The 841,536-nt window shown below is 33.3% G+C and overlaps 4 protein-coding genes across 5 annotated transcripts; 2 read left to right on the top strand and 2 right to left on the bottom strand.

Moving 5' to 3' along the window:
• Nucleotides 1–15,509: 15,509 nt before the first annotated feature.
• Nucleotides 15,510–571,008, bottom strand: LOC147078360 (tyrosine-protein phosphatase non-receptor type 13-like). 2 transcript variants are annotated; one of them, XM_085958875.1, is made up of 14 exons: nt 570,797–571,008; nt 567,265–567,298; nt 39,643–40,216; nt 32,146–32,247; nt 29,783–30,027; nt 28,413–28,551; nt 27,128–27,223; nt 25,206–25,313; nt 23,372–23,646; nt 21,047–21,418; nt 20,212–20,408; nt 18,913–19,140; nt 17,566–17,754; nt 15,510–16,734 (listed from the first exon to the last, which is right to left on the bottom strand). In XM_085958875.1, exons 2-14 carry the CDS (start codon nt 567,273–567,275, stop codon nt 15,620–15,622), a joined length of 3,651 nt encoding a protein of 1,216 aa, XP_085815001.1. In that variant the 5' UTR covers nt 567,276–567,298; nt 570,797–571,008; the 3' UTR covers nt 15,510–15,619. The 2 variants fall into 2 exon arrangements, 1 of the variants encoding a protein (XP_085815001.1); XR_015071993.1 differs by lacking the exons at nt 15,510–16,734; nt 17,566–17,754; nt 18,913–19,140; ... (8 more) ...; nt 39,643–40,216; nt 567,265–567,298 and adding an exon at nt 566,489–567,245.
• Nucleotides 571,009–573,962: 2,954 nt separating this feature from the next.
• On the top strand, nt 573,963–590,295 carry Rassf (Ras association family member). Its single transcript, XM_085958862.1, has 10 exons — nt 573,963–574,152; nt 574,430–574,524; nt 579,241–579,414; nt 579,967–580,197; nt 580,699–581,781; nt 584,287–584,435; nt 586,656–586,870; nt 587,214–587,323; nt 589,422–589,531; nt 589,828–590,295. Exons 1-10 carry the CDS (start codon nt 574,113–574,115, stop codon nt 589,886–589,888), a joined length of 2,268 nt encoding a protein of 755 aa, XP_085814988.1. The 5' UTR covers nt 573,963–574,112; the 3' UTR covers nt 589,889–590,295.
• Nucleotides 590,296–599,200: 8,905 nt separating this feature from the next.
• LOC147078358 (low choriolytic enzyme-like) lies at nt 599,201–657,450 on the bottom strand. The gene is made up of 4 exons (XM_085958830.1): nt 656,957–657,450; nt 650,190–650,410; nt 641,660–641,847; nt 599,201–602,671 (listed from the first exon to the last, which is right to left on the bottom strand). The coding sequence occupies exons 1-4, from the start codon at nt 657,269–657,271 to the stop codon at nt 602,277–602,279; spliced, it is 1,119 nt and encodes a 372-aa protein (XP_085814956.1). The 5' UTR covers nt 657,272–657,450; the 3' UTR covers nt 599,201–602,276.
• Nucleotides 657,451–758,246: 100,796 nt separating this feature from the next.
• LOC147078357 (uncharacterized) lies at nt 758,247–762,532 on the top strand. Its single transcript, XM_085960555.1, has 3 exons — nt 758,247–758,644; nt 760,711–760,856; nt 762,124–762,532. The coding sequence occupies exons 1-3, from the start codon at nt 758,305–758,307 to the stop codon at nt 762,397–762,399; spliced, it is 762 nt and encodes a 253-aa protein (XP_085816681.1). The 5' UTR covers nt 758,247–758,304; the 3' UTR covers nt 762,400–762,532.
• Nucleotides 762,533–841,536: the final 79,004 nt, after the last annotated feature.

Below are 841,536 nucleotides of genomic sequence, written 5' to 3'. Positions count from 1 at the left end.
CACCAAATCTTTGTGAAAAATTGTCATTCAGAGCTTTAATAATTTTACCATATTCTTCAAATTTATTTTCTGATATATTCAGCAACTTCAAATTTGGAAAGTGGTCCACGTTGATATTCGATATTTGTCGAAGGAATAACTTAAACTAAGAAGTTTTAATTGAAATCCATTCAAACTTTTTACCATATCATGGGCATACATGGGCACAAGTATTTAAATGTGTCACGATGTTCAACGTAGAAAATAGTGGTTACATAGTGTGAGACGAGACGCAAGGAAGACGTACTGAGATAATACATTTACGAAACAACAAATTCTTCAAATTTTAATCTATTGTCAATATTTTTTAAAAAATTATAAAAAAGTTATTCGTAATCAGAAGTACAATTAATGATGAAGGGCCGCAAAAAAATACCCGGCGGGCCACAGTTTGCCCCCCCTCCCTGATATAGTGTAACAAATACACCAATTATTACGTTGAATTTCTTTACACTATCATGCTTTCTGACAAAGCGACTGCCTCATCTGCTCCATGATAAACTTTTCATGTTTTCCGGTGCAAGCATGAAACATGTCCTAGTAAAAATATCACGTGCTTTGTGACTCGTGTGGTATAAATTTAGTATGACGTCACGTGAGCACTGACATTTTCGAGTTGTATTTTTTCAGGATTCTACTATGCACATTTGGTCTGCCTGTCTACCCACTCACACATTTTTACCTAGATCTTTACAAAGAATTCTTGTATCTCAATTAGATGTAGGTGGATAGTGGGAAACATAGTTAAAAATAGTGTTTTTACGTATCAACCATCGCGAAAAACTATTATCCATTCTTCTTCTTATTGTGCTATCCCCTAGCGGAGGTCGGCCACCATCAAGGCGATCTTATCTTTGTCATCTTCTACCCGGAACAGTTCGGTGGAGCTGCACTCGTACCAATCACGGAGGTTCTTAAGCCACGAAATGCGGCGCCGTCCTCTGCTACGCTTCCCATTGATCTTTCCTTGAATGACAATTTGGGGAATGCTGTATTTTTGTCCTCTCATAATGTGGCCGAGGTATTGTAGTTTCCTGGTTTTGATACTACGTAAATTGTAGAACTTCTCGGTCCTTCCCCATTCGATTGAGAACTTCAACATTTGTCACCCGGTCAGTCTAAGGAATTTTGAGGATGCGTCTATACAGCCACATCTCGAAAGCTTCAAGTCTCCGTGACATCTCTTGGTTTAGCGTCCATACTTCCATACCATAGAAAAGAATTGAGAGCACATAACATCGTACCATACGCAGTCTCAGACCTAGGTTAAGATCTCGATTGCTAAGGAGGCGTCTCATTTTGAGAAAGGCGCTCCTTGCGATCTCAATTCTAGTTGTCCATAAGTATCAGTAATTTCAAAGCAGTGAAACAGTGACGTTACGTAAGGGTAGGCAGATTGAGCATCGCTTAACGGTGGAAAATCTAGGAGAATTATTTGATCTAGGTAGGTACCTAAACTTAGTATTCACGAAAATATTTTCCATTAAAAAATGCAGCTCACTGGTTGGAAACAAAATGCAATAATTAACATAAAGGGTTTAACAGGACTGTATTTTTTCGTCGGGTTACGCGATGTCTGGTTTACTTCCGTTGCCCTTCGACGTCCTTCGTCACCAGCAACGATACGTGCAGATTTGCGAATTACGTTTGAATTATAGGTAGCTCCATACTTACCAAATTTGAAATTTATCCAAATATTTTCGCAAATCAGAAGTTGTCAGGTGTATTTTTAAATGTAGGTACTGAAATCGTTGTTAAATTTTGATACTGTTCGGTTGTATAATCATTAGCAACATTAGCCCTTGGCAAATATTTCATGATAAAATATTAATTATACAATATTATAATGGATTTGCCTGTGCCTAATTTTTGATGTTTATCTACTAAAAAGTAGCTTCTATTATATATAATAATGGATAAATATATTTTTTTTAACAAAAAGTGAGCAATTATATTGTTTTTGGTTTTACTTCTTACGGGATAAAAAATGCAATAAATAAATAAAGTATTTGGTGGAATTACCAGTGGGGTATATGCACATCTAAAAACACTAAACTTCATAATATTATAAATTTTATTGAAAAAACATTTGATGAAGGAAGTGCCAATAGTTCAATTACTAGGTATTTGTAAACAGCAGCATATATTATTACCTTTACCTATTAAGGATTTACACATTAGATATTTATAGTAAATTGAATTCGGACTTAGCATTGACTCAATTCCTGAAATTAATCATTTTTACAATTATTTGTCAGAATTTTCTATGTAGATACAGAAACATGGAAATATTGTTGAGCGATATATTAAATTTATTCCAATTCCAGCATGGTGTAGGGCTGTAGGCACTAAAAAGTTCGTAGGCCGTAGGCACTCTGCCTATTATACCTTATAGATAAGCAGTGACGTCTGGTGGAAGTAGGCAGGTCGTGCGTTACTTAGGGGCGGCAAATTGTTAAGTGCTGCAGACGAAGGAACGAATACGATCAATACAACTTTTGAAAGTAGTAGCGGTTTTATTAGTTTGAAAAAGTAAGTGGCCCCCAAACTTGCCACCGCCTCAGGCATTCACGTACCTAAAACCATCGCCGTTTGAGCTTAAAGTTCGTACAAATGCTGTAATCTTCGATATACGATATGTATTTTTTTGAAGATTTTTGTTGTATAGTTTACGAAAATACAATGCACAATATTATGCTTCATATTCAAAGAATAAGGTTTTCTCCAACTTTGTTATAATGTCTGACTAATACACTCATAGCAACATGCTAATCCTCAACGCGAAACAAATAAATTGAACACAGAGATATTACGAGATGTTTGTTTACTTCTCCGAGTTAAGATTTCATCAGAGTTCGAGTTGGTGAGTGCGGGTACGAATGGCGCGTGCCAAAATAGCGGCAGTGGGTATTTTTGCGCCACGTCAGATGCCAAAATGGCTGGCCGCAGCGTGGAAAGCCCGCCAAAATTACTGTCATTTATTTTATCGATCAAAAAAAAATATAATATCAACAAGATTTAACTACCTATCTACTAACACAGACAGAGTAATGTGACTTTTTATATTACGACTAGAAAGAATTGTCCGGTGGCAGTGCCACCTGTCAACAATCTTGTCGATGCGATCAATCTGTTTTTAGAGTATAAACCTCGTTTTTACGTGCCCGGAATTCACGTTTTCCCGGCAATTGTATGTAATTTTTTCAGTCCCGATGTATTTCAGTACATTTAATACCCGCATTTACGTTTTTCTTTCCCGCGATTTACGTCGGAAATATTCAAAATATGCGAGTTACGCGCGCTTCTGAAGAACTGTCTGATGAAGAAGAGGTTGATATTCCAACAAAAGAAGAAGCAATGAGGTTCACCGAGGGTTTATAAACCTACTTTGCAAGCTTTGCTGATATTCAAGATGACACTTTTAAATGTTTATATAGTCTTGAAAGAGAATTACATAACAAAAAAACAAAAATGCAACCTAATATACATGATTTTTTCAATAAAAATTTTAATTCAATGTTGTTTTTTAATAAAACGTTATTTTTTTAGAAACATAAAATTTAAATGTTCCTTTTTTCAATACCCCCTTTTGCATTTTCCCTCCAATTAGGTTTTTTTTTCCAGTCCCTTAAAAAACGTAAAATAGGGGTTATCTGTATTATTATGTTCTAATATTTAAGATCTTTACTATCAATAATATAATTCACTTTGTGTTCATTGCGTCCGGTCTTGTAAGTGCTTGTAGTTGGAGACAAAGAAGGTGTGTGTGTGTGTGTGCTATGTTGCGCTGTGTTAGGGCCTCAGAGTAATAATATAAAGAGAGTGTGTATTGTTCAGCCATATGAAGCCGTGTTTCTTGCGTATAACGCACAGTAGAACCTCAATTTTATTATTATTAACTTATAAATATGAAGCGTTATGTTAGTTATATCATCATGTTGCTTCTCAGTACGGCTACCAAATTTAAACATAACATAGTAACCATATTTTCTACTAAATTAACTAAAACTAATTACATACCAATAACTTTATATTTAACACAAAATTTTCAGCAATACGTTCTCGCAGTTTTTGAATGAATGGAGTCATTCAAACCATTATTTACCGGCGATGTGTACAAAAATATTTAATTCAGCCGTAGAAATTCTATCTTACTCTAACGCATATTGCGGAGAATATAAGCGTGCCGAATGTTTTCTCACTCGCACTTATGATTCGTTTTTGTTCAGGCCTTTTTTACAACTGGTGTAATACTAACAATTATTTACTTGGTACTCGCACTAATACCAACACATTGTAACAAACCAGTGACGTCCCGTGTGGGTAAGCAGATTGAGCGTCGCTTGGGGGGTGGCAGTTACTCGAAGGGCGACAAATCGAGGACAACCATTAGGTATATATAGAAATGGCTACCCAAACTTAGCAATGACGGAAATATCTTTCCATTAAAAAAATCAGCTCACTGGTTGGAAACAAAATAAGATACTAATAATTAACATTATTTCCGTTTACCTTGGACGTCACGTCCTTGGTGACCAGAAAATGACACGTGCAGATTTATGAATTATAGGTAGGTACATACTTACCCAATTTAAAATTTATCCAAATATTTTTGCCAGTCACTCGTGAGTTTTGGAGGTTATCAGGTGTATTTTTAAATATATCTGAAACCCTGAACTCGCATTATTGTTTATTGTACCAGAGATGGCATTTAAATTAGACTTGGATCACATAGTTACCGAGTGTGCAACAAAAAGGGCCAGGAGAGTTTTTTTATTTTGGTTGAGTGTTGAGACTATTAAAATAGTGTATTCATGATTAAAAGTAAGATATTGGAGTCATGAAAGGATGATTAAAAAATGGGGCGGCATTTTATCTAGGGACGTCACTGTAACAGACCGACATAATTATTACTAATTCCGTTGTATGGTTAAATTGGTAACACAAAAAAAGCCCTTAGATATCCTACAATGAACAGATTTGAGAAATTTGAGAATGTGGTTTGTTAAGAAAGATAAAGGAAATTTTGGAATATGCTAGAACCACTCATCTTGACGCATGAAAAACCTGCGGCTGATTGACAGTTTTGACAGTTCAGACTTCAGACGGTTAACTTATTGTGACAATTAACCGCCTTCATACATAAATATGATAAACTACCCTCGATAGCCGCCGATAGCAGCCTTGTGTATAGAATAGATGCTCTGGAGCAGCGCTAACCAACTTCTTTTAGGCTGTGGGCCATTTTTTCTTTAGCAAACATTTCGGGGCCAAAGAGGATAGGTAAATGAAAAGTCAGTTAATGTCAATTCAAAAGTAATTTTTTCATACAAAAAAAAATCAAAAATAACACATACCTAACTATAAATAATAAAAACAATATAATTAATAAGTTGTTTAATTTTTTTTTTGTAAAAATTTTTATTCATCATAAATTAATTACGTTTACAAAACAAAGATTATACTTGCAGTGGCCTTAGTTGTTGAGCAACAATTTCTTTTATGTCAATATCAACAATAATAATTGTTGTGGCAAGTCTTATAATAATATTTTCAAGCGTGGAGTCCTTCAAGCTGTTTCCATATTTTGATTTTATGTATTTCATGTGTGAGAAGGTACGCTCACAGATACATTCCGAACATAGAAATGATTTGAAGTCCAAAATCTCTCATTTTTGCAGTATATTTCTTCGTTTTGAAAAAGTATTTTTAATATTTAGAATTATACTTAATGAAATGTTTTCATATTTTAATGATGGGTAATTCTGAGCACAATTTTATATATTCTTTCACCGGACATTTCACGTCAAATATTAATTCTGGCAATGTTTTGTTCTCCAATGTTTGATAAAAAATTTGCTGTACAGCTCGCGGACCGCCAGTTGGACAGCGCTGCTCTGGAGCATTGATTCACTTTGCAAGTGATTTGTAAATATTTGAATTAGGTAAAGAGCATCCCAGGGTTCATCCGATTATAACTTTATATCTGTTTAAATATTGTAATTTTTATGATGTTTTTATGTAGCGTGTATTATTATAGTTAAATAAAAATTGTCTTACAATAGACTTACTAGTTTTATTTCAATGGCACGCTGAGTATCCAGTACTTTGAATTACCTGTTTTGTGGCACGCCAATGCATTTGGGTTGCCGACGCTGCTATATAACACTAAAATTATTACAAGATAATTAATTAATGAAGCCATCAATGTAACATGGCTCATTTTAGATAAGACGGTGCTCCAATGTAGTCATCACATCAGAGGTATTACAAACACTCACTGACGACGAGCCCCCCCCACAATTTGTTATTTAAATTAAATCATGTTATTTAGACTCACAAAAAAGCATATTGAATGCCTATCATCATTGTTGTGCTTATAAAGCAGATTTTTGTCACATCAAAGGTTGTAACAGATAAAAATAATGAATTTAGTGTTCATAATTATATTATGTAAGTTGTAAATTTCTTCCAACCTAAAAATAAACCATCTATAAGATTTATGATAATCCGCAATTGACATCGCATTTAAAATATTTGAAAATATGTCTTGAAAAAAGTCTTCAAGTAGCAGTAACTCTACACCACCGATTATTAGCACCGTCATAATAATTGGCACCTAGTTTCCATCGGTTGTTAGATACAGACCTTCACTCCTGTCTTTTCCTGTGCCGCTGTCTTCAATGTCCAAGGGGCGAACAAGAATAGTTAATTTTCCTGATAAGTCTTTTCTCGTCTTGAGTCTTGACAATTTCGACAAGTTCGTGTAGGCAAATTGGATTATATAAGAAAGGGAAGATAACAGGTTTTTTATCTGTTAATGAATGCAATTTGTTCATTCAACTTAAAATATTCAAATCAATATGCATTTAAGCATTCAAGTAAATGTGAAAATAAATATACACGAATGACTAACATGTAATATTTATTTTAAACCTTTGAATGAAGTCACCAATGACATTGAGAATAAATAGAATATAACATTTTTTAATAATGATTGCTTCTTTATAATATTTATTATCTAAAAAGGTTACTTATGCTTACAACCGAATATTACGAATTTTTCTTTCAGTGCAGTTCTAACTAAATAAATCTCAGAGCATAAAAGTATGAACCTGCTAGAAATGAATCTGCAATGTGAAATATGTTGCAGTAATAAACAAATACTTAATCATTAGCCATTTTTCAATTTCGATTTCATAAATTATTATAATATTTTGGCTCAGTCAACAACCCAACCTACACAAATATTATACATATAGTGACATCTATGAATAAAATACGTAAATAGGAAATGTAGTGCAGGAAACTGCAATGTAATTGCTTATTTATAATAATAACTTGTAAAACCAAACCCTCTGGCGCTATCCAGAAAGCATAAAACTAAACTAATCTTTCTCTTAGAGTTTCTTCTTCATACCATCTGCCACATTACTGAGGATGTGTGGCAATGAAATTACAGACAATACCAACAATCTCCTTCGTGCTCCTTTGGATCAATTCTGCGCTGATCTTATTGTTTTCAATAGCAATTAGTAAAGTTATAGCTGTATACACATGATTTAAGGGTGGGTGGGTTAGAAAAACCTATTTAGAGTACCTATTTCTGGGTGTTTTCAAATTATGTAGTATATTCAACATAAATGATGTTAGATTCTCTTCATCTTCTGAATTATTTATTGAATAAAAGAAATAGTTTATGTATATTTTATAAGATAAATATCTGGGGAGAGAAAAAAACATAACAATGTGTATAAATTAATTAATTTTGGAAATTGACCGTTATTAGAATGCAGTTCATTTTTCCATTGCTTTCTTCTATTTATTATGAAAGAATAAAAAAAAATATGGGATGATTCTGACAGACCAAACTTTTATACTCATTTTATGTTTCACATACTTCTAGGCCGTCAACGGAAATAGGCCAAAATGAACCGTTTATGACGGTCTCATCTTATGCCGGAACCGTTTATTGCCGTAGTAAAACTTGTCGAGTGTTCACCCACCTGCCTGCGAATCTGTATATTCGGGTGCCGCCGTGTTCCATAATGCTCTATTCAAATAACGGTGTTTGTACATGCACGTCTATTTGAAACAAGTATTCCTTATATAAAAACAGAAAAATATTTTTCTCATGGTCACTTTTTGATGTCTATGGTCGCTTAACTGTCAAATAAACGATACATTTTCGCATTTTGCCCTAATAGTCCCTATATGTTGAACTCGCTATTCCATACTTTAATATTATTTCTTTTATTTTTCGATTAATATTACATTATGGCCGGATAATCCGAATGTCGAATAAAGGTTATTGAATAAATATAATCATTACAATATAAACAAATAAAAGTAAATGGTTATCGTGATAGTATACCTACGTACCATATAATTCTTACGCATAAATCGATTCCAGCACAATCATGTGAATTGAGTTGTTAAAAATATAATATTATATTTATCAGATTTTTTAAATTCGAAAGCATCGTCGCTTTTACGAAATTTGCGGCATTGTAGATTAGCTTCATCTACGAAAGCAAAGTTTAGTATAAATAAAGCATGATTGAATAAAATGAAGAACCAATTGTAGGATCAATTGTAAAATAGATAATACCATTAGACAATAATCAAAATAATTCACTGAATAATAATGAAATACGGAAGAAAACAAGTACCTATGACAATTATCAACAAACGTGGGCTGTCAGTTGCAATCTATCAAACATCGACTCTGGCAAATTTTGCAATCGGTTCGCTAAACTTATGGTAGAGGGGCATTCTGTGCTCGGATTCGGCGGGATGCTTATATACAAAATCTCCATGAACGCAATTATACGTTTCGCACGCCATCTGGTGTAAAATCGCATTCGAAAATAATGGGTGGATAGGGTATTCGTCCATGTAATACATTGCTGGTTTAATCCTCATGAACTCAATTGTTTTAGTCTGTAAGTAGATAAGTGGGTAGGTATTAAAAAAAATATTTTGATGAAAACACATTTAATGTTATGGAAAAGATTTATTAATACCACATTGTAGTCACTAGAGTAACAATGTTATTATTTTTATTCTATGCATAAACAAAGTTTTGCAATGGTTAGTTCATTAAAAAGCAAACTTTTCAAGCTACAAAACAAAGCGACTTCTGCTAATTTTGTCAACATACTGATTTACAATGCCATGCTCAGTCTTATGTATTTTTATAGTAATTTTTTTAACTCGCTTTTTATAGCTGTATTTTATTATTGACAATTATTCTGATTAAGCAGTAAATAACATACATATGACAAAAGAAAGAAAAACAATAATTGCTAGCATATTTCACAAAAAGTAAAAACAACTCTATTATGATTATATTTGAAATCACAAAAATATTTGGTTTCAAAAACTTTATTAGCTATGTATACTGTGTGGTCAACCTCAACTGTCATACTTATTACTTATATCACTATGAAGATGGCAATTATACCTACCACAGAACTGATTAAATAAATAGAATTCCGTTAGAATGTACCCCAATACACTACATTTCGACGCAGGGTTTTGAATGTGTGATTGTCATACAAAAATGAACCACACATTATAGATGTGCAATAGTGTGTTGCAACCTTCAAATATACGAATATTGAATGAGCGTCAGTACATAAACCGAGAACAGATGTCAGAATGACGGAAAGCTTAGAATGGGGTATTGTTGATATGTGTTTAAGTATATCCCATATTCTTCCATACTCGAGATCTGTTGCCTGTCCCCAATGACATTAATATGGACGAAGCATCTGGAAAAAAAAATGACACTCACTTTTTTGTCGGGTCTGCCGAATGGCATAATTCATATTTTAATATCAATATCGCTCGCTCAAATGAACATTGACACTAGAAACACTGTTCTAACCCCATTACAATAAAGGTGATATTGCTTTAAATTCCTGATGCGTGATATTGCATAATGGAAATTGCGAAATTTTGTCACGTGACGTCTACCTATACATGTGCGAATGACGCTATGCGCGAATTTATTTGCTAGCTACTGTACTGAGTGCGTTGTCCATTAATAATGTCAATGCCTGTCCCCATTAATTCTGTGATACTATTATAGTAATTTAACCTTAGGATAACTAGGATTGAAATATTTGCTTCCACAAATGCAATTGCAAATTTAGTCAATGCTAGATATGACTCTAAGAATAGTAGATAGCTGGTGGATTATTACACAATAATAATTTGTTTGCAATATCTTTTTCCCCCAATGGACCAATGGTCAAAATTTAAATATTATGCTGATAATACACCATTGGTGAAGGCTAGACGTAGGCTGTTAAAATCTGACATAAATAGGGTACACTAAACTTTGTCAGTCATACGTATTTGTTTTCATTGAACCAAGACTACAAATTCCAGATAGTGTTAGTTAGTTTTTAAAATTTAATTAAATCCTTTATAAACCCATAATAGATAATAGTCAAAAAATATTTGTCTATCTATAAAATATCTATATATACCTATAGAATAATATTTTTAATCTATTATGGTTTGGTTTAGACAGGGCTTAATGAATTTAAAAAAAATAACCAACACCATCTGTAATATGTGTTCGTAATTCAATGAAAACAGATAAGTATGACTGAAAAAGACTAATATGCACTATTTATGTTGGATCTTAACAGCCTACTTCCACCCCTCACCACTGTAATACACAATATAATACTATTTGCATCGGTAGTTATATTCACTTTCTTTTACCATTGTCAATCCTAAGATCATAATGACCCACCAGAATGTGGGTGTTGTATTAACAGATTTTAGTTTTTACAAGAAATAGATGTTAGGCACTTGCTCAACCTATTAGACCCATACTCTTGGACAACATTAAAACACACATTGAAAAAAAACATGTAAATTTTTGCCAGACCCGGGATTCACTACCTACCTTTAGTTAAATAAATATTGAGTGGTTAATCCAAAAGTCCATATGAGTTCTGAAATATACTAATACTCTATTCAAACGCAGTATGATCATGTAAATAAATGTAAGTACATGTTCTAGAATTTACTTAGGTAGAAGTATTCTAAATATTGATGAAAGCTCATTTTATAGGTGGTATAATAACATGTCATGTTTTACAGAATTGCCAACTTTACAGTGTTGTATAAGTATTTGTTGGTAGTTCTCGTAATATGTAGGTACCATCACAGCAATGTTTTAAACGTCTAGGAAATAAACAAAAAAACAATGAATTGGAAATAGTCATAGCAAGTATCTTGTAAATAATGATAATTTTAAATTGACAAAATGTAGGTAATCCTATCAATAGAATTGGATACATAGAGAAATAAAAAATAGCAATTTATTCTTACTAGCAGCTACAAAAGGGGTGGCAAAATAAATTATAATGAAAAATATTCAGTTAAAAAAAAGTATTGAGCCTATAATGCTATATAAATATAATATGACTGGCATAATATCAAAAACGTTTATTGTTCTTGAAGACATTGTATTATGGCTGCTTAAATAATGTATCAAAAGCATTAATCTTTGACTTAACAATACAAACAAGTAATAAAATAATTTCCATTCAACATAACACATTAAATTTCTAAATTATTACATTAGGATTAATAATAATTAGGTATAGCAGAGACAAAAATTAGTACTACTGCATACATATTATGTTGGCATTCTTTTGTGATTGTGTATCTGTATTAGTGTGATTAAGGTAAATTATTGACTTAATTCTCGTATAATATTCGCAAAACAGAAAACTAATATTCAGCTTGATATTTGCAACCATGCTTGATACCTGTACAGTAACAGATTCTATCCTGTATAAACCAAAAATGTTAATAAGAGCAAACATTTTGATTAGGTATTTAATTAATTATGGACTCCATTTATTCAAATAATAATTAGTGCCCAAATTATGGTAGGGATAGAATAAATCTAAATGATAATAAATTTGAGTCATGTAATATATTGTATGCCTTCCCCGGAGAAGTTTCAGCCATACACCAGGTCAAACCGAAAGCTATTGCGTGGATTGATGCCTCGCTGGTTCCAATGTCACCTGTTATATGACTAGGTACTACTTCTGTCTTTTTCTTCATAAACAATTTTTTTTTACTATCGCCGTTTGATTATAATTAAGTATTGTAAATATAATAAATTGTGTTTTTCTGGAATACTTGAACACTATTCTTAATAGATAATGATCACTGGCACTTGCAGAGCTGAGTAATTAGCCATAAAATGACAGATTATTAGCTGTCAAATTATATGGAACATTTTTTGGTTATCTATGTTTCATTTTAGCTCATAATTTTTAATCATTTATTATATTCTATAGCTTATAGAATGCCAATCTAGTAATTATTATATGATTTTAATATTGGTGACTTGTAGATTTCTATTCATTGTAACTGTCAAGCGGGGTACCTATCGAATCAGCAACGACTTTGAAAAATTGACAATTATTATGGAAATATACCTACTGACTATTATTCGAACATTAAATTTTTCAAAGTTAAGATGACCAGAAAAATAAATTATAATTCTCTTAGCACTTTAGCTCAAGACATGTAATTATTTTTTTCATTCCATTATTATAGTCATTGTCAGTTTTTTTGTTAATGATATCCAGTAGGTAAGTAGGTAGGTAGATATATTATTATGTAAGTATTTTTATTTTCATACCTACCAATTGATTTAATTTAGGAAATTTAAAACATATTCACGGGTAGCAACTGTCATTTCAATATATTAATAATTTTTAATATCATACAGGTATCTAACTACGCTTAAAAGGCATTATTTGATCGAACAAAACATAATTATTATATTGACCGTGGAGACAGTGCATAAGAAACTATAGTTTTGTTAAATTAATTAGACAAAAATGAACAATGACCACAAATATCCCTATACCAAATCATTTCAAAATGGTGGGTAATAGTTTGCATGATACACAACTAAAAAGTCAGAGTAGAGCAAATACATACATAATATGAAAGGATTTCTTTGCACTCTTTAGCACTCCACATAGAAAAGGATTACTGCAATTATCTAACAGTGTTTTTAGTCAGGCTACAAAATATAATGTAATTTGAAAATGATCATTTTTTATGAAAAATGTAGGTATAACAAATTATGTACCTACCTAAAAAAAGTGTGCTTGTAAAAAACTCTTGTTTCAATTTGCTTGATTCAAATTACTTGACATCTATGTAAGTTTTATTTTCTTTATGGGTACGCCGCATTAATTAAGCGTCAATAACATTGAGTTTCTTTACGAGCTGTTTGTTGGCGAATTTATAAGCTGCCTGTAAAGTCGCCCAGTGTAATCATCTAAATGTTAGCTTGTTCGATGATTACACTGGGCTACGTTACAGGCAGATTATAAATTCGCCAACAAACAGCTCGTAAAGAAGCTCAATGTAATTGACACATTAGTATAAAGATACCCACAAACTTTCCCATCTTATTCTCCCCTTTACAATGGGTCAAGCGATGCAAACTGTTGGTGTCCTTTAATGCATGTGGAAACACCGAGACGGAGTTGAAGTACGGCCAACATTTGCCGGCCAAGGGCCACACGATACATATGTCGCTCTCTACACAATGATGACACTTCTACATTCATTTGTCTTGATTGGCCCATTGTGAAAGGGAGCATAAAAAGGAAAACCATTGTAGTAAATATGTATTGGTGACATACCTTACACATATTCACCAGAAATAATGAAACAATAGTTTTCATGTGAAGATCTGGTATAGGAATAAAAGTTTGCTGTAATGACAACTTAAAATATTAATGAATCTTCATATTAGATCCAACTCTATATAGCCATAAAAGCAATTATAGACAAGAATCAATATTAGTAAAGCGTCAATTACATTGAGCTTCTTTACGAGCTGTTTATTGGCGAATTTACAATCTGCCTGTAAACTCGCCTAGTGTAATCATCGAATAAGCTAATAAGCAGGTTGTAAACACTCTACCGAGAAAAGTTGAAAGCCGGTCAACTTTATACGCTACACGCCGGCGTGTGGGCCTACTGCGTCTGCGCAGTAGAGCGCAGTACCAACCTCCCGGTAAAAAACGAACTACGTTCCGTCAAAATAGTCCCTGGCTTGTGACTTCTCAGCAAATGGAAAGTTTTGTGTGTAATTATCAAATCGCAGTAGCTGAATCGTCCGCTTTTAAATTCGCCAATAAACAGCTCGTAAAGAAGCTCAATGTAATTGAGGCTTTACACATATTCACCAGAAATAATGAAACAATAGTTTTCATGTGAAGATCTGGTACAGGAATAAAAGTTTGCTGTAATGACAACTTAAAATATTAACGAATCTTCATAGATCCAACTCTATATAGCCATAAAAGCAATCATAATCAATATTAGTAAGGAAGGCAAAAGCAACATGAAATAAATTAAAATAAACCTCTTGTTTAAAATATTCTGATCTTATTAAATATGGATTAATTTTAAAATTAAATTGTTTCATTTCATAAATTTACTTATACAGAAAAAATGCTTTATTTGAATGTTTTAATTTTTTTTATTTTTAAGACAATAATGTTTATTATTATTTCACTGAATAAGTGAGAAATTTAAGTGCTGTGAGCACTGCATTTAAATGTTTATTCTATTAATTCACAGTCAATGGTAAGTTACATCAGTGTATGTATACAGACATTAAGTTTAGTATATTATGTAACATTTATAAGACAACGTATGTATTCGAGAGTTTACAAAATCCGTTATACATTTTACGAAATACAGCGTATTCATCTTCCCAATTATCCGTTACGTCTGGTAACATATTGCATCCATGGCGAAAATGCCATCTTAAAAATATTCTGATAATATAAGATTTGTATAATCAAATCTACTAGGTTTATTATTTTAATGAAAATGGTAATGATTCTGCGGTCACTAGTTACATGTCTACCCATGAGATATCTAGTCAAAACTTAACAATCATCCTAACTATATATGTATTATTATAATCTATGATAAAACATTTTACACCGACAAATAGTTAAGACATTACAAATATTAAACACTCATGTTATTTTGTTATTGGCACTTGAAACATTTAGAGAAATACTAGGAAGCTCTCAGTTATTGTTATATTACTGATCAGAATACCCTCGAATCACTTCAACCGTTCCTTAAAACAATCAAAAGATTAATCAAATCGTGTTCTTAAGTTGGTCCTTGTATTGTCAAACACTTGACAAAAATAGCCCTGTTACAAACTACGCTACATTTTAGAAATATCAGTAATTTTTGTGACAAACTTTCATGTATTTATTATGTATGAAAAAGTATAAAATCATATGGAACACTCGTTTTATCAAAAAACCCATTCCAATCAATTTATTCCTCTGATCTGTTGTCATAAATTTAGGCCAAATTTACACACTAATCTACTTAATTTAATATAATTATCACATTCCAAGCAATTTGATGTACAAAAAGTTATCAAATGTCCAAATATACATCCATAATAATTATAATAATAGAAATACTGCGAGAAACAAGATCCCGAGTAAATTGTATTGTTAAATGTTTAAAAAAATCATATGAAAATTTGTTCATCATCCGAGAGGGTTTTCCCGTACACAAAATGAGGCGGAGTATCCGGAACTTCCTCAGTTCTTTTGGTGGAATTGCCTGAACCGACTTTCGAAGGTGTCACCGGATACTTCAGCCGACCCATCCACTTTCTGCCGAAAACGTAATTCTTCTGAGGCCCGTTCTCTACCCTTTCATTGGAAGCGGTAAGCACACTTTTGATTGGTGTTAATTTAAGCTGACCCGTCGAATTAGCGTTACTAAGACCACTATTATTTGCTTTCAATACTGTAATATTATCACAGGACCTTGTGCGGAAACTAAAACTATTATCCAAGCTGTCGTTGGAGTCCAACGCTTCGAATAAATCTACATCGGATGGAATGTGCACGCTCAAAGGTCTTCGTTTGAGATTCTTGCTTTCTTGACTCATGCTGAACGAGTGATGTTTACTTTTGACATGCCTCTTTGAAGGAGTGCTCTCAGTTGATGAAGAATATTGGTACATATCATTATAATCCATATGTTTATCTATGGTGTTGCTATTCGTAGCTTCCTGATCACCGGTTTCGTGAATATTTTTAAGGCTAGTTTTCCTTTCTATGTTGCGTTTTGTAAGTGCCAGCAAAACATTTATTGTCTTCAAAGCCTCTACATTCAAAAGATCATTATCAAATAACTGACTAGTGGATTTCGCCGACCGGTTATCTGAACGGCTCCTAACATGAGAATTATCGACTTGATCGATTTGTCCTGCATCTTGTGCCGACTTGTTATTACTATTATAAAGAGACAGTTTCGAAAATGTACTACCGTTTAGTAATTTGGCGACTATGTTACTATCATTAATATCTGAAGAAAAGGATTGTTTTTTATAAACATCTCTGTACATGCTGTAAGAAGTGTTGCCCAATCTTCTCATTCCTTCATCCGCAGAAACGGATTGAAGTAAAATGATTTCAACTTGCTTTGGGGCATTTTGAAGCATCGATAATGCAGTGTTATAACTGAGATTCAACAATGTTTGACCGTTTAAAGAAATGATCTGATCTCCGGGAAAAATTTGCTTCAACCGAGATGCGGGACCCCCTGGAGTGATTGACTTCACATAAACGTTTCCTGAAACAGAAATAAAACACTTAATTGTGAAAAATCAAAAATTGGTTACAAGAAATTTAGTCAAAGTATTTGGTCTTTCATAAGAGTTACGAGTATAACTAAAGGTCATAATGAACTAATTATTGGGCCACCCACGGTGGTCGCGCGGCTTGAGCGTTGGACTATCACGCCGTGGGTCTCAGGTTCGAATCCTGGGTCTGGCAAGTACACATATTGTTTTTCAATTTGTGTGTGAGTCAGAGTATGGACCTAATAGGTTGAGCAAGTGGCTGACATCCATTTCTCGTAAAAAACAAAATCTGTTAATACAAACCTCTACTCTGTGGAGGCCCATATGATCCTATTAGGATCGGACATGGTCGGATGTAAATTTCGTCCGAATGCCAGAATACAGTAATAAAATTGGTCACTGAATAGGTAGTAACAAATCACCCTTTGGCTTCAGATGAATATGGGGAGGAATTGCAGGAGAGAAGGGTGATATGATTGTGGCGGGGGAGAGTATATTGAGGCAGAATAGAATTTACAAGAGAAGTATAATTTATATAGGTTTGATTACACAGTGCATGTGCGGAAACACATTTTATTAAGAACGCGTCTTCTTAATTCGACAGGGAGGTTGGAACTGAATTCAGAAACAATTTAAAAATAAAATGAGAGTGAATGAACTTTATAAGTCCGGAGTAAGCGTAAACCGAAATGCGTGGTGAATTGGTTTTTATGCCTAGTAGGTACATTTATCTTACCACACGTTTAAATGAATTGTAAAATGAATATTAATGAATAGGTACAATAAATGTACATACAAAGTTGTTAAATATTCATACTGACCATCAGAACCTTCAGCCACCTGCATTCCTAAAGCTCCGTTTCCATCTCTGACAAGAGTGACAGTTCGAAAGCATCTTTCCGATTGCACACAACCCATTGAGTTCAACCTATCTTGAAGTGAGCAATTGAGCATAGTTTCATCATTATGAGGCTGATAAGCAAATGTGTTATTGTTTGCTTGCGGCGATTCTGTTGGGAATAAAGAAGAACATGTAGGTACCATTATCGTACAGAGACAATACTCATTGGGAAGAAATAGCCCCAAATGACAAAACAATTTATATATGTTACGCCGAATGTGCGAAATTGACTATTACATGAAATGGGCAAAATTTTGCCTAAATCATGAAAAATGCTAGCCTTATTCATGAATTAGACAAAATATCTGGCGACCGCGTGAATTCGGCAGTAATTTTTCTGCCTAGTTCATGCATTGGACAAATTAGATAGTAGCGCTACAGTGGTGTTTTTTGCAACTAAACTAAATGTGTCAAAATATGCTCATGCATTGGTCAATATGTACGTATATTATCTATGGTCAAAATAGATGGTCCGCTCCGGTGTTGTTTTTTGCAACTAATCAAACTAATCAAATGTGTCAAATGTCATTGATTATAATATAAAAATATACCAATCAATAACTACAATGACGTTCATATCCATTTACCTTGCGCAAAAAAAATCTAGAACTATAATATGATAACAGAAGAATTTTATTAAAAGGTATTTTCGCAATTTGATTCGTGCTTGGGTATCAATCGTGCAATGGTCGATTGTATGTTTGTGATATTTGTTGACACTTATTAGCTAACCTCAAAATTGACATTCAGTTGAATAATTCAGAATTACAAAACCTAACCTAACCTAACCTAATAATAATAATATTATATTATGTCCAGTTATAACTAATAAAACTATCTGTATTAAATTTACTTTTTCTACTGTCATGTTGACAGTTTAAGAATTCCATACCCTGGCGAATTCACATACTCGGCAGAAAATTTACCTAATTCATGAATAAGGCAACAGGCTTGACTATTACATGAATTAGCCAAAATTTTGCCCATTTCATGTAATAGTTGATTTCGCACATTCGGCGTAACATATATATAGCTACTCGCATAAAGATCTGTAATCCTATGCCAACACAAATATAAGAAACAAAACATGTAAATGTATTGTGAAGTAACAATTTAATTTATTTTAAGCTTCGTCTGGTAACAATAAGATAATTTATCTATTCAACAACATGTCGTTTAGGATTTTAATTATTGTATTCTGTTAGTTTAAGTTAGATTAACTTAATTTATGACTAAATAGTTATTTTACTTTTAACACCCTCCTTACCTATTACGTACGCGCTGTTAACATTGGCTGAACTTCTGCTCGCTTCTGTATTGTAATTTCTCTGCGGAATAATATTCATCCTGTCAACTTTGCACGTGCGTAACTTTCTACTGGTTGACGGATCATCAGAATCGCTAAGCGTAGATGCCAGCTCTATATCAGACTGAACGAGACGCTCTGGAGAGAAGTTTAGGCGATTCATTTGATCGGAAAATGTTGGTGACAACCCTGAAACATTCAAAATTTGGTTTGGATTATATTATAAACTTGAGAAATACTATGTCAAATATACCTATGATACAGTTAAAAGCATAACCTTTATTAATAATTGAAGACACAAGTGGATGAAGGTGTTATGTTACATTTTATGACAAAGTCTTTTTATTGCGTGGATGAAGGTGTTATGTACCCATCTTTCATATGGATGTATCAGACATCTTAAAATAATCATTGATCTGGCATTACGGCAAGGGATGAAGGGACTATGTTACTTTATTTTTTTTAGTTTTAGTTTTATTTTGTTATTTTCTCTAGTGGATGTAGGTGTCATGTACACGTTTTTATAAATAAATTACACATTTGAAGATTTTAACAAACTATTTCTGACGTTAGTAAAATTGTGTGATCCTTAGTTACCACTTGAATACATCACTAGTTAAATTATCCTCTACTGAAAAAACATATAAAAAAAACTTTGACCTCAATTTACTCAAAACTTTGATTTTGTAACATAACTCCTTAATCCACTTGTGTCTTCAGTTCATTGTAGCGTAGCACAGTATGAATAATTGCGGATTCTCGATCTATTGTTTTTGTAAGGGCCAGATAAATAAATCAAACAAGCAATGCGAGACAGAACGAGGAAAAATCTTTGTTAATCACTGAATCATTTTTTTGGGAGTTAAGTTATCATGCTTCGAATTTATAGTAAGAATTTTTAGAGACAACTGCGGTGATCCGAGGCAAGTGCATGGATAGCAAAAAAACAGGTCTCCTGCCTCCTTCTTTCATCAACGTATCGGGCTTATTGCAGAAGCCATTCTTAAGAGATAATGTATTGAAGTGTCCTGTTATTTGTCGATGAATGCAAACGGCTTCAAAAATGTTAATAAACACAACCATTTTTTTAGCGTCTTATTTCTACGTCCACATGCTTTCAATGTCCTCTCACTGCCCCTGGGGTCAGCAACACACCCCAAGATTCCTTCAGCGCCCACAGGGAGGTGGAACGCCACTCTGAGAAACCGTGATCTGACATATTATGCTTAACAAAATAATTTTTCAAAAAAATAAACAAACCGAGCTGTGTCGCATCTAATGAATGAAATTGCTTGTGATGGAATGATGTAGAAGTGTTGGAACCATGATATGCTCTGGTTCCCATCTTCACTCCAAGTCTTCTGGGTAAGCTGCAACTCTCCGGCGACGACAGCACCTCGGAACTGCTTGCATTTGCGGCATCCATGGGATCGGGACACCAACATGTTTCTTTCTCTCTGCAATAATAAATTAAATGCCATATTAATTCAGTCTATGCATTATTAAGACACTTAGTAAGTTAGCACATTTTTTTTTATATATCTGTATTAAATATTAAATTTTATTAAAGTAAAAAATAAGACAACATTTTACTTTATAGTTAACTAGGATTGCCGCCAGATGGTGGTGTATTGATGAAGCACACAAAAGTTTGTTCATCTTTATTTACTCATGTTCACAAATTATTATGTAGATATTAAAGCATACATATTTTGAGAAACAAGTTAAACGTGCATTCAAATGAAAGATAAGTCCATGTGTTTTTCCATAAAGCCCGTTGTTATTATATGCAATAGAATAACAATGTTGTATTTAGTGTAATACAGTAGAATATAATTTTTTTATTGTGAGTCCGATTTATTTACTCACAAAGTCTAAATCAAAATACCTCATATAGTTAGATTACACAGTGACTTATTCAAAGGTGATTGTTTAATATTACGTATACTTTGTTACAGTACCTAACTATTTTCACTGTAAATTTGATTAGATGATGTTAGATAACTAGGTGACATGACCGGAACGGACGGAATATATTAGCATTGTAAAGGGGAGGTTAATAAGGATTAATTTCTCATTTAATCAATACACATACCCGGATTGGTAACCGTTCTTGTATGGTTTTTCATTTTCTTTATTTTGAAACTCCTCCAGTCTTCCTTCATGCATCACATTGTCCTTAGACTTCCTCCGTGCCACATTGAACTGACCGCGCACAGCCAAGTTATAACTGTCCTGGTAATTACTGCACTCCTCTAACCATGCCTCTGGAGCCTGCAATCCTGACGGATTTGCAACAGCTTCTTTGGAGTGAATTGGTTTTGTGTTTTCGCCCATCTCGTTGTGGTGTGATTTTTGAAGTGGAATACTGAACTCATCCGAGATGTTCAAAAGGGAATTTATATCAGCATGAAGTCGCATGTAGAATCGGTGATGGAGTGATGCCAACCAGAATGTAAAATAGCTCCTGTAATTATAATGAAAGTAAATATGCAGAACGAGACAAATACTTATAGGGATATCAAAAAATACAGAGATAGGTATACAAAGTATACACACTATAGATAGTATTTAGAAGCCTTCCAGGATGCCGGAATCCGGTTGATCTGCAGAACATGCAAGCTAGGTTGAAATTCTCTTCTGGAATCCGCAGCACTTGGCCGAGCCAGGTCTAACGTCATCTCTTCACTCTCAGCATGACGATAGGCTGCTTGGTGAGTTCTCTTATCTCCTCGTTACTCCTAAGGTCATACCACCGCACACCCAGTATCCGTCACGAAAATCTGTTTTCAAAGCTCAGTATACGGTTGTTCGGAGCTTTCGTGAGGTGCCATGATTTGCTACCGCAAAGCAGCACCGTCAGAATGTAAACGTCGACTAAGCGGCATTTGGTTTTGACCGAGTACAATCGTGAGTCCCAGACACCGTCACACAGTCCGCATCGAGTTGAATGGTGCTCCAGCCATTTCCATTCGGATAGCGAGCTTTCTCTGGAAAATGCCATCTCCCGTGATGTGTACCCCCAGGTATTTGAAGCTGTCGACGTTCTCGATGTTTTGTCCGTCGCTAATCACAGAGAAATCTGGATCAGGACAGGTGCTATTGCACAAAACATTGGTTTGAAAATCAATGTGAGACGAGTTGTCATCAGTTTTAGTGGTCAACGGCTGGTCAGCCTCAAGTGGGCACATTGACACCAGAAGATGTGTCCATAGCACATGACCTCCGGTCAATGCAGTGTCGGCTGTAGTTAATAGCAGGGGGCGAAGGGCGAGTGACCGGCGCCATAAAACTGGCATCTTGGCTAAGGGAAGGAAATCCCTGACAGAAAAACCCGGTTGAACCGACCTTCAGGGCCCTCATGGCTCAGGGCTTGGGAGCATTGGGCTAATCACCTAGTCTCCTTAAAAACAACCGATAAATATAACATCATCACGGCAGCCTCGTACGACAACCGGCTCTGTAAGCTCGCATCGACAGTGAATACCATTAAAGTGATTGATAAAACCGTAGCCGGGTAGTGGTACATAATGAGATGTAGAGATAGTTCATTTTATTCATTCACTCATATGATGGCAGGTTATCAATGATAGGAGAAGTGAAAATACTTCGGAAGACACTGTAATTTTTGATTTGCGCTGAACAAGATTTAAAACATTTCACATCTTATTATCCTATATTTGAATGATTAAATCAGAAAAAACTGTCCTATATCTGAGTAGCCACTTCTTTCAGTTACTCAGTGAATGGTTGACTAAAACCCACCCTTAAGTGATACCTCTTCACTATTCTTGTCCACCTACACGGGTAGGTAGGTCCTGTTCGACTGACTCTCTTTCATTTTAAGGTAGTTCGTGATATCACAGAGTGGACGTTTGGATGTTGCTGCTTCATACCCCATTTACACGTGTATGGATTTACTGCTAGTACGTATTATGGTGGCTATAAGAAAATGCACATGTAAACACGTATTATCGTGCAAGTTGCAGGATTGCATGCATGGTTAAAAAAAGTTCAGAAGCTTCTGAATTTTCACGCAATAATTGGTACTTGCATGGTGGGTTCGCATGCGCAGTAGAACGATATTGGCGAACCTATCGGAAGAAATACGGACTACACCGCACAGAATATTTTGACGATTACCGATTATTTATAAACTTGTCCGAACCTGTCTGAATCAATAGCACTATACGAGAACAACATCGCATCTCGCTTACGATTGAAGAATGAAATTAGAGAGACAGTCAGCACTTTTACGTGTAAATGGTCCTTTTGCTATAACCTGTTTTGAAATGGTAACTGACTGCCATTGGGCAGCTGCTCACTCATGACTTTCAAGTCATTTACGAACAACACAATATGTCTATTATCAAGTAATGTTTAACAATGAATGTAATATCATGAAATCAAAAATACTCACTTGTTCGACTCCATTTTAAGCTTCAATTTCAATCCGCCCTTGCTGGTATTTCCGGTTCCAGCTTTGTCGTTCGGGACAACATACAGTGTGCGTTTATTGTAGCAGAGTGTATGAATGTGTTGCCATGCCAAGCTTTGAAGGAGCACCCTGCTGTTGGTGTTGCCAGCATACGTATCTCGAGGTAGGGCGGATATGCAAGTGTTGCGAGAATACAAAATCATCCCACGCGGGGATATTGACAGCCACACGTCTCTGGCGTATCCATCTCGGGTTGCCTGCAAATTTAATATAAAATTATGAATCCATGCCTCTATAATATGTATAGCGCTTTTATTCTATCGACAGTATCGAAGATGTAGATAACAATAACCAAAAATCTTAGAAAAAGGGTGTATTGCTTTCATAAGGCTTGTAAACAGAGATACATAGATCTTCCAGATTAATTTATTGGTTGTATGGAATATCTATAATTAAAATAAAGTGAATTCTTCAGTAAGAATATAATATGAAAGTCAGAATATTGAAAGTAATTTAAAATCATGTATTAAATATCTACTGTTTTTTCTTGTACTGAATTCAAATTAATCATAGTTTTTTAATAGTTGTTATCATACTTTATTTGTGTTACTGTAATTCTACCATTTATCAGCAATCAAACACATGAAAAAATTCCAACATGTAGAGGTAATCCGGGTGTAATTCGACTGAGATATCTGACATAATTTCTATTTAATTAACTATTTTTTTTTTATTCAAACGAATAATTCACAAGATTTAAGAATATATCATTCTGATTATTGAACATTATATAATTTAGAAAAACACTTTCTGAGAGAGTATAGATACTATAACCAATAGAAAAAATCTTTTTTTGAAAAAAGTAAGCCACCCGGCCGGGAATCGAACCCTGCATCTCCACGGGTAAACGCCCCAAATCGGCGCATTTTATCCATTATGCTACGGTATGACATACTAATAGCGACAAATTTACAAACAACAAAGCGACAAATTGACAAAAAAAATTCCACGACGTCGGTTAGTAATCTAAGTAATAGTAAAATTGTTACCTACTTTGATTTAATAAACAAAAACCGATTGCCAAAGTAGCGTGATTTCGAAGAACACTAATGAGTAGGTATTACAGTGACCAATAGTTAGTATGTCATACCGTAGCATAATGGATAAAATGCGCCGATTTGGGGCGTTTACCTGTGGAGATGCAGGGTTCGATTCCCGGCCGGGTGGCTTACTTTTTTCAAAAAAAGATTTTTTCTATTGGTTATAGTATACTCTCTCAGAAAGTGTTTTTCTAAATTATATAATGTTCAATAATTTCTATAATAATAATGAATCAAAAACAATGTAGTTTTATAGATAATTCAATATTACTGCGATATAGTTGGTATAAAACATCATGAAATTCATTTCATGTGACATGGTGAATAAAGAAAATTTTAAATAAACGAAAATTAATAATATTTAGTCACTATTCTTTGCTATAAAACAAAATTCTCTCGGAAAATGCTGGAATATTTTGTATTCCACCAGGCAAGCCTGATAGCCTTTCAACATCTTATTTTATCGATCATTTCACTGAAGACTGTCATATAAACAGAACATTTGATATTTTAAATAATAAACCAGAAGATATAAGCATTAATATTTGGTTCTATATTATCATGCATGCATATTTGTCAAGGCAAAGCTTTTAATTGTTAATAATTAAACTTGTAGAATAGGTTCAGTGAGATACATATGAAAAACAAAGACAGGAAATAGTAAAAACATGACAAACAAAATATAAACCCGTGTTTAAGAACAATAAATTCCTTACCCAAATAGCAGTGTAAAAATGTGATCCATAGTCTTTAAATGTCTGAACTATCGAGATGAACTTTTCCTTTGCCTCTTCAGATGTCATATTCTTGTGAGATTCATGGGCCTGAAAAATTAAGTAAATATAATATTATATAATATATACCTACCCTTGGGTAACATTGATTTTTTATTATTGAAATATACTTGGACAGAGCATAATAGTCACGCATGGATTTACTATTGGCAGTAAAGTATACACTTCACAACCTGTCAAATAGCACCACACAATGACAACGAGTCTCATTTATGCTTGAAGAATGAATTTAAGATTCATTCAGCACTTTGGTGTGTATGCAGTTATTGTCATGATAGTTTTATTTACACACTATTGCTGGCAGTACATCCATAGATGTGTACAGGCGCTATAATAGACTAAATCTCAATATTGCAGTGGATACATTTTGCAGAATTGAAAACACGATTGTGATTTTTCAATAAGTATCGTCATTGGAATCTAGATAGACCACCTACAACATAGTATGTATTACAATGTAACGTAATATATTGTATATGCCAATATTTATGTGGACTTGTGCTTGCAGAATATGCCAACAATAATCCAAAGGTACGAATGTGAATTTGCTATATTGAAAATTTTGCAATGTGTAGGTAGAGATCATTCTTGAACACATTCATTGTACCTTATTGATCAATGTTAACTTAGTAAGATGTCAATGAGAAGCGTCATTTATGAAAGCACTTATATTAATTTTCAATTACATGTAGATTCCTAATAAGTTGATATTTTTAGACATATTGCTATGATTGGTTTTTTGAATAGTTTATGTTATTGAATTTAGTCGGAAGTAATGATTTCCTTGTATTCAACACATTACAACTTTTATATTTTAGTCTATCCGTTATGAGCGATATGTAGTGAAGCAAGAGCCGAAGTATAGAGATATACGTGAAATGGAAGGATAATTTGCAGTAAGCGGAGCAATGAACACGAAACCAGGAAATGTCACGGAGAGTTAAGGCTTTCGACATGAGATGAAAATCAAAATTCCTTGGACTGACCATGTGTCGGGGGCTTTCAAACAAATGGAATGGGACTGAGAAGTTCTGCGTAATATCAAAACTAGAAAACTACAGGACGTTGCTTACATTATCAGAGAACAAAATTACAGTATTTTATAACTTGTTATCCAAAGAGATATTAATGGTAAATGTAGCAGAGGACAACGATTTATTTTGTGGCTAAAGAACTTTTGTGATTGGAATGAGTGCAACACCACCGAACTGTTCCGTGAAGCAGATGATAGAGCAAATAGTGGCCAACCTCCGATAGAGGATAGAACAACAGAAGAAGGAAGCATAAAGATGCCTATACAAGACTAATGCGTCAATTACATTGAGCTACTTTACGAGCTGCTTGTTGGCGAATTTACGATCTGCCTGTAAAGTCGCCCAGTGTCATCATCGAACAAACTAACAAGCAGATTGTAAACAATCTACCGAGAAAAGTTGAAAGCCGGTCAACTTTACACGCTACACGCCGGCGTGTGGGCCTACTGCGTCTGCGCAGTAGAGCGTAGTAGCAACCTCTCGGTAAAAAAACGAACTACGTTCTGTCAAAATAGTCGCTGGCTTGTGGCTTCTCAGCAAATGGAAAGTTTTGTGTGTCATCATCACAATCGCAGTAGCTGAATCGCCCGCTTTTAAATTCGCCAACAAGCAATTCGTAAAGTAGCTCAATGTAATTGACGCTTAAGGAGAGATTTTTAACCCAACCGACCAACACGCTCATAGTGCAAAAAATTCGTATTGTACTGAAATATATTTCAGTTACGACCACTCTTAAAGAGATTGTATAATATTTAAAAAGATACAATGAATTCATACAATTATTAAGGTCATGAGCGTAGTTTGATTTACCTGTTTCACCTGGACACGTACTTCAGCATCATCTTCAGAATACGATCCTTCGGGAAGATAATGCTCCATCAAATAATAATCACCGGAACAGTGTTCCTGTAGGAATAGATAATAATAATAATATGAGATATCAATATGAACACTACATATACCATAGTGTTATAATTAGATCAACATACATATTATTATATTGACAAGCATTTAAAAGTTTTTATATTGAAAAATGTTTCCATAATACAGAACCATTCTATATTATATATGCTACAAAATATTTCCATCTTCTAAGACGCTGTCATTAAAATTCGCGATGATATTTGTCTCTTCTGTAGGGCGCTCCCAACTTAGGGTTTGTCTTGAATTTGTGAATATGCATCTAGCTTGTAAAATTCACATCTGGTGTATAATAGCGATAAATCTGATGTTTTTTGACATTGCAAACACCTTAAAACTTCTCAAAAAAAGGCTAGAATATAACATAATATTAACTAGAAAATCAACACGCTGACGTTTTGTAAGTACCTTATAACTAATACAATAAATATTACATAGAATATTTTTGTTATGACTAAATTTAGTCACTTTATTTAATGTTTAGTCGTGTCATTATTTTAGACTTATTTACTAGATGTGAAACAATATGCTTCTTCAATCTTAGTTGTCATAAAAATAATGACGATAATTTTTCTCATGGAAATGTTCAGAAAGAGAAAATTTGGTATATTTTTCTGTCACCTAGCTTTTTTTTCTTAACCATTCTGGTATATTTTTGTGAATTTTGGCAACACTAGTTTTTCAAAACACATGTAAATGAAATGTAAAATATGTTAAATTGGAGTAACTCTTACACTGTTTGTGTTTCAAGTTAGTAATATCATTACCTTGATATGATTAAAATGAAGGTAGCTATTTCTTCACACAATTTAAAACACCTCAGATAGTGAGGTCATAAAGAATTATCCAGATGAAGGACACAGGATCATCAAACTGTCAGTAGCTTACTAGGTTAACAGCACTTGCCCCATAAACTGTAGCATAAGGAAGATGTCTAATTGAATCCCACTCAGCCAAAGAATTTTCTGTTGTGTATGTTTCTGAAGCCTTTCAAAATTATTTAATAATGTTTGATGCTGGCATATTATGGTAAATTATGGATTCTGTCTTCACCGCTGACGTGACTTGACCTCATCTTACAGTGATGCTAATAAGAGCTACGTGTTGACATGGCATGACCTTATACCTGCTCTATGTTCTATGTGAAGTAGTTGAGAAAGTGATATAAATATACCCTGTGACTGTAGTTTCCGAATTCAGCTTGCAATGCGAATCCGGCAAGTTCTACGAGCTGTGGTAGCTGCAATGTTATCTGCCCCTCTACCACCGAACGCCTCAGCTGCAAGTAAACCCAGCCCCGCCATGCTCCACCCCTGGAAATTCAAATTCAAGTGTTGATATCAAAGAAAAACATAATAATATGGATGTAGATGCCCGTGTAGATTCAAACCTAATTCACTTTTTTGTGTTTCTTCTACTATTTCTGTGTTTCCGGGGCAAAAGGTTTTATGTCACTTTTGACAAAAATTAGATTTTTATCCTACAGAATACTGCTTTTTTTGTATACAATTTTGTCAAGTTAATAAATAAAAATGAAAACATGTCAGGGAAATTTATCCTAAGTCAATTTAAAAGCTTAAAATTCATTTTATTATTTGAAACAATATTAAATACCTACATAATATCAAGGATTTATTAACTTGCATAAAAGAAATGCCAATGAACCACACAAGAGCATTTTGAAAGTTACCTTTTCCCTAACACCACAGATTTTTTCGAGACTTAGAAGATTTTGAAACATAAGATATTTATATCAGATTTATTTACTGATAAATAAAATTTAAAAATAAAGATAAAAAAAAAGATTAAACTAAAGTTCATATCGACTAAGAATTAAATTAAAATGCATATAATATAGGTACAGACTCCTTTGTATGTATGATTCAATCTCTTTTTCATGCGTTTGATGAATGTTTAATAATAGAACTTCATCGCTTTTTGACAATTTGATGTTTGAATAGTATGGTTTATGTGGTTTATGGTAAATTGAGTGATGGTTTTTATGGAGGGAAGTTTGTTTGGCATGATGGTTGGAAAATGTTAATTATGTTAAGTCAATTCTGTATTGTTTTTTCTTATGAATTCTTGGTTTACAATCCAATCATAAATTTCTTCTTCTTTTTTTTTAAGAATTATTAATAACCATGTCCTTGCTCTTTCGTACAAGGTGGTTGTTAGTAATTTTGAACGATCACAAACACCCAGGCTTTAAGAAAAACACATAAATATAGTGTCCTGACCGGGAATCAAACCCAGAACTCTCGGGTGGGAGGCAACGCCTTACGCACTGCACCACGAGAGCCGCCCAATTTCTTCTATTATATTATTGTCAACCCCACACAATTACTTAGGTGCTTATCGACAAATTCCAGGTTCATTAATAGTTTAGATGGGCAGTCTACAATATTGAAAGATAAGCCATTTTCCATGATAAATAAAAAAATTGAAGAACTGTGTCGACAAATGAATATTAAACTGTGATGTTGCACATGGGGCTGAATGGAAAACATTATTTGAGATTCAATTCTGTATTGAAATGTTTACCTTACAGCTTTTGACAAATTCGCCGGCATAAAGAACTTAATCCTCAAAAAGAGCGAAAGATTTGCGTCATCTTCTGTCGGCAATTTCTTGGGATTTTTCTTCTTCACAGAATTGCTTCCCAGCCAATTCTCTGGAGCAACTTTCTTGATCCTATATTCATCAGGCAGGAAAATAAAATCCCCACCAACCAAAGCCGATATTCCCAGCATAAAATTATGCTCGAACCGCTCCGATTGTATAATCGCCTGAAACGTAAACGGTGATATTTTTGAAATAAGTACTAAATTATCATTATCTCTTGTAAATAATTTATGTATAAGAAGTTTCTTTATTTTTGATATTATAGCGCATAATCCTCACAATTTTGGAGATTGACTAAATAGTTTTGAATCACAATAAATTCGGAAATATGTTTTCCCCATTGATTGATGATTTGACATTCATGTGTCCACAATTGGTACGAAAAATCATGATCCCACTCATTGCCGACTCAAGTAGAAAGCCGATACATTCACAACGACTGGTCCTACTTTTCCGCCCCTCCCGCTGTTCTCTATGTATGAACTGTCATTGCCTATCATTTTTCTATAGAGTGCTATACTGACTTGTGCATACTGACGCGCCTGTCGTGTTCACACAGGGAATGGTTTGATTTGAATAGCTAAGTTAGATGATAATTAATAATACACTAGCATTAACACACCTTCTACAAATGTAATGAATAGATCAATGCTACATATTTTCTTTATCAATGCTACATATTAGATTAATCGATATTACCACCGGTTTTTGTGTGAAGGACTAGTCTGACTTTGACAGCTGATGAATAACAGGAATGTATATTATTTATTAATAACACTGATAGTTAATATATTTGATTTGAGAATTTTTTATAATTAAATTTGAAACGAGAAAGGCCGAATCAATATGTCAAGCAATCTGGGATCTGATTTTGACAGCTGAAAAGTGGACCACTCATTACTTGTGCAAAAAGTTATGATCAGGCTTTATTAATCTAAATATGGCGGTGTCCTACCATATTATGTCTAATATGCCCCTTGGAGAATTATTTATTTAAGTTATACATAATTGCATTTTAGGAACCACACAGGTAGACATATCATAGGTACGTAAGTTTTTTTAGCATAACCATGAGTTACCAACTTGCTTGTTTATTTATTATTTTAAATCGTCAATTCATGGGAATGAATGGTTTGTTTGAGCCTCAGTATTGAGACTAGAGACGTCAAATAAATATTAATACTTTGAAGTATCGATACTTTCTTTCAATACAATACTGATACTTTTTCTTTCGATTTGACATCCCTAATTATTGTGACAATGCCGAAATTTGATTTGATATAAAAAGAATTTCAATTTATAGTTAGGTACCTAGGTACCTACACATATTTATTTTTTATAAAAATTACGTTTTTTTAAATAAATAAACATAACTATGAGTTATTATATATATAAAATTATTTTTATTACATTAGAGCTAGCTGTTTAGCATTAAAATAACACGTAAGTGAATTACAATCTTAATAAAGGTATCTTTATCGTAGTAGATTTTTGGGTTTCCACCGTGTGTCCTTCTTTCTTCGGCGTTTCGGGCTCGTTGCAGAGGCCATTATCAAGAGATGAATGAAGGACACACGGTGGAAACCCAAAAATCTACTACGATAAAAAACAACCGCGAAAGCCTCAAACATATAAGGTATCTTTAATCAAATCTTTAAATATAGGTACTATAATATTATTAAAATTCCATGAAACCCCTTATATTTTTTCTGACGAATTAATTGCATCATTTACATCAAAGAAAATCGCTACACAATGTAATGATTCTCCATAACAAATTATTGATTGTTATTTTGATGAATTGTCTTGACCTTGATATGTCAATTAATGAAAGAAACATTCTGTAATGTCATCATAATATTCTTGCTTTAAATTGAACAGGTTTTGGAATAATTTCCAAATTCAAAAACAATATTTCTTGTCCGCATTTTTTTGTAATGTAATGTAATGGCGGATATTAGTTTTAGATTGTGTGCTGTAGACTCGACATTAATTAATAATATAATAATTATGCTAAAAAAGAAAGCGTAGAATATTCTTTCAGCTTAAAATATCGTAGAGAAAACCGACGATAATTTATTTTAAAGCACTAATTACACGAGGTTGCGGCCGTGCATGTAACGAGCGTGCGAGGTCAAAATACGGAGAGCGATTTGCGAGAAAATATCAGGCGCACAGCCCGGCGCGAGAGGTATACAAATCGAGCTCGGCAAAAAAACGAATTAATACTAAGTGGGTGGGTATGTGTGTTTGTCCGTTTTTTAGTATAACAAAACTCTTGCCTGGAATACTTCGCCTGCTGTCGCGGTATTAGGGTCGCATGCCACATCGATTCTCTGACCGTTTAGCAGGATAACGACCACTGTTCTTCTGTCGCCCTGCTGCTGAAAAAATCGAATGACACAATCAATATTGATGATGGACATCAGAGAGGAAGCTGAAAATAAAATTCAACAAAGATAGACTGTCAAATCGTTTCAAATTGAATCAAAGACAGTAATTAAGGGTCTTAAATATTAAATACACTAAAAATCAATGATTTTTACGGTTGTTTTTTTATAGCTGAAAACATTGTCGACAATTAAATTTAATAACCACTTATGAGACCAATATTTTTTTCTCAATAATCACCGAAAACTTACTTAAATCATTATGAAAATTAATATCCCTGTATGATAGTACTTACGTATTATGAAACTCACATGAAAATTAAAAAAAAAACTTGATGCATAATATTTATTTCCGTAGGTACTTTCTTTCCTGCAATCCAATCAGCAGAGCGAGTCGTGCGAATGACATAAACTTAAAAAAAGCGGGAAAAATGCCTCCGTGGCTGACATGGAAATTCATTGCGATAATTTAAATTTGCAGTCCCCCTCGTTGGGTTACTACTGTATGTATGCGTGGTTCTATTTTATAAGCTGAAAAATAGAAACAACAGTACCTCAGCGACAACGGAGTATACCTACACCCATTAAAATTATTTATATTGTCTATTATATATTTGTATTGCATCTTTACATCATGTCCCGTTTTATGATGCCAATCCATCAAAAGAGAGTATCATCAAAATTTGGTATTGTGGTATTGGTAGGTATCACGCGCCATTTAAAGCAAATTAAATATTAACACGCGCTGTTTTACATGCTGTTTCAAAAAGAAAATCGCGAGCTGTCAAACATCTTCGTACTAATCAAATAAAATGGCTCACAGTTGAAATAGTGGACTGAATACTCGTTTCTTAAAATAATTGGTAGGTCAAATCAAGTGGATATATCAAATTTATAAAAGAGAATGATTGGGCATTGAGATGATACCTAGTAATAATAAATTAAACTAATTTATATACCTACATATTATAGTATCGTTGCATATTAGATGTAGATAAAATAATATTAAATATAATAATTATAAAATTACGATGGAAAGTTTTACCAAATTTAAACTAAACTTCTTGTTGACAAAAGAATTATTTAAAAAAACTGCTATAACCACGAATATCGTATGGACCCTAAATATAGCTATATCCTTAATTTTAAAACGATTACGTTTACAATACAATAAGACACGTAACATCACAAACATAGACCCGTCCAAACCAATCCGCCTAACACAACACTCGGTGTTAATCGAGCGTATCACAAAGCCTTAAGTTTGTGTGAAGCATTAGCAGTTTTTTTACGGCCTGGGAATGTCTCAGGACTAGATCTCCAAGAGGTCACCACGCACTCAAGTGTGCTTTGACTAATTTTACTTGAACATAGAGGAATCCTCATTAACGGCGAATAGCACAATATTACAATGTCTCGAAGGCAAAAGTAATGATAAGCTGGTTTACTGAACCACAAGAGGCTTATTAATGACACTTAGATTGAGTGGATCAATAACTACGGATATCTCGGACAACAAATGTCAATGTATGGATGAGATTGCTTGCAGAACGAAACTGACAAGAAGCGAATTTGGGCGCCTGAATAGTATCTTCAAAAGCGACCTCTCATTGTGTCTAAAGCGTAAAGTATTCAACCGATGTGTGTTCCCAGTGCTCACGTATTCATGTGCAACATAGACCCTTGATGTAAGAGAAGTCCAAAAACTTCAAATAGGTACCGCTATGTGACATAGGAATATGTTGGACATAACGCGGAAAGACCACAAGATAAACCAAAGTAGAAAAGAGTACGCGATGTGATAGAGGTCACCTAACTGACGAAATATCAATGGGCTGTCATGTCGCCGACGCCTTTAACCCCAGTGGATCGGCGGCTCTCGTGGTGCAGTGCGTAAGGCGCTTGCCTTCCACCCGAGAGTTCCTGGGTTCGATTCCCGGTCAGGACACACGATATTTATGTGTTTTTCTCAAAGCCTGGGTGTTTGTGATTGTTCAAAATTACTAACAACCACCTTGTACGAAAAAGCAAGGACATGGTTATTTTTTATATAATATATTATAAAAACCCCAGTGGATCGACGTACTCATAAATTCCAGCGGAAGTACTTGTCGGCGTACCTATAACTAGGGACCAAGAATAGTGAAAAGAGTTATGGGAGGTGTTCAACCAGCAGTGGATTGACCTCGGTTAATGACGATGATATTAAAATATTTTATATGTTGATTCCCAGAATGAGAAAAAAACAGGGCATCATAACGACATATTATACAAATTTATTTAGTAGTATAGTCTATTTCTCGTTTGTCCTGGCTTAAATCACAAAATAATATATCTCAAATTATTCATTGTCGAACTTTATACGGCATTCGGGGTCAGTCATTTTAAAAGGACATTATCATGAGTGATATATATATATCAAAAGTGATAATTCCACAAATTTATTAGTTCGGTTGAATTGGTAGTCGGATAAAATATATGGTAAGTATTGCATTGTTAATAAATACACAAGATGTGACGTCTTTCTTTGGCTACTTACGTACGTACTGAAATTTACGTTTTTTTATTTAAATAAATTTTAAATAAGTCACGGAAAAAAGTGCTAATACTAATTTGATCATTAGCCTTCTTCATTTTTATATAATATTTAAGCTTTATTTGATAGAAAAAGGTTTTCTTTAACGCGTTTGGTTGAAGCACAGGTTCAAAAAGTATAGGTAGGTCTCTGCCCTTTTCGTGTCTCTCTTTTGAGAGAGCGAGAGGTCTGTAACGAATAATTAATATAATTAAAAAGTTAAATAGACTAAGGGGGCCATTTTACATGTCAACGTAAAAATTTGCAGCTCTGCTTTATTCGAGAAATTTCGACCGAGGCGAAAAACATCGCAAACAAAACGCGAAGAAAATTCGAGTGGTTATAATTTTTAATTGTGCCTATAAACAAGACGCGAGTGCGTTTAATGATTTCTAGAAGCGATTAATCGTTAAGTGTTGACTTATAATTGTGCGCAATGAACTTTTAAACGCTGCGTTTAAGGGCGGGTTTAAAATTGATTAATGGTTATTACGACAAACGCACATTTATCGTTTGAAAAATGAAATGTTAAAGAAAACCACAAGACGTTATCACTAAATAAATCACCTTTCATTGATTCGTTACATTTTTCATAAATCATTACGTATAAAGGTATAAAGATAATCATACGTACATATTTCTAGAATGTTGGTGTTTCAAACTATATTTTTGTGTGATTAAAATGTTATTTAAAAATCGGCAGTTCTCTGCATTGAACAAAGTGTGCATACAGAATAGTTTTAGATTTTATTCATAGATATCAATGTTTTTAAAACACTACATTTGACAGATTTATATTCTGAAAGTTAATTAAAGACGACTCCTTCACTAGGACTAGGCGATCCACGGAAGCAACAGCCGAAGAAAGTCAAAGGTTTAATTTTGGCAGACAGACGACTGAAGATTTTTCGAAATTGCTATCGCGGCAGGTACCTACGTTTCGGAAAATATTTCACGAAACTTTGAAATATCCAGGAGAGTGTTTGATGTAGTTCTTGTCATACCTATTTAGATTTAATGTTTTAGCAGGTACCTATAGCTTAGGGTGGACGTAAAGCTTTGGAGATTCGACATAAATAGTGCACACTATACTTTGTCAGTCGTAACTTATTTGTTTTCATTAAACTAAAAATGCAAATTGCAGATGGTGATGGTGAGTTTTTTAAATTTAATTAAACTCTGCCCAAGCCAAATCATAATAGTGGAGGTAGGCTGTGGAGATTCGACAAAAATAGTGCACACTTTGTCAGTAACCCTAATTTATTTTCATTGAACTAAGAATAACAATAAAAAAAACCCTGCAATGTTTAGTGTGCACTATTTATTCCGGACCTTAACAGCCTACCTCCACCCTTCGCCACTGATATACCTATATATATATTTACATCAGAAGTGAGGATATTATATTATTTGGAAGCTTCAAAATATATATGAACAATTAAATTAATATACGAATATGTCTATTATTTTTAAGAATTTCAAAAAAATTTGAGCATCATGCATAATTCACAATAGTAAGTATTATAATATTATGTAACTTAGAAGTAATTTAAGACAACTTGGCTATCTATGCACCTAGACTCATTGTATCCTCGGTCTATCAGTTTATCACAGTGGCGAAGACTCCATACTAGGCGATTATTTAAAGCCTACCTTCTTAAGAAAAATAATTTTTATTTTCATGTTGACGTATTTATATAATCACAAATAATAATATATTCAATATGCCCAAAGACATCTATCGTATAATTGTCATAATTTTACGATCTTTTCACATATTTCAATAAGCACCATCTATGGAATCTCTCGAAAGTTTAAAAAAATAGAACACACCACGTTTCGCTTCACATATTGTATAGGATTATTTTCGCGTGAATCGACGGATTTTTCAATATGAAGTTTTTTTGTCATTATTTCAAAATGTCTGGCGTCCCGCATACAAATGTACAAGCTGTTTCGTTAGCGCTTATGTTGCGAGAGCACATTTATTCAAAATAATTAATAAGAAGATAATAAAAAAAATAATTTCTATGGGATTCAATCACGTAAATAAGTACTGATTGTTTATAAAAATATAAAATAATTTATCTCGTGATCTTTATTTATTTATTAGTTCACTCATTAGACAATTTAGATATCTGATATTGTACCTACCCAAGTCTGTGTTTTAAATATAGAAGTATTTTAAAATGTCTAGTTTTACGGGTTAAATTATAAATTGTTATGGAACATAATAATAATATATATACAACGGATATTTTTATAGATGATAGGTAATATATTTTGAGCGTATGTTACGTTTATAAATGTTTAGGAAAATACATAAGTAATTCAAACTAACTGCTTATTTTTATGAACTAATTATAACAAACCAATTAAGCTTTTGAAATTTCTTCGTTTTAGCGTACCTATTCATCAGTAGTAATATTGGGTTATCTTCTTATTTCCCGCAAATATATCTGACAAGCATGGTTACTCCCACAGCCTACCTCTTTCAAAAAGTCACCCTTCGCCACTGGTTTATCAAGTATACTGGGTAAAAGGCATCAAAACCTGTCGCTGGCCATTAATTGAATAACTCTGAAATCTAATACAATCGTCGTTTACCGCTCGCTTAGATTGTAAAGTTAATTTATAAATTTGACAGCGCGCGGAAGCGGTATAATCAGACGCGAGAGGTGATTGATTTCCTTTTGATCTGGTATTTGGGGAACGGCGTACAAGAAATACAAAAACTAAATAAGATGGTATCGGTCCCCCGGCGAAGATTGATGGACCTTTGGGGTATCTTCTTCTTCGGATGGGGGCAATAAAAAGCAGCTTTTTTGACAAATCCACGTCACGCTATTTACGCGTTTAGTAGCGTTCGTTTATGCACAATAATAACAATTTTACATCTTTCGCTTATGTCTGTCGTAGGGATAATTTGGCGTTGTTGTTTTGTCAAATAGATCAGTGATTCTCGAGATTTATTAACGTCCATCCAGAGAACTGCGAAATATTTAGGTATTGCCACAAATAATATTTTATAAATACACACTACTGAACCATATTTAAAATAGATCATTTCGCTTTATTCCCTTTTAGGTAGAAAAAAAACGTTAGTTAATAATCACCGAATGAGATAAATTTAATATAGTTTATATCATGCACCCCACATCTTGAAGAGGTCCCCGAGGCCAAGATCTTTGCCGGCACCCTCTACCCATCGATAGAGTTAAAGGCAGTGGGTCACTTTACGGAATCGTTTTCAAAATGTGATTTCACGTAAAATTAAGGGTATACGGTGTATTTTTAGCGATTTTTTTTGTATGGTTAAATAAATTCACTTGAATTATGGAATATAGTACGTAGTCAAAAATTGCATTACATAACTAGACATTTTAAAATGCTAAGATTTTACAAATAAAATAGCGCCACAGGCGACTTTTTTCACGTTAGGGCAAATTTGTAATGTGTGTTTATCTCACTTATCAGGTCGACCCGTCACGCCGGCCCCCTCAGAGCACGGGTCCTCAGGCAAGAGCCCTGTCAGCTCCCCCCTTGTGGGGGCCATTGTTTATATATATTAATACTATCGACCGAGGGTAACTACTTGATGGAACTTGAATTTAAGTTTTGTACGCCTATACATTGTATTGTGATTAGTTGGTGATTAGTTATCTAATGATCTATTATATAGGGTTTTAGCGATTTATACGCATATTGAATGTTTTATTAATATTCTATACAATAGGATTTTTTAGTAGGATTTTTTACAAACACTTCAACTAGGTTTTCATAAATTCTTTGTCATATTTTTTATTTTGATACTTGATCTAATGGGTGGGTGATAAAGTTTTTACCTACTTTATTGCATTAATTTATTATTTAAGTTAGAATTAACTGTATTCGTTGTCAGTGTGTATTTACCATTGGTGAGTGCGCATCATGGCCCTCACAAGGGAGGGGGGGGGGCTGACAGGGCTCTAGCCTGAGGGCTCGGGCTCAGGAGGGGCCCGGCGTGGCGAGTCGACCAGATAAGTGAGATAAATACACATAACAAATTTCCTCGAATAGTAAAAAAAGTCTAGCTTTTTTTAATTAATTATGTGGGTGTATGATGCATTTTTTAATTGTGTATCGATACTTGATAACTCCATAATTCAAATGGATGTATTAAAATATACAAAAAACACTAAATACCTATACGTACACATAAATTTTACCGCGTACACCATTTGGAAAATGCTACTATAGAGCGTCACACAGCCTTTATCCCTCACGATAGGTAGGGGAAGCTGCCAAAGATCCTAGCCAGGGGGCCCGCTTCAGGATGTGGGGGGCACGGTGCGCATAGTGCCTGAAAATGCCGAAAGGCGGAATCCGGGTCGCAAAAAAACAACTCAAATGGAATAGTACAAAATTTAAATTAATTAATAACTTAGAAATGCGTCATAAAATATTAGAAAAAATCTCGTGCTTGTGTGGTTTTTTGACAATTAAATCGGTAAGTATTATTCTTACAAATATTTTGTAATACCTACGAGAAGTTTACAATTTAGTAAAGATATTATGGCTATAATATTTTAAATTTGAATCAAGGTAGGTACATAATGATTAACACTATTCTTTATTCTATTATAAGTTATGTAAGTTAAATAAACAAGGGTATATTTTTAAATCGTGTGTATATACAGTATTGGATAAAAAATATAAAGTTATTAACAAGTACAGGATGTCACAACTAAAATGTTGTCCAATCCTGATGCTATCAATTATACAGATATGTGATTAAATGATAAAATGTAATAATATATCATTTGAAATCTTACCCCGGAACCCGTGATATCCAAGGTCTTGCTCGGATGTCCAGCGCGAACAATAAACTCAGGACCCACACACACGTCACCTGTCTTCCCTGTCACTCCACCAGACCTGTATAGCCTAGAAGCAGCTCTCTGAACCGGCTGCCTTCGAACCTTTAACCTAGTAGCCATGGGCCTTCTCACATTATAGTATCCCCTCGTCATTGCATTCCCTTGCTCAATCTGCGTACTTGACACGAGATCAATTGAAGAAAACGCATTAGTTAACCCTCCTCTACGAGACACATGGAGTTCTAATGGTTGGGGTCTATGCAAGTCTCCATGGCTGCTGGTGAGGTTAGGCTGGTTTTGTGGGAATATATGTGAGACTTGAGGTGTTGTTTTTAGGTTTGGCGGTGCTATTCTTGGATGCGAGTTGACTTGAAGAATTGGCGTTTGGTTAGCGTCCGTGTTGGTGCTGGCTTCTCTGGTGTGGGGGCGTCTTGGTGGAGGTGCTATCAAGGGGCGAAGCGCCGGATGGCGAGCCCCTTCGCCAGCGCCTGACCCCGCCGAGCAGGAACTGCGACCGGAGTCCGCATCGCTGGAAAAGATAGAAAACAATATTGTCAGTTGATTTCAAAAGCGACGATCATACATAATTAACGGAAAGTTCACCAGAGACATGGCGGCAGGAGAAAGAAAACTTTATCAAAACATGTGCATACTAAAATATATACAAACTTGTAGAAGATAGGAATCTAATTATCAGTATCATTCCAACGTCCAACAAATGGTAATTTTTCACATCGTTGTGAATTTTTAAAATACTTAGGAAAAGCTATTGGCTAAAAACGATCAAGTGAGCTCACTAGATTCTAGATTTAGTGTCTCGATTGTAAAATCTTAAACATAATAGATTTAAGTTTTTTTTAAATTAAATAATAATACGTTTTTAAGAACCCCTTATAAGTACTATCCAAGAGATCTTTCAAGTAAAAATCCGACCCTACATATCCCTGTCTTTTATAAGACATCCATACATTTAAAATAGAAATACGAGTAGGTAGGTGCAACACAAAAACACCTGATTTTTTTCAAATGGCATATACCTAGTAACTCCGACAGACAATAGAGAATAACACTGAACTAGTAAATACCTCCGTAAGCATAATTGTGTTCAATCAGAAGTTTTCTAAGTAACAGCGAGATTTTCACGAAGCGAATCTAAAAATACTTCTCAACCCAAGTATCATTAAGAGACAAACACATTAAGAAGAAAACAAAATAAAAACGGCTACATTTTTATATATTTACGAGTAAGTGGAGTTCGCAGTTACTGGGAAAAGTTTAACGAAGAATTCTCCAGGGGTCCAATCACTGAGAAAATTATTGGACAAGCTATAAGCGTGCAGCGGGAGAAATGAACTGTAAGCATGTCGTAGGTAATAAGCTGTTTTTCAAGTAACTGGACGATTTCATGAACACAGTTTTAAGATGTCTTATTTCAACGATGTTTACAAGGATTGGACCAACGTGTCGTGTATTCAATTAACGAGCAGTTTGTTTGGATGATACCCGTATCAAGGGATTCAGCTGCCCACTTGCGGGATCCTAAAAAGCCGACCCCAACATTAATATATATAATATAAACTTTCAAAAACTAACCACACTGCTTTAGATAAAAATTAACTTAGTAAACGTAACGTTATTTATATTACTAACAATTAAAAAACAAATTCATACAGAACAGACTAATAAATAGAATTCCAATAGGCTATAACATACACTACATTTTGACGAAGGGTTTTGAATGTGTGAGTGTCCTACGAAAATGAGCCACACATTATAGACGTACAATAGTGTGTGTTGCAACCTTAAAATACACAAATATTGAATGAGCGTCAGTGCATAAACCGAGAGCAGTTGTCGGAACAAATGACAAGCATATTTTAATACGTGTTTAAGATTATCCCATAGTCTTCCACACTCGAGATTGGTTGCATGTTACTCCACACCCGTTAGGTATTTCAGTTACCATTAATTATTCTGTCTTCCCTGATTTCGAAGTTTCGGTAACCTACTTATAGATTTTTTTTTACATCATTTTATACTATTATCGGTGTGGAATACTACTTTATGAAGTCTAAAAAAAATCGTGGAAGTTGCTTCGAAATATTTCAGAGAGCCAAAGTTCATTATCTATTATATGTGTTTATATCGGCCACCTTAATTTTAATAATTGTTATTTCTAAGTTCCCTGTAATTTAATGTACTTTGGTACAATATTAAGACGAGGACGTTCCAAATTAAAACAAATATGGTTATACAAAAATATTAACTAAAACAACGTTTAGAATCGTTGCATATTTGGTTTAAACGGAAATGGTTTCGTTGTAACTGTTAATATGAAAAGAGTTAGTTAAAATAAAACATTATAATATGTAGTGGGTACATATTCCACATAATTTAATAATTATCAGGACGATTTCTTCCGTTTCAATGGGACATTGTCAATTGATACAACATATTCAATCGTACATCCACGTATGTTAATATATTTTAAAATATATTTATTGACTACATAATGTTGTGTTTAAATAATATAACACCATTAAAGAAAAAATATATATCCAATACGTTCTTAATTTTCTAGTTTTTTCGTTATATTTATTTTTGTAAATCAAGTAGGTATATAATTATTTTTATTAATTGAACTTTTTTGATGAACATTATTTTACAATATTACTATATTATATTGTAATTTAATAATTGTATAGATATATATATATTATTATTATTAATTATGTCATAGCTTATCTACAGCATGTTGTTTTCTTCACTATTAATAACACAGAACAGATTAATAAACATAATTCAGGTAGGCTATACCCCAATACACTACATTTTGACGAAGGGTTTTGAATGAGTGAATGTTCTACGAAAATTAACCACACATTATAGACGTAGGTACAATAGTGTGTGTTGCAACCTTAAAATACATCGATATTTAATGAGCGCTAGTGCATACACCGAGAGCAGTTGTCACAACGAAGGATAACTTAGAATAACGAATTATTGACACATGTTTAAGTTTATCCCATATTATTCCAAGCTCGAGATCGGTTGCCTGTTACTCCACACCCGTTAGGTATTTCAGTTACCATTCATTCTGTGTTCCCTGATTAATAAGTATTGCACACGCTGTCTTCACGTGTATCAAAGTGCATTAGTCAATCGCTATTATTTTATAATTTTTTGAATAAATAAACAGATACAAATCAAAAAGTTTTACGTCTGTCAGGATCACCACACACTCAATTTATATGATACTTGAAAATGTCCCATAAAAGGTAATGACACCGTTCCTAAGCGATATTAAAATAAATATAATAAGTATGTACATTACGGTTTGTTGTAATAATTAATGATATTAAATGAAGTTTATTCCAATATATGGATGAATGAAAACGTCTTCAGTGTATTGTCACCCAAGTATAAAGAGAGGTAGTTTGAGGAGAAGATCCCGTCGATCAAGCAACTTGGCACAACGTGGAAACACTCTAATGAACGACAATTATTACTGCAGCACAGACGTGAGCGGGTTTACTGTACAGCTTTTAGTGGGAAGGGACGGCAATATCTCCTCTCAATTGACGGACGTTTGCCATATTAAAGTTACAAGTGTCGAGGCGGGCGCGCTGTAAAAAGTGAAAAAAAAGTGTAAGTAATTTCAAGACTGTGGAAAGCGAGCTTTCGTAGAGAGTCTACGCTGGCGTAGGCGGCAAATAACATTTTGTCGCTTTTTATTCTGACATTGACGCGGTATTTTCTCCTAACCATTAGCTGAAAGGGCATAGGCTGACGTATATTTTAAATTTGTACGCATATATTTTGTAGGTATTTATAACATTAATTTTAGTTTCACATGTTCAACACCAAACATAATAGCTGGTATTTTTAAGTAGTAGTAGAAATGTCATTAATTTACTGTACACCAGATAAATTCAACGTGTCGATCGTGGAATAGATTTTCGTCAATTGCACAATAGGCAAACAGAGAAGTAAGTACATATATGACCGAAATTTGTTTTGTTATTCCTAAGCTCGAAAAGTGTTTTGGTGACTTCTAAAAAAATGAATTGATTTTAGAGCAAGTGCCATAACATTTCCATTTCGACATTAAATAAATGACAGTAATTATAAATACAAATTACACATTGAACAATCTATCTCTTACAAATGAGATATTAACTGTCACATATAAACTGTCATTTTTATGGAGAACTGCGCAAAGGATGTAGTGAAATTCTACACTCTTCAGTAAAAGTTATTTATGTGAATATGCAGGTTCGTATCTAAAAATGAGTAAGCAACGTTCCAACACGACAGATGAATATCTTCAGGATTCTATTAAGCAGCCCCTTAACCAGTATTCGCTTAATATCCAAGAGATGTTGAACGAAATGTAGACCCTGATATCACATCATCTACGGATAGTCAGAGAAGCATGTATTTTCAATTGCATATTAATTTGTAGCTGCAGAATAACAGCGATTAGATATCTATTGTTTAATGTATCAAATTACTCTGCAGTAATATATTCCCAGCGAATCAATTTCCAGCAAACAACTCTTAGCTAGATCAGCAAGTTAATTGGCAATATTAAATACGGTATATTATTACATCATATCACAGCACATTATATCATTACGGTGCATTAGCCGAATAATCATTTTTCATGGTATCATATTTTTTACGACTGTAATAATAAATAATATTTCATTTCGCTACTCGATTTAAAACGCTTGACTCTATAATTAGTCCAATATGATTATGTACCTGAATTAAATGTTAATGTATTACTTTTTATTGTATAAATAACGAAGAATAATTTATCTAAATGTCACTCGAATCCAAGTACCTAGCTCGTAACTATCATGTATAATATACTATTGTACCGATACGCTGCTAATAAATCTCACCCTGCTACATCGTAGACTTCATTATCATCATCCTCAATCTACACATCGAACACCACACTAGTGACCCAACAAATTTATAACGAACCTTTTAAGTATGTGAAACCTGATATCATAATAATATTTTTACCATAAAGCCAATAAAAATATAAAACGTTTATTTAAATGTAGTACATCACAGGAAGATTTGATACTGGGTAGGTATATCACAGCCAACTTGAATTTGGACATGTCTGTTGTGTATGATAGGCTTTCAGTTAATTTTGTATTGGTTAAATGAGCGGCCTATTTATATTGGGTAGTATGCATCTATCGAGGTGTATCTAATAGTCGCAACTGGAAAATGACACCTTACGATTTTTAGGTCTATAATACATGTTTTGAAATAATACGTATGCAAAATAATTCTCAATAATAATGTATTCAATTTTACTCTACTTTAATTAATACATATATGGGGATGAGGATAAGGATGAGGGTATGTGAGGTTATAATGATAGGATGAGTTTGGCTATATGAAATTACCCAGTTTATTCTTTCACATAAAAAAATTATAAACATTATAGACAGCGGATCAGAATTCATAGATAAGCAATACTATGAATGAATATAGTAAGAATGAATAACGCTGATATGGATTCTACAAATTTACGTAACGAGTGAAGTCGGTGCGACTCATTTGTAATGCTTGTATGGAGTGAAATGTCAATGTCTATGAGTGCATTATTTATGTACTGAAAATTTGCCGATGTGTTACTATTTTGCAATGACAATGAAAAGCATAGTTGATTTTTTGTTGTTTAGTCAGGTGTATTTTGTTTCATAAATTGTAATATTTTTTGCTAAATCAGCTTCCTTTGAAATTTAATTGGCCTACATAAATGGCTTGTTTCACCATACGCATTGTTTTCACAATTTTGAACAATATGATGTTGCGATATACATTATTGTTATGAAGTAATGATTTCCTGTCAAGTCATGCTGAATGGTAGGATGTCCAATTCCAACACATACTAACAAATGAATTTAATAAACTAGCGCGCTTGGGTAACTACACTATAAAACAGAAGAGAGATCTGTTGCTGTTAGATGACTCGAAAATAGCAACGGATTGTAACATAAACAAATTGCTCATGTTTTGTAGTCGACACTCTTCCAACAAACTTAATGTTTTCAATCTCAATCACTCAGTAAAGGGAATGGGACGACTGGCCTCCGGACAATTGGACGCCGCACTTTCGTAGACACGTATAAAGAACGTAGACGAGCTATTTTAATCAGTTTCTTTCTACTACTTAGTAGTTTGAATTCATTTTACTCTTAACATAATGTATTCTTTATCGCGGATTGAGAATTACCATGCCTAAGGCTTTATATAAAATAAAAAACTCTTTTTTCGCTGGAACGTAAACATATGCACGATTAAATCATTGTTTACGTGTGCATATTTACATTCTCACCAATTATTAAATACATTTTTTTTAAATACCTATAAGTACCTAACGTCTATTTATTTTCGAATTTCATGGCGTCCAGTTGTCCGGTGCTAAATTGTTCTAGACCCCTCAGTAAACGCCATCATTTTTAAATTGCATACCGGGTTTTCATAGAGAAATAAATAAGATTTTTTTTTTAAATATGGGAATAACACTATGTCATATTTCATTTCAACTATTCCCTGTATAAGCACAAGTAGTAGAGGTATCTTTATAAGGCAGCACATTTCACATTAAGACGGTTTCGTCTCCATTGTGATTCCAACCAGGCGTCGCGACGTCAATATTCGACGTCGTCATTTTTTTCAGACGCCGAGAACTTACCGTATCTCACAATGGATGTGCCTACTAAATATCTTGCCACTCTGAGCGCGAGAGGTTGGCGATTTGACAGGCTGACATGTTTATTACAATAAGAGATGTCAGTAAATATAAATAGTATCTCATAATAGTATACTGAAGCTAGGGTTATTATCATTGAGATGTTTTTTAAGTTCAACAAGTCGGGTTTATAAATAATGTGAGACTAAGGAAACAAGTGTTGGACAAATAAGTAATTAAGGTTGTTTTCTAGACTTCATATAGTATAATAAATATGTAAAATAATATATAATATATGCAAAAATTAATAACAAACAATTTGGCAAAACAATGCATTAAAGTAATTAAGTTCTCAGTTTGGTTTCTCTAGGCCACAATGCGTGAAAAAGAATAATTGTCTAGGGTCACAAATAAAATATGGAACGTAGATACTAATACCGGGAAGAATGGAGGGACTCACATGTATGCTGGCAGCATTCTTCAAAGGCATCACTTAATTTGAGGGAGGTGTGACATCACGAGGTTTAATTTATATAAAACACATCTTTGATTCGACGGTTCCACGTGGAACTAAATTTATTTACGCTAGGGCATAGGTAAACATTGATAATATTACATCATTTACATCTAAGGAGGTCTTAAATTAGTCACCGCACTGTCTTTATATTAGGGGTCGGTTTATCATTATTATCCCGCGCACTAAGCACTGATTCACTTCTTCTCTCACTAGAGAATTGATTAACTTTCATTGGATTTTTGCGCGAGTCACCGATTGGTATTACAACGATTCCGGGTTATTAACGATTGATTTAAAAATGTTCCGGGAGCGCCATCGATACACTTTATCGGATACTTGTTATTTACCACAATATTTATTAATAATTAAAAGTTGATTTAGTAATTGGCTAGAAGCGCGGTTGATTTTTGCGATTTACGCGGGCGACGCCACCCGCCGGCGTAACACTTATTTTTGTTATCACTCCATTGTAGGGTAGATCTGGACTGACTTTATTTTTCGAAAGCATCTTTTAATTTTGACGGGTCTATCCTACGGAGGGGAAGAGAAAGGGGAAGGTCACTGACTAACGGGAAAAACATTTCGGGACGGGCCGCTTCTGTCCTTGGGCCAGGTAATCAAATGCATCTTTTCTGAATGACCGTTTACGAAATGTTATTTGTAATATTTTCGTGTAAGTCAGGGGTTCTAAACATTCTACAGGGGAGCTGGATATTTTTGTTGTTAAATTGTTGATCTGGAATTTGAAACTGTCGGGCATCAGGGCCTTTTTTATGTCTGGTGACAATACGTAGTTCATGTATAAAAGTAACATTTGTTTACATTAAAATTAAAAGATAAGAGGGAAATATAAAACTAGAGTATTTTTTTTTTTTTGTAAAACAATGCATCAATGTGTGGTTCGATGGAAATGGTTGATTTCTGTTACTCTTTATGTGCTTCATCCTTGAAAATAGTTATTCACAAACGTACGTGCTGCCATAAAATGATTACATGAATAGGGTGTGATTATAAAAATAGATATATAATATATAAAAGTATTGTTATTTGAGTTGAATCAGATCGCGAATATTTAAAAGCGTTGGTGATATTTCCTGGAAATTTGAAACGATTCTAATTTTTTTAAATATAATATTTTAATATACGTACCTATTTATTTTTTGATTTATATCGTCGTTATTGTGGGTCATATTATTGGATGTCTAAGACTGCATGCGGTTCGCGGGCCGTGGGTTAAACGCACCTGCTCAAAGCTTTACCAATTAATAGTCGAGACACTATCGAATAGTTCTATATATTTATTGACATTACTACTATTATAAAGACAGTACATCGACATTGTTGACAGCTTTAAAAAGTGGGGGTGTAAACAATCACAGGCGAATTAAAATTGCTGCGACAAAAATAACTCATTGTGGAATGTTTATAATTGTATTCAGAAACAAGGGCTGCTTTCTGGTATTGAGTCATAGCATATTATAAATACTCAAATCAACTTTGAGAATTCATACTAGTGGAGCGGTACTAGATGTACATTATCCAGTAACGAGGATATAAAAAAGCGCACTGCGTAGACCCTTGACATAATGCTGACATAGTGTCAACCTAGTTTGTCATTGAATTCTAAAATGTCGTTAAATACCATCCACATGGTGTATACGGTGGAGCAACGGAATACTGGTATATCTTGGAAAACGCATGAAGAGGTGGGGAGCTACAGAGATTCATGAAAGCAACACGTGGTATCCATATGTTACACATAACGAGCGGGGACATGGGGTGGGACGAAAAAAGATCATAAAAATATCCATAGGAATAAGTATATTACCATTTTTGCATCTAAGCGACATAAAAGCTACTACTACGCGAAGGTTATACATATTAACATACTTCTAATGAGTAATGGTTATACAATATACATTATACACCAATATTCAATAAACACATTGAAGTGATTATATTTTAATTCACGGTTTCGGAAATGCGTACTAGAGCACTGATAAATTTTGAGGGTTAATTTAACCGAAATATAACATAAATTATAGTTAACTGTTACCAATATCTATTTCCGCTGTCACATCTTATGATAAAACATCAAGGAATTTTCAATATTTTTTATTAATAAAATATATTCTTATTTTTTTCGACCATGTCCAATCCTAATAGGATCATATGGGCCTCCACAGAGTAGAGGTTTGCATTGACAGATTTTGTTTTTTACGATAAATGGATGTCAGCCACTTGCTCAACATATTAGGTCCATACCCTGACACACACAAATTGAAAAACAATATGTGTACTTGCCAGACCCAGAATTCGAACCTGGGACCCATGGCGTTATAGTCCAACGCTTAAGCCGCGCGGCCACCGTGGGCGTTAAAATATATAACCAATAGAAAAAATCTTCTTTGAAAAAAATACGACACCCAGCAGGAATCGAACCTGCATCTCTCGGGTTTCGCGCCCATGCACATAGACCAATATACTATAGGTATCATACGTAATTACGACAAATTGTAATTAATGGCTTTTAATACTCTCTGAAGCGCTTTCCAAATAGAGTTACTATTGGCGATCAGCTGTTGTATTATTAGGTATTAAGTATGTTATATTATTAAATCTCTTGAATTATTCGTTGAATAAAAAAATATCAATTAACCAAAAAATATATCGAACGTCTGAGACAGATAAATGCCAAATAATAGGAAGGAATTATTTATTATTAGTATAGTAATTAGTAAAATACTTAAGAAATTTTAAGAAGTTAGAAGAAGTCATGATTGACTATTAATTAAGATGAATGAATGTAAATGGAAAAAAAAACTACGTACAATAAGTAATAAGTAAGTGCAGCTTTAGTCAGAAGATTTAGATACCTATATAATATGTATAAGCTTTTAAAAGAATACAAGTTAGTAATAATATTTGAATATAGAATTCAAAAGTCCAACAAGAAAGCTGCATAAACAGAGCCTTCAAGACGAGAGTTATTTTAAAATACCGTCTTAAGAGTGATTTAGAATTTTCCTCGAGCAATCTACTATTCTCGGAAATAATACCCATGGTTTCATTTGATTGCTCTAAAACAATGGCAGTCCGTTCAATTGATTAATTTAAGACAATAAAAGGATAAGTTTTAGGGCGGAATTATAATAATGTGATTATAACGATGATTCGAATCGGTTAATTCGAATAATTTAAAAGCTTTAAGATTTTGTTTTGAGATTGCCTAATAAAGCTCTGGAAATTAAATTTAAGCTTACTCGCCTGGCCTAGAACGTTCGCAGGGGAGTCTTAACGAAATATTAAAAAGATAATATGTTGAAGCTCTTGAGATTTTGTTATTCTTACTGTGACAACTTCTACTGAATTAATGTAATAAAAGATTACGGCGTTAAATTGAGAAATGGAGATGTTTTTATCAAGTTACAGGGTTTTGTAGAATAAATATACCTTATAGTATTATCATTATAATAATTCTAGCGAAACTTATTTAAGGATTCAGTTCAATCATTCCAAAATAATGTCGACAGAGACACAGATGAGAAAATACGATTAAGTAAATCATTTTAATAAACTATTTCTTTTATTCAACGAATAATTCACAAGATATGCGAATGTAACATTATATAATTATGTTGAACATAGCATGTTATATTTTCAAATCTTGTGAAATATTCGTTGAATTAAAGAAATAGTTTATTTAATTAATAGCAAGTGGAAGTACGTTATAAAAAGTAAATATTTAGAGTGATCCATTGAGGTAATTAATTGTGTAACTGGCTTGATTTAATATACAAAAAACCGATGTAAGAACCACTAGTAAATTCCGTCGTAATTACGTGTCATGCCTGTGGCTTAATTGGAAAAGCATACTGGCGCGAAACGGTTACAGATTCAAGTCCTGTTGTATTTTTTCTCTCTAAAAAGATTTTATCGAGTGGGTACCTATATGCATGAGATATGTTCAATAAATCATTTTAATTAACCCATACATTATTAAAAAAAAGAAAATTAACTTCTTCTTTCTTCTTTTGCCATATCCGCCCCTTAACTGGAGCATATGGACACCACGCGGCGCCTCCAAGAATCCCTGTCGCTCGCCAGTCTTCTTGCTTCGTTCCAGGTCAAACCAGCATCCCGTAGCTCCGCCGTATACACTCTGTAGATTGTATTTAGCGGCCTTCCAGGACGCTGGAATCCGGTCGGCTTGCAGAACAGGCAAGCCAGGTTGTCCAAGTTCTCTTATCTCCTCGTTGCTCCTAAAGTCATACCACCGCACACCCAGTATTCGTCGCACACATCTGTTTTCGAAGCTCAGTATACGGTTGCTCTGAGCCTTCGTAAGGTGCCATGATTCGCTACCGTAAAGCGGCACCGTCAGAATGCAAGCGTCGAATAGGCGGCATTTGGTTTTGACCGAGGACAATCGTGAGTCCCATACATTCCGCATCGAGTTGAATGTTGTTCCAGGCATTCCCATTCAGATAGCGAGCTCTTTCTGCAAAATGCCATTTCCCGTGATGTGTACCCCCAGGTACTTGAAGCTGTCGACGCTCTCGATGTTTTGTCCGTCGCTAATCAGAAGGAAATCTGGATCAGGACAGGTGCTATTACACAAGACGTTGGTTTTCTTCGCGTTGATTTTCAAACCAACGCGAGAGGAGTTGTTATGCAAGCTGTCGATTGTCTCTTGAATGCCCTCGATTGAGTTGTTGAATACGACAGCGTCATCGGCGTATTCCAGGTCGCATAGCTTCACCGTGGGGTAACAGGTATGCCTCGGTCGGGTGGTATTGACTTCCGTACTATGAAGTCAAAGAGAATGATGAAGAGAAATGGTGCAAGGACACAACCCTGTCTGACTCCGGTCGTGACCCCGAACCATTCTGTGACAGTGTCTCCAATTCTGACACAGCATTCGCTATTCTCGTGCAGGCTTTTGATTATGGCAATGATCTTGCAATTAACAATTGGTAGTTATTAAAAATAGACCAAACGTTCCCAATCATATCTATACCCCACCCCGCAACACTATCTTGATAAATGTTTGTACACTATATAAAAATAATATTACAATTCAAGTAGAATAGGTAATTTTTATTTATAGAAACACAACAACTACAAAAACGATGAATAAGAATAAGCAGACATAAGTACGTAGAGGTAGTTTAACTGGTGAAATGGCAAATGGCCAGATATGTCGATATACGAGTGAACAACCGTTGGACAGTGCAGATCAGAGCTGGGGAGGCCTTAATTCAACAGTGCATCGATCCTGGCGGTGACGATATCAGTATGCATGTAAACTTTTCCTAACTAGCAAGATTTGAATAGAGACCACAATTTCGCCTTCATCTCAGATAATATATCTCTGCACTGGTAGACATAAAAAAATGATCAGTGTCCATGGCCTCTAAGCTATATATTCCAGATTGATTTTCTAAGCTATCATAAAAATAATAAAAATTCAAATTTAAAAGCATACCAACCGCCTACTGAATATTGAACAACTATCAGACTAAAACAACAAACCTAAATATAATAAGACAGAAAACAGTCAAAAGGTGTTCAGTTGACCTTTATGTAACAAGCCTGACTGTGTTTTCTTATAAATGTCTGATTGGATTTTTTGTCGTAAAGAAAATATATTTTTTTCTCTGTATTACATTTCAGGCGAACATAAAATAATATACTCTAGGGTAGATAGAAAACATGGCGAGAATAAATTCGGTAGAGCAAAAATGTACCTCAATTAAAATGCCGCGAAAATGCTTTGAAATATAATTTAAAATATGATGAAAATTCAGCGAAGCATAAATTTAACCGCAGTAATTAAAATAAGGCAAGTTATGTTTGAGTTTAAGCCCTAATGATAATAGTAAGACTTCATACATAAAAATACACAAAAATGGGAAACATTTGTACTTACTGCATTTATAATTACGGTTCTTATTATTGTGCCATCCCTACAGCCACCATCAGGGGCCAGGGAGATCTCCACTCTATCGTCAGCTATCTGGAATACTCCGGGTGGCTTTACATGAACTGGCAAATGAGGTTTTCACTTCATAAGAAATAGTAAAATCTTCTAAATATGTATATGTTTAGTTTGTAATAATAATAAATCAAAGATTTTCAAAAATTCTGGTGACATTACTCATAGTAATTGTAGTCTAGTCGCAGGAGGAGTTGGGGGACTTGTAATGTCGAGGGACAGAGGTTCATTTACTGATTATGACTTAGTTTTTTCGCTTTATTTTGAATACGAATTTGTTAAAGTTGAAGGATTTGAAAATTTCCCTCTGAGGCGGACGAAACCGGTCCAGATATAATTAATACAAGACGTGGAAAAAATACTATATAAATTTGCGTTTTATTAAATTAAATTGGAAATACAATGCATTTTCACCATGAATTCACGGTTAACACAATAAAAGAAATATTTTATTAATCGTTATCCCTACAGATATTTTATTTTTATACGAAATAAAGATCATTTAATTCTACACAAAAAGGTGTCTTAGTTAAGTTTTACCACACTAATGTTAGAATTTACCTGTAGGTATATACGTTTTTTTTATGAATTGCTTCTAGTATTGCTTTTGTAAATATTAAAATATTATTTTAATTTTCACAGTTGGGTACAGAAAAAAATACATTACGAAGAAAATCCGACATTATTTTTGTATTTTAAAGAATATACATGAGAGTTTTAGAATAAAAAGCAATTTTTACGTAACGTAACATGGAAGATATGAAATAGATGTCTACGTATTAGGAAAATACATATTTTCTAATCCAAATAATAATACTCTGTATTCTTAAATAATTTAAATTTTATGAATAAATATTATAAAATTATTCGAGAGTATAAAAACAGAACGTCAAACGAAAGAATGGAAGATATTTCGTGACCGTCGATAATGTCGAAAAAGTCGGAGGGTCGACGATGCCCCGGTAGACCACAACTCAGGTGGCTGAACGGACTAGAAAATTACCTTCAGACTATCGCCATGTACAACTAGCGATCTAATGTAAAGAAAAAGAGTTGATCGATAACGATATTTGATGCAGGCAGGGATCATTCCAGGTAGCAATACCAATATAAATTAATGGTGAATAGCACGGCCATGACATGACAAACAGCTGGAGTAGGTACCTAATTTATTTGCTTTATGTGAATCACATTTTATCAGTGTTTATTACATCGATTTAAATAAGCCGATAATAATCACCAAGCATCTAAATTACCTACCTGACCAATATTAATTATAGGTATTAGGAAATATCAGCTTAACATATCGAAAAGTACTTGTATTTTTGAGGGTTTTCTAAGTTTTATGTATAATTAAAAAATCAAAATATTAATCATTGTAGGTAATTTCACTTTGCAGATCTCAGAATCACTTGTCTTAATTTTATTCTACTTTTGGTAGCTCAGTACGTAGCCCAGTCGAGATTCAACCGTGATTTGCGATTATTGACCGAGGAAGGGAGTCGAAATTTTCCCCCTCGATCTGATTTGGGACTTCTTGCGGGGCGGTTCAGTTCCATATGTAAATGTTTATAACGTTTCGCACTTATTTCGGCCTGTATTCGTTATATATGATTAACGTGGCCTAAAATTTTACTGATGGCTAGTAATTGATATATCAAACTAACGATGAAGAATCGAGTAGTTTTTCCGTGTATTATGTGGATAAATTAGCCTTATCTAACTTAACCTAACCTCCAGTACTTAATTAATGTAGGCATACTAAACTTGGAAAAATAACTTAAGAAATTGAGAGGCAAACTTTTATATTAAAAATGGTAAGAAGTATAATTACGAGTGAAGCTAAAAATACCTTTTCATAAGACGCAGAGCTGAGTGCATTGACTCTTACAGTAATGTCGACATGAAGGAAAAATGTGCATTACTTAAATAAGTATGAGGGGTGACTGGCACAAGAATGAGAAGCTCGATTTTGAAACACTGCCGAGTGGCGTGTGTGAGAATACTTAGACGCCGTTTTAATAATCGTAAAAGGCGTCGCAGGCGTCCCGACGCTGTACTTTCTTGGCATGATAGTTGAAGTGTACTCAGGTAGTTGTTTAACTACCTACTACAGAATGTTCTGGAATCTAGGCAAAGTTGTTAAATTTGCCAATTAGATTATATAATTACTAGTGAGAGTAACTGTATCCTTGTGCCATGCGTAGGTATACATATGAATATTGTTCAAAAGTTATTTATAAGAAATCTTTATTTACGTATTTTCCCGATAAATTTGGAATATTGAGAATATGTTTATGCGGGGAAAATAAAGAATACAATTCTGTGGGTCTATTCTATACTTATCGAACACTAAAGTGATAAATAGTATCAAACTTGGGGTAGGTTTGTATCAAAATATTAGCACTTATTGTAACAATTACACGAAGTTGGTTTTTATTGTTGCAATAAGTGCGATATTTTCACAGCAGCAAGATAGGTGCTGTTAAAATATAGCACTTATTGCAACAATAAAAACCAACTTCGTGTAATTGTTACAATAAGTGCTAATATTTTGATACAAACCTACCCTAAGTTTGATAATATTTATTATTTTATCATTTTAGCGGTCGATAAGTATAGAATAGACCCACTGGAATGCCTAATACCTAGTATTTACAGTGAAATTGAATTGAAATTTATTTACTTAGAAAAGAGTATTATGGCGTTACAGCGATTGGCCAATGCGCCATAATACATAATAAATACAAATTACAAAAATGACTTAATTACAAATAACAACCAATATAACAAGAAAGTATGTGCTTATGTAGAATATATTAAAGTAAAATGATACATACAATAATTATAAATTTAACCTATTTAACACGTCCACAAACATGATGCAGTTAATAAAAAATTAATCAACCGTTATGGTGCTATCAAATAAGTTAATCACACGATACACAGCATCATGAAACGTCACATCCGTCCTGCGACGGGGTATCATGAAGACGGTAGAGTTAAGAGTGATATTTGGTGGGAACATGAAAATCAATATTAAATTTGCCAGTATATACGGATTGTAAATGAACCCACGAAGAAGTAAAAAGAAATGCTTTAAAAGAGCAATCACTCTTTGAGTGGACAAGGATTCCATTGATAGCATACCCAGAAGAGAACTAGTCGGAAAATTAATTTTATTATGATTATCATCAAGAAAAAATCCGTATATCCTTAAGTAGAGAAATCTAAGAAATCTATTGTGGACTCGAACCAACTTAATTGCGTGGACGGACCTGTTAGGACTTCAAATAATGCTGGCATATTCAAGAATACTCAACACAAATGTTTTGACTTTTTGTTGGTTATTTGATGTTGTCCGTATATTCATATGTATGTACTACCAAATATTAACACGTCCTGTCAACATTCTCATTTACTCATGCTCACTGTCTCCCTCAAGGAACTTAGAAATAATGGGAACTGAAATACCTAACGGGTGTGGAGTAACAGCCAACCGATCTCGAGTATGGAAAAATATGGGATAAACTTAAACACGTATCAAAAATACGCTTGTCCTTCATTCTGTCAACTGCTCTCGGTTTATGCACTGACGCTCATTCAATATTGGTGTATTTGAAGGTTGCAACAAACACTATTGCACGTCTATATTGTGTAGTTCATTTTCATTGGACACTCACACATTCAAAGCCCTGCGTCAAAATGTAGTGTGTTGGGGTGGGGTATATAGTATCGGAATTCTATTTATTAATCTATTCTGTGGTCTCCCTATATCTAACAGGTTTATGTGTACATTCTGTCTTACTACTGTCTTTGATATGGTGTTTCAGACTCAATTAGTTGTCTGTGAGCTGCTACATCAGCCTTGGGGAGTCTTTGTAGTCTCCTGACTTTGTGGAACACGCGATCGCTGAACTCGTTCCTTTGTCAAGCGGCGACGCTTAGCTGATTGATGGTTCTTCCTCATCCATACAATTTCGATGTTTTGACCGATCGTGTATGTTTTTTTGTTATTATTATTTTTATTAACCTATGCCTTTGCTTTTTCGTACAAGGTGGTTGTTAGTAATTTGAATAATCACAAAAACCAAGGCTTTGAGAAAATCACATAATTATATTGTGTCCTCATCGGTAATCGAACCTGGAGCTTCTGAATGGAAGACCAGCGCCTTCCGCACTGCACCACGAGAGCCGCCCGATTGTGTATGTTGCCTAAGGTAACAGTATGTTACTATAAGTACCCTTAAATCTTCGCGGCTGCATATACATGGCGGGTGGAGATGGGGTAACTCAAATCAAATACCCTTAAATCTCTTGGATACACTAATTTCTTATGTAAACGCCACTTTGTTCTTGTTTTTTTTTTTTAATACATTCACTAAATTTATTTAATCTTTTTAATTTGAATCGAGTATATTCTTATAGAAATTGACATTTTCATAGATATATAATTTTCAAAATCATTCATACATTCTATATACTCAATATGCTATTATCACACTGTAAGCGCCTGTCAAACTATTGTGAGAGTATCATTTGAATTTTTTTTCACGACTAAATTAAAATAAACGATTCCAGTCTGATTTATCAAATTTAGAATTTGCGTTTATATACTGTGTATGTTTAATACATCTTCTCCCTTTATCACTCTCTTACACATGTTTATATACTTTGTCTCATGCGTTACAGATAACGCAATACAAATATATTATATTATAAAGTAATATGGGGGAGAAATGAATCGCAATATGTAGCTGATAACCAAACCGCATAAGCGACATATTAACCCATAGCTTACGGGCCGCACAAAATTGTGTTTTTGCTAATTACTTTTCAAATGCAAATTAACACGCTAATTACAAAATTAATTAAAAGGGCCCGTAAGCATTGTGTTAAAAACAATATGCCTTCTAAGGTAATGGATTCGATGTTACAAAATATATGTTTTTAATATGAGATACACATACATAATGTATATACGCATACATAATTTATAATAATATATTTCTGTATGATTTTTAAAGATAATCATATAAAAATAAATATGAAAAATGGGAGCTGCAACAAATATGGGAGGAAGAAAAGATCCCTGAAGCATGGAAAGAATCACTGGTCTGTCCTATCTTCAAGAAAGGGGACAAACTCAACTGTGCAAACTACCGTGGCATCTCTCTTCTTCCTACTGCATACAAAGTTCTGTCGAACATTATTCTCGAAAGAATTCTACCATATGCCGAAAACATTCTTGGTGACTACCAATGCGGCTTTAGACGAAACCGCAGTACTACCGATCAAATTTTTACACTGCGCCAAATCTTTGAAAAGAAATGGGAATACGCCCAAGATGTACACTGTCTCTTTGTAGATTTTAAAACCGCATATGACTCTATTGATAGAGAAGCTCTCTGGAATATATTGAAAGAATTTGAAATACCGCCAAAACTTATAAATATAATAAAAGTATGCATGGACGGATCCAGAAGTAGAATTCATATGCAAGGTAGTATATCAGAATCTTTTAAGGTGACAGCAGGACTAAAACAAGGCGACTCCTTATCACCAATGCTGTTCAACTTAGCTTTAGAGAAAGCCGTTAGAGAAGCTCTGAAAGCAGAAGGTGGAGTTACCCTGAATGGGTCCCATAAAATATTGGGCTACGCAGATGATTTGGTGGTGCTCGGAGAATCTGAAGAAGAAGTCAGAGATATTTTCACTCCTCTGGAGGACACAGCGAAAAGGTTGAATCTACGAGTAAATGTGGGAAAGACCAAGTATTTGAAAATGACAAGAGGCATTGAACCCTCTGGAAACATTGGAATAAGAAACTCCTCGTTCGAGAGAACCTCTCTCTTCAAGTACTTGGGCTCCAACATTACCTCTAAAAATGAAATGTCCCTAGAGCTCTCTGACCGACTGAGAAGTGGAAATGCAGCGTACTTCGCGCTGAGTCGTCTGTTCAGGTCCAAAATGCTGTCCATCAAAACGAAATTCCGGGTGTATAACGTGGTCATCAAGCCAATCGTCATGTATGGATGTGAAACGTGGGGTTTAACAGAAAAACAAGAAAAGGCGCTCCAAGTGTTTGAAAACAGAATCCTCCGGAGAATACTTGGACCCGTCAATGAGAACCACCGGTGGCGCATCCGCACAAACGCTGAGCTCTTCGACCGATACCAACCTAGAATCACTAATATTCTGAGGTCAAGAAGGCTCAGATGGGCGGGCCACGTTGTACGATCTGAACGATCTAGAACTCTCTATAGGATTTACAAAGGCACACCAGCTGGCACTCGACCTCTTGGCCGCCCTCGACGGAGATGGGCGGACAACATTCAAAGGGATGCGGAAAGGCTGTGGATAGTCAACTGGGAAGAGAGAGCGCTGGACAGAGATGCCTGGAAAAACGTTGTGCAGTCGGCCATGGACCTGAACGGCCCCTAGCGCCAGTTTAATAATAAATGAAAAATAAAATGTAAATGTAAATTATATTATAATTAAAACACAAATAAGTTTCGGTTTATATTTTCTATATTTCTGTATATTGTAGTCAGCCGGGGTTGATCAATTATTGTTGGATGCAGGGTTTCCCAAGGTTGCATCCACCCTCTTCGACCTACAATTTGTCCGCTGAACGTAGTCATTCAGTTCTCTAAGAACCTACTATCATACTGTCCACTCTATAGCGTTTTCTTATTTATTTGTTTTTTTATGATCTTATGTAAATAAGTAGACTATGTGCAACGCATAACGAATGGCAGGTGTCAAATAAATATTTATTGTAATCAAAAATCAAGGAAATACAGTATTTAATTTTATTTATTAATTTATTTTATTTATTTATTTATTTGAAAAAGACACGTTGAGTACATAACAAATTATTAATTCAGGACGTTCACAACATGACATTGGTTTCTTGTTTTCAACAATACCTACTAGCAGTGTGTATTAAAAAAAATATTATAATATTAGTAAATATTGTACATATTTGATACGCATGACGTGTCAACTAACGTAGTATGATATCAATATGATAAGGACACATATATTCGCAATACGTGCATTTATTTAAATAAACCAACCATAAAATAATTTTATTTACTATTTATTAATGATTCTTAGATTATTGTATGTTATTATAATATTTGGTACTGTTCGGTTATCAGGAATACAGCTGAAAACACATTTTGAAAATACCCGATATACTGGATTTTTTGTTAGTTTGGGTTAGTTTAGGTTAGTTTAGGTTAGGTTAGGTTAGGTTAGGTTAGGTTAGGTTAGGTTAGGTTAGGTTAACCTAATAAATAATCCAGTTTATCGGCTATTTTCAAAATGTGTTTTTCGCTGTATTCCTGATAACCGAACAGTACCTAAATACAGGAAATAGTAATTTAAAAATGCAGCATTTTTAATCACTGAAAGCAACGTTGCAATGTTATTAATTAATGTTCTTTCTAAACTCTCAACTCCGCATAGGATTCATAGTTGGTTAGTTTTATATAACATCGATAACTTTGCGTTTGGCCCTAAGGGTACATGTTTCACATGCATACGTTAAAGCTATTAGCACTACAATATAAATATTTTTGTTCCTTCTAGTATAGTGGTTCAATATATTTGGTTAGTAGCCATAACAAATCAAATTGTTAGTGAAGTATTTGATACACTTGACTGCAGGACTAATATGCTGAAAATTATGGGTAAAATCTCAACTATGTCTAATTACTCCGTATGGAAGAGCATACTGTATAAAAACCTACGCTTGTCATTTTAGTAGGCAATTTTAATTTAAAATACATGTTCGAAATTTAAAAAAATAAAACAAAACACATTAATTAACTATTGTCTATACAAAAAGACAGCGATTTCTAATATTTAGGAGGTTTGCCACTTTTCCGTTATTTGGACGCCGTGGGTTGCAGATTGGCCAAAAAAATAATGCTGTTTTTTTCAATGTGTATTGTTTCCAGTGTAATGAGTTGGGCGAATGGTTAACAATTATTTCTCGTAAACATCTGTTAATAAAAACACCGCTATGTGGAGACACATGTCCTGCTCTCTGACATTGTAAATTATTTTTGAATTATTATTTCTAAATGTGACAAAATGATTTTGCATACAGTAAGTAAGTAGGGCTCAGTGAAAAAAAACTGACGAATAAAAAAGCAAAGACAGGTTCAGCGGCGGAGTAGGAATTGGCTCGTGTAATAATAATAATGTGGCCACGGAGCTCCACGGGCAAACAATGCCACGCCATGATAGATGGGCCTGCGTACATATCTCGAGAGGCAGGGAGGATTTTTAGAATGAAAGAATAGTATATTAAATTTTTTTACCTCCGCTGCCACTGTCAAGTGATATTAAAGATTACATAACATGTTTGTGCATTTTAAGGTGAATGCAAATTGCATTTAATATTAAAGAATAAAAAATAGAAATTCAGGGGCCTACGTCTGAATAATCTGTAAACTTGTGTCATTATGATGCCACATATTTTTTTGACACATAGTATCACATATGATGATTAATTAAAAAAACTATTATGTCACATCCGTGTAATACATATTTTAAATTTCTTTCTTCAAACTTTTGGTTACTGGCTAATGTAATTTTTCAAATTATTCCTTTGGCATATTGACAATATACACTTAACTAAATTAAATCGATTGGAATTTCGGGATCCTACGATCCTGCACACCAGTAGCGAAGGGTGGATGTGGGCTGTTAAGATCCGACATAAATAGTAGGTACACATTAAACTTTGTTAGTCAACCGTATTTGTTTTTATTGAGCTAAGACTACAATTTATTTATAGATGGTATCGGATAGTTTTTAAAAATCAATTAACGGCCCACATGCCCAGCGTAGGTGAAAATAGAGATTTTATGGTATTTTGAAAGCATTATAGCCTGAACATTCCTTAAACGTTGTAGATAATCTCTTTATATAATTTTGAAGCCTTATTATCCTTTATATTTATTTTAAACATTTGATGACTGCATAAAGTATTTTTATTACATACAATAGTATTCTTTTAAACCTCTCGATCTAATGTTTTTAGAAAATAGTAATATTTCATTACATCCATGTGCAGTGGTGTTAAGATTTTTTAGATTTATTAATTTTTAAACGCATTTAAAAAAACCATTATAAAATTGTTGTTAACATTATATAGTGAAATATTTACCATAAATATATATATATATATATATATATATATATATATATATAATCTCCGTGATCCTAAATTTTTTGACAAGAATTAGGCATTTTATTATTCAAAAAATGGGCATGTCTTTGACCATTCAAATATGATAAAACATCCTACGAATATAATTTTTGAGGTTTTCACGGTTGTTTTTTTATCGTAGTAGATTTTTGGGTCTCCTCCGTGTATCTCTATTTTTCGATTCTATCGATTTTTGGGTTTTCACCAAGTATCTCTGGTCGTAACGATTGACAGATTACTCTGAGCAACGTTTGCTCTTAGCTAATCGGATTCCTTTTGACATTCTTATAGCAACGTTTACATTAATATACCTACACTAAATTTTCATCATAAAACATATCATCTCTCGATAATGGCCTCTGCAACGATCCCGAAACGTCCACACGGTCCCTACGAATAATGATTGTTTTATAATAATTATTGACCTAAGAATAAGGTAGTATTTTTTTGAAATACGCCATTTATATTGGCATTTCATTCCCGCAAAAGAAATTTGAGAAAATAAAATAAGCAGACAACAGTATACAAATACCAAGAACGTAAGAGATTATTTTTTATTTATAAATATTTTCATTCAATTGACATAATGTATTGTTGGTATTTGTTTATTTCATTGTAATATTTTGTTTGGTAATACGCAATAAAAAAATGTAAACATGAATATTTTTTTTTCATATTTATTAAACAAGTGTACTATAAAAATATGTATCTAAAAACCTTGTTTACACAGATAGATAGCAGAAATGTCATGAATAAAATTCCGAAAATAACTGTCTTCACTTTATTGTCGTATTATAAAACGTACAGAAAAAATACAAAATTACTAATACCTTGACTGAAATATTCAAAGCAACTTTGGACAATTTTGTGGCAACGGTTGAATATTTTAATTTTTACTAATTTCTTTATTTCTTTTCTGTTATAGTATTCTATACGAAAACAAAAAAATATACTTATTTCTATGATGGTAGAAATATAATAATATAATAAAAATGTTGAGTTTTTTTTTGAGAGAATCAGCGCTAATAAGATTTCAAGTGGGGGTAAATTTTCATAGAAAGAACTTTCTATAGAAAACTTTGAAGTGGCTGAAAAAAGCATCACACAAACTTTCAAAAGCTTTTTATAGGCTGAAAACGTTCAACGGAAAGTTTCATTCAATTTAAACGGTAACAAAGGAATCACTATCAATTCGCTTCAATACTAAGACAGATTCAATGGATAATTGTTGCTTGAATAATATATAAGTTTAGAAAACATTTTAGTTAAGGATTGTAGCAATTCACTCTGTATGAATAAAGGTTTTTTGGTTTACAGAATTCCGTGTTAAGTACATAATAATATACGGTATTCTAAAGGAACTACTTTTCATAAAATAGAAGAAATAATCCAAAGTAAGCTTCTAAACCGATAATAGTGTAACCGCACGTAAGTATTGTAGTCACTAGACCTAAATATTAATACGCAAATAATTAGGTAAATTTCCGAAAAAGTCAATGATAAAACAATCCTTTCGGATATTATAAGTATGCAGATGGGAATCTAACTTGTATAGCTCATTAATGCTCGAGAAATTATTATTTAAAATCTTATCAAATCGTAATGTGTCGTGTGCAAATATTCACATTGTGGACACATTATAATTTAAATATTTATTTCCTATTTTTATCTACATAATGGTATACCTATGTGTACATTAAAAATGTATTATTTTTCACGTTTTTATTATAATAACTGGTTGGGCCATTTATGTTCCCATTCCACTCCTTATCTCCTCAGCCAGACAATCAATAAGCAATTACGGGTCATGAGAGACGGTGTTATAAATAACATTGAGTTGCATCTCGACAGCGGGCGTGTGCGGGCTTCTAATAGCTTTCCGTCGACTAAGTGATTGACTCAATAGATACAGACTCATTCATAATCTATCGTCATCATTCATACACCCTCACTTATAATTCATTAAATTGTGTCACAAAGTGCGTGAGTCTACGAACCGGGTGACCCAAAACAACAACACCGAGCGAGCGAATCATCACAAAGGTCAGTGTCTGGCATTCTCTTCCATCGCCTCCACCCCTAGATCCGACCTCCTCATCTTCCCACAAAATAATTACAGTCCACTTAGAAAGCTCAACCAATAACTAAACACAAGTAGGTATTAACTGGTTATTAATTCGCAGAATTAAAAATAACCAGGCAGTATTAATTCCTCAGTTAATGAAGCCCTAGTTTGACGTCATATCTTTATAACGACGACATATTATACTATTCATCTGTAATATAGTAAAAATGAATCAACACGGAGCCGTATATTATATTTAACCATAATGTTTCCTGATGTAACATAATATGTGAATATATACTGTTTCTCTTGTTCTGTTTTATTATTTAGATTAATACCATATTTTTTTCACCAAGCATTGAGTTATTAAAGTAGAGGTACATAGATGTGATGAGAGTAAAAATACTTACACGAAAAAGAAAATTATCTTGAGGTATTTCCTAGAAAAAAAAACACCCTTTCACGTTAAGCCAGGAGATTTTTTAATTTAATTTTTACAATTTATAATTTATTTTATTTTGTTAACTGTCAATTCATGGTGGAACTGCATTGTATTGTTGTTTGATTTAATACAACGCAAAACTTTTTTGTAATACTTATTCCACTTTAATAAATAAATTTGGACCGGTTTCGTCCGCCTCTGAGGGACATTTACAACTTAATATTAAAATTATTTATTGAAGTGGAATAAGTACTACAAAAAAAATTGCGTTTTATTAAATCAAACAACAATTTATAATTTATTAATTGATACAATAAATAGGAATTATCTTACATAAACTATCTCCAATTTCATATAAGCTTTACTGACAATTTACTCTATATTATACAATTACTCGTAATAATACCTCAATACATACATATGATAAACTACCCTCGATAGCCGCCGATAGCACCCTTGTGTATAGAATATATGCGGAGATCCTTTACTTATATACTAAGGGTTTTACCTTATTTTATTGTATTAATTTGCAATATAAACAATAATTAACTGTATTCGTTGTCAGTGTGTATTTTACATTGGTGAGTGCTCATGGTGGCCGAAAATGTCGAAAAGTGAAAGACGGGTCGGGTCGCGAAAATTACTCAAATAGGTACAAAACTCAAATAAAATATATTTTTTTTAAACCATGTCATATCTGAATAGGATCATACGGGCCTCCACAGAGTAGAGGTTTTATATTGACAGATTTTGTTTTTTTATACGAGAAATGGATGTCAGCCACTTGCTCAACCTATTACGTCCATACCCTGACTCACACACAAATTGAAAAACAATATGTGTACTTGCGAGACCCAGGATTCAAACCTGGGACCCACGGCGACCGTGGGTGTGACATCATTACATCAATTGGGTATTCATTTTTTAATTACTGTTTCATTTTTAATAATTTACTAATTTTTTTCCACTAATTTAAATAATTATTATGAGAAAATGGTAAAACAAATGAAATTATAAATACATCGTCTGCGGTAAATTTATTGTTGAGAAGGAAAAGTTTTTATGAACCAAGAAGTCGAAATATTCGTATGAAAATTAATACTTGATCGTATTAGTTGCAGTCCGTTGCCTAAATTTAATGTTCTTCGCATCGATAAATTTAACGGTCGATCGTCACATGATTGCAGTGGAACATCACTCAAGAATATAATACGTTCAGTCTGAATTTTAATAAGGTTACAGATTCGGAGGGAAATTTGCGAATCACGGCCGTAATTAATAATGGGAAAGTTTAGTTAAAGCAGAAGGGAAGGCACAAACAAAAATGTATGAGTCCTGCATAACAAAATTTAGCTAAAAATAACATTTTAATGATTAAACTTCGCGCAGTTTACAGAGTCTATATTTATTACCAGGCTTTGAATTTAGGTATAAAATTATACGCTGGATTTTTGTTAATTAAATTTGACTTATGAAATATCATTCCTAAGTTCAGTTCCCATTCGGTTCAAGATTTTATTGTAACAATTTAACGATACTTTTTTGGCAGTGATTGATAGTTATTAGTTTCAAAAGCCCCTAAAAAGGTTTTTGAACATTTTTGAGTTAGATGTGTATTTAGATAGATATTTTTGTTAGCTTGTATGATGGCCAAAAATTGATCTTTAAAAAACGCCAAAACCCATCAATACGTATGATCATAAATAAAGGTAAATTTCAAAACCCGCTAAAAAGGTAGGGTGTGCTTTTCAAATACCTCTAAAATGGAAAGCCAAAATACTCTTTAGAATATAACAAATTAAAAAATAAATACATAAAGTTCACAGATTTAATAGATATGATTTTTTCTCATTTTTTTCAAAACTACCTGAAATCGTTTTTCTCAGTTTTTCTCAGAACTACTTAAAATCGTTTTAGGGGCTTTTGAATCTAGGCGCTTCGTATGTTAAAATATATATATATATATATATAGAAGAAATTGTGTAAATAGCAGATAAAAAATAAATTATTACAATCACCTCCCACATCCTGAAACAAGATGTTTGGGTGGCCAGGATTTTTGGCGGCCCCTCTACCTACCACAAAGGTTAAAAGCAGTATGATGTTTTACATTAGTGTACCTCAAATTCATTGGTATTCCGTGTTTTTAACGATTTTCTAAATTTTTAAATAAATGTCCTTGAATTGAACCACTGGTCGCTGCCTTGTGGTAGCCAATAAACATGCGAGACAACATCGATATTGAATAAATATTAATCTTTATTATCCAGGAAACACTACAAATAATTATAATATAAAATCATTTACGTAAATAAATTATCATTTAGTTATATCAAATTAAAAACTGTGGCGATATGATACTTTAATGAATAAACATATAAACAAACCAAGTAAATACTAATTGAATAAATCGGGGATGACAGTAAACCTCTTTTCAGCATTAAGCTAAGCCTCCGGTGTGCTAATCCAGTTAATCCACTGTTGAAATTTTACCAGCTGTGTAGCTAACTGTACAACTGACAAGCGCGATAGGAATCTATAGACAAGAGAGTAGAAGATAATCTCAACACCGCAAATGAACGGCATTGTTGCAAATATAATGGGAGACACGATAGCTGTGTATTATCAGAACGACACACATAAGAGATTTATTCCCCTTCAATTAATTACCGAACGCTAACGTATCTAGCATTCTATTATGTGGTCCATAATAGAATCTTCGAAATCAAGAAAAGCCTTTTGATAAATCCCTCGGGTCAAATAAAGACTGTGTTTGTATATTTAATGCTCTATAAAGAGATAAATTCTGCTGTCTCACAGGCCATTATTTTATTTATACACCCCTTTTGAAATTTATTTCTTATCCCGATAGTATAATAATAGAAGTTCTATAAAATTTTGCAAAGGAGTCGTCAGCATTATCAACATAACCAGCGGTGATTTTCTATGACGTAGATCAGTATTTCTCAAACTGGGAGGCGCGGCCGCTAGGGGGCCCGGGAACTCCTGCCAGGGAGCCGCGAAATATTTCAGTGTTTGAAAAAAAACATAAAAACGTGATCACTTGACGATACTCGCGGGTCTAATCTATACAAGAGCCTGCTTTCGGTCTGCTACGGCAGCTAAATAGGGTAGGAAAGTATAAAATTATTAACACTTATTGTAATTGTTACAATAAGTGTTAATAATTCTGAAATGTCAAAACTGTCTATCTTGGTCTAATTTTATCACAGAGAAGAGAAGTGCTGTTAAAACATAGCACTTATTGTAACAAGTATAACTAAATTATTGTAATTGTTACAATAAGTGTTAATAATTCGATACTTTCCTACCCTATTTAGCTGCCATAGCGGACCGAAAACAGCCTTGTGTATAGAATAGACCCGCTGATACAAATTAGTCAAAATCTCGAGGTCTGTAATACACTTGAAGTACAATGAAATGTGTTACATATTTTATAATAAAACTGTACCTATAATAATAATTAATGATAAATAAAGTACTGTTGGTCACTAAAGACTACAATTTTAGGGAGCCTTGGATTTTTTTTCTGATTTCGGGGGCCGTGGTATGAAAAAGTTTGAGAATCACTGACGTAGATGACGTAAACGATCTGAGAAAATTTTAAATGAGGCTTTTATGCGACACCATTACATAAATAGTGCACACTGAATTTTGTCATTCATACTTATTTGTTTTCATTGAACTAAGAATACAATTTGCAGTCTCTGCCCAAAAGTTTAGGTATACTGTATGTGTCCGACAAAAAAAGTGCACACTTTTTCAGTCATACCTATTTATTTTCGTTGAATTAAGAATACATAATGCAGACGATGTTCGCCAGTTTTTTAAAATTCAATAAGCCCTGCCTGCCCAAACCATAATGGATAAAAAATATTCTAATATCTATAAAATATTTTTTTAATATGATCTATTATGGCTTGGTTACGCAGGGTTTATTTCACTTTAAAAAGTAACAAACACTACCTATCTTCACAGTGTAATCTAAGTTCTATAAAAACAAATACGTGTGACTGACAATGTTTATTATGCACTTATGAAATTAACAACCTACCTCCACCCTTTGCCACTGAAATAGTTATATTCTAATGGGTATGCTTCGGAGGGTTTTCACTATTATATATGTTTAACTCCTATCTCATTTGGTCGATAAAAAAATCGATCTACATTAATTTATTCTTGGATAAACGTACATAAGCAATGAAAATCAATATGTTTTCCCCGCATACAACATAATAGTGTTATTGCGTAATTAATGAAAATGAATGCCTCCGTAAACATGTATAGTTCCCCTCTAGTGTTAATAATAATAATATGATGATCATATCAAAGCTCAATTTAATTAAACTCATGGGGTAAGCTTTGAAGACCGGAGCTTTGCGGGGTAGCTCAATGTGAATTTTACCTTGCGAAACTATTAAAAAAAAAAATATGAAACATTCTGTGTCGGGAAACTTGTACGTATATAGTTCGCCGTATCACACTTTACAGTGAAATGTTGTATTGGAAATGTATGGCCGTATAATAAAGACCGTCCAACCTCTTTGAGTCGTATTATAGTACTGACATAAAATTCATGACTAAATAAAACACGGTTCTTGTCGGTGATTTACACTTTACAGGAAGCCAGCAGCAAACAAATTTTGAAAATAGCTGATATACTAGTTTATTTGTTAGGTTATGTTAGGTTTTCATTACCGAATTCATGAATTTTGCCAAAATCAGCTATGAAAATTGAATTAATGTTCATATTAAATCTGATAAAAGTGGAGACCGTATAGTATACGATCATCTCTTTCTGATAGAAAGCTCACGGCGAACTGTTTGACGGTGAAATGTTTTACGTACAATTTACATGTAATCGAAATATTCCCTGAACTGCAAAATATTTCATATACATACCTTATTTATGTATATTAAGTAATAATAAACGATAAAATCTAATGGAAAGTAACCATCACTATCAGGTGCTTCTACGGTTTACTATAGTAAAATAAATCAAAACAACTGTCCAGAAACATATGTATTATTTTTATAGAGTGTGATAAGTTATACAGATTAGATTTAGGGTGGCCTTTTATGACTTTACAAAAGGCTACTGATTCCCTTGAGGCGGACATGCTTCTGTATTTTGACTATAATATTCTAGCTTCAATATTTTGCAATCTTTTTGATTCGATTAGATATAAGGGGTTTAGAACGATTCGGCCGGACAACTGGGCTCCACGCAATCAAATGAATTTTGAAAATAAATGTACGTTCTTTTAAAATATATATTTAATATTATTATTTATATTTAAATTATTATATTATTATTCAATACTTGGTGAGAATTTAAATATGCACACGTAAATAATGATTTAATTGTGCATATGCTTAAACTCCAACGAAAAGAAAGTTATTTTATTTTTATATAAAGCCTCAGGCATGATAATTCTCAATCCACATTAAAACATTATGTTTAGAGTATACTGAATTAAAACCACGAAGTAGTAGATAGAAACTGAATAAAATTCCTCGTCTACTTTCTATATAAAATCGTAACGAATGTTTATCTATTTCATTCGACATTGCGGCGCCCAATTGTCCTGGCGCCCAATTGTCCTGGCGCCCAGTTGTCCCATTTCCGATTATAAGTTACCATACACTGAACACATTACCAATGAGGAGGTTTTAATATGAATCAATAAGCTAAGAGAACTTATTGCTACTATCAAAAGCAGCATACTTATATATTTTACCCAATGAGAATTATAATAAAATTGACGCCATTTCATAATGCAGAAGTCGAGGGCTGTATAAGTATAGATATAAAGAGATTTTCTTAGCTACGCAGCCACTGAAAGTGTATTAATGTACAATGCATTGGGATCTGATACGACTGGCCCAGGATAAGGATGTGTATGGCAATTTCGTCGCCAACCTTCGATAGAAAACGGCACCAAAAGAGGGAAAGGATACTCATGTTTAAATATGTTTTTAATACACTGATTGCAAGTGAACAACCCTTTTAATATGGATGTTACATCACAATGGCGATGGAAGCACCCTTAAAACACCGGTCACGTCGATGCAATCTATACAGCCAGCGTTAATTCATCTATTATTGTGTGTGGGCACTCGAAGCCTTAAGCGATTTAGCCACATCATCGATGGGGGCTAATAAAAAGACTGCCATTTTGCAAATTTTAAGAGAGGGGTGTGTATATACCATGGACGTTTATGGGTTGATTATATTTTATTACGTGAGATAAAACTAACAAGTAACTTTTACAGTATTACGGTTTTATAAATTAATCGGGATATTTTTACAAAACATAAAAATAAATACGAAATGGAAGTTAGTAGGTAAATTGAAAATAATAAATAAAGTTGGAAAATTGGTGAGTTATGTTATTCGACGCGATTATTCCGGAAACTACTGGCAACATCAGATCGGCAACTTTTCACACATATCTCTTATTTTTTTGATTTTCCAGACAATTTCCCGCGTTCTTATAATCACGTATTATTGAATCAAAATTATGAATGAATATAGGATAACAGAGATTGTAAAAGTAGAGGTGTGTCTCAACTAAATATCTTATAACCTGATTGAATGACTCTTAAACGTAAATTAAGAGAACATTTTATAGAATACAAAAAAAATGCCGCCAATATTAACGGAATTGAAAATAATCAAATACATAGTAATTGGGAAATAATACTGATAATATGTATTAATATAATATGTAGTTTAACTATAAATGATTGCAATATACATTGCTTTAAGTGACAATATCTTTATCTATATAATATATTTCTAATAAGCATATTTGGTTTGGAGATTGTTCCAAACTATGTACGTTCAATAAAGAATGAATGAGAATTCTTTAGTAATTTAACATTTTTTTCGGTACAGTTCGGTTATGAGGAATACAGCGGCAAACACATTTTGAAAATAGCCGATATACTGGATTATTTGTTAAATTACCCTAACCTAACCTAACCCAACCTAAACTAACCCAAACTAACAAATACTCCAGTATATCGGGTATTTTCAAAATGTGTTTTCCGCTGTATTCCTCATAACCGAATTGTACCAACGGATTCGTAGAAAAAATATTTTGATACAATACCTACTTATAATAAAGGGCACATGAATCTAAGCCAATCTAGGGCATGTAATCGGTTTCTTTTAGCAAGGCATTTTAGATGAAACTTGTTCGTTAGACCACGGTATACGCCCGAAAAAATATGTGGATATGTGTATCGATAATAATATAGGTATTTTAAAATATTCCTACCTCCTAATAAAATTCAAGTGGAGTGATGTTTTTATCTAAATGATTTTTTCTGGTTGCGATCGTTGATTGAAACTAATTATTACAATTAAACAAAGTATAAAAAAATATAAATATACTATTTAGGAAAATTTTAAATCTACCTACTGTTATTTTTTTTACGTAAAGTACGTAATACTTTGAAAGTTCAAACACTTACCGTAGTCTTTACAATAAATTATATTTATTTAAAGAATAATCAAGAAATTTAGAAAAAGCACGATTCCAAATTAGACGTCTTGGTGTAATTAATATCTTTTGTCTGACCTCAACTTTGGATTGAGGCTGATTCAAAGAGGTCTAGACTCCGGGCGGCGTAAAAAGAACTTTTAATTACCACGATCGCGATAATTACAGCGATACACTTCAAAATAAAAATTCGCACTTTCGAAAGAGCTTTTTATTGTTTTAATCCGTAAACACACTAAAAGCCCTTTCATATCAAAATACTTAAATAGTTACTTCTGAAATTAAGGGTTTGCTTTCTTTTGTAACGCCTTTATCAAAAACAGCACTTAATTAATATATTTTACTGATAATTTTAATTATAAATAATCAAGACGTATCTAGAAAGTTTTTTTTTATTAATTTTTTTTTCTGGTTATACCATGATCGATTCTAATAAGATCACATGGACCTCCGTAGAGCTTCACAGATATTTTTACGTAAAATTATTCAAAGAAGAGGGAAGAACATGGATTCGAAGCAAGAAATATGCTGACAAAATAAAATAACCCTTTATAAAACGTGCATTCGTCTTATTACAACGTTTTTCTTAGGTCGTATTTTTATTTGTCCGGTGGTTGTATGTCCGGTACAAATCTTGCAATCGATTTTTAACTAACTTCCCGACTAGCCAGAAAGCTACATTTGAAACTTTTAGAATATATCAGAACACGATGCCGACACACTCTTTTAATACTTTTAGCCATCTTTAAGACGTAGAATTGAATTAATTTTTAGTTAATTCTGTTTTGTATGAAAAGTTCTTTCGATACGATTATTGGTTGCTAGGGGGTCCTAGCAACTAAATTATTAAATAATATATACGTGCGTTACTATGGAAATCAATATGAAATGACATTTCATTATTCAGTATTTCTATCAAGTACAATTTTTTTGATCGTTTAAGCTAGTCAAGTCAAGTTTATATGATTCAACAGAAAATTTAAAAACGTTGTATATAAAAAGTTCTCTTTATTTTGTAATTATTTTTTTATATTATTTTGTGATAAATTTTGTTAAAATAATGTAGTGTAATAAATTCTCACGACTGCTGTAGGTAATTTAAAAAAAAATACGTAGTTTATTTTTTTAATTAAAAAAAAAGCCCACGATGGTGCCATGGGTTTCGGATTGGAATCTCGGGAATCGAACACGGTGATGTAAATTTAAAAAAAAAAACTTTTCAAAACTTTTCTATTTATATTAAACCGAGCTTTGATACAGTCACAATACCAAATACTGTGGGGATCAATGCTGATTTATATATTATTGAAATTAAATATTATTATGTAACTAAAGTATATTTTTTTATGAAAATAGTGAATATTTTGTAGTTGTACAAATGATATAGTTACGCACCTATCGACCTATCTAACTGGTTATAACTTAGAATTTTTAGTAAAAAATTGTAATTTATTTTCTTTTTAAAATTAATTCAGTTATACAATATCAAATATACAATTATGCACAAGTACAATAAAAAAAACATTTTTAACAAATTAAAAACTTTTTGTTTTCAGAACATACAAAGGTTTCGCGTAGGTATATATACAAGAACGAAATATTTCAGACTGGCGGCAATATATCACGGCCACGCGAATAAAATATGCGGCGAAAATTTATTAACCGGCGGTTTTTCCAAGACCAGGAGTCGAAAAACTGCAGCTCGCGAGCCACATGTGGCTCTTTAATACAGCCGCTATTCTAATTTGAAAATACGAAAGAAACTAACATTAATACTAATCAGTTACACTTTCCATTAGAGACGGCTATACCTTAGGGTTGAAGGGGATGATACCCAGTAACAATTAAACAAAAATAACGACAGAAAACAAACATAAGTTTTTATCAAATTAAACAAGAGAGTCAAACGGATTCTATTTGTTATTTTGCATGTGCCTACCTAACATGGGTTAATTGCATTTATAACGGTAATGCCTTAGGCCTTAAGGCATAGAATGACTTAGCTTCGCGGAAAGTAAATGAATTAATACGGTTTCCAAGAAAGTGGGTATTGTTCTTGAATAGTCACAGGGTAAGAGAGAGATTATTTCGTATCATTCTATGAGTATAATACTTAAGCGTGGATAAGCCGTATATTTGTTCAGTCTTGATAATGAACAACCTAAATATCTATCAACATGTAGAAATTTATGTAACCTATAGTTGCAGAGGTTTTACTGAAGGAGCGAGTTTTTATTGCAGCGTAAACAGTCGGCACATGAGTTATGTTACAAGAGATATATTACTGGTCCGAGGTTCGAGGCTCGGTGGATGAGATTCTGTGCGGAGACTGACACGAAGATTACTGATCGGACTGAGATTACGATTGATACTAAGCCTACTGAACTGACTGATATTAAGACTGATACTACGACTGAGACTAACTCATCAACTATGACTCGCTTTTTATATACATGAATATTCGATAAATTGCAAGACTCATTGTTGATATAGTTTACAATTGGGAAATCTGCTGGCCTCTGCATTATTGCATCTTCGAGCGTTCCGATGAACAAGCGTGAGGCAATCGAACCCCATCGAAGAATGGCATGCATGTCGAATATTTTGACTGTAGATGCGACGATTTTGTGATAGAATCGAAATAACTGATGAATTATTACATTGCCGAAATAATGCTGACAAGGCCCGAGGCCATTCATCGCTACATGTTTCTTGATAATTACACATAAAATATTTCCGTATTTTTATTGGATCTTTACCATATTTTAGATTGATTTGAAAATGGACACCTCATATACAATTTTAGATAGTTGTGCTACCTATTCATAATTTATTAGCTTTTTTATGGCAAAAGTTTGCGAACCGCTATTCTAGGGAAGAGTGGCGGAATTACATACAATCTGCTCGGCAATGAAAAACAAATTTAATAAGAAAAATAAACAGTTTGCCACAATATTATTACTCGGGCGCCATAAGCGATTATTGTTTACCATGGAACATTTTTATTAGGAAAATAATATATTAACCCGGGAGTTCATACGTTTGAGGAGGCCATGTCAAACTTTTGAGATTGATGTAGTAAATTGAAAGTTTGTTTGCGAATAAATATCACGGGTGAGAAGTTTCTGGATCGGCGGAACGGCTTGCTTGATTATTATTTTCTTCTATTTTGGGCGCGTACAAAGTATCTGATCGACTTTATTATAATCGACTGCTTCTTTCGAAAAAGTTTCGACTTTTCAACGACTTATTGAACAAATATTTCTCACAAAAATAAACGAATAAAGTAAACGCACAACAAAAGAATAATTAGATGTAGACTTCAAAGAATTTCGTCTCTTTTATATCAAGTTAAATAATACACAATTTATTTTCTCAAAATAGTGGGCTATCGCGTCTAGTAAAATATATATATATATTGCTTATCATCGTACATTATTTTGACACTTCATTCCAGAGCATACCATATTTCCTCGCCTCTCTCGTATAATGAAATAAAAATTATATGATCGAAATTTAATTAAAAAAAAGAAGTATTCAACATAACATGCCATACTGGAAAAATAATTTAAATGAGATGTTGGTACAGTTCGGTTATGAGGAATATAGCGGCAAACACATTTTGAAAATAGCCGATATACTAGATTATTTCGAGGGCTTAGTGTCAAACAACACTTTACAGGAGAGCCAAAAATCGTTATTTTAGATTCTTGTAACTCAACAAGGGAAATGTTTATTTAAAACCTAATGTTAATATTTTATAATTTATTGTGTAATGTACATTTATCTTGCTTATGATGATGTTAAAATTTATAGGGATAGTTTAAAAAAAATATGTAAACAAGGGTAACTTATGTAGTTAGCGTTAAACTTTACTGACGATTTAATAAGAAATTAGAAAAGATTGACATAACGTTGTTTGACTATCATGTAACCATAAATGTAAAATAACGTTATCTCAAAAAAAAACCTTTTTTGTAGATAACGTTGTCTGACTTTAACCTAACCTAACCTAACCCAAACTAACAAATAATCCAATATATCGGGTATTTTCAAAATGTGTTTTCCTTTAGTTGATGGCGAGAGTAAATGTATTATAATCGAACTGCTTAACCAGTAATGCAGATGCGATTTCGTCTCGTACGTAATGTGTTTATTATTTATGGTTGCTATTGCTATGATCACGTCTGTTATATCGCCTTAGTGACCCTCTCAGTCTCTCTTGTTTCCTAACAAATTATCGAACATCACTGGTTATGTATAAAGTTGTGGTAATATTGAGATGCATGTCGCGTACTCTCACGCTGTAACGGCGACAAATTTAGTCTATGGTTTCGTCATTTTGGAAAATATTTTGAACGATCACCATCTCTGTAAATTCAATGTCGGAGGGTGCCAACTCTAATGCATTTTGTAGTATTTTGAATTATTATTCATGATAATTTCAATAAATTTTATCAATTATCCATAGATAATATTTTGAACAGAACCCAACCGGTAGACCATAGATAATAGACAACGTTATTATAGAAAATCCATAGTGCCAACCGCTAAAAACAAAGAAAAACACGCCATTTTGACATGAGTCAAAAATGTATAGGTATGTATAAAATGATAAAAAACGTCAATTGAGTCATACGGGTGTCGATGCAGCGCGGTACGCGCGAGGATACCTTATTATTGGTCTGGTGATTTCGGCAGATTTTTGCTAACTGACAATCTACGTTTAATGGTTCAAAGTGTGCTACGGGATGGGAGCATTAGTCTGATAACATTTTAAACACCAAGAAAAACGACGTTACACACTTTATTTCGTAGCGGCAGCTTACTGTGACGTCACGTGATAGTACGCGACGTGCATCATAATATATTTGGCGCTTTACTTTTATAGTATTCTTTGCCGTTTTATACACATACTACCCGTAACAATTTGATTGAAAATCAATTGTTTTAACCTGACAAAAGATGCCGAAAAGCAAAACCTAAGTAGCTAAAATAGATTTTTATGGAGTAAGTGGTATAAAAATTTTATAAATAGTAATTGAAATTATATTTTATAATGTAACAGAGCCTGGGGAAGCTATCATAATATTATTTAGTGTTTCACTATATTAACAGGAGCACAGACGTATTGAGGAGGTATTTGTTTATTAATTTCATAGATAAATAATTACGGGGTTGTTATTATGCGCTGAAGCAGTAATGAATGGCATCACATTCGTGCACCCTCGCTCTGCAAAGCTGTGAGATACGAGGGTGGGTCAATAATTCCTTAGAAAAAATCATTAAAACAGTTTTTATTTTTGTATTTTTTTTTATTTCTCAACATAATCTCCTTGGAGCTCAATACACTTAGTTAGACGTTTCTCAATATTTTTTAAACCGTCAGAAAAATAAGTTTTCGGAAGGTCGAAGTTTGGGAAAAGGAAAAAGTCACTGGGGGCTAAATCTGGCGAATACGGTGGGTGGTCGACCAATTCGAACTTCAATTCTTCAATTTTAGCCATTGATCGTAAACATGTGTGAACACGGGCATTGTCCTGATGAAAGAAGATTTTTTTCCTGTTCAAATGAGGCCGTTTTTCTTCAATTTTGTTTTTTAGCTGGTCCAATAAAGATGCATAATAATCCCCTGTTATTTTTTTTCCTTTTTCCAAATAGTCAACGAAAATAATTTCACGTGCATCCCAAAATACAGTAGCCATAACCTTACCAGCTGATTTTACGGTTTTCGCCTTCTTTGGACATGGTTTGCCTTCGCAATCCACTGCTTTGACTGTTCTTTCGTCTCGGGAGTATAGTGGTGTATCCATGTTTCATCTACAGTCACAAAGCGACGAAAAAATTCATCCGGATTGCGTTGCATGAGCGACAACAGGGCTTTAGAGGCCACCACCCTATTGCGTTTATTGTCGACTGTGAGCAAACGCGGCACCCATCTTGCAGAAATATTTTTCATGCCCAATTTGTCATGTAAAATAGAAATGACGCTACCTTTTGAGATCCCTGTAACCTCAATTATCTCACTCAACTTTAATCTTCGGTCACTTAACACCATATCGTGGATTTTATTGATCATTTCTGGTGTAGTCACCTCTACAGGACGTCCTGAGCGTGGTTCATCCTTTGTTGATGTACGGCCACGTTTAAATTCATTTAACCAGTTATAAATAGTTGCAAGTGAAGGAGCAGATATGCCGTGAACTAAATCCAACTCATTTTTTATTTCCTTTGCTGTTAACCCTTTTATATTAAAATGTTTAATAACAGCTCTAAACTCAATTTTCTCCATTTTCCATTTTTCCATTTTCCACAAGCAAATTTTTTTTTTAAATGTACGAGAAACACAACAACCCGACCAATCTGATTGAAACTCCGCAGCATATTAAATCGGTAGTGCCGCTGCATGAAAACGAACCGCTTACAGTACTAGTCGCGCCACCTGTCGGCTTTTCTAAGGACTTATTGACCCACCCTCGTACCAGGAACAAAGCCGAGAATGTTAATCTCGATTATCAGGAGCGCATATCTACGAGAGGCTCGTGCTAGTATTTTGATTCCCTTCAATAATGATTTACGTGTTTAGCTTTTGGCATGTTAGCGACGTATGTAGGAGCATGCCGCTGTTGGCGTTATCTCTAGCGAGCAGCTTTTAGAACACGATCGTCGCTAAACATCTTGTACAAATGCTGCTCTCCTATTACATTAAAATTATTATCACCTCGCATGGGTTCATCTCAAACAACGAGAATTGCCAAGGCAAGTAAGTGTTTACCAGTTAGTTTAGTGTTAAGCTAGTTTAAATTTCCTCAAACGATTTGTTTCTATGTTTACACTTTAATGCCATGCATAATTGAATGAAACAATATTATTATTTGGTTCTCATACCTATATTATTTTCTGTCATTAAGTAGGTATATTTTTTCAGAAATCGTAAATATTTTAATATGTATATTTTTTTGTATATTTCGAGTAATATCATCGAATAATTATAATAAAGCGCATAATAAATGCCACGCATACATGATAATTGTATCAGACGTATTATAGGTGCCACAGATCGCAATAACTCCAAGTTGAGAATTTTATAAATAGTATTAACATCTAAAGTAACAGCATCAAAAAGTGAGTTAAAAATAGTTCAAATATCAGTAATTGAAGACATGGAGACACTGTCACGGAATAGTTCGGGGTCACGACCGGTGTCAGATAGGGTTGTGTCCTTGCACCGTTTCTCTTCATCATTTTCTTTGACTCATACTACGGAAGTCAATACCACCCGACCGAGGCATACCTGTTACCCCCCCGGTGAAGCTATGCGACCTGGAATACGCCGATGACGCTGTCTTATTCGACAACTCAATCGAGGGCATTCAAGAGACAATCGACAGGTTGCATAACAACTCCTCTCGCGTTGGTTTGAAAATCAACGCGAAGAAAACCAACGTCTTGTGTAATAGCACCTGTCCTGATCCAGATTTCCCTCTGATTAGCGACGGACAAAACATCGAGAGCGTCGACAGCTTCAAGTCATCACGGGAGATGGCATTTTGCATAAGGAGCTCGCTATCCGAATGGGAATGGCTGGAGCAACATTCAACTCGATGCGGAATGTCTGGGACTCACGATTGTACTCGGTCAAAACCAAATGCCGCCTATTCGACGCTTGCATTCTGACGGTGCTGCTTTACGGTAGCGAATCATGGCACCTTACGAAGGCTCAGAGAAACCGTATACTGAGCTTTGAAAAGCGCCAAGCAGCCTCTCATCACGCTGAAAGTGAAGAGGCGACGTTGGACCTGGCTCGGCCACGTGCTGCGGATGCCAGAAGAGAACTTTAACCTGGCTTGCATGTTCTTCAAGCCAACCGGATTCCCGCGTCCTGTAAGGCCGCTAAATACGATCTAAATTGTGTATACGGCGGAGCTACGGGATGCTGGTTTGACCCGGAACGAAGCAAGAAGACTGGCGAGCGACAGGGATTCTTGGAGGCGCCGCGTGGTGTCCATATGCTCCAGTTAAGGGGCGGATATGGCCAAAGAAGAAGAAGAATTGAAAAGACTTAGATGGGTATAAAGCATTCTTGATAATAAAAATGTTGCAGGATCACTAACTTCAGAAAGTGTTATAACTACAAGCAGTTGAAAAGGAGACAACTAACAAAAATGTATGATACGTATACCGTGCCGAAATGATATTACCAATGAGTTCCCTGGATATTACGGGAATGGGACGACTGGCCTCCGGACAATTGGACGCCGCACTGTCGTAGACACGTATAGACGAGGTATTTTAATCAGTTTCTATATACTACTTAGAAGTTTGTATTCTTTATCGCGGATTGAGAATTACCATGCCTAAGGCTTTATATTAAATAAAAAACTCTTTTTTCGTTGGAACTTAAACATATGCACGATTGAATCATTGTTTACGTCTGCATATTTATATTCTTACCAACTTTTAAATCATAACATAATCATTAAAGTATAAATAATAATATTGAATATTTTTTTAAAGTATCTATAAGTACCTAACGTCTATTTATTTTTGAATTCCGTGGCGTCCAGTTGTCCGGTGCCAAATCGTCCTAGACCCGATATTATCTATACAGTTGTAAATAAATATTGTAAAGTTATTATCAGAGAAATACCGTGACCATAATTTATAATTACTACAATTAGTTTCTGAAAATGTCGAAAGACGAAATCTTGATCACAAAAAAACAATTCAGATGAAAAAGTACAAATTTTAGTAAATAAATTTGTCAATATAAATAAACAATTGTGAACAAGTTTGTAAACATAAACAAACCTTCTGTAAACAAGTTCGTAAACACAAATAAATATTTGTAAACAAGTTGTAAACATAAATAAATTTTGTAAACAAATTTGTAAACAACAATAAAATAAATTCTATTTTTTTTATAAACCCAATACTATGTGACTAAAGAATAAATTATAATTTTTCTTACGAGAAAACATTTATGAAATAAAAATATTCAAAGAACATCTATGTATACATTCCCCGAGTTAGGTGTGACTTTTCGAAACTCGTGAAAGATTTCGCAGAGATTCTATAGCGAACAAATAAATAGTTTACTGACACTTTAATGAGCTTTAATTACGAGAACAATGACAGATAACTTAATTGTGAAACCGTGAACTAGAACCTGAATAAATTCGGTACCACACCAACTGAGAGTTTTATTTGCGGAATCGAAAGTTGTATTACTACAAGGGAGGTCCACACCTCCCCAGTTCATCCTCTGCATCCTTAGTGACAGCCCGGCCACATTTAAGAGCTAGCCGCGAGCCGGGTCATGTCAGTATGTAGGTTTTTGCTGTAATATAATATTTTAAAAAATAGCTATATTTATTGATAAGCACCTACCTACTTCTGTTTTTTTAAATGTTGAAGAAATACCGGTAATAATACCGATATTCAATAAGAAATACCGAAAAACCGGTATTGATATTTTCATTCGGTATTGCAATCCCGAATCGCGCCAAACTTCGTGGATACCGACGTTATCCATGAAAGTCGAAATCCTAATGCCGCGTTCTCGTGTGGCGATTTTGGTCGTTCAACTGTTAGTTGAAAAATAGTTGAAAGCAATTAATAAGTAAGAATTTGAATAAAATAAATCAACTAGTAAGTTGAATTGAACGATGTTGAGGTCCTTCATGTTTTTGTCGATTCAACAATGACTCATCATTAGAGCAAACTGGATTCCTATAGCAGTGGTACACAACCTATTTGAAAAAAGGTTCAATTTATTCATTTTCTAACTTTTCACGGGCCGCAGTGTAAAACTGTTGAAAAATAATGATATAATATAGTAGACGAGACATACATTTTGTTGTTTTAATTTAATATATCGTCACCGTACAGGCAAAAGTCACCAACCCTAAAAACATAGTTTTGAGATATCGCAATTTGAAAGTTTGAAAATGCAGGAAAAATCAGATTTTAATGTTTTTAAGGTTTTATCTACATTAAATTATTTTCTCATGTCTTCTTAATAATTTCGTTAAGGTACTTTTACTTTTTGATGCTAATTAAAACATCTGGAAAGTTTTAAAGGAGGCAAGGTAGCTCAAATTATGGTTTGGTGACTTTGCTTGTTAATAATCTGAACAATGTTAGCCAAAAGAAGCATCAGTAAAACTCACCATCCATAGTATAGTGACTTTTGCTTGTATATTTATAACGAAGGATTTTTTTTTATAGAGTCAATAATGTCTATTCACCTATAATGACTTTTGCTTGTTAAGATTTTATCGAAAGTCATTTAGTGAAAAACAAATAATTCGGATTTAAGCAAAATTTTACTAACTAATGTACCGAGGTGAGTTTTGCATCTTAAAGAACATAATTTTACGCTTCTGGTGACATACTCAACTCAAAACTGCCATTTTCAGGGTTGGTGACTTTTGCCTGAACGGTGACGATATGCATATCAGCTACTCTAATCACTCTCCACTCTGCATTTAGTACAATATAATATATATATTATGTATGTGCACGATAGAACTTCTACCAACCCTCCTAACCTAACCAACCTAACTATCAACCCTAGTAATATTTCTGACACTGCATGCTGTATCCAATAAAAAAAATCGTGATGACGTACTTGTTATTCATAGCCGCGGTTTGTACATGATTGGCCGAAAGTAAACACGCTGATAACAACTCACATCGTCAAACCAAACTCTTAGACCCCGTAGTCTAGTGCATAAGGCTTTGGCTTTTAATTCGTGGCTATAGGTTCGATTCCCGTTGAACTCATAATATGTTTATGTGATTTTCTCAAAGCCAGGGTGCTTGTAACGGTTTTACTTATATTACTAATTATACTACTTTGTTTTGATTCAAATTTATGTCGTATAGCATGTCGGAGTAATAAAAAAGAATATTATAAATAATATGGAATATAAAAACATGTTTGTTATACTTGATGCCACCTTGATTATGACTATCGTTCAACTTAAATAAATACGTGGGAACATTCCTTTGAATTTCTTATTCAACATTCAACATACAGATGAACGACAAAAATCGGCAAGTGAAAGCGCGGCTTAAATCCACCGGTTTGAAGAATGAATTGAGGTCGACAGAAATACGATTAAAAAGCTGAGGAGCGAAGTGAGTATTTTTTATAATAGGTAAGTAGGCGTTTTAAACGAATATTCTCCCTCCTATAAAATATATTATTAAATTATGGATTCCTTCGCAGTGTGACACTTGGTATTAAAGGGACTTCATAAATATAGATTAAGAGTCAGCGACCCCTAACCACATGCCAAAATGCCACGGTATCCTAGAAAGTTCTAGTGTCAATTTATATTTTGAGATTCTGATCCCCGGATAAGGCAGCAATATTAACCGGCCACGGAAAGCCAGGCCATACATCACGCAGTTTTTATTTTGTTATATAACACACGTTGAACGATGTATTTTGTCATTTCGAGTTGAATTTTTCTACTTTTCCCGCCAATTGTGTTGGGCGTAGGCGACCATTGCAAAATTGAATAGATACTAAGTCAATACAGAAAACGACATAGTAGAAAAAAAATGTATGCGAGTGTTGGTTAACATTTATGACTTATTCAAAAAAATATCAACTTTGCAATCAACCCTATATGGTTTTGTTAATACTCTGGTTTTCATAACACTCCTTTAAAGTGTTGAAATCCATAAATAAGATAGCGTTTTCATACGAGATTTTCCCTCTTTAGCTAGGAGATGAAATAAGGAACAGGCAGGGTAGGTTGGTTTGACTCCCTAATGAATAACTCAGAATTTGGTGCTTGCATGAAATGAACCCTGGTTTTATTATCTCCTTCCAAATAAATATTAATTTAATTATTACAGATAAGTTTACAAATTATAATTTAGCTGAGTGAAATCACGATTATCCGTTCTGATGGATTTATGAGATCGACCGGGCGAAGCGAAACGATAACCTTACAGTTCAACCATTGATAACGGAAAGACTATGCTGCTTTCTTATGCTGAAGATTTATACTGATTCGATACAATAGAAAATGCTGCTATCAACTACTAAGTGCATATTTTAGATAATCATGCTTATGAGGTTTATTGTGCAATGCATGATTCGTTTCGTAAATTGTAAACAATTGATTTTAATTTGAACAATTATGCAGTTTTGAATAATTGAGCAAGATTGATTTTCATACAAATAACTTGTGTGCATATCATGGTAAACTTACATAGCATTATTTCTTAATTTGCGATATTATTGATTGATTGAATTATTATATTATTTTGCTAAATTAGCTTTCTGTTGAAATTTGATTGACTCACATTAATCGCTTGTTTTGCAATTTTAACAATATTATGTTGCAAGTTATATTGTAGTTATAAATTAATGGTTTCCTGCCAAGTCATGCTGGATGGTAGGGTATTCACTCTACACCTCTACTATTCGTCACATCTCCACACCCATTATGCAAGCGTAGACAACGGCGTAAATAATGTTAGGCGCCCTTCAAACATTTAAATATTACCCGAGATTCCAAGTGTTTCTACGAATCATTTACAATATTATATATAAGGCGTACCGATAAAAGAAAGACAACTCTAGGGATTCAGTTACAGCATTGAATCACAACTTAATGCAGCTGTATCAAGGAAGAACATGGGGGCGATGATTTATATCCTTCGACAAAAACGGAAACCATGATAAGAAGAAATACATACTTAATTATTACTGACGATGTACAGTAAAGTTCTAATTACCTTGGGCCAATTATGGGGAGTGGGAACGAAGACGGATAATTATTGAAAAACACGAATACTCCGACATACTCGTATTTCTAACGTAGACTTATTAAGTGTTATTTATTAAAAAAATATGTAATTTTCGTTTATTTTTAAAATTTTCTTAAAAACCAGTACGAATTTTAGAGGTAGTATTAATATTCTATAAAATAAAATACTAAAACCTTGTTTATTTCATGGGTTATACGTAAATTGTACATATTATGCAATTCGCCATATCATACTTCACCGTCAGCTGTTGTAACAGAAACAGATGACCATATAGCATTGAGATAAAAAAAATACGTATTGTTCGTCGAGCATCTACCTGTTAACATACTTTATAATCATTTACAATTCTATATAAATATATACATACGATTTGATTATATTTATAATTTACTTATCTATCTATTTTCTTCTGATTTTCCCTTGTATTCCGATGGTTTTGTTACATATTTTTAAAGTGTTTTATTTAGACGTGAATTTGATATCAATGCTATACGGCCATCTGTTTCCGATACGACATTTCACGGTAAACTGTGATACGGTGAACTGTATACATGCAACTTTCCGGATACGCAAACCGGATGGTTGCGCCGATTGTGAGTGATTATCATCCTTATTTCCCACCTACCCTGAATCCAGTATTATTGCCACAAGACCAAGTAACCTGCAGTTACGGGTCACTAATCGATCGTAAGTGCGAAGGATGGGAGTGACTTTAAGACAGCCGTTGCGCATAGTCTGCTCAAGCGAACAAACGAGTGCGTGTTGCCGCATTGCGTTATACAAACTGATTCAGAAGTCATTCGTGGACCCCGGCCGGGTCAGTTTGATATAGTGTGACCGTCGTTCAAGCGATACTTGTGAATAGGTACCTGTCAAGCCGTGATACCGGCTCTGATCATTTATATAACCAATCACCATCATTCATAAACCCCATATTATATCATCCATCAACAGTGTACCGTCAAGTGCCGCCCACCGGGTAACCCGACAAACAATACTGCACGAGTGATAGTGAAACAAAGCACGGAGCCATCATAAAGGTCAGTTTCTGGAATTCTGTTAAATCGCCCCCACCCCTAGATCCGGAATCCACATCATACTTAAAATTACAGTTCACTTGCGAAAAGCGCCACCATCGGATAATCGAAAGTTTAATGTATTAACACGTATACTTTAACACTTACATAAGGAAATTGAATTGAAAGTCAAATAAATTTAGTATTCTGCGAGAAAACGTTTCGGTGTGTGGCGTAATATAAGAATGTACGGATACGCTATAAAGACACAAAGCCCGCAAATCTCCTCGTATGAATGCCCCGGCTTACGGTGAGACGGATAACCTGTCACACCACGGATAAAAGAACATACCGAACCCGGTTATTAGCGACAGACACGAGTGGTAACTAACAGAACGAGAGCAGGTAAAGATGTAATCATATTTAACCGTGCGTCGTCACTCTGAACGTAAAAATTAGTCGCTCTTTTACGATCCATTATGACGTAAAGTAAGCCGTGTAGTGCCGCAGTAGTTAAAACAACTTTAACTACTTTTCAGTTAAACTTAGTTACCTAAAGTTTATAGCCATTTTCATGTATATTTTAATATTTAAATTAAGGTTTACTTAATACACACAGGACACTCGGCTAAATAATAGAACAAAAAATAATTACATTATTCTTATTTGACTATTCTTCAACAATATTAATTTGTAGGTGGTAACTACGAATGAAAATAGCTCAAGGATCAGATGCAAAGTTAAATTAACTTTTTTAAGGGCCTGATGCTTAGTAATACTTTATGCGCGTACCCACGTACATTGAATCTGGAAACACAAGTGACAGATGTCAAAATAACTAAGTGAATCATACCTAGACAGAATTCAAACAAATACTCTGTTAAGTTTAATTTATTTACATGCAAGATTAAATAAACCTGAATTTAGATTGAAATTCAAACGAAATATATTGTAATTGTACCAATCTGCTTATATTTTTGCTTTAATGTATTAGACTATTTTTAGGTCTACAAATTACGTTTTTCAACTCTGCCAAAATTTAGTGGCATCATTAGACAGTAAACGACTGATTTCATTCGACTATGCGTAAAGTAGTAGTTAAGGTCACCGGGCGTAAGTATAACTAATACATTGACTTAGTCTTAAATATTCATTACTGAATGTAATCATAATTCAGAGGAGTATGAAAACTACTAACGCCGCACTACGGCATAATATAAGAACAATTCGACTAATTTGACATTTATCATTGTGTAGCGTATGTGTACTTTGGTATCTCGTCACTGTTCTGGCATAAGACACTAATTCGAAAAAATGATTTATTGAGTTAGTTATACCAAAATGTTCCTTATTTCAAACTTTACCGTCTGGAAACCTTCTTAATAAATAAACAGTCTTTATTTTAAGGTCATCCTTTTTACGATTACTTAATAAACTCACATGGTAGACCATACCAAATATTTTAACAACTTCAAAGTCAAATTACTCAAAACTAGTATTCTCCAGTTAGTGTGTTCTGCCAGAACAGAGACGATCTAGAATTGATGATAATTCTTTTTATTTAACTATTTTTTATTGAACGAATAATTCGCAAGATTTAAGAATGTAACGTTGTTTATTGAACATACATAATTTGGAAAAAAATAAGAATCGACTCAGTTGTATGACTACAAGATAGAATGCAGGTGGCTAAATTTGGTAAAGCACACTGGCCAGAATTTCGAGTCCTGTCCGACACCATATCGTCACCTCAATACTACAACGAGATAACTCTAATTCGGTCGTGGTTGGGAAAATAAAATTTAACCTTTACTTTATTAATGGAAAATTATGCTTGTCTATTTGGGAACAATTAAATAATGTTCAATTGTATGAAAAAATATTGTAGATATTTTATTGTATTTATTTAATGCATTTATGATTTTAAAGTTATGTAATATTTTCAAACACAAAATTAATACAGTTCCCATTAACTTCTAACTTACATAGTTTTATCATTTAGTAGATAAGGAAATGTAGAATCATATTCAATAACTATCTAAAAAACAGTGAAAATCAAGTGAGGTCAAGCTGACGATATTATATTTACATATAATTAAATATTTTTTCAAATCGGCATGTTTCCGAGTTGTATATAATTATTTTTGTTTAATCATCGTTAACTTTTGTCCGATAAAACCGCTAAATCTGTTTGTCCAATAGAGACAGGGAAACATAAGTAATTGGGAGATACAAGAGACGACGACGCAAACATCCCATGACATAGTTAACATTGATGATGAGTGTTTGTCAAGCATAACCGAGCTAAAATGTTTGAATAAGTATCAAATATTGCGAATTTAATGATCCAAAAAATACCCATGTATTAGGGTCGCAGAGCACGCTGTCTTTTATTAAGTACCAACATAAAGATAAATTTATATTGACGTGCGTAAGAAAATGAATGTTGGGGCAATAAAAGAAATTGCCTACTTACGCGAATATGTCTTGCAAAATGACAGCACTCGAACGGGATTATTGGGGTTGCTATAATACGTAGGTTATAAAAAAAAAAAAAAATAATACGTAGGTAGCTATAAAATAAAAGGCACCGCGCTTGTTGCTAAATATACTCAAGTATTTTGATAATAATATCAATATTATTACTTAAATTGAGTAAAGGGTTTAAAATGTATTTGAAATAAGAGTCTCATAGTTTTAACCAGAGCTGGAAATAGAACCGGAACCCAAACTCTCGTACCCCTTTAAAATATAGGAGTTCTATAATTTAAAAATACCCACACAAAAATACGACGCCCAGCGGGACTCGAACACGCATGTACTGGATTTGCTCGAATGTGCTTTCTATCTAATAACGTTATTCAAATATTTTTTCTAGTAGGTATACATATTATATACATCATCATCATCAGCCTGAATCTATCCACTGCTGGATGAAGGCCTCTTCAAGCTGCTTCCACTTCTCTCGGTCCTGTGCACTGTGTTGCCACGTACTTCCGCAGAACTTTATCATTTCATCGATCCAGCGGCCTCTAGGTCTACCTTGCCGACGTTTTGTACTTCTTGGATACCACTGGATGACTAGATTTGTCCAACGATTGTCTCTTCTTCGAGCTATGTGTCCAACCCATCTCCATTTAAGGCTTTTAATAAACTCTATTACACCGCAAACCCTTGTCTGCTTCCTTATTCACTCACTCCTCTTTTTGTCCTTTCGCGTTATGCCCAGCATGCACCTCTCCATACCACGTTGTGCTACTCTAAGTTTCTGGATCTCTCTTTTACTTAGGATCCATGTTTCACACGCATATATGATCACGGGAAGCACACACTGGTTGAACACTTTGCGCTTTAGGCACAGTGGAAGGTCACTTTTGAAGACATTATTCAGGTGGCCAAAAGCACTACAGCCTAGCTTTACTCGGCAAAAAATTTCATCAAATATACATCCATCTATAGACACTTGTTGTCCCAGATAGATGTAGCTTTTCCATTGTGCCATTGATGAGGATCTCTTTTTGGCCCGCAAAGCAGTTTAACATGACTTTCGTCTTTGTTACATGTATTTTCAAACCTACTTTGTTGCTTACTTCAACGAGTTCCTGCATTCTGCTTTGGAAGTCTTCTGAGTCTTGCGAGAAAATTACTATGTCATCGCCAAAGCGCAGATGACTCAGGTATTCTCCATTTATGGGGATCCCTTTGTCATTCCAGTCAAGTTGCCTGAATAAGTCTTCAAGGGTAGCTGTAAATAGTTTAGGTGAGATTGTATCACCTTGTCGGACTCCTTTGCTGATAGAATTATGTATATAGCGAGTCTCTTCTATACACAAGACCGCTAAAGTGATAAAGTGATAGTATTTATTATATACATTATGTATTGAGGTATTATAATTATTGTTACAATAAGTAAGCCGTCTCATCAGTCAAAACTGTCTCTCTCTCGCTCTAAATTTTATCGCAGCCAAGAGATGCACTGTTAAAATATAGCACTTATTGCAACAGTACCAAATAACTTATTATAATTGTTACAATAAATGATAATAACTCCATACAAACCTACCCTAGTCCGCCGTAAATATTATCACTTTATCACTTTAGCGGCCTTGCGTATTGAATAGACCCGCTGAGATGTTTTCAAATTATGTAAGTTCAATAAAAAATGTTACGTTATGTGAATTATTCGTTGAATATAAAAAATATTTTTCATTGATTTTATTTTTTTAAATCTTTTGATTTTTTTTTCTTTTTAAAGATTTGTTAATTACGCCAGTAACGTTATTAATATACGATGGATTAAGAGCTCTCCATGAGGTTTATAAGGGAATCTACGTAAACATTCGTTATCTAGACCGACCCGAAAAAGATGGGCGAACAACATCAAGAAAAATGCAGAAAAAATATTTGTGACTAACTAGAGAGAGAGAGAGTTCTAGATAGAGATACCTGGATGATGGTTGTGCAGTCAACTATGGACTTGATCTGTAGTACTAGCTTGAGTATACATTTAAAAAAATCCTGGAAACATTCGTATTAGAAAAAGGTAAGACCGACTGTGGCTCGAACTCACATCTTTTACTTTCCGGGTGAATGCTATCACCTGTAAGCTATCGATTTTAATGTGAGTTTGAGTCCCATACTGTTCAATGTTTTTCTAATAGGTGTGATTTTAAGGTTTTTATAAATTACGTTTTTTCTCTACTTAATAAATAATTTCTGATTCTTAAACCTGGGGGGAAATATATTTTATTGTGTATGTAACATTTTTATATACTTACACTGCTATATTTTAAATTTGAAATATATATATTATTTATATTATTGATTATTTAATGAAACGCACATTTTTTTAGTAGTTATTTCACTTTTAATAAATAAATTTGGACCAGTTTCATCAGCCTTAGAGGGAAATTTTCTGTTGTGAAAAAAATCGTGGGTTTTATTAAATTAATCAATAATACAATGCAGTTACACCATGAATTGACAGTTAACACAATAATAATTACAACATAACAAAAATAACTTTTTATATACAACGTTTTAAAATTTTCTGCTGAATCATATAAACTTGACTTGACTAGCTTAAACGATCAAAAAAAATTGTACTTGATAGAAATACTGAATAAATATACTGAAATGTCATTTTAACACTTTATATTGGTTTCCATAGTAACGCACGTATATATTAATAATAATAATTTAGTTGCTAGGACCCACTTAGCAACCAATAATAGTTTTACTTTTTACAGATTTCTTCCGAAATAACTTTTCATACAAAACAGAATTTACTGAAAATGAAATCAATTCTACTTAAAAACGGCTAAAAGTATTAAAAAATGCATTGGCATCGTGTCCTGATATATTCTAAAGGTTTAAAATGTCTAGCTAAGCGGGAAGTTAGTTAAAAATCGATTGCAAGATTTGTATCGGACAAACAACCACCGGACAATTAATAAGAATACGAGCTAAGAAAAACGTTGTAAAATACATTATTTCTACTTAAAACTTGATGACAACACATGTCATATTATACATATTATATTATAATAACAATAACATATGGAATGTTTTACGAAAGTTTATTACTAATGTGGTTGAATATAACTTATTGTAACTGTCATAGTATAATCATATATATACTCTTACTTCGTACTTTTTGATCATTGGAATTACAGTTATATGTCTAAAATACTTTTTAGGTTATGTTTTTAATTTTCTATAAAATTTCACTGCTGATTAATGTATTTCACCTTTGCACTGATTTCGTAGGTCTGGTTTTTTTTTTTTTTAGTCCGTCGATCTACGATCAAGTCCGTTAAAACAGTGAATACTGGTGGACACTGGATATATACATTAGATATAGTCAATTCACTGCCATTTACTTTTTTTTGTTTGTAAGAAATAAAAAGGCTTTTTTATTTTATTTTATTTTATCTAAAATACGCTTATAACCTAAATAAATAGGTATGTTAAGTTAGTAAGAATAATGGTTTTTTAGAGAATTGTATTCCATTGTTTGTACTTGAACCAAACCCCGAATCGAACCTTAAAAATATAATGGGTTTTAACAGTTGTGATTTCAATACAACTGATGTAAGAAATAATAACTGTATAACCTTTATAAAAATACGCCAATTTTTTCTTGTCGAGACCACAGGTTTTCCAAGTTATCACCCTTCCCGCGAGTTATATGGTCGCAGAACTAGACAGTCCGGTGTCTGTAAATAGAGTCTATTTTAAATGTCAAAACCATTGATGGTTGAATGGATTGTCCGCTTGGCCATCCAAATTCTATCAATATTCGCTTTCAGCAAGATACTTTAAATGCGTCCAGTGTTACAAAATAGCAATGATCAAAATGCCAACAACATTATTTTAATATTGTATGGTTTAATTAGATCAATAATGGATGTATTAGGTACATGGTAGAATTCAATTTGAATGAAAAATATAGTTTGATTAAAAATTATTAAGTACGACATATACGGGTTCATTTTTTCTCATATGTGTTTCAGAGATGTGCCAAATTATGTAGGTACATAATTTATACTCACTGTAAGTGGCGCGAAAAATTCAAATGTCTTTGGCATAGAAGCCGCAAATTAGAATGGCGCCTTTATCCATACGGAATGCTCACATATTCTTATTACGAAATGTGGTAAAGTTTCATTTCAATGGTTAACTATATTCCAATTCGTCCAGTGATTCCGGTGAAGATTATAAAACTATCAAAAATAAATATGCATACGTGAATATTGTTATTATTTGATTAAAACAAAAAAATCATAAAAATTGCAAATCGCCAGTAATTCAAATTTCTTTATTTATATACAGTGACCTTTACATATTACAAATCCAAGACGTTCACAATATGTCATAAAAAAAATATACAGTATTAGAAAAATACAATAAAAAATAAATACAAAGTATCTGAAATTATTCCGAATGAGCTAAGTAGACAGTTTTTATAGAAAATCATAAAACAACGGCAGTCCAAACTTATTATTATGTAGGTGTAATATATATTAATATGTAACAGACGCGATTTGGTGAACACAGTTATTGCTCGTCCAATTGACATTACCAATGGCAAAATAGTTTTACATCTTGGGAAACAAACAACTGATGTTTATTATCAGGGACAATCATTATCTCAATAATGGTAGAATTTAAATTTACACTGCGTAGGTATAAGTTGGGAACAGTACGTAACTAAATATAGATCTGCTCTGACCTTGAGGCTCGGTTCAATTTCGGCTCAATTTGTACTAGCTTCTATATCCGCTAGTCAACCGCAAAAAAATGGATCCCGCGCGGAATCCGAAAGCTAGTATAAATTGACTCCGCGCGGTTAAAACTGCGCGGTCTCATACGCACGGAATCCGCCGTGTCTGAACCGAGCCTTATTCTACAGTATGTAAGCATACCGAAACCTGGGTAATTAACTATATTCTGTGTCAGGTAAATATGCGTATTGCCAAAAGATGCTAAAAGACGAAACCCGGGTCGTAGAAAACGATTTAAATGGAAAAGTATAAACATTAAATTAAATCAATTCAATTTAAATTATATCAAGCACACTCGGTTGATATTATATATTATATTATAATCAACGAATTCATTTCCGCATAATTACGGATTATTTAGAATACGAGAGAGATACCGGAATCTTTAGTTGAATCAGTCCTGACAATACGGCTGTATGTATTTTAAAAATAGCAAGGCTTCAAAAAGCTTCCTCTGTTCGGTTGTGCACAAAGAATCGTGAGGACGAAACACAAAGGGATGTTCGGTTTGGTTTTACGCGGATGAAATGTATCCGTGTTTGCTAACATGTGATACCTACATAGAGCTTTTAAGTTTGTCAATGAGAAATGAGCTTGTGGGCCGTATTTTTTTCCGGGTGTTTCCCACATCGCTAGCAACTGGAAAACCCGCCACATCTGAGTGATTTTTACACATATTCCAGATTATTACGTATTTGGAAATATTACTTTCACGAATTTAAACATTCTATAGTATATTATTGTTCTAGAATACAAAATAAATATACTGTAGTATATCTATTCCAAATACGTAACGACATAACACCCAATAACACCGTTTAGTTGTTTCCGATATCCGAGTTAACTATGGGCTATGGACGTATTCGGTGTGCAAAACGGTTAACTACAGTTATTTAAAATCAGCTGGCATCCGAGTTTCATTCTTCGTCAAACCAGTGCGTGCTTGATGTCTTCTTCGATTGGGTTCGTGCACGCTAAACACACTATTACGAATGTCAAAACAAATGAAAGCTTGAGAATTTATCTAATTATAGCACCTGGCGGAACCGTTGTTAAAAGTGTTATTTTTGATGTTTCATACTAAGCGCAACCATGCTTGTGGTGATAAACCTTGGGATAAAATAAAATTGCAGGTTAGAGGATATTATGTAAACGCAAAGCATGGAGTATATAAACTGTAAAGCATACTAGATACTACTTTGTCATGAATTTCAACTCCAAAAATGGTATCATTGTTTAATTCTGGTAAAAGCTCAGTATCGCCAATACACAAAATTTACATTTTGTTTTATCTTTAATAATACATTTTAAATAATCTAAAATATTTTTCTATGTGAGCTTTTTCTGTGTGTGCTTTATTCGACGACATAAGGGGTGAAATAATGCTAAACTTTGGTGATAAATTAACGTATTAAAATGATATTTGAATTTATATTTGTTATCTTTTTTAGGCTGAGACCGTATGTATTTCCTTCTCCATTTTCTTTTAAACATTTCAGTCTTATTACAGATGCCATTCTCTAAAAATGAGATCCTATTAATATAAATAATATTTTCAATTAACTTCGATTCATAGGCGTTAAAATTGAAATTAAAATTCTCGGTGTCCTTGTAACACAAATTTTTTAAAACTTATATGTAATTAAAAATAAACTACGATTTTATTAAGAGATATATTGATGAGGCTTTTCCAAGTTCCACATTTATTATGTATATCGAAGCTGCTAAGCCTTAGGGTGAACAGGCAGTTTTCGTGAAAATTAGTTACTATTTATGAGGTGGATAATATAGAATGTTATCTTCATTGTCCCATAAGTGCGTCGGTATGAGTTATTCTGTTGCAAAGTTAGGCCTTCCGCTCACGAGAATATTTAAAAAAGACGAGACTGAAACTAAAATTCCAGCCAGTATCTAGCTAATATATTCCAATAGCGGTTCGCTCACGGCTAGACTGGAATCTCTCAGTTTCAAAACATTCGCAAATTGAAGAGACGCGATATGCTAGTCCCCCAGTCTTTCAGTGTCCAGTATCCCATAAAACAGTAGTACCAATATCAGTAGATTCGATGAAAAATTATAATATCATACCAAAATCGGTACCACTGAACTGAACTAAATAAGCCAAGACGTCAAAGGTTAAAGTTGAGAGAACCGATTTCCAATTTAAAATTTGTGGCAGAAGTTGAGAAATATCCCATATAATTACAGGCTGCCAGAATATTCCGGTAAAGTTGTTACGGAAAAGGCTTGGAATGAAGTAGGAACGACAATGAGTTGGACAGTTTGAGGTTATGAAATTATTATTTCAAGTAGGTTTCCGTAGCGCCATGTGCGAAACATGTCATTGGCCAGTTTATGAGTTCCATCAGCAACCGGTTTATTGGATTTTAGTTTCTCCGCGAGCGAACGGCCTTACAGTAAATAACTATTTTTTGGTAGTGTGGTTAGAGAAAATGTATAAAGAATCCAATATAATTGTTATTATAAATTGCTGTTCTGTGAAGTTGCTTCTTTTTGACTTAACAAACTCGATATTAACCGTTCAAAACCACAAAGTGAGTATTACAACTTACAACGTTTTAATCAAAGCAAGCACAATAAATTAAATAATGCAATCTCTATTTTAAATCACATGATGTGATTGTTGATATAAGCAGTGGAAAAAGCATAAAAGGAAACATTTTTACAATGTGCTGATATGAAATATGTACAAGCAAATAAAATGATGAAATGTGATATAAAAGAACGAAATAATCACTTACCTGGTGTGGCATTTCGATAGTGGATATATTTTTTAGTGATTTTATAGAGACGTCTCGCAATGTGAAGTATAAGTATCAATTACCGACAGAGGAGAAAAAATAAATGCCAGTCTACAATCTATCAAATAAAGAAACTAAACAACAAAGTGTTTAACATAAAAAAGTAACCAATACCTACCCAATGATGAAGACATTCACGAATAGTGACCCCGACGTAATGTATTATTCATCAGTGTACATTAATGAATTAACATGTATTATAGAAATATAAAAACGAATGTAAAAAGAAAAATGCTTGTAGTTTTCCAAATCATATCACAGTCTTCCATCAGGGATTATTAATACAATACCGATCGTGTTAAGGCTATACTTCAGCTGTGGCATGGTTTAAAAAGATCGTAACTACGCGACGCATAGATTATGCAAATGACGCGTGCCGAACGAAATATAATTTGTCATAAAAATTCAACATGCGTCCATTTAATGTTATGTTTATTGTTATATTACTAATAATATGTTGACATGTTTTCTTTTTCAAATACATACGTAAAGTTTTTTAGTCATCTTTACACGATTTAAGAATATATTCATCCGACGCCATGACAAAACAAATCAACGTGCGCTAGTCTCGACTGTCGGTCTCCGATTGGTGACGAATGCGAAATGTCGTCGCACATACTGTTGAAAATTATTTGCCGTTTCACTGAAGTACAGCTCTTAAACACCTAGATATTTTATCAATGAAAATGTAATATACCTACGTACGTGTTTCGAAAACAGTTCACACTGAATAATACAATTAATGGGCGTTCGATAAGAAAACTTTCCCGATACTCAACGATCCTATAAAATAGAAATCGTTGGAAAACTTGTCGAATCTACAACTACCAGATAATTGATCAAGTTGAGAAACAAATCCAGTGGAAACTAGAGAGTGACAAGTTATAAATTATTTCCTAAGTTCTTGACCTTTCCGCATCAGCCATAATTGAAATTTCTAAGTGACAACTCTAATCCCTGCTGACAATCGTTTGGTTACCGAAGTTTAATGTTAGCTGCTAAGTACCTATGTCGTTTATATACATCTTCAAATGACTTTGTAGACACATAAGTGGCGAATGAAGATAATAGCTCTGACTCCGGAATACCACACAAATCAATTCTAGACTGGTCATTGTGGGATCGCCGGCAAAATATTTTAGTATGGTCTTGAGCTATTTAAGTCGATCCAATTAGTTAGATCCAAGCTGTTTATCCGATCGGGCCGTCCGAATTGGTTGTCACAAAGTCGAGTTAAGTGAATAGATAAAGAATGCGTCATACGGCAAGCTAAAGGATCTCATCTTTTAGTTAGCTAAACCAGTGGTCCCCAACCTTTTTATCGCCGCGGACCGGTCAACGTTTGATATTTTTTTTTTAATTAGGACGACGACGTTGATTGTTTTGATTTAGTAAATTTAATTTAATTGTATTTAAACTTGCCTTCAAAATAAAATAGTTACACCAAAAAATAAATATAAAGTGATTTAACATTTTGACTCACTAGAACGCTAAATCATTGAGAGCCCTGAGCTTGTTTCTTTGCAACGAGACGGTTCCATCTGGGGGTAATAGGAGACACTGACACCCGAAGTGTATTGCTTATGTCCAGTTTATTCCGTTGTTTTGTTTTGGTTGTTGTCATTGCAGAAAACCCCGCTTTACATAGATAGGATGTCGGAAATGGCAATAGGGATTTAAGTTTTGTGGTAGCAATCTCAAGGTATTCCGCCATGACTTTAATCCAGAACACCGGCAGAGACGTAGTTTTAAGGCAGCCGACATTTGCAATCTCTCAGCTTTCGGTTAACCTCTCGTCCATGGAAAGTCGCACAAACCCGAGAGAAATACACCACAGTAAATAAAATGGAAATAATTTAATGTTCTTTAGGCGGTCCGGTACGATTTGATCCACGGACCGGGGGTTGGGGACCACTGAGCTAAACGAACGAACAGTTTAGGAATAGATTTACGTATTGCTCAGATTCAATTTATTTACGCTATCATTTATAGCAGACAAGAAAATATTGTGATTATATTTAAATTAATAGTGTCTCAGCGATTTATTTATTTTATTTAAGTAGTAAAAACATATAGCGAGTACTTAAAAAATAATTATTAATCCAACATGACATTTAGAATGAAAAGAACATGTAAATCAAGTTAGTATAAAACAAGCCAAAAAAGAATCTTATAACAAAAAAAATAAAATCAAATCAAATCAAATTTATTTATTTTACATATAATGAACATAACAAATTATAAATTCAAAGCGTTCACGACATGACATAAAATAAGTGTTAATAATTTAAAAAAAAATACCGTGAAGTGTGAGTTAATAATACAATAGGTAATAAAATAAGAAATAAAATAAAATAACAAAAATAAAAAAGTAAAAGTAGATGGAAGCACACAGAGTGAACTTTGATAGACCCTATCTTAAAAACTTATAAAACAACGTCCACCTAAATTCACCCTCACGTAAGTGAAAAAACAACGAAAGACAATTTTCTAAACAAAAATAATTCAAGAAAAAAACAAATTTAACAATAAACTAGAATATAAAAAAACGTTATATCTAGCATATAACAAAAAATGTCTACGACTCTGGAGAGTGCATTGACTAACCGCACAGCCTTCGCTATTGGCGTCTGATAAGCCTGACACGAGGAAACAGTTGTCATCCAAAAATGGTGATAGCTGCGTGACGACGCATGTTGTAATTCAATGGAGCATATAAATTAAAATTTTCCAGAAATAATTCATAAAACTAAATAGCTAGCTACCTATATAAATAGTTACCTACAATGTTATTACGATATAATGAGTGTAAAAAACATACAATTATTACCAATATTTAGACAAAAACTTTAAAAATCCATGTCATATCCTTTTCCGTGTTGCTAAGGATAGTGATTACTGAAATTACAGATATTGTCAACAAACTCCTTCCGATCCTGAGCTGATCGTATTGCTTCGGTCATTGATAATTCAGTCGTTTTCTTGATGTTGTCGTTCTATCTGGAAGGCACTTAGTTTATTCATAAGACATCTATAATACGTGTTTTCGAGCCCTGCGACCTTTATTATTATGCAAATAAGTTAGTTGGCTTGCAATTACGACGGTATGCAAGAAAAAATCGATTACAACAGCAAAGAAGTTGGTCACCCCTGGTCTGAAATATTAATATTATACATAAATATTGAAAATCATGTATTTCCGTGATCAAAAAGGCTAAAGTTCCAAGATAATCACCATTAATTCATCCAATAAACGACCCCACTTGTTAAATAAAATTAATTTAATTTGTCAAATTAATTTTTACTATACCTAAACTTATTCGACGTCGCACAGTCATAATTTTAATAATAATCAAGCGAAACTTCAGTCGGCGAGGCGCTGCTTTGTGAAAATTAAAATCACTCTGCGCCGGAAAATAAAATTTCCCGAGGCTGTGGGGTTCTCTCTATCAAAAATGTGAAATTCAACGGCATCCGAGCAATGAAAAAACTTCGCGGCACGCTGTCAGAACTTATCGATTTTGAATAAACCCAACTTTGCAAACTTATCAGTCATGCGTCTAAGCAGCCTCACACATATATAATATATATATATATATATATATACACGTATACACAAAACCAATGCAATCACGACTCGTCACTCGACAGTTTGACATCTACAATATACAGTTTCTTCATCAAAGAGATCTTCGCGCTATCGTTTTTTTACATTACAGCAGGCTACGAGGCTCAACGATCGAATATTTTGAGAACGTTTTGAAAGCGGACGTCAGACCCCAAAAAGGTAAAGAAGGTGCGGGGTGGACAACAGGATCCAAAAAAGAGGCTCCACAAGTTTGAGCTCCTCAGAGGTGGTAGATAACAGGTTCCCTGGATGTTAAAAACGTCGTGAATGCTGACGTTAGGACCCAAATACTGATAACTTCTGTGGCGCCCAGTTGTCGAGTCAAAAAATTTCATGGAATACAAAAACTAAAGAAATGGGCTACCTTCTGACCGTAACTGGATAACTGGTAACCGTATAGGATAAACTTAGACACGTTAAGACACTTAAAGACAATGTTATTTTTATTAAAGTTTGTCACGCAAACAAAATACACATTCAATATTGGTAGAGTATATGCTTCATAACTTTACACTGCGGCTCTAGGATGAAAATGATGTAATAAAATCTAAAAATATTTTTTTTTACATTTATTATCTATATATTTTCTTATAAAACATATATTAATACAAGTGAATATCATTTGATATAATTTTATGCGAGGTAATCAGGGAATGAGGCGTATCAGTGTAGTAACAGGTGCAAAAAAGTGCAAAGTTATAAAACGTATATGTACATACTTAGTATTCGAGGACTTTCAGTACACTTTGAATTTCTTGTTTATTATGTCCGAACCGTCACTATGTCATAAACAAAATAATTACAAGATAAAAAGAACTTTTTATATACCACGTTTTTAAATTTTCTGTTGAATCATATAAACTTGACAATTCTATGTAATAATAAATATAGAATACTGAAACGTCATTTTGACATTTCATATTGATTTCCACAGTAACGCACGTACATATTAATAATTTAGTTACTAGGACCCACTTAACAACCAATAATAGTGAGTAGTAAATATTACTTTTAACGAACTTTTTCCGAAACATACAAAACAGAATTAACTGAAAATGAATTCAATTCTGCTTAAAGATGGCCAAAAGTATTAAAAAAATGCATTTAGTCGTGTTCTGCTATATTCTAAAAGTTTCAAATGTCTAGCTAGTCGGTAAGTCAGTTAAAAATCTTGGACAAACAAGAAAAAATCTGTACGGGACAAATAATAATACGAGCTAATAAAAACATGGTAATAAAATAGCTCTGTGTATGGCGACTGCCTGTGTCATAGAGCCTAATGGACTCATTGGGTTCATGCATTGGACTGAAAGCATACCTGGGGAAAGCAACACGCGAAATTGATCAGTCCACAGGATTCGAGCCTACAACCAACGATTGCAGAGGCGGTGTCGTATACATTACGAGGGAAATAATTATCAGGGTGAAAGAAAACGTTAAGAGTAATTTTTTCATCGAAAAAGTATTTGAGTTTCCGGAATATAAAGAGGGTATCTTTAATTACTCTCCCCTCATCCAGTTCATGAATGTTAAGTCAATCTGACGTCACTACAGACCCAAAGCCAATAACTCCAATATGACACAATCTAAATTGGCTGGGGAAAATCCCGAATTTAAAAGACATTATAGGCTAACAAAAAGGACTGTCAAATTATCGGGGCAATTAAGAGAGTTAATTGAAAAGTTATCAACAGCGGCGCACAGTGAACAAAACTTTAAGACGACAAGAACAAAATTTAATGATACAACTACCAAATTAGGAATACAATAGGTATTGTAATACTGATTCAACTTTGGTAGACCGATGAAAAGATTGAAAAAAAAAAACAATTTGTAATCAATAAAATCATTTTCAATGTTAAACTTTTTAGGCGTTGTAGGCTGAATACTGTTGATGTGAAACAAAAAAAAGCGTCACGATAAACAAATGACTTTCGAATGTCGACGGAAAGTTCCGACAATCTACGACTCCTAAGTACCTACCTAGTGTGGTAAATTCCCGACGACACACCCATGGGCAATACAATTCACATTACTGCCCCTGTAAGCCGTGCTCATACGCTAGTAAAACTAAATTTCGTTTTGTATTGACTTTGCATGAATTTCAACGACTAAATTATGGCAAAATCAGCCGCACAACGATTAAAAGAGTATCCCAAAAGTAAATATACGACTGCAAATTTTACAATAAGAATACTTTTAAAAGTGGATGACAGCAAAACAATAAGTTTTACTCCTGTCGCGCGAGTTCGCTTCAAACACACACACACTCATTTTTTTATAAGTGACTATTTTATGTCACCCCACAATGGCCGCGCGGTTTAAGCGTCGACCTATAACGTTGTGGGTCTCAGGTTCGAAATCTGCGTCTGGCAAGTACACATATTGTTTTTCAATTTGTGTATGAGTCAGAGTATGGACCTAATAGGTTGAGCAAGTGGTTGATATCCATTTACAATTATTATGAGTAAACTAAAAATATCTATTGGTCAGCTTGTTGGCAACACTTAACAGTCTTCCTTCATATTATGTTGTTACTTTAAATGCCAATGGAAACGATTGGAAGTTACATTTAAACAAGCAACACATTATTGGTTGTATTTACTAATATATTATTATTGTTTTGTATTATGAATAATGGAGTTACAATAATGAATAGAGTTAGGCAACATTCATTATATTGTAAATGTAAAAATTTCGTCATGTCACGCCCCACGTGCGGCCCTATTCGAAAACGTACGGATATTTTCGTACATTTTCGGTAATCTTTGACCTAACTATCACCGATCAGTAAACCAAAAATATAAATTATTCTATTTTGTTCACGAATCCAGGGAACGATTCAAAGTGTCATTTCACGATCGGTGGCGATCGTGGCAGACGATCGGCATGAGATTTCAATGTAATTTGAGCTTTCAGCAGCGCTTGAGTGGAGAGAAAATGAGAATAGTTAATAATTAAAGCAACACACGACAGACGGACTGAAAAAATGCCAAGCAAGAACAGTGGAAAACGATATTGAAAAAATAACTACGATGTATTGTACTACCAATACCCCGATCGTAATTGAGCAATTATAATCCAATCATACTATAAATTGTATACGTTAAATCATCTCTTTGCGTGACCTATATAAACTGTATCAGACTAAATAACATACGTTTATGTTGATTAAATACCTCGCTGTTTACACATTCGGACCTCTGTGCGGGGCCTTTGTCCGTATCTCGACGCGGATCGCAGACCCGTGTTGAAGCACTTCGCCGTTGAACGGTTACCATCAATCAATGTCTGCGGCACCACAACACCCTTCTGCTCGCCTGAGAGCCTGATACCTCGAAGGGGGGAAAAGCGTATGTACAGTGGAATTAAAACTCGCTTGGGGATTACCGAAAAAAATGTTAATTGGTTTAGAGTATTTTTGCCTAATGCGTGTAAAGTTTACGGTACTCCGGCGCTTTCCTGCTTTCCTAATAGGTATTATAAAGTGGAAATAAAAATGGTAGCTTTGACATGATTGGAACAGAATTTTGTGTTTATCTGTAATGCGATAACACCTTTTTGCTTGTCTGAGAGCCTGATAGAATATCTTATAGAAAAGCGTATGCACCTACAGTGGAATTAAACTTTACTTAGGAAGTAAGTACTGAATAATTTTTTTATATTCATTGGTTTAGTAAGTTTAGTTTAATACTTAATATTAGCAGTCCATTAATTTTTTTACTCGCAGAATATTGTAATATACAGAATTAAGAACTGTTGAATTTGGATTCCGAAAACATTTTTTTTCAGGTTGTTTGGTATGTAATTGTTATGACTGCAGTGCACGTCGCGAGAAATGTGGATATGAAAAAAGGCGCGCGTAATCATAATCAAAGATTACATTTAGGTCGTTGAGAATTGAACGAAACGTTGACGTGGATAAAGTCAAGGAATTTGTGACACCCGTTTTAATACCTAACAGCCTGTTACACAGAAACAAACACGTATGCACGGTGGATATAAAGTTAACTTAACTTGAATAATTTCTAAAATAATTCGTAATTTATTAGTTCAACAGGTGTGTATTTGAACTATTAAGATATTATGTAGGATCATAACACCCTTTTGTCTTCTTGAGAGCCTGATACTTTCAAAACTGTCATGTAAGAAAGGTAAGAATACCTGCTTGAGAATGCATGGTGTAGTGGTTGGTATAAATAAACTATAATATGACGAAACACAAATGGTAAAGGAACTGGCCATCGAGAGGCTGGAGACTTTCGAGATGTAGTGTTGGAGTATAATGATGGTTTCTTGGGCTGAGCGCATAACCATTGATGAAATTTTATGATGAGTCAATAGGTCAAGGGAACTCATCGATATCAGTGCAGAAAGGCTGCATACTTTGGTCATACTTTTTGTAATACTGCAAGAAAATGTAGATGATTCTATCAATATCCAAGGCATTGGTAATCAGCAATTTTGCACCAAACTTTAGTTGGAAATCGTTACCAAACAAGATGACAATGTGATAGAATATCGTACAATCTTTTGCAACATGAAAATAGAAAGAGTAAGGTTGGGCATAGGTAGTTTAAATTATATGGAGCCCAAACACTATAATTATTATTCATTCCATACACTAATTAGATATTAGAAAGAAACAGAAAACTAAACCTTCAATAAAAGCTCACTGATGTATAAGTTGAAAGCTTTTGTAGACCTATGTTTGTGTATAAATTACGGTGTAATTAACGCGTAAACCTTAAAATAAATAGACACAATCATTGAGAAGTGTGACTTTGGCTCATAAAATGATGTAAACAAGGCTCTACATATATCAGTTATAATAATAATAACAAACAATAATAATTAAGATTAGAAATTTAATTCGGGTGACGCCACGATGTGTGGAATTGAACGTGACATAACTATTTAATTAGATAGATGAGATAGTTCCATGCGAGAGCAATATATTTCGTTGCCTTTGCTAATATCATTATAATATAACCCTCAATATTAACTCAAGGCAAGATGGAATTACACAATATATTGTTAATTAACGTTGAAAATGATATACTCCGTGAAATGAATATAATATAACTAATTAGAGGGATTATTTTGAGATACGTTGGAATATCTAAATGGAGAAAATTGAATAAAAACATATTTTATGTTACATATTTAGAATAACATTTAATCAATATTGTAGTCTATCTCTGAAATTTGAGTCTAAAACATTATCATAATGACGGGTTGCAACCAGAAATATATTTTGTTGAACATGGCCCCCACAAAGGGGGGGGGGGCTGACAGGGCTCTAGCCTGGGGGCCCGAGCTCAGGAAGGACCCGGCGTGGCGAGTCGACCAGACAAGTGATATAAACACACATCACAAATTCTCTTTAATAGTAAAAAAAAGTCAACTGCGGCGCTATTTTTCTTCAATGATATTATTATTTAAAATTATGTGGTTATACGATACAAATTTTAATTGCGTATTGATACTCAGCAACTCCATAATTGAAATGGATGTATTAAAATGCAAAAAAAAACACTAAATATACCTACACATTAATTTTACCGCGAACACCATTTGGAAAACGCTATTGTGTCACATTGTGTCTTTATATTTAGCGATTGGTAGGGGGGCCCGCCAAATATCCTAGCCTGGGGGCCCACTTCAGGATGTGGGGGCCATGGGTAGGGGGTTCCGGTTCTAAAAATAAATTTACCTAGACTCATTTTTATCAGGGAAGTTCTTAAAATATTGTATTTAATTATTGTCCGTGTTTTCAATAAATCAATTTTGCCTTTACATTTTTTGTAAGTATGCATAGATAGTAAATTTTTATCAGTTCGGAATATCCCATTAAAGTGGACAAAACGCGTAATAAATACTACATATTATTTTTTACATTAATTGAGGAGCAAACATTCAAAAAGTGATTTGTCACACATTTTGAAAAATGCCGTTTATTGTCAATTCTGATAGTACATATTTAAATCTATGAAAGGAAACCAGAATCAGTGTTGAAAGAACCTTTTATCCTATAAAAAATATAATGCCTTGATTTTCATTCAAATAGTGTTTTGCCCACAAGTTTCATGCAAATCGTGTTTTGTCAAAATTTCAAATCAAAAAATGAACCACTTCCGCGAATTTTGGATTATACAAAATACCAGGATTAAAATTATTTCCTTAAACAGTTTTATAATAAAAAAACCATTTTGAGTACAATATGTTTTTCTTGATTATCTCAGCTCAACATCTGTGTGACAAATCACTTTTTGAATGTTTGCTCCTCAATTATTAATACAGTCGGAAGCCAACAGCGGTGGAGTGAGGTTGTACAACTTCGCTTGCGTATCCGGGACGCTATTCGCCTGGTTACTCGCGAACGGTTATAAATACGGGATACAACAAAAATAATATTGTTTGTAAATGAATTTGACAATAAACTCAACATGTGTGGTCCCATGTGATTTTGACAATCAGTGCCAGTGCTTGAGAAAAAGTGAAAAATATTTATTGTTGCACGGATAGTGCACTTTGTGCGGGGAGTGCGTCAAACGCTGTGAAGCGAGGGGTTGTCCACACTGTTTTTTGTTCACACTGTTGCGCGAATTCCAAGACCGCGTGAACGGCAAAAGCAATAAAATGGAAAACACCACGATGGAAGTGAATGAAACCAAAAAAACGAAGAAGAAAAGAAACGATGATGAAGAGGAAGTGGTTGGAGAAAAAGAAGAAGAATGGCAGACGGTAACCTCTGGAAAAAAACCCAGAAGAGACTCTGGGGTCACTCCAAAGGGAAACCAAAACATCGTCATGATAGCGACGGGAAGTAAAATTCCATTAAAATTGAAAATAGCGCAGATGCTGCATAAGGCAGGAGTAAAAGTACAGAAAATTTACAATAAAAATTTAAAGACGTACATCCAAGTAGAAGACGAAAAAGAAGCAGATAAAGTGAAACAAGCTGGAGAACTCAAAGATCTCGGTTTTGTGACCAAAGAGAATGACTCCTGCTCTTATGGAGTAATAAGAAAAGTCGATATTGATATGGACCTCCAAGAACTGCAAATGGAAATCAAAAGTGATGCAAAAGTAATCAACCTTAAGAGGTTGACAAGAAAAGGTGATACAGGAGAGCTGACAAAGACCTCGTCAGTCAGTATTAAATTTGGGGAGAAAATATTGCCGAGAACAATTTACATATATGGAGTCTCTTTTGCTGTAGAACCGTATGTATTCAGGGTTATGCAATGCTACAAATGCTGGCGATATGGGCATATCGCGAACAATTGCGGACGTACAGTAGAAACGTGCCCTAAGTGTGGTGAAAACCACAAAACCTGCGAAAAAAATGAGGAAATTACGTGCATCAATTGCAAAGGTAACCACGCGGCAAACAGCCAAAAATGCCCAAAGTGGCAAGAGGAAAAGAATTGCAAAGAAGCAATGAAAAAAATGAACATACCTTTCAAGGAAGCAAAAAAAAATATGTTAAATAATAGCTATGCTGACATATTAAAACAAAAAAAAATCGTAGGAAGAGATGAAAGCGAAACAATTCAAAAAACTAAGGAAAACAAAAAGAAAGAAGAAGCGGTGGTAGAAGCTTCAGGCTCAACAATAATATCTACAAGTAGTAGCGTAAAGCCTACAAAAAATAAGAAAAATTCAAAGGGGAAGACAGAGGTTAACGCGATGGGAGAAATTATGAAAGTCTTGCTGAAAGGGGGAGACTGGCAGCAGATCATTAAACAACTAATAATTAAAGCAGTGGACTGGGTATGCAAACAATTCAAAGAAGGACACTTAAAGGAAATTCTAGGGGAGGTTCTGGAGCAAAATGGATAATAAAAAACAAATTAAGATTTTACAATGGAATGCCAGAAGTATGAAGCAAAAAAAGGATGATATAGAACTCTACTTAATAAGACAAAAAATTTCAATAGCATTAATCTCAGAGACTTGGCTGAGGTCTGAATTAGACTATCTGAAATTCAATGATTACACGATGTATCGAAAATACAGAAGGGATGGATACGGAGGAGAGCGATTCTGGTGCATAAAACACTGGCGTCTAAAGAAGAAAGAAAGAAAGACGGAAGAGCTAGACAAAATAATTATAAAGCCATTTAACAGAATAGGAGTGAGGACCTGATCGAAGGATCCCCTCCTAGAAGAGAAGAGGCGATATGACAGCGAGTCGCAGTCAAAGCCTCGGTAAAATCACAAAAAAAAAAAAAAAAATTATTAATTTTTTTCTAAGTACAGTTAACATAAATAGAATGAAAATACTTTCAAGAGATCCAGTGTTTACCTACATGGAAAAAAGTATTCTTTGTTTGATGTAAATTACAAAATACAATTGCTCCCCACTCCTCATGACCCTCTCATTAATTCGCACCAATTGTAACGTTGCAAATCATTGAATTTTTTAATAATATTACATAAACACAAACGTTAATTTTAGGTACCTATTTATACTTAATAAAGCTCACCATGTGAGCGAAAAAACAGGTAAAATAAATTATACACAAACGTTGTGAATACCAATTCTAAGAAATCCAGATAAAAATGGTCGTATGCACTAGCATTCGGGTTCAAATCCCAAATCGAATTCGAGCTGATATTATTTCAATAAATATGTATAAATGCAATAGCATTTTTATAATATGTTTTACTATCGATTCTCTGCATACTTGTGGGTGGCAATCAATCAATCCTTGTAAAAAAATTGTCAACGAATGTTTAAAATACTGGTTTTGCATGTGACGTTTTGGCATTAAAACATTTGATGGCAGTTCCATAAGGTTTCTACCATGGTTTAATTGAGAGCCATAATGTCTGATGCCAAGGTACTATTGAAACTGTAGGTATTATATATTATATAGATTAAAATCTCATTAATAAATATCATGCCTTTGGTATTATGCTCGTATGACGATTCGTTCCTTTTGAAAAAAAAAACTGTCAAAATTATGCAACAGAAACGTCACAAATTAATTGTAATACTTTCTATATACCTACTCGATATGCCAGAATTATATCATTTGTTTTCTTTCACGACCCGATTAAAATTTTAAATAAATCCCTGTCTCGCTCTCTCCTACACATTTACACAATATTTTCTCTCGTGCGTTAGAGATACATGGAGACAAATGCATATAAGTTACGGAATGGTTTACATTTTATAGTATCAGTAATTTAGTATAAAAACACTACATACATTTTGTTTATTAAACTTAAAATGATGTTTTCTAAACATAAATAAATTGATTATAAATTATAATATAATAAATGGTGACTGTTAGAAAATCGTATGTTGTTTATTTATGGTTAATAAAGAAATTAACTGAAAAATAGCGTAATGATTCAAACAACTGAGGGTTGATCAGTCCACCCCTATTAAATTGGAGCATCAGAGGCAGTCAGCTACTCGGACATAGCACCCCAAGTGCGCTGGGCGATTTAGACAGTGGAGTGCAGGGAGAAAAGCGGGAGAGCTTAAACTATCAATCAGTTAAAACGAATATACAAAATCGCGCTTTGTTAGTGAGCACTGTGATGGTTACGAATGTAAATTAATTGTTTATCTGTTAACGGCCTACATGCTCAGCGTACGACAAAATGGAGGTTTTTTGCTATTTTGAAAGCATGATCCTGGACATTCCTTAAACGTTGTAGATAATCTATTTACATAATTTTGAAGCCTTATTATCCTTTATATTTATTTTAAACATTTGATGACTGCATAAAGTATTTTTATTACATAAAATAGTATTCTTTTAAACCTCTCGCTCTAATGTTTTAGAATATAGTCATATTTCAGTACATGCATGTGCAGTGGTTTCCTCTGTTGGTAAGTATGACGAGATTGCTCGTAGTATAAAACTAGCGTGCGGCAACTCCCATTGTGTCTTAAGCGTACAGTGTTCAACTAATCTGTGCTACCAGTGCTCACGTATGCATGTGAAACATGCACCCATAATGTAAGACATAATTACAAGATAAAAAGAACTTTTCATATACCATGTTTTTTAATTTTCTGTTGAATCATATAAACTTGACAATTCTATGTATTAATAAAAACTTTTTATTGTACTTGATAGAAATACTGAATAAATATTACAGAATATTGAAATGTCATTTTGACATTTCATATTGATTTCCATAGTAACGCACATATATATTAATAATTTAGTTACTAGGACCCCCTTAGCAATCGATAATAATAACTTTCCATACAAAACAGAATTAACTGAAAATGAATTCAATTCTGCTTAAAAATGGCTAAAAGTATTAAAAGAATGCATTGTCGTCGTGTTCTGATATATTCTAAAAGTTTCAAATGTCTAGCTAGTCAGGAAGTTAGTTAAAAATCTTCAATCGTCCAATACAAATCTTGGACAAAAAGAAAAAAATGTACTGGACACACAAGAAAAAATCTGTACCGGACAAATAAGAATACGAGCTAATAAAAACGTGGTAAAATCTAAAAAATACGAGTAGCGCAACGTGGCATGGTGAGGTTTATTTTGGGTATAACGCAGAAAGACCATATAAAAAACTAAACTGTAAGAAGGTAATGGACTGGATATGTCGCTCGATGAGCGGACAACCTCTGGATAATGCGATTATACTGTGGTCACAACGGGCACTAAACACTCACTAGGGAATCCGCTGGATTGACCGAGTTGTAGGAGTTAGGGGAGGCATTCACTCAGCAGTAGATTGACCCCTGCTGATGATGACATATTGTAGATAAGTATAATTCATGTATTAGATAAAATGATACGAATAAATAATGTTTCATTGTGTCGCTGTTGTATGCGGAAGGTGGGACAAGCCAGTTTCAGAGAAAGAAAATAGAGACAAGGTCTTTCTGAAGTGATATTCAGACAGACTTAACGGTCGCTGTTTATTCTTTAGTTACAGTTACATCGTTATGAGGATGCGTTTATAGCCTAAAACATCTTTCACCATCAATTACTTAAAATAATTACAATATAAAAAGAACTTTTTATATACGTTTTTAAATTTTCTGTTGAATTATTATGCTCAATATGCTCAAACTTGTACTTGATATGAAGTAAATAAAAAACAAACAAACAAACAAGTATAGAATACTGAAACGTCATTTTGACATTTCATTTTGATTTTCATAGTAGCGCACGTATATATTAATAATTTAGTTGCTAGGACCACCCCCTTAGCAACCAATAATAGTCTTTTACTTTTTACGAATTTTTCTGAAATAACTTTCCATACAAAACAGAATAAACTGAAAATGAATTCCATTCTGCTTAAAGATGGCTAAAAGTGTTAAAAGAATGCATTGGCATCGTGTTCTGATATATTCTAAAAGTTTCAAATGTCTAACTAGTCGGGAAGTTAGTTAAAAATCGATTGCAAGATTTGTACTGTACAAACAACCACCGAAGAAACAAGAATACGAGCTGATAAAAACGTTGTAAAATATAGACTTAGTTTCCAAATAATTTTACAAATACACTAAATACCGACAAGTTTTAAAAATATAATTATATCTGCGCCTCAAACTCAGTAGGCATGTTGTCGAAATAAATATATAAGTTCATACTTACTGATTTTTACTGATAAATGAGGAAAATCTACTATTACCTAAATTTAAACTATTATTTTGTAATGTTCGCTTCGTTTTAATTTAATATATTATGGAGTAGTAATAAATGGAACGTAACAACGAGGAAAGTAATGAACATTTGATGGGTATTTTAACTTTCTTTTTTTACGCATTATAGGAATGTTTCAGTAAATTCGTACGAATGCCCTGGGTATTATTATTATCATGCAAACCCCGCTAATATGCAACCCTTCCACGTCACTGGAGTTACGAGCAGGGTATGCAAAATTACCGAGAAATACATTACCGGTAAATCTGCAATTGTACGAAGTATACAGCGGTTTACCGGTAATTATTAAGGCTATACCTCAGTTGAGGCATGGTCTAAAAAGATCGTGGGTAAGATTTAAAAAAACTTTAAACAAAACGATTTCGATGACTCGGAACACAGAACTCTTACACAGAATTCATATTTTTTTTTCTTATTACCGTTGCTAAAGCACGCTTTAAATTATTGCCTTGACTCTTTGTCAATAGTTAATTTTTTATCATTGATAATAGGTAGACATTTACGTAAGTATTTAAAAAAAATCTTTAATCGCGGCTGCAAATACATTGGCGGGTGGAGATAAACTCAAATCATTGTCCAAATAGTAGGCACTACTGTACGACAACATTATTTAGGCGACAACAGGAAGTCGCCCGTGTCACTTATAGAATATTTCTCAATGTTGTCATTTTTGAGAAAACAAATCCCGCGAAATTAAGTTTTTAATTTATAACAATTCTATTCTCAATAAGTAATTAATTTATAAATCTAATTATTGTTTGATAAGTATCAATAGAAAAATAATTTCACCTCATTACTATTATATTAGGTTAATTAATACAGCGTAATTATTGAATTTGGAAGGAAATCTATCATTGTACCCACATTCACTGATAATATTGCTGCAGGTATTTATGAATTAAATAATTAGGAGAACACAAATTATGATTAAATAAGTAGAAGTGAAAGATATAACATATTTAATATTATATTAATGGCCTAATCACATTTTTTTTACAATTTACAAATGACGTCTTTTATATTGTATTTTTAGTAAAATTGTTGCAGAAACACATACTACTGTGAAAATAATTTTCTATAAATTAAATTATATCCACCTAACATTATAAACTTTAAAACAATATGTTCCTACTTATCGGTTTAAAAATACAAGGACAACTAATTAACTAACCGTAAATACAAATAAGATTCAAATAATTTATAACATCATTTATGTAAGGTCATCAACACAACTTTTAAAAGTACATTTCCAAGGACACGACATTAAAAATTGATTAAACCAATCATCATGTGAGGTATTCTACACCAGACATATTGGTTTCATCATCACTCGATACTAATTTATTCACTTTCACTACTGCTATCAAAATTGACACTAAAAACTAAACTTTGGTCACTCATAGTCTCACAACATCTATCTTTTATCATATAATCCTCTTCCAAATGTATTGCGTGTTCACATTGTTTTTTCCAATCGTCCGGTGTTATCGTTCCAAAAGCATCTTCTGTTAGCCTTTGCATGTCAGCTGCTCGGCAATCAACATTATTACTTGCAATTCTTCTTTTCACAAGTGACCACATAAATTCTATTGGGTTAAGATCACAGTGGTATGGTGGTAGACGAACTACTGCTGAGCCTTTTTCTTTGATCAGCTCGTCGAATAAATACTTTGGTGTTGGTTTATTTCTATCAATTATTTCTTTTAATTTAGTTTTAACCATATTTTCTTCGAATATAATATTATTTTCTTTCAGCCATTCTTTCATAACGCTTTTTTTATTGGCCATAGTTGGCGGTTTATTTATTTTAACGCTATGGTAAGGGGCATTATCGATAACTATTATAGAATTTGTGGGAATGTTTGGAACAAGGCGTGTTTCCACCCATTGTTTAAAATTAGTTGTATTCATATCGTCATGGTAGTCTCCAGATTTTGATTTAGATTTAAATATTACCAATCCATTATTAATAAACCCATTTTCACTCCCAGTATGTATTATGCATAATCGAGGACCAGCGGATTCCGGTTTCAAAACTCCTCTAATATCATCACTATGCCAACATTTATTCATAACATAGGATGCGTGCACGTATGTTTCATCTACATAGAACACAGGACGATTTTCACCAAGCCGATTATTTCGCATAGTGTTGAGATATCTACCTCTCCACGCAACTATGTCGTGTCTCTCTATGATAACATTTCTTTTAGAAAGGCTTTTTTTTAATTTAAACCCTAGCTTATGTAACCATCGCCGTAAAAATTCTTTGCTTCCTTGAAAGTCCATGCACTCTCTTAAAGAAACTAGTAAGGTTCGCAGCGTCGGAACTTGTTTGCGGACAGTATAAAACTCCTGCACTTTTTGACGTATGGTACATAAGTCCATACTGTCCATACAATCTTATTTTTTCCACGGCGTTTTTTTCCAGGCGTTACGATTTTTGAAGAGGAGGCACTCGCTGTAGTCATTTCTTTCTTAATTCTCGAAACTGTCCTTGGGGATATTCCTGTAAATTAATGATACACTTCCTGTAAGTATCTATATAATTTTAAGCATTTTTGTAAATTTTACATCTCTGTAATAATTGATTGAATTACAATAATGTTTATTCTTGAAAATATTCTTCTTGCCAATTTATTATTACACTGCCAGTGTACTTAAATGATCATTTATACTTAATTATTATACGTCTAAAAATATGAATAAAACATATTACGATACACACAACTATATAATAAACAAACATAATTTCCAGTAATTGGGGAAATATTTCTAGTATTACAACACTGAATTTTGACATACCAGACATGGCCGCCACCCGTGATATGGGCTTGTTTAAGTATTGTATAGGCTCGCCTTTTAAATGCGACTCTTTTTCTTCTTCACAATACATCAAAAGTTTACTAATAATATTTCGAACATCACTTCGTATAGTTTTGGACATCTTTTGAATATAATAAGCTTCAAATTACGTAAAAGATAGATGCGTCAAATACAAATGTCAAAAATGTAATGAATAATTTAGGGGCGTTCCTAATTTGAAACCGGAAGTTCGATTGTAGTTCACAGTTTTGCCACGTAGCCAAGATCAATTTGCCGGACAATAGAGGTGAGTTGGAAATGCTGTAACAAGTTTGTGTAATCAAGTATCGGATGAAACTACTGACATGACCCGGCTCACGGCTAGCTCAATAATGCTACCGGGCCGTCACTGAGGAGACTAGTGATGAACTAGGAGAGGTGGATCTCCTTTGTAGTATCACAACTTTTGAATTCCCGAATAAAACTCTCAGCTGGTGTGGCGCCGAATTTATTCAGGTACTAGAGTTCACGGTCACACAATAAGGTTAACTGTCATTGTTCCCGTAATTAAATCTCATTAAAGTATCAGCAAACTATTTATTTGTTCACTATAGGATCTCTGTGAAATCTTTCACGAGTTCCCAAAAAGTCACACCTAATTCAGAGAATGTATACGCAGATATTCTTTGGATATTTTTAATTCATGAAATATTTTCCCATAAGAAAGAAAATATAAATTATTCTTTGGTCACACAGTATTAGGTTTATAAAAGAATAGAATTATTTTATTGTTGTTTATAAAGTTTATTTATGTTCACAGTGTATTTACAAATATTTATTTGTGTTTACAGACTTGTTTACAAAAGGTTTGCTTAATGTTTACAAATTTATTTACTAAAATTTGTTTTTATGTTTATGAATTTGTTTACTAAAATTTATTTTATGATTATGTTTACTTAATAAAGTTTCAAAAATTTATTTTATAATCCCGAAAAGATTTGTAAAATTTATTATTACAGACTGAGTTTATTAATTTGTTTTTATAAAACAAATCCGATCGCGTAATTTATCCCGATTACGTCACCTCGTAGGATGAGTAATGAAAAATAAAATTACTCCGCGTGTACGTCACTACCGGCAGATACGTGCTATTCGCGCTGCGTTTTAGCGGCCGACGTCACTACCGACAGATACGTGTTATTCGCGTTACGTTTTGCCCACCGAAGGGGGACTTACTGGTACGTAGGAATCGCGAATGTACTGAGAACCATGTCTCACAAGCTTGCAGTGAGGACTGCTGCTTGCTGAAGATCGCTGGTGAAGAGTGTAGAAACTAATGATTTTACGGGAAAAAGTGGTCGCCTTTTATACCCTTCGGATAGAGGTTTAACAGGAAACAGTCCGTAAGGGATAGCAGATGTATATCTTTCTCTCACGGGATAAATTTACGTATATCTCCCGTTCCTGACAATTTTCTAATAGAGATATCTTCTACTTTAGTCGGGTTAAATTTACTCTACTTTATTTCCGCAAAATTAAGACTCAATAGGGGTGTTTTAAGCACCCTCTAGAACATGTCCCTTAAATACGCAGTTACGATGACGTAAGCAAAATAGTTGATTTTATATGATTTTTCATGTTCAAACGAAGGGGAAAGTTTCTAGCTTTCCAATGAGGTATCGGAATAGGTATTCGGGTACTAAATAAGGGAATGGCAGTCTTTAAATTTAAAATGTCAAAACGAAAGGTTGACACCCATGTACTAGTCCTTTACACCACTCTCGGCCTTTTTAGGCCAATAGAATTTTACTAAGTTTTAATAAAACTGTTTGGAGCCGCAGAAACTTTCTCATTCGATATTTACTTTTCGGACGAATATTATTACGAGAAAATACTATAATATTATACTTAACATTTCAACTTAAATATATAAATGCTTAATCCTAACAAGATGTTATACACGAGTAGTTACTAACTTATTTAATCTTGCATAGTGACTTTTATATAGTAATATGGATGTAACCTTGAATCTATTTTTACCTCGCGAGCCAGCACAGCTGGGCCGTAAATTCTAGTCGGACAGAATTCAGTTAAAGTTCAAGGTCACACGCCAATTTGTATTTTTAGTTGCAGTATTTAATTCTTTTATTTACCCAAGATGCGATTAAGATTTATTATTATTTATGGGTAGAAACCCATCTATGCCAGAATCTTAAGTTTTTCCAATTGTTACTTTTACAATATTCGTTATAGTCAGTAAGTTATAGCATTAACAAAATCTATAGTTATAATTACGCGTCTATAAATATAGGTACGCGTTTACAGTATTTTTATAACGGTAGTTAGCTTTTATCTTGTATTGATAAAATTAGTATTAAAATTCTTTATTCACAATTATACAGTATATAAATTTATAAATATTCAATTTTCTTTTCCAATTTTCATACACTTCCATTATTGCTATAAAAGTTATTGAAGCATGTACTTGCTAAATTATACGTAAACAATCTCTTCCATAACTTATTTCCTAAGTTTAATGGAGATTTCCCGGAAATTTATATTAAAAAATACATCGCGCTGATATTTCACGACGTGACATTTCGAGGTCTGTGGTCACAGCGTTCCAATTACACTGGAGCACTCTTGATTTTCGGAGGCGAAAAATTTTTTACGTAAAATTTTATTACATTTACAAAGAAAAGGTTAACAACATACATTTTACTTCCTAATACTAAACGATTACGCTAGTGGTTACCTGTTCATGGTCTTTTTGACCATTTCATTCTTGATTCTTCCATAGTTTAGAACCATGGGACTTATATATCCTGTCTGAACCGTGTCGTGAGGTTGTCGCAAGGCTATTGAGAAGTAGAATTGACTACAAGGCTAGATTTGTATAGTTATGTCGTTAAACCATACTCTGCCACAAACACTAACTGAAGGTCGGCGTTTTTGTTCGTGTCAAATGCCCACCCTTAATAAAGACATAACTGTATATGTCTAGTCTCAATTCACCATTGCAACACCTCAGGACACCGTAAAAATGCAAAGCGATAAAGCAACAGTAAAGCATATTCAAAATAAAATACACAAAATCTGCGCATGCACACAAAGTTTTTCTTTTACCTTTTTAATTAATATTCGCCCAGATTCAGGTCTTAAAATTCTAATTAATAAAAGAAAATTATACATTGTAATAATTCTGAAGTTAAAAATTTTATTTTGAGGACGGTGAGTGCTGTATGGGACGGCTACTGCTTTTCCTGCCGAGGGACAACCGCAAGGAAGAGGGCTCACGGAGACGCTCCCTTTACGACCCATGGACAGAAGTAGAGTTCGACTTCCCGTCGCGAATCACGTTCCCGCTTACTAGAAAATACGGCATAGTACCATGATATGCCAGGGAGACTCCCCTGACAATACCTTTAATATTAAATTACATAGGGTCATTTAAACCTTATTTAATCTAACGCTCAATACTCCTAGCTATATATTACATTCTACAAGAATTTGAAATCAATCCAAATCAAGAGACTTATTTCTCGCAGCTCCGAATACCAATAAGGACTTAGCGTGAAAGTTACGAACTTCCCCACGCCTAAATTAGCAACGCTCTCTTCATTTCGCAGCTCCGAATACTAATAAGGACTTCGCGTGAAAGTTACGAACTTCCCCACGCCTAGATTAGCAACACGTTTTTCGTCTTGCCCTTCTCGAAGACTTATCGCTCGCTCCGATAAAAGACTTATTTCTTTATCGCTCCTCTCGAAGTCTTATTGCTTGCTCCGATAAAGGCTCATTTCTCGCTTCGATCAGAGACTTATTTCTTTATCGCTCCTCACGACGTCTTGTTGTTTGCTTCGATAATAGACTTATTTCTTTATCGCTCCTCTCGAAGACTTGTTGTTTGCTTCGATAATAGACTTATTTCTTTATCGCTCCTCTCGAAGACTTGTTGTTTGCTTCGATAATAGACTTATTTCTTTATCGCTCCTCTCGAAGACTTATTGTTTGCTTCGATAATAGACTTATTTCTTTATCGCTCCTCTCGAAGACTTGTTGTTTGCTTCGATAATAGACTTATTTCTTTATCGCTCCTCTCGAAGACTTGTTGTTTGCTTCGATAATAGACTTATTTCTTTATCGCTCCTCTCGAAGACTTATTGTTTGCTTCGATAATAGACTTATTTCTTTATCGCTCCTCTCGAAGACTTGTTGTTTGCTTCGATAATAGACTTATTTCTTTATCGCTCCTCTCGAAGACTTGTTGTTTGCTTCGATAATAGACTTATTTCTTTATCGCTCCTCTCGAAGACTTGTCGCCCGCTTCGATAATAGACTTATTTCTTTATCGCTCCTCTCGAAGACTTATAGCTCGCTTTAGTTAGAGACTTATTGGTCGCTCTAACTAGAGACTTGTTTGTTTCGCAGCTCCGAATACTAATAAGGACTTAGCGTGAAAGTCACGGACTTCCCCACGCCTTAATTAGCAACACTTTCTTCGTTTCGCTCTCCCCGAAGACTTATTTCTTTTTCGCTTCGAGAAAAGACTTGGCATACAGGCGAAGGCGGTAGCGATCGCTTTGAGCGACGCTTACCTGATCGGCCTATACGCTGATACTGACGTTTGGGGGGCGCATTCCGGATGGGGGCGTCTCGTAAGACTGCGTCCAACGCATCCCGCCACTCGCCAAAGGTAGTACCTTGATCTTCGCTCCCGGGCGTCGGGAGGTCGGTCCGCCCTCCCAATCGTCCCATCCTCCTAAATTCTCTCTTGGGGGGCGCTATCTTGATGGGGGCGTCCCGTAGGACTGCGTCCAACGCATCCAGCCTCTCGCCAAGGGTCCTCTCTTCATTAGATATTGTCGAGTCAACAATTCTTTCCACTTCAGCTCCTCCACCGCTAAGTTCGGAATCTGTTCCTGAACTCGCCAGTAGTTCTTCCCGCGCACATTCCTGCGCATCCATACGACGTTCTGACAGGGCGTGCACTCCCTCGTCTCTGTCGTTGGTAGCTGTGGAAAGCGGCGTAAGTGATACCACCGGGTCGTCTGCTCTTTCATTAGCCAGATTCTTTTCAAACTATTTCGCACCGCAGCTCCGAATACTAGTAAAGGATTTAGCGTGGAAGCCATGCGCTTCCCCATGCCTTAACTAGCAACACTCTCTTCGCTATTAATTTAAAATATATCACACTTATCACTGATATGTATATCACGCTTATCATAATCATGTATACCAATTTAACACTAGTATTCAAAGCACTCTTATTACTAACATTTTTATCAAGTTTAATATTTAAATCTTTATGAGGTAAACTATTTTTATTACGTGCAATTGCAGTAGTTGGCAATTTCTCTTCACCCGGCGCATCCAACGTACTACCTACAATTGTCCACGTACTTCTGACTACGCTATTTGGACGGTCTGCAGTCGTTACCGATGGTAGTGTCTTTTGACACGCCGCAAAATTCTGTCCCCGACTACACCTGTCCCTAGGATCTAAAATATTTACAGAACCGAGAAAATCCGTAGAAATTTTGCTTTGTTGGTTATGGGCAGCCGTAGCTGAGTCCCATAACTCTTGTTCTCCGTTATTGAGTATATCACCGCCTTTGAGACGATGATCATACACAACAACTCTTTCGTCACTATATCTAGCTTTATCTATGTACATTAAGTTCATATTTCTTAATTCGAACTTAACACTATCAAAATTAATTTTATTAAGCTTACATAACTTATTTTTAACATTCTTAATACTAAAGGACTTACATTTACTTGATTTTTGTTTAAGATAACGATTATAGTCATCTAATGCTATGAGCTCTTCTTCATTAAGTTTATTTCGCCTTAATTTACCGAAGGTATTAATGTTTTGTAGTCGACGATTAGTTCGACTTTTCCTAATAATATTCTTAACGTCAGCCTCGTGGGGTCTGTTCGCTAATTTAAAAGGTAAGTCCCTTCCTAAAGCTTCGTTGCTCGATTGCAACGACGATCGACTATCTAAACTACATACATCGCTATTAATATCAAGTAAACTGCCAGCTTCGGCTTTAGTATAGTTAGTACTATTAATATTTTTACACAAATGGTTAGCGGAAGCACAATAATTCGTTAAATTATTTGTTACAAGAGATCTGTCGTCAGTATCGACGAAGCTACAGTTACTTACGTTTGCCGATGTTCTCAGCACACCAAGAGCGCCACTGCTTACGCCTTCGCCGCATCCACTGCTAGCTGTCTTTAACTGTATATCTTGATAACCTTCTTCCTTGCCGCCAACATTTATTTCATAACTTCCTAATTCTAATTTATCTAAAAACTTTTTATATTCTATTTCGCCGCCGGTAAAAGGATTAAAATTTTCTACTATTTTACTAGCAGAATTCTTAATATCACGTTTGCGATGTTTCTCCGGTCTTACGCTATTATCCTTTACAAGGGGACCTGTACAAAGATTAACTTGGTTACTGGGGCCAGCTTCGACCTCACAGTGAACCTTAGGGTTAAATGATTTCACCGGAAGGGTGTCCTTCAGTTCACTTTCACAGTTAACCCTATTCGCCAGAAGAGCGTCTATGTCACTAGCTAGAACTCGGCTGAACGGCGTTCGAGGAACGTTCGTGTCACCTTCTTGAGTCTTCTCTTCGGCGGTCCGCCAGCGTTCGTCGTCTTGGAGCCATCGACGATCAACCCGGTCCGCGAGCCGTCTTCATGGCTCCTTTCTGGTCTGCTGAGCTGCTTGCCTGTCTGGGCAATCCTTATTTTCATGGAAGCCAGGACAATGTTGACAACGCCTTTGTCTGGCACCGCCTCGCTCTTCAATGCGAGGACGTGGGCGGTACGCAGGTCTTTCCGAATCGTTTTGCTGGTCTGATTGCCGTGGTGGCCTTTTATCAACAGCCTCCGTGGTCTTATCAGATTTCATGTTAGTCTCTTGTACCGAACGCGGCTTCTCGCGCCAAGTATTTTGCTGAGCGGGCCTCTTTTCGTTGTTCACCTTGACGGCATTTGCTGGAGATGGCACGGATGCCAGGGCTGACTTTAATGGACGAAGTGTATGAGCTACTTCAAGCAGCTCGTCCATCGTCTTCCATTTCTCTTGATTAACCCTTATTTGATCGCTCACGGTGAGTAGGTCATAAAAGGTTGAAGCCAGGGTTTCCGACTTCATTTCCGGAAGGAGTACCTCGGCTAATTCCATCTTCTTCAGGAGGAAACCATAAGCTCCCTCTTGAGGTCCTTGCTCTTTATGTTCGAGCTCCGTTCGTTGAGCACGACGTCTTGAAGGCGATTCGAAGTGCTCTTTCAGGTCGTTACTAAACGACCGCCAACTGTCCGATGTGTCAATATTTTTGGCCCAAGTCTTGGCCTCTCCTCTGAGCTGACGTATAGCCAACTCTGTCCAATTCTCAGCTGGGTACTTCACAGCTTCGCAATATTCTTTGCAGCGTCGGAGAAAAAGCTCAACGCTCTGCTTTGGGCTACCCTCATAGGTGGAATGGAGTTCCGGCTTAACATGGCACGGGGTACATACGGCTGGTTCTGGTGGTGCCATTTTTTGTTTGGGAGCCGACGTGCTTACTTGCAAAAATGAATCCTCTTCGGGGAATACTTGCGCGTTTTGCAAGCCTTCTTCCAATATAAAGTCTTCGTCTACACTCGGGCCCGGAACAGGGTTCGGCATAATTTCTTCGAATTCCTCCGTCCCCTGGAGTTGGAAGAAGCGGACCTTCGACCGTAAATTCATATAAAAATTCAGCTATCGATTGCGCCAATTTTCAGCTTCCTACGACCACCCGTTCGTCCGCAATCGACGTTTAAAGTTTTTGGAGGGCATGCGCTGCTTGTCGCTGATAGCCCTGAAGGCTTGCAACTCCCGTTACAAGCGTCCAATCTTCTCCGTTTAAAATCTTATATTGTAATAGGTACAGGCCTTCATGTACCTATACCCATGACGTCACGGTAATTATGATAATTATCGAGATTTTAATGTACAAAGTAGTATAAATTTATTTTTTTCAAAATTTTTTTTCTTTGTCTGGGTTCTTGTACCTATACTTGTATGGTACTCAACTTTAATTTAGAAAAAAGCTTAAAAATTCACACGAAATTTTTATTGTGCATTTTATTCTTAATTCTATTATTTCTGTTACGGTGAGTAACACAATTTATTTTTATACTTTCTTTATGGTTTAAAAGGGTCAGAGAGATCCTTTGGATAGTCTCATCGACATACTTTTGCTTAATGTCGGTATCTGGCTCTAATAAATTACCAAAAGTATTTATTTTATTTATTCTTTCCTTTTCCAAGTATATCAAGAAAAGTATTCTATTTACGTATATATTCTTCTCCAAATTATATTTTTCAAAAGTATTCATCACTGGTTCCTCGTTAATGCGAGTTACACTTTATTTCATTGTACTCACATTTATAAAGTTGAGGTAGATCGCTCTTGTAGCTCCGGTATAAGGTTCTTAAAACCTCTCAGGTAACCACAATTGATTGATACACTTCACAATATATTGTTTTTAAAATCTTTTAGTAGATCTTAGTTGTAGGATCGTTCAGGTTTTCGCAACCTGAAGATGCCGCACGCATTTGGGCGCCATAATGACATGACCCGGCTCACGGCTAGCTCAATAATGCTACCGGGCCGTCACTGAGGAGACTAGTGATGAACTAGGAGAGGTGGATCTCCTTTGTAGTATCACAACTTTTGAATTCCCGAATAAAACTCTCAGCTGGTGTGGTGCCGAATTTATTCAGGTACTAGAGTTCACGGTCACACAATAAGGTTAACTGTCATTGTTCCCGTAATTAAATCTCATTAAAGTATCAGCAAACTATTTATTTGTTCACTATAGGATCTCTGTGAAATCTTTCACGAGTTCCCAAAAAGTCACACCTAATTCAGAGAATGTATACGCAGATATTCTTTGGATATTTTTAATTCATGAAATATTTTCCCATAAGAAAGAAAATATAAATTATTCTTTGGTCACACAGTATTAGGTTTATAAAAGAATAGAATTATTTTATTGTTGTTTATAAAGTTTATTTATGTTCACAGTGTATTTACAAATATTTATTTGTGTTTACAGACTTGTTTACAAAAGGTTTGCTTAATGTTTACAAATTTATTTACTAAAATTTGTTTTTATGTTTATGAATTTGTTTACTAAAATTTATTTTATGATTATGTTTACTTAATAAAGTTTCAAAAATTTATTTTATAATCCCGAAAAGATTTGTAAAATTTATTATTACAGACTGAGTTTATTAATTTGTTTTTATAAAACAAATCCGATCGCGTAATTTATCCCGATTACGTCACCTCGTAGGATGAGTAATGAAAAATAAAATTACTCCGCGTGTACGTCACTACCGGCAGATACGTGCTATTCGCGCTGCGTTTTAGCGGCCGACGTCACTACCGACAGATACGTGTTATTCGCGTTACGTTTTGCCCACCGAAGGGGGACTTACTGGTACGTAGGAATCGCGAATGTACTGAGAACCATGTCTCACAAGCTTGCAGTGAGGACTGCTGCTTGCTGAAGATCGCTGGTGAAGAGTGTAGAAACTAATGATTTTACGGGAAAAAGTGGTCGCCTTTTATACCCTTCGGATAGAGGTTTAACAGGAAACAGTCCGTAAGGGATAGCAGATGTACATCTTTCTCTCACGGGATAAATTTACGTATATCTCCCGTTCCTGACAATTTTCTAATAGAGATATCTTCTACTTTAGTCGGGTTAAATTTACTCTACTTTATTTCCGCAAAATTAAGACTCAATAGGGGTGTTTTAAGCACCCTCTAGAACATGTCCCTTAAATACGCAGTTACGATGACGTAAGCAAAATAGTTGATTTTATATGATTTTTCGTGTTCAAACGAAGGGGAAAGTTTCTAGCTTTCCAATGAGGTATCGGAATAGGTATTCGGGTACTAAATAAGGGAATGGCAGTCTTTAAATTTAAAATGTCAAAACGAAAGGTTGACACCCATGTACTAGTCCTTTCCACCACTCTCGGCCTTTTTAGGCCAATAGAATTTTACTAAGTTTTAATAAAACTGTTTGGAGCCGCAGAAACTTTCTCATTCGATATTTACTTTTCGGACGAATATTATTACGAGAAAATACTATAATATTATACTTAACATTTCAACTTAAATATATAAATGCTTAATCCTAACAAGATGTTATACACGAGTAGTTACTAACTTATTTAATCTTGCATAGTGACTTTTATATAGTAATATGGATGTAACCTTGAATCTATTTTTACCTCGCGAGCCAGCACAGCTGGGCCGTAAATTCTAGTCGGACAGAATTCAGTTAAAGTTCAAGGTCACACGCCAATTTGTATTTTTAGTTGCAGTATTTAATTCTTTTATTTACCCAAGATGCGATTAAGATTTATTATTATTTATGGGTAGAAACCCATCTATGCCAGAATCTTAAGTTTTTCCAATTGTTACTTTTACAATATTTGTTATAGTCAGTAAGTTATAGCATTAACAAAATCTATAATTATAATTACGCGTCTATAAATATAGGTACGCGTTTACAGTATTTTTATAACGGTAGTTAGCTTCTATCTTGTATTGATAAAATTAGTATTAAAATTCTTTATTCACAATTATACAGTATATAAATTTATAAATATTCAATTTTCTTTTCCAATTTTCATACACTTCCATTATTGCTATAAAAGTTATTGAAGCATGTACTTGCTAAATTATACGTAAACAATCTCTTCCATAACTTATTTCCTAAGTTTAATGGAGATTTCCCGGAAATTTATATTAAAAAATACATCACGCTGATATTTCACGACGTGACATTTCGAGGTCTGTGGTCACAGCGTTCCAATTACACTGGAGCACTCTTGATTTTCGGAGGCGAAAAATTTTTTACGTAAAATTTTATTACATTTACAAAGAAAAGGTTAACAACATACATTTTACTTCCTAATACTAAACGATTACGCTAGTGGTTACCTGTTCATGGTCTTTTTGACCATTTCATTCTTGATTCTTCCATAGTTTAGAACCATGGGACTTATATATCCTGTCTGAACCGTGTCGTGAGGTTGTCGCAAGGCTATTGAGAAGTAGAATTGACTACAAGGCTAGATTTGTATAGTTATGTCGTTAAACCATACTCTGCCACAAACACTAACTGAAGGTCGGCGTTTTTGTTCGTGTCACTACCCATACTCAGTACGTGTGGCCCAATAAACTTGCTCCCAAAAACTTGTGATGATTTCATCGCGAGGCTAGTTGGTAGACTTTCAATACTATTGACATTAAATGCGCGTGAGCGAGGTAGCAGTTAAATACAATAAGTATTATATTTTAATTTATTAGTCTATGCATGCGAATGACGTCATATTATGTATGAATAATAGGTCATAAATTTTCTGTAGCAGCATATTATTCCCTCGGAAATGTGGTGAGGTGACTGAGGTGACGCAGTTTACAATAAAAAAATCATTGTTATTCATTTTGAATATTATAAATTATAACATAACAGAAAAATAATTCGTAAATTTAAAATGTGTTTAAAATTTTATAATAAATGAGACATATCGAAAAGCCCAGCTCAATGTATTTTTAGCGATTCCATTGAAGCCGGTATTTCAAAATACCAATATGGAGTTAAGTTTTAGTTTCAGTTTAGAATGAGGTGTCGCATCCGCACGCCAAACGCTCTATATAGTATTCCAAATACTAGTAAGTATTTTGGAACAAGTTTTGATACTAAGTATTTTTTATACTGGTAGTAAGTATACTTAGTCTTCACAATCGACTAGTTTTCCCACCTCTAGTAGGCACACGGTAGCATCTTTATAATTATATTTATTAAAAAAAAAACATATTGATTGTATAACAAATTACTGATTCAAGACCTTCACACTAGGACATTTAGAAAGTAAGGAATAAGTAAATTAAAATAAATATACAAAGCAAATAAAACTATTTTTTTCAAAGATAGATAAGTACATAGCAGTAGAATAACTTAAACGACAAAATAGAATTATCTTATTCCTTGAGAATATATTAATTAAAAGCTAATATTGACCATTAAATTTTGGTTGCGGGAGTGAATTAGCTCCTAGCTTACGTAATTTATTAGACGTAGATCGGAGAATTCTTTTTTTTATTTCTAGGTAAACAAACACTCTCCGATCATATAGCTTGAATTAATCTATCAAAATACCAGTAATTACAAATAAATTTACCGGCAATTCGGTAATGGTATTTATATTTGCCGGTAAACCGGTTTACCGAAAACCGGTAATGCATGCTATACTTCCAAGTGTCCTTACTGCAGAGTAAGCACTTGGAACTCAAACATATACAGAGCAAAGTAGGCGCTAACAACGGCTGAAACAAACATCATCATTCAAATGCAAAGAGTGAATGGAGCCACCTGCCCTGTTAACAATTAATTGTTATGAAATTATTAATCGTTTTGAACCTGTTCGCCTGAAAATGAACGCTCAAGTCAGTGAAATGAACTCAATCACACCAGTGATATAAATAGATGCAAAGACAGTTTATATATAATCAGATATTGGACAATAGCTATTCAGAATAATTCATTCATTAAACAAATACTATAGATTGTGTGATCAATAGTAGAGTATTTTAATTTGATATCTGTACTTTACAATAATCTTACATGAACATGGATTATTTATTAAATATTAATTAAAACAATATAATGTGAGATGATGACCAGTGTAGCCAACTGTCGTTGACATAAACATGCTAGACGAGATACGGAAACAAGCTATTTGGCACGAAAATTGCAAGTAAATTTACTTATTCTACCAAGAACGAAGTCAATACATTCCCTTTCGTCTTTCGAAAAAAGAGATCAGCAATCGGAAAATATATTGTCAGACTAATGTCACAATATGCCTATGCATAAATAAATAAATTATATGATACCATTTCACTATAAGACCATGAATACACCTATTGTTTCAAGTGTAAAGGCTCTTCAGCTGAGGCATGGTCTAAAAAGATCGTGACTAGGCGATGCGCGGATTGTGCAAATGACGCGAGCCGAACGAAATATCATTTTTCATAAAAATTCAACATGCGTCTTTTTAATGTAAAGTTTATTATTATATTCGTAATAATAAAAGTATATTCATTGACATGTTTTCTTTTTCAAGTACATGAAAAATGCGGAACGTTTTTTAGTCATCTTTACACGATTTAAGAATATATTCCTTCGACGCCATCACAAAACAAATTGACGTGCTCACACCTCGACTGTCAGTCTCCGATTGGCGACGACTGCGAAATTTCGTTCCACATACTGTTGAAAATTATTTGCCGTTTCACTTATGTGCGCTCTTAAATTATGTTGATTTATTTCTCAAACTACTAAAAGAGGTTACGACCTACCTGCACAATCACTGCTAACCTTTTAATTACCACATTTAAATAACGCGTTAATTATATCTAATGGCCAACGACTCCAAACGCGCCGGTCGCGGTGTTAGCAATAAACGAGTTTAATAGGTATCTAATAGTCAGAAATTTGATGCGCATGAAAATAAATAAACTGAATATCTACCGTATTTTCAGCACATTTAAAGCTGTTGGAGGCATCAAAAAATGCTAGTAAAAACGCCATAAGCCAGATGCATTTTTTGCAAGCCAGATATATGCCTATTGAAAAATGAATTAAAATTAGAATGAAATAAAAAGGATTTCAAGTTATACATATTTATATTTTCAATGTAATAATAACGTAACTGTGCACATGAATATGTAACAAATCATGTTTTTTTTTACAATTGTTAGTTTATCTTTGACTTGAAATAAAAAATATTTTTCTTTGTAATGTTTTCAGATACCTACATATTCACTGCGCCCAACGCAACTGGTGCGTTGCCCATCAGGTGGCCATTATATATCATCATCATCATCATCAGCCGGGGTCAATCCACTGCTGGATGAAGACCTCCCCAAGCTTTCTCCAACTCTCTCGGTCCTGTGTCGTTCGCTGCCACGTATGTCCGCCGAACTTTACCAGTTCGTCAATCCAGCGGCTTTTAGGGCGACCCTGTGGCCGTTTCGTACCCCTTGGGTACCACTGGATGACGGCATTTGACCAGCGGCCGTCCTTTCGGCGAGCAATGTGCCCCGCCCATCTCCATTTCAGCTGTTTGGCAACGTCTATTACATCGCGTACTCTTGTCTGCTTCCTGCTTATATATATATATATATATATATATATATATATATATAATTATCATGTTATTTAAATGTGGTAATTAAATATTTTTTAGAAGGTCCGAATGGGTTTAATACAGTTGAAATTGTAAATTATCAAAAAAATGTTTTGCAAATTGCAAGATTCGTATTTTTCCGCTAGGCACCTCTGTGGGTCTATTCTATACTTATCGAACACTAAATTGATAAATAGTATCAAACTTAGGGTAGGTCTGTATCAAAATATTAGCACTTATTGTAACAATTACACGAAGCCGGTTTTTATTGTTGCAATAAGTGCGATATTTTAACAGCAGCAAGATAGGTGCTGTTAAAATATAGCACTTATTGCAACAATAAAAACCGGCTACGTGTAATTGTTACAATAAGTGCTAATATTTTGATACAAACCTACCCTAAGTTTGATAATATTTTTCACTGTATCACTTTAGCGGTCGATAAGCATAGAATAGACCCACTGGTAGGTATAAGCATCCTCCTTAAATTGATATTATGTGATAGATATTCATTATTATTGGAATGTTAAATTCAGGTTGGTTATTACAAACAGTTCATTCTCACGGAACAATACTCGCAAATAAAACGATTACTCCGAACACTCATATCAGTAAGATATAATAATTCGGTAGACTATTATTTATTCAGTCGAAGATCTGACAAGGACAAGGGGGAAAATCAATCAATCAATCATTATTATCTTGGGTAAACAAATCCATAGAATTCGACTCGAGAAAAGCGCATCGTTCTCGAGAAACTCGGTTTGCGTTATCAAAACATACATTTGTGGATATTTAATGCGCCGTCGGCATGTTGATTACTACATGTTTATTAATTGAGTATAAAACCATGAATTTAGATATTATAAGCATGGAGATATAAAGTCTGTAAATTGGTAATTAAATCATTCAGTCTCTTTAGGAAAACACATCTTATAATAAGATATAAAGGGTAGGCGGCAAGAAAGATCATTGTCAGCAAAGATTTAAAAATGATTAACTATTTCTTTGTATAATGTGTGAGGCTTTCGCGGTTATTTTTTACCGCAGTAAATTTTTGGGTTTTTACCGTGTGTCCTTCTTCTTTCTTTACTCGACGTTTCAGGCTCGTTGCAGAGGCTATTATCAAGAGATGATATGTTTTATGATGAAAATGTAGTGTAGGTATGTGAATGTAAACGTTGCTCTAAGAATGTCAAAAGGAATCAGCTAAGAGCAAACGTTGCTCAGAGTAATCTGTCAATCGTTACGACCAGGGATACCGGCTCGAATATTGGATTTTGCTGATAGTGCCGGAAGCCATGACGTTATTAACCGTAATCCATCATCCCTATTAATATTTTCAGGGTTTCTATGGATTTCAATGGCTTCCATTACCAATCATGCAAAATATCCTTTATTCCGACCCAATATCTTGGTTTAAAAGTCAAATTTGTGTCATGTATCCATCGAGTGCTCGGCAATTGCCGACATCGTGTAATATATAAGTCGGTATGTCCTCTCGTGTTCACTAAAGTAGCGTGTGAGTGAACACGAGAGGGCATATGCAACGAATAATTCACAATATTTAAGAATGTACCATTCTAATTATTGAACATACATTTATAAAAATATTGGAGAAATCCACGATGTCGGTTAGTGATTGAAGTAATAGGTATCTACTTTGATTTAATAAACAAAAACCGATTGCCAAAGTAGCTTGATTTAGAAGAGCGCTAATGAGTAGGTTTTAAAAAGGACAATAGTAAAAATTCGTCGCAAGTAGTATGCCACCTTGTAGCATAGAGGTAATAAACAGACAGGGCGTAAACCCAGGAGATTCAGGGTTCGATTCCTTGCCGGGGTGTCTTACTATTTTCAAAAAGATTTTTTCTATTGGTTATAATATATTTTCTCAGAAGTGTTTTTCAAAATTATGTTTGTTCAACGATTTAAAAATGAGTTTTGCCATCTTATGGAGAATTTCCTAAGCTATTAGATGGAATACTTAGAAAAAAATAAAAACACTCATTGTCCAAACACTGACCTCAGAAAGAAAACATCACACACATTTGACAAAGAATATTAATATATTTTTTTGCTTTCCAAAACTATATATTTAACAAGAATAAATTGTGATTGTAATTAACATTAAATTTCCATGTAAGATAACTTTTAATTTAAGTTTTATAAATAATATAACAAGAAGGTACTAAATTAAGTTTTTTTCACTGTATCTCAAAATAGAACGTGACAATGATCTTTCTTTTCACCTACCCTTAAAAGTCATTTAATGCTAACACAGAGACTGGCGCGTTTGGAGTACTTGGCCATTAGATATAATTAACGTGTTATTTAAATGTGGTAATTAAAATGTCAGCAGTGATTGTGTTGATTTGTCACACCTATGTACTTACAGCTTTATTGGTTTAAGAACTTCAGGTTTCTGCAATAAATATACTCAATGTGTGAATTTGAACTAACAGATATCATAATTTAGATACAAAATCTTGCCACTTAATAGTGGAGCTCTGAGGGCCTATCGATATTATTTTACTAGTATTACAATTTACAATTATTATAAGTATGAAGTATATTGTAATTTTAATATTTTTACATGTGGGTCTGTGACGTGTTTGTTTATATAGTTGGCAATCTAATCATTTGGAAACAAAGTTTTTTAAATCCACAATTTTTGAGTTACTGATCTTGACAGTTGTATCAAGTTATAAACCAAACCTAAGAACGACCCAACTGTATCTAAAGCTTAATATTCCAACATCGAACTTCTGTTTCAGCCTGAATAAAAGAGACCGTGTTTTTAAAATCTAACTGACTCATGTACACGATTTAACTGGGGAATGAAAGAATTAGGATGTAAGTAATTATTAATACCTTGATTTAATACACAAAAACCGATAACCAAAAATTAATGTTTTTTGGTAAGTAAGTAGGTACCTACTTCAAGATGTAAAAACTACTAGTCAATTATGTCGCAGATTTTTAGGTTACATGTAAATTGTACGTGAAACATTTCACCGTGGCACAATTGGCCGTGAGCTTTCTATCGGAAAGAGATGACCGTATAAGGTCTCCAATTTAATTAGATTCAATATGAACATTAATTTAATTTTCATAGCCGATTTTGGCAAAAATTCATGAATTCAAGAACGAAAACCTAACCTAATCTAACCTAACAAATAATCCAGTATATCGGCTATTTTCAAAATTTGTATGCTTCTGGCTTCCTGTAAAGTGTAAACCGACAAGAACCGTGTTTTATTTAGTTAGACATTAATTTTATGTCAGTACTATACGACCCAAAGAGGTTGGACGGTCTTTAATATGCGGCGATATATTTCCGATACAAAATTTCACGATGAAGTGTGATACGGCGAACTGCATACGTACACGTTTCCGGACACGAGATTTTTAGTGGTAGGTATATAATATTATCCTGGATGTTTTTGGATCAATTTTATAAAGAATGTTACAATTTCAAATCTTGTGAATTATTCGTTGAATAAAAAAAATAGATTTTGAATATTTTTTATTATTTGGGAATGTGGTACATTCCCAGTAATTAAATAATGATATATTTTATTAGATAGAAAATATTGTGAATATCGTATTAATATGGCAAGACCAATAATATAAGAATAATGCATAATGAATGACCATATTAGCGTATTAAATATCCAACTGATTTCATATTAAATTTAGAGTAATGGATACGTATAAAATTTGAGGAATTATTGTTGAAAGGGCAATTTGCAAATTAATGTTGCCTATTTTATGAGAGCCATATTTTGGGAAAAGAAAAAATTAATTCGTGGAAACATCGGGCTATGCCCCTAAATGATAAGAGGTTCGTTAAACACAATTTGATGGAATGCCTCGGTATATTTTATTACCAAAAAGGTAATCAAATATGTCGGAGATGTCTGCGTGCAGCTTCTCAACTTGTCGTTGGGTTTGCACCTCTTGTGTATCAAGTTGTGTCTCAACAACATCATAAATAAACATCCAGCTACCATAATATCGCGAAATATCACGCTATTGTTATTACGTAGTGTCTCACGATAAGTATTAAGCTCACAGTGTGAGTTTTATCAACGAAAATTACATTATTGAATTTATGTATAATTATAATATTATTGTCAATATTATATGAAGGGATAGAAAAGAAGGATAGTGTGGGAAAAAGATAGTAAGTAAATTCTAATTTATACTCAAGATTTTTTTCCTTACGATTTTATGTACGTTTTGTATGATATAACACACATAATACCGTGAAAACGAGTCACTTAAACTTGAATATAAGTCTTTGCGTCAATTACATGTCAACACACAATAACAAAAAATAGTATAGGAATAACTCATTTCTGTGTTATCGTACACATTTGAACGCTTTGATAGAAGTAAAATGAACAGTGCATAGTAGGTGACAAACTTTAGTACTTATTAACCGGATGTCTCAATTTTGACATTGAACTATTTGCTACTATCTACAAATTCGTTTCAAGTTGTAGCGTTTTTTGCTAAGATAACCAAATTGACTTCTGACTACTTTTGCCATGGAGAATTCGCTGCTACGCTAAGATCTCTTCATAATATTGTTTAGCTTTGTTTTTTTGTATTACAAATATTTTTTTTTAGTTATCCGTGCCTTTCTCTCCCATGGCACTGTTTATTAACATAAGTCAACTCAGTAAACTCAGTCAAAGCTCACTCGAGAGCGTGGGCACCTCAGTCTTGGGACATTATCAGGCGTAAAAAACTGCTGATGCTTCACATCAAACGTAGGACCTCGTGGTATGCTCGATTAAGACGAAATATGGTGCGGGGCTGGTTGGTTTGGAGGAGTCATTGTTTGTGTAATATAAGCTATTGCGAATCACTGATCCAGTATGAGTGACTCAATTTAATTTTAACGTTTGTGTCTAAATTATAGGATTAAAATGATTGGAAATAGTAATGAGAGAAAGATAGATAATTTTCTATGTTACACTTAGTAATTTTTATAGTAGTATTACAGTAGAGAGGTGGTGCAAAATTCAAATGAGGAAAAAGTGTCGATCGAGTTAAGTGCAATTATAATTAATTGCTGTGAATTTATTTCATGTTTATTTATATGAATTCGAAATTATTAATGTGGAGTCAAAATCTTTACTACTGACAGTCAAATTTAATATTACATTTATTTTTCTAATATAACTGTACCTACCTACATTATTAATTAATTTAGTATGGTATTTTTCAATATTCTACAAATAACTAATTTCGGCTAATTACATACAGTTTTACACTGAGTGGTAGACTGACAACATAGCCTCATTTGGGTCGAACGAACGGCAGAACGACTTCACAAAGCGACCAAAATCTACACAGGACTGCGCTATAGTCAATGAAGAGATCAGTGGTGTCATGATGGATGATTTGTAATCTTTTAAAAATAGTTAAACTCTCAAATAAAATCGGACTCATACAAATGAATAATTAACAATTTGATGGTGGATATTTAATAATTATTACAGTGGTATTTGACTGGCAGAAAAAAAATAAAAAAATGTTCTTAAAATATTGAGAATCATTACTGCAGGGCACTAATTCAATACAACTGCTACGAAGAAAATATACTTACTTAACGAGATGTCGTTTTTAACCAAATAAGCATACAGAATAGCCCCAGGAAATCATTTCGTTTCATATTCCAACCGCTTGCGCGGCTCTATACTGGCAGTTGTTATTGTTTTTTTTGGCGAAATTAATGCTTAAACTGGCATTTGACGAGTTTTGCATTATTCAACGACATTCACAACTCATTACGATTAATAATATATTTTTGAATTTTAGCGGTACCTACCGGCTAGCAATTCGTGCTACCCTAGTACTCGTATATGTATGTACCTAGTACTAAATCGATATTCTCTGTGACATTAATGTCATGCTACCCTGATACAATATATTCCGTTATAATATGAAGACTAACTATAGCACACTTTGACCATATTACGCGGTATCTCATGAGTAGAACTTGTGATTTCTCGACTTCTTCTGTTTGTAGAGAATTCTCAAAATATAGAATAGATTTTTTTTTTAAAGAATCCAAGAATGCTTTTTAATTTCTCTAGTATTCTAGATAAATTTAACAAAATTAATTATTTAAAATAATTAACATATTAAAAATAATCTGAAATATTTCACAAATTATTCTCGAAATCTGAAAAAGGCTTTAATTACCAATACATCAATTCACTTAGGTAACTTAATCATGTCTCTATTTCGCGAGAAATGAGAATTCTCGAAATTTCGGAAAATTCATTTCTCGTGATTTGCATTTTTTGATTATTTCTCAAGAATTCTCGAGACGAGATTTCTTAATTACAAGAGGTATTAAATTCTGCTTATTATCATTCATGTGAGGATTTCCGTTAAGCAAGAACGTAGCAGAACTAAAATGTTCTCGCACAATAATCTCAGATAACGGTTTAAGCTTAAAGCTTTAAGGGGGGACATGCTCGTCGAAGGTCAAAATTGAGTTTTTATTGTATTTTCAAACCATGATCCTGGACACTCCTTAAACGTTGTAGATAATCTATTTATATAATTTTGAAGCCTTATTATCCTTTATAGTTATTTTAAACATTTGATGACTGCATAAAGTATTTTTGTTACATAAAATAGTATTCTTTTAAACCTCTCGCTCTAATGTTTTAGAATATAGTCATATTTCGGTACATAACTGTGCAGTGGTGTTAAGATTTTTTACATTTATTAATTTTTAAACGCATTTATAAAACCATTAGTATAATTTATTACGAGATAATTTTTGTAAAATATTCACGATAAAAAATTATATTGATAATCTCTGTGATCCCAAATTTGACAAGAATTAGGCATTTTACTATTCAAAAAATCGGCAAGATAAACACATTTGAAGATGATTCTAAAGATACTTATTATAAGCTATGTCTTTGACCATTTAAGTATGATAAACATCTTATGAATATTGATTGCTTTATAATAATTACTGACCTAAGAATAAGGTAGTGTTTTTTTGAAATACGCCATTTCTTTTGTCGTTCCCCAGTGGTTAAGCTACAACATACGGCCGTAGCCATAAATTGACAAACTATAATTAAAATAGGGAGTAAAATGATATTGACGCGCGTGTTTGAACATGTACCGTTTGAAAAAAAATAAAAAAAAAATTCGGTTAGGTACATGTTCAAACACGCGCGTTAACATAATTTTACTCCCTACTTTAATTATAGTTTGTCAATTTATGGCTACAGCCGTATGTTGTAGCTTAACCACTGGGGAATGACAAAAGAAATGGCGTATTTCAAAAAAACACTACCTTATTCTTAGGTCAGTAATTATTATAAAGCAATCAATATTCATAAGATGTTTATCACACTTGAATAGTCAAAGACATAGCTTATAATAAGTATCTTTAGAATCATCTTCAAATGTGTTAATCTTGCCGATTTTTTGAATAATAAAATGCCTAATTCTTGTCAAATTTGGGATCACAGAGATTATCAATATAATTTTTTATCGTGAATATTTTACAAAAATTATCTCGTAATAAATTATACTAATGGTTTTATAAATGCGTTTAAAAATTAATAAATGTAAAAAATCTTAACACCACGGCACAGTTATGTACCGAAATATGACTATATTCTGAAACATTAGAGCGAGAGGTTTAAAAGAATACTATTTTATGTAACAAAAATACTTTATGCAGTCATCAAATGTTTAAAATAACTATAAAGGATAATAAGGCTTCAAAATTATATAAATAGATTATCTACAACGTTTAAGGAGTGTACAGGATCATGGTTTGAAAATACAATAAAAACTCAATTTCGACCTACGACGAGCACGTGGGCCGTTAAGCTCACCACTCCATTCCTGTGCAACGCAACATCATACAGGAGAAAGATTACGAAAACCATTGCCGACGTCCAATAAAGAATATGACTCAGAAAGAAGAATATATTAAATCTAATACAAGTGTTTTAATTAATTTAGCTTTGCCCATAACTTCATACGTTTTATTTTCTTATATGGCATTTAATAAATTCTTCCGACATTTGACAGAAATAAATAATTATTTCATGTCACCCTAATACTTTTATGGTGGATACTTGAAATGATCATATGGATTTACAAGGCTGCTTTTACATTTATACCTTGGTAATAATAGGAAATTTTTATTTCGATAAGAGTGAGTGTGACTTTCTTTTAAATATATTACAGCAACATTAGATATGTACCTAAATTTCAGTGTACAGTTTCAATGGTTGTGGGTATATTATGTTGTACAAGTGTAATTTGTAGAATTATGTATTGCTATTGAAAACATGGGAAAGCGTGGAAACTGTAAGGTTTCAATTATATATCATGCTTGAATACAAAGGAATACAAAATGATTATCTATGATAATTACGTTGGTGAATAAATTTGATCCTTTTAAGACTTTACTGACTTGTACAGAAACTATAATTTAACGTTATCGTGAAATAACGACTCGTATATTTGTATAATTTTTCAAATCGAGTTAAAGAAATTATATAATTATTTTGTACACTATTTTATAATAGGCAATAAATCAAAGAAATCTTTTAATGATCTGAATACAGAAGCCATAAACACAATTACAATTTAAAGTTTGGCCGTTATTTACAAAGATATTGTCATTTAAATAAGAAAATTAAACGATTGTTCAATGAAAGCCCGAAAATTCTTTTAAGCTTTTTTAGTTTTAAATAACAAAACAATATTTTTTATTGCGATTTAAAGGTTTTCGTAAAAATGTTTACACCAGTTTTAATTGGAATTTCAAAGCGTAATTAATAAGCCCACTTTCAGCTAATCCAACTTTTTCTTCATTACTCGATATTGAATTAACTATTTTGCCGAAATATGACAAAAATCGCTCGAAAATAAAGATGGGGTATTTTTGTCAAAGCAAAATAATTGAGCGACTTTTTGCGGTATAAAATAAAATATAACGCGATTAATTATTTTCAGACGAGGCTTGTTGATCAGACTTTATGAAAAGAAAACTTTGCCCTTGCTTTTCTCAGTTTTTCCCGCCACTCTTTCATTAAACATCTGTTTATGAAAAATAGAGTTGTTTTGACGTTACGTAGATTATTACGTTTGTATCGAATTGGTTATACGGTATACATTGACAATTTTATAAAAATATATATGTATTTTATCACATTACTAGAATAACAAGTAGGCAAATGATTTTTTTCAATGAAACAAAAACTAACTATACGACGAAATCAGCCGCATCGCGAAAAAAACATGCGATTGCACCACCCAAGTACGGGTCTAGGACGAATTGGCGCCGGGACAACTGGACGCCACATCATCATCATCATCAAGGTCGCGACAACCCGGTGTGGGTATTGGCCTCCTCCAACAGCTCCCTCCACCTGGCCCTATCCAGTGTGGCCGCTTTCCAATTCGGTACCCCCAGAATACGGCAGTCACTGGCAGCTCCATCCAACCAGCGAATCTTTGGCCTGCCTCTTCTTCTATGCCCTATTGCATTGCTGGATATCACTCTCTTTGCCGGTTCATTGCCATTCATACGGTGCACATGACCTACCCATCGCAGTCTCCCAATCTTAATTTATTGAACTGCGCTGCAATCTTCGTACAGCCCGTAGAGCTCAGCATTATATCTTCTCCCCCAATTGGTGCCGTCCCTGATCGGTCCATATATACGGCGGTTAAAATGTTCAGGGCTCGTTCATTTCGCAGAGTTAATGTCCAGGTTTCCGATGCGTAGGTGAGAACTGGCTTTACAAGTGTCTTGTAAAGAGTGCTTTTAGTTTGGCGAGATAGTATGCGGGACTTAAAATGTCTTAATAGGCCAAAGTAGCATTTATTCGCAGACATGATTCTATTGTTGATTTCTTCTGTAATATCATTATGTCGAGTTACAAGAGAACCGAGGTATATGAAACTGTCGACCGTATCAAACTTGTATGCACTAATATCTAACTTTGGTGCGCCTGTATTTAGTTTTTGCCTCGTTTATTTGTAAGCCCATTCTTTTAGCAGAGGCTTCTAGTGCTGTGAATGCCTTTTTCAGCGCCAATTCTGATATGGCAATGATGTCGATATCATCGGCATACGCCAGCAGCTGCACAGGCTTAGTAAATATAGTGCCGCTGCCACGGGCATCAATCTTTGTATCGTATGTATGTATGTATATGTATGTAAATAATGATTTAATCGTGCATATGTTTAAGTTCCAACGAAAAAACAGTTTTTTTATTTTTATATAAAGCCTTAGGCATGGTAATTTTCAATCCGCAATGAGAAACCATTATGTTAAGAGTAAAATTAATTTAAACTACTAAGTAGTAGATATAAACTGATTAAAATTCATCATCTATATTCTGTTTACGTGTCTACGACAGTGCGGCGTCCAATTAATTGTCCTGGCGTCCAGTTGTCCCATTACGTAGTGCGGATCAGACAAAAACAACTAAGTGTATGGACTCAGTGGCAGAGTTTTGCGGAGCGGGACGTGCGGCATGCATGGTTAACAACTGTACACATTATGCACGCCCCGCTCTGCAAAAAGTTGCCACTCAGTCCTTACGCTTACGTTTACACTACACATACTATGTAATTAAATATATAAATAAATTAGGGTTCGTACACTGCCTTTTAAAATCACAGTTTGAGAAACTTTTCGCCAATATAGCAATAGCATCATGCGATTAAGTCAGTTCACGAATAATTAGATAATCAGGGCTGTATAATATGACTATATATAGTATAACATTACAATATTGCAAACATCTCGCTCAGTAACAAAAACGACTACCCCCGATGTCTAAATAAAAGGTATTAATTAATTGTCAAACATTTCATTTCCATCATCATTCACTACGGATCGTATAACTACCAAGCTTAGAAAATATTCCAACTATTAGATATCTGTTTTACCTATAACGCATTTACTGAAAACATGTTTCGTAGAATACCATAATAGTAATGACGTCCATTCGGCTTAATTGTGATGCAAGTATAACTTTCATGTAAATACGTTGTATGCAAAGTATGTTTGGTGATGTACAATACTCAAAACGAAATAACTAGCCAAGCTACAAACAAATCATAACAGCTGTTACGTGTACGTATGTCATAGTTGTCGTAGAAAGGGTTGCAGAAAAGTGTAGGAGGTATATGCAATTTCAGAAATGAAAATATTTTTTTACATTACTTATTCGTTTTACGGGATTTTCAGTAATAATTAATTTATGATAGCTCCTTTTAATCTACACCAATGATTCGCAATGACCGGTATAGTAAGTTCTATACCTGTATATAATAATTTAGATACTAATTTTATTTTCTTTTTTATTAAAAGTGTGTCTATAAGAGACTCCTCATAACCGTTGTTAATAGCAATTTGTTTAATCGTTAAAAAATCGTTTTTAAAATTTGTTTCACTTAATGGCACAGTTACATGTGTACTATGTATATTTGAATAGTGTATATATGTATGTGTGTGTAATGTATGGTGAGTTAACATGACGCCTGAAGATGCCGAAAGGCGAAATCCGTGTCGCAAAAAACGAGTTAAATGGAATAGTACAGAACTTGAATCCATTAGAACATTATTTTTGTTCACCAACAGGCGATAATCTCCGCTCTGTGGGTCTATTCTATGCTTATCGACCGCTAAAGTGATAAAGTGAAAAATATTATCAAACTTAGGGTAGGTTTGTATCAAAATATTAGCACTTATTGTAACAATTACACGAAGCCGGTTTTTATTGTTGCAATAAGTGCTATATTTTAACAGCACCTATCTTGCTGCTGTTAAAATATCGCACTTATTGCAACAATAAAAACCGGTTTCGTGTAATTGTTACAATAAGTGCTAATATTTTGATACAAACCTACCCTAAGTTTGATACTATTTATCAATTTAGTGTTCGATAAGTATAGAATAGACCCACTGGTATAGTTAACTTACCAGGGTCGCAGAAAAATGTAGGAGGTATATACAATTTCAGAAATGACAACATTTTTTTTTATATTACTCATTCATTTTACGGGATTTTCAGTAATAATTTATGATAGTTCCTAGATGGAGCCTATGGTTGCCATGCTGAGTAGTTACTTCAACATTATTTTTGTACACCAACAGGCGATAATCTCCGCTCTGGCATAGTTAACTTACCAGGGTCACAGAAAAGTATAGGGGGTAGTAGGAAACTTTAGAAACGCAAACATCTCAACGGTCAAAAACAAACTGTCCAACTCGGAGAGAGACAAAACTTTTGGGGAGCTCTTAATCCCTTGTTTGTCATGCAAATAGCCATCTTTGGTGAAAATGAGAAGTGGGACGAGAATGGCGAAATCTCTTTGGAGAAATATTTGGGGCCATGTATTTCGAAACCACGACAATGTCCGAGATAAATGGACAAAGGACACCGGTCAGTGCTTTGGATATTTATAAAATTATATAGTACAGTACATAATATTAAATAGTTACAGAAATTCGGTACATTCATTCCTTCTAAGTATCTATCGATTTCAAAAATACCACAATGTCATCTAAATTCAGAAAAAAATATACAAAGATGCATTTATTAAAAATAAATATTTAAAAAAATCTAAACGAATTCACAGAAACACTTTATTTAATACTATTAAACATTTTCAAATTTCAAAACACGTCTGAGAAAATATGTTATAACCAATAGAAAACATCTTGAAAAAAGTAAGACACCTCACAGGAATCGAACCTGCATCTCTCGGGTATCGCGCCCACGCACATAGACAATTATGTTATAGGCGCCATACTTAATTGCGACAAATTTTAACTAATGGCTCCCAAATTCAGCTACTATTGGCGATCAGCTTTATAGGATGTTTTCAAAATTATGTATGTTCAATAATTAGAATGTTACATTCTTAAATCTTGTGAATTATTCGTTGAATAAAAAAATACTTAATTAAAAATATATTAAGTAGTAGGTATTGTGTATCTAATAACGAGAATACGATAATTTCTGCAATCTTCTCAAAGACGTAATAATTTTAGATTAAAAAAAAATATTTCATACTATGTAAAACGTCTGATTATCTATATAATCAAACATCGGTTTACGTATTGAATTTTAATTTTGAATGGCCTCTGTGTGCCAAATATAGTAAAAGATCTTTTAGAGGAAAATATGAATAAATTACTCGCTCATAATTGATTTTCTCATTCCTCAACGCTGTAAGTGAAAAAATGATATTAGTTTTCGCATGAAAAAATTCTAATGCTTATTTGCATAAGGACCATAATGCGAGTAAATCGCAAAATCTTCAAGAACTCCATTCATAGCGTTTAAGAGGAAAAGTACCTTTTTACAGCAAACAACGTTAATAAAATTATTATCGCTTGAAAAATATCGCGGAATAATAATTCATTGCCTTCTAAAATTGAATTTCGTAATACTTGATCAAATGTTTGTCCCAGTCTTTCTCTAGTAAACTAAGTATTAAAATTATATAAAATCGAATTACAAAGATTCGAATCGATTAAAAATAGAATGCGAAATGGAGATATTGATATAATGTATTTGAATGAAACAATATTTCCTCAAATATTCTCTTTAAATATACAATTATTTTTGACATTTTGAAATTTGAAAAAGCCTTCTTCTATAAGAATGAAGCCTACATATAAAAAAATTGAAGCAGAAAAAGGACTTCTGCGCATCTATTCTATACACAAGACTGCTTTCGGCCGCTATGGCAGCTATCTAGGTATGACTGAAAAAGTATGCATTATTTTTGTCGGATCGCCCATAGCATACCTAAACTATAATGGTTTGGTTTAGGCATAGTTTAAGAGCGTAATTCAGTGAAACGGCAAATAATTTTTAACAGTCTCACTAGTCGCCAATCGGAGCCCGACCGTCGAGGTGTCCGCACGTCGATTTGTTTTGTCATGGCGTCGGATGAAAATATTCTTAAATCGTGTAAAGATGACTAAAAAACTTTACGTATGTACTTAAAAAAGAGAACATGTCAATGAATAAACTATTATTATTAGTAATATAACAATAAACATAAAATTAAATGGACGCATGTTGGATTTTTATGACAAATTATATTTCGTTCGGCACGCGTCATTTGCACAATCCGCGCATCGCCTAGCCACGATTTTTTTGGACCATGCCTCAACTGAAGAATAGCCTTAAGAGAATTTAAAAAACTAACCAGCTCCGTCGGAAAATTGTATTCTTAGTTCAATGAAAATAAATAAATATGACTGACAAAGTTTAGTGTGTCTATGTATACTATTTATGTCGAATCTTAATAGCCTACCTCCACCCCTCGCCACTGATATAATATATGTATGAGTGAAAATACCGACAATATACGAATATTCTATGGTATAATATAGATAGAATTAGCTTTATCGATTACGAAACGTAACATCGCAGAAGGTAAGAAGCTATACGGTAGTGATGCCACCAGATTTATTGTGACTCCAGTAAATTCCACCTGTCGATTTGACAATATTCAATCAGGTTCTGTAACTTGCCTTGTTGCGGGGATTTGTTTAGGCCTCGGGTACACGTGTACGCCATGAAGTAAGTGTGTACAAACCTTTTGGAAAATACATTGTACTATTGGTAGGCCTGTACATAATTGATTTTACCCTTTTCGTTGTTGGGTCTCTTCTAAAAAAAAATCTTTCAAATAAACATAATTGTAACATCTTTTTTTCTTCCGATTCCTACAATGGATGTCCTGCGGAGGTTCAATAACATCAAGGTTGTCTAGGATGGATATTCAGAATCATTTAACTTATTACAACGTTTTTAATAGTATTTTTAAATGTATTCTTATTTGTTCGGTGGTTGTTTGTCCAGTACAGATCTTGCAATCAATTTTTAACTAACTTCCCGACTAGCTAGACATTTGAAACTTTTAGAATATATAAGAACACGATGCCAATGCATTCTTTTAATACTTTTAGCCATATATAAGCAGAATTGAATTCATTTTCAGTTAATTCTGTTTTGTATGGAAAGTTATTTCAGAAAAATCCGTAAAAAGTAAAAGACTATTATTGGTTGCTAAGGGGGTGGTCCTAGCAACTAAATTATTAATATATAGGTGTGTTACCATGGAAATCAAAATTAAATGTCAAAATGACATTTCAGTATTCTATATTATGTTTGTTTTTTATTTACTTCTATCAAGTACAAGTTTGAGCATATTGAGCATAATAATTCAACAGAAAATTTAAAAACGTTGTAAGTATATCAAAAGTTATTTTTATATTATAATATAAGTTTAATTAAAACTGTTTTTTTAATATGAATATTATTATTTTTAAAAATAAGAGTGGTAGACGTTGAAAGACAATTAATAATAACTCTATTTTCGTGTAGGGACATTTCCGCTGAGGATCATATTTCCTAGTTATGGATCTTCAGTGATCCCTGTATTCTGCCACCCCTTCAGCTGTGTAAGTATCAGTGGCTAAGAATGACTTTTGGAAATAGGTAGGCTACGTGGGTCATAGTGAATACTTACATCATGCATCTAAATGGACACCATTCAATGTTTCAACCTGATAAATAACTGGGTGAATTTGAATTTTTTGAATAGGTAGACTTCAAAATTCTTGTTCTTTTTCCTTCTGGCTATATGGCCAAATAACCGTAGAAATTTAAAGATTGATTAGAGGCCCGATCTTTCATGTTTATTTCTTTCGATATGGATAATTATATTAGACGGCTCACACATCAAAACTCATCCATCTGCAACGTGCCGAATACGTCGATGCGACGTCATCGTTGTTCACAAAACACACGTTGCCAAATGGAGGTCCGCACATTAATGGAATAAGACTTTTTTAGTTTGAAAAAAACATCTAGTGCTGCTAGCAACAAATCGTATGCGTCTTGGGCTGCGAGTTGAAGCCGCCAGAACTCATACGCACACCTACGAATTGGTTATTCCTATACGGGCTCGCCAGTCGCTGTAACCCAACATACCCACGTTTCGAGAGCTGACGCGCGACTGTCGCTAGGTGTCTATGTGCCCGGTCTTCATATGCAACAGAGATATGCGGCAGACGAGGCGAGTTTAGATGTGAGAGCCGGCTTAGTCTACTTTACCGTTCATATAATTATTAGCATGCGCATTCATCACCATATCTCGTTGTCATCAATTTGACGTCTTTTGTATTACTTTATTGTCAGTCCAGTAGAATTGCACTAGAAGAAAATATGTTATTTAATTTCACATACTATATTATTACTCATAGCTATACTACAGCTGACAAATTGAAGTGTTTGATATTTCAGAGATTGGCAAATATGTGTCGTCAACCATTGGTTCAGACACCCTTGTGTATAAAAGTCTGGTAGGGATACGTACTTTATGGCCGTGACAGGTGTGCGACGTTGAAATATTTCGAAAAAAAAATATTAAACACATTTTCTTCTTCTGACACGTTCAACTTTTTCGTTTACGAATAAAAAAGTAACAACAGGTAAACTTTCAATGTTGTTTTTTTCTATTCAAATAAACAAAAGAAGGCGTTTGAGAAATGACAACGAGTTAAGAAGAAACTGAAGAACACAAAGGTGGAATTTTTCCTTTTGAAAATTATACAATTTAACGCGAAATAGCGAAACGATGTTTATAATAAAACAAACGCGACTGGCCGAATTTTTGTAGGACTCAAATTTAACTGACATTTAAAAAAATACTATTTTATAATGAATTGGGTCTTAATTGGAGTACTGAGGATTGAACAGATACACGGCCACCGGTGACCAAGTCGAGTAATAATTGTTTTCAACATTCCGTAAATAATGCAGTATTATTCTAAAATAGAGAGTTGGAGCGAACCCTTTTTTGAGTTGCACCGCTCCGGGACCCAATACTTGCTCCGGCTCCGCTCCAGGGTTTGCTCCGCTCCGGGTAAATTTTTTAAATATGTATTATATTAAGTAGGTATACAAATATTAAAAATTTAAAAAAATAGTAGTTTTTAAATAAGGTTAATTATTCATCATTTTCATTAACAAAATTACGACAGCAAATCGTCTTTATTATATGTCTCTTCTAACAAAAAAAGAGGTTGTTGCTGTGTTTCAAATAATTTGAGTGCTGCAATGTGTCAAATATAATATTTTCATTAGATTGTAAGACGAAAATTTAATAATAAAAAGGAGCCGTGGAGCACAACAAATTTTCGGTGCTCCGGCTCCGGGTCAAACCCCATTGCTCTACTGCTCCGTGCTCCTGCTCCGAGCTCCGCTCTAATGCTCTGTTCGAAAATTATCCATAATTACAAATACAATTTTTTTTTTAACGTTTATCAACGTTTTTAGTTTTCGAATGATAACAAGTAAGGCCAAGACATTCAAATGAAATACGTTGCTATAAAAATAACAACCGAAATTTATACACTGGCTCCATGTAGAGTTTAAGGATTGGAGCTCCGGGTCAAACCCCATTGCTCCACTGCTCTGTGCTCCTGCACCGAGCTCCGCTCTAACGCTCTAACGCTCTATTCGAAAATTATCCATAATTACAATTACAAAAAAAACATATTTTTAATGTTTATCAACGTTTTCAGTTTTCGAATGATAACAAGTAAGGCCAAGACATTCAAATGAAATACGTTGCTATAAAAATAACAACCGAAATTTATACACTGTCTCCATGGGGAGTTTAAGGATTCTTAAAAACTAAATTCCAACTACCAATGTACCTAGTAATAATAACAATTTATCTCGTCCCTATCTAATTATTATTGAAGATGATATTAATTATTACTGATGACACATAATAGCATTAGTGTTTTTTGTTATACGCCCCTTTGTCATTAGTTGAGGGGATTTTTTTATGCATTGGATAATATTAAATCTTCTGACGTCAAAGAAAATCGCCACTGTCCGTGGGATATAATCCGGTTGAGAATATATTTTTTTAACTATTAATGCAGAGCATGTTGGAACTCTCTTTACGTTATGTGGCCATTGGGGGAGGGGGAGGTAAGTGATTATAATACAAAAAAAGAAACAATACACACTGATACATTGATTAATGAGTTATAAGGGCGCGTACATAATATATACCTGAGAATTAAAATTACATTGTTAAGTGGTAATATATTTATTAATTTGATCGAAATATTCAATCCAAAACCTTTATTTATTTAAGGTTTCCGCATTGCATTCGAAGATAATCGATAACTAGCAATACCATAGTAATTCACAATTCAGTGCCACGACATGAATAATATAGTCAGCGTTGAAGAGGGTCGTATCAAGTTGCCGGTTTTATGATGATGTCAACTTATGTAAGTACTGTCTTTAATTATGAAGTGACCACAATTTATTAAATAATTTTTGGCTAATAGTTCCGAATTTTTACTGAAGCTAAAATATGTTTTTTGGCATTGTCATTCCTTCAAAATGTTGAGCTAATCATCTATGATGTTAATATAAATATTAGTTACGATTATAGACATAATAATTTCACAGTAAGTATTTAAAAGTGACGTTATTTTTTTTCTAAATATAATATATAGTTCAGTTGTAATTTCATTACTTCGCTTCAAGTGGCTGGGACTTGTTTTCCGGATGCCTTTCGAACAACCGACAGCTTTGTAGTATAGCACTACGAATTCTATCGCCGTGGACCGTGGTGACCCTCCGTCACCTTTGAAGTGGTTTGTTTATTAAGGGGTTACTATTTGTAATGTCCAACTACAAAGTTTAATATTTGATATGTGGATAGGTACATAATTGATTGATAGACAGAACTATTTATAATGATTATTTATTGTATGCACCTGTGCATTGTATTACATTTTGAAGATGTATGTATATATATATAGATATTATTAATTTAGTTATATATGTTAATTTAGTATTTAATAGTAGTTGTTTGTCATATTAGAAGAAGCACAATATGCGTGGAACGACTATTTAATTGAGAGGTTAATTTTGAAGTACTTGATTAGAAGGTTTGATATCGACTAAATATTATGATCTAATAATATAATATTATAAATTCGAGTGATGAGTACTTAATTATTGTCTGAGATGCTACTATACCTTACAGCAATGCTACAACATAGATTTACATGCTGCCTCACATAAAAAAATGCGTGAGACCTGGCGATGGGCGAAAGCAAATAAAATAATATTCAATTCGTGTTATTTGTGGAAATTGTATTATGGGTATTATGAAGTACGTGAAAAAATTCGGTTAATAGATATCAAGTGTTATCGTGTGAGTTGGGTAGAGGTAGGTAGTGCATACAGGTTGGAAAACACTGCTAGATAATCGAAACTGGTAGTCAATGACATTTAATATGTCATTGCTGGTAGTAATCAAATCACACTCACTTATATAGTAAGTTGTAATATTTCGTATATTTTGATCGTTACAATTCTAATTAATATAATATTATTTCAATGTACTGTGAATCACAAATTGAGCCAAATATTTTCTCATAAAATAGTGATTGCACAAAACTGGATGTAGTAATTGGATGTCTGAGAAAAGGTCTAGAGAATAAATCTCATTTATATAAATGAATATTGAAATGTTGAAAGGTTTACACTGTAACAGAATCGAAATAGAAGACAGGGCGGAGCGAAACACAGTAAAACATTTAGGTTAAGTTTAAAAATTAAGTTCAATTTTACACATTAACCATTAATAATGTACAGTAGTATGATTACCAACCAATTAAAGTTAGTTTAGTGTAGTCAAAAATGTTGACGGAAAAGGATTTTTTGACTGATTCTGACGCAGTTTTTGTTGTTTACAAATCTACCGGTACTTTGTCATTCCTGGGAAAACTCCGCCATCTTGGAAAATGGCGACTGAAAATAATTTTTAAATATTTTTTTATTACGCTAACCTCACAGATTTTTTTCTTAGATTGATATAAAGATCCTACAAATCCATATAAAATGCATCTTTCATATTTGCGGAAGGAGTTACAAAATAGTATGTGAACAAGAAGCTGAAAAAAGGTGACTAAAGCTGATAATGAAATTAAATGCAAGTCATTTCATATTGTATAATTATTTATAGTAAGCTTCACTGTAGTGCTCGTAAATTTGAAAAAGACTAAACTTCATTGGTGATGCGAGACTCAAAGTAGTTATTTATATACCAGCAGTATTTAAATAGACATCACAAATAATAATGTGTACGTAATTTAATCTAATTGATTTAAGTACAAAACTTAAATAAAAATTTCATCAGGTACCCTCAGTCGATAGTATTAATTTTCTAATACGTAAGTAATATTTAATGTAAAATGGATACAATTAATAGGCAGCAATTTAATTTTTAATTTACTAAGAATGCTGCCAGTGTACATAATATTCATGTATCTACAATCAAATCAAATGTTTTAATACAAATGTTTGTATTATGTACTGTAGTAAAATCTTGTTAACAATGTTAGGTAGGTACTAATTTCTTTTGTTTTATATGTCATGCTGCGAACGTCTTGAGTGTAAAATTTGTAATATTTCTTTCTTTTTTTCTTTCGACCGTGTCCGATTCTAATAGGATCATATGGGCCTCCACAGAGTAGAGGTTTGTATTAACAGATTTTGTTTTTTACGAGAAATGGATGTCAGCCACTTGCTCAACCTATTAGGTCCATACTCTGATAGACACAAATTGAAAAACAATATGTGTACTTGCCAGATCCAGGATTCAAACCTGGGACCCACGGCGTGATAGCCCAACTCTTAAGCCGCAAGGCCACCATAACCCACCACCACCATGTAAATAGATTAATTTGAAATTTAAAGGAAAATGCATATATTTACAGATGAATTAAAATGTAAAGAACATTTAAGTTTTCGACTCCACCCGGAGGAAAATTCTTGACGTAGAGGTCGGTCAACGAGAGGAAATGGGCGAAAGTTTAGCCATTACTACTCAGTTGGCGAGTCAAGAATTAGGATCGTTTTCATGCTTAGCAACGTCCTACCCCCTTCTACCCACTAAAATGGTATACAGCAATTTGATCTATAAAAAAAGTGATAATAATCTAATGTTCCGAGCTTTGTATTTGTGTAAGAAAAAGCTTTTCACGATTTTTCATTAACACAAAAAGATACTTATTTTCAACTACGATCAATCAACCATTAATGATAACATGTATTATAATGCGCGACCTAGCTAAAAGATTCATATTGTAACGAGTTTGAATGAACATGTTGTATTTACTATATCAGATAGTCGCAATTCGTCAAAGTTTTTGTTGTAAGTGAATTAGAAATTAATATTTCTTATGTTGGAAATAATGAAACATGGTGGATACAATTTAATATTAATGTACCACAATCTTTCACAGGTATTTCGAAGTTTCAGTAGATATTATAAACTGATAAAATATGCGATAATTCGTTTGTTTATTTATATATTCTAAATAATGAGTAATATTTCAGTATTTATGGATATGTACATTAATTCTCACGATTATATTGTTATTCTAACAAGTAGTTGTACCTATAACTATATAATATGCATTGTAATGTAAATGTTATGTGATGATATGAAAAAGGCTCCTAACATTTTTAAAAAAAATAAATGTCACAATAAAATAAATATACATAAAACCAATCACTCACACTTGAAACACAAAAACATCGTTTACATCAATTAAATGGCGGACTGCTCGGTTTTTGAATAAAAATGCCTTAAATATAATTAGGGTAACAAAATAACACGTTATAAGCAATATTTTTATGTAATTACGGTAAAAATCTTTGGTACGATACTCGGGTGAAATTACATTTGGTTATTTTCGCTCAAAATTTAAAAAAAATATATCTGCGAACGCTTTGACGAAATTCGTACATTTTTTACGACGTTATGTCATAGGAATCTACGCTTTGAGGACGTTTCGCAACAAAACGAAGTATCAGGCGACGAGGAGATTTGAAATATGAAACCTGGACTTCCTTTGAATTGGTTCTACAGAGTTCATGTAGCGTATTATCCCAACAAAGGCGTTGACGAGAAGAAGACCTCTCTTGCGAATTACGTAAACACACTTCAAATATTTTAATTTTATTAAATTAAAAAAAACACTCGACGTTGAGATTACGTATGTTTTTCACAAAACTTTCTTTAGATATCAAATTTCAAAATATTCTAAAAAAAATATGGTACTTATTATGTTTTTTTAATTAAAATTTTATTTCACTAAAATGTATTAGGTGATTTACTCGTACTATATTATAGTATAGGGCATACGCCTTTGGCTAAATACACATAGCTTTGATGCCTACTAGAGGTGAGTTGGAAATACTGTCATCAGTTTGTGTACTCAAGTTTCGGATGAAACTACCCATACTCAGTATGTGTGGCCCAATAAACTTATTCCAAATGATATCATCGCGAGTAGCTGTTCTGTGTACTCGCCAGTTGGTAGACTTTCAACACTATTGATATTAAATGCGCGCGAACGAGATAGCACTTGAATATAGGTATATTTTAATTTATTAGTCTATTGCGTTCGAATGTATGAATAATAGGTCATAACTTTTATGTCGCAGTACAGTGGTGAGATGATGCACAGGCTTAGGCTTGTTATATCGCCGCTCAAAACATGTTACATAACAAGAATATTGTAACCTAACTGAAAAATAGCTCATAAATTTAAAATATGTTAAAAATTTTATAATAAATGGAACTTTTCAACAAGCGGAGCTCAGCGTATTTTTAGCGATTCTATTGAAGCCGATACACAGTCTGAGTTCCCTGAGTCGATACGTTTTTCAAATACTAATATGTATGGGGTTGGTTTTAGTTTCAGTTGAGTATGAAACTTTTGTCGCATACGCACGCCAAACGCTCTATATAGTATTCCAAATACTAGTAAGTATTTTGGAACAAGTTTCGATACTAAGTATTTTTTTATACTGGTAGTTAAGTATATTTAGTCTTCAAAATTTCAGTTTTCCCATCTCTAATGCCTACCATGCCCACTGAAGAATGAAGCCAGTACATTACACGACTGGTCTTACTTTTTGCCCCTCCCGTTGTATATGGATGACTTATCATTGCCTGTAATTGTCTATAGAGTGCTCATACTGACGCGTCTGTTGTGTTCACTTGTTGGAGTATTCTTTCAGATTGTTTTAACGTATCTTGGAGACCTTGGAGTTCATTGGATTTAGTGGTAGGGAATGGTTTGATTTAGATAGATGAGATAAATGATAAATAATACACAAGCATTAATAAACTTTCTACAAATGTAATGCATAGATCGATGCTACAATTTTTTTGGAAATCGATATTATCACCGGTTTTTGTGTGAAGGACTTGTCTGACTTTGACAGCTGATGAATAACAGGAATGTATAATATATTATCTATAAATAACACTGATAGTTAATATATTTGATTTGAGAATTTTTCATAATTCAATTTGAAACGAGAAAGGGCGAATCAATATGTCAAGCAATCTGAGATCTGATTTTGACATCTGAAAAGTGGACTACTCGTTGCTCGTGCAAAAAGTTATGCGCAGGCTTTATTAATCTAAAGATGGCGGTGTGCCTACACATTTTCTGATAGTTCGTAAAGCATTCGGAGTTCGGACCCCTTCATTGGTCGGCGTATGGGTATTAAACAGTATGCAGCCAATGAGATATCGCCTGATTAGTATGGAGTGGTTTTCAGCCCATGAGATTTTATATCGGGTTTTCCCAAACTGAATGTCGGCAAAGTACGATTTTCGTTTGTAAGAACGTCTCCATGAGCGCAGCGAAAAAATCAAACCTCATTGGTATTTAGTAATATTGGGCTTTTTTGGTTTCGAATGGCACATATTAAGTAATGCAATTTTCTTATTTTCTGACATATAGAAAATGTATATATTTCATCTTCCATGAAAAAAGAATTGATAGTATTAGTCAATTTATTATATCTTAAACAAATATTATTTGAGAACAATAAATATATAAAACCCAGCAAGTAAATATGTAATAAATATTCTGTGTCATAAATAATACAACTGTATTCCACCCTAAAAATACAGATAACAATTTGTGAATTCGAATTTAAAATCTAAAATTAGAATTTAATGAAATTATTTTAATTAAACCTCGCTAACCTGCACAAAGCTTTGAGCGAGTGCGTGAACTTTTTTCGTATTTTTTTTAATAACGCCAAATATACAACATGGGTTAAATGGAATTGAGAGTGCTAAGCCAAAAGGTCGTAAGTCACAATTTGTAGTTATATGAGATAAATTTGAAGGAAGATTGTTGTTGATAGAAATTTGACAGTTTTAAGCCGAAAGGTCGTAAGTTCAAATAGGAGTACTTTTAACTTCTGTGATACTGCAGATGACATTCTAAACAATCCATAACCTAACCCTGTAAATAATCAATTTTCGCTAAGCTTCGCCAAACGACCTTGTCAACATGGTACCTGATACGGAACGCAAGAAAAATGTAATTAATTACAACTAGTATCACTTTTAAAACATCAAAATAAAAAAAGGAATTTTCAAAGTTTCAATTAATTCAGAAAGAAGCACAATACATATTATACCGTTTGAAAACGAAAAAGTTTTATTTGAAACGCGAAAGAATAATTGTTGATTATAATTTGCTTACTTGATTAGGTAATTATTGATGTAAATATAATGGGTTGGCAAGTAAAAGTAAATGTTTAATATATCTACGATAATTGAGTTATTTATGTTGACAGCCTTATCGAGCTTTAAAGCCTTTTTCAGACCAATATAAATATAACGAAAGTTAAAATTCAAATATCGAATGCAAGAAAATTATATCAGGAATGCGCCAACTGAAATAAAGTACCTATAATGGTTACATTTAAAGTTAGTTTATATTTTGATATTCCCAATCGTAATTGAGGGTTGCCTGTTATAAAGTTTAATTTGCAAAGTACGCATAGAATTTATAGCGCGCTCTTGAAGACAGACGGGTGATACTATGTCCAGTATAGCATTGGGCGAACTGAGCAAGAAACCCGGCATAATTCGCAGACAAAGATTGTGCCTTGAACACGCATGCGACGACCATAAACAGGTTCATGGCGATCGACTCGTTTGTTGGTGTTTGGATGAACACAAAATGATTCGAAGCGGCGTAGGAAATCTGTTCATGCGCGCCGTGCCCGTGTACGTGGCATTTGAGGTTGCCGATGTTAAATACGCTGTCCATACAATATACATATACTCGTACCTACTGTTTTTTTCTTGTTGACATTTTTATAGCTACCTCAGCTGGGGTACGGTCTAAAACGATCGTGACTACGCGACGCGAAGATTGTGCAAACGACGCCTGCAGAACAAAACATAATTTGTCATAAAAATTCAACATGCGTCCATTTAATATTCTGTTTATTGTTCTATTAGTAATAATAATAATAATATATTCATTCACATGTTTTATTTTTCAAGTAAATGGGTAACGTTTTTTAGTCATCTTTACACGATTTAAGAATTAATTCCCCCGTCGCCATCACGAAACAAATTGACGTGTTCACAGCTCGTCTTTCACTCTCCGATTGCCAGCGAGTCCAAAATTTCGTCGCACCTATAGTTGAAAATTATTTGCCGTTTCACTGAAGTATGCACTGAAGGCAATCGTCAAGATAGTTAGTTGTTTGACAGTATTCTCTAAAATTTTCACGTTTGCCACCGGCCTTATTGGTGCGATTGATTGCGCTATAGGGTGTTAGAGGTTTTCGAATTGTGACAGTTTTTCGCTACACGTCAGATGGATTCACTCACCGTAAAAAAGTTTCAACTTAATAATGTATATGGCTTCCAGCCGCGGCAGAATGAAAACTTAATAGCAACCAATAAATTAGCGATTTAAAAATATAAAAAAAGTTAAGGGGGGACATGCTCGTCGAAGGTCAAAATTGAGTTTTTATTGTATTTTCAAACCATGATCCTGGACACTCCTTAAACGTTGTAGATAATCTATTTATATAATTTTGAAGCCTTATTATCCTTTATAGTTATTTTAAACATTTGATGACTGCATAAAGTATTTTTGTTACATAAAATAGTATTCTTTTAAACCTCTCGCTCTAATGTTTTAGAATATAGTCATATTTCGGTACATAACTGTGCAGTGGTGTTAAGATTTTTTACATTTATTAATTTTTAAACGCATTTATAAAACCATTAGCATAATTTATTACGAGATAATTTTTGTAAAATATTCACGATAAAAAATTATATTGATAATCTCTGTGATCCCAAATTTGACAAGAATTAGGCATTTTATTATTCAAAAAATCGGCAAGATTAACACATTTCAAGATGATTCTAAAGATATTTATTATAAGCTATGTCTTTGACCATTCAAGTGTGATAAACATCTTATGAATAATGATTGCTTTATAATAATTATTGACCTAAGAATAAGGTAGTGTTTTTTTGAAATACGCCATTTCTGTTGTCATTCCCCAGTGGTTAAGCTACAACATACGGCCGTAGCCATAAATTGACAAACTATAATTGAAGTAGGGAGTAAAATGATATTGACGCGCGTGTTTATATAAGTTTAAAGTAAATACACAGTACATCATTTAATAGTATATTTCATGACTAATTCGTTAAGTGTAGATTATCTATGAAAGCCCGTGATATGTATCAGTGGTACATATCATAATCTCGTATGTATTTCGAGAGGGGATGAATGAAAGGGGATGAATTGCTTAACTAACAGTAAATTTGAAGCAGAGTTGCAAGCACTTATGGAACTTATCAACTTATGACTCCCTAGGCATCGTATTATTATGTACCTACTTAACAACAGCTAACTAGTACTTAAATACGTAAAGGGTATGCACTGTATATTTGCTTTCAAGTGAAGAGAACTGCTACTCGAATCACTTTTGAATTTGATCTAAGTAAATTATATCTTATTACAGTATTACCAATAACTCGTATGGTAACAATGTTGAAATAGTAGCTTAACTAAATATATTGAAGAAAACCTTCTTATATAGAGATAAATTCTTTTAAAAATTCGGCATAAAGCATCTATAGGGAGACTAATTTCTGTACAAACTCTTATAAGGGGAAGTACAACATTATTTTTTTTAATATAAAAATTGTACCTAAGTCAAAACTGGTACATGTTTTTAGTGATTTTTATAGAGACCTGGCTCAGTGTAGAAGAAGGTTTAATAAACTTTACTTTGTTTTAAATAACCTTGATAAACAAGCTTCACTTTAAATCTAACCGAGTGATGATAATGTGTCATCACAAATATTTAGAGAATCATTTAAAATATATGTAAGTATAGCCACGGTTATATAGTACATATTATTATATAATTATTTATTTAGATAAATGAGTCATTAGTGTGTGAGTAAACTGTTAGGTATGTATTTCTACATACCATTAATATTTTGCACGTTTCCATTAGAATCATGTTTGCGACTATGGTTTCACCTTTCGGCATCTCCAAGCGCTATTCACACTCACTAGAATGGAAAACGTACAACTGCCCATGTCGGATTCTAATAGGATCATATGGGCCTCCACGAAATGGATGTTAGCCACTTGCTCATCCTATTATGTTCATACTCTGGTGCCTTATGTTATAACTTGTGAGATGAAGTCACCCGACGACATGACGTAATTGTGACGTAAGCTCAATACAAGCTCGAGGCGAGCCGCCCAACGCACACGGCTCACCATAGATATTATTATGCTGAAACACCTATTTGTGTATGGGGACAATGGATAAAGCCAGTATTAGAGTGGCGTTAATTTCTCGAATGCTATTGACTCACTCCGGTAGTACGAGGGTGGGTCAATAATTCCTTAGAAAAAAGCATTAAAACAGTTTTTATTTTTGTATTTTTTTTTTATTTCTCAACATAATCTCCTTGGAGCTCAATACACTTGGTTAGACGTTTCTCAATTTTTTTTAAACCGTCAGAAAAATAAGTTTTCGGAAGGTCCTCAAAATAAGCATTTGTCCGATCGATGACTTCTTCATTTGAAAAAAAACGTTGTCCACTTAGCCATTTTTTTAAGTTTGGGAAAAGGAAAAAGTCACTGGGGGCTAAATCTGGCGAATACGGTGGGTGGTCGACCAATTCGTACTTCAATTCTTCAATTTTAGCCATTGATCGTAAACATGTGTGAACACGGGCATTGTCCTGATGAAAGAGGATTTTTTTTCTGTTTAAATGAGGCCGTTTTTCTTCAATTTTGTTTTTTAGCTGGTCCAATAAAGATGCATAATAATCCCCTGTTATTGTTTTTCCTTTTTCCAAATAGTCAACGAAAATAATTTCACGTGCATCCCAAAATACAGTAGCCATAACCTTACCAGCTGATTTTACGGTATTCGCCTTCTTTGGACATGGTTTGCCTTCGCAATCCACTGCTTTGACTGTTCTTTCGTCTCGGGAGTATAGTGGTGTATCCATGTTTCATCTACAGTCAGAAAGCGACGAAAAAATTCATCCGGATTGCGTTGCATGAGCGACAACAGGGCTTTAGAGGCCACCACCCTATTGCGTTTATTGTCGACTGTGAGCAAACGCGGCACCCATCTTGAAGAAATATTTTTCATGCCCAATTTGTCATGTAAAATAGAAATGACGCTACCTTTTGAGATCCCTGTAACCTCAATTATCTCACTCAACTTTAATCTTCGGTCACTTAACACCATATCGTGGATTTTATTGATCATTTCTGGTGTAGTCACCTCTACAGGACGTCCTGAGCGTGGTTCATCCTTTGTTGATGTACGACCACGTTTAAATTCATTTAACCAGTTATAAATAGTTGCAAGTGAAGGAGCAGATATGCCGTGAACTAAATCCAACTCATTTTTTATTTCCTTTGCTGTTAACCCTTTTATATTAAAATGTTTAATAACAGCTCTAAACTCAATTTTCTCCATTTTCCATTTTCCACAAGCAAATTTTTTTTTTAAGTGTACGAGAAACACACAACAACCCGACCAATCTGATTGAAACTTCGCAGCATACTGAATCGGTAGTGCCGCTGCATGAAAACAAACCGCTTACAGTACTAGTCGCGCCACCTGTCGGCTTTTCTAAGGACTTATTGACCCACCCTCGTACGTCACAATGATGTCATATGACGTCATGTCGACCGGGCGACTTCAACTCGCAAGTTACAACATGAGGCCCCTGACCCCAAACAGACCCAGGATTCTAACCTGGGATCCACAATATTATGCGCCGACGCTTAAGCCGCTCGGCCACCGTAGGCATTTATACGTAAATTAGCATATTATAAGATCACGAAAATAGATTATTTCAAACAGTTTGCACAGGGATTTGGAAATGTTTGGAATAATTTATACTGTGTTGAAGTATTTTTATACATTAAAATGGTTACTATTTACAAAAATGACCTGAAATAACATTAACGTAAGTTCTAATGGATTCAAGCTCTGTACTATTCCATTTCAGTCGTTTTTTGCGACCCGGGTTTCGCCTTTCGGCATCTTCAGGCGTCGTGTATACTCACCAAAGGCAAACACACACTGACAACGAACACTCTTAACTCTACCTTATATAGTAAATCAATACAATAAAGTAGGTAAAAACTCCATTACCTACCTGTCAGAGATCACAAAAAATAGGTAGGATATGTAATGTAATGTAATAATAGGTAATGGAGTTTTTATCTACTTTATTGTATTGATTTACTATATAAGGTAGAGTTAAGAGTATTCGATGTCAGTGTGTGTTTGCCTTTGGTGAGTGTACACGACGCCTGAAGATGCCGAAAGGCGAAACCCGGGTCGCAAAAACGATTAAATGGAATAGTACAGACCTTGAATCCATTAGAATTTCAATTCAAATTCCATCAAGTACCTTCGGTCGATAGTATTAATATTAACGTAAGTATTGAAATCGCTCGGTACCTATTGAGACATATTTATTATTAATACCTATGCATAATTTTGTATTGATTCTTTTTAACCTGTCTATTAACTAACTAAGTTTAATATTTTAAACTGTCTATACAGCGATACACCTAATAAGCAACGTTACAGTATTAATATATATATCACCAAAAATATTTGAAATATTTATAAATGATGATACCCAACTCATTTTTAGTATACCTATATATTAAGATTACTTGCAAAAATATTCCAAATCTAGCTATCTATACAGATAGTTTCGAAAATAGATATAAAGGCATGTCAGCGAGCTTTTAAGTTTGCCATCCCCGGACGGTAGCTTTTATAAAACATATTTTTCACATATGTGTAATAAACTTTTTTAGAATACTTAGACTAAGTTGTCGTATTCTCGTATGTAAAAAAGTACCAACTGGATTTTCTCTACTAACATTTTATTTACCACTTTAATATTCTTACTGTAAAAAGTTTAAAATGGTTACACAGATTAACACTTAATAAAACTCATAAATTTGTTGAGTTTTATTTGCGAATATATTTTTCTTTTCTTTTTTAGAAAGACCTCACGAATTGCCTCGGGAAAGAAATGGTGAGATATAATATATAAACAGCATGGAGATTAAAAGAAAAACACAGCTGTAAATTAAGAGTACATTAAAGTGACGTGGAAAGGAGCTTTGATGGGCATAGCATGAAATACCACATACGAAACCAATAGATAAAAGGGCAGGTAAGAGTATGCGATGTGATTATTTTGGAATTGGATGTAATAATAAGTGAACTTTTTTCCCACAACCGTTATAGCTATCTATCTATATGAATCGTAATATATTTTTCGGAGGATTGAGTGGTTTATATTACAGGGGCCCTATGTTAGAACTTGCGAGTGCAAGCCGCCCGGTCGACATGACGTCATATGACATCATTGTGACGTACTACCGGAGTGATAATAGCATTCGAGAAAATAACGCTGGTCAGACAGTGGCGTTATTCATTGTCACCATACACATATAGGTGTTTCATCATAATAATATCTATGGTGAGCACTGTGTGCTGGGCGGCATGCCTCAAGCGTGTATTGGCTGACGTCACAATTACGTCATGTCGTCGGCTGACACAGGAGTCGATAGTTAGGAAATCGCGGTGCAGGGGCGAGAATAAAACAAGAGTATGTAGTAAAATACCGAGGAAGCATATTTTAACGTTTATTGTGACCGCAAACATGAACCACCGAACACAGCGTTCGACCTCTTCGCCGTGAAAAATGTGAAATCCAATCGGTGAGGAATGTCTGCGAGGTATACGTACGTAAAAACATAATGGCCCGTCATTTTTGTGGACACGCGCTATTTAAAAAAAACCTACCTGTAGTCCTTTAAATGAAAGATATTCCACATTCACTTAGTAGTCACTTACCTGTAATTAAAAGAAAAAAAATGATTAGGATTATGTACTCACATACATGCATTAGTGAAAAATAATTGAGAACATTTTATAATATAAACATTAGTAGGTAATTAACAAAGGATTCCCTCATAGATAAGGTAATAAGTCCTGTGATATGATAATAAACTCTAGGTACTGTAAAATTACCATTAAAGCCATTAAAAACGTCAATGCTAAGTACGAGTGGTTCGTACCGTCTACGTTAGACATTTTGGATTTTAAGAAGATATGTGAAGATGAAAGAGAAACAAAACTAAATGTAAATACCACTGTAGTAAAAATTTACCATCATATATCGTACACTTTGACAACCTATTAATAAATTAGTCATGCACCATCTTCAATGCGAACGAGTTATGACTGACTTCGTTGCTAAAAAGCTACGCTTCCATAGTCAGAGTCTGTCTGCGAAACAATCACCACTTTTCATGCGAATGCAACATACAGTTTCATGACATCATAAGCAAGTTTTGATGATTCGTGACTTGGCAATATGATTGTTAATAATCAATCATCGATAATCTTATGATAAATCTTGGAATGAGGCCATAAAGAAAATGTGCCAAAGCATGTGGGTAGATTTTCACCACAGGGCATCCCTAGAAAAGGGGTAATGAAGTAATTCCATTCTACCATCTCCACGTTCGGTGGCCTGGTTTGTAGTCTCCTTTGAAGAAAAATGAGCTTAAGCTGATACTGAGGCTAAGAAGAGGACACACAATGGGTAAAAGATTTAATATCCTCATGGGAAGAAGCGATTCGCTGCTCTGCGACGATTGTACATATAGCAGTACAGTGCACTAAATATGAACGAGACAGAGTATAGCTGCTAATGGCGGATATTTTTGAGAATGTCGACGAATTGAAAGGTGCCCTAGCAGTGGGTAGGACGGAAGAGCTTGGCAAAATTGTAAAGTTCTTTAAAACGCAATCACTGATAACCTTTTAATTACCACATTTATATAACACGTTAATTGTATCTAATAGCCAACGACTCCAAACGCACCAGTCGCGGTGTTAGCACTAAACGAATTAATACGTCCAGTGCTCAAAACACGCCTGGCGTGTGGCCATTAGATACATATACATTCACTGCTGACTAGTTAATTACCACATTTAATTATCATGATAATTGCTACACGCTAGGCGTGTCTTGAGCAATGACCGAGTTGTGGTAATTAACTGGTCAGCAGTGAATGGGTTCAGAATTTGAGTGAGGGCCGGATCGACGGATCCTCTTCTAGATGAGAAGAGGCGATATGACAGCGAGTCACAGTCAAAGCCTCGGTAAAATCATAAAAAAATGATAAATTTACGCGTCTGATATCTATCTACGCCTACAATATGCATCATAGTCCAGGCTCCCATAGACTTTTTGTATCCATAATATGCGGAACGCATTCTGACAATTTGAATAGGTTCTAGGGGTCGCAAAGATATTATATAATGTCGATGTTGCCAGGCGATATTAGTGGTCAATTTTCTTTTCTTATAACCCACCAAAAATTGTTCCGAGTTCTTCAATAAAACCAAGACCGAATCACGGATCGATTGAAAATACAATAATTATTGTACCATGCCATCAGCATGGTCGTAGAACGGTTCGTCCCATTTGAAAAAATAAAAATAGCGGGTAGTGCAATGTGTTTAAAATTATCGATTCTGAGGATCCTCCTTGGCTTAAATTATTTTATTTAATACATTTTTGTATAGAATCACCCAGATTGGTTTCTTTACTATATCTATGCATATGACATTAGTTTTAGTATTATGGTTAATCCAGAAACAGTGTAGGTTGCATATATAGGTTATTTCATTCATTCACCTACCAATATTATAATATTATGTATACGAAAAGTCTATGGGAGCCTGGTCTATCACTGGGTGTATAAAGCATTCATAATAATTATAACTAGCAGGTATATCAATGGATTTTCAAGTTTATGAATCAAACCGAATACAAATTTAAGCGGTGTTATTATTCATGAACCGACCCCACAACCTTTAATTAAACTAATCAATCTAATTGGAGTGACGTCACAAATTGTCACGTGGCATTTAACGTATTCAGTATCTGGTTAATCGCATAATCCTAAGCCGGCAAAGGGTGTGAGTTTATTGATGGAACAGGATAGAATATCAATCAGCCTTTAATTTTATGACAGAATTACAATATTCGCGATCGTGGCATAGCTACGAAATTATGCGGTGAGAGGGCGGGACTTAATATAAGACAACATATGATGGCAAGGGCTTTATGCCCTGCAAAAACAACTGTAGGTTAAATGATGTTTAATATTATACAGGTAGGTTCACTGCCAGGAGAAGGCATTAATATAAAATTATACGGTAAGGTTAAATACCTTATAAATAGTGGGCGCGTATGGGAAAATTTACTCCGAATAACAGAGAAAGCGCGACGGAACATCGGTTAAATAATATAAGATTTGAACATTGATAATTTTGAAAACACTTCTGAGAAAATATATCAAAACCAATAGAAAAAATCTTTTTGAAAAAAGCCCGCAGAAATAGAAGATGCCAGGTGATAGAATGACACTTGACGCTAGTGTTACCATGTTAAAAAAATATCTTGCGGTGCCTGTGGAATCACGTATAATGTCTTATAACGGAAACATAAAAGTATGATAATCAAAAATTAATATGTATTTATAAAATGCAGTTGTCATATTGTTGTCATCGTTTAACAATTATAAAATAATTTAACTAAACTATAGGAAAGAGAATTTTTAAATATGGTATTATTTTCAATAGAAATGATCTTAACTAAGGACAATGTTTCTGCATAGTGTTTTCTGCTAAGGAAATTTTAGTTATGACAAATGTTTCTGCATTCCGCTCTAGATTGTCAGACCAACTTCCCGCTTTTCGACGTGACTTCATATATTATATGGACGACCCCTAATCTTATAATAAAATCTCATAGGAATACAGTTTGAACTTTTGATTTGCTTAGAGACCTCAGAAATAACACGAGCAAAACGAAGACTGCAATTTTATCAAAATGGAACATCACTGTCTTGTGACGCACATTTTAAAATTTCATACAAATTCGATTTGGTTTGATTTTCCTTATGCCTTTTGTGAATCGGCCTGATGGTATCGGCCCATTTTCCTGCGTACAAGTTACAGTAAACATTTTTATGTTAAATACAAGTGAAATACTGTAAAATGCAATAAAACCAAAATGCATTAACGTAATTACATAGGTATTATATCAATATAACAGTTAGTGGTTGGTTACTGTTTATTAATGCCAGATCGTTAAACTTATGACGTTATTAAATCAAGCGTAACAATCGTTATTGGTATAGCAAAGTCTTAATGTCAAAGTGTAGCCTAACCTCTTAAGGAGGGTAGCAGTACTAAAAAAATATTGCCTATCAAAAGTGGAGATAAAAATAATAAAACACCCAAGTCACGATATAATAAACTCGAGTATGGGAGGGTGCTTTTGGGTAAACACTTAATTTTTCTTTAAGGGTCGGTTTGAAAGGCCATAAAATCAATACCGTGTATCGGACGATTAATACAAACGATGCGGCATACCTGTGGTGGCCATATTTCTTTGGAATCTGAGCCAAGACTCTTAGCTTCGTGAAGATATCATTGTGGTGAACACTGAATGTGCGGTGCGGTATGACTGTAAAGCGTCAATGACATTGAGCTATTTACGAGCTGTTTGTTGGCGAATTTAAAAGCAGGCGATTCAGCTACTGCGATTGGGATGATGACACACAAAACTTTCCATTCGCTGAGAAGCCAAAAGCCAGCGACTATTTTGACAGAACGTAGTTGCAGATCATACACAATAGATAATAAACGTAAAAAAGCATAGATAATATACACAAGCTAACGAGTTGAAATCATAATATTGTGTTGTTGTTTACTTTTATCGGGCTCTAGCGCTATGAAGTGGAACGTAAAATGCTTGCCGAATAATGTTTCCATTTTAAAACGTCAAAGCGGTAAATATCAAAATGAGTAGTTCGTTTTTTTTACCGGGGGGTGGCTACCATCTCTCTACTGCGCAGACGCAGTAGGCCCACACGCCGGCGAGTAGCGTGTAAAATTGACCGGCTTTCAATTTTTCTCGGTATATTGTTTATAATCTGCTTGTTAGCTTGTTCGATGATGACACTGGGCGACTTTACAGGCAGATTGTAAATTCGTCAATAAGCAGCTCGTAAAGTAGCTCAATGTCATTGAAGTTTTAGTAACGAGGAGATACGCTAGATAATGTTGAATGTGGCTGTACTATAGTGACGCCAGAAAATTAAAGTGTTTCTCATTTTTATCAGCATTTATTACAATAATTATTAAACAGTAAAGACCGGATAGATTTACTTAAGAAAGGTGGTATTTTTTGGCTGCAGTGTGGAACTTGTCCGGTAGATTTATCTGGCTTGAACAGGCAGAATGTTTATTACTAGATATAAGGAGCACATTGTGTAGTAATGGAGAACGTGTAAAACAGATGCATAATTTACAAAATAACCTTATATACAGCCGCTCCATAGTAGATTCAACTAACGGTCTTATACATAAATGCATCTATGTGACAATGGTCATCGATAGTGTTGTCTAACGAATTGAAATAAATACATATATTTAGAAAAAGTCCAAAGATGGCTAAATTAACGTAGTTGTGAACATACTTATTTGAAAACACCTATCTGTTTAGTATAATAAATTATAGTAACAATAAATGAAGTAAATGCAACTACGCCACTTTTGGAAAGAACATAGATCACAAAGCGCTATCTCTTTCTGTTATGACATGAATTATAAGCTTTCAGTTTTTAAATTTGAACAATATTTAAGTAGGTATGTAATATTATTGTCATTCTGAAGATGAGTTCATACCAAAATGAACGAACAAATGAACGCAACTCAAATATAGTAGAATTAACAAATCAATAACCAATATAATGGATTTTTTTTTATTATTCAATATTAAATATAAGTACACAAGGTTTAAAGAATGTGTAATTCTTTATTATATAATAAAAAAAAAATAATAATTTCATTATTCATAAGTACAAGAACGTCAATAATAAATAGTGACTAGGGCCCTGACATATGTTACAATTAAGTAAGTAATGTCAATTAGCTTAACTGATCACAAAGAGATTGCCTCCTGCTTGGCAGTAAATCAGTTTAAACGTAAATATAAGAAATAATTCGAATGAATCATAGACGGATCGATAGCTTAGAGGTCAAAGCACTCACGTGGAAAGTGAAAGACGTGAGTTTAAGCCTTACTCGGTTCAATTTTTATTCTAGATATTTTTCTAATATGTATGTTTCTGAGGTTTTTCAAAATTATGTTACTCCGTAATATAAGGGAGTTCTACCACTCCATTTAAAAATAATAGAATTAGATATACTTGAGGCTAATAGTCTAAAAGTCGGTAACATCCATTTTTGTTTGTTTTATATTTTATTTTGATTCTGTAAGTACTTTCACATTGTATACATATTAATAAAATATTTAATCTAACACATTTTGTTAGGTGAATAGAATTAAACAGGAGGTTGATTGCAGTCATTTATATTCATCAGTCGCCATTATGCGGGCTGATTTCAAACATATTTTTTTAAATTAATTTTATTGCCATTAAGGGGATTTTATTTCCAAGTTTAGCATTTTTTAATCTTTTACCAATTAATATGTTTGTAAAAATATTTGCAGTCATAAATGTGCATGACGTGTTTTCGTAATTAACCGAAAATTGGATATTATTGACTTTGAAACTAACAGTATCATTATTATTTACATATTTAAATTGTTACGTGATATTTTTGGAATGTTTAATTGTGTTGGAAAGTATGAATTACATGCTTTGAGACCATTTTTTTTATTATTTTCTAAAAAAACAGCAAAATTGTAAAACGTCTAGCAGTAATACGATTAGCCCACGTCTAAATTAGTTAAAATCGTATTTACCAATTTAAATTTAACCATACAAGTCGTGAAAATTCAAAAAAAGAGTGCGACGAGAGATACGGCACAACAATATTAGCCTGAAAAATAAAGAGTGTATGGTCACCGTAAATGTATGGCGTTTCGGCCAATCAAGCGTCCCGTTTCCCATGCCGATCCCGAAATTACAATAATTTCTCCATTTACATGAGACCCTTGCAGCGAGGAAGTAAGCCTGAAGCAAGGTACCGACTCAGCATATCAATTGGCCGGGTTTGCATGTCTGGCGACGGGAACCAAGTGCGGAAAGGATAATTGGGCGCATCCGGATTTGTATATACATACATGACATCGTTCGATGTTGTATAAAAATAAATGTTAAGATATTTTAAATCCGCTGAAAAATTGGATGGCTGGTAATAATTAGGGGAAATAATGGAATTTGGCTATACTTTTAATGAATGTGAACAAGCCCCATGCATAAATAGAGCAGAAATAATAAACGCAATACGAAATTCTAAAAATGGTAAAGCTGTCGGCACTGATAATATTTACAACGAAATGATAAAATTATTAGAAGAATATCAATTAGAAATTCTTGTTGATTTGTTTAATAAAATTTACGAAACGGGCATAATTCCCGATGATTGGTTGAAATCGACATTCATCACTCTACCAAAAAAGGCGAATGCAAAGGAGTGCAGCGAGTTTAGAACAATGAGTTTTATGAGCCACATGTTAAAAGTTTTATTAAAAATCATCCATAATAAGATTTTTCGAAAATGCTAAGAAGACATGGATGACACACAATTTGGCTTCAGAAGTGGTTTGAGCACTCGCGAAGCACTTTTCAGCTTGAATGTTCTAGTGCAAAGATGCCTAGATGTTAATGTTGATGTTTATATGTGTTTCATCGATTACGAGAAAGCATTCGATACTGTTAGGCATTCTCGAACTCTTACAGGAGAAAGGCATCGATGCAAGAGACATTCAACTGATAGCTAACTTATATTGGAATCAAACAGCGAATATTAAAATAGAAAACGAAATCAGTGGAGAGGTAAAAATTCGTCGCGGTGTAAGACAGGGGTGTATATTGTCACCTTTGCTATTTAACATGTACTCGGAAGCTATTTTCAAGGAAGCCTTACAAGATGAATCGGTGGGTATTATGGTTAATGGCAAACATATTAACAATATACGATATGCCGATGATACTGTGTTGATTGCTGATAGTTTAAAGAGTTTACATCAACTGGTAGAAAAGGTTAATGAGGTCAGTAATTCTTATGGTTTAAAAATGAACCTCAAGAAAACAAAACTATTACTAGTATCAAAAACAGCGGAACCAGACACCAACACAAATTTTGCCATTAACAGCGAACAAATCGAACGTGTGACCCATTATAAATATTTAGGTACATGGATGAGAAATGGGACCAGTCTCAGGAAATGAAAACTAGAATTGAGATCGCAAGGAGCGCCTTTCTCAAAATGAGACGCCTCCTTAGCAATCGAGATCTTAACCTAGGTCTGATACTGCGTATGGTACGTTGTTATGTGCTTTCAATTCTTTTCTGTGGTATGGAAGTATGGACGCTAAACCAAGAGATGTCACGGAGACTTGAAGCCTTCGAGATGTGGCTGTATAGACGCATCCTCAAAATTCCTTGGACTGACCGGGTGACAAATGTTGAAGTTCTCAATCGAATGGGGAAGGACCGAGAAGTTCTACGTAGTATCAAAACCAGGAAACTACAATACCTCGGTCATATTATGAGAGGACAAAAATACAGCATTCCCCAACTTGTCATTCAAGGAAAGATCAATGGGAAACGTAGCAGAGGACGGCGCCGCATTTCGTGGCTTAAGAACCTCCGTGATTGGTACGAGTGCAGCTCCACCGAACTGTTCCGGGTAGCAGACGACAAAGATAAGATCGCCTTGATGGTGGCCGACCTCCGCTAGGGGATGGCACAATAAAAAGAAGAAATGGAAGATTCGCATGCCAGTAATTTCATCGATATATGATATACGTATCTTGAACAATATATTCTAAATTCAATCAACCAATCAAACCTTAAAAGTGAGTCAAATCTTTTCCAACCAAATTTTGTTAGTATATAGATCCAGTGATAAAGCTATACTTGAGTAATGCAACGATTCGTAATCCCTGGTAACCTAAATATACCGCTGTCAAAATGCACGATACTAAAGATCTACCATCGTAAGTTGGCAGCCGGTCGAATTTGAAACTAAAATTATCTATCGAGGATAAATTTGTTACAAATGCCATTTAATTTTACAACATGTTTCTCGAATTATGGATTGCATAATATTTGTACAGAAATCTACTACCAATAAAAAATTATAAATTACCATTTTTTTGTTAGTTATGGTAATATTCTCAATGTCATACTAGCGCCCTCGCTGAAATGCCAATTTATGATGGTAGATCTATACATAATTTCTTAAGTGTTCCTTTCCGTCCACTAAATTGAAACATTTTGTAGTTTCCCAGAATTATTTTCGTGTTTGGAATATTTTCTTTTTCACTGAGTTTTTAAGTCATATTTTAGTAATTCTAATATACAGCGGAAAGGTTTGTACACTTAAGCATCATTGTGATTGAGATTTAATTTGCCCAAAACACTCCATATTGATTTTATTCAAACGGGTTACCATCGATTAAAAAAATTTCGCTTGAATTCGCACAGGCGTCGATTAAAAAACGAAGATGGCAGCGATCCAAAATACCATTACCTGCCCCTTCTATATCTTCCGTTGGACCAAATAAGTGCTATTCTAAGATCGTATACATATGTCAGGTTTGTCTATATCGGTAAACATTCTACCAGTATTTTTTTTCAGTTCACTCAGTTAAAACTCACTTGAGAGCGTGGTGACCTCAGTCTTGTATATCTGCTCCTGAGACAGACGTAAAAAACCGCAGATGCTTCACATCAAACATAAGTGCTTGTGATTGTTCGATTAATATCGAGTGTGGTGCAGGGCGGTCAGTTTAGACGTATTATTGTTTGTGTTATCTAGATAGGAATGTAAATAATCCTTGTATAACACTTAATATCGTAACTGGGGTAGAAAGAACGAACCTTGGTCTCCTGTTATCTAGTCATATTAAGTACTGTAACCATATGTGTTAAGTCAGTATAAAAATTTGATTTTTTTATTCAAAATGTATTTTTCACCATAAATGAAATTAGTCATGTGGTAACATTTTAAATTCACCCAACCCCAAATTAATATCTCTCATCGTGACCATATGCCTATTAAGTAAGTGGATGGTAACCCGAAGACTTAGGGTTACAATAGGCACCCAAAATTCCCTTTGAGATAGGTACGCAATATGTTGAGATATATCGCTAGTAAATAATATAATTTATCCTAAACATAGGTACCAAATAAAATACGATTCCAGGTAAATGTATATCTTCTTACATTTATTACTTCGTGGATAAAATCAGTAGAGCCTTTTACGAACAGGTATATCTCATCGCATATAAAAAAGTGCCTCTCTGTGAGAACTAATTTAATAACGGAAATACGAATTTCAGAATATCCAAAAACGTACGTTTGAGTATGTTTACCATTTAAAATAATATTAGATGGGTACTTGTATTCGTGTATTGAGTAGTAAGAAAGTATTTTTTTTTCTAATGTCCATTACAAATATTTCTTCTAGAAAAATGTTTCATGATTGATATATTTTTCCACCCGTGTTTTCGCTCACAATTTTTGTCCTTATACAAAAGACATTCGATTTATTTGATACAGATATAATAAAGAAATATTACAATACATAATATACATGTATATTCTTTAATAAATAAACATAATATGAATATATTTAATAGAAAAAATAAATGAATAACTGTAAAGTAGCTAACGCAAAGAAGTATGTCGATAAGATATAATTCAACAGAAAAAAATCTTTTTGAAAAAAAGCCCAACGGGACTCGAACTCACATCCGCTGGGTTCACACCAATATGATTTAACAATTAAGCTATGTTTACCCTATCTAATTACGATGAAATTAACGAAAAGTTATTTAAAATTTGTACCTATGTTTAATAAATAATGTTATATTCTTATTTTTTTTTTCAAATTGTTCGTTTAATGAAAAAAAAATAATATGCTAGTTAACAGAAAATAGTTTCTTGGCTAATTAGGAAAATATTAGAAAGACTTTCAAAATCATTAAATAATCTTTCTCGCGCCATCTAATATTATATTAACTTGATTTTGGTAGGTACATGAAAAAACGATCAGTCACGGTAGCCATTTGTCGGCGGAATTCAAAAATACCTCACATAGCATAGTTATTTATAATTAATCGGAAGAACGGTACTTGGGTTGGTAGCATAATTAGTAAGAAGTAATTTGTAAAAAAAAAAAAAATCAACATTAATGATACCATAAAATAAATAAACCACACGAAATACTCATGGAGCATGTTGCATGCTAGTATTGGGACTAAACTTTCGCGATATTGCAATTTTATTATTTTAATTCTTCAGTTCAAATCGACGAGCAATGGAATGGTGAAAAATTAAGGACTAAGAACTGAATCAAAATCTAAACCACTATCACTAATCAAATATGAACGCTGAGTTTATAAAAGATAATTTATAGTTTTACGTTTGCTATTTATAAAAGTACCTACTTATGAAACTCTGGATTGATTCAAGAAGTTGGTTCAAACGATTCTAATTTTTAATCAAGAATTTCACTGAAAAATATAATAGAGAGATGTTATTTTATCATTTAATAGCTCCATTACACTTCTCAATTAAGACATAATAATGATAAATATACCTGCAATTTGAGTATCAAAATCTTTCCCTTAATCTAGGCTACATCTCAGATTCATTACATAATATTTGCATGAATATAATCCGCGTGCTTGAATAAATATGAAGACATAATCACATTATAATAATTATTCCGAACGAAGGCGGGCTTAACAAGGGATAGTCACATTTGGGGCACGTACCGACGGACGTCTGATAAGCTTTCCCAGCGGGAGACTTGCGGCCGCACAGTTGACGATCGCTCACCGGAAACTTTCGAAATGAAATATCAGAAGGACCTGTTTCAAACTGGCCCGAAATTTTGACTGTTCTGTAAGGCTTTTGACTATTATTTATAGTTTTGGTTACAGAGCAGACAGTCGTTTGGGAAAATTTAATTCATTCCACAGTACTTAACGACCAAAGTAATGTCTGCAAACCCGATGGTTCTACGGATGGGGTAAAAGTCAGTACCCAATTTAAACTGCCTATTATTACATATGTAAACGAAAAATAACCCGTTTTTTTAATCAAACTTTTAACTTGTGTTACAAAATATATCTAAAAACGATAATAGATAAATTACGCTCTTCAAACTTCACAAGTTGTTCTAATGTTATATCATTTTGGAAGGGGGGACATGCTCAGTGTAGGTCAAAATGGAGCTTTTATTCTATTTTCAAAGCATGATTCTGGACATTCCTTAAACGTTGTAGATAATCTATTTATATAATTTTGAAGCCTTATTATCCTTTATATTTATTTTAAACATTTGATGACTGCATAAAGAAATTTTATTACATAAAATAGTATTCTTTTAAGCCTCTCGCTCTAATGTTTTAGAATATAGTCATATTTTAGTACATAAATGTGCAGTGGTGTTAAGATTTTTTACATTTATTAATTTTAAACGCATTTATAAAACCATCAGTATAATTTATGTCGACATTATTATAATGAAATATTTACGATAAAAAATTATATTGATAATTTCTGTGATCCCAAATTTGACAAGAATTAGGCATTTTGTTATTCAAAAAATGGGCAAGATTAACACATTTCAAGATAATTCTAAAGATACTGATTATAAGCTATATCTTTGACCATTCAAATGTGATAAACATCCTACGAATAATGATTGCTTTATAATAATTATTGACCTAAGAATAAGGTAGTGTTTTTTTGAAATACGCCATTTCTTTTGGCCGTAGTCATTAATTGACAAACTAAAACTGAAGTAGGGAGTAAGAACATGTTAACGCGCGTGCTTGAACATGGACCTAACCGAAAAAAAATTCTGTTTTTTTAAACGGTTTAATCATGTAATTTTTACGACTGTGCCAAATTACCAAAACTAGAAATTAAAGCTCACAGAAGAAAGTTGTACAATATCTTCACTGTCTTACTTGCGATGTGATTGAGATAATTGATGAACGTAGCCACACAGTACGATATTATATTAAGAAAACTTAATGTAGTAAACGAAATACAATCCAATCACAATTAATATTACATAATTATAATGGATTTAAGTTTTGTACTATTCCATTTGAGTCGCTTTTTGCGAACTGGGTTTCGCCTTTCGGCATCTTCAGGCAGTATGTGCACTCACCAAAATGTGACAACGAATACACTTAATTCTCATTTATAAATACAATAAAGTATGTAAAAACTTTATCACCTACCTACATATTAAGTCAAGGGTCACAATAAAAAAATATAACAATCAAATTATGAATAGTTAAAGTGTATGTAAAAAACCCATCTCACTAGTAATATAATCAATAACCGTATACATCGTAAAAACCCTAATAATATGTCATTAGATAATAATTAATTATAAGATAAGAAAAGAGGTGTAAAATCGTCAATACTGGGAAAAACAATGGCAATAGTTGTAATCGCGCTAGTTTAAAATACACACTATTGGTGCAAGTAAATCCATGCAAGTATACAGGGGGTATAATTGACATGTGTTGTATAAGTAGTATTACGGTTTATTGACATAAGGGCATGGAAACTAAACTTATTTTTTCAAAAATCGACGTAAACTAAATGCAGTATCTATCGGATATTTTTATCTGAAGAAACAATATCTTTATGGCCAAACTGAGCATAACAGGATGCATACATCGAGTAGGCGGCATTCAGTTTGAAACAACTATAGTTAGTAGTGAGCCTCAGATATTCCATATCTAGTTGAATATTGCTCTAGCCATTCATATTCGGATAGTAAGCTACCTTTCCAAAGTGCTATGTCCTGTCATCCTGCATGTATTTAAAGCTATCGAAACTCTCGATGTTTTGCTCTTCACTAATCAGGAGAAAAATTAGATCACAATGCATGTGAGGCGAAAAATATTGCGAACCTATATTTATAGAACTTGAAATATATTTTTTAAAACTATTTCACAATACATTCTGAAAGTATTATAAAAATGTGTCCTTATTCTAAACCGCAGTTATTAAAATTAAACCCACCTGTGTGTTATTTTTCACGCAATAATCTTGTGACATGTTTGACTTATCGCAAAAACGAGAAAAATGTAAAACCATTCTCTAGCCCTGTGAACACTTTAGAAATTCAGTCTATTTTTACCAATGTTAAAAATGCAACATTTGGATCATATTTCAGCCTGGTCAAATTTAGTACAACCTCTTTAGAGTTACTATCTATAGTATATGAAATGCGCATTATCATGTAATCATAATTTTTTAATGGACACTATATTCATGAAAAATGCTTTGAAAATTTGTAGCGTAAAAAAAATGCTTGCATCGTATGAACTAAAGCAAACCAATTCCTTTGAACAATATCAAAAAATTGCTTTCATATTTTTAATTAAATTTCAAAAAGAAAGCGCTAATTACGGAAAACGTTAATCTATGAACTTTATAAGAAAGGCAGTGAAATTTCTTTTGCCAGCTGCACTGCAAAATAAAGAAAACCCATAAACGATTAAAAACCACAATCTAAAGGCTAACAGGTATTTTGTATTATGAAAAAGATTACATATTTACGTAAGTAGAAACTTAATAAGAAACAGAAAAAAACCGATATGATCTACAACTTTATGCATGCATCGTAGTCTTTGCCAGATAATTCAAATTAGAATAAAAATATTACAATAATTAGGAATTATGATTTTAGAAACACTAATACTTACTTAATTTGGAAAACCATTGTTTTCAGGTAAATCCTGTTCATTCGTTTAAAACAATATTTTGAGTACATAACAAATTATTAATTCAAGATGTCCACAACATGACATTTATAATGAAAAGAATAGGTAAATCAATAATTCAAGAAAAACAAATTAAACAATAAAGTAGAATTTTAAAAAGAAAATAAACAGTGCAATCACTAAAATGTCTACGTATCTAGGGAGTGCAATGACCAGCCGCACATCCCTCGCTATTAGTGGCTGAGAAGCCTGACACGAGGAAACAGTTTTCATCAAAAATAGGTTACGGCTGTGATTAAGCATGTTCTTGATGGGTGCATAATATTATGTATTCAAATTTTCCAGAATATCAGGATTGGTAACTATATCATGTGAGACCAGGAAAAAAACTTTAAGAGCAGAAGTGACCTACGAGCTTTCCAGCGGTCTGAATTGATAAAGCTTGAAACGGAACTCTATTCCGCCGCGTGCCTTGGTCAGAAGACTAGTGTAGGACGGGTTGCAACGGTCCATAAAGTAGCGGGGAACGTTGTTTATTGATGATATATTATAGAGTAATTATAGTCAAACGATTATTATAGAACAGTCCAACCTGCAAGCATAGACCGGACGAGGGAAGAAGTCTGAATGACATTGAGAAATAATAATATATCGGCGGAACTATTCTTTTAATAGTAAATTAAACATAGGTGAGTAATTTTTTACATATGAAGTAGCTACTTATATATTATAAACTCCGTTTATTCGGCCGTCACACACCGGTTCCTACTTGTTTTCGGAGGTAGCCAAAAATATTAAATCATGTTTTTAAAATAATTACTTAATAAATATTTATTGTTTTTCTCATTTTTATTGATTTAATAACCTTATAAAATAAACAAGGTGTTCTGTTAAATTTTCGGGGTTTGCGAAGTGTTCCATCCCAGAAAAAAGTTCGGGAAACCCTGCCGGACTAGACTACGAAGGAGGCCAATAAAAATGCGATAAAAAATAGATAGAATTAAAATTATCTAGCCGTACCGGTTGACATTATAAGAGTAAAATAAAAAGTGTCATTAATTAGATTAATTATGTTAATGAAATCTCGGTTATAAAAAAATATGCTGACAATAATTAGTAAATGTATTGTGTATGTTGGTCAACATTTCGATTCGCAAAAAAATTACTACTTAAAATATATTGGGAAAATTTTGGAAAGCGGTGGTATTACATCATTAAATTAACTAATTATTTTCCAATAAATAACATCTGTTATAGCTGAATATAAATCAATACAAATTTATTTATATAATAGAAGAAGTTTGTTAGAAACACAAGGGTAAAATAATAATTACAATATATCATATTACATTGGAGCATATTTCTCGAATAGGTGTAATATAATTAATTGGCAACATCGAGAAGAAACAATTATTAGTAATGTCAGTTTTGCCGTGCGTTGGTACAATTAAAATATCTGTTACATGAAATGAACAACCTCTTACGAATAAATTCAAAGCTATGAGAAGAACTTCAACAAACTTACCGAATTTAATTTGCAATTTATAGCTTCGAACAAAATTCAGGATTATTGTTACTGAAGAAAGAGAACGTTTCATAGAAAAAAAGTGTATTAAGTATCTATGTTGTATTAACAGATTTTTGTTTGAGAAATGGATGTTAGTCACTTGCTCAACCTATTAGGTCCATACTCTGACTCCAAACACCCAGGATTCGAACCTGGGACCAACGACAATATAAACCGACGCTATGACGAAACAAAAATCTTTTAAGAGCGTACTTCAGTGAAACGGCAGATAATTTCAACAGTAGGTGCGACGAAATTTCTCACTATTCGCCAATTGGAGACTGAAAGTCGAGGTGTCCGCACGTCGATTTGTTTTGTCATGGCGTTGGATGAAAATATTCTTAAATCGTGTAAAGATTACTAAAAAACTTTACGTATGTACTTAAAAAAGAAAACATGTCAATGAATATACTATTATTATTAGTAATATAACAATAAACATAACATTAAACGGACGCATGTTGGGCACGCGTCATTTGCACAATCCGCGCATCGCCTAGCCACGATCTTTTTAGACCATGCTTCAACTGAAGTATAGCCTTAATTTGACAAACCTACACTCTGTGGAAGCCCATATTATGATCCTATTAGGATCGGAGATGGTCAAAAGAAAGAAAAAAATCTATGTAATTGTACATTTATTTTTCATAACGTTTCATTAAAAAAATTACAACATAGGTGAGAGCGGAAGGCAATTGATGCCTTTGAGATACGGTGTTGGCGCCGAATGCTTCGTATTTCTTGGACGGAGCACAGGACGATCCAGTAAGGCCCTCCTCCCACGGCGCAACTGAAATCTGGTGGAACTGGTTGGTGATGGTACTCATAAACTGACCAATGTGATGATTCGCACACGGCACTACTGAAACCACTTGAAATAATAATCACATAACCTCAAACTGTCAAACTGGACCATCAGCTGTTTTGTACAAAAACCAACAACACGCACGCTGCCGCGTTTATTTCAAATTTGCTTGTCTTGTACTTTTGACGTCTTGGGTTGTAAATGGTTTTTATAGCATGACACTTGTTCGCAGTGCTACCAATTTTGGTAAGAAAATATGATTTTTCACCGAATCTAATGATGTTGGTACCACTGTTTTACGGTGACTGGAAACTTGAGAGACCGCGCGACTAGCATGTCGCATCTCTTCGCAACCGTTTTGACGCCTAGAGATTCCAGTCTCGCCGTCAGCGAACCGCCATTGAAATACATTAGCTAGATACTGGCTGGAATTTTAGTTTCAGTTCCGACGGACATAAGTTGCGTCGTGGGAGGATGGCCTAAATCATCCAGAGACTGCAGATAAAGGAACGGCTCTCGACAATACGTCTGTGATGAATTCTGCAGTTTTTTACATATCCCGGCGCGGACCGGACAACCTGGAGAGACTGATGGTTTTGGGTGTCCTCCAGGTAAGGCGAAGCAGAGAGAGAGCGTCTGTGCGCTGACGCGACCAAGCGAAAGAGCTGACTGGGGGCACCATTCATTCTGCCCTGAGAGAAGTGGAAGATCGAGAAGGATGGAAAGTCTTGGTCGCTCAAAGGATGGCAAAATTAAAAAGTGTTCACGATCCTCAGCCATGAGTGTACAATCAAGAAGAAGGTAAATACTTAATTTGTCACATACCAGAGCTCTGTAACCTTCCTTTTCTTTCTCTGTCTAAAATTCTCAGCAATAGTGAGTGGCACCTTTTTACATTCCTTAGACTCTTAGAGTATAATATTTTCATTCCTCTTGGTCAGGTTGTTTTTATTGTAATTGTATTTTGGTCTCATACCTATATTATTTTTCTGTGACACAATACGGGTGCTACACGTGATGATTGCTGGACGGTTGACGATATTCGTGCTCTTTTCCGCACTGTTACTGGCGACGTGTGCATAATCACATTAAGGCTATACCTCAGCTGAGGCATGGTCTAAAAAGATCGTGACTAGGCGATCCGCGGATTGTGCAAATCGAGCCGAACAAAATATAATTTGTCATAAAAATCCAACATGTGTCCATTTAATGTTATGTTTATTGTTATATTACTAATAATAATAGTATATTAATTGACATGTTTTCTTTTTCAAGTACATGCGGAACGTTTTTTAGTCATCTTTACACGATTTAAGAACATATTCTTCCGACGCCATCACAAAACAAATTGACGTGCTCACAAGTCGACTATCGCTCTCCGAATGGCAACGCGGCCGAAATTACGTCCCACATAGTGTTGAAAATTATTTGCCGTTTCACTTATGTACGCTCTTAAACTTTTATCTATTTTCGATACATTGAAGTTAATGGGACATGGGTTTTTAATATAAAGTATAATCCGAAAAATGTGCAGGAAAAACTTCATATAATTTAACCAAGTTAAATGAAATAACATAATGTTCCATAGAAAATTTTATTTTCATATACTATTCTAGCGGGTCTGTTGTAAGCTAAAAATAAGCCAGACAAACATTTATAATTAATATAGTAGGATTTTTCGGTTGTAAAAAATATCTATGTAACCGGCTTGAAAAAATGTAGTTTGGGTTAAAACCCATGCAACACAACTAAATTATTTATTTTACAACGTTTTTATTAGGTCGTATTCTTATTTGTCCGATGGTTGTTTATCTAGTACAACTCTTTCAATCGATTTTTAACTAATTTCCCGACTAGCTAGACATTTGAAACATTTAGAATATATCAGAACACGATGCCAATGCATTTTTTTAATCCTTTTAGCCATCTTTACGTAGAATTGAATGCATTTTCAGTTAATTCTTTTTTGTATGAAAAGTTATTTCGGAAGTAATCCGTAATCCAATCCACTATTATTGGTTGCTAGTCTGGGGTCCTAGCAACTAAATTATTAATATATACGTGCGTTACTATGAAAATCAATATGAAATGTCAAAATGACATTTCAGTATTCCAATATTTATTCAGTATTTCTATAAAGTACACATTTTTTTGATAGTTTAAGCTAGTCAAGTCAAGTGTATATGATTCAACAGAAAATTTTAAAACGTTCTATATAAAAAGTTCTTTTTATCTTGTAATTATTTTTACTCAATACGAATACACATAGTTTTAATAATGTTGATTCTTTATTATAGAAATAACATAATTTTGAAAAACCTCAGAAACCCGTGTATATTCAATATTGCATATTTATAAAAAAAAATCTTTATTCATTCACAAGAACGTTAATAAGAAATACGTGGTGAATCCCAGTCGGTCCAACTTTTTTATCTAGATTTTTTTTCTAATGTGTATGTTTCTGAGGTTTATCAAATGATGTTATTTCTATAACTAAATAAATACTATACACAAATCGTATTCAGCGAGCCCACGGTATTCTAGCATTATATGTGAAGACACGAGACAGTCAAGCTACATGGATTCTTGGGACCGAACCTGGACAAAGAAATAGTATGTAGGTAGTCATATATTGTTAAAAATGATTTGTGGTAGTCTATTTTAACCTTTAATATAAGCTAACTACTTATTTCTGAATTACTAACTGAATAGCAAACATCGCAGATTATTCCACATCTCACTGCTATACTTCGTATTCCTCATTTATTTGAAGAGATGTTGGGAGACAGGCGTCAGAACAATGGTCGACAGGATTGCTTGTCTTTCCAGAGTTCGCCGCAAGTCGGCGCGCCGCTCGGAAGCTGGGGGCGTTTTTGATTTAAGCGTGAGTGAGAACAGGGAAAATCATGAATGTCAGAAGATATATAAAAATAAAATCTTCCGAATTAACACTTAACAATATTACATCACTCAAGCTGTATTTTTATTATATACTTTACAGTTTACACTGCCTAACCGCGATGTTTAATAGTTTTCGGTCCTATCATTTCACATATTTTTTAGTTTTATATATGACCAATTAGCAGTGGCGAAGGGTGACTTTTGGAAAGAGGTAAGCTATGGAGGTCACAGAAAAAGAGCACACTTGTCAGGTATACTCACGGGAAATAAGACGATATTACTACTGATGAGTAGGTACACACTAATGCCAACGTCACACTAAATCGATGAAATTTCAAAAGCTCACTGACGATATAGAATTGAGCAATGAATATAAAGTATGTATTTTCCTATACCCACACGTATCATACCTACGCCTAAAAATATATCATCGGTAAATATAGCGGTATCAACAGCTCAAAATGACAAACAACTAAACAAAAAAAATAATATCTATGTTAGTCTATGACTGAATTAACTGATAGATAATAATCACGAGATAAAATTATTAATATTTTTTAAAAATATATATTATACATATTTTTTTGTAATTATTGCATTTTTAATTATTATTTGAATAAAGCGGCCGTCCTCGATACTAAATATATCCCGAGATAGGCTTTGCCTCATAAGCGTGTAGATTCGTATGAACAAAACCAGACTACCCCGATGCCACGCAGTTCATACAATAAGCTCGCCAAAATCATCTTGAGTGAATCGATATTTCAATACTCGCTAGAGGCGTTGCTTTGCCATTTATTTTTTATTTATTCTAAATTATTCTGACGATAGATATTTATATTTTTTAAATATTAATTAATTATTCTGACGATATATTCAATTGGTTCCCGCACATTTTTTATTTATTTAAATTTAAATACATTATATCTATTTTTCTTATAAGGTAGGCTTCAAATAATCGCCTACTATGGAGCCTTCACTGCCAATTAGGTAGCCGCTGTCATTCCAGCGAATCTGTAACAATACTCATGCAACGTAGTTAATCGTTCAGTATGGAGCATATTGTAACGCTTGACCATCTTCTACTGTGATGAGTTGAGAATATATTTGGATGAGCTCACTATTCGAATGGGAATGGTTGAAGTAACATTCAATTCAATGCGGAATTTATGAAACCCATGGATGTATTCGATTAAAGCCAACCGATCTATATTCAACGGTTGCATTCTGACAGTGCTAATTTAAAGTAGCGCGTCATGGTACATTACGAAAGCTCAGACTGTCGACAACAGATTTTTGAAACGGGTAGGTGGGATATGCGTGTGCTTCAAAATTAACAAGAAGATACATACAGCCTCTTGTCAATTAAGATAGATATGAAACCATTTACATGCTTGCTTATGGATGCTTCAATAGTTTCAACCAAGTCAGATTCATAAAGCGGATTCAGGTATCCTGGAAAATGTTAAATATCGTTCACAAGTTGTACCTCTACGGCGGGGCTACAAGTTTATGGCATGACTTGGGAAAACGCAAGAAACTGATAAGCGACAAGGATTCTTGGACACGCCGGTTGGTAGGCATATGCTCCACCTTGGGAAAATGAGTATGACATAAATACGCATACAATTGTAAATACATCTTTAGTGAAAATGCAAACTAGTTTAACCAAGTAGTTTATGAAGGTGTCTGCTGTATATAATAAACATCTCGCTGCCGTTCGAGTGAATTCATTAATAATACTACAAATATAGTTTTGCGTTACCCTCATTAAAGATTCAACTATGTTTCTTATAGTATCGCACGCAAAACATGTATCTTTATGGTCTTTCCCTTGTTCTCAGACAAGTCGCTATGGGAATTGGAATCTTCGGTAGAAAGGATGTAGTACTACCCTTAGTTGAGTTAATCAACTGAGCTTTAATCGGAAGAGCTGTCCAGAGTAAACTTATTAAGTAATGTAATATAGTAAGAGAGCTTTTGATACATTGAATTACGATTATTTGTAAAATGATCTTATTGTATTCTTCATATTTTATATACTGTAAACTCAATATTATTATTGCTTCAGCTTTATTCCTGGTACACATTAAAATGGTATTTAATTCCACAGTTTCAAGTTTGTTATTCCAACAGCTGTTTCAGACTAAAACCACATTATTTTCAAATCCAAATTCAGTGTTATATTAAACTACGGGTTAATATATTATTTGGTTTTCACACAATTATCACAGCTATAGAGATAAACGTTTTATATGCTTAAGGAATTAATTTACAGAAAGAGACTCAACACCATTCACTCAGTTTTTTTGCGTTTTTTAAGATATATAATTGGTTATTTTTTCAACCACTCAGTAAGAATCCTGCATAATAAATTTCACATAATACTGATTTTCAATGTGTGTTTGATTAAAATTAAAATAATGAATGACCCAATGAAAAGGACACATGTTTACGAATTATTTTTCGTAAACATAAGTCAGTTAAAATTCTAATGGATTTAAATTCAAAGTACCTTCGGTCGATAGTATTAATATTATAAGTCAGTTAATATAACTTTTATGTTATGGAAGTCTTCAGATCCACACCGAAAATGTGATTTAACTTTTAATATGCTCAATCTATGTTCAAAAGAGATAGATGGAGATACATGTAATATTATAACTCAACTACACCCATCGGCTAGATATGTTTATTACTTTATAAAAATAAAACAGAGGTATAGCTTTAAGCTTCAAAATTAAACTGTGAAAACGCAAATAATATTAACATGTCGTTTTGTTAATACTGTTGACACATTGCGAAAAAAAAACTTAAAATCAACGTCGTGATGATACAAAGCAATCTCTGAAAATAATAATATGCTAAAATACCTTGAAATGTCTAATGTTCGCAATAATCCGTGTAAAATTTTGTTTTGTATATTTATTTCAATCTCGTTTTTAATGCTCAAATAAAAGCTTTACAAAGCTCAACAACTTTGACGAAAATACGTAAAACTTCTGAAACGAAAGCAATGAAAATTCAAATTAGTAATTATTAATTTGGCAACATTTACATTGCAAGTAAAAATATTACGATACATTGTGATTTTAATAAATATGTTGTAATCAATCATTTATTTTAGCCGATAAACCTTATCGAGTATGCGTATCATGTGGGTCTTCGACGGGATGCGGCGAAGACCAAATCCACGTGCCGTGCTGCATGATTTGACGCCGAAACTTCTCTGCAGATGGTGACCAGGTTCAAATAAGGTGCCACAGTTGCCGACGATGGTAGCATTTACAGTAAAATTATAATATGCATGGATGTAGCTGGGCCTGTATTCAGCCAACTTGGAGTCATATGGAGGTCAAGGCTATATTCTGTGAGGACCAAATGGCGTTTGTTCAATGCGTGCGTACTACCTGTGCTTTTGCATGGCTGTGAGACATGGAGACTTACCAAGCTTCACAGGTCTCTAATTTTGAAGCTTGCTGAAGAGACACTTCGCGTTGTTGGCACATGTGGATGCTTGTGGCACAACCACAAGGTTTCCGTTGGCATATAGCCGATCCTGCCTCACATTGAAGCGGTGCTACAAAACCTATCTACGCGCCTGTAGCATGAGACAAAATTTTCAATCCCGGGATCTTAGGGTTGATTTCATTACAATACCGGGAAGAATTAACATAAATAGAACCATTTACAAGTAATCTTAAAATATGACAGCCAACCATTTTCCCATATTATTATTGCATGATATGATCAATACTATGGAAAAAAAATATATTTACCACATAATGCACATTTGTTTGAATTGCAATTGTTTTGTTCTCTTTCAGTAGGTACCCAGGGTAACCTTCCTTTCTTTAGTTACATTTAAAACGACGAGAGATCCACCAAAAGCGATTTCGATAATATGGACGATTGACTAATTGATCCACGTGAAATTCATAATTAATACATATACGAGCACATACAATTGTATAATAAAAATTAGGTATCTACTAGAGAATATAATATATAACACAATTATGTAAAACAATTATTTACTTACTTAAGGATCATACCATAACATTAATTATTTGTTTTGTAATTAATATATTATTTTAATTTATTATAAACATGTCTCATTGCTTAGTTCTACTGCTTACGAGGAAGACATTTTAATATTTTAGTAGATTTGTTAAATGTTAACAATTGATATCTTTCCAACCACCTCAAAATTTGCAACAGTTCAGATTTACTTCTTTGAATGCATAAATTTGATATGCCTATATATTATATTTTGTGTCGATACATATTTGCCTCAGTGAGTATGCACATAATGATGATGCTGAAAGATGTAATCTGGGTCGCAAAAATGACTCAAGTGAAATAGTACAAAACCTAAATCAATTAGAATTTAAATTCAAATTCTATCAAATTGATAGTATCTTGTTTTACGTATATCAGTTGGAAATAAACTTTACAAAAGAAAGGTGTAAAGATAATGCACCTGAATATGTTATATGTATCGGTGCGTAGTATTCTTTGGCTCGGCGGAGGATAGGTATTGGAGATGAGATACGATAGTAGTAGTTCGTCATGATGGAGGAGGCGAGATTTTATTTAATGTTTCAAATAACTACAATGGTACCTACATACAATCGATGCAATATAATAAATATAACGGTATTTCGGTGCGATGTGTCTTTGACGGAAACTTGTAATTGAGTGAGATGTCCAATCGATTCTGACCCGATATTTATTGAAAGGCCGCATTATGAAATTATTATGAAATAATATTAATTCGCAATGTTATGAAATTTCACATCCGCTATCTCATAACATTACGAAATCATATATATAGGTACTGACTTACACTCAGTGAAAAATGAATATTTAATAAATAATATTATAATTGAGATCAGGAATACAGGAATCGAATGACAGCAACATGTGTTTGCAGAGCTATATGTATAAACATTAAACAAAATGTTTTGTAAAAAGGCTTAATTCTTCAACAAATACTGTATTAATTTGCATACATGTTTGCCACTAGCTCAATCTATTAGGTCCACTCTCTTTGGCAAACACCGGACCCGGAATTCGAAACCATGACCATTGACTTACCAAACAGATACGTTAGCACTCGGCCATCGAGGGGGCGGTAAAATAAATGCACGAAATAGCTACTATATTAACATGACTGCCGTTTGAATTCGACTTAGCTAGACTCAGTTAACTGTATACACACAACAATTTTAAATGAATTAAAAAAAAAAAGAAACATTAAAACGAAAATCTGCCAAATACCAGGCCACCATAAGTGAAAAAGGCAAACCGTCCCTGCCCGCTGAGGTATTAAATTATATCCACGCAATCATAAAAACACACTTAACTTGAATTAAGGATAACTCCGACAAATGTGTCAGTTGTTTTCGGCAAAAGCTTTCATACCTTCGGGAAAACGCGGTGGAAATAACATATTTTTCGCAAAAAAAAAAACACGATATACACGTGTCCGGAAAATGTATTTATGACATGTGTCAACATCAAACCTGTACAATATATTGTGTACCCTAATACTTGTCAAAGCTGGACAAAGAGCGAGGAAATGGAACGCGTTCAATAATTCAGAGTTTTTTTTTTAAATATTAGGTTGCTATAATATAGATGGGTAGGTATCTCAAAAGTTATTTGTTACTTTAACCCTACCAAATATCATTAATTTATTATGTTTCGACGTCCAGACACTACCTACCGATAATTTTCGTTAAACCATTGTTTATTCGGGGTTTATTCTTATGGGGGGGGGTCTGCATTCAACCAACTTGGAATCCCATGGAGGTCAAGGCTGTATTCTGTGAGGACCAAATAATGACGTTTGTTCAACGCGTACGTGCTACATGTGCTCCTGTATGGCTGTGAGATATGGCATCTTACTAAGCTTCAAATGTCTCGGCTGTTGAGCTTTGAGAATCGATGGCTTGCCGAATCTTAGGGGTACATTGGTACGACCGCCTTACAAACACCCGAGTTCGTGAGCGGACACAGCAGCCTTCGGTGATTCAGGTAATCACGAAGAGACGCTTTAGATGGCTACGACATGTGTTCCGGGTGCCGCCAAAGAATGCGACACTTTGCACCCTTACGGCATAGACTCAATGATTCCGTCATCGTGGCCGGCCCTCCCTCACCCTGCAGCGATACTATAAATACGATCTACGCGCTGCAGGTCTGGCATGGCGCAAAGCGCAAGAGTTGGCGATGGATCGATAGAAGTGGCGCGAACTTGTGCTTGCCCTATGCCCCAATGCTGGGTCGTGACAAGGTGAAAGAAGAAGAAGATTGTTCATTCAATACCATATATAAGAATGTTACATTCTTCGTGTAAGATACGTAACTTGGAAAAACCTCAGAAACATCCCACAAAAACCTGCCGGGCGGGTACTAATCTTTTAGTTTCCCACTCATTTACGTACACAGTGACTGAAAATTCCGTAAAAAATTGTATTGAGGTAATAGAAGTTATACACAAAAGATGGAATTCATTTATATAGATTATAGATATATATATATTGAATTTTATAAAGAAAAATGCATCGTAATTAATAAACTGCAGTGGTATAAAAGCCGAATAATAATAATTAGGTATAAACTAAATAAGTTTATAAAGTAAACATCATATTATAATGATTTTGTATATAACTTTAAAAAACGTAGAAATACGGAATACAGACTTAATTAATTATTAATTAATGAAATGTTCCATGTTATCAAATTAAACTTTGATAATGTATGATGTAAAGGGAAAGTTATATCACATAATATATTCAATTCCACATATGACACTTTATACATTACACAGTTTACAGGAGTCGAATTAACCGGACGGCGGATATAACTTGTGACGAAAAATAAACTTCTATCATTTTCATAATTTTTGCACTTTGGACTTATATATATTCGCGTTAGGAAAAATACTATAATAATGTATTTGAGACATTAAAACAACGAGTCATATGCCTAAATTAGCAATTACATGGCCTGGAGACAACAGATCATCGAGCCACATGGTTGCAGCTAGAGTTGGGTATTTCCCGAAATTATGATATTTTGAATTCTCGAGATTCGGGGTTTCCATAGAAGAATTCTCAAGAATTCTCGAGATATCGGGAAATTTAAAAAAAAACCTGTAAAAATCTTAAAATCAGTGTTAAAGACAAATTCCAAAAAAATATGATTTGTTTTATTTATGTAAAAAGACAAACAAAATAGAAGTAGGAAAACTAAAATAATTAAAAACATTACTTAATAAAATAGAATTTCAAAAAACACAGACTGTCAATCGCGTACGCTTTGGAGACACAAAATTCTCTGATGTTGCAAAAATTGCGCTCATTTAGAGTCGATGTTTGCAATTGTATTAAATGCCCCGATCAGTCTTTGAACGTTTTGTGTTTTCTGTCCACTTTTTCATATAGAAAATCGTTTTTTCAATTAATATTTGATAACAAAGAAATCCCGAATCCCGAGAAAAGATTCTCGAGATCCGGGATTTCCGGGATTGAATATCTCGAAAATTTCTTGAGTATTCCCGTCGGGAAATTCCCGAAACCCAACTCTAGTTGCAGCTACTACCAACATATCGAGAACAGCTATTTGAAAGATATTCAACTGCACGACAACATCGTATGCGACTACATCGAATTGCTTGGACCTACTTGAAGGCATGTGATGGGGCAGGTAGTATTAACGTCCAGCAGAACAACTCAAAACCCTCAGAATTTAAAAAATGTAATTTCTCTGTCAGACTTATAATACATTTTAATTCAGTTTTTTGCCGAGCATAGATTTAAGAATTTCTTTATGTAACAAAATTGCATGTGGAGTAGGCAAGGTAAACGTAAAAATATTTACAAATTGATTTTTGCTATAGGTACCTTTACATACATTTCCACTGTCATGTAATATTAAAAATACAAACATAAACATACAAAAAGCAAAATTCACACCTCACCAGCTCAGGGAAATTAAAATCATACTGGATATTTTGATTTATTTTGTCACACACCGGTTATTGTAATTTTGATATAAATTATTTCTATTGACGAATTTTCAAAACAAATGAATGCAGAGTTGCTGTCAGAAATCGACATCTTGAGTACATATTAATTTTCATCCGATATTTTCATTCAACCACACTGACTAAAAAAAGCAAGTCCCACACCACACCATATGTGCTCCCATAGAGAAAAGTACCAGGGAGTTAATATTAAGACAATTTCCATTGATGTTTTACATTAACAAGAAAAAAGAATTTGCTCAACTGTAGCATTTGCTAAACACATTGTAATCCGACATAACAGGTATAAAAAACCTATGTATATAATATATTATATATGTGTATGTATATATATATTATATATAAACAGTTTTGTAAAAAATAAAAACGATTTATTTCGTGACACAATTTAAGTGACTTTATACCCAGAGCATGTAGCTGCCATAAAAACAAAAATAGCCCATTGCAAGACTATTGTTAGAAGTGAAAATTATGGATAAAACGGTTTAACTTCAGCTTTCGTGGAAATGAATGGATCCTGCCGCAGACCGCACATACGCGAGCGGTCCTGAATGGGTTCGCGCACATTGAAATGTGTGAATATTATTATTATTATTATTATGCAATGTGCCATGGAAAATTTTGACCCCATTTGGATTATGCGAGATTACGGATTTATCATTCAGAGACGTTTTGTTTATTTTGCGCGTTTGCAGAAATAAAAAAAAAACAATCCTTTTGTTTGGAAAAATGTTCCGTTTTGAGAAATAGGAGATAATCTTATGATTGAGTATAATAATTATAGTATTTGGCACTCACTTGGAAGAACTGTCTTTACTAGTATCTGAAAAAGGATGGTATTGAAAAAGCGAATAATTGAGGCATCTAATTACAAAAAGCGACAAGTCCACAATTCAATATTTTCGGGAAACAACGTTTTTATGTTTCAAGTTTCAATTATTTGTTTTAACGTGAGATTAGTTTTTCCGTTGTATTCTATGTCGAAATTAGAACCAAATGGCAATTTGTTTCAGCCGATAAACTCTTAAATGTAATAAATATAGGCAAAATAAAATTGGACGTAGCGCTATTTGTAGCTTACTTTTTAATTTACTCCGCATAAGGCACATATTTCCATTGCACTGTCATGAGTTTACAGGATGCTACAGCGTGGGAGAGGCCCTTTTCAATATTGAACGTTTCCTTATTGGTTGACTTAAACACGCGCGAAATCAACGAAGCTTTAAATAATATGAAACACGGATTTGGCGCTTTTTGTAATAAATCTAGTTTTATACAAAGAATACGTGTGTATTTTTTCTCGATTTTGACCAAATGTGGACTAATCGCTTTTTGGGATTAGACCCCTCAATTAACAATCAGTTCTCTTAAATACCAATTAGTTTTGAATAAAAAACATATTTTTCAGGGGGCGTCAGATGTTAATCAAATAATGTAAATGTGCATAAACAGAACATGAACAAACAGGGCATGAAGAAACAGAACGGGGACAAGTCAGAACACCGATAAACAGAACTATGGCATTTCAGGAAAAATATAACATAATATTGAAATAGTCGTATCTCTATATTATGTTGTACAGATTTCTAATAACACAGGTTTAGGAGCAACGAGGAGATAAGGGAACGCACCAAGCAGCCTCTCATTACGCTGACAGTGAAGAGGCGACGTTGGACCTGGCTCGGCCACGTACTGCGGATGCCAGAAGAGAACCTTACCATCACACCTACCATCCCTTACCACCAAAAAATATCAATAAAAAAATATATCTGAAATGCAGATATGTAGATAAAAATATATCGTAGTGATATATTATATATATATACTTACAGCTTTTTTTTTTGCTGATATTTAAAAAAAAGTAAATTACCATGTTCAGTCCTAAGTGGAGCATCCTCTTAACAGATTTTTGTTTTTACGGTAAATTAATGTGACCCAGTTAATCAATCTATTGGGTATATAATCCGGGTCCAAACACATATTGTAAAAACAGCATAATATGAGTCTGCCATACTTGGGATTCGATCCCGGGATTCATGACTTAATAAGTCGACACGTTACCGTTCGGCAACCACGGGTAAGATGAATATACTTTCAATCCTCATAAGTTTCTCTTACCTCGTTTATTAGCAAAAACGCAAAACATAAATAAAACTATTACCTACTTAAAGTTGGGAAAATAGTAAAAAATGATTCTTTTAACCTTAGCGATTGACTAATTCTGTATTCTTTTCAAATGTCTCAATACTGCAGCAATATCCATTAGGAATAGTTTTAATTAACACTATTTTTTTATTCTGCAAAGCTTAAGTTTGACTCAATAAATATTAATATATTTCAACAAATAACTATTAAAACACCACTCCGAACTTTTCACTTCGAAACTGTGTAAAATTTTAAAATCGTTCGGTCAAACAAAACCATTTTTAAATACATGTGAAAGTAGGCCAGTCAACCACCAAGGAGATTAATGATTAAACATTTTTTTATTCACTAAATTTGTATTTTACGGAACATGTGCTGCTTATTTTTGCTGATGTTTAGCGATTCACGCGACGACAGCTTTGCGTGATATCTTCCAGATTAATTAGTAACAATTGTCCAGCCCGCTGTTCTTCGGTGTGTGTGTCCGAATTTAGCATATTTTCCGAATTTCCGCAGATTTAGGGTTAAAGGATTAGGGTCGCCGACCTCAAAAGATTTTCTATAAATTATCATGTGACAGGGGTAGCTGGAACAGCGTCCGGTGGATAATTTACGTTCACTCACTATTGAAATTTGAACAAATTACATTGAGGAGAATTTAAGGCGGACAGGATGTTTTTTGTTGAACCCTACCATCGGACGCTTCAATGCCAGGGTACCTATCTATAATACGTCATAATATGTTACCGATTAATTTACTTTCCAGATAATTTAATAAATTACTGGTTTTATTATGTAACATAGAACCACCTACAAATGCAATAACGTACTAGTTCAAAATGGTGGCAAAAATTTCCAGAATTCAGGTTATAAAAAAGACACGATGGACGTGTCCGGAAACTTGTACATATGCAGTTCGCCGTAACACACTTCACCGTGAAATGTTGTATCGGAAATATATGACTGTATATTAACTCATACAGCGCTGACGATACGGCTGCCGTGTCGGCATTAGATGACCATTATATAATAAGACAAAAGTGAACTGTTTTTCGGACCCTGCGATTGTCTGTATTTCTGGCACCCAACTCGAGCAAGTCCGCAGCTACGTCTATCTCGGACAGCAGGTGTCCATAGACGGAAGCATGCACGATGAAATTGCTTGAAGAACAAAGCTGGGATGGAGTGCTTTCGGACGTCTGAATATTATCTTCAAGAGTGACCTACCATTATGTCTTAAGCGTAGGGTGTTCAACCAATGTGTGCTACCCATGCTCACGTATGGCTGCGAGACGTGTACCCTCAACACGAGAGATGTTCAAAGGCTAAGAGTCACACAGCAAGGCATGGAGAGGTGCATGTTGGGCATCACGCGAAAGGACCGTAAGAGGAACGAATGGGTTAGGAAGCAGACAAGAGTACGCGATGTAATAGACGTTGCCAAACAGCTGAAATGGAGATGGGCGGGGCACATTGCTCGCCGAAAGGACGGCCGCTGGACAAATGCCGTCATCCAGTGGTACCCAAGGGGTACGAAACGGCCACAGGGTCGCCCTAAAAGCCGCTGGATTGACGAACTGGTAAAGTTCGGCGGAAATACGTGGCAGCGAACGACACAGGACCGAGAGAGTTGGAAAAAGCTTGGGGAGGCCTTCATCCAGCAGTGGTTAGTGGCAGATGTTATTTAAATGTGGTAATTAAATATTAATTAACTGGTCCGCAGTGAATGAGTACATCATACTCATACTCATATACACATAGACTCATACTCAGACCGTCCAACCTTTTTGGGTCGTATTACAGAAGACATAAAATTCATGTCTAAATAAAGCACGGTTCTTGTCGGTTTACAATTTACAGGAAGCCAGCAGCAAACAAATTTTGAAAATAGCTGATATACTGGATTATTTGTTAGGTTATGTTAGGTTTTCATTATTGAATTCATGAATTTTTCCAAAATCAGCTATGAAAATTGAATTAATGTTCATATTGAATCTAATAAAATTGGAGATAAAAAAACTCACGGTGAACTGTGCCACAGTGAAATGTTTTACGTACAATTTACATGTATCTACGATGAAGACTATTAGAAACTTTACTACATAATCTAAAAATTTATGAAGTACAGTTTATTTTGAATAATAATATTTTCCGGTTAGTAATCTTCATTTGTGATAAACATTTATAGACGATTTTTGAAGTTTTGTGAGTCGGCGGGTAATTTACTGCATTATCCAACGAAAATAATCACAAAAGAGGCTTCGTCAATTATGAGGAGAAAAGCATTAGCAAGAACATTTTTTAGGGCTAGTCGCATTGATGAAGTTTCTATGATTGGACATATTAAAAAAAAATGGTGTATAAAATTCTCTTGGCAGTTCGATAAGACAACCTCAAAGCAGACGCATATTTACGCGTGTCCGGAAATTTATACGTATGCAGTTGGCCGTAACAGAGTTCATCGTAAGATGCTGTATCAGAAATACATGGCTGTATAATATTGAAATCAATTACTTGCCTCAATAAACCACTTAAAAATACGTAATAAAAACCACCAGAATGAAAGGGAAAAACAGAAGAAATAAATTAGAAAATACAATCATACATTATAGTTTATATAAAATTCTGATAAGGTTCTCGAATCAAGTCGTACATATCAAACGTTTGATTATAATTACGGCGTTATTATCAAACATTTGATATCAATAAAAATCAAATTATTGTTCTTTAATTATTGAATCTAATAAAATTGCAACAGTACCGTCTGTTGCTCCACGAAAAACGCGTATTTTTTTTTTATCTCGACGCTATACGGGTATCTCTTTCCGGTAAGACAGCTAACGGTTAAACTGTACTACGGCAAAATGTAATACGTACAATTTATATGTAACCATGTTTACGAACTAAACATGTAGGAAATTTCACACTTTCTGGCGTCTAAAAGCTCCGTGGTCTTCGTTATATCGCTGAATGTATCGTACTACTATAATGGCGTTCTACCACGTGATGAATTGATGACATTATTAGATATTAGAATCAAAGGTGGACCGATAGCTCAAAAGTTAAGAATACTAAGAGAGTGAAAGAAATGAGGTTTGAGAAATACTTGGTCTACATTATTTCAAGATTTTTTTTATAAAATGAGGTTTTTTAAAGACGACAATATATGTTCAATAATAAAATCTAATATTCCTAAATAAATCTGTATATACAGATATTTCACAAAATTACGCATTAAAATTATGTCGCTGGTATATAAATAATTTAGCATATACCTACCTACTAATATATTATCTACACCTTTTCAATCGATTTTTCAGTGTAGAAGCACGCCTGATAGACTTTAAATAATTTAAACTTCGATACATATTCGTACAAAAAGCAGAACATCTTTTCGCTTTCACCTTTTTAAATTCACGTAAGAAAAGGTTTAAATTCAATCGAGAAGTTTACGGCGTATTTTGTTTAGGTCACTTTTCGTCGAAGGTAAGTAAGTAAAGTAAATCAGAGGAATACCGAAGCTAGTGAAAAAAGGTTTATCTGTTTATTACGAATCGCTCAGGAGGGACGACGCCGGAGTTATTTTAAGACGTTTAAACAATAAATTAATTGAGTTATTCCGCCAACTTTTTAGCCGAAGTTCATTGGAGCCAGGACAAACTTTCAAAGTTATGCAGAAAACTTGTATAGCATATAAATATTCCAGGGAGTTCACTTTGAAAAGTTTTCAAGTAAGTAATAATGAAATCAAGCATACTGTACAGAGATTTTCATAAATATAGTTTTAACTCAGTTGAAGATTCCCTCAATTAATATATACGTATGCATGAGCAGTGAAAGAGCTTGAAAAACTTGTGAAAAACTATGATAAGAAATAATTTAAAAAGTAATACTATATTATAATATGGAATTTATATTCCTACTAGCAGTATCACTCGGCGCTGCCCAGGAGTGGAATGGTTTAATATTTGAAAATAAAAATTCTAAATTTAATACGTAGAGTGCAAAGGAGTGCATTTAAAAAAGTAAAAAAGTATAATATTAGAGATTTTTATTTTTAACATAATATAGTATATTTTTGTACATATACCTATTGCACTTAAATATCTTAAAAAGTAGTACATATTCAATTTATTATTTTAAGGCTTTTCTATATAATATAAATATCCATCCATAATATAAATATCCAATCCATCATTCCAGGGCTTTTCGATATAATTATAATATTTGTGGCTTTTCCATTTGGTGCCAAAATATATAGATTTATAATACTCTCCACTCTTGATGCCGCTACATACAATTGTCCGTGAGTGAAGCATTCCAGTCTAATGTGGCAGCATTGCCTCGCCCACGCCGCGCCGGCTCGGTACCTGCCGGTTAGAGATTCTAATGACACAATTATTTGCATCTAACTTTGCCATTTGATTTCCGATCGAGCTGAAATAAACGCGAATAGTTTTTAAATATACACATTCTAGCGACATTTTCAATAAAAATGGGGGTTGCAGCATTAAATTCCGCTCCTGTACGCGGTGGCATTTTCCTCAAAACCCGTAAAACTGTCCCCGGGGTGCAACGGGTTAAATCGACCACGCACTCCGACTCGTCGGCCTCCGTCTACTGTCCAAATGATGTCGAAATCCGACTGCGCGTGTGGATTTGTATAAAGAAAAACCGACGCGACGGTACATAGCTAAATCCAAATATATATTCTTCAAATTATTTATATTCCTATGTTATATCTACTTTTTATTCGTCCCTTGTGGCTGGGGATCATGACCACCTTGCAATATAATCATCTTCTGAGTGCCCGAGACTCTCCAACCTTCTCGATCCTCTGCTCCAAGACAGGCTAAAGGGTGCCCCAAGAAAACTCATTTACATGGTCGCTCGTTTGTCTGTTTTGCCTTCATTGAAAGCTACTTAAAGCACCAGTTTCCCAGGATATCCGGTCTGAGCTTAGTACTATGTCCAGAAAACTGCAGCAGGTGTCTTAGACATATTGTTGATAGCCGTTTCTATATCTGGAGTGTCTAGATGATTGATTGGTTCGTTCTATGCTCTGTCCAAAAAAATATGAATTGTGTTTCGAGGTAAATTAAATCAGTTCAGTTTTTTCACCGTATTCTATTTTCAAATTATAACCAAATGACAATTTTATTAAGGGAAGACATGCTCAGCGTAGGTCAAAATGGAGCTTTAATTCTATTTTTAAAGCATGATCCTGGACATTCCTTAAACGTTGTAGATAATCTATTTATATAATTTTGAAGCCTTATTATCCTTTATATTTATTTTAAACATTTGATGACTGCATAAAGTATTTTTATTACATAAAATAGTATTCTTTTAAACCTCTCGCTCTAATGTTTTAGAATATAGTCATATTTCAGTACATAAATGTGCAGTGGTGTTAAGATTTTTTACATTTATTAATTTTAAACGCATTTATAAAACCATCAGTATAATTTATGTCGACATTATTATAGTGAAATATTTACGATAAAAAAATATATTGATAATCTCTGTGATCCCAAATTTGACAAGAATTAGGCATTTTATTATTCAAAAAATGGGCAAGATTAACATATTTGAAGATCATTCTAAAGATACTAATTATAAGCTATGTTTTTGACCATTCAAGTGTGATAAACATCCTACGAATAATGATTGCTTTATAATAGTTATTGACATAAGAATAAGGTAGTGTTTTTTTTTGAAATACGCCATTTCTTTTGGCATTCCCCAGTAGTTAAGCTACAACATACGGCAGTAGCCATAAATTGACAAACTTAAACTCAAGTAGGGAGTAAGAACATGTTAACGCGCGTGTTTGAACATGTACCTAACCGAAAAAAAATCTTTTTTTTTTTAAAACGGTACATGTTCAAACATGCGCGTTATCTACATTGTAAATATAATAGTGTGGTATGAAAAATAGTTTATGCTAGTCTTAACACAAAGGTCAAAAAAATATTACTATATCATTGAACTTGGATATTTTATTATTCAAACGATCGCTGGAAGTTTTCAACCAATATGTACCTATCGTAATCATATACGCATAATAGTCGCACACAGTAAAAAAGTGAACTTTCAATAAAAGATAGGTCTAGAATTATATAGTGGTATGGAAATGTGCTGACTAGGCATAACTTGTAATAATAATAAACATAAGGACATAAACTCGAGTGTGCGATGTAATGGAATTTTCTAAATACTTAAAATATAAATGGGAAGGGCACATAGCTTGACAATCACTGAATAAATCTAATTATCTCGCGGTATCTCAAACTGCACAATATACATAAATACAAACTGATAACTCGGCTGGACTCAATCATTAAATCCTGGAGACACTAATTAAAATAAAGCTGCTGTTAGCACAATAACACGTATATATTAAAAAACAAATCAATCATCTAAAATCAATTATTATAATAAATTATACTAAATATTTTATGAGGTAATCAACTTTTTCTATGTGCACACTGCTTAAGAGGTAGAGTACGCCCGCAAGACAGACCTAGCAGATGCCTGACCAACGAGTTAGGACCAAGACATACAGGACTGCAGTTCGAGTGCATCGACGCAGGTCTTACTTGATTCCAAAAGCATCCGATTAAATAAGTGCAGTGCCTGTCTTAATCCCTTACTTAAGTTCTGCGTAAATATGTGGAAACCGAACCAAGGGGCTTTATCCAGCAGTAGATTCACCCAAACTGAAGCTAGCATATTTTAAATGTTATTCAATTATATTTATACTGTAGATAGGTAGACTTTGTATACTTGTATATAAAGCCCGAAGATTTCAAAAGGAGATTCCCGTATCACAGAAAATCTGTATATATGACGAGTGCATGAAATTTTATTCATCGGAGCATAGATATTTCATTGTTATTATTATTTATATACTTATTCTCTACTATAAACATTATGACGCTCACGATGGACGTACCCGAGTATGAATTATGCATGGGTCTCAAATTTACATGAGTATTTGGCAAAACCATCTAAGGCCGTGGCACTAAATGGCGAGTTCCAATGATAGTGTCAGTTGTTGCTTAATTTATAACTATAACTAATGCGATGCGGTAACCTGTTCAGTTACTGAATATTTTAGATTGCGTATTTCGGTCATATTAATTAACGAACACCATTTTTTCATAATGAAACAATCATCATTTTCTACAAACTATTTACCATTTGTGTTTGAAATGTAAGCAATAGCTAAGGCAAACAAACGCATTTTTTTTTTCAAATATTAAGTGGCGCATGGAGATAACCAAACTGATTCCAGACCATCGAACTCCTCAGTTCTCTCTTCTTGTCAGCTTGGTTTAATCCAACCCTTATGTGATGAATTGCAGGAATCCGATCACATCCTCTGGGAGTGTCCCTATATTTCGGTTGAAAGGTATCTTGATATCTACACGGGAAAATATATCAGCTTTCAAAAAAGTTTTTTCAGCGGCATTTTACGGCGAGCAAGAAGGTTTTTTCTCATCGAGAATTGACCGTTATACCATAGCAGGAATCACACACACACTAGTCAGGGAATGGGACAATTGGACGCCGTACTATCGTAGACACGTATACAGAACGTAGACGAGGAATTTTAATCAGTTTCTTCAATTCATTTTACTCTTAACATAATGTTTTTTTTTTATTGCAGATTGGGAATTACCATGCCTAAGGCTTTATATAAAATAAAAAAGTCTTTTTTCGTTGGAACTTAAACATGTGCACAATGAAATCATTATTTACATGTGTACATTTAAATTCTAATATTGTAAATTATAATAATTTAAATATAAATAATAATATTAAATATATTTTTTAAAAGTACCTATAAGTACCTAACGTCTATTTAATTTCGAAATGCGTAGCGTAGTAGTATCGGCGCCAAATCGTCCTAGACCCCTATAGTCACTAGAGTTTTTTTTGTTTTTTTTTACTTTAATCTGTAAAATTCAATAAAAATTGAAGATATGTTGAAAAAACAAAAAATTGAAAAACCGCTATAAACACGGACGTCTCTGGGGGTATATTCCATAGACAAGGCGGCTATCGACGGTAGTTTATCATATTTATGTATTGAGGCCTTATAATTTTATTGTTACTATAATTTAGCCGCCTAAACTGTCAATACTATCTATCTCGCTTTAAAAGTTAACACAACCAAGAGTATAGAGTTTCTTGTTTCTGTTTCTCAACCTTTTTACACCTGCGGACCACTGAAAATAGGAGAAACATTTTGCGGACCGCTAACGTAAAACTGAAAAATATTATTTAAATAATACCGTGTGATAGCCGTTGATTTCGTCACGTAAAACCATTAACTTATTTTAAGAACAAAAACACAATGCACAAACACTTGTAGGTACACGGGTTTTGAAGATTTTATTGAAGTTTTTAGCATAGTCATTTGTACGTCAAAAATTAAGAATCATTGCTCTAGAACACGCCAACCAAGGTTTTGGGAAGTTGCTCCTGGTACACTTTGAATGCCGTCTAACTTCATTATGCCACGGTATATGCGTGCATAACGGATGTTGAGACGTGGCGGGTGATTAATGGAAAAGAAAGTAAACAATAACTAGCACAATGATAGAAATTCATAATTTCGTGCCACGGCCTGAATATAGTCAGCCTTGGTGTTTGGACCCTAAGCATGTACCTATTGGGTTCAGCATATTAGGATAAAATCCACCTCTCGTTAACGGCCCACGTGCTCGTCGTAGGTCAAAATTGAGTTATTATTGTATTTTCAAACCATGATCCTGGACACTCCCTAAACGTTATAGATAATCTATTTATATAATTTTAAAGCCTTATTATCCTTTATAGTTATTTTAAACATTTGATGACTGCATAAAGTATTTTTGTTACATAAAATAGTATTCTTTTAAACCTCTCGCTCTAATGTTTTAGAATATAGTCGGTACTTCCTACTTTAATTATAGTTTGTCAATTTATGGCTACGGCCGTATGTTGTAGCTTAACGACTAGGGAATGACAAAAGAAATGTCGTATTTCAAAAAAACACTACCTCATTCTTAGGTCAATATTTATTATAAAGCAATCATTATTCATAAGATGTTTATCACACTTGAATGGTCAAAAACATAGCTTATAATAAGTATCTTTAGAATAATCTTCAAATGTGTTAATTTTGCCGGTTTTTTGAATAATAAAATGCCTAATTTTTGTCAAATTTGCGATCACAGAGATTATCAATATAATTTTTTTATCGTGAATATTTTACAAAAATTATCTCGTAATAAATTATACTAATGGTTTCATAAATGCGTTTAAAAATTAATAAACGTAAAAAATCTTAACACCACTGCACAGTTATGTACCGAAATACGACTATATTCTAAAACATTAGAGCGAGAGGTTTAAAAGAATACTATTTTATGTAACAAAAATACTTTATGCAGTCATCAAATGTTTAAAATAACTATAAAGGATAATAAGGCTTCAAAATTATATAAATAGATTATCTACAACGTTTAAGGAGTGTCCAGGATCATGGTTTGAAAATACAATAAAAACTCAATTTTGACCTTCGACGAGCATGTCCCCCCTTAAAGAAAAAAATGCTGCACATCGGATAATAAAACAAATTAAAGAAAGAAGAATTCTCCCACGGATACTACATTATTCAAGTGAAATTAATACTTTTAGTGGTAAGCACATATGAGTGAAGAAAAAATACTGAACAAAATCGAAATACAGTTAGAAACAAAACAAAACAAAAACAATAATAATTAAGTACTTACTCTTACTAAGTGAGAATAACTTGATATCTATTATCAGTATCCCTTAGTTCGCAGTTAGAAAAGAAAAGCTCTCCAATGATGAGAAAAGAAACAAAAACGCTAGGGGATGGGGGTGGAAATTATAAATCAAAAAACACCACGGAAATTCTTTGGCAGCGCGAAAGGAATTTTCCGTACGAGGAATATCCAGTTACCTGACGCATGGCAACTCAATATAGCACCGAGTGCTTCTGTGTTGAAACGTGGGGCGAATTATAACATAACCAAAGAATACAGTATAAAAATAATTATTTTTAAGTAACATATAAAACAAGGTTTATGTTATAATCAGATGGGTCTTTTTTAATGCATTCAATCAATTAATATTATATCCATAGTAATTTACATTTACTTTACCTTAGATTATATTCAATTTGCTTGTCTACTTGTTGATTCAAAGTGCAATCTAAATAACCACCCGCTCTTCGTATTCCAGTACGTAACACGCTGGCCTTTTACTAGCCTGGATATTTGTGCTTGTTGCACTTCTATTACTACACTACGGTTTCACCATACTACTGTCATTGAACCCCACAGCATGTTGTAGTGCTAAAAAGAATAACCACGTCGCGGTGTAGACGGTTCGGTCTAATTTATGTATAACTTTCAAATTTTATTTTGGCTATTACATAACATACTGGTCTTGATTTGTCTGTCTGTAACGTATATGGAGTCTCTCTCTGACGCACGTAAATTTTTATGCGAAAAAGTTCCCGGCTTTATAACGCGAACTCATAGCATAAATAGAACACTCACGTTACGTCCCTATCATCATTTTGTCACGTATATACATGCATTTCGATCATACGCTCACTCACGCATCATAAACTGGCTTTATGGAAATAGATACCTACCAAACTATATTGGACACTTTCTTTAGCTATGAATATTGTTACCATAATTGCTTTGACGCCTACGATGGCCAAGCGGCTTACGCGTCGGCATATAACTTCGTGGGTCCCAGGTTTGAATCCTGGGTCTGGCAAATACACATATTATTTTTCATATTGTGTAAGAGCCAGAGTATAGAGCTTATAGGTTGAGCAAGTGGCTAACATCCATTTCTCGTAAAAACAAAAATCTGTTAACATAAACTTTTACTCTATGGAGGTCGGGAATGGGACGACTGGCCTCCGGACAATTGGACGCCGCACTGTCGTAGACACATATACAGAACGTAGACGAGGTATTTTAATCAGTTTCTATCTACTACTTAGTAGTTTTAATTCATTTTACTCTTAACATAATGTATTCTTTATTGCGGATTGAGAATTACCATGCCTAAGGCTTTATATAAAATAAAAAACTCTTTTTTCGTTGGAACTTAAACATATGCACGATTAAATCATTTTTTACGTCTGCATATTTACATTCTCACCAACTATTAAATCATAATATAATCATTCAAATATAAATAATAATATTAAATATTTTTTAAAGTACCTAACGTCTATTTATTTTCGAATTCCGTGGCGTCCAGTTGTCCCGGTGCCAAATCGTCCTAGGCCCGTGGAGGCCCATATGATTTTATTAGGATCGGAAATGGTGACACTGCCACCTGGTATTTTTTAAATAACTAAATACTAAACAATTAACTATTCAAGGAATTGCGGTAAATTGACAACCACATTTACAGTGATGTGCCGTGCATTTTGTTCTAGAAACTTCCTTTCTCTTGTGACAGTTATGAGGGTAATATTTGTTATAATATTAATCTCATGTTATATACGTCCTGAATTTTGATTTGTTATATTCACAATGTTTTCTTTTGTTAATACATAATGTAAAGAAATGAGGACGAGTAACTTTTTAATGCAATGGTGCTTTTTACTAATCTGAAAAAAAACAGTAAGAATAATTAATTATCTGCAAAAAATATATTGATCCATGCCTGCTATCGATTTAAAAGTATTAAGCTTTTTATCAAATTAAATCCGGCTTCGCTTAACATTGTTGCCGTAGAGCATTTATATATGGAGATATCGTTAGACCTTTCATTCAGGGAATTCGCAGATAATTTTTTGGTTCATTTTGCACTGTCGCGTTCAGCCGGATATCCGCTGACACCAGCGAATAAAAATGCCCACTGCTGATTGAATGAGGGTCTAGGGAAAACTCAACAGCAATATTTGATTATGTTAATTTCTTATTTTTAGTAACGATTTATATCTTCATTTGGAAAATAACTAGTAAATATTGTATAATTTATTAATGAACTGATTTTTTTTATTCATGGAATAATTACAATTAGTAATAAAGTTACTTATAGATTAATTTAAAACAGAAAAGCCGATTGCCATAAATTAACGTAATTTGTTAAGCGCTTAAAGATATAAAAACTACTACTAGATTTCGTCGTAATTAGATATGGTACACGTGTATCAACGTGTGAACACTGGTTCGAGTACCGTCGGAATTATTAATTTATTATAAAAATACGTATAGAAGCTTTTTTAACGTATAAAATCCAACACTTATATTATTTAGTAACACGACATTTAGCTGAAATAAACATACTGTCTCGCTTTAAGATTTCTTTCGCGCAAATGCCAATAACAATTTAGTACAATAAGATGTGGTATCTAATATCAACATTGGTCAGGATGACGTAACACTTTACAAGCATGTGATGGTATTTTAATTTAACATACTATTGTCCTGTTTTCTAATAATGTTATCAATTAAGTACAGTAGTTATCGTAAATTTATAGTGAAACCAAACCATGCATGATTGGCTGATTTATGGATGTAACAAATTATGTCAAAAGACAGTGACAGCATGTCAGATTTTGATAACTGACTTCTTATAACGGATAGACTAAAATAATTGATATTTTCCAATACCTGAGCAACTCTTTACCTACGAAGAATGTAATTTACTTTAATATACATAGTAAGCTTAATACATATTTCCGATATCCGATCCTAATAGGATCATATAGGCCTCCACAGAGTAGAGGTTAGTATTAACAGATTTTGTTTTTTACGAGAAATGGATGTCAGCCGCTTGCTCAACCTATTAGGTCCATAACCTGACTCACACACAAATTGAAAAACAATTTGTGTACTTGCCAGACCTAGTATGCGAACCTGGGACCCACGGCGTGATAGTCCAACGCTTAAGCCGCGCGGCCACTGTAGGCGTAAAGCTTAATATATAAACCTGTCGAATATATGAATGTGGATAGTACGTACCTGAAGATGCTTAATTGCGAAACGCGGATCTCTCAAAATAATTGAAATTAAATAATAAAAAAATATAAATCAATTGCTCTTTGCCGATAGTATTAAATTAAAAATAGATAAATTTCATAAAAATAACCACGTCACCATATTCCCAAGCATTATCAAGATATTAAATATTAACCCCTCCCATTTCAGCCATTCCTCTGGGTCATAAACATATTGACAGTATACCATATTATGAATTTGATAGACGTTAATATATATTATCAAGTAAGCCAAATATGTATACTTATTATCATTAATAGCTTCGCTGCCTTATGGAAAACACTGATCTAAATCAATCGTTTTGTGGGTGTTTTGAGCAAAACAAAGTTAATATTTACGAACGTAATACTCTTAATACGCATACAATATCATGATAAATTTATATTTCATAATTAATAAAGACAAGTTAAATCGTTTATTTTGAACCAAATTAAACTGGAAAACTTTTAAATGTAATAAATAAACCAAGTTTTGTAATAACCGAAAAACAAGCACTGGATAATTTCTGTATTATTTGTTAGCGATTCTCAAAATGTGACCCACGATCATGGTTTTATTAAATATGTTTATTTATCATACAAATATACTATTATTATTATTATTATCATGCCATCCCCATAAAAGATGTCAGCCACCATCAGCAAGATCTTTGCTCTACCATCTGCTACCCGTTAGGTGAAACTGTTTTCGTACCAATCACGAAAGTTCTTGCAGCGTTGCCCTATGCTAAATGTACCATTGATCTTTCCTTGTAGTCTGGTCACCACCTCATACAAACCGCATGATCTGGTATTGTCGGGGGACAAAAGTTATTTGACTGATTCTGAGTGAGTATTTTTTTTGCTGATTACGAATCTGCCGGGTGCTACCCCGGCACCCTTGGGCAAACGACGCCATTTTGGCAAAATGGCAACTTAAAACGATTTTTAGGTAATAAATACTTCATTAACCGTTATTCTTACAAAAAAAATATTCTAAGATATATGAAATAAAGATCCTTAAATTCTACACAAAAATATAATATATTGTACATGTTTATGATAAATTAATGTTAGCATTTAGCTATGTTCTCATTTTTTCGACTTGTATTGCTAAAATAAAGCAAACAGTCTGTAAATCAATTTGTTTCAATATACTGTTAGATGAAGTTCTCCTTACCCTTAATCTACTCTTTTAGGTTCCTTGTTCTTCAATATCACGTATTTTTCCAGCGAACTTTAATATTTAGGTAGTGAATCCAGCATACCTTTGGGTGCCCTTTCTGTTATTTTATTAAAGTAACACTGAATCATCGCATTCATCCATCCATCTCGCTGTGGCAAATTTTTTAAACTTTTAACAGATGGTACCGTAATCTTTATCTATTTACAATACATTCCCACATAATATACGATAGATGTCGTTGGAAAATTAAATTACTTTTATAGAATATAAGTGAATATTTAAATACGTCAATATTCAATTTAAAATATTTTTCTTATGAAGGTAAATATGGAGTCTTCGCCACTGCTATCAACGGGTAAAATATGATATTATAATAGTCATAAAAATAACTCCTAATTAAAATAATATTGAGAAGTATTTATTAGCAATGGCGTAAACTTTAAGGACCGAAATGAAATGCGTGTCGGCCTCAGCTGGTTTCAAACGTAGCCGGCTTCTATATTATAAAATAAAATCTACACAAGTATCAAAAGAAAATTGAAAAACGTCTGAAAATATGAAAAAATAAACTTTTAAACCCGTTTTGCGTCTTTTTTAACATGCATTCTAAGCGTTTATACAAAATTATTTGGATATCCTTTATAAATTATGGCTGTTCGTTATTAATCATTATAAAAACAATACGATAAAATAATAGAGGTTTAACCACGAACAAATTTACTAATAGGTAGCTTAACTCATTTTGTGCTGACAACGCGACTGGCGCGTTTGCATTAGTTGGCTATTAAATATAAATAACATGATATTTAAAAGTGGTAATTAAATATTAATTAACAGGTCAGCAGTGATTGTGTTAGACCTCTCCAAGTTGTGTCCATTTTTCTTGGACATAAATATACTAGTTATGTCATGGCCAGCTACCGGTCTACTTTTCAGACTGTATGTTACCATGGTACATTTTCGAGAATATATGCCATATATGTTACAAATGCAATAAAATGTAAAGTTTTCGCTACTTCTTGCATGCAAAATGATTGATTTTGATCTATTTACTCATTCAGTGCTGACTAGATAATGACTTTTTAATTACCACCTTTAAAATGCACGTTACTTACATCGATCGGCCGCCTGGTCATTACGCGCCAGGTGCGCCTTCAGCGTCCAAAGTATTAACTGATTTTTAAATCATTTCTCCCATCTCCCATCTCCCATCTCCCATCATCATTCTTCAACTTAAACAAATGTAGTACTTACCTATGTTTAGCTGAGGGCACTTGTCTGTCACCATTATAACAACGAAACAATTTCCAATTCATCGTAAAATTTATAAGTTTTGGTATTATTTTGAATACCTACTCGTTGTCAAACTATTACCGTACTGTGCAAAGAGCCTACTGTACGATGATAAAGGGAAACTGCGCCTAGGGTTTCCCATATTCTCTTTCTCTCACTTCTGCGACAGGCCGTGAGAAATATATAATAAAAATAAAAATGGCTAATGCTTCCTACTGCATCTTACAACTGAATTACAACTATGTACACTTTTTTTTACAATTTCACAACTAGATTCCTACGGAGCGTACGGTGCGATTAACTAAAATACATTCCCCGATCGAAGAATTGGACACGTCTGGTATACAGTAATACCAGTGGCAAAGGGTGGTGTTTTGAAAGAGGTAGGCTGTAGAGATTAGAAAAAGGCCACACCTGTCAGGTATACTTACGGGAAATAAGAACATAATACGATATTACTACTGATGAATAGATACACGCTAATGACAACGACACACTAAATCGATGAAATTTCAATACTTTAATGAAAAAACTCAACAGGACGATGAGTTTAAATTATGTGTTTCCCTAAACATTTATACACATCAAAAATCATTATATAAAATTGATTTTTATTTTTAAAAACAATATTTATATTTATATGTGATTGAATGCCAAAGAAATTATTTAATTATTAAGTATTTTGGAAAACACTGCAGTCATAGAGAATAATATTAAGCGCAAAGGTTTTAGGCTTCGCCTTTTGAGCCTACTGTATTGCATAAATTACGGTAGACGAAGCTGAGGTCCGTGAGGTAAAGTCCATACAAAAATTCATCGCACAATAATCCGATACATGCAATAGTGAATAGTTGAAGATAGATGGCTCCGAGTCATATTTTTTAACCTTTGACAGATGGTTCTGTATATTATATTTATAATAAATTTCTACATCGTTTTACGAAAACATTTCGTTGGCAAATAAAATTATTATTGTAAAATATAAAATAATTAAGTTATTATTTAAATACGTTTATTTGCAATTAAAATCTATTTTTATTAAGAAGGCAGGCTTTACATAATCACCTAGTATGGAGTTTTCGCCACTGAGTAATACATATATGAAAAAACTAATCAATATGTACTAATATGGTGCTTGTAAATTATGTTAAATATTCGTAATCAAAAAATACTTTTGAAAGTAAAGGTTAAATCACAATAAGTAAGACGTCTTTGCCGCTACTGTGTTTGCTATATTCTTCCCATTTTCTTGATGTCGATAAAAATTCCTTTGAAATGAATGCTTGTCAGGTTTTTGTGAGTCAGGCATGACGGTTTTTGTTCATTGTACATAGTTTATAACGGATGTTGAGCTCGATAATAATCGACTCGGTCCTTCTCATGGCTGTAAATAAGGCTTTTAACATTCGCCTACAGCACCACAAATACAACAACAATTACAAAACGATGTCATAATTGAATCGTACAATTTATTTGAATATATTGTTCTAGTGAAACAGTTTCATATTAAACTCCAGAACCTTTTATGACAGGGATGCTGATAGTAATATGGTTTCATGAACTAGAAAGCTATGTACATTAAAATGACAAAAAGGATATAAGAAGAATGTTAAAAGGTATGAAATAAATATTTCGTAACCTTTCCTGGCTTTAACTTTAAGGTACTCACGCGTGTAAGAGAGTCAAGGTTCAAAAAAGGCCCTCTGGGAACTATTATACCAATAATAGAAAAAATCATAGGGGGTGTTTTCTGTCGCTTGGGATGGGGCGAAGCAGTTAAAACCTAAAAGGGAAATGTATTCAATTGACAAAATCTTTTTTAAAAAAGCATTCGCTTCAGACTTGGCACGGGAAAAGTATTTCGTCAAAGAAAAGCTTAAAATTGAATATTCTCAAAAAACATGGTTTATAGTTTTTTTTATTCGTAGTTACAATATAATAATAATATACAGCTCACGTCGAAGTCACATTAAAATAAGTTTTTGTACTCTTCTATTACGACGGAATCATATGTAGTAAGGTAAGTACATTCTACTTCACGCCCACGCTATGACGTATATTTAGTCCAACATTTTATACTCACAAATAATATATAATATAATATATTAATGTATAATTGGGTACTGTTCGGTTAAAGCGGATACAGCGGAAAACGCATTTTGAAAATAGCCGATAAACTGGATTATTTGTTAGTTTGGGTTAGTTTGGGTTAGTTTAGGTTGGGTTAGGTTAGGTTAGGTTAGGTTAGGCTAGGTTTGGTTAGGTTAACCTAACAAATAATACAGTTTATTGGCTATTTTCAAAATGCGTTTTCCGCTTTAACCGAACAGTACCTATAATTGTTATCATATTTTAAATCGACTAAAAAAAATAATTGCAATTGAATCTGTATGTTGGTTGATTGGATATATTAAATATATCGTCTGTAAATGGTTGCATAAGCAACCTGGATATATAAAATAAAATCATGCTTTGGTTCAACTTATTTATTCGAATCATTATTTTCAACATAATAAAATGACTGTTTAAAAGAATAAGAATGTCCATATACATTCCTAACTATGAAACAATGGTCGAAGAAATACGATTCCAAAGATCCTATAAAGTAAATGGTCATTTTTTTGTTATAGGTATATTTTAGCCAAACGATATTCATAGATATTTGTAGTAATTAAAAACATAATTACATATTTATAATTATCTGCTTTATTATATTTACCTAATAATGTTTTACATAATATTCAAAACTTCATCAATACAAGGTTATAATGTCAAATATGTGTAATTACCTACTCTCTGACTAAGTTATATGGAAAATGTGTCCACCGTTCCATTTTTGATTGTCAATTTTCTCCTGAATAAAATAAGGTTGATAACTTCAGGTATAGACTCTAGGGGCAGGACATATGATTTCGGTGCGTATCAATGTGTATTTGAAGTCAGATTATGGACTTAATAGGTTGAGCAAGAGGCTAATATCTTTTTTTCGTAAAAACAATAATCTGATAATACAACCTCCACTCTATTTAGGCAAATTATATGATATTGGGATCAAACATGGTTAAAAAAAAAGTAAATATTTTCAATAGCGATTCGGGTATCGCATACACATAATACATAATTATAGACCATAGAGAGCTTCATGCTGGTGATAGTTGAATCCCGGATTGCTATAATCGATTCATATGGACAAGTACAAAACTCTATCAATCAAAATTTAGTTAGAATCTTTTCAACGCCGATACCTGTAGTCTATACAATATTTAATGAAATCTCTAAAAACTGTTTTGATTAGTGGTCAAATTGTTTTAGATTCGAATATCCATTAAGCAAAAAAAAAGCTTAAAAGAGTTGAGATAAAATAATCTCTTGAAAATAGAAATAAATTCGAGGCGAGCGGCTTTATTCTGTGTTAATTGATGGCGGGTGTAAATAATACGATAAAAGTGAATAATTCAATCGGGGAGGCTTTCATTATGTTTTTTTTTTCAAAAGAAAAGCGCTAGCTGAACGGTGGCGCGTGAAAATTAAGGCAATATGCTGTAATCCATATCTACAAAAGACATACCTACTTGAAAACCTGTCAAAATCCATGTACATATAAATCAAAATGAACGTATTTCACACAACCGTATAATATTATGTAACATAGCGATGGGCCGATGGTCTAACATTGACAGCTCGTAATAGACATTCAGACATTTGACAGAGGGATTTAAATCCTTATAAAAACAAAAATATATTTTACTTCACAAAATAATCAATTATTATCGCACTAAGTGTATTTTACAACGTTTTTCTTAGGTCGTATTCTTATTTGTCCGGTGGTTGTTTGTCCGGTACAAATCTTGCAATCGATTTTTAACTAACTTCCCGACTAGCTAGGCATTTGAAACTTTTAGGAAATATCAGAACACGATGCCAATGCATTTTTTTAATACTTTTAGCTATCTTTAAGTAGAATTGAATTATTTTTTAGTTACTTCTGTTTTGTATGAAACGTTATTTCGATACCATTATTGGCTGCTAGAGGGTCCTAGCAACTAAATTATTAAAATAATATATATGTACGTTACAATGGAAATCAATATGAAATGACATTTCATTATTCAGTATTTCTATCAAGTATAAATTTTTTTGATCGTAAGCTAGTCAAGTCAAGTTTATATGATTCAACAGAAAATTTTAAAACGTTATATATAAAAAGTTCTTTTTATCTTGTAATTATTTTTATTTAATTTAATTTTCTAGTAAAGCTTATAGGCTATTAAAAATAGCATGACAACTCTCGTAATTTATTGGGTGAGGCACAGGCTACTCACACTAGAAGTTCTGGGTTAAATTCCTAGTGAGATCACAATACAATAGCAATATGTGCAAGCTTGAATGTTTTTGTGATTGTTTCAGAAGTGTAATGGTTACACTCTTGGCTTGTTTTAGTGTTAATTAAAAATAAATAAATAAAAAAAACACCAATGTTCACTCAGCAGATGCTAATTCTTATTTCAAATGTATGATTTGCGCGCTTCCTTTTACCGGTTAATTGAATAGTTTTAATTCTTTTCAAGTTAAATATACTTGACGATGATATTGGGTTGAATATCGAAATAAAACTAAAACCACAATTGTTTTGTCTTGTGCTAGTTAAATTGTATTTATTATTTTAGACAATTCCAATACAAACTAAATAATCGATTTGATTGTGTAAATTTATATTAACAATACGTAAAGGTTTACATTGGTAAAGATGTGTAATTTATTTAATAATAACAGTTATAGTATTTAGAGTCGGATTTTCCACAAAAGAAGCACTAGCCCAGGTCTCCCAAATTGGTAGTCCGGAAGTCCGTAAAAGAAAACTTGAAAACATTTATGAAAACCCCTTCAGGCAGACAAAGCGACTGAAGAATTTCAAAAATATATGCTACCGGAAAAAATGTTTATTAGTCTACTATACACAGATTTGTATATTAGAAACTTCCAGAATGTTCCGCATTACGGCATGCAAAAATTTGCAAAATTGCACGTATCACCAAAACATTCTTAGTTAAAGGGTAATATTATAAAATGTAGAAAGAAAATATAATTCAGCAAAAATGCAAGAATATAAGAAAATATTTAACATTGTATACAATTTAATGAGTTGACTTTTTTGGGACTCTGATATTTATTATCCAGAGAGACTATTCTAGCAAACAGAAAAGATCTACATGTGATAAATATATCACATTCATCACTTCATGTATTTAGGCAGATAATTATTGCAATAAGTTAACAGTCTGAAGTGCGCTTTTAACAGCTCCTCTCTTGGATGTGTTAACTTTTAGAGCGAGATAGAAGTACGTCAATTTTATATATTAAGAATAGAGATGAAGATTCCGACTGTTTTGAAAAATAATTACGTCATGGTCGCTTTCCCCGTGAGCATTGCAATGACATGACTAATAAAATTGTAGGATATGTTGATATGTTGGACGTTTCAATTAAATTTTTTTGGGTACGGGCTTATCCGCCAGTACGAACATACCCGAATTCGACCGACATGTCTACCAACTAAAATTTTCCCCGTATTATGAATTTAGCAATTATTGAAGATAGCCGGCGTGTGTGTGTAATGCATTCCATGTTAATTTGGACCATTGAAAATAAGCTCAGGGGCTCTTCAAGCGTAAATCCGGCCCCGATACTATTAATCCTTAGTGAAATAATAGTTTTATAGTTATTGTGTTAAACCACCGCCATCTTTAGCCTGAGCCTAACTTTTTGCACAAGCAACGAGTGGTCCACTTTTCAGCCGTCAAAATCAGACCCCAGATTGCTTGACATATTGATTCGCCATTTCTCGTTTCAAATTGAATTAAGTATAAAAAAATCTCAAATCAAATATATTAACTAACAGTGTTATTAATAAATAATATACATTCCTGTTATTCATCAGCTGTCAAAGTCAGAATAGTCCTGCACACAAAAACCGGTGGTAATATCGATCTATGCATTACATTTGTAGAAGGTGTGTTAATGCTAGTGTATTATTTATCATGTAACTTATTCATTCAAATCAAACCATTCTCTGTGTGAACACGACAGACGCTTCACTATGAGCACTCATTAGAACAATGACAGGCAATGATTCATACATAGACAACAACGGGAGGGGCGGAAAAAGTAGGACCAGTCGTTGTGAATGTATCGGCTTTCTACTTGAGTCGGCAATGGTTAAACCCAAACTAAACAATAATCATTTTTTTTAATATTATCAATAATAACTATGTAGTGTAAAATAATCTTTGTTCTTCGAAGAGTTCGTGCCTACAGTAATAAGCAAAGTGAATACACTTATCTTGGTCAACCTTTCGACGAACACGCAAAAAAGAAGTCGTATGCCAAAGATTGTTAATGTTCAGGGTCGTATTTATTTATCGCCTTTGGGGTAAGGGACCGAAAAAAATGTTTGAAAACCCTCCATTAAGCGGAAACAGAATAATAAGGAAGAGAAGGAAGTGTATGCCAGTCTATTTTTAAAGCGGGTCTTCTCGGCTAAGCAAACGATGTTAATTCGTTTCTTGTCATCTATACTTATGTAAGGTGTAAGGATAACATAAGGCATTACAACATCCTACATAAAACATATATAAGTACAATTGCAATTTATAAATAGAGTTTATCATTTTGTTCTCAGCTTATGTATTGGTTGGAACTAGAAATACAATATAAAAATGCCAAACAACAAGTATTCTTGGAAATGTAATGTTCATTAACTCTGCCTAAAGAGAATAGAGGAAATAAATAACTGTAGATAACCCACATTTAGGTTATCTCGAATATATAACGAAATAGTGTTATTGGGTGTTATGGAGTTATGTAGTTGGAATAGATCTGCAGGAAAGTGTATTTTTTATCTGTTTCAGTATCACGTTCCAAAACTTTCAAAATCTATAGTGTCATAAGTTATAAAACAAAAACAGCGTTTATATGAGGTTATTATTACTAACTCAATACTATACACATTTTCAATCGTACATTCATCGTTGTCGTATAAGAGTACTTACCAAATTCATCAACGAATGTCACGCTGTTGCACAGGAGTGGAATCAATGACGTGGAATCCACTCGAAGAGGCAGCTTTCATCAAACAGTCGAAAGATTCAAGCTGGTAACGATGATAATAATAAATGTTAACTGTAACCGGCTTCTGACAGTCTCATAACCGGGAGTTAGCTTAAATTTAGTTAAGAATAATATTATGGAGTATTTAATCAGCTGTAATCGTCGGCTAGACGGCAGTGCCTTGCCTGCGCGGTATAATTTGTGCAAAAAATATGGAACACTTTTCAGTTTGCGATACAAACCGGTTTGCGCAAGTAAGCTTGTGATAAAGCATGAGCGTCCAGCCGGCGCTTAAGATTGTAACAAATGTTTTAATTGCCGAGAGTGATCTGACAAAATTACAAGAAAGCAGATCAAATCGTCGGTGTTTTGTAAAAAGAGCGAATTAACCTAAATGCTATTTTACAGGAGGAGGATTTTTAACTTTTGACATTTATTTGTTACTTACCTGTGGATGATTATAAATATCTAACAAGTTTATAATAAAGCTTAGAAAGAATACTGTCATTATAATAGGCATTATTATATAATATTTTAAGAGGCCTAATATATCACATTCGCTTTTTATTCGTAATAATAAATGGATATTCGCCCTTACTTTTATCGTTTTTAAATACTTTCCTGTGGAGATACAAATTCGCCGTTTTTACACGACAAAGCTAGTGGGGTACATATTGTAATTTCATTAAAATCTCGATTTCGCTAAAATGGTTGATTCGCCCTTTTTACAAAACACCGACGAAATATACTAATATGTAGGTATTACAAAACGGTGGGTTATTAGGGCTAATACTTGTTCTTTAGACATTCGGAATCGACCGGTTGCCGTGTCTCTGTTTAAATATTGTAAACTCATTAAGCTGTACTTAACTAATAAAAAAAAAAAACCGTTCTCCGATATAACTTAAAATTTTGGACGCGCTCTACCTGATAAGACGCTAGCTCGAGTGAAGATAATATTTATTTTATAATTATAAATAAATATAGCCAAGAGCTGATGATGATGTTTATCAATTCGATTGGACGATGTTTCATTCTCATGTAGTCGGTTAAATCTTTTTGAATTGATATCATTGGAAAACACTATTGTGGAATTGAAACTTCTGATATCGGCCACTCTATACAATCACCAAGTGCGCACGTTGAAAAAGCACTTTTAATAAAATGCTCGGCATTTGTTTCTGCCCAGTAAAAGAGGAAGGGCAGCTGGAAGAAGAATGGAGAAGAATCAGTGGCGTGACTTATCGATCCAAGCCCTAAGGTATATAAAAACTGCTAAAGCATATAAATTTCAGTAGATAAATGATAAGCTATAATAAGTGATTTTTTACTAACCAAATACTACGTTCACTGTATTATATAATATATTGATACCGTCGTAATAGTACATCAGTAAGACTCTTGAACCTATGCATTATTGTAATGATGCTTGGCTGACCATAGTAGAGCCCAGTTTTGTTTGAAATTCGCGCAAGGGGTGCTACGGTGCTACGCTCCAGCAAAATCGGATAACATAAACGCAATTGAATTCTTATTCCTGATACGGTATCAGTCATTTTCCAATCGAGCTAGCAAACAAACGATTGAAAATATAACTTACCAGGGCTTCTTTTATTTTAGGGTAAGGGAGCGTATTGTAATCTCGAGCACCTTATATAATTTTATTATCATATAAAATGCTTTGTTGAATGTGTAAATTAGTATCGAAATAACTTTGTCTGGTCGGATCCAATTTTAATCGAAATACCTATTATCAAACAGTTGAGCAAGTGACTAATATCCATTTCTCGTTAAAAAAATGTCAAGATCCAAAACGGATTATAGAGAAAATGAAAAAAAAAATGACTGTGTCCGATTCTAATAACATCATTTGAGGCCCATATGAGGCTATACCTATTAGGCACATACTCGTACTCTGACTCCAACCACAAATTGAAAACCAATATGAGTATTTTCCAGACCCAGGATTCGAGCCTGGGACCCACGACATTATAAGAAGCCACGTAAGCCGCTCGTCCAACATGGACGTATGAAAAATAAAAATATAACCAAATTTAAATTCCAATCTATTTAGGTTTTGTACTTATTCTATTTGAGTCGTTTTTTGCAACCCGAGTTTTGTCTTTCGGCATCTTCAGGCACTATGTGCACTCACCACAAGGTAAATACACACTGATTACGAATACAATTAATTCTAACTTATATAATAAATTAATACAATAAAATAGATAAAAACCTATATTATCACCCATCTATTAAGTCAACAAATTATGAATAGTTGAAGTGTTTGTAAAAACCCAAATAATACAATCAATAGGAGGCGTATGCATCGTAAAACCCTAATAAAGGATCATTAAAAATAATAATCAATAAACACTACATTCAAGGGCTCCAAAATCGTCAATACTAGGAATTTAATGAAGATAACTAATGAGATATATCAATAATACCTATCAGTCTTTAAAAAGTTGTATTAGACAAATATTTATAAGTGCATGCTACTATTTTTTTCACACCAGTAAATTCTAATTATTGGTGTACATTAAGTTATATAGGCAAAACGAGTGAAAAAATTAAAAAACATCTTTTCAAAAATAATGTCAAATTGGCATTTTATTGTAACAACACAGTTGGTAGATTTATTGATAAACAATAAAGACCCCCATAGAATTTAAAAATGAATTCGGTATTTACAGATTACATGCAGCAATTGCCCAAAATTTTACGTGGGGAAAACTACGAGGAAATTAAATATTAGAATGTACTCGAGTACATTCTTAAATTATGTTAAATCTTGAAAAAATATTTATTAACAATGAGAAATTAATCACTCCTATACGCTATTGTACATTCGCACAACACTGAACTATATTATCTTTCACATTCATCAATTTTTTTTTGTGACGAATCCCGTTTGAATGGGGATTTTTTTTCCGAAATCGCGGGATTTTCCGGCGGGCCGTACGTAGAGGCGGCGATGGCACGTTTTTACTTATAAACACGTACGCACAGTAATGGGGGCAAATGAAGTGAAATCGTTGGAATGGGGATTAATTTAATATGTCAGTAATCGGGGGAATCTTTTTTCGTCGACTCTCTTATTTTATTATACCCCATCTGTCTTTTCGCCAAATTTAGATCAAATACTCCATCAGGACCAGCTGTTGAAAATCGATTCGAATGTTGTTTTTATTTACACAGAAATATTCGAGTATATAACTTCGTAAATCCTCATAAAAATACATTATATATTTTAATGGGATTCAAATAAATGTCTTTTGGTTGCTAGGCGACACCGCTTATCACTTTTATTTTAATTTTTGTTTATATAATTTGCACGAAAACTCATGCTACGTAAGTTCGGTCAAACATAGAAAATCGTCTCGACAAGGACATAGCCATTAAAAAAATATCTGCCAATATTGCAACTCTATTCCGCGCACACAGGCGGGACCATGCCATGAAAGACAACATCTGCACGTGCGCCGATGCAACATTTTACCATTCTACTTGCAGCTATGTTGAGTGAAATTTGTTACTTACGAGTACAGGCAGATTTTTTCTACCAAAAATGTCATTAAGATATTTTCGACGTGTTAAAACTGTAAACTAACAATCCCCTCCAATGCAGCCAATCGCACTTCCGTTTTCAAATGAGAACGCCCTCAAATTTATCATTTAATTTTATGCTCTCGTGGTCTACGGATCTACCAATTTATGTAATTTGAAGCTTTTTTATAATAACAATGTCTAAAACGATCAGGAATGATGTTAGAATTGTTATTAGTAAACTTGCAAAGAAGAAAAAGAGCCGCATCTAAAGAAAAATCAATACATCATTTAAACATGGCTCTAGCACGCGTTGCCGCCATGACAGGTACGTCACTGAAAAGTCTTTTATATGAGACTACAGCGATTTCTTCTTTTCGGACAGTACATGACGTGTTTTGTGTATGACCACAAAATCAGTTAATCTTTTCAACGCGCGTTAATTAATTTATTACTTATTAATTAACTACGGCAAAATTAGATTTTAATTAATTTCTGGCATGTTTATTTATGCATTATCATGCCAAACGCAGTTTACGGGTAAGATAAATAAAATGAGCATACATACAGTAGTTAATTATTGTTTTTCTCTAGCAGATTTCCAGATGTGGTTCTTACCTGAAAAAAGAAAAGTAATTTATTAGAAATATTATGGTTAAACGATAAATATGCGAAATGAAAGTCAGGAAAAATAATATTTTCCACGTGTTTTCATAAATAAATTTAACGAAGTGGTATGCGGTTTACATGATTCTGATTTTTGTTTTTCGTAAAATTTTATATTGAGTATCAGCTACACGTCTGAAATTTCATCGGAAATCAACCATTTCTTATTTGATTACGAGAAAATGAAAGCAAAAAGGTTACGGAATTGAATTTTTCATTTCAGTGATTTACAAGGAAGAGGAGCGAACTATCGAAGTATATTTTACATTGTTGTGATTTATTTATAGCTACGTCTGGATTACTTATATATTTTAAAATATATTTTAGCCCAATAGCGAGGAAGGAAATTTTTGACAAGTGTCAATTAATTTACTGGATATTTCATCCGCAAGTAATAAAATTACAACATACAGAGCTGGCGACACATGGGTTTGTAAAATATTGATATTTATCATACGTAGCTTAAGTAGAGGTTGTGATTGAAAAATAATCAGAAAGAGCAAATCTCAAATCTCGAGAAATTAATTTTCCGACATTTTGAGAATTTTCATTTCTTGAGAAATCATTAATGACATATCTAGGAATTGTTAACAGGCTAAATGGGCCTATAAAAGCGTGATTACTTGGTAAAAAAAGACTCGCAAAAAAAAATTGGCCGGAAAAGCTAAAGAATGATATTGTTCGGAGGTCAACTTTCATTGAGAACGAAATCTTGTTAAATTTGACAGTAAAAAAAAGTTTGGCCGTTTTAAAAACAAAGGTGGACAAAAGGCGGTAATTTCATAATAATGATGATTTCTCGAGAAATCTCGAGAAATCGAACAACTAAACTCGAATTCTCGAAAAAGGAAATATGCTCGATTTCAAGAAATCACATGCTCTAAGCTTAAGTACCTACATACCTAAATACGATAACAATAATGTTTTCTGGATTTAATTAATATATGTTTGAACAGAGAATTTCTTGTAATTTTATTTAATTATTGTACATACATATATCTTCAATAAACCATTATTATGCCTTTAAAATTATATTTCTATAAACAGCTGTAATATTGTAGGTATAGTATGTTGACAATTGACAATGCCCCATTGGAGTAGACGGAAACGGTCTGGATTATTATTAAACTATATGGAATATGGTACTACATATAGTGTTTTATTTTAATAATTATCTAACTAGTATTTAGTTTTGACTTTTTATTAAAATCATATATTACACAATGAATGGGGGACATGGGGACTTAATAAATAGGTAAACAATGATAATGAGTAAAACAAAATAAGAATGAGTAAGGTGTACAATTTAATAGTAAACAAATATATATAATATAGATGAACTAGTAAACTAATATTTATAAAACTAATGATAACAAAGGTTTCTCCTCGTTTCAACGAAAACAAGTACGAATAAAAAGTGTGCACAATTTTGTCGGATCGCCCAAAGCATACCAAAACTATTATGATTTGGCTTAGGAAGGGCTTAATTATTATGTTTTAAATTAACCAACGCCATCTGTAAATTGTGATCTTAGTTGAATAAAAACAAATAAGTCCGACTGACAAAATTTATTGTCCACTATTTATGTCGAATCTTAACAGCCTATCTCCACCCCTCGTCACTGGGATATATTGTTTAGTATTGACTACTAACTTGATAAAGTTGATAATATCGAATTAGATACTACAATGTTCAACTAACCAGTGCACGACTCTTTGACCCTTACATAGTGGATTACACCTCATCGGCGATGACTCCGATCGCGAGAGTTATTGATAGGGGTTTCTTTCATGTTCGGCATTAACATAATAATGGTATCAGAACAACATAATTCAGCCAGTGTGTGTATATGTTACAACGAATGTGCGAAATTGACTATTACATGAAATGGGCAATATTTTGCATAAATCCTGAAAAGTGCAAGCCCGTTGCCTTACTCATGAATTAGGCAAAATATCTGTCAAGTGCGTGAATTCGGCAGTAGTTTTTCTGCCTCGTTCATGCATTAGGCAAATTAGATAGTAGCGCTACGGTGGTGTTATTTGCAACTAAACCAAATGTGTCAAATGCTCATGCATTGGTCAAAATAGATGGTCGCGCTCCGGTGGTGTTTTTTGCAACTAATCAAACTAACCAAATGTGTCAAATGTCATTGATTATATAAAAATATATCAATCAATAACTACAATGCCGTTCATATCCATTTACTATGCCCAAAAAAAATCTAGAACTATAATATGATAACGGAAGAATTTTATTAAAATGTATTGTCGCGATTTGATTCGTGCTTGGGTACCAATCGTGCAATGGTCGATTGTTTGTTTGTATAATATGATTTGATAGTTTGTTAACACTTGTTAGCTAACCTCAAAATGGAAATTCAGTTGAATTCAGAATTACAAAACCTAACCTAACCTAACCTAATAATAATACTATTATATTATGTCCAATTATAACAAATAAAACCACCCGTATTAAATTTACTTTTTCTACTGTCATGTTGACAGTTTAAGAATTCCATACCCTGGCGAATTCACGCACTCGGCAAATAATTTACCTAATTCATGAATAAGGCAACGGGCTTGACTATTACATGAATTAGGCAAAATTTTACCCATTTCATGTAATAGTCAATTTCGCACATTCGGCGTAACATATATACATTTCGTTAAAACTATCTATCAATAATACATTGATTGAGATATTATCTAATATATAAAAAATAATATTTGTTTGTGTGTTTGTTTGTTTGTTTGTTTGTTCGTATTGAATGCACCGCCATACCGTTCATCCGATTGCGATAAAACTTTGTTAACTTATTGCTTGCACTTTCGCGAAGAGTATAGGCTATATCTTATATATAAAAATGAATGTCTGTCTGTCTGTATGCCTGTTTGTCTGTCTGTCTTTCTGTCTGTCCCGTATGCGTTCCTATACCATTCATCGGATTACGATGAAATTTTGGTAAGTGGTTGTATGTACACCCGCAAAGGTTTCTGAATTAGAAAAATCATCATTTTCTTCTTCTTCATCATTCTATTTTCTTTTATTCGTATGGTTCCTGTACCATTCATCCGATTGCGATGAAACCTTCGTCAGTTGTTGTGGTAACGCCCGCAAAGGTTTCTCAATAAGTACAACTATCTTCTTCTTCTTCATCATTCTATCTTCTTTTATTTGTATGGTCCCTATACCATTCCTCCGATTGCGATGAAACTTTCGTTAGTGGTTGTGCCAACACCTGCAAAGGTTTCTGAATTAGTACAACCATCTTCTTCTTCTTCTTCATTATATCTTATGGTTCCTATACCATTCATCCGATTGCGATGAAACCTTCGTCAGTTGTTGTGGTAACATCCGCAAAGGTTTCTGAATAAATACAACCATCTTCTTCTTCTTCTTCATTATATCTTATGGTTCCTATACTTTATACATTATTCTTTATGCTTTATACATTATTCGTATGGTTCCTATACCATTCATCCGATTGCGGTGAAACCTTCGTCAGTTGTTGTGGTAACACCCGCAAAGGTTTCTGAATAAGTACAACCATCTCCTTCTTCTTCTTCTTCTTCATCATTCTATCTTCTTTTATTTGTATGTTCACTATACCATTCTTTCGATTGCGATGAAACTTTCGTTAGTGGTTGTGCCAACACCTGCAAAGGTTTCTGAATTAGTACAACCATCTTCTTCTTCTTCTTCATTATATCTTCTTTTATTCGTATGGTTCCTACACTAATCATCCGATTGCGATGAAACCTTCGTCAGTTGTTGTGGTAACACCCGCAAAGGTTTCTGAATTAATACAACCATCTTCTTCTTTTATTTTATATTCTTCCATTCATCCGATTGCAATAAAACTTTCGTCAATAATTGTGCCAAAACCTGCAAAGGTTTCTGAATTAGAATAACCATATTCTTCTTCTTCTATTCGCGATGAAACTTTGGTGAGTTGTCGTGCGCATGCCCACAAAGATTTCTGAATTAGAAAATCATCTACTTCTTCTATTCGTATGCGTTCCTATAACATTCAACCGATTGCGATGAAACTTTTGTGAGTTGTTGTGCGTACACCTGCGAAGGTTTCTAAATTAGTATTATATAAAATACAACGTTTATTGTTTGTTTGTTCCATGCAATTTTGATTTTTTTTACTACATATTAATAACGTTTGCATCATAGACTATAGATACATCTAGACACCACCCGTTGCATTGCTAAATAAAGCTGCGTGCCATGCGTTTGGTTTGTGAGCGAGCGAACGCATTCGTCTACAAATGTTCGAGACCATAGACCATTTCGGTAGTGCTCGCCCAAAGTGCTCGCACTAGACGCTCAGAATTAAAATATAATTTTCTATTTTTTTACGTTATATAGTATTTTTAAGCGGTCAAAATGCAACCATTAGGTAAAGATATCCATAATTTAAGTTATTTTAAAGAAACACTAGGTCACTGATAATATATATAATAATATACAAATAAATTATCATGAACATGTATCAACTTACCTATGAAACGTAATACCATATTCTTGCTTATCAGTATGGCTACCATATTTTAATACAACACACAGAACCATCTTTCCTACTTAATTAACAAAAAATATTTACCATTGACTTTATGTCTAACACAAAAAATAGCAATTTAGCAACACAAGCTACGATGCTACGGGAAGCGATTCTCCACGATTTGTTGGCGATACTTTTGGAAACTAACGAAAACATATGTAGACCTTTTATCTTACTCTAGCGCGTGTCGCAGAGATTATAAGGGTGCCGAATACTTTCTCACTCGCACTCATGCATCGTTTTTGTTCAGGCCATGGTTTGCATACTTTGGATTCGATTTTAATTTAGTGGTCTTTTGTTTTACCTATACTCCTATTAGAGTTATTTTCATATTGCCATATTGTATAAAACAGATATTTTAATATTAAAAAAAAAATTACCTCTTATTATTTTTTAAATATCTAAGATAAATATAACCACGAAGCGACCCTGTGCGAAGTCGGGTACTTCAACTAGTTATTTATACAATAGAATTTTATTGTAAACAGATTATTACACCTGCCGTATAACGATTGAAATGAGTTTGGACTATCTTTGGGAACTATGTTTGAAAAATATGTAGACTTTGTATGTTGTTTTATTGTATGGTGTTAACTGTTAACTCTTATTTGTATTAATTAATATAAAACACCACGTAGTTTAATATGTATTAGTCAGGATCGGATTCGTCGGTTTCAAAGAGACATTGTCAACTGGTAAATAATATATATTATATTTATATAGAAAATTTTAAAAAGCGCAGGATTTCAGAATGTCTTATTCATTGAATTAAAAAAATAGTTTATTAAATTATTAGCAAGTCTAAGTACGTAACAAAACCTAAATAATGGAGTCGGTTGGTAATTAAGGAGTTGATACCTACCTTAACACAATGCTTACGGGCCCTTTTAATTAATTTTGTAATTAACGTGTTAATTAGCATTTGAAAAGTAATTGGCAAAAACACAATTTTGTGCGGCCCGTAAGCTATGGGTTAATATGCAAAAACCGACAGTCAATAATATCATAACACAATTGATAAGCATTTCATGTAACAACTTATAGTTAAAATCGTCGAAATTAAGTAGGATGCCCGTAGTTTAATCGGAAAAGTACACTTGCGCAAATCCAGCGGTTACAGGTTAAAGTCCCGCCTGGTGATATAGTTTTTCTAAAAAATATTTGTTCTAGTGGGTATATATGCATGAGAATCATGATATGTTTTCAAATTATGTATGTTCAATATATAGAATGTTATATTCTCAAATGTCTTATTCGTTGAATAAAAAAAAGTAAATCTTATTAAAATTGCAGATGGACTAATGAAAAAAACAGCACATATTTTGTAAATTATTTATCTAAAATTCAATTTATGTATGTACACCATTAGGTTACCCGCACACTTATAGTATATTCGTAAATATAGTGTATTCGTAAACACACTATAATATATTATCGTACACATTCCTCACTGTAAAGTTTAATAATCTATACCAGGGTACCAGGACACGTGAAAGATATTTTATTAAAATAGGTTCATAATAATCGCGAGCCCATTATCATTATTACAACAAAATATTCGTATATGTTAACCGTATGAGGTATTAGTTTAAGGCTGCGATTCCCAAATGGGGTTGCCCAAATAATAAAGACACGATAAAAGTTGTCGGTTTGGTTATATTTCGTGGATAAGACAATATTTGGGTCAGGTCGTTACTGTAAAAGTTGGATGGCCCCAACATGGGGTAGCTAACAGGGCTCTTGTCTGGGGGCCCGGGCTTAGAAGAGGCCCGGCGTGGCAGGTCGACCAGTTAAGTGACATAAACACACATCCCAAATTATCTCTTATAGTAAAAAAAGTAGCCTGCGGTGCTATTTGACGAGTATAATTTTATTTTATAATTACTTTTAGTGTGTTTCCTAACTAATAAAAATGTCAATTTATCCAACATGGCGAAGGGTCGCATGTTACTTGGTTATCACAAAAGGCGGTCTCGATTAGTATTTCATAATATGAGTGCCGGATTCATTTGAAAATACAAAAAATCGCTAAAAATTCACCGAATGCCAGGGGCCCGCTTCAGGATGTGGGGGCCATGTCAAGTTGTGTACAAAACTGCATTGTAATACAAAGCCTAGACATGATATCCATTGTATATGACCACAATCACCTGACTAAATATTAAGAAACGGCGAGCAAACACTCTGTGTTAAACGCTGTATTTGGATCCGTCTTTTGCATGGTGGGAAACCCCATCCAGTTGTCAGTATTAGTAAAATATCCAACGTGGTTACACGTGCTGTACACATACTTGTATTCATATTATGGGCGATATTTTAATGATCCGATTTGTAAATTAATGACATTTTAATTTATCATGAATTGGGACAGTCGTGGGATTTACAGTGAAGCCAACGGAAGATCCAGTATTAACTAATTAAGACAGAAAGTCCTAAGTAGTTCAATTGTATGTCCTCGAATTTGTCCCAAACAAGTCGAACAAAAATCGAGAACCAGTGAATTCAACCCAATCTTATTCCAAGCTAAGAAATAAAAATATTTTGACAGTTATAAAATGCTAATATAATACTATTTCCAAGAAAACCGTTATTATTCTTGAATAGTCCGAAGGCGAGAGATAGATCATCCGTCTTATTGTATGAGTTTTATACATGAGCGCAAACAAGTCGTTTATTAATACTAATAATATTTTAATTGATCAATAATGTCAATAAATAACCATCGAATACTGTAATTTTGATAAATTTTGAAAATTTCGATATCCATTTTTTTTTAAAAAACCCACTTAGGGTTTTCAAAGTATTAATAATATTACAATTAATAATAATGTAAAAAATTCATAATATTGCTGGAACGAATAAGAAAATGTATTCTGTCTCTATCTATACACGTATACTATTTAAGCAAAGGCAAACGGCCTATCTGAATAGTCTTGATAATGGTGTTACAACCGAAATAGCTATCGACAAACCTTTATAAAAAAAACCTGTAGAATTTAATATTAATTATATTTTCATTTCTTGCAAGTCGTTTATCTTTGAAGTCTTTACAATAGTATTACAACCGAAATAGCTACCTTAAAATAACTTGTAAAATTTAATAAATTTATATTATCATCTTGTAAAATGGAATTCTATCGAGTAAATGCTGACTTAATTAACACACAGTTATTAATCATTTGGATTACTATGCTTGAGAAATGAATATTGAATGAATATAGAAGGAAACAGACAAGGGTTTGCGATGTAATAGAGTTTATTAAAAATGGAGATGGGCTGGACACATAGCTCGAAGAAGAGACAATCGTTGGACAAATCTAGTCATCCAGTGGTATCCATGAAGTACAAAACGTCCGCAAAATATCCAGTAGACCTGGATCGATTAAATGATAAAGTTCTGCGGAAGTACATGGCAGCGCAATGCACAGGACCGAGAGAAGTGGAAGCAGGTTGAAGAGGCCTTCATCCAGCAGTGGATAGATTCAGGCTGATGATGATGATAAAAGGGTTCCGCGTCTAAATTGAATTGAGGAACGCTGGTTCAATGTGTAAATTTTTGCGAAATACTGCTACGACAAATTCCACATCGGTATGTTTAATAAGCGCTACGGGAACGAGCGGTGTAGACATGTCCTAGTGTGTGCGATCAAAGACCACGATTTTAAGCGGCTACTGATAATAATTCTCAGGTAGCTGTGCAGGTATTTATTAATTAATAAGCACACGTGTGATGTTCCAGCTTTTAACAAGGCGGATATAAAGTGTTGGCGTATTTAATAGACAATATACATTTTTATCAATGAACGGGGTTGAGCTGTTTTTATATTTTCCGATACGTACAAATAACCTAGCCTAATCTAACGTACGAAATTACGTACGTTTCAATACGTCTGCATAATTTAAATGGTTACATGTAAATTGTGCATAAAACATTTCACCGTGGCATAGTTCGCCGTGAGCTTTTTTCGGAAAGAGATGATCGTATACTATACGGTCTCCAATTTTATTAGACTCAATATGAACATTAATTCAATTTTCATAGGTGATTTTGGCAAAATTCAAGAATGAAAACCTAACCTAATCTAACCTAACAAATAATCCAGTATATCGACTAGTTTCAAAATTTGTTTGCTGCTGGCTTCCTGTAAAGTATAAACCTACAAGAACCGTGTTTTATTTAGACATGAATTTTATGTCAGTACTATACGTCCCAAAGAGGTTGGACGGTCTTTCATATACGGCCATATATTTGGGGTACAACATTTCACTGTGAAGTGTTATGCTGTTATACGACGAACTGCACGCGTACAAGTTTCCGGACACGAATTTAAATATCTTATATAGAGTTATCCAAGTTCTGGTACAAAATTGTTTTTTACACGCGATAAAGCCATTTTTCGCGAGCAGTATGTTATATGGCCCAATCCTGTTTACAAATGGTTAGCAGATGTTTTCCAAATATAAATCTTCCAATTCCGGCCACAAAAAGTCAGTTATAATTTGCCTATAGCGGACGCCGTTGGCTGTAAAGAAGTGCGGCATGATGATGAAATGATTCTCTTGAATCATTTATGAGTTTTCCTTACCCCAAATATGGCAGTTTTGCTTAAGAACGTATCCATTGAGGTGAAAATGTGCCTTGTCCCTGAAGATGATTTTCCTTATGACTGAGGAACGTGATCGGGATGATTTAGCTGTCAAACAGCCATCTCAACGGGTTGGGCCCACTCATTCCTACATTCTACGACAAACAAAGGCCGTGCCCACTGGACGACCCGAGGCATTCATAAATTGCAACAACTATCTGGAGCATCCAATGTGTGCTTTAAGATTTTAATGCGGCATTTATTAAGTAGAGCAGATGACACAAACGGACATTAACAATCCTAATAATTATGAGGGTAAAGCTATGCGAATTCGATAACCACTTGTGGGTGCGACAGCTGATGATAACTCGTAAGTGAACTTGCAGGTCAGGTGTTTATCGCTAGACTCAAATTGTGGAGTGTATGGGTATAGGGAATGTACCTGTAAAACTGTGAGTAAAGCGGTGAGAAGCTGTAAGTAGTAAACGGGGTAAATATGAAAGTCACTAGTACTTGCCAGATTTTTTTTACCACGCCTTCTCCCGCCATTTAAACATCAATAAAAAAATAATGGTAATAAAATGGACATTTTTGAAAATGGACCCCCACAAACCATTTATCTGTGCGCGCACCTAACCACGTCCGATTCCAATGAAATAGTTAAATAAAAAAAATCTTTTAATTTTAATTAAGATTTTACTCTTAAATGATTGTATTGGTTTTATAAATACAAGATAATGTTGAAAAAAATTAAAATATTTAAAAAATCTATAGTTTAAAAGTTTACAGACGCCAATCATTAGCATTTTTATTGACTCAATTGAAACTATATAACGATTTTATATTAAATAAAATAATTATTTCAACATCCATACAGCTTAAATATTAGTGATCAGTTAAAGCAGAGGGGGGTAAACTGCGGCCCGCCGAGTATTTTTTGCGGCCCGCCATCATTAATTGTACTTCTGATTACGAATAACTTTTTTATAATTTTTAAAATAAATAGTGTCAATAGATTAAAATTTGAAGAATTTGTTGTTTCGTAAATATCTTATCTCAGTTCGTCTTCCTTTCGTCTCGTCTCACACTACATAACCACTATTTTCTACGTTGGACATCGTGATACTTACGTTTAAATACTTTTAACTCCGCGTTGCAAGGAAAAAAAATATATGCCCATGATATGGTAAAAAGTTTGAATGGATTTCAATTAAAACTCAAGTTATTCCTTCGACAAATACCGAATAACAACGTGGACCACTTTCCAACTTTGAAGTTTCTGAATATACCAGAATATAAATTTGAAGAATATGGTAAAATTATTAAAGCTCTGAATGACGATTTTTCACAAAGATTTGGTGACTTCCGAAAAATTGAGACAAGTTTAGCAATAGTACGCAATTCATTTTCAATAGATATTGATACCGACAGAGCTAAAACTTGAGATTATCTGCAGTGTGACACTGATTTAAGAGCATTGCATCGTCGTGAAGAAATCTCCAAATTTTACAATGCCCTTAATTCAGACAAATTCGACCAACTTAAAGATTATGCAAGCAAAATGTTCGTTATTTTTGGATAAACCTATATATGTGAACAAACATTTTCGATCATGAACCTCAATAAAAAATCTTTACGATCAAATATCTCCGATGCCCATAAGCAGTTTTAAGAATATCAACTACAAAATTAACACCTGAATTTAAAAAAAATGTACAACAGTTTCATTCTTCTCATAAAATTTTTTGTAATGTTTATTTGTTTATTTTTCGTGATAATAAATAGTGTATACCTAAAAATTGTATTTTACTTGCGGCCCGCCGTTCATTTTGAATTCTTGAATTTGGCCATCCATCCAAAAAGTTTGCCCCCCCCCCCCCAACCTTGGGTTAAAGTGAACGAACAACAAAATGTGTTCTGGTTGAATAATATTTATTTTGTAAATATCTTCTTTCATTTCGACATACTTAATCCGACAAATAATCCAATAATCGATGGCTATTATACAATGTTTAACAATCTTCCCAAACGTATATTTTTTTTTCTTCCAATTTACAGCTACGATTGCGTAAATATTACTAAGAAATTTCTTTTTTCCGAGCAATTTCTTTAGGTTTGAAAATAGAATAAAGTAGCTATACAACAAACGTGATAAACATGATTCTGTAGCAATTCTTAAATAATATTAGGAATTAAACATATCTCCAGTGTACATTAGTAAGTTGACAGGATAGTACTTTTTGATATATGTGAACGTTTTATCTTAATTTCATCACCCAGTCATTAAAATAAATTGACTTAATACTCGCAGTCCCATTTGCAAGATAATTCAAGAACACCATTGACTACGTATATAGTTTCTAGCTGACATGACATTGCCTCTATATACACTATACATTATGAACAGCTATTCCTCACATTATATACAGTCCCACAAACTTATTTACAGAACGGAGAAAAATTAAATTAAGCTATGAATATTGAATACGTCATTCCACTGTCAGATTCTGCCCAGTTACGAGTCTTGATTGGGTAGTTTTAGACTGTGGATCCCCCATCAATGCCATAAATAAATTTGTGGCACTGTACGCGGTCGTGATACACGAGAAAAGCTTTTTTCTTCATAGCGAAAGTTTTGTGTACTTTAACGTTAGCTTTTGACGAGTTTATGATTTTTTTGAAATTCTCCGAAACATTCATTTAAACAAGTAATAAATATTATCATAAATAAGTCATAGTCGTAGACGAGGGAAATGTTTTGCGCATTGCATCGATTTATATCATTATATCATTTTTATAATATTTTTGTTAAATATTTCATTATAAAATATAAGGTACGCCCACGATAGCGACGCGGCTTAAGCATCGGGCTAGAAAGTCGTGGGTCCCTGGTTCGAATCCTAAGTCTGGCAAGTACAGATGTTGTTTTTCAATTTGTGTATGAGGTTGAACAAGTGGCCAACGTCGATTTATCGTAAAAACAAAATTTGTTGATACAAAACCTCCACTCTGTGGAGAACCATTTGATCGTATTAGGATCGGACATGGTAAAAAATTTAAGGTTATGATTTCCTCGATAAAGTCTACGTATTTAAAAACGTTCAGTTGGAAAACTGTGACACTATAAAATTTCCAATTGCATTTCCCGTAATATTTCAAGCCCAATTAAATATTTGATTAATGGATAAGGGGATTTTTATTTTTTTTATTTCAGTCAATACGGTTGTCAATATTCGGCGCGTCAATATTAAATCAAACCTAAGGAAGTGGCACGAAAAATAATGGTTTGAATATGGCACATAAAAAAATTATGGCAAATTTCCCCGCCATTTATTCTCACGCGCAATAGATTCCCATAAACTTCCAAAATAGCAGACAAAACATCGTATCGTCCGGCGATAGTCAACTAACGGCACATGCAACACTAATAAATTGAGAAGTACAAATAGGTAAATGTTTACTGAAAAATGCAATTAAAATAAAGTAAATAAGGCCCTTATTAACTTAAGATTCGGAATGCTGGACTTTATCAAAAAAATATGAGAGGATAATAAATATCTTTGAAAGGAAGATACTGAGAAGGATCTTCGGAGCTGTACCTACTATACGCGTCAAAGGATTATCGTCTTATCGTCTCATAAGCGAAATTAGAGCCAGAATGGAATACAATGAACGGCTAAATAATCTCTTCTTCAAAAAACCAGAATAGAAAAGATGAGTTGGAAGATCTTTACCGTGATGGTTTGACTTTGTAAAAAGGCTTTCTGAGGCTAAGGCGGTAAAATGAGCTTACGGCAGACAGAGGTGAGTCGAGACATTTCCTGAAGGCGGCTAAGACCGATATTGTATTGTAGTGCCGATTGATGTAAATTTATGTAATAAAAATATGTAGTATACTATAGTTTGTATTCTTAGTTGAACCATTATGGACATCACGTAGCACCTACAATAATCCCAGTCGCTCGCCTGTCATTTTACGTCATTAAGCATCTCTTACATAGCACAGCTGTATACACCCAGTGGATAATATTTAGTGACTTACTTTTCAGGACACTGGAATCTGATTGTCTTGATAAAAAGGTAACGCACGTGGGCGAGCCAGGTTCACTATCCTTGTGATGAGAGACTTGGATACATGGCCTATATTCTTATCGTCATCGTTACACAGTTTTAATGTCACACAATCGAAAGAATATCAGTATACAGTAGATCAGTTCTCGTTACGTGTCATGACTCACTACTGTATGGCACCACTATCTGAATTCAAGCATATAACTGGATTTATAAAGTCAGTTTTCTTGAAGAAGAAAAAATGATAGCTGTGCTCGAAGTAACCGTTGTAAAGGTTTTTCATATAGTTACGTCTGTTGGGAGTTGAATTGTGTAATCGGAGTAGTGAATAAGAATATTTACATACAATTACACATTATGATGGTTTAATTCATATTGATTCGTTTTGAACAGGGAACACAAAATTAATGGGAATTGGCTTACCCAACTAAGTGTGGTATAACAAGCAACGGATCTCGAGTGTGAAAAAATATTGGATAAACTTAAACGCGTGTTAGAATATATTATTTTCAATATCTACGGCTGTATGATAATAGTTTGCATTAAAGTTTGTTACGTTAATTAAACGCGCATCCAATATTGAGTGCCGACGGCAGGCTTTGTTATATTTGGGTTTTACGGCCTGACCGCCATAAAATACCCTGCTTCAAAATATTGGTCCACGGCGATGGCTTTTACATTTCTATTTATTAATCTGTTCTGTGGTTTTGAAGCTAAAACAGCCGATTTAGTGGCCTAAGACCTAAGTTATATGATGTCGCTGTTAGCGTGAGTGACCTCCTTTTTTATGGAGTCGAAAAAGATTTGCAGCAGAACCTACTCTTTCCTGTAGAATACGTTTTGTTTACGTATGAATATATTTTCTTATTGTACCCGTCATATATATGCCGAAACTGTTAGAAAATTCACAATTCGGCACCGTATTTTCTGTATAACGTCCATTATATATATATATATATATATATATATATATATATATCAATCAAAACCAATCGTTTGATACCTCAAGCGTTTTTCATAATAAGGTAATTATTAGGCGACTGACGATATTCGTACATTCAATTACATAACACATCCCTATTCTACTCCACACCATTTCCACTGATACTTTCAAATTCAACGAATATCTGCTATTTATACAATCTCATTTCACTTATATGAATACATTGAATAGTATTCTTTTCATAAACAGTATGCAATAGTTTGCCTTCACACTATCATCTAGTCCGGGCAAAGGATCACTCTGATTCACTTACACAAGCGTCGGCCATTATGCATGATCTACTACAGCACATAGCTTATATTGCAGCCATAACTCGTCCTAGTCATATACACAACTATCGATTATGACGAGAGTTTATCGAGCAAATCCGCGGGAAGTATCACTTAAGTCCGTTATGCACAGAATGCGTAAAGAATTTTTAGTGTGGCGCCGCCCGGATAAGGGTTGACTTACGACATTTTTACAAGGCACCAAACGTCTGCCGTGGATCGGAAAGTGATTTTAAAGAAGGTAAAAAAAATATACGCCGTAACGCTACTATGCAAACGCTTCAGAATTCCAAGAGAATCTTTTTAAATAACACTTACATAACACCTGGAATGAAATGTGAATAAATCTACTATATGGGACAGGCGTATATTTAATATATTATAATTTATTGTATGGAAGTAGGTACTTAATGTCATTGAATATAGATTTTGTCAAAAATGAGTTAATTTAAATGTGAATCCAATAAAATTTTATTTCTTTTTGCTCTCGTATAACGTTACAAACTATCAGATATTATACATCTTTGGCATTCAAATATTCTAATTGAATATACATAATTTAACACCTTAGAGAAATATAGACTTACCACTAGAAATAATTCAATTTACTCTACCAACTAAGCTACGTGCGTCTCATTTAATTAGAACGAAATTAATTAGTAATTTTTAACACCTTTTTGATGCGCTTTACAAATAGAATTGCGTTAATTTTGGCAAAAATCAAAATATGTATTAACTTAATTACTAACGGAGTCAGGATCACTCCAAATTGTAGTTATAGCGTACTTGCACTTGCTAATAATTTAGTATATAGTTTATATAGTAATATTTTCTTAAATTTAATTAAAAACCCACAAGATTTCAGAATGTAGCATACATACATAATTTGAAAATACTCAGAGAAATATATACACTAAAAAAATAGTTATTTAAAATTATAATTATAATAATCTCCAAGCTTCATTGATTATGAATACTAATAGGTATTACATTCATCACATTTCTTATTATAACGTAAAGTTCTATTATTACATACATTGTCAAGTGAGTATAGTTTGATAATTTTCAATCTAATTATTAATGTTTTAAAGAGTTAAAAAAAACTAACTAAACTATGCCATGCCGATCCTATGGTGTGGAAAGAATACTACATATTATTTTGTTTAATTTTATTAGCCGGGATCAATCTACTGCTGGATGAAGACCTCCTCTAGCTCCCTCTGTTCTCGGGTCCTTAGTTTTTCTATGCCACGTACATCCACCGAACCTTATAAGTTCATCTCACAAGGTTTTAAGGGCGTCCCTTTGGCCGTTTAGTGCCCCTTGGGTACCACTGTATGACAGACTTTATGCAGCGGTTGTCCACTTATCGAGCAACATATCCAGCCCATTGTATCTGTTTAGTAACCTCTAGCACAGGGGTCGGCAAACTTTTGGACCAATGGAGCCAAATATGAGTGGCACAACGGTTAAAAAAAATTCGAGAGCCATCCATACCTACATATATTTTTACAAATATGATTTATTTAAATGAATTTATTAAATTTTATAATTGTTTTTATTAAGCGAAAAGGATTTCCCGAATAAAACTAACGTAAATATAATATGTTTTTATTCATGAAATATCAAATGGAGAAAAATTTTATTTGTCGACTTTTCCAATGGGCGGATTTAAAACAACAATCATACCTTTTTGGATAAACCATCACGGAGGAAAAATTATTTTCGCGATAATGTCATATATATAATAAGTGTACAAATCAATGATAAAAAATAAAAATTGTGAATTGGGAATTTGGCAAAGAGCCGCACGCCAATACCCAAAGAGCCGCATGTGGCTCGCGAGCCGCGGTTTCCGACCCCTGCTCTAGCACATCGCGTATTCTTTTTGTCTTTTTCCTTATGCACATTTCTATGCCACGTTGCTCTAGTCTTCATTTTTGGATTTTTCTTACAGTAAGAGTTTATGTTTCACATGCATACATGGGAGCGTTACTGGCACACATTGTTTCAATACTTTAAGCTTAATACACAATGGGAGGTCACCTTTGAAGATACTATTCAGGTGCCCAAGCGCACTCAATGCCAGCCAATTTTACTTGTATAAAAAATGTTTAGGGTTAATGGCATACGTACAATTCACTTCACGATGAAATGCTCTACGTACATTGCGATTTCAATGCTATAAGGGAATGTTTCCGGGACAACAGCTACATGGCCCCCACAAGGAGCGGGTGGGGCTGACGGGACTATAGCATGTGGACCCGACGTGACGAGTCGACCAAATAAGTGAGATAAACACACATCACAAATTTTCTCTAATAGTAAAAAAGGTGACCTGCGGCGCTATTTTCCATTAATAATGGTTGTATTTTAAAATATGTGGCTGTGCAATATTTTTAATCGTGTGCCATTACTTGATATCTCCATAATTCAAGTGGTTAAAATACACCAAATACCCTGAATTTTACCATTTGGAAAACGCTACTGTAAGGCATCACACTGTTTTTAATCTTGACAACAGATAGGGGGGGGCGACAAAGATCCTAGCCTTATGGCCAGCTCCAGAATGTGGGGGCCATGAGCAGCTGTATACGTATAATTTTCCGAACACGTCTCGGCGGACGATGATGATGACGACACAGCTGTGTTACAGACTTTTCGCCGTGTATGAGATTCCTATAGAAATGCGTAATCACGATCGACAAATTGTACGTGGAGCGGCTGTGCCAATATGCGAGAGCCTTCGCTGTTTTCTTTCAAGGAAACGATTAAATGATACGAGGCAAATATTTGCCGAGCGGAAAAGAAGATCACAGGTAATAAAGTAACAAAAATAGCTGTGGAAAAATCGAAGGAAAAACACAAGAGATAATATTATTTTGCGCGAGGTGTACACACACCGTTATACGTGACATCAATATGGACAGAATTTTCAATGAGAAAAGTGATACATGTTTTACGAATTTTAATCAAAAAAATGTGTAAGTATTACGTTAAAGAAAGGCTGTGCCTCAAAGAGATTATTTCAACGCACTGTCTTCATTATAAATATTTTTAGTAGCTCTATACTTAGGGGTATGGCTGGAGTAACATTCAACTCGATACAGAGTGTCTGCGATTTACGGCTGTACTCTGTTAAAACCAAAATTATTCGACGCTAGCATTCTGACAGTGTTGCGAATCATGGCACCTTACGAAGGCTCTGAGCATTCATGTACTGAGCTTCGATAATAGATGTTTGCGACGGATACTGGGTATAGGATGGGGTATGACTTTAGGGGTAACAACGAGATTAGAGAGTGAACCAAGCAACCACGCTAAGGCAATGTTGGACCAGGCTCGACCACATACTGCGGATGCCAGAAAAGAGACTAACTTGCCTATTCTTTAAGTCAATCGGATTCGGTGTTATGAAAGGCCACTAAATACTATATATTGAATGTATACGGCCAAGCTACGGGATGCTGGCGTGACACGGATTCTTGGACGGAATAATTCTGATCCCTGTTTAGCTTCATCACGTTCAAATGCTGACTCTTCAGTACACGGGTACAGAGGACACTTCGTGTCATTAAAGATAAATGACGGCAGAGCGAGTCAAGATTCTTCTTTTATTTTCTAAACTCCTTTTTTAAGCACCAATGTGCATAGTTGCTACATCAGTCCCATGCAGCTTTGTTTCGGGACAAAAGAGGGTAGCTAAAATATTTTTATTCCAACACGTTTATAGCATCATGGAAGATAGCCGTGTAGAAATCGCGGTTGAATATATATGACGGGAGAGATGTGGTAAGTAATCTAATTATTGGTCTTAAAGAGGTCAGCATTCACACAGATACGCCATTTTTGGTTTTCTTTAACCGGTCAAAGTATTCATCGAAGATTTTCGTTTTCGAATACTTGGATAGCCTTGTCTTGGTTCTCCGTTTTATGGTCACATTGTACACTCAGAATTTTGTCTTTTTTGATAATGGCTTGGACCTGAATATACTTTTCAGTGCAAACAACGCTGCATTTACCGCAAGTAATTTATATGCAAAGGAATAAAAATATATAATTAACAAATGCATTTGAATGCGCAAGAATAATTTAAAATTTAAAATTAGCTTGATAGAATCGTCACATAATATTGCCTAAGTAACTATGGCAAACAAAATACCGTATTATTTCAATAGCATGCCTACAGAAATGCTAAGTAACCACGACCGGACGCCCGCAGCAGTCGATTGTTTTCAAAATCTTTCTTCGTCGGTCGATTGTTTGCGAAAGCCTACTCATTTCTCTCAGTGTATACCTACTGTGGGATCACTTTGTCCTGGGAATGTTGCCCCGGGCGATTCCTGATATGAAAAACCATTGCACGTTGGAATGAAATAAAAAAAGGTTTATTTCAATGCAGCTGGTAATATGATTTAATCAACCACAGTAATAATTTGTTTCGGTATATTTGATTTTAAAAAAAATACAACTAATAATATTACTAAATTTTCAATTTTAATTTCAATTTTAATTTTAATTTATTTTAGATATTGTGGACATTACAAATTATAAGTTTAAGACGTTCACAACATGACATTTAGAAACAAAGACATATTATTAAAACAGTATTATGTATTACTGTAATTATGCAATAATAAGTTATTCTACAGTATAAATGTGTAAATACAAAAAATATGAAGTATATAGGTACAAGGAAGTACACCGGATGAGTTAAGCAGACCCTATTTTAAGAATTTATAAAATAACACCCACCTTTACTCATTCTCACGTAGATGGAATATATCAACATCCGAAGCAATTTGAAAAATGTCTGATATCAACGTACTCTGATATTTAAACAAATTGTTTGTTGGATATTAGAAAAAATATCTTAAGAAAACACGTAACTGGACACGGTACATATTCACTAGACAAAATAAATTTAAATACAGCTATACAACAAAATATATACAATTGTCATAAACAGTTAAAATGATATATTATTTTGGGGATGAGGATAAGGATGACCAGGAGGTGTAGATGGAGAGTCGTCAGGAGGAGAGATGAGAAGTCGAGATTTGTTGGTTGCTCCGATGGATGGAGGAGCGAGTTTTATTTTCAGCGTAAATAGTCTGTACAATAGTATGTTACAAGAGCGTTATGTTACAATACTTATGATACTGTTCCGAGGTCCGAACTCGGTGGAACAGAATTCTGTGCGGAGCAACTGACACGAAGCTTACTGATCGGACTGAGATTAAGATTGATACTAATAGGTATTTAGACTGACTAACTCATCAACTATGACCTGATAATTATATGAATGAATATTCGGTAAATTGCGAGCCATTTTTGATGAAGTTTGCAATTGAGAAATTTACCGGCCTCTGCATTATTGCACTTGAAACGTTTCGATCCCATCGAATAATATTACGAGTATGCTGACTGTAGATGCGACGATTGTGCGATAGTTTAAATGACTTGCTAATTCTTACACTGTCGAAATAATATGCTGACAAGGCCGAAAGTCTTCGACCGCTACATTATAATAGATGAATATAACAGATAAAATATTCCCTATGTACGAGTATATCGTGTTGTTAAAAGTTTTCCCATAAAATAATTACTAACTTTAAAATTTTCTTCAGTTTATAGTAGTATATCTACACACTACTATAGAAGAAGTCATGAGTTTTCCTAATATCCTGGACTCTTTATTGTTAATCAGGCCGTCGTATTAACTGGTCGTACTTGCAATGCCACCAACGATAAATATAAAATTAAATATTTCAATCAGAAAACTATTAATTTTTCAATGATCCTAAAAGTATTAAATAATTTAACTGCCGAAAACAAACTGAAATCTTTTATACTTATATAATAAACTATGTCTTATATTCAATGTATAATTCTCAAGATTTGAGAATTTAACAATATTTATATTGAATATATGTAGATAATTTGAAAACACCTACAAAACGCGACGGGACTTAAGCCTGTAACCACTGAATTTGCGGCAATGTGCTTTAACAATTAACCTAGATGCGTCCTTTTTAACATGGAATGCTTATAACATTGCATCAATGTCAAAGGACACCCGTAGCTTAATTAGCATAGCACATTTGCTCGCATCCAGTGGATACAGGGTCAAGTCCGGTCAGGCGTCATATCTTTACTAAAAATACTTTTTCTAGTAGGTATTATAGCGTCGGCCTATAACGTCGTGGGTCCCAGGTTTGAATCCTGGGACTGGCACATACTGTTATTCAAATTGTGTTTGAGTCAGAGTATGGACCTTATAGGTTGAGCATGTGGCTAACATTAATTTCTCGTAAAAACAAAAATCTGTCAATAGAAACCTCCCCACTCCTCTGTGGAGGCCCATATTATGATATTTTTAGGATCGAACATGGTAACAAAAATATATATAATAGATCTTAGGTGGTTTCAAATTATGTATATTTTCTTTATTATTTATAACCTATTCATATCAGATGTATACGAACGTAACCGTTTTGATAGTATAATTATGTAGATATATATACGCTGTTTTTATAGTCGAGGCTGAAATGACAATCATAATAAAAATAAATCTTAAAAATTGGCTAAAAAGTAATGTTTTGTGCAGTATGAAATCTCGCGCAAATAAAAAGGTATTACCGTCCTAAGTCGTAATATTCTTGTTTACAGTGGCTTGAAAAACATGATAAGACGAGATAAAACTTAATTAAAGCTCTTCAAATTTTACTAATTCCTTGTTTACAAACCTGTTCGTTTTAAGAAAATATTACCTTAGATAAGTCCTCTCTTAGAAATGCTCACATTTTAGTCGACGGATTACTTAGCTTCACGAAATGATTCCAAATTAACATAGACATTTTCATCTATAATAATATAGTATAATAAAATGTAGGTAATAATTATCATCATCAGCCGGGGTCAATCCACTGCTGGATGAAGGCCTCCCCAAGCTTTCTCCAACTCTCTCGGTCCTGTGTCGTTCGCTGCCACGTATTTCCGCCGAACTTTACCAGTTCGTCAATCCAGCGGCTTTTAGGGCGACGCTGTGGCCGTTTCGTACCCCTTGGGTACCATTGGATGACGGCATTTGTCCAGCGGCCGTCCTTTCGGCGAGCAATGTGCCCCGCCCATCTCCATTTCAGCTGTTTGGCAACGTCTATTATATCGCGTACTCTTGTCTGCTTCATAACCCAGGTAATAATAAAGGTAATGAAATTATTTTATCAAAAACAAACATAATATATTCGAAGTTTTTTTTATGATTGAAATCATTTTACTACACGGTGTACTTAGCTTAATTAAACTTATAATTATAAAAGCACACTGGCACGAATCCAGCGGTTAACGCCGGTTCGGATTAGTCGAGTGGCGAATGATTTAATTACCACTATTACTGAATGATTTAGTAACTGAAAAGTGTCCGGACGCAGTACATTAGTGAATGATGTGTAAACATGAACAGAGCAAAACATAACAAAGTAAAAATAAATAAATTAATAACTTCATTTGTAATGGCTATATTAAAGAATTGGAGGAAGACATTCTACGACAACAAATGAACTTGACTAAAGATAACGTGTTCAGACTTATCTCGTGGCTTGTCTGGTATTTAGTGAGAGGTGGTGGGGGTGCTACTCGGCCAAAAAAATAGAACACAATGAATTGATTCGTCTAAATAATTTTATTAAATTACTCGACTAAATTTGTCTATTCATACACGTTTAGTTACAAAATTACTCTTCACTCGACCAATCCGAACCGGCCTTTACAGGTTCAAGTCAGGTCGGGTGTAGTATTTTTTTCTAAAAAGATTTTTTCTAGTGAATGCATGATTTTCAAATTGTGTTCAATAAATAGAATGTTACATTCTCAAATCTGGTGTCTTATTCGTTGAATATAAGAAATAGTTGATTAAATTATACGCTAACTTAACTTAAAGAAATTAGGCGATTTTTTGTATATTGTGTTATGTTAAAAATATTTAAATACTCGTTACTAGTTGGTTGTAAAAATTATAACTGTGTAATTAAAACGTTTCTGTGTCTAAATTTATTTAAAAAACGCCGGTCTAAACTGAATATCCCGATGGAGTGAATGAGGGGAATCCTTAGTTGAAACAGATTCTTCTTCGTAAAGAAAATGGTGCACTAAGCAGGCAGGAATGCGCGGCATGACACCTAGATATGCTAGGGTGGAGAATTAAGTAAATTAGAAAAATATTTGAACAGGTCTACAAGAAGAGAAATTTAATATTACCTTGGAATAATTTGTTTTAAACGCCTTTGCAAGTGATTACATAAGTAAATATTAGGATAAGTTAAAAATATCCACTTTTTTCTTTTTGTTTTCGTTTACATTATAAGTTAAAACCAGTTAAAACAAAAAAATATAGGCAGGCGAAGCGCTAATACAGAGCGCCAAGTCTTTGAATGCATTGTGGATATGATGGATAAGGGTTGTATTAGTTGTTATCTATCAACATATTTGTTTTTGAATTGCACCTATCGAATTGACGTCTTAAATTAAGAATGTTTAAATTCTAATCGTTTATAATTACTAATGATATATTATTAGATTTTGACGATTTATATATGCTTATCGAGTGTATTATTATTGATAATGTAGAGGGTTTTTTACAAACACATCAACTATTCATAATTTTGTTTGTTATATATTTTTTTATTGTGATCGTTGACGTCTTAATAGGTAGGTGACCAAGTTTTTACCTACTTTATTTATTGATTTGTTATATAAGTTAGAATTAATTGTATTCGTTGTCAGTGTGTATTTGCCTTTTGATGAGTGTACACAGTGCCTGAAGATGCCGAAAGGCGAAACCCATATCGCAAAATAAAACGATTCAAATGGATTAGTACAAAACTTAAATCAATAGAATTAAATCAAAATTCCATCAAGTACCTTCGGTCGATAGTATTGATATTATCAAGACTGTTTAATTCATAAAACTAGTGAATAATTTGCTGAATAAAAAATACAGTTTAATTAATAATTAGCAAGTGCAAGTACGTTATCACTAAAATTTAGAGTGCCTAATCCTGATGTCGGTTACTGGTACAGGTCGTAAGAATATTATATACCTACATTGTTTTTACGACAATAGCATTTGTTATTGTAATGAGCTTATTTTTACGTCATGTGAATCTTTACTACAAAAGGATAACGCAGAGAATAGACACGTACACACATCCCTTAATATATGCTGATGGAAATAAAATACAAGCTCAATTTGTCAATGTATACTAAAACGTATGGAATACGTGTGATACGGCTACGCTATTACAGTATATTCCCGTGTAATATCTCGTTACTACGAAAAGCGCATTATCACGTATCTAAAAATAAAGATGTTAATAAAATACTACATTATATGAGTATTTTGTTCATTTTCATATATATACATTTCGCTTATCGTTATCTTAAGGGTTTGTGTACTTATGTTGTTTCAAGAGCAGTTCATTATTTTTTTTATAATTTTCAACTTGTAAGTGGAAACTAACTAATAATTTGTGTTTATCTGTAGTTTATAATATTATAATATATTCTAGTCTTTTAATTTGTCTCATATAATGAAAACTTACACCTGCAACTGCATATTTCGCAAATTAAGCTAACGCTTGGCTTTTCATTATAAAATATGTATGAAAATACTTGGAGGCTTTCTTTTCCTGTGGCGGGACATTTTTGTATATAATAATTTTAACTAAATTACACGATGTAATATAAAACGTAATTATGTTGAGTTTGAGTTATACTGCTGTGTAAAGGCATTCCCTATCTCATTCTTTTCGTTATTCACTACCAGGTGCTTCCACTAAACTTGAGATTTCATCGATATAGCGGATCTAGGTGACCTTGTGATTGTGATTACTTATTGCCCCTTGGATACAACCGTACAGTACGACTACACTACACCGCATAAGTTGTCTACATCAATATTCTTTTTTTGTTCATGGTTTTATTTACTTATTTATTTATTTAAAAAAAAAAACGTTGAGCACATAACAAATTATTAATTCAAAACGTTCACAACATGACATTTTGAATAAAAATTACAAGTAAATAAACTAGAAAAAAACAAAGCAAAAAAATAATTTTGTAGAAAAGAAATAAAAAAATAACAATAAAAAACAACAATAATTCAAAAAATAAAATACAAACAATAAAATAAAATTTTAAAAACAGAATACATGCATGCAAAAATATCGACATCTCTAGGGAGTGCATTGACCAGCCGCACAGCCCTCGCTATTGGTGACTGGTGGGCCTGACATGAGGAAACAGATTGATGGATGAAAAATTGCCCATTCCACGTGTTTTGTGTATAATCGTATGTGTTTATGTCTATTCTCTCAAATAATATTACCGACTTATTCCTGAAGAAGTACCCGTAAGGAATATGACAGTACATACATAATACCAAAAAACTCTAGTCGAATATATTATATGTAAAATAACAAAACTAAATTTAAATGTATACCGGCCAAAGTGAGATAGGGGGTTTTACATGTGAGTCCTCCCGCTAACCATACCGACGGATCGGCTTGAAATCACGTAAAAGTCACGTGCGCTCTGACTTCCTACCTTTTCAGAGATTGTTATTCATGGTACATTTCTCCATAATAAATGACATTTATTGAATATTATATGCCGTCTTGCTGACATTGGATTTTTATACGGTTTGAATAAATTGTCCCAATGTCCGATCGGCGGGATTTCTGATGACCGGCAATAAATTTACGTAAAAAATGCAAAAAAATACACAACCCTTTGGGCAATGAAATTCCTCGTCATTATAGTTGAATTTTATGAATTATTGACTGATTATTAACGATATATAACTGAACAAAATAGGGCATACTTATAGGACTTTTAATAACAATACCGGAGCAATTCAATATAATAAATACATGTTCGAATAATATATATTCTGACGCCGAAAGATCGGCAATGTTATCAAGCTGACTCATATAGATATGAGCAGGGTTGACTACAAGGCATAGCATATATAATTACAAGATAAAAAGACCTTTTAATATAGAACGTTTATAATTTTTTGTTGAATTGATATGAAGTAAATAAAAAACAAACAAATATAGAATACTAAATTGTCATTTTGATTTCCATTGTAACGCACGTATATATTAATATTAATAATTTAGTTGCTAGGACCCACTTAGCAACCAATAATAGTTTTATTTTTTACGGATTTCTTACGAAATAACTTTTCAAACAAAACAGAATTAACTGAAAATGAAATCAATTCTACGAGTATTTAAAGATGGCTAAAAGTTTTAAAAAAAATGCATTGGCATCGTGTTCTGATATATTCTAAAAGTTTCAAATGTTTAGCTAGTCGGGAAGTTAGTTAAAAATCGATTGCAAGATTTGTACCGGATAAACAACCACCGGACAAATAAGAATACGACCTAATAAAAACGTTGTAATAAAATAGTGTATACTTACAGGACTTTTAAAAACGATACCGGAGCAATTCAATATAATACATGTTCGGATAATAGATATACTGCCAATAAAAGTCTCATCCCTTAGAGAGATCTCCTTCAGAACTCTATAAAGACCGGAAACGTTATCAAGCTGGCTCATAGAGATATGAATAGGGTTAACGACGAGGCATAGCATATAAAAGTGTGTTTAGTTTGGTTATAAATTTGAGATAATATTAAGTAAGAATAACAATCTTGTCTGGAAAATAATTTTTCTGGGTCAGACAGAGTTCTGAGAAATTTCGTAAAGCAAACATGCGGGTTACAGATCTGTCGTACTACGGAGTACTACTCTTACGGAGTCCTATACTTATTATTGAATACAGTGCACTGTAGACTGTCCTCAAGTATTCTGGAAAATAAATTAAGCCACTTCTGTCTGCAAACATTCATTACTGTCAATATGTCACCGAAGGAGAACCCAGTAGTACGATATTTGCCTATACTCATAATCAAGAGGGACTAACTAAAGCTCCCTTTTACTCTTCAGATTGACAGTATGTTATATCGAAGAACTATAAACCAAGAAAATGGAAGGACGTAGGTGAGGTGCGAGAATGGGGAAAAGAATTCGACAAAGATTTTTTTTGAAGAAAACCTAAGAAGAAACTTTCCTACTATCACGAAAGTTTTTTTTTTTTGCAGAAACTCTGATAGTAGAGAAAATTTAAATTATGTAGAGAATGTGAGCATTGATTACAATAATACTTCATAGAAATTTGAGGCATGGAAAAGATTGGAAACTTCTGAATTGTAGAGGAAGCCTTCATAATACAGCGGACTATGACTGGTAAAGCATTTTTTGAAGTTACCGAGCAATTAAGCTAAATATTTTACTTTAAGGTGAAATGGCAGACTATTTCTATACCCTACTACTTTTAACAAGATGTTATATTATTATTTATTTAGACTTGAGACATGCTGATTTATACAAGCGCGAGTATGTGTATACTAAAATGTGGAGAGATCCTGATGTCCTGATCCTGATGCTAACAATTAAGGTAAATACTTATATTATTAATACTATCGACCGAGGATACCTGATGGAATTTGAATTAAAATTCTAATAGATGTAAGTTTTAGACTATTCCATTCGAATGTAAATACATATTATCGGTAACTTGATCTAAACCACAAAATCCAATTGAAAAATAAACGCAATTTGTTAACCGCATCAGATGTATACTGTAACATTACTAATTAATTAACAGTTTTAATTTAATAAAACGCAATTTTTTTTAGTACTTATTCCACTTTTAATCAATAGATTAGGACCGGTTTCGTCCGCCTCAGAGGGACATTTTCAACTCCTCTTCTCCATTCCTCCTTTCTCCTACAGTTGAAAATGTCCCTCTGAGGCGGACGAAACCGGTCTTAATCTATTGATTAAAAGTGGAATAAGTGCTACAAAAAATTAAATTAAAACTGTTAATACAATGCAGTTCCACCATGAATTGACAGTTAACAAAATAAAAGAAATTACTAATTAATTTCGTCTAATTTCGATTAATTGGGTAGGCTCAATTCCGTAGCGTAGATAGCTTTTAAATTAAGCAGATTTATATAGTATCAGGATAATTAATGCAGTAGATTTAGATATGGGAGCCAATCCTTCAGCGTCCCCCTACTTATTGCCAAGGTTAATGGTAATTTGGTGTTCTACAGTAGAGTTTCCAAAATGGTATTCCGCAAAACCCAACGGTTCTGTGAGGTATAATTAAGGGTGTTTTAGCGACTTTTTCTATTTTTTAATAAATACACTAGAATTATTGACTTGTCGTCAACACTCAACATCATATTATAAAGCACTGATCGCAACCCCCTTTTATTGTTGTCAAGTAACATGCGACCATTCGCTATATTGGATAAATAGCCATTTTACACATCGCTGTAAATATTTTTTTACACTTAAACGATCATTTAATTATATCAATCATATATCATCAAATTGCATCGCAAAGTCACATATATTTAAGTAAAATAGCGCCGCAGGTGACTTTTTTATATTAAAGCAAATTTGTAATGTCTTTTTATTTCACTTAACCGGTTGACCTCCCACGCCGAACCCCCAGGTTAGAGCCCTGTCAGCCCCATCCTTGTAGGGGTCATAGATTTACCCATAAAAATAGATAGACTCTCTTGCTAGCGAATTTATAATTACCTACGTTTTAACTTTGACGTCAATATTGCGATACAACTGTTTTTAAACGAAGTTATTCATGTAATGTTCTGAATGCAAATCGTTTAATATTCCAAGAATACGAAGGAAGCATTTAAAGTTTCGCGTACTTATATTACTCTTATTTGTTTTGGGAGGGAAAATTAAACTCCAGGCCACAAGTTAAGCGGTACATTTCAGCTATGAATATTCATTATGGCGTATTGCTTAGCCGAGAAATCTTACTTAATTAGTTCCCTGCGAGATTGAAATTAACTGCGATGAAAAAACCAAGTAGGCGCTCACTTAGTGTTAAGACTAACTTCTGAAAAATGTAATAATAACCTAAGCATAACTCAAGTTAACCCAAGAGTGAAAACCTCACAGTACCTGTGACCTAAAATTGAATACACATTTTAAAAGTAAACAATATTTAATATCGTACCTATGCCCGAATCAAATACCAATTTAAATTTATTAAAAACAAATATTTTGATAGTAGGTACGTTTAAAAGGCTCTATTTCGAAAAACTAATAAAACCTCATATGGTCAAAATCTAACAAAAAATACATACGTATTTTATGTACAATATCACACAATAATATATACGATTAAGTAGTCTAGAATGAAAATAAGTACTATTTTTCGTATATGAATTCAATGAATATTTATTTTATGAGTGAAATTGTCGATTTACGTTATTTTTTTTTAAATATAAATCGCATAAAGTTTACTATTTACTTCAGATACAAAATCCACAATGACAGTATGAGAAATATGGATAATTGATTGTACAAAATAGAATTTACCCAATACTGATCTATGTAAATGATTTTTACGTGTATCGTAGTAGATTTTTGGGTTTCCACCGTGTCTCGTTTTTCCTTCTTTTCACGACGTTTCGGGCTCGTTGCAGAGGCCATTATAAAGAGATGATATAATTTATGATAAAATGTAGTGTAGGTATACGAATGTAAACGTTGTTCTGAGAATGTCAAAAGGAATCCGATTAGCTAAGAGCAAATGTTGCTGTATATGCGAGTATGTGTCAATCTTTATAACCAGAGATACTGGCTAAGGAAGAAGGACACACGGTGGAAACCCAAAAATCTACTACGATAAAAAACAACCGTGAAAGCCTCAAACACGATTTTTACGTGGTTAATATTATAAGTATTTTTTATACCTAATTAATTTTCTTAATTTATTATATAGATCGATGAATTTAGAATCACTTGACATGATTTACTATGCTGGGTGTCGTATTTTTTTTTCAAAAAAGATTTTTTCTATTGGTTATATATTTTTTCAGAAGTGTTTTCAAATTTTGTATATTAATGATCTATTATTACTCTGGATTGAGTATTGATACGTCATTTAATTTTCTTCCATCACTGTTAAATCATTTCCACAGTAATGTGGGAATGAAATTTTCATGAATGATTTTGATGTATCGCCTGAACATTTATTTCGTTTGACGTATCACCGACTAATTTGGGAACATCATTTTCCATATCCCCAGCCAATACGCGATATTTTGTCAATAATAAATACTCCTGGCCATGTTGACGACAGTGGTTTTATCGCATTTATTGATGAGTGCTAGGTATTACGATTACGGTTAACGGATTACCGAAACACGGGTGATATTTTTTTGAACGAATAAAATATTTAACTACATTAGATATTAATTAAAATAAAACAATATATAATCGGCATTACGCTTTAAAATCGGTTATGTACTGACATTTACTATGTAGATTCCCATTTACGGATTAAGCTGAAACCTTCTTCGGATGATCTTATTTATTTATTAATTTATTTAAATAAAAAAACAAAACATTGTTAATACTTATAAAAAGAACTGGTTCTAAGCAAACGTGTAAAATAATATATATGAGAGTAAGCTTAGGGTAATATAAAGATATAGTTGTAAGTGTTTATATACCTCTATCAAAATGTCTGCCAGTGTCTCTCAGCATTGTTTTCAACATACATTTTCAAATAAGTACTTACATATACTTGTATTATTCTCATTTCCTTGAATTGAAGTGTTTTCGTATAATGATGTATACATCATTCAATTACATAAATACTTGTACCTATTTTATATAATACGAATCCAATATAATTTCATTTAGTGCGAGCTGATAAGTACCTAAATTGAATTCTTTTTTAAACATTCTGGTTAAACCAATAATGGTCGCCCTCATCCTAATATTTCCCTTCTATCTAAAATCCATATTATTGTCGCAAGTCCAGGCGCTCAACGTAATTACGGGTTATCAGACGACTGTGATTGATAAAGCTTGTTACAACAACACCACGATCGCGTTAAGGGGGATGCTTATACTATCAGAGGCGAAAAGAGGCACCTAACGGAAAAATACGAAGCTTGCAATTTGAGATTTTTTTTTGATAATTTACAATTTCAACTGTAGTAATTAATAAACATGTATCTGAAAACACTAAAAAGATTTTTTATTTTTTTTTAAATTTAAAGATAAACTGGAAATTGTAAAAAAATGTAATAAAATGTGAATTCGTTGCAGGGTCAAATCTTATTATTACATTATATTTTATGGCCATATTTATCATTAAAATTTAGTTTATTAAGTTTTAGATTTTTTGTCGTTTAGATTTTTGACTAATTCATCGTTTTAATATTTTTTATATATATTTTAAAAAACATTGATTTTTATAAAAATATAAATGTGTATAACTTGAAGTCCTTTTTATTGGGGTGGGTATAAATACGTAATTTAAACACATCGCTCATTTTTATGTCATCAGTGAGTTTTTGAAGTTTCGTTGAATTAGTGTGTCGTTGTCATTTATTAGTGTATTCATTAGTAGTAAATATCGTATTATCTTCTTATTTCTCTATAGTCTTATTATAGTATACCTGACAAGTGTGCTCTTTTTATCAGATATCCACAGCCTACCTCTTTCCAAAAGTCACCCTTCGCCACTGATTCATAGATAGGCGTAATTGTATTATACGGTATGGAGCCGATGACGCGTCGACTGATTTGCATAGAGTGGTTTTCAGCCAATAAGATTGTATATTGTTATGATGCAGGTTTGCCCAAACTGAAGGTGGGCAAAGTGCGGTTTTCGTTTGTAAGAACGTCTCCATGAGCGCGGGGAAAATATCAAACATCGTTAGTATTTTCAATAATAAGGATCAAGCATTCTGAAATCTTATAATTTGACTGAGGTTTTGATTGCGTCCTACTGTTATATAGCATATTCTTAAATCTATTGTATTGTATAAAAGTATTAGAAAAGAACATTATAACATTTTACTGCAATTAATAGTATCAATTTAAATGAACCCAATCGGCCGTGATTTGTATTGGCTTGTACGGATTAAGCAGTACATATTATTTGTTTACTTTACAGATATAAATTAATAGCCAAACGTATTTTTACAAACTTTTTGTATTATTTAAAACACAAATAATGAATATAATACAACAGTTCTTTTCGTTTGGTAAAAAATTACTAATAATATAACAGAATATAACTGTTCTAATTTTATCCGATATTTCAATTCCCGGTTGGCAATGGTGCCAATTTGTATATTAATTTATGCAGATCGAATTACCGGGAGATAATAGGTGTCCTTTGACAAATGAGGCTGTCTACTGTTCGCGCTAATTTTGTTAAACATAGCGGAGGGCCGATAATGACGAACATCGAATCTGACAAAGGGTTCTGGATAAATTTTACTAAATAGATACCTACACACCTATTCAACTTGAGCTTTATTTGGATCTTTTGAAACTATAGTATTGGTACTTGATATTTCATGGATACAATATTCTTTTCGTTGATAATTGTGAGATTTATTAGTTTAAGTAGTTTAGTTACCATCATCGTGACCCTTTTGAATGAATATAGTGATCACTTCAAACTTGATACTGTGATATTCAAAATTAGTTTTCTCTGACCTCTACAAGGTATTCAATTCCTTCACTTGCTCAGGCCACCTCATCGGTATTTGTTTACCCTCCGCCTCTTTTTTAAAGTACATTGCTCAGAACAATAAGAGTATGATCAAAAAAACGCAAAACAACGCAGGCACGTATAAGAAAGCATCTTACTGATGCAAAACCTTGCAAACCCTTTTATGAAACTGACTCTAGTATTTTTTCAACCACACCCTCGGAAGTGTTGTCGCCAGGACGTCTCAAAAATGTCGAAGATTCTTGACTGGTAATATCCAGATGTAATGATTGGATAATGATCAGCAAATCTCAACATATTAAAACTCTAATAATTACCAACTGAAACACAGAAGATTAATAAATGAAGAGTGGTCGTAAAAGTACACGTTAGTATTGTAAATAAACCATTGTGTAAGGAAAGAACTATTAGCACATGTGAATTATGATAATACATAGTTTCTAGTAGCTTAAGGACGTTTTCTCTGACCAAAGAACCAACCCGCAGAATAAATCGATAAATCATAATATGGTTTGTATGTAAGCATTTATTTATAACAAAGTTTCGGTTTTTTAAACATTCTATACTTTATCGTGGTAAAAGCATGATCAATCACTGTCGTGACAATGAGAATTTGACGTCATTTTCTGCTTGAATAATATACCTGTCTAAATTGAGACTATTAACATGTATCGAATGAACGATGAATCGTCCCCAAACCATCTAACTTTGATGCTGAAGGGACGATAACTTCAGTGACTAAACGGAGTAGAAAACGACCTCCAGTCTCGCAAGAAGAAGATTGAAGAATGATTTTGGAGGCGACCAGAACCAATCTGGACTACACGGCTAATGTTTACATTAACAATATAATTAAAGTGTATGCCTGTGCTTGCGATTTTGTGGACTGTATGCAGGTGCGTTGAGAATTTGGATGTTGTGGGGGAGGCGGTTACGCGGGAGTTAGTCCAGGCGCTAACATTATTGATGGGCATGTCCTCGTGTCCTAGTAGGCACTCGCACGGTATACTTGGGTTTATATGTTAAATGAGTAGAAACCCTGAGCCAGTAACATGGCTTGACAGGTGGTTTGATTTACTGAGTTTTCACAGAAACTCGAATAAAATGATTGTTTCCATGATGATTACACTGTACGCGTTCGTGGTCTACACTTAACTTGATCACTCTGTATGCGCTTTGAATTACTCGTTAACGACGGTTAAAACTGTAACAAGCCTAGACGCGCTCGTTGTTTTGAAGTAACTGAAATTTTTTTTTTAATTTTAATTTTTTTTGTGAACACATTGACTGCAGACTAGATAATTACATTTTTAATTACCATATTTAAATAGCATGTTAATTATATCGAATGGCTATCTAATTATTACGCGGGTTGTGCCTGGACTTGCGACAATAATTTGGATTATAAGTAGGAGAGAAATTTTGCAATGGGGGCGACCATAATTGGCCCAACCAGTCTGTGATATAGAAATATTTACATTTTGATTATTTACTAACATGATACCAACGGGAAAAGGTGGAGCTTTGTTTGTATATATATTTTTTTAATTACTGCACCGATATTAACAAAACTTTAATAGACTATATTGTTAGTACAGAGTTTCAGCAGTAATTTTCAGAAGGTACCGAAGTATCAAGATAAAACTTATCGAAAATAATAAATAACACACAAGTAGTATCGTATCGGACGAAAAGTATCAATGGGAAATGATGTTCGTTCTCTAGGATTTTTTTCAAAAAACATCAGTATCAAAAGTAAGATATTGAATCTAAAAAGAAGTATTCACAGCCCTATACTCAAGGTTTCAGTCGAGTGTGATACTGACGTACTTGTCGCGGGAAATCGCTATTTAATGATAATAAATTGTCACCGTCAATTCAAACTGAAGGTATAAAAAGTGAAAATAAAAACAGCAAACAATAACTTTAAAGAAATCAAATTGAATAATATTATTATCAACAAGAAAAATGTCAATCGGAAACGGCAAGTAACAAAACGCGAAAGCACTTTTTAAAGTGCCTACGTGTTTTGAGTCTTTATATTATTTTCGGCAATAATATAATTTCTTGAAAGACTGGCTCAAGTCGTTTTGATTTCGTTAGAATTTTTAACTTCAGTCCCAGAGCTTTCAACGCAAACTGCCAAACTGAAAAGCGATGGGGTGAAAGTTTGCTTCGTTCACACATTTTCAAGCTTAGCACGTTATATTACATTATACGTAACCTTCTATAGTGAATAATTTTGATTATATCAATGATTTTAATTTATTAAATTTAATAAATTTTAATATATTTGATGTTACTGTCAGTATACGGTTTAATGATCGTTTAATGTCGCTGCTGACTAGATAATAATTTTTAATTACCACCTTTAAAATGCACGTTAGTAACATCGATCGGCCGCCTGGTCATTACGCGCCAGGTGCGTCTTCAGCGTCCAAAGTATTAACTTATCCATAAATATCAACGATTCCCAACTGTCCGCTCCTACTTAATGTCATATTTTGCTCCGTTATAGTGTCATAATTTTCCGCGAGTATTTTGTTTAAAACAGAGTCGTTTTTTATATTTAATATCGTCTAACAGATAAGTTATGCGGAGATAACTTAAAAAAAAAGTCGCCAAATAATGTGTCCAAAGGTTATTAAACCACCCCATAATGAAAATTACACATAAGGAAAAAAACAAATCTAGTTTTACTAATCATAATATATTTAATTTATGTTTTCAATAGCGACTTTGTTTCATTTTTATTTGACATACTTCCACGATATGACACATACATACAATAACGTATTATAATTATATACATTTAGTAAACTAAAAAAATGTAGGTAGTCAGTAGTGAGTACATAGTAGTTGGTTGTATTTAATAATTTGAACTAAGTCAAAGTTTTCAAATTGTGAGCCTCTGCGCCCTGGTTATTCTAAAAAAGGGCAATCTAAGTTCCATACGCGAATACATTGGTCACAATGATATTGTATTGGTATGATTTTGTGGTTGTTTTCTTGAGACGATAATAAAATATCAACGCAATATGCTATTTCAATTCTCTTATCGCAGACATTACGTATGCAGTCGAAATCGGATATGACTTTTATCGCTCCATATGTCTGCCGGAAATGAAGGTAGCTGCGCCTAGTTTGATTTTAAAATTTGAGAAACTGCATGGAGCAGGTTCATTTATCCCACTTGTTATTACTAGGCTTACCATAATTATGAAACCAATTATGCTACGAGACTTCTTTCTAATAACGTGATTAATTGGCGCGACACCAATAGTTTTACGGGTTCAAATCCCGTCGAGGTTCGTGTTTTTTTTTCAAATATGATATGATCCTTATGAAGTGCCAGATACATAATAATAATATGACAAATTTATATTGTAAATACGAAAAAGAAATAAGGGTAGCGATTGGCATTGTATGCTGAAGTCAATATATAGAGCCTCGGGCTTGCAAAGTTAAGCTTTTCAGGAACAAGGAAACACAATGAACTGTAACTCATGCCTGCCTTCGAGGAAAATTCGCGAACAGCGAAAATAACTGGAGGACGTTACGAAAGTTTGATTAAGACTTTCATTTTATTTAAGTATTGATCATTTCAGAGTAAAGTTTAACTGACCTGTCAACTGAATCTACTTTTATACTAGTTGGCAAATTCATTTGACGTTTAATTAAATAAACATATATAAATAAAGAAGTAGGTATGTGTACTTATTGAGTATCCTTATTTTTAAATGGAACAAGCAACATTTTATGCTATTTTGATTAAGTTACTGTATATTAAATCTATATATATATTAGGATAAAATTTCCAAATAAAGTATATTATAACTGGATATTTTTTACTATGTAAAACAAAAACATTGTCTATAATAATTAAACTACCGTTTATGCAAATAATAGTTTTCAGGTAAGACTTTCTTGTTTCAAAGGTCCAAAAAATCAAAATTTAATGCCTAATGCATTTAACACAATGGAAAGACTGTAATTATAATGAACTGCGGGAATGTCTGACCTAAGGTAGACTATAATTGACACTCTCCCATTGTTATTCTTCAACTTTATTAATGAATTATATTTGGCCAAAAACTCTAAGGCGTTAAAGGATAAACAACATTAATTAACTATTTCTAAATAATTAATCTAATTAATTCTAACTAATTAGCTATCGATCGCCTACCGTAACTAAATTTGGAGAGCGCTTATGAACAGGTATTAAAAAGGCATAGTGGTAATGTACATAACGCGATACCCAAGAGACGCAGGTTCGATTCCTGCCGGGTGTCGTTTTTCGAAAAAGATTTTTTCTATTGGCTATATTTTCTCATGAGTGTCTTCAGAATTATGTATGTTCGATAAACAACACTTTCACCATCACAAAAAGTACGTAAGTATGAACTTCATTTTGTACACCGTGAAAAACTATTTTAGTTTAGGTTTTTTTTGGTCACTTATCATCAAATTATTCTCTTATAGTACCTAAAAGCCTTCTGCGTGACGGCAAGTGGAAATACGCCTCAGTTTATAGTACAATACTTCACGTACTCTTTCTCTCACTCCTGCATTATGCCGTTAGTATAATCAAGTGATACGACAAGGCTAATTAGGCTTTCTTAAACTAGTTTTACCTCAACGCTTACCCTTTCAAAATCTCAATGAATTCAAGTACTATTCAAACTGAATGCACACTATTTTTACATTTTCATTTCGAATTCCTATGGTGCGATCGAGCAAAATCTATCCGGCGATCAACCAGTTGATCCTGATCAACGCGTTTGGCATACCTGCTATATAAGAATGTTATTCCCAGTCGCACCTGTGCACTGAAGTATTTGAGTATACAGGTAGCAGGCGACAAAGCCGTCAGCAGTTAATATGGAAAAATATACATAATATAACCTAAAATAAGGTTAGTAAGAAAGAACCCAAATTACAGACCATGAACGAACTTCTGTTTAAAATAACATCTGTCGGCAAGTATAACAAGTGCCCATACCACGACATAAGCGACCATGAAGTCCTACATCTACTCCTCGATTATCCAATTTTTAGCAAGACATCCGAATATCCGAGACCTTCTTGGGCATTTCTGCATTGCGTAATAAAAAGATATAAAAAGTATATACACCTTGCAGATCCAGTGATTGATAAGTATATTAAAATCTTAATTCTGTAGCATTATTATCTGTTCAGAAGTTGAATCCTACGCGACATTTCTTCCACGGAAAAACTAAAAAAAATGCGGTTATACATCGCAGTTTGGAGGAAACCATTCTCATTTCCAATGAATACGACAAAATATTCATCAGAATCCCCACCGCCTTATTTTACAGAGTTTTGCAAGACGATTTCATAGGCCCTGGCCGAATTAAAATGCGGGAGATGAATAATTGTTTTCGATAAGGCATTTTTCTCAACCGGCACAAATCTACCTTAAATTAGCATCGACTAGAGTAGTTTGCGTGCTAAAGTCATTAAAGACGATAGTAAACACGGGGTATAAAAGCATCTCGAAAAAAAACCTCGCAAGTCTGTGTGTTAATAAGCTACGAAAATCAATAATTCGTCCTTCAACTTTGACACCGTCAAATTTGGGTTCACTTATTTGACAAAGTGAAACTTTTCTCTTTTCGCGGTCTCAGATAGATCGTATTATGGCCAGAAAGTACTGCGGGTGCGTATTGTCTGTTTTGAAGTAAATTGACATTTCCTGCTTTAATGAATCATTCGCAATTTTCCGCCCTTTGCGGTTTTTGAATGGTGAGAAATTCGAGTGGCGCCCAATCGTGGGGCGATGTCATTCATAGAAATATTTGTATTAATGTCAATGACTGAGCGAGCACGCGAATGAATGAGAAAAACACGTGTCGTAAAATAATCTTTGTATAATGAATGGTGAATACAGAGTGACTACATCATTTTATAAATTATCATGAATTACCAAAAAGTAAACGCTGATCTCTTCAAAAGATGCGGCGTCATAATCCAATAAATCGACATCTTTCAAAAAATAGTTGAATAACGAGATTAATGTATCTAAGGTCCACTATATAAAAGCCACGAAACTGTGAATTCGATTGTAGTACTAGTTATAGCTAATACTTCGAATATACTATTGTAAACTGTATAAAATAATGATTAAAATAATTGGGAATAGTCAACATTAACGCGGTTTTATAAACATTTAATGTAAAATAACTATTTAAATTCGTCGTAATTAAGTAGGTTACCCGTAACTTAATTGGCAAAGCGCGTTATCACGAATCCAGTAGTTACAGGTTAAGTCGGGCGTTGTATTTTTTTCTTCAAAAAAGATCTTTTCTAGTATGTATATATCTGAGGTGTTTTCAAATTATGTATATTCAATATAATATAGAATATTATATTGTCAAATCTTGTGAATTATTTAAATGATATGACTAATAAATGCTTTTATATAAGCAAGACATTTGTTTTGGCGGGGGTAAAATACTGATGATGGGAGTACATGGGGATAAACAATTCAATCCGTGTCAGCATATTGATCGGCGATATTAAATACATTACCGCAATTACAAATTCTTTAACATCCATTTCTCATACTGTCCAATTATGGCAAACTCAGCAAATAGCTTACTGCAATTATTATTTCCGCGATATCTATTTTTCCACATAGTCACTTATATCCGATGACGCATACTCCATATAGTAGCTGACTCAATTATAATAATTATTCCCTAAATATTCTTTTCAATATATTAGTTTGATTGTGAGTATGTCAATAAATAGCGGATCATAATTCATTGGACATGTCACTCAAATATAAGTTCCCGGTCTGTTAGTATCTCAGTCTCTGTATATCTCCTTCTAACGAGACTCGGACCTCGGAACAGTATCATAAGTATTGTAACATACTCTTGTACCAACTGCTTATGCTGCAAGTAAAACTCGCTCGTCCATCCATCGGAGCAACCACCAAATCTCGACTTCTTCCTCCACAACACCATGACCCCCACAACTATTATATGTATAGGGAAATGTGAGGCAATCTTTTTCTGTTGTTTTACATGGATCACGTCCGTTAACTATATATACTAGAATAAATATATTAATATGAATTTAGATGTTTTTTCGTATATCCTTGGATATGCTTTCTATCTAATGAGTAAATAATTATTCTATATATCAACCACGATATTTAAATCCCTAAACTGTTTAAAGTTAGAAACGACACAACTTAATTTATTATGGTTGGTATTAATACATAAATTATAAAGCTATTTGAGTTAAAGTTAAAAACTTTTATATTTACCGGGTTTTACTTCACATACAGTACGCTACTGATAACAGATAAACCCTCATAGCAGCTTATGCGGTTTATCACGAATAAAAGGCATGGAATTTTCCAACAACCGATGTTTGTTTGGGGGAAATATGCTGCCTGTTCACTTACTTGGTCTGTCCCACAAAACAAAATAATGTAATAATATACGACCAGTATTTTACATTTTTAATTCAGTAATAGTATTTAATTTTAATACGCTGCTCTTGGTATGTAATATCTTCTGATTTATATTATTTTTTACAACAAAACTTTTTAGACTCTTTCGAAAAATTCATAAAAATGTCAAATAATCAGAATATCAATATTACACACCTTTATGGACGATTGATATTTTCATACAAGGTTTTATAAGTCTGTGTATCATTCTTGGAGCCTTTGGACGCCACTAGATTCGACGATCGTAGTGGAGAATCGTCGACTTTAAACAGCAATTAAACGGAACGATTCAGCTGCCAACTCGATCGTGATGATGCATATATTCACCACTAGGGCTGGGATTACTAATGATTATACAAACTAACAGTATTTAACCGCGATTTCACATTCATATAAATAATTACAAGATAAAACGTTTTAAATACAACGTTTTTTAATTTTCTGTTGAAAAATTATGCTCAATATGCTCAAACTTGTACTTGATATGAAGTAAATAAAAAACAAACAAAAAAACAAATACAGAATACTGAAATTTCATTTTGACATTACATTTTGATTTCCATAGTAACGCACGTATATATTAATAATTTAGTTGCTAGGACCACCCCCTTAGCAACCAATAATAGTCTTTTACTTTTTACGGATTTCTCTAAAATAACTTTCCATACAAAACACAATTAACCGAAAATGAATTCAATTTTGCTTAAAGATGGCTAAAAGAATGCATTGGCATCGTGTTCTGATATATTCTAAAAGTTTCAAATGTCTAGCTAGTCGGGAAGTTAGTTAAAAATCGATTGCAAGATTTGTACTGGACAAACAACCACCGGAAAAACAAGAATACGAGCTAATAAAAACGTTGTAAAATACACATGACAACTTCTAAAACCCGCGAGCGATTGGCAAAAATATTTGAATACGTATAATACAATTAAAACTGAATATGTAATTTGTTCATTAATGATTTAGATTTAGACAACCGAGCAATCCATTATCCAAAGAATAATTAATGTAGCCAGTAAACAGAGATGTAGATCCCCGAAATTGTTATATTTGACTACATAAATAATTAACGTTTTAAAGTAATTTTAAGTGCCCAGCGACATTAAAAGAATTATATTTGAAAGATGAACTTTTTTTTATTTTATTTTAAATAAGTTTTCAAAAATGGTTCTACAAAAAATATGGTTAGGTGATTACAAATTAAAAGCTCTAAAAGATTTTAATAAATTCTAATTTCCCGCAAATATCATAAATAATTAATTACCAACATAAAAGAACAAAAAGAAATATTAAACAATAATAATTAAGATATACCTAGTCCAATATAACCAACTGCAAATTTGATTCAAATTTTAGAAGTCTCCATTCAAAAGCTGTAATATTAAAATTAATGACAGACATCAACCGAAAAGGCCATTAATGGTCTCTTGCTACCGTTATTTAATTACTAAGACATTTTATACAGTAAGTAAGCTCAGAATATTTCAAAATAAAATTATAATAACTAATTTCTAGTATTATAGCTATATAACTTTCAAGTAATCTAGTAAAATCTTGATACTAATGCACGATGCAATGATTTATTTATTTATTATTTAGATTTATATTATGAAACATGAAAAAAGTTAAAAAGTAAAAAATAGCTAAAGTTTATTAGCACTCTTAAAATAATAAAAAAGATTTTTTACTACCATACCAATAAATTAAAATTATTAGACAAAGGTAAAAATACTACGATCGCCAATAGTAGGTCAATTTGGAAAGCGCATCAGAGAGCCATTAGTAAAAAAATGTCGCAATTAAGTATGGCGCCTATACCATGGTGGTATATGTACATGGGCGCGAAACCCGAGAGATGCAGGTTCGATTCCTGCGGGGTGTCTTACTTTTTCAAAAAAGTTTTTTCTATTGGTTATAATGTATTTTCTCATAAGTGTTTTCAAAATTATGTATGTTCACTAATTATACCGTTGATTTAATTAAATATGTATCACTTAAGGCTTGAGCACAATAAATAATAATGTACCATTATTCATTGAAAAAAATATATTTATATTATGTTGGTTTCACGAAAGCATTTTGCGTAGAATATCTGTTAAAAATATGTTGGTTTGCATCCCGGAGAGTATAATACGTATTTTTTGTGTTCGTATGAACAAAGTAATCGGTAAATTTCTGTCAACACGTTCCGTGGTAGCAATATATATATATATATATTTCGTTTATAAAGTAGTTGCCAGAAAACGCGCAGTGTCCGGGTGACATTTTTTCTGGTTCCAAAAGGTACAAGAAGTAGTTCCTGCCAATATACATATTCAACATTTATACATAACTTGGAGAATATCAGAAGCATCTTTCCAGGTTACAGTGACGTCCCTTGACAAAATGCCGCCCCTAGGTAGCGCCAAAATGCCGCCCCATTTTTATAAAGTATATTTTATCATCCTTTCATTACTCCAATATCTAAGATGTGTTATATGGATTCATTACTAACAAAATATATACCACTAAATCTAATTTAAATGCCATCTCTACTTCAATAGACAACATTGCGAGTCCACGGTTTCAGATACATTTAAAAATACACCTTACAACTATCAAAACTCGCGAGTGACTGGCACAATAATTGGATAAATTAATTTTGTAAGTATGTACCTACCTATAATTCACAAATCTGCACGAGTCATTTCTGGTCATCAAGGACATGACGTCCACGGACAATGGAAGTAAGCTAGACATCGCAAACCCGACAAAAAAAACCTTTTATGTTAATTAATACATTTTGTTTCCAACCGGTGAGCTGATTTTCTTAATGGAAAGATATTTCCGTTATTACTAAGTTTAGGTACCTATTTCTATATATACCTAATGATTATTCTTTATTTGCCGCCCTTGGAGTAACTCCCACCCCCTAGCGACGCTCAATCTGCCTACCCCTACGGGACGTCACTGCCAGGTTACGACAGGTGACACCATCCCGTAGTTATTGTAAGTCGCCAGAATCTGTTTGTCTTGAAGAAATGGCAGTCTCGCACATGTTCCATCTAGGTCCAATGTCGCTTTTTTGTTTTTGATGTGATGACAGGCTGCATGGTCATATGAGAAAAAACTTTACTTTAGTCGCGGTATAAATTAGTAGAGGTGATAAAACAAATAAAATATATTGAGTATAACACGAATAAAAAATTAACCCGATGAAATTTAGCCCTTCTATAAAATAAGTAATTTATTACTTTAGTAACCTCGCATTGGAATCAGGGCAGTGTTGCCAACCGTACTATAATTATAGTACAATACTATAATTTTGATTCGGCGAAAAATGTAAAATATTATAATTTTACGCCAAATATGCCAAAATACTATAATTTTAAGGAATTAAAGAGGAAAAATGTTCCTGTACTATATTTTTTATCAGAAATACTATAATTTTTACACCTTTGTACTATAGTCAGCATAGAAAAAGATGGCAACACTGAATCAGGGTAATAATTAACCACTTTGAAGCATATCGCTGATGTAACGAAAATGCTGATACTAATGAAATAATTTTTTATTCAATACTTGAATAATACACAAAAAATAGGAATTCAACATTCTTTATTGAAAATAAATAATTAGAAATCATTCAAAACAGTATCAGACACATACCTAATTGAACCAATATTTCAAAAAAATGTGACTTGAATCCACAATTACATTAAACCGGGTATATAATAAAATTCAAATATCTTTCGATCCAAATTTATTAAAATTTTGAGGTTTTATAAATAGTAAAAGTCTCGCCAGAAGTTTGCGATTTATCCGATAATAATAATATAAATTGACAGCTGCATTCGAAAAATTTCATAAAGCTCATTTATAAGATTTTCATGCTGGTATTTTCCGACAGATCCCGATAGCGCCAATAAAGTCCAAGAATGTTTTCAAACTTCGCGCCGGGATCGCGAGAGTGGCGTCAGTTTTCCGATTGTTCAAACTATTCCGGAAGCGGCGGCATTTCTTCCAATGTCGAATATCGCGTTCCATTATTCTATGCGATATGGAATACTTTTTCCCGCTTCACGAGTACGTACGTATTGATATCAATTCATTGCATACCGCGATAGCTGAAGAATACACACAGTGGCTGTGCAACCGACTCAAACCATTTTTGTTCTTAATAAATAGTTTTACAGTTTGAAATCAATTCCGCAACAGTTTAGTGTGGTGTGGTGTTCTTAGTGAAAATTGGCTCAACCTAGACAAAATTCAGGCAGTTAATATCCAAGCAGCGTATAATATTTGACTTTTTTTTATCTCAGAAACTATATCAACGGTATTTATTTCAGACATTTCCATCTGGAAACCGACCAAAAAGAATCGATTGCTGATTTTTTTTGTAAAGTACACTTTAAAAATGATTATTCTGTCAGTTGGTGCATTGATACAAGGCAGCCGTATAGGCTGTTATGTTGATGTTCTCGTTATGTAAATATGCATAATAAGTAGGGTAAATTTGACGGCCTTATGCTCATTCACATGCTACATAATATGTAGCATTATAATGTGAATGGTTTGGTTCGGTACAAGTCGACCATGCTTCATGTTCAAACTGGTTTTTTGTGGTATGACATAAATACTACTTTTCTCTCCGTCGCTATTCATATATTATAGGTATAGACTAAAAACTTAAAAATATAAAAATAACACAGTATAAACGTTTGGCAGATCAGTATAATTATCAACACTGAAAACAAACCATGAGATTACGACCAAATATAATACATATTATGGATTTGTGTAAGAATTTAAAGGGAATATAATATAAAAAAGGATTTGTTTCGATTGTTTCTTTGTTATATTAAAAGATAAGCAAAAATCTACAATGCTTTCCAGTTACGTTTAATTTTCGTATATTTACCATATTATATAATAAAGTGCACAGGGCCTAATGCGGTGACAATATATTCAATTGAATTTTGGGCCCGAACTGGCGCTCTAACAAGGGTCTCCGTCCAATGTTCTTAGTCTTTAGTAATAAATTCCTCATTAACAGTTTCCATATACAAATTTAAAAAAAAAAATGGATATGTGTTCTCAATCTACCTTTCGACACAAGAGAACATTACATTTCAAACGTCATCGTTTTCAGCTTGTTCCACTCGTTGTGGGGGCGTTTTCGGAGCCTTGCCAGTAGATAATAAAAAAATAATAATGAATCCAAAATAACCACTATAATATTTGAAAGAATGCCTTATCGTTCTATTTAGGTGTGTTATTTTTCATTTACAATGTTATAGCTTCAAATTACGTAGGCACTCCACTGTATGAATAAAACGAACGGTTGCTGGGCACAACTTGAAAATGAGTGATATTTTTAAAACGCTTTGAAAATTTCAGGCATCTGCGTAGGTTGATAGATCAGTTATACACAACCATCCTCGATTTCAGCAGCCATCATAAAATATATTTATATTTTTTTGTTCGAAACAGCCATAAAACAGAATTGCATATTATTAAACCAAAAGCTCAAATAACACGAGGATAACCTATAAACTTAAATGACAGTCTGGTAGAAAGGTTAATATTTTGTAATATGAAAAGTACATACTGCAATATATTGTGACGTATTTGAAATTTGTTCTATCGTATTCATCGAGAGTAGAGTAACGTCGCATGGAAAGGTGCACGCTGGCATGCGGAAAACAAACTAATAAATAAACAGTATACAGATATAGAATTACAAATTAAATATCTATTCTCCGTGGTGCCAAATTATAGCACACTCGGAAAGAAGCTGACCTCAAGAATAAATTCTGCATATCCGTTTTTCACTGAGTCAGTAATCCATTGACGCAAACGATAATTTCAATAAAATGAATATTATTTTGATTGTATAAATAGCGAATAATAATTAATCGGAAATGTCACTCGAATATACGTTTCCGGTCTGTTACTATCTCAATTTCCGTATCGTCCCGCACAACATCTAATTATACCGAGATACGGACCTCGGATCCATACCTATCATAAGTTTAGTATTGTAACATAACGACTGTAACATACTATTGTACTGACCGTTACGCTCCTGTATCCATCTTCCAACTCTTCATCATCATCAGGGAACTCAGAAATAATGGGAACTGATATATCAAACGGGTAAAGCGATAGCAGGTAACCGACTCGAGTAAGGAAGAATCCGGATTAAACTTACACACGTGTCAAGAATGCGTTGTACGTCGAATACTGAAAACTGCTGTCGGTTTATGAATTTACGCTCATTTAATGTTGGTGTATTACACACACTATTGCACGTGGATAATGCGTGCTTCATTTTCGTAGGAAACTCACACATTCAAAAACCCTGCATCAATATGAGGCGTATTGAATATAGCCTATCGGTATTCTATTTATTATCTGTTCTGTGATCATCATCGTCAACACCATGACCAACACGTCGATGACTCCTACAGTGGTAACTCATATCGAACCTCACATTGATGACCCACATCGAATCCCCCAGGCTAGATAACGCCTTCATTCAGTACTGATTCAGGAAACCCTGGTCAATGATGATTATATCAAATTTATCAGTGACTAAGTGTATACTGTTATTCATGTCGTTTGTTATAATCGTCAACATCCGTGTAGCCTACGCAGGTATGTGTGTACAGTAACGTTTAGACTTTAGGAAAACTTTAGAATGGATTAAAGAGAAATTAGAGTTAGGATTTCTTTATAACGTTAATATCTCGGCAACCGTATTTACTTATACATGGGCTCTCACATCACAATAAAAATCATTCTGTTATACATTTTAAACTTAATTACAGAAAACGGAGGCTAAAAATCACTCAGTCTCTGAATAACAAAAATGGTGTGGTTACATTTTCAACTACTATTAGTTATTCGATTTGGACCTCAGGTAAATAGCAAGGGTGTTTGTGTTTCCTGATCGAATCGGCAAGCCCAGCAACGCATCGATGTACCCCTCAGTACCATGGTGGTGACAGTGCATACGTTGTCAACCACTGTCATGAAACATGTTGGATTCTTCTGGCATATCAAATTTTTCAGCTCACACAGAACATAACGTAGAAGTAATAGCATTAGCAACCAGACAAAGAGCATCATAGTGCTGCCGTGACAATGAACTCCGGATTATTTTTGAACTTTTCACAAGTAACTTATTGCAAGGGCTTCCATATTTTAACAATGGGTAATGTTCACTTTGTATTTTTAGAAGTGCTGGTATTTTTGCTGCAGATAAGAGCAGATGCTCTTATATTAACTTTACGAGCTTGTGATATAAAAAAATATCTCCTTCGTGTTGAGAATTTCGTGCAATTTATATAATGTTTTTTTTTTGTTAATTTTTAAAAATTTAAAAAGGATTTTTTACATTTTAAGCTGAGTGCACTTATTTTATGTTGTACATTTAATATTGCAAGTTGCGTCATAAATGTAACAATGAACTATATAATATAGGGTTATCAAATAAGTACCATAGACTTTTAAAACGACATAGCAGCCATTGTTTTCTGATTCCCACCAAAATTGACATTTGTGTTCAATATTGTTTGGCAAATCATCAGATACACAGTTCTGCAGAGTATACAATTTCTTAAAATTGATTAGAAAATATTTTCGAGTTACGTTTCGGGCGTTACGCAAAATAGGAATGTCTGTAATATTAAAAATCCAACCAGTCAATAACGTAAACGTACTGCTGAAAATATTGATGTTGTGAATCAAAGCATGGATGAACAATCAGTTATACGTCGTTCTCAAGAACTTGAATTTTCTTAGTGCACTACGTGGAATATTCTTCATGACTATTTGCATTTGAAAGCGTATAAAATACAGTTAACAAAAGAATTTAAATGTGCGTAAAAACTTTGTTGATTAGGCTAGAAACATACTCATTATTTCATGAAAAAAATATATTCGGCGATGAAGCTCATTTTTTATTAAAAGGTTTCGTAAAGAAGCAGAATTGTCGCATTTGGAGCAATGAAAACCCACGTGCTATTCTTGAAACACCTTTACATCCACAAAATTAACAATTTAATGGTGCAGATGGTGCAACACGCCATACATCTCGTGAGACAATCAACTGATTGAGACTCTCTTATAAATTCTTCACATAAATCCTTCTAAGTCAAATTCAGCTTTTCAGTAAAAGTATTAGGTCAACAGTGGTCAGCTAACTAATGAGCCACAATGACGTAAAATAAACATAAGAAATAGAAAAATGTTTTTAAAAAATCATGATAGATATTATTGGATATTTGATACCAATCTATATAAAATAATAAATATTGTATTACTGTCTGTTTATGTTTTTTTTACTGAAATGTAATATGTACAATGTGCAAGTAGCCATGTGGAATTAGTACTAGGTACATCTTGTGAATTACTAATCATCAAATATCATCATACTGTCATTGTGTCATCATATAAAAATATTAATTTACAATATATTTACGTCTAGGTATTCCATCCTATCTGTATGTATGTGTACATACGCGATATTAATTCAAAATTAATAATAAATAATAAAAAAAATATTAACTGCCGGTAAAGAATCTCGTTAACTAAAATTGCAATTTTAGTATGTACTCATTATACCAATCAGCTAAAGAGTTAAGTTTGAATCATCAAAAGTTATTTTTGAAAGTACTGCGAGAAGCATCAAAAGCTCGCGATAAAAGTGAAGCTTTCGTCGGTGAACTTAAAAGCACGAAAGTGATTACGGGAAACCAAACACAACTGTATATTATCATCGTTATATTTCCAAATTAATTTTCTCGGTGTTATAAGAGAGGAAATGATTTCCGGGAAAATATAACAAGTTGAATTTTCTAGTTATTTTGGGAGATGTTGAATTTCGTGAGAGATATTTTTGAGTTGATGTAAAATTAGTACACATTTGAATATTGTATTTTCTCTGCTTCATAAAAATTTTCATGGTTCTGGGATTCAGATATCTACATTAAATTGGACTGGTGGGTTCATTGTATATAATATGTTTAGTGTATGAACAGATTAAGAAAATATTTTATTAAAATATATTTGTGTAAACTTAGCAGTAGGTACTAACATTTTATGTTCACCACTTTACCCTGTATTGGCATTCACCTCAATACTGACGATAGTACCTAATTACTGAAATTAAAGACGTTAGCAATCTCTTTCCATCTGGAGCGATCATGCAGTCGGAAATTTTATTACTATATGACCAAAAAATGGAGAACCCGTCTCTTGGATGTGGTCGGATGTAGGGATTGCAATACCGGTATCCTAGTATTTTTCCATACCGAAATACGGGATTTAAAAATCAAATAATACTGATATATTCGATATCGAAAGTGGAAAAAAATGTATTAACTAAACATGACTGTATTTTTGTCGGGTAACGCCATGTCTGGTTTACTTCCGCTGCCCTTCAACGCCCTTGGAGACCAGCAATGGCACGTGCTATAAAATATTAATATTTTAAAGAGATTTATGTACATATATATTTATTATTCGACCATGTCCGATCTTAATGAGAGCATAATATGGGCCTCCACAGGGTGGAGGTTTGTATTAATAGATTTTTGTTTTTAGGAGAAATGGATGTCAGCCACTATTAGGTCCATACTGTGACTCATACATAAATTGAAAAATAATATGTGCACTTGCCAGACCAAGGATTCAAACTTGAGACCCACGACGCTATATGTCGATGCTTAAGCCTCAAATTGGTAGATCATTCTGTTTTTTTATTTCATATATTTCACAAATACTGGTATTAATACCGGTATACAATAGAAAATACCGAAATACCGGTATCAGTATTTTCATTAGGGATTGCAATCCCTTGTCGGGAGATATTATTTGCAGCCAAACTCTTCTAGTGTATTGGCATCGATTATCTTTCTATCGAATTCTCTAGTTCAGGTTTCAACACCACATAGGAATATTGGAAATATCAACATGTTAAGGCGATACTTCAGTTGACGCATGGTCTAAAAAGATCGTGACTAGGCGATTGGCGGATTGTGCAAATGTAATGTTATGTTATTGTTATATTAGTAATAATAATAGTATATTCATTGGCATGTTTTCTTTTTCAAATAAATGGGTAACGTTTTTTAGCCATCTTCACACGATTTAAGAATATATTCCTACGACGCCATCACAAAACAAATGAACGTGCTTACACCTCGACTGTCGGTCTCTGATTGGCGACGAGTGAAAAATTTCGTCCCACCTACTGTTCAAAATTATATGCTTTCACTTATATATGCTTTAAACTAGTCTTTTGGTGGTTTTTATGATGTTATGGTTTTTTTTCCATATGACGGGATGACACATGGCGTATTAGTCGAGCTTGCGCCGATATATATGAAATCGCTCATTTTTTCAAAATTGTTTAGGAAGACAAGCTTGACAGCTCGATCGACAATTATTAATTTTACTTTGGATTCGTTAATGCTAAACTCCAATTCATATTATTTTTCAATCCGCATAATGTTACATACCACGCTAATTGCAAACGTATAAGCTTGAAAAGTTTACGTTTTATTATGAGTAGGTATATATATTATTTACATTTAATCTCTATTGCTTGTCAGTGATGGAAAATATATATTTTTTGAAATATACAGATTGAATATCCTCAGTTACGTAGTTATTTAAAACTATTTGCAATTCAGCAACACTTAAGTGCATTGCCTATTACAAAAAATACTAATGTAAGTACAAGATTTTTATTATATTATGATGTTTCTGGGGCCGTTCCAAATTATGTACTTTTAGTTTTATTCCACCGCCTTGTTAGATTGCCTGATGTTTAGAGAGTGTTGCCCATTTTGAGGAATTTACTGAATTATTTCTAAAGGGTCGTCATTTCGACCCGCGCACATTCTGACAAAGATTTACTTAGGAAAATTTTGATTAAGAAAGAATCTTTTTATTATTTTTCCAAGCATTTTTCATTCACGGCTCTTTCATTATATTTATGTTAAAAGTTCTTTTCATGGACAATATCAAGATAATAATACAATCGCAAAGATTTATTGATAAAAAGGCTAAATAAGTCACAAATGAATGCGAAATTCTAAAAAGAATTGTTTCTGACTTTGATAAAAAAAACTTTTTCATTGACATCGCTACAGGCTATTTGTCTTCATTCAAACATTCTAGAAAAGAAAAAAGTACAGTTCCAAAAAAATTCAATAACTTTCACAATAAAATCCCTAATACAAAAAATTACTCAATAAACGATTGACGAAGTAGATGTTAAAAAGAAGACAACAGGTTACCGTCATTAATAGGTAATAGAAGAAATTATATATATATGTATATTACATCGGTCGATGGTAAAAAGTTTTAAAAATTATATTGAATATTAAGTTAACCATGATAGCTTTTATTGGAACGCAATTTTGAAAATATTCGAAAAGATAAACATACGTAGGCAAAAAGATAACGAATAATGAAGTAAAAATACATATTACTATATTAGGGTCTATGTTATTGATACAAAATTTATATATGTATGTATGAGAATGTATGGATAAGGATTTAGGTGTGTATAGGTGTGTATATACATATATATTATATTGACGACGATCTACACCTCTTGAGTGCAGTATTTTTATTGTTTATAAAGAATAATGATCTATTATTAGGTTTTGACGATTTATTATAATATGGTATCGAGCGTATTGTTATTAATAAGATAATACAAGATAGTTTTTACTAATTAGGTTTTTTTACTGACACTTCAACTATTTATAATTTGTTTATTGTATTTTTTGTGACATTTGACTTGATATGTAGGTAATGGAGTTTTTACCTACTGTATTTTATTGATTTATTATATGAGCTAGAGTTAAGAGTGTTCGTTGTCAGTGTGTATTTACCTTTGGTGAGTGTACACGGCGCCTGAAGATGCCGAAAGGCAAAACCACAAAACGACTTAAATGGAATAGTACAGAGTTTGAATCCATTTGAATTTAAAATACATTTAATGCATTTTTCATATTATCGTTTCAAACATAATATAATAATCTGACAGTGTGCATAATCCCTAAAAATGCTGAAAGGCGAAACTCAGGTCGCAAAAAATATTTAAATAGAATAGTACAAATCAGAAATATAAATAAATTACAATTTAAATTTAAATTCTATTAAGTACACTCAGAATATAGTAGAAATTTATTTAGACATATTATTTGATTATCTATAAATTATTTAATCCTGCTATTTTAATGTTAAATTGAATAACTTTTGAATACGAAACACAGCATTAATGGGAAATGGCTTACCCTACCGGGTGTGGTAGCAGTTTTGAAGCCGGGTTTGCATTATTACTTTAGGTCATAAAACCAAGGCACACAAAGCGCGCCGACTGTAATGAAACATTAAATGTATATAATGAGACAGGCGTAACTATTGAAAATAATATTTTATATAACTCGTTTATTCCATATTTTTCGACACTCGAGATCCGTACCCCGTTAAACCATACCCAGTAAGCCAATTCCCTGTATATCACAAATAACATACTTTTGGGCCAGTCACTTAACCAAATAATCCGTACAACTAATTAGTAACAGGTACGTATGCAAATATAATGAGTAGTATGATAGACATATTATAAAGCTCGTATATAATTAATGTAAATATTATCGAATACCTGTTATGTAAAACACATAAGCAAATATTCTACAAAACGCTGTGGTTAAATTAAAACACAACATTGTTGCGAATCAACAATGTAAACAAAATATCACAAATACGAGATAAAGAGTCGGGATGTGTAATTCCATATTGACTCGTCTCCATTTTAGTACATGAAATACAGAATATAAATAGGTGCTTATAGTATGCAAATTATACACTAAAAGCAACTAAGAAATATCACATTATACCGCTGTCATTAAAGCTTCCAGTTCGCAGCATTTATATGTGCTTTATTTGACAACATACTAAAACTGAAATTTTATGTTAATTTTCAGACACATGTCTGCATATTCTAAGAAATATATTAGTCTTAGTATACATAAACTTACGGTGACAATTGATTTCCAAGAAGTTAATACATCTAGTATCAAGAGAAGAATTATCTCATTATCTGTGACCTAACAATCTACGGCTTCACCTCCATCTACCCCTATCCAGGACCAGTGTCCTCCAGGTGTTTGGAGCATCGGCTACGCTATCATCTTTGTTGACACCGATTAGCCACCGAAGTCTGGACCTACAAGTGGACCTCCAACAGTCCGGTCTAGTATCCAGAATTCCCCTCAACGCTAAGCCATTGTCAATTCTTATTACAATACCCACACATCGGAGTTTACCAAATTTAATGAATACAAAGACACTTTATTTTTGAAAGAGGTTGTAGACATCCAGGTAATATAATATCGCATCATACGCCATTTCTCTAATTTGTCAGTTTAGGCCTGAGAACATGCCCTGAACTCTCCTGGTCTGATTTCGTCATATTTGACCTGTCTGAAATGGGAGACACTTCTGGTAATTAGACTACCACCATAATAATAATGAATCACTACAATATAGAAGCCTGCTCATCACGACAAGGTGGATGTATTGAAGAGTATTATGTGCATAACGAATAAATAATTCTAGATGTTTACAATATTTAGATTTAAAAAAAAAGAAGAAATTATAATAAAAATACAAAGGAAATAATTTTTTTACATGAAATTCTACAATAAAGCGAAATACACAGTACATCACTGAATATAATTGGGGTTAAAATGTCTACATCTCTAGGACTGGCGGTATTCTGCCATAATGCAAATAGGAGAAAGCAGTTTCGATGCAGAAGAGGTCATGGTTGCAACCATGTAAGTAATTGATAGACACATAAAGCAAAATTTTTCCATAGCTGATCGGAAACTATCCCATGAGGAAATATATTTAAAATAAAAAGTGATATACGAGTTTCAAGATAGTTTTTCTTCAAGTCCGAATATATTATGATATACCCACGTAACTATGTTATAGACAACTCCATTTAATTATAGATTTAGTGACAACACGCATTTTCCATACATTTCACATGATCACATTACCATTGAAGTTAAAGTCCCTCCACCAAACCCGCCCCGTACCACCCTCGGTCTTAATCGAGAGTATCACGGGACCCGTCAATTGGTGATGTGAGGCATCTAAGAATTGGCCTAGGAGTGTCCTGGGAGAAGATGCCCAAGACTTAGATTGCTACGCTCAAAGTGAGCTCTGACTGAGTTTACTGAGTTTACTCTAATGCAAAGTGCCAGGGAGAGAAAAAGCACATGGAAATTACTAAAAAGAAAATGGACCTACTTGTTTATTAAATTAAAGAACGAAGCTAATCATGCAGGCAGCAAAATTTATGTGAAGAGATCTTCACGCCCGTAGTAAGACGCCGCAATTTTTTTGAAAGTAAGATAATTGGCCTTAGTAGCAACCAGGTCGGACGGGCCGATGGGTCCAACAGCTGGTTGGACCGACCTGAGCATTTCCTCCCGTTCGGAGCACATACTCAGACACTCCCATAGGATGTAGTTGGCATCCTGTATTTCCCCTCCGCATGGACATGTCGGACGGCTTACAAGTCCAAGCTTTGCCCACATTGTCCACATTGCCAATCGCATGACGCGATTGGAGGTTTTTATTTAAATTTAAATAGTTATATTAGCGACACGGTGGACTACGACACTACGCCAGCCATTTTTAAAATGACAAGAGAGGTGCCTACAAAGATTCTCATAAATAATGAATAATGAGAAGCAAGTATCGATAGAATTGATAAATTAGTAGCTACTTAAAAACTTTATTCGGGGTGATCCCCGTAATTGTAATATGGTAGCAAATCAGAATTGATGTACTTTATTAATTGTAAATTTATGACCTGTTACTACATTAAACATCAATCTGTAATTTCTCAATTATATAGGCAATGAAGTAGTGTAATAAATTACGTTGATGAGTCAAATCGATTGAAGTCGTTAATTCAGATAATCCTTAAATAATAGCAAAGTTGTTTTAAACATACTGTTTTGTTTTATTACGATAATAAATTTTATGTTTCCGTTAAGCTCAAATTATACTGACAGAATCTCACGCCCATCGTCTATCCCGATCGTGAAATATCATTTTGGATAGCTCGCTGGAATTGTGGCTGGAAAAAATTACGTTCTCGGTATCGTCGACCAAACTGTCACTGATATTCGATTGAATTGTAATCGAAAAGTCGAAATATATTTTTTTAGAATTATTAATAACCTTGTCCTTGCTTTTTCGTACGAGGTGGTTGTTAGTATTTTTTGAACAATCATAAACACCCAGGTTTTGGGAAAAACACATAAATATTGTGTCCTCATCGGAAGTCGAACCCAGAACTCTCGGGTGGAAGGCCAGCGCCTTACGCACTGCATCACGAGAGCCGCCGATTCGAAATAATTACACTTCACGATCGAGGGATGGGGAGTGTGATCAGAGCAGACGATCGATTTAAGACGCTCCCAGTGTAATTTGAGCTTTAAGCTTATTATAATGCTCTCAGTGGGAAGATCAAGTGAAACATAGAAGAGGGCACTCTATATGTATATGTAGCAAAGCTTAACGAATAAAGCAAAACATGATACTTTTCAACGATACATAATATATATTTCCACGAAACACGAATAATAAAATACTATAACAAAAATATTAACTAAACATTTTTTTGAATTTGCATTTATTTATATAACAAATTTCCGAACACTCCGTGTAGTATATATATATATATATATCGGATACAATTTTGATGATTTAATTTGATTTTTGTGCGTTATGCCCAACATTCACCTACCCATGCCTATCGTTTCTATAAACTATCTACATAGGTAACTACAGTAAGGTAAAAAGATTATTAGACAACAGATTAACTGAGTTAATATGTCTTCTTACATAAGGAATAATTAAAAAAAAAGCATCTTCCCACTTTAACAAAACTGGAAACACAAAATTAACTGCGATATATATCATTATAATATATCCACGACAACCACTTTGTTACGTTATTAAATCAAATTTCGTCACCTAAAATATCACCTTCAAAAATCATCTTCTCAATATTATGTTCTTACTAATTAATATGTACATAAACAGTTTTAAGCATTTGCATTAATCTTGAAGCTTTCTTGAGTTGATACATAATTCATTTCTGATTGAAATACTAGAATATATTTTCCCAATCCATATTGTTATTCTGCACGTCGTTTATACCTAGCACAGATTACCCTGCAGAACTACAATAGGTAGGTATGCACATAAAGTAGGCTTAAACAAAGGGGAGTCGAATATATCGTAAACATCAATGTGATATATTATATGATGTGATATATTTGGAATCTATCTTACTACAGCGAAAGCTCCCTGACAGTTATAGCACGAGCACATGGCCTCACGTTATATTGGATTGCTCATAAAATAACGCGACGATAAATTCGAAGGTACGCTTCAAATAACCTTATGATTCCGGTAGTACTTCTAAAACTACCAACATAATAATAAGTGCATAATATGTACTCCCTGAGAATTCGCATTTTGTCAATTTTGAAGACGTTATTCGCGATACCAAAAACATTAAGATGAGAAAGTGCCTATGAGTATGGAGCATTTATGGTTTAAATGTTGTGAATTACTATCCACTCCTCACAATTTTACGGTTAAAATTTGTTGCCCCCCCCCTACTCAATTATAATTTGGAAGTTTAGCAACCCTTTCCCACATATCGTCGCTATAGATTGGTTTGTCGAATATCCGTTTTTGTCAAAATCGACCGTTTAATGCAGAATCATTTTTTGTATCTTAATGGACCAGAATCATCCTTTTCTTTAAATTACTTTATAATGAATACAGCATGCAATTTCTGTAAAAACAACAATTTAAATACCTACATGTATTTAAATATAGGATAATGAAATTTGTTTTTCATCTCCTGAACATTTGACATTTGGTCTATTCGACAAACCAATCCTACAGCGACGATATCATAACTTCTTTTCTACTCCACGATGAGAGGGTAATAAGACGATTAGACGCTGCTGGGCGTCGGAATAAGTGGTCGCTGGGACAACTGGGCTCCACATAGTCGAATAAAATGCGGAAATTAATAAATGTTTTTTTACGATTTGGTACAAATTGAGATAAAAAATAATGAAGTTTAATATTTTTCTATCTATCTACTTAGTAGTTGTAATACATTTTTCACTTTACTCGTAATTTTATTGCTGATATAGAGTTATTATGACTGACGCTGTTTAAAAACATAAAATAACTCTATTCTAGTTATACAGGAGACGCACGATTAAATGATTCATTACTTGTGATTGAATGAGTTTGAATAAAAATAATATACTTTCAGCGTTTTATCGACTTTTCTTCTTTTTCGTTGTTCCTTCATTGCTGAGGATCATGACCACCTTTGAATTTTGTCAACTTATGAGCGACTAAGACTTCTATCAGGGCAGAGTTAATACTACCAGATTCTTCACTTGGTCACTTAAGCGTGCCGATACTCTTAGTCTGCTTTGATTTCCCTGGAGGCCACCTAAAACCATCAGTCTCTCTAGGTTTTCTGGTCTGCGCTGAACAACATGTTTAAAAAACTGCAGAATGCGTCTTAGAAATATGTCAGAACCGTTCCTACATCTGCAGTCTCTGGATGATTGACTGGTTCATCCTGTGTCCTATCCAATGAATACGAAGCATTCGGCGCCAACACCACATCTCGAAGACATCAATTGCCTTCCAGAGGGCCATGATTCGACACCGCATAAAAATATGGAGAACACTAATGGTGGCATAAACATTATTTTAGTGGCAATTGAAATTTTCAGATCCTTCCATATATTGGTAAAACGTGGCATTGACTTAATACCTAATGTAAAAAAACGATATTTTTTTTTGATAACGAAATAATCATAAACAGACTTTTATTTGAATTACCTTTTGCTTCAGTTGAATGAATCGCAGATATAAAGGAATGCTACGTGGAATGGTCTATACGAGGTATATCAATGTCCCAGGTCGCGGTTGTTTTATTTTGATAGCTTTTATAGTAAACAATGAGAGCTTGTGGAAATTGAGTGGATGTTATGAACACAAGTCTGAGAAAGCTTTAAGCTACTTCAGCGTTCGATTTCATACATACTTCATAGTTGGATTTTTTGATATATAATATTGATTCAGCAGTAATAGAATGCACAGTTATTTGCAGTAGCGATATTCAACATTTTTTATTTGTTTATTTATGTACACCATCAAGCAGGGAGCATATCAGATTTTAATCGAGAGATTTTTTAATATGCCAGTATACGCGTTTCTGTAGGACTGGGTGTTGTTTACATTCAATCAGCTGGTAACGTTAAACTGACCCAATGTAAACTACGAAAAACAGTTTAAAAAATTTCATTTTGCGTAGTGCAAATATGCAAAAACATTACATGAAAGTAAAAAAACCCAACGTTATTAGTTACTATGTAGATATGCGACATAGGCAGTATTTCTATACAGTGAGATTCCTAAGCAAAGTGCCGCCCTTAAGGGGGGACATGCTCAGCGTAGGTCAAAATGGAGCTTTTATTCTATTTTCAAAGCATGATCCTGGACATTCCTTAAACGTTGTAGATAATCTATTTATATAATTTTGAAGCCTTATTATCCTTTATATTTATTTTAAACATTTGATGACTGCATTAGGTATTTTTATTACATAAAATAGTATTCTTTTAAACCTCTCGCTCTAATGTTTTAGAATATAGTCATATTTCAGTACATAAATGTGTAGTGGTGTTAAGATTTATTGCATTTATTAATTTTAAACGCATTTATAAAACCATCAGTATAATTTATGTCGACATTATTATAGTGAAATATTTACGATAAAAAATTATATTGATAATCTCTGTGATCCCAAATTTGACAAGAATTAGGAGAAACAAGAATTAATTATTTATTAATTAAAATTAATAAATGTTAAAAATCTTAACACCACTGCACATTTATGTACTGAAATATGACTATATTCTAAAACATTAGAGCGAGAGGTTTAAAAGAATACTTTTTTATGTAATAAAATACTTTATGCAGTCATCAAATGTTTAAAATAAATATAAAGGATAATAAGGTTTCAAAATTATATAAATAGATTATCTACAACGTTTAAGGAATATCCAGAATCATGCTTTGAAAATAGAATAAAAGCTCCATTTTGACCCACACTAAGCACGCCCGCCCTTAAGCAGACTTATAATGTCGTCACATTTCATTTTTAATTTCAAATTATCTACAAATTTCTATTTTATTATTTACTTTTGCTGTCTTAATCAGACAAATAAAAAAAATCATTAAATTGACATACACATCATCTTAGAATTAGAGCATTTCCACGAACTTATTCTCTAGCACTGGCTGTGTAGGTCTATGGCTGACACTTTCGAAGGCACCCTTCAAAAAATGTCTGTGATAAACCGATATTAGAAATTAGAAAGTATGTACCTAATACAATAGGTATTACGATACAATATTAGTTATGTCGTCAGAATTTTAGATGCTTCGATTAAGTATGTTTTAAACTTAGATGTTAATACTATGACTGACAGCATCATCTGCTTCATGGAAAACCACCATTGCTTTAACAATTCGTAATACTTGTGTTTGTTCCTGTATTTGCCGTCACGTGATATCACTGATTCTATATTAAATTGAAATATCCTCTTTGAATGTTATGAGTATAATGACAGTTGAAACATTTGTCGTGAGACCTAGTCGATTTGTAGTCGAAATTGTGATTGGTTGATATTTTGAACTGGGTCACCCATTTTATTCATTATTGCATAATGCCGCCAGTGAGATAACAGGAAAATAACTCAAGGCGGCGTGCTATTTTATGTTTCAATATATGGCCATAATGTATCTATTTATTTACCCTGATCCGTAACCCACCTATAATAGGTATATGGGAAGTGACCAGTGGCCTTATGTTATAACTTGTGACATGAAGTCACCCGACGACATGACGTAATTGTGACGTAAGCTCAAACACGCATCGACGCGAGCCGCCCAAGCACACGGCTTACCATAGATATTATTATGCTGAATCACCTATTTGTGTATGGGGACAATGAATAACGCCAGTATTTGAGTAGCGTTAATTTCTCGAATGCTATTATCACTCCGGTAGTACGTCACAATGATGTTATATGACGTCATGTTGACCGGGCGACTTCAACTCGCAAGTTACAACATAAGGGCCCAGGCGTGTAACCTCTCCCGAATCTCTTCAATCAGAGAACAACGAACAAATTCTTAAGAGCACAATTTTGAAAATGGCATCCCCGTTGCATATAAAAAAATCAATAGGACCTGATTGATTTATATTGCTGACCATGATTTATATTGCTAACTATAAAATTACCAGAAGAGTAGGTTATCTTGGTCCGGCGGGTTGAGAAAGTGAATGAATCGGCTAGTCTAAAGATAAATATATCCAAGAAAAAACTAGAGCAGAATTATTAGAGTAAGCTGATAAAAGACAAGGGAATTGAGCGAATATATTTATTATGGGTGAAGCTTCTCAGATAAAGATGGATGCGGTAGATGGCAACCTGGAAAACCTCAAGTATTTGACCAGATCGGAGAAGACTAATAAACTTACTTTCGAGAGATAAAAATATTTAATCAAGAATGGCATAGGTATTTCATTATAACATGCACTGTATAATATTGCTAAATTCTGAGAGGGGTGGTTCTTTGATTAATTATGACTACAAATTTATATAATTATGCAGGCAGTGACTTATTAAATTTATACCAAAAGTTACAAATAACGATTTTCCATTTGCAAACAATGATTCTAAAGTAATAAAGGTTTGCCAGTTGTAAATTAAATTATTAATTTATTTTACTGCACCACAAAAATAAAACAATAAACCGACAACGTATTGCAGCTTTCAATCTTCGCGACTTACTTAAATGAAAATAGACTCCATTTGAAAAACAAAAATTGAAAACAAATCGTCTTTGTAAATAGCGATACAAACTGCAATCCAATTTCTTGCGTTTGCTTACTCGAATTGAAAAATGCAGGGCGATAAATAAATAAATAAAAACCAGGAAAATGTATTTATATGTAAAAGTTAACGTTTTCTATTAAAAGTGTGAAATAATTACTAATTATATAGGTACTTGCTAAGCAAAAAAAAAACTAATTATTGTGAATTCATAATTTTTTTTATTACTATTAAAACATTTTGTGATACGACAAGGTATTTTATCCAGATGTGTTAAATACAGCGACACACCTCGCATCATTCACAGTTAACATTAAATACTACCACAATATATAAATATGATAAACTACTCTTGATAGCCGCCGATAGCGACCGATAGCAGCCTTGTGTATAGAATAGATGCGCAGGAAGTAAAATCTTTAGCCAAGTAAAAATAGGCGATTGTTATTATAATTATTATTTTGATAGTTGTTTTGTTGTTTGTTTTGTGTCATTTATGATTGATATTATAGAAATAAACATTAGAAATATTGGAATATGCAATTTTTTGATTCTTCCGCGATTTTTTTGGTTCACATTGTAATAATTTTTGGTTTGGTAAAATAATTATCTGACAAATTAGACTACTTACTTACATGTTTCCCATATGTTGGTGAGCCATTGAAATTTAAAAAGATACCCTGGAACGGTACTACAAAAGCTGTCTATGTAGGTATTGTAAGTCTTACGTGGCAGGGGGCACCCAACCCTATGCTTCAATGTCAGTGTGTGATAAGGTGGAGTGGTAGTTATTTAAACAATGTCTGCTAAAATATAAAGATCTGTGAATAATTTCTGCGAATTTCATTTCACGACAATATTTAGTTAATTAATCCAATAAAAGCTTCGAAAGTTTATTCATGTATTCAAAAGCTGTTCTCGTTCGTGGGCGTTCGCAAAAAAGCGCTTTTGTTTCACTCTAAGCGGTCAAGGCATGTCCCCTGAATACAAACACTGACTAATGTTACCATGTACGCAAATTAAGGCAAAAAATAATTGGGGGTTGAAAAAGAACCGAACCGTGGGGGCTGCGAACGGGTTAAAAGAGCTATATGTCACCCTAATGTAGCACTGTTATATTAGAAGCGTTGTTTTCAGTCGACTTAAAATTTCAACGCAGGAAATTTTATCAGTCACTTATTAAAAGTAACTCTATGATACCGTTTTCACGCTGTTCACAATTCCTTTTTAGTTTATGAAAATAAATGACAACTTATTAATGGTTTAAAATTTAGATTGTTTTAAAATCATTTTTCTCATTGGAATTGAACATACGTAATTTGATAACTCCTCAGATAAATGTATAGGTACCTCCTACTAGAAAAAATCTTTTTGAAAAATACATTATGAAATGATTCAGAAATATAAAACTACAGGTTAATTTCATCGTAATAAGATAAGATACACAAAGCACATTCGAGTCCTATTGGGCGTCGTATTTTTTATATTAAATAAAAAATGTTACATTCTCAAATATTGTGAATTATTCTCTATATAAAAAAATAGTTTACAAAAAAATCATTGTAATGGTAAGGAACAAATGTCCATTTAAAAAATATATATATAATTTCTGCGCACCGGCTGGAGGAAGGCATTGTAAGAGGCCATGGCTCGAGTTAATAGCTATCAAAAGAAGGAGAATAGTTTAATGCATAGCGTTGGAGCGGAGCTCGGAGCAGGAGCACGGAGCACTGGAGCACTGGGATTTTACCCGGAGCACCGAAAATTTGTAGTGTTCCACTGCTCCGGATGTTTTTTTTATTATTATTAAATTTTCGTCCTAAAATCCAATGAAAATAGTAGGTATATTTTGACACTTTGCAACAATGGAATTATTTGAAATATAGCAACACTGCCGAGTGATAAATAACCTCACTTTTTTGACAGAAGAGGCAAATAATGAGAGACGATTTGCTGTCGGATTTCGTTTAATTGAATTAATGAAAATGACGACTATTTTGAAACTACTTATTTTTTTAACATTTGTATACATATTATTATAATACCTACTTCATTAAACTTTTTACCCGGAGCAGAGCAGACCCTGTAACGGAGCCGGAGCAACTCAAAAAAGGGTCCGCTCCAACGCTCTGGTTTAATATTAAATATTTAATAAACCATTTCTTTTATTCAACGAATAATTGACAAGATTTTGAGAATGTACATTCCATATATTGAAACACCTCAGATATATACCCACTAAAAATGCCATATTTGAAAAAAATACGATGCTCGACGGGATTTGAACGCGTATAACCGCTGGTATCGCGCCAACTGTGCATTAACCAATCACGCTACGAGCCTCCTATCTAATTACGACAATTCAAACTAGTAGGTCATGTATGAAATGCTTATCTAATTGCGCTATTATTGACTATCGGCTTTGTGTATTAAAACAAGGAATATTAATTACCTTAACTACTAACCGACGCCCGGCTCTCGCCAAATATTTTAGTTATAACGTCTACCTGAACTTGCTAACAATGTTTAATAAACCATTTCTTTTATTCAACGAATGATTGACAAGATTTTGAGAATGTAACATTCCATATATTGAACATACATAGCTTGAAAACACCTCTGATATACCCACTAGAAAAAATCATATATGACAGTGCATAGCGAATTAAAATTAAATGGATTTAAAACACTCGTTTTTGCTAGTTAGGCAAGTAATTTTACCACTCATCCTAGTATTTACATTGCAGATATTACGTAATAACTACGCTAAAAAATAGTATAAAAATTGTGAGATTAATTTTTTGGGCTTCCGACGAATTTCTTTTATTTCTAAAACGCTCCAGTGATGAAACATGAAAAGAAAAAAATGGGTTTGAACAATCAACATTGAAAGCTTCTGCTAAGTGAAAATTTAAATTATTTCAAAATGATCGTTTGACGGGTTTTGTTACAGTGGCCATGCAAATGCGGAACCGCTTGTCTACATCCAGGCCTGCCCAACTAATATTAGTGATGATTTGTATTATAAACAAAATAAATTGAGGTGCCGAGGATTGAACAAAATCAATTAATGGCGAATAATTAAAAAAAAAAATGAGACAAGAGCAGTTTCTACATCACTACATAAGATATTATTATTTTGTATATTATGTGAAACAAGGTTCAAACATGTAACTGCATTTTATGATAGGTTAGGAGCAGATCATCAGAGTAGATTCCACGAAAGTGTTGTATACAATTTAATTATTTTCACATGACTTCAAATATTAACAACATTAATAAAAATAAAGAAATAACTTTTCATAGATTACTAATAACGTGTAGAATTTACAATTGCAAATTTATCTTTGCACTTTAACTTGGCACTTATAACAGTTCAATCATAATAATCTGAATTGTGGAATTTTTAATATGTCAGGGGGTTTAGTTATTATTAATCATAATATATACAAGTAAGAAATGCAGAAGAGAAGAGCATTCGCTCTGCAAGCAAAAGGTGTGTTTCCGAAACCCACTCGGTCCAAGATTTTCTTACAATTTTTCGAATAGATATCGAATGTAAAAAGTAAAAAGGACGTAATCCACACAAATCAAATTTTACAGAAGGCACAAAAACGTTTTTGTTATGGTTTTCGGTCAAAGTTAAAATACAAAATATATATAACCTTGAAATGAGTGATAATTAATAATTTGGTTTTTATATTCATAATAAATTATTGAGTTAATTAAAGAAAAACAAACAAATATGCCGATTAAGTCGTTTTTCCCATTTCACTTCCTTCTTTTTTCACAAATGGCGAGCTAAATTTAGATATTAAATCGACATTTGCAGCCAACATCGATACAACTGTGCACATGGATACAACGTATATTTAGTCGTGTACAACGTTATTATCCAATAAACCTATTTTAAATAAAAGAGGTTTACGTCTCTTTTTTTTTCTATAGTCGATTGGCTTCTGGAGATTTTCGAAATTACGTATTTGCAATGTTGTTTTGTTTTATAATATTTATTTCATAACATAACTTAATAAATCAAAATTCTGAGTATACCCACAACGTGAATGTAAAACCAACAATTTCGAATTGATATGAAACTGAAGCCTGCCAGAAAAAATAAAATGCGGAAAATGTGGCGCTTCCGTACTAACGCTGAACTTTTTATGAAATTTAAGTGCACTATAGTTAATATATTAAGGCCGCGAAAACTCATAGATGCGGTATATCACTAGACCTCGCCATTTGATTTAAGACAAATCAACAATAGACACTCGGCCCAAGGGCCATCCCTGTACAAAATGGGTGGCGAATGTTAAGAGAGCGTCTTCTTCATATTGTGCCATCCCCTAGCGGAGGTCGGCCACCATCAAGGCGATCTTATCTTTGTCGTCTGCTATTCGGAACAGTTCGGTGGAGCTGCACTCGTACCAAGCACGGAGGTTTTTAAGCCACGAAATGCGGCGCCGTCCTCTGCTACGCTTCCCATTGATCTTTCCTTGAATGACAAGTTGGGGAATGGTGTATTTTTGTCCTCTCATAATGTGGTCCTCTCATAATGTAAGAGAGCGTAGAGAGGCTAAATGTAACCGGCCAAAGAGAAAAAACTTAGGATAGAGATATCTGGAGGATATTTAGACAGTAGTGTAATTATTAAACTAGTGTAGTTAGTAATAGAAATCAAAAAACAAATCCAGACTTTGAGAAAATCACATTAATATATTATTGTGACCTAGAATCACCTAACTCAAATAGTGTATTTGAGTTATTACTTGTGCGACGGTGCCCGTGGCATCATTTGCGTATACCTTATTACAGCAAAGCAATGTTTAGAAGCTTCCTGAGTATTTGAGTTGCCACGAGGCCCGCGGACCGAACTTAGGTCGCTCTGTCAAAAGGTATTAGTTTTTCAACGCCTGTAAACAAATCGCCGGCACGTTTTCATTTAGAACAGCCTGAGAGAGGGAAAAAAGAAAACCGCCCCGCGCAACTGGAAAAAGGAATTCGGCTTAATTCCAGCTCGGAAAAATTCTTCAGACGCCGCCTGTGTGAATAATTTTTCAAAATACAATTTTTACAACTGTTTCCGTTTAAATAAACAGATTAAAGGATTACTCGCTAAGTGGAATTTTATGGAAATATTTTTTTGAAATAGAGGCTTCAACCATCACACAAAAATCCAAGATGTACCTATATATTTTTTAAGCAAAAGGAAGCACAAATACAGCCTGGCAGTATTTACGAACGAATACGTAAATAGCTAAAACACGACGTCACACAGTCAAACAAAGGCATCAACAAATTTGGTACATTTCAATCATACAATACATAGATACAATTACACACATATTATAAAAAACACACACACAATATTAAAACCAGTGGAGTGGTATGGTTCAGTAAAACCAGGAATTTAAACATATTTTTTAAAAAATAATGAAAATAATTGCATTAGTTCATGCAATATTTTTCAAAGCTGTACGAAAACATAATCTTCCTACGGCGATGATTTATTGGAAAGAGTAAGCGCCGTTTACACTTACCTTTATGTCCTCGTCTACACTTACCTCCAACTGATATATTTTGAAGTAAGTATAACCGTTACAATAATCTTTTTATATTTGATAAACTATGGATTACTACAATTAAATACTAGTATAATTTACCTTTTATATCTGACGAAAACGCGAAGTCAAATTTAGGCACATATCTCTTCTTGTTAGTTCAACTCTAATGAAATCATGTGGATATCTTTTTGGGGATTATTTGATAAAACAGACATCTATACTTATCAAAAATAGGTAATGGAATTATCTTTATAACTAAATCGATAGATTACACTGGTATATTATTAAAAATAAAGATTTTATTAACAACGTCTACACCTCCCCCTTCCCCGTTTACACTTTGCAAGTTTAAACTAAGGATAAAATAAATTAAGGATATTTGAATTTATCAATTTATGTTAGTAGCAGTAAACATTCCAATATATTTAGGTATATTTACAATAAAAATGCTAAATGCTAAATGCAATTAAATATTTGGAAGTAAGTGGATGATGTTGTGAATGAGGAGATTAACGGAGAACTTAAGTCTGATTGCTGAGAGCTGTTGCGTGTTTATTTGACGGATTGACACAAGTACAGTGATACAATGATTTTTTTTATTTTGTTAACTGTCAATTCATGGTGGAACTGCATTGCATTGTTGTTTTAATTTAATAAAACGCAATTTTTTTTTTGTAGTACTTATTCGACTTTTAATCAATAAATTAGGACTGGTTTCGTCCACCTCAGAGGGACATTTTTTTGAGTTCTAATTTATTGATTAAAAGTCGAATAAGTACTACAAAAAAATGCGTTTTATTAAATTAAAACAACAATATGATGCAATGATAAAAGATAACAGGGTGGTAGATATTTTAACTCGAGTCACGATGATACAGAGTGACAGTTCTCTAACAAGATAAAATGCGGAGTGTGATATTCATTCAATCGTGATAGTGATATTTATTGAACCCCTCACGATTAAATAATGCTGACGCTGAGTATCCCATGCCTTCAGTAAGAAATGCATTTTAACATAATAAATATTAATAAACATTACTGAAGTAAAAGTTCTTATTTGCAATTGGTTATTAGATTCGTGTGAAATGTATATGCTAAAAATGTATGTAAAAATAATTAAATATTTTCCCGATCGATTCGTATGTCACGGATTTTGCTAAAAATGCTTGTTCTCACAGGACTCGTTGATCGCCACAAATATATTATATTTACTATGACTGGCACTAACAACCTATGTGTACCAAAAAGTTTTCCCTTTAAACACAAATGGGCGTGCGTTTGCCACATACGTACTCATTTTTTATTGTTATAGTTACAATGTCATTGTTCGGTAAATATAGTTGCCCCCCTCCTATCTATTAATCATTATTTATCTCAAAAGTCTAAGTAAACAGTTCTCTAGTATTTTTAAAGTTTTCGAACTCTAATAATTAAAATCACTCTCAATTGAATTGAAAGCACACAATCCAGTCGTTCACTAACGATACACAAAACATTTTGTCTGGGCAGGCCGGCTAGCGAAAATTTTCTCAGAAGCAAAATTCTTTGATGTACGGAGAAGAATAAAATTATGCCGACAAAATAATGATAATATCACTGAAGGCTTGAGACGGGAGACAAAAGCTCGACTTGTACGAAAAATGCCTCCAAGACACAAAAAGGTCGCTTTATGCTAAAGCTGAATAATTGATGGAAATGTAGAAGAATAATGCAAGATTTAACTTTTAATGACTAGCCCTAATTGTGCATAATATTTTACAAAATTTCCTGAACGGCCGAGTTTATTTTTCAGATAAAGAAAGCGGCGAAATGACTCCGCGGACATTGTCGAATTCATCAAAAGGCGGAAGCCGTCGAAATAATTCGCCCTGATTAATGTTTCGGAAGAGGAAATATGGAAATAAATTAATACAGTCCCCCAGGGGCGCCGCATTTTTATGTGCAATATGTGAAGCGTACACGGGCGGTCTAACTGGTGGGTGGCCGCAGGCTTTACTAAGATCGCTCATGTCCCAATGAAGATCAACAGCATTGTTAATGATTTAACATATTATTATTCATTTTATCGGTCTTCAACGGCTACAGAATGTCTTTCCAGAAGTTAGCAAAGACAATACCATTTTTCTCAGATTGCATGATCTCTCAATTAAATATTTTTTATAGTTAACTATTTCTTTTATTCGACGAATAATTCAACAAATTTTGAAAAACACTTTCTGAGAGAATATATTATAATCAATAGAAAAAATCTTTTTTGAAAAAAAGTAAGCCAACCCGACGGGGAATCGAGCTCCGTATCGCCCTGATCCGTGCATTACCACTATGCTACGAGGTGACATACTAATTGCGACAAATTTTAACTATTTGTCAATTTTAATACCTACTCTTCAGTGCAGAAATAGTTTATTTAGTTGCATTTATATCAATGTTTTCTATATATCAGTAGGAGGCTAAGACAATGTGTTATCAATCATAAAAATACGCTTATAGACAATTGGTATAATTTATATTAATTAGGTATACAATATTCGCAAGTATACATGGGTAAATTATTCTCAATCATCATTTGAACATTCCAAATTGGCATATATTATTATATTATATAACCTTACACTACTCACGTATACAGGGTAGATACTATTCTATGACGAATTAAGATACTGCGATAGTACCTAAACCACGTCACTAACGAGGATGGCGCATACGATATTAGATAAGAATTAATTGGCAGAGGTGTATTTCGTTGGATTGAAACGTTGTTATAGTATATTATTCAATAGGGCAAATAAGCATACAAAATGAAATTTACATACTACACCACCAAGTGTAACTAATATTACACCATTCAAACTGAGTAAATCAAGGGTAGATTAGTAACCGCAAAACATTGGTTCGTGGCACAGCCGTCAAATGGGATAACAACACTTTGTGAATGCCAAGCAAGCCGGGAGTCTTTGCAGAAGCATACTATTAATGTCCGGGAAAGTTTGATTTATGAATAAACTTAATCAAATCAAATTAAATTCAGAAATAGCTTTAAAAGCACCAAAAGTGGCGGGATGGGAGCGTATAAATTATTTAGCAAATTATTTATTCAAATTGTAGAGAGCTTTGTTAACTTAGAAATAAATAAAATCCAACTAACTCGTCAAAGAAAGAATGTACTCGTATTAATAATAATTGTCTATTTTTACGAACTTAAATCTTTGCTGGGAAGAAAACCGTAACTAAGGCCTGTAATTCTGAGAAAGTATTATGTAATCGGTTGGCACCGGAACCTTTGGTAACAAATCTAGAAAACTTCAAACTTGAATCGGAACCCCTTAAAAATGACAGGGTTTCATTATCGCATTAGACTTTTGGATAGTCACCGCGTGTTTTTCTTCCTTCTTTCCTTGACGTTTCGGACTCGTTACAGTGTTTTAAAACTTGGTAATATTATCAATGGACTAAAAAAATATTATATTATTATATATTATAAAAATTGCAACGAAAAAAAGTTTATTTACTAATATATTATTTGAATACATAAAATCTGTGGTATATCTATTACTCTCACAATAATAATATCTCAAAAAAATATATGAAAATTAACTTTTTGGGTTTTAAATTAAAATAATATATTCATACATAATAGTATTTAGTAACTATTTACCTAGTAACTTGGTGAATTCTAACAGCTCTAATTTAAATATAAGTATGTATCAATACTAAAAAATACCAAAAAATAAGAGTACCTAAATCATATAAATATATAAAAATAGTTTTCACATATAGAAAATTTTCTTTCATATTATAAATAAAAATACGTAACAATTGAAATGATCAGACACGAAAGAATAATATGTTTATTTACATATATAAATAATCTTGTTTTATTTATAAAAAAAAAAAAAAAAAAATGGCATTACAACCTTTGGCGGATCTTGGCCTCCTTCAAAAACTCCAGCGACGACACTCCCCAGTTGTTTTGACCGAGCATAATTAAATCTCCTGCCAGGTTGACCAGGCGTTGCATGGATAGCCCACCTTGCTGGTATCTCTTCTGGCATTATATGCACGTGGCCTATCAAACGCAGTCTGCATTTTCATATGCCACGTGATATTTTCGCCCCCCATAAAGTATGTATAGCTGTTTATTATACCTCCAAATGCCATCTTCTTGAATAGGTCAAAATATTCTTCTCAATACTCTCATCTCAAAGATATCCGAGTACCATCTATATGTTAATCTAGCCACAGCAGAGGTTTACATAAGGTTGTTTCGATTTTACTTGATCATGCTCTTGCTTTTCAGAAGCCTTTGGAGACCAAAATAGCACCTGTTGGCGAGGATGGTCCGAAGATTTATTTCGTCGCTTGTGTTATTAGTGTCTGTGATAAGGGGCCCTAGGCGAAGGTTTCTACAAAAATCAAAAGCGTCAAGTAAATCGGTTTGAAAGGTACTATTTTAACCACATACTTTCGTAGGTATAGAAAGGGTTTTAAATTAGTACTAGTGATTTTTAAAACGACACAGCAGTCATTTTTACCACGTTTTTCTTAGCTCGTATTCCTGTTTGTCCGGTGGTTGTTTATCCAGTACAAATCTTGCAATCGATTTTCAACTAACTTCCCGACTAGCGAGACATTTGAAACTTTTAGAACACGATGCCAATGCATTCTTTTAATATTTTTAGCCATCTTTAAGTAGAATTGAATTCATTTTCAGTTAATTTTGTTTTGTATGAAAAGTTATTCCGGAAGAAATCCGTAATCCAATCCACTATTATTGGATGCCAAGGAGGTGGCCCTTGCAACTAAATTATTAATACGTGCGTTACTATGAAAATCAAAATGACATTTCAGTATTCTATATTTGTTTGTTTGTTGAAAAATAGCAAAAAAAATGATTTTTTGACAATTGCCTTATTTGTCCTAAATTATTAGTTCATAGATTGTCAAGTTTATATTATGATTCAACAGAAAATTTAAAAACGTGGTATAGAAAAAGTTCTTATCTTGTAATTATTATTTCTGATTCCCACCAAAATTTAAATTTGTGTACAATATTGTTTGCCAAATCAATATGGAAAGATATACAGTTGTACAACGTACAAAAATGGTTAAAATGTATAACAACAATAATTAATAACGATATGTGGTTCTAAAAAAGGTGCAAGATACCATACACCTCGTGATATAATCAACTTATGGAGAGATAGATTAATTAAAAATATATATCTTGTTATAGCACGGTTTGACCAGGCTGCTATAATTAGCCAAAATTAGTAATTAAACGATTTGATCTTATTAAAATACTTTATTGGATTCATTTATTAGACAATTTTATAAACAAGTATTTAACATAGTACGTAAGTTAAAAGTGTGAGATCTAACACAAAAGTCCCGTTATATTGGCTAGATATATAGGTATGCTGAATACTCAATAGACATTTATTGTAGTTGCGAGTTGCGATATATTCACACGAACAATGATTAGGGGTGCGTCTCCCTAATCAATAGGTTTTACTCAAAAGCATCATAACTATCGACCCTACGATATACATCACAATTTATATTGTTACTTCCTTTACCGTTGTGAGAACATACCTACTTTTTAAAATCACAGACTAAATCGAATCTATAATCGGTACTTAATCAAAAAGGTATCCCTTATTTATTGATAGATAACATGCCTTGCAATATAACATATCACTGTGGGATTTTGGTGAGTTATTGACTTACATCGAATCATATTATATCATCATCAGCCGGGGTCGATCCACTGCTGGATGAAGGCCTCCCCAAGCTTTCTTCAACTCTCTCGGTCCTGTGTCGTTCGCTGCCACGTATTTCCGCCGAACTTTACCAGTTCGTCAATCCAGCGGCTTTTAGGGCGACCCTGTGGCCGTTTTGTACCCCTTGGGTACCATTGGATGACAGCATTTGTCCAGCGGTCGTCCTTTCGGCGAGCAATGTGCCCCGCCCATCTCCATTTCAACTGTTTGGCAACGTCTATTACATCGCGTACTCTTGTCTGCTTCCTAACCCATTCGTTTCTCTAACGGTCCTTTCGCGTGATGCCCAACATGCACCTCTCCATGCCTCGCTGTGTGACTCTTAGCTTTTGGACATCTCTCGTGTTGAGGGTCCACGTCTCGCAGCCATACGTGAGCACGGGTAGCAAACATTCTGGCACCCAACTCGAGCAAGTCAGCAGCTACATCTATCTCGGACAGCAGGTGCCCATAGACGGAAGCATGCACGATGAAATTGCTCGAAGAACAAAGCTGGGATGGAGTGCTTTCGAACGTCTGAATAGTATCTTCAAGAGTGACCTACCATTATGTCTTAAGCGTAGGGTGTTCAACCAATATTATATAATAATTATAATATTGATACACATCTTATCTATAATAATATTTTATAACAATCTCTTATTTGATAACCCATTATACAGTCGAACTTGGTTATTACGATCACGGAAATAGCGTGATCTCGGATATAATGAGAAAACATTCGTTGACATTTTAGTTATGATTTTTTCCATACATTTATTCTCTTTTATGACTTGTTACTTCTCAGGTGTTTCGAGCAAAACTGTTAATGTGTCGATCGTATAAAAACAACATGTTCGACCCTAAGCAATACAACTAGACCGATGCCCCCGGGATCGGATTACGTTTATGACACTAGTTAAGTGTCTAAGTACCTAATTAGTGTTTTCTCCGACAACATTGCAAAAGTATCCACGCATATGGTTGAAATTGCATGTAAAAAATCCAAGCTTTGTGGCCCAGCACTTCATTACAATAAACAAATTATTTTGTAGTTTATAAATGCCATGCTTGTTTCGGGGATTTTTCGATGGTTTTCAGATTTTTTATGTTCTATGCTTAAATGGAACGTGGCGCGAAAAATGTTATATAACGAGTAATGCTTATAACGAGCAAATTCAGTCGGTCCCATCATCCGAGTTCGACTATATGTATCAATGACATTAATATGGACGAAGCATCTAGAAAATAAAATGACACTCACTTTGTGTCGGGTCTGCCGGATGGCGAAATTCATATTTTAATATCGGTATCCTACGCTCAAATGAACATTCTGCTTGCAAGCGGTCTGGCGACACCGCTGGGTCTGCCCATACAAAATTTATGACTGTCAGGTTTCGACTCCACCGTTATTATTGTGTTACAAAATGCCAATGTGCCTAGTAAAAAATTGTAAAAAAAAATTACTAAACACTCCAAGAAAGATGGGATATCACTTTTCATGTATTAGTATTATTTATTATTTATAAAATGCCATTTTAAGATATTGATGGATGTTTATTCAATGCAACTGAATGACAGAAACCATTGGACAGTCGCCTGTGATTCGCTGGGCTCACTTGCGTCTAATCTCCGAGAAGTCGTAAGTAACCGAGAATCTGTTTCTAACGCAATGAGTCATGACACTAATACGCCATTACAATAAAGGTTATATTACTATAAATTCTCGAAGCTTGTATCGCATAATGGAAATGGATACGTCATATGGTCACGTGACATCTACCTATACATCTGTGAATGACTTTCATGTACAATTTCTCGTGCGCGCCGGTATGAAGTGAGTTGTCCATTTAATATGTCATTGATATGTATACTCAAAAATATAACTGTTACTTTGAAAATTACTAAATGGCGGATATAAGAGAGAATGATTTTTCATTCATTACAAGTTCAAGCTCATTGAAGAAGAAAAACAGGTGGTTTAAAAGGCTTAGAGGTAGCCTGGCGGAAAATATAAAAAGTACGCGGAGCATTGTTATAAATATTAATATTTTATTTCCGACCCACAATAGGAACAACGGCCGGCGGGATATTAAATGCTCGTTTTATGAATTCTTTGGGTTTACAGGAACATTGTAAGTACCAGAAATTTTATTGTTCACTGACAACGTTTTATGTATCGAAATAAAGGCGAGAGCTTTCGGATGTCATTGTGAGTTGCGACACTTACCAACGTTATTAACATTTACAAATGGGCTCGTAAAATAAAAATAGATTTAATATCGCATTGTTAATTGAATTTCGCTTCGTTGATTCGTCGGCGAATGGCTGTATTTCTAAATTATTGGTTATCAGTAAACAACTCGTTGAATCCATGACAATGTCATTGGTAAACACTGTCTAATCCGAATGTAAGGAGATAAACAATATATAGTTGACTGGAAATAGTACATATTGTCACCGTCTGGAAATAGTATATCGCCTCTATTTATAATAACTGCGAGTTATTACACATTTAGTCATACAATACCCAATAATAATTATTTATGTGTAGATCAGTTGTTTCCAAACTTTACGTTACTACGCCTCCCTTTAAAAATAATCTCATCTTGGCGCCTGCATCCTGGCGGCCAAATACATTTTACAAAAAGTGCTTTTTTGTAATAAACGGGCTCGATATATGGATTTCATTGCATCTAATGCAGAAAATTCCGTTTCGCATAAATATGATGTTACTAATGGTAGCAGTAGGTACCTACTTGCATTGCTTTTCTTGACAAAGTATTATATTATTCTTCAGTTCGATTCAACGAAAATTGAACAAAGGTTTTTGTTTCTATGTAGCCATATTTATTAGTCAGGAAATACACTACAAATAATTATCATCAATCACACACATCACACAATCACATCAAATTGTATCACACAGACACATATAATATTAGAAAATGTTAATACTTTTTTTACTAATAGAACGAATTTGTGGTGTGTGTTTATCTTACTTAACTGGTCTTTCCCCAACGCCGGGCCCCCTCTTGTGGGGGCCATGCACAATAGTATAGAAATGAGGTATAATACAATAAAATTATTCGTCTCCATATCTTCATACAGGTTTGCAAACAACCTAACTTTTATAGGACTGTTTTTTTTATGTAGTTTATAACTATGTACTTGCAAACTGCAAACCTGTGGTTACATTATTGTGTTATACTTTTCGCACTTCCCTTTGCAACAGTCCGCGTCCCCCAGTTTGGAAATCGCTGGTGTAGATTGTAGAACATTATTTAGTCATTGAATTATTTGTCTTGCATCGTGCAATGTCTGCCCCACCCCACCAGCGCATTTCATGATAAAAATCCATTACAGGCTTGTCTTGTAACCACAACGTATCTTATAATTAATTTGTACTATGTTCCCTTTTTTCACTGTGGCGGGACATTATCGTCTTGCCACAAACCTTCATATGATAATATTATCCGTACAATGTAACTAAATAGCATTTCAATCATTCACTCTTTTTTTTGTGATTTTACCGAGACTTTGACTGCGACTCGCTGTCATATCGCCTCTTCTCTTCTAGAAGGGGATCCATCGATCATTCCTATTCTGTTAAATAACTTTACAATTTTGCCTAGCTCTTCCGTCTTACCCACCGCCAGGACACCCTAATCGTTCACTCTTAAAAAGTGCAATGTTCATTTTAATGACATCTTGTTACCACTTTGGCCCAGTTAGAAGAGCAGCTTTATTTGTATATTAATACCGTGGTCGGGTATCGGTTCGAATACGCGGCTGGTCAAAAATTCATATTGTTTTTGCAGTATGTATTAGATCGAGTGCAAGGACCTAATGGGTTGGACAAATGGAAATGACTATTTCTCTTAAAAATTCTATTAATATAACTTCCCTTAAAATGCTCGGCTTATGAATGAACATGGCAATTTAGTTACAACTATTACTTTTATATGTTGGTTTAACCACTTTTTGGGCTCAACCAGACGCCGACCTGATTGCTACAGGCCAATATGATTGCATTCAACGAATGAGATGATCTCTAATCCTAGCTCGATAGCTTTTCTTTCATTTAATTTTCATAACAAATAATTTTATTAAGCTCACTTATGCTTAGCCCAAGGCAAACCACACGTCGCAGCAACTTTTCCTCCTCTATACACCGCGCATCACACACACACACACACACACACACACACACACACACATACACACACACACACACACACACACACACACACACACACACAGGCTATCGTATTACTATCACAATCGCGTCAATCTAAGTTTTGTGTAGTTGTTACTGAAAAATTTCATGGGGTATGTCACCATCAGTTGTTTATTCTCCCAAGATGCAGAACCAACCTGCCACTGGTAATGGAAATTGCTTCGGGTGTTGATATATTCCACACCTGCGTGCGAATGAGTTTAGGTGGACGTTGTTTTATAAATTCTTAAAATAGGGTCTGCTTAACTCATCCGGTGTACTTCCTTGTACCTATCTAATTTATCTACTGATCTATCTCTTTTTTTTATGTAATACCGTTATATTTATATATCTTTGTTTCTAAATGTCATGCTGTGAACGTCTTAAACTTATAATTTGTAATGTCCACAAGATGTTAAAAAAAAAAAATTGAAATTTGTGTTTTAGCATACGTCCGATTAACACCACATGGCACGGGTAGGTTTGGTTGGTGAGCACTATCGAATCGTTTAGTGAAATGTTGTATAACGTTGAACTAGCATTGTATTTAATTGAATAAATGGACCTTAAAGTCAGATGAAATATACTCATTCCACGTATTTTTCATTTAATATGTTTTGCCAATTGTTTGTCCCTCATGTCTTTTACCGCAGCATTACGCTAGTAGTAATGCTCGTCCGATTATCTCATAAAATCGACTTGCTGCTATTTGATAGTATCTATAACTAACTATTCACAATGCTTTTATTCCAAGGCATATACAAAGTGTCTCCAAGAGATGGCGATGTTGTGCCGTCGAGAATTATTGCTTCGCAGATACTTTTGCTTACTTTAATTAAAATCTCTTAACACTTTGAGCAAATTTAATATAAACGGCTTCTATTTTTAATCATAAAATATTACACTATTATGACACTATACGTAAATCAAGTCAATGTAAACGTCAAACAACAGTTTACTGTCTAGTCTTCGCCATTGTTAGCAATATATTAAGATAAAATCATATATATATATATATATATATATATATAAAGTACTTATTTTAAAATATGCCAGTATTATTTGGAATCCTCACAGGTTAGTCCAAAAATTTTCACACATTTTCATTATTTGAATATGCTGTCAATAAAATCCATGTACACCAAAAAAGCGATTTATTAAAAATTATTCTTTCCGGCGTTGCCAACTTTATCATAGACTGTACGAATATACTAGATGGGGTATAAAACATCGCTAGATTAACTTTTGTATGATTTGGTTCTTCCCGAAAAAAAATGTCGCCCACGAGTTTAAATAATTGTGTCTAAAATCAAAATCGATTATTCTTCCAGCATTTTTCTATTCTAAACTTACGCAAATAATATTGTAGTAGTCTTGTTTCGGATTATTTATTTCGTTCTGAATAAATCAAAGCTGTTAACAACGCTGCATCATTCTACTCATTTGCGGGTTCATTTACAATCCTAACGGCCCTCTTGATACTCCGATGGCAAGGCAGATATTATGTGTCGTGATGCAGCATATCGTGCGGTTGACCTATTCGATAGGATATAGAAATTAATTTATTTTTCTTAACATATTAATTTTTATGAATGTAATAAGTAAATAAGCGAAATTATTACTTAACATATTGTATTCTTGCATCGTAAGCATTTACTTTCACTGTATTATCTACTCAATAAATTATACTAATGTTTCACATTAAAGGTAATTTTTTTTACTATTCATAATTACTGCATACTCTACATTTACTGTGTATTATGACGTATTGATCAATTTTTGTTATATCATAAGTAACGTGACCATTTATTTTTTTCCTCAAAACGGGACAACTACTAATTTTTAGGTAATAGTGTGTGTATTCAAGAAAACGCATATGTATTCATAGTTTTTGTTTAAATGAGAATGAACACGTGAAAATAAATAATTTATGTGGTCTTATATTTTTCTGAAGAACAAATTTACTAAAGTATGGTTTTGATTGCAAATAAGAATGAAATTCTTTGGTACCTAATTAACATTGCTTGAACTACTTCGAATTAATTGTGTGAAAGTGTTTGAACAATTCCACCTAACGACTTGGCGTGAAACAATTTCAGTGTTCCATTCTGGCACTAGATACTCATCAAATACTTTATCTTGGTTTCAATTAATAAATCCCTTTTTAATCAATTACACTTTTAATCTCTTCCCACGTAGGTATTTTTGGTTAAATTCACCCATTCAAACATTTCTAATTTTCACCGTGGGTTGCACCGTGACATTTCGGCATCCCGAAGCTATGCTTGGGGACAACGGGACAGGTTACCTAAAATGGGACGGTTCCGTTCAAAACGGGACATATGGTCACGTTAGTCATAAGTCATAACATAATACATTCTCTGAATAAATATATGGATATTGAATACCACCTAACACATGGTATTATTCAAACCACAATACTTTAATTAATACTAAAAGCGATGTGAACGTTGCTTTAGTTATTACGATTCAATGTAAGTACTTTATTGTGAAAAAGATAGGATTCCTAAGCATGGATTACCAGTAAATAATTCTCAGAAAATCTCGACAATGCTTGTGGAGATGTTTCCACGTGAATTGGTACGTCGACACACAAAGGATTTTCAATACGTCATAATAAAATTCAATATCGTCTGGCAAAATATCACAAAAGTTACATTTCACATAGGATACATAACTAAGTTTGACTATTTTGCAATGGTAACAAGACGTACCTAATCTATACGAAAACACTTATGCAAAAAATACTGACCGAAAACATCAGTCAAATTCATAATTGATAGAAAAAAACATGATATATTATTATAGTCTCGCATGTAAACAATCATATCCTAAGATATAGCAATGAGCTATTAGGAAAGCTAAGTTGATCATTGAGAATAGGCAGGCACTGCAACTGTGCTCTATTTATCTCTAATATTTACTGGTAGAATATTTTTTATTAATTATTGTTATTTATCATTAGTAAACTATATTAAATTCCTAATATGTTACTCAGTAATTACGATTGTACGCCTGTCGATTGTGTTATTAATTAATTAATTTGTAAGGTTTTGATGATTTATTGAATGTATTATTAGTAAATTAGGCAGGGTTTTATTACAAACATTTCAATTATTCATAATTTGCTTGTAATATTTTTAAGTGTGAGCCTTGACTTGATAGGTGGGTGATAAAATTTGTATCTACTTTATTGTATTAATTTATTATATAAGAATTAACTGTATTCGTTGTCAGTGTGTATTTATCATTGGTGAGTGCGCATGCGAGTACCTGAAGATGCCGAAAGGCGAACCCCGGCTCGACAAAAAATGACAAATGGAATAGTACATAATTTAAATCCATTAGAATTATAATATATGTTTTTACGATTTTATTCAGTTATCCTTAAAAAATGTATTGTAGTTTGAATATAGCTTAAAAATACACCATCTTGGAAATGGTATCAGAAAAAGAATCTCCTCACAAGATGCCGCCCAAAACAAGTTTTATAAGTTAAAACAATACTTAAATATTAATTATCGTAGTAGATTTTTGGGTTTTCACCGTGAGTCCTTCTTCCTTATTTCCATTTACGTTTCGGGCTCGTTGCAGAGGCCATTATCAAGAGATGATAGTGGCCTCTGCAATGAGCCCGAAACGTCGAGGAAAGAAGGAAGAAGGACACACGGTAGAAACCCAAAAATCTACTACGATAAAAAACAACCGTGAAAGTCTCAAACATTATATAAATATTAATTATTTTACTTCGTTAATTTCGAAATGAAATATTAATTAAAACTGGGTTGAAATTAATTAAATCACAATGAAAATTATGAACGACGATATTACAAATAATATAATGCAACCTGACAAAGAGATGGAATTTTAATGGCGTCGGATGCACATTATTAGCAATAAATCTAACAATTAGTTTTGTTTACTATCGCAGAACAATGGTTTAACGACTGCTGGGTCCTGCATAATAATTATTTATACATTTTGCTATGGCTGGAGTTGACAATCAAGCATAATTATTATAAATTTTATCAAAAATATAAAATGTAAAAAATCACTGGATTTGAGTAATATTTCACATAACGAATAAAATAACATATACATCTATGGAAAGATAGACGTCATAATATATCATCCATGAATTACACCTTAAATATATTCGCGACTTTTCATTTGGGTAATAAAGTGTTCAGCAGTTATTTAAAAGTCATGTCAATGACAAATTAAAAGTTTACGTCGAAATATTGAAAAAATAAAAGCGGTTTCTCGTTCTATAATATTCGATGTTACCTATAATATATTCGATAAATTCAAAATTTAAAGTAGCAAAACGTAATAATATTGAAAGTGGAATGATGCAAATACTTTAAAAATATCAAAGTTACAAAATTGGATAAGCGATAAATATCTCAAAGATGTAAGTACCTATGTATGTTATCAAAAGAGAATATATTTTTAATTTAACTCTAAATAAGTTTGTCACGAGCTGTATGGAATTTCAATTTATTTCAATTTATTTATTTATTTTACATATTGTGGACATTACAAATTATAAGTTTAAGACGTTCACAACATGACATTTAGAAACAAAGAAATATTATTAAAACAGTTGTATGTACAGTATAAATGTGTAAATACAAAAAATATTAAGTATATAGGTACAAGGAAGTACACCGGATGAGTTAAGCAGACCCTATTTTAAGAATTTAAAAAACAACGTCCACCTAAATTCGCCTCACGTAAGTGGAATATATCAATATCCGAAGCGATTTCATTAAACATGGTTATTGCCCTCCCAATTGGCATTACTAATGGCAGGTTAGTTCTGCACCGTGGGAGAACAAACAACGGATGTTGAAACAATGTTGAACCATCTTGATGGAACCACATATCATTCAGATGAAAATCATCTAATTCATGAAAGAAATAATCATTAATGTAGCGTTCTCCATTGACAGTAAATGCATTGCCATTTTCGTTTTCAAAAAAATACGGTACAATTCTTAGACTATAATATATCAATCCGATCACACTTTCAGACCATAAATCACAAAAACTGTTAATTTTTGTAGATCTACGTTAATCAAAAATAGTATGTAAGTTTTCATTACTCCAAATGCGACAATCGTGCTTATTTACGAACAAAAACGAGCTTCATCATATGTTTCAAGTTACTCCAAAGACAAAATTACGACGCACTAAATGGTCATTTAGTTTAAGTTCTTATGTTAACTGTATTTTATACGCTTTCAAATGCAAATGTTTAATCAAAATATTCCATATAGTGCCATAAGAAAGCCCAATGTTCATCTACACTCCACAACATCGATAGTTTCAGCAGTATGTTTACGTTTTTGATAGATTGAATTCTTAACAGCACCTAAATTGCCATTTGACACGATTTCTCCAATTAAATTACGAATAGCAAGCGTTGTCGGTTGATTATTTTGACCATACATTTCATGTAGGTAATACCCGAAACGTAGATCGAATAGACTCATTATTATTATAATATATATTTTAACAATTTGTATACGCTGCACAACTGTGTATCTGTCCAAGATAATTTACCAAACAATACTGAACACGAATGTCAATTTTGGTGGAAATCAGAAAAAATGCCTGCTATGACGTTTTAAAAATTAATAGTACCTACTAATTTGATAACCCTTTATAAACTACATTTCTGGTTCTAAAGATCATACACATCGAGTAGGTTAGCAATTATGTATATCTTGACATATCGACCCATATATGTAAATATGTCTTTTTTTTCAAAAATGATCTCATATAGTGTCTGAAAATTAAATTGTCAATAGTAACGTATGCATATTATGAAACGTGTAGGTATCCTTAAAATAGGCGTCTGAAAATTCAGTTAAGCACAAAGTGCAGTGGAAAATTCATCGTCAGATAAAACGTAGAAGGACCCGATCACCATAATCAATACACATTGTTCACATTGACAATTTAATCCGCAGAAAACCAACTTAACTTTCCTGGTCATTAGAGGCCTAACTTCCAAGGGTTTCATCACGTCAAACACACATAGTCAGCGCTATTTGCCTTAATTTTCTACGAGAATTGACACCTGTATTCAATTGCTTTATTTTGGTGTGTGAAGATATTATTATAATCGTAAAAACTACAGATTTTTTGTTGATTGTACAAAGAACGTATATCTATTAAGTAAACATACCAATGTTGAAAGTTGTCTATATCGACAGTGTTTAGGAAAAAGGGCGTAACCCACACAGATCAAATTTTACAGGAGAAGCAAAAAACGTTTTTTGAATGATTTTGGATATTAAAAAAGACATTGGGTGCATGATGATTGATGATTTGGTGTAATATCTTTTCGATCTACTAATAATTAAAGAAGTTATTACAGAAAAATCAATAAAATTGAGGGTAAATGCTTTTTTCCTTAAATTAAAACTTAATTAAAGCTCAATTAAAACCTGAATTTAGATAATAAATCGGCATTTGTGGCTTACTTCCTTTTTACAGAACGTGTATTTAGTTGTATACATTGTTAATATAATAAAAGGACTTTTAGATAAATCGAGGGTTACGTCCTTTTTCCTAAACACACTCGATATAATATATACGCTATCAAAATACCCCAGAACATTTTCCGTTATACTATAAACAAGAAGAATTGAGAAAATTATGAACGATAGAATAGGCACTTCATAAGATATCCAGCTGATAATATGAGGTTAAAGATTCCAGCCGTGGCGCCGTCTTCGATCCGGTGTATTCTATTTATAGGAGATAACTGGAAGATGAAAAATGCTTGCCTTAGATTCCGCTTCAAAAAACTAAGAAATATGAAGATGTACCAACCGAGAAAAGGTTGACTATGAGCTGCCTCTTATCATGAATGAGACCATTGAACAGTGGCGCACTGACGTTTTATAAACACATGAGTTTTATAATGCGGTACAAATATTGTACTTACAGAATAATTTGTATTATAACAAGACAAAATTCTTGTGAACATTTACTATAGGTAACAATTTATTGCAATCCTATAACGTTTCAGCCAAATTTGGCTGTTATTTTGAAATTCCTTTTTTTAATCCATTCTATACAATGATCGAATGTCGGTTTTCAGGGGCAGAATTTGTTATTTCGAATACTGCTTCATGTACCGTCCTTATAGCAAGTCGATCAAAATGAGGACCAACCACTCATAAAAATAAATGGAGGACGTGACGTGACGTCGGTTAGTAATTAAAGTAATACCTATCTACTTTGATTTAAAATACAAAAGCCGATCGCCAATAGTAGCTCAATTTAGAAAACGCTTCAAAGTATTAAAAATCCATTTGTTAAAATTTGTCGCAATTATGTATGACTCCTTTAGCATAGTAGTATCTGTCCATGGGCGCATTACCCGAGAGATACTGGTTCGATTCCTGCGGGGTATTTAAAAAGATTTTTCTATTGTTTGAATTGATTGAGGTTCTTAAACCACAAAATAGATCATCTTTCTCTGCTATATATATATTTTTTTCTGATAGAGTCAGTTCATTAATAATGTATTTTTTACTCTCATAATTTGGCCGAGGCATTTTACGAAAAATATTAATTAAGCCAGCAAGTAGTCTCTTTTTCATAATGAGACACCTCCTTATCAATCGAGGCCTAAACCTAGACCAGACACTTCGTATGATTCGTTGTTATATCCTCTCAGTATGGATGCTGAGCTGGAAAACGTCACCGAGAACTATGGCCGTATATCCTCATAATTAGACTTAGACTGGCATGAATAACAGATTTAATGTTGACGATGTCTAAGTAAGAGAAGAGACCTACCATTAAAAATAAAATTGATGGCTGTGGGGTGTCGTATTCTTTAGTTACTACTAATTAAAGCTTTTATTGTGTGGAAGAATATTCGCAAAATAATAAAAACACAGAACTATTTTTAATTATTCATGTTTAATGGTGGAATCAAAATGAACAAGTGAAAAAGTCTAAAAAGTTTTAAAACAAATGAAAATGTAGTAAACTGCATTACCGCTCGAGCTTTCATTTATTATTTTCGCCAATCGATGTCAACGGCCGAACTGATAATCTTAATGCTTACTTATGGTCCATGCAAATGTTTTTAGATTCAGCAATGATGCACTGAAATCGATTTAACATAACACGTATATAGGTGATATGGATGATGTCCACAAATCGTGGCCGCAAATACACATGGCGATAGAAAATTGGATAACCTTAAAATGTGTACTTACAAACATTTAATGCAGAAACAGGATATATATATATATATCATTAAACGCTGAGCAATGATCCTTACCTGAAACAAAACAAAAAATAAATATAAGTATCGAATTAAAACAGTAAAATTATCAAAAGGGTTGATTAATCATGGTTTATGGGTCAATAATACAATTCAATAATAATCCATTCTCATTATTCATTATGTGAAAAAGAATAAGAACAATTATTCTGAACGACTGTATTTCTACAACATCCAAATACACAACTGACCCTTTCTTTAGAAACACAGCATTAGCGCGATAATGCTTGTTTTCGTTATGTGCCATAATATATTTATTTATCCAAGTACCAACCATCCAAAAAGCATTGTAAATAAGTATTGATAATACGAAGCAAGTATCACATGATTTTTGAACTGATGCATCGTGTTTAAGCAAGCTATTATCTCGAAACGAGGATTTCGGATTGACGCTATTTACCCGAAGATGAGTTCAATTCCAATATAAAGACATAAAATCAAGTAATAATAAATTAATATTAATGTTGATTACTGATAATCATAAGCAAACTCATGAGTGGAGATTCCAATGCCAAAGGCAAGTAAAGAATAATATCTACGTAAATAAATTAATAAATAACACAATCTTGTCGTATGTACTAATTTTTAACATTAAACTAAGAACAAGTTTCGTACGTTTAGAGCGTTTCGACATTTAAATTTCAAAATGAAGTTGAAGAAATATAAAACTTAAAAAAAACACTACTTACGATTTTTCTTTTATTAATTCAATGTAAAGTAAAAATAAAAATATTTAAATAATTCTAAATGGGTAATTTTTCAATGTGTGTGTATAATATATGAGATTATTTTCTCTTAGAGGAACATGCCACATAGAGAAATAGGTACATTTATGTTAAACATTATGATTTAAAAATACGCACCATTATTATACGCAGAATTTTAGCTTTTTCATGATAAATATAATATTATGTAAATATATTGTCAATTACTATTACGAGGGAAATGGAATTTTTATATTATTTTAGAGTTACTGTTTTCTGCAAATTCTATCAAATGTGAAATATTCTGCGATCTCAGGATGTGGATTTGTAGCACATTTTTGAACGAAGGAAGGTTGTGTGATTTATGAAAAATGTTTAATTTTTTTTAAAAAAAAAAACAGGTCACATGGTGTTGACGATAATGCCCAAATTATGAACTGTATATTTTCTTCTAATTATACTCAATTTAAAGTAGTATTGTATTAAACTGAAACCATTTTCTCGTGTGAGCCTACTATAAAAATAGCGCGTAGTTATATTTAAATACTACTCTTATGTTGCACGCCACTGCTCTAAGTATACAACCACACTCTGTTGCCTTGGGGGTATGTGCGAAGCGTCGCAAGTGACCAGGAATTCTTGACAGCACGTAGAAGCATCATACAATATAATATTGTGCAGTAAATAGGGGCACGATCGACTGCTGCGACGGCCGACGGAGATATAGACATTGTAACGTGACCTTTATAAATAGACGGCATATTTATTGGAAATGAAATAAAGGCTATACAGTAGTACGTTAAGTTGATAATGTCATTATGTGTTTGTTCGTCGATTGAGTTTATTTGCGCCCACAGAAGAGCAAAGTTCACAGGTTCAAATTAACACATTTTCTAATTCTTTTATTTATCGAATAATTCACAAGATTTAAGAATGTTCCATTCTAATTATTGAACATACATAATTTTGAAAAACACTTTCTGAGAAAATATATTATAACCAATAGAAAAAATCTTTTTTTTTTTTGAAAAAAGTAAGCCACCCCGGCAGGGAATCGAACCCTGGATTATTAGCAAGTTCAAGTAAGTTACATCATAAAAAATATTTGAGAAATCCACGACGCCGGTTGGTAATTGAAGTAATAGGTATCTAATTTGATTTAATAAACAAAAACAGATTGCCAAAGTAGTTTGATTTAGAAGAGCGCTGATGAGTGGATAAGAAAAATGGCCAATAGTTAAAATTTGTCGCAATTAGTATGTCACCGCGTAGCACAGAGGTGATGCGCGGACGGGCGTAAACCCAAGAGATGCAGGATTCGATTCCATGCCGGGGTGGCTTACTTAAAAAAAAAAAGATTTTTTCTATTGGTAATAATATATTTTCTCAGAAAGTGTTTTTCAAAGTTATGTATGTTAAACACATTTTCAAATTATAGTACCTATGTCTTTAGATTCAGTCGCGCCAAAAACAATGACAATTTTTTTTCTTACATCAATGCAGAAATTAAACGAGTGTATTTTTCGGCCTCGTTTGTCATGTTTTCGGGAAGGTTTCAGAAGATTGAGAAGAGAATCAATATGATAGAGATGACAAATAAAAATGATTCACGTCTTTCAATGATCCAGCGGTTGCAGTCATATCAACTAGGATAAATACATAAGTATGTTATATTCAAATCTTAATCATAACATGCTACGAAGTTTAGTCCCTATGTGACATTTTTTTTCTGTGGGAAAACTATAAACAATGCTATCATAACTTGCAGTTTCTAGAAAACAGTTCCAACTTCCCAATGAAGGCGAAAAAATATTGAAATATTTTTATAAGAATTAACATCAAGTGGAATAGTTTTCATGATAAAGCACTTGAATAAAAATTGAATAAAGGCATATAGAAAAAACACAAGTCACAAAATAAATCGCAATAAGAACACAGCCTACTTCACTCTTAAGGTCCAGGACTGTAAGCAGAAAATCAAAGATACTGATCGACAAAACAAGCATCCATACAGTGGCAACATATGGGGGTAAATCTTGCATCATAATCGACCTAATGGATAGGTTCAAACGGTAGATCCTATGTTAAACATATTGACTTACAAATTATGGAGAGAGGAATATAAAGAGTACAGCTCAATGTTAAATTGTATAATATAAGGATAAGCGATTCTTTTTGTTCATAAAAATAACCCGACTTAGACATTCTAATGAATTTAAGTTGTGTACATTCCATTTGAGCCGTTTTTTTGCGTCCCAGATTTCCCCTTTCGACATCATCAGGCACCATGTGCACTCACCGAAAGGTAAATACACACTGTTGACGAATGCAATTAATTCTAACTTACATAATAAATTAATACAATAAAGTATGTAAAAACTTTATAACCTACCTATTAGTCAAGGATCACAATAAAAAAAAATTATAATAACAAAATTATGAATATAAATTCTAATTCTATCAAGTACCATCGATAGTATTAAAATTATTATGAATAGTTGAAGTGTTTGTAAATATGCATCGTCAAAACCTTAATAATATATCATTAAACTTATCACTGCCAGCCAATTTTTGCTAGGTGGACACTTGTAAGCAAGCTATTTTAGAAATAAAATAAATCCTTTAAAAAATATGAAATAGGAACGGAATGATAAACATTTGTGAAAACTTACCAACACAACATGTTTATCGAGTTTATCGTGAATATTTTCACACTAAATTGATAAATATTGTTTAGAAAATATACACAGAATGTTTATTCAGAAGTTATGACGATTACAAGAACCCGCGAGTTAATTCGTCCGTGGCTTGACGCGACATACATTCTTTGGCGAGTTAATTCGTCCGTGGTACGGATCAGGTTAAAAAATAATCAATTAATTAGTATTAATAATATTATATACTGTGTTGGCAAAAAATGCGCCATATAAAAAAAACAATGCAAAAATCCCACCATCATCATAATCGACCTGGATTAATCCATTGCTGGATGAGGACATTTTCAATCCAATTTCCTATTGATCCTCTACATACGTAGCATTGCCAGAATTTCCGCAGAAATTCAATGGTCTTGACCACATACCAATGGATGGATAGATTTCCCAGAGGGTGTATTTTCTTTGAACTAGATAGATCATGTAAATAAAATTAAATTGGTAAAGGAATTTTATTTTAGGTATGTTGGTACGCAATTCACAAAATTTAATATAGGTCAGGATTGGTTTAGTCAGCTTTAGGCAGTCATTTTATTTTATTTTATTTTATTTTAAAAGTGACAGTAAACAACGTTAAAATAATAAAATACTCTCCAAAAATAATTACGTATACCATTCTTTTCAATAACGCCGTCTGCTCAAAGGGAAAAAGTGTTAAACCCAAAATAATTTAACAATAAAACATCCCAGACGCGAATTTCATTGGGGAATTTAAATATATCATGTTGGTATTCAGACAAATGCCGCGTTACAACGTACGGATGTCAACAAACGTATCGGTGAAAGTAGAACAAAAGTAGAATCCTTTGTTTATTGGTATAAACTCTGACATCTGAGAGAGCAATTTGTTGGAAAAAGTGGCTGCGGGTATGAAATAGGGTTTTCAATCCCGGATCCCGGTCGATTTTATTATTCCAAAATTCTGGCATTGAAAATACCGGAATCCTAGGATTAGTTGCTTTTTTTGTGTAGGTACTAAATATATTATAGCAACAATAAAGTACATAGTATCTAAATTTAAATAAACATATTTAAGTATATGAGAATCAATAATATTTTTTTTTATTAAACGGTATACGATTTTAATTCTAATGAATCTAAGAATCCATCCATAGATTAAACCCGTAAGCGGTTTAAAACCGTGTGCCATACTAAACTTAACTACGGGTAAGTGTATGGTATAAACGGATACAATCATATGCTTATAATATACTTTGTGAAAATATATTTCCATGAACAGAAATCATATGTTCAGTATGGCACACGGTTCTAAACCGCACAGTTTCAATCTATGGATGGCCTCTAAGTTTTGTACTATTCCATTTGAGTCGTTTTTGCGACCCAGATTTCACCTTTCGGCATCTTCGGGCACTATGTGCACTCACCAATAGGTAAATACACAATGACAACGAATATAATTAATTGTAACTTAAATAATAAATTAATATAATAAAGTATGTAAAAACTATATCACTTAGATCAAGGATCACAATAAAATATAACAAACAAATTATGAATTTTTGAAAACACTTGAAACACGGTTATAATATATTTTCTTAGAAGGGTTTTTCAAAAATTATGTATGTTCAATAATTAGAATGGTACATTCTTAAATCTTGTGAATTATTCGTTGAATAAAATAAATGGTTAATTAAAAATTATTAGCAAGTACGAGTAAGTTACATCATAAATCCGTGATGTCGGTTAGTAATTGAAGTAGTAGGTACCTACTTTGATTTAATAAACAAAAGCCGATTGCCAATAGTAGCTTGATTTGGAAGAACGCTGATAAGCATGTATTAAAATGCCAATAGTTAAAGTCTGTCGTCATTAGTATATCACCTCGTAGCATAGCGGATTGGGCGTAAACCCAGGAGATGCAGGTTCGATTCCTGGCGGGTGTCTTACTTTTTTCAAAAAGATTTTTTCTATTGGTTATAATATATTTTCTCAGAAGTGCTTTTAAAAAAATTATGTATGTTCATATAATTAGAATGGTACATTCTTAAATCTTTTGAATTATTCGTTGAATAAACGAAATAGTTCATTAAAAATTATGAATAGTTAAAATATTTGTAAAAAAAACCCCTAATAACACAAATAACACAATCAATAAGCATATACATCGTCAATCCTAATAATACATCATTAAATAATAATCAATAAACACTATATTCAAGAGGTATGGTATAGTAGGTATACGATTATATTATTGGTATAGACAAATGGATTCCGGAAACGACAATACCAATCCCGGATTTCCGGGATTTAAAATACCGTCCGGGATTGCAATCCTAGAATGGGAGGACGCGACTGATGCGAGTGTGTTACACGAATTATAAACAGTGACACCACAAACTCTTTTCAACCTATTTTATTACAATCGCGTTAAAGTGTGATTTTAAATCATTACAAAGTCTTCCACCGCTAAGAAGGTGAAGACGATTTTATTGTAAAGAAGTTCATTTATTGAGCATGACTATGTTCACATACGAAGTGCATATTGTCAAATCAGATCATATATTTTATCCACTTCAATTAAAATTAAAGAAATGGATAAATGATGGGCTTATACGCTAAACTGCTAATCTGAATTCGAGAAAAATGTGTTTTCAAATTACCAATAATATCAAAATTTAGCGCAAACCAATTTTGAAAATAGCCGATATACTGGATTATTTTACAACGTTTTTTTACAACGTTTTTATTAGCTCGTATTCTTATTTTTCCGGTGGTTGTTTATCCGGTACAAATCTTGCAATCGATTTTTAACTAACTTCCCGACTAGCTAGACATTTGAAACATTTAGAATTTATCAGAACACGATGCCAATGCATTCTTTTTATACTGTTAGCCATCTTTAAGCAGAATTGAATTAATTTTCAATTAATTCTGTTTTATATGAAAAGTTATTCAAAAACGAAAGCTAATTATTATTTATCCACCCCATCCCTATATGTTGCTGATTTAAACAAGATTGAAATTCGGAGCTTTTTACACCAACAATTTACCACATTATATTGCATTCTAAGTATAAACAATAACTCGTACTACGATCGAAATTTACAAGTGTTGTGCCTAGGCCAGAATATAATGATCTTTGCCTCAGATGAATTTCGACGTGATTAGGTATCGTGCAGGTGGATTAATTTGTAAAGTGTGAATGCGAGTAGTTCCGAGTCCGCTCAACGCAAATATTTTTTTTCTAATTTCAATATTTTTGAGATGTTTCTCAATTGTGTATTTTTAAGTTAAAATGTGTCTTGGGTTCGAATAAAAGCACTACATACCTACTAGCGGTAGTGTTAGTGGTTAATTTATCCACGCTGTGCTAGCTGTATTAGTATCCGAGTCTTAAATGACTCCATGTCAAAATGAGTGAAATAATACTGGAAACATGAATTTAAATTCGATTAATATTATAACAAACGAAACGTCACTGGCAACAGCAACTCCAATATCCGCCCACTTGAAGGGGGTACATCTCCGCCCACCCTAATACTTCTACCCGCCTATCCGCTATCCGCATGTTGACCTGACCAAAGATTACTTTTCTGTTATCGAACAGAATAACTGTATATTATATGTAAGGACGCAGATAAACCAATTAAATAAGAAGGTTTATTGTGGTTAATATTGTAATATTACCTACCGATTGTATTGACATAATATGCGAGCCATGGCCCCCACAAGGGGGGGGGGGGGCTGACAGGGCTCTAGCCTAGGGGACCGTGCTCAGGGGAAGCCCGGCGTGACGGGTCAATCAGATATTTAAGATAAACACACATCACAAATTTGCTCTAATAGTAGGTTAAAAAGATCGCCTGCGGGGCTATTTCACGAAAGAATTTTACATTTAAAAAATTAGGTCTTTAGATGCATTTTTATTGTTTTGTGTTGATACTTGACAACTACATAATTCAAGTAGATGTATTAAAACTACAAAAATCCCTAAAAATAAACCGAAGGTCCTTATTTGTACCTCTAACACAATTTTGAAAACGCTTCTGTTGTGCGTCATACATGCCATTAAACTTAGCGATAGGTAGGAGGGCCCGCCAAAGATCCTGGCTGGGGGGCCGTTTTAGGATGTGGGTGCCATGATGCGAGCCCTATAATCCAATGCGATAGGAGTAGATTTTCATGTGTAGTTTAAGTGTATTTGTGGTTTTCTCAAACGTGGGTGATTGTTTTAGACGGCTGATAGACATTTGAGGCAAATGACACAATCGATATGTCAGAAAAATTAAAAGGAGGCCTCTGAATAGTTTAAACCAGTCATAAAACGAATAAATTATACCGAAATCTAGAAAATATGCGTATTTATCACAAAATGTGTTTTTTTTTCTTTTAATAATATCGATTTAGATTTCTCAAAACAATGTTAAACTCAGCGACGTCCCGTGGTAGTAAGCAGATCATAAGTTGCTTATAGACAGCAAATTAAGCACAACTTGCGAATTTTATATCGGTATCTACATATCTGATAATGGATATATATATAATATATATTTTTTAAAGATTTTGATTAAAGGTAGCGGAAGGACATATTCTTCTGACATTTCGGCAACAACGAAATCACTTTGCAAGAGTGTTAGTGACATTTGAAAGTAACGATATCAACACCTACATGGGTCGCCTAGAGTGCCAGAAGAATCTGACACATTTATTATTATAATTCATCTACTAATTCACCTTATAATATTGTATTAACGTTTTCTTTAAATAAAGGGTCTGTTTACCGAAAAAATTCCGAGTCAGTTACGAAACATTTTTTACTTGCAGTTAGCTTTACTATCTTACTTTTATATATGTTACGCCGAATGTGCGAAATTGACTATTACATGAAATGGGCTAAGTTTTGCCTAAATCATGAAAAATGCAAGCCCGTTTCCTTATTCATGAATTAGACAAAATATCTGGCGGGTGCGTGAATTCGGCAGTAATATTTCTGCCTAGTTCATGCAATGGTCAAAATGTACGTATATTATCTATGGTATATAATAGATGGTCGCGTTCCGGTGGTGTTTTTTGCAACTAATCAAACTAACCAAATGTGTCAAATGTCATTGATTATAATATAAAAATATACCAATCAATAACTACAATGACGCCCATATCCATTTAATATGCGCAAAAAAACTAGAACTATAATATGATAACGGAAGAATTTTATCAAAAAGGTATTTTTGCGATTTGATTCGTGCTTGGGTATCAATCGTTCAATGGACGATTGTATGTTTGTGATAGTTTGTTGATACTTGTTAGCTAACCTCAAAATGGACATTTAGTTGAATAATTCAGAATTACAAAACCTAACCTAACCTAATAATAATAATATTATATTATGTACAATTATAACTAATAAAACCATCTTTATTAAATCTACTTTTTCTACTGTCATGTTGACAGTTTAATAATTCCATACCCTGGCGAATTCACGTACTCGGCAGAAAATTTACCTAATTCATGAATAAGGCAACAGGCTTGACTATTACATGAATTAGCCAAAATTTAGCCCATTTCATCTAATAGTCAATTTCGCACATTCGGCGTAACATATATACAATCGTACATAACACGCGGCAAAAATTATAGTACCAATACTATATACTATTATTGGGAAAACTATAAAATGGCAATTGTTTTCTACGTAAAAATGGCCAAAGGTTTCGACTGGGTGCCTTTCGGAAGTGAAGTGAATCAATTAGATCCAATTTTATTTAAATTCGTCATGGCCCAAAGATAGGTTTAATACATTAGTACGTTACGTTTAAATGTTGTTATCGACCGAACAAAATAACAACCAAAAACATATGACCGTGTATTGAATTTACATTGTCTGTTCTAATATCCTGTGAAACTCTTGGGTATTGGTCGCGAATAACACTTTAAATACCACTGTATTAGAGTATTCGTAGCATGATAAGGTGAACGGCAACGTCCGCAATATACCGGCTGTTTGTCAAACAAATGAGTCGAAAAAATTCTCATCTAATTTAATTACGGCGGAACAGTGAAGCATCCTACATTATTAACACTTGCAAGGTCGGTTGGGAACAATAAAATGGATAAATTAGTCAATTACTCTACTACTCTTGCAAAGTGTCAAGTCGCGATGTTTAAATACTGGGTTTGTATTGAACAAGCTACTTGAACCATCTAATTTGAATACTTATTCCTTTAATCTATTTCGTGCGAAAATTGGTATTTTCCATTTATTTTTATGTCGCAGAATTATTGATCATAAAGGCAGCTGATCGAAAAGGAATGAAAGCCTTTGAGATGTGGCGATGGAGGCGTATGCTCAGAATCCCCTGTACAGCTAAGTATCTACGGATATTAGGTACTCAGATTCTGGGTCAAGAAGATCTTAGATACATTTTTCAGATGTTCGGCCATGTGGGAGGGGGCCAACTTGAAAACACTTATAAGTATTTACGTGACTAGTTTTCAATGTCAGTGGATCTCGTGACCAATCCGGATCAGGTATCTTCATATTTCCCTGTCTTCGATTATCGATAAGTATATTTTTAAATTATAAATATATATTTTCTACTAAATTAGATTGACGTTAAGCTGGAAACTCCATTATAACAATTAAAGATTAATTAAAAAAGAAAATTTACATTAAATAAAATTTATATTAGATTAATTAAAAAGGTAACATTAAAAAGGAAAAAGAAAAATGCATGCTATATTTCTGTCATGTCTTGTTACTTACAATAATTTAATTTTAAGTTTACGAAACATTTTTTTTGTGTTAACTGTCAATTCATGGTGGAACTGTATTGTATTCACTGGCGGCTCCTTGCTTAGGTCATTCGGTCATTGACCTGCCAAAATAAATACCTTACAATCGACATAATAATATTAATAATATGTGCAATGTCATATATAATAATATTAATAATAATCGGTGGATTTGAAATTATAGGGCGCGCGATATTGTGTCGACCCAGTCTATTGGGCTTTTTTTTGTTTGGGCGATAATTCCCCGAACAAAAATATTGTGTTCGCCGGCAGTCTGAAAATTGACCCAAATTGAATATTTTTATAAAATTTTCTCTCTCGTTTCTCATACATAAGACAGAGATCGATATAACACAAAATACGAGATCGAAGCTTGAAACGGTGCGTGAATTACTGTAATATCGGCAATGCCCGAGTGTGAGACAAAAGATTTTTTCACCTAATTAAATGAAACAGAATGATAACACTGACTAGATAATTGGTCTCAAGACGCAACTGTGTATGCGGTTCGGATTCGTTGACAGGTTTTGATGAATGCCTTTGGTTATTTTAATCATATGTAAGGAGTTTTTGGTGCAGTTATTGCATATACACACAACGTTTGGTTTTTAGTGATTTATAACATTTTTGTGAAGCAGTTAGTACGCACGCAGTAGCAATTGAAGTCTATTGAATACAATTATAATGGAAATGGAAGCACGATTCGCATCCAACGATCATTCCATTATATCCGATTTGTTCAATAAAGAAAATTACACTGATTTTAAAAATAATTTTCCCACACGTCAAGTAAATTTGGTAAAACTGTTAGAAGAAATAAACATAATCAAGTTAAAAAATGAATTATTGGTGTTTTATCAACGAGATGATTTGCATGGCGCTAATAGTGCAGTTTCTCTTCTACATTTTTTACTCAGCAATAATTTCAACGAAACATTTTCCGAGTCGATCAAAGTTCTCCAATTTATTTGCGTCATACCAATGACAACAGTTGAAAGTGAAAGATGTTTTTCCACTCTCAAAAGAATAAAAACCTTTCTACGCAATAGGGCCAGGATAGACTGACCGCTCTTGCAATGCTCAGTATTGAAAAAAAATATGTGAGAAAAATAGACAATTTTTATAATCGTGTGATTGATGATTTTTCAAAAAGCAAAGAAAGAAAAGTGGACCTAATTTACAAAAAATTATAACGCGTTGTGTGCAATTTCGGTTAACGATGGGTTGGCGTTATGAAAAACTGACATTTTTTGAAGGGTAAGTAGGTACCTACCTATAACAATTTCTAGCACTTATTCTATAATGTATAAAAAGTCAATTTGCAATACGTCTTTTCAGTATACAACGAAAAGGCAAATTAAAATAATATATTCAAAATTGACCTGCCTGTTTATTCCGGATTAAGCCGCCAATGATTGTATTATTGATTAATTTAATAAAAAGCATTTTTTTAGTATCTACTTATTACGCTTTTAAAAAATAAATCTGGACCGATTTCATCCGCCTCAGAGGGACATTATCAACTGAATAATATTTATAAAACAGGTGGATTTATTTACCATAACAAATTCAAAATGCGACACAAATAATCTACCAATACTTTGCATCTATTTATTAAAAATGGAATAAATGCTAAAAAAATTAGCATTTTATAAAATTAATCAATAATTTATGTTATCAGTTATCTTCGTGTCGTTCTGAAGATGGGGTGGGGTTATAGTCTGAAACACTGTCGAAATAAATAACTCAATTATCGTGGAATCAACAGATAAGTTTGTTTTAAAATCTTTAAAAATACGCTGTACATTCGAATTTACAAAAGTCGTGTGACATTCTAAAAAAAAATATTCAAATAGTAAACGTTGTACAAATTAAAATTGGACTTGCATTAAACGCACATTTCATAAATCATTTTAGTGTTTTTAAATCCGTATTATGAAGGGTATTATTAGAATATATTATGTTCCAGTTTTTGCTAAAAACATTACTCTCCCCCTTAACAATTAACTACACTAAACCTAAAATACGTTGAATCCGCAAACCCACATGGCCACATATGAGTAAAATATCCTGCCTGTTCACACGGTCGCATAAAAATATGTTATATTATTACCGGATTATCCCGGAAATAGGGGCGGTTGATTTATCGTGGAGGAAACACGTCAGATGGAGGGTTACGGTACCTATCAATTACGAAGAACACTATTTACTAAAGCTTTCTTCAGTTATGCCTCAATTACATTGAGCTTCTTTACGAGCTGTTTATTGGCGAATTTAAAAGCGGGCGATTCAGCTACTGCCATTTGATGATTACACACAAAACTTTCCATTCGCTGAGAAGCCACAAGCCAGCGACTATTTTGACAGAACGTAGTTCGTTTTTTTACCGGGAGGTTGGTACTGCGCTCTACTGCGCAGACGCAGAAGGCCCACACGCCGGCGTGTAGCGTGTAAAGTTGACCGGCTTTCAACTTTTCTCGGTAGAGTGTTTACAACCTGCTTATTAGCTTATTCGATGATTACACTGGGCGACTTTACAGGCAGAGTGTAAATTCGCCAATAAACAGCTCGTAAAGAAGCTCAATGTAATTGATGCTTTAGGTAGGTACAACAATATTGCGAGAGTAAAGGCGTTTCACACGCAGCGAATATTTTTGCACGACTTTATAACGCGTGTAAAACGTGGGTTAGCCGCGATATTTTTCAGGAAAGTATTTAAATATATATTATAAAGTTATTAAATTGACTTCTAAATTATATTGATTCGAATTAATAATAGGAAAGTCCGGCAGTAAAGCAACATTACTACAGAAGCTCGTCGGAAGTCGTGTCAAAAATAAATTTCTAAGATTTTTGTATGTAGAAAAGGAAGTACAAATTCTTCCCTTATGAAATACAAATCAAAGCAAATTTCCCGCACCATTTTTTGTGAATATCCGGTCAATACAATCACTGTCTACACGAAAAACGATGCTTATTTTTAAATTTTTCTGTCTATAGAGACACACACAATGGGGTTGTCCAGACCGCAGTCTAGACCGCTTCCCTCAGAAACGAAAAAAAATCATAACTTATATAAATTACTGGAATATTACTTACTGCAGTGATAGTATAAGATTAGTTTTCCTTTAAAAATTATTATGCAGCATATTTAAAAGACGGGACAAAAACTGTCTTTAATTTGGACCCCTAGGCAACGCGCATACGATAAACCACTTCGCACCATCGCAACTAAACTGCCACAATCCAAAAAACGTCAAACAGAGAAAATCATCTTTGAAGTTTTTGAAATATGTTTAGATATTGAATGAAGTTTTGACTTAAATTTAATGACTTAGAGATATGAAATTTTCGGTACATATACTATGAACGATAGACAATGAAGCGTAGTAATTAACTCAAAACACGAAAATTTGGACTTGTGGCGGTTTAGTTGCGAGGGTGCGACTTGTGAGTTGTAGGTAACATTCTACACGTAACACAAACTTATTTATTTGACGACATAAATGTTCCACACTCTATTCACAGAAAATTCGTAGAATTTGGTATCTGATAAGAATAGGTAAATCATTATACAGTGACGTCATGGGACGCGTGACCAACGCCTGTTTCAATACTAGCAAGCAATATCAATACTACTGCGATTTACTTTTGCATTACTTACCCATGGTGCCACTGTAGAATAATTTAATTGTACCAGATCTTTGCTTTAATAAAATTGATTGAGTAATCACCGACATATTTCTATTACACCCATCAAATTTTACAGCACCAAAGTCGGGTAAATTTACATGAAAAATAATTATTTCCCTGTTAAGCATGTACTTTCTTGTGGCATCATAACGTCTTGACCAGTTAATTTATCTTTATCATATTGTTTTATATACAATATATCATTTAGATAAGTTTATGATATGCACACACAATAAAAAAAAAATAGAGGGAACGTGGCTTGTGTGTGCAACAGGATCCAAAACATTCATAGTATAAAGTACAGGGTCTAAGCCCAGTCGCACATTAAAAATTGTCTTGACTGGGATAATAGTCATAAATAAAAACTGAGCACAACATGTAAATTTCTTATGTGCGTAGAGGCAAGGCCGTGCAAGGTCAGTGACGTCACACGACAAGCCAAAATGAATAACGAAGTACGACACTTCGGGATTATACCCTGCGCTGCATGTCGGGTGAAAAGAGTTGCATGTGACTGCAGCAGTTTTTTTTAACTAAAATAACGCATTCCACGAATGTGCGGAGTTCCATTTGGCAAAGTGTATTTTGTGAATAACTATGACGTCACATCGAGGTATTCGATCCGTTGCAGATGAGACGAGTTTATATGTGCGAGCCGGCTAAATTTTTGGCATGGGAAATGTCACAAACGAAATGCAGTGGTTTGTAGTGAAAGTGTCGAGGTGCTGTAAGTACTTAGTGGGATAAAACTGGAATTCATGTAGATAATAATAATCTCACTTCGCAAATTACTAGCCATTTATTATTTTATGATTTTTTTAAGTTAACCGCCTCATATTTTGTATATGCACGCATGCTTGTTGTGGGTACTTTAAACTATTACAGACACTCATAATGCAACACGTAAAGTGAGTGAAAGATTCATCGCTTGCTGTGCCGGCAAGTATTTCCCGTGTGAAAACGCGCTCCGAGCGAAGAAGGAAAACTATTAAATTTTCCGACGCGATGTGTCTTTCGTCTGGCACGTAAAAATATTTTCGTCGCGACTCGCCCGGCGGAATTTTCGCGTTAATTAAAAAACACCGAAAGTTAATGAAAACGCACGACGTAATAATTAATTGTTTTTTTACGTGAGGGCCTCTCACCGACTCCATAATGGACCGCTTTCCGGAGACAATGTACGAAGCGCGCCGTCATTGTCCCCGCTCATAACAAAAACGTTGAGTGGCTGAAGAGTAAATGATATTTCGGACGGCTGGTCAGAAATAGAAAATGGAAAATCGATTACTCCAAGAAGGAAGAATATTAAAAAAAACCGGTAAATTAAATTAAATTCTATTAGACTCCGAAGAACTCGAAACTGTGAAAAATTAACCTTTGATAAAGTTAGCTTTGAATAAAATAAAAAAAGTTATTCTAACTGTAATTAAATATTTTTGAAATTTAAAGAAATCTCGGCATATAATAAAAAAAAATATTATAAAATTCTACTATGAAATAAGTACCTACTCCATAACTTTAATTTAGTAATTTTAAAATCATTAATCGCAAGAATAAAGTAGACTTAAAAGTTAATAGTATAAGTATATTCTGAGTATATAGAGTGAAATATAGAGCTGTTACGAAAGTGCGTGGCAGTATGAAGTTAACTGCGAATCAGTCAGCTGTATACAAAAAAATTGATAGTAGAATTGTTCCGTTGCCTAGGCAACGTCAGACATTTGCAATTCCTTACGTAAACAAACGATTAAACGCCAGAGTGACAGGTGTTACTTTAAAAATAAAAAAAAAACGAGAAATACTTATATAATTTAGTAATATAAGTTAAAGTGTATAGAAATAAACCAACGGCGCTCCAATAAGCGGCCCTTTTCCTTGAGTGTGTAATTTAACAAGAGCTAGTAGAAGAATCTAGGTTATCACAAGTTTTGTTACGCCAAAGAAGTATAACATCTAACGCGCGTACATAAGTATACAGACCGATTTTTTTATTTTCTTACCACGATTTTCACAATGAAAATTCCCACCTACTCAATTATAACATCAAAATAAAATTTTCCCTAGTATCGCTTTCCCACATTACATTATATAGCTCATTTTCAACACCCACCATACGATATTGACAATGATTTCATACGAAAGCTCTAGAGATATGATGATAAAGATATGAAAGCTCACTATGTGAGCGTAAAATAATGTAGTGAATACAAAGTATCAACACATTTTGTAGATTATAATGAATTACTTAGGTACTAAGTAAACGTCGAATCTCTTGATAACACGATAGGTACTCCTAACTAAACTAACATATTAAGTTGATGGTTAAAGTTACTCTTCAGCCTGCCCTGTCCTATTCCAGCGCTCCTCAAACTTTTTGATACCACGGCCCCCTAAATCAGAAAAAAAATCAAGGCTCCTCCCCAAAAAAATTAGTCTTTAGTGACCAACAGTACTTTATTTACCATTAACTATTATTATTGGTACATTTTTATTAAAAAATAATAGAACATTTCATTTACTTCCTTGTAAAGCAAACATTAAAAAAACAAACAAAGATCCATGACAGCTACAGCATACAAAAACTATTTAATGACAGGGGTGTGATTGCATATTATTACATAAATAATTCATAAACATATATTAGCAGATTATTTCGTCTCTGTTCTGGCAGAACACACTAACTGGAGAATACTAGTTTTGAGTAATTTGACTATGAAGTTGTTAAAATGTTTGAAATGGTCTATCATGTGAGTTTTTTAAGTAATCGTAAAAAGGATGACTTTAAAATAAAGACTGTTTATTTATTAAGAAGGTTTGCAGACGGTAAAGTTTGAAATAATGAACATTTTGGTATAACTAACTCAATACGTCATTTTTTCGAATTAGTGTCTTCTACCAGAACAGTGACGATTTATCCATATCGGATAAAATATTATGATCGTGTGAAAATTCGACCTCGAGATTTCGACTAATTTGTATCACGTATCGTCCAGTGATCACGTTTTTATATTATTTTTTATTTTTTCAAATACTGAAATATTTCGCGGCGCCCCCCAGTTTTAGAAGTACTCCTCTATTCTCACATTCTAGATAGCACAATTTATACTTTCATCTCAAAACTACTCGAAAATTGCAACTTTACTCGCAGTTCCAGCAATATAAGTAAATTAGGAATGGAACTAATATCTCATCAATAATCAGTGTTAATCTTTTATTTCTGTATTTCACGTGAATTAAATCGTTCGCGGCCGATAGTTGATTAAACAATGAATTATACTTCCGATATTTGCGCCTCTTATGCTGAAATTTTTTAACACATTTTACGGCCCTAAAATACTCCAATCAACACACTACCAATATAGTTACACGATGACCAGGCAATTGCTAAATTTATTATTAACCAAACAATACTATAAGTCTGTGAAATATATAATCATGGCCCCCAGGCCAGGATCTTTGGCGGGCCCACAGACGGAATTATCATTTAAATAATATATTAATCATCATTTCAGATCAAATTGCAACGTGCAACCACATATTTAAAATAATTAATAGTACCGAAGTAAAGTAGCGCGCAGGCGACTTTTTTAATTTCAGAGTAAATTTGCGATTTGTGTTGATCTCACTTAGCTGGTCGACCCTCCACGCCGGGCCCCTCCAATGCCCGGGCCCTTAGGCTAGAGCCCTGCCAGTCCCCCCCTTGCCATGTATATAATGATGGTAAAAAAACAAACTTTTTACTTTGTATATCATATATCGTCAATAAGTAAAACGTGTGAGTATTATATTATAAAAGGTATATCATAATATTTCAGATAGCCGAATAAATAATAATACATGTTTTCCTGTGTACGAATAAACATAATTAATATAAACAGTAAAATCTTCGAATAGGGTAATGTATAAGATTCTGACATTATGTAATAAACTCTGATGTATAACGTGATTGATACTTCGTTTTTAAGGCAGCGGTGTAGTGTGGTAGAGACAAGGCGTGTGAAGTCAATCGAAATAATATCCTTGTATTATTATTAACAGTGATATTGTAGACGATGCTTATATAACAATGAGAAGTATAATAGACATCAAGTAATAACACGAGAAAACATTAACCGAATAAATAATTTAATAATATAATACGTGAGTGATAATCAGTGAAGTCTCTAGACAAAGTGCCGCTCTTGCCGTCCCCTTACACTTTTTGTTACAAATGCAAAAAAAAAAGTATGCAAATTAATTTGTTAGGTATTTATCCGACCATGTCCGATCCTAATAGGGTCATATGGTTCTCCACAGAGTAGAGATTTGTATTGAAAGATTTTGTTTTTTACTAGAAATGGATGTCAGCCACTTGCTCAACCTATTAGGTCCATACCCTGACTGACACACAAATTGAAAAACAATATGTGTACTTACTTGCCAGACCCAGGATTCGAACCTGGGCCCCACGGCGTGATAGTCCAACGCTTTTACGTATTTAATTAGACAAACACAAATAAATGACACAATTGACATAATATATATATCACCCACTGAAGTTAAGAGCATTTTCACGAAATCTATTCTCAAACATTGGTGGTTTTAGTTACTTGTATGCAAATCTGATTGACAAGTTTGGAGGCTTATTTATAATGTTTTAGAATTATGATACTTTCTAAGAAAGTGACCGCATCATCTGCTTCATTTGCATCGTCTGCTTGTTTACCGCCCTTTATAATGTGCCGCTACTAAGAAACGTACGACCTGCCTACCCTAACGGGACGTTACTGGTAACGATTTCGTAACTATGATAAACTCTGTCTTTAGGCATCAATGTGCATGGTTGCAACATCAGTCCCGTGCAGCTTCGTTTCGGGACAAGGATGTGTGTCACTAATATCTTGTCATTCTGCCACGTTTATAACGTCATGGAAGGAGGCTGTGCACAAATAGAGGCGGAATATACATGGCGGGTGGAGATAGGGTAACTCAAATCATGTCGATAAAACACTATCCTGTAAGACACTAGCAAGTACCTATGACCGACGTCATATTTCCAACATGTTAAGTGGATAAAGTACCTACTTAATATAAACTAATTAAAATTGTAAATTTTGAAGGTTAGGAAGAAAGGCGTTAGAATTATAAAACATATGGTGTTTTGAGCTTTCAACACACATGGTGTGTATGCCTTTGTCAGAAATAAGGAGATAATACAGCAGGATATCCATTTTTGGGTCACATTAAAGGTGAAAATGAGACGTTTAATCTAGCTAAGCCATGTGCTACGGATGGTTCAAAAAAATCTTGATCTAGCCAGACTTTTTCTTGCTAACTTAATTCCAGCATCCTGAAAGGCTGCTTAACACTATCTGCAGATTTGGGAAAATGGAAAAAGATTTAACTGACATGGATGGATCACTCAGTATGATAACCGCAGCCTCTGAAATTGTCTCGAAATGTGTAAGGAAAGGGACGAGATAATTCAAGTCGGTCAGTAATAAATAATAATGGTAAATGCTTCTCTTTCAAAATCTCGGTAGAATCATTATTATATGTATATATGTATATTTTTACAATTTTACATTTTCACGACTTCGTATGGGCCGATGGTGCGATTGACCCAAATCTATCTCGCAATTGACGTATTAAACATGCCTAATGGCCATAATGGACACTATATGTAAAAAAAATATGACTTAAATAGTGATTGGATAAAAGTAAACTATCTATAAACTTTCTTACAGCAGCGCTCGAAATGGATAATCTTACGAACCGAAGCGCTCGATATATTTTTAGAAATTATATGTATCTAATTTTATGTAGGTGCCTACTTATATTGTATACAAATGAGTGGTTTAGATCTTTTTTAGATGCCTACCTAGCACAGATGATCAAATGGAATAACAGTCTTTAAACTTGTGGTATGCAAATGATTTAAGCGCCACGGGGCTTACAACACGTCACTTTAAATATTTATGTAGATAGTTAATTTGATAACTTTTTAATCATTCACCGAAACGCAATATTTTTTTTTCCGCGCATCATGAACCAGAGCTGCGTTCCGGTTCATTTCGAGCGCTGTGACAGCTGCAATAATTCGATGGCAGGACAGTTAGTGGTAAAGAATGCTATGCTCAGTATGTAACTCAGTTCGTGACGAACCTCGGGGCAGAGCACACGCATATTACACAGTCACGTATTCAAGTCAAAATTATTTAATTGAATCAACTCAAATAAATCTAATATCAAGAGTGCCCTCACATATTTCACTGATCAACCACCAACACCGATCCCACAATAGTTATGATGAGTTATTATTAGTATCGATGAATATTTATCGTCTAAATAATACTGACAATAAATGCCACCACGCCACTGCGCCGTCACTACATGGTGGTATATAATAAAATCACATAAAACTGATCCGGATTAGAGGGTAAAGGATAAAACGGATAACTAACCAGGGAAAAGGGATAATAATATGTTTAGTATTTTTAGAAGAACTCGCGTTCGTTCGTTTTATATGTATTTTCATTGCTAAATAAGACAGCATAAATTACATGGGCGTAGATTGTTATATTCGAAATGTATCTTCATAAAGATATATTTCCAATGGGAAAATAAGATTTTCCCGCGAGGGATTCATTTAATCTTATTGTTATTCATCGCACGTTTTTATAACTTGAAATATTTTCTTTTGGCGTGCCAATAATATTTAATTTCAACCTGTGAAATTTTACCCCATACAAACAGAATATTATTAAATTTTAAGTCATCCCACCGCCATCTATGAGTCGTGCTAATAATGTTTATTACATAGAATTACATTACTAATAATATAGTTGTCACTTTTGACGGAATTCAAAAATACTTTAGATAGCGAAGTTAGTATCTAGTACCTGCTTGGGTCCATAATATTAGTTGTAAGAGCCCTCGTGCGATAGCGAAATACATTATTCTAATCAAAAATATCAACCAGGTCAGGCATTCTTATAATTATTATAGAATTTTTTAAAATCTCATTTTTAACATAAGTACGTATTGTAAGTATGCTATGTCTGCTTTAAATTCAGCAAATATATACAAAGTGAAACTTATAATTTTTGGATTTTATACTTTGTAGTGTAAATAATAAACGTGTCGAGGTAAATATACATGGCTTTTTAAGTAGTAATTTAAAATTAATATTATAAACCTTGATTTCCATTAATGACGAAGTGCATAATAATTTCATACATACTTACGTATTTGTTAGGAAATATTGAGTGGATACTGGATAGTATTTTGGCCGGTAGCTTAATTGGTAAATGTGTGTTATTCCCATTAGTGAGTGCGCATAATGCATAAAGATACCAAAAGATGAAACCCGGGTAGCACAAAATGACTCAATTGATTTAAGTTTTATACTATTCCACATTGACACAAACAAAGATTCAAAACTAACGAAAAATGTTAACCACACAATAAGTCAACATCTTAAAAAGGTGGACATTTTCACAGCCTTATAATAATAAATTAGACAAATTCAAATAAATGACATGGACAAAAAGCAGCCCGATTTAATTTTTTTGGAATTTCGACCAGTTTTAATTTAATTATCTTCTACTACAGCATAATGATTTTCAGTTATACTCTCTCCATAAATGGCTATATAGCATGTTTCAAAGCATTTTTAAATGTTTCAAAATGTTTTTGAATTGAAATTCATTTCGACTTGGGTAGTTTTCATCCTTCATTATTCAACTTCGTAAATGTTAAATTTACATTTCCTTGTAGCAAAATTATACATTACGCATTATAATGTTGCTAATTTAGGTCATATTATAGAAATAAAACACTTTTTTAAAGTAAACAATAAAAAAATGCACTGCATCTAAAATAAAGTATTAATAATCTCTGGTAATATAGAACTAAGTTTATTATAGGAGGCTTCTATTTTTAAAAACCGATTAGTCCAGAATTTAATAGATTAATTATTTTATGTAACCGATATTTTTATGTGCCCAGCGTAACTGGTTGGTTTTAAAGTTAGTTTGTTCCTTATTATTATTATATTACAAGAAATGAAAATATAATTAATATTAAATTCTACAGGTTTTTAAAAAAAGGTTTGTCGATAGCTATTTCGGTTGTAACACCATTATCAAGACTATTCAGATAGGCCGCTTGCCCTTGCTTAAATACTACACGTGTATAGATAGAGACAGAATACATTCTCTTACTCGTTCCAGCAATATTATGAATTTGTACACTTATAATATTATAATATATAATTGTAATATTATTAATACTTTGAAAACCCTAAGTGGGTTTTTTAAATGGATATCAAAATTTATCAAAATTACAGTGTTCGAAATTGAAATTATTAATCAATTAAAATATTATTAGTGTAATTGTATTATTCGTGTGTTTAAATTATATTTAATAGTGGCGACGAATAAATTCATTCATTCGAATGAGTCAATATCCGAAGTGATTTGGTTGAACAGAGTTATTGCCCTCCCAATTGACACTACCAATGGAAGATTAGTTCTGCACCTTGGAAGAACAAACAACGAATGCCCTCTATTCCTAAGACAATTATCAGAGACACACAAGCCAATTCCACCAAAAATGGCAGTTTTCATGTACGCCGGGTATAAGTCGGAAAAATATGAAGCTAAATAAAAATCCTTTCTAAACTTTAAGCTACAGTATGCAAGCATACCTAAGACATAACTGAGTAAAAAGCTTCGAGCTTTACTAGATTACGACTTAGCAGATATTTCCGTATATTATAGTGTGAATGCTAAAGGGAAATCGGATCTCAATTACGTTTTAAGCGCTACGCATCAACGACAATGGGCGTTAGAGATGGAAAAATGAAATAAGCATTAAAGGCATATTTTTATTCGGTTTCTGAACATTAAAGCTCAAATGACGAGATATAAGCAATACTACCTGAAAAGCCCCGAATGGGTATGAGGTTTTATCCTAAAAGTCAACGCCAATACCGTCTACAAAATAATATATAGGCTATGCCACAAAATAAGGCTAGACAGGTGTGTAATGTATTCATATATAAAAACCTACGTGTTTTGTCGCAAGACCAGACATTCTATACAAAATAGCTTTAAAAGTGAGCGATGCTGTTGTGTGAGGCTTCTTTTTACGTTATAGATGATGTCAGTAGGCTAAATCAACTTCGCTTTACTCTGTGGACCCTTCTTCTGATTTTTAAATTTATTTTAAAGATTGTATGTAATAATATGTATACCTACCTACATAACACAGTACCTAGTTATTCTTATATATATTTTTTATATTGAATATCTTAAAAAAATTGATTTTATGAAATTACAGCGATTGACCAATGCTCTATAATACTTATATGTAGGTATTGTACAAGATAAATATCTACATGTAAGACACTTGTAGCTGCAGAATAATAAGCGATCAAATATCTATTATATCAAATTACTCTGCAGTAATATATTCCCAGCGAAACCATTTCCAGTAAACAACTTAACTAGACCAGCAAGTCGATTGGTGAAATTAGAGACGGTGTATTATTACATCATATCACAGCACATTATACCATTACGGTGTGTTAGCCGAATAATCATTTTCATTGTATTATATTTTCTTACGACTGTAATAACAAATAATATTTCTTTTCGCTACTCAATTTAAAACGCTGATTCTATAATTAGTCTAATATGATTATGTACCAGAATTTAATGTTAATGTGTTACTTTTTATTGTATAAATAACGAAGAATAATTTATCTAGATGTCACTCGAATCCAAGTACTTAGCTCGTAACTATCATGTATAATATACTATTGTACCGATACGCTGCTAATAAATCTCACCCTGCTACATCGTAGACTTTATTATCATCATCCTCAATCTACACATCGAACACCACACTAGTGACCCAACAGTGGTGACCCCGACGCTACACACTTCTCTTTTCTACTATTCCTAAGTTTTGGCAATCTATCCAGACAAACTTAAATATTTATTTACAATACAATCTTTCATATAACCAACAGTATCCTGGAACAAATTTGTGATGAACGCTGAACCGATGAATGGGTTCAAAAAGAAACCTAGCTACGCATAATATAGGAACCAGGAAACTAATTCGAAGTGTACTAAGTCCGGCTTAATAATGAACTTATAAAGTAATAATAATGTATGCAATGATCCGTGACTGTCCATATATAACAAATCTATGACTGAGATGGGCGGGATACTCGACTCGAAAACTAGATGCTCAATTTATTATCGAAACCATCTTCTGACGACCTTATAACCAAGAGTTGGCTGCAACGCAGTCAAATATAAATATTTAGTATTGTTATGAATATTGTTATAATAACAAAAATTGTACCTGGTCCCAACACTCTGAGAAAGCGGGCATTAGGTATGAAGTGAATAATAGTAGTCAGACCTCGCCTTTAATTTTAAAAAGTTAACATTGATAATTAATATTAAAAAATAATTGTAAACTGTGCGCTGTCTGTCTTAATCTGTAAAATATAAATCGTTCTACATCCATGTTTGATTTTGGGAACGAAGAAGTAATGGGAACTGAAATACCTGACGGGTAACGAGAAGCAGGCAACCGATCTCGAGTAAGGAAGAATACGGGATAAGTTTAAACACGTGTCAAGAATACGTCATACGTCGAATACTGACAACCGCTCTCGGTTTATGCATTGACGCTCATTTAATTTTTGTGTATTACACACACTATTGTACGTCTATAATGCGTGGTACATTTTCATAGGACACTCACACATTTAAAATGTACTATATTGGTTTATAGCCTATCGGAATTCTATTTATTACCTGTTCTGTGCATCCACTGCTAAGTCTAAATATACCATAGTAAGAGCGGTAGATGTTGTTTTTAGTAAACACGCGTACACTCCGTGACAATACATTATTGTGAGCTAGACTCAATAAAAAGGCAAATAAATAAACGAATTTGTTCTTAGAAAAATAAGCTCATAGTATAATATAGCATATAAAAATCCGAGTGAATGATAAATAAATACGCCATAAAATAACAAGGGCAAAAAATAGACAATGTTATAAAGAAAACAATCAAAACGATATCATCCGCCGGCAAATCCTTTCTCCCAATAATAAATTTACCCTTCATTCTCGATAGAAAAGGACAGACTTCGCATGCCTGTTTATTCGCACGTTTCGGAATTTGAAATCATCCCGCCACCTACGATCGTCAATATCAAAGGGTGTAGGGGGAGAGTCGTATCCATAGACGAACATGGTGTTTAAATGGACTGATGGGAGTGTAGAGTGAGTCTAAAACCATGGTGTACCAATATTATATTTTCTGTTTTAGAAAAAATATATTGCTACGTATAAAGATCTCAAACAACACTTTAGATTAAAATATACTATAAAATAACATAGGCGAAGAGTAAATTTATATGAAAATGAACGTGAAAAAAATGTTTGTTCTAATTCTACATAAACCACACAAGCACCCATCATTCAAAAAGATGTTTACAAATACATAAAGTGTACAACTCTACAAGTTATTACAAATCAGCAAACTGCACTTTTGACAAAAAAATGAGATTTTGATGGCATTTTGTTATAAAGCATGTTTCCTATGCTCACACAAAATTTTAAACTCCTAAACCTATAAATAAATGCGTTATCGTTCATCACGCAAAATAGCCAACTGTATATTGTGCCAAATTTCTAATATCGTAAATGAAACAACTTCGCTCTTTATATAATTTTTCTTTATATAAAAAAGGGAAGCTAAAACAGTGTATTAATTATAGTGTAGCTAATTTGTAAAAAAATAGTTTTTCCGGTACAGTTCGGTAATGAGGAATACAGCGGAAAACACAATTTGAAAATAGCCGATATACTGGATTATTTGTTAGGTTAACCTAACTTGACCAAACCTAACCTAACCTAACCCAACCTAACCCAAACTAACAAATAATCTAGTATATCGGGTATTTACAAAATGTGTTTTCCGCTGTATTTCTCATAACCGAACTGTGCCATAACGCACGTATTCCATTTTACCTCCTTAAACACTATTCACACTTAACACAAAGGCGTCTTTATCTACTTGTGTTTTGTGTGAACTGGCTGCTTTCTGCATAATTACGGCCATTGTCACCATAAATAAATCTAAAATCTAAAATAAATAGAAATGCATTGTAGCTAATTTAAGCAGTATGAGCTTGTTTTCAGTTGCAATTTCATATAGTTATGCTGCGTACAGTAGAGAAGGTTTTCTTTGATGTCTGACCAATCTCGAGCGAATGTAAATATGATGAAAAAATGTGTAATATTAACGTGGCCAAATTCGGCCGGTCAAAATTTTCCTCGAAGAAAAAAATATTCCGGTGCAAAAATAACACTCTGTGATAAAACCGACATTAACGTCCCGCAGTCATAATATACGCATTGTGCAAGCACTTTTCCATACGAGTTTTTTCCCGCGTAAATCGTCGTATTTCAATTTAAGTTCCACCTGCTACCGGTTCTGCTCGCCTGATACCACGTCGGCACAGGAGAAAAGTTAACAAGTTTAGACGCATCCGAATTCTCGGCGAGGAAATTTTATTCCCCCAGCACTTATATTTGACTGGCATTCATCTCGCGAGAGGCATATTGTCGACATCCACCCCGGCCACCCTCTGACGCCCTGGTAATTTGCTCCCGAGGAAAATAACACTTGACTGGCGAAATATCGCTGACTTACTTAGGGTGACTTAATAAAGATAGATTTCCATAAGAAAGTGCCTGGAAAACATTTCATTATTATTTAGCATTATTGTGAATTTTGCTTTTGGCGTGAATGAAAAATTCAATTACGTTTTCGTTTCATTATCGCGCTGTTACTGATTTTAAAAAAGTTCAAACTGTCAGTTATGCCAGCCTGGTATGTAGGTACCTACTACCAGAGGAAGAATATTTCAGAATCTATTTTTACTTTTATGAATGAATGAATGAATACTTATATATATTATATAACGGAAAACGTTATCGGCAATACGATTTGATATATTGAAATTCTGACTAATCTATAAAAAAAATATGACAGTTGTATAGATTCGAAATTGCTAGTAAATGCCTTTCATATAAATATACTATATAGTAGAAATGCCCAACAGGTCTATCGTTGAAGAAAATTTTGGTCGACTCGGCGCCGTATTAGGATTGGTAATATACAATATCCATTTTCAATGATCTGTAATCGAGGTTTCTAATAGATTAACATAAATTGGATGTTTTGAATTTTAAACATAGAAATGAGACAATAATTAAAATAAAATATGGATTTGCAAAAACATTCCTATTTTAATTTAAAAAATCATCATCATTAGCCTTGTTGAATTCACTGCTCGACAAAGGCGTCCTCAAGCTGTCTCTACTTTTACAGGTTCCATGATATTCGTTGCTACGTAATTCCACTGAACCGTAGGTACCATTTATTCAATCATATTAAATATCCAAAGCACCTTTAGGCGACACTTTGGTCATTTCATAACCCTCGAGTCTTCTTCTTATCATGGTATCCTCTAACGGAGCTCAACCATCATCAGAGCGATCTTGGCTGTATCAACTGCAACCCGAACTAGTTCGATAGAACTTTATTCATACCAATCACGGTGATTTTTATGCCACAAAACTCGGTGTCGTTCTTTGGTAAATTTACTATTGATAATTCATTGGATGACAAGTTGGGGATGCTGTACTATTGTTCTCACTAAATGTGCACAAGGTACCGCAGTTTTCTGATTTTGATACTACGTACAACTTCTCAGTTTATTCCCATTCGTAGTGTCAGCAATTGTCACTTGGTCAGTTCAAAGAATTTTGAGGACGAGTATGTACAACCACATAAAAGAATGCATTCATTCATCCAGCATCTATCCTCTCGTTATAAAAGACGTTATATAAAATAAAAACGTTATGGAGGACTTTGTCAAATTATAAAAAAAATGTATTATTTCACATCTATTCAGCCACTATGTATTTAAAACCGAATTCAAACGAACATATTTTGTAATAAATATTGTTGTTTAATATTGAATAATACATAGTGTTGAAAAACCATTTCAATGCGATGTTTGCTCATTTAAATGTTTAGGGTCGGTGAAAAAACACCGGCTTATTTCGCCTTATATACCTACAATACATAATATCTATGAATTCAAACATGTATTTCAACTTAGTCAAAACTAATAAAACACAGTTTAAAATAAGAATCAAGGCGATGGTAGATTAACGTTTATGAAGTATTTTTTTTTACAATATGTTATTTATACTAACACTAATCTTCGTACAGTTAGGTATACAATCCACGCTAAATTTTATGTAGTAGAAAGTTATTTTATTCCCAATAAAAATGTGATAGTTATTACTTCATTCAAGGTGAAGATGAAAAACATGGGTAGGTACCTATTTATCTAGATAACCTGTCCAAGTCAAATATTCAATAGATATAGATAGAAAAGGTAAGCTGTGTGAAATGAAGGTTTCCTTTTGATACCTTGACGTAAAAATACTATCACAAATTTCATCGAGAAATATCCGAATCAATAAGAAAAAAATAAAATATAAGCATATGAACATCAATGTGAAATGGAAAATTCGTAGGATTTCGGTGAAAAGAAAAATATTATTTTGATTTCTCTACTGAATTCTAAAGACATTTGGTTATCCTTAAAGCTATAATATCCACTTATCGTTCCAACGATTTGTAATAGAGATTTGGTTTATGTATTTTCGTTGATCAAGTTATTGGTATTATTTGACAAACATAAAAAAAAACACGGCTTCTGATTGCCTAATAACTAGTCATACATTAAATACTCACTTTAATATGTGAATACATATGTATTATAATTATAAATAACCATTATATACTTGTTTTAAGAACCTACATAGCCTTAATCTATTAAACTATTTCAGAGGCTTGTATGTTATCTGTTATCACGGTAAAACTATCTACTATTTTAACCCACATCAGAACGAATTGATGAAGGATAAAACTTGTCTGTTTCTATGGCGTGGAATTTCGTTTTGGAGGACCCGTGGTACTCACGAATCAGTGTAAACAATTGAGGAATCCTATGTTTGCTTTTATATTCTCATGTGACATGTTCAAAAAACAAGACAGCGCGGATGATACAAACAGACACTAAATATCATAATAATTATGACTGTTAGGGTATGCGCGTTCGATGATCACTTGTGGATGTGAGATATCGTAATAACTTGTAGGTGAGCACCGGAAGTTATAGCTGCAAGCCAGGTGATCATCGCCAGACTCGAAGTACGAATTTTCTGGGTACAGTGAATATACCTGGTAAATTCTGGAGGTCCGGAGTTGAAACGACGAGAAGCTGTAATTAGTCGATGGGGTAAATGCGGAAGTCAGTGAAATCTGTTAGATTTTGTTAAACCTGCCCTCTCTCGTAGCCTTAAAACATTATTAATAAACTATTATGGATAATTTTTTTAAAATGAAGCCTGCTATATAATCTGTTTGCGTGCCAGATTGCGTTGAATCTAACTATCTAATGTCAGTCTGACATATTTCTGTGGCAAGGAAATAAAATTTTGAGCCCCTTGTCAGCTTCTTATAATATATATTTTTTATAATAACCTATTTCAAAAATTATAGGTGTATGTTTTCATTGTGTTATAATGTTATTAATAATACACCTAACTTTAAATTGAAGTCCCTTCATTATAGTAAAAGGTTAACCAGTGATGGAAGGTATTATTATAATTGTATTAAGTACCTATATATAGATATTGAGTGTTACCGTAGTCGTTAATATTATAATAATGTTATTGCTTACAATTCGCTATCACATATTACTCTCAAATTATGAAATAGAAATCCTATACTAATGATTTAACTAGTTATATAAAGTTATATAAATTCGAAGTACTTATCTACTTAGATAAATATATTATAATATCGGAAATATTGTCAGTCAATGTAATAAAATTCTTCATACATGAGTGGTAATTGTCAAGAGTTTACGACACGCGAAATCCCAATCACGTTTTGCGAGAAGGAAATACAACTAAAGATTTTAAGCCTCTCAGGCGGATGTGGTGGAATTTCAAGTCTTCGTTCTGTGTATGGTGGTGGCTGATATCGAATCACACCACGTAGCACTCTTAAGGAGTCACGAGACTCAGGTGTTGTTTCACAAACTTTCGATTTAATAAATAGTTTGATTTAAATAATATAATCTAAAACTGATGTATTCATAAATAACTGACCTTTTGATTATGTTAAGGCGATACTTGAGTGAAACGGCAAATAATTTTCAACTATAGGCGCGACGAAGTTTTGGACTCGCTGGCAGTCTGAGAGCAAACGTCGACGTGTCAATACGTCATTTTGTTTCGTGGTGGCGACGGGGGTATTAATTCTTAAATCGTGTAAAAATTACTAAGAACGTTACCCGTTTACTTTAAAAAGAAAACATGTACATGAATATATTATTATTGTTACTAATATAATAATAAACAGAACATTAAATGGACACATGTTGGATTTATATGACAGATTATATTTCGGTCGCCATGCGTCATTTGCACTCGCGACCCGCAATCCGCGCATCGCCTAGCCACGATCTTTTTAGACCATGCCTTAACTTGCGTTATGGTCAAATTCCGTGTCTCTACTCAATATAGAAAAAAAATGTCACTCATGTCACGTTAGTTTATATATAATATATAACTCTCACATATGATTAAAATCTAACAAAAAATACGTCATTATTCTATGAACAATTTCACACAATATGTAATTTTTCAAATTCAAATATACTTATTTACATATTATAATGAACACCACAAAAAACAAATTTAAAACATTCACGATTAAGTGCAAAAAAATACAGGGGAATATGAGTAAAAATAATAAATAAATTAGTACATGGAAGCGCACCGCGTCAATTAAAACCCCTATCTTAAAAACTTATAAAACAACATTCACTTAACCTCAAAGTAAGTAAGTGGAATATATCAATATCTAAAGTGGTTTGATTGAACACAGTTATTGCTCTCCACATTGACATTACCAATGGCACGTTAGTTCTGCACCTAGGTAGACCAAATAACGGCTTCTCTATAATGGATGCTAATTCAAACGGAAGCATGGATTGCTAAGATTAGTTTTAATGCCCTCAATAAAAAATTCTGTGTACGAAATCAGAAAACGGGAGATGTATAAAATCATTAGGTACATTTCAGGAAAGCTAAAAAAAGATTGAGTTTTGGACATATTCTTTGTATTGGAACTCCCTATGCTTCAGTGTGAAATATACTAATTCATCTACGTTCATTCGACTCGTCATTTTTATCATCTTGGCATATTCAAATAATTTTACATTTTTAATATTACTCTACCTTTTCCTTTTGCCAACACAATCTATATATATAAAACAAAGTCGGGTTAGTTACACCATTTATAACTCAAGAACGGCTGGACAGATTTTTATAATCTTTGTTTTGTTGGATTTGTCTCCGCCCGGAATAGCAGAATTACTATTAAAATATCGGATAAATCACGGAAAAAATAAATTATGAAGAAAATTCATTTTCTCATACATTTTGTATCGAATGGCTTTTGACTGATATCGATGAATTATTTAAACGATGGACCTCGCGCATACGAAAACAAAAGAAAATCACAAAAAATTTAAATCCATATACAACGCCATCTCTGATACATGACAGAAACAATAAACAAGAAACAAACAAACAAAAGAAAGTATGAACATGGCGTTTTTGACGGTTTATTCAGTTCAGCCTCGGATAATACCGAAAGACTTTATTGTAGACAAATAGCGATTTTGATCGTGATTTTTAAACGATAAGTTGCCTTCTAAAATGTTCACTTTGTGAGGTTATAAAATATGTGAATGTGCGCGTATCGATAATTGCTTCATTATGTAATTTTGAATTGTGTGATTAATTTTCCAGTGTTATTTACAATGCCAGAAGATCTAATCTATCTATCTATATAAAACAAAGTCGGGTTAATTAAACCATTTATTTTATAACTAAAAAACGGCTGGACCGATTTTTATGATCTTTAATTTGTTGGATTTGTCTCTGCCCTGAATATCGGAAAAAGAAATTATGAAGAACATTCATTTTCACATTTCGTATGGAACGGCTTTTTTTATGTTGTCTATTGATGATATAGAACTGATTGACTGATTTCGATGATTTTTTTTTGTTCGTCTCGGCCTCGAGAAGCTTCCTCGCGCATTGGAAAAGTAATAAAATCACAAAAAAATCCGTATACACCGTCATCTATGATACTTGAGTATTGTAATTCAGTAAAGTACATCAAATACATCTGCAAATATGTCACCAAAGGCAGTGATATTGTGGTTTTTGGCGTTCAAACTCCCAATACCAACGATGAAATCACGCACTATCAAGTTTGTCGATATGTGAGCTGCAATGAAGCAATTTGGCGTATTTTCTCATTCCCCATTCATGAACGTCATCCCACTGCTGTACATTTGGCGGTGCATCTGGAGAATGGTCAACGAGTTTATTTTAATGCATCGAATGTTGCTCAACGTGCTGTAACACCTCCAGCGACAACATTGACCAGTTTCTTTTCAATTTGTCAAAGCGATCCGTTTGCACGAACGTTGCTCTACTCTGAGATGCCACGTTATAATACTTGGAACGCTTCATCGAAGAAATTTCAACGTCAAAAGCAAGGCGATGCGGTTCCTGATCATCCGGATGTGCATTCTAATGATGCTATTGGTCGCATTTACACAGTTCATCCGAAGAATGACGAATGCTTCTACTTGTGGTTGTTGATGGTAAATGTTCGTGGGCCGACATAATTTGAAGCACTTCGAACTGTCAATGGTGTAGTGTGTCCAACATTTCGTGCTGCATGTCAACAGCTCAATTTGCTTGAAAACAATATTCATTGGGACATGAAAATCGCTGGAGCAATTGTTTCTGCATCTCCAAGTCAGATGCGCACATTATTTTACATTGAATTCGTGTCAGTTCAGAGAATCCCGATCTCGAAGTGAATGAGGAGATACATAACCAGGCTTTGCTTTTGATCGAAGACATGTGTTATCTCATGTGCGGCAGTTTGTTAGTCAAGTTAGGAATGCCAACGCCACATCGTGGAATGAATGACGCTTTTAATCGAGAATTGGAACGTGAACGTGAATATGATCGACATGCATTGAACCTATCGGTTCGATCGAATGTACCAATGTTGAACCCCCAACAGAAGGAAGTGTACGATACGTTAATGAAGGCAATTGCTGATGGAAATGGTGGTTTATTTTTCCTCGATGCGCCTGGTGGAACTGGGAAGACATTTCTCATGTCATTGATTTTGGCCACTGTTCGTGCGAGATCCTAAATTTCTGTAGCAGTTGCTTCTTCTGAGATAGCGGCCACGTTGTTAGAAGGATGCCGAACGGCTCATTCAGCGTTGAAATTGCCGTTAAACCTTCAAACGACTGAAACACCGACAAGCAGTATTGCGAAACACTCAGCAATGGCCAAAGTTTTGGTAGCAAGTAAAATCATCACCTGGGATGAATGCACAATGGCGCACAAATGCGCATTGGCAGCACTCAATCGAACTATGAAAGATCTGCGCTATTACTTAAGATGTTTTGGTGGCGCAATGATTCTACTATCTGGCAATTTCCGCCAAACACTACCAGTCATTCCAAGATCGACCGCTGCCGATGAAATGAACGCTTGCCTCAAATCATAGACTCTGTGGCGCTATGTGAAGAAACTTCAGCTGACGACAAACATGCGAGTTGCATTGCTAAACGATCCAGCTGCCGAAGATTTCTCTAAGCAATTGCTGACTATCGGTAACTAACGGATTGATTTCGTTTCCGCTGAATTTTTGAAATTTCGTCTCAGCGAAGGACGACCTCATCGACAAAGTGTTCCCGAACGTCATTTCTAACCACAAAAATCACAATTGGTTGAGTGAACGAGCAATTTTTGCGGCAAAGAACAAAGATGTGGATCACTTAAACTTCACAATTCAAAATCAAATCGTTGGTCCAATGCATTCCTTCAAATCTATTGACTGTGTAATAAACGAAGACGAAGCAACCAACTATCCAACTGACTTTTTGAACTTATTGGATCTGCCTGGCTTGCCACCGCACAATTTACAACTGAAGATTGACTTGGTAGTTATCATGCTTCGAAATCTGAACCAACCAAAACTATGTTATCTATTTCATTTTGATTTGATTTTTGCACATTTATTGAACTTAATTCATTTTGAGTATTTTAATTCAGCTAATAAGTTAACACAAGATTAGTGATTCTGAGGCGGTACGAAGTTCGCCGGGTCAGCTAGTTATTGATATATGTAAAACGTAAGTAACACATATAAATAACTGTAAAACATAATGATCGGACGAAACCTATTATGATCGTTATTAAATTGTGTTGAAATGATAATATACGAGTGTTTGTTATATTTTAATTAACATTCACATTAAATATATCACGTTGTTAGTTTGTAGAGTTTGACAGAGGTATATTAAACGTTTCAATATAAAAACTATTATAAAGATAATAAGTCCGTAGTATTGAAGAATTTGATAATTCTAATGGTTTCAAGCTCTGTACTATTCCATTTAAGTCGTTTCTTGCGGCCCGGGTTTCGCCTTTCGGCATCTTCAGGCGTCGTGTATACTCACCAAAGGTAAACACATACTGACAACGAACACTCTTAACTCTAGCTTATATAATAAATCAATACAATAAAGTAGGTAAAAACTCCATTACCTACCTATCAAGTCAAAGGTCACAAAAAATACAATATACAAATTATGAATAGTTGAAGTGTCAGTAAAAAACGTAATTAGTAAAAACCCTATCTTATTAATAACAATACACTCGATAGCATATTATAATAAATCGTCAATTCTAAGAAAAATAATTAATGGAGTTAACTAGTGAGATATTAGTCTTTAATAATACTTTTACGTGGTACTTACTTTTTTATAACATTATTCAAAAAAAAAACTATGCATATAAACTCGCCTTACATAATATATATATAAACTCACCTAATATAATATAGATGTATCTACACACCTATACATGCCTAAATCCTCATCCATATATTCTCATACATACATATATAATATAGGATATAACAAAGGGCTACTAGGAAAGCTAAGTTGATCATTCAAGATAGGTAAGCTCTGTAACTGTGCTCTATTTATTTCTAATATTTCTTTTGTCAGTGTTTTCGTTGTCAGTGTGTGTTTACCTTTGGTGAGTGTACACGACGCCTGACGATGCCGAATGGCGAAACCCGGGTCGCAAAAAACGACTTAAATGGAACAGTACAGAGCTTGAATCCATTAGAATTTAAATTCAAATTCCATCAAGTACCTTCAGTCGATAGTATTAATTTTATAATTGTCAACCAATAATATAGCGAATATGTTTGCTTATTGTATTGAGGAACACTGTTGTAAGCTTTTTAAATCTCCGGTGTATTCCGCAAATAGGCGGAAAACTCTGAGAAATAGAAAGAGAAAATCAGGTAGGGCTGCCGGAAAACAACGTCGCCCTGAGAAGGGTATATAAATATCAACTAGCACTAGAATCCTTCCTATCATTTCAAATAGGTACGTAAACTCAGATAAAATAATAGCTGTATACACTATACAGTATACTTTTGTAGAAAACACATGGAATAAAAGCAGGCCGGAAACCCCATTAATCAAGGTCTGGTATATTGACATTACAGTGTACGTTTCAGAGTAAAGTTAAACAATTACTATGGTTTATAAATTAAAGTAAAAGTTTTCATGCTTTGACTGTAACAAAAATGATCACATAATACCAACAATTTTTTTGTCATACCTACCTTATGACTGAAGTCCAATGAAGAAGACATACATATTAGGGATTGCAATATCGAATGAAAATACCAATACCGGTATTTCGGTATTTCCAATTGAATACCGGTTTTTTTGAACAATTGAAAAAACAGAAACCAATAAATATAGATATAAAAATCTCTTTAAAATAATAATATTTTATGGCAAAAAATTAAGTAAATATATATAACTTTTAAAATATATAAAGGTAAGCTAAGGTAGAGATGCTGATGTTTATAAATACCTATATAGGTAGTATGTAGTTGAACTATTGACACTTTCTTCTTCAAATTATCTTTCAATAAATTTATTTTATAAAGTGTTTTTGGATGTGTATGTGCTCAACTGGCAATTCTACCAATTGTTTTATAGCACTTTTTACACTTGGCTACTTTACTTTTATCCCGTAAGAAGTAAAACCAAACACAATATTGCTCACATTTTTGTTCAACAGAATTATATTTCTTTATTATTCTATAAGCTACTATTGAATAGATAAACATCAAACAATTAAGCATAGTCAAGTGCATTATAGTATAATCATTATTTCTATTATATCATAATATAAATATTCGCCACAAAGGCCGAGGTTAGTAATGATTATACAAATAAACAATATGTATTTAAGCGCAATTTCAGACACATTTCAAAAAAAGACCTAACAAATTCTAAAATCCGCGGGCGACTGGCGAAAATATTTGAATATTCATATTTAAAATTAGGGAAGTTGGTACCTACCTATAATGTAAATGTATTTAGCAAATCTGCACGTATCCTTAATGGTCGCCAAGGTTGAAGGCCAACAGAAATAAAGCAGACACGCATAACCCGACAAAAAAAAATACAGTCCTGTTAAACCTTTTATATTAATTAATACATTTTATATCCACTTTAAATAACGAATGTATCGGTATTGCCTAATTTTTAAAACCGGTATTTCGGTATTGGAAAATACTGGGTAGGTACCGGTTTTGAAATACCGATATTCCAATCCCTAATACATACGTATAGGCATAACTTTACTACAGGCAGAGGTACTTTATAATTTTAAATTTCGTGTTCCATCTGAATATGTATGTAAATAATAAACAAATGACAATACGACAAACTCTGGCTTACGTCAAAATATTTTCACCAGTGTTTTTATTTTCTTTGTCAACTGCTTCCATAAAAGTAAACATATAAATACTATGAAAACGAACTAAATCAAAAATGTTTCACCTGACGTAAAAAGCAATATAAAAGGTATTACAAATTCCTTCACTACTTTAAAAACGCGAAAATGTCCGGCGAATCGCAGCCCTTCTCAAAAAAAAAATCACGGAGATAAAATATTCAGTACAAAAGAGGTAATGCTTCATATCCCAAAGATCAACACACCACACATTGGTAAATGTATTGTCATTTGGACACACTCATATGCGAGTTTATTGTATGAGAAAAAAAAACATTTTTCCAGAGGAAATTCAACAGTACGCCTGACTTTTTGCGTTCATATCGATTCGAATGTAGGTTTTCCGTGAAATGTGTGGATATTATATTGACTTGATATTCGGCATACAATGTAATGTAATATTGTATTATCTCATATATTAGACTTACTATATTATATTTAGGTATACGAAAACTAATTCACGTGCGTATTTCAACGAAATCTCCATACATTTGTAAAAAAAAAATGGTGTATCTGAATTATAGATTTTTGTCTTTTATATATTATTTTAATTTCAAAATATTGTATAGATTAATTTAGTCAGCATTTACTTTCCTTTTTTAGAATTCCATTTTACAAATGATAATATAAATTAAATTCTACGTGATGTTATAAGTCGATAGCTTTTACGGTTGTAACAACATTATTAAGACTACAAAAATATACAACTTATCCATGCCATATATACCGTTTGAATTAATTAAAATGTAGACAATGTATATGTATACTTATTCCACGTGATGTAATAATCATTCGGATCTGTTTCATCAATTTAGAAAGCGCTTCGGAGAGTATTGTAAAAACTACTAGTTAATTTCGTCGCATTAGATAGGATGCACGTAGCTTAGTTGGTACAGCACATGGGCGCTGGATCAAATCTCGCAAGGCTTCGTATTTTTCAAAAAAAAAAATGCGCTTGGTTATATATTTTTCTAAGGTGTTTTAATGTTACATTCTTAAATCTTGTGAATTATTCGTTGAATGAAATATACATATTTTTGGGGTGATAATTGAGAGTTTGTCTTGGAGAATGGTGATGATGAGAGAGGTTTCGTGTTTATTTACGATTTAACAAATGCAGTTTTCATAGGTACAATAAAATCAATAATATATGATATAAAAACTAGTGAAATATGTAGCTTCGGGCTCGGCAATACTGAGTGACTGTTACACGATCAAGATACAAGCATAGTGAGATATTCATTCAATAGTGATAGCATATTCATTGAAAACCTCAAGATTGAATAATGCTGACACTGCGTGTCCCATGCCTTCGGTGAGGAATACATTTTAACATAATAAATATTACTGAAGTAAAAGTTCTTATTCGCAATTTGTAATTAGATTCATGTGAAATTTGTATGCTAAAAATATATGTAGGTACCACACAATCTTATTTTCGCCGTCAACATTTCTCACTAAATAAGCACTAACCGATACCGCTGACGGCATGTGAAAAATTTATATAAAAATAATTAAATAATACTTTCGCGATCGATTCCTATGTAACGGATTTTGCTGATAATACTTGTTATCACAGGACTCGTTGATCGCCACTTATTTACGATTTTCATTGCAAAAAAGTCCCATAATTAATTCAGAAGGAAAATTTTCAGTTTTAGCTCAAAAAAACTAACAGTTAAATTACATTGTTGTGTGTGATAGTTATTGGTGATTGATAATCACCAACTATAATCGAATCAATTTATCCATAATTATTTAACTTAGTATTTCTATAATGTTTCACCTTTCATTCACTGAATTAATTCAATCGACTATCACTGCCTTGAGTATATCGTGAAAGAGTACATTAAGTGGTTTCGCGATACTTTATTAGGGGAAAGATTACACCGCCGTGGCCCTGTGCCAATATTAAATTATTCTCGACAAGTCAAAGGATGGCTGCGGCCACACATTGCTCTTCCAGAGAGAACCTAACTACTCCTCATAGAATTTACGACGACTTTCCAACATGGGCGGCTGCAGACCGGTGGGTATGAAGCTTAATATAGTATATTCTATTTGCAGGATTGCAAATTCAATAGGCGTCTTACCTACGCCCACATACATATAATTCATAGCTTTAAGGTATAAATACAAATCGATGGTATTTAATGGTATTTTGTAAAATTATAATATACTTTTAGTAACGCTTAGGACGCCAGATATAATCTGCAAACGATTTTTTTTAATTTTATATAAAAATAATTGCAAGATAAAGAGAACTTTTTATATACAGCGTTTTTAAATTTTCTGTTGAATTATTATGCTTAATATGCTCAAACTTGTACTTGATAAATATGTAAATAATAATGTAAATAAAAAACAAACAAATATAGAATACTGAAATGTCATTTTGATTTCCATAGTAACGCACGTATATATTAATAATTTAGTTGCTAGTACCACCCTCTTAGCAACCAATAATAGTCTTTTACTTTTTACGGATTTTTCTGAAATAACTTTCCATACAAAACAGAATTAACTGAAAATGAATTCAATTCTGCTTAAAGATGGCTAAAAGTATTAAAAGAATGCATTTGCATCGCGTTCTGATATATTCTAAAAGTTTCAAATGTATAGCTAGTCGGGAAGTTAGTTAAAAATCGATTGCAAGATTTGTACTGGACAAACAACCACCGGACAAACAATACGAGCTAATAAAAACGTTGTAATATATTTGATGTCTATAACGTATATATATATATATTTGTAGAATGATGATGTGTGTGGAGATAAAGTCGGAGTTACTCGGATGACTCGAGGAGAGAGTTTATTTATTGATACAGTAATAATAAATGCAGTGATCCAGGTGACGTTATGATCGTTACTATCACGGGACCGAAAGTAGTGAAGACATTGATGTTATTGAGAGATTAATAGGACCACGTGACCGGATTCGAGATGAGTGTCGAGTTATGGATCGTCCTCGCTATTTATACACATGGAATCAATACATTACAAATGTCATTGTCGCAATTAAATAAATCATAATAGACACTGTTGATCTAGGTTATGATTGAGGATACTGCTGAGAATCGCTTCCACCAACACATGAAAGCATGAATATCATGTATCGGACTTATAATTCTGAGTGGTATGATTACTACATATTCTTTTTAATACTACATCAGGCCATGAGATCCAATGACAGTAGTGTAATGAAGCAGTAGTGCAGAAGCAAAACGATCTCATAAATATCCAAACTTTGAGAGAATCGTATAAAAATACTATGACCTCACCGGGAATGTGTCGTATAGACTGGACCACGAAGACCGGACTACCCAGTCACCCAAATACATAATCAAAGTTGTTAAAACACTTATGACAACCATTTTTTTTTAAATTTTGTCCATCAGATTTTGTGAGTTAAATCTAGTTATCAATTACCTTGGCTGATAATTTAATAAACTATTTAAAAAATATCTCACAAAGATCGATGTGTTACGTTGTAAACAATCAATGTAAAACTCGACTTCTTTTTATAACTTACAGATCCGATAACTGGAAAACTTGGTGAGATTGGGAGGAAAACGTAGAAAATTGACTGAATGACTAAATTAGGATTCCACAGAACGTGTTGCATGTAAAACCTGAAATCCGTCGTCTTCTCGGCAGCCCTACCAAAAGATGGAGTGATAACTGCGTGTCAATAATGCCAAAATCTGAAGAATCCGAATAAAAACATGGACAGTTAATTATACGAAGAATAATAAGTATTATAACTCCGTAACTATAGTATTTTATATGTCTTTGAATATTCATGCCAGTCATGCCTGTAATAGCACCGCCGAATATATTCAGGCCGTGAAACTGGTGCGAATTTCAATGGTAGTGCTAATTATTGTTTATTCTCGAATGCAATGCAGTAACCTTCGTTCAAATTATTACTATTTATTAAAAAAGGCAACAATCATAATTTTCTATAAATAGTATTACCAATTACTAGCACTATTATCGAAATTTACAATTTCGTGTCACGGCTTGACTATTATAGTAGGTTTTTCTATTACCAAAATCATACTGAAATAAACGACAAATCTTTTATTCAATATTGTCGTCCCTATCTTGTACTATTATCATTTTTCAATTTATTCAATTCAATGTCAATTTTTTTTTTTTTTTAACATATTGTGGACATTACAAATTATAAGTTTAAGACGTTCACAACATTACATTTAGAAACAAAGATATATAAAACAGTATTACATAAAAAAGAGATATATAAGTAGATAAATTAGATAGGTACAAGGAAGCACACCGGATGAGTTAAGTAGACCCTATTTTAAGAATTTATAAAACAACGTCCACCTCATTCTCACGTAGGTGGAATATATCAACACCCGAAGCAATTTCGTTGAACATAGTTATCGCCCTCCCAATTGGCATTACCAGTGGCAGGTTGGTTCTGCGCCTTGGGAGAATAAACAACTGATGGTCTCTATTTCTAAGATAGTTATCAGGGACACACAGGTCAACACTGTCCAGAATGGCAGAGTTCTCATTTATACCTCGTATAAGTCGAAAAAAATACGTAGATAAATAAAGATTTCTTCTAAATTGCAGACTTCAGTATGTAAGCATGCCTAAGAGAAAGTCAGTTGGATAAAGCCAAGGATAGTATCCATACAACCTCAAGTAAAGGAGTCTCAAGAATTTTTTCTGTACCCTCTCCACCATAAGGCTATACTTCAACTAATGCGGTGCCCAAACAATAGACCCACTCTCAAGTCTGCTGAAGGTTTGTATAGTATAAGAAATAATTTAGTCACTCATTATCGTAATGGTGTCAGTTAATTCTAATGAGAAATATGACAAAATGACTGTACTTAAGAGCGTACTTCAGTGAAACTTCTCGTGTAAAGATGACTAAAAAACTTTACGTATGTACTTAAAAAGAAAGATGTCAATGAATATACTATTATTATTAGTTATATAACAATAAACATAACATTAAATGGACGCATGTTGGATTTTTATGACAAATTATATTTCGTTCGGCACGCGTCATTTGCACAATCCGCGCATCGCCTAGCCACGATCTTTTTATTAGACCATGCCTCAACTGAAGTATAGCGTTAATGAAAACTGATGATGATAAATTAAGGATGACTAGCATGACGGTTTCAATCAACCACACATTCTACTGCTGAATGAAAACCTCCATTAGTTTATTATAATATTCCAGTTTTTTTAAACTTTTTTATTGAATTTAGGTAGGTATATGAATAAGTAAACTTTTCAAGATGTGTAAAGTCAACAAATCTTCATTACACGTATTTATTTAAAACGAGAAAGATTTTTTTAAACTTTAACGAACCCTTGTTAAAATGGATTCATAAATAAATTAAATAATACTGAATGCAGAAACAAAATTTATTACTTTTCGGCTTTAAGTTATCAAGTATTAAAGAAATAATGAGAGATGAAATTCTTTAAAAAAGCAATAACGCGAGGGAAAAACAAAAACGATCACAAAATTATATTGAAAAGAATTTTAATTGAAGGAAAGTTTTTTTAAAGAAAGGGAGTTAAAAGTTTGTAATAAGTGGTATTGCCCGTTTGTTTTCTGAAAAAATACATTTACATCCGGACCTCAGAGGTAAAGTGTCGTACACGCGAATTTAAAATTTTCTTTTTATCATTCGCTTAATTGTTTTGATTTTTTGAATTCGATTTACAAGCACCGTCATTTTTTAAGACGTTTATCTTGTAGATACAATTTATTATTTTCTTTCTCATTTCAGAAGATAATTGCTGCTATTTAGAAAAGATCGTCTACTATATTTTAGATAGTTGATAAGTATACCTAATATTAAATTTTTAACGGGTATTTTTAAACAATACGTTTGTTTTATTCATTGCTATTTCTGTCTAAAAAATATTTAAAAAACAAAATTAAAACTATATATTTTAATTGCCTAAATTCGTGTCAACAACAGTTAGGGGTGAAGCTAGCGGCTTTACAAGTATTGTTCTCATTAATATATTTAAATAATATATCTACTGCATTTAAAATATTAATATGTACAATTGAGAACTTCAGTCATTACAAAATGTGTGTATGTGTGAATAAATAGTAATAAGCATTATCAAATACACCGTTTGATTTAGCTCCTTAGACGGACTAATTATACGATTTTAACGTTGGTTAATAAACATATTGTTTTATATATTTAATATTTTTACATATTTTTTATGTATATCATGGCATTTCATTACGCAGAGAGTGAAGAGGCGACGTTGTACCTGAGTCGGCCACGTGCTGCGTGTTCTTCTGTTCTTCAGGCCACCGGATTCCGGCGTCCTGGAAAGCCGCTAAATATGTACTATCTATATAGTGTATGCGGTGAAGCTACGGGACGCTGGTTTGACCTGGAGCGATGTATGGCGAGCGACAAAGATTCTTGGAGGCGCCTCGTGGTGTCCATATGCTCCAACTAAAGGGCGGATATGGCCCGAAGAAGGTATATTTTAAATATGTTTTGTAAAAAGTATTTTTCTGAGGTTTCCAAATTACCTACGAGTATATTCTTTAAAAAAATTAAGTTTTGGCTAATAATGTCGTGGATCCCAGGTTCTAATCTTGGGTCTGGCAAATACACATACTTATATTTTTCAATTTGTGTTTGAAGTCAGAGTATGGACCTAATAGGTAGAGCAAGTGGCTAACATCCATTTCTCGTAAAAACAAAATATTTTAATGCAACATCCACTTTGTGGAGGCCCATATGATTCTCTACGTATCGAACATGGTGAAGTAGTAGTTGTAGTATGTTCTTTATTATGTATTAATTATCTGATGAAACAATACATAAAAACTAAAAACCGGAATTTGTCAGGACCAAAATTTGATGTTAGTTTCAAAGTCGGTCAAGCACATTTATTTTAGACTGCAAATATAATAATTTATTTTTGCAAATATATTAGTAAAGAATTATAAAAGCAAATAACGAAATAATATGTTGTCTTTGACGTCATTAAAATTAATAAATGAGTTAAGTTAGTGTAAAATATAAAAAATACGGCTGATGAATAAATATAACCGACTTTGGCATACATAAACGTTCAGTTTAATTGTATTTAACTAATGAACTGAACTGAATTTAATATTATATGAATATTAAAAAAAATAATTGAGGTAATATATTGAAGTAACAATATGAGGTAAATAAGAAATAAATAGCCTCACTTTACCTCTGAGGTTTAGATAGGTATAAAGAAAAAACTTTTTTGATTGTAAAATAAGTTGTGTAAAATAACTTTGGAAAACTTCGCGATTAAACACACATTTAATTTCATTATGCTTTTACAATCGCAATGAGATAAAAGTAATAACTTACTTTCGTCATTAATATACATTTTTACAATAACTATTATTTTTTTATTTTACATTAAAGTAAATATTACAAATTATTAATTTAAGACGTTCACAACATGAAATTTAGAAACAAAGAAATATTATTAAAACAGTATTATACAAAACTTATTAAACAGTAGAAAAGTGTAAATAAAAAAAATATTAATTAGATACAAGGAAGTACACCGAAGGAGCTAAGCAGACCCTATTTTAAGAATTTATAAAACAATGTCCACCTACACCCATCCTCATGCAGGTGGAATATGTCAATATCCTAAGTGATTTGGTTGAACAGAGTTATTGCCCTATTAATAGGCATTATGGATGGCAGGTTAGTTTTGCACCTTGGGAGAACAAACAACTGATGCTCCCGATTTCTAAGACAGTTATCAAGGACACAGAGGTGAATACTACATAGAATGGTAGATTTCTCATTTTCACAAGTCGGAAAAAAATACGTGACCAAATATAAATAACGGCTAGTATTTACGCTACAGTATGTAAGCATATCTAAGAGGAAGCCAGTAGGAGAAAGACGAATATAACACATTTTATTGTATTTGTTGACAAGATTCTTCCTAATGTATACGAAAACAGTCCTTTACCGTAAGTGAATTCTAAGTTTGAATAAGTTTTGCACTTTTCTATTTAAACCGTTTTTTTTCAAATATAATTAGGTACCTACTTACTGTTCATATATTATGTACCTACTAAATAAACATAATAAAATATGATGGTTTTTTTCAAAACACTGTATATATTTTACAACGTTTTTCTTAGCTCGTATTCTTAATTGTCAGGTGGTTCTTTGTCCGGTACAAATCTTGCAATCGATTTTTACCTAACTTCCCGACTAGCTAGACATTTGAAACTTTTAGAATATATCAGAACACGATGCCAATGCATTTTTTAATACTTTTAGCCATCTTTAAGTAGAATTGAATTCATTTTGAGTTAATTCTGTTTTGCATGAAAAGTTATTTCGACACCATTATTGGTTGCTAAGCGGGTGGTCCTAGCAACTAAATTATTAATATATACGTGCGTTACTATGGAAATCAAAATGACATTTCAGTATTATTTCTATCAAGTACAATTTTTTTTGATCGTTTATGCTACAAGTTTATATGATTCAACAGAAAATTTAATCTTGTAATTATTAAATTTTAATTGATAAAAATTTGTACTATTCTCTAATAGTAAGTACACACCCACGTTCTTGCTCGATGGTTTTACGCTGATTCCAACATGTCTCAACGTGTGTAGCATTTGGATCGATGGTTTTTTGTTCGATATCGAACAAATTGCGCTATCCGAAAAAGATTGAAGGTCCGCAATTTTTGCTCGATGTAATTTGAGTGAGGGAGTGAGGACGCACCGGCAAGGCTAGTGTTGCCTCGCTCTCACTCGAGGTCGAAGTTGTGGCGGTGCGACGATGGCCTCACAGCGTCTTGTGTCGAGTTGCTCGACTGTGCGGACGCAACAACGAACATGCTTCCAAGTCAACATGCTCGATCGAGCAAAACCGTCGAACAAGAACTACGTGGGTGCTAGGCTTAAGAATCGAGAGCCCGAAGACACTGAAAGATAAAACCAGCGTCAGTTATACAGATTCAAATAAAATAGTAAATAGCTCCGTCGATGGCCGAGCGGTAACGTATCGGTTTATAATTTAATGGGTTCCGGGTTCGAATCCTTGGAAATTCACATATTCTTTTTCAATGTGTGTTTGAACCTAAAATCAATATTGAGCAAGTGGCTAACATCGATTTATCATAGGAAAAAAATGACCTACACTCTATGAAGACCTATATGATTTTCTTAAGAAAACTTCCATAGATAATAATTTAAATTAAATTTCCATAGATATTATAGTATTTAACATAATATTCAAACTTGATTTTAAATGGTTTAAAAATAGTTAAATATTTGTAATGTACGTAATTTAGTAAAATAAATGACGTGACATAAATAAAAATGCTAAAAAAATAAAATTTATTATTTAACTTTGAATATTTTTTGTCGAAATTTAATATTTGTGTAAAAGTAGAATTTAATTATTTTTTACGATATGACTTTTAAGGTAGGCAAATAATATGGACGATTCATATTTTTCATTGAGAGCTATGAAGACTGATGAAAACCCTTTTTAATAAAAAGGTTGGAAGACGAGAAAAAGAGTTATAAGTTTAACAAAAGGCGGCAAACGAATAAAAGGATGAGGGTGGAAAGAAGCGTTAACTAAATGGAAGAATAATAGAGAAAATAATTCTAAGAAAAGAGCACAAAGAAACATAACATAAGTATATGTACCAGAAAAGTATAGTATAAACTTGCACATGGACACTCTGCTTAAATCAAAATATACTTTACTGATATTCATTCGCCTTGATTAATGCTGAAACATTGTATTTTACAACGTTTTTATTAGGTCGTATTCTTGTTTGTCCTTTGGGTGTTTATCCAGTACAAATCTTGCAATCGATTTTTAACTAACTTCCCGACTCGCTAGACATTTTAAACTTTTAGAATATATCAGAACACGATGCCAATGCATTTTTTAACACTTTTAGCCATCTTTAAGTAGAATTGAATTCATTTTCAGTTAATTCTGTTTTGTATGTAAAGTTATTTCGGAAGAAATCCGTAATCCGATTCACTATTACTGGTTGCTAGGGGTCTGGGGTCCTAGCAACTAAATTATTAATATATAAATGCGTTACTATGGAAATCAAAATGACATTTCAGTATTATTTCTATCAAGTACATTTTTTTTTGATCGTTTAAGCTAGTCAAGTCAAGTTTATATGATTCAACAGAAAATTTAAAAACGTTGTAGGTATGTAAAAAGTTCTTTTTATCTAGTAATTATGTATAGCTAACCTACACCATAATATAAAATGATAAAATAAAATCAGCAATGTGTTTGTGTTCATTTTTTTGAGACCTTAAATTCAGTTAATAGAAGCTAGTGCGGTGACAATGCATTGTATTAAAATTTAGGATGTTTTCAGTACTCAAAATATGAGATATCCATAAAACGATATTAATAAAAACTAACTCACTCATATATTATTTTTAATTATACAAAAAAAAAAAAATATGAAGACGACATCACTGCTTTGAAAAAATACTTAAACACACAGTAACACAATATAATGTTTGGGACTTTTATGATTGTTTTTTTTATCGTAATAGATTTTTGGTTTTCACGGCGTGTACTTCTTCCATCTTCCCTTGTTGCAGATGCCGTTATTAAGAGATTTGTGTCTATATCAGGGAACTAATGGCAACTGAAATACCTAACGGGTAAGGAGTAGCAGGTAACCAGGGAACTCAGAAATAATGGGAACTGAAATACACAACGGGTAAGGCGATAGCAGGTAACCGACTCGAGTAAGGAAGAATCCGGGTTAAACTTACACACGTGTCTAGAATACGTTTTACGTCGAATATTGAAAACTGCTCTCGGTTTATGCATTTACGCTCATTTAATGTTGGTGTATTACAAACACTATTGCACGTGCATAATGCGTGCTTCATTTTCGTAGGACACTCACACATTCAAAAGCCTGCTTCACCATGCGGTGTATTGAATATAGCGTATCGGAATTCTATTTATTATCTGTTCTGTGGTAGGGAAGAATCCGGGATAAACACGAGTCAAGAATAAGTCATACGTCGAATACTGACAACTGCTCTCGGTTTATGCACTGACGCTCGTTTAATATTGGTGTATTACACACACTATTGCACGTGCATAATGCGGGTTTCATTTTCTTAGGACATTCACACATTCAAAATGTAAGCGAATTGAATATAACCTATCGGAATTATATTTATTATTTGTTCTGTGGTTTATATGAAGTGTAGTGTAGGTGTTAAAATGCAAACTTCGTTCTAAGAATGCCAAAAGGAATCCGATTAGCTGAGAACAAACGTTGCTCGGAGTAATTTGCTGTATCAGTCGTCAAGGAAAGAAGGAAGAAGTACACGCATTGAAAACCCAAAAATCTATTACAAATAACACAATAAACCCTCTTTTAATGTCATAATTATCTGAGTATTAGCATTTGTTAAGATTAGTTATCGCAGATCGTTCTGAAGATGGCTTTGTGGACCAAAAGAACTGTCAACATAATTAACTCAAATATCATGGAATTAACAAAAAAATGCTTCGGACTCATTGTAATGAAGTTCTACCACCTACGTGACAGTTTAATTAATAAAAGGTTTATCGATAGCTATACTAATATATTACCAGGACACATGATTTAAATGATTGTGAATTACCAGGATATCATAAAATTTAAGGAGGTATAATAAATAAATGCACTCGCTAACCCGCTCTCAAATGAAATGCATATTTCAGTAAATGTATGTACATTAATATCATATTTTATGAATGCAATGGTGTTACTTGATACATAATAATATATAGCAGTGGTGGCGAACCTATGGCAGATGATTTTGCATGGCACGCGTTTATAGAGAAAAAAATAACTTCATAATAATAATAAATGACAGATCGCATTGTACGAGTATAAAAAATAGCAGACAAATGCTCTTCAAGAATAAACATTACGTTTAATGTATATAATTGCATAGGTCTGTTCTAAGGCTTGATGCGTCATATATAATATTATCGCACTAATCTCATCAGGCGGCGGGGGATGCCGTGCCGCGAACCTCTAATTTTGATCGATTTACCATGTTTGAGACCACTGTAGTAAGATAATGCCTAACCTTATCGGAGCAATTCTGGTGTCAACTTGTGCGTAAAGAACGAAACTAATTAATACATTAACAAAAAAATCATTTCAACCTACAAAAAATGGCTGCACAAAATAAGAAACAAAATCTTGATGACGCTAATAGTAGTAATTCTGGCAGACAGTTTCAAAATTAGTGGACCGAAATGTATATAGTAATTGAAGAAAGTAATAAAGCTATATGTCTAATACCTTCTATGAGTGGTATCTAGAACATGGTTTCCCAAACTATGGGTCGCGACCCACCAGTGGGTCGCGAGCGAATATTGAGTGGGCCCTCGCCACTGTATACATGAATTTAAAAAAATAGGAAGTGATAAATTTGATATTTCATTCAGCTATTTATAATTCCTAAAAATTGAAATAAACTTAAGTTACGGAAAATATTGTGATAAAACAATAATAATTGGAATTGCCAATGCACTACAGATGGCAGCACAGTCGCGGATTTTTGCAGTTCACGATAAAATTCGAGCGTTCATGAAAAAGCTTATGTTGTGGAAAAGTTGTATTGAGAATGGCAAGTATGATTGTTTTGAAACACTTGAAACTTTTATTATTTAAAATCAAGTGCAGCCTAAGATGAACGTACTGTCTAAAATTTCCAGTCATTTATCATTGTTAATAAATAACTTTGACGACTATTTTGGGGAAGAGATGAAAAAGTTTGATTCGTTGCGTTGGATTTGTAACCCATTTCAAGACGACTTACCAACTAGTATGTCAACAAAAGCAAGTGAAGAACTCATTGATTTATCAGAAGATACGTCACTGAAAAATAGTTTCAATCGTAAACAGTTAACGAAATTCTGGCTCTCAGTTGCTGATAATTATCCTTGCCTGTTCGATGAAGCTATGAAAGTCCTCCTCCTCTTTACTACCTCATATCTATGTGAGGTCAGATTTTCGGCTATGGTTAACATTAAAACTAAATACTGAAATAAATTGAATATATCAAACTCACTGCGATTAAAAGTAACTAAAGTTGAAGTTGATGCTAAAACTGTAATGAAGAAAAATAAGAAACAAATACATCCTTCCCATTGAAATAACTTTATAAAAAAACCTTGCAGGTGTAGGTATTTAAGTAATATTTTTTTTTATTTAAGTTGTGTTTCTTATTTCAACAGTCTTTCATTCATATTGGTAACACTTTTAAAAGTTTTCAAAATATTTTTTTTATTTCAATTAGAACAAATAAGACAGCATTAAGTGTTCCACGACTCGCCACTAGGGAATCTGAGCATTACCAATATTTATGCCCTTTTTTCTCTGACAGCTAAGAGGTGGGTCCCAAGATTGGAAATTTTTGTTAGATGGGTCGGAGCCCAGTCAACTTTGGGAACCACTGATTTAGAACATCATCATTTTTTAAATAGGATTCTTAAAAAAAAAATTCCCATGAAAAACTACTCGTCACGTCAGACAGTCGAAAAATAATATTTGGGAAATTTTGGCACGCGTACGTAAAAAGGTTCGCCAACCCTGATATATATATATGTTTTTTATATATATATATATATGTTTTATTAATTGAAACGATTTTCATAGTAAGTAGCTAATAATATATATGGGTAACACATTTTCATTAACCGTGTAAATACCAGGCAAACAGAAATCGGAAAGTTAATTGAGCACGTAATTGCGTAATTGATAAAATGAATGGTGAATACAATCAATACAAAAAGGTCACATTGAAAGATCGTGATTTACTAGGAAAATAAAAGGACTAATATATATATAATGAAATTGGTCATAATGTTCAGTCTGACATTGAAGTCAATGTAAATAATTTTATAATACACTCACTGTTGTTTATTCAAGAATGTTTAATAGAATTTGTGGGGCTACCGCATTTTAGCAAGTTTGGTGGGATATGATATGATAGACTAGGAGGAAAGATGAAAATTTTTGTGAACCTTATTGAGATGGTTTTGAATTAATATAGAAGCTATCGGAATCATATTCCGACTATAATCAAGTTAAAGGCACGACATCTACCACGGTCCACGCAATTAAGTTGGATCGAGTCCACAATAGATTTCTTAGATTTCTCTACTTAAGGACATACGGATTCTTTCCTTATTATAATGATAATAAAATGAATTTTCCAACTAGTTTTCTTCTGAGTATGCTATCAATGCAATCCTTGTCCACCCGAAGAGTGATTGCTCTTTTAAAGCATTTCTTTTTACTTCTTCGTGGGTTCATTTATAATCTGTATATACTGGAAAATATTAATTTTCATGTTCCCACCAATAGCACTCGTAACTCTACGGTCTTCATTATAACTCGTCGCAGGACGGATGTGATGTTTCATGATGCTGTGTATCGCCGCGATTAACTTATTTGATAGCACCATAAAAGTTTATTTATTTTTTATTAACTATAATATCATGTTTGTGGACGTGTAAAATAGGTTAAATTTATAATTGTATTTATCATTTTACTTTAATATCTACATAAGCACATACTTTCTTGTTATATTGGTTGTCATTTGTAATTAAGTCGTTTTTATAATTTGTATTTACTGTGTATTATGGCGCATTGGCCAATCGCTGTAATGCCATAATATTCTTTTCTAAAAAAATAAATAAATAAATAAAGATACAGTATGTGAGGAAAATTTCCGAACGACGTTCTTGCTAGGTACTTGTGTTCTTATATGACTGTGATACGTAAATATTAGATGGACCTAAAAACCTCTAGGCTTTAAAAACTAATGTCTATGCTGAATCTGAATTGAGGCTGTGTTCCAAATACCACCCGAGGCTGCGCTACTACAACACTAGTAGCACAGCCGCGTGGATGACGTCGCCTAGCAGACTCTGCCTTACCCTACAGCGACGTCACAAGAGTAATATAATATGCACTGCATGTCTTCATACGATAGGAGGCGCCGGACATGATGATGGATACTGTGCTTGTCCAACACTCCTTAGTGAAGCAAGTAAGTAAGTAAAACAATCCCTAGCTGATTATCCAAGGATAGGACAACAGTATTAGTCGGGTCGCACATCTAAGCTCGTTTCGACTGTAAAGTGTCGAATATGTCGATGTGATTTTGTTGGTATTCATAAACATATGTAATTTAATGTACATTTGTACAAAGTTCGAATGCGACATTTTAGTTTGAAAAAAAAACACCTGGTGTCGTAAGAAAGTGTAGCTATGGCACTTTTGCAGCAGCTGCTTTTTTATTCATGTCAGCTATCTGCGGCATGGCCTCACCTATGCGCACGGAACAATCTTGGGAAATTACGCCCAGTTTTGATTTATGGCTGTATCCTAGTTGAACCGATTTTCCATGTGCGACTGGACTAACAGAGAACCATATTTAATCAATTAATAACCTATAACGATAAAATATAAATTGCTTCAATGGTGCCTGAACTCCGATAGAGGGTGGCGTAAGAAGAAGTAGGTAAGTAGATATATTGGAAGATTGTTTATATAGCAGGATGACATAACTTGAGAGGAGGTATAATATTATATTAGTCATATCGGTAAACGCGCTCGTAAATGATTAAGGGGTAGGTAATAGCCGAGAATGCTAGGCGGAGTGTTGTATTGCCGACAGGCGGTGTTTAATTGATGTATATATTGACCGTAAAGGAAACTCGCCGCCCGAACGTTTACCCGCCCACCGATGACCTGTAGGCGGCCGCCGCTTTGTCCAATATTGACGGTTAATAGATGGTATGTTGCCAACTCCGCTTTGGCATAAAGGTTAAGCAAATAGCACATCTATGATAAAGTAATAATACAAATCGATATCATGGTGAAATTCAGGCAATTCTAGCCAACTTGTTCTAAGCGTCGGGTTTACTTTGGGTAAATTTCGTCTAAGGGTTATGGCCATTAGCGTTTTTATTATAACGTTAAACAAACTTTGGTAAACTCTCTTTTATTATTAGGCAGAATATTAACTAAGCCAAAATCTTCAAAGACACGGTCGAAATATCTCTTTACACAAATAAATTCAAAACTTATAGTCTAAATCATTTAGTACAGGTTTAGGGTAGTTTGTTATATAAAATATTCTGACAACTAATCCTTCGTGGAAGGTCATCATAAATACATAAATTATGTTTATATTTAACGCCCACTTATGTTATTGTTCATTTGTATGTGAAATCCATTCTTCTGTTTTTCATCGACACAAATTCATTCTTTTTTGGATACTGAGCATATATAATGCCTTCAATCTTGGTTGCGTGATGATGTTTCTGCTAAAATACTTGATCCATTTGAGTGTGGAAAAACATCTTTCACTTTCCACTGATGTCATCGGAATAGTGCAAATAATTAAGTTTAATAGTAAAACCGTTTTCGTAAATGTGTCAATAAGATTTTTTTCTATTATAAAAAATATCCAAGCTGTAAATAACAGACAATAGTTAAAAACACATACGTATTAGAATTTGTTTTTGTATATGAATTAATGACTACGGTAATAGATCAGAACACTTTTAATAAATCAAATATAAATGAAATACTTATTTAAAAAATAAATCTTTTCGCATAAATTGAGTGGGTAGGTGTTCACCGCTCCAGCGCTCTCAAGGGCGCATCGCCACTGGTTCCAGGTACGAATCCTGTGTCTATTGTCTATTATTGTGTGTTTGGAGTCAGAGTGTTGGGCAAGTGGCTAAAATCCATTTCTTCTAGGTATAAACAAAAATCTGTTAATACAAATCTCTATTCTGTGGACGACAATATGATCATATTAGGATCGGACATGGTAAAAAAAACTATCGAACTATCGAGTTTTATATCGGGAACTCAAAAGGATAAGAGCGCTTACGGTGTAAGATGTAGGATCAAATCCGAGTTATCCAACTTTTTTTCTGGGATTTTATTTTTTTAAATGTTTGTACTCAGTACGGAATACTTTTTTTTTTATAATGATTTAAATATCTACTACGATAGATATGGTTGTTTTACACACTTGTGCTTTTGTGGCATAATGGAATAAGTCGTCGTGATCAACCATCTATCACCCTGCGACCTGAGTCGATACTGGCAACGAATACAGCTGTTATTTCTCGCTTTTATAATAAATTAATACAATAAAAGGAGGTAGAAACCGTATAACGTACTAAATAAAAGATCAATTATTATAATAAAACAAATTTTGAATACCTCAAGTGTTTGTAAAAAAACCCGTAACTAAAATGACTCAAATGGAATAGTACAAAACTTAAATCAATTATAATTTAAATTCAAATTCTATCAAGCACCCTTGGCCGATAGTATTATTTATAATATATAAATTTTTATTCTTATATATAATCATTTTCATGCTATTTATGTTAAATGATAATGTATTGTTAATTATTTTTAAATAATTAATTACATACGAAAGCTCAGTAGAGCTTTTTACCATTTACTGTCGTATTGATAATAATATAACGTCTTTCTGCCAAGAATCGACAGTTACCAATACTATAATCTGTAAGATAACTCGGCGATGCGCTCAAAGTTCGTAGTGTGCACACATTTCCGATTCAATTTGCACAGATAAAACACGACTAAGCGGCTGTTCGGACGGGATTTACTTTGGAGAGAAATTTATGGTCATTGTTGGAGTGCATTAATGGGAAATATCTTTCAGAGTTGGATGCAGGCAGAATGCCTCGCGCATGTGAATTTCTTGTATGAGGATATCGCAAACTCGCTTCAACCGTGTCCTATTTAAATTCTGGCGTATTTTTCCCGCCATAATAGTATACTGGTGTATTATAAAGTGCATGTTAATGTTGCCTGGTTGTGACAACGTATTTATTTTATCCTGATGCAAAATGGAGAAATACAAATACACATTTAAAGAAAAATGTGGTGATATTATTCCAGTATTTTTCAACCGGTGAGCAGCAAATTTGATGAAGTTAAACAGCACATTAACATAATATCAAACCTTCTAACATTCTTATAAAATGAAAACGATTTGCAGATATGCAACTAACTAAGATATTTACATAACTAATAGACAATCAGAATGATAATTAAAATGTGCCTACATCGACCTACCATTGGGCTTCCAAGTCGGGTTAAACTGATACCGGCTAACCGGGTAATTTCCTGTTTATTAAATAACCGATAATCGGGTAATTTTACTCGGCTAACCGGCCAAAATCTTAGTAAGTATTTGATTGACAGAGTCAATCAAATATAATATAATAGATTTGAAACACAGAAATTTGGTAGCGAAATAATTACTTTATACTGTAAATAATAGGTACCTAAGCTGTGCTTTCTATTACACAATATGCCAATATATTAATTAGGTCAGTTGTCTCTCATCTGGTCCTTGTAAAGTAGTTAAATTTCCGGCAATGTAATAATTAATTTAACGCCTATCTTTTTTTCTTTATGCAGGTACACAATACAAATAAGATTTCCTATTTAAACATGACAATTAATGTATTTTTAAATCGGACGGTTTAAAAAGGTTAACCGGTTAGTTATTCCTAAATAAACCGAAAACCTGGTAGTATTTTACCCCAATTAACTGGATGCTCTATCCTACCATGAAGATTTCCAGCATTTATCACATTACTGATGAGGAAATTTGAAGATAAGATAACATATAACTACAATCAAACGCAAAAAAGCTCCATACTAACACCAGTGGCGAAGGCTCCATACTAAGCGATTATTTAAAGCTTACCTTCTATTTTCAAGTATTTAATTTAAATAAATAAATATCTATATTGTCTAGGACTAGGTAATATAATAATAATATTGATTGTCATCTATCGTCGGTATTTAGAATCATACATGTCTACATATTTGTTCCAGACTTGTAAGCGTAACAGGACAAGCTTACGCTCTATGTTGATTTGTTTATTGTCGATGACTATCTTTTTAAGCAAATAATAAATAATATGGATAATTAAAAAAATTAACTATTGTGTTAGATCACATATAATTTATAAATTATTATTTAAAATAAATATTGTATTTCGCGATTATTATTTAGGTTACTTCAGTCATAGACAAACATAACATGCTATTCACAGTTCATGTAATATTGACATTTCAAAGACGGTGATAAAGTTTTATTTTATAATACAAAATTCAGTGTATTATTGTGTTTTGAATGTGGATAAATTATCTCATATTGTACCGAAATCATTCGTCAGTGCTTTAAATATATAAGTATTTATTAAATTGTCTAGTGTCTAGTAGAAGATGTTGTGCGAACGATTGCATTTAAAAAAAATCATTCCCGAGTTTGACGTTTCTTCAAAAATTAAAAAATTATCAAAGCTTGACCTTCCAAGGGTTCATTTAGATTTGAATACAGCAAAAAAACTTATATTAGACATTTTCACAACAATTTATATGGTAAATATTTGTTTTTAACTGGCAGTTATACATTAAACAAACTTTTTTGTTGGCCATGCGTATTGTTTGCTAAAGAAAAGTCTGCGTGGAATTCTACTGCCATAAGTGATTTAAATAATTTGACAAATTTAGCGGTGATACCTATGACCAGTATGTCGTTGTCATTAGTGTGCACCTATTCATCAGTAGTAATATCGTAAGTATTATCTTCTTATTTCCCGTAAGTTACCTGACAAGTGTTCTCTTTTTCTCTGATCTCCACAGCTTACCTCTTTCCAAAAGTCACCCTTCGCCACTGCTAATCACAGAAAAATGATTTACTCAGAAGCATTGGTAGAAAAAAGGTGGCCCAGAATAGGAAGGTGTACCTTCTGTAAGTTGTTCGCACACCTTTGATAGAAAACTGCACCAAAAGAAGAAGAGCAATCAATCAAAAAACTGACCGTTCTCACTTATCGAATAAAGTAAGTTTCTTTTCTGCGCAACCAAGCAGTGTCCCGGTCGACCGGTATGACTTGCAGTTGTTTGTATGAAACGTCGTGTCTAATTATTATTATTATTAAAGTATTTGATGTGCCAAAAAAGTTTGGCAGAGAATCATAACCACCACTTTAGTAGAATAGATGAAAAACACAGCGCTAATCAATTGAAGCATGTATAATCAATATAACACATGTAATTGTGTTAAAAGTGAGGGATAGAATGTGAATATAAAGAGATTAGAGAAGATGACAGTTAAGAGTAGAGCATGATTAACCCTTAAAAAGTAAAGAATAAAATATGATGATTAAATAGTTCAGGGCATAGGATCGCGCTGACAAATGGATGTGACTCTCAGTGAACTTGTATCTATAGAATATAATAAAAAAAAGAATTTAAGGAGACTAAGAAAAATGTGTATAAAGACTTGTGATAAAATTGATTAATGATTAGGGCGCCAAGTGTTTCCTAGATAAGCCCATAATGGTATATTGTAGAATTGAAGAAAACACTGTAAATTAGAGATAACAATTGTTTATTACAAGCTAGAAAACATTGAATTCATTTTAACAAGTAAGAAGATAGAGACATGAAATCCAAGAGACTTGTGATCTTTGCTATGCGAACATATTATATAGTTTTACAATACAAAAAAGGGGTACTCATCTGCTGGTTCATTTGAAGACACTGATTTTACAAATCGTAATGAAAGTTCAAATGAAGCTAAAGAAATACTGCGATTTAATGTGACCGGCCGTTATCAAAAGTAAGTTAAGTGGAGAGCTCCTTCCAGATGAAACGTCAGGGTAAAAAGTAAAAGAAATAGAGGTCCATTCCCTATTGCCGCCAAAGTAAAAAGAGTGGGGTCTCGTCCTGCCGCAGAGTGGGGGTTGGTGTGAAAGACACAACCAATCTTGCATCTTCTTCTCTTGGTCAGCATTTACCTACTTTGAATTTAGGTATAGGTATCCAAAACGTGACACACATGCAATTTACTCGTATTCCAAATTCACCCAATAAACAGAAAATTTAAAATGCGAGGTAGATGGCGTAAAAATTATGAATATTTATTAATTAAATTATTATTATTTTACTTACGTAATACTGGTAACACGTACCTACCTAAATTTAAAATTGTTATATTCTGTATTGAATGAAAAATAATAATTTAGTTGATTTAATACTTAACATTACAATATATTCCATAAAACTATCGGATTCAGTTTGTAATTGGCTCATAATTTTGGAATAAAATATATTAATTTACTACTTATCTATATTTGATATTATATTATATATTACGATGATATTATATATTAATTTAAGCTATGTTCTTTCTTATTCAATAAATACCGAAATGATAAAAAAATCGCAATAACGTATAACAGCCAACAGCCACATTTTTTCCACTTCGCAGAACCTTTTTTCTCAAAATGAAAGAATCTTCGTTAAATTCTTTGTATTTACCAAGTCGCTATAACGTCAACAACACAAGACCGTTCGACAATAGAACGAATAATAATATAGCCAACGATTTGTATAGAAATTGCCCAGGAATCGGCCACGACGATGAGGACATTGGATCACGTCGTGTAATAATTGCTCGGCGACGATTAAAATCCAGGTTCCCACACCACACGGAACCTTTTTACTATGCAATAAAACTTTCGCTTATTGCAAAGCGACGAAAATTTGCCGCGCAGATTTAAATTGAAAGCTGTTTAATTGTTGCCAGGCAACAATTAAATCTTGTCAATATGGTATTGCGCTCATAGCTTGAAATTAAAAGATACCTAGAAATATTCAAATAGAAAGCTTTCTTTAATAATACATTCAATATAAATAATATAAAGCAACGCAAGGCATCAATTTTTTATTACTTCAATTTGATTTCAGGCAATAGGTACTTATAACACCGCGAGTATGATAAAGTAATATTAATTTAATTCATTTGAAATTCGCATTAATACGTAAAGCTTTATAACTCACATATCATAATAATTTGATGAAATTAAAAAAAAATTACGCAGGTTAATAAAGTATCATGATCAGCGCTCGAAATGGAATATTTTTCGCTCAATCTTTTTCCGAAAATATTAACATATTAATCTAATTTTTTGTTTATTTTATAAAAAATATGTGTTTGGTTTTGTGTTATATGGTCTAGCTAGATAACTCAGACGGTCAAAAAAAAACCACGAGACGAAACAATAATTTCGGAGATTTAACGAACCGGAGCTGGGATCCGGTACGCTCCGATCCATTTCAACCCCTGATTCATGATGATTCGAAGGTGGGAGATACAGTGCATATTTTACAACCCCACTGTGGTAGATACGCTCATGGCATCTCGGCTGAATACATCAGTTGAATCGTTCAGCTCAGCAGCTCTCTTGGCTAAAAAAGAAAAAAATATATACCATCTGTCCTCTGGATGTCTAGATATTTGGACTCTGGGGACCCACCACTTTGAAGACGGTGGCAGATAACAATGGTCAGTTAGCTGATATAACAGGTGAGTGGCTCTCGGCTAAGTACATGAGACAGCGAATAAGCATAAAAAGCAAAGGGATAATGCGGTCATTGTTTTGGTTATTTATGATGTAGCCAGAGAACTCTAAGAGATATTTTAAATACTAAGGGACACCTAGGGCAGGCATGTCCAACTTCGAAAAGGCTGTTACTTAGAACTAATGTACTATATTTGACAGAGAACAATTAAGCACCAACAGTCGTCTTTCACCGTCACAAAGAAATACTCAATTCCCGATTCGTCGTCGTCGATATGTCTTTAGTCCAGATATTATAATGAAACTTTTCATGCAATGCATTTTATTATTGATTTAATTTAATAAATACCACTGTAGTTAAGTTTATCTAATTTATCTTTAGTATAGCTCTTTTTTTAGATGCAACTTTTTATCTTCTTCGCAATAAACCAAAAGTATACTAATAATACTTGTAACATCACTCCTGATCGTTTTAGACATATTTTTATTATAAAAACCATCAAACTATATAAATTGAGAGATCCGTACACTACGGAAACGTAAATTAAATGATAAATTTGTGGGCGTTTCTCATTTGAAAACGGAAGTGCGATGAACTGCACCGAAGGGTCTTGTTAGTTTACAGTTTAACACGTGGACAAGAAGATCTTGTTCGACAGTAGCTAAATTGCAGCCCACTCCTGGTTATAAAACCGTCAGAAGCCAGTTATGACCTAATCCCCGAAGAGGAGTTAATTTAGCGGATGTTAATAGATAGATACAATAATATGACTATAGGAAAGAAAATTATCACGTCTTTGTATTTTGGAGATTCTTCAAAGACCGACTTAAAACAAGATTAGGTACTATTACGCCTGCATAAATATTTATGAAATTCTATTTGCGGATAAAGCTTTTATTCTGTGTGTGACAAAGGTACGAGAAAGTTTGCACACGACTTTGACTTCATAATTCGAGCGATTAACTAGAATGAATGAAAGCTCGGGTAGGAAAAACTTAATAATATGCGCTAGTTAATAGCAGGGAAAGCTCAAACAAAGGACTTATAATAATTATTTCTACAAATATGTAAATAGTAATTAATGCTTGAAAGTTACGGTGTTTTGAAGGCGTCAAGATGGATTCGCAAGGATTTGAGATGTTATATAAAAAGGTGAACTGGTGTCACCCGGTAATAATTATATTCAAAATTATTCAAAGAGGCGTATAAATAGAATCTGTAATTACCATTTTATTTTAGGACTGAGTAATATGAAACGTTTAATTAAAAAACAGGAGACTAGGCTTACAGTGAATATAGCACCTACTGAATATAACTAAATTAAACAGAAACAATTTATTTACTTACGAAAGTTTCAAGTTATAAAAATTACTTTTCCCTTTCCGGCAGATTATATTACGTTTAGGATAATATCTCAATATTTCTTGTACTTGGGATTTTAGCAAACAAAAAATTGATTTTAAATATTGTCACCTATTTTCCAACGTTTGTTTCCGCAAAAGATCGCAAGCATAATTAGTATTATAAAAATAATATTCATTCTGAATTACATTATGATTCGGTGAGTAAATTTCAACGCAGCATACAGTAGGTACCGATATTAATGTCAATATAATATGAATATCATCAAAGCCGACTTTTTAGTATGGCTATTGACTTTACAGCAAGGTGTCGGTGGTAGGGATTGCAATAACGGTATTTCAAAACCGGTATTCCAGTATTTATCAATACCAAAATACCGGTTTTAAAAATCCAAAAAAAATTCGGTATTAAAAACCACACTCGTTCACGTTTTTGAAAATGAATTCAAAGTTATTTTTACATTACATTGTACTGTATTGTCTATTAAATTTAGTGTATACGTTATGTGCTGCTAAAATGCAAATATATGGACTCAACCCAAGAAAGTTGAAATAGTAATAAGACAAAATCCATCAAATATACCTATTTATAAAATTGTTGCTATAAATTTAACATAACATTATTTCGAAATAGAAAACATCCGTGACAAATGTCCAATTTCATTATTCTATAATAAAATTATTGATGACTGTACAAGCGTTGAATTGAAGAACCATTTCATGCAAACGCACTTATTTGCATATCTTACTGAACTAGTCTTTTTGAGGGTGGCAGTTAAAATTATCAATTTATTCAAATTATTTGTAAAAATCACCAATTCTACAATATGATCATCAATAAATGTTTTAAATGTCAACATAATAAAATAAAAATGTAGATAGGTAGGTTTTTGCTTTAAAATAATGTTTTAAATAGATTTCATTAGCTATATTTTACTGATAAGTACTTTTTATGTTTCAACGAATACCGGTATTCAATAAGAAATACCGAAAAACCGGTAATGATATTTTCAGTCAGTATTGCAATCCCTAGTCGGTGGATATTTATCTATGCAGCGTAACACTAGGTCACATAACGTCACCAGACCTGCGCATCTATTCTATACACAAGGCTGCTATAGGCGGCTTTCGAGGGTAGTTTATCATATTTATGTATTGAGGTATTATAATCGTTACAATAAGTTAAGTTAGCCGTCTGAACTGTCGGCGAAAAGAATATCAGCGTAATGAGCACAATGAATACAAAGTTGTTTGAGGTAACAGGTTAATTTCTTTTGAGAGGTTAATTTACCGGACTAATAACGAAATAATAGCCGGACTAATAGCCAAAACTAATAACGAGTTACGGTATGAGGTAACGGAATTCCATATTCTGTTACCAGGTAACGTACCTAGGAACCGAGCGAGGTGGATAATAAATGTAGACAAGGCTTAAAAATTCATACACTGAAGATTTCTATTTTGAATAGATTTATTAATATAATGTACCAAAGCCAAAAGCTGTGTAGTAAAATTTAACATAACTCTCATGTCAAGTAACTAGAGCAGTAAACATCCGCTTCTGGCTTCATATGCTCGTATAAAAAAGATGCGAATCAGCTAAAAATATTACAACGAGGGAGGTATTTTGCCAGAGTACTGATTTTTACACTGGGGAATTAGCGCGGTGCAACGATTTAATAGAAAACACACTCAGTATTATAATATGCAGAAATACTGTTTTGTAAACATGGACGTCATAATGTAGTTACATTACTATTATTATAAAGTGAATGAGAACAAAACTACATATCGTCGGTGTTTTGTAAAAAGGGCGAATTAACCAAAATACTATTTTACAGGAGGAGGATTGACATGTATTTATTAATTACCTGCGGATGTTTTAAATGTCTAACAAGTTTAAAATAAAGCTTAGAAAGAATACTTTCTTTATAATAGGCTTTATAATATAATATTTAAAAGGCCTAATATGTCACGTTCGCTTTCTATCCGTAACACTTTAGTGGATATTCGCCCTTACGATTATCGTTTTTAAGTACTTTCTGTGGAGATACAAATTCGTCGTTTTTACACAACAAAGTGAGGTACATATTATTTTACAACGTTTTTCTTAGCTCGTATTCTTATTTGTCCGGTGGTTCTTTGTCCGGTACAAATCTTGCAATCGATTTTTAACTAACTTCCCGACTAGCTAGACATTTAAAACTTTTAGAATATATCAGAACACGATGGCAATGCATTTTTTAAATACTTTTAGCCATCTTTAAGTAGAATTGAATTCAATTTCAGTTAATTCTGTTTTGTATGAAAAGTTATTTCGACACCATTATTGGTTGCTAGGGGTCTGGGGTCCTAGCAACTAAATTATTAATATATACGTGCGTTACTATGGAAATCAATATGACATGTCGAAATGACATTTCAGTATTATTTCTATCAAGTAAAAATTTTTTTGATCATTTAATCTAGTCAAGTCAAGTTTATATTATGATTCAACAGACAATTTAAAAACGTTGTAAGTATATAAAAAGCTCTTTTTATCTTGTAATCGTTTTCATTAAAATCTCAATTTCGCCAAAATGGTTGATGCGCCTTTTTCACAAAATACCGACGATATTTATAGGGAACATTTAAGCTTTCACCTAAATGTTCCCTAAATTAACTTTGAATAATGAATATATTTTCAGTGTAAAAACACAGACGTTTTTTCGAGGCAGGCAGGTCAAGTGTTGCTTAGTGGCGGTACCATTGCTTTAATATAGGATAGGATGTTAGCTAAATTTCTGAAAGGCGTAAACGTAAAGCAACAGAAACATGGAGCCTCCAAACCAACCCGCCTCGCATCACACTCGATCTTAATCGAGCATATCACTAGGTCCTACGTTTGGATGTGAAGCATCAGCAGTTGTTTACACCTGGGAATAGGAGCAGATATCCAAGACTGAGATTACCACGCTCTCAAGTGAGCTTTGACTGAGTTTTACCGTTCATTTGTAGGCCTATTTATATTGAGCAGTATGCAGCCAATTAGGCGTTGACTGATTAGTATGGAGTGATTTTCAGCCAAAATATTTTACATCGCCATAATGCAGGTGAGCCTAAACTGAATATGGACAATGTACGATTTTCGTTTGTAAGAGTGTCTTTATTAGTGAAAGGATCAAGCCCTGTTGGTGTGAACAAGGCGACGTCATACGTTACTTGGGGGAGGCGTCATTGATTTTTCATATAAAATAAGCTTTTATGGACATTGGCACTCGTTTGATGAGTACACAATAATTTCTGGCAGTTTTTTAAACAATTGGAGCAGTTCATTATTTGGCATATCGGTATTAGGCAGTATGCAGCCAATGATGTGCGAGCTGATTAATATAGACAGGTTTTAGTCAATGATATTTCAGATCGCTGCGATGCAGGTTTGGGGGTTGAATATTGGTGAAGGTGGCGGAGATAGAAGGTCGTTGTTGCTTGATTGTTGTAATGAGTGTCTATTGGTTGATACAAGAATACACTGAATACAATAATAATGATGACACGTGAGATTATTATTGCGTATGATGATGTACTGGTGAGATCGATGTGATCAGGAGATGGCTATGTCGAGTGACGGACTCGATGAGTTGAGTGAGGATTCATAGATTGTCCTTTTTATTTATATTAATGCAGTACATATATTACAATAGATATTGTCGTAATTACCAATCAAAACAGATAATACTGATCTAGTTATGACTGAGGAAACGCTGACAATTAATATTACTATAATGTTTTGTTTCAACAAAACCTACATAATAAAGTGTGCCATTCATTTAATGCTGAGTAGCATGATTGCCACACAGGTAAGCCCAAACTGAAAGTTGGCTCTGTACGATTTTAGATTGTAAAGTCGTTTCCATGAGCGCAGCGAAACATTCAAACAGATAATCGTAAATGGTAAAGGCATTTTGAATTATGATCATGAAACATACCATTTCCAAATTAGTCACAATTTCTTTACGATATTATTTAGGAGCCGTTTTCAATTATTCGATGCTAAAGGGGTAACTCTTACTTAAAGGGTTTTAACTTTTCGTAAGTATTCGATGTGTTATCCGTTTTGCTTGAAGATATACTTGAAGGTTGGGAGCCCTGCCACGTAACATAGTGAGTAAAAATAGTAAAAAAAGGTAAGCTGGTTTTTAGTTTAAAAGCACAATTGAAATTAGATAGACTATACAAAGTAGGTACGATTTTATGGTCGTGGTAAAGTAGCTTATATTCAGGTAATATTAAACTTGAAACAACACCAACATATCGGAAAACAAAGCGTACCTAATAATGTATGATAAACTTCCATTATCAGTGGAATTTTCTGGTATTATAACGGTTCTGTGAATAAAGGAACTATGCTCGGCAAAGGTAATTGAAATGGTGATTTCAAATAAACAGTCATTCACTAAGTAGTATTACCATCGTAATAATACATCGGAAAGATCTATAAACTAATATATTATTCTAATGGCTTTAAATTTTGTACTATTCCATGAGTCGTTTTTTTTCAACCCGGGTTTCGCCTTACGATATCTTAAGACACTATGAGCACTCACCAACAGGTAAATATACAATGACAACAAATATAATGAATTCTAACTTGTATAATAAATTAATATAATAAAGTAGGTAAAATTTTTATCACCTACGTACATAATTAAGTCAAGGATCACAATAAAAATATAACAAACAGATTATGAATAGTTGAAGTGTTTGTAAAAAAACCCCTATCACTAATAATACTGTTGATATATAGCCATCTAATATAACGATATAATTAAATAATATAATTAATAATATAAGAATAAAGAAGTACGTGTTTACATCTAGCGCTCGCTGTGCGACGCTGCTAGATACCGATTATTGTTTGTAAGAGGGAGACAGATTCTTCTTCCCACTCTTACGCCGCACCTGTGTGTGCGGCGTGATACTAGTTAGTTCTCTTCGGTTGTTGATAACGCGCGCATATAAAATGTAATCTTTCTGTATAATAATATTCATGCAGTTTAATATAAATAAATTTAATCGTATATTAAAACTACGTTGCTTATTTACGATCCTCAAAACAATTATCCACTATTCGTATACCTATACATCGTCAAATAGATCATTAAATAATAATCAACAAAATACTACGTTAAAAATGTGTAAAATCGTCAATACTGGGAAAACAATGGCAACGTATTAGGAATTTCATGGAGTTACTAATGAAATATATCAATGATACATCAATCAGTCTTTAAAATTTATATTAGTTATAGCTTTTGCAAAACTTTTTTTTCTCAAACTGAACTTTAGGCATGCTCAAATTGCAACGTGGCAGTTTATTTGCTATCATAATATTAGCACAATAAGAAAATAAAACACATTTATCCGGTGTTAATTTGTCAGTCACGAGAGCTTTCACACGGAATACAAGCTGTTGACACAGGCTTACAAGGATATAAGAAGTTGAGACGTCTCACTTGACTGCATACAGGCAGAGAGAAAAGCTACCTCAGCAACGGCGTGCTTCAGTGTAATATATCGTATTGGGTGTCGGCATGCGACTGCCACTTACTGAACTTTTCAATGCAAGAGCTTACAAAAGCTTCCGTGTCTAGACGAAATTATCCGAATGAAACGAATTCACTATTGGAGATGTTATTCAACATATAGTTTACTTTAAAAAAAAAGTTAAATAGAGAGAATGTGGAATTATTGAGGTTATATTAATAGACTTTAATGCGAGGAATGAGTATTAATTAGCCCTTTGAGTTATTGCTCTGGATCAAACGTAATATAAGTAATAATACAGATTTAATAGGTCCACGTAATCAGCTTCGTAGTCTAATGCGTAAGGCAGTGGCTTCTCATTCAAAAGCTCCGATTTCGATTTCACAGATCACAATACATTTATGTAATTTTCTCGAAGCTTGAGTGTTTATGTTTTCTTGTTTGGGGGTACAATGTTATTTATTAATAAATATATTTGATATTTATTAATTGAGTTAGCATTTACGCGGTAGAATTCCATTTTACAAGAAATGAAAAAATCAATAATATTAAATTCCACAGGTTTTTAAAGAAGGTTTTGTCGATAGCTATTTCGGTTGTAATACCATTATTAAGATAGTCTTGATAATGGTGTTACAACCGAAATAGCTATCGATGAAACCTTTTTTTTTAAAAACTTTTAGAATTTAATATTATTTATATTTTCATTTCATATATTTGACATTATTTATAGCTCGATTACATATAATGGAATATATTATAATATATCCACATCTATCATAAAAACCAAACCAGTCACCTACCATACAATATAATATGTTTCAGTTAAAAAAAAAACACGTGAAGAATAATATCGATAGTGGAAAACGCAACATTTTCAGTGACGACAAGAAACATACCTGTATTTTGGTTAACATTCATCAAATATAAAAGGCAACGCCGGACAGGAATTCGTTTAATGAAGGGTCAAGATTTTTAATATAGATAGATACTACATAATAGATATGATTCAATTAGAATGTTAAAAGGATCTCCGATATTAATAAAAATATCTGTACCCGAAAGCCTGACTACCTTATCTACAAAAGAACACTTTCCGTTTAATATATATGTACTTTTGGGTTATTTGGCTTAAGAATTTAAAGTTTCGGTTATAAATATAAATTTTACGTTAGAGATACTATGGTACTAATCCGTACTTGTGAAACTCGATTTTTAGGAACTCGTACATACGACACACTGGCTTTAAGATATAAATATTAAACTAAGTCTATAATGTTAACTTTTATATTTTATTTTCGTAATTTTAGTCCGAATATGGGGTAGTTTTTTGAAATTTAATTTTTATGTGAATAACTTTTATAAAAATAAAATGTATTAAGTGCCTATTCAATAATAATTACAATCATGCAATAATTGTTTGGTCATGTATGCAAAATGTTAATACAAATGGCATTTATTAATTATTATTTTGGTAATTAAAACGTGGACCTATCACGTTTTATTCATATTACAAAATTGGAAAATTAAATTCAAAAGTGCTCATATATTGTGTTCGTGAAATGCTAGTATCATTAATATACAATTACGATTCACCGCTGAAATCTCATTTATGATACTGATAGTCAATAATAATTTGGCCGGTAAATGAATAATTCATTTTACATTCACACGTATTACTAGAAATATATCATGTCCATTTGGCGATATTGTGTATTAAAAGCCTAACGGACACAGCGGTTTATGGCTGCGACCGATGGTGACCATGATACTTTTTGTATGAGACGTTTGCATGCGCTGCGTAGCCTACGTCGAACGCATGCAATCCAATGCGTAATTCGAAAGGTCCTCAACTTGACAGTGCCAAGTGATCTTCGATCTTACCTCACACATTACCTTACAGCGCAATGTCACTTCGACTGCTAACCAAATTAACTGTTTACATATCCTGCATGCATACTTCATTCCTAGAGACTATAATTGTGATACTGGCGGTTAGAAGCTACAATTACAACATACAGGAGTTACAATGAGCCCCCTATAGTCTCACACGTAGGATGACTCAGTTAGACATGCCATAATATCTCAATGAAAAACCAACCACATATTAAGAGGTTACTCCACATCTCACTGCTCTGAAATATACTAGAAGGCAAAGGATACCTCAACTCCGGTGGTTGAACTAAGTAAAAAAGAAACAGCATACTCAAAGCGGTAAAGGAAGCTTGTAGCAGATAGATGGAAGCGAAGACATTTCCTTCGATTGGGTCGCCAAACCTGGGTTGTAAAGTCGTACTGGGAGATTGGGTAAAATCAATAGTATGTGTGTGTGCACACTTACATAAATTTGTACGCACAAATGTTTCCAGAAAAGTACAGAAAAGTATTATGAAAGAGTTGTTTAATCAGACTTAAAAAAACAAATGCTTCCCTATTACATGGGTACTTTCTATCGCGGCACAGTAATTTGACATCATATTTTTGGTACAAAATTTACTGCTCATACAATAGACAATAAAGAAGTTACATTGATTGTGGTGCCAATAATTATGTCGTTATATGTAAACATCGTTATTTAGTTGTAGTACCTACCTATTGAGGTGCCAAAAATAACAATGAAAACTTTTGATGTGGCAAATGAAAAGTTCTTTAGAAAATTCAATAAACAATTTTCCAATGATATTCATGAAAACAATTCTAAAAATATACTGCATAATACATATTACGGGTCTAGGACGATTTGGCACCGGGCAACTGGACGCCACGGATTTCGAAAATAAATAGAAGTTAGGTACTCATAGATATTTAAAAAAAAAAATATTCAATATTATTATTTATACTTCAATGATTACATTATGATTTAATAGTTGGTAAGAATGTAAATATTCAGACGTAAACAATGATTTAATCGTGCATATGTTTAAGTTCCAACGAAAAAAGAGTTTTTTATTTTATATAAAGCCTTAGGTATGGTAATTCTCAATCCGCGATAAAGAATATATTATGTTAAGAGTAAAATGAATTCAAACTACTAAGTAGTAGATAGAAACTGATTAAAATACCTCGTCTACACGTGTCTACGACAGTGCGGCGTCCAATTGTCCGGAGGTCAGTCGTCCCATTCCCCATATTACGTATCTACCAAAATATATCGTCACCTATATACTACAACTAGATAACTCTGATTTGGTCATTGTTGGGAAAATGAAATTTAAACTTTACTTGATTAACATAAATCGAGGCTATATTATTGTTGTTTAATTTAATAAAACGCAATTTTTTTGTAGTACTTATTCCACTTTAAATCAATAAATTAGGACCGGTTTCGTCCGCCTCATAAGGACATTTTCAACTGAAATACAACTACAATACAATGCGGTTCCACCATGAATTGACAGTTAACAAAATAAAAGAAGCTATAATTATTATTTGGAAATTATGCTTTGTCTATTTGGGAACAATTAAATAATGTTATGAAAAAATATTGTAGATATTTTATTGTGTTTATTTCATGCATTTTTGGTTTTAAAGTGATCTAATATTTTCTTCCAAACACAAAATTAATACAGTTCTTATTAACTTATGACTTACATATGTAGTTTTATCGTTTCGTAGAAAATTAAGTAGAATCATATCCGACAGCTATCTCAAAAACATTGAAAATCAGTTATGTTGTAGTATTGAGGTGACGATATATTATTGAGATATTGAGATGTCGAGATATCTATTTTTATCTGTATCAGCAAATAATATAAAAATACATCTTATCTGGAAAAAGAAAATACATATATTTAGATATTAAATGTCAATAAAAGAAAATATATTACCCCAGTAGCTAAACATCGTGAACTGGGCCTCTCTCCTTCCGGTCCTTGTCACACGCAGACGGGATGCAGATGTAGGCGGTCTTTCCGCCCTTAAAGGGTCTCCTAACTTCACTGTCGTCCGAATCGAAGGGCGGAGGCGGTGGGATGAGCACAGAATCAATGTCTTCAATCACAACCGGTCGCCGGGCGGTACCAGGCATGTAGTAAACGAAGCAGGTCACCCCGACCAGGAACAGAAAAAACACGAACACTATGTCGAACATGATGAGCGAGTTCAATACCAACAGGCGCATCACGCTACGAGCGATCACCCGCCGTCAGATCTGCGCGCCTAATACCTCGCTTGGTTTAAAAAAAAATCACTGATCTGTTTTAATCGACTTCTTGGCACACTGTGAGCTATTTCTATTGTCTTTTGGCATCGTACTATAAAAGACAAGTCAATAAAATATACGAATAAAACCAAATTCAAAACAAAAACGTGATTCATGGAAATGCATTTCACTTATAATATAACTGTTCATACATGCAATATTGAATCAATTAATGATTCTGTTAAAATCAAACGAAAAATTGTTAAACGAACGTAAAGGTTTCGATTTGACTCGATCGCAGACGTCATAAATAAAAAAAATACTTCAAGAACAATTTTATTTAAATTCTTTAATATAATTCTTACCAAGTAACATGTTTTTAATTCCGATTCAATCCTAGATCAATACTTTCTTTCGATAATATAATACTATACGTTTTCTTTCCATATAAAATCAACGTTGCCAAATACGTAACAAGTCAATATGACGTATTGAATCAATAAATTTTAATTAACCATCTAACATTTAACTGAAAAATAAAGTAACTACTTCCGGTCCAAGGGATAATAATATATGCATGGACGTCCACACTTTAGATTTAGAAGTTAGGACGGCATTCATTCATGACTTGGATTCAAATACACATTCTCATTGACGTGCTAACTGGATTGAATACTGCACTGTCTGCTCTATTTGCTCATTCTAATAAGAACAATGTATTACTAAAATACCAATCATCTTACACATAGATAAACTCTTTATATTTAAAATTTAGAAAGCGCTCAAAGACAATTATTATAAAAGTCACTAGTTAACTTCGTCGCAATTAAATAGAACACGATATCAAACCACATTTGCGCAAATCTTAGAGGGCGCGAGTTCAAAACCCGCTGGGCGTCGTATTTTTTTCAAAAAGATTTTTTCTAGTGGTTATATAAATCTGTAAGGTGTTTTAAAATGTTATATGTTCAATAAGGAATGTTACATTCTTACATTTTGTGAATTATTTGTTGAATAAAAAAAGTTATAAACGTACATAAATTTAGTCTTCAAATTAGGCTTCTGAGAATTTTTTAAACATATTATGCTTACTAAAAATTCCTTAACCCGAGATACCGAGGTACATTAAACCGAAAAAAGTAAAATAATCGAAATTAAATGTCAAAACTCATGAATTATAAAATATTCAAGTATTTTTTATTGGCATAGAACGATAAAGTATTAAAACTGCACCATATAAATTATTAAATAATTCTAATGGATTCAAGCTCTGTACTATTCCATTTAAGTTAGTTAGTTAGTTTAAATTAGTTAATACGAGGGTGGGTCAATAATTCCTTAGAAAAAAGCATTAAAACAGTTTTTATTTTTGTATTTTTTTTTATTTCTCAACATAATCTCCTTGGAGCTCAATACACCTGGTTAGACGTTTCTCAATATTTTTTAAACCGTCAGAAAAATAAGTTTTCGGAAGGTCCTCAAAATAAGCATTTGTCCGATCGATGACTTCTTCATTTGAAAAAAAAACGTTGTCCACTTAGCCATTTTTTTAAGTTTGGGAAAAGGAAAAAGTCACTGGGGGCTAAATCTGGCGAATACGGTGAGTGGTCGACCAATTCGAACTTCAATTCTTCAATTTTAGCCATTGATCGTAAACATGTATGAACACGGGCATTGTCCTGATGAAAGAAGATTTTTTTCCTGTTTAAATGAGGCCGTTTTTCTTCAATTTTGTTTTTAAGCTGGTCCAATAAAGATGCATAATAATCCCCTGTTATTGTTTTTCTTTTTTCCAAATAGTCAACGAAAATAATTTCACGTGCATCCCAAAATACTGTAGCCATAACCTTACCAGCTGATTTTACGGTTTTCGCCTTCTTTGGACATGGTTTGCCTTCGCAATCCACTGCTTTGACTGTTCTTTCGTCTCGGGAGTATAGTGGTGTATCTATGTTTCATCTACAGTCACAAAGCGACGAAAAAATTCATCCGGATTGCGTTGCATGAGCGACAACAGGGCTTTAGAGGCCACCACCCTATTGCGTTTATTGTCGACTGTGAGCAAACGCGGCACCCATCATGCAGAAATATTTTTCATGCCCAATTTGTCATGTAAAATAAAAAAGACGCTACCTTTTGAGATCCCTGTAACCTCAATTATCTCACTCAACTTTAATCTTTGGTCACTTAACACCATATCGTGGATTTTATTGATCATTTCTGGTGTGGTCACCTCTACAGGACGTCCTGAGCGTGGTTCATCCTTTGTTGATGTACGACCACGTTGAAATTCATTTAACCAGTTATAAATAGTTGCAAGTGAAGGAGCAGATATGCCGTGAACTAAATCCAACTCATTTTTTATTTTCTTTGCTGTTAACCCTTTTATATTAAAATGTTTAATAACAGCTCTAAACTCAATTTTCTCCATTTTCCATTTTTCCATTTTCTACAAGCAATTTTTTTTTTAAATGTACGAGAAACACACAACAACCCGACCGATCTGATTGAAACTTCGCAGCATACTGAATCGGTAGTGCCGCTGCATGAAAACAAACCGCTTACAGTACAATTCGCGCCACCTGTCGGCTTTTCTAAGGACTTATTGACCCACCCTCGTAGCTTGAATCCATTAGAATTTAAATTCAAATTCCATCAAGTACCTTCGGTCGAAAGTATTAATATTATTAAATAATTATTATACACAATTTAATCGTTACTTTAGAAGTGGTTAATACTCGTATAATCAACTGACGCATTATTGATATAGTATACATAGTAAAGTAAGTATACTAGATTCGTATATTTTTTATTGACATGGAAAGAAATTCTTATAATATTATCTCGCTGAGATATGTCAACGTTGTTGATAATATAATGATATATATTTCATTCTTAAACTGATTAAAAATCTATCGTATTTGTGTATATAATCAATACTAAAAAGAATTTAACTTTCTACAATGTTTTCGTAGTCCAGTGCGTAAGGCATTGGTTTCTCATCCGGAGGCTTCGGATTCGATTCCCGGTAAGGTTATATTACACTTAAGTATGTGTTTTTTCAAAGCCTGGTTATTTGTCATTGTACGAGGGTGGGTCAATAATTCCTTAGAAAAAAGCATTAAAACAGTTTTTATTTTTGTATTTTTTTTTTATTTCTCAACATAATCTCCTTGGAGCTCAATACACTTGGTTAGACGTTTCTCAATTTTTTTTAAACCGTCAGAAAAATAAGTTTTCGGAAGGTCCTCAAAATAAGCATTTGTCCGATCGATGACTTCTTCATTTGAAAAAAAACGTTGTCCACTTAGCCATTTTTTTAAGTTTGGGAAAAGGAAAAAGTCACTGGGGGCTAAATCTGGCGAATACGGTGGGTGGTCGACCAATTCAATTTCAATTCTTCAATTTTAGCCATTGATCGTAAACATGTGTGAACACGGGCATTGTCCTGATGAAAGAGGATTTTTTTCCTGTTTAAATGAGGCCGTTTTTCTTCAATTTTGTTTTTTAGCTGGTCCAATAAAGATGCATAATAATCCCCTGTTATTGTTTTTCCTTTTTCCAAATAGTCAACGAAAATAATTTCACGTGCATCCCAAAATACAGTAGCCATAACCTTACCAGCTGATTTTACGGTTTTCGCCTTCTTTGGACATGGTTTGCCTTCGCAATCCACTGCTTTGACTGTTCTTTCGTCTCGGGAGTATAGTGGTGTATCCATGTTTCATCTACAGTCACAAAGCGACGAAAAAATTCATCCGGATTGCGTTGCATGAGCGACAACAGGGCTTTAGAGGCCACCACCCTATTGCGTTTATTGTCGACTGTGAGCAAACGCGGCACCCATCTTGCAGAAATATTTTTCATGCCCAATTTGTCATGTAAAATAGAAATGACGCTACCTTTTGAGATCCCTGTAACCTCAATTATCTCACTCAACTTTAATCTTCGGTCACTTAACACCATATCGTAGATTTTATTGATCATTTCTGGTGTAGTCACCTCTACAGGACGTCCTGAGCGTGGTTCATCCTTTGTTGATGTACGACCACGTTTAAATTCATTTAACCAGTTATAAATAGTTGCAAGTGAAGGAGCAGATATGCCGTGAACTAAATCCAACTCATTTTTTATTTCCTTTGCTGTTAACCCTTTTATATTAAAATGTTTAATAACAGCTCTAAACTCAATTTTCTCCATTTTCCATTTTCCACAAGCAAATTTTTTTTTAAATGTACGAGAAACACACAACAACCCGACCAATCTGATTGAAACTTCGCAGCATACTGAATCGGTAGTGCCGCTGCATGAAAACAAACCGCTTACAGTACTAGTCGCGCCACCTGTCGGCTTTTCTAAGGACTTATTGACCCACCCTCGTAACACTACTACCTACCACTTACTACACTACTTTTTAGTGTTAAAAATAATACGTATAAACAATAATTCTAACACTACAACAATTGAATTCCAGAGGCAATTATCCCGACATTTTCTGTCAATAAAAACTATTTATGCATTAATTATAGTACCAATGCTTTCAAACTGATGACAATGTATACTAAATAAACAACAATTTATACATATTTAAACATTAATGTTTCTACTATTTATTTTGTCGATTTCCATTAAAAGGTTTGACTAGCTTTATCCATTTTCCAGCCTATATATTATTGTTTTTAGTATGGAAATACCATAACACTAAAGAGAAACAACAAAATTCACTCAATCAAATGCATATTCAAAATACGTAACGACTAATCAATTGAATCGAGCCCGAACCGGCGGACGATGAAACGCTGCCAGAAGCAGGTACGAATAGTTGCACCAGAGTATTATTGCGGTCGACTCGTTTAGTTTAGTCTATTAACTGCAATAAATGCCATTTCGGTTGAAAGTTATACGACATAAAAGCGTCATGAACAGATTCTAACTCTATCTACTAAAAGGGGTGCCGGACGAAATCCCGAAGGCCGAATCCCGAATGCTGAAATCCCGAATGGCCGAAATCCCGAAAGGCTAAATCCCGAAGGCCGAAATCCCGAATGCTGAAATCCCAAAAAACCGAAATCCCGAATGGCCGGAATCCCGAAGGCCAAAATCCCGAAAAAAATACAAACAGTAATAATCGCGCAATCTCAACACTTATCTTGAATTGCCCAAATTTTGCAAGAGGGACAAAACCATTTTTTGTAGAACAAATGAGTTTTGTCTCTCCTGTAAAACAATTGCGCAATCTTGACACATCATGGATTGCTCAAATTTTATCATTTTACTATTTTTCCACAAAAAATGGTTTTTTGTCTCTCTTGTAAAATTTGCGCAATTCAAGATAAGTGTTGAGATTGCGCAATTATTACTGTTTGTATTTTTTTTTATTTTTTGGGATTTCGGCCTTCGGGATTCAGGCCATTCGGGATTTCGGCCATTCGGGATTTCAGCGTTCGGGATTTCGGTATTCGGGATTTCGGCCCAAACCCACTAAAAGTAGTCTGTTCAATTTCAATCCCCCTTCTAAGCAATTCTTTGTGAAGTATTTAAGGCCTATGGGTTCATTCGTAAGAATCAAATTTGACGTAAGCGCCTCAACAATTAGCCATAAGCTTCAGTGCATATCAAAGTAAAAAAACAAAAATCGCTTCGCTCCGCGTCTCCGGGAGTAGATACGAAATCAGAGGTTTTAAAAGTGTTGAATTAATAATATTTTTTTTCTAACATATTTTATAAACATTTTTGTGGTAGGTAGAATAAATTATAATAATAAAAATAGTAGACCTCCAAATAAGAACCTCATATTATTGATATGCTGAATTTGTAAAGTGACACCTTTTCTTGAACCTATCATATTGTAGGTTCAAATTCAGTCCAAATATTTTTCAAAAAAAAATCTAATACTTATGTATGTTTCTGAGGTGTTTCAAATTGGTATAATATTTATATATATCGGTGTGTATGAATACAAAAGTTATTCATTTTTTCATGAGCTAACATTACAAATTATAAGTTTAAAACATTCACAAGATGGCATAAAAGATGTCTGTTATTATTGCGTTTTTATTGAATTACAAAAACATGACTCATAAAAGAAAGCAATTCAATGAATATTTGTCGAGGCACATTTTTTTTAAAATTTAGTACGCAACAATCAAGATTTAAGAAACCATTATTATAATAACGTGTATTTGACGGCAGTACGTTTTGGTCGCCGCGGAGGATTTCGGAACATTAGTGTATATAAAATTAATAATTGGTTCTTTAATTAGTGTACAGGCTTAACGGTATGTAATGTATCAGAATAACTATTATAAATTTTTTTTTTTTTTTTTCTTCTCTATTGATAGCATCTAATATAATTATTATATTGAGGGTTTCTTATATCCATCAACCGTGTTAGTCTAGGATCAACGAGTTCAGGCAATATACAATTCATATACATCTTGTCAGTTGTGATGTAACGAGTAATATTGTTTTTATTATTCAATGAACTAGGTTCTTACCTCAATATATTTTTTACTTGTGTTAAATAATTACTAATAAATGCCTAAGGTGATTCCATTCCATTCAACTCGGCATTAAATATATTAAATTCTAATGGATTTAAGTTTTGTACTATTTCATTTGAGTCGTTTTATGCGATCCTGGTTTCGCCTTTCGACATCGTCAGGCACTATGCGCACTCATCAAATACACACTGACAACGAAAGCAGCTAATTCTCACTTAACAATAAATTAATACAATAAAGTATGGTAAAAACTTTATCACCTACCTATTAAGTCAAAGATCACTATGAAAAATTTAACAAACAATTAATTATGAATAGTTGAATTGTGGCAGTATGAAAAAAAAGATTTTACCACAAACCATCTGAAAAATACATATATCATAAAACATATACGTGATTTTGTGCCCCAAAAGACTTTTTTTATTATTATTTTAACGATTAATAAAATTGTGACACATGTTTCAGTGGCCATTACGATGACAGCATTAGAAAACGTATTTTACTTTAAATTTTCGGTACTGTTCGGTTAAAGCGGATACAGCGGAAAACGCATTTTGATAATGCCAATAAACATACAACTGGATACGTACGTCCCTTTGAAAATAACAAAACATGGCCACCCAGGTACATAAAAACTGTATTAAGTACATGCAAAGTTTTTCAAATCGCTTAAAGCCTAACCAAGTAGGTACATATTTATCAAAACAATTAAAGTCCACCTATATTTTATCTAAACTGCTCAAGACCAAAATATTTTTTTTTTTTTATAAATGGGTCACCGAACGAATACCTTCAGTACTTCCTTGTAGCCATCGTGGTTATTAGATTCAATTATCTTACAATATCTCACATGCTGCAACCATTTCAATAACAAGATAATAAATAATATAATAAATATAATAAAACTACATTTTTTTCAGTTTGACAATCAGTGGTACTATATGATATTTGATATTTTAGTCAACACAAATTATAGCACCTGGCATGCTTCCTGTGTTCGGAATAGAACGATACAAATAATTGCGACTTGCCAATTTGATTGTTACTGCAAAGAGAGTAGAGGTCATTTTTCCATGAGTCAAATAATATTGCTTCGGACTAAATTTTGGGAAAAAAAAAGACGTCCTTACCCGTTGAAATTCCAGATCGTACTAACGTTAGAAATAAGAAATTAGAAAAACTGTATGGATTAATCGATCAAATAGTCTCTTTTTGTTAATTTTGCAAAATAATTATATTTCTAAATTGTCTGAAAACAGGATAAATACATGAAAATGTACGACGTGTTTTGGTAATATAGCGTCACTAATTGTACCGAATTTATGGGGTTTTATTTATTTTTTTATTATAAATTATTATTTATAGTATTACGGAAATGTTATATTATAATAAAAAAATATTTTTATTGTGCAGTATATATTATTTTGTGAGAAAAAATCATTCAAAATTGGCTGATGTATACTCAAACTAAAATGGCTTTAAAATCTTTATTTTTCTGAAATGAAAAAAAGTACGTGGGTTAATCAATGAAATGTATTGTTTTACCCATTTCTCTCATACAATATATACCTGCAAAACTATTATTAAGTTCAACATTCATTGTGGCGTGACAGTCGTTTTGACCAATTTCGAAAACAGGACTTACTATTTGTCATTTATTTTAAAAAGTAAAGCGATTCGAAAAATTTTAATGACACAGAACGTTTTAGTTGAAAACTATTTATTAGATTTTAAATAAATAAAGAGTTTATTGTGTATCAATTCGTTTTAAATATGCTTATCATTTCCGCGATTCCGAGAAGACAGGAAAAAACGGGTCCAATGGCCTTAAGGCATACTATAATGAGATTCTTATGTAACATATTGTAACTTATGGATAATGAAAATAATAAAAAAGGTCCACAAGTTTTCTGCTGGGTGGGTATACTGTTAATATAATAATTGTCCACTTGATCAGCGATTTTTCTTTTAAATTATTTTTTTATACTTCTTCATGGCTTCATTTAATCCTGCAATATACCTATTAATTTTCATCAAAGTTACTTGTAATTCTGCGGTTATCAAAATACCTTACCGTAGTACGGTAGGTTACATGTAAATTATACGTAAAACAGTTAACCGTGGCACAGTTCGCCGCTTATCGGAAAGATATAACCGTATACTATACGGTCTCCAAATTTATTAGATTCAATATGAACATTAATTTAATTTTCATACGGCAAAATGGATGAATTCAAGAATGGAAACCCAATCTAACAAATAATCCAGTATATCGGCTATTTTCAAATTTTGTTTAGCTACTGCTGGTTTCCTGTAAAGTGTAAGCCGACAAGAACCGTGTTTTATTTAGACATGAATTTTATGTCAGTACTATACGAACCAAAGAGGTTGGACGGTCTTTAATATACGGCCATGTATTTCCGATACAACATTTCACAATGAAGTGTGATACGGCGTACTGCATAAGTACAAGTTTCAGGACACGGTTTTCTTCTCGGTAGGTATACCGTTAATATAATAATTGTCCACTCGATCAGCGATTTTTCTTTTAAAAGATTTATTTATACTTCTTCGTGGCTTCATTCAATCCTTATCCAATATAAGCAAATGCCAATTAATTTTCATCAACGTCACTCGTAACTCTACGGTTATCAAAATCCCTTACCAGTACGGTAACGGTCTGTTACAATTCCGTCTATCGTGCGATTAACCTATTTGATAGCACCATTGAGGTTTATCATTTGTTTTTTTTTTTTTTTTTTTGTGATTTTACCGAGGCTTTGACTGCGACTCGCTGTCATATCGCCTCTTCTCTTCTAGAAGGGGATCCGTCGATCAGGTCCTCACTCCTATTCTGTTAAATAACTTTACAATTTTGCCTAACTCTTCCGTCTTACCCACCGCCAGGACACCCTTCAATTCGTCGACATTCTCATAGATATCTGCAATTCGCAGCTGTACTCTGTGAACTTCATATTTGGGGCATTGCAGTGCTATATGTACAATGTCCTCTAAAACATGACATTCATCGCAGAGCTGCAATTCGCTTCTTCCCATGAGGACATCAAATCTTTTGCCCATGGTGTGCCCTGTTCTTAGCCTCAGTATTAACTTAAGCTCATTCCTCGTCAAAGAAGACTCTACAAACCAGGGCACCTCTCGTGGTGTTGGTAGAATCGACTTACTCCATTTCCCCTTTTCTAATGATGCCCTATGGTGAAAATCTATCCACATACTATGGCACATTTTCTTTATAGCCTCATTCCAGTCCAGGTTTTCTGGTATCCACTGATATGGTACCCCTGAATGGCCGGCTACCTTTGCCAGCTCATCTGCCCTTTCATTTCCCTCAATGCCCATGTGCGATGGGATCCATTGAAGGCATAGATCTCCTCCTCTATCATTTGTTTTGTGATATGTTACATACAAAATAATACTCCGTCATCCCGTGTGAGACTATGCAGTACTTGAGAAAAACATTCTGTTTTATTTTAAATTTTCCGCGGTTTTGGAAAAAGCAATAGACGCCTACCCGATCGCAAAGGGTCAGTTTGCCAGTCGATGTCAATCGACGCTCCCGTAATGTCTGCCTACATATATATATATATATATATATATATAGGTATATTAAAATTCTAATGGATTCAAGCTCTGTACTATTCCATTTAAGTCGTTTTTTGCGACCCGGGTTTCGCCTTTCGGCATCTTCAGGCGTCATGTAAACTCACCAAAGGTAAACACACACTGACAGCGAACACTCTTAACTCTAGCTTATATAATAAATCAATACAATAAAGTAAGTAAAAACTCCATTACCTACCTATCAAGTCAAAGGTGACAAAAAATACAATAAACAAATTATGAATAGTTTAAGTGTCAGTAAAAAATTTAATTAATAAAAACCCTATCTTATTAATAACAATACACTCGATAGCATGTTATAATAAATCGTCAAAACCTAATAATAGATCTTTTTATTTACTATGTAAATGTATATGTTATCATTTAATTTTAAACCTTTTCTCACTGTTATTTTATTTTATTCTTTTATTGTCATTGTATATATAAAGATATATATTAAATCCCCTTGTACTTCTCAATACACTCTATAATTTTACTAAACTTTATCTTATCAATATATATTAAATATAAACATATGTATGTAATAACTTACTGGTTGTGAAGCATTTACTTATTTATCATTACATCTTTATATATTATGTACTCATAATTGTGCATACTTTTCACTTTATCATTACTGTGTATTGTGATGCATGGAAGTAGAGTCATTCAAGAACATCAGATACCATGTACCACTCATATCACTCAACATCATTACAACCTAAGGTGGACCTTAGCCATTTCCAGAAAACGTCTCCACTTCCCATATATTTGCCACAATCTACCCCAGCCATTTTTTGTTTCTTAACAGGCCGTGAAGCCCAATAATAGTGGTAAAACTCCCAGGCTTGATGAATTTACATATTAGATTATGTAAATATATTTTGACCTCACCGGGAATCGAACCCAGAACTCCGGGATGGAAGGCCAGCGCCTTACGCACTGCACCACGAGAGCCGCCCCATGCTTTTGACTTCAATGAGCACCTTGATTGGAGGGAAGTATTCCATCATTGAGCCCCACTTTTCAATATCAAACAAAGAGGTTACGGTAAGTATATCACGTAACCATATTATGTGTCTATGGTTTATTAATTATCGTATATACACGTAAGATAATTAGGGTAAAGGATTCACTATCCACACATTAATATTATTTATCCTTTGACCAAACTGTATACTCGTAAATTATATACAGTTTCCCTGCCAATCCTGCTAACACTCGTCACTGTCCAACGTTCTGTTATTTACCGTCTCTATTTATATCCCACCATACAAAATAGCATATTCTCAGCATTGCAGGCTGAGAATTTTTCGCTCGCGATTGACGTCAAACAAGATAACGCAATTTCATAAAAATTCTCACATGCCAAAGAGCGCGCCACTTTCCCGGTCGTTTCGGGCGCTGGAAATGACTGGTCCGTCCGGAAAATGACTGGCCCACCCGGAAAACTCAACAATTTCCATCAATCATTGTCCACGCAGTTCATCCAAAGGTCAACGCGGCGATAAGGTTAGCGATTTAATAAAATTTAAGTAAACGCGCCGCAAAAAAAGAAAATACATTTTTTCTGAGAGAGATTTATGAAGCTGTGAACATATTATTATGTTATGCCTAATAATATAGATTAATTGCATACCATGTGTTTATTAAAATATTTATATCTTAAGGAAGGTCTTTTTCCAGATGTCTTTATAGATTTTACACCGTGTCAATGCTTCTTCAATGATTACTATAATGCCCTGCTAAGTAAAAAGACAGTGTTTTTGGTTTTAGTGAAATTACATTATGTAAAAGTATTAGATTGTTTTGACATAATCTCCAAGTAGACAGTATAATATAACAATCAAAGTCCAGAGTGCTAACCATATCGTATTGAAAAAAACGTCCACCGGCATCGGGTATTGCTGATTTCAATTGGTCAGGGCCTGTGAAACTGCCTTTCAAAAACCATGGAAACTAGGTGACAGTAGAAGACAGTAGTGATTCTTGATCAAGATTTTCTAATGTTTCTTGAGAAATGAGCAAAAATCGCATTGTTCGTAGTTTTCCTATGGAAGACATGTCACATAGGGACTTAACTTCTGAGCTTAACATGCTAACGTCACCAAGCGCTGACGTATGCTTTAACTGCATTTACATGATTATTAGATAAGAGTGCACACGGGAGAGAGGATCACATATAAACAAAACGAAAACTGTCATAAGTATCAAAAGCTACTGCAAAACTGTCAAACAATCTAAGTAAAAATATCTTCACGTTGGCTTCAGTGACGACCAGGTCGGACGGTTCGATAGACCCAACAGCTGGTTGAACTGACTTGAGCAACGGTTAGGTAAAACAGAAGGTGATATAGCGAGGATGTGGAATTTTCTTGTCATTGTGGATGTCCGCTAAACGTATATAACTGATTTACCTTTAATTATCTCAGAAAATAAATCGCCGACATATACTTAAATTAACTCTTACGCCACTAATTGATTCAAAATAAAATACTGTCCCCTCATAGATAGAAACCATGCCGCAATAGCCGATAGGTCCAACTGGACGTTGGACAGGCTTGAGCAGCTCAATTGTAATGGAACACAATAAAAACACTAATACTAAGAATGGAGTTGATCAAATAATTGGAATTTTACGCCAGAGGGGCGGAAGACCGAATGATAAGCTTCGCTCGCTCCAGGAGTGGTTCGCTTTATACGCTGAAGAGGGCAAGGAAGGATAGTCACTCAAAAATAAGTCAACTTTTTGTCCACCGGCCATTGTCATTTCATTAAAACAGGTTCACAAAAATAAATAATAGAAAACTTGACGAGCGAATTGGGAATGTGATTTTCCAACTTAATAATTTAGAAGTGGCGAAAATATTCCATTTCTCTTTTTGAGGTTTATACGATTTTTCCAGTTTTACGATACGGAGCATATGTACATTAACATCGCGAACGCATGTCATACACAGATTATTATTTTTTTATAAGAATTATTACTTTTAAGCCTTTATTTTAAACCGTTGAAATATGATTCAAACTTACATTATTATTTTTGTGTCCTTTTGAATTCAACCATAATTAATATACAGGCATATTTCAATGCTATCATACATTGTTTAGTATTTAGTCTACACTACAAATTGACAAAAACTAAGTTGTAATGAACTATCAAAGCTAAAATTCAAAAAAAAAAAAAATTAAAAGCTCTTTAGCAGCCCATCCATCCTTAAACCATGCAACATACGCGATTCCTACGTTATTAATGGAACTACATCATGTGAAGTCAGTTTTTTTTAAATAAATTTATTACGAATCATCCCCTTGCTTTTCCGTACGAGTTGATTATATAGAGATAATGACATACTAATTAATAAAATTAATTACATATATACATTTTTGATAGGTCAAAATATTGAGAGTTTGCTAGATTAGGGTTCTAGTTGAAGTCTATCTATTTCACTTAATTTTTTTGAATGGATAAAATAAGATATTATGGTACGTAGTAGTTGTTGTTTAGCATTTCATGAGGTCTTTGGAAGTCAATACCGTAAATATATTGTCAGCACAGAGCGTCGAGGGCCCATTGCTCCTTTTCTAGTACTGGGCAGTCGTTAATGACATGCCACAATGTTTGACAGGTGTTGCTATCATATGGAAAATACTTCATAGCTTGAATCTTTTTAGATATACCTACTTTCAGTATATGTGACCTGTTAATATATGCGTGATGTTTTTTTGTGTTCCTGGCAAGAGTGGTGGCGGTGATTATGTTTGAGTGGAGAGACATTGTATTATTTATTTTTCAAAGCATTATTTTATTTAGAACTACATAATTATTTTCGAGGTTTATTTTATTAAGCCTGAATAAAGTAAATTTAATCAATTTATTTTTAAACAGAAACTTCTAATAAAATTGTATTTATTATAATTTTCTTATTTGTTTATATCCTTTCTTTACTAAGCTACCCGGCTTGGACTGCCATCGTGACTTATCACAATGTAACAGTGAAGTCTGATGTAAAATTCCATAACTAAATATGTACATATATAAATTCTAAGAAATATGATCTTTCATCCGGTAAATAGGCTAATAGAAAGAGCTCTCTTCGTGCATAGGATTACTTATATTTCGCAGAATATGATAAGCTATACCTCGAGAATTGGATAAAAAACAACCTTTTTATCATGAATAGAGTGCGCTATTAAAAGCAAGATTCGTGAAACATATACCAACGTTTACAAAAAACAATAAAAAATACCAGCGAAACTGAATAAATATTGTTATGTTATGACATATGAAAAAAGTGAGTGTGGGTAGGGATTACAATACCGAATGAATATTTCAATACCGGTATTCTTTAAAATATATTATAGGAAAAAAAGAAATACCTATCAATAAATATGACTATTAAAGTCTATTTAAAACACCATTTTGTAGCAACCTAAAGTATATACCTACATTTATTATGTTGACCTTTATAAATATGTATAGAACATAATATTTTAGAACTGCTAGAAAACTGCTAGAATTTTTACAAATCATATTAGTTCAGAACCCAAGTAGAGGAAAATTTTTCTTATATTCAACGTTTGTTGGATGTTCTATCAACGTTTGATCAATAGTTGGAAATGTTAGCAACGAATGTTTTCTTTTTCGAAATATGTCAAATAATCATGACAATTCTATACTTAGGGCTATACCTCAGCTGGGGCACGGTCTAAAAAGATTGTGACTAGGCGATGCGCGGATTGTGTAAATGACGCATGCCCAACGAAATATAATTTGTCATAAAAATTAAACATGCGTCCATTTAATGTTCTATTAGTAACAATAATAATATATTCATTGACATGTTTTCTTTTTCAAGTAAATGGGTAACGTTTTAAAGTCATCTTTATACGATTTAAGAATTAATACCCCCGTCGCCATAACGAAACAAATTGACGTGTTTACGGCTCGACTTTCGCTCTCCGATTGCCAGCGAGTCCAAAATTTCGTCGCACCTATAGTTGAAAATTATTTGCCGTTTTACTGAAGTTATGCTCTTAAGTATATTTGAGGGATTTTATTTTATTAATATTTAAATTTTGTTGGTTTCAGTCAATATATTTGCGTTTAGGCAGCATTAATGTTATACACTAAATTTAATCTACAATATAGTAGTAAAATAACATTAAATTCATTTTTGAAAAACATAAACGCGTATGTTTTCTTAATACCGAAAATACAGGTATTTTAGATGTTTGAAATTGGTATTTCGGATTCGATAATTAATTGAATACCGGTTTTGAAATACCGGTATTACAATCCCTACGTGAGTGGTAACAGATTACTTTCACAGTTGCAACGGGGCAGTAAACAAAAGACTTTGTTTAGAAAACAAAGTGTAACAAAGAATTTTGGAATAACGTGGTTTGATATTACTTGCGATGTGGTCGTGTTATTTAAATATTACAGGGTTTCCGAATGGTTAAAGCCATGTTCACATTGACAACATGTTGCTAGAAACCTAAATTTCCATTAAAATAATTTTTGAGCAAACAAGTTTTGATAATTATCGTGAAATTTAATGAGATTGCCAGCAACTTGTTGGCAGTGTGGACACGGCATAAGACTGCAAAAAAAGAGTGCACATTTTAATAATACTGGATAAAAAGAAGGAATTTTTAGGGTTCTATACGTTTATCCTGGATACAGCGGCAAACACATTTTGAAAATAGCCGATATACTGGATTATTTTTTGTTTGTTTGGGTTAGTTTAGGTTATCCTAACAAATAATCCAGTATATCAGCTATTTTCAAAATGTGTTTGCCGCTGTATCCAGGATAACCGACTTGTTCCATTTTTATTTTTATAATAGGATACCTAATTCCATTGAAGAATAGTTTTAGTAAAACCAAAATAAAAAAGATGTATGTAAGAAGTAAAAACATGGTGTTATTAAGTCATATCGTTTAAAAAATGGAATACAATCAGCAAGTTTAAAAAGCTCTTGACAAACATCCCGGAAGTTCTGCAAGTCGGTACAAATTTTAGCATTCCATTTTATTTGGGAGAATTTTGATCGATTTCGGGTCTTCCTACTAACCTAATAATTAACTCCATTATGTCCATTGCATCCATCTATATTTGGATAGTGTTATGTGAAACCCAGATAATTAGCAATAATCAAGTTTTGTCTTCTCTAAAATATATTACATTGTAAGAACATACACTATGTTTTTTTTTAATTTTAAGTTAGGTTTACGCCAGTATTTTTTTCGAAATTAAATCAGAATAGGAATTACGCTCTTTTTAGTATGCGCTTCTAAGGTTGCTCCTAGGACACTCTCAAAGTTTCAGTTAGTATTATTTCGGCCGCATAATGGGTATGGATATATAACGGCTCGTGATCAGGAAAGGAAGTAAGAGCTTAATTAGTACAAAATATTAAATTCTTAAACAAAACGAAGAAGGGCTCCTTTACCTTTATCGATTTATTTTGGAATAATTAAACGTCAAACTGACAAGTCAAATTTACCAAGCAATTGTCTAAAAGCGAACACTTGTAATATGTCTAAATTCACCCGTTGATACATTGGCGGGTAATAGATCAGTTTATGAATAATAAATACTTCAATCGTATAATGTATTACCTGCTTTAGTTTGACCGGTAATCCCTGGGGTTAACAACATCTTTTAAGAGCAGTATCTTGAAATACATTCGCATCAGAGTGATATACAGTGACACTAAAAATATCCATATATACCTTCTTTTGACAGGTAAGCTTGATGTATTTCCAGACTTGCAATATTATACCACTGTACCTACGTATAATAATATGATAACAAGGTTCTTAAATAAAATACTATTCATTTCACTTTAACTTGAAAAATATTTTTATCGTCTATATAAGCAAAGATCATAATTAATAGTAAATTAGTGTAGTGCTCAATTGAGCGATGCGTGCTGCACGGTATCTTCGTAAATAGACAGTGTCTATTCAGTGATTATGTCAAAATAATCCAATAATTTTACATAATACAAAGGGTAGTTAAAACTTGAGTTCTCATTTTACTAAACCTAAAAACACTCTTTTTTTACTCAGAAGGGTAGTATACCTACATCAATGGCACAAAGTCAGGGTGAAAATATAGATACAAATGCCTGTACGTTTTATATCGGAGGCCGCATATCCTACTGTCCATCAAATTAGGCTGCCTTAGAAGACTGGACCATGTGCATTGGTTGGACGATATCATACACTTACATATGTGAAACCTGGACCCCACAATGCAAGCCTAAGATGAGTAAGAATGAAAACGAAACAATGGAATATCATAATTAACTATTTTTTTTATTCAAACGAATAATTCACAAGATTTAAGAATATATCATTCTGATTATTGAACATTATATAATTTAGAAAAACACTTTCTGAGAGAGTATACTATAACCAATAGAAAAAATCTTTTTTGAAAGAAGTAAGCCACCCGGCCGGGAATCGAACCCAGCATCTCCACGGGTAAACGCACCAATCGGCGCATTTTATCCATTATGCTACGGTATGACATACTAATAGCGACACATTTAAACTATTGGTCACTGTAATACCTACTCATTAGTGTTCTTCGAAATCACGCTACTTTGGTGATCGGTTTTTGTTTATTAAATCAAAGTAGGTAACTATTTTACTATTAAGTACTTAGATTACTAACCGACGTCGTGGAATTTCTCCAATATTTTTTAGAAGTAACTACTTGCACTTGCTAATAATTTATAATTAACTATTTTTTTATTCAAACGAATAATTCACAAGATTTAAGAATATATCATTCTGATTATTGAACATTATATAATTTAGAAAAACACTTTCTGAGAGAGTATACTATAACCAATAGAAAAAATCTTTTTTGAAAAAAGTAAGCCACCCGGCCGGGAATCGAACAGTAAACTCTCTCAGAAAGCGTTTTTCTAAATTATATAATGTTCAATAATCAGAATGATATATTCTTAAATCTTGTGAATTATTCGTTTGAATAAAAAAAAATAGTTTCTCGCTTTAACTGACGGTTCATATTTCTATATGAAATTACGTTGAGTACACATTAATTGACAAAATTTTACGTACACGAGCAGGTCACTTATGAAGACAATCTTTATACAAATGCCAATTTGATTCTGCGAACAATGGCACACGTAATATAAACATTCGAAATAAACGAAAAATTATTCAATATAGACGTAGTTACTCTTTGTGTGAAAAGTAGAGTGTCTGAAACTTCTACAAATAGTTACTCGCGAGCGACGTAAGTGCAGGTCGAGTGGGAAAGCTCCTCGCGCCGGAAACTTTCAATAACCAGCAGGGGAGCTTACAAACTTTGCGCGATGATAGTTTCCAAACGGAAGAGTTGCAGTTTTCCACTACACGTCGGTATATTACATTATATTTGACTTGCTGTGAGCTATTTTCGTATGTTTCATTTGGAAAGTTTTCTATAATGGCTTTTAAGTAGCACATAGTATTATTGACAAAGCAGGTAATTCCCAAAATGAACGCTAGGAGAATCAGAGTTCCTACGCACGGCCAGATTTTAATAATATGGTTTTAATTATAGAATTTCCTCTCACGTCAAAGAAAATAGACAAGAAATCACATTCACATTAAAAGCTTTTTCTCCAGTACTTATGTATCATTTATGTGTTTTTAAATAGTCGAACCTACTGATTGTGTATAGACAATCATCAACGAGAGGTAATATGTGTAGAAGGTACTTACTTATGTCATTATTTATATTTTAAATAATATTGTCATCTCCATTGCAAATTTGTATATCTGCAAGATATGCGTTTTTGACATTTTTGTATAATTAAAACCGCAAAAATCGCCTTTACACACATGCAAAATAACACAATTTACAAAAAGTCCATTTTCGTTGAAATTATGAAAACCATTTTTGAATTGATTCAAGTGCCATACATTTTTAAAACTATTTTTATGCTCCCCCGAAAACTTTAGATTTGCAGATATACAATTTTGCGATCAAAACGACGATATATTTATGTTGTATAATAAATAGTAAGCACGGCATTTTTTTACTAAAATTTTGACAGAATTTTGCCGAAATTTTCTAGAGGACTGAAAGCTATAGAGAATTTTATAAAAGCTTTAAAAAATTCATCGTACCTAAATATACTAATGAGAAATCGGGTGCTTTCTGGGTAAGGTTTTAGTTTGTCACGTAAACAATACGCGCATTCAATATTGATAATATTTGAAGACACTCGGCGCGCTTTGTGTTCTTCGATTTTATGACCTGTCTGTCACAAAGCCATAAATTTAACCTGGCGTCAAAACAAGTACACTACAACTGTGGGTGTAGTTAATAATTGATAACACATGTTTTCTCTAATAGGTATATAAAAAAATATATTGTAAAATATAATATGATTTATAAAGTGGACTTTAAAAAAATACAATAACATTTTAAAAGTGACGTTAAACCACAACTTATTAAAAATTACGATTTAAAAAATAATCAATGTCCACAAATTACAATTAGTCGATAGTTATTTTGGTTAGGTTTGGTTATGATTATAAAATTTATAACATTTATGTAACAAACAAAATTTCTATCAACTAAGCAACCGATTTGTAAAATTGAATGTAATTAATTATAAAAGTAAATACGATATAAAAAGTAATCAATCATCGCATTAATAAAATTGTCTACAAAGGAAAAATTGTTATTCTATACTTCATAATTCCATTATATTTTGAATTTAAATCCATAATGTATTCCAGATCCCACTAACAAACATAATATATCTATGCATTATGTGGTTGAATAAATCGCGTTGAAACAATAGATACCGTACCATTTCTTTTGTCTAACCAAATTATAATACTAATTACAAAGTAAATATGCCAGAAGGCAATGAAAGAGTAATAAATCAACGCATCTGAAAAGGCAAGAAAATGTATTTTTAGTCCTATACAGATTTATAAAACCCTCTTAATAAGACTTTCTATAAGAATATATACGATTTTCCGGGTGACATATTGATCTTTATATTCGTATATTAATAGCAAAGTATTTGATGTGTGAAAGAAAAATGAATGCTTGACATATTATGCAAGTATATGAGATTATAATCTGTTATAATAATATATGATAAAAATGGTTGAGAAAGGGGCACATTTCAACGTATTTTCATCCTGATTAATATTCTTCTGGAGAAGGCGCGCAGAGAAAATTAGTTAGAAAGGGTCCATTTAAATAAAAATATTCATAATATGTATTATTGATTTTCAAAACATTCCGCATTTACTTCGTCTACTACGTATTATAACTCTCATCGCTTAAACTACGAACCCACGGAAATTATTGGGTAAATTCTTCATATTCAGACACTCCGCAGGTTGAGTCTAGTGACGACACCTGGAACATGGAACTATTGACACAATTGTTTGTCGAATGCATGTGGCCTAATGATCATAATTATTAGGATCGTTCGTGTCCATTTGTGACGTCCGCGCTGTCTTGACGTTTGGAGATACCGCGTCAGAATATTAAAGTAAACATTGGATAGCCCAGATGGTGGCACCAATTATTCTTGAATACTACGGGTATTCTAGTGGGCACATGCCTTGTGTGTTATAGAATGCTGAGGTGAGTGGGCCTAACAAGGCCTGAACAAAAACGATGCACAAGTGCGAGTGAGAAAGTATTTGGCACCCTTATAATCTCTGCGACGCTAGAGTAAGATAAAAGGTTTACAGATGTGGGAGATGTTTGCTACGGTGTCGCCGCCAAATCTTACTTTATTGCTTAACTAAGCGTCGATAACCGTGTTGCTAAAATTGCTATTTTTGTGTTAAACATAAAGTCAGTGGTAAATATTTTTAGTTAATTAAGTAGAAAAGATGGGTCTGTTTGTTGTATTAAAATGTGGTAGCTGTACTGATAAGCAAGAAGATGGTATTATGTTTCATATGTAAGTTGATACATGTTCGTGATAATATATTTGTATATTATTATGTATTTTAACATCAAGTGACCTAGTGTTTCTTTAAAATAAATTAAATGATGGATATCTTTACCTAATGGTTGCATTTTGACCGCTTAAAAATACTAAGGGGGCTAACCCTTTGAGAAGACTATATAACAACCAAATCATCGGAGTAAAATACATTTTTTTTTTGTAAATTGCGTAAATCGAAGACATACCGTAATTGTAATTCATCCAGGCAATTTCCACCTAATAATAATATAAATTATATTAAATTTTTCAGGTTGGTTTATTAGTCGGTGGGTATTTCGATTATCAAAACAATATCTGTCTCTCCTTATGTATTTAACTCAATAGATACGAAACGCCCACGCATTCACTCCAGGAATAATACCATAATACTTAGTATCCTGGAAACCGTAATAACTAAAATAAATTTACTTTAAAACAGGTTATTAAAATATATTGTATGGTTTTCTTGAATATAATATGAGTATTCCATCCCTCAGGCACAGGTACTAATGAATTATTAAATTAAAAACCATATTAGGTACAAGGAAATTACCAAATTAAACACACTTGACATTTAATTGTGAATTTCGTATTAAATTTAACAAAGGCGTTGTGTAAATTATAAGATTCTCATTAATTGTGGGCATTATAATGTATATCCAAAAATAGCTAATAATATTGTATATTAATTTCAATTTGTAAAATGGAATAATTCTACTAAGGCCATGAAATTTAGATAATAATATATAGGTACTTATTTTATATGATATTTCGGTACTGTTCGGTTAACAGGAATACAGCGGAAAACACATTTTGAAAATACCCGATATTCTTCTTCTTCTTCTTCTTTCACCCTGTCACGTCCCAATATTGGGGCCTAAGGCAAGCACAAGTTGGCGCCACTTCCCTCGGTCCATCACCAACTCCTGCGCCTCCCTTCATGTCAGACCTGCAGCACGTAGGTCGCTTTTGTAGCATCGCTGCAGGGTGAGGGAGGGCCGGCCACGGCGACGGAACCCTTGAGGCTGTGCCACAAGGAACGAAGTGCCGCACTCTTTGGCGGCATCCGGAATACATGTCCCAGTCACGTAAATCGTCTCTTCATGATAACTTCAATCATCGAAGGCTGTTGTGTCAGCTCACGAACTCGGGTGTTTGTAACGCGGTCGTACCAATGTACCCCTAAAATTCGGCGGAGACATCGATTCTCAAAGCTTAAAAGCCGAGACTCTTGAAGCTTAGTGAAGCTTTGCTTAGCCGATATACTGGATTATTTGTTAGTTTGGGTTAGTTTAGGTTAGGTTAGGTTGGGTTAGGTTAGGTTAGGTTAGGTTTGGTTAGGTTAACCTAACAAATAATCCTAATAAATAATTTATTGAAAATAATGAGAACTTAAACTCTTCATGGGCAGATTCTCAGGCCCAGGCCATCCGTCTGACCCGATCGCCCCCGATCGTGAAAAGTCACTTTTGCGTCATTCACTGTAGTTATCATCGAATTCGAACAATTCCTATTTTTAGGCACAATCGTGTTAACGAAGATTACCGAAAATATCCGAATTTACCTTGAGCTTCCAAGACTGACCGCGCGAGCGTGTCCTGTCTTGCGTTTGCATAACAACACAAATTTGATGTTTACCTAACTGCGTGACTTTATTTTAACAAACAATAATTATAATACAAAACGAAAACAGTAAATAGTATCAGCAACTTGTTACTTGTCTAAATTTCATTTACTATTTTACTTACTATAATTGTTCACACAGCATCTGAGCGTATATTATAAACCAACCAAATCAAGCACTAACACGATTATATTATATTATATGGAAGATATATACTTCGTCTACTATTATTATTGTCATCAACATCAATTTAGATCAGGGGTGGGCAAACTTTTTGGATGGAGGGCCAAATTCAAGAATTCAAAATGAGAGGCGGGCCGCAAGGAAAATACCATTTTTAGATTATACACTATTTATTATCACGAAAAATAAACATTACAAAAAAAATAACGAGAAGAATGAAACTGTTGTACATTTTTTTTAAATTCAGGTGTTAATTTTGTAGTTGATATTCTCAAAACTGCTTGTAAATGGGCATCGGAGATATTTGATCGTAAAGAATTTGTATTGAGGTTAATGATCGAAAATGTTTGTTCACATAATAATAACACATAATAACGAACATTTTTCTTGCATAATCTTTAAGTTGGTCGAATTTGTCTGAATTAAGGGCATTGTAAAATTTGGAGACTACTTCACGACGATGCAATTCTATTAAATCAGTGTCACACTGCAGATCAATAATCTCAAGTTGTAGCTCTGTCGGTACACTATCAATATCTATTGAAATCGATGTTCAACGTAGAAAATAGTGGTTTCATAGTGTGAGACGAGACCCAAGGAAGACGTACTGAGATAATACATTTACGAAACAATAAATTCTTCAAATTTTAATCTATTGTCAATATTTTTTTAAAAAATAATAAAAAAAGTTATTCGTAATCAGAAGTACAATTAATGATGGCGGGCCGCAAAAAAATACCCGGTGGGCCGCGGTTTGCCCCTCCCTGATTTAGATCAAACCTCTGCAGGAAGAAGGCTTCTCCAAGACGATTACATTCCTTTCGGTGAATTGTATTCGTATTCCAAGATATTTTTGTTCATTGCTGTATATAAAAGTGTAAAAAAATCGTGTTCATAAAGACAGGTAGTTTCAAAATGCAGCAGCATCTTTGTCGCTTCAACATTCGCAATTGTATAAGCCTCCCGATTATATTATATTTTTATATGCATAATAATATATCATTTTTTTCAAGATTTAATTAGTGTCAAAATTCTCACATTTACCCTATTGGGGTATTTGAACACCGTGTCTTAATCTCTGTGTTAGTAAATCGCTGAAAACCAGAGAAAATCGCAGTCCTTTTGACCAATAGTCCGTGAAGTACATTATTGTGTACCGAATTGAAAATATTCGAATACATTTAAAAGGTTAACGATGTATTAAAATTATTGAGGTTTTGCAATAAGTCAATCCAACAAAATAACACCAAATATATATACATGTAGAACTCTATTTATACAAAATGAAAGCGGTAGGTAGTCATTTCGACTCTTATAAAATACCAGAGGTTTCAAAGTATGCGTATCAAAGACGATATTTAAATAATTACAAGATAAAAAGAACTTTTTATATACCACGTTTTTAAATTTTCTGTTGAATCATATAAACATGACATTTATATGTATTAATAAATACTATTTTTTGAAATACTGAATAAATATAGAATACTGAAATGTCATTTTGACATATCATATTAATTTCCATAGTAACTCACGTAAATATTAATAATTTAGTTGCTAGGATCCCCTTAGCAACCAATAATAGTGTTACTTTTTACGAATTTCTTCCGAAACATACAAAACAGAATTAACTGAAAATGAATTCAATTCTGCTTAACGATGGCTAAAAGTATTAAAAGAATGCATTGTCATCGTGTTCTGATATATTCTAAAAGTTTCAAATGTCTAGCTAGTCGGGAAGTTAGTTAAAAATCGATTGCAAGATTTGTACTGGATAAACAACCACCGGACAAACAAGAATAAGAGCTAAGAAAAACGTGGTAAAAATATATTCGTATGATTCCTAGCGTGGAATCATATATTTTTATTTGTATTCAAAATAAATTGAAAGATGTGTATTTTTTATGTTAATACCTACATTTTTAAAGAAAAATTATTAATAATCCAGATAATTTGAAATGTAATATGTACGTAGGATATTATGAGTTTTGTTGCTGTTTTTTGTTTTGTAAAAAGGATTATTAAAAAAACTCGTATTTTTTTTTTTTGTACGCTTTATCATTTTTGAGCTATTCAAACAATCTTCTTTCACTCTTTTTCTGCGAGTTAATCGCGGCAATGGAGGAAATTTGAAGGGAAAAGGGGGACGATTAAGAAATATGGAGGGAAAAGCATTTGGCGAAACAGTGAATCAAGATATTATATAAAAAAAAATGAAACGAAAAAATCGCTTTATCGTGCAATACGTCATCGTTTAGTTTTTAAACATTTAAGAGGAGAAAAATTGCGCTTCCAACTCATTACCCCGCGATGCTCATAAAATGACGATTTTTTTCAATCATGTAGTAAATTTCATGCGAAATTCGATTACGTCTTATAGGGTTATATGTAAATAGTACGTAAAACATTTCACTGTGCCACAGTTGGCGCCGTGAGCTTTCTCATCGGAAAGAGATGACCAATTAGATTCAACATGAACATTAATTCAATGTTCATAGCTGATTTTTGCAAAATTCATGAATTCAAGAATAAAAACCTAACCTAACATAACATAACAAATAATCCAGTATATCAGCTATTTTCAAAATTTTTTTGCCGCTGGCTTCCTGTAAAGTGTAAACCGACAAGAACCGTGTTTTATTTAGAGATGAATTTTATGTCAGTACTATACGACCCAAAGAGATTGAACGGTCTTAATATACGGCCATATATTTCCGATACAACATTTCACGGTGAAGTGTGATACGGCGAACTGCATACGTACAAGTTTTCGGATACGGTCTTATAGTAGGTACGTGCGGAATTCAATTTGCTAATAAACGGCAGAAAACAAATAAGATTATGGAAATAATCCCATGAGAAAAACGTCTTATAATTATTAAAGACAGCTAATAGAACTTGCTATGCTAATTCAAGCATAATATGATGACATTTACATATCTCTCGTGTCATTTTTGAAACCGTCAATTATTTTTAATTTATGAGACTATCCGGAACAAGGGTTATTTTGTAATAAATGTAAGTAAATATTATTATAGACAAAGGTCGAATAATTATCATATCATTTTTTTTTATAAAATATTGTTTCACTGACTTGGGAAGCTTTTTCGAGTATACTTACACCTTACATCCCATTTTTATGACGGCACCCATTTCGAAATATTACAAGTCCCCCTGTCGACCTTAAAGCCGGATCAACACACATTTTGGATTTACGATGAATCCCGGATGCACAAAGTTCACTTCCCCCATTTGAATAGTGTTTTTTAGATTCAGTATTTTCCTTCCGGCCACAAGATTAATATGTGTTTTTAAACGATTCTTCTCTCACGTACACGCGTTGTAGAATGAGAGAAATATGTAATACACGCGACATCGCGAACTTCGATTACTACCAATCTTCCTGTCGATGCGATAAAACCTGTCTTAAATTAATACTTCTCCCAACACACGCGTTTTGTAAACAAAATATTATACATAACAATAAATCAGTTTTTCCAAAACAGTGTTCATCCCGAAACAATCCCCTCTCATCAAAATCACTTTAACCCCTCTATTCGTCAGAAGTACGAGGGCGGTTTGTTAGTATCGAAATGTACAATTGTGTTTGTTTAGGATTATAATTACTATCAAAAGTGTGTGGTGGATGGCAGAAAGGATTATTGATAATGGATAATTATTGGTATAATTTAAAGTCATAATTATTGAGTATATGGGTTGCTAATTTTTAATATAATGTATCTAGTATGGGGTGTCAAACATTTAGTGTTTACTAGTAATTAATAAAGCTCATCAAGTAAACGAAACCCGTATCGTAGAAACAATATCTGTATGTGGTGATACTAATAATAACCATAATAATAACCCATTTTATAAATTATCAAGAACCAAGTAAATGCTGAATATATTGAAAATAATTATATCACAATTTGTTAACAGTTGCAATGCAATAATTAAACTGGTGACGTCATCTATTTCCGTTACTATTAACTCAGAAATTGTTAGAAGTGAGATAAATACGCTGTCACGTATTCTAAAGGTTTACCTTTTATTAGTTATGTGCTCCGTGTTATCATAATCTGTTAACTTTATAAAAAAAAATGTGTGTGCCATTTTGTGCAATTGTCAAACATTTGTGTAAATAAATATATTAGCGGTTACCTGCTAAAACACGTGGCATTTTTTGTTGTCATTAAATGCATCAAACTTTTAATTGAAATCTTACCTGGTGGTACTTTCCCTAGTGGAAGGAAATCGAATAAGAGGATTCATTACGTCAAATCAAACAATCAATAAAGTATCGTTAGAGACATGAAATCTTACTATAATATATTTGTACGAGATCCAAGACTTAATTAAATGCCTAATGCATATATATACACATAATAATAATATGTGTTTTGTGGAAAGTTAAGCGCTTGGTATAACTAAATGGATGTATTCATTTACAAATGTCGATAGAATGCGAAATAGTTCCACAACAAATAATTATGTGCATTTCCGCTTTCAGCGACTTCGTAAAACAAACAAAGCACTTTGAAGTATTTGTGGAATTTTAATTTGATCGCAAAAGCAATCGAACGCAAACACAACTAAAAGAAAATAGTAACGGTTTTTTATCACAGCTGTTTTCATTGCACGATTGAAAAAATGCCACCACGATAAATGCAAAATTTATTGTGAACGGAGAAGTTTAATTGAACTAATTTTCAGTTATTTTTAATATAAATAGTCATTAATCAGAATTGCCAAAAATGCGTATTAAAATTGTTGCTGGCAAGCTTAGGTGTATCTTGTCTTAATCAATCTAATATGTTCTAATCAATCTAATATCTAAAATGATTGGGTGACTAGGTACAACGAAATAATGAGTTTAATAACTCTGTAGGGATAAAAAACGGAAATTTAGCTATTTGAATATGTACTGTAATCTATATATTAGAATCATATTAATGATATTTATTTATTTGGCCGATATATAGCCTTTTTTTAGCATTGTTGAATACGTTTGAATTAAAAGTTGCCATATTAAAAGGGATCTTATCAAGTTTTCCGTTGAATGTATACAAAAAAGATAATTTTATACAATTATACATAGTTTGCGGATACAAATTATTTCCAGAGCGACATTAAATAAATGCATTTTATAATCCGTTGCATACCTATCGTGTATTTTCCCAAATTTAATCATTTAAGTGGTTTTACAGTAATTGGTAACCTAACCTACGGTAAATCTAGCAGCTGCATAATTACCGAAATGTCGGTTTTGTAAAAAAATCTAAGTAGGTATTCCTAATAAAAAGTTGATGATTTCACTTTAAAAAAATTTAAATAATAAATATTTAGAAGTATATATTTCGATTATAAACTTAAGTTTTTAATTTATAAATAGATACGACAAAAATGAATGTTTTATTTTTCCCCTGGCTGTTCTGTTTCGTCATGTTCTGTTTAATCATGCTCTGTTTTGTCCCGTTACCAAAAAAATAACAGCTCTGTTTACAACTAAAAGGAACCATCGTCTAAAAACTAAATTTGTGAAATATTAATTTTACGGTACCACTAATAGGCGAAATTTTAATTATTTTACATTTCATTAACATATATTATAAGTATTACGTTGATAAATCGAATCGTTAATGTTGTGATATTACAACAAAGTTTTCAATGATCAATTTAACATCTGTAAAAAGATATTTCCATTGCTGTCATCTCACCCATCTTCACCGCGTTGATTAATAGTAAAGATGTCGAATTTGTACTCAGTATTTGTGTTTATTTACCCCATTTTATCATATCAATAATGCAAAAAAAAAAATGTCAAAAAGGCAAAGGTCGTCCATTGACGTCGAAAAATCACGTATATTATATACCTTACACCGTTTAATTAAATGTGATCGTTAGTCTTCTATTCACAAATAACTAAAAAGCTTTGCTGTATCAACTAACTGAGATTATTTTAAATAGAAAATCTATGGAATGAAAAACTTTTTTGGTGCTTTGTAAATGTGTTCGGAGTCGGCCGCTAATTGATGTAACTGTTAGGGGTACCGTCGTTGTCATTAGCGAGATAGAAAGCGGTAAAGGACAGGGACAAAAAGCGTCCCGGATGAAGCAAACTTAAGCGGTTCATTTCAGTTTAATTATTCATTATGATGTTGTTAAAACTCCAAGCTTTCGAAGGCTGTTGAATACAAACCATTCAAACAAAATCTCTCCCATCAAATGAAGTCACAGTATTTTTAACAAGATATTATATTATTATATTACATTCGTCTAGTTTAATCCCATTCATTAATTATTTAAGTCGTTATTTTGATGTTAATGTAATTAAAACTGTGTAGGCATAAAAAATATGATCCTTTCATTCATTCTTTTGAATTCATTCAATTAAAATAATTAAGAAGTCTGCACTAAAAGCAGTTTTCATCAACTGACCTACTTAATATTTTTAAACCCGTTAATTATTAACAAACTAAGAGTCTCTTACAAATCTTTACGTTGCATATTATTACCAACTTCTTGAAAATAAATTCTGAATTGAAATTCTAATGGATTTAAATTTTGTACTATTTCATTTGAGAATTAAAAGGAATACCTAGTAAACAACTTAAATCCATTAGAATTAAAATTAAAATTCCATCAAGTAGCCTCGGTCGATAGTATTAAATCTGAAATTGTTTGAGATCATCGTTATAATTTATATCGTCTTCTTGGGCCATGTCGCCCCTTAGCATATAGATGTCTCCAATAATTCCTGTCCATTGTATCATACCAGCATCTCGTAGCTTCGTCGTAAACACTATATATATATAATATTAGCTGCCTACCAGGACGCCGGAATCTAGTTGGCTTGAAGAAGATGTAAGCTAGGTAGAAGCTCTCTCCTGGCGTCTGTAGCACGTCGCCGAGCCAGGTCTAACTTCGACTATCACTGTCAGCGTGATGGGCTCTTATCTGATCGTTACTCTTCAATAGTAATATGTTACGTCTGTCCCATAATATGCAGTTATTCGCGTAAACACAACGCATATTCAATATTTGAGGACAGTCAACGCGGTTTGTATTTTTGTTTGTGTTTAATTGCATAAATAAAGCGAACTCAGCACCGAAACTGTTACCACACCCGGTAGAGTAAACCGGTTCCTATTAACAGGATGCAAACCAAATCCTCTGGAATGTCCGAGAAGGAATAAGTGCTCAAGTCAGTCCTTCCAGTTGTTGGGCCCATCGGGCCATCCAACCTGGTCGCCACAAAGGCAATTAAAAAAAATGCGGCGTGATACTGCGGATGTAAAGATCTCTTCACACAGGTTTGTTTGTCCGTAGCTATCAAATTCATATATATTTGTTAATTTTCCGTGCTTTTCTCCCCCATTTTTACAACGTTTTTCTTAGGTCGTATTCTTATTTGTCCGGTACAAGTATTGCAATCGATTTCTAACTAACTTCCCGACTAGTTAGACATTTGAAACTTTTAGAATATATCAGAACACGATTCCAATGCATTTTTTAATTTAGCCATTTTTAAGTAAAATTGAATTCATTTTTAGTTAATTCTGTTTTGTACGAAAAGTTATTTCGATACCATTATTGGTTGCTAGGGGGTCCTAGCAACTAAATTATTAAATAATATATACGTGCGTTACTATGGAAATCAATATGGAATGACATTTCATCATTCAGTATTTCTATCAAGTACATTTTTTTTTGATCGTTTAAGCTAGTCAAGTCAAGTTTATATGATTCAACAGAAAATTTAAAAATGTTGTATGTAAAAAGTTCTTTTTATCTTGTAATTATTTTAAATTACGTCAATCAGTAAACTCAGTCAAAGCTCGTTTGAAAGCGTGGCGACTTGGGTATCTGCTACTGAGACATTACGAGACGTAAACAACTGATGGTGCTTCACATTCAAACGTAGGGCCTCGTGATATGCTCGATTAAGACCGTGCGGGGCAGGGCGGGTGTTCATATCCAAAAACAAAAAAATGCAATTATCGCTTTTACTTCTTCAATATACCGTTTACAAACATTCGATTTTTTGTTTAATATGGCTTTTGATTTTTGTGTGCTGTATTCATGCGAAAAAGTTTCCTAAGTGTTCGATTTTTTGGATTCGGTAAAGTTTCTTCTTAATAATTATATGGAGGACTATAGATTAGGTATCTGCATTAAATAAAGTTAATTATATTATTAATAACAAGTATTAATCGAAGATCCATTATTGATAATCGTTTTTCCTCTACACGCGTAGCATGATTAGTAATGACGTTTGCATTGTCCACGCAGATGCGTAATAGTATGTTCTGTAATTTCCGACTGCTTGCCTACATAATCAACTCGGCGATGGCAGGTTTAGTATTCAAATGTCCGGACCGACGTTCATCATTGATAATTATAGAACGATTGCTTGCTGTACATATACTAATGATTATATAATATATTGAACAGCCTGGCTTGGTTCCTATTCAGATTGGTGTTAACTGTCAATTATCGTTTGAAAACCATTATATTTAATGAGAGGATGCCCATAATATGCTCAGTTTGGGAACGAAGAAGGGAAATTACTTTAGTTTTATTTTTCACGGTTTAAAAATTACTAATAAAACCAAATTTTGTATAACAAAGAGACTGGCGATTTAGTAATATGTATATTCATAGGGCCGTCAAAAATATATTGATACTTTTGACCGATTCCGATATCGGTATAATGCCGATATCAGATATTGATACTTTTTCTTTCGGTGTGACAGCCCTATATATTATATTATCCACGTTTTAAACTCATTATTGTTAAATAATCTTTTAAACGCCTTAAATCAAAACGTCAGTGTTCACAAAATTTCACCACAAATTCTCAACACTAGTATTTTTTACCTGCTTCTTTACCAGGGAACTCAAAAATAATGGGAACCTAAATACCTAATGAATGTGGAGAAATAGGCAACCGATTTCTAGTATGGAAGAAAAAGGGATAAACTTAAACACGTTTTAATAATACGCTTATATTTCGTTCTGACAACTGCTCTCGTTTTATGCACTGATGTTCATTCAATATTGGTGTATTTGAAGGTTGCAACACATACTATTGCATGTCTATAATGTGTGGTTTATTTTTGTAGGACACTCACAAAATGTAGTGTATAACTTATCGGAATATTATTTATTAATCTGTTCTGTATTCTTTACCTAGTAGGTACTAAGGTTTTCACGTTATTTTATTAGATTAATCTGTTGCACAGATAACTGTATTCTATGTCAGTGTGCATAAGCTATTGGTGAGATAAAATAGTGCCTGAAGATGCTGAAAGGCGAACTCAGGGTCACAAAAAATATTCGAATGGAATATTAGAAAATTTAAATCAATTAGAATGAAACTTAGACGGTTTCTTCAAACAGAGTTGTTTCGGATTTAAAAGATTACCTCCTATATCCATTGAAATGTTTAGTATCGATATCAAAGTTCGATGATCGTCTTCTCACTTTAACCCACTCGCTACTAATACCCTCAATAATTACAAAAGCTCTGAAAGGGGCGCCCGATTCAGCGGTTAAAAGTTCGGTAGGATAAGCTCCCAATACTGAGACCAGTCTTCCTTTGAAGCGACAAGCTTTATCCGGTAAGATGAGCCTGCGTTGCGGACACGTCCTGACCCGGAGCTTTGAAAGCTTTTGATCGAAAATATTCACACATTTATCACATTTACATACAGCTTAAATGAGACATCTTCGATTTAGAAGCAAGTTTAAGCGGCACAAAAGTAAGGAAAATCAATAATACAAGGGCATATAAGATTGTTTAGTATAATTCACTATTTCTTGAGTAAAGTGAATACTTTTTTACACGCGGTACATGAAAATTCCCTAAAAAGTAAATCTTGCTTATCTGTGACGAAAAATCGTCATGATTTACTTGACAAACGAAATAAAAGTCAAAGTTATCGGCCGGGATCGACCCATAGTACTTCTACATTTCTGTTACCTCGTTCTACCATTTGCGTCATTCCGGACATCGGATGAGTGATATTTTAATATAAATTTATTATGTATAGAAGAAAACTATCATTGTTGACGCAAACCAATAAATTATAGATTTATATTAAAATTATTAGTTTGTGTAAGTATTGACAGATGTCATCATACAATGCTATTATTTTTTAATGAAAAAAAATATATTCAGGTCATAATTTAAAAGACATATTTCGAATTTAAAAACCAATTACATTAAAATATTTCAAAATATACGATGTATTATTGCTCGTACTTATAATCTATGTATCCGAGAATGAAGAGCAAAATAAATTGTTTAATTTGTCTCATTTTTTTTATTAATTTTGAGTAGTTTTTATACATTATTACATTGTATTAATATAATTGGAAAACCGGGTTCGTCTTACGAGATTATTATATTAAGTCCAACTCATCGAATAATTCACAAGATTTAAGAATGTAACATTCTAATTATTGAACATACAGTACACTCGCCGCTCGATTATCCGACAACTACTATAATCCGCCGTTATTTTTACTAGTTGAAAACACAAAATCAAGCTCTGTAATTCGCCGGTATTCGATTGTCAAATTTAGTTGTCCGCCGCGTACAAATATCCCTTTTACACCATTTAAATTTAAGTTGTTACGATATTTGCGAATTTTTTCGACGTTCGGTTGGAAAGGCTTGGAAATGTTCATGAAACCAGTTCTGGGATTAAAGAAGTAATAAAATGTGGAATTAGTACTAAAAATAAATAAACAAATAGTGTTTGTTAGGGTTTTAACTTTTAATCAATATCCAAGATATCCTGTATAAATACAGTAAGCAATGCCATCAATTATTGTAGTAATTGATTGTTCTAGATTTTCATCGACATTTTGATTCACAACATCGATATGTTCAGCAGTACGTTTACGTTTTTAACGAGTTGAATTTTTACAATTTGACTCGAGTCTTCCAATTAAATTACGAATAGTTAGCTCTGAATGCCAATTATTTTGACCATAATCTTCACGTAATACCCGAAACGTAGCTCGAATATTTTCATTGTTGTAATATTTTTTTAACAATTTGTATATGTTTTTTTTCATGATGATTTGCCAAATAATACTGAACACAAATGTCAATTTTGGTGGGACGTTTTTAAAATGTATAGTACTAAGTTGATCCTTTTAGTACACGACTGTTTTCCTATACTATTATCAATGGACTCATGGACTATTCGGCTACTGTAATGTTAAAAATAACGAATAGGTATATTATTATTATGTACTTACATAACGTGGTTTTACTCATACATGTACATGTCGCTTGGCATCACGCTTTTCACCATTTCTGAGTGAGTTCCCGGTAAATCACTACTAAATAAAGCTGTCTCCGTGGGATTTTTCAAAAATATTACAGCATTATGAAATCTACTTATCAAGGCTTAAAATACATAACTTGGGAATTATGAGAGCGAAATAAGCTAATGGCTGACAGGGAGGGGGTGGGTGCTAAACCGTTAACTTTCACGGCTACAATAAATTCGAATTAATGACATTGTGGAATTTTCGGATTTTTGGAAAGTTCCGAGATGAACAATTTCGGATTAGGCGAGCTTTGAAACCTAAAAATAATGAAACGCGATCGTCGCTAACTGTACTGCAAAAATTTACCCAACGAAAAAGTCGTCAGTGGTCACTGTATTATCAAAATAATCGTACACTGAAAGATACCGCCATAAAATTTGATAAATTACACAGTAAGGGCTCGGATGCTGTGTGAAGGTCAAAAATTAAGCTTATATAAAATGTACACTTTATATGAAAGACGTACATATATCTTTATGATACCTTGTATTTTTTCATCTTAGAAATTAACATTTATTTACCACATAAAATATATTAACAACACAAAAGAGTATTATTGTAAACGTCACTGTGTTAAAATTGAGAATAAAACCATAATTGATACATCAGATGTCCGTGATAATAAATAGCTCGTTTACATATTCACTAGCCATTCAATGAAAAAATACATATTATTAAGTATATATTGTAATATCGATTTAAGTTTTAGTACTATTCCATTTGAGTCATTTTTTTGAGACTGCTTTTCGGTATCTTCAGATACTGTTCATACTAAAATATACACTGATAACAAATATACAGTTAATTCTTGTTTATATACTAATGTAATAAAGGAAGACTAAAACCGTATTACATATCTACTAAGTAAGGTCTTATCCACATGGCGCGTTTTGACTCGCGCTTATTCCACGTACATGTGACCTCATTGAGCGATCCACATACACTCACGCCGTGACGACTGTCGCGCGCGGTCTAAGTACAGGTGACCTAATTGAGGTGTCTACTTGCACTCTCGGCGAGACAGACGCCATGTGGACTAGGCATTATGATCGAGAATAAAAATTAATTTGAAATATTTTGTATAATTAAAGTGTTTGTAAAAACCCGTAGTAAATACTATTGATAATATTAATACATTCCGTGGGTAAGCATATTAAAATATCATTACTCGTAGATAATGGAACTAGGTAACATGTTGGGAATTTAATGAAAATAGGAAATGATAAACCAATGTCACTAAATACACCTATCCAATAAATTAAATAAAACAAATAAACAATATTAATGTGTAATCCATAATTGCCTAACTGAAAGCATCAACCACGTCATTATAATGTTAGGTTTTAAGAAGGAGTGTATTTCAGTTAAACATACGTACTTAAAGGCCAAGTTTTTTTTGTTTTTTCACATAAAATTATAGTTTAGTTTGTAAAATCTCAGATTGGATATATAATAAGGGAATATCAACTGGTCATTAAGAATTGGCAGGCTCTACAACTGTATTAAATTTTCAATATATAGGTATATTCAGGTAAAAAAAAAATAACATTCGCAAACTTGGTTTTATTATTCAATAATGGTGATAACAAATATTGTAGTGCAGGTATCACAAAGTGACCGTTTACATCACAATCGAAATGATAAACTATCAAACACAAACAGAATGAACGAAATTCCCGTGAAACTAAACGGTTTGTCGATTAGGTGCGCGAAGATGCTTTTTGTTTTGCCATGTTCCTGGAATCCTGGCGTTGCTTGTAAAATGTATTTTAAGTTATCCATAGAAGTTAAAATATCAAAAACAAAATCGTTATTTCATTAAGATATTATGTACCCATAGTGAAAGCATGCTATACCTATATATATATATATATTTATATATATATATTATAATCTTAATTATTCGCCTGTGTTTGCAAAATGATAAATTCACTAAGTATATTATACTAACGATCGTAAAGTTTCGTTTGTTCTTGGGCAAAAACGTGATAAATAAATGTGTTCTTTATCTTCTTCTCGTGCCTCACTCTAATGGAAGTTAACCACCTTCTGACAGTTCGGCAGTGCTGCAATGAGATTCTAAAGTCACGAAATGCGGTATTTCGTTCATCTTGGATAATTAGCTATAGAATGCTGTATGTTTGTCTTATCGTATTGTGGCGGAGGTACTCTACATTGCATGCTACGTAAAAATTCCTCGTCCTTTCCCATTCGTTTAAGGACACACCTCAAAGGTCCCAACTCTCCAATAGGTGCCTATATTCATTAGTTAAATTAATTAACCTTCAATAATTCTTAGTGGAATTAAATTATATTCTATGGTCACAAATAGAGTATTTTATAAAATTGAGTATAACTTAGTATTTATCACAATATATTATTATAATAATATTTACTGAACATTCTTGATGAAATTTACGGTTAGTTTTACGTAATTTTACAATTACAAACAATTGTATAGATATGTAAAAAATATTTCAAAATACGTCCGTAAAAATGCTTGATTAAATACGTAATTTTGAAAATCCTGATTATCTTTCTTTCACTGCACAGATGGGTGTTCGATCCATCGCTGACTTCTGCGAATTATTTATAAAAAGTACGGCGAACTATTTTACTGATTAAAACCAACCAAAACTTATTAATTAAAATTAATCATACTATTGATGCTGCTAACTTGGACATATATAATAGATATCGCGAGAATTGAATAAAAAAAAATTTAAATTTTAAAACAATCTTCAAGCTACATTCCATAGTATTTACTAGCAAATATTACCAAGTGGAAGTATAAGTCTTCTCCTTCTCTCTCTCTCTCATACGTTTACGTATATTATGTTCTGTTTTACTGTCTTGTTCTGGTATTTTAGACTCAATTATTAAGTCTGTGAGCTGCTGTATATCTTGACTATGCTGAACATGCTTTCGCTGAACTCATCCATTATTTGTCAAGCGGCGACGTTGAGCTGAGGGTTCTTCCTTATCCATAATATTTTTATTTTTTGATTGTTTATGTATGTTGCCTAAGTTAGCACCCCATTATTCGTAAATTTCATAGATAAAACACTAATTTATCGGTACTGTAATCACTCGATATACTATTACCGTACTGTAAGCATCTATCAAACTATTATGAGAGTATCATAAGCCTTTTGTCACGATCAGATTAAAATAAACTATTCCTCCGATTTTTCAAATTTAGAATTTTTGTTTATACGTGTAGGTATGTTTCAAATGTCTTCTCCCTGTCTCACTCTGTCTTATACATTTTGATATGTTTTCTCTCATAAAGATAATTCAAGACAAATTAATATATTATATAAAAAACATAAGGTAATTAATTATAAGTATCCAAAAGTCATGGGAATATCTGCTAAATTTTACATATTCAAAGAAAAATAACCAACAATACTATTTACAACTGTTATGCGAAATCTTAAAAAATTAAGATAAAATTCTGCCAATAATATTAAATTTTATTATGATAGATCCAGCAGTATAAGGTGTACACTGAATGAGGAGGCCACATGCTACCATTCGACATATCACTGAATACTTTTTATGCTGTCATGAGCTTAGTTCTAAATTCGAGCACCGGACGATTTATGATGAGTCTTATAGTAGGTAGTTGAATAGGAATCTCTATAGTATAGTTATTTTTTTTAAATCGAGATAGTATCTATGACTCTCTTTAGTTTTTATTTATGTTCACGAGAATATTATTATATTTTTATATATACGAAATTCCGTGATCTCAGCAACTTCACCCTTAGAATTACAAACTCCAGTGCATATGAAGCTATTAGAAACAGAGGAAACAAGGCCTCATATAAATAAATAGGACTTTTTTGTCTTTGCTTCCAATAGCCTCATATATTATACTTGTCGTGGAGGTATGTAGGTGTACTCCACGTAATCACATATGCGAAACATGGACCCTCGGTAAAAGGGAGGTCCAAGAAACTTAAGGCATAACGCGTACGGACAACAAACGAAATAATTGGATAAGGGAACAAACAAGGGTATGGGATGTAATAGAGTTTGCATAGAAATGGGAAGACATCACATAACTCGGAAAAGAGACAATCGATGGACAAATGAAGTGCTGAGAATTGAACCAATACAAGTGCGTCGGAGACCAAGTTGAGGAAATTGGCTTTCATAAATAAGAGATTGAAAAGTCTACGTCTATGTTGAACAGGTAAGTATAGTTGTAAAATTAAAAAAAATATATTTATTAGTATTTTCACCGGTTCCACCGTAATGGTGATTTATGTAGTAGGAAAGTAACTTTACTTTATCGAATTTATAAAACAGAATTACAGCAAGTTAAGGGGGGACATGCTCAGCGTACGTCAAAATGGAGCTTTTATGCTATTTTCAAAGCATGGTCATGGACATTCCTTAAACGTTGTAGATAATCTATTTACATAATTTTGAAGCCTTACTATCCTTTATATTTATTTTTAACATTTGATGACTGCATAAAGTATTTTTATTACATAAAATAGTATTCTTTTAAACCTCTCGCTCTAATGTTTTAGAATATAGTCATATTTCAGTACATGCATATGCAGTGGTGTTAAGATGTTTTACATTTATTAATTTTTAAACGCATTTATAAAACCATTAGTATAATTTATGTCGACATTATTATAGTGAAATATTTACGATAAAAAATTATACTGATAATCTCTGTGATCCCAAATTTGACAAGAATTAGGCATTTTATTATTCAAAAAATGAGCAAGATTTACACATTTAAAGATAATTTTAAAGATACTGATTATAAGCTATATTTTTGACAATTCAAATGTGATAAATATTTTACGAATAAAGTTTGCTTTATAATAATTATTTGCCTAAGAATAAGGTAGTATTTTTTTGAAATACGCATTTCTATTGGCATTTCCCAGTGGCTAAGCTACAAAATACGGCCGTAGCCATAAATTGACAAACGATAAATGAAGTAGGGAGTAAGATCATAGTAATTCGCGTGTTTGAACATGTATCGTTTAAAAAAAAATCGGTTAGGTCTGATGTAATTACATTTAATTAATTAAACTATTAATGAGATCCCCGAGGTTGATGCTGCGAAACTAAATACTGGGTATCTGGCTCAATTTTTGTGAGGAAAAAACGAAGGTCTCCTCTTTCGGAAATGTTCAGGCGGTTTCCTGATGCATTACTGATGAGATTAATTCTTTTATAGAGGGTATTATTATAGTTTCTCCACTTTTTGCAATTAATTGTGAAATGCGATAAGAGGCAATTAATCCATCTTCGTTCGCTGCATGTTGTTTCTTAAATGATACAACGATTGTTGAACGATTTAGAATTTTTATATCTTTTTCTCTTTTGTTTGCGGTCGCACTATAGCGCCATTTAGTTTCACTTACGTAACGTGAACTAAACTTATGCGAGAGCGATATGCATAGTATATTTTCTGAAATTTAAATTATCACGGGGAATTTTGTGAAAACATAATGAAAATGTTTTAAAACCCCTACCGCCCACCATGAAAGCTGGAACGCCCACTTGTGGGCGGTAGGTACCAGGTTGACTACCCCTGATTTACATTATAATGATAAATTGAACTGTGTACAATGTTATGAGATATATTTTAATTGTAACGATGGCAACGAAAGACTCGCTTCCTCAAAGTAAATTGTGTATACGAGTTTCACAAAATAGGATTTGAAAGAAAAACCAAAACAAATCTAAAATAACAGGAAACAATTCAAATCGACTAGCGACACGTTTTCTACCATAATTTAAAAAAGGAACATTACGTAAACGAACGCTACTACTATTGGGAGGAATGTTTCTGCCGCTTTTAGCACCTGTTCCGTCGTAAGTAATCATTTTTATATCAAATTATATTTTCCATTTCCGCACTTCGTTCTCCATATCCGCCCGCTGATCATTTCGCGTTTATCTTATTTTCCCACGGACGATAAGTACCGAGATTAATGGAAAACGGCTTACTTAGGAATGGAGAGATATTAACTGAATTGGCAGTTTCGTAAGTGGTGAGGGCGCCACTATCCACGCCGGCTGTCGGCAAAGATATCTAAAGTAATATCTTGTTAATGATATTTACCACTTAACGAGCATTTTCATAAATCTCTTTTTATATTATTTTATATCCAATATAATAAAACCAAACGATAAATGCAGGAAAACAATGAATGTGGTATAACGGAAAAAATGAAAATTCACAATAACTAACAATTAAAATTTCACATTTTTTGCGTAAATAGATGGAGTTTAGAGTAGAAGCCGTCAAATTTCATTACGCTGCGATTACATTATGATCACGTCACGTGATGTCACGTGCTGGTACGGTGACAAATTAGTATATGGTTTCATTATTCGGCAGAATATTTTGAATGATCACTATCTCTATAAATTCAATGATGGAAATTTCCAACTCTAATTTATTCATATTTTTAATTATTCATAGTAATTTCAATTAATCTTAACAGTTTCTACGTGTATATACGTTAAAATTACTTACGATATTGCATCCATAGAAAATATTTTGAACAAAACCCAACCAGCAGATCATAGATAATAGACGTAAACACTAGCCATAGATAATAATTTAAGATAAAATCGAGGAAGAAATAAAATTAAAATAATGGGCCATGAGTCATGCGGTTGCCGATTTAGTGCGATACGCGTGAGGTGACCTCATTGTTGTTCTGGCAATTTCGGCAGATTTTGTTAACTGACGATGTTCGTTTAAAGGTTCAAAATGTGCTACGGGATGGGAGCATTAGTCTTATAACTTTTTAAATACCAAGAAAAACTACATTACACATTTTCCCTCGTAGTGGCAGCTTACTGTGACAACACGTCATAACGTGATGATAATGTATTCGAATCTTAAGAGTACACGATATAATTCAATATTCTGTTTAGAACACTGAGGTCTGTGGAAGATTACGGTTGAAGACGTGAGGAGACGAATCGGTCTGTTTACAGCAAACGAAGGCGTTCATTGTTTTTGTATCCCAGTATATCTACACATTTGATTCCGCGCAAAAACGATCGAACCAAAAAACATACGACAAACTAAATAAAATTTTAAACGATCAGTGCGGGAAAATTGTGAATAGATGAACTATCGAAACGATTTTTTTTTTGTAATTATATATGAGCATTTTTTGAAGCCTGACCAAATGAATGATACATGCGGAAAAAAGACATATCGAATATCAACTGTATTTCATTTATGCAGTACACTATCTAGTTTCTTTTAGTAAAATAGATATGAACTGAATGTATATTGGTCAACTTTAAACTATCTCTTAGATAACGCTCTGGTTTAGATTATTAAAAATGGTAAAAACGTTCATAAGCAGTGGTTTAAATATGTATTATTCACTGAAGTAGCATTTAGTAATAATTTCATTTTAGATCTAATGCCTAATCCAAAAGAAGGGCGTAAGGGATACTTTATTGAAAATAAGTTATATAATGTATTATTAATATCATCATCATCAGCCGGGGTCAATCTACTGCTTGATGAAGGCCTCCCCAAGCTTTCTCCAACTCTCTCGGTCCTGTGTCGTTCGCTGCCACGTATTTCCGCCGAACTTTACCAGTTCGTCAATCCAGCGGCTTTTAGGGCGGCCCTATGGATGTTTCATGCCCCTTGGGTACCACTGGATGACGGCATTTGTCCAGCGGCCGTCCTTTCGGTGAGCAATGTGCCCCGCCCATCTCCATTTCAGCTGTTTGGCAACGTCTATTATATCGCGTACTCCTGTCTGCTTCGTAATATTAATATATATATAATGTAATATTATATGCATCTACGGCATGACATTGCTTAAAATAGTATTTTTAACCTCCAAAAACTGTGACAGCAAGAGAGCATTCCTATCAGGCACCATTAGCGAGGGTGCAAGATTAGTAAATGCTCTCCCTAAAGACATAGACATTTTCAGTGATGTACTTTGTATTTTGTTTTTGAAACTTTATTTTTCTGTGTAAAATTGTATTTTTTTGTTTTCAAAATTTTATTTTTCTGTATTAAATTGTACTTACGTATGTTTTGATTAAATTTGTTTTTCTGATATTATTATTATTATATTCTATATTGTAATATTTGTTATAATGTAAATCTCATTTTGTGTACGTCTTGAATTTAGATCTGTTATGTCCACAATGCTTTGTATTCTTAAATAAATAAATGACGAAGAAGCGACTATTTTGTTGACCACTAAAATACGATACTCGTGGTTGTAGCATTTTTTTCAAAGTAAACATTCTTTTATCAACATGTGCATTATATATATTTTTAACAATTATTAAATATTATTACGTAAAATATATTTGCCTAAACTTTCTATTGGAATTTTTAATTGGGTCATAAAATTTGGCGTGATATATTATATTGTACGATATTATTGACTCAAAGTGTATTCTTTCCCATTCAATAAAAGCTAATGAGTAAATAAAGGACTGTAATAATAATTACAGAAAAAAGAAAACTTTTCAAAAGACGAACCTTATTATTGACAACAAAAGAAATGTTTCCTAAGTTAAAAATCTTACTGTGTTGAATGAATAGATGAGATTATAATCTCGGAATAAGTTAAATAAAAATTAAGATTAATTAAAATGTAGATGGTGATATTCAGTCTTTAACGAGGAAGAAAGCACAACGAAGAAATAATAGAAGCGGGTTGGAATTCTAGAAGATATATTGGTAAAAGTGTACGGTTTTCTCTAAAGAATTTGACCATTTATTATTTTAAGTTAGATGTTTCGCGAACCATAATGAATACGTTAAATGCATTGGTTACGCAAACTCATTATTCTTTTCATAATGAGATTTTCACGAGTCAAGGGCGGCCGCCCGTACCGCAAAGCTTTCGAAAATTTGACGCCTTCAGTCAAAAGTTCTCACAGAAACGATATTTCAAAATAATTGCTGAGGCCTGTAGGCAGACAGTGAAAACTATTTGAACCAAGTAGAATTCTATCAGATGAGTTCCATTAAGCCTTAATTAACATTTTTTTTAATTTCGTTCGTGTACTATTTCTATTACAGTATATTATTTGAGTATTATACTAATGATTAACAGTTGATTTTGGTACTGTTCAGTTATGAGGAATACAGCGGCAAACACATTTTGAAAATAGCCGATATACGGATTATTTGTAAATAAAAATTAAAATTAAACATGTTTATAACCTGTTTCCCCAACTTAATAGGACAATCACAACCAAAGCATTGGAGCGGAGCTCGGAGCAGTAGCACGGAGCACTGGAGCAATTAGATTGTACCCGGAGCACCAAAAATTTGTAGTGCTCCACTGCCCCGGTTGTTTTTTGTTATTATGAAATTTTTATACTAAAATCTAATGAAAACAGTAGATATATTTTGACACTTTTCAACACTGGAATTATTTTAAATATGGCAAAACTGCCGAGTGATAGATAACCTCACTTTTTTTTTTACTGAAGAGGCAAATAATGAGAGACGATTTGTTGTCAGATTTTGATTATTTTAAAACTACTTACATATTTTTTTAACATTTGTATACATGTAATACTGATTAAAACTTTTTACCCGGAGCGGAGGAACTCAAAAAAGGGTCCGCTCCAACGCTCTGTTCACAACCGATACAAAATATACAATCTCACAGCTATAGACAGTTTCACAAACTAACAATATATTTATTGAAGCCATGAATCATAATTAAATACAATATTTTATGAACGTATCTATGTGGAATTGGTAATACATATTGTATTTTATTTTATCTAAAACTTTTGATCAAAAAAAATATTTACACAGTCGTGAACATTCGTCAACCTTAAATACAACATATAACCATAAAACTATCAATTTGATCGTGTTGACGTCTGATTTGATTGGGTCATAACATACGTTATGTTGCGAGTGTTGAAAATGATACAATAACCAAAATACACCGTACGCGCACTCACGTATTTTTCTTTAGGTGAGTGAATTTTTCTAAATTCGTGACTATAATAAGCAGTTTTCTTCCATATTTCCAATCGCAAATATTAGAGATTGTATTCTTCATAATGTAGATGACTATAATTCTAAAACCAAACATCAAACTGACAGTATTGAAAAAAACACGTCGTAAGCTGAAGCTAAAGCCTTCAATACAATCTGTCACTCCAATTGTTACATGAATCAGCCTGGATTGATTTATACCACGACTCAATTAAAAGATACAAAAATGCATTTCACGAGCGTGCTAGGTGGTGCCAGGTCTGCACGTGTTATTTATACTTGACAGTGTTAATACATTACATATTCATTAGGTACACTAATTGTACAAAAGACTTTCTTAGTCGCCATTAGCTAGCAAAAAATGGCAAACAATTAAATACTGCAATAATCATCTATCGAAAATCGAGTTATTCACAAATGTATATTTGGCGTATTTAATGAACATCTGAACACTATTTTCATGTTTTGACGGATATGGAGGAAAATTTTCCCAAAAACTAACACTGCCAAACTATATATACGCCGCCGACTTAAATAATTGTTTTGTGAATTCCAAGAAATTCAATAACACACCTTGGCGTTATTATTGAAAGCGGTAAGTTTATTTTAAAGTGGTATTAGAACTTATAACATGTATACAAATTAATCAGACAAGTTTATAATTAACAAACTTCAATATAATATAATGACATGGTCATTTAGCTTATGTTTATAATATATTAATATATCATATTTAACTTTCAAGACTTAAACAGTTTTAATGACTCCGACTGACGATGATGATGATGATATTATAAATGTATAGGCACAAAAGTTATTTTACCTTTTTTTGTAAATATACCTATGAAAAGTTAGTCAGTTTTACCTCTGATACGGCAATTATTTCGAAAATGACAGACAGGCGTGAAAAACACGTCATTCGTATAAAATTGATTACAATTAGACCATATCATCGGCTTATAGTAAAAAGTTCATAACCACAAAAATCAAACAGTAATAGATAAAATTTTAAAAGTTTTGGTTATTCTTTAAAAAAAAAAAAAAAAAAACATTAGCATAATCCTCTTGTGAATATATTTACATTATGAAATTATTTATGACAATATGGCTTTTTGGGGAAGTCTAACGTCTACGAAAACATCTAGGATCGACACGAAGGGGAGGTTCCTACGGCCTACACAATGGTCCGACCGCAGTGTTGAACGCTACGGACTTCAAAATGCATTGATTGATGACATGGGATATAAAGAGAACATTTGAGTTAGCTCACGATATTCAATAGTGAAGAATACAAAAACTAAGAGTGTATATATAATATTTTAATTAACTTTCCATCACTGTATCAATAATACGTATAGGCTTGGTTAATTATCGCAATGAAAGAATAATATTGGGGTTACTGCAAAAAATTGACAAGTCTCGAAATCACGTTATGGAGTAATTGCAATTTGACATATCCTCTAAATCAGACACAATGATAATTTATTTGTGCTTTATGGGAATGTTCTATATATCGGATGACATTGTTTTTTTTCTAGCACACATATTTATATATATATATATACACATAATCAGCTGTTAACTCTAAATACCTAAATTATTGACTTACCAACTTTTGCCAGAAACCCCACGATTAGGGCCCCCTCTACGCCGTGCGCTTGTGCGCGCACACATTAACTTTTGAAGGCGCGAAAAATAAAATTACTACCATTTTTCAGTATAAGTTTTTTTTATAAAACTATAAATGAATGACATCTAAAAAGCTTTCTAGAAATTTTGACTTTTATTTCTTTTTATGCACATCCGGCAGGGTCTAGGACGATTTGGCACCGGACAACTGGACGCCACGGAATTCGAAAATAAATAGATGTTAGGTACTTATAGGTACTTTAAAAAAAATATTCAATATTATTATTTATATTTAAATGATTATATTATGATTTAATAGTTGGTGAGAATGTAAATATGCAGACGTAAACAATGATTTAATCGTGCATATGTTTAAGTTCCAACGAAAAAAGAGTTTTTTATTCTATATAAAGCCTTAGGCATGGTAATTCTCAATCCACGATAAATAATACATTATGTTAAGAGTAAAATGAATTCAAACTACTAAGTAGTAGATAGAAACTGATTAAAATACCTCGTCTACGTTCTGTATACGTGTCTACGACAATGCGGCGTCCAATTGTCCGGAGGCCAGTCGTCCCATTCCCCATCCAGCATGCGATAAATTAGAGAGAGCGAAGGCTCGGTGTATATTATATAACTTATATTCTTCACAATTGTGAGTTGGTGACTTTTCGAAATAAAACAATTTCCATTGAAGCAGTTTTAAATATTGTAAATGTAAAGCGTTGTGTAAAATTATAAATTGCTTAGTTCTATTTTAACGTACTTATAATATTACAGATAAAACCTTTCTACACGATTTAATGGTCATTTATAATTCAGAAGGGATAATAGGTAAACAATGTCTGGCGGAGATTGTGGTCAGACGTGTTCCTAGGAATCCCAACACATAACTCAACGCCAGAACGAGGACAATGATGTAGGAGATATCATATATATATGTAGGTATACATGTTAAAATATATATCCATAGATGTTAATGGCAGTTAGATCGAATGGTAGTTGTGTGACATAGCTTTCAGTATGGGTGAATATTAAATAGAGTTTTCAGTCCCAAATTATAACAAGTTTATGATATAGAAATGTTAAAATATAATTTAATCGAGCGTGATATGTCATAATATATCAATTAACATCGTATAAGCATAATTTTATCGTGGTGTTAGTATTTTTAATGTATACGACTGCACAATTATTGGATTTTCAACAATTATAATATATCTAATACTAATAGATATGTATTTTTATAGTGGAAGGATAATGGTCAAATGACAAATGCGGACAAATATACAATACTGAAATATCATTTTGATTTCCATAGTAACGCACGTATATATTAATAATTTAGTTGCTAGGACCACCCCCGTAGCAACCAATAATAGTGGTTTGGATTACGGATTTCTTCCGAAATAACTTTTCATACAAAACAGAATGAACTGAAAATGAATTCGATTCTACTTAAAGATGGCTAAAAGTATTAAAACAATGCATTGGCATCGTGTTCACATATATTCTAAGTTTCAAATGTCTAGCTAGTCGGGAAGTCAGTTAAAAATCGATTGCAAGATTTGTACTGGATAAACAACCACCGGACAAACAAGAATACGAGCTAAGAAAAGCGTGGTAAATATAATATAACCATTACGAAAAATCTTTTTGGGTCGATTCCGCGTCCATGTACTCTGACCACTAAGCTGTGTGTATCCTATCTATTTGCGACGAAGTTATCTAATAAATTTTACAAATCTCACTGAAGCGCTTTCTAAACATCGTTATTATTTTGCATTCGGCATTTGTATTAACCGGTGACAGGATCTCTCCAAATTTTTGGTTTAACGTACTTGCACATGCCAATAATTTAATTTTAATAACGTATAATTCTTTATTGAAAAGGTATAATTTAGTGAGAAATATATAACCATTACAAAAAATTTTTTTGAAAAAATACGACACCCGGCGAGATTCGAATCCGCGCACTCTAGGATTTGATTTTCGCGCCCATGTGCTCTGCCATGAATGTTTGAAAATCCAAACGAATTAGTTTTTAGTACGACAATATTATGTTGTTAAATTACTTTCGTATATGGAAATTAAACAATTTTTCCAAATGAATAGGTTTACTATACATTTATAATGTTGACAAGATTCAATCACTTACTTCACCTGAATGTTTGGTTTTGATCTCGAATGACTTTTATACCTACTAGGCATGTATCGAAGATGGCTAAATAAAAAACCTTTTTCGTACATCTTCGAAAAGGACTTGGGTCTCTATTGAGACCCTTCCGTCTACCATTTTGTTATAAGTAAGGACGTATACCAGTTTAAATATAAATTCCTCCAATAATATGAATGAGCATACAATTTCGTTTCCTTCTGAAATATAATACCTACTCAGTATAAGTAAATTCTATATATTAACATTATTTTTCTCACCACCATCTACAGCTCATAATGTTTCCTAGTCTAGCTAGACCAACATATATAATAATGTGTCCACATATAAATTATAAGTATGGATATCAGGCAACTCAGAAATGATGGGAAACTGAAATAGGTACCTAACGGGTAAGGAGTATCAGGTAACCGATATCGAGTAAGAAATAATCCGGAATAAACGTGTCAAGAATACGTCATACGTCAAATACTGAAAACTGCTCTCGGTTTATGCATTGACGCTCATTTTATTTTGGTGTATAAATAACACACACTATTTTAAGTGCATAATGCGTGTTTCATTTCCGTAGGACACTCAACACATTTTGGCGTATTGAATATAGCCTATCGGAATTCTATTTATTATCTGTTCTGTGATGGAAATCTTTGAGAGGAGAGTTTTGAAAAGAATCTTTGGGCCTGTTCAAGAAGGTGGCATTTGGAGGTCAAGTTATAATGAGGAGCTTAGGTACACACTTTATGGAGGCGAAAAGACCGCGCTGGATTGGCCACGTGCATAGAACGCCGGAGGTTATACCGGCGAGGCGGACTATGCATGCAACCCCCGATGGCAAGAAAAAACCTGGACGGCCGAAATTGAGATGGCTGAAGTGTGCCACGAGATTTAAAAATGCTCGGTCAAAGAAATTGGAGAGTGTCGGTGCTGGATCGTCCAGGATGGAGAAAGTTTTTGAAGGAGGTCAAGACCCACCAAGGGTTGTAGTGCCATAAAAGTTGATAAATTATACAATGGTTTGTAAACTTTTGCAAATAAACACATGCCCACACCTGAAAATATTACTATGAAAATAAATATAGTTTGGAAAGTCCACATCGTTCGAATTTGCACATTTTAATATAAACAACATTCCACAAGACCGTATGTCGCTATTTCCAATTAAAGCGTAACAAAATCTACCCAAATATCGCCACACTTACTTGTTCGTCAGTAGGTACATTTGCACTAGTATTAAAACTTTTGTTTAATTCTTTAGTTCGAAGCAGGCTTGAGAATGGGTATATTGTTTGGGCACCGCATCAGTTGAAGTATGGCCTTATGGTCCAGAGGGTTTAGAAGAAACTATTGAGACTCCTTTACTTGAGGTTGTATGGATACTATCCGTGGCTTTATCCAACTGACTTTCTCTATGCCTCGGTATGCTTACATAGGTACTGCAGTCTGCAATTTAGAAGAGATTTTTATTTAGCTACGTATTTTTTTCGACTTATACGAGGTATAAATGAGAAATCTGCTATTCTGGATAGTGTTGACCTGTGTGTCCCTGATAACTATCTTAGCAATAGGGAGCATCAGTTGTTTATTCTCCTAAGGTGCAGAACCAACCTGCCACTGGTAATGCCGATAATTAGGGCCAATAGGGCGATAACTATGTTCAACCAAATTGCTTGAGGGTGAGTTTAGGTGACGCTATTTTATAAATTCTTAAAATAGGGTCTTCTTAGCAAACTTTATGTACTTCTTTGAACTACTATAGATATATAATTGTATTTTCACTGCGTTTGCATGTTTATATTATGTTCTCTATTTATATTTTCATTTTTATCTCTTTTATTATTTTTCTTTTTCTTTTTTCTTTATAACAATGTTTCATGCCATGCTGTGAACGTCTTTAACTTATAATTTGTAATGTCCACAATGTGTAAAATAAATAAATTGAATAAAATAAGATTTATCCATCTGTCACGGAATACAAAAAAACAAAGTACAAAAACAATTCCACTGTATTTAGGCAAATAATTGTATGTTAATAACATGTTTATTAGATTGCCGACATCTCTATAGGTATCTTGGTCTGAACTAGGCATTAAATCAGCATATTATGGAAAATATGCAGCAAGCCATTGCCCACTGAAGAAGGAAGCCGATACATTACACGACTGGTCCTACTTTTCGCCCCTCCCGTTGTCTACGGATGACCTGTCATTGTCTATAGAGTGCTCAACTGACGCGTCTGTCGTGTTCACTTGTCGGAGTATTCTTAGTTTCAGATTTCTTTCAGATTATTTTAACGCATCTTGGAGACCTTGGAGTTCATCTGATTTAGTGGTTATGTGTTATTAATAATTGGAAGTGACGATCAAAGTTAGTAAACTTCTTCTGTGTATAATAATATAGTAATACACTAGGACGTTTGTCAATGTGACAGTCGATTCTAAACGACAATAACTAATACCTTATTTATACTCTTCAGTCGTTATAGAATATCAAACTCTGCTTGCAAGTACGTTATCAATAAATAGTAAGGCAGTGGACCAATCGTTGCTTGTGGAAACAGTTATGCTCAGGCTTTATTAATCTAAAGATGGCGGTGGGCAAGCCCAAGAATCTATGCCATTCGACAGTCTACTTGCGTCTTCCCAAAATACACTTGCACCCAATAGCTTTACCGTATATACCGGTAGATTGTATTTAAAATATACTGAAATCCTAAATCCTAAATCCTAAGGGTTACATAATAGTAGGTGTAATCGATATATATAAAGTTATATTTTAGAATGATTAAAATTCCCTGTCTACCCAATTACCATATATATAATATATTGACGTATGAGAGAAAGCGTGTGTCGATGTTTAGGGGAAATCGAGACAAGGATAATACGTTTTAAATGGGGTTAAGATTAAAGAAAAGATACACGTTATTATTAAATTTGAAAAATAACTTGACACGAAAATAAAAGAATCGTTTATTTTAATCTGGTCGTGAAATAAAACAATCATAAGATAGGTACTTTCATAATATTATCTGATTAATTAAGTATTTGTAATTAAATGAAACACGATTGTATAGTACTTATTCCACTTTTTAATTAAATTCTGTACCGGTTTTGTCCTCTTCAATGTGACATTATCAACTAAGTACTATACAATTGTGTTTTATTAATTAAAAATAATTAATGAAATAATACAATGCAGATCCACCATGAATTGACAGTTAACACTATAAAAGAAACTCTCATAATAGTTCGATACTTACAGTGCAGTACTAGCATGCATATAGAATGTATTAAATGACATTAGAATTAATTTGTGACAGATTGACGAAAAGATATAAGTATGGTGGTTGGTGGTGGTTGTTGTTAATCAAAATAATTTATGTTGCAGAACTAAGCCACATCTAAGAATGTTGACAGATAGCACTGCCAACTGGTATTATTTTCTAATTTGTATATATACTCCTTGATTCCAGTGTCTTGGAAGGCCGCTAAATACTACGGCCGAGCTACGGGATGCTGGTATGATCTGGTGCCCTATGTTATAACTTGTGACATGAAGTCACCCGACGACATGACGTAATTGTGACAAGGCCAGCCGCCCAAGCACACGGCTCACCGTAGATATTATTATGCTGAAACACCTATTTGTGTATGGAGACAATTAATAACGCCAGTATTTGAGTAGCGTTAATTTCTCGAATGCTATTATCACTCCGGCAGTACGTCACAATGATTTCATATGACGTCATGTCAACCGGGCGACTTCAACTCGCAAGTTACAACATAAGGCCCCTGGACGAATACATTCTCACTCCAGATGAATGGACCAAATCAACGTATTTTTCACTGACACAGACCCTTCATGTCGAGAGGAATGGAGCCAAGCCGTGCTGAAAAGGTCACGAAATCATCCGGGTCACAATCCTCAGTAATAAGGTCCCAACGAATAAGAATATCTAAAGTATAAATTTGAAGTTTTGCTCTTTGTGTCGAATTGATAACTCACGTACCTAATAAAACAAACTGTCAGAATGAGTGTCACAAATTTTAAATTAACTTTCCTATATCACATGTCACTTTACACCAAAAATTTCCCTGCGGTGCTGCGGTATTTATTATACTCAAATATTTTTTATAATGTGATAGTTGTTTCGCTTAACTAGTTTAGTTTTAGAAATAGTTTACAGTAGTTGCTATAAATACTGTATAAGTAATATTATTTAGTATTGATGAAAAACTATTATATATTTATAATTAAACAATTCTATACAATTGTAACTGGATAATTTAATATACATAAGTACAGAAAATCAAATTTGCATAATTCCTCAGTAATATAAACTAGTCATCTTAAGGTATTCGCTAGCAATGTTTAGTGAAAACACTATATTAAAAAAAAATACGATAAAAAACAGTCAATCCATATAATAACTTATTGTAATAATGATCAGGTTAGAATGCACTATTCATAGTGAGGTTAGTTTAGGGCCACCGCCCATGATGACGGTCATTCGGACTGACACTAGGGCTAGGTGACGGCCGAGGTTAGGTGAGCATTCCACATTCTGATTGCGTACTGTCTGGGTATGGAGAGAGATGAAGCGGACTAAAGCGAGAGTACCACTGCAGGAGTACTAGATGTAGTAAAGTACGCACGGAGGCAAAAGGTAATAACTGTACATCAAGAACGTTTGGTGGTTAGCCGACCGACCGGCCGTTTATGGGCCATTACGTCGCGTTGCACCGACCGACCGTCGTTATGGGTGGTGGTCTTTAATAGATACTTAAATAAATGTTATACTTCATAAAGTTTAACTTTGGGCAAACATAGTGTCTAATACTGATATGCCGACTAATGAATGGTCCCGAATGCTTTACGAACTGTTAGAAAATATCTTGCACTCGTGTAAGTTTAGCTGAAAGCCTATCCTAAATCTATTACTACGAGCAATATGTACAACTAAAGATACTGCATAAGGCCGACGCCTGAGGGTTTGTCCTGGACGTACAGCTCATTCAGGATAGAGACATGCCCATGGCAAAGAAAATACGACGCATATTTTTTTTCCAAATTAATTACCCGTGAAAATCGGTTCATCGCATATTAAATTTTACGGAAAGCTTATGAAAGCTTCAGAAAACTTATCACACGAATACAATAAAGCTTGTTACAATGGAAAATTTCGATAAAGCTCATTTTAACGCGCGTATACGTCAGCATAATATTTTCTTGCAGTGACGTGCGGGGCAGTAAGCATCACCGTCTGGCGTATTCATAGGCTTCTTTTTTTTATTGTGTTACTAAATAATAATATAAATTTCATATTTTTGAAATGTTAGCAAATAAATACGCGAATTATACAGAGGAAAGTGCCATATAAAAATACATAGACCTAAAAATATAAAAAAGGACCGCATTCGCCACTTGCTTTTATGATTTTTTGGTGTATGATGTGTGATGACCAATGGCTATAAATAAAGACGTGTCGGTTTTTTTAGACAAAACAATATATGTAGATAAGAAAATATTTTACCTCAGTGTACGTAATTGGTGACCTCTCTTTTTACTTTGCGCAGTTTAAAAAATGTTACACGGTTATCACATTCAAAAATTTTATTATTTTTATTATACGATGATTATTAAAAAAAAATCATAATAATTACATAAATATATAATAATAGTATAAAATTTGAGATTATTTAACATTAACATATCGACTTAAATTTAAAAAAAAAAACCCCAATATGCAGTGAAAATATCCTGGCGTCATTTCGGTATTTTTTTATCCTGCTTAGTGGAAATTCTGCGCACGCCACTGATTCTTAGGGCGCACGTGTTAGAAATATAATATTATTATTATTATTTTATGCACCACCCTAATTAAACACTCTTACTACAGTGCCTGCACACAAAGCGATGAAGATAACAAAGGCTATCGATTCAATAAACTTTTAATTGGGATATCTTTGATTTGAACACAAATGGCAAAGGTATGATACTCGTAACAACTACAGAGATATTTTACAGTGCTGCACTGCATTTTAAAAATAGTAGTAAAGCATTACAAAACTTATCATCACAACATCAGCCGGGTTCTTCATTTTCACGTACACCCACCGACGTTTATGAGTTGGTCGATCTAACGGGTTTCAAAGCGCCCCTGTTATCATTGGGTGCCACTGTACAACAGCATTTTTCCATCAATTGTCCATTTACAGATCAACATGTCCAACCCGTTACCATTTTATCTGCTTGGTGATCTTTATCAAATCGCTTTCTCTCATCTGCCTTGTATCTTGGAGTATTGTGAACATTGTGGTCTCTCCATGTTATGCCCAACATTCACGTTTCCATTCCACGTTATGCTACTTTTCATTTTACTACTGTTTTGCATGCGAATGTGAACACTGGTAGCACATGAATTTACGTTTAAGGCACAGTGGGTGGTCGTTTTTGAAGATATTCGTCGTAGAAAATCGTCATACCGTCAATAAACATTTCTTTCTTGTCTAATATAGACGTAGTTGTTGACCGGCTCAATTTGAAAGCTATACCTCAGAAAATTTGGTATATGACGAGATTGTTCATATAACCAAATTGGCATGGAACTCATTTACGCGGCTGAATATCTTTATGCCTAAAGCGTGAATAGTTCAACCAATGTGTGCTACCATTACTCACGTATGCATATGAAGCATCAACAGTCATGTAAGAGAAATCTGATGATATGGAAATGTGTCAATTGGGCATAAAAAACCAGAAAAAAACAAATTAACAAGGAGGCATGTAAGAATACGCAATGTTATATAGGTATCTAGGCTGGTAAACCCGCAATGGAGTTTGCTGAAGAAATGCAGTCATATAGTAAGTACACACGCACGTTCTTGCTCGATGGTTTTACGCTATGTCTCAACGTGTGTACCATCTGACTCGATTGTATTTTGTTCGACATCGAACAAATTGTGCTATCCGAAAAATATTGAAGGTCCGTAATTCTTGCTCGATGTAATTTGAGTGAGGGAGTGACGACGCACCGGAAAGGCTAGTGTGGCCTCGCTCTTACTCGTGGTCGAAGTCGTGGCGGTGCGCCGGTGGCCACACAGCGTATTATGTCGAATTGCTCGACAGTGCGGACGCAACGAAGTCAACATGCTCGATCGAGCAAAACCGTCGAGCAAGAACGTACGTGGATACTAAGCTATACAGTGGCATCCAGGGGGCCAACAACGACCTCGCCCTAAAACCTACAGCAAAGCTGCCAAGTACGGTAGATGCACGTGGCAGCGAATAACTAGGAATCGATAAAATTTGAAAGAACTAAGGGGGTCTTCACGGAGCAGTGGATGGATCCCGCGGTAGATGATGATGATATCAGAAAAGCTCCACTAAAAGCACACATAGGGTGCCAAAACGTTCCTTAATATGCTACTATAGGGTATTATAGTATTAGAAAGTGCACATTTAATATTTGCAATGGGTTTAATTCTATGGCATGTAAGGGATCGTAATATTTCCACCCCAGTGCGGTGTTTATACAATGGTTGGGGAAGAGGGGCGTTTTGCAAAAGCCCACGTGTTAATCCAACCTAAACTTGAAGTGTTTCACTAACTGAGACAATGCCCGTTTTGCCCCTAACTTTGTAAGTTCACGGAAATATGATTAATAATATTATAATATTATTCATAGACAGATCCGCATGCTATAGACATTTTGTGTTTTACTAATAGGTAATGCGCGTGACTGTCACAATACATTTATTTTATATTCCCATTGCAACTCCATCTTACTGTTACATTATGTTATAACCACTTAAAGGTCGATAGATAAAATTTTATTTATTTTTACATAGAGCGAACATTATGAATTATTAACTTAATACTTCACAACATGATATTTAGAAACACATAAATATTATTAAAACAGTATTATATATCCATACAAAAAGAAATAGATCAGTATTAAGTTATTAAACAGTAGAAAAGTGTAAATACAAAAACCACCTCTATTCATCCTCACGTGATTTGGTTGGACAAGAGTTATCGCCCTCCCAATTGGCATTACCAATGGCAGGTCAGTTCTGCACTTTGGGAGAACAAACAACCGATGTTCCCGATTTCTAAGATAGTTATCAGGGACACACAGGTCAATACAACCAAGAATGGCAGAATTCTCATTTTCACGGCGTAAATACGTGCCCAAATATAAATACTGTCTAGTGCTTAAACTATAGTATGTAAGCATACCTAAGAGGAACCCAGTTGGATAAAGCCATGTATAGTACCCATAGAACCTCAAGTAAAAGTCTCCAAAATTTCTTTTGAATTAGCTCACCATAAGGTCGTATTTCAACTGATGTGAGGCCTCAACAATTGACCCATTCTCTAGCTGTCTTCTAACTAAGGAGGTATCAACAGTCTGTGTATGGTAAAAATGTAATTTGTTACACGAAATTAGAAGAGTTTTAACAAAATTGTTCATAATGACATTTTCAGGAATAACGTGTGGTAGTTTAGGTAGGTATATGACGGCGGTCCTACGTTTGGGTGTGAAGCCTAGGAATTTTATAGGAGCAGGTACCCAAGACTGGGGTCGCCACGCAACCAAGTGTGCTTTGACCGAGTTTACAGTGTCTTAATTTGACAAATAGGACCGCAGAGAATTCACAAAAAATACAAATGATTCTAAGTAATTGACGTATAATACAAAAAAACAAGCTAAAACGTTACGGACATACAAAACTACGTGAAGAGATCTTCACGTCCGCAATAAGACGTCATCAATTTGGACAGCCCGATGGGGTCGACAACTGGTTCGCGCATCTCTTCCATCTCAGGGTATAGGGTTTGCACCCGGTATGAACAGATCTTTCCAAATAGACGAATCAAATAAATAAAAAAAATGCCATCACTTTCCACCGACAATGGTCCTACGTGCCGCTGAATGCCAAGAGAGATGGAGCCAAGTCGTAAAGAAGGCTGTCAGACGGTCAAATAATTCAGGTTACGTCCCTGAGTCATGAAGAAGAATAGTTTAAGGGATTCTTATAAATGACAGTTTCATTTTTATAAAAAATATATAATATTAAATTTGAGATAATTTGAATACCTACCCCGGTGAAACTGCTGTACTTTAAAGTTGCATATAGTCACGTTTATGCTTTTGGAACCACAACCCTCAGTGGATATTCAAAGAAAATTTATACATTCCCTAAATATTATATTATTCACGTATTCAATAAAAAATAATTAAATTAAAATTATTATTAGATTATTAATTTAATCACAGTTCAATCGACAAACGATTTACATGTTCTCAGTTAATTGTGAAACCAGTGGCCGACCACAGACACGGACTAGATACTGCATCATAGCTGCGGCTGGTTGGTTAATTAGTCCGGACGATAATGGGCCTTTACTCATGCAGATAGACCGGGAGATCGCAATGTCATCGTCGACCGCCTCGGTTAGCACCGGGCGAGCCCAAATCCGTGTATGTGAACAGCGGTCACATGATGCAGGAGATATATCAAGAAACCCTATTGCAGAGGTAAGGAAACATTCGAGACAGAAGAGTCAAATTAATTGGATTACCACACCAATTTGAAAAAAATAGAAATAATGAATGTATTGTTACAAGTAGAAATTTTTACAGAAAAAAAACTACACACTACACAAGCGTTCCATAAAATAAATTTGAATGATAACCTTGCATTCATTATAAAAAAAACCTGCATCAATCCGTTGCTGGATCTAAGCCAGTGGATTCCCAAATTGGTTACGCGGAACAGAAAAGCATCCAAAACAAAGGCATATCTTGAAATCATTTTGGTAATCTGTTTAACGTGACCTGTATTTAAGCATTGGATTGCCTATTTGGAAAGTTGAGCTTGTTTGGGTTTATATATAGCATCATAATTGTAAGTTAACTAGAGCAAATTCTACTTAGGAAGTAAATTTAGCATCTATATATTATGAAGGTATACAGTCAAACGGTCGGCCTAAAGATAAATGTGTCAAAGACAAAAGTGATGAGGAACTGTTTTTCGGACCCTGCGATTATCAGTATTAATGGCACCCAACTCGAGCAAGTCAGTAGCTACGTCTATCTCGGACAGCAGGTGCCCATAGCCGGAAGCATGCATGATGAAATTGTTCGAAGAACAAAGCTGGGATAGAGTACTTTCGGACGTCTGAATAATATTTTCAAGAGTGACCTACCATTATGTCTTAAGCGTAAGGTGTTCAACCAATGTGTGCTACCCGTGCTCACGTATGGCTGCGAGACGTGGACCCTCAACACGAGAGATGTCCAAAGGCTAAGAGTCACACATCGAGGCATGGAGAGGTGTATGTTGGGTATCACGCGAAAGGACCGTAAGAGAAACGAATGGGTTAGTAAGCAGACAGGAGTACGCGATGTAATAGACGTTGCCAAACAGCTGAAATGGAGATGGGCGGGGCACATTGCTCGCCGAAAGTACGACCGCTGGACAAATGCCGTCATCCAGTGGTACCCAAGGGGCACGAAACGGCCACCGGGTCGGCCTAAAAGCCGCTGGATTGACGAACTGGTAAATTTTGGCGGAAATACGTGGCAGCGAAAGACACATGACCGAGAGAGTTGGAAGAAACTTGGGGAGGCCTTCATCCAGCAGTGGATTGATCCCGGCTGATGATGATGATATTATGAAGGAACAAAAATATGAGGATTTCAGTTGTATTCAAAATTGATAAGTATGATACATTTTGTAATACGTACGTACTTACTAATTATTGTTTATTAACTCCAATAGCCAGTGGCGAAGGGTGGACGTAGGCTGTTAAGATCCGACATAAACAGTGCACACTAAACTTTGTCAGTCAAACGTATTTCTTTTCATTGAACTAAAACTACAACGCAATTAAGCCCTGTCAAACCCAAGCCATAGTAGATAATAGTCGAAAAATCGTTTATATTATAAAATATTTAAAATTATGGCTTAAACCATACAGATATTTTATATATAGAAGAATATTTTTTATTGATTATGGCTTGGTATAGGCATTTGTAAATTGTATTCTTAGTTCAATGAAAACAAATAAGTATAACAGACAAAGTTTAGTGTGCACTATTTATGTCAAATCTTAACAGCCTACCTCCACCTCTTGCCACTAGCCGTGACATACCGTACCGACAGGTAAGTCATGCGTTGCTTTTGCGAGACATTCTAATAGAGCGGAAGAATAAGGAAGTAATACGAATAACACAACTTATACTGATAGATTATGACGTCAAGACTACAATTTTTATGACTGCGGCGCTAATATGCTATGAGTATTTATAAGAGTGTAGATCATAATTATAAAGATTTTCTATATATATTTTTGTTTAAGAGAACCGTTTACGTTATGCAGCCATTCTAAAAGGAATAACACTTCACATGTTCTTTCTCTTCTCCACTTAGGCGTTTTAATAAGAATTATATATTTTTTTCTCACTGAACTTAAGTCGTCGAAATCGTCCCCTTAAAGTTAGGCGCGTATCTTAGTGACTAACGGGCCTGAGTATGGTTCTGCATCGCGCTCTAACATGATAGCACAGAAATTGCTGTAATGAATTTAGATATGATTTGAAACTAACGTGGTAGGATCTGCATTTTAAGTCCGCCTACCATCATCCAAGTAGGGGTTCCACGAGATTTTTTTAAAAATGTCTCACCAAAAAAGGTTGGGAATCACCGCCTGTGCGAATTACATTCCTTTCGGTCATACTATGTATTACGTTGAAACTAACTTTTAGGCATAAAGCCCACCAAAGCGGCGCTCGGTGCGCTCACTACTGAGTAGGCCCCCTCCCACCCGCGCATTACCCTTCACCTATGTAATAAGGGGCCCAAAAAGCACAAAATAATTATTATTATCAGCGTCTCTCATAACAAAGCAATAAAAATATTATATTATTTCTCGGGGCTTGTAATTAATATTCACGATAACATCATTCTACCAGCGAAATATCGGACACGCAATAACTAAACAATAAGTTCACTGTTATTAAATAATGGCTTCTCGCCCGTCTATCGACGACGCTTCTGGGAGCGTGATTTTGCTTGCAGTGTTCAATGAATGGACTACGTTGTATTTTCGTTAATTCGTGCCGCTGAGAAGCCACACGACGATGACTCATGGGGCAAGCGGGCACAATACGTCGTCAAATCCAGTGTGCGCTGGCGTATTTGATTACGTTGTATTTTCGATGATTTACGCGCCACTTGTGAAATTTTGCGCGAGCACCCCACTCGCTGCGTTAAGTGAGTTTTACGCCTTACAGAACATACTTAGGTATTTAGAATCAAGAAAATTAAATGTATTGCTTAGTCATTTTTTCAACGTTAATAGTTGATGGATATTATAGTATTAGAAATAATAAATATTTAACAGTGGATTTAGTTTTATTATTCTAATTATATTTTATTCACTTAACGTATTTCAACAGTTATTATCATATTACAAACAAGATCGGTTTCATCCTAACAAACATTTTAAATTGCTATGAAACAATTGTACATCAAAATATCTATGTTTTCGTGATAAACACTTTCTTACACACACACAAAACTCAACCAATCAAATCAAAAGTTTCCTAATAACATAATGAAATTGCTCAATCAACTTAGGCCATTAGCTAATTATCACAGTAACGAGTAATTTTATCAAACCAATACAACATAAAATTATTCTATAACAATAATTGTTGAAAAATAACGATAAATAAAATATAACAAAATATCGTGGCCAAAAATGAACAAAAAGCTCTGCCTAAGCAATATATTGTGTTGAAAAATAGTGCAGTAATTACGTTAACTGTGTTATCTAACGCTCAGATTGTAAAACATGTAATTTTAAGGTTTTGTTACTTTACATCAAAACACCATATGATTCAATTTCTTTTATGGTGTTTACTATTAGATTTCATGGTGAAAACGCATTATATGATGTATTAATTAAAATAAACCACAATATTATTATGTAGTACCTACCATTTACGCTTAGTTTTATATTAATCAGGACCAGTTTCATCCACACCAAATGGACATATTCAACTAAAGTGAATTTGTTAATATTCCAATAATGTAAAATTACTAGGAGTAATATAAATGAATAATTTGAATAAATGAGGAATTTGAAGCCAATTATTGGTCATTTACAATAGAAACCCTTAATAACCGTTAAAATTTACTAGTACTTATTAATATTTGTATTATTATTATTATCTTTATTGGTTGACAAAGGGACGAAATCTATCCTGACTAAAATTAAAATAAGTGGAACTAGTACCACATAATCATAGTGTTTCATTTTAATTGATAATAATATAAGTCATGTAAAATCACCACTGATGCATTGAAGTGTTTGTTACGAGTATTTTAATTTATTCTGTGATGTAAAATATAAATTCTTAGTAACACATTGTATTGGCGCATCGAAGACACAATGATAAAAAGTGGACCAACAGTCAACAGATATTTTTTTTTATTAAATTTAACAAGAATTTGCTGAAACTAATACAACTTTTTTATTATATGTTTAATTACAATACTTTTTTTAAACTTGTTTAGGTATTGAAGCACTTCAATGTACACTTTTCTTTTTAAATAAAGTGTAAGTAGAGCTGAATAATTTTAATAAATATTTTAAAATAAATAATAAAACATTTTTATCAAAAACAAACGGCGCCAAATTGACGTCGATTGCCCAGAACTACTTTCTCAACATCGGCGTCTAATTAGCGCCGATTGTTATCAACGAGTTAATAAAATAAAATGTAATAATATTATCATATAGTACTAGGTCCACTTATTGCATAAGTTTTATTATTTTCAAATTATATTTATAAATCGTGTTCCACATAAACATTCGAATAACGTTGTAGTGTGCCCACCGCCGAAGATTAAAAAAACGAAATCCTTCCCTCGACCATATCAACAGTCAAACAACATTTTTTCTACAAGTTAAGCTTTGAAGTAGGAAAATAGTGAGGAACGAGGAAATCAAATAGGCCTAATAATTCCGGAAGCAATCGAGTGGATATTCAGAGGTCCTGGCTTATGTTCAATCGCCAGATAATATATTCTCAGGCCAAAAGGATTGATGCAAACATCGGTTTTGTGGGGAGAAGGAGGGCGAGACGGGGAGGCGCGGCTGAGAAATTAATAGCCGCAGAGGTTTGAAATGTGAGGGCTCCGTTTGAACTTCCGCCAACGCTCGGCACGGGCTTGGGAACATTTTATGGGTTATAATCTATATGAAAAATGAATATCACAAAGTACTAAAAAATATAAGACGAGTTTTAGTTTCAAGTTAAAAAAGGGTTAATAATCATTTTCGCTCCAATAATTTTACTTTTCCTCAATAAGGCGAAGGTCTGTATTTTTTAAAAGAAATAAATATTCGCGATTCGGTAAATACAAACAAACATATAAATCTTTGCTATTTGAAAGTATTTCGTCACTGTTCTGGCAGTGGCAAAATGACATATTGAGTTAGTTATACCAAAATGTTCCTTATTTCAAACTTTACCGTCTGGAAACCTTTTTAATAAATAAACAGTCTTTATTTTAAAGTCATCCTTTTTGCGATTATTTAATAAACTCACATGATAGACCATTTCAAACATTTTAACAACTTCAAAGTCAAATTACTCAAAACTAGTATTCTCGAGTTAGTGTGTTCTGCCAGAACAGAGACGATTTTTTCTAACGCATTATATTTTAACTGCGACTTAAGAACTTCCATGATTGGTACAAGTGCAGCTCCACCGAAGTATTTTCATAAATACTTTCAGAAAGATAATTTGGTTGTCGAATGTATTCAAGATCTGCGAGAAATAAGGGAACTACAATAGCATTCCGTCTGGTAATAATGTATTACTTGCGAGGCGACAAATTAAAAAAGAAATGCAAATATGTACTACAATTTTGATAATACTGTATAGTCGACAAATCTCCGAATAAATAATATTTGCATGTATATATTACAAATAGCGAAATATGGGGGGTTATTTTAAGTCTATTTAACGGTGACACTTTCTTGGGTATATTACTGAGATCTTGTTGACTTTGACTCCAAAATTTGAAAAACTAAGTGGAGAACTCAGTACGCAATGAATTTTTTTTTTAGGTACGGAGGTCGCCGCAAGACGAAAAAGTTTGAAAACCTTTGTAATAAGATCAATACTACATTAATGAAATTTTAAATCCGTATTGCTCTTTACTCCTCACGATGTTATCATTATAAATTCTCACCCCCTCTACTAAATTGCAATTCTGAAATTTTAATATCTGTCCCTTTCTCACGTTTCATAACTTCTCTCTCCCTACCTCATAATTTTGTAATATGTAATATTATTTCATGTACGTGATAAACGAGCGGTGTTTGTTTATGAAATCGTGGGTTTCAGGTTGGAATTCAGGGTGTGACAAATTCAAATGTCGTTTCCATTGTGACAAGTGGGCAAGTGGCTGATATCCATTTTTCGTAAAACTTCGATAAGAAAACTCTCCGTGAGGTGGCTTAGATCCACATCGGATGTATGTCACGAATTAGCACTAAGTAAACGTGGAAACTCTTGAAAATTAATTGTTACATATTAATTAGTATTTTTCAAGCAAAAAAATATCATAAAATTGAGTTTAAGCGCCGGCTAGACACGCTCACGCTTTATCACAAGCTTACCTGCACAAATTGGTTTGTATCGGGAAGCCCGAAGGAAGGAAGTGTATGGACGGGAAAACTGTAGCTCGTGCAAATCGAAAAGCGCTGTAAAAGTGTTCCGTATATTTTGCACAAACTATACCGCACAGGTAAGTCGCTGCCGTCTAGACGCCACTTTAATGAAAGAACCATTTTTGATTTTCGTCATTGTGGTATCAAAACCTCCCCATGAAATTCTCATCGTAAACCTCCAATATCCTGATAATTTTTCGAGTATACCTGTACAAGTATCATGCAGCACTTATTAGATATCCGTCGAATACCCAGTTGGTACTTGACGTTTATACATTATTTAAATAACAATAATACGTCATCTTTTGATTCGGGGGAGACTATTTGTCGTCATCGGCGACACTAATGGATACATCACCGATAGAATGTACTTTTCAAGAATAAATCTTAAAACATGTTGATAGTAAATACTCGACAGCATTTATTTATATATAAGATAAGTGAACGTTCACTTTGACAGTGAAAAATAAAAACAGAGTTTCGCGGCGGCGGGAAATAAAAATTTCCAAAAGTATGGTAAAGTGCGCCTTGCTTGTCTTTTGTTCAGTTCGGAATCCCCAGCGCATAATACGCTACAAGAAAAGCGTTTTTATTTAACACGCGGAGACGTAATATACAAAAGCGACATACGATAAGCGCATTGAAAAAAAATATGAATAAGGACACAATAAACACAATGATTTTATACTATTTCCCGGGCGTGGGCGGCATTTTGCGGATTCCTTTTCATATGTACATACCACATACAGGAACATACTTAATTATTGTTATTTCATTTTTTCGTCTCTCCTTCGTCATATTTTTGTAAAAAGGATTTAGCTGCAGAATATAATTTCGGCAATCTTATAAGCATAATATGAAGATCAAAGTAAAATGTGTCCACAATAACTTGCGGTATGAAACAGTCGCAAACATCGCAGACAGTCGGGAACCTTCTTCTCACTTCCAACAAGTTTAAAAATTCCGTAATGATTTTAAGTAGATATGACTATATATTTGGCTCTTAGTGTCTAAAGGTGTTCACAAAAAAAGTATCCTCAAGTAAGTCACATGTTCACTACAGTTTTTAAAATACAAGTTTCAATTTTTCGTTTATTGTTATCTTTTATCTTTTATCTAAGAAACATTTTTGTGGAATATTGTTCTATATATGCCTTTTTTGGCAACACGGTATGTACTGTTACTATAAGCGTAGGTATATTATAACACTGGATATTATGTTTATTTAACAATCTAAAAAAATGCAAACAACTATAATATGTCGTATACAACAGCGTCAAAATAAATCCTAAAGTTGACGATTATAATTATTTTGAGATGGTTTTATAATCGTATCATCCAATGTGTCAGTATAAAGAAGTGGGGATCATCTGATGATACTTCAAACTTCAAAAGAAATGGCGTATTTCAAAAAAACACTACCTTATTCTTAGGTCAATAATTATTATAAAGCAATCATTATTCGTAGGATGTTTATCACACTTGAATGGCCAAAGACACAGCTTATAATTAGCATCTTTAGAATTATCTTCAAATGTGTTAATTTTGCCTATTTTTTGAATAATAAAATGTTTAATTCTTGTCAAATTTGGGATCACAGAGATTATCAATATATTTTTTTATCGTAAATGTTTCACTATAATAATGTCGACATAAATTGAGTACCTTGGTATCAAAGTGGGACATAAGGCATTTACAAAATTTTACAGGAGACTCACAAACATGTGTGAAAAGTGTCCGTCTTTCATATAACATACCAACTTTAAACTCAAAAATCTATGAAAACTACCGTTTTTGATACTTTTGGAAGATATTTTGAAAAGAACATCACTTGCACTACCATAATCAATTAAAACATGAATTTAGTGGGAGGTGGCGTTTGTCCCACTTTGATACCAAGGTACTCAATTATACTAATGATTTTATAAATGCGTTTAAAAATTAATAAATGTAAAAAATCTTAACACCACTGCACATGCATGTACTGAAATATGACTATATTCTAAAACATTAGAGCGAGAGGTTTAAAAGAATACTATTTTATGTAATAAAAATACTTTATGCAGTCATCAAATGTTTAAAATAAATATAAAGGATAATAAGGCATCAAAATTATATAAATAGATTATCTACAACATTTAAGGAATGTCCAGGATTATGCTTTGAAAATGCAATAAAAGCTCCATTTTGACCTACGCTGAGCATGACCCCCCTTAAGGTTTAGTTGAAAAAAGTCTATGCGTAACTCTCTCACGGACACGATATAAGAAGAATAATGTGCCAATATACAGAATATATGAATATGTAAATACGTAATATCACCATCAAATGATATACAATAAAATCAACATGTCTTCTGGTTATTATTTACGATACGTTGATGCAAGAGTCAGAAAATGTTAAGTTTATAATTTTAAAAGTGTTTTATGACGCGAAAAGTGTTGAGAAGCACTGCTATATTATATAGGTAACTCTTTTCTGTACATATAATTATAAAACAACACCGCGTACAACGTGGTAACCCAGAAATAGATATTTAATTATGAGACTAATAATTTAATTTAGTCTGGAATCTTCGAAAAGATGATGAAAAAATAATTCTGTCGCTGAGTTCGGCAAGCAATCAAGTTATGAAAAATAATTAATTAATACCAGGCACACTGCAAACAAGTCAATATTAATAATTCGCTCTGCTCGCCGGGAAATATAATATTTTCGCGAAAATGCGACGCGAACTTTTTCTACAGTATGAGTATTGAAAGTGAACGCGTAAAATTTAAATTGAATATCGATTGATTTTTGATACTGTCACATTATTATTATTATTATGAGATATTGAATATCTACTTACCCCGTGTTATGTTGCGCGTAACTTAACGCGATGCTGCGCTATTCTGACAGAACGAACGCGGCTTTGTTGGTAAGTGACGGGCAAGTATTGAAATGGCCATTGAATTGCTTTAACAAAGGCTTATATTATTATTAGACTCGTATTTTCATATTAATTTGTACGGACCAAAACAATGTTTCATTAAATAGCTTAACCGATTACATTAAAAAATACAATAATATCGTCAAACCATTAAAATTACTTAATCAACAAAGCACTCTCAAGGAAAACCAAAACCTTATAAAAAATATGGATCACATGGATCAGAATGCTGGGCACTCAGCAATCAGGATGAGAGAAATATGGATATTTGAGAAGAATCTTTGGGGCTGTTCAAGAAAGTGGTATTTGGAGGTCAAGGTATAATGAGGAGTTGTACACACTTTATGGGAAAAGATCGTGTGGCATATAAAAAATCAGAGACTGCGCTAGATCAGCCACGTGCATATATAATTCCAGAGGATATACCGATGAGGCGAGCTATGTATGCAACTCCGATAGCAAGAGAAGAATTGGGCGGTAAAAATTGAGGTGGCTGGACAGCGCCACGAGAGATTTAAAAATACTCGGTCAAAGCAACTGGAGAGTGACAACGCTGGATCGTTCAGGGTGGAGAAAGTTTTTGAAGGAGACCAAGACCCACGAAGGGTTCTGCTGCCATACATGATAAATGATGATAAAAATTAACTAATCCTTTTTTATCACACAAGATTTAAGAATGCAATGTTCTTTTACATTTTATATACTTATAGAAAAAGTAGTACGGAATGAAATTTAAATTTACCGTCGTATAAAATTAACGAAATTTTAAATAACACCTTAAACGTAAAATAAAATTATTAAGGGCGGACTTGCTCAGCGTAGGTCAAAATGGAGTTTTTATTGCATTTTCAAAGCATGATCCTGGCCATTCCTTAAACGTTGTAGATAATCTATTTATATAATTTTGAAGCCTTATTATCCTTTATATTTATTTTAAACATTTGATGACTGCATGAAGTATTTTTATTACATAAAACAGTATTCTTTAAAACCTCTCGCTCTAATGTTATAGAATATAGTCATATTTCAGTACATGCATGTGCAATGGTGTTAAGATTTTTTACATTTATTAATTTTTAAACGCATTTATAAAACCATTAGTATAATTTATGTCGACATTATTATAGTGAAATATTTACGATAAAAAATTATATTGATAATCTCTGTGATCCCAAATTTGACAAGAATTAGGCATTTTATTATTCAAAAAATGGGCAAGATTAACACATTTGAAGATAATTCTAAAGATACTCATTATAAGCTATGTCTTTGACCATTCAAATGTGATAAATATCCTACGAATAATTATTGCTTTATAATAATTATTGACCTAAGAATAAGGTAGCATGGTAGGTGAGCATGTCCCCCCTTAAGGATGATTAGTTATTGTATCGGTAAATCTTACCGCTTGTATTGTAATAGATGAGGGTTAAAATCTTATTCAATAGCTACACATTTTTTTAGAATTTAAGATTGAAATTATCAATGAAATTTAGTATTACTGGGTCTGATATCAAGCGATCACTTATGAAGAAAGGGTGGGTTGTATAAATGAAAATATTTGACGGGAACATTATATTATTGAAATCGGTCATAAAACTTTTTTTTTTTAAATACGACACCCGACGGGACTTTTAAAACTGTAACCTACGGATTAAAAAAATATATTTTTCTAGTGTGTATATATTGATATGTTTTCAAATGATGTATGTTCAATATTCATAATCTTACATTCTTAAATATTGTGAATTATTCATTGTATAAAAGAAACAGTTTATTATTAAAGTGGGTAGGTAGTTTAAAAATGTGACATAATTTAGACAGACGGTAACAGATGTTGTGTCAAAATGCGACTATGGAAGAATAGCATGACGTGTCATGTATGGACGACACATTTTTACAGTTGTTATTGTTTTTCTGGATTTAATCAATAGTCTTCGTAACTTTTTGTTCAGTTTCGCTTTCATATTACATATCCATAGACTATATTTAACGCCTTTCGCAGCGATAGCCACACATTTGATCGTTATAAATGACGAAATGAATAATCTAACAATACGATATTATTTATAATATATTATAGTATGTATTTATGCCAAATATATATATTTAGTTATAAAGTAGGTACCACGTAAGAGTATTATTAAAGACTAATATCTAATTAGTTAACTCCATTAATTATTTTTCTTAGAATTGACGATTTACACCTCTTGAGTGTAGAATTTTTATTGTTTATAAAGAATAATGAATGATCTATTATTTGGTTTTGACGATTTATTATAATAATATGCTATCAAGTGTTTTGTATTAATAAGATAGGGTTTTTACTAATTATGTTTTTTACTGAAACTTCAACTATTTATAATTTATTTGTTTATTGTATTTTTGTGACCTCTGACTAGATAGGTAGGTAATGGAGTTTTTACCTACTTTATTGTATTGATTTACTATATAAGTTAGAGTTAAGAGTGTTCGTTGTCAGTGTGTGTTTACCTTTGGTGAGTGTACACGACGCCTGAAGGTGCCGAAAGGCGAAACTCGGGTCGCAAAAAAACGACTTAAATGTAATATTACAGAGCTTGAATCCATTAAAATTTAAATTCAAATTCCATCAAGTACCTTCGGTCGATAGTATTAATATTATAGATATTCGTATTGTGAAAATAGTAATTAACGGTCCATTTAATTATGCAATTAACTCACCACTCTTTGTGTTACGGACAGATAAAGGTTAAGAGCTTTTATTTACTATCGACAGGGGAAAGCTCGAGGATATAGGTCACTTGATGATCAGTGACGATCGTTAAACCATGCAGGTGCTTATACATTGGCATTTTCACAAAGAACGATAATAGGATTTAGCAGTAGCCCATAGCTGATAATCCTTGATAGGTATAGTTATAACAGCCAAAGTTTAATGGCAACCCACCAGTAAAATTCAATAATTATTAATAATACACTGGTAAAATATTTTATAGACTTGCTTTCTGTACACGGCGAGCGATAAGCAATGTCAGAATATTATTCAGATAAAAAAACGATGTTTATTTTATTTTAATAATGTTAAAATGTACTATATTTCAAAAGTTTGGCACAGGACCTTTTAAGTGAGTCCTCGCAAACGAAATACACAAGGCCATGGTGTACAACCTCGTATGAGAAGAAAAACAATATAAACAATAATGTAAAAATATCGATCTAAAGATTTATAAGAAATATTTGACTGAACAATTAAATTAAATCAATTTAATTATGTGAATCTTCAAATGAAATCAAATTTATTTATTTTACATACAATGAACATAACAAATTACAAATTCAAAGCGTTTACGACATGACATAAAATAAGTAAACAATTTTTAAAATAAAAATGCAGATAAATGTGACGTAATAATACAATAAGTAATAAAATAAGAAATAAAATAAAAGTAGATGAAAGCACACAGAGTGAACTATCGATAGACCCTATCTTAAATCTTATAAAACAACGTCCACCTAAATTCACCCTCACGTAAGTGGAATATATCAATAACCGAAGCGATTTCATTAAACATGGTTATTGCCCTCCCAATAGGCATCTTGATGGCAACTCAATATATGACCTTCAAAGTGCCTAATAATAGGAATTGTTTTCCAGGGTCCGTTATCTGCGTCGATTGAGGAACAGGACACGTTACGAGGGAGTAAGTACTACAGCAATGATCTTATGAAGTACAGTCCTGCACACAGAAAAGTTAATAAACATAATTCCGATAGGCTAATAATACTAATACAGTAAATTTTAACACAGGGTTTTGAATGTGTGGGTGTCCTACGAAAATGATCCACGCATTATAGATGTGCAATAGTATGTGTAATACACCAATATTAAATGAGCGTCAATGAATAAACCGAGAGCAATCATCAGTATTCGACGTATGACGTATTCTTGACACGTGTTTAAGTTTATCCCGTATTCTACCTTACTCGATATCGGTTGCTTGATTCTACTTACCTGTTAGGTATTTCAGTTCCTTGGTCCTGGACATTACGATTTCTTCATAGATATACCACTTTTAACTCTTCATTGCTATGTTTTAGCAGTTTTAGTTGGTGCCCGATTACTTAACGTCGCTAAAGATAAATAAATGACAAGAGAGGATTTCACGATTCCTTTTTTTTCGTTTATTTTTCTTTGAGTATTACATCAGTATCGTGTGGCTTTGTCTTGGTTCATGGATTTTTTTTCATTCAGATACGATTATGAACAAAGAAAAACTAAAATGGTTCCTAAATGAGAATATGTACCTAGGGAAATTAATTAATGAGATTAAAACAAAAAAAATACATTGCCGAGGTCTACCTCAAGCTCTAATGATATCAATATCATCGGCATATGCCAAAAATTAAAATTGATTTACGAAATATTATGCCATTGATTTCCTATTTTGTAAAACAATAATTAGCTATAACATATAGGAAGACCCGTTAACTGGAGAAGTGTGGCGAGAGACCGGAGTGAGTGGAGAGCGGTTGTGGAGGAGGCCAAATCCCACCCCGGGATGTAGCGCCGTGGAAGAAGAATTAGCTAGAACTAACAATAAAACTTTCACAATCTAGGCTAAGTCAATGATAATTATAGCTTAACACCAATATTTTCTAATATAAAAAAAATACTTTAGCAGTAATTATTAAGTTGACTAGAATATTGATTCCGGTTGGAAAATGAAGAAATATAATTAAGCCAACCACTAGGGAAATGTACAATATATACTCAATACGCTTAAGCAATATTAAGATTATATTATAACGAGAAGACAACGATTTAATCTATATATTTATTATATATATATATAAATAGGTACATCGTTATAAAAAGTATTTTAAAAATATGCAGTTATCTTTTTATAAAATTTTTGTTATCATTTTCATATAAAATTTATTTAATTCGTCTCTGTTCTGGCAGAACACACTAACTGGAGAATACAAGTTTTGAGTAATTTGACTTTGAAGTTGTTAAAATGTTTGAAATGGTCTATCATGTGCGTTTATTAAGTAATCGCGAAAAGGATGACTTTAAAATAAAGACTGTTTATTTATTAAAAAGGTTTCCAGACGGTAAAGTTTGAAATAAGGAACATTTTGGTATAACTAACTCAATATGTCATTTTTCGAATTAGTGTCTTCTGCCAGAACAGTGAGGATATCATCATCAGCCGGGGTCAATCCACTGCTGGATGAAGGCCACCCCAAGCTTCTTCCAACTCTCTCGGTCCTGTGTCATTCGCCGCCACATATTTCCGCCGAACTTTACCAGTTCGTCAATCCAGCGGCTTCTAGGGCGACCCTGTAACCGTTTCGTGCCTCTTGGGTACTACTTGATGAAGGCATTTGTCCAGCGGCCGTCCTTTCGGCGAGCCATTTCATTTCCCCAGCCACTCCATTTCAGCTGTTTGGCAACGTCTATTACATCGCGTACTCCTGTATGCTTCCTAACCCATTCGTTTCTCTTACGGGCCTTTCGCGTGATGCCCAACATACACCTCTTCACGTCCACGTCTCCCGGCCATACGTGAGTACGGGTAGCACACATTGGTTGAACACCCTACTTGCTCGAGTTGGGTGCCATTAATACAAATAATCGCAGGGTCCGAAAAACAGTTCCTTATCACTTTTGTCATTTATCTTTAGGCCGACCGTTTGATTGACATCCGCGAGTTCTTGCATTCTACCTTGGAGGTCTTTCGGGTCTTGTGAGAGTATAACATAATATGTACTTATAATATTCAAATAAATATCCTGCTTGATTAAATTTTATGTCAACCCCCAATTTCTTGGTAGGGAACTAACTAAAAGTTATTTAAATCTTCGGAAGAAAACATAAAGCTTTCATAAGAGTAAGTGAAATATTTTTATCTACCTCTCACTATTAAGCATACATAATAAATAAACGCTCATTGTCTGAGAAAACAAAAGCTTCTATCGTGCAACGCTAGACTTAAATATATCTGCCAGCGTTGCCTATATATATGATATACTCCACAGTTATATGAGTATGTGTGATATATTGCATTATAAGCATTCATGACGTGCTCCTACATTCTATAAAAAAAACCAAATATATAATATATATTGTGTAAAAACAGAATTGTGGTTACCATATAGTAAATCATTTACAATGTTTAGATACGCATAAAAACACTAATGACGAATAAAAATTATCTGTAACCATCAAGCATATTCATAATAAGCAGAAAAGAATTCAAACCGAATAGAATTTGTTTAAACTTCTTACGTAACATTTATTTGAAAACATTGATGTTACATCAAGATAAATTTAAAGAATGGGATGCTAATTCGGAACGATTATTTGATTAACACCCACGATGGCCGCGCGGTTTAAGCGTCGGCATATAGCGTCGTGGGTCCTAGGTTCGAATCCTGGGTCTGGCAAGTTCACATATTGTTTTCAATCTGTGTATGAATCAGAGTATGGACCTAATAGGTTAAGCAAGTGGCTGACATCCATTTATCGTAAAAAGTAAATCTGTTAATACAAACCTCCACTATGTGGAGGCCCATATGATCTTATTAGATCGGACAGGATCAAAGAAGAAGATTTGACAATTATCACGATTAATTACTTTTACATTTTCTGAACGATTCCCGTAGGTACTTGCACAGTTGTGGTTTGTTTTTATCAATAATCATCCAATTTAAATGACACGTAGAAAAAATCATACATAATATAAATGACATTTTGTTTTAAATTGCACCAATTACCGCATCATAAAAAAGGCGATCGATGACAAATAGTTTCAGCCACTAATTCGTACAAGTGATTTCGTACAAAAAGCCGTAGATATACGGTTTGTTAAAAACGTAATGACATTGTCGGAACTTAACTTTCATATTATAAGAGTTTGTATAATATAATTATATATATATATGGAAACGTGTATCTAAGAATAAATTTAATATTTTATAGAAACGCCTACATTATTTTGATGTTATTAAAGAGAAGTAAAGAAATTATATACTTATATAATAATATATTATTCCAGTTTTGCTTACTCAAAATAATGAGAGAAAATACATTCAAAATATTATTTCAACCTGCTGAGCCATCTTGTGCAAGCTTTTGAATTATACGCGTATATAACATGCGTATCTTTCGAATGTTTATGACAATATATTTACAATATCCGGGTCAGAACTGTGTTAATATAATTATATAGAAGAGAATTAATTACTATATTACAGATTATTGGTAGGGCTCCGGCCTCTGTCCTCTGACCCTAGATATTAGCTAGATAGTAGGTAAACAGCAAAAAATTAGTATTTTTTAAAAGAACATTGTATGAATTTCTAAACGGTGTCGAGTCATGGACTCTGAAGGCAAGGAAGCGGAAAGCAATTGATGCCTTCGAGATGTGTTGTTGGCGACGAATGCACCGTATTTCTTGGAACGAGCACAGGACGAACCAGTCAATCGTGCAGAGACTGCAGATAAAGGAACGGCTCTCAACAATATGTCTGAGACGCATTCTGCAGTTTTTTGGACATATTGTTCGGCGCAGTCCGGACAACCTGGAAAGACTTTGGGTGGCCTTCAGGGAAGGCGAAGCGGAAGAATAGCGTCGGCGCGATGGAGCGATCAAGTGAAGGAGCTGACTGGGATGAAGAAGCTGCACCATTCATACTGCCCTCAGAGAAGCGGAAGATCGTGAGAGATGGAAAGTCTTGGTCACTCAAAGGATGACAAAATTCAAAGGTGGTCACGACCCTCAGCCATGAGGGTACGGAAGAAGTATGGAAAAGATGGATTATTTCTAAAAGTTGAACAATGACATTTATGTTTTTTTTTTTTTAATTTTAAATCGTCCGTGAGGAATATATTAGTGAAGGATTCAGGCCGACCATGCTTGAAGTACCATAATACCACACCTAATTTTTAATTGTATAATATATTGTCAAGAGTACAATTTTAAATGTCTGGACATACGAAAAGTAGGCGAAATTTGATCGTAAGAATATGACACAAACTTCTGATTTACACAAAAACCTGATTTATGCTTGTCGTTTTAAATATTCTATAACAATACTTGATTTTAGTATCTCATGTGTGATTGATTCAGGTTCATGATATTAATATATTGCGTAAAATATTTTTTGCTGGCATTATAAGGTCGCGATGAAACTAAAATAGAACGGGCATAATGTGCGATATACTAAAAAATAGAATGATTGCAGGCTGGCTTGAGAAATAAACAGGTAATAAATGGGGAAAAAATCATTTTTACGATCCGCCCCCTTAGTTTCTGGGGCGAATAAAGAAGTTAGTAATCCAACCTTATTATGGTTTTATGACTTTCAGAATTGATTCAACGCCATTATTATGGTACAATTTCGCTGTTTTCTGTAATAGCAATCGTTGGAATCGTACTGATAGTATTGCCATGTGAAAAATTATTTGCGTATTAAATTTTGTTACTTTCAATCGATTATAAAGAAGATAATATGACAAGTTTTAGTCCAATGTGACTTGAGTCTCACGTTACGAGAATTAATTAAAAATTTAATGTTTGATTATAATTTTTATTTCACTTTCATTCCATATCATGCAAATTATCAATTCTGTGCGTCTCACATAAAAAATAACGAAAAATTATCATTCTCTCGAATAAGTACATAACCAGGATTAAGGTCACGTATTTTTTAATAAGAGATCGTGAAGAAAATTTCTTGAGAAATAATGAGGAAATTTGATCCTCATTTAACGAGAAATTGTAAACGATATACTCGAGAAATTTAAAAATTTGTACCACATACCTATGCGCACTGAATATTCGATAAGATTGAATTTCTGAATTCAGAAAACCTTTAGAACAGAAAAAAAAATAATAGGAGATGAATGCACCGACTACCACTAAAACTTTATAAAATAAATTGTAATTGTGACCATGACAATAAAATAACATGTAATAATAAGAAGAGACCCGTTAACCAATTCACATTTTATAAATTGTAAATTTATCTTTAGTTTTAAATATGAAATATTTTTCCCTAATTATAAATTTTTAAATACATATTCAATAAATAAATTAATTAATTAAAATACTTCAAAAAGTTAATTATCAATTGATTTTCTCAAATTTCAAGCTTTGTATTTTAATGTCTCTGGTAGGTAGTGCAATCACCTTAAATAATTATTTCTCGAGAAATCAATAAACCAAAAGGTTTTTTTTCGAATTTTAGAATCTCGGAAATTGGTTACCAATATAGTTCCAGATTTATTAAGAGAAAGGTTTAAGAAGCACTGATCTAAATAATAGTGCATTTTTCCGTGTGTGTGGCTTGAGGAATGCGGTGAAGGCCAAGGGTCGAATTGAGCTGTAAACGCCATTGAAAGAACATAAAGAATGTCTAAATCAATCTGCCCAGCTGGGAAAATACTTGTATAGGTATTGATAAAAATATTTTTAACGCCAATAGTAACTACTTTTCTTTACGCTGTTGGGTAAAGTGAAAAGAAATTGTCAGTGATATTTTATAAGTTACAGAAAATCTCTAATAGAAACGAGTCAAAGGAGGAATGTACTACTTGTAGCTTTACAAAATAGATATTATAAGGCAAGATTTGAAAATTTATATTTTTATTCAATTCCTGTGCCGAATAAATTATTTTCTTTTAGACTTTCATCATTTGCGAAGTGAAGTATTTTGACATTTCAAGTATCCGTCAAATGAAAATACCTGTTTGTTAGAAACCTAAAATTAACAAATAAAATACTTGGAAATAGAAGACAAATGTGTATTACTACAATAACAGAAAATATATTTATTTAAATTATAGAATTCGTAAATCAAATTGTGTCGTAATTATATATGGTTAGAAATGGCTCAATTGATAAAAAATATTGGCCGGAATTCAATTGATGTGTGAGTCTCACCCGGCGTCGTAATTTTGTAAGATATTTATAATGGATATATAATATCTGGCGTGTTCACAGACTATGTATGTATGTTAAATAAAGGATGTTATATGAACAAAGAAATGTCGTTCATATACTTTTAATATTAGGTGCTAGCTCAAATCCCACATCGTCGATTGATATGCCGTGAAGGGTAACTCACTTACCAATTTCGCCTGAAAACTTTTGCATTACACGAACGCATGTGGAAAATACTTAGCGATCTGAGACTACTTTCGCTGTAACACAATAATTCGCTTAGCCAAGTAGCTTAGCATATAAATTATTTAAAACAGAATTATCAACGGTTAGTTTGGGAAACAAGTAAATCGCTGGGCTGTAACAATCTTGTTAACAGTCTCAAGCAGAAACTTATAACATCAGATGCCAAATAATGAGAGCTTTCCATTTAGCAGAGCGGCTGTTTATAAAACGCAATTATTAATATAATACTATAAGGCCTGATTATATAGGAAAACTCCACGAAACAAAAGGGTTCGCGTTGAAAGGAATTATGAGAAAATGTGTTAATATGTGAGAGATTTATACATCATAATATATAAAATATATATTTATATTAACATTAAATTAACATAGATTAATCTTGTTAATGAATTTTTGAAGAGCTTTAATTAATTAAGTTATTCACACAACCATCACACTCAAATATGTAAGTATATATAGTTTTTTTAGATATATTCTGATTTCATGAGATGTTGATCTAAGTAAAGTCTATAAAATAATTGATTTCGACAAAAAAAAATGTAGAAGGATTCTAAAAATTAAATACATTTAAATTCGTATCGCTAACGTAAGCATATCATATTTGAGCTGTTAAAACCTCCGATGTGACAAAATTAAAATTTTGCAGAAAACAAAAAAAACTCCTCTGTAAATACAGACATAAATTTTGGACATTTTTGTAAGTCTATGAATAATTTGGTTTATCTAAGAACGGGTAATACAGGGATCATCATCGTCGATTGCCTGTAATATCTTGAATATAATTACTTAATAAGTATATTGGAGATAGTATTACGGTAAAAATCATCTATTTTCTTTTAATTTTGGTGGTAAGACATTGAAAGTTTTACTAAGCAATGTAAATAAACAGAAAATAATTTAAAACATTTTTTATAAAATTGTCACATTTAATATCAAGATGCGAGATATGATTTCTCTCACAAGTCTCAAAAAGCGTGTATATTTCAGTTGTGTTAAAATGCTATTATCGTCTTCGACATATTGTTTATATTATAATCGGATATATTTAATAGAATATATTATGTAATACGACTTTAAAATAATGGTTAGAAACAAAAAAATACACATAAGTATATTAATGCTACATGACTATGTTATTATAATAATTATATACAATATAAAGCGTATCTATATTACATTTAAATTAAAATATTACTTATTTAGAAATATGTGTTATATCGAAATATTTTACAAATTAAACTTATGGCAGATTCTTGATGCGAACAACGGTACGACTAATGCCACACATATTATTATGTATGTAACACAACATATTTTAGAATATATGTATTCTATTTATAATATTGTGTGGTATATAAATTCATTGATGGTTATTCTTAATAGATCGCCTTATTAAAACTATATTTGTACATATATATTATACTACTATATTCTGAATATTTAGTACCAACTACGTGATAAAGAGATACATATAATATGTATATTTATTTTAATTCCTACATTAATCGTCTGTTTCGAATAATAATTTTGTGGTTGAACATTTCAATTATCACACATACTGTAGTTTAAAAAACCAATCGGTATAATTATTACATATAACCATAATCCCATTTCTAAATGTAGAAAATTAATTTCAGAACACATTAAACATTATATAACAAAGAATTTAAACTTTTATTTTAAACACCTATACAAAATCATGAATACCGGCATTTGAGATTGACACATTATTTCAATATATTATATCGGTATAGGTACTACATAACATATATTAAGACAATGTACTTACCGTAAATTCGGCATTTTCGGTAAAAATGCCAAATTAAATTATGTTTAATGTTTAAATTACCCATTAAATACATACAGTAAAATTTAATACAGCGATGTGTTTAATTTATTTAAGTTTTTGTAATTACCAATATGTATTTTATTTTCTGATTCAACATTTATTCAATATAACATTATGTAAAAATAACGAATAAAATGCATTTCCATAAATTGTCGTAAATAAATTAATAAAAACTTATACTAGGTTCTACATAAAATTATCATTTTAAAATACCTTACCACTTCTGAGAGAATAGAAAATATTATTATACTCTTTAACGTAGCAATCAATTTCTATCAACGAAGCATACCAGATTTGAACGATTGTATAAAAAAAAAACTTCACGTGATCATAATGGCATCACTCAAAAATTAATATACAACACGCTATGCGCGATAACGTCTGATTTTGCGCGGGCTTTAATTGAACCCAATCGTGTTCCATTCGCGAATTCAAAAGTTTATTCGATTTTCAAAAAAATCAAAAATAATCGCGAAGCAACAAGCGGTCGACGCTTCTCGTAGACTGGGCGACGCGCGTCCGACGTGCGTGCCTCGCGGCAGGCAGGGGAGCACTGAGCTGCAAGGCTACGCTGCTACGGAGCTACGGCTCTACGGAGAGGTCTCCAGCATCCAGTCTGAATGATGCTTGGCATGCCGGTATGAAAAGCGATCGAGCTTGAGTTTTGGCTCTCTCGATGGGTTATTGCAAATAATCTGCTAACAATTCGTCAAATTTGAAACGGACCCAGTAAGCACGCTTCAATAAACGCCGTTTTGCATAAAAACTGATTTATTACCATATTGTGAAACAGCAAAATACAATAATACCACGGCAACAGTACATCAATTCAGTGCAAAATTTACAAATTGTAACACCATATTAAATTACAATAATGTGAAAGGAAAAAATCATTTTTTTATAAAATTGATAAAACATTTTTAGATAATTATTTGGTTAAACTATGCACTGTGCCATGATGGCAGAGTTGTATCATGACGATTTATAATGTCGTGGGTCCCATGTTTGAATCAATGTGTATATTGACACGTGGACCTAATATGTTAAGCAAGTAGCTAACATCTGTTTATTATGAAAACAATAATTTGTTAATACAGATAGGCCAATATGATCCACTTAGGATCGATCGTGGTGATGTTATGTAATGTAATACATGTGTAGTATTTGACTTATTATGCCTTTATAAGATATTCAGTATATGCTTAGTAGAAAGTAATTTATGACAATTATTGTCCATTGAAAATTTAAAATTTATAAGAGTTTGGACTACTTATAACTTACTATAGAAAATATTATGAACTTATAAACCAAGGCCTGAATAAAAATGAACCATAGTGCGAGTGAAAACGCATTCTGCATGCTTATATCTCCGCAACATGCGTTAGAGTAAGACATGCTGAATTAAATATTTTTTGTGCGCCGCCGATAAATATGTATTTGATTAACTACATTCATTTAAAAACTGCGTGCACGTGTTGCTGAAATTTATTGTTTTTGTGTTAAAGATAAAGTTGGTGGTAATTATTTTTAGTAGAAAATATGGTTAAAAAGGTTGTGTTTAAATTTGGTAGCCGTATTGAGAAGCAACATGATGGTATAAAATGTTATAGTTAAGTTAACTACGTTATACGCAAGAAACACAGCTTCATTTTGCCGAACAACGGCCACTCTCTTTATATTATTACTCTGAGCTATAAACTTTTATTTATAGCCACCTGACTTGTTTTGTTATTTCGTTGTTATGTACATGTAAAATACAGATTTTGTTCTTATTTGTGATTGGGGTAGTTATCTTTGGTGAAAATGGTTCGTAATTGTGTCTATTCGGGGTATAATAAAATGACTAAGGTACTTCAAAATTTAAACAAGTACCTAGTTTAAAATTAAAACATTTTCAAGCTGGTAAAAAATGTTGTACCTATATATTTATTTCAGCGTACTTAGAGACTAACATGTCCGACTGGAAAGTGAGAAAACTCGGGATAGAGATGCTTATAATACGACTGTGCATTCGGGCTTTGGACCCAAATGGTCTATATCAGCAGCTTAAGTAAGTGCATTCTTTTAATCTATCATGCCAGGCTATTTCACTTATCATTTTTGACATTACAACCCTTGGCAGATCTCCTCCAAAGACTGTCTTGGATCATGAACGATTTGGCACTAATGCTTTCCTATAGCTTTGGCTTGCATCCTCGAATCCCCAGTGGCGCAATCCAGCTATCTCAATTTCAGCCAGTCAAGTCTTTTCTTATTCTCAAAGGATACGTACATATCCAAGCTTACTGCTAGCTCCTGCGGCATTATATGTAAGTATGTAAATGATCCAGTGTAATCTGCATTTTCATATGCTACATGATCCTTTTGCTCCCATAACGTGTGTACAATTTTACTCATGTGTACGTAGGGATTTCAATACCGGTATTCCAGTATTTATCAATACCGAAATACCGGTTTTAAAAATCGAAAATACCGAAATTGTCGGTATTAAGAAACCATACTCGTTTATGTTTTTGAGAATGAATTTAATGTTATTTCTTCATTAGTTTATACTATATTTCCTATTCAATTGAGTGTATAAGTTATGTGCTGATAAAATGCAAAATATTAACTAAATCCAACATAACTGACTTAACAATAAAACACATTTCATTAAATATACCCGTTTATAAAATTGTCTCGATAAATTAACCTACTGATATTATTTAGAAATAAAAAACATCAGTGACAAATGTTCAATTATTCAATAATAACATTATTGATGATTGTACAAGTTTTGAATTTAAGAAGCTTTTCCTGCAGCCGCGCTTATTTACACTTTATGGACTAGCCTTTTTGAGGGCTTAAGTTGAAATTATCAATATATTCAAATTATTTGAAAAATTCACCAATTCTATAATATTGTGATTAATACATATTTTTAAATGTCACCATAATAAATGTAGATATGAAGGTTTTTTTTATAAAATACTGTTTTAAAGAGATTGTAATAGCTATATTTACTGATAAGTAGGTACTTATGTTTTAACGAATACCGGTATTTATACCGGTATTCCATAAGAAATACCGAAAACCCGGTAGTGATATTTTCATACGGTATTGCAATTACTATGTGTACGTATAGTCATATTAAATGAAAGTTCATTTTCATTTCCGTACACGAAAAGTGTGCGAATCCTTACACGAAACCCCTCGATTCTAAATTAGAGCGAAGCTACTTAACTCTAGAACGAGGTGTATGAATTATAAATTGTGCGATTTTCTAATAAGTCAAGTGGCGTTATTAATCGATTCAAGAATAATTAAAACACGCTTCATAATAAGTAATAAATTCAAAAATGGAAACACTCTGGACATAAAATATAAAGTAATGAAGGCGTCCAATACAATGATACTTAAGACAAGCAGAAAGGCATCGAAACAAATTAATGTGCATTAGAGTGTTTTCATCTTAAAAGATATCGCCAAACAGTTATTAACTCACCAATTAATATCAAGAACAATGAGATATATCATTATTGCAGACTTCAGATAGAAAGTTTTTAATGTACAATAATTAAATTTTAATGCATTAATATTTTAGATGAAAGCACACAACAATTATTATATTGCCGCACTCTATATCAGTAATAAATAATTACAAGATAAAAAGAACTTTTTATATACAACATTTTCAAATTTTCTGTTGTTGAATTATTCTGCTCAATATGCTGAAACTTGTACTTGATTTATGAAGTAAATAAAAAACAAACAAACAAATATAGAATACTGAAATGTCATTTTGACATTTCATTTTTATTTCCATAGTATAACGCACGTATATATTAATAATTTAGTTGCTAGGACCACCCCCTTAGCAACCAATAATAGTCGTTTACTTTTTACGGATTTTTCTGAAATAACTTTCCATACAAAACAGAATTAACTGAAAATGAATTCAATTCTGCTTAAAGATGGCTAAAAGTATTAAAAGAATGCATTGGCATCGTTTTCTGATATATTCTAAAAATTTCAAATGTCCAGCTAGTCGGGAAGTTAGTTAAAAATCGATTGCAAGATTTGTACTGGACAAACAACCACCGGACAGACAAGAGTACGAGCTAATAAAAACGTTGTAATAAAAATGGGTTACTTGAAATCAAATCATATTGATGTGATGACATAATTTTCAAATGCCATTAACTCTTAGATCTCAAATAACTATGAAATTGAAAAAACACCATATTTTATACGTCCTATTATTTTTTATCAATATTAATGTAAAGAGTATGTATATATTAATAACCATAACCTCAAGGATTCGGTCACCGTGGCCGGCCCGTCTTCATTTTTCGGCGGTGCTACGAAGGCGATCTACGCGTTTCAGGTCTCGCATTACGAGAGGCGCAAGATTTGGCGATGAACCGAAGGAAGTAAGCGGCGCGACCTTGTAATGTCTTTATGCCCCAATAGTGGAGCGTGATGGGTAAAATAAGTAAGTAATATTATATGAACCCTTATATATCTTCTTTTTAATGTACTATATCGCCGTATTAGAAAATATGTATTTCATGATGTCATAACTCAATGGGAATAAATTACTATTATTAATTTATCAATATAAACAATGCTACATATCTATACTTATTTAATATTTGTTTTAATTCAATTATTTTGCGAATAAATGCATAACTTCTATATGAGTATACATATTATACAACTTTCAGACATGCTTACTAGTATACATATATTATGTAAATACTTCTGTAAAGCCGGGTTGACACGGTCCAAGTACGATCCAAGTACACTTGGACCGAGTGCCATCCAGGTGACAGCTTCAAACTAATTATTCCTATCCAAGCTAACTTGGATGAGTAGGACGCGGTCCAAGTAGCTTGGATAGGAATAATTAGTATGAAGATGTCTCATACGAGTGCATTTCGATGGCACTCGGTCCAAGTGTACTTGGATCGTACTTGGACCGTGTCAACGCGCTTTAAATCAGCATATTCTCACAATTACATGTTAGCCGACTTATTCAAAATTGGGCGCAACATTTTTATTCTCCACAGAGTCACATAATAATATATGCAATTAACTATTAAGTCACATTAAAATTATTTGCACTTTAGCTTCAGAGCGATACCACGCACAAAGTCGCTCCATTTTCTCCTGCCCTACACAGTGTACTGTGTTGCCGGTTGATATTAAAATAAATAGCCGGTAAATTCATTATGTAGGAACATTAAACAATTAATTGTTATACCTACCTTATTTATACAAGAATAATTATATTATAGTTCTTATTCATAACGGAAGGTTTTTGTAGAAGATATGAATAAAGTTGCATCGTTATGGGTTCTTATAGTATTTTTAATATATAATATTTGTATTTTTAAGGCTTCCTTATCCCCAAAATATTCACTTTTACCCCATTTGTCATAATTTATCCTGTCCTCCAACCACTGCTCTAGCTAGGCGAACACGATCGTTATTAAATTAAGTGTTTTAATTAACTAGGTGCTTATTTATTTAATATTAATTATAGCATTTACCAACTTAGCATGTTTCTTGCCCGATCAAGGATTTTTTAATATCTTGCAAAATTTGCACCTGGCGTATGGCGTTAAATCTAGCAGTTTTTGACACCTTAAAACTTGTCATAATAAAGCCAGAATATAATACAAGATTTTTTTTAAATCAACATGCTGATCTTCGGTATCTTATATTTTATAAATAAAATAAATAAATACTGGATTCAAAATGATAACGAAACTTCTTACCTACGTTAATTTTATGATTTATTTTATTAGCTGTAAAACACGTAAATCTTCTTCGACCTTTGTTCATGTAACAATGTTAATAATTATGACATATTTTTTTAAAATGCTAGTTTCTACACACTACCATCTAGTTTATTTTATTATCCTATCTGGCATATTTTTGATGACAGTTAGCAATACAGACTACATAGCGCACTCGCAATGGCCGAGTGGTAACGACGTGTCTGCTTATTCGAATCCAGGTTCTGGGTAATTGACAACTTGTATTACAATATGTGTTTGGACCCAGAGCGTTCATGTAATACTAACATTTATTTCTCGTAAAACAACCCTTTCTATAAACCTACATACGATACCCCTTCGTACGGCGGCCAACATCCACATCGGATTGTGGATCCAATGTAAAACTATATATATATATAGTATTCCTCCGTCGCTGGTCCAAAGCTATTTGCATTAATTTATGAATATTTGGCTGGCAAAGCAGTTAGCATGTTTTGGTTGATAAATAATCTGCGAAATTAATCAGCGATAAGTTTTGTTATATTTCGACAGGTAAAACTAATTCATAGTTAAATTACTTTGATTCATCTGATGAATTTATGATATAACTTTCCAAGCAAATCAGATTAGCTCTTCGAACTTTTCGGTTATAAATTAAATTTATGTTGTATTGTATTATTGCCTTTAAATTGAAACGTTTTCGATAAAGCTTTGTAAATAAAACTTAATTGTATTTAGTTTTACTTTACATTTAAACTTTTTTTTCTTTTAATACGTATTTGTTTATAGTATTCCAAATAACTTTTAATAAAATAGAGTTATCCCAGCATGAATTAAAAAGTTTGAACCGATTACTATTGACTACAAAAGTAAATGCGATAAAACTCGGCATGAGAAATGTCAACACCAAGTACCTATAACGTACTTATTTTACTGCTTTATGAGATATTATTTCAGAGGTAAATCGAGATAAACCGAATGACATTTCACAAAAAAGCTTTGGCAACGTCTCACTTCACAATTCCAGTGCATTCTCTAAAACCATGAGGAATGCGGTCATTTCGTGTTTCATTCCAAAGTAGCATATAATACCAAGTCGCGCATTAGCACCCTACTCCGGAACTTCACATTATCCTAAAAAAGATTCCGGAGCCGAATTGGTGAAATTATAGGACACTCATTTAGTCTAGCAATTGTGTGTTATCAAAATACGTGAGCTTTTGGCAATCCTAGGCTTTATTGAATTAACATGATGTGAAGAAATAAAGCAAAATTAAATATACTGATTAACTATGTTTTTATTCAAACGAATAATTCACAGGATTTAAGAATATAACATTCTTTTTATACATATTTTTTTACGTACACAATTTGACACTTCGTCGTTCACTATTCATCGCAATTAGATATGATGCATATAGCATAGTGGGGTATAGTTCGGTTATGAGGAATACAGCGGAAAACACATTTTGAAAATACCCGATATACTGGATTATTTGTTAGTTTGGGTTAGTTTAGGTTGGGTTAGGTTAAACTAAGAAATAATTCAGTATATCGGCTATTTTCAAAATGTATATGCCGCTGTATTCCTCATAACCGAACTGTACCCATAGTGGTAAATGAACGTGGGCGCGAATCTCGACAGATGCAGGTTTGAATCCTGCTGGGTGTCGTTTTTCGTTTGTCGTATTTTTTTCAAAAAAGATTTTTTCTATTGGTTATATATTTCTCAGAAGTGTTTTCAAATTATGTATCAATTTTAAAAATCATAATACTGATTAAGGTCACTTCTTCGGCAATCGCTCTCCCAATGAAGCTGAGATTTGCAGTGGACTCAAGTGGTTTCGAGAAAACATGAGTGACATGACTAAGTGTACCTTCATTGCAATATCATAATTTTGAATATATATCATAATTTCATATTCATGGACTAGTTCTAACGGAAATCTGACTTCCAAGAAGACTTGTAAATGCCAGAGTATCTGATTAATTGTATTTGTTTTTTATTATACTGTGAAAATATTTTTGGTGATATCTCAAAATATAAACATTTTTAGTTTCACATATACTTAATTATTTTCGGATCAGTAGAATCATCAGTGCCTACGTCAAAATAATAATTAAAAAAATAAACGTAACGAAGATACAACAACTAATGTGTACCTATATTTCGTGGTCCTAAACCTAATTATTTCGCATTGGCTATTGCAAAGTAGTTAGATATTCACAAAATTTGGCACATTTGAAATGCATCTATTTAAAGTTCTCGAATGTGGCCTTATTAAATTATAAGCAATTAGATGCTACCTTCCAGCATGAAAAGGTTCCCCATCCCAGTTTTTACCGACAGTCGTTGCGTGTCTGCATAGATGCGTAACTCATGAAATGTCGCCGCATATTACACATAATTCGGATCATTTATTTATACACCGCTATTTGGGGAAGTCATTTTATATAAAATTATGTTGTAGTTATTATAAAATAAATACCTATATAATATCATGTATATTATGAATAATATTTACTAACCTAAATAGTTTTTAAATATGTGAAGTTTCGGACAGGTAATTAAATACGTAACTTAAAAACGGTTAAGTGAGATTCTTTCAGACAGAAATATTTTATTCCGCGTAGCAAGTAAAAAAAAAAGCAAGAGAAAACGTTGATGCAACCTAAAGTTGAAATTACCACATGGGCCCCCTTTTTAGAAGAAATTAGGAGGAGATATTGGTGGTAATAGATGAGAATACTATCTAGTTTAATATATTGGTAGGCATTTGCTTACCAATACTTGTAGTAACATCAATTGGCGAAAATAATAAATGAAAGCTCGAAGTATCCTCGACGTAACTTTGCAATTGTACACAGTGACAAGATTTGTGTGTAATACGCAGTGCGTATTAGTGTATTAGTAAATGCCAGGCGCCTGATTGGCTGATTTTATCAGATAATTCAAAAAAATCTATTCCAAATTGCAAGGTTACGTGGAGGGTAGTATAAGTTTACTGCATTTTCATTTGTTTTAAAAACAAATGAGTCATGCTTTCACTTTATATTATTGCAATTTGTTTTGAAACAAATGAGTAACTTTTTCACGTGTTCCTTTTAATTCTATCTTTAAACAAAAATAATTAAAAATGGTTCCGTGTTTTTATTATTTTCGAATATTCTTCCACAAAATAAAAGGTTTAATTAGTAGTAACTAAAGAACACTACACACTTCGAATAATGTAAATCGAGAAAATTATTCTGAAAACGACACTAAGAGTAAGTAGGACTAAATTTTAGTCTAATTTAATTATCGTGTTGAAGCATACTCAAACATAATTTATCCCATTGCCCAAAAATAAATAGACAAATAAAATAAATTCTTCGATTGGAATTTTCTTAACGGAGTTAAAATTAAATAAACGCTTTTCTCTTCATAATATTTGTGTGCATTACACGCGAAGATCGTTTTATATTATGCTAATGACTAATGAGATTCTGACCGATATTATGGGGATGAAAAAAGCTCCGGTAGCGGGTTCGTTCACTCCATAATTTTTAAATAAGTATGTAAGTAAAAGCAGGGAATGAAAATTTCGAGCGCGATGCGGTAATGTCGTTTGAAAACAAGCATCGCTTAGCGGTCCTACTTAAAAGCATGAAGGAAATTGAAGTAGGATCCTTAAAATTGTGCCATTTGACATATAAACAGCCGTAGCGCATTTCATAATTATTTTACAACGTAGGTACTATGGTAAATTAAAAATGTTAACAAGCGAATCATTACAAATTGAACATACATAATATTTTGTATATATGAACAAACTGTAGAGTTATCAAATAAGAGATATATGTCGCAAAAAGTAGATTGTGTCACAACCAGCAATCACAATCCATCCTTTCTAATACCATCCAAGTGCTACGCACCGCCTGCATCTTTGAAGACATCGCTCAACTTTTCATTGTTATACATACGTGTATCACTCACTTCGCGAACTATGAACAATACTCCGTTCGTGCGCAAAGCGATTACGATCCAAACAGATTTTCAGTTTGCACAGGATTACAATGAGGTCATTGTATACTTCTTAAACCGTGGTCGAATGTTCCCGTAATGACGTTTTGTGTAGAATTTTTTACACACTTTTAGATCGGCGCACGAAATTAGGACTCTAGAAACAAAAACGCCAGTTTCTGTTTTATAACAATGTTGGCGAGTGAATTTTTAACAATTTCACATTTAAGATTTAATGAATCGCCAAACTTTTACGAAAATACAAACTACCGCATTTATTTCTAAACCACTCAAATACATTCAATAAACAAAAAACACATCAGCGGTTATTTATTTGGCTGAAGCATTGTTTGTCCAGAGCGTAAAGTCATAAACTGTGACATTTATTTTTCTTTATTGGTATTAAATCATTTGAACTGTTTAAAAACTCTTTTTAAGAAATATAATAAATAAACAAAGACATATTTAATTTACCTTCTGAGAAGTTCAACGTTTCGGTCTTTTTACACTAAGATAAAATTATCTTAGCTTATTGACACGGCAGCTTTCGGTGATTAAGGTAATCATGGAGAGACGCTTTACGACCTTTACGTGGCTAGGACAAGTGTTCCTGATGCCGCCAAAGAGTGTGACACTGCGTACCCTTATGGCACAGCCTCAAGGGTTCCGTTGCCATGGCCGGCCCTCCCTCACCCTGCAGCGGTGCTACAAAAGCGACCTACGTGCTGCAGGTCTGACATGGCGGGAGGCGCAAGAGTTGGCGTTGAACTGAGGGAAATGGCGTGAACTTGTGCTTGCCCTATGCTCCAATGCTGGGTATATAAGGTAAACAATTGCGCACTACCAGAAAATGCTATTCTGAAGACCACCGGCCGCCACTGGTCACAACCTGTATATGTATTTCTATAGCGTTCTCCATCGACAGCAACTGCATTACCATTTTCGTTTTAAAAAAAAAATACGGTACAATTACACCTCCAGACCATAAACCACACAGAACTATTATTTTTTGTCGATGTAAAGGTGTTTCAAGAATAATATATGAGCTTTAATTACTCCAAATACGATAAATGCGCTGAAGCAATTTAAACAAAAATGAACTTCATCGCCGAAGATGATTTTTTCATGAAAATAATACAATGGGTTTGTTTCAAGTTGTTCTAAATCCTAATCAACAAAAGTTCAACGCACCAAATGGTCATTCGGTTGAAGTGTATTTTATACAATGGTTGCTATGACGTTTTAAAAATCTATAGTACTAATTTGAACCCTTTACTACAAAAAATTGAATGCCCTCAGGGTTCGCGCCCATGTCCCCTGAAGTCTGTCCTATCTAATTGTGACGAAATTAACTAGCAGTTCTTACAACTCTCACTAAACCGTTTTCTAAATTGCGTTATTGTATTGGTAATCGGCTTTTGTATTTTAAATCAAAGTATGAACAATTGTCCTTAAGGCCATGCATTAGTTGAGGCTTGCGGGTCGCGGGTGCAAATGACGCCTGTCAAACGAAATATTATTTGTCATATAAAATCCAACATACGTCCATTTTATGTTTTGTTTATTGTTCTATTAGTAACAATAATAATATATTCATTGACATGTTTTCTTTTTAAAGTAAATGGGTAACGTTTTTAGTCATCTTTACACGATTTTAGAATTAATTGACCCGTCGCCATCACGCAGCAAAGTGACGTGTTTCTGGCTCGACATTCTCTCACTGAATGGCAGCGAGTCCAAAATTTCGTCGCGCCTACAGTTGAAAATTATTTGGCGTTTCACTGATGCGTCACCTTAATTACAAACCGGTGTCACGATCATTCCAATTGTTTGTTATGTTATAATATACAATTCAATAATATACAAGTAAATTCAACTTATGTTGAATAAAAAAATGATTTTTAAAAGAGCTGTCGTTAGTTTTAGTGTTCGCGTGTTTTCGGAAATACACAAGCGTTCGGCATTTCTCGGCATCAGTGAGTGGGTGAGTAGAGAATGAATAAATAAAACACTAATTTCTTACTGACATCGCGGTCACCTGCATACCAGGACTAATTAATGCATAACAGTATATGATTGGTATCGGTGATGCTCTATGGTAGCGAGACATAACATAGCACCTTATGAAGACCAGGTTCATACTGAGCTGAGACAGATACCGGACGTACGAAGATGTTGTTAGAAACAAATAGATAAAGGATCCGGTCATGCTGGTTCTTGTCACATCTAAAGTGGCAAAAATTGAATTAGCTAAATATACCTCAAGAGAATCTAACCTTGGCAAGGGTTCTATTAAAGCTAAGCTGATTCTGACACCAAGCCTTAAACACAAATAAAAAATATGAATAAATTATTTCAATGTTCAGCTTTATTAACAAAATTTTCTGTTGTCAACCAATCTATACAAAGGTGGCAGATCAGGTAAAAAATTAAGTCGTTTGTTTTACAAAAGAAAGTGGAAAGTCTTTTTGAAAACGTTTACATATTTCTGCGAAAACTTGGAACAGTTCATTATCACTGGTACCTACAATAATAATCTAAAAAGTGTTATAATTAATCTTGAGACTAAACTTTCCCTTTTTATTTATTAAATTAAAGTTGAACCCATATTTCACTGTAAAAATATGTAAATTTGAATATTGTCCATATACACCACACCATTCACCGAGTAAAAAGATACCATCGCTTATAAAATCTAAACGTAGTTATATAGATAGTGTTAACGAATTGAGTATAAAAAAATATTTATATGAAGAACACTTCGTTACGACAGTTTTCCCCAAAGTGAAGTTCCGATTTTATATCCGGGACAACTTAACCCGCGACCCGAGAACGGGGAAATTTCCGATAATTCAATTTTTGATGTATTGCACACGGAAAGTATTCGGATGATTGAAAATTCTTCGATGCTTGCAAAGAAATGAGACATTTTCAAGTACTCACTTGTTTTCAGTTTGCAGACAGTTACATCAGAAAAGCTTCCTTTTATAAATTAAATAATTTAACATTTATTCGTAGCAGATGGGTCACGCGTCTAGGGTTTCCAACTAGTTTTGACACCAATTCCGGAACATGTGGCTCGAAAACAAAAATATTGGTCAATACGTATAATTTCACATTATTCTCCACTGTTTCCGAGGAAACTTTTTATATATAATAATATTATACGTTCAAACTTACGTGTAAAAATAATAATACAGTATATTCTAGAATAAATGGATAGATCAACCATTAGACATTTTTCCAATAATATATCTTCCCACTCTTTGCTTCAGACAATTTATAAACTCTGTATATTCTGTAGTCATATTTGACGTGACTTGTGCTTCCACATTTACTAAGTCGAAATACATCTCCATCTGTACCTTAGGTTAGGCTTAGATCATGGGTGGCCATTTGGCCCACTGGGTGTCAACTTGTGGCCCGTGGAGCAGTGAGAAAATAAAAATTACATCAAATGCTACCTACCGCTAGATGTGCTAATTTCGCAAATTGAGATTCGATATTGGCTCAAGATTTTAAAAATCACCGTGCGCTTTTTGCTGCATTTGTTACGCCATTCTCTGTAGAGGTCAATTTATTACCAGGAAATTTACAAATGGAACATTGTGAACTATGTTGCGATGAACAGTTAAAGAAGAAATTCCATCAGGTTGGGATGGAAGAGTTTTACAAAACATTTGGACAAGGATAAATATCCTGCATTTTACAAAATTGCTCTAATGATGACTTCGCTATTTGGAAACACTTACACGTGTGAACAGCTTTTTAGTCGGATGAAGCATATCAAATCCCGAGTGAGAACACAAATCACTGATGTGCATTTGGAAAACTGTTTGCGTGTAGGAACAACCTCACTCGATATCGATATTGATGCACTTAGTTCTGCCACACAAAATCAAACTTCTCACTAAAATTATTTTTATATTATTTTGCTTATTTTTTATTATTTAAAAAAGTCTAATCTAATAAATATGTTTGATTCTGATTTTTGTTTTGTTTTATTAATATGTATTTCTTTTTTGTTTTGTATTATAAAAAAATCGGTTTTGCGGCCCGGTAGGAAATCTCATTTTTAGAATCTGGCCCGGCTGCTGAAAAGGTTGGCCACCCATGGCTTAGATCATACAACATGGGCAACGATATTTCTGAAACTCTTGGAGTGGGGTGTGGTATTCTATTGGTTGGGTAATTAAAATAAAAACAACATATGTAGTACTTATTCCACTTGGTTTTAATAATAACAAAGTCCGGTTTCGTCCGCTTCAGAGTGGCATCATCAAATGGTACAATAATACAGTTGATATTTATACTAACACTAACTGATATACATTATGAATATTCTTATAAATGAGTTATCTTTAAAGGATATGATAATTTAGGTACAAAATCTGTACCTACACCAATAATTATTTTCGAAAAAATCAGGCTTGAGACTAGGGACTCCAATCCCGGGATCCCGAGCTATTTTCGATACATATGAATCTCGGGATTGATAAACATAATCCCGAAACTTTCGGGATTGATTTTTTTATCAATTTTTATGGAAAATAAAATAAATACGAAAATATAACAGAAAAAATACTTTTAATAACAAATAACTAAATTAGAAATAAAATGAGTGTGAATGAAGTTTGATTTATATCCATGTGTAAGTTACCGATTCATTTTATTTTTTCACATAGATTAATAAAAATGAGAAAGATTGGAAAAAACAATGCTTCGCACTTTTAACAAAGTAATTCCACCATGATCTCACACGTTTTACGGCAGTTTCATATTTGGCTTACTAATTAGATTTATGAAGCGGAAAGGCCATACACCATGATTTGCTTTGCTATTTTAAATCTCGCTAACTCATTCATTAAGACTTTACTATCAGAAACAGCAATCTCATATTAAATTCACATTATTATTTATATTACAATATTATTTACTCCATTAAACTTATGTATTTCCAAGATTATACGTACACAATATTAACAATAAATGTCTTAAATAGTATAAATTATACTAGACTTATTTTTGACCGATTGTATCAATGTTATTTGTAAATATAAAAATTTTATATTAACTATGGAAAAAATGCCAATCCCGGGATTGTCAAATTGTAATCCCGAAATCCCGGGATCATAATTTTGGCTCGGGAATGGATTCCCTACTTGAGACACACTGACTCCATGATATGATGATGATAAAATTCCATCAAGTACCTTCGGTCGATAGTATTAATATTATGAAAAAATATCGATGGCGGTATGGTACCGAAACAAAAGTATTGATTTATTTTTGGCATCCCTATGTATAGCTTCCATAAAATTGTAATTAATCGTCGAGTGCTAAGTACTACCGCCAAGCTTAAATATTTCAGCATTCTTAAAAGTTTGGTGGCAGCTTTTGGGCCTACTTTGACCTCTCGTTTACCACGAGCACTTAACTAAATAAATGACTAGATAAATCGAAAGTCAAACCCGTAGAAGGCATCGAAACTGACCAACACCAAGTTAACTACTTTGTTTTCGGCAATAACATATACACCAGTCATAGTTAGTTTTAAATAAGTATATAAGTACTTATATAAAATAATAAATTATTTTTAATTCAACGAATAATTTACAAGATTTGATAATGTAACGTTCTTAATAGAACATAAATAATTTGAAAACGACTTAGATATAGATACACCCACTAAAGAAACCTTAAAAAATAATTACACGATAAAAAGAACTTTTTATATACAACGTTTTTAAATTTTCTGTTGAATTATTATACTCAATATGCTCAAACTTGTACTTGATATAAAGTAAATAAAAAACAAACAAACAAACAAATATAGAATACTGAAATGTCATTTTGATTTCCATAGTAACGCACGTATCCCTTTAGCAACCAATAATAGTGTTTTACTTTTTACGGATTTTTCTGAAATAACTTTCCATACAAAACAGAATTAACTGAAAATGAATTCAATTCTGCTTAAAGATGGCTAAACGTATTAAAAGAATGCATTGGCATCGTGTTCTGATATATTCTAAAAGTTTCAAATGTCTAGCTAGTCGGGAAGTTAGTTAAAAATCGATTTCAAGATTTGTACTGGACAAACAACCACCGGACAAACAAGATTGCGAGCTAATAAAAACGTTGTAATAGCCCGTTTCCACTGAATTCGCGCCAATGTGCTTTAGCAATTGTGCACGTGCGTCCTATCTAATTACGAAGTATTTTATAAAACTAAAGGGCTTATCAAATTACGTTAATTTTTGGCAATCGACTGTTGCCGTTTGAGACAAGGTACGAGAGTTTTTTCAAAGATTTTTTAATGGTTCCATGACAAAACAGAACATGACAAATTAGAACAGTGACAAGACAAAACAACGATAAATATAACTATGACCTTTCAGGAAAAATATAAATTTAATATTGAAATTGTCCTGTCTCTATTATGTTGATATATTTTTAATAGCAGATTTTCAATACGCCACAATAAATCAAATTATATATCTAATTTTTGCATTCCTAATGGCCAGAAAACCTCAAATAAACGGTACTTTGCCGGCAAGCTTAGGATATCTCATCTTTATCAATATAATATGTTCAAAATTATTGTGTGACTAAGTACAACGAAATAATGACCTAACCTAACCTAAATAGATTCCACAAAAATTTATGTTTCATTTTTTCCCTGGCTCTTCTGTTTTGTCACTGTTCTGTTTTGTCGTGTGCTGTTTTGTCCGGTTACCTTTTTAATATATCTGAAGTGTTTTAAAATTCACATTAACTGTGAGAATTCCGTCAATAATGGCGATCATGTTTTCGTTATTCAAAACGAAAATAACGACATAACCAGAGCATGTGACTTTGAAATATAAAATAAACAAATGCAGTACATAACTATGATAATTAAATAGAGGTTATTATAAGCCAAAAACATTATGCAAGTATTCACTGCACCAGAGCAAGTATGCAATTAACTGCAGAACCTGTTCAGATAAAGTTTTAGAAGTTTCTCGAATTTCGATGCCAGTTTTATTTTACATAATGCGCGGTTATATTTGAAGTGTAGTACGGAATGATTTATTATTTAATTAAAATTGCATGCTAGGTAAGTGTTATTGTACGGTATTATATTTCAGGTCGAACTCTATTTGGGAATATTATCATACGGCTTCTAAAATAGCATAATTTATAATGGCTGAACTAACTAAATTGAAATAGTGAACAATTTTTTTATTCGACCTATTATTGGTATCTTTATTTAATTAAACCATAAAAATTGCCAATATTAACGCAATTTGTGAGGCGCTTCAGTTTTATGAATACTGGATAATTTCGTCGAAATTGGGTAAGACTTAGACAGCTAAATTGATAAAGCACATTGATCAGAATCCAATGGATGCGACTTCGAGTCTGAGATATTTTTCTATTAGGTATATATCTGAGGTGTTTTCAAATGATGTACCTACTTAAATTATTAGCTTTAATAAAATGCAATTTTTTCGATGACTTGTTTGGCTTATTTTATTTCTTTGGCTGAATGAAACGTCGAGTAAAGAAGGAAGAAGGAGACACGGTGAAAACCCAAGAATATACTACGATACACATATTGTCGTTTTTCAATTTGTGTATGAGTCAGAGTATGGACCTAATAGGTTGAGCAAGTGGCTGACATCCATTTCATACGTATTGTCAGACTGATTGAACGTAAAATTATGTTCAAATCCTTTTTCAAGTTTTGACAAGTGCAGTGGCGATGGTTGCTATAAATTGACTTACAGCTTATTTAATCGTAAGTCTCCCTAAGCTTTTTTAAGCTACACTTTCATATGCAGAATCAAAATAAGCTTGTATAAAAAAACAATGTTTTAATTGAGAAGTTGAGAGTAATAAATATTACGCAGTATTTTATTAGTATTTTAGATGATACAATAATCAAAAACACAGATCACTTTACACGGGTTACGGTATTCGACTGGGTACTCGTGCATAGTTGGCACTGTCCCCAAGACACGGAAGCTCAATCGACCATAAATCGCCTTTCTGCGAAAGACCTTTATTGTCCCAGGCCGGTTAACGTGGGGAAACTTAGTTTTGAAAGCTCTGTCCACGCCCCCCAGATTGGGAAGCTCGCGGTGAACTTTACACCACGAATTCTAGGTAAAGAGAAACTATTGTCGCAAAGTTTTGGAAACGATTTACCGCCGATCATATTTTAAGACTTTTAGGAACATTCACATTATTGTCGACCACCTGTTCAAAATTAGAACTAAAATTCTTATATTTAGGTATATTAAATTAAGGGAAGCATGGTTGTAAAATAAATTAGGTAAGTGTTGTTATAAATATATAATTAATCGAAAATACATATTTCAAAATACCCGAAACATAACTATTATAAAAATGGCCCTCGTATTCAAGTGCGTAAGGCGATGGCCTTTCATCCAGGGGCTCGAGGTTCGATATCCGGTGTGGTCACAATATATTTATATGATTCTCTCAAAGCCTAGGTGTTTTTGTTTCACTCCCATTACTAACTACACTGCTGCCATTGGACTTTTATTGGCTTGATATAGTGTTAAAAAGTTTTCATATTAAGTAATTAATTTATTAACATCTGAACTATGGATTATTATTAGGGCCCGGATTTATATGCTAGTGCATGTTTTGTTAGAGTGTATGCACAGCTATGAGAGTTGCACAGAAATCTGTTTTGAAAGACACACAAAAATAAAATTTTATTGTGCATATAAATGCATATTTGAGACGTTAGAGCATATTTGAGATATTAGTGCATATTTCATAAATAAATGCATATTTTAGAGCTTTTGAATGTATAATTTTAGTTTTTTTTTAAATTATTTTATCGAAATATAACTAATTTAGGAAGAAAGATAGTTTAGATGCACTTGCATTTTAATGCCATCTCCGAGCTGTAGATTTATCAGTGGACAAAGTGAAGTCAACTCGGGCACTATTATTTCAAGTTTTCCCAAGTGGACGTTGGGAGGTAATTTTCCGCATATAAACAAAATACTGACAGATACCTATGCGGAAAAATTTAATGCCAGAGCATAATTAATATTGATAATACTGAACAAAAATAATGTAATTTTTTTCAGGCAAAAAAACAGAAAATAGTATTTAGGAATAGTTACGTGTGTCGTTTTTGTTTTTTAAGTTATGTTTGGTTTACATTGCATTTATTATTCAATTATTTGTAGATACTTGTGAAAAAACTATCTTGAAAATTGTAATTGATTAACTTTATATTCTTTGTTTGTGTTTTTTGTTCTGATATCGTATTATGTTGAAAAATTATTAACTAGTTATTCGATTTTTTGTCAGTAATATTGGGTAAAGTGGGTATTTACAATTTTTTCCCACAAAAAATGTCAATTTTTAACTACATATTTCTTCGATTTTAGTGCATATTTTGTTGATTTTAAGTGCATACGTGCATGCATATAACCATGTTTTTTGTTGCATACAAATCCGGGCCCTAATTATCATATTATTATGTACATTGAAGTAGCCCCACCAAACCACATCTGCTCCGCATCACACTCGATCTTAATCGGGCATATCACGGGACCCTACGTTTGGATGTGAAGCATCATTTTTTTAATGACTGGGAATGTCTACGGAGCAGTTACCCAAGACTGAGGTCACCATGCACTCAAATGTTCCTTGAATGAATTTAAAATGAACTTACATGACTTTAAGTTAAGAGTACCCAAGGGAACGATGAGCACGTAGACGCAATATTAAAAATTAGTAAGTAACAAAAGCTAATACAAAACTGCCGAACATTCTAAGTGAAGAGATCTAGACGTTGGCAGTATAACATCGCAAATTTTCTAAATGCAAAAAATTCGCATTTCTGGCGACCAGGTCGGACGGTCCGAAGGGTCCAACAGCTGGTTGGACCGACTTGAGCAACTCTTCCCTTTCCGTACACATTTTAGAACATTCCCGCAGGATGTGGTTGCGTCATGTAAATTCTGTGGTATCATAATACAGCCGTACAATTAATGTTCTTAGAATAGGTATTTTTAAATGAGTGGTCACATAACACAAAAAGTCGCAATTCAAACAAAAATACACAATAAGACTTTTTCCTCTAAACAAGCATGGCATTCATAAACTACAAAAGAAGTTGTTTATTGTAATGAACGCTGGTAGGTACCTAGTGACTTCACAAACGTTAAATTTTTTACATGCAAATTCAACCATATGCGTGTATACTTTTTCAATATTGTCGGCGAAAACACCAATTAGGTAGGTACTTAAAATAGTGTCATAAATGTAATCCGATTCCGGCGGCGGATTTTATTACTTAGGGTCGAAATGTTTTTAAATGATCGACACATTAACAGTTTTAGGAAAATTTTTGACCATATTTTAGCTCGGTATAACCGATAAGTAGCTCGTTATAAAAGTGAATAAATGTATGGAGAAAATCATAAACTTAAATGTCAACGAATGTTTCCTCGTTACATCCGAGATCTCGCTATATCCGTGATCGTAATAACCGAGTGCGACTGTATTATAAAAAGGCAAAATGGTATTTTTTGTAAAATACTGGAAATGAACAAAATTCATCGTGAAAATATTATTATTCAATAAAGTGTGGTACACGTCATAAAAGTTGACGATTTTTGTAGCCGGTGGATTTAGTGTTGTAATTTAAGTTTAAAAATAATTAATTGTCTTTTATATTTTGACAACTCTTTAATTATGTGTGTATTTATATCAAATAATCAATTCAATAATTATGTCATAATATATCATACAGCTGTGTTGCCAAACCCGCTTTTGTTTAGTGTATATAATATGGTATATTTGAAATCACGTCTGTAGAAAGTTTCAGAATCTATTTAAGTTTGAAGACTCAGAATGAGAATAGAAGTTGACATTCAGAATACTTATTATTGTACAACTCATAGTTATAATAACTATACATACACTGGCAGTTGTCAAACAATGAACGATCTAGTTAAGATTCAAATAACTTTGTCATTATTTTCATACACATGAGACGTGGAATATTTGAACTAATATTGACAAGTTTTTATTATTATCAACTATGGTAATTAATACAGGCAATGTAGAACATTGTATTCGGTTAAATGATAATAATAGTAATAATAAATTAAGATTATTCATATTCGACAACTCAATCGAGAGCATTCAAGAAACAAGCGAGCGTCTGCATGACACTTTTATTCGTCTCGCCTTGGTTTGAAATGAGACGCGCGTCTATCGGTGAATCTGCATAGTGTCTGAATATGCCAAAAACTGTAATCAGGGTGGCAAAAAATACGCATATTGAACAGTAGAAAACTTAAATCAATTATAATTTAAGTTTATTTACTTTTCAACAAATCTTTTGCATTGCAATGACATGATGTTGGAATCGCATCGCAATCTACGCATTTCTATAACAAAGTGAAAGGTATAAATAAATCATAATATTGTAATTTCTAATCTTGAACTAGAGAAACGCGAAAATAATATATGCTTAACAATATCTGAGATTCCTATAGAATGGAGGTTTGAATCCACTACTCTTTGTGGTAATTTTAGAAATTTTCAGTATTCATAAATAAATAGACAATATAAAGACGACTATGGGCCTTATGTTGTAACTTGCGAGTTGAAGTCGCCCGGTCGACATGACGTCATATGACATCATTGTGACGTACTACGGAGTGATAATAGCATTCGAGAAATTAACGCTACTCAAACACTGGCGTTATTCATTGTCCCCATACACAAATAGGTGTTTCAGCATAATAATATCTATGGTGAGCAGTGTGCGTTGGGCGGCTTGCCTAGAGCGTATATTGGCTTACGTCACAATTGCGTCATGTCGTCGGGTGACTTCATATCACAAGTTATAACATAGGGCTGCATGTTGACAAATTTGTCACATCGTAGCTTGTAAAAGCTCAGTGACAACATAACAAAGTTGCAAAAAAAACGATTTCCATAAATCTTTATAAATAATTATATATTTAATTTTCATTAGTAAAAACTAAACGGAAAAAAATATATAATATGATGTGATGTGATGTGATGTGATGATATGATGACCGAAACTGGCTGCTAGTTAGTGATCTTATTGGTCGTTAGCTGCAATTTAGCTTAGGTTAATATTATTCTATATTTTATGTTTATCTACATACATTTGATTACCTTTAAGATTTATATAATAATGCTACCTGTTGAGAAAATATGTTTTGGCGGTGAGCCGTTTCTGAAAAGGGTACATGGCACCTCTAACAGAATGGTTTCATGTAATGGATAAGTAAACCGATCGATGAGCGAGATGGGGTGAAAATGAAATATCGTCACTTGCCACTCACCTGAGCTCACGAGTAATGACAGTTCCAATCCAATCGACTATACGAAATCTGTAATAATTTTATATAAATATAAACCGTTCTTCACCGAAGTACTTATTTTTTGGCTCTGTCCTCGGGCCCTTTCTTTGGAACATCCTCTTTGATGAACTGTTCAAGATCCCGCTTCGAACTGACTGCAGTATCATCGCATACGCAGATGATGCGCTGCTGGTGGTAGAAGCCAAAAGCAAGGCGGAAATTGACACTGCTGTTGGCGAAGCCTTGATATGTAGGTAATGTAAATTATTTAAACTGCCAATCACACCAAATAAAACTGAAGCCATTGTCCTGACACCCACACTCCGCACTCCGGATATATCAGCATTAATGTATCCAACAAAGTCACCTATCTCGCGGTCTCCCAGCTTTGATAGTAGATATATTATGTTAGCCATCACGCTAGAGTCGTTAGTTAGTTATTATTCTTTAGGTTCACGTACATCTGTATATTTTTCATGATAATTAAAGAAAATAGATACTTAACCGAACAATGGCATGCAGTCATACAATAATAATAAACCACTTGAATACTTACTTAGTTTGATGTGGTATTGGTTGTATCGTGTACTGAGATGATAATACTGTCGGATCTCTTACCTGAAACAAAAATTACCTTAATTAGGAATGTATTTTACTTTACGTAGGCCATTAATTAAAGTAACACGCAAATAAACACAATCAACTACTTGCCAGGGATTGCAATCCCGGATAAAATTATTTATAATTATCGTACGTATCATCTATATTTCGGTAATAAAAAACAAGAAATTCTGCCTATTTTTTCCATATTTGTACGAAAGTAAGTAATATAAAATTCATATAATATTTAGAGAATATGTTTTTATATAAATTATAGTAGGTAGAATATACGTTTTTCCAAGCCCACAATGTGAGACAATGGATACATACATTTTCAGAAAATTCCTAAGAACAAACCAATTAGTAAGTATTCTAACGGAAAAAAATATTATAAGAAACGTGTCGGCAGTTTTTTGGCATTATTAGTTTTAATAATCGTTATTATGTAGGTATGCCATGACAACTCTTGATAGGTTTTGACTACATCCTTCCCATCCTGGATGAACCAGCGCCAGCGCCGACGTTTGCCCGTTGGTATGGCCGACCATTCCTATATAACCCGTGGCACAGTCCAGCCATCTCAATTATTTCGACCATCCAGGGCCCAAGCCATATCTCAACGTCGGGGGATGCGCGCATATACGTATATGGCTGATAACTGTATTTTTTTAAATTTAAAACTGCAATTTTCATTAAAAGATGTGTTTTTTTCAGTAAAGTAAAAAATATTTAAAAATTAATTCGATTATTATCGATGGCAGGATGACATTTTGAAAAAAAGAAAGGTTTAAAAATACTAGTAACTTTGTCACAGAATAAGTCTGTATATTCATAATATATTAAATAACATTATAAATAAAAATAAAACTCATTCTCGAGACAATGTTCCTAACGCCATGTACGACGTATATAAATAAATACGATATGTACATACAACCTACTATAAAAATACGAAAGAAATATCTTTTAAATATTGCTATTGGGCAATGCTCACATTTTCAAGTGTTGATTGACAATGGTGAAGTAAACAGGTGTATTATTAATAGAGTGCCCATCCGATAAAATCAGAATATTGAAAAACAGTCGGGAGGGAAAAAATGAAAATCACAAGTTTCATGTCTAAGTCGTGTACCAGGAGCGGATAAGATAGAAGAAGTGTCAAATAGCTTTTAACATTGACAGCAAAATTCTCCGTGGGTTGGAAAATAAACACCTGATTGACGTCTGAGAGCAGCACAATAATGGTAGAAAAAATGCGAAAAACAGATTTTGTTTTTTGTGTCAGTAGATAAAACGTATTTATTTTGAAGTGACGCTAATAATTTGTTATATTTTTTCTTTAATTTTTTTATTTTTATTTTAAAAACAAAAACTAGAAAATTAAATTAAGTACTACAGTGCAGGCGTGTCAATCGCGAGATGAATTTTAGTCGATCGCACTGTCATGTTCCTCGGGGAAGAAGGCAAAGGAACCAGGTGACTTGGATTGACAGGAACCTGATGTGGTATGATGGTGTTATTCCTTCGTCTCTTTACCAAAACCTAGACTTCTGTGCAACTCCTGAGTAGTATTCACATACGAGTATGTTACGTTTAAGGTGACGCATCAGTGAAACGCCAAATAATTTTCAACTGTACGCGCGACGAAATTTTGGACTCGCTGCCATTCAGTGAGAGAATGTTGACCCAGGAACACGTCACTTTGCTGCGTGATGGTGACGGGTCAATTAATTCTAAAATCGTGTAAAGATGACTAAAAACGTTACCCATTTACTTTAAAAAGAAAACATGTCAATGAATATATTATTATTGTTACTAATAGAACAATAAACAGAACATAAAATGGACGTATGTTGGATTTATATGACAAATAATATTTCGTTTGACAGGCGTCATTTTCACCCGCCACCCGCAATCCGCGCATCGCCTAGCAACGATCTTTTTAGACCGTGCCTCAACTAATGCATGGCCTTAAAGAACGTCATCTTGAAGGTAATTTACCTTTAATGATGTATTTAGACTAGATGGCGAGAAGACGAACGGGAAACAATTAGCTATCACAAAAGTTAAAACATTACAGTTTATTCAACAGAAATGCAAGTACATTTACTGCGGACAAAATATACGCGTTACAAAGAATTAATAATAATAGTCAAATGCGATATGTGCGTGGCCCTTTTATATATTTTGGTGATATCATATTACGTATTGTTTATTAACCCTTATTAACTTGAAAAGTTTGAAACTTGGGACGTCATAATGACAGCACCATAAGCTTATAAAAATTGAGTCATGAAAACGAAAAAAGTGTACATTCAATTGTAGTTTTGAAGAAGAAGAGCATTAACCATTACTATTTATATTTCAAAATAATAAGGAGGAGCCTTGCGTGACCTCGCATCACTTGATTCGTAATCACGAACTATCACAAGTCTGGGAGAAAGAGATTGTGTAACTGAGGCGTAGTTTACCGTCGCGCAGTTTGCAATTTTCGCAGTATGATGGTTTGATTATGAGTGCAATGAGTGCCCAAATGAAGAACAAAATTTACTATGTTCACGACGTATGAGAAATATTGAGCATTTCTTTGTGGCGATGAAAGTCGACTGTTGTTTAATTTGTAATCCCTCAGTATGCGCAGTCAAATATGATATGATTGTCTAAATTGAAGAATGTTGATGGAAGGTGGTAGTAGACGACAGCCTATTTAAAGTTGAACATGCCTACTATGATGTATTAATTAGGAATGTCTAATACTTCTGGTTATACATGGCCAGAACCAATGTGATTTGTAACTTTTAATTGCATACTGGATATGTGTAGAGTACCTACCTCAGAATCAATGTATCTTGTGTGCTATTTTGCGATAAATGAGAAGTATTTATTTGTTTATTAATCTTTCCTTTCAGTGCCAATTCTCATTTTGAGCCTATGCATTACAGAAACCTGAAATTCGTAAAACCAAAAACATGAAGATGCTGAAAAATATTAAATTATGTTATCCAAAAAACGTTCTTTTTAGATATACGATACACCGGATCTTATGTGCAGAAGTAAAAATATTATATATATACTTACATATATATAGACTATGTGAATAAATACACTACGACGTAAATATTATGTCAGTACAAGGAAAGTATCTAATTTTACCCTGCCTTTATAATACATCATCCACCTTTAATCACCTCATGCAAGTGAAATATATCGACACACGAAACAATTCGGCAATTTATTATAATTAATATGTCGCCAGCCATATAAAAACATAATTTAAATTTCTGTCCACATAATATTTTGAATTCTGTAAAATATCCATTACAATATAATATTTTTAGGTTGTTTGTTTCAAAAGTGACAACACGTGGAAAGCTTTTCGTGTGTCCAAGGTTATATGAAGGACTATTTCACGTCGAAAGCTATTATTACATCGATTAAGCTTCTGGGAAGCTTTCATTACAGAGAAATAGTTAATTACTTAATTATACTACTGAAGTATCAAATTTTGAGTATTTAGGGATAACGATTTTCTTATACGTAAAATAAAGCACCAATTTTTGTTTTAACGATTTTTACTCTGAGTTAATCTAACATTTTTAAGGGTGTCTCCACCCCCAAAATATTCTCCATAATCATTCGCCTACGCAAATAATATGGTTGACCTTATAATCGTAGTTACTGTACGCTATTTTCATTCTGGGCCAAATATTTATGGTAAGTAATATTTTAATTTTTGAATTATGTATCTAATATTTTTGTAATTTTAAATGGATGCTGTTTAAATGATCACTAGGTCTACCTTTCGAAAGTTATGTATCACTTGACGGTATGTTTTCATTTTATGTTACTATTTGACAGATAGTGAAACTCGGTTAACCTCAAAATGAGTATAGTTCGTTTTTTGTGGGCAGGTTTGCCACTATCGTTTTACTGCGCAGGCGCAGATCAAAAAAATCTCTACTGTCGCATGAAAATTCAGATGCTTCCGTACTTTTTTGATTCGTGCATGCAAGCTTGCAACTGCAGGATAATACATGTTTACCCGTACATTTTTTTTGTTATGGCCGCGATAATACTTACTGTCAACAGTAAATCCATGCACGTGTATACGGGGTATAATGCTATCCATACAATCGACTCAAATATACAATGAAGAAAACCATTATAACGGAGTTCTACCTCGTAATCGCCAGTTCAATTAATGAAAATACGCTATTATAATAAAATAATATTTAAAATGGTGAACCTTTTTTAAAAGGGTTATAATAATAAGAGAAAGTTAAAATTCAATTAAAAGGACCAGTGCGGTTTCTAGAAAATTGGCAGTATTCACACTTGTCGTGTAAACCCTTAATGCAATTAATTCAAAAAGGTCAAACCATTGTAACACAGTGGCGTGCCTATAATGTACCGAATAGGTTTTGTTTGTCCAAGTATTATCGAGATCGTTAATTTAATCGTTTATGTGAATATGATGATTATTTTCGTACTTCTATTATTTATGCCTCTTAGGATTCACAACCCTTTGACAATGGAAACTCTCGGTAGAAGTATGAAAAACAGTAGCGGAAATTGGTATCGGTTAATTCAACAAAAGAACGAATCTCCGAGTATCTTGAGTGGAATATGACCATGGAAAAGCTTACGTAACCGCTGTCCTCAGTTATGAGGAGGTATTTTATCTGCTAATGACGACTTACGGGTAGAATCCCATCAGGTAGCCAGGATTCCTGGATAATTACTAAAATATGTATTTATTGGTTCAGTAATATGAAATAATATGTACAATATTACAGTATTTGGCCAAGGCGCCACGTCATGTGATATATCTATCTGGTGTATTAATTAAAATAAAACACAAAATTGTATACTTATTCCATATAACAGAATACCTTTACTATAAAGACTGATTTTTTTCTGTTTCAAATAGTACATTCTCAACTAAATTAATTAATGAACATACATAATTTTGAAAAACACTTCTGAGAAAATATATTATAACCAATAAAAAAATCTTTTTTGAAAAAAGTAAGCCACCCCGGCAGGGATCGAGCTCTGGATCTCTTGGGTTTACGCCCCGTCCGCGCATTTATCCTTTATGCTACAAGGCGACGTACTACTGCGACAAATTTTAACTATTGGCCTTTTTAATACCTGCTCATCAGCGCTCTTCGAAATCAAGCTACTTTGGCAATCGATTTGTTTTTCAAAATTATGTATGTTCCATAATTAGAATGGTACATTCTTAAATCTTGTGAATTATTCGATGAATAAAAGAAATAGTTAATTATAAATTAATTAAATTGAGAATTTCCTTTGAATTACACTGGTAAATAGGTCTGATTAAGAACATAATTATGTATGTAAAATAAATAGCGCACGTGTTTTAAATATTTAATAAGATACCTACGTAATTTAGTTTTTTCGGAATACCAGTCCGTCACTGCGTCAGATATGTTATTTCCGTTCAACTTTGGTAACCATATTATCTGGTGGCCAGAGGATCAATCGGCTGCCGCGAATCAATAGGTAAATCGGTTTAAATCAAAACCGGCCAGACCACAGGTGGAAATTCCGATTCCGACAGAAACAATTTACATAGTAAACAAACATTTGACTAACCGTGCTTGCTAAAACATGTGAACTCAAATATAAAACCATACGATACGTTGTGGGAATTTTAAATAAACACATGCGAACATTCGGAAAATATGTCGTTACGAACTTTGTTACTTTTATAAATATTCTTTTAAGTTTTCACATCGATATTGTACCAAAATGCAATACACTTATTACCGTATTTTACTGTTCTGTTACATATTTATTTATGTCCCGTATTTAAACTCTTATTATTATTTTATTCAGGCAACTTGACTGGAATGACAAAGGGATCCCCATAAATGGAGAATACCTGAGTCATCTACGCTTTGCCGATGACATAGTAATTTTCTCGCAAGACTCAGGAGACCTCCAAAGCAGAATGCAGGAACTCGCTAAAGTAAGCAACGAAGTAGGTTTGAAAATAAATGTACCTAACAAAGACGAAAGTCCTGTTCAACTGCTTTGCGAGCCAAAAAGAGATCCTCATCAATGGCACTCAGCTCGAACAGGTGAAAAGCTACATCTATCTGGAACAACAAGTGTCTATAGATGGATGTATATTTGATGAAATTGTTCGCAGAGCAAAGCTAGGCTGGAGTGCTTTTGGCCGCCTGAATAATGTCTTGTGTGTGACCTGATGTGTGAAAAGTGACCTTCCACTGTGCCTAAAGCGCAAAGTGTTCAACCAGTGTGTGCTTCCCGTGATCACATATGCGTGTGAAATGGAAATTGGACCCTAAGTAAAATAAAGATCCGGAAACTTAGAGTAGCACGACGTGGTATGGAGAGGTGCATGCTGGGCATAACGCGAAAGGACAAAAAGAGGAATGAGTGAATAAGTAGACAAGGGTATGCGATGTAATAGAGTTTATTAAAAGCCTTAAATGGAGATGGGCTGGACACATAGCTCGAAGAAGAGACAATCGTTGAAAAAATCTAGTCATTCAGTGGTATCCAAGAAGTACAAAACGTCCGCAAGGTAGACCTAGAGGCCGCTGGATCGATGAAATGATAAAGTTCTGCAGAAGTACGTGGCAACGCAATGCACTGGACCGAGAGTGGAAGCAGCTTGAAGAGCCCTTCATCCAGCAGTGGATAGATTCAGGCTGATGATGATGATTTAAACTCAATTCCCGCCAAAAGACGTTTTCCGTAAAGGTAACTCATTCAACAGATGAAAGAAATAGTAAAGTAGTGTAAGCTTTCGAAGGAATTTTGCAATGTCAATAAGAACAATTTAAATAAATGCAGACCATAAATATTGATCAAACTAACATAACATTCGGCCCGTACGTCGAATTATTTCAATGATATCATGTTTTATGAATAACATGATTGAAAAAAATGTATATGTTACAAAACTGTAGATAAAGTTGGATATAAACTTAGAAATCAAAATTATTAGTGAAGTTTTCAAATCCAATAGACATCAATATAGTACCATACCAACTACAGATTTAAATAAAATTGTGGAATTACAATATAATACATTTGTGATTATGCACAATTTCTGCAATGAGCTTTAAAATGAATAAGTTTTATTGTTGACTAACCGATGATTATCTACATGTTTTAATTCGATTCTTATTTATTTTAGGTATGGTCCCAATATTTAAGCTCTATTTGATATAAATAAAAAGGATTTCAAGTTATACACATTTATATTTTTTCTAAAAATCGATGTTTTTTTAAAATAGATATAAAAAATAATTAAATATGAATTAGTCAAAAATCTAAACGATAAAAAATTGAAAACTTAATAAACTAAATTTTAATAATAAATATAACCATAAAATAATGTAATAATAACGTAACCTATGTACCAAATATGTGACAAATTCATATTTTTTTTACAATTGTCTTTGATTAAAAATAAAATCTTTTTAATGTTTTCAGATTCATATTTATTATACAGTTAACATTGTAAATTATCAAAAAGAATTCTCAAATTGCAAGCTTCGTATTTTTCCGATAGGTTCTCCGTTGGCATATAGAATCCCCCTTAAGTCTGAAAAGGTTGCTGAAGGCTAGTTTAAAATCACGACGAGATTACCAAAGAATATGCAGCTAAAGTTTAATTTCAAATATGGACGTTGTGTTATGTATAAAAAAAATGTATGTTTGAGTTTTTCCAATTCTTATTACAATATTCTTATTACCTTATAACTAATGTATTTTTCTAAAATAATTGTAAACCTACGTATTTATGGCTCTGAACACACCGGGAAGAAATAAAGAAACGGAAAAAAATGTTTCCGCTGAATCCTGCAACACGTGCATTGCAGTGATATGGAGTGTGGGCCACGTAACACGTTCACTACTCTGTAACGGAACTAAGACGTAGATAGTATTGTGGTGTTATCCATATCAACAAATATGTTGCATGAAAAAACGGAAACACAGGTGTTTTCCCGTTTCCACAACCTGTTCAGTGTGGCCAAACCTTAATAATGAATATTTTACTCATTTAACTGTCAGTCATCACTTTAATAGAATAAAAAAGGCCTCAATCGCAATTAATCGTGGGATTTTGAATGAATAATTTGAATAGCTACCTGGAAAACATTCATTATGTCTTCAATCACGACTTATCAGGTGCTTTGCTTAAAATCGTGATAGATGGTGTGTGTGACGTTTTGAATCAAAGATGGCGACTGTTTCAGACGTTGATAAGAAAAATCAATCACAATTCCTTTCACAAGTGTTGTATGACAATTTTGTGCTGAATCTTTTTTCTTCACAATAAAAAACATAAATTAACAAGTTTATGTATTTCTTAATATTTTTAATTATTATTACAACCCAAACTTTTCTTCAACACGTACAACGGATTTGAAAAGTCGCTTATGTTCACGGTCAAAAATAAAGAATTTGGAGTATATTTGGGAGATAGGTCTAAATCTAAATAATCTGTACACTTTAGAAAAGATGTATGATGCCCAATCTTTTTTCAACTTAAAAATCAACATTGCACGATCACGCATAATATTTTAATACAATCGAAAAGTAATTTTTAGTAAATCAGATGTCAGTGACTATGGCACTTTTTAAAATTATCCTTTCGACAACGCAGGCATAATTTTATCGTGTACTTGGTAAAGTGTATAAATGGTAAACCTTCCATTGAAGATTGCAATTTTAGTGAATTTTTTTAAAAATAACGTTTTGCATTACATATTTGTATTTTGCCAGACGCGAATTAGAATTCTCACCCACGACTTCAGAGACGACTATTCTACATACTACACCATCGAGGGGCAGACATCATTTACCAGATATATTTTTTTACAATTCATTAATATTCAATATAATTTATAGAAATATACTTATATTAATAGATTAATATTTACGGGGCAAATATGATTTTAAAATGACTGAATATTTACGTACTCTGAATTCTAAGTAGGTATACATGAAAGTTAATTCGATAAGCTCGTCATGATATCCTATAATGCCCATAATGCGAGTTTATAGAATTTATAGAACATTAATAAAATTCAGAATAGTTAATTAACTTTGTTTAATGTGTATCCTTACCTTCGTGAATATATTTTGCAAAGCTTCGACGTTATTATTAAATACGTGTTACACGTAAAAGTAATCAAATATACACATCGGGAATTTCATCGGCTACACTCAAGTATAGTTTTGAAATCAAAGCAATATATCTTTGGGTAACACTGTGGGAATGAAAACATATATTATGTATGTCTAAGTATTCCACGTGGTGGAACAATAATGCAGCTACCGGATATGACGTCACGTCAACAGGGATGCAGCTATTGCCCAGAGGGGATGAAACGTCCGTTACAAACGGATGGTAAATAATCTGAATGCGCGGGAAATACGCGACGTACAATTTCACAGCTGGGGTTCTGAATTAATTTGATTTTACTGAAATAATAATAGACACCAAGTATTTTGTACATAGTTTTGATACACAAAGCTTTGATGATGATTACACATCGTAAAACAGTTGTCAACGTCTCAAACTCAAAAATTTAAATTGCGGCTTTCAAAGCTGTTCGAGACAGTGGGGGAACGGATTGTGATGAGCAGTACCTACTTCGAAAAAACACTACAAAAAGGACTATTCTTCAATCGTCAGATACTTAAGTCGAGTACCTAAACAATAGAAAAACAATTGACAGCCTCATAAAATATTTATCATAATTATGATAATACATTTTTGAGAACATTGTTTATATTATTTGTAATAAGGCTCTCGCACTCGCATTGTTTATTTGTATTGCTTTATTCCGAGATGTGCGAGGCTGTGCGTCCCTTAGACCAGTGCTTCGCAACCGGTGTGCCACGAGACAATGCTAGGTGTGCCGCAGAGTATTGCTTAAAAAACACAAATGATTTTGGATATTATACAATAATTACTTGGTAGCCAAAATTGCGTACATGGCTGGTAATAAATAAATTTGAGCACCTGAATAAACTTAATAAAACAATGCAAGGTCAGAATGAAAATATATTGACGTGATCTGACAAATTAGAAGGATTTAAGACAATTATCTCTACAAATGTACCATAGGACCTGCCAGACCACCAATGAAAACAAGCAATTAATTTTGGATCCGTCTCCAAAACATTTAACTTTGCTTTAAAAGAAATTTCATCATTATTTTCATCCAATCGATAAGACTGGATTCGAAACCCTTTTGCAACCAATGCTGAAAATTCTATAGAAGCGCTTATGCTATTTTCTGGATTTCGGTTAATAAAGAATATCCTCGTATTTTTGACAAGGCTACCAAACTAAGTAAAACTAAAAACTTTTACGTTCATTGAAACAAACTCAGGTATCATATTAATTAGTTAAACTATTGCTAATATAAATATATGGGAATATGTAGGTATTGTGGGGCCCAAGGTCAGGGGGGGCGGCGTGGGAGGTCAAGCAGATAGGTCAAGCAGATAAGTGAGATAAACACAAATTACATGTTTTCTCTAATAGCAAAAAAAGTCGCCTGCGGCTCTGTTTTACTTCTCTAACGTTACTATTTTAGCACATACAATTTGTTATTATTGTATCAATACTCAATATATAATTATTGTTAAAACGACAACTAACCGTAATTCAAGTGGATGTATTAATAAATACAAAAATTAGCTAAACATAGAATCAATACGATTAATTTTACATCGAACATCATTTGAAAAAACGTTATTTTAAAGTATCAAACTGTATTTAACCCTATCGATAGGTAAGGGGGGCGCCGAATATTCTGGCAAATTGTTTTACGTGTGGTGTGCCGCGGAATTCTGGGAAGACCTGCAGTGTGCCGTGGCTGAGAAAGGGTTGCGGAGCACTGCCTTAGACTATAGATACGTGCGTCCACTATAATGTCTGATCGTTGCATTTTAACCCACTATACTCCGCACAGACCCCCCATGCAGGAAGTATGAGAGACAGTTGCTACAAGTTTGAATTTTGAAAGGCGTCTAATGTTCCTTATGTCACAGTTTGGAGACGTGGCTGGTGCTGGTGGAAAAGCAAGGTATAGGGGAATCAGAATGCAACGTCTTGTGGTTATTTCAACGCGTGGCCTTAATGTGTGAGTCAAGTTAAGTTGACAATGATAATATTGTCATCTCTACTGTGTACTCGCCTTAGGAATCGATTGTCTTTTACGATGATATTCTACGAATCAGGTTATAGGTTTATCATAAAATGCATGAGAATATATGGTTTTATCTACTTTCTCATGTATAATATAAAATCATTACCAGGCAAACAGAAAAAATTTCAACGCACGGGTAGATTTTCATGATACATCAAGTCTTTGATAACATTATACGATCTCGTTCTATAAAATTCTCTACATAAATCAAAGCGATGTTGGTTTTGCTACCAATTTTATTCATTGGCATAATATGCAGTATTATTTTATTAATTTAAATATACATATTATGTTAACGTAGGCACTGAGTATCAGGTTAGCATAAAATCTCCCTGATGTTTCCTAAAGTATAATTAAAATTATAGATACAGTGTATGTATACCATGTTTTCTCATTAATATTTTAATAAACGCTATTTTTCAATTATGTTAATTCAATTCAATTCAATTAATAAAATTCTATGGTGTTTAATCGAATATTAATAAATATAGACTGTTTTTACAAATAAAAAGAACTTTTATCTAATGATTTTTGATATGTATAATGTTTTGAAAAAATATGTAATTTAAACTGATCGCTTAATTTTATGTCGTCAATGAGTTTTTGAAGTTTTATTAAATTAGTGTGTTGTTGTCATTATCCTATTCATTAGTAGTAATATCGTATTATCTTCTTATTTCTCGTAAGTATACCTGACAAGTGTGTTCTTTTTATCAGATCTTCACAGCCTACCTCTTTCCAAAAGTCACCCTTCGCCACTGCATTTTAATGGTTTTAATATTGCTAAATCTCCGATGTTGAGAATCTACCAGGCAAAGAGAAAGAACTCGTCCGCTTTTAACGGCCACTGCGATCGGAAACGCTATCGTACGTTTTTCCAGCGTCGAATGTTTTCACAGAGATTTTCATTACGCCCGTCACGTGACAAAGGTCCCACGAGGTATAATGTGGGAAAAAATCGAGGTCGAATGCGAACGATTTTACGCTTTCTTTATTTGCCAAATAAATAAAAACCGAGCGTTTATTATTATTTCTGAAATTCAATTCGATAAACATCAAATAAAGCCTACTATGAAAATATAGAAAGGTTTGTTTTGTCCACATATTTATTATTAAAACAGTCGACCCGCATAAAATTACATGATTACAATCTAAAAATAAAAACTGTACAAGATGAAAAGTTAACAAAACTTGTTATCTATAAATGTTAAGTCAATTTTTTTTCCGACCATGTCCGATCCCAATAAGATCATATGGGCCTCCACAGGGGTCTAGGACGATTTGGCGCCGAGACAACTGGACGCCACGCAATTCGAAAATAAATAGACGTAAGGCACTTATACGTTTTTTAAAAAAAATATTTAATATTATTATTTAAATTTAAATTATTATATTATGATTTAATAGTTCGTGAGAATTTAAATATGCACACGTAAATAATAATTTAATCGTACGTATGTTTAAGTTCCAACGAAAAAAGAGTTTTTTATTTTATATAAAGCCTTAGGCATGGTAATTCGCAATCCGCAATAAAAAACATTATGTTAAGGGTAAAATTAATTAAAACTACTAAGTAGTAGATAGAAACTGATTAAAATTCAAAGTATACGTTCTGTTTACGTGTCTACGACAGTGCGGCGTCCAATTGTCCTGGCGTCCAGTTGTCCCATTCCCATCCACAGAGTAGAGGTTTGTATTAACAGATTTTGTTTTTACGAGAAATGGATGTCAGTCACTTGCTCAACCTATTAGGTCCATACCCTGACTCACACACAAATTGAAAAACAATATGTGTACTTGCCAGACCCAGGATTCGAACCTGGGATCCACGGCGTTATAGTCCAACGCTTAAGCCGCGCGGCCACCGTGGGTGTCAAGTCAATTTTACTTTCCGCAAAAAAAAATCCTGCAATTGTTTGAAATCTTTTGCCCTTAACCAAATCGTGTCCGGAAACTTGTACGTATGTAGTTCGCCGTATCACACTTCACCGTGAAATGTTGTATCGGAAATATATGGCCGTATATTAAAGACTGTCCAACCTCTTTGGGTCGTATAGTGCTGACATACAATTCATGTCTAAATAAAACACGATTCTTGTCGGTTTACACTTTACAAGAAACCAGCAGCAAACAAATTTTGAAAACAACCGATATACTGGATTATTTGTTAGTTTAGTTTAGGTTAGGTTTTCATTCTTGAATTCATGAATTTTGTCAAAATCAGCTATAAAAATTAAACTAATGTTCATATTGAATCTAATTAAATTGGAAACCGTATAGTATACGGTCATATCTTTCCGATAGAAATCTCACGGCGAACTGTGCCACGATGAAATGTTTAACGTAAAATTTACATGTAACCTAACCAAATCTCTTATCATGCAAATATGCATAGTATAGTACTCGTAGCGAAGCTTGTCACTTTGCGAAACTAAAAATCAACGATTCTTTCTGTCTACCAATCGTGAACATAAAGTTTTACGGACGTTGAAACATAAAATAGTTATCTTATTTGGTATTTTGTATAAATAAAATGTTATCTCGCACAATCCGCAGACGTTAAAGTTCCACCACCACCCGTCATATATGCACAGCCGTGGATATGCATGGTCGCTTTCTATGACGCTTTAAACGTGTCTGAAAGAAGTGATTTTAAGTGCTCATTCCGTCCCGAGACGGAGCCGCACGGGACTGATGCTGCAACCATGCACCGTAGTGCTTAAAGAATAAAGTTAAGAAAGATTTTTTTTTTTGGACTGGCTCTGCTATCCGCTGACGTTAAGCGCTTTGTGTACCCGCATACTGACAATCCGCAAACGGAAAGAAACAGTGATATTCGATTTTGCAAGGTGACAAGCTATGCTGTTGGTACTATAATTTAAATGTAAAGAGTTTTTTTTCACATCAGAACTTTTCTTACTTTTTAGTCTATATATCTGCGACGGTAAACGAAATAATGTAAAATAAACCATATTATTATGTTCGAGTTATCGCTGGTGTATATAATATACCTAATTTATATTTCCATGATAGTCTAGGTAGAGAGCTGCTACCTACAAAATAAATACCCCGAAAATCATAAAATAACCATGATAATGATATATTTAAAATGTGCGAAAATACAATGAAAATTTAAAATATACAAAATTATATAAATTAGTGATTTGGATATTTGATATGGTGTATTATTATTAATAGAACGGAAGCATATCATGTAAAACCGCCTAATTTACATCAATATTCGGATTTCTAAACATAAATGTCGACACATATCGATTACATGTCAGAAGCGAAGAATAAAACAATGTTTATAATATTTTGTTTGTTGTTGTTTTACCCACGTATTTTGACAATATTTGGGTCGCAAAACCCGCTCTGGACATTTGTAAACCCCCATTTATCGTTATTAAATTAGGTACATGATATTTTCCGTTTTATGTTAGTAAATATGATGAGAAAATGAAATTATATACTATATGTATATATTAAGTATGAAGCGAAACCCATTTATTGTTATTTTTCTTAAACAGAACTAATCGCTAGAGCAGATTTTGTGGCTCGACATCTCATTAGGCTCATCGTCAACGGAAACATCGAGTATCGACGCGGAAGAGGGCGGTTGCCTACCCGATGGTTTGACCAAGTAAAGGAAGCTACAGGATTCTCAATACTTTTAGTTATACAGACAGCGGAATTCAGGGATCGCTGGAGAGATTTAACTACGACGCTTGAAAAGACTCCCCAACCGTAAGATACGAAAACGGAGACTATGCAGAAATGTTATTGTTGTTTTTTTTTATTACTCTCAGGTTGTGTAATAATACATAAAACAACAAAAAATGTTGTGCGCCATTTTTTTTCGTTGTGTACTTGAATTAGATATTGGTTCTTGTTAAAATGTCGTGGCTAGTTGATGGTATATCTCTAAAACCACCTTTTAAAGTGTGCACCTGCCACTATTTGTCGGTCGTATAGCAAAAATTATTAATGAAAGAATGTTACAGGAAGAATCTATTTGCTAACAATTAAAAAACTTAATTATGACTTTATGATAACTATGGTGATAAACAACTCAATGTTAGTGTTAGCATCGGCGATATTAAATATATTAGCGAAATTACAAATTCTTTAATAATATCCATTTTTCCAAATAGTCAGCTATATCCGATAACGCAAACGCCATATAGTAGCTGACTCAATTACAATAATTATTATTTCTTTAATATTTTTTTCAAGATATTATTTTGATTGTGAGTACATCAATAAATAGCGGATCATAATTCATTGGACATGTCACTCGAATATAAGTTCCCGGTCTATTAGAATCTCATTCTCGGAATCGCTCCGCACAACATCTCATTCTACCGAGATCGGACCTCGGAACTGATCATAAGTATTGTAACATAACTACTGTAACATACTCTTGTACCGACTGTTTACGCTGCAAATAAAACTCGCTCCTCCATCCATCGGAGCAACCACCAAATCTCGACTTCTCATCTCTCCTTCTGACGACCACTTCATCCACAACACCATGACTCCCACAGTGGTACGTAGGTAATCAATAAATGTAATTGTTATATATGTATTATGCAAATACTGTGTAAATCGCAGTCCCGGATTTTGTGAAAGATATAATAATATGTTCAAATGGCGTATCCACCTCATTCAATCCGTAGCAAACTACTAGTAAGTCATTGGTTTGCTATGCGCGAACCAGACGTTAGGCATTTCCTCGACTGGCTGACACTGAAAGTGTAACAGAACGCAACTCGCCGTTCTTATCGTAGTACGTAACATTTTGATTTCTAATGAATTTACATAAGTAGATAAAATAATTTCACTGTTGTATAAAAAAATACAGAACAAGTCCTCTAATATTACCATTGTTTTTTTTTTGGGATTCGGTGTAACAAATAGATACATTATCATGAATGTGTGTGTGCTTAAAAGACTTAATGGATAATGGGTAAATAAAGCGTAATAAACATCCGCATTTTAAATAATATATAAATAAATGTATGTAGGTACTTAATTCAAATGGGAATGCATACTATAAACACCCGCCAAAAGCTTCCGCCCTGGTACGATGACGTCACCCTTGTATCCATTACGCAGTACCTAGTACTAAAAGCTGTATCATATACGAACACACTTCGCGATAATAATAATATGTGCTCGAAAATGATAACAGTAATGGCGCGAAGTTCCATTACCTACGCACGAGTATTCTCTATGAATAAAACATCAAATAAACGGAAACTGTTTATCACTTTTCACTTAGCAGCAAAACATACGACCATTAGTGAAACTCATGCGCTCCGGATACCTCGAGGAAAACCGTCACTGTCTGGAATGCAAAAGTGTTTTGGAATTTTACAGTATATTCTTTAATGGACTCTAGACGGTAATGGGACACTAGCGGACCAAAGCGGGAAAAAAGATAATGGGGCACCGTTCTCAATCATCGCCTCTTCTGTACTTAATTGAATGGTTATCCTAAATAGTGAACAAAACGACACATTTTTATCGTAGGACATTAAAAGATTCAGTCGCCGAGTTATGTTATCAATCTGGCTTGGCTCCATCTCTTTCAGTATTCGAAAACACATAATGTAGCATATTTTAGTGAAACATTCATTTGAATTGCAAGTCCAAATGAACATAATTTTATTTTCAACGCAGTTCGATTAATCAGAAATATCAGAATTGTTTCTGACCTACGGCTATTCATGCGGTTATGTGACCAAAAGAGAGTGTGTGTCAGTGGCGAAGGGTGACTTTTGGAAAGAGGTAGACTGTGGAGATCTGATAAAAAGAGCACACATATCAGTGGGTCTATTCTATGCTTATCGACCGCTAAAGTGATAAAGTGATAAATATTATCAAACTTAGGGTAGGTTTGTATCAAAATATTAGCACTTATTGTAACAATTACACGAAGCCGGTTTTTATTGTTGCAATAAGTGCTATATTTTAACAGCACCTATCTTGCTGCTGTTAAAATATCGCACTTATTGCAACAATAAAAACCAGCTTCGTGTAATTGTTACAATAAGTGCTAATATTTTGATACAAACCTACCCTAAGTTTGATACTATTTATCAATTTAGTGTTCGATAAGTATAGAATAGACCCACTGGTATACTTACGAGAATAGTACGATATTTACTACTAATGAACTAACACACTAGTAAATGGCAACGACACACTAATTCAATGAAACTTCAAAAACTCATTGACGACATAAAAATGAGCGATGTGTTTAAATTACGTATTTTTCAAAACATGTATACCCATCAAAAATCATTAGATAAAATTTATTTTTATTTATAAAAACAATCTATACTTACTTATTTATTAATATTCGATTAAACGCCGTTGAAAATATTTTTTTAATTATCTAATTATTAATGATTTTGGACAAAGTGCGCAGTCGTGATAACATTATTATGCGCGAATGTTTTAGGCTCTGCGATAGGAGCTTACCTTATTTCGTACAAATCAGCAGACTTGCTGAGGTTACGAGACGTAAAGTCCATACGAAAAAAATTCAGAATTATTTCACACATAATCGGAGATTTATTTACGTCAAGACGTCGCGGCGTTTATTATTTATTTACGGCGCGCTCTGGTATATTTTTTAATGCCTTTGCAGTTGTTTTGTAAACTGTGTAATACTGTAATACATTCCTACATATACGACATCTCTCGTTGGAAAAACAAATTATTTTTATATAACATAAAATAATGAAGTGATTAAGTACCTATATAAATATGTCAATATGCAATTAAAAAATATTTTTCTTATGAAGGTAGGCTTTAAATATTCGCCTAGTATGGAGTCTTCGCCACTGGTGTGTGTCGTGTACCGCATATATACCAAAAACTATCTATCCACAAACTACAGTACCTCGTAACTAGTATGAGAGGATAAAATTACAGGTATCCCCAACTCGTTATCCAAGAAAAGATCAACGGTGAACGTACCAGATGACAACGCCACATTTCGTGGCTTAAGAACCTTCGTAATTATTGGTTTCTATGGCAGTTTTACATGACACTATAAATGTGTCAAATATATGAGACTTTAATGCCTCACTTTCAAACCCTTTCATGAAGCCATACTTTACCGAAGAGTCAACCTGGCACCATTTCAGAAAGAAGAAGAATTAATTATTATAACATGTTGAATATAGTAAACTCGTTGACATTTACCTGTACACGAGACTCATGGCATTCGCTTTGAGAATCACATTATTTTTGTCAATCGTGTCTTTCATCTGTCTTCCTCAGTCTCATTCAGCTGAACATTATAACACGTAGATGTGGGTATAACATTTATTTATTTCGGCTCCTGAATCATTGATTAAGGTAACTGCGAGGCCAACATCAGAAGGTCATTTAGAGCAAAAAAATAACCACATATGTTTAGTTTGATCTCTCGTCCTCCTATCTCTGATTCTGATACACACAAATCTTACGTATGTATTCTAATGGGTTAGATCCATTAGAATTTAGGTGGGTCCATTAGAATTTAAATTCAAATTCCATCAAGTACCTTCGGTCGATACATATTACGTATGTATGTCAAAATTGGTCTTTTAATATTAGATAAATTCTTAAACGAAGAGTTACACAACGTCGTATGGATAGGTATATGTTGGCCATGGCTCCCACATCTTGAAACGGGCCACCGGGCCAGGATCTTTGGTGGGCCCCCCTACCCATCGCTAGAGTTAAAGGCAATGGGACGCTTTACAGAATCGTTGTTTAAATGTTGTTTTAGGTAAAATTAACGGTATTAGGTGTATTTTTAGCGATTTTTTTTGTATTGTTGAATAAATCCAATTGAATTATGGAGTTGTCGAATATCGACATATTGAAATGTTAATAAAATAGCACCGCATACGACTTTTCCCCATTATGGCAAATTTGTGATCTTTGTTTATCTCACTTATCAGGTCGACCACCCCCCCCCCCCCCAGAGGCTGGGCCCCAGGCCAGAGACGTGTCAGCCCCCCCTTGTGAGGGGCCATGATGTTGGCCGTTGGGCATCATACACAAAGACAGAAAGGGAATTGAATAATATAACAAATTAGACTATGCTACGTAAAGAAGAATGCCAAAGCCCGTACATGCAGATGAGCCAGTTACATATCTCACAGACAGGTTGGCCGCTGGATGAATACGAAAATCCAGTAAGACTACATAAATTCCACGCTATGGTATCAGGGTTCGGAGTAATCACATGCCAATGAAAAACAGGTATAAATGAGAACTCTGCCTTTCTGGACAGTGTTGACCTGTCTTGTGTGTCCCTGATAACTATCCTATAAAAATAGAGAGCATCAGTTGTTTATTCTCCCAAGGTGCAGAACCAACCTGCCACTGGTAATGCCAATTGGGAGGGCGATAACTATGTTCAACCAAATTGCTTCGGGTGTTGATACATTCCACTTGCGAGAGGGTGAGTTTAGGTGAACGCTATTTTATAAATTCTTAAAATAGGGCCTCCTTCACAAACTCGGTGTACTTCTTTGAATTTCTATAGATGAATAATTGTATTGTCAGTACTATCACTGCTTTTGTATGTTTATATTATGTTGTCTTTTTATATTTTCATTTTAATCGCTTTTATTACTTTTTTCTTCTTTATAATAATGTTTCATCTCATGTTGTGAACGTCTTAAACTTATAATTTGTAATGTCCACAATATGTTAAAAATAAATAATTTGAAACAATGAACCGAGAAGATTGAAGAGAATTTGAAGCGTTCATTCGGCACGAGATTGAAACAGGCTGATGATGATACAAAAGAAAATGTCAAAAGTCTGTCAAAGCCAGCAGTAAATATTGTATAAACGTTACAATATTATGTCATAATTAGGGAGCGGATTTATATGCAACAAAAAACATGATTATATGCATGCATATATGCGTTTAAAATTATTAAAATTGTAAATACCCACATCAGCCAATATTACTGATAAAAAAATTGAATAACAAATTAATAATTTTAATCAATATAATACAATAACAAAAAACACAAATAATCAACATAAAGTTAATCAATTACAATTTTCAAAATAGTTTATTTACAAATACAAATAATTGAATAAAAAATTAATGTAAACTATACACAACTTTAAAAAACAAAAACGACACTTAACTATTCATACCTACCTAACCTACTATTTACTGTTTTTTCCCGAAAAAAACTTTCAATATTTTTTACAATATTGTGCTCTGGCATTATAATTTTCCGCATTTCTGTCAGTATTTTGTTTATTTGCGGAAAACGACCTCTCAACGTCCACAGAGGTGATTGCGCCAAATTTAAATAAAGGTACAACGCAGGGATGCCATTAAAAATGCAAGTGCATCTAAACTATCTATTAATAGTAATATTTCGATAAAATAATTAAAAAAAAAATAATTACAAATGCGAAAGCCCTAAAATATGCATTTATTTGTGAAATATGCACTAACGTCTCAAATAAGCTCTAACGTCTCAAATATGCATTTATATGCACAACACAATTTTATTTTTGGATTCTGCGTTTTTCAAAAAGGATTTCTATGCAACTCTCATAGCTGTGCATACACCGTCACAAAACATGCACTAGCATATAAATCCAGCCCCTAGTCATAATATATCAAAGTATATAATAACTCTGCAATTTTCTTCTTCCAAGTACTTCAATCAACACGATCACTACCAGGATCGCATAACACTCGAGAAGCGAAATTGCGACACAAGCTTGACATTAACAGTGCAGAATCAAATACGGCAATTGTCACACAATTTCCTTAACACTTTTATCACGTATGATTGCACGCAATTCGCGCTCTCCAAAGGAAAATTTATTTGCACGTGCCTGACATATTGCATGATACTTAATTGAAAATGTGGCGTCAAATCTTCGCTGAAGGATTTCAATTAACGCAGCAATATTTTTAAACGAATCAGGAGATTTTATATTTGCGCGGGAAATATAAATTTTACTTAGGTACTTACTTTCCCGCATTTAATAAATACGTAATTATTATGGAGTCACGTTTTAATAATATTATGCAGTCGATCATTTCTCATTATACGCAAATTTATAATATTACCTATAAGTATTATAATGTAGCTCTATAAATTTATCGGGAATGTCATTGCCACATGTGCAAGTAAAATTTCCATAAATTTACGACCACAATAATAATGGTATTGTAGAGTTGAAATTGAAAATGAGCTTTGCAAGAGTATATTATAATAATATTATGTAAGTATATTTAAGTAATATTAAAATTTTAACTTGAATCATTGATTTGAACTAGGTGTAAATACACCGAATATTGTGTGTTTCTGACGGAGCTAATCAAATGTCTAAAGACGATAATTTTTAACACTGACTATATAAAATGTTAAATGTCACTTTCATTCTCTAATAATTTTATTTTGCACTGTGATAAAAAAGCTTTTCGGTCTACACCAAGTTAAGTACGTTATAGTCCAGTGATGGCAAACCTATGGCACGCGAGATGATTTTGTATGGCACGAGAATATTTTATGTTGAAGAAAAAAAATGCACAAACCGAAACGACGAAAATCATGCATAAATGACACATCGTATTGTATAAAAAACAGCAAGCAGATACTTTTCAAGAATATGCATTAGGTTCCATTTAAACTTCATAGGTCGGTCCTTAGGTTTTATGCGTCACACATATTATCTCACTGACCTCAACAGGCGGCGGGGGAAGTTGCGCCACGAACCTCTGACTTTGACCGATTTACAATCATTTTAAAATGCTTGAGACCACTGTAGCGAGAGAATGCCTGATCTGATCGGAGAAATTCTGGCGTCAATTTGTGCGTAAAGAACCAAAATAAGTTCTCAGAACTCAATTATATTTTTTTAACTTTTTAATGGAATTCTTATAACTATTTTTTCCCATGAAAAACTGTTCGGCACGACGACAGTCAAAAAATAATATATGGGAAATTTTGGCACGCGTACGTACAAAGGTTCGCCAACCCTCTTATACTCAATAGCGATATAGGTACAATGAATCGATATTATTAAAAATATTTAGAATAATTATAAAAAATCGCACAAAACAGACCTCCACCCCAGAAAACATTATTTATATATTTATTTGAACTTCAGCCATACTCAAAATCTTTACAATCACAAAATAAAGTTTAGGAATAGGTACATAAAGGTCATATCAGTTTAACAGTCCCCCTATGTAGTTGTGTTAAAATTCTTTTATTTTCCCAATATATCGACTAGCTGCTACGCTAAGCTAACATAATTTACTACTTTACGTCTCTGTACGTAATGTCTTGAATATGTAGGTTATATAAATTATTATCTCGATTTGTAAAATCTGAATCTATAAATTCACTATGATGTCGTAATGTCACCTCTATAGCTCTTGTTGCATTGCATTCGCACACTTCAATTATACTCATTCTTCACTTCGGCAGAATTGAAACACATCGGTATGCATTTTTTTTTTAAATAGCGAGACAGGAAACGTCCTGCTTCAACACACAGCAGTGATTCGTGGGGGTGGGTGGTGGCGCCACTCGTACGTTTGTTTGCAAATTATTTCCAGTTCAAACGGCGGCTGCGATCATAAATATTTTCCACCTTTAATGAAAGCGAGGCCGCAGGTGTAGTATGGTGAATTCCATCCAAGCACGATGCAATTACATCCAATCCATTCCTATGCTATGGATTCTTTTAGTTTTAAAATGTTAACCATTTGATGTTTTTTTCATTTTTCAGTATTTTTTTCTCACTGGTTATATTAAGAATTTAGATGGAAGCGTTTTAGGGCTCATCAGTGCATTGCTAAGACATATTTATATATGCAATGACGAGCTGTGTTTATTTTTTTCTTACTGTTATTTATTATGTATGACTTATAACATATTAATTGACCATACATAATTTTGATAAACACTTTCTGAGAAAATATATTATAACCAATAGAAAAAATCCATTTTGAAAAAAGTGAGCCACCCCGGCAGGGAATCGAACCATGCATCTCCTGGGTTTACGCCCCGTTCGTTGCATTTACCTCTATGCTACAAGGCGATGTAGTTCCAGTACACGCGATTGTTTAATACCTTTCAGACTTGTTGATTGATAATTTTAACAATAATGAATATACATATTAATACAATAAGAGAACATTTTTGACATAATTTTTTTATTCAAATGTTTTGGTAAGATTATAGGAATCTGAATAAAACATTAGAAACCATCTCCTAATATAATATTTTACCAATTACCACCAATAGCTGTTGATAATTTATACCATTAAAGTGCAATATTACTTACTAATATACTAATACTAGCTAATACTAATATATTACACAGGGAATTCTAAATATAGTATTATTTATTTATAATATTTAACAAAATATTGCTATTTCAGTAACTTACAATATTAATGTCTAAATAAAACACTTAAAAATACGTAATAAAACCATCGTAATACAAGGAACACACATTAAAAAATAGGTAGGTAAGTAGATTATAAATATAATCAAATCGTATGGGTATATTATTTATTATTATTTATAAATTATTTAAAACCAATAAAAACATCTCATAAAATTCGTATTGAATCTAATTGGAACAGCAAACTAGCGCCACATGTTGTAGAATACGTATTCCACGGTGAAATGTTCGACGAAGAACTCGTCATTTGATTAAATGTTGCACGAACTCACGTTTCACGTACCTACTGCGGCGCACGAATAAGTGTTCTACGTTGAACTGTTTACGTACAAATTTCCGGATACGCTACGCGGCTACAGTATATCCAAACAATTCGAATTCCCAGCACTAGATTTTACCCTTTCTTTTTTACATAGGTAATAAGATTGTCACATTTATTCATTGAATTAATTTGTTATATAAACGAAAATAAATTATCTGTATTCTGTGTCACTGTGCGCATAAAACTTACTCGAATGGAATAGCACAAAACTTAAATCAATTCAAATTTTAATTCAAATTCCGTCAAAATTTAATTCCCCAGTCCAGAGTATTAATTTTCTTGATATTATTCCTAAGAATTTATCCAGGCGTTATAAATCTCGTATTTTAGGAGGTACTTAATTATATCATAATTTTCTTTAAAACACTATATTATTGGTCGGGCCAATTATGGCGGCCCTAATACAATATAAATGTCTTACCCACCTAACACCATTATCCTTGCCAGGCTTACTATTAACAGTCATTCTTCAACCGTGTGATTGAAACATTTATAACCTGTAAAGCATTAAGACGTCATATGGGCACTGGGTTTGACCGTCAATTGCTGCACACAAGGTGACTCAATAATCAGTTATCGTGCAAGAATGGTAGTGCTAGTGAGTGAGAACAAGAGCACGGAGCCAGCCTAATCATCGTTAAAGGTCAGTGTCTGGCATCCTTGGTATAACCCCCACCCAGCATCATAGTTGTTCTCGTTATATTACAGTCCACTGAAGAGCACCTCCATTGTTTTCGTAAACGTGTCTCTACAATCAAGACTTGCGGAATTCAAATTTCATAAATCGAGAATATTTTTTAATGGCTGTCATTGACATAATAATATCATGGTTTTCCTGATAGTTCTTAAGAATGCAAATGTCTCATCTTTGAAATTTGTTGTATTGTTACACGTCATTTAGGTATTTAGACCTCGATGCGAAAAGAAAAAAACAAAAACATTATAATAAAGCAGCTATATTTATAAAATCTATGACGGCTACTTAAAAATGGTCAGTAAATGCATCTTATGCATTTATAATATTAAGTAATCTAACAATTAATCAACAATAGAATAGAAATCTTAGAAAAGTTTACCTGTCGATCGTTTATATTGATAAAATGTAGAATAATGAAAGAACTGATAAACAGAAAACTGCTGTTGGCTTTTTATCTTACGCATCTAAATCTCTGAAGAAAAAAAATAATATATATATTTCAATGCAATAAAAAACATTAGGCAATTCTTTGAAGTCCGATTTACTTTAGATCCGCATACAGCATCAATAGGCTTCTGACTTAGATTCCATCATATAAAAGTATTGAAGTGTTATTCAAATTTCCGGAAAGCCATTTACTGGCTATCCAAAGAATGAAATGCTAACATTGAGAAGGGTCGAGCCATTATTTGTACATAAATTCGATATCCTGTGATATTCTAACGCACTCTTGGGCACGCTATCCTACAAGTGTAAGCGTACATAAAAGACAGTTTACTTTACATATGTTTTTATTACGTCTTTTTTATATGAAGAATTGAGAGATAAATCATATTAGAGAATAAAGTATAAGACACATCGACGGTATAATGGTCGATAGGGTAAATATCGGAGACTGTTATGTCGTCGGTATTATGAGAATATTTGGACGGGAAACGATATCATAAATCTTTAACGTTTTCAATGAATTATGAAAAATATTGCATTGTTTTCTTTAGTGTGCAAATCTGCATAATTTATTTACTTATACATTAAATGACTGCTATTTATATTTTGTAGCTTTTAACAAAATACTAACCTCTATTTTTAAAATATATTTCAATCAACAATAAAAAAAAAAGATTAATCAACGTTTCCCCTACCAGTGAGCCTATCTAAATAATAATCATCTTCACTTCTGGCCATATAGTGAAAGAATCGCAGACTCCTTTGAACGCATATGTTGCAGAGTTAATCCTTCATTGTTTCTTGTTTCTCATTCTGAAGACACTAGTCTTGTGCATATGGCATTATAGATTTACCTACTTAATTTTAATAATATAATATATACATAATATTATATTAAAATAAAACAGGTGTTTTTATTGTTGTTCAGTGTATTAGTATGGGGATAATATCGTTGATTATTTGATACCAAATTATAATATATCCCTTCTGACATATTTTTGCTGATGACTGTTAGCAACACTCGGTGCCATGCTATATAATTATGTATTTTACTCTCAGATCTTTTTCTTGCATATGTTACGCCGAATGTGCGAAATTGACTATTACATAAAATGGGCAAAATTTTGCCTAAATCATGAAAAATGCAAGCCCGTTGCCTTATTCATGAATTAGACAAAATATCTGGCGAGTGCGTGAATTCGGCAGTAATTTTTCTGCCTAGTTCATGCATTGGACAAATTAGATAGTAGCGCTACGGTGGTATTTTTTGCAACTAAACTAAATGTGTCAAATGCTCATGCATTGGTCAAAATGTACGTATATTATCTATGGTCAAAATAGATGATTGCGCTCCGGTGGTGTTTTTTGCAACTAATCAAACTAACCAAATGTGTCAAATGTCATCCATTGATATAAAATATATAAAAATATACCAATCAATAACTACAATGACGTTCATATCCATTTACTATGCGCAAAAAAAATCTAGAACTATAATATGATAATGGAAGAATTTTATTGAAAGGTATTTTCGCGATTTGATTCGTGCAATGGTCGATTGTATGTTTGTGATAGTTTGATGATACTTGTTAGCTAACCTCAAAATGGACATTCAGTTGAATAATTTAATTCAGAATTACAAAACCTAACCTAAACTAATAATAATAATAATATATTATGTCCAATTATAACTAATAAAATCATCCGTATTAAATGTACTTTTTCTTCTGTCATGTTGACAGTTTAAGAATTCCATACCCTGGCGAATTCATGTACTCGGCAGAAAATTTACCTAATTCATGACTAAGGCAACAGGCTTGACTATTACATGAATTAGCCAAAATTTTGCCCATTTCATGTAATAGTCAATTTCGCACATTCGGCGTAACACATATACAAATATATTTGCCGATTATAATTACGTTTACTAGACATGGTGAAGGCCTTCCCACACTCACAGGTTGCAGGGCTTCTGCGGGGGATCGCGAAATGTTTCAGTAGAACTATAAGTATTTATCTATGAATATTTTTACAATTATATACGTATATAAATATTTAATTTTTAGAACACATTAGGCAATTTTTTTATTGAAATGACAATTAAAAGTTTGTATTTAATGATAAATGTCTCGAACACAAAACTAATAATAAACTACTCTACCACCCCAAAAGGACAATCCTCATCAACGGCACTCAAATTAAGCGGGTCAACAACTATGTATATATTATATTATATATGTTGGACAACAAACGTATGACGAGATGACGAGTTGCGCTCCACTGATATGTGCTGCCAGTTATTATGTATGCATGTATAACAGGAAGAAACTATGATAAAAGTGCATGTTTGCGTTCATACTGAAAAAAAACCAATTGATAAGAAGACAGAGGCAATAATGAAATGGCAATAGTCAGATATGTCGCTCGACAGGTGGACAACCTCTGGACGAATGCAGTCATAGAGACTCTATAATATTTATAATTTTCGTCGGATATGCGTGGCAGCGAAGAATTAGGCACCGAGAAAAATAGAAGGGTCGGGTCGACATCCATCTATAACGAGGGGAGGAGTAAGATTGAGGCGATAATAGCATAGTTATTTACTACTTCTACTCCTTCACAGAGTAGATACTGTATTAATAGATTTTGTTTTTACGAGAAATGGATGTTAACCACTTACTCAACCCTGATCCATAATCTGACTCCAAACACAAATTGAAAAACAAGTCGACGATAATAACATAATAATGTATTTACTACGTATGTTCGATCATTAGAAGATCATATGGTCGTTTATAGAGTGGATGTTGTATTAACAGATTTTTTTACGATAAATGGATGTTAGCCACTTGCTCAACCTATTAGGTCCATACTCTGACTCCAAACACAAAATTGAAAAACAATATGACTATTTTCCAGACCCGGGATTCGACCCAGGGACCTACAACATTATAAGCAGACGCTTAAGCCTCTCGGCAATCGTGGGCGTTGTAAATATGATTACATATATACCTACCACTATAATCAGATGTAAAGTAATTTAGAATGGGAATAGTTATGAGACGGTGAGTAAACTTCACACGTATTTAATACCACAGTGTAAAGCGAGAGGTCCTTGGGTGTAAACATAGGAAACATATCCTGGAACAATCACGGTCCCGCCATATATTTTCCAGAACGACAGCGCTTAAGTTTAAACTTTTAATCGTTTGCGGCTCTTAACAAGACAACAAGATGTTAATAGTGTACTTAGCCTCCCGAAGGATGTAGCTTACTGTGTACTCTAAGTGCCCCACGAAGGAACTTAAGACATTATTACACTAAACGAACATCTCGTAAAATGTATAATATATACTTCATTAGATTAATAATCATGAATTGTATTACCATACTTATTATAAATAATTGAAAGTAATTTAGTATCTTCTCTTTATACAGTGGTATTCACAGTGTTCGGCTGCAAAAAATATAATTCTAAATATATCTAAATATAATACACATAATAGATTCTTGTGCTTCAAGACTCATTAAAATTATTCTAATACTGAAAGCAAATTATTTATCTATAAATATTTTTTAATTGGCTCTGCTCTATTCAGGAGGGCGCCGTAAGATGTTCGGAAAAAATAAGAATTCCAAACACTCAATTCAACGAAGTAAAACCCGAGATTCGTGAACTTTGGTGGATATTTGTGGAAATTAAAACTCACTACCGAATAGCCAATCATCGATCGATACTTCTCAGAGAACCTATCAAATGTAATAACTGAATATTTATTGTACAATTAAGAAACTTAAAAAAACTCTCTATAATGAAGGGAATGTAGTTATTTATTAATTGAAAAAGCATTTACTTACTTAATACATAGGTACTAAATTGACTCTACTTTGGCGATTAGTGCCTAATAACCAGGAATTAACTGCAATTTAAATTATATTAATATTATTTTCTATTTTATGTTACTGTGCATATCTGATTCGGTTTAAGAATTATAAAATAAAATATAACAGATTACGTGCTGGGACCAAATGTTCTGCCAGTAAGCCATTTCTGAAAACGCCACAAGGCAACTACTCTCCAGGTATCACTTTCCTACACAGATCGTGATAAAAACAGCAAACATAATAATAAACAAAAACCAGTTTCAAAAACACTAACATTGAATCGTGAAAAAAAATTGATATACCTACCCAATGACATTAATATGGACGAATCATCTGGGAATAAAAATGACACTCACTTTTTAGTCGGGTCTGCCGAATAGCATAATCTGTTCTAACGCCATTACAATAAAGGTGATATTGCCATAAATTCCCGATGCTTTTAGTTGGGTCTGCCGAACGGTTCGGTTCGAACGGGTTCGCTCAAATGAACATTGACACTAGAAATAGTATTCTAACGCCATTACAGTAAAGGTGATATTGCTATAAATTCCCGATGCGTGATATCGTATAATGGAAATTGCGTGACGTCTACCTATACATGTGCGAATGTCGCTGTGCGTGAATTTAATTGCTAGCTACTGTATTGAGTGCGTTGTCCATTAATAATGTCATTGTACCTACCTATTTAAAAATAAACGATAATAAATTTTTTCTATTCAATGAATAATTCATAAGATTTAAGAATGTATATTCAATAAAGAATATTACATTCTTAAAATATGTGAACTATTCGTTGAAGAAAAAAAATACTTTATTAAATTAATAGCAAGTGCAAGTACGTTAGGTATAACAAAAATTTGGAGAGATCCTGACAACGGTAAATAATTAAGGTAAATTATTAATACTTTGATTTCAAATACAAAAACCGATAGCCAAAATAATAGAGAAATGTTAGAACCGCTAGTGAATTTTATCAGAATTAAATAAGATACACATAGCTTAGCGGTCAAGCACACGGACGTGAATCATAGGGTTTGCGGGTTCGAATCCTGTCGGGTGTCGTATTTTTTCCAACGAAGATTTTTACTGGTAGTTATATTATATTTCTCACATGTGTTTTCAAATTATGTATGTTCAATAAACAATAATGATTAACCCGTCCTAGTCCATCCGTAAATACATCATTAGGTAGGTAGTTACATGTCATAATATTATAAATGATAGTATCATTATTCATTAATTATTATATTCTAAATGTTATGTTGCATATAACTATAATACGTATATATATATATATATATATATATATATATATATATATATATTATACATGTGTAACAGCACTCAATAGTTTCGTTTACACCGCTTTATAGAAAATATCTTGGCTCTGCAATCAGGGGACGCATTGTTCTGGAAACAGACGAGGAATTTCTCTGCAATTCGAAACATGAGTTTTATATCGTATTCTGTATATATACAGAGTACTGTATCGTATCCGTTCAGTGTCGTTACTGTATATTTCGGTAAATAAGGCCTATTTCATAATCAAGTGAATATTATTTTCATCTTTTTTATGTACTGAATTGACAATTTTTAATGTTTATGATTTTTAATAATTAATCAGCTCATCACAGATCATAGTCAATTATTATCGATAAGAGTTTAAATAATCCATACATGATCTTCTTTTAGAGATTAAATTATAAGCTTCAGGAACCTGGCACTAAATCTAAATGAATATACAATTACATCAAAGCACTCTTAAATGACTCTAATTGTTATTAGTACCTATGTTACGCCGAATGTGCGAAATTGACTATAACATGAAATGGGCAAAATTTTGATTAAGTCATGAAAAATGCAAGCCCGTTGCCTTAATCATGAATTAGGCAAAATATCTGCCAAGTGCGTGAATTCAGCAGTAATTTTTCTGCCTAATTCATGCATTGGGCAAATTAGATAGTCGCGCTCCGGTGGTGTTTTTTTGCAACTAATCAAACTAACCAAATGTGTCAAATGTCATTGAATATATAAAAATATAACAATCAATAACTACAATGACGTTCATATCCATTTACTATGCCCAAAAAACACATTACTTATATAAATATATTTGATGAAATTTGTTTTATTATTTTTCACCTCTGTTGGATTCACTCAATATATTATTTGCATTTTAGTAGCATATAACTAATAATTCATTTTCAAAAACGTAAACGAGTGTGCTTAATACTGAAAATTCCAGTATTTTGGATTTTTAAAACCGGTATTTCGGTATTGATAAATACTGTAATACCGGTTTTGAAATACCGGTATTGCAATCCCTACAGTGAAAACAATCCCTTAACAATCCTGTGTTACCGTAATATACTGTTATGTTGGATAATTTGTTAACATATTATTTCTCTTGTTATCAATAATGTGGAATAATATTTGATAGTATTGTAAGATCCTAGAAGGAAACCCAGGAGAGAAAAGGCCAGTGGGAAAGCCATGCACACGGTGTGGTGATAACATTACAAAAGATGCCAACCAGCTGCTAAAATCAGGAACTGGAAAAGACGTGCGGTGGAGGAGGCCAGGGCTCGACTTGAGCTGTAGCGTCATCGAAGAAGAAGAATATTTGATTACTTATAAGGGTTTGATTATTGTTTCGCAAAATTATTATACTAATTATTGTCGTTAGATCGTTTTTGTAGTAACTTTATATAATAATGTAGACTTGTAGAGTGACATCCATTACCAAGAACTGATCATTTGAACGTTCTGTGCTTGCTCACAAAATATCACCGCGGCTTTGCCCATTTCATGTAATAGTCAATTTCGCACATTCGGCGTAACACCTACATATTATATAAAATAAATGTAGATAAATGGGACGTTTAAATTTAATCGGAAGAATGACCTACTTGTTTAACGTGTGCATTTTTATATAACGTAGTACCGACTACAATCCAATATAAGCATTATTTATCGTGTTAAATACGAATAACATTACTTATATTGTAATTCCAAATGGATCGAGAGAAGTGAAATTATTTTGAGTCATTACCGAATATCGCATAATGCACTTTGGTCATTAGAGCTTTCCACTTGGAAAAACCATTCTCCGCGCTAGAGCTTAAAAGCTCTCTGTAAACCTAAAAACAAATATATTTCTAAAATCGGGCATATACCTAAAAATCAGTTATAAGAGATACGAGATTAAATATTTTGTCCTTACTATCATAATATATTTTAAATTTGAATAAAAATATTGAATTTTAATTCAGAATCGTATCTCTTGGTAAGTACATCAAAACAGAATTATAATGTAAAGATATTACGATATTTACATAAATTTGACTTTTTTTCGATTATTTTTATTAAATGAATAATACATGAAATTTAAGAGCATTCGTTATTGAAGATACATACATAATTTGAAAAAGCTTCTCAAACATACATATTATTAGAATAAATTCGACTGTGTTTAGGAAAAAGGGCATAACCCTCGATTTTTCGAAAAGTGCTTTTATTAGATATTAACAATGTATACAATTAAATACATATTCTGTAAGCCGCAAATGCCGAATTATTATCTAAATTCAGGTTTTAATTGAGATTAATTAAGATTTAATTTTTGTAAAAAAGCATTTACCCTCAATTTTAATGATTGTTCTGTAATAACTTCTTTAATTATAATTAGATCGAAAATATATTACACCAAATCATCAATCACCATGCACCCAATGTATGTGCCTATTTTTAAAAAAATATTAAACTAAAATCACTCAAAAAACGTTTTTTGCCCCTCCTGTAAAATTTGTTCTGTGAGGGTTACGCCCTTTTTCCTAAACACGGTCGAATTGTAATAGCCTACCAAAATGGAATGATTATGTATGTAGGATTGTTTCTTAATTGTTAAAAAATATGAATTATCAATAAATTTGGCAGAAATTATGTGGTCGCGGTGATATTTTGTGAGCAAACACAGAACGTTTAAATCAGTTTTTGGTGATGGATGTCACTCTACATTATTATATAAAGTTACCGCAAAAACAATCTAACGACAATAATTAGTATAATACTTTTGCGAAACGATAACCAACAAATATTATTCCACATTATTGATACTCGTATAATTAGAAGAGAAATAATATGTTAACAAATTATCCAACATAACAGTATATTATGGTAACACATGATTGTTAAGGAATTGTTTTCACTGTAGGGATTGCAATACCGGTATTACAGTATTTATCAATACCGAAATACCGGTTTTAAAAATTTAAAATACCGGAATTTTTAGTATTAAGAAAGCATACTCGTTTACGTTTTTGAAAATGAATTATAAGTTATATGCTACTAAAATGCAAATATATTGAGTGAATCCAACAGAGGTGAAAAAATAATAGTATAAGTAATTGTCGCGATGAATTATCATAATATTATTTCGAAATAGAAAACATCTGTGACAAAAATGTTCAATTATTATTCTATAAGCGTTGAATTTAAGAAGCTTTACCTGTAGCCGGACTTATTTACACTTCATGAACTTTTGAAGGCTTTCGTACACTCTCTGCTTTACATTATCGTGCTTACAATTATGATCAATACATATTTTTAAATGTCAACTTAATAAATGTAGGTACCTATGTAGGTTTTTGCTATAAAATAATATTTTAAAAAGATTTTAATAGCTATATTTATTGGTAAGCACCTACTTTTGTTTTTGTAATGTTTAAGAAAAACCGGTATGAATACCGGTATTCTGTAAGAAATACCGAAAACCCGGTATTGCTAGTTTACCTAGTTTTCAGATATCACTGTTATCACTCGAATCCAAAGGTTTTGTCACCGGGTTAAGTATATGTAAATCGTATTAAAAACATGATCTAATGGTGTCGCTAATGACAATAATTATACACATTAAGCCCAAATGGCAATCAGACGTCTCCTTCCAGTGAATAAAGATCACAAGGGATTTGGTAAAATTAGGAACATTCATACTGAAATAAGGCTTCTAATTCATATTACAAAATAGTTGAGGTCATCAAGATTGAACGACTATAAGTGCACAGGTGACCAAATTGAGTAAATATTACGAACTATTTTTAACCTTGAGTAAATGTGGTATTATTTTCAAATAATCAATTCGAACTATTCCAATATAAAATATTAATATTTATTTATGTTTTTAGTGGACAGACCAGGCCAATACGTTAAAGTTAATTGTCTATTACAATGTGTCCCTGTATATTAATACAAAGTACCTACTGAGTAGTATGCCCAATAGTATAGCCCAATAACTCCTTTATTTAAATAGTGTGCCACATATACCTTTTTTTAATCCTGAGTACCTCAATTATGATATTATCAGTGTTCAGTTTTGGTTCGGTCCCGTGCTCTGGGCGTAATTAGCTTTCAAAAGGTGTGTAGTGTAGAAAGCTAGAGACAATAGCAAAGACGTTCAAATTATATAAATCTTAATAATGTAAACTTTCGCAAAAGCCCTCGGGTTCAATTAACACTTGGAACAGAACTCATTTTATCTCTATTAGACAAACTGTCAATCTACGCTGATTGAAACAGGAGCACAGAATGACGAGGAGGTATCCCGACGGGCATTTATTAAAATTAATAATATAATTATTCAGCGTTAAAAGCAATGAAATAGAATGGGACTGGCGTTAAAACGAGAGAGAGAAGGGAACAGGGCGTCAGCTCTCTGGTATTAAAGTACGGGAGATTTATTCAATTAGTAAACGGTGGCGTTTAAGCCACGATTTACGAGAGAAGTGTATCCATAGATTAAACGGTTTATGGTCGCAATATAAATATGGCGAACAGCCAAAACGCATTATTATATTATTATTAAGCCAAAATCAAGTATTGTAAAATAATAGCACTATATGGCAATAAATTACTTGTGAAACTTTAGTAAAAAAGATTTAATGTAATGACAATGAGAGTACGATTCTTATTTTACATGGCAGAAGATAAAGCCCAACTTCTTATTCTATGATGGGAACCAGGGAATCCAATCCCGAGCCAAAATTCTGATCCCGGAATTTCGGGATTACAATTTGACAATCCCAGGATACCGGGAACTGGTCCGGGGATTGGCATTTTTTCCATTGTTAATATAATTTTTTTTATATATAACATAGCATTGATAAAATCGGTTAAAACTGTCTAGTATAATTTATACTACTTAAGACACGTATCGTTAATATTGTTGACATTCAATCTTGGAAATACATAGGTTTAATGGAGTAAATAATATTGTAAATAATAATATGAAAGTAAAACAATTTTATTTATTTACAGGAAGGGGGCCCTCGTTTTCCGAGGGTAATTGGTACCGAAAATTACCTCTTAAAACGGGGACCAAAATTACTTGGTAAATGGGTTTAATTGGGACACCTTTCGAAAAGAACAAGACACGTGAGTAGGATAGAAATAGCGTAAGAGTGTGGGATTGAAAGATTGAAAGTGACAGTTGACGACTGTGCGCTTGTGTTTTAATGTGTTTTTATAGTTGTTTGCATTTTTCTGCAAATTCGTTACTGCGGGGACTTGGATAACGAATACTCGGATAATGAGGACCCCCTTGTATTTAAGATAACAAATACAAGTTCAATTTAAATTTAAAAAAAAATAGCATACTGTGTTGATAATAAGTACACTACTTATAATATAATTCACAAACAATCCAAGATTCTAACAATAATTGCTATTCATTCATGGATGTATTTGTATTAAATTTTATGAGAAAATTAAAACATACATTAATAAAATTCGGCGTAAAAACAAGTGCGTGCCTGCACGTCAGTGGCGTCTAACTGGTTGAATAAACGGATTCATTATTTTTCTGATGATGTTACGATTGCAAAAATGGTTGAGATCCCCCCTGTGACGTGTGCAGCTACATACACGTCACTAACATAATTATTTTGTACACATAACAATTTAATTGATTGTGACTGATAAAAAAATCAATTCAGAACGTTTCGAGATTATATTTACTAATTTCGGGATTCATAGCTATCGAAATTTGTCCAGGGTCCCGGGATTAGATTCCTTACTCGTATCGATGAATATCGGACGACGCTCTGACTCCATAACAATGAGGTTTGATTTTTTTCGTGGAGACACTCTTACAAACGAACATCGTCCTGGGTCCACTTTCAGTGTGGGCTCACCTGCATCATTGCGACACGCTCGTATTGGGTGAAAACCTGTCTACTATATAATATATACTGGTGTACACTGTGGCGCCATCCAGCTGCAACCAGATATTGTCCATTTCAAGTTCTTTCATTTACGACACCAAAGAGTTTTGAAAATGCTTTCTGTTACGTTCACCATTAGGAATTTCTGTGACACCATTTTGGTTCTCAAAGAAACTACACACCATAGAGCGACTTTCGTGTACTGTAATTTTTCTTAGATTTTCAGTCTAACATCGGCTGATTTTCTCATTGACATATCCACTAAAATGAATGTGGTCGTTAGCACAACTACGTACTACTCTGCTACACAATAATCAAAGAAGACCTCTAAAAAGGAAATTACGATATCTTTAATACTGTGATTAGTGGTGACATATTACACCGCCCTGTAATAAATAACATATATCAACAGGCTTTTCATATCAACTGTAGAAATAAAAAAGGACGTAACCCCCAGTTTTTTAAAATAGGTTTTATTGGATAATAATGTTGTATACGACTAAATACACGTTGTGTCTAAAGGATGTAAGCTGCAAATGCTGATTTATTATATAAATTTAGCTGACAAATTTTAAACAAAGAAGGAAGTAGGGTGGGAAAAATGACTTAACCAGAATTTTTGTTGGTTTTTCTTTAATTAACTTAATAATTTATATCAGATTTAGGATATAAAAACCAAATTATTAATTATCATGCACTTCACAGTTATGTCTATTTTGGATTTTAACTTTGACCGAAAAGCATAATAAAAACGTGTACCTCCCTTAAAATTTGATTCGTGTGGATTACGTCCTTTTTACTTTCTACATTCGAATTATACAACTGTCCTTTATTTGATTATATTTTGCTCCTGACCTCACCCAAAATTAGACTAATTGAAATTAACATCTGAACATTTCGACATATACAATATATCACGTAGAACATATCTATTATTAGACGTCAGAGAGCGTATTAAAGCTAAGGGTGCGAACGGTTGACTGTACGTAGGTTAAACGTTTATTTAAAGCCCTTTAGTTTCGTCTGTAGTATTCTATTGGTCCGTCCCTTGTTTGAATTAACGACGGTTGTTTATCTTGAGGACCTCAAACGTATATTTATTGTTGCTTAAACAATTCAAATAAATTCAGTTACCATCCATTCGACGTCGGTTTAGTATTCAGGAAGCCACAAAGACATAAGTCCGCTAGTTAGGTACGTTTAGGAAAAATGGATGGGCTTGACTTAAGTTACTTTTACATCCTTCCATATTCTAAGACAAAAATAGAAACAGTGATATTTCTAATAAATTTCTTCGGTTTATTTGTTGTTGTTTTTTTTATTAATACTTAATATTTATCAAATATAACGATTGCTTCTACGACACGCCTACACTCAGTACCAACCAAATGATAACTTATGCCATTAATACTATCGGCCGAGGGTATTTTGTTTAACTAATATAACTTTTTAAAGACTGGTATTATTGACATAACTCATTAGTTAACTCAATTAAACTCCAAATACGATGCCAGTGTTTTCCCAGTATTGACGATTTTATACCTCTTGAATGTAGTAATATAATATAGTCATGTACCTACTGTAATTCATTATTATCTAATGACCTATTATTAGGGTTTTGACGATGTATACGCCCACTGATTGTATTACTAGTGATAGAGGTTTTTGACAAACACTTCAACTATTCATAATTTGTTTGTTATACTTTTATTTTTTTTTTTCAATTGTTATTAAGTCAAACTACCTCACCCAGGTGATAAAGTTTTTACTTACTTCACAAAGTCTAGTACTTATATTTTTTTTATGTCTAAGTGGAAAATTCTAGGTGATGTTCACTTCACACAATCGATATAATTTACTGTTTATTATTATGGATATTTTTGATTTGGTCCTAATCAATGTTACTGATTCTGATGGGGAATTTGGGCCTAAATTATTGATTTGGTGTCAGTACTTAGGTCCAGAAAAATGTATACAATAATTATTGAGCTTAAATATGTATCGATTATTATATCTAATATAGACAAAAAACTACCGATAGTGTTGTAGCTAAATATAGAGAGAAAGAAAAATGCTGCCGTGAAGAAAACTTTTAGTTTATTAGGCTCGAGAACTTGACAAAGTTGGTGCGTCGAAAATAAATCAACTGAGTGATTAATGATAGTTCGGACATTTATTTTATTGCTCCGCTCTATAAAGGCCTCCGATAATGGAATAATCTTAATGACGTCTTAAAATACTTACACATAGTCGGCAAATATCACTAAATAATAACTTACAAAACTTTATGGCATCATTGTAGTTTTGTCGCCAAAATAATTTATATTTATGAAGATGGATCAGTACCTAATAGCAGCTAGTATAAAAATATAATCCTAGATAAAAAAAAAGTGTTAAGATTATAGCTAGAGGCAGTATTATCGATGAGTTGTTAAAACCGTCTATGTGACAATTGATTTTTTTATATTCTTTGTTTAGACCGCATAGATTATAATTATACCACCAAAATTAAAATATAATGAATTATATTTGGCGGCCGCGCTGTAGGGGGACGAGACCGCTGTAGTGGGATGGCAAGGAGGATAAATGAGAAGACGTGATTTGGTGGTTGCTCCGATGAACGGAGGAGCTAGTTTTAGTTGGAGCGTAAACAGTCGGTAGAAGAATATGTTACAATCCTTATGATACTGTTCCGATGTCCGAGTCTCGGTATAATGAGATGCTGTGCGGAGCGATGCAGAGACTGAGATACTAACAGACCGAAAACTTATAATCGAGTGACAATTTCAATCAATTGTGATCCGCTATTTATCGACGTACCTACTAACAATCAAAATAATATATTTAACAATATTTAGGAAACAACTATTATAATTGTGTCAGCTCTTTTATATGGAGTTTGCGGCATTGTATATGGCTATGTGGAAAAACGGGTATTGCGGAAATTATAATTGCAGTCAACTGTTTACTGAGTTTTCAATAATTGGACACTACGGGAAATGGAAATCCAGGAATTCTTAACTGAAGTCAGTTATTTAATATTGCTGATCAATATTCTGACACGGCTTGAGTTGTTTATCCCCGTATCGTCGGTGTTTTGTAAAAAGGACGAATCAACCATTTTGGCGAAATCGAGATTTTAATGAACATACAATAATATGTACCTACCCAACTAGCTTTGTTGTGTAAAAATGGCGAATTTTTATCTCCACAGGAAAGTATTTAAAAACGATAATCGACGAAAATTAAATTAATTAAAATTACGAAATAAAAAGCAAATGTGACATATTAGGTCTTTTAAAATATTATATAATAATACCTATTATAATGACAGTATTCTATCTAAGCTTTATTATAAACTTGTTAGATGTTTATAATCATCTACAGGTAAAAAACAAATAAATGTTAAAAGTTAAAATCCTCCTCCTGTAAAGTAGCATTTTGGTTAATTCGCCCTTTTTACAAAACAACGACGATAATAATTATATAGAAACCTCCGATGAAAGATGTTTTATTTTAATAAAACCGTAATACCTCATATGTACATACCCATCAAACAATCAATGATGACGAGCCCGCCACAAACTGTATTTAAATAAATAAACGTATCCATATAACGATAAAAGTCTACAGTAATTTTGTGCTTATAAAGTAGTTCCCGTCACTAATGCAAAATTTCAATGTTGTGACATCGGAGGTTTTAACAGCTCAATGACGATTATGAAGATATTATATTACAATTTTTAATGACAGTTTTTAGTGAGGTTGAAAATAATCTTATGTAGTTGGCGCTACAAAGTATTGTTTATAGCCATATATAAAACGTAAAATGTACGGTTTTTAGTGTCAACTGAAAAAAGGTTGTTGTGGATTTACAATATTATGATCCACTTAAAAATTATAATTTACCCTTTTCACAATTACAAATTACGATTGTAATACCTGACCTGCCATACACATAGTAATTCTCTATAATCAATTTAACAGTTAGTTTATTTAAATTCCATATTTGAACGAATAAGGGTTGATGAAGTATTGACTCTTCACCACGGTTTATCACTTAAAAGGTAAACGCGTACATACTGTACCCTTTTGATAATTTAAATTTTAAGGCAGAATCGTCTGTTCTGTCTGAGATAAAAGGTTAATTAATAAAATAAAATTATTATTGTAAAAATAATTGACTACATGCAGATTGAGCAATGATATTTTAACGTATAGGATGTTTCCGAAATCTTTAATTCAAGATTTAGTGTTGCACAATCCAGTATAAAGTCAATCAGTAAAAATTGAAATACTTACAGGGAAGAGGTGGATGAAAATTTATTTATTATGATAAATAGTACAGAATAATAATTAATAACTATTTTAGGCATGTTTACCAATGATTATGACTACGTCCATTGGCAGCAGTGTTGCAATCTTTTTCTATGCTGATTATAGTACAAAGGCGTAAAAATTATATTTCTAAAAAATATATAGTACAGGAACATTTTTCGTCTTGAATCATTTAAAATTATAGTATTTTGGTATATTTGGCGTAAAATTATAGTATTTTACATTTTTCGCAGAATTAAAATTATAGTATTGTACTATAATTATTGTACGGATGGCATCACTAATTGGCAGCCACAAGCTCCAGTCTGTAGTAGTAGCAATAGGTATGTGGATCATTCGGGCTTGCTGCGTTCACTACGTCTAATGGCTTTTAATACTTAATTATTAGCAAGTTCAAATAAGTTACAACAAAAAATCTTGGAGTGATTCGTGACGTCGATTAATAATTAAAGTAGTAGCTACTTTGATTTAAATAACAAAAGCCGATCGCCAATAGTAGCTCAATTTGGAAAGCACTTCAGACAGTGTTAAAAGTCATTAGTTAAAATTTGTCGCAATTAAGTAGGTGTGACACCTTTAGCACAGTGGTCTATGTGCATGGGCGCGATACCCGAGATATGCAGGTTCGATTCCTGCGAGGTGTCTTACTTTTTTCAAAAAGATTTTTTCTATTGGTTATAATATATTTTCTCATGAGTGTTTTCAAAATTATATATGTTCGATAATTAGAATGTTACATTCTTAAATCTTGTGAATTATTCGTTGAATAAAAAAAATGTTAAACAAATAGCAACAAAACATTCGAAAAATAACCACCAAAGACAATTAAATTTTTACTTACAGTTGGTAGATTATAAATAGTGTGCTTAAAATTATCCTTGGGATAGATAAACATATAAATGCATAAAATTATGATTGTCCAGAATTCAACGACAAAAATATCTTTGCTATAATTGAATATCGTTTATGAAAAAGAAACATTTTGAATTTGGAACGGATACTAATTCGAGAAATATACGATTTATATGGCTGATCGTTTAATTTTTTTACCGATAAGCATAAAATTCTGCCAACGTCATAACGAATGAAAATATCAATTTGCGAATCTACGAATGAGAGACGATTAATAAAAGTCGCAATATGCTACAACGAATAATATATTGATGAGTGCCGTTCCGATTTATTTGCGCTACATTTCCTCACGTCCATCGGTAACAGGGAAACATACGACCATCGGGATAGCAGGAATAAACAAAAGTGTTGATCCAGGTGATTGGCGGAAACAACACTGTTCAATAAACTCAATCACAAGCAGTGATTCCAGTAATAATGGAAGAGATGCATCAACATCACAAACGTATTAATTATTATCAGATTTTTAACAAGAACTATGATAAATTATATTGTTTTAAATTACAATAAACAATGATTATACTTATTAATTCAGGTAATTACGTCAGAGATCGCTGCAAAGGTTTTAATAGCCGGAATATTTACGTGAATAGGGGCTCATACAATTCGTCATTATGAATGGCCGCCTCGCAGTCAGTGAGCGCTCGTCGACGTATATCAATCCATCGGGTGGCCTAATTGGTTTTTCCGAGGGTCACCCACGCTTTTTGGCCTGTGGGTTTTATTCGCTTCAATGCACGTGAGCCAAGCCACCTGACTTTGTTTTGGCGGTAAATGTTTCTCTTGCGACACTTTCCACCCGTTGATGTCATGTGCTCCTGATACTTGACGTCAAATTTGGTATCGATAAATGATTTTCTTTTCACCATACCGCTAACAAACGAAACTATCACTCACCACAAATAACTCTACATGTGTTTTTCAAATACTGGTTGTTATCCATTCGTTAAATCTATATCTGGGAGAAATAGTACTAGTTATCATAGTATATTTTATTCCCTGGATCTAAATACAATTATTATTAACGGGGATATTTTATCTTGGAAATCTGACCCCAGTACGCAGTTCAATTTAATCCATAATATCAAGGCTTGTCACATAAATCATGGGCTTCGTTATCAAAAATAAATTGAACATCGACATGAACAAAGAAATATAGATTCTGGACCTACATCGCAATTGTAGAAACCGTTGCTCAAACAAATTAGCAATGACATTGACATCATTTGTCCTTAGATATTCAGTACGCTTGAAGATATAGAATGAGATACATAATATGTATGTATTGTATGAATGTATTATGTGTATATTATGTATGAGGTGTTTTTTTTCCGACCATGTCCGATCCTAATAGGATAATATGGGCCTCCACAGAGTAGAGGTTTGTATTAACAGATTTTGTTTTTACAAGAAATGGATGTCAGCCATTTGCTCAACCTAATAGGTCCATACCCTGACTCACACACAAATTGAAAAATAATATGTGTACTTGCCAGACCCAGGATTCGAACCTGGGTCCCACGGCATGGTAATCCAACGCTTAAGCTGCGCGGCCACCGTACCTATGCTTTAAATTTTAAAAAGATGGTATTATTGTTGGTACACCAATTTGACAATGTCCATCTAATTAAGGGAACAAAACCGGTTCTGATATTTCGTAAATTGTGTATGTGAAATAATATGGATATAATGTGAAGTGACAGTCACAACATAATAGCGCCTGTACACGTGCATGAATTTACCTGCACCAATAGTGTGTATTTTAAACTATCGTGATAATAACTGTTTACGCATAAAAGTTCTGACTGCCTCGCCAATCTCGTTATTCAAGAGTAAGCAAGACGCGATGTTGTCATTTTATGGTACTACTTGACCCATCGTGAAAATCGGTTAAATTCAAAATGAGTCTCGGCTTTTATCGGCAAGATCGCTACTATCGTTCTACTGCGCAGGCGCGGATATTGCACAGTCAAATTGTGGCGCGAAAATTCAGAAGCTTCTGAACATTATTTATGCATGCATACAATCTTGCAATTTGTATGATAAAACGCGTGATTTTTTTTATTACGGCCGCGATAATACATACTGTCAGCAGTAAGTCCATGCACATGTAAACAAGGTATTAAACTAATTTTACATCAGTAAAAATCGATATTTTTTATTTCATCCTGATGATGACCGGTCTCCGATAATGGCTGGCGCAGGAAGAAGAACAAATTGTTATCCTGCTTAGTCAATTTAAAAACGTTTCGTTCAGCAATAATCAATATAAAGCAGAAACGAAACACCTTGAAGAAAACCTTATCTTAAAAAAATAACTTGTGGCAACCCTAAAACACTAATGAAATTCATTTACAAACGAATAAGTTTAGGGACGTCTGCATGCTATGAATTAATAATTGGTGTATCGTCTACCTTATGTATAAGAATGTTAAAATTAATATTGAATTAAATAAATACGATAAAATTATATACGTAAATCAAATCTAATCGACGTGATTAATCAATTAAAATACGGTAATGATTATTACAGAAAACTAGTCATTACATAAAATCAGTGTGTACAAGCCTAATCACGGAGGGGTTGAGTAGACGATTTAATTTTAGTTTTTTGGGATAAAATCACGCAGACGTGATATGGATTTTACCAATCTATAATTAATCCCTTGATTTATGGGCCAGATGTTTCATGCGATATGCCTGAACGTGATGAAAATGAAATATGAGATATTATTTAAAAAAAAAAATTACCCACAAGAGACGAAATAGATTTTACCATTTTCAAAACAAAGGCGTCTCTCGTCTCTCTATGATAAAGTCGTGTTCATAGCCATTTTATATTACTGTGAAGAACACGTTTTGAATAAGACGCAACCTAATATATTATATGAAAGTAAACTTAAAGAAAATAACTCATGGACTACTGCACTGGGACAGCTGGACGCCAGAACAAGTGGGCGCCACACTGTCGAATGAAATAAATAGACATACGTTATGACTTGATACACTGTAGTTAGATACGAGAAAGTTTTATAAATTTCTATCTACTACTAGTTTTAATATCGATTTTGCTCTTAAGGGGGGACATGCTCAGCGTAGGTCAAAATGGAGCTTTTGTTCTATTTTCAAAGCATGATCCTGGACATTCCTTAAACGTTGTATTTAATATATTCATATAATTTTGAAGCCTTATTATCCTTTATATTTATTTTAAAACATTTGATGACTGCATAAAGTATTTTTATTACATAAAAAAGTATTCTTTTAAACCTCTCGCTCTAATGTTTTAGAATATATAGTCATATTTCAGTACATGCATGTGCAGTGGTGTTAAGATTTTTTACATTTATTAATTTTTAAACGCATTTATAAAACCATCAGTATAATTTATATCGACATTATTATAGTGAAATATTTACGATAAAAATTATATTGATAATCTCTGTGATCCCAAATTTGACAAGAATTAGGCATTTTATTATTCAAAAAATGGGCAAGATTAACACATTTGAAGAAAATTCTAAAGATACTCATTATAAGCTACGTCTTTAACCATTCAAGTGTGATAAACATCCCACGAATAATGATTGCTTTATAATAATTATTGACCTAAGAATAAGGTAGTGTTTTTTTTTAAATACGCCATTTCTTTTGGCATTCCCCAGTGGTTAAGCTATAACATACGGCCGTAGCCATAAATTGACAAACTATAATTGAAGTAGGGAGTAAAATGATGTTAACGCGCGTGTTTGAAAATGTACCGTTTAAAAAAACGGTTAGGTACATGTTCATACACGACATGTCCAGGATCATGCTTTGAAAATAGAAAAAAAGCTCCATTTTGACCCACGCTGAACACGTCATAATGAACACGAACATAATGTTTTTTTATTGCTGATTGAGAATTATTATGCCTGCGTACGCATCATATAAAAATAAAAGAACTCTCTTTTGGTTGGAACTTAATGCACAATTAAGTCATTATTTACGTGTTCATATTTAAATTTTTACAAAGTATTAAATAATATTTTTTAAAGTACATATAATTCTCGAAGATCTGTTTATTTTCGAATTTCATTCGATTGCGTAGCGTCCAGTTGTCCCAACGCTGAATCGTCCTAGACCCTATTTTAATTTTCAGCAATTTTTATGTTAAATATTGTTTCTTATTTTAATCAATATTATGTCATTCCATCAAATGTAATACTTTCGACTGAGAAAATTAGGAAAATTTGGGAAGCTTTCATCCAGCATTGGATCCACAACGGCTGCTGCTTATCTGATTCTGTTGAAGTGACGAAAGTCAACGGTTATATTATTGTTTAGTAACAAACATGGATATGTCTGGGAATTAAAAGCTCGTACAAAAAGTTCAGAGAAGAGAAGTTTCGAGTGTTATCGATATAAAGTTTATTTAGGGAGTGCTCTCGCGGGAGACATTAAGGAGGACCTCTAGAGAATTTTCAAGCATTAAATTTTCACTCCTTCAATTTTCAATGGATGCCATGCCATGCAGGATCAAAAGTTTGAGATGAAAAATCGTGAGTGGTAAATCCCACGACTCTCCTGAGTATTCAGAGCGTAATATAAAAATATTGTTTCCAAAGATAAAATAATAAAAAATACACATTCTGTTCAACACTATTTATAGATTCCTTTTTTTAGCTAAGATGTAGATTATTTTTTAACCACAGATTAACGATATAAAATACATTTTAAATATTAGATCAAAAATCCTAACTCCACTGAAGGCAACAATATACCTACTTATATTAATATCATATTTACTTACACGGTTTTAATTTAACTGTGTCCGATGCTAGGAAAGTCGTATAATGGACCACCACGAAGTGGAGATTGTATTAACAGACATTTTACGAGAAATGGGTATCAGCCACTTTCTCAACCTATTAGGTAGATATTCTGGGTCCAAACACACATTGAAAAACAACGTGTGAATCTAATCAGACCCGAGATTCAAACACGACGCGGTAACCGCTCGACCATTTTGGGCGTTATCTATACTAATTATTGCTTGATGTATTTGTAGCTCAGCTAAACATCAAAGCGTTTTTGTGTACCTGTCCAAATGTTGAGAATGTAACCCGCAAGTATAAAATTATAATACCACATGGTTGATGCGAACATCTAATATTGTGTACCTATGCATTATAAACAATATAAATATAAATTTAAATACTTATATATTACGTAACCATTAATCTTTGTGTGAATGGAATGTTAACAACGTCGTATATGTACAGCTAAATAAGCTTTATCTGAAACTTTGTAATTTAATACAAATAAAACATAACGAGTACATAATAAATTATGAATTCAAGGCGTTCACGACATGGCAGTTATAATAAAAAAAAAAGATAAATTATGTTATAATAATAATGCAAACCAAAGAATATTCTTAGAACAAATAATTTTAGTCTTACGATATCTCGATAGGGCGTACTATGCAATATGCATAGTACTAGGTACTTAATTGACTAGTCATGTTCAACAAATAGACTTGGGCCAATGACATTAATATGGACGAAGCATCTGGGAAAAGATGACACTCACTTTTTTGTCGGGTCTGCCGAATGGCATAATCCGTTCTAACGCCATTACAATAAAGGTGATATTGCTATAATTTCCCGATGCTTTTTGTCGGGTCTGCTAAATGGTTCGGTTCGAACGGGTTTGCTCAGATGAACATTGACACTAGAAACACTGTTCTAACGCCATTACAATAAAGGTGATATTGCTATAAATTCCCGATGCGTGATATCGCATAATGGAAATTGCGTGACGTCTACCTATACATGTGCGAATGTCGCTATGTGCGAATGTCGCTATGTGCGAATTTACTGGCTAGCTACTGTATTGAGTGCGCTGTCCATTAATAATGTCATTGTCTTGGGCCGATCAGTCCGGAAATTTTTTGATGAGAAGCTTTTATGAGAAGATTTTTGAGTATTGGAAAACCAAAATCGCGGTGGTTGGACAGCGTGGCTTAGGATGCATGAGGAATCTAAATTCCGGATTGGTGGAGACAACTTAGGCCCGCCCCAGGCTTTTGCGCCAAAAATAATGATGACAAGATGAAATACTACCTCAATTAGTGAACTTTTAAAGTTAAAAATTCTCGAATTCTGTTACCTAGACTTAAAATGATGAAGCTTTACAATATGGAATCGCTATAAACTTGTAGGCCGTGCGTTGTGTGTGTATTTAGCAGTAATTATTCTGGAAACGTTTGCGAAATTTCAGACAATACCCCGAGAGTTTGATAATAATTGCGAACCGACTTGTACGTCACATAAATATTAGAAAGTTCATGGCGTAAAATTTAGAGCGGGTACCAACCCTCGCCGCCGAGCAAAGTCGCGAGCGCCTCGGGTCGTGGAGACTCGACGAGACGAGAGTTATTACATAGCTGTTTTTGTATGGAGCCATTGCCACTAAGGCCTCGTTACACATGATTAATTAATTCAATGGACAGTGTTCTCACAATTAATTACATTTAATTTTAGTTAGAATCACTTTTCAATGTCACCAATCGTAGGCAGAGGCGGTTTTCTACGAAGCAGAAGAAGCGAGGAGATCGCTTCGTCGGAAAGTACCGAATATTAAAAAGATGAGAATGTGTATTGCGACAGTATGTACGACCACGAATCCCGGATCAGCAGGCCTATTCTAACATATCACTTAACATAAAAAGAGAGCTAATTGTGATAAATATCACATTTATCACTTGACGCATTCTGGCGGTTAATTATGTAAAAAGGTTAACCGTCTGGCTGGACTGTGAAAAGGTGATATCTTTTAAAAGCTCCTCTCTTGGCCGTGCTAACTTTGAGAACGAGAACGTCAATTTTACATATTGAGAACTGAGATGCAAGACCGACTGTTCTACTGTAATCGCAATGACATCACTAATAAAATTGTAGGTTATGTTGATATGTCTGACGTTTCAGTACACAATTCTTGTGTTCGGCTTATTACAGACTAGATGCCGCTGGTTTGGCTTTATCCGCTTGTGTTCGGTGTCTTTATTATTAAATATCATAACTGACACAAATGTCATATTTATTATTAATATTTAGTTTATTAAGTTTTCTATGTTTTACCGTAGATATTTTTGACAAATTCAAGTTTTAATATATTTTACTTATATGTATTTTAAAAAACATCGATTTTCATAAAAAAATATAAGTATAAGTATTCCTTTTTATTTATATTAAATCGAACGGGACCATACTTAAATAAGATATAATAAATAAATATATAACTATTCTCCGCATGGAATAACTTATTTTCTGGATCAAAACATATCAACGTGTCCTACACAACCGTACAACGCTTTCACAAGCTTCAAGAAGTAAGCATTATACGAAAACACAAAACATCGGTCTAAAAATTAGAATTTCTGAATCTTGATAATACCATACAGATGTCACAATATTTAATTTAATTTTAAAACTACAATATGCTACCGTTCTCCCGAATGAGAATGTGTCTTAATGCTTTGGCGCGATACGTAGGTACATAATGCAATAAATGAAGCAATCAAAACTTCACAGAAAACGTCAAAGACAAACAGAAACACTCCTGATTTGCGCTAACACTTGTCTAAAGCTTAAACCTAAGCACTCGCGACAACTTTAAATACGTCAAAAGCTTTGCTAATTTGATAGCGAGGATCGATGATTATACCAACTTCAAGCGTTTGTTAAAGTCACAATTGAAACTATAAAACTTTTGTATGCGTACAGAACCCATAATAATTATTATGGACCTAGCCCATTAATATTGAATATAATATATTATCATATGTGTGTATGTCAGTCAAACGGTCGGTCTAAAGATAAATGTCTCAAAGACAAAAGTGATGAGGAACTGTTTTTCCGACCCTGCGATTATCTGTATCTCTGGCACCCAACTCGAGCAAGTCAGCAGCTACGTCTATCTCGGACAGCAGGTGTCCATAGACGGAAGCATGCACGATGAAATTGCTCGAAGAACAAAGCTGGGATGGAGTGCTTTCGGACGTCTGAATAGTAACTTCAAGAGTGACCTACCATTATGTCTTAAGCGTAGGGTGTTCAACCAATGTGTGCTACCCGTGCTCACGTATGGCTGCGAGACGTGGACCCTCAACACGAGAGATGTCCAAAAGCTAAGAGTCACACAGCGAGGCATGGAGAGGTGCATGTTGGGCATCACGCGAAAGGACCGTAAGAGAAACGAATGGGTTAGGAAGCAGACAAGAGTACGCGATGTAATAGACGTTGCCAAACAGCTGAAATGGAGATGGGCGGGGCACATTGCCGCTGGACAAATGCCGTCCCAAGGGGTACGAAACGGCCACAGGGTCGCCCTAAAAGCCGCTGGATTGACGAACTGGTAAAGTTAGGCGGAAATACGTGGCAGCGAACGACACAGGACCGAGAGAGTTGGAGAAAGCTTGGGGAGGCCTTCATCCAGCAGTTGATTGACTCCGGCTGATGATGATGATGATATGTGTGTAGCAGTAACAGAGGCGGTCATAAATCCAACACTGGATAACCCAAAGTCTCCTCGTTCTATGGTCCTGCTTGTCTATGTATTTCCGCCACCTCGATTATTTAAACAAACTTGCAGGTTTTTGGTCGTTTAGCATCACTTGGATGCCATTGAGTTTGTCCAGCGATTACTTAAACTTCACACGAAATATCCGCCCAGTCATTTAATTTATTTGGCGAACTTTATCACATCTCATACCTATACGCATTCTCTCACATATTAATTAATTTTCTTAACTACATGCGTTATACCCATCATGCGCCTTTCCATTCCAAGTTGCGATACATAAATTTTTAGATGTCTCTTATATAGAACATCGAATTTTCACAAACATATTTTAAACAAATGTTTCCGCCTGAGGCACAATGGGATTATATCGATATTTTAATAAATATAATTAATTTTCGTTTATTCAACAGTGATCTTGTTTTAAGTAAATATTCCACGTTTTATGTATTTTTATAAGCCTAAGCTAACCGACAAAACTAGTGCTGATTTATTTAAAAAATATATAACGAGAAATAACTATTATAAGTAATAAAATTTTGTTAAAAATAAATTGATCTTTGCCTAAAGCATAAATAATTTAAAAGGAGGTTTAATTTTTTTTATTAACTATCTAAAAGCCAGCGATTTTTTCAAAAGTCACTGAAGTCCTGAGTGTGTGATTCTTTCACGACAGTATATTTTGAATTCAGAATCAATATAGGGACATTTGTTTAGCTCTTTTGAGCTGCCAATCGAAAGTGTACCCATCAGAATCAGACTTTTTTTTTCGTGTCAATGAGTACGGAAAATTTTTAGGGATATCATTTTTCCATTTACCAATATTTCAACGTAAATACGGCGCTGGTAGAGAAGATTAGCGAATGCTATGTGCTGTGTTTGGCAGCGTGGATCAATATCATTATAGAATGATGTTAATACATATTTACCTATTTATCGCGACCAATAAACTGCCGGGCAACATGCATATTCTTGAAGCCAATGGTCATCGACATGATTTGCCTGCGCTGTACTCTCCAATTTTTTGGTCTCATATCACGTAGGAAGGATAACAATCCAGAAGAAGTCGTGTTATTTGATTTAATATTAGGTTGAAGTAAAAGACAACGAGGAAGAGATGCATGAATGAATAAAATCAAGAGTGCCACGCTGGTTTTCCACTGAATCTGAATACCGCTGTATCTCGAAAGGGGTAGAACCGAGCCGCGGGTAAGGTTGCTGCTCGACAACAACATCATCCCTCAGCTATGAGATCTCGATGAAGAAGAAGAAGAATAATGTTATCAATCAATATGAACCTACTTAACACAATAGACGTCAGTGTGCGTATATCATAATATTAATTTAATTTAATAAAACGAAATAAAAAATTATCGTACTTAGGTATGAGGCAGACAAAACCGGTCCAGATATCAAATAAAAGTGGAATATATACGATAAAAAAGTTGCGTTTTATTAAATTAAATCAATAATACAATGAATTTCCACCATTAATTGACAGTTAACACAATAAAAGAATTTATATCATAACGTCAAATACCAAGTCAAGAAGCTGAAGAGTGGGAGTCACGACCACTTCCAGGGCTGACATGACTTGTTGTATACACTATTGTCGCAGATAAACGAATTAGAATAAAAACTGCGTCACTCATATTATGTATACCTACTCATACCCACGGTCCACCTGGACAAGTAGATACCGACATTTTTTTTTTCAAAATCATCAGTTATTCTGAACAGAATACTTTGTGACATTAACATAGTAGTACCTAACTATTATTATATTTCATTGAATATTAAAAAAAACGCTTTTGATTTGTCTAATTGCCTTCCAAGGTGACTAATTTATTATTTTAACAAAAAACACTATCTCGTTAAAAGTTTTTGAAAAATATATCAAATAATTCTAGTGGACAACTTCGCCAGATGTGCTCTCGAAAAGTTTGATGATTACCTGTGACAGTGTTTCACTGAAAAGGATAAAAATATTAGTGGAGCAATTTTTTAAAGTGACAGTAAAATAAAATATGTAATGCGTAAAAAAAAACTATGAATTTGTACGTGTATTTTATATTAAAATGTCAGATAAAAATAGTTCGTAACAAATTTGACGAAACAAAAAAAGTTTTCGTAAAACCATATATTAAATCATCCTTAAGGCGTTCTTGTCTCATATCCGATTTGCGAAACGTGAAATAATCCAATGTTATTGTATCCCCACTAATTTTCTTTAAATTTCAATAGGAGTTATCTTATCAAAAAAATACAGCTACTTAAAATTGAGATACATAGAGGTTCCTACACTGGGAGCCGAACCCCTAGCGGATACGACAGGGAGAAAATACGAACGACAGAGAATAATATGTTCGTTGGTTGTCATGAGGACATGCTGTCAACCCGTTCCTAGAATATTGCGGGAAAAAATCAAAGATTTTTGACAGATCATGAATGTGGTCTGGTTTTAACTTTAAGATCACAAGTATTCACCCAAAATGGGCGGTTATTTTCACTCGAATGAATGATCTTTAAGGAAAATGGATAATCGTATAAATAAAAAGGATATCAAGTTCAGTATACATTTTTTAATTTTTTATAGAAAACATTAAAACCATGAATCAGTCAAAAAATCTACGCATTAGAGAAAACTTAAACGAAAACACTGCAGAAAATTCATATTTTTCTTTATAATGTTTTATATAGGTACGTAATAATAATTAAAACACTTTAAAATGTAAATTCTCTAAAAAATGTCTCACATTTCAAACTTTTTAAATTTTCCGCTAGATGCCTCAAATAGGTGGAATATTCACTTTAATTATTAAACATCTTCAGCGTGACATGGAAACGGTTGGGAACCACGTTATAACATCTGTGTTTCCAAGGAGAATATCCGTCGCAATGGAAATATAAGAATTTCTGATGCTTTCATAAAACATTGTTGTTGATTGTCATTTACTACATGTTATTTCCTGAAAACTCAGCTTTCGCATGCGTGACGTTTCAGCATTGTGTACGTATACGTAAATTATATACGATGTTTGTGATTGTTCATCTAATTATTTTACATAATAGTTGATCAATTAATTTGTATGTGTACGTATATTGATTCGGTATGTTCTGTCACGTGCAGTTTTAGCTAAATTTATATTATAAATCTATTATTAACCTCGTGTCGTCATTCCTATCAGGCTGCATTAGCGAGGGGTGCAAGACTAGTCAATGCGCTCCTCAACGACGTAGACATTTTCGGTGACGTGCTATTCCATTCTTTTCTCTTATGAGGGTAATATTTGCTATAATGTAAATCTTATGTTGTGACCGTCTTGAATTTAGATTTGTTATGTGCACAATTTTTTGTTTTCTTAAATAAATATGAATATAATAAAGGAGTGGACATACTTCGTTAAGGAAAGGCTCAATGATTGAAACAACTTTGACAGCGTTCTTATTAGAATTAATCACTTGAGTCGCCGCATCAATGTTTCTTAGTATACGAGCACTCACCCAGAAATTGAAATATGTGAGTTTTTCCTATAGATATCCATGTTTGTGATGTTTTTCAAAAATATATATTTACAATAATAAGAACCTTACAATCTTAAATATAGTGTGGGTGTATTCGTTATTGAATAATAAAAATATATGTTTTATTATAATATATACTATGAAAAAATGATTTAATCATAATACATACATAATTTATTAAAATGGATATTACTAACTAACGTAATAATATATATTTATTACTCGGGTAGTATGAATTGGTTTAATTTAACAATGCACGTTGACTAAAGGGTCAGTTACATAACTCTCGAAATAATTTCTAAGCCGACGGGATAATCTGCATACCAGGGTACCAGCAAATCACCATGGTGGTTATTATTATAGCAATTTCCATAAAGCTATGTTCGCAGCAGTAGTTATAACAGATTCCAATGCGCATTTAACAAGCTAGTTCCGATAGACACCGGATTTGCGGTAGCGGCGATTGCGAGCGGAATGTCAGAGTTTCTAAAGTCTCCAGCCAATAATTATTGTATCCGGCGAACAGAAATGAATGAATGATGAAAGAAATTCACTTCAACGGATTAGCATTAATTTTCATCTTATCCGTTTAAAAAAAGAACGCCCCGTTTCGATTTTGTTCTAATTAAGTAACAGGAAATCATGGATTACTGGAGAAATTTCTTTGCGCCGATTTTAACACAGACTTATTTTTTCATTGCTGTTTTCGGATGTTATATTTTTTTAAATGGTGAATAATTTCATAAATACTCAATAGCTTCGTTTTAACATTATTCATTTTATAAATTTTGTGATGTGTTGATTCATAAACAAATATTAATACCATGTTGACGTTTTCAAACGAATATGAAAAAACCGAAGTTCATCTTATACTCCGTTTATACGAATAAACACGTATTATGGAGCAAATTGCAATATTGTATGCATGAATCAAAAAAGTTCAGAAACATTGTTGTAGACAGCGACTATACAACATAGATTTTAGACAAGTGACAATTGTGTATTACAGCCAATGACATTAATATGGACGAATCATCTGGAAAAGAAAATGACACTTACTTTATTGTCGGGCCTGCCGAATGGCATAATCTGTTCTAATGCCATTACAATAAAGGTGATAGTGCTATAAATTCCTGATGCTTTTTGTTGCGTCTGCCGAATGGTTCGGTTCGAACGGGTTTGCTCAAATGAACATTGACATTAGAAACACTACTCTAACACCATTATAATAAAGGTCATATTGCTATAAATTCACGATGCGTGATATCGCATAATGGAAATTGCGTGACGTCTACCTATACATGCGAATGCACGAATTTACTTGCTAGCTACTGTATTGAGTCCGTCGTCCATTAATAATGTCATTGATTACAGCACTTGAAGCAGGTTTTACAACATTTTTGGTGTGGTTGGATTTGTAGTTTTATAAAAACGTATCGAAATGTGCTGACCACATCTAATCCGCCGTTTACACGTGCATGGATTTACAGCTGACAGTATGTATTATCGGGGGAAAATCGAAAAATCATGCAAATTGTAAGATTACATGCATGAATCAAAAAAGTTTAGAACCTTCTGAATTTTCACGCGACAATTGGACCATGCAATATCTAAAAGTATAGTTGCGAAACTGCCGGTAAAAAAATGAACTTCACCGCGCAGAAACTCGTTTAAAGTTTAAAGGATAATAAGGCTTAAAAAATATATAAATAGATTATCTACAACGTTTAACGAATGTCCAGGATCATGCTTTGAAAATGCAATAAAAGCTCCATTTTCACCTACGCTGAGCATGTCCCCCCAAACAATCGTGAAAGTCTCAAACAACATATTATATTATAATATTATACTTACATACATTTTAAAAATGCTAATATCGCCATAATAAATTTTGATTGACCTACGCATTATAACGTAACTGTAATTATTACGAATTACTTTACAACTTGCAACTTATACATACATATTTTCCAACACTATTATGAATCTACCGAAATTCACTTGCCCCAACGATAAAAATTCAATTAACCTGCTATTCGTTACCTGCAAAAACGTTTACTCGTGAGGTAAATTGATTCAGAAGTTGACGAAAATGCTCCCTGGTTCCTCTCGACACCCGTAAAAGTGTCTTCTAATAAAGTAAGTAATAAAATAAAATCTTAGCCTTTTAGTACTAAACGCATCAACTATTTTTATATGAAGAGTGTTATATTTATAAAAAAAAAACTCAACTTCACATTATATAATAAGTACTATGAATCTACCTTGCGATAAAAGGAGCGAGCAGTGTACCTGTTGTCTTAAGCTTTCAGGAGAAAAGTCAAATTCAATTAATTTGTCAAAAATAACACCTTTTGAAAGCTCACAAAAGTTACCAATCCGAAAGCTCCGTTCGTTTTCCTTATTGTGCCCACAGGAGACCAACGTAGCGTATAAAAGTGATGCTTTCATTATTTTTTATGAGTATGGCCGTTTGATCAGGGTTTCTATAATCGCTTGGTCTTGATAAATTTAATAAAATATTAAATAATCTGTACTTTCTGATGTAACGTGTAATATCTTCGCTTGCGTGTAGGATATCTAGTTTTAATATAAATTATTCATAGTTACGAACTCAACCACACTAAAAAACTTTTATTCAAAAACTGAGGGAAATGAAATTGTAGATAATCTGGCAAATCGTGGAAACGAACCATTGTTGACAATCAAACACACATAAATGAATGTCTCCCTACAAAAGTGTCTAAAATGATATCACTTCAATGTTGTTAACTGAAAATAATGAATGAGAACTCATTTTATAGTTTTAGTTAAAAATATTTTTTTCCTTTGACCATGTCCGATTCTAATAGAATAGAGTGAAGATTTGTATTAACAGATTTTTTATGAGAAATGAAAACCTATTAGATCCATACTCCGACTCCAAACACAAATTGAAAAACAATATGTTTATTTTCCAGACCCAGGATTCAAACCTGGGCCCACGACATTATACACCGACGCGTAAACCGCTCGGCCATCGTGGGCGCAAATTACTAAATCCATATTATGATTGAATAACTATCAGAACTGGTCAAATACCCATATCTCCGGAAGGACAATACCAATGGATGGCAATGAAACAGTTGGCAATGACCTTCTAAATTAATGATAACAACCCAATAGTTATTAAAGTGTAGTAAGTCGGGATGATCTTTCACACTTCTTTTACAACACCGATACGATGACAACACCGGTCGCGTACCAGTGCACCACATAACATATTGTATGCGCCGACAGTGTTGCGATTTTAATTAGGTAGGTACATACTTTAACTCGCTGTATTTACCAGTCACGGTCACGTCCCGACTCGCTACATTTAGCCATTGCTTTGCGTGTGTATAGATACAAATTAAATAACATAATTTCTTTATAAAAAAGGCGGAAAGTATCGCGCCAATAAACTAGATACTAAAATAAGAAGTAATTATGTCGATTAAATAATAATGTGATTTTATATATTTATAATAAATATAATTTCAATGTGTTGTTTTGGAAACACAAATTAGCTTTAATTGCGCTTACCATAGACTAGATCAATTATTGCAAAGGCATCTGTAACTTTAAGTGGTGTTGTACTGATATACACCACAGGGTTTACAGTACGCGAATATTGCATAAAAGATAAATCTCCGAAGCATGATTACAAACCTACCAATTTGCAACTTATGTTTATACAAGTATTATGTATAGTCGAACAGTATCTGAGTCTGAGAACCCAATGAATTTGAGCTGCAATTAGTTATACGAACTTTTTATATTGCAATGAAGGGTGATTTTACAACGTGTTTAGTATTGTTGAATTGGTAGACGGATCGAATACTCATTTAACATATATAATTTGAAACACACATGTGATAAATATAATATAACCACTGGAAAAAATCCTCATTTATCAAAAATCTGGATTTCGCTATTATTTGATTTCTCTTACATTAAAGGTCTATATTTAAAATGTATAGGTGAGCACTGGTAACACACATTTTTACTTTACGCTCTGTTACGTCCCAAAGTAAGTAAGTAAAGTTAAGTAAGTAAAATAGATTATCGTACCCGTAAGTAAAATAGATTATCACTTTCACTAGTTCTTTTAGGTTTTGTAATTACGAATTTAAATAGTCTTTATACGTGTAAACGTATTATTTGCTATTTTATTATTATACAGAGGACTATGGAAATAGGACTTTGTTAAAGTCTCTTTTGATTTGTCAGGAATAGCGAAAAGAGAGCGGAAAACTTCACAGGAGATATCAAATTTAAAGAGAAGAACTTTTGATAGATGTTTGGTTTATTAAACGGAGAAGAATTACAGTAATACAGATATTACAACTGACAGAAAGCCAGCTTACAATACAAGTGGTACAATGGTTGACAGAGAACTAACAAATTCATTACGTGTGCAATGGTTCATATATGGAAAGAAATAATATTCTAGAAACTTCTAATTATCAACACAAATAACATTATATTATTGTTTGTGGTTTTCTGGAATTAATTAGAATAATTGAATCAATATTGAAATTAACAATATTATCGATATCAAAGAGGATGCTGTTGTTATCAGAGGAAGATGCGGTTTCTCTAATTAGAATCTGTTATCTACTTATTGATTTTATGCATAACAGCTCGAAGACTCGTAGTCCAGTGCGTATGGCACTGGCCATTCATTTGCGGCTCCGCGGTCGATTCCCGGTGGGGTCACAATAAATTTATATGATTTTCTCAAAGTCTACGTATCTGTGAAAGTTTCATTTCTATTACTAACAACACTATTATTTCACTACACTATTGTCATTGGGCCTCACGGCCTGTAGTTGTAGTGTTAAAAATAATATATAATATAATATGTATATGGGTACATATACTTTTCATTGATATTGAATAAGTGGTTCCTAAATACCCTATATATGCCCGTATTTTGTATCACATTGAAATGATACACTATTAAAGGTGGTGATGAATAATGAGCATCAAGTATTATGTATGTCATTAGACACAAACAATTTTCATACAAAGTTTTGACACTTTTTATGGTAAGATCGTACTTAGATCCCAAATTCTTTATACCGCACCTGGGCTCTAACTTGTATGCCTATGGTATACATAACTATACATATACTAGACGTACCTCCTCTGTGGACTATTTTTAACTACACTCAAGTAGATTCAATTATAAATATCTATTCAATGCGTATGTAGATACATTATAACCGGTCTTTCATAATATTAAGTAAGCCGAAAGGATCCGGTTATCCTTGGAACTCTCGCTTGTTCAACGACTCGGAATGTTTCTGTCATCTCAACAATTTACAACTACTCGACTACGCGTTTCATTCAAGACCTGACTCCACAGAAATTAGTATTAGCCGACAAGCGACACAACTTCAGTAATCATTTAATTGTCTACGAAATAACATTTAATATATTGTGCACTACATTAGTCCACGTTTACCATATAAATTTAATACTTTGGACGCTGAAGACACACCTGGCGCGTAATGACCAGGCGGCCGATCGATGTAATTAACGTGCATTTTAAAGGTGGTAATTAAAAAATCATTATCTAGTCAGCAGCGAATGAGTTAATAATAGAATATTGCAACTTTCTTGACATAGGGTCGTATGTATGAGATTGACAAATTCTTTATAAGCTATTTAACCGATTTCCCATCACATAGCGTATAGCACTGTTTGTGACGTAAGCAATCTGACGTCACACGCCATTCAAAATGGCTGCTTCATCTGTCACTTTCAAATGTCATTTTAATAATGCATTCATTATAACAAACGTTCGCTTGAGGCCCTTGTTCATAGAACCGCAAAAATATGTACCTACTGCTGTATCTGGCATTAAAATATGCAATTGGAAGCATTCTGCATTCTTCAAAATATTATGGTATCTACCTACCTAGTTAATTATTGTAAGATAACTGTAATAAACAAGGCACAACTCTCAAATACACTGGAAACATCAATAGTGTCATACGGTGATTGGTATAAATGATAATATTATACAGAGATCATTACATATTATCTAAATCCATTTGCATTTATGTCATTTATTCTTATTCTGTTTCAACATCTCATAATTGAAGTGAAGTTAGTCATAATAATATGTATGTATTCACCAAATGGAAATATTTACTGGCAATACTTTATCCTTTCGTACAGTAGAATTATAAAATAAATGTGATAAAATGACTGATAAATTATTTAAAGTTCATAATAATTATTCATTTATAATTATTAAATTTATATGGTACCGTTCGCACACTTTCAGAAACATTTACAATTTCAAAATTTTGAATTATTGATCGGGGAATAAAATTTTATAAGATTCCCATTATACTGACACCATGACACATGATGACGTCACATTAAACAACGAATTACGTTTGTACTCATGCATACAAACGTGCAGTTTATAGCCTATAAGGTTTTTGGGAATCTCATGCATACGACCCATAAACATTAATTATTAGTTTCGATAATTTGTATATAATCGTATAATTATAGCAGATATAAATAATATTATTCGTGAAAATGTATTGTCGTACTAACTGAGACTCTTTTTTAGGCATACCTACTTAACACAAAATCTAATTGTATTACCTACATAATTTTTCATAACGGATCAGCAACATACATGTCTATAATTATAACACACAAAATATGTTTGTTTTTACTATGTTCCTTCTAATTTTCAATTTATAAGACAAAATTTGCAGATTTTGAATTCGATTTTAATTTGGTATTCTTTTGTTTGACTTGAGCTGTCAGAAATATTTTCATTTTAACATTCTATGCTTAGATACAGTTATTTTGATATTTAAAAATGGTATTATTATTATAGTAAAAAATGTATATCGATCAACGAAACCTGGGTAGGTATTTCAGCTAGTAATAATGTATCAAATAAAAAATATGTATGTTTGTTCCTTCCAATTTAGAATTTTTTTCCTCGGATTGAGATATAAAATATGCATATTTTAGATTCGATTTTAATTTGGTTTTGTTTACTGCTATCAGAATTATTTTCATTTTGGCATATTGAATGATACATTTATTTTGATATTGTTTTTTATTGTTATTTAGTACCTACTGTTTTGTTAAGTAAGATAAACGTATATCGATCTACAAAGCGACCCTGTGCAAAGCCGGGTACTTCAGTTAGTAAGAAATAAAATGGAAAATATTTACTCCGAATAGTACTTCAACCCATAACCATCGCATTCCGGACGGTGTACTTTACCGTTACCAATGCACTCACCAATTAACTAACGAATTAACAATAATGTATTTTTTAAAAGCGATAACCTCTTTCCTATGCGTAAATAAATTTAAAAATAGCATAAATATGAGTTTCCACCGTGTGGCATTCTTCCTTCTTTCCTCGACGTTTCGGGCTCGTTGCAGAGGCCATTATGAGGCCGAGATGAAGAGAGAAACCCAAAAATGTACTACGATAAAAAAAACAACCGTGAAAGCCTCAAGCATTATAATATAGCATAAATATTATTTTACATAGCATGTCAATAGATAAAACATTATTTTAACCATGTCCGATCCTAAAAAGATCGTATGGGTCTCCACAGAGTGGAGGTTGTATTAACGGATTTTTGTTTTATACGATAAATGGATATTAGTCACTTGCTTAACATATTAGGTCCATACTTGAGGCAACACATGTTGAAAAACAACGTGAATTTTCCAGACCCGTGATTCCAACCCGAGGCCCATGACATTATGGGCATAACGTGTGGCCGCTAGGCTATCGTGGGCGAATACTACCATGTAATTTTCCACTCATGATTGATTATATTATGACAATGTACTAATGTATAAAAAATTGCTGTAAGTATATTGTATAAACAATTTTAACACATACTTAATTACGATTCAGTCGTGAACAGTTGGTTTAACAATGACCTAGTACTCTATTAGCAATGATGTGTTTTTTTAACCCATACAATTTCATCTGTCCGATCTTAATAAGAGCATATGGGCCTCCACAGAGTGGAGGTTTGAATTAACACATTTTGTTTTTACAAGAAATGGATGTCAGCCACTTTCTCAATGGAATGTAATATATCGTAACATAATAATTATATGTTCTGATAAAATCGACAGTTACTGGCTAAACGCGCATCTGTTTCCAAGATCATTCGGCTGTGATGACTTATTTTACGAGCACACCGACCGCACCACAAACACTTAAGTGACTCTTGGACGACTTGAGCGAAAAGACGCGTCAGACCTTCCCCTGAGACCATGACTAGGGCATGTCCTCCAGATGTCGCACAAGACTGCAACACTTGACGTCCTTATGGGATAGTCTCATCGATCCCATACCTACCAAACCAACAAAAATATCTACAAGCTGTATGACTCACATACCAAGAGCCGCTGGAAGTGTACATGGTACACATGGATATGACCAACAAAGTAGTTTATTTGTGAGGAGATTTCATCGGCCTTTTAAATGCTGAACGTCAGCATAGCTTATCAGACTTTCAAACTTTCTGTTACAGAAAACCAAATTCAGATTAGGTAATAACCCCTATAACATTACCATGAGATCAGAGATGAAAGTCTTTATGGGAGGCTAATGGATGCCAACCGACCATCGCGATGCTCTGGCGGCTAATGGGGAAAGTTTACAAATGAGCTAACTGCTGCACAAGTTGTTGAGAAAACCATTATATCACGTAACTAAAGGAGCTGTGAATACCATAGTACTTATCATGGCTTTTTTATTTCGTGACGCTGCGATTTGGGAGAAAATGTTAAATTTAATATATTCATAGCGTTTTGAAAAGAAACGCGAATGTATATAGGCCTGGAGATATCAATAAAAATGGAAATGGGGTATTATTAACTTAGGAAGTAGTTTCAGATTGAAATCCAAAGCTTTAGCATTTCCGTTATAGTATTCCACCATCCTACGTATTAGGTACATTGAATTGAAAACTTCATTGCTATTTTAAACGCAAAATTGCGTAAAGCGTTGACTACATCATAAAACACAGGTCGAGTCGCGTATGCAATTATTTAAATAATATCCCGTTTACACGTGCATAGATTTACTACTGACAGTACGTTTTATCGCGGCCATAACAAGAAAATGCACGAGTAAACACGTATTATCGTGCAAGTTGCAAGATTGCATGCATGGATCAAAAAAGTTCAGCAGCTTCAGTTGAACGATAGTGGCAAACCCGCCGGAAAAAAATACGAGCCACACCGTGCCGAGCATTTTGACGTATTTACCATTTTTCATAACCAAAGAATTAATAGCACCATTCAATGACAACAACATCTCGCTTTCGCTTAAAGAATGAGATTGGTGAGACATTCAGCACTTTACGTGTAAATAGTTATTATCGCGATAGTTTAATTTACACACGATTGGTGCCAGTAAATCCATTCATGTGTACAGGTGCTATAATATATCACATATTTTATTAGCTTAGTTACTTCTGGTGCGCTCACATCTTAACGTTATCTGTGTAAATCTATTCATATTCAAAATTATGCGAAATAGTGGTATAGATAAATAAGCAACTACCTTACTTAATAATTAATATGCCTACTTATATTGTCTTGTTATTATAAAAATATCAAGTTTAAATATATACGCTATATTTATAATTCAAATTTTACGAACTACTATGGCAACTGGATGGCGCCCATTTAGTTGTACCTCAAATTACGTAAAGTACCTGCATACGTGAAGACTAAAATTTCGAGAGATCTTGGCGCTGGCTAGGAATCAAGACGTGAAGTTACTTTGAATCAATCTACAAAAATCGGTCACAAATATTAACGAAATAAATACTTCAGTCTAATGAAGACTTTTTTGACGTTGAGTATAATATGGTCAGATGAGAAAGATAAAATAGAACAATCTGGTCAGCACGCATTGACAGGGTAGACGAAATTAGGATCCCACATAACGTAATAGATAGAAGGCTCACTGGGCTTTGTTCTTATGGCATACCTCCCAAAATATGGGAAGGTAACTTACTGGTATTCAACGTTGTAAAAATCTGTATAAAACAGACCTGGCCAAACAAAAAGACGTTGGAAAACATAATTTGAAAATATATAACCACTAGAAAAACTTCGAAACACGGTGGCCGCGCGGCATAAGCGTTGGACTATCATGCCGTGGGTCCCAGGTTCGAATCCTGGGTCTGGCAAGTACACATATTGTTTTTCAATGTGTGTGTGAGTCAGGGTATGGACCTAATAGGTTGAGCAAGTGGCTGACATCCATTTCTCGTAAAAACAAAATCTGTTAATACAAACCTCTACTCTGTGGAGGCCCATATGATCCTATTAGGATCGGACATGGTCGAAGAAGAGAAAAACTATTTTTGAAAACATACGACACCCAGCAAGTTCGAACCTGCGCCCCCCGAGATTCGCGCAAACGTGCCTTGACTACTAAGCTATGCGTGTCTTATCTAATTGCGAAGAATTTAACTAATGTTTTTATAATACTCTCTGAAGCGCTTACTAAACTGCATTAGATACTTATTGATAATCGGTTTTTGTATTTTAAATCATATCTACATCATATACATTATACGTATCATTTGTGTTGAGTATTCTTGAATATGCCAGCATTATTTGGAGTCCTAATAGGTTCATGCACACAATTAAGCTGGATCGAGTCCACAATAGATTTCTTAGATTTCTCTACTTAAGAACATACGGGTTCTTTCCTTATGATAATGACAATAAAATGAATTTCCCGACTCGTTTTCTTCTGGGTATGCTATCAATGCAATCCCTGTCTACCCGAAGAGTGATTGTTCTTTTAAAGCATTTCTTTTTACTTCTTCGTGGGTTCATTTACAATCCGCATATACTGGCGAATATTAATTTTCATGTTCCCACCAATATCACTCGCAGCTCCACGGTCTTCAAGATACCTCGTCGCAGGACAGATGTTATGTTTCATGATGCTGTGTATCGTGCAATTAGCTTATTTGATGGCACCATAAAGGTTGATTTGTTTTTTATTAATTATATAATGTTTGTAGACGTTTTAAATAGGATAAATTTATAATTGTATATATTATCATATTTCTTTAATATTTACACATGCTGTCTTTTCCACTTTCTTGTCATATTAGTTGTTATTTGTAATTAAGATATTTTTATATATTTGTATGTATTATGTATTATGGCGCATTGGCCAAAAGCTGTAATGCCGTAATACTCTTTTTTATAAATAAATAAATAAATAAATAAATATCTAGTGGTTATATATTTCTCAGAAATGTTTTCAAATTATTTGTGTCCAATAAAAGAATGTTACATTCTTAAATCTTGTGAATTATTTGTTGAATAAAAAAATAGTTTATTAAGTAAATTAATAGCAAGTGAAAGTATGGTAAAACAACAATTTTGAGTGATCCTGACACCGGTTAGTAATTAAGGTAATTTAATACTTTGATTTAAAACACAAAACCCATTACCAAAAAAGGTAAAGCACTTCAGACTGAAAAAACACAGATTAGGTTAGGTTAGGTTCGTCGCAATTAGATAGTACACGTATAGCTTAGTAGTCAGTGCACATGTGTGTGAATCACGCGCAGGTTCGTATCCTGCTGGGTGTCATATTTTTTTTTTTTATCAAAAAGAGTTTTTCTCAGAAATGTTTTCAAATTATGTATGTTCAATAAAAGAGTGTTACATTCTTAAATCTTGTGAATTATTCATTGAATAAGAAAATAACTTATTAAAAATACGTAGATCCAAAATAACAATAAAAAGCAAATCTTCTCAAAACTCTCGCTTGTCATTGTGAACAATTTAATTTCTAAGGAACGGAGAGATGCCAGTTTATTGAAGAGGGTATTAATTTATCATAATGAATTTCAGTCGATAATTCAACGTCTGAACATTGATGTGTAAACATCTGTTAAAGCGATTAGGAATGATATTGTAAGAGCGAGGGCCGGAGATATATTATAGACAGTCTATAAGGGCTGCGAGCGTCTCAAAGCTAACATTTATAAACTGCCGGGAATTCAATATAAATACATATTTGACGAAATGGTCTCGTGCACCCCACCCATAGTCCGGTGTTGACCTTTTCAAATACAAATACGCATCGGCATTTACGTCGGGCCGTGTCAAACCGTGGGCGAATGATGAATCACTTGCCCTACGGCCTACGCCCTACGACCTTATTGTCAAATGCCTGAGTGGCGTAGACGTAAACCTACGCTGCAACGACGTCAGTCGTTCGCATACGTTTCTACAATTAACCCAATCTTATTCATAATACAATACAATGACAAATAATATAGTATTGTTATTCCATATTACTGAGTTCGATTACCTTAAATATACTATATAATATGATAAAGTAGTACAAATTCCGCTTATTTAATTTTTAACCGGTATCATCCGCTTTAGAGGGATATTGTCGACTAATAAAGAATAATACAATAAAACATATATTTATTACAACCAATTTAAAAAATATGAATATTAATTAAATAAACTAAATCGAACAAAGTTATCGGAAAAGATTATTAAAATCGCATTTACAGGTGCTAAATAAAATTAATATCAATTATTCCATCTTGATTCTCATGATAACCCTAATTGTTAGCATGACACAATAAAATCCGAAATAATTACAATGAATACTACATATTTTTTTATAAAGGAACGATAGCATTTATCATAATATTATGTGTGTATATGATTCAAACTGCAACCAAATAATTAGGTACCTTCATATCATTATACAACAAATTATTGAATTAACACTAAATACTATAATAATGTTATATTAATTACATTACACGAAGATTACCATGTTTTGATAAAATTTTAAATGGTTCAAATATGATTTGGTACAGATGGTAATAAATGTAGGCAGGTACAATACCTATATAGACAGGTGGTGTTGTAACAACTGTGATTCACAGATTGTGTCTATAAAACTCAATGACATTAATATGGACGAAGCATCTAGAAAATAAAATGACACTCACTTTGTGTCGGGTCTGCCGGATGGCGAAATTCATATTTTAATATCGGTATCCTACGCTCAAATGAACATTCTGCTTGCAAGCGGTCTGGCGACACCGCTGGGTCTGCCCATACAAAATTTCTGACTGTCAGGTTTCGACTCCACCGTTATTATTGTGTTACAAAATGCCAATGTGCCTAGTTAAAAATTGAAAAAAAAATCTACTAAACACTCTAAGAAAGATGGGATATCACTTTGCATGTGTTAGTATTATTTATTATTTATAAAATGCCATTTTAAGATATTGATGAATGTTTATTCAATGCAATTGAATGACAGGAACCATTGGACAGTCAGTCGCCTGTGATTCGCTGAGCTCACTGGCGTCTAATCTCCGAGAAGTCGTAAGTAACCGAGAATCTGTTTCTAACGCAATGAGTCATGACACTAATACGCCATTACAATAAAGGTTATATTACTATAAATTCTCGAAGCTTGTATCGCATAATGGAAACGGATACGTCAATGGTCACGTGACATCCTATACATCTGTGAATGACTTTCATGCACAATTTCTCGTGCGCGCCGGGTATGAAGTGAGTCGTCCATTTAATATGTCATTGATAAAACTGCATTGCGGAAGATAACGTTAATCTGCCGCAATAAATTTTAAAAAAAATCGGTGTGTGTAAGTACTTATGCACGCGCGTTAGAAGTTATACTTCTTCGGCGTAACAAAACTTGTGATAACCTAGATTCTTCGACTAGCTCTTAATTATCTTGTTAAATTACACACTCAAGAAAAAGGACCGCTTATTGGAACGCCGTTGGTTTATTTCTATACACTTTAACTTATATTACTAAATTATATAATTATTTATCGTTGTTTTTATTTTTAAAGTAACAACTGCCACTATGACGTTTAATAGTTTGTTTACGTAAGGAATTGCAAATGGCCGACAATAATAAATTCGCTGCCTAGGCAACGGAACAATTCTAAAATATAATATTATACTGTATAATCGTCACGATTGGAGTATCATACTGTGGCGTAATGGTAGTGCGGTCGGCTGATAACCGAACAATCGGTGGTTCGAATCTAATCGAGTGCGTTTATTTTTGTGTGTAAAAATAAATTATGTGTTACATGTCACACGCCAAAAATACACTCTGATCTGATTTTCCAAACGCGTTTAAAGAAGTATAACTTCAACAACTAATATTATTATGAGCATATACTAACTACAATGGTCCCGATATGAGCCACAATAATTGATCATCCCGATTGTCAAGCAATATATTTTAATCGTTTTTAGCGACCGGTAGTCGCTTTTCAGCATCTTCGTGTAAACCATAGTTTCTAATATTTTGACAACGGACGTAACAACATATAAAAACACCCTTATAAACCTGACATTTTTATGGAAATACATTTTTCCAGTCATGTAGATTCCAGAATAAGTATAATTTTCGCCTAAAACCAACGTAATATAGTAGAATAAAACTTTAATTAAAACGTTAGCGTCCACTTTATTGACTCCCCATCAGGGATTAGGCCGAAACCGACTTCTGGTACTCTTATAACTAGAAGTTACGTGTGATGTGTATTAAGTAAGATTAAGATTTAGTTGTATATTTTATGTTTATGTACATATTGTGTTATTAACTGTAAGATGTATTATATTTCTCCACCGTTGATCCTTTTAATAATTCACCTGTTTCATTTAAAAGCGCTATCTCCAAAATTTTATGTTAGTTTTTTTCGTATACAATTTAATTATTCATTATTCTTCCTCATTTTATTTTCTATCTCTATTCTATCTCATGTAATTTCTTTATATATATATGTTATTCTTACTCTCTATCTTGTTAGGCTTAACTATATTATAATGTATACATGGAAACTTTGCTGGTTGCAATAACTTGTCATTATTATACTTATTTTAATTTTTTGTAATCAATATGTAACTGTTTGTTTCCTTAATAAATAAAATAAAAGACATAAATTTATCTGGATATTCTGCCTAAGAACACAACATTAATGGGAACTGTCTTATGTTACTGGATGAAGTATAACAAGCTACAGATTTAGTGTGGAAAAATATGTGATAAACTTAAACACATGTTAAATTCATATGCATTAAAGTTTGTCACGTAAATGTAACACGCATTAAATATTTTAGGGTAGTCGGAGCTCTTTCTTTTAATTGGGTTTTATGACCTGACCATCATAAAGTATGCTGCTTAAAATGGCGCTTAAAATAAAAATGCTCTATGGCGATGATTTTTTTGTTCTGTCTTATTAATCTAATATGTGGTTCTGCCAGTGAGACATTTCTAAGAAAGTCAAACAATGCGTGACTAACTTCAGGTAGAAGAGAAAGCGAGAAGAGATGACGATTAGATATTGTCGTCACTCGCCGCTTATCTATGAGACACAGCTAAAGTGTCAGTTGGACTCTGCCATTTAATAGGCCGGCATCGTACACCGGCTGCAAATCTAAATTTACATTTTTTTAATGTACTAAGCTGTAGTCTTTTTTTAAGTTTTTGTTTATTGAATTCAAGACCACACACCCTTAATTACAGTAACATACTTCTTTAAAGAGTATATAATATAATTTATGTATGTTGCCACTCGTAAAATTTCAACAAAACATCTAATCATCGATAAAGTATCATACAAATCTTCGCTCAATTGCACGGCTCAATTCGGCAGTTTACGCGTGGGTAATATGCCATACGCAATGAGACAACTGTCAAAATACCAAACACGGAGACATTTCGCGTAGGTTTGCGAACGGGAGACGATAATAAGATTAGACCGGTAGTGGAGTGGCAGGAAACTAGCGCCGCGGCGGTAAACGAACGCGCTAAATAGATTATTATTGCCGCCTTATAACAGCCCGCTACGCCGTAGCACCGCAACTCAGATCGTAACCAGCCTGCGATGGTGAAGCATAGGCCTAATAACCGTAGACATTTATTCGCTCGTAAATTAATTAGTAATAGTCCATTTTAACATTAATATGACAAACGTGACTTGATATTATTATTTATGAATTCTTTTTTTAAATTTACTAATACAAATAAACCTGTGTACAGACCTACAAACTTATCTGAATAATGGGATGGGGGAGCCACTGTCGAAAACTACCCAATCAAGACTCGTAACTGGACAAAATCTGACATTCGAATGAAATTTTCAAAATGGCATTATATGGTAGTTTATAGTTCCATTTTTGGCCATTCTACAAATAAGTTTGTAGGTCTGTAGCCATAGACACTTAGTTCTTAATTTAATATTTCCGCTTTGTAGGAACGGGACATATTATTAATACTAATAAAAATATTATGTTATTAAATTCGCTGCGTCCAACGCAACTGGTGCGTTACCCACCAGGTGGCCATTAGATATAATTAGCAAGTTATTTAAAATGTGGTAATTAAATATTAATTAAAAGATCCGCAGCGAATGGGTTGATCCCAAAGACGTTAAAGAAAACTTTCTTTAAGTGTGCAGCTTAAATATATAAAAGTGAACAGAAAAAATACTTATCGACTAATGATTATATTATCTGAAAAATAATTTAGCATTGAGGATGTATTTGTAGCATTCCCACGCTATAGTACTTGCGGGAATACGTCAAAAGCCGGAAACATTTCAACACAATTTTGCAAAATAAACCCAGATTTGAATTTGTTACGAATGTATGTTATTTTAATAATTACAAATAGCATTTGACTCGATTTTTATGTACATACCGGATTTGTTTATCTTGTATCGGAACCAAAATGTACATATTATAATTCAAATGCAGCTATGCTATTCAATAAAATGCAAATGCGGGTTGTGAAAGGACTAGCCCTATCGATTATTGCAAATAGAAAAGCAACCAAACACACCGAACCATACATATTTTGAATATTTACATGAACGTATTTGTCATACGTATATTACCCAATTATTCTACCTACATCTACACAATTCACGGCAATTCATTCAAATGGGGCAGATTTGCTTGTTGACGTACCCATTGGGGGAAAATGTGCTTCGTCACTGGAGATAATTTTCTTTAAAAAATCATCATCAGTCAGTTGCTCTTCCAAACGAAGTCCTTCAGTTGGACGATGAGTTCTACCGAATTCTGACCTTAATTTTCTCAGTACAACCATCGAAGATTGGCCATTTTCGCAGTTTCATTGTACGGTTTGTATGCGTTGAGTGGTGGAGGATGATATGTCAAAAAAATACGCGCGAAATGTTTGACAGGTAACAAATGACAGGATTGTGAAATTCGTACCACGAGTTGGATAATCCTGCAATGCTGTAATTTATTAAGTTATCTCCGTGTCTTCTAAGTATTGGCAATTTTGACCATTCTCAACTGATTTATATTAAATTACATCAGTGACGTCCCGTGGGGGTAGGCAGATTGATGGTCGCTTGGGGGCGGCAGTTACTCGAAGGGCGGCAAATCGATGAGAATAGTATATAATATAGAAATAGCTACCTAAACTTAGTAATAACGAAAATATCTTTCCATTAAAAAAATCAGCTGAAACAAAATGTATTATTTGACATAAAAGGTTTAACAGGAGTGTAATTTTTTTGTCAAGTTCGCGACGTCTAGTTAACTTCCGTTGCCCTTCGACGTCCCTGGTGATCAGAAACGATACATGCACGGATGATAAAAAATACTGTATACAAAAATGGGGCGGCATTTTGTCTAGTGACGTCACTGAATTACATTGAACACGACGAAACCGGTCCCGATCGCTAAGTAGGCACTACCTACATATTGTGTTTTATTTTAATTAATACAATATCTTTCCACCCAGAATTGACAGTGATTTACTATATCACTATAGTCATTATAATAATTAGTTATGAACATACACTTTGTCCTGTGACAAATATAAATAACACAAGCGATGAAATAAATCACCAGATCAACTTCGCCAACATATGCTATTATAGTCTCCAAAAGCTTCTGAGAACAAGATTGTCGCAAAGAAAATCAAAATATATAAATTTTTACTGCGCCCAGTATTAACGCATGGGTTAGAATTCTGGCCATTCTGGATAAATTAAGAAACTAACTAAAAAAATTTAGGGCTATCGGGTGTGGATGTCGAGGTACAATGTGTATCTATGCATACTTTATGGGGGTGAAAACATCCCATGACATAATGTAAATGCAGACTGCGCTGTATCGCCCACGTTCATATAATGGCCCTATGAGTTATCAGCAAGGCGGACTATGTACGTATCCCCTGAGGACAAGAGAAACTTGGACGGCTGAAACTGAAGTGGTTGGACTGTGCTACGAATCGTCGGTGAAAAACAACTGAAAAACGTTGGCGTCTCATCGTTCAGGATGGAAAAAGTTTTTGGAAAAGGCAAAGGCCTACCAAAGGTTATCCCTAGTGCTAGAAATGATGATTATAAAATAGGTGGGTACTACACGCTGTGTTATGTTTTAATTAATATCTATAATAACTTATAATATAACTACACTGGTTTGTATAGTGTACTGTTACAACGCATAGATAGTTTTGATATTATATAAACCGCGTCATAAAGCGAAGTTTTACTGCCACTGGTGTAATTGAATTCTCAATTTTAGTGCCAGAAGGATTGTTGGTTATCACTGCATTCGGTGCTCAAAAACACGCAAGTGGATGTAAGCCATTTATTCGTTACAATTTACGCGATTCCAAGAATGTTTTAATGATTTAGTTAAATCCGAACGAACCCGCCTACCGACTAAAACAATCCAATTCATATAATTTCGTATGCCCTGTTCCGGAAATATGAACAGATAAACACTTTGCCGAGGCTTTATGTTGCGCGAAATACTTATTTGGTTATGAAATAATTCAATTGTGCCTCGTAAGACTAATTATTATGTGTTTGAAGCCCTTTTCTTAAACAGGCAACATATTATATTAGAAATGTATTAAATTGTTTTATGTATCCATTACAGCTCTACGTTATTTTGAAATCGTACGTCGACATTAGCCGTTGATGACTGGTGTGTTAAATACACAGAAAATTACACATTAAAAAATACTGAACGGTTCTTAAAATCAGGGCCTTTCAGATAAATCGTGAAGTACAACTTGCCCACATCTATCACATTCCGGGTGGTAATCTTCATTTATTATACACACAATTACTTGAGATGATGAGTAAAGGTGGACGACATCAATTACTTTGATTTCGGGTCGGTCGACCAACCGCGTAAATCGCTCGACTGTCATCTTTTAAATGTCGTCAATAACAAAAATCTTCATTTATTATACACACAATTACTTGACATGATGAGTAAAGGTGGACATCAATTAGGTACTTTGATTTCGGGTCGGCCGACCAACTGCGTAAATTGCTCGACTGTCATCTTTTAAATTTCGTCAATAACAAAACAGCAATCGCCAGTTGACACTTAAAATTTAGTACATCATACATCCAAAGCATCGGAGACAAACAGTAACACACATCATCTAATATGGCTATTTTGTATTTTACGTATAAGTACAAATATGTCACAGAGACCATGTACGAGTAAACGTTTAATTACTTTGTGCGTACGCAGATAACCTTAGTGGAGGTTGATGGAATGTTTTATGCAGGCTCTCCATTGGTCCAAAAATCCGAGGACAATAAATCGTCCGATTTGTCTATGCCAGGGTTTTCCAAACTTTTTCTGCAATGGACACTTCGCAAACCCAGAACTTTTAACGGAACACTTAGCATATTTTTTAGATTGAGTAATTACTACTAGTAAAATTTAAAAAAAAAATGTTTAATTAAAACACATTTTTTTAGTATTAGTTTTAAATTAAAAAAAAACTATAATATACTATAAACATAAAAATATGAATAAATAAAGCACGTAATGACTTTGATGATTTTGAGCCCTTGAATTGCATATCTTCGTGATATCAGGCACAATATTGGTAAGTTCCATTTTAATATCTGGTATGGCATCGAGCCTGTTCCTGCACTTTGACTGCGTTGCAAAGAAATCCCTCTGTATATAAATAGGGTGTAGAAAACGAAGTAAAATAATAATAACTTGTTTTGAAAAATTGGGGTCCTACTGTTCTGACAAATTCGCCCAGAAATCATTTAAAGGCTAATCTTTGTATTTTGTTTCAATTAATCAGAGTCACTAATTAAATCAATTAGATTTTCATGCTTTTTTCACTTGCGCTTAAGCCTATTGAAAATGGACCCAGGAATCGTCCTTACTTGTTTTCAGAAAATATTGCAAAAGATTTGTTTTCAAGTTATGAAGGTGTTCTAAAAATACTTTGGAAACTTATTCATCTACCTACTTTAAAATTTAATTCATTCAAACATTCATGTAAGGCAGGAAAACAATCAAAATTATTAGATTCAACTGATGAAATTCAAAAATGTATTTTATATCAAAGGATGCAATTTTATCTCTTGTAGTAAAAATTGTAATCATAGACTATAGATACATCATTGTAATACTTTTTTTGTAATTTGTAATGATAAGTTAACTCCATTGCACTTGGTAAAAATATCTGCCAGATATGCAAGTTTTATTAACCACAAAGGATTTGTTAAAACCAACAAAATTTTGTCCTGAATTATTTTGTGTCTTGAAAGTCTTAATAGTGCTTTTCTTCTGGATAGACATCTTACTTCAGTATGTAATAAAATTACTTTGTTTTCACTACCCATTTCAACGCACAATATTTTAAATAATCTAGATTAAAGTGGTCTTAATTTTACATAATATATCACTTTCACGACTTCGTCCATAACATTTTTTAAATTTGTGAATTTTTTTTAATCACCAGTGCATGCCTATGCAAAATACAATAACTGATGGTGGCTCTTGTAGCTACTTTCTGGATACGTGATACAAGACCTTTCATCTTTCCTACCATTGCTCGAGCACCATCTGTACACATATCAATAGGTACACTTCTCCCAACCTATCTCTTTATTTGTAATGTAATCATTAATAGAATTGAATAATATTATTATCTTCTCATGTAGTTTGTCCATGTAAATACGCGCACATGAGTAAATCTTCTTCAATACTTTTATCATATGTGTAACGAACAAATACTAGTAGTACAGCTAGTTCTGCGACATCTGTAGATTCATCCATTTGCAATGCATATTCACTGCAAAGTCCAAGACTATGAATAATGAACTCTTTCTCTATGCTAGTAGAAAGATCTTTAATGCGTCGTGAAACAGTATTATTTGATAAGATGGTCCTCCGCCTGTACCTAGATACTTGACGTCATAAACATCAGTGGAGATTGATCATCACTAGCCTTTCAATATGAAGTAGATTCTTTACTTATTGTAGTTTTACTTATTTTACTTCTATTTAATAGAAGATCTTTAAATGTGTTGCAGTACATAAAACTTTTCCAAGTTGCCGCGGAACACCTATTCACTTTCGGCGGAACAGAGTTTGGGAAACCCTGGTCTATGCTATGCTACTGATCAACGAACGACTAAAAATGTCGAACTGTCAAAAGTCAAAAGTTGCGATAATCGTTAATGTCTATAACCCTAAAATTGTGTGTTATTTACATGTAGATTTACATAACATAATATGGCAGTGAAAACAGCAAGTTTCACTTTTATTTTAAGAATTTCATAAATTAAAATAAAAAAAATAATTGATAAATCTCTCATTTTCTAATATGTAAATTAACAAATTCATCAATAAAAATGTTTAGAATAATTACAGGTTTTTTTCAGTCGGAATGACTGGAAATTACGTAGGTAATGATTCTTAATGATCTTGAAGAGTGTGAAAATGGAGACGAAACAGACAGGTTTTACAGACGTCGCGTGTGCACGTCACACACGTATTTTTTATTTGTTAATAAATATTATTGTGTCTAAGAAAAATTTAACATATTTATAATTTCTCCAAAAACATTAAGTAGGTACCTCAAAAAATATTCCTAATCGAACAAGTTTAATAATTTGACATAGCAGAAAGGTGCAGGCTTCTATGTCACTGCAATGAAAATTATTTTACGAGTGGATGGCATGCAATCATTGAAATCCCAGGAGAGACCATATAAGTATTATACAATCCGGTTTCTCAAATATTCCACACTCGACTTTTTGTATGAAATTAATAATTGTGACCACTGGTAATCCGTAGAATTTTGCTAAATATGTTTGGCCCTATCTGCGAAGATGGCATCTGGCGATATTGGTACGGTATATTAAAAATTCCTTTATGAGCCTGACGTCGTCAGATTTATCAAAAACCCAACGCTTACAGTGGGCAGATTGTGTTACATTCGTGCATTGACGAAACACCAAAATTGTTCTATTTTACTTTTTTTACATTTTACAACGTTTTTCTTAGATCGTCTTCTTATTTGTCCGGTGGTTGTTTGTCCGGTATAAATCTTGCAATCGATTTTTAACTAACTTCCCGACTAGCTAGACATTTGAAACTTTTATAAAATATCAGAACACGATGCCAATGCATTTTTGTAATACTTTTAGCCATCTTTAAGTAGAATTGAATTCATTTTTAGTTAATTCTGTTTTGTATGAAAAGTTATTTCGATACCATTATTGGTTGCTAGTGGATCGTAGCAACTAACTTATTAAATAATATATACGTGCGTTACTACGGAAATCAACATGAAATGACATTTCATTATTCAGTATTTCTATCAAGAACAAATTTTTTTGATCGTTTAAGCCAGGGGTGGGCAAACTTTTTGGATGGAGGGCCAAATTCAAGAATTCAAAATGAGAGGCGGGCCGCTAGTAAAATACAATTTTTAGATATACACTATTTATTATCACGAAAAATAAACATTACAAAAAAATAATGAGAAGAATGAAACTGTTGTACATTTTTTAACATTTTTTTTAATTCAGGTGTTAATTTTGTAGTTGATATTCTCAAAACTGCTTGTAAATGGGCATCGGAGATATTTGATCGTAAAGAATTTGTATTGAGATTAATGATCGAAAATGTTTGTTCACATAATAATAACACATAATAACGAACATTTTTCTTGCATAATCTTTAAGTTGGTCGAATTTGTCTGAATTAAGGGCATTGTAAAATTTGGAGACTACTTCACGACGATGCAATTCTCTTAAATCAGTGTCACACTGCAGATCAATAATCTCAAGTTGTAGCTCTGTCGGTACACTATCAATATCTATTGAAATCGATGTTCAACGTAGAAAATAGTGGTTTCATAGCGTGAGACGAGACCCAAGGAAGACATACTGAGATAATACATTTACGAAACAATAAATTCTTCAAATTTTAATCTATTGTCAATATTTTTAAAAAATAATAAAAAAAGTTATTCGTAATCAGAAGTACAATTAATGATGGCGGGCCGCAAAAAATACCCGGCGGGCCACATGCGGCCCGCGGGCCGCGGTTTGCCCCTCCCTGGTTTAAGCCATTCAAGTCAAGTTTATATGATTCAACAGAAAATTTAAAAACGTACTTATATAAAAAGTTCTTTTTATCTTGTAATTATTTAGTATATTTTTTTAATGAAATGGTTAATTACAAATATACAAGTAAATGTTACTGAACATGGGTACTCGTCGTCATATTATAGTATCTAGTACCTATGTCATGTTATATTCACAGATATGGTAACAATAGCTAAAATTGCAGTAGCACATGTCACACCTACTCGTATAAACTATCATATTTTTCTATACATGGTCAACGAAAAATCTTGTCTAGAGATTGCAATCTCAAACCGATTTAGGACGGCAATCAGCTTCAATAAGCATGCTGTCCCGCACAATGAGGATTTAGTACAGTAACACGTGATATCTAATATCTACATTTGTCAGAACGATGTAAAATTTTACAAGCGTCAGTGGTATTTGAAATTATCAGTTTTTATTTTTTATTTGTAGTGTATTCTGGTAATAATATTATTACCTAATCGACTAACACAAGTTATTAAAGAATAAAGTCATGAATTCGTAATTAAACTGCGTTACTGATGTTACTTACGTCAAAGATACGTAGATATAATGTTACATATGTCAAAAGACAAAGACAGCATGATGTCCAGTTTACGTAACTGACTTCTTATAGCGGATAGATGACTTACGGTCTCACATCTGTTTGATTTATTTTATTACTAATAATACTATTTACGATCCCGTACATGTATAAACCAATCACGTCTTTCATTTGATAAAAACATGTATGTTTGTCAAAAATCGTACAAAAAAATATTTCGAGATGATTATCAATTCCAGGACCCAAGATTCCTAAATTACAAACACAACGTTAGTATAATATGCAACTGTATATTTCTATCAGTATCGGAAAACAAAAATACACAAGCATTTGTTTTAGAACATAGTAAATGTTCAGAAACAAATTTGATATAATTTTCAAACAGTTTGTAGGTATACAATTATCAATGATCGGTGTATGCATAACAAAAAAGAAAATTAAATATGCCAGTTGTATTGAATTTCAGTTGCGGGCTGCTACGAAACTGGTAGTTCTATAGGTATGTATATGAAAATGTATCAGCTCATTTCTGAATATTGTATACTTATGATTTTGAATATGTTATTAGGTATATTTCACAGACATATATATTATTACGAGTTAGTCATGCGTACTAGGGAAGAAGCTTTGTAGTCTATGAAGCCGTACAAATGCATTAAAACGAAATAATATTATTTAACTCCCCCCCCTCCGCTTCTTAAACTTTGTATAAAAGTTAAAAAAAAAAAAAACATTATACTTATATTTTATTCAATAAAATATATTCACTACAAGTTCTTTTGTGTGTTATTTTTTTATAAAAATCTTTTTTGTGTAAATATTGCTTTGTGAAAAATAACGAAGTGTTAAACTTATATAGAAAAACCGCTATTGAAAGTTTGTATACGAATATAATATAATGAGAAATTGCTTACTATCAATGCTACATTCAAGACCCCGCGTTTGAAAATTTGTAGTAAAAATAGTGTTGTCATATTTTTAAGTTTAAAAAAAATACAAAACTATATGGGACATAGAATTCAAAAAGTTTAATTATTCTATGCGAAGAGGTGATATTTAATTAAAATGTTCTAGACTAGATCTTCGTATTGATATATCAGTAGACCTCAAGATTTCTCGAGAAATAATGAGAAAAGTTTATTTTCGTTTCTTGAGATTACTTTTTCACAAATTACAGGATTCTCAGTTTTAGATAAATCATCAATGATAATCTCAATAATTCGAGATATTTTTACCAGGAATATATAAATAATTAGACTCGGGAACAGCGTTGCTAAAAAAAGAAAGAAAAAACAGTATCTCGATTTTGAATTTTTGCGGGTGATTTTTTGTGACATAAAAAAGCTCTCGACTAATGAATTGAACGGAAAAAATCTTTATCGCATTTTAAATTCAATATTTTTTTCGAGCCTATCTAGCTAACCAAGAAAATCAATCTCGAATTATCGAGAATAAAATATTCTTGAATTCTCGAAAATCGAAAAAAGTAAGCATCAAACCAGATTTTTCAAATATTATTAAACAAATACAATCCCTGTTTTTTATTCCTAGTATAATCCATAATAATTCACAATTAAAGAAATATTCTATTCAATTATTAGCAAGTGCAAGTACGTCATAACTAAAATTTGGAGAGATCCTGACACCGGTTAGTAATTAAAATAATTAATAATTTAAATTTAATTTAAATTAAAACACAAAACCCGACTGCCAAAATTAACGCAACACTTTGTTTCAATACGACAACATTGACGTCAATATTTTTTTCCTTTTAATATTTTTGTGTGGATTTTTTTCGGTTAATTCCTAGTATATAAAATTTATACATAATATATATTACCATATAAGTACAGACTATTTCCTTTTTATTATTATTTGTTATTTTAGTTTGGAAGCACTGCCGACACAGACTAGGTTAGTTCTAGTAAGTCTACTTTACGACATTACCTGTTTGTATGCGGAGTTTTCATTCTGTTACGAACACTAATTTTCTTAGCCGTACGAGACACAGGCGACAGAACCATCTGTCCCCGTGTCACAAATCAAACTTTAATGCAGTCGTAACTGATTATTACTGATTTACGATCGCTGCAGAAAGCTAATATAAGATTGATTGAACTTGATTATAAATAAATAGTAAATACAACAGTGAAATATTTTCATTTTATAATCAGTGAGATAAGTTAATCTGCAAGACGGAAATGGTGAGCATAATTTCATTATTTTTTACATCGGTTAAATTAAATCGTTACAAGGAACAATCTACCGTCGCATAACATGAAATCCTACGTCTTTAACATCAACCCTCGGCTGGATAAACAATAGATTTAATAGTGTATCAACTAAACTATATAATATTTTAAACATAATATTAAGTACCTAAGTATAACACATATAGTATATCTTCCCATATTCAAAATTCCCTCTAAGATGTGCGCGCGCACACTTGTGAAAAATTATCCGCACAAATGTTTAGAACCTCCACATGCCTACATAAATTATATAGAAAGTACGATACCAGATTTATAAACTAAATAATATCCCAACATTTAATTATGCTTTCTTTCGCAGCATTATAATTTGACGAGTTCATTTATCTACGCAAATAAATAGTGAATATTTCAGAAAATAAATTATTTTTACTAAATTTGGTGCTCCGGTGAATTTATGATCCGCCCATACAATAGAGAGGGAATTTTCTCAACCAATTCTATAAGAAACTACGTTTCCATAATAATTATCTAATAGTGGCGAAGGGTGGAGGAGGTATGTTGTTGAGACGTAAACTTTAACAACCATTCTTATTTGTTTTCATTGAACTAAGAATGCAAATTGCAAATGATATTAGTTAGTTTTTCCAATTCAATTAAGCCCTCCTACAAGAGAACATAATACTTAATTATTAGATAAAAATTTAATATAATTAATAAAATATCTAAAATTATGCTATTAAATCATGCATAATTTTGGATATTTTATAGATATAAGAATAGTTTTTTTTATCTATCATGGTTTAATTACTGCAAGGTTCAAGGTTTTAACACAATCTACAATTAGTATTCTTATTTGAATGAAAACCTTAGACTATAGATACATCTAGACGCCACCCGTTGCATTGCTAAATGAAGCCGCGTGCCTTGCGTTTGGTTTGTGAGCGAGCGAACGCATTCGTCTACAAATGTTCGAGACCATAGACCATTTCGCTAGTGCTCGCCCAAAGTACTCGCACTAGACGCTCAGAATTAAAATATAATTTTCTATTTTTTTACGTTATATAGTATTTTTAAGCGGTCAAAATGCAACCATTAGATAAAGATATCCATAATTTAAGCTATTTTAAAGAAACACTAGGTCACTGATATTAAAATATATAATAAAATACAAATAAATTATCACGAACATGTATCAACTTACTTATGAAACGTAATACCATCTTCTTGCTTATCAGTACGGCTACCACATTTTAAGACAACACACAGAACCATCTTTTCTACTTAATTAACCAAAAATATTTACTACTGACTTTATGTTTAACACAAAAAATATCAATTTTAGCAACACGAGCTCGCAAGTTTTCGACGCTATGTGAAGCGTTTCGCCCCGATTTGATGGCGATACTTTTGGAAACTGGCTTGTAGCTAGTAGACCTTTTATCTTACTCTTGCGCGTGTCGCAGAGATTGTAAGGGTGCCGAATACTTTCTCACTCGCACTCATGCATCGTTTTTGTTCAGGCCTTGATGAAAACAAAATAAATAAGTACAGCTAGCAAAGTGTGCATTATTTTTATTAAATCTCCTCAGCCTACCTCTACTATTTTCGTTTGGTATAGGCAGGGTTTAAATCAATTTCAAAAACTAACCAATACCATCTGCAATTTGTATTCTTAGTGCAATGAAAACAAATAAGTATAACTGACAAAGTTTAATGTGCAATATATATTATGTCGGATCTCAACAGCCTACGCCCTTCGTCCTTAGCCACTGAATCTGCATACAATTTTTCGGGAATGGGATGACTGGCTTCCGGACAATTGGACGCCGCACTGTCGTAAACACGTGTAGACGAGGTATTTTAATCAGTTTCTATCTACTACTTAGTATTTGAATTCATTTTACTCTTAACATAATGTATTCTTTATCACGGATTGAGAATTACCATGCCTAAGGCTTTATATAAAATAAAAAACTCTTTGTTCGTTGGAACTTAAACATATACACGATTAAATCATTGTTTACGTCTGCATATTTACATTCTCACCAACTATTAAATCATAATATAGCCATTGAAATATAAATAATAATATTAAATATTTTTTTTAAAGTACCTATAAGTACCTAACGTATATTTATTTTCGAATTCCGTGGCGTCCAGTTGTCCGGTGCCAAATCGTCCTAAACCCAATTTTTCTGCGTTTTGCGAATCTTACAAACTGTATGTATTTAACAATTTGTACCCACACACGTGATTTCGTACACGTGTAACCGCAAAACACTACCATTTCAGATGTGTTTAGAGTATTAAATACAATATTGCGAAGCGTTGGACGATATTATACTGTCTAAATTTTAGACAGTATAATGTCGTCCAACGCTTCGCAATATTGGTATCGATCAATCGAATTCGATTCTAAAAACAGCAAACAAACAGCAAAATGTTATTATTTTACAAGACGTGCGTAACATCCGTGAGGGGAAATGGCGAAGAAAATCTGATTACGTTTGTTGATTCAGGACACGTTTTACATCGAGAAAATCTCTGTACCTAATGGAAAGAAAAGATTTTTTCTTCAAACTGATTTGTTTCTTTGTTTTACGATATTATTATTTTCGCGTTGGATTTAAGATAATTAAAACCGGTGTATTTTATTGTTGTATACTGATCGTCTTTGATTAATATTTATATTTGCTTAACTTTTAGTCCGACCCTAGTGTATAGCAGTTTTCAAAGATTAAGGTACGTTTTTACTAAGAATGTCTTTAATTTTTACTTGTGACACTCATTTTATGAAGAATAATAATTACAAGATAAAAAGTACTTTTTATATACCACGTTTTTAAATTTTCTGTTGAATCATATAAACTTGACAATTCTATGTATTAATAATTTAGGACAAATAAGGCAATTGTCAACAAATCATGTTTTTGCTATTTTGCAACAAACAAATATATAATACTGAAATGTCATTTTGATTTCCACAGTAACGCACGTATAATATTAATAATTTAGTTGCTAGGACCACCCCTTAGCAACAAACAATAGTGGATTGGATTACAGATTTCTTCCGAAATAACTTTTCAAACAAAATAGAATTAACTGAAAATGAATTCAATTCTACTTAAAGATGGCTAAAAGTATTAAAAGAATGCATTGGCATCGTGTTTTGATATATTCTATAAGTTTCAAATGTCTAGCTAGTCGGGAAGTTAGTTAAAAATCGATTGCAAGATTTGTACAGGATAAACAACCACCGGACACACAAGAATACGAGCTAAGAAAAACGTGGTAAAAATAAGTTATCTCATTGGGGAGCTGAGAATTAAATAAATCCAAGTGTATATGTAACCAAATTGAATAAATCGACTTTAGAGTTAGTATTTCCAGACAATTTTCCAAAGATGCAGTTACGCCTGTAAAAATTGCTCCTAACTTATTTTTCCCACATCACACAACAGGGTTGTGAAGGAATCAAATGACACTCGGTCCAAAAAAACTTCATAGTTTTTCTGAGGCTCCAAATTTCTTGCGTATTGTCAATCAAATTAATGCTACTTTCTTTATTATTTATATGTCTTGTCTAGTGATTTCATGAAGTTTTATTTACCTACTTGATTTGACGAAGTTTTTATATATTGGTATTCTGTCACTAGCAACCCACTAGGTACATGAAAATTTAAAAAAAAATTGAAAACACTTCAGATTAGAAAACATATTATTTGAAAAAATATGATGCCTTGCGGGAAGCGCACCCGCATCCACTAGATTAGCGCCAATGTGTTATATTTTTTTAATTACGATATCCATCCTACTTAATTACGACGAAATTTACTAATATGAATACATCTGAAGCAATTAATTTTGGCAATCGGGTTTTGTGGTTTTTTTTTTTTTAGAATTATTAATAACCATGTCCTTGCTTTTTCGTACAAGATGGTTGTTAGTAATTTTGAACAAACACCCAGGCTTTGAGACAAACACATAAATATCGTGTGTCCTGACCGGGAATCGAACCCAAGAACTCTCAGGTGGAAGGCAAGCGCCTTACGCACTGCACCACGAGAGCCGCCGGGGTTTCGTGGTTTGAATTAAGGTGCCAATAATAGTTAAGTACTTCAAAGTGAAAGATTTTTCTCTACTAGGTACCTATATGCTCAAAAATGCCGAGCGGGTAACCCGTCGGTTATGGGTTCCGGGTTCGAAACCTGGGTCTGGAAAAATACACATGTTATTATTTAATATGTGTTTGGAGTCACCTTATGTACCTAATAGGTTGAGAAAGTGGCTAACATCTCGACATAATTTAGCTAAAATAATTTCTCGTAAAAACAAAAATCCGTTCAATACAACCTCCATTCTGTGGAGCCCCATATGATATTTTTAGGATCGAACATGGTTTAAATATATATATATATATATTATATCTGAGATATTTTTAAATCATGTATGTACAACAATTGAAAATGTTACATTCTCAAATGTTGTGATTTATTCGTTGAATAAAAAAATAGTTTGCTAAAAATCTGTCACACTTGAATTAAATTGTAATCTAGAACAAAATTTTAAAGTAGGTACACGTCTTGAATATGTATAGATAGATAATAATTAATAATTAAAGTATACCATATAATAGACGGAGCGTAAACACACCTGAATTAATTATTGGCAATTAGTTACCTATACGGAAGTCGTAATAATAATAATAATATAACCCAACGGATTTAACCTGATTCAAATAATAGTTATTTGTCAAGATATACCACGGCACGAGGATAAAGTCAAATATACTAACGAAACTAAATAATAATGTTGATACAAGTGGCGAAGTCAGCCCAACTACTCAAAGTGCTTATAAATCCATTCTGTCATAATAGGAGGTATATCTTATAGAAACCAGTGCGAGACTTGAAAATGTTATGTAAACTAGAGAATAATAATAATATGTAAAGCGGAGTTTTCAACTTCATTCTATTCACGTCAGGCTTATACTATCCTGATACTGAATCCAATTATTAGTTTTGTGTCTTTCCAAGGTGTATTATTAATTTGTTTTAAATACAATTTATTAATGCCTATTTTTTTAATTTCTTTGCAGAGTATGTTACTCGGTGTATATTTAGTGGAAAATCTTAACAAATCTTTTAAACATTAAAAGTACACAAATAAAAGCCACCAGTGAACAAATTTTCTCTCCAAATTCACGATAGACAGCTTATTTATGGCAACCACGTTATATTATGGAGGTAAGAAGACAGTATTATTTTTATTAAGAATAATAATTGGTAGTAAGAAAAAGTTCATTTAAAAATTAACACTTAAATTTATCTTAATTTAGCTTACATGTTGCTCAAATTCCATATTATCTAAAATGTCCTATATTGACAATCGAAGAATTAATAGCAGTTTTTGAATTCAGATATGTATGTATCAATACTTACTAACTGGTGAGCAGCGTTGCCAAATTAGCGTTTTTAATGGTAATCTACTATTTTTCAATACTTGCATCAGGTTTGTGGCGTTACATCTAACGTTGTTTGACACCATAAAAATGCTAGAATATTAAACTAGATTCACTTCAAAATTCTTATCATACCGACAGAAATTCGTACCCGCTAGATATGAAACAATTATGATTCAATCTTTATTCTCGTAAAAACAATATTTAGAATTGCGACTTATTTTTTTGAAATGTAAAATATCATCTAGATTTCTAGCTTATTTTCTTACTCTATCTGTCATATTTTTGTAAATGACAGTTGGCAACACTGGAATGGTGAGAACGTTCTTCCATGGCAGTCAATATTCGTATTTTATATTAATTTTCCATACCCGGGTTCGCAACCGAGACCCACAACATCATAAGCGGATAGTTTTATGTGATTGTTATTTTTTTATTATTATATATTTCCACCGTGAAATAACAGTTTAAAATTTGTATTAATACCTAACTGATTGATTATTACCTAAGTATATAATAAAATGACGTCTTAAACTTTCTTCTATGTTTTGTCATATTGAACTATAGCTTAATGTTAGACCGTTTAGTGACTAGAAACTAACGTGAATAATGGCAGACTTAAGAAATAAAAGTGACAGCTGCCAAATAAACAAGCATATTGTAACAGAATTCAACCTAATAGATAATATAGTATTGTATTTCGTTTGAATTTCAATCGATATTTACGTTAATTTTATCTTTCTTATGTACGAATAAATGGTAAAAAATACTATATTTGCTTAAAATTTCGGCACGATTCTTATACTTGTCAATTATCAGTTTACTCGTACCTGGCTCAAATTTGCCACTATTTAGTGGCGGCACCACTAATATCAGTTATGTTAATTTAACGGCGCTATCACTGCATCTGGGCCTTAAAGTGTTAGCTCACGTTATCCTAGAGAAGACACAGAATGAGCTTTTATTTCATTATATTTCCGGCACTATTATACGACAGAACTTTACTCTAAGTGGGCACCTAAAACATTTTTTTTTGCGCTCGCGACTTGATTATTTTTTTATTCATTTGAGTTTACGTTAAAAGCACGGATATAGCGGCACCAAAGTAGGCTTACTTTTTACTGAATCTGTCTCATAAGATTTGAAGAGATAAAATATTCTTATAAAATATGACGCTGCCTATAGATACCGACTTGCGATTCGTACTGCAAAGGAAATTTTTTTGCGAATAAATAAAATAACGAAAAAAAAATACAATGGAATGCAAGTGAAAAGCTACCAGATTTTTAAAATAACACGTTTTATAGCCATCCCATTTTTTATTATATTATATTTCGCAAGCACCCGACCAATAGGCATACATTTTTGGGTATTCGATGATTTATTAATGACCCTTCTAGCAGGGGGATTTTATTATATAAGACCCGGCCCGCTGATTTAAAATTCCAGCCTTATACATTGTAAACGCATTTTCATTTAAGTCTATGTTCTTATTTTATGAGAGTATTAGAGAATGTTTAAAGACATTTTAAATCATTTAATATCCACCCACTCTTTTATATTATTTTGATCGATGGAAAAATGAATGAAATCTTTTTTATCTATTTTATCATTACAGACGAATAATTTAATACGTATCGTATAAGTATTTTTACGAACCACAAAAATGTTCTGAACGTACAGGGACGGATTGGCCCAACGGGAAGATATCCTAGCAAGTTTACGAGTCCCAAATCGACCGAACTGTCTGATATTATTTAACTTTGTCTTGAAAAAAACGACATTATGTATAACGGTACCTATATCATTTTCATGTTTGAAAACCACATTCTGTTAACGTAAGTATCGAATAGAAAATTGTTTGAAAGTTTCACTAACTAAAATGTCTCTTTTTTTTAATTTTTAAGAAAGAATTAAAATATTTGCTTCATTTCTCGATTTATATAGATAGAGAAACAAAAATGCATTGACCACAGAAAAGATAACAAATAAAATTCCGACAGGCAATATTCAATACACTACATTTTGATGCAGGTTTTTGAATGTGAGTGTCCTACGAAAATGAAACACGCATTATGCACGTGCAATAGTGTGTGTAATATACTAATATTAAACGAGTGTCAATGCATAAACCGAGAGCAGTTGTCAGTATTCGACGTATGGCGTATTCTTGACACGTGTTAAGTTTATCCCGGGGAATATTCCTTACGCGAGATCAGTTACGTGCTACTCCTTATCCGTTAGGTATTTCAGTTCCCATTATTTCTGAGTTCCCTGGTATTGGCATAAACTAAAATACCCTTTTATTCGGTAAAATTTGAATCCACTCCAAAGGCCTATGGCCTGCAAGACCGCAGGTTACGATAGGGATAGCCAAACATACAAAATACCGAGTCGGTCTCAGGTCACACTCCGCCACTGTTGGTATAATATGAATTTATTATTTTTGATTGCATTTCAAAATGTGCGATGTTGTCTGATACGTATATCGTATATGTAATTATAATACATGGAGAAGAATTTTAATATGTTGAATTTGACCTTTTTGTTCTAAAACGATCAATTATTCTCCATTACAGATTTAAATAAAAAAATGTGTTTTCAACTATTGGAATGCGACTTTTGGGATTTCACACTAGATCGGCTATAAATCCCTTGTTGCGGGCCTGAATAATATGTACAATAAAATCTGTTCGCGTATTTAAAATGCGTTTTGGTCTTTCAACGTGACTGTTTAAATTAAAAAGCTTTTATACATTTCTCTCTACAGATGATTAATGTATGTATAATGAATAGCCCGAGATATCCCCTGTTGTCGATCATATAATACTGAATATGGCTCAACTCCAATTGTCACCGAAGATTAGTTGCGTATTTATTTATTTCACATGTGTAACGAGTTATTTATACTTCAGGATAGCTCATCCCGCGACGAATTTCGCAGTTTCCTTTTTGTCATCACCACAATGGCGCCCCATTCAAACGTCAAACATAATGGCGACCCCAGGAGTCGGTTTACGTCCCTACACTCCGCCACCTATTGAATTTTATTTCTCCACCTTGCGTTACATTCCGCCTGAGAGACTCGGAGCACGTGCCAAATGTAATAGAATCATATTATTCATTCTTCATTCACTAAAGAAGCTTTCAATATGAAAAAATAAACATATGAATTACGTCAAGTCTGCGGATAATGTTTATAAAGGGGGTGTCTAGCTATTCGAATATATCGTAACAATACAACACTTTCTCTGATACACCACAGCAAAATTGAAAAAAGAACTTTACAATTTATTATATTTTATCCTGCGGCGCCTGAAATATAAAAGTATTTTTTCCTTCGTAAGTATGACGTTACATAAAATTCAAATAGGAACTAAAATACTACTAAGTAACACATTTAACTAGGTTGTCAGTTATTATTACCGAACTTGGTCACACGTGCACTTAACTCAAAACTACACAATTGGGTAGGTATTCAGTAAAGCAAAAACAATGAACACAATGCAATCTCAATTCGATATCATATTGTGATGTGAAAATAACAGAAGGAAACATTGTTTCGATGTGCTTATTATTTGTAAATCGCAAGAGCGAACAAATAATAAAGTTGTTACAAAAGAACGGTTTGGCATTCAAAACTCAGCGTAATTTCTATAGGCATAACAAATGGATTAATCTTAAACAACTAATCAAATATAATCGTTAGAATTGACAGTGAAAAAAATGTTCTAACAATTTTTGTTTTAAACCAGTGGTGCACAATCAGTTCGCCGTCCATAACAATTATTACACCTCAGATTTTACATTACACATTTTCGCCAATAATAGTACCGAAGTCTAAACTCTGAATAGAATGAATATCATTATTCATTAGAATCATTACCATACAAAACAAAACGGTGCCGCGGCATACACTTTTAATAACACTGAAATAATTAAAAAAAAACTTACGGGTATTCATGCCACGACCATGCCCTCGGGCCTCGGGTAATAAAATTGTGATATTTAAGGCTATTATACTGCTGGGGTACGGTCTAAAACGATCGTGACTACGCGACGCGAAGATTGTACAAACGACGCCTGCCGAACGAAATATGATTTGTCATATAAATCCAACATGCGTCCATTTAATGTTCTGTTTATTGTTTTATTAGTAACAATAATACTATATTCATTGACATGTTTTCTTTTTCAAGTAAATGGGTAACGTTTTTTAGTCATCTTTACACGATTTAAGAAGTAATACCCCCGTCGCCATCACGAAATAAATTGACGTTCGCTCTCCGATTGCCAGCGAGTCCAAAATTTCGTTGCGCCTATACTTAGTTGAAAATTATTTGCCGTTTCACTGAAGTATCGTCTTAATAATTAAATAAAACTATGTCGCAAAATTTAACAAATACCTACAGTACCGGTCACTGACTTGGATAACATCAATATAATTTTTGAATCAAACCTTAGCTTGCATGGTCATACGATGGTATGATTCCAGCATGGCTATTCTAAATCGTTATCACGGTAACACGTTTCCATTATTTTTATTGTTCCAAAATAACACGGTATCACTCGGAGCAATTCTATATACAAGGCGGTTACCTACAATAATTGTTGAATAAAAAAGTCCAATTGGAGATTATAATGGGATACATTTGGTTTGGAATCGAGAAATGTTAACTGTGTTAAGACATCTGACAGCTCGCGGTTAACGCGGTCATCGGCGGCTGTGTTAAAAAATATCATGTCTGACAGTTAACTGATTGAATACGACATATATGTATCACTTTTTTATTGCTTTCGGAATTAAGTGATATGTTAGAAAAGCCCCGCAAAACTAACTGCTCGGCGACCATACAACCATAAATTATTATCGGTTGCGCAACTATCTGAAACTACTCAATAAACTACCCGGATATAAAAATAGTTTGATATTACGAGTACCTTTTATCAATCACAGATGACGGCTTATAGAAAAATATTATATCCGGTTCAGCTTGCAGAGGGATGATTAAAAAACGCATTCGCATAGATTTCCAGGCGCATGTAATATTCTATAAGGATGGGGGAGTAGCCTATGCACCCAACCCACCCTCTGTCATATGGCTTAAACCCGTCGTCGGCCATTGGAATTTCATATCGCTGAAAAATTTTGAAATTTATTACTGTGAATTCTACAAAGATGTAGACATTCAATCTTCCTGCATTATTTGGAATCCTTTGTGAATAGGCATATAAAAATACCTCATAACTAATTTTATATTATAATAGATATCATAATAATTATATACTTGATCATTTTAACAGGAAGAGTAACTGAAAGTATGTTATATCGACGGGTTAGTGCACATAAATTGTACGTCCACTTTTTACCAAAATTGAGAAAGTATCTACAAATTATTTATTATCCATAAAATGCGCGTCTGTCAATGGTGCTGACAAGTTTAGAAATGTCATGTCAAAATTATAAGTATTATTAACATACTATTGTCTCGTTCGAATAGATAGTAGGTGCACGTACTGTCGAACAACATCTTCTTGGCTACGTGGCTCTCCCATTTTTAACCGTACTTCCATTATAAACTAACAAGCTCCTCCCATTTAGTCGACGACAGCGCCTTCCGGCTTGTGCCTAAATCTTCTTGTTGGACAACTAACGACCCCGGCGAGTGCGAATTCGTTATATCGCGGTCGATTTTTAATAATATGTATTTGTTTTGTCCCGCACTCGTTTTGACATGTGCCATATATGCCAGATCATCATAGTATGTGGATCGTTCTCTCTCGCTCACATATTATAACAAAGTTACGAGCGCGAGTGAAACCAAACTAAAACGCCTTTTTTTCTTTTCTATCGATTCGAATCTTTTAAGTTCGATTTTCTCAATATATAACAGTGGGGTGCCGGACGATATTCCGAAGGCTGAAATCCTGAAAAATACAAGTTGGTGTATCTACTTTAAATAGGTAAAATCGATTGATTACAATATGATCAACGCACGCACCGCGGGTAGTGTAGCCTAGTATTTACACAATACTATGCACTCGAATTGCAAAACTACATCGGTACAGTTTTTCGTGTTTGCATAGATAATCGGTGCTTAATACAATTCTGATTTACTTACCTGAAACGATTTAACAACATCTAATACCACATTGAGTTGACTTCTGTTTAAAATACGTATTTATTTGTCACAATACGTCACTCGTTATGCATTACGCGGCCAAAAATCAGCTACATAACGCATAATAAACTCACTTACAACTAACTTCTTGATCCCTTGCTAATGAATGGATCGCACGACGGAATAATAGAAAAATTTCCACTTTCGTCCCGATCGCTCACGATCCTTGAAAACCAGAGAATAGTGTTTGACAGTCGTGGCAGACGATCGGGCCAGACGCAATCTGCCAATGTAATTTGAGCTTTACATAAACTTGTATTCTTGGCAGCATACTTTTTTGTGATTTTACCGAGGCTTTGACTGCGACTTGCTGTCATAGCGCCTCTTCTCCTCTAGAAGGGGATCTGCCGATCAGATCCTCACTCCTATTCTGTTAAAGAACTTTCCAAATCCATTCTTTTTTTTTTTGCTTCATACTTCTGGCATTCAATTGTCCAATCCTAATTTGATTTTTACTATCCATTTTGTTGCAGAACCTCCCCCAGAATTTCTCCTAAATGTCCTTCTTTGAAGTGTTTGTATACCAGCAGCACACTTATTTCGTAAATAATGATTAATTGATTTGGCAGACAACTTATTTTGGCCCATAAATATGTACATGGAATAACAATTCGATTTGACACTATTGTGAATATTGAAAATATTTTATTTATATTTTTGTCCGCTGAGTGAGGGCGCCACACGCTAACACTTGACATATCATTAAATACTCTTTATATTGTGATGAGTTTAGTTCTAAATTCGAACACCGGACGATTTATGATGGTACCTATACCTGCATATTTAAATCTACTGTAGGTAATAATTTCATAACTTACCTAATGTTTTATAACTTGTATGTAGTTTTTAGATCATTTGTATTATATATTTATACTAAGAATAAATTGTGAAATGTGTATGGGACCAGTATAAAGGTCCAAATATCTGAAGCACACATACGGAAAAAATATAAATAAGCTGTATTGGATGCACAGAATGGATTAATAAATAGAATTCAGATAAGCTATACCCCAATACACATTTTGAAGAAGGGTTTTGAATGTGAGTGTCCTACGAAAGTGAACCACACATTATATACGTGCAATAGTGTGTTTTGCAACCTTCAAATACACCAATATTGAATGAGCGTCAGTGCATAAACCGAGATCGGTTGTCAAAACGAAGGACAAGCTTAGAATAACGTATTGTTGACACGTGTTTAAGTTTTTCCCATATTCTTCCACACTCGACATCGGTTTCCTGTTACTCCACACCCTTGGGTATTTCAGTTCCCATTAAATGTGTTCCCTGGATGTGAGTTTTTAAATGGTATACAACATACTTACACAACTTCAATAATTCTTGACTTAGGTACCTACTTATATCAATAAATGCAATAATTCCCAAACATCATAATTCACTTAAATTCTGACACCATTCCAGTTATATTAATATAATTTCTTGGTTAATTTAACCCCAGTATGTACACCAAGGCAATACTGATTAACTACCTATTATTAAAGTTAATGCCGACTGTTCCAATGTTTTAGTAAATGTTAGAAGAGAATTTTTCAAATATACTTACCAATTAATAAACTTTCTTCATAAAAACCTATGATTTTAAAGTTGACATTGAATAAAAACTGAAGACTTTCCTTGGAGACAGACTATTGTAGCTTGATGATGGTGATACTAAGGACACCCGATATCAACTCACATGTTTGTCAAAAGTACAATATTATTTATAATTCTTCCACCCATAGTACATCATGTGTTTTAAAGGAAGTTTTAAATTCATTAATTTGATTAAAGTATTAAAAATATAATTTCTGTGTATTTTATTCCAGGTCCAAGGATGAAAAAGGGGCGATCGAAGGTTGGTAAGGCAAGTAGCGCCACCTCCAAAAAGCATGTGACAATATCCAACAAAACTACAGTTATCAAGGACTCGAACAAAAAGGAAGTTTTGGACATAGACGACGAAGAAGTGGGGTTCGGATCTTGGCTAAAATCGGGAGAGGGTGTTGAATGGATGAAAATATTTGTTATAGGAAATAGTATTACAGTATTCTTGACTATGACTTGGCCACATCTAAAAAGAGTATTTGAAATTATAAAAGAAATGATTTACGGAGAAGAAGAAGATAACTTGTATTAACATAATATTTTTTAAAGCATTTTATTGTGAAAAATAATACAATATTAAAATATACAAATTCAGCATTGTCTTGTATTTAGACAGATAAAATTTGAACAATATAATATAATATTTTACAGTTTATACTGTTTACAGCATAAATATACATTTATTAAAAAGTTAAACAAGGAATTATTACTCACTTACCATCAAATTTTGAAACATATTCTACTGAATGTATCTAAAAATTTGTTACAATTAAAAAAACCATCATGTTTGCTGGGATTCTCAAAGGTTTTCTATTTCTTGTTATTATCTACTGGTATAGTACAGGTGTTTGGAGACTTATCGATAAATATTTCCAAAATGAATTTGTTAGTTATCTAGAAACGGAATTTGAAAAGAATTCAAATTTAAATATAGATAAAGACAATTTGTTAAATGTTCCATCCCAACCACCAGAGAGTGTTAAAATTAATGAGCTACAAAGTTCCGCTACTACAATATATGATACAAAAGATTCAATAATTCTAAATAATGTCCAGGCAATAGAAAATGTTATTCATCTTGATACGAATATTGCGGATGTTAAAAGTGTGCAGTCGTCATCTATGACGGTACCCTCATACCAACCCGACTATGCTACATTAGAAGAATTCGATGACAGCATAATTTCACAAAGCCAAGTCTGCGAAGCTCCAACCGGCACACTTGAATCTCATCAATGTACAGGCCACTGATCCGCTTTTACTTTACATGCACCTTGGACTACCCATGCTGGAAAAAAATGACATACCTTCTTAACATTTTGGAGATATTCACTGAATCATCTGTCAAACAATAAGAAAACATAATTAGTGATATGATAGTGATAAAATATTTTGCTACAATAAATATTAAAGCAAGTGTTCATCCTAGTACTTCTCCATATTATTGAGTTGAAAATTGAAGAATAATATTACCTCAATACAGTAAGATACTGAACTTTGATTATGACATTTTTAGGAAATTGAATTTTATACTTGTTATAATACGTCATATAACTGAATTGAATGATAATAATTATTCTCATGTCTTAGTTATCTCGTATATGTCAAAGAGTAGTCAATAGTTAAACTTATATTTCAAAATATTAGTATTGTTGCTAACAGGAAACTTTAGATGTACCTAGCTGTAGAATTTAGCGAATGACATTTATCTGCACAATAGTGACATGTCTAAAAAAGTAAATTTTATAGGAGAGCAATATTAAGGTTTGGAATTATATATAACTCATTTCAACATATCATTTTTGTTCTCTCTATATAACCGAACGCTAGTGTCTCTAAAATATTGGTATATAGTAAAAGAATTGCATCAAAATCTTATTTTTGACTGATAGTGGACATGTCACTATTGTGCTGACAAAACTCGAATTACGTACTAATTTCAAAACCATACTGTATGAATATTGATTCACGAGATGAAGTTCAGATCGTTATTGAAATATATGTAGGTATATTCACAGATGTCACCATCAATTTAGTTACATATTTGAGCACCAGGTGACAGCGCCAAAACTATACATATTACCAATTAAATTAATTTCATTCCAATCAGTTTTACTTTATTCCATATTAATTGACAGTCAAAGAAGTAGCATCGACAATGCAATTCTTTTCAAATTTAATATCGCCCCTGTCGCGCGTGTCCTGGTGGTCCCTCAGATCCTAAGCTAATAACAAAGTAAATGTGCATCGTGTAAACTTAAAAAAATAATAAATTCAGTGAAAAACATGATTTTGAAAATCCACAGAAGAAATCCTAGAAAATTGGGCTGAGTGGAATGAATTACAAAACTCATATATTTCACTATTCAATTGAATGCTCATATTTATTGTGCTATCAATCAGTCTATGATTTATGCAAATTATACTTAGTAGTAACTAATATGCTATGTGAGATAAATCAAATTCTGCCAAATGAAATGCGACTTTGTAATTACTTAATTGAGATACTTAATTAAATGATATTGCTAAGTTAAATATGGTGTCCAATCATTGATGACATTATTTTGTAATAGATACTTAAGTATATTTCTGAGATTTCCAAAATTAATTAAACGTGTATTTGCAATTCTTAACAGTGTCTGTAAATTTCTTAAATCTTGTGTATATTCAGTATTCAATAAAAAAAAAACAGTATTCATTAAACCATAGTTTAAATATTAATCCTCTCCAATCTCATGATCGCTTCATATCATAATGCATACATACAATAGAAAAGGGATTGCCCAGCTCTAGCATAAAGCCCACCAGCATATTCACAAATTAATAAAAAAAATCTTATTTTAATATGATTGCTGTCAAAATCAAATATATAATTTATATCACGTATTGAACTCTCTCATTCAAGCATCTAATGTCACATTTTTTAAATTAGGAACATTATGAAGTAATAAAAAAATTGAACTGATAAAGCTTTTATTATGAAATATGTAAGTATCAAGCCGCGCATAGACACACCAAGTTGTACCGCAACTGGTGGATGCCACCAGTTGCATGTGAATGTATGACTAGTCAGATGGGTGCCTGTGCGATTCGTATCAGTTGTTTATGATGCCCTGCATACCCTTCCTATTCCACTGTGACTGTGCAATATTAGGCACTGTTCTAGAATTATTTTGGTTGAGGAACTGATTCACACAGCCAGTAACAGAGAGTGCTTTCATGAAATACTTACTCCATACATTATTAAAACCCAAACTCCAAATATGATAACTATTGCTGTTATTTGGGAAACTAGCGCCACTTATTGGTCTATAATCGTAACTAATATTTGTAAAAAGATGGTGCATCTGCATTTTAGAGAAATAAGATTAGTATGGATGTTCTAATACAAAAATAATATTTAAAATAAACTCAAAATATATAAGTAGGTACATGTTCTGAATTTTTTTTGGAATAAAGCCACGTTGACACGATCCGAGTACGATCAGAGTACACTAGGACCAAGCGCACTCGTACGAAACAGCTTCATACTAAGGACCGCGTACTACTACTCCGAGCTAGCTCGTATAGGAGTAATTAGTATGAAGCTGTCCCATACGAGTGCTCTAGGTCCGAGTGTACGCAAATCGTACTCGGATTGTGTCAACGCGGCTTAAGTACCTATGCTGAATATGCCAGACTGTTAAGTACTTGACATTACTATCTGTGTAGATACATACCCAAGTGGCGAGGGGGGTGGAGGTAGGCTGTTAAGATCCAACATAAATAATGCATACTAAACTTTGTCAGTCGTACTTACTTACATGCTTTCATTGAACTAAGAATATAAATTGCAGATGGTGTTGGTAAATTTTGGCCTGTTTGAACCAAACCATAATAGTGTGGACTACTCAACTATGGACGATTCAACAAAAATAGTGCACACTTTTTCAATTATACTCACTTGAATGTTTTCAATGAATTAACAATATATATTACAGATGGTGTTGGTTAGTTTTTTAAAATCCATTAAGCCCTACATACCAAACCATAATAGATCAAAATTATTCTTTTATCTATCAAATATTTATAAATTATGTTTGATCTAATGGCATAATTTTAGATATTTTTATAGACACCTAGACAAATATGTTGTACTATTATCTATCATGGCATAGTTTACACTGGGTTTAATAGATTTTTTATAACACGTATCTGCAATTTGCAGTCTTCGTTCAATGAAAACAAATACGTATGGCTGACAAAGTTTAGTGTGTACTACTTATGTCGGATCTTAACAGCCTACCTACATCCTTCGCCACTGATATATCCAAAATATACATGTTGACAACTATTTCGGTAAAAACTTCATGCAGAGACTTACTTATTCTACCAGGTAAATTTACTATTATTAAAGCTAAAGCTGGTAACTGTGCATACACCACAATCCCATATGAATAATGTATGGATATACAATTTTCCAGTATGTATGCAGTTCATAAATTTAACTTCTAGAATAGGGCCTCATTTGATTTATAAAGAAAACAAATTTCCAATCTGACAACTTCATGCAAGTATTAATTAATCATAAAACCATCATAAGCAACCGAGGAAATGGGGGTATGAAGTGACTGATTACCTAATCGTTATCACTAATGATATATACCAAATTATATACTTTTATCTTCTGATAAATTTGAGAAGAATCAATCATGGAGAAAAATAAAATTAACATTGCTCGGGGTATTAATAATGCACTGCTGACCTCCAAAGGCTCTATAAGCATAAACATTATGTAAATATAAATAATTAAGACCAAACATGTACGTGTGAGTATGTCAAGATGCAAATTTGTCCTACTTTTCTGTCATCACAAATCGTAAAAGTGACCAGGTCTCTATCCACTTCGTACACAAAACTGACAGCTCCCAAAACACACAAAATCAATGAATAATAATTGTATTTCACTTGTTTAAGGCAATCACGATACAGTTAAATGGAACACTGATCAAATATAATAAAAGTTTATAAACTTCGAAACAACTGTCAACGGAACGCACATTTTTAAAAACAAACTTGCTCTATGCTGCACCTGCAGTGCTGCCACATATTAAAAAAGACTTTAACTTAGTACCGACATTTCAATGATCCATTGGTGAGAAGTAATTCGGTTTTTTTATGGATCTCCTTGAAATTGTAGCACCTTTTTATGGTTCAAATGACATTTATAACAATTATTTGCCTTTGCCTCCTTGCCCAAACTTTTTGTCGATGCATGCCACAAAACAATAATAATTGAGGAGCAAACATTCAAAAAGTGATTTGTCACACATTTTGAAAAATGCCGTTTATTGTCAATTCTGATATCCATATTGAAATCTATGAAAGGAAACCAGAATCAGTGTTCAAAGAACGTTTTATCTTATAAAAATTAATCCTAAAAATGACACATTCAAGCAAACCATGATTTCTCCAGCACTCGATTTCAATCATACGATGTTTTGTCCTATTAACCAATTACAGCGTAGGTGCCTCCATATTGCATATATTGTGACTAATCACATTTTGCACGGAAACTGTGAACTGTTACTTCAGTGACAGTACCTATTGTTTAAGACGTTAATAAAATTTAATTTATCATAACAATTTACGACGCAAGACGATAGTAAGGACCATATTGATCTTGGCCAAGCCAATATTGGCTCTAAAAAAATATTTCTACTTGTGGGAAACGATCTGAAGAAAAAAATATATTTGATACCACATTTTTATACCTGGCCAGAAGAAAAAGCTAAGAAAGGTAGTCAAGAAATATCTTCAGCTTTGCTGCACCATTTAAGAAATATGGATTTCCAAGAGAAAAAATTACTTCGACTGTTTTGTGATGGTTGCATTGCACAAATGCTAAGAAAAAATCAAATTCTTTTGACACCGGAGGAATACCAAGAAGTGTATAAACGAATCGGCCCAGAAAATGTGCTGGGTGAAGACTGGAACATAGTGGACACTAAGTCCCTGAATAAACTGTATAAAGATTTCCCATGCATTAGTGATTTAAAACGATTATCATTAAAAGTAGAAATAACACCACGTGGCCAAAAACGTGTACCTACTGGTCAAAGGAAATACAAATTTTCATTATATTAGCGATAGCCCGGAAGAATACAGTTACTTGGTGAAGAAATGTATATCTTATTCACATTTGCAACGAGTGCAACCAGACACGTCGCCCTTATCACATTTCATAGCACAAGAGAAGAAAAATGATGTAAAAGTAATGTTTGGCGACTGGAAGAATATCGGAGATGGAGGACTTGAATGGTACAAAAAAATAATTTTTGATGAACCATCGGCCGATATAGAAGAGCAGGAGGTCATTATCTGACTGTATGGAGCCAGAACCTTTTACTATTTAACAATCTGTATATAATGTCTATCTGTATTTCTGGCACCCAACTCGAGCAAGTCAGCAGCTACGTCTATCTCGGACAGCAGGTGTCCATAGACGGAAGCATGCACGATGAAATTGCTCGAAGAACAAAGCTGGGATGGAGTGCTTTCGGACGTCTGAATAGTGTCTTCAAGAGTGACCTACCATTATGTCTTAAGCGTAGGGTGTTCAACCAATGTGTGCTACCCGTGCTCACATACGGCTGCGAGACGTGGACCCTCAACACGAGAGATGTCCAAAGGCTAAGAGTCACACAGCGAGGCATGGAGAGGTGCATGTTGGGCATCACGCGAAAGGACCGCAAGAGAAACGAATGGGTTAGGAAGCAGACAAGAGTACGCGATGTAATAGACGTTGCCAAACAGCTGAAATGGAGATGGGCGGGGCACATTGCTCGCCAAAAGGACGGCCGCTGGACAAATGCCGTCATCCAATGATACCCAAGGGGTACGAAACGGCCACAGGGTCGCCCTAAAAGCCGCTGGGTTGATGAACTGGTAAAGATCGGCGGAAATACGTGGCAGCGAACGACACAGGACCGAGAGAGTTGGAGAAAGCTTGGGGAGGCCTTCATCCAGCAGTGGATTGACCCCGGCTGATGATGATGATGATATAATAGTATACAAATACATACATATGCTCCCTAATAAATTTTATTAAAATAATATAATATGATATAAATGAAATGCCTTGATTTTCATTCAAATAGTGTTTTGTCCACAAGTTTCTTGCAAATTGTGTTGTCCAAATTTCAAATCAAAAAATGAACCACTTCCGCGAGTTTTAGATTATACAAAATACCAGGATTAAAATAATTCTTTCCTTAAACAGTTTTATAATAAAAAAAAAACCATTTTGAGTACATAGGCTAGGTTATTATACAATATTTTTTTCGTGATTATCTCAGCTCAACATCTGTGTGACAAATCACTTTTTGAATGTTTGCTCCTCAATTGTAGGTAGATATAACAAATCAATCGTATACCTAATCATAATTTTATTCTACCTAGGTACGTATTTGCAGAAAATATCAACTGAAATGCAACACGAAACTTTGTCAATATGTATACATCTAGGTATCTAGGTATTAAATGTTTTATCGGTATCATACAACAATGATGGGAAGTGGGTTGCCTTCTGGATGGGGTTGTAAAAAGTTTTAAAGCTTATTTTGAATAAGTATCGGAAAAAAATATTTTTTTTCTTCAAGATTTACATAATTTCGGGATTAAAAAAATACGCTAAATGTACCAAATTTTCGATATTTCTATACCTACTAAACGTATTGGTATGAAGTAGGTTTTATTATTTCGAAATAAAAGATAATTTGGGAAGCGGAGAAAACAAAAGAGGTAGGTACCTACCTACCTAGGTACCTAAAATGGGTACTATTGACATATATAAAAAGTGTCTCGGAATTTTCCAAATTCTACGTTATTTTTGTGAGCAACAAAAAACCTACATATTTTCAACAGCTTGCTGATAACAACGCGTACTATAATTTTTGACGAAATTCTATAATTTCTTGTACCGAGTACTATAATTCGATGACAAATAGATGGCAACACTGCCCCCATAGACTAAAATTAGATTATCTGTGGTCGAACCGTCCGAAGAAGACCGTCGTTTGTCTATGGCGATATACTGCACAAATTGTCAATTGGGTGATTGTTCTGTGATGTTACTTTAAATGATATTCCTGTTTTTAATTATTCATAAATCAAAATGTGGAAGTGTCACAAATGTGGAAAACCAGTGTTTTTCGGTAAATATTGGTCAAAAAATTTAATTTGCATTGTGTTCATAAGCTTATGCTAATTCTAGGATCACCATGTCCTACATGTTTTTTGTTATTTTATTTACCTGCAACTGTACTATGTTTACATGCTATATTATCCTGTATTATATTATATTTTCAAAGACTCTTTCTGTCTAAGAATAATTACGAATCTTATAATTTCATTCACCACCGGCTATGTATTTTATTTAATTTTACCGTTATCATACTTGTATATTCACACACCTTTATTTCTAATTTTAAGCCGAAAGAAAACAATCATTAGGATACGACTGGCATCCAGAATGTTTAAGATGTGAGGAATGTGGGAAAAGATTGAACCCGGGACAGCACGCCGAGGTATGTATGACTTGTTTACATGATTCATACTTAATTGTTATTCTTAGCCTTATTTTCCCTACTCATTTGACTATTTTAACTCGTGCAGATGTTTATATTTTTAACAGATTCTGCACCAATAAAGGATGTGTACCTATCTGGCTTAGATTAATGCAGCTTAATTGTATCTAAATTTGGTTGTGTACCAGCTTCTTTGTAATTAATTTCATGAAGAATAACATTGTTTTGGTATTTGTATCCCAGAAAAGAATGTGTGTTAAGTATATGTGGTATTTTAAATATTAGTAATCAAATGTAGTTAATAGAAGTGAGTTATATAGCTTTATGCTTATGTTACAACAACTTACTAAGAAGTTTTAATTAAATAGTAAAAATTTGAACAGCCAATCAATGTACCAATGAGAACTGCTAGTAAAACAGTAGCTGAGTAGGTTAGAAGCAAAAGGACTAATTGCATAATGAACATTTAGACATCTAAAAATATAGAAAGAATATGATAACAACTCTTAATTTGCCTGCTTAGAAACTGCAGTAACATAAGTGAACTCCAGAATGTACTTACTACAATAATAAAAAAGTACCAGGTCGCTGGTTTATTAAAATCTTAATCTCCCAACACACTTGACCAAAAACACATTATTCAATGTTTAGGTACGTACTTAAAATTTCGAATTTCACCAAATTAAGGCAATACATTTTTTCATAATTACTTCGAAATTGAACTGACTAATCTCTTCTATCGCATTGTATGTGCAGCTTACTGTGTATGAATATACCTATTTATGTTAAGAATAAGTTCGAATGCGCACTGGTTCGGGAAAAAAGTCCCGGGTTCCCAACCCGGCACGCTTCAGTCCCACTACACCACTAACTTTAACTGCAGTCGATAAAAAATATTTTATGATTAGGAATGAGTTTGCATATATTATTTTTGTTTTTTACATAACAAATGAATATTCGGTACGATGGTTTAATTACTAATGGGCAGTGTTTGTTGAAAGGCGTGACCTGTGTTCTTTCATTACTATAATTTTGTAGATGTATCGTGATTTAATCTTTAATTAAACGTCTGATGCTGATTGCTTCAAGGGATTGTGTAAGAAAGATAAATTATTAGATTTTTTTATTTATCACTATTGTGATTTCGGCGGGCACGAAGTTTTATCTGCAGGGCTCGCTTCTCCATAAAAGTGAATAAATAAATATATTTAAATCTTTCCTTTATAAACATCATGTAGGTATCAAAAACAACCTTTCAGTAGGTACCGTGGTTGTGTTATTTTGAAATAATATAATTATTAGTTTTGTTATACTGAAATATTTCATTGCTGCCTTCGAAGCACCTTCAGGGTCCACGAAAGGCCTGCGTATCCTAGTTGAGAAACATTCGTCTAGAGAAAGCTGGAACACAATAAAATCATGTAGAGCAGACTTAAATTTGGTATTGTTATTAAACCTTGTTAACACAAAATAAAGTAGGTAAGAAGTGCTAACAAAGGTGGGCAAGGCTTAGTTTTTAGATTTGATGACGCTAACCAAATTCGACATCCTTTTTCATTTTCCTGTCGCTATAACCCAATGTGGATCTTGGCCTCCTTCAACATCTACCTCCACTCAGGTCTGTCTAAATAAAGCCTAAAATTGTCCTCCGATTTGAGACGCATTAGGTAATTAAATCCATTTCGATAATATCCCTCCATCTTGTACGAGGTCGACCAGGTCTTCCTTTGCCTTCCGGCTTCCCGAATGTCAGTTTATTTGTCATGCGTAACTTGTCCATTCTATGTATACAGCTCAGCCATCTAAGCCGGCCCAATTTGCTGGACTGTACGACGTGTTAGCCACCGTACAAAGTGTACAGTTCGTAATTGTATCTTCGTCTCCACCCTGTGTGTAGGTAGATAATAAAAATGTCAATTTGACTTGTCACTTGAACTTGATCAACTATAATCGTATGCGATTATTCATTTTAGGTAATGTCATTAATATGTAAATTCCTAATTTCTCAAATAACAGTCAACAGACTTTTATTTTACTGCAAGTACTTTGCAATTTTCTTGTAATTCGGTATTATTTTACAACCACAATACATTCTCAGTATTGAATAATATGATCCACCACAAAGTGTCTCGAAATAAAACATGATAAGAGCATTACTAGTATTAACCACATCGCTTTAATTTTGGACTGTAAGTAATTCCCAATAAGCTGGCTGCCTTTTTTTTTCAATTGGCATTTTTGTTTCATGGAAGCCTTATAATCAACAATAATTCATATACAGTATAACCCCTATTTTACGTTTTTTAAGGGACTGAAGAAAAAAAACCTAATTGGAGGGAAAATGTAAATGGAAATTGGGTATTGAAAAAAAACGTATTATTAAAAAACAACATTCAATTAAAATTTTTATTGAATTTTTTTTTTATTTTTTACTAAAAAATCATGTAAGTATATTAGTTTGTTGCATTTTTGTTTTTTTGTTATGTAATTCTCTTTCGAGACTATATAAACATTTAAAAGTGTCATCTTGAATATCAGCAAAGCTTGTAAAGTAGGTTTTTAAACCCTCGATCAACCTCATTGCTTCTTATTTTGTTGGAATATCAACCTCTTCAATCATTGTCAAGCGCGCGTAACTCGTATATTTTGAATATTTCCGACGTAAATCGCGGGAAAGAAAAACGTAAATGCGGGTATTAAATGCACTGAAATACATCGGGACTGAAAAAATTACACGCAATTGCCGGGAAAACGTGAATTCCGGGCACGTAAAAACGAGGTTATACTGTAGCTGGTCTAATTGAATTATTTATGCAATTGAGGAGCAAGGTATTGTATTTTTGCAAAAACTGTGATAGCACTATTTCCACATGCATTTAAACATTTTGGTGTGGTTTTTTTATATACGTTTTAGCACGTGTAATTGTTCGATCTAAATGATTTTTGGTGACATGGTTTAAAAGGAATTGATAATTATTAACAAACTAGCAGTATCACTCGGCGCTGCCCAGGAGTAGAATGGTTTAATATTTGAAAATAAAAATTCTAAATAGGTAGAATGCATAGAGTGCAAAGAATTGAATTTAAAAAAGTAAAAAAATATATTTTTAGAGATTTTTATTTTTAACATAATATATTATATTTTTGTAAATGTATTGCATTTAAATATCTTAAAAAGTAGTACATATTCAATTTATTATTTTAAGGCTCTCCTATATACAATATTTGTGGCTTTTCCATTTGTTGCTAAAATATATAGATTTTTACTACTCCCCACTCTTGATGCCGCTACATACAATTGTCCGAGAGTGAAGCATTCGGATATAATGTGGCAGCACTGCGTCACCCTCGCCGTGCTGGTTCGGTTGACTCCCTCCATCTAACTTTGCCATTTGACCTCCGATCGAGCTGAAATAAATGCCAATATTTTTTCAATAAAAATGGGGTTTGCAGCATTAAATTCCGCGTTTCAAGTCACTGTACGCGGCGGCATTTTCCGCAAAAACCGTAAGACTGTCCCCGGGGTGCAACGGGTTGAATCTGAAATTCGAGACCCCCACCACGCACTCCGGCTCGTCGGCCTCCATCTACCCTCCAAATTTTGACGAAATCCAACTGCGCGTGTCGATTTGTATAAAGAAAAACCGACACGACGGTACAAACAAATATATTTTCGAAATTATAGTATAGATTAACAAAACCTCAGCAAAACATCCCAAATTGAATTCTATCCTGCTTAATTATAAATTTAACATAATATAATAGAAAATGAATTAAATATACATTAATACAAAGTGATATAATTACAAGGAACTACAGATACACCAATAAATAAATGACCAACTGAACTCTCTCCAGCAAGTGGAATATGTATATCAATAGTAAATAATATCAATTATAATAAATCAATAATTGATCATTTCAAAAAATAAAATGATAAACAGCTGTTGGCGACCCTTTTAATTAAATTGCCAAAAGTATTAGATCAATGCATTGACATCTATCATTGAACTATCTGGCTGGAAATCATAACTGTGTAAATTTAATCCAATACTGTGGTATATTGAATGTGGTTGAAAAAATAAATATATATTACAATAATGGAGTATATAATGTAAAAAAAAACCGTGTAAAAAGGGAGCTCAGTGTATACATATTATCATCATTGTATCTTGTGGAACTCATAAATTCCATTTTGGTAAAAAAATAGATTTTTATTAAATATGTTAATATTATGGAATATTTACCTCTGTGTAAGATTCTTGCACCCATAACACATATATTCATTTAAAAAATCAACTCATAAAAACCTTCTCTAAATCTAAATTTGCAAACCGGTAAATGGCAAGAATCGGCATTCTGAATAGAGGATTTGTTATATTTTGTTTTAATATTTTTAATTTCAAACTCAAAGTAGGTATCATCAACATTATTATGAAGACCATCATAACTAGGTATGGTGGATCTATCTCACGTAGGCAAATCCACATTTGCATTTCTACACTGCATCCTGCCTAGTAGAGCGTGGGTGAGCCTTCATAAGATAAATAAACTACACCTTAAATAGCAAGGAAACAATTTGACATAGAACACTAAAATAATAGAAGCTTCTTATCTTTTTGAATGTAATCTTCCTTTTTGTATTATAATATATGGTAGAAAGATGGCCATCGTGCGGCATCTTTACGAATCCCGGCTAAACACTTTCAATTTCAGCACAAAGGGGTTCCGTATTGTCACGTTCCTTGCTATGGGGCTCTTTTTGGACCTCAGCTCTTTGGCCATGGAACCCGCGTTGAATCTCACAAGAGTTTTGGACAGAAAGGAGTGGCCAAGCCCATCAGTCAAGTACCTAACCTTGAAAGGTCGCATTTAGAGTCAAAATTAAAGGTAGGTGAACACATGTGAAGTAAAAATTTGGTCATAATAATAATTAAATAAAAAAAATGATTTACGTACGTCAGATGCATACTATGCACATTTTGATCGATCCGTCATTATGGAGTATATACGGGAAAATTACCTGTGTCAGTTTGGTTGCCCAGTACTGTTTATGTGAATTGGAGTATGGACCTAAAAGATTGAGCAAATGGCTTACATCCATTTCTCGTAAAAACATAAATCTGTTAGCCCATATTATCTTAGGATCGAAAATGGTTATACCTACTGATACCATTTAGGGTCATGAAGTCATCAAATTTAATTGTTTATTTTATTTTATTGGTGGTAGCTGCAACATTATCATTTTCTATCCAATTAAGATGATGGTTTGATATATTTAATGTTCATCTAATTTTATATTACAGACACCTAATACATCATGTACTTTTGCTATCAAAAATTTAATTATGTTATCACAAGGTCGAAACGCAATTAAATGTAACAGTAGTTATATAAAATAATATACCTACATAATATAAAATAAGCTGATAATATTTTCAGACTTTCAATCAATATTTTGATGGGCGGAGTAGAGAAATAAGATCCCGCGAAGTGAACGGAAGACTGGTTTTGGAAGGTGCTCTAAGAATACACTGGGGAGTGAAAGGCGTCATTCACCTCAAAGAGAATGATGACCAGAGAACTGTTGTTACCGTCCGTAAAAGAAATTCTTGCAGGTATTCAATCGGTAAAGGAAGCAATGGCGATGTGGATAGTGATGGAAATAATCAGGTAATAATGTTTATTTGTTGTTGTATATTATTTATAAACTTATTTTAAATTTTCTTGTAATGAATAGATAAAACTGTACATCAACAGTGCTCCAAGCCAATGATGTGTTGGGCTGGTATTAATTAGAGTAATTAGACTAAAAGTTCTATGACAAAGGTCTTTTATCAAATGTTTTATAGCATTTCTTCTAAGATTATTATTATTTCATTATTTTATAAAATATGAAAGTGCAATATTTTATAAAGGATAAGTTAAAAAAATGTAAAATGAATTTATGTCAGCTTATAGGTTTGTGTTTCTTCCAGTCTTTCATTTCTATTTTGGTACAAATGCTCAATATTACATACATAATTATGTATTGATTTGTTTATCTGAAATTACTTTCCTCTTTTTTATTTTTTTTAAGTTTATAAGTTATAAGTTATATGTACCCAAATAGTTTGTAAGTAATACATATTTCGATTTCATGAAAATAACAATATCATTTTTGGTTTTTTCTAGGACTCACCTGAACATAATTGCAATGCGAGCGTCAACAGTTTTGACACGGGTATTTGCACCGATAGATTAGAAAAAATTAGCATCAGCGACGCAACCGCATCCAGGTGCAGCGAAGATAGCGGCAACCAATCACCGGGTAGTGTTTCTATTACCCCTACCCCTCCTCCATCACCTGCCATTGCATCGAAGGCTTCCTCGACGCTTCCGCCGAAGCTCGATTTCAAGCAAATGGACTGGGATGAACTGGATCAGCTGCTGCAAGTCGAGAGGAAGGTTGACGATTCGGACAAAATGTATCAAACTATGCCGACTTGTCTGCCTTCTCAATCGAGTGTTGATTCTTCAGAATCACTCTCTTTAAGCCACTCGGAGAGTCGTTCGTCAGAAAATTCAGCGGATCTAAGTCAATCCAGTAGTACAGATTCGCCACAAGAAAAATCTGAATTAGCTGTCTTGGATCTTCCGCTTGACTGTAGCGATGCAACACTTAAGCCTGTGGGTTTAAATAAAATTTCACCGTTAAGTCAATTGCATTTTGTCGATTTTGTTGATCCAGATGATGAGAATACTCTTAAACCGACGTCTGACGTTGATATATTGAAACTTTTGAATAGAAATGAATTTATGCCTCTCGATCCTGATGCCATGACCAGATCGTTCAACGATGGAACGATGAAAGCGAATTCGCCGATAGATCCAAAGAAGATAAACGATTCGATGAAATTGTACGCTGAGATGTCCAAAAGTGTAAATAGTAACGACGGCCTAGACTTCGCTGACAACTTCAGCGTGAACTGTGAGAATAGACTGGAGGAGGTTTCCTCGGAACACAATTCGTATTTCAATGATGACTACCCTCGCGGCACGCTGCGCCGCGTCCGCAACTATGAGGAGAAGATCTCCAAGGAGACCATGAACGCCAGAACGCCCAATCAGTTGCCTAAACTTGACACAAGTGCCTACAACAGAGCTATTTCAATGGACAATAGTTGGATAGGAGGATTAGATGATAGTAATAGCTCTAATTATGAATTAAGCAGATCGATATCCGGACCGGAGCAGTTTAACAGACATCTCACCGAGGTAAGAAATTCATCAATCCTAATTGATATGTTAAGGATAAGGAGGCTAAGTTTACATTACATACAGTAAATCCTCGACTTACGTGATTAATTCGTTTCGAAAATTTTCGTGTAAGTCTAAAACTTAAAATTATGCAATTTTTAAAATAATATGTTATGTACATAGTTCCAAAGGATAGGTGAAAATAAAAAGGACCTACATAAGTACATACATTTAAGAAAATAATCCTCTATTCCTCATTTTTTATGATTTCTGCTAGACTCTTTATTACGGTCTTTGTTTTTGAAACAATCCGTGGCTTGCAGTGAATGCGTGAGTATCAACACTATCATCATTTTTACACTTTGTGTCTTCAAAAAGACTCATGGCTTTCACCTTTATTAGTATAAGGCTTATTGGAATTTGTTGTTACTGTATATCTTCTATCCATATTGTAAATAATTTTTCAATGTCGAGGACTTACTGTATTTCAATTTATATCTAAACCGAACATTATCAGGAGTAAAAATGAATTAAAGATGGCAGTGTTGTTTGCGCATATGCATTACTGGTGTTGCCATCCTAGCAGTGTTGTCAATGAAATGTGAAAGATATGCCCAACTCATTACAATTTAAAAAAAGAAAGTTGAAAGCTAATAAAACAATGCAACTCAACTCTTATTCTGTACCTCAGAGGCAGACGGATGCAAGTGCCAAATACCCAATTGTTCAGGAGAGCCAAAAATTTTTTATTTTAAACGAATACTCATAACTTCTAAGAAAATATACATATAATGATCATTATTTTTTTTTATTCTAATTCAATTAAAGTACTTCTGGAATATGTAAGAAAGGAATAAATATAATACAATTTTATATCTAAAAAAAATAAAATAAAAAATGTAGTGTGGATTTGCATCCTTCTGCCTCTAAAAATATTTTGTTAAATGTGGATTTGTATCTTATTTACCTAGCCAAAATAAAAAAAATTATAGGTATAAATATAACAAAGCAAAACACATTTTTTTTTTTTAATTTTATTATGTCATCATCATCATCACCAGCCTGAATCTATTCACTGCTGGATGAAGGCCTCGCTAATCTCCAAGTTGATTCTACTTCTCTCGACCCTGTGCGTTGCGTTGCCAAGTTTTTCCGCAGAACTTTATCATTTCATCGATCCAGCAGCCTCTAGATTTACATTGCGGATGTTTTGTACCTCTTGGATACCACTGGATGAATAAATTTGTCCAACGATTGTTCTTTCTTCGACCTATGTGTCCAGCCCATTTCCATTTGAGGTTTTTAGCAAACTCTATCACATCATTAATCCTTGTCTGTTCCCTTATCCACTCATTCTTCTTTTTGTCTGTTTGCGTTATGCCCAGCATGCACCTTTCCATTCCACGTTGTGCTACTCTAAGTTTCTGGATCTCTTTTTTACTTAGGGTCCATGTTTCACACGCATGTGATTACGGAAAGTACACACTGGTTGAACACTTTGCACTTTAGGCACAGTGGGAGGTCATTTTTGAAGAAATTATTCAGGCGGCCAAAAGCACTTCAGCCTAGCTTTACTCAGCGAACAATTTCATCAAATATACATCCATCTATAGACACTTGTTGTGCCAGATAGATGTAGTTTTTCACCTGTTCGAGCTGAATGCCATTGATGAGGATCTCTTTTTGGCCCGCAAAGCAGTTGAACATGACTTTTTTCTTTGACACATTTATTTTCAAGCCTACTTTGTTGCTTACTCCAGCGAGTTCCTGCATTCTGCTTTGGAGGTCTTCTGAGTCTTGCAAACTTCTATTTATTGTCATCGGGAAAGCGCAGATGACTCGCGTATTCTCCATTTATGGGGGCCCGCGTCATTCCAGTCAAGTTTTCTAAATAAGTCTTCAAGTGTAGCTGTAAATAGTTTAGGTGAGATTGTATCACCTTGTCGGACTCCTTTGCTGATAGGAAATGCGCAATGGTTTATGGAGATGTTGTTGCGTTACTGTATATATTATTGAAAATATTTATATAGCGCCCAGGGATTCCTTGATTTCTGAGTGCATCGAGTATTGAAAATTTCTTTATGGAATCGAACCCTTTCTCATAGTCTATAAAACCCATGGATAGCGGCAGCTTGTATTCCTGTTACCGCTCTGATTTCTCTGATGACTTGGATATGGTCCATAGTGCTGTATCCTTCCCTAAAGCTCGTTCTCCTGGCTGGTTCTCGTCTAGTACATATTGGAGACGGTTTGAGAGAATTTTATCTTAGTGGATTATTGGATTTGCATCCTTCTGCCTCTAAGGTAGGTATGGCACTTGCATCTTTATTCTTTGGACTAGGACTTCCATCTCTCTGCCTCTAATAAATAAAGCCTTTAGTATGACGATTCTTAAAAAAAATCATTTTCCCCAAAAATGGAGTTGCATCCGTCTGCCTCTGAGGTACAGATATTATCATTGAATTACTGCTAAATTATATACAGTATGATATAACATAATAAATCATTCGCTTGTTATTTCAGGATAGCGCATCGGATAGTGAGTCGATAAACTATGCTCATCCTGTTGATGATGAGATAATCATTCCCAATGAGGGTTCCGTGGTTGTCAGGAGAGTCCATAATTCCCGCTCAGGGTCTACCGCTATTAAAAGGAGAACTGGGAAAAGAAGGTATGTAATCGTTTTTATTATTGGGTGATTTATGTTCCCATTTAATCGACATTTAAATGAAACTATCTTTAATGCCACTTGTTTTTGACTAAGTATCTATCTATATTATTGATTTAGTTCATTGGAAATGAAAAATCACTAATTTAATAAATTATGATACATCTTTGACCTTTCACTATCATTACATGATTGCCAAGTAATATTTATGAAACACATCAATAGAGAGAGATACGTTAAGCTATGGGTATGTCTTTTGCATAAAGACCTTTATTATGTAATTATGTACATAGTTAATCTGTAATCTTTTGGCTACTGTAGTTATATACATAGTTGATTATTCTGCTCTTTTGAAGTAAAAACTGCACATTAGGCAATTCTTCTTCTTCTTCCACGGCGCTACATCCCGGGGTGGGATTTGGCCTCCTCCACAACCGCTCTCCACTCACTCCGGTCTCTCGCCACACTTCTCCAGTTACCGGGTCTTACTATATGAAGCCAGTCCACTTCTACGGCGTCAGCCCATCTCTTTCTTGGACGGCCTCTGGGTCTCTTCCGTTGGGGTAGCCACTTTGTCATGATCCTTGGCGCTCTAACTTGAGGCATTCTCTCCACATGTCCCGCCCATCGTAGTCTTTGGGACTTACAGTATCTTATGATTGTTTGCTGTTCAATCAGCTCTTCCAACTCGTGGTTCATTTTTATTCTGTAGTTCCCATTTTCCAACGTGGGTCCAAAGATTTTGCGGAGTATTTTGCGCTCGAAGACAGCTAATTTGTTTTCCTCGTTTTGAGTTAAGCACCAAGTCTCAGCCATAAGTGACCACTGGCCTTATAATTGTTTTTTTTATTAGAAGTTTACTTCTTCGGCCTAGAATTTTCGACCCCACCAGTCGCTTGCAGGCATGCCAGCATTTATAGGGACAGCATTAGGAGATAAGGCGGATTTTTATCTCCTCTGCTGTCTTATTTTGGGTATTTAGGCTGGATCCGAGATACGTGAACTTGTACACCCCTTCATATGCATGCTGTCCTATGTCTATATTCTGCAGCGGTACCTGATCGCGTGTACTGACCATATATTTAGTTTTTGAACATTAGGCAATTAGAAGATACATAACATTCAATAAAATTTTTGACATAAAAATGGTACAAATGCATTCAATTGTAAAGTGGTGGATTACGACTTGGTTAAATTATAGTTATACTTCTTTTGGCGCGTTTGGGAAATCAGGATCAGAGGAGTGTATTTTTGGCGTGTGACATGTAACACATAATTTATTTTTTCACATGAAAAAAAACGCACTCATTTGAATTCGAACCACCTATTGTTCGGTTATCAGCCGAACGCACTACCTTTATGCCACGGTATGGTACTGTAATCGTGACGATTATACAGTATAATATTATAGTTTAGAATTGTTCCATTGCCTAGGCAGCGGATTTATTATTGTCGGCCATTTGTAATTCCTTACGTAAACAAACGATTAAACGTCACAGTGATAGTTGGTACTTTAAAAATAAATCAACGAGAAACCATTATATAATTTAGTAATATACCTAAGTTAAAGTGTATAAAAATAAACCAACGACATTCCAATAAGCGGTCCTTTTTCTTGAGTGTGTAATTTAACAAGATAATTAAGAGCTAGTCAAAGAATCTAGTTTATCACAAGTTTTGTTTTTGTTTTGTTACGCCAAAGAAGTATAACTTCTAACGCGCGTACATAAGTACACACACCGATTTTTTTTATGTATTAATTACAATAAAATAATATATTTAAATAGTACCGATGAAAGGCTTGAGACGGAGTCTCATTTAGCTACATGACTTGGTCAGAAGGTTGAATAGGGCGGGTTCCACTAATCAACAATTATAGCGGAGAAAAATGTTTATTGTAGATCAAGACAATTAGAGAATGATCAGGACTGGTTTCATCCTCTGAGAAGAACACTGCAGACACCAATTAAATACTAATTCGTTTTTAATGATACATTAAACAAAATCTTATTTTTACAAAAAATACTGTTTGGATGTCATATTGTGTAGAAGCTCAAGAAATGAAAATATAATTAATATTAAATTCTACAGGTTTTTAATATTAATTATATTTTCATTTCTTGTAAAATGGAATTCTACCAAGTAAATGCTAACTCAATTAATGTGTAGAAGCTCATTTTGAGAGAATGTTGATGAAATTGACATATTTCATTTGTTCTGCAGACAAAGGGCCGCTGCATTGAAAAGGAGATGTTCGATCAACGGTCACTTTTACAACCGAGAAACTTCCTTCTTCACACCACCTTACGGAAGTCTTATGTCAGTTTGGGTGACCTCTCTCGTTTCAACCGAAGAAGTGATCAACCTCATGCTGGATAAATATAAAGTCGACTCCAACGCACAGAGATTTGCGTTGTTTGTTGTGAGAGATAATGGAGGTTTGTATTCATGTATTTCAAGAGTCAATTAAGTACTACATTTTACTTACTGAAAAAAAAACACATCTTTTAGTCATGAATTCGGATAAGTTTCTCCATATATTATGTACATATTAATAATGATCTACTTGTTACCATACTGTTTTATGGTGGTACATTCTTGATCCGAATCAGCAAAGATACAATATACTTACAGTATCTACGATGCAAGACAAAGAAAACCGTGCATTTAGACCTTCAGGTATAAATAGGATCGTCAATAGGAGATTGATCATTTTCAATGAATTGGTTTTTTACCATAAAGATAATAAAGACTCATAATAATAATGACTTATCATTTCAGAGCAACGGAGACTGAGAGATGATGAATATCCTTTAGTGGTGCGAGTGACACTAGGTCCTCATGAAGAGATTTCAAAATTATTTTTGATGGATGCAGACAAGACTGGAGAGGTAAAAATTATTGATATCTTTCACTAATCAAACAAATTGTTTCAATGTAATATGGCAGTGGTTTTCAAACTTTTTATTTCTTGAATAATAAAATTTCTTAAAATATCGTCACTGTTCTGGCAGAAGACACTAATTCGAAAAAATGACATATTGAGTTAGTTATACCAAAATGTTCCTTATTTCAAACTTTATCGGCTGGAAACCTTCTTAATAAATAAACAGTTTTTATTGTAAAGTCATCCTTCTTACGATTACTTAATAAACTCACATGATAGACCATTTCAAACATTTTAACAACTTCAAAGTCAAATTACTCAAAACTAGTATTCTCCAGTTAGTGTGTTCTGCCAGAACAGAGACGATATATTATGTGTAGCCAATTGAAAATTTTCCTTCAGAATCGAGACCCTTTTAGTTTTTTGAACTGCTAATCATAAGTGGCTCTAGCAGAATCAGACATTTTTTTCTATGCACGGTATTTTTTGGGTATTTTATTGTATTGTTCAAAATTGCTACGTAAATATGGTACGTACTGATTTTGAAATACAGGACACAATGTTGGTTTTTTAAAGATAAACAAATCAAAAAGACAGCGATAAGGGAAGAGCAGGTTACATTTTGTTATCGCCTGAAGAGAAGGGCCACCTAACGATACAAAGTCATCATTGTGATCGTGTATCAGCTCATTGAATTAAAATTGTCTGGAATGATTATTTTTTCATAGTCTGCAGCGCTCCTAGGAATTGCTCACAGCACACAACCTGAATATCAAAGGGTAATCGAGAATATATTTTGTATGGAAATCGATAACACCATCTAGTTGCCAATAATGCACAGCGCAATGATCATTCAACAGTTTAGAATGGGAAATCTAATTTGTAATTTACATTAATATTGTCTACTAAAGCCCGGATAATATGACCAATTAGTGTGATACTCATCATGTACCTCCTTTCAACAGGAACTCTTCGCCACTGATACCTGTACAACTTCTCTTTTTCAGAGATTGCAAGCATATCTACATTTTATTACATATGTGGCTGTCATCGGATTCCTGTGACCCAGACAGATCTTAATTATAATATTATTTAATATTCATTTTTCACGTACAATCAGTCAGTACCTATATATAATATGATTTCGTAATGTTATAAAATAGCATTTCATAATCATTTCAACATATTATTCCATAATGTGCCGGTCAATAAATAGCGGGTCAGAATCGATTGGACATGTCACTCAATTACATGTTTCCGTTAAAGACACATCTCAAAGAAACGGCGTTACATATATGTATTATATTGTATCGATTGTAGCCTTGTAGTTATTTGAAACAGTAAATAAATCTCGCCTCCTCCATCATCACTAACAACTACTACCGTCTTTCATCTGCAATATCTATCCTTCGCTGAACCAGAATATGTACTAGGTACACGTCATACTAACTGTGAACTTCTGACCTTATGTTAGTTATGTACTGTTTTTCTCTTCTTCTTCGATGGTGCTACAGCTCAAGTTGAGCCCTGGCCTCCTCCACCGCCGTCCTCCAGCCGGAACGGTCCTCCGCACGTCTTTTCCAGTTCATGATTTTTAGCAGCTGGTTGGCATCTTTTGTAATGTTGTCACCCCATCGTGTGCGTGGCTTTCCCACTGGCCGTTTCCCCCCTGGGTTTCCTTCGAGGATCTTCTTCGGTATCCGTGACTCAAGCATGCGCTGGACATGGCCTGCCCAATTCAGCCTCTGGAGTTTTATGATGGTGGAGAGTTTTGAATCTTGGTATAAGCGGTATAGTTCCATGTTGTACCTAATTCTCCACTCCCCACCATCATTCATGGGTCCGTATATCCGCCTCAGGATCTTTCTCTCAAAGCAATCCACCATTTCAGCTGCTTTCACATTTAGCGTCCATGACTCGCACCCGTATGCAACGTTTGTTTTTTGTTACTGTTTTTCTCAGTTACTTATAAATGAATATGTTTATTTAATATGTATAGTCTTCACTGTTTGGAGACCGATATTCTCCACTCTTGACAATTTTCTTGTCATCCTGAAATTATTTTTTAACATTTTAAAACTCACTCACTTATATTGTTTCAGGTGTCATCAGAGATGGCTCAGTTTATAAATCTTTCGATTCATGAATGTGAAGCAATTCTACAAATGTATGGCAAGGAAGAACACAGGGAAGCTGCTAGAATCAAACACAGGTTGGCATATCTATATTTCAAACCAATTTTGGTTCCTAGAATATCTTAATAATTTATTCAAACAACCGCCGGGGCTAGTGTAGTGATTGTAAAGTACTGCGTGTACTCGCTCATTTCTTATGGCCGGCCTTGCATGTACGGATTTATAGAGCGGGTAACCGCGCTTATGGTGTGCATCCGGTTAAACAAAATGTACAGAATGATTAATTTTTGTATGGCTACTAATATAATGTAATTAGACATTAAATCGTTTTTCAACGACTTTAATTATTGATTTATCTTTTTTATTATTTCAGATATGTCGAACTGCGGCACCGTATCAAGCAGAGAATGGAAGATCTCAAAGTTCACCTGTAGATAAATGATTTTATGAATGATTGTTTTCAAGCAATAATGTATACATTACGAACCAACTTTTATTTTATAACGCGTTGATAGGTGCTTGAATTGTTTGTTTCAACAACAACCACAGAAACAAGCAATATTTCAAATTCTAGTAAACATTGTACACTATGAAATCATGGAAATTATTGATGGACTCCTTGAGCCCTTTGCACACGGACATTCGAGGCAGTCTCAACTTAATTTGAATTCAGAAAAGCCAGCGTAATCGCACAGACCCAATTTATTTCTTCGAATCAAACGTCATTCAACAAAAGTACCTATAGTATTTGTTTCTGCGGAAAAAATAAAGGTTAGATACTTTTTTAACAGCCTTAATATACCGATACAGTGTTTGAAATATATTTCTCAACCTCTCATACAAAAAAGATGTCAGCTAAAATGGAAGAGAAAATCATGCCATGCACCTTCCAAGTGTTAATGCTATTTTTTCAACCAATAATATCGTCACCGTTCAGGCAAAAGTCACCAACCCTGAAAATGGCAGTTTTGAGTTGAGTATGTCACATGAAGCGTAAAATTATGTTCTTTAAGATGCAAAAGTCACCACGGTACATTAGTTAGTAAAATGTAGCTTAAATCCGAATTATTTGTTTTCCACTAAATGACTTTCGATAAAATCTTAACAAGCAAAAGTCATTATAGGTGAATAGACATTATTGACTCTAAAAAAATAAATTCTTCGTTATAAATATACAAGCAAAAGTCACTATACTATGGATGGTGAGTTTTACTGATTTGTCATTTGAAAACTTCTAACACTTGTCTGAAATACGCAAAAATAACCAAACAGGAATAGTTTACCTTAGCTTGTTATAATAAGATCGCTTTGGTCAGATTATTAACAAGCAAAAGTCACCAAACCATAATTGAGCAACCTTACCTCCTTCAAAACCTTCTAGATGTTTTAATTAGCATCGAAAAGTAAAAGTACCTTAAAGAAATTATTAAGAACACATGAGAAAATAATGTAATGTAGATAAAACCTTAAAAACATTTAAATCTGATTTTTCCTGCATTTTCAAACTTTCAAATTGCGATATCTCAAAACTATGTTTTTAGGGTTGGTGACTTTTACGGTGACGATATGTACTCAATCTGTTTGTGCCGCCAATGCATTAATCCTTTCTACGCCGCAGTTGGTTAATTATTGGTGTAATTAACGCAAGAAATGGTGTAATTACGGCGCGTTTACGTGCTTTCGGCAGTTAAACGGTTATGTGTGTTAAGCGCGTGTTTTGTGAATGTCAACTAAATCGAACAGATAACGTTGGCGAGTTGTCGTCGTCTCGATTTTGTGTGTTTAGATGCATGATATGATTTCAATTTCCCACATGTGTGTGTTCCGTTATTATCTGTGTAGATAAGTGGAACACAATATCGCCTAACAAACTGTACCAATAATTGAATTTTATACATTTTTTTTTACATATACATAAGTATAAACCTTTAATGGAATTGTGACTGAGTGGTGTAGGTAGGATGAAAATAAAGGCTCTATTGGCATCCCTTTTCTCCTTATAAGTACCTAATACAATATAGTGCACACGTCTCACTCATTTCTTTTACTATTATAAAGAATATGTATTTCGCTCACCTCTAGTGTGTGAACTAGTTAATGAAAACCACCTTAGAAAATTTGTTGCTTTTAACTTTCACGAAATTGACTTAATTGAATGAGAGACTTGTCTAAGTAACATGGCACTTAGTTGAGATTAACCTTTTTCTTACTTTGCTAATAAATTCCATTCCGTTCTGTGCTGTCACATTGTGTTCCACTATTAGTTTCACATAAAGAGGGTATTTTAAAATAACATCACAGGTATACTGACAATCTTACAAAATTGACAAGAGAGCCAAAAAACCGAACCATCTATTATATTTTATATGAACTTAAAAGCTTTATATTAATTACATTGAGTTTATGTTATTGATTTTAACTAATTATTTAAAATATTTTTTTATTTTTTTAATTGACTCCACAATTCAACAGATTCTTATTTTACATGAAATGGATGTTGACTATTTGCTCAATCAATTAGGTCCATGCTCTGGGTCCAAACACGCATTTAAAAACATAATTTGTGATTTTGCCAGACATTACAACTCGGCCATCTTGTCATATAATATATGAAAAATGAGGCAGAAAATATTTCCATTTTCTAATATAACATATTTGTTGTCCGTAATAGGTCAGGCATTCAAATTTTTGAGAACCCATGACCAATTATTATTGCAATAGATGTGTTACGTTATGTGATCGATCTATGTAAAATATAAAATTTTACCAAAATGTCTGTTATAACGTATTGTCAAAATAAAATATAATATTTCATAAATATTATACTTATTGTATTACTGATGGTTCTAGGAAAAAGTAAAATATGAAGTTTGTGTAAACTGAAATATAAAATATTTAAGAACAATGTGTAACGTGACTTGACATTACAGAACGGGAAGGGTTAAAAAACCATTCTTTATGTGTAGATGTTTCCATATTATCTAAGAGTTATGATAGTTTTTTTTTAATATGTAATAAGATTCCTCTATTTTAAAATTTGAAATGCTCACGATATGTATGATGATTTAAAATAAAAGCTTTAAAATCACTTTGAACTATTACGAAATAAAATGTTGAGTGCTATGCAGGGTAGTTGACGTTACCGACGCCTTGTATTGTGTCGGGGAAACAATAATTTTGTATTAGATATTATACACTTTTTAGCATTTATGAAAATGATTCTTCCATAGAATTCTATTTTCACTTTATCATAATGAATTTTGTACCCTTAGAAGTAATCTGTAGATTTTTTTTTACAATACTGTTGTATGTATGTTCTTCTTTCATATTATTTATTTAGTACTATGCAAATTGTTTTTTGAAAAATTTACACGAGAATATTACTATAATATAATATGTCAGTGGCGAAGATTGTCCGTTGGACGGAGGTAATCGATTGAACTAATGAAAATAATAACAATACACACTTTAAGTGATCAATGTATTATAATCTATTTATCATATTCGGCTAGTTTTTTTTAAAAATCATACAATGGTTTGGAGCATATTATTATGTCAATGTGTTCCTTCACCTTTACTAGAATATTCCTTTTCTCTTGTTTTTTAACAACAAACTTATACAATTAATTATATTGTGTAACCTTAGTGTAAGGCCTGAGTGGACGAGCGGCCGGCGGGACATCAGCGGCGTGCACAACTCAAATGTATAACCGTGTGAAATTCCCACATTGTCTATGAACATTTCACACACGGCTATACGTTTGAGTTACGCACGCTGCTGCCGCCCCACCTCCCTCTCGTCCACTAAGCACTGCCTTAATCCTGTCAGTGCCGCAATTATTTAATTGGTGTAATTAACATACAATTTGGGCACGTAAACGCGCTTGTGGCAATTAAACGGACTTGAGCACTACAGACATGTCTAGAAATATAAATGCACACATCTCTAAAATTCATTTCAACGTATGCATTGAATAGGATTTGTTCAAATTTTGAATATTTCAAACTCGCGGGAAATACAAACGTAAAACCGGGAATTAAATGTACTAAAACGAAAGAGTACTACAGAAACTACACTCAAATAGCGGGAAAACGTGTATTGAAATTGTGAACCTGTAAAATTCATACCCACAATGGCCGAGCGGCTTACACATCAGGTTGTATTGTCGTGGGTCCTATGTTCGAATCCTTATTCTGGCAAATACACATATTGTTTTTGAATTTGTGTTTGTAGTTAGAGTATGGACCTAATAGGTTGAGCAAGTGGCTGATATCCATTTCTCATAAAAAAATCTGTTACTACAAACCTCATAATAAATGATCTCATTAAGATCGGACATGGTCAAAAAAATAAATAAATCGAGGTCATTGTGGCAATTGCCTTCTGGGTGTGTATGTATTATGTTTAGAAAATTCTTGTGTTGAAATTATTTTTACAAGACGTCAAGTTAGCAAACATTACATAATCGTTTACTGACGAATCTTTGCCAATGTCATATTATGTACATACATAATTATTTGTTCTCCTGAAATCGTATTGTAATTTGATCAAAGCAATAAAGAATACAAATCATTGGTATTGCGGAAAGTCATCAATACATATTAATATTATTATATTCAGTAAATGTAACTTTATTGTAATGATTAAACATTGTAATTATTTATTATTTTCTACATAAATACCTACTTTATTTTAAACTAACTTCTTTAATAGGTAGCCATTTCATTATTAATTGATAGACTGATGGTGCTTGCTTTATTTTAAACAAAATAAATAAAAACATTGTAACATCTTTAATTAATGATAAATCTCAGAGATGGCACTATTATATTTCCATGCTCTTTAATGCCATAAAGATGACAGCCATTTCTCTAACCCTTGGATCAATATGTTGATATTATTTTAATACGTAATTAAGTTTATTGTAATTACAACATTTTGTCTTTCAAGAATCTTTCTAGCTCTGCCGTAACCATAACTTATAGCTTAGAAATCTTAACACCTTATTCTTCAATTGAAATTAACTTTTCACGTTTGAAACTAGTTTGCAAACAATTATTACCTCATGCACAAGACACCTAGGCCAGATGCATAGATGATCATGTTAAATTACTTAACTTAATATAAATTGAATAATTATAACATTTACAGTTACATGGTATACAGTTTAAATATTTTAATAGTGTTGTTATCAGTGATTTAATTGAGTCCACACGTGTGGATACAGTGACCCCTGAATTTTGTTTCAAAGAGTAAAGACAACACTACGTCAAATATGCTCACGCTAGCCATCATTCATTATTAATATTTACAAATATTGTCAATATCAATATAATCAATAACTGACATTTGGTCATAGATAGAATGTGTTTGATGTTAATAGTACTCAATATGATATAGTTTTAGGTTAAACATCCCTCATAGCAGTGGCTAAGGATGGAGATTCGGCATAAATAGTGCAAACGAAACTTTGTCATACTTATTTATTTTCATTGAACTAAGAATGCAAATTGCAGATGTCTAATCTTTGCGATTAAACATACAAAAGTTTAAATATTTTATACAATTTCCTGCAATTTGTATTCTTAGTTCAATGAAAACATACAAGTATGACTGACAAAGTTTTGTGTGCTCAATTTATGTTGAATCTCCACAGCATAAGCAGACACCCTTCACCACTGGGCCGTGGCCATTAAGAATTTAACTATCTATGACTTTGCATCTGGCCCTAAGAAATTAGTATCTATTTAATTGCTCACTCAACTTTATACGAGTCCGAGAAGGTGCAATTGTTTTGTATGTAAGAAGACGTAATTAGAAATCTTCAAACACACTTTTCTTTATAGACTATTTATGTATAACACTGAACATTTTTTACAAGTAGAATTTGTGCTGTAACTACACTTTTTAAATTAAGAAAATGATCTTTTTTAAAAAGTACACCTATAATTCGATTTTCATGGCTTCTTTTTAAAATGTGCTCACGAGTATTTTGATTTGTTAAAGTGTTTCCCAAACTGCGGCACCTGTACCTCTGAAAGATTTGAAAATATTTCATTTAATTGTGCAGTGTTGCCAACTGTGTACATATAGGTATAGTATGCCAAAAATAAAAAGATAGAAGAAATACATTTGAATTTTATTCTGAAAAATTATCATTTGGCTGCTCAGAACATAAAAAAAATGAATGTGTGACGAACACACGCAACAAAAGTGAATTTTTTTGTTTTGCTCTCGATTTTCACAATCTTCAACATTATCATTGTTAACGTAATATGGCAACTGTACACAGAATTCTTGCTGTGAATCATTCCATCTTCACTTTTACTAAGGTTCTCCGCTTACATACAAATTTACTCATCAATTAGGTACATAGTTTTCGAGACATGCTTATATACCTAAATGCCACAATTATTGTCATGTTAGGTTATTTATGATGCTTTAAATATGTTCTAAGTAAAATTGTCACCGGTGATCTTTGTTTTGTTTTCTGGAGATTTGAGCGATTTACATTGTAGTTACTGTTAGGCCGACACGAAATCCACTGTGTGAAGTAGTTGTGTGTACTAAATGTTTTTCAATAATTTTACATTTGCCACTGCCTCAATGCTTTTGTTAACGCGATTGTCTGTCAATCGAACGGATGGTGGTTTGAAGATGACCGGCCTATCAAGGACATTTTTTGTTTTTCGTTTTTCGATTAGACTATGACAAGTTTTTTTACACAGAGATTCACTCTACCTGAAAATTTGCTGTTGAAACCACATTTAAAAAAATCAATCGTTAAAAGGTGGCGGAGATGTTGGTAAAATCTGTCTATATGAGTTTGGGAAACACTTCACTAATCACAATGTATGTAGTTACCATGTCTACAATGTTTTGAGTATAATGCAAATTATTAACAATTCAAAATTAAATTATATTACAGTGAATTTTAAAACATTGCTTTTAAATATAATTGCTCTCTGTAGGTGCTTTTCAATATGATTTTTTTTTTTAAATCTGTGATATACTTCCATAAAATAGTGTCAAATTGTTTTTGATATCTCGTAATATTTAACTGTAAAGAATAAAAATATAACAATCATGCATAATTATGTAGAAGCTTTGAATTGATATGATGAAAGGCAATAGTGAATTGTCATTGAAATATTGTGGCTTGACTCAAGCCATTTTTCTTGCTCATTACTCTTGTAATTTTGAAAATTTTGTTGAATTGTAAAATAATTGTAATTACGTCTGTAATTTATTATTTGCAATCGTACCAAAATTTCAAATATTAATTTACATGAGTTAGCATAGATCTATTCTGATTTTTTTTTTCTCCAAAAAAACGTTACTTAATTATCTACGTAAGATTTTTAGGTTATTAAGATGATTTTGTCACGATTCTCACCAATTATGATTGGTTCTATTAATAAGTTTTTTTTTTTTTTTTTAAATACTATTGGAACTCTGAAGTACGGCAACAATGTATTCATTCCCCCTTTAGTTTATTTTTGATTTGAATTTAAAACAAAAGAAAAATAACAATGGTGTTAATACAATCTATGAGCATATCACCAAAATTAGAAAGTATCCAAATTCTATTATTTGTTATTGAATGAATTGTTTATATGAAATATGTAGGTAAACTATATTGTTTTAGTAGTTATTTGAAAATGTTAGTTGTTTTTCGTTGATGTCATTTCTATTTTAAATTTCGAACCTAATCAACTTATTGTTATCTAATTTTATTGATGTAAAAATATTTTTAGTTGCAATTTGTAGTAATATCATACAAAACAAAAAGAGTTTTACAAATTACCTGACAGATAATATCATTATTCAATGTGACATCTTTAAAATCTCATGATTTGATAACTGTAAATGTTTAATTTTCATCATAAGTTGTATCCATCGACAGATCATTATATAGTAGACACTCTTGATCAACATACCGATAACATTCATAGTTGTATGATTGATTTCACATAAAGTAATCTTTGCTTCCCATCCGTTGACCCATTGGAATAAAGCAGTGCAGCCAATGAAGTTATATTTCTCTATTGTACAGTTAACTTCACTTCTGACCAAATTGAAAGTAGTAGTCAATATACAATTTTTATACATACAATAATTAAATAATGCAGGTAGGTTCTGCACTATTATGTAAAATTCCTGTAAAAGTTTTAACTAAATATAATTTAATATGTGCTCTGTATTAATTATTTATGTTGGCACTGTATATAATTTATTTTAATTAATAAAACATCTATGGTTATTAGAGTTAATAATTATTCGTTCATTAGTCATCGGGCTCAATGTGGGTCTTGCAGCCTCTAAAAATGTTTCCACTTTCTTCTGTTTGCTGTAAGCTCCCTCTACTAACTAATGCTTCGAAAGATGCGTCTCTTTCTACACAGTCCAACCACCTTGCTTAAGAGCATACTTAAGTGAAACGGCAAATAATTATCAACTAAAGGTGCGATGAAATTTTGGACTCGCTGGCAATCGGAGAGCGAAAGTCAAGCTGTGAACACGTCAATTGGTTTTGTGATGGCGACGGGGAATTAATTCTTAAATCGTGTAAAGATGACTAAAAAACATTACCCATTTACTTGAAAAAGAAAACATGTCAATGAATAAATTATTATCATTACTAATAGAACAATAAACATAACATTAAACGGACGCATGTTGAATTTTTATGACAAATTATGTTTTGTTCTGCACGCGTTGTTTGGACAATTTTCGCGTTGCGTAGTCACGATCGTTTTAGACCGTGCCCCAGCTGAAGTGTAGCCTTAAGGTCCCAAAGTACATTTCATGTCTTATCACCCTAGTGATGGTTTGATTTTCTAAACATAGCTTTCAACGTGTTTTCTGCACAAAAACAAACATACCTATCAGTGTTGTGCGGTTCAATGGTGCTGTAGACGTGAAGCATCCCTAGAGATAATCAATGAAGTATGTACTATGTAATAATATTATATATTGTGCAGAGCTATCTATAGACAATAACTACTTCATTGGCTGCCTCCTAAGATTCAATTTGTTATCCCTAAATAAATAATATGTAGCGTGTATATATTATGTATCTTTTCAACAGCATCGCTACAAGTAAAAGTCACCCACATGCCACTGATATATACTTATTATATTGTAATAACATTTTTTCTCCTTACCCACTGCACATTCAATATTGAAAGATTTTGATGAATTTAACATAATAACTATTATAAGTACATATGCATAAAATTGTAATGAATGAAACCTGTTAGATAAAATGATTATTATTATAAGAAATATGTTATTGAGTTCTTTTATGGACAATGTTGTTTATGTTCTGCTTATGTCTTTCATATTTTATATCACGTGTATGGCTTTTGTAATAAAATTACATTTTAAAAGTATTTGATATACTTACTGTTGTTTTTATCAGAGCGTTTGGAGTGGAGCTCGGAGAGGAGCACAGAGCAGTGTAGCAATGGGGTTTTTCCCGCAGCCAGAGCTGAGCTAGAGCACCAAAAATTAGAAGTGCTCCACTCGTCTGGATGATTTTTGTTATTATTAAATTTTCATTCCAAAAATCCAATAAAAATATTATATTTGACACTATTTGCAACACAGGAATTATTTGAAATATGGCAACACTGCCGAGTAATAAATAACCTCACTTTCTTGACAGAAGAGGGGGAATGGAAGAAGATTAGATGCTGTCGGATACTGAAAAGGATAAATAATAAACCTTATTTCAAAACTACTTATATTTTTATTGTTTTAACATTTGTATACATATTATAATACTTAATAAAACTTTTTACCCAAAGCAGATCAGACCCTGGAGTAAGTATTAGGTTCTGGAGCAGAGCAACTTAAAAAATGGTCCGCTCCAACCCTCTGGCTTTTATTAATCACGTAGTGGCATAGTTTCATCTCATCGCTAGAGTATGCAAAGCATTGGGGCCTAACCCCACATGGGGTCTGATTTCCAGTCTGACAGTTAACGAAATTCCTATTCTATAACATAGGTAGGTATACTTTACAAAAAAATATGGAAATCTGAAACCATTTGACTTTACACGCAATAGTTGAGTCTTCAGAAAAAAGTGGTATTGTGATAATGTCAGTTTTTGGTAAATCAGTTCAAATGTGTCATACATCTGCTTACATACTTACCAAAAGTCATTATATAATGTCGACAACAGATGACACTAGATGAGTGAGAGTGAGAGTGATGATGCACAGTAGCTATGTTTCAGATGATTTTTGTAATGCCGTGTCGTGTTTTCTTTTACCATGTTCAAAGGATCATACTTTAGGAAAAGTCATGTATCAACTACGTTCGCAAACCAGTAGCGTTCTGCGAACCTGTAATCTCTCAAAAACAGACGTGCTTTGCACGGTCGCTCTACTGGTGCTCGCAGTGTTTATCTGATCGCTACGCAAACATGGCGTCTGAATTAGTAGCAAGTGCTGCTTTCATGTTAATTCATTATTTGGTAGAAGATTATAAAAGAACTCCTCGGTTTTGGTGAGCTGATTTCTACAACAACTCAAAGATGTTCTAATATTGGATCTTATCTCAAGAATTACCTGGGCATTACAAAAGTTTTATGCAAATGTTTCATCAAGTTTTGAACATCACATTCTGTTCAATAAAAGAAACTAAATTGCGAAAGCCTATATCGGCTCAAGATAAGCTGGTTTTTTTAACCGCCCCTGATAAGCTTTTTTTTTTTTTTTTTAAAAGATAAGTATCAGTCTGCAATATTTGTTTAAAATTTTGAACCAAGTAAATCAGCACATTTGTTCCTAAAGTTTATCTGTGCATTGAAAAACAATATACGTGTATGAATGAGTATCTTGAGGATTCAACAATACCGGATTATTTCGATATAGTTGGGTGAGACTAAACATTTTTCTTCAGACCACTCCATTACGAATTGTTAGTCTGTTACACGAACATGATGTACACACTACACGTTTTGGTTCACTGTGTCCATGAACACACTCTGCTAGGCCTTGTGCTCGCGAAAAAAACTGACAGTGTTCGGAATGCATTCTGTGGTTCGCAAACGCGTTCATTGCTCATTGCATCTGCTTGCCATTTTGCATCACAGATTCATATCGTCTTTGTTCTGGCAGAACACACTAACTGGAGAATACTAGTTTTGAGTAATTTGACTTTGAAGTTGTTAAAATGTTTGAAATGGTCTATCATGTGAGTTTATTAAGTAATCGTAAAAAGGATGACTTTAAAATAAAGACTTCATTTATTAAGAAGGTTTCCAGACGGTAAAGTTTGAAATAAGGAACATTTTGGTATAACTAACTCAATATGTCATTTTTTCGAATTAGTGTCTTCTGCCAGAACAGTGACGATATTATGTAACCTTCATATTTGTTCTCTGAAGTTTTTTTGTTAATAATAAATAATAATAATAAATAACCGAAGTGAGAGTGTCAACAGCATGCCTCCACTTGCATTATGTTCAGAATATTGTAATCATTTCTATAGTCAGTGACCAAATTCAACCAGCCACATTTTAGTATATCAAAAACGCTACGTAGGTGGATTGAAAAAGGACACATTATTCCTATTGTACACAGCTTATAACCATAAGATTCGAAAGGAAAAACATTTTTTGCATAAAAAATCAAATAAGTGCAGGACAGAATGATAATTAATAAAAATAATTTGCTGGTTTACCAATTTCTTTATGAGTCATTGTAGTGATGTTTTTGTGAACGTTTTCACGAATCTGATAATCTATTCCTGGGTATTACTTTGAGGACGATTGATTTAAAATCTTGTTATTGTGCTATTCCCTAACAAAAGTTGGCCAACATCAGGTCGATCTTTGCCTGCAACAGTTCGGCGGAGCTGCACTCGTACCAATCACGGAGGTTCTTAAGCTACGAAATGCAGCGTTTACCATTGATCTTTCCTTGGATGATAAATTGTGGAATTCCGTACTCTTGGCTTATCATAATGTGGCTAAGAAATGTAGTTTTCCGATCTCAATAGCAGAACCCTTCGGTCCTTTCCCATTCGTTTGAAGTCACCTGGTCAGTCCAAGGAATTTTGATGATGCGCGTATACAGCCACATCTCAAAAACCTCAACTCTCTGAATAATTTACCATAATATAAAATGTGATAATAATTCATATACTTCTCAGGGGCGTACATGTCTAAGCTAAACTAAGATAACCATGAATCGTCTGCCATATTACTGATGGTGGTGATTACTGAAATTATATACGTAGCTAAAAATCATCTTCCAACTGAAGCGATTCTGCGCTAACCTTATTACTTCAGTTAATTCAGTCACTCTCTTGGAATGCGCATACCCTCGCAACCTCATTCCTCCCAATCGAACCATGACTGATCATCCTCCTCTCTCTCGATTACTAAAGCAATGATAATAACTTCTTTAATAATATTAATACAATATAATTTATGCTGCAATACTTTCTTATCGACTTTAAATTAGTATTATATTATATAGTACCCACAACATAGCTTGTCACCTCGTGAAATTGAATATCATTGTTTTTTTCTGTCGACGGACATACAATTTTACATCCATACAATGTTTTGTGAAGTGACATGCTACCCTGTGGGTAGGTAATGTAATCGTGGGTACCTACCTATCTACCTAATGTTATGAATTTATTTACTCCATTATTTTTCAAACTTAGGTATGGCAAATATATGCATGTATTATGTCCTCAAATCAATATTAGTATACTTGGTATAGGTACTAATTTTTGGCAATCCAAATAAACTCACCCCCTAATTTTATTTTTAGAAAAAATCCCTGCCTTCATAAAATTATACTCTTTTGATTCCTGTCAATAAAAATGAGTTCTCTTCAAATTCTAAAGGTTCAGGCTCTGGAAGTTTGTTAAAATAGATTGGTTTCTCATTGAGGATAGTTTCCCTAAAAGTATCCCAATGCATCGCTCCAGGGATATTGTTGCCCATGTTGTATTCGAACCTGTCACACCGGTATAGCCGATTAAGTTTTGCTATGTCAGATTCTGATACCCTGATCCGTTGCCCCATGTAGACTTTCAGTTGGGGATTACGGGGCACGATGGTAGCGAGTCTTTTCTTTTCTCTTGAAAATGAGTTGTTGCGGTAATGCATCACGCTCTCGAAGTCGTACGGGATTCCAAGAGTCGCTGACTCGTTCGCCATTCGGACTTTGAAGTTTTTCTCACGACCTGAAAGGAGAAGGATATTTTTTTAAATGATGATTTTACTTGCAAAATAAGAGTCAAATGAATTTGGATTAAAAATGTGACACGTTTTTTACATCTTTTTTACAAGCAGGACAGGACCTTTCAAGTTAGTAGCCTGGGCTAATATATTGTACTAAAAAAAATACGAGGTGGTAGGGCTACCTGTCAACATTTTTGTAGTTGAGTTCAATAATACCTACTATTTAGCTAACAATAATATAAGCAAAGCAATATAGAGTAACACTATACATACGTACCTAAAAAATGAGTCGATTCGAATACCTATGTACCAATATAGATTGGTAAGCATCTATTTCGATAAAGCCATGATAAAGATCATGAGCTCGTGCCATGGGCAAAAAGTATGTAATGTTGTTTTACTTGATATTTAAAATGTTATCAGACAGATGCTCCCATCATGTACCTAGCACATTTTGAGCCGAAAGCAAAAATAGTGTCGGTTCTAAAAATCTGCTAAAATGTATCCGAACCACATTGAAGTCACCTCACGCGTATCATGCCACACCACCAAACTGACGCGTGATAGATCTTTTTCCCCCTGATTTCCCTCATTTCCGAATCATGTGTTTTAAACGTGGTTAGAAGATAATATACCTACATATTATGTAGGTATCTACGTCAAAACCCGTAAAAACGAGCGATTCTGCCGTATTTGGGTTGTCAATTTGACAATCATTTTCCTTCCTTGTTTGTGATTCACAAATCGAAATGCTTCAAAAATGAGAACCAATGAAAAAAACCGAAAATGTGCACAATCGCATTGTATCGAAAAAATTCAACAAAAAATAAATGATTGTAGAAACTTGGAACTATCCCATAGAATCAATGACATTATTAATAGACAACGCACTCAATACAGTAGTTAGCAAGTAAATTCGCGCATAGCGACATTCGCACATGTATAGGTAGACGTCACGCAATTCCATTATGCGATATCACTCATCGGGAATTTATAGCAATATCACCTTTATTGTAATGGCGTTAGAACAGTGTTTCTAGTGTCAATGTTCATTTGAGCGAACCCGTTAGAACCGAACCATTCGGCAGACCCGACAAAAAGCATCGGGAATTTATAGCAATATCACCTTTATTGTAATGGCGTTAGAACAGATTATGCCATTCGGCAGACCCGACAATAAAGTGAGTGTCATTTTTTTTCCAGATGCTTCGTCCATATTAATGTCATTGTATAGAATAGATGGACGAAGCCACCCATATTCACCTTTCGGCAAAATACCGGAAAAGAAAAGTTCCGATTTTCAGGTCTCACATACCCACCTAAGTGATATAGCATCAATTTAATATTGTTTTATAAAATAATGATCATGTTGAACTTAGCAAAGGCGGTATTGATAATTGGGTATTCTATTCTTAACCTCTCGACCCTTTCTTACCGGATAGTTTTAACTTCCATCCAAGATCGTGGGATAAATTTTAACCCCGGGTCACTTCGGTTAATGAAAAATTTTAATTATTGCAGCGAACAAAGTTTTCTTAGCGAGGGAAACAACGGGCTGAGTATTTTCTAATCTTCGTTATCAATTTATAAGAAATCTTGTCGGAAAACATAATTATTATTACTGTATTTTTAAAATATGACGTCACGTCCTAAGTGGGGTCTAATATTATAATGTTATATTATTTTTTATTTTAAGATGGTGGGGTTGTAAAAAATGTGACATCACATAACCGACAGAATATAAACTCATTTTTTTCAGAATACTAATAATAATGTGAGAACATTATAACTGATATCGATCATTTTTAATGTTCAAACATGTGAAGCAAATTAGATAAAAGCAGTGCTCGAAATGGATAGGAACGCACGTGAACGGTTCATGAAATCGCCGAGATTATCTTGTGGACAAATTAAATATTGCGATCCGGTTTGTGAATTATTAAAAATCGATTAAATTCACTTGATATATTATATTTGTTTAATTTTAATACGAGACTTGTCGGAATCATGCTTAAAAAATTTATGAGTTACTACAATCAGTTAACAAGGTTCGTATGCTACAAGTTTAAAGGCTGTTACTAGGACTGTTTCCGTCTGAGCTCTAGATATGTAAATAACACACAGTTTCTATATGATATACCTTCCTCCATATAACTAAATTAATACATAGATATGTTAATAGTTTCTAAAATTATCGAGCGCTCCGGTTCGTAAATGTTTTCATTTCGAGCGCTGGATAGGGGGTAATATATTTGATGAAGGAGCGCAACGATTTAGGAAGTTAGATTTAAAAAAAAATACAGAAAATCGTAGGCACTGTGCAATGTCTTTGGTGTGATATCATTTTTGGGCATTCAGTAAATTTTATTGACTTAATGTTTCAAATCTAAATCAATAATTCAATAAAATTATTATATTAAGGATTTTTTTTCGAAATGGACACCCATACCTACTATTTTCCGTTTGTTCTGTGACGTGTCAAAATTTGACATTTGCATTTAATGCAACTCAAAAAATAATTTAAAAATATATTTACAGAAACAACTCGCTACTCCAAAATAATTCTCAGAAAAATCACAATCGCATCTCCCCAAACAGCTTTCTAAATACACAATTTCATTCTGACCAAATTGGGTGGATATGGACAGGCCTTTATCAAAGGATATAATCTGATGCAATCAAAATATGACAACGTCATGATGACAGAAAATATTCGTAGAGATAATATACTCCTCAATTGGAAAACATCGTAAGATTGTCCACCCATTTATGGATGTTGGCATTCCGGAAATCTTTGTTTTCATTCCCTTATACAAGAGATGTGATAGGGTGGTACGAAGTTTTGAAGATGTCACACCCGGTAGCGGGTTTATAGACTTGGATGCCCGAGGCACTGACTGATTATGAGGCCCTACAGCCTACACAATAAACAATATATATATAGGTATACTTATACCATACCTATATACCTACTTACTCTATTTGAGAGAAATAAGCATATTTTAAAAATTCTGTTATAATTAATTATTGCATAATTGTATGATCGAAGTCCCCTTTTAAATCTCCTGACCAATCGATCGCATCATATTATGCATCGCCACTGTTTACATGCATTGTTTGTAAACAAATAATAATTCAGAATGTTTTAGTTTTAGAGGATTGAAAATAAATTGTCCTTATTCATACCATATAGATTATATATCAGCGATAAACAAGGTTGTACGAGGGGCCTAGCTGCCTGCGTCAAAGGTTCCATCAACCGTTGACTTAATTTTGTTAAATACCCCGATCAGTCTTTGAACGTTTGGTATTTTCTGTCAACTTTTCTCATATAGAAAAATCGTTTTTTCAATTAATATTTGATAATAAAGAAATCCCGAATCCCGAGAAAAAATTCTCGAGAATTCCCGTCGGGAAATTCCCGAAACCCAACTCTACCTATTATGTTATGGATAATAAGAATGCAGTCGATGCTTTCTTCTTGAAGGCTAAGTTGATACTGATTTGAAAAGGTAGGTAGGTATAAGACATTTTTTATCGATATTAAGCATAACATTCTGAGACGTTTAGTTTGATAAGATAAGTATACTTATATTATAAAACATACTATAAGAAAGAAGGCTTGAGACAATGGTTGATAAAGCATACCTTATCAAATGCACAACAGACGTATATTATGCTGCTTATAAATACTTGATTTTACTACAAAGATTGTTGCAAAACTGCGGAGTTATAACAATAATTCTACTATTTTCACCGGTCCGCATGTATAGAAAGGTTGGGAAACACGCAAGTAGACGACGCGGTCGATTCATTAGAAGGTATCGATATCAAGTTTAAAAAATAATCGAAGCATAAAGAATTCTGAAAACATGACTATTGTAGTATTGTAATCATATAGTAGTATACTCATCGTAATACATGTTTTAATGGCGGGTGAAGGGCGCAGGAGAAAATGTTCACAAGGGTGCCTCCAAACCTATCAAACCCACAGACCTCCACGTATATAAAACCACCACTGTTTGAGGGCAGGTTTCGTGGACATTCTCTAATGGTGTACATGTTAATATCAAGATACCTACGTGTAGAGTTGGGTATTTCCCGAGAAAATCTCAATCTCGAGATTCGGGATTTCCAGAAAAGAATTCTCGAGAATTCTCGAGATATCGGGAAATTAAAAAAAAACCTGTAAAAATCCTAAAATCAGTGTAAAAACAGACAAATTCCAAAAAAATATGTTTTTTTTATTTATGTAAGAAGACAAACAAAATGGAAGCAGGGAAACAAAAATATTTCAAAACATTACTAAATTAAAATGGAATTTCAAAAAACACAGACTGTCAATCGCGTACGCTTTTGATACACAAAATTCCCCGATGTTGCAAAAATTGCGCTCATTTTGAGTCGACGTTGGCTTAATTGTGTTAAATGCCCCGATCAGTCTTTGAACGTTTTGTGTTTTCTGTCCACTTTTTTCATATAGAAAATCGTTTTTTCAATTAATATTTGACAATAAAGAAATCCCGAATCCCGAGAAAAGATTCTCGAGATCCGGGATTTCCCGAAATATTAAAAATTTCAATTCTCGAGATTCGGGATTGAAAATCTCGAAAATTTCTCGAGAATTCCCGTCGGAAATTCCCGAAACCCAACTCTACCGATGTGCTATATTTTTCTGTTTAAGATAACCGAACATGAATAATAGAATAGGTAAGTAGCTGCTTAAGGGCTGCACTGAGAGGGTGAAATTTATGTTATCCTTTACTGGTGGCGTATTATACCAATTAAAATAATAAATTGCATTTCCATGACCAATACCGATATAATATCTCCATGTTAGTTAGCTTCAGTATAAAATAAACCATAAAGCAATGAAGATTTCACGCGTAAAATACTATAACTTTACTCTAATACAGAAGCCGGCTCAGTAGTTAATCTCCTCTAGAAGATAATATCTTCAATGTAATATGTTAGCCCATGTTACAGGCTTCTTCTGAAATTATTGATTATAACCAAGTAATACTTGAGATGGAGTGTGCAGAATGTTAGGAAGTTTCTATTCATTTTATTCAGTGCACAAGACTTGAACAGAGGTTGGAAACTGTGTAATGCTTCTTAAGGTGAAGTCTTTACTGAACATTTTTTAAAGAGGCACCTCGTGGAAAAATACGAAGCTTGCAATTTGAGACATTTTTTTGATAATTTACAATTTCATCTGTATTAATGAATAAATATCTAGGTATTTGAATATATAAATAAAAAGGATTTCAAGTTATAGACATTTATATTTTTTATAAAAATCGATGTTTTTTAAAATAGATATAAAAAATATTAAAACTATGAATTAGTCAAAAATCGCTTAGGTAATGCTTAGAAAACTTAATAAACTAAATTTTAATAATAAATATGACCATAAAATATATGTAATAATAGGGTGCGGTCCTATTCAACAAATTCACATTTTATTACAATTTTTACAATTGTAAGTTTATCTTTGACATAAAATAAAAAATATTTTTCTTTTTAATGTTTTCAGATACATATTTATTAATTAATACAGTTGAAATTGTAAATTATCAAATTGCAAGCTTCGTATCTTTCCGCTAGGTGCCTCTTTAAAAACGGCTCAGTAAAGGCTTCACCTGTAATAGACAGGTAAGTAATACCTTTTCTAGAATCAATGATTTGTAAGAATCAGTTTTAGTTAGCATAAGTTTAGTATACTGTCAAAAATAATGATATAAAAGCATGCATCAACAAAATAAAAACATGTTTTCAAAAACACACTTTATATGGGGTCAGAAAGTTGAAAGTTGATTGATATATTCTGATCTTAGAATCAGTAGCAGATTTAGAAATTGTACAATTTATATTATATTATAATATACATATAAAATACTGGCGATACAAAAATCTTTTTTTTACAGTGTTATTAAAATTATTTTGAATAACACCGATTTCTCTGCAGTGGATATTTAAAAAATAAATACTGTGGTTGGTTTCCGATCCCTGAGTATAGATGATCAACACTTCTAGTAAATTACACGGGGCTGCTAATAAAATGTAGTTATTATTTATTTTGAATACTCATGCGATATCACGAGTAAGTTAACCATAACTCGCTAACGTTGCATTTCGCGAGAGATTTATAAGGAAATAATTATCGCATTCGAGATTGCACACTCAGGAGTGCTATCCTGTTTTATTATGTGCTAAGTTACGCACTTACTTCCGACAGTTTTTCTATTTAATCGCAATGGTAAATTATCAATGTTGTATCTATGAGATGTTTTATTAGATCGTAGGTGAGCTTAGAAAACAGAAACACAAAATAATATACTTATATATATTATGCAATTTATAATATTATATTGCCGTCATATTATTAATTGAAGAGACAATCGTTGGGCAAATTTAGTCATCCAGTGGTATCCAAGAGGTACAAAACGTCCGCAAGGCAGACCTAGAGGCCGCTGGATCGATGAAATGATAAAGTTCTGCGGAAGTACGTGGCAACGCAACGCACGGGACCGAGAGAAGTGGAAGAAGCTTGAAGAGGCCTTCATCCAGCAGTGGATAGATTCAGGCTGATGATGATTATGATTGCTCAATTAATTATTCTCGTGCCATCCCCCATTGGTGGTTAGCAACTACTAGGGCGATCTTTGTTTTGTTATCTGCCATCCAGAATAGTTCGGTAGTTGGTGGAACTCCACTCGTGTCAAAGCCACGGCGTCGTCCTTTGCTAAGTTTACCTAGTGACGTCCTGTGGGGTAGGCATGCCATGCGTTGTATAGGGGCAGCACATTATTAAGGGCGGTGAATAAAGAAACGAATTCACATATTACATCTTTTGAGACAAGTGCGGTGGATTCATTAGAAAGTATCGACATCTTAGTTTAAAAAATAATCGAAGAAAAAATGTTGTATTGTAAAACCCATTGCAATACTTACATATTTTAATGGAGGTTTATCGAACAAGCAAAATAAACATATTTATTATCATTCAATCGTACCCAAGAATAAATTCAAAATACGGCCAAACGTGCAATAGCACAGTTCTCCTTAATTAGCAAGAGCTCTGGAATCTGGAAAAGTCCACTCCCTAGGATATGGGGATAGGGGTGGTTATAAATAATTAGAAATATCCATGAAATTAAGGCCAAGATGTAGGTACCATGTACAATAATATCATCCATATAACATAGTAATTAAAGCTCAGAGTCCCACGGGTCCTAATAAACCATTCATTAAACACCATTCAATTGGTCAATATCGATTACATTCTCATCACGCAGTATCAATAATAGTCTGAAATGTGAAATTTATTAGAATTTGTTTAAATAATATTCATGTCATTTTTTGAACAATTAAGCCAGAAGGTATTTTTTTAAATTGAGTTCCTGGCTGTTAATGGGTTTTTTGATAATAACAAGATTATGCTAAAAGGGCTTTGACTATGAGATGAGAATTTTGCGGATATATTCTTTCAACCGCTATATAGCACTTGTTGCATAAATTTTGATCACAATCTCCCGGGAAATGGATACACTATACTACTATACTATGATACTATACTAAGATACTAGGATACTACGTAAAAACCGTAAGTAAATTTATCAAGGTGTCATAACTCTTAGTGGAAAATAATAGTGTGGAAAAAAAATATGTTTGAGATTATTTTTATTATCTACCAGAGTGAAAAAGATAATTGTCTTGGAAAAGAATTTAATGCATTTTTAACTTAGGTATTTTATAATTTCGCGGCAAAATTTCATAGCAACACCGCTTCTGCTAACCTGATCATTGATTATACCGTACAGACCATTGCGACAGTGTACCTACGTGAAGTAATCGCCGAAATAATTAGAACGAGAGCGATGTGCAGCGTAATGGGCGACGAGATCCATCCATTGGTCGGCACGTATTCGTGATTGACTTCAGCATCACGAAGCGCCTTCGCAACTCTTTTCTCCGATTCATTATGTTTGCCTGGTGCCCGCGGCCGAGTGCGCCGACTCGGTATTTTTGGAACGTGTTAAAAGATTTTTTTGCAGACGCCATGCCATATTCACTCGTCGCATCGCATCGCATGTTCGGCGCAATAACGGCGGCGCACATACTGTCAGTGTAATACCAAAAATATATACCTCCTCGGTCTTATGTTATCCGAGGCGAAGAAGGAAATTCATTTCAATACTTTGAATGCGTAAAATGCAAAATTTGAGAATTTGACACACATTTCAAAACAACGCCCCCCAACAACAAACGTGTATTTATAGTATTTTTTTTTCATACAAATTTGACATTAAAAAAATCTAAAAACAAAATCACATAAGAACGAACGTCATATTTTTGTCAGATGCACCAACAGTAATTTTGTTAAATGTTTATTTCATTAAATTTTTAATCGCAATGCAATGACGGAACTACATTTGGTTTTTTAAAGAATAATGATATCCGTACTCTTTCGTACCCCGTATAAGTTATTTACACTATCAATTCTTCGCAAAAAACACGATATTATATAATAAAAATAATGAATTAAATAGCAATAAATATTTAATTAACAATTACTGCAGTATTCCCCCCTCCCACCATTTTTTCACACTTCTGTGTAATTTAAAACGAAAAGTTCATTGTCCCTGGCATTGTTGTTGAGAATTTAACCTTTGTTAAAAACGAGGTTCTTTAGCCGACTTTAGTATTATGGTGACCCATAAAAATTATGATTGGAATAAGAAAATGAATTCAAAACACAATCACCGCTAACCTTTTAATTACATTTTATTACCACAGTCGCGGTGTTAGTACTAAATGAGTTAAATTTATTATAATGAAGATCGAAAAAAATAATAATATGAGAGAAGATTATTTGTAAAACTCATACTGATCTAGAGGAGAGATTTTAAATTTTAAATTGGTTTTCAACATAATATTTAGTATATTGCGGAAAGCAGTTAGTATCGGAGCACAGTGCATCCATTGTTTCACTAAAATGCTTGCGACAAGACTCATTCTATTTTGTTTATTTTCAACAGAATCGGATGCATCGCTCCTTCTCAGAGGATTGGCATGCCGTCCGCGGATTCTGTAGGTAATAAATAGGCCCTTGAGAGAAGTGACGTCCTAAAGTGCATCCATAGGTAAAGTTAACTTATTTTGCAGTGTTGATGTCCGAATATCCATGGAAATATTAAAATATATTATAATAGATGTAAAATTAATGTCATAACGCCGAAAATGACCATCTTATATATGGCGGCTCTCGTGGTGCAGAGCGTATGGCGCTTGCCTTCCACCCGAGAGTTCTGGGTTTGATTCCGGTGAGGACACCATGTTTATGTGATTTTCTCAAAGCCTGGGTGTTTGTGATTGTTCAAAATTACTAACAACCACCTTGTACGAAAAAGCAAGGACATGGTTATTAATAATTCTAAAAAAATGACCATCTTATATAAAACGACCAAATCGCAGTCAGCGTCATGGAATATCGCTAATTACTTGCCGGATGTAACCATGATTTAGGAAGAAGCAATATGTTTTGTTAATAACATCCATTCTTGTAGGGATCGTTTGATAGCCGCATGCTTTGTTTACGCTAGTCTTGGGTTGTTTTATAAAATTAAAGTTTTTAAACTTTTAAAATTTTCATAAATACAGCATATTCGCTTAAATTAAAATTAAATGTTGGGTACCCTGTACGGATGTAAGTCTAATTTAACTTCTAATTGCACACACCCCACAGCGATGCTGTGGAATCAATCTATGTGTATTATATGGGTCGGGTTACCAGTGGTTTTAATTAGTACGAAGTTATATCATCGCTATCCTATTTACACCATAAATGTGTTCATAATATTATATAATACCTATAATAATTACATATGTTATTTTAGAATGCATGGCTATTCGGCAATGCGTTATTTACCAATTCCACAACCCACAGGGCGCCACTGGTAACAAACTGCAAACCAAGACAAAGCGACTAGCTGTACGGGTCTTGGAAGTTGAAATGTCGTGACGAAGCCATCGAAGAATGGTGACACGTCCAATCGCGAGTGACGCCCCGCGGACGTAGATGGAATTAAATGGAAATGGATGGACAAAGATTTGAATATTTTCCCAATTAATGTCGATTGTGGCCGAAGATTTTGGCGAAGAAAATAGTACCCATGTACCTACACAACGTTTTAAAATAATGTTTCACCATTATCAGAACCAGCGGCAATTTTATTTGACGCAGATGACGCAATTGATTTGTCAGAATATTTAAAAGGCAGCCTCGAAATAATAAATTCAACTCAGACATAAAATTATTAAAATATACTTCCCAGAACCTTAAAAATATGCGTATTTCTCAAAAATAGAGTTTAAAATATTACCTAAAGCAAAGTCCCTGCAACCAGTGATGTCCCGTGGGGGTAGGCAGATTGAGCGTCGCTTGGGGGCGGCAGTTATTCGAAGGGCGACAAATCGAAGAGAATCATTTGGTTTATATAGAAATAGCTACATAAACTTAGTAATAACGAAAATGTCTTTCCATTCCTCACTCTTTAGAAACAAAATGTACCTATTAATAAACATAGAAGGTTTAACAGGACTGTAATTTTTTTGTCGAGTTCGCGATGTCTAATTTACTTCCGTTTCCCTTCGACGTCCATGGTGACGAGAAACGACACCGAGCACGGATGATACAACATACTGTATAAAATGGGGCGTCAGCGCTGCCTAGGGACGTCACTGCCTGCAACTAACACCAAAAAGGCCAATAAGACACCACTCAAACATATAGGTACCTAGTAATGGTTATTTTTACTAGATAGGTACGCTGGTACTTGAAATTTATGTCGTGGGGGGCGCAAAATCAGCCAGTGCATCTGGTTTCTAAGTGCCAAAACCCGCCACTGACCAGAACAGCTGCAATGCATCTCTAAATGCCTGCGGTTGTTATGGGGTGGGTTCAGAGACACGGCAAGGGTTGCTGCAGCCCAAAATTTGTGCCCCCCCCAATTAAAAAAAAATATGAGGAAATATGATAGAAGTCAAAGAAATGATGAAATAATTATCTTATTAAATAACAAACATGATAATATATTGTACCGATTAGGTATAAAATTTTGAATTATAATGTAAATCTCTTTTATTTTGTTAACTGTCAATTCATGGTGGAACTGCATTGTATTGTTGTTTTTATTTAATAAAACGCAATTTTTTGTAGTATTTATTCCACTTTTAATCAATAGATTAGGACCGTTTTCGTCCGTCTCGAAAATTGTCCGCTTGAAAATGTCCCTCTGAGGTGGACGAAACTGGTCCTAATCTATTGATTTATAGTGGAATAAGTACTACAAAAAATTGTGTTTTATTAAATATAAACAACAATAATGTAAATCGTCTTAAATCGATAGAAATGCATCGAATTACATGTCAATCTATCACAATTTATAAAAAAAAATTTAACGATACGGAAGAATTCATCATACATTTTATATTATGTATTAATATTATCATTAAACAAATGATTTTTCGGACATTTGCCGCCCGGGTGTTTCGCACCCCTAGCACCCCCGCTTAGCGCGTCCCTGTGTGAGTTGGACGCAACGTAATTATAATGCTATTGTCTCCAAAACGGAATAAATTCAACCAGAAATATAAATATATTATAATAAATAATGTTGTAGTCGTGTATTTTAAGTACGTATGTATGATGTAGCGTTATATCATAAATATAAATCGCAAATTATATTTTTTCCGCTAGTTAAAACATATAATATAAATAAGCTATCTTATAGATGAGTTGTAGCTTTATATAATATACCTACTCTTATAACTGACCTTACGGACCTTATGGTGAACTCGATACATGGTCATGTACCTATGAGTTATAGATTCATAGGTATATATTATGAAAGTCGTGCGATTCTGCACCCATAATTTTTTACTTTCTAGTTCACGGAATCTGTATTTAAAATCCGCATCTAAATGATATAGAGAAGCTATTAAAACTGTACTCTGTTATAGGAGTTCGAACTTAATCGCATACAGTATACACACACCATCTGTTTAAATCAGAACTGAATCAAGCCATAAATTTACTATCGTAACATAAAGTAGAGAATATTCGATATAGTATTGCACGTTTCTATCTCCAGAATCGTCAGAATAGCATAATAATTATTATTTATAGTATAATAATCACTATTACAATATAATACTATCAATAATAATTATTATTAATGGATGTCTGAACGTAGCATATAAGCCACCAAATCGTAAAGTTTTTAATGATGATTCTTTTAAGTGACCATTTTTATCCAAATTCTATTTAAACGATTGGAATAGTAAAGATAAAGGTAATGTTTGATGCAAATACACAATATTTTTGTCAAAAAACGAGCCGCTGGGATTAGTTCCAAAAATTCTCGAATTCAAGCGCAGATGCCTGGTCAAAAATGGTGAAATAAAATATAGTGGAACATGGAACAATTAATTAACTATGAACTTGCGCAGATGCAATTTATTCTGGTGGGCACGAATTACACAGTACAAATTTATTACTGTTACCGATACTATTGCGGACTGTTCTTACATTAAGTATATTTCATCGCTTTCTCTCTCGGCGTCGCTGCAACTGTATTATATTTTCTGTCAAAACTATTGAACTTCACGTTTATGTGGTGTGTTTAATAGTATACTTTCCTGGATATGTATAAGCACCGCGCGTGTATTTGTCATTTGTAGGTGATGTCAAGTTATTTTACGGCTTACTTAACATTAAGAAAATGTTAATAATTGATAAAGGATTGAATTCTCATTACATTTTTTTGAATAGCTCACAGTCTCGTGTGCAGTTAATAACGTTGCACTGCAACTAAGTAAAGACGTCACCTAATATAATATGTAGCGACAAGCGACAGCGTGAAAATGCGCATTTATTCGAGCATACGCACAACGTATGCGATTTTTCAAGCGTTCAAATCTACCTGAGCAAGCTGACGCGCATGCCGATTTTACTCTGCAAATACGGTATGTCTGTAAGTAGCTCTGTGTCTTTTTCTAAATTACATACTGCAGTACTTACATTGATTCAATTCAATTACGTCAATTACATTGAGCTTCTTTACAAGCTGTTTGTTGGCGAATTTAAAAGCGGGCGATTCAGCTACTGCGATTTGATGATTATACACAAAACTTTACATTCGCTGAGAAGCCACAAGCCAGCGACTATTTTGACAGAACGTAGTTAGTTTTTTTACCGGGAGGTTGCTACTGCGCTCTACTGCGCAGACGCAGTAGGCCCACACGCCAGCGTGTAGCGTGTAAAGTTGACCGGCTTTCAATTTTTCTCGGTAGAGTGTTTACAACCTGCTTGTTAGCTTGTTCGATGATTACACTGGGCGACTTTACAGGCAGATTATAAATTCGCCAACAAACAGCTCGTAAAGAAGCTCAATGTAATTGACGCTTTAAGAGTGGCAAATAATATATATCATATTAAACTATTATATAATATTTGAACATGACTGGTTGCGTAATATTGTGTGGCAGTGACGTCCCGTGGGGGGGGGGGGGTGGGCAGGTCATGCGTTGCATATGGGTGGCACATCATAGACGCGGCGAATGAAGGCGTTAATACAAATATGATAACTTTTTAGAGCAGTGGCGGTTTTCCATAAAGCAGACGGTGTGATCTCTTAATTAGAAAGTATTGACATCTTAATTTAAAAAATAATCGAAGCATAAAAAAATCATAACTATTATTGTATTGTAATACATATCGCAATACATAATATTATGATGGCGGTTTATAGAATAAGTAAAAGTTTCACAGAGGCACCTCCAAACTTGTCAACGTCACAGACCTCCAAGTACCCTATTAAACTACCACTGTTTGAGAATAGGTTTCGTGGAAATGCTTCAATTATCATTAGACGGTGTGTACGTAAGTCGATTTAGAGATTTTTTTTTATATATTTGTCTGTTTAAGATAGGTAGCCGAAAATAAACAATAAACTAAGGTACCTACCTAACAAATTTAAACAGACATTTTAAAAATAAAAATTAAAGGTGGCGGCATTCTAAATCGGCTTAAGGGCGGCGCGATGCCTAGCAGTGGCGAAGACTCCATACTAGGCGAAAGCCTACCTTCTTAAGAAAAATATTTTTTAATTGCATATTGACATATTTACATAATCACTTGATTATTATTTTATATTCTATAAAAATAACTTAATTTGTTAACGACAGATGTCGTATAAAATGTAGAAATATATTATACAGACTAGAAAACAATCTGCAAAGGTTTAAAAAAAGATACCACAGCGCGCCACCTGTCTTGACGTAAATAAATGTCGGATTATTTGTCAAGGAATTGTAATATTTTTCCTATGGGCTTTACGTCACGTAACCTCATGCAGTCTATCGAATTATATGAAATATGGCAGGCTCCTATTGAAAAGCCTAAAACCTTCGCGCATAATATTGTTGTCATTGATAATTTAAAAAAAAATTCTATGGCGTTTAATTAATAAATATAAGTAGATTGTTTTTTAAAAATAAAAATAAATGTTATCTTATTATTTTTGACGTGAAAAATACGTAAGTAATTTAAACTCATCGCTCAATTTTATGTCGTCAGTGAGTTTTTGAAGTTTCATTGAATTAGTGTGTACCTATTCATTAGTATTAATATCGTATTCTCTTCCTATTTCTCGTAAGTATACCTGACAAGTGTGCGCTTTTTCTCAGATCTCCATAGCCTACCTCTCCGGCCTCCGCCACTGATGCCTATGATGTCACTGTTGAATGTAAAAACTATTTTCCGATTTTACTGTTAGGCTCATTTTCACTCTTTCTGAATTTCCCACATGATTTAATAATCACTTTCATACTGTAGTCAATAATTAGGAATTATTGTTAGTATATTAGGCAACCGGCCGGCAAACACTGCTAAATTTTTGAAACAGTCAAAATACACAATGCAATCGTGACATGATTAATGATCGAAGACAGATGATCAAGTTGTGTAATCGTCTGCTCTCCATTCCGAGGCACAGACATCAGATGGTAATAATATTATCATAATAATATGATCCAGATATTTGTGCGAAGGTTAAACTCAGTTATTGCTATCTGCAGAGACGATCTTCACGATTGCAGTTGTGTAACAAATCGCCCTGGGATAGTCTCCCGACAGTGTCTTCCATTGCCTTGCACCAGTGGTGCCTTTTTGGAGTTTTGCACCGGCTCTTGCGAAGGGGTTGATCAACGTCAGAAATGGAACCAATCAAGTATAATATATTAATTTATTATACCTATTCTTTGTCTAAATTGTGGTATGTTTGTTCATTGTTGATAATAATTGTTCTCTGTTTGCTGTGTAGATTACGTTGGCTGGATAGATAACTGATTATATAAATAATGAATGTTCTTCTATTGATTTTCTAGTTGACTTGTATTAGTGATATTTTATTCTTAAAAAATATTTTAATACGATATTGTGATATAGCGGTGTTCATTGTCATTTTGGCTGCTGGATTCTGACGAACTCACAATGTTAAACGCCACAAATAATCGGCCAATCCCGATTGATTTTCTGTAAAATTTAAAATGTTCAATTTTTCCACGATCCCGGGAATATTTTGACATATTATGATATATCAGTCGGTTCGAGTAATTGGAGAATTACGAATGAAGTTACATACTTGTCTTATTATAATGTAATGTCAGTATCAAAATTCTTGTGTCTCGCTGCGAATTTTTAGGTATATTTTAGCGAACTGGTTGATGGTTATATGAGTGACAGCACTGCTCTGCATCGTCGTAATCATGACCTCTGGGGTCAATTATTAAAATTGTACGAGGGTTCATGCATCAGGCGAACAGAGGATAGGCATTGGTCGCTGCAGTCGCAAAGGTAAACTATGCATTGTACCCACTGCGGTCAGTCACACCCGATGTGATTATGCATGACCGGTTCGCGGCCAATCAAATAAGCATCTTTCAAAGCACATAATTGTCTAATCAATTACGCCAAACTTCTGGATTTTCATTTCCAGTTGTTTTATAAGTAATTACTTTTCACTGACAGTGTTTCCTTGTAAGTACATACATTTTAATTCCTCAAGTTACAATATCTCCACACAATGAGGTGTTGTTGTATTCACATTTAAATAGATATCTACTGATAACTCATCCATGCCGAATCCAGAGTTGGGATGCTCAGGAGTCTTTCATATTTGGTACCTAATTCAGTAATGGGGACGTTTGCATGGACTTGGTTTTCATAGTTATTTTTAGTAAAAGTGAAGACAATACACGACTTTTTGGTTGATACCTCTGCCCTCCACAACCTAAAGCCGGCCCCCAGGTCAGGATGTTTGGCGGGACTTATCGCTAAGGTTAAGGGCAGTGTGATGATCTACAATAGTGTTCCCTAAATCTTATTCTACGGATCCCCTGGGTCCTGCAAGGTAAAATTGAGGGAATTCCGTGTATTTTTAGCGTTTTTTTGTATATAATATTGAGTTGTCTGCACTTGACATCATAATATTGTGAAACACAGATCTCGATCCTTTTTGTGGTAATCAAGAAGCCAAGTGCAGACCTACAAACTCATCTAAAGAATAGATGGGGAGCCACTGTCGAAAACTGCCCAATGAAGACTCGCAACTGGACAAAATCTGACATTCGAATGACGTTTTCAAAATGGCTTTGTAGGACTGTACCTAACATGCGACCCGTCGCCATATTTGATAAATAGCCATTTTTATAAGTCCGGATACACACTAATAATAATTAAAATAAAATTCTACACGTGAATTATCATTTAATTATATCAATCATAATATCACATGAAACACCGCCACAAATTTTAAAATGATACTACGTTTGAAGTGAAATATTAAATCAAATTTGTAGTGTGTGTGTTTATCTCACTTACCTGGTCGACCCGCCACGCCGGGGCCCAAGCTAGAGCGCTGTCAGCCACCCCTTTGTGGGGGCCATGATATCAGAGATAGATTTATATAGATCGCAAAATTAATTACACTGTAGGTATCTACACGTGGTACACATCGTAATGGGTTGTTACTAAGCCACGACACATTAAGATGTTGGGTTGTTTGGATTTTGATTATGTATTTACCACTCACTGTAATAATTATTAGTAGGTATCTACCTAGTTCGTAACTTTCCACTTATTTTACACGTGGATTAGCAGACCCACCTGCAGTTTATTTATACAAATACTTTACTTAACAACAATTGTATTTTAAACACATAATTAAATTAACACAATATTTGAAGAGATAAGGCTATATATTATAATAAGGTAAAAATAAGATCAAAACGTGTTAACACGAGACTGACGGGCTGCCGGAACAGAAAGTAGAAAATTGTGTATTCTTATACGAATAGGTCTTTTTTTCATTGTCAGGTTAACTAAAATTTATGAATAATTAATTACTATGTATACATAATATGTGTATACCAGGTGGAACTAACAGCTATAATAATAGTTAATCACTATTGTATCAGTGTACATACTGGGGTTAAATTAACCAATTAATTATTTTAATATAACTGGAATGGTGTCAGAATTTTAGTGAATTGTGATGTTTGGGAATTATTGCATTTATTAATATAAGTAGGTTGTGTGGGAACTGGGAAGTAGGAACTTGTGTAAGACGTATATTGTATACCGTTGAAAAACTCACATCCAGAGAACACTGAATTAATGGGAACTGAAATACCTAACGGGTGTGGAGTAACAGGCAACCGATCTGGAGTGTGGAAGAATATGGGATAAACTTGAACACGTGTCAGAAATACGCTTGTCCTTCGTTCTGACAGCTGCTCTCAGTTTATGCACTGACGCTCATTCAATATTGGTGTAGTTGAAGGTTGCAACACACACTATTGCACGTCTATAATGTGTGGTACATGTTTGTAGGACACTCACACATTCAAAACCCTGCCTCAAAATGTAGTATATTAGTGTATAGCTTACCGGAATCACAATTATTGATCTGTTCTGTGGTGTATACTAATGTATTTTCTTGTCATAGAAGACACGAACTGTAGGGTTAGTTAACGAAACTATAATATGTACACTAGCTTACATCCCTTATTAGGTGTAATGATTATCTACAGCACTTATATACTTACAACAGCAAGCAGCAAGGGTGAGTTAATCTTATTTTACAAAATATGGTTAATTAGTTAAAATAATGCGGTTTTGTTTTAGTAACGCCTGACTCCGGCCAAGGAAAATCTGTTGATGTGAATTTCTCACACGGTACATAAGGCATAACCTACTAGCCATTCAAAACAAAGGTGTGGATTTACTAATAAATATAACATTCCCGATGAATAACACGCTTCATGCCTCAGTAAATAAGTAAAAACATTAAACCGTCATTTCAAACCGAAGCGAAATATTCTGCGCCCCATGTAATAATACAATAGCATGGCGAAAATACTGACAAGGGGCAATAAAGTCCCTTGTCGAATGTAGTAAATGCGTTCACTTTAAATGTCGTAATATGAATCGTAATGCCGGATGGAATTTCCGATCAAGGATTATGGAATTTATATTTTTTCAGGCAAAACATTTTTTTCTAGAGTGTGTAGTTATTTATTTTTATACCAACAAGACAATTAATTATTCAGGTTCGGTTCAGACGCGGAGATTGATAGCTGTTCAGAGCTTCTTTTTTTTAGGTACAAAAATAATAAAAAACAAAGAAAAGGGCAATATTGGGTGCACCCGATATTAACACATATCCACTTAAGCCGGCGTTGACACGGTCCAAGTACGATCCAAGGGGTCTAGGACGATTTGGCACCGGGACAACTAGACGCCACGCAGTTCGAAAATAAATAGTCGTTAGGTACTTATACGTACTTTAAAAAATATTTAATATTATTATTTATATTTAAATTATTATAAATTATGATTTAATAGTTCGTGAGAATTTAAATATGCACACGTAAATAATGATTTAATCGTGCATAATGTTAGGTTCCAATGAAAAAGGAGTTTTTTTTTATTTTTATGTAAAGCATTAGGCATATTAATTCTCAATCCGCAAAAAAAACATTATGTTAAGAGTAAAATGAATTAAAACTACTAAGTAGTAGATAGAAACTGATTAAAATTCATCGTCTATATTCTGTTTACGTGTCTACGACAGTGCGGCGCCCAATTGTCCTGGCGTCCAGTTGTCCCATTCCCAATCCAAGCAGGTACATTTGGACCGAGTGCCATCCAAGCGCACTTGTATGAGACATCTTCATACAAATTATTCCTATCCAAGCTAGCATGGATGAATAGTCGTCCAAGTAGCTTGGATAGGAGTAATTTGTATGAAAATGTCCCGTACGAGTGCGCTTGGATGGCGCTCGGTCCAAGTGTACTTGGATCGTACTTTCAGCTACTAACAGCTTTAAGTATATCAAAAATTTATAAAATTTTAATCAAAATTCTTTAATTAGTTATTTCAGAATATCGATAAAATAATCCAACGAATTAATTGCGATAATTCGAGAAGAAATATTTCTAAAGGTTCTGATACTCTTATAAAAGGGATAGTGTGTCGTCTCCGTCCGCATATATTTCCAGTAATTCCTGGCAAACTCGCTTGTTTTATTATTTTTATTGGAATTCTCTCAGCTCTGGATACCCGACATTGTATTAATTTTCTCCATTTAAAATTATTCTGTTTGTTAATAATTATTCTACGATGCTATTTTTATTGACCGCTGTTTCGGGCTATGAACCGAGCTATTTTAATAGGCACTAAATGATATTTAAATGCGTAAAAAATACATAGAGACTACGCCACTGTTGCGAACGGGATAAATAAACCATAATATACCTATTGCTTTATCATAATATTATATTATGACTGTCTAAACCTAAGCTCTAAATATAAAGGCGAAAATGGCGCGAAAGCTCAATAATTAATATCATAGAATCATTCCAATTAATTAATCACGTTTAGTATTTTTACACTAATTGATGGTTTAGTTAAGGTAGATACATGTACGAAACTTTATATTTTTTTTGAGGACAACGAGGAAAGGCCAGAAATGAAACCAATGGATAAGAAGGCAGAACGAAAAGTAGAGTTTTTGATTTATATCGACTGATTTTCGACTATCGAGAATTCCCAAGAGATTTTGTACGCCCTTACGAGAGGAATTTTCTTCTAATAATAGCTGAGAAGAAATAATAACTAATGAATTTAGATACATTTTGAGACTTAAAATGGAGGGGATTGCCTTTTAATTCTGCACCTTAAGGAGTGACGCTAATAAAGAGCCGCCGCGAAGAAATGGTTCACATGTACTTTACGCGCCAAAATGCTGCGATGTTGATTTTCGGCGATTGACTCTAGGAAAAATTATGGGTATTTGTTGCCCGTGAGTTACTAATTGAATATACAAGAACGTGTCGTTTACCTGTGCACGTGCGCGCCCTTGTCCAAGTCTGCCTTCTCGCGTGCAGCAGAAAAATCATACAGCCAATTGCAACATCGAATAATAATGCAATTATTTTCGGATTACGTTGAAATTGATTTGATACGTTTTGTGTTATTTTATTTTTTCATAATATCGATCTGAATCAAACAATACGTCTTGTCTGTTGTGCAATATGAATGTTCACGTGCACGGCGTACCATTAACCATTTTGAATTTACAATAAATATTGTCGAAGGTGATTGATATTTTTTTTTTAAATATTTTGGTACACTTACTTACGCAGGTGTATGATTTTTTATAAATAAATTTTTACTAATAGTTTTTATAAATCTGCTCTAACACAGTAAAATTACGTACCATTCGACATAAAATCCAACAATAAAAATTCAAGTGAAATTTAACGTGTGAGATAGTTTACTCCATTTCAAAGATACCGATGGCCATTACAGACCCCACAATGTAGCATATAAATTCTTTATCCTTTGAAGTTTTCCATTATATTATATGCGTTTAAGAGGGTAGTGGAATTTAACCATTTTATTATAGATCGTGAATAGATCGATATCATATAAATCTAAAATCACATTTAACTTGCTCTAGGAGTCCTCCGTAAATGTTACGGTTAGTCTCTTTCACATACTGCTTCGCATCTTCACGTGACTTCCGTTCAATCATCAATATTACCAGTTACCATGAGATTCAAAAAAAGATTTAAAAAAAATGTGATTGTGCGATGCAATTTTTGATTATTGTGTGTAAATACTCGAAAACTCCGTAATTCAAGTGGCCAAAAATACACTGAATACCCGATTTTACCCATTTGGAAAACTCTATAGAGTGTCACACTGTTTTTAACATTGATATACTACTAGATGAGCAGTTTCCATGCAAGTGTCATTTTAAAAGTGTACCACAAAAGATATTATGAATATCGTCTTTTAATATTTCCTTGTAGGTATAATGCGTTAAGACCGATAACATGGATTCCCGAATTTCACCCGTATTGCCCTGGCTGTAAAACTAAATTTGCGTTCTTGGAATAGTGAACCTAAGGGTGGCTGCAACGCAAAGCAGACAGAGCAAGTCGTCATGCGCTGACTATTAGTTAGAGTAAGATGCAAGCTAGATCGGGCTTACCCAGTAAGTTTTAACAAAGGCCGACTCGCTGAAAATCGGGCGTCATTTTAAGAAGCATATGATTCATCCAGTAGTATATCAATGGTTTTTAAGCATATCAATACGTAAGGGGGAGGGGGCACCAAAGATCCTGGCCTAGGGGACGGCTTCAGGATGCTGGGGCCACGACCTTATCACTTAATTTGGGAATCAAAAATATGTAGTACAGTTATTTAAGTAAAATTGGAAGAAATAAGTTGACTGCGTCACAGTGGCGAAGGGTGGCGGTAGGATGTTAAGATCCGACATAAATAGTGCACATTAAACTTTATCAGTCATATTTTTTTTTCATTGAACTACAAATTCAATTAAACCCACTGCTGTGTTATTAGAGACGCAATCACGCAGTCTTAAAAATTGGAGAACCACATCACAGGGCGGGCAGACATGGAGAAATGACCTGACGCCCTTCAGTTTGAGAAATATTGACCTAATGCGTGAAATTGCGCCCTTGTTATTACTGTCACCTTTTCTTTAATAAGTCTCTATATATTTAATGTGCTTACACGTTCTTACCAAGTGAAATTCTTTTGAAAAACGTTACGTTGACTAACGATTTAGAATATGTATTAAATTATCACCAGTCAAGCTGTCGACAAACGGAAGTTGTCAGAAACTACACTTCTGCGCCCCAACCCGGGTTGTACCCAGGGTGACTGCCCTGCTCTCCTATACAGTGACGTCCCTAGACAAAATGCCGCCCCTGGAGAGCGCCAAAATGTCGCCCCATTTTTTTATACAGTATTTTGTATCACCCGTTGACGTGTGGTTTCTGATCACCATGGACGTCGAAGGGCAACGGAAGTAAACTAGACATCGCGAACTCGAAAAGAAAATTACAGTCCTGTTAAACCTTGTATGTAAATTAATATAAGTACATTTTGTTTCCAATCAGTAAGCTGAATTTTTTAATGGAATGATGGGTATTTTCGTTATTACGTTATTATTTTATTATTTAAGTTTAGGTAGCTATTTATATATATACCAGTAGCGAAGGGTGACTTTTGGAAAGAGGTAGGCTGTGGAGATAAAACAAAAAGAGCACACTTGTCAGGTATACTCACGGGAAATAAGACGATAATACGATATTAGGTACAACGGATGAATAGGTAAACACTGATGTCAACGTCACACTAAATCGATGAAATTTCAATAGCTCACTGACGATATAGAATTGAGCAATGAATATAAATTATGTATTTACCTATACCTACACGTAACATACGCCTAAAAATATATCATCGGTAAATATTATCAACAGCCCAATATGACAAACAACTAAATAAAAAAATAGTATACTTATATATTCTATGACTGAATAAAATGAAATAATAATCACGAGATAAAATTATTAATTATTTTTAAACGTATTCTATCTTTATAATATGACGTGATTGAACAAATAGAAATTATTTTGTTTAATTATCGCATTATTAATTATTATTTTAATAAAGCGCCAAAGCGACAGTATTCGACACTAAATATATAAGCTTTGCATTATAAGCCTATAGATTCGTATGAATAAAAGCAGACTGCTCCGATGCCCTTGGAACGCAGTTCATACGATAAGATCGGCAAATTATTGTCGAGTGAATCGATTTATTAATCCAATACTCGCTAGAGGTGCTGGTTTGTCACTTATGATTTATTTATTCTACATTATTCTGACGATATATTCAATTGGTTCCCGCACATTTTTTTATTTGAGTAATTAAATTTAAATACTTTCTATCTATTTTTCTTAGAAGGTAGGCTTCAAATAATCGCCTACTATGGAGCCTTTGCCACTGATATATACCAAATGATTCTTCTCGATTTTCCACCTTTCGAGTAACTGCCGCCCCCAAGCGACGCTCAATCTGCCTACCCCCACGGGACGTCACTGCTCCCATACCTTACTACGTCACTGATGATGATGCACATTAATTTATAATCTAACGCGATTGTTTGGTCATTAAGCTTCTATAAAGCTAACGTTTTCTACATTATGTAATAATTATTACATCACGTAAATTTCACTATTACCTAGGGCAGGGCATGCCTAATGTTTGCCATATATTACCTGCATTATTATGCGGGCTTTCACGCGCAAAAGAGCCTAAACCAGTATGACTGAATTACCGACTTACACTCTTTGGCAACCGAACGTTTCATATCGCTGTGATAAGATAATGTATGCACCTCGGAGCTGATTGCTATATTACCTGTCTATAAAATGTTATGCAGGTATGATGTATATTATAATAATATTACAAAATTCTATAAGTCGTTTAAAGGCAGTTAACTAAAGCGGTTTACGAATACTATTATATTTACTGTATATATAGCATGTATTATGAAAACCCAGGCATTACGTTGCGTACGTGATCAATTTTCATATAATAGTTCAATATAATTCATTTTGTTTTTAAATAAGATCATGCAAGTTAAAAGTGCAGATCACATATTAATTCATTCATCATTGGTTCTACGATACTGTACGAATCTTGCCCACACCCGGGATATATCTCCGTGGCTGTCCATCATAAGCTGTAGTTTTCCAGTTTTGGATACTCAGCGTGGCGGCATCTCTAACCCATCTCAACTGAGGTTTTACTATTTTTCTTCCCTTTCATTTTGTTGTCGTTATGCTGCGTTTATTCCACCCTTGTTATGTTATCAGGCCATCGTAAGCATCCCACCTCGTTATTCTTGGCAATGTAAACAGGCGATAGAGCTCCGAATTATAGGTACCTCGTTCGCCAGACGCCATTTTCATCAATGGCTCCAACAACAGTGAATTAAAAAGGGGTGACTTAGGGAACATTGATGCAACTCCATTAAGTATTTAAATTTCAATGCTGATCTGCTCTAATGAGCGAATGGCTAACTACTGATTATATTAAATACCAGTATGAAAGCGTCTTTAGAGAGGAAAATTTGAGGTGGTCATCTTAAATACCTATATACAAGACAGGTGCACAGAACAATGTTGACAACCGTTTCGATTTTCTCTTTTCAAAATAATATATTTTCATACTCCTTTCAAAGTATATAGGCATAAGTTTTTTTTTTAAGTTTGATGGTAGCAACCTATACCTACCACATTTTGTAGGTACAAATATATATTTTTACTTAAACATTTTAATTATAATGCAAGAAATTTTGTCAAAATGAATGTTTATTTAATTGTAAATATATATTTTTGTTCCATTTTTTTAACTCACTTAAATGAAAATGTCGCCCACGGTGGCCGTGCGGCTTAAGCGTTGGTCCAGGTTTCCTATGCGTAGGTAAGCACTGGATTTACAAGTGCCTTGTAAAGAGTGCTTTTAGTTCGGCGAGATAGTATGCGGGACTTAAAATGTCTTAACAGGCCAAAGTAGCAAGTCAATAATATTACCTGAGTATAATTATTATATTGTTTAAAATAGTTACTTACCTACCCCTGTCGTTCTTTTGATAGATAGAATAGATTATAGAATAAGCCGCCCACATAATAATACGCCCACGGTGGCCGTGCGGCTTAAGCGTTGGACTATAACGCCGCGGGTCCCAGGTTCGAATCCTGGGTCTGGCAAGTACACATATTGTTTTTCAATTATTAAGATCGGATATGGTCGAAAAAAAAATGAAAATGTCCTACAATTTTGGTAAGTTTAAACATAAATTAACTATTGTCGCTGTCGATATCAAATGTAAAAGTTTTCCTGATTTAGTACCTACTCTGTTTTAAAGTCCATTAGTAATGTAATCAGTTAAAACAAGAGAGCCACATCTGCATTTTTGATTTAAATTTGTGTAAAATCCGTACCTAATTATTAAAAAAGTTGGTGCTTGCTGTCCTGTGCACATATACATATTATGATTTTTCAACATTGGTGAATATAGTTCGTTAGTGTTAAAAATCGGATTTTGGAAACACATGTATATGAAAATAATAGTCAATAATCTTTAAGGGACTATGTGCCGTATAAGGTCGAAAATTAAAAAAATAAATCTAAAAAAAATCTTTGGAAAAGAATGGACCCTGAAATAATACAGATGAGTAAAAAATGAGTTAATTGCAAAGTCCATTAGATAGTTTGGCGAAAAAGTGTAATATTATATCAAGTTGAATATTAAAGGTTAAATGCGCATATTATGTGATTTGGCTTTATTTTCCATTACAAACGACGGTGCGTACAAGGGTACAAATAGGATATATGTATTTTTATAATACCTATTATTATATTTTATATAAGTGGTAATAAAATATAGTCGATTTTTAGGAAACGGTACTTATAATGACATAATATAAATCATTTCTACAAAGTCTACAGATTGTTCAGAATTACCTACCCCAGATTCTTAATTTTCGACCATTACATGGCACCTCGGCCCTTAAACGAGATAAGTACCGTTTGATCTATCCATGAAATTGATTGGTTTGATTCACACGTTATTACACAATAATGAATAAAGCAACAAATCAATGTAGTTTCGTTGTAAAATAATAATATTCAAATTTAGAATTCTGAAAACGTACTATTATAGAATACATTAGAAAATCGTATACATCTATGAACGCTCTGAATAAAATGTGGAAATAGGAGTCGCAGTATTAAATAAAGTCTTGTTGTATCTCAAATTTACAATGTAGGTCTTTTATTCATCCTACTACCACGCCTTCTTGGTGATATTGTACAACTTGTGTGCGATATTCGAACTTCTGACTTGAGAAATAATATTATCCACCCATATTATATGCAGTGAGTGATTCAATGGAATTGACTATTGACAAATTCAGCAGGAATTGAATAATATGTACCTATTTGTATTTGCTATGCATAATAGAGACTGAAATAGGATAAATTGGAAATCATTGTAATAGGTACAATTGAAAAAAAACAACGCTTATTAAAATGTTGTAGATATGCCAGTGAGTCCCGTAGGCGTAGAGGATCTCTGGATTTGTATGTTAGTGAGAAATTTAAATATTTTTATTGTATTTCTCCAATCAAGATAGCGAACAAAAATCATAAACTACAGTAGGTAATGAATTTAGAGCGGAATGCAGAAACATTTGTCATAACTAAAATTTCCTTAGCAGAAAACACTATGCAGAAACATTGTCCTTAGTTAAGATCATTTCTATTGAAAATAATACCATATTTAAAAATTCTCTTTCCTATACTTTAGGTAAATTATTTTATAATTGTTAAGCGATGACAAAAATATGACAACTGCATTTTATAAATGCAATAACTATAAATACATATTAATATTTAATGATAATACTCTTATGTGTCCGTTATAACTCATTATACGTGATTCCACAGGCACAAACACTAGCGTCAAGTGTCATTCTATCCCCTGGCATCTTGTATTTCTGCGGGCTGGCGTATAAAAGTAAAATAATATTCTGCAAGTACATGCCAAACGAATTAACACTATCAATATCCATATTGAGATACATTGTTAAATGAATTTGAGTGTATGCACTGTTTTATAGACATGCGAATTTATTTTGACAGCTAGAAGCTGTCAGTGGTAAATGGTTATACAGAAGGGGGCGTGTTCATAACAAAAGTAGTCTATGGTTAAGGATGCCTTAACTCTATACTCAGGATTGTCTATAGTTAAGTCATGCTTTTCGGCGACTTATTCTTACGATCGAAATCTTAGATTGTGCATGCCGCTCTTAGGCTCTAGGACGATTGTCATCTAAATTCCAGGATACGCTAATAAGATGCCACCTTGGTGCTGCTAAAGATGAATGATAATGATACGTTACTACTTAAAAAATAAACGATAAGCAGCCAGAATAAATCTAATATAGAATACCTATCTAAACTAGACAATATTGACGAGTTGTGAAAGTTTCTGGGACTTGTGTATTTATTGTTTTAGAATTATTAATAACCATGTCCTTGCTTTTTCGTACAAGGTAGTTGTTAGTAATTTTGAACAAATAGGTACTACGTTAAAATTCCCAACACCACCCGTCATATATTCACAGCCGTGGATATGCACGGCCGCTTTCCATGACGCTTTAAACGTATCTGAAAGAAGTGATTTTAAGTGCTCATTCCGTCTCGAGACGGAGCCACACGGGACTGATGCTGCAACCATGCACCGTAGTGCTTAAAGAAGAAAGTTAAGAAAGATTTTTTTTGTTTTTGGACTGGCTCTGCTGTCCGCCGACGTTAAGCGCCCTATGTACCCGCATACTGAGTGTCATGAATTGCAATGGATGAGTCTACAGAGGAGTCAGGACTATGCCGCTTCCCATACGACGCTGCAAATTTCTCGAATGCTGCAAAGTTGGCCTCGGTCGCTATCAGATCTCCATGTCCAATTGGGCCCGTGTGAGGACGGACCCTGGCAAACAGCTCCGCTCGTTCGAGTTCCATAAGCGGGCACACCCAGGATTTGAGAAAAACACATAAATATTGTGTCCTCACTTCTCACCGGGATCGAACTCAGAACTCTCGGGTGGAATGCCAGCACCTTACACGCTGCACCACGAGACCCGCCAGCACTTATGTATTACTTGGAAATATAAAGATTTTAATTTTAGTGTGCCAATTTTACTTTAGTTAATGCAATGACAGCTCTGGAATTGTGAAATAATTTTGTTTGTATACGCTTTTTTGACACTAGGTTTTTAGTATGTTAACCGAATTGACAGTAGTTGATTATCCTGCAAGCGCAGGAGTCTCCCAGTCCCAGTTACAGGAGCTTATAGTCACAGAGTCCTCCGAGAAATTAAATTATGTGCGTACAAATACCTACCACTGATATAAATAGAAAATCGCCTGCGGTGCTACTTTGACCTCAATGACGTCCCTAGACAAATTTCCGCCCCTAAGCAGCGCCAAAATACTGGCCCTTTTTTATACAGTATTTTTTATCATCCTTTCATGACTCCAATATATAAGAAATGTGTTGTATGGATACATTACTAACAAAATATATACCACTAAATCTAATTTAAATGCCATACCTACTTCAACAGACAATATTGCGTGTCCATGGTTTCAGATACATTTAAATATACACCTGACAACTTTGAACACTCGCGAATGACTGGCAAACATATTTGGATAAATTAATTACGTCAATATGTAGGTACGTACCTATAATTCAAATATAATTCGCAAATATGTACGGCGTGTCATTGCTTGTCATCAAGGATGTGACGTTCAAGGGCAACGGAAGTAAACTAGACATCGCGAACCCGACAAAAAAATCAGATCTGTTAAACCTTTTATGTTAATTAATACATTTTGTTTCCAATCAGTGAGCTCAATCTTTTAATAGAAAGATATTTTCGTTATTACTGAGTTAAGATACCTATTTCTATATTCTCCTCGATTTGCCGCCCTTCGAGTGATTGCCGCCCCCTACCTCACGGGACGTCACTGTTTGTCCTGTGTATTTTACATTCGCATGGTATTATTATAATGCGTATTATGCAATACATAGATAATGTGTAGGTATGTAGTGTGTATGTATAGTTTATTCAATACCCACGTGCCTTTCTGAATGACAATATGCCGCCATTTTAGCAGATTTTAACGATTCACGAAATCAGTGCAATACTAATATTATTATTATGTAACAGGAAATGTAAGTTTCCGCGTCATAACGCAAGCAGAGACCTATTATGGACCTATTGCATCCTATTTTTGATCGTAAAGCCATTGTTGTGTGCGAGCTGTATGACCCTCGTCCCTCACTAAAGATCCCTCTGCCTGATAGAGAGGGCACAGCTTCAAAGATCACGACGCGGCACTTAATTCATTTAATTGGTTCACATATGGTCGTTAAGCCTTCATTGAGAAGAAATCGCCTAATTAATAGATAGTAAATAGCTTTACAAAACGTATAACTTTTTGCAGCCTGGTCAGCTATTGATGATACGAAATATGTGAAAGAAGAACCTTATTCTATTTTTTTTTTTTTTTTGACCATGTCCGATCCTGATAGGATCATATGGGCCTCCACAGAGTGGAGGTTTGCATTGACAGATTTTGTTTTTCACGAGAAATGGATGTCAGCCACTTGCTCAACCTATTAGGTCCATACCCTGACACACACAAATTGAAAAACAATATGTGTACTTGCCAGACCCAGGATTCGAACCTGGGACCCACGGCTTTATAGTCCAACGCTTATGCCGCGCGGCCACCGTGGGCGTATTATTATGTGGGCGGCTTATTCTATAATCTATTCTATCTATCAAAAGAACGACAGGGGTAGGTAAGTAACTATTTTAAACAATATGTTTATAACAACTTGCTACGAGTACTTTGGCCTGTTAAGACATTTTAAGTCCCGCATACTATCTCTACTAATGCACTATCGGCTTTCTTAGATGAGAACGAAACCGTTTCCCTATCCAACGCGGAGGATATAACGAATATTATTCTACAATGTGCAGAAAAAACAGGCGTAAAAAGCTCAGAAGTTACACCTTCCACCAAGCTTTCGAAGGCAACATTGAATCTTATGGAGCAGAGAAGGAAAACCAAGAGCGATAGACAGGCGCAAAACGATATGGAGTTTTCATCACTTTGCAAAACCCTCCGAAGGAAGATTAGAGAAGACCTTCGTAAATTCAATGTAAACCTCATACAAGCAATTGTGAAAGCAGGCAGAAGTTTAAACAAAAACAAGCAATGCTTGTCGATAGGAAAACGTCAAATCACAGCACTAAAAGCAAAAGATGGTTCTATCGTCAGAAATTGGGAACACTTGTTAAGCCGAGTTGAAGAGTTCTACAGCGATCTCTACAGTGATGACACTGACAATACGACTATAGACTTAGATCTTCAGAGAAATGGAAATTCGGAAGACCATACTCCCGAAATTACATCCTGGGAAGTAACCCATGCTTTAAATTACATGAAAAGTGGGAAAGCCCCCGGGGAAGACGGTTTAACGATAGATATCCTCAAAAAAGCAGGAAAGGATGCAAATGAAGTACTTGCACAATTGTTCACAGCCTGCATATGCAAAGAGGATGTCCCAGAGGTATGGAAAAATGCCAGCATTGTCATTCTTCACAAAAAAGGTGACAGAGAAGACCTAGCAAATTATCGTCCAATAAGTCTACTCCCTATTCTCTACAAGACGTTCACAAAAATTCTCTCAAACCGTCTGCAAAATGTACTAGACGAGAACCAACCGAGAGAACAAGCCGGATTTAGAGGAGGATACAGCACTATGGACCATATCCAAGTCGTCAGAGAAATCATAGAGCGGTACCAGGAATACAAACTGCCACTATGCATGGGTTTTATAGACTATGAGAAGGCGTTTGATTCGATAAAGAAATGTTCAATACTCGACGCACTCAGAAAACAAGGAATCCCTGGACGCTATATAAATATTTTCAATAATATATACAGTAGCGCAACAGCATCTGTAAATCTCCATAAACCATCGCGCAGATTTCCTATCAGCAAAGGAGTCCGACAAGGTGATACAATCTCACCTAAACTATTTACAGCTACCCTTGAAGACTTATTCAGGCAACTTGACTGGAATGACAAAGGGATCCCCATAAATGGAGAATACCTGAGTCATCTGCGCTTTGCCGATGACATAGTAATTTTCTCGCAAGACTCAGAAGACCTCCAAAGCAGAATGCAGGAACTCGCTGAAGTAAGCAACAAAGTAGGTTTGAAAATAAATGTAACAAAGACGAAAGTCATGTTCAACTGCTTTGCAGGCCAAAAAGAGATCCTCATCAATGGCACTCAGCTCGAACAGGTGAAAAGCTACATCTATCTGGGACAACAAGTATCTATAGATGGATGTATATTTGATGAAATTGTTCGCAGAGTAAAGCTAGGCTGGAGTGCTTTTGGCCGCCTGAATAATGTCTTCAAAAGTGACCTTCCACTGTGCCTAAAGCGCAAAGTGTTCAACCAGTGTGTGCTTCCCGTGATGACATATGCGTGTGAAACATGGACCCTAAGTAAAAGAGAGATCCAGAAACTTAGAGTAGCACAACGTGGTATGGAGAGGTGCATGCTGGGCATAACGCGAAAGGACAAAAAGAGGAATGAGTGGATAAGGAAGCAGACAAGGGTTTGCGATGTAATAGAGTTTATTAAAAGCCTTAAATGGAGATGGGCTGGACACATAGCTCGAAGAAGAGACAATCGTTGGACAAATCTAGTCATCCAGTGGTATCCAAGAAGTACAAAACGTCCACAAGGTAGACCTAGAGGCCGCTGGATCGATGAAATGATAAAGTTCTGCGGAAGTACGTGGCAACGCAATGCACAGGACCGAGAGAAGTGGAAGCAACTTGAAGAGGCCTTCATCCAGCAGTGGATAGATTCAGGCTGATGATGATGATGATGATGATACTATCTCGCCGAACTAAAAGCACTCTTTACAAGACACTTGTAAATCCAGTGCTTACCTACGCATAGGAAACCTGGACATTAACTCTGCGAAATGAACGAGCCCATAACATCTTTGAAAGAAAAATTCTCCGCCATGTACCGATCAGGGATGGCACTAATATTATAATTCTGAGCTCTACGGGCTGTAAGAAGATTGCAGCGCAGTTCAATCAATTAAGATTGGGAGACTGCGATGGCTAGGTCATGTGCACCGTATGAATGACATAAACCGGCAAAGAGAGTGATGTCCAGCAATCCAATAGGACGTAGAAGAAGAGGGAGGCCAAAGATTCGCTGGTTGGATGGAGGTGCCAGTAACTGCCGTATTCTGGGGGTACCAAATTGGAAAGCGGCCACACTGGATAGGGACAGGTGGAGGGAGCTGTTGGAGGAGGCCAGGACCCACACCGGGTTGTCGCGCCCCTAATGATGATGATAATATTATTGAAATCAATTGCACAAAAATATGGCATTCCAATACATATTTAGAAAATAAACATGCATTCTAACCAGTCCAGAAGTGCATTCAGTTATGTATAGATTTGAGAAGAAAGTAGCAGTTTTTGGCGTCAGATTAAGAGAAATTTGAGGCCACATATTATGTATTCAATACCAGATTCCGAAAAAAACAAATTGGCACTCAATCTTTAGTAATTTGAAGAGGAACATACCCAAATGACGAAGAAGGATGTTTCTGAATGTCCCATTAATCTTTCGACAGTAAAATTGAACAACTGTGGTTTAGGACAATAGGTAGGACATCACGGACTTAAATATGACAATGTTGCAAGCTGTATCATAATAATTCATTTTCGATGATTTCACAATCTAGATTGTATGGACACTCCTATCCATTTCTTGTGTTGCCCGATGGTGAAAACACAATCGTAGGCAGGGACAAAAGCCCTGCGCGTATCAATAAATTATATTAAGTATTCATTCTGCTTTGTCACAATGGAAGGATCATAAGAAATGATTTCTGATTTATATTGCATTGACACTGTCGGTACAAAGCAGACCTCGATAAAGATAATATTACATGGAAGGCCTCTCCAAGCTGATTCAGTGTTATCATGCTGCGCTGTTTAGTTGTTCATGTGTCTTTTTTTCCCGACCAGGTCCGATCCTAATTGGATCATATGGGCCTCCACAGAGTAGTGGTTTGTATTAACAGATTTTGTTTTTTACGAGAAATGCATGTCAGCCACTTGCTCAACCTATTAGGTCCATACCCTGACTCACACTCAAATTGAAAAACAATATATGTACTTGCTAGACCCAGGATTCGAACCTGGGACCCACGGCGTGATAGTCCAATGCTTGAGCCGCGCGGCCACCGGGGGCATGTGCTGGGGCTGTACTCATATCCTTCCTTAAGTAGGGTATAATACATAATAGTTACATAATTCCATTTTTTTGTTCGTACCTAGTAAATACGTAGTAAAAATTCGGTCGGTAAACCGCGTAAATTACCCGGTTTTCGGTTAATTTAGAAAAATACGGTTACCCAGTTTCGGTTTAAACTGGTTTGGATGCTCTGCCTGCAAAGTAGACTTGTCACTGTTTTCACCGTATTTATGTTCCTACTTCTTGTAAGGGGAAAATTTTATAATTAGGTCCTACCATCAGGTATCAATCACAAATAATATATAGTTTTGCTCTCCTTATATTATCGAAATTATCGATTATTGATCGAAAAATACTTGTAACAATGGTTGTTACATTATTTGGTGTTCGTGTAATTATGTATATTTGAAGGTCATGGTTAATTTCAGTCAGTTTCAATCGAGAGTCATGTCTGACCCAGGCTGTTAAGAGCGTACTCCAGTGAAACGGCAAATAATTTTCAACAGTAGGTGGGACGAAATTTCTCAATAGTCGCCAATCGGAACCGGAAAGTCAAGGTGTCCGCACGTCGATTTGTTTTGTCATGGCGTCAGATGAAAATATTCTTAAATCGTGTAAAGATGACTAAAAAACCTTACGTATGTACTTAAAAAAGAAAACATGTCAATGAATATACTATTATTATTAGTAATATAACAATAAACATAACATTAAATGGACGCATGTTGGATTTTTATGACAAATTATATTTCGTTCGGCACGTGTCATTTGCAAAATTCGCGCATCGCCTAGCCACGATCGTTTTAGAGTATTTTTGACCATGCCTCAACTGAAGTATAGCCTTAAGAATGTCGAAGAGGGGGAACGCTATTCTCACAAGATGTGGGCTCGGCTTCTATCAAAAATATAACTACCTACCTACTAATTTACGTACTTTTCGTATACATAATAGAGAGACAAAGTTTCTTTTGTGATTCGTCTACCTGCTACGATAATATACACATGTTTTTTTTCTAGCATGTTTCAACACCCGGTCTATATAACAGTAGGTAATAAACAGTAAATATTAATTCTATCGTTATGCGACAATTTGGTCACTTAGTCGAGAGAGACTCAAGTGGCATCTATCCGTGTAATACGCACTCAAAGCTCAACTATAAAGAGAATAATATCTTTTGCGATTGTTGCATCTCAGTGCAATTTGCATTGACGACAGGCGGTCATGGCTGCGTTGAGTTATCGCTTGCCAATCAACGTCAAGAAACCCGTCGAGGCATTTTGCTGATTTAATAGGATTTAAGAAAATCTCTGACTAGCATTTATTACAGAAAATATTATATTATGTCCCTTGAATAGTAAAGTCTCATTAAAATATCCTCAATAAAATGCCTGATCCATTGCGTAATGTAAAGCTGTAAGCAGAGGTGTCCAGGGACGCTACATAGTGCGAAATATGAATTGCACAAGGATTTTAAAGAGCGGCCAATTTTTTTCGGTTCTGTTACCATTTAAGGTGAAGCCTTTACTGAGCCCTTTGTCTAAATTGTCAAAATTGTCTATCTCGCTCTAAAAGTTAAGACAGCCAAGAGAGGTGCTGTTAAAACATAGCACTTTTTGACGTTTCAGACGGTTAATTTATTGTAACAATTAAGCTCCCAATACATAAATATGATAAACTACCCTCGATAGTCGCCGTAGCAGCCTTGTGAAAAGAATTGGTGCACTCTGGAGATGTCTATCGACATATAGGACTAGTGGGAGGCACCTAAACCACTTAAACAACTAAACAATCGATAAGTATCTTCCCCTTATAATTAATAATTATATATTAGTCTACATTCTAATTTCTAATATAAAAGAGTACCTACGTAATTGATTTCATAATGTTTCCAAAAATTATTGGTGGTTAAAAACTGTTCAGGACATTTTTTCTTGCATCAAATTATTATCAAATTAGCATGGTACCTATCTCTCATTCTAAATCAATAGTAATAATATTACGTTATTCATTTTATTATGAAGTTGATAAGATTAATTGTAAGTTGTAAGTGCTTACTAATAATTGTATGAGTATGTATAAAGATAATCTTAATAATAAATAATTATTGTTATATGAAATTAATGTTAACCCATCTCATTATTATGATTGCCGGATACCCTGTTCTCAACTGAAACACTGCGGTATCTTTTCGCTATCGGGACCAAACCAAACAACTTCAGTATAATTTTCCATCCTTTTGTTTGTACACATTTCTACCGCCCTAATACATCGCCATAGCAAAATATGGCAAGTAAAACAAAATTGTCTATGCATGGCAAATAAACTTGACGTAAGTAACAAAAGATATTCGGTATCATCGGTTACCGGGCTGGGGTAACCCCATAGTGTTTAATGTTGCAAATTAGTAGTTATCTATCTCCTTTCACTGATGTTGCTCTAGTGATTTAGCTACAGCAATCCGTATGGATTCCCCGAACAGATATTTTTTGGAATTTGTGTACTTGTGTACCCAATATCGGTGTTCTGTGATTCGTGGACGGACGGACGTGGATTTTCTTTGGCCGGATATATTTTTCGATTCGTATTACTTATGTTGTTTATTAGAATAATCTAATTAGGGTGGTATAAAGCTACTGCATTGTTTTTTAACATGTGTTCAATCAAACTATAGCAAGAAAATAAATGACAGCTCAAAGTATTTGAAGTAGGTTCCTAATCGACTTGACGGATGGCGTTGGTTGGACTCATTTCACACAGGCGACAATCGACTGCAACAGCGAGCAAGACGAGTGTTATGCCGATATTGTATTAGGGCACCATGTTTGCAAAGAGATACTTTGGCTAACGTTCTGCACCCAATCGAGATCCAAGCGTTATTTTTGTTAGGTAGGCACCTAGGTGCTTTCGTAAACATCGTCAATAAATTATTTAAAATATATTTAAATAAAATAGGAATTGGATAGAATTATTATAATATTTTCTGTTGTCGAGCTCAAATTAGAATTCCATCAAAGTTTTAATTAAATCTCGCATAAAAATCATGTGGTTTGATAATGTGGTTTGATAATAACCATTATATTCGCACGCTATCTCATAAATGTCATGCTTCCCTAATACAATATCCTTTCTGCTCTCAGTTGTGTCGATCATTTCTCGGCGTGCTTTTTTTCCGCTGTCCGCGTCGTCAAGAAATAAATTTTAATAAAATAAATTGCATTCATTTTATCCGCGCCACACAGAAGAAAATGTTGGGGGGGGGGGGGTAGTTACATTTAGAAAAAAATATCCACAATATAATAATATACCTAAGTATTATTTATTTATGATTTTTAAGACGGGATAGATCCACTGGCTTCCGTATTTACCTCGCCCACTACGCATGTTTTCTGGTACATGCCCCATACCCAGACACTCCGTAATTTGAATCTAACGATGAACACCTGGCCTGCAGTTATAACTACAGGTGCTCATCTAAGAATTAATACGGTCGCATCCACGACTGGTTATCGAATGCGCGTAGTCTAACAGTTATTAATATTAGGATCTTTAGTGTCCATCTGTGTTGTCCGCGCTGTCTTGTCTTTTAAAGATGATGTGTCAGAATATTAAATCAAACAATGCCTCAAATGGTTGCACCAATTCATGAGTTCCGCTGTCGTCGCCTTGCGTATCGAAGAATGCCAAAAGAAGGGAGACCAATCCATTGCGAAGGCTATTCAACAGATAAATCATCAGGGTCTCAATTTTCAATCATGAAGGCCAGACGGAGAGGAAGAAGAAGTGATATTCCATTCATCTAAATAATTTTAGTATTTTTTCTGTTTCTGAGGCCGGACTCGAAACCCCACCCCCCTGTGTATGCGCCTGCATTCATTGTCAGCGTATCAGCTGATTACTTGTAGATTATAAATTTATTTATTTATTCTGATACAGATACGAGATAATTTCATGCATTAATCAGTACGGATGTCGGGTATGAATATGAAGAACAAATGCCCAGTCACAAACAAGAAATGCGTATTCGGAACATGGTCAATCTCAAAATTTGATTAAAAACAACGTTGGGTATTGGAATAATAAATCATCAAAATTAAATGCACTTCAGTTCACTTGAATCGACATTGGCCCATGTCAAACTTCATGTGTAGTTCCCACTCGTCAAGACCATTATTTCCAGATTTCATTGTCGTTCATTTTTCAAAATTGTAGTTTTTCACTTCCATCATAAATCTTTTTAGAAACCGAATTTTATTCTCCTTCCTGGGAAGTAATTCAAATTGGGTCATAAATCTCACCTTGTTCCAGTAAATTTATTGTAGGTACCTGCCTTATCATTTTTCTAGAGGCACATTGATGTAAAAAAAATGAGATAAGATATGAAACTATTTATACTTTTATAATTTATAGGTACCTATAACTCATAACAAAAACTACATATACTACTATAGGTAGTCATTATTTTGTATGCCTTGCAACAATGTCAATAGGCTACCTATTACGTTTAGAGAAATGTCCACCATAGAGAGGGCACTGTCGACTGTCGAGTGTAGAGGAAAAATATTATTGTAATTAATATTTTTTAGAGATATTAACGTATTGAACAAATATGTATTACATATAGAAAATTAAATAAGCAACAATTTTATTTATATATTATACGTACTCTATGTCCATCAATTTTAATTATATGAAACTTTAAAAAATATGTTGAACAAAACACGCCGCCGTCCATTTTGGGTGGATGCGTTCGCTGGTTTTCCTGACAGCACAATTCTATCAGGGCAGCATGCCAGCGAGAAGGTAGAATGTTCGCTAAAATATTTTAATGTGTCGTCCGTCGGTCGCATCGAGCGTGGAGCGAGCAGGCGTTCGGCGGCGGTGCAATGTATCCGGCGCACATACATCATTGAAGGTAGATAACCAATAAAAATAGCCATTTAGAAAAATAAATAAACATCGATTATAGATGACTATAATATTTTATTAATAATACTTATTAATTGTAACTGAGAAGTATGAAGAAGATCATAATTATTAGGTAGGTACCTAATGAGATGATACGAACATATACATTTATTTTGAAAGAGTTTGTTATATACAAAAGTGTAAGTATGTTTTTTTTACAGAGAGGTAATAATTAATAATAAAAAAAACATAAATAAAGGATTGAAATTATCCACAGTGGAGAAAATAAATGTCTTCACAATAAAATTTATAAAAAAACTAATATGAATTTTTATAATTGTTTTTTTCATGAAAATCGCGTTGAAAATATCATCCTACTTATTAATTTGTTTATTGTGTAATTTTATTACTAAATCAATGTACCTACTTATTCATATTATGTATTTATAAATATTTACGATTTAAATTTGTAGATAAGTACCTACTTCGTTAGAATTAAATAATCATTATTGTAGTATATTATGTATTATTGTAGTTCACTAGTCGCATTCTAAGATGGCAGTGTCATAATCATAAACACTGAGAAATGCTAAATAAAAATGAGTACATAATATACGGACACGACGGATAATAGGAAATAAAATAAAAGTACAATAAAAAAACTGTATCAAGGTTACATAACATACCTTCGAGAATATTATTCCAGTTTATGAGGATGTTGGAGTCACGGTCCGTTCTCGAGTGCTCGTGCCAAAATCCAAGCGCGTGCAGGAGTTCGTGCTGAACAGTTCCTCGGCGGGCCAAGCAGTTGCGACCTCCCAACGACACGTCGATGCGACCTCTTGCGGGATTCCAGCCCACGGGAGCTGAACACCTGGGATAGTAAATTTACCTCCTGTTAATATATGTTATACTAATACGAATTTGGATTACGGCTAGTGATCTCATTCAAAAATAGCCTAACGATTAAAAAAATATATTTTGCACCAAATAAATTTAAATAACATGTACGTATCAATATGCAGTAACGGTTCTTCATGAAGCAAACGAGGCGATCGATTTATCAAAAAGTACCAAAATCTTTAAAACACGAGTAGTTTTCACAATTTAATTGTAAAAAAAATAAAGTTTTTTTAAATCATGACATTTCGCTCAAACGCGGCATATCACACAGACATTTTATGCAAGGTGTCCTCCAAACCTATCAGCGCCTCGGGCTTCAAAGAACCTAAAACTGCCGTTGTCAGTATTGATGAATAATACACAAAATAAGTAAAAAAAAAAACTTTGTAGACACTGATGAAAATAATATATCTATCGACTTTTGTCATCAGTCCAGGATCAGTGCAACTAAAGATATCCGTACTTAAGAAACTATTTTTTAATTCAACAAATAGGTATTCAAATTATGTATGTATTATCGATATCGATAAAGATCGGTGGATTATAAATACATAATATTAATCATTTTTTAATATATTATAAAATTTAAAACGGTTTATCTACGTATTCTGCACTAATTAGATAAAACCCCATTTTCATTCCCTTCATTTTAACCCCATAAATTATAGTAGCGACCTATAAAACTGCAAAAAATAGCGCCGCGGTCGCAATTTTGATGAAAGTATCTAAATAAAAATTTGGCACTTAAAATATCGATATAAATAAAATTAATATTGACCCTGGTTGGAAGAGCAGTTCAGTAAAATTTTAGGGACTATGACTGCTCGACTGCACTTCTGAGGCCCCGAAGATAGAGAACATCAAGTAATTTTCTATTCACCCAAAGTCCTAAATAATATAAGTATTGTATTTTTTCGCTCCTCGGAGGAAGGGGGGTCCGGACCCAAGGATCCACTCCGCTGTTTGCGCGTATTTGTTCCCCAGTGCATATTTATTATTGTGTGAAAGTTGGTTGGAAAATAAATTCTTTGATAATTGCGAGATGGGAGACGAATTTATTATGTGCATGGGCGCGCGAATGTCCTTTTTAAGATCGGAGCTATAATGAGCGAGGCAAAATGTGCATTTCGATATGCTGTGTGCCGAACCTTTTATTACATTTCGGCATGAATAATCACAATCACACCTGGAAAGGTAGACATTACAATGCGCATGAGAAAAGCGTGTAAAATATGCATATTCAATTATCTTTGCCATAGGCGTAACGATTGTTTCAAAGGTTCGGTACACGAATTGTTATCTACACATAGCAGCAATTTTCTTTGACTTAGATCAGGGGTAGTCAACCTTTTTATACATACCGCCCACTTTTGTATATCAGTCAATAAATAGTAAATTTTTCAAACCGCCCACTGGTTCCACAGTAATGGCGATTTATATAGTAGACAAGTAAGTAAGTTAAAGCATATAATAATAATAACTTACCAAATACTTTATGTCAGACTTTCGCTAAGTTTGGCAGAATAAATCTTTATAAAACAACTTACTGTAGTTAAATCTATCTTTTTATTTATACCTACTTTGCATACATAGAAGCATTAAGTCTGATGAAATTACATTTAATTAATTAAATTATTAAACCCCTACCGCCCACCATGAAAGCTGGAACGCCCACTAGTGGGCGGTAGGGACCAGGTTGACTATCCCTGACTTAGATTATGCAATTTATTCGTCAGCCAGGGAGCCTCGAAACGCTTCAAACAGATCATACAATAATTAATAAATTATACCAAAATTTTTAAAAGATGCGTATTCTCACAAATTGGATATAATATATTTGACAAAAGCATACCGAATGAAGTCTCGGCAAACTACATCATAGAGCTAATAGCACAATCACTGATACGTACTTGAACACAAAATATAAACCACAATACGTATTATTATGTATCATCATCAGTCATCATTGTCATATTCGATAATAATTATTTTTAGTAAAATGATGTGATGGTTGTATGTAATCATTTACGATTTTTAATACATTTTTATCAAGGGGACTGGGGGCTCAAAATCGGTCGGTGTATCGGGCCTCCACGTATTTAAACTCGCCACTGTCTACACAAAATATTATTGTGTAAAAATGGTAATTTGGTTGGTATCTGGCCGATAAATTAATTTAATCAATATTTTCAGTAAAGTTGCCTAAGCGTAAAAAAATAATTAGAACTAGATATTACGCCCACGATGGTCGAGCGGCTTAAGCGTCGGCTTATAATGTATGGTTAGAATCTTGGGTTTGGAAAATACAGTAATATTGTTTTTCAATTTGTGTTTGTAGTCGGAATATGGACCCAATAGGTTGAGCAAGTGGCTAACATCGATTTCTCGTAAAAACAAAAATCTGTTAATACAACCTCCACTCTGTGGAGGCCCATAATAATGATCATTTCAGCATCGAACATGGTGAAGTAAGTGGTAAGTAAGATATTTAACATGTTAATTGAATTTAATGAAATTTCACTAGTACCTATATTGCTTCAAGGTATGAAGTAGTAAGAATACATCATGGCCCCCACATCTAGAAGCGGCCCCCCAGACCAGGATGTTTGGAGGGCCCGTCTACTTATCGCAAAGGTGAAGGGCAGTGTGATTTTTTTTTACATTAGTGTTCCCAAATGGTATTCCGCGGAACCCTAGCGTTGTTTGAAGTCAAATTAAGGGGTTTTCGTGTATTTTTAGCGTATGAAAAATAAGGCGATGGTGTAAAATCCCTAAAAACGTTATTATATTATTGGATCTCATGCGTTTTACCGACGGATTCAATTCTCCAAAATATCCGTCATTTTATGGTTAATGTTAATATTATGCGTTACCCAATGACAATACGAATCGAAAAACAATTAACCGAATAGTATATTAAATATTAATTTTATTCTCAGTAAGCCCAATAAATAATATCCCATACGTAACAAAATAATTCTACGTCTGGATGTATAGACCCGCCCACCTGAGACTCGAACCACACGGTTGCCAAGATCAGAACCAAACCCATTATTAACGTTAATTTTTTCATAAAAAAATATTACCTCTGTCGGCGACACTGATAAATTTTAAGTGGGTGGAGAAAATAGGTAGGTATATTGTTTACAGATAAGCAAATGTATCCAGGATAGAATTTGAATGATGAATTTAAATGTAATTTAAGTGCAAAATTTAGAAATTTCTTCATCTTTGGGATCTCATGATGAAGGATTGCGACTCGAATAATTTGACCACTGAACAGCCTTCTCCACGATTTGATTGTACATCTCTCGGCATTCAGCGGTAAGCAGCGCCAATGGCCCCCACACCCTGAAGCGGGCCACCAGGCCAGGATCTTTGGTAGACCCCCTACCTATCACTAAGATTAAAGGCAGTATAGCGCTCTACACTCTACCTACAGTAACGTTTTCGAAATGGTGTTCGAGGTAAAATTAATAATAGTACCAGCGTATTTAGTTTATTTTTAGTGAATTTTAGTATTTTTTAATAGGTACATCCACTTAAATTTTTCAATTTTTGAGTATCGACACACATCAAAAATTGCATCGCATAACTAGATGTTTTAAAACCATAATCAACACTAACATTTTTTCAAGTAAATTAGCACTGCAGGCGACCTTTTTACTATTAGGGTCAATTTGTTATGTGTGTTTATTTCAGTTTTCCCGGCCCCCAGGCTAGAGCCCTGTCAGCCCCCCCGCCCTTGTGGGGGCCATGGCAGCGCCTGTCAGTGGAAAATTCGTGGCATTCTTAGTCTATCCATCTGGAGGGAGCTCTACCTCGTTCTCTCCGACCTGTGACCTGACCAAATACCTCGATTTTTTATCAGATTTTTATCCACCCTACGAGAAAATTGGAGAGTCTGTTTCGAATGTGGAGATCACTAACGATGGACTCATTTGATCGCTAGGCCGTACTCGAGATTCTCAACATAAGCCTCCAGCACCACACTGTACCACATTAAGTTTATGTAGTACCTACCTAGTCTCCTTAATTTAGAATCACTAACGAAGCAGGTACATTGGTATAGTAGGTATTTACAAAATAATTGTGCATGCGGATAGGAGCAGTCAATTATGATATTTTAGTATTCCTAGGCAGCGGCGATTTTCTTTGACGCAGATGACGCAATCGAGTCGTCATAAAATTTAAAGGGGGGGGGATTGAAATAGTTCAAACCGGTCATACAATTATTAAGTTATTCATCGTGTTCATCGTAAAACGATGCGTTTTTCTCGAATATTTTTATTTACCCTACAGTATTACCTAATGTTGGTATAATGAAATTCATGTAATTAATTAATATTCTCAAAGGGGTCCACATTAATCACTTAAACAGATAGTAGGTATGTACTTGTATACAAACTGTCATCCTCAATAATAATTATTGTTAGTTTTGGGATCTGATTCTAGAATAATTACAAGATAAAAAGAACTTTTTATATACAACGTTTTTAAATTTTCTGTTGAATCATGTAAACTTCACTTGACTAGCTTAAACGATCAAAAAAAATTGTACTTAATGGAAATAGTGAATAGACAATAGACATAGAATACTGAAATGTCACTTTGACATTTCATATTGATTTCCATAGTAACCCACGTATATATTAATAATTTAGTTGCTAGGACCCCAGATCCCTAGCAACCAATAATAGTGTTTTACTTTTTACGGATTTCTTCTGAAATAACTTTTCATTCAAAACGGAATTAACTGAAAATGAATTAACTTCTACTTAAAGATGGCTATTAAAAGGTATTAAATGGTATTAAAAGAATGCATTGGCATCGTGTTCTGATATATTCTAAAAGTTTCAAATGTCTAGCTAGTCGGGAAGTTAGTTAAAAATCGATTGCAAGATTTGTACTGAATAAACAACCACCGGACAAACAAGAATACGACCTAATAAAAACGTTGTAAAATAGATATATTGATATTTTTACTAGGTACGTTTGCGTTGATAGGTAGTTGGAATTTATCGTGAGAGGCTTCAAAATCAGTCAGTGGTTCGGGCCATCAACTCCCTAAACTCGGCACTGTCCTTAGATATAGAGCCAAAAAATGGGTGTTATTTTTTACTGGCTATCATGTAATTTAATACGCCTCTGACAGTGGCAATGCCCTCTGGTCATTATCCTTTATTGTATCGCTGATGCAAAACCAACGAATTAATTGATTGTCTTGAATCGTGCGTAAATGACATTTATTACAGAGGAATCGGGTTAGGTTAGGTTAGATTGTCAAAAATGTTGATTAATGTTCTCAAATCTTATGTAGGGTTGTCCATAGTTTATTGTAAAATAATATACCTACTACAGCATCAGCGCATTTCTATCAAATTTAAAGTTCTTATTTTATGTTTGTTAACACATCGTTTATAATTATATTATCCGACAGGAATTTTGATATTGAAACACTGTAACGTCTTGTAGTGAGCGTACATAAGTGAAACGGCAAATAATTTTCAACACTATGTGGGAACAGTGTTGCCATCCGTAGATACTATAATATTTGTACTGTGTACGATATAAAACAGGTATAGAACGCCCAAAATACTATAATTTTGAATATCGGAAAAAATATGTAAAAAGTACTAAAATTTCGATATTTCCGTTCGATAAATTGGTGAAAAATACTATAATTTCGCAATATAAGAAAATTTCTAGAACTTACTTACTCGAAAAACGTAAAAAAATCCCTTGACTTGAAATGAAATTTGTTGAATTTATCGGTAAGCATTTTTGGTCGGAAGAGGTACCTAAATAAAAGGTCTCAGTGTTTCTTAAATTCTTCGTTATTTTTTTTTCTGAGAAACAAAAAACCTATACATTTTCAACAGATGACAACGCGTACTATTTTTTTTCCTCAAATACTATAATTTTGGAGGCTCTGTACTATAATCCCACTTTGAAAAGATGGCATCACTGTGTGGTACGCAATTTCGGCCGCGTTGCCATTTGGAGACCGATAGTCGAGGTGTCTGCATGTCGATTTGTTTTGTCATGGCGTCGGATGAAAATATTCTTAAATCGTGTAAATATGACTAAAAAACTTTACGTACCTATGTACTTAAAAAAAAACATGTCAATGAATATACTATTATTATTAGTAATATAACAATAAACACAATATTAAATGGACGCATGTCGGATTTTTATGACAAATTATATTTCGTTCGTCACGCGTCATTTGCACAATCCGCGCATCGCCTAGCCACGATCTCTTAGACCATGCCTCAACTGAAGTATAGCCTTAATGGTCTTTTACTGTTTCGATGTCTATCCCATTCGCTGTGTCCAACGCAACTGGTGCGTTGCCCATCAGGTGGCCATTAGATATAATTAGCATGTTATTTAAATGTGGTAATTAAATAATAATTAAAAGGTCCGCAGCGAGTGAAGTGATGATTTTATACATAATTAAATAGTATGACTTTATTATTTTGATAGTTTTACGTATTTATGGACAAACACAGTATGCGTGGAACCAGGCGCGCATACAGAATATGGTTTGGTAAGGAGGGGGTCGTTGAAAATCTATTTCTGTTTGTAAGTATTGACATTACAACGCGAAAAAAGCGACATCTGTTTTATTGCAATGGAAATCACTAGCGTCGCGATACGGAAAATAGGGGTAGTTAATAAATTATTTGTTTCAAATGTATGATATTTGTGCATTGTTTACGCTCGCATACAACGTTTAATTGCTTTGTCAGTTTATACTCTTGTCAAAAAGTAGATGTTGATTATTAATATCATAAACAAAATGGTAAAATGCTATTTTTACTCTAAAGCAGAGCATTTTTCCTCCTATAAATAGAAAATTAAACATTTCTGTGCAGTGGCGCACCCAGGATTTAATATTCGGGGGGGGGGGGGGGGGGGGGCAAGGTGGAGAATGTAAATTAGTCCCATAGGCTCTTTTTCTTCTTCACAGCCCAATTTCTCGTTTATCGGTCTTTTGTCTATTGCACTCGGTGTACCTACACCATGGTCCCCACATCCTGAAACGGGCCCTCAGGCTAGGGTATTTGGTGGGCCCCCTACCTACCGCTAAGATTAAAGGCAGTGTGAAACACTACATTAACGTTTTTAAAATTGTGTTTTAGATCAAATTAAGGGTAGTACTTATACAGTCAATTATTGGCGATTTTTAATACATCTACTTTAATAATGGAGCTGTCGAGTATTGACACATAATAATCAAAACATATATTGTACAATTATATAAATAATTGAAAATGTTTATGGCCATGAAGGATGCGACTTTTTTTTACTATTAAAGCTAATTTATGATGTGTGATTATCTCACTTATCTGGTCAACCAGACACGCCGGGCCCCCCACAGCCCGGGTCCCAGGCTAGAGCCCTGTCAGCTCTCTCCAGCCCATGACCTACACCACTCCGAAATTCGGGTGGACACCGAGAACTTTTTGACAGTTCCATTAGGGATTGGGTTTCTAAAAAAACCTGACATTGACTTAGGGCCCCTTGCCCCCCCCCCTGGGTGCGCCACTGTTTCTGTGTATACCCACAGTAGTGGCAGAACGTCCACCTACAAATCCATTGGCAGAGTTTTCGGGTTGTTTGGATGCCTCAACTACGAATATTGAACTTATTTTTGATTCAGAACACCATTGGCGCATTTACTGACGTAGAGGTCCGACACTTTGACTGATTTTTAACCCACCTACGATATTTTTAACAATTTTACATCCACGAATTCTAATAGAAAAGCTATCTTAATTTATTATCTTTTAGCAACATATGATCTGCCTACTCTCACGGAAGAATCACTGATTTTAACACTGAGCGTAGTTAAAAACATCAATACATAACATATAAATAAAATACGCACCTGTATGGATTTTGGTATAATTTAATAATTTTATGACTGGTTTAAACTGTTTGGAGGCACTCTTATAATTTTTCTGACGAATCGGTTGTGTAATTTGCGTCGAAGAAAACGCCGCTGCAGAAAACGGATCCGAAGATTAATGAACCGTAAAATATATCCATTATAAAATAATGCTGGTCAGTATACTAGGTACCTCTATATATAAGTATAACAACTACTATCCCTCTAAAAGTTATATACTACTACTGCAACGAATAAATTTGTTAAAACATAATAATTTATCCGCGTAGGTACTCGAGTTTTGAATTTAAATGTAAATAAACATTTAGTAGGTAGATAGTGTAGGTACTTGTAGGGTTGTGTATAATATTATCTAATGAAAAACAGATAAATAGATAAAATGTCGGACTCACGATTTTTTCTTATTTCGGAAATATAGATACGTTGGCTCGTTTGTCCTCGGTACGAATCTGACGCAGCTGACATTGTGAAGGTCATCAATGGCGTCTTCCACTTTTTGACGCTGTGTGGAATTGAATTCAGAGCTGAAGTTGAAGAAGACAACTTTGTTAGGCCAAATTTTGCTGTCTCTCAGGACAACGTTTTTGAATACCTCGTTGTCCTCTGTATATTCCTGAAACAATAATAAAATACAAGTTCAACACTGGTCATATTACATACCTAATATTATATTATTGAAAGGTGCATATTGGGCATAACGCAGAAAGTTAAAAAACAAACCAATCCTTAAAAAGACAAACAAGCGACAAGTTGATGTACCTAATAGTCAATGGGGCACAATATAGGTCGCTCGGTGAGTGGATAATCGCTGGACAAATGCAGTCATACATACATAAGGGGGACCAACATCAACAAACTCATCAAGTTTGGCGGAATTATGTTGCAGCGAAGAATTAAAATATAGGTATCATCATCATCAGCCTGAATCTATCCACTGCTGGATGAAGGCCTCTCCAAGCTGATTCCACTTATCTCGGTCCTGTGCGTTGCGTTGCCACATACTTCCGCAGAACTTAATCATTTCATCGATACAGCGGCATCTAGGTCTACCTTGTGGACGTTTTCTACCTCTTGGATACCACTGGATGAGTGGATGACTACATTTGTCCAACGATTGTCCTTTCTTCGAGCAACGTGTCCAGCCCATTTCTATTTGAGGTTTTAAGCAAACTCTATTAGATCGCAAACCCTTGTCTGTTCCTTTATCCACTCATTCCTCTCCTTTTGTCTCCTTTTTTACTCCTTTTGTCCTATCGCGTTATAGGTACCCAGCATGCACCTCTCCATACTACGTTGTACTCTTAAGTTCCTGGATCTTTCTTAGGGTCCATGTTTCACACGAATATGTGATTACGGGAAGCACACACTGGTTGAACACTTTGCGCTTTTCGCACAATGGGAGGTCACTTTATTTCACCTTATTCAGGCGGTATATAATCATATTATATAATATCGAATAATATATAACCTCGTAGTCTAGTGCGTAAGGCGCTGGCCTTTCATATGGGGGCTTCGGGATGACCCGGTGAGGTCACAATATATTTATGTGATCTTCTCAAAGTCTGGGTTTTTGTAATTGTTTCACTTCTATTACTAAGTACACTACTGTTTCACTTCACTACAAAATAATATAATATACATCATCATCATCAGCCTGAATCTATCCACTGCTGGATGAAGGCCCCTCCAAGCTGATTCCACTTCTCTCGGTACTGTGCGTTGCCACGTACTTCCGCAGAACTTTATCATTTCATCGATCCATCGGCCTCTAGGTCTACCTTGCGGATGTTTTGTACCCCTCGGATACCACTGGATGACTAAATTTGTCGAACGATCGTCCCTTCTTCGAGCTATGTGTCCAAACCATTTTCATTTTAGGTTTTTACCAAACTCATAATATAGATAATACATTAAAATAATATAATATACATATCGACATAAATATCGAATTCGTCTTCGATATTGTGACCAAACTGAAGATCAATTTAATATTTTAAAAACAATCAGTTTTTTTATAAAAAAAATTTGTTTTTTTAAGTTAAATATAAAATACATTCAAACTATGTCCTGGTCCTGGGTAAATATGAAATTGAATGATACAAATAACTAGGTATATAATCGATGTACAAACAAAAATTACATTTTTAACGAATGCACATTTAAAGTATAACAGTTTTTTGTGAGTTTAACTTTGAATTAAAAATTATTCCTATTGGTTTTACTTAATTGTTTTTTTTTTAGACAAGTATTGAATCAGGCTCTATTAAATTGCATGATTTGTATTTTATCGCTAGACACCATTAGTAGCATTACGCTCTTTTTTAACAGTTCAGCATAATTCAATAAAAAAGTTCAATATGCTGGTATAAAAATCCACTGACTCTAGAGCTTGTATGGTCACCGTAGCTGGCGAAATAAACTTTATTGCCACGAAATATTCTCTCAAAAGTTACAATATTTGTATTCATTGACTAAACCTTTTCTTGCTTACTCCAGCGGAACGTTATTTGACCGAAGCGAACTTATAAATTCATTGACAGTGGCACCAATGGTGTTCGCCTGTCAAATTTTAGCCTGGGACGTTCTAGCAGTCTAGCTAGTTGCTAGGATTGTATTATAATATTATCAGCAAAGAACAGAGTAATAAAATTTTCAGCCAAGCAACATAAATCATGAAACACGTTTATAATATAATATACAGATTTGTAAACCAGTATTATACCATATCATAAAATAAAACATTTTTTTGCTTCAATCTTTTGTTTATCGTTCTGTGTTAATTTCCAGGTAGTCCATAAAATGTCGATCAAATAAATGGAATCTTAATGAAGCCAGAAATTCTACCTTTATCTCAGTTCAGTCCTTCTTCAAAACGCGTTGACGTTTCATTAGCATGATCTCGAAAAGAAAACTGACAGGTTGAATATTTTATAATTCATAGAAAATTTATTAACTCTGAGTAGGGTTTAATATTCCGGGATACGGCCCATATCTTGAACCCAGATACCGAGATTGAGAATGCATTCCGGTACATCGGGACTAACTTGTATATTACGATTTTTGTAATTTGCAGTAGACCTCATGCCAGAAAATTTAAATTCAAATGTTGCCAAAATTTGTACCTAAGTTATCATATCTATTTGTAAAAGTGTCATGGCCAATGTCAATGTCAATGTCATGGCCAACAGAAACCAGAAATTCTAAAAATAGTAACGCCATAAAATAATGGGTTTTCCTGAAAGTGATCTCTTTGGTGAAAGAGTAGGTAATCTGGATGTCTTACTGTCACGTGTCAGGCGGGGGAGGGGTCTAGGATGATTCGGCGCCGGAACAACTGGGCGCCACACAATCGAATGGAATTCGAAAATAAATAGATGTTCGTGAATTATAGGTAGGTACTTTTAAAATACATATTTAAAATTTATTGAGAATTTAAATAAGCACACGTAAATAATGATTTTATTGTGCATATTATGTTTAAGTTCCAACGAAAAATGAGTTCTTTTATATATTTTTTTATATACAATACGAGCTTACTGATAATATTATGCTATAGGTATAGTTATATCATTATCGTCAAAAAGTTTTATTATTTCTACTGGAATTATGGTAAGCATACCTGGGGTTATTATCCATTATGGATGATATTGGAATGTTGTGAGTTATCCACGTTTGTATAAAGCCCATCACGGTATATTCTATAAAATTCACACAACCTCTTGAATTTCTATAGCAACATTCCCTTTTTATTACGAATATTTTTTGTTTCGATTGATTACTGAGTATCTCTAATGTGTAACTTATAACAAAGTCAATTGCATGTATTACCAAAATATTGGTATATTACGTGGCGCCCCTGCAAACCGTTCTTTGGCGCACATTTTGCTAACCCCTTTTTCACATAATCCGTTAAGCAATAAAATTATAAGTCCACTCATTTTCTGGTGACTTCGAGTTCATTTACAAAATTCTAATTGTAAATTATCTCTTTATAATATTAGTACTATGTATACGAGTACATAATATGCATATTTCAATTACATTTGTAAGCGTGAATCATTTTCTAATATACAATTTATTAAAGTATAATGCACTCTTTAAAAAAAAATTAATACTATTATTCGTTGGCATAAATATAAAATGATATTAGGTGTGTAGGTACAATAATAATAAGTACTATAACCGAATTCATTTGTGTTTGTCTAATCCCGGAATCCCGGAATTGAAGAAATATGTTACCATAATCACAGAATTAAATGTTCTGTTCGGAATTAAGACCCTACCTGGGTAGATTTGTGCCGGTTTTTTTTTTGTTAACAAACCCTTTTAAATATAAACCAAATATTTTATTTTACACATAAAAACACCAGTTCTTCATTGTTACAAATTATTTATAGAAACCTTAGTTGAAACGATTTTTTGTTGTATCTAGTATTAATTTTAATCCAATTCTGTTTATCTTATCATAATATTGTGGTTTCCGACTGATGATTCCAGGAATCACAAGAACTCAAATTCCATCGTTACCTCTTTGTCGTTCATTATTATAGTTTTCTCGAAGGAAAGCACGGAGGATTTTGCACAGTTATATCATTAGGACTACAATCCGATGTGAACCTTCAACCCCTGCTGAAGACGTTTCTGAATAGATTTAAAAAGGAAGAATAGTTGTTAATGCGATACTTAAGTGAAACGGCAAATAATGTTCAACTATAGGCGCGACGAAATTTTGGACTCGCTGGCAGTCTGAGAGCGAACGTCGAGGTGTCAATGCGTCAATCTGTTTCGTGATGGCGACGGGGGTATTAATTCTTAAATCGTGTAAAGATGACTAAAAACCTTACCCATTTACTTTAAAAAGAAAACATGTCGATGATTATATTATTATTGTTACTAGTAGAACAATAAACAGAACATTAAATGGACGCATGTTGGATATGACAAATTATATTTCGGTCGGCATGCGTCATTTACACCCAAGACCAGTAATCCGCGCATCGCCTAGCCACGATCTTTTTAGACCATGCCTCAACTGAGGCCTGAGAGTTAACCATTCAGTCAACTTATTATGTCACCTATTGGTTGAGATTCCTACATTTGAGATAGTAAAAAAAATGTATAAGTACATAATGTTTTATGTCCAATTAGTTTTAAATGAAAAAAATTAGTGTCCATTGATTGCATGTGAATATAAAAAATAGTAAATAATGATTTATTGCAGTATTGTAACGGAATCAATTGCGCGGCAGTTTCAAAGATGATTATATATAATTAAAACTATTCAAATGATATTAATCGTTTTAAATTGATGGCTCATATTTCTTATATATCTACAATAGATCTATAATTAAATAATAGAAATGGACGCAAATTGATTTTTTCACTAAATCATTTATATTATTATGCGTTTTAACCCGTTGATGTCTGGTTGACGCTAATTATTCCATACATTTTTTTTTTACTAATAACATTAAATATATTGAACCAACAACAACTGTTGTAATATTACATTCATTCTTTAAATTTAAATTATATTACATCCAATATGATGAAAATATTCAGTATGAATTATAATAATAAAATTACAAGATAGAAAAAACTTTTTATATCCAACGTTTTTAAATTTTCTGTTTATTATGCTCAATATGCTCAAACTTGTACTTGATATGAAGTAAATAAAAAACAAACATACAAACAAACAAATATAGAATACTGAAATGTCATTTTGATTTCCATAGTAACGCACGTATATAATAATAATCTAGTTGCTAGGACCACCCACTTAGCAACCAATAATAGTGGATTGGATTACGGATTTCTTCCGAAATAACTTTTCATACAAAACAGAAGACAGTAACTTAAAATGAATTCAATTCTACATAAAGACGGCTGTTAAAAGGTGTTAAATGGTATTAAAAGAATGCATTGGCATTGTGTTCTGATATATTCTAAAAGTTTCAAATGTCTAGCTAGTCGCTAAGTTAGTTAAAAATCGATTGCAAGATTTGTACTGAATAAACAACCACCGGACAAATAAGAATACGAGCTAATAAAAACGTTTTCTCACACATGCAAAATATTTGTTGTTTGGGTAAAGCCACGTAAGTATAATATTAAAACATATTAAAATATAAATAATTAGTTTGTAAGTGTAACTAACCGTGAGATGCAATTGTACTTATTTAATTATTGTTTATATAGAAAATTGGATGCAAAATAAGTCAATTTATACTCAACCTGTAAATAGTTCTAAATTACTCATGTACATGTACATAATATAAAATGTACACTGATGTTTGAGAGTTTAAAATTTACTTGTAAGTCGAAAAATTACTAAAATAGCCGATACACTGGATTATTTGTTAGGATAGGTTAGGTTAGGTTTTCAATCTTGAATTCATAAATTTTGCCAAAATCTTGTACCAAAAAGTTTTAAAGCTCATTAATTTCGACAAAAATTGATTCAAGTTGTCTTATATAGATTTATATTTATTATCGAGAACCAGAACGGCGACATATATTTATATATTACCTAATAATTGTGTATTAGGTATATAGTTATTTGACATATTTACCTACTTATAGTATTTTCTTCGTATTTTGTTAAAAATGTGTTTGTTTGAATTAACGTTTTGCTTGTATTAATTAAGCAATGCGAGAAGCCATAATTTATATTAATAATTTTATGTTAAAATTATAAAATAGATTTATGTAAATACCATTATGCCAGACTAATTGCAGAAATTGTTTACATTTATATTCTTATGTTAATTAGATATTTTTATACACTGAAAAAATAATTATGCCGCTATAAAAAACTAGGCCATTATAATAAAACCTTTTAAAATATATAGTAGGTATATTATTATGAATATTCCAATTTAAAATCCTGCATTAATAAAAACGTCAAAATGTAATTTATTACCTTAAACAATTTAAAAAATCTGCAAACTTCCGAATATTTAAAGTAATTACTTAAACGCTATAAAAACTGATATCCGTATGGTTTTTAAGGATAAAAAGGTAATAGGTTTTTAATATACTTCAAAGTTACGAGGCGTGTCTGAAAGCCGTATAGATAGCTCTTAGGATGTTTTATTTTTTACAGGTAACAAGAAGACAAAGGTGTCTAAGATTAATGAATACAAATTCGTCTCACCGCCGGGTCCAGTATGTATTCATCTCCCAAAACGATATCTCCTTCAAAATATTCCCCCTCCTCTCCCTCCGTCTCGTCACCCTCCCTCTCTTCGAACCCAAGATCCACTGCATCTTTATTAGCACCATCAATCATTAATTTATCATCCGTCTCATAATGGAGCGAGTCCCGCTCGCCGATACACTTATCATCACAGTATTTCACCAAATTCGACCCATTGTCCGTTTCAACCGGCCTCGAATTACACAGCACGAAAAACCGGATAATCAAAAACCAACACAGGTACATCATCATGCCGAACTTTTTTTCAGACATTTTTGATAATATTTTTTTTCTATACCTTACACTGATTTGAACTGCAGTAATCGGTACATGACTACTCGACTAAATGTGGCAAAGAGTCAGTTAGACGATCGAGGGTTTGAGATAAGGATGGGTAGGATCCTCGGAGTTAAGTGGTCGGTACATGAATATTGACTGGCGACATCAACAGCGTCCGACGTGAGGTGTTTTCGACTACTTATCTCTTCTTCATAATTTCGAGTGGTAGGTGAAATAATAGTGATGCCCCTTAAACTTTTCATCAACCGGCTCGATAAAACTACAAGTATTTTTTTTTAATATGTACAAATCTCTGATACCTATGTACTTGTTCACGCAATTAATGACTTATATAAATTTTATTTAAAACTAAATTGATAAATTTTCATGCAACTTTGATGCCAGATTAACTAAGATTAGATTTACGAATGAATATATTGTATTATTATTGACAAAACGTTCATAATAATCATGCACATTTACAGCTACTGTACTGTAATCAGAGGTGGATTAGTAGCCTGAGATTAGCTCGGGAAATGGGCCTACAATTAGAATATATATATGCGAGTATCAACCTAATATTATTATATGCACAGTGGATATTGAAAAAAATACTAATTTATGAAGAAAATGTTGGCATGAGACTAAATGAACCCTACATTGAGATTATGAAGAAGGCGTCACAGATGTGTTAAAACACAACATAACAATGTACCTAGATTTATGGATTTATTTGTGATATCATATTGGTGATCTAAAAATATTATGCACACGCTGTTTACTATTTGCTATATATTTTTTTAGATTATTTTTTATTCGGGGCTCGTTTACACTTGACCGCAGTATACGTCAATATTAAGATCGGACAAAAAATAATATATCAAGTGGTTCGATGATGTGTGGAGCACTGAACAACCGGTTCGGACGAGCCGTTAGGGTGACACCACTGCAGGTAAGGCGAAGAGAGCAAAGTCAAAACTTAAATGGGGTCAATACAACATTACGGACGACCAAACTCTCGTCTTAAAATCCTGTTTTTTCATTAAATTATTTTTTTTAATGACGCGGCGACACTAAAAAAACTCGTCCGGCAGCTTGTCGCATATATGCATAAATTTGTTTAAATTTAAGTAAAAATTAGATGGTACTTTCTTGTCAACAAATCAAAAAGATGTCTGCCGAATGGGTTTTATTGCAATATAATCGACGGTTGTTCGGATTGTTATTAATGGAGACTAATTTTTATTCTTTTCGATTAAGACAGAGGTTTAGAAACTTTTCTGTGAATGAATGCGCCCCACTCTATTATTTTATATCGAGACCCTTTCAAAAAAAAAATGCTCACATATGAGGAAAAAGCTTAAATGAAAAGTAAAACGATCCATATCTATAATTGCGAAGGAAAATTAAAAAGAAAACAGCAAATATTGCAAATAAATCAATGCAATCGAGCCTACCACTAACTCTTGTCGGTCATACGACTGTCTTAATTCGTAAATCGATGTGTCTGAAAAAAGAGCTCTACCTATATTGCAATAAGAGTGCATATTGTATTATGTTTATATTCAATTTAACTCCTTTATTTATTTAGTTGCATTTAGAAACATGAAAATTCATTAAAACAGTAAAATACATACACCTAAATATGTATAAGAAAACAAATAAATGATAAATAATTTGTGTAAGTACCTACAAGGAAACAACTAGGGAACTAAATAGAACATAGTTTAACAATATATAAAATCTAAACTCGTCACACACAAGTGGAATGTGTCGACATCCGAAGCGACTTATTTCCATCCCAATTATCACCACCAATTTGTCAGGTGAGTCCCGCACCCTGGAAAAACAAACATTTGATGCTTCTGATATCTTTGACAGTTATCAGGGATACAGATGTTTACTTAAATAGTCTGTATCACCTGCACGGTATATTTATGTGGTAGAAAAAATAATTCTGCGTACATTTCAATACCTAATGATACAAATAATTGCAAACTCACGTTCATACAATTGACATATTCCTGCTAAGGTGTCCATTTTAATATTGACATTTTCTATGTAAGGGTTCGCCTTAATATCCTGTACCTAGTTTCAGTCATCCTTTACATTTGTGTATTCCATAATTTTCTTCGTTTTCTATATATATATCTACTCAACTTCCAAATATTATATATCTGCATAGGAGTAAACAACACATAATATATAATATATATGCAAATATTGATTGCATCCTGAATTTCGTCAATTGTACGAAAAAGGTTATCTCTTTTATTTAAATAATCAAATACCTATTGATAATATACTCCAAAACATGTTTCCAGATAATTAATAAGATAGAAATGCGAAAGCCAGCCGTCATATAATAATACTTCACACCAGTTTTGGTTTATAACTAAATTACGATCGTGCAATAAAACGCAATAAATACAAAACACGCAGAGTTTCCTCAATTAATATTACCAATGTTGAATGAGCGTTTTATTCACGTGACAAACTTTAACAATGATTATGATATACTGCGACACTCAGAAGGTAACCTACTTTTTTCTGTTATATCAAATTATAATTATAATATATATTTTGCTATGTTCGATTCTCAGATCATAATATGGGCCTCCACAGAGTGGAGGTTGCATTAACAGATTTTTTTACGACAAGTTGGTGTTAGCCACTTGCTCAACCTATTAGGTACAAACACATATGGCTGTCAAGGGGACCGTGTGACCCAGTTCTCAAATTAATATAATTTTATTTATTTAATGATTCACAGGCCGTCAGCAGTTTTGAATAATGCTGACCCATTGAAAAACAACATGTTTTTTAGAACCCGGAGTCCGAGGCCCTCGACATTATAAGCCTGACGCGTAACCGGTCGGCTGTTATGGCGACTTATAATATATAGGTAATATGTAGCACTAACGCCTACGATAAACCCCAGCCACTTCCAATATAATATATCGCCACCACAGCCTTATATTCTGTACCTTACTAGAAGTTCCTCGAATAATTTATAAGATTTTTTCTACCCCGTCTCCCTGCGACGTTATTCGTCCAGGTTTGTAAGTCAAGCACTATTCAGATTATTTAGAAAAACTCCATTCGTCCAAGATGTTCTACCAAGCGGAATCCTTAGACTTAACATTAGAATATTTCAGTATGTAGGTACTTGATTAAAAATATCATCTATAATGTATCTCTTTGGTGTCCGAAATCATGGTTACCGATACCTGCATTCCACTAATTTCAGAGAAAGTATTTAATATATGGGTATATACTGCCAATGTATGTATATTTATAAATAATATATGCATCCAATCTAGTTTATGAGCAATCCATCAAGGCAATCGTCGATTGTCAAGTGACACACATACTTATTTTTCAAGCAGAGATTTTCAAACATTATACCAACAACAAGCACTTATTTTTAAATTGTAAATTATCAAAAAAATGTCTCAAATTGCAAGCTTCGTATTTTTCCGCTAGGTGCCTCTGGTAGGTAGAGGATTCGCCTTAATAAGATGTATTTTTCTTTTTAACGTTTTTAGATAAAGATCTACCATCGTAAGTTGGCAGCCGGTCTAATTTGAAACTAAAATTGTCTATCGAGGATAAATTTGTTACAAATGCAATTTAATTTTACAACATGTTTCTCGAATTATGGATTGCATAATATTTGTACAGAAATCTACTACCAATAAAAAATTATAAATTACCATTTTTTTGTTAGTTATGGTAATATTCTCAATGTCATACTAGCGCCCTCGCTGAAATGCCAATTTATGATGGTAGATCTATAGATACGTATTTATTGCTTAATTAAATTATATAATTATAAAGTGTATAATGTAAAATCACAAAAAATGTAAAGTTGTATATTTTGTATTTTTCCGCTAGATGCCTCTTGTAAATGGACTATTTCGCCGTGCGAAAGTGAAGCAGCCCTGGTACACTAGACCTGGCTCGGTCACGTCCTCCTGATGCCAGAAGAGAACCTCAACTTGGCTTGCCTGTTCTTCAAGTCAACAAGATTCCGACGTCCCGGAAAGCCGCTAAATAGGTATTATCTATAAAGTGAATTCGGCAGAGCCACGCGATGCTGGTATGACCTGAATTAATGCAAGAAGACTGGCAGGCGACAAGGATTCTTAAAGACGCCGTGTGGTGTCCATATACTCCAGTTAAGGGATTGACCTAGCCGAAGAAGTAGCGAACTCGTATATTTTTTTAGTTAGTGAAAAAATGTAAATATTATGGCGAAACAAACATATTTCAAATTTGTTTCTTGTTACCTTTTCGTCGCTATAGGATTTGTTTCCCGAATATCCATTTTTGTCGAAATCGACATTTTAATGCAGTTCAATTTCTTTTATCGAACTCTTCCGAAATCATTTATAAAAACAATATATTTTTATCTAGGAACAGAGATATTTTTTTAAAAAACCCGAATACGCCATGTTAAGTTACAATTACTCCGTGGTGTTCTCCCGAATGTCCAACTATTCGTACCTGAATATCCAAGTTAATTTCGGTCGAAATATATCTCTGGCTGAGTGTTTATTTCCCGAATATGACTTTAGCCAATCAAACCGCGCTCATGCCGTGCATCTCGCTCCCACATTCACGCTGTCTAGCTCTAAAACAATCACGCCCACTTTCATATTTTTCCGCCGTCTGGAGACTTCTTTCAAATTTCGTCTTATTGATATCGTTTTTAACGTTACTATTGTTTTAATAGTGAATTCATCAAATTTGAAGAGATCATTCATAGCTGATACATCACCAGTTCGCCCTGAATTTACAATAGAGTTGTGGAAGTGAGTATTTTAACCTAAATAACTGCATTTTGTTTTGATAAATGACACAAAATCCCAACGGTTATATGAATTCTACAGTATGACCCGGCAACTACTATGACGTAAAAAATAATTATTATTTCAAATTATTATTAATCAAACATTGTTTGTCTTTATTTTACTTTTAATCTAGGTATTTCTATGAAAATAAAGGCGATGCTATTATTTATTTTTGAATGCGCTGATAATTAATATTTTAATTTAATATGTATGTTAGTAACTATTTATTTGGTGGATATTATATACTTAGGATATTGGTACCTACCTAATATTAGCAGCCAATGGTAATTAATTTATACATGCTATTATTTTGTGTTGTTGTTCCTTACAATAGTAAATATATAATATTTATTTGGTGGTTTGTAATAAGTTTAATTGTCAACTATAGAAATATATATATATAATAATATACAAATATATATAAATAGATTTTTTTTTTTTTGGAAAAAGTATTAATATAAAATTGTTGGCAAGTACGAGTAAGTACCATCATAAAATATTGGAGAAATGACCGTGACGTCGGTTAGTAATTGAAGTAGTAGATACCTTATAATATATTTTATCAGAAGTGATTTAAAAAAAATATGTAAGTATGTTCAATTATTAGAATGGTACATTCTTAAATCTTGTGAAATATTCGTTCAATAAAAAAATAGTTAATTACTTAAAAACTATTTTATTACTTAATCCGAAAAAAAACCGAAAAAATCGATTGCAGCGTGTTATTATTACATACGAACTTGGGTAATTACGATCATTAAGTATTTAAATAGTAGAGGTAATTATTAACAATTATCGTGTAAATAAATATAACATTTGAGGCGCGTACTTTTTGACCACTCAGTAATCTGTGGGCCGTGCAGCAATACGCTACGGTCTTAAATCCCGAACGTCCATGTTTTGTCCCGAATATCCATTATTCTGAGAGATCGCTAAAAATTTCCCGAATATCCACAGTGAGTACTTGTAAATAAAACGCATTTTCTGTGCATTTAATGATTTATACCAGTATATTATTCTTGGAATCTATTCTTAGATAATGTTGCAATCATACAGTATAGAAAGAATGATTGATACATCTACTGATATTAAAATATACGACAGTGAAATTTGTTTTTCGTCTCCTGTAAAATTGACATTTGGTCTATTCGGGAAACAAATCCTATAGCGACGTTTGGCTTAGCAATCTCGTACATGTATAGTGTACACGATGTCTGACGATGTCACATGAATTATACATAGGTACCTAATTATTTTTTTGTGGCAATTCATTAGTATCTAAAAAACTTTATATCAAGCAGCCCAATATCAGACCGCAGAAACCCAAATCGACATCCCTGGGAAGAGGCGAGTTGCGGCATGCTAATAGATTGTCAATTTCTATGTTTACACCGTTTCACTTCTATGTGTGTTCAAAGGCTAATGAACTGTCAATAATACAACGTTTCGCAAATATATATATGTACGTAGGTACTTATTTACAAATTATCTAGCATTGTAAATTACTACATATCCTATTTTCCCTTTGAGCATACTTATATAAATAAACGATTTTAAATGGTTTCTTTTCCTTACAAGCCTAACAAAGTCATTATAATAACATTACCTAGAAATTTACATATTTTTTTAACAACTCAGAAATAAACTTTTTTTTACGGAACTGTGCCTTCTACCTATTACCACCAAATTCCTTGAGGGTTTAATCTACCGATTCACTTACTAATTACGACGAAATTTCCTCACAAAGTCCCATCTGAGGTGCTATTTAAAATTCCGTTAATATCGGTGACCATATTTTGTATCACAATTTTGAATACACAAACGCTAAATAGGTACATTCTTAAATCTTGTGTAATGTATAGTAGTTAATCAAAAGTACATAATGCCAAAAACTAAATTTGGAGTGATCCTGACGCCATCTATGAATCCAGTAATGTTTTTGTTTCTTTGATTTAAATTACCAATTAATGCGTTATTGACGGAATTTGTAACAACTTCAGATAGTGTTGTTATACCTATGTATGACAACAAAGGTATAACTTAGTATATATCGGTTGGGACGATTTTGGGTCGGAAAGACCTCTTGTCCAGATAGTCAGAACCGTGTGTTCGAATACTAGTCGGTCACTATGATTTTTTTCAAGGCCGTTTATAGCTAGGCCACGGCACTAATAATTGTTGACGATTTCCGACAGTAGTGCTAATTATTGCGTAACATCGAATACAATGTGGGAATATATTCACAAGAAATTATAATTTTTGATGGCATAATTTCGTTCATATAAAATTATAAATTAACGTACTTATTATTTTTCTCAACATGAAACAATTATCAAATCTACAAACAGTTTTCCATATTGAATTCGCAATATACCTATTTAAGCAATAACTAGCACTACGGTCGAAATTCACAGTTTTGTGCCGTAGTCTGAATATAGTGGGCCTAGGATTTTTCTAATACGTATCTACGTCTATTATGCGGTCAAACGTACGTTTTAAAAGCAATTCTATTGATAGTATTAGCGCTCGAAATGGAAAAGTTCACGAACCGGAGCGCTCGACAATTTTCTGAAGATATTTACATAGTTATCAAATTTTATGTGTAAGTACTTCATAAAAATAAATGTGTTACATTTTCTATTACATGGCCTATCTAGCTCAGACGGTCAAAATATTTTTTCCACGAGACGGAGCGATAATTTTATCGATGTCACGAACCGGAACGGCGCTCCGGTCCATTTCGAGCCCTGGACATGATACAACTATAACCTATTACTAACTACTTACATTATATATGTATGTACCTAAGTCTACCTACGTCACATGTTTTTGTCGGCATATTTTTAGGTTGAGATATTATCATAACAATGAAACGAAAGCTCTTCAAATAAAGTCATGTTAAATCAACTTAACAGCAAAAAATATTGTGTGAATTCCTGTCAAACAAGAAAACTTAACATTACAATTAATAGGTACACAGTCGAGTTCATGCGTTTTGTTTTTGTTATTAGTTTTGTGTTAAAATTCATTATAAACCTTCTACAAGTGTTAAGTTAATTATGGCATAACAATGGATGTCATATTATATGTCATTGCATATTATAGATAGATAATATCGTCACCGTTCAGGCAAAAGTCACCAACCCTGAAAATGGCAGTTTTGAGTTGAGTATGTCACCGGAAGCGTAAAATTATGTTCTTTAAGATGCAAAACTCAACTCGGTACATTAGTTAGTAAAATTTTGCTTAAATCCGAATTATTTGTTTTTCACTAAATGACTTTCGATAAAATCTTAACAAGCAAAAGTCATTATAGGTGAATAGACATTATTGACTCTATAAAAAAAAAATCCTTCGTTATAAATATACAAGCAAAAGTCACTATACTATAGATGGTGAGTTTTACTGATACTTCTTTTGGCTAACATTGTTCAGATTATTAACAAGCAAAAGTCACCAAACCATAATTTGAGCTACCTTGCCTCCTTTAAAACCTTCCAGATGTTTTAATTAGCATCAAAAAGTAAAAGTACCTTAAATAAATTATTAAGAAGACATGAGAAAATAATTTGATGTAGATAAAACCTTCAAAACATTAAAATCTGATTTTTCCTGCATTTTCAAACTTTCAAATTGCGATATCTCAAAACTATGTTTTTAGGGTTGGTGACTTTTGCCTGAACGGTGACGATATATGGTTACAAAATTATGCTACCTACGGCATCGGAAGAAATATGTATGAGATCAAAACGTCGATATTTTGAAGCATGTATCAATATTTTTTTACCGATACAACATATTGTAGGTATCGGATACACCATACACACCACCTTGATAGTGAAAAACCATTCATGAGGAAGTGGACTATCCGTCTAATGATGCTGGATGCGGCGTTGAAGAAAAAATGGAAAAAGTGGGATGCCTTCACCAAAGGCAGGCATACATTCATTATGTTTTCCAAATATCAAATGGTGAATGGAGATAACCCCTTGACTCCAGATTATTTATTACACCAATCAATTCTTGACTAGACATGGTGGCTTCGCTGGTAGGCTCTATAAGCTTGGTTTTTTACCCGTTCAACATATCCGTATGGCGGAGAAATACAGGATGCAAACCATGTCCTCTGGAAGTGTCTTAAAATGTGTACGGAAATGGAGGAGCTGATCAAGTCGGTTCTACCAGGTGTTGGGTTCATCGGATCGTCCGACCTGGTCGCCACAAAGGCCCATTTTGTTGCATTCAGAACATTTGCGGCGTCATATTATTGCCAACGTGAAAGTCTTAAAATTTAGATTGTTCGGCAGTTTTGTATTAGCTTTTGTTACTTACTACAATTTTTAATTTTGCCTCTACGTGCTCCTCTCTCTCATGGGTAGGTATTCAAACTTCGTATCGAGGCATTGTTTATGTGCCCCGTCTAAGATATCCTCAGTAGCCCTGGCCAACACCATTCTTAAATACGTCAAGTTTATCTTTTCTTTGCCTCGTAAAGTTATAAAATTGGAAACACCAAATTCTACATCCTTTGGTTAAATAGGTACCTACTAAATGAAACATTATATTATTTTCTTGTAACTTGACGATAAAATTGTCCACATTCTTGGAGTATATCAACGCGAATGACTAAAATCAGAGCCATAATAGAACACATAATTTTTGAAATTAGCATGAAGAGGTCGAGTAAAATCGTGTTAATTATTAAGCTAAACCAGTTATGTACGGCATTTTACTTGAGACAGTGAATTGAATTGGGTTTTTAATAAAAACAATCTATATACCTTGCAATTTATATCAAAGTCTAACAACATTAAAAATAAGATTATATGATCATTTAATTGAAAGAAAGCTAGAATAAAAATTCAGTTTTAAAAAAACATTTTTACTTTAGTTGGGTTTAGGTAATAAAACTTATAAGTTGTATTACCTAAACCCAAATATGTTAAGAGATATTTTCGAGAACGTTATATTTTCCGAATTCACCAGTGTCGGCTAAACATGTTATAAAGTTATGGCATTTTTAATAAATTCGGAATAATATAGAACTCCATTATAAGGGTATAATTTTTTTGATAATTATACGATATTTAATAACTCTAACATAACTCTCAAGTTATGAAAAATTAGAATTAGAGAGTATATTTTATTAATCTTTGTCCATTCTTTCGTATAACAGTGGCGTAGTTTCATTTATTTTGACATAAACATTTACTTCTACGCTAATTTGCGTTTTATTAAATTGATCAATAATAATATATTTTTATTGTTGTTTTTGTATGAGTGGTCTATTAAACAGGTACACATTTACATTAATAATGTCTCGTAATATGGACCTAATTTGAAAAAAATTAAATATGTGTGAAAAATGTCGTAATTTTATTGTTCTATAGTATTATAATGTTTTACTTGTTTTAATACTGAATATTATATTATTTATAATGGTCATTTCAGATTAATAAAGATTTTAATAATAATAAAACAATGATATCCTGTACGGCAGTGGTTTTCAAACATCCTCGTCTCGCGGCACCCTTTTTGTCTTTACACACAGGATGAATAATTGAAAGTTACAAACTGATGCAATAATGACATTTTTTATTGTGACGCGATTGTCTGGAATTATTATTATTATCAAATCAGCTTCCAGGCACCTCCCGGTATTGTTGCGGCACAGGTACTGTTTGAATAGCACTGCTTCACGGAACATGCACTCAAAGTATACCGTTTTCGCTAAAAATTAAACTTAAAATTCACATTTTAAATGGGTATGAATTTCAATTTACTTCTCCGAACGTATTTGTAAATATATTATAAGTATAATATATATATTATATACGTATATTATACGAATAGCATCTAATAATAATTATTGTATTTTTACTTGACCAACCTACTTTATCAACTAAAACGTACGGAAAACCAGCACTATACACCTTGGCTTGACAATGCTTTAGATTCAGTAAGCGTATATCTAATTTAATCTGGAGAATCTCAGCCGGATGCGTCGCGTGGCCAGAGAACTTCAGCCTAGATTTACGGGCTCCTACATTCTTTGAGCGTCACTTCCGCTTTTCCTCAGAGGCCGATAACATCTTTTCATGTGATTAAAAAAATACTATTTTTCAAACACGGCAACAGGAAAATTAGAACGAGGAGGATTTTAATTTTGAACCTAACGATGAGGCACCAACTTGACGCGAGTATCTTGACGCCTGATAAAATATTAATTAAAATAAAACAAACCATAAAATAGTAATCTACATAATGTCATAGTGGATATTCAGGACCTGTTTTGTTTGTCTACATTTTATAGTACATATTGTTTCTCAAACTTGCAACTTAATACTCTTTTTGAGACATATAATTAAAGATATCTCCCACTTTAATAGTCAAATTTTAATTCGACGATTCATACCTATACTATCTTGTTTTATTTAATTATCCATTTTGAGAAGACATATAAATTAAATATTAAAAGACTTGAATTTTTTTCTTGAATATCTTTTAATATAACTGTGGAATATAACTTATTTTCTGACATAAACCATTTCCATTACAGTATTTTCTGTCCTTTCAAAAACGGACAAAGGGTATTATTCTCCACACGATAAAATACGATAATAATAAATAAAACAAGCAAAAATAAACATGTAAAATATAAAGTGAATTCAGTCAATCGCTTAGATTCTAATTTCTTTATTCTATACAAAAAGCTCTTAAACACACTTCGCCACTTACATTTTTGCAAGCTCCTGCATCCAATTATAGAGGACTTTTGGGTTGGAATTATGTTATTATAAGATAATTCGAAAACATCTATTCTGTAGTAAATAATATCACACAGTTATTGATGTATTATTTTCGTGGTTCAAACACTTTAGTAATAACTGTTTTAAAACACATTAAATTGTCGTTATTAAATTAATGTCCGTATTTTGAAGTGGCTATTTTTTTTAAATGTTCATGTGTGTAGAGTTCTACTAAACCAAGCCTATGTATGTAATAGGCTTCCGTTATTTTGTGTTTTAAAATTTTTCTTTGCCTCGTGAGAAAAACGATAAGGTATAACCTAATTTTCTCAGCGGAACACGTTTTTTCGTGACTTGAAAATTATAATTGTGATAACACGATAATTTAATAATTATTAAAAAAAAAACCTACTTGTGCTACAATAAAAAATGAATAGTCTGACCTTAATATTGGCAATAAAAATAATTTAATAAGCTTTTGTTTAAAATTTAAGTACTTATATTTTTATTTATTTGCTATAATGACATAAAACTCAAGTAAACCTGAACAAAATAATATATTGTGACCCTATTGCGTTATTAATATTTAAATTCTTCCACTACTTCTTCCATGTATGCTTCCTACGTGGAATATGCATATGGATACCACGTCACATCTGAAAGAATCCATGTCGTTTGTTTGCCAATATTTTCGCTTCTTCCTACGAGTATATTAATTCCATAGTTCCAATGAATATATTCTGTAAATGAGCAGCGTTAATATGTAATGTTTACCCTTTACTTGTAAAAATTATTAGACACTAAAATTAAAGAAATTATCATTATAGCCGGGGTCGATCAACTGTAGGATGAAGGCCTCCGTTAGCTCCCTTTTCGGACCTGCCACGTACATCCACCGAACTTTATGTCTTCGTCTATCTAGCGGGTTTTAAGACGTCTTTGTGGACGTTTAGTGCCCCTTGGGTACCACTGTAGTATGACGGCATTTTTCCAGCGGTTGTCCACTAGTCGAGCGAGTTGGTGTGGATCTATCCGAGCATAATATATACTGAAACTATATCTTGACAATATAATTATATGATTGTGTGTTGGTGGTTACTGGTTGCGGTTATGTTTCTGTAGATACATAATATAATAATATGCTGTCATCTACATGCTGCCGCTATACGATACAATGAAGTTATCACTTTCATACATACTTGACTACGGCGAAAGTATTGATATACCACCCATAGAGCGTAAAAATGATGGTATTATTTTCAAAATAAGATAAAATTTATAATAACTTCTTTATCAAGAAGGAAAATTTCCCAACGACATGCACGTATTATTATGTTTATCTGACATTAAAACCAAGTAAAGTGTATATATTTTGTTTCTTAAAATTTATGGTTGTTTTAATGTTTGACATTCATAAAATTTATTTCTATAGACGGTGTATTGAAAATAATAACCTCTCCATTCTCCAATATGCTGATACAGAGTTGAAGTTAGTTTTATAGTAAACTCAGTATTTTAAAACATGCTTCTTTAAATGGGAGGCTCTATACATTATTCAAAATTAAATTATTATAGGTATCTTTGTTGTTTTAATTTTATTGTATTGATTTAATCACTGTTAATATTATTAGTTAAATAAATAATAGAAGTTATTGTTTTTGAGAAAAAGCCGTCGGCAGTCTCATGGTTTGAAAGCAATAAAAGCTTTTTTATAATCAACTGTTTTTAGTAGTAGTTAAGGCTATACTTCAGCTGGGGCACGGTCTAAAACGATCGTGACTGCGCGACGCGAAGAATGTGCAAACGACGCGCGCAGAACAAAACATAATTTATCATAAAAATTCAACATGCGTCCATTTATTGTTATGTTTATTGTTCTATTTGTAATAATAATAATATATTCATTGATATGTTTTCTTTTTCAAGTAAATGGGTAACGTTTTTTAGTCATCTTTACACGATTTAAGAATTAATTCCCCCGACGCCATCACAAAACAAATTGACGTGTTCACAGCTCGACTTTCGCTCTCCGATTGGGCAGCCAGTCCAAAATTTCGTCGCACCTATAGTTGAAAATTATTTGCCGTTTCACTTATGTACGCTATTAAGGGAATTAAAAACTTACTTTTTAAATAACTATTGTTTACCTACTCTACTATAGTCGTATAAGGCGTACCAACAAATCCATTTTTCAATAGTTATGGATTAAAGGCAGACTGGTAACCTTATTAGACGTACCAGACCAACATGTCCATGTCACGGAGAACTACAGGATGCAAGCCACATCCTCTGGGAATATCCGATAATGTGCTCCGAGAAGACTCGAGTCGGTCCAACCAGCTGTTGGGTCCATCGATCCGTCCGACCAGGTCGCCACAAAGGCCAACTTTATAGCTTTTAAAAAAAATGAGGGGTTTTATTGAGGACATGAAGATCTGTTCACATAGTTTTTTTATGTCCGAATTATTTAGCTTTGTTTTTGTATTATGTTTCTTCTCCGTGTCCTTCTCTCCCATGGCGCTAAGTCAAAGATCACTTGAGAGCGTGGCGACCTCAGTTTTGGGTATATGCTCCTGAGACATTACCAGGCGTAAAAAACTACTGATGCTTCACATCCAAACGTACGACCGCATGATATGCTCAATTAATAACACAATCACTGCTGAAGTTTTAATTAAGTACATTTTAATTACCACATTTAAATAACACGGAAATTATATAGAATGGTCAACTGCTCCAAACCGCGCCAGTCGCGGTGTTAGCACTAAATGAGTTATGTGTTGCAGGGCGGGTTGGTTTAGAGGGGTCTTTGTTTGTGTTGTTCATGATAAATCCGTTCGAATGTCATAATATAAAAAAAGTATTTAATACTCCTTCTATAACGTTCAAATTATTTTAAAAAGTTGTTTGTTAGTTTCCAAACATTCTTACTTTGTTGTATCATCATCACTTGTTATATATTTACATCATATTGCCCATAGATACGGCACTGTAGTTGCATAATAAAATATACGATTAGCATAAGACGTCCAAGCTTTACACTAAAAGCTAAATCAATCTTCAGCAATGCGCTTATCAGATATGTTTTAAAAGAATTTATGTTTTAATGTATTAAGTAAGCAGTGAAAAGAATACCACCTGTGTATAGTAAAAAACATTATCAATAAAACTCAAATAGTAGACAATAGAGTTTTGAAATGATAATGGATTATACTGAGAGGCTTTTTTGTCATTTTCACTAAGCATTTCGAAACAATCTATGTATGGTAGCATTGAAGTTTATTTATCTTCCTTCATGAGCATAACAATTTCAATTAGTTTATTATATGAGGAAACATATTTCTATGCATCGCTTAAATTATGTTACCCCAATAGAAATCAGAATATTTTTTTTATAATACGTATAGCTTAAAAAAGTCGGGAAAATTATTCATAATATATTTTGTCAATATTATGAGCCAGATTTTACCTTCGTGTATGCACTTTGGGGTCTCAAAAACTAGTCTATAATATTATATATGTTACGCCGATTGTGCGAAATTGAATATTACATGAAATGGGCAAAATTTTGCCTAAATCATGAAAAATGCAAGCCCGTTACCTTATTCATGAATTAGACAAAATATCTGGAGAGTGCGTGAATTCGGCAGTAATATTTCTGTCTAGTTCATGTCTTGGACAAATTAGATAGTAGCGCTACGGTGGTATTTTTTGCAACTAAACTAAATGTATCAAAATGCTCGTGCATTGGTCAAAATGTACATATATTATCTATGGTCAAAATAGATGATCGCGCTCCGGTGGTATTTTTTGCAACTAATCAAACTAAACAAATGTCATTGATTATAATATAAAAATATACCAATCAATATGTAACTGCAATGACTTTCATATCTATTTACTATGCGCAAAGAAATCTAGAACTATAATATGATAACGGAAGAATTTTATTGAAAAGTATTTTCGTTATTTGATTCGTGCTTGGTCGATTGAATATTTGTGATAGTTTGTTGACACTTGATAGCTAACCTCAAAATGGACATTCAGTTGAATACTTTAATTCAAAATTACAAAACCAAACCTAACCCAACCTAACCTAACCTAATAATAATAATATTATATTATGTCCAATTATAACTAATAAAACCATCCGTATTAAATTTACTTTTTCTTCTGTCATGTTGACAGTTCAAGAATTCCATACCCTGGCGAATTCATGTACCCAGCAGAAAATTTACCTAATTCATGAATAAGGCAACAGGCTTGACTGTTACATGAATTAGCCAAAATTTTGGCCATTTCATGTAATAGTCAATTTCGCGCATTCGGTGTAACATATACACTTACTGATTTTGAACAAGCGAATTTTATTTTTTCAAATAAATAATACAATAAATTTACATACAAACAAAATATACGTTTACAGAAATGCTTTATTTTCTATGTTACCACGCTGACCCATCTATTGGGACTTTGAAAGAATGCTTTTCGGTGGTTCTGCACATAACTGCAATGAATTAGTAACAGATCGGAGATTTTTGTTAAAATAATATAGGTACTATAACTACCTACTATTCGATTTGCCGCCTTGTACTAAACGCCGCCCTTTGGCACTATTCCAATTACATAAATGTATATCATAATAATACAATATATCGTAAGATTTATTAGATTAAATTGAATATATAATATTTTTACTAAAACCATTTAAAATATTTTTTTTCGGACTTTAACCGCCCCGTAAATCTTGCCGCCCGGGTGTATCGCACCCCCAAAGCTCTCAATTGGCGCGTCTCTACCTACGAGTGACATCATGTAGCTATAGAAGACCCGATACGAAGAAGATGATGCAATGATGATACGGTAAGCAAAAATGCGATATACACCTGATCCTCTTTTTGCACGGCTTTTTATGCATGGTTTCGAAATAACACGGTTTAAGAGGACGTTCTACAGAATTGGCCTTGAGAATTGAAAATATGATTTTTTAACATGTGGTCCATAATATCTGGTCTACTAGTTAATATAAAAAGGTCGTGTCAAAGTTGTTTGTGTTAATAAATTTGCTCTGTAACTGATCCGACTCATATTTCACATTTATTTCATCAGGGCTGTCGAAGACATAAATCATAATATATATTTATAATTTAAAATTTTTATTTATAATATATATTATTTAAGTTTTGTGCACCTAATACCGGGTCTACACTGGCAACAAGTTAATTTGCTGGCAACCTCGTTAGATTTTACGATAATTATTGTAAAATTTCTTAAGCAATTATGGTAAGTATCGTAAAATTTAATGAGGTTGCCAGCAACTTGTTGCCAGTGTGGAAATGGCTTAATATCCACTGTGGTTCACGTAGTGGCATGGACCTGGGGTTAGCTAATTCAGGAAGTCAACACCCATGATAGAATTTTTTCCAGTTTTGGTTGCATTATATTCCAAAACTCTTCTGTAAAAATCGTTTCCGAGTTTATAAATGGAAATGTTTCGGTGTACATAGTAAACAAACCTACGAATAAAAAAAGACAAAAAGGAACATACTGATTCATCGCAGTAAAATCTGGTAATCAAATTCGCCATTTTGAAAAGCGACGATTTTGCGTAAACAAATATCACGTGGTCTGTACGTGTGCGGCAAACTTCGAATGTGTTTGTAATTTTGTGCAAAGTGCGAATGTAATGTTTTCAAATAATTGATATGGATTAATTATACCATCGTATTATTTTCTCGAAATCATAAACATACTATAATAGTATTTGAGTATCAACCTATGTTCAATTTGAATTGGGTTATAATAATAATATACCCGTATATATATCAATAGTATGTTTGCTACAAAATCCACCCAAGTTATCAGTACGTACTTGCACAGGTTTGATTAAAAACCATGATGAAATTAACATTTAAAAAATATGAATGCTTAATATTATTTTGACAGCCCTGTTTTCTGATCGGCTTCATCTCGCAGGTGTTCATAAAATAATAATAATTCTCCGCGCTGCAGAAATTATCAGTAATAATAATAATATTTCTTGAAATAAAATCTCCGATGATTAGTGATTTTTGCGAAAAGATCGATTTAAATTGACGTAGTTACGACGCCGAGGTCCTTTTTATACTGAATTATATTTGAACGCCGGGCTCTTCAGCGGGCCCTTAAACAAGTAGCGATTATTTTTTATTTACACTGATTTTTTTGGTTTAACACGGTTTATATTATGTATGTATATATTTACCGCACGCCACTGGCGCATACATAATATGTTGTCACCGGATGCCGCCCAGATATAGGTAGGTACATACGTACATACATGGCGCCACTAGTCAGTCACTTCGGCTTCGACACGAGAGACGCGCCGCGTGCTTCGGCGTCAGCGTCATTAAATATTTCCAGCGATGAAAGTGATTTTTCGCCAGCGAAAAACAGCAGTGAACGGGCACGTTTATTGTCAAGTAGCGACACTGAATGAATATTTTTCTCTATGCTAAATTTAATTTAAATCGAAAACTATGTATTTTTATGTGTACCTACGTACATACACATTTTTATGTAGAAATAATAAATAAATTCGATTTATTTTTGAGTTGATTTTAAGTAATGGGACCTATCTACCATTTTTGTATGGGCTCCTTATCTTTTTTTACACGGTTTTGTTTTGCATGGTAGTCTTTGGTACGTATCCCCCGTGCAAAAAGAGGATCGGGTGTACCTACTTATGTAAAAATATAATATATTATAATATGCGCCAAAGCATCACCTTTTAAAATCTTACGAGAACAAAGCCTAACGTTAGTGACGGATAAAAAAGCTCAAAGTTTCTCCATGAACTAAAAATGTACCGCAGCTAAACAAATTTTTGTTTTCTATGGTGAGAAACGGTTTAATTGGACCTTTAAAAGATATCCCGTTTTTAAATTCATTTGCAAACAAAATTCGTTCTCTTTTATCTGTGTAGTTTGAATGTGTCATAAAAATGTGAATAAAGCTCACGATTTAGTGATTCTATCCTATTACAAAGAAAGTATTTGATGCAAACATTGCAAACTGATGAATCGTGCAGTAAATGTTTTTTGAAGAGAAAAATACAATTTTACAATTCATCGATTTTATAGTAAGGTGCATTGGGGTAATTCCGAATATGGGTATATTCCGAAAGTTCAAAAATTCTACCAATCGAAGCGATATTTTCCTATTGACAACATTTAGTCTAGAAGCCATTTTCATTGTGATCGCCTCGTAAGTCGTCGCTAGTCGCTAGTGTCAACAATGCGTGCATACCACCAAGTTTTTTCGGAGAAGTGTTTTTCGCGCCATTTTTTCTGATTCGTAATTACCCCAACTTACATATCTCGGAATTCTGGTAAGTTGTTTGAATAAGTGATTGCTTTTACGATAGATTATCGTTTTTTACGAATTTGTGAGAGGAGCACAACGTCCTAGCTGTGTTTTTAATTTTTTTTCGGAAATACCCCTTTGGGGTTATTCCGATATATATTCATTCCGCAATAGCCCACTTAACTTTTTCATAGTAATTGGCAGTGATTCTCAATCTGTAAAGAAACTAAAATTATATCCAATTTAGATGTACATAATATACTTAATTAAATTAATATTAAAGTAAGTAAATTTAGCGTCGTCCTAATAAGAAGCTATCGCACGCCTTATTATAATTTTGGGTAAGTGCGGTAACGTCAGCCTTCACTTAACAGCATAACTAGTGTATCCGACATCATGAGCGAATATAGCAATGCTGATATTATAGATTATCTTGATTTTGGAGAATTGATGGATGAATACTCTGAAGATGATTGAAAAATATACAAGGAAGAATCAAGGTCACAAAAAAACAAAAGATGTAAAATATGGTGAAAGTTTAACTGACGAAAAGATACTCACCAACAACGATTCTCTCTGTACTAAGAGTAAAGGTGTTGGCAAAAAAAGTAAAGGTAAAGAAAATCAAACGGATAAAACAGACAAAAAAAAACGAAGAGAAAAGACACATTGAAAGAGATGAGAAAGACAACGTTGATGTTTTTATAAAAGGAAAAAATATGACAACCAGAATAGACTCAAAAGAAAAAGACAAAGATGAACAACTGCTACTAAAACTGAAAAATAAAGATATAAGTAGTATACAAAACTCAAGATAAAGACCCTGCCATGAAGGAAAATTACAAATTAAATGATTCAGTGCTTGTCAGATATTCAATCAGAAAAAATTGAGGTACTATATTGGGTTCATAGAAGAAATAATAAAACATGAGGAAACATACTTCTCTATCAACTTCTTAAAAAAACTATGAGACCACAGCAGCAGCTAACCTTTATTACGACCAAAAGAAAAGATAGTGACAACGTTCCAGAGTCATTAATAGTGAAGAGGATAGATATACAAAAAAAAGTGCTGATGAAAAAGAATATTACTTATGTAATGATAAAGATAGAATTTATTTTGACTGATTGCGTACCAAACTAATAGATCATTATTATGTATATGTGAGGCTTTCAGACCATGTCTTAAGCAATTCTGTTATATTTTTTTAACAGTGTAGCCCGCATTTTAGTTTTATGGTTGCTAGCAGGAATAAATTATAAGATTATGCCATAAAAGTAGATGAAAATGATTAAAAAGACAAGTTCCGACTTTGATTTAACATTTTTAATGTTGACTAATTTAATTGTATGGGTATGAAGAAAGTTTATTTTGCTATGTAAAAAGCAGTAAGTAAACAAAATATATCTTTATAAAAAATATTGTTCTATCAAGGTAGTCAAATAAGAATGTAGACTCAAATAAAAATTGATTTTTAAAATTATCACTTTCTTTGATTTTCTTCGTCTTTATTTTAATGATTTAAGGTGGTAGGTACTTGTGTCATATTGGGATATTTTTTCTCATTATTTGTCACCGGTGGGAACAAAACTGGTAGTAACAGGGAATAAACCTGCTCTGCTCCATCCCGTTCCACAATCCCTTTAATCCTAAGTTCTTAACTGAAATGTTGAGAACCACTATCTTTTTTTGGGGTAATTCCGAACTAATAGTATCAAAAGTTATGGATTATGGATACTATTAACAAAATTGATGATATTTTGTGTTCGGAGTAATTACTGTCGAAAAAGAAAGGTAAACCTTCGGTCAAAGTGCAATAAAATCAACTTTTGAATAATTTCGGAATTACCCCAAGATATTTCGTAATTTCCCCAATGCAAAAAAAAAATGACTCAATATTTCATATTCTCAATTTAAAGAACCCAACTATATATTCCAGAATCTAATATATATTTATCATACATCTTTTCTTTAAGTACACAGAGGTAAAACAATAATGGCAGTAAATATAAAACACTTTGAATAATTAACCAAAATATATAACCTCTAGTCATCTCATAGAAATTCCTGTCGGAATTACCCCAATGCACCTTACTTATAACTTTTTTACTGTTACAAAATATACTATGTGTGTGTATTTTACAACGTTTTTCTTAGCTCGTATTCTTATTTGTCCGGTGGTTCTTTGTCTGGTACAAATCTTGCAATCGATTTTTAACTAACTTCCCGACTAGCTAGACATTTGAAACTTTTAGAATATATCAGTACACGATGCCAAAGCATTTTTTAATACTTTTAGCCATCTTTAAGTACAATTGAATTCATTTTCAGTTAATTTTGTTTTGTATGAAAAGTTATTTCGACACCATTATTGGTTGCTAGGGGTCTGGGGTCCTAGCAACTAAATTATTAATATATACGTGCGTTACTATGGAAATCAATATGACATGTCAAAATGACATTTCAGTATTATTTCTATCAAGTACAATTTTTTTTTATCATTTAAGCTAGTCAAGTCAAGTTTATATGATTCAACAGAAAATTTAAAAACGTTGTACTTATATAAAAAGTTCTTTTTAGCTTGTAATTATTCTATCTATATCTTTATCTCTATGTATCTTTTTGCTAGACAAAGTCTAAATATACAATTTATTAAAATTAAGCTAAAAATAAATGACTTATAAAGCGCTTTCCAAATTGCTGCAAAGAGTTTAAAGAGTCATTAGTTAAAATTTGTCGCAATTAAGTATGATAATTATAGCATAGTGGTATATGTACATAGGCGCGAAACCCGAGAGTTGCTGGTTCGATTCCTGATGGGTGTCGTATTTTTTTCAAAATAAGATTTTTTCTGTTGGTCATATATTTTCTCAGAAGTGTTTTCAAAATTATGTATGTTGAATAATTAGAATGTTACATTCTTAAATCTTATGAATTATTCGTTGAATAAAAAAATAGTTAGGTAATTTAATGTAAATATACTTAATGTTATGCTGTTTCCTATGATAAACCCGTTGTAAAACTTGACTAATTCGAAAGAATAATTGAAGGCTGTAAGTATACAATGGTGTTATTAATAATGTCATTATTAAAAAAAACAAATACGTGATTCAATATAAAACGGATCTTTAAAATTATGTAATACTAGCTAATAATTGAAATTTGAAATCAATATTTAAAAAAATATCTAGCAATAATAATATACAAGTCGGAAAAATAAACATTTAATGTGAATATTTGGAAATAAAGATAGTCTTTGATGTCAAAGTGATGTCAAAAACCTTTCAAAATGTTTGCAGTCGCCGAATAAAAATTTCAATATGAACAGGTTCGAAGGTCAATACCTACTAATGCATTATCTTACGATGTTTCTGGAAATGTGCGGAGGTAACTAGGTATATCAATTAATTAATATAAAGTTAATAAATAATTTAATGTTATACAACATCACTATCTGGTATAGCTATGTTTTTTTATATACTTAGTTATGAACACACATAATTTGAGAAATATATCTATAATCATTAGAAAAAATCTTTTTGAAAAAATACAACATCCAGCAGGATTCAAACAAGCGCCCCTCGGGATTTGTATACATGTGCACTAACCACTATGCTACACGTACCCTATGTAATTACGACAAAGCTAACTGCCCAATGGTTTTTACGATACTTTATGTACAATACACGTATAAGATAGTGGTCAGTGTACATGGGCGCGAATCGCAAGGGGCGCATTTCAAATCCTACTGGGTGTCGAGTCTTTTTAAAAAGGTTTTTAAGTGATATTCAGAAGTGTTTTAAAATTATGTATGTTCAATAAAATAATGTTATGTTCTTAAATCTTGTCGTTTAAAAAAATATTCGTTGAATAAAACAATAGTTTATTTAGTTAAGAGTTATTATAAACACATATTCCATACGCCTATCCACATCAACAAAACAATTATTAAAATAAGCGCACTTGATCTCTTGCTATTATGCAATTTATTAAATACTAACTTAGCACAGACAAGTGCACAAAAACTTTGAATGCGAATTTCTTATCGCAGTTTCGAAAAAACGTTTGAACAAAAAATGCATACTTAATTAAGAATCAGTTTTTCTATTAATAGGAAGGAATAAAGTACCGCTCGCACCACTGATTGAGACGAGCTCTATCAACCGATAATTCGGTACTTATATAAAATAATTTCACCGGTAATTTGTAATACATGCGTCTGGAAGATGCGCGCGCAAGTGACAATGAACTTGCGCGGCGTTCAATGTTGTGTATTGCGCAAACTGACGCGACGCGGCGAGCCTTTCTTGCGCGACAACTACGCCAAAGCCTTCTTTGACAGTGGCGTCACGTAGAATTAATCAAATATACACACATTTATGGGACATATGGGATCGAGTCCACATCCGCGATATATTGCGAATCTTAGAAAATATGTAGACACTCAATGTATCGTAAACTTAACAAAAATACAGATTCGACAAATTTGACAATACGGCTAGTTAGGGAAAGGATGGACGAAATTGGGATTCCCTGAAGATGGAAAAATATATGGGAATAAAACATCTAAATAAAATAAGGGTCTACGAATAATGAAAGAAGATATTTTTTTTCAGTAGTGGGCTTAGGGACGTGGAGGCCTGATGCATCGACTAATTTAGATAAATTAAAACTATAAATCACATCCTTCGACTAAAATAATTATTGTTAAGAATGACTCTTAGTAATGACACATAATAATATTAGTTATGGGCTCCTATGATGTTATTTGCAAGGATTTGCTATGTTTTCGTATTTCATACTAAATATGTGAGAATTTTAATATTTTATTTTAATTTATTAATAATTGTACAACAGGTTTGAACTCTTTCGAGGCCCCCTTTTATGTCTTCTGACGAATCGACAAAATATGCAATATTTTTTTTTGAATCTCCACAGTCCATCTCCACTATTATGGTTTGGCTTAGGCAGGGTTTATTTAATTGAATTTTAAGTAACTAACCGATACCTGCAATTTGTATTTTAGTTCAATGAAATAAATATGTCTGACTGAGAAAGTTTACTGTACACTATTTATGTCGGATCTCCATTCCCTGGGTCCAAACACATATTGAAAATAAATAACATGTGAATTTGCCAGACCTGGGATTCGAATCCGGGACCCACGACATTAAAATCTGACACTTCAAGAATACCATGTTGCATACTATATTCAGTCTAAAACACAATTAACACAATCGTGAAAATGGGGTGACGAGATATCCTCTACGCTACTGCTCGACACTGTCGATATAAAAATGCATCACGTATATATCGACATCAATGGAGGACCACGTATCGAATAAATTATAGGAACACATGTTCAGGGTTCATCTCCGACACATTTCAGAATACCAGAAAGCAACATGACTACACAGAAACAACATTTTTTCAACGCTGGATCAATAGACTCACTGCAATCGACATTACAAGGGATTTAAATGCTTTCTCTGAATAAATTTAACTTAGTGATTACTCAAGAGACCTAACCATAAAGTAAGCCTATAATCCGGAGTCATTGTGAAGTGTACTTTATGTACAAATACTACTTAGATATAATTCCAAGTGCTATTTACGATACTAGGAAGTGATATGAAGTAATACTTTATTATTCGATTTTTGTGGATTATAATTTTACTGATAATGTATTTATAAAAATATATTTATTAGCGATAATTGGAAATGTTGATTTTTAGAGAGTAAAAACGGAGCCTGGAAATATGAACGTGAGACTATGATTAAACTGCGTCATTTCGGATTGTAAATATGTTTGCAACAAACATCACTGTTTTGTGCTTGTTTATAACTAGATAATGATGCCTGGAATTAGTGTAACAAGAGTAAAAGTAGTTTTAATACAATATTCTTTAATTGCGCTACAACCTAAATCAAGCTCCGGCTTCCTCAATCACCTGTCTCTACGATACTCTGTACTCAGCTGTTAGGTATCATTTATTTTCTTCATTCTTTGCCATATCCGGTATCGGAAGTCTGCGATGTGCTAGTCTATTTTTTTCTTGTCTACGTTGCTCTAAATAGGAATAAAGTGAGCTCAAACCAGCAGCAGCAGGATGATCATCTTCTTACATGGCCTCGCCTGTCTTAGATCTTCCATTGAATGATAAAATGTAAAAGTATATAACATCTTTCAGGATCTCGGATAATGTCGGTGCGGCAGTACTGCCGATAAGTATAGTAAATAGTTAACGTTACTCAGCTTGAACTTAAAGCACTATCTGATTGATTATTATTACTTAGTAATCTTTTCATTGTATTTATCGTTTATTTGGAGGTGATAATTTAAAGTGTGTGTTGATAGTGTCTACTTGGCTTGTTATCAAAATAATATTGCTTTTAATAAAAAGGATAATCGGCGACTTGTATCTTGGCATTATGTAATAATTGCCATAAAGTTATTTAAGGTTGATTATCGCAGAATCTTCTCGCATTTATAAGTATCTTTTACTCTTCTATACAGGCCGATGTAATTTCCATAAGAATTACAAAATATACATCGTAAGACATTGTTCCTCTGGCATCCAGTAAACGTGTTAGACATAATGGGTACATGTCCGATACGCGGGATATAATCATAACACAACTTTTCATAGGAGGTTATTACTGGACATAGCATAATATTTTGTGAAGTGATCGCCGGAGGGGTCAGTGCGCGGGTCACATAATACGATGATCTTGCCAAAGGGATTCTATTGTATTACCTGTATTCCGTAGCGGCTATCTTAATTAATCTGAAATGATGAGACGTTCTTCTCTGATGTTATGCAAGCCTGATACTTTTGCAGATGCAACAAGTTTGAAAATTTTCAACATAATCCGTTACTGATTGAAGGCATCCCTAATTTAACATTTTCTTTATGACATGGACATTGTTGGGAGATAGTAGGTAGGTACCAAGTTTTTTTTTTAATTTTTAATACTTTTATATATAAATAATGTATTATTTACGATCTTTTAATTAGTTCAATTAGTAATATCATACAATATCCGAAAATATTGACGATATCAAAGGGCGATATTGAACTCAAATCCTATGGAATGGTATAAAACTCTCATTAATCTGATATTATGTTATATTTAGATCGCCTAAAAATTTTGTAACGAATTAACACAAAATCTTACTGTTTGTTGTCTGTAGAAAGAATTACGTTTGTAGGAGCTTTACGGAGGGGCAGAGTGGTCTCGAGGAATTCATGAATCGGAGCTACGTTCCGGTCCATTTTGAGCGCTGGTGGATAGCAAAAACATAATTGACAAAAGTAAAGTCGTCGGTAGTTTCGAAAAAAAACTCAATAATCTGTAGGTAATAGGTATGTATATTGCACATGGCCCCCACAAGGGGGGGGGGGCTGACAGTGCTCTAGCTTGGGGGCCCGGGCTCAGGAGGAGCCCGGCGAGGCCAGTCGACCAGATAGTGAGATAAACACACAACACAAATTTGCTTGAATAGTAAAAAAAGTCGCCTGCGGCGCTATTTTCCTTTAATAATGTTATTACATAAAATTATATGGTTGTACGATAAAAATTTGAATTGTGTATCGACACTCGACAACTCCTTAATTCAAATGGATGTATTAAAATATACAACAAAAAACACTAAATGTACATATTAATTTTACCGCGTACACCATTAGGAAAACGCTACTGTAGAGCATCACAATGCCTTTATCCTTAGAGATAGGTAGGGAGCCCGCCAAAGATCCTAGCAGGGGGGCCCGGTTCAGGATGTGGGGGCCATGATATTGCACGAGGCTATGATACTCTCTCGTATTCTATATGGACGATATGCAGTTTTTAATGAGCTAAGGAATCGCGTACCTACCTATGTATTTTTATTTTGCCAATATCGTATTATTATAAAGTGACGATTACAGTTGAATAATCTCATAGAGAGTGAGAAGGGGTGATTTTAGAAGGACGCTGTGTTATAATAAATTTATTAGAATAGGGCCTTTTTAATTGACTCTGTAGAATCGTCACTGTTCTGAGTGTGTTTGACTCTAAATATCATATTATTTTGAACGTTTTATTTAAACTAATAATCTTCTTCTTATTGCGCCATCCCCTAGCGGAGGTCGGCCACCATCAAGGCGATCTTATCTTTGTCGTCTGCTACCCGGAACAGTTCAGTGGAGCTGCACTCGTACCAATTACGGAGGTTCTTAAGCCACGAAATGCGGCGCCGTCCTCTGCTACGCTTCCCATTGATCTTTCCTTGAATGACAAGTTGGGGAATGCTGTATTTTTGTCCTTTCATAATGTGGCCGAGGTACTGTAGTTTCCTGGTTTTGATACTACGTAATAATAATTAATCATAATGTTCGCGATATTATGTTAATATAAATAAACGAAGATTTTAAGTGGGTAAATAAATAGCTAGTAATTTAATAAGTTAACATTTTAGCTCTGACGAAAGTATCGGAATTACTTAATTATTTGTTATTTTGAAGTTCGTTCGAACATCAAGTTTTGATTTTTGTAGATGGGATCTTAGTTTTAGCTGAAACGATTATTTTCATGGGCAATAAAAAAGTCTTCCAGTCACGAGTTTAATTGCTTTCAATTAAGCATCGTGTCCTTGGTTGTTAATGGAAAAAAATCTCCTCACTTCTAACATGTATATAAACGCGAAATACATTTTCATGATTGCCTGTTAATGGAGTTGCAAATTTAAGTACTAAAATTTACAACACCGTCGTAGGAACATCATCAAATCACGTAAAGTATTATTACTTGGAATTTCCTACAAAGAAAATAATCACAGAGCGAGGGTCGAGGGAATACTTTTTACTTAGACGTACACTATTATTTCATTACTAGTCAGCAATAAGCAAAAGTGGCCATCTGTTTTATTAGAGAACTTGCATAAGGTCATTGCCGACTCAAGTAGAAAGCCGATACATTCACAACGAGTTGTCCTACCTTTTCCGCCCCTCCCGTTGTTGTCTACGAATGACCTGTCATTGTCTGGCATTGTTCTATAGAGTGCTCATACTGACGTGTCTGTCGTGTTCACACAGGGAATGGTTTGATTTGGATAGATGAGTTACATGATGAATAATACACTAGCATTAACACACCTTCTACAATAATGTAATGCATACTTAGATCAATGCTACATGTTTTTTAGAAATCGATATTACTACCGGTTTTTGTGTGAAGGACTAGTCTGACTTTGAAAACTGATGAATAACAGGAATGTATAGTATTTATAAAAAAATAACACTGATAGTTAATATATTTGATTTGAGATTTTTTTTATAATTCAATTTGAAACGAGAAAGGGCGAATCAATATGTCAAGCAATCTGGGATCTGATTTTGACAGTTTAAGAGTGGACCACTCGTTGCTTGTGCAAAAATATATGCTCAGGCTTTATTAATCTAAAGATGGCGGTGATTAGGTACATAACATTCAGAGAACGAATACGATTTAACTGTTATATGCGGCGTGCTTACTATAAAATGTGGAGGTGGAAACCAGAGTCCTGGGTTCTTAAGATAAACGAATCCAAAACCAAAATCATGATAAGAGATCCAAGCGGTCAGTTGCTCGGTAACAACCTAGGGGTGGTAGGTTATATGAAAGTATGGTGAAGCAGGCTGGTATGGTGAAAAAGTATGGTGAGGCGGGCTGGTAATCAAGTTGCGGCAAAATTTCCACGCTAACATTATAGAAAATGGGTATATTATAATGACCAAAGTAAATCCTCCGTGATACCCTAATTTTTTTTATCGCGTCGCTATTTCTCGTAAGTTGTCGGCTATTGTTGGCCTGCTTCATTCAGTTGTATGAAAAAGCCGATTCCTTGCCCCTCTTTTTAGTTAATACCTCTATGGTAACAACGAATTTTAAGGACAGAAGGTTACAAGTTGCAAACATAAGTTCAACATCAGAAAAAAGCACTGCAAATCAATCAATAATTGGCTTGAATACAATATGGTAAGTATGTAATATCATATATGTTCAGCTTATATTGTCTTTATGGGACTTGGTCATGAAAAATAATAATGATGTATCATTTATGCTCTTGAATGATGTGATGTTGGAGGTGGAACTGTGTAGGACCAGCTCTCTAAAATATGCTTCGCGAGAGCTCTGCAGTTCTTTGGAGACGTAACTAGTAAGGAAAACAATACTTTGGAAAGGATATCGTCAGCGATAACATAGAGTTTGATGCGAAAGAGGGGGATCACATACTCATACACGATGGTCCAACCAAGTGAAGGACGCTATGGGTATCTTCAGTCTTCAGCTATGTGGACGACTCGTAAACATAGTATACTGGATTGTAGATATTCTATACATGCTTATCCTCCTCTACGAGTTTCTTTTGAAATACATATATTACATTTGTCAACAATTTAAAAGTTTCTCAGCTATCAGATTTTCAAAACGCGTTTTTACTATTTTCACTCTTAAACGGAGCATAAGGGCCTCTATAAAGTTAATTTCATACTCATTCGCTGCTGACTAGACAATGATTTTTTAATTACCACCTTTAAAATGCACGTTAATTACATCGATCGGCCGCTTGGTCATTACGCGCCAGGTGTGTCTTCAGCGTCCAAAGTAAGTATTAATATATTATGTAAGTAAGTAATTTGTTACCAGAAATTATTGTTAGATCAAACACAAATAACAGCTTCGCATAATTTGAATCCGCACCCACAGCTTCAGAGACTCAACTACTCCACCACTAGGCGTAGAATATGGTTGTATAAAATATTTAAATACTCGTAGTATCTACTTGCAATTTAATTTTGTCTTTGTCACGATGTTTACATAATACCTGTTATGGGAAGATGTAACCTCCTTGGAAATTATTCTTCATTACAATATGCATGATCAGCCAATATTGTGGCTGAATATCGTATGCGCTGATACAGGAATCGTCTCCCGATATCACGAATCGTCAAGCGGCTTATATGCTAATTCAGCATCGCACAAGAAACACTATTATAGCTGATACCCTATCCGGCAAGTCAGAAAGTAAGGACGGAGGTGTCGGAGTATTTTCTCAAAGTGATTTCTATTTACTTGCGATGGATTTAGTTACTTACACTTGAAATGAAGCGTACAGTAGTTTGATGTTTGATTCCATGATACGCAGAGTGTTTGAAGTATACGTACGTAGGGATACATCTACACGGTTGTCCAAAAAAAATATGCACATTTACAGGTAAACTAGTTGAAAAGAATATTTATTTAAAAGTATCTTCAAAGCTGTATGTAAAGGTGAACCATCATATATGCAATTTTTTATAGTAGTTATCTTCACTAATAAGAATCGCGACTCATATTGATAGCCTGAAATATCCTCAATTATCATATACCATTCTCTACTGCACTACGCAGCTCGTTTTTAACGGTTAGGTACATGTTCAAACACCGGCGTTAATATGATCTTACTCCCTACTTCCGTTATCGTTTGTCAATTTATGGCTACGGCCGTATGTTGTAGCTTAACCACTGTAACTTATCCAATAGAAATGGCGTATTTCAAAAAAATACTACCTAGATCAATAATTATTATAACACAATCATTATTCGTAGGATATTTTATCACGTTTGAATTTTCAAAGATATAGCTTATAATCAGTATCTTTGGAATTATCTTCAAATGTGTTAATCGTGCCCATTTTTTGAATAATAAAATGCCTAATTCTTGTTAAATTTAGAATCACAGAGACTATAAATATAATTTTTATCGTAAATATTTAACTATAATAATGTCAACATAAATTTTACTAATGGTTTTATAAATGCGTTTAATAATTAATAAATCTATAAAATCTTAACAGCACTGCACATGAATGAACTGAAATATGACTTTATTCTAAAACATTAGGTCGAGAGGTTTAAAAGAATACTATTTTATGTAATAAAAATACTTTATGCAGTCATAAAATGTTTAAAATAATTATAAAGGACAATAAGGCTTCAAAACTATATAAATAGGTTATCTACAACGTTTAAGGAATCTCCAGGCTTATTCTCTGAAAATACCATATAACTATATTTTGACCTATGTGGCGCATGTGGGCCCTTAAAAACAAATTAATTAAAAAATTAATATATTATATAAAATAGTAAAACCTATTATGTTGTCTATTAGGTTTTTTTTTTAAATTTTTTTGTGTTAATACGTTTTAACCATTTAAAAATGTATCTGAATAATTTTATAAAATAAAGGGGAGGAGGCGCCAGGTTTAGATTTTTTTATAGTGGGGCGAAGTAACATAAAGTTTGGAAACTACTGTAATTTTTAGATAATTGCACAATATTTCGGTATAATAAATAAAGAAACTATAAAGGTATGGTGCGGTGCTATCAAATAGGTTAACCGCACGATAGACTGAATTTTTAAAACCTAGCATAGTATTATCAGTAATTTACTCTCTCACAATATTCCAAAACACAATATAAATACAAAGGGAGTTGCAAACACCTGTTTGTATATCGACTAATATAATATATTATTAGCGTGCTAAATAGGGAATCCAATCCCGAGCCAAAATTCTGATCCCGGGATTACAATTTGACAATCCCGGGATCCCGGAATTAGTCCCGGGATTGGCATTTTTCTCCATTGTTAATATAATTTTTTTTATATTTACAAATAACATTGATAAAATCCGTCAAAAATAAATCTAGTATATTTTATACTATTTAAGACATTTATTGTTTATATTGTTTTCGTTCAATCTTGGAAATACATATGTTTAATGAAGTAAATAATATTGTAATATAAATAATAATGTGAATTTAATATGAGATTGCTGTTTCTGGTAATAAAGACTTAAAGAATGGGTTAGCGAGATTTAAAATAGTAAAGCAAATCATGGTGTACTTATGGCCTTTCCGCTTCGGAAATCTAATTAGTCAGCTAAATATGAAACTGCCGTAAGACGTATGAGATCATGGTGGAATTACTTTGTTAATAGTGCGGAGTATTGTTTTTTCCAATCTTTCTCATTTTTATTAATTTATGTGAAAAAATAAAATGAATCGGCAACTTACTCATGGGTATAAATCAAACTTCATTCAAACTAAGTTTGTTTTTAATGTAGTTATTTGTTATTAAAAGTATTTTTTCTGTTATATTTTCGTTTTTATTTTTTTTTCCATAAAAAATTGATAAAAAAATCAATCCCGAAAGTTTCGGGATATCAATCCCGGGATTCATAGGTATCGAAAATAGCTCGGGATCCCGGGATTGGAATCCCTAGTGCTGATAATATAGACAGGAAATACGAGATACAATTTAATTACCACTGTCATTCATATATTTTATTTTAATAACCTTTGACATAATATACAAAAAATACGAATGTTTCTGTAGAGAATGTACAATACCTACTCTTTATCAGAATCGTACTTTTTATGGACAACGGTAGTAATTAAATAAATATTAAATTTAACAATAAAAAAACAATATCGTTATTTTTTATTGTCTGGCAGATTGATTCGGGTAACCTTGTGTATTTAGTACTTGAATGCAAAAGGCAAAAGGCAAAGGCCGTGCGAAGCGTTGGTTTCCTTTGAGTACCAGACGTGGTAGCTATGGACGCCTATGATGGCCGCTGTATGGCGAGGGGTTACGTTTACATGGATAGTTAATTGAATGTGATTGAGCCTGCCAGATTACAATCATGGCTTGCAGGAAGGCCATCACGTGCCGAGCTGGTGCTGGGAATACTTGTTCAGAACGACCTTTTGATGGGTTTTAAAGGAATCGCTCCCTACGTTTTAATAAAATATATACGTTTCGAGTCAAAGTTGATCCGCTATTTTGCTTTAGCGTCTATTTTTCATTGAACATTCAATTTAATACTTATATACGAAGGCCATTGATGCATATTATAATGTCACTTATCAAACAAAAGTTTTTTATTACTTGGGTAAATAGTGGTTAGTGACTAAAGCCAGAAACATACTATTTTTATGTCACGTGAGCACATGCGAGTTCAAGATACACAAGCGCTTGGTAAATAAATATAAATTAAAACCACACTGATGTTACCTCACTCGCCGTAGCAATACAAATCTCATGCGTGATGGGAGTTTTTTTGTTTTTCTGTAAATTTACACATTTTCTTATCATGTTACCACGGCCACAATAGCCGAGCGTCTAATGCGTCGGTTTATAACGTCGTTGGTTCTAGGTTTGTATACACATATTGCTTTTCAGTATAAATAGTATTAAAACAAAATTTTAATGATATACTTATTATTCATATTCTTAGGATCGGACATCAATTAGTGATCTCATGTACGTAACTTTGTTTTTGGTGGTTTAGAAGAGAGGTACAAATATATACCTATAATGAACACAATATTTTTGTTGGTTCAGTTTTTATTATTGACGGTTTTGATGGTTCTAGGATATTATCTCATCTGGTGTGATAACAATCTGTTTCTGGCTTAATGTGTAATGAGTGTGTGCGTACAGGTAGCTAGCTAGCGTAGGTAACACCACTATACTTACTGATAAAGAGTGAAACACATCTGACAGTTGTCATATAATAACGTATTTTAAATTTTTAATCAAATTAATACCGTTTTTAATATCGATTATGTACCTACTCGTTTCTGATGAAGAAAAAATATTTAAGGTTTCGATTATCTACGCAAACACGAAATAGTATCAGAATTAAAGACTAGCAGTACAAACAGGATTAAATTTCAAGATTTTTTAATTAATTTTTCTACGAGTATTTTGATGTCATTTGAGAATGAAATGTTGGAGTTCAATGGGGCCTAATAAATAATAATCATGGACGATCCCTGCTCAAAATTGATGTTATTTTAAGTTTTACTACTGTAGCTGTCAGTATATTAGCGATCAAATATCTGTTTTGTAATGTATCAAATTATTCGATCGCAATAATACATTCCCAGGGATTCACAAACCGGTAAACAACTGTATACCTGTATCAGCAGTTTGATTGGCGATATTAAATACGGTATCACAATGGAAAATTAATCTAATATCCATTCCCATAGTATCATATTATATTATATCTGTAATAATAAATAAAATTCACAGCTACTCGTATTTAAACCGCTGACTCGTTCAATATAATTATGTACTAGAATATAATGTTTAGATATTACTTTTGACTGTATAAATAACGAATAATGATTTATCAAAATGTCACTCGAATCTAAGTACCTGACTCGTAACTATCTCAGTAGATAATATGTACTGTCATTGTATTTATACTATTGTACCAATCATTACGCTGCAAATAAAACTCGCTCCTGCATACATCTTCGACTTCTTCATCATCATCCTCAACACCATAACCCACACATCTAACACCAACAGTAGTGACCCTACACTACTATATATGATTCAAATTTTTAATCTTCAATGTTATATGTAGAAATGTTAAAGCGAATAAAAAAATCTTTTCATTTATCAACCAATAAACATAAATAGTAGAAAGCTATGACATAATAATTTTCTTGTTCAAACGAAATAAAACTAATGTCATGTAGGTGAAATAATAGTTTCGGGATTAAAAAAAACATTATAAATTATTTTACGAAACCCAATACCGTATAACTATTTGTACATTTTGAATACATTTACTTACCTAAGATGTGTGGGCTATCATGCAGTCGAATAAATTCAATTGAAATGCTGTGAGTAAAACCTTTTATGTGAGTTACCGCCATTCATTGTTGGAAACAAGGTATTGCATACAATAAAATTCAGAGTAGTTAAAATTCTAATTTAAATTTAATTCACCAGGAAGACACGTTTGAATTTGACTTCTGCGGAATTGTATTTTTGAAGAAACGGTAAATTTAAATAGCATTGCATTGTTAGCTTATATTATTTGTCTACCAACTACAGGAATTGGAATTAAGCTGTTTTTGAAAACAGTTTTATTTTAAGATATAATTAATGTCTATTTAAAACCTTTTATGGTTCTCGAATCGATACATCTGATCGAAATAATTAAATGAAGAAATGTCGCAATTTAGTATAGGTCAACCGCCTTTTAATGAATTGGTTTCTATTGACAATAAAACAGAGGGGAAATGGTTACATGTAAATTGTACGTAAAACATTTCACCGTTGCACAGTTCGCCTGTGAGCTTTCTATCGCAGATGATCGTAAACTATACGGTCCCCAATTTTATTAGATTCATATGAACATTAATTCAATTTTCATAGCTGATTTTGGCAAAACTCATGAATTCATGAATGAAAACCTGACATAACGTAACCTAATATATTATAATCTAGTAGGTATACCTATCGGTTTTTGTTGTTGTTTGATGCTGGCTTCCTGCAAAGTGTAAGCCGACAAAAACCGTGTTTTATTTAGACATGAATTTTATGTCAGTAGGTACTATACGACCCAAAGAGGTTGGAGGGTCTTTAATATACGGCCATATATTTCCGATACAACGTTTCACGGTGAAGTGTAATACGGCGAACTGCATAATTACGTACAAGTTTCCCGACACGGAAATCGATACGCAGAATATCTGAAAATAATTTAGATCGATTAGTAATTAAATAAAATTACACACAAATAAATAAACAACTACAATCTATGACGATGACTAGTTCATTGCGGTGGAAATCGATTCGCGCCTGCTCAACATAGCTCTTCGTTATTTTTAAAAATAATGTTTTTAATTATTATTTTATTATGACACACTTTTGAAATGCTAGTTTCTAGGCACTTTTATATTTTTATTTTTTTTCATCTAGCTTGTTTTTTTACCCTGTATTTATGGCATATTTTTGTGAATAACAGTTGGTAACACTGGTTGTACTGTTAAAATAATATACAGTATAGGGTTGGCAAACCTTTTACGCACGCCTGCCAAAATTTCCCAAATATTTTTTTTCGACTGTCTGACGCGCCGAGCAGTTTTTCATGGAGAAAATTCTATTAAAAATGATGATGTTATAGATATCACATAGAACATAGCATACATATAGCTTTATTATTTTTTTAAATTACGCCGTACATTTCGGTCCACCAATTTTTAAACTGTCTGCAATAATTACTACTACAAGCTCCACCAAGTTTTTGTTTCTTATTTGGTACAACTATTTTTGTGCGTAAAAATCAAATTGTGTGTTACTATATTACTTAGTTTGGCTACAGTGGTCTCAAGCACTGTAAATCGTTAAAAATCAGAGGTCGGCGGTGCGACTTCTCCTACCGCCTGATGAGATTAGTGCTATAATATTATATCTGACGCATAAAACCTAAGGACAGACCTATGTAATTATATATGTATTTACATTAAACGTAGTGCTTATTCTTGAAGAGTATTTACCTGCTATTTTTAATACAATGCGATCTGTCATTTATTATTCTTATAGGCATATTTTTTCTCTTCAAAATTAAACATTCACGTGCCATGCAAAATCATCTTGCGTGCCACCAGTGACACGCGTGCAATAGGTACGCCATCACTGATATGGTATATTAAATATACGATAATACTAAATTAATTTGCACCCGAGTGGGGTTACGAGCGCCAGAATGCGAGTGATATAATTTTTGATACGATTAATTTACGATCCAAAACTTACTCGGGTATTTAATCCTAATAGGAACATAAATCATTTTTTTTTTGAACTTCTAGAATCTAGAAGACGGACTCTGCTTTAAAGATAATCAATCAAGAAACGACCGATTGGAAATGATTTTTGGATCCGGTTAATTAAAAATATTTTAGAATAGAACCATGATTTATTTGAACATTAAAGTCTGTTACTCTTTAGTAATTTCACGTTATTAATTGCACGATACAAATCTGGAAAACGTGTATTTTTTAAAAAATATTTAGTTTTTCGAATATTCACTAAAAACGATGTAATGAATCAATTCTGTAAAATAAAGTTTAATCGAAATTTTTCGTTCTTACGTAATGTTAAACCTCTTCGAAATCTAAAAATATTGGGGTATTAATAATCCGTTATTTTATCGATCTGACATTTATTTGATAGCAGTATATTTATTGTTGAGAAGCAAAGAAGATGGTTTTTTAAATATATATTTTAATATTAAATTATAAAAAAATCTTCCATCGCCGTGGGAGTTCATCTTGGTAGAATAATTTCCGAAATTATTGTGTTCGATGCCTATTCATTACAATCTATAGTTTTTCGAGCATCCTGATATGTCAATAAATTAATATCTTATATTTTAATAAAAAATACATTTAGGAATGTATTAAAAAAAAAACTCTTCGATATCTCGGAGTAATTGTAGAGTTGCCATTTTATAACTTTGCACTCCGGCTCTAAGATGAAAATGATGTACTTAATATAATCTAAAATTATTTTTTGTTACATATTTTATTATCTATTTAATTATTTGTTACTACATGTAGTTTCACCGCATATAGAAGTATATGCTTCATAACTTTGCACTCAGGCTCTAGGATGAAAATAATGTAATATATTCTAAAAATATTTTTTTTACATAAGTATATTATCTTTCTAGTTATTTACTATTACATATTATATTAATACAAGTGAATATCATTTGATCTAATTTTATGCGAGGTAATCAGGCAGAGGCGTATCAGTGTGGTAAAAAGTGCAAAGTTATAAAGCGTAATTACTATACTCTAGGTGGGTACTCGCACCAGTTTAGTTATAGCAGTATGCCATGTGTACATATTTATAATCAAAATGTGGAGTGTTTGGACATGAGAAATGTACGCGGGGTAAGTTTGAGACGCACTCGTGTATTAATGGAAGCAGAGGGTCGCGGTAAATACGGTATCCCACGAGAGGGTGTGGCGGCGTTCGCCCCAAAGGTAACTGCATTGTACTGATTTTCAAACGAGTAGGATTTAGAGTTCTATATGGACAACGTTAAAATGTGGTCGCCAAAAGCTATATTGATGTAGACGCGAAAATTGGCTCTGTCATGCTTTCTGATAAGTAAGGTGCGGCTGGGAGAGATGCACCTTCTGTGTAAATTATTCATGTCTTTCGGATAAAACTGTGGCAGTCATTTAATTTAACCTAGGATAACAATTGACTCACGATTAAGTAGATAGCTTGGTGAAATTTGAGCAATAAATACATAACATAAGTACATAGAGCGGATTTTCTAAGTGCCTACCTTTTGAGATCCAATATATTGATACTCTTTCGGGGATCTTGCCGGAACTGACTTCGGATGATCTTATAAGTAGGAGTTAGGTAGCTTAAAATTAATATTATAAATTAATATTCTATGTTATGCTGATGTGTTAATTTGACTCACTTTAATAACTGTAAATTATAAACAAATACTTGCTGAATCGAATGTTAGCGTACCCAAAATTCTAAGAAGGGCTTATAGCAAATCTGTGACGTTACGGCTTCAGATAAAAGATAAATTAGAAACGGGTGTGATTAGATATTGTCGTCACTTGCCGCTCACCTGAGATCGCGCAGATAACTCGGCTCCGCTCCCTTCGCAAGCCAGAATCTCAATATATCGTATTCATAATAATAAAATTATTGTAATACGATGTAGTCTAGTCGTTCTTTTTTTAAAATAAGTAAATACCTCTTCGCCGTCAATTTCTTGTTTGTACTGTATTTAGCGTATTATCTCACATTTTTCACCTCCATTATTAATGAAAAAATATTGCTTTAAAAGTTGAATGTGGTATAAAAACTTTCTCATATCTGTCATCTAAAATGCAGATAAGCTCAAATTTAAAAGGTTCGTTTTAAACATATGAGCATGTCTCGCCTGACTGATCTCATTTGATATTTTAAAGTGATACGACATATTTCGGGTTAATCGTTAAACGAAAATCAATACCAATTTTAACAGTTATTATGTTCTTGTCCTTTTTTTGTAATCGATTCGAAATATAGTCGGATTGACGGTTGGTGGTTGATGGTTGGATGTTGGATTATCAGTGATTGTCAATTTTGTCGTCGGTAAATAAAAATGAAAATTGATGAGTGTATCCATACATAATAATAAGTCATATAGCCGGTATTAAAACTACGGAAAAAGGCAGTGACCTAGAACGAAACTATTTAAAATACAGTCAAGACACGTATAAGTCGATTGGATGGTGTTTATTGCCAAGTGGGACTTAGTCAATTCAGATGGTTCTGCATCACGCTCTTAGACTTTGACAGATAATCCCTTAATTCTCAGCGCTCCTGCTAGAAATATTGCCAATGTCTATTTTTGTTGTATATTATTTTATTTGACATAGAGGCGTTAGTCAGCTTGGACATTCATAGAATTTGGAGCATCTTACTAAAGATTATTTCTTGCTCTTGCCTCCAGTGTCCATGTTTATACACCGTAAAGAAATATTATGCAGGAGACTAGATAATGTATATATGAGTAGGTATTCAAATTCATTTACAAAAATCATATCGAATAATAATATGGGCGCACGATTTAAGTGGCCACGTTGAATATCATTATATTGTCTGTTTAAGTCTAAAGGAATGTGCCGATCTTTTGAATGTTTTTAGGGCTGGCTCAATCTTTGAAAGCAGTCGCATCTCACGGCCAGTGGACTGTCCCGATTCGTGAAATTATGTAAATTAAATCAAGCACGTATCAAAGCAGTGGCACCCCTGCAATTATAAAATATTCCAAAGAGGGGCAAATATCAGATCAATAATATAAAAAAAAAATGTTTTTTTCGGTTGGGTTCATGTTCAAACACTCGCGTTAACACGATCTTACTCCCTATTTCATTTATCGTTTGTCAATTTATGGCTACGGCCGTATGTTGTGGCTTACCCACTGGGAAATGCCAATAGAAATGGCGTATTTCAAAAAAATACTACCTTATTCTTAGGTCAATAATTATTATAAAAAAATCATTATTCGTAGGATGTTTTATCACATTTGAATGGTCAAAGACATATGTTATAATCAATATCTTTAGAATTATCTTCAAATCTGTTAATCTTGCCAAATTTTTGAATAATTATATACCTAATTCTTGTCAAATTTGGGATCACAGATATAGTGGGCCGTTAAAGTAAATGACATTTTTCATGATATTCGTTTTTAAAATTCTCACTATTGGGGATCGTGACTTCTTTTAAATATTCTAGTAATATTCTCCAGCAATTCCTGAATTCCGCTATCTGCATAGATCAAGTTATTGAGAGGTCCTAAGCGTTCTTTACTTGGTCGTACCATCGTGAAGGTGAAAGTATTCCTGGTACGAGCAGTTATTGCTACATACCACTAAATTACCACATTGGCTTCCACAGAGTTGATATTATAACAATAACTAATTTCGAGGAATGGTAGATAGCCATTTTCTCAACCATCTCGGTTCTTCCGGATCAAACACACTTACACAAAACACCACAGCGGAATCCCGTGACTCACGTTTTCATAAACATTCGCTGTCCTAACTTACCAATCGTGGGTGCACGGTGTGCTTTCGTAAAGCCTTTTAAAACAAAGATGTGGTTATATGTATTTATATATAAATCAATATCAGTCAAATTATCTGATTTGATATAGATAAATTCTTCTTGAGTTTAAATGTATACATATCTACAAATAATAATATAAACTTAAAATAAATTTACAGAATTGGTTTCTGCAGTTCTACAGTTTTTGGTTCTGTGTACAACCAAAAAAGCTATCAAGACTACATTGTTACAATATGCAAACTAAAATATGTGTAATAATAAAACCTTAGACGTGTTTTATACATAATGTTTTTGTGAAAATTCTATTACAAGTACTTTTTTTTCATGACAGATAAAATATTTTTTATGTTTCCCCCATGAACTGTTTTTCATAGTACGCCACTGTGTCAATACAATATACATAGGTGATCATGATTTATAAATGCAAACGGCACTCCGATCATGCGAACAAAGGGGAAGTCGTGAGGGTCTGTTTCATGAAAAAGAAAGAACTGGAGGAGACGAGAAGAATGATGCAAATCATTATTATTTTCTTCCATTAGAATCGTCGCGACCGACCAAAGAATGGTTTCAAACACGTCGATTGTTTATTTTGAGGCACATACCATCAGGTTTTTGATGAAGTTCTTAGATACGTGATGAGATCAAATGGCTGTCTTTACTTTTCTTACGTGTTTTTGGCATTGCATTACGAAATCAATATTCTTTACTAATTTTTCATGGCTGAAGATTGTGACCACTTTTAAAATATCAAAACGAAAGCTACCAAAGCTACCTGGGATACTTACCTAGTGAGGAAATTAATAAAATCAATGTAACGCAAATTATGTAATGTAATCGAACATCAGATACAAATAAAAAGGATGTCAAGTTAAACACGTTTCTATTTCTATATTAAAACTATGAATTATTAAAAAATTCTCCTCTACGCGTTAGAATTCAGATGATCATGAAACTGCAACTGATTATAGGTCGCTAATTTTCTGTCAAATACTTCACCTTATCAATCAGTGAAAGGCGCATCACTTTGAACACGTTATGAGATTGCATATTATTACCACGTTTTTCTTAGCTCGTATTCTCGTTTATCCGGTGGTTGTTTATCCAGTACAAATCTTGCAATCGATTTTTAACTAACTTGCCGACTAGCTAGACATTTGAAACTTTTAGAATAATATCAGAAGCAGAACACGATACCAATGCATTAATTTAATACTTTTATCCATCTTTAAGTAATATTGAATTCATTTTCAGTTAATTTTGTTTTGTATGAAAAGTTATTTCGGAAGAAATCCGTAATCCAATCCACTATTATTGGTTGCTAAGGAGGTGGTCCTAGCAACTAAATTATTAATATTATATACGTGCGTTACTATGGAAATCAAAATGACATTTCAGTATTCTTATTTGTTGTTGCAAAATAGCAAAAACATGATTTGTTGACAATTGCCTTATTTGTCGTAAATTATTAATATATACTAGCTGAGCCAGCTGGCTCTCGCCAGTCTGTCTCGCTAGGTCTTGCAGACAGCTTGGCGTCCTAATGAAATGATATTGGATTTTAATAAAATTGTGAAGTATGCAGAGACGGCGCCGTTTGGCATGTCGCTGATTTTTTACTTTTACAATTTGCAAGTCGTTACTGTCGATATAAATTTAGCGTCATATGTATAGTCTATTATGGATTTTGGCCTTCAGGATGTCATCTGATACCATCCCAGGCTGCTAGACCTAGCATAATACCTGACAATTTGATTGCTATTGAATATAATGTAATAGAAGAAGGTTAGCCATATAAAAAATAAATTTAAACTATTAAGTTGTTTTGTTTCATTGTCTAAAAAAATGCTTGCAGCCATAGAATAATATTTAAAAAAATTAAAATTTGAATTAAAATTTTAGCGATAATATGTTTCACGCTGCGGGACGTTCATATCGAAACAAATGTTGATAAAAGAAGAAACATATAGATCTGAGAGGAAGTAATTATTAGGTTGGAAAAGAATTCGTCCAGCAGTGTATTGATATAAACTGATTATGATAATGGCATTATAAATAGGTAGATTATGTATATTATATAGCGATTATTCATAGGACCAAAAAGAGTAGAATCGGCTTAGAGAAGCCTTCATCCAGCAGTGGATTGACCTGGTCTAATGATGATAACGATGAAATGAATATATTATATTGAAATATTTGATAAATGCAGCAATGTATATATGAAACAGGAATGGAATTAGTTTTGAGAGGCCTTCATCGAGCAGTGGATTGATCCTGGTTCATGATAATAATGACGATATAAATGGGTAGGTAAATTTTAATATCACCAATTTTAATAGATATAGCAGTTCATATGACCAATAGGATTATTGATAAAACCTTCATCCAGTAGTGGAATGCGAATAAGCATAGTGATACATATTAATTCTTCTATATAACCACGCGAATGGAAATAATGGATAATACGACGTAGACGACTCATAGTGTGATTAGGGTATGAAATTATCATAATTCACTATTTTATTTGCTTATACGCACGCATGCATTTTACTTATATTATGTAATAAAATATTTACAATATAAAATGAAATAATATTATATACGTTGTGTAATAATTACCTATAGTAAATGTCATTTTTAATAATTTACCTCCCTAAAAATAATTATGTTTACGTTGTCTTTGAATATAAAAGTTCGAATAAAAATATTTTAGTCTATGTTTGTTATTGTGAATTATTGTGAAGCTGATAAAATAAATGACAGTCGGATAAATGTCGAAAAATGCAATTAATAAGATTCTGCGGTACAGTTCTGTTATGAGGTATTCAGCGGAAAACACATTTTGAAAATAGCCGATATGTTAGGTTTGGTTAGGTTAACCTAACAAATAATCCAGTATCTCAGCTATTTTCAAAATGTGTTTTTCGCTGTATTCCTCATAACCGAACTGTACCAGTATGGACATAATAGGTTAACCGAGTGGCTAACATCCATTTATCGTAAACATAAAAAAATCTGTAGTAAATGTGCCGCAGAGGTGGACATGAGATTTTACAACTTTCTTTTTAGACCAAACCAAACCTAACCTGGAGAGTGAAAATAGTTAGTTTTATCACCACATTTCATAATTGGGGAAAGAGAATAATTGACCTCAATACTTATAATAAATACATTTACTTCAGTGGGTCCAATTTCAAACAGTTTGAAAAATGTAACACTGATCGGTACTATCAACCATAATTGAAAAACGTGAGCAGAATAGTGCATAATATTATTATTTTAAATAACTTAATAATTTGAAAGTCAAGACAACGTACCTATCACAAAATATGTTATATATTAAATCCATTACAATTTAAATTCAAATACCATCGTTATACATTAATATATACATATCTACGTACTCACCGTAATTACTATATTACCAGATAAATAGAATTAGGTTGGAGAGAACTTCATCTAACAGTAGATTGATCGAGGATGATGGTGATAATAATAATGAATTGAATAGGTACCTAGGTAAATATTATCACAAATTTGATAACATAATTTGTGAACGAAAGGAATGGAATTACTTTGCTTGAACAGTTTGATGAAGGTTTGGATTGATTCAGGTTTTTGAAACCCACAATGACTGAGTGGCTAACATGTCGGCTTATAATGTCGTGGACCTGACAAATACATATATTGTTTTTCACGGTCTAAAAATATAATATCAGTTATGAATGTGACCGTAAATAATATACGTCAAGTGTTGCATTAAAATAATGTCATAATGACCAGAAAACCAGAATGATGTTTTAAACCAGGAGCATATGCACTTACCTGGCGTATAACTTCATCAACAGTAGATACACAATAGGTATTTGCTTCACAACTTAAATTAGAATGGTGACGGTGACACATCATAAACATACAGCAGCTGTCAGATTGATGTGACATGGTATACTTCGCCGGTAATATGAATCTAATATTATAATAACAACTTCAAACGATTGAATGTATTATTAGGATAAGTATAGTGTTTTAATATAATATAGGTACACATGTATTAGGTAGTTTTATTTAACCACTACCTACTGAAAGGGTAATATTATGTTAATTAAGATCGCACCAAATCGCTTGATTGAGAATAATATCCGTATTAAAAATTCACTAAAACATAAACAATTCGCCAAATCACTTGATTGAGAGTAGTATCCGTTTCTAAAAGTCACCAAAACCTAAATAAACATCTTTTGTTTCTAATACAAAGGCATTATTTATCATATTGTCATTACGATTGACGGAGTAGCCGCCATTTTGAAATATAATATTTTCAGTGTTGCAAACACATCGAAAAAATAAATTCCCTAATTAATATGTGTTGTAAAAAAAGTCACGTGCCGATCGAAAATCTATTGTAAAACAGTCAAAATAACCCTAAAAAACCCTAAAACGCAACGAAATTTATCAAATTCCATACTTTTATACTTGAATAAAGAACGTTTCTCTACTGAATTTTTCATTTAAACCTATTGGACATGACGAATAAGTCACACAATCGCTCGCAAAAACGGGCACAGCTGTAGGATAATAATATATAGGAGATAATTGTCAAGTTTATATGATTCAACAGAAAATTTAAAAACGTGGTATATAAAAAATTCTTTTTATCTTATAATTATTTTTCTATCGTGACACGAGGAAAGTGATTTTTTTCTGTGTATTTTATACAAAAATGACCTAATCGCTTGGGTGGATGGTTAGCTATAGGGTGAGAATTAATCGCACATCGCGTTAGGCAAAATTCACACAAACAAAAAATATTTAAACATTTAGAAAATACTTTTCGCATAAACTAAATAATACCAAACAAAAGAAACGTATCACATTTTTAAAATATTCTCAAAATTCACAAAACGAAACAATATTTCACCAAGCAAAATAATCCTTGCTCGTTGCTAATGCCATTATGGTCACGACATCAGATCTGTCAAATAAATTATGGCATCACTGTAGAAATTGTCGTTTGAATATGAGAATGAGAATTGATAATGATTATTGTATTTTATTTTAACATTTTACATTATTTACATGAAATAATTATTAGATATGAAATAATAAACATAAAATAATAATGAAATAATGTAATGTTTTATTGCCGAAAATCTTTTCCAACAATGAACCCAATTAGTAGGTACCTACCTACCGACATTGGATTGACTGTGATATTAGAGAAAATAATGATTTTTGCCTAGTTAACCTTAAAAAAATGACGATATAATATTTTTGAAGGCACACAAAATACCAGTATATGGTATTAATGCTCGTTTGATCATTTCTTTTTTAATAAGTTTGTCTATAGTTTCATATAGGTACCTACTACATACTATTATATTGTTATCTAAATATAACACTATATATGTACAATAGGTACTATTAAGAATACTCCTGTAAAAATATTCTCTTTATTAATTTAACCGCAAAGAAGAGCAACGTTTATTTTCCGTTTATGCACTTATTCAGTTTCCAGTGTTACAATAATCTATTGACAAGTTACTATTTACAAGAGAACTATTTTTTTCCGTAGTGTAAATCTACTATTTGACAGTTGTCGACCATTTGTGGAAACACCCATTTCCGATGTAAATTTAATCTTATTCAATGTTGTCGGCACTTGTGAAAACAGTCTATTTTATTATGCGAATATATTATATTCCTATTAATATAACCTCCACTCCGTGGAGGCCCATGTACTTTACGACTGAAAATGAAAAGTTGTGCAATACAATATGCAATTTTTAAACCGTTTACATGGAATACAATAAAATTTAATGTAAGTATTTTCATTTTTTTATATTTAAAACTAAGGATGAAAATAATGTCATATAAAATTGTGTTGGGAGGAATATTTGTCACGATTACTATACTTACTGTCTTGGGATGGGTTACATGCAATGACATTAATATGGACGAATCATCTGGAAAAGAAAATGACACTCACTTTATTGTCGGGTCTGCCGAATGGCATAATCTGTTCTAACGCCATTACAATAAAGGTGATATTGCTATAAATTCCTGATGCTTTTTGTTGGGTCTGCCGAATGGTTCGGTTCGAACGGGTTCGCTCAAATGAACATTGACATTAGAAACACTGCTCTAACACCATTACAATAAAGGTCATATTGCTATAAATTCCCGATGCATGCTATCGCATAATGGAAATTGCGTGACGTCTACCTATACATGTGAATGCGCGAATTTACTTGCTATCTACTGTATTGAGTGCATCGTCCATTAATAATGTCATTGGTTACATGTAAATTGTATGTAAAACATTTCACCGTGGCACAGTTCGCCGTGAGCTTTCTTATCGGAAAGACATGGCTGTGTAGTGTACGGTCTCCAATTTTATTAGATTCAATATGAACATTAATTCAATTTTCATAGCTGATTTTGGCAAAATTTATGAAATATTCAAGGATAAAAACCTAACCTAAAAGATAATCCAGTACATCGGCTTTTTTCAAAATTTGTTTGGTGCTGACTTGTAAACCGACAAGAACCGTGTTTTATTTAGACATGAATTTTACGTCAGTAGGTACTATACGACCCAAAGAGGTTGGACGGTCTTTAATATACGGCCATATATTTCCGATACAACATTTCACGGTGAAGTGTGATAGCGAACTGCATACGTACAAGTTTCCGGACAGGCTTGGGGTGGCCTTAAAAATGATTCAGGAGGATTTTCTCATTTATACCAAAAAAGATCACATGGACAAAATCTTTCGACACAGGATAACCTCACAAAATAGTATATCGATTCGTTTTTTTTATATATGACGTCCCCAGGTGTGACAATTAAATCATTTAGTACATATTTAAAATGTAGTTAGGTAGACGTCTATTATTAGTTTAGACAATAATAAATTACTTTGTGGAAATTATTACCAACACTATTTATCATTAATTTGGCATCTAATCTAAATTAACTTTGTGTCGCCAATAACATGTTATGTATATAGATTCTTGTATATTTAGTGGAAGCCGGCGGTAAACAAATTTTGAAAATAACCGATATACTGGATTATCTGTTAGGTTACGTAAGATTAGGTTATCATTCTTGAATTCATGAATTTTGCCGAAATCGGCAATGAAAATTGTCGCTGTTTCCGCCTGGGTTCCACTAAACAAACTTGTACCGTTATAATTATAATACGAAATAATATTTTGGTTCAATTAATAGCTAACTTATATCATTCTAATCGATTATAATTATTCAAATGTCGACATAATATAATATGTACATAATTTATGATTCGAATACTTAGATACTAAATGGCAGGACATCGTATGTCAAATCTACATAAAATATATTTTTTTCAATCCAGGTGTTAAAGTTTATAACGCAGATCGGAGATGTTGCCATCAATTACAGAATACATTTCTTACTGACACTTATTTTGTTAGATAGCTTGCAACACCACAGGACCATCATAGATCAATGGGAGGCATTAGCCCTCTTGTACCCTTTAAACTCCATGGGATAAAACATTCATGTTACTCACAGTCAGGCATCTAATCTACAATATGTATGACATTTATATAGGAAGTATGCTAGGCAATCAGTTGTATTCAAGTTTACTTGATAGTATATTGAACTAGTGTTTACTTAGAAGGAATGACACTACTGTGATAGTGAAAACTACACTTTATTTATTGCTATCTAATTAGAAACTAGCATTTGTATGTAAAATATTAACAAAAACTAGTCTAGTATAAGGAACCTTAAATGAGGAATATTCTAATGAATCCAGTCTCAAAGCTGTGGAGACAGGTTCTGCCTATTATTACTAAATTAAGATTTTAATGCCGATGTGTATAAAGAATTGTGCTTTTTTCTTGTTTTATAGATTTTGTCACATAATATGTAACATGCAAAATAAATAGCTTAGACTGTGAAAATCATTTTTATATCTTAAGTAAAATTTCTTATTGAAGACTTTGAATATAACACAATATCAAAAACTTAATTAAGTATGTACCTATACATAAATATTATATACGTCTTTGTTCTGGCACAAGACACTAATTCGAAAAAATGACATATTGAGTTAGTACCAAAATGTTCCTTATTTCAAACTCTACCGTCTGGAAACCTTCTTAATAAATAAACAGTCTTTATTTTAAAGTCACCATTTTTACGATTACTTAATAACCTCAGATAGACCATTATTTCAAACATTTTAACAACTTCAAAATCAAATTACTCAAAACTAGTATTCTCCGGTTAGTGTGTTCTGCCAGAACAGAGACTTAAAATAAATAATATTTTGATAGCTGTGATTTATTTCAAAACCGATTATCTCAGCTGCAACCAAAATGACTTACGCACTTTACCCAGAAACCACAGAATTCAATATATTATTAGAAAAAATATTTCAATATTAAAGTGGACACGTTTAGCAGAATAGGTTAAACACGAATTTGAATTTACAGTACGCACTTTTATTGCTATGCTCATGTGCAAACTTCATTTCTCAAAAACATACAACATATACTTATATTTTTGTATGTCGTAATATTTACGCAGACATCTGCATAATAGGACCACAATATTGTAAAGACATGAACGAGGATTTTGAATACGTGTGCATATTTCAGTCCTATGAAAATCCAACAAAATGTTATTTAGTAACATTCATTCGGTATAAATTATGAACGGACCCAGATGCAAATGAGCAGGGTAATTTACATGCTGCGTCCACTAATAGTTAGAACCAAAATCAATATCTACAGAATATACCACCGATCACGTGATTGCCACAACGTATGTGACTATACTTATTACTTATAGTATGACATTTCCTGATTGTCAACGTGTTCACCTGATTTTATGGCACATTATGTATTTTTTCAACGATCCAATGTGCTAAAATCTCATAAAAATACAAATTACTCAGTACTAAATTACTAAGTTATAATTTTGTAACTTAAATTATTTTATCTAGGATTGAGATGAACATGCCTATATTTTCATAAATAAATTAGTCATTGACGATTTCCAAAAGAACTTTAACCTACCGTCTCAAAAGACTTAAATTATAATCATCGCTAACCCTTTAAACCCGGTCAAGTAGAATATTACAATAATAACAGCTAGGACCCCGACCAAGTAGACACGACATTTAAATCGATACGTTAAGATAAGTTATTATTGCTCCCATGACATTTATTTCTATAATTGAGTGCCGAATAAAATTCCTCAGAACCGTTCACAATGATATTTATTAACGATCAAAAGGATACTGGTCGTGGGCCTTTATGAAGAATCGAAGCACATTCTATGCGGACACTGTGAGATTTTGATATGACTCTTGTTTTGACTGTAGGCATCCTTCAGGGGTCGGGAAACGTTGAAATTTATAACACGTATCTAAGTGGGTATACCAATATGAACATAATGCGAGCAACTCCGCATAAAGTTTCGATATTAAATTCAAAATCATAATGTAACCTTCAGTAACAAAGGATAAAAACAATGTGACAGTCTTATTTTAGTGCCGTGTTAATCTGAAATGTTTTAGGACAATATAAAACAATCCATATCAAAGCTGTGTCTCATTTCAATTGTGCCCACGAACATTATATTATCACACACACGAAGCAACCTTCTACATACAAAATATAATAGACGTTATATCTTCAAAACCTACAACACAAGATCTGACGTCTATACCATCTTTCACCCATTTTAGAGACAGAAAGAGATTTTGTTAAATTTTAAAAACTTCTTTTAGAATCTCTTCTTGTATCTTCTTAGTTTTTTTGCTGTTTGTGATAGTCTCCCACATTCTCCTGTCCCCAACTCTTTAAGAAGAAACCTAGGTGAAATATATAAAAAAATATCTAGTTTTCGAGAATTTCTTTTTCATAAAAACACATCCTATATCTAATAATAATAATGATATGATAATAAAAACATGATTTTTAGAAAGATAAATATAATACCTATATACAAGGTGATATTTTTAGTCAGAGCTTATGCGAATGAATATTAATTATTTTGTATTAAGTAAATGGTATTTGTTTATTTATCCAATCTTCACAGGTTTTCCTAAAAACGTAAGCAACTAATTAAATACCTAAATTAAGGCATGAATCTTCTGCTTTCTATAATAATAGTTCACTTCGAAATTAAATCTTATTATTACAGTATTCTCAAGACTCCCCATTTTCGTTAGTGACGCTTGGTGAAGAAGAGACGCTAGACGTCAATCTGCATGAAACGCTTTCATGCATTCTATTGCAATAGTAAAATAGCAAAAATATGACTTAAAACTCTATACTTGCACTCGAAAAAAAAGATTCTAATAAATATCTGTGCCAGTATGAAATATATTGTATATAATCATATTGTGCATTTGACGGCCGTATGTTTTAGTTATTGATGTATTAATTGCGGGTCATTGCGAGACACGATGAAAAACTATTATAAATTACGTTAAATTCTACAGCTTGGTTTACCGTTGAGCAGTTCATGGCTATTTCGGTTGTTAAACCATTATCACTAAAAATATAGATAAATCGCGTGTCTGTGTAGTATTGATTGTTATCGACTAATAAACTAACCTCTAGTATGTTATGTTATAAAGCTAATATATGTTATTATTTTATAAAATGGAATTTTACAAAAAATACTACTTAAGGGGGGACATGCTCAGCGTAGGTCAAAATGGAGCTTTTGTTCTATTTTCAAAGCATGATCCTTTCATCCGTTTAAATTTTTTTTTCGGTTAGGTACATGTTCAAACACGCGCGTTAACATAATTTTACTCCCTACTTCAATTATAGTTTGGCAATTTATGGCTACGGCCGTATGTTGTAGCTTAACCACTGGGGAATGCCAAAAGAAATGGCGTATTTCAAAAAAAACACTACCTTATTCTTAGGTCAATAATTATTATAAAGAAATCATTATTCGTAGGATGTTTATCACACATGAATGGTCAAAGACATAGCTTATATTGAGTATCTTCAAATGTGTTAATCTTGCCCATTTTTTGAATAATATATTGCCCAATTCTTGTCAAATTTGGGATCACAGAGATTATCAATATAATTTTTTATCGTAAATATTTCACTATAATAATGTCGATATAAATTATACTGATGGTTTTATAAATGCGTTTAAAAATTAATAAATGTAAAAAATCTTAACACCACTGCACAGTTATGTACTGAAATATGACTATATTTTAAAACATTAGAGCGAGAGGTTTAAAAGAATACCTACTATTTTATGTAATAAAAATACTTTATGCAGTTATCAAATGTTTAAATTAAATATAACGGATAATAAGGCTTCAACATTATATAAATAGATTATCTACAACGTTTAAGGTATGTCCAGGATAATGCTTTGAAAATAGAGAAAAGCTCCATTTTGACCCACGCTGAGAACGTCCGCCCTTAATTCATTTAATATTTTTTACGTTAGAATTTCCAACGTTTGTGTACGCCTGTTTGATATATAAGATTGATATCGAAACGTAGATATTAGTGATTGATGATACTGAAAAATCGTTTGAATAAATGTGATACACCGCTGTCCTCATGATCTCAACAATATTATTATAATTTATAATATAATACTATTCAGGTATAAGCGGTTACTAATTGAAGCGTGGAGAATCCTTACATAAGTATTTATTTTGTTCAGGAATAATTCCCTTTTAAAATCTTACATATCACTTTAGGAAGCATTCATACGGTAGTTTACAATATGCATATTATTGCACAACGTGGCATGGTTGCCGAGGGTTGTATGCAGGGCTTTACGCGCAAAGGCAGCTTGATCGAATGGACATGGGAGCAAACGAGATGCGATGTAATTAAGTATTCCAAACACTTTAACACTCCCATAACTGTAAGGTCATCTTGGTTACCCAGCCGACTAAACCGCCAATATTTCAGTTAATATTCACTTTCTCATCTTTTAATTAGGTTATTCATAGAATCATCAATTTTAATTACATCAAATCAATAATTACAAGATAAAAAGAACTTTTTATATACCACGTTTTTAAATTTTCTGTTGAATCTTATAAACTTGACAATTCTATGTATTAATAAATACTTTTTTTGTACTTGATAGAAATACTGAATAAATATAGAATACTGAAATGTCATATTGACATTTTATATTGATTTCCATAGTAACGCACGTATATATTAATAATTTAGTTGCTAGGACCCCATTAGCAACCAATAATAGTATTTTGCTTTTAACGAATTTTTTCCGAAACATACAAAACAGAATTAACTGAAAATGAATTCAATTCTGCTTAAAGATGGCCAAAAGCATTAAAAGAATGCATTGTCGTCGTGTTCTGATACATTCTAAAAGTTTCAAATGTCTAGCTAGTCGGGAAATTAGTTAAAAATCTTTAATCGTCCAATACAAATCTTGGACAAACAAGAAAAAATTGTACTGGACACATAAGAAAAAATCTGTACCGGACAAACAAGAATACGAGCTAATAAAAACGTGGTAAAATATTATTATTTAAAAATCGACAGAATTATCCAGTAGACACATAGAATTGATATCATTTACCTGTCATAAATTATAAATGCACATTGCATTCAGATTCATTCCATTACGAACAAAAGAGATAGGTACTTAGACCAAAAATTATATGCGAAAAAGAGAGAGATACTCAATTGAGAGAAAGAGATATGAAAATAAAGAGTGAGATCAAAAGTGTATTTTGACCTTAAGAATGTATAGAAATGCTAACTACTAAATATGATTATAATTTAGTTTTGATGCCTTTTTGATGATTTTATAGGAAAACAAATGGCAAATAATGATGATGAATTCATTAATTATTTATGTTGCCAAAATAGGTATTTCCCTTTTACCTCTTGTTATATTGTCAATGTCGTACGGTAACCCGAGGTGACATCACCGGGACAGACGGAATTTTACTAGCATTGTAAAGTGAAGGATAATGGAGATGGACCGGAAACATAGCTCACCGACAGGATGGCCGCGGGAAGAATTCGATAATTTAGTGGTACCCGGGGGATATAAAGCGACCGAAAGGCTGTCCCATGTTATACTGGATTGACAGAATAGGTTTGAATGCAACAATAACAAATAACGAGTAAGGAGAGCTTGAGAAAACCTTCATTCAGTAATATGAGTAATGGATTGAAATAGGCTTATGATCAAAGTAGATAGCCTTCATTTTACAACGTTTTTATTAGCTCGTATTCTTGTTTGTCCGGTGGTTGTCTGTCCAGTACAAATCTTGCAATCGATTTTTAACTAACTTTCCGACTAGCTAGACATTTGAAACTTTTAAAATATATCAGAACACGATGCCAATGCATTCTTTTAATACTTTTATCTTTAAGCAGAATTGAATTAATTTTCAGTTAATTCTGTTTTGTATGGAAAGTTATTTCATAAAAATCCGTAAAAAGTAAAAGACTATTATTGGTTGCTAAGGGGGTGGTCCTAGCAAGTAAATTATCAATATATAGGTACGTGCGTTACTATGGAAATCAAAATGAAATGTCAAAATGACATTTCAGTATTCTATATTATTTGTTTGTTTGTTTTTTATTTACTTCATATTATCAAGTACAAGTTTGAGCATATTGAGCATAATAATTCAACAGAAAATTTAAAAACGTTAAATTATATAAAAAGTTCTTTTTATCTTGTAATTATTTACTTTTTACTTATCTGCAAACTCAGATGATTAATCCTTAAAAACTCTGCTGATGTTGTCTTTCTTACCCACAGCAACGAAGTGATAAACATTTTGTTTAAATAATCTATGAGATAATAATATTTTATACCTACATGTATAAGTATAATATTCAATAGGAATGTGTTGGAAGGACAAGGATCCGCGATCTATTTTAGAGATGGAAACCATTAAAATGAAACTGGTTTGATCTAAATTTAGAATGCGTGACTTCACCTTTTGAATTTATTATATTGTTGAATTTGTTGTTTATTATATATTGAATGAGTTTAGAGTAAAATAATATGCGAATGTGTAAGCTAAATGATAATTTATAGGTATATTAACATTGATTAAATATACTCTAATAAAGAGAGGAGATTATTTTCAAAGCGATTTTGATTTACTTGTCATTATACAGGCTTCAATAATATTGAGGATGCTTGATACATAAGTAAAATATCATGAATATTTTACCATTTATTTTTGTAAACAGTGTAAACACTGTAAACTACATGTAACTTACATAATTTTTATATATTTAGAATCAATCTCTGTAGAAGAAGGTTTTTCTTCAATATCTTGATACCTATAGGTAATTTTTTAGGATTCATTTGTGAGAAATGCATGTTATCGAATGTGGAGTAATATTAAATAAAATATATCTATATTATTACTCATTAATTACAATCTTGCTACGTCAATAATTGTTATATAGCAGTGGCGAAGGGCGGAGGTAAGCTGTTAAGATCCACCATAAATAGCTCAGATTAAACTTTGTCAGTTATACGAATTTGTTTTTATTCAACTAAGACTACGATTTACAGATGGTGATGTTTAGTTTTTAAAAATCAATTAAACCCTGCCTAACCACACCATAAAAGTTTTGGTATATTTTGGGCGATATGACAAAATTGTGCACTAATTTTCATTCATATTTATTTGTTTTCGTATACATATCACAAATATTGATGGTATTTTTTTAAAATCATTAAGCCCTGCCTAAAACTAACTACAATAGATAAAGAATATTATTCTATCTATAAAATATCTATTGTTATGTATGACTTAATTGCATAATTTTCGATATTTCACAGATCGACAAGTATTTTTGGACTATTATCTATTAAGGCTTGGTTTTCGCAGGGTTTAATTGGATTTTAAAAACTAACCAACACCATCTGTAAAGTGTAGTCTCATTTCAATGAAAACAAATACAAATGACTGACAAAGTTTAGTGTCCAATATTTATGGTGGATCTAAACAGCCTACCTCCACCCTTCGCCACTGTTATATAGTACCTATTAGGTAACGTGGTTTCTCTTGCATCTAACTTCGTTGATACCACATTGTTAGGATACGAGAATATGAGAGTTTATCCCGCTTTTGTGATGGGTTGGTTCCTCTTCTTGAAGTCATACTATTAAAGTTGTCAGGTCTTCTCCTCTTTTGAAGCCAATATATTGGAATCAGATACCAACGCCATGTAATGTAAAGATGGAAGCTTCATTAATTTTATTATCACCTGTTATGGAGTCACTATTTAAATGAAAAGCAAAAGATCTATCTTGTAGATATAATACACTTGTATTTGATTTAACAACTGAAACAGTGATATATAATTATTTTGTAATTGTGATCTTTGACGTCACAATTACAAAATAAAAGTTATATTACAATTACAAAATAATAGTTAGAGCATGAGCATGAGACATGAGACAAGGGGCCGTAAAGTCACCTGATCTTTTTCAAGCCGAACTCCGCCATTCCTTCAGAAATCTCGCAACTGTAATTTGAATTTTAAAAAAAGGGATTACACGGCTGAAGGCTCGTGCAATCCAGGGTTTAGGATGTACATAATATTTTTTGGACGCCACACGATCTTACGACCGTGAAAGATAATCAATATTTAACAGTGTGGAATATAGAATTGGGAACAATAAATAAATAGCGATTTATACTTGACAGAAACTATATTATAGCAAAGACAATAATTTAAAATTACATTAAAAAGTTATTAAGCAGCTCGATACTGAAATTTGAAATACTAACTTTAGATACAAGCGGCTAAGTTTGAAAAGAAACATAGGAATAATGGTGAATCAAATGATAGTTTTAAAATACCCAAATTGGAACTATCAGAGACTCCTGACACGACGGCTGCATCGTGCTCCGTTAAGTGACGTCCATGGTTAATATTGGGTAAACCCAAACGGAGCACGACTGTACTGGGCGGCAGACAAAATCAAAAAGCCATGTTGCTTCTCTCACACCACGCAACATGACGTTGCTCCGGAAATTCGAATCGCGACATCTGTCTAATCGCATACGCACTTTCAACGTGACCATCGATAATAATCGGGGTTGCCAGCGGTATCAAAGTTAGTTATGTTAAAAACGAACATAACAACAGATTTAGATTGACGGATAACAAAACAGAACACTAATTGTTGGTTACATGACTACATTGTTCTGACAGAATCACGGAATGCAAGAGTATCCACGATGTGACGATACCTAAAGGATAACTTACTCTAGTGACAAAGTTAAGTAATAATTATTATGAAGTGATGTGAGTCGTTGAATTGCATCTATATTATAGTACGTACAAATTGTATAATTTGGTTACTCACGTTTGATTATTCTAGAATCTAGATACATCGACGGCGTGCATTCCTAATTTCGATTGTACTTAGTGATAGGAGCAAACTAATGTTACAATCGTGGGGTTACTGTCAAAAGTTGGGAAGTCTCGAAATCATGTTATGGAATAATTGCAATTTGAAGTTTGACATGCCCTCTAAAATCAGGCATACCTAATACTAATTTCTTTGTGCTTTATGTGCAAGCTCTATATTATATCAGATGAGCTTGAATTTTTTTTCTAGCATACATATTAATTATAGACACATAATCCACTGTTAACTCTAAATACCTAAATTATTAACTTGAAATAGGGAGTGAGATCATGGTACCTAACGCGCGTGTTTGAACATGTACCGTTTAAAAAAAAAATTGGTTAGGTACATGTTCAAACACGCGCGTTAACATGATATTACCCCCTGCTTCATTTATCGTTTGTCAATTTATGGCTATGGCCGTATGTTGTAGCTTAGCCACTGGGAAATGCCAACAGAAATGGCGTATTTCAAAAAAAAATACTACCCTATTCTTAGGTAAATAATTATTATAAAGCAAACATTATTCGTAGGATGTTTATCACATTTGAATGGTCAAAGACATAGCTTATAATCAATATCTTTAGAATTATCTTCAAATGTGTTAATCGTGCCCATTTTTGAATGAAAAAAATGCCTAATTCTTGTCAAATTTGGGATCAAAAAGATTATAAAATATAATTTTTTATCGTAAATTATAATGTTAACATTAATTTTACTAATGGTTTTATAAATCCTTTATAAATTAATAAATCTAAACACCACTTCACATGGACATACTGTAATATGACTATATTCTAAAACATTAGAGCGAGAGGTTTAAAAGAATACTATGTTATGTAATAAAAGTACTTTATGCAGTCATCAAATATTTAAAATAAATATATAGGATAATAAGGCTTCAAAATTATATAAATAGATTAACTACGTTTAATGAATGTCTAGGGTTATGCTCTGAAAATTCAATAAAAGCTCCATTTTGACCTACGCTGAGCATGTGGGCCGTTAAGAGAGGTAATTAAAAATGTACTAATATAATAATTAATAAGATGAATTAAAATCCATGTTCTTAATCCTAATATAACCAAGCACATGCCTACCTTATATTAAATTTCTCAAATTTGTGTGATAGACATTCAAAATAAATGAAATATATAATTTATTCCATAGTATCTTCACCAAACAAAACAAATTGCCTTAGTGTACCATAGATATCTACATTTTCTTAATTATTTGACAGTTTGAATTTCGAACTGTTTCAAAGATAATGAGCTGTTGTAAAAATGAAAACAAATATCACCTTGTCGTACATAAATATCAACAAAGTATTAAAATTCCCAACATTGTCTATAAGTACTACATTTACGTTTCGAAAATTAACATATTATTATTAAACGCCCGAAAAGCTCATTTTTAACGCAGTAAGCATTACCGAGCGTTAATTTGAAAGGAAGCATCGTCGATATATTTTATTTGAGATATACGTTGTTTAAAGTATAGTATGTTCAATATTTTTCTTAATATTTAACTTTATGATAATCAGGGCTAACCGTAATCCTAAGTGATGAAAATATGAAACTATAGACATACGAGTTTACAGCATCATAAAAACAGACACGCGAGTCGACTCGTTTATTAAATCTTGGAAACATTATAATAATATTTAAGCTTGTGATATTTCAATAACATATCAAACCAGTTTATGGTAAAATAAATAATGATAATTATAGTAATAAATATTTTAGGGGTTGATGACATTTATCTTCTCGGATTTACAGACTGAAAATACCAGTTTGAAAAGAAGAAAACTCTCAAGTGTATCAACGATTTTTTTATGATTTGCACAATAGTTTATGCAGATTATTAATTATTGATTGTACCTAAAAATATAGATTTAAATTTTATGATATAAATTCTCGTCAACTATATGAAATGTTTACGATGTTTACAGGGATGATCACTTTGTTTCGCATGTAGCACCATACTGACCGAATAGTGCAAAATATTGATGGATGTATGATGTATTTATATAAGTACCTACATCATGGCCCCCACAAGGGGGGGGCTGACAGGGCTCTAGCCTGAAGGCCCGAGCTCAGGAAGGGCCCGGCGTGACGAGCCGACCATACCGAGATAAACACAGACCACAAATCTGCTCCAATGGTAAAAAAGCGCTATTTTCCTTTGATGATATTAATATTTAAGACTATTTGATTGTACGATGCAATTTTTACAATGTGCCGATACTCAACAACTCCATAATTCAAATGGATGTAAGTACATATTAAAAATATAAAAAAATGCTAAAAATACAACGTTAAATTTGAATAATGCTACTGCAGCGCGTCACACAGGCTTTACACTTAGCGATAGGTAGGGGGGGCCGCCAAACATCCTAGCCTGAGGGCCCGCATCAGGATGTGGAGGCCATGACCTACATTACCATACTATTTAACCGCTTGAGATGGGGTAGATATGGGGATAAAAAAGAAAATCCTCGAATGAAATCTACACTGTTCTAAAAGTAAAAAGAACTAATATAATGAAAATCGCACATAGGTATATATGGGAGGATAATATAAGTGGATAATAGCATAATCGGTGAAGGAAATATGTGTTTTAGAATACTAGGTACATGGTCAAATTTTGTTATTATGGAATCTACATGTTTCTATGGATTTTAGGAAGTATGTATGTATTAACTTTTTATACATAAAATGAACGGAGTTCACCGATAAGTATCGGCCGATGAAAGTTGATCTTACTTTCGTATAGCTTAAAATGACGTGAATATTACTCTTTCTTCTATTATATTATAATTAGATATACCTATTAGAATTATTTTTCTACAGCAAAGCATTACCAAATAATTAATGTTCTTTAGAAAAAGTACAATTTGGGAAGGGATTAAGTAGTTTAAAAACTATGACCCGCAACTATTTTATTTAGCATTACACTGCGTATTACGTTATCATTTTTGTATAGCTCTTTTTCACATTTATTTGCAAGGCACGATATACAATAAATATTCAACAATAAAAATAAAATACAAAAACAGATAAACGTCATCTAAATATAAGACACCATCTAAAAATCTATGGCTTAAGCTTAAAGCTTTAACTTCTGGCTGGGCTCCTGGTATTTGCTAAGACAATGACAGTAGTAAGGAGTGTGGAGGAACCATGAATGTTGGATGTATATAGCCAGAGGAGGTGCGTGGAATTAGTATGGATGATGTAGGCGGGGGGCATTGTTATGGCCAGGAGCACAGCGGGAAGTGTGGGTGCGTGGATACTGGAGATTGAGAAACTATGATTCTCAACACGGAGAAAGAAATATAAAAACTATATAATAATTTCAGGTTACGTGTAAATTTACGTATGCAGTTCTCCATAGTACAGTTCACCGTGAGTTATTGTATCAGAAAGAGATGACTGTATAAATCTCTCTAAGCCTTCCCTACTTTTTGTTATTATCCTCTTGAACCATCGAACAATACCATACTTAGATAATATGCTGCAGTTATAGTCGTCAAATTTAGTTAGTTGCCCTATAGAGTTGAATTTAATATTTAAGACGGTCAATAACACCAACATAATATATGTTATACGATAGAATTTGCTTTATATGGCTACCCATTGGCCGATATAAATAGTTATTATTCTCATTCATTTTAATTAAATTTTATTGTATATGATCTTTTAGTTTAAACTATTATTTTTGAGCACAAAAACTACACAAAACCGTCTTATAAATTTGTACTGAGTCTACCAACCTATAACACATCAAACAAAAATGAGTAGGAATTATTATATAATACATACCTACTACAAATTAATTATTTGCGCCCGAAATATTGTACCTATGTATTTCGCCGTATCGTTCACCATGAGCTACCGTATCATAAAGAGATGGCCGTATATTATTGAGATCACACAATGACGCGTTATATGTTACAAAACCATTTACATGTGACGTTTGTTTCCAGACACTACCTAATGTTCCAATTGTATTAACTATTAAATTGCACTCTAACATAATATTATGATAGAACTCAAGTTGCAATGTCAAACACAATCAAAAGATAAGTAAATCTATATTATCTATAAAACTCGCAAAAATGAAGCATTATCATTAACCATTGACAAGCAACCCTAGGTAAGCACATAACACATCGTTACACACTATAGGTACAATAACAACATTAAAGTGGACACGTTAGCAGAATAGGTCAAACACATGAATGCTTTTTTTTATTTAAATGTGTATCGTTATTATAATATAGGTACTTAGTTAATTTTTCTAACACATTCATCAGATGTAATTTTTATCTGATATCTGATATTATGATAGAATTGCGATTCGCGATTAGCGGATTCAAACATACATAATCAAGATCTTTAGAGGATGTTTTTATTTATCAGACGCTGCATTCAATTGATGTTGCGCGCAAGTTGATGCGCGTATCAGCTAATCCTTTAAGTTATAAAATTGTTTGTAATTGATTAAAATATTCGAATAGAATACTTACCTAATATCTGTTGAATGCGATTATAAAAACATATTTTTTTTATTTAATTGTTCAGTAGGTTCAGACGCCAAAAAGTTCGAGAACTTCCGTCATAGTGAGAGTAAGTAGTTACATTAGTCTTGACTCTCACGCAGGCTATTATTCTTGATTGGTTTCGTTTTATTTTCAAAACAGTTTGTAAAAATAAAATACAGACAATACCATAATAGTATCAAAGTCAGTTTGTATCGATTTACTGCCATAACAAATTTTTAGGGGCCCGTTCGATACGCGCCTATACATTGTTCAAGTCATTGACTAGCTGGATAAGTACTAGGTACCTATTCCATAAACCAAAACAAATTGTTATTAAACCCAACGTCATATGTTATTGCCGTATACCGATAGTTTATATTATTATAATGGTTATAATATTTTTATATATTAAAAAAAATACGTACTATATAAATATAAAACCCAATACTGAAATAAAATGACAATTTAAGCGTTAAACTGGACCATTTCAACATAATTATAAGTATTAATTATAAATTATTATTGTTTGGATAAATTTCACATTAAACTAAACTTTTGAATAGTTTTCATATTGCAATGGATTATTCCAATATATATATAAAATAATAAAAAATAAAAAGCATTTTATTTCTTACAAACAAAAATAAATGGCAGTTAAATGACTGTATCTAATGAATATATCTATTATGTATATATATATATATATATATATATATATGGTTGTATTATCTACTTATTTTCTAGTTTATATAATATTAATTATTATTATTTTTATATTTTTGTATAATTCATATATATATTAAGATTTTTTATTTTTGTATATAATAATATTAGATAATGTTTATAAATTGAACAATGGTATGTAATTAGTTTGTTTGGTTTGAAAGAACCCCTCTTCGGGTGAAGGCCTCCTCCAAAGTGTTAATCTCTGGTCTCTCTGATTTCTTTCTCCATACCCGTTTGATTTCGTAGCTAAGTATTCGTCTTGTCTGGGTTGACCTATTTTTGCCTTTTCCAATGCTTAGTATAAGTTATTTTTGCACTATTTATTTATTAAACTAGCGCTAGGGCCGTTCAGGTCCATGGCCGACTGCACAACGTTTCTCCAGGCATCCCTGTCCAGCGCTCTCTCTTCCCAGTTGACTATCCCCAGCCTTTCCGGATCCCTTTGAATGTTGTCCGCCCATCTCCGTCGAGGGCGGCCAAGAGGTCGAGTGCCAGCTGGTGTGCCTTTGTAAATCCTATAGAGAGTTCTAGATCTTACAGATCGTACAACGTGGCCCGCCCATCTGAGCCTTCTTGACCTCAGAATATTAGTGATTCTAGGTTGGTATCGGTCGAAGAGCTCAGCGTTTGTGCGGATGCGCCACCGGTGGTTCTCATTGACGGGTCCAAGTAATCTCCGGAGGATTCTGTTTTCAAACACTTGGAGCGCCTTTTATTGTTTTTCCGTTAAACCCCACGTTTCACATCCATACATGACGATCGGTTTGATGACTACGATTATTTTTGCATAGACTGTTTTATTGGTTATTGTAAGTTTATATAATTAGGTTATTGGTTTTGAGACAAAGTTTTTTTCAAACATTTTATATAACAAATAATGTTGACGCCGAATGCTTCGTATTTCTTGGACAGAGCACAGGACGAACCAGTCAATCATCCAGAGACTGCAGATAAAGAAACGGTTCTCGGAAATAATATGTTTGAGACGCATACTACAGTTTTTTGGATATGTTATTGTTCATCGCGGACCGGATAACCTGGAGAGACTGGCGGTTTTGTATAGCGTCCAGGGAAGGCGAAGCATAGGAAAAGTGTCGGTACGCTGGAGTGATCAAGTGAAGGAGCTGACTGGGGACAGCCTGCACCCTGAGAGAAGCAGAAGATCGAGAGTGGTGTAAAGTCTTGGTCACTCAAAAGATGATCATGAAAGAAGATGAATTTCAAGGTGATCACGTTCCTTAGCCATAAGGGAACGACCAAGAAGAAGATATAACGAAATTCTTAAGATTGGTTCAGAGCACAAAATAGTTGTCAACATAAACAACCCAAATATTGTAGAATTAACAACAACAAAAAACGGTTCAAAACCATTATAATGGAGTTCTACCACGTAAAAACCGGTGTAATTAGTTTAGATATTAGGATAATTTATGTTACGAGATGTCCGAGTGGTAACGTATCCGCTTGGTAAGTCGAGGGTCGAGAGTCACACCCACGGTGGCCGCGCGGCTTAAGCGTTGGACTATAACGCCGTGGGTCCCAGGCTCGAATCCTGGGTCTGGCAAGTACACATATTGTTTTTCAATCTGTGTGTGAGTCAGGGTGTGAACCTAATAGGTTGAGCAAGCGGCTGACATCCATTTCTCGTAAAAAACAAAATCTGTTAATACAAACCTCTACTCTGTGGAGGCCCATATGATCCTATTAGGATCGGACATGGTCGAGTAATAATAATAATAAGTCGAGGGTTCAAATTCTGGGTCTGGAAAAATTCACAAATTGTTTTTCAATGAATGTTTGAGTCCGGAGCACGGTCCTCTGATAGGCTGAGTATGTGGCTAACATACATTTCTCGTACAAAAAATGATGAAAAGTGATTATATGTTAGAGTGATCCATTTGAATGTTCAAAATACACTTTCCAATGTCCATTTAATTGACCAATACGCTTTAAACTAGACTAGGATGTATAAATATTTAATTTAATATTGGTTATAAATAGAAAACTGGACTAAGCAAATACCTACTTCAGAAACATTCGTGGAATTATTATTAGGGTCTAGGACGATTTGGCACCGCGAACTGGCCTCCGCCGATTGGCCTCCGGTAATTGGCCGCCGGTACAATCGGACGCCGGCCCAATTTGACGCCGACCCAATTCGACGCCGACCCAATTGGCCTCCGGGAGATTGGACGCCACACAGTTGAATTAAATGCGCAAAGGAATAGACGTACGTTACGATTTGTTGGAGTAAGTAAGCAAGTCAGTTTAATATGCTTCTATCTTCTCAGTAGTTGTACCTTATACATTTCGCATTTGACACATTTTTAATATAGATTGAGAATAATTATTATGCCTTATGATGTTTATTAAAAGAAAATATGTCTTCCCTCGCTAAACCTTAAAGATGTGCATAATCACTTAATTTATTGTCTATACACGGGTACTTATTTATATTTACAACAAATATTAAAAATAATGTTAGATGTTAGAATGAAAATTACATTATATTTCAGCGTTTTATCGACTTAATATTATAATAAAGCTTAAACATGTATATTATTATGCATACATGCGTATTTTAAGATAGTATGAAATTAAAAACAAAATATTAAGTAAGTTATCTGCTAAGTATAAATGTTTCAGTAGTTTGATTGATAATATAATAATAATATTATGCATTTATGCATAATAATATACATGTTTAAGCTTTATTATAATATTAAGTCGATAAAACGCTGAAATATAATGTAATTTTCATTCTAACATCTAACATTATTTTTAATATTTGTTGTAAATATAAATAAGTACCCGTGTATAGACAATAAATTAATTGATTATGCACATCTTTAAGTTTTAGCGAGGGAAGACTTATTTTCTTTTAATAAACATCATATTAAGGCATAATAGTTATTTTCAATCTATATTAAAAATGTGTCAAGCGCGAAATGTATAAGGTACAACTACTGAGAAGATAGAAGCATATTAAACTGACTTGCTTACTTACTCCAACAAATCGTAACGTACGTCTATTCCTTTGCGCATTTAATTCAACTATGCGGCGTCCAATCCTCCCGGAGGCCAATTGGGTCGGCGTCGAATTGGGTCGGCGTCCAATTGGGCCGGCGTCCGATTGTACCGGTGGCCAATTACCGGAGGCCAATCGGTGGAGGCCAGTTCGCGGTGTCAAATCGTCCCATTCCCTTATTATTATAGATACAACTAAAGGTGTTTAGAATTCGCTTTACAGTTTTGTATGTTGGTATATCGCACTACGAGAAAAATATAGAATATAGTTGTTAATTATTAGAAAATTTTTATATAAAGAAAGATACTTACAATCTTTTGCTTGTAATCGAATATTATTATACTAAGCTATCGAACTACATAATCTACTTACTTATAGGTACTGTTCATATAGGTAGAAACTGTTGACTGTTGGACCTTTGTAATTCGGATATGTTGGTACTTGTGGAGAAGAATGGGTCTCATTAAAGAAACATCTTCAAATTTATCAGCAACTTTGACCCTTTAGATCTGTTTGATTATTTATTTATTTATTGGAATTATTACATGTAGGTATGTATTATTTATAATATATATACAACCGTTACAGGTATTATTCAACAATAAATATCATCAGGCAATCGTATGCTAGATCAAGATCTTTCCATACTCTGTTAAATATTAATTGTCATCATTAGGTACTACATAGGATTTACGTTGTAGGTTACTTACTAAAGACATAAGTATTATATATTTAAAAAAATAAATATAAGTAGGTACACAATTAATTGTTTATGTTAAAGCATTTTTATTTTTCATGAGTACCTTAGTGACTAGATTTAACTTTAAGTATATGTTTTTTCGACTGTATTATATTTTCAATTTAGAATGCATATGTTCATTTTGATTTGCCAATTAACTATTTATGGCAATACATAATATTATATGATAAATAAAATATGATATATTGGCATTTAGTCACTAGGTTTTTAAACATTATTTTCGTATGCTTTTTATGGGTTTTGGACGTTATAACTCACTATATTTTATACTATTAAAGTTACACGTAATAAGATAATGTATCTTAGTTAGAGTTTGACCATATACATTTTTCTGACAGACTAAGGCCTTGATGGTGCGTGTCTTGCCGGGATTCTCCGCGAGTGCATGTGGACGCCTCAATGAGGTCACCTATATCTCGAACGCACGCGAGAGTCGTCACGGTGCGAATGCGTGTGGACGGCTCAATGAGGTCACATGTACCTGGAATGCGCCAAGTGAAAACGCGCCACGTGGACAAGGCTAATGGGTACAGGTCGTATCATTTCCTGTGGTCCGGTGCCACGTAGGCACTGGACTTGCAACTTCTACTTCCACTTGCAACGAGGAGCATTGTAGGTTACATGAAGGGAAATAAGTAATATTCATACATCATCAGCGCCATCATAATAATCCTGGATCAAGCAGAATACATTTCTCTCGGCACTGTGCGTTTAGTTGACAAGTAATTACTACGCAGAACTTAAGTAATTCATCGATCTAGTGAGTAGTGACCACTAGGTCTAAATTTTATTAGATTCTCGATTTTATTTTATTCGAGCTATCTGGCACTCTTATATTTTTTAGTAAACTCTATTACTACTCTATCAAGCACTCTTGATCTTTCCTTAATTTATTCGAAACATTTATAAGACACGTAGACACGGTTGAAATGATAAAAGATTATTTATAATTAAATATTTTAAGATATAACAATTTATAATGCGTACTCCGAATAGTATATCACATATATGTAATAAACATGTGATGTAGATACATCATAAGCAACCTATACCTATTCACGAAAGGCTCAGTGAGTAAATAAAGCCTATTTAAAAAGCTCTCTTACCCAAATACGATTTACGCTGGAGACAATACGTCGGGCTGATTTGCATTATGAATAATACATTGTCTTGGGATTACACGGGTTTCATAATTAAACAAACATGTCTGTTGTAACATGCAATGAATATTGTAACTTTTCTGATTGTAATATCTACTTGCGGACTGGTTACTCTGTAGTAAGCGAACACACCAAACAAAAAAACTTTTTGGCATTCTGATTTTTTTGTTTTAAGTAGCCACAGTAAAAGTAGCTATTGATAATAATAAAATCCACAAAATGTATTTATAAGTCTATAACTATTTCGATTATAACACCTAACACCATTATGATAACTCAGTGGCGAAAGGTGACTTTCAGAAAGAGGTAGGCTGTGGAGATCTGAGAAAAAGAGCACACTTTTCAGGTATACTTATGAAAAGTAAGAACATAATACGATATTACTACTAATGAATAGGTAACTAATGACAACGACCAGTGGCGGCTCGACGACTTTATAGCTGGTGGGGTTTAGCCATTAATTATTAAAAATATACTTATACCTACCAACCTATCTCATATTATACATTATGTACCAAGCTACTTAAAATAATATGATTTCATTAATGAGGAAATGAGTAATTTTTCAGAATAAATAATATGATTATCTGAGTCCTTACATAATCACAATCTAAAAAAATTAAAAATTTAATTAATATTAATAACTATTATAGACTTACCATTATCAGTTTTGAACAACGACATACAGCGAGCGTTTTTACCCATCTAGGGGTAATTAATTGATTCTCTCCCCAGTATGTGTAGACTAATGCATTCACATACTTTGTAGAACGAGATTTGTAATCATGTGTTTAATCATGTAGTTAAGTAGGTAGATATATTATGACAATGATAAAAATATCGGACGTGTATTTTTGACTTATAACGATGTGGGGATGGTCCCTACGAACCCTTAAGGTATAGCCGCGCCTGACAACGACACACTAATTCAATGAAACTTCAGAAACTCACTGACAACATAAAATTGAGCAATGAGTTTAAATTACGTATTTTTCAAAACATTTATAGGTACGGTACACATCAAATATCATTAGATAAAATATTATATAATATGAGATAAGATATATTAGATTTCTACTCTGATTCTATTGCTACGGTTGGTAAGTTACGGGTGATTTGATCAAAGATTTTTTTACTTATATCTTTATATTCATAAAAGACGTCTTTAAAACCCTCTTTGGACATTTTTAAAACCCTCTTTTATGTAAATTATAATATTATGGCATTTCCTTGAAAATTAGAGTGTATTATGTCATCAACGTCTTGTGTAAGTAAATATGATGAGAAAATAAATTTATATATACGTAGTTAATATACATAATACAATACATATAACATTTTTTTTATGGTTTGGCAAATTGACAACTCATATATTATAATTATAAATATGCTTCACATAATATTATATATTTAAATCAAACTATCATTGTGCTGATTGTAAACCTCAATAAAGTACCGTATTTTAATATTATGATGTAAACAAATCTATCATTCAAACAATTTTGAATAACAATGAAGAACAATATCGTATTTTTAAAGTGGTTGAAATAAAACGATTCCCAGGTTGATTTTGACCTTTCAAGATCTTCATCACCTTATACAGAAAGATGGAGCGCAAAGACGAGCCGACGTCCATCGTTTTAAACTAACTGATCTCTGAGATAATTTTACGATATCTCTCAAAGATTGGTAATAGATTATATTTTAAAGTATTGGCTGTTTTACTATACAATATAATATGTACAACATAATATACTTAGTGACTTGTGCCCACTCGTTTTGTTTTCACGACTTAAGACAAGTTAAATCATTTCGTCACCCCAATTCTGTCTTTTATATAGATACGATTCATCTAACATTCTAACGGTTCGGTTAGAATCTAACGCTTTTCGTCATTTCACAAAATCTTTTTCGTATTTTCATTGCTTTAATATTACATATTGTTCGCGTCAATTAGGTTTGTCCCTATTTCCACCCCAACTTCCAAATTTATATCTCCCGTGCACATTTAGGACAATTACAAACATTCAATTATTAACCAATTAATATAAATAATAGGTAAGCGAATAAAAGTACCTAACTCAACCATATAACATAAAAAGTGTGCGAGTGAGTGACTCGGGATCCACTAGTACTTCAAGAGTCCAGAATGGCTTCTTCTGCTCACCAAACCCTAAGGCATAAAGCCCACCAACGCAGCGCTCGGTGCGCTCTCTACGAAGTAGGCCCCCTCCCACCCGCGCATTACCCTTCACCTATGTAATAAGGGGCTCAAGGAGCACAAAATAATTATTATTATCAGCGTTTCTCATAACAAAGCAATAAAAATATTATTAAATTTCTCGGGGCTTGTAATTAATATTCATAAATATCGGACACGCAATAACTAAACAAAGAGTTCACTGTTATTAAATAATGGCTTCTCGCCCGTCTATCGACGACGCTTCCAGGAGCGTGATTTTGCTTGCCGTGTTCAATGAATGGACTACGTTGTATTTTTGTTAATTCGTATCGCTGAGAAGCCAAAAAACGATGAATCATGAGGCTGGCGGGCACAATGCGTCGTCAAATCCAGTGTGCGCTGGCGTATTTGATTAAGTTGTATTTTCGATGATTTACATTGAATATGAGCGAGCGCCCCGCAAGCCTGATTCTATGTGCACGACGCCTAAGCGATGGTGCCCACAGAACGCGTCGGGCGCCGCACTCGCGCAAAATTTCTACAAGTGGCGCATAAATCATTGAAAATACAACGTAATCAAATACGCCAGCGCCCACTGGATATGGCGACGCATTATACGCGCGCGCCGCATGAATCATCGTTTTTTCGCGAATCACCGCTTCTCGGCGATACGAATGAAAGAAAATACAATGAGTCCATTCATTGAACACAGCGAGCAAAAACACGCTGCGCGAGGCATCGTCGATCGACGGGCGGAAAGCAATTATTTAATTACAGAGAAGTCATTGTTTTATTTTATTGCGTGTTCAGTTTATCGCTGGTTGAATAATGTCATCGTAAATTTTAATTACAAGCCCCGAAATAATATAATATTTTTATTGCTTTGTTATGAGAGGCGCTGTAATAATATTTATTTTGTGCTGCTTGGGCCGCTTACTACATAGGTGAAGGGTAATGCGCGGCGAGAGACGTGTGATTATGGTTATGAATAAACACTGCATACGCGGACTTCGCGCGCCCGACGCGTTCTGTGGGCACCATCGCTAAGGCCTAAAGGCTAGTGGCCGGCGTCCAGAAGTCCACCCTACGAATACAAACTCAACATCAAAATGTACAGTCTATTAAAAGATATCGCCATACATTGTATGTATTTTTAAAGGTGAAACACGCAACAGTTAAGGCCTATGGGTTCATTCGTAAGAATCAAATTTGACGTAAGCGCCACAACAAAATAGCAATACGCGGAGCGCGCATAAAAAAACAAAAACGCTTCGCTCGGCGTCTCTGGGAGTAGATACGAAATCAGAGGTTTTAAAAGTGTTGAATTAATAATATTTTTTTTCCTAACAAATTTTATAAACATTTTTGTGGTAGGTAGAATAAATTATAAGAATAAAAATAGTAGACCTCCAAATAAGAACCTCATATTATTGATATGCTGAATTTGTGAAGTGACACCTTTTCTTGAACCTATCATATTGTGGGTTCAAATTCAAATATTTTTCAAAAAAAAATCTAATACTTATGTATGTTTCTGAGGTGTTTCAAATTGGTATATTATTTATATATATCGGTGTGTATGAATACAAAAGTTATTCATTTTTTCATGAGCTCACATTACAAATTATAAGTTTAAAACATTCACAAGATGCATAAAAGATTTCTGTTATTATTGCGTTTTTATTGAATTATAAAAACATGACTCATAAAAGAAAGCAATTCAATGAATATTTGTCGAGGTACAATTTTTTTTAAATTTATTACGCAACAATCAAGATTTAAGAAACCATTATTATAATAACGTGTATTTGACGGCAGTACGTTTTGGTCGCCGCGGAGGATTTCGGAACATTAGTGTGTATAGAAAATTAATAATTGGTTCTTTAATTAGTGTACAGGCTTAACGGTATGTAATGTATTAGAATAACTATTATAAATTTTTTTTTTTTTTTTCTTTTCTATTGATAGCATCTAATATAATTATGATATTGAGGGTTTCTTATATCCATCGACCGTGTTAGTCTAGGATCAATGAGTTCAGGCAATATACAATTCATATAAATCTTGTCAGTTGTGATGTAAAGAGTAATATTGTTTTTATTATTCAATGAACTAGGTTCTTACCTCAATATATTTTTTACTTGTGTTAAATAATTACTAATAAATGCCTGAGGTGATTCCATTCAATTCAACTCGGCATTAAATATATTAAATTCTAATGGATTTAAGTTTTGTACTATTTCATTTGAGTCGTTTTATGCGATCCTGGTTTCGCCTTTCGACATCGTCAGGCACTATGCGCACTCATCAAATACACACTGACAACGAAAGCAGCTAATTCTCACTTAACAATAAATTAATACAATAAAGTAAGGTAAAAACTTTATCACCTACCTATTAAGTCAAAGTGCACCATGAAAAATTTAACAAACAATTAATTATGAATAGTTGAATTGTGGCAGTATGAAAAAAAAAGATTTTACCACAAACCATCTGAAAAATACATACATCATAAAACATATACGTGATTTTCTGCCCCAAAACACTTATTTTATTATTATTTTGACGATTAGGAAAATTATGACACATGTTTCAGTGGCCATTACTATGACAGCATTCGAAAACGTATTTTACTTTAAATTTTCTACAAATTTACTATTTGTGACATAAACCACTTAAGATCGATAATAAATAGACCTTGAAAAATAATATTATTTTGTTTCTATTGATAATGCCAATAAACATACTCCTGGATACGTCCCTTTGAAAATAACAAAACATGGCGACCCAGGTACATAAAAACTGTATTAAGTACATGCAAAGTTTTTCAAATCGTTTAAAGCCCAACCAAGTAAGTATTTATCAAAATAATTAAAGTCCACCTATATTTTATCTAAACTGCTCAAGTCCAAAATATTTTTTTTTATAAATGTTGCACCGAACGAATACCTTTAGGACTTCTTTGTAGCCATCGTGGTTATAAGATTCAATTATCTTACAATATCTCACATGCTGCAACCATTTGTATTACAAGATAATAAATAATATAATATAACTACATTTTTCTCAGTTTGACATTCACTGGTATTTTATGATGTTTGATTTGTCAACACAAATTATAACACCTGGTCTACGTCATGTGGTCTTGCCAATTTGATTGTTACTGCAATGCGAGTAAAGGTCATTTTTCTATGAGTTAAAATACTGTTCGCGACGGATAAAAATTTGGAAAAAAAAGACGTCCTCACCCGTTGAAATTTAGAAGCCTACTAAGGTTAGAAATGAGAAATTAGAAAAACTATATGGATTAATCGATCAAATGGTCTCTTTTTGTTAATTTTGCAAAATAATTATATATCTAAATTGTCTGAAAATAGGATAAATACATGAAAACGTACGACGTGTTTTGGTAATATAGCGTCACTAATTGTACCGAATTTATAGGGTTTTATTTATTTTTTCATTGTTAATTATTATTTATAGTATTACGGAAATGTTATATTATAATAAAAATATATTTTTATTGTGCAGTATATATTATTTTGTGAGAAAAAATCATTCAAAATTGGCTGATGTATACTCAAACTAAAATGGCTTTAAAATCTTTATTTTTCTGAAATTAAAAAAAGTACGTGAGTTAATCAATGAAATGTATTGTTTTACCCATTTCTTTCATACAATATATACCTGCAAAACTATTATTAAGTTCAAAAATTCACTGTGGCGTGACAGTCGTTTTGGCCAATTTCGAAAACAGGACCGACTATTTGTCATTTATTTTAAAAAGTAAAGCGAATCAGAAAATTTTAATGACACAAAAAGTGTTATTTGAATATTATTTATTAGATTTTAAATAAATAAAGTGTTTATTATGTGTCAATTCGTGTTAAACGTCCTTGCCATTTCCACGATTCTGAGAAGACAGGAAAAAACGGGTCCAATGGCCTTAACACATTAACAGACATGTAAAATTATATAACAATTTTATTAATCGTGCAATTGTGGATTCTAAATGTGCATTTAGACCAAACGAACAAGGACGTATAGCGGGAGTCAGAGAATTATTTTCATGCTCGACTGATGTAAACGTCTCTGAAAAATATCCACAAAATAAGTTTAAACTAAAAGAGCTAGAATATAGAACATAATCTATTTAGCAATCTTATAGGTATGTTCGGCAGCGAACAAAGAACACTTTGATGAAACCGCTCCATAATGAGTAGTTTAAATTGAGCAGAGTTTTATTGGACAATTATTATTATTAAAAAAAATACTTAGAACTACAAAGTGAAATGATATTTATGAGAATACTTTGATTGTTTATTAAGAAATAAACATTTTCAATGCATGAAAGCGCTACACATTCGTAATTCCTGGCCTAGATATTTCAAGGGTGACTATTTTTAATTCTTGATAGTGGCCGTAAACGACACCAGTTGAAAACTTCGAATCTAACAAATCGTCGCTATAGGATTGATTTCCCGAATATCCGTTTTTGACAAAATCGACCTTTTAATGCAGAATATTTTTTTTGAATCTAAGCGGACTAGAACCATCCTTTTCTTTAAATCACTTTGTAATGGTAATGAATACATCATTCATATACTGTAAAAATAACTATTTAAATATCTCCATGTATTTAAATATAGGATTATGAAATTTGTTTTTCGTCTCCTGAACATTTGGTCTATTCGGGAAACCAATCCTACAGCGACGAAATGTTAACAAAGATTGTTAATGACAAGTCAGAACGCTGTAAGTATATAATTATAATATGAAATGATAGAAGCGTGGGCTGAGGAACAGAGATATTGTCCGCGAAAGAGGAAAGGGGATATTGTACTCTGGATGGCCGTGATGACGTGCCAACCACAACAGAATATATCTACATTGCATTGTCACTTTGGTGAACCCAAATTAAACTTAAATAGATAATCGGCTATAATGATAATAATGTAATTTAGAAAATAGGGATAATAATAAAAATACATACATGCTTATTATCCATTATTATCTTCATTAGGGTCAAATGCCGACGATGTCAAATCGACTGACAATCAATATGTCTAGCATAATAGAAAACAATACAGCGAACAAATGAGAGAAACAGTTATCAACTTCTATAATCTGTCTAACCATAATATCGATTTTTTTATACCTTGTACCTATGAATATTATATTGAATGCCAGTTGATAATATGCTAGTCTTTTATGCAGTCACAAGAGACAGTCTATTTTGCTGTTTCAATGTTACAAGGTTGTAATGTATAAATACTATCGTAGTTATATTATGATTATATTGTTAGGTACTTTATCTTCGATGTGACAACATTTGAATTTAACAGGAGAGAAACCCTTTGTAAGCATAAATAATATACATATAGATTTAATTTGTTTTGTAATTCCCTGAATATATCAAAATGTATCTAAATTACAGTTGTTTAGACGTTCATCAGTCATCACCATCAACTATTCGTAATAGATCTGATGTAATTACCACGTACATTGGAGGTATTGCGGTCTTATTAAAACGAGACATGCTACATCAGATTCATTAGGTAGGCATTTATTATAATTTCAGTGCTATACAATGTATAGTAGACAATATACATAATACATATTATAGCGAAGGTTTTAATAAGCTGTGTAATATAATCCAGAATATATATAATTTTAAAAAAGGAGGAGCCGAAAAAAAATACTTTACTTAAAATTATTAAACATGGAAAATGCTTTGCCTACTGATTCTCTGAACGCTGGTTATCCAAATTCGAAAGAAAATAAAATAAATTGCAGGGCGCGGATTTACACGTCATTACCGAAGCGCCATTCGCGGCCGACTGCAGTCTCTCGCGGCCGCGCTACTTTTGTGACTTTATTTTTCTTTACGCCTGTGTGATTTTTCATAACGAATCCGCCCGGGAGGTCAATACAAAAGCAAGTATCCATGCTAAAATGACACCTTCAAAAATAAAACATTTGCACGATTTTATTAAAATGTAATGAGAAAATTAAAACCAGTGTCAAGGAGATTAAAAAAAAATACAGATTTTATACATATTAGTGAGAAAACAAATAAGACGAAATCAATATTGTTTCATTTTCAGAACCGAAATCACCGTGATCGTTGTTAACTCATCTAAGTCTGTCCAATTTTCGTTCATCACTGATAAATATTTACCCGTAGGTAGTATTCTTTTAGTAATTTATCTACGTTACATGGGCGCCGGTGTCTTACTGTAAAATATGTGATAATATCCCCTTATAGTATAAAGAGACTATTGATTCTCCAAGTAGGGATAGTTGCTCACCTGTGGAGAGTTAAGACTCAAGGGCGGCACCAGAAGGCCTAAAAGAGGAAAAAAAGAGAATAATCGAATATAAATTGATAGGTAGGTACCTCGTATCTTCATTTGCAAACACAAGGCTTTATGCACGTATACAAATAATTTAATATCGCATTCAAATAGTTTTTCATACAGGACATATAAGGACAAAATCTTTTTATTATGAACATACATAATTTTGAAAACACTTCTGAGATAACCTATAGAAAAAATCTTTTTGATAAAAGTAAGAAACCCCGCAGTAATCGAACCTGCATCTCTCGGGTATCGCGCCCACGCTCATAGTCCACTATGCTAAAGGAGTCATACTTAATTGCGACAAATTTTAAGTATTGGCTTTTAATATTCACCGAAGCGTTTTACAAATCAAGCTACTATTTGCGATCGGCTTTTGTATTTAAAATCAAAGCCTGTCTTACTTTTTCAAAAAAAAAAATTATTGGTTAAAATATATTTTCTCAGAAGTGTGTATGTATGTTCAATAATTAGAATGTTACATTCTTAAATCGTGTGAATTATTCGTTGAATAAAAAACAGTTAACTTTTTATTATGATTGAATTTTCTTTGCTGTACATTATATTGACATTATGCATCGTCTGCGGTGGGGTCAAAAACAAGTCTGACCGTTCAAGTTCAACTAGGTATATGATAAAACATTTTGATGAAAAAAATATGACGAAAGCGCTCGAAATGTTCAGTGAAACACTGTTATAAAAAAAACAATCCAAGAGTCAATTCGGCCGATCATAAAAGCATGTTTGCTTTACCTCCCAGAGGCTGTTAATTCAAATCCGGTCTACATTATGTAACATGTCAGCTATTCATGATACATTCTTAACTGCTGATCCGCGAATAGCCAAATAATGCAGTCATAAAAAACTTTTTTTTTATAACGACCATAACCATTAAATAGATACTTTTGAAAATAAGTGTCAGAGAAAAATGTTTGAAAAAAATTGAGCTAATTTTTTAAAAGTTTATGGTGTTAGTTTTGAAGTTTGGATAAGTGTGTATCGAATATCGATAGCCACTTTTATATAGTCAATGTACATATTCCATATTTATCTGTGGTGGTAAATCAATTATGAAAAATAATCTGATATGAATTTTTCAAAAATTACCTTGAAGTTTTCAGGAACAGTACCTAGTACATACCCGTCGTTATTTTATATCCAAATACATATTACCTATGCATGCAGTATGACCACACATATAACACATATTCCGGATTCGCGGTCAACCTTACTAGTAAACTAGTGCAAACAACGTTTTTTGGCAGACAAGTGCAGCACATTTTGTGGACCGCACCAAATTTCGTATTCGTAGGGCTGAAAATGGACCGGAACGCACCGTTCATAAAATCCACAAAAATATCGCACGATGTTGTGGAAAAAATAATTTGACCGTCTGAGCTAGATGGGCCATATAACAAAAATATACCACTTTTATTATTATAAAATTAGATAACTCAGTTAATATTTTCGTAAAATTATCAAGTCCTCCGATTCGTAAAATTTCCATTTCGAGCCCTGATAGGTACATCATGCCCATACCTATTGTCAACGTATAGAAAGAGGATCTACTTGAAATGTATACATTCAACAAAATCGCAGTCATTTTCCTCAAATTGTTTCCCTTAAAATTTGAATTAGGTACCTATTTTAATATAATATGTAAGTGAGCCGGTATTAAATTGTTTGTTTTTGTGGATGCTGCATTCCAAAAAAGCATTAAAATGTTGATGGAAGTTCATATGACGAGATATCCAACATGTCGACCAATACCTATGTAATAATTATTATCATCTATCAAATTGCGAAATTGTGTCACAAGGGTTTTGCCACGACAAAAAGATTGTAAATCACTGCCGTATCTTGATATTTATAAAAAAAATGCTTGATTTCGAAAAACACGTTAGCCGAAGAAGGATAGGATAACAATATAAAATACGTCATGATAATTATTACATGGCTGCCATTTTGGTCGACATGATGGATATCTCGTCCGATGGACGTCCAGTAACATTTAGAGCCTTTTTGGAAATAAAAATAAAATGGCAGGTGATTTGGGAAATGGCCCTCATTTTGTTAGAGGAAAATTTTCACGGGGCTTTTCTTCCTAAAAGTTGACAATATGACTTCTGGATATTGTCTAAGTTCAGTGCTTGCTAAGGTGTAGCTTTTTCACTTTATTGTACAATTATACATTGTCATGCTGTCCTGTTTCTGAAACGGTAACTATGATTTATTTAAACTACTATAACCTGTGCCCCGCCCGCATATAAATGATACAAAATAGTTGGCCATGAAAATTTTCCCTATTCCGAGACTTGTAAACGTTGAGGATATCGTAACACGTCATATTTATTTATAACAAACAATCAGTGAAATTGGTATACAAAAAAATATCTCGTTTTTAGTGGTCCTATGTTTAGGACTTGGCCCTGTTCCTAAGCGCAATGTTTACGAACTCTGATCACTGACAGTCAGGTAGGCTAGCGTCATGTTTCGTCTGACGAATTTCACACAGTTTTGACTCACAGCGTCTTCAAATCAATCAATCAAGCGATCGATAATCTCTCACCCGTCGATGTGTTAGGCATACTATTATACTATTAACTTGTACATAACCTTATTCAATACCTACCTACACGCAGAATTACAGAGGTAAAATGGCTCAGGCGCGCACACAGAAACATGTAATAGGGAAGGGGTTCATTCCTAAAAATTAGCCACAATGATTAATTATTGTCTTTTATATGGTGGAAGGGATCGGAGCCCGCACATTTTCGAGTATCATAAATACCTCATTCCAGCACTTTGAGCCAAACGATTAATACCTAACCTGTATCCATATTATAGGTGCCTACGAGTTATTGTGAGTATTGTGACGTGTCGCATCCACAAGTGGTTAACGAATGCGCATGGCCTACATAACTGTTATAATTATTATTGAGATCGTCATTGTCTGCTTGTGTTGTCTGTGCAGCGCTCGAAATGGAAAATTTTACGAACCGGAGCGCTCGATAATTTTATGAAAATATTAACGTTGTTATCTAATTGTATATGTATTTTATAAAAATAAGTCTGTTAGATTTTTTTATTATATGGCATATCTAGCTCATGCGGTCAAATTAATATTTCCACGAGACGGAGCGATAATTTTGGAGATTCTATGAACCGGAACGGCGCTCCGGTGCGTTCCGGTCCATTTCCAGTCCTGTGTCTGTGCTGTTTTGTTTTTAGAGTTATCAGAAGATTAAAGCAAACGTTGGATGGTCCGATGGTTGTACTAATTCATTAGTACCGCGAATCTTTCACTGACTAATCACAGGCTGTCGTAGAATGCCGAGAGAAGTGGGACCAATTCGTTGAGAAGGGATTTCGGCAGCTGAATAATTCGGATCACGATCCTGTCATGAGATTGTGACGAAGAATAAGTAAGTAGGTAATATTCTATTCAGCTAAATAATTTGTATTTTTTCGTTCGTCTGAACTTGAAAGTATGCGCGCTTGAAATAGATAATACAAATTTATTCTAAAAGGAACATTAGGAACATAATGTATTTTATATTTTTTGATGGACGCCTCCCCAAACTCATTCCAAACTAATCGGTCCATTATTGTTAGATTTAAATTCACATTAGATAATAATATAATGTAGTATGTATATATAGTCTAAGACAGCGATTTCCAAACTGGGAGACGCGGAGTGTTGCAAAGGGGGCGCGAAAAGCTTAACACAAATGTAGCCACAGGTTTGCAGTTTGCAAATGCATAGTTTATAAAGAGCCTGCATAACAGACATCACAAATTTACTCTAATAGTTTAAAAAAAAAAGTCGCTTGCGACGCTACTTTGTTTTGAGACTATAAAATATTTTAAATATGTGGTTATGCGTTGTAATTTTATGTGATATCTATATGATGATTGCCATAGGTACTTAAAGTTAGGCATAGTGTTATAAAGTTTGGGAACCACTGGTCTAAGAGTAGACATCTTATAATCTCAATCTCAATAATATAATATGCAGTTACTTCGACAAACAAAATACTGCCCTGTTAAACCTTTTATGTTAATTAGTGTATTTTGTTTCCAACTAGTGAGCTGTATTTTTTAATTGAAAATATTTTCGTTACTACTAAGTTTAGGTAGGTATTTCTATATATAACAAATAATTCTCCTCGATTTGCCGCCCTTCGAGTAACTGCTGCTCCTAAGCGATGATCAATATGCTTACCCCCATGGGACGTCACTGCCTAATACGTGGTGCTGTATATGATTATGTTTATTACAAAAGTTCATTCAAGTAAATAATAATAAAACTAAATAATTGGTTTGATTTATCAAAAAAAAATCAGACCTTCTAGTTTTAGGCTATTAATCTGTCCCTTCTTCTAAGCAAAGGTATTATGTTGTAATTTACAAGAAAATCATCTCCTAAATAACAATAAGACATAGGTACAGTAGGTATGTATTATTTACATCCAGCCCACGTATATGACTTGCATTACTTATATTAATTACAATTACAATATTACGTAGCTTGTTTCACAGCCTAGGTACATGAAAAATCGTGTTGTACTTTGACGCCCTATTTTCTTGGCGCCACTTCATTATGCCAATTATTATTAACATGGTATATCCACCACTGTACATACACGTATAGAGCAACATACATATTCCGTATAGCTCAGTGATTGCGAACCTATTTTGCACGGCACGCGAATGTTTTGTTTTGAAGATAAGAAAAACCTTTAAATTAATTAAATAATAATTTAAAAAAAACCACAAAAAATACAAATAGATATACTTATATATGCATATAAAATTAAAACATAATGACTACATAGCAATGCAGATTTTTTCAATATTCATAAAATATTCAATAAATAAACCTAATGAAATGTAGGTATCGACTGTCATTCAAATAAGCTGCTTGTTTTTTGCCTCAAACATAATTGCTAAATATTAATACTATCGACCGAAGGTAATGGATTGAATTTGAATTTAAATTCTTAAAAATGAAAAACCGTTCAGTGATCGGGAATATAATATGAAAGAAGTGTGGTTAAAACACTCACATGATCTCTACAAATCAAATTTTGAAAAAAAGGAAAACATGTTCAAAGAATAAAAGATATGCCTTCGGCTAGAAACATGGTGAAAGATAGAATCTCAAGAATGCAATTGTAATTTTTAAACTTTTTAATAGAATTCTTAAAAACCATTTTTTTTCAACTGCTTGGCACGCCAGACAGTGGAAAAATAATATTTGGGAATTTTTGGCACGCGTACCTACGTCAAAAGGTTCGCTAACCCTGGTATAGCTTCTTTCAAAGTTACACGCTGTCTTGCATTGCCTGACGCTATGATATTTATTATACTACATTATATTTTTTACTAATATCGAAATAATATGTAAACTTCTGTGGATTTGTGTACTTCCACAATATATCAATGAATATGAGGTAAAGATAATGGGACGCATTTTTTTCGGTATTTAAGGATGACCAAACAGTATTTTTTATAGTTTTTGGCCGATATTCTTCTTTAGACACGATAATCGCCTATAGCAAAGTATCAACGATATCTAGATCCTTGATGGTCTCATACCCAGTGGCGGATTCTATGACGTGATGCCTGAGGCACTGACGACTGACTGATATTGAGTCTTCCACGGTAAAAAAATAATGATAAATTTCAAATTCCAACCACCAACCACCAACGTGCCTAGTAAAAAAACTAATGCACATAGGTAGATCTTTTCTAGAATGACATCCTATAACTAAAAATAATTATTATCGAATATGGCAGTGATTAACTTACTGATTAGTGATTAGTGATTAGTGATTACACATAATAATATTAGTGGTGGTTATTTGTGTACAAGTATGTATCTGTTTGAGTGATTATTGTTATAGGCAATTTTGATATTAGTTACTGATTGATATTATTTTTTTATGCTTTAGGACAGGTGGCCAATATTGTATACCTACCTACTCAATGTCTGACAAAAAAGTATCCTTTTAAGATAGGTATTGGTACCTATAGTTTAATAATTGACTCAATTGCGTCGTCTGCGTCAAATAAAATCGCACCTGATCATAGCCAAATTTTGTGAATAATATGACATGCTTCTTCGTAATGTGGGTTTTGATACATTTGACTTTGGATCATCCTTCAGTGGTTATGGGGCTCACATACGTTAAGCATTATCCCCTTCGTCTCTATTTTTTGGTCGCTGGTGAAGGTTTCTCTGAATTTACGTGTGCGATTTTACTCCGGGTCTTGAGGAGACCCGTTTATATCGGGGTCTTGAGGAGACCCTTTCGGGTCTTGAGGAGACTCGGGTGAGGTTTTCGATCCTCTATATGGCAAGGGGTGTTGTTTAAATAATGATTTTAATTTTAATTTTAATCTTAGTTAAAAATGAGAAAGTTTTTAACTAATAATAGATATATAAATCTTTCGGGCGTTCACACTCGAGCCACAGCCCGGACCACCGTCACTACCGTCCGAGTTTTTGCCCATCAGCCGATCATCTACCGCCAAAGGCCAACGGCGGTATTGCCTTCTTGCTTGGAGACGTCAGAGGAGGAGGAGTTTGAGTGTAGCATCGGGACATCGAAAACATGCACGGGGCGGAGTTCATCGTTGAGAGTCCGCCGCGCCAGCTCATCGTCCCATCCAGTTTTAGCGGGCTTGCCAGCACGCCATCTCAGGAGGCCTGTCATGCTCATTCCGAAGCGTACACCACACCAGTCCAAGCGAATGAAGTCGAAGAAAGAAGAATAGAAAAACACGATAACCAGTCGTATTGGGATGTTAAGCCCATCATGATTGCTCATCAAAATTTGAGCCGCGGTGGGGTGAAAAACTCCGGGAGTGTTTGTGAGACTCTCCCGGCCAAAAACCCTGCCGCTGTGATTTGCATCTGTAAACTTTATTGTAAAAAGAACAGATTAGTAAAAGGTTGCGGTCTATGCGTTCGAGAGAGGTGTCATCTAGTACGGGTCTTGGGCTGCTATCCTCCAGTACTATACAGGACCGACTACCGATGCCAGGTTTCTTTCTGTATGACATTGTTATTCGTACTGAGGATTCTCGGTTCGTGGAAGCGTGAGCACAATCACATCGAAAGACTTCATAACAATAAATTATAACAATAATAATTATTACAATATAGTAGAGGCCTGCAATGTACAGCCTTTATTGATGACATATTAAATTTAATACAATACAATCTATCAGTGTCGAAGACTCAATACTAGGCGATTATTTAAGCCTACCTTCATAAAAAATATAAATTTAAGTAACCTAAAGACATTTCAAATGTATCAAAATAGCAACACAGATAAATAAATTTATTCTCTAAGTGAATGGCTTATTAGACAAGATTAGGGAATCCAATCCCGAGCCAAAATTCTGATCCCGGGATTTCGGGATTACAATTTGACAATCCCGGGATCCCGGGACTGGTCCCGGGATTGGGATTTTTTTCCATTGTTAATATAAAATTTTTATATTTACAAATAACATTGATAAAATCGGTCAAAAATAAATCTAGTAAAATTTATACTATTTAAGACATTTATTGTTACTATTGTATACGTTAAATCTTGGAAATACACAAGTTTAATGGAGTAAATAATATTGTAATATAAATAATAATGTGAATTTAATATGAGATTGCTATTTCTGATAGTAAAGACATAATGAATAGATCAGCGAGATTTAAAATAGTAAAGCAAATAATCATGGCGTACTTATGGCCTTTCTGCTTCATAAATCTAATTAGTCAGCCAAATATGAAACTGCCGTAAAACGTATGATATCATGGTGGAATTACTTTGTTAAAAGTGCGAAGCATTGTTTTTTTACCAATCTTTCTCATTTTTAATAATCTATGTGAAAAAATAAAATGAATCGGCAACCTACACATCAAACTTCATTCAAACTCAGTTTATTTCTAATGTAGTTATTTTGTATTAAAAGTATTTTTTCTGTTATATTTTCCATAAAAATTGATAAAAAAATCAATCCCGAAATCACGGGATTATGTTTATCAATCCCGGGATTCATAGGTATCGAAAATAGCTCGGGATCCCGGGATCCCGGGATTCGGGATCCCGGGATTGGATTCCCTAGACAAGATGTCCAAAGAACGATGTCGAATTTTTTTAACGCAAGTTCGATCTCGGTTCGGCATCACTTTTTTGTAAAACTTGTATTTTAGTCAAAGATATTGGACTTAGTGCATGTTGTTTTTACAGTGAAATATATTTTATAAAAAAGTAAAGTATAATATTTTATGTTCAGAAAAAATTGTGTCAATACTGACGATGAAACAAAATTCAAATTCAAGTCCCGTAAATATGGCTGTCTTATGACTTTTTTCATTTTTTTTCATAGCCCTTAAACAGGCACCCTTCGCCACTGTCCTCTCTGTATATTATATGAAAAGTAAGTTGAAGAAAAAATATAGACACTAAAAGTATGTTTCATATTCTAAGTTAATGTTATTAGAAAGGTTCGATTCGTATATTCTTCTTCTTAGGTACTTGTTCCTGGCATTTCAACTATAACCATATGCGAGTGTGAGTTTTGGTCTCATGTAGCATCCGCCTCCATTCAGGTCTGTTCAAAGCTGCTACCATCCAGTTTTGATGATCAAATTAATGCTTTAAAACCAACTCGACATGATACCTCCATCATTTACGTGGTCGACTAGGTTTTCGTTTGCCTTCCAGCTTATTATTTTTTATGTGTGACTTGTCCATCTCATGTACATAGCGCAGCCATCTAAGGCCGCCGATTTTGACGCACTTACTGCTTGTTATTAAATCTCCATCTCCACCGCCAGACGGCAGATAGTATGCAGGGGTAGTCAACCTGGTCCCTATCGCCCACTAGTGGGCGTTCCAGCTTTTATGGTGGGCGGTAGGGGTTTCAAAAAGATTTTCATTATGTTTTTATTAAATTCCCCTTAACAATTTAAATTTCAGAAAATATACTATTTGTATCGCCCTCGCATAAGCTTAGTTCACGTTACATAAGTGAAACTAAATGGCGCGACCGCAAACAAAAGAGCCTCGTTCCAGAATGAATGAAGATGCTTTAACATGCTGTAACCCTGCTTTATATTTTTTTTAAAGTAATGTTATCTCCCTACTTTATAAATCAACATTACTGTGGAACCGGTGGGTGGTTAGAAAATTTTAATACTATTAGAGCTACAAAAGTGGGCGTTACGTATAAAAAGGTTGACTACCCCTGGTATAATGTATATAATATTATTATCATTAATGAGTCCGACGATACCTTGCAGCACCTTCCGCTGTAATGAGTTTCAACCAGTGGCATATACTTGATACTAAACAATTATATTTAACGTATATGTAGGTACTCGTAAAAATAATTGAAATATTTTCTAAACATAATACCTCCAAAGCAATTGCCTCGACTAAAGCAAAAGTAATAAAAGTACATCGGGGAAACTGGTGAAACCTTTGAATACTATGAAATTACTGAGCCTGTAATCGTACCTCACAGACATTAATTTCCATTAGGTAACACATTATGTTATTACTAATTAACTAGCACTTTGATATATTATAAGGTTCTAGCAAACAAATAAATTATAAATAGGTATACCTACTAAACATATTCAGATAATTATGATATTTTTGTGTTAAATATAATAGAACAAATTCAGTCTACATTGTTTTTTATTGTTATAATCGGTCGCCTCTGCCCAACAAGCAATCTTCTCTACTTACTGAAGCTTTCCCATAGACAGAAAATAACATTAAAGTGAACTAGGTGCTTCAATATTAACACCGTGCAGATTTCTACTTTAAAGTCCGGGTAAGCAAACCATCGCCCGCGGCCAAAACATGGTCCACGTTTTCATCCAGGCATCTTCGGTCCGCTGAAAGACATTCATGTAATCAATTGCAAGTTTATTTTAAACCACATTTTCAACCATTATTGAGTTTATTTTACTAAACTGACAGAAAAATAAATTATGACTGAAAAATATATCTATGCAATACCTACCAACTATACTGGGTTATGCAGACAATGGTGAATACATTGTAGCAATAGTGGGTTTGCGGACGCCGAGGCCCGAGGCACTGACTGATTTTGAGAACTCATACAAAAATTAATAAAATAAAAGTCACCAATTTCAACTACTAACGTAGGTACTGTTACATTCCCAAATGGCCCCCATTTGGGGATGTCTCTGTGAATCTGGAGAGGCCCTAATCGATATTAAGCCTACAAATAGTAAGGGTCGATTAAGAAAATAAGTAATAATAAACCAGCAACGTTGTACATGGTTGCCGGCAAAATTTCATATTGGCAACGCCGCATTGTATCGCTTGTAAGCGGCCGTTATTTTTTGGCGCGTCAGAGCGTTGCAAACAGCCAAATCGAAGACACGCACGTTACTTCACGTAAATTATTAAAAATGTAACCATTAGTATATATTATCCTAAATAAAACTCGTTGTTTCTGATCACAATTCCGGTGTGTTATTTGTCCACCTCCAAGTCCCGAATCCAGACGAAAACCACAAAGAATAAAAGTGACAGCGTGTTTTCACTTTCGAAAATGGAGGGAAATGACAGTACCTAGTAAAATATCTACAACCCTTTTTCTTATGCCGGGTACTCATTAGTGAGCCGTAACTGTGACCGTTGCAGACTAGAGGTGGGAAAACTGGTCGATTTTGAAAACTAAGTATACTTACTACCAGTATTAAAAAATACTGAGTATCGAAACTTGTTCCAAAATACTTACTAGTATTTGAAATATCGGCTATAATAGAATCGTTAAAAATACATCCGCTTTTCGAAAAGTCCCATTTTCGAGACAGGTACAGTTGGAACTATGGCACTAGTCACTCCTGTTTCAGTAGAAAATACTGAAGCATTAAAAGCACTGGTTTCATTTATCTGTAAAGCATTTTCATTTACAGGTGGAGCTATATTTTGCCTGGCAAATTCAATATGAATAGTTGGGTGCTTGCGCTGTAAAAGTTTCTTCAAATTTGACATTGACTTGTATGAATTTTTTATTTTACAAACATTACAGATGGCATAATTTGTAACTATTTCTTTGGAACGATTCCACACGAAACTTAACCTTGTAGTAGCCATTTTTACACAAATTGTTTATTAAGTATAATATAATTATTATCCATTTATACAATCACGCATACAATTTGAATTCAGTTTATGTTTATAAGTTTCAATTAAAACAGTAAAAAATCGAGAAACTCGACGTGACAAAACCAGATAAACGCGTAGTCAGTTAGCGTTATCAGAACTCCGCTATTCCGGCTTGCGACTGACGTCAACTCGATGTAAATGTCATACTCAACTTAAACTAAAACTAATTCCGTAGTATTATACCTACTAAACATACGCGAGTCGCGAAGTCCGAGGCGATGATTTCATACGTAGCAAGACTACGAACTAGCTAGCGGACGGCGAGATCTCATACCATGCGTCGAACTCCTGGACTCGATAAAGTCTCATACTCAACTGAAACTAAAACTCTTAAAACTAAAACTAAGGCGAACTCAAATAGTATACTATAAAACGAACATGTGACCATTTCTGTCCTTCACTATACCAACTTTACAACAGAGGAGAAAGGGAGAACAATGACAGTTGAGTATAATATCACGGCTAGACATACGTGTATCATGATATCTCGCTCGCGCGCATTTAATATCAATAGCGTTGAAAGTCAACCAGCATCACCGAATGGCGAGTCACGGCGATGATATCATCGAATGCGTTCGAATTCGAACATCTAATACGCTTCTTGAAACAAGTTTATTGGGCCACAAATACTTAGTATGGGTAAGTTCATCCGAAACTTAGTACACAAACTGGTGACAGTATTTCCAACTCACCTCTATTGCAGACACAGTAACCAGTATGGACGCCAAATAATTAGTTCGCGAGGCTAATAAATAATTACCTATTTCACATGTAGGGTTGGTTGCAATATCTGGAACGGTTACATCTACGGATGACTAATGAGTACCCGGTTTTAGAATCACATCATGTTACTAACACAACATATTTTTTTTGTGTACAAGTGCACATTTGTTAGAGGCTACCTTTTCTGACAAATCGATTGCGTCATTTACGTTGAATAAAATCGCCGTAGCATAGTAGACCAGATTTATTATATATCTACATTCTACCTACATAATATTTCTGAAAACAAATAAAGCCACACATACCTATAACGGAACCATCAAGGATCCACGTTGGTCTGACGTCAATTCGGAAGAGGTAACTGGATGGTCTGACGAAGTGACAGATACTACAGACCTATGAAACAAAGCAATTGTTCTGAATCACCGCTATCTTTAGATTAATAAAGCCTGAGCATAACTTTTTGCACAAGCAACGAGTGGTCCACTTTTCAGCCGTCAAAATCAGATCCCTGATTGCTTGATATATTGATTCGCCCTTTCTCGTTTCAAATTGAATTATAAAAAATTCTCAAATCAAATAAGTATAAGTACCTACTTATTAATGAATTATAAATAATATATATTCCTATTATTCATCAGCTGTCAAAGTCAGACTAGTCCTTCACACAAAAACCGGTGGTAATATCGATTTCCAAAAAATATGTACCTAACATTTATCTATGCATTACATTTGTAGAAGGTATGTTAATGCTAGTGTATTATTTATCATGTAGCTTATCTATTCAAATCAAACCATTGCCTGTATGAACACGACAGACGCGTCATTATGAGCACTCTATATATAGAACAATGACAGGCAATGACAGTTCATACATAGACAACAACGGGAGGGGCAGAAAAAGTAGGACCAGTCGTTGTGAATGTATCGGCTTTCTACTTGAGTCGGCAATGTCTGAATACATCCTGTATCAATTATTTAAAAAAATCACATTTATGAGTCATTTTCATAATATGTTAGGCTCCATTTCGATAAGCTTTTCTTTAAACAATTCCGGATTTAATGTATTTTATGTTTGCGGTGCAAATAAACATTCTCTGCTATTAATTACTACTACGTAGTTAACTTTTGAGTGGAGGTTATATTAACAGATTTTGTTTTATTGAGAAATGGATGTTAGCCACTTGCATACCCTATTAGGTGCATACTCTGACTCCAAACTCAAACTGAAAAATAATATGAGTATTGGCCAGACCCAGGATTCGAACCTGTGACCCACGACATTATAAGCCAACGCTTAAGCCGCTCAACCACCGTGGGCTATGTATTACTAATTATCGCGTGTCAGTATCAATGTGATGTTTTTGAATTCAGGGCCGTGCCAGGGGTGGTTGTCTCCCGGGTGCCAATTCAAAATTACCACTTAATTAGCCATCATAAATAAATTTACATATATTTCATACTTTATGTACTTTAAGCATATAACATTCTGAATTATAAATGTATTTATTAGTAAAACATTAAGTGATTTAATTTCAAATATTATCGTCATATAAATGTATTGATGGGAGGATCGTCGGAGCTGACCACAAACTAAAGCATATTTTTTGAAAAATGTTTTATAATCTGATGGACAGTGCGAATTGCCGCCCTTTTGTTGGTGCCGCCATTCGGCTGTTCACTACATCGCAAGAACACCATATATAAGGTTCCGTTTATGTAATTGAATAGTAAATATATATTTTATTATAAAAAAATTTGTTTTCTTCGGGTATTTTACCGTCCCCTGAATTCTGCCCCCCCGGATGCAGCGCATCCCAACACCCCCGCTTGGCGCAATAGGTATCTACGGTACGATGGCTTTAAAACACCGAAATCAACGTTGTATCTTTTATTAGTCATACTGAAGCTGAATTTTACCTATCCGGAGACCATAATAATAATCAGAATCACAGTGATTTAGACATTACATGTAAGTAACTGACTCAAAAACATAGACACATTTATGAATTTACATTAATAATATTATGCTGTCTGTATGGTATGTCTCTTCTCCTGATCCTTTGAACTTTACCAGTGCAGCATTATTCATGCATTAGGATTCATTTGGTGTAATTATTTTTGTGATTATTACTTCTTTAGAGGTCGTAAACGCTGGCCCCAGAAAATGGAAGCGACCTCTAATGATACCAACGTATAATCTATCCAAGTTGAATCAACTTGACCTTAGTCCGTTTTGATCTGTTGTGATTATTTTTAGTTCTCGTATCTAACTGTGATCTGTGATACAAATACAATACTGTAGCTGATACAATAATCATCGTCAATGCACTGGTTATTAAAGTTAATATTATACGCATATAGATGTATCAACTATAGTCTAAGCGCATATACAAAAACAATACTTCGTGTCGCGCCAGATAATAATGCAATTATAATCGTGTTAGTTGTTCTTCTTTCAAATCTTCTGATTTCCTAGTAGAATACTATTCTCACATAGTGGTACGCTGTTAGTCACATAGGTACCAACACCAAGGTAAGACTCTTCTTTGTTCACTGAAGCAATATATTTGTGAATATGGTAATACAACATATTTTTTAACCAAGTCAATTAGACCCCTGAGGTGTTCTTGTTATTTTTACAGTGCGTAAAAATTTCAACAATTAAAGTCCCTTCGATATAATGAAATCAATAACACCTCTGGTAATTTATTTCGAAAGGTTATTTGAATTTTAAATATCAGACCGTATTTATTGTGTCCCATATTTAATGGATTGATTAATGGTCCTATTTCATAAATAACTCAAACTTCATAAATAATTTTACAAGATTATATTATATTGTGTAGTTGTAGTTATCTTATATATTTTTACATTTTCCAAAAAAAAATAAAGCCTGATATGCGCTCCGGTCTTCTGCGCCAGTCTAATTTAAAAACATCACTATTTTGAAGTCGATGACAGATGAAGAAAACAATTTAAAATAGCATCACTGTCATTCGTAGTATGCAATGTAAAATAATAAAATTACCCTTTTTATTTAAATTATACTGCAGATTATAGATATATCTACATATTGTGGTGGTTTTTATTACAATTATAGATGCCAGCATGATATAGTTCCTAATAGGGAATCCAATCCCGAGCCAAAATTCTGATCCCGGGATTTCGGGATTACAATTTGACAATCCCGGGATCCCGGGACTGGTCCCGGGATTGACATTTTTTTCCATTGTTATTATAAAATTTTTATATTTACAAATAACATTGATAAAATCGGTCAAAAATAAATCTAGTATAATTTATACCATTTAAGACATTTGAGTACCTTGGTATCAAAGTGGGACAAACGCCACCTCCCACTAAATTCATGTTTTCATTGATTATGGTAGTGCAAGCGATGCTCTTTTCAAAAAATCCACTAAAAGTATCAAAAACGGTAGTTTTCACAGAGATTTTTGGGTTTAAAGTTGGTATGTTATATGAAAAACATACACTTTTCACACATGTTTGTGAGTCTCCTGTAAAATTTTGTAAATGGCTTATGTCCCACTTTGATACCAAGGTACTCATTTATTGTTGATATTGTAAACGTTCAATCTCGGACGTACATAAGTTTAATGGAGTAAATAATATTGTAATATAAATAATAATGTGAATTTAATATGAGATTGCTGTTTCTGATAATAAAGACATAATGAATGGATTAGCGAGATTTAAAATAGTAAAGCAAATAATCATGGCGTACTTATGGTCTTTCCGCTTCATAAATCTAATTAGTCAGCCAAATATGAAACTGCCGTAAAACGTATGATATCATGGTGGAATTACTTTGTTAAAAGTGCGAAGCATTGTTTTGTTCCAATCTTTCTCATTATTAATAATTTATGTGAAAAAAATCAAATGAATCGGCAACCTACACATGGGTAGAAATCAAACTTCATTCAAACTCAGTTTATTTCTAATGTAGTTATTTTTTATTAAAAGTATTTTTTCTGTTATATTTTCGCTTTTATTTTATTTTCCATAAAAATTGATAAAAAAAATCAATCCCGAATTCCCGGGATTAGGTTTATCAATCCCGGGATTCATAGGTATCGAAAATAGCTCGGGATCCCGGGATCCCGGGATTGGAATGCCTAGTTCATAAGAATTTAAATATTTTTTAGTACATCTTTGGATGGGTTTTCCTCCCAGTAAATTAGTAGTGCATTTAAAGTCATATTCATATAGATTATATACACTTAGAGAATAGGTACCACCATCTGAGGGTTTCAATATTATTTGATAACCACTTTGACACCCTTAGTTATACTGTTATGGGTTGGTTTTATTAAAAGATATTATTAATTATATCTAACGTTTCTTTTATTTCCAATTTATAACACAAAATCACATACAATTATTATTTTTGGTATACTAATATAATGTTGAATATTACAAGGTACACAATGCGTCCTTCTTGTGAGACGTCCAGCTGTAGAGTATTTTGTTATTCTGAAATACTTCTAGGAAGGAAACAATAAATATGATGCAACATGTTTCAGCCTGTCGAACCCACAGGCTGACTAACTAACGGTAAAAATTTGAATGGCACATAACACCTCCCTTCAAAAGAATAAACTTATGGTACACAATTTTTACCATGAGTTTGGTTAAAAGAAATTATAATCATATTAATACATTGGTTTTCGAAAATAGATTTTGTTGTGAACAATAGATTGTGATGTGTGATAAATAGATTTAGAACAATTGAAGTCATATTACATACAGGTATATATATTTTTTTTTTTTTTTTTTTTTACATTTAGAAAAACAATAAAATTCTTAATATTAGTACATATTATAATAAAGTAAATAATAACATAATCCTTTGAATGAGATTATTTATTGTGAGGGATCTAAATTAGCTTGCTTAATTCTATTTGTGTGAACCTTAACTAACTTATTCTGAACCTTAATTGTAACATTTAACGGACTGTTAACCTTGACAATTTCGTAAGGTCCTTGGAAATTAGGAGATAATTTTTTTGATTTATTTATTTTAGAGGCGTTATTGGTTAAATATATTTTATCGCCGATTTTAACTGTTCTTAAGTTCTGTTTAAGGTTATTTCGAGAGATTTTATTTTTCTGACAAGATTCACATTGTTTAATGTAATCTTTGATGTCTTTTTTCATATTCGTCCATTTGTATTTTAGACGTACGCGATTTAAGGTTCTGTGATATCCGGAATGTTCGCTTATGGGAGACTCATGATATTTTTTAAGTATTTGTGGAATTTCATTGTGATTAGGGATAGTTATCGTACTTATTTCTGAAGCTATTTCCTTGGACATTAATTTATCATTCGAAATACAGTGTGCAATCGATTGTTTTTGATTTGTAAGAGATTCATCGGTTTCATTCAAGTTGACATTGACATTTTCATTTTGTTTCTCGATGAAGTCATTGTATGAATATGAAGGATTACACGCTGAAGAATTATTTATGAGAACAGTACTTTGATTGTCGATTTGAGAAAAAGCGTTAGTATTAGAGTTTGTAAAATCAACGAAACTTTCGTGTTTATTAAATGGTTCCAGAGTTATTTTATTTGATAAGATATTGACCGACTTAATACTGTTGTTGACGATTGTGGCATATACTTTATTTCCTGGAAGTACCTTTGCAAGAGTACGTGATAAGTATACGTCTGGAAGTATTTGGATATTTGGTATTACACCTTCATTAATTTCAGGATTTTGAATAACTAATTCTATAAGGGTTTTAGATCTGGGCTTTAAGGTATACATAGGATTATTGATTTTATTGAATATAGGAATAATTTCATCGTGTATATGTAATGTATTAGTTTCATAGTCAATTTTCGCATTATTATTGACGAAAAAGTCATGACCTAGTAATCCGTCTAAAGGAACATTAGTGACATGGTTTGGAATAATGTGAATAGTATGACGAATTTGCATATATTTTAAAGGAAATGTTAAATTAACTGTTCCGATAGTTTTTACTGGATTCGGAGAGTTATCGATACCTTTGAGCGTGACGAGTTCAGTTTCATTAACAAGTTCGTTTCCATCTAGGGAACTTATTTTTACTAATGAGATGTCGGCGCCAGTATCAATCAATAATTTTAGATTTTTTTTTTCTGTATATGGAAATTCAACATACGCTGTACTTGGTTCTAATGAAAATATTCTGCCTGAATGCTTCGCACGTACCGGGAGGAGGCAGGTCTCCTGGAGTGCTGGGAGTTGATAATTTTGAGAATTTTGTGAATATTGCGAATTTTGCGGAGATTGATCGAAAGAAACATTTGGATTTGTTTGATTAGTTTGAAGCTGAGAAGGATTCGAATTATTTTTAAAACGATTATTGTACTGTCGTTTTCTGCACTCTTCGATTAAGTGTCCTGATTTTTTGCAATATCTGCACACTTTATTTACTGAAGTTTTGAACTGATTTATGTTTTGATTATTGTAATTGAAATGATGCGACTGATTATGATAATTATTTTTAGAGTTTATGTGCATACCTTTGAAATCGTTTAAAATCTTATCCTCGTCTATAGCCACGTTTGCTGCTTCTGTTAATGTTGTTGGCTTAGACAATCGAACTACCATAGACGTTTGAGGATGGATTCCTAGCATGAAAGTATTTAGAGCGCTATCCTCAATTTGTTTAATGCGACCTTTTAACTCGTCGTCATCTTTATGTAATAGTCTAATTGCGTTGATGAGGTTATTTCTGCAATTCTCTACACGCTGAATAAATTTGATAATAGGTTCTTTATAATCCTGTTTGCAATTTCTGAGTTCTAATTCTAATTGTGATGTATGCTTATTTTCACCGTAAGTAGTATTTAGAAAAGATTTGAAATTGTCATAAGATTCAAATTTATAATTCGAAATTGTATATTTGGCGTTGCCTACTACGCAGTGAATCATGTATTTTAACAGGACGGGTTTTAATTCATTCGGACATATTTCAATAGCCGTATCACAGTCATTAAGAAATGGGTATAGATTTTTCCTTTCTCCATCGAAGGTTGAAATAAATTTCATCAGGGTATCTAAGCTTAGTGACGACATAGTATTATTGTAGTTATTGATAATTTTCATATAAATGAATGAATAATTAATTTACCGTTCTGTTGTGGAGAATAAATACCTACACTTTACACTGTCACTGTTATATACACTAAGCACTTGACACTCGGAGATTATGTCTTGATGATATTGGAGATTTGAAGATCTGATGGACGCTTGAAGAATATGAAGCTGTAGCTTGAAGATTATGAAGCTGTAGCTTGAGAATATGAAGCTGGAGCTTGAAGATTTGAAGTTGGAGCTTGTAGAATTCGAGTTTTGATTTTGAAGAATTGGAGATTATTCGTCGAATTTAGGAATTTGAAGATATTTGAAGACTCTTGCTTTAATGATTTTGATGATTTAGGAGAATATACAACTTTATATTATTAAATAGATTTTTAATTTCCGTTCGTTTTTCACAACGATGTACTTTAAAAAAACAATTAGTTTATACGTAATATTATTATGTGTTTTATTTTTAGGATTCTTGCTATTTTTAAAGAATTTGAATTCACCGTTAATTTATTTCACGTTATTTTAGCTTTATCCACACTTCCTGACACCAATTTTATGTTATGGGTTGGTTTTATTAAAAGATATTATTAATTATATCTAACGTTTCTTTTATTTCCAATTTATAACACAAAATCACATACAATTATTATTTTTGGTATACTAATATAATGTTGAATATTACAAGGTACAGAATGCGTCCTTCTTGTGAGACGTCCAGCTGTAGAGTATTTTGTTATTCTGAAATACTTCTAGGAAGGAAACAATAAATATGATGCAACATGTTTCAGCCTGTCGAACCCACAGGCTGACTAACTAACGGTAAAAATTTGAATGGCACATAACAATACCTGCAGGCCAGGTGTTATCGCTAGATTCAACGTGTGGAGTATCTGGGTGTGAAGAATGCACATGGAAAAGTGTGGTATTCGGTGTAGTAGGCGGGGTAAATGTGAAAGTCAGTGACACCTGTTAGATTCAGTTTATTTTTGATTTTTTTTGGGTGCCCGACTGAATGACACTATAGATAATAAACCAATATATTACTGCTATGAGAAAGACCAGGGAACTGAAATACCTAATGGGTGTGAAGAAGCAGGCAACCGATCGCGAGTGCGTAAGAATACGGGATAAACTTAAACACGTGTCAAGAATACGTCATACGTTGAATACTGACAACTGCTCTCGGTTTACGCAATCTCATTTAATATTGGTGTATTGAAGGTTGCAACACGCACTATTGCTATCTAGTAAAAAACGCAAATGGCAGGCAGAATTTTAGGTTTGTCTAACGGTGGCATTTTGCTTAGGGGTGTCACGGCTACATACCCCGTGTTATTAATGTTACTATACTAAATTCCCGTTGGCCACTATGCAAGAGAAAAGTCAAAGTGGGACAGCATGTTTATTCTAGTCAACTACCGTCCTAAATACGATCGGGTTTAATAGCAATTATTATTCAAAGAAGGCATAGGTATTTAATAAATTTATTTCAAAGTACTTATAATTATTTTAACCTTAGATAAAATGTAGAAGCTAAATATAATATGTAAGTACGTTATTTTCCAATGAACATAGTACAATTACTCACTTAACTCAGCAATTTAATATTATTATAATAATGCATAATGTATAATGTATAGCTTCTAACATAACCAGTAACCAGTAACAAACTACCCACATAAAATACGTGCAAAATACCATAAGTAGGTAGTGTGTTTATAGTAGAGCTTTTGTTTTATTCCGTCTATTATGCAAGCAATTTATTTGGTATGGCTTTTGCTCTCTGAACTGTGTCGTTACTTTTAAGGATACGTGTAATTGGACTGTCACTCCTTTGTTATGTGACATTTTGACATAAATTTTGTTCAACAGTTTGTATCTGCGAGAAGTTATGGACTTATCGCAACGACGGTCACCAAGACCGACATTGATCCTTGAAAGTAAACTGCGTTTCTATCGACGTCTGTAACCAAAAAGCAAAATTGCTCGTTGATTGAGTTAGTTTAATTGTTTATTTTAATTAAATCATAAACCATTATAATATATGATTTTTTTTATTATTGCAACCTAATAACGATATTATAACAAAACTATATAAAATATTTTTACAGTGAACTCACCCTTGTTGGCAGGTTGTACGTATGCAGCTCATCGTGGAACACTTATTCGAGCGCCGCAGTACGTGAAACATGAGTTCGTATAACATTTTATCAAATGACGAGTTCTTCGTTGAACATTTCATCGTGGAATACATTTGTACGTATCTTAAAAAATGCGGCGATAGTTTTCAAATAGTACTGTTCCAATTAGATTAACCCTAACCTAACCTAACCTAGTAAAGGCATCTCATAAAATTCGCCACATGTTGTAGCATACGTTACGTACAAATATATTCCACGGTGAAATGTTCAACGAAGATCTCGTCATTTGATTAAATGTTACACGAACTCATGTTTCACGTACTGCGGCGCACAAATAAGTGTCCTGCAGTGAACTGTTTACGTACAAATTTCCGGATACGTTGTTGGCACTATCGCTAGGACTTTCCTTTGACGACACGTTTAAGTAAAAAAGAAAAAAATGCTTGAAGACATATTATGTAATTTATCTATAATTCTTTTTGTGTCTAGTCTTCACTGGTTATAGACTTATAGAGTACCTACCAGTCCAGAAGCTGGCAAATCTAAAATCGTTTTCCTCAGCAAATAGGATTTCGTTGAATTTCCTTTTAGTGGCTAACCACACATGTTAGCTTGGACCTTGAGTACATCGTACCACAGATGCGCAACGCAGAAAATGATTTGGGGAAGGAGTCTATTTCGAAAAATTATTCGTAATAATTATTTATTATTGATTTTTAAGGCGACTGAAGAGGGCAGGGTTAACAGAATCTAGCAAGTGCCAAATTTACTCCGTCTACTACGTATAGCTTCTCATCGGTTTAACACTGGATCCACGCACTTTTACGGGTAGATTCCCCATACCTAGACACTCCGCTTTTGAGTCTAGTAATAAACACCTGGCCTGTAAAAGGGTGTCCACCCACGTGTTATTGCGAGCCGTCGCATCCACAAGTGGTTAACGAATGCACTTGGTCTAACGGTCATAATTATTAGGACCATTATTGTCTGTTGTATCGTATGCGCTGACATGAGGTAGGTATCGGAATATTAAAGCAAGCAAACATTGGATGGACCAGATAGGCCCACCAATTTATGAGTGCCACGGGTCTTCCAGTGACCACAGGCCTTGCGTGTCGTACAATGCCGAGAGGAGTTGGCTAAACATTTTCAAAAGGCTGTTCGATAGCCAAACCATCCTCAGTCATGAGGTTTTCATTTTAGTACTTTGTTTATCAATTTGTATTATTATTATTATTATTATTATTACACCTGAAAGAATAAATTATTAGGATTTTAGATTGTTTATCGAGCATCCTTATTCAGGGTTATAAACTAGTCAACAAGTCATAAAATTATCTTATTTTGCCATAAACCTCTTTTCTTGAAAATTATTGTCTTTGAAAATGCTTCGCAGAAAAATCGTAAAACGTTAGTTGGCGGCAGTTCGACTCGGAGCGTGGGCAGCCATTTTTATTTCCCATACTATTTATTATATAATACTGTGGCGTTAAAGTTAACGCGGCGTTGACGGGACGTTGAAAATATAATATCAATCCATAATATTACATTATCAGCTCGTAAAACATTAATACAATAAACCCGTCCCACGATAAATATTCTGCAGGTATCCAGAAAACTCAATCACTTGGAGATTTCGTAGGTATTGTTACAACTTACGGATACTTTCGAATGGACGACAGAGAATCAAGCGATATTTCAATGCGGGGTTCGGTAGGTACCTATACCTACTTAAATACGGAAGTTTCCACGTATAGTATTAATCGAGCGTATTACGAGGCACTAGGTTTGATGTGAAGCATCTGTACAGTTGTTTACGCCTGGTAATGTCCCAGGAGCAGTTACCCTAGACTGAGGTCGCCACGCTCTCAAGTGAGCTTTGACTTAGTTTACTGATTTTACTGTAAAGTGCCAGGGAGAGAAAAAGCACAAGAAATTAACAAAAAAGAAAGGAATTTACTAAATAGAATAAAAAAAACGTTGCTAATCATACGGACTGCAAAAATTATGTGAAGAGAACTTCACGCCCGCAGTTTACGCCGCAATTTTTAAATTTCAGGTGCTGGGTTTTGAATGTGTGAGTGTCCTACGAAAATGAAGCACGCATTATGCACGTGCAATAGTGTGTGTAAACTAATACACCAACATTAAATGAGCGTAAATGCATAAACCGAGAGCAGTTTTCAGTATTCGACGTAAAGCGTATTCTTGACACGTGTGGAAGTTTAACCCGGATTCTTCCTTACTCGAGTCGGTTACCTGCTATCGCCTTACCCGTTATGTATTTCAGTTCCCATTATTTCTGAGTTCCCTGGTTCCTGTCTATACTTTTTATGGTTGTTTTGTCGATATTTTGTTCGAGTCTACTTTTCAATACTATTATTCATAGATTAAAGAATATTATTATTGTTAATTTATGTTACTTTTAACCTAACGCAATACCTATGTAGTTATTCATGTATGCCAGTCGTAAAAATCTCCCAAGTTACCTTTACACATTTGTTATTGTTTTGAGAATTATTTTAACCTAGGTTATTTATACTTAGGTACATGTATTCTTAGAAAATTATATACCCTTCATTAGCACATTCGCATCTGTAATGTCACATTCTACGTATAGGTATATATGGTTAGAATGGTTAGATAATAGCTTCCTTAAAACCTTTCCCGTTGTCTGTTGATTTTATATTCTCATGAAACCCATGGAACGAATCATGCAGTCACACCAATAACTCCGCCACATATCGATTCTGCATGCCTATTACATATCGCATTTTGTCTCTCGATTTATTGCAGCAAAATGCCCGATCAGTAAAGTAAGTTAGACTCGCTCAATATTCAAACACCTATTGTCTGCAGCGCCTGATCCCGGGAGATAATATAAACAAGAACACATCAATTAAAGCGGTTGCCGGAACTCGGAACGAGTTGACTTGAGATACCTCCTCGCCCTTCTGAGGTCCGCGCACTGCCGGACTCGTGAACCCGACCATATGGCGGTAGTTTCCTGCATTTTGTTATCTAAATTATAGAGAAGTAAATCGACGTACATTGGGTACATATCTAATAATAATTATTAAAAAAATACATTATTTAAATTGTCAGTATCTCTTCTTGCAGAGTGCCTATATTTATTTATTTTATACAGAGCCTAAAAACTAGACCTGAAACAGCGCTCGAAATGGAAAATTTAACGAACCGGAGCACTCGACAATTTTCTGAAGATAAGCATCTACTCGTTGTTATAATTTTGTATGTGAATTTTATAAAAATAAGTGTGTTAGATTTTTTTGTTATATGACGTATCCTCCTTCATCCTTTGACCTCAGACAGTCAAATTATTTTTTCCACGAGACGGAGCGATAATTTTACCGATTTCAAGAACCGGAATGGCGCTCCAGTGCGCTCCGGTCCATTCCGAGCCCTGACCTGAAAAATCATTCCATTCAAAGATTTCAAAAACAACATTGAAAGTAAGTATTTTTTGACATGTTATGTTTATTATTTTACATTTATATAAATATACGATAATGGTGACTTCAATATAACAATATTGTAATCGTAACTATCGTGGGTATTATTATATATTCGCTAACCAATTACAATATTTTGATAGGTGGGTGGGTATACTGGTACCTATCAAAATATAGTAGGTAGGTAGGTAACGTAATGTTTTTTAATAATAATTATAAGAATTTTTCCCACAGTTGTCATGTTTCCCTGGTAGTATTTTTTGTAACACTCATCCAAGCAGTACTTTTGATTTTCTATTATGAAACCAACAAACAAAGATAATAAATACATAATATTATATAAAATTTTAATAGTAGGTATATATATAATTTATTTATTGTATTGAAGATGGTACCAATAATTGTTTATTATCTAATAATGATTAGAGTTTACGATTTGTTTTGTACAGCAATGCTGCTGAGTGCAAAGTTCGCGGTTTTTGTATGAAAGAGCCAAGCCTTCGTACTTATATCGCGGGCCGCTTCTGCCATCTGTGCAGCTATCGTCTAAGTACGCGAACTTAATCGCGAGCGACGTTGCCATTCGTATCGAAATGACCGGTTCGGGTTTACTCGCTGAGCCGAATAACGCCGAGCTAGTTCGTGGCCGCATCGACACTGCGAGTCGCGAGCCGCCATCTTAATCAGTAGTCAGACAAAATCAAAGTGTTTAAGACCGCGTGTGGAATAATACGTTTAAAATGACAGACTTTCGTACATACTCACGTAAATTCATTACCGATTTCATCGAATGCTTCCGTATAAATCCATGTTTATGGAATGTAAGCCTTCCGGAATATAGAAATAGGCGATTGAAAGTGTCATCGTATCACAAATTGTTACGACTTGTTCGGAGGGTTGAATCGAACGCGGATTTAAACTCCGTGAGGAAAAAAATTAACTCACTGCGTGCATCATACCGCAAGGAAAGACAAAAAGTACGCTATAGTATGAGTCGATCTTCTAACCCTGATCAAATACACCAACCCAAGCTTTGGTATTTTCCCATGTTGCAGTTTTTGGACAAAGATACAGAGGACGGTAAATACATATACTTTTTTTATACTTATAATGTATTTATAATATATACCTACTTACTCCAACTAGGTAGGTACTCCAATAATGCTTATCGCGCTGAAATTGTCATTTGCGTAGTATTACCACGTGCTTTGCTAACTGCACCGCGCGGATGAGGTTCGTGACTGGTCGCAGTATTTTATATATAGGGTGACGATATTTTATTGGGACCAAAATTATGCAGATACATTTACGTCATAGTACCCAAATATACAATTTTCTTTCTCTACACATTGTACACAGATTGATATCATAGTATTATAAATGGAATCATATTATAAGTATACCTACCTATCTGGTAGGCGCTTATGCATGTTTAACATTTCGTTTAAAAACAAAAATAATAAAAAAAAAATGGCGACGGGGTATCCCTTTTCTTTAACAATCCATTTTGTAGTTTTTAATATTTCGTTAAAAATGAAGCAGTGTATTGTTAAAAAAAACTAACACTAACAGTCTCGCCATGTCTCATCATCGTTCAATTTTATGGGCCGCCATATTATAAATCAGTGGTTTCCAAACTTTATGTTACTACGCTTAAAAAAAATCTAATCAAGGCGCCTCCTCCCCCTTTATTTCATTAAATAATACAGACACCTTTTAAATCGGCATACTAATACAAAAATGAAAAAAAAAATATATAAAAATAAACAAGGTTTTACTACTTATATTATATTAATTTTTAAATTAATTTGTTTTTCATGCGATGAATGTGTTTGTTTATCAGCACAATCAATTTCAATAGTAGTCAATCCAAATTCACCATTTTTCATTGACAAATGGATTCTATCATGGGCAGCGCTCGAAATGGAAAATTTTACGAACCGGAACGCTCGATAATTTTATGAAAATATTAACGTTGTTATCTAATTGTGTATGTATTTTATAAAAATAAGTCTGTTAGAATTTTTATTATATAACATATCTAGCTCAGGAGGTCAAATTAATATTTCCACGAGACGGAGCGATAATTTTGGAGATTTTATAAACCGGAACGGCGCTCCGGTGCGTTCCGGTCAATTTCGAGCCCTGATCAAGGGCCCCACACCCTGAAGCGGGCCCCCAGGCCAGGATCTTCGGTGGGCCCACCTACCTATCGCTGAGGTTAAGGGCTCTAATGTAGTGTTTCCTTAAGTATACACGGGAGTTATCATTTAAGTATATCAAACATTAAAGTATTTAATAGCATTAAAACAAAGTAGCGTCGCAGGCGACTTTTTTACTATTAATAAAATAATGTGAAAAGTACATTAGTAAACTAACCAACAACTCAGTAAATAGATTTTTGTTTGCTTCAATATATTATCTGGCACAGAAATCATTTAAAAGTGGAAACATGGCGGAACTTATTTTTTTGTAATTTTGATTTCCAAAGGACTATTTGTTTACGTATACCTTCACTTTGTTTTTTTAAATCAGTGAATGCATTAGTGGTCCTTGCATTGATTTGACCCTTTTATTTCATTTTTTCACGAGATAGCCAGCGCACTTCAGAATACTAGGTATAGACTTGAGGTATTATAAAAGTAGTCTCCATATTTTCAGACAGGTTTGCAAACAACCTTTTATAGGACTGTTTTTTATAACTAGCAGTCATTTTACAAACCTTGCATTTGTAAACTGCAAACCTGTGGCTACATTAATTATGTTAAACTTTTCGCGCCGTTGTTTGTTTCTACACCCCTCGTATAATCAATAGGTACGAATATATCAATAATTTTATTCCCTCAAAAAACAGTAGCTACCGCAGACAACGGAATTTTAACACTGTCTTAAATTGATAGGTACTATAATTACCTAATTTAAAAATATATTTTGATTGCTAATATATTTCAAGATGGCTGCCAAAGAATGTAGTTCCTATCACAGCCACTGTGCAAGATTTTTCCCGGATTAAAAATAAAAAAAGGTTTTTTTTAATTAAGTTTTTGACTTATAAGCTCGGGGCCAATAATTCCTCCCCTGATAATAATATAACTCAACCTTCTTAGGATTTTGTTCTGTACTCGCATACATACATTTTTTTCTAGACTCTATTAATAATTCAAATATAACGAAACAAGAAGACGAATCAAATCATTTTGATGATCAGGACGATGATCAAGAAGATGATGAAGAAACCGGCACTGCCGAACTATGTGACACGCAAGATGATTCTGTGAGACACAAAACTGAGGTAGGTATGCACCTTATTGTTTCTAACATAAGTAACATAGTTTAGCGTTCAACAAGATTGTTACAGATAGGACCCTGGAGTTTTTTCTAAAATTGTGAAAGAAATGAAACAGTTGAAATACCTACCTAATTATTTTATTATGATTAAAATATGTATATTGGCGTAGAGGCCCGACATACTGACTGATTTCGTGTCCCTCTACGTTAAAAAATTAACAATCTACTTAATTTTAATTCCAAAATAAATTTATGCATTCAAACAATTTATTATTTATATTTTGTATACTTTAAGTATACATACAGCACATGGTTTAATTGAAACAGTCTCCTTTCTTATAACTTACAATACATAATTATTTACAGCGGTATACCGACGTCCTACATATTAATTTAATATTTGGAAAATAGCATTCATGAATTTATAATAAATCACGAATAGGTATAACGGAAGTGGATTGATTACAATTAATAAATAATAAAGGTGGTTTTATTAAAACTCTTCAAATGTATTCTATTTATATATTATATACATTGTATATTTGTAACGTGATCATGACCTCATCGTATCATACCGTCATCGTGAGCTGTCATGCCGAAAAGAGATGGCCGCATAGCATTGAGTTCAAAAAATATGCCGCATTGTTCGTGGAGCACTGCAGAATGCAGACAGTGTTTCACAATTTTAAAAAAACATTAATATATTTAATATTTGATAGGTACAATTTGTCACTTACCTGGCACTAATTTGGCACCTACCGGATTTAAAAAATATGTGAACTTATGAAATGAATATCTTTCTAATTAATTTACCTACCTACCTGTTTTCTTTGTATTTATTCCGGTGGTTTTTATTACGTACATATTCAAGCGTTTTATTTAGAGTTGAATTTTATCTCAATACTATACGGCCAATGGCATACGTACTTACAAATTTCCGAACACGTTGTAGAACAGTTTTCTGAAATCCATTACATCAGGATATAATCATTTCAGCGCTAGAAATAGAAAAGTTTACGAACCGGAGCGCTCAACAATTCTCTGAAGATATTATAGTTATCAAATTTTATGTGTATTTTATAAAAAATGAGTGTATTAAATTTTTATTATATGGCCTATCTAGCTCAGATGGTCAAATTATTTTTTCCACGAGACGGAGCGATAATTTTACCAATTTCACGAACCAAAACGGCGCTGCGGTGCGCTCCGGTTCATTTCGAGCACTGATCATTATTAAACCTTTATTACATCTGAACTCTTTGTTTTTTCAGACCCCCTCACTGCCGTCTGACAACGAATTACTAGATCCTCTGTCGTTTAAACGCAAAAGATCAACGAAAAATGTACAATACCTAAGATTGGTGGGACAAAAATATCACAGAGGTGAAGATGAATACGACGCCATAGGTAAAAACATAGCAGCCAAACTACGTAAAATGGCACCATCACAAAAACCAGTAGCCGAGAAGTTAATAAGCGATGTTATATTTGAAGGACAAATGGAACAACTTATGCCAAATACTACACTATTTACACCTAAACATTGATAATATCATTGACATCAAGAACTATTTGATTTATTATGTTTTCATCGTTATGTGTAAGTATTAATTAAGTAGGTACCTACTAAAAAAATAAATTGTGAATTTTGACAAAATAAACTTACTTTGAGATAATATTTATTTATTTATTATTATACCCTTCACAATAATATGTTTAGTGTAATTTATAGACTGTGCCTTCATTTTGATTACTTTATCTTCCATTTCACTTCAACTTTTTCATTCTGGTTTTAATACTGAGGGCCGTATGTATGAGATTCCCAAATTCTTTATAAGCTATTTAACCGATTTTCCATCGAATAGCTTATTACACTCTTTGTGACGTAAGCGATCTGACGTCACGCGCCATTAAAAATGGCTGCCTCAGCTGTCACTTTCAAATGTCATTTTAATTTTGCATTCATTGCAACAAACATTTGGTTGAGGCCCTTATTCGTTTTGTAGATTCTGTAAAACATTTGCGAACTTTAAAAACAGTTCCTAGTCGTGCTGTTTACAAAATACGTATAATTTTGATCCCTAGTCTATAATCTAGATAGTAGGTAACTGATAAAATGCCTCGCTTATTTCGCCTATTTCGCTTGCAATATTTCTCATGGAGACATAAGATGGACTTACGTAAGATTACGATAAAATATCTCCGCTAAACCACCGCAAAAATATGTATCTACTGCTGTATCTGGCATTAAAATATACAATTGTAAGCATTCTGCGTTCTTCAAAATATTACGGTACCACCTACCTACCTAGTTAATTATTGTAAGATAACTGTAATAAACAAGGCACAACTCTCAAATACACTGGAAACATCAATAGTATCATACGGTGATTGGTATAAATGATAATATTATACAGAGATCATTACATATTATTGTCTTAAATCATTTGCATTTTCTGTCATTTATTCTTATTCTCTTTTGACATCTCAATAATTGAAGTGAAGTTGGTCATAATAATATTCAGTGTTGCCACCAAATGTATTCAGTGTTGCCACCAAATGGAAAAGTTTACTGGCAATACAACCTTTCGTACAGTAGAATAATTATAAAATACATGTGATAAAATAGCTGATAAATTATTTAAAGTTCATAATAATTATTCATGTATAATTATTAAATTTATATGGTACCGTTCGCACACTTTCAGACACATTTACAATTTCAAAATTTTGAATTATTTATCGGGGAATGAAATTTTATAGTACGAACACCATGACACATGATATGTCACATTCGTGACGTCACTTAACAGCTAATTACGTTTTTACTCATGCATACAAACGTGCAGTATATAGCCTACAAGGTTTTTGGGAATCTCATGCATACGACAGTGAGTTAATACGTTGAAAGCATGTTAGAGGGCTCACACATCAGAACTCGCCGCAAGCGTCTTACGACGAATTCGTCGATGTGACGTCATCGTAAACCAAGAAACAAACGTTATCAAATGGAGCTTCGCAGATTGGCCGATGCAACTGCGACGCTGCGACGCTCCTCCATGCGACAAGTTGCGTTTGCTATAGCCTGCATGGCCTCTAGGCAGATGTGCAAGGTTGTAGCATGCAACATTCGCCGGCAGCAGTGATGCCAACCGTACTATAATTATAGTACAATACTATAATTTTAATTAAGCAAAAAATGAAAAATACTATAATTTTACGGCAAATATACCAAAATACTATAATTTTAAAGGATTCTAGACGAAAAATGTTCCTGTACTACTTATATCTTTTTCAGAAATACTATAATTTTTTTGCCATTGTACTATAATCAGCATAGAAAAAGATGGCAACACTGGCCGGCAGTCTCGGAAGTTTTGATTTATGGCCGTCAGGCACACAAGGCGAGTTGTGATGTGCGAGCCGGCTTAGGCACCGTGTCAACCGATTAAGACCAAGGGTGGTACGGGGCGGGTTTTGGTGGAGGGAATTTAACTTCAATGTCTACTTTGTACGTCAATTCTTTTACAGGAAGCAGTGTTGTCATATTTTTATAATGCTGACTTTAATACAAAGATGTAATAAATATAGTATTTTGAAAATTTAACACAACAGTACAATTCGTTTTGAATCCTTCAAAATTATAGTATTTTTGGCTTATTCGACGTAAATATAGTAAACTATATTACTATACATATTTCGCGGTATTGTTCGGATGGCAACTCTGACGTGATGTCCACTCGTTATGGAGCTACGTGGACTAGCACTTGCATCACGAAAATCGCCCAATTTGAAACCGGTTAGAGGGAGGCAATGCGTAAGCTATGCATGCACTGCGATGCGTTCATCGAGCGAACGAGAAAATTCCCGAATGTAAGACAGGGATGATCATTCATCCATTTTATAACTTACTTTCCACGGGCAACATAGAGTGTTATCCTACCCCTAGGCCTGAAGCCCATATTATGATTGAAGAAAATATATTATTGTATACTTTGAAAACTTAATTTGATACAAGTTTTTTAAAATTAAATTTGAGTTAATCGTTGTAGATGCGAAGCATCCCTTGAAATATTCGATAAATATTACACAATTTGTGGTAAATATTACATAACTTTACTTCTTCTAAAGCTAAAGGTTCTATTATTACCTATATATTCCTTGATATTTTCACAGATGGTTGTTATTGTCCATATTGAGTATATAATAAGAGGACGCCATAATTATGTTTATAATATCGAAGATCTGATACTGTGTAATAAATAACCACATATCTACAATACTGCCCGCCAAGATTAAATTAGTGACAAAATACTTAGTGCATAATTATGTAGCAAATATTAAATAATATATACTTAATATTTTTTTCAGCAGCATACCTATAAGCAAAAGTCACCGCACACCACTGCTACATACTTACATAGGAACTTCAAAAATCTGTATAGAAATGTCTTTATCCAAGTTGTTATATCAGTAGATGAACACCGGGAATAAAGTATTGCATAGCCACACATAATCGCATTCCATGTATCAGCGCTTTACAAACTTTTTTCAGTTATAATGTGACACATTTTCGTCGTTTTATGGTCGGTCCACGTGCACTGAAAGTTGCTATGAAAGTGCCGTATCTTGCGGCGAACCGAAGATCGTTTTTCAACCCAGCCAAATTCTGCCGCAGGATACAGTGAATTTGTGGCACCTCTATGGTGCATGTGGACCGACCCCTGCTGATATGTGGCTTCCTTAAGGCGATGTCTTTACATACCAGAGGCACATAGAGGAAAAATCCGAAACTTACAATTTGAGACATTTTTTTTGATAATTTACAAGGAGGAGAATGAGGAGATCGAGAAGGATGGAAAGTCGTGGTCGCTCAAAAGATGGCGAAATTAAAAAGTGGCCACGATCCTCAGCCATGAGTGTATGACCAAGAAGAAGAAATAATAAATATGTATCTGAAATCATTAAAAAGAAAAATATTTTTTTATTTTTAGTCAAAGACAAACTTACAAATATAAAAAAATGTTATAAAATTTATTTTAAGAAACATCGATTTTTATAAAAATATAAATATGTATAACTTGAAATCCATTTTATTTATATGATATCTCATTTAGGTATGGTCCCAATATTGAAGCTCGATCTGAGAAAAGGGTTTTAAAAAAAGGGTCTGCTCCAATCCTCTGATAATAAATCTACTATATTTTCTTCTAGCAGAAACCGTTCCACGACCGTGTCAATGGCATGATAAAAAGTACCGAATATTCGATCGTTCTATGCTTTGTACTTGATCATGAGTAGGTATAATATTTATTAATCAGAAAAGCCGATAGCTAACTAATTACGCACCGAGCTCTCCGCCAAAAGATCCAAGTGCAAAGTGTCTCGTGGATCATAGTTTGGGAAACGCTATCGTACATATTATAATATAGGTAGCTATAAACTGGTCCTTGACCCTGTTCTCTTACATTGTGTTGGACTTGCATAAAGCCCTAACATCCGCGGTGCATTATTACTGCAATCTACCATTCCTCTTAGAGCGACGTTTTAAAATAAAGGATAAAATGCATTCGCGGGTCTCGACTAACTGCCGCATTATTAAGTGAAATCTTCGCCGTGCTAGGATTAGACCAGGTCCAAATCAGTTGTGTTAATTTAAATAATATAAACATGGCATGTATTCAGTGACGTCCCGTGGGGGTAGACAGATTGAGCGCACTTGGGGGCGGCAAATCGATGAGAATCATTTCGTATATATAGAAATAGCTACCTAAACTTAGTAATAATGAAAATATCTTTCCGTTAAAAAATTCAGCTCACTGATTGGAAACAAATTGTATTAAGTTACATAAAAGGTTAACAAGACTGTAATTTTTTGTCGAGTTGGCGATGTCTAGTTTACTTCCGTTGAACCCCTTCGATGTCCATAGTGACCAGTAACGACACGTGCACAGGTGATAAAAAATACTGTATAAAAAAATAGGGCAGCATTTTGGCGCTGGCCAGAGGCGGCATTTTGTCTAGGGACGTCACTACATGTATTAATATAAAAGTACATTAATGTATAAACCGGGGAACATATGATTAATGGGAACTGGCTCACCCTCTCTAGTGTTGTAGCAGTTTTGAAGCAGGGTCTGGTTCTATTTTAGGCTACACAAAGCGAGCCGACTCAAATATTGAATTATTGACAAACTTTAATGCTTATAATGAGTAAATGATGTAAGTATTGAAAATAACGTAGTCTTTAACGTGTTTAGGATTATTCTACATTTTTCCACAGCCGGGATATTATGTACCTTGCTATACCACATCCGATTGCCAATAGGATAAGCCAATTACACATTAATTTTGTGTTACCTGCTATAAATAAACTATAAACATACCACATTTGCGCGAAGTTTGATGGTTTTAGAAAAAGCTGTTATAGTCAGAGCGTTGCCGAGTGAGAGAAAGCGATGCAGTAGGCTTGATGTAAGTGAAGTTGGGAATATAAACTAGCAATAATCAAATTCTTCATGTGTAATTCATGCGCACTAGAAGTAATCGCATCTGCGCATGTTCAATGGTAAATTGTTGCACTGGAATACGAAATATCAAATATGCAAACCACGCATATATTAGACTTCGGTTAGGTACAGTAAATAAATTACATAATAGTTTCATATAATGTGTATGTTGTTTCCCATACGATTGAGAATTTTCCCCGTAATATGTAGGTATTCTGTGACTTTTCTGACGTATACTGTTTATATTCTTGGTCGGTCACTATCAGGGTGATTTATGCTTTTGTCGTCTGCTACCTAAATAGTTCGGTAGAGCTGCGCTTATACCAATCACGGATGTTCTTAGCCCACAGAGTGCGACGCACTCCACTTTTACAACTGTCCTTTCAGAACAAGTTGAGGAATGTTCCGAATGCTATCCCTTTGTCCTCTCAAAAACTAGCTGAGGTAATGTAGTTTACTGGTTTTGATGTTACACATAACTTTTCGCATTAGATGCTGTGAAGTCACGCTACACATAGAGTAAGTCGTGTAAAAATAATTTGTTAATGTGTTGTATATAAGGAAAATTTTATCAAACAACGTCGCGAGGTCAATAATATCTACTACTACACTAAACTTGTAACTGAAACACGAGAGTATTCATAATAAACAAGATACCCATTTCGCAGCTGTTTGTACTATAAACAATATTTCATTCTTGCTGATGTTCGCCTGATACTGTATTCTGTACTGAAAACACTTCGCTATCTTTTTGCTATCGGGACCAATACTACAAAATTCGGTTTGTATTATTTTTTACCTGCGCACCTTACTGGCGCCCTAATACATCGTCATAGAAATATATGCCAAGTAAAACAAAATTGCATGGCAAAGAAACTATGGCATACAAAAATATATGACAAAGAAACGTAACATAACGTCGTGTTATTTTGCTTATCTCCTTGTATTTATGATTCTCTGGTAAAATAGCTACATCAATCCGTGTTGATTCACTAAACCGGTGTCTTATTTGTGTCTGCCATGTGTGAATAATATTTTTTTTTATAAATAAATAAAATCATTCTTATTCATTTTTACCTCTACATCTTCCACAATTTAATGAAGATCAGGCACAGTTTCTCTTTTGCTTTAAACGAAGTAATGTAATAACTTCTAAAAACAACATGTAGATTTAATATAATCATAATGTATATTTCTATCACTATCATATTAAATATTATCATACCTACCAGTATCTTTATTTTTTTATAACCTATCAAAATGTATAAGTAGTATAAAAAACATACTAGTATAATAGTGGCTATATTTAATAACATTTCTCTCAACATTCTAGCCATTCCAGACATCTCAATGATAAAATAGTCGTCATAAACACACAATTATGTATTTATTGTGATATTTAGATAGAAAATCCTTCAACGATCGCTCATTAAAAAGTATAATTTTAATAAATTATAGGTATGTATGTTTAGTGTTTTGAATTAAATGTTTTGTAATTCCGCCAATAGATGTCCCTGGTAGCAACATCACTTCAATAAATTATTCGCCTTGAAACTAACTGACCATGCTCTTTGAATACATATCCTGGAAACATACATTTAATGTAAAAACGTGATAATAATATTATAAATACATTATAATATAAGTAGCTATTAAATTTGTGACTAATGAAATCATGTTCGCAATATTGTGTGGATAACGTTTCGTATTCCCAAATGCGACTCTGTATGCAAACGTGAGATCTTTACGCGGCTCATTCCAGGGAATGATCTATGGAAATAAAATGAGATGTTGGAGAGTATTTCATGCGCATTGCGAAGACGTAAAATATAATATTATTTGCACAAAATTTACTAACCATTAGTCATAACAAATTTAATAACAGCTGTTCGAAAGTCACGGCTGAGCGTAGTGTTTTGATATGTAAATATTGTAATTTACCTATTAATAATAATATGTAGTAATAGCAACTAAATTTACCTGCAATATTACAATATATAGGTACCTAATTGCATATGAAAATGCAGAAATTGCGCTAAATCAACCACCTGCATAGAATGTCGGAAGGGTTAGCTACCACTCCCTGAGGGCAAGAAGAAATCTGGAGAGCGTCGGTGCTGGATCATACTGGATGGAAAAGTTTTTGGAGGATTGTAGTACTTAGGATAAATGATACCTACTTATATAAGTATAGGTAGGTACGCGATGTCAGATGTGGCAGGTCAACAGGTTGATGAAAAATGGCTATATGCTGGATATGTCATACAAAGATACAGTGGTACATACGGGGTACTGAATGAGCGTAGGAACGCTTTAAAACCTGCTGGATCGACAAACTCATTAAGTTCAACGGTTGTAGGTACATGACAACGAAAAACTAGGGTTCGGGACGACTAGAAGGAGCTAGAGGATGCATTCATTCAGCAATGATTCGACCGCGGCTGCATATTTATAATTCGGTGGGGATCTTGGCTACTCCAGAGAGAATAGTTTTTTTTTTTAAATAATTGGTAAGATGCTTATTTATTCAGTTTTTTTATTATTCTTTCATATACATAAACACCTCAGGTAACGGCATTGGGACAGCTGGACGCCAGGACAGGTGGACGCCGCACTGTGGAATAAAATAACGTTTATTAATGAATTAGACTTCGTTACGATTTGATCAAAGACGTAAATGAGGGAGTTTAACAATTAGTTCTATCTACTACTTAGTAGTTTTAATTGATTTCCCAAAGCGTCGGTGCTGGATCATCCAGGTTGGAAAAGTTTTTGAAGGATTGTAGTAGCATAAATGATATCTACTTATAAGTATAAGTACGCGATCTTATTGCAGATTGTGAATTATTATGCCATACGCTTCATATAAAAAAAGAACTCTCTTCTCGGTGGAACGAGAACATATGCACATATTGCACATATGCACGAGAACATATGCACTTAAACATATGCACAATTATATCATAATTTACGCTTGTTATTAAAATATAATAATAATATATACGTAAGTATTAAATATATATTTTAAAAGTAGCTTAAAAGATTGCGTAGCGCCCCGTTGTTTCAGAACCGAATCGTCCTAGACCCCAGATATCTATCAGAAGAAAATAAAAATACGACGCCGGGCGGGAATCGAACCCGCATCCATTCCGGCACATGCGGTTTACCAATTATTGAAATAATGTACCTATGTTCAATAAAAAATGTTACGTAATTCTCAAAGCTTCTGAATAATTATTCATTGAATAAAAAACATAGTTTGTCGAATTGTTTAAGTATAATAATTGAGAGTTTCAAACTTTGACAATTAAAAGTAACCAAATTTTAACTTGACATCACTTTGATATTTTTTAGTATCACCGCAAATAATAGGTACACAGCAGAGTATCTTCTTTAGAATGTTCAATAATTAATATTGGTGTTATACTAGTGCATTTTTTACCCATTCTTGAATAATTCAGCCACCACAAAATAAACATAAATGATAAAGTATATTGCTACAACAATTTTCCGCGAATCCAATGTCACTACTTTCTTTTTTAATTATCGTATTTTTATACATAGATTTTTCAGAGTTTCCCACTTAACTCCGATATATTTCCGAAGTATTTTCCGATATATGGTTATATGTATTATGTAACCATTCCAAAATCAAAAAACATTCTTTTTATATCAACTTTGGTGTTTCAAGCTGCATCAAATAAATTCAAATACACTATGCAATAATATATAAGTGATTAGACCTACATGCAGGCATGTGATGTGATGGATTGGTTCTGCAGAATAACTTGGGTCAGAATGTTTTTCTGTCGACTTATGATACATTTATACCAATACAGTTTTTGGCCATTAGGTATAGATAGATCTAATTGCCATCCAAGAAAAATGCGCGTGAATGGGGCAAGCCAAACGTTATTAACTTACGGGTATTTACAAATATTTTTTTAACATACACCTTTATAATATTATTTCACTGTTTTGCAATATCAAAACCAACATTGAAATGTCCACTATATTTTATTTTTAATTAGCAAATAGAAAATCTCAAATACATTTTCTCCCGTAGGGAGTTGTTGCCGCAGGTAGTATATTATTAGCATGGTATGGATAGTTACGTGTTATATCTATCTAGGTAAGTACCTCGTATACCTATATAGAAGAGTTTCTTTAAATTACTTTCAACGCGACAGGCAATAAAACCAAGAGTTTTCTTACTGCTAGGTATACAGAATGGCTTATCTTGTTAAATAACACGTCACGTTCATGATTTGTAGTTTGTATTTAATTGCGTTAATGTTTTTCACAGCTGTTAGACGGTTTGATTAAGTAAGTTCTGGGACACTAAATTTTCTCCACAGACATTCAAGAATGAAATAATGAAAATATTACAAATCTATACAAATAAACAACTTTAAAGTGGCATGCCATTATTTTTAAAAATTAATTTATGACTGCGTCGTAATAAAATCTGTCAACAAGATTCGAAGCATTGAATGGTTTGGAAGTTACTTACATTTACTATACCAGGCTACTGGACATGTGCGACCGCTGTGGTCGAGTGGTAAAATCTCCCATGGCCCCCACATCCTGAAGCGGGCCCCCATGACAGGATCAATGGCGGCCTCCCTGCCTATCGCTAAGGTTAAGAGCAGTGTGATTTTCTACAGTAGTATTCCCCAAGTAGTTTCCACGGAACCCCAGGGTTAAGGGTATTCCGTGTATTTTAGCGATTTTTAAATAAATCCAGTTGATTTATTGAGTTATCGGGGCTATTGTGAAGCACTCATCGCGACCTCATTTTTTTGTATACAGGTAACATGCAACCCTTCGCCATATTGGATAAAAAGCCATTTCGTAAGTCGGTAAACACACGAAAAATATGTAGGTATATAAATCTACTAACCGAGAATCTACGAGATAGAGAGAGGGAGAAAAATTAATTATCAAAATATTGAAAATCTTTAACAGAAAATGCACTTGATTTAATAGTATTATTTAAGATTATACACAGTCAAAAAAAATGTTGCAACTTACATATTATATTCACCAGCGTTATTATCTTTTAATTAATTATTATTTTTTTATGATATATAATAAATCTGGATTATTGATTATATCTGGGGATTATTGAAGGGGGGTTTTTGTCCAGGCAGTAATATCTAACATTGTATTGCTACATGTCATGTTTCCTTATTGACGATAGGATCGTTAATGATATATTGTAATAATTTATTATTGTACTGAAAAAACTATTGAGATGTGTTGTGCTTAATGTTTCGATGATGTCGTTTATTTACTCACTATCAATCAGCTTTGCCATGCATGCGTGCAAGGCAGGTCAGTACAGCCTAATGTAAAAGTAAGCCCTATTCGTTTGGATAAATCCCTTCAAGGTAGGCTCGAAGCTTCCTCGCTCTTGCATTGTGATCACATCTGATCATTAAACTACCAGTCCAGACCCAATAAATTCCATTACGCCATTAGCCGACGATACCACGGTTGAATATCAACTGAAGTAGTAGTACGTATACAACTATACAAGGAGCACCTGCATTCATATAACATGAGCTTTGTCAAGATTTATTCATCATTGAAAATTATTATTATGGCGATTGAATTGATTGACTGATTGGCGAAACTTTATAAAATATACGACAAATCGATCTGTTTTCAAATGTCGCCAAAATAGCTCTTGCACCACGGCTTGCATAAGGCATAATATCCATTTTAGAGATATCTATTGTAAGAAAGAATTATGAAGAATAATATGCCCTATTGATCGATCTCCGTATTTTTTGATATTTGAAAAAATAAAGATTTTTTTGCCATTTGAGTTTGGTATATTATGCAACGTTGTATTACCAAAATACGTATTACAGACTTACAAACTTATCTGTAGAAAGGCCAGAAATGAAACTACGAACTACCATAGGATGCCTTTTTGAAAATTTTATTCGAATGTCAGATTTTATCCAGTTACGAGTCTTGATTGGGTAGTTTTCGACAGTGGCTCCCCCATCCCATTCTTCAGATAAGTTTGTATGTATGTAACACGTATTTTGGTAAAACATATTCTTATTAAACGTTCCTAATTTAAAATTATTAATCAAAATTATATAAAAAAGACCACGTGATCGATTGATCCGCATAGAAAAGTTTTCTCATTGAAATTACATAACTTTTCAGTGTGAACTTTTTTATTGTAATGGCGGTTTGTTGCGGGCAAAATTTTCACAAGGATTCCTACAAATCTGTCAGCGCCACAGACATTCATGTGTCTAAAACCACTATTTTTGATTTTAGGTTTCGTGGAAATGTAATCTAATTCTTAGTAGATGATGGGTATGTGTGTGTGTCCATTTAAATATTGTTTATATGTAAAATTTATCTTTTTAAGATATACTTAAATAAATAATAACATAATTTTGTAACCAGATATCTAATAAATTTTCAGATAATTTGTAACTGAAAATGAAAGAGGGCGGCACTTTGGCTGGGGACGTCGCTGATAATAGCCTACAGCCAAAACAGTAATAGTTCAGTTTAGACGACGGCATGCAAAGGAAGAAAGAACACTACAATTGAGTATATAGGTAAATAATATTTCTTCTTATTCATATTCTTTCTATATTAGCGTAAAATGTTGTGAACTTTTGAAATAATTTGAAATCTTTAAGATATGAGTCTTATTCTTTTGCCATATCCGCCCCTTAACTGGAGCATATGGACACCACGCGGCGCCTCCAAGAATCCCTGTCGCTCGCCAGTCTTCTTGCTTCATTCCAGGTCAAACCAGCATCCCGTAGCTCCGCCGTATACACTCTGTAGATTGTATTTAGCAGCCTTCCAGGACGCCGGAATCCAGTCGGCTTGAAGAACAGGCAAGCCAGGTGGAAGTTCTCTCCTGGCATCCGCAGCACGTGGCCGAGCCAGGTCCAACGTCACCACTTCACTTTCAGCGTGATGAGAGGCTGCTTGGTGCGTTCTCTTATCTCCTCGTTGCTCCAGTATTCGTCGCAAACATCTGTTTTCGAAGCTCAGTATACGGTTGCTCTGAGCCTTCGTAAGGTGCCATGATTCGCTACCGTAAAGCAGCACCGTCAGAATGCAAGCGTCGAATAGGTGGCATTTGGTTTTGACCGAGTACAATCGTGAGTCCCAGACATTCCGCATCGAGTTGAATGTTGCTCCAGCCATTCCCATTCAGATAGCAAGTTCTTTCTGAAAAATGCCATCTCCCGTGATGTGTACCCCCAGGTACTTGAAGCTGTCGACGCTCTCGATGTTTTGTCCGTCGCTAACCAGAGGAAAATATATGAGTAAGTATGTAATAAATAAATTGAAATAAGTAACTCACGTCTTGTCGAGCCAACTACATCATTGTAATGGGTATGGGTACTTAATCCGTAGAGAGGCTTTTGTTACTTTCTTGTAGATATTAAAAGACTGCGGTAAGCAAACAATGTTTTAACGAATCTTGGAAATTTCTGTAGGTAGGTACATAGCAACTACTCCTATAAGACGTAGGTAATAGTCTATTCAATTTTCGGTTGCAGGATAACGAGCATCAATTCTTCAATTAAAAAATATATATGAAACTTTATTTAATTGAAACAAACATGTTGAATCAACATACAAATGAATACCTACCTACATTACCTACCTGAGTATTATATAAGTAGGATAAAGGTTGAAAATGAAACATCTGTGAGTTAAGTCTGAAAATAATTTGTAAGTACCTACGAAATGACGTGTGGAAGTTAGATTATATTACAAGGGAGTTCTTTGAAACAACCTACTTCAATTATTTATTACTTGTATAGATAAATGTATACATCATATTTTAGTAGGACTATTGATGCATAAGTGTGTCTATAAAAATAATAAATAACTGAAATATGATGATTCAAATAACAATTATGTAAAATATTTCAAATATTAGATGCACCTATATGAGTTAGAATAGTTATGCATTCAACTTACGATTTATATTATAAAATAGGGTTAATAATGAACCGTAATTTTACTAGTAGCCTACATTCTGTGCGACATATTATTCATCTGTTATTATTACTTCTTTAGTTTTATTATTGTGATTATTACAAAATTTTCAGAAAAGTAAATTTTTTTGAATCTTTTGGATTCGGTTACGTTGACAAATAAATTTTCTTTCGAATTTGGACAACCAGCATTCAGAGAATCAGTAGAAAAAGCATGTTCCATGTTTAATAATTTTAGTCATCAGGGTTTAAGTAACCATCATCTGAGGGGCCTAGGGGGGCGGAGCCCTCCCCCTGCGAGGCGCAAAGCGCCGAGTTTATTATGAAAAATTGTTTTTTTTCCAATGTTTCCTTCATATCGACTGCACAGCACAATATGACACATTGAAAATAAGTAAAATGATTAGTCATTTTGTGTGTCAATAAATTTATAAAAAATATACCTATATGAAAACTTCCATCGCCCCTAAACAACATAATATTATATGAGTGTACGCCTTCACTGCTGTAAGTAAGGTAGGTCAAGTAATATTTCTAATATGTACACTAACTAAGGATGGAATTGCCAATTCTGTCCGGAGATAACGGCGCAAGGCTTGCAATATTTGATTAGATTACCAGTAGCGAAGGTCAGGAGGATTCATGAGATGATTACGTGGATAATGATCCAAGAAATGCGCTGCGCACTGCACGGGAACCAATTTAAATTTCATTCCTTATATGTCCAGGAAATCTCATGTTTTAAAGATACTTTGGAAATGCTATAAAGATGTTCTTAGTATTTACTGAAATAATATCTATGGATATCCAAGCAGAATAACATATTTTGTTGCGTAGGTAGGTACTTTCCGTACACATATTTTATCATTTCAAAGCTTGTTCCGTATGCATAGCGAGGGTGAGTTCAAGTTATATTTGAGTAGAGTTATAATAAAATTAATATACTGCCTAGCTAAATAATTGGTTGACCCATACAGACCAAATTTTATTTTATTTATTCAAAATTCCCGCCTTTTCATAATTTCAAAATATACCGGTGGAGCCGTTAGCCGCCCGCCCGTGCAAGATTGCTATAGTATAACAACTATAAAATATTATACAATGACATTAATATGGACGAAGTATCTGGAAAAAAATGACACTCACTTTTTTGTCGGGTCTGCCGAATGGCATAATCTGTTCTAACGCCATTACAATAAAGGTGATATTGCTATAAATTCCCGATGCTTTTTGTCGGGTCTGCCGAATGGTTCGGTTCGAACAGGTTCGCTCAAATGAACATTGACACTAGAAACAATGTTCTAACGCCATTACAATAAAGGTGATATTGCTATAAATTCCCGATGCGTGATATCGCATAATGGAAATTGCGTGACGTCTACCTATGCATGTGCGAATGTCGCTATGCACAAATTTACTTGCTAGCTACTGTATTGAGTGCGTTGTCCATTGATAATGTCATTGATATTATAGTATAATAGTGAGGACTTTTTACAACGTTTTTATTAGGTCGTATTCTTATTTGTCCGGTGATTGTTTATCCAATACAAATCTTGCAATCGATTTTTAACTAACTTCCCGACTAGCTAGACATTTGAAACTTTTAGAATATATCATAACACGATGCCAATGCATTTTTTAAATGCTTTTAGCCATCTTTAAGTAGAATTGAATTCATTTTCAGTTAATTCTGTTTTGTATGAAAAGTTATTTCGAAAGAAATCCGTTAAAAGTAAGACACTATTAATTGTTGGTTGCTAGGGGTCTGTGGTCCTAGCAACTAAATTATTAATATACGTACGTTACTATGGAAATCAATATAAATTGTCAAAATGACATTTCAGTATTCTATATTTATTCAGTATTTCTATCAAGTACAAATTTTTTTGATCGTTTAAGCTAGTCAAGTCAAGTTTATATGATTCAACAGAAAATTTAAAAATGATGTATATAAAAAGTTCTTTTTATCTTGTAATTATTTATCATCAGCCCATAACATAATAAACTAACACTCTCTAAGAAATTTCGCTCGATCGTCTAGCTACTGTGTTTTAATAAGTTGACATAAGTTAGTTTTTAAGTTATTAAGTTAAGTTAGGTTTTAAGTTAGTTTACAGTAGGTACCTACCAATGAAAAATTCCGTTAAAACGAAATCGATCTTGGGGTAGGTATTAATAAACATTTTTTTTATTCAACAAATATAATAATAATAATTCACAAGGTTTAAAAATGTTATAATCTTCAAAAATATGGTAACGGGCTGGTGTCGAACACTGATGTTCGCTGATGACTTGTAACTCTTTTTGGAAGTTGTCACCTTGGACGATTGTCGTCAGCTCCAACTTGATATAGATAATGTATTAAATTGGGGCAGGTGTAACAAACTAGAATTCAATATTGATAAATGCAATCTTTTATCGTTTACCAGAGCTTCAAAAGTGTTGTTTTTCCAATACTCGATGCATGGCAGAGTTCTGTCACGAATATCATCTGTAAGGGATCGTGGCATTACGTTTGAGAGTAAGCTGACATTTATTAGCCATATAGTTACCATTTGTAACAAAGCGCTTAAAATGTTGGGCTTCGTCATGCGTACTTCCCGGGTCTTTTCAGATGATACGGTATTAAAACTTTTATTTAATTCTTTAGTTCGAAGCAGACTTGAGAGTGGGTCTATTGTTTGGGCACCGCACCAGTTGAAGTATGGCCTTATGGTGGAGAGGGTACAGAAGAAATTCTTGAGACTCCTTTACTTGAGGTTGTATGGATACTATCCGTGGCTTTATCCAACTGACTTTCTCTTAGGCATGCTTACATACTGCAGTCTGCAATTTAGAAGAAATCTTTATTTAGCTAGGTACGTATTTTTTTCGACTTATACAAGGTATAAATGAGAACTCTGCCATTCTGGGCAGTGTTGACCTGTGTGTCCCTGATAACTATCTTAGAAATAGAGACCATCAGTTGTTTATTCTCCCAAGGTGCAGAACCAACCTGCCACTGGTAATGCCAATTGGGAGAGTGATAACTATGTTCAACGAAATTGCTTCGGGTGTTGATATATTCCACCTACGTGAGAATGAGTTTAGGTGGATGTTGTTTTATAAATTCTAAAAATAGGGTCTGCTTAACTCATCCGGTGTACTTCCTTGTACCTATCTAATTCATCTACTGATATATCTCTTTTTTTATGTAATACTGTTATATTTATATATCTTTGTTTCTAAATGTCATGTTGTGAACGTCTTAAGCTTATAATTTGTAATGTCCACAATATGTTAAAAAAATATATGAAATGAAATGAAACACACATCCATCGGATTCCAGCCAAAGGGCTCTACGACCTTTGCGTAAGGCTCCGGGCGCGATTCCCGGTGAGTTCACTATTATGTTTACGTAATATATACATAATTTGAAAACATCTCAAAAAATATATAACCACTCGAAAAAATATTTAAAAAAAAATACAACGCCCAGAAGGATTCGAACCCGCGTCAGCTGGGATTCGCGTACATATGCGCTACCAACTAAGTTATGTAAGCCCTAGAAGTAATTTTTACAATAGTCGCTGAAGATTATGTATGATCAATAAAATAATATTAAGTATATTTTTAAATATTCGTTGACAGAAATAATTTATTAAAAAATATATTTATGTGATTTTCTGCCTGGGTGTTTGTGATTGTTTCACTTTTGTTACTGCGTCACTGTTTCACTACACTACTGTCATTGGGCCTCGTGGCCTGCTGTAGCACTAAAAATAATATGTTATAAGAATATACCTATATATACCAAATCAGCAGCCTGCGTCTTACCTAATTACGACGTCGCGTCGTCAGGTATCTAAAAAATATTTGAATTGTAACATATCTAACGTTCCAACTTGAAAATATTAAATTTGGATCATTGAATGTCTTATATAATATAAATATAAGAATGATCATTGTGATGAATGGGATGATGAAACTTAGTAAGTAAATCAACAGTACCTATGTTATAAGTTGTTAATTGATATTGAATGTATTCTCTATGTACCTCTTATAACACAGGTTGGTAAACTCACGCATCGATAAGAATTTAAAACCTTTTAAAGGTGTAAAGTGGAAAGTTATTTACGTGGCTATTTCTTGGCACGAATAGGAACTTTAAAAATGCAATTTAAACCAGAAATAGTCACATAAGTGTGTGTTTAAGTGATATTCCACACGAGTGTAATCTTTCTTCATTATTTCACTGTAGAAACTTTTTGATAAATCTCGATATAATCAGAATGATTCAATTTTAATAATTTATTAGCGAATTTGTAAGGTAGCAGCACTGGTCAGGCTTATCAAAATCTAGCAGTTACATCTACTTCTTGTTCTCCCCAGCAATTTTCCGGGCACATTCCAAATACCCAGACACTTCGTACGTGTCATCACCTACTCACGTGTGACCTGTTGCATCCATGAGTGGTAGTGTGGCCTAATGGTCATAATTATTAGTAGGATCGTTAGTGTCCGTTTGTGTCGTCCACTAAGTCTTGTGTGTCATGCCTTATGTGTGACATGATGTTTCTGCTTTTGTATCTTTGACAAACTGACGCCATATTATTATTATTATTATTTTTTTTAATTCATTTTAAATTAAGTTTAAATGAATTACTATGAAGAGTATTAAATACTGATCATAGACATTATTACGTCATAAAAGTATAGTCTTCACTATTACCAACAACAATAAATAAGGATTTTATATACGCGTAGATAAATTTTAAGATTATAAATAAATATTTTATCGGACAACTTTCATAGGGTTGGAGCAATAAATGTAATCATTCCAGAGGGTAAATTTAATGCCAGGTAAATAGTATGCAGTTAACCTTGCGTAATCATAAACCACGTGAATGGACCTTCAGGATTGCGAGGGCGAAGGTTTCGCAATAAACAATTTGAAATGTTTCAACTATCAATCTTCCATTTCACACAAAACGTTTATAAATACAGCCTCGCGAATCGATTTATTCCGAAAGCTCTCTGCACATGTGGGATGCTGAGCTTTTAGCGTTTAGTTTTGCATCCCATATAAAGTTATGAAGTATTATGATTATATGTAGTGGATATCCGTCATTATTTATAATATGTTTATTGAATTATATTAATGCGTGGTATTACGCCTGGATTATATTGCACTGGCAGGAAATCAATTTGTATTAAATACCGTTTGTATTATAACAAATAAACATAATTAAAAAGACAAGAAGTACATTTTCCATAATGTATTTTAGTTTCCGCCAATGTTACTTGTGACTGTTCATGATACCCGGTCACACGACAGTTGTAATTCTTCATAACGCTGTCTATCGTGTGGTTAACCTATTTTTTTATAGTACCAACAAGATTGACATATTATCAGTTAATGTGCGTGAATCCGTTTACTACCATGCTCCTCATACCTAGTATCATAAGGTTCAAATAGACTATATGACGATCGGGCACATATATGCTAAGAGCGATTTAGTGTCTATGATCAAATCTATGCCATTCCGACATTTATACATACATATTGTATGACAGCTATGACATCGTATTTACACTCTGTGACACCCTGTGACACAGGACGCCAACATAAGAAACGGGTTTTTCGACATATATATGACCGATCGTCATAGAGTGTATTTGAAGCATTACTAAATATTATGTTCTCTGACTTTTAGTTCTGAGAATCTATATCTCCACCGAGTCTAGCGGGTATGCTCAGGAAACACAAAAATATTGAAAATTGGGTTGCCTTTTGAGTGAAGCCATAACAAGATTTAATTAAGTGTGGAGAAATATGGGATAAACTTAAAAACGTTTCAAAGACTATGTTATTTATAATAATTATAACTGTATCATAATATGCATTAAAGTTAGTAACGTAAACGAAACACGCATTCAATGTTGGTAAAATTTGAAAATATTCAGGTAGATTTTTATTTTTGGCCTGATCCTTTTTTTTATTTTGTTAACTGTCAATTCATTGTGGAACTGCATTGTATTGTTGTTTAATATAATAAAACACAGTTTTTTTTTATAGTACTTATTCCACTTTTAATCAATATATTAGGACCGGTTTCTGGACCTCTGAGGCGGACGAAATCTTGTCTATTTCTATATTGTTACAAGTGCTGACAAGGCATCAGGCAACGGAGACAAAGCTGAACCATGGGAAATGGTACCACTTTTTACTTCCACTAAGCTGTTATGCTAATATTCCTTACTACGTTAAATCTCATTATAATATGATTCGATAGACGAAAGTTTAGAAAATAAAATGTATACCTTTCGAAATATTATATTCCGCACAGCGCATTGAAATGATTGATCTCGGTGACAGGTTTATCGTTGTGGAGATTCGATGCACTATTTTTGTATATCCTATATGACTTGCCCATAATAAATAAATAAAATAAAAAAATAAATAATAAAAAAGCCTTTTTATTTCTTACAAACAAAGTAAATGACAGTTAAATGACTATATCTAATGAATATATATTATATAACCTATGAATATATCTATTATGTATATATATCTATCTATGGTTGTATTATCTACTTATTTTCTAGTTTATATAATATTAATTATTATTATTTTTTTACTATTAGATAATGTTTATAAATTAAACAATGATATGTAATTAGTTTGTTTGGTTTGTAAAAACCCCTCTTCGGGTGAAGGCCTCCTCCAAAGTGTTAATCTCTGGCCTCTCTGGTTTCTTTCTCCATACCCGTTTGATTTCGTAGCTAAGTATTCGTCTTGTCTGAGTTGGCCTATTTTTGCATTTAGGTCGCCCATTATTATAAAAGTGTTATGTGCTTGGTTAATAGCTTTGTTTACATTTGTATAAAAAGTATCAATTTCTTCTTCTTTCGCTATTTCTGTGGGTGCCTATACTTGTATGGGAGAAAATTCGTTTCCATGTATATTTAAATTCAATAGTGCTACTCTATCTGTTATACCTATGAAGTTTTCTATGCTGTTCTTGTGTTTTTATGTATTAAGAATCCGACTTGCCCATATGTTCAGTTAAATAAAGCACAACCCCATCTTTATCCTAGGATCACAGCCTTTAGCTAAATTAATATATATATTCTTTTATTATTGAAGATGACTGTGACCTGTGATGACTGATGACACATAATAAAATAAGTGTTTATTGTACAAGTACGTATCTGTTTGAGTTATGAACCCGTTTAATGTTACGTGCATGTTATGCTTTGGGTAATATTTTTATGAAAAATCGGGTTTTTATTATGGTTTTGGAATAATTTAATAATTGTATAACTGGTTCGAACTGTGTCGATGCCCCCTTTTAAATATTCTGTCAAATCGATTACGTTATCTGTATAAAAGAACATCGCCGCTGATTGATTTCCATATTATGCAGTTATTGAGTATTGGCCAGCCCTCGCTCGGTAACTCAGTTAAGTGTTTGTGAAATATGGTGAAAGATTCGCATTTGTGCCCACACTCTTTTGCGGTTAATCATGGCTTCGAATATAATATCGACAATGCTTTCGCCAGGTTCCTGGATATACCTCGTATCACCTTATGTTCTTCGGGCGTCATGTCATGATGAATGGCGCCTATCACCATCTGGATGGGACGTATTAAGTCGCAGAGTTTGCGCGACACATCAGACGTGGGATCGTTTCCTTGTTTAGATTCGCGCGAGATTGATAACAGAGTATTTGTTAGGAATCGTTTACAATTTATACATAGATAAGTTTTTACTTCCCGGACATTGTCCATTCGGTTACTATTTTGTTTAATAACTTTACAATAACTTTCGAATCGAAAGTAGTTTAGTGATTTTTTGAGTTTAAATAGATACCTATATTATTAGATATAATTAAATACATTAAATTATAAATAAAAACATTTATAATTGTCTACATAAATCTACATAAATAAACAACAAAAAAAATCCAGACTAGATTTTTTTTCAATGATGTGCTTCAGAACTCAGTCGGGTTATGCCCAACTCATAGACAAGACACTAATTCTGCGTCACTTTTTTCATACGTTTGATTCTAAGTAGGTATAACACTAAAATTAAAAAAAATAATAATAAAAAACTTTTTATTTGCCCTCGAAAAAGCATTTTGAAAAAAATCAGAAACAATTAATATACGTAGGGTTCAAATAGACTATATGGCGATTGGCGATCGGGCACATATATGCTAAGAGCGTTTTAGTGTATATGATCAAATCTATGCCATTCCGACATATTATACATACATATTGTATGAGAGCTATGACATCGTATTTACACTCTGTGACTCCCTTTGACACAGGACGCCAACATAAGAAACGGTTTTTTCGACATATATATGACCGATCGTCATAGAGTGTATTTGAAGCATTAGGGGTTATCAAAGAGATGTAATTGGACGAAAATGGCAATGCAGGTACTGTCAATGGAGAACGCTACAGAAACATGATTACTGATTTTTTCTGGCATGCATTAGACGATTTTGATCTGGACGATATGTGGTTCCAATACGATGGTGCAACAGTGTCACACAGTTCGTGACACAATCAACGTAGTGAGAGAAAAGTTCAGTATATAAAGGTATCTCTTAATTGATAACCGTATATTCTTGAAAAAAAAAATGAAAAAAAGTTGGACTGAGTTGGAGTCGAACAAACGTCTTTCATTTTTCGGGTGAGCGTTTTCGCCTCTAAGCTATCAATACGTCTATGATTCACGCGAAACATGTTTTTTTTATAAAAATTAATCTAACATTTTTAAATCTAAGAGGAAATTGAGTATCCCTTTGTGCTGGTGAAACAGAAGTGTTGTTTAATTTGCAACATTCTAGTGTCCTCAGCCAAATACAATTCGTTTAATAAACTATTTATTGTAGGTATTCAACGAATAATTCACAAGATTTCAGATTTGAAAACACCTCAGATATACCTACATTCCTACTCCTAGATTTTTTTAATAAGACGAAATGGCTAGAACATGTAGCTTCGATTGCACATTGGTATTGCATTTTCATTTTTTCTAATTGGTGTATATCTAAGGGTTTTCAAAATACGTTTGTTTTAAGTTGAAGATTGATGATGTGAGAGTATGTTACAGGTATATCATAGCATATTTGAAATAGTCATGCCTGCCATAAATAGGCAGATAATGTAATTACTTTTATGACAGTGGCAGTAAGTAAAAATAATCGATTTTATATTAAACGATTGCATGACCATGGACAGAAAAACAAAAGATTCGCTTCAGTTTCAACTACGTGTACTAATAACGACACGACTCATGAATTTACAAAATACAATTTTAAGAAATAGATACACCCGTATATTTTTATTTTTGAGAATATGATATTTTTAGCTATATAAAATGTATTGCCATCGACATGAACACCGGGTTTGACGCAAGTAGTGGCAGAAATAGTCTCGCGTGACAACCAAGAAACATTTTGTACCTTTCGACACTTAAAAGAAGATATCGTGACTTGTCTCGCTTTGATTTCATGTTATCCCCTTTATATATCTAGGTGACTTAATCGCGTTTACACACAGGTTTTAAAATAAATAATATATTAACCAATTATTACATTTGAATACCTAATTTCATTGTTGGTTCAGCAGAGAGATTGGTTTTCGTTTTCATTATAATAAGTATAATGACGTAATAATTGTTGTGTCAAAATGTCAATCAGTTAAGGTATATTATGTTACAATGGTTACATGTAAATTTTACGTATTACGTATTTCGTCGTGTCATACTTTACCATGAGAAAGAGATGGTCGTACACCATTAAGATCGAAAAATTACATGTTGCTCGTGGAGCATTGCATACAGTAAGGCCCGTTTCAGACGGGACACCGGTGTCGCGCTCGATATAATATAGTAGGCCTTTGTATTATGTTTTTAAACGCCCCGGAACTAATGAGTCAACGCATAATTTCGCGTTATAAATTAGAACATGAAACTGGCTCCGGTAATAAAAACAAGTGTATTGGTGGCTTGAGAATGTAGCGGCCGACGGAAAAGTTGACTCATTAGCTCTGGGGCATTCATAATCGTTCTTTTATCCCTTTATTCGAATACAAAGGCATCCTTATAATAAACGAGCGCGACACCGGTGTCCCGTCTGAAACGGGCCTAATGTTTAAATTTAATTAAATTCAATATAATAAGAACGTTAATATAATATTTATCGATATAAAATATGTGATGATAACGTTGTTATTATTATGATATTTGATAGGTAGGTACCACTTGATACTTACGACCATCTACTTTTGAATCATCCAGAATTTTATATACATGTACCTACGATATGATTTTATTTCTAATTTACTTACCAACCCTTTTTCTTCTGTCTTTCTCTTATATTCCGGTAGTTTTGATGTTTTATTTAAACATGAATTTGATATAAGTACTATACAATCATCTATTTCCGATACAACAGCTCACGGTGAACGGTGATAAGAATTTCGAACACATGATATAATAGATAATATTGTTATACAATATATTCAAATTAAATTTAATTCAATTCAATTCAAATTATTTACACATGGATGAAACTACTTATTTAATATTAGCCATGTGCTTATAATATGTACGCAGAATTGCATAAGAAGTTGAACGGACAAACAGCGTAGTGCAAGATAATTTTACCGTGGTGCTATTAACAGATTGAGGTGGTTTTGAAAGCGGATTTAAAACGAGACCAGTGATAAACCACTTTAAAAAGTCACCAACAAATGGCACAACTTAAATCTGATTATGTACCTCCCCTGCAAAAATGTTTAGAATCTATTTAACATTAAGTATACGAATCCACTACAATCACGTAATCAAATAATAGCGTAATTCAGTGGCATACTAACTGTGTAATATAGATAGGTATACATAATATGCATAGAGGCAATAGAAAAAATGTTTTTTATGCAAAAAATTAAGTAAAACTGTGGATGTAAAAATGAACGATATTGATTTAATAAAAAAATTAGATTTTCTGTCCACTAAATTGAAACAATAGTGGCTATAGCGTCGTGGGTCCCAGGTTCGAATCCTGGGTCTGGCAAGTACCTACAGATATTATTTTTCAATTTGTGTATGAGTCAGAGTAAGGTTGAGCAAGTAGCTGACATCCATTTCACGTAAAAACAAAATCTGTTAATACAAACCTCCACTCTGTGGAGGCCCATATAATCGTATTAGGATCGGACATGGTCGAAAAAAAATTGAAACTTATTGTATTTTCTTCACTATTATAATATTAACGACTAATAATATAACTGGCTTTCTCTTAGGCATGCTTACATACTGCAGTCTGCAATTTAGAAGAAATCTTTTTTTAGCTACGTATTTTTTCGACTTATACGAGGTATAAATGAGAACTCTGCCATTCTGGGAAGTGTTGACCTGTGTGTCCCTGATAACTATCTTAGAAATAGAGACTATCAGTTGTTTATTCTCCCAAGGTGCAGAACCAACCTGCCACTGGTAATGCCAATTGGGAGGTGATAACTATGTTCAACGAAATTGCTTCGGGTGTTGATATACTCCAGCTACGTGAGAATGAGTTTAGGTGGACGTTGTTATATAAATTCTTAAAATAGGGTCTGCTTAACTCATCCGGTGTACTTCCTTGTACTTATCTAATTTATCTAGTGATCTATCTATTTTTTTATGTAATACTGTTATATTTTTATATATTTGTTTCTAAATGTCATGTTGTGAACGTCCTAAACTTATTATTTGTAATGTCCACAATATGTAAAAAAAAAATTGAATATTTTCTTTTTCTTGTGTAAAATATTAGAAGTTTAATATAATAAGGTAACATTTAATTACCACGTATTTATTTACGCATAAGCATTTTAGTATTGTAACTATATACCTACTATGTCGGATTTAGAATCTATGATTAAAACCATTACGACGCAAGCTTTTTTAAAGTTGCTTTAAATCTTTTGATAACCAATAAAAATATTTAAAAAAATATTTAGTTACTATTCACGTAAATTTACATAATATATTGGCTACCCAGTGGGACAAAGTGAAAAAGGCGATTTTGAGATAAGTACGCCAATCGATTGCTGAAAGCATTATGATTTACCAAGATTTTTTTTAAATATTAATATGTACACTATTTAAAAGAAAAAATGTCACTGTTGCGTTTATTAAAATTATTCTGTAACTTCAAAGCAACAGTGAGATAACTGAGATATCCCACTGTTAATATTTGTATTTAAAAATCCTACTACAATTATCACCTTCAACATATCGCAGAAAAAACAAAATAAACATATATATAATTTAAAGTTCAATTATCTCGAAACTACTATTTTTGACTTATATTCCACTGTTGCTTTCAGGTAGCGAAAAGTTTTATATTTTGTTTATTCATTAGACCAGGGTTTCCTAAACCTTTTCTGCAATGGAACACTTCGCAAACCCGGACATTTTAACGGAACACTTAGTTTATTTTGTAGGTTATTTATTAGCACAGCTAACCATTCTGCCAATTTTGGCAACTGTCGTTAAACTGACAAGACTTGTCAGCCGGTCAGTTGAAAACAATATACCCCATCTTTTTCATGCGCACGGTGTGAGAAAAGATGGTCTTCCATCTGCACCTAGATCATGGCCCCCACATCCGGAAGCGGGCCCTCTACTTATCGCTATCGTTAAAGGAAAGGCAATGGGACGATCTACAGTTGAATATTCCAAATGGTATTCGAGGTAAAATTAAGGGTATTTTTAGCGATTTTTGTATTTTTAATACACCCACTTTTATGCACAATTATGCAATATGCACAATTATGGACATATCAAATATCGACAAAAATCAAAAATTGTAAGCATGACAAAACCACATATTATTAGACGTTAGTATGCCTGAAGTGAGACAGCGTCGCAGGCGACATTTTTTACTATTAGTGCATGTTTGTGATGTGTGTTTATCTCACTTGGCTAGTCGATCTCTCACGCCCCCCCCCCCCTTGTGGGACCTATCTAGATACTTGACGTCATAAACATCAGTGGAGATTGATCATCACTCACCTTTCAATATGAACTAGATTCTTTAATTATTTTAGTTTTACTTATTTTACTTCTACTTAGTAGAAGATCTTTAAATGTGTTGCAGTGCATACAACCTTTCCAAATCGTCGCGGAACATAGTTTGGGAAACCCTGCATTAGACGTTAGCTATTTGAAAAATAGCTCGAAACTCAGCGATAGTTTACGTTTTTTGTAGGCTTCATGATTACTATTATGTAGTCAGCACACCCCTCTAATGAATACAATACCTGTCCTACCACTGCGATAATTATTTTACTTTTTGGAGCATTAGAGATATTGTAAATAAAACTTGTTTAGAAAGGGAAATTAGAAATAGTGCATTATAACGATTCAATTATTTTGTCAACTTTATCGATTTGTTATCTTATATTATAAGGTTAATTAAAGCAAGCGGCGTAACTAACACATCGATTACTCATGCCAATGATTTATTAAATCATATATACAACGGATATTAATCAAAATTTTCATATAAAACGCAATTATCACTATCGAATTATAGATATATGAATATTGCATGGGTAATAATTTAACAATATAAGAAATAATAATAGTGTAATTTATATTATTGCGTCCTACTGACAGAAATATTTATTGTACCTATCGACAAATTGTTAATTAAATTGAATAAAATGTTGCATGTAACTAAGAATAATAATTACTCTATCTATATTATGTACTATAACTCATTTTAGATAACTCATGCAATAGTTTTTGATTGGGGTATTCATATTTTTTAAATTGAATACATTAAATAATAATAATATAATATAGAAACGTCAACTGCAAAAAAATACAATATCAAAATTTAAACCTAAGAATGCTCCGCAAAAAATGCGGTCGTAACTGTAGTTTCTAAACGAGATATCGGCGTTGGAACAAATTTCCATATAGTTGACGATATAAGCAACGTTTTTTTTAAAGGAAAACTGCACTTTAAAGCAGAAATTTAATGAAATAAGCGTTACCAAACCGAAATCATTGGTTACATTCCTTAATGAGATAACGATAATCGTTGATTTACTACATTGATATTAGGGGGTATGCAATAGAGGTGAGTTGGAAATACTGTCACCAGTTTGTGTACTCAAGTTTCGGATGAAACTACCCATACTCAGTATGTGTGGCCCAATAAACTTTTTCCAAAAAACTTGTGATGATATCATCGCGAGTAGCTGTTCTGTGCACTCGCCAATTAGTAGACTTTCAACACTATTGACATTAAATGCGCGCGAACGAGATAGCACTTGAATATAGGTATATTTAAATTTATTAGTCTATTGCGTTCGAATGTATGAATAATAGGTCATAAATTTTGTGTCGCAGCACAGTGGTGAGATGACGCACAGGCTTAGGCTTGTTATATGACCGGTCAAAACATGTTTAGAATTTTAAAAAAATCACCGTTATTCATTTTTGTTAACAAGAATATTGTAACCTAACAGAAAAACAACTCATAAATTTAAAATGTGTTTAATAAATGGCACTTTTCGACAAGCGGAGCTCAGCGTATTTTTAGCGATTCTATTGAAGTCGATACACAGTCTGAGTTCCCTGAGCCAATACGTATTTCAAATACTAATATGGTGTTGGTTTTAGTTTCAGTTGAGTATGAAACTTTTGTCGCATACGCACGCAAACGCTCTATATAGTATTTCAAATACTAGTAAGTATTTTGGAACAAGTTTCTGTACTAAGTATTTTTTTTACTGGTAGTATACTTAGTCTTCAAAATCGACCAGTTTTCCCATCTCTAGTATGCAGGCAATGAGGTGTTTTTCATTTAACAATTCTGATTCAACTATGTCATTCAATGTCTAGTGCCTTTATTACATGTGTGTTTTGAAAATCAACTAAATTAAATAGATAAAGTTAATGCCGTCTATTAACATCACCTATACCCGACTTTTGCGATTTTTATAAGTTAAAAAGTTAAATAAGTTACAGTGACTATACGTACATCACCCCCTCCTTGACTTGACTTTGTATAATCCTAGGTTATGGGGCACCTGGGCTTTGAGCCCGTATCGCCTTCTTTTGTAGTGAGTGATCTGTTGTATATAGGTTTGTTTGAATTTAATGTGTCTTGTACCAAGGTACGGATATTTATGTGTGCGATTTTAATACGGTTCTTGAGGAGAGCCAGAAGAGGTTTTTCCTCTCAATGATAATAGGTTGTAGATTTTAAGTTTAAGTTTCTTCAGTTTCGAGCCACCCTCCTCAGCCCTTTCTCCCACAAACATAATATGATGAAAAATCATCGAATCGAATCTCATTTATGAAGTCACGTCGTTTAAAAACATGTAAAACCGGAATAAGTCATCGTGTTATAAATAAAATTGTAGTCAAGATTCTACCAGACTACTTAACTGTCAACCACCAATGGAAAAAAAATCAATATAAAAAGTAGCAGTTTTGTAACGTTTTAATTTAATTGCTTTCTGCCGTGTCTCGCTAAATGACAGCTTTAGAGGCTTACGCCATTTTAAGTTGACCTTTGCGTTTAGCGGTATTTTTTTTCAGTTTATAAGTAAGTAGCTGTTATCAACGGCTTTCCATGAAATTTCAGAAAATTTAACTATAATCGATTAACTGCCTTCCTATTTACGGTCTCGCATATTTGCGTTTCAATTTAAAACAAAGGATTTCCAACGTTTCCACATGTTACAGTGATTGATATCAATTACTCGTTATTGATAATTATAGGCTTATTAAATTTCACTGACAAAAATATACCAGCCAGATAGGGTTAGGAAATAAGCTAGTGTACGGAAAAAATGCTATATTTTAGAAACTAGTATTTTTTAATGTGATAATTAGGATTAGGATTTTTAGGTGCTAAAAATAAATAATAGGTAGGTACCTAAAATATGTAGATATAATTGGAAAATATGTGATTAAAATTTCATAATTATGCGCAAAAAAAACAAAAATAGGTGCTAAAAATTTAAATAAATACCTACCTAAGTATTACAATAAATCATAAATATATTTCAACAGTTTAATTTATTACAATATATTCACAAACTGAAAACGCTTTATTACAATAAATAATAAAATTATTCTTCAAATTTTCTAAAGTGAATCTTTGACGATTTGATCTTAGAAAAATTTTATACGTGGAAAACTTTTTTCCACTTCCACAGATGTTATTATTACGTATGTAAATGAAACTATTTCTGAAGTAGAAAAAATTTAAACATCTGAGACATCTGATGGATTTTCCAAAACAGCTTTAATATTCTGCAGCGTTTGAAGTCCAGTATTTTTATTTAAAACACTACATATTTAATTCTGTACTTATTTTTATTCCAATTAGTCCAGTCGAATCGAATCGAATGAATTTCGAAAATGATTAGACGTGAATTATACTATTTATATTTAAATTATTATATTATTATTTAGTGAGAATTTAAATATGCACAAGCAAATAATGATTTAATTGTGCATAATATGTTTAAGTTCCAACGAGAAGAGAGTTCTTTTATTTTATGTAAATCATCGGGCATGATAATTCTCAATCCCCAATAAAAACATTATGTAAAGAGCAAAATGAATTAAAACTACTAAGTAATATATAGAAACTTATTAAAATTCCTTGTCTACTTTCTGTATAAAATCGTAACGAACGTCTATTTATTTCGTTTGATAGTGCGGCATCCAATTATCCTGGCGCCCAGTTGTCTCATTCCCTAATATTCTACCTAATGTATATTGCTGGTACAAAATTTTGGAATCAACTAAATATCGTAGTTACATTAATTTAAATTCCAAGCAATTGTGGCATAATATTCTAGTTATTTTATGAAACATTTTAAGGTTTTTACGGTGTACAAATGACTTAACTCCGATCGTCTGATGTGTATTTTACAAGTTACGTGTCTAGAAAACGATAGATATGGCAAGAAAAAATCTTAAGTTGGCGACGCAGGTTAGAGAGCCGTTTCATGCTATATTAATAATATTATGAAGTATTCATGAGATGGTTGCAATTCTGAAGTGTTATGTTGAGTACATTTAAGTTATTATGTAAAGGCAATCATACCCTTACATAATTAGAAATACTCACATCATTATTATGTTCGAACCTAGTTTACTCAAAACTAACAAGAATAGACTTGGTTCACTTGGCTTATCAACCACTCATACATCATTCAGGGTAGGTAACCATGAAAGTTTTGGTGGAAGGAGCGAAACAAAAACAAAAACAGCGCACACCCTCTCTAGCTGTTATGCTTTCCGTAAATCGTTCTGACGATGGGTTAAAAGCCCGAAATAGCTATCACCATAAATAACTTATATATCATAGTATGATTGACAAAAACGTTGTTTCATAGCCATTATAATGAATTCACCATGATTCAACGCATAGTCGACTAGGCTTATTCTGGTAGTCGCGTTTAATGTTGCTTGCGCACTGGTGGGTTGTATGCCCATTATTTTATAGCCCTTTTAATGATGTGCACGAGTAGATGCAGTGGATGGCATGTGAGAGTCCAGAGGTTCCCAAAAGGTGTGCGCCAAGGACATTCCCAGTCAAACATTAATTAGATGCTTCACATCGCCACTGTAGGGTCCCGTGATACGCTTGATTAAGACCGAGTGTGGTGCGGGACGGGTTTGGTTTGGAGGAATTAACTTCAATGTATACCTACTGCGTACATGCAAATCCAGCCCATCTATTCTATACATAAGACTGCTTTCGGCCCGCTACGGCAGATATCTAGGATAGGAACGTATCGTACTTTTAACACTTATTGCAACAATTACACTAAGTTATCCATCTAAACAGTCAAAACTGACTATCTCGCTCTGAAAGTTATCATAGCCAAGAGAGGTGCTGTTAAAACAAAGCACTTATTGTAACAATTACAACTAACGTATTGTAATTGTTACAATAAGTGCTAATATTTCAATACTTTCCTACCCTAGATAGCTGTTTTAGCGGGTGAAAGCAGTCTTGTGTACAGAATAGATGCGCAGGCGTATATTAAAATTAACGTAATTCGTTGCTTTTGGTGGTGACATTGCCATAACAATATTATTTTTTGGCATTAATTTCCATTTCTACTATTGGGCACATATTTATGTGACCAATCTTTCTAGTTTAAGGGCGGACGTGCTCAGCGTGGGTCAAAATGGAGCTTTTTTTTTTATTTTCAAAGCATGATCCTGGACATACCTTAAACGTTGTAGATAATCTATTTATATAATTTTGAAGCCTTATTATCCTTTATATTTATTTTGAACATTTGATGACTGCATAAAGTATTTTTATTACATAAAATAGTATTCTTTTAAACCTCTCGCTCTAACGTTTTAGAATATAGTCATATTTCAGTACATAAATGTGCAGTGGTGTTAAGATTTTTTACATTTATTAATTTTTAAACGCATTTATAAAACCATCAGTATAATTTATATCGACATTATTACAGTGAAATATTTACGATAAAAATTATATTGATAATCTCTGTGTGTAAATTTGACAAGAATTAGGCATTTTATTATTCAAAAAATTGGCAAGATTAACACATTTGAAGATAATTATAAATATACTTATTATAAACTATGTTTTTGACCATTCAAGTGTGATAAACATCCTACGAATAATGATTGCTTTATAATAATTATTGACCTAAGAATAAGGTGGTGTTTTTTTGAAATACGCCATTTCTTTTGGCATTCCCCAGTGGTTAAGCTACAACATACGGCCGTAGCCATAAATTGACAATCTATAATTAAAGTAGGGAGTAAAACGATGTTAACGCGCGTGTTTGAACATGTACCTAACCGATTTTTTTAAAACGGTAGAACGATAGAACAAAAACTCCATTTTGACCTACGCTGAGCATGTCCCCCCTTAAGGTTTTCTTTTAAATCTATTGACTAAAAATGACGAGTAGTAAGTATTTATGTTGTTGAAATTCGTAAAATTGTTATTACTCATAAAGTCTACATTGAGGGGGGAAAAGTTTGAAAAGCACTATGAAGACTAATCGCGCTGGTATGTTAACTTCGCGAATATCGACTGTATATTGTATTAGTTAGTCTCCTCTGACACATTCAGAGTAACAAATTGCCAACTCCGCGTTAATCGTGATGTTTATTGCCGATGTGAATAATGTTTATAAATCTGGAATTGTTCAAACGCCGTAATCAATTATGTGCTGCGATAAAGTTACCTCGATCATTGTAAAAGGCACCAACTGTTCTTGAGTGGAAAGTATGTACTTAATCCTAACACGCAAACTGCTTTAAACAAATTTGGCTAGCTACCGTTGGTCTAATTATTATTTAACGAGGGAAATTCTATGTTTATTTGGGTTCAATTTTAGCTATAACCTAGCTATATATACCTATTCATCTTTTCGATCAGTAGCAAACTCAGGATAAAAAAATGATTTTTTTTAAACATCAACTAGGAATATTGATATAGCTTGGAAATCTCTGGAAGCAGACGTAAAACTAGTGACATTCCGTGGGGGTGGGCAGATTGAGCGTCGCTTGGAGGTGGCAGTTACTCGAAGGGCGGCAAATCGAGTATAATCATTAGGTATATAAATAGAAATATTACTATATTTATTAAATTTATTATATTAGATAATAGGTAATTTAAAAATGTTGTCTATCACTGCTTTAGTAGGTACATCTACGGAACATAATATTCCCCAGAGCATAGACATTTTCAATGACTTGCTGTGTATCTTGTTTTCGAAATTTAATTTTTCTGTATAAAATTGTCTATGTTATTTTTTTATATTTTGTTCTTCTCTCATGTTAAAGTAATATTTGTTATAAGGTAAATATCATGTTGTGAACGTCTTGAATTTAGATTCGTTATGTCCACGATGTTTTCTTTTTTTTAAATAAATAAATATTGATAAAAATGAAAGATAAAAATGCGAAAGCCAGTATATGACGTAACAGGAGGTAAGCCAATAAATGCAAGAAATACGAAGCCGCCTGAATGTCTCCAAATATCATCAATATTGAATGCGGGCTGGGTTTACGTGATAAACTTTGATGCATATTATGACAGTCGAATATATTGAAAATAACGTATTATTTAACACATATTTAAGTTAATCCCATATTTCTCCACAGTAGAAAATAGTACCATCTTATAGCAACACTCAGAAAATTTCACATAATTTTTTTGTGTTTCTTGACTTGTAACCTTATTCACTACTAGGGTCTTGGAAATTTCTTCTTGGGACATTCCCAGTAAAGCTTTATTCGTGGTGTAAGTACGAAAGGGTGTGCAGTAATTAGCATTATAAATATATCCATAAACATATTGCAAAAAAGGAAAGTGAAATTACCAGACGGCGAATTTATAGTCCGAGACCCTAGTGATGACTGATGACAATATGCAATTGTGGAGTTATTATTATTGTATTGATATTGATAGTTTTCCAAGTCTGTCCCTGTACTGGATTTGAGTGTTTTGCTTGTAGATTTCTTTGGAACCCTTAGTAATAAGCAACAATGGAATAAATCTCGCATGCTCTGATCATTACGCTAACAACTCTATTAAATACTACGACCCAGTAAAACTACAAAGTTGTATTTTTGCTACTCGAATAATTACTATTGCTGAGGTTCGGAAAGCTTTTATTGGTTTATGTTTTCAATGACGTAGGTGTATTACCACCTAGAATGGAAAATTTATTGGCATCTCGTAATTAAAGTTCATTAAATAAAACTCGTCAGTATTAATACTTTATTTTCTTCTTTAATCAAAATACCATTCATAATAATCCTGTAACAAGTATCTTGCTATTTATTTTATTTTATTTATTAAGGAAACAAACAGTTACATATTGATTACAAAAATTTAAAATATAATAATGAAAAGTTATTGCAACCAGCAAAGTTTCCATGTATACATTATAATATAATTAAGCCTAACAAGATGGAGAGTAAGAATAGCATAAATATAAAGAAATTACATGAGAAAAATGAGGAAGAATAATGAATAATTAAATTATATACAAAAAAGTAACATAAAAAATAAATATAAATATATATATATATATATATATATATATCTATTTATACAAAATTTTAATTTAAATTTAATTTAATTTAATAACTACTAGTTAAAATCGTCGTAGTTCAATAAGATGCCCGTAGCTTAATTGGAAAAGCATACTGGCGCGAATCCAGCAGATACAGGTTCAAGTCCCGTCGGGTGTCGCATTTTTTTTCTACAAAATGATTTTTTCTAGTGTGTATATGCATGAGATGTTTTCAAATTATATATAAGTATTCAATACCTATATACGAAAATGTTACATTCTAAAATCTTGTGTCTTATTCATTGAATTAAAGAAATAGTTTATTATACTATAACTATACTTTGACGATTTTAACGATTTGAATGATGTTTGTAGGTACATTTTGTAACGCATCATTGGTTAATATCTCAAAAATATTAGTATTGTTGAAAATATTGGTTAAGAACCTCTGACCTACAGTGATAATCAAAAGATTTGTTAGCAGTGACCCTCAATATAAAGTATTACCAGGGTGGTTAGACTAGGTGCCTATATGACACGAAATTTACGTTAAAAATCCACTGAATTCATAAAAAATGTATCAACACAGTTTGACGTTGCTTCTCGTTATATTTCCATTACTTAGATTAGAATAAAATATACTTACATGTGGTTACTTCAAACCTTTGTATATTATGTACATAAACATAAATAATGGAAATAAAAAAATATGAAGCATATTTTGCCTCTAACACAATATTGACTAAAGTACTTACTCAATTAATTATTGTAGCTTTTATGTACTTAAAAAAATAATTGTTTCGTAAGTATTACGCGTGTCCATTTGGTATATTGATTTGGTACCTATTATTTTCTTGAAATCACTATAAAATAAACTGCCCTACATAGAGTAAAATCAAAGTCTGTCTGCACAATAAACAAACTACCTCCTCACTCCGGCATCAACTTCTGAGCACCTAGTACATAAAAATGATTGGCGCCGGTGTCCAACCCCCTCTCTGCGTGCACACCCTGCTGATAATCTCGGACCATGACCCGGAAGAGGGAAAGAGACCGTTGGGGGAGAGGGAAGGGGGGCAATGGCGTCCTTATGACGTCACGCCGGTCAAGCGCCACGCTCCCGCCTTGTGTACCTTCTGGTTGCCTGGCAACTTCGCGGCCGCCAGCTTTCGCTGCGACGGGAAGTTTGATTTTTTGTTAATTCGCAATATCGTTTGAAAACGCCTGAAAGTCCGCCATATTGATTTATTGTCGATAATTTTCATGAACGGCGAAGGCCTCCCTAAGATTACTCGGACTCGCATTATTTAATTACAGCTTAATTACGCGCGTTATATTGAATTTTTCGTTTAAACTTTTAACCCTTGCACACTTTTGTATCTCTGAAATAGAAAATTTCCGTATGCCACGTTGAAATATGGCAACTTTAATTAAAATGTAGAATTTATTTTTCTTTTGTCATTTCATTAAATGAAAAAAAATATTCTTATTTTTATTATTTGATATTTTATATTGTTCAATAAATTGTGTCACAAAGTTGCGGCCAACGAAATAACATTGGTAATCATTTTCACAAATTAAATTACTTCTTAAAATTTTAAATAATGCAATAGTTTTTAGCGACCCTAGTTACGCCGTTCCGCTTCTTTCGGCAGAGTTATATACCTACTGTTTATATACATAGGTACAAAATTAACATAGTAAATGATTGAAAAAAAACAGTAGGTAGGTGTTATTAAAAAATTCAAATAAATGTCCAGGCATTAGAGAATGTTAAGTTAGGTTCGTTTGAGCATGTTGAAAGGTAAAACCTTTGTCGAAAAAACTACGGTTATGGAAAAGTAAAAAACTGTCATCAATCAAGTACCTACTTACCTTCAGACTAAAGGCTTCAGTCGATATATTGTGTGCATTCTAATAGTGTTATCATTGTCTGTATATTATGTAGGTATGCATTATAAAAACATCCCAAGTGATATTTTGATATTGTCTTGAAAAAATCGAAGAACGTGTCGTGGAATATGACTATTATTTGATGACGCAGTTCAAGTGAGCATAAAAATTGGACTGAGTTTTTAATATTTTAAGTACTATTAAAATAATATACTTAGTGTACCTAAACCTAATAATATCAATGCATTGGTAAACACATATCTTTAAAATATAATATTCAGATCTTTAAACAACTAATAATTAAAGCAGTGGACTGGGTATGCAAAAACTTCAAAGAAGGAAATTTAGGAGAAATTCTAGGGGAGGTTCTGCAACAAAATTGATAATAAAAAACAAATTAGGATTTTACAATGGAATGCCAGAAGTATGAAGCAAAAAAAGAATGATATAGAACTTTACTCAATAAGACAAAAAATAACAATAGCATTAATCTCAGAGACTTGACTGAGGTCTGAATTAGACTATCTGAAATTCAATGATTACACGATGTATCGAAAATACAGAGGGGATGGATACGGAGGAGAGCGATTCTGGTGCATAAAACACTGGCGTCTAAAGAAGAAAGAAAGAAAGACGGAAGAGCTATGCAAAATAATTATAAAGCCATTTAACAGAATAGAAGTGAGGACCTGATCGACGGATCCCCTTCTAGAAGAGAAGAGTCGATATGACAGCGAGTCGCAGCCTCGGAAAAATCACAAAAAAAAATATATATATAAGTATATAATATAATATTAATTGATAACATCAATTCACACATGAACCAGGAGCGGAACGTGGCACGGAATTGTGCAAATAAACCAATGGATAGGGAAGCAGACAAGAGTATACAGTGTGATAGAAGTCACCAAGCTGATGAAATGACGATAGGCCGGAAATGTCGTTCGACGAGCGGATAGCCGCTAGACAATATGCAGCCATATGGTGTAGGTACCTACCCAAAGATCGCGAAACAACCATTGAATTCGCAGCATCAATGAGCTCGTCAAATTCGGTGGAAGTACGTGGTGGCGAAAAACTACGAACCCAGAAGAGTGGAAGGAGATATAGGGATACATTAATGCGACAATGGCTCGACCCTGACTGATAATGATGATGATGGTAGCTAGCATACAATAAAATTTGATCTATTTCGTGTGATTATTTACCAGTGTACAGATTTAATAATCCAGGGATATTGATTCACTATAATATTTAACCTAAATAAAAATACTTTAATTTAGATAATTATAGTGTATTACAATTAGTGTCAAGGCCAGGGAACTGAAATACCTAACGGGTTTGGAGTAATCGGCAACCGATCTCGAGTGTGGAAGAATATGGGATGTACCTACTTAAACACGAGTCATGAATCCGCTTGTCCTTCGTCTGACAACTGTTCCCGGCTTATGCACTGACGCTCATTCAATATGGTTGTAGTTAAAGGTTGCAACACATAGTATTGCACGTCTATAATGTGTGGTTCATTTTTGTAGGACACTCACACATTATAACCTATCGGAATTCTATTTTTTAATCTGTCCTGTGGCCAAGGCCTTATCCGAGCCTTATCATTTTCAAATTTAAATACCAGCGCTGATAACGGTGGAAAAAGCTTAGTGAGGTCTTCATCCAGGGGTTCAACGATCTCAGCTTAATATAATGATGGTGATCAATGTGATCATCAATAAAATTCTGTTTAGAATCTTGAACTCTAAGTACCGTCGATTGGGGTGAATAGAGACTGTGGGGTGAAAAGAGACAAAAACATGGTATGAATTTCAACACAACTTTAATAAGTATCCTACGTATTTATCATGAGTATGTGAATATTTTTTGACTGCTGGTAATCTCATATTTTGGATGACAACACCAAAGCAACTCTATAATCTGTCAAAATTTAAACAACTGCGTTAGACTTCGGTGTCCGTGAATCGTTACTTTTCGACTGCTCAAAAACTTTGATATTATTCCAGAAAACGTAAGTATAACTGTGTTAACATAATAATTTACATGTTTATAATAAACACAAGTTTGTTTAGTATTTCATCGAATTTCGGCATTATTGGGCTCTTTTTACAGAACTTGAAATTTTCACATATTTTGGGGTGAATAGAGACGCTATACGGGGTGAATAAGGACAGCCTGTGGGTGAATAGAGACAGTGATGATACAGAAAACTTAAATTTAAATAGTTTGAAAAGTGACTATGTTTGGTATAATATTTCTTCTTTTTCTTTTTTTAGAAAGATCACTGTACAATATAAACATGCCAAGTGTTTTAAACCAGATCCCCGAAGCACCAAAAGACACCTCAAACACAACCCATAGGTTTTGAAGAATGCTGTACAAGCTATTATATTGGGAAAACTTCCAATAATACTAATTAATGTTAATAACTAAATAATAATGATTTTATTCATTGATAAATATCTTTTTAAATAGTGCACATGTAAAATTAATAATTTCATTTAATACCTAAACTCCATAGATTTGAGCATTTTTAATTTTCAATTACCTACTCATCTACCTAATAAACTCACAATATTAATTTTATGTAACTAGATACCTACCTATTTTATAATATTTTCATAATTGATTGATAATTATCTTTCAAAAAGAAACCTAGTGCAATAATTGTAAAATAAATATTTTGATTTTATAAATTCCATAAATGTATGTAAAGTTAGTGTAAGGAAACCAAATGCTTATATTTTATATATTGATAAATATTATGTTTTATAAAATTGCACTTGTAACATTATAATTCGATTTAATAATCTCAAATGTATGAATGTTTATAAATGACCTACATCTACCTACCTCCTTATACATTTTGTCTCTATTCACCTTCCAAGTCTCTATTCACCCCCCTCTCGTCTCTATTCACCCCAATTCAAGTTAAATAGAGACATCGAACAAAATTGGCTGTTCTTTAATAACCTTAAAGGATATTTGAAAAATATGTCCATAAACATGTAGAAGGACTATAAAAACAAGTTTTAAGCTAATCGTGTTGATATAATTTGGAATAAGTATGCAGATACATTATCGTCAAGGGAAAAAAGTGTCTCTATCCAACCCATTCGACGGTAATTATATTAATGGAGTCTCTAAAGTCGCCCGTCACGAGCGAGTGAATATTTTATTAAATTAAATTCCTTAATAACTTATTGGCGGTTTCGATTGAACTAAATAAAATTCCACAGCAACATGTGGCTCGCCGTTAAAATGTCGCATGCTACGCTTACAAAATTAATACTTAAGGAATGAGTTTTTTTCTTCCGTTTTAATAATATTATGCATACAGATTTTAATCCCGCCCGTTCATTTGCAACTTTATGCACGAGTTACGATTACAATACTGCCCTATACCGAATTGGGGTTAATCCCCTAGTTTTTTTTCTACTCACTTTGCTATGTGAACTAGGTTATTTTTGTTGATTCAGGTCATTTTATAATCGTGTCAATTGATTTATTCACAATCGATGGTATTAAAAATAACTAAGTATTACATATTTTTATTCGTACATTTTATACAATTGCAATTATTATTACTATATTAAAATAAGACAAACAAACAAAAACGGTTAAATAATAGTTTTATAATATTATAATGGTTCGTATTGGCTTTTATCGGGCTAACACGATATATTGAGAAGATTATGCCCCTGTTCCATTGGCACGCAAGCCAGACGATTTACAGTCTACGAACTTTTTTCTCACGTGGAACACCACAAATCTGCAGACTTTTAAATCCGCCAATATGTTTGAATATATTATTTTACTCGCTGGGTCGACAGAATTCATCTGTCAACCACTACGTGAGCTCGATCTGACATTAATACATAATTATTATTCTGGCCAAAAAAAACTGTAATCTTTCTAAACGCTTTATTGACTAATTTATATAATTAAAAATGGGCGATTTTGTTTTTAGCCAGTTTTGTTACATGCTAGTAGATCATACTCTACTTGAAGTTGGACATGTCAGATTTATCCTATTACTACATCTCTAGAAATATTCTGAAATGGCAAGGGTTATCCTAGTCAGTCCGATCAACAGGTTAATTGTCATCTTTAAGACTTTTGAGATCTCTTCGATTAGTCAGACCGACCACTTTGTTTTTGGCTTCCTTTATATTTATTTTTTATATCCTCTGCCATTCTCTTTACTCCTTCTATCATGAGGATTTTTATATTATTGATCTCAGTCAAATGAAACTTAAATGCATGGCAACGTCAATCTTGGATGACGGTTCCATAATATTTGCGCCTCGTGATAATCCAATTAAGGCAGCTAGTTGTTAATAGGCGATGGGTCTCAATGTTAAGCTTTATTGCGTCGTCTTCATTTATTTATACTTTTCATCATTATAATTAATTAACATTTATTTAAAAAGAATAATTACTGCAGTGTTAGCTTAAACTTCTTCAGATAAAAATATTCTACAGCACTACGTCTTAAAATAAATTGATATTATAAGTAATTTATTATATTTTTTGCATTCGACTGTTAACCACACCAATCTTGTTCGACCACACAAATCAGATTTTACAGGAGACACAAAAACGTTTTTGTTATGGTTTTCAGTGAAAGTTAAAATATACAATAGACATAAACCTTAAGTAGGTACATGAAGATAGTTATTTTGGTGTTTTATGTTCCCAAACTGATATTTATTATTGATGTTAACTAAAGAAAAACCAATGAAAAATATGAATAGTTCTTTTTTCTTCATCTTTTATTTTTATATATATAATCTTAATTTAGATAATAAATAGTACGGCATTTGCAGCTAGAATCCTTTGGACACAATGTGTATTTAGTCGTGTTCAATAATCCAATAAAACATATTTAAAAAAAATGAGGATTGATGCATTTTTCCTTTCTGCAGTCAAATGTAAAATTATATGTTGAATACACAAATTTTACGTACCTACCCTACATATTATTATTCTATAAAAGCTTTGAGACATTGTCATATTTCAAGAAGTAATGTACCTTTTGATTGTTAGTAAGTAGGTACTCAGTCAATACTTAACAACTCATTGAATTCATAAAGAATTTTAGTGTTGAAAAATTTACATTTTAAAATGTTTATAGGTATACTAAATGCTATTGCGACGGCGCTTATTATGTTTATATAAATGCAGTTAATATAATATAGAGGATATTAAATTTTATGAATGAATTGCGCCAGGTACTTTTTTAAATGAAAAGATCTTAATACGTGCCTACCAGACACCAATAAAATGTGAAAAGATTTCATTTAAAGTAGAATAATATGTTCATCATACATAATAAAACCATTATAACGAGAACTTATGTATGGATATTGTTTCTAATGACCTCTCAGACAGAGGCGGAGCGCGATACAAGCGATAATTAATAATTAGTTTTATTTATTAAACATTTTAAAAATTGGTTGGGCCAATTATGTTGGCCCTCATTCCTATATTTCTCTCCTACCTCAAATCCTAAGTATTGTCGCAAAACCATGCGCAACGCAGTTATGAGTCAGTGGTCGACCGAGTATTAATATAAAAACTTCATTCATTCATCAACCGTGCACTCATAAACACTTGCAACCCAAACTATTTCTGAAAATCAAGTGCCGCGCACTGGCTGACTCAACAAACAATACCGCACGAGTGCAACCAGACCACGGAGCCTTCAACAGCATAAAAGGTCAGTGCCTGGCATCCTAACCCCCCACCTACCTGCATCCATGTCTACCATCACAACCATTCCATCAAAATCAATTACAGTCCGCTATGAAAAGCGCAACCAGAATTTAATAAACCATTTTTTCTCTTATTCAACGAATAACTCACAAGATTTGAGAATCTAACATTACATATATTGAATATTATACATAATTTGCAAACACCCAGATATACCTACAAGAAAAAAATATTTTTTGAACAAAAAAATATGATGCCTGGCGGGAATTTAACCTGTAACCACTGGATCCGCGTCAATGTCATTTAACTCAGGCCAATTAATGATACCATACTTCAGAACACAAAACAGATAGTTAACATTAACGCAATTTGATAAGCATTTCATGTAAGAATAGTTAAATTCGTTGTAATTAAGTAGGATGCTCGTAGTTTAATTATTGGTTATGTTATAGCACATTTTGCTCCGAACAGTAGCATCCCGTGGGGGTAGGCAGGTCGTGCGTTGCTTAAGGATGGCACATTATAAAAGGCGGCGAATGAAGAAACTAATAGGTACACATATTACAACTTTTGTGAGCAAAAGTTGTTGTATATGGAGCAAACGATGCTGTCGCTACATTAGAAAGTTTAAAAAAATGATCGAAGCATTAAAGATCCTGACTACACAACAATAATTGTTGTTGTATTTTAATACTCACTGTAATACACGTTATAATGGCGGTTTATCGCACAGGCATAATTTTTAGTAAATAGTATGTATGACAATTTAAAGGTTTTTTCTGTATGTATTTGTATGTTTAAGACAGCCGAAAACAAATAATAAAATAGGTCGGCAACGAGTAAATGCCAATTAATTGCAAATGTTACTCATTATGCGATTTATATTATTCGCTCTAAAATCGCCTAAATAACGTGCAAGTCCACTTATTTGTGTACATATTAGATACTACTTACTAATGCTGATACTGTTATTTGTAAAATATATGGAAAAAAACAGAAGTATCTATCAATAAATATATACTTAGATAAAAAAAAACCCTTTAAAATATTAATATTTTATAGCACGTGCCATTGCTGATCTCCAAGGCCATTTCAGGGCAGCAGACGTAAACCAGACATCGCATAACCCATTAAAAATACAGTCACGTTAAACCTTTTATGTTAATAATTAATACATTATGTTTCCAATTTCAATACCGAATATATCGGTATTGTCCGATTTTTAAAACCGGTGTTTCGGTATCGAAAAATACTGGAATATCGGTTTTTAAATACCGGTATTACAATCCCTATGCATAGGGCACTTAGTATTAATGTGAGTCGTTAATTCGGACCTGGTTGCAATGGAGAGTACTCGAGAAGGAATGAAAGCAAGCAAACCCAAACGATCGCCTCCAGCCATCGTTAGCACACGCAACTTTACCTACTATTAGAACTTACTTACCGACCTATACATACTGCAAGTACGTTGTTATATCACTACTATTATTCTTTGTATGCTTTTCCACTAGCATAGGTCATTCACTACCATTGAGTAGTGACTACGTATAACTTTATGCAATGTTTGTTCTGCAAATTGTTCAGACTTTGAAGAGATTTTGTTTAAAATGCTACCTAAATGGGGTCAATCTACTGATGGATGTACGCCTTCAGTAATATACATTTACCGAACTTTACGAGTTCGTCAATCAAGCGGGTTTTGGGCCGTCCCCTTGGTCGTTTTCTGAGGAACCTACCTATATATTTGATTGTTTCACTTATATTAGTAATTACACTACTGTTTCACTATTCTACTTCCATTTGGCCACCACATTGTAGAGTTAAAAAGAATATAAATATTTGTATGTCAATGAGGAACGGTGGAGGTAGGTTGTGGATATCTGACATACATAGTGCACACTAAACTTTATCAGACATAGTCATTAATTGTTTTCACGGAACGAGAACACAAATTGTATTGCATAATAATGTGGTCATGGTTAATTTCTTAAATTCAATTAAAACTCTGTCTAAAGCAAACCATAATAATATACTTGTATTAAATCATACATAACTTTAGATATTTTATAGATAGAAGAATATTTTTTGTCTATTATGGCTTGGTTTAGGCAGGGATTGATTGATTTTTTAAACTGATGAGCAACATCTGCAATTTATATTCTTAGTTCAATGACAACAAATAAGTATGACTGAAAAATGTAGTATGCACTATTTATGTCGAATCTCTACAGCCTACCTACACCTGTATATATTATGTACCTATATATATACTTTAATAAAGTTTTTTTTTTAAATACTTATATAGAAATTTATATTATTTCAATATTCATTTAATTAAAAAAATACATTCAGTTAGGAAATACATAGGTTCTTGATACTCCCTCGCCCTGCGACGGTCTGTGCGACTGCAGGTCTCACATAGCAGGAGCGCAAGATTTGGCGATGGATCGAGGGAAGTGGCACGACCTTGTACTTGCCCTATGCCCCAACACTGAGGAGTGACAAGATGAATTAAATAAGTAGGAGTTATATTAAATCTATGTAAGTACGTGTAAGGACGTGGGTCTCAGGCTCGAATCCTGGGTCTCGCAAGTACACATATGTTTTTCAATTTATGTGTCTCAGGGTATGGACCTAATGGGTTGAGCAAGTGGCTGACATCCATTTCTCGTACGTTTGTACGCCGATATTGCTACATCTCGAAATCCTCCAGAATTTTGATGGTCTGCAGGCTTTGATTTCTTAAACCGGTACGGATATAATATAGCACCCCTTCATCAATTGCCTAAATTTATATCTCGATCATAAAAGATATGTTTAATTTTTTTAAATGTGCTTTTTGCAATGTCAATTTTGATATTCATCTCATGGTATGGGCTACCTGCTACAGCCTTCTTATAGATATAGACGGAATCTGAGCTGGTAAGTATTTCGCATAGTCCATTCCACCCTCTTCACTAGCGTGCCTTTAATGTGCAAACGAATATTTTTTACCAAATTCAGTTTAAATTAATGTTTTTCTAATTATATATAATAACATTGTATTAATTTGTGTTGCCACAGTGAATAAAATTATAATTTTTTAATACCTAGTTCCTAATATGTGTTATCAGTAAGTCATCACTCACCTTTTAAGGTCAACCCCATTTCAAAGAGTTACTTAGAGCTTTTTACGATAAGTACCAAAACGAGACTTGCCAAGAAAAGCTCTGCCCTTTCCATCTCGCTCTGGCGGTCAGAAAACGTTACGTTTTCCCTGAACACGCTTTATTCTCGAAACAATGACTAATATTTTCAGTATATCGCGTGAAGTTGACTCATTAATTTAAATTTCTTTAACAATACGATTTTTAAGGGTTCCAGCCGTAAGAATATTTTATTTCACGTACAGCCATTACCGTATCGTCCAAGGAAAATAATTTTGCCTTTCATGGTCGTAACTTAAACAATGCAAAGTAATAACGTACAGTGAAAAATCCATAAATTCCCCCATCACACTTAGTATTTATTTAATGGCAAGTATAGAAAATTATTTTCTAGTAAATGTATATAATTCAACTTGATTCTTTTGTGTACCGCAGAAATCCATTATATTATTTTATTTTTAGAATATTGTTTTATTAACTTTAATGGAGAGGTACCACAGAAGATCGCGTCGAAGTCAAAGCTCGAATAGAACTGTAGCGCCATAGAAATAAAAATATGAATGGAAGTTGTTAACAGCTTTCAATTCTCGGGAAAATTATTCAATAATCAGACAATACTGGTCTTAATCGTAATTAAATTACGTAGATTAAGTGCTGTAGACAAATTTTGTTTTTACTAGTTCCATGATAATATCCATCACTTCTAATAAATACTTTGTCACAAACAAGAAGCTTACATCTAATTCGGACATGTCACAAACGGAAGATGGTTTTGTTTTAATTGATGAAATAAAATGATTTGTTTATAACATTTATATATTACTGTGCATTCACCATAATATTTAATACGACACGTATTTCGTTCACATTTAATTTTATCTTTATCACGTATAAATACCACAGTTTAACATTTGAGTTTATATATTATGTTTATGATATATGAACTTATTATAAATTATTATCAAGTACCTAGTACGAATTGAACAGAATGAATGAGTATTTTTATGTGAATCTCTTAAAAACGTTTGAATTCATTTTCTATTTGCTAGTTTTAGTGCAATTAAATACAATATTATATTATGTACATGAATGTAGTTTATTTTTATCAATTCTTGGTGAATTATCATTAAGTAAGTAGTACATACATACAATTACTTACATTTTTGCTTTTAGGAATATAAATCATTATTTTACTCATATAACTTTTATTTAATAGATATTATAATAGCCGGATTTCGCCCGATCATTTGTACGTCTAAATAACTGAGCAGCCTTGATATTGATTAATATTATGTAAATCAGTTCAGTAACAATATTTATATTTAAATGACTAAAATTGTAGCGTAAATTAAAATATAGGTACATACAGATGAAGCAAGAGCATAACAGGTATGTTGTAAAATTTAGAACTAATAATATAGGGATTGCAATACCGAATGAATATATCAATACTGGTATTTCGGTATTTATTATTGAATACCGGTATTCGTCAAAACATATTATATACACAAAGAAGTACCAATAATTATAACTATTAAAATCTATTTAAAATACAATTTTCTAGCGACCTTAAGTACCTACATACATTTATTATGTTGACATTTGTAAATATTGTATTGACTATAGATCATAAGTTCGGGTTCAGAAAAATCTCTCTGAAATTCAACGTTTGTTGGATGTAGCTACTAGCAATCAAATGTTGGATCAATAGTTATGAAAAATTTTACATTTTTGCCACGAATATATATATATATATTTAAATGTTAATTCATCGCGAAAATTCTATAAGTAGGTATGCATATTTAAGGGATTTTGTTTTAATTTTATTTAACTATTGTTGGTTTCAGTTAATATATTTGCGTTTTGGCTGCATAAAACTTATACACTATATTGAATATACATATTATATTGTATACATATATTAAAGTAATGTTAAAATAACATTAAATTCATTTTTGAAAACATAAACGTGGATGAATTTTTAATACCGAAAATCCCGGTATTTAGGATTTTTAAAACTGGTATTTCGGTATCGATAAGTAAATAATTGAAAACCGGTTTTGAAATAGGTACCGGTATTGCAATCCCTATCCTCACATAATTAATTGATGTTGTGCAGGAACCAAATTAAAAAAGATTATAACATACAAACTAACCATGACATTCTGTCGGTATCAAGCATTATGTCATGCCAGTCTTCAGTTTTAGATTATTTGACTTTAATTTGTCAAAAGGTGAATCAATACTATGATAACATGCTACGTTAGTCCTTGAGGTAACTTCTTCAACGTATGGCAGTGTAATCACGCTTAGTTTTAAAGCAAACACATGTTTTATTTAATCAGCATATACGTTGAATTAAATTAATTTTAAATATTATCCTTTGTATAAATTTGAATAACTTAAATTGATATCCATCACCGAATTAGACACACGGTATGATGCCACAAAAAATAGTATGTCCTTGCGGTAGCCATTGGTTTATGTGCAAAGGCGCGTTTCTTTAACGCAAATGATGAAACCATTGAAGTACTATCAATGGATGAAACAGATCCAACAGAATATTTAAAAAGGCTTTCCTGAGAGTTTAAACCAGTCACAAAGTTATTATAGTATATTTAAATTTTAAAAAAGATGCGTACTTAGTGTAAAATATTACCCACACAAAATTTCCGTATTCATAATTTAGTCTTCTTCGTCGTATCGGGTTTTCAATAGCTACAATGTGTCACTCCAGAAGTTGGCCAAGACAACACCATTTTCCTCGGCTTGTAGGATATCGTCGAAATTGCAGCTTACTGGGCAAGCCTTGCATGAAAAAAGGTGCTCCATGCTTTGCATTTCACGGCACTCGAAGGTATGGTCATCGGAGAACCCCCACTTCACCATGTTGTCTCGAGTGCACCCTACCATGGTTCTCAGCCTGTTTAGGGCTTTCCATATACGGTACATGAAACTGGCTTTGGGTGGGAGATGCTCTGCTGGCTTTACCCAATCTCCAATACCCTCAGAGGCTATGTTCGCCTCCCATGTGGATAATCTATCTTCTTCGGGTGGGACGATCAGAGGTATGGTTGTCGCCATAAAGTTTCTTCTGGATTTTAGCCTTGTTTTGCACATTTGGTACCCATGCATGACGTATCGCGGGTCCCTCTCTTGGGCTGACTTTTCAACTCGGGCTGCAGTTTCGCGTCGGGGGCGTGTAAAGAACCTCCACGCTGGTGCCCCCTGGAAACGGTGAAAACTAGTGCCACCGGTCAATCTTGTGTAACTAGTGACATCACGTGAGAGTAGGTAGGTAATGCGTTGCTTATAAAAAGAAAATTAAGAGAGAAATTACGAATATTACACATACATATCTTTGATGGTAGATTCCGTAGTTGTGATTTTTTTTTCGCTACCATCACATGCTATATTAATATGTAGGTATATATTTTTTTTAAGTTTTGATTAAATTCACCTACTTCCGTTCTACTCGTGTTTAATAATATAAATGCATGAAAGCTCTCTGCCATACTAATTTTGGTAGGCACATATTATACTGATTATGTACTTCCGAGAATGTATTGTGATTTATTTTGTAAGAAAGGAGACTATATGAATTAAGCCATGTTTGTATAACTTCAACAAAATTAAAACAATAAATTGTTTGAATCCATGAATTTATTTGGAAAATCAGAATAGGATTATTTTTTTTTCTTTTGGTGCCTCAGAATCAGTCTGTGCGTCGGGCCTCTACATCACTACACGCTCCTCTGTTTTTGTGACACCTTGCGGTACGGGTAGGCCGACCCTAAAATGGTATCAGTAACAAAGTGTGTTAAATTAATCATAGTAAATTAGATTTTTCTACTCTTTTACATTAAAGTTAAAAACAAATTAGCCTTCCGTCAAGTCCTTACAGATCGCATCGTTAATGCATCCCATCTCATCACACCAGACCATAATATTATTCGTTTTTTAAGTGCATTCAAAATTAAAAAATATTTCCAATGCATAACAATTAGCACTAACCAACCACCTTGGCAACGCACTGTGGTTGAATTTTCTGTGAAATGACATAAATAAATGTCCTATATTATTTAAAATAATAATATATAATATTACATTAAATATGTATATAAGAATCATAGTGATATAAATAATCGTGTATAGCAGCGGTTTCCAAACTTTATGTTATTACGCCTCCCTTTAAAAAAAATCTAATCTTGGTGCCTCCCCCCCTTTTATTTCATTAAATAATACAGAGAACTTTTTAAATAGCCAACAATGTACTTATACAAAAATGAAAAAAGTATATAAAAATAAACAAGGTATATACTACTTATATTATATTAATTTTTAAATTAATTTGTTTTTCATGCGACGAATGTGCTTGTTTATTAGCACAATCAATTTCAATAGTAGTTCTAGTCAATCCAAATTCATCATCGTTCGTTGACAAATGGATTCTATCATGGGCCCCGCATCCTGAAGCGGGCTCCCAGGCCAGAATCGTTCAACGACATATTTAAAATATTTTATAGTTCCGAAACAAAGCAGCGCCACCAGGAAATCGCTGGTGTATAGAATTCGAAATACGAAATTAAGTATACGATCAAATATTTCGATACATAATAATATATTTCCAATCGTCGTCATATAAATAAGAAAAACGAACAACACATGTACTTATATTAAAAAAATATATAAGTAGGAAAGTCTGAAAATTTACAATGTGATCTTCAGCATACTCTAAGTAATTCATTTGACGATTTTGTTATAAATACTTTGGGTAATATTTTATACACAATCTGTGAGAAGCACGTATTTTGTTGAGGTTTTGAAATATTTGATTAATTTTATACCTTGTTTGAATTGTTTCGAGGCTCCCTTTTGAATCGTCTGACTAATCGATTGCGTCATCTACGCTTAAACCCCGCTACAGTGCGACTTTTAAAGTATCTAGTCTTCCACGCCACCACGGTTGTTTATTGAACTAAAATCCTCACCCCGCATTTAATTTAACCGCTACTACGTTATCCGCGCATCTAATTTAGTATGTGTTTGATATTGCATTAAAATTCCCAAACCGTAGACAAACAGCATTCTTTCCAATGTATTTTAAGGAGGAGAAACTGAAAAGAAAGTATTTCATTCCTCTCAATAATGCCAGATAAGAGTATTTGCTATGACAAGTCAACATACAAAAACCACGTGACGTAACAGTATAAAAGACAAGATTTATATACGTTGATCAGTAGTAGTTGATTATGCACAAAAAGATGTTCCAGCCAATGAATGATTCCAGCCTTTTAACAGTACATACATTATTTCGTCACAGCACATTATGACCCACTAAACTTTGAATAAAATATCTCAGTATTTATTTTTAAATTACTTATCTGGAATAATCTCTGATTATAATAAAAAAAAAAACAATGTATGTATTAATTATTATCCGCTTTTTGATATGCCACGTATTAAAATAATATGATAGTGTAATTAATTACACACTAATTTAAATACTACATCGAATTGTAATTATGTACGGATATTACTCAATATAATAATTAATAGACTTAATAATATATAGATAGATGTTTATCTCCCAAGGCGGATGATTTCGAAGCACTGTGCATCGATCGGAATAAAAAATACATGAGCACCTTTTGCTCCAGATAACGATTGCCTCGAAAACAAATTAGCTTTAAAAACGTGTTTGCATTGATTATGTAACGTCTCAAAGTGTAACTAAATAGAGCAGCTGTTTGATAATTCGTCAGAAACATAGTTACTAATAATTGAAAGTTGTAAATGAGATGGATGAAAGTTGTAACCCGTGATGAACGAGTGATAATGTATCCATTTATTTATGAAGTCGTTCGGTTCTTCTTGGCGTATCCGGAACTTGTACGTCCATATGCAGTTCGACGTATCACAATTCACCATGAAATGTTGTATCGGAAATATATGGCCGTACATTAAAGACCGTCCAACCTCTTTGGGTCGTATAGTACTGACTTAAAATTAATTTATGTCGAAATAAAACACGGTTCTTGTTGGTTTACACTTTACAGGAAGCCAGCAGCAAACAAGTTTTGAAAATAGACGATATACTGGATTATTTGTTAGGTTATGTTAGGTTAAGTTAGGTTAGGAAAGGTTAGGTTTTCATTCTTGAATTCACGAGTTTTGCGAAAATCATCTATGGAAATTGAATTAATGTTCATATTGAAAATTGGAGACCGTATAGTATACGATCATCTCTTTCCGTTAAGAAAGCTCACGGCGAACTGTGTCACGGTGTAATGTTTTACAATTTACATGTAACCAATTGGTGTTCCAAACATATCTGCGGCTAGGTCTCGTCCAAGATTTTTAACCCAACTTAACATCCATCTTATAGGATGTGGCCTAGGTTTTCATTTGTTTTCCGACTTGCCAAATATTATTATATGGTCGTATTGTGAATATGCGGTCCAATTTGATGGATTGTACGATATGCATGCTCCTGTACAAAGCCTACAGCTCGTTATGGTATCTCCCAAGGTATCTCAGTCTCCTCTCCGACTTTTTGTTATTTACGGATCAGAAAATACCGCCCAGCACATTCCGCTTATATTCCCCAATACGCTTTTCATAGTCTTCGTTATGTGCCAGCTTTCCGAGTCCATACATTATAACTGGACTTATTAGTATTTTGCACAATATGCATAAGATTGTCAAGTAGGCATTAGTTCAATACATTAATTAGAACGTGTCACCTTTATTATACCGAAGCAGCGTTACCTAGCACAATTCTTCCGTTAAATGTATTTCCCAGGATCCCAGGCAGGTACTTATACAACATTATTCTTCTTTCAAAAGTGTTATTATCCCGGGTTCAAACCCCGGGTCTGGCAAAGTCACATGTTATTTTCTAATGTGTGTTCTGACCATTGATATACTACTAGATGAGGAGTTCCCATACAAGTGTCATTTTAAAAATGTACCACAAAAGAAGATATTACGAATATCGTCTTATAATATTTCCTTGTAGGTATAATGCGTTAAGACCGTTAACATGGATTCCCGAATTTCACCCGTATTGCCCTGGCTGTAAAACTAAATTTGCGTTCTTGGAATAGTGACCCTAAGGGTGCTGCAACCCAAAGCTTGCAAGCTACCAAAAATTCATGTCTGAGCGGACAGAGCAAGTCGTCATGCGCTGACTATTAGTTAGAGTAAGATGCAAGCTAGATCGGGCTTACTCATAATTATTGCCAGGTCGTTTTCGAGACAAATAGTGAGCTTATATCGAGTTAAGTCCGCTGATATTTAAACAGTAAGTTTTAACAATGGCCGAGTCGCTGAAACTCGGGCGTCATTTTAAGAAGTATATGATTCATCCAGTAGTATATCAATGGTTCTGACCCAGTATTTCCTGTAAACCAATTCTCGTATAATCTAAATATGAACTGTTATGTCTACCTGGTTTGTCTTCTCAGTCACTTCATCGTGGCTGGGGATTATTACCAGAAGTAATGGCTGCTCTAAACATCTCGTTATCTCATAAACGTCTTCCTCCACTTTGTGGCTCCACTAGCCCGTTCCTTTTACAGTCTCTGGATGATTAATTGGTTCGTTCTGTTTTCTTCCAAAGGAATTCGAAGAATCCAGCGTCAACATCAATTCTTTCCATCGGACTTAACACTGTATAAATTACGACTAACATTAATATTTTGACAAACGTAATTTTATCGTAATAACTTTTAATTTTTGGCAGTGTGCGCATCCTTCTCATTTTTATTTCACATTAGCCCTTTCCACAATGGTCGACCTCAAGACATAAACTTATCCACTGTTTCTAGATAAATCAAAGTGTATTTGATTTGGGTTATGGACAAAATTTATAAATATTGCATTGCGTTTTGCTTTTGTTCAAGACAACCCCCTCAACTTCAGTCACCCATACTAATTACATTCCTGAAAATTGACCGATTTTATCTATCCATATTCTGGGCGGACGTCGTCGGGGTTATTAAGATGTTCGTGGCCTACATACATCATAATAAATGATTGTCCATTTGCTAATTAATAGCCTGGTATTAGCGTATTCGTTAAAATGAATTAATTCCATTAAAATAACACAGACTGATAAACAAATAATGCGTTATAATATATGGAAATTTTATCAATTTATATAATTTATTATCATTCGTATAAATGTTATAACTGCTTAGACCTTAGACCGATAATACTTAAGAGCGAGGGTAATATCTGGCTATATGAAGCCATTTTCGTTGCATATGGTGAACAATATAACCTCAATTTTATTATTATCAACTTATCTATGAAACGTTATACAATCATAATATAATATATATTTATATATCGTGCCGAGGCTTTACTTACCTACAATATTACTAAATACATTGTCAGTGTTAATTCCAATAAAAATGAGTTCGTGGTGAATTTATTATTACCGGGAAAGTCAGGGAGGAAGACAACATCACAAACAAGTGTGCTTTTAGATACGAGTGGTACCTACGCATATTCTTTTTGTGCCATATTATCTGTTACTGGACGTCTGCATGGTTGACAATCTTTACACTGTTATCCGACGCGCTGAAGACCTACGAATTGTAGTGTTCTGACCAAACGTTGGGGTTTTTCGCCAGGACAGTTTCCTTTTGCCAGGACGTCGTTTACCCGAAACCTTCCCTTGAATAATAAGGTGCAGAGGTTGATACTTCTCAAGATGTGATATTGTGTGACCACAGTATGCTAGCTCTCTAATTATAACTTGTTGGTTCTTTTTATTACGTCATATTATCACCTCGACGTTTGTCGATTTTTTAGCAACTTAAATATAAGGAATTAATACCTAACTTACATAGATAGGTGGGTACTTAACAGAGTGATGCTTATAGAAATTGACAGTTTTTTGCTTTTATAAACAATGAAAATGTTAAGTATATCAAAACCTACTCATAAAATAAGAAGTAAAAAATGATTTCAGAGGAAAACTTCAAACATACTCAGCCGTGATACACAAATATTAATGAGAACTCCTATGAACTTGAGGTGTCACAAAATCAATGTCTTCTGTATTTCAATAAGTTTTACAAGAAATCGTGTTTGTAGTTTTGCTCTGCATTACAAAAAAAAAATATTCTTACATTCTCAGGAATAAAGAATGACAATGAACTTAAATCACGATTTTCGCGCACCTTTTTTTGCATGACAAAAAAAACTGCGCCGAGCATGTGTTGATTTTTGAATAACATAAAAAAAAACACAAATAGATCTAAATTACAGTGATCGGAATATTCTATGTTTACTCTAATAACGTGTGAATATCAGTGTATATAAGTGGTTTATTGTTTTCTTGGTTCTCGTTGAGATAAATTTATTACTATTTTTTTTAAGTAATAATTTATCATAAAGCTTAGTTTAATGACAGGCTCATGAGCAAATTCGTAGTAATTGCGGACTACATAATCATATTATTGTCTTTTGAAAAAAAAAACATTTTTGCGATCAGGCAGTATTACCAAAAACGGTTTAACGATAGATACTACTTATTATTTGTAAAGTAAAAAATACGTGACTTCAAATAACACCGGCCAAGTTGTAAGATTTGAACGAAAAAGTGTTTTATAGTTTTTCTACATACAATAATAAAATATTTAACTATACTCTGTGGATGCCCATGTCCTCCGCTCAGGAGCGAAAATTTCAATTTATGTAACACTTATAATTCATTATATTTTCATTAATTAGGTAGGCACCTATCTACAGCTCCTGTATAAACAACGTAGAATTAAGGTCTCGCCAACTTTGTTTATCGTGTGTTTAATTAATCCACGTGAATCTATAAAATTTCAATATTTACAGGGCTCGAAATGGACAGGAACGCACCGGAGCGCCGGTAAAATTATCGCTCCGTCTCGTGGAAAAAATATTTTGACCATCTGAGCTAGATATGCCAAATAATAGAAAATCTAACACACTTATTTTTTTTAAATACATTTTTAAATAATTTTTAGATAACTTTGCTATGTAAATATCTTCAGAAAACTGTCGAGCGCTCCGGTTCGTAATTTTTTCCATTTCGAGCGCTGAATATTTAACAGTAGTATTAAAACTGTGCACCGAGACACTATTCGAATTACTGGATGGAGTTATTTTGGGAGGAAGAGCTGAAAAAGCTCCCGGGCTTGATTTTCTTAAAACGAGATATAATATGACGGATATCATAATATATTGAGATCTTCAAAATTCATACTAACATAACAGACTTAAAAACAAATATACATATATAATATTCTTTATAACATTATAACAGGCTATGAGACAATGAAACAATTATAAAATCACATAAATATAATATTGTGACCTCACCGGAAATCAAACCCGGAGATCCCGGACGAAAGGCCAAGACTTTATGCACTGCACTACGAGAGCAGTCACACCAGTCACAGAGTCAATGCCAAGACGAATTTCCCGTTTAGAGGGCTCGCACATCAGAACTCGCCGCATGCGTCTTACGACGAATTCGTCGATGTGACGTCATCGTAAACCAATAAACAAACGTTATCAAATGGAGCTTCGCAGATTGGCCGATGCAACTGCGACGCTGCGACACTGCCTCATGCGTCGAGTTGCGTTGGCCAGAGCCTGCATGTCGATATCGGCCAATATCGACTCCGCGCATGCGCACAGCCGCACAATCGGCCATTTCTCTCCAGACTGTCGCCGCGTTGTGAGCAGCCGCGATGCGGCGAATGTCGATGTCGCTAGGCAGATGTGCGAGTTGTGTCATGCAACACATGCCGCCCGTTCTAGGAGGTTTGATTTATGGCGGTCAGGCACACGAGGCGAGTTGTGATGTGCGAGCCGGCTTACGCTACCTATCAAATGTCGTTTATTACGCGATTTTTTTTTCAACAAATTGCGTAGGTTTTTACTTTCACCTATTCACCATTTATTTCATACACCTTTGTTCAATGTAGAATATACAATGTAATATTTATTATAAACGCCATATAAAAACTAACCGAAATATAGCGAATACATAATTTCAATACATAATAATAGTTTTTTTTGTTTTGTTAATAAACGTCTAAGTGATGATATAATAAAATATCAGTGGCACCACACATGCGTAGCGGGTCTTCAACTTGCAATTTAGATAAATGTCTTGTACAGAATTGACCCAAGTGATAACCGTGATATTTCAGTACAAGAAAAATAACGAAATCATGTTATCGTATTAACAAGTTAGAATAGCCCTGCAAAAGTCCAAATTATTTGGATTATTATATAATAATTGACCTCATACATTGACTATGTTTTTTTGAGATCTGTGTCTTGTAGGCTTTTAATGGAAGACTTTACATAATATGTTTACGTAATAATATTATTATGTATGACAATACATTGAGAAAGTAATTTCAATATCATTGGAAATATTCAATGATCAAAATATAATAACAACGGGTTTAAGTCGAAATCCCGAAGGCCGATATCCCGAATGCCGAAATCCCGAAAGTTTAAACCCCGAAAGCCTAAATCCCGAAAGCCTAAATCCCGAATGGCCCGAATCCCGAAGGCCGAAATCCCGAAAAATAAAAAAAAATACAAACAGTAATAATTGCGCAATCTTAACATTTATCTTGAATTGCTCAAATTTTACAAGAGAGACAAAAAACCATTTAATTATTACTGTTTGTATTTTTTTATTTTTCGGGATTTCGGCCATTCGGGATTTCAGCATTCGGAATTTCAGCATACGGGATTTCGTCCGGCACCCAATAACAACTAACCCATTTTGCACATCTAATATATAAAAATTAATATTTGTGTGTTTGTTTGTTCGTATTTAATGCGCAGCCATACCGTTCATCCGATTGCGATAAAACTTTGTAAACTTATTGCTTGCACTTGCGAGAAGAGTATAGGCTATACTAATATATAAAAATGAATGTATGTCTGTCTGTCTGTGTGTCTGTCCCGTATGCGTTCCTATACCATTCATCCGATTGCTATGAAGTTTTGGTAAGTGGTTGCATGCACACCCATGAAGGTTTTTGAATTAGAAAAATCATCATCTTCTTCTTCTTCTTTATTATATTTTCTTTTATTCGTATGGTTCCTATACCATTCATCCGATTGCAATTAAATTTTGGTAAGTGGTTGTAAGCACACCCATGAAGGTTTCTGAATTAGAAAAATTATCATCTTCTTCTTCTTCTTCATTCTATCTTCTTTTATTCGTATGGTCCCTATACCATTCATCCGATTGCAATGAAACCTTCGTCAGTTGTTGTGGTAACACCCGCAATGGTTTTTGAATTAGTACAACCACCTTCTTCTTCTTCTTCTTCTATTCTATATTCTTCTATTCGTATGCGTTCATATTCCATTCATCCGATTGCAATAAAATTTTCGTCAGTAATTGTGCCAACACCCGCGAAGGTTTCTGAATTAGTACAACCATCTTCTTCTTCTTCTTCTTCTTCTTCATTCTATCTTCTTTTATTCGTATGGTCCCTATACCATTCATCCGATTGCGATGAAACCTTCGTCAGTTGTTGTGGTAACACCCGCAATGGTTTTTGAATTAGTACAACTATCTTCTTCTTCTTCTATTCGTATGCGTTTCTATTCCATTCATCCGATTGCAATAAAGTTTTCGTCAGTAATTGTGCCAACACCCGCGAAGGTTTCTGAATAAGTACAACCATCTTCTTCTTCTATTCTATCTTCTATTCGTATGCGTTCCTATACCATTCATCCGATTGCAATGAAATTTTGATCAAGTGTTGTGCTCACGCCGCAAAGGTTTCTGAATTGTTACAACTATTTTCTTTTTCTTCTGTTTGTATGCGTTCTTATACCATTCATCCGATGCGATGAAATTTTGAACAGTTGTTGTGAGCACGCCCGCGAAGAGTTCTGAATTAGTACAACCATCTTCTTCTTCTTCTATTCGTATGCGTTCCTATACCATTCATCCGATTGCAATGAAAATTTGATTATGTGTTGTGTTCACGCCCGCAAAGGTTTCTGAATTGATACAACCATTTTCATCTTCTTTTTCTTCTATTCTATCTTCTTCTATTCGTATGCGTTCTTATACCATTCATCCAATTGCGATGAAATTTTGACCAGTTGTTGTGCGCAGGCCCGCGAAGGTTTCTGAATTAGTACAACCGTTTTCTTCTTCTTCTATTCGTATGCGTTCCTATACCATTGATCCGATTGCAATGAAACTTTGGTGAGTTGTCGTGCGCACGCTTGCGAACGTTTCTGAATTAGTACAACCATCATCTTCTTCTTCTATTCGAATGCCTACCTACACCATTCATCCGATTGCAATGAAACTTTGGTGAGTTGTCATGCGTATGCTCACGAAGATTTCTGAATTAGAAAATCATCTTCTACTTCTATTCGTATGCGTTCCTATACCATTCATCCGATTGCAATGACATTTTGATCAAGTGTTGTGCCCTTGCCTGCGAAGGTTTCTGAATTAGTACGATCATCTTTTTCTTCTTCTATTTGTATGCATTCTTATGCCATTCATCCGATTGTGATGAAATTTTGACCAGTTGTTGTGCACACGCCCGCAAAGGTTTCTGAATTAGTACAACCATCTTTTTCTTCTTCTATTTGTATGCGTTCTTATGCCATTCATCCGATTGTGATGAAATTTTGACCAGTTGTTGTGCGCACGCCCGCGAAGGTTTTTGAATTAGTACAACCATCATCTTCTTCTTCTATTCGAATGCCTACCTACACCATTCATCCGATTGCAATGAAACTTTGGTGAGTTGTCATGCGTATGCCCACGAAGATTTCTGAATTAGAAAATCATCTTCTACTTCTATTCGTATGCGTTCCTATACCATTCATCCGATTGCAATGACATTTTGATCAAGTGTTGTGCCCTTGCCTGCAAAGGTTTCTGAATTAGTACGATCATCTTTTTCTTCTTCTATTTGTATGCATTCTTATGCCATTCATCCGATTGTGATGAAATTTTGACCAGTTGTTGTGCACACGCCCGCAAAGGTTTCTGAATTAGTACAACCATCTTTTTCTTCTTCTATTTGTATGCGTTCTTATGCCATTCATCCGATTGTGATGAAATTTTGACCAGTTGTTGTGCGCACGCCCGCGAAGGTTTTTGAATTAGTACAACCATCTTCTTCTTCTTCTATTCGTATGCGTTCCTATACCATTAATCCGATTGCAATGAAACTTTGGTGAGTAGTCATGCGCATGCGCCCACGAAGATTTCTGAATTAGAAAATCATCTTCTTCTACTATTCGTATGCGTTCCTATACCATTCATCCGATTGCGATGAAACTTTTGTCAGTTGTGTGCGCACACCTACGAAGGTTTCTAAATTATTATTATATAACATACAAAGTTTGTAGTTTGTTTGTCCCATCCAATTTTGATTTTTTTTTTACTACATATTAATAACATTAATAACGTTTTCATATTTTAGATTCGATTTTAATTTAGTGTTCTTATGTTTGACCTTTACTCCTATTAGAATTATTTTCATATTGCCATATTGTATTACACAGATATTTTAATAATAAAAAAAATAATTACCTCTTATTATTTTTCAAATATCTAAGATAAATATAACCACGAAGCGACCATGTGCGAAGCCGGGTACTTCAGCTAGTATACTATAAAAATCACTTACAGTGTGCAGTTAGCAGGTTATAACAATGTATAATACTTAACTTTGCAAGTGTATAACACTTATTTGTATTCTATCTGATGGTATCAATAACTAAACGTCATTTGCACAAATGAACTTCGTATTATAAATTATTAAAGTGCTCACAGTAACAAACGGCTCCATTAAAATGACTTATTGGTTACATTGAGAACTTAAAGAAACGTCATGTCTGCTAAGCTAAAATATTAATTCAATGACGAATGCAAAAAAACACTATGCACTCGTAGGTATGTTCGCTTAAATGCATTCAGCTTGTCACTGTACTGCATTGTCCTTTCATTTTTTAAATCAGCCTAGGTACCTATCTACTCGTACAATTATTAACATTGTGAAATGCATTGTGTCAATCCAGTACCCACTTACTGGTTTTGAAAACTTTTAAGTACCAACCATGAGAATTATTTTTCAAAAAGATTTTTTCGAATAGGTATGTGTGGTTCAGAAGTGTTCTAAATTATTTATATTCAATAACGAATGCCAGTAGGTATGCTTAAATTTTCTGTATTATTCATTTAAGAGCGTACATAAGTGAAACGGCAAATGATTTTGAACACTATGTGGAACGAAATTTGGGCCGCGTTGCCATTCGGAGAAGGATAGTCGACCTGTTCGCACGTCAATTTCTTTTGTGATGGAGTCGGATGAATATATTCTTAAATCGTGTAAAGATGACGTAAAAACGTTCCGGATTTACTTGAAAAAGAAAACATGTCAATGAATATACTATTATTATTACGAATATAATAATAAACATAACATAAAAAGGACGCATGTTGCATTTTTATGACAAATTATATTTTGTTCGGTTCGCGTTATTTGCACCCGCTACCCGCAATCCGCACATCGCCTAGTCATGATCTTTTTAGACCATGCCTCAGAGGTATAGCCTTTAGTTTAATTACAAATTATTAGTAAGTGCAAGCAAAAATTTGGACAGATCCTGACGCCATCTAGGAATCAACGTAAATACTTATTGTTAACACTAGCGGTGATTTTTAGTTGACTGTAATTTGAGATGACTGTGGATGTGGATGCTGGGGGAGGGCGGTTTAAACGGGAGTCGATCCAGAACAGGAGCATCGATCAGGTCCCGGGTCATGTACCCACGCACTAGTATGCAAATGGTTCTGTTTATAACTTGTACGGTACACTGGGGTTTTGAGATTAATGATGACACTCGAAAGGGTACTCGTTTGATGAGTCACCCTGTATGCGTTTACGGTTGTTGTGAAGGTCACACTGTAGCAAGTTGACACAGCCGTGGTCTACGAATAACTGCCTTTGTATCAATCACGGGCGACTGATGACTCGTTAAATAGTTAAACGCCTGGATGACAACAATAAATGAGGATAGTAGGTATTAGATATTTGTGCGGGCTTAAAGATTGGATTGGGATCATAATCGGCCCGACCAAATACCTTGACAATATTAAAGCCAAATTGGAAATAGAACTTATCCGTTATTTAATCATTACGCTTTGAAATGTCAAATATTATATCGAATAACGCCAAAACGGACGCTGAGAGGCTGAGTGTGATTGGCTGGACAAAGAGAGCCATCAACCTGAAAGGTCTATAACACAAAATTAAGTCAGATAAGTAAGTAATTATTACCATTTGAAAACTATTTTTCAGCTTCATTTTCATACATAAAACGAAATGATTTGATGAAGGTTTTTACTCTAAGAACATCTTTGGTGTGATTTTTAAATGTTGTATATTTTAATATTAGGTTGATTAAAGGTGGAAATTTCATTATTGAGATATTACTACCGTCCTATATTATGTGATAATATATAAATCTTATTAATATATACTATCATAATATTAAATTTTCTTGGGTTTATTGAAGTTTGTAAGAAATAATATGTAACTTTAATATCTAGATAGGCATTCAACTGGTTCATTGGTACCTACATATTAATATTTTTAGACCGCTCGTTTCGCGAACGAGTAACATTTCATAACACAAATCAGTTAATATATCACAAAGCATACATGCTGAATGCTGTCCATTGAATACCTCAATCCTTTTAAAATAACCAACAGGCTTTTAAATACTAGCCCAACAGGATATGGGCAGTAAATATGTAACAAAAAGAGATACCTACAGAGTTTTGTGAACAGAACTTAGTCAAGGTTTTGAGATAGAAAAACGCGATATTATTTATTCATACATTTCATTAAGTATATTATTTTTTTGTTTACGTACCTAATGAAAATATAAGTATGTCAAATAAGTATTTGGCGTAATGAAACTGTTCATCTCCAACGTGAGTTAAATCAGTATTTCTCAACCTGGTCATATGCCCCTCAAAGGCGACAAGAAGAAAACAGGCTTTAACCGGGGCTAGTGTCGGAAAAAAAATATCTACATTTTATTATCATTCAAAAACAGACAAGGGTTTGCTATGTAACAGAGTTCGCTAAAAACCTCAAATGGAAATGGGCTGGACACATGGCTCGGAGAAGGGACCATCGCTGCACAAATCTAGTCATTCAGGGGTAACCAAGAGGTACAAAACGTCCGCAAAGTAGACATAGAGGCCGCTGGATCGATGAAATGGTTCTGCGGAAGTACGTGGCAACGCAACGCACAGGGCCGAAAGAAGTGGAATCAGCTTGGAGAGGCTTTCATATAACAGTGGATAGATTCAAGCTGATGATGACTAACATTGAACTTGGTATTCAAGCTGAATTTGTATTGTCTACCTACACTCTACTGTAACTTGTTAGACATAACTAATTTATCCATTCTAAAATCAAGTTGATAAACAGCTGACCGTTTGGTTATGGTTAAAACTGAAAATTAAATTTTCTTCTGCCCTTAACTATTGAGCATGATCCAGTTTCGTGTCCCCACTAGACAGTCGAAAAATTGTAATGCTTTTCACGTCGATTTTTTTAAAGCCAACTTTTCTATTCATTCTTCAAAAACAATGATGCATTATCTTTCGAATTGTTCTTCTATTGACATGTTTAATACCTCTGATTAGAAACTCACGCACTGCATCAAAATAATCTTATCTTTCTTTTGTGTTGTGTTCCTACTCAGCTTATTTTCCATAACATTTATGCTGATTTTATTTTATTGCACGTTTTCCTTTTTAATAGGTAATAACTTAATGACAATATATATGTTGTTATTTAAAATATAATATATTGTATTATTATTAATTGTTCTGTACCTATGCTCTGTTTTACTGCATTATTTTATATATTATTTTCTTTCTTATAGATGAAGTTGATAATTTGTTTGGCTATATAGACAGAAAAAAACAATAATTTGGAAAGGCTCATCGTTATTATTACATAGATATAACGAGGATATTTCAATGAAGTTTCAATCCTCAGCAGTAAAACACAAAAAATAAAGAGCTATGGATAGTGACCCATTTAATGCTATTCTTGGAAATATTATTGGGTGTTTAAAATAACAAAATATATTTGTTGTAACATCGTCTAAAATTGAGTGGAAATTGAGGACGAACCATCACACGACCGTGCCAATGGCATGGTAAACGTTACAGCGTTTTCAATCGATATGTCCGCAGAACACGGTGACGACTTTGTTATTATTTTTGTGGTGGGTGCGAATATTTATTAAAATTTATTAGACGTGGGAGGCAAAGAATTTTTTTAAAACCCTTTATAAATGAAACGTCTTCTGGTCAGGGTGAAATTGGGGCAGCTACCAGAAGAATAGTCAGTTATTTACGTAATACTGTCATCATGGCCCCCACATCTTGAACCGGGCCCCCAGGCCAGGGTCTTGGGCGGCCCCCCTACCTATCGCTATGGTTAAAGACAGTCTGACGCTCTCCAGTATTGTTTTTCAAATGGTGTTCGAGGTCAAATAATATTCAGTGTAATTTAGCGATTTTTTAACACAGTATTAACTCAACACGTCCCAACAACCATATATTTTAAAATGGTAATACGTCCGAAGTAGACTAGCCTTGCAGGCGACTTTTTTTGCTATTAGAGCAAAATTAAGATGTGTATTTATCTCATTGATGTGGACGACCCGTCACGCCGGGCCCCCCTGAGCCGGGGCCCCTAGGCTAGAGCCCTGTTTGCCCCCCCTTGTGGGGGCCATGACTGTCATTGATGCGGGGTGAAAGCCTGCGGGTATGTCAGAAGATTTTAAGATTTTGTGACACACGTCACGTAAATCTGTAGGTTAAATACTAGAGTTATAATATATATTTTAATATAAAATAACGGGCCACACAAACATTTCATTTATTATAAAAATAATTTGGACCAAGTGGGATTTGAACCTACGTCTAACAAATTTCGGATATAGATTTTTTTTTAAGGATTCTTATTAAAATAATAATATGTTCTTAAGATGTTTCTGAATAAAAAATGTTTTTTTATGGTTTCATTATATTATACTTTTTAAACAACTCTGACTATCAAAATGCATATAATATTATTAATGAATACGATAATATACTTACTTTACAGAATATTCTAGACAATGATTGAAATATTAAAGCGAATTATCGGAAAATTCAATGGAAATTTATGAATCACCTTTACATATTATTCTAATAATTTTCCGTACGTATAAGCGTGTATGTATTGTTTATTGATTTTTAAATGAAGTGGACCGAGTGACCACTTAGAAGAGTGTTGTAGAATATATCGATTTTTATTTTAGCCTACATACATAATAGTATAATTATAGGGAGTAAAGAGTATGGAGTTCGTTGGAAATTGTCAATGGTTGACGCTTCGCATTGATGGATTCCTGATAACTAGATTACTATCATCACCCGTTCGTTATCAAGGTCGCAGAATGTGAAACACAGCATTATTAAAATTAACCAAACGGGCGAAAAAAAATCGTGTCGTGTATTACTCGTTAGCCTAGTTTTTTTGTTCTATTTTGAACAGCCTCACATAATATGATCATAATAAATTCATTGCCTCGACTTTGAAATTGAATATTTAAAATTTGAGGGGGAAAAATAAATTAATATACTGCATACATAAATACAAAACATCTTACTGAGTCAAATTTAAATTATTATGTAATGCAAAATGTTTTGTTATGGAACTTTTTATTATTAATGACTACGATAATAATTGAGTTGTTTACGTTGACAGCTAGTTCGGACTATAAACCCATCTTCAGAACGACTCTAAGATATCTATGATATACGAAACAGTTTTAAAATCATTAAGTTTTCAGACAGACAATAAATTGTGACAGTTGGTTTTTTTGAAGACAAATTTCCTATTCATTTTTCAATACCAAGGAAAAGTTCTTCTATTGACATGTTCAATATCTCAGTTTAAACACTCAAGCACTAAATCATATATTTTTTGCTGTGTATATACATAGAGCGGTGCCAGGAATACAAACTGCCACTATGCATGGGTTTTATAGACTATGAGAAGGCATTTGATTCGATAAAGAAATGTTCAATACTCGACGCATCCAATCCATCGCAATCCCTGGGCGCTATATAAATATTTTCAATACTATATACAGTAGCGCAACAGCATCTATCAATCTCCATAAACCATCGCGCAGATTTCCTATCAGCAAAGGAGTCCGACAAGGTGATACAATCTCACATAAACTATTTACAGCTACCCTTAAAGACTTATTCAGACAACTTGACTGGAATGTCAAAGGGATCCCCATAAATGGAGAGTACCTGAGTCATCGAACTTTGCCGATGACATAGTAATTTTCTCGCAAGACTCAGAAGACCTCCATAGCAGAATGCAGGAACTCGCTGAAGTAAGCAACAAAGAGTAGGTTTGAAAATAAATGTAACAAAGACGAAAGTCATGTTCAACTGATTTGCGGGCCAAAAAGAGATCCTCATCAATGGCACTCAGATCGAACAGTTGAAAAGCTACATCTATCTGGGAAAACAAGTGTCTATAGATGGATGTATAATTGATGAAATTGTTCGCAGAGTAAAGCTAGGCTGGAGTGCTATTGGCCGCCTGAATAATGTTTTCAAAAGTGACCTTCCACTGTATCTAAAGCGCAAAGTGTTCAACCAGTGTGTGCTTCCCGTGATCACATATGCGTATGAGACATGGACCCTAAGTAAAAGTGAGATCCAGAAACTTAGAGTAGCACAACGTGATATGGAGAGGTGCATGCTGGGCATAACGCGAAAGGACAAAAAGAGGAATGAGTGGATAAGGAAGCAGACAATGGTATGCGATGTAATAAAGTTTATTAAAAGCCTTAAATGGAGATGGGCTGGAAACCTAGCTCGAAGAAGAGACAATCGTTGGACAAATCCAGTGGTATCCAAGAAGTATAAAACGTCCGCAAGGTAGACCTAGAGGTCGCTGGATCGATGAAATGATAAAGTTCTGCGGAAGTACGTGGCAACGCAATGCACAGGACTGAGAGAAGTGGAAGCAGCTTGAAGAGGCCTTCATCCAACAGTGGATAGATTCAGGCTGATGATGATGATAATGATGATGATTGTATTTGGTTGTACCTCCCTATGTTATATTATACCTGCCAGTAATACTTTATTATTACTATTTTGTGTACTCTGTTTTACTGTTACATTTACATGAATGCACCAAACAAATATACAAAAACATGCTTATTATATTATTTACATAGTCTTTAAACAACAATAAGATAATAAAGTATATAGATGGCTCTACTAGTCTATTATGAAGTATTTATACAATACAACTGATTTATTTTATAACATCCGCCACATCTCAATACTATTTAGAGAGTAGGTATAACATGGCGCAACGAACAAGAAATGTCGAAATTATGATATTATAAAATAATGTTATAATGCATTCTGAAGAGAAACGGGCATTATAACGGGCGTTAAAAAGAACCCGTCTTTAAACTAATAAGGTCTAGGTATAATATATACATATTATGGCAAACCGAGTATTACAATAAATTTATAAAGTTATGTAGACGTAGTTATAAATTGTTTCTCAGTAGAATTCTTATAGTATTATGTGATACATGCTTCATTCACAGACTCTGAGCTCGGTAGGTATGCGAAATGTATAGAAAATGGGATATAATTATTAATGGAACCTGCATAATATTTTGATATTCGATAAACCCTACCCATGTTAAAATAATTGTTTTCCCTTTGGCAAGAATTTTAAATGGTACCCATTATCTAATTCGATTGATGGATATGCGTTTACGTAAAAATTTATAAACCGTTCACAAGTCAGACCACCTTGTTTTACCTTTTTAAATTCACAAGTTGGGATTTTAATTGGGTACGAATAAAAAATATTAAATGGTTAAAATAATAAAATATGTGCTATAATGAAGATGTATTACTCTAACTCAATGGTGAAACTATCCATCCGTAACGGGAATAAAAAATATGATGCCGATTATATAAAACTTAAAAAGTTTTTTTTTTTTTTTACAACCCCTATTCTTTAAATAAATTGTATATTATTAACGTAAAAAATATAACTCATATTTAGTGTGTAGTATAAGAAGAAATGAATTATTGTGTAGACTTTTAAATGTTAAAGTATTTATATTGAAAAAAATAAAGAAAAATACATCTATCATCATGGTAGTATAACGCAGTATGGGTCTTATGAAATGTCTCTCTGATTGTAGAAAACTCCCTCCACCACCGTAGCCTCAGGAATATGGTGTAGACGAGACTCATGGATGTTTTTACCCTAAAAATATGGCCTGGCCAACAGAGTCGCCCTACTTGTGTGATATGGTAAGGGGATGCATCTATAACGCGTGTGGATGCTTGCATTCTGAATTCTGGTGGTGCTGTTTTACGGTGGTGAGTCATGGCACCTTACGAAGATTCCAACCGCAACTGCAGGCAACTGTATACTGAACTTCGAAAACAGATGTTTGAGGCGGATACTTAGTGTACAGTGGGGTATGACTTGAGAAGTAACGAGAAGGTAAGAGAGTGGACGATGCAGCCTCTCATCAGAGCGAGAGTGAAAAAGTGACGTTGGGTTTGGCTCAGACACGCAAGAGAATTTCAACCTGGCTTTCGAGCCAATATATTTCCAGCATTCTGGAAGGCCTCTGAATACTATCCACATAATGTATACGGTGGAGATGTGGGATGAGGGCATGCCCTGGGAAGACGCAAGACTGGCGAGCGATAGGGATTCTTGTATGTTGTGTGATGTCCATATACTCCAACCGAGGGGGGGCAGACATGGTCGAAGAAGAAGAAGTTAGTTCATGATAGAATATCAATTTCTCGAGAACTTTACCACATAATCTACATGCTGAAAGAATTATGAATTTCTAGCTATTTACCTACTAACATAATATTGTGTCAATAAATCGACTATGATGACATCACATTGTGTGAACTAATCACTTTTTTCTAACTATTATTGAAAACACGTCCTTTTGAAAAAGATTATAACATAATCGATTAGAAAATAACATAGAAAAAGTTGGACCGAGCGGGATTCAAACTGACATTTTTCACTATCCCGTGAGTGCTCTTATACTTTATCCTATCGGTTCGTTTATAATAAATTCGTGTGTATTATTTCTAATAACTAAAATCAGTCAAAATTTTACAGCAAGAAATAAATTCTAAGGCGACAATTTATTTTTGATACTGGATTTTATTATATAGTATTTTTTTGCAATTGTTTTTGTACCGAATTGTTCAAATTTTTCATTATAATCTTGATTTTGGTATTCGGAATCTCGACTCGGATCCGAATATGTGGAAAACTATGTAGGTAAGGCTTCATTGTAAAAAAAATAATTTAACGGTATTTTTGTGTAGGTATCCCGCAGACTCTTTCACAATTTCACACATGAATTCAAAGGATTTAGAATAAGTAATGGAAGAACTTAAACATTTTGAAAGTTAAGTATATTTTATTATCATGCGCCATGTCTTTAGTTAGAGCTGTAACCTTACGGTTAAATAAATATTCATGTTTACTTTATTTCCTCACGATTATTTAAATCCGCCGTGATTTTACGGAACATATTTTTTTTAGTATCAAATTTGGTCGTAAAAAGTCGAAAGTCAAACACGAATTACGACAGTTTTATTGTATCATCTTTTATATAAAACAAAACAGTTCTTTACATTTACGCCGTCCAGTGAAAAAATGAATAAATTCGTAATTTATTTCTCCATTTGTTGTTTAGATTTTTTAAAAATTCAAGTGTTATGGATTACCATATAAATTAACTGAGCGATTTTTTATTCTTATTAAGACACAAAATTTGAGTATTTTCAACATTTATGACTTAATTTAATATTGTAAAAAATCAATCGTAAATCTAAAACTTTATGACCCAAAATCTATGCATTATTAAATTTATTTTATTACGTTCGGAAATAATGAATATGCTTAGAAAAAAATCCATAAATAATGTCATTATCTTTACCCATAAAATGTATTTATAAATTTTCAATGTTAACAACATTATTAAATTGATATTCTAAAAATACTGGAACTTAAAATTAAATAAAAAAAAACACCACAATAGCAAATAATAAGACGTTTTATTTTGCTTATTTAATAACAGGGAGGCATCAATCAAACAGGGATAATCACATTTATTATGTTTCTCGATAGCTTTCAATCGCACGCACACATCTATCTACCTATCCAATACCGTGATACAAGAAAATACCTATATACTTTTTAATTGTAAAATATTATTACATTCTGTTATAATTATAAATATTTCCTCCGAATCCTTCAAAATTATAGTAGTTTTGTGCTATTTGCGTAAACTTATAGTACTTTACATTTTTCGCGGACTCAAAATTATAGTATTGTACTATAATTATAGTACGGTTGGGAACACTGTAGCAGAAGTAAAAGTTATTATTTTAATGTCGATAGTATTACTTAAAATAAAATTTTATTATGTTTTAATCATATTTTATACGTAGTTTGTAATGTAAATTATAAATAAATAAATTATATCGCCATTCAATAAAAACACAGAGAGCTAAAGTATCGGGTTTTAATGTCGTGGGTTCCGGGTGTATATTCCGGATCTGGAAAATTGACATGTTGTTTTTCAATGCATGGGCCAAGAGTAGGTACCTAATAGGTCGAGCAAGTGGTTAACATCTAATCTATTGGATATTCATAGTGATGTGTGTATGATTATAAATACCCTCTTGTCTTTTAAATATCATTTCAATAGGGACTATTTTTTAAATCGTATGTTTTATTGTTGAACTGAGTTCTCTTCAAGCACTGGAGCCACTGGAGGTGGTTGTTAAATTTATATACTCGTATATATATAAAAAATATTATGTATTATAGTAAGTAATCATCTTATACAGAGCGTTGGAGCGGACCTTTTTTTGAGTTGCTCCGCTCCGGGACCTAATACTTGCTCCGGGTAAAAAGTTTTAATCAAAGTATATGTATACAAATGTTAAAAAAATAAAAATATAAGTAGTTTTAAAGTAATCGTCATTTTCATTATTAATTCTATTAAACAATAATTCCGACAGCAAATCGTTTCTCATTATTTGCCTTTTCTGTAAAAAAAGTGAGGTTATTTATCACTCGGCAGTAATTTCAAATAATTCCAGTGTTACAAAGTGTCAAAATATACTATTTTCATTTAATTTTAGGACGAAAATTTAATAATAAAAAAACATCCGGAGCAGTGGAGCTCTACAAATTTTCTCCAGTGCTCCGTACTCCTGCTCCGAGCTCCGCTCCAACGCTCTGTCCTTATACACATGTATAAAATATCCAGATTAATACTACTGATCTTGCAACATTATAATGTTGTAAAAAGAAACCAGTTTTGGTATTCTATAATTTTGAAAAGTCATACATAAGAATGTTTAACAAACATAAGATTTTTTTTAATCATTATTTTGACCATTTTTTCATATTTACTGATCTTTCTCATTCTTTCATGATGCAACATTCGCCACTGCGTTGTGTAAAATCCAAGCATTAAAATATGCAAGTTAATGTAAAGTTTGTCAGGTTGTTTTTTTCTGGAATACACTGTATTTTTCATCGTTGTGAGCGGCCGTATCAAGTATGTGTACGCATGCGGCTTGTTGCACGCGACTGCAGTCGAGTTGAGGTGAGCCGTTTCGACTAGAGGCGCATTATGGACGAATACATTCCGTTGCATTGTACTTCGCTCGAGTTCTCAGGCAAATCGTCTCCACTGAGTTCATGTCCAGACAATTCGTTTCAAGATGAATGTATCACCTTCATGTTTAGAGTTTGCGGGTTCGTACGCACAAACTCGACGAAACCTCAACTTTGTAATACGTATGTAATTATTTAGTTGACATAGCTACACAAGACACAATATGTAATTTCCTAACTTTTAAACCATTTGAAACGTGTTACAATATAAAGAAAATCACAAGTTGAAGCAAGAACCATCAGTTAAAGCAAGATCAATTGTTTGCAAAAAAAAAATGTGTCTTTATTCCAACGTTTTAAAATTTATATCTCATTTATCATTTTTTTGTATATGTTTTAGTTAATCATTAGGTTATTACACACGTTTTCGTAAACTTTTATTGGATTCTGTAATATCAATATATAGTGAAAATTTACGCAGGTATAGAAATGTACGTATTTTTCAATACAAGTAAGTACACATTTTGACCATAAATATCATGAGAAGTTATCGGTTTTTCAATATTTTTTATAAAAAAGAGATTTCATCTTAAAAACATATTTTTCATAAAAATCAAAGTTAACAAATACAAATAGATAATTGAATAGTAAATAATATCTATTCTAATTAAATAATATTTAATTTTGTGTAATGTGATATTAAAATTGATTATCTAGAAAATTGTTTTCTGCATCGATTCTTTTTATAACGATGTAGTGTTGTACCTAGTTGGGTTTTATATAATTATGAAAAATGATAGGTATATTACTTGGACCGAATTGATTCCAAGAATCTATCTTTTTGTATGAATTGAACAGTCCAGATAGAGCTAAGACTTATTTTTACATTAAGTTACAAAACTGAGTCGCATTAAATAAAACTTAATAATAGTTCAGGCCTCCTGAATGTCTGGCCACGGATACGAATCGATGGTATCACTGTGTATGGACCTGACCCGTAGCATTGCGTTGTAAAACACCCTAGCAGAACAATCAATCATCCATCAAAGGTTTTTTTAACAATCAATTATTATTATTCCACAGCTTTGTTGCCTCGCACAGTGGCGGCCGTGAGATGTCGATCTGAAAGGTGTTTAGCGAGAAGTGCTAAAACACCACGTCAAAAAAATCATGTTTTATAATTTACAAAAAAACACTTCTAATTATTATTAAACATCATAATAATTATTATGGTGTTTACATGTGACATCATTTGAAGTTACACCGTGACCGATGAGATAACATTGTCTAAATAAATGGTAAAGTTAATCCATCATAAAATCGAGATAGCTTCAGTGTATACATTATAAAACATCACAGATTTCAGACCATGCTTGCCTTACCTAGTGAACGCAGCATTTAAAGAATAACAAAATTCTTAAAAATGATTGCCCATCATCATGGCCCCCGAAACGGACTCTCAGGCCAGGATCTTTGGCGGCCTCTCCTACCTATCGCTCAGGTTAAGGGCACTGCGATGCTCTCTCTACAACAGAGTTTCCTAAATGGTATTCTGCGGTACCTAATAGTTCCGCGACGTAAAATTAAGGATATGTATTTCTTGTGTTTTTTGTGATTTTGTATTTTTAAATAAATCTACTTGTATTATTAAATCTCTAAGTTTGCCACGTAACATGCAACTCCTCGCCATATTGAATAAGTAGCCATTTTTAGTAGAATCAGGAAACACACTAAGAATAATTAAGTATAAAATAAAAATCTACACGTGAATTATCATTTAAGTATATCAATCATCAGAATATCACATCAAATTGCATCGTACTCCCTAAGCCCGGGCCCCCAGGCTGGAGCTCTGTCAGCCGCCTTTTGTGGGGGCCATGGTGCTCATAAGCATCACACATTTTTTTATTCTTTAGTAACATTTGATAATGTCTTTGATAAGAAGAATCCGATTCATTTAATAACGATTTCGTCCGGTTAGCTTTGAAGAACATTTGTAAACTGGTATTAAATATCAGCTGTATTACGTAACTACTACCTACATGTATAAATTTTGATTTATTTCTATACCTTAGAGCTAGCTTTTCTTATGCCCGATTATGTAGAAAATTATTTAAGTAGGTACGGTACCTACAACTTAAAAGTAAAGTGCCATACCTTTCACCTTTTGAGTCTATTTATAACTGAAACCTGAAATTTCAAAGCTTCAAATCCTGATTTTATGATAATTTATTGTTCCAGATTTTATTCAATCAATTTGTTATTAATTTTATTCATTATTCATTTAACATAATATGTAATATGTTTGCACATAATTGTGTAGCTAGATTTCAAAATCAGCCAAGTCCATAATAGATGAATAGGAGAAAAACAGCTTTCAGTCACAAAGGTGAAAGTTTATATTATTTCGAGTATATAATAATTAAAATTAATAAATTCCACATTTTGATAACGCAGACATGTTAGAAAGCAATAGTTCTTCAACAATTCACAAAAAAGTAAAAAATACCTAAATGTGGACTTGGCTGATTTTGAAATGTAGCGACACAATTATATTATAATAAGAACATTTATGCCAAATAGTAAAATATAAAAGCTAAATGCTCTTTTATGTTTTATATTGTAAATGAGTTTTTAAAATTAGATTATTGATATTTAATCATCCCTTCATAACGTCGCGCCACTGTCATATCTCCGAAGAAATCTATGACAGAAAAAACGACGTTAATCAACGATTAGAAAGAGTTGAGTCCAAAATGCTATAACATGTTACCTTAAATTGGATGTTCTCAAAGAACTGAAATAAGTTTTGGTAATTTTAATTTGTTTTTAAAATATAATGAATGCCGTTGCATCTGAACGGTTAAGTACCATCCAACTATTTTTCTAGACGATTAGAGGCAGGTTAATAATATATATTATTTTTAATTATTTCATACCTAAAAGATAATAACATGTAATATGTTCAAAGGTGTAATATACGCCTGTTATGGATTCACTTATAACGATTTTAGTGATGGATATACTTAGGCAGTGCAATTACTAAAAAAACGGTACATCCAAGCACATAAAATATTATATCATACGAATTAGGGCTCCATCATAAGTGTACATACGACTTGGTGGTTTTGTCTTCCAGCTTTGTCAATTTGGCCTAATATAATATTGTATTTGCCTATATGGAAAATTGCAGTATGCTGATCACATCCGTTGGAAGTGTCAATTTTAACTGTCGGTTGAAAAAGAAGAGCTTTTAAAATACTAACAATGACTAGACGAGAATTTATTTTCTTATCAACGCTTGATTATGTTATATTAAATCAAAATATATCTAATAACATACCTACCCTTCTCTCTGAAGGGGACATGCTGATTCACTTTACACTTTACAGTATCGAATAAATACAATTAAAGTTAATATTGAATACTAAAATTTGAACGAAGTAGTCAATAAATAAACCCCAATCTAAGTCTATACTATCCTCTTAGTAGTCTAAGTTACCATATTAGATATTATGTATTTTATGATTTTATATTATTTAATAAGATATGTTAGTTACCAATTCGCCTAACATATTTTTTTTCTAGATGCCTTTATAGATACCTCGCGTTTACTATCGAGGTTACTTTAAGGACATTGGCACGGAAAGTACTCTACTTGATGTTAAGTCAAAAGAAATTTGTACCAGCTGAGAAAAAATTCTTATTGAAAACAATCCATCTAACTGCATTGGGTATTGCTGATTTGAATTCGAAAAGGTTTTTTAAAACCATCTTGCAAAAACCCTGAAAATTATTTGTAGCGCAAGGCGGTGATTCTGATGAATATTTCGTCGTATTAATTAAGAACTGAGAACTGCGATTTATAGTTGCGTTTTTTTCCGCTGAAAAAGAAATTTCGCAGAGGCCTGATATTCTAAGCGTATAATTATCCTAACTTAGATGACTGTAATCACTGGATCTAAAAGACATGAATCATTGTTAAATGTCATCGTTTATTATTCTAATTATTTTTATTACATTAATACAGAAATTAAAAAGCGCATCTCTTCCGGCCTCGTTTGCCATGGTCCCCTTGCGTAATTACTATGGATTTACCACATTGAGATACATGATATGTGATTTTTACAAGACTCAGGGCAGGAATCTGCACCCACGGCTTCATATACGGAGCACCACTAATCCACCATCCAAAGAAGGTAATTTTGAGCAGGTGCGATTTCCGGTTAAAAAAACTATCTTTAAAATCAAAATCAATAAAACAAAATACAAAATAATTATTGCAGATATATATCATCACCATCATCAGCCTGAATCTATCCACTGCTGGATGAAGGCCTCTTCAAGCTGCTTCTACTTCTCTCGGTCCTGTGCATTGCATTGCCACGTACTTCCGCAGAACTTTATCATTTTATCGATCCAGCGGCCTCTAGGTCTACCTTGCGGACGTTTTGTACTTCTTGGATACCACTGGATGACTTGATTTGTCCATCGATTGTCTCTTTGAGCTATGTGTACAGCCCATCTCCATTTAAGGCTTTTAATAAACTTTATTACATCGCAAACCCTTGTCTGCTTCCTTGTCCACTCAACCTCCTTTTGTCGTTTCGCGATATTTCGCAGATATATACATATTAGTTATTATATAATTATTAGATATATTAAATTTTCTTCTTAGTAATTGCTTAATTACCGAGGATTGTGGTGTTCATATTGTGTAAGTTATATTTTTCTACACTTGGAGAACAATGAAAATCCTATCATATTTTTAAATCGTATCAACCAGCGTGTGGATGATTTTACGTAGTCAATCAAAACAATTTCTCCAAAACTGTCCCTCACTCATGCTACAAATAAAATAAGTAACTCCAGCACTACGTAATACAGAAAAAAATATGTACACATAAAAAAATTCTAAAATTAAAATTTTCATTCAATGTATTCATGTATATATTTCAATGTATCATGGGACTATAATATAATGGAATAAATGAATTCAAGTAAAGTGCAAGTCATAATGCAGGGTAACAAAGCTGTAGGTATTAAATAATATAAAATCCGTATTGTGTAACACCGATCATATTGACTTTTTATGCACTTACGTTGCCTTTTTCGAAGCGATCTAAGTCGTGACTACCTGCCATATAGACTCCCAAAATAACAATAAAAACATTGTGTGTGATACCTACCTATGTTACCAATAGCGCGGGATTTCTCACCTTTTTTGAACATGTGGATTCCACCAAAGAGGCTAGATAAGAGAAAGAATAGTCGTTACGTTTTAATCCTATGAACCCATTTCAAGCTAAAAGGCATCATCTTTGATCTGAGATCTAAAAAAATAAATAATGCACCAATGCATTTTCTTTAATTAACTACTCACAACTACGATACTCACGAACAAGCTGCAGGATTTTGTTTCGGGTTTTATTTATTTTTTTATTCAAGATTTAATATAAATAACTACACTCTACACAAAATTTTATAATTTTTGATTCGTTACGTCCTATTGAAAATACAAAAAAATGTTTTTATTTTCAAGAAAAATAGATTTTTTTAAATCAATAAAAACATAAATATTTATTTATAAATCTCACCAATACATTCGACAGAACTTATTTTATCTAAGTTTATCTTTGAATTAAATAATTTATTTTAAATTAAAATAAATAATTTCAATAAATAGTATTTCAATGTATTGTAATGTCGTTCAAAACTTTCTATATACTCGGTATGCTAGTACCTCCTGCAATGTAAGCAAATTCTGTCAAAGTATTATGAAGGTATATTTTAATATTTTTAGATACCTACTTACCTACGTGTTGGGTATTTAAAACACTTTAAAATGTACATACAGTGACAGTATCATTCTTACGGTGCCATCCCCTATCGTATGTGGGCTACCATCAAGGCGATCTTTGCTCTAACATATCTTGTACAGAACACTTCAGTAGAGCTGCACTCGTACCAATCATGGAGTTTCTTAAAAATATTAGTAAAATGCATTAAATTGCAATAATCATATTATTCTGATTGTAGAAGCCCAAGTAGCATTATACTCACTCTAACTGTGTATACGGAGAAGAAGAAATACTTATAGTATTATTTTATGTAAATATGAGTTCTTTGGTAACTCTGAAATAATAATAATATAATAAATATTATATAAGATGCTTATCTTATATTTTACAAGTAATGTTCTCAAAATCGAGATGATAATGATAGTAATATTTTCCATAATAACACGAAAATTGGTTACCTGAAACCGTAACGCGTAAATATTACTATTTATATTATTTTAAACAAAACTTAAAACACGGGATACGGTCGATTATGTTTTGCTATCGGATTCCAGCTACTAAAACGCTTTGATTAAGTGCAAAACTGCTTTTTACTATACGCATTCCGGATTCCAGCGCCTATTTACAATGCATTCCGATCGGTGGAGTCGATCCCTTATTCGCCATATTACACGGGGTGATTCCAGTTTGATGATGGTAATTAAATACAATAAGCGATAGCGGAAATCCATTCAATTACGTGATTTATCCATTATTTTATAATTTTATTATTATTTTCTTAATTCACTATGTCAGGATACAGCAGTGGTGAAGTGTGGAGATAGGCTAGATCCGACATAAAGAGTGCACACTAAACTTTGTCAGTCATATGTATTTGTTTTCATTGCACTAATACTAAGACCACAAATCGCAGATAGTGTTGGATAGTTTTTAAAATTCATTTAAACCCTGCGTAACCAAGCCATAATAGATAATATGTAGTTAATAAATATTCGTCTATCAATAAAATAATTATCTAAAATTATGCCATCAATAATACATAGTTTTAGATGATTATTATATATGTTTTAAGGTTTGATTTAACCAAGATATGAATTAAAAAAAAACTTACTAACTCCATCCGTAATATGTACCTATTCTTACTTCAACGAAAATATATAAATGTTACTGAAAACGTGTGCACTATCTTTGTCGGATTGACCATTATAGCATACCTTAACTATTATGGTTTGGTTGAGGAAGGGTTTAATTGAATTTTACAAACTAATCAGCACCACCTTCAATTTATATTATAATCTTAGTTCAGTGAAAACAAATAAGTATGACTGGCAAAGTTTAGTGTGCACTATTTATATTTAATCTTTACACCCATCCACCCCTCGCCATTGCGATGCTTACTTAGAGTAGGTACACATATAAAATTATTTTGTTGACATAATCTATAACCGAGAATTGCATAGAATGCAATTTACCAATATCGGTGGAAAAACGAAAACATGAGAATAGACAGACAGAAAATTAATTTTAAAAAACTTACATATTAATATTAATTAATATAATATATGGAATAAACGCTAGAGTAGACAACACTAAATGTATGTTGCGAAGTGTATAAATGAGTACACTCAGATGCATCACAGGCAAACACTTTATAGTCGAGGATGTAATAAGATGGGAAATAAAATAAAGAAAATTCTGGAGTACGTACGTAGAAATTCTATGCGAAACTAGTATAACTAACTAGAAACAGAAAAATACAAATAAACCAGACCAGTTTACGACGAGACTTACACACTGAGTGTGAGAATAAGTTGTCGGGTCGAGTTTGATTGAATTCGATCGTCCAGTGCAATATGGTAGTGTAACAGGCACAAAGACAATTTGCCAAGAGGCGGCGCGGATGCATGTTGCATAAAAAAAATAATTGCAAGGGCCATTCAATGGACGTTGGCGAGCAAAGCAAATACGAATCGCAGCGTGCGGTACCCATTTTCTCGATCATTTTATGCTACTTATTCAAAGGGATTGTTAACCTTTAGTACCATTTTCTATACTTTGTTTATATTGGAAATGAAACTTTTCAAATACTAATAAAAAGGGTAACGATGGGCTGTAACAAACTGAACACTAAAATAACAACTAAGTTAAGTCCCTGTAATAATAATCCCAATGTTTTTCGCCTCACGGAATATACCTTTCAAATTATAAAATGCTCGCCGCGGCACACTGAAGTATACATACGTGTATATCACTTAAAACTCTTAAATTTACATATATTATAACTTTCATTAGGTATACCTATAACGCTTGGAAAATGAGGCGTCTAAAATAACAAAAACTGACAAGTCCACGATTCAATATAAGTGTGAAATTACATTTTTTGTTATAATTGGTTGGTTTTAATGTTAATTATTTTTTTTCAATTGTATTTTCTTTTCAAAATAGAGCGATTTGCATATTTCTATAAGCTGATTAAACTCCATTTTGCAATAAATCTATGAAATATAAAATTGGATGTGTTCATATAACTTTAATGAAATAATCGGTTTCTATGTGATTTTGGGCCGTTTTAGAAGTCATACCATTACAATGTCATATTGTTTGAAATTGCACATAGAATATACACATTTTTTGTAAGATTTTAATCATAATTATGTAGACTTATAAGTTTTTGTTATT

This window comes from Rhyacophila brunnea, unplaced genomic scaffold, assembly GCF_057557595.1.
Source record: "Rhyacophila brunnea isolate RB1 unplaced genomic scaffold, BYU_Rbru_1.0 scaffold_11, whole genome shotgun sequence".
NCBI classification, from domain to species: Eukaryota; Metazoa; Arthropoda; class Insecta; order Trichoptera; family Rhyacophilidae; genus Rhyacophila; species Rhyacophila brunnea.
This window is presented reverse-complemented; position numbering and strand designations above follow the sequence as displayed.

What these genes read in the sequence shown, in the direction of transcription:
- LOC147078360 (XM_085958875.1), bottom strand. An exon ending in CAGCAGGCGAAGTATTCCAG is followed by an intron (nt 30,028 to 32,145) that starts GCAAGAGTTTTG and finishes TTTACGTTTCAG; the next exon opens with GCGATTATACAATCGGAGCG. An exon ending in TAACAGCGCGTACGTAATAG is followed by an intron (nt 17,755 to 18,912) that starts GTAAGGAGGGTG and finishes TATTCCCAACAG; the next exon opens with AATCGCCGCAAGCAAACAAT.
- Rassf (XM_085958862.1), top strand. Translation starts at nt 574,113, where the DNA reads ATGTGGAAGTGTCACAAATGTGGAAAACCAGTGTTTTTCG. An exon ending in ATAGTGATGGAAATAATCAG is followed by an intron (nt 580,198 to 580,698) that starts GTAATAATGTTT and finishes GGTTTTTTCTAG; the next exon opens with GACTCACCTGAACATAATTG. An exon ending in GCTGCTAGAATCAAACACAG is followed by an intron (nt 589,532 to 589,827) that starts GTTGGCATATCT and finishes TTATTATTTCAG; the next exon opens with ATATGTCGAACTGCGGCACC.
- LOC147078358 (XM_085958830.1), bottom strand. Translation starts at nt 657,271, where the DNA reads ATGTCTGAAAAAAAGTTCGGCATGATGATGTACCTGTGTTGGTTTTTG. An exon ending in AATACATACTGGACCCGGCG is followed by an intron (nt 650,411 to 656,956) that starts GTGAGACGAATT and finishes TTATTGTTTCAG; the next exon opens with GAATATACAGAGGACAACGA. An exon ending in TTCCGAAATAAGAAAAAATC is followed by an intron (nt 641,848 to 650,189) that starts GTGAGTCCGACA and finishes TTACTATCCCAG; the next exon opens with GTGTTCAGCTCCCGTGGGCT.
- LOC147078357 (XM_085960555.1), top strand. Translation starts at nt 758,305, where the DNA reads ATGACAGACTTTCGTACATACTCACGTAAATTCATTACCGATTTCATC. An exon ending in GGACAAAGATACAGAGGACG is followed by an intron (nt 758,645 to 760,710) that starts GTAAATACATAT and finishes ATTTTTTTCTAG; the next exon opens with ACTCTATTAATAATTCAAAT. An exon ending in CTGTGAGACACAAAACTGAG is followed by an intron (nt 760,857 to 762,123) that starts GTAGGTATGCAC and finishes TTGTTTTTTCAG; the next exon opens with ACCCCCTCACTGCCGTCTGA.